At 43.6% G+C, this 859569-nt stretch overlaps 1 protein-coding gene across 18 annotated transcripts; it reads right to left on the bottom strand.

Annotated features, from left to right (window-relative positions):
• Positions 1-6132: 6132 nt before the first annotated feature.
• Positions 6133-820003, bottom strand: RIMBP2 (RIMS binding protein 2). 18 transcript variants are annotated; one of them, XR_012222753.1, is made up of 33 exons: positions 819214-820003; positions 818215-818304; positions 753125-753229; positions 631163-631339; positions 621006-621140; positions 492836-492976; positions 376545-376634; positions 335614-335736; positions 269598-269702; positions 263266-263316; positions 181279-181299; positions 180530-180640; positions 177275-177479; positions 175200-175351; positions 175016-175092; positions 170465-170574; positions 163616-164428; positions 142567-142718; positions 123043-123513; positions 120987-121133; positions 110612-110770; positions 105964-106665; positions 87426-87543; positions 78375-78527; positions 77518-77702; positions 67684-67852; positions 66846-66911; positions 54124-54227; positions 31540-31611; positions 20150-20284; positions 12269-12315; positions 7264-7319; positions 6983-7117 (listed from the first exon to the last, which is right to left on the bottom strand). XR_012222753.1 is itself a non-coding variant. In XM_073557052.1 (32 exons), exons 1-31 carry the CDS (start codon positions 819250-819252, stop codon positions 12289-12291), a joined length of 5205 nt encoding a protein of 1734 aa, XP_073413153.1. In that variant the 5' UTR covers positions 819253-820003; the 3' UTR covers positions 6980-7319; positions 12269-12288. The 18 variants fall into 18 exon arrangements, 17 of the variants coding, with proteins under 17 accessions (XP_073413148.1, XP_073413152.1, XP_073413149.1 ...); XM_073557052.1 differs by having other exon boundaries at positions 6980-7319; XM_073557047.1 differs by lacking the exons at positions 7264-7319; positions 12269-12315 and having other exon boundaries at positions 6133-7117; positions 819214-819997.
• Positions 820004-859569: the final 39566 nt, after the last annotated feature.

The raw sequence follows: 859569 nt of genomic DNA, 5'->3' as shown, positions 1-859569 counted from the left end.
TTTGAGAAAGGAGGCATTTGAGTGTTTGAAACACATTGCTGCATACTTCATCAATTGAAATTTATCCTGCCATCACAATTTTAAAGGAGATTTTCTAATACATGTTTTGGATTTTATGAAGCTGAAACTTTTCCTCTTTTGTATATGGTCATTTTATATACCTGCTACATGCCCAAACACAACACCTTCCTTTGGTGCACGCAGGCGACAGGACATTATGCGTACTTTCATAGGCCCGAATGGCGAGGCAACAAGATGCTGAAAAGGTGTTAGATTGGATGGCTGAAAGTGGCTATAGTTGCATTATCTTCCACCTGGTCCACAGCAGAAAGTGCACAGGCACCTGAGGACCGTGGTCATCCGGCTTCCACCTCACCCCCTTGCAAATCAGCCTCTTCTGCTTTTTGATAACTCCACTAACTGGGATTCCGTGGCCCATTCACCTTCCCCAGAAGTGGAAGAAACTTTAGTGCACTGATGCGCAAGCACTTAGGTTGCAGCATGAGTATTGGGGAGGCCTAATGCACACTTGCTCAGTGGACCACCAAAACACATCAGATGATGAAGAAACTCAGTTGACAAGTGTCTTTCTGCAGACTGGCAAGAAGGGCATGGTTGAGGAGTCGGTGGAAGATGAGGCGTGGGATGATGAGGTCCTAGACCCCACATGGAGTGGAAGCCATCCAGTTTGGTGGAAGAGGAGCATGCCACAGCAGCACAGCAAAAGAGGGAGCAGGGTGCAAAGCCTCTAGCAAGTAGGTCTGCTGCTACTGCCCATCGCACCACTGAAATCAGCACACCAAAGCCTGCTCATAAGAGCTACCTGACGCATTTCTTTATGGAATGTGCTGCCGACAAGCGACAGGTGGTTTGCACTCCGTGTCGTCAGCTCCTGAAGCAAGGAATACATTTTCTGAACCAGAGCCATCTGAATTTCAAACACACCTTAAAAAGCATGATAGAGCTGAGCCTCCTCCTGCTCCCTCTTCTGCTGTGTTCTAGGCCTCTTCCTCACGATCAAGCATCACCACCAGTGTCTATGAGCATTCCTTGGAGGTGTTGAGTTTTCCATCCCTAAAATTCTTGCCACCCATGAGCCTTAGTCCTGAATGACATAATTTCCAAATTACTGGCCTTTGAAATGCTGCCTTTCTGACTGGTGAAGACAGTTTTAAACACTGATGGCGGTAGTGGTCCCGCAGTTTGCTGTATCCAGCCACCACTAATTTTCCAGGTCGGCCATCCTTACCCTGCATAAACATGTTGCAGCCCAAGTCAGGTGTGCACTGCGCAAAGCCATCAGTGGCAAGATAAACATAACCAACGATACGTGGACTAGTAAGCACGGCCAGGTACATTACATCTCCTTAACTGTCCACTGGGTAAATGTAGTTTAGGCTGGGACAGTTGTGGAAGGTGTCCTACCACCTCCACATAATTTTGTTGGAAGTTTATCTGTCCAGGTTGCCTCCTACTTTACTGCCTCATTCGGTCACAAGAAGATCTGCACCACCAACTTGAGCACAGCCAGGGGCTGTGTTTGGGGGACAAATTCCGCAACACATAGGAGCTGTGTACTGAGATCAAACAGCAGACAGATGATTGGTTGCTGCCTGTGAACCTCTTACCCACATGTCAGAGCTGCTGCTGAAAGTGTGGGCAACGTGTGCACACTTTCGTCGTTCTTACCCTGCTGCTGCTCGCCTGTCTGTGCTACAGCGTCACTTTTTCCTTCCCAATCACTGACTGATATGCAATGTACCAACAAGGTGGAACTCCACCTTGCATATGCTGGAGAAACAGTGCAAGCAGCAGTCAATTGGTGAAGTTTCATCTGCAGCACGCACTGCTGAGTGAAATACTGGACCTCCATGTGGGACATGTGTGCCGTGTTGTGCTGCTTCGAATACACCATTATCAGCATTACTATGCCACTTATATACCTGCTGGAAAAAAAATTCAGGCCATGATTGATGAGTTGGTGGCACAGGAGGAAGAGGAGCAGAGCTAATTGACACCTTTATCAGACCTGCTATCCACACATGGATCGGTGGGTGTTACTATCCCTACATCGGCATTGTACCCAACTGTACAATCAGGTGTTTCAAATGTTAGTCACTCTGCATCTGGCTGCAGATGATCTCTGTGTTTGGCATTGCAGACTCCTTTTTAATCCTTCTGATTTTTTAACCCAGTGGCAACCTCCCTCCGGCTCTTAATTTACTCACCTGGACTTGGGTATTTATAGACTCTCAGTCTGCTTCAGGGAGCCGCCGGTGATGTTCACATTTACCCTTGTGAAGGCTTCGAACTACAGGAGTCGGCTTACTTCCTTTATGGTGCTCTTGGAGGATGTTTGGTGTTACCTCTCTGCAGTCTGCTCAAGCTAAGTTTCTTATCACTTGTCTCCCTTCTCTTTAGTGCGCAGTAGGCACTGACCACTGCTCACTCCCCTTCCCTATCCAGTGCCTAGCTCTAGGTACAGTATATACAGGGCTTAGATTCCTGCTCGGAGATTGGTGTGAAACCAATATAGAGATGGTAGGGAAAGCAGGGTGCTGTTAGATCTGCCTAGGGGTCTCCACTCCCCCTTTCCGTAGCATTTGGGCTTCCTTCCCCTCGTGATTCACTTAATCTTCCCACACGGTGCATGACACCAGGGCATAGTTTGGGAGGGGCAGGAGGAACAACCGTGTTCACAGCAGAGTGGCACTTAGATCAGCTCATGGGCATCACTGGAGCGTGGCTGGGGGGATATAGAGTACCCAGACGATATACCTCCCAACCAGGGCAACTTGTCATTGTCTCAGCCTGGCTTTGATGAGCCAAAACATGGTGCAATGACTGCCAAGTTGCCTGTATTGTTACTAGTGCAGATTACTGGGTGGCCACCCTACTGGATTCATGCTATAAGGACAAGCAAAATGTGCCATCATTACTTGCATCACTAGAGAGAGATTACAAAATGCATGACTACAAGCACACACTCAGTAGAACAACAAGGCGGAGTAGGAAGTTGCCAATGCAGCTGAGACTGCCAGCACCTCAATAGGCAGGGTTAGCGTGGCACCACCATCTGATACAGTCCGTATTCGCAGCAGGCAGCATTACAAATAGCATGGTGGAACAGATGGGTCTGCTCCATTTAACTTCTCAGTCTATAAATTGGACACATGTTCTGAGCCTGCCCTTTGTGCCTGGAGGTGCTGGCATGCCCTTGGACAAGTGTACCGTCAGAAAGTGTGTTTAGCACAGCAAGGGGTGTCATCACGGACAGGCGCATCGGCCTGTCCACATCCAACGTGAGGAAGCTAATACTCCTTAAATTGAAACAGGCTTCCATACAACAGGACTTGGATGACTAGACAAATATAAAAGCCACACCCAGCCAGTCTTCAACTCTATTTGCCATTTGTTTCATAAGGGTGCTTCCTCCCCAAATGAAAAAAACACAAATGCTGTGGCGGCTACCTCCTGTTCCACCTACACCAGCACCACCTCCTCCAGTTGGATCTCCACCCCCTGGTTGTAGCTTGTTCGTTTATTTTGGTTTCATTCTACAGTATGTTATTTGAAGTCAGTTGCCTACAAAATAAATAGTGTTGGATTACTCCTCCCTTGCCTCTTCCACCTATACTGCTATGTCCACCTCTTCCTCCACTTGGATCTACTCCTTGTGGCTCTAGGTAGCTAGTTTAGTTTTCTAAATTGTAGTGTTACATAAAAGAACCATAACAATACTAAAAAAAACAATGATCACTCCTCCCTTTCCTCTTCCACCCATACAGACACATCAAACTCTTCCTCCACTTGAGCCTACGCCTCGTGATTCTATAAATCTAGTTTAGTTTTGTAAATTGTAGGTTGTTTTAAGTCAGTTCCATAACGAAACTAAAAAATTTACAAAAAAGAAAGAATTGCTGGATTACCCTTGCCTCTTCCGTACCTACAACGCTACGTCCACCTCTTCCTTCACTTGGACTGATTCTCCTTGTTATAGATTGCAAGTTTTAGTTTTGTAAATTCTAGGTTGTTTTAAATCAGTTCCTTAAAAAACAATGAAAATCGGTGTGGATGACTCCTACATTGAATCTTTTTTTTATTTTACTCACTTATATAGCGCCATTAATTCCACAATCTAATTTCCCTATCAGTATAATAATAATAATAATCTTTATTTTTTTATATATAGGGCTAACATATTCTTCAGCGCTTTACAGTTTGCACACATTATCACAGTAAGTCTTTGAAGTGTGGGAGTAAACCGGATTACCTGGAGGAAACCCACACAAATACAGGGAGGAGATACAAACTCCTTGCAGATGTTGTCCTTGATGGTGTTTGAATCCAGGACCCCAGCGCTGCAGTGCTAACCACTGAGCCACCGTGCTCCCTTGTCTCTTCCACATATGCCACCACCTCCTCCACTTGGACCTGTTCCTCCTGGTTCAAGATTTTTATTTTTTACTTACTGTGTTTAGCGTAGGGACAGGACACAGATGTAGTGAAGGGCAGTATTAAGTTTTGCATGTGCACAGTTTAAAAAAAACACTAATTGTGCTCTGCACCCATGTCTGTGATAGTACCGTTTGTAACCCAAAGTTTTTATAATCGTCGAACTGTCGGTGGTAGTGATGTGCGTCTAAACATTTTTCTGCTTTTATGCAACCATGTCTGTGATAGTACTGTACCAAAAGCCGCTGTGTATTCCTTAACCCAGACCTGGGCAAGGATCCGGCCCGCCCACTGCCTGTGACCGGCCCGCGGAGGGGTCCGGGACTTCTCCGGTTCCTGGTTTCCTCATGAATCATTCATGAGGAAAGCAGGAAGCAGAGGAGTCCCGGCAGATGCGGCGGTGAGCGGAGCGGACCCCGACCTCCTGATAGCGGCACAGAAACATTGCCTCCAGCGCACTGCCCACACACCAGACCTGCGGCGCTGACTGGTTGAGGCTGGAGGGGGGCGTGGTCTGAGAGAGGGCTGCGTAGATGCCGTTGGTGGCGTCTGCTTGCAGCAGTATACATCACACCACGCCTCCAACTCTGCTAAAACGTGGAGGCGTGGTGTGATCTATGCTGCTGCAAGCAGACCTGTGACACTGGTGCAACGTAAGGCTAGCATCAATTACTTTAGACTGGGTCTGGACTGGGTGTTTACGTCAGGCCAGGGTCTGGGACTCTGGGTAGAGTGGTCATAGCCAGATAGCATATGTATACTATATATTATTTACATACATAGTATTGGGTACAACTGAGTTACCGTAATTATATTAGTCCGGCCCTCTGACACCATCCCAATTTGTAATGCGGCCCCATGGCAAAATTAATTGCGCACCCCTGCCTTAACCTATATCTGTGGGAGTACTTTGCTAAAAGCTGATGTGTGTATTCTTTACCCATATCTGAGGGAGTACTGTGCCTTTAAGCTGCTGTGTGTGCTCTGCAACCCTGCCTCTGAGGCTACTGTGCCCCATTGTCTGGGTGTGAAATTTTTAATCCGCTTTCTCGGAAATGTGAAAACCTGCTCTGTGATTGAAATTTGTTATCAGCTTCTGTGGGATAAATGTGGAAACGTTCTCTGTTGGTGAAATTTGTAAGCCGCGTCTGTGGGGGTACTCTGTCCCATGCTCTGTGTGTGAAATTTTTAACTGTACTGGCAGTAGCAAGCCTCAGTTTGTTAGGGCACTATGAATATTTTTATGTTATTCATTTACTTCCCATTTTGCCATGATTGCTATTGTGATAGAACACCTTTAAGTCATTTACCAATCCAAATTTGTTTGCAGGGCTATTATCCTGCTCTTATGTCCCATTTAGCTTCCTTTTCCAGCCCAACTTAGTCCTAACTCTAGCTATTTTAAGAGCACTGAAGTTCGGGGTCCCTATTGACTTGAATGGGGTCCGGGGTCGAGTCAAGTTCGGATCCCGAACCAGACTTTTTAAAAAGTGCGCCCGAACATCCACAGGGTCGCTCATCACTAATCAATATTACATTTGGTTCATGCAGACACCAAATGCATAACACAGAGCAAGTCCTTTTATACTGCAGTGTATAATAGTCCGTTACCCAACAGCAGCAAAACGATGTCAAGAAATGTAGCTTCCAGCAATTTCATAGACAAGTAATCATACACAGTGTACAAAATATCAAATTTATTTATATAAAATAATTTACACATCAAATGTACACATGCACACACCCACACAACACTTTAACCACTTTTCGGCCAATAAGTCTTGAATTTCATTCTAGCACATTATTTTACAGTTTATATACATTTTGAAGACACAATGAGGGGAGTGTTTAATTGTAAACCTTCATTTTACAAAAGAAAGGCAGTCTGAAAATCATGTATAAATAGTACAAAGAACCTACAAATGGACTGTACTTACAAAATAGTAACATGGATTTTTGCAGTAATGGTACATTTGAGGATGCCAATCTGAACTTACTAAGTGTAGTATATATCTGGCTGATTTGACTGACCTTGAGAAATTTACTTAGCTGTTAATGATCTTGTTGCAGGTTGTGTATAACAGCAGAAAAGGGGGCTGACATACATTTACTGGAATATCTAGTATTCTGAATTTCCTGTTTGATTTGTTTTGTAATCACAATGGTACAATTAGAATACAACAAGATGCACACAAAAACTACAAATATTCTGTACATCTATTGAACATTACAAATCATTGTGCATCAAGTAAGGCAAAAACATCAAGGCTGTAAATAATTAGCTTGAATATTGGGCCAGATTTTTAATTTGTGAGCTCTTTACCCACATATACAGCCATCTCTGAAGTGTTTTTGTAATCTGGTAAAGTTGCTTTGTTAGTTTTTTTTAAGACTGTATGCCCTTTAAATGTCAAGGCCTTAATATACCTTACATGTAAAATTCTGATGAAGTTGAATGTTTGTCAGAGGTAACTTATTTCACAGCCCCAAGCTTTTTTAATAACTTTTTTCCTTTGGATAGCAGACCTTTTTTCTTCTTTGATGTGCGATCTCTGCTTCTCATTGGGCTACCTGAACCCATGGAGGATGGTGGTGACACAGAATGAAGATGAACTGTTGGTGAAGGTGCTCTCCTTGGTGTACCTGTATTCTCGGATGGAGCCTGTAAAATAAATGTCCAAAAGTTATTCAGTTATGCAAACAGTATCACATTATGCTGATGCTCCCTACCTTTGGTCTAGCAGTGGTTAATGTTGATTCCTAAGGTTTTACACAGGTTAAAGAACTACATGTGTTGGGCATGTGTACCTTAAGGTGATGAAGTGCTGAGATGCAGATCCCGTGTAGAACCTGCACTTGCATTCCTTTGACAAAAAGACAGTTTTTAATTCAGTAGTCCATTAAGTAATCAAAAGGGTTGTCACACAGCTAACTTTACTTGAGCCTTAATTAGAATCACAATAAGACTAGAGCCCTTTCTTCATAACCAATGACAATTTCCTTATCAAGTCTTGTTCTTTTTTTGATCACACATTCCCTTTAAACAGTCCAAGTGTTTAAATCAAGTTTTGTTAGACTTTTTGTTTTCAAGAACTTTGATATTATTTTGATTTTATTCCTCATCACTATATTATAAAAATGCGAAATGTTGTATTTATTTTTATTTCCTTGTCTAATCATTGCCTAACACTTCGTGTTCTGTAGGGATGTCACTGCATTGTTATCACAGGCAGCATTACATGAAGGTAACATCTAGATGTACATAACAGTATCACGCAATTCACAATTCATTTTGGTCCCAGCTCACTTCCTGCAGAGAGTTCTCTGCACAAGACAGAGCATGCCTAGTACATTCTAATAGAAGTCAGTGAACATGTTCAGACTTTTTCCTATGGTTTATGTAGCCGCTGTAAAGAAATCTCTGTATGCTGTTAATAGCACCTCAAGCAAGATGGAAAATATTAACAAATTAGAAAAATAAAAGTTACTAGGTTTATATTAGTAAAAAAATATTAAGTGATGCATTCCCTTTAATTGCTCACACCTATCAGGCAGCACTACGCTAAGCTGTGATATGAATATCTGGATGTATGTTCAGAGGATGCTGGCCACTTCTTGACCAAAAGCTCAACATGTCAAATTGGTTTGTAGAACAACACACCTGCAGACACAAGTGAAGTTTTATTCAATTCCACAGCCAGAGAACCACACTGCAGTTTTTGTTAAAGAAACAATGTTATGGATACAAGCCTTTCCTCAGGTCTGTAATGGGTAGGTGCCTCTGTGGTGCATCAGTGAAGGCTTCAGTATATTATATGCTGGAGTGAATACATCATGAAAAATTGTTTTAAGCTTTATCCACCTACTACGTGCCTGATTAAGTTTTTTTTTGTCCCAAAAACGTTGCATCTTTAACACAAACTGGAGGGTTATTCTCTTGTGCTTGAATAAATGTGGATACAACATTACTTTAAGGGAACCTGTCACAAGGTTTTCCCCATATAAAGTATGAACAGCACCTTTAAGCTTTCTTTTACAGAGATCTAGTATGCTGTACATATGTCCCCTATGCAAGGCACAAGAAATACCTTTTATTATAGATGCCCATCGGATTGGACTACACCATCTATGAGTATAATGAAAGTTTTTTATTGTACCATGCATAGGTAATTGGGGACATACAACAGTACAGTGCTGAAAACGAGGACTTAAAGGTGCTGGCCGTACTTTATTTGGGGAAAATCTGGTGACAGGTTCCCGTTAAAGAGAATCTCTCAGTAGGATCAACCCTCCTACGCCATCTATATGGCATGCAGGCCATAAGAAGTTGAATAAAATGGTACATAGGTGTTAGGGGCGGCGGAACGCACTAAATATAAATAATAGGAAGTGCGTTCGCCACCCGAGGTCCACCGTGCAGTAGGTGTAACAACTGCTGCTGAGTAATGGCAGACTCGCTATATGGCGGTATACTGCGCTCAGGTTAAACGTCACCCGAGGTGCGCAGAGCAGACTCTGTTAAACTCACAGAGGCGCTTTAGTATAAATAAAACAAACGCCGAGCCTGTTAGCTTCACAGGTCTCAGCTGGCTTGCACACACGGTATATGGTCACAGGACACGGCCCAAGGCAGAGGTCTGTGTCCGTCTTGACCTACCGTGCGTGCGGCGTTGCTACCGCGGATGCCGGTAAGTGCTGCTAACTGCAGCGCGGCGGTAACTACTGCCACTGTACAACAGTGCTGTGAGGCATAACGCTATCGGACGCTAGTGTAGCGGTGCGGTATGCACTGTGGCGTATGGCTTGCCAGTGACTGGTGCTGACTATAACTAATTCCCTATCCACATGCGTAATATCAGAGGGAAGGGGTTTCAAATGTCAGTCACCGTTCACACATAGCAAGTATAGTATATACTAGCGCATGGCGGAACGGCCATGCGCGCTTTTTATATAGCTTCCGGAAGCTTCCAGATCTCCGAGATGGAACAATGAGATCTGGAGCAGGACCTGAGCACATGACTCCCGATCTCCAATGGGAAATCGTCTCATGAGCATGCTCAGTAGGAGGACAGAGGGACTTAGCCCCTGGAGAGATTTGCTGCAAGGCAATCTCCTCTGCGGTAGATAAGCAGCAAGAGACCACAGAATGTAAGGCTCTGGATACCTGCAGAGCAGAAGCAGAAACCTAACACGTAGGTATTTGCAATTTGATTTCTTGTTCCACATTTACATTTTTCTTACATGCAAATGAGCTTGTAAGGTATTGTATTGCATATATAAAATTAGCATTGTATTCAACTTTCTATGACCTGCATGCCCATAAAGATAGCTTAGGAAGGTTGATCCTGTGGCAGAATCCCTTAAAGGCATTACTTAAAGAATAAATTATTTCATAAATCAATAGTACACATGAAAGTATGTAACTTTATAATATAAAATGCTTAGCATAAATGAGTACTCTCCTTTTGAAAATGAGATTTTTATCTATATCTCACTGAACACAAGGACAATTTCCAAAATTTTGACAAGACTAAACAGTGGCCTTAAATGTGTGTTTTGGATCATTCTCATGTTGGAAAAGTGCACATCTACCAAGGGCATGGAGTGATGGTATCATCTTTTTCAATACAGAGCAGTACATGTGTGAATTCATGAAATGAAGCTCCCTGACACCAGCAGCACTCATAAGAACACCATGCGTTTTGTACTCCTCACCTTTGCAGCACTGCAGTTTTGAAACCTTCAGTTCCAAACTAATTTATCTTTGTCCCATTGTGCCAGAGTATAGGTCACAGGCCCTGGCAAATTGTAGGCAGGCTTTTTGTGCAGTCTTTAGGAGAGTCTTCCTGCGTGTATGACAATCATTCATGACATTCCTCTGTAGTGTACACTGCATTGAGTCAAGAAAATTACTCCAGTTTGGCTTTCCTCGTTAGCTAACAGTGAACTTCCATGTCAATTTACTTCACCCCGTCTCAACAGGAGACACTGTTGTTTAGGTGTTAATTTCCATGATTGACCTGGATGTCTCTTGAGATGCCTGCAGTTCCATCTGTATTCATATTTGCATAACTTTTGCCTCAGTATTCTGACTGATAAGTAACGCTTTTCTGGTCTTGTAGTGTTCACCTTTCTTGTGTAAAGAAATAATTTTCTTAGTCGTTACATTTCTATTCCATGTGATGCCATTGCTGACAGCATGAAATGGAAAGGGGTTTTCTTTGTTAGGTAACGCCCTTTAATTGTCAACTGTCTGCTGGACACCTGTTTAATGAATAATTAAGCTTATTTGTGTTGGAATTCTGGTTAATTAGAATTGTGTAGTCTAAACCTTAGCTCTGCTCCTAAGACTTTCATTAGGGTGTAATTATTTTAGCAGCATGACCTTGAATGAATTTACTTTTTTTTTGGAGTGTGCAGAATAACAAATTTTGTTTGTAGTCAATGGCCCACATTTGTAGGAGTATTTTTTTTCCCCCGTAGAAAATGTTGTTTCTAAAAGGTTTTCTAATAAATCAATTGAGGTGTACTCATTTATGCTGTGCACTGTGTCTTATCAAAGAATATGCTTCTTTCTCCTCCTGGACTGATCAGTCATTTTCAGAATTCTCAATTTAAGAGTAAAATCTGTATTTAGTGAAGATAGAGTGTTCAATTAGTGAGATAGGTGATGATAATTGCTACTGACAAGATTCTGTGTAGAGGGGACAGGAGGGAGGAGCTAGAAGCCAAGCTCCTTCCTTCTACATCTTATAAAAAACAACTGTCATCTATTTCAGTAATGGAAAAATCTATCTTCACTGAGCACAGATTTTACCCTGTGAGTTAAGGATTTTGTAAATGAATGATCTGTCCAGGAGGAAAGACAAGCAGATTTCTCTGATAAAATGTTTTACAAAGTTGCTTATTTTTATGTGTACTATTGATTTATTAAATGAAAATGACGGTTACTATTTCCTTGTGTGCTGTTCTACAAACCAACGTGACTTGGTGGCACAAAGATGCATTAGTTGAGAACGGGTTCCTAGTTTTAGGCTGCTTGTGTGTTTGGTTATGCAGGCTCCAGTCTGATTCTGATTCGAAATCAAGGTCGTCTAAAACTTAGGAAAAAGTCAAACATCCCATGTTTACACACCTGAAGATACCATGGTTTTTGTGGGAGTAATGAACTCTATAACTGAGCGGTATGTTTCAGTCTAACATAATCCATAATGCTTCAATTTTAGATAGTACCATAGTCTTTTAAGTCTTCATGGAAGGCATACTGATTAATATTTTTGTTTTTAACATTTTTCTATAATGTCTTTGAAACATACACCTCATGTCTCATATTAAAAGACTTTGTAGCTATCATATATGAGAGGTTTATAACATTCACAAGTTCAACATAAGTTTTTATGTACCTTGACAGAACATAGAAGGTTACGTTTTTAGCAGGTGGAAATTCCATTCTCATTTTTATTTTCTAAGTACAAAAGAAACATTTTGTTTTGGAAAGGAGGTAAAAGGGAATATTTCTAACCAGGGAAGGCAAAAAAACAGCACATGCAGTTTGAAACATAGTTCTGTCAAGCACAGGAAATGACCGGCTATTCTTGTGTCATTAAATGTTAGAACACATTTTATTTGATCATCAGCCATATAGCTGTACAGCGGTTGGATTTCTGTTCAAGATATAAAAACTTTGTGTTCATGTTGCAAAATGCTCTCATATATTAAAACGTGATTTACCATCATTATTCTTTAATTTGTATGAACATTTTCTGAAGTGTGTCAGTATGAAAACCACTGGTATCTTCAGTTGTTCACTTACGTGAAGGCTATACTGCCTCATTAAGGTGTGAAATGTACACTCTTCTTCTGTTCCAAAGTAGATGAGCCAGGACAAAACAGAAAATAAAGCAGTGATGACACAAACAAAAGTAATGTAAAAAAAAAAGTAAGGTTAAAACGTGGATTTCTGATATATCAACAGAATGGCATTAAAATAAATGAAAAAAAAAACTAGTGCAGAAGTCACTTGCAAGGCATAAACACAATACATTGAACTGAGTATTGTAAAGGACAGCAGACAAATGTTGAACTGAAAGAAATAAACGGGTGTGCAGTAACATGTAAACCATTGATTGTGGAACTTGGGGAAAAAACATAATTTACTTTAATTGTTTACATCAGCAATAGGCTGCATTATGGATCTGTATGGTCCATAGCTTTGATACACTTCTAACAAAATGTTGTGGTCTCGTACTGTGCCTTTAGTTTTATTAGGTGGTAAGTAGAGAATCCTTTATACAAGTAAAATGCTGCTTGCTTCATTATATGCAGTGTTATAAACGTACATCACTCCTTAATGATAAGGACATATATCCATTCTATGGGCAGCCATTCAAATACGTAGGTATTTACTGTTATAAGGGGTGTAAGAATTCTAGGTTTTATGTATAATGTCTCTTGATGGGTTTATAGAAATCACTGAATAACTTAAACTTGTTAAGGCAAGCGTCTTTTTATTATCTGTACTTAATATTTGTATTCATTAAGTGCTACTAACAAAGTAATAAATTGGGTTTGCCAATGCCGTATGGTGAGGATAGACATTTGAGAAAATTCTAAGAATTATCACAAAGAAGCTGCATCGATTCTAGTAAAAAAATAAAAAACTTTGCCCAGTAGTGACATTATGAGTCAAATTATCAGTCATATTGCCACTAACACTAATATAGTGGGACTTCTTGATGCTCAGGACTATACAAATATAGCTATCAAGAAGGCAAAAACTTTACAGTAGTTTCACTAGTGACACACTTGACTTATTGAGTACCGAGTCTAAAGGCCCCGTTACACGCTGCAATGTCCCAGTGATCCCACCAACAATCCGACGTGGATGGGATCGCTGGGACATAGCTGATCGCTGGTGAGCTGTCACATAGACAGACTAACCAGCGAGTAAGCTGGTATCTAAGCCGCGCGGCTTAGATACCCGCTGTTTACCTTGGAAACTAGCTCCCAGCGTCGCTGATCGTTGGTCTCTCGCTGTCACACGCAGCGATGCGCGCTGGCCAGCGGGAGACCAACGATCAAAAAATGGCCCAGGACGTTCTAGCGCGATCAGCGATACCCAGCAGGGGGGCCGGTCGCTGATACATGTGACACAGCGATTTCGCTGGCGAGATCGCTGTGGCTTCACAAATTCAGCGATCTTGCTGTGTGTGACGGGGCCTTAATAGATACAGCATTAGCATGCTAAGCAGACAGTGTTTAATAACAACTTTCTGCCCAGGAGATCAGGCTACGCATTCTCGGCAACTGTCCCACAGCTTAGAGTCGAGATACAATTGCTTTTAACGATGTGTGATAGGTCAAAGGGACTTTGCAAAATTAAAAACCTTGTATTTATGTTACTGCTATATCAGATATAGGTGAAAAGATTTCTTTAAACCCTTCCCTGAAGGAGACCGCTGTCTCTGAAACGCGTAGGAAGTTTGGTCCTCTGCATGCTCTGTAGCAGCTTCAGTCACATGCCATTGACATCACACAGGTCCTGCATCGACCAGAAGCAGATTATACCTTAACAGTGTGACCGGCGTATCGTGTACCGCGGAGCCTGGAGCTGCTGTTACCAGCCGGGACAGCACTCCCTTTTTATCACTCTAAATAGACTGCAACGTTCATACTATAACACCAAGACCATGATTTTACATAAATCATCGCTGGGACATTTTTTGCCTGGACATCTGCAAACCGGACGACAGTTATTAATACCCTCGTGCACTTTCATTGACTTTACTACCTTGGATATAAGTATTGTTCACCACTTTACTGCCAAGTAAAGCAGTGTATATTTCAGCAGGCACAAGTACAATTTACAGGTGGTCTCTCTATGTTTACATATGTTACATGGACATCAACTGGAATTAACATTTAACTAAAAATGCCTGATTGCTATTAACCTCATTAACCTGTGGAATAAGCGCTATTGAGCTTGTTATTGTGATATATTTGTGGGTTTCTCTACATTACAGCCCATACTGTTTCTCATCTTGATTTTATTGCTCTAACTCTTTTTTTTTTTTGCTGCTAGTAGGATTCCCATAAGGAACACCATATTCCACTAGGACTTGAGGTCTAAGCGCGAATATACATTTTTATTATCCTTCCCAATATCCGCAGTACATGTACAGCGAAGTCAGGAGTGTTTGTATGAAGCAAGTTCGAGCTGAGGCTACACCATTCACAGCACATGATGTTAGTGTTAAACAACCATCTTCTGACTAATTGCAGAGAGACCAAAGCTTCCACCGCTGCTGTTAACCCCTTAAATACAACTTTCAATCTCTTGATAGCGGCATTTAAGTAGTGCGGTCCAGGAGCTGAGTGCCGATCCAGAGTGCCGTTTATTACTGCAGCAAAATAAACATTTGTGGTTGCATCGTCCATAAAAGTCCGATCTATCAAAAGATAAAATTAATCCAACAGCTAAGCACCGTAAGGAGAAAAAGGTATTCTTCTCAGTGCACCTTGAAAATGCTTTCCCATCAATTGACAGCTGGGCTGGTCTCTACTCACCAGGTATTCTCCTTTTGCGCACTAACAGTGCGCTCTCTTGCGGGCTAATCACTTCTCATCAGAGCCAGCAAGTGAGCACAATGTCACTGCATGGACAAAAATAATTACACATTGGCAAGATCAACTGACATGATCAGTAGAGCAGCGATTAGTCAAGGCCCTGAAACTGATGACACTTAATTTCAGCATGGTGGCAGAGGCTGTGGCAGCAACTGTTAACTCGTTTGAGTATAACAGCATTCACTGGGAACTCAAACAAAGCGTTATCAAATAGTAGGTATATAAAAAAAAGTAGCTAGATAGAGAAGTGAAGGATTGGAACTTTTTAACTAAAGTATATTAGAAAAAAATTGCTTGCCAGACTAGGCATAAGGCACAGGATGTTGCGCGATAAGGCAATTTGTATTGGCAACATACTATGCTGATCCAGTGTAGCTTCTTCACGGATGCTACATTACTGCAGGAAAGAAAGCCCTGGCAATCTACTTCCATATTATGCCAAGAAAACTTGATGGAGAGTAGAACTAATGGAATTCAATATAGTACCAGAAGATGCACCCATAAGTCGGAAGGCACTCAACAAGCTGCTCAGGGAGAGCCAATGATCGTCCTGAGTATCATCAATGTTCATAATGTGCCAGGATCAAAGCAGCAAAGACATCTTGGTGCTGAGATCGCTTGATTGAAAGGGAATATCAAAAGCTGCAGAGATCAGAACGTGGAATGAACAAATCATAAACCAAGGAAAACTCAAAATCGTTAAAGAGTAATTGAACAGAACAAGATTCTACTTACACGAAATTAGCAAATTTAGAAAGACTCAATTTGGACATTTCAAGTCAAATCGAATATTGGGTCTACTATTTTGGCAGCAATAACCGAAGAAATGGTGTTGCTTTTATTTTTAACCAAAGATTGGCCGAGACTGTTCTGAAGTATAATGCAGTCAGTGATAAGAGTCATCTCGATGGGCAAATCTATGTCACAGTTATACAAGTTTACTCACAACAAATGCCAAGGAGGAGGACATTGAACTATTCTAATTAAGATCAAGTTCAAGACAAGATGCCAACAGGATATATTCATCATGGGAGACTTGAATGTCAATGTGGGCCACGAAACAAGGCTAGAGGAAGATAAATTGACTTTTGTACAACCAATCAACTGTCCATAATGAACACTTTCTTCCAAAATCAGAAACAGAGACGAATAGCAAAATGTAACCAGAATGACGCAGACAACATCAGTGAAAGACTAAAGAGAGCCATTTGAGCAGACAAAGAACTTTTATCAAAAGATATGCGCAGAGATAGATCAAAGATCAAAGCGATACCACAAAAGTTTCAAACAAGAAGGGGGCATGTTGAAAGATGCCAATGGGAACAAACTAACTGAGCAAGAACAGATCAAGGAAAGATGAAAATCGTAAAAGGAGGACTTCTACAAGAGCAACTCAGTGATACAGGAAAAAACAGACTGGAAATGACAGAGACCTGAACATCCTGAAAGACTTAAGTCGTTGCTGCGATAAAGCTTCTGTTAAACAAGAAAACATCAGAATGTAACAATATTCCAAAAGAGCTAATAAAGACTTCTGAATCAGGAGTTGATGTCATCACACACCCTTGTCAACAGATATAAACAACTGGCTAATGGCCCGAGGACTGGACAAGAACCATATTTTTCCTATTCCAAAGAAGAAAGATGCTACCTAATGTAGAAAGGGGACGCGGTGTGGGTCCTGACACAGCAGCACAGGTAACTTTATACGCTTTGCATATTTATGGTGGGAGATTATTTCTCGGTTCATTACCTACTCATATACTAAAAGTAAAATGGGTTGGTTTATGGTTTGCACACAGACACTTTATTGTAAGCAGTAGTCAGGCGCCATTATTTTGGCTGCACATAGACACTACTATTGGCAGCGGTCAGGAGTTTTGTTATTTAACTATGAGTATATTGTAACGACTTAGCTGCCTTTTATCTGTTTCCAATTCTTTGCAATACTCCAATAATGAAAACCATGAGAATTTTTTTATTTGGGGTATATATGAATTTTTATACCACCTAGCGCTATATTTAATCATTTGATCTGGTTGACTGTGTTTGTTTCCCAACCGCTTCTGATTTGATTCTTCAGCACTCATAATATGTATTGTCTTAATACTGGCTAATAAATTGATTTTTTTAGATATAAATATTTGTCATACATTCTTGATATCCGTTCAGGATATGGTTGTTTTCATGTTTATGTGGAATGTGACCCTCTGATGAGGTTAAGGACTATTATGTTTTAAGGGCCCGTTACACATAGCGATATCGCTAGCAATATCGCTGTAATGTCACTGGTTTAGTGACGTAGCAGCGATATTACTAGCGATATCGCTACATGTGATACTTACCTCCGACCGGCTCCCCCGCTGGTTATCGTTGATCGCGCGAGAACGTCCTGGACCATTTCTCGTAGGGTGCTTCCTGCTGGGCTTCCTGTGGCGCCGACGAGCGACACGTGGACGCGGGCGGGAGGACGTCAGGATCGCCACGTCTGTCAGGTAAGTAGCGATCCCCGACCGCTGTTATGTCGCTGGTGAGATCTGCCTGTGTGGCAGCTCACTAGCGACCACTTAGCGATGCACCATCGATCCATATCGTTGTCGGGATCACTGGTGCATCGCTAAGTGTAACGGTACCCAAACTATTGTAGAAGCTATCAAACTATTGCACTCATGCCTGCAAATTACTACTGAAAATCCTACAGTAACGGTTACAGCCTTACTTTGACTTAGAGCTGTCAGAGGAACAAACAGGATTCAGAAAAGGTAGATGGAAAAAAAAGATGTGATTGCTAACATAAGATGGCTAATGGAAAAGGTTAAAGAATATAACAAGGAGATATATTTTTGCATTGACTACAGCAAAGTCTTCAACTGTGTTGATCCACATAAAGTTCGGAATACCATGAAGGATATGTGATCAGTCTCATTAAGAACCTTTACATCGACCAACAAGCAGATGTCCCAATGGACCACTGTATGGTTCAAACTAATTGACATGTCAGACAAGGCTGCATCATGTCACCATTTCCCTTCAACTTATATATGGAAGTTATTTTCAAGAAGGCTGGACTTGCCAAAAAAGAAGAATCAAAATTTCTGCACAAATTTTGTTGGAGTCGGTATAAAATGTAATGACTCCGACTCCTAGAATATATAATAAATTTGGTTCAGTAGTTCAGTGCAGGATGTGATTTAAATGTTTTCACAAGAATTTTGGAAAGTTCTGAAATGTCATATAAATGTCTGTTTTGTTTCTGATCTAAGGATCTACGCTTTTAGTTGAGATAAAGCTGCTGCACTTTATGTACATGCTCAGTAGTGAGACAGTGCTATGGAGTCAGAAGTCAGGGAAAATGAAGAGTCTGAGATGAGAATAACCCCTGAGGATGGTTTGCATGTTAATGACCAGGACATATTGTACTTCAGGTTAGTGGTAAAATTTCTTTGATATGACTTGCGTTTATTTGTGAAAAAAATGGAAATTTGGTGAAAATGTTGCAATTTTCCAACTTTGAATTTTTAAGCCCTTAAATCACAGAGATATGTCACACAAAAAACTTAATAAATAACATTTCACATATGTCTACTTTACATCAGCACAATTTTGGAAGCAAAATGTTTTTTGTTGCGAAGTTATACGGGTTAAAATTTGACCAGCGATTTCTCATTTTTACAATACCATTTTTTGTATAGGGACCACATCACATTTGAAGTCACTATGATAGAAGATACCCTAAAGTGACACCATTCTAAAAAATGCACCCCTCAAGGTGCTCAAAACCACATTCAAGAAGTTTTTTAACCCTTCAAGTGCTTTGCAGGAATTTTTGGAATGTTTAAAAAAAAAAGAACATTTAACTTTTTTCACAAAAAATTTATTTCAGATCCAAATTTTTTTGCTTTCTCAAGGGTAGCAGGAGAAACTGAAGCACTAAAGTTGTTGTGCAATTTGTTCTGAGTATGCTGCTACCCCATATATGTAGGTAAACCACTGTTTGGGTACATGGCAGACCTCAGAAAGGAAGGAGCGCCGTTTGACTTTTTCAATCCAAAATTGGCTGGAATTGAGATCGGACGCCACGTCGCATTTGGAGAGCCCCTGATGTGCCTAAACTGTGGAAACCCTCCAAAAGTGACACCATTTTGGAAACGACCCCCAAGGAACATATCTAGGTGTGTGGTGAGCACTTTGAACCCCCAAGTGCTTCACAGAAGTTTATAACGTAGAGCCGTGAAAATAAAAAAACATGTTTTCTCAAAAATGATCTTTTCTCCCTTAATTTTTTTATTTTCCCAAGGGTAAAAGGAGAAAGTAGACCCCAAGTGTTGTGCAATTTGTCCTGAGTATGCTGATACCCTATTTGTGGGGGTAAACCACTGCTTGAGCGCATGGCAGAGCTCGAAAGGGAAGGAGCAGAGTTTGACTTTTTCAATGCAAAATTGGCTGGAATTGAGATCAGATGCCATGTCGTGTTTGGAGAGCCCCTGATGTGTCTAAACAGTGGAAACCCACCACAAGTGACCCGATTTTGGAATCTAGATCCCCCTAAGGAATGTCAGGGAGTGCAGTTTTTAAAATTGTATCACTTTTGGAGATTTTCCAATATATAGGTCCCTCGAAGTCCATTGAAATCTGAACTGGTCCCTAAAGAAACAGCTTTTGTAAATTAGTTGAAAAAATGAGAAATTGCTACTAAACTTTTAATCCCCCAACCATCCTATCAAAATAAAATGATGTTTGAAAAATTATGCTAATGTAAAGTAGTAACAAAATGATGCCAATATTGCAATAATTTTACAAATAAATGCAAGTCATATCGAATAAATTTTAACACCTCATGAAATACAATATGTCACAAAAAAAACGCTCAGAATCACTGCGATCCATTGAAGCGTTCCAGAGTTTTTACCACATAAAGTGACACTGGTCAGATTTCTAAAATTTGGCCTGGTCTTTGAGGTCAGATTTAGCTCGGTCATTGAGGGGTTAAGATTGCATTATATCGACATGACCATAAAGATTGTAATTTATGTCTAGCCTTGACAAACTCAAAGCAATAACATCTTACCCTCTTAACTTTTGTTCGCATTGGGGTGTCTGGAGGGTATCGAGTTGGTGCATCAGAAAGGTAAACTTCTACATCATCAGGCACTTCTTCCAGAAAATTAGAGGGGACAAGGCCTTTGTGTCCATTTAGTTCACCCTGTGAGGATTTAAAAAATTCCCAACAATTAGTAGCAATCATACACAATTAATAATTTCTAATGCTGCCAATGTTACTATACAAACTTCAGAAACATTTACTTGAGATTGGTTGTTAAGAATGCAATAACAATATTTAAAAACATTTGTTAATTATACTTTTAACGTATGGTCTTCATATACACTAGATGCAATGCAATAACAATATTTAAAAACATTTGTTAATTATACTTTTAATGTATGGTCTTCATATACACTAGAAATAGAAGTCTACAATCTCTTAAAATGCCATGTTTTTATCCTGTAAAAATCATTCCAAGAAGAACCATTTCTGAATTTTTTATACCTTTAAGGCTACTTTCACATTAGCGTTTTTTAGCGCTGCGCTTCGTGCAGAAACGCATGCAAAAATGCATCTTGCGTTTTGCATGCGTTTGCGTTTTTTAGGTGCATGCATTTTAACCCATTTCTAGCCATATTAACTCTTAAAACGCATGCGATTTCAAATGCAGGTGTGCGCACGCCTGCGTTCCCACAGACTAATGCGTTTTTTTGTCACATTCCGTGCGCAAGCATGCGCATGCTTTCTTTTTTACGCCGTTGGATGGACCCAAAAATGCGTCAGGCGCGCCTAGGCGCACACTACATAAAGCTGCATGCGCACGAAAACGCATACGAACGTGTGGAAACGCTAGACCATGCGCCCGCCATGTTAAACAGGGGCGCATGGACATGCACGATGCACTGCACTAAAAAACGCTAATGTGAAACCAGCCTAACCCCTTTCTGACATATGTTGTAATAATACATCCCTGGGCCTACCTGACCAGGGACGTATTACTACACAGCAATCGTGCACGCACATGGGCGGTGCGTGGGCGATCACCTCTGGATGTCAGCTGATTCTGACAGTTGACACCCGGCACTTAGTGCCAGGAGTGGTCACACACTGCTCCCAGCACTCTAACCCCCCCTAAATATTTGCTTCAGACAAAACCTCTGGCGGAAGATTCCCTATAATGAGGCAGATGGAGGCACTATGGATGCCGTCTGACCTGTGATCCGACGGTGTCCGTCTTTTTAGGATTGCATAAAAGTGCTGTCGGACATACACTCACTGGCCACTTTATTAGGTACACCATGCTAGTAAGGGGTTGGACCCCCTTTTGCCTTCAGAACTGCCTCAATTCTTCGTGGCAGAGATTCAACAAGGTGCTGGAAGCATTCCTCAGAGATTTTGGACCATATTGACATGATGGCATCACACAGTTGGCGCAGATTTGTCGGCTGCACATCCCTGATGCGAATCTCCCGTTCCACCACATCCCAAAGATGCTCTATTGGATTGAGATCTGGTGACTGAGGAGGCCATTTGAGTACAGTGAACTCATTGTCATGTTCAAGAAACCAATCTGAGATGATTCGAGCTTTATGACATGGCGCATTATCCTGCTGAAAGTAGCCATCAGATGTTGGGTACATTGTGGTCATAAAGGGATGGACATGGTCAGCAACAATACTCAGGTAGGCTGTGGCGTTGCAACGATGCTCAATTGGTACCAAGGGGCCCAAAGAGTGCCAAGAAAAAATTCCGCACACCATGACGCCACCACCACCAGCCTGAACCGTTGATACAAGGCAGGATGGATCCATGCTTTCATGTTGTTTACGCCAAATTCTGACCCTACCATCCGAATGTCGCAGCAGAAATCGAGACTCATCAGACCAGGCAACGTTTTTCCAATCTTCTACTGTCCAATTTCGATGAGCTTGTGCAAATTGTAGCCTCAGTTTCCTGTTCTTAGCTGAGAGGAGTGGTACCCAGTGTGGTCTTCTGCTGCTGTAGCCCATCTGCCTCAAAGTTCGACGCACTGTGCGTTCAGAGATGCTCTTCTGCCTACCTTGGTTGTAACGGGTGGCAATTTGAGTCACTTGCCTTTCTATCAGCTCGAACCAGTCTGCCCATTCTCCTCTGACCTCTGGCATCAACAAGGCATTTCCGCCCACAGAACTGCCGCTCACTGGATTTTTTTTCTTTTTCGGACCATTCTCTGTAAACCATAGAGATGGTTGTGCGTGAAAATCCCAGTAGATCAGCAGTTTCTGAAATACTGAGACCAGCCCTTCTGGCACCAACAATCATGCCACGTTCAAAGGCACTCAAATCACCTTTCTTCCCCATACTGATGCTCGGTTTGAACTGCAGGAGATTGTCTTGACCATGTCTACATGCCTAAATGCACTGAGTTGCCGCCATGTGATTGGCTGATTAGAAATTAAGTCTTAACACACAGTTGGACAGGTGTACCTAATAAAGTGGCCAGTGAGTGTAGTTTTGTGCACTTCTGAAAAGGAAACCACTGTATAGAGACCAGATGGATTTCAGAGTAACTGCTGCCTCATTATAGTGAATGGATCCCTCGGGGGTTTCATCTAAATCACGTCACTCAGAGATTTAGATGGAAACCCCAAAGTAAGTGGTTAGCGTAGACTGCCGGAAAAATGTGATCTCAAACATTATGTAAAATGTATCCAATAAAAGCTTCAATTCAATCCACAAAAAAGCATGCGCTCACTCAGGTCCGTCATCTCTTAACGGAAATATAGGGGGCTTTCACGTTACTGGTAGCACAAAGGCTCTAGAAAATCTAAATGGCTCCTCACCCACCAAAAGAAATTCAGCAAATTTTCCGCTCCCAAATCCAAATGCCCCCTCCCTTCTGAGTACCACAGTGTAACATAGTAATTAAGGTTGAAGGAAGACTTTAAGTCCATCTAGTTCAACCCATATCCTATCCTAACTTGCCCTAACATGTTGATCCAGAAGAAGGTAAAAAAAATCTCATGTGGCAAACAGTAAGCTTCACATTGGAGAAAAAAATTCCTTCCCGACTCCACATACGGCAATCAGACTAGCTCCCTGGATCAACGCAATAGTAAGGAAACTAGTGTACATACCCTGTAATATTATACTTTTCAACTAAACCACATACTGTATTGCGTCCATGTTTGGCATTTATGAAGCAGTGAGAGCCCACCTAACTTATGGGTGCATGCCTTCAGAAGCACTGGCTGGGCATAATGTAATGTGACTGCAACGTACTGGTCACTACAACAGCAGTTTGTAAATTTCACAAGGCAGCATTCTTGTTACTGGAGAATACCCATGATGTTAAAATGTCACTATACCTGTAGATAAATTCCCCAAGAGGTATGGAGTCCAAAATGGGGTCAATTGATGGGGGATTCTGATCTTCCAGTTAGGGGCTCTATATATGGAGTCTGCAAACTGCTAGAAACATCTGCGCTCCAGGAGGCAAATAATGCTCCGTTCCTCCCGAGTCTCTCCATATGGCTAAGTAGTACTGTACAGCAACACGTGGGATATTCCCACATTCAGTAGAAATTGTGGGACAAATTTTTGTACCATTTTTACCCACTTATGTGAAAATGTAAAATCTGTGGCTAAAACAACGTTTGGTGGAAAAAATGTAGTTTTTTTTTCTTCACTGCCCACTGGTATAAAATTCTGTGACACCCATGGTGTCAATGAATTCATTGAGTGGTGTAGTTTGTAAAATGGGATGACTTATGGGGGGTCGCTGTTCTGGCACCTCATGGGGGCTCATGTTATGGCACCTGCAAACCATAACAGTAAAATCTGGCGCTCCTTGCCTTCTGAGCTTTGCACTATGCCTGAAAAATATTACGTGTGGGGTATTGTCCTATTAAAATTATTTTAGTTATTAATAAAATGTCCTATTAGCCCTTAGAAAAATTAAAAACTTGGGGCCAAAACAACATTTTAGTGGTAAAAATGTAATTTATTCTTTCTTCACCGCTAAGTGGTATAAAATTCTGTGAGGCACATGTGGTGTCAATATGATCACTGCACCCCTAGAAGAATTCATTGGGGAGTGTAGTTTGTCAAATGAGTTCACATATAGGGGATTTATGTTGTTTGACACCTCAGGGGCTCTGCCAATCTGACATGGCACCCTCAAACCATTCCAGCAAAATCTGAACTCCGAAATGGTGCTTCTTCCCTTCTGAGCTTTGCACTGTGCTGCAAAAGTAGTATCCCCCCACATATGGGGTATCAGCGTACTCAGGAGAAATTGCACCACAAATTGTATGGTGCAATTTCTCCTGGTACCCGTATGAAAATGCAATATTTGAGGCCAAAATAACATTTTTTTAAGGAAAATGTGATTTTTTTTTTTATTTTCACGGCTATTTCGAAAATGGGGTCACTTGTGTGGGGTTTCCACTCTTTAGGCACATCAGAGGCTCTCCAATTGGGACAAGACATCCGCTAATAATTCCAGGAAATTTTACAAAAAAAGGCAAATGATGCTCCTTCCCTTCCGAGCTCTGCTGTGCAACAAACAGTAGTTTTCTCCCTCATATGGGGTATGGGTGTACTCAGTAGAAATTGCACAACATATTGTATGGTGTAATTTCTCCTGTTATCCTTACGAAAATGCAATATTGAGCTAAAAACATTTGTGGGCAAAATTTGATTTTTTTTATTTTTACAGCTCAAAGTTATAAACTTCTGTGAAGCACCTGAGGGTTCAATGTGCTCACCACACATCTAGATCAGTTCCCTGAGGGATCACTTGTGGGGGATTTTCACTGTTTATGCACATCAGCGGCTCTGCAAGCGACAAGGCATCCGCCAATTGTTCCAGCAAATGTTGCATTCAAAAAGTTAAATCGCTCTCCTTCCCTTCGCAGCTCTGCCGTGCACCCAAACAGTGGTTTTCTCCCTCATATGGGGTATCAACATGTTCAGGAGAAATTACAGAACAAATTTTGTGCTCCATTTCCTCCTGTAACCCTTGTGAAAATTAAAAAATTTTGATCTGAAGTCAATTTTTTTGTGAAATAAAGTTAAATGTTAATTTTTTTTCTACATTCCAAAAATTCTTGTGAAGCACCTGAATAAACTTCTTGAATGTGGTTTTGAGCACCTTGGGGGGTGTAGTTTTTAGATTTTCTGTCACTTTGGTGTATTTAATGCCATAAAGATCCCTCAAAGTGACTTCAAATATGATGTCCCTAAAAAATATGGTTTTGTAAATCGCTGGTCAACTTTTAACCCTTATAACTTCCTAACAAAAAAAAAATTAGTTACAAAATTGTGCTGATGTAAAGTAGACATGTGGGAAATGTTACTTTTTAGCTATTTTGTGTGACTTATCTTTGTGATTTAATGGCATGAAAATTCAAAGCTGGAAAATTGCGAAACTTTCACCAAATTTCCGTTTTTTTCACAAATGCAAGTTATACCGAAGAAACTACTAGTACTATCATGAAGCACAATATGAGCCTCGCATGAAAACCAGGCACTGCCACCAGCATTCAGACCGGAGGGTGCGGCGGCATAAAAATACATGTGGCCGCACACTCTGGTCCAAGTGCCGGCGGATGTGCCAGGTTTTCACGCAAGAGAATCGTGTGAGTCTCGCAAGTGAGTATGAGCCCTAAATGTCATGGTCTTCCAAGACGAATAAAGTTAATTTTATCCTGTGAGACACACTTTCAGTATAGTAGCCCATCACGTAAATATTAAGCTGTAGATTAACCCAATATATGCAGGTAAACAGCCTTATCTTATCTGACAGGATTATTTTAACTCCTTCCTCTCCATTTCTTGACTGCAGCTATTTAAAGACATTAATAATCCTGTCCACTTCACTCCTAAATGCAAATATTCAGTTCCCCATATTTGCACTAGTATTTAGAGGATTATCCTTAACCTCCCCTGCCCAGTAAACAGAAACAGCAATCACTTTTTTCAACTTCCTAGACAAAATTCAGATGTCCATGAGATACATGGTCTGAGTATGGACTGTAATGTCTGTGGTCTCCTGACTATGGATATTTGTATTAAGCCTTTTTTTCTTCCCATTAAACATACATCTAGAGACCACCTCGTCTTCTTATTTATGTAAATTGGAGACAATTCTTTTAAAATGATAACTGTTGTGAGTTCATTTTTCCCTTCACCGTTGAGGTCTGATGAACTCCCTCCTCTGGTGAAGGAAGGTAGTGAGGCTGATTACCAAACACCTGGGCAGCTAGATGATGACTGGGTGGCTGGAATTGAGGACTGGATATAAGGCAGCCGACGCCCTTCTGCCTTGCTGGTGATCCTGCTGGATCCTTGGAGACCAGTCTGATTCCTGCGTCTCAAAGCTGTTTTTCTGCTCTGCTTTGTACACTTCAGTTTTGTTTTTGTTTTGCCTTGTTTTTTGGGAGTTCTGCCATCCCCGGCCGGGGGTGAGCTGAATTCCATTCTTGTCTCTGATCTGTTGATCTTTTGCTCTGTCTTCAGAATATACCTGAGTGCTGATATAGTCTTTTGAAGCCTAGCGACTTCAGGGCCTGTTTTTCCTATCAGTCGGTTGGCACATTTTGGATAGGGTTTTTGCGGATGGCAGACAGCGGCTTTCCTATCCTGTCCTATTTAGTTAGCTTGGGCCCCATCATTTGCTCAACCTATCTTTCTATCTGTGTTAGTGTTTTCATCTTGCTTCACCGTCATTATATGTTGGGGGCTGCCTATTGCTTTGGGGTCTGCTCTGGGGCAGTTTAGTTTTTCCCCTTTCTGTCTTTAGGCTATGTAGTTCTCCGGCTGTGATCGAGGGGTCTAGGGCACCGTAGGAACCCCCCACGGCTACTGCTAGTTGTTGTGGATAGGTTCAGGGGTCTGCAATCCGATAGCTGCCAACCTCTCTGGTTTTTCTGGACTAAGCTAGTATTTTGTTTTTTCCTCCTTCGGTGACTCATCATAACAGATAACCTTCGCCAGCTGTGTGACAGTAAAGTATGCTATTATTGTATTTACACTGCCCCCCGAAGAAGCCTACATGAAACGCACGTAGGGGCTGGCAGTCCCTTGACACGCGACCATGACGGGTGAGGATCTAACTTTGATTAGCGAGTTTACTTGGTGCCCTTAAAAGAATATACACATTTTACTATATGGTCTATTTTTTCAAATAACTTGGTTTCTCTGGTCAGATTTTCTAGTTATCAGTGTGTTTCATGGGACTCTATTTACCTGTGTCCTTCAATTTTCCAGATACTTGGTTTAATGACATGTGTATCTATATATTGGTATCTTTTACATATACCTTTTACTGCTGTACTATAATAAATACTTTTCTCTTTTTATATGACATTGTATTTACACTGGTAGCACCCCCTTTCATTTAAAATAAGCTCTGGAGGCAGATTCTCAGGGAGATCTTAACAAGTGATGGGCGCCCCTGAACGGTAAGGTTCTAGTGTCCGTACATGGACCCTGAACACGGACTTCTCCCAGAAGTTCATGTTACTGTTCAGTTTCAGCAGCCTGAATAAAGCTTGTTTAAAGGCTGTTTAACAAGCTTTTCCAGTGTGGGCACCTCCGGACCCATCAAGTATTGGCATGGCTATGATTGGACAACGCAGTATGTTAAAAAAAATAAAAAAGACGTGGGGTCCTCCTCTATTTTTTATAACAAGTACAGGTAAAGCAGACAGCTGTGGGCTGCAGCCATGCATGCACCCACCAGTGGCTCCTCGCTTTTGGCGGGCCCCCACAGTGAGGAGGTAACGACAAGATTAGGAAGCTAACTGAAAGCAGTGAGGTATGTGGCCACGTGACCCTATTGTCTCAATCTGGATTCTTTAAGACGTCTCTGGGGTTTCAGTGATGTCAGTGAAGCAGTCCTGTGTTCTTCCAGCCGGGGCTGTCGTCCCCTAAGCTGATCTCCAATAGTCACATGGACCAGAAGAAAAAGTCTCTATATAATTCACGACTCAACCTTCAACCAGCATCCATAGATCAGAGAGAGATGTGAATGAGGCCAACCAATATTGTTTGATTATGTAATCTATTTGCATAGTTTTTCATCCTCTGGGAAAGCCAACAAACTATCATTGACAATGCATGTAATTAACATATCAGCAAACATCATTGTTCAGTGGCCATGCATTACTGTTTTGAAAAGATAACAGAAAATAAACTGTAGGAGATAATTTTAGAGGTAACTATTCGTCCTACAAGAAGAGTCTATACTTCAGACAACAGTTTAAGATTCTGGGCCTATGCAATTTATGTCTGGCTTAATTAAGAAGAAATCCCAAGGTAAAGCAGACAGCTGGGGGATGTCTGATGGAGTCCAGAGTAAAGGCACTGCCACACTTAGCGATGCACCAGCGATCCCGACCAGCGATATGATGCTGTCAGGATCGCTGGTGCAACACTAAGTGATCGCTAGTGAGCTGCCACACAGGCAGATCTCACCAGCGACATCGCAGGGGTCGGGGGTCGCTACTTACCTGTCAGACGAGGCGATCCTGCGTCCTCCTGCCCAGCTCCACGCTTGTCGCTCGTCTCTCCACAGGAAGCGCCGCAGGAAGCTGATGATGAGAAACGGTCCAGCCTGTTCTAGCGCGATCAGCGATAACCTGCGGGTCGTAAGTAAGTATCACACAGCGATATCGCTAGCAATATCGCTATATCGTTACAAGTTATAGCGATATTGCTAGAGATATCGCTTATTGTGACAGGCCCTTAACTCTGCTGCCTCATCATAGTGAATGGATCCCTTGGGGGTTTCATCTGGATTACATCACTCGAAGAATTAAAAGGAAACCCCAATGTGAGTGCTCAGTGTAGAGCACCAGATAAATGTGTTTCAACTCAATCCACAAAAAAAGCAAGTCCCCACTCAGGTCTGTCATCTGTTAACAGAAATATAAGGGGCTTCCACTTTACTGGTAGCACAAAGGCTCTGGAAAAGCAAAATGTCCCTCGCACACCCAAAAGAAATTCAGCAAATTCTGTGCTCCCAAATCCAAATGCCCTTCTGTGCCCCAGTGTGCCTAAACCGCAGTTAGTGTCCACATGTTTGACATTTCTGTAGCATGAGAGCCCGCCTGATTTACAGGCGCATGAGCTGGGTACAACATACTGGTCACTACAACAGTGGTCTGCAATTTTCACTTGGCAAAATTGATTGCTGCTTCGTTCTGGAAAACATCCATGGAGTCACATCTGTAGGTAAATTCCCAAAGGGGTATAATTTCCAAAATGGGGTCACTTGAAGGGGGATTCTGCTCTTCTAGCACTTAGGGGCTCAGGTGAATAGAGTGCAAACTATTATAGAAAATTCTGCACTCCAGGGTGCCTCCTGTATAACTACTATAGCACTCAGTCCCTCCTGGGTCTCGCCATTTGGCTAAGCAGTACTTTACAGCAACATATGGGATATTTCTACATTCAGCAGAAACTGAGGGACACATTTTCATGCCATTTTTACCCATTTCCCAGTGTGAAAATGTAAAATCTGGGGCTAAAACAAAATTTTGGTGGTAAAAATGTAATTATTTTTTTCTTCATTTCCCAATGGTATAACATTCTGTGACCCACCTGTGGTGTCAATATGATCACTGCACCCCTAGAATTCATTGAGAGGTGCAGTTTGCAAAACGGGGTCTCTTATGGGGATTCTGCTGTTCTGGCACCTCAGGGGCTCTGCCAATGTGACATGCACCCTCAAACCAGCCCAGCAAAATGTGAACTTCAATATGGGGTGTCTTCCCTTCTGAGCTTTGCACTGTGCCTCAAAAGTAGTTTTTGACCACATATAGGGTATCGGCGTACCCAGGAGAAATTTGCACAACAAATTTTGGGGTCAATTTTCTCCTGCTGTACTTGTGAAAATAAAAAATTGGGGCTAAATAATATTTTTGTGGACAAAAATGTGATTTTTATTTTCACGGCTCAATGTTATAAACTTCTGTGAAGCAGCTGGGGGGTTCAAGGTGCTCACAACAGATCTAGATAAGTTTCCTGAGGGATCTAGTTTCCAAAATTGTCAATGGGCATGGATTTAGTCCTACTTGCAATGTTATTGCCAAGTGTGAATTGTACGTCCATGAAATTCCCTCCCGCTCCAGAATCTAACATGGCAGAGCATTGTATTTCTTGGCTCCCAATTATGACCTGTATGCGAATGACAAAATGAGATGATGGTGAATGCTCTTTGCCTTTATCTTGCATTATGGACAAGATGGTGAGCAGAACTGGGTCTGGCTGTTCAAAAAGGTCTAAATCGCTTTCAGCCCTGGGATTTGTGAAGGCTATGATTAGGACAGTTGATGCAAAATGTCCAGTACACCCACAATAAAGACATAGATTCTCTGTATGATGCCTCTCCTTCTCTACTGCAGAGAGCGGTTTACAGATTACCTCGATTTGCATAGGTTCAGGAACAGTAGACTGTTGGTTACCACCCTGAGTTCCTGATTGGCTCATTCTGATTGCACACCCTATTTAAACCTGGCCTTGCTCTCAGTTCCTTGTGTGATTATTGAGCTACCTGCTTCCTTCCACCTGCTATTACTCCAAACGACACTGCGGCTCCTGGTAAATGACCCCTGGATTCCTTGACTACAATTCCTGCTTATTACTTCAAACGACACTGCTGCTACTGGTAAACGACCCCTGCTTTCCTTGACTATAATTCCTGCTTATTCCTTCAAACTACATTGCTGTTCCTGTGTATCGACTCCTTGGCTTTTCCAGACTACGCTATCTGCCCGGTGCTGCCCCAAGTGGTCGCAATATCACTACTCCAACCAGGTCAGTCCGTAACACGTGAAGAAATTTCTAGGGAAATAACAAAGATCAAAAATGTAAGGCCATCGTGGAGAACATGCTAAAACATTTCAATACCTTGGGTTGTCTGATGAATTCTCACCTGGAAAATCACACTACCAGGTCATATTTACCATATAGTAAACACCATAAAACTAAAAAAAAAAAATGGCAGAATTGTATTTTTTGTTTTTGCACCATTTCATCCCACTTTGATTTTTTTCCACGTTTCACAATATTATATGGTAAAATTAACGATATCTTGCAAAACTATAACTCATCAAGCAAAATACTAGACCTCATACAGCTGTCAATGGAAAAATAAAAATGTTGCTGCTCTTGGAAGAAGGGGAGGGAAAGACGAAAGTGCAAAAATGAAAATTGGCTGCAAAGATATGCGGTTAAAGAGCGATATTTCACTGTCTTAATATTTAGTGAAGTTGAACATCTTCAGACAGTTATACTTGTAACTAGAAAACGTTAGACCTCTGTGCTTAGAAAATACAAGGTGTAAAGTAGACCTGGTACATTTTTCCTTGTATATTTAACAGTCTGGTAAATCACATTAGTATGAATGCTTAAAAACCACTACTTACATAGTAAAATCCGTCTTCATCAATTTCACCGAACACAGTAATTATATCACCTGTGCAAAATGTTAGCTCCGCCTACAAAAGGACCAGAGATCAAATTGTTAACCAATTTCTGACTTTCAAATTTTTCATCATAAAGCATTTTATTTTATGCCAAAAACTAGGTCTATATTTTTAGACTTTAGTTTTAGTAAAACTCCTAAAGTCAAAAGTAGCAGTTTTTCACCACATGATTTGCATGATGATTGTGTCACAGATTTGATTACAAATGCTTCAATGGCTTTTCTGCATTAGATTGGACATGCTGTGGTTTGAACATTTCGAGCTTTGTTTGAATTCCACCTAGATTTTTTTTCTGCTAAATGTGGATAGGCTTTTCAAAACTCCATCCACATAAATGAAATGTTAATTACTAAATTAATTATTGTTAATTGCTAATGATTACATTTATCTATCCAAAAGCATGATAACATTGGCCAGCTAATTTAATTTAGCATTAGATGCAAAAAGCATGAGGAAATCCTATTGTCAATCAACCTATGTGGGCAGAAGAAAGTAGGACTCGCAGATTATGAGATATCATTCTCTCACGCTGGATAACATAAACCTGACAGATATGCCATCACTTGTATACTAAATTGTATTTGAATATTTATTAAACAAACAAATGTTCACACATATAAAGACATAAACTGATAGGCCAGAGTCATACTAAATGTGCGAAAATCAGTCAGAGTCTCCCTGTCGAGAGTCGCACAAGTGTAATGCGAGTGTCATGCAAGTACAATACGATTTTTCACATCTAGCCTCTGATTTACATCCAAATGCAGTGCAATTGCTATTCGATTGCAATGATATCTTAACATGAGCTTTTACATAGAGCAATTCTCTTTCATTTACACATCGTTTTCAAAGGAAATATATATATATACAGTATAATAGAATAAAAGCCAGCAATTAGAATAGAATAGATATATACACATAGAATGCATAGATATATAGATGTCAGTTACACACACATATATATGTATATATTTTACATACAAAGATAGAAGAAAAGCCGGCAATTTCAACTGCCGTGTACTGTAAAATCACTGCAGGAGCCGACAAGATAGAGGAGATGGATTACATACAGTAAATACAAATAGAATAGGAAGATATATAGATGTCAGTGACATTTACAATTAGAACAGTGTGTGTGCAGCTTACTGTGCACGTATTTAAAAAAAGATTATTTTTCTGAAAAAAAATGTGGACTCCCACATAATTTTTGTAACTATCAGAGGGAAAGCCCATGGCTTGGGGAAGATGTTTATAGCCTGGGAAGGGTAAGACCCATGGATCTTCCCAGGCTATTAATATCAGCTGTATAATTAGCCTTTACTGGCTATTAAAATGGGGGACCCCCCAAAAAATGACATGGGGTCCCCCTAAAATTAATAACCAGCAAAGGCTATGCAGACAGCTGCGGGCTTATATTAATAGCCTAGGAAGAATACTGGCCCCCCAGACTAAAAACATGAGCTCTCAGCCGCCCCAGAAAAGGCACATCTCTTGGATGCGCCAATTCTGGCACTTACTCTCACTCTTCCCACTTGCCCTGTAGTGGTGGCAAGAGGGGTAATAGTTGGGGCGTTGCTGTCACCTTTGTATTGTGAGGTGACATCAAGCCACGAGGTTAGTAATGGAGAGGCATCAATAAGACGCCCCCATTACTAACCCCATAGTCACATTGTATGAAAACACAGACACCCAGAAAAAAGTCCTTTAATTAAAAGAATGACACAGACTCCTTTAATAGATCTTAATTAAACCATACTTATGAGCTCGCCCATTTCCCCTATGCCCTCGTCATCTGCAAAAGTTAAAGAAAACAGACAACAATATTCTTCACTTTTCTGCAGAGATACTGCTAATCCATTTGTCTCTAGACAGGGCTAGCTCTGCTTTGTCTAGATGGCAGACTGCACGGTTGCATGATGCAACCATGCAGCCTGTAATCCAGCAGACACTGAGCACCGTGCTCACTGTATCCCTGTGAATTCGTATTCCCTGTCTGAGGGCACCGTGAGTGTGAGAAAGTTCTGCTCGCGGTGCCGTCAGACAGGTCCTGCGAGTTCACAGCTAATGAACTCACTTCACCTATGTGATGTCAGGGCAAGTGCCGTGGGAAAATATTCCATGGCACTCATGTTAATGTCAGAAAGGTGAACTGAGTTCATAAAACATAAAAACCTGATACACCGTATTTTTTGGACTATAAGATGCACTTTTTCCTCTTAAATTTTGTAGGAAAGTGGGGGGGTGTCTTATAGTCTGGAGGTACCTTATGTGGCTGTGGATGGGGGAGCAGCAGAAGTGGAGGAGCAGGTCACAGGAGGCAGAAGCCAGCTGCTGAAGTTAACACGTGCACCCGCTGTTAAAGAAAATGAATATTCTCTGCTCCACAAGCCCATAGTCCCTCCCACCTCTGTGCACTGAAGCCAATGATGAGAGATGGTAGGGACTATGGGAGTAGACAGCAGTGAATATTAATTTTCTTTAATAGCAGACACGAGTGATCGCCCAGCTGCTGCAAGAAGGCTGCGGCTAAGAGTGTGCCCGCTATGAATGAATATTCACTGCTCCCCACACCCATAATCCCAGGTGTGTGGAGCAGTGAATTTTCCAGCAGCTCACCTCGGCAAGTGGGGGCACATGGCAGTAACATCATGCGCTGCTTACACAGTGAAATCAGCTGCTGGCATCAGAACAGGACTTTTATATGTGTACAGCATGAAGGGGGCCATGTATACACGGTTGGGGATGGGGGCTATGTAAACCAGGATGGGGATGGAGGCCATGTACACACGAGGATGAGGATGGGGGGCCATGTATATCAGGATGGGATGCCCCTAGAATTAGGGCAAGGGAATGTCACAGAGTTGTGACATTAGCTCTAAGCAAAACCATTTTTTGATCCATTATGGATGATCCAAAATGTTCCCACTAAAAGCTTCAACTCCCACAAAAAAACAAGTCCCCACTCATGTGCATCAGGTTTTAAGAACTTTGAGGGGTGCAGTTTTTAGAATGGTGCCATTTTTGGGTATCCTCTGTCATATAGGCCCCTCAAAGTCACTTCAAATGTGATGTGGTCCCCAAAAAAATGGTTTTGTAAATGTTGGAAAAATGAGAAATTGCTGATAAATGTTAACCCTTGCTACCGAAAAATGATGTTTCAAAAATGATGCTAAATTAAAGTAGACATGAGGTAAAGGTTATTTTTTAATTATTCTGTGAAATATAATGCTCTGGTTTAAGTGCAAAAAAAATTAAAAGATTGAAAATTGGAAAATGTTCAAAATTTTCACTATATTTCCTATATGTTCACAAATAAATGCAAAAAAATATCCTAAATTTACCACTAACATAAAGTACAATTTTGCACAAAAAGTTATTACTTCAAAAATTGACATTCGTCAGAATTGAAAAACTTGGCCTGATCACAAGGGTGAAAACCGGCTCTGGCGTGAAAGGGTTAAAAGTAGAAATAATATGGACTGGGGCAGGGTTGCCCAACCTGTAGCTTGGGAGCTACATGTGGCTCACGTTCCCATGAATTGTGGTTTGCGGCTGTTTGCCAGCTTGGTGCATTAGTCCCACGTCTAGCAAACAGGTATGAAGAGCACACCCCAAAATGGTGAATGTTGTGAGTAGCCCTGCACAAAAGTGTAGATCTGGATGCACATATTCTGGTCTTAGGGGTTTAAAGATAATTTAAGTATGGTACGCTTGAGAAAGTATGATACTGCCTGTCAGAGGAGGTGTTTGAAGCTGGATGCGACAGTGTGTCGGGAGTGCTTGATGGGAGAATACTGAAAGAGGGTATTGTGAGAACCCTTGCATTTTTGTGTACTGACTGAGTGATTTCTGTGGAAAAGCTTTGGTTGTCATTGTACCCATAATACAAGCTTTGGTTGCCACTATTGTGAGGGGGATGGGAGCTGGATGTGGCTCGCATCCCTCTCTCAGAGCTGAACGTGGCTCAAGATAATCTTCAAGAGCTGAATGTGGCTCTCAAGCTCAGAAAGGTTGTGGACCACTGGAATCGTGTGATATACAGCAAACTGACCAATAAATGGCACCTCAAACTATGCTAGGTTAGTTATAGAATGAAAAGTACATAATGCATGGAGCATGCTCATGGCAAAGTATAGTAGAAGATATCAGCAGGTAGCTAAGAAGCCCATCTATATGTATAAAAGTGAGTGTATGTACAGTATGTGTGTGTATCAAGCCACGTCCACTTCACAAAGCCCCACCCACTCCGTATAGCCACATTCACTCCACACGCAAAGCCCTGTATAATAAATAATATATATATAATAAGTGCTCACATCGCCTATGGTTAAACACCCGCACACCAGAAGACTTTATCCACTTCAAATTTATGTTAAGAACCTATAAGGCTGCCCTTCACCTTGCCAAACAGACCTACTTCACCACCCTGATCTCACTAGCCAACAACCCCAAGAAACTTTTTGACATCTTTCGCTCCCTCCTCAGGCCGAAAGCACAAGCCCCTATCACAGACATTTGTGCTGATGACCTGGCCTCCCACTTTACAGAAAAAATAGATAATATCCATCAGGAAATCTGCTCCCAACCACCAAGTACTGTGACTCACATCCTTTCCTGCTTCTCCCCTGGCTCACTCTCCACATTTGATCCCATCACAGAAGTCTCCAGACTCCTCTCATCTGACCACATGCACTACCGACCCCATTCCCTCACAACTCCTCCAGTCTCTCTGTCCAGCTGTCACAACTCATCTAACTGCAATCTTTAATCTCTCCCTCTCCTGGGGCATTTTCCCATCCTTCAAATACGCCATTGTTACTCCATTACTAAAGAAACCCACTCTCGACCCATCCTGCACAAACTACAGACAAATCTCCAATCGCTCCTTCATCTCTAAACTTCTGGAGCGCCTAGTTTACTCCCACCTTACCCGTTACCTCTCCACTCACTCCCTTCTAGACCCTTCACAGTCCAGCTTCTGCCCCTACGTTCGAATGAAACTGCACACATCTAAGTGACCAATGACCTGACAGCAAAATGTAATGGTCACCACTGTCTGCTCATTCTTCTCGACCTATCTGCAGCTTTCGACACTGTTTACCACCATCTCCTACTCTCTAGGCTCCAGTCACTAGGCATTAAGGACACTGCTCTTTCCTGGTTCTCTTCCTATCTTTCTGACCGCTCCTTCAGTGTTTTGTTCTCTGGCTCAACGTCATCTCTTCTTCTCGCTGTTGGGGTACCTCAGGGCTGAATCCTTGGCCCCCTTCTCTTCTCTCTCTACACAGACCCAATTGGACAGACCATCAGCAGGTTTGGCTTTCAGTATTATCTTTATGCTGATGATACACAACTATATACGTCATTCCCCAACCTTACCCCCGCTGTACTACAGAACGCCAGTGACTGTCTGTCTGCAGTCTCCAACATCATGTCCGCTCTCTATCTGAAATTCAACCACTCCAAAACTGAACTTCTTCTGCTCCCGCCGTCCACTAACCTCCCTAAGTCTGACATTTCCCTCTCCGTGGGTGGCACCACAATAACACCTCGGCAGCAGGCGCGCTGTCTGAGTGTTATGTTTGACACCAATCTCTCCTTCACATCCCATATACAATCTCTTGCCCGCTCTTGCCACTTACACCTAAAGAACATCTCTAAAATCCGCCCTTTTCTCACCATGGAAACAAAAACCCTCACTGTAGCACTGATCCACTCCGGCCTGGATTAATGCAATGCTCTATTAATTGGCCTCCCCGTTACTCGACTATCCACAATCCAGTCCATACTTAATGCAGCAGCCTGGGTCATCAATCTGGCTAATCGGTACTCGGACACGTCCGATCTTCACCAGTCCTTACATTGGCTGCCCATTCATTATACGATCCAATTCAAATACTTGATCTCACCCACAAAGCTCTCCACAGTGCAGCACCCCCCTACATCTCCTCCCTCATTTCTGTCTATCGGCCTAATTGACCGCTGCTCTCTGCAAATAACTTTCGACTAACCTCTGCACTAATCCGTACCTCCCATGCCCGACTCCAAGACTTCTCCCGTGCTGCACAAATCCTCTGGAATGCTCTACCCCAAGAAATTAGGACTATCCACAATTTGCATAGTTTCAGGCGCTCCCTCAAAACACATTTGTTCAGAGCGGCCTATCACGCTCACTAATCAAAGTCATTCTATGTGTAAGTGTGCATGTGTAGCCCATTCACTATCTCCATCCATCCCTCACTCCCTCAAGATGGCTGGACATTGTAAATAAACTATTGTAAATACACACCTGTACTTTGTATCTCCCCACCTCATTGTAGATTGTAAGCTCTCACAAGCAGGGTCGTCTTATTTTGCTTTAATTATTGTATTGTTAACGTTGTTACTTATGACTTGTGTTTTGAAACTGTTAAACTGTAAAGCGCTGCGGAATATGTTGGCGGGAAGAAGGTGGACCCAGGCAACTATAGGCCGGTGAGTCTGACTTCTATACCAGGAAAGATCTTTGAACAAATTATTAAACAACATGTAAGTCAATACCTGGATAAGAATGAAGTGATCAAACAGAGTCAGCATGGGTTTGTAACTAATAAGTCATGTCAGACTAACTTAATTTCCTTCTATGACGGTATCACTGATTGGGTGGATCAAGGAAATGCTGTAGATATAGTATATCTTGACTTCAGCAAAGCATTTGACAAAGTCTCTCATACAATCCTTATTGAAAAAATGACTAAGTATGGAATGGACAAGGCAACTGTTAGGTGGATTCATAGCTGGCTTAGTGATCGGACCCAAAGAGTGGTCGTAAATGGCTGCACATCCAGTTGGAAGAATGTCTCAAGTGGGGTACCACAGGGCTCTGTCCTGGGCCCTGTATTGTTCAACATCTTTATCAACGATTTAGATGAAGGAATTGAGGGTAAACTGATTAAATTTGCTGATGACACAAAGCTAGGAGGGATAGCTAATACTAGAGAAGAGAGAGAGAGGATTCAAAAAGATTTAAATAAACTGGAGAAGTGGGCAGTAACTAACAGAATGGTTTTTAACGGAGAAATGCAAAGTACTACATCTGGGCAATAAAAATGAAAAAAGCATATATAGAATGGGAGGAATAGGGCTAAGTGACAGCACATGTGAAAAAGACTTGGGTATACTAATAGATCACAGACTGAATATGAGTCAACAGTGTGATGCAGCAGCAAAAAAGGCAAATGCAGTTCTAGGATGTATTAACAGAAGCATACAGTCTAGATCACGTGAAGTCATTATTTCCCTCTACTCCTCTTTGGTCAGACCTCATCTGGAATATTGTGTCCAGTTTTGGGCACCACATTTTAAAAAAGACATCAACAAACTGGAGCAAGTTCAGAAAAGAGCGACCAGAATGGTGACCGGTCTGCAAACCCTGTCTTATGAGGAAAGGTTGCAGGATTTGGGAATGTTTAGTTTGCAAAAGAGAAGACTGAGAGGAGACTTAATTGCTGTCTACAAATATCTAAAGGGCTGTCACATTGTAGAAGGATCAACTTTATTCTCATTTGCACAAGGAAAGACTAGAAGCAATGGGATGAAACTGAATGGGAGGAGACACAGATTAGATATTAGAAAAAACTTTTTGACAGTTAGAGTGATCAATGAGTGGAACAGGCTGCCACGAGAAGTGGTGAGTTCTCCTTCAATGGAAGTCTTCAAACAGAGGCTGGACAGACATCTGACTGGGATGATTTAGCGAATCCTGCTTTGAGCAGGGGGTTGGACCAGATGGCCCAGGAGGTCCCTTCCAACTCTACGATTCTATGATTCTATATAAATAAAGATTATTATTTATTATTAAGTGTCTAATCTAGTATATACATATATGTATATACAGCTCTTGCAAAACTTAATAGACCACCACATGAAAACCCTGTCATGGGCAGCCCATTCTCCAGACCTGAACCTCATTGAAACCTTTGGAATATAATCAAGAGGATGATGGATGGTCACAAACCATCAAACCAAGAAGAACTGCTTAAATTTTTGCGCCAGAAGCAGTGTGAAAGGCTGGTGGCAAGCATGCCAAGACGCATGAAAGCTGTTTTTAAAAATCATGGTTATTCCACAAAATATTGATTTCAGAACTCTTCCTGAGTTAAAACTTTAGTATTGTTGTTTCTAAATGATTATGAACTTGTTTTCTTTGCATTATTTGAGGTCTGAAAGCACAGGGTTTGTTTTTTAATTTTTACCATTTTTCTTTGTCAGAAAAAAAATACAAAATTTATTGCTTGGAAATTCGGAGACATGTCAGAAGTTTATAGACTAAACGAACAATTTACATTTTACTCAAAAATATACCTATAAAGAGAAAAATCAGACAAACTGAACATTTGAAAGTGGTCTCTTAATTTTTGCCAAAGCTGTATACATATATATATACTGTATGTATATATATATATATCTAATATACTGTATAAAGCTCAAGTTTGTGTATGTATGTGTGTATGTCCGGAATTGGCATCCGCACCGTCGCAGCTACAGCCACAAAATTTGGCACAGTCACACGTCTGGACCCCAAGAGTGTCCTAGGCTATGTTGTGAGGCGAAATTTTAACCCCGCGCGCTCCAATTCACCTGACAATTTTGCCCCTATCTACATAATGGGGAAAAAGTGTGTGTGTATCAAGCCCCGCCCCTCATTATGATGTCATAATGGTTGCCATGGCGACGCTGATGTCATCATAGGTTGCAAGCCCCGCCGCTCATTATGATCTCATAATGGTTGACTATGGGATGGAGGATGTGTGATGGGTATATGGGCATGGGATGGAGGATGTGTGATGGGTATATGGGCACTGGACTATGGGATGGAGGATATGTATGATGGGTATATGGGCATGGGACTATGAGATGAAGGATGTGTGATGGGTATATGGGCACTCGACTATGGAATGGCGAATATGTATGATGGGTATATGGGCATGGGATGGAGGATGTGTGATGGGTATATGGGCACTCGACTATGGGATGGAGGATATGTATGATGGGTATATGGGCACGGGCCTATGGGATCGTGGATATGTATGATGTGTATATGGGCATGGGACTATGGGATGGAGGATAATTAAAATTTGCTATAACTAACCACAGTTAGTTACTATACCCGGGCAGTGCCGGGCTCACAGTATATATACACTGCTCAAAAAAATAAAGGGAACACTTAAACCACCGAGTTTAAATCCAAGTAAATCAAACTTCTGTGAAATCAAACTGTCCACTTAGAAAGCAACACTGTTTGACAATCAATTTCACATGCTGTGCAAATGGAATAGACAACAGATGGAAATTATTGGCAATTATCAAGACACCCTCAAAAAAGGAGTGGTTCTGCAGGTGGGGCCACAGAATGTTGGTTGTGCTTTCACACTAGTGGTAGCATGAGACAGACTCTACAACCCACACAAGTGGCTCAGGTAGTGCAGCTCATCCAGGATGGCACATCAATGCGAGCTGTGGCAAGAAGGCTTGCTGTGTCTGTCAGCCTAGTGTCCAGACGCTGGAGGCGCTACCAGGAGACAGGCCAGTACACCAGGAGACTTGGAGGGGGCCATAGGAGGGCAACAAGCCAGCAGCAGGACCGCTACCTCTGCTTTTGTGCAAGGAGGAACAGGAGAAGCACTGCCAGAGCCCTGCAAAATGACTGCGATTGGACATCAGGAGTTTCTGATTGGATTTAAGGCAGCCGACTCCCTAGTTTCTTGCTGGTGATTTTTCCTGACTGTGGCTTCTGGCTTCCAGTTTGGTTCCTGCCTTCCTAAAGCTAAGTTTTCTCTGCTATTGTTCATATGAGTTTTTGTCTGGTTTACTTAGTTTTTGTGTTCAGCCAGCCCTAGCTGGGACTGGGCTGAATCCCCATTTTGTCTCTGATCAGTTGATCTCTTTTGCTCTGTCTTCAGAATATACCTGAGTGCTGATATAGTGTTTTGAAGTCTAGCGACTTCAGGGCCTATTTCTATCAGACGTGTTGGACATTTTTTGGCAGGGTTTTTTGCGTGATTGCAGACAGCAGCTTTTCTTTCCTGTCCTTTCTAGTTAGTGAGGGCCCCATCGTTTGCTCAGCCTATCTTTCTATCTGTGTCTGTGTTTTCATCTTGTTTCACCGACAATACATGTTGGGGGCTGTCTATTGCTTTGGGGTCTGCTCTGGGGCAGTTTAGATTTTCCCTTTCTTTCTTTAGGCTTCTTTAGTTCTCCGGCCATAACGAGGCATCTAGGACCACCGTAGGCACGCTCCACGGCTACTGCTAGTTGTTGTAGATAGGATCAGGGGTCTGCAATCTGCTAGTTACCAACCTCTCCGGTTTTCTGGGCTTAGCTTGCTTTTTGTTTTTTCCTCCTCGGTGACTCATTCATAACAGCATCACCAGCCATACCGCAGATTCTAGGGTACTTTAAAGCAGGAGAGAATTGTAAAAAAAAAAAAAAGTGTCAGATTTTTTTTTTTTTTGTATGTATATTTTCTCTTTTTTTTTTTTCTGGGGCCGTAGGACGATTTTTTTTTTTTTTTTCTCCTTGATTGAGATTAAGCAATTGTCGGATCGTGTGGAGCAGCTCGCTGCTGAAGTGCGGGGAATTTCCGCCTATCTCACTCATTCACATGCTGTTGAACCAAGGATCCCTGCTCCTGATGTGTTCTGGGGATCGGTCTAAATTTTTGAATTTTAAGAATAATTGTAAATTATTTCTTGCCTTGAAACCTAACTCATCGGGGAGCTCTGCGCAGCAGGTTAAAATTGTCATCTCCTTGCTGCACGGCTATCCCCAGGATTGGGCGTTTTCTTTGACACCTGAAGATCCTGTTTTGACTAATGTGGATGCATTTTTTCAAGCCTTGGGGTTGTTATATGATGAACCTAATGCTATTGATCAAGCTGAGAGAGCCCTATTGGCATTGAACCAGGGTCAGGATCCTGCAGAGTTATACTGTCAGAAATTCCGAAAGTGGGCGGTCCTTGCTCCCTGGAATGATAGTGCATTGGCAGCTCTTTTTCGGAAGAGTTTGTCTGAGACTTTAAAAGATACTATGGTGGGATTTCCTGTTCCCTCTGGTCTTGACGATTCTATGTCATTAGCCATTCAAGTTGATCGGCGTTTACGTGAACGCAAGACTACACGGGAGGCGCTGCCACATTTTGAACAAATGTCTGAACCTATGCAATGTGATGGAGTTTTGTCTAGGGCGCAACGTCAGGAGTTTAGAAGGCGTAATAAGCTGTGTTTTTTCTGTGGAGATGCCTCTCATGTTATTTCTGTCTGCCCTAAACGAGAGAAACGTTTTGCACACACATCTGCTGTGGGTGGTGTACAACCGAAGTTTCTTTTGGCAATTACTCTGATCTGCTCCTTATCCACATTTTCTGCGAGGGCTTTTGTGGATTCAGGAGCGGCCTTGAATCTAATGGACTTGGATTTTGCTAAACGTTGTGGTTTTCCTATGACACCTCTGCGGACGCCTATTCCTTTGAGGGGTATTGATGCTACTCCTTTGGCGAAGAAAAAAATCTCAGTTTTGGACCCAAGTGATAATGCGGGTCGCCCCAGACCACCAAGAAAATTGCAGATTTTTGGTGTTGCATAATTTACATGATACCATTGTTCTGGGTTTTTCCTGGTTGCAAATCCATAATCCAGTTTTGGATTGGAAATCTGTGTCTGTTTGTGAGTTGGGGTTGTCGGTGTGCTCTTGGCGACACTCCTGTTTTCTCCACCTCTCCCCAGTCGCATGATGTTCCTGACTATTTGGCTGATTTTTATGATGTATTATGAGTTGAGACCTGGGTGTAAATTTCCCAAGGGTCGACTTTTCAATTTATCTGTACCCGAACATGAGGCTATGCGATCTTATATTAAGGAGTCGTTGGAGAAGGGTCATATTAGACCATCCTCTTCGCCCTTAGGTGCTGGGTTTTTTTTCGTGGCCAAGAAAGATGGTTCATTAAGGCCTTGTATTGACTATCATTCCATCAACAAAATTACGGTTAAATTTCAGTATCCGTTACCCCTTATTTCTGATTTATTCTCCAGAGTTAAAGGTGCTTGCTGGTTTACTAAGCTTGACCTCAGGGGGGCGTATAATCTTATTCGCATCAAGCATGGGGATGAATGGTAGACGGCGTTTAATACTCCGGAGGGACATTTTGAGTACCTAGTGATGCCTTTTGGGCTCACTAATGCCCCTTCTGTCTTCCAATCCTTCATGAATGATATTTTCCGGGACTTTGTGGATAAATTTTTGATCATCTATCTGGATGATATTTTGATCTTTTCCAGGGATTGGGATTCTCATGTGGAACATGTTCGGACTGTGTTCCGGATTTTGAGGGAGAATTCCTTGTATGTTAAGGGATCGAAGTGCCTTTTTGGTGTACAGAGGATTTCATTTTTGGGATTTATTTAGTCTCCGTCAACTATTGAAATGGACCCGGCCAAGGTACAGGCCATTTATGATTGGGTTCAACCCACTTCTTTGAAGGCTCTCCAGAAGTTTTTGGGTTTTGCTAATTTTTATCGTAAATTTATAGCTAATTTTTCTGGTATTGCTAAACCACTGACTGATTTAACTAAGAAGGGTGCTGATGTGCTGAATTGGTCTTCAGAGGCTGTTTCGGCCTTTCAGGAGCTGAAGCGGAGGTTCACTACTGCTCCGGTTTTGCGGCAACCTGATGTCTCACTTCCTTTTCAGGTGGAGGTAGACGCTTCAGAGATTGGTGCAGGAGCTGTTTTGTCCCAAAAAGATCCGGTGACGTCTAAAATGAATCCCTGTGCCTTCTTTTCCCGAAAGTTCTCCCCATCTGAACGCAACTATGATGTGGGGAATCGGGAATTGTTAGCCATGAAATGGGCATTTGAGGAGTGGAGACATTGGTTGGAGGGAGCTAGACATCAAGTTGTGGTCCTCACTGACCACAAGAATTTGATTTACCTTGAGTCGGCGAAACGCTTGAATCCTAGACAGGCTAGGTGGGCCTTGTTTTTTACACGTTTTGATTTTGTGGTCTCCTTTCTTCCAGGCACTAAGAATGTTAAGGCAGACGCCCTTTCTAGGAGTTTTTTTGCCGATTCTCCTATTGTGACCAAGCCTACTACCATCCTAGGTGAGGGGGTAGTTCTTTCTGCCATCTCGCCCGATTTGAAACGTGCCCTGGAAGAATTCCAGGAGGACAAACCTGAGCGTTGTCCTATGGGAAAATTGTATGTTCCTGACCAGTGGAGGAAGAGAGTGATGTCTGAAGTTCATTGCTTCGCATTGGCTGGTCATCCGGGTATTTTTGGTACCAGAGATTTGGTGAGTCGGTCTTTTTGGTGGCCCGCCTTATCTCGTGATATCAGGAATTTTGTGCAGTCCTGTGGGACTTGTTCCCGGTCTATACCCTGTTCTCGCTCTAGTGGGTTGTTGATGCCCTTCCCGGGCCTAAGAGGCCATGGACCCATATTTCAATGGATTTTATTTCTGATCTTCCTGTCTCTCAGAGAATGACTGTTATCTGGGTGATTTGTGATAGATTCTCTAAGATGGTCCATCTTGTACCACTCCCAAAGTAGCCATCTTCCTCAGAGTTGGTACCCTTGTTTTTACAACAGGTGGTTCGGTTGCATGGGATTCCTGAGAACATTGTATCGGACAGAGGAGTTCAGTTTGTTTCCAGATTCTGGAAAGCCTTTTGTTCCAAGCTGGGAATTCAGTTGTCCTTCTCCTCTGCGTTTCACCCTCAGACCAATGGGCAGACGGAGAGAACAAACCAGACTTTGGAGTCCTATTTGAGATGTTTTATATCTGCTGATCAGGATGATTGGGTTTCATTTTTGCCCTTGGCCGAATTCGCTTTAAATAATAGAGCTAGTTCTGCCACCTTGATGTCGCCCTTTTTCTGTAACTTTGGGTTTCATCCTCGATTTTCTTCAGGGCAAGTGGAATCTTCAGCCTGCCCAGGTGTTGACACTGTGGTAGAGAGAATGCAGCAGATTTGGGACCAAGTAGTGGATAAGTTGTCTCTCTCCCAGGAAAAGGCCCAGCGGTTTTCTAACCGGCATAGGACCATTGGTCCCCGGTTTAAAGTGGGTGATATGGTTTGGTTGTCATCAAAGAATATCTCTCACTTCTTCCAAATGAACGAAGGGAGTACTGAGGCCACAACGGTATGGGATGCCATGAAGGCGTTTACGAGGGGACTTTTTATAAGTGAGATTGCGAGGTGTAAGACCAAAACTAAATTGGCAGATCAACAAATAAAGGATGACCTGAAAAGAGCGGAGGCAGACATGATTTTGGCACCAACAAGTGAAGCTCACAATAGACTAAAATTGGCTCAGGAGGCAGTTGATAAACTGCACATGATGCAAGCTGAGAGGAAAAGGGCATTTCAGCAAGCCCAATTCTTTGAAGAAGGAGAGAGAGTGGGTCACTTGTTGGCGGTGATATCTGCGGCACAGAGAGAGTCTTCCAGGGTGTATAAACTGAGAGATCAAACAGGGGTGACTCTGACAGACACAAAGGACATACTGGAAGTCTTCAAGGCATATTACATGGCACTGTACACTTCGAGAGCATGGGACACAGAGGGGGATGTGGAGAATTTTTTGGAAGGCATTTCACTACCTAAATTGTCTGAGGAAGATAGGTTGAGGTTGGAAGAACCTGTGAGTGTGAAGGAGGTGGAATGTGCAATACTGTCTATGCCCAATAACAAATCACCGGGAGCTGATGGTCTGCCTGGGGAGGTGTACAGGGAGTTAGTGGAACTGCTGGCTCCGAAATTGAAATCTGTGTTTGATGAGGCTTTAGTGACGGGGCACTGCCGAGATCAATGGAGGAAGCGGTGATAGTAGTTCTGCCGAAGGAGGGAAAAGATCCCATGGATGCGGAGTCGTACAGGCCCATTTCGTTGTTGACAATGGATGTCAAAATACTCGCTAAGATCCTGGCCACCCGGCTCACCGGGGTTGCGCATACCATTATACACGAGGACCAGTCGGGCTTTATGCCTAACCGCTCCACGGCTGTTAACTTAAGAAGATTATTTCTTAATATGCAACTGCCTGCTGATAATGGTGGCAGGAGAATAGTGATGTCATTGGACGCTAGAAAAGCATTTGATAGCATGGAATGGCAATACTTATGGAAAATCATGGAACTGATGGGATTCGGCCCCGCGTTCATGGCCTGGGTGAAGTTTTTGTATTCATCCCCAAAGGCGGTAGTTAAGGTGAATGGAGAACATTCCGGGATGTTTGACTTGCATAGGGGCACAAGGCAGGGGTGTCCGCTGTCCCCGCTATTGTTCGCGGTGGCAGTGGAGCCCAAGATCAGAGCTGAGAGGGGAGTGGTCGGATTTAAATTTGGGAAGCTGGAAGAAAAAATATCATTGTATGCCGACGACATCCTGTTGTTTTTGGAAAGTGCAGGAGAGACACTGGGGTGCACGATGGATGTAATTAAACAATTTGGAAGCATTTCGGGACGAGATAAATTGGCACAAGTCTTATGTCATGGCTGTGGATAGAGCAATAGAAGCGGAGGAGATAGATGAGAGGGGGAAACTAGTTTCACAGTTTAGATACCTAGGGATATGGGTAGCTCTTCCACTGTTGCGATTCACGGATCTGAATTTGGTTCCTCTGCTAGAGAAATTTAAAGGGAAAATAGGTGCATGGTGCAAACTGGCTTTAACGGTAACGGGTAGAACTAACCTGATTAAGATGGTCCTTATGCCACAACTAATGTACGTTTTGCACAATTCGCCGATATGGCTACCAAAAAAATGGTTTTGGGGCATTGATTCTATCTTCAGATCCTTGATATGGGGCAAGAGGCAGGCACGGATTAAATTTGGAACTCTTCAAAAAGGGAAGGAAGAGGGAGGACTGGCCGCACCAAGTCCATGGGTCTATTTCTTGGCAGTACAGGGCCAGCATGTCAGGGGGTGGAGAGAGCTCGATTGTGGAGGAGCAGCTCACCAGGTGCTGGTACATGTGACGGAGAGACGCCCACTTATCCAGGGTCTAGAGGATGGTACCTTTAAGAAACTGGGAGCACCATATCCTACCATAGGCATGATTCAGAAGGTATGGGACACCATTAAAAGGATCAGAGGGGTGGATGAGCTGACTAGGTACTCACCGGTGTGGGACAATGAGCATCTGCCGGAACTTAATAAGCTGCATCAAATGGGCAATTGGAAGGCGAAAGTAGTGAGATATGTGTGCCAGCTGCAGAGTGGAACAGACCTGAAGACCTTTGAGACATTGAGAGAGGAATTTGATTTGCCTTCGGTATGGGGGTTTTAATACTATATGCTTCGACATGCTTGGAGGGCACAGTGTAGATTGGGAGCCATGACGGTTCAGGGCGACATTGTACTAGACTTTGTGTGTATGAAGGGAGGGACAAAGGGAGTTATATCGAGCATATATCATGACTAACTACACTCTTATCTGGGGGACAATCACCTCACTGCAAAGAGTAAATGGGAAAGGGAGGTGGGTACCCTCACAACAACAATGGGAGGCTATTCTTGAATATGTCCCGAAGATCTCTCTAAGCGAGCAGGCACGGCTCTCCCAATTATATGTAATACATAGAACATACAAAACACCGCTGGTCCTATTCAAGGCGGGCTTGAGGGGAGACTCTAGCTGCCCTAGATGTGGCACAGACTAGGCCGGACTGTTACATATGTTATGGTCGTGTCCGCGGCTGGTGGCATACTGGCTGGTCGTAATCAACAAAATTGAGAGCTTATGCATGTACGCTCGACAGGAATCCAGTGCTGTGTGTTTTGGGGGAGGTGTATGGGATACCTGTCTCAGAACATTACAAGGTGGCAATAGCGAGGTTGCTGTATGTGGCACGCAAACTAATAGCACGAAAATGGAAGGATTCTGAACCCCCCACTAGGAGGGAATTTATTGCTCAGACACGTACGGTAATGCATTTAGAGGAAAGCATTTACAGGCGAAGGCATGGTGAAAGAACTTTCGAAAAAATATGGTCCGCCTGGATGGCGGTGATATGATTACTAAGACTCTCAAGTATACCCGGCATAAGGAGTTTTGGGGGAGGGGGGAGGGGGGGATGGCTTTGATTGTATTATTACAAGATATGTGAATTGTTACATGTATATTGATATCCACTGTTTATTGTTTAAAATCTATTGAAACCTAAATAAAAATAACTGTTTTTTTAAAAAAAAAGAATATCTCTATGAAGGTGGCTTCTCCAAATTTCAAGCCAAGATTTATTGGACCTTACAAGATTTTGGAGATTCTTAATCCGGTTTCTTTTCGATTGGCTCTTCCTGTTACGTTTAAGATCCATAATGTGTTTCATAAGTCGCTGTTGAAGAGATATGTTGAGCCAGTAGTTCCTATGGCTGCACCTCCTGACCCTGTATTGGTTGAAGATAATGTGGAATATGAGGTAGAGAAAATACTGGATTCTCGTCTGGCTTGACGGAGACTCCAGTATTTGGTCAAGTGGAAGGGTTATGGCCAGGAGGACAATTCTTGGGTCTCTGCCTCTGATATTCATGTCGATAGATTGGTTCGTGCTTTTCATCGGGCCCATCCTGATCGGCCCGGTGGCGTGGATGAGGGTTCGATGACCCCTCCTCAAGGGGGGGTACTGTTGTAAGCTCATTTTCGGGTTTGCCTCTGGCTTCTTGTGAGGGTTATGGAGCTGGCTGTGCTGACAGAGGAGTAGTGAGTTCTCTATCCGGACTTCCTCTGTTGGTGAAGGGAGGTAATGAAGCTGATCTAAATGGCAGAGACCGGCCACCTGAGGAAGAGGACTGCGATTGGACATCAGGAGTTTCTGATTGGATTTAAGGCAGCCGACTCCCTAGTTTCTTGCTGGTGATTTTTCCTGACTGTGGCTTCTGGTTTCCAGTTTGGTTCCTGCCTTCCTAAAGCTAAGTTTTCTCTGCTGTTGTTCATATGAGTTTTTGTCTGGTTTACTTAGTTTTTGTGTTCAGCCAGCCCTGGCTGGGACTGGGCTGAATCCCCATTTTGTCTCTGATCAGTTGATCTCTTTTGCTCTGTCTTCAGAATATACCTGAGTGCTGATATAGTGATTTGAAGTCTAGCGACTTCAGGGCCTTTTTCTATCAGACGTGTTGGACATTTTTTGGCAGGGTTTTTTGCGTGATTGCAGACAGCAGCTTTTCTTTCCTGTCCTTTCTAGTTAGTGAGGGCCCCATCGTTTGCTCAGCCTATCTTTCTATCTGTGTCTGTGTTTTCATCTTGTTTCACCGACAATACATGTTGGGGGCTGTCTATTGCTTTGGGGTCTGCTCTGGGGCAGTTTAGATTTTCCCTTTCTTTCTTTAGGCTTATTTAGTTCTACGGCCGTGATGAGGCGTCTAGGACCACCGTAGGCACGCTCCACGGCTACTGCTAGTTGTGGATAGGATCAGGGGTCTGCAATCCGCTAGTTACCAACCTCTCCGGTTTTCTGGGCTTAGCTTGCTTTTTGTTTTTTCCTCCTCGGTGACTCATTCATAACACCTGTGTTTCCCATAGCAACCAATCACTAAGCATCTTTCATTTCATTCATTTCACCAGGGCTGTTTAAAAGATGAAAGCTGAGCTGTGATTGGTTGCTAAGAGCAACACTTTTCCTTGTAGACAGTCATGGTAACTGAGGCCTATTATTCTTATTATTTCTATCGTGTTATTATTCTTCTGTAAAGTTGGAAATAACACAATTTATTACCGTGCCGACACAGACCACCCTCTGACACAGACTGCAGGGGGATCCCAGAATCAGGAACTTCTCTTTGTCTGGCATGAAGCATCCTCATTAACTTAAAAATTCAAACACAGATTAAAAAAAGAAACACAAGACTGATTTCTCCAACCCAGGTATCATTTTAATCAGTATATCAGCACCAACCTGACAATGTTGGCTCTGATGGGATAATGTGGGATATTAGGGGTAGTAGTCCGGTGGCTCTGGCTGACGGGATGATGTGGGATATTAGGGGTAGTAGTCCGGTGGCTCTGACGGGATGATGTGGGATATTAGTGGTAGTATTCCGGTGGCTCTGGCTGACGGGATGATGTGGGACTGTGACGGGCGTCAGCTTAAGCTGAGTCGTTTTCCTTTTTTGAATGAGTGGACCCTCTGGGCCGTGGCACCCACCCACCTAGGGCGAGCTAACCTAGTGAGAATCTAGCCCCTATACAGGGAGTGTCAGGGGCAAGACCAAGGGGGTGAGCCACCACAGCAGCTGGAACAGACGGCCGGCTCAGGGAAACAAGACAAGGTGAGACAAGACGTTAGTTCAAAGTAACTTCATTAAGGAACACTTCAGGGTCAAACAGGTACCAAACATAAACACACTGGAAACACATGGCAAAGTGCGTGCAGGGGCACGCCGAGGTCCAAGGCATGGTACGTGCAGATGGTAGGCAGGGCACGATGAGTTCGGACTCCGGACAGAGGACTACGATCAACCGGGACATCAGACTCTGTAGCTCTGTAGGTGATCGGCAGGATCCGGACATCCGAAAGTAAACCAGGATTCCATGCAAGGAGACAAGATAAGGTTAGCGACATGATGCGTGTCAATGAACACGCCCGGGTCAGGTTCCCAGGACGGAGGCCTGCGCATGCCAAGGGGCATGCCAGGGACAGGTACAAGGACGGAGGCCTGCGCGTGCGAGGACACGCCAGGGACAGAGTACAAAGACGGAGGCCTGCGCATGCCATGGGGCATTCCAGGAACAAGGACGGAGGCCTGCGCGTGCAGAGGGCATGCCAGGGACAAAGTACAAGGACAGAGGGCACGCCAGGGACAGGTACAGGAACGGTGGTCTGCACATGCCAAGAGGCATGCCAGGGACACAGGCAAGATAGGGTGCAGAGCAAAGAGCAAAAGACTTTGTGCAAGAGTAGCACGAAAAGGCACAGTGCGAAAACCAGCGTGTGTGCAAGGGAGCACGGAAACCACGGCTGGGGCACCGGCAGGTGGTACCGATGGTGGCATAAGCAGGCGGGCACGACTTAGAGGCAGCACAGCTGCGGCTCACACAGCCGGTAACCACTATAGCACTGGACGACGGGCACAGCTGAGGCACACAGGCGAGCACAACTAGAGGCGGCACGGCTGAGGCACAACAGGCAGGCACAGGGCGACCAGGCACGTGCACGAGGGCATGGAGCCACAAGGCAGGGCTAGGCAAAGGTACAGGACAGAGACGCGTGCGAAACAGCACGGCAAAGCCTAGTACGAAAAGTGCAAGGGCGCACGAAACAGGGTACAGAGCGGAGGCCTGCATGTGTAGAAAGACACGTCAGGGAGAGGCACAGAACGTAGCATAACAAGGAAGCATAGAGAGGACAACAAAGCACGAAGGACAACACGAGACAGCACCAGACAAGAGACGGAATGCGAGCACGGAGCGTGTGCAGAGACGCACGACAGAGCAGAGTGCAAGGGCACAGAATAGAGGGAGCAACTCAGCAGACCAAGCAGCCATGCAGGGAAGCAACGCAATACTCAGGCCCTGAGCATAGGAAGGGGCGGTCTGATATAGGGCATAGCACCTCCACTTCCGGGTCAGGACCAGGGAAGAACTTCCAGTTCAGATCCTCCAGGATCACAGGGAGCAGTCACATGATCAGGATTCCAGACATGCAGGGATGATTGCAGAACCAGTGCTGAAACCTAGGCAGGTCACATGATCAGAGTTCCAGACATGCAGAGATGATTGCAGAACCAGCTTATGCTGGAGCATAGGAAGGACACATGATCAGGGGTTCTACACATGACGAGACGATCACAGAAGGCAGAGCAGAAACGCAGGCATCCCGCAGCTCAACAGTCATGAGGTGAGTGTGCACACTGCTTTAGGGAACATGCAGGATAGCAGACATGAGATGCGCGTGCACACCGCTCCAGGGGTCATAAGGCAAAACAGACATGGCGGACATGGCGAGCATTACAGGGACATTAGGGGTAGGAGTCCTGTGGCTCTGGCTGATGGGAAGATGTGGGATATTAGGGGTAGTTGTCCGGTGGCTCGGGCTGACGGGATGATGTGGGATATTAGGGGTAGTCTGGTGGCTCTGATGGGATGATGTGGAATATTAGGGGTAGTAGTCCGGTGGCTCTGGCTGACGGGATGATGTGGGCTATTAGAGGTTGTAGTCCGGTGATTCTGGTTGACGGGATGATGTGAAATATTAGTGGTAGTAGTCCGGTGGCTCTGATGGGATGATGTGGAATATTAGTCGTAGTAATCTGGCAGCTCTGGCTGACGGGATGATGTGGAATATTAGTGGTAGCAGTCCGGTGGCTCTGGCTGACGGGATGATGTGGGATATTAGGGGTAGTAGTCCAGTAGCTCTGGCTGTGACGGGATGATGTGGGATATTAGGGGTAGTAGTCCGGTAGCTCTGGCTGACGGGATGATGTGGGATATTAGGGGCAGTCCAGTGGCTCGGGATGATGTGGGATATTAGGGGTAGTAGTCCGGTAGCTCTGGCTGATGGGATGATGTGGAATATTACAGTGAGTGTGGCTATGTGGAGTGTGCGGGGCTATGCACTCAGCTTTATATATAATCATTATAATTTGTTATAACTAACCACAGTTAGTTACTATGCCCGCGCAACGCCAGGCTCTTCAGCTAGTAGTTAATAAATATTAAATAAGTAGTACAATATATAACCTAGTAACAGCAGATTTCTGAGAAATTCAATAAGCTGCAGTAGAAACATGAGTTTTCCAACTTTGTGTGTTGAAGCAAACAATAAGATATAAAAAATACGTTAACTTTTTCTGCAGTGCCACTATCCTGACGCACTTTTCAGCAGGCGGGCATTCTTTTGGGGTAAGACATATACATATGAAAGACAAAGTGGTTATAAATCCATATACAAACATAAGAGTATCATGTTATATTTTTCACTATATACCCATAACATGATACTCTTATGTTTGCATACGTACTGTATTTATGACCACTGTGTCTTTCATATGTATATATAAAAATACTTATGCACTCGTATCTTTTTGTTCTATTGTTGCAAATGTTCATATACTACCTTGTTACTTACGTGCAGTTTTGTAGGTATTTGCACTTTTCTTGCTTATTTAAATATTTTTATGATAGATGTAAACAATAAACAAGGAATTGTTATAGTTAAAAAACTTTCCTCCTTTTTGTAAAAAATTGCAATGTTTATCTGTCAGTGGGGTGACAAAGGGAGCCCCCTTGCCTTGCCGATTCCACAATCATTGTTGATTAATCTGAGCTCTCTGGTTGTCTGTGCTGGTAACAAATCATAAATGTCAATATGGTTGGCGTGAGCAGCTAGAGGTTTGACATCCTCCACCTGCTCTCTCTTCAGTTGGTCAGTGCAGCTGAAGTCACCGGTGCTAGATAAGAATTACATTCATTAGTGAACCCAGAATGACTGTTCAGTCAGTAGAATTAGACATTGGCTCTAATGAGTGATTAAAATACATGCTTTACCTCAACATCGACATTAGGCGAGCTCTCCCTTGGATCATAGTCATACAAGGCAACCATTCTCCTTGTGGAAACAGAGTGTTGCCTTCCACTTCTCCTGTTTCGTTCTGTGCCAATTAAAAAAAAAAGTCCGTACATTTAATTTACACCACGAGTCTGGAAAATTCTTGAATTTATGATCAAACTAACAAGCTGGACAAAAGACCACAGAGTGAAGTAGAAGCTGAAATGGGCAGTGATGACAGTTCTCTGCTACACACTGGTTCTTTCTTCCGAAAATGCCCTATTTTTAGATGGCCCCTTCAGCATGAGTAAATACAATGGCCTCAACTTATGTATCTACACAGATAAACGCCATTTATGTACCATTTTGTTCTCCAAGCTGCATCATATAAAAAATGCATTAGCAGTGTTAATTCCACTTCGTAACTATCCAGTTAATAGCTATAGGCAATATGCCCTTGAATTTGCTTAACATTATACACTTTTGTGTGAATCGAAGTACAAAATAAAATATGTTTTGTTCTGTTTTTTGATTCTATGCAAATTATTTATTACTAAATTATATTTGTGATCTCTTGGTTCAACAACACAAATCACAGTTCCCGGTTTTTGCTATGAAATCTGTGAGTAGCAGTACATAGAGGCTGAGACTCTGATTCCAGCGTTCTGTCACTTGCTGGTTTGCATGCTGTCATTTTAACATGTTTCTCCATTACAGATCTAGCAGCACTCAGAATGCTAAGCTAGGTATAACCCAGAGCTGCTAATTAGTGTTGTAGGTGAGGTTATACAGAGCAGTTGGGTCACACTTGCGAGTGCAATGAGAGAAACTCGCACGAGTCTCTAGCCTCCATACCCAGCACTGCCGTTGGCACTCGGGACCAGAGTGTGCGGCTGCATGTCTTTCTATGCAGCTGTAGGCTCCAGTGCGAGCCGCCGGTGGCAGTGCCAGGTATTGAGGCGAGAGACTCGCGTGAGTTTCTCGCATTGCACTCGCAAGTGTGACCCTGGCCTTAGAAGCACGAGGCACCTAGTCCTGTAGTTATAATCTCCTGCAGACAAAACACTAATTTTATTGAAACAACCACATACTGCCTAGTAAGTGACACATCACTGGAATCAGGCTATCAGACCCTGCATCATGTTTCTCTCAGATTACATAGCAAAAACCTGCTGACTTATTCCCTTTAAGCTGCACCTTAAGGTGGCCCAGCAGTTTAAAAATTCTAACTGCACAGGGTCAGTTGCTGACATTAAACATTTATTACCTTATACCACTATAGAGCCTGTAAATTTGAAATCTCCCTGCACAAAACAGGGAAGATGTCATTAACCCCCGTAGCTTTTTCTGGTTTGGCGTTTTCGTTTTTCGCTCCCCTCCTTCCCAGAGCCATAAGTTTTTTACTTTTCTGTCAATATGGCCATGTGAGTGCTTGTTTTTTGTGGGACAAGTTGTACTTTTGAACGACATCATTGGTTTTACCTTGTCGTGTACTAGAAAACAGGAAAAAAATCCAAGTGCGGTGAAATTGCAAAAAAAGTGCAATCCTACACTTGCTTTTTGTTTGGCTTTTTTAGTAGGTTCACTAAATGCTAAAACTGACTTGCCATTATGACTCTCCAGGTCATTACAAGTTCATAGACACCAAACATGTCTAGGTTCTTTTTTTATCTACTGTAAGTAGTGAAAAAAAATTCCAAACTTTGTTTTAAAAAAATATAAAATTGCGCCATTTTCCGATACTCGTAGCGTCTCCATTTTTCGTGATCTCAGGTTGGGTGAGGGCTTATTTTTTACATGCCGAGCTCACATTTTTCTTTTCAAATAATTTTATTGGTTTTCAGTCATTAAACAGGGTAAGGGAAGGAAGGAGGAAAGGGAAAAGGAAGTAAAGAACCTTGTACAGGATCGGAAAAAATTTAAAACTAGAGAACCCACAAATAGGCATTAAATAGCATATAGCAAATAACAACAAAAAAGGAAAAGAAAATCGACAATCCTTATTATGGGGTAACATTCTTGGAAGGAGATACGACATCCCGGTACTACAACGGCCATGTTTAGGCCTCAAAATATAATCCCTCTTAATAGGTGTATTTGATATGGAATTTGTTGTTCCAAGTCTTCCATTTTTTTGTATATGTGTGGATGTGATTGTTGTTAATCGCAAATCTGAGTTCTAAATAACTATGTTGGCCTATTTTATCAAGTATGTCCGAAAACTTAGGAACCTCGACTTTCTTCCACCATTGTGCTAACATGGTCTTAGTCACTAAGAGGATGTGGATGATATGTCTTACCGAATCATCAAATTGTTCCATGTCTAATGAAAGAAGTGCTCTTTCAGGCGTAATTGTGACCGAGCTCACATTTTTAATGATACCATATTGGTGCAGATTCGACTTTTGATCACCCGTTATTGCATTTTAATGCAATGTCGAGGTGACCAAAAAAACGTAATTCTGGTGTTTTGACTTTCTTTCTCGCTACGCGATCAGGTTCATCCTTTTTTATTGATAGATCGGGCGATTCTGAACGCGGTGATACCAAAAATGTGTATGTTTGATTTTATTTTATTTTGAATGGGGCGAAAGTTGGGTGATTTGAACTTTTGTATATTTTTCATATTTTTAAAAACATTTTCTTTTTACTTTTGGCATGCTTCAATAGTCTCCATGGGAGACTAGAAGCTGCCAAAACCCGATCGGCTCTGCTACATAGAGGAGATGGTCATATCGCCTCTATGTAGTAGAATTGCTGACTTGCTATGAGTGCCGACCAACGCATGGCGCTCACAGCAATCAGGCACTGACAACCATAGATGTCTCCAGGAGACCTCCAGTTGGCATACCAACACACCGGTGACCCTCGATCACGTGATGCGGGTCACCGGTGTGCGTATCCGGCGCAATTGCGTTTGACAGCAGCATTTAACTGGCTAATAGCCGCTGGTGGATCGCGATTCTACCTGCAGATGTTGCAGGCACATGTCAGCTGTTCAAAACAGCTGACATGTCCTGGGAAAGATGTGGGCTCACTGCCGAAGCCCACATCAAAGGGAGGGAGTCTGACATCGGAATACTATTACGCCCGATGTCGGAAAGGGGTTAATAATATTTCTGCACTAGATACTCTTTCACTTTTAGATCTCCAAGAACAAATACATTACCATCTTCATCAGGATTCCTTCTATGTCCTAGAAACCAGAAATTTGAACATCCAAGATAAGTATGGCTAATTATTTGGGGCTATACAGCAACATGTATTTGCCGCTGTTTTCAATTGACTGTTTTAGAGGGAAATGTGCCCACGTTTCTAACTACTCATTGCACCAGCTAGAATAAGAATGATATAAATAAGAGTAAGGTTTGAACCTGCACTTAATTAGGCTTAATTAACCTAGAATATACTGTATATTGCAATTGTAAAATTGGTATTATAAGCAGTACTGGATTTACTTTTTAAGAACATGCAGACACAGATTGTCTGGTGTCTTAAACTCTATCCATCAAGTAGACACTTATTACGTCACTTATGACTTTAAAATATTTGTTATTATAAAGCAAAGATGGGGAACCTCAGGCGAGAGGGCAATTTACATCTTTTGATGACCTTTTCTCTGGCCCCTGGGCAGATTCCATGGGAATGCAGTGTTTGGGTCGGCAGCTGTGTTTTGTCAGCAGCCGGCCCTTGAATTTCTTCTCGCTCTTTGAGCGCGGGCATGCTACTGAACGGTACAGCATGTACAATTAAAGATTATGTTCTGGCCAGTGCCAGCATCAAAACGTACTTCATGAGTTACAATGACGCGTCATGTCCCACAGAAGGCCAGAGTGTCAGCCTCCATGTCACATGTCACCTCCTGTGATGTATAATCCGCAGTCCCATGTCTCCTCCTGTGATGTATATGTCCCAGCCCCATGTCTCCTGTGATCTATATACCGCAGTCCCATGTCTCCTGTGATGTATATGCCCCAGCTTCATGATTTCTGTGATGTATATACTGCACCTCCCATGTCTCCTATGATGTATACAGTCATGGCCGAAAGTGTTGGCACCCTTGAAATTGTTCAAGAAAGTATTTTTCCCAAAAAATTATTGAAGTTACACATGTTTATTTCCTTTTTGTGTATTAGAACAACACAGAAAAAAAGGCAAATCGGACATAATTTCATATAAAACCCCAAAAATGGTCCGGACAAAATTGTTGGCACTTTTCCAAAATTGTGGATAACAACTTTGTTTCAAGTACGTGATGCTCGTTCAAACTCACCTGTCGCAAGTCTCAGGCATGGGGAATATAAAAGTGGAGAAGTTGCATTGTGTGTGTGTGTGTTTGTACCACATTAAGCACAGAGAACAGAATGAGGAGAAGAGAACTGTCTGAGGACTTGAGAACCAAAATTGTAGAAAAATATCCGCAATGTCAAGGTTACAAGTCCATCTCCAGAGATCTTGATGTTCCTTTGTCCATGGTGCACAACATAATCTAGAACTTTACAAACATGGTACTGTAGTTAATCCTCCTGGAAAAGCAGAGAGAAATTGGTGAAAAGACACAACACAAGATAGTCCAGATGGTGGATAAGCATTCCCCATCAAGTTTCAAAGAAATTCAAGCTGACTTGCAGGCTCAGGGTGCATCAGTGTCAGCAAAAACTATCTGTTGACATTTGAATGAAATGAAACGCTATGGCAGGAGACCCAGTAGGAACCCACTGCTGACAGAGACATAAAAATGCTAGACTGCATTTTGTCAAAATGTATGTGAGTAAGCCAAAATCGTTCTTAGAAAATGTCTTATGGACAGATGAGACAAAGAGAGTTTTTTGGTAAAGCATATCACACTACTGTTTACCGAAAACGGAATTAAACCCACAAAGAAAAGAACACAGTAAATACAGTCAAATATCATGGGGGTTCAAAGATATTTTGGGGTTGTTTTGCTGCCTTTGACACTGGTTACCTTGAGTGTGTGCAAGGCATCATAAAATCTGAAGATTACCAAAGGATTTGGGGTCACAATGTAGTGTCCAGTGTCAGAAAGCTGGGTTTGTGTCATATGTCATGGGTCTTCCAGCAGGACAATAGTAAATCAGAAAAGACATGTCACTCCGAAATATATCGGGAGGTGCACGGAAAAGGGGTACCAATCCCAGTAAAATGCAGAAGAAAAAATCTGACACTCTCTTATAAGGCAAAAAAAAAAAATCACTTTTTTATTTTCAAAATGGGAATCCAGAAAGGTTTATAATAGTGTAACGTTTCGGTCTCAAATAGGACCTTCTTCAGACATCATAAACCTCAAGAGATGCCCCGTGTATTCCCTTGTGTATTTCGTGAGTGAAGCCGCCTGTAATGGCACATAGAAGCTCAGCAGAAGAATATCTGTGACAACGGCACCTGTCAGGAGAGTGGGTGAACCGCTGTGGATAGTGAGGGCGCTTTTTTTTTCTTCTGCATTCCAGCAGGACAATGACCCCAAACATGCTTCAGAAAGCACTCAGAAATTGATGGAAACAAACTGCTAAAGTTCTTAAGTGGCCAGTAATGAGTACGGCTCTAAATACCATTGAACACCTGTGGAGAGATCTTACTTATTGCTATTGGGAGAAGGCGCCCTTCAAATATGAGAGACTTGTAGCAGTTTACAAAAGAAGAGTGGTGTAAAATTCCAGTTGCGCGTTATAAAAAGATGGTTAGAGGAAGCGATTGATTGCAGTTATTTATTCCAAGGTTGTGCAACCAAATATTAAGTTGAGGGTACCAACAATTTTGTCCAGCCCAGTTTTGGGGTTATATCCACTTTTCCTTTTTATCTGTGTTTTTTTGTGTTGTTCCAATAAACACAAAGGCAATAAACATGTGAATGACAAAACATGTGTAAGTGCAATAATTTTCTGTGAAAAATACTTCATTTTCTCCAACAATTTCAAGGGTGCCAACACTTTTGCCCATGACTGTATACTTCATCTCCAGTGTATCGGATGTGATGTATATAGTCCAGCGCCAGTGTATCTTATGTGATGTATATACTCCTACTGGTATCACATGTGTGATGTATACACAGTAGTCTCTGTCTCCTATGTGATGTATGTACAGTGGTCTCGGTGTCTCTTATGTGTTGTATGCACAGCAGCCTCGGTGTTTCAGATTCTATGTGTGTGTCCTATGTGATGTGTATATGGCAGTCTCTATGAGATGTATATGCAGCGGTCTCAGTGTTTCATGTGCTGTATACTGCAGTCTTGGTGTCTGCTATGTAATGTATATACAACAGTCTTGATGTCTCCTATGCAATGTATAGAGTTTTCTCTTTATCTTCTATGTGAAGTTTATACGGTAGTCTCTATCTCCAATGTGATGTATACAGCAGTCTCAGTGTATCCTATATTATGTATATACAGCAGTCTCTGTGTCCCCTATGTGATGTATACTGCAGGTCTTCCACTACTAGAGAGCTATAAATGTAACATGAGCAGTGATGAATTTCCCACTGTGAAGAGACCTGCAGTGTAATTCACATCTGTGTTTGGTACCACTTACTACTGCGAGTTCTTTACAAAACTTATCATTATAAAGAGTCGCTTTTGCTCCAGACCGTCACAAACCTGAAAAAGTAGTTACTAGTAGCAAAATCATTCATACTACCTAACATCACAGCCATATCAAAGAGAAGCAGTTGCAGCTGTCTTATTAGGGATGACATAATTAAATGTTTGATCAAACATAACAAGGTAAGTTTCAAATTGATGATTTTTTACAGCCCTCGAAGGATGGTATAAATATCAAAAAAATATAAATCTAGTATTGCTGTAACAGCACCGACCCAAAGAATAAAGTTTCCTTATCACTTATACTAAACGAGGAATGGTGTAAAAAATAAATAAAGCCAATTATTCACCTACTGCTGATTTGTTCACTCTGCCTCCCAAAGATCGCAGGAAGGCTCAGCGCACATTTACCCTGCACTCTGCGCTGAGCGTTTACCTCGGGGATTCCGTGCAAATCTCTGAAATACATAATTCAGACAGAAACCCTGTTGAAAGATTCCGCATAATGAGGCAGATGGAGGCACTGTGGATGCTGTCTGCCCATGATCTGGGAGTTTCTGTCTTTTTAGGAGTGCATAAAAGTGCCGTTGGCCACAGTTTTGTGTCCTTCAAATAAGGACACTGCTGAATAAAGGCCAGAGAGAGTCCAGAGTAACTCTGCTGCCTCATTATAGTGAAAGGATCCCTCAGGGGTTTCATCTGAATCACGTCACGTTATCCCAAACGTTATGTAAAATATTCCTAACAAAAGCTTCAACTCAATCTACAAAAAAAGCAAGTCCCCACTCAGGTCCATCATCTGTTAACGGAAACATAGATGCTTCCACATTATTGTTAGTACAAAAGCTCTGGAAAAGCGAAATGGCTCCTAACCCCTCAAAATAAATTCAGCAAATTTTGCTGAAAATCCAAATTCCCCCTCCCTTCTGAGCCCCACAGTGAACCTAAACCACATTTAACGTTCACATGTTTGGGGCTCGTGCGAGAGCTGCGTGGGGCAACCAGCGATGTACAGGGGCATGTAATCTGCGGTGTACTGTGTGTAACCCTCTGTATACAGGAGTATATGATCTATTGATCTATATACTGGTGTATATACTGTGTGGTGTAACCAGCTATACACTGTGTGTAACCCTCTGTATACAGGAGAATATGATCTATATACTGCTGTGTATACTGTATATACTGTGAGGTGTAACCAGCTGTATACTGTGTGCAACCCTCTGTATACAGAGTATATGATCTATATACTGCTGTGTAACCAGCTGTATACTGTGTATAACCCTCTGTACATACTCTATATACTACTCTGTATATGGGGGGGAGTCATGTATACCAGGACAGGGACGGGGGACAATGCATACCCAGCTTATACTCGTCAATAAGCTTACCCAGTTTTCCATGGCAAAATTAGGTGCCTTGGCTTATACTCAGGTCGGCTTATACTCGAGTATATACGGTACTTATGACCATGTGATATTTCAGCTTTTCTTTTTTAATAAATTTGCAAAAATTTCTACATTTTTGTTTTTTTTCAGTCAAGATGGGGTGCAGAGTGTACATTAATGAGAGAAAAAATGAACTTTTTTGAATTTACCAAATGGCTGCAATTAAACAAAGAGTGAAAAATTTAAAGAGGTCTGAATACTTTCCGTACCCACTGTACATGGTCTGAGTAAATTTTTGTGATCTGTAAACCTAATAAAAAGTGTTAAAAATTTTGTAGGGTTAAATTTCTCAGCTATACAGTATTACGCGATCTGTGTATATTTTTGAGATCTATAAAGCTCAGCTAAAGTGTTTAAAAATGTTGTAGGGTTACATTTTCTCATTCATACAGTATTATATGTCTGGGTACATTTCTGTGATCTCTAAAATTGAGTAAAAGCGTTTAAAAATTTTGCAGGATTACATTTCTCAGCCACACAGTATTATGTGGTCTGGGGTACATTTTTGTTATTTATAACACTCTAAAAAGTGTTAATTTTTTACTGTATTCAATTAGTCATACATAAAGTGTAACGTGCTTAGTTGGCGACAAAGATGGCAGAAGCATGCGAGACTCCTGAGGGAGCGACCAAAGGGATATCAGAGCCAGAAGAAGCTGGCGCAACAGCAGAGGTGGCAGGAGCCTGTGGTCCTGATCCAGACAATATCCCAGACCCACCAAAGCTTGAACCAGGCCACATCTTTACCGTTGGGGTTAGTGCGGACTGCAGATGGGAGAGCCAAGGTTCAGAAATTAGTGAGTGGACTGTGGGGCCTAGGCTGGTCGGAAGAGACAAGGAGGAGAGCCAGAACCAACTCTGGACAAATGTTATTGGCCCGCTAGCTGTAAGGTATCAAGAGTTGGCATTGCCGGGGGTGGTAGCTACTTATGACCGTCAGCGTAGAAGGGGGTCCATTGTAGAGTTTTTGACCCATCATCACATCTTGTTCAACCATCGGGCAGTAGAGACGGAACACTTGCCTTGAAGGCTGCAAGAGCTGTTGGCTAGAACTAGGGTCATGTTCCTCAAAATGGGGGGCAACATCGCTGGTATGCAGTGGGTGTGATCCCAGAAAGAAAGGAGCATGATGAACCCTTGTTGAGGAATGAACCAGAATGGGAGAGACTCCTTGAGGTGGCTCAAGACAGGGCTACTACCACCCCCAAGAGATCATACTGGCAGTGGAGTTCTCCATCTATTATGCGTGACCAGCCGATGGTGCAAGTGACACAAGGGGCTTTTGCCCATTTCTATATGTTGGGGTTCCGGCACTACCTGAAGTTGGGTCACTTACAGCCAAGACACCTGGGAATCAGGCTCCAGGAAGCAGGTGAAGGCAGTCCCCCCAGCCTCAAGAGGAAGAAGAAGCGGACACCTGTAGAGGATTACTTTATTACCCTACTTATAACTTTTTACTGGCTTTGTACTTCGTGAAAAGTCTTTATGAGAGTAGGAGTTTTCAATGAGGCACGACAGTTGTTGCCTTTCAGGGGTCTATGGATGACCCTCCTTATAATTTTTTACTGGCTTTGTGCTTTCTGCAAATCCTTTATGAGTGTATAAGTACATAAAGCTTGTTTGCTTACATTTGTTATCCATACACTATTCTGTGTTCTGAGGTACAGTTTTGTTATATATAACACTCAAAAATATAAAATATTTGCTGGGTTACATTTCTCAGACAATACAGTATAATGTGCTCATGGTTACATTTCATTGGTATATAACGCTCAAAAAATTGTGAAAATATGTATCCTTATTAGATTGCTAATTTTCCCCCATACAGTATTATGTGTTCTTGGATACATTTTGTTGGTATCTAACCCTCAAAAAAACTTGTTCACAAATTTATTAGTATTTCTCACGCCTAGACTATTCCGTGGTCTGGAGTACATTTCCTTGGTATCTAATCCTCAACAAGCTTGTTAAAAATGTATCCTTAAAAATATTGCTCACCCATGGAGTATAGCATGTTCTTGGGTATATTTTGTTGGTATACAACCCTCAAAAAACTTGTTTAAATAATTAATCAGTATTATATTGCTCATCCTTTCAGTATTACATCTTCTTGGGTACATTTCTGTGTAAAATAACCCTCCAATAAAAATGTTCAAAATTTTACCATTATTATATTGTTCACCCATAGACTATTCCGTGGTTTGGAGTACATTTTGTTGGTATATAACCCTCAAAATATTGTTTAAAAATGTATTGGTTTTATATTGCTCATCCATAGATTTCTACATATTCTTGAGTAGATTTCAGTGGCATATAAGCCTCAAAAAACTTGTTAAAAAATGTATCAGTAATATATTGCTCACTCAGACTATTCCGTAGTCCGGAGTACATTTTGTTGGTACAGTGAGGAAAATAAGTATTCGATACACAGTCGATTTTGCAAGTTTTCCCAAAGAATGAAGAGATCTGCCATTTTTATCGTAGGTACACTTCAACTGTGAGAGAGAGAATCTAAATAAAATCCAGAAAATCACATTGCATTTTTACATAATTCTTTAGCATTTTATTGCATGAATTAAGTAATTGATACAATAGAAAAACACAACTTAATATTTGGTACAGAAACCTTTTTTTGCAATTACAGAGGTCAGACATTTCCTGTAGTTCTTGACCAAGTTTGCACAAACTGCAGAAGTGACTTTTTCCAACTCATCCATAAAGATCTTCTTCAGATCTTTCAGGTTTTGGGGTTGTCACTGTGGAAAATTGAGTTTCACATCCTTCCAAAGATTTTCTATTGGGTTCAGGTCTGAAGACTGGCTAGGTCATTCCAGGACCTTGAAATGATTCTAACAGAGCAACTCCTTAGTTGCCCAGTGTATTTTGGGTCATTGTCATGCTGGAAGACCCAGCCACAACCCATCTTCAATGCTCTTACTGAGGGAAGGAGATTGTTGGCCAAAATCTTGTGATACATGACCCTATCCATACTCACATCAATACAGTGTAGTATTGTCCCCTTTGCAGAAAAGCACTCCCAAAGTATTATGTTCCCCCACTATGTTTCACGGTTGGGACGGTGATATTGGGGTTGTACTCAGCCTTCTTCCACCAATCACGGCAAGTGGAGTTGATACTAAAAAGTTCTATTTTGGTCTTATCCGACCAGATGACCTTCTCCCATGCCTCCTCTGGATCATCTAGATGGTCATTGGTGAACTTCAAACGGGCCTGAACATGTTCAGCCGTGAGCAGGGAGACCTTGAATGCCATGCAAGATTTTAATCCATGACGGCGTAGTGTGTTACTAATGGTAATGTTTGAGACTGTGGTCCTAGCTCTCTTCAGGTCATTGATCAGGCCCTCCCATGTAGTTCTGGACTGAATTCTAACCTTTCTCAGAATCATCTTTACCCCTCGAGGCAATATCTTGCATGTAGCCCCAGACCAAGGAAGATTGACAATCATCTTGTGTTTCTTCCAGGTCCTAATAATGGCACCAACGGTTGCCTTCTCACCGATCTGATTGCCTATTGCCCTGCAACCCATCTCAGCCTTGTGCAGGTCTACAATTTTGACTCTGGTGTCTTTAGACAGCTCATTGGTCTTGGCCATGGTGGAATGGTTGGAATGTGATAGATTGAGTGAGTGGACAAGTGTCTATCTGATTTTCTGATTACAGACCTCCATTCTTTGTGAGTGGGAAAACTTGCAAAACCAACAGTGTATCAAATATTTATTTTCCACACTGTATATAACCTCAAACAACATGTTCAGTATTTTATCATTTTCATATTGCTCATCCATAGAATATTCTGTGGTCTGGACTACATTTCTTTGGTATATAACCCTCTAAAGTACATAGTCTTTGTCAATTGAACAGAATGTGTATGAGGCCCTCTTTTATATGTAATATAGGGTGTATCTGAGTGCCTAATTTTTGGTAGTTCTTGCTTCCGTCAGAAATGAAACTGAAACTTTCAATTTTTTTTAATAAATTATATAAAAAAAAAAAAATTATATCCTTTTTGAAATTTTACCTTATATACGAGTCATTGTACAGGAAAAAGTGTTTCTCAACATTTTTTGCGGTAAAATGCAATTTCTTGTCGGATTGGAATGTTTTATTGTAACTCCTTAAAGTGGAGTAACAGTGTGACACCATTGTTCTCAGCAGCGATCTGGGAGTCAGAGATGCTTCCAGGGATCTTCCCCATGCTGTTATCCTTCCATTCAGCACTTTTCCCATCCTTTTGAATATTTTCACTGCCCCCCAGATCACTTTGTAAGGTCGGCCAGAAAATAAAGCTTGGAGTTCCCATTGACTCCCATTATACTCGTTACTCCAAACGAGCATGCGAATATTAGGAATTGCTCTGTTCGAGCAACGAGAACCCGGGCATTTTATTGCTCGCTCATATCTAATCCTTCATCAACATTTTCATAGAAATGTAATGAGATGTTTTAATACTGTTAAGTAGAAAAGGCATTAAATACTATTTTCTTAAGGAGTCAAGAAGTCTTGGTGCAGCATGTACAAATATTAGTGAGGCCATATGTTAAGCATTTGTTCAACAGCATGATGACTTCAAATGATGCAAGCTCAAAGGACAAAACATGCCGGTTAGTTAAACTTACAAGAAACATAGTTATGTTTAGACAAGTGAAATAATTTCAGCTGGTTTATTAACTAAATAAAGTTAGGGTTTCTTCACAGACCTCGTTTAGACTTTCTGGATCTGCGGTGTACAGAGCGAGAGCTCTCTTTGAAACGTTCACAGTTGACTTCAGGAAAGGAATGCATACAAATAAAAGAAGAGGAGAACATATGAAGCTGTTCAAAGTTCCACTTTCAATCGAGAAACGCTCAGCTGGGAAAGTTAAGGTAGCTGACTACTTAATGTTTGTTTTACTAGAAATTAAATCAATTTCAATTTGCCAAGTTTTTATCAATAACATATGTACATGTATCTAGAGGCCTTTGACAGTAATTAGTTTTTAGATTTCAATGCTTACTTTTTGGAGTTTTATTATTTTTTTCTTGTCTAACAATTATCCCTGGGTATCATGAGGCGCATTATTAATGATAATAAAAATGCATTGAATATCTGTAAATTCTGTTTTGGGTTCTGGTAAAAAAAACTGCAAACTTTTGCCAGCTTCTTGATAAAGAAAGTCTAATGTAGTTACAATAATTAAGCAGTATAGCGGTGCAAATTAAAGCAGATGATTTCCAAATTCGGAAATGTTTGGAAATATACAGATTCACAATGTCAAATTCAAGAAAAGTGCTGTCCAAATTGCTTCTGCAGGCAAATGGCCAATGCCCTTTATTGTATTTAGTGTAAAAAAAAAACCATGGTCCGGATACTAAATTCATTGGGTAGCACCGTTCTGGAAGTATAGACTAGTTCCAAACAAAAGGGATACTCAAGACATGCAAGTATCAGATGCCACTAAACAATTGGTATCCCAGAACATTGCACCTATAAAGCTTGAAGCAGCTACAGCTTGGCACACAGGCTTGCAGGTGTTAAGAAAGGCTTTTATTACCTACCAATTTTTTCCACTGGAGTATTCAAAGGTAGAAATCCCTGTTTGAGAAGCTGGTCCATCATTTCTTCATCATCTGCTTGTATTTCAGACACCATATTACAGGGGATATAACCAGATCTCCCACAACTTTCACCCCGGTAAAAACCATCTGGATCTTTATCACCATATACCTGAGGACAATATGACAGGTACCAGTCATTTTTTGAAGAAAACAAGCAGCAAAAAACATAATTCCAGCTTTTGCAATGAATCAAGATAGCTAATATTATTTTATCATAATACAGTAATTCTTAGACAGAACACATAAAATACGTAACATTAGTTACGTAAGACACGTACATAAGACACCTGAGTGACAAATTAAATTTAGAAGATGGACAGAAATAGTATGGGATAATATGCTAAAGTTAAGTGACTTTATTAGGTATAATCCTCTTTACTAAGGTTAAGAAAATTATGTAGGGTTTTCCTGAGATTGCAGAAAAATAGACTTCTGCATGCAGTGCTGTCAATTCAGTAGTTACACTGTGAAGGGGATCTGGCATAACTAGTTTTCTGTCAAGAAAAAAAAATCCTTAACATAACAGTTCTACGGTCTTTTGCATTCTGCATTGAGACACTGGAAATGGAACTATGTGCAGAGTTGGGTGGGGGTAGAGGAACATACACATAAGATACAATCTGTATACTTACTGCTGTGGTTTTATACAGATCTGTGATAACCCTAACATGATGGGTTGTTACCAGTTTGTCGCGCTGATCTGTACAGTATATGGGGACAGAAGGTATATAATTACTTGTTTATATATATATATATATATATTATGTGGTGTAGTGACCGTGTCTGCTAGGGGGCGCTGTGTGATGTCCCAGGAGAGAGGGTGAGTGGCAGAATACTGAATGACAGTTATGTTTCTCGAGGTGGGTGGCCTTGGGATGGAGACTTATGTGTGTTTTGATCAGCAGTGATACTGCTGAGGTGCTGTTTCAATGTGTTTTGAGAAGTCTCCAGGTAGCTGGTGGGATGGGCTGGACCAGTTACCTACAAACCCATCCAGGGGGTGTGTTTAAGAACGCTATTGTAAAGTGTTTGAGTGGTTGAAGGACCTGTGATGAGGTCATAGCCATGTGACCCGGTGGGCGTGGCTACGGACCATATAAGGTGGCCAGGGTAGGTCACATGGAGTAAATGCTGGGACCCGGTTGGTCCGTTGTGGAAGGTCCGGCTGGAAGATGGGGCTTCCTGCCTGACAGCACGTGAATACTGTGATTAATGGCTGCAAGCGTCTGATAGTTCCCTGGAGGGAATGAACGTCTGCAGTGAGCTGAATCAGCCATGAGGTAAACCCTGACGGGGTGAGATATCTGTGAGGCTGAAGAGCCTGAGTACTGGACATTGTGTAACCTGTGTGACCACAGGCTTAACAGAGGGAAGCTCTGTCATGAACGCTATGCTGATTATATGAACTTTATGTTGCTGCTGTGGGTTTATGATGCCTGAATAAACCGCATGGATTGTTATTGTTTTATGGAAAGTCTGTGCCGGACGTGATTATTTGGCTGCCAAGCGAGTATCCCCTACCCGAATGACAGCACTACCTTACAATATATATATACACTAGATGAATAACCCGGCGTTGTTCGGGCATAGTAACTAACTGGGGTTAGTTATAACAAATTATGATGATTATGTTGCACATAAAACATTTCACATCATATATTCCACACTACAAATTTGCAACACAAATTAACTAAACGATTATCTAAGTATTGATAGTATTTTATTTTCAACTTATTCAAGAGCCTTTTGATAAACAACATGTTTGGTTTTTCCTTTCGGTGCAAAGATGAACAGATTTTTGGCAGTTCCAACTGTTGAACAGGACACGTAAAGTTGACCATGAGAAAAGTATGGAGATTGCAAATCAATCCCTACTACTTTCAAGGACTGTCCCTAAGCCTTGGTAATGCACATTGCAAATGCCAGTAGAACTGGAAACTGGAGGCGTTTAAAATCAAAAGGCAAATCAAACGGAATGAGTGGAATTCTTGGAATGAAAATGTCCTCTCCTTTGGCACATCCTGTTGCTGAGCTGTGTATCTAACCATATCCTGTGTGATACTGTCTGCTGCGCTGTGTATCTAATCCTATCCTGTGGGATACTGTTTGCTGCGCTGTGTATCTAACCCTATCCTGTGGGATAATGTCATCTAAACTGTGTACCTAATCCTATCCTGTGTGATACTGTCTCCTGAGCTGTATATCTAATCCTGTCCTGTGTGATACTGTCTGCTGAGCTGTGTATCTAATCCTGTCCTATGTTATGCTGACTGCTGAGCCATGTATCTAATCTTATCCTGTGTGATACTAACTGCTGAGCCGTGTATCTAATCCTATCATGTGTGATACAGTCTGCTGAGCCATGTCTCTAATCCTCTCCTGTGTGATACTGTCTGCTGAGCTGTGTATCTAATCTTCTCCTGTGTGATAGTCTGCTGAGCCGTGTATCTAATCCTATCCTGTGTGATAGTCAGCTGAGCCGTGTATCTAATCCTATCCTGTGTTACTGACTGCTGAGCCGTGTATCTAATCCTATCCTGTGCAATACTGACTGCCGAACTGTGTATCTAATCCTATCCTGTGTGATACTGTCTACTGAGCCATGTATCTAATCCTATCCTGTGTGATACTGTCTGCTGAGCCATGTATCTAATCCTATCCTGTGTGATACTGTGTTCTGAGCTGTGTATCTAATCCTATGCTATGTGATACTGTCTGCTGAGCCGTGTTTCTAATCCTATCCTGCGTGATACAGTCTGCCAAGCCGTGTATCTAATCCTATCCTGTGTTACTGAATGCTGAGCCGTGTATCTAATCCTATCCTGTGCTATACTGACTGCCGAGCCATGTAGCTAATCCTATCCTGTGTGATACTGTATACTGCGCCATGTATCTAATCCTATCCTGTGTGATACTGTGCTCTGAGCTGTGTACCTAATCCTATCCTGTGCGAAACTGTCTGCTGAGCCGTGTATCTAATCCTGTCCTGTGTGATACAGTCTGCCAAGCCGTGTATCTAATCCTATCATTTGTGAGACTGTGTGCTAAGCCGTGTATCTCATCCAATCCTGTTTGATACTGTGCGCTGATCCGTGTATCTAATCCTCTCCTGTGTTACTGACTGCTGAGCCGTGTATCTAATACTATCCTGTGTGATAATATCTGCTGAGCCATGTAACTAATCCTATCCTGTGTGATACTGTCTGCTGAGCCGTGTATCTAATCTTATGCTGTGTGATACTGTGTGCTGAGCCGTGTATCTAATCCTATCCTGTGTGTTACTGTCTGCTGAGCCATGTATCTAATCCTGTCCTGCATGATACTGTCTGCTGAGCCATGTATCTAGTCCTATCCTGTGTGATAGTCTGCTGAGCCGTGTATCTAATCCTATCCAGTGTGATATAGTCTGCTGAGCTGTGTATCTAATCCTATCATGTGTCACTGACTGCTGAGCCATGTATCTAATCTTATCCTGTGTGATACTGTGTGCTGAGCCGTGTATCTAATCCTATCCTGTGTGATACTGACTGCCGAGCCGTGTATCTAATCCTATCCTGTGTGATACTGACTGCTGAGCTGTGTATCTAATCCTATCCTGTGTGATTCTGTTTGCTGAGCTGTGTACATAATCCTATCCTGTGTGATACTGTGTTCTGAGCTGTGTATCTAATCCTATCCTGTGTGATACTGTCTGCTGAGCCGTGTAACTAATCCTATCCTGTGTGATACAGTCTGCCGAGCCGTGTATCTAATCCTATCCTGTGTTATATTGACTGCTGAGCCGTGTATCTGATCCTATCCTGTGTGATACTGTCTGCTGAGCCGTGTATCTAATCCTTTCTGTGTGATAGTGTCTGCTGAGCTGTGTATCTAAACCTATCCTGTGTGATACTGTGCTGTGAGCTGTGTATCTAATCCTATCCTGTGTGATACTGTCTGCTGAGCCGTGTATCTAATCCTATCCTGTGTGATAGTCTGCCAAGCTGTGTATCTAATCCTATCCTGTGTGAGACTGTGTGTTGAGCCTTGTATCGAATCCTATCCTGTGTGATACTGTGAGCTGAGCCATGTATCTAATCCTATCCTGTGTAATACTGTCTGCTGAGCCGTGTATCTAATCCTATCCTGTGTGAAACTGTGTGCTGAGCCTTGTATCAAATCCTATCCTGTTTGATACTGTGTGCTGAGCCGTGTATCTAATCCTATCCTGTGTGAGACTGTGTGCAGAGCCGTGTATCTAATCCTATACTGTGTGATACTGTGTGCAGAGCCGTGTATCTAATCCTATCCTGTGTGATAGTGTCTGCTGAGCTGTGTATCTAATCCTATCCTGTGTGATACTGTGCTCTGAGCTGTGCATCTAATCCTATCCTGTGTTATACTGACTGCTGAGCCGTGTATCTAATCCTATCCTGTGTGATAGTGTCTGCTGAGCTGTGTATCTAATCCTATCCTGTGTGATACTGTGCTCTGAGCTGTGCATCTAATCCTATCCTGTGTGATACTGCCTGCCGAGCCATGTAACTAATCCTATCCTGTGTGATGCAGTCTGTCGAGCCGTGTATCTAATCCTATCCTGTGTTATACTGACTGCCAAGCTGTGTATCTAATCCTATCCTGTGTGAGACTGTGTGCTGAGCCTTGTATTGAATCCTATCCTGTGTGATACTGTGAGCTGAGCCATGTATCTAATCCTATCCTGTGTAATACTGTCTGCTGAGCCGTGTATCTAATCCTATCCTGTGTGAGACTGTGTGCTGAGCCTTGTATCGAATCCTATCCTGTGTGCTGAGCCGTGTATCTAATCCTATACTGTGTGATACTGTGTGCAGAGCTGTGTATCGAATCCTATCCTGTCTGATACTGTGAGCTGAGCCATGTATCTAATCCTATCCTGTGTAATACTGTCTGCTGAGCCGTGTATCTAATCCTATCCTGTGTGAGACTGTGTGCAGAGCCTTGTATCGAATCTTATCCTGTGTGAGACTGTGTGCTGAGCTGTGTATCTAATCCTATCCTGTGTGAGACTGTGTGCAGAGCCATGTATCTAATCCTATACTGTGTGATACTGTGTGCAGAGCCGTGTATCTAATCCTATACTGTGTGATACTGTGTGCTGAGCCATGTATCTAATCCTCTCCTGTGTGATACACTGCTGGGACATGTATCTAATCCTATCCTGTGTGATACTGACTGCTGAGCCTTGTATCTAATCCTATCCTGTGTGATACTGTGTGCTGAGCCGTGTATCTAGTCTTATCCTGTGTGATACTGTGTGCTGAGCCGTGTATCTAATCCTATCCTGTGTGAGACTGTGCAGAGCCGTGTATCTAATCTTATTCTGTGTGTTACTGTGTGCTGAGCCATGTATCTAATCCTCTCCTGTGTGATACACTGCTGGGCCGTGTATCTAATCCTATCCTGTGTGATACTGTCTGCTGAGGCGTGTATCTAATCCTATCCTTTGTGATAGTGTCTGCTGAGCTGTGTATCTAATCCTATCCTGTGTGATACTGTGCTCTGAGCTGTGTATCTAATCCTATCCTGTGTGATAGTCTGCCAAGCCGTGTATCTAATCCTATCCTGTGTGAGACTGTGTGCTGAGCCTTGTATCGAATCCTATCCTGTGTGATACTGTGTGCTGAGCCATGTATCTAGTCTTATCCTGTGTGATACTGTGTGCTGAGCCATGTATCTAATCCTATCCTGTGTGAGACTGTGTGCTGAGCCGTGTATCTAATCTTATTCTGTGTGTTACTGTGTGCTGAGCCGTGTATATAATCTTATCCTGTGTGCGGAGCTGTGTATCTAATCCTATCCTGTGTGAGACTGTGTGTTGAGCCGTGTATCTAATCCTATACTGAGTGATACTGTGTGCTGAGCCATGTATCTAATCCTCACCTGTGTGATACACTGCTGGGCTGTGTATCTAATCCTATCTTGTGTGATACAGGCTGCTGAGCCGTGTATCTAATCCTCTCCTTTGTGAAACTGACTGCTGAGCTGTGTATCTAATCCTCTCCTGTGTGATACTGACTGCTGAGCCGTGTATTAATCCTATCCTGTGTGATACTGGGCTCCCCCTGCAGTCTGTGTCAGAGGAAGGTCTGTGTCGGAACGGTAATAAATTGTGTTATTTCCAGCTTTACAGAAGGACGATAACACCATAGAAATTATAAGAAAAATAGGCCTCAGTTACCACAACTTTTCATCTTTTAAACTGCTCTGTTGAAATGAAACATGCTTAGTGATTGGTTGCTATGGGCAACACAGGCAGTGTACCTGGGGTGGTCAAGAAGGTGTGCCTATGGGAATATAGGATGGAGGATGTGTGATGGGTATATGGGCACTGGACTATGGGATGGTGGAGTGAGGGGGATTCATTTCTGTCATGTGCTCTCTGCTCCTTTCTGGTGGGCAGACAATGGCCGAGAGCTTATGTTTCCGGGGATGCTAGATTTCTCCCACCCAGTCATTGTCTGCTGAGGTGTTGTGGAGTGGGAAAACTTGCTCATAGCAACCAATCACAGCTCAGCTTTCATCTATGAAACAGTTCTGGTGAAATGAAAGATGCTTAGTGATTGGTTGCAAGGAATTCTGTTGCTCATAGCAAATAATCACAGCTCAGCTTTCATCTTTTAAACAGCTCTGGTGAAATGAATGATGCTTAGTGATTGGGTGGGGCTATTTGGAGTGGGCGTGGCTGATACACACATACATACACTCATTTATATATATATATATATATGTATATATATATTACAGTGAAATTAAAAAAATGTATAAAAATAAGACGAGAAAAAAAATTAAAAGGTGCTGAGCGCTCCCTCCCCTATAACTGTGCATACTTCATTCTCCAAACAAACGCACTTAGAATAGGGTTTTATTCTTTGCTCTGTAGTAATATTAAAAGCAATGCACACATATTTGACATCACTATAAACAGTATTAATAGGAGAATTTGAGGATTTTTTCTTCAAAATACTGACTTAAAACAAAGCATTAAAATGTGAAAGTGTTGTATTCTTTCATATTTCCATCCATTATACTAAATAAGACTTCTAAATAATTAATAATACAGGGATTGGCCCACAGCACTCTTCCAGCAGAGGAATGCAAAGTCAAACAACAAAGAACTCTACTTAGTAACAATTCAAGTATAAGGATGATAGACAGCTTCCAAACCAGGTGATCGTGTATCAAACAGTAATTTTATTTTGCCAAATACACCTACGTTTCGATCTGCAGAAGGTCTTTGTAAAGCATGCTTGACAAATATCTGCTAACAGGTTGAAATGTCTTTGGTAAAATAAAACGTTGAAAAGTATTTCGCATAATAAAATTACTTTTTGATACACTATCACATGGTTTGAAAGCTGTGGATCATCCCTATTTCTAAATAGATAATCTACAGTACAGTTGAAAAAAATAAGTTCTATATGTGCCAAATAAGGTAGACTTATAAAAAAAAAAACACATTTAGGCTATGTGCAAACGTTGCGGAAATTTGCGTGGGAATACCGCAACTCCCTGCCCGGGAAATACGCTAGAATTCTGCATGTGTAATTCCCACGTATTTCCCACGTTTTAACTAGTGTTTTGCAAGCGTAATTAGCTTGCAGAATGCTAGCGTTTTCCAAGCGATCTGTAGAATCGCTTGGAAAACTGATTGACAGGTTGGTCACACACGTCAAACATAGTGTTTGACGAGTGTGACCAACGTTTTACTATTGAGGCTGCCTATGCAGCATCCGTAGAAAAAGATAGGATGTTAAAAAAAAAAAAATGGTGTTCTTCTCACCTTCCGGCGTTCCGCGCAGCGTCCCCGATCCTCGCAATGCTCCCGGCAACTCCCGTTCCCAGTGATGCCTTGCGACAATGACCTTTGATGACATAGTAAAAAAAAACTTGGCACTCAAAAAGAAAAGCGATTTGAGTTCCTTTATTGTAAAAAGCATCCAGTTCAACACACTTCTTGAACGTTTTCGGTCATACAATTGACCTTCATCAGAAAAAGAATTTCACAGTTGATTTAACTGAAAATATTGGAATACTATTGTGGAGGAGTTTATATGTGCCACCTGTGTCACAGGGAGAGAGGACACGCTGGTAAGAAGAGCACCATCAGTGCAGAGGTATAAGGCTGGAGTCACACACAACAAATAAAAAATCGGTCCCATTTTAGCGGCACGAAATCGCACAAAGATTTCTTGTCCAGGGATCCGTCTGTCATCCCATTTTCCCGCGATGAACCGATTTTATTCGCATCTAAGCATCAAATTGACATCCAATGCCAATGCCTGATGCTCTTTCCTGTGACCAGGAGAAGTCTTGCGATTTAATCGCAATTCACACGTGTGGTGCGTTTTCAATGCGTTTTTTAATCGCATCCATAGACTTGCATTGTCGAATCCGATCCGAAAATCGGTGACAATCGCAGCATGCTGTGATTGTCTTGGTCCAAGGAACGGATCCGATAAAAAACGCATGATGGGAGCAGCACCATAGAATAACATTGGGACGAATGCAATGCGATTTTTTATCGCATTGCATTCGTCCGATTTTATAGCTAGTGTGACTCCAGCCTAACGCTTGGCCTGTGTCCGGGCGTGTATGCTGCTGGTATAGGAGACGTCTCCTATACCTGCAGCATACACGCCCGGACACAGGCCTGTGACATATCTGCCTTCCTGGGCAGGATATACTCCCTCATTATCACAGTACCACTACTTTATTGCGAACATATGCCTGCGACGCATGATACAGGATTTATTTCCTGAATAAATCTCAGCGCAAAATTGTGGACACAAACACCAATTATTGGCAATATCAGGATACTTTGGGTTCCAAATCCCGGATTCAAGTATCTCCCGTTCATATGGTTCTCATCTTCATTACTCGCTGCCCTTCAGACGTCTGACTCCTCCACAATAGTATTCCAAGATTTTCAGTTAAATCAACTGTGAAATTCTTTTTCTGATGAAGGTCCATTGTATGACCGAAAACGTTCAAGAAGTGTGTTGAACTGGATGCTTTTTACAATAAAGGAACTGTCAAATCGCTTTTCTTTTTGAGTGCCAAGTTTTTTTACTACATTTGATAGTTGGTTGGATACCTGACTTGTGCACCTCCCTCTCATTTATTGAGTGCCGTGTTTTTTTCTATAATGACCTTTGATGACGTCGCGGTCTCGTGAGACCGCTATGGTATCACGAGACGCGACTTCATCACAGGTCATTGTCGCAAGGCATCACTGGGACCGGAAGATGCCCGGAGCATCGCTGAGGCCTGGGGACGCTGTGCGTGACACTGGAATGTGAGAATATCACCATTTTTTATTTTAATTCTTATTTTACAGGATTATGGTACCCAGGGCCTGGAGGAGAATCTCCTCTCCTCCAGACCATGGATACCATCCGCACATTTTCTGCTTACTTTCCGCATGGTGGCCATAGCTACATGCGGAAAATAAGCGGAACAATGCTTTCCTATGTGTGCGGAATTCCCACGATTCCGCACAAAGAATGGGCATGCTGCGTATTTTTCATTTTGCATAGGATTGCATTGGATGCTTTTTTTTTGTGTTTTCGAGGCAAAATCGCGCAATAAAAAATGCTGCGAAAACGCAAAAAAAACCACTACATGTGAACGCAGCTTTAGATAACAGCATGTGGAATGATAAAAACTTTCCCTGGGCATAAAAGCCTACAACCAGTCATGAAAGGGTTAACTTTGCTATTTTTAAAAAGATTGTAAAAATATTTAATCATTCACCTTAATTATTTGTCCTTCCTTAAAGGGAAGCTCTTCTTCTGCAGCATCTGGATTAGGCGACATGGTTCTTGGATCATAGTCAAAGAGTGCCACAAATATTCGCACTGAATAATCTTCCATCCCACCATCTGTTTCAGATTCCTCGTACATCCCAGATGACATCTTTTCTCGGCTTCCATAACTATCTAAATAAATTACGAAACATATACAACAATCTTTGTATGCTTCATCTTTGCCAATTGTCAAAGAGAGTGAAGGCTTAGCAATGGTATCATGTGCTGCAGTTGCAACATATTGCTTAGCGGAGCTGACTCTATGGCTTATATTTGCAAACAACATGTTTGTGCCTCAATAGAAAAGCACAATCTCAGGAACACAATGAGTTTTATGTAGAAGCTGATCACCATGCAATGTGATAAGTCACACAACACAAACAGTATGACTGAATGGCAATGATGAACATGAACTTGGTGCTATCCTACCTTTCTTTCCACTAAGCTTAAAGAACCTAAATGTGCTGGGATGGACACAGAAGTGCCTACACACATGCTGCATTACATGCAAGAGAATTGGCTATTTATCCAGCATAGTAAAAGCCAAGAAAGAACTGATCCAGGCTTTAAGCCTAAAGGGGTTCACCGAAAAAAATATCTTTTTCTTAGAAGCTACTAGTCAGATACTTATAGTTCTCAAATCCTGACAATTCGATTATATTACTGAATTTGCTTAGCACCATCAAAACATGTCTGGTAAGTTCAAAAGTGACCTTACACCCCTACTGGACCAGACATAAAAGTTTGAAAAATCTGAAAACATCCTTTGGTTAAAAAGGAGGAAGAATTTTTTGTTTTGCATACCGTATCTATCCTCAGAGCCCCTGGTACGCTGAAGAGACCACTTCCTGTGTCCTCCAATGCTGCGATAATAAGCTTCTTCTTTTACAGGTGAAATATTTCCCTCACTACCTGACCGAGAACGACCACCTTCACTGTTACTGTCCATTGTAATTTCTAAGGAGAAAAAGGGAAGGAGCTATTAAACATGTCCTTTGAGTCTGGAAGAGAGGACCGTGGAGACTGGTATCAATTACAAAGAGGGCTTCTCTTCCCAATAAGTGTTTTAAATTTGTAAAATTTAAACGGCCAGCCAACCAAATCTTTATTATATCTTATGTTGTTTAAGGCATTTAATTTCATTTTTGGAGCACCCATGAACCTGAATATGTGACTATGTGACAAAGCAATAAATTCTTATGAAGATTTTTTTCATGGAAACCAAAGGTGGTGCCAAAGTTTTAGCTTGATGTTGTTTCAGGAGAACAATTTCATGTTTCCAGATAATCTTACACTCTTTATAAATAACAAGCACTTTTTGAAAAGTGATAAATTACAAAATGATAAGCAGGTGTCACTTTTAGCTGTAGGTTTCACTAAAATAACATACAGACATGGAACTTTGTGACAACACACTTGGGCTGCGACAAACTTCTGGGATGACTTAAGTGGATGGAATGGCTATGTACCAAGTGATCAGTAGGACATTTTACCATTGAAATCCTGCTGACATTTTAGTTAAGTACAAGAGATTACACACAATAGTCCAAATTTAAGTTAATCATGGTTGCTGTTGAGCACAAACAATGTAAGCAGCCATTGAATGGAATAAGTTATGATGTCACAGTCTAAAAAAAAAAACATTTTGTGTCCCGTCGAATCCAAGGCATCATATTTTTTTTTTAGCTTGCTTTGTTTTAATGCTTAGTCCATAGAATGGCTACCTCTTATGTGTAAGTTGTGCAATATCAAGCTGTGAATGGCTTATACTACATTTTTTATAATTCTTGAATAAGCTATGTTGAAAATTCACCCAGATGTGTGCTTTAAGACATGCAATATTCTTCTGAAGGAGGCAGAGCTATTTCAGTATTACAGTAACCCATGCCTTAGGTTCTGAATTATGATGTGGGTCTCTCTAAGATAATGGGTTCGGATCAGAAACTTGACAAACCCATGGGTGCCTCAAAATGGTGCTCATAAAAGGCTTAGTTTAGAGGTATTTGGATTAGGCAATTTTACAAATTTAAACATTAAAGTTGCATTTTGGGTAAACTTTTTTATCACTTGAATGCTGCCTACATCCCTTAGGATATATATTCTACTACAAATAATTATATTATACAATTAAGGGTTGTTCATTCTATATCTTCAGTCTAATTTTGATACTAATGAGACGCTTACTAAACATACATTAATGTTATATGAATTTGGAATGAAAATGAGTCATGTGAAAGAATGTGTGGATGAACAACATTAAATACAACATTAAGACATGTAACATTTTTTGCTGTATAACTGTAGTGTAAAATCAGACTTTGTTTTACTGGCTTACTTTATCAGTATTTCGGTAAATTAATGTTACAGAGGGAAGGATTAAATGTAACAGTAGTATAAAACACAATTAAAATTTTAAATACAAAAGTAGTTGATCATTTTGGTATTACTAATGATATAGATTAAATGACCTCAGTGTAAAACACGGGCACATCGATAATTGTTGGGTCTCAATTATGCACAAATATACCACTAAGGGCTCATACTCACTTGCGAGAGACTCGCATGATTCTAGTGCGAGTCTCTACCATGAAAACCTGGCACTGCCGCCGGCACTCGGACCGGAGCGTGCGGCTACATGTATTTCTATGCCGCCACACACTCCAGTCCCAGTGCCAGGTTTTAATGCGAGAGACTCATACGAGTCTCTCGCAAGTGAGTATGAGCCCTAAGGCTGTGTGCACACGATGCAGATTTGCTGCGGATCCGCAGCGGATTTTTCCGCACAGAAACGCTGCAGATCCGCACTGTGATTTACAGTACAATGTAAATCAATGGAAAAAAAAATCTGTGCAGATGGTGCAGAAAAATCAGTGCGGAATTGCTGTGGATTTAAAAGAAATGCACGTCACTTCTTTTGTGCGGATCTGCAGCGTTTCTGGACCCCTCCATGATAGAAATCCGCAGTGGCAAAAACTGCAGAAAATCCGCATAAAAACAGCGGCAAATCCGCGGCCGCGGATTCTGCCAGGAGATGCGGATTTTGTGCAGAAAATTCTGCACCACTTTTCCTACGTGTGCACATAGCCTAAAAGGTAATACAAAGAACAGCACAGAAGAAAAACAGAACTGTGTCAGTCAAACACAGCATAGCGAAGCAAAATATGATGATAGTAGAAAAGAAAAAGATAAAAGCACAATGAAATCATGAAGATTTTCTTCCCATTATGAAAAACAGTACACTTCAAGGAAACCCTAAAAACTGATACATATGACATTAGATAACCCAAGCAAAGGAAGTGGAACTGAATGTATATTACTGTTTGGTATACTCTTTTCCTTCATCTTATTTAACATTGATATGATTTTTTTTTCAATCCGCCATGCATTTTTAGCTTTTAACATGTATTGCCGGATTCAGCTTGTTTTGTGTCATTCATATTTTTTCATAGTTGTTTTAATTAAAAATGTGAAAGGGAATCATGATCAGCATGAATCAAAGACCATCAACGTTTTTGCAACCATGAATGCTTCATTCTGAAACACTGGCGCTTAAAGAGGATCTTTCACCAAATGTTTCAAGTTGATCTGGACACACAATGTAATGAGCACTGCAAATCTGAATAAAAAGTTTTTATTATTTTTTTTTTAATTTTGCATTTAGTGATCAAAGTATTTGGCAGCTAATTTTTTTTTCCCCTTGTATGTGGATGCCTGCAGCACTATGGAAGGGGAGCAACTACAATTGTTTTTGTAATGAGACTGCCAGAAATGAGAACTGAAAACTCAGATCTGCTGTGTTGCAGCATATGCCATCACTGTGTACTGAGGAGAGGAGAAATGACTGTTTGTTAATGCTATTGTGGTGGCTTATTCTTCTTTCCCCAGTGTGTTGCTTCTGATTTGTCAGCATCAGAAAGAGAATGAAGTATACACCCCAAGTGAAATCTCTTTGGGAATACCTTTTTGGACTTAAATAAATTAACTGTTTGAGTGCCTAATACTTTGATTGCTAATATCTCTGAGGCAAAAAAAAAGTATTATTCTGCCCTGCATCACCTACACTGTGTTCCAAATTATTATGCAAATTGGATTTAAGTGTCATAAAGATGTTATTTTTTGTTTTTCAAATAAACTCATAGATGGTATTGTGTATCAGGGCTCTTTTGATCACTGAAATCAATCTCAAACACCTGTGATAATTAGTTTACCAGGTGAGCTCAATTAAAGGAAAACTACTTAAGAATGATGTTCCACATTATTAAGCAGGGCACAGGTTTCAAGGAATTAGGAAATAAAAAGGATCTCTCTGCTGCTGAAAAGCATCAAATAGTGCAATGTCTTGGTCAAGAGATGAAAACATTAGATATTTCCCAAAAATTTAAACGTGATCATTGTACTGTTAAGAGATTTGTGGTTGATTCTGAGCACAGACATGTTTGTGCTGATAAAGGCAGAATGAGGAAGGTTTCTGCCAGGCAAGTTCATTGGATTAAGAGAGTGGCTGCTAAAAAGCCATTACAAACCAGCAAACAGATATTTAAAGCTGCTGGTGCCTCTGGAGTCCCTCGAACCTCAAGGTGTAGGATCCTTCAAAGGCTTGCTGTGGTGCATAAATCTACTATTCAGTCACCCCTAAACAGTGTTCACAAGCAGAAATGGATGCAGTGGGCCCAGACATACATGAAGACTAATTTTCAAACAGTCTTGTTTACTGATGAGTGTCGAGCAACCCTGGATGGTCCAGATGGATGGAGTAGTGGATGGTTGGTGGATGGCCACTATGTCCCAACAAGGCTGTGACGTCAGCAAGGAGGTGGAGTCATGTTTTGGGCCGGAATCATGGGGAAACAGCTGGTAGGGCTCTTTAAGGTTCCTGAAGGTGTGAAAATGACCTCTGCAAAGTATATAGAGTTTCTGACTGACAGCTGTCTTCCATGGTATAAAAAGCAGAAATGTGCCTTCAGGAGCAAAATCATCTTCATGCATGACAATACACCATCTCATGCTGCAAAGAATACATCTGAGTCATTGACTGCTATAGGCATAAAAGGAGATAAACTCATGGTGTGGCCACCATCTTCCCCTGACCTCAACCCTATAGAGAACCTTTGGAGTATCATCAAGCAAAAGATCTATGAGGGTGTGAGGCAGTTCACATCAAAACAGCAGCTCTGGGAGGCTATTCTGACTTCATGCAAAGAAATACAAGCAGAAACTCTCCAAAAACTCACAATTTCAATGGATGCAAGAATTGTGAAGGTGATATCAAAGAAGGGTTCCTATGTTAACATGTATCTTGGCCTGTTAAGCTATTTAACTCCAAAATATCCTTTTTGTTTAGTGAATGTGACCTCCTAATGCTGCAAATTCCACAAATGAGCATTTTCAGTTCTTTAAAACATATCAAATGTTTAGAAATTCTACTGTGCCTAATAATTTGGAACAGTGCAATTTGAATTTTTATTCATTTTGGAGATTATACTGTTATTATTGGGAGGTTTCTTCAATAAAATTTGATGTATACTCTAACGGGTGATGACTTTTATTAGACTGACTGTCATTTGTACTGACTATTTAGGAAAATCAGAGAAAAATATCATTTGCATAATAATTTGGAACACAGTGTATTATATCATGTAATGAAAGTTCCTCTTTAGCAGAAAACATATCTTAAAATGCCAGCTGAGGACTATGCAACTAGAATGACTCCTCCCCATTCTCCTTTTTGCTACCCTAAACTGACAGCTTCAGAAAAAAGTGACCGGGAACTTCCTAATCCTAATCTCATGATTACTGTCCAGCCTTTTAAAGAAACATGCTGGAATAATGAAGACGGTCTATGCTCCATGATCTCTGTAGTCCAGGATGTAGGAATCAGCTGACAGCTTTTCCTTAATCTTAATGGGCACATTTAGACACTGGATGTAATGTGAAGGCTGCCGCCAATCATTGACCGTTGCTTGGCTGGTGTGGTGACATGATCCACCTTCCAGTATTTATTTTACTCATTTAGCTCCATTAATTCCACAGCACTTTACAGACATTATCGGCACTGTCCCCGATGGGGCTCACAATCTAAATTCCCTATCAGTATGTCTTTGGAATGTGGGAGGAAGCCGGAGTACCCAGCGAAAACCCATACAAACACGAGGAGAACATACAAACTCCTTGCAGATAAGGTCCTTGGTGGGATTTGAATCCAGGACTCCAGCGCTGCAAGGCTGCAGTGCTAACCACTGAGCCACTGTATTTGACATTATTTTATTGCAACTATCCCCGATGGGGCTCACATGCTAAATTCCCTATCAGTATGTCTTTGGAATGTGGGAGGAAACCAGAGTACCCGCAGGAAACCCACGCAAACACGGGGAGAACATACAAACTCCTTGCTGATGTCCTTGGTGGGATTTGAACCCAAGACCGCAGCGCTGCAAGGCTAACCACTGAGCCACCGTATTTGAAGCCAGAATGCTGAGAAACACAGTACAGTGTGCAGTGGAGCATGCCAGTGCAGGAGGCAAGTATAGTTTATATTTATATATATACAGTTGAAACCAGAAGATTACATACACTATATAAAAGACACATATGCATGGTTTTTCTCAATATCTGACATGAAATCAGAATAAACCTTCCCGTTTTAGGTCAATTAGGATTACCATAATTATTAATATTTGCCAAATGCCAGAATAATGAGGGACAGAGAATGTTTTATATATATATTGCCCTGGGCCCTTTAAAATTAACTTTTATTGTATTTAAGGATCCATTTAATATATTTTTACACAAGTGAAACAATATCAACATAAAAATATAGAACGTGAATGGGTTGGAAATCATAATCTGTCATTTACATATCAGCTCATCAATACATTAAGCCTGTTATATGAAAGGTAATACTGTATTTATGCTGTTGTCTTTTGAAAGTCAATAGGATTGAATCTTCCAAGCTTTGTGATTTTAATGCTTCAATCAGACAACCATTTTTCACTTTTGTGTTCTATCTAGATTTTTTATAGATAGATCATGTTCACATATCTGTGATTTTTTGAAGATTTTTTATTTTATATCAGTGAAAAACACAAAAGAAATACTGATGGAAAAACCTGACACACTGATAAAACTCTGGTCCAAAACACTGATAGAACAATGGTCTATATTTTTCTGTTAGAAAAATCACAAATGTCTAAATAAAGTAAACTGTTGAAGGGTATCTGCTCACGGTTAGACGGCCAGAAAACTAATGAGTTTTGCCACTGGAAGACACTTTAGGAAAACACCAGAAGCCTTTAGATGTCTTTTGCTTTGCCATTGGGTTTTGTTTTACATTATGTTAAGAATGACCAGGTCATATCTTTTAACCAATTTGCGGTTTTTGATGCCTGACGCGGTTAAAAAGCTCAAAGAGATTGAACATATAAACAGTAAGTCATTTTGACACCTCATTGCATATCTTCATGCTTTTTACCATTTTTAAGCACTTTTGTTAGGTGGGTTTTGGAACGGACCCACACTAAAAAGACTCAATGTGCACATACCTGTAAGGAAGTGGGGATGTGGTCACATCCCCCTTGAAGAATCTGTGGTTTCATTATGCATTGTACTGTTTTGTCTATTTGGTATTTTGCATTGCTATGTGTCAAAATGCTGATGTAGTCATTTTCTGCCCAGCAAAGGTAAGTTAATGACTGACAAAGTTAATAGTTTGGACTAGCCCAGGATGGGAGAAGTTATGTGGGCACTAGCACTCAGATTTCCTGTTATGACTGAGATAGGGCCCAGCAACCTATATTGTAAGACATAAGGTCTGGTAGCTTGCAAACTTACATGCTAAAATGTGTTCTGTATGAAAAGGGAGGACATCAGATAATACGTTCATAGGACCAAGGAAACATGAAGAGACATTTGACAGATTGGAACCCAGGCCAGGGAGGCCATTTAAACAGTAAGGAACTTTGCTCATGGGGAAGAAGGCCCACTTGAAAGCAGAGGGAACTGTATCAGAACGAAGCTACTGTAGTTAGCAATTGTCTACATTAAAAGAAAGCTATGGTCGCCATATTGGGACATGAAATTTCCTTGTGAGAAAAGTGGACTTTCAAGGTATTTTTGAGGAGCCGCACCGACATACCTCAAGCAGTTAGGTAGGTCCTCATTAGTCAGAGAGTTGAGACTAGAGGCCATAGCATTTCACCTCGACACATGCGGCACTCACAGGGAAAGACGGAGCTTCCCATAATAGTTTGCTGAATTGTCATGAAATGCAGGATTGTGCAGTGCAAGGAAAGAGAAGAGTCATTAATTGTAACCAAAAAGGGCCCATGAATGTTCAATGTAAGTGAAACATTTGTGAAGCATTGTATCTTTTATCTGATGTACATAGTTCTAACAAGTTCATAAAAAAAAAGGGTTTTATTTTTGGACTGTAGTCTCCCTCTGTCATCTCCATAACATCTGGTCCTGGCCTGCCAAGTACAACAGCAGCATGCTGTCTGCAGAGGGATCACACCCAGGTCAGGTAACAAGAGCACACACACCTAGGCAGGACCCCCATTTTCATGTAGCGTTGTGGGGAATGGAAGAGGAGTACCTCACCACACCTACTATCCTGCACCATATCACATACCCTAAGTGTGGTTTCACTATGGTTTCACTGTATAAAGAAACAGCAGTTTTGGGGCAGTTTTTTTGAGAAGTACATTTAAAGAAATGGAAAACAATGTAAGGACTTCTTTTGTACCTATATACCTCCTTTCTGCTGGCTTTGGCTTTAAAAACCTGCATCAAAAGTGTGTGCAACCAACATAAACCTTTATTAAAACAAAAAGTATACTTCAAATATATCTGTGGTTTTGAAGTTCTGATGCTATTTCATAGGGTTAGTCATAGGACATCGATGCAAAATATCATGACTGGTCATGTTACAATCCTTTACCATGAATAAAGCATCACAGGCAGCATTTTCAAAACAGAAAATATATATGTAATGCAGGCATAATATAGAGGTTTTTAAAGCATAAAGAGAACCTGACATGTCCAGAAACCCTATGGATTTTGTAAATGTGGATTAAAGGGGTTGTCCCCTTAGGCTACAAGGCTTGAGAATCTCAGGTTCTGGCACTAGGAGCGGTGGGCATGTGATTTGCATACATCATGAGATGACCAGATCTGTGTTGCCAAAGTCAATGCAAGTGTATTGAGCGAGGTCAGACACAGTCTAGTCAGAATGTGACAAGAAGTACAGTATGCAAATAGCATATTTGTGGTCACATGGCCACCCGCTCCCAGTACAGACACTGAAGAATCCTCATAGTGCATGTGTTGTGAAGATTCACAAGTCTTCAGTCACATAGGATACAATAATACAGTCACGCTAAGGCCGGACAACACCTTTAATCTGCAGACTAATAGCGGTAAAATCATGTTAATTTGCTTTACTAGAGCACCTGCTATAGGGAGAAAAAGAACTTATTTCATCCCTTCATTTTCTCAGTGTAGCCGCTGCTCTAGTAAGGCAGACTAATATGATTTTAACTCTATTTACCTGCAGATATCTGAAGGTAAGTGTATAGTACCAACCAGGGTTGAGCATACTCGTTTCATGGGTCCAATATCAGCTGCATGGTCTGCCTCTATGGTATTTACACCCTAGGAGGAGGGGTGGCATGATAATTTGTTTTATTGCAAATTGCCCCTGTTCATCCATGGCGATTTTTGTTAATAGACATGTAATAGTTTAACAAATATAATGCCAGGTAAATTTTTATCTACAAAAAAAAAGATTAAAGCTTACTACATTTATAGCATAAAGTAACAAAAAACACAATACACAGATCAGCAGACTATCCAACTAACCAATAGAAGGGACCATCATAGGTCGTGGTCTTTGTTGCACCATACTACCATGAGGAAACCTCCGCACGGGGTGATCAGGTCTTTCTGTTCTTCCCAATGTAGAGTGATTGCCTAGAAGCTAAACATAAACACAGACTATTAGAAAGGTGCTGAATACATACATTAGAAATTACAACTTAAAGCAGAAGCTCTAAGGGCAACTAAACTGGACTTTTAACTGAAAGGTTAGCTGAAAGATAATATATGAAAACACCATAGTACGCTACTTAGATATAGTTAACTGGCATGCTCCTGTAATGTAAGATGTAATCACTAGAGTCATGTATATAGACAGTGAGAATTTGTGCTTACAGGTCAGTGTGACACACAAAGATTATTACACAGACGTAGTACACTGACATATATATATCACTTTAACACAGAATATTTTGTGGTTTCACTGTATAACGTAAGATAGACAAGCTAAGATTTGTGCTTTTGTACATGATTCAAGAATTTTACATATAATTCTCAACATACTTAATGTTCCCATACACAATAGATAGCTGTCAGCTGATGGTTCAGTCGATCATTCAACCATCAGCTATCAATCCCGACTACCATACAGAGGAGCGACCGCTCTGCCAAGTTTTTCTGTGTCCTCTACAAGAGAGTCTCTACAAGTTGGTGGCTTATCTAGAGAAGAGTAAATAATAAGAATTTTGAAATCGGATTTGCTAGACCCTTATCTTCCCCCAACATCATCCATCGGAGTAGAGTCAGGAGGCCCTATGCACTTTAATGTTTCAACCGAGCCCAACAATATCTGCAAGTTTGACTGCCTTTAGTCTAATATGTATGGGGTGATAAACATTTCAAACATATAGGCCCGTATCATTTGGGCAAATAACTCTAGAGGTCTGTGGCTTTTAAATTAAAAAACGATGGGCTCACATATAAAGGACAAAGTGCAGTGCAAAACTTTGAGATGACTACCCAAAATTACCTTGAAGGGTGGTGGTGGATGCAGATATTCATTATTTGTAGATCACATTGTTAATTTCCTTTTTTGGTTTGTATTGTTTTTTTGTATACGTATACTGAATGAGTATGTCTATTTAGTAAGGGGGAAGCTTTATGACACGTATCTATTTCCGGGCAACCAAATGGAATGATTATTTGTTGGAAATATCCATTCAGTATACCTATGAATAAGGACCTGTCACAGTCCAAAACGCTTAAGGTGTACCTTTGGATTCCATTTTATTGTATCTATTTTTTTTTAAGGATTTTTTAAGAAATCGGATTTTAAATCCTTCGGTACTGGATTACTTTCTCCCTTCTATATGAGTACTCTTCTCAAAGAAAGTGATCAGCATACATAATAAATGAATGAACTGAAAATGTGTCTCAGAAATTAGGGTGTCGTCTTCTTGAAGAGGTGATAGTACATTATATAGCATGTGATCATGATAGTCTTTCCTATGAAGAAAAAAATGGTAACACAAAGACATAACATACCACTGGCAAATGCCTTGGAATTAACTCTAAAAAAAATGGTGTCATTTAGTAGCTGTTTATCAGTTGACTATATTCAGATACGACTTGAGGTTACTTTAATTCCCATTTAAAAAAAATATGTATTGCCATGCAGGGACCCATCAAACTCTCACTTTTTTGACACTTTAATTGACATAATGGTGTTTTCCTGCTATAAGCAAATAGACTCTTAGCCTATTCAGAGAGGGAGATTAAGAGGGCTAGAAGTCTAGTGCCACCTATTAGATGTAGTAATCTTAATAGTCAATATAGACCCTTTAACAAGTCTTGCCACATGACTTAGGATAAGAAGCCAAACTAGACAGTCCATTTGCACTAAGACTTGTGGCAAGGCTCATTAAAGGGTCGATATTGACTTTTAGGATTGATACCCCCAATGGGTGGCACCAGTCGTCAAGTCCTCTTCCTCTCTAAAGAGGCTATTTGCAAATTTTAGTTCCCAGAGGAGCATTGCATGGCCTGTAAGTCTCCTTACGCCAGCTTGGCATACTCCGCAAGGAGAAGCGTTCCACCTTAGTCTAACTGAGATAATGCTTACTCCATGATAAATACAGTATGTTTTTTTTATAGTCCTCTTACTAGAATTTCTTGAGTCACCTCCGTAGATCTGTTTGTATACGGTTGTGTGAAAAAGTGTTTTCCCCTTCCTGATTTCCTATTATTTTGCATGTTTGTCACATTTAAATGTTTCAGATCACCAAACAAGTTTATATATTAGACAAAGATCACACAATTAAACACAAAATGAAGTTTTTATATGAAGGTCTTTATTATTAAGGGAAAAAGAAATCCAAACCTAGAGGGCCCTGTGTGAAAAAGTGAATTGCCCTCAAACATAAATTAACTGTGGTTTTCACATCTTTGGGAAACAGAGTTCAATTTCCCTAACCTCACACAGGTCTGATTACTGCCACACCTGTTTTCATTCAAGAGATCACTTAAATAGGATCTGCCTGACAAAGTGAAGTAGACCAAAAGATCCTCAAAAGCTAAACATCATACTGCAATCCAAAGAAAAACTTGAACAAATGAGAAACAGTAATTGAGATCTATCTGTCTGGAAAACATTATAAAGCCATTTCTCAAGCTTTGAGACTCTAGTGAACGACCGTGAGAGCCATTATCCACATATGGCAAAAATATGGAACAGTGGTGAACTTTCCTAGCAGTGGCCAGTCAACCAAAATTACCCCAAGAGCACAGCAACAGCTTATCCAAGAAGTCACAAAAGACCCCAGAACAACATCCAATGAACTGCAGGCCTCACTTGCCTCAGTTAAGCTCAGTGTTCATGTCTCCACCATAAGAAAGAGACTCGCCAAAAAAGGCCTGCATGGCAGAGTTCCAAGACAAAAACACTACTGAGCAGTAACAACATAAAGGATCATCTTAGTTTTGCCAGAAAACATCTTGCTGATCTCCAAGACTTTTGGGAGAATACTCTGTGGACTGACGAGACATAAGTTTAACTTTTTGGAAGGTGTACGGCATAGAAGTAACACTGCATTTCAGAAAAGGAATATCATACCAACACTATAATGTGGTGGTAGTGTGCTGTTCTGGGGCTGTTTTGATGCTTCAGGATCTTGAAGACTTGTTGTGGTAAATGGAACCATGACTTCTGCTGTCTACCAAAAAATCTTGAAGTAGAATGTCCCGCTATCTGTTTGTGACCTTAAAGGGAACCTGTCACCCACCCAGGGCATTTTTAAGTAAAGCCACCTTCAACAGCACTAAGACTGCACTCTGTGAAGATGGGTCTTCTGTTTCTGATCCCCAGGAACGCCAAAATATTAACTTTTATAAATATGTCTCCATACCTGTAATACATCCCATAGGTATTGGGTGTCCCCCTGTAGTAGTCGCCTCCCCACCGTCAATCATGCCCGCCCTGCTCTGCCTCCTCCTGCCTTGCTGTCGCCGTTACATGGCACAGTGCAGGCTCCCACCGATAAGAGTTCTCGGGCATGCGCAGTGCGCGCTGCCCGGGAACTGAAATCAGGCTTTCACGCCTGTGCGTTTTGCAGGCTCCAGATTCCCAGCGCTGCAGTGTGAATACATCATAACACTGTGGGGCGGGATCTGGTGCCTGCGAAGCACGCAGGCATGATAGCCTGATGTCAGTTCCCGGGCAGCTAGCACTGCGCATGCCCGAGAACTGTTACCGGCGGGCGCCTGAGCTGTGCCATGCAACGGCGACAGCAAGGCAGGAGGAGGCGCAGCAGGGCGGGCATGCTTGACGGCGGGGAGGCAGCTGCTACAGGGGGACACACCATACCTATGGGACGTATTACAGGTATGGGGACATATTTATAAAAGTTAATATTTCAGCGTTCCTGGGGATAAGAAACAGAAGAGCCACCTTCACAGAGTGCAGCCTTAGTGCTGCTGAAGGTGGCTCTTGTACTTAAAAACGGCCTGGGGGGGTGACAGGTTACCTTTATGTTGAAACACACTTGGGTTAAGCAGGACAATGATCCAAAACACACCTGCAAGTCCATCTCTGAATGGCTTAAGAAAAACATATTTAATACTTTGAAGTGCCCTAGTCAAAGTCCTAACCTTAATTCGATTTAGACGCTGTGGCATGACCTTAAAACGACAAGGGGGAAGGGAGGAAAACCAAAAGACAATCTCAAGTCCATTGTATAGTGAAAACAAAATGACTTTATTAAATATTTTTACAGGTATGGAAAAGCGTGGATAAGAAACATGTGAAAAAAACACAAATGTATGCAGAGGGCGTACTCGATACAATGAGTAAATCATATCCCACAAGATTGAACCTAAAGATCAACATACAAGTGCATCTCACAAAATTAAAATATCATCAAAAGTTAATTTATTTCAGTTCTTCAATACAAAAAGTGAAACTCATATACAGTATTATATAGTGTCATTACAGAGTGATCTATTTCAAGTGTTTATTTCTGTTAATGTTGATGATTATGGCTTACAGCCAATGAAAATCCAAAAGTCATTATCTCAGTAAATTAGAATACTTTAAAACACCAGCTTGAAAAAAATATTTTAAAATCCGAAATGTTGGCCTACTGAAATGTATATTCAGTAAATGCACTCAGTACTTGGTCGGGGCTCCTTATGCATCAATTACTGCATCAACGGCATGGCATGGAGGCCATCAGCCTGTGGCACTGCTGAGGTGTTATGGAAGCCCAGGTTGCTTTGATAGCAGCCTTCAGCTTGTCCGCATTGTTGGGTCTGGTGTCTCTCATCTTCCTCTTGACAATAACCCATAGATTCTCTATGGAGTTAAGGTCAGACGAGTTTGCTGGCCAATCAAGCACAGTGATACAGTTGTTTTAAACCAGGAATTGGTTCTTTTGGCAGTGTGGACAGGTGCCAAGTCCTGCTGGAGAATTAAATTTCCATCTTCAAAAAGCTTGTCAGCATAGGGAAGCATGAAGTGCTCTAAAATTTCCTGGTAGATGGCTGCACTGACTTTGGTGTTGATAAAACACAGTGTACCTATACCAGCAGATGACAAGGCTCCCTGTTATGATTGAGTCACCGTAGGAGGCAAAAACAGAAATGCTAGCTAAGTCCAGAAAACCAGAGAAGTTGGCAGCTATCGGATTGCAGACCCCTGAACCTATCAACACAACTAGCAGTAGCCGTGGGGGGTTCCTACGATGCCCTAGACCCCTCGATCACAGCCGGAGAATTAAATAGGCCTAAAGAAAGAAAGGGGAAATCTAAACTGCCCCAGAGCAGACCCCAAAGCAATAGGCAGCCCCCAACATATAATGACGGTGAAGCAAGATGAAAACACCAACACAGACAGAAAGATAGACTGAGCAAAGACGGGGCCCAAGCTAACTACATAGGAAAGGACAGGAAGGCTGCTGTCTGCAATCCGTGAAAAACCCTATGAAAATAAGAGCCAACAGACTGACACTGACAGTGAAAAAGGCCCTGAAGACGCTAGGCTTCAAAAAGCTATGTCAGTACTCAAGAATATTCTGAAGACAGAGCAACAGGCAAAAGGAGATTCAGCTCACCCCAGCAGGGAATGGCAGAACCCAGAAAAGCAAGGAAAACAAAAACAAAACACAAATGCAACAGGCAAAGCAAAAAACTTAGCTTTAGGGGAGCAGGAATCAGACTGGTGTCCTAGAAGTCCACAGAGAAATCACCCGCAGGGCAGAAGGGCGTCGGCAGCCTTATATCCAGTCCGTGACTCCACTCAGCCAGTCATCCTCATTAGACTCAGGTGCCTGATAATCAGGCTAATTACCTTCCTTTACCAGAATAGGGAGTTCACAAGACCTCAGTGATGAAGGGGAAAATGAACTCACAACAGTACCTCCCCCTTGAGGAGGGGTCACCGAACCCTCAACCACGCCACCAGGGCGATCAGGGTGAGCCCGATGAAAGGCACGCACCAATCTTTTGGCATGAATATCAGAGGCAGAGACCCAGGAATTATCCTCCTGACCATAACCCTTCCACTTAACCAAATACTGGAGTCTCCGTCTAGCCAAACGGGAATCCAGTATTTTCTCTACCTCATATTCCATGTTACCTTCAACCAATACAGGGTCTGGAGGTGCCACCCCAGGAACAACTGGTTCAACAAACCTCTTCAACAGGGACTTATGGAACACATTATGGATTTTAAATGTGACAGGAAGAGCCAAACGAAAAGAGACCGGATTAATAATCTCCAAAATCTTGTAAGGTCCAATAAATCTAGGCTTAAACTTAGGAGAATCCACCTTCATAGCAATATTTTTTGATGATAACCACACCATATCACCAATCTTAAACTGGGGACCAATGGTCCTATGTCGATTGGAAAACCGCTGGGCCTTTTCCTGGGAGAGAGATAACTTATCCACCACTTGGTCCCAGATCTGGTGCATTCTCTCCAACACCTGGGCAGGCAGAAGGCTCCACCTGCCCTGAAGAAAATCGAGGATGAAACCCAAAGTTACAAAAAAAAGGTGACATCAAAGTGGCAGAACTAGCTCTATTATTTAAAGTAAATTCGGCCAAGGGCAAAAATGAAACCCAATCATCCTGATCAGCGGAAATAAAACATCTCAAATACGATTCCAAGGTCTGGTTTGTTCTCTCTGTCTGCCCATTGGTCTGGGGGTGAAAAGCAGAGGAGAAGGACAACTGAATTCCCAGCTTGGAACAGAAAGTCCTCCAAAATCTAGACACAAACTGAACTCCTCTGTCAGATACAATGTTCTCAGGAATCCCGTGCAAGCGAACCACCTGTTGCAAAAACAGGGGCACCAACTCAGAGGAAGATGGCAACTTAGGGAGTGGTACAAGATGAACCATCTTAGAGAACCTATCACAAATCACCCAAATAACAGTCATTCTTTGAGAGACCAGAATATCAGAGATGAAATCCATTGAAATATGGGTCCATGGCCTCCTGGGGACCGGCAAAGGCATCAACAACCCACTAGAGCGAGAACAAGATTTAGACCGGGAGCAAGTCCCACAGGACTGCACAAAATTCCTGACATCATGAGACAAGGTGGGCCACCAAAAAGAGCGACTCACCAGATCTCTAGTACCAAAAATACCTGGATGACCAGCCAATGAACTTCAGACATCACTCTCTTCTTCCACTGGTCAGGAACATACAACTTTCCACTGGGACAACGCTCAGGTTTGTCCTCCTGGAACTCTTGCAGCGCAAGTCTCAAATCGGGTGAGATGGCAGAAAGAACTACCCCTTCGCCTAAGATGGTAGCAGGCTTGGTCACCACAGGAGAATCAGCAAAGAAACTCCTAGAGAGGGCGTCTGCCTTGACATTCTTAGTTCCAGGAAGAAAAGAGACCACAAAATCAAAACGTGTAAAAAACAAGGCCCACCTAGCCTGTCTAGGGTTCAAGCGTTTAGCCGTCTCTAGGTAAATCAAATTCTTGTGGTCAGTGAGGACCACAACTTGATGTTTAGCTCCCTCCAACCAGTGTCTCCACTCCTCAAATGCCCATTTCATGGCTAACAGTTCCCGATTCCCCACATCATAGTTACGTTCAGATGGAGAGAACTTTCGGGAAAAGAAAGCACAGGGATTCATTTTAGATGTTACAGGATCCTTTTGGGACAAAACAGCTCCTGCACCAATCTCAGAAGCATCCACCTCTACCTGGAACGGGAGTGAGACATCAGGTTGCCGCAAAACCGGGGCGGAGGTAAATCTTCGCTTCAGCTCCTGAAAGGAAGCAACAGCCTCCGGAGACCAATTCAACACATCAGCACCCTTCTTAGTCAGATCAGTCAATGGCTTGGCAATACTAGAAAATTTTGCTATAAATTTCCGATAAAAATTAGCAAAACCCAAAAACTTCTGGAGGGCCTTCAAAGAAGTGGGCTGAACCCAATCATAAATGGCCTGTACCTTGGCCGGGTCCATTTCAATAGTTGACAGAGACAAAATAAATCCCAAAAATGAAATCCTCTGTACTCCAAAAAGGCATTTCGATCCTTTGACATACAGGGAATTCTCCCTCAAGATCCGGAACACAGTCCGAATATGTTCCACATGAGAATCCCAATCCTTGGAGAAGATCAAAATATCATCCAGATAGATAATCAAAAATTTATCGACAAAGTCTCGGAAAATATCGTTCATGAAGCACTGGAAGAAAGAAGGGGCATTAGTGAGCCCAAAAGGCATCACCAGGTACTCAAAATGTCCCTCCGGAGTATTAAACGCCGTCTTCCATTCATCCCCCTGCTTAATGCGGATAAGATTATACGCCCCCCTGAGGTCAAGCTTGGTAAACCAGCAAGCACCTCTAACTCTAGAGAATAGATCCAAAATCAGGGGTAACGGATACTGATATTTAATAGTAATTTTATTGAGGGCACGATAATCAATACAAGGCCTTAAGGAACCATCCTTTTAGGCCACAAAAAAAAAAACGGCACCTAAGGGTGAAGAGGATGGTCTAATATGACCCTTCTCCAACGCCTCTTTAATATAGGACCGCATAGCCTCGTGCTCGGGTACAGATAAATTGAAGAGCCGACCCTTGGGAAATTTACACCCCAGGCTTAGTTCAATTGCACAGTCATAACTCCTATGAGGAGGCAAGGACGCAGACTCATTCTCACTAAATACATCATAAAAGTCCGCCAAATAGTCAGGAACATCATGCGACTGAGGAGAGGTGGAGAAAACCGGAGCCTCACTAAAGGCACACCGACAACCCCAACTCACCACAGACACAGATTTCCAATCCAAAACTGGATTATGAATTTGCAACCAGGGAAACCCCAGAACAACGGCATCATGCAGACCATGCAACACCAAAAATCTGCAATTTTCTTGATGGTCTGGGGCGACCCGCATGACCACCTGGGTCCAAAACTGAGGTTTATTTTTAGCCAAAGGAGTAGCATCAATCCCCCTCAAAGGGATAGGCGTCTGCAGAGGTGTCATCGGAAATCCACAACGTTTAGCAAAATCCAAGTCCATTAGGTTTAGCGCTGCTCCCGAATCCACAAAAGCCTTGGCGGAAAATGTGGACAGGGAGCAGATCAGAGTAATTGCCAGAAGAAACTTAGGTTGAACACCACCAACAGAAAACGTGTGTGCAAAGCGTTTCTCTCGTTTAGAACAAACAGAAATAATATGCGAGGCATCTCCACAAAAAAAACCACAGCTTATTACGCCTTCTGAACTCCTGACGTTGCGCCTTAGACAAAACTCTATCACATTGCATAGGTTCAGACGTCTGTTCAACCGGTGGCAACACCTCTCGTGCAATCCTGCGTTCACGCAAACGCCGACCAACCTGAATGACTAATGACATAGAATCGTCCAGACCAGAGGGAACAGGAAATCCCACCATAGTATCTTTTACGGCTTCTGACAAACCCTTCCGAAAGAGAGCAGCCAAGGCATTATCATTCCAGGTAGTAAGGACCGCCCACTTTCGGAACTTTTGACAGTACAACTCTGCAGAATCTCGACCCTGGTTCAATGCCAACAGGGTCTTTTCAGCCTGATCAATAGCATTAGGTTCGTCATACAACAACTCCAAAGCTTGAAAGAATGCGTTCACATTAGTCAGAATAGGATCATCTGGTTTCAAAGAAAACGCCCAATCCTGGGGATCGCCACGCAGCAAAGAGATGACGATTTTAACCTGCTGCGCGGAGCTCCCTGATGAGTAGGCGGAAATTCCCCGCACTTCCGCAGCGAGCTGCTCCACGCGATCAGACAATTGCGTTATCTCCATTGAGAGAAAAAAAAAAATTCCCCCTACGGCCTCAGAGATATAGAGGAAAGAATATACACACACCCTTTTTTTTTTTGCAAAATTCTTTCCTGCTACAGAGTACCCTATGATCTGCGGTATGGCGGGTGTTTCTGTTATGATTGAGTCACCGTAGGAGGCAAAAACAGAAATGCTAGCTAAGTCCAGAAAACCAGAGAAGTTGGCAGCTATCGGATTGCAGACCCCTGAACCTATCAACACAACTAGCAGTAGCTGTGGGGGGTTCCTACGATGCCCTAGACCCCTCGATCACAGCCGGAGAATTAAATAGGCCTAAAGAAAGATGCCAACACGGTGCTCAGTGTCTACTGGATGACAGGCTGTATGGACACATCATGCAGCCATGCAGCCTGCTATCTAGATGTAGCCGAGCTGAACCTGGGACAAATCATTAAAAGCATCTCTGCGGAAACGTGAGGAATGCTGTTGTTTGTTTTTTTACCTCTTTTACAGATGACGATGGCATCGGCGGAATGGGCGGGGTCGTAAGTATGGTTTAATTAAGATTAGTAAAAGAGTCTGTCTTTCAATTAAAGGACTTTTTCTGGGTGTCTGTGTTTTCTTACAATGTGACTATGGGGTTAGTACTGGGGATGCCTCTCCATTACTAACCTCTTGGCTTGATGTCACCTGACAATACAAAGGTGACATCAACACCCCAACTATCACCCCACTTGCCACCGCCACAATGCAAGTGGGAAGAGCAAGGCTAAGTGCCAGAATTGGGGCCTTTCCTGGGGCAGCTGAGAGGTGATGTTTTTAGCCTGGGGGCCAGTGTCCATGGCCCCTTCCTAGGCTATTAATATCAGCCTGCAGCTGTCTGCATAGCCATTGCTGGGTATTAATTATAGGGGGACCCAATGTCATTTTTTTAGGGCCCCTCATTTTAATAGTCAGTAAAGGCTAATTATACAGCTGTGAGAAGATATTCATAGCCTGGGAAGAACCATGGGTATTACCCTATTCCCAGGTTATAAACATTGGCCCTCAGCCGTCGGCTTACCCTCTGCTGGTTATGAAAATTGCACGGGAGCCCACGTCATTTTTTTCCAAAAAACAATCTTTTATTAATTAAGTACATGTACAGTAAGCTACACACACTGTACTAATTATATTTGTCACTGACATCTACCGTATTTTTCGGACTATAAGATGCATTTTTTTCCCAAAAAAATTTGGGGGAAAACAGAGTTTGTCTTATAGTCGGAATATAACATACTTACAATTAGCAAGGTGGCAGCAGGAGTCAGGCGATTCTTCTGGTGGTCTGACGCTGCAGGGCAATGATCTCACTCCCATCCTGGCATGGCAGGTGCGGCAAGTTCAGCAGGTTCGGTAGTGCGGGGGCTCCAGCGACATTTTGTGAAAGCCAAAGCCACCATACTTCCATTGCCTCGATGCTGTGGCCTCCGGGAAAATGGCCATCTGAGTCGGTACATGCACAGATTGAGATCTTGGAGACAAGATCTCATTGCCGAGATCTCAATCTGCACATACGCCGCCTCCGGTAGCCATTTTCCCGAAGGCCACAGCATCAAGGCAATGGAAGTGCATGGGTTTCAGGCTTTCACAAAATGTCGCCATAGCCCCCACCACGACTGAGCACCGCCGAACCTGCAGCACCAACCTTGGGATGGGATTTCCCAGAGACCACTGCAGCAATGGATGTGCGGAGGCTCTGGACTTTCACAAAATGTCAGTGGAGCCCCCGCTCCACCGAGCACCGCTGAACCAGTCTGGGTCATATCATCGCCAGACCACAAAACACCCCCTGTGACTCCTCTCCACCATCGCTGCTGATCTCCCCAGGGTAAGCTGAATTCAGGACTATAAGACGGACCCCCATTTGACGCATTCATTTTTTTTCCCCCATTTTCCTTCTGAAAATTTGGGGTGCATTTTATGGTCCAGTGCTTCTTATATTCCAAAAAATACGGTATATATCTACCTATTCTATTTGTATTTACTGTTTGAAATCCATCTCTTCTATCCTGTTGGCTCCTGCACTGGTTTTACAGAACATGGCAGATGAATTGCCAGCTTTTTTTTCTATCTATGTAATATAAATGTCATGATCCTTGCTGGATTGTGACAGATAAAAGCACTTGTAACCTTTTTTTTTCTTTAAGCTGGTTGCTTAAAGTTAGTTTTGCCCCCGGTGGCCATTAGGGTCATTACACAGTGGTGTCATTTGTTCTAGTTTGCCCCCGCTGGTGGTTAGCGTTATTACACGGGAATCACTAACAGGTGTGATTGCTCTGGCTTAACTATATAGGAGTGTCTTGTTCTCTCACTCACGGTTGGTGATAATGTGATGGTTACGTGTGACTGGACACACCGCCTCCAGCAGGGCGAATTTCTCTGACACACGTGACCCTGGATACACCGCCTCCAGTAGGGCGAATTTAAATAATATAATGTGCAGCCGGATATATGTGTAATTCTGAAATTCGCCTGCTGGAGGCGGTGTATCCGGCTGCACGTTATATTATTTAAATTCGCCCTACTGGAGGTGGTGTATCCAGGGTCACGTGTGTCAGAGAAATTCACCCTGCTGGAGGCGGTGTGTCCAGTCACACGTAACCATCACAATAAATACATATATATGTGTGTGTCACTGACATCTACTGTATTTATTCTATGTGTATATATCTATTCTATCTATTCTACTCCAACCTGTCACTTTGTGATTTTACTGTACATGGCACATGAATTGCCATCTTTTCTTCTATCTATTATATATACAGTTAGGTCCATATATATTTGGACAGAGACAACATTTTTCTTATTTTGGTTCACAATGAATTTTAAACAAAACAATTCAGATGCAGTTGAAGTTCAGACTTTCAGCTTTCATTTGAGGGTATCCACATTAAAATTGGATGAAGGGTTTAGGAGTTTCAGCTCCTTAACATGTGCCACCCTGTTTTTAAAGGGACCAAAAGTAATTGGACAATTGACTCCAAGGCAGGTGTGGGCAATCCCTTCGTTATGTCATTCTCAATTAAGCAGATAAAAGGCCAGGAGTTGATTTGAGGTGTGGTACTTGCATTTGGAAGGTTTTGCTGTGATGGAAACATGCGGTCAAAGGAGCTCTCCATGCAGGTGAAATAAGCCATCCTTGTTGCAGTGGCATGCTATTCCATCCAGTTTGCGTTTAGTTGGACCATCAATTATTTTTCAACAGGACAATGACCCCAAACACACCTCCAGGCTGTGTAAGGGCTATTTGACCAAGAAGGAGAGTGATGGGGTGCTACGCCAGATGACCTGGCCTCCACAGTCACCAGACCTGAACCCAATCGAGTTGATTTGGGGTGACCTGGACCGCAGAGTGAAGGCAAAAGGGCCAACAAGTCCTAAGTATCTCTGGGAACTCCTTCAAGACTGTTGGAAGACCATTTCCGGTGACTACCTCTTGAAGCTCAACAAGAGAATGCCAAGAGTGTGCAAAGCAGTAATCAAAGCTAAAGGTGGCTACTTTGAAGAACCTAGAATATCAGACATATTTTCAGTTGTTTCACACTTTTTTGTTAATTATATAATTCCACATTTGTTAATTCATAGTTTTGATGCCTTCAGAGTGAATCTACAATTTTCATAGTCATGAAAATAAAGAAAACTCTTTGAGTGAGAAGGTGTGTCCAAACTTTTGGTCTGTACTGTACAGTTGTGGCCAAAAGTATTGACACCCCTGCAATTTTGTCAGATAATACTCAGTTTCTTCCTGAAAATGATTGCAAACCCAAATTCTTTGGTATTATTATCTTCATTTAATTTGTCTTAAATGAAAAAACACAAAAGAGAATGAAGCAAAAAGCAAAACATTGATCATTTCACACAAAACTCCAAAAATGGGCCAGACAAAAGTATTGGCACCCTCAGCCTAATACTTGGTTGCACAACCTTTAGCCAAAATAACTGCGACCAACCGCTTCCAGTAATCATCAATGAGTTTCTTACAATGCTCTGCTGGAATTTTAGACCATTCTTCTTTGGCAAAATGCTCCAGGTCCCTGATATTAGAAGGCTGCCTTCTCCAAACTGCCATTTTTAGATCTCTCCACAGGTGTTCTATAGAATTCAGGTCTGGACTCATTACTGGCCACCTTAGAAGTCTCCAGTGCTTTCTCTGAAACCATTTTCTAGTGCTTTTTGAAGTGTGTTTTGGGTCATTGTCCTGCTGGAAGACCCATGACCTCTGAGGGAGACCCAGCTTTCTCACACTGGGTCCTACATTATGCTGCAAAATTTGTTGGTAGTCTTCAGACTTCATAATGCCATGCACACGGTCAAGCAGTCCAGTGCCAGAGGCAGCAAAGCAACCCCAAAAGATCAGGGAACCTCCGCCATGTTTGACTGTAGGGACCGTGTTTTTTTTCTTTGAATGCCTCTTTTTTCTCCTGTAAACTCTATGTTGATGTCTTTGCCCAAAAAGCTCTACTTTTGTCTCATCTGACCTAAGAACATTCTTCCAAAACGTTTTAGGCTTTTTCAGGTAAGTTTTGGCAAACTCCAGCCTGGCTTTTTTTATGTCCCGGGGTAAGAAGTGGGGTCTTCCTGGGTCTCCTACCATACAGTCTCTTTTCATTCAGATGCCGACGGATAGTACGGGTTGACACTGTTGTACCCTCGGACTGCAGGGCAGCTTGAACTTGTTTGGATGTTAGTCGAGGTTCTTTATCCAACATCTGCACAATCTTGCGTTGAAATCTCTTGTCAATTTTTCTTTTCTGTCCATCTAGGAAGGTTAGCCACAGTGCCATGGGCTTTAAACTTCTTGATGACACTGCGCACGGTAGACACAGGAACATTCAGGTCTTTGGAGATGGACTTGTAGCCTTGAGATTGCTCATGCTTCCTCACAATTTGGTTTCTCAAGTCCTCAGACAGTTCTTTGGTCTTCTTTCTTTTCTCCATGCTCAATGTGGTACACACAAGGACACAGGACAGAGGTTGAGTCAACTTTAATCCATGTCAACTGGCTGCAAGTGTGATTTAGTTATTGCCAACACCTGTTAGGTGCCACAGGTAAGTTACAGGTGCTGTTAATTACACAAATTAGAGAAGCATCACATGATTTTTCGAACAGTGCCAATACTTTTGTCCACCCTCTTTTTTATGTTTGGTGTGGAATTATATCCAATTTGACTTTAGGACAATTCTTTTTGTGTTTTTTCATTTAAGACAAATTAAATGAAGATAATAATACCAAAGAATTTGTGTTTGCAATCATTTTCAGGAAGAAACTGAGTATTATCTGACAAAATTGCAGGGGTGTCAATACTTTTGGCAACAACTGTATATATATGTCTGTGTGTTTTAACAAATATTTCCTTTGAAAACGAAGTGTAAATGACAGAATTGCTGTGTGTAAAAGCTCATGCAATTTCTCTGCATTCGGAAGTAAATCGGATGCTAGGCGTGAAAAACGGATTGTATCACATGACAAATTTTGAGGTTCATTTTTTCCTTTTATCCTTGCAAAAAATAAAAAAAGTGAGTCTGAAGTAAAATTTTTGTGAAAACTGTAAACTTATTTTTCCACATTCCAAAAATGTAAGTGAAGCACCTGAAGGGTTAATAAACTTCTTGAATGAAAGGTTTTAGCACTTTGAGGGGAGCAGTTTTTAGAATGGTGTTATTTTTGAGTATTTTCTGTCATATAGACCCCTCAAAGTCACTTCAAATGTGATGTAGTCTTTAAAAAAAATAGTTTTGTAAATTTTTTTGGAAAAGTCGCTGGTCAAATTTTAACCCTTAGAACTTCCTAACAAAAAAAAAGATGTTTCCAAAATTGTGCTAATGTAAAGTAGACATGTGGAAAATGTTACTTATTAACTATTTTGTGTGACATATCTCTCTGATTTAAGGGCATAAGAATTCAAAGTTTAAAAATTGCTAAACTTTCCAAATTTTCGCCAAATTCCCATTTTTTTCTTCACAAAATAAATACAAGTCATAGCAAAGAAATTTTTCCACTCTCAGGAAGTACAAAATGTCACGAAAAAACAATCTCAAAGTGAGACTGCTCAGAATTGTAAAAATTGGGCTGGTCATTTATGTGCAAACCACCTTGGGGGGGTAAATGCGTTAATTTCTCTGCAGCAGGACTACAGGGAAAATTAAGTATTACACAAAGTACATTCAAATAAAAGGTTTATCTATGTAAACGGACTGGACAGGTTCTCCAAAGCAAGATATGATCTTTGTCACCACTCTCCATTCTGGTGAAAAGACTAGGATCTTGAACAAAGAATCCCTATTAGAATTTCCTAGTACGTTATTTGAAATGGGCTTTCTAAACTAGACAACGCTATTTAATATTTCAGCATTTGAGAAACTATTGTGTTAGGCTACTTGGTGGCAGTCACTTTTAACTGTTCAGCAACATTTTGTGATATTGAGTCACTCAGACTAAATAGGGAATTTGCCTCTGCACTACTCTAGTTCCTTTATCCAAACAAATAGAAATCTTTACTATCTCATAAAGTTTAACAGGTCTTAAAATCATTACAAAATCATATTTAAACCATTCAGGAAAAGCTAGCCCATGCAGCAGATGGTTTCAAAACAAGCTCCTGTACAAGAAAAAAAACTACAAAAAAAACACTGAAACATGTAGTATTCTTGGCCTTGTTGAGTTTTTAACATATAGTCAATAAACAATATAAAATATGACATAAAGAATAGATGAACACAGCAACTAGTAGTCACCTTATCAGCTGAAGTATCTTCAACTTGATGCAGAAATCTTTTTTTTCTAGTGAGATGGACTCCAGATGGTAAAGTTACCTGACACTTTACAAAAGCTTGAAATTTTCTTACTTGGCATTTTAGTTAATAGGGAGCTTGAGGCCTGATCATTCATATTTGATTGAGCTGGCCAGATATTAAAAACCTCAATATAGAAGATTTGATGGCTATTGTCCAGTGAGGACTTTTATTCCATAAGAGATTTATTTGAGTAAAGTAAAATCTTTAAGTGTTAGCTAATTATTATTATTATTATTATTATTTATTGTTATAGCGCCATTTATTCCATGGCGCTTTACATGTGAGGGGGGTATACATAAAAACAAGTACAATTGTAATATCATAATATTTTTCTTCTGTTACAGCAGTAACATGCCAACCCAAGTCCACTCGCCCTTTTGTTTTTGCCCCTCTAATTCTAATTGCATTGTAGTGTAGCCCCACAACTTATTTCTCTTATTCTTATTGTACTTATTATGTATTACTACTCACTTGTGTGCTTTGCTTTGTCAGAATGGTCAAATATGTAACTTATATACATTCAGAGAAGTCATAGAATAAATGTAAGATCATTTAATATATTTGGCTTTGTGACAAAATAGAATATAAATTATTTTTTTAATAAACATTTAAAGCATAAAGGGAACCTGTCATGTAAAAAAAGCTGTGCAGCTGCCACACTGATAGGCTGGCTGCCGGGAGGAAATTAACTTCATTCCTCTAGGCAGCCTCCGGCTTCAGTCATGGAGGTGTGACCAGCATGGCTTCAGTCATTGCTTAGTACATAGTGAGCAGTGGCTGTAACAACTCCCCGACACTGACTAACAGCCAACTCAGCAGTGCATCAGTCGCTGCCGGGTAGTGGTTACAGATACCGCTTACTATGTACTAAGCAGTGACTGAAGCTTCACCTTTATGACTGAAAGCCCGAGGCTGCCATTAGGAATTAAGGTCATTTTCTCCCAGCAGCCTGACTTCCAGTGTGCCACACGCACAATTTTAGACAGCTGTTAACCTGCAGATTAACCCCACATCTGCAGTGTATTGAGAAAATAGCAGTCCCCTTTAATACTTACTACAAAAAGCCTATACAACAGTTACTATTAAGTTACAATGAAAAATCATAACTAAGAGTATTAAACAAAAATCATGAAACCACTTTTTTATTACTTGTTGTAACCTTAACTCATAAAGATGCTAAGAAACAAAGAAAAGTTTGTTTCTCAGTTGGCTGTTTTCAGAATGCCAAAATAAATGAATGAAAAGCAAAACATGCGCTGTCACTTCTTTATTAAAAGTGGAGTAAGAGGGAGATCAGTTTTTGAGACAGGTTCAGATCTTGAAGATGTGAATAACATAATTTCTTTTATTTCTGTGGGATATAAAAGGTATTTTAACTGGAAGACAATTATATTTTTTCAGTTAATGAGAGTGATAAGACTTTGAGCCCTATAATGCTGATTGGATGAAAACGTCAAAAAGCAAAAACGCACATACTCTTATAAACCACAAACAGATAACCACAGACATCTAAAAGCTGAACTGTCTAGTGCGAGAATAGAAGAAAATGTAATGTTGGCTGTAATTGGAATTCACTAGTACTAAGAATTATCCTTCAGCTAACCCTTAGTTAAAATTGAGTTTCAGTTGTCAGCTAAAATAAATATAAAATAAAGATTTTGCAAATATGCTTTCTCTTAAATGAACAGACAAACAGAAAGGCAGCAAATTCTCGCAACTACAAGCAAACAAAAAGGACAGCTTGGCCTAAAAGCCTGTGAAGCATTGCTGATTAATAGATCTAAGGCGGAACATATTATGAGCAATCAGCAAACATATTCCAGATGGAAGCCCATAAAAATAATAAAAGAGGAATTAAAATAAATATATAAATACATTTTTTTTAAAAAGCGATCACACATGATTTTGCAAGCAGATGGCAAAAGGAGGTTTTTCTTTAACACACCAGAAAGTTTTCTGTGTCTCTGTGAGTAGGCCTTAGATCTGCTGTGTTACAGTTTTTCTGATATACATCTGATTTCCGGCATGGGGTGTCATTTTTATTTAAATCTCTGTCACATGGCAGCGGTTTGTAGTTTTCATTGTGCCACTTGGACTCATTATTGTTATCTACAAAGCCTGAACTGATATCATCAAAGTCCTCCTCCACGCTGCTTTGCCTGGTGAGGGTTTTCCTGCGAGTTAGCATTAGCTTTGGGTCTCTAGGACATACAGGATTTTCTTGCGGCTCCTGTGTAGTATTTCTAGCAATGGTGTTACAGCCTTTCCTGTAATGAAAACATGCTTCCTCCTCTTCACTTCCACAATCCAAGCCGCTGTCTGAGCTCCTGGAGAGAGTTCCAAGTTTGCTCCCTTGACATGCCAGATCATCTGAGCATGGAGGGGCCCCATTAAACCTACACTTTGAGTAACTCTGATGTCTCCCATCTGGACAACTAGCCCTTTGAGCTCTATTAGTTCTACCTATGGTTCCTCTTGCTCTATAAGCCATGCCTGCAGAGTTTCCTCTGTGCAGGACCTGAGAATGTTCTCCGCTTTCTTCCTCTGCCACTTCAGGAATACTGAACAGTTTTTTAAAATGAGGATGCTGAGGGGAATAATCCAGCTGCTCCTTTACAGAAGGCTCAGCGGCACTAGTCTTAGAGCGCTCCACAAGATAATACACAAGAGAACAGACCAACGACAAAGAGTTGAAAACAACAGCATCAAAAAAGTGTGAAAAACAAAGAAAAAAGAAAACATGGAAAGAGAAGTAGAGGAAGAGAAAGAAGAAAATAAAAACAGGGTTAGTTTTAGAGGCAATGGAAAACATAAGGCATGCAAGTTTACTCTGTGAAGGAAAGGTTCATGCTCTGAATGGGAATCTGTGAAAATAAAGACATGATTAGGAGCTCAGCTGTTGTCAGAGAATGTAAGATCAGTACAAACAATGAGAGCTTGGCATATCAATGCTATAGTAAGAATAGGTCCATGCAAGGGTAGATGCTGCACACAGACAGCCATTGTGACGCTTGGATGCAGCACACATTGGATGAGACTGGTTAGTGACTAATGCTAGTCGTAAAGCTTTCCATGGCAGCATTAGAGGCAAAAACTTCCCATTTATTAGATCACAAGCACAGCGACAATTAGGCAGTGTCGTCTGTCAAGCATTTTCTCTTTACTAGTCTCTGCCTACGGTGCATAATACAAAGTGCAATCATCTTCTGTGCTGGTAAATCCAAGGAAATAAACCTGCTAATAGCAACATGCACCAAAATATAGATTTTTGAATATTAAACATTCATAGCAAATTAACCGAAGACACACATTCAACTTCACCTGGAAAACATTGCTTATGTATAATACCTGTGACTACATGCAATGGATCAATAATCTTTTTTTTTTTTTATGACACTCTAAATTTTTACTTCAATATCTTTTTCCTAAAACTGTTACAGCTTGAGCAGGTAATTACAAAATAATAACACATATGAAAAGTGCACATATTTTTAGTGTTAAAATGTCTAGTACAATTTTTATTATCGAAAAACAACATCGTCACTGTACTCTTAAAAACTAGACAGTTCCTAACATGTCCGCACGGTGGCGCTGCAGCTCACTTCATTAAGTATGAATTCAAAATTCTGCTATAACAGAACCTGCACCTATGCGGATAGCTGGGTTCATTGCCTAATATACTGGCTGCATCATGTCAACTTCATAAAAAACTCTAGTCGATGTACTAAACTTTGTTTCCAGCAGTGATGCAGCAGCTGCGGGATAGAGAGGAAGGTTGCCCAGGGCCCTCTCACACAGCCAAGCCCACCCGAAGAGACCGTCAATCTTAACTGTAAAATGTGGATGCTATTGCTTTCTAGGGCACTCACCGAGGAAGTTATTATTTTCTAGGGAACATAAAGAGGGCATTTTACTATGTCAGACGCACAGTGGTAGGCATTATTTCTCTGTAGGGCACTAAGAGCCCTGTTTTTGTGCACAGAGCAAGCGACAGACTCAGCATTGAGGTATCAGCAAGATGGGGACTGGAAATGTGAGACGTCAAATGTGACTTTGTTATAAACTTGGCAGATGAGTCGTATTAGGAAAGAAGTTGGCATGGCGATCTGGGCAAGATGGAAAAGTCATGAAAAGTGAACAACTCTGTCAGGAAGAACGTCAGCTTTAAGTCACTATCTGTAACTGTACTGTAATCTCCTATATGTTCTGCAGGGATGGTATCTACCATTATGTTGTGTTTGGTGGAAATATCAGTCTCGGTCTTTGTATAGTGATTTTTTTCTGTAATAGCTCTGGCTTCTGCTGGGTTCCACCTATACCCACTATGATCTGGTGTGCCATCGTAGTTGTAAACATGGCTACTTAGATAGGGGCCCATTCACATGTTGTTTCCCCACTCTTTGCTGGACTCCTAGCTACACATCTGGCTTCCAGTATCGGGTTTGTGATACTTTCACATATTATCAAAAGTCTTGGTATACAACATTGATTTTGCAATCCTTATTGATTTTGACTAAAGTAAGTCAAAAGTATTGTGACCATGGTATACTGCCTGTGTGTGAATACAAAATAACACATGACCACAAAAATAACAAAAGTAACAATTTTTCGTGTATTTTCAGTCTCTACATATCATCGGTCATAGTCATCATTTTTTAAATACTCTCATTGTTGCTTTGCCTTGATAGCACCAAGATCCTAGCGAAGTGCTATTCTTAACTGAAGACACTGCTCCAGTTGCAAATGATGGTGGAACAGAAGCCCAAGGGTGCTTTTTACTACTGAATGTTGGCTTATTACTTTACAATTTTATGGAGGAATAAAGGAAAACTACGTTAGTTCTGCAAGAGGTCACAAAGGGGAGCATTAGCATTATGTGGGGGCACAAAGAGTGAATAATTATGTGGGGACACAAAGGTGAACATTACCATTGAATGGAGCAAAAGAAAACATGACTATTGTATTTGGGCACAAAGGGGAGTCTCACCATTGTGTGGGGGCAGAAAGAAGGCATTCCTGTGTAAGGAACTTAAAAGGGGGCATAGCTATTGTATGGGGACACTATTTTTGCATGGTGCATAGAACGAGGCTCCATTACTTTCCTGGGCACTATCAATGTAAAGTCAGGGAAGAGGATGAGTCGTGGCTAGAAGTCATTATGTTGGTCTGGACCAGATGGCATAAAAGATATAAGAAAATGTGAATGTCTCCAACAAGCCTATAAGTCACTGGATTTAATGAGAACCTGTCAGCAAACAATACAATGTTTACCTGCAGCCATAGTGGTAATCTACAGATAAATAACTTTTTAAATATGCGTTGCAGTGTCATTGGGAGTGCAGGCTGCTGTGACAAAATGACGTTATATTTTCCTTGCAGCGATTGGGACGGCACAGGGGCAATGAACAGCCAACGCTCACAACACAGTGAGTGCGGTGTCATCACTCCGCCTGTTCCTTAACTGAAGCGCTGTTCTGTGCGCACACGGTTTTTAGTGTAGTCAGGACTGTATGTAAAGTCAGTAACTATAGATTATTTTTTCCTATGTTCTATTCATTTCTACTTTCCTGCATCTTTAGAATGTGCAACTGGCATTCATGGAGAAAGATGGTGTGGTACGCTGTTGTTGCTTACATGTTTGCTGTTTTCTTCATCTATTGGGCCAATGCAATGGTAGTGGTTGGGAGGCCATGTTTTCACATGTGAGGGGACCTCTCTGTGCAAATTTCTACTGTACAAAACATTTAATTCAATTTACTGATCTGCATATATGAACGTGCCAAGCAATGAGGATTTCTGTGCAATGATCTCTTACTTGTATGTAAATGAACGAAGACTATGAAGGGCCTGACTCATCAAATCATCTATGCCAGTATTCTGGCATAAAAAGCTTTGAAAATTCACATAATGTTGATGTAACTCAAGGCTGCCCAAAAATGTTGTGATTTTTTTTTTTTGCTTTCTACGCCATTTTTGACAAGCTCAACTTAGTTGACAGAGCTGGAGAGGGTTGAAGGCATGGCGACTGCCACTCATCAAATACCTGACGGGCGGCAGCATTCTCCATACTATAAATCTTACCCCAGCAGGGTCTGGAGTAAGATTTTGGCAAGGGGCACACAGAGGTGCACACAAGACTTTCGATTCAAAAAGAGAAACGCGCTTCTCTATGAATCAGGAGTAACTGACTCCAGCACATCCCCTCATCAAGATCAGTGTGAACAATATCAGTCTTGTGAATCAGTGTCCAAAAGATGGAAAGAAGGCTGTCCCCTGAAATGTTACAGGGTTTAGTGGCTTCCAATAACATAACTTGCACTTATTCCACTTATGGACTTATTAATTACTTTTTTTTTTTCACTGACGGGTGTAGTTACATTATGAATATACAGTATACATAGTATGTCTTCTGTGCTATTTACATACACAAATGACAATACCTGTGTATACGTGTTCACTATCTAACTAGAGTACTAGTGTATAAAAGGGGGTCACCTACAGTACTTATGACAATCACCTATCAGTCTTCAAGTCTTAGCGTTAAACTCACCAAGATTTTGAAACTGAATCCAACTGCTTGGAAGTCCTCTTACCTTAAGGGCGTTGTGGGAAGTAACACTGACACGTCTCCGGCCTCCATCCTCTAGCTGCATTTCAGAATAAAGTTCCTCCTCGTCTTCTTCCAAGATGTCTGATAAATCAGAGCCCCTACTGCTTTCCGTATGATAGTCATCACCAGGGCAATAGTGTGGCTGTTCAGATCAAATAGAAAGAAACACATTTAGAATATGTCTATGATGGCTATGTTACAATGCATGCAGTAATAGTTCCGAGATGGAGAAAATTAAACAAAACGAGAATGATTTTCTGTAATACCATTATATAACAAGAGTTCATGCCAAAAATCACTGCATATTCTGTAGTTAAGTTTTATATGCTATAAACACGACCTAATGAAATCAAGAGGTTTATCCTCACTCTTCTGTATTTGGCTGTGTTAATAGGTTTATACTGTACATTTATGACCACTGTCATTTCAACAAACTTTGCATATATCAATAGTGTATGAGAATCAAATAAACCTTGTAGTATATCTTAACAGAGAGCTTAATTTCTTTTTCCACTTATAAAACACTCAGCATACTGAGAGACCAGTAAGATACAGGCAGATTGTGATGCAACTTTTAGAAATTTTATTTCAGTGCTGGATTCACAGCCTAACAGCTCAGTACTGCTGTACAAGTGTTCCATACTGAATCTGCTTCTGTGTGCTGCAGACAAAGAAAAAAAAGGAATTTCTGTGCGTGTCTTCTTTATAAGTGACATCATAACAGCTAGTTTCCACCCATTAGCTCAGAGACAACTGAAAATCAGAGATAGAGTTAACAGAGGGAAAAACTGGTGAAACATGCAGGATATAAGTCACATAAATGCCACAAACTGTTATTCCTCATGTACACACGACAGCTTATTATGAAAAGATACCTGAAACGACAGTTATATACTTGAAAGAAGATACCCAGTTGTGGGACTGTAAATTATATGTACCCTCTGGGTAATGCTTGTCATTAATAACTATTGTTTCACTCTATGCCCTCATACTGAGTGGGCCATTATACTCAGTGTGGGACTGGTATGGGCCTTCATACTGAATCTGTGGGCTATAAGGGGCCATTATACTGAATATGTGGGAATGGGGGGAAAGGGAGGACCCCCAGACTGAGTTAGGGACTACCCTTCTGAGTTAGGGACTCCCATACTGAGTGGGGGCCTCATACCAGTAGAATGGTGCGCTGTGGGGGTTCTCATTTTGTGTAGGGGGCTATGGTTATCCTTATACTGTGTGAGGGGCTTTGGGAGCCATTATACTTTGTGAGGGGCCATTATACTTAGTGTTGAACTGTGGGGCCATCATACTGAGTGGCGATTTGTCGGGGCCATTATACTGTATGAGGAGATGAGGGGGTCATTATATTGTGTGAAGGTCTGTGGGGGCCATTATACTGTGTAAGGGGCTGTGAATGCCTTCATACTGAGTAGGGTGCTGTGGGGGCCATTATATTCATTGAAGACCATCATACTGAGTGGAGGCCATGACACTGTGTGTGTTTGTGTTGGTAGACTATGGGGATATCATTCTGTGTGGTACTTTGGGGCATCATGGTGTTGGGGTATTATGTATTATACTGTATTAGTGGCACTGTAGGGTCATCAGACTTTGCTTAAGGCACTGTGGAGTATTCATACTGTACATATGGGTGAAACTGTGGGAAGGAGATTCATTGTGGGAATACCATACTCAGAGTGTATGTGGGTGAGGGCATTTTTGGAAGCATCATATTCTATAATTGCTATAAAGGGATATCGTTGGTAAGAACACTGACGGAGTAACATAATAGGCAGATAATTACTGTGTATCTGTCACAATATATGACCTTCTACTGGGCTATAAAAGTTGGGAGCTATAACTCCACCAAATAAATATTTATTTTATTTTTTTGTGGGGTGGGTTCAATTAAAACTTTTGTTATGGGACCCTGTGATTTCTATGTATGCCACTGCACCAGAGAGTTTGTTCACCTCGACATCACGCCTTCTGCTAAGTTGCAGACACAGACAATAGCTGAAACATGGAAGTAATTTGAAATTCACCTCCTGCTTCATCAGAGACTTAGACTTCTGATCTGTGTTTTCCCTCTGCTTTACAATCAGGGCCGGCTTTAGGGTGGAGCAAACTGAGCATTTGCCCAGGGGCCGCCAACCAATGGTGTGCCGCTATGGGGCCCGTGCCAGAGTCGGCCACGCCCGACATCGCACATTCAACTGTATAAACATCCTGGAGCCGACGCTCCCTCTCCCATCATTCCTCCTCTGCATCTGACGTCTCAGCAAAAGGGGCGCGATGACGTTACTTCATCGAGCCACACTGTGTCAGGCAGTTGACCTGTTAAGGGAATGCGCTGTGGAAAACAGATAGTGGAGCTGATGAGGAAACGCTATGTGGAGACTGAAGCAGCAGGGGATCAGGGAAAGGTGAGTATTGTATTTATTTTTAAAAATCAGTGAGTACATTGTGGGGTGGTGGTCATAATACTGTAGGACAATGGGGTGCATTATACTATATGTACTATATGGGGGCTGCATTATACTCTATCAAGGACTATGGGGTGCATTATACTGTATGGAGGACTATGCGTTGCATTATACTATATGAAAGACTAAGGGGAGTGTATTATACTATATGGAGGTCTATGGACAGTGTATTATAATATATGGAGGACTATGGGGCACATTATACTATATGGAGGACTATGTGGTGTGCATTACATTATATGACGGAATATGGGGCACATTATACTATATGGAGGATTATGGGACACAATATATGGAGGACTATGTGGTGTGCAGTATTTTATAGGAAGGACTATGGGGCACATTATACTATATGGAGGACTATGGTAAGTTCATTATAATATATGTAGGACTATGAGGTGTGCATTATACTATATAGAGAACTCTGGGAGGTGCATTATACAATATGGAGGACTATGGAAAGCATACTATGTGGAGGACTATGGGGTGCATTAAACTAAACAAACAAAATGTTGCCTATTCAATTGGTGATTGCATTGTTTATGCTGTAACAAAAATCATCATTCTCAGCAGCACATCTAACATAGTAACATAGTAACATAGTTATTAAGGTTGAAGGGAGACTTTAAGTCCATCTAGTTCAACCCATATCCTATCCTAACTTGCCCTAACATGTTAATCCAGAGGAAGGCAAAAAAAACCCATGTGGCAACAGTAAGCTTCACATTGGGGAAAAAAATTCCTTCCCGACTCCACATACGGCAATCAGACTAGCTCCCTGGATCAACGCAATATTAAGGAGACTAGTGTATATACCCTGTAATATTATACTTTTCAAGAAAGGCATCCAGTCCCTTCTTAAATTTTAGTAGTGAATCACTCATTACAACATCATATGGCAGAGAGTTCCATAGTCTCACTGCTCTTACAGTAAAGAATCCGCATCTGTGAGTATGCTTAAACCTTCTTTCCTCCAGACGTAGAGGATGCCCCCTTGTCCCCGTCACAGGTCTAAGAGTAAAAAGATCATTAGAAAGGTCTTTGTATTGTCCCCACATATATTTATACATTGTAATAAGATCACCCCTAAGCCTTCGATTCTCCAAACTAAATAACCCCAAGTGTAATAACCTGTCTTGGTATTGCAGACCCCCTAGTTCCCTAATAACCTTGGTCGCTCTTCTCTGCACCCGCTCCAGTTCAGCTATGTCTTTCTTATGCACCGGAGACCAGAACTGTACACAGTATTCTAAGTGTGGTCGCACTAGTGACTTATATAGAGGTAAAATTATGTTCTCCTCATGAGCATCTATGCCTCTTCTAATGCATCCCATTATTTTATTTGCCTTTGCAGCAGCTGCTTGACTCTGGCCACTAAATGTGAGTTTGTCGTCCACCCATACACCCAGGTCTTTTTCAGTGACTGTTTTGCCCAGTGTTTTACAATTAAGCACATAATTATACAACTTGTTCGTTCTACCCAAGTGCATGACCTTACATTTATCCCCATTAAAGCTCATTTGCCATTTATCAGCCCAAGCTTCTAGTTTACATAAATCCTCCTGTAATATAAAATTGTCCTCCTCTGTATTAATTACCCTGCAGAGTTTAGCGTCATCTGCAAATATTGAAAGTCTACTCTCTATGCCCCCTACAAGGTCATTAATAAATATGTTAAAAAGAAGCGGGCCCAAAACTGACCCCTGTGGTACCCCACTGCTAACCGTGACCCAGTCCGAGTGTGCTCCATTAATAACCACCCTTTGTTTCCTATCCCTGAGCCAGCTCTTAACCCACCTACACATATTTTCCCCTATCCCCATTGTTCTCATTTTATGTATCAACCTTTTGTGTGGCACCGTATCAAAAGCTTTTGAAAAGTCCATGTACACCACATCCACTGCATTCCCTTGGTCCAGTCCGGAACTTACCCCTTCATAAAAGCTTATCAGATTAGTCTGACAGGAACGGTCTCTTGTAAACCCATGTTGATATTGGGTCATAAGGTTATTCTTCTCCAGATACTCCAGTATAGTATCTCTTAGAAAACCCTCCAGGATTTTACCCACAGTTGAGGTTAAACTTACTGGCCTATAATTTCCAAGTTCAGTTTTTGTCCCCTTTTTGAATATTGGCACCACATTTGCTATACGCCAGTCCTGTGGTACAGACCCTGTTATTATGGAATCTTTAAAGATTAAAAATAGTGGTCTATCTATGACTGTGCTTAATTCCTGCAGTACTCGGGGGTGTATCCCATCTGGGCCCGGGGATTTGTCAATTTTAGTGATTTGTAGACGCCGCCGTACTTCCTGCTGGGTTAAGCAGGTGACATTTAATGGAGAATTTTTATCCCTGATCATGTTATCCGTCATGGGATTTTCTTGTGTAAATACTGTTGAAAAAAAGTCACTTAGCATATTGGCTTTTTCCTCATCCTCATCCACCATTTCACCCAGACTATTTTTAAGGGGACCAACACTATCATTTTTTAGCTTCTTACTATTTATGTAGTTAAAGAATATTTTGGGATTATTTTTACTTTCTCTGGCAATGAGTCTCTCTGTCTCAATCTTTGCTGTCTTGATTTGCTTTTTACAGAATTTATTTAATCTTCTGTATTTATTTAATGCCTCATCACTACCTACTTGCTTTAATTCTCTAAATGCTTTATTTTTATCTCTTATTGCGCCCCTTACAGCTCTATTTAGCCATAGTGGTTTCCTCCTATTTCTCGCATGTTTTTTCCCATACGGTATATATTGTGCACAGGTCCTATTCAGGATGCTAATAAACGTCTCCCATTTTCTTCGTGTATTTTTATGTCTCAGGATATCGTCCCAGTTAATTGCACCAAGATCATCTCTCATCCGTTGGAAATTTGCCTTCCTGAAGTTTAGTGTCCTTGTAACCCCTCTAATACACATCTTATTAAAGGATACATGAAAACTTATTAATTTGTGATCACTATTACCCAAGTGACCCTCAACCCTTACATTTGATATGCGGTCTGGCCTGTTGGTTAATATTAGGTCTAGCAGTGCCCCCCCTCTTGTTGGGTCCTGAACCAGTTGTGAAAGGTAATTGTCTCTCATCGTTGTCAGAAACCTATTACCCTTGCTGGAACTGCAGGTTTCGGTTCCCCAATGTATTTCAGGGTAGTTGAAGTCCCCCATAATAATGACTTCTCCTTGAGTCGCTGCTTCATCTATTTGCTTTATGAGGATATTCTCTGTAGCTTCCATTATTTTTGGAGATTTATAACAAACCCCTATCAGTAATTTATTATTTTTCTCCCCTCCCCTTATCTCTACCCACAGGGACTCTACATTTTCATTAGATTCATATATATTATCACGAAGGATGGGTTTTAAGGATGATTTTACATATAAACACAGGCCTCCCCCTCGCTTATTTGTTCGGTCATTTCTGAACAGACTATAGCCCTGTAAATTAACAGCCCAGTCATGGCTCTCGTCCAGCCATGTCTCAGATATCCCCACCATGTCATAATTATGTTCCAACAACATTAACTCCAATTCCTCCATTTTGTTGGCGAGACTTCTGGCATTAGTATACATGCACTTTATGTATCTCTCTGTACCTCTATTCTTTCTTAAATTATTAACTGTTCTAACCCCACCCCCATGCCACCTCCACCCCCAATGTCATTATTTGTGCCCAGGTCTCTATCTGCACTGTCTTCCCCTCCTATAAAAGGAATACCCTCCCCCCCGTCCCTAGTTTAAACACTCCTCCAACCTTCTAGCCATTTTCTCCCCCAGCACAGCGGCACCCTCCCCATTGAGGTGCAGCCCGTCCCTAGCGTAGAACCTGTAGCCAACTGAGAAGTCGGCCCAGTTCTGCAGGAACCCAAACCCCTCCTTCCTACACCAATTCCTGAGCCACTTATTAACCTCCCTAATCTCCCGTTGCCTCTCTGGCGTGGCATGTGGTACAGGAAGTATTTCCGAAAATACCACCTTGGAGGTCCTTGCTTTAAGCTTACAGCCTAATTCCCTGAAATCATCTTTAAGGACCTTCCACCTACCTCTAACTTTGTCATTTGTGCCAATGTGCACCATGACAGCTGGATCCTCTCCAGCCCCTCCCAAAAGGATGAAAACTGCAGATGTGCTGCTGATAACATGATATTGTATGGAGACAGACTGATCTATTAGTGATCACTCTGTTCCCATTATTCTTTGTCATTGTGTGTAAAGGGAACGGGAAACAAGCGACAACTTCAATATTGTCGATCCCGCTTGTTTAACGACCTGAACTCAGCACATGTAAAGGCAACCAAAACGTCCTTGGGTGATGGTGCGACATGTGAACATTTGTGGCCCCATATTAAACTTCTGCCTGGGGCACCATTTTGTGTACAACCGGCCCTGTTTACAGTGCTGTTCTTTTTGGAAAGATGGGCTGTTGTGTACAGCAACATCCTCACCAAGTACCTAAACTAAAAATCTAATTATCTATTTTAAATCAACGAGAAAAATATCAGTTACATTTACGAAGCCAACAAGCTTCGATGAAGGGGTATAGTGGACTTTCTCATAAAATTGAATTCCTCTCATCTGTACACAATGTGTCACTTTCACATAACATTTGCGTTTTCTTGCTTTGCCTTTTAATGTAGGTTCCAATATCTTAGTTTCAGTGAGAGGCATCTGTTGATAGGAACCTAAAATATTAAAGCTTCTTCCCAGAAACAAGTGTATAAATGCCTTCTAATGTCTCCCTACTGTGGTCTGTAAATGTGATTGTCAGACTAATCATTACTGCTTCCAGTTCATCATGATGCAGTGACTAATCACTAGTTAAAATCCTGACAAATGTTACATATTCCTAATTAAATTACACAATTATTACCAGAATAATTTGCCACAGATTAGGTTTCCTTTTCCCAGTTGCTTATCTTCAATAAATGTTTTAACAGACAGATGAAAAGGGGCAGATGTTTTACTTATTACATCTCAATGAACTGTATTTGTGGCCCTCAGAATGATTCTACATTTTAAAGAAGACATCAATCAGGAATCTGACTGTTTGCTCAAGACAAACACTACAGTGCAATGAGAGATGTCAAACTAAAGATTCACTTATGTGTAGGAGAACTGTATAATCAGCATTCCTATCTGATACATTATTGTTGTGTAAATTTACCAGTAGTAATAATGGCCATACATAGAAATCAAAGGGATCCAATAGAGGAAGTTCTAATTGCTCCTTGCCCCCTAAAAAATACCATTTTTTTTAGGGGGGGGTCACAAAAAAGCATATCTCACAACTTTGCAGCCCTTACAAAGTAATTTTTATCATATAGTATAATGCACCCCTCATACTCCTCCATACAGTATAATGTACCCCCATAGCTCTCCATATAGTATAATGCACTCTCCAGTAATCTATATAGCATAGTGTGCTCCTCATAGTCCTCCATATAGCATAATACACTCCTCATAGTCTTCCATATAGTATAACACACTCCCCATAGCCCTCCATATAGTATAATGAAACCCTTATAGCCCGCCATAGTCCTCCATATAGTGTAATGCACCCCCTATAGTCCTCCGCATAGTAAAATGCACCCCATATAATCGTCCATATAGTATAATGCACCCCCTATAGTCCTCCATACAATATTGTGGTCATCACAATGTACTCACTGATTTAAAAATAAATAATAATACAATATTAACCTCTCCTCCTCATTTCCCCACTGCTCCACTCTCTGCACCAAGCGTACTGAAGGGTTGTCTTCACTGCTCAGCACAGCAGGCTTGATATAGTAACATGATTGTGCGAGCTGTGCTGAGACGTCAAGCTCTAACATGCCAAGGGAGAATGATGGGGTAGGGAGAGAATCGCTCTCTCTTTCATCATAGCTTTCAACTGTATCTGAATCCAGGATGCCGATACAGTTGAACTTGCGATAACAGGCTGGGAGCCTGGTGCCAGCGCTGGCACTGGCCCCATAGTGGCTGCATGGCCTGCCCCATTGGTGTTATACCACTGGTAGTAATCTGAGGATAAAAGGGCAGCAGTGTTATATAGCCACATGCTCCACTGTGCATGAATATAATACCGAATATGCTATGCAGCATAGCTCCAGTCACATGAATTCAGCCCCTTTATTTTCAGAATTGATGGGGGTTCAAGAGGTTACAACGCCACTGATCAAAAAGCGATAGCTTATTCTAGCAATTTGTATATGCAACATACTGTATATAACATGATTTTTGCTTTGAGATTTTTAAGCTAAACTGTAAAATATTGGTGACAGAGATGACCTGAGAATGATCAGGACCGTCCAGCAGTGACGTCACTTTAACATTACATAACTGCTGTAGCTAATCACTGTGATCATTGGTGATGCTGATGTAGATTGCCCCGAAATGCTGAGTCTGGTGACTGGCTGCAGTGATAAAGTGATGCCACTGTGACATCATCGTTGAAGTCTTATCATTGAAGAATGGGCACAGCAGTGGAGTGCTGGAGCAGCAGCAGGTACATCTGACTGTTATTTCCATATATAGGAAGCTTATTGAATAATCAAATTAAAATAACATTAAAAGCAATGTCAGATACGTCTACTCATTAGGGATCTTGATAAACATACAACCCAAACCCATTTCCTAGAATGTAGGATGGGTAACACTACACATAATGAATAAACATACTGATCCCATTGTTGCTAAACCATAGACAAGATCAAATAGTGTCTTACACAAAAATATTAAAAAATAGATTTTTATTGAAAAATATCATTAAAATTCATACAAGAAAAATTTATACATTGGTGCCTCAAACCAGACAGCATGGAGGAGTTAGATTGAGGGGAACAACCACACTTCACAAGGATCAGGGCTTCATGCTTTATGCACATATTACCAAAAAATAATTTTTTTATGTTCAAAATATTGCACAAAATATGTTGAATAGACTAATAGAGCTCTGAATACACAGTCAATGACGCAAAATGCTAGAATAATTGGCAAAAGGTGCAAATGCAAAATTCACAGTATATTAGTAACCTCCATATGACCAGAGCCACTATCTGAGACATATCATGCACCTCTAGCCTCCAAAAGAGAGCCCATGCAGCACTCAATCTAGCTGCATAGCCACAAAAGAGTGAAAAATCCCATTTCAATTGCTCCTACCCGAGATGGTGGTCCCCACCGAATGAACTGTCTAGTGACAAGCTGATCCTCCAGACCCCGACACGCGTTTCGCACGGCAAGTGCTTCTTCCTGGGGTTTTTTTCACTCTTTTGTGGCTATGCAGCTAGATTGAGTGCTGCATGGGCTCTCTTTTGAAGGCTAGAGATGCATGATATGTCTCAGATAGTCGGCTCTGGTCATATGGAGGTTACTACTATACTGTGAATTTTGCATTTGCACCTTTTGCTAATTATTCTAGCATTTTGAGTCATTGACTGTATATTCAGAGCTCTATTAGTCTATTCAGCATATTTTGTGTAATATTTTGAACATAAAAAAATTATTTTTTAGTAATATGTGCATAACGCATGAAGCCCTGATCCTTGTGAAGTGTGGTTGTTCCCCTCAATCTGACTCCTCCATGCTGTCTGGTTTGAGGCACCAATTTATAAATTTTTCTTGTATGAATTTTAATGATATTTTTCAATAAAAATCTATTTTTTTAATATTTTTGTGTAAGACACTATTTGATCTTGTCTATGGTTTAGCAACTATAAGATCAGTATGTTTATTCATTAGGGATATACATCGAATTACGTTTAAACCTGGCCTGCAGTCAATCGGCATTGTTGTTTTACCGGAAATACTAGATGCCTTGTTCTTTTTTCAGTATTTTGTGGTCTTTTCACACTTCCGAAATTACCTGCTTCCCGAGCTCTGAGCCTTTTAGGAACTCATCAACAGAAGCTCCTTTTCTTTTAATGTGCGGAGAATCATAGCCATCCTCTTCTTCATCCGAGTTATCATGTACTGCATTACTCCTCTCACAGAACAGGTTCCTCTTCTCATTCTGAGGTGGGTGAAACGGAATATAAACTAAGAGCATATGTAACAGTAAAGGCTCATTCAGATGTCAGTGCAAATTAGTCTGAGTTCAGAACGTAATGCACGGACTGGCTGCGAGTCTCCAGACCCGAACGAGACAGCTTCATACTGTAGAAATATATGAAGCTGTCACGCTCAGTTCAGAAGAGCTGCAGCCAGCTTGTACATTCGAAGTCCGTGCTCACACCGATTGGCACGGACATCTAAATGATGAACCTGAATAACGTTGGATTACATCACTTATAGTAACACTAGATGGAGGCTATCGCATCAGGAGGGTGGTAATGTCACGATGGGGGCAGGCTTTGCAGTGTTGAGAATCTCTCCCCCCATGTGCTCACCCATCTATCCACTCTCTTTCCCCATGTGCTGACTTCTCCCATCTGTGCTCTCTTCTTTGACCTGTCTACCCCATGTGCTATTGTCTGCTGTCTCCTTCCTGTGCTGTGTTCTTCCCTCATGTGCTGTCCCGGTTGAGCTGTCTCCCCCTGTGCTATGTCTGTCTCACCCCTGTGTGCTTTCTCTCTCCCTCATCTGCCGTCTTCTCATGACATCTCTTGTTTGACCTGTGTACCCCATCACTAAACAGTCAGTGCGCAGCATGTCAGGAGGAATTTCTATTTAAAGGGGTTTTCCAACAAACGAACGTTCATTTAAAAAATTGTCTATGACTGACCATGTACAGAATATACCACAGCTCCTGGGCAGCTGAGGAAGCAAAAGATAATACTGACATTACAGCAGGAGATCGCAGAGGATACATTTTATGAGGTAAAATATTGTTTAAAAACAGTCAGTGAAATATTTTATCTCACAAAATGAATCCTCTGTGATCCCCTGCTGTAATGTCAGTATTGTCTTTTGCTTCCTCCCCTGCCCAGGAGATGTGGTATGCTCTGTACATGGTCAGACACAGACAATTTTTAAAATGAACTTTCGTTCATGGGAAAACCCCTTCAATGTGACCGGCTTCCTCTACCTGTAGACATGTCACGCATCTGCCACCGGGATCAGCCGAATGATTCACTGCGCCTGCGTGGAATTCGCGCAGGCACAGAGTGACGGTGTTCCGCTGGTGGTAACACGCAAGAGGCTGCGTGAGTTTGATTGTATGAGTGTGAGAGTGTGTAAGTGTATGTGTGTAAGTGTATGAGTGAGAGTGAGTGTATGAGTGTGACTTTGAGTGTGTGGTGCGTACGGCATATAGAGTGTTTGTGTGTGTCTGGTGCAACGGTGTTCCGCTGGTGGTACCACGTAAAAGGTAGGTACCAGCAGCAGTTTCCATATTGAGACACCCATCACTTGGGTGTCCCAATATGGCAGTCGGTGAACTTCCTCCGCTTGGAATTCTGGGATACGGTGACATCTGGACAGAACAGGAATTGAAAACATTACAGGCAAGTATATAAATAGATAGATCTTTCAACACTGTGAAATTAAAATCCAGCTCACCATGATCTGCCTCTTGAGGGTATTTTGAGCATGGAAACTCCTTGTCAAGGCATGGAGAATGCAGAAATGAGGAAAATCCAGCTCCACAAACGGTGATTCTTTTTGTTCACACGAATGTTCATGATTAAGGATGCGTAGATATATGAAGCGCGTTAATACCACGTGTCATGTAAAACCATTTTGCTGACTCCATATGTCCTCCAAGTATTTTATGTGAATAAAAAGAATCACTTTTCGTGGAGATGGAGTTTCCTCATTTCTGCATTCTTTCACACTGCCTTATTCCATATATTCCACATGCTCAGTGCACTGTAATACAAGAATTGTTAAACTCTCTATGTACAGAGATAGAAAATTTGTAGAGTAAGTAACGCAAAAATAAAAACCTAAACGAAAATCACTGAAGATAATGCATACTTTACCCTGCTACTCTCTGCAACTCTTTGCGCAGCTTCTCTCGCCATTGCTTTGGCCATTGTGTTCGATATGGGTGCACCTTGAGGTTGTGGAAGTATCCGCTGAGGAGATGGAGATCTTCTACCATGACCTGGACTATGAAAATTTGATAGTGGGGGTTCCAATGTATGCCCATGAATGGGAGAAACCAAATGGGAATGGTCCCAAGCATCATCCAGTTTTCTGTGTGAACACACATGTTCATCTTTGGTATCTGGCATACCAGCACGAGCTAATGGCTTGCCTTTGGACATAGTCCTTGGATGTTGTTGGGCTGGAGTCATCAGTAAATCTGATGGAATGAGAGCAGTGCAGGAGTCTTCAGATTCCCCTTGTGCCGACAAGGTCCTCACTGTAACTTCCTTGGCATCTAAGTTGAGTATTTTCATGAGGTCCACCACAATGTTTTCAGCTGCGGGAAACACAACTTCTGCCACCTGTACTCAAAGACAGAAAAAAAAGAAGGTTTAAAGGTAAAAATACAAGTTACAATATCATTTCATAATTGTTACTGGCAAACTCAAGTTATCTTTTACTGGAGAAGGAAGGTTGGACTTTTCATGGAGATAAAAATAAAGACATGAATAATTAAGACATAAGTGATTATGTACAAAGCAAGGGTGCGGATCTACATAAAACATATGTCAAAGGGGTTTCCCAGCCTTGGGGTTCAAATCTGCAATCACTCAATGTGACTGCAGACAGTGAATCTTCACTGTATTGAGAGAGGCCGCTAACGTCTAGAGAGCTTGTGACCTCATGCACACAAATCACATACTTTTGTTCATGTCCCTGCCCGCTCCTGGTGCCAGCACTTGAAAATCCTCAAGCACACACTGCATGCTGTGAGAATTTACAAGTGTGCAGTCACATAGAGTGACTGAAAACTTGTATCCTAAGGCCGGACAAAGCCAGTTGTCTCCAATCATTGACTATCCAGTTGTTGTAAAGCTACAACTCCTAACATGCACTGACAATTGCAGAGCTACCAGTCCAAGCTTTTACTTTTCTAGCACATAGTCCCCAATTCATTAATACTGGAGTTTGTACGACAGTCTTATTGAGAGACGTGCAGGAATAAGACATGTCTAATTTATTAAGAGAAAAACACTACTTAATGAATGCATCTTATCAGTGTAGAAACATTTCTGATATAAGGAACACCGCCACTTTTGATGAATTTGTTGTGTGGGCGTTGCCATGTCCCATTCCACCCCTGCTCCTCCCCATCTCCGCACATTTTGGCAGAGCTGCCCATAAACTGTTGTGAAAACGCTAAGAGGATGAAAAAGAATTCTGACACAAACATTATGATAAAACTGGGCATTAGTTTATAAATGGTACACCACAATATAACTGATGCAAATACTTACAGCGGCATGTAAAAGTTAAGTTTGGGCACCCATGGTCAAAATTACTATTATTGTGAAGAGTTAAGCAAGTTGAAGATGAAATGATTGATAAAAGTGTTAAAGATGACACATTTCCTTTGTGTTTTAGGCAATATATACAGTATATATATGTGTATATATATCTATATATACACTAGCTGAAGAGCCCGGAGTTGCCTGGGTATAGTAACCAACTGTGGTTAGTTATAACAAATTATAATGATTATATTGCACATAAAAACATTTCACATCATATATTCAACACTACAGATTTGCAACACAAATTAACTAAACGATTACCCAAGTATCCTCTCCTGTGTGATACTTTCTGCTGAGCTGTGTATCTAATCCTATCATGTGTTACTGACTGCTCAGCCGTGTATCTAATCCTCTCCTGTGTGATACTGACTGCTGAGCAGTGTATCTAATCCTATCATGTGTGTTACTGACTGCTGAGCCGTGTACCTAATCCTATCCTTTGTGATACTGACTGCTGAGCCATGTATCTAATCCTATCATGTGTGATACTGACTGCTGAGCTGTGTATCTAATCCTCTTCTGTGTGATACTGACTGCTGAGCCATGTATCTAATCCTATCATGTGTGTTACTGACTGCTGAGCCGTGTACCTAATCCTATCCTTTGTGATACTGACTGCTGAGCCATGTATCTAATCCTATCCTGTGTGATACTGACTGCTGAGCCATGTATCTAATCTTATCATGTGTGTTACTTACTGCTGAGCCGTGTATCTAACCCTATCCTGTGTGATACTGACTGCTGAGCCATGTAGCTAATCCTATCCTGTGGCCGTGTATCTAACCTTATCCTGTGTGATACTAACTGCTGAGCCGTGTATCTAATCCTATTCTGTGTGATACTGACTGCTGAGCCGTATATCTAATCCTCTCCTGTGTGATACTGACTGCTGAGCAGTGTATCTAATCCTATCATGTGTGTTACTGACTGCTGAGCCGTGTACCTAATCCTATCCTTTGTGATACTGACTGCTGAGCCATGTATCTAATCCTATCATGTGTGATACTGACTGCTGAGCTGTGTATCTAATCCTCTTCTGTGTGATACTGACTGCTGAGCCATGTATCTAATCCTATCATGTGTGTTACTGACTGCTGAGCCGTGTACCTAATCCTATCCTTTGTGATACTGACTGCTGAGCCATGTATCTAATCCTATCCTGTGTGATACTGACTGCTGAGCCATGTATCTAATCTTATCATGTGTGTTACTTACTGCTGAGCCGTGTATCTAACCCTATCCTGTGTGATACTGACTGCTGAGCCATGTAGCTAATCCTATCCTGTGGCCGTGTATCTAACCCTATCCTGTGTGATACTGACTGCTGAGCCGTATATCTAATCCTATTCTGTGTGATACTGACTGCTGAGCCGTGTATCTAATAGACGATAACAACATAGAAATGATAAGAATAATAGGCCTCAGTAACCACAACTGTCTACAAAGAAAACTGTTGCTGATAGCAACTAATCACAGCTCATTTTTCATCTGTTAAACAGCTCTGGGACAGGGTGGCGAGTTTTGAGTGGCGACTTTTGTGTTTTGACCTTTATGTGGCGAGGTTGGTGTATGTGTGGTGAAATGTGTGCTGAGGGTGGTATATGTGTTGAAGCACGTGGTAGTGTGTGGCGCATTTTGTGTGTGTGTTCATATCCCCGTGTGTGGTGAGTATCCCATGTCAGGGCCCCACCTTAGCAACTGTACGGTATATACTCTGTGGCGCCATCGCTCTCATTCTTTACGTCCCCCTTGTTCACATCTGGCAGCTGTCAATTTGCCTCCAACACTTTTCCTTTCACTTTTTCCCCATTATGTAGATAGGGGCAAAATTGTGTTATGAATTGGAACGCGCGGGGTTAAAATTTCGCCTCACAACATAGCCTATGACACTCTTGGGGTCCAGACGTGTGACTGTGCCAAATTTTGTGGCTGTAGCTGCGACAGTGCGGATGCCAATCCCGGACATACACACATACACACCCACATTGAGCTTTAGGCTGTGTGCACACGTTGCGGATTCTGCTGCGTTTCTGCAGCGGTTTTGGCCCTGCAGAAACGCAGCAGTTCCGCAGACATGGTACAGTACCATGTAACCCTATGGCTTTTCAAAACCGCTGTGTTCACGCTGCAGATTTTTCCATGCGGTTTTGCTGCGGTTTACAAACTGCAGCATGTCAATTGTTTGGGCGGTTTCCGCAGCGGTTTCACACCTTTAACATAGTAGAGCTGTTAAACCGCAGGCTAAACCGCAGGCAAACCGCAGGTCACTTTACCTGCGGTTTTACCTGCGGATCCGCGCAGAAAAACCCGCAGGTGAATCTGCAACGTGTGCACATAGCCTTATATATTAGATATACACAAGGCGGGCCATTTATATGGATACACCTAAATACAATGGGAATATTTGGTGATATCAACTTCCTGTTTGTGGCACATCAGTATATGGGAGGGGGGAGACTTTTCTAGATGGGTGGTAACCGTGGCGGCCATTTTGAGGTCGGCCATTTTGGATCCAACTTTATTTTTTCCAATGGGAAGAAATGCTAGTCTAAGGGGGTCAGATTCCTTGTAGGAATGCTCGGACCTGACACCCATAATGTGGTGGTGCACCATCTTGCTGGAAAAACGCAGGGAATGTGCCATATTCAGTGCATAAAGAGGGCAACACATCAGCATGTAGCAATTTCAGATATCCAGCGGCATTGATGTTTCCATTGATGAAGAATGGTCCCACTATCTTTGTACCCCATATATCACACCATACCATCAATTATGGGTGTCAGGTCCGAGCATTCCTACATGAACAGTTTCCTGGAAAGTGGATTGGTTGTTGTGGGTCAGTTGAATGGCCACCAAGGTCTCCCAAACTGATCCCCTTAGACTTTGATCTTTGGGGTCATCTGAAGGCAATTGTCTATGCTGTGAAGATACGAGATGTGCAGCATCTGAAACAACAGATACTGGAAGCCTGTGCTGGCATTTCTTCTGCGGTGTTGCTATCAGTGTGTCAAGAATGGGATAAGAGGGTTGCATTGACAATACAACACAATGGGCAGCACTTTGAACACATTTTATAAGTGGTCATAAACTTGTAAATAACTCATGAAAGAATAAAACTATGTTAAAACCAAGCACACCATTGTTTTTCTTGTGAAATTCTTAATAAGATTGATGTGTCACATGACTCGCTTCCCATTGGAAAAATAAAGTTGGATCCAAAATGGCAGACTTCAAAATGGCTGCCATGTTCACCACCCATCCTGAAAAGTTCCCCCCTCCCATTTACTAATATGCCACAAACAGGAAGTTGATATCACCAACCATTCCCATTTTATTTAGGTGTATCCATAAAAATGGCCCACCCTGTATAGTGAGGCAGTGACTGGGGTCACATGTAAAGGTCACTGTGTGTTCCCCCTAGGAAGCACACAAAGGCGTATTGAGGTCATGGGAGTGCATTGTAGTCACAGGTGTAGCTGTGATTGCATCGCAGAATAAAAGTGAGTATTGGTCTTTGTCAAGGGCCGGGACATGTAGCAGTCAACTATCCTCTGACATCTGAACCCATGGACTGCAGGTATACTTGTCGTGTGTCTATGTATGCCCAGCCAGTCTGTACCGCCACTACGGGCACTGCCGGTGGCAATCCGCAGCTGTGTCGGGTACTCGTCAACGGGTGCCAAACGGACGCTCTCCTGGACTTGGGGAGCATAGTGACTTTGGTCCATGGGTCCCTTGTTGCCGGGGACAACCCCAAAAGGATGGAAAGTGGAGGTGATGGGTATCCATGGGGAAATTCGGAAGTACCTGACCGCAGAGGTTAATTTTTCCACACCATGTGGGGACATAAAACGTGGTGGAGTGGTGAAGACCCTTCCATATGGGATTGAGTTGGGAAGAGACTTGCCCCTGTTCTGGTCCCTGTGGGAGACCAGGGTTAACCCTCCCAAGGTAAATGCTATTCGGGGCGCAGGACCTGAAGATTCTGAGTCAGGGATACCTGGCATAGGGGTGGCCAACCTAGGGACAGACTGTAACTCCGATAGGCTTCCCCTAGAGTCATTGGCAGGAAAAGTCGAGGAGACCCCACCAAACCCTGAGCTGGAAAGGTCTCCTGGTTAGATCAGGACAGTCCAGTTCTAGGAACCCACGCAGAAATGCGTGAATACAAAGAAAGCCTGGAGAAACCGGGAGCGTGTGGTCGCGGAGGATACTAGGTAAAATGGATAGCATTTTCGCTAGACAGCAGCATCGGGAAGCTTCAGTTCGGTTGCGATGTGGTATGGATGTATGCCTTGAGTTGCCTTGGCGGACCTCGGCATTTTGGCGGGACGTAGTCACCGAGGCATGGGTAAGGGTACGGAGGAAACAGTACCAAGGGCCCGAAGGCATGTACTTAGGTTACGGGATGCGGGGTTAGTGAACCCCAAATAAACCGGGTCGAGGCTACCCGAAACTGGCCCAAGTCTACTGTCAGTCAGAAAAGGGGGCATGTCATCTGCAATGGAGAACGGGGAGGTGATTGGTCACGTAACGAAGTATGGGGGAGAAATGCAAAGGGGAGGGATGCTTGCGTCAACCGATGGTTCCAGTCCCTACTTTGGTTTCTCAGTACAGTGTCGGGTGGGGGTGTCACAGAGTCATGCGGATGCCCTGTCACGCGCCCATGTGGGGTGACAAGTATTCAACCCCACAGTTTTGAACTGAGGGGGGTTTGTGAGACACTGACTGGCGTCACATGTAAGGGTTGCTGTGTGTTCCCCCCCAGGATGCGCACGGAGGTGTATTGAGGCCATGGTAGTGTATTTGAACAACGAAAGAGTTCAGAAGAGCTAATATCTCCAAAGAAATACATTAATGATTTTCTTTGAAGGGTACCATGTACCTATATGTATTTCTTTGGAGATATATGCTCTTCTGAGTTCTTTCGTTGTTCATCTGTGTTTTATGGAGAGTATCTCACTAATTCATTATGCTTTTATTATTGATCTTGAATCCTAGCTATGCTTTCATGGTAGTGCATTGCAGTCACAGGCATAGCTGTGTTTGTAATGCAGAACAGAAGTGAGTATAGGTCTTGGACAAGCTATTTGTCCAAGGCAGATTTAAGGAAACCTGCTGGGTTTTTCAAACAGACTACGGGATGGTAGTGGGGCAGTCTGTTTCTTTCACTGGTCTAGGTTTTCCACGTGGCCAATGGCCACAGATTGCACTTAAAAGCCCTGCAGTAAAAGGTTTGGGTGTGTTAGGGTCAGAGTCAGTTTGCCTTTTGCAAGTGTGCAGAACAGAAGGCTCTGCAGAGCTCCACCTGTGTGAGGCAACACAGGCAAGTGGAGCAACCGGTCTCTGAGGTGGACTGTCTTATGCTTAGCAGTGGACTGGAAGTAGATGCTCCTGTGCCTGGCTGTGATCCAGAGGTGGACTGGCGTGTTTATCAACTGCTTCTGAAGGATATGTTTCCTGGCTGTGATCTGGATGATATTGTGTGCTGTGTGTTTATGTGAGTTTTGAACATTAAAAGATACTTTTGTTTTGAAACTTTGCTGGGTCACTGCACAGTGTGCATACCGCTGCACTACTATATATATATATACTAGCTGAAGAGACCGGCGTTGCCTAGGCATAGTAACCAACTGTGGTTAGTTATAACAAATTATAATGATTATATTGCACATAAAAACATTTCACATCATATATTCAACACTACAGATTTGCAACACAAATTAACTAAACTATTAACCAAGTATTGATAGTATTTTATTATCAACTCATTCAAGAGCCTTTTGATAAACAACATTTTTGGTTTTTCCTTTTGGTGCAAAGATGTGTGTTCATATCCCCGTGTGTGGTGAGTATCCCATGTCAGGGCCCCATCTTAGCAACTGTACGGTATATACTCTTTGGCGCCATCGCTCTCATTCTTTAATTCCCCCTTGTTCACATCTGGCAGCTGTCAATTTGCCTCCAACACTTTTCCTTTCATTTTTCCCCATTATGTAGATAGGGGCAAAATTGTTTGGTGAATTGGAATGCGCGGAGTTAAAATTTTGCCTTACAACATAGTCTATGACGCTCTCGGGGTGCAGGCCTGTGACTGTGCCAAATTTAGTGGCTGTAGCTACGATGGTGCAGATGCCAATACATACATACACTTTTTCCCCATTATGTAGATAGGGGAAAAATTGTTTGGTGAATTGGAACGCACGGGGTTAAAATTTCGCCTCACAACACAGCCTATGATGCTCTCGGGGTCCAGACCTGTGACTGTGCCAAATTTTATGGCTGTAGCTACGACGGTGCAGATGCCAATACATACACTTTTTCTCCATTATGTAGATAGGGGCAAAATTGTTTGGTGAATTGCAACACGCTGAGTTAAAATTTCGCCTCACAACATAGCCTATGACACTCTCGGGGTCCAGACGTGTGACTGTGCAAAATTTTGTGGCTGTAGCTGCGACGGTACGGATGCCAATCCCAGACATACACACATACAAACACACAAACATACACACACACATTGAGCTTTATATATATTTTTCATATGTTTAGTGTGACTCCAGCCTAAAGGTGTGTGATATTATCTTTCAGAGCGCGTCATGGCCATATAAAAAGTTTGAGGGGATGGATCGTTCTGACAGATGCCCTTTAAATATATAAATAGCTATCTGAAGAGCCCGGCGTTGCCTGGGAATAGTAACCAATTGTGGTTAGTTATAACAAATTATAATGATTATATTGCACATAAAAACCGTGCATCTAATCCTATCCTGTGTGATACTGACTACTGAGCCGTGTATCTAATCCTATTCTGTGTGATACTGTCTGCTGAGCAGTGTATCTAATACTATTAAGTAAAAAAAGGAGAGAAGCCAGCGCTGCTTGTGGTCAAAAAGCAATACATAAAGTGCATATGCACATATTAATTTCTAGCTGTATTCAAAATGAGATATTTTGCAAAAAATTGATCAATCATTTGAGCCACCCCGCGGCGCCAAGGCAATCTCATGTGGGGCAGTCCTAATCTACGTTAATTATATTCGCTGTGCCATTGCGGCCTCCTACATGCATTAAAAGCAAGACCATATTGAATGCAGTCTGTACCTGAAACATTTCTGAATCACTCTCATGGAGCCAGAAAGAGCAAGTGCAGATAAAGGCCAACCAGGTCTGGATATAGACATCTCACGTTTAACCTCCACACCTGCCTGACCAGCAAACACAGATGAAGGGCGATACAGGTCCAGATACAGGTGCATAAATAAATAGAGCTTGGGGCAGGGCAGGGCTGCTGTGTGTGCACAGCAGCCTAGATCAATCACAGTGAACACAGAAAAAACGGCGAACATAACCCAGCGCGCACGGCAATAGTGGCAGTCAATCACAAACCAACATCAAGTAAAAAAAGGAGACAAGCCAGCGCTGCTTGTGGTCAGAACGCAATACATAAAGTGCATATGCACATATTAATTTCTAGCTGTATTCAAAATGAGATCTTTGGCAAAAAATTGATCAATCATTTGAGCCACCCCTCCGCGCCAAGGCAATCTCATGTGGGGCAGTCCTACTCTACGTTTTTTATATTCGCTGTGCCATTGTGGCCTCCTAAATGTATTAAAAGCAAGATCATATTGAATGCAATCTGTACCTGAAACATTTCTGAATCACTCCCTGTATCGCCCTTCATCTGTGTTTGCTGGTCAGGCAGGTGTGGAGGATAAACCTGAGATGTCTATATCCAGACCTGGTTGGCATTTATCTGCACTTGCTCTTTCTGGCTCCATGGGAGTGCCGGATCTGATTATTTGGCTGCAAAGCGAGTATCCCTTACCTTAAAGACAAGCGCTACCTTACACGCCCTTGTTCACATCTGGCAGCTGTCAATTTGCCTCCAACACTTTTCCTTTCACTTTTTCCCCATTATGTAGATAGGGGCAAAATTGTTTGGTGAATTGCAACACGCTGAGTTAAAATTTCGCCTCACAACATAGCCTATGACACTCTCGGGGTCCAGACGTGTGACTGTGCAAAATTTTGTGGCTGTAGCTGCGACGGTACGGATGCCAATCCCAGACATACACACATACAAACACACAAACATACACACACACATTGAGCTTTATATATATTTTTCATATGTTTAGTGTGACTCCAGCCTAAAGGTGTGTGATATTATCTTTCAGAGCGCGTCATGGCCATATAAAAAGTTTGAGGGGATGGATCGTTCTGACAGATGCCCTTTAAATATATAAATAGCTATCTGAAGAGCCCGGCGTTGCCTGGGAATAGTAACCAATTGTGGTTAGTTATAACAAATTATAATGATTATATTGCACATAAAAACCGTGCATCTAATCCTATCCTGTGTGATACTGACTACTGAGCCGTGTATCTAATCCTATTCTGTGTGATACTGTCTGCTGAGCAGTGTATCTAATACTATTAAGTAAAAAAAGGAGAGAAGCCAGCACTGCTTGTGGTCAGAAAGCAATACATAAAGTGCATATGCACATATTAATTTCTAGCTGTATTCAAAATGAGATATTTTGCAAAAAATTGATCAATCATTTGAGCCACCCCGTGGCGCCAAGGCAATCTCATGTGGGGCAGTCCTAATCTACGTTAATTATATTCGCTGTGCCATTGCGGCCTCCTACATGCATTAAAAGCAAGACCATATTGAATGCAGTCTGTACCTGAAACATTTCTGAATCACTCTCATGGAGCCAGAAAGAGCAAGTGCAGATAAAGGCCAACCAGGTCTGGATATAGACATCTCACGTTTAACCTCCACACCTGCCTGACCAGCAAACACAGATGAAGGGCGATACAGGTCCAGATACAGGTGCATAAATAAATAGAGCTTGGGGCAGGGCAGGGCTGCTGTGTGTGCACAGCAGCCTAGATCAATCACAGTGAACACAGAAAAAACGGCGAACATAACCCAGCGCGCACGGCAATAGTGGCAGTCAATCACAAACCAACATCAAGTAAAAAAAGGAGACAAGCCAGCGCTGCTTGTGGTCAGAACGCAATACATAAAGTGCATATGCACATATTAATTTCTAGCTGTATTCAAAATGAGATCTTTGGCAAAAAATTGATCAATCATTTGAGCCACCCCTCCGCGCCAAGGCAATCTCATGTGGGGCAGTCCTACTCTACGTTTTTTATATTCGCTGTGCCATTGTGGCCTCCTAAATGTATTAAAAGCAAGATCATATTGAATGCAATCTGTACCTGAAACATTTCTGAATCACTCCCTGTATCGCCCTTCATCTGTGTTTGCTGGTCAGGCAGGTGTGGAGGATAAACCTGAGATGTCTATATCCAGACCTGGTTGGCATTTATCTGCACTTGCTCTTTCTGGCTCCATGGGAGTGCCGGATCTGATTATTTGGCTGCAAAGCGAGTATCCCTTACCTTAAAGACAAGCGCTACCTTACACGCCCTTGTTCACATCTGGCAGCTGTCAATTTGCCTCCAACACTTTTCCTTTCACTTTTTCCCCATTATGTAGATAGGAGCAAAATTGCTTGGTGAATTGGAATGCGCGGGGTTAAAATTTTGCCTATGACACTCTCGGAGTCCAGACGTGTGACTGTGCAAAATTTTGTGGCTGTAGCTACGACAGTGCAGATGCCAATACATACATACACTTTTGCCCCATTATGTAGATAGTGTTAGGAACGGCGGAACGCACTAAATAAAAATAAATAATAAAGTGCGTTCGCCGCTCGGGGTCCACCGTGCAGTAGATGTTACACCGCAGCTAGGTAATGACAGACGAGCAATATGACGGTATAATGCGCACGGGTTAGACTTCACCCGAAGTGCGCAAAGCGGGCTCTGTTCACATACAGAGGCGCCGCAACATAAACATATTAAAACGCTGAGCCTGTTAGTGTCACAGACCACAGGGAAATGCACACACGGTATCTGGTCACAGGAGCAGGACCCAAGGCAGAGGAGCTGCGTCCGTCTAGACCTACCGTGTGTGCGGCGTCGCTACTGCGGATGCCAAGGAGGGCTGCAACTGCAGCGCGGCGTAGGGCACAGCCGCTAGTCGACAAAGCTAGGAAGCAGGCGCAATGTCGAACGCTAGAGTAGAGGTGCGGTGTGCACAGTGGCCTAAGGCTTGCCACTGACTGACGCTGACTGCTGCACTAATTCCCTATCCACATGCGTAATATCAGAGGGAAGGGGTTTCAAATGAGTCAGTCACCAGAGTCATACATCCGTCACCACACATTAGCTTGAAAAGTCTATACTAGCACCTGGCAGAACGGTCATGCACACTTTTTATAGCCATGCGGGACCTTCCAGATCTCCGAGATGGACCAATGAGATGTGGAGCAGGACCTGGGCACATGACTCCCGATCTCCAATGGGAGATCGCCTCGTGAGCATGCCCAGTAGGAGCACAGAGGAACTTAGTCTTTTGAGCGGTCTACTGCAAAGTAATCTTCTCTGCAGTAGATAGACAGCAGGAGACCGCAGAATGTGAGGCTCTGGATTCCTGCAGAGCAGGCGCAGAAACCAAATGCGCCTGGCACTAAGCTCCACTTGTGGCTACCACTGTCAGCACTCTGTTCCCCAGGATAACAGGGCCCTGCAATGGCCAAACTCTGTGCCGCTAGGCAAGACCATTACCCCCCCTCCTAGGGCCCCCTCTCCTCTGAGCCCTCCAATCCACCACCTTGTGCCCATCAGAGGCATAGGTCTCAGACTCGTCCGAAGGCAAGTCTGATGTCCCGGTAGATGACACGGAAAACCGGGACACGTGGAAGATATCAGAGGCGGCAAGATTGCCAGGTTTAAGAAGGGACACGTGGGAGACAACGGGAGCGGCAAGACCGCCCGGAGCATAGGTTTGAAGTGGAACGCCGCGGTGAGTCGGCGGACGTTTCCACTCTCTGTTTAAGGAGGCTATCCCGAGCCCATGAGGCGCATGCCCGAATATATTTTTTAATGTCCCGAGCCCTGTGCGGCCACCAATACGACCCTGCCAGGAGTTTTGTGGTCTGCATGTAGCCACAGTGACCACCCGCCCTGGACGCGTGTCCCACGCGAGAACCTTCGGCCGAAGGCGAGGGGGGACAAAGGTCTTGCCTAGCGGCACAGAGTTTGGCCATTGCAGGGCCCTGATATCCTGGGGAACAGAGTACTGACAGTGGTAGCCGCAAGTGGAGCTTAGTGCCAGACGTGCCTCGAGACTGGCGGGAGACACCTCCATGGGCTCTGGGAGTGAACACTCTGGCTCGAGTGATTCCAGAGGTTCAAAGAGGTTGGGAGCCGGAGTAACCCTCCGTCTGGATTGAGCACGCTCCAACTCATGCTCCGAGAAACGGAGATCAATGCGGGTGGCAATGGCAATCAGCTCCTCCAGACTTGCAGGAACCTCTCTGGTAGATAGAGCATCCTTAACATGCTCAGCTAAACCTCTCCAAAACACAGGGATGAGGGCTCTATCAGACCACTCCAGCTCGGAAGCCAGTGTCCGAAAATGAACTGCACACTGGCTGACCGAGAGGGATCCCTGAGTTAATGCAAGGAGCTGAAGAGAGGTATCGTGTGTGACCCGTGGTTCCAGGAAAACCTGCTTGATAGATGTTAAGAACTGAGCAGCTGTCCGATCCTCAGGGTCACCACGCTCCCACAGTGGCGTGGCCCACTCCAACGCCCTGCCCGGTAGAAGGGAAATAATAAACCCCACCTTAGCCCGTTCCGCAGGGAATCGCGCAGCCAGTAACTCCAACTGGATAGACCACTGGCTCACGAAACCCCTACAGGAAGCGCAATTGCCAGAAAATTTATCGGGCAACGGGAGGCGGGAAACTGTCGCCGCAGGGGAGGACGTGGACATACGTGAAACCGCCTCTGCGATCGCCTGTACAGCAGCCTCCGAAGACTTCGCTGCTGAGATAACACTCTCAAGAGTAGCCAACCGGCCCTCTAGCTGGCGAATGCACTAAAGGAGTTGCTGCTGATCTGCCATTACTAGCCAGACCCTGGCGCTAGTGTAATGTTAGGAACGGCGGAACACACTAAATAAAAATAAATAATAAAGTGCGTCCGCCGCTGGAGGTCCACCGTGCAGTAGATGTTACACCGCTGCTAGGTAATGACAGACGAGCAATATGGCGGTATAATGCGCACGGGTTAAACTTCACCCGAAGTGCGCAAAGCGGGCTCTGTTCACACACAGAGGCGCCGCAACATAAACATACGAAAACACTGAGCCAGTTAGTGTCAAAGACCACAGGGAAATGCACACACGGTATCTGGTCACAGGAGCAGGACCCAAGGCAGAGGAGCTGCGTCCGTCTAGACCTACCATGTTTGTGGCGTCGCTACTGCAGACGCCAAGTAGGGCTGCACTTAAGCGCGGCGTAGGGCACAGCCGCTAGTCGACAAAGCTAGGAAGCAGGCGCAATGTCGGACGCTAGAGTAGAGGTGCGGTGTGCACAGTGGTCTAAGGCTTGCCACTGACTGGTGCTGACTGCTGCACTAATTCCCTATCCACATGCGTAATATCAGAGGGAAGGGGTTTCAAACGAGTCAGTCACCAGAGTCATACATCCGTCACCACACATTAGCTTGAAAAGTCTATACTAGCGCCTGGCCGAACGGTCATGCGCACTTTTTATAGCCATGCGGGACCTTCCAGATCTCCGAGATGGACCAATGAGATGTGGAGCAGGACCTGGGCACATGACTCCCGATCTCCAATGGGAGAACGCCTTGTGAGCATGCCCAGTAGGAGCACAGAGGAACTTAGTCTCTGGAGCGGTCTGCTGCAAAGTAATCTTCTCTGCAGTAGATAGACAGCAGGAGACCGCAGAATGTGAGGCTCTGGATTCCTGCAGAGCAGGTGCAGAAACCAGATGCCTAACAGATAGGGGCAAAATTGTTTGGTGATTTGGAACATGCAGAGTTAAAATTTCATCTCACAACACAGCCTATGACGCTCTCGGGGTGCAGACGTGTGACTGTGCAAAATTTTTTGGCTGTAGCTACGACGGTGCAGATGCCAATACATACATACACTTTTTCCCCATTATGTAGATAGGGGTAAAATTGTTTGGTGAATTGGAACGCGTGGGGTTAAAATTTCACCTCACAACATAGCCTATGACGCTCTCGGGGTCCAGACGTGTGACTGTGCCAAATTTTGTGGCTGTAGCTGCGACGGTGCGGATGCCAATCTCGGACATACACACACACATACATACATACACACATACATACAGTCATATGTTAAAGTTTGGGCACCCCTATTAATGTTAACCTTTTTTCTTTATAACAATTTTGGTTTTTGCAACAGCTATTTCAGTTTCATATATCTAATAACTGATGGGCTCAGTTATATTTGTGGATTCAAATGAGGTTTATTGTACTAACAGAAAATGTGCAATCTGCATTTTAACAAAATTTGACCGGTGCAAAAGTATGGGCAACTCAACATAAAAGTGACATTAATATTTCGTAGATCCTCCTTTTGCAAAAATAACAGCCTCTAGTCGCTTCCTGTAGCTATTAATGAGTTCCTGGATCCTGGATGAAGGTATTTGTGACCATTCCTGTTTACAAAACAATTCCAGTTCAGTTAAGTTTGATGGTCGCCGAGCATGGACAGCCCGCTTCAAATCATCCCACAGATGTTCAATGATATTCAGGTCTGGGGACTGGGATGGCCATTCCAGAACATTGTAATTGTTCCTCTGCATGAATGCCTGAGTAGATTTGGAGCGGTGTTTTGGATCATTGTCTTGCTGAAATATCCATCCCCTGCATAACTTCAACTTCGTCACTGATTCTTGCACATTATTGTCAAGAATCTGCTGATACTGAGTTGAATCCATGCGACCCTCAACTTTAACAAGATTCCCGGTGCCGGCATTGGCCACACAGCCCCAAAGCATGATGGAACCTCCACCAAATTTTACTGTGGGTAGCAAGTGTTTTTCTTGGAATGCTGTGTTTTTTAGCCTCCATGCATAACGCCTTTTTGTATGACCAAACAACTCAATCTTTGTTTCATCAGTCCACAGGCCCTTCTTCCAAAATGTAACTGGCTTGTCCAAATGAGCTTTTGCATATCTCAGGCAACTCTGTTTGTGGCGTGCTTGCAGAAACGGCTTCTTTCGCATCACTCTCCCATACAGCTTCTCCTTGTGCAAAGTGCGCTGTATTGTTGACCGATGCACAGTGACAGCATCTGCAGCAAGATGATGCTGCAGGTCTTTGGAGGTGGTCTGTGGATTGTCCTTGACTGTTCTCACCATTCTTCTTCTCTGCCTTTCTGATATTTTTCTTGGCCTGCCACTTCTGGGCTTTACAAGAACTGTACCTGTGTTCTTCCATTTCCTTACTATGTTCCTCACAGTGGAAACTGACAGGTTAAATCTCTGAGACAACTTTTTGTATCCTTCCCCTGAAAAGCTATGTTGAATAATCTTTGTTTTCAGATCATTTGAGAGTTGTTTTGAGGAGCCCATGATGCCACTCTTCATAGGAGAATCAAATAGGAGAACTACTTGCAAGTGGCCACCTTAAATACCTTTTCTCATGATTTGATACACCTGGCTATGAAGTTCAAAGCTCAATGAGGTTACAAAACCAATTTAGTGCTTCAGGAAGTCAGTAAAAAGTAGTTAGGAGTGTTCAAATCAAGAAAATGATAAGGGTGCCCATACTTTCGCACCGGTCAAATTTTGTTTAAATGCAGATTGCACATTTTCTGTTAGTACAGTAAACCTCATTTGAATCCAGAAATATAACTGAGTCCATCAGTTATTAGATATATGAAACTGAAATAGCTGTTGCAAAAACCAAAATTGTTATAAAGAAAAAAGGTTAACATTAATAGGGGTGCCCAAACTTTAACATATGACTGTACATATATACACACTCACATTGATCTTTATATATTAGATAAAGGTTTATAAATGGTCAATCTATTTTTTAAGTAAAACTGTGTCATTAAATGCATACAGAAAATGTTTATTTAAATTTTAACTTCCTTAATATTAAGGAATCACCTATAGTTTCTAATCTACACATTAACGTCCATTCATATTTATGTTTTTTTGTTTTCTACTAACTCCAAAGCAGATGTTTAACCTCTTATTTATTTGCTGAAGTACGCAGAACAAGCCATTACAAGTCAGCCTTCACCATTTTGTGAATAATCCTTAATCAGTTAAAGGGATTCTAGAGTATTTTAGGACAACATCCAAATGGTATATTGCCGTATATTTACACAAGGCAAATTTGTTGCAAGAATTTCTGCAAATGAAAACCAATTCCATTCATCTGAACAGGGTTGATTCAGTGCCTGGCATTTTGATTTCTGTAAGAACTATTCAGGTAAATGAGAAAATTGTAAAAATATCTACACTGAATCTTGTGCAAGACAATATGCCCTAAAGTTATGTTTACACTGCATCTTTTTCTGCCTTGTTTTTATTAACGGATTCAATAGAAAATGGCCTAAAAACCCCAACAAAACGATAAAGAGTCCTATTATTTTAATTTTAGCCCTTTTAGAGATAATGCCATCTTCAACTTGCTTAACTGTTCACAATAACAGTAATTTTGACCAGAGGTACCCAATCTTTTACATGCCACTGAACTATATGGCAAGGTTTTTTAAATAAATGCTGCAATATAACACAACACCTGTGCTAGAGAGCAAATCTAACCAGCAGCTATGGACCATTCACTGCTCTCCCCTATTATTGCATTTAAATGTGTCTTGTTTAGTCCTTAAAGTGGTTGGGTACCCACAAGTTTTTTGTTTGCCTAATTGCATGTATTTGGGCTAAAGTTTTGGCCTGCGAATCACATACGAGTCACATGCTATCCACATCCTAATTGGAGTAAGGGTTTAGGAATTATAGCTCTTTAATATGTAGCTGCCTCTTTTTAAAAGTAATTATACAATCATCTCAAATACTTTAAAGTTGGCTTCAAGGGTAATTCCCTCATTAATTCAGCTCCAATTGAGGATGTAAAAGGTTGGAAGCTGATTCCAGGTGTGGAATTTGCATTTGGAAGTTATTGCTGTGACCCCACAACATGCGGTCAAAGGAAATCTTAATGGAAGAGAAACAGACTATCATTAGACTGAAAAAAGAAGAAGTGGCCAAATCAACAGTTTGGAACATTCTGCAAAAAAAAGAGCCCACTGAAAAACTTGGGAACTCAAAAGGCTGGGAAGTCCTAAGAAGACAACAGTGGTGGATAATCACAAAATGCTTTCCATGATGAAGAAAAAACACTGAACACTCTCCAGGAAGTAGCTGTTTCAGTATCTAAGCCTACCATCAAGAGAATACTTCATGAGAGCAAATACAGAGTCTTCCTCAAATGTGCAAACCATTTTTCAGCCTTAAAAATAGAAAGGCCAGATCAGACTTTGCCAAAAAAAAGCCAGCCCAGTTCTCGAAAAGCATCAATTTATATCAGAATGATGGGCAGAAGAAGAACATATTGAGAATACTTGGAAGGGCTCGATTCAAAGCATACCATATCCTCTGTAAAACATGGTGGAGGCAGTGTGATGGCATGGAAATGCATGGCTTCAAATGGTACTGGGTCCCTAGTGTTTATCCATGATCTCAGTGAAGACTGAACCAGCTGGATGAATTCGGAAGTGTACAAGACTATACTTTTTGCTCTGATTCAACAAAAATGCAGAAATGTTGATTGGATGGTGCTTCATAGTACAGATGGACAATGACCCCAACCTACTATGAAAGCAACCCAGGAGTTTTGAAGGCAAATAAATTGAATTTTCTGCAATAGCCAAGTCAATCACCAGATCTCAACCTCATCGAGCATGCATTTTGTTAGGCGTCGGATTCCTGCGGCTGCACAGCGGGAATCCAGAGCCATACATCGAGCGGTCTCCCATTCCTTTCTGACCGCTCAGGGACCTGCACAGCAGTCTCGGCGATCCGGGCGCCCTGCTCGGACCAGCTCTCTGGGTCTGTATGTTGCTGCCACCTCTGGACCAGCAATGGTAGCGCAGCCTGCTTTGCAGGAAACCACTCCAGAGGCTAAGTCCTCTTGCAGCGCTACTGGGCATGCCCACGAGTCGATCTCCCATTGACGGTCAGTGGAGTGGAGGCACGCTTGCATGGGGTACCCCTGAATGTGGTGTCTGATCTGAAGTGCCTCCACAAAAAACTGACCGTCACATCCAAGCATAAACTCTTTGTGAGGGGTGGTGGCCCTGCTGTGATTAACTTTCTGACTGAGCACTCCACCTTTTATCCTCAGGCATTTTTAATCACAGCAGGACCACCACCCCTCCACAGAGATATAGATTTCAGTCTAAGGAGAGGATTTACATAGGTTCCCATACAGATGAAGACTTTAGTCTAAGTGAGGATTGGCATTAGGTTAAGGTCCTGGAAAATGAGAAACGCCTTACCGTGGCTTACAGGTACACATAAATTGGCCATTTTATGTGCTAGGGGAGGATTAGTCCTGGGAAATCAACTCTCCCCATCACTGACTAGTCACCCACTAATTTGCACATTACAAACACAGTTTTAAAATTCATTTTATGGTCATTCAACAATTACTAAGCCTCAAAGGCTTGGTAGATATAAAGTGCAACAAAGACATGGTGTTGGAGGGGGGGGGTAGAGCAGATGAATGGTTGGTTTATGCAAAAAAAAGTTAGTGACTGAAACCCTAATTACAAGGTCCACCCACCAATGGTTGCCAGATTTCTCTGAATACTGTACATAGGGAAAAACTATCAATTAGGCTATGGAGAAGATAGTGCACTACCACGATACAGCAAATAAACTTAGATTTTAAACCTACCTCAAGACATTTCTTATATAATGTATTATGTATATAAAATGTAACTTATTCTGAAGTCCCACTTGTTTATCTCACAGTTGACTGGATGAAGTGGCTACAACTGTATTCACCTCTGTGCTGAGAGTTAGGCAATTAAAGGAATGTATTTAAAAAAACATTTCATGGCTCATATTTGAGAAACACTGTAAAAAAATTATTATCTTAGCTAGTTTTTACCTTTTGTCCTTTAGAATACACTGCAAAGCCAGTCACATTTGCTCCATTGGAGGTTCCTGTTGGAGAAAGCACTGGGGGTCTCCATGTAACCAGCAGTGTAACGGGGTTAGGTCCAGGATGCACAGTAACTTCTTCGGGCGCAATAGGAGGACCTGTGATTAAAAATAAGATTATTTTTTTGCATCAAGATGTTAATTTTTGAACACTTCTCTAATAAAACATTATTCATTTTATTTTATATAACTTACCATACATGGTGCTAGGAATTAAAGGAGATGTCTGAAACTTTATATCTATGGTCTATCCTTAGGATAGATAATATCAGATTGGGGGGTGCATTGTGAATTCTCCTTTACATTTCTTTAATATAAATAAACTGTGGAGTTTGATAAAATATTAATATGTTTGGTAGCAAGTATAAAACCTAACAGTTACATCTTCTGTATAAATAGATATAAAGCAGTAGGAAAGGATAGATAGAATTAGTGTTGTCCGTTAAGTCCACAGGCCCTGCAGTGGCGAGGTGCCTAACAAACTAGTGTGGCTGTCCCTGTCACTACCAAGTGGAGTGACAGGGACAGTCACACTAGTTTGTTAGGCACCTCGCCACTGCAGGGCCTGTGGACTTAACGGACAACTCTAATTCTATATATCCTTTCCTACTGCTTTATATCTATTTGACTCCCCTGATGAATCCCCACCATTGGGGAAGAAACGCGTAGGGAGCTTCTGTCTATTTTTCCTTTTATCAGTGGGGATGTCCACTACAGGATCCACTTGGGGCCTGTCCTTCTTAGGACAGGAGTAACACTGGGGCACGACAGGGAGTGTAGGGGAATACTTTACATTAACACTGGTTTTCTCATGTCTCAGCTCCCCATGAGTGGATCGTCTCTCCAGCAGGATACGCCCTGATGCTGGAATGCTATATCTAATACCAATGGTGAGACCAAACCATTTTTTATTGAGCACTGGTTCACATGAGCACTTTTTTGTAATGTTTTTGTGTGTTATGTCCTTTCAATGGTTCATTAAAGGTTATGTTTTAATTGACTTTATGTGGGATACTCTCTAGGCTGTGTGCAACTTTCATCCATGACACCTCTGTACTTGGCCACATTCATGTTTCCTTCAAATGCAACCAGTCGTCCTGTCCCTGCAGCTGAAAAACACCCCCATAGCATGATGCTGCCACCACATTTCACTGTTGGGATTGTATTGGGCAAGTGATGAGCAGTGCCTGGTTTTCTCCACACATACCACTTAGAATTATCACCAAAAAGTTCTAGCTTCGTCTCATCAGACCAGAGCATCTTATTTCTCATAGTCTGGGAGTCCTTCACGTGTTTTTTAGCAAACTCTATGCGGGCTTTCATATGTCTGGTACTGAGGAGAGGCTTCCGTTGGGCCATTCTGCCATAAAGGCCCGTCTGGTGGAGGGCTGCAGTGATAGTTGACTTTGTGGAACTTTCTCCCATCTCCCTACTACATTTGTGGAGCTCAGCCACAGTGATCTTTGGGCTCTTCTTTACCTCTCTCATCAAGGCTCTTCTCCCACGATTGCTCAGTTTGGCTGGACAGCCAGGTCTAGGAAGACTTCTGGTGGTCCCAAACGTCTTCTATTTAAGGATTATGGAGGCCACTGTACTCTTAGGAACCTTGAGTACTGCGGAAATTCTTTTGTAACCTTGGTCATATCTGCGCTGTGCCACAATTCTGTCTCTGAGCTCCTTCGCCAGTTCCTTTGAGCTCTTGATTTTCATTTGGTCTGACATGCACTGTGAGCTGTGAGGTCGCCGTAGCATGAGCCCTCCCCCCCGCAGCCACTCACAGCGTCGCTTGCCTGCTCTCTTCTCTGTTCACAGGACCTGTGATGAGGTCACAGGAGGGGAGGAGTCAGGGGTCACATGATCAGGAGCCTTTGTCCAGACCCCTGATCATGTGACCCCTGACTCCGCCCCCTCTTGTGACCTCATCACAGGTCCTGTGCGCTCAGCCTTGCCTCTTGGTGTCTGCAAGACTCTGCTGTGCTGCTGTCATGGTGCTGGATGAGGTAAGTATGTGTAGGGTCAGGAGGGGTTTTGCAGGGTAGATTTCGCAGAGCTGTGTGTGTATGAGGTGTACGGAGAGGAGCTGTGAGTGTACGAGGTGTATGGAGTGGAGCCATGTGTGTACGAGGTGTACGGAGCGGAGCCGTGTGTGTACGAGGTGTACGGAGCGGAGCCGTGTGTGTACGAGGTGTACGGAGCGGAGCCGTGTGTGTACAAGGTGTACAGAGCGGAGCCGTGTGTGTACAAGGTGTACAGAGCGGAGCCGTGTGTGTACGAGGTGTACGGAGCGGAGCCGTGTGTGTTCGAAGTGGAGCCGTGTGTATGAGGTGTGCAGAGCAGCGTGAGTACGAGGTGTACGGAGCGGAGCCGCGTGTGTATGAGGTGTACGGAGAGGAGCTGCACGTGTACGAGGTGTACAGAGAGGAGCCGTGTGTGTACGGAGCGGAGCCGTGTGTGTACTTGGTGTACGGAGCGGAGCCGTGTGTGTATGGGGTATGTGGAGTGGAGCCGTGTCTGTACGGAGTGAAGCCATATGTATACGGGATGTACGGAGCGGAGCCAAGTGTGTACGAAGCATACAAAGTGGGCTTTACCCACGGACACAGGAGTACATGGCGGAGTCCCGAGGAGCATTTTAAAACACACACATGACGTTCCACCTGAAGTGATGTGCTGGAAGCTGACCGTAAATGAGGTAATTTCATGAGGAGATTGTGACGGAACCAGGAATGCTTCAGATCCATCACCATGTCCTCCTCCAACAGCGCAGACAGCAGGATCGCCTTGGAATCACGGTTGCCGGCCAAGTGAGCGGATCATGATATGTCCTGCATCGGGAGGCTCAGGTGGGCACTACAATGGGAGCCGGGCTGCTAGAGTATGTTTATAGAATCTTTCTTTATTTCTTTCTCTCTTTTTTCTTTCTTTCTCTGTTCTTTCTTTCTCATTCTCTGTTCTGTCTTTCCCTCATTTTCTTTCTCTCTCTGTTCTTTCTTTCTCTCTCTCTTTCTTTTTTCTTTCTTTCACCTCTTTTTTTCTTTTTCTTTCCTCTCTTTCTTTCTCTCTGTTCTTTCTTTCTTTTCTTCACATCTTTCTTTCTCTCTCTGTTCTTTCTTTGTCTCTCTCTGTTCTTTCTTTCTTCTTTCTTTCTTTCTTTCTTTCTTTCCCCTCTTTCTTTCTCTCTCTGTTCTTTCTTCTTTCTCTCTCTGTTCTTTCTTTCTCTCTCGCTCTCCTTTCTCTATTTTTTCTTTTTTATCTCTCTCTGTTTTCTCTCTTCCTTAGTGCCAGTCAGTGTGCCCATAATGCCAGCCACTGTGCCCTCAGTACCAGTCAGTGTGATCAGCAGTGCTAAATGGGTGCACGCCACAGTCTTTATCCCTCTTTCCCTTCTTCAAAAGTTGGGAGGTATGATAGGGGAAGCTATGACCAGGGGGTCTGGTTGCCCAATGGATAGCAGTTCTGCCAGGAATTCTGTCACCATGCGTACAAAAGGGGACAGAGCTTTGGGAGGAGTACTGTACCTAAAAGCAATAAATAGGACTGAGCTGAAATACTGGGCACAGCTCTGACTACATGTTATATAGTCGTGTTAATCTCCTCTCACTTCTTGTAACCTACAAGTGTACAAAGATATTATATAGTCACCATGTGACTAGTGGGCCTGTTTACTTCAAATGCCAGGGCTGAATTTTAGTCCCAGTCCGGCCCTGTGTGAGGTCTTATATAGACAGGCGTGTGCCTTTACAAATCAAGTCCTATCAGTTTAATTAAACACAGCTGGACTCCAAAGAAGGAGAAGAACCATCTTACGGAGGATCACAAGGAAATGGACAGCATGTGACTTAAATATGAGTGTCTGAGTAAAGGGTCTGAATAATTATGACCATGTGATATTTCAGGGGTTTTTTTAATTAAATTTGCAAAAATTTCTACATTTCTATTTTTTTTCAGTCAAGATGGGGTGCAGAGTGTACATTAATGAGAAAAAAATGAACTTTTTTGAATTTACCAAATGTCTGCAATGAAACAAATAGTGAAAAATTTAAAGAGGTCTAAATACTTTCCGTACCCACTGTACGGACTATAGTCAAGTACCCAAAATTTAAAGAGGTCTAAATACTTTCCGTACCCACTGTACGGACTATAGTCAAGTACCCAAAATTTAAAGAGGTCTAAATACTTTCCGTACCCACTGTACGGACTATAGTCAAGTACCCACTTGACTATTTCCTGAAATCTTATTTTTCTCTTCCACACTTTTTATGGCATCAAAGGTATTTCGGGTGTCATGGATCCAAATTCATGGATCAAAACAGTGTTGCTGTTCCTACAAATGATACTGCAGATACTAAAACACTAGTATGCATGTTGCTTTGCCTGGGGCTTTAACAAGCACCACCACCATTAGGACTCATACTGATCTGCATTTAAAACAGATGAGTGCAATCAGATAAAAAAAATCGGATTGTACTCTGACTAATGTTATTGAATGATAATGTGTTTATCTGTTATTTTTTTTCTCAGCTCAGATCGGACTGAGGAAAAAATTGCGATTTTTATGCACCCATCTCATAGGAAACCCAACATTTGATCAGCCAGGTACAGTAAATTCACAGAGTGAATTGTCATAACAGAATAGCTGGAATAGATATATACATAGAATAGACAGAAAGATGTCAGTGACATATATCATTAGTGCAGTGCGTGTGTAGTTTAATGTACATGTATTTAGCTAAAATATAAATAAAAATACAAAAAATAGTGTGGGGTCCTCCTTATTTTTCTTAACCCGCTGAGGGAAAGCAGACAGCTGGGGGCTGGTGTTATTATTCTGGGAAGGGGCCACTATTCATGTGTTCCCCAGCTTATTAATATTAGCTCCCAGCTGTATGCGTAGCCTTTATTGGTTATTAAAAAGGGGGTACCCCCAAAAAAAATTACTACACCAGCCCCCATCTGTCTGCTTTCCCTCAGCTGGTTAAGAAAAAAAAGTGGGGGACCCCACATCATTTTTTTCTTTTCTTTTTTAAGTAGCGAAATACTTGTACAGTAATCAACACATGAAAAGCACTGATTATATATCTCACTGACATATTTCTATTTATATCTGTATTTAAGATTATTTCATTGGTTAGAAAACTAGCTTTAAAATGAGACAGAGAATTACAGTATATAAAAGCTGATGTTAAAAATGCATTGTATATGGATTGCATAAGCATATCATAAGGCTGGTAGGTGAGAAAAATCGCATTGTACTTGCATTACACTCGTCCTGCTTTTCAGGGACAACAACGGACTGATTTTAATTTACTCTGATGAGTGTGAACTTTTAGGCCGGGATCACACATGAGAAAAACTCGGATGAGTCTCCCATCTTAATACCCGGCACTTCCGCCGGCACTCGGATGGGAGCATGCGGCTGCATAGAAAGACATGCAGCCGTACGCTCCGCTTCCAAATGCCGGCGGCAGTGCCGGATATTGAGATGTGACACTGAACCGAGTTTCTCGCATGTGTGATCCCAGCCTATATGTGATTTCCTGAAAAAAACAAAAACTTTAAAACAGTGGTTGAGTCTTTCAGGGCACCGAAAGACTATTTTGCTCTGGATCCACAAGACATACCCCAAGAATTAGAGACAGCATTTGCATATGCATATTCAGTGCTTAGTGATTTCATTTAATCACAAGACCAATATGTTAGAAAACAAGTGAAGAAGGTTATAATCAATCAGAATTATGGGCGATAAATATAATATTAATTAGTATACAGTGCCTACAAGATTCAACCCCCTGCAGATTTAGTAGGTTTACACATTCGGAATTAACTTGGCATTGTGACATTTGGACTGTAGATCAGCCTGGAAGTGTGAAATGCACTGCAGCAAAAAAGAATGTTATTTCTTTGTTTAATTTTTTTTTAAATTGTGAAAAGTTTATTCAGAGGGTCATTTATTATTCAGCCCCTCAAACCACCAGAATTCTGTTTGGTTCCCCTAAAGTATTAAGAAGTATTTCAGGCACAAAGAACAATGAGCTTCACATGTTTGGATTAATTATCTCTTTTTCCAGCCTTTTCTGACTATTTAAGACCCTCCCCAAACTTGTGAACTGCACTCATACATGGTCAACATGGGAAAGACAAAGGAGCATTCCAAGGCCATCAGAGACAAGATCGTGGAGGGTCACAAGGCTGGCAAGGGATACAAAACCCTTTCCAAGGAGTTGGGCCTACCTGTCTCCACTGTTGGGAGCATCATCCGGAAGTGGAAGGCTTATGGAACTACTGTTAGCCTTCCACGGCCTGGACAGCCTTTGAAAGTTTCCTCCCGTGCCGAGGCCAGGCTTGTCCGAAGAGTCAAGGCTAACCCAAGGACAACAAGGAAGGAGCTCCGGGAAGATCTCATGGCAGTGGGGACATTGGTTTCAGTCAATACCATAAGTAACGTACTCCACCGCAATGGTCTCCGTTCCAGACGAGCCCGTGAGGTACCTTTACTTTCAAAGCGTCATGTCAAGGCTCGTCTACAGTTTGCTCATGATCACTTGGAGGACTCTAAGACAGACTGGTTCAAGGTTCTCTGGTCTGATGAGACCAAGATCGAGATCTTTGGTGCCAACCACACACGTGACGTTTGGAGACTGGATGGCACTGCATACGACCCCAAGAATACCATCCCTACAGTCAAGCATGGTGGTGGCAGCATCATGCTGTGGGGCTGTTTCTCAGCCAAGGGGCCTGGCCATCTGGTCCGCATCCATGGGAAGATGGATAGCACGGCCTACCTGGAGATTTTGGCCAAGAACCTCCGCTCCTCCATCAAGGATCTTAAGATGGGTCGTCATTTCATCTTCCAACAAGACAACGACCCAAAGCACACAGCCAACAAAACCAAGGCCTGGTTCAAGAGGCAAAAAATCAAGGAGTTGGAGTGGCCTAGTCAGTCTCCTGACCTTAACCCAATTGAAAACTTGTGGAAGGAGCTCAAGATTAAAGTCCACATGAGACACCCAAAGAACCTAGATAACTTGGAGATCTGCATGGAGGAGTGGGCCAAGATAACTCCAGAGACCTGTGCCGGCCTGATCAGGTCTTATAAAAGACGATTATTAGCTGTAATTGCAAACAAGGGTTATTCCACAAAATATTAAACCTAGGGGTTGAATAATAATTGACCCACACTTTTATGTTTAAAATTTATTAAAATTTAACTGAGCAACATAACTTTTTGGTTTGTAAGATTTATGCATCTGTTAATAAATCCTGCTCTTGTGTGAAGTTTGAAGGCTCTAACTTATTTGCATCTTATCAAACCTGCTAAATCTGCAGGGGGTTGAATACTACTTGTAGGCACTGTATACTGTATGTAGGTGAAAGTGAGTTTGTTCCTGACAGAGTAGGTCCCGTCAGCAAAGAAACCGCTGAACAAGGATCTGTTTAATGTGGGATCGATGGCCGAGTATAACTACGGTAAAGACAACCTAAAATGGAAATAGACGACTGATGCCAGGATCCCTATAAGGTAGATACATCTGCAATCCGGGATCTATGTTTTTGCAGGATTTTAGCAGAGTTTAATAGTGATTTACATTAGGAAATAGGAGCAGTTTATGGTTCACTGGACACAGAGATCCAGACTCGGTGCTGTGGGAAAATAACACATTAGCCGCAATGCTGGCGCTTTATACTGCCATACATTCATTATGTATACCCATGATGGAGAGCGCCTTGTGTTATACATTACTATAATTACATGTTTCTTAAATTTGATTTTAAACTTTCGGTGAAAAGATTACGGTATTTTCTAAGCTAAGCTTCCCTGCAGTGCACGATCTCGTGCCTGGTACCATATTTGGCTCCATAACACGTTTGTAATTGTCTCTGGTTGGGATAATACCTCAATTAACGAAGCAGAGTGAGAGGCTCCAAGAAGAAGATGTAACACAAAATAAAAAAAAATAGGCCAAAAAAGAATCAATTACAGAGACAAGAAAATCTGCCAATTATCAAAACATAACTTGGAAGTGTCACTAGCAAATCTTGCTATATAATTCAGTGAGAAGAAAAAATCTAGTCTAAACATTTACCAAAATTAACAAATATCAACATTTAACAGATTTGCTGGCAAGAGCGGAATAATCACATCCAATACATAAATATGAGCTTCTAAGGAATTTAAAGAAAATGTCATATCTTTATATGAGACTCTAAAAAGTAGACTAAGGCCATGTGCACACATTGAGTATTTGGTGATTTTCTTACCTCAGTATTTGTAAGCCAAAACCAGGAGAGGAACTATCAGAGGAAAAGCATAATAGAAACACGTCACCACTTCTGGATTTATCACCCACTCCTGGTTTTGGCTTACAGATACTAAGGTAAAAAACTCACCAAATACTGAAAGTGTGTATGTGGCCTAAGGCAGGAGTCACACTAGCGATTTTAAAATCGGTCCGATTTTGTTCCTGCAAAGTCGGACGAGCGTAATGCGAGTGTCATGCGTTTTTCATGCGAGTACAATCTGATATTTTACACCAAGCATCAGATTTACATCCGAATGCAGTGTGATTGCTATCCGACTGCAATGCGACTTTAACATGAGTTTTTACATAGAGAAATTCTCTAAGTCATTTACACATCATTTTCAAAGGAAATATTGTGCTCTCTCTCTCTCTATATATATCCTGAACAATGTTCCAGTTGTGGATAAAATCTTTGTTGGTCTACCTGACTGTGGATTTGTTTTTACAGAGCCCCTGATTTGCCATTTGTTAATCACAGTTTTTGAACGCTGCTGACTGGCATTATCAATTCCTTGGATATCTTTTTGTATCCCTTTCCTGTTTTACACAGTTCAACTACCTTTTCCCATAGATCCATTGACAATTCTTTTGCTTTCCACGAGACTCACAATCCAGAAACGTCAGTGGCTGGATGACGGATGCAAGAGTCTGTCTGGATTCCAGAAACTCACTCAGCTTTTATGCATACACACTGATTACAAGTAAACAGGTGAGGATGTTACCTTTAGTAGCCATTCAAACCCATTTGTGTCAACTTCTGTGCATATTATCAGACCAAAATCACCAGGGTATTTGAACTTTTGATCAGGGTCATTTGGATGTTTTGGGTTGTCATTATTATTTAAAAAGAGAAACCACAGTAGTTTGACAATAAATGGCTTCACCCAACCACTAACCATGAGTGGAGAAAAAGTTTTGGTGTTATAATTCATATTCTCTGAAAAAAGGCCAACAAAGCAAAAATTCTGCTGGGGTATGTAAACTTTTGAGTAGAATTGTGTGTATATACAGTACATATAGATAGATAGATAGATAGATAGATAGATAGATAGATAGATAGACAGACAGAATAAAAGCTAGCAATTCAGCAGAAGCATAGTGGATAATCACATAGAATAAATAGATATATAGATGTCAGTGACATATACAATTAATACAGTGTGTGTGCAGCTTACTGTACATGTATTTGAATAATAAAAGATCATTTTTCTGAAAAAATTACGTAGGCTCCCGCATAATTTTGTTAACCCCTTTACCCCCAAGGGTGGTTTGCACGTTCATGACCTGGCCAATTTTTACAATTCTGACCACTGTCCATTTATGAGGAAATAACTCTGAAACGCTTCCATGGATCCCACTGATTCTGACATTGTTTTCTCATGACATATTGTACTTCATGTTAGTGGAAAAATTTCATTCACATAACTTGCGTTTATTTGTGAAAAAAATGGAAATTTGGCGAAAATGTTGAAAATTTCACAATTTTCCAACTTTGAATTTTTAGGCCCATAAATCACAGAGATATGGTACACAAAATAGTTAATAAGTAACATTTCCCACATGTCTACTTTACATCAGCACAATTTTGGAACCAAAATTTTTTTTGTTAGAAAGTTATAAGGGTTAAAGTGATTTCTCATTTTTACAACACCATTTTATTTTTACGGACCACATCACATTTGAAGTCACTTTGAGGGGTCAATATGATAGAAAATACTCAAAAGTGACACCATTCTAAAAACTGCACCCCTCAAGGGGCTCAAAACCACATTCAAGAAGTTTATTAACCCTTCAGGTGCTTCACAGGAATTTTTTGAATGTTAAAAAAATGAACATTTAACTGTTTTCACAAAAAAATTACTTCAGGTCCAGTTTTATCTTATTTTACCAAGGGTAACAGGATAAATTGGACTGCAAAAGTTATTGTGCAATTTGTCCTGAGTACGCTGATACCTGATATGTGGGGGAGAACCACTGTTTCGGCGCATGGCAGAGCTCAGAAGGGAAGGAGCGTCGTTTGACTTTTTCAATGCAAAATTGGCTCGAATTCAGATCGGACGCCATGTCACGTTTGGAGAGCCCCTGATGTGCCTAAACAGTGGAAACCCCCACAAATGACCCCATTTTGGAAACTAGACCCCCCCCAAGGAACTTATCTAGATATGTGGTGAGAACTTTGAACCCACAAGGGCTTCACAGAAGTTTATAATGTACAGCCGTACAATTAAAAAATCATATTTCTTCCACAAAAATCAAAAATGATCTTTTCACCCCCAATTTTTATTTTCCCAAGGGAAACAGAACCCTAAAAGTTATTGTGCAATTTGTCCTGAGTACGCTGATATCCCATATGTGGGTGTAAATGACTATTTGGGCGCATGGCAGAGCTCGGAAGGGAAGCAGCGCCATTTGACTTTTTCGGCTGGAATTGAGATTGGATGTCATGTCGCGTTTGGAAAGCCCCTGATGTGCCAAAACAGTGGAAACCCCCCACAAATGACACCATTTTGGAAACTAGACCCCCCAAGGAACTTATCTAGATGTGTGGTGAGCACTTTGAACCCCTAAGGGCTTCACAGAAGTTTATAACGCCAGGGCGTGAAAATAAAAAAATCATATTTTTTCCACAAACATAATCTTTTAGTCCCCAATTTTTTTATTTTCCCAAGGGTAACAGGAGAAATTGGACCCCAAAACTTGTTGTCCAATTTGTCCTGAGTACACTGATACCCCATATGTGGGAGAAAACTACTGTATGGGGACACGTCGGGGCTCGGAAGGGGAGTAGTGATGTTTTGGAATGCAGACTTTGATGGAATGGTCTGCGGGTGTCATGTCGTGCTTGGAGAGCCTCTGATGTGCCTAAACTGTTGAAACTCCCCACAAGTGACCCCATTTTGGAAACTAGACCCCCCACGGAACTTATCTAGATGTGTGGAGAGCACTTTGAACCCCAAGTGCTTCAAAGAAGTTTATAACGCCCGGGTGTGAAAATAAAAAAATCATATTTTTTTTGCACAAAAATGATATTTTTGCCCCTAATTTGTTATTTTCCTAAGGGTAACAGGAGAAATTGGACCCCAAAAGTTGTTTTGCAATTTGTCCTGAGTAGCCTGATACCCCATATGTGGGGGTAAAACACTGTTTGGGCGCATGGCAGAGCTTGGAAGGAAAGGAGCACCATTGGACTTTTTCAATGCAGAATTGGCTGGAATTGAGATCAGATGCCATGTTGCGTTTGGAGAGCACCTGATGTGCCCAAACAGTGGAAACCCCCCAATTCTAACTCCAACCCTAACCCCAACACATCCCTAACCCTAATCTCAACTCTAACCCTAGCCCTAACCCTAATGGGAAAATGGAAATACATACATTTTTTTTAATTTTATTATTTTTCCCTATCTAAGGCTAGTTTCACATTAGCGTTTTTTTGCGCAGCGCATCGTGCGCATAAAAAACGCAAAGAAAAACGCAAAACAAACGCGCATTTTTTTAACGTCATGCGCACGCTGATGCGTCAAAAAAACGCAGCGTTGCTTGCGTTTTACATGCGTTTTTGCATGCGTTTGCTTTTTTTATGCACATGCGTTTTTAGGTGTGACATTTTTTCCATTGTCTAGAGAACATTCTAGACTTGTTTCACTCAAAAACGCATGTGCAAAAAAACCGCAACCGTGTGCAAGACCATGCGCACGCATGCGTTACCATAGACTTCAATGTGTTGTTTTTGTGCATTCCGTGCGCAAGCGTGCGCATGCGTTTTTTTGCCGAGACAGGGCGCACCAAAAAATCCAACATGTTGCGTCTGGCGCGCCTGGCGCAAAAGACAAAAAAACGCATGCGCACGAAAACGCAAGTGTGCGCAAGACCATGCTCACGTCATGTTAAACATAGGTGCGCAGTGCGCATGCGCACGGGTGCGCACGATGCGCTGCGCACAAAAGCGCAAGTGTGAAACCAGCCTAAGGGGGTGATAAAGGGTGTTTGATTTACTATTTATGGCAGGTTTTCATGTTTGGCAGCTGTCATACGCTAAAAGACACTTTATTGTAAAAATAGTTTTTGCATCACCACATTTTCAGAGCTATAATTTTTCCATATTTTGACCCACTGAGTCATGTGAGGTCTTATTTTTTGCGGGACGAGTTGATGTTTTTATTGGTACCATTTTCAGGCACGTGACATTTTTTGATAGCTCTTCATTCCGATTTTTTGGGACGCAGAATGAACAAAAACCAGCATTTCAAGAATTTCTTTTGGGGGGTGCGTTTACACCATTCCGCATGCAGTTAAATTGATAAAGCTGTTTTATTCTTCGGGTCAGTACGGTTACAGTGATACCTCATTTATGTATTTTTTATGTTTTGGCACTTTTATACAATGAAAACAATTTTATATAAAAAATAATTATTTTTGCATCGCTTTATTCTGCGAGCTATGACTTTTTTATTTTTTCGCCGATGACAGTGTGTGGTGGCATCTTGTGGGACAAGATGACCTTTTCAGTGGTACCATGGTTATTTATATCTGTTTTTTTGATCGTGTGTTATTGCATTTTTTGTTCGGCGGTATGATAACAAAGCATTATTTTTTGCTTTGTTTTTTATTTTTTGAGGGGTTCGTTAACTAATGCGACAGTTTTATAGGGCGGGTCGTTATGGACGCGGCGATACTAAATATGTGTACTTTTATTGTTTTGGTTTTTTTTTATTTCCGAAAAATGAATTTATTAGGGAATATTTTTTTTAATTTATTTAGCGATTTTTTTTTACACTTTTTTTTTTTTTTTTTTTAAACTTTATTACACTGTCCCAGGGGGAACATCACTGTCATGTGTGACATCGCTGTTCTGACACATCACAGATCGCTGTGACAGATCAGCGATCTGACACAGGCACTGCAGAAGGCTTCCTCATGCCTGCGCTTTGCAGGCAGTGAGGAAGCCGGCTCCCAGCAGGTCCCCGGACGTCCCCGCCACCATATTAGATCCGGGGACATGCAGGGAAGGAGGCCCTCGCAGCAGCGCTGCACATCGCGCTGCTGCGGGGGTCGCAGGGAAGCATGGAGGGTGCCCCCTCCCTGCTGATGCTTTCCTAAACCCCGGTACACTGCGATCGTGTTTGATCGCAGTGTGCCAGGGGTTAACGTGTCGGGGGCGGTCCGTGACCCCCCCTGACACATAGTGCCGGGTGTCAGCTGTGATAATCAGCTGACACCCGGCCGCGATTGGCGCTCCGCCCGTGAGCGCCGCTGATCGCTATGACTTACTATCCTGTCCATGGGCTTGGGGGCCCGGGTCCCATGGACTGGATAGTACGTCAGATGTCAGGAAGGGGTTAACCAGCAGAGGGAAAGCCGATGGCTGGGGGCAGATGTTTATAGGAAATTTTCTCACGGCGCTCGCATTGTCGTCAGAAAGGTGACGTGATTTCATTGGCTGTGAACTCGCAGAACCTGTGTGACAGTACCACAAGAAGGAGAACTTTTTTTTATGCTTGCAGTGCCCTCAGACAGGTAATAGTAGCTCAGAGGGAGACACTGAGCACAAGGTGCTCAATTTCTCTTCTGGATTTCTGTATGGTCTCATCATGCAACCATACAGACTGCCATCTAGATGTAGCAGAGCTAGACCTGTCGTGGGACAAATGGATTGGCAGGATCTTTGAGGAAAGGAGAGGGACATTGTTGTTTGTTTTATTTGACTCTTTGACTCACCCATTGACTTTTATTGCAGGACGTGATCCAATTTATGATTACAATCGCAGCATGCTGCAAGTTTTTTCCAGACCGACCATGATCCGATCCGAGTTGGAAAAAAAAACGCAGATGAACACATAATGATAGAATAACATTGGTCTGAATGCAATCTTATTTTTAATTGGATTGCCTTCGTCCGATTTCATCGCAAATGGAGATGAGCCCTAAGGGTTTGTACACAGGGGACAGAATTCAGTGGGAGAAATCCACAAAGAATCCACAGTGGCAAGCGGACTTGGTCCTGGATCTGCAGTAGATTGCACCATGTGCATTGCAGAAGGTAAATTCGACAGATAAAAAATTGAAATAATGTGAATTTAATATCTGCATCACAGGTTATTTTCTTAAGGGATTTTTTATAAAACATGTGAATGAGATTTAATATATTATTAGGGATGAGCGAGTAGTGAAGTATTCGGACTCGCTGTACTCGTTACGAGTACCTCCTAATAGTCGGGTACTCGTAACGAGTAGCGAGTCCAATGTAAGTCTATGGGAAATGCGATTTATAGGCTGTGTGTGTGTGCTGGGCTGGGCGGGGACTGAGCAAAAACTGTGCCGGGCTGTGTGGGACTGTGCTGGCCTGTGGGAAGACTGTGTCGGGCTGTGCGGGACTTTGCTGGTCTGTGCGAAGACTGTGCCGGGCTGTCAGGCACTGTGCTGGCCTGTGCGAAGACTGTGCCGGCTTGTGCGAAGACTGTGCCGGGCTGTGCATGACTGTGCGAAGACTGTGCCGGGCTGTGCGGGATTGTGCTGGTCTGTGCGAAGACTGGATTGGGCTGTGTGGGACTGTGCTGGGATTTGCAGGTACTGTGCGGGGACTATGCCGGGCTGTGCGGGACTGTGCTGGGATTTGCAGGTACTGTGCAGGGACTATGCCGGGCTGTGTGGGACTGTGCTGGGCTGTGTGGGACTGTGCTGGGCTGTGTGGGTACTGTGCGGGACTGTGCTAGGCTTTGCAGGTACTGTGCGGGACTGTGCTGGGCTGTGCGGGACTGTGCAGGTACTGTGCGGGGACTGTGTCTGGCTGTGCGGGACTGTGCTGGCCTGTGCAGGACTGTGCTGGGCTGTGTGGGGACTGTACGGGGACTGTGCTGGGCTGTGCGGGGACTGTGCGCGCTGTGCCGAATATTGCGAGGTGAGTAGTGAAATACTCGCCAGGATTCGAGTACTGATACTCGCCGAGTACTGAATCCTAACGAGTAAACTCGCTCATCCCTATATATTATCAACCAACTTGCTGGCACTATTTTTATTATTTATTATTATAGCGCCATTTATTCCATGGCGCTTTACATGTGATGAGGGGTATACATAATACATACAAGTACAGTAATCTTAAACAATACAAGTCACAACTGGTACAGGATGAGAGAGGACCCTGCCCGTGAGGGCTCACAATCTACAAGGGATGGGTGAGGATACAGTAGGCAAGGGTAGAGCTGATCGTGCAACGGTTTGGTGGATCGGTGGTTACTGCAGGTTGTAGGCTTGTCGGAAGAGGTAGGTCTTCAGGTTCTTTTTAAAGGTTTCCATGGTAGGCGAGAGTCTGATATGTTGTGGTAGAGACTTCCAGAGTAGGGGGGATGCGCGGGAGAAGTCTTGTATGCGATTGTGGGAAGAGGAGATAAGAGGGGAGTACAGAAGGAGTTCTTGTGAGGATCGGAGGTTTCGTGCAGGTAAGTACCGGGAGACGAGGTCACAGCTGTATGGAGAACTCAGGTTGTGGATAGCTTTGCATGTCATGGTTAGGGTTTTGAACTGGAGTCTTTAGGTAATGGGGAACCAGTGCAGGATTGACAGAGGGGAGAGGCTGGGGAATAGCAGGGGGACAGGTGGATTAGTCAGGCAGCAGAGTTTAGAATAGATTGGAGGGGTGCGAGAGTGTTAGAGTGGAGGGCACAGAGCACTATAATAGGATATAGATTTCTTTGTGGCCAGCACTTCTATATAGTAACTAGTGTGTGGGGGGCATAAATCTGTAGACACGTCTATCAGACTGGTACTATCTTTAGTTCTTTAACATGCATATGTGGATAAACAGATATGACTGCAGTCTCAAGGGTCAAACATTAAAGGGGTTGGCTGGTCAAAATCGATAAGTCTGCAGTCACTCTGTGTGACTTATGAATTCCCCCGGCGCATGTACTGTGCGCTGTGGGAATTCGTCAGTTTCAGACTAGGGAACAGAAGGTATGCATGAGTTATACATACCCCCGAGCAAGGCTGCGCCCTCTATTCGTGATACATCCACTAACCTGGTTCGGCCTTGGCTCAATACAAGTGTATGGGGAAAGGCTACGCTCACTGGCCAGTGTTATGTATATGTAGGAGGGTGGACTGACATGTGGACCTGTCTGATGAAGAAGGAACATGTAAAATTTGGTGTGTACACTGTTTGATGAGAATTCATATACATGTCTAAGGAAACAGCTAGAATTAGTAGAAGACGGTGTAGTAACGGGTTTTGGCCACTAGATGGAGACAAAGGATAGTGAGTAAAGGAACCTAACAGCAGCTGAAGCTAGGATACGCAGAGTCATGGTGGGCGGAGTTATGGGACTAAGGAGGGGAATTCCCAAGAAAGGGGATAAAAGGAAAGAGAGTCCCAGGGTCAGGCAGAACCACCGGATTAGAGAGAGGAGAGAAGAGCTCAGGAGAAGACGGAGGAAGGAAGAGCTCAGGAAGAGAGAGACAGAGGAGAGAGAGAGAGACGGATAGCCAGGGGGTGGCCCTGACAGGACAGCTGCTGACTAAAGGATGCGTGGGGTACCAGATGGCTGGACACTGAAGGGACAGTTAGTGTCGCAGTGGGCAGACTCAACTGGGGGAAGCGTTGTGGCCGTGGGCCTAAAGGCAGCCACGGTGAAAGAACCTAGAGGATCATCGCCGACAGGAGCAGGAGGAGGTGACAGGTACCTGGGGCTCAGGGGACTGTTCCGCATCCCCTTTGGGTATACTAATAGATCACAGACTGAATATGAGTCAACAGTGTGATGCAGCAGCAAAAAAGGCAAATGCAATTCTAGGATGTATTAACAGAAGCATACAGTCTAGATCACGTGAAGTCATTATTGCCCTCTACTCCTCTTTGGTCAGACCTCATCTGGAATACTGTGTCCAGTTTTGGGCGCCACGTCTTAAAAAAGACATCAACAAACTGGAGCAAGTTCAGAAAAGAGCGACCAGAATGGTGACCAGTCTGCAAACCCTGTCTTATGAGGAAAGGTTGCATGATTTGGGAATGTTTAGCTTGCAAAAGAGAAGACTGAGAGGAGACTTAATAGCTGTCTACAAATATCTCAAGGGCTGTCACATTGTAGAAGGATCATCTTTATTCTCAATTGCACAAGGAAAAACTAGAAGCAAGGGGATGAAACTGAATGGGAGGAGACACAGATTAGATATTAGAAAAAACTTTTTGACAGTTAGAGTGATCAATGAGTGGAACAGGCTGCCACGAGAAGTGGTGAGTTCTCCTTCAATGAAAGTCTTCAAACAGAGGCTGGACAGACATCTGTCTGGGATGATTTAGCGAATCCTACTTTGAGCAGGGGGTTGGACCAGATGGCCCAGGAGGTCCCTTCCAACTCTACGATTCTATGATTCTATAAGAAACCCTGTTCCTGACACAGCAGGGATGTGTTGGGAGTACTTTCCACAAAGGAAGGGGGCGCTCTTGTGTTTACAAAATGTGTTTACAATAGGGGGGAGAGTTAGTTAATAATGCTGGTTAAATAAATATTTAAAAGGTATAAGTAATGAAAAATAGTTAACGGATAATAATTTAAATGTTGCCAGAGAAGTTGGTAAAGTTATTATAGGAAAATGTGTTCAAGAAGGTCCAAAATGTGAAGAGAACGAAAAGGCCTGCCATGATAAATCATAAAAGAAGGAGTTAGATGGTTTGTGATTTGGAACAGACAGTGGTCCACAGGTCAGGTCCTAGGTGGGACGATACCCAAAACAAAGGAGGGGGGCAAACGGTGACCTGGTAGGCCAGAGCCTCGGTCATTTCGCCCCCAGAGTTGAGCACAGGTCTGAAAGTGAGAAAAGTGGGGGAGAGTACCCGTCGAGCAGTCCGGGTGGTCCTACCCCAATGAATGGAGGTTGCCATAGATGTGTACGTGCCTGCGAGTAGCCGTCAGCTACTCGGAGTGTAATTACTCCTGGCTCTGCCCAGCATCCCGTGTAGAGCTAGAGGGCTCCGGGTTCTGCTCGGCAACCGGACACTCAGGCAAAAGAAAGTGGGAAAGATTAACTGTCGATCACGCTCGTTTAGCGGCCTGAACTCAGTGCATGTAAATACAATAGAAATGTTTCTGTGTGTTGGTGCAATATGTGACTATTTGGGTCCCAACTTTAAACTTTTGCCCACGGCCCCACTTTGTCTAAAACCGGCCCTGGGTATAGAGACATCTAAAACAACTTTACATCAGGACTGCCTCATTAATTTGTTATATTTATTTGCATAGACCTGTACAGGGATGACATGTAAGAAGTTGGAAAATGTGGTTACTTAGCGAATAGTGAAGCCTTAACAGCTTGAACATCTTTATTATACACTAGATGGTGGCCCGATTCTATCGCATCAGGTATTCTAGAGTCTCTGTTAAAATAAAAAATAGTGATATACTCACCTCCCGACGGCCCCTGGACTCTTTCTCTCCTCTCACCACGTGCCCGGCATCTTCCGGTCCCAGTAATGCTTTGCGTGAAACACCGCTGATGACGTCGTGCTCTCGCGAGAGTGACGTCATCTCCGGCCCTTCTCGCTAAGCATTACTGGGACTGGAAGAGCGTGGTGAGAGGCGGGGCAGAGTCCGGGGGCCGTAGGTAGGTGAGTATATAACTATTTTTATAACTATTTTTTATTTTAACAGAGACTCTAGAATACCCGATGCGATAGAATCAGGCCACCATCTAGTGTATTATACTCCTGTTACACCCGGAGCTGCTGTCACTGTTCTGCTGTTACCTAATGTATTGAACTCCAGTTACAGACAGAGCTGCAGTCACTGTTCTGCTGTTACCTAATGTATTGTACTCCTGTTACAGCCAGAGCTGCAGTCACTGTTCAGATCTTACCAAATGTATTGTACTCAAGTTACACCCAGAGCTGCAGTCACTGTTCTGCTCTTACCTAATGTATTGTACGCAAGTTACACCCAGAGCTGCAGTCACTGTTCTGCTGTTACCTAATGTACTCCTGTTACACCCAGAGCTGCAGTCACTGTTCTGCTGTTACCTAATGTATTGTACTCAAGTTACACCCAAAGCTGCTTTCACTGTTCTGCTGTTATCTAATGTATTGTAGTCCAGTTACACCCAGAGCTGCAGTCACCGTTCTGCTCTTACCTAATGTATTATACTCCTGTTACAGCAAGAGCTGCAGTCACTGTTCAGATCTTACCTAATGTATTGTACTCCAGTTACACCCAGAGCCGCAGTCACTTTTCTGCTGTTACCTAATGTATTGTACGCAAGTTACACCCAGAGCTGCAGTCACTGTTCTGCTGTTACATAATGTATTATACTCCTGTTACACCCAGAGCTGCTGTCACTGTTCAGGTCTTACCTAATGTATTGTACACAAGTTAAACCCAGAGCTGCAGTCACTGTTCTGCTGTTACCTAATGCATTGTACTCCAGAATATTTACAGGGCTATGCCTGTGTAATGAGCGACGCAGCAGTGATGCCTTTAACGGCTGTAATGTGCCTGTACAATAAGCGATGCGGCCGTGTTGCTGTGACGACTAAGCAACTGTCGTTGATTGGTCACGGCAGTTAGGCCGTGACCAATCAGCGAGGCGGGATTTCCATTACAGACAGACAGACAGAATTAGACAATTATATAGTAGATTGATCAGCCATTACATTAAAACCATTGACAGTTGAAGAGAAAAATATTGATTTTCTTGTGACAGTGGCACCTGTCAACCAGTAAGATACATGAGGTAGTAATTGAACAGTCAGTTAACCTGATAATGACCAAGCGCTGTAAATTTATGGGAGTTGGTTCTAGACTTTAATCCCTTGTAACAGTAAATCTATGGCGCGGGATTAAAGCTGCAATCTAGCAGGAGCAGACCTAGTCCCCGACTGTCAGACTCACCCATGGACCCTGGGGAGAAGAGAAAAGCGTTTTATTTCCTTGTCTGTCTTATATTTTGCCAGCTACATAGTGCTCAATGAGTGCTTTGCAGTGAATAGAAGCCTCTGCAGTGTCAGTGCTTCTATAGGACTTGGCAATTGCCAGGGGGCTTTTGTTCTAGTGCCGCCCTGGGCCCTTGAGGATTTCCGCGATTCTTATACTGGTCGAGAGAACTCTGGGAATGCTGCAATCAATCACTGACGCATAGTCACTGCTATATGGATATGTCCACTACAACAAGAGCGCTGTAGCCAATCGCTGCATTAGTGATCATTGTGGCCAGTCATTGGCTGCAGCAGTAACCTACCAATCTTGTCCAGTTTTTTATCATGCTTTCTAAGTTGCGTTTTTTGTCTCCTTTTGCTAGTTCAGCTTTCAAATGAAGTTCCTTTGCATTGACTACTTCATGCTGTTTAGGTTTGGTTAAAAATGATTGATAAAGTCATCTGCAGATCACATAAGTTTTTAGTGCGTTTCTGCTGCGGAAATCCACAAATAAAATGCACACCTACTGCAAGAGAAATTTAATTTTGCAAATATTAAAAGTGCGTCAAAGCTCAGTTTACGTAGAATAAAAAAAGCACAGCGGGCATGAGATTTCTATGATTCCCTCCCACTTTGCTGGACCTTTAAGACACTGCATTTTTTTGCAAGGTGAAAATACTCATCGTAGGAACTTAACCTTAAGGTTTCACAATTTCTCATTGGGAAATAGATTCCTCAGCTGAGCAGCGCACGGGCTTTACAAAAACGTGTCACATTACATAAATATAAAATAACTGACCTGAAGGTTTAGTAGAAAACTCTGCATAGGCTTCCTTCCTCTCTCGCTGTTCCAAAGGAAGCTGCCATGGCATTTGGTGGGGCTTTGCAAGAAGTTTCACTTTGTACACTGTATTGGGTTTTATGCTGATAAAGTGATACTTGTAACAGGCAGCCTTAACAATGTCAAATTCCTCATCATTCAAGAATATGACGTGGCTATAATTGCTGTTGCTTGGTAGCCAGGTAAGATCTGCAGACATTGGAGTGATATTGTCCACCTCGAGATGGGAAGGAGCTACGATAACATCCTTCCCAACCAGCAAAGTGCACTTGAGCTCATCAGAGTTGCCCCGATCTGTGACGGTCTGGATTGATATGCGGTATGTAATTGTGGCAAGATCCAGTTTTTCAAGTAGACATTTGGTTCTGCTTCCAAAGCTCAAAGTAGCACGGACATCTTTTCCCACCAACACATTATAGCTGTGGATTGTACCCCAGCCCAGTGGCACTAGTGGTGGCTCCCAGCCCACAATAACACTTTTGGCGAGTTGTTTGATAAGGGTTATTTTCCGAGGATAAGGCACAATGTCTTCTCCAATCTCATCAATGTTCACATCCATAGTCCCTGTGCCATTGTTCAGCACACTGGACTCTATATGGATTGGTGGGGTGATCTCTAGCTTGTGTTCTCCTTGAAAAAGCGGAGCTGAGTGATTGAGAACATTTTCTTCCTGTTCACTGGCCAATGTGCTGGAGACATGAAATTCTTCATTTTGAACAAAATCCACAAAATTTGATGGTACTAGTCCCCTCTGGCCATCCAGCAATTCTCCTGTGTTAAAAATACATACAGTTATAAAGGAATGTATTGTAATATTTCTTTTAGGGTTATGCTATAATGCATATCCAAATTAATGTAGCACACAGGTAATGGCATTCAGTAACTATTTTTTACCTTTATGAGCTTGTGTTCATCAAGAGTATATAATACAATCTATGAATGCAATTCCGCAGTATCAATACTTCTATTTTGCAGCTCCAGTCCTCTTCTGAGTCCAGCCAGACTTCGCCAGCTCACAAAGAGGTTTATGTGTGGACTGGAGGTCTCTGTCTTTATGTAAGTCTATGGAGCGTTATTCTGGGGTTCATAGACTTACATTGGAAATGCAATGCAGCCCCACACAGTGTAAGAGGGCAAAGCTGAAAAGTGGAAACATGGGCAAGAAGAGAACTGGACTGGTGCTAGAAACTGGGGAAGATGACCAGTAAATAATTCAATAAACCTACACTAAATTAGAAGGGGTAAGGGGAAAATGCTGAGACATGCTAATTCTCTTGGATCTCTCTGCAGCATTCGACACTGTGGATCATCAGCTCCTCCTCACTATGCTCCATTCCATTGGCCTCAAGGACACCGTTCTCTCCTGGTTCTCCTCCTATCTCTCCGACCGCTCCTTTACTGTTTCTTTTGCCGGTTCCTCCTCCTCTCACCTTCCCCTTACTGTTGGGGTTCCTCAAGGATCGGTTCTAGGCCCCCTCCTCTTCTCCTTGTACACTGCCCCTATTGGTCAAACAATCAGTAGATTTGGTTTCCATTACCATCTCTATGCTGATGACACCCAATTATACGCTTCTTCTCCTGACATCACGCCAGCCTTTCTAGAAAACACTGGCGATTGTCTAAACGCTGTGTCTAATATCATGTCCTCACTATATCTGAAACTGAACCTGTCAAAGACTGAACTCCTTGTGTTTCCTCCCGCTACTAATGTACCTACACCCGACATTGCCATTTCCGTCTGTGGTTCCACTATTACTCCCCAGCAACATGCCCGCTGTCTTGGGGTCATACTTGATTCCGAGCTTTCCTTTGCCCCCCACATTCGATCACTGGCTCGCTCTTGTCATCTGCACCTCAAAAACATTTCTAGAATTCGACCTTTTCTTACTTTTGACTCTGCAAAAACTCTTACTGTTTCTCTTATTCATTCTCGTCTCGACTATTGTAACTCTCTTCTAATCGGTCTCCCTCTTACAAAACTCTCCCCTCTCCAATCTGTCTTGAATGCTGCAGCCAGGATCATATTCCTCACCAATCGTTACACCGATGCCTCTACCTTGTGCCAGTCATTACACTGGCTACCCATCCACTCCAGAATTCAGTATAAACTTATTACCCTCACCCACAAAGCCCTCCATGGCTCAGCACCACCCTACATCTCCTCCCTTGTTTCAGTATACCACCCTACCCGCGCCCTCCGTTCTGCTGATGACCTGAGGTTAGTATCCTCAATAGTCAGAACCTCCCACTCCCGTCTCCAAGACTTTACACGTGCCACGCCAATTCTTTGGAATGCACTTCCCAGGTCAATACGATTAGTCCCCAATCCCCACAATTTTAAGCGTGTCCTGAAAACGCATTTATTCAGACTGGCCTATCGCCTCAACACATTAACCTAACCTATCCCTGTGTGGCAGAGCCAAAAGTTTTACCATAACCAGGTTCCCAGCATCATGTTCCCACATGCTTTATGCATCCATTAGCCCTTTGTGTCTGTACTGTTACACACTTAACATTATGGCTGGTCCATACAATCAGGGCAACTGTTACCACCCACCTTTCGTGTCTACCTCTTTCCTCATAGACTGTAAGCTTGCGAGCAGGGCCCTCATTCCTCTTGGTATTTGTTATAATCTACTGTATGTGATTATTGTTATGCTGTAATGTCTATTGTCTGTACAAATCCCCTCTGAAATGTAAAGTGCTGCGGAATATGTCGGCGCTATAAAAATAAAATTTATTATTATTATTATTATTATCTTGTTTAAGCCAAAATAACATTGAATTCATAACTATTGTTCCCCATTACAATGATACACCAAAATTACAACTAGAAAAATGAATGGACTTTGGCAGCTACATACTTCACACTACATATTCATTCTGAGGTCACCTATATAATTTTGCCGTTATTTAGTTTGCTGTCTAAATAAAAAATGAACACATTAAAAAAACTACGCAGAATTAAAGTAGCGGGGCAGAATGCTTTAAGGGGTTATCAGGACATTTATTATTTTGTGTATGGGGTTAAGAACTGACAGACTGGTAGTTGCTGACTTGCCTGTTCTGCATGGTGACGTACTCTGCCATCTCAGCTGGTGATTTCTCTGCTTCATTTCAACTTTCCACAACAGGGCAGCTCTTTCTCTTCTGGTCTGTTCTGCTTAAGGGGCGTCACTGTCAATGCCGTGCTAATTAACAGCCTGCTTTTTGCAGTTAGGTAGCGGGTAGTCGACTGTCAATCGGCATGACATTGGCAGAGATGTCACATCAACAGAGCAGAGTGGAAGAGAAGATGCTCCTCTGGTGATGTGACGACACTGGAAACAGGGAATCACTCACAGAAGTTGTCCGTGACCGCTCTGAGATCGTCCCCAGACACAACAGGCTATTAGGTCTTAGCCCCATATATGCAAAAATAATAATAAAAGTCTCAACTAACCCCTGTAATTATTATGTGTCCCTGACAAAAGAAAGAAATTTACAGCTGAGAAATCACAGTCACATTATCCTCTATGTCCTCTCCTGTTCTGCACTGATCTATAAGAGATCTAAGGGGTATACTTTCTCCTTGTGGAGAGTGCCAAGTTGGCGTATGGAGACTTATGTTCTATGCAAATCTCCCCTGATTCAGATTCCTATCCGAAGACATGCTGCCTTTCAAAGGGTTCGATATTGACCTTTAGGATTGCTATCTGGATCAGGTGGGCAGGGTTCCTGTACTTTTCTCCTCTAAAGAGGCTACTTGTTGATCTATATGGGCACTATAATGTTGTGTTATATGGAAACCACAAATGAAGATTATATTTTGGCCTTGTAATTGTATTTATTTTGGATCATACACATTGTTTCTTTTGGTTTCTAGTTCTCTCAATGAAGCCCAAATGTAAAAAAATGCATTATTTCTATAGGACTTTCCATGACTACAGATTTACCTGTCTTTACCTATTCTTAAATTTGGTCAAGGATTCCAAATTTAATACAGCGTAATAAAATGCTAGAATGTCCTTAAGAGGTTGGAATCTACATCATAGCCACTTGGACATGTAGGGGCTGATATATCAAAGTCTAATGTCCATCCATCTAATGCATTACTAGATCTAGTACCTGAAATCTTACTCAAGTCCCTGACTGGAGTAAGATTTGGGGTGGTGGAGATGTAGCAAAGCTAAGTTTTCTGCTCTTTGTATAAATCTGCTTAAGTGAGATGAGCAAGATGGTACTCAATGGTGGGGAGTTACATAGATTAGCCTGACTGCCCTGCACCTGAGCTGTAGTCCTGTAGTGATAATCTCCTGCAGGTAAGACACAGCTCCACTGAATCTACAACATACAACCTAATAAATTCCATATTCCTGGAATCAGAGTCTCGTGAACTATATTATGCTGTTCTTAGATTAAATAGCAAAAACGTTAGAGTCCCTTTAATGGGTTTATTCGGTCATATGACATTGAGAAGCTATCCATCTAGATCACATTTCCCAAGTGTATTTGCAGAATGTTCAGAGGAGGATACAGGTGCTGACCCTTTCACTGCCAGTATCAGGACTCCAAATGAGTACATTCTGATAATAAACTTAAGAAAAGCAAAAGTTTGGAAGCAATGTTCTTTACAGAAATCAAGACAAGTGCCTTAATAATGTGACTTACAAAGCTTCATAACTTTCCATATTGGACAAAATTATTTTAAAGATGTGGGAGTTTAGTTACTCTTTAAAAAAGCACTACTTTATTTTTTTTTATTCTCTAAACCTGTGTAAATATTACTTTAGTGTTTGTTAATATACTCACTGACTGCCATCCTTTCCGATTTCCAGCACCGCTCCGATCTTCTAAGTCATGTGATGGCTCATCCGACTCATCAATTCAGACTAGGGTTTATGTGTGAGCCGGAAGTGTCTTTTACAATGTAAACCTATGGAGCATAAGAACGAGACTCCATAGACGTACATTGTAAGGCTCCCTCCACGTCAGTTTTTTATGTCTGTATGCGGTCCCATTTTTAAGGACTGCAAATACGGACACACACACGCCCATTGTATTCAATAGTGTAGGGTACATGTCAGGTTTTTCACACAGACCGTGTGAAGACAGCGATCGGTGAGTAGATCAGCACAACTACACTGCACTATACTAACATCTATACAGATTTCGGGAATAAAAAAGAAAACAGGAGTGCATCCTTTATGCCTGCACTTAGAGTGCCTACAAGTAGTATTCAACCCCCTGCAGATTTAGCAGGTTTAATAAGATGCAAATAAGTTAGAGCCTTCAAACTTCACACAAGAGCAGGATTTATTAACAGATGCATAAATCTTACAAACCAAAAAGTTATGTTGCTCAGTTAAATTTTAATCAATTTTAAACATAAAAGTGTGGGTCAATTATTATTCAACCCCTAGGTTTAATATTTTGTGGAATAACCCTTGTTTGCAATTACAGCTAATAATCGTCTTTTATAATACCTGATCAGGCCGGCACAGGTCTCTGGAGTTATCTTGGCCCACTCCTCCATGCAGATCTTCTCCAAGTTATCTAGGTTCTTTGGGTGTCTCATGTGGACTTTAATCTTGAGCTCCTTCCACAAGTTTTCAATTGGGTTAAGGTCAGGAGACTGACTAGGCCACTCCAACACCTTGATTTTTTGCCTCTTGAACCAGGCCATGGTTTTCTTGGCTGTGTGCTTTGGGTCGTTGTCTTGTTGGAAGATGAAATGACGACCCATCTTAAGATCCTTGATGGAGGAGCGGAGGTTCTTGGCCAAAATCTCCAGGTAGGCCGTGCTATCCATCTTCCCATGGATGAGGACCAGATGGCCAGGCCCCTTGGCTGAGAAACAGCCCCACAGCATGATGCTGCCACCACCATGCTTGACTGTAGGGATGGTATTCTTGGGGTCGTATGCAGTGCCATCCAGTCTCCAAACGTCACGTGTGTGGTTGGCACCAAAGATCTAGATCTTGGTCTCATCAGACCAGAGAACCTTGAACCAGTCTGTCTCAGAGTCCTCCAAGTGATCATGAGCAAACTGTAGACGAGCCTTGACATGACGCTTTGAAAGTAAAGGTACCTTACGGGCTCGTCTGGAACGGAGACCATTGCGGTGGAGTACGTTACTTATGGTATTGACTGAAACCAATGTCCCCACTGCCATGAGATCTTCCCGGAGCTCCTTCCTTGTTGTCCTTGGGTTAGCCTTGACTCTTCGGACAAGCCTGGCCTCGGCACGGGAGGAAACTTTCAAAGGCGGTCCAGGCCGTGGAAGGCTAACAGTAGTTCCATAAGCCTTCCACTTCCGGATGATGCTCCCAACAGTGGAGACAGGTAGGCCCAACTCCTTGGAAAGGGTTTTGTACCCCTTGCCAGCCTTGTGACCCTCCACGATCTTCTCTCTGATGGCCTTGGAATGCTCCTTTGTCTTTCCCATGTTGACCATGTATGAGTGCTGTTCACAAGTTTGGGGAGGGTCTTAAATAGTCAGAAAAGGCTGGAAAAAGAGATAATTAATCCAAACATGTGAAGCTCATTGTTCTTTGTGCCTGAAATACTTCTTAATACTTTAGGGGAACCAAACAGAATTCTGGTGGTTTGAGGGGTTGAATAATAAATGACCCTCTGAATAAACTTTTCACAATTTAAAAAAAAAATTAAACAAAGAAATAACATTCTTTTTTGCTGCAGTGCATTTCACACTTCCAGGCTGATCTACAGTCCAAATGTCACAATGCCAAGTTAATTCCGAATGTGTAAACCTGCTAAATCTGCAGGGGGTTGAATACTACTTGTAGGCACTGTATATTGAAATACCTTCATAGAACCCATCCTCATCCATATCTCCATAAACATAGAGGTATTTTCCTGACACCAGTGGAAGTTCTGCCTCGGGGTTTTCATTTGGTCCATCAAAGGGATTATAACTGGAAGAAAATGAAAGAGATGAGATTGCCAAGAAAACTTGAGGAGGAGAAAACACAATGGGGCATACTTAACAATATTGTATGAGTTTTAGGAGGTGCAAACTGAGACAAGACAGTCTTAAAATGCACCAGTTGATCATAGTGGCTAATGCTGATAAGATTGGCGCATATATAGACTGTCTAGTCTAAATTTACATCATATTAAATTAGCTGGCTTAGTACGTGCCACAAATTTGTGTCCAAATTTTGGGGCATTTTTTGTTTAACATGGTGTGGCACAATAAGCCATGCTCATTTCCAACAAGCCAAATCCCTTTTCAGCAAAGCCATGAAACTTGTTGGACGAGGAACAAAAAGTACCTAAACGACATAATAAATAAAATCATGAAAGACAGTTCAAATTAATGTGTACATTATAAAAAAAAATATATTAGTTAAGAAAAGTAAACTCCTGAAATACAAGCAAAAAAAGACTCATGTAATGAAACATCTGAACACTCTTGTGTAGTATAGGTCATATTGTTCTTCAGATTTTTTTAAGCTGTCAGAATTCATTATATTACATTGCACTCTCAGTGCAGCCCAGGTGAATAGACTTCATGCTTGGCAGAATTCTCCAGAATATATTTCCAAAAATTACATTTTTCTTCACTTGAATAATATTAGTAATTATGTTATTATTATTATTATTATTATTATTATTATTATTATTATTATTACGTCTTCTTAGAAATGGCAAACTCATATGTAGTAAGATTTGATTATTATTCTACATTCCTAAACATTGAAGTTACAACACCAAGAAGAAAAGTCACGTAATTATAGAAACCGCAGTGTCAAGAGATATGTTGATGAAATCAAAATCACGAAATTGTAAACAAAATTTTCAAAGCATCTCAATTCATGTTGAGTATGAGGGCCACATGCAAAAATACATTAACTTACACACCCTGACTGCTCCCAATAATGTTATTAATAGAATTTTCTAACATGCTCAATGCACTTAGGCACATAAATCATCAAGATTCGCTGCAGGCAGATCCCTTTGCAATCGCTGACCAATGACTAACAGGATAGACCTCCATTTCAGCTTCCATTGCCGTTTTGCTCTGTAGCATGATAGCCTTTGGGAGCAGTGGCACAAGGTCAATGGAACGCCTGTAGCTGGACATCTGCTTGGAAGCCCAATGTTGTGCAAATGCCTTCTGATGGTTTGTGTAGACATTATTTGACGCACTAGGCTTGGCATGACACATCAATTTTCACTTTCACTACAGAAAAAATTGTGGAACCACTGGTAAGGCCTTTTCTCCAAAGTATCTCAGGAGCTGTTTTTAAACATGACAACGCCAGTAAGCGTGTTGCTCATGAGCAGTCTGCAAGGTCTAAATATTTAGGACATAGCCTTTCTGGATAAAACATAACTGACTGCAATTGAACAGCCAATGTCTAATTCATGCCTAATGTTTGTCAGATAGTATGAATCTGATGCCAGGTTCCCTTTAAATGCCATTGTCAGTCTCTGAAAGCAGCATTTAAATAGTTTACTCTCAGTGGGGCTTTTGTTTTAAGGTCCATCATTTCTCCCGCAAAGTGACCGCAGGGTGTCAACGGATTGCTACGCTATGCTAAAAATACTTTGAAAAGCTGTCTGTGACTAGGTGCCTCAGTTGGCTAGTCAGCAGCGATCACTGGCTCAATTTTTTTGACCAAGAGGTCAAAGGAAAAAAGAGGAAGAGACCTGTCAATCAACTTGAAGCAATTTGACACATTGGACTACTCAGCTCAAGCACATAGTAACTGGCCAACTTTAAAAAGTATATTTACTCTGAAACACTGCAGCATTTCAGAGTAAAACATTCCTTGCTGCAATTGTACAGTATGTTTCTGATTCCTGCTTCGTGTGGTTAGGGCAGCATGAATCTGGTGACAGGTTTCTTTTAAGTGGTAAATGCGATCACTGCTGTTAGCAGCAAGTGCTGGCTATTTCACACAGCCAGCACCTGCCGTGCATAGTACAGTCTCAGCTCCGGAACCTGTTCCATATATTCACATCAATTCATATGGCCTTAATGAAAATACAGGGTGGGCCATTTATATGGATACACCTAAATAAAATGGAGATATCAATTTCCTGTTTGTGCAACATTAGTATATGGGAAGGGGGAAACTTTTCAATAAGTGTGGTGACCATGGTGGCCATTTTGAATTTGGCCATTTTGGATCTGTGGCACCCCAGGGTCCGGTTGCCATGGTGAAGTTGCCTCCCTCGTGGGGGGTGATGTAATGCCTGGAAGCAGGAGGAGGTTCCCACGTCAGATAATACACAGTGTGCAACACAATTCCTACTCCAGACCAGAAGAGGGAGCTCTACAACTCGACTGTAGTGAGCTGCTCTATCTGGTCTGGAGGAGGTGGCAATTGGTTCGGATAGAGGAGTTGGTTGAAGGTGAGAGAGGAGATGAGACAAGGACTCTGAGGAATTTGAGGGGTGTCTGATCCGACCCCAGAGCAGAGCACTGACCAAGAAGGATGCCAGAGTCTTGGCCTGTGAGGGTGCTGTACGCCCCGTCAGCCGAATCTGGAGAGCAGGGGGCTGCAAGTCCTCTGGCCATATCGTACACCCAGAGGCATCACAGCAGATGAAGAGTCTGAGGCTGCCAGTGGTAAAGCAGTGCCCGTGAGGGGCTCAAGCTGTCTGCCATACAGGTCAGAATAAACATGCAGGAGAGGGCCGCAGTGTAGCTACATGCAGCAGGGTCCTGAAGAGAGAGCACATCAGGAAGGCCTCCAATCCCACCTGATGAGGTGGACCCCCGAATGCTTCCAGGTTAGCCGGACTCCTTTTATCATCTCTAACTAGTGTCCCGGATCGCATAATCATTTGCCACAAAGCAAAAAACTAAAGAAAACTGCACTATTTTGTATCTCTTGCTTATTCACTGCACCCTCGGTCCTGCACCTCAATAGCCACCACCTGAAAAAGACTGTGCTTTTTGCCCTGGAGCACCCGCTCCACCTGTGGGGAGCCAAAACATTCTTGCTGCGTCAACTGCTCCAGCGGTGTTATTCTGCAGCATCGTCCATTTATTTTTGGCCGAACACCACAGGTGGCGTCACGTTATTCCCTGTAAATAACCCCCTTCAATTATCGGCACAACCAGGATCACGGAGTCGGGTCACAGGCACCGTAACCTAGCCGCAGAACCGACCGGCTAGATTACGAGTACCCCACGGTCCTGGTGGGTGTGTCAGATCCAACTTTATTTTTTCCAATGGGAAGAGGGTCAAGTGACACATCAAACCTATTGGGAATTTCACAAGAAAAACACTGGTGTGCTTGGTTTTAACGTAACTTTATTCTTTCATGAGTTATTTACAAGTTTATGACTACTTATAAAATGTGTTCAAAGTGCTGCCCATTGTGTTGGATTGTCAATGCAACCCTCTTCTCCCACTCTTCACACCCTAATAGCAACACCGCAGAAGAAATGCTAGTCTAAGGGGGTCAGATTCCTTGTAGGAATGCTTGGACCTGACACCCATAATGTGGTGGTGCACCATCTTGCTGGAAAAACTCAGGGAACATGCCATCTTCAGTGCATAAAGAGGGCAACACATCATCATGTAGCAATTTCAGATATCCAGTGCCATTGAGGTTTCAATTGATGAAGAATGGCCCCACTATCTTTGCTCCTCATATACCACACCATGGCATCTATTATGGGTGTCAGGTCCGAGCATTCCTACATAAACAGTTTCCTGGAAAGTGGATTGGTCATTGTGGGCCAATTGAATGGCCACCAAGGTCTCCCGATCTGACCCGCTTAGACTTTTATCTTTGGGGTCATCTGAAGGCAATTGTCTATGCTGTGAAGATACGAGATGTGCAGCATCTGAAACAACAGATACTGGAAGCCTGTGCTAGCATTTCTTCTGCGGTGTTGCTATCAGTGTGTCAAGACTAGGAGAAGAGAGATGAATTGACAATCTAACATAATGGGCAGCACGTTGAACACATTTTATAAGTGGTCATAAACTTGTAAATAACTCATGAAAGAATAAAGTTACGCTAAAACCAAGCACACCATTGTTTTTCTTGTGAAATTCTCAATAAGTTTGATGTGTCACATGACCCTCTTCCCATTGAAAAAAATTAAGTTTTATCTAAAATGGCCAACTTCAAAATGGCCCCCATGGTCATCACCCATCCTGAAAAGTTTCCCCCCTCCCATATACTAATGTGCCACAAACAGGAAGTTGATATCACCAACCATTCCCATTTTATATAGGTGTATCCATATAAATGGCCCACCCTGTACATTATTCTACCTAGAACATTGTATAAACATTGTATATATATATATATATATATATATATATATATATATATTGTGCTGTTGATTTAATTCCATGCTGTAAGTGGGAAATAGGTCCTTACCTATAGCGTGCAATACAAAGGTGGACTTTCCCAGAGTATCTTTGCTTTGAGGTATTCGTATTCTGTTCATTATCCATCTGAAAAATATACATTCAAGCATTTCTGTAATGGCTTTTATCTAGACGATAAAAAGAAATCACTGCTCATTTGTAATTTATATCTTTGGCTAATAGAGCAGACTCACGTCAGAGTCAAACCTGTGCCTTGGGCTGCCAGACCGGGGTCTTGAGAGAAAAGTGGGTTTAACAGACAGTTGCTCTGGCTTGTCCCCTGTAAGTTGCAGTGGGCGGATAAACTCAGAAATCAGGGATCTGCTACCAGCGGGACTTTCATGACCTGCATAAAAAATTGAATTTCAGCACATAACGAGAAGTATTTTTTTAAGTAAGATTTGATGAAATAACTTACATATCGTCTGTCACAGCTATAAAATAGATTATTAGTTCAATGGATTATTGTTTAATCAGGCTATAAAGTATAATGCTATCATTTTCTAAGCAAATGTAAGGTTATAAATCACAACTGTGTGAAAAACAAACAAAATTGAGAAAGCTGAAAACTATGTACTGCTTATCGGCAGCAAGGAACACTGCCATACTGCAGAGGCATAGCTACCACTGCTAGCAACTTGGGAAAAGGCACACTTTGGACCAGCGATATTACCATGCCACCGGTCAAAACTGTCAATCTTCAGAAGCGTAGCACCTAAAGCAACCAAGAAGGCAGGAGTCAGAGGAGCAGCGCGCTCATGAAGAGTCATCATGAGACAACCCCTTTAACTAATTGTAAAGTAATCTAACTTAGTACATGGAAAGGCTAAAAAAGGTTATAAGCTCCTTCTGATAATGTGAAGAATGTCGCAGGACAATTAGGTAATTGTGCTTCTGAGTCTCAAGCAAATACTGAAGATTACATCAGAGGATAACTTAGAAGATGAAGGGTATGTGATCTTAGGTTTTGAACCTATTCCAAATAAACTACTTTCATTTTACAATGTGCCAGCACCATAAAAGGTTGGCAGTAGAGAAAACATACAAGCCAATATAAAACAGATCAGATCTGAAGTGAGGTTCCGAAAGCAGTAGTGAGAACCTAATAATACAGACAGGTGAAGGCTAATAGGGTTATGATGTCTGGCATGAATCATTAAACTATTTAAAGATATGTTTGATTGACGACTCCATGAATATGATTTACCAGAAAATGAAATGCAATATTCAAGAGGAGCTGTCTGAGCTCCTGACATGCTTGTTTTAGCAAATATTTGTATTTTTCATGAAATAATAATTTGGGAGCTTGATTTCTTAGAACTCTACATTATGTACTTTCTTTGTTGTTCCTCCTGTAAATGTATAAATAGACAAATGGGTGTTAGCGGTTTGTAACAGATAAAACCTCAACGGTCCAACTTCACTAAAAAAAAAATATTATCCTCCACCTCTATCCGTTGGTAATCCCTTCAGTGGCTTCCAATTCCCCAGCAAATCCAGTTTAACTTGCTAATAAGGCTGTCCATAATCTATATCTTACATACATCACCAAACTAATCTCCTTATACTTTCCCATACCTAATTTCTAGTCCCCCCAAGATCTCCTCTCCACCACTCTCATACGTTCCTCACCAAATCGACTCCCGGATTATTCTCAGGCATCCCCCATACTCTGGAATTCTGTGCTTCAAAAAGTCTGATTGTCTCATACATTTGTGACCTACAGAAACAACCTGAAAACTCATATCTTCAGGAAAGCCAACAGCCTGCAATAACCCCACTCCACTTCACTACCACTGGAGCTGTTCCAACCCCACAACTTAAGGTCTCCTTTCCTATTACCCTGTAAATAGCAAGCATTTGTCGGCAGAGTCCTCTTCCCCTCTGTACTAGTCTTACAATTTGTTTAATTTATTTTCTGTATATAATATACTGTATATGGAACTGTCTTCAAATATAAAGCTCCATGGAATTAATGGAGCTTTAAAGATAAATTATACATTTATCATCTAATCTATTAGTAAGGTGCCAGATATTCTGCACATTCAGATTTCTAAAATACAACTCAGACACTGCCTAAATGGGTCCTAGTGTATATAGTATATAACTGGCTCTTAGCCTACTTATATGCAGTACTTTTACTACAATTTGGGTTTTAAGAATTTTTGCTTGTAATTTAGAACTTCAACTAATTTTTATGCAAATTAAAAGTTTACTCCAAATAAAGGCTCCTTTTCCCTTTTCCTCATATATTTTTTCTCTGACTTACCTTTTCCAATAGTAGTTGCTATTCCATTCATTAATTGTGCGAAAGCCTTATTGGGGGAGCCTGGTAAATCAGAATTAAAAACTGTGTTGCCACTCAACAAGTCAATTTTTCCAGCTTGTTGGCGGAACTTGTCCAGTTCCCGAGAAAGGAGATTGAACTGTTCACTTTGCGTTCGGCATTTCTCTTCCAACTCTCGAACCTTAGCCTACAAAAATACACAGCTCTGTGAACAAATTTAGTTTCTCAAAGTATCGAGAAGATTCACTGAGTGTATTGTTGAGAAGTGTTGCCTAAATTGTAATAAATTAATAGTAAATACATTTTAATGGCTCACATCCAAAACGAATGTCTTTTGCTGACAGAAAATGCAAGACTAATGTCTTGGGAAAATACTGAATGGGGAGAATACTTGCAATTCATGTTAAATAAAGTGGTGTGAATCTAGGTCATATCCATCTTCTAAAGAAAGTTTCAAATTTAAAGATATGGAAACGACATTTGGTTGCTAAATGCACATTTTAACAAATTTTTATTATTAACTGTCAGCATGTTATGGTAAATCTATTACCTAATTCATGATTTCTTCCTAATAAAAATTATTATTATGATTTATTAAAGGCTCAATTAAACAAAAATTAAGTATATATAAATCATGGAAAAACTAGATGTAAAAATTGACATAATGAGAGGTACTTGAGATTAGAAAAGGGTTCACATCTTTTCCGGAAACAGTGCCACTCCTGCTCATAGGTTGTGTCGGGAATTGCAGCTCAGATGCATTCGTGGGAGCAATATTGAGCTGCAATATTCCGGTAAAAACCAGCAAAAAAGAAAAAAAAAAAGAAAAGGAGTGGTGCTTTTTAAAAAATAAAAAAAAAAACTGTGGAAGCTTTTTCTAATGTCAAGCACCACTGTCAAAGCCTATGTTATACAATGGGCTATAGGCAGTTATCTAGAAGACTATACAATCTTGAAAAATAAGGTTTGACACAAAGAAAATCAAGACTACAAAGTGAAAGCTACACATAACATGCCTAGACATTGAAGATTAACTCAATAAATACATCAAAACACCAAGAACCCTAAAATACAATCAACAGCTATTCTACACAGACATTCTGGACTTCTACGACCTCTAGATAATACTAGGAGCTGTTTGAATTCAGGTCACCACACCAGAAATGAACCTAAAACCTATTATTGGTTATTGTATCCATATTCTAGGCATCAGGGCCAGCTGCAGTGGTATGTGATCCCTTGAAATCATTCTTGGCCTCATTTCTATCAAGCATTTGACTTGAGAAGTGTACCACATGATAACCGAGAGGACAATGGAACTCAGAAGCAAACTGTGCTCTGTAGTAGAGATGAGTGAATTTGTTCGGATTTGGCTCCGAATACGATCGGCATTGAATATTGTTTTTGCAATATTTGTCGAACACAGCCGAACGTCATTAGAGTCAATGGGAGCAGAAATTACCGAATATGTTCGGCACCGATCATAAGACATACATTCGGCACGAATAGTGTTCGAATATGGCACGAATATCTCAAAATCAGATTGGGCACAAAAAACAAACAAATTCGCTCATCTCTACTCTATAGTCCGGGTGTGCCTGGGAGCTGACACTGGCCCTCAACGGCCTGAAATGTCTATTTGGGCCTTATTATTTATATTCTAAATCATACAGCATGACTGTCCGGTTATGAAGCATAATTCTCTTCCAGAAGGAAGAAAGCTGGATATTTAGTGCCACTTATTAGAGGTAGGTTCCTTACTTGTTAATGTCCGACTCTTTAACATTGAATGCTACATGGCTCTTTTTTAAAATTAAAAGAGACCCAACTGCAGACAGCTGTTTCGGGGTTCCTGTCACAGATCAGTACAGAGCAGTATACGTAAAAGGTCTTGAAGCAAGTTCTGGGGTGCAATGTCTCTTCTTTGAAGACCACCAACTGGTGTAAGAAGACTTATAGGCCAGGCAATATTACATAGGAAATAGATACGGAAAAGCTGCTCCATTCAGAGAGAAATAGAGAGAGACAGGCAGCTTTCTTACTCCTGGAGGAGAAACCATAGACCTATTTAACAATCTGCTTTAGATTTCTAAATTGAGATTGTCTGTTATTATAATTTGTTCTGTAGTTTATCATATAATATTAAAGAGAACCCATCACCAGAAAAAAATGCTATTAACCTGCAGATATGGGTTAATCTGCAACTTAATAGCTTTACTAACCAGCCCGGTATACACATTTAGCTGAACGCTGCAGAGAGAAAATTAACTTTATTCCCCCAGCAGCGTTCCGGTTTCAGTCACCGGGGTGGCGCCAGCTCTGGTTCAGTCACAGTGCTGAGAATACAGAGGGGCTGCTGTAACTGCACCCCCAGCACTGACTGACAGCTGGCCCATATGTAGAGCGAGTGTCAGTCAGGGTCAGGGGCGCGGTACCTGAACTACTGCCAGCGCTGCCCCGTGACTGAAACCGGAACACAGCTGGAGAGAATAAAGTTAATTTTCTCCCTGCGGCGTTCAGCTAAGTGCAGGCGCAGGGCCGGTCAGTTAGTAGCGCTATAAACCTGCAAATTAACCCCATATCTGCAGTTTAAAAGTATTTTTCTGGTTACAGGTCTCCTTTAAAAGGTGAGAGGTGATCTTGCTATTGGATGAGTGAAATAAAAATTGCACATAGCCTGTTTCTCACAGATGTATATTACAAGGTTAATAGATACGAATAATATTGCATTATTGGCTCCTCTTAATTACGCAGAACACAGCACTTTTGTAACGAATCTGAATAGTAGAGGAATCAGCGGCCATCAACATAAGTGGCACATTGATCTGTATGAAACGAACTCCATATGTTATATACCCACTATGGATAAAATCTGTAATAGTGCCAGAAAACTGTGCAGCTAAAACCGCAGAAAATGTTACAGTAAATGCCATATATTGCACTGCGGGTATCACGTGTGGCTTGGACAAGTGAAGCGCATCAATTCCGTGACAACTCACGGTAATACTGAGTGCGGTTTTCACTACATGGTTCTTGTGATGCAATTTGCCACACATGGGGGCAACCCTAGGTGATCTGAATTCAAGCAAATAATAACAGGAGTTGTTGAACCATTCTTACAACTTTTTTATTTTTTTTAAATAAAAGTTTCATTTTAAAAATGTAAAAACAGAAAAACCATTAAAGCCAGAAGAGAATAAATATGAAAAAAATGGAGATTGAAATAATGTGACCTACTCGGATACGGTAAGATTGGCTACATTTAGCCAAACAAAAGTAGTCATTCAGTTCTGCACAGAAGGGTTCATTGAGGATGATACGTGTTTCTGCTCTGCACGTGTTGCAGTCCTGTTAAGGGCAGGAGCGACAACCAGTGGTTAAAGGTTACAGCGAGCCGTGCTTCATCTCCAATGTATTGTAATAAACAGTCAACAAAATAACGCCCAGGGACTGAGACCTAAATAGTAAGCGTTGCCCTTTTGCAAATGTTAAAGTGGAGAGCTGACAGCGTGGTAAAGGCAAATAATCTCTACCAACCAACCATTACTAAACAGGATCTCAGCATCTGTTCAGCATCCATCCATGGTAACATGCACATGTAGCCAAGAAGTTGTGTCCTTCAGCTTTTTATGATTAAAGACATGCAAAACGCATGCTCAGTGTCGTGAAGAGCGATGACACAAACCTGTTATAATGGGTCAAGCTGGGAGACTGGAATTAAGCACCAGTTATAGTACTACTGGTTCTGTAAGCTTATAAAAAAGAAGATAGTGCAGTTAGTGGAGAGCCATCAATGCCGGAATAACCAATATTGGCATAAAGGCATTTATTGAAACAATGCACATGGTGCAGGGAGTCAATAAGGCACATGATGTCCTCTCCTAGAGCCCATTTCTGGCTGCATGCGTTATAAGAATGATTCAACAACAGGAGACATGCACAAGGGCAGATGAGGAGGCGTAGGCACAAATACACGTTTCAAATACCTGCATGCTGTCCAAAGTGTTCTGGGTGAAAGGCAAAGCAATAGGTCCAGACAAAAACACAATATCAAACATAAAATACAAATCCAACATAAAAGAGAACACAACTTGTTTAATACACAACAGTTTAACCAAAAAGTAAACAGAAATGTTATCACCTGGTAATGCATGCATGAAACACTGCAGTACAGAATGGCGCGGAGCCTGAGAACGCCAGCATGATGTCTTCTACACTGGGTTTACCATTTCTTGATTTCATTACAACCTGATTCTACTTAATGTTCATGTGTTATATAAAGTTAGGGCGACATCTAAGCTTCAAATGCTAGAGTCGTTGGTAATATTGAGGAACACTCACTAGAGAAGAACTCCTCTCATCAAAGTTTTTATCATCTTAACATATTGAAATCATTATATCACATAGCGCTGTGTACTTACAATTGCTGACTTTGCCCTTCTACCGATTTAATTCTTCTGTTTTCCATTAGGTCTATGACGTCAAGTGATTAAAAACTGACTAGCTGAATCCTCTTAAGCTCTATGCAGAAACAGGAGGTCAATTTTCCATGCATGAATCATCATAAGAACTACAATTCTACATCACTGTAATGTCCCTGGAAGCTCAGCTCCACCTTCTCGTCAACTGCTGACTCAACTGCTCCACACCTACCCCTGCCAGTGAGCAGAATTTTAGTTCTAATGATGACTTATACAGGAAAAGAGACTTCCTGTTTCTACATTCAGCTAGTCTATTTGTAATCGCACGATGTCATGGACCTAATGGAAAAGAGATGAATTAATAAGGTAGAAGAGGAAAATAAGCGATTGTAACTACCGTCTTTCCCCGAATATAAGACACCCCCGAATGTAAGACGTACTAGGGGAATAATGGGGGATGCCTAATGTAAGACATCCCCCGTTTATAAGACATAGCGGATCAGCGGTGCCCCGAAAGTAAGACGTTGTGCGGTACCGGTATAATGCATTAGGTTTAACATACCGGTGCCTGTGTCCCCCTGTGTCCCCCAGGCAGAAGTCAGGCCCTCTCTGATTGGCCCAGCGGCTTCTGTGAGCCCGGCCGCCGCCCTGACGTCACCGCTCATTGGCCAGTGTCCCCCTGCACGAGGAAGAAGAAGCCTGCCCTGCCCTGTCCCGCACCGCAGAGGAATCGCCATCCGGTAAGCAATGGCTGTGGGATACTGTACCATACCGTAATGGCAGGCTGTGGGATACTGTACAATGGCAGGCTGTGGGATACTGTACAATGGCAGGCTGTGGGATACTGTACAATGGCAGGCAGTGGGATACTGTACAATGGCAGGCTGTGTTTACGATGATGTTCCTGAAGATGATGACATGGTTGTCATCGAATAAATCTTGTTTTATCTTCCAGTATAACTTATTCAGACTGTTCATTGTTACCGTTTTTCATTGTTTTAAATGTTTTACATGTTATACATGGAAATACCGTCATGATACGGTTGTAACAAGACATTCTTGGCACTTCTGTGGGCACTTGGTTTAATAAAACTGTTTTGTGGTGAACACCACACTGTTCAGCTTGTTAATAAATGTTTTTTTTTGGTTAAAACAAAAATCGTCATTTTGTTTTTTCTAATATAAGGCTGTGTGCACACGCTGCGGAAAAGGTGCGGATTCATCCGCGCGGATTTTGTACAATCCGCAGGTGAAACCGCAGGTCAAAAGACCTGCGGTTTTACCTGCGGATTGCTCTGCGGTTTTGCCCTGCGGTTTTTCATCTCCTCAATGGAGGAGATGGCAAACCGCAGGAGAATCCGCAGAAAGAATTGACATGTCAATTCTTTCTGCGGATTGAAAACCGCAGATAATCCGCGCGGAAAATTCCGCACCGTCTGCACTGCGGTTTTTGATTCCCATAGGGAATCATTGTACTGTACACCGCAGCAGAAACTGCTGCGGGTCCGCAGCGGCCAAAACCGCTGCGGAACCGCAGCAAAATCCGCAGCGTGTGCACACAGCCTAAGACATACCCCGAAAGTAAGACATAGTGGGACTTTTGGGGGTCAAAAGAATGTAAGACACTGTCTTATATTCGGGGAAACACGGTACACAGTGCCATATATTATGCTGATTGCAATATATTTAGAGGATAAAAAGTTTGATGGGATGAGTGCTTCTTTAAATGCAGCAGATTACATTCTTATACTTATAAAGAAATACTGAATTGCTAAGGAGTATATGGTATGATTATCACAGTGTTTGGCAGTGAAGTCTAATTTCTTTTGATTAAAAGATATAACAACATTATAGGGAAATGTCTAAAAACTAACATACAGCTTAAATGTTCTGTAACACTATAATTTATTTTTACATTTACTCTCGTTTTCTCTCATGTTTTAAACATTAGGCATTGAATTGTGAAACTGTAATTTATGTAATTTGAAAGATTTATGGTAGGGATTTGATTGTTTATACAAACCAAAGGAGCACATTTATTAAACTGGAGTATCCTACGTCAGATTGTTGGAATAAAATGCAAATAAATGCACAGCTCTTAGTAAATTTGAGGATTTTGTACATTTTTAACTGTCTTAAAGGGAACCTGTCAGCAGGATTGTGCACTTTAACCTACAGACAGTGTCAGGTTGGTGCCGTTATGCTGATTGATGAAATCCGTCTTGTGGTGGTTGTTTAATCTGTATTTTCAGTTTTGAGTTAATGATATGCGGCGGATGTGCTGCAGGATGATCGCATCTACAATGTGTTTTTAATAATCTTTTTTTACATTATACATTAATTCCTAAAAAAAAAAAATCAGATTGAAAATGGCGATCCGATAGCTGCTACTGTGCAGACACTGGCGGCGCCATCTTGCTGGAGAAAAAAAAGATAACCTCCTCCAAGATGTACCATTTTCAGACTGATTTTTTTTTAGGAATTAATATATACCATAAAAAAAATAATTAAATGCACATTATAGATGTGATCATGCTGCAGTAGAGGCGCCACATACCATTAACTCAAAACTGAAAATAAAGATTAAAGAACAACCACAAGATGGATTTCATCACCCCAGGTATCAGTTTAATCAGTATAATGGTGCTGACCTGACACTGTCTGTAGGTTACTGAGCGCAATCCTGCTGACAGCTTCTCTTAACCCCTTTCAAACTTCAGACGCAATAGTATGCTAATGTTGGACTCCCTCCCTTTGATGTGGGCTCCGGCAGTGAGTCCACATCTTTCCCAGGACATGTCAGCTGTTTTTAGCAGCTGACATGTGACTGGAATAGCCGCAGGTGGAATCGTGATCCACCTACGGCTATTAACCCATTAAATGCCGCTGTCAAACCCTGACAGCAGCATTTAACTCACGCTTCCAGCCGTCATGTAGAACAGCCGATCGGGTTGTGACAGCTTCTATTTTCCCATGGAGACTATTGAAGAATGCCAAATGTAAAAAAAAATGTTTTAATAATATAAAAAAATATAAAAGTTCAAATCACCCCCCTTTCGCCCCATTCAAAATAAAACAATTAAAAAAAATCAAACATACACATATTTGGTATCACCGCTTTAAAAAAAAAGGATTAACCTGATTGCTAAATGGCGTAGCGAGAAAAAAAAGTCAAAACGACAGAATTACGTTTTTTTGGTCGTCGCGACATTGCATTAAAATGCAATAAGGGGCGATCAAAAGATCTTATCTGAACCAAAATGATATAATTAAAAACATCAGCTTGGTGCGCAAAAAATAATCCATCACTCAACCCGTGATCACGAAAAATGGAAACGCTACAGGTCTCGGAAAATGGTGCAATTTTTATTTATTTTAACAACGTTTGGAATTTTTTTTCACCACTTACATAAAAAACAACCTAGACATGTTTGGTGTCTATGAACTCATAATGACCTGGAGAATCATAATGGCAGGTCAGTTTTAGCATTTAGTGAACCTAGTAAAAAAGCCAAACAGAAAACAAATGTGGGATTGTACTTTTTTTTGCAATTTCACCGCACTTGGAATTTTTTTTCCCATTTTCTAGTACACAACATGGCAAAACCAATATTGTCATTCAAAAGTACCACTAGTCCTGCAAAAAACAAGCCCTCAGATGGCCATATTGACTGAAAAATAAAAAAAGTTATGTCTCTGAGAAGAAGGGGAGCAGAAAACGAAAACCGAAAATACCTCCGGTCATGAAGGGGTTAATGTTAGAAAATGAAATCCATGCTTGCTATGAATATTGGTTGTTAATCAGCTAAGACGATAACTCTGGAGAAGAGTGATATGGGGTTTGAATATGGAGTGTAATACATTGAGGCTGTGCAAGCCAAATCTTATAATGAGGCTTTACTACAAAAATGTTTTTTAATCAAAACGTACCCCAAGCTGCCATAAATATTACTGAAGTTCTTCCCTCTATGATGAGCATTCTCATTGCTAAAATACACACATATACAGTACTTCTCAACAGTGAAATTTTGACATCAAGAATTAAAAGTTGTGGAATTATGGAAATGGAAGTATCAATATCAATACATGTTAATTATATGCAAATAATGAAAAAATAGAAACAAAATTTTCAACACATCTCAATTTATTCAGTATCAAGAAACACACACACTCACGCACGCACGCACGTATACGACTTGGCATGCTATCAGTGAGGTTATTAATGGTTGTCTGAGGAATGTTGCCACACTGAATGCTGAATTGCAACATGGAAGACAAGTATGGAAACGCTGCAGACCTGGTAGCATGTCTATGCCACACAGACTGCACATACAGTAGTAGCATGAGAAAAATGCAGCATTGTCATGTTAAAAATTGGCTCCTGGAATACTTTGAGAAATGGCAGCACCACTGTTTCCATGATTGATCCATTCTTTACTTCAAATTAAATTAGAGGTCTCATATCAAGCCTAAACCATAAAACAGTGTCTACATCACAAGGCGTTTGCATGACACTGGGCTACAATCTAGACGTTTAGCTACAGATGTTCCATTGACCTTATGCCACTGCTCTCAAAGGTTATCATAGTACAGAGCAAGAGGGCACTGGTGGATGGAATGGAGGTCTATCCTCTTCAGCGATGAGTCCCACTTATATCTTGGATGCAAAGATAGCCGAAGATTGGTCTGCAGACCACCAGGGCAAGGCCACGAAGAGGCCTTCTTGAAGGAATATCACACCAGTCTTACTCCTGGAATTATGATGTGAGGCAGCATAATGTATGATAACCAGAAATATCTATTCTTCATTTCAGATACAGTGACAGCTCGACACTACTTGGTGATGAAACCAGTGGTATGGACATTTCTCCAGTGTCCCAGGAGCCAACATGAGAACATCAATCCACTTGTAGCTTGTGCTATTGTCAGTAGCCTGTGCGACCTAAATATTCTATCGAAAATTATTTTTTCTGCAATTGGGAGTGCCGGATTTCATATCTATTCATATATTATATTGGGATTGTTATCCCTGTTTCTGTGCACCCCGCCTTCATACATCGGAGTGACGTGCCTTATAATAAGACTAAATATTCTATCGTGGCCTGCAGTATCTCCGGACCTGTCTCCCATCAAGCACATCTTTGACGTGATTGGTCAGCAATTACAAAAAAATCTTCCAGCAGCAGATCTACTTGATTTGCATGCCCACAAGTATTCATCGTGGAAGAACATTCCTTACCTCAGACGATTATTATTGTAATAGCGTGTATTTCTGTCTACAAGCTCATACTCCATGCTGAATAAATTGAAATGTTTTAAAAATTTTGTTACCATTTAAAAAAAACCAAAACATATATATATATATATATATATACACACACACATAAAACATGCAAAAGAAGTGTAGGATAGGCGAGGGAGTGATCCAACAGGAATGGGGGGGTTACCCACTTCTTGCCGCCGACAGACACGAGACTGAGACAGGGGTTATATTCAACAGGTCCGTTTTTATTGGCCGCCTCTCTGACGACCACCGCCATGCATCACAGGAATTTCACAGTCCTTTTGTTCACAGACCCAGGTACCTTCACTTATTATTTTTACCGTCGTGGCGTCCTTTGTGGCTCTTCTCACTGTGGCTGCCCTAGGCCAATCCACCACAGCGCTTCACCATTCCAAGTACACCGTCCTTTTGGCACCCCCAGACCGTCTCCGTCTGCGGCTACAGTCCTCTGGGCCACCCCCTGTGACCGTCTCAACTGTCAGATCCTCTCTAGAGGCTTTCTACTGTCTCTCTCACTACAGCAGAACCTCCTTACTAGTGAGCTCCCCTAGCTGACGAAACTTTCCAGAACCTTCCCCGACCTCTTATACTCCCAGTCCTGGTAGCTCTGCCCACTATCACCTGACAGTTAATTTGACCAATGGCAGTTAAACAGTCACACTCCTACACTCCCCACTGCCCCCCAATGGTCAAACTACAACACGACACCTTTTTTCTCTTTATCTCAGCGCTTTTGTACCTACACTGCGCTACCCCTCTGCCTCTTACTACAGGCAGGTCTATCGGTCAGTTCAACCTCCTTACACTCTCCCGTCCTTTGTCCATTGTCGTCCTCGACAATCTTGTACTACTTCTTCTGGGGGTACGTTGTACTGGGGGCCTGACTCAAGGACCACCGTCTGTCTACCTTCTTCCTGTCTCGTCGTCCTGTCAACTTGAATACGTCATGGTCGGCATACTCCAAGTACCTTGGACCTGTTGAACACAAATTTTTTTTATAACATTTCAACATGTCAAATTTACTACACACTTTACCATGTTTAGTGCAATATGTTTTTATCAAAACACATTTTTCTTTCAACCACAAACAATTCACTCTTAAAAAAAAAAGAAAATATTAACCAAATGAGGACAGGGGTGCTCCCCCTTCCTTTGAGAAAAACACTCCCTTCAGGCATTCCCACTGCACCAGGAGGAGGATCTTCTTTCTCATGGGGATGCAGAACAGTCCCCTTTATTGTGCAACACTGCACTGCTGCAATCCTGGCAGTCTATATAATAGGTGCTCCGGGCCACCTCCTGGCGGCCAATGTTTCATCAAACAGGAGACTCCACAGCCGTGGGGTCTCTGGAATGCTTGTAGTCTCCCCGGGCCTCGAGTGTCCCTGATGTTCGAGACCCAGGAGTCCTCGTTTCTTTATGGGGCTTGTACCCCTCAGGGTAGGCGATGACGGCCACCGCATAGTAGCCGCGGGGGCAATATTCTTTGTAATAGGAGACTAAGTCTCCCTCCCGCGGAACCCGGCCATGTTTGATGGAGGCCACGTTTAAATAAATTTTATAGCTGGTGGTGAGATCTCTAATAAAACCATAGCCTTTGCCGGTGTCCATAAACACCAGCCGCCCGTATGACCGAGGAACAGATATGGCGGACTCCCCCTTTTCATGGAGTTACGCCCACACCACCCGTTCCTTGGCCTTCTTCTTTTCATTAATTTCCGCAACCCAAGTAGAGGGTCCGGTATAGGCCACAGAGTCCGGTGGGTGGGCCGCAGCTGAGAGTGGAGCAGAGGCGGCCGCAGACATTGGGGAGCAGGCCGCAACCGGAGTAGCGGACGGGGCAGAAAAGGCCACAGGTGTCATCGGGAAGGCTGTGTAGTCGGCCGCAGCCGGAATCAAGGCAGCCGTGGGCTCCAATGAGTAGGCCGCAGCCGAGGCCAGAGATGGGACAGCGGCGGCCACAGGTGATGGTAAGTAGGCCGCGGTGACCTGCGGCGGGCCCGAAGTGACAGCAGGCTCCGGTGAATAGGCCACGGCCGGAAGACAGATTACGGCAGGGGCAGCCGCAGGTTGGCTCTGCACCGGCGCCTCCGGGCAGAGCAGATCGGGATGATTATCAGGAGTCAGGAAGTCATCCAGGGCCATTACTGAAGAGCAGGAGGTCGGCCGGGGAGGTCGGAGACTGGCGTCAGGGTACAGGGGCCTGTTTTGTACACTGGACATGGGGGCGGGATCTGCTTGCGATGCCGCCGACTGGGCTGAGGGAACGCTCACCTTCCCCGACATCGCGGCTCCCAGCAGGCTTTCCCGCAGCTCCTCCAATAGCCATGGATCTTCACCCTGCCGTCCGGCAGGGCCGGCCTCCAGGCCTGAGGCCTCTGCGAGAGGTCCTTGTGCAGCTTCCTCCAATGGCTGCTGCAACAGGGCACGGGGTACCGAGAATGGCTCCCAAGGGCAGGTCTCCCGGTGGATTTCAACCAACTGATGCCATTTCCACTCCAGACGGCCGAGGTCATGGTAACTGCAGCGTCACATATCGCCCGAGTTCCCGAGGCTCAATGGCGCCAAGGAGCTACACCCTGTCTCTTCACTAGGGCCACTCCCGCTCGGGGGTGGGGCATTGGTCAGCCTCTCCACCCATCTTCCAAGGTCTAACATGGGAGGGCGGCTGTCTCCTGTTGTGAGCCGCTCCCCCCAGGGGCGGATGCGACACAGTCTTAGATTGTCCATTACGGCTGCAAATTCCTGTGTCACTTCCTGATGCTGAAATGCCATAGCCATTAACAGTACGCTTTTCTGCTCTGGTTTTACTTATTGGCAGCCAGCAATCTGAAGGACAGTCCCAAATTGTATTCCACAGAGAAAGAAAAAATAAAATAAAATTCTTCACCCCGTATAGCTTGGGCTCCTTTGGTACTGGGTGGCAGGCCTGCCGCTGAAGATGTTGTATTTGCAGCAATTATCCTGCCGACTATGCCAAATGTAGGATAGGCGAGGGAGTGATCCAACGGGAATGGGGGGTGACCCACTTCTTGCCACCGACAGACACGAGACTGAGACAGGGGTTATATTCAACAGGTCCGTTTTTATTGGCCGCCTCTCTGACGACCACCGCCATGCATCACAGGAATTTCACAGTCCTTTTGTTCACAGACCTGGGTACCTTCACTTCTTATTTTTACCGTCGTGGCGTCCTTTGTGGCTCTTCTCAATGTGGCTGCCCTAGGCCAATCCACCACAGCGCTTCACCATTCCAAGTACACCGTCCGTTTGGCACGCCCAGAACGTCTCCGTCTGCGGCTACTGTCCTCTGGGCCACCCCCCGTGACCGTCTCAACTGTCAGTTCCTCTCTGGAGGCTTTCTACTGTCTCTCACTACAGCAGAACCTCCTTACTAGTGAGCTCCCCTGGCTGACTGGACTTTCCAGAACCTTCCCTGACCTCTTATACTCCCAGTCCTGGTAGCTCCGCCCACTATCACCTGACAGTTAATTTGACCAATGGCAGTTACACAGTCACAATCCTACTCTCCCCACTGCCCTCTAATGGTCAAACTACAACACGTCACCTTTTTTCTCTTTATCTCAGCGCTTTTGTACCTACACTGCGCTACCCCTCTGCCTCTTACGACAGGTAGATCTATCCATCAGTTCAACCTCCCAACAGAAGCATCACCAGTTAAGCATTAGGAACAGTTTGTTTTTTGTATAATTTCTTTTAGTTCTGCCTATTTTACAGTCATGTCTACACATGCTGATGAAAAAAGGTTTGTTGTGTCACTCAGCACAGTCGCAAGAAAATGAAGCAGATATCCGTACATCGGCTGCTGCACAATGAGGGCCAGGCAAGTACATAGAAAGGCATCAACTAAGCAGCTGGACCAGTTTTTGCTTCCTTGTGCTGAAGGCATACTGCCATGCATTTTCCAGACCAAACTGTTGGAAACAGATGTGCTGTGGGTGGCATGAGGACCTGATGTCCTGTGCTTACAGGCCAGCACCTTGTAACTCTCCACAGAATACCAGAATTGGCTTATTTGCCATGTGACAGACATGAAAGAGACTGGAGGCACCATGGTTATCTTTACTCTGCTTGGTGGTAATCCAGCATGACCAATTAGGCGGTGGCTCATTGATGGTCTTGGGAAGCATATCCTTGCAGGGTCACACAATCTTACAAACCTCCTGACTGCTGCCCTTTTTTTAGTGAATTGTTTTTGAATTTGGTTTTTGAATTTAGTGTAAGTACTCGCAAGACAATGAAGACCCTTCATGTGGGTTGCGAGGGAGTGTATTTTGGCCAAAATATTGACCAATACCTAATGTATTATATACATCTTTTTTGCACGTTTTTTATGCAGGTTGCAGGCCAGGTACCTCCAGTGGTGATTGGGTAATGTGGGGTGTCTGACCAGTAGATGCACATATGGTATTGGCAGCCCGCCTAATGTAATAGATGGGGTGTTGGTAATAGGCTGCTATATGGATAGAAGTGCATCTCATGTAATAGTGTGAACGACACACTATGCAGACGTGTGTGCAATTGGAATGCTAAGCAGCCGCCCCACGGATGTTTGGTGGGTTAGTAAGTGGTTTTCAGTATTTTGCACCTGTGATGCCCCCGCCATTATCATGTGGGACTTGCTGCATCCTGTTTGTGAATTTGTTTCCAGACATGGTATTGGAAGTATAGCTCTTTTTTCTCTCTTTCAGTAATGTTTTTATTGATTTTTTAGTCCTTTTTTCAGGGACATGCTAATGTCCAGCCTCATGTGACCAGAGTTTGTCGGCATTTCGTGGATGACGAAGACATCAATGCCACTGACTGGCCCTCACACTTCCAATCCAATTGAGAACCACTGGAACATTACGCATTAGTGCATTCGATGCTATCAAATAGAACTGTCCATAAGCTCATCGATGCCCTGATCCAGGAATGAGTGATGGCCATTACCAACCATCTCATCATTAGCAATCTCAGAAACTGTGTGGACTGTATACAGGCATATGGGGATCATACACACTATAGAGTCCAGGGGAAGAGTCTTGAGGAGATCATTTGCATATTCCCAGTGCCTTCTGGGATAAGTGAAGAGTCTCCGCGAGCTCAACGATCACTGGGTTTTGGCGGTTGCAGCTGAAAAGAGGAAATCGGAAAACCAGGGGAAGAGTCTTGAGGAGATCATTTGCATATTCCCAGTGCCTTCTGGGATAAGTGAAGAGTCTCCGCGAGCTCAACGATCACTGGGTTTTGGCGGTTGCAGCTGAAAAGAGGAAATCGGAAAACCAGGGGAAGAGTCTTGAGGAGATCATTTGCATACTCCCAGTGCCTTCTGGGATAAGTGAAGAGTCTCCGCGAGCTCAACGATCACTGGGTTTTGGCGGTTGCAGCTGAAAAGAGGAAATCGGAAAAACCGCGCGCCGATCGGCGCGCGAAATTTGGCTCATCTTTCATCGTTTTTAAGAAATCTCAAGATGGAAGAGGCCAGGAGCCATTTGGTGAGCTGCATTTCTTGCTACATGTTCACAGATTTACCAGTGGAAAATCCAAACTTCACATGCCACAAATGCAAGCTTGTGTCCCTGTTGGAGGAAAAGTTGCAAAATCTCGAAGAGAGGTTAGCTACGTTGAAGATCATTAAGGAAGGTGAAGAGTTCTTGGACAGAGCAGAATTATCTCTTCATGTTACAGAAAGAGAAGAAATTCGAAGTGCACCTGAAGAAACAGAGGAATGGAGACATGTGACCCAGAGAAGCAGGAGGATCAGGAGGCAGTCAGCACCCATACTGCTCAGAAACCAGTACCAGGCTCTCACGCAGGAAAACGATGAAGAAATACATCAGGATAAGACTTTGCCAACAAACAGCAACCTTGTACGCCCTCAGAGTCCTCCTGGATGGAGAAAGAAAAATGTTGTGAAGAAGAAACGGAGAGTGGTGGTCATGGGGGATTCCCTGCTGAGAGGAACAGAGGCCACTATCTGCAGACCGGATATAACTACAAGAGAAATGTGCTGTCTTCCAGGTGCAAAAATTAAAGATGTGTCTGACAGGATATCAGGACTCTTCAGACCTACAGATGACTACCCATTCCTGCTACTACATGTGGGGACAAATGACACCGCAAGAAACGACCTGGAAATCATCTGCAGAGACTTTGAAGACTTAGGCAAGAAAGTGAAAGAACTGGGAACGCAGGTGGTCTTCTCTTCCATCCTCCCAGTGGATGGCCATGGAACAAGGAGGTGGAATAAGATTCTGCAGGTGAACAACTGGCTACGTCGATGGTGCCGTCAGCAACGATTTGGATTTCTGGATCACGGAGTGAACTACTTATACGATGGACTACTTGCTAGAGATGGGGTGCACCTTACGAAGACTGGAAAGCATGTATTTGGAAGTCGCCTTGCTACACTTGTAAGGAGAGCTTTAAACTAGAACAACATGGGAAGGGAAGCAAAAGACCAGAAAAAGCCATACACCTGACAAATGCTATTGAGAACTCTGCTATTAGAAGTGGAAAGGAAGAACAAAGACGAAAGAATCTAATTAATAAAAATATTGGAGAAAGAGAAACCAATCACAAACTAAAATGTTTCTATACTAATGCACAAAGCATGGGCAACAAACAAGGAGAATTGGAACTACTAACACAGGAACAGAAATATGATGTAATTGGAATCACTGAAACTTGGTGGGACAATACACATGATTGGAATACAAGACTAGAAGGATACAACTTATTTGCAAGAAACAGACTTGATAAACGAGGAGGGGGTGTCGCATTGTATGTTCGAAACGCGTATATCTGCACAGAGATTGAAGCTTCAGAGACTGGGAGTTCTGTGGAAACTGTTTGGGTAAGAATACAAGGACAGAACAATGGAAAGGACACCATTGTAGGCATTTACTACAGGCCGCCTGTGCAAGCCGAAGATATAGATGAACTCTTTATGCATCAGATGGCCAAGTTCTCCAAAAAATATGACATAGTTGTCATGGGAGATTTCAACTATCCAGACATTTGTTGGGAATCTCTCTCAGGCAAAACTAACAGGTCAAGGAAATTCTTATCCTCTCTTGCTGACAACTTTATCTTCCAAAAGGTAAGGGAGAAAACAAGGGGAACTGCTACCTTGGATCTAATCCTTATAAACAGGGAGGAAATGGTTGAGGAGGTAAAAGTGGCTGGGACCCTAGGAGGTAGCGACCATGCTATTTTAGAATTTTGGATTACTAGAGGTGGAAGACCTGTGAAGACTCAGACGTCAAGGTTAGATTTCAGAAAGGCAGATTTTAAGGGATTCAGAAAGAGAATTGGAGGGATCCAATGGCTGGATATCCTTAAAGACAAAAATGTCCAGGAAGGATGGGAAATCTTGAAAAATGAAATTCTCAAAGCACAGTTGTTAAAAATTCCGAAAAGAGGGAAGAATAGGAAGCATTTAAGGAAACCAGGATGGATGAACACAGAACTTAAGCACATGCTAAAAAGGAAGAAAAAAATGTTTATAAAATGGAAAGAGGGAGGCATATCTAAAGAAGAATATAATGCTGTCTGCAGAACCTGCAGGGCACAAATCAGATTAGCTAAAGCTGAAAATGAACTGAGGCTTGCAAGAGATGTCAAAAGCAATAATAAAGGATTTTGGGGATATGTCAAAAGTAAAAGAAAAGTCAAAGATGCTATAGGATTTTTACAGGATGAAAATGATGAAATGGTAAGACAGGATGTTGAGAAGGCTGAACTTTTAAATTCCTATTTTGCATCTGTTTTCTCTCAGAAAGGAAATGCAACATCAACTGTTATTCACTGTCCTATTAAGGGAATAGAAGAATCCAGGATATCTATAAACAGAAAGATAGTGAGGAAACACTTAGCTAACCTAAATGAATTCAAATCTCCAGGTCCAGATGAATTACACCCCAGAGTACTGAAGGAGATAGCAGAAGAAATTTTTGAACCCCTCTCCATAATCTTTGAAAATTCTTGGAGAACAGGAGAAGTGCCAGAAGACTGGAGAAGAGCAAATGTTGTTCCTATCTTCAAAAAGGGGAAGAAGGTGGACCCAGGCAACTATAGGCCGGTGAGTCTGACTTCTATACCAGGAAAGATCTTTGAACAAATTATTAAACAACATGTATGTCAATACCTGGATAAGAATGAAGTGATTAAACAGAGTCAGCATGGGTTTCTAACTAATAAGTCATGTCAGACTAACTTAATTTCCTTCTATGACGGTATCACTGATTGGGTGGATCAAGGAAATGCTGTAGATATAGTATATCTTGACTTCAGCAAAGCATTTGACAAAGTCTCTCATACAATCCTTATTGATAAAATGACTAAGTATGGAATGGACAAGGCAACTGTTAGGTGGATTCATAACTGGCTTAGTGATCGGACCCAAAGAGTGGTCGTAAATGGCTGCACATCCAGTTGGAAGAATGTCTCAAGTGGGGTACCACAGGGCTCTGTCCTGGGCCCTGTATTGTTCAACATCTTTATCAACGATTTAGATGAAGGAATTGAGGGTAAACTGATTAAATTTGCTGATGACACAAAGCTAGGAGGGATAGCTAATACTAGAGAAGAGAGAGAGAGGATTCAAAAAGATTTAAATAAACTGGAGAAGTGGGCAGCAACTAACAGAATGGTTTTTAACAGGGAGAAATGCAAAGTACTACATCTGGGCAATAAAAATGAAAAAAGCATATATAGAATGGGAGGAATAGGGCTAAGTGACAGCACATGTGAAAAAGACTTGGGTATACTAATAGATCACAGACTGAATATGAGTCAACAGTGTGATGCAGCAGCAAAAAAGGCAAATGCAATTCTAGGATGTATTAACAGAAGCATACAGTCTAGATCACGTGAAGTCATTATTTCCCTCTACTCCTCTTTGGTCAGACCTCATCTGGAATATTGTGTCCAGTTTTGGGCACCACATTTTAAAAAAGACATCAACAAACTGGAGCAAGTTCAGAAAAGAGCGACCAGAATGGTGACCGGTCTGCAAACCCTGTCTTATGAGGAAAGGTTGCAGGATTTGGGAATGTTTAGTTTGCAAAAGAGAAGACTGAGAGGAGACTTAATAGCTGTCTACAAATATCTAAAGGGCTGTCACATTGTAGAAGGATCAACTTTATTCTCATTTGCACAAGGAAAGACTAGAAGCAATGGGATGAAACTGAATGGGAAGAGACACAGATTAGATATTAGAAAAAACTTTTTGACAGTTAGAGTGATCAATGAGTGGAACAGGCTGCCACGAGAAGTGGTGAGTTCTCCTTCAATGGAAGTCTTCAAACAGAGGCTGGACAGACATCTGACTGGGATGATTTAGCGAATCCTGCTTTGAGCAGGGGGTTGGACCAGATGGCCCAGGAGGTCCCTTCCAACTCGACGATTCTATGATTCTATGAGTCACATTATAAGTTGCCATGATGAAATTCAAGCAAATTGGATTTGTCTGCGATTTCATTTTTTTTTTTAGATTTTTGGGTTGGGATCCAGCGCTCAATTCCTTGATGATAGTAGTTTCTGTGGGTCGTTTATGACCTTTTGTTCAAATTACTTAATTTATATCAGTAAAGACTTTCAACTTGAATTAATTGAGATCTTATATAGGATTTAACTGTTTCCTTAATTTTTGTATGTTATCTAAAGCAGTATACTGAATATGTATATATATATATACACACATATATATATATATATATATATATATATATATATTCTCTATATATGAACAAAGACTTTTTGAGTTATTCAGTATAGAGTATGAGCGACACTCAGAGGTTTTGGCATACTATAAAGTAAATGAGGTTTTTAATGGTTGCCTCAGAAATGTTTTGCTATGCTGAATGCACATGGACACACAAATCAATAGATCGGCTGCCAGCAGCTCCATTTGCAATTCCTGACCAATAAAGTCCCAGATGTGTTTGACGAGAGACAAGTCTGAAGATCCTGCAGTAGTAGCATGCTTAGGACCAGCAGAATTCTCACAGTAGCATAAGTAACATGCTGTGTGGCGTGATCATGTTCAAAACTGGCTCCTGGAACACTGTGGAGAAATTATGGTACTACTGGGTCAACCACCAAATCAATATAATGGTGATTTGTTTGTGTACCTGGAATATACCGGTAGACTAGATGCGTTTTGCTACCGTACATTATACCTCTCCACATCATAATCTGAGAAGTAGTAATGGTGCAATACTACATAGTGAAAGAAACATCATAGTGTTGCCCAGAAGGTTTCATCAGATTCAAAGAATGATGTGAAGTGATCCTTTCTGTATTGCAATTGAAATTAGACATCACATATCAAGTCCAAGGTGTTGATATCTACAAAAGCCTGCAGCATCACCAGACTTGTCTCCCATTGAGCACATCTAGGCATTTAGAACATCATTGGTTGGCAATTGCTAAGGGAAATGCCAGAAGCATATCTATTGATCCTTTGATTTTCATAAGTCCACGACTTATTGTGTAAGAGTTTTAGGCAGTTGTGGAAAAAATGTTACCAAGAATGGATGTTTAAAAAAATAAAAGTGCTAGTAGTTTTTTTTTTATCAATTAACAATATGCACAGTGAAAGAACAAAAGCAAAATCCAAATCAATCTTTTGTGTGTTCACATTTAGCCTTCAAAACCACATCAATTCTCCAAATTCTCCTAGGTACAGAGGATTGCAAAAGTATTCACTCCTCTTAGCATTTTCCTGGTTTTGCTACCACACAACCATTTTTTTTAAGTTTCCATCAGTCCATGTAATAGAACATGCCTACAACTGTGAACATTTGGATTTCTTTTTATTGTGAAGCAAACAAAAAATGGGGAAAAATAACTGTAAACTTCAGTGTGTATAACTATTCACCCCCCTAAAGCTAGTACTTTGTAGAGCCTTCTTTTGCGGCAATTACAGCTCCAAGTCACTTTGGATAAGTCTCTATAAGCTTTGCACATCATGCCACTGGCATTTTTTCCCATTCCTCAAGACAAAACTGCTCCAGTTCCTTCAAGTTAGATGGATTCCTTTGGTGAACAGCAATCTTCGTCTGACCACAGATTCTCAATTGGATTAAGGTCTGGGCTTTGAAAAGGCCACTCCAAAACATTTACACATTTTCCCTTAAACCACTCAAGTGTTGCTTTAGCAGTATGCTTTGGGTCATTGTCTGGTTGGAGGGGGAACCTCTGTTCCAGTCTCTAATCACTGACAAACAGGATTTGCTCAAGAATATCCCTATATTTCACACCATCTATCTTTATCTTGGGTAGGACCATTTTCACCTGTCCCTGCTGCTGAAAAAACATCATCCTCACAGCTTGATGCTGTCACCACGTTTCACTGATGGAATGGTGTTCTTGGTGATGAGCTGTGTTGGTTTGATGCCAGACATAGCGTTTACCTTGATGGCCAAAAAGTTTGATTTTGGTCTCATCTGACCACAGCACCTTCCTCCATAAATTTGGGGAGTCTCCCACATATCTTTTGGCAAACTCAAAACGAGCCTTGCAATTTTTGTGTGTAAGTTATAGCTTTTTTCTGCCCACTCTTCCAGAAACGCCACCTCTATGGAGTGTACGGCTTATTGTGGTTGTATGGACAGAAACTCCAGTCTCTGCTTGAAAACTTTGCACCTCCACAATAGAAGACAAAAGTTAGATGAAAACTTCATGGCAACGGTTTAGAATTAAAAACGTTAAGACTTGGGGGGGCATGGCTATGGAGTGAACGGGAGAGGACGCTTACCGAGAGAGCTCCGCATAATCCTGGGACATCCTGATACTTGGACCCTTTCCCCCTGATATTTCTGGGGCTGCATAGACCCCAGTAGGCGGCGGGACCCCCTTGGAGCATCGTAAGAGGACGGGAGCGGTCTACTATCAGCGGGAGACCGGGGGAGACTGAGGCGGGCGGCTGCTTCCCCATGAGGCGGCGGCCATATTGGACGCGCGGCTCTGCTATAGGGAGCTGTGGCGTCGCTCACACCGCCGCTCTGCTGCTCGGCAGCGAATATACCGACTGACAGAACGGGGAGGACGCGCGGTGAGTGCCCTGAAAGATTGGGACCCGCGTGCTTTTTCCCCTCTGCCATTTAACCGCTGTACCGGCTGGCATTAATACTGTGGGAGGCTTTGCACCCCCCCCCGTGGCTGCTGTCTTTGTGGGGACCCCTCTCCCTCCCCTGGCCGCAAGGAACTTTCACTGTACAGTGTGAATTGCTGCCCTCATAAGTTTACGTGACCCCCCTCATCTCTGTGGCCTGAGCCATAATAATATATCAACATTCCTGCTGTGCACGCTGCCTGCGGTGGACATATTCAGATCATATATTTCCAGCTGTCTTAATGGGTCGAGCTGCAGCAGCCATGAGCAGATTTAAGGGGTCGGGAGCAGCAGCAGAAAAATTAAAGGAGTATGCAAGAACCGATCCCTCTGAAAGTGCACGACCCCAGAGGAATACTTTCTCCCAGGTTCAACGTAAAAATCGTCCTTCAGGGGGTGAGGAGGAGACTGAGCAAGAGCAATTGCCCCTTAAACAGGCATTTGAGCAATTGATGCAGGCTATCTCCCTAACCAGAACATCCCTGACGGAAAAAATTGAGGATGTATACACGGAGGTGGGGAGACTTCGCCATGATATACAGGCCATGAAGGGACGCATTACAGAGGTGGAGACAAGAGTGTCCAAAGTGGAGGATACCATTACACCAATGGAGGCCAAATTAGCAAAGGTGGCGGGCTCCATGAATGCTTGGAAACAAAAGGCGCACGACTTGGAGAACAGAATGCGACGGAATAATATCCGTATCATTGGTCTGCCTGAACGCTCGGAAGGTCAGCATCCTGAGCAGTTTCTGGAGGATTGGCTTAAGACCTCCCTAGGAGATGATTTCTCGTCAGTATTCTCTGTTGAAAGGGCTCATATGGTCCCTACAAAACCCTTGCCTCCAGGGGCCCCACCCCAGCCCTTCCTGACACGCCTCCTCAATTGTAAGGACAGAGACACCATTCTGCGCTTTGAAAGACAAAAAAGTCCTATTAAGTTCAATAATGCTGTGATCTCCATTTTTCCAGACTTTTCTATGGAATTGCAGAAACAGCGGGCGCAATTCATCGAGGTCAAGAAACGGCTCAGGGAAAGAAATATTGTGTATTCAATGATATATCCGGCCCGGCTTCGAGTTGTTCACGGAGGTACTTCCGTTTTTTTCACGGATCCGGCGGGGGCGACTGAATGGCTGCGGTTCCATGGGGGATCCCCTACGGAGGAATCCTGATGTGATGGCTGTTAATTTGGATCCTTTTATTTAAAGGTCTAATTGGAACTTTCTCGTTACCAACAATACCGGACATTGTGTTCAATGATGGTATCCCCATGTTTATTTTTTGATGGGGGCGTGAGACTGTGCTCCTATATTGTTAGGTCTTTGTTTGTTTTTTCTTTTTAAAAAGTTTTTGTTTTTCTGGTTATTTAGGTAAATGCCGCAGCCGATGCCAACTCAGCTATCTAGGTGATATCTCTACATTTTGTTCGGGCACCACTATGCAACATAGTTGGGATGGGCGGGAATGGGTTCTGAATTAATATGTATGACCTGGAATGTAAGAGGCATAAAAACTCCCCGGAAGAAAATTAAGGTGTTCTCACAAATTAGACAATATCGTCCTCACATTGTGGCCTTGGTTGAGACGCACCTGACCAGAGATACCGTTCGGTGTGTGCAAAAACCGTGGGTACAATGGTTTATACATGCTTTTCATACCATCTATTCAAGAGGGGTTTCATTGTTAATTCATAAAGATGTTCGGTGGGAGACCAGGGAGGCCCGGAAAGATCCTGAGGGATGGTTTGTGTTTGTACATGCGCTAATTAACTCTCAGAAATATGTTATTCTGTGTATTTACAACCCCCTTCCGGCCAATATGTCAAATATCGAGAAGGCACTGAGCTTTGCCCTAAATTACCCAGATGCACATGTCATTTGCATGGGTGACTCTAATTTGGTCATGAATAATCATCTTGATAAATTGAGATTGAGTGATGGAATACAGAGTGGGGCATCCCCCCCGGGCACATCCCAGCTGTCGCAATTTATGGCGGATAGCGGGTGGCTGGATCTATGGAGATTGCGCCATCCAGAGACAAGGGAATATTCTTGCCATTCCTCCACTAAACGCTCCCTATCTCGCATAGATTACATTTTTGGATCCAGCAACCTGGCGACGTGGGTAGATGATGTTGAACATGGCAGTAGGGGGATTTCAGACCACAGCCCGGTTGTTCTTAAACTTAAGTACGGACCATTGAATAATAGGATAACATGGAAACTGAATCCTTTCTGGCTTATCTGAGGGGTTGTTTATCCTCCACAATCTCTTATATTAAACGAGTAACATCGGAGGTGGATGGCGAGGTGGAGCGACGTTTGAAAGATTCGGAGGCTGCCTTCATATCTGACCAAAGTAATAGCAATAGGGTGGAGTGGTTGACGGCTCAAAGGTTATACACTCAACATATTGACACTAAAACTAAACGTAAATTATTTTTTACCCGACAATCTTATTTTGAAATGGGGAATCAGGCAAGCAAATGTTTGGCTTATCTAGTACGGCAACATAATACAACTAATACAGTCCTGCAGATTTGCTGTTCTGATGGCACTCTGGTCTCTACAACTGAGGAAATATTGCAGTGTTTTTGTGACTATTATGGTTCACTGTACAATTTTAAGTCTGATGTTGACAGCCTGGGGTGTTTGGACTACCTAGCAGATATAGAGTTTCCCACACTAAGCCCTTCCCAACGGGCCTATATACATGCTGAGTTTACTCTAGAGGAGGTGGAGGCTTCCATGAAAGATATGGCCTCTGGGAAGGCCCCTGGGCCGGATGGATTTCCTGTCGAACTATACAGGAAATATCGGGAGATACTGGCGCCCCTTCTAGTCCATGAGCCAAGAGCCAATTTTGACGATATCGGTACCACCCGGAGTGACTAATTCTCTTTGGTGTTTTTAGGTAGATACATGTCTGTAGTTTATGTTTTGATATGATAGCCCTTGCACATCAGTAGCTTAACCCCTTCAGACCTATTTGTACCCAAATGCCTAGGCCATTTTTTGTAAATCTGACCTGTCACTTCATGCAGTAATAACTTTGGGACGCTATCACCTACCCACGCCATTCTGAGATTGTTTTCTCGTGACATATTGTACTTCATGGTAGTGCTAATTGTGAGTCAATAGATTTTACCTTTCTGCATAAAAAATTACAAAATACACGAAAATTTGGGAAAAATTCGCTATTTTTGAACTTTGAAATTCTCTACTTTTTACAAAAATGCTGACACCCCCCATAACAGTTATTAGTTTACATTCTCCACATGTCTACTTCACATTGGCATCATTTTGGAAATGAAATTTTATATTTTTCGGATGTGATAAGGCTCATAGTTTTATACGCAATTTTTAAAGTTTACGACTGAATTTCCAAAACCCATTTTTCCAAGGACCAAGTCAGTTTGGACGTCACTTTATGGGTCTTGTATAACAGAACCCACCCATACATTACCCCATTTTGCAAACTACACCCCTCAAGGTGTCCAAAACGGATTTTCAAAACTTTGTTAACCCCTTAGGTGTTGCACAGGAATTCAAGCAAAATGACAGTGAAATATCAAAATTTCAATTTTTTGGCAGATATTCCATTGTAATCCAATTTTACCTGCAACCCAGCAAGGGTTTAGAGCAAACCCAAAATTGGTTACCCCAATTCCGCAGTTTATAGAAACACCCCACATGTACACGTAAACTAAATTATGGGCGCGCAAGAGGGCTCAGCACAGAAGGAGAGCTAGGCGGTTTTTGGGGTAATAGATTACACTGGAAGAAATCCAGTGGGCCATGTCGTATTGGAGAGACCCTGAGGTACCCCCAGAGTGGAAACCCCCAAAAAGTTACCGCATTTTGGAAACTACACCCCCTAAGGAATGTTTTAGCGGGTATAGTAACCACTTTGACCCAACAAGCGCTCCATTTGAGTTTCATGCACTTGGTTGAGGAAATTGAAAAGTACGTTTTTTTACCGAAAAAAGTCGCTTTAGTCCCACATTTTTCATTTTGAAAAGGGAGACCAGGAAAAAGTACACCCCACTTTTTATTCCCCATTGTCTCCCGCAATACCACAAGTGTTGTCTAAAACCACAGTATTGGCGCATATGGGAGGGGGAGGGGGGGGATGTGTAGTGTAGTGTTTTTGTTTTTTTTAACTTTCTTTTACACTTTTTGCCTGCTTGCCCAGACTTGCTGGGCATTGTGGTACCACAAGTTCCAGCGAGTGCAGGCAGGTCCGGCCAGCCTGCACAGTGCAGCGATCGTCCCTGTATGAGACCCTGTGCTGACAGGATCTCATACAGGCAGAGGTGACACTGTGTCGGCCCTGCTACACAGACACTGACATCCTCCCCCTGGCCTGTGGAGTGACTGGTAAATGCACCAATCGCTCCACAGGCACGAACCCCTGCAGCGAATCACGCTATGTTTTACAAGGCATGCTGCGATTCGCTGGGCTATATAGCCCAGCGAATCAAAGTGATTCTAGCTGCAGGGGGTCGGCGCGATGGCCACACATGGCGAGGGGACAAGCCCTGCTGCCGGTAAGTGCGGCCATCTACCCCCGATCCCTGCGCGATTAGCGGCGGGGACGCTAAAGGGGTTGTGCCGTACTAGTACTGCTCTTCTCCTTTGGTCCAGGACGAGAGAGCAGTACTCGTACGGCGCTCGGTGCCAAGGGTTTTAATGTTTTTCTTTGTGTTTGCAGGTGTTTACTGACATATCTAATGGCATGATGGAAGTACCAGCGAGGAAGAAATCACAGATCGACTGTATCATACACTGCTCTAAAGATGACAGTGATGATCTGGCGTCCCTACAGGATTTGGACTCCTGGAAAACATTGCTTAGGGTTGCAGAAATCAGACAGCATGAATTCGTCCTGGAAGCAGCTAAGGGCCTTGAAGAACGAGAAATACCACACATACAATATCACCGTAAATGTCGTAGTCTCTTTACAATGAAGAAGTCACTGGATTCTATCCTTGCCAAGGGTGTCAATGTCGAAACAGCAAGCGAAATCTCCAGGAGGAGGCTACCGAGGGGTACCCCCAGTGATAGCAGGGTGTATGCCAAAGTATGTATGTTCTGCGAGAAGTCATGCAAGTATCTCAAAGGAGAAAAAACAAGGGAGCCAATCGTCCAGTGTGTTGAGCTACGAGCAGATGAGACGATCCGCAGAGCAGCGATAAGGAAAGGCACACAGAGAATCCTTGGTTTACTTAGCAGAGACCTTGTTGCTTCAGAGGGGCACTACCACAAGTCGTGCTACAAACTATTCACAAAAGATGATTCCCAAGTGGCCTGTAGGTCTGGTGCAGCAGAAAATCAGGAAGAAAGCAAGGAAGTATGCTACGGAGAGGCAGAGAGAGAAGCCCTTGAGGAACTCTTCTTGTATATAAGGACTGAATTGTTCCCAAACCCCTATGATAAACCTCACATCTAGGCTTCAGAGATGCATGATGTCCCGTGGTATCATCAAACTGAAACCATTGACAAAGAAACATGTTCGCCGAAAACTTGAAACAGAGTTTGGTGAATCACTCCGCTTTCTCTCCGATGAGAAAGATAAGCTTCTACTCTATCCATATAGCCTATCAATGGACGACCTTGCCCGGCAAGCACACAGCATGACAAAAGATCTGCAAGAAGCAAGAGCCGCTAACTCTGGAGATGTCGTAAACAAAGCAGCAATGCAGCTGAGGAATGAGATCAAGAAGCAAGATGTGAGTCAGCCATGGCCTCCCGATACAGATCAGAATGTCATTCCTGCATTAGTCACTCAATTCCTGCAAACCCTGCTTACAGGAGATTGTGAGTGCCAAACTCCCTCTGAAAGAGCTCAACGTCTTGCCACATCCTTCGGCAGTGACTTGGTTTTTGCTGTTACCAGTGGAAAGACAAAGCCACCCAAGCACGTACTGCTGTCCTTTGCAATTAAGTCTTTGACCGGCAATACAGAACTGGTTCGAACTCTGAATCGTCTTGGCCACTGTGTGTCATATTCAACGGCTGAGGAGATCGATACAGCCCTTTGTATCCAGAAGTTGGAATGTTCAACGGATGACATCCCAATGCCAGCAAATATCTACCCTGGTGTGTTCACAACCTTAGCCTGGGATAACATTGACAGACTTGAGGAGACACTAAGTGGAGCAGGTACATCTCATAGAGCCAATGGCATCGCTGTTCAGTCCAATGTTGCATGCTCTGTGACAAAAGTCCTGCCAGATGTAACCAAGTCGAAGAAAAGAAGCATAATTCCGACAGAATTAATGCTACCAATATACAATGTTGGGCGGCGGGGAGGGCCACCCAGGATTGAGACTGCGAATGTTAACAATACCGAGGAGGTCCAGGATTCAAAAACCAAGAACCATATCTGGCTTCTGGCTAGAATGTCAGACCATGAGGATCAGACCATTAGCAGTTGGACTGGGTTCAACATCCAAATCCGCAGCGACATTGTAGTGGCCCAGGACACTGTAAGCTACCTGCCCACTATCAATGCTCCTGCAACAGCCATGTCCACTGTGAATGAAGTTTTGGAGCAAACACATGCCATCATGCAGACCCTGAAGCTTAACAGAATTGTGTGCGTGTTTGATCAAGCACTCTATGCCAAAGCTGCCGAGGTTATCTGGAAACAGGAGAAGTTCAAGAACATTATAATTAGAATGGGTGTCTTCCACACAATCTGTAATCTCCTCTCCGTCATAGGTAAGAGATTTCAGGATGCAGGCCTTAGAGATCTGTGTGTTGAATCCGGTGTCATCGCTGAAGGATCAGTGTCTGGAGTGATGGACGGCCGGAGGTACAACAGAGCAGTGAGACTACACAAGCTGGTCTATGAAGCACTTATGAGGCTTGCATGGAAAAACTTCCTTCCAAGGCTAGAAGAAAACCATGCAAGTGACCTTCACCATCTGGATGAAACACTGAAGAACATCACAAACTTTCGCATCAGTGTGTCGCAGGGATCCTTCTAAAAGTTCTTGGATAATGAATCTTGCACACGTACCCTGAAGCTCTTTCAAGTTTATCTTGAGACCTTCAGAAATGAACAACTCTCAGCATTCTGGATGTCATACTTGGACATGGTCGAGACCATGCTGGCCCTGGTTCGAGCTTCAAGAGAAGGTAACTGGATGCTTCACCTAGGAGCAATCCGACAGACGATACCGTGGTGTTTTGCCTATGACAAGGTCAACTATGCCCGATACCTAACCTATTACTATGCTACGATGTCTCGGCTGCCCATAGACCACCCAGAGGTCCATGAATACTTCATGAAAGGTGGCTTTTCGGTCCAGATCGGTAGCAAGAATCCTTTTGGACGGATTCCTGTGGACCAGACCATCGAAGAAACAATCAACAAAGACACCCAGAGACCAGGGGGCACAAAAGGCTTCAGCCTCAAAGTTGGAGCTGTCGCCAGATTCTACCTGACATCGGAGTACCGCAGCATGTACTTGAGGCAGCTGAGGGCCCTAGTAGGCCAACAATATACTGACTTCAGTCATTCAGACCTACAGGTGACCAGGATTAGAAGAGATGAAGCCGATGTCCGATCTTTTCTTGAACTGCTGGAGACTGGTTGGTTGAACCCCTTCAACAAAGAGCATAATGGTGAACTTATCAGTTTATCAACAGCGACTGCAGCACCACCAGATGTAGCCAAAGACCTTCTAGGGGCGTACAGTATAGGAGAGGATGCATATCACACATTCAAGGATGAGCGTTTGGGTACCGATACGCCAACTACACTGTTTCATGACAAGATGACGAAGAACAATCTTAAAACGTTCTCTAACATGAGAATGAAGACACACAGACAAGGCCTTGGCAAGGAGGTAATTTTGAAGGCTGACAGGAACCTATTTGACCAGATGATACTTGTAGCTGAGAACAGAAAGCTACAAATGAGTGATGTCTTGACTCATCCCCTGGGGCCATTGCCATGGGCACTTGCCAACGGTGATGGGTCTATCCGCAAGACCAGCAAGGCTGCCCTAGCAAGGGAGATGGAGAGGAATGCTCCTCCTGCAGAGGTGATCCCTGAGCCCTCTGCAACCATCATTGATGGGATGAGCCTGGTTCAGAAACTGAAGGGAAACAATGCAACATTTGCCCAGCTAGCAGGCACAGCAATGATTCGCGCTATCCATGAGGGTGCTAAGAGCAAGCGCATTGATATTGTCTTTGACGTCTACAAGGAGACATCCATCAAAGATACAAAAAGAGTCAACAGATATGAAGGCACAGGGATCCATTTCAAGAACATTCAACATGGGCACAACATCCAGCAGTGGAGAAAGCTACTAAGTAATTCCTCCAACAAGGCAAGTCTCAAAGTTTCTGGTAGAAGAATGGAAGGCGAAACACCACAGGGAGAAGCTTGAGGAGAAGGAGATGTATGTCACATGTGAGCAGCTCTGCTTTAAGATCACCAAAGAACAGTGGGAAGAGGCTGCTGACCTTAAGTCAAGTCAAAAAGCAGACACACGCCTCCTTCTCCATGCTCTTCATGCAGCAGAATCTGGTTACAAGTCTGTCATCATCACTTCAGAGGATACTGATGTCATGGTCCTGTGTCTGGGCATGTGCCACAAAATCCCATCCTACCTGTTCCAGAAATGCGGTACACAGAACCGGACAAGATTCCTGGATATCACCACTCTGAGCAGAACATTGGGAGGCAGCGTGTGTGATTCATTGATTGGTATGCATGCATTTACAGGCTGTGACACAGTCAGTGCATTCGCTGGCCGTGGGAAGATGACGACACTCAAGCAGTTGAAGATGAACAAGACATACCAGGATGCCTTTCAGGAAGTTGGTCGTTCATGGGAAGTGTCTCCCGAACTCTTTGAGAAGTTGTAGGAAATCACCTGCCACATGTACCTGCCAACTACCCAAACAACTGAGGTAAACAGGCTCCGGTATCAGCTGTTCTGTGCCAGACGTGGAGTGGTAGAGTCAAGTCAACTCCCTCCTTGCCAAGACTGCTTTTTCATGCATGCACTGCGTGCAAACTACCAGGCTGCGATCTGGAGGAGAAGTCTGCAGAGCCAGCCATTTGTTGCAAACCCAACAGACTGCGGTTGGATGATAGATAATGACGGAAAGCTTGTTGTCAAGTTAATGCGAGGGGCACCAGCACCAGAAGCTATTATCCAGCTACTGTCCTGCAAGTGTGTGCGGTCATGCGAACTTCCTCAGTGTACTTGCCTCAGCAATGGCCTGAAGTGCACGGACATGTGCAGGTTACAGGTTACAGACATGCCAGAACAAGGGTATTGAAGACGAGCCAGTAGAACAACAGTCAGATTCAGAGTCTGATGTTGAAGATATTATGGAGTAACATTATATAATTATACATACACACACTATATATATATATATATATACATACACACACACACACACACACACCTACACACACACACACATTAGTAAGGACAAGCCCATGACATGTTCAGTGTGTATTTACATAACTTGGATTAAATTTTGTTACAAATACTACATGCATTGTATTGACATTTTGGCATTTCCCCTAAATCGACCTTTAATCATTATTTTTTGGAAATATAGGTAGGATCTATTCAAAAGGTGAAAAATACCATTAACCCCTCCGCGCCGGCCGCCGTAGCGGTACGGCGAATCGTACCCGGATCATATGCCGGGCAATCGCCGCGGGTCGGGAGCCGGTTCCCGGTGCAAAGTGGTTACTGTACCTCCTAAAACATTCCTTAGGGGGTGTAGTTTCAAAAATGGGGTCACTTTTTTGGGGTTTCCACTGTGCGGGACCTCAGGGTGTCTCCAAATGTGACATGGCCCCATAGATTTCTTACAGTGAATTTTTCCGCAGCTTCGCTTACGAAGCCTGCCGTGCGCCAATACTGTGGTTTTAGACAACACTTGTGGTATTGCCGTGTTCGGGAGACAATGGGGAATAAAAAGTGGGGTGTACTTTTTCCTGGTCCCCCTTTTCAAAATGAAAAATGTGGGCCTAAAGCGACATTTTTCAGTAAAAAACGTACTTTTCAATTTCCTCAACCAAGTGCATGAAACTCCAATGGAGCGCTTGTTGGGTCAAAGTGGTTACTATACCCCCTAAAACATTCCTTACGGGGTGTAGTTTCCAAAATGCGGTAACCTTTTGGGGGTTTCCACTCTGGGGGTACCTCAGGGTCTCTCCAATATGACATGGCCCACTGGATTTCTTCCAGTGTAATCTATTATCCCAAAAACCGCCTAGCTCTCCTTCTGTGCTGAGTCCTCTTGCGCGCCCATAATTTAGTTTACATGTACATGTGGGGTGTTTCTATAAACTGCGGAATTGGGGTAACCAATTTTGGGTTTGGGTTTGCTGTTAACCCTTGCTGGGTTGCAGGTAAAATTGGATTACAATGGAATATCTGCCAAAAAATTGAAATTTTGATATTTCACTGTCATTTTGCTTGAATTCCTGTGCAACACCTAATGGGTTAACAAAGTTTTGAAAATCCGTTTTGGACACCTTGAGGGGTGTAGTTTGCAAAATGGGGTAATGTATGGGCGGGTTCTGTTATACAAGACCCATAAAGTGACGTCCGAACTGACTTGGTCCTTGGAAAAATGGGTTTTGGAAATTTAGTCGTAAACTTTAAAAATTGCGTATAAAACTATGAGCCTTACCACATCCGAAAAAAATAAAATTTCATTTCCAAAATGATGCCAATGTGAAGTAGACATGTGGAGAATGTAAACTAATAACTGTTATGGGGGGTGTCAGCATTTTTGTAAAAAGTAGAGAATTTCAAAGTTCAAAAATAGCGAATTTTTCCCAAATTTTCGTGTATTTTGTAATTTTTTATGCAGAAAGGTAAAATCTATTGACTCACAATTAGCACTACTATGAAGTACAATATGTCACGAGAAAACAATCTCAGAATGGCGTGGGTAGGTGATAGCATCCCAAAGTTATTACCGCATGAAGTGACAGGTCAGATTTACAAAAAATGGCCTAGGCATTTGGGTACAAATAGGCCTGAAGGGGTTAAGCTACTGATGTGCAAGGGCTATCATATCAAAACATAAACTACAGAAATGCATCTACCTAAAAACACCAAAGAGAATTAGTCACTCCGGGTAGTACCGATATCTGGCCCGGCTCATGGACTATTCTGCTGAAGGTGTTTCGTGGGATTTGGGAGGGGGGATGTATGTCGGAATCCTTTAATGAGGCTAATATAATAGTTCGGAGAAAAGAAGGAAAAGACCCTTTAGATTGTGGATCTTATCGGCCTATATCATTAGTAAATGTGGATTATAAGATCTTTACGAAAATTCTGGCCAACAGGTTGAGCTCAGTCATTTTAGACCTTATACACTCTGACCAAACTGGCTTTATGCCTGGTAAGAGCACCTCCATTAATATTAGACGGGTTCAGTCGGTGGTCCAGTATGGCTCCCTGGTGTCGGATAATGAATGGGCATTGGCATCACTTGATGCGGCCAAGGCCTTTGACTCTCTTGAGTGGACTTTTCTTCATGCATGTTTGCAGAGGTATGGGTTCGGTGACAAATTTCGAAAATGGGTCAGTATATTATACATGAAGCCTAAGACCCGGGTCATAGTAAACAGCTCCATATCTGAATCCTTTTTATTACATAGGGGAACTCGCCAGGGGTGCCCCCTCTCCCCGGCCCTTTTTGCTCTGGCAATCGAGGCACTGGGAATTCGTATTAGATCGACGCCTCATATTGCTGGCATAGAAATAGCGGGTCGAATTGATACCATAGGCCTCTTTGCTGATGATATGATAATATTCATGGACAAAGCAGAGGAAACCCTGGCGAGAGTGATCACTACGGTAAATAAATTCGGTAAATATTCTGGCCTATATATAAATTGAGAGAAATCTGCTTTCCTCTTTCCCATGCTCCAATGCCACGACTTGAAATTCTCTCATCACTGCCCATTGTAACCAGTTTCAAGTATTTGGGTGTCCACATTTCTCAAGACAGTAAGTTCGATTTGCGACTTAATGTGTATCCACTGCTGGAGTTGGTTAGGGCTAAGTTTGCGATCTGGGGTAAACTTCCGTTGTCTGTTGCTGGACGCATCAATTTAATCAAAATGATATTACTCCCTAAGCTTAGTTATTTTCTACAACATAGTGCTGTAGTGGTGCCCAAATACTTTTTCGCTAATCTGAATTCCCAGATCACATCTTTCATATGGGGAAAGACCAGGCCCAAACTTAAATTATCCACTTTGCAGAGACCTAATCGGGAGGGGGGGCGGCGCTACCCGATTTCTTTTTGTACTATTTGGCCGGACAGGCCAAAGCCATGAACACATGGATGCCTGGTGGTCACCTTCCTAATTCTGAGAATCATCTACTTCATGCCGCACAGGTTGGTTGCCCGTTAGGATTTTTGGAAGTGAGGAGGGTAGGTGTCCCACGGTTGTTGCCTCTGCTTCGATTGGCACGGTCGGTGTGGAGGCAGATTAAAAGGGTGGTTGGGTTTGAAGATATCATAGCTGAGATGCCTCTGTGGGATAATGGTTACCTTCCAGCGTTACTTGAGCACCCGTCTGCTGAGTTTTGGACTCAGTATAACATTTGCATGATAGGCGATCTATATGATCATGGAACTCTGATGTCTTTTGAAAAACTTCAAGTTAATCGCAATGTCCCGAGATCCCAGTTCTTTCGGTATCTACAACTGAGGTCAGCTATCCAATCGCATATAAGGTCTGTAGGTATTGATATCGTTATTTCATCTCTACCCTTGATAGGGATCCTTAAGTCTCAGGGCCCTCAAGGTCTCATCTCCTCTCTATATACATATATGCTGTCGGTGGGGACAGGACCTGCTATAGACTCCGTTAAGAAAAAATGGGAGAGGCTCGTTCCAGATGCGCAGGGAGAGGAGTGGGAAGAAATACTGGAGTCCTCAATTAAGGCGTCTCCATCTCTTAATAACAGGATGATCCAATTATATATTATAAATCAATCAAATTGGACTCCGACTCGACTCTTTAAGATGGGCCGATACCAATCATCGGAATGTTTGAGATGTCATTCAACAGATGCAGATTTTTTCCATATGATCTGGTGCTGTCCTGTCGTTGAGCAGTATTGGAGAGAGGTTACATCATTATTAATATCCTTGGTACAGGTTCCTGTTCCCCTTGAACCGCTGCTCTGTCTGTTTGGGGTCTGGGACGAGGAGACATGGGATTAATATGTTGGGATCTTTCTACGGGAGACGTTGTTTATGGCAAGAAAGGTACTGGCATTGCGATGGATGGGAGGCTCATCTCCCTCACTCGGGTCCTGGGTTAGTTTAGTGCACTCGATCATCCCATATGAACGCATACTATATCAAAACAGAGGGTGCCCGGGTAAATTTGAAAAGATTTGGGAGAGGTGGAATTCTTCTCACCTCACTTTGTAGAGTGGAGATGTCACATAATAATAAAGGATTAAGTGTGTGAAAGTAGGCTGCGGAATAGTTTAGGTTAGGTTTATGTTTTTGTAGATGTAGATTTGGCTTTAAAGTTAGGCATATCTTTTTGCACAAGTAATGATACAAGACCATTGTGATTCAAACGACATTATATTTCGCTTTATTCTGTATACATCTGGTATGCACATTTTGCCTTATACTTTAATGTCATATGAACATATATATATTTTGTATTATGTTTAATACTATATAACTGTATGTATACTGTATATCTGTTTTTTACTTAATAAACTAATTTAAAAAAAAAACAAAAAACGTTAGGACTTTGAACTTTGTGCTGCCTCTCTGAGTAATGCCTTCCTTGCCTGGGATGAGAGTTTTGGTGGGCGGCCCTCTCTTGGCAGGTTTGTTGTGATACCATATATACTTGTGTATAAGACGAGATTTTCAGCCCATTTTTTTGGGCTGAAAGTCCCTCTCTCATCTTATACACGAGTCATATACCTGGGGGTCGCCGGTGGAGGGGGAGCGAGGGTGTGAGAGATCATACTGACCGCATGGCACGGTCTCTGCGGCCCCCCAACTTCTCCACTGTCTCCTTTCCTGCCTTCAGTGGTCACGTGGTACCGCTCATTAAACTCATTAATTTGCGGATATTCATGAGTGTAATGAGCGGTATCACGTGACCGCTGAAGGCAGGAAGGGAGACAGTGGAGAAGCGAGGCTGCAGAGACCACGCCAGGATGGGTGAGTATAGCGATATTCACCTGTCCCCCGGTCCATCGCTGCTCACTCTGTCTGCTGCTTCCTGTGTCCGTGACGTTTAGCCAGCAGGGGACGCGGTGACATGGTTAGTGCGCGCCGCGCCCTCTGAGGGTTCAGTCGCCACAGAGGTACTGCACCTCCTCCTGAGGTGTGGTACCCCACTATCCAGGTAAGGTGGAGACACCTGACCACACTTCAACACTCACATCCCACACGCACACCAGTAGTGTAGCAGAGCAACCTTTGTGGCTCCCTGCTTGGAACACGAAGAGTGCTGGGAGGTGGGTGGAGCTTAGACTGCACAAGAGAGAGGGAGAATATTAGGAAAAGGTCATTCTGTGAGCGAAGATCCCCTGAGAGGGATGGAGTGAAGGAAGTGCTGCAGCACACTCCTGTGACCTGGAGCTGCTGGCACAGGAAAGAGCCATAGAAAGCCTGATTCTTCAGAGGGAAGAAAGTTTAGTACGGAACATAAGGAGAAGAAGATAACTAAGGACTAGGGTCAGAGCAGAGCCGTTCCTCAAGTTTGAAGCGTATGGCCGGCGTCCGGTCCCCGAGGTTGTATGGATACTGATGTTCCTGCAGCAGAAACCGGAGGAATAGAAGTCATCACCACTTTATTCCCATCTAAGACTTGGGGGCACAACAGCAATGATAGCAAGAGGTCCCCGAAGCAGGCTACAGCTGTCTGCCATACAAGTAGAGTTCTAAGTAACATCAAGAAGGAGGAACTTGAGTTTAATACGTAATGACAAGTACTTCAGATCAGGCGCTAGTGTGGAGACATTCAGAGAAGGCACATGTTGGAGGAGTGCTGGAAAGGTGTACTTTACCTTGCCTGGGAGTTGGCTCTGCTCCATCAACTTCTTTACATCATCTTCCCACTTGCCAACCTCATCTACTCTGCCCTGGGACTACAGCTCCACCTGTGGGAAGCTTCAACATCATTGCTGCACCACACCATCTGTCCCAGAGAAGCAACCCTGCAGTGCTGGTCAAACTGACCAGAAACCACAGGTGGCATCACGAATCATCTCAACAACTTTATCCCCATCACTCTACCCTTTTTATATTGACCGCCTGAGGCCACGGACCGGGTCACCGCCACTGTGACATCTCCCATTGAAATCAACGGGCCCAGTGCCGAGTATCCCACGGCCTCTGGGGGCGAGTCATCACTGACAGAGGACGCGCAGACAGTAGTGAGCAGCGATGGACCCCGGACAGTTGAATATCTCAGGTGCCGGGTCCTGAGCAGGAGAGGCGAGTATGGCATTTTTTTTTTGCAGCAGCATATGGGGGCATAATATATGGGGGCATATTCTATGGGGCAGCATATGGAGGCATAGTCTATGGAGCAGTGTTATGAATGAGTCACCGGAGGAGGAAAAAACAAAAATGCAAGCTAAGATGGCAACTTAGGGAGTGGTGCAAGATGGACCATCTTAGAGAATCTATCACAAATCACCCAGATAACAGTCATTCTCTGAGAGACAGGCAGATCAGAAATAAATTCCATTGAAATATGGGTCCATGGCCTCCTGGGCACCGGCAAAGGCATCAACAACCCACTAGAGCGAGAACAAGGTTTAGACCGGAAGCAATTCCCACAGGACTGCACAAAATTCCTGACATCACGAGATAAGGCGGGCCACCAAAAAGACCGACTCACCAAATCTCTAGTACCAAAAATACCTGGATGACCAGCCAATGCGGAGCAATGAACTTCAGACATTACTCTCTTTCTCCACTGGTCAGGAACATACAATTTTCCAATGGGACAACACTCAGGTTTGTCCTCCTGAAACTCTTCCAGAGCACGTCTCAAATCGGGCGAGATGGCAGAAAGAACTACCCCCTCACCTAAGATGGTAGCAGGCTTGGTCACAATAGGAGAATCAGCAAAGAAACTCCTAGAGAGGGTGTCTGCCTTGACATTCTTAGTGCCTGGAAGAAAAGAGACCACAAAATCAAAATGTGTGAAAAACCAGGCCCACCTAGCCTGTCTAGGATTCAAGCGTTTGGCCGACTCAAGGTAAATCAAATTCTTGTGGTCAGTGAGGACCACGACTTGATGTCTAGCTCCCTCCAACCAATGTCTCCACTCCTCAAATGCCCATTTCATGGCTTACAGTTCCCGATTCCCCACATCATAGTTGCGTTCAGATGGGGAGAACTTTCGGGAAAAGAAAGCACAGGGATTCATTTTAGATGTTACCGGATCTTTTTGGGACAAAACAGCTCCTGCACCAATCTCAGAAGCGTCCACCTCTACCTGAAACGGGAGTGAGACATCAGGTTGCCGCAAAACTGGAGCAGAGGTGAACCTCCGCTTCAGCTCCTGAAAGGAAGAAACAGCCTCTGGAGACCAATTCAGCACATCAGCACCCTTCTTAGTCAAATCAGTCAATGGTTTGGCAATACCAGAAAAATTAGCTATAAATTTGCGATAAAAATTAGCAAACCCAAAAACTTCTGGAGGGCCTTCAAAGAAGTGGGCTGAACCCAATCATAAATGGCCTGTACCTTGGCCGGGTCCATTTCAATAGTTGACAGAGACAAAATAAATCCCAAAAATGAAATCCTCTGTACACCAAAAAGGCATTTCGATCCCTTAACATACAGGGAATTCTCCCTCAAAATCCGGAACACAGTCCGAACATGTTCCACATGAGAGTCCCAATCCCTGGAAAAGATCAAAATATCATCCAGATAGATGATCAAAAATGTATCCACAAAGTCCCGGAAAATATCATTCATGAAGCACTGGAAGACAGAAGGGGCATTAGTGAGCCCAAAAGGCATCACCGGGTACTCAAAATGTCCCTCCGGAGTATTAAACGCCGTCTTCCATTCATCCCCATGCTTAATGCGAATAAGATTATACGCCCCCCTGAGGTCAAGCTTAGTAAACCAGCAAGCACCTTTAACTCTGGAGAATATATCAGAATTCAGGGGTAACGGATACTGATATTTAACAGTAATTTTGTTGAGGGAATGATAATCAATACAAGGCCTTAATGAACCATCTTTCTTGGCCACGAAAAAAAACCCAGCACCCAAGGGTGAAGAGGATGGTCTAATATGACCCTTCTCCAACGACTCCTTAATATAAGATCGCATAGCCTCGTGCTCGGGTACAGATAAATTGAAAAGTCGACCCTTGGGAAATTTACACCCAGGGCTCAGCTCAATTGCACAGTCATAACTCCTATGAGGAGGCAACGACACAGACTTATTCTCACTAAATACATCATAAAAATTAGCCAAATAGTCAGGAACATCATGCGACTGGGGAGAGGTGGAGAAAACAGGAGCATCACTAAGAGCACACCGACAATTCCAAATCACCATAGACACAGATTTCCAATCCAAAACTGGATTATGGATTTGCAACCAGGGAAACCCCAGAACAATGGTATCATGCAAATTATGCAACACCAAAAATCTGCAATTTTCTTGATGGTCTGGGGCGACTCACATTACCACCTGGGTCCAAAACTGAGGTTTATTCTTTGCCAAAGGAGTAGCATCAATACCCCTCAAAGGGATAGGCGTCCGCAGAGGTGTCATAGGAAACCCACAACGTTTAGCAAAATTCAAGTCCATCAGGTTCAGAGCCACTACAGAATCCACAAAAGCCTTAGCGGAAAATGTGGACAGGGAGCAGATCAGAGTAATTGCCAGAAGAAACTTAGGTTGTACATCACCCACAGCAAATGTGTGTGCAAAACGTTTCTCTTGTTTAAGGCAAACAGAAATAATATGAGAGGCATCTCCACAGAAAAAACACAGCTTATTACGCCTTCTGAACTCCTGACGTTGCGCCCTAGAAAAAACTATCACATTGCATAGGTTCAGAAATTTGTTCAACAGGTGGCAACATTTCTCGAGTAATTTTACTCTCACGTAAACGCCGATCAACCTGAATGGTTAATGACATAGAATCGTCAAAACCAGAGGTAACAGGAAATCCCACCATAGTATCTTTTACAGTTTCTGACAAACCCTTCCGAAAGAGAGCTGCCAAGGCACCATCATTCCAGGTAGTAAGGACCGCCCACTTTTGGAATTTTTGACAGTACAACTCTGCAGAATCCTGACCCTGGCTCAATGCCAACAGGGCTTTTTCAGCTTGATCAATAGCATTAGGTTCATCATACAACAACCCCAAGGCTTGAAAAAATGCATCCACATTAGTTAGAATAGGATCATCAGGTGTCAAAGAAAATGCCCAATCCTGGGGATCGCCGCGCAGCAAAGAGATGACAATTTTAACCTGCTGCTCAGAGCTCCCCAATGAGCTAGGCTTCAAGGCAAGAAATAATTTACAATTATTCTTAAAATTCAAAAATTTAGACCGATCCCCAAAAAACACATCAGGAGTAGGGATCTTTGGTTCAGCAGCATGTGAATGAGCAAGCTAGGCGGAAATTCCCCGCACTTCAGCAGTAAGCTGCTCCACATGATCAGACAATTGCTTAATCTCCATTAAGAAAAAATTCCTCCTACGGCCCCAGAGAAAAAGAGGAAAAAATATGCCAAAAAAAAAATTCCAACACTTTTTTTTTTTTCTTCACAATTCTTTCCTGCTATTGAGTACCCTAGAATCTGCGGTATGGCTGGTGATTCTGTTATGAATGAATCACCGGAGGAGGAAAAAACAAAAATGCAATCTAAGTCCAGAAAACCGGAGAGGTTGGTAGCTGACGGATTGCAGACCCCTGATCCTATTCACACAACTAACAGTAGCCGTGGAGTGTTCCTACGGTGATCCTAGACACCTCGTCACAGCCGGAGAACTAAATAAGCCTAAAGAAAGAAAGGGGAAATTTAAACTGCCCCAGAGCAGAACCCCAAAGCAATAGACAGCCCCAACATGTATTGTCGGTGAAAACAGATGAAAACACAAACACAGACAGAAAGACAGGCAGAGCAAACGATGGGGCCCAACTAACTAGATAGGAAAGGACAGAAAAGATGCTAGCTGCAATCCGCAAAAATCCTACCAAAAATGTCCCAACACGTCTGATAAGAAAAATGGCCCTGAAGTCACTAGACTTCAAAATCCCTATATCAGCACTCCGATATATTCTGAAGACAGAGCAAAAGAGATTTAACCGATCAGGGACAAAAATGGAAATTCAGCAAAGCCCCAGCCGGGGCTGGCTGAACACAAAACTAAGCAAATCAGACAAAATCTCATGGAACAATAACAGAGCAAAACTTAACTTTTAGAAGGCAGGAACAGAACTGGAGGCCAGAGCTCAGAGCAGAGAAATCACCAGCAACCTTACAGGGCGTCGGCAGCCTTTTATCCACTCAGAGATTGTCCAATCGCAATCCACCTGTTCAAGTGACAGGTTTCTCCCATCCAAATCAGTTTCACCACCTCATTTCACCAGCAGAGGGAGTTCATCGGACATCAAAGGTGAACGAGAAAATGAGCTCACAACAGAGCAGCATATGGGGGCATAGTCTATGGAGCAGCATATGGGGGCATAGTCTATGGAGCAGCATATGGGGGTATATTCTATGGGGCAGCATATGGGGGGCATATTCTATGGAGCAGCAAATGGGGGAATATTCTATGGGGCAGCATATGGGGGCATAGTCTATGGGGCAGCATATGGGGGCATAATCTATGGAGCAGCATATGGGGGCATAATCTATGGAGCATCATATGAGGGCATAATCTATGGGGCAGCATATGGGGGCATAATCTATGGGGCAGCATATGGGTGCATATTCTATGGGGCAGCATATGGGGGCAGCATATGGGCATATTCTATGGAGCAGCATACGGGGGCATATTCTATGGAGCAGCATAAGGGGGCATATTCTATGGAGCATCTTATGGGGGAATAATCAATGGAGCATCTTATGGGGCATAATCTATGGAGCACTATATGGGGCATATTATTCTATGGAGCATCTTATGGGGCCATTATTAACCTTTGTGCAGCATTATATGGGGTGTGTTTTGTATGGAGCATCTTATGGGGCCATCATGAACTATATGAAGCACTATATGGGGCTCCTGATTCAATATGGATATTCAAAAACATTTAACCTACTGATGTCTCAATTAATTTTACTTTTATTGGTATCTATTTTTATTTTTGAAATTTACTTACAAGTAGCTGCTGCATTTTCCACCCTAGGCTTATACGCGAGTCAATAAGTTTTCCCAGTTTTTTGTGGCAAAATTAGGGGGGGTCAGCTTATACACGGGTCAGCTTATACACGAGTATATACAGTATGTTCTTTCCATTTGATGATAATGGATTTGATGGTGCACCAAGAGATCATCAGAGATTTGGATATTTTTTTTATAACCCAAACTTGGCTTGTACTTCTCAAAAACTTTATCCCTGACTTGTTTGGAGATCTCCTTGGTCTTTATAGTGTTGTTTGGTTAGTAGTGCCTCTTGCTTAATAGTGTTGCAGTCTGTGGCCTTTCAGAAAAAGTGTGTATATACTGACAGACCATGTGATACTTAGATTGCACACAGAATTCACACTTCCCAAACTAGCAGTATTTTATTGTCTAAGGATACATCGTGGTTCCAGCAGAAAATTTTGTTATAAAATTAATATTTTATTAAATACATGATTAAAAAAGGTTAAACATAAAAAATTAAGCACAGGGTGTGAATAAACCTCCAAAAAATTATGTGTATAAATACAATAAAACTGGGGAGCCTGTGCAATATAAAGATGAAGACCTACAGAAACAGTCTAACGTTTGCTTTCCTATCATGCATATCCGTGTGCATAGTTCTGTCCAATAATGAAAATCCTTTCTCAATTAATTTTGGAATTATTGTAAACTCCAAAAAAATGCTTGGTGCAGAATATTAGCTGAATATAAGTAGACGGAGCACAAATAAAGAAATCCCTTATATGGATATTCCGGAAGCATTTGCGAAACTATGTGTATTTATACACATCCTTTTTGGAGGTTTATTCCCACCCTGTGTTTCATTTTTTATGTTTAACGTTTTTTAATCATGTATTTAATAAAATATTAATTTTATAACAAAATTTTTTGCTGGAACTACTCTGTATCCTTAGGCAGTAAAATACTGCTAGTTTTGAAAGTGTGAATTCTAGATTTGGAGTGTTTAGTATCTAAAATATGGTCTTTGGACCCTATTTCTATTGCACCCAAGTAGACTTCCTTTCACTAAGCACGTGACTTATAAAAGGTAATTGATTACATCAGAAATTTTTAGGGGCATCATCACAAAAGGGGTGAATAAATATGCAAATGCCATTTTTTTTCTTATTTGATCCCATACATTTAATGTATGCCTTTATTTTTCTAACTTCAGCAACTTAGACTGTTTAGTGATGATGCATCACATACAAATTGGATTACAAAAATATTTAAACACAGGATGTAATGTAAAAAACAATAAGTAAAATGCCAAGGGGGTGAATACTTTTTGCAAGCCACTGCACATATATACAATATATACAGTAAACCAATTTCAATAATGTAATTATGTAGCCATACGGTATTCTATCAACAGTCGCCTCAAAGTCTGATACTATAGAGCTATATTCTGAAGACGGTACTTGGAGAGCAGCCGCTGATAATGATTTTCTTGCCAATGCTCTGTTCTATTAGCTGAATTGTTGCCTCTTGTAAAGTGATCAATCCTGGTAATAAATACTTTTGGGAATTGGTGACACTGCAATTCCTTAACATAACATTGGCTACAGTAAAAGTCAAAACATTCGTATATTTCCAAAATTCGTAGCAGAATTTGCTAAAGCCATATAAATATCTTAGTATCAGACCCATTTCCCATAGGTGTGGGTGTAAATTAATTCTGTTATCTGTCCAGTAGAGTTTGGACTGGGAATAAGCAAGTAGAGAGCTCATTGTGATTATTTATTAGCTTCTGTGTTCCGAGGGAGGAAATCAATTTTAATATATATGATAATGCCACCTGTAAGTGAGGAACGCAAATCCCAGGGAAAATGATCGTGTGAAGATTACATCTATCTGTTGAGTCGCTACGCCAGTTTAATGCTGTACTGGACATACTAATACCCACCAATGGAATAACAAATCAGACATTTAATATCAGCATTGGGATGCAATTCATATTTAAATTGTATTTCGTACTGTTTGAGGACGGATTAAGTATGTGCCCCCTATAGTTTCTAATGTAACATGTAACTAGTTAAAATGCTTTCTTCTTTGAATAAACCAGATTAGAGCTGTCCCCCCCCCACACACACACAAACACACACAATCAAACTTATAAAATAATTTTTGCCCCACCACTAGAGGGCAGATCTATACAATGAGGTTATTCAGGTAAATAGGAGCAGTTTGCTCTGTAGTGATTGGCTCCTAGTGATGTTTTCTGACTTTACTTAGTATATTGGAAAAATCCTGCTGATTTCTGAATACAAAGACCAATTCTCTCTATGAGCAGGAGTACTAAGACTAAGCAGCAGCAGCGCGGAGGCAATAAATACAAACTTGTCGCCAACATGCAATACAGGCTTCTGTATCTATGTCTACAGAGCAACACTGACCGGCTACAATAAAGAAGAATCCCTAAGAATCGTACCATCCTTTACCCACTCCTATATAAAGCTTCTTTGAGGCAGAAATAGCATTTGAGGATCTTCAGAGATGGAAACATTTTTTGTCAGGTTACACTAAGCTGATAAGGTAGGGAATCATTGCCACCTTTCAGTCTCGCATAACGTTAATTTTTTAAAACCTAAGAAAGTTTATTATTATTCTCATAACTGTAACAAAAATGTTTTTTCTTTTTCAAGAAGACCACCTGTAACATTGTACGTGCAGTCCCATCTGCCGATACCTAACAGGGGAGGCAGTATGTGATGACAGCTATCTGTGTACAGACACCTAACAGGGGAGGCGGTATGTGATCACAGCCATCTGTGTATATACACCTAACAGGGAGGCAGTGTGTGATGACAGCCATCTGTGTACAGACACCTAACAGGGAGGCAGTGTGTGATGACAGCCATCTGTGTACAGACACCTTACAGGGGAGGCAGTATGTGATGACAGCTATCTGTGTACAGACACCTAACAGGGGAGGCGGTATGTGATCACAGCCATCTGTGTATAAACACCTAACAGGGAGGCAGTGTGTGATGACAGCCATCTGTGTACAGACACCTAACAGGGAGGCAGTGTGTGATGACAGCCATCTGTGTACAGACACCTTACAGGGGAGGCAGTGTGTGATGACAGCTATCTGTGTACAGACACCTAACAGGGGAGGCGGTATGTGATGACAGCTATCTGTGTATATACACCTAACAGGGGAGGCAGTATCTGATCACAGCCATCTGTGTATATACACCTAACAGGGGAGGCAGTATGTGATGACAGCCATCTTTGTACAGACACCTAACAGGGGAGGCAGTATGTGAAGACAACTATCTGTGTATATATAACTAACAAGAGAGGCGGTATGTGATGACAGCTATCTGTGCATATATAACTAATAGGAGAGGTTGTATGTGATGACAGCTATCTCTGTATATACACCTAAGAGGGGAGGCAGTATGTGATGATAGCTATCTCTGTATATACACCTAACAGGGGAGGCAGTATGTGATGACAGCTATCTTTGTATATACACCTAACAGGGGAGGCAGTATGTGATGACAGCTATCTGTGTATATATAACTAACAGGGGAGGCAATATGTGATGACAGCTATCTTTGTATATACACCTAACAGGGGAGGCAGTATGTGATGACAGCCATCTGTGTATATATAACTAACAGGGGAGGCAATATGTGATGACAGCTATCTGTCCTAAGGCGAGCTCAGGGAGGCTAGAAACAATCTGTGCATATATAACTAACAGGAGAGGCAGTATGTGATGACAGATATATGTGCACATATAACTAACAGGGGAGGCAGTATGTGATGACAGATATCTGTACATATATAACTAACAAGAGAGGCAGTATGTGATGACAGATATCTGTGCATATATAACTAACAGAGGAGGCATTATGTGATGACAGCTATCGCTGTATATACACCTAACAGGGCAGGCAGTATGTGATGACAGCCATCTGTGTATATATAACTAACAGGAGAGGTTGTATGTGATGACAGCTATCTGTGCATATATAACTAACAGAGGAGGCATTATGTGATGACAGCTATCTCTGTATATACACCTAACAGGAGAGGCGGTATGTGATGACAGATATCTGTGTATATACACCTAACACGAGAGGCGGTATGTGATGACAGCTATCTCTGTATATACACCTAACAGGAGAGGCGGTATGTGATGACAGATATCTGTGTATATACACCTAACAGGGGAGGCGGTATGTGATGACAGCTATCTGAGTATATACACCTAACACGAGAGGCGGTATGTGATGACAGCTATCTCTGTATATACACCTAACAGGAGAGGCGGTATGTGATGACAGATATCTGTGTATATACACCTAACAGGGGAGGCGGTATGTGATGACAGCCATCTGGGTATATACACCTAACAGGGGAGGCAGTATGTGATGACAGATATCTGTGCATATATAACTAACAAGAGAGGCGGTATGTGATGACAGATATCTGTGCATATATAACTAACAGGGGAGGCGGTATGTGATGACAGCTATCGCTGTATATACACCTAACAGGGCAGGCATTATGTGATGACAGCCATCTGTGTATATATAACTGACAGGAGAGGTTGTATGTGATGACAGCTATCTGTGTATATATAACTAACAAGAGAGGCGGTATGTGATGACAGCTATCTCTGTATATACACCTAACAGGGGAGGCAGTATGTGATGACAGCTATCTCTGTATATACACCTAACAGGAGAGGCGGTATGTGATGACAGATATCTGTGTATATACACCTTACAGGGGAGGCAGTATGTGATGACAGCTATCTGTGTATATACACCTAACACGAGAGGCGGTATGTGATGACAGCTATCTCTGTATATACACCTAACAGGAGAGGCGGTATGTGATGACAGATATCTGTGTATATACACCTAACAGGGGAGGCGGTATGTGATGACAGCTATCTGAGTATATACACCTAACACGAGAGGCGGTATGTGATGACAGCTATCTCTGTATATACACCTAACAGGAGAGGCGGTATGTGATGACAGATATCTGTGTATATACACCTAACAGGGGAGGCGGTATGTGATGACAGCCATCTGGGTATATACACCTAACAGGGGAGGCAGTATGTGATGACAGCAATCTGTGTACAGACACCTAACAGGGGAGGCAGTATGTGATGACAGCTATGTCTGTATATACTGTACATCAAACAGGGGAGGCAGTATGTGATCAGGGCTGTGGAGTCGGAGTCGGAGTCGTGGAGTCGGAGTCGGAGTCGGTGCTCATTTTGGTGGAGTCGGAGTTGGAGTCGGTATAAAATGGACCGACTCCGACTCCTAAAATATATAATAAATTGGGTACAGTAATTCAATGCAGGATGTGCTGAATATTTTTTCATAGGAATTTGGGAAAGTTATGAAATGTCCTATAAATGGCTGTTCTATTCGTGATCTAAGGCTACGTTCACACACAGCGTTTTTCCTGTGTTTTTTGAGGATACGTTTTTCAGCTGCAAAAGCTGATCATCTTTTTAAAAAACCGCATCACCTGAAAGGTTTTTGAGCTCATAGATAATGTTTTCAATAGCAAAAGCAGATTAGAAATCTGCTCTATCTATCCATTTATCAATATCTGTCTATCCATATCGTATCTGTACCAAAAAGAATGAAAACCGGGTAGTACACCAATATATATTCTGTTCTATCTAAATATCTTGATTATGGGATCATAAAAATGATTAAATGTCTGAGGTTCACATTGTACTACAATAAATTTTTCACTTAAATATAAGCAATATGTGTGGGAGTCGGAGTCGGAGTCGGAGTCGTGGAGTCGGAGTCGGAGTTGGAGTCGGAGTCGGTGTAAGAGAAATTGAGGAGTCGGAGTCGGAGTCGGAGTTGCAGGTTTGGCTTACCGACTCCACAGCCCTGTATGTGATGACAGCTATCTGTGCATATATAACTAACAAGAGAGGCGGTATGTGATGACAGCTATCTGTGCATATATAACTAACAGGGGAGGCAGCATGTGATGACAGATAACTGTGCATATATAACTAACAGGGGAGGCAGTATGTGATGACAGCTATCTGTGCATATATAACTAACAGGGGAGGGAGTATGTGATGACAGCCATCTGTGTACATACACCTAACAGGGGAGGCAGTATGTGATGACAGCTATGTCTGTATATACATCAAACAGGGGAGGCAGTATGTGATGACAGCTATCTTTGTATATACACCTAACAGGAGAGGCGGTATGTGATGACAGCTATCTCTGTATATACACCTAACAGGAGAGGCGGTATGTGATGACAGATATCTGTGTATATACACCTAACAGGGGAGGCGGTATGTGATGACAGCCATCTGTGTATATACACCTAACAGGGGAGGCAGTATGTGATGACAGCTATCTGTGTACAGACACCCAACAGGGGAGGCAGTATGTGATGACAGCTATCTGTGTATATATAACTAACAGGGGAGGCAATATGTGATGACAGCTATCTGTCCTAAGGCGAGCTCAGGGAGGCCAGAAACAATCTGTGCATATATAACTAACAGGAGAGGCAGTATGTGATGACAGATATCTGTGCACATATAACTAACAGGGGAGGCAGTATGTGATGACAGATATCTGTGCATATATAACTAACAGGGGAGGCGGTATGTAATGACAGATATCTGTGCACATATAACTAACAGGGGAGGCAGTATGTGATGACAGATATCTGTGCATATATAACTAACAGGAGAGGCAGTATGTGATGACAGCGATCTGTACATATATAACTAACAGTAGAGGCAGTATGTGATGACAGATATCTGTGCACATATAACTAACAGGGGAGGCAGTATGTGATGACAGATATCTGTGCATATATAACTAACAGGGGAGGCGGTATGTGATGACAGATATCTGTGCACATATAACTAACAGGGGAGGCAGTATGTGATGACAGATATCTGTGCATATATAACTAACAGGAGAGGCAGTATGTGATGACAGATATCTGTACATATATAACTAACAGGAGAGGCAGTATGTGATGACAGCTATCTGTGCATATATAACTAACAGGGGAGGCGGTATGTGATGACAGATAACTGTGCACATATAACCAACAGGGGAGGCAGTATGTGATGACAGATATCTGTGCATATATAACTAACAGGAGAGGCAGTATGTGATGACAGATATCTGTGCACATATAACTAACAGGAGAGGCAGTATGTGATGACAGCGATCTGTACATATATAACTAACAGGAGAGGCAGTATGTGATGACAGATATCTGTGCACATATAACTAACAGGGGAGGTGGTATGTGATGACCGATATCTGTGTATATATAACTAACAAGAGAGGCGGTATGTGATGACAGCTATCTCTGTATATACAGCTAACAGGGGAGGCAGTATGTGATGACAGCTATCTGTGTACAGACACCTAACAGGAGAGGTGGTATGTGATGACAGCTATCTGTGCATATATAACTAACAGGGGAGGCAGTATGTGATGACAGCTATCTGTGCATATATAACTAACAGGAGAGGCGGTATGTGATGACAGCTATCTGTGCATATATAACTAACAGGGGAGGGAGTATGTGATGACAGCTATCGCTGTATATAAACCTAACAGGGGAGGCAGTATGTGATGACAGCTATGTCTATATATACACCAAACAGGGGAGGCAGTATGTGATGACAGCTATCTTTGTATATACACCTAACAGGAGAGGCAGTATGTGATGACAGCTATCTGTGTTCATACACCTAACAGGGGAGGCGGTATTTGATGACAGCTATCTGTGTATATATAACTAACAGGGGAGGCAGTGTGTGATGACAGCCATCTGTGTATATACACCTAAGGCTGTGTGCACACGCTGAGGATTAGGTGCGGGTTCATCCGCGCGGATTTTGTAAAATCCGCAGGTGAAACCGCAGGTCAAAATACCTGCGGTTTTACCTGCGGATTGCTCTGCGGTTTTGCCCTGCGGTTTTTCATCTCCTCAATGGAGGAGATGGCAAACCGCAGGGGAATCCGCAGAAAGAAATGACATGTCAATTCTTTCTGCGGATTGAAAACCGCAGATAATCCGCGCGGAAAATTCCACACCATCTGCATTGCGGTTTTTGATTCCCATAGGGAATCATGCTACTGTACACCGCAGCAAAAACTGCTGCGGGTCCACAGCGGCCAAATCCGCTGCAGAACCGCAGCAAAATCCGCAGCGTGTGCACACAGCCTAACAGGGGAGGCAGTATGTGATGACAGCCATCTGTGTATATACACCTAACAGGGGAGGCAGTATCTGATGACAGCCATCTGTGTATATAGACCTAACAGAGGAGGCAGTAAGTGATGACAGCCATCTGTGTACAGACACCTAACAGGGGAGGCAGTATGTGAAGACAACTATCTGTGTATATATAACTAACAATAGAGGCGGTATGTGATGACAGCTATCTGTGCATATATAACTAATAGGAGAGGTTGTATGTGATGACAGCTATCTCTGTATATACACCTAACAGGGGAGGCAGTATGTGATGACAGCCATCTGTGTATATATAACTAACAGGGGAGGCAATATGTGATGACAGATATCTGTGCACATATAACTAACAGGGGAGGCAGTATGTGATGACAGATATCTGTGCATATATAACTAACAGAGGAGGCATTATGTGATGACAGCCATCTGTGTATATACACCTAACAGGGGAGGCAGTATGTGATGACAGCCATCTGTGTATATATAACTAACAGGAGAGGTTGTATGTGATGACAGATATCTGTGTATATACACCTAACACGAGAGGCGGTATGTGATGACAGCTATCTCTGTATATACACCTAACAGGAGAGGCGGTATGTGATGACAGATATCTGTGTATATACACCTAACAGGGGAGGCGGTATGTGATGACAGCTATCTGAGTATATACACCTAACACGAGAGGCGGTATGGGATGACAGCTATCTCTGTATATACACCTAACAGGAGAGGCGGTATGTGATGACAGATATCTGTGTATATACACCTAACAGGGGAGGCGGTATGTGATGACAGCCATCTGGGTATATACACCTAACAGACACCTAACAGGGGAGGCAGTATGTGATGACAGCTATGTCTGTATATACATCAAACAGGGGAGGCAGTATGTGATGACAGCTATCTGTACATATATAACTAACAAGAGAGGCGGTATGTGATGACAGCTATCTGTGCATATATAACTAACAGGGCAGGCATTATGTGATGACAGCCATCTGTGTATATATAACTAACAGGAGAGGTTGTATGTGATGACAGCTATCTGTGTATATATAACTAACAATAGAGGCGGTATGTGATGACAGATATCTGTGTATATACACCTAACAGGGGAGGCAGTATGTGATGACAGCTATCTGTGTATATACACCTAACACGAGAGGCGGTATGTGATGACAGCTATCTCTGTATATACACCTAACAGGAGAGGCGGTATGTGATGACAGATATCTGTGTATATACACCTAACAGGGGAGGCAGTATGTGATGACAGCTATCTGTGTATATACACCTAACACGAGAGGCGGTATGTGATGACAGCTATCTGTGTATATACACCTAACAGGAGAGGCAGTATGTGATGACAGATATCTGTGTATATACACCTAACAGGGGAGGCGGTATGTGATGACAGCCATCTGGGTATATACACCTAACAGGGGAGGCAGTATGTGATGACAGCAATCTGTGTACAGACACCTAACAGGGGAGGCGGTATGTGATGACAGCTATGTCTGAATATACATCAAACAGGGGAGGCAGTATGTGATGACAGATATCTGTGCATATATAACTAACAAGAGAGGCGGAATGTGATGACAGCTATCTGTACATATATAACTAACAAGAGAGGCAGTATGTGATGACAGATATCTGTGCATATATAACTAACAGAGGAGGCATTATGTGATGACAGCCATCTGTGTATATATAACTAACAAGAGAGGCGGTATGTGATGACAGCTATCTCTGTATATACACCTAACAGAAGAGGCGGTATGTGATGACAGATATCTGTGTATATATAACTAACAAGAGAGGCGGAATGTGATGACAGATATCTGTACATATATAACTAACAGGGGAGGCAGCATGTGATGACAGATAACTGTGCATATATAACTAACAGGGGAGGCAGTATGTGATGACAGCTATCTGTGGATATATAACTAACAGGGGAGGGAGTATGTGATGACAGCCATCTGTGTACATACACCTAACAGGGGAGGCAGTATGTAATGACAGCTATGTCTGTATATACATCAAACAGGGGAGGCAGTATGTGATGACAGCTATATTTGTATATACACCTAACAGGAGAGGCGGTATGTGATGACAGCTATCTCTGTATATATACCTAACAGGAGAGGCGGTATGTGATGACAGATATCTGTGTATATACACCTAACAGGGGAGGCGGTATGTGATGACAGCCATCTGTGTATATACACCTAACAGGGGAGGCAGTATGTGATGACAGCTATCTGTGTATATATAACTAACAGGGGAGGCAATATGTGATGACAGCTATCTGTCCTAAGGCGAGCTCAGGGAGGCCAGAAACAATCTGTGCATATATAACTAACAGGAGAGGCAGTATGTGATGACAGATATCTGTACATATATAACTAACAGGAGAGGCGGCATGTGATGACAGATATCTGTGCACATATAACTAACAGGGGAGGCAGTATGTGATGACAGATATCTGTGCATATATAACTAACAGGGGAGGCGGTATGTGATGACAGATATCTGTGCACATATAACTAACAGGGGAGGCAGTATGTGATGACAGATATCTGTGCATATATAACTAACAGGAGAGGCAGTATGTGATGACAGCGATCTGTACATATATAACTAACAGTAGAGGCAGTATGTGATGACAGATATCTGTGCACATATAACTAACAGGGGAGGCAGTATGTGATGACAGATATCTGTGCATATATAACTAACAGGGGAGGCGGTATGTGATGACAGATATCTGTGCACATATAACTAACAGGGGAGGCAGTATGTGATGACAGATATCTGTGCATATATAACTAACAGGAGAGGCAGTATGTGATGACAGATATCTGTACATATATAACTAACAGGGGAGGCAGTATGTGATGACAGATATCTGTGCATATATAACTAACAGGGGAGGCGGTATGTGATGACAGATATCTGTGCACATATAACTAACAGGGGAGGCAGTATGTGATGACAGATATCTGTGCACATATAACTAACAGGGGAGGCAGTATGTGATGACAGATATCTGTACATATATAACTAACAGGAGAGGCAGTATGTGATGACAGCTATATGTGCATATATAACTAACAGGGGAGGCGGTATGTGATGACAGATATCTGTGCACATATAACCAACAGGGGAGGCAGTATGTGATGACAGATATCTGTGCATATATAACTAACAGGAGAGGCAGTATGTGATGACAGATATCTGTGCACATATAACTAACAGGAGAGGCAGTATGTGATGACAGCGATCTGTACATATATAACTAACAGGAGAGGCAGTATGTGATGACAGATATCTGTGCACATATAACTAACAGGGGAGGTGGTATGTGATGACCGATATCTGTGTATATATAACTAACAAGAGAGGCGGTATGTGATGACAGCTATCTCTGTATATACAGCTAACAGGGGAGGCAGTATGTGATGACAGCTATCTGTGCATATATAACTAACAGGGGAGGCAGTATGTGATGACAGCTATCTGTGCATATATAACTAACAGGAGAGGCGGTATGTGATGACAGCTATCTGTGCATATATAACTAACAGGGGAGGGAGTATGTGATGACAGCTATCGCTGTATATAAACCTAACAGGGGAGGCAGTATGTGATGACAGCCATCTGTGTACATACACCTAACAGGGGAGGCAGTATGTGATGACAGCTATGTCTATATATACACCAAACAGGGGAGGCAGTATGTGATGACAGCTATCTTTGTATATACACCTAACAGGAGAGGCAGTATGTGATGACAGCTATCTGTGTTCATACACCTAACAGGGGAGGCGGTATTTGATGACAGCTATCTGTGTATATATAACTAACAGGGGAGGCAGTGTGTGATGACAGCCATCTGTGTATATACACCTAAGGCTGTGTGCACACGCTGAGGATTAGGTGCGGATTCATCCGCGCGGATTTTGTAAAATCCGCAGGTGAAACCGCAGGTCAAAATACCTGCGGTTTTACCTGCGGATTGCTCTGCGGTTTTGCCCTGCGGTTTTTCATCTCCTCAATGGAGGAGATGGCAAACCGCAGGGGAATCCGCAGAAAGAAATGACATGTCAATTCTTTCTGCGGATTGAAAACCGCAGATAATCCGCGCGGAAAATTCCACACCATCTGCATTGCGGTTTTTGATTCCCATAGGGAATCATGCTACTGTACACCGCAGCAAAAACTGCTGCGGGTCCACAGCGGCCAAATCCGCTGCAGAACCGCAGCAAAATCCGCAGCGTGTGCACACAGCCTAACAGGGGAGGCAGTATGTGATGACAGCCATCTGTGTATATACACCTAACAGGGGAGGCAGTATCTGATGACAGCCATCTGTGTATATAGACCTAACAGAGGAGGCAGTATGTGATGACAGCCATCTGTGTACAGACACCTAACAGGGGAGGCAGTATGTGAAGACAACTATCTGTGTATATATAACTAACAATAGAGGCGGTATGTGATGACAGCTATCTGTGCATATATAACTAATAGGAGAGGTTGTATGTGATGACAGCTATCTCTGTATATACACCTAACAGGGGAGGCAGTATGTGATGACAGCCATCTGTGTATATATAACTAACAGGAGAGGTTGTATGTGATGACAGCTATCTGTGTATATATAACTAACAAGAGAGGCGGTATGTGATGACAGCTATCTCTGTATATACACCTAACAGAGGAGGCAGTATGTGATGACAGCTATCTCTGTATATACACCTAACAGGAGAGGCGGTATGTGATGACAGATATCTGTGTATATACACCTAACACGAGAGGCGGTATGTGATGACAGCTATCTCTGTATATACACCTAACAGGAGAGGCGGTATGTGATGACAGATATCTGTGTATATACACCTAACAGGGGAGGCGGTATGTGATGACAGCTATCTGAGTATATACACCTAACACGAGAGGCGGTATGGGATGACAGCTATCTCTGTATATACACCTAACAGGAGAGGCGGTATGTGATGACAGATATCTGTGTATATACACCTAACAGGGGAGGCGGTATGTGATGACAGCCATCTGGGTATATACACCTAACAGACACCTAACAGGGGAGGCAGTATGTGATGACAGCTATGTCTGTATATACATCAAACAGGGGAGGCAGTATGTGATGACAGCTATCTGTGCATATATAACTAACAGGGGAGGCAGCATGTGATGACAGATAACTGTGCATATATAACTAACAGGGGAGGCGGTATGTGATGACAGCTATCGCTGTATATACACCTAACAGGGCAGGCATTATGTGATGACAGCCATCTGTGTATATATAACTAACAGGAGAGGTTGTATGTGATGACAGCTATCTGTGTATATATAACTAACAATAGAGGCGGTATGTGATGACAGATATCTGTGTATATACACCTAACAGGGGAGGCATTATGTGATGACAGCCATCTGTGTATATATAACTAACAGGAGAGGTTGTATGTGATGACAGCTATCTGTGTATATATAACTAACAATAGAGGCGGTATGTGATGACAGATATCTGTGTATATACACCTAACACGAGAGGCGGTATGTGATGACAGCTATCTCTGTATATACACCTAACAGGAGAGGCGGTATGTGATGACAGCCATCTGGGTATATACACCTAACAGGGGAGGCAGTATGTGATGACAGCTATCTGTGTATATACACCTAACACGAGAGGCGGTATGTGATGACAGCTATCTCTGTATATACACCTAACAGGAGAGGCGGTATGTGATGACAGCCATCTGGGTATATACACCTAACAGGGGAGGCGGTATGTGATGACAGCCATCTGGGTATATACACCTAACAGGGGAGGCAGTATGTGATGACAGCAATCTGTGTACAGACACCTAACAGGGGAGGCAGTATGTGATGACAGCTATGTCTGAATATACATCAAACAGGGGAGGCAGTATGTGATGACAGATATCTGTGCATATATAACTAACAAGAGAGGCGGAATGTGATGACAGCTATCTGTACATATATAACTAACAGGGGAGGCAGCATGTGATGACAGATAACTTTGCATATATAACTAACAAGAGAGGCAGTATGTGATGACAGATATCTGTGAATATATAACTAACAGAGGAGGCATTATGTGATGACAGCCATCTGTGTATATATAACTAACAACAGAGGCGGTATGTGATGACAGCTATCTCTGTATATACACCTAACAGAAGAGGCGGTATGTGATGACAGATATCTGTGTATATATAACTAACAAGAGAGGCGGAATGTGATGACAGATATCTGTACATATATAACTAACAGGGGAGGCAGCATGTGATGACAGATAACTGTGCATATATAACTAACAGGGGAGGCAGTATGTGATGACAGCTATCTGTCCTAAGGCGAGCTCAGGGAGGCCAGAAACAATCTGTGCATATATAACTAACAGGAGAGGCGGTATGTGATGACAGCTATCTGTGGATATATAACTAACAGGGGAGGGAGTATGTGATGACAGCCATCTGTGTACATACACCTAACAGGGGAGGCAGTATGTAATGACAGCTATGTCTGTATATACATCAAACAGGGGAGGCAGTATGTGATGACAGCTATATTTGTATATACACCTAACAGGAGAGGCGGTATGTGATGACAGCTATCTCTGTATATACACCTAACAGGAGAGGCGGTATGTGATGACAGATATCTGTGTATATACACCTAACAGGGGAGGCGGTATGTGATGACAGCCATCTGTGTATATACACCTAACAGGGGAGGCAGTATGTGATGACAGCTATCTGTGTACAGACACCCAACAGGGGAGGCAGTATGTGATGACAGCCAACTGTGTATATATAACTAACAGGGGAGGCAATATGTGATAACAGCTATCTGTCCTAAGGCGAGCTCAGGGAGGCCAGAAACAATCTGTGCATATATAACTAACAGGAGAGGCAGTATGTGATGACAGATATCTGTACATATATAACTAACAGGAGAGGCAGTATGTGATGACAGATATCTGTGCATATATAACTAACAGGAGAGGCAGTATGTGATGACAGATATCTGTGCACATATAACTAACAGGGGAGGCAGTATGTGATGACAGATATCTGTGCATATATAACTAACAGGGGAGGCGGTATGTGATGACAGATATCTGTGCACATATAACTAACAGGGGAGGCAGTATGTGATGACAGATATCTGTGCACATATAACTAACAGGAGAGGCAGTATGTGATGACAGATATCTGTGCATATATAACTAACAGGAGAGGCAGTATGTGATGACAGCGATCTGTACATATATAACTAACAGGAGAGGCAGTATGTGATGACAGCTATCTGTGCATATATAACTAACAGGGGAGGCAGTATGTGATGACAGATATCTGTGCACATATAACTAACAGGGGAGGCAGTATGTGATGACAGATATCTGTGCATATATAACTAACAGGAGAGGCAGTATGTGATGACAGATATCTGTACATATATAACTAACAGGAGAGGCAGTATGTGATGACAGCTATCTGTGCATATATAACTAACAGGGGAGGCGGTATGTGATGACAGATATCTGTGCACATATAACCAACAGGGGAGGCAGTATGTGATGACAGATATCTGTGCATATATAACTAACAGGAGAGGCAGTATGTGATGACAGATATCTGTGCACATATAACTAACAGGAGAGGCAGTATGTGATGACAGCGATCTGTACATATATAACTAACAGGAGAGGCAGTATGTGATGACAGATATCTGTGTATATATAACTAACAAGAGAGGCGGTATGTGATGACAGCTATCTCTGTATATACAGCTAACAGGGGAGGCAGTATGTGATGACAGCTATCTGTGTACAGACACCTAACAGGAGAGGTGGTATGTGATGACAGCTATCTGTGCATATATAACTAACAGGGGAGGCAGTATGTGATGACAGCTATCTGTGCATATATAACTAACAGGAGAGGCGGTATGTGATGACAGCTATCTGTGCATATATAACTAACAGGGGAGGGAGTATGTGATGACAGCTATCGCTGTATATAAACCTAACAGGGGAGGCAGTATGTGATGACAGCCATCTGTGTACATACACCTAACAGGGGAGGCAGTATGTGATGACAGCTATGTCTATATATACACCAAACAGGGGAGGCAGTATGTGATGACAGCTATCTTTGTATATACACCTAACAGAAGAGGCAGTATGTGATGACAGCTATCTGTGTTCATACACCTAACAGGGGAGGCGGTATTTGATGACAGCTATCTGTGTATATATAACTAACAGGGGAGGCAGTGTGTGATGACAGCCATCTGTGTATATACACCTAAGGCTGTGTGCACACGCTGAGGATTAGGTGCGGATTCATCCGCGCGGATTTTGTAAAATCCGCAGGTGAAACCGCAGGTCAAAATACCTGCGGTTTTACCTGCGGATTGCTCTGCGGTTTTGCCCTGCGGTTTTTCATCTCCTCAATGGAGGAGATGGCAAACCGCAGGGGAATCCGCAGAAAGAAATGACATGTCAATTCTTTCTGCGGATTGAAAACCGCAGATAATCCGCGCGGAAAATTCCACACCATCTGCATTGCGGTTTTTGATTCCCATAGGGAATCATGCTACTGTACACCGCAGCAAAAACTGCTGCGGGTCCACAGCGGCCAAATCCGCTGCAGAACCGCAGCAAAATCCGCAGCGTGTGCACACAGCCTAACAGGGGAGGCAGTATGTGATGACAGCCATCTGTGTATATACACCTAACAGGGGAGGCAGTATCTGATGACAGCCATCTGTGTATATAGACCTAACAGGGGAGGCAGTATGTGATGACAGCCATCTGTGTACAGACACCTAACAGGGGAGGCAGTATGTGAAGACAACTATCTGTGTATATATAACTAACAAGAGAGGCGGTATGTGATGACAGCTATCTGTGCATATATAACTAATAGGAGAGGTTGTATGTGATGACAGCTATCTCTGTATATACACCTAACAGGGGAGGCAGTATGTGATGACAGCCATCTGTGTATATATAACTAACAGGGGAGGCAATATGTGATGACAGCTATCTGTCCTAAGGCAAGCTCAGGGAGGCTAGAAACAATCTGTGCACATATAACTAACAGGGGAGGCAGTATGTGATGACAGATATCTGTACATATATAACTAACAAGAGAGGCAGTATGTGATGACAGATATCTGTGCATATATAACTAACAGGGGAGGCGGTATGTGATGACAGCCATCTGTGTATATACACCTAACAGGGGAGGCAGTATGTGATGACAGCCATCTGTGTATATATAACTAACAGGGGAGGTGGTATGTGATGACAGCTATCTGTGTATATATAACTAACAAGAGAGGCGGTATGTGATGACAGCTATCTCTGTATATACACCTAACAGGGGAGGCAGTATGTGATGACAGCTATCTCTGTATATACACCTAACAGGAGAGGCGGTATGTGATGACAGATATCTCTGTATATACACCTAACAGGAGAGGCGGTATGTGATGACAGATATCTGTGTATATACACCTAACAGGAGAGGCGGTATGTGATGACAGATATCTCTGTATATACACCTAACAGGAGAGGCGGTATGTGATGACAGATATCTGTGTATATACACCTAACACGAGAGGCGGTATGTGATGACAGATATCTCTGTATATACACCTAACACGAGAGGCGGTATGTGATGACAGCTATCTCTGTATATACACCTAACAGGAGAGGCGGTATGTGATGACAGATATCTGTGTATATACACCTAACAGGGGAGGCGGTATGTGATGACAGCCATCTGGGTATATACACCTAACAGGGGAGGCAGTATGTGATGACAGTAATCTGTGTACAGACACCTAACAGGGGAGGCAGTATGTGATGACAGCTATGTCTGTATATACATCAAACAGAGGAGGCAGTATGTGATGACAGCTATCTGTACATATATAACTAACAGGGGAGGCAGCATGTGATGACAGATAACTGTGCATATATAACTAACAAGAGAGGCGGTATGTGATGACAGATATCTGTGCATATATAACTAACAGGAGAGGCGGTATGTGATGACAGCTATCTGTGCATATATAACTAACAGGGGAGGCAGCATGTGATGACAGGTAACTGTGCATATATAACTAACAAGAGAGGCGGTATGTGATGACAGATATCTGTGCATATATAACTAACAGGGGAGGCGGTATGTGATGACAGCTATCGCTGTATATACACCTAACAGGGCAGGCATTATGTGATGACAGCCATCTGTGTATATATAACTAACAGGAGAGGTTGTATGTGATGACAGCTATCTGTGTATATATAACTAACAAGAGAGGCGGTATGTGATGACAGATATCTGTGTATATACACCTAACAGGGGAGGCAGTATGTGATGACAGCTATCTGTGTATATACACCTAACAGGAGAGGCGGTATGTGTTGACAGATATCTGTGTATATACACCTAACAGGGGAGGCGGTATGTGATGACAGCTATCTGAGTATATACACCTAACACGAGAGGCGGTATGTGATAACAGCTATCTCTGTATATACACCTAACAGGAGAGGCGGTATGTGATGACAGCAATCTGTGTACAGACACCTAACAGGGAAGGCAGTATGTGATGACAGCTATGTCTGAATATACATCAAACAGGGGAGGCAGTATGTGATGACAGCTATCTGTGCATATATAACTAACAAGAGAGGCGGAATGTGATGACAGCTATCTGTACATATATAACTAACAGGGGAGGCAGCATGTGATGACAGATAACTGTGCATATATAACTAACAGGGGAGGGAGTATGTGATGACAGCCATCTGTGTACATACACCTAACAGGGGAGGCAGTATGTGATGACAGCTATGTCTGTATATACATCAAACAGGGGAGGCAGTATGTGATGACAGCTATCTTTGTATATACACCTAACAGGAGAGTCGGTATGTGATGACAGCTATCTCTGTATATACACCTAACAGGAGAGGCGGTATGTGATGACAGATATCTGTGTATATACACCTAACAGGGGAGGCGGTATGTGATGACAGCCATCTGTGTATATACACCTAACAGGGGAGGCAGTATGTGATGACAGCTATCTGTGTACAGACACCCAACAGGGGAGGCAGTATGTGATGACAGCCATCTGTGTATATATAACTAACAGGGGAGGCAATATGTGATGACAGCTATCTGTCCTAAGGCGAGCTCAGGGAGGCCAGAAACAATCTGTGCATATATAACTAACAGTAGAGGCAGTATGTGATGACAGATATCTGTACATATATAACTAACAGAGGAGGCGGTATGTGATGACAGCTATCGCTGTATATACACCTAACAGGGCAGGCATTATGTGATGACAGCCATCTGTGTATATACACCTAACAGGGGAGGCAGTATGTGATGACAGCCATCTGTGTATATATAACTAACAGGAGAGGTTGTATGTGATGACAGCTATCTGTGTATATATAACTAACAAGAGAGGCGGTATGTGATGACAGCTATCTCTGTATATACACCTAACAGGGGAGGCAGTATGTGATGACAGCTATCTCTGTATATACACCTAACAGGAGAGGCGGTATGTGATGACAGATATCTCTGTATATACACCTAACAGGGGAGGCAGTATGTGATGACAGCAATCTCTGTATATACACCTAACAGGAGAGGCGGTATGTGATGACAGATATCTGTGTATATACACCTAACAGGAGAGGCGGTATGTGATGACAGATATCTGAGTATATACACCTAACACGAGAGGCGGTATGTGATGACAGCTATCTCTGTATATACACCTAACAGGAGAGGCGGTATGTGATGACAGATATCTGTGTATATACACCTAACAGGGGAGGCGGTATGTGATGACAGCTATCTCAGTATATACACCTAACACGAGAGGCGGTATGTGATGACAGCTATCTCTGTATATACACCTAACAGGAGAGGCGGTATGTGATGACAGATATCTGTGTATATACACCTAACAGGGGAGGCGGTATGTGATGACAGCTATCTCAGTATATACACCTAACACGAGAGGCGGTATGTGATGACAGCTATCTCTGTATATACAACTAACAGGAGAGGCGGTATGTGATGACAGATATCTGTGTATATACACCTAACAGGGGAGGCGGTATGTGATGACAGCCATCTGGGTATATACACCTAACAGGGGAGGTAGTATGTGATGACAGCAATCTGTGTACAGACACCTAACAGGGGAGGCAGTATGTGATGACAGCTATGTCTGTATATACATCAAACAGGGGAGGCAGTATGTGATGACAGCTATCTGTGCATATATAACTAACAAGAGAGGCGGTATGTGATGACAGATAACTGTGCATATATAACTAACAAGAGAGGCGGTATGTGATGACAGATATCTGTGCATATATAACTAACAGGGGAGGTGGTATGTGATGACAGCTATCGCTGTATATACACCTAACAGGGCAGGCATTATGTGATGACAGCCATCTGTGTATATACACCTAACAGGGGAGGCAGTATGTGATGACAGCCATCTGTGTATATATAACTAACAGGAGAGGTTGCATGTGATGACAGCTATCTGTGTATATATAACTAACAAGAGAGGCGTTATGTGATGACAGCTATCTCTGTATATACACCTAACAGGAGAGGCGGTATGTGATGACAGATATCTGTGTATATACACCTAACAGGGGAGGCGGTATGTGATGACAGCTATCTGAGTATATACACCTAACACGAGAGGCGGTATGTGATGACAGCTATCTCTGTATATACACCTAACAGGAGAGGCGGTATGTGATGACACATATCTGTGTATATACCTAACAGTGGAGGCGGTATGTGATGACAGCCATCTGGGTATATACACCTAACAGGGGAGGCAGTATGTGATGACAGCAATCTGTGTACAGACACCTAACAGGGGAGGCAGTATGTGATGACAGATATCTGTGCATATATACCTAACAGTGGAGGCGGTATGTGATGACAGCCATCTGGGTATATACACCTAACAGGGGAGGCAGTATGTGATGACAGCAATCTGTGTACAGACACCTAACAAGAGAGGCGGTATGTGATGACAGCTATGTGTGCATATATAACTAACAGGGGAGGCAGCATGTGATGACAGATAACTGTGCATATATAACTAACAAGAGAGGCGGTATGTGATGACAGATATCTGTGCATATGTAACTAACAGGGGAGGCGGTATGTGATGACAGCTATCGCTGTATATACACCTAACAGGGCAGGCATTATGTGATGACAGCCATCTGTGTATATATAACTAACAGGAGAGGTTGTATGTGATGACAGCTATCTGTGTATATATAACTAACAAGAGAGGCGGTATGTGATGACAGCTATCTCTGTATATACACCTAACAGGGGAGGCAGTATGTGATGACAGCTATCTCTGTATATACACCTAACAGGGGAGGCAGTATGTGATGACAGCTATCTCTGTATATACACCTAACAGGAGAGGCGGTATGTGATGACAGATATCTCTGTATATACACCTAACAGGGGAGGCAGTATGTGATGACAGCTATCTCTGTATATACACCTAACAGGAGAGGCGGTATGTGATGACAGATATCTGTGTATATACACCTAACACGAGAGGCGGTATGTGATGACAGCTATCTCTGTATATACACCTAACAGGAGAGGCGGTATGTGATGACAGATATCTGTGTATATACACCTAACAGGGGAGGCGGTATGTGATGACAGCTATCTGAGTATATACACCTAACACGAGAGGCGGTATGTGATGACAGCTATCTCTGTATATACACCTAACAGGAGAGGCGGTATGTGATGACAGATATCTGTGTATATACACCTAACAGGGGAGGCAGTATGTGATGACAGCTATGTCTGTATATACATCAAACAGCGGAGGCAGTATGTGATGACAGCTATCTGTGCATATATAACTAACAAGAGAGGCGGTATGTGATGACAGCTATCTGTGCATATATAACTAACAGGGGAGGCAGTATGTGATGACAGATAACTGTGCATATATAACTAACAAGAGAGGCGGTATGTGATGACAGATATCTGTGCATATATAACTAACAGGGGAGGTGGTATGTGATGACAGCTATCGCTGTATATACACCTAACAGGGCAGGCATTATGTGATGACAGCCATCTGTGTATATATAACTAACAGGAGAGGTTGTATGTGATGACAGATATCTGTGTATATATAACTAACAAGAGAGGCGGTATGTGATGACAGCTATCTCTGTATATACACCTAACAGGAGAGGCGGTATGTGATGACAGATATCTGTGTATATACACCTAACAGGGGAGGCGGTATGTGATGACAGCTATCTGAGTATACAGTGGGGCAAAAAAGTATTTAGTCAGTCAGCAATAGTGCAAGTTCCACCACTTAAAAAGATGAGAGGCGTCTGTAATTTACATCATAGGTAGACCTCAACTATGGGAGACAAACTGAGAAAAAAAAATCCAGAAAATCACATTGTCTGTTTTTTTTTCATTTTATTTGCATATTATGGTGGAAAATAAGTATTTGGTCAGAAACAAGCAATCAAGATTTCTGGCTCTCACAGACCTGTAACTTCTTCTTTAAGAGTCTCCTCTTTCCTCCACTCATTACCTGTAGTAATGGCACCTGTTTAAACTTGTTATCAGTATAAAAAGACACCTGTGCACACCCTTAAACAGTCTGACTCCAAACTCCACTATGGTGAAGACCAAAGAGCTGTCAAAGGACACCAGAAACAAAATTGTAACCCTGCACCAGGCTGGGAAGACTGAATCTGCAATAGCCAACCAGCTTGGAGTGAAGAAATCAACTGTGGGAGCAATAATTAGAAAATGGAAGACATACAAGACCACTGATAATCTCCCTCGATCTGGTGCTCCACGCAAAATCCCACCCCGTGGGGTCAGAATGATCACAAGAACGGTGAGCAAAAATCCCAGAACCACGCAGGGGGACATAGTGAATGAACTGCAGAGAGCTGGGACCAATGTAACAAGGCCTACCATAAGTAACACACTACGCCACCATGGACTCAGATCCTGCAGTGCCAGACGTGTCCCACTGCTTAAGCCTGTACATGTCCGGGCCCGTCTGAAGTTTGCTAGAGAGCATTTGGATGATCCAGAGGAGTTTTGGGAGAATGTCCTATGGTCTGATGAAACCAAACTGGAAATGTTTGGTAGAAACACAACTTGTCGTGTTTGGAGGAAAAAGAATACTGAGTTGCATCCATCAAACACCATACCTACTGTAAAGCATGGTGGTGGAAACATCATGCTTTGGGGCTGTTTCTCTGCAAAGGGGCCAGGACGACTGATCCGGGTACATGAAAGAATGAATGGGGCCATGTATCGTGAGATTTTGGGTGCAAACCTCCTTCTATCAGCAAGGGCATTGAAGATGAAACGTGGCTGGGACTTTCAACATGACAATGATCCAAAGCACACCGCCAGGGCAACGAAGGAGTGGCTTCGTAAGAAGCATTTCAAGGTCCTGGAGTGGCCTAGCCAGTCTCCAGATCTCAACCCTATAGAAAACCTTTGGAGGGAGTTGAAAGTCCGTGTTGCCAAGCGAAAAGCCAAAAACATCACTGCTCTAGAGGAGATCTGCATGGAGGAATGGGCCAACATACCAACAACAGTGTGTGGCAACCTTGTGAAGACTTACAGAAAACGTTTGACCTCTGTCATTGCCAACAAAGGATATATCACAAAGTATTGAGATGAAATTTTGTTTCTGACCAAATACTTATTTTCCACCATAATATGCAAATAAAATGAAAAAAAACAGACTATGTGATTTTCTGGATTTTTTTTTCTCAGTTTGTCTCCCATAGTTGAGGTCTACCTATGATGTAAATTACAGACGCCTCTCATCTTTTTAAGTGGTGGAACTTGCACTATTGCTGACTGACTAAATACTTTTTTGCCCCACTGTATACACCTAACACAAGAGGCGGTATGTGATGACAGATATCTGTGTATATACACCTAACAGGGGAGGCGGTATGTGATGACAGCCATCTGGGTATATACACCTAACAGGGGAGGCAGTATGTGATGACAGCAATCTGTGTACAGACACCTAACAGGGGAGGCAGTATGTGATGACAGATATCTGTGCATATATAACTAACAAGAGAGGCGGTATGTGATGACAGCTATCTGTGCATATATAACTAACAGGGGAGGCAGCATGTGATGACAGATAACTGTGCATATATAACTAACAAGAGAGGCGGTATGTGATGACAGATATCTGTGCATATATAACTAACAGGGGAGGCGGTATGTGATGACAGCTATCGCTGTATATACACCTAACAGGGCAGGCATTATGTGATGACAGCCATCTGTGTATATATAACTAACAGGAGAGGTTGTATGTGATGACAGCTATCTGTGTATATATAACTAACAAGAGAGGCGGTATGTGATGACAGCTATCTCTGTATATACACCTAACAGGGGAGGCAGTATGTGATGACAGCTATCTCTGTATATACACCTAACAGGAGAGGCGGTATGTGATGACAGATATCTGTGTATATACACCTAACACGAGAGGCGGTATGTGATGACAGCTATCTCTGTATATACACCTAACAGGAGAGGCGGTATGTGATGACAGATATCTGTGTATATACACCTAACAGGGGAGGCAGTATGTGATGACAGCTATCTGTGTATATACACCTAACACGAGAGGCGGTATGTGATGACAGCTATCTCTGTATATACACCTAACAGGAGAGGCGGTATGTGATGACAGATATCTGTGTATATACACCTAACAGGGGAGGCGGTATGTGATGACAGCTATCTGAGTATATACACCTAACACGAGAGGCGGTATGTGATGACAGCTATGTCTGTATATACACCTAACAGGAGAGGTGGTATGTGATGACAGATATCTGTGTATATACACCTAACAGGGGAGGCGGTATGTGATGACAGCCATCTGGGTATATACACCTAACAGGGGAGGCAGTATGTGATGACAGCAATCTGTGTACAGACACCTAACAGGGGAGGCAGTATGTGATGACAGCTATGTCTGTATATACATCAAACAGGGGAGGCAGTATGTGATGACAGCTATCTGTGCATATATAACTAACAAGAGAGGCGGTATGAGATGACAGCTATCTGTGCATATATAACTAACAGGGGAGGCAGCATGTGATGACAGATAACTGTGCATGTATAACTAACAGGGGAGGCAGTATGTGATGACAGCTATCTGTGCATATATAACTAACAGGGGAGGGAGTATGTGATGACAGCCATCTGTGTACATACACCTAACAGGGGAGGCAGTATGTGATGACAGCTATGTCTGTATATACATCAAACAGCGGAGGCAGTATGTGATGACAGCTATCTTTGTATATACACCTAACAGGAGAGGCGGTATGTGATGACAGCTATCTCTGTATATACACCTAACAGGAGAGGCGGTATGTGATGACAGATATCTGTGTATATACACCTAACAGGGGAGGCGGTATGTGATGACAGCCATCTGTGTATATACACCTAACAGAGGAGGCAGTATGTGATGACAGCTATCTGTGTACAGACACCCAACAGGGGAGGCAGTATGTGATGACAGCCATCTGTGTATATATAACTAACAGGGGAGGCAATATGTGATGACAGCTATCTGTCCTAAGGCGAGCTCAGGGAGGCCAGAAACAATCTGTGCATATATAACTAACAGGAGAGGCAGTATGTGATGACAGATATCTGTGCACATATAACTAACAGGGGAGGCAGTATGTGATGACAGATATCTGTGCATATATAACTAACAGGGGAGGCGGTATGTGATGACAGATATCTGTGCACATATAACTAACAGGGGAGGCAGTATTTGATGACAGATATCTGTGCACATATAACTAACAGGAGAGGCAGTATGTGATGACAGCGATCTGTACATATATAACTAACAGGAGAGGCAGTATGTGATGACAGATATCTGTGCACATATAACTAACAGGGGAGGCAGTATGTGATGACAGATATCTGTGCATATATAACTAACAGGAGAGGCAGTATGTGATGACAGATATCTGTACATATATAACTAACAGGGGAGGCGGTATGTGATGACAGCTATCTGTGCATATATAACTAACAGGGGAGGCGGTATGTGATGACAGATAACTGTGCACATATAACCAACAGGGGAGGCAGTATGTGATGACAGATATCTGTGCACATATAACTAACAGGGGAGGCAGTATGTGATGACAGCTATCTGTGCATATATAACTAACAGGGGAGGCGGTATGTGATGACAGATAACTGTGCACATATAACCAACAGGGGAGGCAGTATGTGATGACAGATATCTGTGCATATATAACTAACAGGAGAGGCAGTATGTGATGACAGATATCTGTGCATATATAACTAACAGGAGAGGCAGTATGTGATGACAGATATCTGTGCACATATAACTAACAGGGGAGGTGGTATGTGATGACAGATATCTGTGTATATATAACTAACAAGAGAGGCGGTATGTGATGACAGCTATCTCTGTATATACAGCTAACAGGGGAGGCAGTATGTGATGACAGCTATCTGTGTACAGACACCTAACAGGAGAGGTGGTATGTGATGACAGCTATCTGTGCATATATAACTAACAGGGGAGGCAGTATGTGATGACAGCTATCTGTGCATATATAACTAACAGGAGAGGCGGTATGTGATGACAGCTATCTGTGCATATATAACTAACAGGGGAGGGAGTATGTGATGACAGCTATCGCTGTATATAAACCTAACAGGGGAGGCAGTATGTGATGACAGCCATCTGTGTACATACACCTAACAGGGGAGGCAGTATGTGATGACAGCTATGTCTATATATACACCAAACAGGGGAGGCAGTATGTGATGACAGCTATCTTTGTATATACACCTAACAGGAGAGGCAGTATGTGATGACAGCTATCTGTGTTCATACACCTAACAGGGGAGGCGGTATTTGATGACAGCTATCTGTGTATATATAACTAACAGGGGAGGCAGTGTGTGATGACAGCCATCTGTGTATATACACCTAAGGCTGTGTGCACACGCTGAGGATTAGGTGCGGATTCATCCGCGCGGATTTTGTAAAATCCGCAGGTGAAACCGCAGGTCAAAATACCTGTGGTTTTACCTGCGGATTGCTCTGCGGTTTTGCCCTGCGGTTTTCATCTCCTCAATGGAGGAGATGGCAAACCGCAGGGGAATCCGCAGAAAGAAATGACATGTCAATTCTTTCTGCGGATTGAAAACCGCAGATAATCCGCGCAGAAAATTCCACACCATCTGCATTGCGGTTTTTGATTCCCATAGGGAATCATGCTACTGTACACCGCAGCAAAAACTGCTGCGGGTCCACAGCGGCCAAATCCACTGCAGAACCGCAGCAAAATCCGCAGTGTGTGCACACAGCCTAACAGGGGAGGCAGTATGTGATGACAGCCATCTGTGTATATACACCTAACAGGGGAGGCAGTATCTGATGACAGCCATCTGTGTATATACACCTAACAGGGGAGGCAGTATGTGATGACAGCCATCTGTGTACAGACACCTAACAGGGGAGGCAGTATGTGAAGACAACTATCTGTGTATATATAACTAACAAGAGAGGCGGTATGTGATGACAGCTATCTGTGCATATATAACTAATAGGAGAGGTTGTATGTGATGACAGCTATCTCTGTATATACACCTAACAGGGGAGGCAGTATGTGATGACAGCCATCTGTGTATATATAACTAACAGGGGAGGCAATATGTGATGACAGCTATCTGTCCTAAGGCGAGCTCAGGGAGGCTAGAAACAATCTGTGCATATATAACTAACAGGAGAGGCAGTATGTGATGACAGATATATGTGCACATATAACTAACAGGGGAGGCAGTATGTGATGACAGATATCTGTACATATATAACTAACAAGAGAGGCAGTATGTGATGACAGATATCTGTGCATATATAACTAACAGAGGAGGCATTATGTGATGACAGCTATCGCTGTATATACACCTAACAGGGCAGGCATTATGTGATGACAGCCATCTGTGTATATACACCTAACAGGGGAGGCAGTATGTGATGACAGCCATCTGTGTATATATAACTAACAAGAGAGGCGGTATGTGATGACAGCTATCTCTGTATATACACCTAACAGGGGAGGCGGTATGTGATGACAGATATCTGTGTATATACACCTAACAGGGGAGGCAGTATGTGATGACAGCTATCTCTGTATATACACCTAACAGGAGAGGCGGTATGTGATGACAGATATCTGTGTATATACACCTAACATGAGAGGCGTTATGTGATGACAGCTATCTCTGTATATACACCTAACAGGAGAGGCGGTATGTGATGACAGATATCTGAGTATATACACCTAACACGAGAGGCGGTATGTGATGACAGATATCTGTGTATATACACCTAACAGGGGAGGCGGTATGTGATGACAGCCATCTGGGTATATACACCTAACAGGGGAGGCAGTATGTGATGACAGCAATCTGTGTACAGACACCTAACAGGGGAGGCAGTATGTGATGACAGCTATGTCTGTATATACATCAAACAGGGGAGGCGGTATGTGATGACAGCTATCTGTGCATATATAACTAACAGGGGAGGCAGCATGTGATGACAGATAACTGTGCATATATAACTAACAAGAGAGGCGGTATGTGATGACAGATATCTGTGCATATATAACTAACAGGGGAGGCGGTATGTGATGACAGCTATCGCTGTATATACACCTAACAGGGCAGGCATTATGTGATGACAGCCATCTGTGTATATATAACTAACAAGAGAGGCGGTATGTGATGACAGATATCTGTGTATATACACCTAACAGGGGAGGCAGTATGTGATGACAGCTATCTGTGTATATACACCTAATACGAGAGGCGGTATGTGATGACAGCTATCTCTGTATATACACCTAACAGGAGAGGCGGTATGTGATGACAGATATCTGTGTATATACACCTAACAGGGGAGGCGGTATGTGATGACAGCTATCTGAGTATATACACCTAACACGAGAGGCGGTATGTGATGACAGATATCTGTGTATATACACCTAACAGGGGAGGCAGTATGTGATGACAGCTATCTGTGTATATACACCTAACACGAGAGGCGGTATGTGATGACAGCTATCTCTGTATATACACCTAACAGGAGAGGCGGTATGTGATGACAGATATCTGTGTATATACACCTAACAGGGGAGGCGGTATGTGATGACAGCCATCTGGGTATATACACCTAACAGGGGAGGCAGTATGTGATGACAGCAATCTGTGTACAGACACCTAACAGGGGAGGCAGTATGTGATGACAGCTATGTCTGAATATACATCAAACAGGGGAGGCAGTATGTGATGACAGCTATCTGTGCATATATAACTAACAAGAGAGGCGGAATGTGATGACAGCTATCTGTACATATATAACTAACAGGGGAGGCAGTATGTGATGACAGCTATCTGTGCATATATAACTAACAGGGGAGGGAGTATGTGATGACAGCCATCTGTGTACATACACCTAACAGGGGAGGCAGTATGTGATGACAGCTATGTCTGTATATACATCAAACAGGGGAGGCAGTATGTGATGACAGCTATCTTTGTATATACACCTAACAGGAGAGGCGGTATGTGATGACAGCTATCTCTGTATATACACCTAACAGGAGAGGCGGTATGTGATGACAGATATCTGTGTATATACACCTAACAGGGGAGGCAGTATGTGATGACAGCTATCTGTGTACAGACACCCAACAGGGGAGGCAGTATGTGATGACAGCCATCTGTGTATATATAACTAACAGGGGAGGCAATATGTGATGACAGCTATCTGTCCTAAGGCGAGCTCAGGGAGGCCAGAAACAATCTGTGCATATATAACTAACAGGAGAGGCAGTATGTGATGACAGATATCTGTACATATATAACTAACAGGAGAGGCGGTATGTGATAACAGATATCTGTGCACATATAACTAACAGGGGAGGCGGTATGTGATGACAGATATCTGTGCACATATAACTAACAGGGGAGGCAGTATGTGATGACAGATATCTGTGCATATATAACTAACAGGAGAGGCAGTATGTGATGACAGATATCTGTGCATATATAACTAACAGGAGAGGCAGTATGTGATGACAGCGATCTGTACATATATAACTAACAGGAGAGGCAGTATGTGATGACAGATATCTGTGCACATATAACTAACAGGGGAGGCAGTATGTGATGACAGATATCTGTGCATATATAACTAACAGGAGAGGGAGTATGTGATGACAGCTATCTGTGCATATATAACTAACAGGGGAGGCAGTATGTGATGACAGCTATCTGTGCATATATAACTAACAGGGGAGGCGGTATGTGATGACAGCTATCTGTGCATATATAACTAACAGGAGAGGCGGTATGTGATGACCGATATCTGTGCATATATAACTAACAGGAGAGGCAGTATGTGATGACAGCGATCTGTACATATATAACTAACAGGAGAGGCAGTATGTGATGACAGATATCTGTGCATATATAACTAACAGGAGAGGCAGTATGTGATGACAGATATCTGTGCATATATAACTAACAGGAGAGGCAGTATGTGATGACAGCGATCTGTACATATATAACTAACAGGAGAGGCAGTATGTGATGACAGATATCTGTGCACATATAACTAACAGGGGAGGCAGTATGTGATGACAGATATCTGTGCATATATAACTAACAGGAGAGGGAGTATGTGATGACAGCTATCTGTGCATATATAACTAACAGAGGAGGCAGTATGTGATGACAGCTATCTGTGCATATATAACTAACAGGGGAGGCGGTATGTGATGACAGCTATCTGTGCATATATAACTAACAGGAGAGGCGGTATGTGATGACCGATATCTGTGCATATATAACTAACAGGGGAGGGAGTATGTGATGACAGCTATCGCTGTATATACACCTAACAGGGGAGGCAGTATGTGATGACAGCCATCTGTGTACATACACCTAACAGGGGAGGCAGTATGTGATGACAGCTATGTCTATATATACACCAAACAGGGGAGGCAGTATGTGATGACAGATATCTGTGTTCATACACCTAACAGGGGAGGCGGTATTTGATGACAGCCATCTGTGTATATACACCTAAGGCTGTGTGCACACGCTGAGGATTAGGTGCGGATTCATCCGCGCGGATTTTGTAAAATCCGCAGGTGAAACCGCAGGTCAAAATACCTGCGGTTTTACCTGCGGATTGCTCTGCGGTTTTGCCCTGCGGTTTTTCATCTCCTCAATGGAGGAGATGGCAAACCGCAGGGGAATCCGCAGAAAGAAATGACATGTCAATTCTTTCTGCGGATTGAAAACCGCAGATAATCCGCGCGGAAAATTCCACACCATCTGCATTGCGGTTTTTGATTCCCATAGGGAATCATGCTACTGTACACCGCAGCAAAAACTGCTGCGGGTCCACAGCGGCCAAATCCGCTGCAGAACCGCCTCAAAATCCGCAGCGTGTGCACACAGCCTAACAGGGGAGACAGTATGTGATGACAGCTATCTTTGTATATACACCTAACAGGAGAGGCAGTATGTGATGACAGCTATGTGTGCATATATAACTAACAGGGGAGGCAGTATGTGATGACAGCTATCTCTGTATATACATCTAACAGGGGAGGCAGTATGTGATGACAGCCATCTGTGTATATATAACTAACAGGGGAGGCAATGTGTGATGACAGCTATCAGTCCTAAGGCGAGCTCAGGGAGGCCAGAAACAATCTGTGCATATATAACTAACAGGAGAAGCAGTATGTGATGACAGATATCTGTGCACATATAACTAACAGGGGAGGCAGTATGTGATGACAGCTATCTGTACATATATAACTAACAGGAGAGGCGGTATGTGATGACAGCTATCGCTGTATATACACCTAACAGGAGAGGCGGTATGTGATGACCGATATCTGTACATATATAACTAACAAGAGAGGCGGTATGTGATGACAGATATCTGTGCACATATAACTAACAGGGGAGGCAGTATGTGATGATAGATATCTGTGCATATATAACTAACAGGAGAGGCAGTATGTGATGACAGATATCTGTGCACATATAACTAACAGGGGAGGCGGTATGTGATGACAGATATCTGTGCATATATAACTAACAGGAGAGGCAGTATGTGATGACAGCGATCTGTACATATATAACTAACAGGAGAGGCAGTATGTGATGACAGATATCTGTGCACATATAACTAATAGGGGAGGCAGTATATGATGACAGATATCTGTGCATATATAACAGGAGAGGCAGTATGTGATGACAGCGATCTGTACATATATAACTAACAGGAGAGGCGGTATTTGATGACAGATATCTGTGCACATATAACTAACAAGGGAGGCAGTATGTGATGACAGATATCTGTGTACATATAACTAACAGGGGAGGCAGTATGTGATGACAGATAACTGTGCATATATAACTAACAGGGGAGGCGGTATGTGATGACAGATATGTGTGCATATATAACAGGAGAGGCAGTATGTGATGTCAGATATCTGTGCATATATAACTAACAGGAGAGGCAGTATGTGATGACAGCGATCTGTACATATATAACTAACAGGAGAGGCGGTATGTGATGACAGATATCTGTGCATATATAACTAACAGGGGAGGCAGTATGTGATGACAGATATCTGTGCATATATAACTAACAGGGGAGGCGGTATGTGATGACAGATATCTGTGTACATATAACTAACAGGGGAGGCAGTATGTGATGACAGATATCTGTGCATATATAACTAACAGGAGAGCCAGTATATGATGACAGATATCAGTGCATATATAACTAACAGGAGAGGCAGTACGTGATGACAGCTATCTGTGCATATATAACTAACAGGAGAGGCAGTACGTGATGACAGATATCTGTGCATATATAACAGGGGAGGCAGTATGTGATGACAGCTATCTGTACATATATAACTAACAGGGGAGGCAGTATGTGATGATAGATATCTGTGCATATATAACTAACAGGGGAGGCGGTATGTGATGACAGATATCTGTGCATATATAGCTAACAGGAGAGGCAGTATGTGATGACAGATATCTATGCATATATAACTAATAGGAGAGGCAGTATGTGATGACAGATATCTGTGCATATATAACTAACAGGGGAGGCAGTATGTGATGACAGCTATCTGTGCATATATAACTAACAGGAGAGGCAGTATGTGATGACAGATATATGTGCATATATAACAGGGGAGTCAGTATGTGATGACAGCCATCTGTGTACAGACACCTATCAGGGGAGGCAGTATGTGATGACAGCTATCTGTACATATATAACTAACAGGAGAGGCGGTATGTGATGACAGATTTCTGTGCACATATAACTAACAGGGGAGGCGGTATGTGATGACAAATTTCTGTACATATATAACTAACAGGAGAGGCGGTATGTGATGACAGATATCTGTACATATATAACTAACAGGAGAGGCGGTATGTGATGACAGCTATTTGTACATATATAACTAACAGGGGAGGCAGTATGTGATGACAGCTATTTGTGCATATATAACTAACAGGAGAGGCGGTATGTGATGACAGCTATCTGTACATATATAACTAACAGGGGAGGCAGTATGTGATGACAGCTATCTGTGCATATATAACTAACAGGGGAGGCAGTATGTGATGTCAGATATCTGTGCATATATAACTAACAGGAGAGGCGGTATGTGATGACAGATATCTATGCATATATAACTAATAGGAGAGGCAGTATTTGATGACAGATATCTGTGCATATATAACTAATAGGAGATATCTGTGATGACAGATATCTGTGCATATATAACTATTAGGGGAGGCAGTATGTGATGACAGCTATCTGTGCATATATAACTAACAGGAGAGGCAGTATGTGATGACAGCCATCTGTGTACAGACACCTATCAGGGGAGGCAGTATGTGATGACAGCTATCTGTACATATATAACTAACAGGAGAGGCGGTATTTGATGACAGATATCTGTGCACATATAACTAACAGGGGAGGCAGTATGTGATGACAGATATCTATGCATATATAACTAATAGGAGAGGCGGTATGTGATGACAGCCATCTGTGTACAGACACCTAACAGGGGTGGCGGTATGTGATGACAGATATCTGTGTACATATAACTAACAGGGGAGGCAGTATGTGATGACAGATATCTGTGCATATATAACTAACAGGAGAGCCAGTATATGATGACAGATATCAGTGCATATATAACTAACAGGAGAGGCAGTACGTGATGACAGCTATCTGTGCATATATAACTAACAGGAGAGGCAGTACGTGATGACAGATATCTGTGCATATATAACAGGGGAGGCAGTATGTGATGACAGCTATCTGTACATATATAACTAACAGGGGAGGCAGTATGTGATGATAGATATCTGTGCATATATAACTAACAGGGGAGGCGGTATGTGATGACAGATATCTGTGCATATATAGCTAACAGGAGAGGCAGTATGTGATGACAGATATCTATGCATATATAACTAATAGGAGAGGCAGTATGTGATGACAGATATCTGTGCATATATAACTAACAGGGGAGGCAGTATGTGATGACAGCTATCTGTGCATATATAACTAACAGGAGAGGCAGTATGTGATGACAGATATATGTGCATATATAACAGGGGAGTCAGTATGTGATGACAGCCATCTGTGTACAGACACCTATCAGGGGAGGCAGTATGTGATGACAGCTATCTGTACATATATAACTAACAGGAGAGGCGGTATGTGATGACAGATTTCTGTGCACATATAACTAACAGGGGAGGCGGTATGTGATGACAAATTTCTGTACATATATAACTAACAGGAGAGGCGGTATGTGATGACAGATATCTGTACATATATAACTAACAGGAGAGGCGGTATGTGATGACAGCTATTTGTACATATATAACTAACAGGGGAGGCAGTATGTGATGACAGCTATTTGTGCATATATAACTAACAGGAGAGGCGGTATGTGATGACAGCTATCTGTACATATATAACTAACAGGGGAGGCAGTATGTGATGACAGCTATCTGTGCATATATAACTAACAGGGGAGGCAGTATGTGATGTCAGATATCTGTGCATATATAACTAACAGGAGAGGCGGTATGTGATGACAGATATCTATGCATATATAACTAATAGGAGAGGCAGTATTTGATGACAGATCTGTGCATATATAACTAATAGGAGATATCTGTGATGACAGATATCTGTGCATATATAACTATTAGGGGAGGCAGTATGTGATGACAGCTATCTGTGCATATATAACTAACAGGAGAGGCAGTATGTGATGACAGCCATCTGTGTACAGACACCTATCAGGGGAGGCAGTATGTGATGACAGCTATCTGTACATATATAACTAACAGGAGAGGCGGTATTTGATGACAGATATCTGTGCACATATAACTAACAGGGGAGGCAGTATGTGATGACAGATATCTATGCATATATAACTAATAGGAGAGGCGGTATGTGATGACAGCCATCTGTGTACAGACACCTAACAGGGGTGGCGGTATGTGATGACAGCTATCTGTACATATATAACTAACCGGGGAGGCAGTATGTGATGACAGCTATCTGTGCATATATAACTAACTGGGGAGGCAGTATGTGATGACAGCTATTTGTACATATCTAACTAACAGGAGAGGCAGTATGTGATGACAGCTATCTGTACATATATAACTAACAGGGGAGGCGGTATGTGATGACAGCTATCTGTACATATATAACTAACAGGAGAGGCGGTATGTGATGACAGCTATCTGTACATACATAACTAACAGGGGAGGCGGTATGTGATGACAGCTATTTGTGCATATATAACTAACAGGAGAGGCAGTATGTGATGACAGCTATCTGTACATATATAACTAACAGGGGAGGCGGTATGTGATGACAGCTAATTGTGCAAATATACAGTAACTAACAGGAGAGGCAGTATGTGATGACAGCTATCTGTGCATATATAACTAACAGGGGAGGCAGTGTGTGATGACAGCTATTTGTGCATAAATAACTAACAGGAGAGGCAGTATGTGATGATAGATATCTGTGCATATATAACAGGAGAGGCAGTATGTGATGACAGATATCTGTGCATATATAACTAACAGGGGAGGCAGTATGTGATGACAGCTATCGCTGTATATACACCTAACAGGGGAGGCAGTATGTGATGACAGCTATCTGTGCATATATAACTAACAGGAGAGGCGGTATGTGATGACAGATATCTGTGCACATATAACTAACAGGGGAGTCAGTATGTGATGACAGCTATCTGTACTGTGGCAGGGCTAAGGGTTGTGTAATCGATGGGAGATATGTGCCTCATAAATGGCTGTTCTCTATAATGTAAAGCCTACCAGATATTATTATTGTTGTTGTTTGAAGGACCTGTGGTGAGGTCACAGTCAGGTGACCAGTCAGCTGCTGGGTTCGTGGGTGTGGCTACAGCCTTATAATGTGGCCTGCTCCTGAACCAGGTAGTTGTATGTGGGGAGGACTAAGCCTCCCATGTGTGCTGAGACTCCTGCTCTGAGTCTACAACCACGGACATTTGTGTTTTTGCCTGAGCTAAAGGCTACTTTTGGTGTTATGCTGCCTTGTGCGTTTATGACGTGAATAAACCTCAAGCACTGTTGAAGAACCTGTCTCATATTTGTCTCCCGCTGCACCTAAGCGAGTCACATCCCCACAATTGGTGGTACACGTGCGGGCAGCGGTCCCAGCAGAGACTTGAGACAGTTGCTGCATTTCCTGGGTGAAGTTTGCAGCGGGGCAACAAGCACTGCCGGGAATCATGGAGGACCTGCTGAAACACCTGGTCCAGTCCCAGGCACTGCAGCAGGAAACCAACAAGCTGTTGTTACAGCAGATCCAGCAAGGCAAGCAGGAGCAGCGGCAGCAGTTCCAGCAGAGCCAGCAGGAACAACGGCAGCAGATGCAGCTTCTGGCAACCGCCATCCAGGAGGGCAGGACGAGCGCCCCAACCCCAGGTCGGGCTGATGCCACCGACGTCGAGAAGGCGGTAAGACGCGCCTTACAAAAAATGACCCCTGAGGATGATGTTGAGGCCTTCCTGACGGTGTTTGAAAGGGTGGCTGAGAGGGAAAAACTTCAGCCAGAGCGGTGGGCGGAGGTACTGGCCCCGTACCTAATGGGAGAGCCCCAGAAGGCGTACTTTGACCTGACGGTACAAGATGCCAGAGAGTATCCCAAATTAAAAGCGGAAATTCTCGCCCGCTTGGGGGTAACTATGACTACCAGGGCACAGAGAGTTCATCGTTGGGCCTATCACTGGGACAAACCACCGCGCTCCCAAATGTTTGACCTGGTCCAGAAATGGCTGCAGCCAGAGTCGGCTTCCCCTGCACAGATGGTAGAGCGAGTTGTGATGGATCGGTTTGTGCATTCTCTGCCGAGACCTCTACAGACTTGGGTTGCCCAGGGTGATCCCCAAAATGCTGATGAACTGGTTGGGCTGGTCGAGAGATACCAGGGGATGGAAGGTTCCTTGGGGAAGCAGCCCATTCCGTATTGGGGGTTCCATCAGGGGGCGGAGTCACAAAAAGGGGTGGTGCGTCCAAGGTCAAAAGGGGCGGGGGAGTCGGTGCCCAAGGTCCCCTCGGGTGTTATTTGCTGGAAGTGTCATGAGCCAGGACATATAGCGGCCCGTTGTCCCCAGACCACCGAGCAGATGGACTGCAGCATGGGACGCCGTAGTTCATACTACGCATATCCAGCCTGCAGTGTGAACTCGCTACCTAACAAGGGGCCACAAGCGTGTCTTGTGAAGGTGAACGGTCGAGCAGTAATGGCACTTCTGGACTCCGGGAGCTTGGTGACCCTTGTGAGGGCCAGTTTTCCTCTAAACATACTCCCGGGTAAAAAGATTGGTGTTCGGTGCATACATGGCGATGCAAAGGACTACCCTATGGCTAGGGTGAATATTGAAACGGCGCATGGCACAGAGTCGCATGAAGTTGGCGTTGTTCGAGACTTGTTGCATCCCATAATTATTGGCCAGGATTTCTGTCTGTTTTGGGATCTGTGGGGGATGGGTTCTGAGTGTGCTAGCAAGAGCAGGGAACCAATCCACCCCACTGAGGCATCGCCACCACCAGAGGCAGACGAGTTTCCTTTATGTGTCCTTGTTGGGGATGAAGAGGAAGGGTCCCCTGTACCTGACATCCCGGAGTTAGGGGTGGCCGGGGAGAGTTTTGGGACTGCCCAACATAGGGACCCCACACTAAGGGAAGCCTTTAACAATGTCACCGTCATTAATGGGGTTGCACAAGAGCCGGGAGCAGACACAAGGTTTCCCCATTTTATGTTGAGTGGGGAATTGTTGTACCGGGTCACAAAAATAAGGGAGGAGGTGGCAGAGCAGTTAATAGTACCAGCCCCCTATAGACGAAAAGTGTTGGACATGGCCCATTCACACATCTTGGGGGGACACCTGGGGGTGGAAAAAACCCAGGAACGGATTGTACAGAGGTTCTATTGGCCTGGGTGTCACCGGGAAATAGTAAACTATTGCAGGTCCTGCCCGACATGTCAGTTAACTGCCCCCACATCTCATTTTCGGAACCCTCTTGTGCCACTGCCCATTATTGAGGTGCCATTTGAGAGAATTGCCATGGACTTGGTCGGTCCCTTAGTTAAATCAGCTCGGGGCCATCAGTATATATTAGTCATCCTGGACTATGCCACACGCTATCCTGAGGCCATTCCCCTGACAAACTCCTCCGCGAAGAGTATAGCCCGCGAGCTGGTCCATGTGTTTTCCCGGACGGGTTTGCCAAAGGAGATCCTGACCGACCAGGGGACACCTTTTATGAGCAAGGTGATGAGAGAATTGTGCAGAGTCTTGCAAATTTCCCAGTTAAGGACTTCAGTGTACCATCCGCAGTCAGATGGCCTTGTTGAGAGGTTTAACAAGACACTGAAGAGCATGCTGAGAAAAGTCATAGAGGAAGATGGTAGAGACTGGGATTGTCTCTTACCGTATTTACTGTTTTCTATCCGTGAAGTTCCCCAGGCCTTCACGGGGTTCTCCCCCTTCGAGCTTCTGTACGGCCGGCATCCGCGAGGTCTCCTAGATATAGCCAAGGAAACCTGGGAAGCCGAAGTCACGCCCCACAGAAGCGTCATTGAGCATGTGGCACTGATGCAGCAGAGGGTTGCGAAGGTGATGCTCATTGTTAAAGAACATCTCCGCCAGGCAAAAAAAGGCTCAGGCCAGGGTCTACAACCGGTCAGCCAGAGTGAGGCAGTTCAATCCGGGAGACCGAGTTCTCATGCTAATCCCGACGGTGGAAAGTAAGTTCTTGGCCAAGTGGCAAGGGCCATATGAGGTGGTGGAGAAGCTGGGAGACGTAAACTACAAGATCCACCAACCCGGAAGACGGAAGCCATACCAGGTTTACCATGTTAACCTTATCAAGCCATGGCAAGATAGAGAGCCAGCGGTAACTCCGTGCTTGCTGGGCAACCTAGAAGGGGAGGTTGGAGCCGTTACCATAGCGGAGACTCTGTCGAAGGCCCAGAAACAGCAGTGCCGGGAGTTACTCCAGAAAAACCGCGACCTGTTCTCAGAGTTGCCGGGGTACACGAAGGTGGTGGAGCACGAAATTCTGACCGAGCCACATGTACGGGTGAACGTGAAACCCTATCGTATTCCTGAAGCCCGGCGAGAGGTAATCTCCAAGGAGGTGCAGCGTATGTTGAAGCTCGGGGTCATTGAGGAATCCAAGAGTGGCTGGTCGAGCCCGATTGTCCTGGTCCCAAAACCTGATGGTGAATGGAGGTTCTGCAACAATTACCGAAAGCTGAATGAGGTCTCCAAGTTTGACGCTTATCCCATGCCACGCGTTGATGAGCTCATCGAGAGACTTGGACCGGCCAGATACATAACCACTTTGGATCTGACAAAGGGATATTGGCAGATTCCCATGGCACAGGAAGCCAAGGAGAAGACGGCATTCTCCACACCAGACGGGTGCTTCCAGTATGTCCGGATGCCGTTTGGCCTACAGGGAGCTCCAGCAACCTTCCAGAGGGCGATGGATAGAATCCTTGCGCCTCATAAGCTATATGCTGCCACATATCTAGATGATATCGTCATCTTTACCCCGGACTGGGAGACTCACCTGGAGAAGGTCCAAGCAGTGTTTGATGCTCTAAGAGAGGCGGGGTTTACAATAAACCCAAAGAAGTGTGCCTTGGGGAGAGAAGAAGCCAAGTACCTCGGATATGTAGTGGGGTGTGGCGAGATCAAACCCCAAATCAATAAAGTGGAAGCAATTCAAACATGGCCGAGACCGCTGTCAAAGAAGCAAGTTAAAGCCTTCCTGGGGATTGTGGGATATTACAGGAGGTTCATCCCAAACTTCGCCACAATGGCTGCACCTCTAACTGATCTGCTTAAAGGGACAAAGTCAGTGATGGTCAGCTGGTCCAAAGAAGCAGAGTCCGCCTTCCAAGAAATGAAGGGAGCTCTTTGTAAGCAACCCGTTTTGGTGGCCCCAGACTTTAAACGTGAATTTGTCCTCCAGACAGATGCCTCAGATGTCGGGGTAGGAGCTGTCCTTTCCCAAGAGATACGTGGGGAGGAGCATCCTGTTCTCTACTTGAGTAGGAAGTTGACTTCTTGTGAGAGAAATTACTCAGTTGTAGAGAAGGAGTGTTTGGCCATAAAATGGGCAGTGGACACATTACGGTACTACCTGGTGGGACGGAAGTTTAGGTTAATATCTGACCATGCCCCACTCAGGTGGATGAGGGAAACAAAGGGCAAGAATGCTAGGGTCACCCGCTGGTTCTTAGCCCTACAAGACTTCAGCTTCCATGTAGAGCATAGGGCCGGGAAGCTACATGGGAATGCCGATGCCCTCTCCAGAATCCCTTGCCTGGTAGGTGAAAGTGCCAAGCCCTACAGCTTTAGGCAGAGCGGGGAGGTATGTGGCAGGGCTAAGGGTTGTGTAATCGATGGGAGATATGTGCCTCATAAATGGCTGGTCTCTATAATGTAAAGCCTACCAGATATTATTATTGTTGTTGTTTGAAGGACCTGTGGTGAGGTCACAGTCAGGTGACCAGTCAGCTGCTGGGTTCGTGGGTGTGGCTACAGCCTTATAATGTGGCCTGCTCCTGAACCAGGTAGTTGTATGTGGGGAGGACTAAGCCTCCCATGTGTGCTGAGACTCCTGCTCTGAGTCTACAACCACGGACATTTGTGTTTTTGCCTGAGCTAAAGGCTACTTTTGGTGTTATGCTGCCTTGTGCGTTTATGACGTGAATAAACCGCAAGCACTGTTGAAGAACCTGTCTCATATTTGTCTCCCGCTGCACCTAAGCGAGTCACATCCCTACAGTACATATATAACTAACTGGAGAGGCGGTATGTGATGACAGCTATCTGTGCACATATAACTAACAGGAGAGGCAGTATGTGATGACACATATCTGTGCATATATAACTAACAGGGGAGGCAGTATGTGATGACACATATCTGTGCATATATAACTAACAGGAGAGGCAGTATGTGATGACAGCCATCTGTGTATGTACACCTAACAGGGGAGGCAGTATGTGATGACAGCTATCTGTGCATATATAACTAACAGGGGAGGCAGTATGTGATGACAGCTATATGTGTATATACACCTAACAGGAGAGGCAGTATGTGATGACAGCTATCTGTGTATATGCACCTAACAGGGGAGAATATACACACATAGATAGGAGTACAGAAAACCTGTTAAAAATATAAAATATTTTATTAAATTAATATCACAATATCATATTCAAAAAATAATTAAATAAACCAAAGAATAAAAAAGTGAAAGACACGAACATTACAAGGTCTAAAGCACATGCAAATCATTTACGGACCAGGAAATTAACCCCTAATGGACACCCATAAGTATAACACTATTCAAGTCCCACAATAAAATGGCAACAATATAAAAAAACCATCCAATGGATAAATAAACAGAAGCTGCCACTGATAAAACTCTTGTATTTGGGACACAAAAAGTGACTATAGATCAATAAAGTGTCATAGTGCCATCAGAGTGCATCTTACCCATATAAGTCCATATGTGCAAAGAGACAATGTAGCCCCAAAGTGCGTTTTACGTGGGCTTCCTCAGGGTGCCGTTTTTTGTTTAACCTAACAGGGGAGGCAGTATGTGATGACAGCTATCTGTGTATATACACCTAACATGAGAGGCGGTATGTGATGACAGATATCTGTGTATACACCTAACAGGGGAGGCGGTATGTGATGACAGCTATCTGTGTATATACACCTAACAGGGGAGGCGGTATGTGATGACAGCTATCTGTGTATATACACCTAACAGGGGAGGCAGTATGTGATGACAGCCATCTGTGTGTGTATATACCTAACAGGGGAGGCAGTATGTGATGACAACCATCTATGTATATATACCTAACAGGGGAGGTAGCCAATCACTGATTAGAATCACCCCCTTTTCGGCTAAGCCCAAAATGAGTTGGAGCTTCAATTAATAAAACACAGGTTGTACTGACTTTTTTTCCCCCAGAAATCTATATTGCAATATCTTCAGCTCTTTCCCATCTAGAACTTGATGGCCGTAAATTGCACAGCTGACAGGTTCCCCCCAATAGTAGACATTGAAAATACACAACTCTCAATTCACTATTATGCCTATGTATTTGTAGTTGCGCGATATACATACAGAACAAGAAATGCCAAGAATATAAATGAATATATAATTTATTGGAATTATTGTTATCACTGTTAGGAAGTTGAATATCTGTCTATAATATATATATTATAACATGGTGCTAAATAAATAATTAGTACTTCATGATATACAGACAGCATGTGTACCCTATGATAAAACTATGGGACTGAACATTTTCTCAGTTATCAATCGATATTTTAGTTCAGGATGAGGAATTTTGCCTATAGGACAGAGTCTGGTGAAATTTCACATTTTTTCCTGATCTCTTCCTGGGTGGAAAAGTAAAAACAGCTGGCACTCATGGCATTAGAATATTAAAAATACTGTCCAACAATAACAGATATAGAGCTAAGGCGCCCACTAAAATAGTCTTTCCATTATTACTCACCTCTAGTAGCTGAACTGCACCTTCATGTTCTTTCTTGGCTTCGACCTGGGCCTTCAGAAAAAGAAAAAAGTCGAACATTGGCGTCTTTCAGCAACGAACAAATCACAGGAATCCTAATATGTGACTTCTTATTACCAATTTCAGCATGCAAGTGTACAACAGCAAATTACTAACTTGTAGGGGAGAGTAATCTCTGTTCAGAACTGCACAGAACAGGTCAGGTGTTAGAACATCTGTCATACCTTCCTCAAAGATAAGAACAGTCATTTCTTCCCCAGACAGTACAGATATAAAGCACTTATTGTCCTATACCAATAAAGCAGTATAAGAAATATCAGATTAAAAATCTCTGCACCATTTATCAACACAAGCAAAATCAATGGCCGTCTCGGCTCACCGTTGCATGGAAACAGAATGAGAATTAGTTTACTTTGTCTTTGACCAATATTTAGCTCCATTAAAAAGCTTTCAACCTTGATAAACAACTAAATGGAGTTTGAAATTGCCCATAGCATGTTGGGCGACTATTATACAACCTGCGCCACATGCCAAATTGTACATTTGATGCAGCATTTACAATACTCTTCAACAAAATTCTTACTATTATGTAAAAAAAAAATGTAATTTCAATTTGAAAAAAATAATATCACATTAGAATAAAAAATCCAATGCTTCTGGCAGTAAGGACAATTCTTCATTATCTTTCAACGCAATTAAAGAAAACATTGTAAAAAGCAAGCACAGCATACCTACAAGTTCCAAGTTGCTAACCGCTTTCAGTATAAACCGGCTGCCGATCATCCAGTGAACCAGGAAAATGATCGTTCATTGGGTGAAGTACTCTTTTGCGCAGCTCAAAAGATCATTTTTCTTGGCTATGTGCCATGCCGTGTAAACAGCACACAACAATGGCCGCCTATGCACAGAGTGATCTATTACCGATTGCTCACTGCGCATTGTTTACGTTGGTCCCTCTGTGTAAACAGGCTATTAAACGACCACCAATCGGTAAATGTTTATCAGTCAGGGCTAGTTTAGTACTACCGGTTGGTCTGTGTGAATGAACCCATAATTATGGTACTATTTGTACTGGTTAGCCACTCGAAAAACATAGGTGTGTTATGCCTGCTTTTTACCATGTTTTCTCCGCTGGCGTTTTAAGGTCTGTCGAAAAATCAAGACTAATTTTATTTCCTTAATCCCTATGGCTGGATGTTGGATTTTTTTTATATTTATGCTGGAACACTGAGCAGAAGTGTGGTCCACACCTCTGGGTAAACGCAATATCCAGACCCGGTTGTCACGTCGCCGTCAGATTCAGGGCCTGCTGTCCCGACCTCGGCCACTAGGAGGCGCCGTGGCTCGCGCCCGAGTGATGGCAGCGGCAGTGGAGGGGCTTCTGCGCAGGCGTCTAGTGGACGCAGACTCCGCTCCGCTGTCAGTCGTGAAGGGGTTGGTGCATCATCATCAGGTCTGGTCCTAGGGGCGGTCCTGATGACATCATCAGCCCGGGAGCCTGTGAGGGAGGACCTGATCCCTCAAATACCTTGGGACTGGGCTTGCAAGCAGCCGGATATATTCTTGGTTCCCCTGCGTGTTACTGTGTGAATTGCTATAGTTGACGGACTCTGACCTTGGCCTGGACTTCTGACTCTGCTTATGCCTAACGATTCTGTACCTCTGCTGCCCTCCTGGTTTATGACTCTGACCTTGGCCTGGACTTCTGACTCTGCTTCTGCCTAACGATTCTGTACCTCAGCTGCCCTCCTGGTTTATGACTCTGACCTTGGCCTGAATCTGACTCTGCTACTGTCTACTGTATTTGTACCTTGTTGCCCGACTGGTTTAGACCCGGATACCACTACGTTTTTGTCCTGTATTGGAACACCTTTCTGGCGACCGTCCTGCTCTGGCCACTGCTCCTATTCAGACAGCGCCTCCTGGGCTCTGCTATAAATCCAGATCCCTTTATAGGGGTAAAGGGTATCAGTGTTTCTCGGGGTGTTGTCTGGCTGCAGCCCAGACCGCAGACGGACGTCACACCGGTGAGCTGATTTTTTATACCTTTTTCATTTGTAACATTAGAATATACATAGATGGACACAATTATTGGTACCCTTCTGTTAAAGTAAGAGAAACCCATAATGGCCACTGTGGTCACTGAAATAACTTGAAACTGACAAAAGTAATTTTCAATTTAAATTTTATAGTGACCGAATAATATCACATACAAGAAACAAATACCGCCACACCATGACCAGACCAGATATTACCATCACATAGTGAGCGAATACCGTAATAACACACACTTTTTCCAAAAAAAATTTGGGAGGAAAATGGCAGGTGCATCTTTTAGTCCGAACGCAGGCTTACCGGGGGGGTTGCGGCAGTGGTGTAGCAGCGTCCCTTCCTCAGGGAGCTGGCGGCGGCAGAACTGTGGTGATGCTGAAGCTCGGTGTCGGCGGTGAGCAGTGCGGAGTGCTTCATTGGTTTCCCTGCGGCCATCCTCTTGAAGCTGAGGGCCGCTGGAGGCGGCGCGCGCGCAGATTGAGATTTCAACTGGGCCACTAGCTCTCCATTTTCCTGAGGCTGTGGACTTCAGTGAAATGGGTGCCGGAGGCCACGCGTGCGCAGATTGAGATCTCGGCGGCCCTCGGCTTTAGGAAAATGGCTGCCAGTGGCCGTGCGTGCACAAATTGAGATCTCGGCGGCCCTCGGTTTCAGGAAAATGGCCGCTGGAGGCCATGCATGAGCAGATTGAGATCTCGGTGGCCCTCGGCTTCAGGAAAATAGCCACCTAGAAACCAATGATGCACTCGGCTTTGCTCAATGTGGACACTGGGGGAAGCATCGCCACATTTCTGACTCTGGTATCCTGAGGAAGGGACCTTGCTCCATGCAATTCACTCTGCTCTGCCTCTCTGCCAACAAAGGACCCTCTGCATCACACTGCTGGGGTTACCCAGGACTGCAGCATTGCCCCATTTCTGCAGCCGCCGACTTCCTGAGGAAGGGACCATGCCTCCTGTGACCCCACTCTACCGCCACCAGCCCTCAGGTAAGATACCTTAAATTCGGACAATAAAAATCTTTTTTTGCTATTTTCCACCCCAAAATTTGGGTGCGTCTTATAGTCCGAAAAATAAGGTAATCCAACATACATGGAACAAATACCTTCACACATCATGATCAGACCACATATTATCATCACATAGTAACAGAATACTACAACATACAGGGGACAAATACCGCCACACCATGACCGGATCACATATTACCACCACATAGTGACCAAATAATTCAACATACAAGGGAGAAATACACCACAGAGTGACCGAATAATACCACATTCAAGGAATAAATACAACCACACCATGACCAGACCACATTTTATCACCACATAAAATACTACAGTACTGATCATTAATAAAAAAACACAAGCCTAATATTACCATAAATGCCATTATACACAGGAGCTCTGTATACAGTATGTAGTGTACAGGTAATGCAGGGATCACCAGTGACATTATACACAGGAGCTCTGTACATAGTATATATGGTACAGACAATACAGGGATCACTAGTGATCTTACACATAGGAGCTCTGTATACAGTGTCAGTGTATAGGTAATACAGGGATCACCAGTGACATTATACACAAAAGTCCTGTATATAGTGTCAGTGTACAGGTAATACAACGATCACCAGAAACATTATACACAGAAGCCCTGTATATAGTGTCAGTGTACAGGTAATATAGGGATCACCAGTGCCATCAAGCAGCTGAATACAGACGTGCACTACCATTAATATATATGGTAATTATTTATTATGCAACCCACCATTCCAAATATAAATTGTAATCTACCACTGTGCTCCTACTAACGATAAATAGCCATTTCCCCCACCCAATAAACATATAAATTAGCACCTGTACCCTTTCCCCCAATTCAATACCAGTCACACTCCTGCATCCTCAACACCCCCACTCTGTTCCTCTCGCTCCGCTGATTCATTATATTTACATTTCCCCCTCAGCCCCAATTCTTTATGTCATGTCCTCTCTCTCCTCATCCCTACCCTCTCTTCATCAACTATTCTCCCTTTCTCAATTTATCATCATTTGCTGTCCCCCATATTCAATATATCACTCTCCCCCACCCTCAATTCATCATCATTTACTGTCCCCATCCCACAGCCTCAATACATCATCATTGACTACCCCATCCTCAATTCATCATTTTTTTCTTCCACCTATGCTCAAGTCATCATCACTTCCTCTCCCTACTCCCCACCTTCAATACATCATTTGCTGTGCCCCATCCCCCACCCTCAATACATCATTTGCTGTTCCCATCTCCCACCCTAAATTCATCATTTGCTTTTTCCCACTCTCAATAGATCATTTCCTGTCCCCCACCCTAAGTTCATCATCATTTGCTCTCCCCCCCACACCCATTTAATTCATTTTATTTAAAGAAAAGTTTTTCACACTCATCTCAATTTATACACTCCCTTGCAGCTCCACTTCTGGACTGGTATCCCGGCGCATGTACATGTCGTTGCCTACGCGATGACATCACTGCGTAGGCACTGTCACCGGTGCGTCACAGAAAAGGTGGAGGAAGCTCCCCTGGAGCCGCACTGCCATTCTGTTTTGATGGCAGTGGAGCTCCATGAAAGGTACCTGTGCTGAGATGTGCGCCGCTTGCACACAATACATTGTCATACCCTGGGGCCTGGTGAGCAGAAGCAAAAGCTTCTGCTCACCGGGCCCCATATACTAGTAAGGGCAGTAATGCCCTGATTGTGGCCCTGTGGCTACGTGTCAGAAACACGTCAAATGTTTTCTATGTAGTATTTGCAATACTACAATATGCTGGTAATAGAATATATTTTGGATGTGCAATTTTCACTATCTTTATCAGTAATCCTATTCTATTCTTTTCTCTATTGGCGATGTATGATTACTAGCTTATAATACCAAACAACAGCTCCCCCTTTACCATCACTGTGGCTCTGCAGACATCAGTACAGGAAACATCTGCCTTCAATAGTCTTGTACCTGTGGATATCAGAATATGGTATATTGTGCTCATACTTGCTACTCATTAAAACATAATGTGCAAATATTTGAGTAAATATACCCAAAATGTGAATTTAAAGGGACATTGGCATTTACAGAGGAGAAGCCCAAGGCTTGGGACTATCATCAGGGAGTTAGATCAGAGATTATAAGCTTCGCTCTAGAGGAGCCATCCTATTCATGCGGTGCTAAAAGTTGGAAAAGTAGTAGATTTTTTAGGTTACCATGTAAACAAGTATTAACTATGCATTATGGGATGTTTATGCAGTACCATGTTAGAACCCTAAGGCTATGTGCACACACTGCAGATTCACCTGCGGGTTTTTTCCCGCAGAACCGCAGGTAAAGTGACCTGCGGTTTTGCTGCGGTTTGGTCTGCGGTTTTGCCCTGCGGTTTCACACCTCTACTATGTTAAAGGTGTGAAACCACAGTGGAATCCGCAGAAACAATTGACATGCTGCGGAAAAAAAAACCCGCGGAAAAAACGCGCTGAAAAAACCGCAGCGTGAGCACCGCGGTTTTGAAAACCCATAGGGTTACATGGTACTGTACCATGTCTGCGGAACTGCTGCGGTTCCGCAGGGCCAAAACCGCAGCGGAACCGCAGCAAAAACCGCAGCGTGTGCACATAGCCTTACAGTGATACATCTCTTATACTTTTCACTGCATTACTAAGCAAATCTGTTATTCAGAATTGTGGTAAAAGTGTGACAACCCCAGTGGAGGCTACAATGGTGGTTATATTATCTGACAACCAATGTTCCTAGAAATAGATTTCTGTAAAAAAAAGACTAAAAAGAATATAAACATGTTAGAAGAGGAGAATAGAAAAACATATACGATTAAAATTACTCAACCCCAATGCAAATTAGGGTTTATTTTTTGTGCAAAATGTACAAACTTTCTGCTAGTTGCAATAAACCAATGAAACATGAACGATTGAAGTAGTTCAACACATCTAATATAACAAGTGATTTCTCCAACACAAAATGCCACTTTTAATGACTACTGCAGTCTTAGAATTATACAACCCCGTCATGCTAGGTATCTATAGTACTTCATTTAGTCCCGTTGCCTTGTTCCTATTGGATTGGTTTATTGCAAACAGCAGAATGTTTGTCATTTTTGCAATGCGAGTTGAATGATGTTGATTGCAACTGTATTTTCAGTATCAGATTTTCTAGATTTAGGGGAATGGGTTTTAATTAACTCGAAAAGTGAGCGGCTACAGAATTGACCTCTTACCTTTTGTAGCAGCTCAATCTCCTGCTGTTTTGCATTGAGAACGGCCAAGGCTTGCTCATGCTCTAATTCCAGCTGTTGCCGCCGCTCAGCAGCCTCTCGCATATGCTGTTTGGATGAACACATAATATCAATTCATGCATCAATCTAATTGTCCTGAATATAAAAAGTAAAAATATAAACCAGTGCAATACACAGAGGCCTCAGGATATGGCAAGTTTTTAAAAAATAGCTTCAGATCACCTTGGATAGTCCAAAAAAAGCAGTGAAAGGGGTGATCAAACCCTTAAATTTAAAAAAAAAGACAAATATCCAAAATGCAGTGATGGTGCTCTAAATTCTCGATTTGCACTTAGTATTATTGAAAACTCTGCTGTCGGCAACTGGACTGATCTAATAATGCCCATTACCGCTATGGGTTTCGGCTTATGGCAAATTACATTATGGAATGGGCTTTACATGATGTTGGGAGGGAAGATCCAGAAGGGCTGGTATACTTTAAAGCTATGTGCACATGTTGCGGATTTGTTGAGGATACACAGCGATTTTTCTGCGCAGAGTTGCACCAAATCCGCAAATGATTGCTCATGCAAGTTTAATCAATCGAAATCCAGAAATGGTGTGCACATGCTGTGGAAAATTCCATCCTGATTCGCAGCGTTTTATTTTCCACAGCATGTCAATTCTGCAATGTTGTTCCGCAACAAATCCGCAGGTGTAAAAATGTTCTCGGATTTGATGTGGATATCATGCGGATTTGGATGAAAAACCGCAGCGGATTTTTAAAATGCAAATAAATCAGAAGGTGTGTGTGTGTGGGTGAAGAATCAAAAATAGAGTCAATCTTGTTTGAAACACATCAACAATGGTGGTAGGACATGAAAAAGGCAATTTTTTTTTTTTTTTTACAGTAGTACATCTTTAATGAGCAAACAAATCCGCAGACAAAACCACATCCAAATCAACATGTCAATCCGCATCAAATCCGCACAAAAAAACGCGCAGAATTTCCACTGTGTTTTCTGCCAAGAGATGCAGAATCCGCGCAGAAACTTCCTCAGTAAATCTGCAATGTGCGCACATAGCCTAAATGGTTTGTACAGGTTTGGCACAAAAGTCTGCAATCATTCTGTACAGCAAGCGATGTCAAGACTCTCCAGTGATAAAAGTTTGGAAGGTATGCGATATGTATACTCGGACTCAGATTCTGACTAGATGTGTGCAGCCGCGCCATGTGCAGTCGGAACAAAGCAGGAAGTATGTATACCACATACTTGTGGTCGGATGACCGTCCGGTCTTTCCACTGATACTGGGGAATATTAACATCATGCGCCGGGTGCGCTGCGAGGAGTCACACTGAGAGACTACAGATTTTTGTGCCAAACCTGGACAGCTCCTTTAATAAAACACTGGCACTGTCATCTGATGCACAATCTGGTTTATACAGGGTGGAAAAAGGGGATCTGCGCAACCAATAACTAAAACAGTCGGCACAGTTCTGGAACCATTTTGTGGCAAAACAATCTTGGTTTAACACTACAGGATAACAGGATTTTTTTTCGCAAATCTAAAAACCTATCATTGAAATTAAGACTTTCCAATATGGTTTAGGAAAAATTTAGCATATTTTAGTCATGGAACATAAGGGTATATTTACGTTCAGCAGATTTGATGCAAAAAGTTTCTGGGATTGTCCCATGCATTTAAAACACATTTGCAGAAATTCCTGTATGTGTTACAGATATGAGCGCATTCAGCTTTCTAGAGGAGACTTTGTAGGATAAAACCTTGGTAAATACCATTTGCTTTTGCTCCATTCAGGCCGCTGTTGAGATAATTATGGACTAAAATATGAAGACAGGCAGAAACACACCTTTATCTGTGAGTAACCGGAGAGTAATAGGACAATATATGCAAACCGGGAATGCCGGGCTGTGGTTGTAAAAGTGGCTGATTAAAGGCATTATCTGAACACATAATAACCAGCTGACACTCGGCATTGTTGACAGCCCTTGATTAAAACACTTAAACCAGAGGAAAAGTACACATTTCATGCATGACAAATGTCCTTCCTGTCTCTGTGCATCAGACATCTGTAGCATGACATCCCACGTAATGAGTGTCAGTACATTTAACCCAGTTTGTCTGATTCCTTGCAGGAGAGAGAAGTCAAGAGCAACATGCAGAACAGGAGTATAGGTTAATATGACACACAACTAGTTGCTCTATGTAAGCCAAGCAGGTACTAAAACATGATTTTAATTGCAGAAACAAGAGACATATAGGCAACTTGAGACATAATGTATAAAATCTTAGGGGCCCAATTGTCAGCCATGAGAACCCAATGGAAACCTAACAATTGGTACATGAGAGTCCAACTAGAATTTCTCCTAGTCCTGTTAACAATCTAACAGCCTTAAAATGATACACTGAAAATGCTTCCTCTCTGATTGTAATCTGAAACTAAAATATTAAGAATTGTGGAATCCCATAAAGGACCAGTGCTGAGTAGCAATGCTTTTGGGATCTTCAACCTGTAACAAGTATCAGCAACTGTTCCATTAAACGTTTACCAAAAAATGGCTGTCCAGTTACTTTATAAATTGCAATATCACAGATGTGCCCACCCTTACAGTTCTGTGAATTTAGTTAAGAACTCCAATTTTTCAGTATCCAATTTCAATGCATTATTAAGAAATGCTATTAATAAAGGCTTCTCACTAAATTAGAATATCATCAAAAAGTTAATGTATTTAATTTCTTCAATGCAAAAAGCGAATCTCATATGTTATATAGAGTCATTACGCACAGAGTGATCTATTTCAAGTGTTGTTTATTTCTATTAATGTTGATGATTATGGCTTAGGGTATGTGCACACGGTGCGGATTCTGCTGCGGTTCCACAGCGTTTCTGCATCTGCGGGTCCGCAGCAGATTCTGCTGTGTTGTACAGTACCTTTATTTCCTATGGAAATAAAAAAAAGCTGTGCACATGCTGCGTTTTTTTCCACGCGGTTTTGCTGCGGTTTACAAACCGCAGCATGTCAATTGTTTGGTGCAGAAACACTGCAGTTTTACACCTCATCCATTATGAGGTGTAAAACCGCAGGGCAAAACCGCAGGCAAAACCGCAGATAAACTGCAGGACTTTTGTCCTGCAGATTTACCTGCAGTTTTCTCTAGAAAATCCGCGCACCCAAAAAACTACGTGTGCACATAGCCTTACAGCCAACGAAAACCCAAAAGTCATTATCTCAGGAAATTAGAATACCAGCATGAAAAATTATTTTAAAATCCAAAATGTTGGTCTACTGAAATGTGTGTTCAGTAAATGCACTCAATTCTTGGTCGGAGCTCCTTTTGCAACAATGGCGTGGCATAGAGGTGAGCAGTCTGTGGCGCTGCTGAGGTGTTATGGAAGCCCAGGTTGCTTTGATAGCAGCCTTCAGCTTGTCTGCATTGTTGGGTCTGGTGTCTCTCATCTTCCTCTTGATAATACCCCATAGATTATGGTGTTAAAATCAGGCGAGTTTGCTGGCCAAACAAGCACAGTGATACTGTTGTTTGTAAACCAGATATTGGTACTTTTGGCAGTGTGGACAGGTGCCAATTCCTGCTGGAGAATGAAATTTCCATCTCCAAAAAAGCTTGTTGGCAGAGGGATGCATGAAGTGCTCTAAAATTTCATGGTAGACGACTGTGCTGACTTTGGTCTCGATAAAATGCAGTGGACCTACATCACTGAGTGTGGAAACTTCCTACTAGACCACAAGCAGCTTGGATTATGTGCCTCTCCACTATTCCTACAGACTCTGGGACCCTGATTGCCAAATGAAATGCAAAATCTACTTTAATCTGAAACAACGCCTTGGACCACTGAGCAACAGTCCTGTTGTTTTTCTCCTTGGCCCAGGTAAGACGCTTCTGGTGTTGTCTATTGGTCATGAGTGACTTGAAACAAGGAATGCGACACTTGCTGCGCATGTCCTGGATCCATCTGTGTGGTGGCTCTTGAAGCAATGACTCCATCAGCAGTTCACTCCATGTGAATTTCCCCCCAATTTTTGAATGGCCTTTCTTAACAATCCTTTCAAGGCTGCGGTTATCCAGGTTACTTGTGCCCCTTTTTCTACCACAGTTTTTCCTTCTACTCAACTTTCCATTAATATGCTTGGATACAACACTCTGTGAACAGCCATCTTCTTTATCTTCTTTAGCAATGACCTTGTGGCTTATCCTCCTTGTGGAGTGTGTCAATGGCTGCCTTCTGGACATCTGTCAAGTCACCAGTCTTCCCCATGATTGTGGAGCCTACTGAAATAGATTAAGGGACCTTTTTAAACGCTTTGCAGGTGTTTTTTGGTCATTATTAGAATTTACTGCGATATTTACTTTTGGGTTTTCATTGGCTGTAAGTCATAATCATCAACATTAACAGAAATAAACACTTGAAAGAGATCACTCTATTTTTAACGACTCTATATAATATATGAGTTTCACTTTTTGTATTGAAGAACTGAAATAAACTAACTTTTTGATGATATTCTAATTTAGTGAGAAGTACTTGTATAACATAAACAAGTCCCAAAAGAATGCTGGTCATGTAATTGGTTCATCTTAGGATATATCAAGCCAAGAGGATAGGTAAGAAAGGACACATATGTACATATTCTAGGTCATGCCTAGGTCAGTTCACACTGCCACTTGGACATTCTGATTGTTTCATTTCAGTTATGCATACAGAAGTACTATATCCTGACACGTGATCAGAGCCTTAGATCATACAATAAATATTAGCTCCTCCCTTGTCTGACATATTCAGTCCCTAGTAGTTAAAAATCCAGATGGAAGAGGGCAGGGCCTGCAGGTTGAGGGAGAAAGATGCAAGTTACAGGAGCTCCTGCTGGAATTCAAGCTATATCCTTTGGCTTTTGTCCTAAGTCACATTGCAAGGCTCGTGAAAGGGTCGATATTGACTTTTAGGATTGCTTTCCAATAGGTGGCACTAGAGTTCAAGTCCTCTTCATCTCTGAAGAGACAATTTTCATATTTAATTTCCCAAAGGAGCATACATGGCGAAAACTTACCCCTTAGATCCCAAGCCATATCCTTAAAATTCTGTTAAAAATACTTTCCACTGCAAAGAGACTGTTTCCTGAGCCTGAGAGAGCCTCTACTGCAAAGATCTGCTTGGATCGAGGGAACACATGATATCAATACCTCATCGTGCCAGCACCATATTGCCCCGAATGCTCAGCCATACAGACACGGAGGACCCAGAGCACCCTGAAGCACTGTGCTGCTGAAGTCTGCCCTCAGACCAGGGTTCCCTCGAGATAAGATAATAGCATACAGTGGGGGAAAAAAGTATTTAGTCAGCCACCAAACGTGCACGTTCTCCCACTTAGGGTATGTGCACACGTTGCGGATTAGACTGCGGAATTTTCTGCAGAGAATCCGCATTTCTTGGCAGAAAACGCAGGGTAAAACGCTTGTGGTTTTCCTGTGAAATTGATGTGGATTCCTTGCGGATTTTAGTGCGTTTTTGCTGTGCGGACTTGGTTTGTGAACTTGTGCCTCTGGAGGAGTTAGAGAGACAAAATTTATTTTGCAAATTATGGTGGAAAATAAGTATTTGGTCACCTAAAAACATGCAATATTTCTGGCTCTCACAGAACTGTAATGCTGGTTTCACATTTGCATCAGTGTGCGCCATGAGTTCATATATTTAACATTATGTATGCAGGGACATGCGTTTGCATGCATCCGCAAGCTTTTGAGTATGCATGCGTCGCTTCACGATATGCGGCGGTGCGCAGTGAACGCAACATGTTGCATTTTTGAGGTGTCAAAAATCCGTCAAATATGCACAGGCATGCGCATGCAAATGAGTGTGTAAAAAACGCATTACTGTCTATGGGAACGCATTGGTACACAAGGACATGTGTACACATGCGTTATTCAAAATACATATAGAAATCCCATGAGACACACCCTTTTTTGTCTGGTGTCATATCGAATGCATGAACACAAACAACACAAACGCATGCAAAATCGCATGCACATGCAGCGTTTTTTCCCACCATGTGTAAGATGATGCGCATAAAAACGCTGCATAAACATGCAAGGGAAGACTGAATCTGCAATCAACTGTGGGAGCAATAATATGAAAATGGAAGACATACAAGAGCACTGATAATCTCCCTCGATCTGGGGCTCCACGCAAGATCTCATCCCGTGGGGTCAAAATGATCACAAGAATGGTGAACAAAAATCCCAGAACCACACAGGGGGACCTAGTGAATGACCTTCATAGAGCTGGGACCACTGTAACAAAGGCTACCATCAGTAACACACTACGTCACCAGGGACTCAGATCCTACAGTGCCAGACATATCCCCCTGCTTAAGCCATTACATGTCCAGGCCCATCTGAAGTTTGCTAGAGAGCATTTGGATTATCCAGAAGAGTATTGGGAGAATGTAATTTGGTCTGATGAAACCAAAGTTGAACTGTTTGGTAGAAACAATACTTGTTATGTTTAGAGGAGACAGAATGCTGAGTTGCTTCCAAAGAAAACCATACCTACTGTGAAGCATGGGGGTGGCAACATCGTGATTTGGGGCTGTTTCTGTGCAAAGGGACCAGGACAACTGATCCATGTACATGAAAGAATGAATGGGGCCATGTATCATGAGATTTTGAGTGCAAACCTCTTTTCATCAGCAAGGGCATTGAAGATGAAACGTGGATGGGTTTTTCAGCATGATGATGATCCCAAACACACTGTCAGGGCAAAGAAGGCGTGGCTTCATAAGATGCATATGAAGGCCCTGGAGTGGCCTAGCCAGTCTCCAGATCTCAACCCCATAGAAAACCTTTGAAGGGATTTGAAAGTCCATGTTTCCCAACGACAGGCCCAAAACGTCACTGATCTAGAGGCGATCTGCATGGAGGATTGGGCCAAAATACCACCAACAGTGTTTGCCAACCCTGTGAAGACTAACAGAAAACTTTTGACCTCATTGCCAACAAAGGATATATAACAAAATATTGAAACAAACTTTTGTTAATGACCAAATACTTATTTTCCACCATCATTTGCAAAATAAATCTTGCCAAATCAGACAAGGTGATTTTCTGGATTTGTTTTCTCATTTTGACTCTCATAGTTGTGGTCTACCAATGATGTCAATTACAGGTCTCTTTCACCTTTTTAAGTGGGAGAACTTGCACAATTGGTGGCTGACTAAATACTTTTTTTTCCCCACTGCAAAACTCTTTGGCTGAGGTAGAATCAGTGGCATTGTGTCTGCTAGAGCAGCTGCCCCCTTCTCCCTGCACAGTCTCTGGGTTGCCTGATACCTGCAATCCTGCTCTCACAGTTAATTATAAAGCAAAAGCATCTGCCTGGAGAGCTTGAATTAACCCTGTAATTGATCCTACTATGATCTAGCGCCTGGCAACTGATGATTCTGAACAAGTAACGTGCCCCAATTGACTGCACAGTATGAGGTGGGCATATACTGATTGCCATCCCCCACCTACTCTGACTATCTATACTGTCACTGTGTGACCCAAAACTGCAAAACTTGAGCTCACCCATTTGGAGACCATTTTTCTATTTATATTTTTTAAATAATCTTATTCCTGTCACGAGAGGTGTAGCTACACCATATGTTTTGGTAATTTCTTAGTGTTTCATCCTTTCTAAATTCCCTATCTTGCCGGTGACTGGATTTTAACACATCATGTCTCCTATAAGCAACAAATTCCGTGAGCTGCATACCACAATGAGTCCAACCATAAATTCTGCTATTGAGAGACTAAGAATTTGCCTGTCATACTCCATGAGAAGGGGCCCTTTCACACCCATCAGACTCCAGGAAACATTACCAACCTCCCCCAGAGGAACAGATGGAGGATGTCGAGCTGACTCTGAAACAGGTATCCGATAATCTCCTATGTGCTATTGCATCTAGTACTGCCTCCCTGACTAGAAAACTGGAAGAATTCAAAATTGAGGTGAGCCTACTCAGATATGATATGCAGTAGCTGAGATCGAAGGTGTATGAGGTGGAATATCAGGTATCGGCTGTAGATGACCTCACAGCAGGGGTGCCTAATTCTATATAAGACCTCATTGAGAAGTCAGAGCTTTGGCTTCAAAAGGCAGATGACTTGGAAAATCGACTGCGCTGAAGCAATCTCCGCATTATCAGAGTTCCTAAAAAAGCAGAGAGACAGCGACCTGACAAATTTGTTAAGAAATAACTCATGAAATTATTCCCTGACGCACCTTTCTCCTTGGTCTTTGCTGTGGAACGTGCTGACAGGGTGCCCAGACTCCTAAACTGCTCGGACTGGTGTTATAAAGTATTCTTAGGCTGTGTGCACACGCTGCGGATTCTGCTGCGGATTCATCCGCGCGGATTTTACAAAATCCGCAGATAAATCCGCAGGTCAAAAGACCTGCGGTTTATCTGTGGATTAGCCTGCGGTTTTGCCCTGTGGTTTATCATCTCCACAATGGAGGAGATGGTAAACCGCTGCGGAATCCGCAGAAAGAATTGACATGCAATTCTTTCTGTGGATTTGAAACCGCAGCAAAAACCGCGCGGAAAATTCCGCAGCATGTGCACAGCGGTTTTTGATTTCCATAGGTTAGAATTCTACTGTACACCGCAGCAAAAACTGCTGCCGAACCACAGGGCCAAATCCGCAACGGATCCGCAGCAGAATCCGCAGCGTGTGCACACAGCCTAATTTACTGAGATAATGACTTTTGGGTTTTCATTGGCTGTAAGCCATAATCATCAATATTAACAGAAATAAACACTTGAAATAGATCACTTTATAATATGAGTTTCATTCTTCGTATTGAAGAACTGAAATAAATGAGCTTTTTGATGATATTCTAATTTTATGAGACGCACCTGTACATTAATCTGACATGTTGATGTTCTCAGGGTGACCAGCTTCTTCATTGAGACAGCCAACTGGGATGGCCATTTTTCAGAGTTTATTCTTGAATTACTCAAATTTATTCTAACACACAATTATTTTGTGTTTAAGGAAAGGTTCTTTTTGCAAACCCAAGGTACCGCCATGGGCGCGGCGTGTGATCAGTCATACGCAAATCTGTTTCTCAGATTTTGGGAGAGGCAGATTTTCCAAGGTTACAGAGCGCACGCCTCAGACCTGGTTATACGCTGGCTTTGTTACATCGATGATGTCCTTATGATTTCGGAGGGTGATGAAGCCAGCCTATCAGTGTTTATGAGGCTCCTCAACAATAATCCGTTTAATCTCAGATTCACATACAATTGGCATTGCAGTAGAGTCACTTTCCTGGATGTTATTTTGTGTGTCGGGGAGGATGGGTCCATTGAGACAGACCTATATCGAAAAGAAACATCTGTGAATTCCTTAATACACGCCTCCTCGGCGCACAACTATCCTGTGATCAAGGCCATCCCAGTTGGCCAATTTCTCAGGAATGGGCGGGTCTGTTCCACTGAGGCCCGCTTCGAGGAACAGTCCGACATTCTTGCTGAGATGTTCAAAGCCAGGGGCTATAGTGCTTGTTGCATCAGGGCTGGTTACAGATGGGCCAGGTCAATGAGGAGGGACATCTATTTACACAATTTAAGAGAGGCACAACGAGGCAATTTTGGCCTGAGTTTTATCTCTACTTCCAACTGCCACTGGGATCGGATCTGTGAAATTTTGAACACTGGCTGACCCTACAGACTGATGCAGTCCTGGCAGTCCATCTACCTTTGACCCCATGCATGATGCAAAGGGAGAAACCTGAGGAACAACCTGGTAAGAAGCCACTATGTGGCAAAACAGAAACAACTCTTCAATTCAGGTGTCCCCCAAACATGGTTGCTTCCCTTGTGGTGCATGTGCGGTGTGCCCCAACATCCTCAGATGTAGGACCTTCACATCATCTGATGGGAGCAGGGAATATGTGATTCGTGATTTTATTTCATGCAATATCACACGTGATTCATTATGCTACATGTCCCTGCCCCCTCATTTATATTGTTCTTACATCTAAGGAGATAAAAACAAGAACTCGTAAACCCATACAAGATATTCTGGCTGCCAGAGAAGTGTCTGATGTCTCAACACTTAAAACATTACCAAGACATTTTAGGGCCTATTCACGGATCCGATCCCAGTGGTTGAAGGTTAGGGGTATCGACAGGATCCATGGTGGGTCCAGAGGTGGTAATATGACACAGGTCCTGGGTCAATGAAAGTGCAGGTGGATTGTCACCCTTGACACCATGTCCCCAAGGGGCCTCAACGAAAAACTTAGCTTTGTCCCTTTTCTGTGACCTGTCCCAGTCTGTACCCACTTTTGGAAACAAACATTTTCAGGCCAATATACCATGAAGGCACCAAAAATCATGAAGAGATCCAGTATGAGAATAAAATATCAAATTTTATTGAAAAAACATTAAAAATATTATAAAATTGCAAAAATGCCCAGCAGGAGGCGCTCAAAACATTCATGCCATTAGTTATTATAGTCACACAGACAAATGTGAATCCTTACACATAAGTAATTATAATTAATTTCCAACAAGAGTATAATATCTCTATAAATGTAGAGAATATTCACACCACAGTATTAAAAAATATATTGAATATAAATCAGGCCCGTTATATGTAACTTAAATAACTTCAGTGTCAAAAAGGTTCAAAATAAAAGGTAACCCAGTCTGATATATGCTGCAGGTAAAAGTAAATGACCTAAATGTCAGCACAATTAAATATCACGGGACGCCCCCGGAAGAAACTTCTCACGCGGGGCTTAGTTCAACTAAGGCTGAAATACCCGGGGCCCCTGTGATGTCCCTTTAACTAGGGGAAACCCTGTCTGACCCTCAACCCAGGGTTCTTGCTGATGTTGCAAATGCCTGAGCATCCAACCTTTCCTTATCTCCTGCTCAGCCCTGCACTTAACCCTCCACCCAGTGAGGAGACACACCACCAAAGCCCCCACACAAATTATGACAGACAGGGAGAACTTAAACTGCACTGCGCCGCACACACACAGGAATATACAGTAATGTGAACAGGGCACAACTAAACACAAATATGGGAAGGAGAAAGGATAACAACGGATCATACGCCACCAGATACGAATCTCTCTCTCTTCAACACCTCCACTCCAGACGGGAACCACTTGGTATGAAACACAAGCTATAATCGGCGACGCCCATAGGCCAGCATAACTATTTAAAGACCGTGGGCATGACTAACCATCCAACCTGGTCTCCAGCAAGATTAACCCCCGAGAGCCTGAAGATCAAGCCGGCGCCACTGAGGCTATAGTGGATGGAGGTGGAACTACCTCTGCCTGTCGGACGCTGTGGTGTGAACAGCGTCCGACATGACAAAACTAGTGCGAAACACGTATTGGGGTGAAGGAGGTTGCATCATTCACATTCACCAGAGACCTGGCATCAGAGTTTTCATAGGTATTACCCTTTTTTACCTTTATTTTGAACCTTTGTGGATTTATAGTAGAAAAAAGGGAAGAAAGTTCCAGCGCTAGGAATGGAAAATTAAAAATCCATTTTATTGTGCCAATGCATATTAAAATTCCAGCAGGTACAGCATATCAGTCGGATGACTGCAGAACAATCCTCTAGTACTTTCTCAGCCGTGATATTATTTAATCGTGCTGACATTGAGGTCATTTACTTTTACCTGCAGCATATATCAGACTGGGTTACCTTCACTCAGGTGCAATTTAATGTGGGTCTCTGTTACATTCAGAGTGAGTTGCCTGTAGTGTTGTCGCAGACTATTTCCACACAGTATTTTTTTTTTTTTTTGTCACGATATATTCAGGTTTTTTGACACTGAGGATATTTAATTAAGTTACATATATCGGGCCTGATTTATATTCAATATATTTTTTAATACTGTGGTGTGAATATTCTCTACATTTATAGAGATATTATACTCTTGTTGGAAATTATTTATAATTACTTACACTCACTGGCCACTTTATTAGGTACACCATGCTAGTAACGGGTTGGACCCCCTTTTGCCTTCAGAACTGCCTCAATTCTTCGTGGCAGAGATTCAACAAGGTGCTGGAAGCATTCCTCAGAGATTTTGGACCATATTGACATGATGGCATCACACAGTTGGCGCAGATTTGTCGGCTGCACATCCCTGATGCGAATCTCCCGTTCCACCACATCCCAAAGATGCTCTATTGGATTGAGATCTGGTGACTGAGGAGGCCATTTGAGTACAGTGAACTCATTGTCATGTTCAAGAAACCAATCTGAGATGATTCGAGCTTTATGACATGGCGCATTATCCTGCTGAAAGTAGCCATCAGATGCCTGTTCTTAGCTGAGAGGAGTGGTACCCAGTGTGGTCTTCTGCTGCTGTAGCCCATCTGCCTCAAAGTTCGACGCACTGTGCGTTCAGAGATGCTCTTCTGCCTACCTTGGTTGTAACGGGTGGCAATTTGAGTCACTGTTGCCTTTCTATCAGCTCGAACCAGTCTGCCCATTCTCCTCTGACCTCTGGCATCAACAAGGCATTTCCGGCCACAGAACTGCCGCTCACTGGATTTTTTTTCTTTTTCGGACCATTCTCTGTAAACCCTAGAGATGGTTGTGCGTGAAAATCCCAGTAGATCAGCAGTTTCTGAAATACTCAGACCAGCCCTTCTGGCACCAACAATCATGCCACGTTCAAAGGCACTCAAATCACCTTTCTTCCCCATACTGATGCTCGGTTTGAACTGCAGGAGATTGTCTTGACCATGTCTACATGCCTAAATGCACTGAGTTGCCGCCATGTGATTGGCTGATTAGAAATTAAGTCTTAACACACAGTTGGACAGGTGTACCTAATAAAGTGGCCAGTGAGTGTATATGTAAGGATTCACATTTGTCTGTGTGACTATAATAACTAATGGCATGAATGTTTTGAGCGCCTCCTGCTGGGCATTTTTGTAATTTTATAATATTTTTAATGTTTTTTCAATAAAATTTGATATTTTATTCTCATACTGGATCTCTTCATGATTTTTGTGCCGTCATGGTATGTTGGCCCGAAAATGTTTGTTTCTGATATTTTGAAGTGCCAGAATATATGTGGTATTTAGACTAATTTCAAGTATATGTACCCACTTTTGGTATTTTGACAATCCGTGTTTCCACTGCTTTTTGTTGTATAATGTCCTGTGGTCTCTCTGCAATTTTGATTTTTGATTGATGTTTTGTCCGTTTTCTTTAGTTTATTTGTCGGTCATTTTTATATGTGCTCTGATACTTTGACGTCTCTTGGAAGTCGCTTCATGTACTTTGGATACACCTTCCTCTTCCTCTGTCTGCCTGAGTGATGTGAATGGCCCGACTATTAGGACATCTCCATTGTCGGTTCTATGAAAGCTGCCACACGAGCAAGGACTATCAGTGTCGTCTCTCTACCACCTTCTGCAGCTTCTCCCCAGTCTTTTTTAGTATGTTTATCACTTATAGAGCTTAGAATTGTCTTATTGATGGACATTCCATTTTTTTATGTCACTATCTAGCAATTTTTATGCATTTTGTCATCAGGTTGCAGCACCTTGTCTATTTTCCCCCGGTACTGTGTGTGCCCTATTTTTACTTATTTTTCTTTATGCAACTTTATACACAATTTCATGTTATTGTTTTTATGTCCTAGCACTTCTCACTTGATTCTTGATGTTTTGTGCCCCATTGATATTTTTTCTCCCCATTTTGCAAATATTGCCTTTTAGTGGTAAGACCTCTTTTATGATCCTATTGGTACAGGGTATGTGTGCACGAGGTCACTTTGTATGTAAAATTCTTTTTCATACACTACTGCCCCTTCCCTCACGCTTCCTTTTACTTTCTATTTACCCTTACTGCTCTTTACTGTCACTTCTTTTTGGAGGTTTGAGACACTACACATCTTTTTAGTTACCACCCATGATGGCCGCACCAGTGTTTCTTAGCGATCTTCAACAACACGGCAGTCGATGGTGCACAGGCGCCCCTTGGCTCTTATAGCACGTCACTCCCTCTGCTGTTATTGATCCAAGCATTGTGCGCATTGAGGTCACAGGGTGCGCAGATCATAGAGCGAGAGGTGATAGACCGGTTCGTGCATTATCTTTCCAAGGCCAATACCATTTGCATTGCCCAGGGTGATGACTTGGTCAAAAAGTTTTGGGTGGTGGAGGGTTCCTTTTGGAGTCAACCCACTTCATACTGGGGATCCCAACAGGGGTCGGAGGGCCAAAAGCGGGTGGGGCGTACAAAGTGACAGGGGAAGTAATGCCATAGGTCCCAGCTGGTGATGTTATGTGCTGTAAATGTCATGGCACAGGCCATATAGCCACCCATTGTCCCAACCTCGGAGCAGATGGACTGTAGCCAGGGACACCGCTGTTCATATTATACATATCCAGCCTGCAGTGTGAACTGTCCACCCAGTGAGTGGCCATAGACTGGTCCCGTAAAGGTGACTAATTGGTAAGTGACTGGAATGCTAGACTAAGACAGTTTGGTGATCCCTGAGGGCCACAATTCCTCTCCAGCTGATCCCTGGGAAGAAAGTTGACATTGCTGCATTCACGGGGATTCACAAGACTATCCAGTGGACATTGAAAAAGCCCAAGGTACTGAGCCTCAAGAGGTCAGTGTGGTCCAGGACTTTTTACAAGCCATTATCATAAACCGGGACTTTTGAGGGAAGGGGACAGGGCTCGGTTGCTCAGATGAGAGATGGATTGCCCAGTCTGTCGGGTTTCCCTTCTGGGTCCTTGTGGGGGATGAGGACATAGTGTCCCCTAAGGCTGACATTCCTGAGTTAGGGATGACCGGCGAAAATTTTGGGTCAGCCCAACATAGGAACCAAACACTAAAAGAGGAGTTCAATAATGTAACCGTCATAAAAGGGATAGGGCAGGAGCCGGGGGCTGATACCAGGTTTCTGATTTGCTGTTGAGTGGGGACTTGTACTGAGTTACTATGATTAGGGAGGAGGCAGTGAGACATTGGAACAATTGTTGGTACCAGGACCCTATAAACGGAGGGTGTTTGACATGGACCATTCACACGTTTTGAGTGGTCATCTGGGGGTGGACAAAACTCAAGAAGGGTCATACGGAGGTTCTATTGGACCAGATGTCACTGGGAAATCTTAAAGTATTGCAGGTCCTGTCACACCTGCCAGATAATCACCTCCACCTCTCACTTTCAAAGTCCCCTAGTGTCATTACCCATCACAGTAACATAGTACCATAGTTTTTAAGGTTGAAGGAAGACTTTAAGTCCATCTAGCGCAACCCATAGCCTAACATGCTGATCCAGAGGAAAGCAATCAATTAGCTTCACATTGGGGAAAAAACTCCTTCCTGACTCCACATACGGCAATCAGACTAGTTCCCTGGATCAATGCCCTATCAAGGAATCTAGTATATACTGTATAACCTGTAATATTATACTTTTCAAGGCATCCAGTCCGCTCTTAAATTTTATTAGGGAATCACTCATTACAACATCATACGGCAGTGAGTTCAATAGTCTCACTGCTCTTACAGTAAAGAATCAGTAATTATGCTTAAACCTTCTTTCCTCCAGATGTAGAGGATGCCCCCTTGTCCCTGTCTCAGATCTAAGAGTAAAAAGATCATTAGAAAGGTCTTTGTATTGTCCCCTCATATATTTGTACATTGTAATAAAATCACCCTAAGCCATCGTTTTTCAAAACTAAATATTTAATTTTCTGTATTAATTTAATGCCTCATCACTACCTACTTGCTTAAATTCTTTAAATGCTTTCTTTTTGTCACTCATTGTGCCCCTTACAGCTATATTTAGCCATACTGGTTTCCTCCTATTTCTAGCATGTTTATTCCCATAGGGTATATACTGTGCACAGGTCCTGTTCAGAATGCTAATAAACGTCTCCCATTTTCTTTGCGTTCTTTTATTTCTCAAGATATCGTCCCAGTTTATTGCACGAATATCATCTCTCATCCATTGGAAATTTGCCTTCCTGAAGTTTAGTGTCCTTGTAAGGCCGGTTTCACATTAGCGCTTTTTAAGCGCACGCACGGCCGGGGGTAGCTCCGCCCCCGAGCCGGCTCTCTGCCCGGCGTGCCCGCCCCTTGCTTGTATCGCCGCCTACTAGCGGACAGCGGCGCCTGCGATCGGCGCACCCTATCTTTAGCATAGGATGCGCAGATCGTGCGCAGGCCGTGCGCTAGTTGCGCTTTGACCTGCGCTGCGCACTTTTGACGGTGCGCCGTGCGCGCCAAAATCAAACTTTTCGGATTTTGGCGCGCACGGCGCACCGTCAAAAGTGCGCAGCGCAGGTCAAAGCGCAACTAGCGCACGGCCTGCGCACGATCTGCGCACCCTATGCTAAAGATAGGGTGCGCCGATCGCAGGCGCCGCTGTCCGCTAGTAGGCGGCGATACAAGCAAGGGGCGGGCACGCCGGGCAGAGAGCCGGCTCGGGGGCGGAGCTACCCCCGGCCGTGCGTGCGCTTAAAAAGCGCTAATATGAAACCGGCCTAACCCCTCTACTACACATCTTATTAAAGTATACATGAAAACTTACTATTTTTTGATCACTATTACCCAAATGACGCTCAACCCTTATATTTTACATGCGTTCCGGCCTGTTGGTTAATACTTGTTGGGTCCTGAACCAGTTGTGAAAGGTAATTGTCTCTCAAAGTTGTCAAAAACCTATTACCTTTGCTGGAACTGCAGGTTTCGGTTCCCCAATGTATTTCAGGGTAGTTGAAGTCCCCCACAATAATGACTTCTCCTTGAGTCGTTGCTTCATATATTTGCTTAACGAGGATATTCTCTGTTGCTTCCATTATTTTGGAGATTTATAACAAACCCCTATCAGTAATTTATTATTTTTCCCCCTCCCCTTATCTCCACCCACAGGGACTCTACATTTTCATTAGATTCACATATATTATCAAGCAGAATGGATTTTAAGGATGATTTTATATATAACACCCCACCCCCTTGCTTATTTGTACAGCCATTTATGAACAGACTATAGCCCTGTAAATTAACTGCCCAGTCATGGCTCTCGTCCAGCCATGTCTCAGATATCCCCACCATATCATAATTATATTCCAACAAAATTAATTCTAATTCCTCCATTTTGTTGGTGAGGTTTCTGGCATTAGTATACATGTTCTGTATGTATCTCTGTACCTCTATTCTTTCTTAAAATATGAGCTGTTCTAACCCCACCCCCCATGCCACCCCCAATTTCTTTATTTGTGCCCAGGTCACTATCCTGCTCCCATAACATGAATACCCTTCCCCCCCAATCCCTAGTTTAAATACTCCTCCAACCTTCTAGCCATTTTCTCCCCCAGCACAGCTGCACCCTCCCCATTGAGGTGCAGCCTGTCCCTAGCGTAGAACCTGCAGCCAACTGAGAAGTTGGCCCAGTTCTTCAGGAACCCAAACCGCTCCTTCCTAAACCAATTCCTGAGCCACTTATTTATCTCCCTAATTTCCCACTGCCTCTCTGGCGTGGCACGTGGTACAGGCAGTATTTCAGAGTATACCACCTTGGAGGTCCTTGCTTTAAGCTTGCAGCCTAAGAAGTGCTATTTGAGTGAATTGCCATGGACTTGGTCAGTCCCCTGGTTAAATCTTCTCGTGGGCATCACTATACTGTATATTGGTCATCCTTGACTATGCTACATAGTACCCTGAAGTGGTTCACCCTCCGTGAAAATTATAGCCTGTGAGTTCACATTTTTTCCAGGACTAAGGAAGATCATGACCAACTAAAGAACACGCTTTATGAGTAAGGTGATGAGGGAACTATGTAAGGCCCTGCAAATTACACAACTGAAGACATCAGTGTACCATCCCCAGATGGACCGCCTTGTGGAAAGGTTAAAAAAAAATTGAAGTGTATGCCTAGGAAGGTGATAGAAAAGGACAGTTGAGACTTGGACTGTCTCTTCCTGTACAGTCATATGTCATAGTTTGGGCACCCCTATTAATGTTAACCTTTTTTCTTTATAACAATTTTGGTTTTTGCAACAGCTATTTCAGTTTCATATATCTAATAACTGATGCACTCAGTTATATTTCTGGATTCAAACGAGGTTTATTGTACTAACAGAAAATGTGCAATCTGCATTTAAGCAAAATTTGACCGGTGCAAAAGTATGGGCACCCTGATCATTTTCTTGATTTGAACACTCCTAACTACTTTTTACTGACTTCCTGAAGCACTAAATTGGTCTTGTAACCTCATTGAGCTTTGAACTTCATAGCCAGGTGTATCAAATCATGAGAAAAGGTATTTAAGGTGGCCACTTGCAAGTAGTTCTCCTATTTGATTCTCCTATGAAGAGTGGCATCATGGGCTCCTCAAAACAACTCTCAAATGATCTGAAAACAAAGATTATTCAACATAGCTTTTCAGGGGAAGGATACAAAAAGTTGTCTCAGAGATTTAACCTGTCAGTTTCCACTGTGAGGAACATAGTAAGGAAATGGAAGAACACAGGTACAGTTCTTGTTAAGCCCAGAAGTGGCAGGCCAAGAAAAATATCAGAAAGGCAGAGAAGAAGAATGGTGGGAACAGTCAAGGACAATCCACAGACCACCTCCAAAGACCTGCAGCATCATCTTGCTGCAGATGGTGTCACTGTGCATCAGTCAACAATACAGCGCACTTTGCACAAGGAGAAGCTGTATGGGAGAGTGATGCGAAAGAAGCCGTTTCTGCAAGCACGCCACAAACAGAGTCGCCTGAGGTATGCAAAAGCACATTTGGACAAGCCAGTTACATTTTGGAAGAAGGTCCTGTGGACTGATGAAACAAAGATTGAGTTGTTTGGTCATACAAAAAGGCGTTATGCATGGAGGCTAAAAAACACAGCATTCCAAGAAAAACACTTGCTACCCACAGTAAAATTTGGTGGAGGTTCCATCATGCTTTGGGGCTGTGTGGCCAATGCCGGCACCAGGAATCTTGTTAAAGTTGAGGGTCGCATGGATTCAACTCAGTATCAGCAGGTTCTTGACAATAATGTGCAAGAATCAGTGACGAAGTTGAAGTTACGCAGGGAATGGATATTTCAGCAAGACAATGATCCAAAATACCGCTCCAAATCTACTCAGGCATTCATGCAGAAGAACAATTACAATGTTATGGAATGGCCATCTCAGTCCCCAGACCTGAATATCATTGAACATCTGTGGGATGATTTGAAGCGGGCTGTCCATGCTCGGCGACCATCAAACTTAACTGAACTGGAATTGTTTTGTAAACAGGAATGGTCACAAATACCTTCATTCAGGATCCAGGAACTCATTAATAGCTACAGGAAGCGACTAGAGGCTGTTATTTTTCCAAAAGGAGGATCTACGAAATATTAATGTCACTTTTATGTTGAGGTGCCCATACTTTTGCACTGGTCAAATTTTGTTTAAATGCAGATTGCACATTTTCTGTTAGTACAATAAACCTCATTTGAATCCCGAAATATAAGAATCCATCAGTTATTAGATATATGAAACTGAAATAGCTGTTGCAAAAACCAAAATTGCTATAAAGAAAAAAGGTTAACATTAATAGGGGTGCCCAAACTTTAACATATGACTGTATCTGTAGTTTTCTATGCAGTAGGTTACACAAGACTCTACTGGATTCTCTATGTGTTTGAACTTCTGTATGCCTGACATCCATGGGGTCTCTTTGAGGTAGTGAAGTAAATCTGGGAAGCCGAATGTGACGGAGCATGCGACAGAGCAGGAAGAGACACCAGGCCGATAAACAATCCAACAAGATTTATTGGAACAGTGAACTGGAGCAACACAAATGAAAGTAATTCTGCAGCGTCCATAATGAATCCACATAAAGGGAGCAGATCCGGGGGCGCCACCTGGCAATCCGACACCAGGAAAATAGAAATAGTCCTTGGGTGAATTCAATGGATCCAGCAAATGAGGGACACAGCACAGTCCCATGTGGCAGCTTCTAATAATATACACGGTCACTGGGATCTCGCCTCAGCATAAGATCCCAGCCCTTCGCAGGTCACCACACAACTGACTTGGCCAACACATGAGTCTATTGACCTGTGTCCTGGGATCAGCCCATCAATGGGGGAGATTCACACCAACTTTTAACATGTGGCTACATTGAGAAGCTTCCAGAAGCTACCGGCACCGGCTCCATTCTATCTTACAGGTTTGTGTATTGGATGAGTCCCATGCTGAGAAGAACAAAGACAGAATCCCTCACTAGATGCAGTACAAGTGAGGTGGACCTAGGCCTGATTACATTATAGTCCAGGAACACAGGCCGGGGGAAGGACATGCTGTTACACCGAAGTCACACCCTATCAAAGCGTCATCGAGCACGTCTCCCAGATGCAGGAGAGGATTTCATAAAAGGACATCTCCTCCAGGCAAAAGAGGCTCCAGCTAGGGTCTACAACTGGTCAGCCAGGGTGAGGGAGTTTTGCCCCGGGGACGAGGGCCTCGTACTAATTCCCATACTGGAAAAAAAGTTTTTCGCCAAATGGCAAGGCCCCTATGAGGTGGTGGAGAAGCATGGTGAAGTGAACTACAAGGTTCATCAACCTGGAAGATGAAAACTGCACTAAGTGAACAACGTCAATAGGGTGTAGATTGTAAGCATGCAAGCAGGGCCCTCAAATCCTCTTGGTATCTGTTTTGATCTATGTGTTTATTGCTATGCTGTAAAGTCTTGTCTGTAGAAGTCCCCTCTATAATGTAAATGCTGCGGAATATGTTGGCGCTATAGAAATAAAATTATTATTTTTTATTAATAGGGAGGCTGTTTAAACTCCATGTTTGCTGGACAAGACAGAAACAGATGTTGAAGGAATCACAATAGCTGAGACGCTGTTGAAGGTCTAAAAACAGCAGTGTCAGGAGTTGTTGCAGCAGAACAGGGAACTGTTCTCAGATTTCCCAGGGTGTTCAAAGGTCATGGAAAACGAGTTTGTGTACCATATAAATCCTCACGACTTATACCATACATATACAGCAGATGTTGGGACAAGTGGGTGGATGCCAACTCACAAGCCCGGAAGCAGTTGCATGACCTGCTGACATCTGCAGTACATCAATTTATCATAGAGTTTTTAATGTTATTTCTGAGTTATTCTTTGTCTATAATACAATGTAATGATTTGGTCATTAGTATGGTAATTTGTAGCATAGAGATTTTTTTTTTCAGAACAATTTTATCAGGAACTGCCCCTGAGAGGTATCACAGTGTTCTGTTGTAAGATGGGTCACTTGGGAAAATGATTCTGGTTACATCTGTACATGCATTCACCACAAGTGGCTACATACGTGACTTTTCTAGTCATGTAACAGTTAAGGGGATGCAGTGCTGTTATTGGAGAGCTTGATTTCCTGCTGAAAGAGAATTCTTCATCTAGACTTGTTAGGAGTTCAAGCTATGAGCTGCAGGTAGTTCCTTGATGGCTCGTCTCTCGTAACCTACGTTCACTGGTTGCCGTGGTGACTGGTTTGAGAAGTAATCAAGATGCAGCTCATGCTGACTCCTCGGAAAGACTCTCAGATAATAAAGCATTATTAAAACAAGCAAATAATAAATCACTATAGGTCTGTATGTATCAACATTACAAACCTAATGTGGTACTTGTGGTCGATTTGAAGTGGTTAGTAACTTGTTTCCAGTTTATGATTTACATTGCTATATGTTCCTATAATGGCCTGACGGAAGCTGTAGGCATGTAGTGGTTCCAGCTAATGGAATATCAGTCATCAACCAGATTCTCTGCGGAAATCTATTGATCATTATTTTTAAACAGCTCCTCTGAACCAGTGCAACTTGCTGCATTCTATCAAGATTTATAAAAACTCATTCATTAAAGATTATACAACATCACAAGGTTAAACATGTGGGAATGCTACACACTTGAGTGCATGGTGAGGTCACCCAGGAACCATTTCTATCGAAATGTCCAGGCTGGTTTATTGTTGTTAATAATAATAATAATAATAATAATAATAATAATAATAATTATTATTATTATTATTTAACCCCCAAGAGTGGTTTGCATACTAATGACCAGGCCCATTTTCACAATTCTGACCACTGTCCCTTTATAAGGTAATAACTCTGGAACGCTTCCATGGATCCTGGTGATTTTGACAATGTTTTCTTGTGACATATTGTACTTAATGATAGTGGTAAAATTTCTTTGATATTACTTGCGTTTATTTGTGAAAAAAACCCCGAAATTTGGAGAAAATTTTGAAAATTTTGCAGTTTTCCAACTTTGAATTTTCATTCCCTTAAATCACAGAGATATGTCACACAAAATACTTAAGCGACATGTCTACTTTACATCAGCACAATTTTGGAACCAAATTTTTTTTTTAGTTAGGAAGTTATACGGGTTAAAAGTTGACCAGCGATTTCTCATTTTTACAACACCATTTTTTTAGGGACCACATCACATTTGAAGTCACTTTGAGGGGTCTATATGATAGAAAATGCCCAAAAGTGACACCATTCTAAAAACTGCACCCCTCAAGGTGCTCAAAACCACATTCGATAAGTTTATTAACCCTTCAGGTGCTTCACAGGAATTTTTGGAATGTTTAAAAAAAAAATGACTTTAAAATGAATTTAACTTTAACAAAAAAATTATTTCACATCCAATTTGATTTATTTTACCAAGGGTAACAGGAGAAATTAGACCCCAAAAGTTGTAGTATAATTTGTCCTGAGTTTGCTGATACCCCATATATGCAGGTAAACCACTGTTTGGGCGCATGGCAGAGCTTGGAAGGGAAGGAGCGCCATTTGACTTTTCAATGCAAAATTTGGAGAGCCCCTGATGTGCTTAAACAGTGTAAACCCCCCACAAGCTACACCATTTTGGAAACTAGACCCCCTAAGTAACTTATCTAGATGCGTGGTGAGCACTTTAAACCCCCAACTGCTTTACAGAAATTATAACGTAGGGCCGTAAAAATAAAAATCATATTTTTTTCACAAAGATGATCTTTTCGCCCCCAATTTTTATTTTCCCAAGGGTAACAGAAGAAATTGGACCACAAAAGTTGTGCAATTTGTCCTGAGCATGCTGATACCCCATATGTGGGGGGAAAGCCACTGTTTGGGTGCATGGCAGAGCTCAGAAGGGAAGGAGTGCCATTTGACTTTTCCATGCAAAATTGGCTGGAATTGAGATCAGATACCATGTCGCGTTTGGAGAACCCCTGATGTGCCTAAATAGTTGAAACCCCCAAAGTGGAAATCCAACCCTAACCCCAACACACCCCTAACCCTTATCCCAACCCTAACCATAACCCCAATCACAAACTTAATCCTAACACACCCCTAACCCTTATCCCAACCCTAACCCTTATCACAATTGTAACGGTAATCCTAACTTTAGCCCCAACCCTAGCCCTAAGTTTAGCCCCAACCCTAACTTTAACCATAACCCTAACCTCTAAGCCTAACGGGAAAATGGAAATAAATAAATTTTTTTTTATTTTATTATTTTTACCTAACTAATGGGATGATACAGGGAGGTTTGATTTACTATTTATAACGGGTTGTTATGGTTGGCAGCTGTCATACACTAAAAGACGGTGTAAGTGCAAAAAATAGTTTTTGCATCACCACATTTTGAGAGCTATAATTTTTCCATATTTCGGCCCACAGAGTCATGTGAGGTCTTGTTTTTTGCAAGACGAGTTGACATGTTTATTGCTATTATTTTTGGGCACATGACTTTTTTATCGTTTTTTTTTCCGATTTTGAGAAGGTTATACCATTCCGCGTGTGGTAAAATTGATGAAGCAGTTTTATTCTTCGGATCAGTACGATAACAGCGATACCTCATTTACATTATTTTTTATGTTTTGGTGCTTTTATACAATAAAAACTATTTTATATACAAAATGATTATTTTTCCATCAGTTTATTCTGAGAGCTATAACTTTTTATTTTTCCGGGTATGGAGCTATCAAGCGGCTTGTTTTTTTGCGGGACAAGATGACGTTCTCAGCGGTACCATGTTAATTTTTTTAATCGCGTGTTATTCCACTCATCGGTATGATGATAAAGCATTTTTTGCCCTGTTTTTTTTTTTTAATGGTGCTCAACAAAGGGGTTAACTAGTGGAACAATTTTATAGGTCAGGTCGTTACGGGCACGGCGATACTAAATATGTGTAATTTTATTTTTTAGATTTTTTTATTCAAATATTGATTTCATGATAGAATAAATATTTCTTTATTATTATTTTTTAAAATATTTTTACAAACATTTAATTTTTTAATTTTTCATTCTTAGGCCAGTTTCAGACTAGTGTTTTTGCCCGCAGCGCATGTGCGCAGTGCACGCAAAATCCTACTAGCGCACGGCCAGCGCATGGTCTGCGCACCCTATGCTAAAGATAGCGTGTGCAGATCGCATGCAGCAATGTGCCATACTAGGCGGAGATGACCGGAGGGGGCGCAGCAGGGGTGGGGCTTAGTGGCGCCGTGCGCTGCGGGCAAAAACGCTAGTCTGAAACTAGCCTCACTTTTACACTTTGTCCCACTATGGGACACTCATTTTGAGGACACTGATTGCTTATATGGCATGCAGATCTGCATGCCATATAAGCTGTCAGTGTTGCACTCTGTGCACACTGACCTCAGAGACTTTCTGACATGCACTGCGCATGACAGGAAGTCTCTCAGCTCTGGTAACACGGATGTCATCATGACGACATCGGGTTACCATGGGAGCGATCGGGATCCCGCGTCATGCCGTGGGGTCTCCGATCCAATGGCAGAGGGACTGTCAGCCCCTCTGCTGGCTCCAGAACGCTGTGATCATATCTGATGACAGTTTCCTGGGGTTAATGTGTCGGGAGCGGTCTGTGACCACACCTGGCACTTAGTGCCAGGTGTCAATTGTGAGGCGTTTGTCTGGAGTACAAATTCCTTCCTAAAGTCAAAGGCCACCAGAACCAGCTACTTACATAGAACTACTTTCAGTTCTTGAAAGGCCATCTCCGCCTCTGCAGTCCATTTTGTCCCCTTAAGGAAGTCAGTCGTAGTGCGACCATGGTGGCAAAGTTTGGGAGGAACCTCATGCAGTACCCCAAAATTCCCAGAAAGGCTCTAACTTGCTTCTTTGAAAGTGATCTCGACCTAGTTAGAATTGCGTCCACTTTAGTGATCTGTGGTTTAATCCCACCTCTACCTACTATACATACTAGGTATTTAGCTTCTTCTTTCCCCATGACACATTTTTTTGGGATTTATAAAAAGCCCCACCTTCCTGAGAGCATCAAACACCACCTGGAGCTTGCGCAGATGACTTCCCCAATCAAGGATAAAGATTACAATATCTTCTAGGTATGCTGTGGCATAATTAATAGTCCATGGCCCGCTGGAGAGTGGCTGGGGCTCCCTAGAGTCCAAATGGCATCCAGAAGTATTGGAAGCATCAGTCGGGCATAGAGAAAGCAGTCCTCTTCTTGGCTTCTTATGACATGGGGATTTGCCCAATATCACTTTGTAAAATCCAAGGTGGTTATGAACCTTGCCTGCCAAGTCTCTTGATCTGCTCATCGAAATGCAGCAGTGGATATGCATCGAACTTGGAGATTTCTTTCAGCTTCCTATAATTGTTACAGAACCGCCATTCAGCATCAAGTTTTGGAACCAGGACAATTGGGGTAGAGAACCCGCTCTTGTATTCCTCAATGACACCAAGATCCAGCATACACTTTACTTCATTGGAGATCAGCTATTGCTGGGACTCGGGAATTTGATAGGACTGTAAGTTTACCCCATATGGGATTCAGTTTTACCCCTTAGATATTACGATGAACAGCGACCAATGCACTAAATTGCAAAGATGGAAACCCCAATTGGGTTCCCCTTGACTCCATTAGGGTTACGTCAGGAATCACTTAAGGGCAGCCAATGGCCCATGGAGGGCCCCAATTTGGACTTTCACTAAGGATATCTATGCATGACCCAAGTAAGATCTGCTATGCAATCAGTGCACTGTTCAAGTATTGCCATAACCCAAGTAAAATAGATTCAGCTGCTCCTTACCAATTGCCATCCTGTCCTGCAATTGTTATACTGTATAATAAAAGTAACTAAGAAGGAATCAATTGGATTAAAAAAATATACAGTATATACACAATAATTAGACAAGTGAGTAGTTTCACCATATCATTTATGCATGTTTTACAACTCCAAACTGTATAAACTTGAATGCTTATTGGATGAAGCATATCAGGTGATGCGTGTTTGTGTCATGAGGGAGGGAGTGACCTAAGGGTATCAAGAATGTTTATCAAGTTGTGCAAAATTATTAGCTTAGTTTCCTCAGACAAAATGGGCCAAAAAATAGATTTAACTGACTCTGAAAAGTCAAAAATTGTTAAAAGTCTTACAAAGACATGCAGCACTCTTGAAATTGTTAAGATATTGGGACATCATCACGGAAACATAAACCATAACATGTTTTGCTGCAAATAGTCAACAGGTGTCACATAGTGACTAGGTACTTATTCCTCAAACTAGGGGAACCCTTGGCTATCCCTGTCCCCTGGATTACCTTGGAGAGTGGAGATGCGGGGGTCACATACCTTGCTATACTCCTATCTTAACCCTTATCTGTTCCATCCTCTACCAAGGGTGGTGTGAGGCTGAAGTGTATAGGATTACACTAAACAGATTGACAGGAGTTAATAGACAGGTATAAAAGGAAACTATGATCATAAAAATACACTCACAAAACAACAGAGTGGTAAACAGCGAAGAAATAGGAAGGAGAAAACAAATGGGAGAGGATGAGTATAAACTTGCAAACCAACTCTATGCAGAAATCTCCTGAACATCTCTCCAACTGCCTACTCCAAACACTAAACTTCTCCTTAAACACCAAACCAGGAAGTGTGAACTTTCACTGGCAATTCCCAAGTGCCAATGGTGAGCATAAACACCAGAGGGGGTGGCCAAAACAGAACAACTGAGACAATTCAGGATTGAGAGCTCCAGGAGATCAAATGAACTGATTAACCCTTGCAATCACAGAGCAAGGAAAAAATGCACTGTTTAATAGGATGGAGAAGCAGTTCTAATCAGTGCAGGAGTTAATGTAACCAAACGCTGCAAACTTCAGACCCCTCTGTTGCGGTATCTCCGTGACAACAGGGTTGTAAAAAATGTGTTTTGAGAAAAAAAACACAAAAATTAATTTCCAAGAGTTTGAGAAGAATCAAATGTGAAAGGAACAATCCTCCAGAGCTATCATATTGCAGAACTGGAACCTCCCTGCAGTGCACAGAAGTGCAAGGTGTTCAGTGCTCACAGACATGGCCAAGGTGAGGAAGGCTGAAACCTGACCACCATGGAACAAGACACATAAGCTGAAACATTGACTGGGCCAAGAAATATCTTGAGTTCTTTTTCAAAGGATTTATGGACCAGATGGATGGGCCTGTGTCTGAATCAGTAAAGGGCACAGACCTCCACTTTTACTCAGATGTCAGCAAGGTAGAATGGGGTACTGGTATGGGATGGTATTATTAAAGATGAGCTGGTTGGACCTTTTCAGGTTGTAGATGGACTCAGAAGCAACGCCCAAACCTACTGGTAGTTTTTAGGAGATACTTTCTTCAAGCAGTGGTACAGGGAAAAGTATGCATCTTTCAAGAAAACCTTGATTTTTATGCAGGACAATGCTCCATCACATGCATCAAACTATTCCACTGCTTGGCTAAACAGAAATGGCCTTAAAGATGAAAGAATAATGACACAGCCCCTTTCTCACCTGACCTAAACCGTATTGAGAACTTGTGGACCCTTGTAGAACAGGAGATTTAAGATGAAGTGCACCTCTCTGAACAGTGTTTGAGAGGCTGTGGTTGGTGCTGCACAAAAAGTTGATCATGAACATATTAACCCCTTAAGCCCCAAGGGTGGTTTGCACGTTCATGACCGGGCCAATTTTTACAATTCTGACCACTGTCCCTTTATGAGGTAATAACTCTGAAACTCTTCCATGGATCCCGGTGATTCTGACATTGTTTTCTAATGACATATTGTACTTCATGCTAGTGGTAAAATTTAATTCAAATAACTTGCGTTTATTTGTGGAAAAAAACGGAAATTTGGCGAAAATTTTGAAAATTTCGCAATTTTCCAACTTTGAATTTTTATGCCCTTAAATCACAGAGATACGGCGCACAAAAAACTTGATAAGTAACATTTCCCACATGTTTACTTTACATCAGCACAATTTTGGAGCCAAAATTTTTTTGTTAGGAAGTTATAAGGGTTAAAAATTGACCAGCAATTTTTCATTTTTGCAACACCATTTTAGTTTTACGGACCACATCACATTTGAAGCCACTTTGAGGGGTCTATATGATAGAAAATACCCAAAAGTGACACCATTCTAAAAACTGCACCCCTTAAGGTGCTCAAAACCACATTCAAGAAGTTTAGAATCATAGAATCATAGAATCGTAGAGTTGGAAGGGACCTCCTGGGCCATCTGGTCCAACCCCCTGCTCAAAGCAGGATTCGCTAAATCATCCCAGTCAGATGTCTGTCCAGCCTCTGTTTGAAGACTTCCATTGAAGGAGAACTCACCACTTCTCGTGGCAGCCTGTTCCACTCATTGATCACTCTAACTGTCAAAAAGTTTTTTCTAATATCTAATCTGTGTCTCTTCCCATTCAGTTTCATCCCATTGCTTCTAGTCTTTCCTTGTGCAAATGAGAATAAAGTTGATCCTTCTACAAAGTGACAGCCCTTTAGATATTTGTAGACAGCTATTAAGTCTCCTCTCAGTCTTCTCTTTTGCAAACTAAACATTCCCAAATCCTGCAACCTTTCCTCATAAGACAGGGTTTGCAGACCGGTCACCATTCTGGTCGCTCTTTTCTGAACTTGCTCCAGTTTGTTGATGTCTTTTTTAAAATGTGGTGCCCAAAACTGGACACAATATTCCAGATGAGGTCTGACCAAAGAGGAGTAGAGGGAAATAATGACTTCACGTGATCTAGACTGTATGCTTCTGTTAATACATCCTAGAATTGCATTTGCCTTTTTTGCTGCTGCATCACACTGTTGACTCATATTCAGTCTGTGATCTATTAGTATACCCAAGTCTTTTTCACATGTGCTGTCACTTAGCCCTATTCCTCCCATTCTATATATGCTTTTTTCATTTTTATTGCCCAGATGTAGTACTTTGCATTTCTCCCTGTTAAAAACCATTCTGTTAGTTGCTGCCCACTTCTCCAGTTTATTTAAATTTTTTTGAATCCTCTCTCTCTCTTCTCTAGTATTAGCTATCCCTCCTAGCTTTGTGTCATCAGCAAATTTAATCAGTTTACCCTCAATTCCTTCATCTAAATCGTTGATAAAGATGTTGAACAATACAGGGCCCAGGACAGAGCCCTGTGGTACCCCACTTGAGACATTCTTCCAACTGGATGTGCAGCCATTTACGACCACTCTTTGGGTCCGATCACTAAGCCAGTTATGAATCCACCTAACAGTTGCCTTGTCCATTCCATACTTAGTCATTTTTTCAATAAGGATTGTATGAGAGACTTTGTCAAATGCTTTGCTGAAGTCAAGATATACTATATCTACAGCATTTCCTTGATCCACCCAATCAGTGATACCGTCATAGAAGGAAATTAAGTTAGTCTGACATGACTTATTAGTTAGAAACCCATGCTGACTCTGTTTAATCACTTCATTCTTATCCAGGTATCGACATACATGTTGTTTAATAATTTGTTCAAAGATCTTTCCTGGTATAGAAGTCAGACTCACCGGCCTATAGTTGCCTGGGTCCACCTTCTTCCCCTTTTTGAAGATAGGAACAACATTTGCTCTTCTCCAGTCTTCTGGCACTTCTCCTGTTCTCCAAGAATTTTCAAAGATTATGGAGAGGGGTTCAAAAATTTCTTCTGCTATCCCTTCAGTACTCTGGGGTGTAATTCATCTGGACCTGGAGACTTGAATTCATTTAGGTTAGCTAAGTGTTTCCTCACTATCTTTCTGTTTATAGATATCCTGGATTCTTCTATTCCCTTAATAGGACAGTGAATAACAGTTGATGTTGCATTTCCTTTCTGAGAGAAAACAGATGCAAAATAGGAATTTAAAAGTTCAGCCTTCTCAACATCCTGTCTTACTATTTCATCATTTTCATCCTGTAAAAATCCTATAGCATCTTTGACTTTTCTTTTACTTTTGACATATCCCCAAAATCCTTTATTATTGCTTTTGACATCTCTTGCAAGCCTCAGTTCATTTTCAGCTTTAGATAATCTGATTTGTGCCCTGCAGGTTCTGCAGACAGCATTATATTCTTCTTTAGATATGCCTCCCTCTTTCCATTTTATAAACATTTTTTTCTTCCTTTTTAGCATGTGCTTAAGTTCTGTGTTCATCCATCCTGGTTTCCTTAAATGCTTCCTATTCTTCCCTCTTTTCGGAATTGTTAACAACTGTGCTTTGAGAATTTCATTTTTCAAGATTTCCCATCCTTCCTGGACATTTTTGTCTTTAAGGATATCCAGCCATTGGATCCCTCCAATTCTCTTTCTGAATCCCTTAAAATCTGCCTTTCTGAAATCTAACCTTGACGTCTGAGTCTTCACAGGTCTTCCACCTCTAGTTATCCAAAATTCTAAAATAGCATGGTCGCTACCTCCTAGGGTCCCAGCCACTTTTACCTCCTCAACCATTTCCTCCCTGTTTATAAGGATTAGATCCAAGGTAGCAGTTCCCCTTGTTTTCTCCCTTACCTTTTGGAAGATAAAGTTGTCAGCAAGAGAGGATAAGAATTTCCTTGACCTGTTAGTTTTGCCTGAGAGAGATTCCCAACAAATGTCTGGATAGTTGAAATCTCCCATGACAACTATGTCATATTTTTTGGAGAACTTGGCCATCTGATGCATAAAGAGTTCATCTATATCTTCGGCTTGCACAGGCGGCCTGTAGTAAATGCCTACAATGGTGTCCTTTCCATTGTTCTGTCCTTGTATTCTTACCCAAACAGTTTCCACAGAACTCCCAGTCTCTGAAGCTTCAATCTCTGTGCAGATATACGCGTTTCGAACATACAATGCGACACCCCCTCCTCGTTTATCAAGTCTGTTTCTTGCAAATAAGTTGTATCCTTCTAGTCTTGTATTCCAATCATGTTTATTGTCCCACCAAGTTTCAGTGATTCCAATTACATCATATTTCTTTTCCTGTGTTAGTAGTTCCAATTCTCCTTGTTTGTTGCCCATGCTTTGTGCATTAGTATAGAAACATTTTAGTTTGTGATTGGTTTCTCTTTCTCCAATATTTTTATTAATTAGATTCTTTCGTCTTTGTTCTTCCTTTCCACTTCTAATAGCAGAGTTCTCAATAGCATTTGTCAGGTGTATGGCTTTTTCTGGTCTTTTGCTTCCCTTCCCATGTTGTTCTAGTTTAAAGCTCTCCTTACAAGTGTAGCAAGGCGACTTCCAAATACATGCTTTCCAGTCTTCGTAAGGTGCACCCCATCTCTAGCAAGTAGTCCATCGTATAAGTAGTTCACTCCGTGATCCAGAAATCCAAATCGTTGCTGACGGCACCATCGACGTAGCCAGTTGTTCACCTGCAGAATCTTATTCCACCTCCTTGTTCCATGGCCATCCACTGGGAGGATGGAAGAGAAGACCACCTGCGCTCCCAGTTCTTTCACTTTCTTGCCTAAGTCTTCAAAGTCTCTGCAGATGATTTCCAGGTCGTTTCTTGCGGTGTCATTTGTCCCCACATGTAGTAGCAGGAATGGGTAGTCATCTGTAGGTCTGAAGAGTCCTGATATCCTGTCAGACACATCTTTAATTTTTGCACCTGGAAGACAGCACATTTCTCTTGTAGTTATATCCGGTCTGCAGATAGCGGCCTCAGTTCCTCTCAACAGGGAATCCCCCATGACCACCACTCTCCGTTTCTTCTTCACAACATTTTTCTTTCTCCATCCAGGAGGACTCTGAAGGCGTACAAGGTTGCTGTTTGTTGGCAAAGTCTTATCCTGATGTATTTCTTCATCGTTTTCCTGCGTGAGAGCCTGGTACTGGTTTCTGAGCAGTATGGGTGCTGACTGCCTCCTGATCCTCCTGCTTCTCTGGGTCACATGTCTCCATTCCTCTGTTTCTTCAGGTGCACTTCGAATTTCTTCTCTTTCTGTAACATGAAGAGATAATTCTGCTCTGTCCAAGAACTCTTCACCTTCCTTAATGATCTTCAACGTAGCTAACCTCTCTTCGAGATTTTGCAACTTTTCCTCCAACAGGGACACAAGCTTGCATTTGTGGCATGTGAAGTTTGGCTTTTCCACTGGTAAATCTGTGAACATGTAGCAAGAAATGCAGCTCACCAAATGGCTCCTGGCCTCTTCCATCTTGAGATTTCTTAAAAACGATGAAAGATGAGCCAAATTTCGCGCGCCGATAGGCGCGCGGTTTTTCCGATTTCCTCTTTTCAGCTGCAACCACCAAAACACAGTGATCGTTGAGCTCGCAGAGACTCTTCACTTATCCCAGAATGCACTGGGAATATGCAAATGATCTCCTCAAGACTCTTCCCCTGGTTTTCCGATTTCCTCTTTTCAGCTGCAACCACCAAAACCCAGTGATCGTTGAGCTCGCAGAGACTCTTCACTTATCCCAGAATGCACTGGGAATATGCAAATGATCTCCTCAAGACTCTTCCCCTGGTTTTCCGATTTCCTCTTTTCAGCTGCAACCACCAAAACCCAGTGATCGTTGAGCTCGCAGAGACTCTTCACTTATCCCAGAATGCACTGGGAATATGCAAATGATCTCCTCAAGACTCTTCCCCTGGTTTTCCGATTTCCTCTTTTCAGCTGCAACCACCAAAACCCAGTGATCGTTGAGCTCGCAGAGACTCTTCACTTATCCCAGAATGCACTGGGAATATGCAAATGATCTCCTCAAGACTCTTCCCCTGGTTTTCCGATTTCCTCTTTTCAGCTGCAACCACCAAAACCCAGTGATCGTTGAGCTCGCAGAGACTCTTCACTTATCCCAGAATGCACTGGGAATATGCAAATGATCTCCTCAAGACTCTTCCCCTGGTTTTCCGATTTCCTCTTTTCAGCTGCAACCACCAAAACCCAGTGATCGTTGAGCTCGCAGAGACTCTTCACTTATCCCAGAATGCACTGGGAATATGCAAATGATCTCCTCAAGACTCTTCCCCTGGTTTTCCGATTTCCTCTTTTCAGCTGCAACCACCAAAACCCAGTGATCGTTGAGCTCGCAGAGACTCTTCACTTATCCCAGAATGCACTGGGAATATGCAAATGATCTCCTCAAGACTCTTCCCCTGGTTTTCCGATTTCCTCTTTTCAGCTGCAACCACCAAAACCCAGTGATCGTTGAGCTCGCAGAGACTCTTCACTTATCCCAGAATGCACTGGGAATATGCAAATGATCTCCTCAAGACTCTTCCCCTGGTTTTCCGATTTCCTCTTTTCAGCTGCAACCACCAAAACCCAGTGATCGTTGAGCTCGCAGAGACTCTTCACTTATCCCAGAATGCACTGGGAATATGCAAATGATCTCCTCAAGACTCTTCCCCTGGTTTATTAACCCTTTAGGTGCGTCACAGGAATTTTTTTGAATATTTAAAAAAAAAAAATGAACATTTAACTTTTTTTCACAAAAAAAATACTTCAGGTTCAATTTTTTTATTTTACCAAGGGTAACAGGAGAAATTGGACTGCAAAATTTATTGTGCAATTTGTCCTGAGTACGCTGATACCTGATATGTGGGGGGGAACCACTGTTTCGGCGCATGGCAGAGCTCAGAAGGGAAGGAGCGGCGTTTGACTTTTTCAATGCAAAATTGGCTGGAATTCAGATCGGATGCCATGTCACGTTTGGATAGCCCCTGATGTACCTAAACAGTGGAAACCCCCCACAAGTGACCCCATTTTGGAAACTAGACCCCCCAAGGAACTTATCTAGATATGTGGTGAGAACTTTGAACCCACAAGGGCTTCACAGAAGTTTATAACGTACAGCGGTACAATTAAAAAATCATATTTTTTCCACAAAATGATCTTTTCACCCCCAATTTTTATTTTCCCAAGGGTAACAGGACCATAAAAGTTATTGTGCAATTTGTCCTGAGTACGCTGATACCCCACATGTGGGGGTAAACCACTATTTGGGCGCATGGCAGAGCTCGGAATGGAAGCAGCGCCATTTGACGCTTTTGGCTGGAATTGAGATCGGACACCATGTCGCGATTGGAAAACCCCTGGTGTACCAAAACAGTGGAAACCCCCCACAAATGACACCATTTTGGAAACTAGACCCCCCAAGGAACTTATCTAGATGTGTGGTGAGAACTTTGAACCCCCAAGGGCTTCACAGAAGCTTCTAACATACAGCCGTACAATTAAAAAATCATATTTTTTCCACAAAAATGATCTTTTCACCCTCAATTCTTATTTTTCCAAGGGTAACAGGACCCTAAAAATTATTGTGCAATTTGTCCTGAGTACGCTCATACCCCATATGTGGGGGTAGACCACTATTTGGGCGCATGGCAGAGCTTGGAAGGGAAGCAGCGCCATTTGACGTTTTTGGCTGGAATTGAGATCGGACACCATGTCGCGTTTGGAGAGCCCCTGATGTACCAAAACAGTGGAAACCCCCCACAAATGACACCATTTTGGAAACTAGACCCCCGAAGGAACTTATCTAGATGTGTGGTAAGCACTTTGACCCCTCCAGTGCTTCATAGAAGTTTATAACGCCCGGGCATGAAAATAAAAAAATCATATTTTTTCCACAAACATGATCTTTTAGTCACCAATTTTCTTATTTTCCCAAGGGTACCAGGAGAAATTGGACCCCAAAAGTTGTTGTCCAATTTGTCCTGAGTACACTGGCACCCGATATGCGGGAGAAAACTACTGTATGGGCACACGTCGGGGCTCGGAAGGGAAGTAGTGACGTTTTAGAATGCAGACTTTGATGGAATGGTCTGCGGGTGTCATGTTGCCTTTGGAGAGCCCCTAATGTACCTAAACAGTGGAAACCCCCTACAAATGACCCCATTTTGGAAACTAGACCCCCTAAGGAACTTATCTAGATGTGTGGTGAGCACTTTGAACCCCCAAGGGCTTCACAGAAGTTTATAATGCCCGGGCATGAAAATAAAAAAATCGTATTTTTTCCACAAACATGATCAATTAGTCCCCAATTTTTTTATTTTCCCAAGGGTAACAGGAGAAATTGGACCCCAAAAGTTGTTGTCCAATTTGTCCTGAGTATGCTGATACCCCATATGTGGGAGAAAACTACTGTATGGGCACACGTCGGGTCTCGGAATGGAAGTAGTGACGTTTTGGAATGCAGACTTTGATGGAATGGTCTGCGGGTGTCATGTGCGTTTGGAGAGCCCCTGATGTACCTAAACTATTGAAACTCCCCACAAGTGACCCCATTTTGGAAACTAGACCCCCCATGGAACTTATCTAGATGTGTGGTGAGCACTTTGAACCCCCAAGTGCTTCACAGAAGTTTATAACCCCCGGGCGTGAAAATAAAAAAATCATTTTTTTCTACAAAAATGATAATTTTGCCCCCAATTTTTTATTTTCCTAAGGGTAACAGGAGAAATTGGACCCCAAAAGTTGTTTTCTAATTTGTCCTGAGTAGGCTGATACCCCATATGTGGGGGTAAAACACTGTTTGGGCGCATGGCAGAGCTTGGAAAGGAATTGGCCGGAATTGAGATCAGACGCCATGTTGCATTTGGAGAGCACCTGATGTGCCCAAACAGTGGAAACCCCCAATTCTAACTCCAACTCTAACCCCAACACACCCCTAACCCTAATCTCAGCCCTAACCCTAGCCCTAACCCTAGCCCTGGCCCTAACCCTAATGGGAAAATGGAAATAAGCCGGATTACTTACCGGTAATGCTCTTTTAATGAGTCCACGACAGCACCCACTGGAGGTATAGGATCCGCCCATTTGGAACAGGAAACCCTACAGGAAAGATAAAAGGGGCGGTCCGCCTTTCCTCCTCAGTTTTACGTTTCAGATTACCAGAAGGACCGCCAAGGATTAGGCAATGTTCTCTTATTTTAACATCTTTCTTATCCATTATTTGGTTGATATACCTTAACTATTGATATCTTTAGGGAGGGAAGTGAGCGGGTGCTGTCGTGGACTCATTAAAAGAGCATTACCGGTAAGTAATCCGGCTTTTTACTCTTCGCCACGACAGCACCCACTGGAGAGATTCCAGAGACCATCACCTGGGTGGGACCACCGTGCCAAGGACAGTCCTGCCAAAGCTTAAGTCAGAGGTTGATGAAAGATAAGTCTATAGTGGTTATAGAAGGTAGAAGGGGATGACCAAACTGCCGCCTTACATATAGTTTCAATCGGAACATCTCCCTTTTCCGCCCAAGAAGTTGCCATTGCTCTGGTGGAATGCGCCCTGATGTTCCCTGGAGGATCTTCGTTTTTTGCGGAGTAGGCTAAACGAATGGCCTCTCTGATCCACCGGGAAATGGTGCTCTTCGTGACTCCATACCCCTTCTTACAGTCCTGAAATGAAACAAACAGGGCCCTACTCTGCCTCCAACTGTTGGACCTATCAATATATTTTAGGACAGTTCTTTTGACGTCCAGAGTATGGAACTTCTGCTCTTCCGGAGTAGAGGGATTTTTATAGAAGGTTGGGAGGAGTATCTCCTGAGACCTATGGTATTTTGTTGCCACTTTTGGCAGGTAGGCAGGGTCTGGTTTTAATACCAATCTGTCTTGGTATTCTTGAAAAAAAGGTGGATCTATTGACAAGGCCTGGATATCACTCACTCTTCTAGCTGAGGTCAGTGCTACCAAGAGGGCCATTTTAAGTGCTAAGTATTTGAGGGGTATTGTGTCGATCGGCTCAAAGGGGTCTATCGTTAGGGCGTCTAAGACCAGATTTAGATCCCATGTAGGGACGGAGGGTATGTGGATTGGAGCTATTCGTTCACATGCTGTAATGAATCGAGTTATCCACTTGTTGCCTGCTATATTATGGCCATATAGTGCTCCTAATGCCGATATTTGTACTTCTGATTGAGGCACCACTCTCCTTGCCGTAGAGTGTGCCGGCTTAGGAAGTCTGCCTTTTGATTGTTCTCGCCTCTGATATGAAGGGCCGAGAGGGACAAAAAATAGTTTTCTGCTAAGTTTAAAATTCTTGCCGCTGAAGACATCAGAGTCTCTGATCGAGTACCTCCTTGTCTGTTTATATAGGCCACTGTGGTGGTGTTGTCCGATAGGATCCTGACATGCTTCTGTTGGAGCTGCGGAAGGAAGTTGTATAGAGCATAGAACACTGCAGTCAGTTCTTTTAAATTGGATGAGTACTCGCATTCCTCTCTATTCCACCTTCCTTGATGAAACCCATTCTCCATGTGGGCTCCCCAGCCCTGGGGACTGGCATCGGTGGTTATGATACAGGATGGAACTATAACCCATGGAACTCCTGAACATAAATGGTCATCATCTAACCACCACTCTAGAGAAGTCAAGACTTCCTGAGACAAGGTTATCTTGCTCTGTAAATGACCACTATGTCGCTTATCCTCTTGGAGGATCTGGTGTTGTAGTGTACGGACATGGTACTGGGCCCACCGGACTGCCGGGGTGCAAGAATTTAGTGATCCTAATAGTGACATTGCTCCTCTCAAGGACACACGTGGTCTATCTATAGCTGCTCGTATTTTTTGTTTCGTGAGGGTGATTTTTACCTGGGGTAGTAGACATCTCTGGGTCAAGGAATCTAGTTGAAATCCTAGAAATGTCTGGAGAGATTGTGGATCGAGTCTGGACTTTTGGATATTGATGATCCAGCCAATGCTCTTAAAAGAGGAGATTGCGTCAGTCACGCGTTCGGTACATTGTTTGACTGAATTCCCAATTATTAGGAAGTCGTCTAAATACGGCACGATCAGTGTGTCCTTTTGGCGAAGGTAGGCCATCACTTCTGCCATCACCTTGGTAAATATTCTTGGTGCCGTGGAAAGCCCGAAGGGCATGGCCGCGTATTGGAAATGACGAATCCTGCCTTCGACTTCCACTGCGACTCTTAGGTATTTCTGGAATCTATTGTGAATAGGGAGATGATAATAAGCATCTTTTAAATCAATCCCTGCCATTACGCAATTTGGGAAAAGAAGCTTTATAGTGGATCTAATTGATTCCATTTTGAAGTTATAATTTTTTATAAATGAATTAAGCTTCTTTAAATTAATAATGGTTCTAAACGTACCGTCTGGTTTAGAAACCAAAAACAGGGGAGAGTAAAAGCCTCTACCCTCTTGTTCCTCAGGGACGTCAACTAAAACTTTTTTAGCTAGTAGGACTCGAATCTCGTCTTCGAGAGCCTTTTGCTGAACTGAGGAATTAAGGCGAGTTATAACAAAGAACTCATAAGGGATCTGAAGGAATTCAATCAACTCTTAATTTTTATCTCTCCTATATGTTGGCCCTCTGAAGATGGTACCCTTCTGCTTTTCGTCTTTCGTGGCCCATCTATTCGTTCTGTCCGACTGTCTTCTTCTCCCGAATGGCCGTCTCTTAAAGGTTTTCCTATAAAACGGAATGGGAGAATCACTGAAGGCCTTTTTCCTCTCTTTTGCCTTGGCGAGAATTTCGTCTAAGGCTTTTCCGAAGAGGAACTCACCCTCGCATGGGGTTGCACTAATTTTGGATTTTGATTGTGCGTCCCCTTTCCAGCTTTTTATCCACAGCGCGCGTCTGGCGTTATTCACCAGGGGTGCCGACCTCGCTGCCAGTTTTAGGGTGTCCGCTGAAGCATCTGCCATAAAGGCAGCTGCACCTCTTATCAACGGGATGGCTGCACGCAGTTTCTCCCTTGACATTCTTTGCTCGATCTGCTGATCTAATTGATCTAGCCATACCAGCATTGATCTAGCAGTACATGTGCTGGCTATTGCGGGTTTGAATACCCCGGCGGTGGACTCCCAGGACCTTTTGAGCGAAGATTCTGCCTTTCGGTCTAATGGGTCTGCTAACAATCCTGCGTCCTCGACAGGGATCGAGGTCTGTTTGGAAGTGGAGGCTATGACGGCATCCACCTTTGGTATTTTAGTCCACTTCAATAGGTCTTCATCAGTGAACGGATACTTCCATTTTGAGGCTGATGGGAGAAAACCCCTCTGGTCGTGTTTTTCCCACTCTCTTTTGATGAGGTCCTTAATTGCCGGTATCACCGGAAATGATCTCTTTTTTTCTGCCAATCCCGCAAACATAATGTCCTGCGCGGTTTGGGCTCCCCTTTCCTCTTCACACCCCATAGTATTTCTAACCGCTTTTACTAGGTTATCTACGCTGTCCAGTGGAAAACATGCGCGTCCTTCCATCTCCGAGGATGACGATGAGGACGTGTATGCGGAGCCTGAATTTAACTCCTGTTCATCCTCTGACTCCGAACTAACAACGACCTGTTTCTTATGACTGGACTCTGAGGGAGTGCTGGCGCGGTTGATGGCTTGTATCTCCTCCCTAATTATGGCTCGGATATCTTTAGAAGATATCGTCGACCCCTGCCTGGTCTCTTTCGTGCATTGTTTGCAGAGTTTTTTGGGGTAGGAGTCAGGGAGAGGCTCTGAACATAATGCGCATTCTTTATGTTTAGTTTTTTCTTTTTTCTTTGACTGAAGTGGGAGGTCAAAGGTAAAGAGAGGGGGGGGGAGTATATACTTTGCACACTCACCCAGTGAAGCTTAATACCGGGTCGGATGGCTGAGACGGTCTGGATCTGGTTTCTGCTGCTTCGCTCCTGCGGGCAGTCTCTGTCCTGGCGCTGCGGTCCCTGGTGGAATTGCCTCCAGCTGAATCCCCTGCTGGGGCCTGCGACTCCGTGGGGGACGACATGGTTCCATCGTTGCAGCGCTGCAGCGCTGTTTTATCTTACTTCCTGTCGTGCCCCAGGAAGTCGCCCTATGTCAGGGCGCATGCGCCGCGTCATCGCCATCCTACCCCCCGGAAGTTCAACCATTACTTCCGGGGTATAGGAGCGTCGGGCGCCGGACGGCTCCTGCGCCACCGCTACTCACACGCGCGGTTCGCGCGCTCATGGCTTCACCTCCCACGCTGTATCACCACCGATGGGGGGGTGTTCTGCCTCCGGATGCCAGACCGGCCCGCTCCCTGGTAAGACCGGGCGGCCCTCCCCGGACCCGGTCATCACCGTTATGCCACCAGACGAGGGGGGAGCCGTCAAACGGAGTCTCCCCCGACGCTGCTTCCGGACCGCAGCCCCTGCCGTTCCCGAGGAGACCGCACAGGCGGATGCATGGCCCAGGTAAGATCCTGCAGGATCCTGCTCCATTTGGAACAAGAAACCAAAACTGAGGAGGAAAGGCGGACCGCCCCTTTTATCTTTCCTGTAGGGTTTCCTGTTCCAAATGGGCGGATCCGATACCTCCAGTGGGTGCTGTCGTGGCGAAGAGTAAAAAATACATTTTCTTTTAATTTTTGCATCACCACATATTGAGAGCTATAATTTTTCCGTATTTTGACCCACTGAATCATGTGAGGTCTTATTTTTTGCGGGACGAGTTGACGTTTTTATTCGTACCATTTTCGGGCACATGACATTTTTTGATCGCTTTTTATTCCGATTTTTGGGACGCAGAATGAGCAAAAAACAGCGTTTCATGAATTTCTTTTGGGGGGTGCGTTCACACCGTTCCGCATGCGATAAAATTCTTCGGGTCAGTACGGTTACAGCGATACCTCAAATAGGTTGTTTTTTTTAATGTTTTGTCGGTTTTATGCAATGAAAACTATTTTATATAAAAAATAATTATTTTTGCATCTCTTTATTCTGCAAGCTATAACTTTTTTATTTTTTCGCTGATGATGCTGTATGGCAGCTCGATTTTTGTGGGACAAGATGATGTTTTCAGCGGTACCATGGATATTTATATGCGGCTTTTTGATCGCGCGTTATTGCACTTTTTGTTCGGCGGTATGATAAATCATTATTTTTTGCTTCGTTTTTTATTTTTATTTTTTAAGGGGTTAACTAATGGGACAGTTTTATAGGGCAGGTCGTTACGGATGCGGCAATACCAAATATGTGTACTTTTATTGCTTTTTTTTATTTCCAAAAAATGAATTTATTGGGGGAATATTTTTTTTTTTTCTAATTTATTTGGCAATTTTTTTAAAATTATTTTAACACTTTTTTTTAAAACTTTATTACATTGTCCCAGGTGGGACATCACTGTCCTGTGACAGATCGCTGATCTGTCACATCACAGATCACTGTTACAGATCAGCGATCTGTCACAGGCAGTGCAGCAGGCTTCCTCGTGCCTGCGCTTTGCAGGCACTGAGGAAGCCGGCTCACTGCAGGCCCCCGAAGGTCCCCGTCGCCATCTTGGATTCGGGGGCCTGCAGGGAAGGAGCCCCCCCGCAGCAGCGCTGCACATTGCGCTGCCGTGGGGGGCTCAGGGAAGCACGGAGGGAGCCCCCTCCCTGCCGATGCTTCCCTTTAAGAAGGGTGGCTATATTGGTTATCCATGATATAAATTTTGAGATGTCAGTAATGTATTTTTGTACATTTTTAGCTATTTGGTTATTATTCTTATTTTCAGATGAAAATAAACAACTGAGATTGGAAAATGTACATTTTCATTTAGTTGCATAATAATTCTGCATACTAATAGTTGCCCATTAATTATGCACATATAGTTCATAAGACAAAACCTCATTTTTACTTTCTTAAATATTCAAGTTTAGCAATCTTTTGGATTGACAGACATTAAATTTGTTATTGAGCAAATATTGATCATCAAAAACTACAAATTGCCTAGTAATTGTGCATACAGTGTTTAGCAGATCCCAGTAAACCTAAACCTTTAAGAATAGCTGACATCTTAGAGGTTTTACAGAAGTTTGATGCACTCCAAATCTCTCTAGCGCCACAATCTCAATGCTCCATTGCTTTTTCTCCCTTCCATTAGATTTTGAAAAGCAAGATTGAAATGGATTTCCAGATTGAAGTTTACGATTGAAGTAATAGAAGGTTTCGATTTAACAGTTTCTAGCTGTTAGGTAATAGAAAATTCCACAATTGCAAGTTACATGTTACTAGGTTTCTGGCCACAAAACCACCGACATGTTGTTACGCAGCTGGGGTTTAACTTTCCAGACATTCTAATGCCAAATTGGTATGTTTTGAGGTTTGGTAGTAATAAACATATGGGACTTCCTTTTAAGAACAGTTTGGGACTAGCAGGAATTCTATCTGAACGTTGAGTTAACAATCAAAAAGTATAATAAAATCACTGTGTTTAGTTAACAGATGTTAGTTTTTCCATTGGGTTTTTAATTTAGCTGACATTAGAGCAATAAAATTTAGAGCAATAAAATTTACACTGAGCAGTACGTTTTGATGACCATAGAACAGTGTATTAGAACCTTTATGTACAGTCATATCATGGCTGTTTTATACATATTTTATATAATATTATTATATATAGATTTTTAACAAATTTTTTATCAGATTGCACTCATCCTTTTTTCTCGCAAATGAGTATGAGCCCTAAGGCAGTAAAATGCATGAATCAAGACATGGAGGCGGATATTCCAATCGTGCGACCTGTGCAACTGCACAGGAGCCCACTAGATAAGGGGGCGATTTCTATCGCCAAAGTAGGTGGAATTGTGCATTATGAGGAGCTATTAGAATGCAAAGAACCCATGGACTGTTCTTGCACAGGGCACTCTTCTATATGTGTAATATTTTAGCAATATTATACTTAGGAGTGATATTCCAATGGATTGATGTCCTCATGTGCCTCCGAGTCCATCAATAACTGTCGAAATCGTACACCAAAAACCAAAGACTTGGATACAGTAGAGAAAATTATTCTGAAGAACATACAAACGCTCTACAGAATATATACATGTCCAGCATTAACTGCTTAATAAGCTTCCTTACCGTCATCATACCACATTTGATCAGCTGTCATATGCATCTAACAGCCGCGGGTGGAATCGCGATCCACATGTGGCTGTTAACTTGTTAAATGCCGCTGTCAATCACTGACAGCAGCTTTTAACTTGAGCGTGCCATAAGCACATTAAAAGACCCGCCCATCGGCGCCACTGTCCCATGATCGTGGGGGGCTGATGGGTTGGCATAACAGTCGGGGGTGTGCAGAAGATCTCCATTCTTGTCATTGCAGATTCCCTATGAACACCAGTCAGTGAAGATGATTTCTGCTATGTGTAGCACAAGTGATCAGAAGATCGCCCCTTCAATATTTCTAAGGAGACTATTAAAGCAATAAAAAGTAAAAAAAAAGTTTTAAAAAATATGAAAAAATTAAAAAAGTATCAATCACCCAACTTTTGCCCTATTCAAAATAAAACAGTAAAAATGCACATATTTGGTATCGCTGTGTTCAGAAACGCCCGATCTATCAAAATATAAAGCAAATTAATCTTATCGGTAAATGACATAGTGAGAAAAAATATCAAAACTCCAAAATTATGTTTTTTCTCATCGCCACAACATTGAAATAAAATGCAGTAACAGGCAATCAAAAGATCGCATGTACCCCACAATGGTACCAAAACGTCCGCCCGCAAAAAAATAAGTCTTCACCCAGCCGCAGATCCTGAAAAATGGAGACGTCTTGGAAAATGGCGCCTTTTTTTTTTCTACAAACTTTGGATCTTTTTTCACCACTTACTGTAAATAAATAAGAACCTATACATGTTTGGTATCTGCGTACTCACACTGATCTGGAGAAAGATAATGTCAGCTCATTTTTAGCATTTAGTGAACATTGTAAAAAAAAAAATTATGGAATTGCACTTTTTTTTTTATAATTTCAGTTGTTTTTTTTTCCTGTTTTCCTGTACACTATATGGTAAAATAAATGTTCAAAAGTATAACTCGTCTTGCAAAAAATAAGCCCTCACATGGCCATATTGACGGAAAAATAAAAAAAGTTATGGCTCTGGGAAGAAATGGAGCAAAAAACGAAAATGCAAAAATGGAAAATCGCAAAGTCGTGAAAGGGTTATTTTAACCAGTTTAGGATTGGGCCATTTTTTCCCTTCCTGACCAGGCACATTTTTTTTTTTTACAGACATGGACTGTTAACGGCTTTACAAATAATTCTGGCTCATGTATTCAAATAATTCTTGCCTCTTTTTTTCAATACGTAGGGCTAAATTATTATTTCATGTTTACGGTATATTCTTTTTTTCTGTTATCAGGAGAAAATGTAAAGAAATATAGGAAATATGCTCTAAACCAGCAGGAGGAGAAGCACATGAGTAATACCTTCCTTGATCCAATTGATCTTTTTCTGCCTCTGCGGCTTTTGGCATATGTTGATATTATAGCTTTATTTGATCCACAATGATGCATTACTTTAGCTTACATGTCATTTTATGTTTATGCAGTTGCCTTTTGTATATGCTTATTATTTGTTACCTCCTGCTGTTTTTGTTGCCCCCTCCTTTCTGTGGGACCTTCACTATGTTTTAACTTTTTTATGGATTACTTAAATAAAGTATTTCTACAATTTATTTATGGTTAATTGTCCTATATGCATAGGATATTCTAGTTTAATTGGAATTTTGATAAATACCTTGTGTCTATACAACAGGGGGCTATCCCACTGATAATATACAGTATATACTCGTGTATAAGCTGAGTTTTTCAGCACATTTTTTGTGCTGAAAACGCCCCCTTGGCTTATACACGAGTCAATTGTCTCAGAGGGCCGGCGGGGGAGGGGGAGCAGCGGGTCACAGGAGGCAGGAGTCGGCGGCTATAACTGTGCCAGCTGCTAAAGAGAAAGGAATATTCATTTCTCTTATAGAGCGCACAGTGACACCCACAGCCGCTGGCTTCCAGAAGACATCCATTTCTACTCACCTTCCTGCGCACCCTCTCAGCATCTCATTGGTTCTGGCGCCAGCAGCATTTCCGGACGAGCAATCAAGTGGCCCCGCTCATTAAGGTAATGAATATGCATGCCTCTCCACTCCCATAGGTGTATATTCATTACCTTAATCCTTAATGAGCAGGGCCACGTGATCACTCAGCAGGAAGAGTTGCTGGCGCCGGAACGAGATGCATCCAGGGCATGCAGGAAGATGAATAGGATGTTTGTTTGTTTTAAATAGGAAACATGCACAAAGAATAGGGGATAAGGAGCCATGCATACAAGGACAGCGAAGGGGGAGCCATGCATACCAGGTACCAGGACAGCGATGGGGAGCCATGCATACAAGGATAGGGACGGGGAGGCATGCATACAAGGATAGGGGATAAGGAGCCATTTATACAAGGACAGGGACGGGGGAGCCATGCATGCCAGGACAGGGATGAGGGGACAATGCATACTCGGCTTATACTGGAGTAAATAAGCTTACCCAGTTTTTCGTGGCAAAATTAGGTGCCTCGGCTTATACTCGGGTCGGCTTATACTCGAGCATATATGGTACTTTTTATGCACAATTTAGTTAACTGCATACATTTCCTGAATTTTTATTCTTCTTCTATGCTGTATCTGACAGCAGATTCTCCCCTCCTGCAGCTGCAGGATTGACATTTTAAAATGCTAACGCAAAGTAAAGTGTGGACTGCCCAAATATCTAAAGTCTATGGGCAGTCCAGAGAAAATTAAAGAGTAGATGCTGTTTTAATTTTTTTCATAAATCATTAGTACTAATTTTGGTATCCCTGTAATGATACTGACATAGAGAATCAGGTCATTTTGACTGCACAGTAAAGCCCAAACACAGTGTTCCAGATAAGGCCTGACCAAGGAGGAGTAGAGTGGGATAAATTACTTCACTCAATCTAGACTCTATCATTCTCTTAATACATCCTAGAACTGTGCTTGCCTTTTTTGCTGCTGCATCACATTGTTGACTCATGTACAGTCTGTGATCTATTAGTATACCCAAGTCTTTTTCATATGTGCTGTTGCTTAGTTCTATTCCTCCCATTCTGTAGATGTAATTTTTGTTTTTCTTGCCCAGATGTCAAATCTTACATTTCTCCCTGTTAAATACTATTCTATTAGTCTCTGCCCATTGTTCAAGCTTATTTAGATCCTTCTGAATCCCTTCTCTGTCTTCTCTCGTGTTAGCTATCCCTTCTAGCTTTCCATCATCTGCAAATTTGATCAGTTTACCTTCAGTTTTCTTATCTAGATCATTTATAAAAATTATTTATAGATTCCTTAAGGAATAAATGGGGTTGGCTAATTATTTTTAACAAAGGTGTTGGGAACACGATTTTGTGGCATTTACTAATGTACTTAGCATTATAGATTTCCTTGAAGTGTTGCCTTCTTTTTGGCGAGCAGCATGTGACCAAACCTGTCCAATAGTTTCCTACAATTGAAAACAGCTTTCGCTTGTGAAGTTTTTCCATTGGAGGAGGCTGATGGACAGGTCTGGTCACATGCAACTCCACATTTGGCCATTTTGTAGATAGGAGCTTTTCACAGTTTGAGTTTAAAGTGGCACTAACAAGTGCAGGTGAACAACCTGTAATACTTAGTTATATTACTTAGTGCCACAAAATCATGACCCCAAACCCTTTTATTGTGGTGTAATACAGCCATACCTGAAAGTAGCTCACAATGGTCACAGGCCCATGCTGGGATTTCCAGACATACTGTAGTTTATTTAGAAGTACGGCTTACTTCTTGCAATTCTAATTATTAGAATAAATCTTCTGTGTGCATTTAATTCACTTTCATTTAGAGAATAATCTAGTTTATTATTCAATATTGTGTTCTCTTAAATTGCTCCCCTCCCCATCTTTGCCTCAACTTCCCTTTAATTTTCTTAAAGGATCATATATAATTCATTACTAACGTCACTTGCCCAACAGGGAATCCTAAGAACCTTTTACCACACGCAAAAACATAATTACTTGTACATACCCTGTGTAGAATAATAACCAATTATCTTTGTATCCTCTGAGTGCCAGTGGTCCTTGCTAATTATGCACATCCTGGTCACACATACTGTTCTGGTTTTCTTTCCATACATTCTTTATGTTATTATATGACATCATATTTGATATTATTTTAAGAACTTTTAAGATATACAGTTAAAATTGTCGAAATCATTGTTATTGTGAACAGTTAAACAAGTTGGAGATGAAAAGAGCTCTAAAATGCCTAAAGTTAAAGATGACACATTTCCTTTGTGTCTTAGGCAAAAAAATGTCATTTTTTTATATTTTAAAAATTACAAAAAGGAAAATGGGTCAATGTAAAAGTTTTGGCATCCCTGAAGATTTGTGTGCTCAGATAACTTTGACCAAGGTTGTAGACCTTAATTAGCCTGTAATGGCTTGTTCACTATCATCGTTAGGAAACGCCAAGTGATGAAAATTTCACAGCTTTATAAAAATCCAGCCTCCTCTAACCATGTGCCAAAAACAGCAACATTGGGTTCTTCTAAGCAGCTACCTAGAACTCTGAAAATGAAAATTGTGGAGAACCACAATGCAGCAGATGGTGAAAAATATAAGAAGATAGCAAAGTGTTTTCAAGTTGTTCTTTCCTCAGATCGAAATGTAATTAAGAAATGGCAGGTAACAGGAACCGTGGAGATCAAGATAAGGTCTGAAAGACAAAGCAAAATTTAAGTGAGAGCTGCTTGTAGGATTGCTACAAAGGCAAATCAGAACCCTTCTTGACTGCAAAAGACCTTCAGAAAGATTTAGCAGACTCTGGAGTTGTGGTACATTGTTCTACTGCTCAGAGACCCCTGTACTAATATGGCCTGCGTCCTCACCATAAAATTTAGCGTCAGAAGTATGAAAAAGAACATCTAATCAAGCCTGATGTATTTTGTAACCAAGCCCTGTGGACCAATGAAGATAAAATAGAACTATTTTGTATGATCCAGACTGGCTTTTGAGTCCTGTTTTCCCTTTTTCCTTGTCTGGTCATGTTAAGAGTTAACCTTTCTCAGCCTCTGTCTGGGTTCAGGTTGGCTATTTATTGCTGCCGCTTCCTGCAGGTGATGTCAGTTATAGTTTTGCCTAGGGCTGCTCTAGCTGACTCTGATTGCTCTGATTTGTCCTGCTGCCTTTGCTGTCTGAACCCGTGTCTCTGTTTTCCCCTATTCCCGTCTTGACTCAGTATTTCCCTTTAGTGTGCTGGTCCCCTGGTTTTGACTTGGCTTGTATCCTGACCTGCTTCTGTCTTTTGGCTTATCCACTCCTGACCATTACTGATTCCCTGGCTTTTCTCTGAACGTGAGTTTGATTATTCCTTTGGTACTGCGCTACAGTCTAAGATTTGACCAGGCTTGTTTGACTATTCTGCTGCCACCTGTGGTAGCCTCACTGCTGCACTGCAGGTCAGCTCTGTTTAGGTGCAGTCCTGTTTCCACTCTACTGCCATCTAGTGGAGCCTGCACCTACCTGCATTGCAGTAGTGTGACATTATAACTGACCAGAAACAGACAGTTTTTTTATTGTCTGCTCTGCTTTCTATGGATCCGCTCCGTACCTTGGCGGATCAAATGGCTAGTCTAATGCAAAGAATGCAGGATCTGTCTGTGGAACATAGGGCCTTGGCCACGTCTCATAACCACCTGCAAAAAGAGCTTTCTGACATGGTAAAATCTTTGCAGGGATCTTTTCCTGAACCCAAAGTCAGGCATCCAGATACCTTCTCCGTGGAAAAGGAGAAGTTCCGTATGTTCAAGGAGAGATGCAAGCTATGGTTTTCTCTTAGACCTCGATCTTCTGGAGATGAGAGTCAGCAGGTGGGGATAATCATTTCCTTAATTCAATAGGGACCTCAATTGTGGGTTTTCTCTTTACCTGCTTCTGCCCTGAACGTGTGTCTGTGGATAGGTTCTTTGAGGCCTTAGGACTTATTTTTGATGAGCCTGACCAGGTCAGAGTGGCAGAGGACACAATCATGAGTCTCTTTCAGGGTAAGCTCTCGGCTGAATGGTATTGTTCCGAATTCCATCAATGGTCCATTGAGGTGTTCTGGAATGACTCTGCACTGAGATGTCAGTTCAGAAGAGGACTGTCGGATCACCTGAAGGATGCACTGGCTCTCCATCTAACACCCAGCTCATTGGAGGAGGCTATGACTCAGGCTATCCATATGGATCGGAGGCTGCGAGAGATAGGTGTTACAAAGCAAGAGGTTCCGTTGCTCCCTGCTAATCCTGTTGTTTTGCCACCGTCTGAACCTATGGAAGTGGGGGCCACCAACCTCAAGGAGAAGGAGAGGAGACGGCGGTGTGAAGGAAAGCTGTGTTTTTACTGTGGAGGTCCCGGACATTGGAAAAAGGACTGCCCCTCCTGCCCATCGACTAGCAAGGTGTCGGGAAATTCCTGAGTCTGGGTGACTGTAGATGAGGTTACCCAGACTCTCAGGTACCTTTTTCCTCATTTCCTAAAATATTGTTGGAAGTGGAACTAAGTTGTGGGAGTTCCTTCACGTCCACTTCTGCTTTCGTGGACTGTGAGTCGTACATGAAATTTATTGACTCTAACTTGGTGACCAAGTGTAAGTTAGGGACAGTTAGGCTGGAGACTCCTATTCATATTGTTGCCATTGATAAAACACAGCTGGCTAAGAATGTCATTAAATTTGTCTTGGAGGAGTTTCTCCTTAAAATAGGTTCCTTGCACCAGGAACGTATTTCTTGTTTTGTTCTGGACAATCTACTTGAGTGACTGGTGTTGGGGTTCCCCTGGTTACAGTTACATAATCCTGTGACAGACTGGGAATCTCGGGACATTGTCAAATGGGGTCCTAATTGTGTTAAAAATTGCTTTACTACTGTACTTGTGTCATCCGATAATCTGAAAGGTATTCTGGAGTACCTGAAGGATTTTGAGAATGTTTTCCTGAGAAGGAGGCCAATGTTTTACCACCACACCGCCTTTTTGACTGTGCTATTAATCTGGTTCCAGGTGCTAAATTGCCCAAGGCCCATCTGTACAACCTCTCTAGCCTGGAGAGAAATCACTATAAAGGAGTATATTTCTGAAAGCCTACGTAAAGGTCACATCCGTCCCTCCGTCTCTCATGTGTCGGCTGGATTCTCATTTGTGAAAAAAAAGATGGTAATTTGCGCCTGTGCCTCGATTTTTGGGAATTAAATAAGATCACAGTGAGAAATACCTATACCCTCCCACTCATCCCTGATTTGTACAATCAATTGTCGGGGGCCAAATGGTTTTATAAATTGGACCTCAGGGGAGCATACAGTCATGGCCAAAAGTATTGACACCCCTGCAATTCTGTCAGATAATACTCAGTTTCTTCCTGAAAATGATTGCAAACACATTCTTTGGTATATTATCTTCATTTAATTTGTCTTAAATGAAAAAACACAAAAGAGAATGAAGCAAAAAGCAAAACATTGATCATTTCACACAAAACTCCAAAAATGGGCCGGACAAAAGTATTGGCACCCTCAGCCTAATACTTGGTTGCACAACCTTTAGCCAAAATAACTGCGACCAACTGCTTCCGGTAACCATCAAAGAGTTTCTTACAATGCTCTGCTGGAATTTTAGACCATTCTTCTTTGGCAAACTACTCCAGGTCCCTGATATTTGAAGGGTGCCTTCTCCAAACTGCCATTTTTAGATCTCTCCACAGGTGTTCTATGGGATTCAGGTCTGGACTCATTGCTGGCCACCTTAGAAGTCTCCAGTGCTTTCTCTCAAACCATTTTCTAGTGCTTTTTGAAGTGTGTTTTGGGTTATTGTCCTGCTGGAAGACCCATGACCTCTGAGGTAGACCCAGCTTTCTCACACTGGGCCCTAAATTATGCTGCAAAATTTGTTGGTAGTCTTCTGACTTCATAATGCCATGCACACGGTCAAGCAGTCCAGTGCCAGAGGCAGCAAAGCAACCCCAAAACATCAGGGAACCTCCGCCATGTTTGACTGTAGGGACCGTGTACTTTTCTTTGAATGCCTCTTTTTTCTCCTGTAAACTCTATGTTGATGCTTTTGCCCTAAAAGCTCTACTTTTGTCTCATCTGACCAGAGAACATTCTTCCAAAATGTTTTAGGCTTTTTCAGGTAAGTTTAGGCAAACTCCAGCCTGGCTTTTTTATGTCTCGGGGTAAGAAGTGGAGTCTTCCTGGGTCTCCTACCATACAATCCCTTTTCATTCAGATGCCGACGGATAGTACGGGTTGACACCGTTGTACCCTCGGACTGCAGGGCAGCTTGAACTTGTTTGGATGTTAGTGGAGGTTCTTTATCCAACATCCGCACAATCTTGCATTGAAATCTCTTGTCAATTTTTCTTTTCTGGCCACATCTAGAGAGGTTAGCCACAGTGCCATGGGCTTTAAACTTCTTGATGACACTGCGCACGGTAGACACAGGAACATTCAGGTCTTTGGAGATGGACTTGTAGCCTTGATATTGCTCATGCTTCCTCACAATTTGGTTTCTCAAGTCCTCAGACAGTTCTTTGGTCTTCTTTCTTTTCTCCATGCTCAATGTGGTACACACAAGGACACAGGACAGAGGTTGAGTCAACTTTAATCCATGTCAACTGGCTGCAAGTGTGATTTAGTTATTGCCAACACCTGTTAGGTGCCACAGGTAAGTTATTGGTGCTGTTAATTACACAAATTAAAGAAGCATCACATGATTTTTCGAACAGTGCCAATACTTTTGTCCACCCTCTTTGTTATGTTTGGTGTGGAATTATATCCAATTTGGCTTTAGGACAATTCTTTCTGTGTTTTTTCATTTAAGACAAATTAAATGAAGATAATAATACCAAAGAATTTGTGTTTGCAATCATTTTCAGGAAGAAACTGAGTATTATCTGACAGAATTGCAGGGGTGTCAATACTTTTGGCCATGACTGTATAATCTAATCCGTATTCAGGAGGGGTATGAGTGGAAAATGGCATTTATCACTTTTGAAGGGTTATTTGAGAATTTGGTTATGCCCTTTAGTCTCACTAATGTGCCAGCTGTTTTTCAGAATTTTATTAACCATGTATTTTCTGATTTTATTGGGCTGTTCATGGTGGTGTATTTAGACGATACCCTTGTATTTTCATCTAACAAACAAGTTCACATGAATCATCTACGAGCGGTTCTCCAGAGGTTACTGGAGAACTCTTTGTGAAACCTGAAAAATGCTCATTCTTTGTCCAAAAATTGTCCTTTCTGGGGTTTATTCTGTCTGACAAGGAATTTCGTATGCACCCTGGAAAGGAATGGGCCAATGAGGATTGGGCGCAACTAAGAGACTTAAAGGGTCTTCAATGTTATTTGGAGTTTGCAAACTATTATAGGAAATTCATTACGGGGTTTTCACAGGTGGTCAAGTCCTTCACGGATCTGACTCTTAAGGGGGCTTATCTCAAAAACTGGTCAGCTCTGGCTGTGGTGGCATTTGCTTTATTAAAGAAATGCTTTATATCTGCCCCTGCTTTGGTCCAGCCTGATCCATCTGAACCATTCATCGTTGAAGTGGACGCGTTGGAGGTGGGGGTGAGGGCAGTGTTGACCCAAGAACCTGCCACTTTGACCAACTTGAGGCTTTGTGCTTTCTTCTCAAAAAAATGCTCTCCGGCTGAGAGGAATTATGATGTTGGGAATCGGGAGCTTTTAGCTATCAAGTTGGCCTTTGAAAAATTGAGGCACTCTTTGGAGGGGGCTGTTCATTGGATCATGGTGATTACGGATCACAAGAATCTGTCTTATATTGAGTCGACCAAACGTTTGACTCCTAGACAGGGTAGTTGGTCGCTTTTTTTCACGCTTTAATTTTTCTATCACGTTTCGGCCTGGTTCCAGGACTGTCAAGATGGATGACTTATTGCGCAGCTTGGATCTGATATCACCCCCAAACTTCCTTTCTCCATTTTTCAGCACGGGGTGGTCGTGGAAGTGGTGTCCTCAGAATTGGAGAGGGAGATCTTGTTCCTTCGTCATTACCAGACAACAAGCTCTTTGCTCCGGTTCAGTACCAGTTGAGGGTGCTCTAAGAGTTCCACGAATCTGCTCTTAGTGGGCATCCTGGAATCTCGGCAACTCGTAGAGCTATTGCTAGGCTGTTTTGGTGGTCCTCTATGGTTTCTGATGTCACCATGTTTGTGTCTAGGATTTGACCTGGCTTGTTTAACTATTCTGCTACCAACTGTGGTAGCCTCACTGCTGCTCTGCAGGCCAGCTCTGTTTAGGTGCAGTCTTGCTTCCACTCTACTGCCATCTAGTGGAGCCTGCACCTACCTGCTTTGCATCAGTGTGACACATTTGGTCACAATGATCAAAGGTATGTGTGGAGATAAAAGGGAACATAATTTCAGGAAAAGAACATCTTGGCAAACATTAAGCATGGAGGTGTATCAATCCTGCTTTGGGGCTGTATTGCAGCCAATGGCACAGGGAACATTTCACAGTTAGAGAGAAGAATAGATTCAATTAAATTTCTACAAATTCTTGATGCAAATATAACAACATCATCTGTAAAAAAACAGAAGTTGAAGAGAAAATAACTTCTACAACTGAATAATGATTGTAAACTCATGTCAAAATCCACAATAGATAACCTCAAAAGGCGCAAGTTGAAGGTTTTACAATGGCCCTCACAGATCCCTGTTCTGAACATCAATGAAAATCTGTGGCTAGACCTCAAAATAGCAATGCATGCAAAACGAGCCAGAAATCTAATATATTTGGAAGAATGTTCCAAGTAAGAGTGGATGAAAATCCCTCAAACAAGAATTGATAGACTCTTGTCTGGTTACAAGAGTTATTTACAAGCTGCAATGGCTAAACTTTTGCATTGGCCCATTTTCCTTTTTGTAATTTTTAAAATGTAAAAGAAGAAAATATATCTATTTTGTTTGCTTAAATTACAAAGGAAATGTGTCATCTGTAACTTTAGGGCTTTTAGAGATAATTTCTTCTTTAACTTGCTTAACTGTTCACAATAACAGTAATTCTGACCAGGGGTGCCCAAACTTTTAGATGCCAAAGTATATACATTTTTTCCCTGAGTGAAAAAATTGGCAACTATCTTTTCAACTTTATAAACCTTTCAAGGTAAAATTGGCATTGCAAAACTTTGTCCCCTAATTCATCATTTTTTTATGGCATGAAAATAGTTCTAAAAGTAACTTTTAGGTTTACGCTATATTTATTATATGATTTGATCTTTAACTTTTTTAACTTAACTTTACTCAGTTTCATCTATTTTGATTTTTTTGTTCAACATTATCGGTGTTTTATCCTCATCCAGATGTTTTAGCCTAATTCATTCTTTTGCGACTTTTCAAAAATGCCACAACACTTTTTGAACAATTGTGCTCCAGTACCCTAGGGGAGTACAATTGTGAGGGATGACGGAGATGTCCCTCCGCTCTTGGTGTGTGCCTCAACAATTGGGATTCCACAGGATTGTTGTTTTTCTTTAACTAAACTCCAGGAACAAGCTCTTTGAAGCCCTGTGACTAGCAATTAGCGCAAGGGTGTGAGCTCTACTGCAGCTACATCCAGCTGGCTCCCTTTGTCTAACTCAAGCACCACAGGTCACAGCAAAGCTCTGAGGTATTGAATCTGGAAAATGACCTATAATAACAGAATGCAATATCTCTGAGCCTAGCAGAGCACATTATCAGACTCTACATTCCTTCCCCCACGAGCCCGTAACATCCAGCCACCTCTAGCACTCTGTGTTATGGAGTTATGAAGCATAGCTACCAGGAATTACATATGGTAGGTATATTTGGTCTCACTGTGCAGATAACATCCAGCAGAATTCAGTGGCACCGCTGCCGTTCCATTCAAGAGCTTCAGGCGGAAAGTTATGAGCCTCCACGGTTCTGGACAAAAAATCATACTCTCAGATATGGGAGGAGAGAGGCTGCACAAGCCCAGGGGTGGGCGCAGAGTGTGGGAGGGAGCAGCCTAGGAGATCAGAGGCAGCTCCTCATTTTGAGCTTAGTTTTCTAATGGCAGGAAGATCCGTTAGCTGACTCAGCCAGGAAAGCACGTAACATAGATTTGGACCTGTGATCCATCAGCGCCTCCCTGTGGTCACATGCTACATTACATTGTAATTGCAACCTATCTATACCCTATCCTTGTACTAAAAAAAAAAGGGTTGCAGAGCTTGGTGACCCGGTCCAAAGGTGCGCAAAACAAGGGGGATGAGAATATTAGCAATTCTTATTTTTATTAGATAGTCCACAATTCGTTTCGACAGACAAGTTCTGTCTTCTTCAGGTGGCAATATTGTCCTGTATGTGGCTCCCCCATCTTGTCCTGCTATGTGTGGCTCCCCCAGTCCTGTATGTGGCTCCCCCTGTCCTGTTCTGTATGTGGCTCCCCCATCCTGTCCTGCTATGTGTGGCTCCCCCTGTTTTGTATGTGGCTCCCCCATCCTGTCCTGGTATGTAGGTACCCAGGCCTGTCTTGGTATGTGGCTCCCACTGTCCTGTCCTGTATGTGACTCCCTCCATCCTGTCCTGCTCTGTGTGGCTCCCCTTGTCCTGTATGTGGCTCCCCTCATTCTGTCCTGGTATGTGTGGCTTCCCCTGCTTCGCACTCCTCAGCTTCCCTGTCCCATCGTGCTTGGCTCAGCCCCACGTCCCATCGTGTATGGCTCAACATCCCGTCTCTTTGTGCATGGCTCAGCCCCATGTCCCATTGTGTATAGCTCAGCCTCCTGTCCCATCATTCGTGGCACGCTTTCCCCATACTACTCACCCTCCTGGCGCTATAGCTGGATTCATCCCTGCATTTTCCTTGTCTCGGGGCTGGCAGCTTCTTCATGTGCAGAGTGGTCACATGGTTCCGCTCATTAAGGGAATGAATATGCGCTCCACGCCTCTGGGAGTGGAGACACGTGCACATTCATTACACAGCCAGCACAGCACAGCACAGCCAGCCCCAGGACAAGGAAGATGCAGGGATGGATCCAGCAATGCCAGGAGGGTGAGTATGATGTCTTCTGTTAGCCGGCGGCTGCAGTTGTCACTGTGCCACAGCCGCCGGATCCTATCGCTCCCCCTCCCCTGCCAGCAATGACTCGTGTATAAGCCGAGAGGGGCGATTTCAGCACAAAAAAGTGCTGAAAATTTCAGCTTATACACGAGTATATACGGTATTTATTGTTTTGAAACACAGTGATCTTGTGTGTTGTAATGGTGAGACATACAACCATCTATTCCTAATTCTCCTTCCCCCATTTCTTTCCATTTCACCAGGAGTGCATATTAAAGAGAAAGAGTGTTGCTCCATCCAGCATTACCCAACAAGTAGGAACATTTTGACCAATCAAAGCATGTAGCTCTATAGTGTTTCTAATCATAACTGTATTGCACATCCCTTCCAATAAAGCTTAAAAAGTAACTGTCTTTTTCATTTTTATTGCGTAAATCAATAGTCCATGTGAAAATAAGAAACATTGTAATATATTTTATCAGAGAAATCTGCTTCTTTTTACTCTTGGAATGATTCATTCTCAAAATCAGCAATTCATGAGTAAAATCTGTATTCAGTGTAGACAGATTTTTAAATTATTGATCTAGAACTTATCAGTAGACACTGTCATCTTCTATGTAGCAAGGAGGAGGGAGAAACCAGAAGGGCATTTTCTACCTCCCCCTCACATCTGTATAGAATCTTATCAGCAACTGCCATCTCCTCTTTCTGTAATGTAATATTACATTTTCCCTGAACACAGATATTACTCAGGAATTGAGAATTTTGAAAATAAAAGATAAGTCCAAAAGGAGAAAGAAGCAGAATAAGATAAGACTAGCTGAAGAGCCCAGCGCTGCCAGGGCATAGTAACTAACTGTGGTTAGTTATAACAAATTATAATTATCGTCCATCTCATAGTCCTGTGCCCATATACCCATCACACATCCTCCATCCCATAGTCCCATGCCCATATACCCATCACACATCCTCCATTCCATAGTCCCATGCCCATATTCCCATCATACATATCCTCCATCCCATAGTCCCGTGCCCATATACCCGTCATGCATATCCTCCATCCCATAGTCGAGTGTCCATATACCCATCATACATCCTTCATCTCATAGTCTCATGCCCATATACCCATCATACATATCCTCCATCTCATAGTCCCGTGCCTATATACCCGTCATACATATCCTCCATCCCATAGTCCCATGCCCATATACCTATCATACATATCCGCCATCCCATAGTCCCGTGCCCATATACCCGTCATACAGTTGTGGCCAAAAGTATTGACACCCCCTGCAATTTTGTCAGATAATACTCAGTTTCTTCCTGAAAATGATTGGAAACACAAATTCTTTGGCATTATTATCTTCATTTAATTTGTCTTAAATGAAAAAACACAAAAAGAATTGTCCTAAAGCCAAATTGGATATAATTCCACACCAAACATAAAAAAGAGTGTGGACAAAAGTATTGGCACTGTTCGAAAAATCATGTGATGCTTCTCTAATTTGTGTAATTAACAGCACCTGTAACTTACCTGTGGCACCTAACAGGTGTTGGCAATAACTAAATTACACCTGCAGCCAGTTGACATGGATTAAAGTTGACTCAACCTCTGTCCTGTGTCCTTGTGTACCACATTGAGCATGGAGAAAAGAAAGAAGACCAAAGAACTGTCTGAGGACTTGAGAAACCAAATTGTGAGGAAGCATGAGCAATCTCAAGGCTACAAGTCCATCTCCAAAGACCTGAATGTTCCTGTGTCTACCGTGCGCAGTGTCATCAAGAAGTTTAAAGCCCATGGCACTGTGGCTAACCTCCCTAGATGTGGACGGAAAAGAAAAATTGACAAGAGATTTCAACGCAAGATTGTGCGGATGTTGGATAAAGAACCTTGACTAACATCCAAACAAGTTCAAGCTGCCCTGCAGTCTGAGGGTACAACAGTGTCAACCTGTACTATCCGTCGGCGTCTGAATGAAAAGGGACTGTATGGTAGGAGACCCAGGAAGACCCCACTTCTTACCCCGAGACATAAAAAAGCCAGGCTGGAGTTTGCCAAAACTTACCTGAAAAAGCCTAAAACGTTTTGGAAGAATGTTCTCTGGTCAGATGAGACAAAAGTAGAGCTTTTTGGGCAAAGGCATCAACATAGAGTTTACAGGAGAAAAAAAGAGGCATTCAAAAAAAAGAACACGGTCCCTACAGTCAAACATGGCGGAGGTTCCCTGATGTTTTGGGGTTGCTTTGCTGCCTCTGGCACTGGACTGCTTGACCGTGTGCATGGCATTATGAAGTCAGAAGACTACCAACAAATTTTGCAGCATAATGTAGGGCCCAGTGTGAGAAAGCTGGGTCTCCCTCAGAGGTCATGGGTCTTCCAGCAGGACAATGACCCAAAACACACTTCAAAAAGCACTAGAAAATGGTTTGAGAGAAAGCACTGGAGACTTCTAAGGTGGCCAGCAAAGAGTCCAGACCTGAATCCCATAGAACACCTGTGGAGAGATCTAAAAATGGCAGTTTGGAGAAGGCACCCTTCAAATATCAGGGACCTAGAGCAGTTTGCCAAAGAAGAATGGTCTAAAATTCCAGCAGAGCATTGTAAGAAACTCATTGATGGTTACCGGAAGCGGTTGGTCACAGTTATTTTGGCTAAAGGTTGTGCAGCCAAGTATTAGGCTGAGGGTGCCAATACTTTTGTCTGGCCCATTTTTGGAGTTTTGCGTGAAACGATCAATGTTTTGCTTTTTGCTTCATTCTCTTTTGTGTTTTTTCATTTAAGACAAATTAATTGAAGATAATGATACCAAAGAATTTGTGTTTGCAATCATTTTCAGGAAGAAACTGAGTATTATCTGACAGAATTGCAGGGGTGTCAATACTTTTGGCCACAACTGTACATATCCTCCATCCCATAGTCCAGTGCCCATATACCCATCACACATCCTCCATCCCATAGTCCCGTGCCCATATACCCGTCACACATCTCCTCCATCCCATAGTCCAATGCCCATATACCCATCACACATCCTCCATCCCATAGTCAACCATTATGACATCATAATGAGCGGCGGCAGGGCTTGCAACCTATGACATCAGCGTCGCCATGGCAACCATTGTGACATCATAATGAGGGGCGGGGCTTGATACGCACACACTTTTTCCCCAATATGTAGATAGGGGCAAAATTGTTTGGTGAATTGGAACGCGTGGGGTTAAAATTTCACCTCACAACATAGCTTAGGAAGCTCTTGGGGTCCAGACGTGTGACTGTGCCAAATTTTGTGGCTGTAGCTGCGACGGTGCGGATGCCTATCCCGGACATACACACACACATACATACACACACACATACTGTACATACATACACACTTTGAGCTTTATATATTAGATATATTACAAAGTTTCTCATTTCCATGTAAACTATTGATTTCTGAAATAAAAATTAAAACAATGATTATTCTTTAACCCCTTTACCCACCAAGGGTATATGCACGTGGGACGCCCTCACACCCAGGGCAGTGGGGTACTCGGTACCGGGCCCGATGGTCCTCAATGGGAGATGTCAAGGTAGCTGGAACCCGGCCCGTGGCCCTGGGAGCCCATTGTAAATGTTCAGTATCAATGTGTAAGTCGTGACACCACCTGTGGTGTTCGGCAATGAAGATGTAAGCCGACGCTGCAGACAGTTCCTCTGGGACAGATGGTGTGGTGCAGCAGTGATGGTATAGCCCTCCACAGGCAGGCCTGTAGTCCCAGGGCAGAGTAGGTGAAGTGACATGTAGATGGTGTAGTGTTAGGCGCAAGGGATGTAGCAGTGCTGGGCAGGCTGGCGCAGGAATAAGTGGAGGACACCAGGGCATGTAGTTCCAAAGCTTTACTCACAGTCTGTTGTACCAACAGGTGCCTGCCTCCGTGCCGTGTCCTCTGGGTCAGGGACTCGGTCAACCTCCAGGCCAGATGGAATACTCCTTTCCCACACTCCGCCAATATGTGCCTTTCTGAACGCCTCCTCTTATAGCGCCTTTAAATGAAGTACTCCTAGTACTGAGTTACCCTGGAGTTCCTCCTGTCAGATGTTCTTATGAACTCTACTTGTACGGCAGACAGCTGTAGCCTGCTTCGGGTACTTCTTGCTAGTAAGTCCCGGCTCACTATCCAGTTGCTGTTGTGCCCCAAAGTCTTGTGTGGGAATAAAGTGGTCACTACTTCTATTCCTCCGGTGTCTGCTGCAGGACCATTAGTATCCATACAACCTCGGGGATCGGGCCCCGGCCTTGCGCTTGGAACTTCTAGGAAGGGTTCTCTTCTAACCCACGTCCTCTGTTCTCTTTTACTCCTCACGTTCCATACTAATCTTTCTTTCTATGGAGAATCAGGCTTTCAGTCTATGTTGCGCTCTCTCTTCCTTTCCCGTGCCAGCAGACCCAGGTAACTTGGATCTGATGCAGCACTTCCATCCATCTATCCCTCTCTCCAGGGATCATCTTCTAACCAACTGAACTCAACTGAACTGTTGTCCTAAACTCTTCCCGCTCCTTGTAATGCAATTAACTCCACCCACCTCCCAGCACATTTTGTGTTCCAAGCAGGGAGCCACCAATGGGTGCTTTGCTATACTACTTTGTGGTGTGGGGTGCAGGTGTTGGAGCATGGTCAGGAGTCTCCACCTTACCTGGATGGTGGGATAACACACCTCAGGAGGAGGTGCAGTACCTCTGTGGCGACTGAGTCTCAGGGGCGCCATACACGCTAATGACCAGGCCAATTTTTACAATACTGACCAGTGTCATTTTATGAGGTAATAACTCCGCAACGCTTCAACGGATCCCACTGATTCTGAGATTGTTTTTTTTTGTGGCATATTGTACTTCAAGATAGTGGTAAAATGCCTTTGTTATAACTTGCATTTATTTGTGGAAAAAAATGGAAATTTTCAAACTTTCATTTTTTTTTGCTCATATATCAGAGTTATATCACACAAAATAATTAATACTTAACATTTCAAACATGTTTACTTTAAATCAGCACAATTTTTTAAACAATTTTTTGTTAGGAAGTTATAAGGGTTAAAAGTTGGAAAAATTAGAAATCGCTGGTCAACTAGGTTTACAAAACCATTTTTTTGGGGGCCACATCACATTTGAAGTGACTTTGAGAGGCCCATATGACAGAAAAGTGACATCATTCTAAATACTGAAACCCTCAATGTGCTCAAAACCACATTCAAGAAGTTTATTAACCCTTCAGGTGCTTTATGGGCACTTTTGGAATGTGGAAGGAAAAAAATTAACATTCAACTTTTTGTCACAAAAATTTAGACCCTAATTTTTTTTATATTTGAAAGTGTAACAGGAAACAATGGACCCCAAAATTTGTTTTCCAAAATCTCCTGAGAATACCAATACCCCATATTTGGAGGAAAAACACTGTTTGGGCACACAGCAGGTCTCAGAAGGGAAGGAGCGCCATTTGACTTTTTGAATTCAAAACTTGCTGGAATAATTAGTGGATGCCATGTTGCGTTTGGAAAGCACCTGATGTGCCTAAACAGTGGAACCTATCTAGATGTATGGTGAGCAATGCACAGGTTGCTGGAATAATTAGCAGATGCCATAGTGTTTGGAGAGCCCCTGATGTGCTTAAACAGTGGGAAATCCCCCACAAGTGACACCATTTTGAAAACCAGACCCCTAATGGAACTTATTTAGATATCTATATCTGTGGTGAGCTCCCGGAAACCCCCAGCTGCTTCCCAGAAATTTATAACGTTGAGCCATGAAAATAAAAAAAATCACATATTCCCCACAAAAATGTATTTTAGCCCTACATTTTGCATATTCACAATGGTAACTGGAGACATTACACAGAAAATTTGTTGTGCAATTTCTCCTGAGTACGCAAATACCCCATATGTTGGAGAAAACTACTGTTTGGGTGCACAGCAGGGCTTGGAAGGAAATTAGCACCATTTGACTTTTTGAATTCAAAACTTGCTGGAATAATTAGTGGATACCATGTTGCGTTTGGAAAGCACCTGATGTGCCTAAACAGTGGAACTTATCTAGATGTATGGTGAGCACCTTGAACATTTAGGTGCTTCACAGAAGTTTATAATGTTGAGATCATATTTTCCCCACAAAAATGTTTTTTTAGCTCCAAATTTTGCATTTTTACAAGGGTAAAAGGAGAAATTACATCACACAATTTGTTGTGCAATTTCTCCCGAGTATGCCAATACCCCATATGTGGGGGTAAACTACTGTTTGGGCTCACGGCGAGGCTCAGAAAAGTAGAAGTGATGTTTTGGAACGCAGATTTTGATGGAATAGCATGCCGGTGTCATGTCTCATTTGGAGAGACCCAGATGTGTCTAAACAGTGAAGACTCCCCACAAGTGACACAATTTTGGAAGCTAGAACCATCAAGGAATGTATCTAGATGTATGGTGAACACCTTGAACCCACAGCTGCGTCACAGACTTTTATAACGTGAAAATAAAAAAATCTAAGCTTTCCCACAAAAATGTTATTTTATCTCCAAATTTTTTATTTTCACAAGGATTTTCACTACGTCATCACGCCCTCTGCTGTCTGAACGTCACTGACAGAGGGACCTGGCAGGTAGACAGCGGCGAGCAGCGTTGGAACCGGGACAGGTGAATATAGCATATACTTACCTTCCCCTGGCACGTCTCTGCAGCCCTGTTCTCCCACGGTCTCCCTTCCTTCAGCGGTCACGTGGTACCACTCAATAAAGTAATAAATATGCTCATATTCATGACTTTAATGAGCTGTACCATGTGACCTCTGAAGGAAGGAAAGGAGACGGTGGTACAAGCAGGGGGGCTGCATAGACCATGCCAGGGGGGTCAGTATGATGTAACACCCCCACTCCCCCTCACCCACCTACCTTCTGGCTATATGACTCATGTATAAGCTTATACGCGAGTATATACTGTACATTTTTCCCACCAAAATGTTGTTTTAGCACCAGATTTTACATTTTCACCCAAGAAATGGGTAAAAATGGCACCAAAATTTGACCCGCAATTTCTGCTGAATGTAGAAATATGTCACATGTGGCTGTACAGTACTGCTTAGCCATATGGCGAGATTCAGCAAGGACAGAGCACTATTGCAAATAGCGATCTGTCTCTCCAGAGTCTCGCTGTATGGTTAAGGACTCCATATTCAGACCCCCTAAGTGCTAGAAGAGCAGAACCCCCCTCAAGTGACCCCATGCAGTACCACTGCTGCACCTTAAAGCCTATCATCCCTGCAGACACAAGTTAGATAGATCATGCACTGTGATATAACTAACTATATAGTGTCTGGCGACCCGGTTATCATCATGACAACATCGGGTCACCATAGCTACGATCGGGACCCCATGATGATATTACGGGATCTTCGATCCAAGGGTAGAGAGGCTTTCTTCCCTCTGCCTGCTTGCTAAATGCTGTGATAACAGCATTTAGAGGGTTAAATTGTTGGAAGCCGTGCGAACTCCGCTCCTGGCACTGAGAGCCTGATGTCAGCTATCAGTTAGCTGACATTTGGCAGTGATCGCGAGCGCACAGCCCTTGTGCACGCAATATTGCCTAGACGTATCTATACGTCCAAGGTCAGTAAGTACCAGGCGACCTGGATGTATGGATACGTCTAAGGTCTTAAAGGGGTTAAATCATTATAGAGAATGCAGGATGACTCCCTTTTGAAATATATCCAAAACTTCTTTTCATTTTTAACAGATAAGATAAAGGGATTGTGTCAGTAGACAACAGTGGCATATTGCTGGGTATGTCTTAAATGATTGATTGATAGGGGCTTGGTAGCTGTATCCCACTCCACCCAGAAACACTAAAACTAAGTAGCATGGTAGAGAAGCGTTATACCACATTAAGTGTACTCGGCCACATTGTTCTAGCAGCAGCAGCAGGATCACAGTCATTGGTAAGTCATACTGTAAGCTCTTTAGAAACTGCAAATGGATTCTACAGACTAATACAATCTAAAATGTCAGACTAATATGACACATTTTAAAAGAAAGCGAGACAAAATAGCCTAAATTAGATGTGTTTTTTACATACTCTGTGTACTTTACTATGTACTGTACTATTCTTTTATCTCAAAAATCAAATGTTACATAAAATGGAAAACATCTCAGAAATAATAACAATGGTGACATTCAATCTTGTTTTCCTTGTAAAGAAAAACACATTATTTGTTACTGTGATAAAACAATTTAACTACCACCCCTTAGTGACCAGGCCACATTTTTCAAATCTGATGTTTCAATATATGTGTCAATAAGTTTTTTCATAACACGTTATGTTTTATGATAATTGTAAATTTATGTCGATATGTTTTGCGTTTATTTATAAAAATATCAGAAATTTGACAATTTCTGTAAATTTGCAATCTTCAAACTTTGAATGATGTTTCCAGTAATCCAGACAGTCACACCACACAAAATAGTTACTAACATTTACCTCCTGTTTGCTTTACATCAGCACCATCGCTAATATCTTCTTTTATTTTGTCAGGATGTTAGAAGCTATAAAAATATAGCAATAATTTTTCATTTTTTTCAAGGAAAATTATAAAACTTATTTATTGGGGGGGACATTATCAGTTTTGAGACCCTATATATTGGAAATCCCCCCCCGGATACCATTTTAGAAACAGCACATTCGGAACAGCTGTTGGCTTGACGGGAAAGATTGCTAATATCTGAACAGGTCACTATAGCCGGTAGATCTCAGGGTGCTGATGGGGTTAAAGAGGCAGTCCCACTCTGTTAACCATCTAGATGCCTTAAGCTGGAGTCACACATAGCGACTCACCAGCGATCCCGACAACGATATCAACGTGTCAGGATCGCTGGTGAGTCGCTATGTGATCGCTGGTGAGCTGTCACACAGACAGCTTCACCAGCGATCAGCACAGCGACGCCAAGCGCGCGGCGTCGCTGTGTTCGTTAGTTACCAGCGCGCTGATGCAGGGAGCTGGTAACTAACGTACACATCGGGTATCCAAGGGACGTGCGTCCCTTAGATACCCGATGTGTATGTTAGTTACCAGCTCCCTGCATCAGCTCGCTGGTAACTAACGTACACATCGGGAATCTAAGGGACGCACGTCCCTTGGATACCTGATGTGTACGTTAGTTACCAGCAGATCGCTGGTCTCCCGCCTGTCACACGCAGCGATGTGTGCTGGCCAGCGGGAGACCAGTGACAAAAGAAATGTCCAGCGGTTTCCTACAGCGATCAGCGATACCGGCAGGGGGGCCGGTCGCTGTCACACACAGCAATCTCGCTGGTGAGATCGCTGTTGTGTCATAAAACTTGCTAACAACTCTCGCTAGCGAGATCGCCATGTGTGACGGGGCGCTTAGTCACTATTGACAGCAGCATCTAAGGGGTTAAATGTTTGGTGCCAATACTGATCGTGACTGATTGTTAGCAGGTTGTTAGCTATAGCATACAGCTGACAGCTGCTACATTTTTACCCGTCGGATACTATTCACTTATATCTCAGGTCAGCTTTGAGTCATATTGATGGTCACTAAGGGGTTAAAAGCGTTCAGTATATTTTTCCATAAAACCATAGAGCTATTGTGTTGCCAAAACGTTTTAAGAGTCTTTGAGAAACGGCTAAAACATGGCTGCTTTTTTCCTCAGTAAACAATCCCACTCTTGCAATTTACTTTATAGATGTTGGGGTGAAATACCAGACACATCCTATGGACAAAAGTGGTGCTGTTTCTGGAAAAAAAATCTCACACAAACTTTTTTTCCCCATTTTCAGAGTAATTCATCATATATTTAATGAATTGAAAATAATAAAGCTTTGACATACATTGTTCGCTCACCTTTAGGACCTGCTCTAGGTTCTCCAGTTTGGCTTGGAGCTGGTATTTCTCCTTCACAGCCAAATCTCGCTCCTTGGTAACTATGGCGAGAGTCTCTCGAAGTTGCTCATAGTCCAACTTCACCTGAAATAAGCAAATCAATTGCAATAGTTCAGTCTATTCTAGTTTATAATTTCATTACAAATGTACAAAACAAAAAAAAAAACAAAAATGATATATAACACTCGGCATTGAAATTTCAACACAGAGTAGAGAAAAGTCATGGAACTGTGAAAATTGATAGACGTTAATAATATGCAAATGATGAAAAAATGAAAACAAAATTGTAAAAATATTTTAGTTTTTACGGCACTGAGTATGAGAGCCACGTGCAGAAATAGATGTGTGTATACACATTGGCATGCAATCAATGAAGTTATTAAAGTGAACCTGTCAGGTCCCTGGTGCCCCTAGAACCACCAGCAGTTGTGCCTACATATGTAATAACCTCATGCAAATATTCAAAAAACATATCATAATAATAATCACGGTGACTAGAGATACAACAATATCTGTCGCCCCATTAACACTCAATTTAAAAGAAGTGGATTACTACATAATGCAACATACACATGAATACAAACTGTTTATTAAACCACTCACAACAGTATAAAAGACAATATTGTTTTATTAAACACATTTTAAAAAAATGTACCTTTGACTAGTGGATGGGGCATCAGCATCCCCAGACTGGTCGGCCCCCAAAGCTTGTCATTACGCCCCTGTGGGTGGGATTATATGACTTAAAAGAGCCAGAGTCATCACCAGCATGTCACAAACTTTGTGCATGTGCGCAGCTTCTTTCCCTCACTACATTGGGCCATTGAAGCAGGGTGTATGCGTGCCGGCTTCAGAGAGGAGCACTGCGCATGATCGGAAGTCTTCTGCACTTCAAATCATGCGCAGTGCTGCTCTCTGAAGCCGGGACATGTACACCCGGCTTCAAAGGCTCAATGTAGTGAGGGAAAGAATCTGTGCACATGCGCAAAATTTGTGAAGCGCTGGCAATAACGCCAGCGCTTGTAAGTCATATAATCCCTATCCCACCCATAGAGGCATAATAACATGTTAAGGTGGCCGACCAGTCTGGGGAAACTAACGCCCCATATACCAGTCAAAGGCTTCATATATATATCATACATGGACTTTATAAATGCTGTTTATGTATGTAATATAATAAAGGGACTGTTAGGCCGGGTATTTAGATATGTAGACATTACTGCTTGTGGTTCTGGGGGCATGGGGGACCTGATAGGTTCCCCTTAATAGTTGTCTGAGGAATGTTCTGCATATGGGCACGCAAATTATCTAGATCAGCTACTGGCAGCTTTATTTGCTGTTGCTGACTGATGATGTCCCAGTTGTACTCAATGAGAAAATAAGACACAGAAACAGAACACAGTATGACAAACGTGCATAAATACTCTGCTGTAAAATACATGTAACTGTAAGTAGCAAGTGCTAGTAAAAGATGTTAACAAAACCAGGGTATTTTGTTGATACGTTTTTCTGCAAAAAAAATGTACGCTAAGCCACTCCGCCGCGTCAAGGCATACCCTTCTCGGAGCAGTCCTATCTAATATATTTAAAAACCTGAACATGTGAATATACCTTCATGAGCAGGGTTCAGAAAGGCGCTGCCCGGTATGGGCTCGCTGGGCGAAATGGCTTTTTATGCATGTCCCAAAGGAGAGAGGCGGGGATCTCCCAAAGCTTGCAGAAGCAAGAAATCAATAGATTCAAAACACATGGAACATGCACAAAAACTGAACGGGTCAATAAGACCCTGTTCACACCACCCAAGAACTAAGACACAGAAACAGAACACAGTATGACAAACGTGCATAAATACTCTGCTGTAAAATACATGTAACTGTAAGTAGCAAGTGCTAGTAAAAGATGTTAACAAAACCAGGGTATTTTGTTGATACGTTTTTCTGCAAAAAAATGTACGCTAAGCCACTCCGCAGCGTCAAGGCATACCCTTCTCGGAGCAGTCCTATCTAATATATTTAAAAACCTGAACATGTGAATATACCTTCATGAGCAGGGTTCAGAAAGGTTCTATTGATTTCTTGCTTCTGCAAGCTTTGGGAGATCCCTGCCTCTCTCCTTTGGGACATGCATAAAAAGCCATTTCGCCCAGCGAGCCCATACCGGGCAGCGCCTTTCTGAACCCTGCTCATGAAGGTATATTCACATGTTCAGGTTTTTAAATATATTAGATAGGACTGCTCCGAGAAGGGTATGCCTTGACGCGGCGGAGTGGCTTAGCGTACATTTTTTTGCAGAAAAACGTATCAACAAAATACCCTGGTTTTGTTAACATCTTTTACTAGCACTTGCTACTTACAGTTACATGTATTTTACAGCAGAGTATTTATGCACGTTTGTCATACTGTGTTCTGTTTCTGTGTCTTAGTTCTTGGGTGGTGTGAACAGGGTCTTATTGACCCGTTCAGTTTTTGTGCATGTTCCATGTGTTTTGAATCAATGAGAAAATAGTCTAAAGATGATAAAGGCGCATGGTAGGATGTTTTGGCCACACAGGCTGCTAACAGTAGCACAAGCAACAAGAAACTTGATCGTGTCATGTTGAAAAATGGCTCCTCAGATACTTTGGAGAAATGGCTGTACTACAAGTTGACTGCAGTGCTGATGTCAATCGGTGAGCTCAGCACCTCTGAACAGGGTGTTATGTCTACACAAGCAGAGCCATTGAGTTCACTGATTGACTGCCTCTCTGTAGATGTGATGTCAGCGCGCAACTAACAATGGACACGGAGGCAGTCGCATAGTCTCATCACTAGACAGAGAGTGAGTAAAGCATTACGCCCAAGGGGCAAGATTTTCTGAAAAGGGACAACTCCTTTAACATCACAGAAGAGACCAGAGGTCTGGTCAGACAAAGAAAAATTACAAAGGCACTACATTTATCAAGAGTCTGTTCAGACCTTTAACAACAGCAATTCTACAACCTGTGACTATAGAGAAGCAGCTTTCTCCAGGGATACTGGATGGGGTTAGGGAAGCTGGAGCTTCCAAAACCTCTTTAAAAAGTTTATGCTTCTGCAGGAGACCCAATGAAACATATATAACCAATGCTATTTTAAAGGCATTTATTATGAAATAAACATCATAAATATCCCAGACCACAGCAATAGAGAAATCTGGTCCCTGACTTAATAATTCATTAATCGACTCGTTTTGCTTTCTAGAAGCTGCAGACAATTTGTAACTGGCAATAAAAGGTTAATTAATTAATCAGACACCAACACTTCATTTCCTCTTTTTGAGATCAATTGCTTGGAAAGAGAAAAAAAAACTGAAAAAAGGAATGCAATTACTGTCAGGCTGTGAAATATTTTGCTTGAGGATAATCCTTCAAATTTTTTTTCCCCTCGAAAACACAGCTCTGTGTGAGCGGCACAACTTGGTTTACAATAGAGGATAGGCTCAGTTTTCGAATGGATTTCCTCGCGGCTTAACTAAAATCGCTCCTTCTATTGTCTTTCACAGCTCAGCTCGTCCGTAAAGGGATAATACGGCTGTAGAAGTGGCGGTGATGTGTTTCAACCATCATTTGTCAGCCGAGGAGTCAAGCTGTGCTTCCAATGTATTAATTAATTCTGTTTGAACCACTTTAAACAAATGTTGACCAATCCAGTGGTCGAGATTAGAAGTCTTGAGTAATGAGTCTCCGAATGCACTAGGTGATGGTTTGGTCATTAAATTAGGTCACAATCATACATAAACACATCGGCTTTCTTGACATTAATGGGTTTTAGAAACGCAATAAGCTAATAAAAGCTATAATGAGCATGTAAGAGACGACGAGGGTTTACAAGCACAGTTGTATTCCAAGTAGCTTCCACCACCAGGATGTCAATATTAGAGCAGGCAGCCAATTAGAAAGATTTCCTATATAAACATAATAGCCAAAATACAAGACCAAGTAAGTGCAATTTGCAGCAATTTACATCATTTGCATATTTTATTTTAAAGCGTTCATGTTAGAAAATCATAATTATATTTCCAGATCGGGAGATTGATTAAACTAGCACAAAAAAAGGGTCAACATTAACTAGTCAGCTTCCTGCCTTGCTGGAATATGATTGGTTAAAGGGAACTTGTCACCAGGTTTTTCCCATATTACCTATGGCCACTTTTAAGCCCCATGTGGCAGCATTCTAAAATACTGTATTTATGACTCCAGTTCACCTTGTATGGCAAAAAAAGAGACTTAATAAAATTCACCTATGGGGTGTCATCCACACCAGGGGAAGAGTCCTGAGGAGATCATTTGCATATTCCCAGTGCCTTCTGGGATAAGTGAAGAGTCTCCGCGAGCTCAACGATCACTGGGTTTTGGCCGTTGTAGCTGAAAAGAGGAAATCGGAAAACCAGGGGAAGAGTCCTGAGGAGATGATTTGCATATTCCAAGTGCCTTCTGGGATAAGTGAAGAGTCTCCGAGAGCTCAACGATCACTGGGCTTTGGCCATTGCAGCTGAAAAGAGGAAATTGGAAAACCAGGGAGAAAGAGAAACTAATCACAAACTAAAATGATTCTATACTAATGCACAAAGCATGGGCAACAAACGAGGAGAATTGGAACTACTAACACAGGAAAAGAAATATGATATCATTGGAATCACTGAAACTTGGTGGGACAATACACATGATTGGAATACAAGACTAGAAGGATACAACTTATTTGCAAGAAACAGACTTGATAAATGAGGAGGAGGTGTCGCATTGTATGTTAGAAACGCCTATATCTGCACAGAGATTGAAGCTTCAGAGACTGGGAGTTCTGTGGAAACTGTTTGGGTAAGAATACAAGGACAGAACAATGGAAAGGACACCATTGTAGGCATTTACTACAGGCCGCCTGTGCAAGCTGAAGATATGGATGAACTCTTTATGCATCAAATGGCCAAGTTCTCCAAAAAAATGACATGGGAGATTTCTACTATCCAGACATTTGTTGGGAATCTCTCTCAGGCAAAACTAACAGGTCAAGGAAATTCTTATCCTCTCTTGCTGACAACTTTATCTTCCAAAAGGTAGTGGAGAAAACAAGGGGAACTGCTACCTTGGATCTATTCCTTATAAACAGGGAGGAAATGGTTGAGGAGGTAAAAGTGGCTGGGACCCTAGGAGGTAGCGACCATGCTATTTTAGAATTTTGGATAACTAGAGGAGGAAGACCTGTGAAGACTCAGACGTCAAGGTTAGATTTCAGAAAGGCTGATTTTAAGGGATTCAGAAAGAGAATTGGAGGGATCCAATGGCTGGATATCCTTAAAGACAAAAATGTCCAGGAAGGATTGGAAATCTTGAAAAATGAAATTCTCAAAGCACAATTGTTAACAATTCCGAAAAGAGGGAAGAATAGGAAGCATTTAAGGAAACCAGGATGGATGAACACAGAGCTTAAGCACATGCTAAAAAGGAAGAAAAAAATGTTTATAAACTGGAAAGAGGGAGGCATATCTAAAGAAGAATATAATGCTGTCTGCAGAACCTACAGGGCACAAATCAGATTATCTAAAGCTGACAATGAATTGAGGCTTGCAAGAGATGTCAAAAGCAATAATAAAGGATTTTGGGGATATGTCAAAAGTAGAGTTGAGCGAAACGGGTCGAAAAAATTCAAAAGTCGCCGACTTTTGGCAAAGTCGGGTTTCATGAAACGAAACCCGACCCTAGGATGAGGTCGGCCACGAGGTCGGCGACTTACGCGCCAAAGTCGCGTTTCAAAAGTTTGTTTTGCGCTCTTTTTCAGCCAATCAGGATCCACGGACACTGTGGGCAACGTGATGACATAGGCACGGGTAACCACCATCTTTCAGAAGGGCATGCAAGTGATTGGCTTGCTTTGGTGGGCGTCACAGGGGGTATAAAAGGGCGTGCACGCCGACCGCCATCTTACTTCTGCCGATCTTAGTATAGGGAGAGGTTGCTGCTGATTCTGTAGGGAGAGCGTTAGGCAGGGAAGAAGACAAAAAAACTGCTTCTGCTGCTAGCGATTTGGCCTGCACAACACACCAGTCAGTGTGTGTGCAGTGCAAGGGGAGGCTATATAGTGGTGTATCAGTGGTGTTGGTTGTTGGGCTGCCTTTTAAGGCTTCCTGACAGGCTGGAATTGCTGTTTACCCACTGCTCCGCAAACTGCTTTTTTAAAAGCAATCCCAATTTTTTTTTTTGTCCTGCTGAGAAGAAAAAAAAACTGCTTCTGCTGCTAGCAATTTGGCCTGCACAACACACCAGTCACTGTGTGTGCAGTGCAAGGGGAGGCTATATAGTGGTGTATCAGTGGTGTTGGTTGTTGGGCTGCCTTCTAAGGCTTCCTGACAGGCTGGCATTGCTGTTTACCCACTGCTCCGCAAACTGCTTTTTTAAAAGCAATCCAATCTCCCTTATCCTCTAGTCACTTTTGTCACAGCTGTGCCATCGAGCCTGTCACATAGCGCTCAGATATTCATTGGGCCTCACACAATCCAAAAGTGTCCAGTGTCCAAAAGTGTGTGCAGAGATTCAAAATCTCCCTTATCCTCTAGTCACTTTTGTCACAGCTGTGCCATCGAGCCTGTCACATAGCGCTCAGATATCAGTGGGCCTCACACAATCCAAAAGTGTCCACTGTCCACAAGTGTGTGCAGAAATTCAAAATCTCCCTTATCCTATAGTCACTTTTGTCACAGCAGTGCCATCGAGCCTGTCACATAGCGCTCAGATATCAGTGGGCCTCACACAATCCAAAAGTGTCCACTGTCCACAAGTGTGTGCAGAAATTCAAAATCTCCCTTATCCTCTAGTCACTTTTGTCACAGCAGTGCCATCGAGCCTGTCACATAGCGCTCAGGTATCAGTGGGCCTCACACAATCCAAAAGTGTCCAGTGTCCAAAAGTGTGTGCAGATATTCAAAATCTCCCTTATCCTCTAGTCACTTTTGTCACAGCAGTGCCATCGAGCCTGTCACATAGCGCTCAGATATCAGTGGGCCTCACACAATCCAAAAGTGTCCAGTGTCCAAAAGTGTGTGCAGATATTCAAAATCTCCCTTATCCTCTAGTCACTTTTGTCACAGCAGTGCCATCGAGCCTGTCACATAGCGCTCAGATATCAGTGGGCCTCACACAATCCAAAAGTGTCCAGTGTCCAAAAGTGTGTGCAGATATTCAAAATCTCCCTTATCCTCTAGTCACTTTTGTCACAGCAGTGCCATCGAGCCTGTCACATAGCGCTCAGATATCAGTGGGCCTCACACAATCCAAAAGTGTCCAGTGTCCAAAAGTGTGTGCAGATATTCAAAATCTCCCTTATCCTCTAGTCACTTTTGTCACAGCAGTGCCATCGAGCCTGTCACATAGCGCTCAGATATCAGTGGGCCTCACACAATCCAAAAGTGTCCACTGTCCAAAAGTATGTGCAGATATTCAAAATCTCCCTTATCCTCTAGTCACTTTTGTCACAGCAGTGCCATCGAGCCTGTCACATAGCGCTCAGATATCAGTGGGCCTCACACAATCCAAAAGTGTCCAGTGTCCAAAAGTGTGTGCAGATATTCAAAATCTCCCTTATCCTCTAGTCACTTTTGTCACAGCAGTGCCATCGAGCCTGTCACATAGCGCTCAGATATCAGTGGGCCTCACACAATCCAAAAGTGTCCAGTGTCCAAAAGTGTGTGCAGATATTCAAAATCTCCCTTATCCTCTAGTCACTTTTGTCACAGCAGTGCCATCGAGCCTGTCACATAGCGCTCAGATATCAGTGGGCCTCACACAATCCAAAAGTGTCCAGTGTCCAAAAGTGTGTGCAAATATTCAAAATCTCCCTTATCCTCTAGTCACTTTTGTCACAGCAGTGCCATCGAGCCTGTCACATAGCGCTCAGATATCAGTGGGCCTCACACAATCCAAAAGTGTCCACTGTCCACAAGTGTGTGCAGAAATTCAAAATCTCCCTTATCCTCTAGTCACTTTTGTCACAGCTGTGTCATCGAGCCTGTCACATAGCGCTCAGATATCAGTGGGCCTCACACAATCCAAAAGTGTCCAGTGTCCAAAAGTGTGTGCAGATATTCAAAATCTCCCTTATCCTCTAGTCACTTTTGTCACAGCAGTGCCATCGAGCCTGTCACATAGCGCTCAGATATCAGTGGGCCTCACACAATCCAAAAGTGTCCACTGTCCACAAGTGTGTGCAGAAATTCAAAATCTCCCTTATCCTCTCGTCACTTTGGTCACAGCTGTGCCATCGAGCCTGTCACATAGCGCTCAGATATCAGTGGGCCTCACACAATCCAAAAGTGTCCACTGTCCAAAAGTGTGTGCAGAAATTCAAAATCTCCCCTGTCCTATAGACACCTTGTACCTTGTTTTACATTACTATATAGTTTGTTGGATTTTGTCTACATTTCTACCAAAAATAAGGAAGGCTGGTGGAAGAGGCCGTGGAATTGGGCGGGGGTTGGCAGCTGGTAATGATGGTGTTGGTGGTGGATCTGATGGTAGTGGCAAGAGCAAAATAGGACCGAATGCAGGAGGTGCTGACCCTGTGTCATCGTCTGGCTACATAAGGCTTCGAACGCTTAGTTTTCTAGGAGTTGGCAAACCGCTTTTAAAGCCAGAGCATCAGGAAAAAGTTTTGTCTTACATTGCTGACTCAGCCTCCAGCTCTATCGCCTCCTCTTCTTCAGTTGTAAAAAGTAAAAGCACTGAGTCGTCATTGGAGGCTCATGTTCATGAACCACACCTTTCCTTGTGTCCTTCACCCCAACCAAGATTGAAGGATGCTGCAGGCCATACTACTGATTACTCCATGGAGCTGTTTTCACATCCCATGCCTGGATTATCAAGTCAAATGGTGAATTACCCAGGCCAAGATGAATCTGACATGGAGTGCACTGATGCACAGCCGCTGATGGATGATTCTGCTGGTACATTCACTCAGAGCACTACATTGTCCTCGCAGTGTACAGAGCCAGATTCTGACCCTGATGAGACTCAGGTGCCCCTTCCCGCACACTATACCACCATACACGGTGACACAGAGGAAGGTGCACATGACATAGAAGAGGAGGTGATGGATGACCCAGTTGTTGACCCAGATTGGCATCCATTGGGGGAAGAGGGTGCTGCTTCCAATAGCTCAGATGAGGAGCATCCACAGCAGACATCGACATCGCAACAGCTGTTATCTGGCAGGCCCGGAGCACTCCAAAGACAGGTTCCAAACATCAAAAGAGTTGCTGGACAGCTTGTCCAGAGGGTCAAAAGATCACAGCGTGCTAGGCCGCAAAATGTCTGCCAAAGTAGGAAGAGTGCAGTGTGGCACTTTTTTGAACAAAATCCTCATGATCAGGCCAAGGTTATCTGTAAGAAGTGCGCAAAGACCTTTAGCCGAGGGAAAAATCTGAAAAATTTGAATACCAGTTGCATGCTTAGACATTTAACCAGCATGCACTTGCAAGCGTGGACACAACACCAAACCTCAAGTGCCACATGTGCAACTGATCACAACGAAGGTAGTCAGCAACGCTACATTGTTTCCCCCACTGTAAGCCCACCGGTTAGCACAGCAGCAAATGTTGAGGTGTCGTTGCAAGACCACAGCAGTCAGGGAATCCCACTGTTATATCAACGAAAGACTGATTCTAGGCCATCAGAAAGAACACCAACTCCATCACCATCATCAACCCTCTCTCAGTCCACCCTGTCCACCGCTACTTCCACCATATGCAGCTCTCAAGTCCAGCTCACCCTCCCAGACACTATGAGTAGGTCAAGAAAGTACTCAGTCTCTCATCCGCGTACACTGGGTTTGAACGCCCACATTGCCAAACTAATCTCGTTTGAGATGATGCCCTTTCGGTTGGTGGAAAGCACAGCTTTCCGCGAACTCATGGCCTATGCAGTACCACGCTATGACCTACCCAGTCGCCACTTCTTCTCTCGCAAAGCCATCCCAGCCCTCCACCATCATGTGAAAGACCGCATTGTCCATGCACTCAAGCAGTCAGTGAGCGGAAAGGTGCACCTCACAACTGATGCATGGTCCAGTCGGCATGGCCAGGGCCGTTACGTGTCCATCACTGCACACTGGGTTAATGTGGTGGATGCAGGGTCCACAGGGGACAGCGGTGGTGGGACAGTGCTGCCTAGCCCACGGTATAGGAAACAGTTGGCTGTAGGCGTTCGACCCTCCTCCTCCTCCAGAAGCGAAAGCTCGTCCACAGAGAGCAGTCGTACGAGCACTCCATCTGCAGCTGCCACTGTTGCACACGATGTGTCCCCCTATCGAGCAGCTAGTGGAAAGCGTCAGCAGGCTGTGTTGCAGATGATGTGTTTGGGTGACAGACACACCGCCGAGGTGCTGGCCGAGTACTTGAAGCGACAAACTGAGTCATGGCTGGGCAGTGTACATCTTGAGGTAGGCAAGGTAGTTAGTGATAACGGCCGTAATTTTGTGGCAGCCATAGCCCTTTCAAAACTCAGCCACATACCTTGCTTGGCTCACACCTTGAACCTGGTGGTGCAGTGCTTCCTCAAAAATTATCCGGAGTTAACAGCCCTGCTCCAGAAGGTGCGAAGACTGTGCGCGCACATCCGCCGGTCGCCTGTACACTCCGTTCGTATGCAGAAGCTGCAGCGATTGCTCCACCTTCCCAACCACCGCCTCATTATCGACATTGCAACAAGGTGGAACTCCACCCTGCACATGGTGGAGCGGCTGTGCGAGCAGAGGCAGGCCATAATGCATTTGTGGGAGGATACACGGCCAGGCACTTTGAGAGCAGACATGGAGTTGACAGGTGTGCAGTGGTCGAAGAGCTGAAAGACCTTTGTAAAGTCCTTCAGTGTTTTGAGGAATGCACACGGCTGGTAAGCGCAGACGACGCCATCCTAAGCATGAGCATCCCACTTATGCGTCTGCTCATGCAAACTTTGACGCACCTTAAGGAGCAGGCGTCTGCAGCCAATGTTGATGAGGAGGAAGAGGAGGAGGGAATCCTTGATGACATTCAGCCATTGTCTGCTCAGGGACCTCTCCTGGACGAGGTGGAGGAAGAAGAGGAGGAGGAGGATGATGATGGGGATGATTACTTAGGGGAGGAGGATGCATCTCGTGGGGCAAGTGAAAATGTTGGCGTGGCAAGGTCTGGTACAGGGTTTGTGCGTGACTGGAGGGATGTGGATTTGCCAGAAAGTGCTCCTCCACCCAGCACTCGCAGTGCATCATTGACACCGGGAACATTGGCCCACATGTCAGATTATGCCTTGCGGATCCTAAAAAGGGACCCCCGCATTGCCAAAATGATGAACGATGACGACTACTGGTTGGCCAGCATCCTGGATCCACGCTATAAAGGCAAATTACAAAACATCATGCCACAGGAGAACCTTGACCTAATATTGGCTAATAAACAAGCAACTCTGGTAAATCGGTTGCTTGAGGCATTCCCAGCACACAGCAGCGGTGATGGTTCTCACACGAGCCGTACGGGCCGGGGGCAGCTTGGCAGAGGTGTTCGTGGTGCACACAGCAGAAGTGGCGTTGGAGACAGGGGTTTCATGACAATGTTGTGGACTGATTTTTCAAATACCGCTCACACAACTGGTAATACTGCATCGATGGAAAGTGACAGGAGACAGCAGTTGTCAACTATGGTTACAAACTACTTTTCCTCCCATATCGATGTTCTCCCACACAGGTCATTCCCCTTTGACTATTGGGCCGCTAAACTGGACACCTGGCCTGAATTGGCCCAATATGCCTTACAGGAGCTCGCTTGCCCAGCTGCAAGTGTGCTATCGGAAAGAGTCTTCAGTGCAGCTGGATCAATCCTGACAGAAAAAAGGACCCGTCTGTCAACCCAAAATGTGGATGATCTAACCTTCATTAAAATGAACCACGCATGGGTTTCCAAGGATTTTGTCCCACCTTCCCCTGATGACACATAGGGTGACAGAAAAATGGCTTGCTTTGGTCCACCTCTTCCTGGTACTTCACCTATTTCGCCTTTTGCATCAGCTGAATGTCCAACATCAACATATGCCACTTTCTAAAACTCCCTAACTGTGCTGCCTCCCCCCCCCATGGCCGGGGTCACCACCTACCGCACGACACCGTGCGAGTGCCGTTGCCCTGGACAGGTGGGTAGGCCGACTCTTGGGCGCGGGCACTGGCACAGGGTCCCTCATAGTGCAATCAAGTGTCTCTGACGGTGGTGGTGCACACCCGCCGTCAGACACACCGCTGTACTATGAGGGGCCCAGTGCCAGTACCGACGCCCACGAGTGGGCCCCCCTTGCTTGGGCAGGGCCCCAGCATTTGCAATCTTTACCTCTCCCTGCTCCTCCACTGTGTAATCTGGTCCGTCAAATCCATACTGTGCCTGACACCGTCTGAGCCTGCCTCCTGAGACATATATTTTGAATGTGTACGCTATCCATACATGTTATCCAGGGATACGGTACCCTTTCTAACCTTTGTGCAATCACGTGCAATCCATACTGGGCCTAACACCGTCTGAGCCTGCCTCATGCTGTATAGACATATATTTTGAATGTGTACGCTATCCATACATGTTATCCGTGGATACGGTACCCTTTCTAACCTTTGTGCAATCACGTGCAATCCATACTGGGCCTAACACCGTCTGAGCCTGCCTCCTGAGACATATATTTTGAATGTGTACGCTATCCATACATGTTATCCGGGGATACGGTACCCTTTCTAACCTTTGTGCAATCACGTGCAATCCATACTGGGCCTAACACTGTCTGAGCCTGCCTCATGCTGTATAGACATATATTTTGAATGTGTACGCTATCCATACATGTTATCCGGGGATACGGTACCCTTTCTAACCTTTGTGCAATCACGTGCAATCCATACTGGGCCTAACACCGTCTGAGCCTGCCTCATGCTGTATAGACATATATTTTGAATGTGTACGCTATCCATACATGTTATCCGTGGATACGGTACCCTTTCTAACCTTTGTGCAATCACGTGCAATCCATACTGGGCCTAACGCCGTCTGAGCCTGCCTCCTGAGACATATATTTTGAATGTGTACGCTATCCATACATGTTATCCGGGGATACGGTACCCTTTCTAACCTTTGTGCAATCACGTGCAATCCATACTGGGCCTAACACCGTCTGAGCCTGCCTCATGCTGTATAGACATATATTTTGAATGTGTACGCTATCCATACATGTTATCCAGGGATACGGTACCCTTTCTAACCTTTGTGCAATCACGTGCAATCCATACTGGGCCTAACACCGTCTGAGCCTGCCTCATGCTGTATAGACATATATTTTGAATGTGTACGCTATCCATACATGTTATCCAGGGATACGGTACCCTTTCTAACCTTTGTGCAATCACGTGCAATCCATACTGGGCCTAACACCGTCTGAGCCTGCCTCCTGAGACATATATTTTGAATGTGTACGCTATCCATACATGTTATCCGGGGATACGGTACCCTTTCTAACCTTTGTGCAATCACGTGCAATCCATACTGGGCCTAACACCGTCTGAGCCTGCCTCATGCTGTATAGACATATATTTTGAATGTGTACGCTATCCATACATGTTATCCGGGGATACGGTACCCTTTCTAACCTTTGTGCAATCACGTGCAATCCATACTGGGCCTAACACCATCTGAGCCTGCCTCCTGAGACATATATTTTGAATGTGTACGCTATCCATACATGTTATCCGGGGATACGGTACCCTTTCTAACCTTTGTGCAATCACGTGCAATCCATACTGGGCCTAACACCGTCTGAGCCTGCCTCATGCTGTATAGACATATATTTTAAATGTGTACGCTATCCATACATGTTATCCGGGGATACGGTACCCTTTCTAACCTTTGTGCAATCACGTGCAATCCATACTGGGCCTAACACCGTCTGAGCCTGCCTCCTGAGACATATATTTTGAATGTGTACGCTATCCATACATGTTATCTGGGGATACAGTACCCTTTCTCACCTTTGTGCAATCACGTGTAATCCATACTTGGCGTGAGAACGGCTGGCGAGCTGTTAAGCAAGCTACAGCACCTGTCCAGACAAGTACAGGGATTCCCTAGCGAGGAGACTTATTTGATTGTTTTCAATGTTGGGACAGCAATTTTTGGGGAGCACTATACTCTGGAGAATGATAGATGGGGCCCACCATACACTGGAACATTCCAAAGGTGGACATCAGACACTGGAGCAGCATTTACAGGGCCCATTATACACTAGAGCATTAGAAATGGGGCCCATTATGTTTGGAGCATTATTTGGGCCCATAAGACAGTGGAGCTTCATCCATGGGGACCAACATATACTGTAGCATTATGTGGAGCTCATCATATACTGTTTCAAACATTATATGGGACCAATGATTCTGTATGGAGAAATAGATGGGCCTCGTCATGAGATGTAAAAAGTGAGGTATTTTTCATTGGACTATACCGCTATTTCTCTGCCGTATCGGAGCATGATGAGTTGTGGTATGTGTTAAAGGGGCGCTCTTTCGCCCAGGGCACATGAAAACCTGGAGCCAGCCCTCCCCCCCACAGTTTGTAGCCAAATAACCCCCATTTTTCAGTGCGTAACTTGTATTATGAAGTTAATTAAGGTTGACAAGCTTAAGAAAGAAGAATTGATGCTTTTGGCATTCAAATGGGCACTGTAGGTGTGTTTCCTGTCCTCCTCTCACTGCCGACTTTTATTCCCCATTGACTTACATTGGGTTTCGTGTTTCGGGATGACGCCGACTTTTCCCTATAATCGGACGATCTTGCTCGACCCGACTTTTGGAAAAGTCGGGTTTCACGAAACGAAACGCGACCCTAAAAAAACAAAAGTCGCTCAACTCTAGTCAAAAGTAAAAGAAAAGTCAAAGATGCTATAGGATTTTTATAGGATGAAAATGATGAAATGGTAAGACAGGATGTTGAGAAGACCGAACTTTTAAATTCCTATTTTGCATCTGTTTTCTCTCAGAAAGGAAATGTAACATCAACTGTTCTTCACTGTCCTATTAAGGGAATAGAAGAATCCAGGATATCTATAAACAAAGATAGTGAGGAAACGCTTAGCTAACCTAAATGAATTCAAGTATCCAGGTCCAGATGAATTACACCCCAGAGTACTGAAGGAGATAGCAGAAGAAATTTTTGAACCCCTCTCCATAATCTTTGAAAATTCTTGGAGAACAGGAGAAGTCCCAGAAGACTGGAGAAGAGCAAATGTTGTTCCGATCTTCAAAAAGGGGAAGAAGGTGGACCCAGGCAACTATAGGCCAGTGAGTCTGACTTCTATACCAGGAAAGATCTTTGAACAAATTATTAAACAACATGTATGTCAGTACCTGGATAAGAATGAAGTGATTAAACAGAGTCAGCATGGGTTTGTAACTAATAAGTCATGTCAGACTAACTTAATTTCCTTCTATGACGGAATCACTGATTGGGTGGATCAGGGAAATGCTGTAGATATAGTATATCTTGACTTCAGCAAAGCATTTGACAAAGTATCTCATACAATCCTTATTGAAAAAATGACTACGTATGGAATGGACAAGGCAACTGTTAGGTGGATTCATAACTGGCTTAGTGATCGGACCCAAAGAGGTGGTCGTAAATGGCTGCACATCCAGTTGGAAGAATGTCTCAAGTGGGGTATCACAGGGCTCTGTCCTTGGCCCTGTAGTGTTCAACATCTTTGTCAACGATTTAGATGAAGGAATTGAGGGTAAACTGATTAAATTTGCTGATGACACAAAACTAGGAAGGATAGCTAATACTAGAGAAAAGAGAGAGAGGATTCAAAAAGATATAAATAAACTGGAGCAGTGGGCAGCAACTAACAGAATGGTTTTTAACAGGGAAAAATGCAAAGTACTATATCTGGGCAATAAAAATGAAAAAAGCATATACAGAATGGGAGGAATAGGGCTAAGCAACAGCACATGTGAAAAAGACTTGGGTATACTAATAGATCACAGACTGAATATGAGTCAACAGTGTGATGCAGCAGCAAAAAAGGCACATGCAATTCTAGGATGTATTAACAGAAGCATACAGTCTAGATCACGTGAAGTCATTATTTCCCTCTACTCCTCTTTGGTCAGACCTCATCTGGAATATTGTGTCCAGTTTTGGGCACCACATTTTAAAAAAGACATCAACAAACTGGAGCAAGTTCAGAAAAGAGTGACCGGAATGGTGACCGCTCTGCAAACCCTGTCTTATGAAGAAAGGTTGCAGTTTTTGGGAATGTTTAGTTTGCAAAAGAGAAGACTGAGAGGAGACTTAATAGCGGTCTACAAATATATAAAGGGCTGTCACATTGTAGAAGGATCATCTTTATTCTCATTTGCACAAGGAAAGACTAGAAGCGATGGGATGAAACCGAATGTGAGGAGACACAGATTTGTGAGTAGAAAAAACTTTTTGATAGTTAGAGTGATCAATGAGTGGAACAGGCTGCCACGAGAAGTGGTGAGTTCTCCTTCAATGGAAGTCTTCAAGCAGAGGCTGGACAGACATCTGACTGGGATGATTTAGCGAATCCTGCTTTGAGCAGAGGGTTGGACCAGATGGCCCAGGAGGTCCCTTCCAACTCTACGATTCTATGATTCACACAAAGCAGAGAAGGAGCATAGCATCACAAGAAAACTGGCAACGCCCATCAAACCGAACCACCATGTAGGTGAGTATGATAAAAGGTATTTTTTTTGCCTTGCGAATTGGACTCATATATGCAGCATTACAGAATGCTACCACATAGAATCATAGAATCATAGAATCGTAGAGTTGGAAGGGACCTCCTGGGCCATCTGGTCCAACCCCCTGCTCAAAGCAGGATTCGCTAAATCATCCCAGTCAGATGTCTGTCCAGCCTCTGTTTGAAGACTTCCATTGAAGGAGAACTCACCACTTCTCGTGGCAGCCTGTTCCACTCATTGATCACTCTAACTGTCAAAAAGTTTTTTCTAATATCTAATCTGTGCCTCCTCCCATTCAGTTTCATCCCATTGATGACACCCAATTATACGCTTCTTCTCCTGACATCATTTCAGCCTTTCTAGAAAACACCGGCGATTGTCTAAACGCTGTGTCTAAGATCATGTCCTCACTATATCTGAAACTGAACCTGTCAAAGACTGAACTCCTTGTGTTTCCTCCCGCTACTAATGTACCTATACCCGACACTGCCATTTCCGTGTGTGGTTCCACGATTACTCCCCAGCAACAGGCCCGCTGTCTTGGGGTCATACTTGACTCCGAGCTTTCCTTTGTGCCCCACATCCGATCACTGGCTCGCTCTTGTCATCTGCACCTCAAAAACATTTCTAGAATTCGACCTTTTCTTACTTTTGACTCCGCAAAAACTTACTGTTTCTCTTATTCATTCTCGTCTCGACTATTGTAACTCTCTTCTAATCGGTCTCCCTCTTACCAAACTCCCCCCCCCCTCCAATCTGTCTTGAATGCTGCAGCCAGGATCATATTCCTTGCCAATCGTTACACCGATGCCTCTACCTTGTGCCAGTCATTACACTGGCTACCCATCCACTCCAGAATTCAGTATAAACTTATTACCCTCACCCACAAAGCCCTCCATGGCTCAGCACCACCCTACATCTCCTCCCTTGTTTCAGTATACCACCCTACCCGCGCCCTCCGTTCTGCTGATGACCTGAGGTTAGCATCCACAATAATCAGAAACTCCCACTCGCGTCTCCAAGACTATACACGTGCTGTGCCAATTCTTTGGAATGCACTTACCAGGTCAATACGACTAGTCCCCAATCCCCACAATTTTAAGCGTGCCCTGAAAACGCATTTATTCAGACTGGCCTATCGCCTCAACACATTAACTTAATCTATCCCTGTGTGGCACAGCCAAAAGTTTTACCATAACCAGGTTCCCCGCATCATGTTCCCACATGCTTTATGCATCCATTAGCCCTCTGTGTCTGTACTGATACACACTTAACATTATGGCTGGTCCATACAATCAGGGCAACTGTTACCACCCACCTTTCGTGTCTACCTCTTTCCTCATAGACTGTAAGCTTGCGAGCAGGGCCCTCACTCCTCTTGGTATCTGATATGATCTATGTGATTATTGTTATGCTGTAATGTCTATTGTCTGTACAAGTCCCCTCTGAAATGTAAAGTGCTGCGGAATATGTCGGCGCTATAGAAATAAAATTTATTATTATTATTATTACTCGCTTAGCAACGGGATGAAAACACATAGAATCATAGAATCGTAGAGTTGGAAGGGACCTCCTGGGCCATCTGGTCCAACCCCCTGCTCAAAGCAGGATTCGCTAAATCATCCCAGTCAGATGTCTGTCCAGCCTCTATTTGAAGACTTCCATTGAAGGAGAACTCACCACTTCTCGTGGCAGCCTGTTCCACTCATTGATCACTCTAACAGTCAAAAAGTTTTTTCTAATATCTAATCTGTGTCTCCTCCCATTCAGTTTCATCCCATTGCTTCTAGTCTTTCCTTGTGCAAATGAGAATAAAGTTGATCCTTCTACAATGAGACAGCCCTTTAGATATTTGTAGACAGCTATTAAGTCTCCTCTCAGTCTTCTCTTTTGCAAACTAAACATTCCCAAATCCTGCAACCTTTCCTCATAAGACAGGGTTTGCAGACCGGTCACCATTCTGGTCGCTCTTTTCTGAACTTGCTCCAGTTTGTTGATGTCTTTTTTAAAATGTGGTGCCCAAAACTGGACACAATATTCCAGATGAGGTCTGACCAAAGAGGAGTAGAGGGAAATAATGACTTCACGTGATCTAGACTGTATGCTTCTGTTAATACATCCTAGAATTGCATTTGCCTTTTTTGCTGCTGCATCACACTGTTGACTCATATTCAGTCTGTGATCTATTAGTATACCCAAGTCTTTTTCACATGTGCTGTCACTTAGCCCTATTCCTCCCATACTATATATGCTTTTTCCATTTTTATTGCCCAGATGTAGTACTTTGCATTTCTCCCTGTTAAAAACCATTCTGTTGGAGCTGGTGGCCAAAGGTAATATGAGAAAAACCTGGTAACCAGGTTCACTTTAATGTGGGAGTCTGTACCTTTTAGTACAGGTTTTCATAAACTTCCAGTGAATCCAGATTTACACTTCTATTCATCTAGAAGCAGAAGTCCATGAATGGACATGACACAGGGTGTACATTGCATCATATTACCAGCGCACATAGCTACTGTATATAGGAAGGAGGAGGTGCTGGCTGAACTGGATTCAACATAAAAAAGTTAAATCAGCCACACTCATATTCATATGCAGAAAATTTTTTTTATTGTTACAACACAAGAAAATTACACCACAAAAAATTCACTTAAGATGAAAAAAAGAGCAAATTAGTGTGTAGAAAAATAGAATGCGACGTCTCAACCTTGTCTAGGTCTTTTTCAAACAACGCTAGGATTGTCTCAAGCAGGCTTTATGTGCTGACACACAACGAGGATCCAGCTGAGGGGTATAGGGGTATTTCTTCAGAGATAAGGTGACCAGGGGACTCAGAAGGTGCGTGCTAATGCGCTACCGCTGTGGTGGCGCATAGCCACACAGCTGACACAGAGAAGCTGCAGTGTGCCGGTTCCCAGGGATGAATTGTACTCGCGTCTGAAGACGTGAGTACAATTGAAGCTCTGACCGACGCTAGCAGCATGATCAGATCATGTGGTCATGCTGCTGACGTCACTTGCCCGCCCCGCAGAGGTGCACATTGGTGGTAAGTGCTCCAGTGGAGCTGAAGACACCAAAGATTATTCAGTGCATATGGTGGGATTTGGACTGGGGATGGGGGCATTTAATGTGTGTGGATAGATTTGGAGTGGGGATGGGGGAATTTAATATGTGTGGAGAGAATTGGAGTGGGGATGGGGGAATTTAATATGTGTGGAGAGAATTGGAGTGGGGATGGGGCATTTAATGCGTGTGGGGAGATTTGCAGTGGGGATGGGGGCATTTAATACATGTGGGGAGATTTGGAGTGGGGATGGGGGCATTTAATGCATGTGGGGAGATTTGGAGTGGGGATGGGGCAATTAATGTGTGTGGGGAGATTAGAATTGAGGATGGGGGTATTTAATGTGTGTGGGGAGATTTGAAGTGGGGATGGGGACATTTATTGCGTGTGGGGAGATTTGCAGTGGGTCATGGGGGCTTTTAATGAAGTGGGGATGGGGCATTTAATGCGTGTTTGGAGTGGGGATGTGGGCATTTAATGTGTGTGGGGAGATTTGGAGTGGGGATGGGGGCATTTAATGTGTATGGGGAGATTTGAAGGGAGGATGAGGGCATTTAATGCATGTTGGGAGATTTGGAGTGGGGATGGGGGCATTTAATGCATGTGGGGAGATTTAGAGTAGGGGATGGGGGATTTAATGTGTGTGGGGAGATTTTGAGTGGGGATGGGGGGATTTAAAGTATGGGGAGATTTGGAGTGGGGATGGAGGATTTTATGTGTGGGGGGGATTTGAGGACACAAAATGAGGAGCAAAGAGGGAGATGCAGACCATGTCTAAGCAAACAGTAGGGGGGATGGGGGCATGGACAAGGAAACAGTATGGAGAAATGGAGGGCATGTATGAGGAAATAGTATGGGGGAATAGGGGCATGGACGAGGAAACAGTATGGGGGAATGGAGGGCATGTATGAGGAAACAGTATACGGGAATGGGAGCATGGACGAGGAAACAGCATGGGAGAATGGAGGGCATGTATGAGGAAACATTATGGGGGATGGGTGCAGACACAGTACAGTGAGTGGGGGGATGGGTGCAGATAGTATAGGGAGCGAACGGGGGGAATGTATGTGGATGGGATGTGTGCAGACACAGTATGGGGAGTTATGGGTATGTGTGAGCAGGCAGTATAGAGAGTGAGGAAGTAAATATATGAGGAGACAGTATGGTGAACAGTGGGGATGAGCGAGGACACCATAAGAGGATGGAAGGGAATAGTGTGAGGGGACAGTATGGGGGTAGAAAAGTGAGTGGGCACAGAATAGAGACTGAGTAGTGGGGGCGTAGCATGAGTGGACAGCATAAAGGGACACTATACCAAAGAGGGAGAGTGTGATGAGAGGGCATAGTATAGAGACTGAGCCCTATAGGGAGGACACAGTGTGAGAGGACAGTGAGAAAAGGGGTTCCAGTATGCAAACGAAAGGTCAGTGTAAAGAGCATGTACCATAAAAGGGACAGCGTGGGGTCATATTTTGTGCAGACAATATAGTGAGGGGCAATAATTTATTCTGGGGCTAAGTGTAGGGCAGATATTTTTATTTAGGAGCATTATAATGACACTTCTATCTTTAAGGGCATTGTGAGGAGATTTGCTGCAGAAGGCCGGAGAAGATGGAAGTCTGCAGAGACAGCGGTGGGTGAGAAAACTCATCATGGGGTCTGGACAAGATGAAGACAAGAAGGAGAATCAGTCCAGAGACGACGTCATCTATAATGTACCTGGATGTAAATATTATTTATGAAACTGACTAATTCTCATGTTTTTATTTATGTTAGGAGCATTAAAGGGGTTGCCCAGGTTTGTGCTGAGTCTGCAGTCATTCTATGTGACTGCAGACTTCTAAATTCTCACAGTGCTCACTGAACGCTGTTAGGATTCTCTCGTGCCGGCGATTAACACACATGCGGTCACATGCTGACTAGACATGTGTGGCCTCACTCAATGAAAATGAACGGAGCGTGGTCATGCACGTCTAGTCAGAATGTGGCCAGAAGTATACAAATCACATACTTGTGCTGACGACTGTCCATAGGCAAGGGAGAATCCTAAAAGTGTGCAGTGCATTCGTTGTGAGAATTCAGAAGCTGCAATGTCAGGATTCCGCTCTGCAGGTTCCCGCAGTCATCACATGGACACTTCACTCATATGCGACTTTCATACGTATAGTCCTGTGACAACGAGCTTCTCTTCTTCCTTCTCTCAGTTTTCCACTGAACATTGAGAGCAGTTCATCGGTACATGACTAAGTGTGCAAATTACATATATACGTCGGGGAGGGAGGGCACCAAACTGAATTCTTGCCCCGGGTGCCAGAAAACCTAGATACACCTCTGATTTCTTGTATTATTATAAAATTGTGGAAATCTAATGAAGAAATGTTGAAAAAAAAAGTCTTGAAAATAGGACAACTGGAGATATCAGACACATTTAAAGAAAGGGAGGAAGCGTCATGCCGCCTTTCGAATGGGATTGTCAGCTTTTCTAAAATGGTTACAGCAAAGAGTAGAAACAGCGGATGTCTGAACGGAGGTTCTGTCACAGCCAATATCTATACAACACCCAGTTATTAAACCTTGCCATGATCCTGCCAGCCTCAAGTCAATCATGATCCCGGCCTAGGAATGCCGTTAGGAGTAGGGCGTACAGTACATGTGCTGCAGCTGTCTTGTTCGCTTTAGGATGGGATTAAGAACTTTGCTTTAGATGTAGTAATACATCAAGTGTAATGCTTCATTCTAATTTGCTTACATGGTAAGACACATACATATACAGTATTAGTGAAATTGACGATAGTATAAATTTATAAAATAACAAAAATAATATAAGATCTCAAATACAGACTGATGTGCACTACTTGCCCAAAGTTTACACTAATTCACAGCTCTTTACAAAGCAGCTTCATACTTACTCAGCTATATAAGGCTATGTTCACACAACCAGATTTTTGGTCCAAGAGCTGACAGAGAAAAAATATGACCTCACACGGGCATGGCTCTTATGCTTTTCTGATCAAAATGTACCATAAGTTATTTACTCGTACTATTACTATATACTTATTGCAGGGTAAATGCTCATTTTGTTTTCTCCTTTATTCCTTGGATTTTGTCTGTTAAATGATCACAGTGTGAATGTGCTCCGACACATAGCACATATACCAGCTTATGGTCCGCCTCAATTCTTTGATTTTAATCTCAGATTATGTGGCAAAAGACTGATGACAGATTCCCTTTAATTTTAAAGTGAATACCTAATGTTAGTATACAGTGTACATAGATAATGCTACCACACTGTACACAATGAAATGCTGCTTCACTTTCAAATATCAGGCATCATTAGAAAAATGTCCGAAAAGAAAATACTCTAAAACCGAGGACACAAAGAAAAAAACGAGAACAGTAACTAAAATAAGCAGAGATTCAGAATAAAAATTAGATAGAAAAAGCTAGTGTAAAGTCCCCAAAAAACTGTTTATAGAGCAGATCACTACGTGGAGCAGAAAACCCACAAAGTTCCTTTGTAACAAATGTTTTTTTTAAATTTTTAAATTTAACTGTGAGTTTAAACCTCATTAGACTGCATCCTATTCAGTGTGGAGAGGTCACTTAAAAACACTTTAAGACCTCTTTCACACGTCCGTTAATTTCCGGTACCGGAAAAACTGGTACAGGAGATATCCATGTCCGTGTGTGTAATACTTGCGACACACGTGTGGAAACTGTGTACCGCCCATGTGCCACATCAGTACCACACGGACGGCCGCCGGGGAAGAAGCACTACAGTAAGCGCTGTTCCCCGGCGGCGGGTGCTGAAGTCGGCTCTCTTCATTCACTCCTGCTCAGCCGGCGATCAGCGCGAGCAGGGGAGAATTATGAGAGTTATAATAAAGTCAGAACGATGACAGCAGGTGGGGGTTTTTGGGACTATTACTCCCATCAACCTACAGCTGCTGCCGCTAAGAACAGTGACAGCAGGAGCGGATGATCGGGGTATTCCTCACCCGCCGCCTGCGCTATAACTAAATAAATGAATTAAAAACCCGACGTGGGCTCCCCCTATTTTCTTGAACCAGCCAGGCAAAACTCACAGCTGGGGGCTGCAACCCTCAGCTGTAAAATTCAGCAAGGCTGGTTATCAAGAATAGAGGGGTCCCCTGCTGTTTTAATAAATAATACCTTATGTCTGATTGTATACACAGACATACAGGCATCTAAAGATCTTAGAAATGGATGGGAATTTTAGATACAAACTTTTTTTTTAAAGAAACAGATCCGCTAAGTTTAGATGAATGCATAATCACGGCATTCACGGTATTTGCCCTTGTTTGACCACAAATCGCTTGCATATTTACGCTTACAAAGTCTTGAATTTGTCATCAAGACAGGTCTTTGGTAGCAAACGATTGATGATTTCATTAATTTGCAAGTAGAGATTGTGAAAATACTGAGGATTTGAAACTCACTTTATTAGAAAATGATATAAAGCTTTCATCTATAATGATTGCCTCTACTAACATAGCACCAAAAGCTTCTGGACACTTCAGCCATAAAAAAAATTTTGGGAGCACCTGTAAACCTTATTTGATAAAAAAAACTATGTCCTTCTAGGCTGATGAGAACATCACTGAGCATACTTAAATATGCAGTGAATGTGTAGAAAAATAATTTTATCCACATACCAGTGTAAAAGTACTGAATATCAAAGTGGTAAATTAAAGGGGTTTTCTAAGCTCAACATAAATTTCTGTAGCATCTCTGTGACTGCAGGTTGCTGAATCATGACAGTGTGCAATATGCACACTATCAGGATTCTACTCGATTTCCATCTCGCGCAGTCAGTCACGCAACCTCAAATACGCGATTTACATAGTTGAGTTCACGTGCCTAATAGCTTCTCATCAACTTCTTTAAAACATTGACAGAAGTGGATGACACGTTAGAGCAACATAATCCCAAGTACGCAAAACGTGTATTTGCTATAAAGTGGATTCCTGCTTGATCAAGGGATAGAGGGGAATCCTGATAGTGAGCATGTTGCACACTGTCAGGATTTAGCAATCTGTCGTCACGTATGTGGAGTTCAGAAAATCCCTTTAACACTAGGACTACTGGACTCGTGACCCCGACTAGATCTACTGAATGTAGTCATTCTGACTACTGACTTGTTTTCGTTTATTTTTAGAGTTTCATTTGTGGTTATTTATTAATAATTATATTTTTTTAATGTATTATTATTGTGAGATCCAACAGTAATGCTTTGGAATGTTTTCTTTCTGATTTTTCATATTTTTCTACAGGAAATAACAAAAGTAAACTAAGTAAAACAATAATAGATGTTTTACAATCATTTATTATTAAAGTGCACACATATAAACAACTACTCAAGAACAACAAGCAGAGAAAATGACTACTAGGTCAGTCAGTGCTCCTTCTCCTCAGTACCTGAAGAAGGCCGTTGGGTCGATACCGGTTGTACTTCATAATAATGTTTTATTGAGATTCAGCTCCAATTTTACATTTTCCTTCTCCTCCTAAAAAGTATAGCATAATTGACCTTCTAAACATTTGTTAATTCGCATTTCAGGCATCACCTTTCATTTACGGCGGTACATTGCCCACACAAAGACTTACGGCAAGTCATACATTATTTTTGCATTTTTCTTTTATCTGGCAAAATTTTTTTGAAGCATCACATCTGAAGATGTAGCAACTTGGGACATGCCACCCTTTCCCCTAGATATAACATAAGGACCACTCAACTCTGTAACAAGCTTTTGCAAAAATGCCTTGCGTGACATTTTTTCGGGGGTCATCTCCTTGTATACTATCCAAGCATTTATGGGCCTGTCACACTAAGCGATATCGCTAGCAATATCGCTATAACTTGTGACGTTATAGCGATATTGCTAGCGATATCGCTGTGTGTGATACTTACCTACGACCCGTTCCCCCGCTGGTTATCGCTGATCGCGCGAGAACGTCCTGGACCGTTTCTCGTCGTCGGCTTCCTGCTGGGCTTCCTGTGGAGAGACGAGAGGCGAGCGTGGACGCGGGTGGAAGGATGCAGGATCGCCTCGTCTGACAGGTAAGTAGCGACCCCCGTCCCCAGCGATGTCGCTGGTGAGATCTGCCTGTGTGGCAGCTCACTAGCGACCACTTAGCGATGTACCAGCGATCCTGACCGCGTCATATCGCTAGTCGGGATCGCTGGTGCATCGCTAAGTGTGACAGTACCTTTATACCCGCCTAAGTCTAAGGTATTTTCAAATGCGTGAACAGGCCATCTCCTAGTACATGTTCTTGTGGTGTATTTGCAGGGGGTCCTTTACAACTTTTATTGCTAGGATCAATGTAAAACTACAACAGAAAATAGCAGTCCTGGACATATATGCAGCATATTCATATAACATAGCAAACAATGAGAATCACCAGTAACATATCCCTGCTGTTCTGCTCGCTACCACTATACAAATATAATGTTCGTTCATTTTTGACTGGACCTATAAAAGTCTTGATGTTTTAGTTAATTTATACATTTTTTCGCAGAATTATACTGCATGTGAACATGGTTGATCATAAACAAAAGAAAAATGAAAAAAAAAACACGTAATTTTTATCGTTTTCGCGTCATAAACCATTACATTGCATTATTGCTATATTCATGCATTTTGCCCATTTGCAGATAAACAAATATTCTTTCTAGCTGTAAACTATAACTAATAACATCAAGCTGTATGCAAATATAGTTTTCCCCCAAAAAAAATTGCTGCTTCACACTATACAGTACAAAATAATCGAATAATATGACAATAAAATGTTGTATCTGCTATATACTTGTATGAGTTTTTTGAGCGCTTATGTCTGCATGTGTTCTCTTTGTCTCTTCAGCTGAACTGAAAGTAAACTTACTATCCAGACTACTGTCTACTGCTAGGACCAGAGAAAAACACCTCCCTTCTGTAGCATAAGAGCCTACAGTATTACCAACAAGCTCTTTTCAGTTCAGCATTCCCATTACACAGTAATAGAACCAGGTAACACAAGGAAAATGTGAAAAGTTGACATCTGAATTGAACTACATCTATATGAACATCAGGGTAAATAAGATACAGTGAAAAAATTATGCACAAAACTTTACAGCAACATTTAGTGACAAAAGGAAAGCAAAATATAGCAGGTAGTCAAAATGACTACCTTTAGTAGTTAAAGATAAATTTTGAAAAAAAAAACGTGCAATTTTTTCACCAAAATAATTTATTGTCACAAAATCTTTTTTCACATCCTATTTGAGGAAAAGTCACCGAGTCTCAAGCCGGAATTCCGAAAAATGTAGTCACAGAAGAGAAATAAAAAGTGCAATTAGTCAAAATGACTATACCAGTAATCCTACTACTGCGAATAAAAAAAAAAATTCTAATAAATGTTTTATGTAGGCTTTTACAGTACATTATGGAAAACTGAGATAATTAGGCCACTTGAGTTTTGTATACCTGACTACATTTTTCACTTCATTTGTTACTTTCAACTAGTACGTTTTTGTATTATTTGATGTTCTTCTAATTTTGGATTGCCAGACCACAGCACTGATCTTCTGCGGCTTAGCTCGTAGCGTCTTGTTACATTTATGTCAAGAAAGTTTCAATGATCTTTCATGGAAATAACAGAAAACATTGATTGATTTAAGCCTAATTATTTTACAAAACCTCCCTTTTACCAATCTCACAAAAGCCTTAGCTGTATGCATCTTATTTTCTACTTATGTGCATTCCATCTTTTCTAACAACCATAAGCCCTACCAACCTGGACTGGGAGACATCTCACATCATTAGATCTATCCATTATAACCAAGTCAAACAAATAGCATAGTATAATATGGATTAATAAAGATGTGGCTCATTAGGGGAATCTATCCTTACAGTAACATAAGCAGCACATTTGGGGGATCTTTTTATATGCAAAAATTAAGCTGCAACCCAAAGTGTTACAATAAAATGACATCATGGTGCAGCCTTTATACCGTAATCATAGAGAAAAATACATGTATTTTCATTGGGTCTTGGCCTGCCTGACCGCTCCTTTCTCATAACATGAAATTACCGCAGCAGTTATAGAATACGTTCATTATTAAATACATTTATGTGTCCAAGCCATGACTTTATGTCAAAATGTAGCGGCCTCAGGACATCCTTAAAATGAAGAAAGATAAACCTGTCCTTTATGTTTAATACACTGTGGAATCAGCAATAAAGGTTACGGTAAGTCAAGGACACAAAAATTGCAAAATACTACTACAATTTCTAACTGCAAAACATATTCTGTAACAGAGACTTTGTTAAAAAAAAAAATATATATATATATACTGCTCAAAAAAAAACAATAAGATGAGCAGGGCTCGCTCACACTGCTGTATAAGACGGCCGAGTGCTACCACATTTTATAGGATAGCACTCATCCCAATGTTATACAATGGGGCAGTTCAGATTGGCTATTTTTTTCTCATACCAATTTGGCATGAGAAAACCATCACAGCATGCTGAAAGTGCATTTGATATTCGGATCACGTGCACCCATACAAGTCTGTGGGTGCGTGTGAAACATTGGACTGCACTCAGATTTAATCTGAGTGCAGTCCGATGTACGCTCACAGAGACGATGGAAAAATTAAATTCTCCTTCTTCTCCACACCTTTTCTGCGTTTCTCTCGTGCAAGAAAATCGTATCACACTGAGGTGACACTCGGTCAGCGTTTGAGCAGAGTGCCATTAGCAGAATCATCTCGATTCTCTGGCATGAGAGAACATACAGTAGTGTGAGCGAACCCTTAGTGATTAGTAGGGTACATAGCAGTGATCAGTTAGTGCAGAGTGAAAGCTTGGGAGATCTTGCTCTTTCTCTAGAGCAAACGCTAAGGGTTGTTGAATCCTGCTCTGCATGTCGGGATCTCATAACCCGAAAGTTTGGTCTTGCCTTTTGTTACAAAGTTAGATGCTTTTAGGGAAAATTTGGAAGAGGGAATCTAGGGCCTTTTCTAAGCGGTTTTGTTATAGATGATATTTAGAAAAATCATTAGTCTGGGGCTGACAGTATAAGTCGGGTATGCATTGTCCCCTCATCCCTGTCCTGCTATGTGTGGCCCCCCCATCCTGTCCTGCTATGTGTGGCCCCCCCATCCTGTCATGCTATGTGTGGCTCTCCCTATCCTGTCCTGCTATGTGTGGCTCCCCCTGTTGTATGCATGGCTCACACGGTCCCGCATGGCTCAAACCCCCCTTGCATGGCTCACAACCCCTCAGCATGGTTCACAACCCCCCAAGCATGGCTCACAACCCCCCCAGCATGGCTCACAACCCCCCCAGCATGGCTCACAACCCCCCAGCATGGCTCACAACCCCTCAGCATGGCTCACAACCCCCCAGCATGGCTCACAACCCCCCAGCATGTCTCACAACCCCCTGCATGGCTCACAACCCTCTAGCATGGTTCACAACCCTCATAGATCACAACCCCCCAGCATGGTTCACAACCCCCTCATAGCTCACAACCCCCTAGCATGGCTCACAACCCCGTCCTACTCCCCTCCTTGGGCGTCCCTGCAATGCATCTCTGTCCTGTGCCGGCAGCTCTTCCTTCTTCCTGTGCTCAGCGGTCATGTAGTACTGCTCATTAAGGTAATAAATATGTGCTCCACACCTATGGGAGTGGAGACCCGTGCATATTCATTGCCTTAATGAACAGTACCATGTGACTGCTGAACACAGGAAGAAGCTGCCAGCACTGTGACAAAGATGCAGGGACAGAGCTGTAGCGATGGAGGGCGAGCATATATGTCTTCTGGAAGCCCCCTCCCCTGCCGGCTTTCTGGACAGTGACTCATGTATAAGCCGAGGGGGGTGTTTTCAGCACAAAGAAATGTGCTGAAAATCTCGGCTTATACACACGTATATACGGTATGTTTCTTCTTTAACTACATATCATGTATGTATTTGTACCAATATAGAATACTCATTTGGAAACAGGGAAAGTCTATGTAAGGCATCGAGATCCATGGTCCGTGTCCGTGTTCCATCCATATGTTACATCTGTGTGTCTGTTTGCTGTCCGTTTGTCCATATTTCATATCAGAGTGGCATCTGTGTCCAGTTCGTGTGAAACATACCGGGGCATGGGAAAAGCAGTACAGTTTGCACTGATCCCAAGCACCAACGGCTAAAGGCAGATCTCATCATTGTCACTTGGTCTCCCTGAGATTAGTGCAACCAGGCAACAAGGATGGGCGTTGTATTCAGCAGCAGCTGTGTAACGCCTGTGTAAAATAAAGAATTAAATATAAAAACAGCATGGGCTCCTTCGTAATTTACATAACCAGCAGAGGGAAAGCTCATGGCTGGGGGCTGATGTTAATAATCTGGGAAATATCGCATAAGGTTCCCAGGCTATTAATAACAACTCATAGCTGTTTGCTTAGCCATTTCTGGTGAATTTACAGGGGACCCCAGAAAAAAAATATGATGTTGGGTCACAAATTCACACCAGCAAAGGCTAAACTGCTGTGGGTTGATATTTATAGCCCAGGAAAGGGTCAGAGATATTGGCCCCCCTCTCAGGCTACTAACATCAGCCCTCAGCCACCACAGAAATAGCGCATTGATAAGATGCACCAAATCTGGCACTTAGCCTCGTTCTTCCCACAATGGGTGTGCGTGTGTCCGTATTTGTGGCCCTTAAAAAATAGATCACATATGGACACAAAAAATGGACGTATGAAAAAGGTGCAAGACATATTTCCTCCTTGTCCTAGTAGGAGGGTTTCTATTATATGTTATCTTTAGCACTGAAATTACAGACTAGAACAACATCAAGTGTTACTGTCTTACTAAGGTAACAATATAATAAAACTACACGTTTTCTTTTATAAAACCTGATAGTTAGCTGCAGCTAATAGTAAATACAGTGTCGGACAGGGGTGCCAAGGGCCCACCAGTAACATTGACTTTGGGGAGGAACACTTTTCACCTGCATACAAATATTAAATTACCCTCGTTCCCAAATTTACCTATATCTCTATATAATAGTAAACTGAGTAGTTTGGTTAATGAATGATGAGATGCTGCTGCTTTTTTCTGTACAGAGTAAATTATGCCAAGTACTGCCCATACATTGGGATTGGGGGCCCAGATTTGGACAGGGGCCTACTGGGGGATTCCCCTGTTACCCCATGGACCAGTCTGAACCTGAGTAAATATATTGGTAAGCATGGGTTTATTTTTCTCCACATAAATGTATTTGTTTCCATTCTTTTCGGGGGTCTCTAGAAGTGGAAGTTTGTATAAATCAAACATGTAAGAATGGAGAAAACAAATCAAGGCCGATTTATCAAAACTTTATAACAGAAAAACTCTTTGTTCCTCATAGTAACCAATTGCAGTGCAGCTTTCATTTTATATTCTGCTCTTGAAAAATGAGAGCTGAGCTTACATCATTTACTATGAGGAATAAAAACGTTTTTTATTTTAGACAGTGTTGATTAATGACACCCACTGGGGAGACTGATTAAGCTGTAAGAGCTAGAAATCTCAATTAATTTGTGCCAAATAACTGTGTTTTATGCCTTGCCTGACATTTACCCTGCAAAACAGCGGTCAGGGATAAGCTATATCCACTTTTCTCTGCTCGATGTAGAAACAGGAAATATCTTATCCCTGCATTTATCACCCCCCTTCTTCATCTCCTGACAGGGACTTTTGCAGTAACTCATGACTCATGCAGAGAAAATTGACCTCCTGTTTCTACACAGATCTTAGAAGGATTCAGCTAGTCAGCTTTTAATCATGTGATGTCATAGAACTAATGGAGAACAGAAGAATTAGCTGGGCAGAAAGGCAAAATATGCAAGTGTAAGTACAGAGTGCTGTGTAATATGATAACTGCAATATATTAAGTGGATAAAAACTTTGATGGGAAGAGGGCTTCTTTAATATTGAAAATGTACACTACCGTTCAAAAGTTTGGAGTCACCCAGACAATTTTGTGTTTTCCATGAAAACTCCTACTTTTATTAATCAAATGAGTTGCCAAATGAATTTAAAATGTAGTCCAGGCATTGACAAGGTTCGAAAAAAAAGATTTTTATTTGAAATAATAATTTTCTTCTTCAAACTTTGCTCCCTTTGCAGCAATTACAGCATGAGGCAATCTGGAGAAATTTCACCCCATGCTTCCAGATGCCCCTCCCACAAGTTGGTTTGGCTTGATGGTCACTTTTTGCATACCATACGGTCAAGCTGCTCCAACAACCGCTCAAATGGGTTGAGATCTGGTGACTGCGCTAGCCACTTCATTACAGATAGAATACCAGCTGCCTGCTTCTTCCCTAAATAGTTCTTGCATAATTTTGAGGTGTGCTTTGGGTCATTGTCCTGTTGTAGGATGAAATTGACTCCAATCAAGCGCTGTCCACAGGGTATAGCATGGGGATGCAAAATGGAGTGATAGCCTTCCTTATTCAAAATCCCTTTTACCTTGTACAAATCTCCCACTTTACCAGCACCAAAGCAACCCCAGACCATCACATTACCTCCACCATGCTTGACAGATGGCGTCAGGCACTCTTCCAGCATCTTTTCAGTTGTTCTACGTCTCACAAATGTTCTTCTATGTGATCCAAACACCTCAAACTTGGATTCGTCTGTCCATAACACTTTTACCAACCTTCCTCTGTCAAATGTCTGTGTTCTTCTGCCCATATTAATCTTTTCCTTTTGTTAGCTAGTCACAGATATGGCTTTTTCTTAGCCACTCTGCCCTGAAAGCCAGCATCCCGGAGTCGCCTCTTCACTGTAGATGGCGTTCACTGGCGTTTTGCGTGTACTATTTAATGAAGCTGCCAGTTGAGGACCTGTGAGGCGTCGATTTCTCAAACTACTGACTCTAATGTACTTGTCATGTTGCTCAGTTGTACAGCGGGGCCTCCCACTTCTCTTTCTACTCTGGTTAGAGCCTGTTTTTGCTCTCCTCTGAGGGAAGTAGTACACACCATTGTAGGAAATCTTCAGTTTCTTGGCAGTTTCTCACATGGAATAGCCTTCTTTTCTAAGAACAAGAATAGACTGTTGAGTTTCATATGAAAGTTCTTTTTTTCTGGACACTTTGAGAGTTTAATGGAACCAACAAATGTAATGCTCCAGATTCTCAACTAGCTCAAAGGAAGGTCAGGTTTATAGCTTCTCTAATCAGCCCAACTGTTTTCACCTGTGCTAACATACTTGCACAAGGGTTTTCAAGAGTATTCTAACCATGCATTAGCCTTCTTACACAGTTAGCAAACACAAAGTACCATAAGAACACTGGAGTGATGATTGTTGGAAATAGGCCTCTATACACCTATGAAGATATTGCATTACAAACCAGACGTTTGCAGCTAGAATAGTCATTTACCACATTAACAATGTTTAGAATGTATTTCTGAGTCATTTAATGTTAGCTTCATTGGAAAAAATTGTGCATTTCTTTCAAAAATAATGAAATTTCTAAGTGACCCTAAACTTTTGAACGGTAGTGTACATCATTACTTGCCTTTCCTACATGTTCCATAACAAACACTTATGTGATGAATATCTCAAGGGCAGCGGCAATCAAATAATAACTTGTATAAAAGTTGTTGAAAAAAATAAAAAAGAATAGTAGAATTGCTTTTGTCCATAAATATAGGTTAAAGAAGAGGTATTTTATTGGTGGCTCGGTGTATTACAAAATAAAGAAAAAAGCTAAACTAACTTCCTCGCAATTAACCGAACCGAGTGCAGTCTGCTCGGTGGTCGGTGTTTACACCGCAGTCGAGATGTCACAGTTCAGCAGAGTAAGACCGCTGCTGCATGTGATTGGCTGCTGCAGGTGAATTCAGCAGTGCGTCATTGTGGACAACACCGATGACGAGACGCCTAGGTCCCCTGACAGTGGCAGCCAATCACAGGTTGCAGCGGTCCTGCTGTTGGAATGGTGACTTTTCCCATGTGGTACAAATACAGACCACGGATCTAGGTAAGGGAGTGAGCAGTCTGCGATGGATTGTGGTAAGTGCCGGTAGTTATCGCTTCTTTTGTTATTCTTTAATATTCTAAGCCACAGGCAAAAAATTAATTTTGTCTGGACAGCCCCTTTAATCAACATATTTTATGTACCCCAAAATGCTGCCATTAAAACCTAAATCTCATAATGCAAAAACAAGAACTCGTATGATTATGTCAGAGGAAAAATACAAAAATTACCGTACATTAATGTAAAAATGAAAACATCCCTAGTCAGGATGGCCCAAAACGGCCTTTTTCTTGAGGTGTTAAATCTGAAATCCACACAAGGAATTAAAATAGGTAAACTAGACACAAGCCTTCTACTTGGTTAGAAGCTTTCTGTAGTAGCAGTAAGATGTCAGGAGTGGGTCTGGTATATTTATGAAGTAACCTTCTCACGATATGAAATATTTACAGCAAATATCAGCAATTAGGGATCTGATGGGAATTAAAGAAAATGAAAGTATTGCCAATATAGCTGTTACACAATGCTGCTTCTTTGCTTACTCTTTGGACGTAGAACATTCATGGACTTACAGATAAAATATCCCATTCCTCAAAAGCACAAATAACAAACTATTTGATCTAACCCACATATTTTGGCTTTGGTGTGATCTTACAACCTTTTTTCCTGTCAAGTAACGTGTGACTAGTGGGTATTACTCATGTAAGCTGCGGTGACCTCACAAATGGGTTTCAGCTTGGTGAAAAATTGTGACACTAAGGCTGTGCGCCCACAATGATTTTTCGACGCGTCGTATTTTTGCTACATCAAAAACTCAGCATCTTACAGTTCCATCAAAGTGGATGGGATTTATAGAAACCTGATGCCCACTGTGTTTTTTTTTTACTCAACACAAATGGACCGGCGGTGCGATTTCGATCCGCAACATGTTAATTTCTATTGCGGGTTTGCTGAATTTTATGTGCAGATGTTTCCCAAAGACTTGCATAAAATGCACAAATTCTGCGCATAACGGTTTTAGTGTGTTTTCATGGTGGAAACACACATATGCCTGTATCAATAAAGGTTTGTCCAATACCAGGGCGTATAAAAAAGCAGCTTTATTTAAAACCTGATATACTGACAAGAGCCAAAAACAGCAAAAAACTCATGTACAAAAACACACCCAAAATCAAAATGAAAAACTGCAAGTAACCTAATTTATTTCAGGGCTCTTACTCATCTACGTTTAAAACAGATGAGTGCAAACAGATAAAAAAAATCAGAGTGCACTCTGACTAATATTAGTCAATGATAATGTGTTCACCTGCGATTTTTTTCTCAGTTCGGATAATATTGAGAAAAGAATGCAGCATGTTGTGAGAGGCCACGTATATCGGACAGCACTCGCCAATTCAAGTCAGTTGGTGTGAGTAAAAAAAAAATAAAAAATCGAACGGCACATGGACCATGCGTGTGCCGTCCAATTTTTACACACCCATCTCATAGGAAACCCAACATTTCAGCAGCCAAGTACAGTAAATTGACAGTGTGACCTGTCAAAATAAAATAGAATAGATATATACCTAGAATAAAGACACTAAACTGTCCTTACAACTATTTTGGCACTTCAGACACAATAATACGCATAGGGATAAAAGGAATTCACTAATTATCCCAAAAAGAAGCGAACCAGCTAACCATATTAATAAGAATATTATTTTATTTAATATCAAATACACCAATTTTCATAAAAAATTGCAGACTACATAATACTTAGCCAATAACATACCCCAACGGGGAAAAATGCACAGGCCATAAATACAGACAAATATTCTTCTATGAATAATCATAATATCCCTGCATAATAAATGACAAAAATCCAATATTATAGCTCTCCCAAACAAAAAAACAATCTAGCCTTGTCGTTATAGGGCATCTCCGACGTTTTATAATATATAATCATATGTCTCACTCTGCGCGGGGATTCCTGCACAGGACCATTTATCTCTGCATGATCGGTTTAAGGTAATTACTAGCCTGGTGATTTCTTTATTATGTTATCCTATTGGTGACAAGCTCTTTCCTGCCTATGCCATATTGGTGCTTTATTATTGTGGGGATTTATCCCTTTCCGATGGTTCTATATGGTATTGATACTGTGTCTCACGTCTGGAATTATACAAGGTGTTTGTACCTTAAACTTTAATACACAGAGTGAGACATATGATTATATATTATAAAACGTCGGAGATGCCCTATAACGACAAGGCTAGATTGTTTTTTTGTTTGGGAGAGCTATAATATTGGATTTTTGTCATTTATTATGCAGGGATATTATGATTATTCATAGAAGAATATTTGTCTGTATTTATGGCCTGTGCATTTTTCCCCGTTGGGGTATGTTATTGGCTAAGTATTATGTAGTCTGCAATTTTTTATGAAAATTGGTGTATTTGATATTAAATAAAATAATATTCTTATTAATATGGTTAGCTGGTTCGCTTCTTTTTGGGATAATTAGTGAATTCCTTTTATCCCTATGCGTATTATATACCTAGAATAGACAGAAATATGTCAGTTACATATATAATTATTGCAGTGCGTGTGTAGTTTAATATACATATATTTAGTTGAAAAATAAATAAAACAAAAAAAATGTTGTGGGGTCCCCTTAATTTTTATTAATCAGCTGAGGGAAAGCTGACAGTTGGGAACTGATCTTTATAGTCTGGGAAGGGGGTAATAAACATGGAGCTTCCTAGGCTATTAATATCACCTCACAGCTGTCTACTTAGTCTCTACTGGTTATTAACAAGGAAATTAATATCCATCAAAGGTTAGGCAGACAGCTGCAGGCTGATATTAATAGTCTAGAAAGGAAACATGGATATTGGTCCCCTACCAGGACTAAGAACATCAGCCTTTAGCTGCCCCAGAAATGGTGCATCCATTATATGCACCAAATCTGGTGCTTAGCCTCCACTCTTCCCACTTGCCATGGTGCAGAGGCAAGTGGGATAATCGTACAGGGGTTGATGTCAGCTTTCTAATGTCATCTGACACCAAGCCCAGGGGTTAGCAATGGAGAGGCATCTGTAAGACACCCCCATTACTAACCCCATAGTCAAATGAAATAAAGATACAGATTGAGTAAAGGCGTTTAATTGAAAGAAAAACACAAAGTCTTTTATTTGAAATAAAAACTCCCTGACCCTCTTACTAATGTATAAATAAATAATAAAACACCATATACCTCACCTGTCCGCAGATAATCCCTATGTGATGCTTTCCCACAAAGAACTCCAGCTCTGCTACATCTGGATGATTTGTTGAGTGGTGGCATGATGTGACCACTCAGCAAGCCAGCTGGAACACACTGAGACAGGAAGTGATTATGCTCCTCCAGTGTCTAGCGCTGACATGAGTAAGGTCACTGGAGTTCATAGCTGATGAACCTTACTGACATCACCACTCATTTCTGGGGCAGCTGGGGGCTGATGTTCTTAGTGTGGCAGTGGGCCAATATCCATGGCCCCTTCCTAGGCTATTAATATCAACCTGCAACCTGTTGCTGGTTATTAATTATAAGGGGGACCTCACGTTATTTATTTTTGGGGTCACTCCTTGTTAATAACCATTAATAGCCTGGCAATCTCCATGTTTATTACCCCCTTCCCAGACTATAAAAATCAGCTCGCAGCTCTCGGCTTTCCCTCAATTGGTTAATAAAAATTAGGGAGAACCCATGCCATTTTTTTTATTTTAGTTATTTAATTATGAGCTAAAAACATGAACAATAAGCTGCACTGCACTTATTATATATCTTAATGACATCTATCTATCTAGGACAAATACTGGAACAGCACACATATTAAGCAGGACCTCCCACACTTGGATTTCCTTTCTTGCTGTGCAATATAAAAGTAGAAAAATGAGGTAGCACTCCAGTATTTATCAAAGTACAAAAAGAGGACTTTAATAGCCCTTGTGGCTTGTCAACGTTTCGGCTACAGTGAGCCTTTCTCGGCTTGATAAATACTGGAGTGCTGCCTGTTTTTTCTACATCTATCTATCTATGAAAAAAAGGAGTGAAACAGAGTCTAAGCCAGTATAAAAAAATAGTAACGTTTATTTATTACAAAAATGACATAAAAATTTCATAAATTTGCAAGAAAACATATATAGAGAGTAGGTGTGTGCAGAAACAATTAGCAGAAGTAGATGAGCATCATAAGGTGACTTAAATACCCTAGATCGTAACATGGGCTCCCTGCTTCCACATTAAAGCATGATGGGCATATAGTAAAAGCTCCTGAAGAAGGAAATCCACACCAAAACGTGCGTTGGGGATCGGGCCGCCTGCTTCCACCTCTTAAACATGACGGGTAATGATTTATTTAGTCCTCTTATTCATTTGAAACGTCACTATATGACTATGTAGCCTCAGATTTAACTTATTTCCTAGGATAGGGTCTTTTCTTCACGGCTGCTTATGCTCTCTATGGGTCTGACCAACCACTGGTACTGCTTAGGACCAATATAACTTGGTGCACAGGTCTGTTGCGTTTTTCAATTCTGGTGGTCAGTACACAGGAGGAGCCTAGGCATCTTACTTTAATTACCCTATCCTTAGGATATATCGGCATTTTTTAATTCTTTTTTTTGCCCTAAAAAGATATTATCTTAAATCTGATGTCTAAGGGGTAAGGTTTCTCCTTGTGGAGAGTGACATACCAGCTCTGGCTTGTCAAGGTATTATCCTATCGATAGGACCTGTTGAAGCATATTGAGCGCGAAACGGCTGTTGTCCGTCTTCCAGCACATTGCTCCCGTACCTATGCCTTGTGTATGTGAAATAAAGTGATTTGATTCACATGAACGGTGAGTGCCATCCTATTTTTTCTTTCTCTTCACAATGAAATGTTTTATTACTTAGTAAACTAGATTGAAATGACAGAGAATTACAGTATGTAAAAGCTGATGTTAAAAATGCATTGCATAAGCATGTCATATGGATGCTAAGTGAGAAAAATCAAAGTGTACTCACTACACGCATGACACTCATCCTGCTTTTCAGGAACAACATTGGACCGATTTTATAAAACGCAGATGAGTGTGAGCCCAAATGCTGCAGAAATGGTGGAGAAAATCTGCATCATCAAAAGCTCATTGTGGGAACGTAGCCCAAGTTTTTTTTCTTCCAGATAAGCTTGTGACATCATATCACAACCATGTTTCTGGTAGGTAACTGTTGTGACGTCAAAACTGTTTATCTACTTCATGACTGGGTCATTTTCCCCCTTACAGACCAGGCACATTTTCAGGTTTTATCATACATGCACTTCAAATAAGTTTCTTTCGTGACACATAGGTCTTAATTTTGATGTCATTTTTATATTCCAGATTTTTTTTTTTTCTGTTTTGGTGATATTAGGGGAGAATGCAAAGAAAAATAGGGAATATGCGGAATACAGAGGACCAATAAAACATTTTAAATTGTGTTCCCCTTTTGGTAGAGATTATTTTTATATATGGGACTGTGAGTGTTCCATTTTTTATGCTTTTTTTTTTAAACTCTTTTCTTTTTGCTATTTTTATTTATTCATTTTTTCATTTGCTTTATACACTCTGTCCTCCCATGGGATCTTAAAAAAAACTTTGGTGGCATTTTAGCACATCAATACTTTATTTCTGCTAATTTCTGGAGCTGGTATATTATCTCCAACTACAGTGAAATTCTCCCAGCGCCACTGAGTACTCCATGTTTTCACTTTTTTTCTAAATCTTCCATATGGCTCCAGAGATATGGGCCTTTTTAGTTACTGCTAAATTATTATGGTACTTACCAATGGAGGATAGAAGACATGCCCCCTCCACACCCCTCAGAGAATTAATATACTTTCTTATGAACGCAACGTTACGTGTCACAGACCCTCTGCCAGGCAGGAGCATGTGGTGGGATACATCAGAAGATCATGGTGGTTTCAGTATGATGGCTTAGGCCGCTTTCACACTTTCGTTTTTGACCATCAGTCAAAATCCGCCAGTTTTTGAAAAAAACGGATCCAACATTTTTTTTGGGCGGATCCGTTTTTTCCCCATTGAGTTGCATTACCGGCGGATCTTGACAGATGGCCATCCGTTGGATCCGTTTTTTTGCGGATCCGCCAAAATGTTAGCGTCCGCCGGCATGCCTGGACGGACCCTGCAACGTTTTTTTTTGTAGTAGGATCCTCATTTTACAGTGCGCATGCCCGGAGAAAGGAGGTCAGCCGGGAATTTAACCCTGAAATCCTTTCTGGCGGTGGAAAAAATCTCTCTCTCTCATCCCCCGGACTGCGGTTCCTTTAAAATTCTTCAGCCAACAGATCCGTCAAAAAACCGGACGGCTGACATCCGTTCACTTCAGTTAACAACGGATCCACTTTCCGCCATTTTGGCGGATTTTAACTGATGAGGAAAAACTGAAGTGTGAAACAGGCCTTAGTTGGGAATTTCACTTTAAGTCAGACCATGTAGAATTTTAGCCAGAGGGCTGGAGCAGTGCGCAACCCTCCAGTTCACTGATAGCCGAATACAACAGGGCCTCGTTTTCGAGATAGATGGAGGTCCTATACATTTATGGCCTATTCTGTGCATATGCTTTAAATTTACAAGATAGAAATCACTCTAACTGTTATTATTTCTACTAGAAAAAGAAAATATTTTTCTTTTAATTCTCTACATTCTTTTTATTCCTCTTAATTTGTACAAGTATCAAGTACATTATTAGTAATTAAAAGGGTATTCCAAACTCAGACATATATAAATATCTAATGTATGTGAGACCCTCCTATGGACTTCTGAATGGGTCTCCATCTTGTGTTGCTGTGAATGGAGAACAAGCATGTTTGGCCATTCAATAAAAACGAATGGAGAGAGCCGCATATGTACTGAATCCCCCTCTTTATTAATGATGATGCCATGTGGGTCCTAGAAATGAGTCCCGCACTCATCAGACAACTACATCATATTCTGTGAATAAATATCAGTTGTGTATAATTAATAAAGAATAACGCTACCTTGTCGTACTGCAAGGCCCTGTGGGATAAGCTGGCATACTGAAGACTTAGGCGTCCCTTGTCTTGAACTGCATCTTTTAGTTCATTTTCCTAGATAAAAAATGACAAAAATGTAACTTAATGAAATGTGAATATACACTTATGTGAATTAAACATTGGCCGGCAGTATTACCTACTACAGCATATAAAGATCTTGTGAGTATGGAAAAATGACTTATAGTTTTATGGTATACCCACGTATAAATGAGTAGGACAAAGTAAAACATGTTTTGCAGAGAATAGTTTAAAAAAATCAGATACCAGAGATTATTTTATATGGGATCTCCATAACATTCACTGTTCTGGTCTTCAACGTTCCATAATGATGCCATAGAAACTCCCCAAACACTATCAAACAGCAGCTTTTATTAATTTACCATTTATTGCCATATTACCAACTTTTAGTAGTTTCTATTAACAGTATCATATAGTGACTTATAACACAAATGCCATAATATGCTAAATATTTCCAGTGCTATAGATCACCCCAATATTAATGCTATACAGTGACTATTAATGCACATATAAGGTGCAGATCATCTGAAAACTTTCCTGGAGCAGCTGAAGTTGACTATCACTTGCATCAATGGTCAATATCAACTTTCCAACTGTATAAAAAGAGAAATAAGGCTATAAATAAGGATTGAGGATGGGCGTTTCCCTTGGAGTTGGCTTGAGTTCCCGAATCTGGATGCCCGCATTAACCACTCATTGTGAAGATGAGATGATGGAAGCTATGCCAGTATATATTCTATATGTTTTGTATATTTTAGATGAATTTTCCTGCTAAATGTTATTGGTCAGTGATATTTTTTAGTGATTCAAACATTCTCTTTCAATAAAAATAATGGCAACAAGCAGTTGACTTTGTACATTCTGGTTACTGTATTTTGTTTTTCAAAGGAGACTCATGATTTTACTATCAGCATGAGTTGCCAACCCTGGATAGATTGTGTGCCAGTCTAGATGATTAAGTCACTGCTTTCTCTAACGCTGCTGAGTGGACATCTGCCCAATTCCATTTGTGCTCAACCTATCAATTTACTACATGCCGAGCTGCAAATTGCTCCATAAGAGCTCCGTGTTCTCTGACCTCTTACTAATATTGAAATTGAGACTGTACTGTCATTGGAAGCATTCGGTGACTCAATATTAATTAAAAATGCTGAGTGATTAGGAAATATCTCAATGAGCAATAATCAGAAAGGTTGGACATTCTGTTCAAAAGATCCACAAAGAAACTTTTGTTAAAACTGATTTGCAATTAAATTGACAAAGTCTTGTAGATTATATAAAAAGTACTAGAAAAAAATAAGTATTTGCATTGGCTCTTTTGTCTAAAGCTTTTTCTGGAGTGTAGATATCCCTAAAGTATTTGCCAAAAGTTACCCTTTTTTTAGGGATCTTCCCCTTATAATGTCTGATTTAGATAATTATTTTATTTCCCATAATATATTAGTTCAGGAGCATATTTTACTATGACATAATTATAATATACAGTTAATTATAATTACAGACTGTACACATATGTTATCCGAGTGTTTGTGGTTGTCATGGACCCATAGACCACATCTGAGATTTTATTGCAGACACACGGGCAACAAACATACATGGACATGTAAATAGCATCATAGATGTTTAGGAGTACGTGTTCTATCCTAAAAACATGGTGAGAGCATTTACACGTGTCACAGATGGCTCATTGGGTTCCTAGTAAATGTTTGACTTTTCTGAAAATTCCAAGCTATCATAGAGCAGTAATTCCTTTCACACTGAACACATGCACCTCATCGCGCAAACAAAATACACTCTTCTCATAATTTCTTCTATTTTACCATAGCATCAGGCCAAATTCATCAAAATACCTGCTATCAGAGACAATCATCAAGAATCGAGAAAACACATTTAATTGCACAGACTTTTTGAGTGAAGTGTCCACCAGTTGCCAGCAGATACAAATGGACTGAATGTCAACCCACCATTTTCGCGCAAAGCTCTCTGCCAAGGAACTCCTTACCGGGCTCGAAGAAATCTCATTGGGCAACAAAACCCTGGTTGGAGAACATATATTTAAAACATACCAAAATAAAACAGGCACATTAGGAAGCTTTAACCCATTAGTGACACAGGCAATTTGGTACTTAATGACCAAGCCAATTTTTACAATTCTAACCACTGTCACTTTATGAGGTTATAGCTCAGGAATGCTTCTACGGATCCCACTGATTCTGACAATATATTTTGTGACATATTGTACTTCATGATAGCAGTAAAATTTATTCGATATAACTTGCGTTTATTTATAAAACACAGAAATTTGGCAAAAATTTTGAAAACTTTGCATTTTTCAAACTTTTTATTTTTGTACCATTAAATCAGAGAGTGGTGTCACACAAAATAGTTAATAAATAACATTTCCCAAGTTTACTTTACATCACGACAATTTTGGAAACATTTTTTTTTTGCTGGGACGTTATAAGAGTTCAAAGTTGACCAGCGAATTCTTATTTTTCCAACAAAATTTACAAAACAATTTTTTTTTAGGGACCACCTCACATTTGAAGTAAGTTTGGGGGGTCAATAAAACATAAAATACTCAAAAGTGACATCATTCTAAAAACTGCACCCATCAAGGTTTGCAAAACCACATTCACGAAGTTTATTAACCCTTCAGATGCTTCTCAAGAACTAAAGCAATGTGGAAGGAAAAAATGAACATTTTACTTTTTTCACAAAAAATTTACTTTGGAACCATTTTTTTTATTTTCACAAGGGTGTCAGGAGAAAATGGACCACAAGATTTGTTGTGCAATTTCTCCTGAGTACGCCGATACCCCATATGGGGCAAAAACACTTTTTGGGTCCATGGCAGGGCTCAGAAATGAGGGAGCAAAGTTTGACTTTTTGAATGCAAAATTGGATGGAATCAATGGTAGCGCCATCTAACCCTAACTTTAGCCCCAACCCTAACCCTAACTTTATCCCAACTCACTTTAGCCCAACTCTAACTCTAATGGGAAAATTAAAATAAATAGTTTAATTTATTTTAATATTAATACCTAACTAAAGGGGTGATAAAGGGGGATTGATTTACTATTTTTTTTATTTTGATCACTGTGATAGGGTCTATCACAGTAATCAAAATGAACCAATAGGAAAAATTTCCTATTGTTGCTGGGTGCAGGCCATCACATCTCGGCGGGCACACTGAGCGTGCACCCGCCATTTTCTCCCGGGGGACTTCACAGGGGGTTGCAGAGACAATGGAGGTACCAGGGGGATCCTATTTCTCTCTCCTCTGATGTGCAATCACATCAGAGGAAGGAGAAATTAAATGGAAAATTGGACTTTTTTTTACGGTCGCCGTTATACTGTTAATAACAGCGATCGCAACACTGGGGTTGGTAAAAACCAACCCGAATCATGTTCTCTGGGGTCTCGTCTACCTCCAGTAGCTGAGACCCTGGAGAAATTCCGACTCTGGGGGGGCGCTATACCCTTATTCCTCAGCGCCGTTAAAAAAACAGCGCTGTGGTTTAAGTATCCTTAACTGCCGCAGTTAAAAGGCATATCGGCGGTTGTTAACGGAAACATTTTTGTGGATGACCATTTTAGTTTTTTTTTCATCAATTGGGAATGTACACCACTGAAAAGCACATTGTCACAGGCAGCATCTATCAGTCCTCATATATGTTCTTGTAGTAAACAATAATTAAAGCACATAGACACAGTATATAAAAGAGGAGCGAGACACAGATTAGAATGGGAGGAGACACAGATAAGATATTAGAACAAACTTGACAGTGAGGGAGATCAATCACTGGAACAGGCTGCCATGACAGGTGGCGAGTTCTCCTTCAATGGATGTCTTCAAACAGAGGCTGGTTGATTTAGTGAATCCAGCACTGAGCAGGGGGTTGGACCAGATGACCCAGGAGGTCCCTTCCAACTTACATTCTATTAGACACAACTGTCTGCTAGTTGATCCTTAAACATTCATTAACATTTAGAACAGTAGATGATGTACAAAGACCCTTTGATTTGATGAATCTAACTGCTTTATTCTTCATCTTAGGATCTACACTAAATCCAGCTTTCTATTCCACCCAGCAGCAGGGGGGTAATGATACATATACGGTAATATATTTTTGGACCTAAATGGTTTAGCAGGAAAGAAACTCAACTGAGATGTAATTCAGCTCTGACAATTGTCTGAAATACAATGACAGAGCGAAAGCTTGGTGTCCTCGGCCTTCAGTACATTATTTATCATTTCATTTCTTGAGCCGGTGACAGAGGGACTTGGCAAGGCTGATCACCCTGGCATTGAAAACAGCAGCACCAGCCAGTCTATTGCTGTTTCCATTTTACAGTTTGTGTTTGTTACTTACCATTCTGTCCCTAAGTCAAACATTAGTAAAGTTGAGCACGTCTCTGGTGTCTTCAGTGACAGTTTTTGACATTATAATGTCCTTTCAGGAATATTAATAATTAAACGCTATTCTGTGGCTCACTTTGTTAAGCAGGTTGCAACCTCAATGTGGGTGAGATAAAATGTCATAGATGTGAAGCTACTGAGAAAAAAACAGCAATAGGAATAGACAGCCATGAATGAGACGTAAACCTCATAGATATAAATATATATCCCCTACACGTGTCTGGAACATACATTAGTGTCCAGTAGTATCTGGACAGTGGAAGATTTTCCATAATGTCTTCTGTACACCACACAATGGATAGAAATCAAAGTGAATGATGTTTCACAATAGAGATAATGATTAAAACTTATAGAAATTCAGCTCCATAGCTTCTTAACCTCATCCGGCTGTGGACAATTTTTATTTTTACACTTTTGCTTTCATCTCCCCTTCTTCCAAGCCAGAACTTTTTTCTATCTGTACATTTTATATACTCGTATGAGGGCTTGTGTTTTACTTGATGAGTTGTAGTTTTGAATGACACTTTTCACCTTTCACGTATTTAAAAATGAAGAAAAATATTCTAAGTTAGGTAAAATGGTGAAAAAATGAAAATCCCATTACAATACCCATTGTTTTTTAGGTTTCATTTTTACAACATTCATAGCGAAGCAAAAATAACCTCTAAACATTATGTTCCATATCAGTGCAATTACGAAGATACCAAACTTGTATAGTTTTTTTAATCATATTAGTGACTTAAAAAATTCAGGACTTTGGAAAAAAAATTTGGCTTGTGTCGCCATTTTCCGAGACCCATAAGATTTTTATTTTCATTGATGGAACTGTACAAGGTCTTATTTTCTAAATGCTGAGCTGTAGATTTTAAAGGTAAGGTATTGAACTACATACGTTTTGATTGCTTTTATTGTAATTTTTGTGAGGGGTGCAATAACCAAAAACACATGAATTTTGTTGTTTTGATTTTTTTTTCTTTTCAATGCTTACTTAATGGATTAAATAAATATATATTTTCATATAGCGGATTGTTATAGTTGCTGTAAGGTTATAGTCACACGTTGTGTTTTTACTGCAGTTTTTTTTATTGCATTTTTTACAATACCAGCAAAAGGTATGAGATTTCAGAAATCTCATGCACACACCTTGTTTGTTTTCTTGACTGGATTGGAATGGATTGGAACTCAATAACTGACCAATGTGTGAGAGTAAAGAATTCCTGACCAATGTGGAAAATTGAACAATACACGACCCACTCAAGGGCAGACCAATGTGTGAAAGTAAACAGTGCCCACCCTACAAAATGCTCTGCCAATGTCTTAGGTAAACTATTCCCAATCAATTCAAACCTCTCCGCTATTATTACATTTGTAATTACCGGTTTGTATTTTTTCATGCACTCATACATTTTTTGCTGAGAATAGTCACTATTTTTTCAGACATAAAAATCTTTTTCCACTAAAAAATTTGATCAATTTGCCCTTTTTTTGCCAAAATATTTTATGGTTTCACATATGTCTTGCATTGGTGCCCTAACACAGCATTTTTCATGCTTGTATGGTGGAAGCAAAGCTAAACGTTGGGATCCTGCAAAACACATAAAAAAAGCAGCCAGAAAAGAAGCAAACCCCTTTTGTCTGCAGCTTCTTTTAGTGCCAAGATATCAGGTTTTGGCTGCAGAAAAAAGCAGCAAAAAAGCAACGAGTGAACATAGCCTAATATCAAATATGCTATTTTTCCCTTTTTTTTTAATTTTCATTGTTTGCTTGTACCGTATAAAGCAAATTTTACGACTGCAATATATAGTAAAAATGACCGTCTTCTATGAAGATGGGCCTGTGTTTTATAGGAGTACTAAGAGATCAGTGACACTAACATCATTAGGTCTTCTGCTGCCACTGCAACCCATTGAAACGTTGCAATCATGTCATGGGGGGTACAGTGACTGTTCGAACTAATGTGCCACTGGGATGATGTACCCTAAATGCTTCTGTCTTTGATTGACAGTTCCAACCACTTCTGTTAGAGGCAGGTATTGACTGTATAAGGCTGGTTTCACATTAGCGTTCTAGTGCGCAGCGTTTGCGGCGCATCCATGCGCATGCGTCATGCACCCCTATCTTTAACATGGGGGACGCATGGTCTTGCGTTTGCACACGTACGTATGCGTTTTAGTGCGCATGCGTTTTACTGCGCATGCGTTTTTTAGTCGTGTGCGCCTTTGCACTCCAGACGCAACATGTTGCATTTTTGGGTGTGCCAAAATTTGTAAAAAAAACGCATGCGCACGCTTGCGCACAAAATGCGACAAAAAACGCATTACAGTCTATGGGAATGCAGGCGTCCGCATGGCAGTGCGCACGCCTGCGTTTGGTTAACATGCGTTTTTGTCGTAAAAATGCGCAGACACTGGGTTTAATACATAAAGAACGAATGTGCCTAAAAAACGCAAACGCATGCAAAAACGCATGATGCGTTTTTTTCATGCGTTACTATTGCGCACGATGCGCTGCGCACAAAAGCGCTAATGTGAAACCACCCTTACACAGGCGCCATCCACCCTGTGTGGAATAGGCTCATCTCCTGAGCCAGCTCCATACAACTGCATCCCCTACATGATATAATAGTATATCATGCAGTGGGAAGGAGTTAAATTAACCGGTTCCCGACCAGTGACACAGCGTATGCGTCATGAAAGTCGGTGCTAATCCGACCTATGACGCATACCCTGTGTCATGAATTCAAAGCCCCCCTGCGGGTCGGGTGACCAGGGTCAATGAAAGGTCACCTGACCCGCAGATACAGGGGGCTTTGTAATTCACCACAGGGGGCATGGCTTCGCCCACACGTGGCTACGATCGCTCTGATTGGCTGTTAAAAGTGAAACAGCCAATCAGAGCGATAGTAATATTTAATCAATGAAAATTGATGAAATACTACAATCCAGCCATGGCCGATGCTGCAGTAGCATCGGACATGGCTGGAGACACCGATTCGACCCCCCCACTGGCGATTGCCTCCCTGCAACTGAATGACAGCGGTGATCTGCCGCCGCTGTCATCATCTGCCCCCCCTCCCATTCCCTCCGCTCCCCGCCAGCTTCCGATAATCCCCTCACCCACTCTCACCGCCCCGGCACCTTCTAAGTCCACCCGTCGCTCCCGGTGTCCGGCGGGTCCGGTTCATGGGCGCCGCCATCTTAGAAAATGGCGGGCGCATGCGCAGTGCGCCCGCCCGAATCTGCCGGCTGCAGATTCCATTATTTCATTTTGATCACTCTCACAGTGATCAAAATGAAATAAAAAGTAAATGAACCCCCCGATTATCACCCCCATAGGTAGGCATAACTAATAAAATAAAGAAAATATTTTTATTTTTTTTTTCCAATCTGCCAGCTGCAGATTCCATTATTTCATTTTGATCACTCTCACAGTGATCAAAATGAAATAAAAAGTAAATGAACCCCCCGATTATCACCCCCATAGGTAGGCATAACTAATAAAATAAAGAAAATATTTTTATTTTTTTTTTCCATTAGGGTTAGGGTTAGGGTTGGAAAGAGGGTTAGGGTTGGGGTTAGTGTTGGAAAGAGGGATAGGGTTGGAAAGAGGGTTAGGGTTGGAAAGAGGGTTAGGGGTTGGAAAGAGGGTTAGGGGTTGGAAAGAGGGTTAGGGTTGGAAAGAGGGTTAGGGTTGGAAAGAGGGTTAGGGTTGGAATTAGGGTTAGGGTGGAATTAGGGTTAGGGTTGGAATTAGGGTTAGGGTTGGAATTAGGGTTAGAATTAGGGTTAAGGTTGGAATTAGGGTTAGGGTTAAAATTAGGGTTAGGCTTGTGGTTAGTGTTATGGTTAGTGTTGGGGTTAGGGGTTTGTTAGGGTTAGGGTTATGAATAGGGTTGGGATTGGGGTCAGGGATGTGTTGGGGTTAGGACTGTGGTTAGGGATGTGTTGGGGTTAGGGTTGAAGTTAGAATTGTGGGGTTTCCACTGTTTAGGCACATCAGGGGGTCTCCAAACGCGACATGGTGCAACCATTGATTCCAGCCAATTTTGCGTTCAAAAAGTCAAACGGTGATCCCTCCCTTCCAAGCCCCGACGTGTGCCCAAACAGTGGTTTACCCCCACATATGGGGTATCAGCGTACTCAGGAAAAATTGCACAACAACTTTTGGGGACTAATTTCTCCTATTACCCTTGGGAAAATAAAAAAATTGGGGGCTAAAAAATTATTTTTGTAGAAAAAAAATGTTTTTTTCATTTTCACGTCTCTGCATTATAAACTTCTGTGAAGCACTTGGGGGTTGAAAGTGCTCACCATACATCTACATAAGTTCCTTGGAAGGTCTAGTTTCCAAAATGGGGTCACTTGTGGGGGGTTTCCACTGTTTAGGCACATCAGGGGCTCTGCAAACGTAATGACGACCGCAGACTATTCCATCAAAGTCTGCATTTCAAAACGTCACTACTTCCATTCCGAGCCCTGATGTGTGCCCAAACAATGGTCCCTCCCCACATATTGGGTACCAGCGTACTCAGGACAAACTGGACAACAACTTTTGGGGTCCAATTTATCCTGTTACCATTGTGAAAATAAAATATTGCGAGCTAAAAAATCATTTCTTGAGGAAAAAAAAGATTTTTTTATTTTCACGGTTCTGCGTTATAAACTTCTGTGAAGCACTTGGGGGTTCAAAGTGCTGCTCACCACACATCTAGATAAATTCCTTGGGTGGTCTAGTTTCCAAAATGGGGTCACTTGTGGGGGGTTTCCACTGTTTAGGCACATCAGAGGCTCTGCAAACGTAACATGATGCCCGCAGACCATTCGATCAAGTCGGTATTTCAAAACGTCACTACTTCCCTTCCGAGCCCCGACGTGTGCCCAAACAGTGGTCCCTCCCCACATATGGGGTATCAGCGTACTCAGGACAAACTGGACAACAACTTTTGGGGTCCAATTTATCCTGTTACCCTTTTGAAAAAAAAAATTGCGTGCTAAAAATGATTTTTTTTGAGGGAAAAAATGATTTTTTATTTTCACGGCTCTGCGTTATAAACTTCTGTGAAGCACTTGGGGGTTCAAGGTGCTCACCACACATCTAGATAAGTTCCTTGGGGGGTCTAGTTTCCAAAATGGGGTCACTTGTGGGGGGTTTCTACTGTTTAGGCACACAGGGGCTCAGCAAATGTAACATGACGGCCGCAGACCATTCCATCAAAGTCAGCATTTCAAAATGTCATTACTTCCCTGCTGAGCCCCAACGTGTGCCCAAACAGTGGTTCCCCCCCACATATGGGGTACCAGCGTACTCAGGACAAACTGGACAACAACTTTTGGGGTCCAATTTATCCTAGTACCCTTGTGAAAATAAAAAATTGCCAACTAAAAAATTTTTTTTTAGGAAAAAAAAGATTTTTTATTTTTACTGCTCTGCATTATAAACTTCTGTGAATCACCTGGGGGTTCAAAGTGCTCACTATGCATCTAGATAAGTTCCTTAGGGGGTCTAGTTTCCAAAATGGGGTCACTTGTGGGTGAGCTCCAAAGTTTAGGCACACAGGGGCTCTCCAAACACGACATGGTGTCCGCTAACGATTGGAGCTAATTTTCATTTCAAAAAGTCAAATGGCGCTCATTCCCTTCTGCGCCCTGCCGTGCACCCAAACAGTGCCCCCCCCCACATATGGGGTACCAGTGTACTCAGGACAATCTGGACAACAACTTTTGTGGTCCAATTTCTCCTGTTACCCTTGTGAAAATAAAACATAGCGTGCTAAAAAATCATTTTTGAGGAAAAAAAATGATTTTTTATTTTCACTGCTCTATGTTATAAACTTTTGTGAAGCACTTGGGGGTTCAAAGTGCTCACTACACATCTAGATAAGTTCCTTAAGGGGTCTAGTTTCCCAAATGGTATCACTTGTGGGGGAGCTCCAATGTTTAGGCACACAGGGGCTCTCCAAACGCGACATGGTGTCCGATAACGATTGGAGCTAATTTTCCATTCAAAAAGTCAAATGGCGCTCCTTCCCTTCCGGGCCCTGCCGTGCACCCAAACAGCGGTTTATGACCACATATGAGGTATCGGTGTACTCAGGAGAAATTGCCCAACAAATTTTAGGATCCATTTTATCCTGTTGCCCATGTGAAAATGAAAAAACTGAGGCTAAAAGATAATTTTTGTGAAAAAAAAGTACTTTTATTTTTTTACGGATCAATTTGAGAAGCACCTGGGGGTTCAAAGTGATCACTATGCATCTAGATAAGTTCCTTGGGGGGTCTAGTTTCCAAAATGGGGTCACTTGTGGGGGAGCTCCAGTGTTTAGGCGCACAGGGGCTCTCCAAACACGACATGGCAAGCGCTAAATATTCCAGCATATTTTCCATTCAAAAAGTCAAATGGCGCTCCTTCCCTTCTGAGCCCTGCCATGCGCCCAAACAGTGGTTTATGACCACATATGAGGTATCGGTGTACTCAGGGGAAATTGCCCAACAAATTTTAGGATCCATTTTATCCTGTTGCCCATGTGAAAATGAAAAAATTGATGCTGAAAGAAAATTTGTGTTGGAAAAATTAAAATGTCCATTTTTTCCTTCACATTGCTTTAGCTGCTGTGAAACACCTGAAGGGTTAATAATCTTCTTGAATGTGGTTTTGAGTAGCTTGAGGGGTTCAGTTTTTAGAATGGTGTCACTTTCGGGTATTTTCTGTCATATAGACCCCTCAAAGTGACTTCAAATGTGAGGTGGTCCCTAAAAAAAATGGTTTTGCAAATTTTGTTGTAAAAATGAGAAATCACTGGTCAACTTTTAGCCCTTATAACTTCCTAACAAAAAAAATATTTTGCTTCCAAAATTGTGCTGATGTAAAGTAGACATGTGGGAAATGTTATTTAGTAACTATTTTGTGTCACATAACTCTCTAGTTTAACAGAATAAAAATTCAAAATTTGAAAATTGCAAAATTTTCAAAATTTTCACCAAATTTCTGATTTTTTCACAAATAAACGCAAAAATTATCGACCTAAATTTACCACTAACATGAAGCCCAATATGTCACGAAAAAACATTCTCAGAATCGCTAGGATGCGTTGAAGCGTTCCAGAGTTATTACCTCATAAAGGGACACTGGTCAGAATTGCAAAAAATGGCCAGGTCATTAAGGTCAAAATAGGCTGGGTCATGAAGGGGTTAATGCAATGGCATGTTCTATAATGGCTGATTCAGTCACAGGGCCTCAATCTGATTGATCATGCATTTCACTTATTGAAGACAAAAAGACCTACAAACAAGCAGAAACTGAAGACAGCCGAAGTAGCCTGGCGCAGCATTTCAAGGGAGGACACTCAGTACTTTCTGATGTCCATAGGTGCCAGACAAAGGGCAGTCATTGAAAGTAAAGTATTGGAATCCAAGTATTAAAAATAGCTTTGATATTTAAACTGATGGAAGTCTATCTGGTTTCTTATTACATGACGATGAACAGACTAAGTATAAAAATAGCTATAATTACTAAGTGTCAATACTTTTGTAAAAACCTTTAAATTAAAGCTGAAAATCTATTCTTCAATCACATTTTTATGATTATGCTTCATATCTATTGTACTGTGGAGCTAATTTAGGCAAAGTCTGTCACTGCACGAGTACTTCGGGATCCGATCGAATACGATCTTCCTGTCTTTCATGGTTAATGAATAAAAATCTAAATGTTAAGTGAAAACTGAACATTTTGTCAGGAAAGTAAAAGAGAGATGAATCAGCAGATGGAGGGAAGATATCGTTGCATAGGTATAGAGTAGTATATATCACCATGGCTCACAGTGGCCCGTGCTGTCAGCCTTCATTACTTAAAGGGGTGCCACTGGTCCTGATGACCTATCACACATTACTGGCACCCATTATCCCACAGTGTTTGCCAGAAAACAAGGCCACATCTCGATTCCCTACGTATTAGGAAGTGATATGTGTACACAGTTCCTATGTATTATTAAGTCAGTATATATTACACCACAGGGGAGAGAGCAATGGAAGGTTTTACACAGGGCACCGTATAAAGCTTTCACCGCCTAATACTTTGTGTGTATGGGGATCTCATTGACATAACCCTGGATTCTCAAGCGACAGGGTTGTGATTTGTGTTTGAGGATGACATGACTTAGGAAATGCTGATCTGCATTTTATAATATGTCACTCCAAGGCAACTCAAAGATTTCTATAAGTTTTATATTTTTATTGTCAATTTAGCTTACCCCATTTATTTAGTACTTCATTTACTCCATCTAGTTAGTCATACATCTGGATTATAACAAAATCCTGCAGATTATATCTAGAGAAAACACAGTACCCATTGCACAGTGATTGACCTCTAGATGTCTATTTAGTAATTCGAAAAGTAGAACAGACATTTAAGAAAATCACTGGACCGGAAAGATTCACGCATCGTACTGTACAGTTCTCACATGTGTATATATATACAGTGTATATATACAGATAATCAAATAAATGAAGAAAAGGGAGGGTTGGCTGATCTATTCATTAAACAGTCAAGCTTTAGTGATTTTAAGCTGCTCATAAAAATACATAATACTCATACACACCACTGCTCAATAAGAACACTGGAAATGATAAATGAGAACAGTCAGCATTACATAAGTGGAGCCCTTCTACACATTCACAACCTACACAACATTCAAGTCATAGACTCCACCAACCATCCATATGGCAGCACCTTGATCACAATATCGTTACCTTATAATATTTAAGCTGCATCATCCGGCCAGGCTGAGGGAGAAGAGAACACACGGCTTGCAGTGTGCTAAAGCCTTGCTTGCTCTTAGAGCACAGGCGTAAAGGGCAGGATATGAAATTACTCAGTAGGAGGATGATTTGTGTAGATTAATGTAATGTGACAATACTGTCTGGGTAACAAAGTTCCACATTGCCTGGAGTAAGGCATCTGCTTGTGTAATATATTTTTCTCCATTTACCAAATATATCTGGAATGTTTCTGTAGCACCTTTCAACCTTCTAGAAGACGAACATATCAGTTTGACTTGATATAGTAATATATCTATATATCTATAGAAAGATAGACCATACAGTGGTGTGAAAAAGTGTTTGCCCACATCTTGATTTCCTATTCTTTTGCATGTTTGTCACACTTAAATGTTTCAGATCACCAAACAAATTTAAATATTAGACAAAGATAACACAAGTAATCCCAAAATGCAGTTTTTAAATGAAGGTCTTTATTATTAAAAGGAAAAAAAATCCACACCTACAGGGTCCTGTGTGAAAAGTGATTGCCCCCTAAACCTTATAACTGGTTGGGTCCCCCTTATCAGCAACAACTGCAATCAAGCATGTTTTTGATAACTGGCAATGAGTCTTTTACAACACTTTGGAGGAATTTTGGCCAACTCATCTTTGCAGAACTGTTGCATTTCAACCACATTGGAGGGTTTCCCAGTATGGCCCGCCTTTTTAAGGTCATGCCACAGCATGTTAACTGGATTATGGTCAGGACTTTGACTAGGCCATTCCAAAGTCTGAATTTTGTTTTTCTTAAGCCATTCAGAGGTGGACTTGCTGGTGTGTTTTGGATCATTGTCCTGCTGGATAATCCAAGTGCTATTCACCTTGAAGTCATAAAGAGATGGCCAGACATTTTCTTCAGGATGAATTGGTAGACAGCAGAATGCACGATTCCATTTACCATAGTAAGTCTTCTGGTACTGAAGCAGCAAAAAAGTCTTAGACCGTCACACTGCCACAACCATATTTTAATGTTGCTACGATGCTCCTTTTCTGAAATGCTGTTACTTCCACACCAGATGTACTGGGACATACACCTTCCAATAAGTTCAACTTTTATTTTGTCAGTCCACGGAGTGTTCTCCCAAAAGTCTTGGGGATCATCAAGATGTTTTCTAGCAAAACTGAGATGAGCCTTTATGTTCTTCTCACTTAGCAGTGGTTTTCATCTTGGAACTCTGCCATGCAGGCCATTTTTGCACAGTTTCTTTCTTAGGCTACTTTCACACATCAGTTTTTTGCCGTCAGGCAGGATCCGGCTATTTTTAGAAAAAACGGATCCGGCATAAATTTTGAAGAACTGTAGAAACGGATCCGTTTTTTTGCTGGATCCGTCTAGCAGGTTATATCTGTTCCTGGGGGCTGGCCAATTGGATCTGAGCATGCGCAGACTTAAAAAAACGGATCCGGTGGCTGGATCCGTCTTTTTCTGGATCCGGCGCATTCCGGCGCCCATAGACTTTCATTGTAGCAAAAAGCTGGAAGCGCCGGATCCGGTGCTTCCGGCTTTTTCGCCGGAGACAAAAAACGTTACAGTAGCAGTTTTTTCCAGACACCGGAATGAGACAAGTTGCCGGATCCGGCAAAAAACGGATGAAACGCAATGCCATCCGGCACGATCCGGCGCTAATGCAAGTCAATGGGGAAAAACTGGATCCGGCATTGCATTTTGCCGGATCCGGTTTTACAAAAAAAAGCCGGATCGCGCCTGAAGGCAAAAAACTGATGTGTGAAAGAGGCCTTATGGTGTTGTCATGAACAATGACAACTGAAGCAAGTGAGGCCTGCAGTTCTTTGGATGTTGTTGTGGTGTCTTTTGTGACCTCTTGGATATGTCGTCACTGCTCTCTTAGGGTAATTTTCATTGGCTGGCCACTCCTGGAAAGGTTCACAACTGTTCCATGTTTTCACCATTTGTGGATAATGGTTCCCACTGTGGTTCACTGGAGTCCCAGAGCTTTAGAAATGGCTTTACAACCTTTTACTGACTGATAGATCTCAATTACTTTGTCATTTGTACCAGAATTTCTTTGGATCGCGGCATAATGTATAGCTTTTGAGGATCTTTTGGTCTACACTTTGTCAGGCAGGTCCTATTTAAGTGATTTATACATTGATAACAGGTGTGGCCATAATCAGGCTTGAGTGTGGCTAAGGGATTTGAAGTCAGCTTCCCAAAGATGTGATAAGCCACAGTTCAATAATATTTTAAGTGGGGGGGTTTCAATCACTTTTTCACACAGGGCACTCTTTTGAATTTCTTTTTCTCGTAACAATAAAGACCTTCATTTAAAAACTTCATTTTGCTTTTACTTGTATTATCTTTGTCTAATATGTAAATCTGGTTGGTGATCTGAAACATTTACGTGTGGCAAACACAACTGTATATATTTTACTTTCTTTTAATTAATTTGATTAGAGAAAAGCTGCTAATATCCCTCCATGTATTATCCTCTTTTTATTTAGATGGTATGTTAGTTAACATATTCAGATCCCTAGATTTTAATTGCACTTAACATTTATTTTTTCCCTAAAACATTTTAAAACCAATTTTTTTCTAGGATTATAAAGACTGAAACCTATGATCTGTGGCTGCCTTCAGTATATACCAATAAACCTAATATTTGGTAGGTTCTCTCCATGTCAACAAAACCGCTCTTACCCAGTAATTGAACAGAACACAAATTCTGAAGCGCCATGTGGTGCAAATAAAGGTATCAAAAAATGCAGGCGCTCACAAACTGGCTCCATGAGTTGGCAAGTTATGCCTTATTTATGGCCAACATCAATGTTCCTTTTATCTTTGCAGCTTCTTATGGTGAGCTATGGGGGGATCAGAGGACCTTCTCCTCACTTGCACCTGGCTATTACATGATCTTTCATGTCAGTGATTGCTCAGACCAGGACAACTTCTTTCCAGCATAATTACAGAGTGCTTAGGCCCGATGCACAACGTGTGTAACACAAACACAGCATTAGCTATATACCGTAAGTAAAAGATACAGAATGGAGGCACAAACAGCATCAAACTCCCAACCAAATCCCAAATTAAATTAGGACCCCTAAGTTCAGTCAGATTACCCGTTCCAGGCTCCGAAATTAACTGAGATCCCAGATCAGGAAAAATACACACAAATTCACAGTGAATAGCAGAAACCTGATGTTTAGACAGCGTGTGTCAAACGTCAGGTTATATGTTCACATGAAGGTAGAATTAAAAAAAAATCACAGCTGTTCTTAGACATTAGAGCAACGTCTGGCAGCCATAGGACAACTGTCCCAATAACATACTATGGGTACCCAAATAAGATGATATGCTTATCTCTTACAATTATTTGCAAAGATGAAAGCAGAATAAAGGGAAGGGGAAGTCATGAGATGGGCATAGGTTCTCCATGAATAATGCATCTGGAGCTGTTCTCCTAAGATCATTTTTGGCAGTGGACAAGGGGTAACATAGACATCCAAGCACCCCCATAAGCAGCAAGCACAACGCAGTGTGTTTTGATACCTTTCTATCCCAGCCTGCATCAGTGAGCCTTGTACGACCATGACTCTGTCACCACCAGTTCACAAGACTTAGCGTTTTGAAAATGCAGTTGTCTAGTCACAACCATTCAGCCCATGTCAGTCTGGCCGACATCCTTACATTTGCTCATTTTTTCTGCTTCCAATTCTTGACTGTTTACATTGCCTTATATATGCCACCCCATGAAAGATGTGATTGTAGTGAAAGTCATTGTTACCTACCTCACCTTTCAGTGGTTTTAGGGCTGATTGGTATATACATATTGGTATATAAATACACAAAGAGGTCCCATTTAAAGTAGCAATATTATGACACTAAATGTCCACTCCAAAATAACAAGGTAAATCTAACACAACATCCCTGGCGAGTGAACACCACGCCCCCGAAGAAGCAGGGCGAAACATGCACGTCGGGGCAGAGGGACAGGACTCCCATTCTATCCTTGTCATGCTGCCAGGATCCAGTTAATAGCATAATGACCCTTCTTTTACCTACTATGCCACTGTTCTCTATTGGTCTTAGGCACAAAAGGTTTTGCCCAAACACCTATGTGTATTGGAGCTCCTATTAGGAAACATGTTGAGTGCTTCTACTCCTCTGCAACATATGAGTGGTATATGCTATCATTTTGGGACACCAATTATGGTATTAGGATTTAATATTTTCTTTACATCTGGGTTATTGTCAAAATGATTGTATATGTGCTGTAATCTTTACACTATTTGTATACTATTTATTAAGGGTCTGTGATTGAATTGTTTTTTGGGCTACAGCATATAGCAAACAAGATTTATATTGGTATATAAGTATTGTATATTTCAAATGAGGATCTTTAATTCCCATTATATTACTGACATCAATGGGAAACATATGACTGAAATATATTGATGTAGTAGAGGAGAGTTTTTCAGGATCGCTATAGTTTACAACCTTGTCCTGTAAAGACCACAGGTAAATAAATCATTATAAACTACGCCAGCTCTCCTACATATTTATACCGCAACATGTTTTTAAGTGAACTTGTCATTCAATTCATGCTGTCCGCACCAAAGGCAGCATGAATCAGAGCCAGTCTGAAATGACGCCACATTACTGATAAAAAAGATACCTAGAAGAAAGTGCTGGCTAGGGACCATAGGGAGAGATGCGGTCCCTGGCTGGCTTCTCCCCACCCCTCTCCCTTGAGGTGGCTGGCATGTCTCTCACATGTGTGTACATAGGAAGTGGGGCGAATCTGGATAGTGACCGCACCAGACTAATGTCATCTCTCGCTATTGTCCCCGACAAGCTATTTAACTGCTCATATCAGAATAAAACATACCTTTCTGAAATTGCGCTGCTAGTCTTGAGACATGCTGACTATGGTACTGAGTTTTTATGAGGTTTTCATGAAGCATTTTGACGGTGAAAATGTCACACACTTTACAAAGTTTATTATATCTCTGGCGGTATGAATTAATAGGGTGAGAAGATGTATGATCCTTACCTAAATCTGCCCTTTGCCTTGAACTTTCTGTTGCACATGAGAAATGCCAGAGACATTTCAGCACTAATTTATAGTGAACAGCTCCCTCGTTATCAGACTCGCACGGATATTTGTTTCTGTGTCACAGGAAATTATCTCCAGCTAGACATTTACGCAACCAAGATCTGGAATAAAACGCAGCATTCTTCTCGGCATCACAATTACCATCCACATTGTCGATGGAAGTTTTATTACGTCCAGTGCGGAACCTTTTGTGCAGACATTACATTCTGCATCGAGGGGAATCCGGCGTTGAATTCCGACATTGCCAAGCAGCTCCCACCTTAGCAATTTTACATTTCAGGCTCCACATTCTGGAGGCCTTCCCTGTCACTTGTCAGCTCAGCGGCCATGTAGTAGTACAATATTGAACTAGTCATAAAAACAGTCATAAATAATTATCCAAACGTCGTCAAATAAGAGAGACCCTCACACATGCTTCACCGCCAGCATGTAGAATATTTTACTTGTTGGTAGGAAACTAGGTCAGCCGATGCTCTGAGAGAATTTTTTTATTAGGCTGGGAAGAACCATGTAAAATACCCAGAGAGACGATATCTGCTCAAATCCTTATGACAGCAAGGTTTTAATTAGCAACGTCTGAATTTTAACTACACCCTTCCTACTATTAGGATAGACGCACTGTAATATTTTAATAAATAAAAACCAGAAAAATGTAACGGGCGTCCGTCAGTCAAGGGTTAATCAGACTGAAGCAACTGCAATGCAAAAGAAATGACTTGTAATGCTCCTGTGCCATCATCTGGGTAAGTGGCACAGTGCTGCTTACTTGCCTGGCAGCTTAAGAGTTTAACTCCGAGGTTCTCCTGGAAAAGTCTGCTGTTCCCTGATTATAAAACTGCATAAGATTAGCAGCACTGTACAAATGCTACCTAACAGTTATGGCCTCAAATTTATATGTTAATCTCCATATGGTGTTGTCACCAAAATGTCTTTATATTCTGCTCTCATCTATTCACTGTAACAAGTATTCTCTCCACAAACTTACTCTAAATTAATGGTGAAAACAAAACAAATGTTATTGAGGACCAGGATCCTACTAATATTAGTTAGGCACAGAAATCACCCTATCAAATCACCATGTCAGAGACCAGTTACCCTACTATAACAGCATCACCCATATAGCGGAAACGCCAACTAATATACCAATAATGCTGACAGAGCAGCAATCATATCACTCCCACCATCAACCGAGACATAGGCTAGGCACCCTAACTCACACCAGTGCCAAGTCACGTAGACAAAAAGCTGACACTTTAACATGCAAACATCATGCAGACACAGACAAGACACCCTAACACAGAAAAATACAATACCTTCAAGACAAAGAGCTGACACTAACATGCAGACATCACGCAGCTAGAGATAAGACAACCTAACACACAATAGAATATCTTCAAGACGAAGAGCTGACAATAACATTCAGACATCACCCAGATATATACAAGACACGCTAACACACAATTATACAATATCTTCAAGACGAAGAGCTGATGCTAACATACAGATAACACCCAGACATAGACAAGATACCCAAGCACACAATGCAATATCTTCAAGACGAAGAGCTGACACTAATATGCAGACATCACCCAGATATATACAAGACAGCCTAATACACTGTAACAAGGTGGCACGGGGTGGATGTCATGGGCGAATCAACTAAGGCACAGTCAGTGACCACCTCGGCCCCTTGCACATAAATAAACAGTCCTGGTCCAAGCCCCGGGTCACAGTGGGTTACTTCAGATATATGGCTGCTCTGCATACTGGAACGGATGCACCACACTTCACACTCTTTAGGGCCCAAGAATGGTAACTTGTTTAATGAAGGTGAGGTAGAGAAGAAAAGGTAACAATTCCTGAACTGTCCCTATTCACAGCAACGGCTGTAGCAACAGAGGCAACGACTCCCAGTCAGCTTCCAGGAGCAAAAAGTCTCTTGTGGGGCACATACATTCCTTGATTCTACTGCCTGACAGTCCACTGGCAGCTCTGTTCCTTCCAGGGGGTTCGGTATCCTCCCAACAGGGCAACGCGTCTGGCCACAGGCAATCCTGCCCCGGCTCAGCATGCAGACAGGGACTTCGTATCCCTTTGGAGGCTGCTGGGCCAGCCCACTAACTTAACCCTGTACTAACCCTAAGCTAGAGACATAATACAGTACAGTAATACATATAGTACACATTACAGGACAATACAAACATAGCACATACATTAAGGCATGACTCACTGTCAGAGCACTGTATGGGGGACCACATCAGGGAAGGCGAGAGGGAGCAACCGAGGGTCCCCGCCACCTCCTTACAACACAATGATACAATATATTCAAGACGAAGAGCTGATGCTAACATGGAGACATCACCTAGACATTGACAAGACACCCTAACACACACACCAGTACTAAATCACCTAACATGAGCTGACATGCTAACAAGCAAACATCAATCAGACACCATAACATAAACCAATGTAATATCACCTAAGCAAAGAGCTGACACTCTAACACACAAACATAATCCAAAGACGAGATAGCCTAACAAATACCAATCCAATATCTTCAATACAAGGAGCATAAAGACTCAAACACAAACATCACTCAGACATAAACCACACACTGCAAGACACTCATCCACTATTATCTACACAAGGATACAACAAAAAAGATATAACAAATATCACCCAGACACCGTGCAGGAATGTAATCACAGAATGCAAGCAACACATCAATCCAATAGAGATGGCAGAAAATGCTCCTCAAAATTTTTTATTAATATACAGCAGAAGAGATGAGATATAAAACCTAGCTTTTAATACATACCGTTAAAAGGGCGTTTGCTCAAATAAACCACAAATAGCAAAAGTATATACAACAATAAAGTGCTGAGTGATGCCAGAGCCAGAAAAAAAGGTTGCAGTCCTACCTAATATGTTTGCAGTGGGATTTAATTTAGGTTCCAGGCAAGGGGACAACCAACACTAGACAGGGCGTTAGTCAATGTTCCTAAATTCCCCTGTCGAGCCCTGTAAGACTCCCACCCTGACCTATATACAATTTAACCCCCAAAAATAAATGTACATTAAACACCTCCCAACGCATTTCTGCCTCGATATCGAGGCCTCATCAGGGGAATGTACTTGTAGGAGAGCGAGCTGGATCTATAGGGTATCCAAAAGAATATCTAAAAGAGGCACTGCAGTGGCAGTAAAACCTCTAACAAACCGTGCAGAGTGCTTCACAGCCTTGGGATAGAAGTAGGTCTCAGTTATTCATATTGACTAACCAATAAGTGTTGAATTATTTAACTGTCAAGTTCACCATTGCCTGTTGTGAATTCTCTCTCTGGCTTCCCTCTGGTGATTGCTGAGGGTGGTGGAGCTGGTCAGATTGACAGAGGGGTTGCGAGTTCTCTTTCTGGACTCCCTCTGGTGGTTACTGGAGGTAGTGGAGCTGATCTGATTGACGGAGACTTGCCACCTGATAATGAGGAAGACGATTGGAGATCTGGGGTTTCAGATTGGGATTTAAGACAGCCGACTCCCTCTATCCCTGCTGGTGATGTTCTTCCTGTGCCTCCTGAGGTCTGATGTCTCCTGCTCTGTCCCTGCATGTTCAGCTAAGTGGTTCATTTGCTACTCTGTTTGCATTTGATCTGGTTTTGTCTATCTCTGCTTTGTGCAGTCCAGCCAGCTCCGGCTGGGGCTGTGCTGAATCACCGCCCATATGTTACTGCTTGTGCCAGTTTGATTTGTCCCCAGTTATATTGGTCTCTTTTTGCTTTGCTTTCAGAATATACCAGAGTGCTGATATAGTGGGGACGAAGTCGTGCGACTTCAGTGTTTTCGTGCATCAGACGTGTTGGACTTTTGCAGGGTTTTTGCGTGATTGCAGACAGTGCCTTTCCTGTTATGAATGAGTCACCGTAGGAGGCAAAAACAGAAATACTAGCTAAGTCCAGAAAACCAGAGAAGTTGGCAGCTATCGGATTGCAGACCCCTGAACCTATCAACAACAACTAGCAGTAGCCGTGGGGGGTTTCTATGGTGCCCTAGACCCCTCGATCACAGCCGGAGAACTAAATAGCCTAAAGACAGAAAGGGAAATCTAAACTGCCCCAGAGCAGACCCCAAAGCAATAGGCAGCCCCCAACATATAATGACGGTGAAGCAAGATGAAAAAACACTCACACAGATAGAAAGATAGGCTGAGCAAATGATGGGGCCCAAGCTAACTAAATAGGAAAGGATAAAAAAGCTGCTGTCTGCAATCCTCCAAAACCTTATCAAAAACAAGAGCCAACAGACTGATAGGGAAAAAATCCCTGAAGACGCTAGGCTTCAAAAAGACTATATCAGTACTCAGGTATTTTCTGACGACAGAACAAAAAGGAATTCAGCTCACCCCAGCAGGGAATGGCAGAAATCCAGAAAAACAAGGCAAAACAAAACCAAAACACAAATGCAAAAAGCAGAGCAGAAAACTTAGCTTTTGAGGAGCAGGAAACAGACTGGTCTCCCAGAATCCCTCAGAGAGATCACCAGCAAGGCAGAAGGGCGTCGGCTGCCTTATATCCAGTCAGCAATTCCAGTCACCCAGTCATCATCATCCTGCACAGGTGCTTGGTAATCAGCCTCACTACCTTCCTTCACCAGAAGAGGGAGTTCATCAGACCTCAATGGTGAAGGGGAAAATGAACTTACAACACTTTCCTTTCCTGTCCTGTCTAGTCAGTGTGGGCCCCATCGTTTGCTCAGTCTATTTTTCTGCCTGCGTTTTTGTTTTCATCATGTCTCACCAACAATATATGTTTGGGGCTATCTATTGCTTTGGGGTCTGCCCCGGGGCAGTTTAGATTTCCCCTTTCTTGCTTTAGGCTGAGTTAGCTCTCCGGCTGTACCGAGGCATCTAGGATCATCGTAGGTATGCTCCACGGCTACTGCTAGTTGTGTGGACAGGATCAGGGGTCTGCAATCTGCTTAGTTACCAACCTCTGGTTTCCTGTGGCTTAGCCTGGGTATGCTATCCTCCTCGGTGACCCATTCATAACAGAATCCCCAGCCTAACTGTAGACTCTTGGGTACTCTAAAAGAAGGAAAGAATTAAAAAAAAAAGTGTCAGAATTTTTTTTATATATTTTTTCCTCTTTTTTTTTCTGGGGCTGTAGGAGGATATTTTTTGTCTAAATGGAGACTAAGCAATTGTCTGTGTTGAGCAGCTCGCTGCTGAAGTGCGAGGAATTTCTGCCTATCTCGCTTACTCATCTGCTGTTGAACCAAAAATCCCTACTCCTGATGTCTTTTCTGGGGATCGGTCTAATTTTAAGAATAATTGTAAACTATTTTTTGCTTTGAAACCTAACTCATCGGGGAGCTCTGTGCAGCAGGTTAAAATTGTCATCTCCTTGCTGCACGGCGATCACCAGGATTGGGCCTTTTCTTTGACACCCGGAGATCCTATTCTGGCTAATGTGGACGCGTTTTTTCAAGCCTTGGGGTTGTTGTATGATGGACGTAATGCTATTGATCAAGCTGAGAAAACCTTATTGGCATTGAACCAGGGTCAGGATTCTGCAGAGTTATATTGTCAAAAATTCCGAAAGTGGGCGGTCCTTACTAAATGGAATGACGATGCCCTAGCAGCTCTCTTTCGGAAGGGTTTGGCAGAAACCGTAAAAGATGTTATGGTGGGATTTCCTGTTCTCTCTGGTCTTGACGACTCTATGTCATTGGCCATTCAAATTGATCGGCGTTTACGTGAACGTAAAACTACACGAAAGGCGTTGCCGCCTTTCGAACGAACTTCTGAACCCATGCAATGTGATAGGGTTTTGTCTAGGGCGCAACATCAGGAGTTTAGAAGGCTTAATAAGTTGTGTTTTTTCTGTGGGGACGCCTCTCATACTATTGCTGTCTGCCCTAAATGAGAAAAGTGTTTTGCTCACACACTTGCGGAGGGCAGTGTACAGCCCAAGTTCCTTTTGGCGATTACCCTGATCTGCTCCTTGTCTACATTTTCCACTAAGGCTTGTGTTGATTCAGGAGCAGCTTTGAATCTGATGGATTTGGACTTTGCTAAACGTTGTGGTTTTCCCATGATACCCCTGCAGACTCCTATCCATTTGAGGGGTATTGATGCTACTCCTTTGGCGGAGAATAAACCCCAGTTTTGGACCCAGGTGATAATGCAGGTCGCCCCGGACCACCAAGAAAATTGTAAATTTTTGGTGGTGCATAATTTACATGATACTATTGTTCTGGGTTTCCCTTGGTTGCAAACTCATAATCCTGTTTTGGATTGGAAATCTGTGTCTGTGGTGAGTTGGGGTTGTCAATGTGTTCTTAGAGACACTCCTGTTTTCTCCACCTCTCCCCAGTCTCATGATATTCCTGACTATTTGGCTGATTTTTCTGATGTATTTAGTGAGAGTAAGTCTGCATCTTTGCCTCCTCATAGGAGTTGTGACTGAGAAATTGAGTTAATGCCCGGGTGTAAATTTCCCAAGGGTCGGCTTTTCAACTTATCAGTACCTGAACATGATGCTATGCGATCTTATATCAAGGAGTCGTTGGAGAAGGGTCATATTAGACCATCCTCTTCACCTTTAGGTGCTGTTTTTTTTGTGGCCAAGAAAGATGGTTCATTAAGGCCATGTATTGACTATCGTTCCCTTAACAAAATCACTGTTAAATATCAGTACCCGTTGCCCCTGATTTCCGATTTATTTTCCAGAGTTAAAAGTGCCTGTTGGTTTACCAAGTTTGACCTCAGGGGGGCGTATAATCTTATTCGCATCAAGCACGGAGATGAATGGAAGACGGCGTTTAATACTCCGGAGGGACATTTTGAGTACCTGGTGATGCCTTTTGGGCTCACTAATGCCCCTTCTGTCTTCCAGTCTTTTATGAACGATATTTTCCGGGACTTTGTGGATAAGTTTTTGATCATTTATCTGGATGATATTTTGATCTTTTCCAGTGATTTGGATTCTCATGTGGAACATGTCCGGACTGTGTTCCGGATTTTGAGGGAAAATTCTCTGTATGTTAAGGGATCAAAGTGCCTCTTTGCTGTACAGAGGATTTCATTTTTGGGATTCATTTTGTCCCCGTCTGCTATTGAAATGGACCCGGTCAAGATACAGACCATTTATAATTGGGTTCAGCCCACTTTTTTGAAGGCTCTCCAGAAGTTTTTGGGTTTTGCTAATTTCTACCGTAAATTTATAAGTAATTTTTCTGGTATTGTTAAACCACTGACTGATTTGAACAAAAAGGGCGCTGATGTGGTGAATTGGTCTCCAGAGGCAGTTTCGGCATTTCAGGAGCTTAAGCGGAGATTCACTTCTGCCCCGGTTCTACGGCAACCTGATGCCTCACTCCCATTTCAGGTGGAGGTAGAGGCTTCTGAGATTGGTGCAGGAGCTGTTTTGTCCCAAAGAGATCTGGTGACTTCTAAGATGAATCCCTGTGCCTTCTTTTTTCGAAAATTCTCCCCATCTGAACGTAACTATGACGTGGGGAATCGGGAATTGTTGGCCATGAAATGGGTATTTGAAGAGTGGAGACACTGGTTGAAGGGAGCTAGACATCAAGTTGTGGTCCTCACCGGCCACAAGAATTTGATTTATCTTGAATCAGCCAAACGCTTGAATCCTAGACAGGCTAAGTGGGCCTTGTTTTTCACGCGTTTTAATTTTGTGGTCTCTTTTCTTCTGAGCACTAAGAATGTTAAGGCGGATGCCCTTTCTAGGAGTTTCTTTGTGGATTCTCTTGATGTGACAGAGCCTACTACCATTCTAAATGAGGTTGTAGCTCTTTCCGCCATCTCACCCGATTTGAGACGTGCCCTGGAGGAATTTCAGGAGGACAAACCTGAACGTTGCCCTATGGGAAAATTGTATGTCCCTGACCAGTGGAGGAAAAGAGTAATGTCTGAAATTCATTGCTCCGCGTTGGCTGATCATTCAGGTATTTTTGGTACCAGAGATTTGGTGAGTTGGTCTTTTTGGTGGCCTGCCTTATCTTGTGATGTCAGGAATTTTGTGCAGTCCTGTATGACTTGTTCTCGGTCCAAGCCCTGTTCTCATTCTAGTCGGCTGTTGATGCCCCTGCTGGTGCCCAGGAGGCCATGGACTCATATCTCAATGGATTTTATTTCTGATCTTCCTGTCTCTCAGAGGATGACTTATCTGGGTGATCTGTGATAGATTTTCTAAGATGGTCCATCTTGTACCACTCCCAAAGTTGCCATCTTCTTCTGAGTTGGTGCCCTTGTTTTTACAACAGGTGGTTCGGCTGCACGGGATTCCTGAGAACATTGTGTCGGACAGAGGAGTCCAGTTTGTTTCCAGATTTTGGAGAGCTTTTTGTTCCAAACTGGGAATTCCGTTATCTTTCTCCTCTGCATTTCATCCTCAGACCAATGGGCAGACTGAGAGAACAAACCAGACTTTGGAATCCTATTTGAGATGTTTCATATCTGCTGATCAGGATGACTGGGTCTCATTTTTGCCCTTGGCCGAATTTGCGCTAAACAATAGGGCTAGTTCTGCCACTTTGATGTCGCCCTTTTTCTGTAACTTTGGTCTTCATCCTCGATTTTCTTCAGGGCAGGTGGAATCTTCAGCCTGCCCAAGTGTGGATTCTGTGGTAGAGAGAATGCAGCAGATTTGGGACCAAGTGGTGGATAAGTTGTCCCACTCTCAGAAAAAAGCCCAACGGTTTTCCAACCGGCATAGGACCATTGGTCCCCGGTTTAAAGTGGGTGATATGGTTTGGTTGTCTTCAAAGAATATTCCTATGAAGGTTGCGTCTCCAAAATTCAAGCCAAGATTCATTGGACCTTATAAGATTTTGGAAATCCTTAATCCCGTTTCTTTCCGTTTGGCTCTTCCAGTTACGTTTAAGATTCATAACGTGTTCCATAAATCCTTGTTGAAGAAGTTTGTAGAGCCAATAGTTCCCATGGCGGCACCTCCTGACCCTGTATTGGTTAAAGGTAATTTGGAGTATGAGGTAGAGAAAATATTGGATTCTCGTTTGGCTAGACAGACACTCCAGTACTTGGTCAAATGGAAGGGATATGGCCAGGAGGATAATTCTTGGGTCTCTGCTTCTGACATTCATGACGAAAGATTGGTTCGTGCTTTTCACCGAGCCCATCCTGACCGGCCTGGTGGCGTGGATGAGGATTCGGTGACCCCTCCTCAAGGGGGGGTACTGTTGTAAATTCTCTCTCTGGCTTCCCTCTGGTGATTGCTGAGGGTGGTGGAGCTGGTCAGATTGACAGAGGGGGTTGCGAGTTCTCTTTCTGGACTCCCTCTGGTGGTTATTGGAGGTAGTGGAGCTGATCTGATTGACGGAGGCTTGCCACCTGATAATGAGGAAGGCGATTGGAGATCTGGGGTTTCAGATTGGGATTTAAGACAGCTGACTCCCTCTATCCCTGCTGGTGATGTTCTTCCTGTGCCTCCTGAGGTCTGATGTCTCCTGCTCTGTCCCTGCATGTTCAGCTAAGTGGTTCATTTGATACTCTGCTTGCATTTGATCTGGTTTTGTCTATCTCTACTTTGTGTGGTCAGCCAGCTCCGCCTGGGGTTGTGCTGAATAACCGCCCATATGTTACTGCTTGTGCCACTTTGCTTTGTCCTCAGCTATATTGGTCTCTTTTTGCTTTGCTTTCAGAATATACCAGAGTGCTAATATAGTGGGGGCGAAGTCGTGCGACTTCAGTGTTTTCGTGCATCAGACGTGTTGGACTTTTGCAGGGTTTTTTGCGTGATTGCAGACAGTGCCTTTCCTTTCCTGTCCTGTCTAGTTAGTGTGGGCCCCATCGTTTGCTCAGTCTATTTTTCTGCCTGCGTTTGTGTTTTCATCTTGTCTCACCGGCAATATATGTTTGGGGGCTATCTATTCATTTGGGGTCTGCTCATTTGGGGGCAGTTTAGATTTCCCCTTTCCTGCTTTAGGCTTAGTTAGCTCTCCGGCTGTGCCGAGGCATCTAGGATCATCGTAGGTACGCTCTACGGCTACTGCTAGTTGTGTGGACAGGATCAGGGGTATGCAATCTGCTTAGTTACCAACCTCTCTGGTTTTCTGTGGCTTAGCCTGGGCCTGCTATCCTCCTCGGTGACCCATTCATAACAATTGCCACTAATATCAAATATTGCCCCAATGAATAGAGAATAATATACTGCTACTATTAAAACCTATTTTAATTAAAACTATTTGCAAAGTTAATAATTTTGTATGTTCGATACAATGGAAAAAAAATATAATGTAAAGGTGGAACTTTCCTTTAAGAACAATTAGTCTACTCCTACATTGATGGTAAACTTATAAACAGTCTGTCACCTCAAAGATGCCTTTTAGATTAACTACACAATGATACAGGGGACTTCACCCCTATAAAAATTATACTAGCACTCTTCTTGTTACTGGTACAGTGCTTATGAAAATAACTTTTAATCTTGGATTAAAAGGGGGTTTTGGTGTACCCATGGAGTGGCCATGTGTTGGGTACACTGTTACACCCCCTCAATTTGCATCTTTGGGACTGCCATAGCTTGTGATAGCCTAAGCTCACCCCTAAAGTGTGTGCTGCCTGGACTATGTGCGCATGCGCACTGATACTGGTTGCATCAGTGCGCAATGATTTTAATAAAGGTGATGTTACGCTGTGAAGGTAGGAAAACTGGGGCAGAGGCACCCGATACTTTTCCTTAATCTAGGGGAGACCTAGTCTATCCGAAGCCCCAGGGTTACCTCTGAAGGTAGAGATACCTCCCTATGCTCCAATTAGTTCTTAAGATGCTCCCACCCTCCCCCCAGGGAGTAAAAGAGGCAAGAGGGAAACAGTAAACACAGGCTGGGCAGACAGGCGGAAGCCAAGACACAATCAAACGGCAGACTCACGGGATAAAATAACAAAGGGGAAATGGATGCACAGTAAAGAGGCAGAAAAGTAACAGAAAAAAATGTCAAAAGGATAGGATAGTTATTCAAAACAAACCGCATGCAACAATCTCAAAACGACTAAGAGCGACTCTCCACAGCACTTTCCCCAATGAATTCAGGAACAGAATGAAGATTCTATTGCTCGCATGGAGGGAAGCCAGACACAGATTTATATAATGGCACAGATTTATATAATAGAACAGTGTGGATCCAATAAGCAGCACAGCCAATAGACAACAAGGAACTCTAAACCCTTTCTATGTCACAAGAAACCTGTTAACGCATGAATCATAGTGTAGATTTAAAGAGGACCTGTGCTCAGATAATCACTGTGATCTTCTAATCTCAGATGTATCACAGGTCCCAGCAGAGTGCGGCACATTCCTGACAGGTGAAGTCCCCTTTATTATTGGATAGTTGCCGTAGTCTAAAAAGGCATTTGGAGGAGGCAGATTCCCTTTAAAGTAAAATAGTTGCATATATCAAAAACAACTATTTACATGCATGTTTTGGGGTGGTTCTCATGACATGGGATATGAAACATAATGGGGCATATTTATCCATACAGTCAAACTTAGACAGTCATTCCTGCTTTTTAATAAATATGGTGAATTTTGAATCTACGTTTATACCACCTATGAAATTATTATTACATTGTGCCTTAAACTTTTTTTGTGGCACAAAAGCATGTGTTAGGCCACGCCTATTTTCTGACTCACCACACCCACTTCAGAGAGGCCACGCCTCCTTGATGCAGAAGGCTCAGAAAGAGTTTAAATCATATTGGCTTCAATTCACCAGAAAAACACTGGCCTTGATGAGGGGGTGTGGTAGAGTAAGACGCTCCTGTCAGGGACTGGAGTGAGATTTCTGATGTATGGAATGGCAAAGCAAGTCATGAATTAGATGAGTTGTGATGTCACACCTCTGCCGTGTTGCCGTCCTACCCAGGCTCTGCCCATTTTGGTGGAGTTGGGAGAAACTACCAAAACAAAATACCAAAAGTTGCAAAATTTTGGTGCAAATCTGATCTTTTGTGCCACTTTTTTGGTGCATAAATGTTAATGAATTTAAGCCATATTATATGGGGTGCATGTCATGAAAGACAGTTTTTTTGGGGGGGAACAAATTATGCCAGAATTTTGGCATATTTAGTATGATAATATGCCCCAATGTGTTAATCATGCAAGTAGACATTTTTTAATTTCTATACCGGATTTTGTTGGAGAACTTTACAGTCGGCCTCTTATGCTACAAGCAGGCAACAATATTCGACAGCACAAAAAAAGTCGTACACAAAACGTAGTTAGGATAGCAGTAAGATTTAGTGTCCCTTTAAACTGACATTGTGGAATTGCTTTCTATAGCACTGTTCTCCTGGCACTGTGACAGGTGAAAAGTTGTAAAGCAGGAGCCAAATGGAGCATAACATGAATATAGAGGATATGTTCAGACTGGGTAACACAATTTTACAAACAGTATGTTTCATGTGGGCCGTGCAAGCCCAGAAGCAGCAATAGCATACATTCATGTATTAAGAGCAGTGTAGCAATACATTTTAAGGTCCATTATTCAGTATTAATTGGAAAACCATAACAACTGTAAGAGAGCTGTAAACAGCAGCGTTTTAACAGTCTCCAGATTTTAATGGGATTTTTTTTATCTACTCGTACATTGTAAAAGTGAACTATAAAATACAGTGCGTGGATAAAGGCAATTCTACATTACATGTTCTCTAGATATTACATATCCTGACTATAGAAAAAAGAAAGTAGTCCTTTTGGACGTGTGATTCTATAGATTATGTAGACCTTGCTGATTATACAAATGGAGAGATTTAGTGAAGTATTTCAGATATTACAATATTGCACCACATGAGAGCACTTCCCATTAGAGAAGACCCCAAGTCTTCTGGATACCCACCACTACAGATACTTTGTAACAGTGTGCAAATGAATGCTAATTAATGATAATAGCAAGTGAGACGCCTCTCCGGTTTGGGATTCTTCATTGACCATGCGGTGGGGATATTACCATGCGAGGTAACTATTACACTTGGTGGCAAGATTGTCTAGTCTCAGCATATTTAGTACATGATAAGACCAGGGGTTCTGTCATTAACTCAAGAGACAATCACAGCTTGTTCATGGCCTAGGAAATTTATTGCCAACTCCCATGGGTAAAAATAACCATTTACTACAGGTTATACATTACATCTGACAGCTCTTCTAAGGCAGTAGAACAAATAGTCCATTATTTATCCTTAGAAAGTATTATTTTTACTCTAAATCCACTAAATGTCACAATTTGCTCCAAAAATGTGTATATAGAAGTAGATTTGGTTTGCATTGATTCACAGGACCCGGTCCATCAGGCATATTAATAATCTGTCATTGGACAGGAGAACCACCTCCTACCTCCTGACATCTACAGCTCTTCTCTTGACTAGCCAGCCAGCATCATAGTTGCGGCGTGACGCACATGTGACACGGCAAAAAAAAAGGCTAATCAAATTAGGAGTTCCAGATACCAACAGGTAGGAGATGATTCTCAGAGCGACAGGAACTAGAGTTGGTGTGAATCAATTTGCAGGACCCGGTCCAGCGGCTGGGTCAGTAATCTGTGGCCATCGATGGGATCTCTGAGAAGCTCCTTCTACTTCCTAGCATTCGCGGCTCTTCTTTTGATTAGCTGACCTGCGGCAACATCATTATTTTGATGTAATGCATATATGACATCTCTCCAGGTTGGCTATTCAAAAGCCGGGGATGCTGTCAGGTAGGAGGCGGTTCTCATGATTCATGTTCAACGGCCACAGATTAATAGCATGGCTGATGGACAGGGTCCTGCAAATCGATTTACACCAACTCTAGCCACCACAGATTACCGATATGCCAATGGACTTGGTCCTGCTAATCTACTTGGACCAACTCAACATAGAACAAATTACATTTTATGGAAGTAGATATTGCTTTTGCTCTACGGTTTCCTTATGATATGTTGCCTATGAAATCTGTCCTTATAGTGTATATTGCTCTAATTTGAGTCTATTAATGATATTGATCTATCTTGAAATATATAAAATGATTTTTATGCACCTACTTTATAGTGATGAGATAGATACATATTGTAGATAGATAGAAATGATAGATACATATTGTAGATAGATAGAAATGAGAGATAGAAAAATAGATATGATCTCTACCTCAATAACGAACACTAAATGCTGATTATCCTAAGGACATAATTACCCACAGACTTGGCACTGACTGGCATAATTTCTTGGCATTCCTTTGTGTTGTGTCATGCAGGTGTCCTTTTCTGTCACTAATTTATTTCTGTATTATTATTCTGAAAATAAAGTGTCAGCAATGTTCATATACATATATAGCCACAGTGTAGCTAGCTATGAGTCACGGAACTGCGGCTGGGGTTTTCTGACTTTTGCTTGTTGTACTCCTGGGCTGAAATCATACAAACTAGAAGCAATGAACCTTTAAAATCTAATGTAACTGTGAGTCTGGGTAGAGATCTCAGATGGAATTCTTACCTAATCTGGTGCCTTATTCTCAAAATGTATTTAATATTAGCCATGAAAGATGTAGGATGGGAGAAAAGGATTTTGTAAGAAGTGTAGGAATCAGTATTGCAATGCAATGAATGCTTGTGAAATATCATTATAAGCATCAGCATGAGCTTCTATACCAGTATTACTGTTTTCCTTCTGTAACAGGAGAGCTTAGTTGCTAATATGGAAGCAAGGCATTGTGCAAATCGTTACATATTCTTTTTAGTTTGCGCCTCGAAATTGCATTAATGAGTCATCATAATGGCACAGTGGGGGAGATATTACATTACTTAATGCATTATGGGACAATTTTGGGGCAAATCAGCTTGCATAATTCGCAACTTCTCAGTTAGATGGTTGGCACATAAAGGACTTTCATAGCAACTCAGTAAATTTTCATTTAATATCTGCAACCGTGCCTTATTTTCTCTTACTTGGCAAAGCAAGAACGGTACATGAACACTACACAATAAATCCTAGACCGTCTGGCAATGCACCCTATTCATCAAGAGCCCAACGTCACTTAATGAATCTTCTCAGTGGATTGCGTCTTTGTGCACCTCGCTAGAGCGCTTTTGTGGCCATTATACTGTACTAGCTGATGAGCCCGGCGATGCCCGGGCATAGTAACTAAATGCCGTCCCGCTCTCTCCCTCCGCAGCCCTGCTCTCCACACATCATCCCGCTCTTTCCCTCCGAAGCTCAGCTCTCCACCTGCCGTCCCGCATTCTCCCTTAGCAACCCCGCTCTTCATCCACCATCCCGCTCTCTCCCTCCACACTCCCTGTCTCCACTAACCGTCCCGCTCTATCCCTCAGCAGCCCCGATTTTGCTACACAGCTCCACTGTCTCCCTCCACAGACCAGCTCTCCATCCACTGTCACGCTCTCTCCTTCCCCAGCCCCACTCTCCAATCACATCCCGCATTTTCCCTCCACAGCCCCGCTCTCCTTCAGCAGCGCTTGGATCCACTGGCCGTCCTGCTCTCCCCCTCCGCAGCCCCTCTTTCTACTGGCTGTCCCAATCTATCCCTCCGCAGCCCCACTCTCCACTTGCCGTCCCGCTCTCTCCTTCCACAGCCCCTGTCTCCACTGGCCATCCCACTCTCTTCCTCTGCAGCCCAGCTCTCCACCTGTGTCCCACTGTCTCCCTTAACATCCCCCCTCTTCACCCATCATCATGCTCTCCCTCCACAGCCCTGCTCTGTCCTTCCACAACCCCGCTCTTTCCCTCCACAACCCCACTCTCCATGCGCCATCGCACTTTATCCCTTCGCAGCACCGTTCTCGATCCATGTCACACTCTCCATCCACAGCCCCGCTCTCTCCCTCCACAGCCCCGCTCTCCATGAGCCGTCCCGCTCTATCCCTCCGCAGCTGCAATCTCCATCTGTGTCCTGCTCTCTACCTCACAGCTCCACTTTTCACCCGCATCCTGCACTTTCCCTCTGCAACCCTGCTCTCCAGCCACCAGTGGGTGGGGCTATGTGGAGTGGATGTGGCGTTGATACATACACACACACTTACATACACTCTGCTATATATATAGATGAAGCACTATGTGGGGTCATTATACTCTATGGAGCACTATGTGTAGCGTACTATACTGTAATGAGCACTATGTGACGCCATTATACTGTATGGAGCACTTTTTGTAGCCATTATACTGTATGGAGCACTATGAAAAGCAATTATACTATATTGAACACTAGGTGAAGCCTATTATACTGCATGAAGCATTATTATTCTGTTTGTAAGGCAATTCGGGACCCCGTTATACTGTATGGAGGACTATGTTGGGCCCATTATACTGTATGGAGCACTTTTTGTGGCCATTATACTGTATGCAGAGCTGTGTGGAGATTACAGTTGGAGAATCATACTGTAATGGGGTCACCATACTTTGCCAGGGGAGCTTGAGGGAGAAGGGGGTGTATAGTAGAGTCATCGTACCATGCATGTGGCGGGTACTGGGGATGAATTCACTGTGGTGGTGTCATACTGTGTTTGGGGGCACGTTTGTTTGCATTTTACTTTATTATCTGTATTATCAAGGATTTTATCCTTTGTTATTACATTTTTAAATTAGACCATTGGGCCATATGCTTTTACTGTATCTGCTCTTGCATAATATATTACATAATTCCATTATTATATTCTATAATCTATTAATTAAAATATGTCTTGTTCGTGGGACAATATTTTTAAGTTTGTTACTATATGAAAAAGGTCATTGTTATATTTGATGATAAGGAAAAATCCTCAATTCTAGACATTTTTTTAAATAAATATCAAGGTTGTCTCGTGAGTCCAAGCTCTTAATTTTGACCCTCTGTGTATTTAAGTTTGACATCCTCGTTCTATATGGACGGCTATGTGGGGCCCATTATACTGTATGAGGACTATTGGGGTGCATTATACTATATGGAGGACTATGGGGGGTGTATTATACTATATGGAGGACTATGGGAGATGAATGTGTAGAGAAGTGTGAGGGCCATTATACTGTATGTAAGTTCATTATGCTGCATGGAGGGCTGTGTGGGGTCATAGTTGGGAGATTATACTGTCTTGGGGTCAACATACTTTGGTGGCAGTGTTGAAGAGGGGTACAGTAAGGTTATCATATTGTGCGTATGGAGGGTACTGTGGAGGAATTCATGGTGTGGGTATTATACAGCGTGGGACACTTTTGTTAATGTCATACTTTATGGGTGTCTTGAGAGGGGCATCTAGGGCTTCAGTAGGAGCAAAATTACTTTGTAAGGGATGCAGAATTGTAGGGTATGCACTTCTGTGACCCGGCAGAATATTATTATTATTAATTCTTTTGTGGGGGCAATCTGAACTTCTGCTATGGGCCCCAAGTTTTCTATGTATGTGCCTGGCTGACAGACTGGGGGCACTGATATACTAATTAACAGCTGGTCTAAACAGCCACCTCAGCTGACTCCTTCTTAGGTTTATTAGACCCTTGTCTGCGCTGACTCAATCAATGAGGCCTAGTTTTGGGATTAAGCCAGAACTGAAAGCTAAAATACAAAACAAGTACTTTTTCGTTTACAAACACCCGATATATGGATTGTGAGCCTTAAATTGCATTTTAATTCCACAAACACATTTTAGGGCGGAGTTAGACGACCGTATAAGGCTATGTGCACACGTAGAATTTGGTCCTGCGGATTTTTCCGCACAGATTTGTAAAAATCCGCAGGTAAAATCTTAGGTCAAAAGACCTGTGGTTTACCTGCGGATTAGCCTGTGGTTTAGCCCTGCGGTTTCACACCTCTACAATGGAGGTGCGAAACCGCAGCGGAATCCGCACAAAGAATTGACATGCTGCGGATTTGAACCCGCAGAAAATCCGCGCGGAAAAATCTGCAGCATGTGCACAGCATTTTTCAGTTTACCATTGAAAACAATGGTATTGTACAACGCACCTAAATCTGCTGCGGACCCGCCGAGCCTGAAACGCTGCGGATCCACAGCAGAATCCGCACCGTGTGCATATAGCCTAACAGGGACGATGATCGGATCACAGTGTTTGGACTGACCAGCAGCTCTACTGACCTGAGCGTGACAGCATGTACTGTATTTTTATATGCAGTTGTTACGCTTGGGTGAAGAGAGCCGCCAGCCTGTCCAAGAAGTGCGATGCGATCCTCAACCAAGTTATACAGCTGTCTTATGGCATCCTTAGAGGGAATTTCTTCACTTGCACATAAGAATAGGTTGTCTATATTTCTGCCTTATTAACACATTAGAGGACTTTTCATTTGCTGATCCTGATTTGCAGTTTCTTGAATAGTCCAAAGAGAATTTACAATTATGCAGACTTTAGAGTGAAAATCTGCTAGAATATTCCAATGTACAGTATTTTCTCTCCATTGTACAATACATAATACAGTCCATGGAGTATATAGTTCATTTAGGCCACAATGCACATCTGCATACTTAATATTACTGATGCATGTTAGGTGCACACTGCGTTCATGTATAGTATACATCATGGAAGCTAAATTGGGACCCATTATAAAGTTTGGGGGCTAGTGTGGGGTCCATTATACAGTAAAGGAGCTAATGTGAGGCAATCATACAGCGTGGAAGCTACCCCATTATACAGTTTGGGGGTTAAAGAGAACCTGTCATTAATGGCACTGGTAAACTTATTTAACCCCTTAACGACCGGGGATATTTCAGTTTTTGCATTTTCGTTTTTCGCTCCTCTTCTTCCCAGAGCCATAGCTTTTTCATTTTTGAGTCACTATGGCCATGTGAGGGTTTCTTTTTTTGCGGGACGAGTTGAACTTTTGATCAACAGCATTGGTTTTAACATATCATGTACTGGAAAACGGGAAAAAAATTCCAAGTGTGGTGATATTGCAAAAAAAGAGCAATTCCACAGTTGTTGTTTTTTTTTTTTTTACCATGTTCACTAAATGTTAAAACTGACCTGACATTATGATTCTCCAGGTCATTACGAGTTCATATGCACTAGACATGTCTAGGTTCTTTTTTATCTAAGTGGTGAAAAAAAAAATTCCAAAGTTTGTTAAAAAAAAAAAAAATTATGCCATTTTCTGTAGCGTCTCCATTTTTCCTGATCTCGGTTGGGTGGGTGAGAGCTTATTTTTTGCCTGCCGAGCTGACGTTTTTTAATGACACTATTTTGGTGCAGACACTATCTTTTGATCGCTCGTTATTTCATTTTAATGCAATGTTGCGGCAACCAAAAAAAAAACGTAAATCTGCGGTTTTGACTTTTTTTCTCATTACGCCGTTTAGCTATCAGGTTAATTATTCTTTTTATTTTGATAGATAGGGCGATTCTGAAGGCGGCGATACCAAATATGTGTATATTTGATTTTTTTTATTGTTTTATTTTGAATGGGGCGAAAGGGGGGTGATTTGAACTTTATATTTTTTTATTTTTTTTCATATTTTTTAAAACTTCTTTATTTTTTTTTTTACTTTTGGCATGCTTCAATAGCCTCCATGGGAGGCTAGAAGCATCCCATACTTGATTGGCTCCGCTACAGAGCAGATTTTTTTTAATACTTTTAAAAACATTTTTCAAAACTTTTTGAATGTTCAATAGTCTACATGGGAGACTAGAAGCTGCACTACTTCGATCGCTTCTGCTACACACAGGCAGTGATCAAATCGCCTGTGTGTAGCAGAAATGCTCACTTGATATGAGCGCAATCCACCGGGCGGCGCTCATAGCAAGCAGGCTATGATAACCATAAAGGTCTGCTGGAGACCTCTGGTTGTTATGCCGACCCATCGTTGACCTGTAATCATGTGACGGGGTCACCGATGGGCGGAATAAATGATGCGTTTCCGGTAAGCGCAAGTTAAATGGTTAAATGCTGCTGTCAGAAATTGACAACGGTATTTAACTAGTTAATAGCCGCAGGTGGATCGCAATTCCACCCACGGTCAGGTCAGCTGACATGTGCCCATAAAGATGCGGGCTCAGCGCCGGAGCCCGCATCAAACAGGGGGAGTATTATTACGCCCAACATCGGAAAGGGGTTAATACATACTTTCAGTAAAGAAATTAAAGAAATTAGTAGCCTGGTTTTTATAAAATCATCATTAAAAGTTTTGGCCTCCATGCATCAGGGCGGGCCTAAGGGGAAGGACTATGGGTAGGGTCCTCTGCTGTCTATCTTCTTTCTTTTTTAAATTCTGCACCGGCCTAGCCATGGGTGGCACTTGCGCAGATTAATCTCTCAATGGGCTTCAATAAAATGTCGCTGACACATACTCAGTTTGATCTTATAGCAGCCTTCAGGGAAAATGGTGCCATAAGATCCATAAATAAGGAAGAAGATAGACAGCCGAGGCAGCAGAAAGGCCATGACAAAGCCGAAGATTTCTTCAATGCAAGTATGTATAAAATCAGTATACCAGTGCCATTATGGCAATGCCTTAATTTTAAGATGTATAACCCTCTTGACAAGTTCTACTTAATGCAGTGGCCATTATAAAATTTGGTGGGCTAATGCGGGAACAATTACACAGTTTGCGGGCTAATGTGAAGGTCATTATAGAATAAGGAGGCGAATGCAGGGGCCATTATACAGCATGGAAGCTAATGCAGGGGCCATTATACAGTTTGGGGGCTAATGCGGGGGCAATTATACAATTTGGAGGCTAATGTGAGGGCCATTATACAGTTTGGGGGCTAATGTGAGGGCTATTATACAGTTTTGGGCTTACTGTGGGGGCCATTATACAGTGTGGGAGCTAATGTGGGGATTATTATACAGTTTGAGGGCTAGTAAGGGACTACTGTGGTCATTATATAGTATGGGGGCCATTATAAATTGTGGGTTCTACTATGGGGGCCATTATACAGTGTGAGGGCTTCTCTGTGGGTTATTGTACTGTGTTTAGGGGGAGCAGTGGGAACATCATACTACGAGGTGTTTGCGCAGGTTGGGGATAGATAACGATGGAGCTGGAAATGTGAGAAGTCAGATGTGTCTTTGTTGTAATCTCTGCAGATGAGTCGTGGCTGGAAGAAGTTGTCGGTCTGTGCCAGATGGAAAAGACATGAAAAGCGAATGACTCCATCAGAAAGAACGTCCGCTGTAAATCACCACCTATAACTGTGCTGTCATCGCTTGCATGTTCCACAGGACTGGAATCTACCACTATATGTCACCATATGGCGGTAATATCAGTGCGCCACCATAGTTGTCATCAGTATTACTGGTTAGGGACCCATTCAGATGTTTCACCCTCACTGAGCTAAACCTCCAGCTATGCCTCTGAATGGGTTCCAATGGTGGATGAATGCTTCGGCATCCATCCTAAGGCCACATTCACATGTTCAGTATTTGGTCAGTATTTTACATCAGTATTTGTAAGCCAAAACCAGGAGTGGAACAATCAGAGGAAAAGTATAATAGAAACCCATCACCACTTCTGTATTTGTCACCCACTCCTGGTTTTGCCTTACAAACACTGATGTAAAATACTGACCAAATACTGAACGTGCGAATGTAGCCTAATAGCTTCCACTGTTGGACGCTAATAAGGGTATGTGCTCGACAGGAGGCACAAGCACAGTTTGGATCTAGCCTATGCTTTGTCTTTGCCCTGTTCTTCCATTATTTCTAATCTGCAGGGTTCTAGCATACATTTTGTATGAATTCTTCAAGTTCTCAATTTGAAGTGAATGGAAACCTGGAAATGGAAAATTGCAGTTCAATTAACTCCCCAATTTATTTTTGTGCATTTAAGCGTGTCTGAAAGATTAAGCCATGCGCACCCACAGATGTAACAGTGAAACTGGTAATGGCGCAATACATCAGTTTGAGACATTTCTGAACCTACGATTGAGTGCCACTTTTAATAATTCACCCACTTGGTCACTACTACTAGATCGCTATGGACAAGGTTCATTTACGCACAAGGACTGTCCATAATACCGCATAATCCCTTAATAAAATTAATGTATAAATTGGCAAGTGAGCATCTCTGTTAAATGTCGGTATTTTTAGACACAAAGTAAACCGGTATGTCTCCCAATATAAATGATCTCACTAGCTGAAAGATGGCACCCTTCGTCAATTTCGACACTAAAATAACTTGTCCTGCCGGTGGTAAAATTAGAAATCACACTGAATACATAAGTTATAATTATTCATTATCACAGGGACTAAAATCCTAAATGCATCCCTTTACGGCATCATGTGGTTAAATGGAACCTAGTACAGTAAGAGTGGAATAATACCAAAGCAGAGCATAGTCTGAAGTGGAGAATGCTATTCACTACGGCTGGTTTCACATTTGCGTCTGTGCGCGCAGTGTTTTATCCGCATAGATCCGCATGCGTCATATATTTAACATGGTGTACGCAGGGACATGCGTTTGCACGCATTCGCTTGCGGATGCATACACATGCGTCATTTCGCGTTCTGCGGCGGGGTCCGGCGAACGCAACGTGTTGCATTTTTGAGGTGTCAAAAATCCTTCAAATATGCGCAGGCATGCGCATGCGGATGAGTGTGTCAAAAAAACGCATTACTGTAAATGGGAACACATTGGTACGCAAGGACATGTGTTCGATACGCATGCATTATTTAGAATGAGCAGGTCAAGGAAATGGTTTATTCCAACCCCAAAACAAAGCTGTATAAAAAGAGGGTGTGGGCACTGGAAGTACAGTACTCTCAAGCCTCTGGAAGCGATTGTTACTGTTTTGCTTCTCTGAAGACTGCTTTGCTGATCTGAAGACTCTGGATTTCACTCAGGATGTGAGTATAGAAGCTATGAAAATGTCTGTCTGTTTCTCTCTCTGCAGTCTGTACTCACTTCTGACTCTCTTGCAGCATTACTCAGCAAAAATGTCCTCCAGTGAAGAGCATACCTCTCAGAGCGGACAGGAGACTGATGAAGTGAGTAAATTTGCTACTGATTGGTAAGTATTGATTGTCAATATGACACATGTGGTAAAATCATATATTTTTTTTTACAGAACAGTTCCAGTGCCGCAGAGCAGGAGCAGACTAAGGCCCAAGTTCAGGTGGAAAGACGGTGGGTAAGTATTCTTGCCTGTTTTTGTTTTGTTTTATCATTACAACTATATTAATGTGTTTCTTTTATTTCTAGGTTCCACATCGTGAAGCCACCATTGACAATGACCTCCTAATAACATTGGCGCAGGAGCGAGTTCCGTTGTGGGACACCCCGGATCAGCTGCACTCGGACGCTGTGGTCATTCGGCGGCTATTGGATGAAGTGGCCAGACCACTGTTGGATGATTGGGACCATGCCACGCCACAAGTCAGAAAGGATTTTTGTAAGTATTGAAATGTGGTTTGACATGGCAGTGAACCTGTGGTGCATTGTTTTACAATTTCTTTTTTCTCCCCCTTCACAGTGAAGAGAGTCAAAGTCCGGTGGCATTCATAGAATCATAGAAACATAGAATCGTAGAGTTGGAAGGGACCTCCTGGGCCATCTGGTCCAACCCCCTGCTCAAAGCAGGATTCGCTAAATCATCCCAGTCAGATGTCTGTCCAGCCTCTGTTTGAAGACTTCCATTGAAGGAGAACTCACCACTTCTCGTGGCAGCTTGTTCCACTCATTGATCACTCTAACTGTCAAAAAGTTTTTTCTAATATCTAATCTGTGTCTCCTCCCATTCAGTTTCATCCCATTGCTTCTAGTCTTTCCTTGTGCAAATGAGAATAAAGTTGATCCTTCTACAATGTGACAGCCCTTTAGATATTTGTAGACAGCTATTAAGTCTCCTCTCAGTCCTCTCTTTTGCAAACTAAACAATCCCAAATCCTGCAACCTTTCCTCATAAGACAGGGTTTGCAGACCGGTCACCTTTCTGGTTGCTCTTTTCTGAACTTGCTCCAGTTTGTTGATGTCTTTTTTAAAATGTGGTGCCCAAAACTGGACACAATATTCCAGATGAGGTCTGACCAAAGAGGAGTAGAGGGAAATAATGACTTCACGTGATCTAGACTGTATGCTTCTGTTAATACATCCTAGAATTGCATTTGCTTTTTTTGCTGCTGCATCACACTGTTGACTCATATTCAGTCTGTGATCTACTAGTATACCCAAATCTTTTTCACATGTGCTGTTGCTTAGGCCTATTCCTCCCATTCTGTATATGCTTTTTTCATTTTTATTGCCCAGATGTAGTACTTTGCATTTTTCCCTGTTAAAAACCATTCTGTTAGTTGCTGCCCACTTCTCCAGTTTATTTATATCTTTTTGAATCCTCTCTCTCTCTTCTCTAGTATTAGCTATAACTCCTAGCTTTGTGTCATCAGCAAATTTAATCAGTTTACCCTCAATTCCTTCATCTAAAATGTTGATAAAGATGTTGAACAATACAGGGCCCAGGACAGAGCCCTGTGGTACCCCACTTGAGACATTCTTCCAACTGGATGTGCAGCCATTTACGACCACTCTTTGGGTCCGATCACTAAGCCAGTTATGAATCAACCTAACAATTGCCTTGTCCATTCCATACTTAGTCATTTTTTCAATAAGGATTGTATGAGAGACTTTGTCAAATGCTTTGCTGAAGTCAAGATATACTATATCTACAGCATTTCCTTGATCCACCCAATCAGTGATTCCGTCATAGAAGGAAATTAAGTTAGTCTGACATGACTTATTAGTTACAAACCCATGCTGACTCTGTTTAATCACTTCATTCTTATCCAGATATTGACATACATGTTGTTTAATAATTTGTTCAAAGATCTTTCCTGGTATAGAAGTCAGACTCACTGGCCTATAGTTGCCTGGGTCCACCTTCTTCCCCTTTTTGAAGATAGGAACAACATTTGCTCTTCTCCAGTCTTCCGGGACTGGGACTTCTCCTGTTCTCCAAGAATTTTCAAAGATTATGGAGAGGGGTTCAAAAATTTCATCTGCTATCTCCTTCAGTACTCTGGGGTGTAATTCATCTGGACCTGGAGACTTCAATTCATTTAGGTTAGCTAAGTGTTTCCTCATTATCTTTCTGTTTATAGATATCATGGATTCTTCTATTCCCTTAATAGGACAGTGAAGAACAGTTGATGTTACATTTCCTTTCTGAGAGAAGACAGATGCAAAATAGGAATTTAAAAGTTCGGCCTTCTCAACATCCTGTCTTACCATTTCATCATTTTCATCCTGTAAAAATCCTATAGCATCTTTGACTTTTCTTTTACTTTTGACATATCCCCAAAATCCTTTATTATTGCTTTTGGCATCTCTTGCAAGCCTCAATTCATTGTCAGCTTTAGATTGCTTTTGGCATCTCTTGCAAGCCTCAATTCATTGTCAGCTTTAGATAATCTGATTTGTGCCCTGCAGGTACTGCAGACAGCATTATATTCTTCTTTAGATATGCCTCCCTCTTTCCATTTTATAAACATTTTTTTCTTCCTTTTTAGCATGTGCTTAAGTTCTGTGTTCATCCATCCTGGCTTCCTTAAATGCTTCCTATTCTTCCCTCTTTTCGGAATTGTTAACAATTGTGCTTTGAGAATTTCATTTTTCAAGATTTCCCATCCTTCCTGAAGAATATTCAGGATTGAGAGTCCTCAGTAGTTGATACCTTTTAATGGCTAACTGAAAAGATGGTAACACATTGCAAGCTTTCGAGACTACTCAGGTCTCTTCATCAGGCAAGACTAATACAAAATCTGAAGTCACATATTTATGCACAATACGGCCTAGAAAAAATGCAATAGATAAGACAAGTAACGTGAAGCAGAACTATCAATATGGGAGAGGGAGAAACATAAATATAAACATTGGACCAGTTCGTAGATATTGTTGAGGGAACTTGGAACAGGTGTTTCACTAGAAGTTTTGTTATTATTAAAGTTAGCAAAAACTACAGGAAGATTTTAATGTTACAGGTACATTTTAACATTACAGGTAAATTTTACCATTACAGGTACATTTTAGCGGCTTAAACCATTTTGTTTTACCAAGCCAGACGTCCATTATCAGAAACAAAGTACGCAGCAAATGTATCGCTCATTTGGGAAATTTCCACTGAAGTCCTCAGAGGGTGAGCTTGGTAATCACGCAATGTGGTAGTAACAGGTTACTCTAGTTCTAAGTTTGGTCGCTCTTTAACCAAGATGTACCGTATTTTTCGCTTTGTAAGATACACTTTTTTCCCCCCAAATTTGGGGGGAAAATAGGGGTGCGTCTTACAATGCGAATATACCTTTTTTGTGCTGCCACTGCAGGTGTCCAGTGCTTGCCGCCTCCACGCTCTGTCTCCCAGTGCGGCCGGGTGCTGCCGTCGCCGCGCTCTGTCCCCCGGTGCTTGCCGCCGCCACGCTCTGTGCTGAGATCTCCATCTGCGTTTGTGCGGTGGCCATTTTCCTGGAAGAAATCCACCACACAGGGCATTGCAAGCATGGATGGAACGGCAGAGCCCCCCATGCAGCATGGGACGACAGAGCGGGTGGCAGCACCGGGGGACAGAGCGTGGTGGCAGCACCGGGGGACAGAGTGGGAGGCAGCACCCGGCAGCACCAGGTACAGAGCGCAGTGACGGCAACACTGAGGACCTAGCACAGCGGCAGTATCGGACACCCACACATCAAAACACCCCCTCATCCTAGCAGCAATGTTCCACTCCTGCTTCTTCCAGCAGCAACCCTGTGACCCCACTTCCCACCACCCCGGTAAGCAATCAGACGCCTGGATTATAAGAAGCACCACCATTTTATAAAAAAAAAGTTCTTTCCTATTTTTCTCCTCAAAATTTGGGGTGCGTCTTACAATCCGGAGCGTCTTATAAAGCGAAAAATACGGTAGTTGTGGAGAACAACACTCGCTTTCACAACCTCATCAATAGTATCAATTTTTAGATTAATGGTTTTTCCCAAAATGTGCCATTTAGAGACCAGCAATCCAAAGGCACACTCCACAGTTCTTCGTGCCCTTGTCAGTCGGTAGTTGAAAATCTTTTTTGTGTGATTTAAGTCCCTACTTGAGTAAGGTTTTAGGAGGTTGGCACACATTTGGAATGCTTCATCCCCAACCACAACAAATGGCATTGGCGGTCCTTCAGTGTTGGGAAGAGGTCGTGGCTGTGGAAAATTAAAATCATTTCCATAAAAACGTTGGCCCATGTCAGAGTTTTTAAAAGTCTGTGAATCATTTCCTCATCCAAATGAGCCAATGTCAATGGTGACAAATCTACATTCAGCATCTGCAGTCGCCATCAGGACAATAGAAAAGTATTTTTTATAATTAAAAAATTCGGATCCACTTCCAACTGGTTTCCTAATGCAAATGTGTTTGCCGTCCACAGCCCCCAAACAGTTAGGAAAATTACAAATGTACATAAATTTAGAAGCATTTTCCAGCCACAGTTTAGTTGTGTGTTGGGGGAGGAATCCGGCACGCAGAACGTTACATAATGCACAGCAGGTGTCTGCAACAATCCCAGAAAGGGTGGACACTCCAAGCTGGAATTGGAAATGGAGAGATGATAATGTCTCTCCAGTAGCCAGGAGGAATCTGCGGAACAGAAAATGGAAAAAAAAATCAGTACATGGCTTTTAGGAAAAAATTGAAAAAAAACAGTACATAACTTTTAGAAAAAAAATGGAAAAAAAAGTCAGTACATGGCTTTTAGAACAATCATATTAATGGCAGGTTTTTCTTTTTCAAAATTCCATACCTTAGGGTCACCAACCAATAGACGTTCCTCGGCAGGAATTGCTCGCTGTAGCTGTGTGTCATGCCTGGTGATGGATCCTCGGACACCTTGCAGCAACTCATTGAAGCTCTGTTCCGACATCCTTGTGTAGTAGAAAAACTTCTCAGGGTTTGCACGCAGCTCGGTGTACAATGAGTGGAAGGCTCCACGGCTCTCTTGGACTTCAATGATGGGGTGTTGCCAGTAGCGATGACATCTTCTCCATCTTTCTCCTTTTCTTTCTTCATAACAAGCAACAGCAAAGGCATAAGCCAAGTTCAAATCCAAATCCTGATTACGATATAAGCTCTACATGCGAAGATCCATCTTGCAGCAGGATACAGCAGCAAAAGATGAGTATTTCATCTGTACAAGGTACTATATAGAGAATTTCCATGAGACACACCCATTGGACGTGGCTTGTGTCAAGGAAATTCCCCTGGAAAAACATTGTCCTATCGAACGCATACGCAAAAATAATGCAAACGCATGTCAAAACGCATGCAAACGCAGAGGTTTTTGACGTCATGCGTAAGATGATGCGGATAAAAAACGCTGCATTAGCATGCGTTTTGACATGCGTTTGCACATGCAGATGATACGCTGCGCACATATACGCAAGTGTGAACCTAGCCTAAGATCACACATCCTGAGAACACTGAGAATGATCAAGTGAATGACGAGATGTTGCCATATTTGAAAAGAACAAACCAAAATCTCGGAAACGTATAAATAACCGATACCACTTTCTACATTGAGGATGAATGAAAGCTATAACCTGCAGCTATTTAGCTGCAGATGTGGCTGTAAAGGGAAACACTTATTCTAACGCTCCTCTAGCCTTGCATTTCTGAAGAGGTGGATCTCGGGAAAGAAAACTGCAAGAGCAGCAAATAAGTGCATGTATTCATTTTATACCTATTATGAAGATCTTCCTGCATACAGCAAGGCTAATTACAGCTTCCAAGCTCTGAGCCCTCTTTTAGACTGCAAAATGCAATTATTATGCTGTTATATATAATAGCAATATAATTATATTGCCGGCATTGATACGCATGCAGTTTGAACAAGGAAAGTACAAAAAGCCCACAGAGTATCAATTATTCTCAATTTTCTATACAGCCTGGACTTATATTTATATATGGAGAGAAGAAAGGATGGTGACTTTGAAGCTCATTGGTTGTGTTATTCTGAGAAATGAACCGCAAATTTGTAGTTAGTTTCCACACTATGTATTAAAGCACCACTTCAGTGTTTTTTTTTATTTACTGCTGGAGTGGTGCTACTAATCTAAGTTCCTTGCACCTAGTATCATACTCTCCAACCGCCGTCTTCATCTGTTATCAGCGCTGCTCCGGTCGTCTTTTGCAGGTTGTGACCTGCCGGATCGCTCGAGTTTGCTGGGTGAGATGGAAGTCACAACTCAAGTAAAGTTTATGAGAGCGAGAACGAGGCCAGAACAAACTTTCATAGACTTAGCTTAGGGTCACAGAGTGGTCTGATTATGCTAATCACAATTTGATCAGAGTTTCATCAGAGTGGGATTCCGATATTCTCCGAGGTGGAGAGAAGAAAAAAAAGTTTCTCCACCTTCTCCATGCAGTCAGTCCATGAAACTTGGACAGCAATCGGATATCATCCGTGTGCAATCCAATTCTTATCACGGACCCATAGGTTTGAATGGGCGAGTGCCATCTGATTCTCTAAGGCAAATAGTGCATGATGCAGACATGTGCAAAGCCCCATACAATATCATGGGTACTACTGCTAGCCATCCAAACCATGGATAACACTCCAACTTATATGGTCGTGGGCACAAGCCCCAAACTGTATGCTTATAACCTTACCTCTAACTTCCAGTCATTCAGAATTTGTGGTCACAAGATGGCGGATGGAGACCGGAGTGGTGCTGGGAAGAGCTGAAATGGAGGCTGGTAAGTATAATGCTATGGGCAAGGACCTTACTTTAGTGGCACCTCTGCTGCATTGAAATACAAAAATGCTAGAGTGACGCTTTAAAATGGAACACTAAAAACAAAAAATGATATAAGCACAGCAGAGGCACAGTTTGAAATTGTAGTGTCAGAATCTTTTTTACTTTATGTACTGAATAGTAACATCTAAATAGGAGATACTTTAGTTTTGCTGACACCTGCTGTCCCTCTTTGAGCTTTTCCTTTTTGTGTAGCCCATTGCCTTCCATTTACATTGTAAAGTAGTTTTATGCCTACTTATAACAAATACTACAAATTTATTGCATCACTGCCCCGGTTAGCTCCCTTATGCTTGTTTTACAATACATGTGAATACAGTCCAGCTGGCACTCTTCTTCTGGTGAGCTCAAGTCTGGGGTGGCCATCTCATCAAAAACTAAGGACAAGCACTCACGTTATGAAGTTTAAAGGGGTTTTCCCATGAACAAAAGTTGATTTTAATCAATGCATTTTGGAATAATAATAATTTCCACAACTGGATGTGTTTAAAAATAATGTCCCTGTGCTGAGATATTCTTATGAATGTGCCCCTGCTGTGTGCTGTGTAATGTCTGTGTCTGACTATACAGGAACATGATCCGATCATACCACAGCTCCTGAACAGGGGAGGAAGCAAAGAAGTATACAGATATTACAGCATGGAATCACAGTTGCTTCTTTCTGTGAGGTAAAGTATTTCACTGCCTGTTTTTAAACAATGTTTAACTTCAAAGAAATTCCATGCTGTAATGTCTGCATACTCTTTTTTTTCCCACCACTGCCCAGAAGCTGTGGTATGATCAGACCATGTTCCTGTATGGTCAGACACAGACATTACACAGTACACAGCATGGGTACATTTATAAGATTATCTCAGCACAGGAACATTTTATTTAAACACACGACATGCATGACAGCGTGGCAAATATTGCTTCTGATTTGTGGTAAAATCATTACCGCCAATCAGACAGCTGTGGTTCCCATGCTGTCAAATGACACCGTAAGCCCGCAGCTGTGTTTGGAGGTATAAAATTTACCTCCAGTCACTGGTGTCAGATGATGGGAATAGTGCTTCCATCAGCTGCCGCCTGCTGCCGCTAATAGCAGCAAGGGAAGAGGCGGCTCAAGGGAGTATTCATCAGCTGGTGCCTGCACTGTAAATAAATAATAATTAAAAAACCTGTCATGGATTTCCCTGTATTTTGGATAACCAGCCAGGCAAAACTCACAGTTGGGGAATACAGCTCTCAGCTGTCAGCTTCAGCGATGCTTGTTATCAAGAATAGAGGGGTCCCCACTCTGCTTAATTTATTTAAATAATTTTAAAAAAAATCAGCAGCTGGGGGCTGGTATTCTCAGACTGGTAAGGGGGCCATGGATATTTCTCCACCCAGCCTAAAAATAGCAGCCCTCAGCTGCCCAGAATGGCGCTTTGCCCGGCTCCTCCAACTTGCCCTGTAGCGGTGGCAAGTGTGGTTTGTATCTGTGGGGTTAATGTCACCTTTGTATTGTCTGGTGACATCAAGTCCACAGCTTAGTAATGGAGAGGCATGTTTTACCATATGTAACCTTACCATGTAATCTATTTATATAATTGCCTTGTAATGTTTTCATTTCCTGTTCTGTCCAGATGTCACCATATCCCAGAATTCCAAGCGGAGGAAGGTCACTGACCGTCCTATTGGGACATCCAAGTGATGGGTGTCTCAATATGGAAACTGCTGCTGGTACCAACCTATTGCGTGGTACCACCAGCTGAACACCGTCGCACCACACATTCACACACTCTATACGCCGTACCCACTACACACACTCACATTCTAACTCATACACTCACAGACACATTCACACTCACACACTCTCACACTCATACACTCACACACAATCTCTCATGCTCACACTGATATTCACACTCACACTCTCACTCATACACTCACATTCACACTCATACACTCACACTCATACACTCGCACACTTACAGTCACACTCATACTCACACTCACGCAGCCTCTTTGTTGGTACCATCAGTGGAACACCGTCGCACTGTACCTGCGTAAATTCCGTGCAGGCGCAGTGAATCATTCGGCTGATCCCGGCGACAGATGCACGACGTGTCTACAGGCAGAGGAAGCCGGTCACATTAAGGGTGTTTTCCCACGGACGAAAGTTCATTTTAAAAATTGTCTGTGTCTAACCGTGCAAGGAGCATACCACATCTCCTGGGCAGGGGAGGAAGCAAAAGACAATACTGAAATTACAGCAGGGGATCACAGAGGATTCATTTTGTGAGGTAAAATATTTCAATGACTGTTTTTAAACAATATTTTACCTCACAAAATGTATCCTCTGCGATCTCCTGCTGTAATGTCAGTATTGTCTTTTGATTCCTCCCATGCCCAGGAGCTGTGGTATGTTCTGTACATGGTCAGACACAGGCAATTTTTAAAATGAACTTTCGTTCGTGGGAAAACCCCTTTCAAAAGCAAATATCAACGCCAACATGGCTCCTCCTAAAAAGAACGCCAAAGAAGAGAGCACAGACAGGAGAAGTCAGCACATGGGGAAAGAGAGAGTGGATAGGTGGGTGAGCACATGGAGGGGGGAGATTCTCAACGCTGCAAAGCCTGCCTCCATCGTGACATTACCGCCCTCCCAATGCGAAAGCATTGGGCCTCCATCTAGTTTGTAATAAGTGCTTTCTAATATGTTCTGCAAAGGGACATCTTCATAAATGTTCTACCATGTAATAACAATGCAGTTATAGGCTAACATTAGGGTAATTATCCAACAAAGGTCCAAATCAATGGGCACGGCAGGGAAAGCAACATTTACACTTCCATATAAACATTCTATCCAAAAATGGCTTCTCCTTTTCACTCCGTTGAAATCCAATTCCAAAGCAAAAAAAATATATATATATGTGTGTATATATATATATATATATATATATAGAGAGAGAGAGAGAGAGAGAGCAATATTCAACTAGTGTAGCCCAAAATATGTGTAGGGACACCTGTACTTTTCTCCTCTAACATCTAGTTCATTGGTAATTCTGGTAACTACAAATAAATCATGCCCGGCAGAAGAACGAATTATATAGGGTTAGTCCAAATTGTTTGCAAGATAGTGGCAAACCACAGATGAAAGTCTATAGAAAAAGAAAACTTGGAGGTGGGATGTCATGGATTGTGCCATGTGTACTTTGTCCAAAAAACTAATTTTTAGTAGGTCTGTGAGCAGTTATCTTCTAAACACAATTATCATTATGGTCATAACTTCAAAGATATCCATGTCTAAGGCTATGTTCACGCGTTTTTGCCGCATTTTATTTGACTGAGCTTTTTAATGCAAATTTTCAGCTGAGTTTTACAGTACCAAAAAAAAAGCAAAAACGCAATGTGTGAACAACATAGCCTTAGGATGTTGTCTTCCTGAATTTGCCATATATTTATAAATTACTACATAAATTGACCTCAACATCACCCGGTACATGAAAATAAGCACAGATCCAATGTGCTAACACACTGTGGCTGTTATGAGCATCCATCTAGAATCCTCTTGGTTTTGAGACAGGTTATTAAAGGGAATCTGTCACCCCATTTTTCGAGTATCAGCTGCGGCCCCAGCTATCAGGGGCTTATCTACAGCATTACAGAATGCTGTAGATGAGCCCCCGATATAACCTGAAAAATAAGAAAAATGAGTTATATTATACTCACCGGGGGGGGGGGGGGGGTCCGGTCTTGGTCCGATGGGTGTTGCGGTCTGGCGCCTCCCATCTTCTAACGGTGACGTCCTCTTCTTTGCTGCCTGTCATGGCTCCTGCGCAGGCGCACCGCTCTGCTCTGTTGAGGGCAGAGCAGAATACTGCAGTGCGCAGGCGCCGGACCTCAACAGGGCAGTCAAGTGCACCTGCGCAGGAGCCATAACGGGCAGCAAAGACGAGGACGTCACCGTTAGAAGATGGGAGGCGCCAGACCGGACCGCGACACCTATCGGACCAAAACCCGACCTGAACAGCCCCTGGGTGAGTATAATGTAACTCATTTTTCTTATTTTTCAGGTTACATTGGGGGCTTATCTACCGCATTACAGAATGCTGTAGATAAGCCCCTGATGGCTGTGGCCGCAGCTGATATTCGAAAAATAGGGTGACAGATTCCCTTTAATGGATAAATGGACTTCGAAGCGATACATTTTGAATGAGTAGGACTCTTGTAGTCTACAGATTTTCACACTAACTTAGACCATTTTGCCACGTCCAAACGATATGATCCATAAGAGCGCTCAACCACTACTTAATAATAAACATCTTATGGTCACGTACTGTACTACCCAAGACTAAAATCCTGTATAAGACTGAAAATATCTCTCAGGCATATATTGCTGGCAACATACTACCCCAATTTCTGGCAGAATGCTAACCTAAGCCCAAAGAAGCAGGTTCTTATATGTCTTTTAATTTCAGCAATGTCTGTTCTCTTTTTCTTTTTTAACCAAAGATGGATCGATGGATGTAGCTGAGGAAATTGTTGTCTCTTTCTGACAGGCTCGTATTATCATAAGGGAACAGAATGGAAAGTTTTTGATAACATGTCAGACAAAACATACTGAAATCAGCCAAGACATTGCATTCATCAATAGTCAGCTGTAGGAAACTACTGACCAGCGCCAGCTGCCACACAGGCTCAACATTATTATTAATGGCAATAATTTTTGCAGTTATTACTAATATACTACATATAGTGCCAGAATATTCTGCAGAACTTTACAATTCATGTATGAACAAAATCAGACATTATAGAGTAACAAGTTCCACAATCAAATATTAGCTCAGAAGAACTGACAGTCTATGAGGAAATAGGCATGACACAACCCCATATTTTTTCTACAATAGTCTAGCCTTTTTTTTTGCAACAATGTAGTTCTAAATATCAAACAATAAAAACATACAAACCATAAAAAATATATTTTCATGCAGATCATTGTCCGCCCCATAGCCTGGAACAGCTCATTTACATGTAAGAAAAACATGGATTTCTCTGGATCGCAGATATCAAAAACTCTGATATCTGTTCATTGACCATCCATCTAATTAAGTTATTTCTTAACCAAAATTTCCACATTATTGCCTGAATGTAATTCTATTTCAAAGAATCTAATGGTTTTATGACCTCTAGTGATAGGATTGTTCCCTAAACTGCAGATTTACACAAAGTCTATTATTCTGCCCCTCCCCCCCCCGAATAAATCCGGTTTGTTCCATATATATCAATATCCAAATCACTCCAGGCTATACTATTAGCTAATACATTTAAAAAAAACTGTTATGTCTGTAATCATTTTTTAAATATTGATGAAACCCTATTGCAAAAATGCTTTTTAGAAAATGTCTGTAATACTGTAGTATGAGACACACCTCCAGCCTCATAATTGGTTATGTTGCTGCTTTCTTCCTACCTCTGTAGCTCAACTTCTTCCAATTGGCAGCTGTGTATGAGCACAAATCTTTCATGTCTTCTCCAAAAACCCAGTTGCTATTACAACAACGTCATAATGATTGCAAACTACGGTACTTAAAGAGGTAATCTCTACCTAATTTTCCGTACGCGGATAAAAACTCACAGGTAGGTAGTTGCTAACTACCTACCTGATCTTCCCAGAACCAATCTCCGCTGGCTTAGAATGGTCATGGACCTCGCTCTCTAACAATTCTGCTTCTTTGTTTGACCTCATGTCAACAAAGCAGCTCTCCCTCTTTTGGTCTGCTGTGTCAATGGGGCCACACTGCAGACGTTATTTTGATTTTCTGCCGGGTCTCCGCAGAGAGGCCGTGAGGAGCCAACTGTCAGTAAACATGATGTCGGCAGAAACGCCACAAAGAAGAGCAGGAGAAGCTGCTTTGTGGATGTGTTGTCCCCAAATGCAGGCAGAATCACTGGAAGGAGCAGCCAGTGTCTATCTTGAGCTGGCAGAATCACCGGCAGGAGTGGTCAGTGACTGCCTTGAGCTGGCATAGAGTGGCACTGGGAAGAACAGGCAGTTAGCAACTACCTGCCTGTAAGTTCTTAGCCCCATAAGGAAAGATAACCAAAGTCCTGGATAACCCACTTAACAGCCATTGCTAAGATAAAAATATTTTCAAGTAGTTGCCAGAAATTAACCAAACAAATAAGGAATGTTAGCGACTTTCGGCTACAAAAATATATGAGATTCCTGTTCATTCTGTTACATCAACTCAAAGAACACAACTGTTGTATGGAAATTTATATAATCTAATGTGAGTAATACATTATTTTAAAGTATCTCACCAATATATTCAGATCAAGCTAATGTTCATAAAAAAAAAAAGAAGTCTTTGGTCTGAGAAAGCATGAACTTGGACTTACGAACTTATGCACCCATGTAAAACTTAACTTTGCCAGATCTTGCCGTTGATGGCCATTTCTAACACAGAACACTGAAAATGTTATTTGCGATCCACAGTCAGTGGTTCCTCATATGTGATTAGTGCTATATGCTTATGATCAAAACAGGTTAAAGTCGAATTTCTTTGCAGATAATATGTAAATGTACTATATGCCTTCCTTAGGTCAAACTGCATCATATGCATGAATATGCAATCTCAGTTTAAATATCACTAAAGGCAAACTATAAAATTGTAGAGATGGCAGAAAATGACTACTTAATAAGGAAATAACGAGCTCTCACAGACAAAGAAAGCCAATGTACGTCAACATCAAACTATTCATGACATAAATGCTCCATTACCAAAAGACAATGAACGATACATCTAACTGCATTTATCACTTTGGAGTGTTGTGTATGGTGACAACTGTGGGGGTGAGGTGCGGCAACTAAGACCCTTGTGATTATTTAATCTGAAGAGAACGAACATAAGTACTGTAACCTAGAAAATCTCAATGAGCTAATACAACCAATATTGCGCACAGGACAACTCAGTTGATTTCACGTAGAGTTAGATATTGGACTATAAAAAATGTTACAAAAAAGACAGTTGAGACATTTTGAGACCAAACTCATATAAATTGGAAGTATAAAATCAGAGAATCAGCTTTAATGAAAGTGTCAGTATGATGTCTAATTTTCACCATTCATAAAAGCCTTGGCATTCTAAATGCTGGTTAAGAACTTTAAAACATGAACGTGTCTTTTCCATATATTGAAGGAGGAGAAGCAAGACACTTTTTCTTTCACTCATGTCACCTTTGAGATAGAATTACTAGAATTTCTAACCTAGAGTTGTGCTTAAAAGTATACATACCCCGGTAAAATTTTTGCTTACTTGGCCTTTTTTCAGAGAATATGAATGAAAACACCAAAACGTTTTCTCCACTCATGGTTAGTGGTTGGGTGAAGCCATTTCTTGTCAAACTACTGTGTTTTCTCTTTTTAAATCATAATGACAACCCAAAACATCCAAATGACCCTGATCAAAAGTTCACATACTCTGGTGATTTTGACCTGATAACATGCACATAAGTTGACACAAATGGGTTTGAATAGCTACTAAAGGTAACATCCTCACCTGTTTGCTTGTAATCAGTGTGTGTGCATAAAAGCTCAGTGAGTTTCTGGGATCCAGATAGACTCTTGCATCTTTCATCCAGCCACTGATGTTTCTGGATTGTGAGTGAAGGGCAAAGCAATAGAATTGTCAACGGATCTACGGGAAAAGGTAGTTGGACTGTATAAAACAGGAAAGGGATACAAAAAGATATCCAATAAATTCATAATGCCAGTCAGCAGCGTTCAAACTGTGATTAACAAATGAAATGAAGGGGCTCTATAAAAACAAAACCATGCTCAGATAGATCAATAAAAAGTATAGTTTCTATACTAATGCACAAAGCATGGGCAACAAACAAGGAGAATTGGAACTACTAACACAGGAAAAGAAATATGATGTCATTGGAATCACTGAAACTTGGTGGGACGATACACATGATTGGAATACAAGACTAGAAGGATACAACTTATTTGCAAGAAACAGACTTGATAAACGAGGAGGGGGTGTTGCATTGTATGTTAGAAACGCGTATATCTGCACAGAGATTGAAGCTTCAGAGACTGGGAGTTCTGTGGAAACTGTTTGGGTAAGAATACAAGGACAGAACAATGGAAAGGACACCATTGTAGGCATTTACTACAGGCCGCCTGTGCAAGCTGAAGATATGGATGAACTCTTTATGCATCAAATGGCCAAGTTCTCCAAAAAATATGACATAGTTGTCATGGGAGATTTCAACTATCCAGACATTTGTTGGGAATCTCTCTCAGGCAAAACTAACAGGTCAAGGAAATTCTTATCCTCTCTTGCTGACAACTTTATCTTCCAAAAGGTAGGGGAGAAAACAAGGGGAACTGCTACCTTGGATCTAATCCTTATAAACAGGGAGGAAATGGTTGAGGAGGTAAAAGTGGCTGGAACCCTAGGAGGTAGCGACCATGCTATTTTAGAATTTTGGATAACTAGAGGCGGAAGACCTGTGAAGACTCAGACGTCAAGGTTAGATTTCAGAAAGGCAGATTTTAAGGGATTCAGAAAGAGAATTGGAGGGATCCAATGGCTGGATATCCTTAAAGACAAAAATGTCCAGGAAGGATGGGAAATCTTGAAAAATGAAATTCTCAAAGCACAGTTGTTAACAATTCCGAAAAGAGGGAAGAATAGGAAGCATTTAAGGAAACCAGGATGGGTGAACACAGAACTTAAGCACATGCTAAAAAGGAAGAAAAAAATGTTTATAAAATGGAAAGAGGGAGGCATATCTAAAGAAGAATATAATGCTGTCTGCAGAATCTGCAGGGCACAAATCAGATTATCTAAAGCTGAAAATGAATTGAGGCTTGCAAGAGATGTCAAAAGCAATAATAAAGGATTTTGGGGATATGTCAAAAGTAAAAGAAAAGTCAAAGATGCTATAGGATTTTTACAGGATGAAAATGATGAAATGGTAAGACAGGATGTTGAGAAGGCTGAACTTTTAAATTCCTATTTTGCATCTGTTTTCTCTCAGAAAGGAAATGTAACACCAACTGTTATTCACTGTCCTATTGAGGGAATAGAAGAATCCAGGATATCTATAAACAGAAAGATAGTGAGGAAACACTTAGCTAACCTAAATGAATTCAAGTCTCCAGGTCCAGATGAATTACACCCCAGAGTACTGAAGGAGATAGCAGAAGAAATTTCTGAACCACTCTCCATAATCTTTGAAAATTCTTGGAGAACAGGAGAAGTGCCAGAAGACTGGAGAAGAGCAAATGTTGTTCCTATCTTCAAAAAGGGGAAGAAGGTGGACCCAGGCAACTATAGGCCGGTGAGTCTGACTTCTATACCAGGAAAGATCTTTGAACAAATTATTAAACAACATTTAAGTCAATACCTGGATAAGAATGAAGTGATCAAACAGAGTCAGCATGGGTTTGTAACTAATAAGTCATGTCAGACTAACTTAATTTCCTTCTATGACGGTATCACTGATTGGGTGGATCAAGGAAATGCTGTAGATATAGTATATCTTGACTTCAGCAAAGCATTTGACAAAGTCTCTCATACAATCCTTATTGAAAAAATGACTAAGTATGGAATGGACAAGGCAACTGTTAGGTGGATTCATAGCTGGCTTAGTGATCGGACCCAAAGAGTGGTCGTAAATGGCTGCACATCCAGTTGGAAGAATGTCTCAAGTGGGGTACCACAGGGCTCTGTCCTGGGCCCTGTATTGTTCAACATCTTTATCAACGATTTAGATGAAGGAATTGAGGGTAAACTGATTAAATTTGCTGATGACACAAAGCTAGGAGGGATAGCTAATACTAGAGAAGAGAGAGAGAGGATTCAAAAAGATTTAAATAAACTGGAGAAGTGGGCAGTAACTAACAGAATGGTTTTTAACAGGGAGAAATGCAAAGTACTACATCTGGGCAATAAAAATGAAAAAAGCATATATAGAATGGGAGGAATAGGGCTAAGTGACAGCACATGTGAAAAAGACTTGGGTATACTAATAGATCACAGACTGAATATGAGTCAACAGTGTGATGCAGCAGCAAAAAAGGCAAATGCAATTCTAGGATGTATTAACAGAAGCATACAGTCTAGATCACGTGAAGTCATTATTTCCCTCTACTCCTCTTTGGTCAGACCTCATCTGGAATATTGTGTCCAGTTTTGGGCACCACATTTTAAAAAAGACATCAACAAACTGGAGCAAGTTCAGAAAAGAGCGACCAGAATGGTGACCGGTCTGCAAACCCTGTCTTATGAGGAAAGGTTGCAGGATTTGGGAATGTTTAGTTTGCAAAAGAGAAGACTGAGAGGAGACTTAATTGCTGTCTACAAATATCTAAAGGGCTGTCACATTGTAGAAGGATCAACTTTATTCTCATTTGCACAAGGAAAGACTAGAAGCAATGGGATGAAACTGAATGGGAGGAGACACAGATTAGATATTAGAAAAAACTTTTTGACAGTTAGAGTGATCAATGAGTGGAACAGGCTGCCACGAGAAGTGGTGAGTTCTCCTTCAATGGAAGTCTTCAAACAGAGGCTGGACAGACATCTGACTGGGATGATTTAGCGAATCCTGCTTTGAGCAGGGGGTTGGACCAGATGGCCCAGGAGGTCCCTTCCAACTCTACGATTCTATGATTCTATGAAATATTGTCCACAACTGCCAGGAAAATTGTTCGGGATGCAAAGAAAAACCCACAAATAACATCACCTGAAATACTGGACTCTCTAAGAAAAACTAGTGGTGTGGCCATTTCAAGATGCACAATAATGAGGCGCATGAAGAAAAATGGGCGGCATGGTCTAGTTACCAGAAGAAAGCCATTACTGCACAAATGCCACAAAGTATCTCACCTACAATATGCAAAACAACGCAGAGGCAAGGCTCAAAACTTCTGGAACAAGGTAATTTGGAGTTATGAGACCAAAATTTAACTTTTTGGTCACAACTATAAACATTACATTTGGAGACAGGTCAACAAGGCCTATGATGAAAGGAACACCATTCCTACTTTAAAGCATGGAGGTGGATCACTGATGTTTTGTGGATGTGTGAGCTATAAAGTCACAGAAAACTTGGTCAAAGTTGAAGGAAAAATGAATGCAGCACATTATCAGCAAATACTGGAGGCAAATTTGCAATCCTGAGCCCAGAAGCTGCACATGGAATGTACTTAAATGTTCCAACATGACAACGATCCAAAATACAATGCCAAGTGGACCAGTCATTGCCTACAGCAGAACAAAGTGAAGGTTCAGGAGTGGCCATCTCAGTCTCCTGACCTCAATGTCATTGAGCCACTCTGGGGAGATCTCAAGCGTGCAGTCCATGCTAGAGAGCCCAGGAATTTACAGGAACTGGAGGCATTTTGCCAAGAAGAATGGGAAGCTTTGCCATCTGAAAAAATAAAGAACCTCATTCACAGCTACCATAAAGACTTCAATCTGTCATTGATGTTAGAGGAGGCAATACTTTATTCAGACATGGAGTTTGTGAACTTTTGATCAGGGTCATTTGGATCTTTTGGGTTGTCATTATGATTTAAAAAGAGAAAACACAGTAGTTTGACAAGAAATGGCTTCACCCAACCACTAACCATGAGTGGATAAAAAGGTTTGGTGCTATGATTCATATTCTCCGAAAAAAGGCCAAGAAAGCAAAAATTCTGCCGGGCTATGTAAACTTTTGAGCACGACTGTAAAACTCCATATCTTAAGGAAATCAATTAAAATTAAAATTTTGAGCTCCAATTCATCAAAACAATGAACAACACTCTTGATTCATTAAAAGACACATACCTCTTAAAGGAGTGGTCCAAAATAATATTGATTTTAATCCCAAATGTCTATTTATTCCAATAATCTATTCTCTTTTCTAATATACTTTAATTAAAAAGTCAATACCCTTCTCTTTCTACTCTGTCAAATTGCATTATTTTTTTACCTACTTCGGTTCTTATGACATTTTGTTTGAGAAGTGCATGCTGGGATACTCAAACAGGATCTCTTCAGGGGCAGAGTGCAGTCAGTGACACAGTCTCTGTCCCCACCCTGAAATTAAGTATCATCAGTGACATCTGTTTCAGGGGCTGGGCTAGTCCTTGCTGTACTGAACATGCGTCAGTTGTCAATTACAACATATGTTTAGTTTGTCACTAAGCTATATCATTTTCAATGCACAGTGACAGTGTGCTCCTTTGCTAGCGCTACTGAAAAGTGATGAGTCAGCAAGAGAGCACACTGTCAGTGAGCATTGTAAGGAGAGAATGTAGCAAGAAAAAGAGCAGAGACCAGCCTCGCCCCCCAAACAGACGTCACTTTTGGGAATGAGGCTAGTGCCTGCTCGCCTTGTTCTTTCCTTACAATGTGCACTGACAGTGCACTCTCTTGCCACATTTTACTAAAACCGATGTGGGAGAGCACTGTCACTGTGGATTTGAAATGGATATGTCACAGGGCAAGGGAAATCTTACCATCGTTCTGCAGGGAGAAGCTTCGGGAAAATTCCTCCAGTGTTTTCCTGAAGCATCTTCTTTGGTGTCCTTTCAGCAGTCATATTTTTTACTTTTATGAATCAAAAAGTGAGCAGCTTCTGAGCAAAAGCTGATTGAAGAATGGACACTTCTTTAAAACCACTTTTACAAACCTGAAGAAGTTAAAAGATGATCAAAAGACTGAACATATGCACAGCAAGTAGCTTTTAATTTGCAGTGCATATGTTCATTCTTTTTAACCTTTATTGAGCGATTTTTCAGGTGGGTAAAGAGGCATATTTATCTGTAAAAGACATTGCGTACACATACTCTTAAGGGGTTGTCCCTTAAACAAAATACATTTTTAATACCATAATTGGATGTCTTAACAAAATGTTCCTGTGCTGAGATTATATTATGAATGTGCCCCCGCTATTTTCTGTTATTTGCTGTGTCTGACCATATGGAGATGTTCCAGTTCATGGGTAGTACATACCATAGCTCCTGGCCTGGGGGAAAGCATATGTCACTTATGATAAGTGAGTATACAGATGAAACAGCAAGGGCTCGCAGCTGCTGCTTTCTGATGGAACACATTTATCTGCCTGTGGTACCACATTTACCTACCTGTTTCATCACATTGGCGATGTGTTTCTGTTTTGTCTCCTGCCCTCTGAGATCAACATAAATATAGTCAGTGATGTAGAATTTCCAGCAGCCCGCTAAACTTACAGTATATGTCAATGAATTGATTTATAATGAGCTTACAGAAGTGATGACGTTGCAGAAACACTTGCTGCTGTGATAAAACAGACAAGGAAATGTGTTACATCAGAAGGCAGCAGCTGCGTGCCCCTGCTGTTTCGTCTGTATACACACTTATCAAAAGTGACTTATGTTTCTCCTCTTGGCCAGGAGCTGAAGTATGTGACCATGATCTGGAGCAGCTCTGCATAGTGTGATACAGCCATTGCACAGTACATAGCAAAAGTACATTTATAAGATTATCTCAGCACAGACATTTTTGTAACACATCCAATTGTGGAACTTATTATTATTCCAAGATCTAGTTATTAAAATGCACTTTGTTCTTTGGAAAATCCCTTTAAGCTGCAGTTGAATGACATTAGACAAACTTGAGGTCGATCATGGCATTGTGTGTTTCAGTACAGAGAATTAGCTTTCCCCCTTCACATTCTCTATAAGGATAAAAACCTATTGTATTAAACAGAGTGATTATATGAAATTAAAATCAAGACTAAACTCGTCAGACATTTCACTAGGCTGGAGCCACCATGAATGGGATAAAGTGACATCTAATTAAAAACCTGTAAATGACTATAGGAAACGAATATCACAAACTATTGTAATTAGACTTTCTCTATGTACATTACATACTTTGTTATCTGCACACAGGTATATGAGAAACAAGACGACTTTCAATTAATTAAACATATCAATGAATATAAAAATAGTTTTAACCCAAACTCACATTAAACATTATATAAAGAGCAATGCTAGAGATCAATTTCAGATACTAAACATTCACCTTTGCATATCTACTTGCTGAAACAATTATGTATATTCTAACAATAGGAAACATACGGTAATAGTTTTATGAGATATGCTAAATCTATTTCTTCTATAGACATGGCAACTTATTGTACTGCTCTGCACTGATATAGACGATATGCGATATAACTTACATTACAGGGAGACGACTGTACACACAAATCCACCGACCTCCTTTATTGTCACTAGCCCAGAGCAGATAAATGATCTGGCAATTGCAAGACATGTGGATAGATGAAAATGAATGTTCTCGCTAGTCCTGACCTTTCAATGCTAGCTGCAAGACAGAAATGCACTCCCTGTGGGAATTTATAGGAGGAGAATACACAGCAGAGTCCTCCCTTCTAACACAAAAAGCAGAATTCAGACCATTTATAGGAAAAGGGATTGATACCTACAGTAGGTGTAGGGTAGGTGTAAGGACGCCGTCTATTAGTCTGCTTTCTAATGTGCTACCTGCTTAACCCAAACTTCTGCATTACTACAAATGGGATTAATGAAGGACAATGTGGCTGATGTGGCATATAAAAGGTGTGTCGTCCTTACTGGGCAATGAATCACCGAGTGATGATAATCGGCATTTCATCTACCTATAGAGATGAAGGCGGCACCTGGAGTCAGATATTTTATCAGTAAGGCGATTGTCGAGAAAATATAACCGGTCACACTGATTTTTTTGGGAGGTAGGGTGTCAATTCCTTTTTAATTTTGATCACAGTCTGCCATTTGGAGGCCAGTCATTACTACGTGGTAGTGGAAGGCTCCTATATACATGCAGGAAAACCCCAGTTATTTATCATTATATGAGAATAATTACGCTACCGATATTCATTCTAACTTTGCAGTGTTGCAATCGAGTCATTTACATGTGGTTATTAATATACTGATAACAGCGGTTACAAATAATTGGGTTTCGCGAAAAATTGTATAGTGTAACTCCACCAGAAGATCTTATTAATAGCATCACACATGAAGGTGAGATGCATAAAACATAGCTACCTATACAAGATAAAACTCATAGTTAAAGGAAATCTGCTTACAGGTTTTTGGTACCTGATCAGAGACCAGCATAATGTAGAGGCAGACATTCTGATCCCAGCAATGTGTTGTGATGGAGTGTGTGACAGAGCAGACAAGGACAGCAGGCTGGTGAACAAGCCAAGAGACCTTTATTGGGACTGGGAGAATATACTGTAACACCGAATATAGATATGGTTCCTTAGGGTCTGCAATGTGACATCAACAAAAGGAACAAATCCAGGGATGACACCTAGTAATCTGAAGCCAAGGAAAATGCAACAACAGTCCTTAGACTATTTCCTCAAATCCAGCAGGGTTTGACAAGATATCACAATCTGACATGGCAAATGATCTTCACTGTCTAATAGTCCATACAGTGGCATCAGGACCTGGCCACAGCAACAGATCCTCGCCCTTCACAGCACACAGCACCAACTACCAAAGCAAACATGTGGCTTATTTTCCAGTTCTCTTGGGACCAGTCTCCAGCTTGTCTGCAGGGTTGTGTATAAGGGAGGCCCCCTGCAAAGAGGAATAAACACAAACATGCCCCCATCAGATGTAGGAGAGGAAATGCTAATGTATGCATAATTACAGTATGGTTCATGAAAACAGGCTGGGGGGTGACACACTTTTAGATGTGTAACTTAAGGCCCCTTTACATTTAGCGATGCACCAGCGATCCGACCCGGTCAGGATCGCTGTTGCTTCGCTAAATGGTCGCTAGTGAGCTTCCACACCTGAAGATCTCACAGCGATGCAGCAGCGACGCAGCGCACGATACTCACCTTTCACACACAGCGATCCTGACATCCTCCCACCCGCCTCCACGCATCGCTCGTCGGCGCCAGCAGGAAGCGGACGACGAGAAATGGAGCCGGACATTCTCGCGCGATCAGCGTTGGACAACGGGGGAGCCGGTCGGAGGTAAGTATCACACATAGCGATATCACTAGCGATATCGCTATAACGTCACAAAATCGGTGACGTTATAGCGATATCGCTAGCGATATCGCTATGTGTAAAACCCCCTTTACTGTGCTGTTATCAGCAGAAGATTCTTACTATAAGATTAGTAAACTTGCTGCCATGTGGTTCTCAATATCAATGATCTCTGCATAACCTCGCACCCACCACTGGTTTGTTATGCTTGTGAAGTCTAAAGGTCCCATTACATTTAGCGATGCACCAGCGATCCCGACAACGATATGACCCGGTCACGATCGCTGGTGCATCGCTAAATGGTCGCTAGTGAGCTGACGAACAGGCAGATCTTACCAGCGATGCAGCAGTGGTCGGCGGTCGATATTTACCTGTCACACGCAGCGAGGGTGATGTCTTTCGCCCGTGTCCATGGAGTTGCTCGTCAGCGCCAGCAGGAAGCCGACGACGAGAAATGGACCATCCCGTTCTCGCGCGATCAGCGATATCCAGCGGGGAGCCGGGTCGGAGGTAAGTGTCACATGTAGCGAGATCGCTACCGATATCGCTGTTGCGTCACAAAATCGGTGACGCTTTAGCGATATCGCTATGTGTAAAGGGGGCTTAAGGGGTAAGGTTTCTCCTTGCGGAGAGTGACATGCTAGCTCTGGCTTGTCAAGGTAAAGGAGGCTTATTCGCCGTGCAGTGCTCCTCTGGGAAAATAATATGCAAATTGCCTCTTCAGAGAAAAAGAGGACTTGAACTCTATAGCGCCACCTGTTGGTAGTAGCAATCCTACAAGTCACAATCAACCCTTTAACAAGCCTTGTAATATGACAGGATTAAAGCCAAATCAGAATCTCAATTTGCAGACACTGTGTTTCGAGCTATTGGCTCTTGTCAGTGCAAAGTATGAGAACTGATTTGGCTAGGTGAGAGGCTCTGGACTGAGGTCTAAAGGTACTGTCACACTAAGCGATATCGCTAGCAATATCGCTATAACTTGTGACGTTATAGCTATATTGCTTGCGATATCGCTGTGTCTGATACTTACCAATGACCCGCTCCCCCGCTGGTTATCGCTGATCGCGCGAGAACGTCCAGGACTGTTTCTCTTCGTCACCTTCCTGCGGCGCTTCCTGTGGAGAGACGAGCGACGAGCGTGGAGCCGGGCGGGAGGACGTCAGGATCGCCTAGTGTGACAGGTAAGTAGCGACCCCCGTCCCCAGCGATGTCGCTGGTGAGATTTGCCTGTGTGGCAGCTCACTAGCGACCACTTAGCGATGTACCAGCGATCCTGACCGCGTCATATCGCTGGTCGGGATCGCTGGTACATCGCTAAGTGTGACAGTACCTTAAGGGGTAAGGTTTCTCCTTGTGGAGAGTGACATGCTAGCTCTGGCTTGTCAAGGTAAAGAGGCTTATTCGCTGTGCAATGCTCCTCTGGGAAAATAATATGCAAATTGCCTGTGAAGAAAGTGAATCCAGCTTCAATCCATAAAATTTAAATCCTTTATTTCGTGATTAAAAATGAACATGGCAACACTAAAAGATAGGCATGATTGGGGATAAAGGGTGCAAGGAGGTGAAACTGGATGCATTTCGAAGGTCTGGTTCTAAGCCCATCAGAAAGTAATACAATTATAAAACATAGGCTTAAGAACAAGTGATTAAATACAATGCTATTTATAAACAACATTTAGTAAGAGAAAAGGGAAAAGAAGAAAAAAATATATAGATGGCTTGCCCTCCCAGGGCTGTGGGGTACTCGGTACCGGGCCGGTATCAGTGGGACGTGTCACAGCAGCGGTGACCCGGACCGTGGCCCTGGGCGCCCAAGTAAAAGGAAGATGTGAATGGTGGAATGTAGTTAAATGAATAGTTCGTGACGCCACCTGTGGTGTTCGGCAAGAGAGGTGTTAAGCCGACGCTGCAGACACATCCTCTGGGACAGATGGTGTGGTGCAGCAATGATGCTATAGCCCTCCACAGGCAGGGCTGTTGTCCCAGGGCAGTGTAGATGTGGAGACACTTAGATGGTGTAGTGTTTGGCGCAGGGGGATGTAGCAGTGCCAGACGGACGGATGCAGGAAGGAATGGAGGACACCAGGGCATGTAGTTCCAAAGCTTTAATCACAGTCTGTAGTGCCCGCTTCTGTACCGTGTCCTCCGGGTCAGGGACTCAGTCAACCTCCAGGCAAGATGGAATGCTCCCTTCCACGCTCCGCCAACTTATGTGCCTTTTCTGAACGTCTCCTCTATAGCGCCTTTAAGTGTGAAGATCTCCTAGTACTGAGTTACACTGGAGTTCCTCCTGACAGATGTTCCCAAGAGCGCTACTTGCACGGCAGACAGCTGTAGCCTGCTTCGGGGACTCTCTACTCCTAAGTCCCGGCTCTCTATCCACGTTGCTGTTGTGCCCTCAAGTCTTAGATGGGACTAGTGCATTTACAGCCCACTACTCCACCGGTGTCTGCTGCAGAACCATTAGTGTCCATACAACCTCGGGGACCGGGCCCCGGCCTTGCACTTAGAACTTCTAGGCAGGGTTCTTCCTCTAACCCACGTCCTCTGTTTTCCCTTTTACTCCTACATTCCTTACTTGTCTTTCCCTCCTATGGAAGCTCAGGCTTCAGTTCAATGTCTTTCTCCTTCTTTCCTTTCCCGTGCCAGCTGGCTCAGGTCACTGAGGCAGCTGCAGCACTCCTTCCTCATCCCTCTTCCAGGGATCCCCACTCCTCTCCGAGTGGCTTCCTCTCTCTCAGACTCCCCGTCTGACTGACCTGAAATCCTAAACCATCCCGCTCTTTTATGTATTCTCAACTCCACCCACCTCCCAGCACGTCTAGTGTTCCAAGCAGGGAACCACCAAAGGTGCTCTGCTTCTCTCTAAGCAAGGAGCCGCAATGTGGTTTTGCTGAACTACCCTATTGTGTGGGGTGCGGGTGTTGGAGCATGGTCAGGAGCCCCCAACCTACCTGGATGGTGGGGCACCACACCTTAGGAGAAGGTGCAGTACCTCTGTGGCGACTGAGCCTCAGGGGCGCCACATAGACATAAGCCATATGGCTGGTTAATAGTGAAACATAATTTCATCTTTTAAATTTAACCTTGAGGAAACTCGTGTGTTAAAAAGAAAGATCCAAAAAGCTTCCCTATTGCACAGCATCTTTTCTCTATCCCTGCCTCGTATGTGTTTAGGAACATGTTCTATGGAATAAACAATGCAATCTGAAACTTGTATATTATGTACTGAAATAAAGTGGTTAGACGCATTGGATACGTTATAATTTGTATGCTTGTTGACATCATAAAAATGTTCACGTAGCCTTGATTTAAGTTTTCTAATGGTGGATCCAACGTATTTGTGATTGCAAGCACAGCATTCTATAATATAGACTGTATTGTCTGAGTTGCAAGTTTCAACCGTCAGAATTGGAGGAAGTACAATTCTTGCATCTTAGGAGAAACTGTAGTACCCTGAATGATTTTTGTTTTCAAGCAAAGAACCTCACAGACTTTCACAGACTGCTTCAGACGTAGAGGCTTCAGAAAAACTATCATCTCCAAGGCCTACAAGCAGGCCCAGCAGACTGATCGGCATACTCTACTACAGCCTCGCAAACGTATGTCCACCAGCTCATTGAGCCTTATAACCACTTTCTATAACCAATGGTTTGACATACAGTATGTAAAATCCTAGTCAAGAATTTGGGGTTCCTTTAGAGTGAGCATAAGCTCTCTCCCCATATCTCTACAGTACCCAAAATTGTGGCTAGACATGTCCAAAACTTCAAGGACGAACTGTGCTATAGTCACTACACTCGTCCCTTGAAATGGCAGAATAGAGGGCACAGAATTTTTGGCACATATTCCTGTGGACATTGCAACATTTGCCAGTTCACCATTGCACAGGACGGGCTATCTGTTTCTATTTTCCTTTCCAGATTTATCCCAAGTCCTTTTCTAACTGCAGATCACGCAACATCGTGTATGCCATCATCTGTGATTGTCCCAAAGTTTATGTGGACCAGACCTCACAAGAATTAAGGAGAAGATTACAATAGTATCTTTCTAACATCTCTATTGCCAAAAAAAGATCACAAAAAGGATAAAACCCTATCATTGGTAGCCTCACACTTTCTTGAGTTCCATGAAAGCCTCACCACTGGACTAAAGGTAATGAGATTGGAAAGCATACATACCAACATTAATGTAGGCAATGTCATTAATAAACTCTTAAGATGTGAATCCAAGTGGACCCATAAACTAGGCAGTCTTTCTTCCCCATGGACTGATTGAGGAGCTTTTGTTCACAGCCTTCTATAAACAAATTTAGTTTACGTGGGAATTTCAACAATTGCTGGACTGACCTCTTTCTCCTTGTTTATTCTCGGTAAGATTTCATCCACAGAAAGTATTTCCATCACTGAGATCTGAAAAAACATCTATTATTGTATAACAATCAACAAAAGCAACCTGTGCTTTTATTTATGATTTTGCACTCGCCTTTAGGTTAAATGTTGTTCCTATTGTATTTGATGGATTTGAGTTTTTGGTTCAGCATCAAGTATGGGATGCCAGCAAGATCTGTTGCTATTTGGGCAGTATGTCTTTTTTGTGTGTTCTGAGTAAGGCCGGGATCACACATTCGAGAAACTCGGCCGAGTCTTGCATGGTAATAACCGGCACTGCCGCTGGCACTCGGATAGGAGCATGCGGCCGCATAGCAATACATGCAGCTGCACGCTCCGCTCCCGAGTGCTGGCGGCAGTGCCAGGTATTAACATGCAAGACTCGGCCAAGTTGCTCGATTGTGTGATCCTGGCCTAGTCAATACTGTTCATTTTAATTACTTATCCATCTAGCCTCTGGAGTGGGCTCTATATTCTCTTTGCCTTTGGGATGAAACTCTCCACTCCAAATATGTACTATGCCATTTCCAGTTCCCGTTGGCCTCTGTGAAATAAGTGGAAGTCTTTTTGTTTCAATGATACACACTCCGTTTCGACCTCAACAATGTCATATCTTGACTGATGATTTGTATTATTATACTTCTTGTCCATCTTTGGTTTCATATAATAACCTGTCCGTTTCTCCCCTATCTTTTTAATGGTTCCATCACACTAGCTACCATTGATTCTATTTTTCCACTGCTTGCCAAAAAATGGACTCCTGTATTCTATCATAAACTGTGTATGTCTATGCAGCTCAGTGGCATTTCTGGATCTATTACCATTTCATAAGCAAGATCTTTTTGACTATATATCTTTCTATTTATTATTGTTTCTCAGGTCCGAGACTATACCATTGGGTGGTGGCTCTAATATGGTTTTTTTCCTCCTGTTCTTACATTATAATAAAGTGTTTGCAGACTAAAGGACTACTGATGTATATTTCTATTGCAGTATTCATTGATATGGCTCCCACTTAGCACATACTAAGGATGGTGCCCTTTACGTTTACATCTGGAATTTACAAATTTTGTTCGCTAAAGTCAGACACACTTTCGACGTTGGTGTGCATAATTCTACTTGGTCCTTGGTTATTACTCATAGAACATTGGTTATTCAGGTAGGGATAGACAATGTCCTTGTTTTCAAACTGTCTAATATCTATGCGAAATTCAATTGATATTTCTTCTGTTACCATTACCCTAAAGGACCCTCTTGAATGTCCAGCATGAAGGTCACTATTCGAGGCATTGTGGTTTTACATGATCGCAGGACATTATCTGTTGCTGCTATTTTGTCTGCTGTATAAAAAGCTTCTGGAAACAATTTTTTCCCTTTAAATAGATCGGTTCTTATATAGCAGCATGTTCTATATTCTGTAACTGAATTGCCTTTCAAATAGTTCACTGACCAAGAATAAGTGACATCAATTGTGGATTCTAAATATTGTAATGTGCACCTTACATCCAGCAAGTGGTATCATGGTTTCTGGGTCATCTGGGTCTCCACATCCAACTGTGGCTGCTGGTGATACAGCTTAACTACGTATATGTACGGTGGCAACATTTCTCCTGACACTTTCTGGAAGGCACAATGCACTTGTACTGCAGTTCGTCTCATTACATCGGACCGACCGATTTACTGACATGCGCAGTCGGCACTTATCTCTCACGCTCGTACCTGCACATAGGGAATAGGCTTTTGGTTGGCTAGGTTCACTTCAATCTCTTAGTAAGTCAACCAGCTTTCTCCCTGGCGCTTGTGCATAAGGAATTGCATTTTCTGTTGCTACTCTAGTACTCAACGTCACCAAACTTCCGGTTTAGTGCGTGAATCATTCTTCACATGCTCTAAACTCCAAGTAAGTCTCCCAGCTGATACACATTCCTTTGATTAAAATCTATATCTATACACTGGCTGATCAGATTTGCTCTACCGGCCCCTGAAGAAGCCACTTTGTGGAGACACGAGTCGGGCATCTTTTGTCCTGCCTCCCCCTCCTCACTTATCATCTTGCCACATAGTTCCTCTAGACCTCTGTGCATTCCATGGCTTTTTCCTTGATATTTAACCTGGTTCATTGAGGTAAAACAATAGCAGCATACCTTTGGCCAAAACTATCTTGACAGGCTGTCTTTGATATGTTTGCACCTTGTCTTTTGGTTACGCTTTACTTTACAGTATTGCATATTTCTTCCTTGACGGGCTATACTGCACATTGATATTGTTTATATATTTTTACACATGGTTGCACTTCAGTAGGTTTTAGTTCTTGCATGCCTCCCCTTATTTGGTGCTGTATAACGGTTGTTGATGTATTGGGTATTTTTATTGTGGTAGAGAGGGGTGGAAAGGCAGGACATTGCCTTATTATGGGCAGTGTTGTTGTAACATTTTAGATGTTTTTAACCCCTTAGTGACAGAGCCAATTTGGTACATAATGACAAAGCCAATTTTTACAATTCTGTCATTTTATGAGGTTATAGCTCTGGAACGCTTTAACAGACCCCACTGATTCGGAGAATATTTTTTCGTGACATGTTGTGCTTCATGATAGTGGTAAAATTTATTCGATATGACTTGCGTTTATTTATGAAAAAAACGTAAATTTGGCACACAAACTAGTTAATAAATAACATTTCCCACATGTCTACTTTACATCAGCACAATTTTGGAAACATAATTTTTTTTTTGTTAGGATGTTATAAGGGTTTAAAGTTGACCAGCGATGACTCATTTTGACCAACAAAATTTACAAAACAATTTTTTTTAGTGACCACCTCACATTTGAAGTGATTTAAGGGGGTTAATATGACAGATAATACCCAAAAGTGACACCAATCTAACAACTGCTCCCCTCAATGTGTGCAAAACCACATTCAAGAAGTTTATTAACCCTTCAGGTGCTTCACGAGAACTAAAGCAATGTGGAAGGAAAAAATGAACATTTTGCTTTTTTCACAAAAAAATTACTTTGGAATCAAACTTTTTTGTTTTCACAAGGGTATCAGTAGAAAATGGACAACAAAATTTGTTGCGCAATTTCTCCTGAATACGCTGATACTCCATATGTGGGGGAAAGCCACTGTTTGGGCGCATGGCAGGGCTCAGAAGGGAGGGAGCACAGTTTGACCTTTAGAACGCAAAATTGGCTGGAATCAATTGTGGCGCCATGTCACGTTTGGATATCCCCTGATGTACCTAAACAGTGGAAACCCCCCCAATTCTATCTCCAACCCTAACCCTAATCCCAACCCTAACCACAACCCTAACCCCAACACTACAACCCTAACCCCAAAACAACCCTAACCCGAACCCTAAACATAGCCCAATCCTAATCCTAGCTTTAGCCCCAACCTTAACCCTAACCCTAGCCCCAACCCTATCCCTAGAGCAACCCTAGCTATAACCCCAACTATAACTTCAAACCTAACCCAATCCTAGCCCAACACTAACCCTAGCTATAATCTCAACCATAACCCTAACTCTAGCCCCAACCCTAACCTTAGCTATAACCCAAACTATAACCCCAACCCTAACTCTAACCCCAAAACCAACAAGAGCCCAAACCCTAATGAAAAAAATGGAAATAAATAATTTTTTTTAATTTTATTATTATTACCTAAGGGGGTGATAAAAGGGGTGGTTGATTTACTACTTTTTTATTTTGATCACTATGATAGAGTCTATCACAGTGATCAAAGTGAACCAATGTCATTTTCTTCCCGGAAGAAGACAAGACGCCGATGGCCGGGGACAGCACCGGGGAATGCAGGAGGGCCCCCAGGGGACATCGGAGGTACCAGGGAGCCCTATTTCTCTCTCCTCTGATGTGCTAGATCACATCAGAGGAAAGAGAAATTAAATGGGAAATCGGAATTTTTTTTGCGGTCACCGTTATTCAGTAAATAACGGTGGTCGCAACACTGGGGTTAGTAAAAACCGACCTGAATCAAGTTCTCTGGGGTCTCAGCTATCCCCGCTAGCCGAGACCCTGGAGAATTTCCAACGCTGGGGAGCGCTATACACTTATTTCTCAGCGCCATTAAAAAACAGCGCTGAGGAATAAGTACGCTTAACTGCTGCAATTAAAAGGCGTATCGGCGGTCGTGAAGGGGTTAAATGTGTTTATGTTTCTGTATTGGTATGTATTAATAAAATATAACTTTTTATGGTGATCCCTGTTTCATGAATGTCACTTTTTTTGTTTGACACAGTCTTGCATTTTTGACATGCTACAGATTTGATCCTTACATTCCGTTGTTGCCCTCCGCTTTTTTGTCCAATTGGAAAAAGTTTGAGTCCTTATAGAATGTGTGCATGTATTGCAAGGAGATTGCCCACATTTAAAATTGCCGATAATGTAAAGCCAGTGTTCGAAAAGATGATGTATATTTGGACTATATAGACTGGGTGATAAAAATGACCATCTAGGAAACACTCATACCATCTTGTAATATAGAGTCCATGGCAGAATCGTCCCTGAGAATATGCAAGTTGCGATGGACTGTTTTGGAAACAGCTTTGAAATGCATGTTGTATGTGAGAATCAGAGTAGGTTTTTGTGAAAAAGAGCTTGTGGAGCTAATGGAATTTGTAGCCATTAGTTTTAGTCGAGTTTTGGATTCTACTGTTTTTTGCTTGTTTGAAAGACCACATGGGATAGTTTCTATTTTTTAACTGTTGTTAAATGGTATTCGATTCTTTGGAAAATACTTCAGAATAATTGCAGTTTAGGTTCTAATGAGCTCACCAATCAGAATAGATTTTATTAGATTTTATTGTACGGGAAGGGTGAAAGATGGGCCATTCCTGGTGAGGCTGAGAGCTGATGTTTTAGCCTGGGGGTTGCCAATATACATGGCCCCTTTGCAGGCTATTCTCAGCCCGCAGCTGGCTGCCTAGCCTTCACTGGTTAGATGTTATAGTGGGACCTCATGTCAATATTTTTCTGTGTTTTCCCTGTAAACTAGCCAGTAAAGGCTAAGCAAACATCTGTGAGCTGATATTAATAGCCTGGGAACCTTTATGGCTATTGACTCCTTCCCAGAATATTAACATCAGCCCTCAGCCATCGGCTTTCCCTCTGCTGGTTATGAAAATTACATGGGAGCCCACACAATTTAAAAAAAAATGTGAAAAATAAACAGATATTGCGTTTCATGCAAATTTCGTGTGTGTGTGTCTTATTTAACTCTTTATGTACCATTTTATTAATGACACATATATACATGTATATATATATATATATTCACTTACATTTGTTTTGTGTGTGTAAACATTATATTTGAACATGGTATGTAATGATATGATCTTCAATGGAGACTGTAAAAGAAGAGGTTGGACAAGGAAATTACATCACAATTCTTTTTTTTTTGTTAAATAATATATCTTTATTTAGCTTACAAAAACGCATACAAATCCACATGAAAAATCTGCATCAAATCCGCATAAAAACCGCTTGGAATTTCAACTGCGTTTGTTGCCAAGAGAGGCAGAATCCACGCAGAATTTTACAAAATCAAATCCGCAATGTGCGCACATAGCTAGTGTTCTGTGTGGCTGTGATTGTGATATTTGACATATCTGATACTCACAATTCCACTTCAGAACTGGGGAAGGAAAGATCTAGAACACAGCAGAACTGAGGAACAAATAACACCTTGTATTTCCGCATTTCAAGCGGTCTATCTACTACTCTGAAAGCAGGAATTGGAGAAGAGAGATAAAGTGATAGAGAAACAGCGGCATAACTGGCTTATTTTACTGAAATGATCCATTTATGACTTATTAATTGTATGCAAAGTAATAAAATGATATAGTTTGTAAGGCTGAGCTAAGCCCATCCAATCTGGCCCATTATCCTGATCCAAAAAAGGCACATACCCTGAGAGGCAGAAGATAATTTTCCTTATCTAAGAGAAAAATTCCTTCCTGACCCAAATATGACAATCAGAATAAGTCCCTTGATCAACAACCCTTTTCCTGAAATCTAGCAACAATAACTTCTGATGTTATTACTCACAAAATTCAGATACCCTGTAGTGAAAATTCTCAGCGGGTGAATACACAATAGATTTTCCGATGTGTATATTCCTGTGGAAAACCTGTATATTACTGAAGGAGTATTGTGAATGAGATGTTACAGCCATACTACAGTGTACATCACTCTCAGCAATGCAGATTTGACATCCACAGCGATGCAAAGAGTGAAATGTGCAGAAGATCTGCAGGCATATTTATCTCTTCAGATTTTACTGCACTTTTTCCACTGTGGAAATTTCGCAGCAAGTACAGCACATGGCATGGTAGCAAAAAACTCTCCCAATGAATGTACTATGGCAGCCTTTTCTGGCAGAGTTCCATAACCTTACTGCTCTTACAGTAAAGAATTTCCTTGTAGTTTGGTGCTACAGTCCTTCGTATAGATACTATATATATATGTATGTATATATATATATATATATATATATATATATATATATATATATATACAGTACAGACCAAAAGTTTGGACACACCTCATTCAAAGAGTTTTCTTTATTTTCATGACTATGAAGATTGTAGATTCACTCTGAAGGCATCAAAACTATGAATTAACACGTGTGGAATTATATAATTAACAAAAAAATGTGAAACAACTGAAAATATGTCTTATATTCTAGGTTCTTCAAAGTAGCCACCTTTTGCTTTGATTACTGCTTTGCACACTCTTGGCATTCTCTTGATGAGCTTCAAGAGGTAGTCACCGGAAATGGTCTTCCAACAGTCTTGAAGGAGTTCCCAGAGATGCTTAGCACTTGTTGGCCCTTTTGCCTTTACTCTGTATATTCGTCCAGGTAAATATACATGGTCTTGTTAGAATTTTGAATTGTATTCTTTGGGCAGTGAGGAGCCAGTGGAGAGATTGAGGAAAGAGGCAGAAAAGAAACGAGTATATCCTATGGCCACAGATGATATCACGTCGCCTGTTTTCTGTCCAAAATCATTTGATTAAGTCTATATCATTCTTGCAGCTGCCAGACATCTTCCATACACAATAAGTCTCCAGTAGGAACTCAGAATTCAGAGTTAAAGAGTAACCAGATGTGACCTGAAAGCCTACCTCTTCAGGAAAGCCTACAGCCTGCAGTGATCCTCGCTGCCTCCTCACCACTACTGGAGCCACCACCTCACCAATACCGGAGCTGCTGCGACCCCCCGACCTACTGTATCCTTCCCCACCATCCTGTAGAATGTAAGCCCGCAAGGGCAGGGTCCTCTCTCCCCCTGTATAAGTCTGTGATTGTTAGTTTGTTTACTGCAAGTGATATCTGTAATTTGTATGTAACCCCTTCTCAAGTACAGCACCATGGAATCAAAGGTGTTATATAAATAAATAATAATAACCATTGTTTTAATTTTTTGTTCAGAATTCTATTATACACATGAAAATAAGAAACTTTGTAATATATTTTATTAGAGAAAAACACTACTTCCTCCTCCTGGACTGATAATTCGATGTCAAAATTTAAAATTCATTATGTAGAGAAGCAGTAGGTATAGTCCTAAATGACAGATATGTGTCATGGAGGTGGTTGGTTTCAGTGATGTAAGTCCCAAAAATGAAGGAACAAGCAATGATAGTTTGCTGAGGAGGTGTTTTTTGAGACCAGTTTTTGGGTCTGGGACTCAGGAGCGTCCAAAGAGCCTGGGTGGGAATGGTCACTTCAATATCTCCAATCCAGCTTTTACAGTTCCTATAAAAAGTTCTAAATTGCATCAGATGGATAATGGGAGCTGGTGAATCACCAGTGAGTGAGAAGCATGCTGAGGGTAAATTGTTATGAATGAGTCACCGTAGGAGGCAAAGCAGAAATACAAGCTAAGTCCAGAAAACCAGAGAAGTTGGCAACTATCAGATTGCAGACCCCTGAACCTATCAACACAACTAGCAGTAGCCGTGGGGGGTTCCTACGATGCCCTAGACCCCTCGATCACAGCCGGAGAATTACATAGGCCTAAAGAATGAAAGGGGAAATCTAAACTGCCCCAGAGCAGACCCCAAAGCAATAGGCAGCCCCCAACATACAATGACGGTGAAGCAAGATGAAAATACTAACACAGACAGAAAGATAGACTGAGCAAAGACGGGGCCCAAAACTACCTAGATAGGAAAGGACAGGAAGGCTGCTGTCTGCAATCTGCCAAAACCCTATCAAAGACATAAGCCAACAAGCTGATATGAAAAAGGCCCTGAAGCAGCTAGGCTTCAAAAACTAAATCAGCACTCAGGTATTTTCAGAAGACAGAGCTAAATGAATTCAGCACACCCCAGCAGGGAATGGCAGAAATCCAGAAAAACAAAGCAAAACAAAGTCAAAGCACCAAAGCAAAAGGCCAAGCAGCAAACTTAGCTTTAGAGGAGCAGGAATTCAGACTGGTCTCCAAGGATCCCACAGAGAAATCACCCGAAGGGCAGAAGGGCGTCAGCAGCCTTATATCCAGTCAGTAACTCCACTCAGCCAGTCATCATCATCAGCCTCAGGTGTTTGATAATCAGGCTCACTACCTTTCTTTACCAGAAGAGGGAGTTCCTCGGGCCTCAGTAATGAAGGGGAAAATGAACTCACAACAGTACCTCCCCCTTGAGGAGGCGTCACCGAACCCTCAACTACGCCACCAGGGCGATCAGGGTGAGCCCGATGAAAGGCACGCACCAATCTTTTGGCATGAATATCAGAGGCAGAGACCCAGGAATTATCCTCCTGACCATAACCCTTCCACTTAACCAAATACTGGAGTCTCCGTCTAGCCAGACGGGAATCCAGTACTTTCTCTACCTCATATTCCATGTTACCTTCAACCAATACAGGGTCTGGAGGTGCCACCCCCGGAACAACAGGTTCAACAAACCTCTTCAACAAAGATTTATGGAACACATTATGGATTTTAAATGTGACAGGAAGAGCCAAACGAAAAGAGACCGGATTAATAATCTCCACAATCTTGTAAGGTCCAATAAATCTAGGCTTAAACTTAGGAGAAGCCACCTTCATAGCAATATTTTTTGATGATAACCCACACCATATCACCAACCTTAAACTGGGGACCAATGGTCCTATGTCGGTTGGAAAACCGCTGGGCCTTTTCCTGGGAGAGAGATAACTTATCCACCACTTGGTCCCAGATCTGGTGCATCCTCTCCACCACAGTGTCAACACCTGGGCAGGCAGAGGGCTCCACCTGCCCTGAAGAAAATCGAGGATGAAACCCAAAGTTACAAAAAAAAGGTGACATCAAAGTGGCAGAACTAGCTCTATTATTTAAAGCAAATAAAGCAAAAGGGCAAAAATGAAACCCAATCATCCTGATCAGCAGAAATAAAACATCTCAAATATGACTCCAAGGTCTGGTTTGTTCTCTCTGTCTGCCCATTGGTCTGAGGGTGAAAAGCAGAGGAGAAGGACAACTGAATTCCCAGCCTGGAACAGAAAGTTCTCCAAAATCTAGACACAAACTGGACTCCTCTGTCAGATACAATGTTCTCAGGAATCCCGTGCAAACGAACCACCTGTTGTAAAAACAGGGGCACCAACTCAGAGGAAGACGGCAACTTAGGGAGTGGTACAAGATGAACCATCTTAGAGAACCTATCACAAATCACCCAAATAACAGTCATCCTCTGAGAGACAGGCATATCAGAGATGAAATCCATTGAAATATGGGTCCATGGCCTCTTGGGGACAGGCAAAGGCATCAACAACCCACTAGAGCGAGAACACGATTTAGACCGGGAGCACATCCCACAGGACTGCACAAAATTCCTGACATCACGAGACAAGGAGGGCCACCAAAAAAACCGACTCACCAGATCTCTAGTACCAAAAATACCTGGATGACCAGCCAAAGCAGAGCAATGAACTTCAGACATCACTCTCTTCTTCCACTGGTCAGGAACATACAACTTTCCACTGGGACAACGCTCAGGTTTGTCCTCCTGGAACTCTTCCAGAGTATGTCTCAAATCGGGCGAGATGGCAGAAAGAACTACCCCTTCGCCTAAGATGGTAGCAGGCTTGGTCACCACAGGAGAATCAGCAAAGAAGCTCCTAGAGAGGGCGTCTGCCTTGACATTCTTTGTTCCAGGAAGAAAAGAAACCACAAAATCAAAACGTGTAAAAAACAAGGCCCACCTAGCCTGTCTAGGGTTCAAGCGCTTAGCCTACTCTAGGTAAATCAAATTCTTGTGGTCAGTGAGGACCACGACTTGATGCTTAGCTCCCTCCAACCAATGTCTCCACTCCTCAAATGCTCATTTCATGGCCAACAGTTCCCTATTCCCCACATCATAGTTACGTTCAGATGGAGAGAACTTTCGGGAAAAGAAAGCACAGGGATTCATTTTAGATGTTACAAGATCCTTTTGGGACAAAACAGCTCCTGCACCAATCTCAGAAGCATCCACCTCTACCTGGAATGGAAGTGAGACATCAGGTTGCCGCAAAACCGGGGCGGAGGTGAATCTTCGCTTCAGCTCCTGAAAGGAAGAAACAGCCTCCGGAGACCAATTTAACACATCAGCACCCTTCTTAGTCAAATCAGTCAATGGCTTGGCAATACTAGAAAATTTTGCTATAAATTTCCGATAAAAATTAGCAAAACCCAAAAACTTCTGGAGGTCCTTCAAAGAAGTGGGCTGAACCCAATCGTGAATGGCCTGTACCTTGGCCGGGTCCATTTCAATAGTTGATGGGGACAAAATAAATCCCAAAAAAGAAATCCTCTGTACTCCAAAAAGGCATTTAGATCCTTTGACATACAGGGAATTCTCCCTCAAGATCCGGAACACAGTCCGAATATGTTCCACATGAGAATCCCAATCCTTGGAGAAGATCAAAATATCATCCAGATAGATAATCAAAAATTTATCGACAAAATCTCGGAAAATATCATTCATGAAGCACTGGAAGACAGAAGGGGCATTAGTGAGCCCAAAAGGCATCACCGGGTACTCAAAATGTCCCTCCGGAGTATTAAACGCCGTCTTCCATTCATCCCCATGCTTAATGCGAATAAGATTATACGCCCCCCTGAGGTCAAGCTTGGTAAACCAGCAAGCACCTTTAACTCTGGAGAATAGATCAGAAATCAGGGGTAACGGATACTGATATTTAACAGTAATTTTGTTGAGGGCACGATAATCAATACAAGGTCTTAATGATCCATCCTTTTTGGCTACAAAAAAAAAACCGGCACCTAAGGGTGACGAGGATGGTCTAATATGACCCTTCTCCAACGCCTCCTTAATATAGGATCGCATAGCCTCGTGCTCGGGTACAGATAAATTGAAGAGCCGACCCTTGGGAAATTTACACCCCGGGCTCAGTTCAATAGCACAGTCATAACTCCTATGAGGAGGCAGAGACGCAGACTCATTCTCACTAAATACATCATAAAAGTCCGCCAAATAATCAGGAACATCATGCGACTGAGGAGAGGTGGAAAACACCGGAGCCTCACTAAAGGCACACCGACAACCCCAACTCACCACAGACACAGATTTCCAATCCAAAACTGGATTATGAATCTGTAACCAGGGAAACCACAGAACAATAGTATCATGCAGATTATGCAACACCAAAAATCTGCAATTTTCTTGATGGTCTGGGGCGACCCGCATTACCACCTGGGTCCAAAACTGGGGTTTATTTTTAGCCAAAGGAGTAGCATCAATCCTCCTCAAAGGGATAGGCGTCTGCAGAGGTGTCATCGGAAATCCACAACGTTTAGCAAAATCCAAGTCCATTAGGTTTAGGGCTGCTCCCGAATCCACAAAAGCCTTGGCGGAAAATGTGGACAGGGAGCAGATCAGAGTAATAGCCAGAAGAAACTTAGGTTGAACACCCCCAACAGAAAACTTGTATGCAAAGCGTTTCTCTCGTTTAGGACAGACAGAAATAATATGCGAGGCATCTCCACAGAAAAAACACAACTTATTACGCCTTCTGAACTCCTGACGCTGCTCTCTGGAAAAAACTATCACATTGCATAGTTTCAGACATTTGTTCAACAGGTGGCAACACCTCTCGCGCAGCTTTGCGTTCGCGCAAACGCCGATCAACCTGAATGGCTAATGACATAGAATCGTCAAGACCAGAGGGAACAGGAAATCCCACCATAGTATCTTTTACGGCTTCGGACAACCCCTTCCGAAAGAGAGCAGCCAAGGCATTATCATTCCAGGTAGTAAGTACTGCCCACTTTCGGAATTTTTGACAGTACAATTCTGCAGAATCACGACCCTGGCTCAATGCCAGCAGGGCCTTTTCAGCCTGATCAATGGCATTAGGTTCGTCATACAACAACCCCAAAGCTTGAAAGAATGCGTTCACATTAGTCAGAATAGGATCATCTGGTTTCAAAGAAAACGCCCAATCCTGGGGATCGCCACGCAGCAAAGAGATGACAATTTTAACCTGCTGCGCGGAGCTCCCTGACGATTTAGGCTTCAAGGCAAAAAATAATTTACAATTATTTTTGAAATTCAAAAATTTAGACCGATCCCCAAAAAATACATCAGGTGTAGGAATCTTTGGTTCAGCAGCATGTGAATGAGCAAGGTAGGCGGAAATTCCCCGCACTTCCGCAGCGAGCTGCTCCACACGATCAGACAATTGCTTTATCTCCATTGAGAGAAAAAAAAAATTCCCCCTACAGCCTCAGAGATATAGAGGAAAAAATATACACACTTTTTTTTTTTTTTTTACAATTCTTTCCTGCTATTGAGTACCCTAGGATCTGCGGTATGGCGGGTGATTCTGTTATGAATGAGTCACCGTAGGAGGCAAAAGCAGAAATACAAGCTAAGTCCAGAAAACCAGAGAAGTTGGCAACTATCAGATTGCAGACCCCTGAACCTATCCACACAACTAGCAGTAGCCGTGGGGGGTTCCTACGATGCCCTAGACCCCTCGATCACAGCCGGAGAATTAAATAGGCCTAAAGAAAGAAAGGGGAAATCTAAACTGCCCCAGAGCAGACCCCAAAGCAATAGGCAGCCCCCAACATATAATGACGGTGAAGCAAGATGAAAATACTAACACAGACAGAAAGATAGACTGAGCAAAGACGGGGCCCAAAACTAACTAGATAGGAAAGGACAGGAAGGCTGCTGTCTGCAATCTGCCAAAACCCTATCAAAGACATAAGCCAACAAGCTGATATGAAAAAGGCCCTGAAGCAGCTAGGCTTCAAAAACTAAATCAGCACTCAGGTATTTTCAGAAGACAGAGCTAAATGAATTCAGCACACCCCAGCAGGGAATGGCAGAAATCCAGAAAAACAAAGCAAAACAAAGTCAAAGCACCAAAGCAAAAGGCCAAGCAGCAAACTTAGCTTTAGAGGAGCAGGAATTCAGACTGGTCTCCAAGGATCCCACAGAGAAATCACCCGCAGGCCAGAAGGAGCGTCGGCAGCCTTATATCCAGTCAGTAACTCCACTCAGCCAGTCATCATCAGCCTCAGGTGTTTGATAATCAGGCTCACTACCTTTCTTTACCAGAAGAGGGAGTTCCTCGGGCCTCAGTAATGAAGGGGAAAATGAACTCACAACAGTAAATAATGATTTGAGCTGCTGTCTGGGTGACCTTATTAGTTTTACTATTTTTGAAAAAGGATTGTGTTTTGTTACCAAGTGTATGCCAGAAAAAGGCTAGTGTTTCCTTTAAAAAATACTGGAAGTTTATGAAGACAATAAACCTCATTGCTTGGACAAATGTACCCGGTGTGTGAACTAACTGTGAGCGTAAACCCTTACCATGGGTAAAATCTGTCTTCAGTGAATGTAGAATTTCCATGACAGTTAGTGTTCATAAAGTTCTACAGGGCGGTAAAACTGTTGTTTCAGAAGTTGCAGCGGAATGTCTGTGTCTGCTTCTAGCTCCTTCGTTCTCACCTCTCTAAAGAATTTTAAAAGCACCAACTACCACCTCATACCTCAGTAATGCAAAACTATGTTTTAACGGAAAATAGATTTTACAGATTTTATCCATGAATTGAAAGTGAAATTTAAATCCAGGAGGGGAACATTTCTCTGCTAAAGATATGTTACAAAGTTGCTTAATTTCATGTGTACTATTCTAATGATTTATGAAATTCAAAATAAAATGACAGTAAGGCTAAGTTCACACTAGGCATTTTTGTAGCTTTTTTTATGCAAATTTTCAGCTGTGTTTTACAATACCAGCAAAATCTATGCGATTTCAGAAATCTCATGCACACAGCTTGTTTTTTTTGTCATCAGGGTTTTGCGCATTGCATGGTTCTTTGCACAATGGAGCATGTCACTCAGTGTTTTTTCAGCGTCTTTTCAGCATTTTTCACCCATTGAAATGAATACATGGTGAAAAAATGCTGAAAAAAGGCGCCAAAAATGCAAGCATCAGGTTTTCTGCATCGTTTGGGCCAAAACCTGATTCTATAGAATAGGACTTTTTTTTCAACACTAAACTATCATTATGCACAAGGGAAAAATCTAGCATGCAAAAGCCGCAGCAAAAAGCACACGAAAACAAAGTAAAAAAACGCACTGAAAACATGCTTTTTTGTAGAGCTTCTTTCCTGCCAAGAGATCAGATTTTGCTGCAGAAAAAACGCCAAGTATGAACTTACCCTTACTTTCTAAAGTATTGCATGTTAATACTTGTCAGTACTTATGTAATTGACATTTTCAATACAAAAATGCTGAAACCAGTTTGTAACCTGTAAACACAGTGGATATAAAAACTGCCCACTACTCTGTTAAAATGCCAGGTTTTTATCATGTAAAAAAAAATTATGTCAAGAACAATCTTTTCAGAACTTTTCCAGATTTATAAAAACCCAGCCTCCTCTAACCTTGTGCCAAAACAACAAAAGCCATGGGTTCCTCTAGGCAGCTGCCTCGCACTCTGAAAATGAAAATGGTGGAGGCACACAAAGCAGCAGAAGGCTATAAGAAGATAGCAAAGCATTTTTAAGTTGCCCTTTCCTCAGTTCAAAATGTAGTTAAGAAATGGCAGTTAACAGGAACAGTGGAAGTCAATATAAGGTCTGGAACACCAAGCAAAATTTCAGTGTGCTGCTCATAGGATTGCGTTAGAGGAAAATCAGAACCCCTGTTTGACTGCAAAAGACCTTCAAAAAGATTTAGCAGATTATGGAATTATGGTACAGTGTTCTACTGTTCAGAGACACCTTCACAAATATGGCCTTCATGGAAGAGTCATCAGAAGAAAACCTCTCCTGCGTCCTCGCCATAAAATTCAGTATCAGAAGTATGCAAAAGAAAATCTAAACAAGCTTGATGCATTTTACAAACAAGTACTGTGGACCGATGAGGGTAAAATAGAACTCTTTAGCCACAATGACCAAAGCTATGTGTGGAGAAATTGCGCACAGAATTTTAGGAAAAGAACATGTCACCAACCATTTAGCATAGGAATGGATCAATCATGCTTTGGGATTGTGTTGCAGCAAATGGCACAGGGAACATTTCACGGGTAAAGGGAAGAATGGGTTCAATTAAATTTCAACAAATTCTTGATGCAAACATAACACCATCTGTAAAAAGGCTGAAGTTGAATAAACACGTCAAAACCCCCAAAACTTTCTTTTTGAGTCTTTACCCATATCGGTCCCACTCAGAGATTTACATGCTTTACAAGCATTCATTTTAAATTTCATACGGGCAGGAAGAAGTCATAGAATTCCAAAGTCGGTAATGTTGGCTGATAAAAAGATGGGAGGTCTAGCGGCTCTTAACTTTGTTCATTATTATTGGGCATCGCAACTCCGCACAATCCCATTGTGGTCTTCTATACTTTGTTAAAAGAAATGGATGGATATTGAAAAGTTATGGTTAGTCCCAGCTCACCCCAATTCCCTGATCTGGAATGGGGCTTACATTCCTCCTTCAATAGACCTATGTAGAGACTCAAGCGACTAATCAGAGAACTGCTGTCATGCGACACATGTCGCCGTGTAGCTGCAGCCTTAGGCCGGGGGTCACACTTGCGAGTGCAATGCGAGAAATTCGCGCGAGTCTCTCACATCAATACCCGGCACTGCTGCCGGCGGTTCAGACCGGACCGTTCAGCTGCACTGAAATACATGCAGTCACACTCTCTGGTCCCGAGTGCCGGCGGCAGTGCCGGGTATTGATGCGCAAGTTTCTCGCATTGCTCTCGCAAGTGTGACCCCGGCCTTAAACGTAGTCTGTCATTACCCATGCACTGCTTATCATTCATGATTGGACAAACTTAGGTAAAAAATGCTATGATGAAAAGCAAAATCATACACTTCAACATCTCCTAGATTTCGATCTCCTTGTCTTTAAAGAACACATTTTACACATATTTGTTCTGAGACTAAAGGCATAAGTCTGTGAAATGAAGCAAAAATAGCCTCAAAATAGAGAATAATTAATTTGTGCTTTTCCATTATCTTCTGAATTAAAGCCTCATTTGCGTCTTGCAGCGCTCATGGCAGTAAGCAGACATCAAAGCTGCCTTTATTTCTAGTGTCAAAACTTTACAAATCCTCTTTTAATTCCTGTAATTTTATCTCTGCATAGTAATGTGTTACTCTTCTAAAACACTCCTGGGTAGAACAGAAGGCGCCCCACTGAGGGAATTGGCCAAATGCTGCCAGTTTTCCATGAAAAAAGAATCTGCGGATACCTGTGAAGTCTGCAGAAACTCCAATTATGTCCAACCACCAACTGCAGAATGCCATATTCTACAAGATAGACTCTCACCTCAAGTCAAAATCAGGAACATTGTTCCAAACTGTATCCAGAATGCATCAACCGACCAATGTAGTGGAACCGACCAATGTAGTGGAACCGACCAATGTAGTGGCTGCTCTTTCTCATGTAACAGATCCCATGGAAACTTCTACTGAATGGTAGAATTACAGCAACACAAAACTCAACGTACCCCTGAATTGCTAATGTTTGGGATGTACAGGGTGATGGAGATATGTTGCTGTCACCTAACATATAGACTGTTGTAAGCAACAGTCCTGGCGAGTACTGGCAAATGTCAGTAGACATCTTATCATTCAGAAAGCTAGAAGAAAAAGCTATGGCTCCAGGCACGATGATATTGGCACACGCTGAGATGGCAGAGTTTGGTTTGTATTGGTGTCCCCCATATACAGGACATATAGGAGCAATGGATTAGAGAATAAAGAAGTTTCAATTGCACCAAAGCCCGAATACCTTAGGGGGCTCATAGACTCCACTGACGCAAAAAAGCATTAACAGGACAAGTTATATTCAGAGGTCTTGTAAAAGATTTTCAATTTAGGTCTTTAGAGTGTCAGAACATGACTTGTGCTCATCACTAGAACAATCTGTGGCTAAACAACCTGTGTGGTACAGATCAATCCAATTTACATCAGATAGCCAGGGGATCTTACCGTTGGCACTTTCCTACTCCTGTAATATTACGCCCTCATGTACCGTTTGTGTTGATCCTTTACTGCAGTAATAAAATACCCCAGTGGCCACTTTAAAAGGAACCTGACAGCTGATACATACTGCACTATCCACGAGTAGCATGCATCAAGCACTGGTTGTATGATCTTAGTCAGGTATGTTTGACTCTGAAACATTGAGATGTTTCAGAGAAAAACATACTTTAACAGACGCTGACATGCGTTTCTCGGGCAGCTTCTCCCCGCCTTCTTCTCTTGAGTGACAGATCTCTCTCTGCATGTATGTATATTGAGAGACCTGTCAATCCATTAACAGTGAGTGCAGAGAAGGACCCCACCTTCCAACTAGTCTCCCATGCAGCTTGGTCCTTAGCTAGTTATGCTGTATCAAACAACTACGGAATAAGGACGTTTACTTCCGAAACAGGTCAGATGATTGAGGATCTATGTTCAGTGGTTTTAGGACATGTGGAATAAAGTAAATACGGTTTTCTCCAGAAGGACGGAGTGCTGATTTTTCTCTTACTTAGTTACACTGACATGCTCTGCTGAAGCTGCCGACCTCGCTGGATGAAGCCATTGCAGATGTGGTGAGCTGTTGATTTTCTTACATTGCATATATACTGTAGGTCGTCATTAACCGTGCGTAAAGAGAAGCCACCAGGGACCCCCCTGTCCAACTAGTCTCCTGTGCAGCTTGGACCCTGGTGGAGTTTAATGATTTTTTTTCAATGTCACGCCACAGTATTTCAGAGTCAAACATATATGGCTGAAATCATACAGTCAGTGTCTGTACATGATGCCCGTGAATCGGCACCATGTAAAGGCTGTTAGGTTCCCTTTAAAAAATAATGTTATTCTCTCAGACAAACAGTTGTTTGCTCTATTATTTGAGATTTTGCAGGATTTTTCAATTTTTTTTTCACGTCATATAAAAAAATTAATGTTTTTCTTGAAAGTGGATTTTTGGATACTAACTGCAGAAAAACATGGTGGTTTATGAGCATTTAATATAAGGTAGTTTTCTGGAGTGCACGTGAGCAAAGTATGCATTTTAGGTTAAGTGATATTTAACTAATCTCATGAATAAATCTAGAAAACAGGTAACCAATGCCAAATTACATAGAAACAACATGTCAGGATAACTGAATAGAGGACAGAAGGTGCAAAGGAAGCAACGCCCATGTAAAAGCCTGCCTCATACAAGTGTGGTGGTAAACATTACCAAATAGATCTATTACTTGATAAGCATGCTATGTGTACAATCAGAATGACTGTATAATATTTTATGAAAGATTATATTCATTCTCTACTCTAACTAGTCTGATTGACAGCTCCTCGGGGTCCCTCCTCCCCGCTGCTGAGATCTCACAGTGCTCATCACACACTGCATCTGTCAATCAGGCTGGCTGGGCGGAGACGTAATAAACTTGGACTGATCAGTTTATTTGCACTCATTAACTGGACTTATAACATTTTTGCCTTAATACTGTATTAAGATTATACAGCCATTCTGATATGGATTTTCAAAGGAACTATACCGGTCTCCTCAGGTCTAAGAGAGCTATGTAATAATGTATAAGGTATGTATTGTGAAATCAGGTAATAAGAAAACCTGCCCTGAATAGATTTTTTTTTTTTTTTAGAAATGCAAGATGGGTTAGTAGGATGAATCTGGAGGGCGAGGTTGACTTGCATTTCGAATAGAGGAATCAGCGTCACTCTCTTTAAGGCCGGGGAAAAAAATGTGTGGGCTACGGCGCAATTTTCTTCGCCAGAGAGGGAAAGCTGACGGCCAGGGCAGATATTTGTAGCCTGGGATGGGGTTAATACCGATATATCTTCCCAGGCTATGAATATCAGCCCGCAGCTGTATATTTAGCCTTTACTGGCTATTCTAATAGGGGGTCCCCAAAAATAAGGGGTTAATGTCACCTTGCTATTGTACGGTGACATTAAGCCCGGTTAATAAAGGAGAGGTGTCAATAAGATACCTATCCATTATTAATCCAATAGTATGAAAGGGTTTAAAAAAACACACACATTAATAAAGTCTTTTAATGAAATAATTAAACACACAGGTTTGCGATCTTTATTAAACTCCCAATCCAAGCAAAGCCCTCATTCTCCTGCAAAAAATTAGAAATAAAAATGCAACAATATACCATACCTGTATGCAATACAGTCAAGTCCCACATTGCAATCCATCTCAAAGAGTTAAATAGTTTACAACCAGGAGTGGTGCTAATGCTATCGCCCCGACTGTAAACCACTGTGCAATGAATGAAAAGCTGCCTATGCAGCCTCCCCATTACACCTCTCCATTGTAAACCAGGCTTAATGTCACCTTACAATAGCAAGGAGACATTAACCTCTTATTACCCCATATGCCACTGCTACAGGGCAATGGGAAGCGAGAGGCTAAGTGGCTGAGGGCAGATGTTTTTAGCCGGGCAGGGGGGGCAATAACAATGGTCCCTTTCTAGGCTTCTAGGCTATAAATATCTGCCCTCAGTCAATGGCTTTCCCTCTCTGGTGAAGAAAATTGCGTGGGAGCCCACACAATTTTTTTCCCTGAATAAATTTGATAAATTAACACCTACATCTCCAAAATTTAACACACATAGTGCTAACATTATTAGTAGGCGACATATATAAATTTAACTGATATGCAAGGGTTTACTGTATGTAAACAGTGTGTCATATCCTGTTGGCTTCTGCTATGATTTTATAGAAGCCGACAATTGAATTATCGGTTATTCTGCTACCTAACTCTCTATGAAATATAAATATATATATATGTGTGTCAATGATGCACATACAGTTGTGACCAAAAGTATTGACACCCCTGCAATTTTGTCAGATAATACTCAGTTTCTTCCTGAAAATGATTGCAAACACAAATTCTTTGTTATTATTATCTTCATTTAATTTGTCTTAAATGAAAAAACACAAAAAGAATTGTCCTAAAGCCAAATTGGATATAATTCCACACCAAACATAAAAAAGAGGGTGGACAAAAGTATTGGCACTGTTTGAAAAATCATGTGATGCTTCTCTAATTTGTGTAATTAACATCACCTGTAACTTACCTGTGGCATCTAACAGGTGTTGGCAATAACTAAATCACACTTGCAGCCAGTTGACATGGATTAAAGTTGGCTCAACCTCTGTCCTGTGTCCTTGTGTGTACCACATTGAGCATGGTTAAAAGAAAGAAGACCAAAGAACTGTCTGAGGACTTGAGAAACCAAATTGTGAGGAAGCATGAGCAATCTCAAGGCTACAAGTCCATCTTCAAAGACCTGAATGTTCCAGTGTCTACCGTGCGCAGTGTCATCAAGAGGTTCAAAGCCCATGGCACTGTGGCTAACCTCCCTAGATGTGGACGGAAAAGAAAAATTGACAAGAGATTTCAGCGCAAGATTGTGCGGATGTTGAATAAAGAACCTCGACTAACATCCAAACAAGTTCAAGCTGCCCTGCAGTCCGAGGGTACAACAGTGTCAACCCGTACTATCCATTGGTGTCTGAATGAAAAGGGACTGTATGGTAGGAGACCCAGGAAGACCCCACTTCTTACCCCGAGACATAAAAAAGCCAGGCTGGAGTTTGCCAAAACTTACCTGAAAAAGCCTAAAACGTTTTGGAAGAATGTTCTCTTTTCAGATGAGACAAAAGTAGAGCTTTTTGGGCAAAGGCATCAACATAGAGTTTACAGGAGAAAAAAAGAGGCATTCAAAGAAAAAAACACGGTCCCTACAGTCAAACATGGCGGAGGTTCCCTGATGTTTTGGGGTTGCTTTGCTGCCTCTGGCACTGGACTGCTTGACCGTGTGCATGGCATTATGAAGTCTGAAGACTACCAACAAATTTTGCAGCATAATGTAGGGCCCAGTGTGAGAAAGCTGGGTCTCCCTCAGAGGTCATGGGTCTTCCAGCAGGACAATGACCCAAAACACACTTCAAAAAGCACTAGAAAATGGTTTGAGAGAAAGCACTGGAGACTTCTAAGGTGGACAGCAATGAGTCCAGACCTGAATCCCATAGAACACCTGTGGAGAGATCTAAAAATGGCAGTTTGGAGAAGGCACCCTTCTAATACCAGGGACCTGGAGCAGTTTGCCAAAGAAGAATGGTCTAAAATTCCAGCAGAGCATTGTAAGAAACTCATTGATGGTTACCGGAAGCGGTTGGTCGCAGTTATTTTGGCTAAAGGTTGTGCAATCAAGTATTAGGCGGAGGGTTCCAATACTTTTGTCTGGCACATTTTTGGAGTTTTGTGTGAAATGATCAATGTTTTGCTTTTTGCTTCATTCTCTTTTGTGTTTTTTCATTTAAGGCAAATTAAATGAAGATAATAATACCAAAGAATTTGTGTTTGCAATCATATTCATGAAGAAACTGAGTTTTATCTGACAAAACTGCAGGGGTGTCAATACTTTTGGCCACAACTGTATATATATATATATATATATATATATATATATATATTGCTCAAACACAAACAGCCTGTTGCAAATTGAATAGTTTTCCCTTTAATTTTTTTGAGCAGTATCTATATATATATATATATATATATATATATATATAATCGTCTTATCATGTCTGTCTGTAACCGAAATCGCGGGTCGCTGATTGGTTGTGGCCGCCAGGCCACAACCAATCAGCGACAGGCGCAGCTGTTTGTAACGGTAAGCTGCGCCTGCCGCCAATCAGAGGCAGGTGCAATCGGGCGCAGCGCTCAATCAGGAACAGGCCTTAATCTGTAAAAAATAGAATTAAAATAAAAAAATGGTTATTCTCACCTTCCGACAGCCTCCGATCTTCTTTCCAAGCGCCCGGCCTTGCGGTCCCAGTAATGCCTTGCGCTTAAGACCGGAGATGAAGCCACTCTCGCGAGAGCGTGACATCAGCGGTGTTTTGCGCAATGCATTACTGGGACCGCGAGGCCGGGTGCGTGGAGTGGGGATCGCGGGCCGTCGGAAGGTGAGTATATAACTATTGTTTTTTTAACAGAGACCACACATACCAGGAAAGCGGGATGAGGGAGACCACGTATGCAGCAATGGGGGGGAGACTATGCATACCAGCAATGGGGGGGAGGGAGACCATGCATACCAGCAATGGGGGGAGGGAGACCATGCATGCCAGCAATGGGGGGGAGACCATGCATACCAGCAATGGGGGGGAGGGAGACCATGCATACCAGCAATGGGGGGGAGGGAGACCATGCATACCAGCAATGGGGGGGAGACCATGCATACCAGCAATGGGGGGGAGGGAGACCATGCATACCAGGAAAGGGGGGGTGAGGGGACCATGCATACCAGAAAAGGGGGGGGTGAGGGGACCATGCATGCCAGCAAAGGGGGGTGAGGGGGACCATGCATACCAGGATTGGGGGGTGAGAGGACCATGCATTCCAGGATTGGGGGGTTCGGGGACCATGCTTACCAGGATTGGGGGGTGAGGGGTACCATGCATATAAAGATCGGGGGGTGGGGGGTACCATGCATATCAGGATTGGGGGGTGAGAGGACCATGCATATCAGGATTGGGGTCTGAAGGGACCATGCATTTCAGGATTGGGGGGTGAGGGGACCATGCATACCAGGATAGGGGGGAGGGGTCCATGCATACCAGGATAGGGGGGAGGGATACCATGCATATCAGGATTGGGGGGTGAGAGGACCATGCATATCAGGATTGCGGGGTATTCTAGAATACCCGATGCGTTAGAATCGGGCCACCACCTAGTCTAATATATAAAGCTCAAGTGTGTATATGTATGTGTGTATGTCCAGGATTGGCATCCGCACCGCCGCAGCTACAGTCACAAAATTTGGCACAGTCACACGTCTGGACCCCGAGAGTGTCCTAGGCTATGCTGTGAGGCAAAATTTTAACCCCGCGCGTTCCAATTCACCAAACAATTTTGCGCCTATCTACATAATAGGGAAAAAGTGTGTCTGTATCAAGCCCTGCCCCTCATTATGATGTCATAATGGTTGCCATGGCGATGCTGATGTCATCATAGGTTGCAAGCCCCGCCGCTCATTATGATGTCGTAATGGTTGACTATGGGATGGAGGATGTGTGATGGGTATATGGGCACTGGACTATGGGATGGAGGATATGTATGATGGGTATATGGGAACGGGACTATGGGATGGAGGACATGTATGATGAGTATATGGGCATGGGACTATGGGATGGAGGATGTGTGATGGGTATATAGGCATGGGACACACTTTATTTCTGAAGGAGAAGGGATGTACATTGTGCCTGCTGCTAGTGCTGATCGGCTAGAGATATTATAGTATAGTCATTCTATGTAGCAAAACTGAATGCCCCATCACTAGTTATGCTAGATCCCATAGGCCCGTGCCCATATACCCATCATACATATCCTCCATCCCATAGTCGAGTGCCCACCATATACCCATCACACATCCTCCATCCCATAGTCCCATGCCCATATACCCATCACACATCCTCCATCCCATAGTCCCATGCCCATATACCCATCATACCCACTCTGATCAGCAGAACCGAGAACTTTTGCTCCTGTTAAAATGGATCAGGGCTCCACATGCTTAACCATTTCTGCATTTATTCCTGCATTATGGGGTTGCTGAGCTCTGCACTCGGATTTTCCAGCATCTCTATAGAGAATGAATGTAGCGGAGGACCTCTGTAAGGGGGATAAAAGTGCCCCATCAGGGTTTAAACTTCCCTGCTCACTGATTACGTTTCCTGCAAGATGGGTGAAAAAGGGTTTGTCTAGTGAAAGCAAGTTATCTCTTGTGTGTTACAAGGCGGCCTGGGGTGGTAGTCATGGGCAAGTCCTTAAAGCCAGAGTCAGTGAGCACCCCAGCACCTTGTACATGGAGAGATAAGCGAAGTCTCGGTCCTGCAGTACGGTCGGTTACCTCCTTTCCACGTTCACTTCGGTTACTGGGGACTAGATCTCAGGAAATACCACAAGGCCACAGCTCTGTTCCAACGGTTAAACTTTACTGAACAGTCACACCCCTGACACGGTACAAACAAGGCAATGTTTCATGTACTTTCCCTGCTGCCTCTGTATGTTACACGCTACCAGCTCCCATCCTGGTCTCGGATTCCGCGTTTCTCCTGGGGACGATCCCGACGAGCCGGTGCCCGTCCTCACTGCCCGTCAGTCTGGAGCAGCTTTTATTCCCCACGACCAGGGAACCCTCTGTTCTCGCTGTTGTGCATGTCTCGCCCCAGGCAAGCCTGCCTGGGTTCTGCCCTACAGGCAGGAAATCCTTTTCCTATATCCCTGAGGCTTTGCACCATCCCCATCTAACTCCTCCCATCCGTTTAACCATCAATACTATACCCCAACCTTTCCCTAAGCTAAAACACCACATGTACAAATACATCATATTATAATACAGAACATTACAATGACATTAATAATCGACAGGGTATCACACTTAGGACGGGTGTACAGAATCCACAGGGGGACAGACACCTGGCGGACTCTGTCACCTCATTACATGTATTCAGTGCTAGTCCTGTTATGTGCAAATTTTCTCCATTTGATGCTTCCTATGATCTTCACACCAGCGATCTTGCACTGACTGCTACCCTGTATTACCATTGAATATGTAGTGACATGAATTTTGCTTCCCACCTTTACATTTATTGGTCATTTCCCAATTATCTAACTCATCCAGATCTAGGGAAATATGTTTTTGTGGTAATCTTAAATCACACTATGTGTAAGAGCATGTTTGCCATATGCTAGGATTGGCATATTATATCTGTGTACATAATCGTGCTTCTGACCATTGTGTCTATGATCTGAAGTCTTATGCAATCATAGTCATTGTACTTATCTCTATAATGCTGCATGCATTGCTCTGTTGCCAAAGTCTTTGGTTTATTAAATACATTTTATATTTGTATATTTAATAAAAAAATATATATTTTTTAGCAAACTATTTTTTTTTGCCATTGTATAAAGATCTATTTCTTGGTATCGATATACGGTATATATTTTTTATATACATATATTTGTTGCGTACAATGTGATGACAATTTAGCTCTCCTATACCCACCATGGGGCAGTGGCAGGATACAGCATTCAGAAATCATGTAAACTGTTCTGTACGATAAGGATAACTGGATTTTTTGGGAAACTGATAGATTTTTCTTCTGCATAATATAAATCATACATTTTTGCAATTAAATTTTCATTAATGTGTTTAAATTTAAAAAATGTTTCTTCTCCAATGAAAAACGTAGACTCATTACACAGTTAATCCAAGTCCATAAATCCTCATTCTTACATTCCTCATCAGTTTTAGATATGAATTACTAATAACAACACAGTACCCACCGAGGCAAATAAATAATACAGCGGGTCAGAAAACATCTACAATAGTCCTAGTTTTATTGAAGAAGGTAATGAAATCACTAAATTAATAATTGATCCGAGAGAAATTTCATCATCCTCCCAACCTCCGATCATTTATGTTTTTCTTCTGGGCTGCACTGAATATATTATATAGAGAAAATGTAAGTGAGGGAACAAAACCAATGGCAATATCAGCACTGTGGTGGATACTGAAATGAACACGAAACAAATAGCATGGCAAATGATGATTGCTAAAATGCAGGCGTTGAGATTAAAAATATATGTCTCCACTATACATGGATTACATGGATTGCGTATCCAAAAATAAGATTAAAAATTAAAATGTTAGTGATAAAATGCACACATTCATTAACAAGCACAAAAGTGTTATGCATTAAGGAGATCAACCCTTTCTTCAGAAACAGGCGATTTTGCCCTTTGTGACACTTGTCAACATTTCAACAGAATTATTATGCTGCTTGTCATTATCTCTGTTTCTGAAGAAGAGAGTGAACTCCTCAATATGTAACACTTTTTTCTCATTTTCAACCCCTTTGTATGTCAAAGGTACTGTCCCTGCCTCTGATGTGGGCTTGCACGCCGAGCCCACATCTTTCCCCACACTTGATGGCTAATTTAATCAACCATCAAGTGCCTCTATTAGCAACGGGTGGATTCGAGATCAACCCATGGCTGTTAACCAGTTAAATCTGGCTGCTAATCACTGACAGCGGGATTTACCACACTAGCCGGGAGCGAGTCACAAATCCCAACCATCGGCGCCATTGTCACATTATCGTGGGGCGCCAATGGGCTCATGACAGTCAGGGGTCTGCAAAAGACTCCCGTGCCTGTCACTACGATACTCCCGTGAAGGCCGCCATTCATAGATCTTGATTTCTGCTGTGCAGGGCTGAAGCACTGCTAACCACAGTGCCTCTATTAGCAACGGGTGGATTCGAGATCAACCCATGGCTGTTAACCAGTTAAATCTGGCTGCTAATCACTGACAGCGGGATTTACCACACTAGCCGGGAGCGAGTCACAAATCCCAACCATCGGCGCCATTGTCACATTATCGTGGGGCGCCAATGGGCTCATGACAGTCAGGGGTCTGCAAAAGACTCCCGTGCCTGTCACTACGATACTCCCGTGAAGGCCGCCATTCATAGATCTTGATTTCTGCTGTGCAGGGCTGAAGCACTGCTAACCACAGGCGATTGGATGATAACAGCTTCAAGCCTCTTAAGGGGACTATTGAAGCCAGTAAAACATTTAAAAATATGCAAAAAACCACCCCCAAAAGCAAAAAGTTCAAATCACCCCCTTTTGCCCCATTAAAAATAAAACAATTTAAAAAAATAAAAAATACACATATTTGATATCACTGCATTCAGAAATGTGAAAAAAGAAGGTTAGGGAGCACTACTAAGGGGCAGGAGAATAATTAATATTGAAAATAAATGAGGGGTGCTGCACAATGCAAAGGCAAAAGCAATGATCAGCAAAAGAAGAAAAAAGGGGCCCAGCATATAAAGCGCACACCCAAGGCAATAAAGTATGTGACCAATACATATAGATTTTATTGAGAGGCATGCCCTATGTATTACAGTGGGGCAAAAAAGTATTTAGTCAGTCAGCAATAGTGCAAGTTCCACCACTTAAAAAGATGAGAGGCGTCTGTAATTTACATCATAGGTAGACCTCAACTATGGGAGACAAACTGAGAAAAAAAAATCCAGAAAATCACATTGTCTGTTTTTTTTTTCATTTTATTTGCATATTATGCTGGAAAATAAGTATTTGGTCAGAAACAAGCAATCAAGATTTCTGGCTCTCACAGACCTGTAACTTCTTCTTTAAGAGTCTCCTCTTTCCTCCACTCATTACCTGTAGTAATGGCACCTGTTTAAACTTGTTATCAGTATAAAAAGACACCTGTGCACACCCTCAAACAGTCTGACTCCAAACTCCACTATGGTGAAGACCAAAGAGCAGTCAAAGGACACCAGAAACAAAATTGTAGCCCTGCACCAGGCTGGGAAGACTGAATCTGCAATAGCCAACCAGCTTGGAGTGAAGAAATCAACTGTGGGAGCAATAATTAGAAAATGGAAGACATACAAGACCACTGATAATCTCCCGCGATCTGGTGCTCCACGCAAAATCCCACCCCGTGGGGTCAGAATGATCACAAGAACGGTGAGCAAAAATCCCAGAACCACGCGGGGGGACCTAGTGAATGAACTGCAGAGAGCTGGGACCAATGTAACAAGGCCTACCATAAGTAACACACTACGCCACCATGGACTCAGATCCTGCAGTGCCAGACGTGTCCCACTGCTTAAGCCTGTACATGTCCGGGCCCGTCTGAAGTTTGCTAGAGAGCATTTGGATGATCCAGAGGAGTTTTGGGAGAATGTCCTATGGTCTGATGAAACCAAACTGGAACTGTTTGGTAGAAACACAACTTGTCGTGTTTGGAGGAAAAAGAATACTGAGTTGCATCCATCAAACACCATACCTACTGTAAAGCATGGTGGTGGAAACATCATGCTTTGGGGCTGTTTCTCTGCAAAGGGGCCAGGACGACTGATCCGGGTACATGAAAGAATGAATGGGGCCATGTATCGTGAGATTTTGAGTGCAAACCTCCTTCCATCAGCAAGGGCATTGAAGATGAAACGTGGCTGGGTCTTTCAACATGACAATGATCCAAAGCACACCGCCAGGGCAACGAAGGAGTGGCTTCGTAACAAGCATTTCAAGGTCCTGGAGTGGCCTAGCCAGTCTCCAGATCTCAACCCTATAGAAAACCTTTGGAGGGAGTTGAAAGTCCGTGTTGCCAAGCGAAAAGCCAAAAACATCACTGCTCTAGAGGAGATCTGCATGGAGGAATGGGCCAACATACCAACAACAGTGTGTGGCAACCTTGTGAAGACTTACAGAAAACGTTTGACCTCTGTCATTGCCAACAAAGGATATATCACAAAGTATTGAGATGAAATTTTGTTTCTGACCAAATACTTATTTTCCACCATAATATGCAAATAAAATGAAAAAAAAAACAGACAATGTGATTTTCTGGATTTTTTTTTCTCAGTTTGTCTTCCATAGTTGAGGTCTACCTATGATGTAAATTACAGACGCCTCTCATCTTTTTAAGTTGTGGAACTTGCACTATTGCTGACTGACTAAATACTTTTTTGCCCCACTGTATATGTACATTTTGGTGAATTTTGTGTAATTTTCCATAAGTGGTCTTTGCCTATCAGCATTTATTATTAGATCTGTTTGGGACATTTGGGGGTGTGCCTTCCTTTTTAAATATTTTTATTCTGTATACCTGTTTGTCTCTCAATAAAATCTATATGTATTGGTCACATACTTTATTGCCTTGAGTGTGCACTTTATATGCTGGGCCCTTTGCATTCAGAAATGTCTGATCTATCAAAGTATGAAATAAATTAATCTGATCGGTAGATGGCGTAATGAGAAAAAATTGAAACAACGGAATTACGTATTTTTGGCCACTGCTAATTAGCAATAAAATACAATAAAAGACAATCATAATCAATAAAAGGCAATTGTATCTACCCCAAAAATGATATCAATATAAATTTACAGCTCGGGCCCTCACACAGTCCCAGACCCCGAAAGGTAAAGTTATGGGTCTCGGAAAATGGTAACAAAAACAAATTTTTTTTTATACAAATTTCCAAATTTTTTTGACAGTCTAAAAAACCCTAACTCTTTAAATGTTTGTTAATTGCATACTCGTACTGACCTGGGGGATCATATTGCCTGGTTAATTTTACCATATAGTGAACATGGTAAATAAAACACCCAAAAAACAATTGTGGAATTGTACTTTTTTTTGCAATTTCAACGCACTTGGAATTTATTTCCCATTTTCCAGTACACTATATAGTAAAATGAATGGTGTCTTTCAAAAGTACAACTCTGGGAAGAAGGGGGAGGAAAAACGAAAAGGAAAAAACAGAAAATCGCAGGGCAGTGAAGGAGTTAATATATGAATGTTTGCCATTTTATCACTGAGATTTGAATTTCAATCTTGTTTTTGGATACGTCGTCCATCTACAGTTTCTCATTTTATCAATTTTTTGGTCTTACTTACTTGTACTTGCCGAGTTGAAAATTCCAAAAGGAGGCGTTTAGGGCTTCTCTTGCATCAAATTCTATATGCATTCAAGAACAAGGTAAGCAGTTTTAATCCTTGTTATCAGCCTCTCATTTCAGAACATATTTCCCTATGAGGCACTCTTGTCCTGCTTTTTCTCTCCCATATCACTTATAAAAGGCAGGGACTGCTGTGCATAGTCAAGACCAAGGATGGACAACATTTTCTGGTATATGGTCCACCCTACCCATCACTGTCACATCGGCACAGATTGTAACATGCCAATTTGCCTTATTAAAGGGACAGCTATTCTGACATTTATGGAATAGTTCCAGTATGATAGTCCAAATTTTTGTATTCCTATCTATCAAGAGAATCAAGCTACCCTACTTGGTATTGGAGAAGATAAGATAAATATACATGGCTATCTCCATTATTGAGGTTCTAGAAACAGCAGAGTAATTCACACCTCATATAAACTACAACGGCCATTCCTTTTTTCAACTAGACATTACTGACGTGTATCATCCGAGTCCTGCACTATGATTACTGTGGGGAAGAGAGTATGAAGCTGCCTCCTAATGAAGGTACTCAGCACAATGTGTAACCAACTGTGCAATCCAAAATGCGTTAGTAGCACTTTGCTTTGTTATTAAAGCCACTAGATATTGGTTGTATGAAATATTATGTGTTTAGTATACATAATATTATATATGAATTATCAAACCACATTGGAATTTATATATCATTTAGAGACAACGCAAAGAGTAAGAAAAAAAGCATTTCACATGAGATTAAACTGGCTGCCACTTCCCTGCCGTGTCGAGCTTGTGATTGATAAAGTGTACACTGGGCCAACACAGGATGAAGCAACTGGGTCACCTGCCATCACTCATTCCACTGCCGATCCGTCAAGTTTAGCTCACATTATCAGAGTACCACTTCAAATAGTGAACTCTTGACTCTTTGCTGACAATAAAGTCAACCATAAAAGTCTATTCATAAACTTAAAGTATCAGGTTGGGATTGCTTCTGACAAACCTCTCTAAAAAAAAAAAAAAAAGAACTGAAATCAGACAATTTTCAAGTTCAAAGTCGGTGGCTCTACTCAACAAACCGGTTTGGGGGAACCTATCTTTATTGAGACCAACCCAGTACACTAAGTGATACGTCATTGGAATCATGGTCTCTTTTCCTACATTATGCTGGTCTCAGATAAGGTAGCAAAAACCTGATGACAGATTACCTTTAAGAAATGTGGTGTCCCTTACTGCAGCTTATAAAATGGAGATAAAGTGAGATTATGAGTGCTATTTCATCACATCGATTGCTAATAAATACAGTTGTGACATCCTAGGTAATATGGAAAAACGTGTGCTGTTAGGGAATGTTGGGGACACCACTGTTCTGTAGGAATAAAGCCTAAAGGCAGACTAAACTTCAGAGGAACTGTCCATCACTTTTCGTGCTGAACAAAATGATTACCCTACTCACCACAGACACAAGGCTGATCTTTAAAGCCTCATGAACATCAGGGAAACATTACTACTTGTGTCATGGAAAATGCTATTTAATACAAGAAACTCCAATAAATTAGGGGACATCACTGTAGCCAAATCAAATGGCCCTCATTAAAGCGATTAATTTAATTTAGACAATAATGGTCAGCCAGTATACAGACATATTAAAGTATATTTAGTTAGGGAATGTAATTGCTTCTTTTTTTCTGTTACCGAGCAGACCTCCTGGCGGAAATTTCATTGTGTAGACTGGGCCTTCAGATTAAGAATTCATTTACAGGCCCTGCTGGTCTGACATTTAATGACTTAATCAGGTTTGCCATGAGGCTCTGTGCTTACAGGAACATAGTAATTCAGGTCATGGGCAGAACCGCTTATTTGCTGTTTCATAGACCCATAAGAAAAATGCAAACTTCTTAAAATTGCATTAAAAACTCTATACTCTTCAGTGTAATAGTATTGAGTTGTAGAATCGTGGGCCGGTCTGAGGGGGTGGTCCCTCTGTATCCTGCGCAGTGACATACAGACACAAGATGGAGGCAGATTTCGGGTGCAACAGGTTCAAGTTTATTTCCCGCCGTCCGACTGTTACACACACCGTATTTATCACCAGGGACGTTAATACGCGTACCATCCCTTTTCTTTTAGTGACGTTCCTGTCAGCTCGGTCACTGTGGCCGCCTTAGGCCCGTACACCAACAGTAATTTTACTGATCAGGTATCGTCTTCAACTCGGTATGTGTTTCCCCGGGGCCTCGTCTGTACTGCGATACTTCATGTCAGGACCACCACCCTGACTTCCTTTCTCCTCAGTCCCCTGGCTCGGCTCTCCTCACAGTCCACAAACTGTCACAGACTTCTTGTCTCTTGAGCACCTCCCGAGGACTGGAACTTTCTGGAACCCTCCTGTCAAATTTATAACTTTCCCGGTCCCCTGTAACTCCGCCCCCCATGACTAACAGTTTCTAAAGCCCTAGGCTGCTGTCAAGTCCTGAACTCACATTCCTCCCTGCCATCTTGTGGTCAATCCAAGGTACTGCATGTCATCTACACTTTCCTAGCTGTCTCCCCACTGTCATAAATGCCATCTGCCTAAAATGTGCAAACCCTCCTTTCTACTTGCTAACCAGTACGTCCATCAGGTCACCTTCCCTACACTCTCCCTTCCTTTGTCTATTGTCATCCTCAACAATCGTAGTCCCTGCCTTCGTCATTCTGAAACTTCTCCTACTACCTGTTGTCGGACCAGTTGTTGGGCCAAACCCACTACCTGCGGGGGGCCAAACCAAACCGGGAGCACCATGCTCCGAGCAGCCTTCTGCCACTTGCCAGCGCGCACGCCACATGACAACATCTTTCAAATTGGGCTAGGTACACCCGGATCCTTTCTACGGCGTGTACCTTCCCCTACTCTCCCCTTCTGTCACCTTTCACTATCCAGTATGCCATGATCAAAGCCTGACACCTACCAGACCATTGTCAGCGTCCGCCTTCGTCTTTGGGAATGTCCGTGGTGTTAGGGACCTGACTTGGAACTTCTGTCTGTCTCACATCTTCCATCTCTTTACCTTCCTCTTGGTAACAAGTCATGGTCGGCGTCTCGGTCACACAGACCCTCTCTGCTCGTAGACCCCTTTGGTCTCACACTTCATTCGGTCACCCACATCTTCCCGTACCCGGACCTGTTGCATTCTACTTTTGCATATTATACATCAAAACACTTTATAATAGCACAAGTACCCCTTTTTCTATAAATTTTCATTTACTGTTTCTCGTTTAAACCAACATGCAATAAAAACAAAAACATAACAGGTTTTTTTTTTCCTCCCCCTTCCTTGGACATGGACACTCCCTCTCTTTTTCTTTGCATCCCCGCTATGTCAGGCAGTAGAATAAACTTTAACTCTCATATCAAAACAAACTTTCAAAACAACAAGGAGAGAAAAAGAAAAAAAATATATAAACAACACTTTGTGTTAACCAGGACGCCAACTGTCCCGATGATCTGCATATCATTGCAACGAATTCCCGACAGTGCACGCCATCTCCTGGTGACCGGTAGCAAGGGACCCCACAGCCATGGAGCTCCCAGGATGCATGGAGTGTCCTTAGAGTCCTTTCTACGGGAGCTCGTGACCATCGGGTTCAGCGAGTATGGCTACTGCGTAGTAGCCGCGGGGGCAATATTCCTTGTAATAAGACACCGAGTCCTCCTCTTGCAAGGCCCGACCATGGCAGATCGATGCCACATTGATGTACACTTTCTGGCCGGTCGCAAGGTCTCGGATAAACCTGTACACCTTCGGTATATTAGTGTATACAAGCCGTCCCAAGGATCGTGCAGCCGCCATGCCAGCCTCTCCCTTTGCATGGAGCAGGTTCCATATTTCCTGCTCCCTGGCTTTTTTCTTCTTAATGACCTCCGCGACCCAAACGGAGGGTCCGGAGTAGGCCCCGGAGTCCAGTGGGCGGGACTCAGCCGGGGGTGAAAGCGGGGCAGAGGCAGTCGTTGATGTCAGCGGCCCAGCAGCCGCTGAGGCCGGGTGGCAGATAGGGGCAGCCGTAGTTCCTGCAGACTGGGCTGCAGGGCCTGACAAGCAGGCCGCAGCCAACTCCGGCATCAGCATAGACGTGGCCGCGGGATAGGCCGCACCCGGAGCTGTAGACGGGGTCGGAATTGGGGCCGGTTTCGGGGATGAGGTCGCTACTGGCAGGGGAACGCATCAGCACCTTCCGCGGACAGACTCCGCACTGGTGACACCGGACGGGGTGGCTTGGGGACGGGAGCAGGGCCCTTACTCAGCTCAGTGTAAACCGTAGGGCCCTCCGCAGCCATGCCTTCAGGAACACAGTAGGCCGCGTGCGGCGACCGAGTGGTGGGGGCCGCCTGCGGAGCCGCCAGCGGAACCGGGGGAACTCTCACCCTCCCCGGCTTCCGCCATAACATCCCTCGGCTCCTCCCGCAGTCTCCATCCTTCACCCCGCCGTCTGGTGGGGCTAGTCTCCAGGATCAGGGGCTCCGCGGGGAGGGTCTCTGCTGTCAACATTGGCGGCTGCTTCCGCGGGACCAGCAATTGCTCTGCTCGTGACTCCGAGGGATAAGTCTTCCAGCGAGGCGCGATCTCCTGACGCCATCGCCACTCCAGGCGCCTGATGCCTCGACAACCACAGCATCGCATCCCGTCCGGTGGGCAGCAATCAAATGGCGCCAAGCAGCCATAGCCAATCTTTTCCTCGGTGCCACTCCCTCTGCTGGGTGGGGCGATGGCAGGCTTTTCCACCCAGTGGCCTGGGTCCAGTATGTGGGAGCGTCGGCCTCCCGGTACATATCGCTTCCCCCAGGGGTATGTTGGAGGGGGTCCCAGTCCATGCAGAATGACTGCAAACACCCGGACCTCTCTCCTGCGTTGGAGTAACACTGCCATCTTGCACAGAAACTGGTACCGCCCCGGATCCTCTGCCAGCACTGCAGATCCGCCACAGCGCTCCCAATTTGTAATCCACATGTTAGCAATTTGTACTCCACAAGTGTTGATAATCCAAACAGAACAGTCCAAGTCCTTATTCATTCTTAAGAGGCAGGCCTGCCGCGGAGGGTGTCGTATTAGCGGCTGCGATCCTGCCGACTACGCCAAGTGTAGAGTCGTGGGCCGGTCTGGGGGGGTGGTCCCTCTGTATCCTGCGCAGTGATGTACAGACACAAGATGGAGGCAGATTTCGGGTGCAACAGGTTCAAGTTTATTTCCCGCCGTCCGACTGACGGCCTTCACAATACACCACAATTCTCTTCACGGCCCTTTGTGTCCAGGCCCCGTTACACACACCGTATTTATCACCAGGGACGTAAATACGCGTACCATCCCTTTTCTTTTAGTGATGTTCCTGTCAGCTCGGTCACTGTGGCCACCTTAGGCTCGTACACCAACAGTAATTTTACTGGTCAGGTATCGTCTTCAACTCGGTATGTGTTTCCCCGGGGCCTCGTCTGTACTGCAATACTTCATGTCAGGACCACCCCCCTGACTTCCTTTCTCCTCAGTCCCCTGGCTCGGCTCTCCTCACAGTCCACAAACTGTCACAGACTTCTTGTCTCTTGAGCACCTCCCGGGGACTGGAACTTTCTGGAACCCTCCTGTCAAATTTATAACTTTCCCGGTCCCCTGTAACTCCGCCCCCCATGACTAACGGTTTCTAAAGCCCTAGGCTGCTGTCAAGTCCTGAACTCACACTCCACCCTGCCATCTTGTGGTCAATCCAAGGTACTGCACGTCATCTACACTTTCCTAGCTGTCTCCCCACTGTCATAAATGCCATCTGCCTAAAATGTGCAAACCCTCCTTTCTACTTGCTAACCAGTCAGTCCGTCAGGTCACCTTCCCTACAGAGTCATTGCAGATTTAACAAGGAATGTTTTACACTTATCTATATGAAGAGACTATATTATATCAAATCATTAAAAAAGTATTATAATCCATAACAATTATGATAATATGAAAAAAGTGATGCCTTAGTACTCGCTACCATCCTATATAAACTATGAGCCTGGCGTAAATTCTAAAAACACTCATTTGTCTTTATAAGACAGTTAGGTGCGGCTTCATTTTTCTTTTACCGAGGCAGCAAAGTCTTTCAAGAATTAATCACACTTTACATTCTTGGGATAGGAAAGATAGTGGACAGAGAGTCGGAAAAATCAGCCCCGTTCACAAGGTGAGAAGCTTCTATTCTACTCCAAGCTTCTCATTATAGATTGGCTTGTATGACCCAATGCATTCCTGTAGACATTTCAGCAGCAGTCAGAGGTTTGTGGATTGTGAATTCCAGAGTTTCTCCATAACATGTATGACATAGATACCAGACACACGAATGCTATTTTGTGTAGGATGTATATCGAGGTAAAACGCCTTCTACTTTCACCTCAAGGTGACATTTCTCCATATCATATTATTGCTGGAAAAGGGAAATATGAACCTTCACCTGTAGCAGATTATTGATTATGTGTGCAACACATTATCGTCAGCCTTCAGGATTAGTGAGGGTCCAAACAGTTCAAAGAAGTGAATGAGTGGAGCTGTGGCACACAGGTGTGGCCACCGATCAGTTTCAACAGGACATTTCAGTGCTCATTCGGTAGGGTCCCAGAGATTAGACTCCCTACGATTTGTAAGTTAGTACCTATCCTGTGGATAGATTGTAAATTTAATTGTTGGAAATAACTATTGATGAATTTTTCTTTAAGGACTTGATTGCTCAGTGGAGTTTATATTTGCACTATGCACATCCTTCTGTATATGTCTGCTGTGCTGCACTCTGTAAGTCCTTGTCCTGGGGATCTGCAGAAAAATTAACTTTCTTCAGCAACACTGTGTGTGGGACTCTGACTGGACAAATAATTGAGGTTTCTGAAGGACAGTCACACAGGGGGTATAGAGAACTATTTTCACTATTCTTGGATTGAGCATTTTACCTTGTAAGGTTCTAGAGTGGAGTATGTTCATTTGAGCTTTGCTAAACCAGGGTTTTTGTCATCTGAAGGAATAAACTAGTCTTCATCTAACCTGTGGCGAGGTGAAGAGGCCTGACAACTGCTTTTGTGGAGTAAGTGAACCAATATTTGAGAGATCTGACAGAGACGTAGAAAAGGGGTCACATGTTGGAATGTGGCCTAACTTGTAGAGCTAGGCAATTCAGTAGCTTTGCTGATGAGTGGTTTGAGGAGTGGATGGTAAATGATCTGGGGCTGATAGAACTTTGTAGTATGGCATTGTCAGCCTTAGTATGTACGTAGAGTCTTCTAGGGTGGTGAAACAGTCCACTCAGTTGAGGACCTGAAGTGTGTGAGAGTAAAGAGCTCAAACTTTTGAGAGGCTGCAGTTGAGTACTCTAGTAGGATTGGAAGGGTCCCTGGTCGAATGCAGAAATTACAGTAGTAACGTTTGCATGGTAGGCACAGACATGGCTTGGTATTACAGTATTGATTTTGTATGGTGTAGACAGTGGATAGGTGGCATTACTTGAGACCTTGAAGAAGACACAGTTTAAGTGAATTGCTGACTAGCTATTGGAGTGAGTGTGTGAGGAGATGACTTGAAGAGAGGGCTGAAAATAATTTAGTGTTTTGGGTCCTTGCCACACAGAGGCACTAACAGAAGTAACAGACAGGGCCCTGGAGAAGAGTATGGCCTTAGAGAAGAGATAGAACTGGAGCCTAGGGTGTAGGGATTGTGGTGGAGACTATTGCTTGACACTGAGGTGAAATTGTATACATTATATGTTGTGACGGACTGTTGATGTGGCCTATGTGAAGCAAAAGAGATCTATTGTCTATTTAGTTTTATTTGCAAAGTCCACCAATTGAGCGGTGAAACCATTAGGTATTTTGTGCTGAGTTAAAGTCATGTGAAGGCAAAAAGCACATGACTGTTGTGACCAGAAACTAGCTTCCATTGTCATGTGTTGAAGCATGTACTGTATCATCACCACGGCTGTAGTGTAAACTAAGATCTGTGTCATGCAGAAAAGCAAAGGTGCTACAGTACCAGCACATTCTTTATAAGCATTATTTTCCTGTCCCTCAAATTATTATGAAAACTAATGACTTCTTTAATCCTTTCAGTCTAAGGCTAATTTCACACTTGCTTTTTTTTGCAGCGCGTTTTTCCCGCAAAAAAACGCATTGAAAATACGCATACAAACGCATACAAATGCTGCGTTTTTTTCAAGCATTTTTATGAGCATGCATGAAAAAAACGCAGCGTTTTTATGCGTTTGTATGCGTTTTTAGTGCGTTTTTACCGCGTTTGCGGTTTTTTCCAACATTAGGTGGCCCCACACACTAACCCAAACCATGACTTTACTAACCCTAACCCTAACCCTGACCCTAACCCTGACCCTAACCCTGACCCTGACCCTAACCCTAACCCTTAACCATCCATACTAACCCTAACCCTGACCCTAACCCTGACCCTAACCCTGACCCTAACCCTTAACCAAACCATACTAACCCTAACCCTAACCCTGACCCTAACCCTTACCCTAACCCTAACCCTGACCCTAACCCTAACCCTGACCCTAACCCTTAACCAAACCATACTAACCCTAACCCTGACCCTAACCCTTAACCAAACATACTAACCCTAACCCTGACCCTAACCCTGACCCTAACCCTAACCTTAACCCTGACCCTAACCCTGACCCTAACCCTAACCCTTAACCAAACCATACTAACCCTAACCCTAACCCTTAACCAAACCATACTAACCCTAACCCTGACCCTAACCCTGACCCTGACCCTAACCCTGACCCTAACCCTAACCCTTAACCAAACCATACTAACCCTAACCCTGACCCTAACCCTGACCCTAACCCTAACCCTGACCCTAACCCTTAACCAAACCATACTAACCCTAACCCTGACCCTAACCCTAACCCTTAACCAAACCATACTAACCCTAACCCTGACCCTAACCCTTAACCAAACCATACTAACCCTAACCCTAACCCCTAGCTAACCCTAACCCTAAACCCCTTAACTAACCCTAACTCTAACCCAAACCCCTAAATTCCATTGTCCAACTAATGGTAAAAAAAAAAACGCATGCGCAAAAAAACGCATACATAAGCATGCCAATGCGCACATATGCGCACCCATAGACTTATAATGGGTGTCTTGCTGTAAAAAAACGCATTGCGCGCGCATGCGTTTTTTTGAGGCAAGTCGGACGCCCAAAAAATGCAACAGGATGCATTTTGTGCGCCCGAGCGCATACCGCAAAAAAACGCATGCGCGGAAAAACGCGTACAAACGCATGTGTATGCGCACATAAGCGCATCCCATGCAAAGTACAGGAAAAAAAACGCATGCGCTATTTAGCGCTAAAATACCGCGAAAAAAAACGCAAGTGTGAAACCAGCCTAAGCTAAGTATAGGCCCTAATTATCCAATACTTAATATGGTGAGGATTGCTTTGTAAAGTTAGAATGTAACCTATGGGGATTTCCATTATCAGCATACAGTATATGATATATCCATGGGATATGCCATAAATACCTGGTAGGTGTGGTTCCTAACTCTTCAGTGTCTGTCTATAGCGAAAATTTGAGCTGAAACCTTTTTCATAAATTTCGATAGAGATGTTTGCGACTTTTTCTGAAATTCTAGTCGAATTTAGTGCAGACAGGAATGCACAAGCTGTATGAGGGTATAACCTATGAATGTCTAATACATATTTACTACTTAATGGATGCTTTTTATTAATTGTTTTAAAAATAGGTACTCTTTTAATATAGTTACCTGCTTGAATACTAGTTCTGTTCTAGCTCCATCATTCACCACCAACCACGCTATTAAAAGGCTTGTTTTTTATGAATGTAGCATTTACAAGCCTGCAGAGATCTGAAATGTCTGATAATCTCTGTTTCTGTAGGTTATATTACCCTAATCATATGCTCATACATCTGTAATTCTTGTAGAGAAAAGGGACATAAAAAGGTGCTAATATTACACGGCTTTAGAATCATAGTAACAATAAACACTCTGTAATTATTTTACAGGCACAGTGTCACAGTGTTAGCGTTTAATTGATTTCCTTTTGTTGCAGATCTAAAATAGCGTTTGCCACCTTTTTACCTCTTCATTTTTAGCTTCTAAAACACTGGTGTCAAAGAGGTTGGCCACTACTTAATCGCCATAGGATAGGGCCATCGGTATCAGGATAGTCGCTGTTCATAAATTATCAAATGGTGCCTGAACACAGCAGCTCTGTCAAAACTACGGCTGGGTATTGCAGATCCACCCCCGAATAGGAGCGAACCTGCCCTACCCGTACACGGCCACGTTAGTCTTGACCGAACTGTTGTGTTTAGGAACCATCTGAGAACCTTTGGCAACCTCCAATAACTGACCGGCGGAGCTACTGGGTGTCGCATCCCCACTGATCAGATATTGATGGCCTATTCTTCAGATAGGCCATCAATAAAAAAGTAGTGGCCAACCCCTTTGATGTTTAACTTATACTGAAATGCTGTCCTTGCGGAGGTGATTTGATGCACAGAGCGTTGTATGAAAGTGAAAATTCCTTGTAGCCTGGAAGACCAAGCCTTTATAGGTTATATTGCTGCAGGTAAAGGGAATGTTCCTGATATGATAATATTGGAATTCCTACTTAGGCAACTGTTACTATAGACTTTTCCATGTCTTAAAAATTCACTTTAAAATAGCTAGTGTGCTCATATAATTCTTTAAAATGGGGCTTATCATAAGTATTGCCAGTAAGATCCTACTATATTTCATATATTTCAAACTCTTTCATGTGTTTTTAGGGTTAAGCTTTTTAGCACAGATTAATATAGCCAGTCCTGATGTTCTCTCACTGTCATAATTACTGTATGATGTAAATTTAGGGCATAATTGGTATTAGAACATGTCCATGATGAAGATGAATTTCAGCTTCTCCAATGTGGATTACATTAATAATGATACCGACTCATAATTCAGTTATTGGGGCCTCATTATAAAAAATATCTCCAGTTTAATGAGCACCAAATAAAAAGCCACCTATGAAAGTCCACCTTTAATACGGTAATGTATTTTCCATCACAACACATGGAGCAAATATACAGCCCTAAAAAATAAACTGACTCCTATTAATAAAGCCTCATCCCTCTACCCTGATACCACTTGGGTCCCGCTTAGTTTTCAAACCCTGATGGATATCTTGGGTGAAGCCAAGCTAACCCCCAAGGCATGACATTTATGGTACTTAAATAAGGACCCTTCATTCTCAGGATAAGGGGAGGTATCAGATCGCACGATTACCTGTCTGTCCTGTAATATACCATCACTTCATCATTAGGAAATAACCCTTTAGGATATGTTTACAGAAACCATAGGGACAGTCACAGTGGCAAATCCACTTCAAATTGTAAGGATTTTGGTGCATAGGGCAAAATAAAATGAAAAAAAAATAATCTGGTCTCAGTGTAGGGAAGGTGACCTGACGGACGGACGGACTAGTCAGAGTGAAGAAAGAAAGGTTTGCACAGTGTAGGTAGGAGACAGTGATAACAGTGGGGAAACAACTAGAAAAGTGTAGTGGACGTGCAGTACCTTGGGATGACCATTAGATGGCAGGGTGGAGTGTGAGCAAAGGACTTTACAGCAGCTTAGGGCTTTAGAAACCGTTGGTCATGGGGGGGCGTGGTGACAGTTAGTGACAGTTTCAAGGAACCGGGGAAGTTATAAATACTGAGGGAGGGTTCCAGAAGGTTCCAGTCCCCAGGGGGAGCCCAGGTGACAGGAGGACTTCGCCAGTCTGTGTGTCCTGAGGAGAATCCGACCAAGGGGACTGAGGAGAGGGAAACGTCAGGGGGTGGTCCTGACAGAAAGATACCGCAGAAGAGACGAGGCAGTGAGTGCCATATACCGTATTTGACACGACGACTGACCAGTGAAAGCGCTGTTGGTTATTGGGCCTAGGGCGGCCACAGTGGCGGACCTGGCAGGAGCGTCGAACAAGTGAAGGAGGGACAGTACACATATGTACGTCCTTATTGTAAAAGTACGGTGTGTAAACGGCTCTGGAAACGGAGGGCCGATAAGTGAAGAAACGTGCGGTGTGCTGCGGAGGCCGTCAGGCAGACGGCAAGTAATGAAATAAACTTGGACCTGTTGCACCCAGAATCTGCCTCATCGTGTCTCTGTCATCATCTCTGCGCGGTACAAAAGTAGGACCACCCCCCCCAGCTCGGCACCCCACCACCGACACTACATTTGGCGTAGTCGGCAGGATGGCCGCCGCTAATACCTCATCTTCTGCGGCAGACCTGCCTCAAGTAATGGAAAAGGACTTGGACTATGCTGCATGGATTATAAACACCTGTGGATTACAAATGACTTACCTGTGGAATATGAATTGGGAGCGCTGTTTCGGATCTGTGTGGCCAGCAGAGGATCCGGGGCGGTACCAGGTACTGTGCAGTATGACGGTATTGCTTCAGCGCAGAGGAGAGGTCCGGGTGTTTGCAGTTGTTCAAAATGGACTGGGACCCCCTCCAACGTACCCCAAAAAGAAGCAGTATGTGCCTGGAGATCGACGCTTCCCTATATTGGACCCTGACAGGTGGGTGGAGAGGCCTGCCGACACCCCACCTCACAGAGGGAGTGGCACAAAAGAAAAACTTGGCTGCGGCTGTCTGACGCCATTCGAGTGCTGCCCAACCAACGGTATGAGATGCTGCGGGTGTCGGGGCATTGGCCGCCTAGAGTGGCAATGGTGGCAGGAGATGGAGCTGCACCAGAAGTCATCTTCAGATTTACGGGCAGGCAGCGGGATGCTGAGCCGGGGAGCGGAGCCTGAGGGGAGTCAGCGAGAACGGCTGCCACCAATACCAGCAGAGGACTTCTCAGCAGAGCCCCCGAGTCCGGAGGGAAGGCCCGCAGGACAGTGGAGCAAGGAACGGAGGCTGCGGGGGAAACTGCGTGATGATGGAACGGAGGCCGCAGCGCCGGGGAAGGTGAGAGTACCCCCGGCCCTACCAGTGCCTCCGCAAGCGGCCCCCACCATTCTGCTGCAGCACGCGGCCCCCTGCGCACCGGAAGGCCTAGTTACCACGGGCCCCGTGGTGTATGCAGAGCTGAGCGAGGTCCCCGCTCATGTCCCCGAACTACCCCGCCCGGAGTCACCAGTGCAGAGCTCACCCAAAGAAGATGCTGCTGCGCTTTCCCTGCTAATAGCAGCTGCATTGTTGAAATCGGCCGTTACTCCGACTCCGTTGGAAGTAGTGGATGCGGCCTGTCCTGAGGCCGCGGTTATGCCGCTGCTGGAGTCGGCTGCGACCGATTTAGCGGGCCCTGTGATTCCAGCCCCCGAGGACCCGGTTCTCCCCATTTGCCACCTGACCCCAGCGGCTGCTGGGCCGCAGAAATCTTCGGCCGTTTCTGTCTTGCGGTCTTTTTCAGCGGAGTCCCGCCCACCGGACTCCAGGGCCCGTGCTGCTCCACACTCAAGGAGAGGCCGTCATGGAAAAGAAGAGGACTTGAATGGACACCCTCAGTATCCCCATGGAGCCCTCACCTCTGTCCATTGAGAGTGGTATAGACTGTCAGGAGTTCGATGCACCGTTGTGCAGATTATAAGGACAGTTGCATTTAGAAAAAAGTTTTGTTGTTGTTTAACTGATGCAACTATTTTCTCTCTCTCTCTCTTTCTTTCTTCTTTCTATGTTCTTTATATACGAAAATATGTTTACCTGACAGAACGGGGATATGGAAAGCGGAGGAGTGTCCAGGTCCAAGGAAGGGGGGAGGAGGAAAGAAGACATGCAATGTTATGTTGTTATATGTTGGTTTTAAAATGAGCAAAAGAAAACGAAAAAAAAAATTATAAAAAAAAAATGGGGTACTTGTGCTATTATAAAGTTGTATGATGTATAATATGCAAAGTAAAATGCAACAGGTCCGGGTAAGGGAAGGTCTGCGGGACCAAAGGAAAGTGTGAGATCCGGTAGGGATCTAAGAGTTGAGGTCTGGGAGACCGGGACGCCGACCATGACATGTAATTGAAAGAAGGAAAATGAGTGGGAAGACGTGAGAAAGACAGCCGTCCTAGGTCAGGTCCCCGACACTACGGACACCCCTGAAGAAGGAAAGGCGGGCGCCGGCAATGATCTGGTAGGTGAGTGGCCTCGATCATGGCGTACCGGATAGTGAAAGGTAACAGTAGGGGAGAGTAGGGGAAAGATACACGCCGTAGAGAGAATACGGGTGTACCTTGCCCAATTTGAAAGACGTTGTCATGTGGCGTGCGCGCTGGTGAGTAGCAGTAGGCTGCTCAGAGCATAGTGCTCCCAGTGTGGTTCGGCCCCCGCAGATAGTGGGTTTGGCTCAACTTCTGGTCCGACAACAGAATGTAGGTGTAGATTCAGAACAACGAAGGCAGGGATGACGATTGTCGAGGACGACAATGGACAAAGGAAGGGGGAGTGTAGGGAAGGTGACCTGACGGACGGACGGACTAGTCAGAGTGAAGAAAGAAAGGTTTGCACAGTGTAGGTAGGAGACAGTGATTACAGTGGGGAAACAACTAGAAAAGTGTAGTGGACGTGCAGTACCTTGGGATGACCATTAGATGGCAGGGTGGAGTGTGAGCAAAGGACTTTACAGCAGCTTAGGGCTTTAGAAACCGTTGGTCATGGGGGGCGTGGTGACAGTTAGTGACAGTTTCAAGGAACCGGGGAAGTTATAAATACTGAGGGAGGGTTCCAGAAGGTTCCAGTCCCCAGGGGGAGCCCAGGTGACAGGAGGATTTCGCCAGTCTGTGTGTCCTGAGGAGAATCCGACCAAGGGGACTGAGGAGAGGGAAACGTCAGGGGGTGGTCCTGACAGAAAGATACCGCAGAAGAGACGAGGCAGTGAGTGCCATATACCGTATTTGACACGACGACTGACCAGTGAAAGCGCTGTTGGTTATTGGGCCTAGGGCGGCCACAGTGGCGGACCTGGCAGGAGTGTCGAACAAGTGAAGGAGGGACAGTACGCATATGTACGTCCTTATTGTAAAAGTACGGTGTGTAAACGGCTCTGGAAACGGAGGGCCGATAAGTGAAGAAACGTGCGGTGTGCTGCGGAGGCCATCAGGCGGACGGCAAGTAATGAAATAAACTTGGACCTGTTGCACCCAGAATCTGCCTCATCGTGTCTCTGTCATCATCTCTGCGCGGTACAAAAGTAGGACCACCCCCCCCCCAGCTCGGCACCCCACCACCGACACTACATCAGTACACTTCAACTTTCTGCCATGATATCATCCCGTGTGACCACTGCAGCCTGTGATTGACTTCTGAGAATATTTTCTTGGACAATGTCAAATGATGTCCGGTGATGCCATAATGATATGCAGGAATTGGGACTTACAGATGTTTTCCAGTGATTAATCAACTGTGAATTTTTACATAGTCCAACATGCACATTGTGCAAATGTACTCCAGTGCCCGTCTGGAGAGATTTCACGTGTGCCTAATAATTTGGCAAAAATATTACAACATTAAGTGAAAAATGCTAAAAAAAAAAGAAAAATCGCAAAACAGATCAATGACATAAATAGAGAGCATTTTTTTACCTTTTGTAAAATTAAAGAACCGTATTTGCCATTTTCAAGGATTTGGCGCTAAAAAAGTGTAAAAGAAATACCAGAAGACAAAAATGAAACGTAACTTAAAAAACCCTCCCAAATGATGAATCGAGCCTATAGTGCATATGCGTGAAACTGTTAGGGCTCATGCAAAGGACAGTAGTTTCGGTCCGAGCGTGATCTGTCAAAACATCGGATCGCATTCGGACCAATGTTTTTGAATGAGGTAGTGTACACGTCCGTTCTTTTCCTGTGACCATTCAGCTTCATGATTTGCTTCTGATCGGATAGTAGTTGCCCATTCATGTCTATGGAAAACATCAGACCGCATTTGAATGACATCTGATTATTCACGGACAGACTGAATGGAGAAAAAAAATTTTTTATCCACATATGAGAAATAATGGATCCCACTCTGATCAGACTCAGAGTTTGATAAGGCTGTCGTGCCAAATCTTGATATTTGAGATTTACTTTTCTTTGCGATTTGTAAAAAAATGCACAAAAAAGGATGAAAGTAACATTAGGACTTTACACATACTGTGAATGGGATGTGAGGCCGTTATTGGGTTAAGGTCTGAAATGTCTCTTGTCTGCATCTGTTTCCCAACAGACCGGACTGCACGTTTCTGTTCAGTCCTGTGCCACCAGTTTATCGGCAGCTGTAGTCAATGGTACTTGCCTCTGTCACTAAGTAACTAAAAGGTGCCTGGCCATGGTCTCTGCCTTATTTATGTGCTGAGCAGATTAATGAAGGGACAATAACAATGCTCCTGGAAGTGAGAGGTAGATTCGATGTCCCTGTAATGTATGTAGGTGTCATAGCACTGTAAATGAGAGGAGTCTTTTGTATCTTCACCTTGGCACCTTAAGTTAAGACAGTAAGGCAGGTGATATTGTCAAGAGAGATAAAAGTTGTAATTTATAACGAAGATTATCAAACTGAAACTTTAATGTTGGAACAACATTATAAATATAGTGAAGAACTAAATTTCCCGGGGATGCTCACCAAATCTTTCAGCAGACAGAAATTGTTATGCAATAGACTGACCACAATAACCTGCGGTTAGACCACAAAATTGTGAAAAGCAATAGCATCTGTTCTGGCAATTGGCATATTGTCAAAGTTGACCTGATTTGCGCTGATTACGATCTGTCAAAAAGCAGTTAGTCTTTTGGCATTACGTCAACATATGCACTGACGTACTGTACTAAGGATAGTATATCACTGTGTCAACACAGTCCCGTTCTTCCACCGATCAAACATTTATAGAATACGAGTTACAATCAAAGACAATCCTTGACATTGGGGGGGTAAAGTAATCACAAGAGGCGCCCATGTTGACGCCATTAGAATGCCAGTCGTTGCACAGCCCAGGCTCATCTGCCATTGACTACTAAAATAGACATCAGACCAAGGTACTGCAGATCTTTTTGTTCATCTCTAGAGATGATAAATGGATTGCCTGCAGACCAAAGTATAAGAAAACTACAAACCCCATTTATCGAGCAAATAATAAATTCCTTATCTGCATTAGTTTGCAAAGGAAAAACAGTACACACAGGGTATAGTAGCTGAAGAAATCTTTCCAGACATTGTAGCTCACTTTATCACCACCATCTATGGTTACCAACATTGCCAATAGAAGTAACCTACAAATGCCACTAAATGACTTTTTATCTGGTCCTTTCAGACAATTTAATGAGTGAGGGACTTCCTAAATGTCCACAACAACCAACAGTTGTCAGAGGAAGAGAGTAGTGGACACTTGGCTTCCAACATGCTTAATGTCGGCCAGGTGATAAGTTGCAGACAGTAGTGTTTGACAGCTGTCTACCTCCTCCTTTAATTAAGGTTGAGAGAGATGACTGTCATCTTCTTAAACCTTTCTTATACATATGGCAGTGTCTAAAATTGTCGCTTTCAATCCATATGACAGTAAAGTAGATATTCCCCTGATTAGAATAGCTCAGCACCCTTGTATCACTATTGAAAAAGAAGGAAAAAATTTGCAACAGGTCAAGACTAAACCACAATGACCAGATAAACCCAGAGTGCAGAATAGAGATAAACCAGATAGGTAAAGAAATGTATTACTAAACTTACTAGAAAGCTCCACTGCACCTTCTCTGGAGATACTGAAGTGACATCAGATTTAAATGAGCGGGTTTTCTCCTCTAGGAGATGAATCTGGTTGTATGTTCTGTGTTGCACGGATGGTGGTAGGCACTGGAGATCATTTCTCAACTGTTGAGAAAAAAAGAAAAATTGACACAAAAGAAATAGTAGCATTCAGGCATTAATTTATCAGATAAAATTGGAAATGATAAAAATGAAGAGCAAGCATAACCTATCAGCTTTCTTTTGGCTTTTCTTAAGCTGCATGACAACCAAAGAGGCTGTTAAATGGACTACTAAAAATGCACACTTGGCTATACAATTCTACTAGTGTTGTAGTCTGTTATAGTATCATTTTCAGTGTGTTTCCCATCTTAACTACACAACTGTTGAATAAGTGAACGTCCCAACTCTACGGCCCTTCTCTACTGAATTAACAAAAGTCTGACACTTTTTCCATCAGGTGAGGTGGCCAGTGGAAGATGCATCCAGACATAAGCGAAATAGAGTGGAGGCCCAACATTTGTGCAGTATTCTCTAGTCAAGTATACTGTATATGAGTTAGGGAAACAGCAAAGCAATCTTACTACGTTTATGTTCAGTCTACGCCTGAATGTGGCGTCCTGTTTAAGCAATTGCTACAAATCGGCATTTTTAACACTGAGGTTTATGTTACATGAAGCTCTAGTGAACGAATGACCTTTTTTCATTTGGAATTTCGAAAAACTTTGAAACTGTACAGTTTATCAATTGAGAACATATCCCAGGTCAGTTTTGTGGTATTTCTATCAATTGTGAAATAGCCGCAGCTCTCATTATTTCCATTGTAGATTACTAATTTACCCCAAACACACAGCCATATTTTACACTGTGACAGGGAATGATCCACAACTACAAATTCAATCCAAGCATGTTGTCCTGTAATTGAGCTGTAGGGTTCGTGGCCATATCGGGTCATTACTTTTAATTAGGATTACATTGTCAATTCTTTTTTAAAAGGCAAACTGGTGAGGTGTGGTTTTGATGTGACCACTATACTATACTGAATAATTAAGTAATGATTAATATTTCAAGATTAAATCTTCAATTAGAGGAATAGTTAGAATGATAAAAAAAGTACTTAGTTAGGGACTAAAGCTGTTTATACACATTGGATAAGTGTGCGTATATCCTGGAAACACTTTTTGGCTCTGTTCACATCTTATTTTTTCATTATGTCCATGGTGTGCACTGGGAGACTTCCAGCTGTCTACAAGAAACACATAACAGCCTAAAATGACATGTCCAGACATACTGTACACTTCACTACACAGGTGAAGCGCTGGAGGAATACAGTAAAAAACAAAAAATATACCACCTGAAGAGATGAGCGAATCAATTAGATGCAAATGGAGTTCGCATGCAATTTTTAGGAATTTGCTTAATCTGGCAAATTCAAACAATTTGCGATTTACTTCTCATGACCATGATATTTGCCACTATCTTACACATGGCCGAGAAAGCTCACATGACCTTGTTTGGACTTCCACATAATGTTTTGGAGCTGTCCCATCCCATTATACAGCACAGTCAATCCGCCTTTGTTAAATCAGAAACAGGAAATCTTGCAGCCATTTTGGGATGAACCTGGATCATGAGAGGACATCACACCTCATGCTTAGCCAAAGAGATAGGGAGAAAAAGTCATAAAATACAAATGAAATAGCACAGCAGTGAAGATTAGTAGGAGTATGTAATGAAAAGACAAACGAGTCATACACGTTTTCCAATGAAATTGGTCACTATGGAGTAATTTTGATTCAGGCACATTGAATCAAAGCCGAATTTCCTTGGAAAATTTGATTAATCTGGAGAATTTGAATTTCGAAAGATTTGCTCATCTCTAATCATCAGGTACAGTGGGGAAAAAAAGTATTTAGTCAGTCAGCAATAGTGCAAGTTCCACCACTTAAAAAGATGAGAGGCGTCTGTAATTTACATCATAGGTAGACCTCAACTATGGGAGACAAACTGAGAAAAAAAAATCCAGAAAATCACATTGTCTGTTTTTTTTTCATTTTATTTGCATATTATGGTGGAAAATAAGTATTTGGTCAGAAACAAGCAATCAAGATTTCTGGCTCTCACAGACCTGTAACTTCTTCTTTAAGAGTCTCCTCTTTCCTCCACTCATTACCTGTAGTAATGGCACCTGTTTAAACTTGTTATCAGTATAAAAAGACACCTGTGCACACCCTCAAACAGTCTGACTCCAAACTCCACTATGGTGAAGACCAAAGAGCTGTCAAAGGACACCAGAAACAAAATTGTAGCCCTGCACGAGGCTGGGAAGACTGAATCTGCAATAGCCAACCAGCTTGGAGTGAAGAAATCAACTGTGGGAGCAATAATTAGAAAATGGAAGACATACAAGACCACTGATAATCTCCCTCGATCTGGTGCTCCACGCAAAATCCCACCCCGTGGGGTCAGAATGATCACAAGAACGGTGAGCAAAAATCCCAGAACCATGCGGGGGGACCTAGTGAATGAACTGCAGAGAGCTGGGACCAATGTAACAAGGCCTACCATAAGTAACACACTACGCCACCATGGACTCAGATCCTGCAGTGCCAGACGTGTCCCACTGCTTAAGCCTGTACATGTCCGGGCCCGTCTGAAGTTTGCTAGAGAGCATTTGGATGATCCAGAGGAGTTTTGGGAGAATGTCCTATGGTCTGATGAAACCAAACTGGAACTGTTTGGTAGAAACACAACTTGTCGTGTTTGGAGGAAAAAGAATACTGAGTTGCATCCATCAAACACCATACCTACTGTAAAGCATGGTGGAGGAAACATCATGCTTTGGGGCTGTTTCTCTGCAAAGGGGCCAGGACGACTGAACCGGGTACATGAAAGAATGAATGGGGCCATGTATCGTGAGATTTTGAGTGCAAACCTCCTTCCATCAGCAAGGGCATTGAAGATGAAACGTGGCTGGGTCTTTCAACATGACAATGATCCAAAGCACACCGCCAGGGCAACGAAGGAGTGGCTTCGTAAGAAGCATTTCAAGGTCCTGGAGTGGCCTAGCCAGTCTCCAGATCTCAAGCCTATAGAAAACCTTTGGAGGGAGTTGAAAGTCCGTGTTGCCAAGCGAAAAGCCAAAAACATCACTGCTCTAGAGGAGATCTGCATGGAGGAATGGGCCAACATACCAACAACAGTGTGTGGCAACCTTGTGAAGACTTACAGAAAACGTTTGACCTCTGTCATTGCCAACAAAGGATATATCACAAAGTATTGAGATGAAATTTTGTTTCTGACCAAATACTTATTTTCCATCATAATATGCAAATAAAATGAAAAAAAAAACAGACAATGTGATTTTCTGGATTTTTTTTTCTCAGTTTGTCTCCCATAGTTGAGGTCTACCTATGATGTAAATTACAGACGCCTTTCATCTTTTTAAGTGGTGGAACTTGCACTATTGCTGACTGACTAAATACTTTTTTTCCCCACTGTATACACTGTTAATAATGGGAGTATATACCACTACACGCCTATACAGTGGCATACATAGAAGCTTTTTTCAATGGAATACTTCGGGCATATAGATTTGATTGAAAGAAGGAGGTGTGAGCGGATTCTTGTGGAGATGGGCACATCCCAAAACTGCAGACAGTAGCGGAAATGAAAAATGGACACATTTGATCTGGGTTATTTTTTTTAATAAACATTAGGAATGTCTGTAGCTATGTACAGCACACTATACTCCTGTTTTGGGCTAATAAATACTGTATACACAGGAAAACCTCTGCACATGTTAAACATGTCCTCTCCATAACAGGGTCAACACATGCCAAAAAGGGTTATATGTCCTAGTGGTAGGCGTCCATGTTTCTTTTTTTATTGAAAACCATACTCATCTACTTTTTTCAATCCAGAGGTTTCCTTCAAAAACCTATAGTGTGGAGATTGTGTTACACTGATATATCTGTATCATTATTTCCCATACTTATAGATCTATTGTAAATCCACACGAGTCGTAAAAAAAGGCCACAATCCACTCATGTCAAATCTGCAGTAATATCCACAGGTGTATTCCACCCAAGAGCGGACAGAGACAGAAGTGGCCCCTGTACAAAATCAGTATATGGGCCCTTGGCAGTCCAATAGCTCATCATAATGCACAACTCCATCTGCTTTGGAGGTAGAATTGGTCCCCTAACCTTTTGGCCCCCTGTGAAGATGCACAGGTTGCACCCTTGGTATGTCTGCACGTCTACATAAGAAAATCAGCAGCATTGATCAATTTCCGTTGCTTGTGGAGGGACCTTCATTGTTTGCCACAGAGCTATTTAGTGCACACAGTCATGAAACTAATAACTACGCACAGTGAGATGCATACGGTCATCAAAAATAAATGAAAAATATGTTTTTACTCTAAATGTCAATCATTACTCAGCCCAATGGATGTTTTATCAATGGATTAATATTCTAAACATAAATCTACACAGTATGTTACTGTAAGCAAGACCAAACTGCTGCCAGCAATCTGCGTCCATAAATCTCATAGGTTATTCTTTAACAGCCAATAAAATATTGTGACACACACAAATTTACTGCAGTTTTAGTATTGATCCTCTTATTTTATGCACGTTATGTGGCGTGTTTACTGCAGCTTGGCTCAGCCAAGAGGCCTGCTACCTTTACTAAGCCTGTGATGTGGTCTTTTATTTATTCATAACCCATGCGCGGAGCAGGTTGGCTGTTTAATATTATCTCGACGTAACTAAATCCCTGGCAATGTGCAGGGGGAAGGGCTGGGCTCAGACGCAGAGCTCAGACATCCGGAATACACAGTACCTGAGGGTCTCACCATGGTTCCCATCACTCCATCACACACTGTGGAGAGATCCTATTACTGTCAGACTTGGGACAATATTACATGTCTTGGGCAATGTGCGTAACTAGGGTAATATCATCCTTGGGACCATACTCCTATCCTAGATAAAGAAAAATCCCTTAATACAAAAAGCTAGAAGTGAAACCGCACCTCATATCTGTCAGAGTCTATAAGACAAGTTTTCAAAGCGCACTCCAAAACCAGGGAGTCCATCCTGGAAAGGATTCCATATCAATAAACAAAAAGACAGCGCCTCAAACGATGGTGAAGAAAAATCTTACATTTTATTCTGGATCCGGTGGCGACGTTTCGATCAGAAGATCTTCACCATCGCTTGAGGCGCTGTCTTTCTGTTTAAAGAAAAATCCCTTGTCTGCTACTTGGAACTTGAAAAAGGATTTTGAAGTCAATTTTTTATAAATAAAAGTGAAATTAAACATCTTCTTGATAACCTTAACCCCCGGAGCTTTTTTCGTTTTTTCTTTTTTCGCTCCCCTCCTTCCAGGAGCCATAACGTTTTTACTTTTCCGTCAATATAGTCGTGAGAGGGCTTATTTTTGGCAGGACGAGTTGTATTTTTGAACGACACCATTGTTTTTACCATGTCGTGTATACTAGAAAATGCAAAAAAAATTCCAAGTGCGATGAAATTGAAAAAATCTGCAATCCCACGTTTGTCTTTTGTTTGGCTTTTTTTCTAGTTTCACTAAATGCTAAAACTGACCTGTCATTATAATTCTCCAGGTCATTACGAGATCATAGATACCAAACATGTCTAGGTTGGTTTTACTCTACCGTAAGTGGTGAAAAAATAAAAAAAATTGCATCACTTTCCGATATCAGTAGCGTCTCCATTTTACGTGATCTGGGGTTGGTTGAGGGCTTATTTTTTGCATGCCGGGATTACATTTTTAAAGATACCATTTTGGTGCAGATAAGATCTTTTTATCACCCGTTGCTGCATTTTAATGCAATGTCGCGGCGACCAAAAGAATGTAATTCTGGCGTTTTGACTTTTTTTCTCACTATGCCGTTCAGTGATCAGGTTAATCCTTTTTTCTGATAGATCGGGCGATTCTGAACGCGGCAATACGAAGTGTGTAGGTTTGATTTTATTTTTCTTGTTTCATTTTGAATGGGGTGAAAGGAGGGTGATTTGAGCTTTTATATATTTTTTATTCATTTATATTTTTAAACACATTTTTTTTTACTTTTGGCGTGCTTCAATAGTCTCCATAGGAGGTCTGTGTGGGTTCTGCCGGGCTGATCAGGGCTCTGTGCGGGCTCTGCCGGGCTGATCAGGGGTCTGTGCGGACTCTGCCGGGCTGATTGGGGGTCTGTTCAGGCTCTGCCGGGTTGATCGGGGGTCTGTGCTGGCTCTGCCGGGCTGATCAGGGGTCTGTGCAGGCTCTGCCGTGCTGATCGGGGGTCTGTGCGGGCTCTGCCAGGCCCGCACAGACTCCCGATCAGTCCGGCAGAGCCCGCACAGACCCCCGCACACACACAGCCCCACAGACCCCCGCACACATTCTCCACCCGCACACATAGTCTTCGCCCATTACTCACATTTCCCATAACCCATAGACATACATTGGACTTGCTACTCATTACAAGTACCCGAGTATTAGGAGCTACTCGTAATGAGTACAGCGAGTCCGAGTATTTCACTACTTGCTCATCCCTAGTTAGTGCGTTGAGGCTGTACGCCAGTCTGAAGAAATGCGTTTAAGGTCACGCTTAAAACTGTGGGGTTTTTTTAATAATCGATTAACCAGGGTAGTGCATTCCTAAAAACACTTGAAAAGTCTTGGAGATGGGAGTGGGAGGTTCTGATTATTGATAATGTTAAATAGAATCTGTCACTTATTTTTTCGTATATAAGATGCGGCTACCGCCATCAGGGGCTTATCTACAGCATTCTGTAATGCTGTAGATAAGCCCCCGATGTAACCTGAAAGAAGAAAAATGAGTTATATTATACTCACCCAGGGGCGGTCCGGGTCCGGTCTGGGTCCGATGGATGTCGCGGTCCGGTCTGGCGTCTCCCATCATCTTGTGATGATGTCCTCTTCTTGCTTCCCGTCACGGCTCCGGCGCACTGCTCTGCCCTGTTGAGGGCAGAGCAGAGTACTGTAGTGAGCAGGCACTGGGAAAGGTCAGAGAGGTCCGGCGCCTGCGCACTGCAATACTCTGCTCTGAGGAGGAGCAGTCAGAGAGATAGGAGGAGAACCAGGAGAGAACAGTGTCCTTGAGGCAGATGGAGAGGAGCACAGTGAGGAGGAGCTGATGATCCACAGTATCGAATTCTGAAGAATGATCCAGGAGAATTAGCATGGATTAGTGACCATTAGATTTAGCTGTTAGTAGATCATTAGAGACTTTAGTGATGGCAGATTCAGTAGAGTGTAAAGAGCGGAAACTGAATTGTAGAGGGTCAAGAATAGAATTATCTGAGAGATAGCGGATAAGACGGGAGTGGACCAGGCGTTCCAGGAGTTTAGAGATGAAGGGAAGATTAGAGACAGGTCTATAGTTAGCAGCCCAGTTTTGGTCGAGGGATGGTTTTTTAAGTAATGGATGTATGATGGCATGCTTAAATGAGGAGGGACAGATACAGGAAGAGAGAGGTTGAACATTTTTTTAGGTGAGTGGTGACAGCAGGGGAAAGGGACTGGAGGAGATGAGACGGAATGGGGTCACTGGTGCAAGTAGTAGGGCGAGAAGATGCAAGGAGCCTGATTACTTTTCCTTCTGTGACAGGTTCAAAATCAGAGAGTGAGCTAGATGCAGTGGGGGAGGGAGGACAGTGCATGGTATAAGGGGATTGGGAGAGAATTTCCTGTTGGATATGGTCAATTGTTTCTTTGAAGTAATTGGCCACATGGTCAGCGCGGAGATCCTTGGTTGGGGTCTGCACTCTTGGGTTGAGTAGTGATTAGGGACTGAAAAGTGTCAAAGAGATGTTTCAGGTTATTAGATAGTGAGGTGATGAGGGTGTTGAAATAGGTTTGTTTGGAGAGGTGAAGGGCAGTGTTGTATGTTTTAAGCATAAACTTATAATGGATGAAATCTTTGGGTAGATTGGATTTCTCCACAGACATTCGGCGCACCACTGCAGGGCTGGCGTCAGCATCCGGCACACCCAGGCAAGTGCCGGGGCCCTGGTGAGTTGGGGGTCCCACTCATGCTGTCTGGGGTGCCAGCAGCCACTCCCCCATGCACTGACCCCATCCTCGCCCTCCCAGAGACCCAACACAGCCAGCAATGAGTCATCGCTGGGCTGTTCTGTTCTGGCACAGGACCTGTGATGAGGTCACAGGAAAGGAGTCAGGGGTCACATGATCAGAAGCCTCGGTGTCTGTAGGACTCTGCTGTGCTGGTGGTCATCATGGTGCTGGATGAGAGAAGTTTATGTGTGGGGTCAGGAGGGGTTTACAGGAGGGATGTAGCAGAGCTGTGTGTGTACGGAGCAGAGCTGTGTGTGTACGGAGCAGAGGCGTGTGTGTACGAGGTGTACGGAGCGGAGCCGCATGTGTACGAGGTGTGCGGAGCGGAGCTGTGTGTGTACGAGGTGTGTGGAGCGGAGCCGCGTGTGTACGAGGTTCACGGTGCAGAGCCCGGAGCCATGTGTGTATGAGGTGTACAGAGCGGAGCTGTGTGTGTACGAGGTGTACAGAGTGGAGCCGCGTGTGTGGAGCGGAGCCGCGTGTGTACGAGGTGTGCGGAGTGGAGCAGCGTGTGTACGGGGTGTACGGAGTGAAGCCGCGTGTGTATGGAGCGGAGCTGTGTGCAAGGTGTAAGGAGCGGAGCCGTGTGTGTATGACGTATACAAACCGGAACCGTGTGTGTATGAGGTGTGCCGAGCTGTGCGATGTACGAGGTGTATGGTGGGAAGCATTCATACCTCCCAACCGTCACGGATCAAGCGGGACAGTCCTGATTTTGAGAGAGAGACGGCCACAGCCGGGAGCTTACTTTTCCCGCGGACACAGGAGTACACGGCGGAGCCCTAAGGAGCACTTTAAAACTCGCACGTGACGTTCTACCGGAAGTGATGTGCTAGAAGCTGACCGGAAATTAGGTAATTTCGGGAGGAGATTTTGACAGAACCATGGAGACGCTTCAGATCCATCACCGTGTCCTCCTCCGACAGCACGAACAGCAGGATCGCCTTGGAATCGGGGATGCCGGCCATGTGACCGGATCATGATATGTCCTGCATCGGGAAGCTCAGGTGGGCATTACAATGGGAGCCGGGCTGCTATGGTATCTTTATAGAATATTTCTTTCTCTCTCTCTGTTCTTTCTTTCTGTTCTTTCTTTCTTTCTCTCTCTGTTCTTTTTCTTTCCCCTCTTTCTTTCTTTCTTTCTCTGTTCTTTGTCTCTCTGTGTTCTTTCTTTCTCATCTTTCTCTCTCTGTTTTTTTCTTTCCCCATCTTTCTTTCGCTCTCTGTTCCTTCCCCTCTTTCTTTCTCTCTACCACTCTGTTTTTCTTTCTTTCCCCTCTTTCTTTTTTCTCTCTCTCTGTTGTTTTTTTCTGTCCAATCTTACTTTCTTTCTTTGTCCTTTCTATGCTTTCTATGTTCTTTCTTTATTTCTTTCTCCTCTTTCTTTCTTTTTCTCTCTGTTCATTTTTTCTGCCCACTCTTTCTTTCTCTCTGGTCTTTTTCTTTCTTTCTCTCTGTTCATTTTCTTTCTCTCTCACTGTTCTTTCTTTCTTTTCCCCTCTTTCTTTCTCTCTCTCTTTTTTCCTTCTTTCCCCTCTTTCTTTCTCTTTCTCTCTGTTATTTCTTTCTTTCTCTTTCATTCCCCTCTTTCTTTCTCTCTCTGTTCTTTCTTTCTTTCCCCTCTTTCTCTCTCTGTTCTTTCTTTCCCCTCTCTCTTTCTCTCTGTTCTTTCTTTCTCTCTGGCCTTTCTTTCCTCTCTTTCTCTCTCTCTGTTCTTTCTTTCTCTTTCTCTCTCTCTGTTCTTTCTTTCCCATCGTTCTCTCTCGCTGTTCTTTCTTTCCCCTCTTTCTTTCTTTGCTTCTTTCTTTCTCTCTCTGTTCTTTCTTTCCCCTCTTTCTTTCTCTCTGTTTCTTCTCCTCTTTCTTTCTCTCTACCTCTCTGTTCTTTCTTTCTTTCTCCTCTTTCTTTTTTTTCTCTCTCTCTGTTCTTTTTTTCTGTCTACTCTTTCTTTCTCTCTCTGTACTTTATTTCTCTGTTCTCTCTTTATTTATTTCTCTCTCCCTCTCTGTTCTTTTTTTCTCTCTTTCTTGCACACACTGGTGGAAAACACGGATGATACCGGTATCGGTTTTTCACATGTGTTTTATACAGATGTATGAAGGATGTCTAATGCATTGCCGGCAGACTGGACAGCATTTTTCTGGTGACAGGGTCCCTTTAAGAACTCGTCCCAGAAAAATGAAAATGGAAGATGATAAAATTATATTATCAGGTTGAGTACATTTTATACCATTATATTCAGGAGGAATGTGAACTTGAATCCTGATAGCAGAATAGAAGCAGCCCAGTCTCACAGATAAGGCGCAGGAGACAGACTTCATGTAGTCCACAGATCACTCCACTTGTTCCCAGGTAAAGTAATTACATGATGTTATAAAACTCTGTGACTGCCGGGGATATTAAGAGCCTGCCTGCGTGATTACCCGCTGTTATCTGAAACAAACCAACCCCCTGCATAACATCTGCCTTAATTCCATAGAAAACATGACAGGCAGCTCCATTCAGCAACAGCTGTTACAGTTATATTAAGTTTGGGGCTTCAGCGGTGCAAAATCTGCGTTAACCGAATATTTTCCTATATTGTTGCTCAAAAAGAAAAAAACTGATTGAAGTGATCCACATTGCTAAATAACCATACTTCCTTTCTAATAATAATCTAGTCATTATCCTTGATGGATCAATTGTATGTCATCTACTGAATGTGCACATAATGGATCACATCTGTTCTGATCCATTATCTTGTTGCCCTCAGACAATTATGAATAAACTTCTGAGAGAATGGCAAAAAGCAGTCTGCGAGAATCATATTTCACATTACAAGTTAACAAAAGGTCAAAAAGCTTGATACTTTGTCACTGATGATTGGATCTGAAAGCTGAACTGCTATTTAAATATTTATAGGGTAGTGCTGTCAGAGCAGCATGCACACTATTCCTTCTAGATGACTATAGCCGGATCTGGTATTTCGGATATACCTGCACAAGGGCTCGGATTGGCCGACAGGGGAACAGGTAAAATCCCCGGGGGGCCCCTGCACAGATGAATACACTGATTCACAATGTACAAACAAGTATCTCATTCATTCAACAAACTACCCAGTTTATTATCAGAGGTACAGGAGGGCAATGTAATATTTGCACGCCGCTGATCAGTGGGCTCCCAGAGTCATTGTCTGCACAATTCAGCATATTTTTTAACACAAAAATGGTTAAAAAATAACCAGAGGAGTATATACATTTTAAATACACTATAAATTATTTTGTTTTATTGAATTAAATAGATATTAAAAATGTTTTCTATAAACAAACATACTGCTGGACATGACAAAAAATGGGGATGCCAATATAGTAAAAGACTGTCAATAATGATGATCCTTATAAATTAGCCTACACTTTAGGGAAATTTGGGTAAATGTTTTGATACCCTTAGTAATTGAGAAGCGTCTATAAGACACCCCCATAGTCATATTGTAAATATAAAACAAACTCAATAAAGTCACTAACACCTTTTTTCATTAAAAATAAAAAAAGCACAGTTATATTCACCTTGGCGCCTAATTCACTTAAGCTTATGTCACCTGGAAAAGAATTAAAATAATAAACAACCATATCCCTCACCTCTCCGACGAGAAGATTATTCACTTGTCCCTTGACGTGTCTAGATATGCTACATCTACTTGGCCAGTTGAATGTTTGCATGATGCGAGCGTTCAGCCTGCCAGGCAGCAGAGACACTGATCTGTGTGAACTCCGTGAACTTTCCCACGGTGCTCGTGCTGACGTCAATAAGGCGAACGGAGTTCATTGGGTATGAACTCCGCTCACCTTTCTCACGTCACCATCATGCACTGACCTGCAGTAGCATGACCCAGGAATCTCACAGAACTGGAAGAATTTTCCAAGAGATAATGGATGAAAATCCCTCAAACAACAATTGAAAAATTCTTGTCTGGCTCCAAAAAGCATTTACAGGCTGTGATTATCAGGATCCTGACAGCGCCGGCGTACAGCCTCCGCTGAGCAGGGACTCACCCGCACTGTAGGGACCCCTGAGGATCAGGATAGCCAGAAAGTATAGGTGCACAGGACCTGAGTGATGAAGTTTAGCAAGCCGGCACGGGACCTACGGTCATTTGACTGCAAGGAGGTGGGGCTTAGCATCCTGCTTTCAGAGAAGACAGAAAACTCAGAGTCGGGCAAAACAGAGGTCATTCACAGTACGGACAGCCAGGTACAGGAGGGGTAAACAGACGGGAGGTCAGACAAAGCCAAAGGTCATACACAAGAGGGCGACACGGTACCAAGGGGACGAGCAGAGAGAAGTCGGGTCACAAGCAGAGAGTCATACATGAGAGGTAGCCCAGTACAAGAGGGACAGGCAGAACTCGTAGCAGGGACAGAACCGGATCAAAACCAAACAAGCAAGCAAGATATCAGGCACAAGGCACACGTACGCACAAGGTCAACTAACTCAGCCGAGGGCAGGAGTATAACTAACTGACACCGGACCTAGGTCCAGTGAGCATTAAATAGCCGCCCTCTGCCAGTGAGAGGCGGAACAATTAACCCATAGTCAGACCAGGACGGGCCAAAGCGAAACCCCGTCCTGGATCATGACAGTACCCTCCTCTCAATGGGGGGCCACTGGACCCCCAAGATTCTCAGGGTACTTGGCGTGAAAGGCCCGGACCAACCGATCCGCATGAACCGATCGAGCAGGAACCCACGAGCGTTCTTCAGGACCATAGCCTTTCCAATGTACCAGATATTGAAGGGCACGACGGACCAACCTGGAGTCGACAATTCGTTCCACCTCGTACTCCGACTGCCCGTCTACCAAATCCGGTGTTGGGGAAGCTGATGATCCCTCCCCAGCAGACCTCACAGGTTTCAAAAGGGCCTTATGAAAAACATTTGGGATCCGCAGAGATGGCGGGAGATGCTACCGAAAAGCCACTGGGTTAACTGCCTCGGTAATTTCATAAGGACCGATAAACTTGGGTCCAAGCTTCGTAGAGGGGACCTTGAGTCTTATATTTTTGGTAGACAACCATACCTTATCCCCAATCTGAAACACCGGACCCGCGGATAGTTTTTTGTCCGCAAAAAATTTAAATTTGTCCTGGGCCTTCGTAATATTACTCTGGACCTCTCGCCATACCTCCCCCAACTGCTGGATCGTCTCATCTGCCCCAGGAAACCCAGAATTCAAACGGGAAAATTCTCCAAAATGAGGATGAAACCCATAATTGCAGAAAAAGGGAGATGTACCCGTAGACTGCTTAACGCGGTTGTTAAATGCAAACTCAGCCACAGGTAACACAGAACACCAATCATCTTGTCGGTCTGAGGTCAAGCAACGCAGAATTTGCTCCGGAGACTGATTGGTCCTCTCGGTCTGCCCATTAGTCTCTGGATGATAAGCGGATGAAAAGGACAGACCAATACCCAACCTTTTACAAAAAGCCCTCCAAAATCTGGAAACAAATTGCACTCCTCTATCAGACACCACATTGAAGGGTACCCCATGCAACCGCACCACATGCTCAACAAACAATCTGGACAATGTTTCCGCATTAGGTAGAGCTGCCAGAGGTACAAAATGTGCCTGCTTACTAAACCTGTCCACCACAACCCAGACGACGGTATTACCCTTGGAGGGGGGAAGGTTGGTGATGAAATCCATGGACAAATGCGTCCATGGTCTCTCAGGAATTGGCAGTGGTACCAATTTCCCGGCCGGCCGGTTATGGGGGGTTTTTGCACGGGCACAAACATCACAAGCAGACACATATTCCCCAACATCAGAGGCTAAAGCAGACCACCAGAATACTCTAGCAATGGCCTTCCGGGTAGCCAAGATCCTTGGATGTCCACCCAGAACAGAGTCATGGAACACCCGGAGGACCTTAAGGCGAAGCTGAGCTGGCACAAAAAGTTTGTCCACCAGCTTAGCCGGAGGTGCAAGAGACTGGGCTTCCCGAATCTCTCGTTCCAACATATTCGAAATACCTGCCACCACCACCCCAGGCTGAAGAATGGAGGATGGAGGTTCCGGGGGGGACACCGGATCTAAACTGCATGACAAAGCATCCGCTCTGACATTTTTGGACCATGGCCGAAAAGTGATCGAGAAGTTGAATCGGGAAAAAAAAAGTGACCATCTAGCCTGTCTAGGAGTCAACCTCTTAGCTGACTCAATATAAGCTAGGTTTTTGTGGTCCGTAATTACGGTTATAGGATGGACAGCCCCCTCCAAAAAATGCCTCCATTCTTCAAAGGCCAACTTAACGGCCAGAAGTTCTCGATTTCCCACATCATAGTTTCTCTCCGCAGGAGAAAATTTCTTTGAGAAAAAGGCGCAAGGTCTTAAATTGGTCAAAGTGGCGGGTCCCTGGGACAATACCGCCCCCCACCCCCACCTCTGAGGCATCTACCTCAACAATAAATGGTTCAGATGGGTCCGGTTGAACAAGAACCGGGGCCGACATGAAACATGTTTTCAAAAACTGAAATGCAGCTACCGCTGCGGTTGACCAATTCTTGATATCGGCCCCCTTTTGAGTCATGTCTGTGAGGGGTTTAACCACCTGTGAGAACCCCTTTATTAATTTGTGATAGTAATTGGTGAATCCTAGGAAACGCTGCAGAGCCTTCAAATCACAAAGTTGAACCCACTCGACAATGGCCTGCACCTTATTAGGATCCATGCGATACCCTTCAGCAGACACGATGAACCCCAGAAACGACAGTTCCTGAACAAAAAACAAACATTTTTCCAGTTTAGCAAAGAGACAGTTCTCCCGGAGCCTTTGGAGAACTGCCCGAACATGACCAATGTGAGTCTGTTTATCAGGAGAATAGATCAATATGTCATCCAAATATACCACCAAAAAACGTCCAATAAAATCAGAGAACACGTGATTTATGAAGTTTTGGAAGACCGCTGGAGCATTGGTCAAGCTGAAATGCATGACCAGATTTTCAAACAACCCTTCAGTAGTGAGAAAAGCGGTTTTCCATTCATCTCTGTCTCAGACTCGGATAAGGTTATACGCTTCCCATAGATCTAATTTTGAAAACCACTTAGCTCCGGACAATTGGTTGTATAAATCAGGAATAAGTGGAAGGGGATACGTATTCCTCACAGATATCTTATTTCACTCATGAAAATCGAGGCATGGGCGTAAACCACTGTCTTTTTTCTTTACAAAAAAGAACCCCGCCGCCACAGGAGAAACAGAAGGACGAATGTGTCCCTTACGGAGGCTCTCGGAAATATACTCCTTCATCGCAGCCCATTCTGGACCCGAAAGGTTATACAAGCGGGCTTTGGGCAATTTAGCACCTGGAACCAGGTCAATGGCACAATCAAATGGGCGGTGTGGTGGTAAAACCTCAGCCTCTTTTTCGGAGAAAACGTCCGTATAGTCTATCAGGCACTCCAGAATACCTTCCAGACCCATGGACGACACAGACACAGTATCAAGACATTTCTCAGAACAATAGGGACCCCATTTAACAATGTCCCGACATTCCCAATTAATTACAGGATTATGCAATTGTAACCAGGGGAACCCCAACACCAGTCCCGCTGGCAGGTTGTCCATCACAAAACATGAAATACGTTCCTGGTGCAAGGAACTCACTTTAAGGAGAAACTCTTCAGTACGAAACATAATGTCATTCTTTACCAGTGGTGTTTTGTCAATGGCCACAATGTGAATAGGAGTCTCCAACCTAACTGTCCTTATCTTACACCTGGATACCAAATCAGAGTCAATAAAGTTCAATGCTGATCCGCAATCCACGAAGGCAGAAGTGGATGTGGAGACACTCCCACAACAAAGTTCCACTTGCAACAACATTTTAGAGAAGGCAGAAAAATGTACCTGAGAGCCTGGGTGACCTCCACGACAATCACCCGGGCTCAGTCACTTGTTGGTCAGTGGACAGGAGGGGCAATCCTTTTTCCAATGTCCAGAATTGCCACAGTGAAAGCAGCATTTCCCCAAGCGCCGTTGTCTCCTTTCTTTCTCCTTGAGGTCGATGGTTCCCATCTCTATGGTTTCCAATATAGGACTGGCTCCCCTTTCTTGGGAGAATAACGGTGTCTCCAGTTGCATCACTCCCCTCGCCCGTAGCCTGCGATCCATTCGGACGGCCTGTGTCATAGCCTCCTCCAGGGAATCAGGCGGAGGATGGAGAGCCAAGGCATCTTTCAGATTTTCAGACAGGCCTCTACGGAACAAACCCCGGAGGGCGGCATCATTCCAACAGACCTCAGCAGCCCAGCGTCTGAATTCTGTACAAAACCACTCAGCTGAGTGCTTCCCCTGGCACACACTCATCACCATGTCCTCAGCCATACGCATCCGATCAGGCTCATAATAAATATGCCCCAGGGCCTCAAAAAATGCATCCACCATCATACGCTCAGGGGCTATGGTAGCAAGGGAGAAAGCCCAAGCTTGGGGGGCTCCCCTTAACAGAGACATAATGACCCCCACTCTCTGACTTTCATCCCCAGAAGAGTGTGGTCTTAAGGGAAAAAAAGCTTACAGCCCTCCTTGAAAACTCTGAACTCTTTTTTATCTCCAGAAAAGGTATCTGGTAACTTCACTGGAGACGCAGGGGAAACTAATGTAACATCCCGAGCCCCCGATGATAAAACCCCCTGCACAGTGTCAGCGATCAGCTGCTGAGACTGAGAAAGGACTCGTTGTTCTCCAAGGAGTTTCTGAGACATCTGGGTCAGGTGTTTAACCTGCTCAGAAAGAGCGTGGATAGGATACATCACACACAGGAGAAAGGGAGCAGAGAAAAAAAATGGTATTGGTCAGTTATAATATCAGGATCCTGACAGCGCCGGCGTACAACCTCCGCTGAGCAGGGACTCACCCGCACTGTAGGGACCCCTGAGGACCAGGATAGCCAGAAAGTATAGTTGCACAGGACCTGAGTGATGAAGTTTAGCAAGCCGGCACGGGACCTACGATCATGTGACTGCAAGGGGCGGGGCTTAGCGTCCTGCTTTCAGAGAAGACAGAAAACTCAGTCAGGCAAAACAGAGGTCATTCACAGTACGGACAGCGAGGTACAGGAGGGGTAAACAGATGGGAGGTCAGACAAAGCCAAAGGTCATATACAAGAGGGCGACGCGGTACCAAGGGGACGAACAGTGAGAAGTCGAGTCACAAGCAGAGAGTCATACATGAGAGGTAGCGCAGTACAAGAGGGACAGGCAGAACTCGTAACAGGAACAGAACCAGATCAAAACCAAACAAGCAAGCAAGATATCAGACACAAGGCACACGTACGCACAAGGTCAACTAACTCAGCCGAGGGCAGGAGTATAACTGACACCGGACCTAGGTCCAGTGAGCATTAAATAGCCGCCCTCTGCCAGGGAGAGGCGGATATATTAACCCCCCGTAAGACCAGGACGGGCCAAAGCGAAACCCCGTCCTGGATAATGACAGTGATACTTTCAAAAGGGGATGTTATTAGATACCAACCATGCAGGGTGCCAAACATTTTGCATAGGCCCATTTTCCTTTTTGTAATTGTTAAAATGTAAAAGATGAAGACATATACATTTTTGTTTGCCTAAAAAACAAAGGAAATATGTCATCTGTAACTTTATGCCTTTTAGAGATCATTTCATTTTTAATTTGCTTAATTGTTCACAATAACAGTAATTTTGACCAAGAATACCCAAGCTTTTACATGCCACTGTACTTAGAAAAGTTTAGAGAATAAAGTTTTGTTGGGAGTGCTTTATTTGGAAATAAAGGGCAAGAATCTACATACTCTAGATTTATAGAGCAGTGCAATAGATTTCCCATAAATGTACCGCATCAATTGTCACTTAGGATCACAAACTGATTTGCTGACTGCCAATATAGGAGCATGTGTGGCCACCTTTACTCCTGCCTTAAATATTCTATACATAAACAAAATCAATCACAAATGACAGCGATGCCACAGAACAGGAGCACCAGTCAAATAAAGCATCAAGTATAGGAGATCCTGAATACAAAATGTACAGTCACAGATGTATTATTTATACCGCGGCCCCAATGTTCTGGAAGTGCTTTAACCACAAACTGCATTTTAACCCTGTAAGTGATGAAGCTATAAAGTGAGCACATTGCAGAATAACCATGTTCGACCATTTTTTGCCAGCGTGCTGGCAGTACATGACAATGCGTCAGAACTGGCACTCCGTGGTTTTGGAATTCAAATGTGTTTTGTTTTGCACTGTGGACTGAAAACCCTTTTATTATTGTAATCTAGGCTCTGCAGAGAGAAGAGCAGCCAGTGTGTGGGAGAAACACTTTTTTTTTTTCCAAAACGTAAACTGGTGGGCCAATTCTAGAGAAGCAAGGACAAATCAATTAAATCACATGTTAAGTGAGGCTTCCATATGTTAAGTCACAGACTCAAACAAGCCAGTGAGGATGAGGCTGCTGGAAAGATGTAGGATTGTGAAGAAAAACAGAAATCAGCTATTACCCATCTACTATATATAAGTACATTTATTATGTCTGTCAATGTATCCATCTATCTTATCACATATCTATCTACATATGTAGAAAAAGAATACACAGCAGCACTCTATATGAGCCAAAATATATGCAAACACTGAAGACAATGAATCTAAACTGTGTTATTACTCAGTAAGATGTACTTACAAAAAAGAAGGTTATCGCATAAAATGGCCAATTCATGCATGTGATTTTCTAGGGTTTATCCATTTATTTAACTTTATCTATCATCTATCTATAGTGCCTTATGAAAGTATTCACCCCCTTGGCATTTTTCATGTTTAACAACCTGGAATTTCACCACTGTTGTTTTTGAGGGTTTGCCTCAGTTCATGTAAAGAACATGTCTACAACTGTGAAAATTTAGATTTTTTTTCCTGAAGCATACAATAAATATGACAAAGTTACTGAAAACTTCAGTGTGCATATCTATTCACCCCTCTAAAGTCAGTACTTTGTAGAGCCTTCTTTTGCAGCAATTACAGCTGAAATTCAGTTTGAATAAGTCTCTATGAGCTTTCCACATCTAGCCACTGGGAAATTTGCCCATTCCTCAAGACAAAACTGCTCCAGTTCCTTCAAGTTAGATGGATTCCTCTGCTGAACAGCAATCTTCAAGTCTGACCATAGATTCTCAATTGTAGGTCTGCGCTTTGACTAGGTCACTTCAAAACATTTACACGTTTCCCCTTAAACCACAAGTGTTGCTTTAGCAGTATGCTTTGGGTCATTGTCTTGTTGAAATGTGAACCTCCATCCCAATCTCAAATCACTGACAGACGGAAACAGGTTTTGCTCAAGAATATACCTGGATTTCACACCATCTATCTTTCCCTCAACTTGGACCATTTTCCATGTCCCTGCTGCCAACAAAACATTCCCACAGCATGATGTTGCCATCGCCATGTTTCACTGTGGAGAAGGTGTTCTTGGGGTGATGAGCTGTGCTGGTTTGGAGCAAGACATAGCATTTACCTTGGTAGCTAAAAAGTTTAATTTTTGCCTCATTTGATCATAGCACCTTCCTCTATACATTTGGGGAGTCTCCCACATGTATTTTGGCAAACTCAAAACAAAGCATACAATTTTTGTGTGTAAGTAAAGGCTTTTTTCTGCCCATTCTTCCATAGAGAAAGTTAGGCCAGCGTCACACAGAGGAATACGGACGAGTGAGAGGCGTAAAAACCACGCATTGCACACGGACCAATGATTTTCTATGGGGTAACTCCCATCAGCCGTATTTTTCTCGCGTATATTTTACAGTCCGTGCCAATCGCAGCATGCTGCGATTGTCAGCGTACTACGACCGTAGTACGCCAATGTAAGTCTATGGGTGCGCAAAAATAACGCATTACACACGGACCAGATGTGTGACTTGGAGAAATACGTAACCGGTGTCCTTTAGAAAAGCCAGCAATTCAGTGCACGATACAGTAAAATCACACTGATAGGTTTAATAAAGAAACGAAAGAATAGATATATAAACATAGAATACATATTATATATATATATATTTATATGCATTCTATGTGTCTATATCTATTCTTTTGTTTGTGTTTGAAATCCTGTCATAGGGCTCCATTATATGTCCATTCTGCAAGCCTGCGAGAAAAAAACGGTATACGGATTACATACGGACGCTTACATGAGAAAAATACGCAGCCACACCCTGACAACGGATGACATACGGAGCACTATTTAGGGACCATTTATGCGTATTACAGACGTAAAATACGGTCCGTATTTTTCTGCCTTGTGTGTGACTCCAGCCTTATTGTGGTCGCATACACAGATCCTCCATTCTCTGCTTGGGAACTCTGCAGCTCCTTCAGGGTTACCTTTAGTCTCTGTTCTGTCTCTCTGATTTATGCCCTCCTTGCCCAGTCTGAGAATTTTGGTGGGAGACCCTCTCTTGGCAGGTTTGCTGTGGTACCATGATCTTTCCATTTAATGCTAATAGATTTGATGGTGCTTTGGGAGATCAGAGATTTGGATATGTTTTTATAACCCAACCCTGACTTGTACTTTTCAACAACTTTGTCCCTGACTTGTTTGAAGATATCCGTCGTCTTGGTTAGTGATGCCTCTTGCTAAAAAAAAAAAAAGGGACCCGTCATGTCATTTGTAGCATGTAAACTGTCCCTAGTGCGTTGTTAGTGATGCAATGTGCATCACTAACACTTTTTTCATTAAAAATCATGTGGAACAAGCACTTAATATAGTTATATCATACCTGCTCATTTAGTCATAAGGGTGTGCTTCACAGAGTTCAATCACAGGTGTCGCTGCTCGTGCAATTTGATGTTCCCGAGGTTGCACCAACGGCACTCAAATCCAATTTGAAAATCCTGCGCTTGTACAGTGTATGATAGAGCTGAGCTTGTGCCATGATGAGCAGCTCCCCGTGCTGTGTGTAGTACCCAACTTCACTGACTGCAGCCAGAGCCGCAAAGCGTGGGAGATGCTCCTCACGGTGCATACGCGGCTCCCCGATCGACACTCCATGATACACAGCGCAGGGGTGGGATTTTCAAATCGGATTTAAGTGACATCGGCGCAACCCCTGGGAACATCATTCAAATTGCATGGGCGGCACTGGGGGCAGGTTACATGCTACACTGGACATGTCAAGTTCCCTTTAACCCCTTTACCCCCAAGGGTGGTTTGCACGTTCATGACCGGGCCAATTTTTACAATTCTGACCACTGTTCCTTTATGAGGTAATAACTCTGAAACACTTCCATGGATCCCGGTGATTCTGACACTGTTTTCTCGTGACATATTGTACTTCATGTTACTGGTAAAATTTCATTGATTTAACTTGTGTTTATTTGTGAAAAAAATGGAAATTTGGCAAAAATTTTGAAAATTTTGCAATTTTCCAACTTTGAATTTTTATTCCTTTAAATCACAGAGATATGGCACACAAAAAACTTAATGAATAACATTTCCCACATATTTACTTTACATCAGCACAATTTTGGAACCAAAATTTTTTTTATTAGGAAGTTATAAGGGTTAAAACTTAACCAGCGATTTCTCATTTTTGCAACACCATTTTATTTTTACGGACCACATCACATTTGAAGTCACTTTGAGGGGTCTATATGATAGAAAATACCCAAAAGTGACACCATTCTAAAAACTGCACCCTTCAAGGTGCTCAAAACCACATTCAAGAAGTTTATTAACCTTTCAGGTGCTTCACAGGAATTTTTTGAATGTTTAAAAAAAATGAACATTTAACTTTTTTCACAAAAAAATTAATTCAGGTCCAATTTTTTTTATTTTACCAAGGGTAACAGGAGAAATTGGACTGCAAAAGTTATTGTGTAATTTGTCCTGAGCACGCTGATACCTGGTATGTGGGGGGGAACCACTGTTTTGGCACATGGCAGAGCTCAGAAGGGAAAGAGCACTGTTTGACTTTTTCAATGCAAAATTGACTGGAATTCAGATTGGACGCCATGTCACGTTTGGAGAGCCCCTGATGTGCCTAAACAGTGGAAACCCCCCACAAGTGACCCCATTTTGGAAACTAGACCCCCAAGGAACTTATCTAGATATGTGGTGAGAACTTTGAACCCCCAAGGGCTTCACAGAAGTTTATAACGTACAGCAGTACAATTAAAAAATTGGACTGAAAAAGTTATTGTGTAATTTGTCCTGAGTACGCTGATACCCCATATGTGGGTGTAAACGACTATTTGGGCACATGGCAGAGCTCGGAAGGGAAGCAGCGCCATTTGACTTTTTTGGCTGGAATTGAGATCGGAGGCCATGTTGCATTTGGAAAGCTCCTGATGTGCCAAAACAGTGAAAACCCCCACAAATGACACCATTTTGGAAACTAGACCCCCCCCAAGGAACTTATCTAGATGTGTGGTGAGAACTTTGACCCTCCAAGGGCTTCACAGAAGTTTAGGGTGGCACATGTTAAGGAGCTGAAACTCCTAAACCCTTCATCCAATTTTAATGTAGATACCCTCACATGAAAGCTGAAAGTCTGAACTTCAACTACATCTGAATTGTTTTGTTTAAAATTCATTGTGGTAATGTCTAGAACCAAAATTAGAAAAATGTTGTCTCTGTCCAAATATATATGGACCTAACTGTATATGTATATATATATTATTTATTTGTGTAAATGTTTGTTTTTTAAGTGGTCTACTGCAACCACATATACATAAAAAATTGCTGCCATCTCATACCACCCAGAGAGCGACAACAGACCACTTTTTCTCCTCTGTTGGATATATTGGGGCCTATGGCTACATATGTGTTGGGAGCTCTCCTCGCAGATTATTCCAAAGGTGTTCCCATTGTCTTACATCTCTCCTTTACACTACAAAATATGGAAAAGTCCAAATCTCTCTAATAAATTATATACTTTCACTGTCAATGGAATTGATATGTTATCACTATTTCTGTATTTGAAACCGTTTTTAACCGTATCGAAATATGCCTAACAAACTCCTCCAGCTCTTTATGGCCAGAAGCCCAAGGTGACAGAGGAGGACATCAGAACATTAGCGGCTATATAGCATTCTGCTGAATAGGTTATAAATAATTCAACATAAACCTACAAAAGGTTGGTTTCTATACCATGTATCATGGCAATAGCAATCCAATGTATACTTTAAGAGAAAAACCAGACCATAGTTTAGATTCAGCATCTAGAGTGGTCTGCCATTTAGGACATTTTTATACATATTTTATCAAAGGCAGTCTGGGAAGAATCTCTATTTATTGCTATTTAAAGGGAACGTGTCCTGCTGAAAATGGTACGTGATCTGCAGAAAAGTTGTTATAGAGCAGGAAGAGAGGATGAGATTGATATACATTATTGTAAGAAGAGTTTCACTAAACTTTGCAAACGATTAATAGAAATCACAGATACGAGTCCTGTGGGAGGTCCTATCCAGTTGTTTATTTAGTTCCCTGTGCATGCAGAGATACCTGTCAATCAATGAGTAGGACCATCCACTGTACTCAGATGCTATAATGCCATATATGCCAGAATACCAGTGATTTCAATGAACAAATTACAAGTTATACTGAATCTTTTCTAAGAAACCTATGCATGACTGTGCTCAACTTCTCCTCTGTACCAGATAGGACTGCATATACAATGTGATGGGTTCCCTATAAGATAAGGTTTACTCTCGGTTTGTTAGGAAATGTGGTGGATAGAGTTGAGCGACTTTTGTTTTTTTAGGGTCGAGTTTCGTTTCGTGAAACCCGACTTTTCCAAAAGTCGGGTCGAGCAAGATCGGCCGATTATAGGGAAAAGTCGGGGTCGTCCCGAAACACGAAACCCAATGTAAGTCAATGGGGAATAAAAGTCAGCAGTGAGAGGAGGACAGGAAACACACCTACAGTGCTCATTTGAATGCCAAAAGCATCAATTCTTCTTACTTAAGCTTGTCAACCTTAATTAACTTCATAATACAAGTTACGCACTGAAAAATGGGGGTTATTTGGCTAAAGTTGTGGGGGGGTAGGGCTGGCTCCAGGTTTTCATGTGCCCTGGGCGAAAGAGCGCCCCTTTAACACATACCACAACTCATCATGCTCCGATACGGCAGAGAAATAGCGGTATAGTACAATGAAAAATACTTCACTTTTTACATCTCATGACGAGGCCCATCTATTTCTCCATACAGAATCATTGGTCCCATATAATGTTTGAAACAGTATATGATGAGCTCCACATAATGCTACAGTATATGTTGGTCCCCATGGATGAAGCTCCACTGTCTTATGGGCCCAAATAATGCTCCAAACATAATGGGCCCCATTTCTAATGCTCTAGTGTATAATGGGCCCTGTAAATGCTGCTCCAGTGTCTGATGTCCACCTTTGGAATGTTCCAGTGTATGGTGGGCCCCATCTATCATTCTCCAGAGTATAGTGCTCCCCAAAAATTGCTGTCCCAACATTGAAAACAATCAAATAAGTCTCCTCGCTAGGGAATCCCTGTACTAGTCTGGACTCCTCGTCGTCCCCATCTTCCATCTCACTGCACAGTATTTCAACCTTGCAAGTGCTGTGATCCTGAGCAAGCAGGGGGGGCCCACTCGTTGGCGATGGCACTGGCACAGGGCCCCTGATAGTACGGTGGTGTGTCTGATGGCGGGTGGGCCGAACCTGCACTTTCATCTGCAGCTTCCTCTTTGTCACCGTGTAAGATGGAACTGTTTATGGGAAGGGTAACCTGAGTTTCATCAGGGTCAGATTCAGGCCGTGTAGCGTGCGAGGGGAATGTAGTGGTCTGGGTCAATGTACCAGCAGATTCATCGAGCAGTGGCTGGGCATCAGTGCACTTGTGTCGCCCCCAGGAGTACGGTCGCCACAGTGGCATTACCTTCCTCCTAGGGAGTGTGATGTCATGCTTGGGAGCAACGAAGGATCTCTCTAGCAGGTTAACTGATTGGGCGGCGTTATTCCCACGAGTCATGACCCTCCAAACAGCGTTCATGAAGGCAAAGTGTTTGTTTTACGTGGGCAGTATGGTTGCAAAGCTGAACCTTAAAGGAATGTCCAGAAGGGCACCACCAGGAGTGGAGCCTACGGTTAAATTCGACTCCACCTGGGAAACCTCAACCATGCCAGCTACAGAACAGATGCACACATTGCAAGCTTAATTCCGTTAACGAACGAGACTCTGTCATGCCCCGCGGTCCGAGTCCGGCTTACTAGAGGGACACGTGAGGCTCTGGCACATGAGATTGGCCAATAACTGGTGTGTCATGCCCTTACATGTCCGTGGCTGCATGTGCGCTACACTGAAAAGGCCAGCGTTTGTCGCTTACAGGTGCAGATAACCCGCTGAACAACGTTAGTGATGGGGATCACTGATTACAATTATTACCCGCGAACGATGATTTCCCAGTAAGTGCAGGTCAACCGCAGTTCCGGAATTAGGCCTAACCGTCATTCCTGAAAAAATGAAAAACTTACGTGTGCAAACCACAGGTGCTGTAGCTTGCTTAACAGCTCGCCAGCCGTTCTCACGCCCAGTATGGATTACACGTGATTGCACAAAGGTGAGAAAGGGTACAGTATCCCCGGATAACATGTATGGATAGCGTACACATTCAAAATATATGTCTATACATCAGGAGGCAGGCTCAGACGGTGTTAGGCCCAGTATGGCTTGCACGTGATTGCACAAAGGTGAGAAAGGGTACCGTATCCCCGGATAACATGTATGGATAGCGTACACATTCAAAATATATGTCTATACATCAGGAGGCAGGCTCAGACGGTGTTAGGCCCAGTATGGATTGCACGTGATTGCACAAAGGTGAGAAAGGGTACCGTATCCCCGGATAACATGTATGCATAGCGTACACATTCAAAATATATGTCTATACATCAGGAGGCAGGCTCAGATGGTGTTAGGCCCAGTATGGCTTGCACGTGATTGCACAAAGGTGAGAAAGGGTACCGTATCCCCGGATAACATGTATGGATAGCGTACACATTCAAAATATATGTCTATACATCAGGAGGCATGCTCAGACGGTGTTAGGCCCAGTATGGATTGCACGTGATTGCACAAAGGTGAGAAAGGGTACCGTATCCCCGGATAACATGTATGGATAGCGTACACATTCAAAATATATGTCTATACATCAGGAGGCAGGCTCAGACGGTGTCAGGCCCAGTATGGATTTGACGGCCCAGACTACACAGCGGAGGAGCAGGGAGAGGTAAAGATTGCAAATGCTGGGGCCCTGCCCAAGCAAGGGGGGCCCACTCGTGGGCGTCGGTACTGGCACTGGGCCCCTCATAGTACGGCGGTGTGTCTGACGGCGGGTGTGCACCACCACCGTCAGAGACACTTGATTGCACTATGAGGGACCCTGTGCCAGTGCCCGCGCCCAAGAGTCGGCCTACCCACCTGTCCAGGGCAACGGCACTCGCACGGTGTCGTGCGCTAGGTGTTGACCCTGGCCATGGGGGGGGGGCAGCACAGTTAGGGAGTTTTAGAAAGTGGCATATGTTGATGTTGGACATTCAGCTGATGCAAAAGGCGAAATAGGTCAAGTCCCAGGAAGAGGTGGACCAAAGCAAGCCATTTTTCTGTCACCCTATGTGTCATCAGGGGAAGGTGGGACAAAATCCTTGGGAACCCATGCATGGTTCATTTTAATGAAGGTTAGATCATCCACATTTTGGGTTGACAGACGGGTCCTTTTTTCTGTCAGGATTGATCCAGCTGCACTGAAGACTCTTTCCGATAGCACACTTGCAGCTGGGCAAGCGAGCTCCTGTAAGGCATATTGTGCCAATTCAGGCCAGGTGTCCAGTTTAGTGGCCCAATAGTCAAAGGGGAATGACCTGTGTGGGAGAACATCGATATGGGAGGAAAAGTAGTTTGTAACCATAGGTGACAACTGCTGTCTCCTGTCACTTTCCATCGATGCAGTATTACCAGTTGTGTGAGCGGTACTTGAAAAATCAGTCCACAACATTGTCATGAAACCCCTGTCTCCAATGCCACTTCTGCTGTGTTCACCATGAACACCTCTGCCAAGCTGCCCCCGGCCCGTGTGAGAACCATCACCGCTGCTGTGTGCTGGGAATGCCTCAAGCAACCGATTTACCAGAGTTGCTTGTTTATTAGCCAATATTAGGTCAAGGTTCTCCTGTGGCATGATGTTTTGTAATTTGCCTTTATAGCGTGGATCCAGGATGCTGGCCAACAAGTAGTCGTCATCGTTCATCATTTTGGCAATGCGGGGGTCCCGTTTTAGGATCTGCAAGGTATAATCTGACATGTGGGCCAATGTTCCCGGTGTCAATGATGCACTGCGAGTGCTGGTTGGAGGAGCACTTTCTGGCAAATCCACATCCCTCCAGTCACGCACAAACCCTGTACCAGACCTTGCCACGCCAACATTTTCACTTGCCCCACGAGATGCATCCTCCTCCCCTAAGTAATCATCCCCATCATCATCCTCCTCTTCTTCCTCCACCTCGTCCAGGAGAGGTCCCTGAGCAGACAATGGCTGAATGTCATCAAGGATTCCCTCCTCCTCTTCCTCCTCATCAACATTGGCTGCAGACGCCTGCTCCTTAAGGTGCGTCAAAGTTTGCATGAGCAGACGCATAAGTGGGATGCTCATGCTTAGGATGGCGTCGTCTGCGCTTACCAGCCGTGTGCATTCCTCAAAACACTGAAGGACTTTGCAGAGGTCTTTCAGCTTCGACCACTGCACACCTGTCAACTCCATGTCTGCTCTCAAAGTGCCTGGCCGTGTATCCTCCCACAAATGCATTATGGCCTGCCTCTGCTCGCACAGCCGCTCCACCATATGCAGGGTGGAGTTCCACCTTGTTGCAATGTCGATAATGAGGCGGTGGTTGGGAAGGTGGAGCAATCGCTGCAGCTTCTGCATACGAACGGAGTGTACAGGCGACCGGCGGATATGCGCGCACAGTCTTCGCACCTTCTGGAGCAGGGCTGTTAACTCCGGATAATTTTTGAGGAAGCACTGCACCACCAGGTTCAAGGTGTGAACCAAGCAAGGTATGTGGCTGAGTTTTGAAAGGGCTATGGCTGCCACAAAATTACGGCCGTTATCACTAACTACCTTGCCTGCCTCAAGATGTACACTGCCCAGCCATGACTCAGTTTGTCGCTTCAAGTACTCGGCCAGCACCTCGGCGGTGTGTCTGTCGCCCAAACACATCATCTGCAACACAGCCTGCTGACGCTTTCCACTAGCTGCTCGATAGGGGGACACCTCGTGTGCAACAGTGGCAGCTGCAGATGGAGTGCTCATACGACTGCGCTCTGTGGACGAGCTTTCGCTTCTGGAGGAGGAGGAGGAGGAGGAGGAGGGTCGAACGCCTACAGCCAACTGTTTCCTATACCGTGGGCTAGGCAGCACTGTCCCACCACCGCTGTCCCCTGTGGACCCTGCATCCACCACATTAACCCAGTGCGCAGTGATGGACACGTAACGGCCCTGGCCAAGCCGACTGGACCATGCATCAGTTGTGAAGTGCACCTTTCCACTCACTGACTGCTTGATTGCATGGACAATGCGGTCTTTTACATGATGGTGGAGGGCTGGGATGGCTTTGCGAGAGAAGAAGTGGCGACTGGGTAGGTCATAGCGTGGTACTGCATAGGCCATGAGTTCGCAGAAAGCTGCGCTTTCCACCAACCGATAGGGCATCATCTCAAACGAGATTAGTTTGGCAATGTGGGCGTTCAAACCCAGTGTACGCGGATGAGAGACTGAGTACTTTCTTGACCTACTCATAGTGTCTGGGAGGGTGAGCTGGACTTGAGAGCTGCATATGGTAGAAGTAGCGGTGGACAGGGCGGACTGAGAGAGGGTTGATGATGTTGATGGAGTTGGTGTTCTTTCTGATGGCCTAGATTCAGTATTTCGTTGATATAACAGTGGGATTCCCTGACTGCTGTGGCCTTGCAACGACACCTCAACATTTGCTGCTGTGCTAACCGGTGGGCTTACAGTGGGGGAAACAATGTAGCGTTGCTGACTACCTTCTTTGTGATCAGTTGCACATGTGGCACTTGAGGTTTGGTGTTATGTCCACGCTTGCAAGTGCATGCTGGTTAAATGTCTAAGCATGCAACTGGTATTCAAATTTTTCTGATTTTTCCCTCGGCTAAAGGTCTTTGCGCAGTTCTTACAGATAACCTTGGCCTGATCATGAGGATTTTGTTCAATAAAGTGCCACACTGCACTCTTCCTACTTTGGCAGACATTTTGCGGCCTAGCACGCTGTGATCTCTTGACCCTCTGGACAAGCTGTCCAGCAACTCTTTTGATTTTTGGAACCTGTCTTTGGAGTGCTCCGGGCCTGCCAGATAACAGCTGTTGCGATGTCGATGTCTGCTGTGGATGCTCCTCATCTGAGCTATTGGAAGCAGCACCCTCTTCCCCCAATGGATGCCAATCTGGGTCAACAACTGGGTCATCCATCACCTCATCTTCTATGTCATGTGCACCTTCCTCTGTGTCACCGTGTATGGTGGTATAGTGTGCGGGAAGGGGCACCTGAGTCTCATCAGGGTCAGAATCTGGCTCTGTACACTGCGAGGACAATGTAGTGCTCTGAGTGAATGTACCAGCAGAATCATCTATCAGCGGCTGTGCATCAGTGCACTCCATGTCAGATTCATCTTGGCCTGGGTAATTCACCATTTCACTTGATAATCCAGGCATGGTATGTGAAAACAGCTCCATGGAGTAATCAGTAGTATGGCCTGCGTCATCCTTCAATCTTGGTTGGGGTGAAGGACACAAGGAAAGGTGTGGTTCCTGAACATGACCCTCCAATGACGACTCAGTGCTTTTATTTTTTACAACTTCTAGAAGAGGAGGGGATAGAGCTGGAGGCTGAGTCAGCATTGTAAGAGAAAACTTTTTCCTGAAGCTCTGGCTTTAAGAGCGGTTTGCCAACTCCTAGAAAACTAAGCCTTCGAGGCCTTGTGGAGCCAGACAATGACGCAGGCTCAACACCTCCTGCATTCGGTCCTATTTTGCTTTTGCCACTACCATCAGATCCACCACCAACACCATCATTACCATATGCCAACCCCCGCCCAATTCCACGGCCTCTTCCACCAGCCTTCCTCATTTTTGGTAGAAATGTAGACAAAATCCAACAAACTATATAGTAATGTAAAACAAGGTACAAGGTGTCTATAGGACAGGGGAGATTTTGAATTTCTGCAGACACTTGTGGACACTGGACACTTTTGGATTGTGTGAGGCCCACTGAATATCAGAGCGCTATGTCACAGGCTCGATGGCACAGGTGTGAAAAAAGTGACTACAGGATAAGGGAGATTTTGAATTTCTGCACACACTAGTGGACACTGGACACTTTTGGATTGTGTGAGGCCCACTGAATATCAGAGCGCTATGTCACAGGCTCGATGGCACAGGTGTGAAAAATGTCACTAGAGGATAACGGAGATTTTGAATTTCTGCACACACTAGTGGACACTGGACACTTTTGGATTGTGTGAGGCCCACTGAATATCAGAGCGCTATGTCACAGGCTCGATGGCACAGGTGTGAAAAATGTCACTAGAGGATAACGGAGATTTTGAATTTCTGCACACACTAGTGGACACTGGACACTTTTGGATTGTGTGAGGCCCACTGAATATCAGAGCGCTATGTCACAGGCTCGATGGCACAGGTGTGAAAAAAGTGACTACAGGATAAGGGAGATTTTTAATTTCTGCGCACACTAGTGGACACTGGACACTTTTGGATTGTGTGAGGCCCACTGAATATCAGAGCGCTATGTCACAGGCTCGATGGCACAGGTGTGAAAAAAGTGACTACAGGATAAGGGAGATTTTGAATTTCTGCACACACTAGTGGACACTGGACACTTTTGGATTGTGTGAGGCCCACTGAATATCAGAGCGCTATGTCACAGGCTCGATGGCACAGGTGTGAAAAATGTCACTAGAGGATAACGGAGATTTTGAATTTCTGCACACACTAGTGGACACTGGACACTTTTGGATTGTGTGAGGCCCACTGAATATCAGAGCGCTATGTCACAGGCTCGATGGCACAGGTGTGAAAAAAGTGACTACAAGATAAGGGAGATTTTGAATTTCTGCACACACTAGTGGACACTGGACACTTTTGGATTGTGTGAGGCCCACTGAATATCAGAGCGCTATGTCACAGGCTCGATGGCACAGGTGTGAAAAATGTCACTAGAGGATAACGGAGATTTTGAATTTCTGCACACACTAGTGGACACTGGACACTTTTGGATTGTGTGAGGCCCACTGAATATCAGAGCGCTATGTCACAGGCTCGATGGCACAGGTGTGAAAAATGTCACTAGAGGATAACGGAGATTTTGAATTTCTGCACACACTAGTGGACACTGGACACTTTTGGATTGTGTGAGGCCCACTGAATATCAGAGCGCTATGTCACAGGCTCGGTGGCACAGGTGTGAAAAATGTCACTAGAGGATAACGGAGATTTTGAATTTCTGCACACACTAGTGGACACTGGACACTTTTGGATTGTGTGAGGCCCACTGAATATCAGAGCGCTATGTCACAGGCTCGATGGCACAGGTGTGAAAAAAGTGACTACAGGATAAGGGAGATTTTGAATTTCTGCACACACTAGTGGACACTGGACACTTTTGGATTGTGTGAGGCCCACTGAATATCAGAGCGCTATGTCACAGGCTCGATGGCACAGGTGTGAAAAAAGTGACTACAGGATAAGGGAGATTTTGAATTTCTGCACACACTAGTGGACACTGGACACTTTTGGATTGTGTGAGGCCCACTGAATATCAGAGCGCTATGTCACAGGCTCGATGGCACAGGTGTGAAAAATGTCACTAGAAGATAACGGAGATTTTGAATTTCTGCACACACTAGTGGACACTGGACACTTTTGGATTGCGTGAGGCCCACTGAATATCAGAGCGCTATGTCACAGGCTCGATGGCACAGGTGTGAAAAATGTCACTAGAGGATAACGGAGATTTTGAATTTCTGCACACACTAGTGGACACTGGACACTTTTGGATTGTGTGAGGCCCACTGAATATCAGAGCGCTATGTCACAGGCTCGATGGCACAGGTGTGAAAAATGTCACTAGAGGATAACGCAGATTTTGAATTTCTGCACACACTAGTGGACACTGGACACTTTTGGATTGTGTGAGGCCCACTGAATATCAGAGCGCTATGTCACAGGCTCGATGGCACAGGTGTGAAAAAAGTGACTACAGGATAAGGGAGATTTTGAATTTCTGCACACACTAGTGGACACTGGACACTTTTGAATTGTGTGAGGCCCACTAAATATCAGAGCGCTATGTCACAGGCAGAAATTGGCTAGTGTATCACAAACTACAAGATGTATGTAGAATTGGGCAGAATAGGAATCTCCCTAGAGTGTAGGTCTGTAAGAACGGAACAAGTCCTCCACTTATCCTTCCACAGTGACACACAGATAGCTTCACAGTGGCTGTGATAACAGCCGTTACACGGTACTGTGTGAGGAGCGTACACCGCTGTATGGTGTGAAAAAATGCACGCTCAGTACCTCAGCAGGGCAAAAAAAAAATTGGGATTGCTTTTAAAAAAGCAGTTTGCAGAGCAGTGGGTAAACAGCAATGCAGCTGTCAGGAAGCCTTAGAAGGCAGCCTAACAACCAACACCGCTGATCCACCACAATATAGCCTCCCCTTGCACTGCACACACAGTGACTGGTGTGTTGTACAGGCAAAATCGCTAGCAGCAGAAGCAGTTTTTTTTTCTTCTTCCCTGCCTAACGCTCTCCCTACAGAATCAGCAACCTCTCCCTATGCTAAGATCGGCAGAAGTAAGATGGCGGTCGGCATGCACGCCCTTTTATAACCCCTGTGACACCCACCAAAGCAAGCAAATCACTTGCATGCCCTTCTGAAAGATGGTGGTGACCTCTGCCTATGTCATCACGTTGCCCATAGTGTCCGTGGATCCTGATTGGCTGAAAAAGAGCGCAAAACAAACTTTTGAAACGCGACTTTGGCGCGTAAGTCGCCGACCTCGTAGCCGACCTCATCCTAGGGTCGGGTTTCGTTTCATGAAACCCGACTTTGCCAAAAGTCGGCGACTTTTGAAATTTTTCGACCCGTTTCGCTCAACTCTAGTGGTGGAGGCACTGTATACTGTTAATATGATATTACACTAAGATTTTTTGCAACAATCAAATATTCCAGTGATTCAGAAATTTAAATACCTTGGTACCTACATTAAGACTATACACATCGAAATGTAAGTCTCTTGGTGATTAAAATAAGAAATAAAGTTAGTGCCTGGGGGAAATTGCACATATCAGCTCTGGGTAGATCAAATATCATTGAAATGTACTGTATCTTATATCTTGCATTCTTTATGTTCTGCACAACTCTCCCATAAGGATTTCTAAATGTTGGTTCTGTAAAATGCATAACATCTTCAGGGACCGGGTCTGGAAAAGAGGTATTCCTAGAATAAAATTGGAAAAGTTATAGCTGCCTAAAGATCAAGGAGTTACATGTAAGAAAGATAAGGCACTTCTGCAAAAAGAATGGTGCGTAAGTAGGATACCAAAACCGTTAACAGTAATATAGAAACACTTGGCACTCTTGGCGCTAGTGTTTAAATACTTGGGGGTAGAGTTGAGCGACTTTTGCTTTTTTAGGGTTGCGTTTCGTTTCGTGAAACCCGACTTTTCCAAAAGTCGGGTCGAGCAAGATCGTCCGATTATAGGGAAAAGTCGGGGTCGTCCCGAAACACGAAACCCAATGTAAGTCAATGGGGAATAAAAGTCGGCAGTGAGAGGAGGACAGGAAACACACCTACAGTGCCCATTTGAATGCCAAAAGCATCAATTCTTCTTACTTAAGCTTGTCAACCTTAATTAACTTCATAATACAAGTTACGCACTGAAAAATGGGGGTTATTTGGCTAAATTTGTGGGGGGGGAGGGCTGGCTGCAGGTTTTCATGTGTCCTGGGCGAAAGAGCGCCCCTTTAACACATACCACAACTCATCATGCTCCGATACGGCAGAGAAATAGCGGTATAGTACAATGAAAAATACCTCACTTTTTACATCTCATGACGAGGCCCATCTATTTCTCCATACAAAATCATTGGTCCCATATAATGTTTGAAACAGTATATGATGAGCTCCACATAATGCTACAGTATATGTTGGTCCCCATGGATGAAGCTCCACTGTCTTATGGGCCCAAATAATGCTCCAAACATAATGGGCCCCATTTCTACTGCTCTAGTGTATAATGGGCCCTGTAAATGCTGCTCCAGTGTCTGATGTCCACCTTTGGAATGTTCCAGTGTATGGTGGGCCCCATCTATCATTCTCCAGAGTATAGTGCTCCCCAAAAATTGCTGTCCCAACATAGAAAACAATCAAATAAGTCTCCTCGCTAGGGAATCCCTGTACTTGTCTGGACAGGTGCTGTAGCTTGCTTAACAGCTCGCCAGCCGTTCTCACGCCCAGTATGGATTACACGTGATTGCACAAAGGTGAGAAAGGGTACCGTATCCCTGGATAACATGTATGGATAGCGTACACATTCAAAATATATGTCTATACAGCATGAGGCAGGCTCAGACGGTGTTAGGCCCAGTATGGATTGCACGTCATTGCACAAAGGTTAGAAGGGGTACCGTATCCCCGGATAACATGTATGGATAGCGTACACATTCAAAATATATGTCTATACAGCATGAGGCAGGCTCAGACGGTGTTAGGCCCAGTATGGATTGCACGTCATTGCACAAAGGTTAGAAGGGGTACCGTATCCCCGGATAACATGTATGGATAGCGTACACATTCAAAATATATGTCTATACAGCATGAGGCAGGCTCAGACGGTGTTAGGCCCAGTATGGATTGCACGTCATTGCACAAAGGTTAGAAGGGGTACCGTATCCCCGGATAACATGTATGGATAGCGTACACATTCAAAATATATGTCTATACAGCATGAGGCAGGCTCAGACGGTGTTAGGCCCAGTATGGATTGCACGTCATTGCACAAAGGTTAGAAGGGGTATCGTATCCCCGGATAACATGTATGGATAGCGTACACATTCAAAATATATGTCTATACAGCATGAGGCAGGCTCAGACGGTGTTAGGCCCAGTATGGATTGCACGTCATTGCACAAAGGTTAGAAGGGGTACCGTATCCCCGGATAACATGTATGGATAGCGTACACATTCAAAATATATGTCTATACAGCATGAGGCAGGCTCAGACGGTGTTAGGCCCAGTATGGATTGCACGTCATTGCACAAAGGTTAGAAGGGGTACCGTATCCCCGGATAAAATGTATGGATAGCGTACACATTCAAAATATATGTCTATACAGCATGAGGCAGGCTCAGACGGTGTTAGGCCCAGTATGGATTGCACGTCATTGCACAAAGGTTAGAAGGGGTACCGTATCCCCGGATAACATGTATGGATAGCGTACACATTCAAAATATATGTCTATACAGCATGAGGCAGGCTCAGACGGTGTTAGGCCCAGTATGGATTGCACGTCATTGCACAAAGGTTAGAAGGGGTACCGTATCCCCGGATAACATGTATGGATAGCGTACACATTCAAAATATATGTCTATACAGCATGAGGCAGGCTCAGACGGTGTTAGGCCCAGTATGGATTGCACGTCATTGCACAAAGGTTAGAAAGGGTACCGTATCCCCGGATAACATGTATGGATAGCGTACACATTCAAAATATATGTCTCAGGAGGCAGGCTCAGACGGTGTCAGGCACAGTATGGATTTGACGGCCCAGATTACACAGCGGAGGAGCAGGGAGAGGTAAAGATTGCAAATGCTGGGGCCCTGGCCAAGCAAGGGGGGCCCACTCGTGGGCGTCGGTACTGGCACTGGGCCCCTCATAGTACAGCGGTGTGTCTGACGGCGGGTGTGCACCACCACCGTCAGAGACACTTGATTGCACTATGAGGGACCCTGTGCCAGTGCCCGCGCCCAAGAGTCGGCCTACCCACCTGTCCAGGGCAACGGCACTCGCACGGTGTCGTGCGCTAGGTGGTGACCCCGGCCATGGGGGGGGAGGCAGCACAGTTAGGGAGTTTTAGAAAGTGGCATATGTTGATGTTGGACATTCAACTGATGCAAAAGGCGAAATAGGTGAAGTACCAGGAAGAGGTGGACCAAAGCAAGCCATTTTTCTGTCACCCTATGTGTCATCAGGGGAAGGTGGGACAAAATCCTTGGAAACCCATGCGTGGTTCATTTTAATGAAGGTTAGATCATCCACATTTTGGGTTGACAGACGGGTCCTTTTTTCTGTCAGGATTGATCCAGCTGCACTGAAGACTCTTTCCGATAGCACACTTGCAGCTGGGCAAGCGAGCTCCTGTAAGGCATATTGGGCCAATTCAGGCCAGGTGTCCAGTTTAGCGGCCCAATAGTCAAAGGGGAATGACCTGTGTGGGAGAACATCGATATGGGAGGAAAAGTAGTTTGTAACCATAGTTGACAACTGCTGTCTCCTGTCACTTTCCATCGATGCAGTATTACCAGTTGTGTGAGCGGTATTTGAAAAATCAGTCCACAACATTGTCATGAAACCCCTGTCTCCAACGCCACTTCTGCTGTGTGCACCACGAACACCTCTGCCAAGCTGCCCCCGGCCCGTACGGCTCGTGTGAGAACCATCACCGCTGCTGTGTGCTGGGAATGCCTCAAGCAACCGATTTACCAGAGTTGCTTGTTTATTAGCCAATATTAGGTCAAGGTTCTCCTGTGGCATGATGTTTTGTAATTTGCCTTTATAGCGTGGATCCAGGATGCTGGCCAACCAGTAGTCGTCATCGTTCATCATTTTGGCAATGCGGGGGTCCCTTTTTAGGATCCGCAAGGCATAATCTGACATGTCGGCCAATGTTCCCGGTGTCAATGATGCACTGCGAGTGCTGGGTGGAGGAGCACTTTCTGGCAAATCCACATCCCTCCAGTCACGCACAAACCCTGTACCAGACCTTGCCACGCCAACATTTTCACTTGCCCCACGAGATGCATCCTCCTCCCCTAAGTAATCATCCTCATCATCCTCCTCCTCCTCCTCCTCTTTTTCCTCCACCTCGTCCAGGAGAGGTCCCTGAGCAGACAATGGCTGAATGTCATCAAGGATTCCCTCCTCCTCTTCCTCCTCATCAACATTGCCTGCAGACGCCTGCTCCTTAAGGTGCGTCAAAGTTTGCATGAGCAGACGCATAAGTGGGATGCTCATGCTTAGGATGGCGTCGTCTGCGCTTACCAGCAGTGTGCATTCCTCAAAACACTGAAGGACTTTACAAAGGTCTTTCAGTTTCGACCACTGCACGCCTGTCAACTCCATGTCTGCTCTCAAAGTGCCTGGCCGTGTATCCTCCCACAAATGCATTATGGCCTGCCTCTGCTCGCACAGCCGCTCCACCATGTGCAGGGTGGAGTTCCACCTTGTTGCAATGTCGATAATGAGGCGGTGGTTGGGAAGGTGGAGCAATCGCTGCAGCTTCTGCATACGAACGGAGTGTACAGGCGACCGGCGGATGTGCGCGCACAGTCTTCGCACCTTCTGGAGCAGGGCTGTTAACTCCGGATAATTTTTGAGGAAGCACTGCACCACCAGGTTCAAGGTGTGAGCCAAGCAAGGTATGTGGCTGAGTTTTGAAAGGGCTATGGCTGCCACAAAATTACGGCCGTTATCATTAACTACCTTGCCTGCCTCAAGATGTACACTGCCCAGCCATGACTCAGTTTGTCGCTTCAAGTACTCGGCCAGCACCTCGGCGGTGTGTCTGTCGCCCAAACACATCATCTGCAACACAGCCTGCTGACGCTTTCCACTAGCTGCTCGATAGGGGGACACATCGTGTGCAACAGTGGCAGCTGCAGATGGAGTGCTCGTACGACTGCGCTCTGTGGATGAGCTGTCGCTTCTGGAGGGGGAGGAGGAGGAGGAGGGTCGAACGCCTACAGCCAACTGTTTCCTATACCGTGGGCTAGGCAGCACTGTCCCACCACCGCTGTCCCCTGTGGACCCTGCATCCACCACATTAACCCAGTGCGCAGTGATGGACACGTAACGGCCCTGGCCATGCCGACTGGACCATGCATCAGTTGTGAGGTGCACCTTTCCGCTCACTGACTGCTTGAGTGCATGGACAATGCGGTCTTTCACATGATGGTGGAGGGCTGGGATGGCTTTGCGAGAGAAGAAGTGGCGACTGGGTAGGTCATAGCGTGGTACTGCATAGGCCATGAGTTCGCGGAAAGCTGTGCTTTCCACCAACCGAAAGGGCATCATCTCAAACGAGATTAGTTTGGCAATGTGGGCGTTCAAACCCAGTGTACGCGGATGAGAGACTGAGTACTTTCTTGACCTACTCATAGTGTCTGGGAGGGTGAGCTGGACTTGAGAGCTGCATATGGTGGAAGTAGCGGTGGACAGGGCGGACTGAGAGAGGGTTGATGATGGTGATGGAGTTGGTGTTCTTTCTGATGGCCTAGAATCAGTCTTTCGTTGATATAACAGTGGGATTCCCTGACGGCTGTGGCCTTGCAACGACACCTCAACATTTGCTGCTGTGCTAACCGGTGGGCTTACAGTGGGGGAAACAATGTAGCGTTGCTGACTACCTTCGTTGTGATCAGTTGCACATGTGGCACTTGAGGTTTGGTGTTGTGTCCACGCTTGCAAGTGCATGCTGGTTAAATGTCTAAGCATGCAACTGGTATTCAAATTTTTCAGATTTTTCCCTCGGCTAAAGGTCTTTGCGCACTTCTTACAGATAACCTTGGCCTGATCATGAGGATTTTGTTCAAAAAAGTGCCACACTGCACTCTTCCTACTTTGGCAGACATTTTGCGGCCTAGCACGCTGTGATCTCTTGACCCTCTGGACAAGCTGTCCAGCAACTCTTTTGATGTTTGGAACCTGTCTTTGGAGTGCTCCGGGCCTGCCAGATAACAGCTGTTGCGATGTCGATGTCTGCTGTGGATGCTCCTCATCTGAGCTATTGGAAGCAGCACCCTCTTCCCCCAATGGATGCCAATCTGGGTCAACAACTGGGTCATCCATCACCTCCTCTTCTATGTCATGTGCACCTTTCTCTGTGTCACCGTGTATGGTGGTATAGTGTGCGGGAAGGGGCACCTGAGTCTCATCAGGGTCAAAATCTGGCTCTGTACACTGCGAGGACAATGTAGTGCTCTGAGTGAATGTACCAGCAGAATCATCCATCAGCGGCTGTGCATCAGTGCACTCCATGTCAGATTCATCTTGGCCTGGGTAATTCACCATTTCACTTGATAATCCAGGCATGGTATGTGAAAACAGCTCCATGGAGTAATCAGTAGTATGGCCTGCGTCATCCTTCAATCTTGGTTGGGGTGAAGGACACAAGGAAGGGTGTGGTTCATGAACATGAGCCTCCAATGACGACTCAGTGCTTTTACTTTTTACAACTGAAGAAGAGGAGGCGATAGAGCTGGAGGCTGAGTCAGCAATGTAAGACAAAACTTTTTCCTGATGCTCTGCCTTTAAAAGCGGTTTGCCAACTCCTAGAAAACTAAGCGTTCGAGTCCTTATGTAGCCAGACGATGACGCAGGGTCAGCACCTCCTGCATTCGGTCCTATTTTGCTCTTGCCACTACCATCAGATCCACCACTAACACCATCATTACCAGCTGCCAACCCCCGCCCAATTCCACGGCCTCTTCCACCAGCCTTCCTCATTTTTGGTAGAAATGTAGACAAAATCCAACAAACTATATAGTAATGTAAAACAAGGTACAAGGTGTCTATAGGACAGGGGAGTTTTAGAATTTCTGCACACAATTGTGGACAGTGGACACTTGTGGATTGTGTGCGGCCCACTGATATCTGAGCGCTATGTGACACGCTCGATGGCACAGCTGCCTGTGACCAAAGTGACGAGAGGAAAATGGAGATTTTGAATCTCTGCGTACACTTGTGGACAGTGGACACTTGTGGATTGTGTGCGGCCCACTGATATCTGAGCGCTATGTGACACGCTCGATGGCACAGCTGCCTGTGACCAAAGTGACGAGAGGATAATGGAGATTTTGAATCTCTGCGTTCACTTGTGGACAGTGGACACTTGTGGATTGTGTGCGGCCCACTGATATCTGAGCGCTATGTGACACGCTCGATGGCACAGCTGCCTGTGACCAAAGTAACGAGAGGATAATGGAGATTTTGAATCTCTGCGTACACTTTTGGACACTGGACACTTGTGGATTGTGTGCGGCCCACTGATATCTGAGCGCTATGTGACACGCTCGATGGCACAGCTGCCTGTGACCAAAGTGACGAGAGGATAATGGAGATTTTGAATCTCTGCGTACACTTGTGGACAGTGGACACTTGTGGATTGTGTGCGGCCCACTGATATCTGAGCGCTATGTGACACGCTCGATGGCACAGCTGCCTGTGACCAAAGTAACGAGAGGATAATGGAGATTTTGAATCTCTGCGTACACTTTTGGACACTGGACACTTGTGGATTGTGTGCGGCCCACTGATATCTGAGCGCTATGTGACACGCTCGATGGCACAGCTGCCTGTGACCAAAGTGACGAGAGGATAATGGAGATTTTGAATCTCTGCGTACACTTGTGGACAGTGGACACTTGTGGATTGTGTGCGGCCCACTGATATCTGAGCGCTATGTGACACGCTCGATGGCACAGCTGCCTGTGACCAAAGTGACGAGAGGATAATGGAGATTTTGAATCTCTGCGTACACTTGTGGACAGTGGACACTTGTGGATTGTGTGCGGCCCACTGATATCTGAGCGCTATGTGACACGCTCGATGGCACAGCTGCCTGTGACCAAAGTGATGAGAGGATAATGGAGATTTTGAATCTCTGCGTACACTTTTGGACACTGGACACTTGTGGATTGTGTACGGCCCACTGATATCTGAGCGCTATGTGACACGCTTGATGGCACAGCTGCCTGTGACCAAAGTGACGAGAGGATAATGGAGATTTTGAATCTCTGCGTACACTTGTGGACAGTGGACACTTGTGGATTGTGTGCGGCCCACTGATATCTGAGCGCTATGTGACACGCTCGATGGCACAGCTGCCTGTGACCAAAGTGACGAGAGGATAATGGAGATTTTGAATCTCTGCGTACACTTTTGGACACTGGACACTTGTGGATTGTGTGCGGCCCACTGATATCTGAGCGCTATGTGACACGCTCGATGGCACAGCTGCCTGTGACCAAAGTGACGAGAGGATAATGGAGATTTTGAATCTCTGCGTACACTTGTGGACAGTGGACACTTGTGGATTGTGTGCGGCCCACTGATATCTGAGCGCTATGTGACACGCTCGATGGCACAGCTGCCTGTGACCAAAGTGACGAGAGGATAATGGAGATTTTGAATCTCTGCGTACACTTGTGGACAGTGGACACTTGTGGATTGTGTGCGGCCCACTGATATCTGAGCGCTATGTGACACGCTCGATGGCACAGCTGTCTGTGACCAAAGTGACGAGAGGATAATGGAGATTTTGAATCTCTGCGTACACTTTTGGACACTGGACACTTGTGGATTGTGTGCGGCCCACTGATATCTGAGCGCTATGTGACACGCTCGATGGCACAGCTGCCTGTGACCAAAGTGACGAGAGGATAATGGAGATTTTGAATCTCTGCGTACACTTGTGGACAGTGGACACTTGTGGATTGTGTGCGGCCCACTGATATCTGAGCGCTATGTGACACGCTCGATGGCACAGCTGCCTGTGACCAAAGAGACGAGAGGATAATGGAGATTTTGAATCTCTGCGTACACTTGTGGACAGTGGACACTTGTGGATTGTGTGCGGCCCACTGATATCTGAGCGCTATGTGACACGCTCGATGGCACAGCTGCCTGTGACCAAAGTGACGAGAGGATAATGGAGATTTTGAATCTCTGCGTACACTTTTGGACAGTGGACACTTGTGGATTGTGTGCGGCCCACTGATATCTGAGCGCTATGTGACACGCTCGATGGCACAGCTGCCTGTGACCAAAGTGACGAGAGGATAATGGAGATTTTGAATCTCTGCGTACACTTGTGGACAGTGGACACTTGTGGATTGTGTGCGGCCCACTGATATCTGAGCGCTATGTGACACGCTCGATGGCACAGCTGCCTGTGACCAAAGTGACGAGAGGATAATGGAGATTTTGAATCTCTGCGTACACTTGTGGACAGTGGACACTTGTGGATTGTGTGCGGCCCACTGATATCTGAGCGCTATGTGACACGCTCGATGGCACAGCTGCCTGTGACCAAAGTGACGAGAGGATAATGGAGATTTTGAATCTCTGCGTACACTTGTGGACAGTGGACACTTGTGGATTGTGTGCGGCCCACTGATATCTGAGCGCTATGTGACACGCTCGATGGCACAGCTGCCTGTGACCAAAGTAACGAGAGGATAATGGAGATTTTGAATCTCTGCGTACACTTTTGGACACTGGACACTTGTGGATTGTGTGCGGCCCACTGATATCTGAGCGCTATGTGACACGCTCGATGGCACAGCTGCCTGTGACCAAAGTGACGAGAGGATAATGGAGATTTTGAATCTCTGCGTACACTTTTGGACACTGGACACTTGTGGATTGTGTGCGGCCCACTGATATCTGAGCGCTATGTGACACGCTCGATGGCACAGCTGCCTGTGACCAAAGTGACGAGAGGATAATGGAGATTTTGAATCTCTGCGTACACTTGTGGACAGTGGACACTTGTGGATTGTGTGCGGCCCACTGATATCTGAGCGCTATGTGACACGCTCGATGGCACAGCTGCCTGTGACCAAAGTGACGAGAGGATAATGGAGATTTTGAATCTCTGCGTACACTTGTGGACAGTGGACACTTGTGGATTGTGTGCGGCCCACTGATATCTGAGCGCTATGTGACACGCTCGATGGCACAGCTGCCTGTGACCAAAGTGATGAGAGGATAATGGAGATTTTGAATCTCTGCGTACACTTTTGGACACTGGACACTTGTGGATTGTGTACGGCCCACTGATATCTGAGCGCTATGTGACACGCTCGATGGCACAGCTGCCTGTGACCAAAGTGACGAGAGGATAATGGAGATTTTGAATCTCTGCGTACACTTGTGGACAGTGGACACTTGTGGATTGTGTGCGGCCCACTGATATCTGAGCGCTATGTGACACGCTCGATGGCACAGCTGCCTGTGACCAAAGTGACGAGAGGATAATGGAGATTTTGAATCTCTGCGTACACTTTTGGACACTGGACACTTGTGGATTGTGTGCGGCCCACTGATATCTGAGCGCTATGTGACACGCTCGATGGCACAGCTGCCTGTGACCAAAGTGACGAGAGGATAATGGAGATTTTGAATCTCTGCGTACACTTGTGGACAGTGGACACTTGTGGATTGTGTGCGGCCCACTGATATCTGAGCGCTATGTGACACGCTCGATGGCACAGCTGCCTGTGACCAAAGTGACGAGAGGATAATGGAGATTTTGAATCTCTGCGTACACTTTTGGACACTGGACACTTGTGGATTGTGTGCGGCCCACTGATATCTGAGCGCTATGTGACACGCTCGATGGCACAGCTGCCTGTGACCAAAGTGACGAGAGGATAATGGAGATTTTGAATCTCTGCGTACACTTGTGGACAGTGGACACTTGTGGATTGTGTGCGGCCCACTGATATCTGAGCGCTATGTGACACGCTCGATGGCACAGCTGCCTGTGACCAAAGTGACGAGAGGATAATGGAGATTTTGAATCTCTGCGTACACTTGTGGACAGTGGACACTTGTGGATTGTGTGCGGCCCACTGATATCTGAGCGCTATGTGACACGCTCGATGGCACAGCTGCCTGTGACCAAAGTGACGAGAGGATAATGGAGATTTTGAATCTCTGCGTACACTTTTGGACACTGGACACTTGTGGATTGTGTGCGGCCCACTGATATCTGAGCGCTATGTGACACGCTCGATGGCACAGCTGCCTGTGACCAAAGTGACGAGAGGATAATGGAGATTTTGAATCTCTGCGTACACTTGTGGACAGTGGACACTTGTGGATTGTGTGCGGCCTACTGATATCTGAGCGCTATGTGACACGCTCGATGGCACAGCTGCCTGTGACCAAAGTGACGAGAGGATAATGGAGATTTTGAATCTCTGCGTACACTTTTGGACACTGGACACTTGTGGATTGTGTGCGGCCCACTGATATCTGAGCGCTATGTGACACGCTCGATGGCACAGCTGCCTGTGACCAAAGTGACGAGAGGATAATGGAGATTTTGAATCTCTGCGTACACTTGTGGACACTGGACACTTGTGGATTGTGTGCGGCCCACTGATATCTGAGCGCTATGTGACACGCTCGATGGCACAGCTGCCTGTGACCAAAGTGACGAGAGGATAATGGAGATTTTGAATCTCTGCGTACACTTTTGGACACTGGACACTTGTGGATTGTGTGCGGCCCACTGATATCTGTGCGCCATGTGACACGCTCGATGGCACAGCTGCCTGTGACCAAAGTGACGAGAGGATAATGGAGATTTTGAATCTCTGCGTACACTTGTGGACAGTGGACACTTGTGGATTGTGTGCGGCCCACTGATATCTGAGCGCTATGTGACACGCTCGATGGCACAGCTGCCTGTGACCAAAGTGACGAGAGGATAATGGAGATTTTGAATCTCTGCGTACACTTTTGGACACTGGACACTTGTGGATTGTGTGCGGCCCACTGATATCTGAGCGCTATGTGACACGCTCGATGGCACAGCTGCCTGTGACCAAAGTGACGAGAGGATAATGGAGATTTTGAATCTCTGCGTACACTTTTGGACACTGGACACTTGTGGATTGTGTGCGGCCCACTGATATCTGAGCGCTATGTGACACGCTCGATGGCACAGCTGTCTGTGACCAAAGTGACGAGAGGATAATGGAGATTTTGAATCTCTGCGTACACTTGTGGACAGTGGACACTTGTGGATTGTGTGCGGCCCACTGATATCTGAGCGCTATGTGACACGCTCGATGGCACAGCTGCCTGTGACCAAAGTGACGAGAGGATAAGGGAGATTGGATTGCTTTTAAAAAAGCAGTTTGCGGAGCAGTGGGTAAACAGCAATGCCAGCGTGTCAGGAAGCCTTAAAAGGCAGCCCAACAACCAACACCACTGATACACCACAATATAGCCTCCCCTTGCACTGCACACACAGTGACTTGTGTGTTGTGCAGGCCAAATCGCTAGCAGCAGAAGCAGTTTTTTTGTCTTCTTCCCTGCCTAACGCTCTCCCTACAGAATCAGCAGCAACCTCTCCCTATACTAAGATCGGCAGAAGTAAGATGGCGGTCGGCGTGCACGCCCTTTTATACCCCCTGTGACGCCCACCAAAGCAAGCCAATCACTTGCATGCCCTTCTGAAAGATGGTGGTGACCCGTGCCTATGTCATCACTTTGCCCACAGTGTCCGTGGATCCTGATTGGCTGAAAAAGAGCGCAAAACAAACTTTTGAAACGCGACTTTGGCGCGTAAGTCGCCGACCTCGTGGCCGACCTCATTATAGGGTCGGGTTTCGTTTCATGAAACCCGACTTTGCCAAAAGTCGGCGACTTTTGAATTTTTTCGACCCGTTTCGCTCAACTCTACTTGGGGGAAGAGGATATAACCTGGTAGAACCTCTAGGATCTCATAAATTTAAAGCTCATTCAAGAAGTTACCCTACTCATACGTAAAATATGGTGGTCCTGTAAGAAGTTGCTTGGAATGCAGGAATGATCTAAATATGCTCTTATTTGGAATAACCTTTGCCTAGGGGAACTAAAATGCCTTGAAGGGTTTGGGGATCAGAAAAGACAGAGACTGAAATATGTTTATCAGCTGTATCTCAATGGAATTTTTTGCTCATTTGACCATTCGAAACAAAAGTTTAACTAGCAAAATTCACTATTGTACTACCTACATGCAGTAAGAGCTCTAGAGGCTGTCTCAGACCTTACTATATCTTACAATACATTTTCTAGTCCTCTTCCTCTCTGAAGAGACAATTTAGATTATGTTGTAAAGCTACCAAGGGCATTATTTATTTAATGCGCAATTCTTTGCCACTAAAAATTCTAGGTGATCATATGGTTAAGGTCAAGGCACGTTGGGAGAGAGACGTGGATCTTATTTTGAGTGGTAGGATATTTTGGAATCAGCAGGTAAAGTCTCGATCAATACTGCTCAGGGAAGGTCTTCGTTGTTTCTTGTACAAAGAGTATACAGAACTCCAAAAGTACTATATAAAATGGGTCTTAGAACTGATGATTATTGTCCATGCTGTAGAGAGGAGTGATATGATCTAATTTTAGTTCTGGTCGTGTCCCCAGTTAGGTGGGTTGTGTGAAAATGTTGGAAGATCATAGTGAAAGTATTTAGCATTCTAGTTCCACTTCGTCCTAAACCTTGCGTTCTGGTTCTGGTGGGGGAGCGTGTTGGTTCTTACCCAGTGCTGTTGGCTATCTCCAAAATATTCTATCAAACCAGGTAATCTATTGCTAAACACTAGTTGGAAAGTAGGCCTCCCTCGATGGATGAAATAGTTCACTGCTTAAATTATACAATTTTGATGGAAAAGAAAGTATACATAAAAAAGGGGAACAGTTGCTAAATTCAGAAAATATTAGGGAGATTGGAGCAGATGCCCAGCGGTAGTATCTAGTGCATTGGCAAATGTCGCAATGTTTATCTTATTAGTACTTTAGTACCTGTAAGGTATGTCTCCATGCGGCGTACTGCCAGTGCTTTGGACGCAGCGGAAACCCCGCTCCGCCCAAAGCGCCACCCCCTGTTGTACGCGCGGTGATTCAGGATGTGTTCATTGAACGCATGCGGAATTACGGCATCCTATCCTTAGACTGGGTTATTTATCTTGCGAAGACGGAGCGTCTCCGCAAGATAAATAGACATGCTGCGGTCTGTAAAGATGCGCCGCATGTCCGTACTTTAGGGTGTGTCACCCGCGTCCCTGCATGCATAGTGGAGATGGGATTTCATAAAATCCCCTTCACTATGCTGTGACATCTGGACGCTGTGGATTGGAAGCTGCGGCTGTACGCAGCTGTGGGAGGAACGGCCCCCATCGAGTGTCCGGGCCAGAACTATGGGAGCCGTCATCTAGGTTCCGGGGGAAACTATTCCCGGGGGACAGAGTTCGGGGACGGACCGTTGAGATAGACAGATGGGCTAGGGGATGGGCCAGTATAAAAGGGGCGGGGAGTGCCAGTCACGATGAGTCAGCAGACTGGGATAGAGGCAGCAGGAGACCGTGGAAGCGACTGAGAGCTAGAGTAACTTACCAGTGCCAGGGAAGACGCTCACTGAGGACTTCAGAGGGACGGCGCCGAGACGACCGTCCGAGACTTGCTACCCCGCTCCAGCCCGCGGCCACTGCCGCCCCAGCTCAGCCCGTGGCCGCTGCCACCTCACCACAGCCCGTGGTTGCGGCCTACCCACGGCCTTGCCATCCCACTCCGGCCCGCGGCTGCGGCCTGTTCCTTGCCCTGCTCTCAACAGTGGCCGTGGCAAGTCCAGTGCCATCGGCGGCCACCACTGTCTCGCTCCGGTCCACGGCAAGGGCCGAGCCTCTGCTCACCGTGGAGTCCCTGTCGCAGCGGCTAGCTGCACAGGTGGCCTGTCACCCACCACCCCGCATTGCTGCTGCTTGCCCCTGTCCAGGGGCTGCGGTCTACTTGTCCAAGGACTCCTCCTGGGCCGGAGGTGCCCCAGCGCCACAGGAGTGGCGAAACGCTTGAAGACTACACCAACTCTTCAGCAGTTGGGCCTAGCGGCTGCTCCGCCGAAGAACCACCGTCCAGAATGCCGAGGGACGTCAGGACGGCTAAGTTGACTACATAGTTAAGGACCCGTAGTCGGCCATGCCGTGGCCCTATAGTGACATTCTCTCGCTGGACATAGTCATGTTCTCCTCTGTTTGTGTGAACTGTATTGAGCCCCTGCGAGGGCAACCCTTGTTACCCCCTTTGGTTGAACAGGTTGAGACTGAGGAAAGTCTCCTTTAGGCCTATAAATGTTATTATAAAGGCACCAAACCGTCTCGCGACTCGTCACTGCATCCTGCGTACCTGCTAGTATCACATTTGGCGTAGTCGGCAGGATTCAAACCAGACAGGCCTAAATGCATCTGCACTAATACAGGGTGCAGAGGACCCAAGTAAAATGGCAGCTGCACAGGTGCATACTTTAAATACCAAATGAAACAGCCAGCCTACAATCAGGGATTGGCCGTGTGGTACACCAGTGCAGAAGAAATAATCCGCATGTGGCAGTGTTCACACAGGGAATGCAGGGCTTCTGGTTCACAACCTCTTAGTAACACAATATAGGGGGGCTGCCCAGTGCCAACTAGAATGCATCCCGTGTGAACAGAGGCCACAAGTTTGCAGAACCATTTGGGCCCAACTGCACCCTGAAAGAAATATAAAAAATGCACAAAAACATATCAATATATGTAAGGTATTGGTTGATATTAAGGCCTTAATCCGGAAGCTGGCAAACTGCGTCAAAGTTCCTTACACTTGTCAGTCCTACTCTGAATTTTTTGGAGGATTTTTTCCTCTTTTTGAGGTCTTCATATTTGTAGTCGGCAGGATGCAGTCTCTGAGCGCAGACGGCGGTGCGCCCGATCAGAGTGGGGCCGTGGGTGCTGCTGATAATGGGGGCCCCCCGCTCCAGCATCTCCCTGGGGGCTATGCTAAGTAACTTGCCCCGGTTCTTTGGCTCCGATACGCTGATGTGGAGCTGGACAGAGCATATGCGGGGCCTTTTCCGCATGCACCCCATGACCCCCGATTTAGAGGCTTAGGTGGCCTTTATGGCACTAGATGGGGAAGCCCGGAAGTCAGTGATGTTGAGACCCCCGGGACGCCGCAACACCTTCGCCAGGGTCTTGCAGATCCTGGAAGAGACCCACGGGGATCCAACAGACGTGGGGGAGTTGAGAACCCGGTTGTTCAGTTGGATGCAGGGGGAGATCATCACCCAGTATATGAACACCCTCCAGGAGCTATACACAGCCATAGAGAGGAAGGACAGAATAGGGGTAGGACCCATCGACATTGCCCTGCGCGACCTGCTAGTGACTGGACTCCGGGACCCGGTAATCAAGCAGGCATTGCGGGAACAGGTCGAGTGAACCCATGTATAGCATTCTCTGAAGTGGGGAGTCAGGCCGGGGCACGAGAGCAAGAGCAGGGGTTGGCGTCTCCCGTGGGGAAGGCCCAGAGCATGGAGGCTTCCGTAAGCGTTGTCGAAGAGCCTAAATGGATTGAGGAAATGAGACAAGAACTGAAGAGTATCCGGGGCGAGCTGGCCGACGTGAAGAAGAGAACGGAGCCCGCGCCCGGCCGGCCTGGCTACAATCCCGGGCCCTGGGGGCCTCGCAATACCCGGTGTTATGAGTGTGGAGAACTGGGCCACTTCGCACGGGAGTGTCCGCGGGGTGGGAGATAACCACCCCGGCGGACATTAAACTAGAGGGCTCCGGGCATGGGGGACGCCGCTCGGAGCCAGAAGCCACAACAAGGGGTGGTGGAAGTCCTGAAGAACTGGTCACTAAGTGCCCAATAGTATGGGCCGAAGTCAAGGGTCATGCTGTACGGTGCCTAGTGGATACGGGGTTGCAAGTAACGACCATGCCGGCAGCTTACTTCCGGCAGCATTTCCCGGAAGCGGCGAGGCCCCAGTGGGGGCCCATGATACGACTAGTGGCCGCAAACCAACTGCCGATACCTGTCGGCGGAGTGGTGTGGCTCCAGATGACATTGTGTGGTAAATCCCTTGGCCGCCGGGGAGTGATACTAACCCAAGGAGAGACTAACGACCATCATCCAATCATCTTGGGCATGAACATACTGCGGGAGTTCGGCAATCTACTCCTCAACGATCCCACGCAGGAGACCCCAAGAGATAGACAGATGGGCTAGGGGAGGGGCCAGTATAAAAAGGGCGGGGAGCGCCAGTCACGATGAGTCAGAAGACTGGGACAGAGGCAGCAGGAGACCGTGGAAGCAACTGAGAGCTAGAACGACTTACCAGTGCCAGAGAAGACGCTCACTGAGGACTTCAGAGGGACGGCGCCGAGACGACCGTCCAAGACTTGCTGCCCCGCTCCAGCCCACGGCCACTGCCGCCCCAGCTCAGCCCGCTGCCGCCTCACCACAGCCCACGGCTGCGGCCTACCTGCGGTTGCCCGCGGCCGTTGCAGTCTCGCTCCGGCCCGCGGCTGCGGCCTGTTCCCCGCCAGCCGCAGCTGCCCTGCTCTCACCAGTGGCCGCGGCAAGTCCAGTGCCGTCGGCGGCCACCACTGTCTTGCGCTGGTCCGCGGCAAGCGCTGAGCCTCTGCTCACCACGGAGTCCCCGTCGCAGCGGCTAGCTGCACAGGTGGCCTATCACCCGCCACCCCGCATCGCTGCCGCTTGCCCCGTCCAGGGGCTGCGGCCTACTCGTCCAATGACTCCTCTGGGGCCGGAGATGCCCCAGCGCCACAGGAGCGGCGGAACGCTCGAAGACTACGCCAACTCTTCAGCAGCTGGGCCCAGCGGCTGCTCCGCCGAAGAACCACTGTCCAGAACGCCGAGGGACATCAGGACAGCTAAGTTGACTATATAGTTAAGGACCCGTAGTCAGCCATACCGCGGCGCTATAGTGACCGGCTCTCGTCGGACGTAGTCATGTTCTCCTCTGTTTGTGTGAACTGTATTGAGCCCCTGCGAGGGCAACCCTTGTTACCCCCTTTGGTTGAACAGGCTGAGACTGAGGAAAGTCCCCTTTAGGCCTATAAACGTTATTATAAAGGCACCAAACCGACTCGCGACTCGTCACTGCATCCTGCATACCTGCTAGTACCACATTGCGTCCAGTCCGCAGCAGCAAATCCTGATGTAATCCTGAACGTGGAAACATACCCTTATACTCTTTTATCCGAAGTAAGAGCTAATTAGTATTAAACTAGTGTATTAGTTCTTATTTGACTATCCTTGAGTTTTGTACATCAAGAAAGGAAGGGGTGGATGTTTAGAAAGGACGGGGTTTAGAGGGGGAGGGTTCACGGTTTAAATTTACTTATAATCAGTGATTTTTGTTCTTCTGCACATTTCTTTTGTATGCAATGCATGTATAATAAAAGCTTCTTGATTAAAAAAAAAAAAATTTGCAACATAATCAGAGTCGGAAACTGATGTAACTACAATCAAAAATCCTTAATTTATATTTATTCCCTTATACCGTTACCACCATTTGCCTTCTATGTTTGAATATACAAGTGCAGGCTTTAAAATGGCAGTTCCAAAAATACACATACAGATTAAATGTTAAAGCAGTGGGATGAATAATTTGTTATTATGAAAGAGAAAGCAAAAAGATCTCCAGAAAAAAAACAATATTTTCTCCACATAAAGTACGCCTCCAGGCTTCAGAAGCGCAGTGCGCATGAATGAACGTGCAGAAGACGGCTCACGTCCATGGAGGAGCCGAAAAACAGCCGAACTCAGCAGGAACAAGAGGAACAGCTGGCACAATGACTTGAGTGAAAAAAGTGATTTAGGCTAGTTTCACACTAGCGTTTTTGAGTGCAGCGACAGCCTGCGCACGGCCGCCGCTAAGCCCCGCCCCCTGAGGCGCCTCCGCCGGTAGCTCCGTCTACCGGCGCATGACGCTGCATGCGCCCTGCGTCCCCTATCTTTATCACTGGGGGCGCAGGCCGTGCGCAATATGCGTTTGGCGGCGCATGCGCCTTTTTGACGGTGCGCCGGCGCAACCAAACTGCAGCAGGTTGCGTTTGGCGAGGGTCGGCGCACCGTCAAAAGGACGCATGCGCCGCCAAACGCATATTGCGCACGGCCTGCGCCCCCAGTGATAAAGATAGGGGACGCAGGGTGCATGTAGCGTCATGCGCCGGTAGGCGGAGCTACCGGCGGAGGCGCCTCAGGGGGCGGGGCTTAGCGGCGGCCGTGCGCAGGCCGTCGCTGCTCTCATTTGCAATTCCAAATACTCGGAGATCACCCGAGCATGCTCAGGAAAACCTAAACAATGAGCATACTCGCTCATCACTAGTCAATTCCTGTCATGTTTCGTTTAAGAGGAGTCTCAAATGTGGCATCACAGGAGGCTTGGGCTGCATTCACTTCCGGTAGCATCCATCGCTGCCTTTTTGCAATAGGACATTATCAGGGGCTGGCACTGCAGTTACTTGCTACAGTCTCTTGCATCGCTGCCCTCTGAAGATGTCTTGGATACACGTGATAGTATTTGTGGGAGATGTAAGTGCAGTGCTCGCATCCTGCTTCTATCTCCACCATCACTGCTTCTAACTGTAAAAGAAGATGTCTGGGTGGCAATAGAATCAGTGGGTGACACCAGCGCCGCCCAAAGCCTCTGTCACCACCCTCAATCAAATCATCATCAGGGTGGCAATGGTGTCACTCAATGCTTCTATCACCGCTCCGATAAAGATTCGTTTGAGGGTGATGCTAAAAGCAGTAAGTGACACCAGTGCCGCCTATGATGATTATTTTTTTAAGGGCTCTGCTAGAAGCTGTGGGGCAGGTGTCATTCACTGCTTTTAGCATTAGGGCAGAGACACATGGCCGTATTTCTCGTGCGAGAATCGCATCGTAAAACTCGCACTGGCTGTCTGCTCTCCTGACCTGAGCTTGACAGATGAATAGTAATCCATCATGCTGTCATGCTCAGGTCAGGAGAGGTGCCGGCCAGTCCGTGCTATGCGATGCGATTATCGCATGAGAAATTCGGCAGTGTGACTCCAGCCTTACCCTCAAATTAATAGTCATGAGGGGCTGGTGCTAGAAGCAGCAGGGCCGGCCCGAGGGATTATGGCGCCCTAGGCGAAACTATTTTGTTGCGCCCCTACTATTCTTGGCAGTAGATGAAAACTTGGGATATAAATTTAGGAGCAAAATAAACCACAACAACAATGATTAATTAACTCTCTCCTAACTCTTTAATCTTCTGAGAAGTTGTATAGGACAAATATATACAAAGTAATCAATAACACAAAACAAAAACGACCAAAGGTAATTAAAATTTTTGTTACCTTGCCTTTTTTTTTTAAAAGGATGACACTAAGTCACCGAGATTAATTTGTTTAGCAACTTCAGATTCTATCGAAATTGTTGCCAACCCAACCAACCTCTCTTGCATCATATTTGCCCTTAAATATGTACACTTTTCTATCCATCCCTAAAACGTTTTGCCTTTTGAAAAGATTTTTTATAATTTTTTCTATTTTTTCTCTGGCGCCCCCTTTGGGTCGGCACCCTAGGCGGCCGCCTAGTTCGCCTATACGTTTGGGCCGGCCCTGAGAAGCAGCGAGTATTACAAACTTTTGATAATTTGTTTGAGGGCAGTGATAGAAGCTGTGGGGAAGCACTGATGTCTCTTACTGAATCTATGACCTCCCCTGGCGACATCTTCTTCACAGTTAGAAGATACAGCGACGGAGATAGAAACAGTATGTGGGCGCTGCGCTCACATCTCCCACAAATTCTATTACCATTTATCCAGGACATCTTTAGAGGACAGCAATGCAGGAAACTGTAGTAAGTAACTGCAGTGCTGCCACCCCTGATGATGTCCTGTTTCAGGAGTAGTGATGGACACTGCAGGGATTAAGTGCAGCCCCAGCCTCCTGTTTGAGACAAATGAAACATCACAGAAAGTGCAGTAAAAAACACATTTAGGGATTAGCTACTTTAGATAGGGAAAAGTGTTGGGTGTTGTGTAATAAATCTAATTACAAAAGTGGTTATGATGTAAAGGTGTTTTAAAAAGACATTTTATGTACCGAATCACCCCTTTAACCATAGAACCACAAGTCAGGACAAAATTTTCAGATGTTTACCTTAACTTCACACCTCTACAATTTTCCCTGTATGTAATTTCGAGTTTCCCCACATTTAATGATGCCAGTGAACCATGGATTGTAGAACTTACAGCAAACTTTTCCCGCACTAAGTACATAGGCTCCCTAAAGTGTTGCCACGTTTCATAGTTTCCACACTGCAATGTGCGTAAAGAAGTGTATATACCATTTTGCTCACCACACATAATTATCCATAAAATTGTGCCTTTGTACAGCTCAGACCATAAAATAGTCAGAAAGCTTGGGCCCGCAGAGTAGCTACTGTTACAGCATAAAAGCAACATGCGGGGTGCCCCTATAATACAACACTCCTATTTTCTCCTTGGCACTGTAATTTTCTTTACGAGCAGAGACTTACATTTCAGCAGCCAGTCAGGGCCCCAATAATATGTCTAATTTTACCTTGCCAATGTTACAATCTGGAGGGGTCTGTTTATGAAGGATGTGTTTTTTCATGGTTGAATTACAGTATTCCAGCAGAGTACCTGCAATATACAGTCATGGCCAAAAGTATTGACACCCCTGCAATTCTGTCAGATAAGATTCAGTTTCTTCCTGAATATGATTGCAAACACAAATTCTTTGGTATTATTATCTTCATTTAATTTGTCTTAAATGAAAAAACACAAAAGAGAATGAAGCAAAAAGCAAAACATTGATCATTTCACACAAAACTCCAAAAATGGGCCGGACAAAAGTATTGGCACCCTCAGACTAATACTTGGTTGCACAACCTTTAGCCAAAATAACTGCGACCAACCGCTTCCGGTAACCATCAATGAGTTTCTTACAATGCTCTGCTGGAATTTTAGACCATTCTTCTTTGGCAAACTACTCCAGGTCCCTGATATTTGAAGGGTGCCTTCTCCAAACTGCCATTTTTAGATCTCTCCACAGGTGTTCTATGGGATTCAGGTCTGGACTCATTGCTGGCCACCTTAGATGTCTCCAGTGCTTTCTCTCAAACCATTTTCTAGTGCTTTTTGAAGTGTGTTTTGGGTCATTGTCCTGCTGGAAGACCCATGACCTCTGAGGGAAACCCAGCTTTCTCACACTGGGCCCTACATTATGCTGCAATATTTGTTGGTAGTCTTCAGACTTCATAATGCCATGCACACGGTCAAGCAGTCCAGTGCCAGAGGCAGCAAAGCAACCCCAAAACATCAGGGAACCTCCACCATGTTTGACTGTAGGGACCGTGTACTTTTCTTTGAATGCCTCTTTTTTCTCCTGTAAACTCTATGTTGATGCTTTTGCCCTAAAAGCTCTACTTTTGTCTCATCTGACCAGAGAACATTCTTCCAAAATGTTTTAGGCTTTTTCAGGTAAGTTTTGGCAAACTCCAGCCTGGCTTTTTTATGTCTCGGGGTAAGAAGTGGAGTCTTCCTGGGTCTCCTACCATACAGTCCCTTTTCATTCAGACGCCGACGGATTGTACGGGTTGACACCGTTGTACCCTCAGACTGCAGGGCAGCTTGAACTTGTTTGGATGTTAGTGGAGGTTCTTTATCCAACATCCGCACAATCTTGCGTTGAAATCTCTTGTCAATTTTTCTTTTCCGGCCACATCTAGGGAGGTTAGCCACAGTGCCATGGGCTTTAAACTTCTTGATGACACTGTGCACGGTAGACACAGGAACATTCAGGTCTTTGGAGATGGACTTGTAGCCTTGAAATTGCTCATGCTTCCTCACAATTTGGTTTCTCAAGTCCTCAGACAGTTCTTTGGTCTTCTTTCTTTTCTCCATGCTCAATGTGGTACACACAAGGACACAGGACAGAGGTTGAGTCAACTTTAATCCATGTTAACTGGCTGCAAGTGTGATTTAGTTATTGCCAACACCTGTTAGGTGCCACAGGTAAGTTACAGGTGCTGTTAATTACATAAATTAGAGAAGCATCACATGATTTTTCAAACAGTGCCAATACTTTTGTCCACCCTCTTTGTTATGTTTGGTGTGGAATTATATCTAATTTGGCTTTAGGACAATTCTTTTTGTGTTTTTTCATTTAAGACAAATTAAATGAAGATAATAATACCAAAGAATTTGTGTTTGCAATCATTTTCAGGAAGAAACTGAGTATTATCTGACAGAATTGCAGGGGTGTCAATACTTTTGGCCATGACTGTATAACTGTTTGTCTTGGAATTGGACTCAGGAGCCACAGGAAAGAGGCCCACAAACTACATGTGGCACCTAAGTCACCAGACGGTTAACACAGATATGTACATGTGACCTTATCAATACAATAAAATCTGAGGAAACTCCAATATAAAATATGAGAGTATAAACAACAGGATCAAGTAAAAGGTGAGATTATTGGAGTTATAAATCACTATATTTTAAGTAACTCATGCCACCTGCACCTCAAAAACATCTAGAAAATCTTCCACTTAGAAACAATTAAAACTCTTATTGTTGCCCTGATCCATTATCATCCTAATTACAGTAATTGCTTATTTGTCTTACCCTCATAATCTATCCTAATTGCAGCTGCCAAGCCCATTTTTTTTTGTAGAACAGCTATGCCGATGCCTCCACCTTGTGCCTGTCACAGGATGGATGTCTTTTCACTTACATAATATATATTTATTGGAATACAACTTTAGAACACAAAAAACTGTAATAAATTGTAAATATGTAATACACTATGTAATATCAATTACATATATATATATATACAGTATATATATACACAGTATATATATATATATATATATATATATAATACTATGTAATAAACTATGTAAGTGGCAAAAAACAGTTTTCAACAAAAACATACTAAATAACATTTGTGCAGTCTATGAATTTGTTCTAAGAAATAGAATTGCCTCCATCAGATCCTCCTTCATAGATGACCTAAAGTCTGACCTAATAATTTTAAGGCCAGAGAACAACCTCTCTACACTAACTTGGGTTGGAGGCAAAGCCGTAACCACATGGGAACATCTCTAACAATTTCCAAGTATAAAGGAATTGCCTCATGCACAGTCCGTTTTGATGAACGGTTGAATTTTTCTTTTTCTTTGAGAGCAAGTGAAACATTTTGCTGAAATATGGTCAATCTGCTTGCTATAGGAGATGGAGTGAAATCTTTTTCCTTGCAGCAACGCTTTGCCTGCTCCATATCATCCAAATACTTGTCAAAGTCAAACTCCTCATCTGATGAGGATGAAGATATGGCAGCAGTAGCACTGTGAGGACCCAAGTCCTCTTGCGCCTGGCAGTCCTCCTGTAGGCCACTCATCCTAACTGCTACCTCAGTCAGAGCTTCTTTTCCTTTAGTAAGCTGTTGATCATCAAGCAATATACGATGACTTGGGTCCACATAAACAGCTGCCAGAAAATTTTTATTTTCCAATAGCTGTGTCTCTCTCCGTTTCATTGAAGCAGAAATGCCATCTGCTATTAAATCTCCTCTTTGGGACATGCAAAATAGCAAGTTCTTCCACTCCCTTATGAAAATTCCAAGAGTTAAATACTCAGCTTGTAATTTTTTAGTCACTGTAAATAGGTGATTAAGCAATTCCTTCAACTCAGCCACCTGTGTCCATTGACCTTCATTTAGGGTTACCTGAGGGTTCGCCATATCTATAAGAAACGGTTTTAGCCAGAATCAAAACTGGGGGGGGGCAGAACCTCATACTGTTGCGCAGAATCTCATACTGCACACCTCAACTACTGCAGAACCTTATACTGCACACCCCTACACTTGAAAATAAAGCCTGCACCTTAAGATGTGGTGAATGCAGTCTATTTATTCCAACTATCAATTGATGTTGATGTGTTAATGAAGACGAGCAATGCCTGTCCTGGGCGTCCTTTTGGGCAGCTATGAGGTGTACCTGACTGGTGCTAAAAAAAAAAAAAGGAGTGTTAGTCTGTGTGCTACCCGGCTTTCATTCTTTTTGGTGCAGATAAGATATGGATAGACAGATATGGATGAATGGATAGATAGAGCAGATTTCTAATCTGCTTTTGCTATTGAAAACATTATCTATGAGCTCAAAAACCTTTCAGGTAATGCGGTTTTTTAAAAAGCTGATCTGCTTTTGCAGCTGAAAAACGTATCCTCAAAAAACGCAGCAAAAACGCTGTGTGTGAATGTAGCCTTAGATCAGTAATAGAACAGCCATTTATAGGACATTTCATAACTTTCCCAAATTCCTATGAAAAAATATTCAGCACATTCTGCATTGAACTTCTGTACCCAATTTATTATATATTTTAGGAGTCGGAGTTGGACCATTTTATACCGACTCCAACTCCACCAAAATGAGCTCCGACTCCACGACTCCGACTCCACAGCCCTGACTGTGACAAGGTGTACCCAAGATGCACCAATCCCAATTGGGTACACCTTGTTGCTGTGGGATGGCTTTTACACTTTTTTAATCAAAACAGTGTCAACTAAGTACCCTATGTTATTTACTATTACTATTTATTTATTTAGTTTCTTACTGTAGGGTATGTGCTCATTTTGTTTTTATCCTAGGTTCTGTCTGCTAAATGACCGCAGTGTGAATGTGCACCTACACATTGCACTTTTATCAGCATGTGTTCTGGCTCATTTCTTTAGTTTTTGCTTTAGTTTTTTCTACTTTGCACATACAGTGAGATGAACTACAAGAGTTAGGTTCCATCCTGATTGGGTACACCTTGTCGCGTGTGATGGCTTTTATGCTATTTTTTAAATTAAAATATTGTCAACTAAGTACCCCATGTTATTTACATGTGTTATTACTATTTAATTACTTACTGCAGGGTATTTGCTTATTTCCCTTTTATCCTAGGCTCTGTCTGTGAAAGGGAATCTGTTAGTCGGACCAGCCCTCCTAAGTTGTGTGCAGTATATATAGGCATGTAGGTCATAGGAAGCTGAATAAAATTATAAAATTATACCTTGATATTTGCAATCTGATGTCTTATTCCAGAGAAATCCACATTTTTATTATACAGCTCTGGCAAAAAATTAAGATACCACTTTCAAATGTTCAGTTTGTCTGATTTTTTTTCTTTATAGGTATATTTTTGAGTAAAATGTAAATTGTTCTTTTAGTCTATAAACTTCTGCCAACATGTCTCCGAATTTCCAAGCAAAAAATTTTGTTTTGCATTTTTCTGAAAAAGGAAAATGGTCAAAATTAAAAAAAAAAAAAAAACAGTTTTCAGACCGCAAATAATGCAAAGAAACAAGTTCATAATCATTTAGAAACAACAATACTAATGTTTTAACCCAGTAACAGTTCAGAAATCAATATTTTGTGGAATAACCATGATTTTTAATCACAGCTTTCATGCGTTTTGGCATGCTTGCCACCAGTCTTTCCCACTGCTTCTTCCAAAAAATTTAAGTAGTTCTTCTTTGTTTGATGGTTTGTGACTATCCATCATCCTCTTGATTACTTTGCAAAGATATTCAATATGGTTCAGGTCTGGAGAATGGGCTGCCCATGACAGGGTTTTGATGTGGTGGTCTCTTAATTTTGCCAGAGCTGTATGTAAATTACCTCTTCAAGGCTGTGGATCGGATGTTGCCTGGAAGATAACTCTGCCTCCAGACCAAATTTTACATAAAAGAGGTAGTTACAAGTGTGAGACAATTAACTAATAGAGAACAGGAGAAATTAATTTTGCCTTCCTGCAAATACATTTTTGTTGCCTTTGAGCTCTGCTGTATTGAAACAATATTGCAGCCATGTCTACTTGAGAGATGGAAGCTGAAGCTGAGAGGAACCTGCAGCTAGGTCAGGTATAACCACACACAGCTCTGCAGTGAGATCAGGAAAGCAGAGAACAGCCATTACACATCACACTGGTAATTCCCCCTTCATTTAAAAAAGCTCAGAGGTAGAGTTATCTTCCAGGCAGCGCTCTCATCATAGCCTGGAAGAGGTTACGACTGCAGTATTGTAGAGGCTTTCCTCCCACTGGCCCCGTACTACCACTCAACCATTTCACATCACCATCTCACTCACACAGATACTGACCAAATAAACATTGGCACCACCTTTTCTTTGCAACAATTGGCCTAAACGGCCTTTTATTATAGAAACATGACAATAAATAAATTGTTAGTGAGGCTGGTTTCACATTTGCGTTTTTTAGCGCTGGAAAAAAACGCTAACCTGCGCATGCGTTTTTTCCCCTATCTTTAACATGGGTGCGCATACTTGCGCGCTTGTAAGCGCATGTATGCGATTTTCATGCGCTGCGTTTTTTTGGGGTGTGCGATTGGATTTTCCAGACGCATCATGTTGCATTTTTTGGCCCTGCAAAAAAGCGCATGCGCACATATGCGCACGTTTTGCGCTAAAAAGGGCCATTATAGCCTATGGATGCGCATATGTGCGCACTGGCATGCTCATGTAAGCGTTTTTTTGCATATGCGTTTTTTTTTTTTAACCATGGAATTTAGGGGTTTGAGTTAGAGTTAGGGTTAGTTAAGGGGGTTTAGGGTTAGGGTTAGGGTCAGGGTCAGGGTTAGGGTTGGGTTTTGGGTCAGGGTTAGGGTTTAGTATGGTTTGGTTAAGGGTTAGGGTCAGGGTTAGGGTCAGGATTAGGGTTAAGTATGGTTTTGTTAAGGGTTAGGGTCAGGGTTAGGGTTAGGGTTAGGGTTAGGGTCAGGGTTAGGGTCAGGGTTAGGGTTAAGTATGGTTTTGTTAAGGATTAGGGTCAGGGTTAGGGTCAGGATTAGGGTTAAGTATGGTTTTGTTAAGGGTCAGGGTTAGGGTTAGGGTTAGGGTTAGGGTCAGGGTTAGGGTTAGGGTTAGGGTCAGGGTTAGGGTCAGGGTTAGGGTTAAGTATGGTTTTGTTAAGGATTAGGGTCAGGGTTAGGGTCAGGATTAGGGTTAAGTATGGTTTTGTTAAGGGTTAGGGTCAGGGTTAGGGTTAGGGTTAGGGTTAGGGTCAGGGTTAGGGTTAGGGTTAGGGTTAGGGTTAGGGTCAGGGTCAGGGTTAGGGTTAAGTATGGTTTTGTTAAGGGTTAGGGTCAGGGTTAGGGTTAGGGTTAGGGTTAGGGTCAGGGTTAGGGTTAGGGTTAGGGTTAGGGTTAGGGTCAGGGTTAGGGTTAGGGTCAGGGTTAGGGTTAGGGTTAGGGTTAGTTAGGGTTTAGGGTTTGGGTTAGGGTTAAGTATGATTTGGTTAAGGGTTAGGGTCAGGGTTAGGGTTAGGGTTAGGGTCAGGGTTAGGGTTAGTAAAGTCATGGTTTGGGTAGTGTGAGGGGCCACCTAAAAATGTTGGAAAAAAACGCAAACGCGGTAAAAACGCGCTAAAAACGCATACAAACGCATAAAAACGCTGCGTTTTTTTCATGCATGCTCATAAAAATGCTTGAAAAAAACGCAGCAGTTGTATGCTTATGTATGCGTTTTTTCAATGCGTTTTTTTGCGGGAAAAACGCGCTGCAAAAAAAAGCAAGTGTGAAACTAGCCTAAGGAGGTTCTTGAAGCTCCAACACCTGGTGGAAACCAATAAATAATAATGAACCATCCAGCATTACCCCCAGCCACAACCACTGGCTCAGGGTTACCTTTGTTGTCAGAAAACCTTTTCCATAACAGACTCCCAGGCACCCTACTCTGAAGAGTCCCAAAATCCACCAGGCAATTTACCAAACTCTAAACATATAGGGGAGGTTACCATCCACCCATTGTACAGCTTGCCCATCACAATTTTGCCACCAACTCCAAGAACTCCCTCACCAGAGCTCACCAAAATAACCCCCATCTGTTGACATAAGCAACAGAAATGGACTTATTGTTTATGTAAAGGAGGACTTTACACTAGCCTGACAGCAGATGGCGATAGTGCGACGTTATATGTTTGCTGTATTGTGGGGAGGGAAGCTCTCTTGTTATTGTTAGTTTTACTTTCGCATTTGACTGTGTAAAGCTGGAGTCACACATAGCGACTTACCAGCGATCCCGACAACGATATCAACGTGTCAGGATCGCTGGTAAGTCGCTATGTGATCGCTGGTCAGCTGTCAAACAGACAGCTTCACCAGCGATTAGCACAGCAACGCCGAGCTCGCGGCATCGCTGTGTTCGTTAGCGCTGATGCCATATTCATGTCAAAAATAGAATTAAAATAAAAAATATTGTTATTCTCACCTTCCGACGTCCCGCGCAGCATTTCCGCCTCTCTCCACGCTCCAGTCCCAGTAATCCTTTGCGAGAATTACGGCGATGACATGCGTTCTCGCGGGATCGGGAAGTCTCGCAGTCATTCTTTCAAAGGATTACTGGGACCGGGAGCGTGGATAGAGGCGGGAAGACTGCACGGGACGCCGGAAGGTGAGAATAGCAATATTTTTTATTTTTTAAATTATTTTACTGCTGATCGCTGGTCTCCCGCCTGTCACACGCAGCGATGCATGGTGGCCAGCGGGAGACCAGCGACCAAAAAAAGTCCTGGCCTTTCCTGCAGCGATCAGCGATACCAGCAGGGGGACAAGTCGCTGATCGCTGTCACACACAGCGATCTCGCTGGTGAGATCGCTGTTGTGTCACAAAAGTTGTGACTCAGCAGCGATCTCGCTAGAGAGATTGCTATGTGTGACGTGGCCTTTATACCAGCAGCACAGCTGTGTGCTTCTGAATTCTTATCTCATGTTTACCCATAAGAAGTAAAAGCTGTTTACTCAAGATAACTTGCTCAGTGAAGTTCTCCTGTGTACCGGTGGATTCTCAAAAGATACACTCTGCTACACCATCTACCATTTTCGATAATTCAACCTTACTTGAACACTCAAATTAAAGAGCGGGAGGGTGGGAACCCACTCACCACGGCCACACGAGCATTACCCAACTCCTCATAATGCAAGTCACCACACCAAAAAAAGCCCACTCCACTCTTTCTTGAAAGCTCAAGGCCCATAAATCAATTCCAACTGTATTCAACTGTATTCAGGTGTACCCCATCATGTCGCCAAAAATTCCCGTCACCGGACTCCAGATTTGAATGCCTCACTACAACCCCTCTGTTCCTTGCAATAAAACTTCCCACTACTCTGTTCAATTTTATCTTGGTCTTATTAATCCTTTCCACAGACCGGGCAGCGTGCCAAGTTTTTCTGGGCACTATATCTGACCACACTAGCTTCCTTTTCAGATAAGCTGTTCATAAATGCAAAACATCGTTGCGGATGTTCCCAATCAGATCTCTACACGAGCAAATCTCCAGATCATTACTCCCTTCGTGCAACACCAGCACATCCAGAGAACGATCTAACCATGCAAAACGGTGAAAATCAGGCAGCAACTGTCGCCATTTCATGCTTCAAACCCCAATCCACCTCACTACAACCTCATACCTCGGAAAACTCAACTGACGTCAGTTTTTCCGCATGTCAGTCCTCAAAATCCCCTAACACCCAAAAGAATTCCCCAAAATCCACACTAGCCATGTTCCTCCTATGAGAAAGAAGAGAGAGAGATGAAGAGGGAAGGAGGGAGGTGAAAACCAAACAACTAAATATGTATGTTTAAACAGACAATGTATTCCTTAATCAATAAACAAGTACCTCCCATTCAACCCAATTCCTCGATCCGCTCCTCACTCACACCAAATGATGCTACATATAAAGTTGGTAACTCCTAGACTCTCACCTACCTATTTTCTGAACCACCACGGCCAGGAATGCCCATTTTTCTTCCTCAGTTGCTGCCCTGATATGGAAAGAATGAGATGAGAACCTGTCCAACTCCCAAATTTCCATGGACTTCCTGAAAATTGCCATAAACTGATACAAAGACAGAACATACAAATCTTTGTGCTTCAACAATGGGCCTGCATGATCCACTCTTAAACTTCAACAACTTTTACAACACTCTACCAGATACATGGGTGACAACCTTAATGCCCCAAAAAACAGACCTTTTTTCCTTTACCAACTTAATCTGTTTTGTACCACCGCACCCAAAACTTGATGGAAACGACTAAAGCAACCACACCTTGACCTACTACCCCACCTCCTCTAACTGAGGATGAGGACACCAACTCTCTTGATCTCCTTGCCCCAAAAAATAGCCTCAAAAAAGCCAGCCAAAATAACATCTCCTCAAACTGAGAGCTGCATACTCATGCCAGACCGACCCCCAATTCCTCCAGAAGCTTAAATGAAACTAGTCTACAAGTGTTCATCAATGTGAGCCCTTTCCTAAAAACCTTCAGTGCCTGACCCACAATAAAATGCTTTGCGATATCCATCAAACCCCTAAACTTGAAACCAAATGCTATCCCTACCATACCATTAACTCTTGAAATAAACCTCCTATCTGCTGCCACCCGAATTAACCAACAAAGCAATGCACCTACAAGGTCCTCTTCTGACCCCAACTCTCCAAATTCCCACCTCTATGCCTCCCTCTCACACCAAGCTGCTTTGTAAGCTACCCATGTACTGTCTGCCAGGGACGCTCTAATCAATGAGCCCGATGCCTGAATACCAATTCCAAGAGCTCCACTGGCCACTTGCAGCCTGCAGACTCCTCCATCTGGGGCCAACTTTTGAGAACGGTCCCGCTGCAAACAAGAGAGGATCAGCAATTGAATTCTCAACCCCTGGTACATGAATCATAAAGACACATAAATTGAGGTAAAAGCACCTCAAGACAAATTACCTTAGCAAGAGCCCCACCGGGGGAAAAGACCCAGATTATTGATAGTCATTACCACCAACATATATTATCACAATGAAGGCTGTGACAAAGCCACTGGCAAAGTGCTAGAGAGGAGATATGTCTCGCTGAGGCTATTAGCTTCAGTGATTTGAAAGCCAGAAGTTTGCTCCAACACACTATATGTTGAGAGGGGTTAATCGGCCCTAACCCAACCGGTTGCTGCATCAAAGGATGTTTAAACCATGGAGTAAAGCTTTGGGTCTATGCCATCATTAACTGATAAACCTTTTGGGAACTATAAGTGCTGAATGAGCGGGATTATATTTTGCTTCTTTTTTGGTACCATCCCTAAAGGAGAAACCACCAAATTATGCAAGTGAGAGAACTCAAACGGACCTGCCATTCGCCTGCACGATACTTTGTGCATAATTTTCATACTAACCACCCCAGGGTGCTAACAAGCTGACAACAAATTCTTTAAAGTGAAAGGAACTGCATATGATGTGGAGGGTATTTTAAAACAAAAACAAACACCTTCCTCTAACAACACTGCCTTACCCCGTTTGGGTTAACTATTTAGATAAGGGATCATCATGGGAAGACTCACTGGACTCGCTCCTTTTGCAGACTCCTTCCCAGGATCTAGATTTTCCTTTTTTGAAATGAGACACTCTTTGTGATGAACCGCCACATCCTATAAACTGGTGCTTTAATTTACATCTCCCTCCAAACTTGCACTCACACTCATTGAACTGCCAACATTTTCCCAGCTTTGTTCCTACAAGCCTGGTTTGGTAAGTGACCCCTCCTACAAAATGTTGGCCAGATTCCTTTGCACTCCCTTGAAAGGGCTGACCATAACTGGAAGGTGCCATTACCTTCAGCCAATAACCTTTATCTTTTTGATCCCACCGTATGCTATGCCCGACAGCTTTCCTCTGCCTAAACTGCTCATCATACCTTAACCAGGTTTGCCCTCTGTAAGTAAGATGAGCCTCGCCTATAGCATCCATGTAGCAGGAAAGTCTGGAGTAATACTCCAGTGCCTTCTCACCGATCATACTAGCTAGTACAGCAAAAGCTTGAAGCCAATTAACAAAAGTCTGAGGAATAAGCCTTCACTTCCGCTATTCTTCCCCTTCCTTTTTGCTCTCATCTTTCTTTCCCCTATCCAAATTACATTTTTCCAATGGCAGGAGGGAAAAAACTTCCATATATTCATTCGTCCAGATTTTTTCTTTCAACTGCTTTTTTAAATGGGCACCTAGGTGACCTTCAAAACAAATATAATCTTCCCCTTTTGTCCTATCATCCAGCACTCTCGTCTTCCTCCTTATCTTTTTCAGTTTGTACTGACACAGAAACCCTGCTGCTATGCACACCTTCGCTCCCTGCCCTATTAACCACCTTCCCCTTAAATTAGGGCCTTAGTACCCAAACAGGAACTGGGGATCCCAGGAACCCATTATTTGCCTCATCCAATTTTTCTTACAACTCCGGCACGCTACCACAAACCGTCAATACTACATCTTTCCAACTCCAAAGCTCTCACACTATTCCCACTAAAAGCAGTACCCCAAGGGACACCCAGGGTTTGGCTAGAACCCACCCAGGAGAAAGCAAATTAGATGAGGATGTACATAACATGGAGTTATATTCACCATGTAGCGTAGCTGCACGGAATCCACTAGCCTGGCAAGCTGCCCTGCTCAAACCCGGTATTATAACCAGGGAGAGGACAGCAGACTTGCCCACATTTTGGGATCCGGAACCAGCAGGTAGAGGAAGACTCTCAAGTCCAAGGGCTGGGAGTCGCTGCAGAGACGCAGGATCTTTTGCTGCCCATGCAGTTCCCCTGACAGGAGCATTGCCAGGGAGCACCATCACTTTCTTATTGTAGTTTGAAATACTAGAGGTGGCAGGCCTGGTCACATATGACTGGCTGAGGGCCAGCCCACCACCACAGGCCATGGCTGCCCAGAAGGATTCATCCTTTGTCAAGACATGCGTCTTGGAGCAGGAGGATGGACACGCAGGTCCTGATGAGGAGGGTCCCCGGAGGGGATCCTACGTCGCCAAGACCCAGGAGCTGCATCGGGGGAAATTCTTCCCAGTGGTCTCACCCTGCGTGCATGCCAGCCCGATGGAAGCACAGCCTCGCCGCCAGCAACTTGACCTCCCAGGATCTCCAGCATATAAGCCCTGACAGCTGATTCATCCATGCTGCCTTCAGCTGTTCAAGGATGACACGGATCGCTACCTTTCCAGTCAGGGTAAGGAGACCACGTGAGGAGGGCACAGGACCTTTGCGCTGGGGCCTGATGTTTCTTGATAGCATGTGCTTCCTCATCAAGAAATAGATGCTAACGAGCAGGTAAAGGAAACTTACTGTACATTAGAAACTAATATTTAATTGCCATTTCTGTAACCCATGTTCAAAACATTCCACTGATATAGTTGTGATTGTTTCTGTGGTTTAAAGGGCTGAGATTTCTGACCATGAGAGACCACAGATATGTAATATCAACTTAAATTATAGATATGTCAGAGTCATGTTTGGTATTTCTAGGAAGGTAAAGATGCTTGGAAACGAGGGGACCATATTATTGTATTAGGAGGCTCCAATGGGCAAATATGACAATTAGCATTATGTCCTTCCATTCTCCCTCTCACCTGACCATGAAGAGGGTTAAGGCGTCTGCTTAGGACCCTTTAAAATCTCTCATCAAGAGACATCAAGGGTCAGACCCAAAAGCTGCAACCAAGATGTTGTATCTGCTCGAAATTCTTCACAGGATCTGTGATGTTGTCACATCTCCTGTTGTTTGTGGGCTGTTGCCCTTGTTTGCATTCTTTGCCTAGTAACAGTGATGTAGGGGAGAGGAGGAGTCGGGGGGAGGGACGTAGAGAGGAAGGAGGAAGTAAGGAAAAAAGAAAAGCACGGCCTGTGCAGCCAAGCACCAGCACATCAGCGTACATCTCTGAATTCTTTATCGCCGACATCACGACACTACAACTGGCGACGAGGAAGCGTTCATTCATCAGCCACAGGTATTTCAGTCCCACGAACAGTCTACAAGGCTATCAGCACTCACTATGGCTTGTCTACCCGCATTTCCTGCTTTTGATGTGCATCAGTCCCAAGCAAACCTGGCAGTATCTTGGGATAAATGGCTAAAGCGATTCGAGATATTTCTGCAAGCCATGAATGTCTCTGATGATACCCGAAAAAAAGCCATGCTGTTACACTACGCAGGGGAGCAGGTTTACGATATATTCATTACTCTGCCGAATACAGGGGAGGACAAGGACTATGAGCTCAGCAAAGCTGCGTTAAGCAAGCACTTCTCCCCTCACAGAAATCCGGCATTTGAAATTTTTAAGTTCAGGCAGTCAAAGCAGTCGCCAACAGAAAGCATGGCTGAGTATCATGTCCGGCTACGACACCTTGCAGCGCACTGTGAATTTGCGGAAGTAGACAAAGAAATCCAAATGCAGATCGTACAAGGATGTATTTCCTCCAAGTTAAGGAGACAAGCACTCAGAGACCCTACCATGACGTCAGCGAAGTTGCTAGATACAGCGCGTATAAATGATGCTGCAGACAAACAAGCTAAACTGAAAGAGAACATCGAGCATGAGCCAGACGCGACATCTTCTATAGCAAAGCTTACACAGAAACCAAATGTGCCTCGCACGCAGGCAGCCACATGTTACAACTGCAGTGGATCGTATCCTCACCAGAATGTCTGCCCAGCAAAGGGAGGAACTTGTCATAATTGCGGAAAGCAAAATCATTTTGCAAAGGTGTGTAGATCCAAGCCACAATCTCCTCATACCACCGCACAACCTAGGCCACCAAAGATCCAAACACTGCAGATTAATGACGAGTCCCACAGCACCTATTTATTCTCCGTGACGGAAGAGGGATCTAATACTGTGCACGCAGTTACTAATCCAAAACGAGTAATCCTAGTGAATGGCAATCCAATAGAAGCCCTGGTAGACACGGGGGCATCAGTCAACGTCATCAGTCATACTGTCTACAACCAGCTCCTAAACAAACCTACTCTACAAAGTGCTAATATAAAGATTTTTCCTTATGGCTCAGCAGCTGCACTGCCCCTGTGCGGAAAATTTCAGTCAGAAGTTGCAGCTGAAGGAAAGTCCATCACTGACACCTTTTATGTGGTAGAATGCTCGGCGGACACACTTCTCAGCTGTACCAGTGCAATATCTCTGGGCCTTGTGAACCTTGTCAACAGCATTACAGGTCCTTCGGCCCACCACATTATGCAGAAGTACCCAAATCTCTTTAAAGGCCTAGGTAAGCTAAAGGATGTTCAAATAAAATTGCATATAGATCCGTCAGTACAGCCCTCTATTCAGCCCCACAGGCGCATTCCATTCCATGTCCGCAAGCTTGTGGAGCAAGAACTGCAAGACTTGGAGGCGTCCGATGTCGTCGAACGCGTTGAAGGCCCGACCCCCTGGGTTTCACCAATCGTTGTTGCACCTAAACCGAAGCAGCCAGGTAAAATCCGACTATGTGTGGATATGCGCCACGCCAATCGGGCGATCCAAAGAGAAAGGCACATCACGCCCACTATTGATGACATTCTCGCAGACCTGAATGGTGCGAAGGTATTTTCAAAAATTGACCTAAACTCGGGCTATCATCAACTTGAATTGCATCCAGACTCCAGGTACATTACAACTTTTAGCACGCATGTGGGCCTGCGCAGATTTAAGAGATTGAACTTTGGCATCTCATCGGCCGCAGAAATTTTTCAGAATATCGTCAGCCAGGTTCTGTCTGGCATTGCAGGAGTCCTCAACGTCAGTGATGATATTCTCATTTATGGCACAACCCAAGAGGAACATGACAATCGCCTAGAACAAGTGTTTCAAAGACTCCAAGCCTGCAATCTCACTGTCAATCCGTCAAAATGTGAATTTAACCAAAAATCATTAACTTTTTTTGGATACATCTTTTCTGAACAAGGAGTTTCAGCTGACCCACAGAAAGTGGCTGCCATAAAATCGGCTAGCCCACCGCAAAATGTGTCAGATGTTCGCAGCTTCCTAGGACTGGTCACATACTGTGGGCGATTTATACCTGACCTAGCCACTGTTTCTGAACCTCTGCGAAAGCTCACAAAGAAAGACTCTCCGTGGACATGGGGTACTGAGCAGCAAGCAGCTTTTGACGCATTGAAAACCAACCTAACCAGCGACACTGTCATGGCCTATTTTGACCCGTCAAAACCCACACAGCTACTGGTGGATGCTAGTCCAGTAGGCCTAGGGGCAATTCTCACACAAGTGTCTCGCGCAGGCGACATATCCACAATCTCATATGCCAGCAAGACACTAACGGATACAGAGCAGCGATATTCACAAACTGAGAGAGAAGCCCAGGCAGTTGTGTGGGGGTGCCTTCATTTCCATTTATACCTTTTTGGACATCAATTCACAGTGATAACTGACCACAAGCCACTCGTTCCAATTTTCAATAAGCCCTCGTCAAAGCCTCCCCCGCGTCTTGAACGCTGGTTGCTCCGCTTACAGAACTATCATCTCCAGTTGAGATACGAGGCGGGAGCTGGAAATCCCGCAGACTATTTCTCGAGACACCCAGCACCACAGCCCACCACAGGCGACATCCCCGCGACGATTCTGGCGGAGGAGCATGTCAACTTTGTCGTCGCCCATTCGGTACCGAAAGCTATGACCATACAGGAAATTAAGCAAGCGCTGGATGCCGATCACCAACTTCAATTTGTGATAGAGACGGTTCGGTCCAAGAACTGGAGCAGTTTTCTCGCTGAGGCACGCCTTCACCCTCCTGATCAGGCTGGGTACCTGGAGGTTTTCTTTAACGCGAGACATTCACTATCAGTATCAGACTCAAATATGCTCTTAAGAGATAATCGCCTGGTGATACCTCAGAAACTTCAGAGCAGGGTACTGGATCTGGCGCATGAAGCTCATCAAGGGGTCGTGAAAACGAAGCAGCTACTTCGGGAGAAAGTGTGGTTTCCCGGACTTGACAAAAAGGTAGAGGCACTCGTTGAAACATGCATACCGTGCCAAGCCACTACAGTTGCCCATAGACGTGCACCATTACAAATGACACCCCTGCCAGCCGGCCCATGGATAGCTGTTAGCATCGATTTCTGCAGTCTACCAGATAGCTCCTATCTGCTGTTGATCATGGATGACTTTTCAAGGTTTCCAGTCACCGAACATGTTTCTACAACCTCGGCCAAGGCTGTTTTACCAAAATTAGACAAGATCTTCTCGGCATATGGCATACCTGAGATCGTGAAATCTGACAATGGACCGCCTTTTAATAGCACAGACTTTCAGTCCTTCGCAACCTACCTGGGTTTCACACACCGGAAAATAACTCCTTGCTGGCCTCAGGCCAACGGAGAAGTCGAACGATTCATGCAATCGCTCAACAAGACCCTAAGGATTGCTACCATGGAGCACAAGGACTTACAGCAAGAGTTGAACGCATTCCTCAGACAGTACAGGGCTACACCCCACTCTACAATGGGAATACCACCTGCAACGGCACTGTTCAACAGGCCCTTACGGGTCAAACTTCCAAGCATTCCAGCAATCTCCGTCCAGACCCCGATTTCTATTAATGACTCCATATCAAAGGAAAAGATGAAACGGTACGCAGATAAGCGCAACCATCGAGGCAGACAGCCGGCAATACAGGTGGGCGATTGGGTCCTGGCACAAAGGTTAAAAGCGACTAGCAAGTTTGCGTCACCGTACTATCCGGAACCCTTTCAAGTTATAGACGTTAAGGGCACCATGGTTACTGCCCGGAATCAAAGTCGTCAGGTCACACGAAATGTGTCCCACTTTAAAAAACTCCGGGGCCACGTCCCAAAAACCACGCCTATTGAGGAAGCGGAGAGCGACGACTTCCTGCCAGAGACTGGAGATGCCGTAAGCCTAACAGGGGATGTCTCCGGGGATACTCAGGGCTCATCTTGTGATGGGCTGTCTCACCGCTATCCGACTAGGACCTATCGAAGACCACCTGCCCACCTTACAGACTATGTTCTGCAGTGAGACTTAATGTTTGAACGACAATATTCTTCAAATGTTTCAGTTTTTTTTTGTTGTGAGAAAAGAAGAGGTGTGATGTTGTCACATCTCCTGTTGTTTGTGGGCTGTTGCCCTTGTTTGCATTCTTTGCCTAGTAACAGTGATGTAGGGGAGAGGAGGAGTCGGGGGGAGGGACGTAGAGAGGAAGGAGGAAGTAAGGAAAAAAGAAAAGCACGGCCTGTGCAGCCAAGCACCAGCACATCAGCGTACGTCTCTGAATTCTTTATCGCCGACATCACGACACTACAGGATCCAATAAGGAATAGGTCTTTTTATTTTAAACCTGTTTTATTGCAAATGTTTTTCCATTGTTTATGTCCCTTTTATGTACGGTAATCATTTTTGTGAGCATTGTATGTTTGTATATTGGATCTTAAAATTAAATTGTTGCTTGCTGCTCTAAAAGTACCGACAACCTGGGAAATTAACAGTATAGCTGTGTTGTGTTACCTAGGCTGTGAAAAATCTGCATGTTTAATGCTAGAGGTCCAGGTGTGCTTGGGTATATCAGTGAAGGCACCTCATTGTCCTAGCAGAACATTGAGTGGTGGCAGCTGAGGAAAATGTTATACCTGGTAAATTAAGGCACAGAAGATCTCACATTCATCGCTAATATCACTAACCTTTTGATTCCGCAAATTTTTCAAGGAAACAACTACTTTTAAAAACACTGTTCTATATCCTCAACTTCATTTTGTACTTGTGGCCTAAAGGTTAGATGACATAGTCCAGGGGTGTGAACATCTCTACTCAAGTAGCTTTTTTGAGACGGATGGATAAATCTGTAATCTCTTTTTTTCTTCAGTTTTATAGCTGTACATAGGGAAAATTTGCCCTTTTCTGTATTCCACGAAGATAATAGCTCTAATTTAATTGATGGTTAGTGCTCCTTTCAAAACATCCAGTCTGTCAGAGAATGAGCAGATGTTTCATGACAATCACTACAATGCGTTTCTTGGAGACAAGTACTTAAGTGCTTGCCTGTTTCCTTATCAACTGGAGCACAAATATGGTCCTTGGTTATCAAGACCTATATACCTTTAGCTCAAATTAAATTAGAGATACAGTGAAATTTAGCAAATAATCTACACTAAACATAAAAAAACTAGATTACCATATATAAAATCTGAAAACCAGTGTATAAAAAAACTACTCAGTAATAAATAGCAAGTTTTGCAGTAGCTTTTTGCACCTAGATAATTGCTCCTGCAGCTGTTCCACTTCCCACCCTTCACATTTCCCAATCTTGTTCTGCCCATTCCCAGAGATGATCAGAATCCTCAGGTTTTCTAACCTGGACGCAGACATAAACAATTGGCCATATTATAACAAGTTCTGTTTCTTCATTACATTTTTGGAAAAGGGCCATTAACAAAAATATATTTCCCTGAATATGAACACATTTTCTCCTGTAAACGTGTTCCTGCTTTAGGACGCATCATGCATTTATATTCCCCATGTGTATTTCTATCGAACAAGATTAGAGTTAGAGGTGGTTCGCATTGCATTAGGGGCTATGAGTTGAGCGCATCCGTTACATAGCGGCACTAACACGATCGTTCGAGGGTGCATTGGGTCTAGCGCACAGCGAACGGACGCATTCGCTGTGCATAGACCTGTATTGCATGGTGGCGCATGGTAACGAAACGCTACCATGCGTTAGCGCATACATTAGCGCTAGGGCACAAAAGATGTAAAAAATGACATTAACGTTAGCGCATCCATGTAACGGATCCAATAAAAAGAGATGCCCCTAACGCAATGTGAACCTAGCCTTAAAAGGAATCTGTCACCATGAAAATGCCATCCAATCTACAATCACCATGATACAGAGCAGGGGGAGCAGAGTAGACTGATATATAGTTTTGTGGGAAAATATTCAGTAAAACCTATGCTTTAAACCTCTGCTCTTTCTGGGAATTTTGGTCCAGTGGTTCTATTAGTGACTCTGCATATAAAGATAGCTGCCAGTCACTGATAGGATCACTGGACCAAAATACCCGGAAATATTTAAAAGAGTAAAACACAGATTATACTGAATATTTTCCAGTAAAATTATATATCAATATACTCAGCTCCCCCTGCGCTGTATCACTCCTGCAGATTGGACTGCATTGTCATGGTGACCGGTTACCTTTAACATTATTATCTTAGCCCTTAACTCTAGAGACTGAAAAATTAAAGTACCAACTGGTGATGAGCGCAAGTGCTCATTACTCGAGTTTGCCTAGGGTGCTAGGTGTTATGATTGAGTCACCGTAGGAGGCAAAAATAGTAATGCTAGCTAAGTCCAGAAAACCAGAGAAGTTGGCAGCTATCAGATTGCAGACCCCTGAACCTATCAACACAACTAGCAGTAGCCGTGGGGGGCTCCTACGATGCCCTAGGCCCCTCGATCACAGCCGGAGGACTACATAGCCTAAAGACAGAAAGGGAAATCTAAACTGCCCCAGAGCAGACCCCAAAGTAAAAGGCAGCCCCCCACATATAATGACGGTGAAGCAAGAAAAAAGAATAAAACACAGACAGAAAGATAGACTGAGCAAAGATGGGGCCCACGCTAGCTTAGATAGGAAAGGACAGGAAGGCTGCTGTCTGCAATCCGTGAAAAACCCTATGAAAATAAGAGCCAACAAACTGACAGTAAAAAAGGCCCTGAAGACGCTAGGCTTCAAAAAAGCTATGTCAGTACTCAGGAATATTCTGAAGACAGAGCAACAGGCAAAAGGAGATTCAGCTAACCCCAGCAGGGAATGGCAGAATCCAGAAAAGCAAGAAAAACAAAACACTAATGCAAAAAGGCAAAGCAGAAATCTTAGCTTTAGATGAGCAGGAATCAGACTGGTTTCCTAGAAGTCCACAGAGAAATCACCCGCAGGCCAGAAGGGCGTCGGCAGCCTTATATCCAGTCATTAACTCCACTCAGCCAGTCATCATCATCAGCCCCAGGTGTTTGACAATCAGGCTCACTACCTTTCTTCACCAGAAGAGGGAGTTCCTCGGGCCTCAGTAGTGAAGGGGAAAATGAACTCACAACAGTACCTCCCCCTTGAGGAGGGGTCACCGAACCCTCAACCACGCCACCAGGGCGATCAGGGTGAGCCCGATGAAAGGCACGCACCAATCTTTTGGCATGAATATCAGAGGCAGAGACCCAGGAATTATCCTCCTGACCATAACCCTTCCACTTAACCAAATACTGGAGTCTCCGTCTAGCCAGACGGGAATCCAGTACTTTCTCTACCTCATATTCCATGTTACCTTCAACCAATACAGGGTCTGGAGGTACAACCCCCGGAACAACAGGTTCAACAAACCTCTTCAACAAAGATTTATGGAACACATTATGGATTTTAAATGTGACAGGAAGAGCCAAACGAAAAGAGACCGGATTAATAATCTCCAAAATCTTGTAAGGTCCAATAAATCTAGGCTTAAACTTAGGAGAAGCCACCTTCATAGCAATATTTTTTGATGATAACCACACCATATCACCAACCTTAAATTGGGGACCAATGGTCCTATGTCGGTTGGAAAACCGCTGGGCCTTTTCCTGGGAGAGAGATAACTTATCCACCACTTGGTCCCAGATCTGGTGCATTCTCTCCACCACAGTGTCAACCCCTGGGCAGGCAGAGGGCTCCACCTGCCCTGAAGAAAATCGAGGATGAAACCCAAAGTTACAAAAAAAAGGAGACATCAAAGTGGCAGAACTAGCTCTATTATTTAAAGCAAATTCGGCCAAGGGCAAAAATGAAACCCAATCATCCTGATCAGCAGAAATAAAACATCTCAAATATGACTCCAAGGTCTGGTTTGTTCTCTCTGTCTGCCCCATTGGTCTGAGGGTGAAAAGCAGAGGAGAAGGACAACTGAATTCCCAGCTTGGAACAGAAAGTTCTCCAAAATCTAGACACAAACTGGACTCCTCTGTCAGATACAATGTTCTCAGGAATCCCGTGCAAGCGAACCACCTGTTGTAAAAACAGGGGCACCAATTCAGAGGAAGACGGCAACTTAGGGAGTGGTACAAGATGAACCATCTTAGAGAACCTATCACAAATCACCCAAATAACAGTCATCCTTTGAGAGACAGGCATATCAGAGATGAAATCCATTGAAATATGGGTCCATGGCCTCTTGGGGACAGGCAAAGGCATCAACAACCCACTAGAGCGAGAACACGATTTAGACCGGGAGCACGTCCCACAGGACTGCACAAAATTCCTGACATCACGAGACAAGGAGGGCCACCAAAAAGACCGACTCACCAGATCTCTAGTACCAAAAATATCTGGATGACCAGCCAAAGCAGAGCAATGAACTTCAGACATCACTCTCTTCTTCCACTGGTCAGGAACATACAACTTTCCACTGGGACAACGCTCAGGTTTGTCCTCCTGGAACTCTTCCAGAGCACGTCTCAAATCGGGCGAGATGGCAGAAAGAACTACCCCTTCACCTAAGATGGTAGCAGGCTTGGTCACCACAGGAAAATCAGCAAAGAAGCTCCTAGAGAGGGCGTCAGCCTTGACATTCTTAGTTCCAGGAAGAAAAGAAACCACAAAATCAAAACGTGTAAAAAACAAGGCCCACCTAGCCTGTCTAGGGTTCAAGCGCTTAGCCGACTCTAGGTAAATCAAATTCTTGTGGTCAGTGAGGACCACGACTTGATGCTTAGCTCCCTCCAACCAATGTCTCCACTCCTCAAATGCCCATTTCATGGCTAACAGTTCCCGATTCCCCACATCATAGTTACGTTCAGATGGAGAGAACTTTCGGGAAAAGAAAGCACAGGGATTCATTTTAGATGTTACAGGATCCTTTTGGGACAAAACAGCTCCTGCACCAATCTCAGAAGCATCCACCTCTACCTGGAACGGAAGTGAGACATCAGGTTGCCGCAAAACCGGGGCGGAGGTGAATCTTCGCTTCAGCTCCTGAAAGGAAGAAACAGCCTCCGGAGACCAATTTAACACATCAGCACCCTTCTTAGTCAAATCAGTCAATGGCTTGGCAATACTAGAAAATTTTGCTATAAATTTCCGATAAAAATTAGCAAAACCCAAAAACTTCTGGAGGGCCTTCAAAGAAGTGGGCTGAACCCAATCGTAAATGGCCTGTACCTTGGCCGGGTCCATTTCAATAGTTGACGGGGACAAAATAAATCCCAAAAAAGAAATCCTCTGTACTCCAAAAAGGCATTTAGATCCTTTGACATACAGGGAATTCTCCCTCAAGATCCGGAACACAGTCCGAATATGTTCCACATGAGAATCCCAATCCTTGGAGAAGATCAAACTATCATCCAGATAGATAATCAAAAATTTATCGACAAAATCTCGGAAAATATCGTTCATGAAGCACTGGAAGACAGAAGGGGCATTATTGAGCCCAAAAGGCATCACCAGGTACTCAAAATGTCCCTCCGGAGTATTAAACGCCGTCTTCCATTCATCCCCATGCTTAATGCGAATAAGATTATACGCCCCCCTGAGGTCAAGCTTGGTAAACCAGCAAGCACCTTTAACTCTGGAGAATAGATCAGAAATCAGGGGTAACGGATACTGATATTAAACAGTAATTTTGTTGAGAGCACGATAATCAATACAAGGTCTTAATGATCCATCCTTTTTGGCTACAAAAAAAAAACCGGCACCTAAGGGTGACAAGGATGGTCTAATATGACCCTTCTCCAACGCCTCCTTAATATAGGATCGCATAGCCTCGTGCTCGGGTACAGATAAATTGAAGAGCCGGCCCTTGGGAAATTTACACCCCGGGCTCAGTTCAATAGCACAGTCATAACTCCTATGAGGAGGCAGAGACGCAGACTCATTCTCACTAAATACATCATAAAAGTCCGCCAAATGATCAGGAACATCATGCGACTGAGAAGAGGTGGAAAACACCGGAGCCTCACTAAAGGCACACCGACAACCCCAACTCACCACAGACACAGATTTCCAATCCAAAACTGGATTATGAATTTGTAACCAGGGAAACCCCAGAACAATAGTATCATGCAGATTATGTAACACCAAAAACCTGCAATTTTCTTGATGGTCTGGGGCGACCCGCATTACCACCTGGGTCCAAAACTGAGGTTTATTTTTAGCCAAAGGAGTAGCATCAATCCCCCTCAAAGGGATAGGCGTCTGCAGAGGTGTCATCGGAAATCCACAACGTTTAGCAAAATCCAAGTCTATTAGGTTTAGAGCTGCTCCCGAATCCACAAAAGCCTTGGCTGAAAATGTGGACAGGGAGCAGATCAGAGTAATAGCCAGAAGAAACTTAGGTTGAACACCACCAACAGAAAATGTGTGTGCAAAGCGTTTCTCGCGTTTAGGACAGACAGAAATAATATGCGAGGCATCTCCACAGAAAAAACACAACTTATTACGCCTTCTGAACTCCTGACGCTGCTCTCTGGAAAAAACTCTATCACATTGCATAGGTTCAGACATCTGTTCAACAGGTGGCAACACCTCTCGTGCAGCTCTGCGTTTGCGTAAACGCCGATCAACCTGAATGGCCAAAGACATAGAATCGTCAAGACCAGATGGAACAGGAAATCCCACCATAGTATCTTTTACGGCTTCTGACAACCCCTTCCGAAAGAGAGCAGCCAAGGCACTATCATTCCAGGTAGTAAGTACCGCCCACTTTCGGAACTTTTGACAGTACAACTCTGCAGAATCACGACCCTGGTTCAATGCCAGCAGGGTCTTTTCAGCCTGATCAATGGCATTAGGTTCGTCATACAACAACCCCAAGGCCTGAAAAAATGCGTTCACATTAGTCAGAATAGGATCATCTGGTTTCAAAGAAAACGTCCAATCCTGGGGATCGCCACGCAGCAAAGAGATGACAATTTTAACCTGCTGCGCGGAGCTCCCTGACGAGTTAGGCTTCAAGGCAAAAAATAATTTACAATTATTTTTGAAATTCAAAAATTAAGACCGATCCCCAAAAAATACATCAGGTGTAGGAATCTTTGGTTCAGCAGCATGTGAATGAGCAAGGTAGGCGGAAATTCCCCGCACTTCCGCAGCGAGCTGCTCCACACGATCAGACAATTGCTTTATCTCCATTGAGAGAAAAAAAAGAAATTCCCCCTACGGCCTCAGAGATATAGAGGAAAAAATATACACACTTTTTTTTTTTTTTTTTTTTTTATGCAATTCTTTCCTGCTATTGAGTACCCTAGAATCTGCGGTATGGCGGGTGATTCTGTTATGATTGAGTCACCGTAGGAGGCAAAAATAGTAATGCTAGCTAAGTCCAGAAAACCAGAGAAGTTGGCAGCTATCGGATTGCAGACCCCTGAACCTATCAACACAACTAGCAGTAGCCGTGGGGGGCTCCTACGATGCCCTAGGCCCCTCGATCACAGCCGGAGGACAACATAGCCTAAAGACAGAAAGGGAAATCTAAACTGCCCCAGAGCAGACCCCAAAGTAAAAGGCAGCCCCCCACATATAATGACGGTGAAGCAAGAAGAAAGAACAAAACACAGACAGAAATATAGACTGAGCAAAGATGGGGCCCACGCTAGCTTAGATAGGAAAGGACAGGAAGGCTGCTGTCTGCAATCCGTGAAAAACCCTATGAAAATAAGAGCCAACAAACTGACAGTAAAAAAGGCCCTGAAGACGCTAGGCTTCAAAAAAGCTATGTCAGTACTCAGGAATATTCTGAAGACAGAGCAACAGGCAAAAGGAGATTCAGCTAACCCCAGCAGGGAATGGCAGAATCCAGAAAAGCAAGGAAAACAAAACACTAATGCAAAAAGGCAAAGCAGAAATCTTAGCTTTAGATGAGCAGGAATCAGACTGGTTTCCTAGAAGTCCACAGAGAAATCAACCGCAGGCCAGAAGGGCGTCGGCAGCCTTATATCCAGTCATTAACTCCACTCAGCCAGTCATCATCATCAGCCCCAGGTGTTTGACAATCAGGCTCACTACCTTTCTTCACCAGAAGAGGGAGTTCCTCGGGCCTCAGTAGTGAAGGGGAAAATGAACTCACAACAGCTAGGTATGCAGCGAGTATCGCGGGTGCTCGAGTGACATGTTTGCATCCCCGTTGTCGCATGTTTCGTGGCTGTTAGACAGCCACAAAATATGTGACGATTGCCCATGTATGTCAGGCAATCCCTGCATGTACTGTGTCTGGCTAACAGCCACAAAACATGAGGCTGCTGGGACACGAACATGTCACTCGAGCACCCACGATACTTGGTGCATACCCGAGCATCCTAGGCAAACTCGAGTAACGAGCACTTGCGCTCAGCGTCGGACTAGAGCACCTTGGGCCCACCATAGAAAATCATTCTTGGGGCCCACTATGGAGCTACATAGAAATAAATACAAGACTACCAATTGTTTGGTAAAATGCGCTAATATCTGGGTATAATATAAGGTAGTACATGTCCTAATTATGTAGCAGGGGATGGGGTAGAATCATAGAGGGGTAGCCCCCTCATAGAATATAATGTAGCCCCCCCATAAAATATAATGCAGCCCTCATATAGTATAATGCATCCCCCTCATAGAATATAATGTAGCCCCCCTCATAGAACATAATGCAGCCCCCCATAAAATATAATGTCGCCTCCCATAGAATATAATGTAGCCTAACATAGGGTATTATGTTGACCCCTCCGGTTCTCTGGTGGGCCAGTCCGACCCTGCTTGCGCTCATCACTAGTTCCAACTAATGAAGCAGTCTAAACCAATCTTTTTTTAATATCATAGACAAGAAGTAATTGTACTGATTACTATTGATAATATTGGTGCTAACAGGTAATAATAGGTTTAACCTCCCCTCCAGGACATGCTCCTGCGACGATTGCTCATGTAACCAGGCGCCGCTGTATTCATTCTTTGGGCAGCACAGGTGATGTAAGAGATGTCAGGGCCAGAAGCTCTGGGCAGCACAGGCTGTATACAGCCACAGAGACTAGGGTGATGGGGATGTGTAGTGATGTCACAGTTGTGGTAATCAGCTCCCTACTTTGGCCACCTGGACAGCACAACACCATACGAAAATTCTCAGAGTTGCCAGTTATAGGTCAAACTAGCTTTTGCCAACTCCTCCTGAATTGCCTAATTCTTGTTCTGACCTTGTTCCGTTTACCGATGAGTCATGATTTTGTCCATTGTCTAGCCTCCTGGTTCTGATCCAGCTACATGACCATTCCTGCCACTCTGCTCCACTTGTCAGTGGCTACCCTGTAGACTCAACTGTGGACTACATCAAGGACCCAATTGTGTAAGTCCACATCCCTTTACATCTGTTATAGTATGAAGGCCAAAGCTCGCCTGTGACCTGATAGTTAACGAATTTATTACCCAAAGAAGCACATAAAGATTAAAGGGTGCACATAACAGTGCCCCTGAGTCCAATTCCAATACCATCAAGATCAGAGACCATAAAGTACTAAGGGATAAAGCATCATTTTCATGAAAAAAATAGCATTTTCAATATGACGACCTAATGTTATCAAATTCTGTGTAATACCTGTTAGTTCAAAATGCTCACTATACCCCTGGATAAAATCCTTGAGGGGTGTAGTTTGCAAAATGGGGTAACTTTTTGGGTGTTTGCTGTTTAGGAACCTTAGGGACCCTGCAAATGTGACATGGCACACGCAATCCATTTCAGTCAAGTTTGTGTTCCAAAATTCAAATAGTGCTACTTCCCTTCCGAGCTCTGCTGTTTGTCGAAGTAGAGATTTGTGACCACATGTGGGGTATCAGTGTGCTCAGAAGAAAGTGGGTAACACATTTTGCATTTTGGGGTCCATTTCCTCACGCTCTTCCTTGTAAAAGTGAAAAAATGGGACTAAAACATCTTAGAGGTAAAATTACAATTTTTTTTCATTTCAGTCCCACGAGTTGTGTTACAGGGAATATGTCAGCAGGTTTTTGCTGTGTAATCTGACGGCTGCATGATGTGTGTGCAAAAATGCTGATTCCAGTGATGTATCACTTAATGAACTGCTTGGTGTAGTTTGAGAATCCATGTTTTCTCTGTTGTAAGAGAGATCAGAATGCTGAGCTATGCAAGCTCTGCCCACAGTACTGACTAGCAGATTTGCTGTCAACACTCTGCATTGTCAGCAAGCTGCAAATCAGTTGTGGAGGTGGAGTTAAACAGATTATCTTGACTGGCATGCAAATGAGATCTAGTCCTCTAGTGATCATCTCCTGCTAATAAAATACTGATTGTATGGAAATTACAGCACCCAGCATAATAAATGATACATCCCTGATTCAGGGTCTCTGCTCCTACATAATGCTGCTCTAAAATTAAATAGCAAAAACATGCTGACAGATTCACTTTAAGCGGACCCTTGAAGGGAATCTGTCACCCCATTTTTCGACTATCAGCTGCCGGCACCGCCATCAGGGGCTTATCTACAGCATTCTGTAATGCTATAGATAAGCCCCCGATGTAACCTGAAAGAGAAGAAAAACGAGTTAGATTATACTCACCCAGGGGCGGTCCAGGTCTGGTTTTGGTCCGATGGGTGTCGCGGTCCGGTCTAGCGCCTCCCATCTTGTAGCGGTGACGTTCTCTTCTTTGCTTCCCATCACGGCTGGTGAGGGCAGAGCAGAGTACTGCAGGGCGCAGGCGCCGAACCAGGTCAGAGAGGTCCGGCGCCTGCACACTGCAGAATGTTACTCTGCCCTCAACAGGACAGGTAAAGTACACCTGCGCCGGAGCCGCGACGGGAAGCAAAGAAGAGGACATCACTGCTACAAGATGGGAGGCGCTGGACCGCGACACCCATCGAACCAAGACCGGACCTCCCCTGGGTGAGTATAATGTAACTCTTTTATCTTATCTTTCAGGTTACATCGGGGGCTTATCTACAGCATTACAGAATGCTGTAGATAAGCCCCTGATGGCGGTGGCTGCAGCTGATAGTCCAAAATGGGGTGACAGATTCTTTAAAGGGAATGTCCACTACTTGGACAACCCATTCTTAACCCTTTTACCCCCGAAGATGGTTTGCATGTTAATGACCGGTACAAAAATAGACACAACAGAAAGGAAATAAAATAATAATAATAAAAAGAAACCATGCACCAATGTTCATATAATCAAATCACTATATTCGAATCAAATAGTGCATACATTCAATTTTTAAAAAAAGAACCAATCCTCCTGATATGTCATAAAGATTGAATGGAACCCATTTGATTCTTTAGTGTAAACAAACTACTGTGTATGGACAATTCTATTAAAAGACGGGAAGACTAAATATATATAAAAACAGCCTTTAATAAATCGGATTTGGCAATCGTAAACAATGTGCAAGAAAAAAGTGCCTAAGGCATACCAATAGTTAATGGAAAATCACAACATACATATATAAACCAATGTATGACCATTCAGTGATATGTGAGCCAATGCAACCATGTGTTACATACCAGCGGTATAATGACAGCCTCTTACGGTAATGCCAGTGATATGTGAGCCAATGCAACCATGTGTTACATACCAGCGGTATAATGACAGCCTCTTACGGTAATGCCAGGCACTCCCCGACGTGCGTTTCGGAACCAGCGTCCTTCGTCAGGGGGACGAAGGACGCTGGTTCCGAAACGCACGTCGGGGAGTGCCTGGCATTACCGTAAGAGGCTGTCATTATACCGCTGGTATGTAACACATGGTTGCATTGGCTCACATATCACTGAATGGTCATACATTGGTTTTTATAGCTATATGGTTATATGTGATATGGTTATATGTGATATGATCATTATGGCACATTACGGACATAGATTTACACATATATATTATCTTTTATAATTCAATGGTGGTTGGAATCACTTTCTGTGAGATATGTTAGCAGAATAATTACAAATATTTACAAAATCACTTTTTATAATCTATGTATATTTATTTATATTTATATGTGTGTGATGATCATATGAATTATATATATGTACGATATCGTTGCACAATGTCAATATATATATTTTTTTGACAGATCTCAGGAATTATCTTTATATATGTATGTTGTGATTTTGCATTAACTATTGGTATGCCTTAGGCACTTTTTTCTTGCACATTGTTTACGATTGCCAAATCCGATTTATTAAAGGCTGTTTTTATATATATTTAGTCTTCCCGTCTTTTAATAGAATTGTCCATACACAGTAGTTTGTTTACACTATGTTAATGACCGGGCCAATTTTTACAATTCTGACCACTGTCCCTTTATGAGGTAATAACTCTGGAATGCTTCCATTGATCCCGGTGATTCTGAGAATGTTTTCTCATGACATATTTTACTTAATGACAGTGGAAAAATTTCTTTTATATGACTTGGTTTTGTGAAAAAAACAGAAATTTTGCGAAAATTTTGAAAATTTCGCAATTTTCCAACTTTAATAATATAATCTTAATAATAATCTTTATTTTTATATAGCACTAACATATTCCGCAGCGCTTTACAATTTGCACACATTATCATCACTGTCCCTGATGGGGCTCACAATCTAAATTCCCTATCAGTATGTCTTTGGAATGTGGGAGGAAACTGGAGTACCTGGAGGAAACCCACGCAAACACGGGGAGAACAAACAAACTCCTTGTAGATGTTGTCCTTGGTGGGATTCAAACCCAGGTCTCCAGCGCTGCAAGGCTGCAGTGCTAACCACTGAGCCACCGTGCTGCCCAACTTTGAATTTTCATGCCCTTAAATCACAGAGATATGTCACATAAAATACTTAATAAGTAACATTTCCCACATGTTTACATCAGCACAATTTTGGAACCAAAATTTTTTTTGTTAGGAAGTTAAAAGGGTTAAAAGTTAAACAGCGATATCTCATTTTTACAACAGCATTTTTTTTTTTGGACCACATCACACTTGAAGTCACTTTGAGGGGTCTATATGTTAAAAAATACCCAAAAGTGACACCATTCTAAAAACTGCACCCATGAAGGTGCTCAAAACCACATTCAAGAAGTTTATTAACCCTTCAAGTGCTTCACAGGAATTTTTGGAATGTTTAAAAAAATGAACATTTAACTTTTTTCACAAAAAATTTACTTCAGATCCTTTTTTTTATTTTGCCAAGGTCAACAGGAGAAATTGTACCCCAAAAGTTGTTGTACAATTTGTTATGAGTAGGCTGATACCCCATATGTGCAGGTAAAACACTGTTTGGGCGCATGGCAGAGCTCGGAAGGGAAGGAGCGCCGTTTGACTATTCATTGCAAAATTGGCTGGAATTAAGATTAGACGCAATGTCGCGTTTGAAGAGCCCCTGATGTGCCTAAACAGTGGAAACCCCCCCACAGGTGACACCATTTTGGAAACTAGACCCCCCCTAAGGAACTATCTAGATGTGTGGTGAGCACTTTGAACCCAAACGTGCTTCACAGAAGTTTGTAACGTAGAGTCGTAAAAAAAAAAAATCATATTTTTTTCACAAAAATGATCTTTTTGCCCCCAATTTTTTATTTTACCAAGGGTAACAAAAGAAATTGGACCCCAAAAGTTATTGTGCAAATTGTCCTGAGTACGGTGATACCTCATATGTGGGGGTAAACCACTGTTTGGGAGCATGGCAGAGCTCAGAAAGGAAGGAGAGCCAGATTTTATTGTTATGGTTTGCAGGTTCCATGACCCACTGGGAGAGCCCATGAGGTGCTAGAACGACAGAACCCCCATAAGTGACTTGATTTTACGAACTACACCTCTCAACGAATTCATCTAGGGGTGCTGTGATCATATTGACCTCCATGGGTGTGTCACAGAATTTTATACCATTGGACACCGAGGACATTTTTATCACCAAAATTTTCTTTTAGCCAAAGATTTTCTATTTTCACACAAGAAGTGGGTAAAAATGGCAACAAAATTTGTCCCACAATTTCTACTGAACATGGCAATATCCCATATGTGGCTGTACATTGCTACTTAGCCATGCGGAGAGACTTGGGAGGAACGGAGAGCTATTTGCCTCTTCAAGTGAATGGGTCTGTGCTCAAGTCAGTGTGTTTCCATGTACTTGTGAAACACACTGACATGTCCATTTTTTAATGTCTTCACGGCCATAAAACGTCCTGCACACATGCATACACATAACATACATTGATGTCATCCATGTGACACGCATCGGCGCTGGGGAAGAAGCGTTACAGTAAGCACTGTTCCCTGGCGCTGGGTGCTGAACACGGCTCTCATCATTCTCCCGTGCTCTGCCGGCGATCGGCGCGAGCAGAGGAGAATGATGAGAGTTACATTTAAGTCATAAAAGAGACAGCAGGTGATGGCTGAAGGGACTATTACTCCCATTAGCCTACCCCTGCTGGTGTTAATAACAGTGACAGCAGGAGCGGCAGATGGGATTATTCATTTGCTGCTCCTGCACTGTAAATATATATGGTAATTAAAACGGCGTGGGTTTCCCCCTATTTCTGATAACAAGCCAGACAAAACTCACAGCTGGGGGCTGCAACCCTCAGCTGTCAGCTTCAGAAAGGCTGGTTATCAAGAATAGAGGGGTCCCCACGTTGGTATTTTAATTATTTAAATAAATAATTTTAAAAAATGGCGTGGGGTCCCCCCCATTTTTGACAACCAGCAATGCTAAAACGCACAGCTGGGGATTGGTATTCTCAGGCTGGTAAAGAGCCATGAATATTGACTCCTCCAGCCTAAAAATAGCATGGCCCCGAAATGCTGCAATCTTGTTTGATCGCAGTATTTTGGGGGTTAAAGTGCCGGGAGAGGTATGTTCCTATCAGAATCAGCGGACACCCGGCGGCGATCGACACGCACCCCCCCATGAGCGCGCCAGATTGCAAAGACGCAATATTCCATCTATGGTCAAATTGGCCCAGGTCACAGAGACGGAATATTACGTCTGATGACAGAAAGGGGTTAAATAAAACATTGCTCCACGTAAAATAAAAAGAATAGTCTCACCTCTAAATATGGCACAGTTCCGTCAATGTTTTTATTTTACATGAACAACTGTTTCATTAAAGAAGTGGCTGTCCATGCAGTGGTCCACTGACATCTAATAACATCATGAAAAATAAAGGATCAAACCAGACAGGTCAGGAATAAAGTTGTGGAAAAGAGTAAAGCAGGGTTAGGTTATAAAAAAAATAGCTCAAGCTCTGAAAATCTCGAGGAGCATTTTTCAATCCATCATCCAAAAATGGAAAGTGTATGGCACAACTGCAAACCTACCAAAACATGGCCATCCACCTAAACTGACATCCTAAGCAAGGAAAGCACTAACTACAAAAGCAACCAAGAGGTCCACGGTCACTATAGAGGAGCTGCAAAGATCGACAACACAGGTGGGAGAATCTGACCACAGGACAACTGTATTAAAATAGACGAGTACAATCCTATAAAAAAAAATTGGATTGCACTCTGACTAGTGTTAATCAATGATTCTCTGTTCATCTGCAATTTTTTTTTCTCAGCTCAGATCAAACTGAGAACAAAAATCACAGCATGGCAGCATATATCAGACAAGACTTGGCAAAGCAAGTCAATGGGTGCAAGAAAAAAAATTGCACGGTGCATAGACCATGTGTGTGTTGTGCGATTTTTTTTTTTTTTACACACCCATCTCATAGGAAACCCAACATTTCATCACCTGAGCACAGTTAATTCACAGCCCAAACCGTCAGAATAGAAGAGATATATAGATAGAATAAACGAAAAAATAGGGTGGTGTCACCCAAATGTTTCTTAACCAGCTGAGGGAAAGCAGAGAGCCAAGAGCTGGTCTTAATAGCCTGGGAAGGGGATAATAAACATGAAGCTTCCCGGGCATTTCAATATCATCACCTCTCATCTGCTTTCTCTCAGCTGGTTAATAAAATTAGGGAGACCCCACACCATTTTTTTATCTTATTTAATTTTTAAACAAATACGAGTACAGAAAACTACACACATAAAACACTGAGTATATATCTCAATGACATCTATCTATATCTGCATATTACATTGTTTTATTAGTTAGAAAACTAGCTTGAAATGACTGAATTCCAGTATGTAAAAGCTGATGTTAAAAATGCATTTCATATGGATTGCATATGCATGTCACAGGAGAAAAAAATAAAATAAAAATCGCACTCCACTCGCCAGACTTTCCAGGAATCAAATCCGACCAATTTTATTTACGCTGATGAGTGTGAGCCCATAGTCATATACTCCACAAATCTGGACTTTATGGCTAAAAGAAAGCCATTTTGAACTCCCGTTTGCAGTTTGCAAAAAGCCATTTAGGGGACACAGTAAGCATGTGGATGGTGCTCTGGTCAGATGAGTCCAAAGTAAAACTTTTGTGGTTAAATGCAAAATGCTAAATGTGGCAGAAAACAAATACGGCACATCCCCCTAAAAACTGTGGCAGCATCATGCTGTGGGGATGCTTTTCTTCAGCAGGGACAGGGAAGCTGGTTGGAGTTTGTGGGAAGATGGATAGAGCTAAATAAAGGACAAACCTGGAGGTAAACCTGTTGGAGGCTGCAAGAGGCTTGAGCGTACGTTCACCTTCCAGCAGGACAATGACCATAAACATACTGGCAGAGATACAATGGAATTTATTTTATTCACTTACTGTATATAGCACCATTAATTCTACAGCACTTTTAAGTCATCAGTATTACAATCTAAATTCCATATCAGTATGTGTTTGGAGTGTGGGAGGAAACCAGGGAACCCTCATGTAAGTAAGGGGAGAAGATACAAACTCCTTGTAGATGTTGTCCTTCGTGGGATTTCAATCCAGGACCCTAGCATTGCAAAGCAACAGTGCTAACCACTGACTTGCCATGTAGCCCCATAGAATGGCTTAGATCAAAGCTTATACATGTATTTGAATGGCCCAGCCAAAGTCCAGACCTAAATTCCATTGAGATTCCACCCACGGCTATTCTGGGCACAAGTCAGCTGATCAGATCAGCTGTCATGTGCCGGAAAAGGTACGGGCTCCAATAACGGACTCTGTCCGTTATTGGACGCTAAGGGGTTAAACTTTTTTTTCAGTGCTGGAGTGAAGCTTTAAATGTAAGCCCCCTGCCTCATTTCATATACTCACCATCTGGCGTCTTCACCGTTTTTTTTGCTCCGCTCCGTTCCTGTGGCGCAATCTTGTGACGGTAGCTTCTGATTGTCCAGAAGTCAGAAGCCACGTCACGAGCTCTCACTGCAAGTCTATGAGAGCCGGAATAAGATTACATAGTAACATAGTTATTAAGGTTGAAGGGAGACTTTAAGTCCATCTAGTTCAACCCATATCCTATCCTAACTTGCCCTAACATGTTGATCCATAGGAAGGCAAAAAAAACCCATGTGACAAACAGTAAGCTTCACATTGGGGAAAAAAATTCCTTCCCGACTCCACATACGGCAATCAGACTAGCTCCCTGGATCAACGCAATATTAAGGAAACTAGTGTATATACCCTGTAATATTATACAGCTGTAGCCTGCTTCGGTGACTCCTTACTACCTACTACCTAGTCCCGGCTCACACACGTTGCTGTTGTGCCCCCAAGTCTGGTGTGGGAATAAAGTGGTGACAACTTCTATTCCTCCGGTGTGTGCTGCAGGACCATTAGTATCCATACAACCTCGGGGACCGGACCCCGGCCTTGCGCTTAGAACTTGGGAAGGGTTCTCCTCTAACCCTGATCCTTGGTTCTCATATTCTCCTCACGTTCTGTACTATTTCTTTCCTTCTTATGGAGAGTCAGGCTTTCTATTAATGTTCCTTTCCTGTGCCAGCGGACCCAGATCACTGAGGTCGGCTGCAGCACTTCCTTCATCCATCCCACTCCGGGGATCTCCTTTCACAGACTGACCTCGTCAGACTCCTGTGACTAACCGGCCAATTTCTACACTCTTCCCACTCTCTTGTGCCGACTAAGCTCCACCCACCTCCCAGCACTCTTCGGGTTCCAAGCAGGGAGCCACCAAGGGTGCATTGCTACACTACTATGTTGTGTGGGATGCAGGTGTTGGAGTGTGGTCAGGTGTCTCCACCTTACCTGAATGGTGGGGTACCACACCTCAGGAGGAGGTGCAGTACCTCTGTGGCAACTGAACCCTCAAGGGCGCCACACAAGCACATTGCTACGTCATTTGAATGAGGCTACGGCACAGGCGCGAGATCTCGGTTTGCCATTCACATCAATCACAACTATGAGCTTGCACATTGCTATTTTATGCTCTGTTCACAGTAGGGCAGAGCAGAGTGTGCTTGAGCAGTCCTGTGAGGCAACTGCGCAGGCACGAGCTCTAGGTTTGCTATGTGGATGACGCATCATATCAATCAAAGCAGGAGGACACGATTAGGAGCAGAGAGGAGGGACGTACACCGCAGCAAAGACGCCCATCGGACCAGACCACTCTTATTTACACACAGCGCAGGAGCATATCAAATGGTAATTTTGGGGGCATACAGGGGGAGTCAGGAGCTGACAGACACGTTTGTGGAATGCAGCACAGGAGCAGTTAAAGGTGGTGGCATTTGTTCATAGGCTCAAAAACTGGTGACAGGTTCCCTTTAAATTTCATTTATTCAGTGTTTGCATGCATCTTAGCGCTTACAGAGTGCTGCTGTATTCTTTTGTTTGTGTATAAAAGGACAATGTGCAATGTGTTTAGGGCCAGAGGGACTCTTGAATATATATGTAAACTGCATTACTATTATACAGGTGCGACAAGGAGAGTTTTCTCTGGTAGGGCCCTAAACCTAATGTTTATCAAAAACATCTCCTAAGAGCAAAAAGAGAGACAGTCACCACCTTCGTGAGCATACTACAAAAAAAAGCAAAAAACGGAACAGCATACCCTAAGAAGAAAAAGCAAATGTGAACAGGTGAGTGCTTCTGTATTATTTTGTTATACAGTCATAGCAGTTGCATCTGTTCATACTTGCTTTATTGTGTTACCAGGTGCTGGTCAGTTTTGGTTTTGTGTACTTTACAAAGATATAATGATCAGGCATTCATAAGACTCACACATATTATGGAACATCAGAATAAGTTTTGTGATAATTCCTTGAATGTGCTGCCCCATTAAGGTTTTGCTTGCATGACGGAGTTACTGTATGTTCCGTTGGACACCTTTTTGGCTGTATCCGCCAATTTCAAATGGGCTCCAAGACATGATTCCCTACAGAGCAGACAGTGACACCTTCTGCTTCATTACAGTCAATTGTCCCTATCAGCGCATGATCCTAATTTCCAGGGCTTCAGACATCAGCCCCAATGAAGCCACTGACATGAAGATAAAGCATAATGTGAACCTGGCCTTAAATATATAGGACAGACTCCTGGCGCAGATTTCTGCCATGTGTGGCCGCTATCGTTTTCATTTCTAACATAAGTAAATGTTTCTAACATGTGAAAGAGCAACACTTGAAAGATATCAATAAGAACACATGTTCATGTCACAAGCCGTAGGAGACAATTGGTAATTATACAGTAAAAGTCCACATAAGTCTCTAGCTTCTCCAATATCCCAACTTAGATGTTCTCCACCGATTGTATCATTCATATTATTTTGTTCAGACAGATGAGGTTTGCTTGTCTTCAGAGTGTCCAAGATTTAGAGGTAAACTGGCTAAATTTCTACACACGGTCTGGTATGGTCTACTAATTGTTCATTACTGCAAAATTGGAGTTAATACAGCTCTGGCAAAAATTAAGAGACCACCACATCAAACCCTGTCATGGTCATCCCATTCTCCAGACCTGAACCCCATTGAAAACCTCTGGAATGTAATCAAGAGGATGATGGATAGTCACAAGCCATCAAACAAAGAAGAACTGCTTCAATTTTTGCGCCAGAAGCAGTGTAAAATACTGGTGGCAAGCATGCCAAGCTGTGATTAAAAATCATGGCTATTTCACAAAATATTGATTTCTGAACTCTTCCTGAGTTAAAACATTAGTATTGTTGTTTCTAAATGATTATGAACTTGTTTTCTTTGCAATATTTAAGGTCTGAAAGTACTGTGGGGGTTTTAATTTTGACCATTTTTCTTTGTCAGAAAAAAAATGCAAAATGTATTGCTTGGAAATTCGGAGACATATTGTCAGAAGTTTATAGACTAAAAGAGCAATTTACATTTTACTCAAAACTATACCTATAAAGGGAAAAATCAGAAAAACTGAATATTTGAAAGTGGTCTTTTTCCCAGAGCTGTATATCACTTGATTCACTGATGACTATACACAATTCATGGTGTAGAACTCAGAAGATATCCAGTGCAAAGAATAAAAATGCCTACTTTTTATGGCTGGGTTAAATACTGCCAAGTAATAGGCTCAAAGCACATAGTCTAGTTTCCCATCTGTAGACCACATTATGAAAAGTCTGCTAAAGGAATATTTTTGGATAATTAAAAATGTCAATATATTCTCTTGTTTTTAATTCTTTATGAGGGAGAAATCAATAAAGTATAAAAAGAAAAAGAAAAAAAGTCCACCCATTTTGTAAGTCCTGTTTTTTATTCCTTAATGAGTCCAGCTGACTGAGTGGAGTCTTAAGGTACTGTCACACTTAGCGATGCACCAGCGATCCCGACAACTATATGAACTGGTCAGGATCGCTGCTGCATCGCTAAGTGGTCGCTAGTGAGCTGCCAAACAGGCAGATCTCACCAGCGACATAGCAGCGGTCGGCGGTTGTTACTTACCTGTCAGACGAGGCGATGAAGACGTCCTCCCGCCCGCGTCCACGCGTCGCTCGTCGCCACAGCAGGAAGCTGATGACGAGAAACGGCCCAGGCCGTTCTCGCGCGATCAGCGATAACCAGCGGGGAAGCCGGTCGGAGGTAAGTATCACACATAGCGATATCACTAGCGATATCGCTGCTACGTCACAAAGCCAATGACATTATAGCGATATTGCTAGCGATATCGCTAAGTGTGACGGGCCCTTTACAGGCAATGCTCTATAGGAGAAAAGTATGCAAATTAGCTCTCTTGAAAAAGCAATGAAGAAGGGGTGGAGGGGTGTACTCTTGTAAATGTTGCATGACATGGGACAATGTCCTGTAATCTAACTACTATTAATAAGTAATACAGTTCTTTAAAGAGTATTTATCACCCTATTTGAGCATTTCTAGCTAATAATGTGAGCATACACGTTGTATAAAGCAGAAAGTAGTCATACCTTGATGATGCCTTGTTCATTAAAAATCATCTTTTTTCGTTATGATCTTCCAGGCTATAGGGAGTAGGTTGCCCGGAAGATAAGGCTGCCTACTTTCTCATTATACTAGATTTCTCCTCCCCACTCTTCCCTGCTTGCCTTTTATGTCAGAGACGCAGAAGGAAATCACGCTCCTGCGCATTGTGCTTGCCGTCTCTCCTTTGCACTGTTCAGCCCTTCTCAGGGCAGTGACTTCAATTTTCATGCCTGCAGGTGCTGGAGAGTCTCTGTCCCTTCCAGTCCAAGTGTTCTCCGGCGCTTTGAAAATTTGCACACCCGACCTACTATTCCTATGGGGAATTAAAATATGCAAATAGCCTCTTCAGAGAGGAAGATGACTTGATATCTAGCACGTATGATCTCTGGGATATAACAGTCTGAAAAGTCAATAATTGCCGACTTGGTACTTATTGCTCATGTTAAATGGTCAAACACTGGCTGATAGGCTCCCTACTTCTCCTACTAGCAAGATCGTTTCTTTTGTTCAGCAAGAAAGCTGATTAGTATGCAAAATCCACCCAGAAAGATATGATTTATGAAGGTAATGTGGTACCTTTCTTCATACTTTTCAGCAATGAAAGCTTAATTGTTATTTAAAGTGATGTAACGTGGGCCTAGGAATTAGATCATATTTTGGCCCTGAATCTGATTTTGACATATTCAAGCCATATTCGAACAATATTTGTGCCGGATGTATGTCTTATGATCGCTTCCGAACATATTCGGTAATTTCTACTCCCATTGACTCTAATGACGTTCGGCTGTGTTCAGCGAATATTGCAAAAACAATATTCGATTCCGATCGTATTCGGAGCCGAATCCGAACAAATTCCCTCATCTCTACTAGGAATAGAAGACTATATTATCATCAGATTTGTTGAGACTAGGCTTCAGTCAGATGTAGAGGCAAAGAAATCAATGTCCTTGCTGTCAAAACAACATTAAATGAATGGAACTGATTTTCCATCTCTGATATTTCTGCAGCACATCTGCCATGTGTGAACATACCCTTAGGGCTCTTTTACATACACTTTTTTAAGCAATCATAAAAAGGCATACAATTTAACCATTTTAAAAATGCAACCAAAGACTAGAATGCAGATAAAATGTCTATTGTAAGGCCGGGGTCACACTAACCGACGCAAAATACGGTCAGTATTTTACATGCGTAATACGGATGAATGGCCCCTAAACAGTGCTCCGTATGCCATCCGTAAGCAAGGTGTGGTCGCGTATTTTCCGCATGTAAGCATCCGTATGTAATCTGTATGGCGGGATTTTCTCGCAGGCTTGCAAAATGGACATATAATGGAGCCCTATGACAGGGTTTCTAACAGAAACCAAAGAATAGATATAGACACATAGAATGCATGTATATATATATATGTATTCTATGTGTCTATATCTATTCTTTCATTTCTTTATTAAACCTGTCAGTGTGAGTTTACTGTATAGCGCACTGAATTGCCGGCTTTGCTAAAAGACACCTGGTGCGTATTTCTCGCAAGTCACATGTGGTCCGTGTGTAATGTGTATTTTTTGCGCACCCATAGACTTGCATTGGCATACTACGGGCATAGTACGCTGACAATCGCAGCATGCTGCGATTGGCACGGAGCGTAGAATACGGATGAGAAATATACGCCTGGTGCGAGGGACCCCATAGAAAATCATTTGTCCGTGTGTAATGCGTGCTTTTAGCGCCTCTCACTCGGCCGTATTCCTCGCCAGTGTGACCCCGGCCTAAGTCAAGCCTACGGCCGGTTTCACACCACAAGTTTTCTCCTCATGGTGAAAGATGATTTGAGTTTTTTTCTGTGGTCTGGAACCATTTTTGGTTTGTGCAGCAGTTTTTACAATCCTCGTTGCATCTGTTTTAGAAGTGTAAAAAAAATAAGTGTCTTAGCTTCTTCAACCCATTAGGGTATGTTTCCACGTGGCATATTACATCCAGATTTGCTGCGGATTGAACTCTGCATACAACCGCAGCGTTTAATCCGCAGCATCCAGATGTAACAGCATAGTGGAGGGGATTTTATGAAATCCCGTCTCCACTATACGTCCTAATACGTGGGTGACACACCTACGAAACTGGACATGCGGCGCGTCTTTTTGGAACGCAGCTTATCCATTTACCTTGCAGAGACGCTCAGTCTCCGCAAGGTAAATAGCTTACTCTATGTATACGATGCTGCGATTCCGGATGTGTTCAATGAGTACATCCGGAATCACAGCGCGTTCAACGGGGGCGGCGCTTTTGGTGGAGCAGGCTTTCCGCTCCGTCCAAGGCACAAGGAATGCGCTACATGGAAACTCACCCTTAGACAGCAAAATACAGACGACACATGGATGGCTATCCATTTTTTCATGGGGCCATTGACTTCCATTGGTGAGTTTGATTCACAACATACTGTAGTAGGACATATCTCCATTTTTGTTCTGCATATAATCACTCAGGAAAAAGCAGTACACGTGAAAAGGCTCGATTGTTGTAATGGCTACGTGATCAAGCAGTAAAAATAACAGCAAAAGTACCAAAAAACCTGATGTATGAAAGAGCCCGAAATGTTTTCTGCAGAGGAAGCATTTCACAGAGGCCTTTAATGATCGAAGGTTAATTATCTGTAAATGGAATATTCACAAGGCATGTACCCCCTTCACCAAACAGGATGAGTCTGAAATCAATAATGTTATAATTATTTTCTGTTTGCTATGAACAAGAGCTGTTACTTTTCTTTCTTTTCTTTTTTTCTTATTTAGACCTATGCAGAGCTATGATGCAGAGACAGGAAAATTGGAAAGATGTCTTTTTCAGATTTTCATAGTCCCATCAAGAATACTGACATTTGCAAGGCAATGCTATTATGTTATAAGTACCTTGTACAGTGGCATGTAAAAGTTTGAACAGTTAAGCAAGTTGAAGATCAAATGATCTCTAGAAGGTATAAAGTTAAAGATCACACATATCCTTTGTAATTTAGGCCAAAAATATATGTAGTCATTTTTTTCTTTTTAAAAATTACAAAAAGGAAAATGGAATGTAAAAGTTTGGACACCCTTGGAGATTTGTGTGCTCAGATAGGTTTGACCAAGGTTTCAGACCTTAATTAGCTGGTTAGGGTTATGGCTTGTTCACTATCATTGTTAGAAAAGGCAAGGTGATTCAAATTTCCTAACTTCATAAAAACCCAGCCTCCTCTAATCTTGCGCCAAAAAACAGGAGCTGCCTAATACTCTGAAAATGAAAATGGTAGAGGCCCACAAAGCAGGAGAAAATTTTAAAAAGATAGCAAATGTTTTCAAGCTGCCCTTTCCTCAGTTCAAAATGTAATTAAGAAATGGCTGTTAAAAGGAACAGTGGAGGTCAAAATAAAGTCTAAAAGACCAAGCATAATTTCAGTGAGAGCTGCTTGTAAGATTGCTAGAGAGGCAAATCAGAGTCCCTGTGTGACTGCAAAAGACCTTCAGAAAGATTTAGCAGACTCTGGAGATGAAACACTAAAAGCCCACTGCAACAGCGTAGTAAGTAACCGTGCACGCAACACGACATATTTTGGCGCCAAGAGACAAAAGGCCACAACTAAGACTTTAGTTAGTTGGGTATATTGGCTCTACGGACCACATTTTTCTACCGGAATCAATGTCCAGAAACCCTAGATTTGTCACTACGTTTTCATGCTGTACAGTAACTAAGGATTCTATACTACCTATAGGTGCTGACACAGCACACAGTGAACTCCAGGAAGGACTTGTGCTGACACACGTTTGGTTGAGAAATAGGAATAGAAATATTCTTAAGTTTGTGAACCCATATGCTAGACTGCAGGTGAGCCTGTGCTTTGCACTCACTTAGTTAAACCAGTTTGATCTCAGGGTGTAATAAGGCAATGGCGGTCAGTTCAGACGGGCACACCCACAAGTCAATTCCCATAGAGTAAATAGCAGAAACAGCTCTCTTGGGTGCTGAGCTGTCCAGTGGATATAGCCTTCTGGCAAAATGTTTGTTTAATGCGTTCTCTTTGCTTCTAAGTAAAATAGTTACAGTGGGCTGTGTGGAAATTAGTTATTTTCTCGTCTGTGACTCTGCTGTATCCTGAATAACACCCTCAGTACATTATTTACATACAGTCATATGTTAAAGTTTGGGCACCCCTATTAATGTTAACCTTTTTTCTTTATAGCAATTTTGGTTTTTGCAACAGCTATTTCAGTTTCATATATCTAATAACTGATGGACTCAGTTATATTTCTGGATTCAAATGAGGTTTATTGTACTAACAGAAAATGTGCAATCTGCATTTAAACAAAATTTGACCGGTGCAAAAGTATGGGCACCTCAACATTAGTGTTGAGCATTCCGATACCGCAAGTATCGGGTATCGGCCGATACTTGCTGTATCGGAATTCCGATACCGACTTCCGATATTTTTTCAATATCGGAATTCGGCATCGGAATCGGAAGTTCAGTTGATTGACGGCCTGACGTCATCATGATGCGCGGTGTGTGCGCATCATGATGCGCCGTCATTTCGGGCCTGCCGGGGGTCTCTGCCGGCCTGCCGGGGGGCTGTGCCGGCCTGCCGGGGGGCTGTGTGGACTGCCCGGGGTCTGTACCGGCCTGCCGGGGGGCTGTGCCGGCCTGCCGGTGGTCTGTGCACCCTGTGGGGGTCTGTACCGGCCTGCCGGGGGGCTGTGCCGGCCTGCCGGGGGGCTGTGCTGATGTCCGGGGGTCTGTGCAAGCATCGTCCGATGGGACTACAAGTCCCATCGGGCGATGCCTGCTACCATGACAGTGATTGACACATTAGCCAATGATGGGACAGTAGTAGTCCCATCATCCGGCTAATGTGTTAAATGTTAAAAAAAAAAAAAAAATACTACATACATACTACATGCATGCTACATACATACTACATGCATGCTACATACATACTACATGCATGCTACATACATACTACATATATACTACATACATACTACATACATACTGCATGCTACATACATACTACATACATACTACATGCATGCTACATACATACTACATATATACTACATACATACTACATACATGCTACATACATACTGCATGCTACATACATACTACATACATACTACATGCATGCTACATACATACTACATATATACTACATACATACTACATACATGCTACATACATACTGCATGCTACATACATACTACATACATACTACATGCATGCTACATACATACTACATGCTACATGCATGCTACATACATACTACATGCTACATACATACTACATATATACTACATACATACTACATACATGCTACATACATACTACATACATACTACATGCATGCTACATACATACTACATGCTACATGCATGCTACATACATACTACATGCTACATACATACTACATATATACTACATACATACTACATACATGCTACATACATACTACATACATACTACATGCATGCTACATACATACTACATGCATGCTACATACATACTACATGCATGCTACATACATACTACATGCATGCTACATGCATGCTACATACATACTACATGCTACATACATACCACATATATACTACATACATACAATACATTCATACAATACATACATAGACATACAGTACATATAACATAGAGTAACATACTTACCAATACTTGTCACATTGTTCCCCGAAGCCATTGTCTTTTCCGGGATAAATATTAACATAACAAACCACAAAAATACTCACCCACGATCCGAAGCAGTCCACGAGTGTGTCCCACGACGATCTTGGGTAGAGAACTGCAGCATCAGATGATGCTGCCGTTCTCTACGGGCTGCAGGAATCCAATGACGGAAGGTAGGTATCCTTCCGCACTGTATTCCTCCGCCACTTAAAAAAAAAAAAGTCCCTAGTCTCACTTTATGCCATTGCTGTGTGGGAAATTCCCACACAGCAATGGCATAAAGTGAGACTAGGGACTTTTTTTTTTTAAGTGGCGGAGGAATACAGTGCGGAAGGATACCTACCTTCCGTCATTGGATTCCTGCAGCCCGTAGAGAACGGCAGCATCATCTGATGCTGCAGTTCTCTACCCAAGATCGTCGTGGGACACACTCGTGGACTGCTTCGGATCGTGGGTGAGTATTTTTGTGGTTTGTTATGTTAATATTTATCCCGGAAAAGACAATGGCTTCGGGGAACAATGTGACAAGTATTGGTAAGTATGTTACTCTATGTTATATGTACTGTATGTCTATGTATGTATTGTATGAATGTATTGTATGTATGTAGTATATATGTGGTATGTATGTAGCATGTAGTATGTATGTAGCATGCATGTAGCATGCATGTAGTATGTATGTAGCATGCATGTAGTATGTATGTAGCATGCATGTAGTATGTATGTAGTATATATGTGGTATGTATGTAGCATGCAGTATGTATGTAGCATGCATGTAGTATATATGTAGTATGTATGTTGCATGTAGTATTTATGTAGTATGAATGTAGCATGTATGTATGTAGCATGTATGTAGTATGCATGTTGTATGTATGTAGCATGTAATTTTTTTTTTACATTTAACACATTAGCCGGATGATGGGACTACTACTGTCCCATCATTGGCTAATGTGTCAATCACTGTCATGGTAGCAGGCATCGCCCGATGGGACTTGTAGTCCCATCGGACGATGCCTGCACAGACCCCCGGAGCCTGCACAGACCACCGGCAGGCCGGCACAGCCCCCCGGCAGGCCGGCACAGCCCCCCGGAGCCTGCACAGCCCCCCGGCAGGCCGGCACAGCCCCCCGAAGCCTGCACAGACCACCGGCAGGCCGGCACAGCCCCCCGGCAGGCCGGCACAGCCCCCCGGAGCCTGCACAGCCCCCCGGCAGGCCGGCACAGCCCCCCGGAGCCTGCACAGACCACCGGCAGGCCGGCACAGACCACCGGAGCCTGCACAGACCCCCTGGCAGGCCGGCACAGCCCCCCGAAAGGCCCATACAGACCCCAGAGAGGCTGTACAAGGGCAGGAAAGGGTTTTTCTTATTCCGATACCGGAAGTCCCATAGACTTGAATGGGACTTCCGGTATCGGAATCGGCGATACCGATACTTTTTTTAAAGATCGGCCGATACCATCCGATACGATACTTTGAAGTATCGGACGGTATCGCTCAACTCTACTCAACATAAAAGTGACATTAATATTTCGTAGATCCTCCTTTTGCAAAAATAACAGCCTCTAGTCGCTTCCTGTAGCTATTAATGAGTTCCTGGATCCTGGATGAAGGTATTTGTAACCATTCCTGTTTACAAAACAATTCCAGTTCAGTTAAGTTTGATGGTCGCCGAGCATGGACAGCCCGCTTCAAATCATCCCACAGATGTTCAATGACATAACATTAATAGGGGTGCCCAAACTTTAACATATGACTGTATATACTGAGCGGTGAGTGTAACTGCTCCCTTCACCACCCTGATATTTAGAAGCTGCAGGGAAAAATAAAAAAACTCCATTAAGCCAGCTAAATAGGATTTATACACTATTTACCAGAATATTTCACCTATATCTGCAGGTAAATAGCATGTCTGGTTGTGTCAGGTTCGCTTTAAGGCAGCATCTCTGCTTCAGTGCTGCTTCTGCTTGATGGTTTTTCTTCTGCAAAAAGGCTTTCCCAACCACGAGCTGCAGTCAGTCTCTATTTTGGCTAATGGCGCCAGTTGCAGCTCCCTGAACAGTCAGAGAGCCTGAAGCAGTGCTGAGCTGGAAGTAACAGTGAAAAGGGCACAGCATTGGAACAGTGTTATGGTTCCTACTTTCTGAGAATCAGAAGGAGACCCAGCAATCGTTAAAGGGAATCTCTCACCCCATTTTCGGCCTATAAGATATGGTCACAGCCATCAGGGGCTTATCTACAGCATTCTGTAATGCTGTAGATAAGCCCCCTATGTAACCTGAAAGACAAGAAAAACAAGTTAGATTATACTCACCAGGGGGCGGGGGCGGTGGGTGTCGCGGTCCGGTGCGGTGCCTCCCATCTTGTAGCGATGTCATCCTCCTTCTAACTTCTGCCGTGGTTCCTGTGCAGGAGTACTTTATCTGCCCTGTTGAGGGCAGAGTAAAGTACTGCAGTGCGCAGGCACCGGGAAAGGTCAGAGTGGTCCAGCGCCTGTGCACTGCAGTACTTTACTCTGCCCTCAACAGAGCAGATAAAGTACTCCTGCACAGGAACCACGGCAGAAGTAAGAAAGAGGACGTCATCGCTTGAAGATGGGAGGCGCCGGATCGGACAGCGTCACCCATCGGACCGGACTGGACGCCTAGGTGAGTATAATCTAACTCGCTTTTCTTATCTTTCAGGTTACATCGGGGGCTTATCTACAGCATTACAGAATGCTGTAGATGAGCCCCTGATGGTGTTGGCCGCAGCTTATAGGCCAAACATGAGGTCACAGATTCCCTTTAAATGATGGCATAGCCTAGTTATATACCAACATTTATTAAGATAAAAATGTCAATTTAAAGCAACGTTCCCACTGCTCAATATTTTTTTCCAAACTTGCACATTAAGGGTGTGTGCACATGCTGCGGATTTTGCTGCAAAATCCGCAGGTAAATCCGCAGGTCAGCCTGTGGTTTTCCCCTGCGGTTTGACACCTATACAATGGAGCAGGTGTAAAACCGCAGCGGAATCCGCACAAAGAAGTGACATGCTGCGGATTTGAAACCGCAGCAAATCCGCGCGGAAAATTCTGCACCGTGTGCACTGCGGTTTTTGTTTTCCATTGATTATAATGGTACTGTACACATCAGCAGAAACTGCTGCGGATCCGCAGCAGAATCCGCAGCGTGTGCACACACCCTTAAGGGGATATCAGGTACTTTAAAAAAATTAAAAAAAAAGCTGCCTAAGAACTAATGGTCAGGTACTTGCTATCTACCTCAAAAACAAATTAGAACAGACTCCATAATATAAACATATTTCCAATTCCCAGAATCAAATATACTGGGACGAAACAGGACCAAAAATAGCACTGGGGACACACGATCTTTTCTGTTTCATTTAATATATTAGAATCATAGAATCGTAGAGTTGGAAGGGACCTCCTGGGCCATCTGGTCCAACCCCCTGCTCAAAGCAGGATTCGCTAAATCATCCCAGTCAGATGTCTGTCCAGCCTCTGTTTGAAGACTTCCATTGAAGGAGAACTCACCACTTCTCGTGGCAGCCTGTTCCACTCATTGATCACTCTAACTGTCAAAAAGTTTTTTCTAATATCTAATCTGTGTCTCCTCCCATTCAGTTTCATCCCATTGCTTCTAGTCTTTCCTTGTGCAAATGAGAATAAAGTTGATCCTTCTACAATGTGACAGCCCTTTAGATATTTGTAGACAGCTATTAAGTCTCCTCTCAGTCTTCTCTTTTGCAAACTAAACAATCCCAAATCCTGCAACCTTTCCTCATAAGACAGGGTTTGCAGACCGGTCACCATTCTGGTCGCTCTTTTCTGAACTTGCTCCAGTTTGTTGATGTCTTTTTTAAAATGTGGTGCCCAAAACGGGACACAATATTCCAGATGAGGTCTGACCAAAGAGGAGTAGAGGGAAATAATGACTTCACGTGATCTAGACTGTATGCTTCTGTTAATACATCCTAGAATTGCATTTGCCTTTTTTGCTGCTGCATCACACTGTTGACTCATATTCAGTCTGTGATCTATTAGTATACCCAAGTCTTTTTCACATGTGCTGTTGTTTAGCCCTATTCCTCCCATTCTGTATATGCTTTTTTCATTTTTATTGCCCAGATGTAGTACTTTGCATTTCTCCCTGTTAAAAACCATTCTGTTAGTTGCTACCCACTTCTCCAGTTTATTTAAATCTTTTTGAATCCTTTCTCTCTCTACTCTAGTATTAGCTATCCCTCCTAGCTTTGTGTCATCAGCAAATTTAATCAGTTTACCCTCAATTCCTTCATCTAAATCGTTGATAAAGATGTTGAACAATACAGGGCCCAGGACAGAGCCCTGTGGTACCCCACTTGAGACATTCTTCCAACTGGATGTGCAGCCATTTACGACCACTCTTTGGGTCCGATCACTAAGCCAGTTATGAATCCACCTAACAGTTGCCTTGTCCATTCCATTATATTTTTTATATATTTTACACCTTACTATTTTGTCACTATTTGCACTATATTGTACGCTATATATATATTTTTTATCGTGCACATATATTTCCACACTATTTATCATGGTCCATTCTATCTATCTCCTTCTTGTTTTGCAATTTGGTGTGTACAAGTTTTTATATTTTTGGCGTCTTTTCCCATATCCAAAATGGCGGTCCGGTTACGCATGTGCGCATGTCTTTGTGGCCGTGGCGCCGAAGCGTCGCGTTGGGCGCTCTTTTAGTGATGTATGCGGGCCTCTGACGTCAGCGGGGAGTTTTCCCCTGACCTGCCTCATCATAGAGCGCCAGGCGCGTCGCAACTTCCGGGTCGCAGCGGCATGACATGCGCCGTTAATTGAGTCACAGGTGGACGCCTTATCTTGTAATGTATTTAAAGCAGTATGGACACACATAGGACACAGCCCCCCGAGGAAGCCAACGCGAAACGCGCGTTGGGACTGCGTGTCCTGGGATTCTGAGTAGAGGTACTATGGGTAAGAGTGGCACTACTTATATTTTGTGGCTATTCTTTATTATTTACTGGGAGATTACTTTTTCCTTTTGGCTTTTTCAGCCATAAGGTTTTCTTATACTAATTTCTTAGCACTGGTCTCTTGTGACCTTACTTTTCACTTGTTATTTTGATTCAATACAAATTTTGGCCTCATTCAATATGTGACTTTTTTGTAACCTTTTGACGGTTATTATGATTTATGTGTAGTAGTTGCCGCTCTCCCACCTTTTTACACATTCTTTCAGACCTGGTGTGACGTATTCTTTTGCTTACCCCTCCCTCGTATCATGTAATTAATCATGTTTGTGATATTGTATTACATTTTCTAATAAAGTATTGTATTTTTATATATATGGGATTTACACCTCGTTTTTTGGTCTTCTACTTGCTATCTACCTGCCTGTTGTGCTCGGCGCTGCTGGCACAGAACGGTGCCAGACTTCCGCTGACGTCACGTCAGCAGAGTGGCAGGTTCTTTTCCTGATGACAGGACAGGACTACTTGTGTCATGCTGATTAACAGCCGGCTCCCCGCTACCTGCTTACAGGGAGCAGCTAAACCTCCAGCAGGAGCGGTCAATGACTGGTGCTTGGTACAACAGGTAGGTAGTTGCCTCTTTTAGCAACTACATGCCTGTCAGTGCTTAGGCACATTTTTTTTTTTTAAAGTCCCAGATATCCCCTTTAATAAAGGGAACCCAACAGTGATTTTTACTCCCTTAACTAGCGTAATTTATGTACAACATCTGAACCATTTATGATATCCAAACCTTTGTATTACAAGTTTGTTCACCATTTTCTAAAATCCGCTTGACAAATGTTTATTCAAATGAGCTTGCAAGTACAGGGGCCTTTGCTTGCACTTACAGCTTTCTGGCCTTTCTCCCTCTTTTCTCATCCCGCCGCCGGCCTCCTGTCAGTGACTGACAGTTCAGTATTCTCTATGATCCACTCTCCCGCAGATCAATAGTCTGGCTCTCGCAACGTTATCAGGACCTTACTGCCACCCCCAGGAATGAAGGTGCCTACATGAGATATCAGGCAGGGGAGTAGTTCACAGAGAATAGTGAACAGTCAGTCACTGACTGGATGATGGAAGACAAAGAGGGAGAGAGGCCGGTCTCCTTCTGATTCTCAGAACCTGCTAACAGGTTCTCTTTCATAAAGTTTTAGAATCATGTCTCCTGTACATTCCATGCCTTTGACTGCAGGCTCCTTCTTCCTTTTCTAACCCTCACATTTACCAATACTTTTTCTGTGCAGAAGCTAAAGTGGGCATATGACTCCTGTTACAATGATGTAAACTAAGACGACCTGTAAGCACACAGACTCCTATGCTCAATGCTTACCTGTTTTTATTTCTGCAAACGTCTACTTTTTCACATCATGTGTTTCTAATAACATGTATATAATCTTTTACAGTAGTAGTCCCTATGTAACCCATCTGCCTCTCATATCCTTGGCTTCTGAATCTACATTTTGTCTCCCAGGTTAGTGACCTTGCAAGGCACCAAGAGCTCCTACAGCTGTGTCCCTGTGTCACATATGTAAGGAGGAAGACCGGGTACCTGTACGGAGCTGTTAAGGCTTCGTCACTTGTTTCTCGGGGGAAGGCAAAAAGGACCGGACCGGTGCTCTGACCTGGAAGCTGGGGGCGCAGTTAAAAGGGAAAGCGTGTGCAGCGTCAGGCAGTTTCCCGCCAGCTGTGAGAGGGGCAAGGTGCGTGCGCAGCAACTTGCTCACACTTGGTGTAGTCGGCAAGATGCAGTCCACAGGCACAGAGGTGGCAGACCAAGTGGTTAGGGGTGCTCCAAGTACCAGCATCTCATTGGGGACAATGTTGAGTAACCTCCCAAAATTTACAGGGAACAACACCCTACTATGGGACTGGACTGAACGGGTCAGGGGTATGTTGCAGATGCACCACATGACCCCCCGCAAAGGAAGCAGAGATTGCCATGATGGCCATGGACAGAGAAGCAAGGTGCTCCATCATGCTACAGCCCCAGTATGAGTGAAACCCCTTTACAAAGGTGTTACAAATCCTAGAAGAGATGCATGGGGACCCCATGGATGTTGGGGAGTTACGCATGCGCTTTTAGTCATGTTCAAAGGGAGGGGGAGACTGTGACCCAATACATGAACGCGCTGCAAGAAATCCACGCTGCGATTGTGAGGCAAGATCATGTAGGCGTAGAACCCCCTAACATAATTCTAAGTCCAGTTCGTGGTGGGCCTCATAGATTTGCTGCTTAAGCAAACTTTGCGGGAGCACCTGCATGCTAGGCCGCGTATGACTTTTATAGAAATTGGAGTGGAAGCACGCAAAAGGGTACAGGAGCAGGGGACCGCAGCCTTGGCAGGGATGGTCAGGAGCCGCGGAGTACTAACCCCGAATGAGCATGACCCGGAGTGTTCCCGCGTATTACGGCAGGGAATGCGAAAAATGAGGGCAGAAATCGAGAGCCTAAAGGAAGCCCCTGCTGCTGCCATGGAGTCTGATCCCATACCTTGGGATAACTCACAGCAAGAGTTAAGAACTCCAAATTGGATCCAATAGTCTCATCTGTGAGGATCAACCCGAAGGGGAAGAAGGGGCGTCTACCTAAATAGCCCATCGAAGTATGTTGCATCCCTGCCTATCCCAAGATCCCGAAGGAGGCGAGAAAGTGCCAAGTGTTCCTGAAACGCTCACTCCCACGGTTCCCGAAGGTGTTGAGGAAGAACCACTTGCCTTGTTCTCTGAAATGGATAGTTCGCCGCCCGCTAGTCCAAGGGAAGTACGTAGGCCTGAAACTCCAGAGATAACTGCTCCATTGTACCTGGACGTACTCCCGTTCTCTACGACCCAACTTGACATTACCACTCAACCTGAAGTTCTGAGTACTCCTAACGAGCAAATTCAAGAGGAGCCTCAAAGTACTCAATGTGACCACGCAGGTGTTCTGCCTCTGCAGTATGCTCAGAACAATTTTCTTAGGCAAAATGTAGCGCAAGAAAGGCAGAAATGGGTGCGAAAATTGTGAGCATCTGACCCACCTCCGAAGAACATAAATGAGCACAAAGAGGTCTTGCCCATGGAATGGCGAGCTAAAGGAGAGAGGGAGTGTAAGGAGGAAGTATGGGCTGCGGGTACCTGTGCGGAGCCGGGTCCGGTACTGTTGAGGCTGTGTGCCTTGTTTCCCGGTGGAAGGCAAAAAGGACTGGATCGGTGCTCTGACTTGGAAGCTGGGGTCATGGTTAAAAGGGAAAGCATGCGCAGCGTCGGGCAGTTTCCCGCCAGCTGTGAGAGGGGCAAGGTGCATGTGCATTGTGCTCCGTGAGGTGAGCAGCCGGGCTAAGACAAAACAGGGCCGACCATGCACCAGGACGCTGCCGGGGCCTACCGCAGTAACAGGGAGAAAGGCAGGAGCCCTTTTCAGCTGAGCGCCGCACGTAAGCTTAAGAGCCAGGGCAGGGTGCAGGACTGTTTGCTGCTGCCCACATTGACACACCGTTCGACCAGGACCCTACAGCATTGCGACCTTGTCTGCGTTGGCTGCAGCCACTTATGGACTAGGGGCCCAGTGGAAGATACCGGACACCGACCACTGCCGCCAGAAGACAGAACCACGTTACCAGCAGGACCTTCTTGGACAAGCACCGCGCCAGCTGTTGTTGGCGCTACTGACTTTCAAGCAGCATCTACAGTCGGAGAAACTTCTGACACGATAAGTGAACAACAGAACTGCCCTTACCTTGTTCCTTATCTATGCATATTATTTACACCTGAACTGTTTATTCCTGCATTTAACCATTCATCTCCCTGCGAGGAGTAAATCACCTGTTTAATTAAAACTGTTAAAATTGTTAACCCTTGCTCTGCCTCCTGTCTGTCACTGCATCGCGCAACCTGCTCACACATATGTCATCAGGTTTGTGGCTTCCTAGCCCAAGAAGCTCCTTGGTTGGTTGTATGCGTGTAGGTACTCTTGTCAGATCTCCCTCTGCTCTGCAGGGTAAGGAGAATAGATAAGACTACCTGCGAGCGCTTTGGCCATTTTCCTAGCTCTTTACCCCTAAATCGAAGTGCCTTACCCTTTCGCTCCCACGCATATGGTATAAAACGCAATGGGTAGTGTAGTGCTAGGGATGAAACTTCTCTGTTAGATACACAGAGAAATGCTAAAAATATAGGGATGCGTGTCCATAAAGTGGTGCCATATGGAGGCCCATGCGATGACTCACTGATGGCCAAGACACTCCGTGCTGTCATAGAGGAGCCTCAGCCTTGAGGATGTGTCTTTTCTAATTCAGCATTTTGATCTAGATAAGAATTGTTTATGTTCTTATAAGTTTGTGTTATTGGTGGGTAAGTACAAGTAAACCGTAGTTCCAAGAGTCATTAGGTGCTAGCTCTGCCATTACAAACTTTCAATCTGTAGGATAGGGTAAGGTTACAAGAAGTTTGGGAGAGCAGATCTACAGAAGACTGCCCAAGGGCACGCGAGGGTACATTATGGCCGAGTGCTATGCAATGTTCGGATTGCACTCGGCCCAGTCTCATTCTACGGGGCAGCTCAGATATGCAATTGTTTTTTCATGCCCCATTCGGCATGCTACGATTGCATCTGAGAATCGGATCGCATCCAATCATACAAGTCTGTGGGTGCATGTTACACATCGGATTGCACTCGGATGTCATACGAGTGCAGTGTGATTACTGTGGACGCTGGCAATGGCGGAGATGGAAAATTTACTTTCTCCGTCTCCTCTGCACCTGTGCTGCGATTCTCTCATGTGACAAAATCTGATCACAATGCACTGACGCTTGGTCAAAGCCTCACAGAGTTTGAGCCGAGTGTCATTTGCGTAATCGGTCCTGATACTGTTGCACGAGACAACATACGCTCATGTGACCCCGGCTTTAGAGTTGTCATTTAAAATAAATAAATAAATCACAGAAAAAAAACAGCCTTACCAAGACCAGGTCAGATTACCAATGCACTAGCAGGATGGTTCATAGGTTGGCAGCACGTGTCCAGTGGTGACTTTTGACTCTTATACAGGTGTGACATGGTGCTGACCACCAAGGGTAACTGGATCCTGGAGCTTGGGCCATGATCTTTTTTGTCTTTGGCCAATTTTATCAGTTTTTAAGCTGTGTTTCTGGTTATCAGACTATTGTTGATATTAAAGTATAGTCTTTTCCCAACATTGAATGTGTGGATACTTACGTCTGTGTAGCCTTTTTAGATATTGGGACTTTCTCACTGAGCTGTGCCCACCTATATTAGAATTTTTGGTAATTAGCGCTGTGAGCCAAAGTGCCAATGACTATATAGTCATTTTCTGCATCCATCACAACAGTACCTGCAATATACAGAGTACCACCTTAGGCATCCCCACCCAGCGTAAAGCTATAGCCGACAGCGGCCAAACTATACATTTTATAGATTTGCATTTTCCTAGTTAGTAGCAGCAGCCATATGTAAAATGTATAAGATCTTGTACCTTCTCAGCGCTCAGCTTTCCCATTTGGTAAAAGGTACAGCAGGATGTGCATCCATATTGATTGCCATTTACTAACCAACTTCCTCCACGGAAGCTCGTCACCAAAAAACCACAACCAATATGGTTTTGAACACTGATGCCAGTTTTGCAAAAAAAAAAAAATTGCTGTTCGGCTTTGGGTGGAAAATGTTGTATTCTCATTCTGTATGCAACGTTCGTTCTGCGCCAGGTTCTAGTTATCAATAAATCTCAATAGGAAAAGCTGAGGCTGGAAACTCCCGAGGATCGCAGGACACTTGGCTTCTCAGTGCCACAGTCTGCTGGTTCACAGGCGTCAGGTCCCAATTCAGGAACACACCTTTGGGAAATCCAGCTCTAACTTTACACAGAGGTACCATTCCCAGACACTGCAGTCCGCCTTGGCACAACATTAAAACTCATTCACTCGGCAAAATCTCTGTGGTGCATATTGGGCAAATTCCAGCAATTCCTTATTTGTACCGATAGAAGCAGAATCTCTTTTCGGAGCAGATCTATCTGGAGGCTGATCCTGCAGGTGCTGACACAGGGATCAGGTGCATCCCATAGAAGATCCGTAGTGACATGCCCGCCTGTTCAATGAATGAGAGGTGATGTGCAGTACATGGTGCCGTCATATGGGACCGCATCATTATACCGCACACATTTCTACGTCTACCAGCAACACATAGGTTAATGGAGATGACAGGTCAGCTGCCGTGAGGGATTTCCTCAGCGCTGTGCCCAAATATCCCATCTCCAGGACTAGGTGTAAGGGTAAGGCCTTTATCAATGAGCTCCACGTACACTGCCGGTGTATTACAGGGCTTCATTTATTCATGCAGGTTATTAACCCTTCTTAAACCGCTGCTGCCTAATTTTAAAGCATCAAAGGAGATAACGTGGCATGCTCAAGGTCACTCATGGGTTTACCCATTTTATGGCTTTCCTTTTCATCGTGTGTGACAATTACTATCAGAAGGTGGCAGGACAGGAGGGGAATCCATTCTGTAATATTAGACGCCAGGGTGAGGTAAGGGACCTTGACATTTCAACTGGGAAGATCATTATTTCCAATCTTAAAACATTAAAGTGCGGGATAATGTAACCCCCCTCCCTGTAAATACCGCAGGGCTTTTAACCATAGTGTCACACCACTACTGAGGCCTCTCATTCAGAAAGGGGGCTCGGTAGTGCCGGCCAAGTTGGCTACCCCTGCCTGCTTACAGGTCTGGATGGGGGCAGTATGGTCAGAGCAAGATGCATACAGGCAAGTTTCCACAATGCTGAGACAGGAGCGAAAGGAGGGTCCAGAAATCATGGCATCTTACCTTGCACTGGAGGGGGATCTGCAGAGGAGACACTGTCTTGTGTCCATTTATATCCAAGCAGACACAGGCACCAGCAGCTGATCTGGAGTGCTAGCTATGCCTGTACTGGGCTCATAATGATTCATGACTGCTGAAAGCCAGTGAAAGAAGCACCACTATGCATGCAGCAGCTGCCAGAGCCTATGAGACAGTAGTCCATCCCTCCTTCTCCTCCTCCTCCCTCTCCCAGGAATACACACACACATACAAGATGGCTTTTCCCTCTATTTCTCAACTCTCTGCCTCCCAGCTGTGGCCTTAGCTTTCCATACACACAGCCATTTAGCTCCCTATCTGTTTCACACCTCACCGCCACCTCCACCACTACTGACAAGGGGTCCTACATGCCCCACACCGGGGACCAACCCATTGCAAGTATGGGGAGCTTTTTTTTCCTCCACCGTACGCTGCAGCCAATGAAGAGCTTAGGATCTCTTATGCAGTAGGGTATTAACAAGGATTACCTGGAGCTGCCCAAACCCCCAAACCATTTTTTTAAGAGATAATTTTAACCCTGGCTGTTCTGGTACTGATAAATTGCAGATTTAATTACGTAACAAGCTTGCTTCCTTCTTAACGCCAAGGTATTAACCCTTGTGTTACTAATTACGCTGTTAGGCCACGTTGCACACATTCAGTATTTTCCATCAGTATTTGTAATTCGGGATGACCGGACTCGTAGAAGTTTGGGTTCTGGCACCCAACCTGAAGTTTAGTCCAAAATTCGGTACAGGTACCAGAACTGTACCTGAACCAGAATCTGACCCCCATTGAAAACAATGGAGACCGAAACTTTGGATCTAAAAAAAAAAATCTCTGGTGGCCTTCCGCTAATACTTTCTATGTCTTATTTTAATAATTTTGCATTCCTTTTAGGAGAATTGACAAAACATTGACAAATAACAATGAAGACGACGTAAACGTTAAAAAATCTTTCATACAACTCAAATGATATCTAAAACTACAAATGTTATGAAGAACTGACAAAGGACAATCCCAGGCGATTGATGTGATATTGATGTGGATCTCTAGCTGGTTATTTAAAAAAAAAATAACATAAAAATATTTCTCTGGACGCGCTATTAAAGCACTGCTAGCGGCGTACTGTAGCTCCCAAGGTATATGTGAAAGGTATAGGCCATGCGATCGTTCCTTACTGTAGGAGTGTTTTCCATTTCGACACTAATGCAAACAGGAACAGAAGGCACCAGACATGTATATAGGAGTGACATGCACCAGAGAAGGAGACATGGAGAGGGGGAGGAGAAGACACAGCAGGATGTGTTTCTGAATATACAGCTTCACTGAAAAAGGTGGCAAAAGAAAATTCTCCATAGTTTCCAAAAGAATTGCCTAAAAGGTGGTGTCCACCTGGGGAAGCCCGTTCTTGAGGCAGATCCCTCCTTGGGCTGGCTCCTGGTTGCTATAAGCTTTATGTGTAGCATGAAGTCAACATGAGATCTCAGTTCAGCATCTTTCCACTCTCACTAAGGAGAGGGACCTTGAGTGGGAGGATGTTTCTTTATGGTATCCATAGACATGGACAGAGGATTTTCTGAGTAGGCAGGCCCTTAAAGTCTTTTACAGAAAGACCAGCAGCTCTGAAGATCAAACCGCTGGCTGCACTAACAAGTGAAGTACCATGCACTCAAAACCTCTGCCCTCACTTCCATTGTTAGTCTTTGGCTGCCTGAATAACATAGCAGGCTGCTTCAATTCGTCTCAGGAAAAAAATAAATCTGACAGATCCAAATTTAAAAAAAAAAAGCCAAAAACATAATATATCCATCAAACAGATGATAAATAATCCACATTTCTGGTCACTGACAAACTTGTACTGGCCCACTGGGGGAGCAGGTGTATCTCCCGGTGGGCCCCTGTGCAGGAGTGGACTGCCCACCCCTCCATATGGGCAGTAGTTGGCACAATACACTTGATTTGCTATGTACAGACAAAGGCAGCATTTCATCCATCATTCATTTTCCAAACTGCCCAGTTTACTATTATATAGAAGTGTAGGTAAATTTGTGAATGAGAATAATTTTAGATTTACATGTAGCTATAAAAGAGGGACCACTAGAGTCAATGTTATTTGTGGGTTCTTGTTACCCTCATCTGACACTTATGGATCTTGTGATAAGAAGATAGACAATCATTAGCCCAAATGTTGTGCTGTGGAGATTTGATTAAAATCAATAGAGACTTGTACTGTCCATGACCTTGAAATAACATTTCCTCTTCTTGGACCATGTGGGACCAAGTTACTATTGTTAGTGTAATGATGCAATGTGCAGAACAGACAGCCTTCCAGATGTATCCTACAGGCAGAATTAAGGCTGCATTCTACATGCTCGGGCTTTCGGAACAGGTCACTATTAGCCATGTATGTATGCTTACATATCATATCAGAAGAAGCCTACTCAAGTGTAGTGGAAGTGTCAGCTGCCTAGCAACTGTGAGGGAAATCTAGAAGGCTCGCCCCTGGGGGAGAGAAACGCTGCAGTCCTCACTTGCTCACACTGATTTCTGATATACATAATTCTGGACTCTCACCAAGACTGGATGTTAAAGCCATAGGGAACATGCGGCTTGCATAATACACTTCAATTATTACCAATTACTTTGCTCTTTCTTTGTCTAAGTCTAAAACAGGCTATATCCATCAACTATTTGACATCCATTGGGTCCTGCACAACGGACAATTTTCATAGCACCTTAAATAATGCTGAAACTCAGATTGTGCAGGTGGCATTCAGAATTCATGTCACATCAGATATTAATTCTACACATACAGATGGAGAGGCTCTTTAAGAGGCAGGGGCAAAAAGGATAACTAGTTAAGTTTATCCGATAATGAACTTAAATGAAATACTCATTTAAAGGGAGCCTGTGATGTAAAAAAAATGCTATTGATCTGCAGATATAAGGTTAATATGCAGGCTAATAGCATTCTGAAGCTGCTTCGCGCCCACTGTGAGAGCCCCGCTGCTCGGAAGAAATTAACTTTATTCCTCAAGGCAACCTCAAGCTTTTAGTCATAGAAATGGGCTGGCGCATCTTCAGTCACCGCTCAGTGCATAGTCAGCGGCGGCTGTAACTTTGCCCCCGACACTGACTGACAGTAGGCTCAGTATTAGAGTCGACTGTCAGTGCCAGGGAAGGCTTTCAGTATGCACTGAGTGGTGATTTGCAGCTGCAACGGCACCACCCCTATGACTGAAAGGTGAATGTGTCACGCTGTGACGGTCTTCAGTAAGGAAAGGGGGCCTCAAACTGTCCCTGCAGCTGGGACCCTAACTATCCCTGCCTCGGGGATACTCTTAAAGGCAGAAAGGCCCGAGTCTCCGACCTTACTATGCTCTTGTAAAAACCCTAATCTGTCCCCTCCCCCACCCCTGAGGCTTGGGACAGAAATGAAAGGTAAACCAGACACAAAGACAAAACAGGGATAACAGAAAACCTCTATCATACAAAAGCACAAACCCACAGTAGGAGAATAGGGACAGGGAAGAATAAACTAAATTGGGAAAAGGTACCAGAAGATAAGCACACATGTACAGCAACAAACTACAGAACACAACTCCAACTACTTGGCTTTAACACACAGCACAGGAAGACGAATCTCCAATAGCAACAGTGAACTCTTATTCAGCACAGCATCTCTTAAGAGCAAGGAAGCAGAGCTTTCATCTGCAAGACAGAGGGTCTAACCAGGTTTTATGGGAAGAGTTAACGATCAGACCAGAAGCAGCTGAAATGGAACCCTATGTTTCTGACCAGCATAGAAAGGGTCGTTAACCTCTTCAGCACCAAAGGCAACCAAATTAATTTATTTTGAGATCCAAATACACAGGCTAAATGGAAAATCTGCGATTCACAATACGCAGTACCCCGCTTCTACGAGGAGTTCCAAAACTCTTGGATCAGGTTTACCAGGATGAACCAAATGAAAGTACTGTATCAACCTACCGGCATTAACCTCAGATGCCGGCTCCCAACCCACATCCTCTCCTCCAGACCTCTATCCATTCCAAAGTACCAGGTACTTTACAGAGCGGCGAACCATACAAAAATCAATTATTCTCTCTACCTGAAATTCAAAATTGCCATCCACAATAACAGGTGGCGACGGCAAAGGTGATGTTTCCACAGGCACAACAAATTTTTTGAGCAAAGACCTGTGAAAAACTTTATGGATCTTGATAGTTGGCGTAAGCTTGTGACGAAAAGCTACAGGGTTGATTACGGCGACCACCTTGTAAGGCCAAATAAATCTAGGATGTCATTTCCAAGAAGGAACTTTCAGTTTAATATTTTTGGTGAATAGCCATACTATATCATTCACCCAGCGGTCCAGACCTAGCAATCGTTTCTAATCAGCCATATATCTGCATTTGTCCTCCATGATCTTTAAGTAATTCTCAACCCCTTCCCACACAGATGAGAGTAAAGGAGACAATTGTTCCTCCCCTCATCTTCACTGAAGGTACAAAATTGTGGATGGTAACCATATGTGCCAAAAAAATCACGACTTACCAGTGGACTCACTACAACGATTGTTTAACACAAACTAAGCAAATTATAGAAAAGAAGACCAATCCTCCTTGTTATCTAACACAAAACTTCTAAGGTAAGTTTCCAAACTTTTGTTTAGGCATTCAGTCTGGCCATTAGTTTGAGGATGGAACGCCGAAGAACAGGATAAATGCATCCCTAAATGAGCACAAAATACCCTCCAAAATCTGACACCACATCGAAAGGAACCCAGTGAATAATGTCAGTGATAAACACCTGAGTCAGTGTCTTGGCATTAGGGAGAGCAGGTAAAGTAATAAAATGTGCCATTTTACAAAACCTATCCACCACACCTAAGATAACAGTTTTACCAGAGGACAAAGGAAGATTCATAATGAAATCCATGGATAAATGAGTCTATGGTCTGTCAGGAATGGTCAATGCAAAAGAGCCCCAGACGGACCAGTATGCGGGGTCTTGGAATACACACTGGAACAACATGAAGACACAAAGTCAACTACACCCTTACACAACCTTGGCCACCAAAAACAAGAAGAAGGGAGCTCAAAGGTCGCCTTACTACCTGTGTGATCAACCAGAGCTGAGTCGTGATCTGCCTTCAAAATTTTAAGACTGAGGGCATCCCCCTTAGCCTTCAATACCTCACCCTCAAGTTCAAAACACACTGTGGAGACGACCACCCTTTCTTGCAAAATGGGGAAAGCATCGTCAGTACTCTAACACCCCCAGGGAAACTCGGAGACAAAGCAACTGCTTTGACGTTCTTAATCCTAGGACAGTCATACACATGATGAGGAGGCAGTTCTTGACACCCCTTTTCAGAGAACACTTCCTCAAAAATCGAACAAGAAAGATGGAATGCTTTTAATGGAGACACTAGAGATAGTAGCACCTAGGCAATAAATTTTGCAAAAATTACTCCACTTAATAATCTCTCTGACCTGCCAGTCTTTGACTGCATTATGTTTAGTCAACTTGGGAAGACCCAGCACAATAGGAGTAGGTAGACTTTCCAAGAGATAACCAGAAAGGAACTCTCTGTGAAGAGCTCCTATGCGTAGGTTCATACCATGCACTACTTGCGTAAAATTTCCCTGACCGAGAGGCGCAGAGTCAATTGCAAGTATGGGGATGGGCTTTGCCAGAGTACTACAGAAAAGACCATGGTCCCGTGCGCACTGAGCATCCACCATATTGGCTCCTACCCTACTATCCAAGAGAATGGATAATTTCTCAGTTTTCATACCACCAATAATCACTTCTGCAGGTAAGAAAAACTGAGATACACATGTAGAGGAGATATATACACCCAGGTTGTTATTCTCCACCCAACCTGGGGTAAGAAGTTTTCCAATGGAGTTTTATGATTTAGGTAAAGAAGGACAGACCCCAATGAAATGCCCCTTTTGAACACAGAAAAAACACAAGCACGTTTTGTGACGAACCATAAGAGACTCTTACCGAGGAGAGGCCCTTCCTAACTGCATTGGTTCTTCAGAGCACACAGGGAGAACCTCAGTTTTAGAGAGTACCATTGGGGGCGGAGCCACAACAGGTCTACCCATCTATCAATGTGTATGGCCAGAGCCATGGCAGCCTCCAACGACTCAGGAGTCTCATAAAGTGCTTATGCGTCTTAGTCTTTCAGACAGGCCCAGACAGAACTGACTCCTAAGAGCAGGATCATTCCACAGGGTGTCAGTGGCCCATCTACGGAACTTTAAGCAGAATTCCCCTTCTGACCAGTCTCCCTGCTGTAGCTTACATAGCTTAGACTCAGCAAGGGAGACACATTCTGGATCATCACACACGAGGCCTACAGTGGTAAAAAAAAAAAAATCAACCGACCAAAGAGACAGTGAGTCCACTGGAAGTGAAAAGTCCCAGGATTGAGGACCTCCTTGAAGGAGAGAAATAAAAATCCAAACCTGTTGCTCCTCACTGACAGATGACTGAGAACGAAGCCTAAAATACCACTTGCAGGCTTCACGGAACACCATAAATTTATCCCGTCCCCTAGAAAGCCTATCCAGGAGGGCCACCTTAAGTTTCTGTTCAGCCTGACTGCCGGCCAGACCAACAGACTGCTGCTGAGAGTCATTGGATTACAGGTCTGACACTTCAAATGCAGACCCTGCAATTGTTTGGCAAGGACTACATTGGGATCCATACCAAAATACAAAACATTTTTGGCCAGTGTAAATGGGTCGCCCTCCCAGGGCTGTGGGGTACTCAGTACCGGGCCCGATGAGCTTCACTGGGAGATGTCACGGCAGCTGTGACATGGCCCGTGGCCCTGGGCGCCCATTGTAAAAGGGAGGTTTGTTTCAGTGTGCTTGTGGTACTGAAAGTTTATAAATGATTCGTGACGCCACCTGTGGTGTTTGGCAATGATGATATTAAGCCGACGCTGCAGACAGTTCCTCTGGGACAGATGGTAGGATGCAGCAGTGATAGTATAGCCCTCCACAGGCAGGGCTGATGTCCCAGGGCAGTGGAGTTGTAATGGTTGTGGAAAGGCACAGGCAGTGTAAAAGATGGTACCCAGATGTAGCGGTGCTGAATGAGTTGGCGCGAGAATGAATGGAGGACACCGAGGCTTGCAGTTCCAAAGCTTTACTCACAATCTGCAGTACACAAGGGTGCCTGCCTCCGGGCCGTGACCTCCGGGTCAGAGACTCAGTCAACCTCCAGGCCAGATGGAAAGCTCCTCTCCAACACTCCGCCAACATGTACCTTTCCTGAACGACTCCTCTATTGCGCCTTAAAGTGTGAAGAGCTTCAGTACTGTGGTACTCTGAAGTTCCTCCTGTCAGATGTTCCCAACAATTCTACTCATATGGCAGACAGCTGTAGCCTCTCTCGGGGACTCCTTTCTCCGGAGTCCTGGCTCTCTATTTAGTTGCTGTTGTGCCCCAAGTCTTAGTTGGGAGTAGTGCATTTACAGCCTACTACTCCACCGGTGTCTGTTGCAGAACCATAAGAGTCCATACAACCTCGGGGACCGGGACCCGGCCTTGCGCTGAGACCCTATAGGCAGGGTTCCTCTTCCAACCCATGTCTCCTCTCTGTTCTCCTACTCCTTCGTTCCGTACTGATCCTTCTCTCTCTTATGGAAGCTTAGGTTGCAGTTCTACGTCTTTCTCCTTCTGTTCCTTTCCTGTGCCAGCTGGCTCAGATCACTGAGGCAGCTGCAGCACTCCTTCCTCCATCCCTTCTTCCAGGGATTCTCACTCCTGTCTGAGTGACTTCTTACCCGCCTGACCTTCTGCCAGACTGACTGACCTGTAATCCTACACTTTCCCACTCTTTTATATATTTCAACTCCACCCACCTCCCAGCACATCCAGTGTTCCATGCAGGGAACCACCAGAGGTGCTCTGCTACTCTCTAAGCACTGAGCCGCAATGTGGTTGTGCAGAACTACCCTGTTGTGTGGGGTGCGAGTGTTGGAGTGTGGAAAGGAGTTCCCACCCTACCTCGATGATGGTGGGGCACTACACCTTTAAAGAGAGAGGAAGGTGCAGTACCTCTGTGGCGACTGAACCTCAGGCGCGCCACATACCCCCCCGTTAAACACAGCACATCCGCGGGCTGCAAGACAGCAAAGTTGACAGTACAGGAACATACAAAAAAATTATAATGCTGCATAAACAATTCTTATACTAAACTTCCTAGTATAGGAGGTACTTATTCTTGAACGTTACAAACAATGCTTATTTAACTATCTAAATTTCAAGTCAAAAAGTGCAATTTCTCATTCTAAGTGCCATTATCTGTGACTCACTATCACTTCAGTATTATTCAGCTTTCCTTCTCTAGTACAAGTTTCTTTATTATTATTCTCTCTTCTAGATGCAAGATGCTGACCGCAAGTACCTGGTCCGTCACCTGTCATGTTCAATTCTTTATTCTTAATTCTCTAGCAAAACATTTCTCACTCTATCTAAAAGCCAATTCTCAATTACTAATACTCTTATAAAACACATTATCAAATACTTTACAGTAAAACACTCATCAATTATTCTTGTAAGTGCTGGACACCGCTCCCAGCCGGGATCTCTTGTAGTGTCCTTTGAGGTAGACATCATCTTCACAAAGTGTCTTTTATGTAAAACCAAGAGAGGGCACCTAAAGAGGTGCAACTATTTACAAGTAAGAGTTTTTGGATCACTCCAAGTTCATGATCGCTAGTTCACTTTAAAGAACGCTGCCAATCAAAACAGGGCAACTTTGGGAAAAACAAAACAAAATTAACCCATGATGAGCAACAAAAAGGCACAACTGGTGCAAATAAACCCTCCTGGGTCACGAGAGTTACTGTAAATTTTCTTATTGCTGGTCCCCTCCTGGGGTTCTAGAAGCTTGGGTACCGCTACCAGATGCAAAGTACTCATTAGCAATTCTCAGGTATTCTTCCTCCCATGGTGTCCAGCTGGTGACCTTTGGCTTAGGCTGCCGGGCTGGGGCTGATGCAAGGGGAGCCGGTTTTCTAGGAGCAGGTGTGACAACTGTGGGTGGAGGTGCAACAGGTCGCTTGAGCTTGTATCTCTCCAGGAGCTCCTCTGGGATGCGGCGTATATTCAGGGCGTACCACCCCCTGAGTCCCTCATGCGGGGTGAAAGTCACGTACTCCCCAAGTTGCAGATTCCGGGCCGGGTTGCTCAGATGGGACTCAACGTCTCTCCAACTAAAGAAGAGGTCACTTATTCTTTTGGGGTCTGCAATGAACCCGAAACCCTTCTCCTGGTTCATGTTCAAAACTTGCCCCCAGCCAAGTGCATCCCGGGGTCCCTAATGACCAGCACGGGCCTTCTCTTTTCGGTCTAAATCTGGGCCCAGCACAGCCATCTTTCTCTGCTCCCTCTCCCGGTATTCAGCTGCCAGCTGCCGGATGGTGGCCTGACAACTGGCCCAGTTCTCTTCTTCCTCCCGCTCCTCCCGGGACTGATCCAAACTGGTCTTATACCGCGGCACCACCACCAGGGGTTCTGGTGTCTCCCCATGGGGACAGCCATCCCGGTCCCAGACCAGATCTAGCACGACCTGGCCAGCCGCTGCAACTGTGGTACCCCCCAGGGCCTTCCCAGGTGGGGGAACATCTGACGTACCTGGGGCCTCCTGGCGGTGCAATTTCTGCTCGGGTGCAGGTTTGGTTGGTCTGGGTGCCGGTGGTGGTGAAGCCGATGGCGGCTCCGGGTCCGCGGGGACTTCGGTCAGGACCTGCGCAGCCGCGACAGGTCCGGGCGGGAGCACGGTCTCTGCTCCCGGGTCCTCCGGTAACTCTTCCGGGCAGGCCGTGACCAGCTGTATGGACAGCGTGGAGGTGTAAATCAGCGCTGCCTGAGGACAGTCTGGTGCAGTGGTAACAGGTACCAATGGAGAGGGTACCGCAGGTGTAGGCCCCTCCCAGGCGCGCTGCCGGCTCAGCTTCTCCAAGGCCTCCTGCCTCAGCTGCAGACGGGTGGTCAGCTCGGCTATTTCTTCTTCCAATTGCCGGCGGTTCATCTCTGAGATTGGGTCGGAGCCTTCAGCCATGGCGCCAGGGAGATCCGTTTCCCCGTGCTCCGCAGGCCTCTTCCCTCACTTTCCAAAATGGCGTTCTGGCGTTCTTCCTGCCTCGGCCCCTTTCCCGCCACTGGCTTCTTCTGACCCTCCTTCTGGGGGCGGCATCTTCTTCCAGCACCTCCATACCAAGCCAGTATACGAACCCCTCGGGGGTGGGCAATGTCACTGTCACATAGTAATTCAGGCAGGGGAGGCCAAAGACTCTTCGCGGTTTTTTCCTAGGACCTCCTATCTCGTCACGCCCTTCTTCTCCGCGCCAGCAGCCATTTCTAATGTCCATTTTACAGTCCATCAAATCAGGTCTTCTACACATTTTCAAAAGTACAAAGTCCAATAAATCTCAGGCGCACAGAACCCATTGGCATCGGGTCTCGTCATCCTGTTCGTGATGCCAAAATTGGGTCGCCCTCCCAGGGCTGCGGGGTACTCGGTACCGGGCCGGTGTCAGAGGAACGTGTCACAGCAGCGGTGACCCGGACCGTGGCCCTGGACGCCCAAGTCAATGGCGGAATGTATATGTAGTTTATGTGGAATGAAATAGTTCGTGACGCCACCTGTGGTGCTCGGCAAGGGAGGTGTTAAGCCGACGCTGCAGACAGATCCTCTGGAACAGATGGTAGGATGCAGCAGTGATGGTATAGCCCTCCACAGGCAGGGCTGATGTCCCAGGGCAGTGGAGTTGTAATGGTTGTGGAAAGGCGCAGGCAGTGTAAAAGATGGTACCCAGATGTAGCGGTGCTGAATGAGTTGGCGCGCGAATGAATGGAGGACACCGAGGCTTGCAGTTCCAAAGCTTTACTCACAATCTGCGGTACACAAGGGTGCCTGCCTCCGGGCCATGTCCTCCGGGTCAGAGACTCAGCCAACCTCCAGGCCAGATGGAAAGCTCCTCTCCAACACTCCGCCAACATGTACCTTTCCTGAACGACTCCTCTATTGCGCCTTAAAGTGTGAAGAGCTTCAGTACTGTGGTACTCTGAAGTTCCTCCTGTCAGATGTTCCTAACAATTCTACTCGTATGGCAGACAGCTGTAGCCTCTCTCGGGGACTCCTTTCTCCGGAGTCCTGGTTCTCTATTCAGTTGCTGTTGTGCCCCAAGTCTTAGTTGGGAGTAGTGCATTTACAGCCTACTACTCCACCGGTGTCTGCTGCAGAACCATAAGTGTCCATTCAACCTCGGGGACCGGGCCCCGGCCTTGCGCTGAGAACCTATAGGCAGGGTTCCTCTTCCAACCCACGTCTCCTCTCTGTTCTCCTACTCCTTCGTTCCGTACTGATCCTTCTCTCTCTTACGGAAGCTTAGGTTGCAGTTCTACGTCTTTCTCCTTCTGTTCCTTTCCTGTGCCAGCTGGCTCAGATCACTGATGCAGCTGCAGCACTTCTTCCTCCATCTCTTCTTCCAGGGATCCTCACTCCTGTTTGAGTGACTTCTTACCTGCCTGACCTTCTGCCAGACTGACTGACCTGTAATCCTACACTTTCCCACTCTTTTATCTATCTCAACTCCACCCACCTCCCAGCACATCCAGTGTTCCATGCAGGGAACCACCAGAGGTGCTCTGCTACTCTCTATGCACTGAGCCGCAATGTGGTTGTGCAGAACTACCCTGCTGTGTGGGGTGCGAGTGTTGGAGTGTGGAAAGGAGTTCCCACCCTACCTGGATGATGGTGGGGCACTACACCTTTAAAGAGAGAGGAAGGTGCAGTACCTCTGTGGCAACTGAGCCTCAGGGGCGCCACAGTACATTGCTTTGTCAGTGGCCGAATGAAAGAAGATGGTGAATGCCAATTAATCGACCCACACCGTTCTTAAATTAATACCTCATCCTATGGATAGGTTGTCAATATGTTAGTCCCAGACAACCCCTGCAACCTAAGACTTATTTTGATGCTGTCAATAAAGTTCCTTGTCAGTTCAATCCATGATGACATGGTTTCAAATCAATGACCACAAAAATTAGTAAAAATATAGTAAAAATATAATATAAAACACGTAAGATGTGAAACACCTCTATACACCTAAGATAGCTGTTGTACAAGTATGATTATGGTCAAATGGACATATGAAAAAGTGTCTACCAGGCACTTCTGTTCCCAACAACTCAGCACACTGAAGAAGCGAATGTGAAACACACATGTCCTGATTTAACGGAGCATGGGTAAGCACCTTTGGATATGGGGAGATATAGATGCCATGGTTATTATGTGCACTGATACTATTACTTATAGATTATTCATTCATGGCCCTTTTACCTATCCTCAGGCTTAAATAGCACTATGTGCTTTACTAGGTTTTTGCCCATTGTAACCAGGATTCAGAAGCCACTGTCTACCTGATCTCTTTGCTATATGTGCCTCTTGTACTGTTTTATGTACACTTTTTGATAAATAGATTAATGTTACTATATATCTACAATGTTTGAATAAATCTATACCTTTTTAACTAATTTTGGACATAGTGCTCCATCTCTTTCTATTTAACTTGCTGCATCTAGGAGTGTCCTACTTCAAATGTTTTGCCTGAGTTCCATCCACAGGGCTATAGGTCCTCATGGCAATTCTTTACTAGTAGTTCCCTGTATGGTCTACATTTGTCCCACTGCCCTTTATGCATTATATTGATTTTTCGGACCCACTAACAATAATCTCTTATGTTCCTATCTTGCCTACTGTAGGTTCCTTTCCAGACCTTACATATACAGTGGGGAAAAAAAGTATTTAGTCAGTCAGCAATAGTGCAAGTTCCACCACTTAAAAAGATGAGAGGCGTCTGTAATTTACATCATAGGTAGACCTCAACTATGGGAGACAAACTGAGAAAAAAAAATCCAGAAAATCACATTGTCTGTTTTTTTTTCATTTTATTTGCATATTATGGTGGAAAATAAGTATTTGGTCAGAAACAAAATTTAATCTCAATACTTTGTGATATATCCTTTGTTGGCAATGACAGAGGTCAAACGTTTTCTGTAAGTCTTCACAAGGTTGCCACACACTGTTGTTGGTATGTTGGCCCATTCCTCCATGCAGATCTCCTCTAGAGCAGTGATGTTTTTGGCTTTTCGCTTGGCAACACGGACTTTCAACTCCCTCCAAAGGTTTTCCATAGGGTTGAGATCTGGAGACTGGCTAGGCCACTCCAGGACCTTGAAATGCTTCTTACGAAGCCACTCCTTCGTTGCCCTGGCGGTGTGCTTTGGATCATTGTCATGTTGAAAGACCCAGCCACGTTTCATCTTCAATGCCCTTGCTGTTGGAAGGAGGTTTGCACTCAAAATCTCACGATACATGGCCCCATTCATTCTTTCATGTACCCGGATCAGTCGTCCTGGCCCCTTTGCAGAGAAACAGCCCCAAAGCATGATGTTTCCACCACCATGCTTTACAGTAGGTATGGTGTTTGATGGATGCAACTCAGTATTCTTTTTCCTCCAAACACGACAAGTTGTGTTTCTACCAAACAGTTCCAGTTTGGTTTCATCAGACCATAGGACATTCTCCCAAAACTCCTCTGGATCATCCAAATGCTCTCTAGCAAACTTCAGACGGGCCCGGACATATACAGGCTTAAGCAGTGGGACACGTCTGGCACTGCAGGATCTGAGTCCATGGTGGCGTAGTGTGTTACTTATGGTAGGCCTTGTTACATTGGTCCCAGCTCTCTGCAGTTCATTCACTAGGTCCCCCCGCGTGGTTCTGGGATTTTTGCTCACCGTTCTTGTGATCATTCTGACCCCACGGGGTGGGATTTTGCGTGGAGCACCAGATCGAGGGAGATTATCAGTGGTCTTGTATGTCTTCCATTTTCTAATTATTGCTCCCACAGTTGATTTCTTCACTCCAAGCTGGTTGGCTATTGCAGATTCAGTCTTCCCAGCCTGGTGCAGGGCTACAATTTTGTTTCTGGTGTCCTTTGACAGCTCTTTGGTCTTCACCATAGTGGAGTTTGGAGTCAGACTGTTTGAGGGTGTGCACAGGTGTCTTTTTATACTGATAACAAGTTTAAACAGGTGCCATTACTACAGGTAATGAGTGGAGGAAAGAGGAGACTCTTAAAGAAGAAGTTACAGGTCTGTGAGAGCCAGAAATCTTGATTGCTTGTTTCTGACCAAATACTTATTTTCCACCATAATATGCAAATAAAATGAAAAAAAAACAGACAATGTGATTTTCTGGATTTTTTTTTCTCAGTTTGTCTCCCATAGTTGAGGTCTACCTATGATGTAAATTACAGACGCCTCTCATCTTTTTAAGTGGTGGAACTTGCACTATTGCTGACTGACTAAATACTTTTTTTCCCCACTGTACCTATTACCAGTAGTATTCATATATTTAGGTAATAAAGAGAAGTGGAATCAGTACTGCAGTGGTGTGATATCCTCAGCCATGGAGTGAAGCTGTACTTTGGGTCTAGTAATTAATTTCTGATAATTTAGAGCTCACAGTACGTTAAGTATAGTAGATCTGTTAGATGGATGTTAATAACCAAGAATATAAGCAATCACTGTAATTTATTCCTGCCGTAGATCAAAGTCCCTATTCCTCCTGAGACCACTGATAGCATCCCTGATATATGGCTGTAATAAATTGTGCACCTTAAGCTGCATATATTAATGGGTCTTAAAAATCCAATTCAGCAGATATGTGTGCTATTTTTACATAGACCACCAGTCTGTGCAAGCTGAAGATATGGATGAACTCTTTATGCATCAAATGGCCAAGTTCTCCAAAAAATATGACATAGTTGTCATGGGAGATTTCAACTATCCAGACATTTGTTGGGAATCTCTCTCAGGCAAAACTAACAGGTCAAGGAAATTCTTATCCTCTCTTGCTGACAACTTTATCTTCCAAAAGGTAGGGGAGAAAACAAGGGGAACTGCTACCTTGGATCTAATCCTTATAAACAGGGAGGAAATGGTTGAGGAGGTAAAAGTGGCTGGAACCCTAGGAGGTAGCGACCATGCTATTTTAGAATTTTGGATAACTAGAGGCGGAAGACCTGTGAAGACTCAGACGTCAAGGTTAGATTTCAGAAAGGCAGATTTTAAGGGATTCAGAAAGATAATTGGAGGGATCCAATGGCTGGATATCCTTAAAGACAAAAATGTCCAGGAAGGATGGGAAATCTTGAAAAATGAAATTCTCAAAGCACAGTTGTTAACAATTCCGAAAAGAGGGAAGAATAGGAAGCATTTAAGGAAACCAGGATGGGTGAACACAGAACTTAAGCACATGCTAAAAAGGAAGAAAAAAATGTTTATAAAATGGAAAGAGGGAGGCATATCTAAAGAAGAATATAATGCTGTCTGCAGAATCTGCAGGGCACAAATCAGATTATCTAAAGCTGAAAATGAATTGAGGCTTGCAAGAGATGTCAAAAGCAATAATAAAGGATTTTGGGGATATGTCAAAAGTAAAAGAAAAGTCAAAGATGCTATAGGATTTTTACAGGATGAAAATGATGAAATGGTAAGACAGGATGTTGAGAAGGCTGAACTTTTAAATTCCTATTTTGCATCTGTTTTCTCTCAGAAAGGAAATGTAACACCAACTGTTATTCACTGTCCTATTAAGGGAATAGAAGAATCCAGGATATCTATAAACAGAAAGATAGTGAGGAAACACTTAGCTAACCTAAATGAATTCAAGTCTCCAGGTCCAGATGAATTACACCCCAGAGTACTGAAGGAGATAGCAGAAGAAATTTCTGAACCACTCTCCATAATCTTTGAAAATTCTTGGAGAACAGGAGAAGTGCCAGAAGACTGGAGAAGAGCAAATGTTGTTCCTATCTTCAAAAAGGGGAAGAAGGTGGACCCAGGCAACTATAGGCCGGTGAGTCTGACTTCTATACCAGGAAAGATCTTTGAACAAATTATTAAACAACATGTAAGTCAATACCTGGATAAGAATGAAGTGATCAAACAGAGTCAGCATGGGTTTGTAACTAATAAGTCATGTCAGACTAACTTAATTTCCTTCTATGACGGTATCACTGATTGGGTGGATCAAGGAAATGCTGTAGATATAGTATATCTTGACTTCAGCAAAGCATTTGACAAAGTCTTTCATACAATCCTTATTGAAAAAATGACTAAGTATGGAATGGACAAGGCAACTGTTAGGTGGATTCATAGCTGGCTTAGTGATCGGACCCAAAGAGTGGTCGTAAATGGCTGCACATCCAGTTGGAAGAATGTCTCAAGTGGGGTACCACAGGGCTCTGTCCTGGGCCCTGTATTGTTCAACATCTTTATCAACGATTTAGATGAAGGAATTGAGGGTAAACTGATTAAATTTGCTGATGACACAAAGCTAGGAGGGATAGCTAATACTAGAGAAGAGAGAGAGAGGATTCAAAAAGATTTAAATAAACTGGAGAAGTGGGCAGTAACTAACAGAATGGTTTTTAACAGGGAGAAATGCAAAGTACTACATCTGGGCAATAAAAATGAAAAAAGCATATATAGAATGGGAGGAATAGGGCTAAGTGACAGCACATGTGAAAAAGACTTGGGTATACTAATAGATCACAGACTGAATATGAGTCAACAGTGTGATGCAGCAGCAAAAAAGGCAAATGCAGTTCTAGGATGTATTAACAGAAGCATACAGTCTAGATCACGTGAAGTCATTATTTCCCTCTACTCCTCTTTGGTCAGACCTCATCTGGAATATTGTGTCCAGTTTTGGGCACCACATTTTAAAAAAGACATCAACAAACTGGAGCAAGTTCAGAAAAGAGCGACCAGAATGGTGACCGGTCTGCAAACCCTGTCTTATGAGGAAAGGTTGCAGGATTTGGGAATGTTTAGTTTGCAAAAGAGAAGACTGAGAGGAGACTTAATTGCTGTCTACAAATATCTAAAGGGCTGTCACATTGTAGAAGGATCAACTTTATTCTCATTTGCACAAGGAAAGACTAGAAGCAATGGGATGAAACTGAATGGGAGGAGACACAGATTAGATATTAGAAAAAACTTTTTGACAGAGTGATCAATGAGTGGAACAGGCTGCCACGAGAAGTGGTGAGTTCTCCTTCAATGGAAGTCTTCAAACAGAGGCTGGACAGACATCTGACTGGGATGATTTAGCGAATCCTGCTTTGAGCAGGGGGTTGGACCAGATGGCCCAGGAGGTCCCTTCCAACTCTACGATTCTATGATTCTATGATTCTAATATAACTATTGTATTCCAGATTTCCACTACCACATGCTCACACCGGACTCTCACAGTAATATATAGCACATATCAGAATTCAAGTCATACCTTGTTTGGGGAGAGGATGCATGGTGGACCTCCATTGGAGATGAATGACAGCTGTCTCTGCAGCCACAGCAGCTCCTTCTGAGATTGCTTCAACAAATGCTCTACATCACTTGGCTTTTGACCCATTAATCCCTCCTATAACAGAAGATATAAAAATGGCAAGGTGACCAAAATAGCAAAAAAATACTGTTTACATGAATTCACTGACCAACATTGAACTTACCAAACTGTATATTACAAGAAATGTAAACTATGACATTTCTGCTCACATTGGTGATGAAAATAACTTGTTTTCATGGGATAATTTGTAACGTATAGTTAATAGCGTTTGCAACATCTCCTGGTAAAAATGGCACTTCTGTATATTAGCTATTTTATCTGGTTTAAAGTTCCAAATTTGATCCAATGGGAACACATTTAGGCACATGTTCATCAAATAATTTTTGCCAAAATTTTGAGCTTTATCTAATCAAAATGTTGCATCTTTTGGCGCTTTTACATCTGTTGAGCTTTGCCGTTTTTGTGAAAAGTGGGCAGGGTCAGTTTGAGAGTGAGGTTGGAGGGGGTAGCCAACAAATTCATTTCAATTTATGCCGCAAAAGTGGCATCAATTACGAGATGTGCTCCAGGGTCTAATTGGGGGTACATTCCTTGCAGGGCATGACAACTGGAAGATGCTGAAAATTCAAGAGGCACAGCCTGTGAAAAAATTTGTAGTCACCTACTGTGGCACTGTCTACTGTTACCCCGGCTGGTTTCATGGCATAAATTATGTCATGTTGCATCTAAAGCCAATCAGTAGCCGCTGAAAGGATGAACCGATCATCCACCAATTATTGGCTGCTGCCATCATGTCACATTGTTTATGCTAGAACACGTGTGGGGGACTCAGAAGCCATTGCTATTCAGCGGTATTGGTCTAAGAGGTGAGTACAGGTTTTCTTTTTTAATTCCTCACTTTGGGTCCAGAGAAAACATAAGTATAGAAAAATCACTATAAACTAAACAGTCCTTTTTTTGGCTGCAGCAACCTCCAGTTATTAAGCAAAAACCCAGTCTCCTGTTAATTCGTGAGCAAAAGATACAAACATCTACTTTGCACTCCAAAAATGACATATAACACCAGCAGAACACAAGAGTGTTTATGCTTTATAAAAATACAAAATGTATTAGAACAAGTACATAAAAGACAACATTACATGTAAAACGTGCAATTAGGACACATAGTAGTGATACCCTAGAGTTTAAATACCGTATATACTCGTGTATAAGCCAAGTTTTTCAGCACATTTTTTTGTGCTGAAAACGCCCCCTCGGTTCATACACGAGTCATTGCCCCAGAAAGACGGCGGGGGGGAGTGGAGGAGCAGCGTGTCACAGAGGCAGAAGCCGGCGGCTGCGGCTGTAACTGTGCCTGCTGCTAAAAAGAAATTTATATTCACTGCGCTGGCAGTGAATATTCATTTCTCTTATAGTCCGCACAGTGACAGCCGCAGCTGTCGGCTTCCAGCACACATCCTATTTACCTTCCTGCGTGCCCTTGCTGCATCTTGTTAGTTCTGGCTTCCAGCAGCTCTTCTTCCGGCCGAGAGATCACGAGAGAACATGAACCGCACCTCCAAAAATCATACGTTGATCTAATGCCGGTAGGCAAAAATTTATATAACTGAACATGAGGTTCTTAGTTTAACATTTTGATCAGACCGTATGAAGCCCACTACCACGTCACAGCAAACCTCTTGGTGGGTCCGCTTTGTTCGGGCTACAGAAACGTCTTTCTTTTGGTGTTGGTGCTGTGTGGCGGCCATTGTTGCTGTGGTTTTGTGCTGGTGGGGCGGCGCCGTCTGGCCACACCAGGCCGTCTGCCCTGCTGGTGCATTGCCCCTGTGGCGGTAGTTGGTGCATGGCTCCGCTTCACTAGGGCGGTAGGACTCACTACAAGGTTTGCAGTGATGTGGCAGTGGGCTTAATACAGTCTGATCAGAATGTTAAACTAGGAACCTCATGTTCAGTTATATAAATTTTTGCCTAGCGGCATTAGATCAACGTATGATTTTTGGAGGTGCAGTTCATGCTCTTTTTTGGTGCATATAATGAATATTCACACCTCTCCACTCCCATAGGCGTGGAGTGAATATTCACTACCTTAATGAGTGGGGCCACGTGATCGCTTGACAAGAAGAGATGCAGGCGCCTGAACGAGATGCAGCGAGCGTGTGCAGGAAGGTAAGTAGGATGTGTTTTTTTCTTTTTATAGGAACCATGCATAGAGGGATATTGGATAAGGAGCCATGCATACAAGGGTAGGGGATAAGGAGCCATTCATACAATGACAGGGACGGGGGAGCCATGCATACCAGGATAGGGATGAGGGGACAATGCTTACCCGGTTTATACTCGAGTCAATAAGTTCACCCAGTTTTTCATGGCAAAATTAGGTGCCTCGGCTTATACTCGGGTCAACTTATACTCCAGTATGTACGGTAGTTTTGTGATCACTGTTCGGTTCAAGAACATAGTTAATTGTGTTGGTAAGATGTACAGTACCATATATATCCCAAACCCATGTGAGGCAATGTCTCTTATCAGCTATAAATTATATGTCCACCATAAGTCACACACATCCCAAATAAACGTGGACTACAACACTAGATATAGGTCAAAGCATAACTGCATCTTTAAAGAGATACAGGGCATACAGAAAATCATATTGTCACAGTTCCATGCATATAGACAGATATAAATCATCTCACCAAGACACTTTAGGACAAATCACTCAGACTCTTTAACAAACCTAACATGCGTTTCGCCAGTCAGTACGCCATGCTTTCTCAAGGGGAGAAACAGAAGGTCAATGCTTACCACCCATTCATGCTACTCTGCGTTGTAGATAGTAATGCTGATCGAAACTTTTTTTGCAATTTCACAGCACTTTGAATTTTTTCCACGTTTCCAGGACATGATATGTTAAAACCAATGGTGTCAATTAAAAGTACAATTCATCCCACAAAATCAAGCTCCCACATGGCTATATTGATGGACAAATAAAAAAGTTATGGCTCTGGGAGAAGGGTACCAAAAAACAAAAATGCAAAACCAAAAATACCTCCGGTCATGAAGGGGAAATTATAGTAAGTATTTTTCTTTTTTTTTTAGTAATTTCTTGGGAGAAAAAAAAATCTCTTATTCAAGATACAATGTATCTCCATGCACTTGTATAATCTTATAATCTGCTTCTTGGTTCACTGACTGCAATACAGCTCAAGATTAGAGTTGAGTTAGAGTTGCTGCATGAGATTCCGAGTTCCAGTCTCGGGAAGACCAGAGAAGAAAAATAGTTTATTTAATTTATGTCAGAGCAGACAGATGCGGCCTTGCCCCTGAGGAGGAGGAACCTCAGAGCAATGACGACTTCAGAGAGAGGTGAGTATTAGAAGTTAAGACAAAGCCCTGATGTGGCAGGACGGAGCACTCAAATCGGGACAGTCCTGCTGAATCCAGGATGGTTAAGAGCTAAATAAAAAGACAGAAATACCTAAATGTTTCCAACTCAAGTTAATCGTCTGTTTCCTTGAGAGATGGAGAAATGAAATATGGATCACAATCAGTACAAGCGACCCCCACATGTAAACACCTTTTCATCATGTAACACATCTTTTTAACTGCCTGGTTGGGGGCTCATGTTTCCAGGACGACCTATATTACAATATTAAAATTGCTGGTCTGTGACTGGACTGTGGACTAATTTAAGGGCAAACACTTTGCATTTTAAATACTTTATGCTTTCAAGAACCTCTCCCCAGATAGTAGCTAGGAAATATCCAGCCTGGCTACAATGACCATCTGCTCACACTTTGAAGCTCAGACTCACTAGGCTGAGATGTCTCGATTGACACCTATGTATTTTCATCCAAACCCCCTATGGTTCGGAAGTCCTGAAATAAGTGTAAATAGAGGTCATGCCATTTGTGTAGAGACAGTCCTGTAATGGTAGACAAACTAAATTTACTTTATTGATGTTATAATTTTCTCTTACACCTTGGTTTGTCTAGTGAGGCCCAGGACTCACCATGGTCTGTATAGTGAGGCCCAGAAGACATCATGGCCTGTCTAGTAAAGTCTAGGCATCACCTTAGTTTGACTAGTGAAGTCCAGGTCGTCACCTTGGTCTGTATAGTGAGGCCCAGACATCACCTTAGTCTACATAGTGAGGCCCAGGCATCACCTTGGTTTGTCTAGTGAGGCCCAGACATCACCTTGGTCTGTCTAGTGAGGTCCAGACATCACCTTGGTCTGTCTAGTGAGGTCCAGACATCACCTTAGTCTTTATAGTGAGGCCCAGGCATTACCTTGGTCTTTCCAGGGAGAATCAGGCATCACCCTTGTCTGCCTAAAGAGGTCCAGACATCACCTTCTTTTGTGCAGTAAGACCCAGGCATCACCTTGGTCTACGTAGTGAGGCTCAGACATCACATTGGTTGGTCTGAGGAGACCCCAGTAAAGAAAGTTTGAAAAACTCCTGTTAAAACTATTCTTGCTTACTAAGTCGGAATAGGAGATTTATTATTATTGGTACACTGAATGTACCAGTGGCATAACTATTGATAATGCAGAGGTTGCATGACCTAGTGCTTGATGGGTCTAAAAGCACCTCTGTCTGATCTCTACATTAAAACATTTATGTTCCCCATTTAACATACTGTTAGATATACAAGAGTTTACCCAAAAATATGAACCTCCGGTCACAGAGTTTATGCGCATGAACTAGATATTTAATTTTGCTAATCGACTTCACCTAAACAAAAACCCTCTTCGTATGTCAAGCTTCTAGCAAAAATGTATAAATGATCCTACGGGAAGGGGCACAATATCTTTGATATACTCAATTATTAACCTTCCCCATGATGAGGAAAAACTGAAATATATGACACAGTGGGAAGAGGAGGTAGGTTTTAACTTGTCACTGGAGAATTGGAGATTTTGCTGTGATACATTATCCAAGGTCAGCCACCAAACATCTCTCATGGAGACCTCATTGAAGATACTTCACAGAACCTATCTCGTTCCTACTAAACTCCATAGCATAAACCCAAACACCTCCGATCAATGCTTTCGAGGGTGTAATCAACAAGGGGATATGAAGCATGTCTGGTTGATATGCCCAGTGGTCTTGGATCTCTGGCAAAAAGTGAAACTCCTTATAGAACAAATGATGGGCAGGAAAATAGATTTGGACCCTGCTGTTTTCCTCCTAGGAGCAAAACACCCGTTACTTTCTAAGGGTCTGCACAAATTAGTAAACTTTCTTTTTATGGCTACCAAAATCCATTTTGCTGCAAAATGGAAATCTTCCTCGCTTTCAATATTGCTTGTTAAAGAAAGAAAGAATATTATGTTGTTTGAATGCATAGAGGCTACTATAAATGACATGTGGGATCACTTCTTTAAGACTTGGGGTCCTTGGATGGAATTGGAGCCGAATACGCAACTTGACCAGGTGTTGAACCTCTCTCCATAATATTTGGGGGTGGGGGTAGAGGGGAGTGGGGACTAGAACTACAGTTTGGATTTGCTCCTTGTCTGTTTCAAACTTACAACCCGGATGTAATTGGACCGGAGCTAACTTTGAAATTAAGATAATGAGTATATGTGGCAACTTTTGAACCACATACTGTGGGTTTAACATCTCTTTCCGACTGTTTTGCCCTCCCTTTGTCATTGTCTTGTCTTCCCCTATGTTACCTGTATATTTGTCTTAATTGAATGAATTTGAATCTCCCCTGCGAGGGAAAATATATTCAAGCAAACTTGTACTTTCAGTTTTAATTTTAAAATGTTTAAATAAATCCTTATTGAAATTAAAGGCACCTCTGTCACTTAATAGGACACTAAAATATAAATTACACTTAGTAGATGAATGTTTTGTTACTTATTATGCACTGGGGCTCTGGAGCTTTTAATTACGTCTAGGGTAACAATGGTGCACCACATTCTTCTCAAGGGCAGCATTGTTCTTTTAAAATATTTCTAGTTAGAAAGGTATTGGAAATCATCAGTAAATGAAGAATCTTTGCAATTGTGTTAGAAATGTCATGCAAGGGCATGTAATTAGCAAAAACTTGGTATACATAAATTAATAAAACTGTTTCACAGTGATTCTTTAGACAACTACTGTAATTCATTGCCATCATCATCTGAAAATGTATCTTGTTCTGAATTTGCTTTCTGGCCTACCTCTGGTTACTAGTGAAGGTAGTGGAGCTGGTTATATTGACAGAGGGGTCGCGAGTTCTCTTTCCAGGCTCCCTCTGGTGGTTACTGGAGGTAATGGAGCTGATCTAATTAACAGAGTCCTGCCACCTAATAATGAGGAGGATGACTGGAGATCTGGAGTTTCTGACTGGATTTAAGACAGCCGACTCCCTCTATCCCTGCTGGTGATTTTTTCCTGCCTCCTGAGGTCTTAGTTTCCAGCTCAGTCCCTGCATGCTCAGCTAAGTGTTCTTTTGCTATTGTTCACATTTGATCTGGTTTTGTCTATTTCAGTTTTGCGTGTTCAGCCAGCTCCGGCTGGGGCTGGGCTGAATTTCCATCCTTATGTTACTGCTTGTGCCAGTTTGTTTTTGTCCCTTATTAGATTGGCCTCTTTTTGCTCTGCTTACAGAATATACCAGAGAGCTGCTATAGTGGACGAAGTCTAGTGATTTCAGTATTTTTCTATCAGACGTGTTGGGCATTTTTTTGCAGGGTTTTTTGTGTGATTGCAGAAAGAGTCTTTCCTTTCCTGTCCTGTCTAGTTAGTGTGGGCCCCATCATTTGCTCAGTCTATTTTCCTACCTGCGTTTGTGTTTTCATCTTGTCTCACCGACAATATATGTTTGGGGGCTATCTATTCCTTTGGGGTCTGCTCTGGGGCAGTTTAGATTTCCCATTTCTTGCTTTAGGCTTATTTAATTCTCCGGCTGTGTCGAGGCATCTAGGATCATCGTAGGTACACTTCACGGCTTCTGTAAGTTGTGTGGATAGGATCAGGGGTCTGCAATCCACTTAGTTACCAACCTCTCTGGTTTTCTGTGACTTAGCTTGGTCTTGCTTTCCTCCTCGGTGACCCAATCATAACACTATCTAATCTGTCTGATCATTCAGTTAGTCCCTCTGATTTGCGGCATTAGGTCGGGGTCAGACTTGCGAGAAACTTGCATGAGTCTCGCACGTCAATACCGTGCATTGCCACATGCACTCGGGACCAGAGCGTTTAGATGCATAGAAATACATGCAGCCGCACGCTCCTGTCCGAGTGCCGGCAGCAGTGCCGGGTATTGAGATGCAAGGCTCGTGCGAGTTTCTCGCAAGTCTGACCCCGGCCTTAGAGTGAATCAGTCAGCAAGCTTTCATACCTGAGCTGTTTATATGTGCATGTAGCTCTTTCAAAGGCAAGTCCTGCAATAGCAATGACATGGCCAGTCAGTTCTGCCATTACTGAGAAATGAGTGCTTGTATTGATTTGTATATGTGGCTGCAGATTTAAAGCCTCTGTCACTTCAGTTCTATTCCCTGCTCAGCACCTCCTCCTCCTGCTTGACTGTCAGCCTCCTGACTGAAAAAGCACTTGATAAACGTTAAAATAAAATTAACATACAGTGCCTTGATAAAGAATTCATACCCCATGAAATTTTCCAAATTTTTTCATATTACACCCATTGTATTATATTGGGATTTTATGTGATATACCAACATAGATTAGTAACTATTTGTGAAGTGTGAAGGAAATGATACATGGTTTTCGAAATATTTTTCCATGCACTGTATACACATCAATGTAAAAAAACAACTTGCTGTGCAATTGTTCCATCTTTTGTAACTTCTTTTCAACACTTCAAGATTTGAAAGCCATTAAGAGGCTAAGATATGTGTTCTGAACGTTCTTCATTCAGCTTTCACTTGGAAGCCGCAGATATTTGACATATCGTATTTTTCGGACCATAACATGCACTTTTTTCCCAAAATTTTTTTTGGGGAAAACAAGGGTGCATCTTATGGACGGAATGTACTTACAGCTTGCTCCCATCCCAGCCTGGTGCAACTGGTGTGGCATTTTCGGCGGTGCTTGGTGGTGCAGGGGGCTCCGGTGCCATTTTGTGAAAACCCGAAGCCCCCGCACTTCTATTGCCTCGATGCTGAGGCCTCCAGGAAAATGGCCGCCGGAGGAGGCGCATGCGCAGATTGAGATCTAAGCTCCGAGATCTCAATCTGCACCTGGGATATCAATCTGGGGTCTGGATAAATGGCCGCCGGAGACTATGCATGTGCAGATTGAGATCTAGGCTAAGAGATCTTGTCTCCCGAGATCTCGGCACTTTACCGAGATCTTAATTTGCACATGCGTGGTCTCCGGCGACCATTTTCCCGGAGACCACAGCATCGAGGCAATAGAAGTGCAGGGGCTCCGGGCTTTCACAAAATGTCACCTGCACCACTAAGCACCACCGGAATCTGCCGCATCAGGCTGGGATGGGAGCGAGATCATCGCCCTCCAGTGTCAGACCACCAGAAGAATCGCCCAACTCCTGCTGCCACCAGCGCTGCTGATCCCCCCCCCGGGTAAGCTGAATTCAGGACTGTAAGATGGACCCCTATTTGATGCATTAATTTTTTTCCCCATTTTCCTTCTGAAAATTTGGGGGTGCGTCTTATGGTCTGGTGCGTCTTATAGTCCGAAAAATACGGTATATATGTATATATCGATAAATTATAAAAATGATATTTTTTTAAAAGATGCTGGTGGCAAAGTTGCTGCCAAAAAAGATGCTTCAGGGAAAACACCGCCTGTTTTCCTGAAGCATATTCTGCTTCAAAAACGATGCAAGTACGCATATGAAGGCTGTCATGTGCACATACCTTTAAGCTAGGAGTGGGGAACCTCAGGCCCGCAGGCCATTTACGGCCCTCCATGACCTTTTATTCGGCCCCTGGGGACACTCCCGGGGACCGTAGTGCTTAGACCAGAAGCTGTATTTTCATGGCCACTGGCCTTCTAGTTTCTTCTTCCTCTGTGAGAATGCGCACGCAGTGTTCACTACTGAATGCTTAGGCACATGCAATGAAAAATTATGTCTTGACACCAGTGCCAGCATCAGGATGTATTTTGTGGGCAAAGTTAACATGTGATTTGCACAGCCCCCAAAGGATGGTATAAATATCCGAATGGCCTTCGGCATAAAAAAAATTTCCCCACCGATCCCTTAAGCCATGTGTGAAAAACCCTGTACAGGTATGTGCAGTCCTCATTCAGGTAACATATGGTATAGGACACAGCCCGGTTTAGCCATATAGCTTACTACATAGTTCATGTAAGTAGAAGAGAACAGGCTCATTTTAAGTGAACTTCCTGGAAATTGCACAATAATGGCTTCTCTAATTCACTTTCATTAGTGATTTTGCTTTCAGTAGCAGCAATGAGCAGCTGTGGTCCTTACTGTCTCTTAAGTATTGTTGTAAAATCAGTAAAGTCAGTGTACACATGGACTATTGAGAGAATTTAAAAAAAAAATAGGAAAATTAATATTATGCAGGTTCCTGCATTCAATTCATAATTCTGGGTAATAATAATAATAATAATAATCATCTTTATTTATATAGCGCCAACATATTCCGCAGCGCTTTACAGTTTAACAGTTTCAAAACACAAGTCATAAGTAACAATGCTAACAATACAATAATTAAAGCAAAAAGACGAAATAAGACGACCCTGCTCGTGAGAGCGTACAATCTACAATGAGGTGAGGGAGATACAGAGTACAGGTGTGTATTGGATAACTGGAGTAACTGGGTAACTGGATTGGGTAACTGGAGGTACACTGAAAGGGATTGCGTTAGTTTAGGAAAAAAAATACTTTTTCTTTTTTCATAAACCCTTTATGCCTAACCATTGGCAAAAACAGACAGAAAAGAGTCCATGTGCAAGAACAGTATAAAGGCCATTTGCAGTCCTATAGCTCATCACAATGCACAATTCCACCTGCTTTTGAGGCTCCCTTACCTCTAGGGTGCCTGGACGAACAATGATATCTCCTCCTGTGCACCGAACCCAAGCCTGAACAATATAAGGTGATTATTACAGAATTTTTGAAAGATGATAATGCTGAAAACCGTTTTACCTTCAAACATCCAAGTCTGGTCCTCAGCTCATCACACTCCACTTGCAAAAGCCGAATTTCCACTTCTCGCTCTGACTCTTTACTCGGACAGGGTGAGTGAGCCGGACCTCCATTCACTGATCGCATGATGTCTCCTGTTCGTGGCTTCTTAGACAATGTTGTAGAAGTTTTCTTCTGCTGTAATTATAAGCAGAGTAGAAGTCCTTTACCACATCCTTTTATTTCAGTTCACAGCAGCTCTCATAAAATATTTATACAAGAGTCAATGTATGAGAAGACAGAATAAAATGGATTTGAAAGTAACACAAGCATATTTTGTGAGAAAGACTAGAACAAACAGAAATGGAGAGGAGACAGGAAGACCTAACAATGGTCTCCACAAGCATGAGATACACTCTTCTTTAACATTGGATTGCAGCACTAAGAAGGGAAAATTGTGGACCTGTGGAAATCATAGGATGGATAGACATGGTAATGATATGCAAAAGGTGAAAAACTGGAAATAAAATTTTCAAAACATCTTGATTTGGTTAGTATTGACTATGAGAGCCATTTCCAAAATGATTACGCCAGCCCACATGTTGCTTGTACTACTGTGATAAGCCTGTGGGGCCTACATGTGCTACCATGTCCTGTAGTGTCTCCGCACTTGTTTCCCATCGAGCACATGCATATCTGGGATGTGAGTGGTCAGCAATTTGTAAAAGGAGCTGCCAGCAGGGGATTTTAATTATTTGCTTGCCCAAGTGTATTCCGCATGGCACAACATGTCTCAGACATCTATTAATAACCTGATTGATTGCATGTCAAGGTATGCATCTCTGCGTATGTCACTCAATATTCAATACTGACTAAATTTGGAGTTTTCAAAAATGTTCTTTTAATTGACCCATTATTTGCATATAATTACCAAGTCTATCCATCCTGTGATTTACATAATTTCACAGCTTGTCCTTTTTGGCGTCAAAATTTTAAAGTTGAGGAGTCTGATATTGTACATCAAAATAAACTGGACCTAGTCTGGTGTTGGATTTTCAGATTTTTCTGTTTAGCACCATTAATCGTTTGGAAAGAGTTGTGTTTGAAAATATGTTTGGAATTACACTATTTGGTAATAAAGGATGGCTTTTAGGAAGGACTCATTGGCCACATGCCCTTGAGTCTACACCACTTTGGGGACTTAAGACTCTCGCTCCCGCCTTCTCATTCGGCAGTTCAGTGCACCTATCAAGGTAGAGAAAGCACTCTCTTTTTAAAGTGTAAAAGAGTTGGGCAGTCTCTAAAACTTCTCTAGACTTCAGTGGGGAGGACCACAATTCTGTACTGCCACCTCCCCTATAAATGACTATGATAGGGAATAAGGTGAGAGTCGTGTTCCAGAGGTTAGCTCGGAGGCACACTACGTTTTTTTGGCCAATGACTTTCACTAACCTTATTCTGTCAATGTTAGATATTAAAGGGGTTTTATTATAAACAAAAACAATGTCTATGTGCCATATTAAGGCATATGGACACCAAAGAGGGTGTCTCTGTAGGGAGGAGGACCCCCACAGAGTGTCCGGGCTGGAACCAAGGGGACCACCATCTGAGTTCCTAAGGAAACAGTACCCGGGGAACAGAGGAGGAGAGTGGACTGTTGAGAGTGACAGGACAGCAAGGGGAGGGGCGAGTATAAAAGGGACAGAGAGCGCGCAGAGGAGTCAGTTGGTGATATGTCAGACACGGAGCAGGAGGCGGAGGGGGCGTGAGAGAACGGGAAGTGTTATGAATGGGTCACCGAGGAGAAAAAAGCAAAACAAGCTAAGTCACAGAAAACCAGAGAGGTTGGTAACTATGCAGATTGCAGATCCCTGATCTTACCACACAACTAGCAGTAGCCGTGAAGCGTGCCTACGATGTTCCTAGACGCCTCGTCACGGCCGGAGGACTAAATAAGCCTAAAGCAAGAAAAGGGAAAACTAACTGCCCCAGAGCAGACCCCAAAGGAATAGATAGCCCCCACACATGTATTGACGGTGAAACAAGATAAAGGCACAAACACAGGCAGGAAAATAGGCTGAGCAAATGATGGGTCCCAAACTAACTAGGCGGGAAAGGAAAGAAAAGACACTGTCTGCAACCTGCAAAAAACCCTACAATAATAATGTCCAACACTTCTGATAGCAAAATTAACCCTGAAGTCACTAGACTTCTCCCACTATATCAGCACTCTGAAATATTCTGAGACAGAGCAAAAAGAGACCGAACTAGTAAGGGACAAAAAGCGAATTGGCAAAATACTGATAAATAAGAGTGGAAATTCAGCACAGCCCCCAGCCAGGGTTGGCAAACCACACGAAAAACTGAATAGACCAACAAAATCAAGTGTGAACATTAGCAGAAAAACTTAGCTTTAGATAACTGGAACAGAGCTGAAAACCAAGAGCTGACAAGCCAGAAGGAATCACCAGCAACTGAATAGGGCGTCGGCTGTCTTATATCCAATCGGAGAATCCTGAGGTCCAATCGTCATCCTCATTCTCAGGTGGCAGATCTCCACCGATCAAATCAGCCTCACTACCTCCTGTTACCACCAGAGGGAGTCTGGAAGGGGAACTCACAACTGGTGAACCAGAGAATGAACTCACAACAGGGAAGGACACTGACAGTTGAGAGAAGAGACCAGCAGCGGAGGGTAGATACGCAGTGGCCCTCAGGAAAGAGGTACCGAGCTTACAGACAGGGGACTGTCTCTTCACCCCAATTCTGGGTTACGATCTGCCCCCGGTCATCCTTGGCCGTTACCGCTGAGCTCGAGCCCTCCGCGGCCTGTCCGCTCCCTCTCCCGGCTGCTGCCATCCCCCTTCAGCCCGCGGTTGCGGCCTGCCCGCTGCCACCCGCGGACACTGCCGTTTCACTTGAGCCCGTGGTTGCGGCCTGTCTATCACCACTCACAGCCACCTTCACCGCACTGCAGTCGGCAGTTGGGGCCTGTTCCTCATCAACAGAGACACTCTGCACACAGCCTCAGGCTGTGCGCATGGCCAGTAAACCGCCACTCGAGCACTGCGACACAACACTGCTTGGGGACAGGAGTCCCATTGAACTCGCTAACAAGCGCAACCCCGCTGTTACAACAGGGGGTTACTTCATCTCAGGACTCCATCAGGGCCTGTTGTGCCCCAACTCCTCCTGGGCGCTGGAACACCCGAAGACTACTCCAAATCTTCAGCAGCTGGGCCCAGCGGCTGCGACGCTAAGGCAGCCTCATCAAAGACGCCACAGCAGCCTTATCAAAGACGCCACAGCAGCCTTATCAAAGATGCCAAAGCAGATTCATCAGCAATGCAGCTTCCACAGAGCCGCCGAGGGACGTCAGGACGGATAAGTAACATTATAGAGTAGAATGACCCGTAGACAGCCATACCGTGGCCCCATAGTAACCGGCCTCGGCCGGGTTAGTCGTGTTCTTTTCAAGTAGTGTTTGGTTGTACGACAACTGTGAGGACAACTGTTGTTACCCCTTTTTGGTTGCTTAGTATAGCCCTAGCGGCTTCAAATTATAAATGTTTGCTTTTCAAAGTTCAATCAGTCTCGCGTCTCATCACTGCATCCTGTGAACCTGCTGTTACCTACATTTGGCGTAGTCGGCAGGATGAAGTCTCCGAGTGTGGACAATGACGCCCCAGACCAGGGCAGGGCCGTGAACTCAACAGTTGATGAGGGCCCTCGTTCCAGCATTTCGTTGGGGGCTATGCTGAGCAACCTGCCTAGATTTTCCGGCTCCAATACCATGCTATGGAGCTGGATAGAGTGAATCCGGGGGCTCTTTCGAATGCACCCGATGACTCCTGATCTGGAAGCAGAAGTAGCTCTCATGGCATTAGACGGGGAGGCTCGGAATTCAGTGATGTTAAAACCCTCGGGACACCGCAACACCTTTGATAAAGTTTTGCAGATTTTAGAACAGATCCATGGGGACCCAACCAATGTGGGAGAGTGAAGAACCCAGTTGTTCAGTCGGATGCAGGGGGAGGGGAGACCATCACCCAGTATATGAATGTCCTCCAAGAGTTACACACGGCCATCGAAAGAAAAGACGGCGTAGGGGTAGGACCTGTTGACATTACACTACGCGACCTGTTGGTGACTGGACTGCGGGACCCGTTAATAAAGCAGGCATTACGGGAGCAGATTAGAATGAATCCACGTATAGACTTTTCCGAGGTGGGAAGTCAAGCATGCGCTCGAGAACAGGAGCAGGGGATGGCGGTCCCCGTGGGGAAGGTCCGGAGTGTGGAGGCTTCCCTGAACGCAGTTATGGATCCTCAATGGGTAGAGGAAATGAAGCAGGAGTTGAAGAACATCCAAGGCGAGTTGGCTGAAGTGAAAAGAAGGACTAAGTCTGGGACTGGACGGCCTAGTTTCAACCCTGGTCCCTGGGGACCCTGCTCCACCCGGGGCGGACAGACCTCGCAGACCCAGTGCTATGAGTGTGGGGAGCCGGGTCACTTCACCCGAGAGTGTCCGCAGCGTGGGAGATACCCACCCCGGCGGCCATTAAACTAGAGGGCTCCGGGCTGGGGGGATGCCGCTCGAAGCCAGAAACCACGATTAGGGGTGGTGGAAGTCCCGAAGATTTGGTCGCAGAGTGTCCGCTGGTATGGGCAGGAGTCAAGGGCCGTGCCGTCCGGTGCCTGGTGGATACGAGGTCACAAGTTACAACTATGCCTGCAACTTATTTCCGGCAGAATTTCTACGAGGCAGCGAGACCCCAGTGGGGGCCCATGATCAGACTGGTAGCCGCCAATCAACTACCGGTCCCTGCTGCCGGGGTGGTGTGGGTACAGGTGACGCTGTGCGGTAAATTCATCGGCCGCAGAGGAGTGGCTCTGACCCACGGAGAAACTGATAAACAGCACCCAGTCATTCTGGGCATGAACATACTGCGGGAGTTCGGCAACCTACTCCTCAATGATCCCACGCATGAGACCTTGAAACAGTGGGGTTCCCGCACGGCCCAAGGACAGGTATTCCAGCAGTTGGTGCGGGAAGCACGAGTCCTTCAGGACTGCCAGGAGGGCGAGGCCCTGGGCAAAGTCATCGCGCCAGCGGCTCGCCTGCTTGTACTGCCCCCTGGACAGCAGGCCCGGATAGGTAATATAACCAACCGGACATTTTCCCGCTGGGCCGCTGTCATGTGGGCCGCAGGCGGCAGCGCCCGATCATCTGGCCTCTTGCCAGCTGATGCGGCCACTGGCCTGACTGTTGCTCCTGCCACCAGCCCTATGCGGGCACGGCGGTTATAGTTTCTAACCCTCCCGCACTGCAGGGAGATAAGCTGCCACGCCCCCCCCACGCATCCCATCCTTGCCGTAGCATGAGACCCCCCCCCGCAGTCACTCACAGCGTCGCTTGCCTGCTCTCTTCTCTGTTCACAGGACCTGTGATGAGGTCACAGGAGGGGAGGAGTCAGGGGTCACATGATCAGGAGCCTTTGTCCAGACCCCTGTTCATGTGACTCCTGACTCCGCCCCTCCGGTGACCTCATCACAGGTCCTGTGCGCTCAGCCTTGCCTCTTGGTGTCTGCTAGACTCTGCTGTGCTGTTGTCATGGTGCTGGATGAGGTAAGTATGTGTGGGGTCAGGAGGGGTTTACAGGGTAGATGTAGCAGAGCTGTGTGTGTATGAGGTGTACGGAGCGGAGCCGTGTGTACGAGGTGTTCGGAGCGGAGCCGTGTGTGTACAAGGTGTATGGAGAGGAGCCGTGTGTGTACGAGGTGTACGGGGCGGAGCCGTGTGTGTACGAGGTGTATGGAGTGGAGCCGTGTCTGTATGAGGTGTACGGGATGGAGCCGTGTGTGTACGAGGTGTACGGAGCGGAGCTGTGTGAGTACGAGGTGTACGGAGCGGAGCCGTGTGAGTACGAGGTGTACGGAGCGGAGCTGTGTGTGTACGAGGTGGACGGAGCGGAGCCGTGTGTGTACAAGGTGTACGGAGCGGAGCCGCGTGTGTATGGGGTATACGGAGCTGAGCCGTGTGTGTACGGAGTGAAGCCATATGTGTACGGGATGTACGGAGCGGAGCCAAGTGTGTACGAAGCATGCAAAGTGGGATTTTCCCATGGACACAGGAGTACATGGCGGAGCCCCGAGGAGCATTTTAAAACACACACATGATGTTCCACCTGAAGTGATGTGCTGGAAGCTGACCGGAAATTAGATAATTTCTTGAGGAGATTGTGACGGAAAAAGGAATGCTTCAGATCCATCACCGTGTCCTCCTCCGACAGCACAGACAGCAGGATCGCCTTGGAATCGGATGGATGCCGGCCATGTGAGCGGATCATGATATGTCCTGCACCGGGAGGCTCAGGTGGGCACTACAATGGGAGCCGGGCTGCTATAGTATCTTTATAGAATCTTTATTTATTTATTTCTCTCTTTTTCTTTCTCATTCTCTGTTCTGTCTTTCCCTCATTTTCTTTCTCTCTCTGTTCTTTCTCTCTAATCTTTCTTTTTTCTTTCTCTCTCTCCCTGTTCTTTCTTTCCCCTCTTTCTTTTTCTTTCCTCTCTTTCTTTCTCACTGTTCTTTCTTTTCTTTACTTATTTCTTTCTCTCTGTTCTTTCTCTGTCTCTCTCTGTTCTTTCTTTCTTTCTTTCCCCTCTTTCTTTCTCTCTCTGTTCTTTCTTCTTTCTCTCTCTGTTCTTTCTTTCCCTCTCTCTGTTTTCTCTCTTCCTTAGTGTCAGTCAGTGTGCCCATAATGCCAGTCACTGTGCCCTCAGTACCAGTCAGTGTGATCAGCAGTGCTAAATGGGTGCGATTAGGTGTGGACATGGGTGTGACTAGTTGCGAAATGGGTGTGGCCAGGCGTGGCCTAAAATTTGCAGCGGCGTGGGAGGTATGATAGGGGCAGCTATGACCAGGGGGTCTGGTTGCCCAATGGATAGCAGTTCTGCCAGGAATTCTGTCACCGTGCGTACAAAAGGGGACAGAGCTTTGGGAGGAGCACTGTACCTAAAAGCAATAAATAGGACTGAGCTGAAATCCTGGGCACAGCTGTGAACATGTTATATAGTCGTGTTAATCTCCTCTCACTTCTTGTAAACTACAAGTGTACAAAGATATTATATAGTCACCATGTGACTAGTGGGCCTGTGTAACTTCAAATGCCAGGGCTGAATTTTAGTCCCAGTCCAGCCCTGCTGGACAGACAGTGGTGGCCATGCCCATCCGAGCCCCGATACCATTGGAAGGCGTGGAGATGCAGGTGAAGCCATGCTACTTGGAGCGCTTACCCCCTGGCATACTGGTGGCTCGCTCCCTGACCACAGTGCAGAAGGGGACTGTCCTGGTGCGCTGCATCAACCTTGAAGACCAAGACATCACCCTGAAGCCCCGGACAGAATTGGACAAGCTAGTAAGGCCTTTTGAAGAAGTACTACCGGCCCCTGCAATTCAATTGAGAGTGCAATCCGAGGACCCCTGGGCAGTAACTATCCGTACTCTACAGGCTACGGAAATTTCAACTCAGGAAAAGGGTCGAATCATCCTGGAACAAATGCGGGCCAAACTCTTGTGACTAACCGCAGCCCAGCGCTCTCAGGTAAAAACACTGCTCGGACAGTACCACTAGGTATTTGCTAGTCATGAGGAAGATTTTGGATGTACCACCACCATCACCCATGGAATTCCCACGGCAGGAGCAGCCCCCATCCATGAACGATATCGACAGATTCCTCCACAACTTTACCAAGAGGTGAAAACTTTGCTGGCCCAAATGCTACGAAAGGGAGTGATTCGAGAAAGCCAAAGCCCCTGGGCGGCTCCTATTGTGTTTGTCTGCAAAAAGGATGGCACCTTACAATTCTGCGTGGACTATCAAAAGCTGAATGCTTGCACTATCAAAGACTCGTACCCACTACCCCGAATAGAAGAATCCTTGTCCGCCTTGGGGAAGGCGATGTACGTTTCTACTTTGGACCTGGCCAGTGGGTACTGGCAGGTACCCATGTCAGAAGAAGACAGGGCAAAGACGGCGTTCATACTTCCTATGGGGCTATTTGAGTTTAATCGAATGCCGTTCGGACTGGCTAACGCCCTGGGGACCTTTCAGCGGTTGATGGAGCGGTGTCTGGGAGATCTCAATTTTGAGGCCACGTTGATATACCTGGATGATATCAACATCTATGCTGCCACTTTTGAGGACCACCTGAAGCGGTTGGGGTAGGTACTTGGACGGCTGCAAAAGTACAGGTTGAAGGTAAAACCCCAAAAATGCCATCTATTTCACACCCAGATCGAATTTCTGGGTCATGTCGTCTCAGCGGAGGGCGTAAGGCCGTCCCGGGAAAAGGTTGCTGTCATTCAGGGATGGCCTACCCCCGAGACAATAAAAGACGTGCGGGCCTTCCTGGGGTTGGCCGGATACTACCATCGTTTCATAAAAAATTTTGCATGCCGGGCTCGAGCTCTGCACGACCTGCTGAAGGGGGCTCCCACTGATGCAAATGGATGAAAAATCCAGTGGCGACAACCTCAAGAAGAGGCCATCCAAGACCTTAAGGCTGCGCTCTCGGATGCTCCGGTGTTAGCTTATGCGGATTTCTCGCAACCGTTCATCCTGCACACTGACGGGAGTCTTCATGGGCTGGGGGCCGTGTTGTTACAAGTCCAAGACGGCCGGGAGAGAGTGATCGTGTATGGAAGCCGCTCACTCCATGATTCCGAGGGCAACCCTGACAATTACAGCTCCTTTAAGCTCGAGCTCCTCGCAGTAGTGTGGGCCATGATGGAGCGGTTCGCAGAGTACCTGGCGGGCTCCCAAGTAGTGGTGCGGACTGAAAATAACCCGCTGGCCCATTTGGAAAACGCCAAACTGGGAGCTCTGGAACAAAGATGGGTGGCCTGGATGGCGAAATTCAACTATAAAATTATCTATAAAAGAGGGGCCGAGAATGTACACGCTGATGCTCTCTCCAGGATTCGACATACTACCCCAGGGAAAAGTCGAGACGACAAATTAGAAGGGGAAGAGATACCGTTTGCCCTCACCGCTGCTGTGCTTACTGCTGCCACCCAGGAAGTACCTCCCACGGAGACCCTAAGAGGCATGCTGGAACAATCCCGGGGTAAGTGGATCCAACAGCAGCAAGAAGATGAAGAAATTGGGCTTCTCTGGAAATGGGTAACCGCTGGCAAACTGCCCACTGACTCACAAAGACAGACTTTGACTCAGGACATGTCGCTGATGTTACGACAATGGGAGAGACTGGTTATCCGAAAGGGACTATTGTATCGTAAAATGACATCACGAACAACATCTATGATGAGTTGGCAGTTAGTTGCGCCCGGAGCCCAACTTAACAAACTGGATTGAGAAGCCCATGAAAAAGGGGCTCATTTCGGAGCTCAAAAGACCTTGCAATGGTTACAACAGAAAATTTACCATCCACGCTTGCATGCTGTTGTGGACGAGACTTCCCGGACCTGTCGCCTATGCAAATTAGCTAAACCGCCCGCACAGCGAGCCCCAGTACAATCATGACCTCAGCGCCCCTCAAGCTTCTGACGGTGGATTACCTGACCTGTGGTCCTGCATTCCAGGGGTATGAACACTGCCTTGTCATGGTAGACCATTTCACTAAGTTCGCTGTGGTCACCCCTACTCGAGACCAGACCGCGGGGTCGGCCGCCTCCGCAATTTGTAGAAACTTTATACAAGTTTACGGCTGCCCTCAACGGATACATTCTGATCAAGGAGCATGTTTTTTGGGAAAAATAATGGAGGAACTACACCATCTCTACGGTATTGACAAATCCCGGACCACGCCATACCACCCGCAGGGAAACCGGGCCTGCGAGCAATTGAATCGGACATTAATCCAAATGTTGCGTACTCTGGAGAGTGACAAGAAGGCCCGTTGGCCCGAATATGTCCCTGAACTAGTATGGGTCTATAACAACCGAGTACATCGAGTTACCAGCTATACCCCTTACTCCCTGTTGTTCAGACGCGAGGGCAAGGGGATCACAGAGGTAGAGTTGGACCCAGAGGAACCTCAGCCCTGGACTGGGATATCAACATGGGTCCGAAATCACCGGCACAGGCTGCAAACTCTTCATCGAATCGTACATACCAAACTTCAAGACTTAGAACACCCAGGAAAGAGTTCATCTCTACCTCCTGATCTCCAAAGTGGAGACCGAGTACTCGTACTAGACCAACTAGAGCCACGCTGGGAAGAGGGTCCCTATCGGGTCCTACGCCTTATAAACCCTGAAGGACCTGTGTACCAAATAGAAAAAGAGAAAGATGAAATGCTGCCTATCCTCATAGTGCATTGGAATATGCTATGCCCCTGTATTTCCACCGACCCGAAACAACCTGAACCTGCTCCTCAGGTCTCTGAACCATTGCCCGTGTTCTGGGACTCGGACGACGAAGAAGACTTCCCCACAATAACCAGGGGCTCTCTACTCAATGACAAACCAACTGACACAATTAGCCAGCCCGAACCATCTAGCCCACCATCGGCCACCACCCCTGAAGACTCCACCCTCGTCGAACTAAGACGCTCCGAGCGGTCAACAGCCGGCAAACCCCCCTAACGATACGAACAGGACCAGTTCATATGGCAACGAAAACTGACACCTCCGCAGACCAGCCCAAGCAGACTGAAGCCCTCACCCGAGGACTGGCGAGCTTACAGGATGGGAGAGTGTAGGGAGGAGGACCCCCACAGAGTGTCCGGGCCGGAACCAAGGGGACCACCATCCGATTTCCTAAGGAAACAGTACCCGGGGAACAGAGGAGGAGAGTGGACTGTTGAGAGTAACAGGACAACAAGGGGAGGGGCGAGTATAAAAGGGACAGGGAGCGCACAGAGGAGTCAGTGGGTGATACGTCAGACACGGAGCAGGAGACGGAGGGGGCGTGAGAGAACGGGAAGGACACTGACAGTTGAGAGAAGAGACCAGCAGCAGAGGGTAGATACGCAGTGGCCCTCAGGAAAGAGGTGCCAAGCTTACTGACAGGGGACTGCCTCTTCACCCCAATCCTGGGTTACGATCTGCCCCCGGTCATCCTTGGCCGTTACCGCTGAGCTCGAGCCCTCCGAGGCCTGTCCGCTCCCTCTCCCGGCTGCTGCCATCCCCCTTCAGCCCGCGGTTTTGGCCTTCCCGCTGCCACCCGCGGACGCTGCCGTTTCACTTCAGCCCATGGTTGCGGCCTGTCTACCACCGCTCTCAGCCACCTTCACCCCGCTGCAGTCGGCAGTTGGGGCCTGTTCCTCATCAACAGAGACACTCTGCACACAGCCTCAGGCTGTGCGCGTGGCCAGTAAACCACCACTCTTGAGCACTGCTTGGGGACAGGAGTCCCATTGAACTCGCTAACAAGCGCAACCCTGCTGTTACAAAAGGGGGTTACTTTATCTCAGGACTCCATCAGGGCCTGTTGTGCCCCAACTCCTCCTGGGTGCTGGAACGCCCGAAGACTGCTCCAAATCTTCAGCAGCTGGGCCCAGCGGCTGCGACGCCAAGGCAGCCTCATCAAAGACGCCACAGCAGCCTTAACAAAGACGCCAGAGCAGCCTTATCAAAGATGCCAAAGCAGCTTCATCAGCAACGCAGCTTCCACAGAGCCGTCGAGGGACGTCTGGACGGATAAGTGACATTATAGAGTATAAGTGTTAGGAGTCGGATTCCTGCGTTTACTCAGTAGGGATCCAAATCCTCACATTCTGCACTCTCCTCCTATTTTGCCACTGCAGAGGAGATTGCCTTGCAGCAAATCTCTCCTGAGGCTAAAGGTACTGTCACACTTAGCGATGCACCAGCGATCCCGACCAGCGATATGACGCGGTCAGGATCGCTGGTGCATTGCTAAGTGGTCGCGAGTGAGCTGCCACACAGGCAGATCTCACCAGCGACATCGCAGGGGTTGGGGTCGCTACTTACCTGTCACACTAGGCGATCCTGACGTCCTCCCGCCCGGCTCCACGCTCGTCGCTCGTCTCTCCACAGGAAGCGTCGCAGGAAGCTGACGGCGAGAAATGGTCCAGGATGTTCTTGCGCAATCAGCGATAACCAGCGGGGGAGCGGGTCGTAGGTAAGTATCACACACAGCAATATCGCTAGCAATATCACTATAACGTCACAAGTTATAGCGATATTGCTAGCGATATCGCTTAGTGTGACAGGCCCTTAAGTCCTTCTGTCCTCTTACTGGGCATGCTCATTGGACGATCTCCCATTGGAGATCGGGAGTCATGTGCTCAGGTCCCGCTCCAGTTCTCATTGGTCCATCTCAGAGATCTGGAAGCGTGCAAAAGGTCCCAGCTGCTATAAAAGGCGCGCATGGCTGTTCCGCCATGTGCTAGTATAGTCATACTTGCTGCTGTGTGTATGAGGACGGATGAATGATTCTGGTGACTGACTCATTTGAAACTCCTTCCCTCTGATATTACGCATGTGAATAGGGACTGAGTTAGTTTCAGCGCTCCTCTGCTTCAACTCGCACAGCTGCTAGCGTCCGACATTGCGCTTGCGCCTTGCCTTTGTCATTTGGCGGCAGTGTCCACGCCGTGCTGCAGTAGCAGCCTCCTTTGCATTTGCAGTTGCAACGCTGCGCACACGGTAGGTCTAGATGGCCATAGTGCCGCCGTCTTGGGCTACTCCTGTGACCATATACAGTGTGTGCGTTTTTTACTGAGTTCTGTGACTACAACAGGCTCAGTTATTTGTGTTTGTACTTTTGGCATCCCGTGAGTTTAACTGAGATTGCTCTGCACACCTGGGTGGAGTTTAACCCTGTGTGCAATTCCGCCATATTGCTCCTGCCACCACCTGGCAGCGGTTATTTCACCTACTGCACGGTGGACCCCGAGCAGCGAACGCACTTTATTTATATTTTTATTTAGTGCGTTCCTCCATTCCTAACAATAAGGACCCGTAGACGGCCATACCGTGGCCCCATAGTAACCGACCTCGGCCGGGTTAGTCGTGTTATTTTCAAGTAGTATTTGGTTGTACTGAGTCCCTGCGAGGAAAACTGTTGTTACCCCTTTTTGGTTGCTTAGTATAGCCCTAGCAGCTTCAAATTATAAAAGTTTGCTTTTCAAAGTTCAACCAGTCTCGCGTCTCGACACTGCATCCTGCGAACCTGCTGTTACCTACATCTCTGTGCTGTACCCCTTTTATAAGTCAGAGCATTCGTTGTTACCCTTAGGCTAGGAACACATTGCATTTACAGCTATTTTTGGGCACATATGCTCAGTAGGTATATGCCTGACAGTAGGCCACCCTAGGGTGCTTAGGTATCCATCCATCCATCATAAGAGTCCATTGATTAATTATATCTCATAGAAAACTGTAGCATGTTACAGATTTAAAAATGATATACAGAACACGGCAGCGACCAAACAGAGGGGATCTATAGGAAAGGTCAAGAAAAACATATACCTTAGGCTATGTGCACAGATGTAATGTGCACCTAGCTGTATTCTGGTGCCCTCAAGTTGTTCTTGTCCTAAAAGGCCCCCAATTTTAAAAGGGGTGATTGTTGGGTATCGATTTGTTAACATGGCAGCCAGGGGCCTGCTGAAGGCTTCATAGCAGACTATGGTTTGTACTATTGTATTGCAATATATAGTATAAGCAATAAGATAATCGCAAGGTCAAGTCCCCAAAAAAGACCGAAAAAGTGAAAATTAAAAAAAGTTTTTAAAAATTTTAAAATTACAATTACTTCCTTTCTTTCCTGTTAAAAATAAACGAATAGTCATATTTGGTATTGCCACATCCGTAAAAAGTCCAGTCAAAATTATCAAAATATAAAAATAATTTCCCCATATGGTCAATGATGAAAAGGGAAAAAATTTAACTCAAATGTCAGAATTGTGTTTTTTGTTATCTCACCTCCCTAAAAAAAAAAAGCAATGAAAATATCTTATTTACCCCAAAATGGTACAATAAAAATGTCAGATCACCAGGCCAAAAAAAACAATCCCGAACAAAACTCCATGGAAGGAAATAAGAAAACATTACAGGTAGGAATGAGCGGACCCATGGATGTTTGTGTTCGTTAAAGGGAATCTGTCACCTATTTTATTCGCACATAAGATGCAGCCACCGCCATCAGGGGCTTATCTACAGCATTACGGCATCTACAGCCGAGAATTACGCCTGCGCAGGAGCTGTGACAGAAGCAAGGAAGAGTACGTCATCGCTAGAAGATGGGAGGCACTGGACCCGGATCGTGACACCCATCGGACCCGGACAGGACCGCCCCCTGCTGAGTATAATATATCTCACTTTTCTTATCTTTCAGGTTACATCGGGGGCTTATCTACAGCATTACAGAATGCTATAGATAAGCCCCTGATGGCGGTGGCCGCATCTCATATGAGAAAAAATAGGTGACAGATTCCCTTTAAGTTTGAGCGAACTTTAGTTCAAAGTTCGGTTCGGGTGTACGATAGGTGAGAGAGTGTAACCAACAGGGATGGGGGGTGACCTGCTTCTTGCCGCTGTCAGACATGAGACTGAGACAGAGGTTGTATTCAACAGGTCCATTTTTATTGGTCGCCTTTCTGATGACCACCAGAATTCACCACAGGGATTTCACACTTCTCTTGTACACAGACCTGGTACCTTCATTTCTTTATTATTATCGTTGTGGCGTCCTTCGTGGCTTTTCTCACTGTGGCTGCCCTAGGCCCATCCACCACAGCGCTTTACCAATCTATGTATGCCGTCCGTTTGGTACCCCCAGACAGTCTTCGTCTGTGGCTACTGTCCTCTGGGCAACCCCCCGTGACCGCCTAAACTGTCAGTCCTCTCTGGAGCCTTTCTACCGGCTCTATCTCCGCAGCAGAACCCCCTTTGTAGTGTGCTCCACTCGCTGACTGGACTCTCCAGAACCTTCCCTCAGCCTTTTATACTTCCAGTCCTGGTAGCTCCGTCCACTATCACTTGACAGTTTCTTTGACCAATGGCAGTTATACTTCCCACTCTTACACTCTCCACTGCCCTCTAATGGTCAAACTATAGTACAGCACCCTTTCTCTTTATCTCAGCACTTTCATACCTACACTACGTTACCCCTCTGCCTCTCACTACAGGCAGATCAGTCTGTCGTTCAACTTCCCTACACTCCCCTTCCTTTATCCATTGTCGTCCTCGACAATCTTGTCCTATTCTCTGGGAGTGTACCTTCCACCTTTCTTATTGTCTGTGCCCCTTTTTCTATTCGGACCGCCATAACCAAGACCCTAACCTATCAGGTCATCATCAGCGTCCTTCTATTTTTCTTGGGGCATGTGGTACTGGGGGCCTGACTTAAGGACCACTGTCTGTCTACATTCTACTTGTCTCGTCGTCCTGCCAACTTTAATAAGTCATGGTCAGTATACTCCAAGTGCTCGGGTCCAGTTGAACATTTTTTTTTTATAACACTTCAACATTTCAAATTTACTACACATCTTACCACGTTTACTGCAATACATTTTTATCAGAACATTTTTTTTAGACTTTTACTTTTTTAACAAAACAATACACTCTTGAAAATGTTAACCATATGAGGACAGGGGGTGCTCCCCCTTCCATTCAGAAAAACACTCCCTCTAGTCATCGCTGTTTCACCAGGAGGATATTCTTCCCCATGGGGACACGGAACAGTCCCCCCATTGTGCAACGGTGCACTGCAGTCCCGGCAGTCCATTGTAATAGGTGCTCCGGGCCACCTCCTGGTGGCTGATATTTCGCCAAAACAGGAGACTCCACAGCCGTGGGGTCTCTGGGATGTTTGTAGTATCCCTGGGCCTCGAGTGTCCCTGATGCTCAAGACCCAGGAGTCCTTGTCTCTTTATGGGGGCTTGCATCCCTCAGGGTAGGTGATGACGGCCACCGCATAGTAGCAGCGGGGGCAATACTCTTTGTAATAGGAGACTAGGTCTCCCTCCCGCGGAACCCGGCCGTGCTTGATTGAGGCAATGTTTAGATAAATTTTATAGCCGGTGGTGAGGTCTCAAATAAAACCGTAGCCCTTGCCAGTATCCATATACACCAGCCGCCCGTATGACCGAGTAGTAGACATGGCGGCCTCCCCCTTCTCATGGAGCAACGCCCACACCTCCCTTCCTTGGCCTTCATCTTTTCAATGATCTCCGCAACCCAAACAGAGGGTCCGGTATAGGCCGCAGAGTCCGATGGGCGGGCCGCAACCGAGAGTGGAGCAGAGGCAGTCGCAGACATGGGGGAGCAGGCCGCAACCGGAGTAGCAGACGGGACAGAGGCGGCCACAGGCATCGTCGGACAGGCTGTGGAGTCGACCGCAGCCGGAATCAAGGCGGCCGTGGACGCCACGAATTCGGCCGTAGCCGAGGCCGCAGGTTGGCTCCACACAGGCGCCGCCGGGTGGGGCGGCTCGGGATGGTTGTCAAGAGCCGTGAAGTCATCCAGGGCCGTAGTCACTGAAGAGCGGGAGGTCGAGGGCCGTGTCATGTTTTGTGCACTGGGCAAGGGGGCGAGATCTGCTTGCGATGCCGCCGGCTGGGCCGGGGGGAACGCTCACCTTCCCCAGCGTCGCGGCTCCCAGCAGGCTTTCAAGCAACTCCTCCAATAGCCATGGATCTGGTTCGGTGACCCCTCCTCAAGGGGGAGGTACTGTTGCGAGCTCATCTGTTCATTCATCTTTTGTGTCCGAGGATCTCCCTCTTCTGGTGAAGGAAGGTAGTGAGGCTGATTACCAAACACCTGATCAGGTGGATGGTGACTGGGTAACGGGAACTTCTGACTGGATATAAGGCAGCCGACGCCCTTCTGAGTTGCTGGTGATTTCTCTGCTGGATTCTTGGAGACCAGTCTGATTCCTGCTTCCCAAAGATAAGTTTTTGCTCTGCTATTGAACTTATTAGTTTTGGTTTTGTTTACCTTGTTTTTTGGAGTTCAGCCATCCCCGGCCGGGGGTGTGCTGGATTCTTTTTCCTTGATCAGTGTTCTCTTTTGCTCTGCTTCCAGAATATTCTGAGTGCTGATATAGGGATTGAAGTCTAGTGACTTCAGGGTCCTTTTTGTTTATCAGTTGTGTTGGTAATATTTTTTAGCAGGGTTTTCTCAGATTGCAGACAGCAGCTTTTCTATCCTGTCCTTTTTAGTTAGCTTGGGCCCCATTGTTTGCTCAACCTATCTTTCTATCTGTGTTAGTGTTTTCATCTTGCTTCACCGTCATTATATGTTGGGGGCTGCCTATTGCTTTGGGGTCTGCTCTGGGGCAGTCAGTTTTTCCCTTTTCTCTCTTTAGACTTATGTAGATCTCCGGCTGTGACGAGGTGTCTAGGATCACCGTAGGAACACTCCATGGCTACTGCTAGTTGTGTGATAGGATTGGGGGACTGCAATCCGCTAGTCTCCAACATCTCTGTTTTTCTGGGCTGAGCTTGTGTTTTGTTTTTTCCTCCTCGGTGACTCAATCATAACAGAATCACCAGCCATACCGCAGATTCTAGGGTACTCAAAAGCAGGAAGGAATTGTTTAAAAAAAGAAAGAAAAAAAAATAAAATAAAAAAGTGTCAGAATTTTTTTTTTTGCGTATATTTTTTCCTCTTTTTCTCTGAGGCGGTAGGAGGAATATTTTTTTTTTTTCTGATGGAGTTTAAGCAATTGTCTGATCGTGTGGAGCAGCTTGCTGCTGAGGTGCGGGGAATTTCCGCCTATCTTGCTCGATCACACGCTGCTAAACCAAAAATCCCCACTCCTGATGTGTTTTTTGGGGATCAGTCTAAATTTTTGAATTTTAAGAATAATTGTAAATTATTTCTTGCCTTGAAGCCTAACTCATCGGGGAGCTCAGCGCAGCAGGATAAGATTGTCATCTCCTTGCTGCGCGGCGATCCCCAGGATTGGGCATTTTCTTTAGTACCAGATGATCCTATTCTAACTAATGTGGACGCATTTTTTCAGGCCTTGGGGTTGTTGTATGATGAACCTAATGCGATTGATCAAGCTGAAAAGACCCTGTTGGCATTGAGCCAGGGTCAAGATTCTGCAGAACTGTACTGTCAAAAATTCCGAACGTGGGCGGTCCTCACCACTTCGAATGATGGTGCCTTGGCAGCTCTCTTTCGGAAGGGTTTGTCAGAAACCGTAAAAGATACTATGGTGGGATTTCCTGTTCCCTCTGGTCTTGACGATTCTATGTCATTAGCCATTCAGGTTGATCGATGTTTACGTGAACGTAAAATTATACGGGAAATACTGCCACCTGTTGAACAAATGTCTAAACCTATGCAATGTGATAGAGTTTTGTCTAGGGCGCAACGTCAGGAGTTCAGAAGGCGTAATAAGCTGTGTTTTTTCTGTGGAGATGCCTCTCATATTATTTCTGTCTGCCCTAAACGAGAGAAACGTTTTGCACACACATTTGCTGTAGGTGGTGTACAACCTAAGTTTCTTCTGGCAATTACTCTGATCTGCTACCTGTCCACATTTTTTGCTAAAGCCTTTGTTGATTCAGGAGCAGCCTTGAACCTAATGGATTTAGATTTTGCTAAACATTGTGGTTTCCCTATGACACCCCTGCGGACGCCTATTCCTTTGAGGGGTATTGATGCTACTCCTTTGGCAAAGAATAAACCTCAGTTTTGGACCCAGGTGGTAATGCGACCCGCCCCAGACCATCAAGAAAATTGCAGATTTTTGGTGTTGCATAATTTGCATGATACCATCGTGCTGGGGTTCCCCTGGTTGCAAATCTGTAATCCAGTTTTGGATTTGAAATCTGTGTCTGTGGTGAGTTGGGGTTGTCGGTGTGCTCTTAGTGACACTCCTGTTTTCTCCACCTCTCCCCAGTCGCATGAGGTTCCTGACTATTTGGCTGATTTTTATGATGTGTTTAGTGAGAGTAAGTCTGCATCTTTGCCTCCTCATAGGAGTTATGACTGTGCAATTGAGCTGAGTCCGGGGTGTAAATTTCCCAAGGGTCGACTTTTTAATTTATCTGTACCCGAACATGAGTCTATGCGTTCTTATATTAAGGAGTCGTTGGAGAAGGGTCATATTAGACCATCCTCTTCACCCTTGGGTGCTGGGTTTTTTTTTGTGGCCAAGAAGGATGGTTCATTAAGGCCCTGTATTGACTATTGCTCCCTTAACAAAATTGCTGTTAAATATCAGTATCCGTTACCCCTGATTTCTGACCTATTTTCTAGAGTTGAAGGTGCTTGCTGGTTTACCAAGCTTGACCTCAGGGGGGAGTAAAATCTTATTCGCATTAAGCATGGGGATGAAGGGAAGACAGCGTTTAATACTCCGAAGGGACATTTTGAGTACCTGGTGATGCCTTTTGGGCTCACTAACGCCCCTTCTGTCTTCCAGTGCTTCATGAATGATATTTTCCGGGACTTTGTGGATAAGTTTCTGATCATCTATTTGGATGATATTTTGATCTTTTCCAGGGATTGGGACTCTCATGTGGAACATGTTCAGACTGTGTTCCGGATTTTGAGGGAAAACTCCCTGTATGTTAAGGGATCGAAATGTCTTTTTGGTGTACAGAGGATTTCATTTTTGGGATTTATTTTGTCTCCGTCAACTATTGAAATGGACCCGGCCAAGATACAGGCCATTTATGATTGGGTGCAGCCCACTTCTTTGAAGGCTCTCCAGAAGTTTTTGGGTTTTGCTAATTTTTATCGTAAGTTTATAGCCAATTTTTCTGTTATTGCCAAACCATTGACTGATTTGACTAAGAAGGGCGCTGATTTGCTGAATTGGTCTCCAGAGGCTGTTTCTTCTTTTCAGGAGCTGAAGCGGAGGTTCACTTCTTCTCCGGTTTTACAACAACCCGATGTCTCACTTCCATTTCAGGTGGAGGTGGATGCTTCAGAGACTGGTGCAGGAGCTGTTTTGTCCCAAAAAGATCCTGTAACATCTAAAATGAACCCCTGTGCCTTCTTTTCCCGAAAGTTCTCTCCTTCGGAACGCAACTATGATGTGGGGAATCGAGAACTGTTGGCCATGAAGTGGGCATTTGAGGAGTGGAGACATTGGTTGGAGGGAGCTAGACATCAAGTTGTGGTCCTCACTGACCACAAGAATTTGATCTACCTTGAGTCGGCTAAATGCTTGAATCCGAGACAGGCCAGGTGGGCCTTGTTTTTCACACGTTTTGATTTTGTGGTCTCCTTTCTCCCGGGCACTAAGAACGTTAAGGCTGATGCCCTCTCTAGGAGTTTTTTGGCCGATTCTCCTATTGTGACCAAGCCTGCTACCATCTTAGGTGAGGGGGTGGTTCTTTCTGCCATTTCGCCTGATTTGAGATGTGCTTTGGAGAAGTTTCAGGAGGATAAGCCTGAGCGTTGTCCCAGTGGTAGGTTGTATGTTCCTGACCAGTGGAGGAGGAAAGTGATGTCTGAGGTTCATTGCTCCGCGTTGGCTGGTCATCCAGTTATTTTTGGTACTAGAGATTTGGTGAGTTGGTCTTTTTGGTGGCCTGCCTTGTCTTGTGATGTCAGAATTTCTGTGCAGTCCTGTGGGACTTGTTCCCAATCTAAGCCTTGTTCTCGTTCTAGTGGGTTGCTGATGCCTTTGCCGGTGCCCAGGAGGCCATGGACCCATATCTCAATGGATTTTATTCCTGATCGGCCTGGTGGCTTGGATGAGGGTTCGGTGACCCCTCCTCAAGGGGGAGGTACTGTTGTGAGCTCATCTGTTCATTCATCTTTTGTGTCCGAGGATCTCCCTCTTCTGGTGAAGGAAGGTAGTGAGGCTGATTACCAAACACCTGATCAGGTGGATGGTGACTGGGTAACGGGAACTTCTGACTGGATATAAGGCAGCCGACGCCCTTCTGAGTCGCTGGTGATTTCTCTGCTGGATTCTTGGAGACCAGTCTGATTCCTGCTTCCCAAAGATAAGTTTTTGCTCTGCTATTGAACTTATTAGTTTTGGTTTTGTTTACCTTGTTTTTTGGAGTTCAGCCATCCCCGGCCGGGGGTGTGCTGGATTCTTTTTCCTTGATCAGTGTTCTCTTTTGCTCTGCTTCCAGAATATTCTGAGTGCTGATATAGGGATTGAAGTCTAGTGACTTCAGGGTCCTTTTTGTTTATCAGTTGTGTTGGTAATATTTTTTAGCAGGGTTTTCTCAGATTGCAGACAGCAGCTTTTCTATCCTGTCCTTTTTAGTTAGCTTGGGCCCCATCATTTGCTCAACCTATCTTTCTATCTGTGTTAGTGTTTTCATCTTGCTTCACCGTCATTATATGTTGGGGGCTGCCTATTGCTTTGGGGTCTGCTCTGGGGCAGTCAGTTTTTCCCTTTTCTCTCTTTAGACTTATGTAGATCTCCGGCTGTGACGAGGTGTCTAGGATCACCGTAGGAACACTCCATGGCTACTGCTAGTTGTGTGATAGGATTAGGGGTCTGCAATCCGCTAGTTTCCAACCTCTGTTTTTCTGGGCTGAGCTTGTGTTTTGTTCTTTCCTCCTCGGTGACTCAATCATAACAGGCAGGTTTCCCGGCGGGTTTCAACCTCCTGACGCCATTTCCACTCCAGGCGTCCGAGGCCACGGCAACTGCAGCATCGCATATCGCCCGAGTTCCCGAAGCACAATGGCGCCAAGCAGCTGCACCCAGTCTCTTCACCTGGGCCACTCCCGCTCGTGGGTGGGGCGTTGGTCGGCCTCTCCATCCATTTTCCAAGGTCCAGCATGGGAGGGCGGCTGTCTCCTGATGTAGGCCGCTCCCCCCAGGGATGAATGCGACATAGTCCTAGATCGTCCAATACGGCTGCAAACTCCTGTGTCTCTTCCTGACGCTGAAATGCCACAGCCATTTTGACAGGACACATAGCCAGCAATCTGAAGCCCAGTCCCAAATTGTAATCCACAGGAAAAATAAAATTCTTCACCCCATACAGCTTGGGGTCCTTTAGTACTTGGTGGCAGGCTTGCCGCTGAAGATGTTGTATTTGCGGCAATTATCCTGCCGACTACGCCAAATGTAGGATAGGTGAGAGAGTGTAACCAACAGGGATGGGGGGTGACCCGCTTCTTGCCGCCGACAGACACGAGACTGAGACAGAGGTTGTATTTAAGAGGTCCGTTTTTATTGGTCGCCTTTCTGACGACCACCACAATTCACCACACGGATTTCATACTTCTCTTGTACACAGACCCGGGTACCTTCATTTCTTTACTTTATTATTATTGTCGTGGCATCCTTCGTGGCTTTTCTCACTGTGGCTGCCCTAGGCCCATCCACTACAGCGCTTTACCAATCTTAGTACGCCATCCATTTGGTACCCCCAGACAGTCTTAGTCTGTGGCTACTGTCCTCTGGGCCACCCCCGTGACCACCTCAACTGTCAGTCCTCTCTGGAGCCTTTCTACTGGCTCTATCTCAGCAGCAGAACCTCGTTTCTAGTGTGTTCCCCTCGCTGACTGGACTCGCCAGAACCTTCCCTCAGCCTTTTATATTCCCAGTCCTTGTAGCTCCGCCCACTATCACCTGACAGTTTCTTTGACCAATGGCAGTTATACAGTCCCACTCTTACACTCTCCACTGCCCTCTAATGGTCAAACTATAGTACGGCACCCTTTCTCTTTACCTCAGCGCTTTCATACCTACACTGCGCTACCCCTCTGCCTCTCACTACAGGCAGATCTGTCCGTCAGTTCAACTTCCCTACACGGGTATCAGCACTGTACCCGAACCCCATAGTAGTCAATGAGGACCCAAACTTTGGTGCTGTAAAATGGTCATAATAAGGGCTAAGAGGATGCAAATGTCTCTCTATCTCTCTCTCCCCTCCAGCGTCGGACTGGCCCACCGGGGAACCGGTGGATTCTCCGGTGGGCCCTGGCATCTGGTGGGCCCTGGCACCTGCTGGCATACAGGGCCAGCAGTTGCCTAGGGCCCCCGCTGCTCCAGGGGCCCCCAGCCAGTGGTGTGTCGCACACCATGCAGCTGCTATGGGGGCCCCTGCCAGCGGAGCAGCAGCGGGTGTCAGGAGGCAGGAGCCCCTGTCCCCGCTGCTAAAGAGAAATGAATATTCACTGCGAAGCAGTGAATCTCATTTCAGGTCTCCACCCCCAGAGGCCCCGCCCCCAGCCCAGTAAGCCGCTCTGCATCAGGGCCGGCGCCGCCCTCAGTCCTCTCTGCTCCTGGCTCACAGCCAGTGCGCGATGACGTCACTACATCGCACACCCGCTGTGTGTCTGGCAGAGGGGGCAGCTCCTGACACTGAAGCCGGGATCAGCGTGGGAGCGAGGAGGAGAGGTGAGTATTGTGTTTTGTTTTGTTTTTTATATCTCTCTCGCTCTCTCTATCTGTCTCTCTCTATCTATCTATCTATCTATCTCTATTTCTCTATATATATCTCTCTCTCTTATATCTATCTATCTTTCTATCTCTATTATCTATATCTATCTATTTCTATATCTATCGCTCTATCTTTATATCTATCTTTCTATCTCTACATCTATCTCTATATCTATCTATCTATCTATCTATATATCTCTATATCTATCTATTATGTCTATCTATCTATCTCTATATCTATCTATCTTACTCTATCTATCTCTATATCTATTATCTCTATATTTATTATCTATCTAGCTACCATCTATATCTATCTATCTTTATCTATATATATCTCTATCTAATATCTATATCTATCTATCTCTATACCTATCTATCTATTTATCTATCCGTTATCTATCTCTATATCTTTTCTCTGTATCTATCTATCTCTATATCTATATCTCTCGCTATCTATATCTATCTCTATATCTATATCTATATATCTATCTCTATCTATCTCTATATCTATCTCTATTTCTCTCTATATCTATCTCTATATCTCTATAGCTATCTATCTATATATCTCTATCTCTATATCTATCTCTCTGTATATCTATCTATCGCTCTATCTCTATATCTATCTTTCTATCTATATCTATCTATCTTTATCTATTTATCTCTATATCTTTTCTCTGTATCTATCTCTCTCTATATCTATATCTATCTATCTCTATATATATCTATTATCTCTATATCTATATCTATTTCTCTCTATATCTATCTATCTATTTATCTCTATCTCTATATCTATCTCTCTGTATATCTATCTATCTTTCTATCTCTATATCTATCTATCTCTATCTATCTATTTATCTCTATCTATTATCTATATCTATCTCTATCTATCGCTCTATCTCTGTATCTATCTTTCTATCTCTACATATATCTCTATATCTATCTTTCTATCTATATCTATCTATATCTATATCTATCTATTATTACTATCTATCTAGCTATCTCTATTATCTATATCTACCTATCTCTATATCTTTCTATCTTACTCTATCTCTATATCTATCTGTTATCTCTATATTTATTATCTATCTTTATCTATCTCTATCTATTATCTATATCTATATCTATCTCTCTATCTATTTATCGATCTCTGTATCTATCTCTCTCTCTATCTACCGCTCTATCTCTATCTATCTTTATATCTATATCTATCTATCTCTATATCTATTATCTCTATATCTATCTACCTATCTATCTCTATATCTATCTCTATATATATATATATGTTTCTCTCTATATCTATCTCTATATCTCTCTCTCTATAGCCATCTATATATTATCTCTATATCTATCTATCTATATATTATCTCTATATCTATCTATCTATCTATCTCTATTTCTCTATATATATCTCTCTCTCTCTTATATCTATCTATCTTTCTATCTCTATTATCTATATCTATCTATTTCTATATCTATCGCTCTATCTTTATATCTATCTTTCTATCTCTACATCTATCTCTATATCTATCTATCTATCTATCTATATATCTCTATATCTATCTATTATGTCTATCTATCTATCTCTATATCTATCTATCTTACTCTATCTATCTCTATATCTATTATCTCTATATTTATTATCTATCTAGCTACCATCTATATCTATCTATCTTTATCTATATATATCTCTATCTAATATCTATATCTATCTATCTCTATACCTATCTATCTATTTATCTATCCGTTATCTATCTCTATATCTTTTCTCTGTATCTATCTATCTCTATATCTATATCTCTCGCTATCTATATCTATCTCTATATCTATATCTATATATCTATCTCTATCTATCTCTATATCTATCTCTATTTCTCTCTATATCTATCTCTATATCTCTATAGCTATCTATCTATATATCTCTATCTCTATATCTATCTCTCTGTATATCTATCTATCGCTCTATCTCTATATCTATCTTTCTATCTATATCTATCTATCTTTATCTATTTATCTCTATATCTTTTCTCTGTATCTATCTCTCTCTATATCTATATCTATCTATCTCTATATATATCTATTATCTCTATATCTATATCTATTTCTCTCTATATCTATCTATCTATTTATCTCTATCTCTATATCTATCTCTCTGTATATCTATCTATCTTTCTATCTCTATATCTATCTCTATATCTATCTATCTATTTATCTCTATCTATTATCTATATCTATCTCTATCTATCGCTCTATCTCTGTATCTATCTTTCTATCTCTACATATATCTCTATATCTATCTTTCTATCTATATCTATCTATATCTATATCTATCTATTATTACTATCTATCTAGCTATCTCTATTATCTATATCTACCTATCTCTATATCTTTCTATCTTACTCTATCTCTATATCTATCTGTTATCTCTATATTTATTATCTATCTTTATCTATCTCTATCTATTATCTATATCTATATCTATCTCTCTATCTATTTATCGATCTCTGTATCTATCTCTCTCTCTATCTACCGCTCTATCTCTATCTATCTTTATATCTATATCTATCTATCTCTATATCTATTATCTCTATATCTATCTACCTATCTATCTCTATATCTATCTCTATATATATATATATGTTTCTCTCTATATCTATCTCTATATCTCTCTCTCTATAGCCATCTATATATTATCTCTATATCTATCTATCTATATATTATCTCTATATCTATCTATCTATCTCTATATCTATCTATCTTTATATCTATCTATCTCTATATCTGTTATCTCTATATCCATATCTATCTCTATATCCATATCTATCTCTATATCTATCTATCTCTATAGCTATCTTTCTATCTAACACTATATCTCTATATCTATCTCTATATCTCATTATCTATCAATCTCTATCTCTATCTCTCTCTCTTTATCTATCTATTGATCTATCCATCTATCTCTATATCTATCTCTATATCTATCTATTATATCTATCTATTATCTCTATTATCTATATCTATCTAGCTATCTCTATCTATCTCTATATCTCTCTATATCTATCTTTCTAACTCTATATCTATCTATCTCTATACATATCTCTATATCTAGCTATTATCTCTATATCTATCTCTATATCTATCTTTCTATATCTATCTGTCTCTATATCTATTATCTCTATATCTATTATCTCTATATCTATCTATCTCTATATATCTCTATATCTATTTTTATTTATAGCCATCTATCTATATATATTTATCTCTATATCTATATATGTCTATATTATTATTATTATTATTATATCTGTATATCTCTATCTATTATCTATCTCTATCTATTATCTATCTCTATCTATATATCTATCTCTATATCTTTCTATCTATAGCTATCTATCTCTATATCTATCTATCTATCCATTATCTATTTTCTATCTATCTCTATATCTATCTACCTATCTATCTATATTTCTTTATATATCTATCTTTATATCTATCTCTATCTATCTCTATCTATCTCTATGAATCTTTCTATCTATATCTATCCATTATCTACTTTCTATCCATTATCTACTATCTATCTCTATATCTATCTATTTCTACATCTATCTTTCTATCTATATCTATCTAACTCTATATCTATATATCTATATAGCATTATACCCTATGAGGGGGTGCATTATTCCCTATGAGGGGGGCAGTATTATACCCTATGAGGGGGCAGCATTATACCCTATGAGGAGGCAGCATTATACCCTATGAGGAGGGCAGCATTATTCCCTATGAGGGGGTGCATTATACCCTATGAGGGGGTGCATTATTCCCTATGAGGGGGGCAGTATTATACCCTATGAGGGGGGCAGTATTATACCCTATGAGGGGGCAGCATTATACCCTATGAGGGGGTGCATTATTCCCTATGAGGGGGGCAGTATTATACCCTATGAGGGGGTGCATTATTCCCTATGAGGGGGGCAGTGTTATACCCTATGAGGGGGGCAGTATTATACCCTATGAGGGGGGCAGTATTATACCCTATGAGGGGGCAGCATTATACCCTATGAGGGGGTGCATTATTCCCTATGAGGGGGGCAGTATTATACCCTATGAGGGGGGCAGTATTATACCCTATGAGGGGGTGCATTATACCCTATGAGGGGGTGCATTATACCCTATGAGGGGGTGCATTATACCCTATGAGGGGGGCAGTATTATATTCTATGAGATGGCTGCATTATATTCTATGAGATGGCTGCATTATACTATGTGAGGGGGCTGCTTTATATTCTATGAGGGGGCTACCCCAACTCCTGCTACATAATTAAGACATGTACAACCTTATATTATACCCGGATATTAGCGTGTTTTACCACATAATTGGTGGTCTGGTATTTAACTCTATGCAGCTACATAGTGGGCCCCAAGAATGATTTTCTCTGGTGGGCCCTAGGTGTTCCAGTCCGACGCTGCTCCCCTCTATATAATCTCTCCATACTATATAGACAGCTTTCAAAAATATGTAGTATGCAACTTCTCTAGTGGATAATTGTACGGACATTTCACCAATTAGAAACTCAAAATGTTAACAATACATTGTCTACAAAATAAATGATTCCTATTGAAGCTGCTTGATTTTTTTTCTTACTGGCCTTACAGTTTGCAGGTCACACGTGCCTTAGATGTTCACACACATTTCTATAAATTCCCATACGCATATTTGCTAATCAATATTAATTACTTCAGGATTCATAGCGTAACATGCAAAGGCTGATCAATGGCAGTTAATATTTATTTAAGCATTAATAAGCAGAAAAACGTTTATGGTCGTAATTAAACTTGAGTAAACAGTTACAAGCCCCAAGGCATTATTAATAAATAAATAAATAAAATGAAAACTATATTATTTCCAGAATGTTGATACCAGTTTAAAAGTAGCAAATCCTTTCTCTGCTATCATTGATGCATTCGTGAATCTTGGGCTCTGGATCCCACACCCAAGGCGGACCGATGGCTTGACGATTGTGAAATAAAATTGGGCTGCAGTTGGCCATCGCAATGAGAGGTGTTTTACCAATATGTGGCGAATAGCACCGGGTGGCTCTGGCTTCAATTTTCTATTAGCCCCACAGTGCTTATGGAAGCAAGAATAAAAGGTTCTTTAGCTCTGTTCTTGTTGGTAAAAAATACCAGAATATTGATTGCTCCCATTAAAGTGGTATATCCATATGCAATATTCAGTCCTATGGAAAATCTAGAGAGGATTCTCTGCTCAAGGTCTCCTATGTGTGTGACGGGGGCTTTAGAGCTGAATGCTGCCTGCCATTAAAATTGTAGGCTTTTAGCCTGGGAGAGACATATTAGGTTAGGGAATGCTTCATGGAAGGTTCCGTCTGAATCACATATTTCAGAGATTTACACTGAAACCCCAGGCTCAGCGTAGAGCACATGATAAATGTGAGCCGAGCCTTATTGCGATCTTTGGGAGACAGAATAAATAAATCAACAGCAGATCGAGAAAAAGATTTAGCTTCGCTATATCTTGAGAGCTAAAATTTTTCTATATTTAGGCCAACAGAGTCATGTGATTAGTTGTTGTTAGCAGGATGAGGTGATGTTTTAATTGGTACCATTTTTGGGCACATGACATTTTTTGATCACTTTCTATTCTGATTTTTGGGAGGCAGAATGAACAAAAACCAGCAATTCAGGAATTGATTTTTTGTAGGTTTTTTGTACTGTTCACCATGTAATAAAAGTGATAAGACAGGTTAGTGCAATTACAGCGATAACACATTTATATAATTTTATTTATGTCTTGGCGCTTTAACGCAGTAAAATTATTTTATAGAAAACAGAATTGTTTTTTCATCACAATAATCTGAGACAGCAATAACCTTTTTTATTTGTACGCTAACAGAACTGTATGTTGACTTTTTTTATTGTGAGACAATATGACATTTTCAGAGATACCATTTTTATTTACATTTGACTTTTTGATCGCATTTTATTCCACTTTTTTGGCGGTAAGATGAAAATGCATAGTCTTTTTTGTTGTTTTTTTACGGTGTTCACTGAAGGATTTATATACTGTACTGTGACAGTTTTATAGATTGGGGAGTTCCGGATGTGGCAATACCAAGTATGTGTACTTTTTAAATTATTTTTACATAAATATACCCATTTATTTCTATAATATATATATTTTCCTCATTTATTTGTCCTTTAATTTGTGTTTTTTTTTTTGTTTTAAATATTTTTCTTTTTTTAACTTAGGCTGGCTTCACACTGGCATAGGGCATAGGCGGAGCTGAATGGAAGAGGTGTGGCAATGGGCAGGGCTTAACGGAGGAACTACGCAGCCCTCCACAGATATGCCCTACGCAAGTGTGAAGCCAGCCTTAGTCCCTCCATGGGACTTTAAATTTTATTACTCTGATCACTGGTATAATGCATTGCAATGCACCAGCACTGCAATGGATTATAGCTGTCAGTGATACACAAGCAGAACACCTTTTAGACCATGCTCACGGCACGGCCTAAGCAGGCCACCTCAGCTGGCAGACCTGGAGATTATCATGGCAACCGCGGATTGCCACGGCAACAATAGGCAGCCTGTGAAGACATTACAGGGAAGCCAATTGCCTGGGAAAGGGAGCCCTCTCCCTCTCTCAGCCTTCTATTTGCTATGATCATTATTGATTGCGGCGGCGTTTAGGGGATTAAATGGCCAAGCATGGTGTGAGTGTAAGGAGGTGACAGGAACACTCATTTGCCCCTCCCCCACAGGGGGCTTATGTGGTCCTTTCTACATTATGTTTGACATGTATTCCTATTGAATTATGCTGTATTTGTTATGCAGTGTATAATGTCATGTGTTTTATGCTGTGATGTGTTTGCAATGTGTGTACTGCCATATGTTGCACCTGTTTACTATGTATTGTGGATGTTCCCCTTTAAATGGCTGTATATAGTTAGGGACAGTGAATAGTTAATGTTGGGGGCTGGGCCAGCAGCAGGAGAAAGGCGGGAGAAAGCTGCCGTCTCCAGTCAGCAGCACGGACACGTTGGTCCAGGGCAGATGTATAGTAATAGACGGGGCACTGCTAGACTCCCGGATGGGAGAGATCTGTTGCCCCTGACTCCAAGGACTCAGAGGAGCTGGAAAAGACTCCAAGGACTCAAGAGGGGTCCACAGGACTAAACAGGACTAAAGACTGCAACATGGGCCCCAGGACTCTGAAAGTGCCCCCGCTGAAGGGGTCTTAGGTGCTCAGATTCCAGCATGTGGACTACTGCAGATCTTCAGCTGCCTTACTGGACTCTATTTCGCCTGGACTACCGTGGCCGGAGAGAGAACAAGGTAAACTTTGGGAAAAGTTGTGTCGGTCTCGTCTATTTACGTGCAAGGGGCCGGGGGGTTCTTGCTGATCGATTGCTCAGTGGACTCTGTTTGTGAACTGTGCCTTTAAATAACTCGGCCATAACTACCCCGCCGGTCACCCTTGTTACATGGGCACTGCCCCCAGCTGTGACTGCCCGGGCTCGGCTATCACATCAAGCTCCCTGTTGCTATCATTCAAGCACAGCTCCTGAGTCTGCATGATCGCCATGACGTAAGTTTATGTAATTTTGTGTGAACCTCTTCCCGACCAGACTTGGGGATTCTTGTTACATGTAAAACAAGCAGCAGTACTCAATGTTTGGCAGCAGCTGCAAAAGCAAACAAGATTCAAAGATGTATAAAAAAGAGATACAATTCTGTGATCCAAATGTAGTTTTACCCCTCTTATAAATCACTTGTAAGAGCACATCTTTAATATGGGATCAAGTTTTGGGCTTCACATTTTAAAAAGGATATCGGAAAGTTCAAAAGCAGACAACCAGATTATTACATGGGATGGAAAGCAGCTCCTATGATGAGAGATTAAAAAAATTGGGCTAGTTTAGCTTAGAAAAAAAAGATGTCTTAGATGTAATCTTATTTATATGTATAATAATACATGTATGGTCAATACAAAGGACTGGCACACAGCTTATTTCTTCCAAAGACCTTAAAAAGGTCCAGGGAACATTTATTTATTACATGTGGAGGAAAGGTGATTCCAAATGACAAGTAGAAAAAGGTTTTTTACAGTTAGAGCAGTCAGTCTGCAGATTGCCCTACAGTAATGGCAGATACTATCACTTTAAAAAGGGCCAGATGCACTTGTCACAACAAATGGCATTGTGGGTTAAAAATAAAATAATCTAGCAATAAAGAAATTTTAAATGGTGGAAAAAAAGTTGAACTTGATGGACCTGTGTTTCACCCTATTGTGCTATTGATTTATAGTGTACAAAGTTTCTGAAACGTCAGTGCCCTCTTAATTTGCCCAGCTTGTTCAGATGGGGAAAGAGACTTAATATTACATTGTTGAATAAAAATCCAATACGCAGTTGTTTCCAGGAAAAAAAAAAGATACCGAACTCTGATGCAATTTCCTCTGCAGATTATTGTCATCACTACAATTATTAGCTAACATCAGTAATCAGTATGTATTTAGGTGAAGGTTTTTGTCCAGACATATGTCAGTGTAATCACTAAGCGTTTCCGCAGTGGTTAAAAACGCACCATTTGCACAACATGTGCGTTTTTCATTAAAAATCAATTGGATGCTTTTCTTAAGCGTTTCTGCAGCAGAATCGCTTGTCTAAAAGCGCTGCAGAAACGCTTAAAAAATGCTACGTGGGCACACAGCCTTAAGCTTCATGTCAACGAAAGTTCTCCCCAAAAAATGTAAAAAAAATAATCTTTTTTAAAAAAGAATGTAAGTGATTCTCATGATTAATTTAAGTCTTTAATGACTCCAAATCAAGCAAAAAAGTATTTTACCAGAACAACATGATTTTTCCATCAATGCCTTGAAACACTACTAATTTGTGAACTTGTTCCACCTGGCATTCACATTGATTTCAGCTAGGCAGATGGGAAATATACAGAAGTATAACCATTTAGTTTAATTTGCACAGATCATTATTTGTGAATAACATCAATTAAGTTTGTTACTGCTTCTGCTGTTCACAACAACAAATCGAGTCACATCTTGGACCAATATGCAATCTTAAAAATACACTTTACTTGGACATAATATTTTCCACGTTAATCTACCTGTTCTCTTATGTCCTAGGAGTTGTTGAGGAAGTGGAAGGAATATCCACTGATCAGCACCCCCTTAGCTAAAACTGTGACTATCATTATTAAAAAAAAAAAAAGTACTGTATATACTCGCGTATAAGCCAAGATTTTCTGCCCATTTTTTGGGCTGAAAGTCCCCCTCTCGGCTTATACACGAGTCATATACCAGGGAGTCGGCGGGGGTGTCAGGTCATACTTGCCCCCTCCTGGCGCGGTCTCTGCAGACCCCCTGCTTCTCCCGGTCTCGGGCTCTTTCCTTCAGCAGTCACATGGTACCGCTTATTAAAGTAATGAATATGCGCATATTTATGACTTTAATGAGCGGTACCACGTGACTGCTGAAGGAAGGAGCCTAAGACCGGGAGAAGCGGGGCTGCAGAGACTGCACCAGGAGGGGGTAAGTATAATCTATATTCACCTGTCCCAGGTCCATTGCTGTACGCTGGTATGTCCTCTCCATGTCATCTGTCTGTGATGTTCAGGTCAGAGGGCGTGGTGTTGTAGTTAGTGCACGCCGTGCCCTCTGCCTGAATGTCACTGACAGGACGCGGAGGAGAGTACAGAGTGACACACAGCCATGGAGCAGGGATCGGTAAATATTGCCAGTGTCGGGGTCCTGAGCCAGTGGTGACATCAGCACCTGTAACCGCCTGCTCAGGACACCGGCACCGGGCCCCCAGCGACGAGAGGTGAGTATGTCTTTTTTTCTATTTGTAGCAGCAGCAGCAGCAATACATGGGGGCATAATTATGGAGCAGCAATATATGGGGGCATAACTATGGAGCAGCAATATATGGGGGCATAACTATGGAGCAGCATATGGGAGCATAACTATGGAGCAGCATATGGGGGCATAAACAATGGAGTAGCATATGGGGGCATAATTATGGAGCAGCACATGGGGCATAATTATGGAGCAGCATATGGGGACGTAAACTATGGACAGCATATGGGGCATAATCTATGGAGCAGCATATGGGGGCATAATCTATGGAGCAGCATATGGGGGCATAATCTATGGAGCAGCATATGGGGGCATAATCTTTGGTGCAGCATATGGGGGCGTGTTATGAATGAGTCACCGTAGGAGGCAAAAACAGAAATGCTAGCTAAGTCCAGAAAACCAGAGAAGTTGGCAGCTATCGGATTACAGACCCCTGAAACTATCAACAACAACTAGCAGTATCCGTGGGGGTTCCTACGATGCCCTAGACCCCTCGATCACAGCCGGAGAACTGCCTAGCCTAAAGACAGAAAGGGAAATCTAAACTGCCCCAGAGCAGACCCCAAAGCAATAGGCAGCCCCCAACATATAATGATGGTGAAGCAAGAAGAAAAAACACTAACACAGATAGAAAGATAGACTTAGCAAATGATGGGGCCCAAGCTAACTAGATAGGACAGGATAGGAAGGCTGCTGTCTGCAATCCGCGAAAAACCCTATCAAAATAAGAGCCAACAGACTGACAGGGAAAAAGGCCCTGAAGACGCTAGGCTTCAAAAAGACTATGTCAGTACTCAGGTATTTTCTGAAGACAGAGCAATCCGGCAAAAAGGAATTCAGCTCACCCCAGCAGGGAATGGCAGAATCCAGAAAAGCAAGGCAAACTAAAACCAAAACACAAATGCAAAAAGGCAAAGCAGAAAACTTAGCTTTTGAGGAGCAGGAATCAGACTGGTCTCCTAGAATTCCACAGAGAAATCACCAGCGAGGCAGAAGGGCGTCGGCTGCCTTATATCCAGTCAGAGATCCCCGTCGCCCAGTCATCCTCTCCCAGCTCAGGTGCTTGGTAATCAGCCTCACTACACCAGAAGAGGGAGTTCATCAGACCTCAATGGTGAAGGGGAAAATGAACTCATAACAGGGGCGTAATCTATGGAGCAGCATATGGGGGCATAAACTATGAAGCATCTTATGGGGCAGCATATGGGCCATAATCTATGGAGCATTTTATGGGGGCATAGTCTATGGAGCATTTTATGGGAGCATAATCTATGGAATATCTTATGGGGCCATAACCTTTATGGGGCAGCATATGGGGAATTATTAACCTTTGTGCAGCATTATATGGGGTGTATTTTGTATGGAGCTATCTTGGACTGTATGGAGCATTATATGGGTCTCCTGATTCAATATGGATATTCAAAAAACATTTAACCTACTGATGTCTCAATTAATTTTACTTTTATTGGTATCTATTTTGATTTTTGAAATTTACCAGTAGCTGCTGCATTTTCCACCCTAGGCTTATACGTGAGTCAATAAGTTTTCCCAGATTTTTTGTGGCAAATTTAAGGGGGTCAGCTTATACACTGGTCGGCTTATACACGAGTATATACTGTATATATATATATATGTGTGGCGCCCCTGAGGGTTCAGTCACCACAGAGGTACTGCACCTCGTCCTGAGGTGTGGTGCCCCACCATTCAGGTAAGGTGGAGACACCTGACCACACTCCAACACCTGCATCCCACACAACATAGTAGTGTAGCAAAGCACCTTTGGTGGCTCCCTGCTTGGAACACGAAGAGTGCTGGGAGGTGGGTGGAGCTTTGTTTGCACAAGAGAGCGGGAGCTCATTAGGGCTAGGTGAGTCTGACTAGGTCAGTGAGTGAGAGAAGATCCCCTGAGTGGGATGGATGAAGGAACTGCTGCAGCAGACTTCAGTGACCTGAGTCTGTTGGCACAGGAAAGAGATATACAGAATGTCATGATCCAGCGTGAATCTGACAGTTTAAATGGATAAGTGAACTTTTTTTCCTTTGGCTAGGTGCCAAAGTGATGTGATTGCCCCCAGTGGCCATTAGAATTATTACACGTGGTGTTTCATTCTAAGTTGCCCGGTGGTGGTGAGTGGTATCGCACCTTAGTTTTTGGTTTAATGTGCACTTAATTACAAATCAAGTGTTAGGCTCTATAAAAGGGAGCCAGGTGGGTTCAATCACTGTTGGTGATATTGTGTGTTAGTCATTCACAAGGAGGCCTGGGTGAATGAAGGAGCTGAACATGAGTCCTGCGCAGCCCAGCCAGAGGGGACGAGTGGCAGCTAGGTGGTCTGCAAGAAGGCCTGGCATGGCGTGGTGGAGTCACAGTTTATGGTGTTTGCAGGAAGTGCTTGCATGGCTTGGTGGAGTGACGACTATGGAGAGAGTTGCACTCAGCATGCGGGACTTGGTTGCTGAAAGCTGGACTCAAGCATGCTGGACTTTTTGGGCAGTAGCTGAACTCATCTTTGGGACTCTGTTACTTGACAGCTGCAACTGGTGGTGGACTCTGCTCCAAGGCTGCACTATGGTGAAGGATCCAGTTATGGTGATGGATCCAGGTGGAGGAGAAGATGCATACAGGTGGTGGGGCTGTTGCTAGGAGCGTACGCAACAGGGCAAAGCTAAGTGGTGTTTCCTCTGTTTTGTCATCTTTCCTCATGTGTGTTTTAGTGCAGTGGTGGGATTAGTTTCCGCACCGACCAATTCCCTAGTGAGGGTTTAGGTCAGGACGAGCTAGGGTTTTTAGGTTCCTGTTGTGCGCCCGGTGCGGAACCGGCATAGAGAACGTTAGGAGTGCAGGGACACTGGCTCAGGGGAGCTCAGGAGGTCTCCACTTCCCTATTCCCTATCGCAGGGCCCACCATTGTTAATGTTTCCCAGGTTTCCCTTATTGTTTAAATTCACCTTACTGGAGGCGGGTTTCCAGACTTGTATATACGTGTAATGTCTAAATTCGCCAGTTGGAGGCGGTGTATCCAGCTGCACATATTTATTATTTAAATTCGCCCCACTGGAGGCGGTGTATCCAGGGTCACGTGCGTCACATGGGTTTGCCTTGTGGTACTCGCTGCGTCCAGACACACGTGACCGTGACACAGAAAGCCTAATTCTCCATAAGAAAGATAGATTTGTATGGAACGTAAGGAGAAGAGAACTAAGGATTAGGGTTAGAGCAGAGCCGTTCCTCAAGTTCTCAGCGCATCGCCGGGGTCCGGTCCCCGAGGTTGTATGGATACTAATGGTCCAGCAGCGTACACCGGAGGAGTTGTCACCACTTTATTCCCACACAAGACTTGGGGGCACAACAGCAACGAGAGTGAGCCAGGACCTAGTAGCAAGGAGTCCCCGAAGCAGGCTACAGCTGTCTGCCGTACAAGTAGAGTTCTAAGAACATCTAAAAGGAGGAACTCCAGTGTAACTCAGTACTATGAGTACTTCAAATAGGCGCTAGAAGGGCGACGTTCAGGAAAGGCATATGTTGGCGGAGTGTTGGAACGGAGTACTTCAACTTGCCTGGAGGTTGGCTGAGCCCCTGACCTGGAGGACACGGCATGGATGTGAGCACCTGTATGCACAACAGACTGTGAGTAAAGCTTTGGAACTACATGCCCTGGTGTCCTCTGCTTATTCCTGCGCCAACCCACTCAGCACTGCTACATCTCTGTGCTTAACACTGCACCATTACGCTCTCCTCACTAGCGCTTCATCTGCACTGCCCTGGGACTACAGCCCTGCCTGTGGAGGGCCACAACATCATTGCTGCACCACACCATCTGTCCCAGAGGATCTGTCTGCAGCGTCGGTTTAACATCTTCATTGCCGAACACCACAGGTGGCGTCACGAATTATTCACTTATAAACTTTAATCATCATCATCCACACGCTCAACATTCCCCTTTTACAATGGACGCCCAGGGCCACGGACCGGGTCACAGCTACCGTGACATTTCCCATTGAAACCATCGGGCCCGGTACCGAGTACCCCACGGCCCTGGGTGCGAGGGCGATCCATATATATATATATATATATATATATATATATATATATATATATTGCTCACATGGACAAAATTGTTGCTACCCTTCTGTTAAAGTAAGAAAAATCCCACAGTGGTCACTTAAGTAACTTAAAGCTAACAAAGGTAATTTTCGATTAAATTTTACTGAATATCAACTTATGAAAGCCAGACTAGACATTACTTTTGAATTGTTGCTTGATAGAAAAATAATAATAAAAAGGGCCTGGACAAAAATAACGGTACCCCTAGAAAAGATTGAAAATAATTTGACCATAGGCTAATGTTAAACTAAGGTGTGTCCTGTAATTAGCATTACAGGTGTCTACAATCTTGTAATCAAACAGTCTGCCTATTTAAAGGGTGAAAAGTAGTTACTGTGCTGTTTGACATCCTTGTGTGTACTACACTGAACCATGGACCAAGAAAAGCTAAGTGGAGCTTTGTCTCTTGAGATTAGAAAGATAACTATATACAAACATGTTATCCCCTTTCCGTATATTTACACCGATTTCGGACACCCTTCTATGATGTGGCCTCTGGCGGTGAGCCCACATCTTTCCCGGGACATGTCAGCTGTTTTGAACAGCTGACATGTGCCTGCAATAGTCGCAGGTGGAATCACGATTCACCCGCGGCTATTAACCAGTTAAATGAGGTCAAGAAACTTTTCAAAGTGCTTTATGATCCATGTAGTGCTGGACATGTGTTTATTTGACCACAACATTTTATTGGGTCCTGGTGTCTCAATTTAGTGTGATTGATTAACGAGAAGAGAGAGAGCCACAAAAAAAAAAAAAAAAACAGCCTCAACCTCCTATATATTCAGACCTAGCTAGGGGGAGCATTTATGCAGGGGTGGCATTTATGCACATGTAATCTAAGTACATGTATCAAAGTACTTCTGGCAGTTATAACATGGCAGTTAGACAGGGCAGGAGACAGATAAGACATTTATATACATCTACTCTCTGTACATTTGGAGGACAACAAATATATACCATATGCATTTGTGTAATGTATATCCTTGCCGCTGCATTCACACACATCCACCGCCCTGGCATTAACTCACCACACTCCATCCATATTGGCCCCTCGCTTCTTTCCTCTCCTTTGTATAGCACTCATGCTCTTTTCACATTGTTAAATTGCACAGATCCAGCCAGTCCCACCATTCAACACCAGAGACGCTCTCACAAATCACTTAACCATCTGCTCACTCTTTCTATCCTCCTTCTCCTAGTTGCAGGAGACATTGCTCCCAACCCTGGTCCCCCATGTTATAGAAAGTCAAACCCCCCCACTGCTACACTCAGTAACCCCTCTAATCTTATTAATATTCCCTGCATGCCATCTGTCTCTCTTAATTGTGCACTTTGGAATTCTCGCTCAGTGTGTAACAAACTCTCCTTCATTCATGACTTCTTCCTTTCTAATTCTCTTAACCTTCTGGCTCTTACTGAAACCTGGATCCAGCAGTCAGATACTACCGCTGCTGCTGCTCTTTCATACGGGGGGCTACACTTCTCTCATACCCCAAGATCAGACAATAGAGCTGGTGGAGGCGTTGGTCTGCTCCTATCACCAAAATGTACATTTCAGGTTATCCCTCAAGTACCCTCACTTGTCTTCCCTTCTTTTGAGGTCCATGCCGTCAGACTCTACACCCCCTTCTCCATGCGAGTGGCGGTGGTGTATCGTCCTCCCGGCCCCTCCCATCAGTTCCTGGATCATTTTGCCACTTGGCTTCCACATTTTCTCTCCTGTGACATCCCTACCCTCATCATGGGAGATTTCAACATCCCCATTGCTCTTCCCCTCTCCCCATCTGCTACTCACCTTTTATCTCTAACCTCCTCATTTGGCCTTTCGCAGCTTACTAATTCTCCAACGCATGAAGACGGAAACTCCCTCGACTTGGTCTTCTCTCGGCTTTGTGCAGTGGATGATTTTGCAAACTCCCCTCTCCCGCTCTCTGACCACAATCTTCTTTCATTCTCTATAAAGAACTGCCAGGCTGCTCAGGTCACCCCCACTGTCCAGACTTATAGAAACATACAGGCCATTAACACCCAGAAACTTCTGAAGAACTTGCAGTCTTCATTGGCCCCTATCTCCTCCCTCTCATGTCCTGATTCTGCATTGAAGCATTACAATGAAACACTTCAAACTGCCCTGGATGAATTTGCACCCCCTATAAATAGAACACCACAACGCAGACGGCGACAACCCTGGCACACGGTGCAAACACGTTTCCTGCAGCGGTGCTCCAGGTGCGCCGAACGTCTGTGGAGAAAATCCAATCTACACGAAGATTTCATCCATTTTAAGTTTATGCTTAGAACATACAACACTGCCCTTCACCTCTCCAAACAAACCTATTTCAACACCCTCATCACCTCACTGTCCAATAACCCGAAACGTCTCTTTGACACTTTTCATTCCCTACTCAATCCAAGAGTACAGGCCCCAACCACGGAGCTCCGAGCTGACGATCTGGCCACTTACTTCAAAGAAAAAATTGACCAGATCCGACAGGAAATTATCTCCAAATCCCCTCATACCATGCACTGTCCTCCCTCCCCCACTGCATCTAACTCACTCTCTGATTTTGAACCAGTCACAGAAGAAGAAGTAAGCAGGCTCCTTGCATCTTCTCGCCCAACTACTTGCACCAGTGACCCATTTCCGTGACATCTCCTCCAGTCCCTTTCCCCTGCTGTCACCCCTCACCTAACTAAAATATTTAACCTCTCTCTCTCTTCTGGTATTTTTCCCTCCTCATTTAAGCATGCCATCATACATCCACTACTTAAAAAACCATCCCTCGACCAAAACTGTGCCGCTAACTATAGACCTGTCTCTAATCTTCCCTTCATCTCTAAACTCCTGGAACGCCTGGTCCACTCCCGTCTTATCCGCTATCTCTCAGAAAACTCTGTTCTCGACCCTCTCCAATCCGGTTTCCGCTCTTTACACTCCACTGAAACTGCCCTCACTAAAGTCTCTAATGATCTGCTAACAGCTAAAACAAATGGTCATTACTCCATGCTAATTCTCTTGGATCTCTCTGCAGCATTCGACACTGTGGATCATCAGCTCCTCCTCACTATGCTCCATTCCATTGGCCTCAAGGACACCGTTCTCTCCTGGTTCTCCTCCTATCTCTCCGACCGCTCCTTTACTGTTTCTTTTGCCGGTTCCTCCTCCTCTCACCTTCCCCTTACTGTTGGGGTTCCTCAAGGATCGGTTCTAGGCCCCCTCCTCTTCTCCTTGTACACTGCCCCTATTGGTCAAACAATCAGTAGATTTGGTTTCCATTACCATCTCTATGCTGATGACACCCAATTATACGCTTCTTCTCCTGACATCACGCCAGCCTTTCTAGAAAACACTGGCGATTGTCTAAACGCTGTGTCTAATATCATGTCCTCACTATATCTGAAACTGAACCTGTCAAAGACTGAACTCCTTGTGTTTCCTCCCGCTACTAATGTACCTACACCCGACATTGCCATTTCCGTCTGTGGTTCCACTATTACTCCCCAGCAACATGCCCGCTGTCTTGGGGTCATACTTGATTCCGAGCTTTCCTTTGCCCCCCACATTCGATCACTGGCTCGCTCTTGTCATCTGCACCTCAAAAACATTTCTAGAATTCGACCTTTTCTTACTTTTGACTCTGCAAAAACTCTTACTGTTTCTCTTATTCATTCTCGTCTCGACTATTGTAACTCTCTTCTAATCGGTCTCCCTCTTACAAAACTCTCCCCTCTCCAATCTGTCTTGAATGCTGCAGCCAGGATCATATTCCTCACCAATCGTTACACCGATGCCTCTACCTTGTGCCAGTCATTACACTGGCTACCCATCCACTCCAGAATTCAGTATAAACTTATTACCCTCACCCACAAAGCCCTCCATGGCTCAGCACCACCCTACATCTCCTCCCTTGTTTCAGTATACCACCCTACCCGCGCCCTCCGTTCTGCTGATGACCTGAGGTTAGTATCCTCAATAGTCAGAACCTCCCACTCCCGTCTCCAAGACTTTACACGTGCCGCGCCAATTCTTTGGAATGCACTTCCCAGGTCAATACGATTAGTCCCCAATCCCCACAATTTTAAGCGTGTCCTGAAAACGCATTTATTCAGACTGGCCTATCGCCTCAACACATTAACCTAACCTATCCCTGTGTGGCAGAGCCAAAAGTTTTACCATAACCAGGTTCCCAGCATCATGTTCCCACATGCTTTATGCATCCATTAGCCCTTTGTGTCTGTACTGTTACACACTTAACATTATGGCTGGTCCATACAATCAGGGCAACTGTTACCACCCACCTTTCGTGTCTACCTCTTTCCTCATAGACTGTAAGCTTGCGAGCAGGGCCCTCATTCCTCTTGGTATTTGTTATAATCTACTGTATGTGATTATTGTTATGCTGTAATGTCTATTGTCTGTACAAATCCCCTCTGAAATGTAAAGTGCTGCGGAATATGTCGGCGCTATAAAAATAAAATTTATTATTATTATTATTATTATTATTATTATTATTAAATGCCGCTGACAAACTCTGACAGCGGCATTTAACCAGCGCTTCCGGGAACTGCGCCGGAAATACGCAAACATACACATATTAAGTATCGCAGCGTTCAGAATCGCCCGATATTTAAATAAAAAAAAGTATTAACCTGATTGCTGAATGGCATAGTGAGAAAAAAAGTCAAAACGCCAGAATAACGTTTTATTTGGTCACCGAGACATTGCATTAAAATGCAATAACGGGCGAACTAAAGATCGTATCTGCACCAAAATAGTATCAATAAAAACATCAGCCCAGCACGCAAAAAATAAGCCCTCAAACAATCCGAGCTCACAAAAAATGGAGACGCTACGGGTATCGGAAAACAGTGCAATTCTTTTTTTTTTTTTTTTTTCAACAAAGTTTGGAACTTTTTTCACTACTTAGATAAATAAGAACCTAGACATGTTTGGTGTCCATGAACTCATAATGACCTGGAAAATCATAATGGCAGGTCAGTTTTAGCATTCAGTGAACCTAATAAAAAAAAAGCCAAGCAAAAAACAAGTGTGGGATTGCACTTTTTTTTTAAATTTCACCGCACTTGGAATTTTTTTCCCATTTTCTAGTACACAACACGGTAAAACCAATGGTGTAGTTCAAAAGTACAACTCGTCCCACAAAAAAACAAGCCCTCAGATGGCCATATTGATGGAAAAATAAAAAAGATATGGCTCTGGGAAGGAGGGGAGCGAAAAAACGAAAATGCAAAACCGAATAAAGCTCCGAGGGTTAAGGGGTTAAAGGGAACCTGTCACCACTTTTTGGGCCTACTAGGTAAAAACATCATTTAATTGAGTGTCAGCTATGCGCTCTACAACTAGTTCTGAAACCCCGACTCCCCATGTATCATCCATAAAAACCTTTTTTATTTGTCCCGCTCTGTATGTTAATGTTCTGTCTGGTCCAATGGGCGTTGCCTCTGTTCCGTCACTCCACCCCTCCTCGGCATGCTGTACGCATTCTTCGCTGTGAAGATCACAGATCGCATACATATTTTGCGCATGCACAGAATGCTTTGCCCAACTGAGGGCAAAGCCGAAAATCAGTAGTGCGCATGGCTGCGAAATACTTCCGGGACACAAGAAACAACTTCGTATGCCGGCGCATGCGCACTACTGATTTTCGGCTTTGCCCTCAGTTGGGCAAGGAAGGTTTAACCCTTTAGATTCTGATGTCAATACTGACTACATCATTTAAATGGTTAACAGAGTGTGGGGGCTTCCTCTTTATCCCCTTCGGCACTCTGAGATCATGATTGTGTAGTCCTGATGTTTGTGAAGGGAAATAATGGCCTTAGAGTCTGTCGGCTGTAGTAACATGTTCAGACGTTAGCGACATTTAGGTGGTAAAAATACACTTTTTCATCCCTGTCATGTCACTTTGCATTAATTCCTGAAAATCACCTGAAGGGTTAGTAAACTACCGTACAGCAGTTTTCAATATGTCAAGGGGTGCTGTTTTTAAAATGGTATCACTTTGGGGGGGTTCCAATATATAGGACCCCAAAAATCACTTCAAATCTGGATAGGTCCCTAAAAAAATTATTTTGCAAATCTCCTTGGAAAAAGGAAAAATTGCAGCTACATTTTAAAACATCCTAAAATACTAACAAAATAAAATAACATTTTTACAAATGGTGCTGATTTAAAATAGACATAAGGGAAATGTTATTCATTAGGCTATGTACCCACGTTGCAGAAATGCTGCGGAAATTTCCGCAACCATTTCCACAACTTCCGCTGTGGGTAAAACGCATGCGAATTCGCATGCGTTTTTACCGAGAAAAACAAGTGTTTTTGGCTTGCGGAATGCTTGCGCATTCCAAGCTATTTCAAGCATTGCTTGGAAAGGTGAATGACAGGTTGGTCACACTTGTCAAGCATAGCGCTTGACAAGTGTGACCAACTTTTTACTGTTGAGGCTGCCTATGCGGCATCAAAAGTAAAAGATAGAATGTCAAAAATAATTTAAAAAATAAAAAGTAGTGATATACTCACCTTCCGACGGCCGCCGGTGCCCTCACACCTGTCCACCACGCTCCCGGCATCTTCCGGTCCCAGTAATGCTTTGCGCGAAGGACCTGAGATGACGTCACACTCGCGAGATCGGGACATCATCGCGGTCATTCAAGCAAAGCATTACTAGGACCAGAAGATGCCGGGAGCGTGGTGAGAAGCAGGAAGAACTCCGGGGGGCCGCCGGAGGGTGAGTATATCACTATTTTTTATTTTAATTCTATTTTTTACAGGTATATGGTACCCAGAGCCTGGAGGAGAATCTCCTCTCCTCCAGACCCAGGGTATCATCCGCACATGATCCGCTTACTCTGCGCATGGTGGGCATAGCCACATGCGGAAAGTAAGCGGAACAATGCAATCCTATGTGTGCGGAATTCCCGCGATTCTGTACAAAGATTGAGCATTTTTCCGTGATGCGATTCCGCCACGGAAAAATCCACTGCATTAGCACAGCATGTGAGGAATGCCATAGGATTGCATGGGATGCTTGTTTTTGCCTTTTCGCTGCAAAATCGCGCGTTAAAAAAAGCAGCAAAAACGCTACGTGTGCACACAGTCTTAATGTTTTGCTATGGTATGACTTTCTGGATTAAAGGGATATTCATTCAAAGTTTGAAAATTGCTATTTTTTTTACAGTTTGTCAAATTTCTGATTTTTTTTATAAATAAACACAAAACATATCGACCTAAATTTACCATTATCATAAAGTGTAATGTGTCACACAAAAAAACAGTCTACAAATCACTGGGATATGTTGAAGCGTTCCAAAGTTATCACCATGTAAAGTTACACTGGTCAGATTTAAAAAATTTGGCCCTGTCACTAAGGGGTTAAATTGCATAGAGAATTGCTATATGTAAAACCTAATGTTGAAATCACATTGCATACGCATTTCATTCAGATGCTAGGTGATAAAAATCGCATTGTATTAACATGAAAATCGCATGCCACTTGTATGACGCTTGTCCGACTTTTCTGGATCAACATCGGACCAAATTTTTAAACACTAGTGTGTCTCCGGCCAAAAACAAGAAAGCAAAAGTTTTAAAAATACAAAAGAAATATAAAAATTTAAATCACCTCTCATTTCCCCCATAATAAAGAAATGTATCAAATAAAAAGAAAATCTGGTACTGCTGCATCTGTAAAAGCTGTCTATCAAAATATAAAGTTGACTTGTACAGCAAACATAAAAATGAGATAAAAATGAGATAAAAATCAAAAAGCTGGCGCTTAAATAAATACAATAATAAGCGATCAAAATGTTACCGTATATCTATTTCCAAATAGTTATGAATTAAACTGCTATGATGCAAAAACAAACCTTCACACAGCTCCATCAAATGAAACAGAAACTAAACATTTTTTCACAAACTTCTGAATTGCTTTTAACCACTTAAATAAAAAACATCCATGTACTTGGCTTGGTGAATCATGTTTTCTTGCACCGTAAAAAATAAAACCTTAAAAACTTTGGCAGAATTACATTTACATTACATTTGTCCCAGTTTTTCAGTACATTATATGGTAAAATTTTGTCATTGAAAACTACAGCTTGCCCCACAAAAAGAAGCCCTTAATGCATATGTTAACCGAAAAAATAAAAGTAGTAATGGCTCTTGGAGGAAGGGGAGCAAAAGTGAAAAATTGCCTGGGTGTTAAGGCGTTAAATACTTTGTAAGTCTTTCTAAGAATTTATAATTGATACACAGTTGATGACTATGTAAGTGTTGTAGGGATAATATTTAGAACATTTGGGGGGGGGGCATGCACTCATTTCAGTTTGAACTTTGGTAACGTCTGGAGAGGAAAAATGTACCTGAATAATTCCGCGATCATGTTAAAGGGAATCTGTCGGCAGATTTTTGCTATGTAAACTGAGGACAGAATGAGGTAGGGGTTAAAACGCTGAACTCAACGATGTGTCACATGTCCGGCTGTGTGCTGTTGTTTCCTTAGACTGAAGGATTAATCACCTGGTGATTAGCATTGCTGTTGCTATCAGGAACGCGGGTTATCGTCCGACTCCGCCTCCTCCGCCTCAAAAGACATGCTCCACATAGGGAATGCCATACACAATCATAAGGAAGGGTGTACATGTGACTTCAAATTCATGTTCCAGTTGCGTCCTCAAATTGCAGACAGAATTGTGTTGTGTGACCATTTTTGGGGGCCAAGACTGTTTATTTTAACCCCTAAGGCGTATGTTAGTACTCCTCTTGCTCATTACTTAGTGTGTCTGTAGCTGCTTTTTACTGGTTTCTTCATGATTTCTTACTGTATTAATTATGTATCTTCTCTCTGTTCTTTCTGCTATTGTAGTTTTGTAAAATTAATTGCATACATGGGAAACAATTCTGCTACATTCATTAGCCCACTGGTCCATAGATCTCAGTGCAACTATTGTGTTTAATTATGTAAATGTACATTATCTGTAAGCGGACTAAAGCGATCCTCTAGGGTAACGTATATTTTTCTACACGTCAATTCAATAGTCACCGGGTACAGGCTGATGCCGGGGCACACTTATATGCAGTCTACGTTGATAAGAATGTAATATAGAGGGTGTAAGGCGGCAGGCTGCTCTATAACAAGTGGCTTTTTTGTGCTTAAGTACCATTTTACATAATTAAGTGCAGTGATACTATTTTTACAATCATAAATATTTATGACTTCAGAGTAGTCTTATTTCTCATTGTTGTTTCCACTTCAGTTGATAAAAAAAAACAATTTCTCGCCTTAAAGGGGTATTCCCATCTCCAAGATTCTATCCCAACATATAGTAGTATAATAATAATAATAATAGCAAATGCCTCCAATTAGAAATGTACTATAGTTCTTCTGATTCGCTATCTTGCTTACTCATGTTCAGAACATTTCATTAGCTTGGGTATCCATGGTTATGACCACTCATGTTGTGACAGTTAATTAGTTGTTAGTGGTCGTGACCATGGATACCTAAGCTACTGCAATGCCTGGCACATGGGGTAAGTGGCTTAGCGAATCAGAAGATCTATACTACTTTTCTAATTGGGAGATATTTGTTATTATTATTATTATTACACCTACTATACTGGGAAAGGATCTTGGAGATGGGAAAACTCCTTTAAGTCACTGGGAAGCCCAGTAGTCAGCCTGTACAGGAACATAGCACACAAAAAGAGCAAGAAAAGCCCAAAGCATATATGATGCCCAATAAAAACTTTTTTTTATAAATGATAATTATGTGGTATAACAAGTAGTGACAAGGAGGCTGCTAACCGAGAAATCAGGGATTATACCAACAATATGTAGTGAAGTGGACTGACCTGAGGACCTGTCTGAAGAGGAACAGCAAATGTAAGATGGGCAATAAATATACTTGACGTGAATTTGTATATACATGTGGGGAGACAGCTAGAAATAGTGAGAGATGGTGAAGTACTGGGTTTTGGCCACTAGGGGAGACAAAAGAAATCAGGGAAAGGACTTAACAGCAGCTAACGCTTAAGAAACAGCATAGTCATGGTGGGCGGAGTTATGGGGACTCAAGAGGGGAATTCCCAGGCAGGGGAATAAAAAGGGAGAGAGAGTTCCAGAAAGAAGCCAGTCCAGGCGGAGGATGTCAGCGTAGGAAGAGATGGAAGAAGGAAGAGCTCCAGAAGGGACTGGAAGGAGAGACAGTCAGGAGGGTGGCCCTGACAGGAAAGCCGCAGGACAGAAGATGCCCGGGGGTACCAGACGGGCAGACTAGGACAGGCAAAGCACTGTGGTGGTAGGCCTAGGGCAGCCACAGCGATTGAACCGTGAGAGACGTTACTTTAGGAGAGAGAAGAAGGTGCAAGGTACCCAGGCCTGTGTGTACGTAAGCTGTTGTGTTGCTGTGGTCATCGGGAGGACGACCAATAAAGAGGACCTGTTGAACGTACACTGGTTTCTGGCTCCAGTCTGTTCGCGGCCACTCACCGATGCCCGCGGACGCCTCTACTCCACTCTCGGCCCCAGCCTACTCACCGGTGCCCGCAACCGCCTCTGCCCAACTCTCGGCCCTGGCTGCGGCCTACCCACCGGTGCCCACGACCGCCTGTGCCCCACTCTCTGCTTCGGCTGCGGCCTACTCGCCAGGCTCTGTGGCTTATACCGGGCCCTCTGTCTGGCCGCAGGACAGAAGACGCCCAGGGGTACCAGACGGACGGACTTGGACAGGCGAAGCGCTGTGGTGGTAGGCCTAGAGCAGCCACAGCGATAGAACTGCGAGGGACGTCACTTTAGGAGAAAGAAGGTGCAAGGTACCCGAGCCTGTGTGTACGGAAGCAGTCGTGTTGCTATGGTCGTCGGGAGGACGACCAATAAAGAGGACCTGTTTAACATACACTGGTTTCTGGCTCTAGTCTGTTCGCGTCGAAAAAGGGACCACCCCCAGTCGGCTCACATTACTACAAATACGCAGAGTGTTAGCAGTACATTAATAGATTAAAAGCCCAATAGTACTCTGCACTTGCGGTGGGATATATTTTTCCCTTTTTCTAATAGTTCAAGCAGAAAAGAAATAGCACTTACCTGTCTGATCACCTGTGAGTATGTATTTCTTCAGATCTAATTTTTTTTTATTTTGACAAGACTAACAGGAAAAATGGTCCCCAAAGTTTGTTGTGTAATTTCTCCTGAGCATGCCGATACCCCATATGATGGAGAAAACTACTGTTTGGGCACACGGCAGAGCTCGGAAGGGAGGGAGTGCCATTTGACTTTTTGAATGCAAAATTTGCTGGAACAATTGGTGGAGAGCCTTTGACGTGCCTAAACGGTGAAAATCCCCCACAAGTGACACTATTTTGGAAACGAGAACCCTCAGGGAACTGATCTAGATGTGTGGTGAGCACATTGAACCCTCAGGTGCTTCACAGAAGTTTATAATGTTGAGCCATAAAAATAAAAATGTTTCCCTACAAATGTTTTTAGCATAAAATATTTCATTTTCATAAGAGTAATAGGAGAAATTGCAACATTCAATTTGTTGTCCTGAGTACGCCATAACCCCATATGTGGGGGAATACTACTTTTGATGCACAGTGCAAAGCTCAAAAGGGAAGATGCCCAATATTGGAGTGCAGATTTTGCTGCAATGGTTTGAGGATGCCATGTCACATTGGCAGAGCCCCTGAGGTTCCTGGACAACAGAAACTCCATTATATGTGAACTCATTTCACAAACTACACTCCCCAATGAATTCATCTAGGGGTGCAGTGATCATATTGACACCACATTTGCCTCACAGAGTTTTACACCACTGAGTGGTAAAGAAAGAATAAATTACATTTTTACCACTGAAATGTTGTTTTAGCCCCAAGTTTTTAATTTTTCTACGGGCTAATAGGAAATTTCTTTTACAAAAAACTGATGTCCATTTTTTCCTGAGTGCGCCGCACAGTGCAAAGCTCAGAAGGCAAGGAGCGCCAGATTTTACTATTCTGGTTTGCAGGTGCCATGACCCCCTGGGAGAGCCCATGAGGTGCCAGTACAGCAGAACCCCCCATAAGTGACCCTATTTTACAAACTATACCTCTCAATGAATTCACCTAGGGGTGCAGTGATCATATTGACACCACAAGTGTGTCACAGAATTTTATACCATTGGGCAGTGAAGACAAAATAACTACATTTTTACCACCAAAATGTTGTTTCAGTCCCAGAATTTACATTTTCACATGTGGGTAAAATGACACCAAAATTTGTCTCACAATTTCTGCTGAACATGGCAATTAGTGATGAGCGAGTATGCTCGTTGCTCAGGTTTCCCCGACCTGTGACCGCTCCTGGCACTTAGTGCCGGATGTCAGCTGTCAGAATCAGCTGACACCTGTCAGACAATCGCCTGCACACCTCCCGTGTGCGCGGGTGATCGCTCAGACGTAATAATCCATCCCTGGTCAAATAGGCTCAGGGCACATGGACTGATTATTACGTCTGATGTCAGAAAGGCGTTAAGAAAAGCAAAATTAAGACTTTGGAGTGGCCTGGTCAAAGTCCTGACCTTAATCCGATTGAGATGCTGTGGCATGACCTTAAAAAGGCAGTTCATGCTCGGAAACCCTCCAATGTGGCCGAATTAAAACAGATCTGTAAAGAGGAGTGGGCTGAAATTCCTCCAGAGCACTGTAAAAGACTCATTGCCAGTTATCGCAAATGCTTAATTGCAGTTGTTGCTGATTAGTTTGGCCCAACCAGTTATTAGGTATAGGGGGCAATCACTTTTTCACACAGGGCCCTGTAGGTTTGGATTTCTTTTTCTCTTCATAATAAAGACCATCATTTAAAAGCTGCATTTTGTATTTACTTTTGTTATCTTTGTGTAATATTTAAATTTCTTTGGTGACCTGAAACATTAAAGTTTGACAAACATGCAAAAGAATAGGAAATCAGGAAGGGGGTAAACACTTTTTCACACAACTGCAAGTGTGTATGACCTCCCCATTTTTAAAATCTACCCAAAGGGTTAGAGGAGTCATAATAATTGTGGCACATGATCACCCTTTGATTTCAGCGGGTGCCATGTAATACTTCTTTGCAAGCAGTGATGTTCCTACCATAACTTGCAGAGAGGACATATAGCAGCTATTGCTTGTAGCTTACTGCATATGACCGTAACAGTATAATGCTAGCTTTACATTCATTTGTAGCTAGCACTACCTAGTGGTGAGTGTGCGCATCTTCAGCTGGAATTATATAATCCATGAAGTCAGAAAGTCAAAGCTCTTCCGTCATATTGAGAAACGGATCAGCCCAGATTTTTGCACATATATAAAAATCGGTGGATATTAACGTTAGCAAAGGTGTACGACATTTGTGAAAGTGGTCAGTGGGGAGTGGGGCTCTACCTTTCTCTCCAGAAAAAAAATATTGGATCCTGACAGTGGCTATTGCCTGGAGTTTCAGTGCGGCATCGCCCAGAAGCTAAAAGCTGTGCTTTACCTTTTTACGTTACATGATACATACAGTAGTTTGGTAACAGAGTATTCACATTTGGGAGATTTGTTGCAGACGTTTCTGTAATTGTCCCATTCATTTGAATGAATCTTGCAGAAATCCCTGCACATGTTACAGTGACAATTCACATGTATAGAAGTGATTTTCATTCAGTTATTTCTGCAAACAAATCTGCCACGTGAGAACATATACTAGAACGTAGGTGACTTTTGTATCATGCACTTGCCATATATAAATGGGGACACATGCAGTATACGGGTTGCAGAACATTACTGGGAAGCTCTTACTGGTCGGAGTTACGTAAGATAACATTGTGGTCAGCAGCAGCAAGAGTACTTAATGGCAAATACCGCTGAGCATTTAACTCTGCATATTAGTAAGAGTGCATGTTGTAAACGGATTATGGCGGCATATTATTATATTACTGGATTGTGGGTGGGTTCTGCAATAATTGTCTGCCCAACTCTGCCATCTAGTGTTCTTTACAGGCAATTTCATATAACCCACAAGTTTGTGTATCACTGCTGCAAGTAAAAAGAAGCAGCACCTGCTGAATTTGCCGCTTCAGTGTTTTTAGATATTTTATTGAGATATTTTTATGGTTATTTACAGGCTCAGACTGGCCCACAGGAAGACAAGAGAATCCTCTGGTGGGTCCCTATGCAAGAGTAAGCCACATACCTCCAAAATAAGCAATAGTTGGCCAGTTGGCCAATACGGTACATTAATTTACTATGTACAGACAAAAGCAGGATCTAATCTTTCATTCAACAAACTACCTAGTTTATTTTTATATAGAAGAAAAAGTACATTTGTGAAAGAGGGTAATATAACAGACGTGTCCGCTCTTCGTCAGTCATTACACTGGCTGCCCATTCATTATAGGATGCAATTCAAAGTACTTGTTCTCACCCACAAAGCTCTCCACGGTATGGCATCCCCCTACATCTCCTCCCTCATTTCTGTCTATCGGCCTAGCCGATCGCTGCGCTCTGCAAACGACTTTCGACTTACCTCTGCACTAATCCGTACCTCCCACTCCCGACTCCAAGACTTCTCCTGTGCTGCTCCTATCCTCTGGAATGCTCTACCCCAAGAAATTAGGACTAACTACAATTTGCATAGTTTTAGGCGCTCCCTCAAAACACATTTGTTCAGAGCGGCTTATCACGTTCACTAATCAAAGTCATTCTATGCGTAAGTGTGCATGTGTAGCCCACTCACTATCGCCATCCATCCCTCACTCCCTCAAGATGGCTGGACCATCATATAAATACACCATTGTAAATACACACCTGTACTTTGTATCTCCCTCACCTCATGGTAGATTGTAAGCTTTCACGAGCAGGGTCGTCTTATTTCGTCTTATTTTGCTTTAATTATCGTATTGTTAACGTTGTTACTTATGACTTGTGTTTTGAAACTGTTAAACTGTAAAGCGCTGCGGAATACGTGGGCGCTATATAAATAAAGATTATTATTATTATTATTATTATTATTATTATTATCATCAGTGGGCCCCACAAGTCAATGTTACTAGTGGGCCCTTGACACACCAGTCCGACACTGGTTACTTAAGCACATATATAAGAATATGTTTTTACACTTTTATTGACAAAAGCATCAAGTTCATCCAGAGACTCCATACTCACAGTGTTGCCCCTTATTTCTCAAGAATCCATTATTTCATGGCAGGATGGATTTCAGATTTTGGGCCAAATCCTGACCGATGGCAACCTATTCTCACCTAATCCGTGACGTTTATCACAATTTCTGTGTTTCCGGTTCTCCACATGCCCTTTGAGGACTGACCACAGGTTCTCTGGGTTGATCTGGGGAGTTTTCTGATCATGGACCCAAAATATCCTTGTTTGATTCACTTAGCCACTTGGTTATCACTTTTCCCTTGTGACATGGCGCTCTGTCATGCTGGTAAAATCATTGTCCTGAACCAAACTGCTCCTGGATCATTGGGATAACTTGATCTTAGAGAAGGATTAGATTCCATTCTTCTATTCTATTCACGGCAGTGTTCTTAGGCAAAAATGTGAGTGAGCCCTCTGCCCTGGATGAAGAACAACTGCACACGTGAATGGTCTCAGGAAGCGTTACTGCTGGCATGACACAGGACTCATGGTAGTACTCTCCCTTTCTTTCCCAGACAATCATTCTTACAAATCTCCCCAACAGTCTGAAAGTGGCTTTATCAAAGAAAATAACTTTCCCCAAGTCCTTTGCAGTCCAATGTTTGTCTTGGAGAGAAGGGCCTTCTTTGCTGCCCATCTTGACACGAGGTGAGCCTCCAAGAGCCGTTATCCCACCTTGTACACAGATGCACTGACACCTGCTGGCTGTCATACTAGGGTTGAGCTGATGCCATATTTGACAAAACTCACTGAACTCATTTAGGCAAGGCTTACATTCTGTGTAAATGGGGTGCTTTATGTGATTAAATGGACTTTAAGGTACTTTATATATTGACGGCTTATGCTTAGGCTCAATCATCATTATCAGAATTCTGGGTGGGTGACACCCTCCTGGTGATCATCTGCTCTCGATGCCAGCAGCAGCCAGATGTGAAAAATTGCAGACAGGGACGAAACTAAAAATGATGCAGGGGTTGCAATCCCACCTGGAGCCTAAGGGGCCCAAAAAGTCTCTTTGGCCTATATGAAAAGACCAATACTATTAACGATTTGCAATACTTGAGGGCCTCTTGGGATTTGCATTGGAGCCCAAGAGTTTTATGTTAAGCCACTTGATGCTCAGCAGAGCTACACAGCTCCATCAACTTTATAGTAGATGCAGCGGGGTACTCCAGATCCCCCTCGATCCACATGAATAGGCATGGATGTGCAGTACCCGGCCGCAGGCACTATACAGTTAACAAAGCTGCAAATTTGCACTCTGAAGCTGAGCACAACCAACAACTCCTGTCACGAAGAACAGCGGATTGTCAGGGGTGCGGGGTATCGCACCCCTACAAATCTGACATTGATGACATATCCTAAAGATGAGTCATCAATAAAAAGTAGGGTACAACCCCTTTAAGGTAATTTTCAAGGGAAGGAATTCCTCATAGCAATCTAGAGTTAATGCAGATTGCCAGTACAAAAACTGAGGCAGCAAAGTTTGTGAAAACCAAAACTGATGTTAGTGTCAAAAGTTTTTTTTTATCTTTAAATACGATTTTGTAGCTTCTTCTCTAATAAATCCGTATTGTGCAATTCCTCTATTAGTCCTCCTATAATTGATATCAGTACTTAAAGGGAATCTGTCAGCAGGGTCTTGCTACCTCATCTGAGAGCAGCCTGATGTAGGCAAAGAGAAACTCAATCCAACAAAGTATCACTTAGATTACTGGGTGCCGTGGTTGTGACACAATCAAATTTGTTAGATATGGCATGTAGCAGAGCTCAAAAGCTAACCCTGCCCAAACCTCAGAATTGCAGCTTTATATCTATATTGTCTCTTTAAAAACAGAACAAAACAAAGAATTCCACCTTACACTTACAGATAGTCCAAATAGTGGGGTAGTCCAGAAACACACCACTGCATGGCGTTCAGGTAAGAAAGCCGAAAAAAAGGAGATCCAGTTTTTGAAGTTGATTAAAAATAGAACTTTCGTAAGTAATCCATTAAAAAGGAGGAAAATATGCACATTTTTAAATGAAATGGGGTGGGGAATCCCCAGTAAAAAAAACCCCTGGATGATTATTCCTTTTTAATGGATTACAAATAAATGTTCTATTTTTAACCAACTCCGGAAGCTAGATCTTCTCTTTTCCTTTGTCTTGTGCACATTGTAAAGTGACAGTAAGCTACTAATCAGTGCTGGGGGGCAGAGTTGGACCAGGAGGCAAGTGAGCAATAGTCTTATAGTGATAATCTCCTGCTGATAAAACTCATTGTGTTGAAACAGCACACAGCCAGTAAGTGACCAATCGCTGAATTCGGTGTCTTTGCCACTACCTCAGGCTATCTTCAGATTAAATAGCAAAAACCTGCTGACAGATTCCTTTTAAAGTAGTTGCCCACTATTATTAAACACTTTAAAATCAGGCCCATGGTAGTACTGAATAAACAAAAAATAACAACAAGCATATTTCCCTGCTGGACCTTTGCCACTCCCCACTATTACTCTTCTCTCAAGCTAGCCTCCTTTTTACAGTGGGGGAGTCAAGTGACCAGTGATTGGGTGTAGGGACTGTTATGAATGAGTCACCGAGGAGGAAAAAACAAAAAGCAAGCTAAGCCCAGAAAACCAGAGAGGTTGGTAACTAGCGGATTGCAGACCCCTGATCCTATCCACAACAACTAGCAGTAGCCGTGGAGCGTGCCTACAGTGGTCATAGACGCCTCGTCATGGCCGGAGAACTAAATAAGCCTAAAGAAAGAAAGGGAAAATCTAAACTGCCCCAGAGCAGACCCCAAAGCAATAGACAGCCCCCAACATGTATTGTCGGTGAAACAAGATGAAAACACAGACACAGGTAGAAAGATAGGCTAAGCAAACGATGGGGCCCTTGCTAACTAGAAAGGACAGGAAAGAAAAGCTGCTGTCTGCAATCACACAAAAAACCCTACCAAAAAGAATGTCCAACACGTCTGATAGAAAAAGGCCCTGAAGTCGCTAGACTTCAAATCACTATATCAGCACTCAGGTGGTATATTCTGATTCTGAAGACAGAGCAAAAGAGATCAACTGATCAGAGACAAAAATGGGGATTCAGCCCAGTCCCAGCCAGGGCTGGCTGAACACAAAAAAAAGTAAACCAGACAAAAACTCATATGAACAATAGCAGAGAAAACTTAGCTTTAGGAAGGCAGGAACCAAACTGGAAACCAGGAGCCACAGTCAGGAAAAATCACCAGCAAGAAACTAGGGAGTCGGCTTAAATCCAATCAGAAACTCCTGATGTCCAATCGCAGTCCTCTTCCTCAGGTGGCTGGTCTCTGCCATTTAGATCAGCTTCATTACTTCGCTTCACCAACAGAGGGAGTCCAGATAGAGAACTCACTACTCCTCTGTCAGCACAGCCAGCTCCATAACCTTCACCAGAAGCCAGAGGCAAACCCGAAAATGAGCTCACAACAAAGGACCATATTCAGACTGACCCGGAAGAAATGTCTCCTGGCTCTTTTTTTCAGAACATGATAGCTGCAGCCAATCAGTAGTCACCTAATGTACCCCACTTTAAGCCAAAGCAAGGAGGTTAGCATAGCCGCCGGGAAGGGGTCAAGTAGGTAATTGTTTTTTTTTTTATTTCAGCATCTCCAAAAGGGATTTTATGTTATTAATTATACCAGTTTACACATCCTACGTGTTTTCCAGGTTTATTATTGCAACGAGCAAAGCTACCCATAGAGACATAACATTCTATGAGTCACTTTCTATGCCCCAGGTTGCTTAGGAAAGTGCTTAGGAGTAGCAGGAAGCATGAATGTACTTTATTCCAGTGTTCATACTAAATTATAGTGTACTCCATTATTATCAGCTACAAGTCCATAGAAGTGATGGTAGCTCATTACCAGCGCTTCTGAGTCCTGGATTTCAGAGGAAAAGGGCAATATGTGTTACTAAGCACATAAGGAATCAAAGCGTTCCATTACATCGTTGGGTGTTAAAGTTCTGTATGTCTGATCATTGGCATAAAACGCCTCCCATCCCCCAGCAGGTGAAGGAAAATTACATGGTATTAACCACAGGTCATAAAAGTGGTGTGTCACAGATATTACCAGAAGCAGAAGAACCTAGATCAAAAGGGTAATGTGGTTTATTTCTTAATGGCAGATGCTGATGAGATGCTAAACACACAAATCGTAGAATACAAGGCTGACTGATGTTAAATTGCTTTGAGGCATTTGACTTTCAAGCGCTGTGTAAGATTAAACAATAATTATCACCGCTTCTTGTAAAGAACTGATGAATTTGTAGCATAGCAAAAGTACCATGGTGTCAGGAGCTGAAAACTAGTAATCAGACAACAGGATACTGAAAGAAAACCACACGATTTCAAGGATGTAAGAATTTCCCCACGATATTTACAAAATCACCTGTAGATATAACATCATGGGGGGATGTCCTCTGCTGCACATTCATCACAGTGGTCTATTCGGTACATCTGCCCCTGGGAAATCTGGTTGTCAAACAATAGGACGGCCATTACAGTTCACATAAATTACTTGGCATTTAACTGTCTTTGCCCCTTACAGGAACACATCAATTCTCACATATACACAGACGAGCAACAGGGTAACAACAATGTTTTGAACTTTTGACTTCCAGGCTCCATTTCTCATCGTCCACTGCTGCTTTTAACGTGAGAATACCATCATTTTATAGACAATCATCTTGGTTATCACATACTGTACATAAATTTGACGTGCAACTATTTAGCATATGAGTAGTTATGCAGATTCTTGTCATGTCACTGAATTGTTTAAGTTTTGCTCCTAAAAAAATCTAAATTTTTGTTTTTATTATTTTGTTAGAATTTGGAAAACCACTTTTGGCTTTCAACACTGTCTGAATCCTTCTGGGCATGCTCTCGATAAGATTCAAGCTTGTCTCGACCGAAATCTGATTCCAGGTCTCTTTTACACGTTCCCAAAATTGGTGCATACTGGTTGACTCTTTTGAGTATGTATACAGCTTTTTCTTCAACTCTACCCAGTGTTTCAACGTATGTGTCATGGGGATACCACGACAGAGAGGGACCAGAAGATCATGGTGTCTGGTTACAAAACTCGTGCACTTATTAGAACTGCTTCACCATCCTATTAAACAGTTCAGGTTTTCCTTGCTCTGTCATGGCATGGGTTAATCAGTTTAGTTGATCTCCTTGAGCTCTCCATCCTGAATTGTCTCAGCTGTTCTGTGTTGGCTACTTCCCTCGGGCATATATGCTCGCCATTGACACTTGGGAGTTGCCAGCGATAGTTCTACTTCCCGGTTTGATGGTGAAAGAGAAAATTAAATGTTTGGAGTTGGCAGTTGGAGAGTTTTTCTCTGGAGATTGCTGTGTGCTTTCCAATACACATTGGCCTCTCACCTCCCTGGGTGGGAGAGAAATCAGATAAGGGTTAAGTTAGGAGGATAGCCAGGTATGAGACCCCAGCATCTCCACCATCCGGGGTAAACCAGGTGACAGATATAGACTAGGGCGCTCCTTGTTCGAGTGATTGGGTAGGTGCCCATAGTCCTTTGTCACTACGTGACATTACTGGCCCAACCTTTTTGGATCTATTATGGATCCTGTTGCAGGGCAGCTGCAACAACTTTGCCTGGAGGTGGCAGACTTGCACTCCATGGCTTTACAGAGCCCATCGACTACAGGCTTAGGACCCGCGGCTCCCGGGCAATCCCCTGTTGGAGTCCAAGATTGCTTTACCAGATAGGTTCTCTGGGGGTTGGAATAAGTTTGTGGTTTTCAGGGAGGCCTGAAAACTATATTTTAGATTACAACCTCATTCCTCGGGTACCGAGGAGCAAAGGGTGGGGACCACTATCTCTCTTCTCCAGGGTGACCTTCAAGCCTGGGCATTTTCTTTCCTGTCTAACTCACTTCAGATGGTTGAGGAATTTTTTCTGGTTCTTATCTATGACGACTCCGACCGTGTTTCTCTGGCTGAGTCCAATCTACATCAGCTGCAGCAGGGAGATTGGCCAGCAGAGGAGTATTGCTTAGAGTTTTGTAGGTGGTTTACTGATGCTAGGTGGAATGACCAAGAGCTCCATAGTCAGTTCTGTCAGGGGCTTTCTGAGAGGGTAAAGTGTTATGAGCTCATTTTCTGCTCCTCCAGTTGAGAGTTCTCCTTCCATTCTCCCTCTGGTGGTGACAGGAAGTAGTGAGGTTGGTTTAAGTGGTAGTGATCTGCAACCTGATGGGAAGGATAACGATTGGATCTCTGGAGTATCAGACTTGATATAAGACAGCTGACGCCCTATCCTGCTGCTGGTGATTCAGTCTGCTTCTCAGGTCTTGGACTTCAGCTCTCCTCCAGTCTTCTTAAGTTAAGTTTGTTTTCTGCTAATGTTCACACTTGCGCTTGTTGGTCAATTCAGTTTCTTGTGTGGTCAGCTTTCCCCTGCTGGGGCTATGCTCAACTTCCACTCCTATTTATATGTATTTGCCAATTTGCCTTTTTGTCCCTTATTTGATTGGCCTCTTTATGCTCTGTTTCAGAATATTTCAGAGTGCTGATACAGTGGGAGAAGTCTAGTGACTTCAGGGTTAATTTTGCTATCAGACGTGTTGGACATTATTTTTGGTAGGGTTTTTTGGCAGATTGCAGACAGTGGCTTTCCTTTCCTGTCCTTTCTAGTTAGTCAGGCCCTATTGTGAGTTCATTTTCCCCTTCATTACTGAGGCCCGAGGAACTCCCTCTTCTGGTAAAGAAAGGTAGTGAGCCTCATTATCAAACACCTGAGGCTGATGATGATGACTGGCTGAGTGGAGTTACTGACTGGATATAAGGCTGCCAACGCCCTTCTGCCCTGCGGGTGATTTCTCTGTGGGATCCTTGGAGACCAGTCTGAATTCCTGCTCCTCTAAAGCTAAGTTTTCTGCTCGGTCTTTTGCTTTGGTGCTTTGACTTTGTTTTGCTTTGTTTTTCTGGATTTCTGCCATTCCCTGCTGGTGTGTGCTGAATTCATTTAGCTCTGTCTTCTGAAAATACCTGAGTGCTGATTTAGTTTTTGAAGCCTAGTTGCTTCAGGGCCTTTTTCATATCAGCTTGTTGGCTTATGTCTTTGATAGAGTTTTGGCAGATTGCAGACAGCAGCCTTCCTGTCCTTTCCTATCTAGGTAGTTTTGGGCCCCGTCTTTGCTCAGTCTATCTTTCTGTCTGTGTTAGTATTTTCATCTTGCTTCACCGTCATTATATGTTGGGGGCTGCCTTTTGCTTTGGGGTCTGCTCTGGGGCAGTTTAGATTTCCCCTTTCTTTCTTTAGGCCTATGTAATTCTCCGGCTGTGATCGAGGGGTCTAGGGCATCGTAGGAAACCCCCACGGCTACTGCTAGTTGTGTTGATAGGTTCAGGGGTCTGCAATCTGATAGTTGCCAACTTCTCTGGTTTTCTGGACTTAGCTTGTATTTCTGCTTTTGCCTCCTACGGTGACTCATTCATAACAGAATCACCCACCATACCGCAGATCCTAGGGTACTCAATAGCAGGAAAGAATTGTGTAAAAAAAAAAAAAAAGGGTGTATATTTTTTCCTCTATATCTCTGAGGCCGTAGGGGGAATTTTTTTTTTTTTCTCAATGGAGATAAAGCAATTGTCTGATCGTGTGGAGCAGCTCGCTGCGGAAGTGCGGGGAATTTCCGCCTACCTTGCTCATTCACATGCTGCTGAACCAAAGATTCCTACACCTGATGTATTTTTTGGGGATCGGTCTAAATTTTTGAATTTCAAAAATAATTGTAAATTATTTTTTGCCTTGAAGCCTAACTCGTCAGGGAGCTCCGCGCAGCAGGTTAAAATTGTCATCTCTTTGCTGCGTGGCGATCCCCAGGATTGGGCATTTTCTTTGAAACCAGATGATACTATTCTGACTAATGTGAACGCATTCTTTCAAGCTTTGGGGTTGTTGTATGACGAACCTAATGCCATTGATCAGGCTGAAAAGACCCTGCTGGCATTGAGCCAGGGTCGTGATTCTGCAGAATTGTACTGTCAAAAATTCCGAAAGTGGGCAGTACTTACTACCTGGAATGATAATGCCTTGGCTGCTCTCTTTCGGAAGGGGTTGTCAGAAGCCGTAAAAGATACTATGGTGGGATTTCCTGTTCCCTCTGGTCTTGACGATTCTATGTCATTAGCCATTCAGGTTGATCGGCGTTTGCGCGAACGCAAAGCTGCACAAGAGGTGTTGCCACCTGTTGAACAAATGTCTGAACCTATGCAATGTGATAGGGTTTTTTCCAGAGAGCAGCGTCAGGAGTTCAGAAGGCGTAATAAGTTGTGTTTTTTCTGTGGAGATGCCTCGCATATTATTTCTGTCTGTCCTAAACGAGAGAAACGCTTTGCACACACGTTTTCTGTTGGGGGTGTTCAACCTAAGTTTCTTCTGGCTATTACTCTGATCTGCTACCTGTCCACATTTTCCGCCAAGGCTTTTGTGGATTCGGGAGCAGCCCTAAACCTAATGGACTTGGATTTTGCTAAACGTTGTGGATTTCCGATGACACCTCTGCAGACGCCTATCCCTTTGAGGGGGATTGATGCTACTCCTTTGGCTAAAAATAAACCCCAGTTTTGGACCCAGGTGGTAATGCGGGTCACCCCAGACCATCAAGAAAATTGCAGATTTTTGGTGTTGCATAATCTGCATGATACTATTGTTCTGAGGTTTCCCTGGTTACAGATTCATAATCCAGTTTTGGATTGGAAATCTGTGTCTGTGGTGAGTTGGGGTTGTCGGTGTGCCTTTAGTGAGGCTCCGGTGTTTTCCACCTCTCCTCAGTCGCATGATGTTCCTGATTATTTGGCGGACTTTTATGATGTATTTAGTGAGAATGAGTCTGCGTCTCTGCCTCCTCATAGGAGTTATGACTGTGCAATTGAACTGAGCCCGGGGTGTAAATTTCCCAAGGGTCGGCTCTTCAATTTATCTGTACCCGAGCACGAGGCTATGCGATCCTATATTAAGGAGGCGTTGGAGAAGGGTCATATTAGACCATCCTCGTCACCCTTAGGTGCCGGTTTTTTTTTGTAGCCAAAAAGGATGGATCATTAAGACCTTGTATTGATTATCGTGCCCTCAACAAAATTACTGTTAAATATCAGTATCCGTTACCCCTGATTTCTGATCTATTCTCCAGAGTTAAAGGTGCTTGCTGGTTTACCAAGCTTGACCTCAGGGGGGCGTATAATCTTATTTGCATTAAGCATGGGGATGAATGGAAGACGGCGTTTAATACTCCGGAGGGACATTTTGAGTACCTGGTGATGCCTTTTGGGCTCACTAATGCCCCTTCTGTCTTCCAGTGCTTCATGAACGATATTTTCCGAGATTTTGTCGATAATCATAAATTAGTCTATCTGGATGATATTTTGATCTTCTCCAAGGATTGGGATTCTCATGTGGAACATATTCGGACTGTGTTCCGGATCTTGAGGGAGAATTCCCTGTATGTCAAAGGATCTAAATGCCTTTTTGGAGTACAGAGGATTTCTTTTTTGGGATTTATTTTGTCCCCGTCAACTATTGAAATGGACCCGGCCAAGGTACAGGCCATTCACGATTGGGTTCAGCCCACTTCTTTGAAGGCCCTCCAGAAGTTTTTGGGTTTTGCTAATTTTTATCGGAAATTTATAGCAAAATTTTCTAGTATTGCCAAGCCATTGACTGATTTGACTAAAAAGGGTGCTGATGTGTTAAATTGGTCTCCGGAGGCTGTTTCTTCCTTTCAGGAGCTGAAGCGAAGATTCACCTCCGCCCAGGATTTGCGGCAACCGGATGTCTCACTTCCATTCCAGGTAGAGGTGGATGCTTCTGAGATTGGTGCAGGAGCTGTTTTGTCCCAAAAGGATCCGGTAATATCTAAAATGAGTCCCTGTGCTTTCTTTTCCCGAAAGTTCTCTCCATCTGAACCGTAACTATGATGTGGGGAATAGGGAACTGTTGGCCATGAAATGGGCATTTGCGGAGTGGAGACATTGGTTGGAGGGAGCTAAGCATCAAGTCGTGGTCCTCACTGACCACAAGAATTTGATTTACCTAGAGTCAGCTAAGCGCTTGAACCCTAGACAGGCTAGGTGGGCCTTGTTTTTTTACACGTTTTGATTTTGTGGTTTCTTTTCTTCCTGGAACAAAGAATGTCAAGGCAGACGTCCTCTCTAGGAGCTTCTTTGCTGATTCTCCTGTGGTGACCAAGCCTGCTACCATCTTAGGCGAAGGGGTAGTTCTTTCTGCCATCTCGCCCGATTTGAGACGTGCTCTGGAAGAGTTCCAGGAGGACAAACCTGAGCGTTGTCCCAGTGGAAAGTTGTATGTTCCTGACCAGTGGAAGAAGAGAGTGATGTCTGAAGTTCATTGCTCTGCTTTGGCTGGTCATCCAGGTATTTTTGGTACTAGAGATCTGGTGAGTCGGTTTTTTTGGTGGCCCTCCTTGTCTCGTGATGTCAGGAATTTTGTGCAGTCCTGTGGGACGTGCTCCCGGTCTAAATCGTGTTCTCGCTCTAGTGGGTTGTTGATGCCTTTGCCTGTCCCCAAGAGGCCATGGACCCATATTTCAATGGATTTCATCTCTGATATGCCTGTCTCTCAGAGGATGACTGTTATTTGGGTGATTTGTGATAGGTTCTCTAAGATGGTTCATCTTGTACCACTCCCTAAGTTGCCGTCTTCCTCTGAGTTGGTGCCCCTGTTTTTACAACAGGTGGTTCGTTTGCACGGGATTCCTGAGAACATTGTATCTGACAGAGGAGTCCAGTTTGTGTCTAGATTTTGGAGAACTTTCTGTTCCAGGCTGGGAATTCAGTTGTCCTTCTCCTCTGCTTTTCACCCTCAGACCAATGGGCAGACAGAGAGAACTAACCAGACCTTGGAGTCATATTTGAGATGTTTTATTTCTGCTGATCAGGATGATTGGGTTTCATTTTTGCCCTTGGCCGAATTTGCTTTAAATAATAGAGCTAGTTCTGCCACTTTGATGTCACCTTTTTTTTGTAACTTTGGGTTTCATCCTTGATTTTCTTCAGGGCAGGTAGAGCCCTCTGCCTGCCCAGGTGTTGACACTGTGGTGGAGAGAATGCACCAGATCTGGGACCAAGTGGTGGATAAGTTATCTCTCTCCAAGGAAAAGGCCCAGCGGTTTTCCAACCGATATAGGACCATTGGTCCCCAGTTTAAGGTTGGTGATATGGTGTGGTTATCATCAAAAAATATTGCTATGAAGGTGGCTTCTCCTAAGTTTAAGCCTAGATTTATTGGACCTTACAAGATTGTGGAGATTATTAATTCGGTCTCTTTTCGTTTGGCTCTTCCGGTCACATTTAAAATCCATAATGTGTTCCATAAATCTTTGTTGAAGAGGTTTGTTGAACCTGTTGTTCCGGGGGGTGGCACCTCCAGACCCTGTATTGGTTGAAGATAACATGGAATGTGAGGTAGAGAAAGTACTGGATTCCTGTCTGGCTAGACGGAGACTCCAGTATTTGGTTAAGTGGAAGGGTTATGGTCAGGAGGATAATTCCTGGGTCTCTGCCTCTGATATTCATGCCAAAAGATTGGTGCGTGCCTTTCATCGGGCTCACTCTGATCGCCCTGGTGGCGTAGTTGATGGTTCGGTGAACCCTCCTCAAGGGGGAGGTACTGTTGTGAGTTCATTTTCCCCTTCATTACTGAGGCCCGAGGAACTCCCTCTTCTGGTAAAGAAAAGTAGTGAGCCTGATTATCAAACACCTGAGGCTGATGATGATGACTGGCTGAGTGGAGTTACTGACTGGATATAAGGCTGCCGACGCCCTTCTGCCCTGCGGGTGATTTCTCTGTGGGATCCTTGGAGACCAGTCTGAATTCCTGCTCCTCTAAAGCTAAGTTTGCTGCTCGGCCTTTTGCTTTGGTGCTTTGACTTTGTTTTGCTTTGTTTTTCTGGATTTCTGCCATTCCCTGCTGGTGTGTGCTGAATTCATTTAGCTCTGTCTTCTGAAAATACCTGAGTGCTGATTTAGTTTTTGAAGCCTAGTTGCTTCAGGGCCTTTTTCATATCAGCTTGTTGGCTTATGTCTTTGATAGGGTTTTGGCAGATTGCAGACAGCAGCCTTCCTGTCCTTTCCTATCTAGGTAGTTTTGGGCCCCGTCTTTGCTCAGTCTATCTTTCTGTCTGTGTTAGTATTTTCATCTTGCTTCACCGTCATTATATGTTGGGGGCTGCCTTTTGCTTTGGGGTCTGCTCTGGGGCAGTTTAGATTTCCCCTTTCTTTCTTTAGGCCTATGTAATTCTCCGGCTGTGATCGAGGGGTCTAGGGCATCGTAGGAACCCCCCACGGCTACTGCTAGTTGTGTTGATAGGTTCAGGGGTCTGCAATCTGATAGTTGCCAACTTCTCTGGTTTTCTCGACTTAGCTTGTATTTCTGCTTTTGCCTCCTACGGTGACTCATTCATAACAGGGCCCCATCGTTTGCTCAGCCTATTTTCCTGCCTGTGTATGTGTTTTCATCTTGCGTCACTGTCAATACATGTGTGGGGGCTGTCTTTTCCTTTGGGGTCTGCTCTGGGGCAGTTAGTTTTTCCTTTTCTTGCTTTAGGTTTATGTAGTCCTCCGGTGATGACGAGGCATCTAGGAACAACGTAGGAACGCTCCACTGCTACTGTTAGTTGTGTGGTTAAGATCAGGGATCTGCAATGTGCATAGTGACCAACCTCTCTGGTTTTCTGGGACTTAGCTTTTTGTTGTTCCTCCTCGGTGACCCATTCATAACAGTAAAGGATGCCTTTGCTCTGTATGAGACCCCAGTTTCCCTGGAGGTTGGCATGTCTCTAGCTATCCAAATGGACCACCATCTATATCAGAGACATAAAGAGACACCTATATTTTCAGGGGGTCTGGGGTTAATGGAACCTAAGGGTGAGTCTACTGAGGAACCTATGCTGTTAGAGGGAAGACTCATTTTACCGCTCCTCCTGTACTTTGGCGCAAAAAGGAGTGTGTTTTTTTCTGTAGTAAGTAGGGTCATTTTGTTGGTACTTGTCCATCTATACGTAACCGCAAACAGCTGCCAGAAAACTAAGGAGCTCGGGTTGCGTGAAGGTTAGCAACCCGGGTGTACATATTTCCTCTGTGGGTAGGTGACAATTCCTTTTACTGGCCGAAATCCATTTTGGCAAAAGTAAGGTGGCTATTTCAGCCTTTTTGGATAGTGGGGCAGGGTTTAATCTGATTGCTGCCCGGTTTGTCCAGAACCAGGGTCTCATTCCTCACAAATTTTCTAGATCTATACCTATATTCGCTATTGATTCTGCACCCTTGCAGGGGTATTTTAATCAGGTCATTTGAGAGATACGAGAAACATAATGTTATGCGGGGCTTAGGTCAAAGGAGGCTGACAAACCCGGGCCCCTGCGGAGTCCCTCAAACTAGGGAAAACCCTGTCTGACCCTCAACCCAGGGTTTTTGCTAAAGGTGCAAATGCCTGAGCCTCCAGCCTCTCCTTATCTCCTGCTCAGCCCTAAGCTGAACCCTCCACCCTCCACCCAGTGAGTTGTAAAACCACCAAAGCCCACACAGTAATGACAGACAGGGAGAACTCAAACCACACCGCGCCGCAACCACACAGGACAATACTATAATGTGAACAGGGCAAAACAAAGCACAAATATAGGAAGGCGAAAAGGTAACAACGGATCATACGACACCAGATATGAATTTCTCTCTCCAACACCTCCTCTCCAGACCGGAACCACTTGGCACAAAACACAAGCTATAATCGGCGACGCCCACAGGCCAGCACGACTATTTAAAGACCGTGGGCGTGACCAAACATCCCACCTGATTTCCAGCTAGATTAACCCCAGATAACCTGAGTAAAATCAAGCCGGCGCCACTGAGGCTACAGTGGACGGAGATGGAACTACCGCTGCCTGCCGGACGCTGTGGTGTGAACAGCGTCCGACATGACAGTACCCCGTCTTCTACGAGGGACCCCAGGGCCCTCAAGACTCATAGGACCCGGCTTGTCCGGATGGCGGCGGTGAAAGGAACTGACCAGCCGATCCGCATGTATGTCCGAGGCTGGTACCCAAGACCTCTCCTCCGGACCATACCCCCGCCAGTGCACCAAATACTGAAGAGTACGGCGCAGTACTCGAGAGTCCACCACCTTGGAGACTTCAAACTCTAAATCGCCATCCACCATGACTGGAGGTGGCATCGGCGTCGTGTCCACAGAGCCTACCACCTTTTTCAATAAAGACCTGTGAAACACGTTGTGTATCTTGTATACCGCAGGAAGCTCCAACCGATAAGCGACCGGGTTAATGATGGCAGCAATCTTAAAAGGGCCAATAAATCTTGGACCCAATTTCAATGATGGAATTTTGAGTTTTATGTTTTTAGTAGCTAACCACACCCAATCACCCACACACAGGTCCGGACCTGGCACGCGTCTAGAGTCAGCCACGCGTTTGTATCTTGCACTCATGCTCAGCAATCGCTGTTTCACACTCCTCCAGACCGATGATAGTTGAACTCCTAACCGGTCCTCCTCTGGGACGCCCCCAGAGCCCCCCTGACGCAAGGTACAAAATTGAGGATGGTACCCATAAACACAAAAGAACAGAGACTCTCCCGATGATTCTTGGCGGTGATTATTTAATGCGAACTCGGCCAAGGGAAGGAACGTCGACCACACCTCTTGGTTGTCAGACACAAAACATCGCAAATACTGCTCCAGATTTTGGTTCATGCGCTCAGTTTGACCATTTGACTGCGGATGAAACGCCGACGAATGAGACAACTTGATCCCCAATTGTGAGCAAAAAGCTTTCCAAAACTTCGCCACAAACTGGGTACCCCTATCAGACACTATGTCTGACGGAACTCCGTGCAGTCTGACCACCTCCTGCACAAAGACCTGAGCCAACGTCTTCGCGTTGGGCAAGGAAGGCAATGACACAAAATGCGCCATCTTCGAAAATCGATCAACCACCACCAGGATGACCGTGTTCCCTGCCGAGGCAGGCAAGTCTGTGATAAAGTCCATGGAGATTTCTGTCCATGGCCTACTAGGTATCCCCAGCAGCTGTAGAGTGCCAGCAGGACGGGTTCTGGGTGACTTGGCCCTGGCGCACGTGATGCAAGCTGTCACGTACGAAACCACGTCCTGCCGGATTTTTGGACACCAGAAGCGGCGCGATACCAGTTCCAAGGTGCCCCTAACCCCTGGATGACCGGCCAGGACCGAGTCGTGGTGTTCCCCCAACACTTTAAGACGAAGATGAAGGGGTACGAACGACTTATTAGCGGGAAGTCCTGGTGGTACCTCCTCCTGGGCCTCGGCAATCTCCGCCTCTACCTCAGTCGTGAGAGCCGAAACCACTACACCTTCCTGGAGGATGGGTACCGGATCTTCCCGAGGTTCTCCCCCCGGAAAACACCTGGACAAGGCATCCGCCTTGGTGTTTTTCGCCCCAGGACGGTAAGTCACCAGAAAGTTAAAACGTGTAAAAAACAATGCCCAGCGAGCCTGCCTGGGAGACAGACGCTTGGCCGACTCCAGATAGAGCAGGTTTTTATGGTCGGTGATGACTGTGACCTGGTGGGCCGCCCCCTCCAAGAAGTGTCGCCATTCCTCAAAAGCCAATTTGATGGCCAACAACTCCCTGTTGCCGATGTCGTAATTCCGTTCGGCCGGCGACAGCTTCTTGGAGAAGTAGGCGCATGGACGCAAATTGCTCAAGGACGAGCCCTGTGACAGTACTGCCCCCACTCCCACCTCAGACTCATCGACCTCCACCGTAAAAGGTTTAGATACGTCCGGTTGCACCAGAATGGGGGCTGAAGCAAAACGGTTCTTCAGAAGCTCAAATGCACGCACCGCATCCTCAGACCAGATAGCGAGATTGGTACCTTTTTTCGTCATGTCCGTGAGCGGTTTGGCTATAGTAGAGAAATTCTTAATAAACTTCCTATAATAGTTAGCAAACCCAAGGAACCGCTGGAGCGCTTTTAGATTACCAGGCCGTTCCCATCGCAGCACCGCTTGCACCTTCGCGGCATCCATTTTAAACCATGCGGCGGACACAATATATCCCAAAAAAGGCAACTCTTGAACAAAAAACATGCATTTTTCAAGCTTAGCATAGAGTTTATTCTCACGGAGCAGCTGTAACACCTGCCTGACATGCTCTAAATGAGTGTCCTGGTCGCTCGAATAAATGAGGATATCATCCAGGTACACAATCACAAATTTCCCCAGCACATGAGCAAATACATCATTTATGAAATGTTGGAACACAGCCGGCGCGGTTGTCAACCCAAATGGCATAACTAGGCTTTCAAAATGACCCTCAGGGGTATTAAATGCCGTCTTCCACTCATCCCCGTGGCGGACCCTTATGAGGTTATATGCCCCCCTGAGGTCAAGTTTGGAAAACCACTTCGCACCCGCCACCTGGTTGAACAAATCAGGGATCAGAGGCATCGGGTAGGGATCACGGACCGTAATCTGGTTTAACTCCCGGAAATCCAGACACGGGCGTAACCCCCCATCTTTTTTCTTAATGAAGAAAAACCCCGCTGCTACAGGTGAGGATGAAGGCCGGATGTGCCCTTTACTTAAACTCTCCGCAATGTAATCCTTAAGAGCTTGTCTCTCCGGACCAGAAATACTAAACATCCTCACCTTTGGCAATTTAGCCGCGGGTTTTAACCTAATCTGACAGTCATAGGCTCGATGTGGAGGTAGTTCTGAGCAACCCCTCTCAGAGAATACGTCCGCAAAATCCAGCAATGCCTCCGGAAGGCTGGACTTCACGGCGGACACACATGTGGCCAAGCAATTTTCCTGGCAGAAACTGCTCCACTGGACTATGTCCTGGGTTCTCCAGTCAATCACCGGGTTGTGCTTACACAACCATGGGAAACCCAGGACTATTTGTGCTGGGAGATTATTGAGTACCTTACATGTAACCCACTCAGAATGTAGGACCCCAATGTGGAGTTTAACCTCAGCTACAAACTCCGTAATCTCCCCCTGTGGGAGGGGAGCGGCATTAATGGTAACCACGCGAATAGGATGAGGGAGTTTTTCGATCTTGAAACCTGCCATGCGTGCAAACTCCTCATCCATGAGATTGGTGGCTGAACCGCTTTCCACAAACACTGATATTGGTAGCTCTCTGCCTGCAATAATAACCCTGGCAGGGAGCATACATTGAGATACCATCATGGAGGATATGCATATGCTCAGTTGGGCCTCCTCCATACCCTCTGAGCTTACCAGTTTTCCGCCGGTGCGACTTTCTTTGGTAGCACAGGACAAGCATTTACATAATGATCTCTTTTACCACAGTAAAAACATGCTCCATGCTTCCTGAACCCAGGAACGCGACGCTGCACATGCGATACCCCCGCGATTTGCATAGGTTCCATGGGCTCACCTGCAGCAACCACACTGGCACCCCTGCTTTCCCCCAGAGGCAGCGTCTCCTGCGCCCCTTGATGCAAACGGCGATCAATACGAATAACCAAACTCATGGCAGATTCTAATGATGCAGGAGTCTCATACATCAGGAGGGCCTGTTTAACTCTTTCTGAGACCCCATGAATAAACTGACTCCGCAGCGCTGGGTCATTCCACTGTGTGTCTACTGCCCAACGGCGAAATTCTGAACAATAGTCTTCCGCCATACGTTCCCCCTGACGGAGGGCGCGGATTTTAGATTCTGCCAAAGCCAATCTGTCGGGGTCATCATAAATGAGCCCGAGTGCTGAAAAAACATTCTTAACCGAATGAAACGTAGCAGAGTCGGCTGGTAAGGAAAACGCCCATGCTTGGGGGTCCCCACTCAGTAAAGATAACACCAGACCGACCCGCTGAGCCTCATTACCTGAGGAGACTGGGCGCATGCGAAAGTATAACTTGCAGGCCTCCCGAAAGATGACAAATTTGCTGCGTTCCCCAGAAAATCGTTCAGGCAGCGGAATCTTAGGCTCTGCACCTGCACCTGCAGAAGCCGCTTGCACATTAGCTACAACTAGGCCCTGTTGCTGAACTGCCCCCTTCAACTCGGTGACCTGTACGGACAGCGCCGCCAACTGGCGGTTAATGGAAGTCATGGAATCCATGGAAAAAATGTTAGGCCGATTATAATGTTATGCGGGGCTTAGGTCAAAGGAGGCTGATAAACCCGGGCCCCTGCGGCGTCCCTCAAACTAGGGAAAACCCTGTCTGACCCTCAACCCAGGGTTTTTGCTAAAGGTGCAAATGCCTGAGCCTCCAGCCTCTACTTATCTCCTGCTCAACCCTAAGCTGAACCCTCCACCCTCCACCCAGTGAGTTGTAAAACCACCAAAGCCCACACAGTAATGACAGACAGGGAGAACTCAAACCACACCGCGCCGCAACCACACAGGACAATACTATAATGTGAACAGGGCAAAACAAAGCACAAATATAGGAAGGCGAAAAGGTAACAACAGATCATACGACACCAGATATGAATTTCTCTCTCCAACACCTCCTCTCCAGACCGGAATTACTTGGCACAAAACACAAGCTATAATCGGAGACGCCCACAGGCCAGCACGACTATTTAAAGACCGTGGGAGTGACCAAACATCCCACCTGATTTCCAGCTAGATTAACCCCAGATAACCTGAGTAAAATCAAGCCGGCGCCACTGAGGCTATAGTGGACGGAGATGGAACTACCGCTGCCTGCCGGACGCTGTGGTGTGAACAGCGTCCGACATGACACATACTACCCATACCCTCTTTAACTCGTTAGAGAAAGGGCAACACTCCAACTAACATAGCAAACCATACTGATCTCATGAAGGATTATTCATGTCAAGATCAAGAAGTGTTAAATATAGAAAAATAGATTAAAATATTGCAACTCTTTATTATAATTGTATATAAAACAAACATAAGTTAAAAGAGTTGCCTTGTACCAAACCGAGGGAAGACAGCTGCAGCTAATATAGATTACCTCATAAGTGTCAAAATTGGTGCAATATGTGGAGGTAGTCAGCATAAGGACAGAAAATTGTAATGTATACAAGTAATATTAATATTTACCAGTATTAATCAGTTGCTGACTTCACCCAAAAGCAGGTAGAACACAAATTTAGTAGCATAATGCATAGTAACACAGTATATAATTACTAACCATGTGCTATAATTATGTAAATTGTGATAAATTGCATATATAGTGAGGCAAAATTCAGTGGTTGTCTGCATTACATAGATAAAAAAACAGTACATATTACCTATAAGTAGAAAGTCACAGCTACAGAGCTACAGTATTTGAAGAAGATCAGAAACACCAGATCAGTGGTTGACAATAAGCATTAACCCCTTCCTGACATCCGACGTACTATCCCGTCCATGGGACCCGGGCCCCTATGCCCATGGACGGGATAGTACGTCTACCGCGATCAGCGGCGCCCACGTGGTGAGCGCCGCTGATCGCGGCCGGGTGTCAGCTGATTATCACAGCTGACACCCGGCACTATGTGTCAGGGGCGGTCACGAACCGCCCCCAACACGTTAACCCCTTGCACACCGCGATCAAACATGATCGCGGTGTACCGGGGGTTAAAGGGAAGCATTGGCAGGGAGGGGGCTCCCTCCGTGCTTCCCTGAGCCCCCCACGGCAGCGCAATGTGCAGCGATGCTGCCGGGGGCTCCTTTCCTGCAGGCCCCAAGATGGCGACGGGGGCCTTCGGGGGCCTGCAGGAAGCTGGCTTCCTCAGTGCCTGCAAAGCGCAGGCATGAGGAAGCCTTGTGCACTGCCTGTGACAGATCGCTGATCTGTCACAGTCATCTGTGATGTGACAGATCAGCAATCTGTCACAGAACAGTGATGTCCCACCTGGGACTATTTAATAAAGTAAAAAAAAAATAAAAATAAAGTGTTAAAATAATTTAAAAAAAATTGCCAAATAAATTACAAAAAAAAAAAAAAATATTCCCCCAAATAAATACATTTTTTGAAAAAAAACAAAACAATAAAAGTACACATATTAGGTATCGCCGCGTCCGTAACGACCCGCCCTATAAAACTGCCCCATTAGTTAACCCCTTTAGCGAACCCCTTAAAAAATAAAAATGAAAAACGAAACAAAAAATAATGATTTATTATCATACCGCCAAACAAAAAGTGTAATAACGCGCGATCAAAAAGACGCATATAAATATCCATGGTACCGCTGAAAACGTCATCTTGTCCCACAAAAAACGAGCCACACACAGCATCATCAGCGAAAAAATAAAAAAGTTATAGCTCGCAGAATAAAGCGATGCAAAAATAATTATTTTTTATATAAAATAGTTTTCATTGCATAAAACCGACAAAACATAAAAAAACGACCTAAATGAGGTATCGCTGCAACCATACTGACCTGAAGAATAAAACCGCTTTATCAATTTTACCGCACGCGGAACGGTGTAAACGCACTCCCCCAAAAGAAATTCATGAAACGCTGGCTTTTGTTCATTCTGCGTCCCAAAAATCGGAATAAAAAGCGATCAAAAAATGTCATGTGCCCGAAAATGGTACCAATAAAAACATCAACTCGGCCCGCAAAAAATAAGACCTCACATGACTCGGTGGATCAAAATACGGAAAAATTATAGCTCTCAATATGTGGTGATGCAAAAACTATTTTTACAATAAAAAGCGTCTTTTAGCGTGCGACAGCTGCCAAACATAAAAACCGCCACAAATAGTAAATCAAACCCCCCGTTATCACCCCCTTAGTTAGGGAAAAATAATAAAATAAAAAAATGTATTTATTTCCATTTTTCCATTACGGTTAGGGTGAGGGTAGGGTTAGGGTTAGGGTTAGGGCTAGGGTTAGGGTTAGGGCTAGGGTTAGGGCTAGGGTTAGGGTTAGGGCTAGGGTTAGGGTTAGGGCTGAGATTAGGGTTAGGGGTGTGTTGGGGTTCGGGTTGGAGTTAGAATTGGGGGTTTCCACTGTTTGGGCACATCAGGGGCTCTCCAAATGCAACATGGCGTCTGATTTCAATTCCAGCCAATTCTGAGTTGAAAAAGTCAAATGGTGCTCCTTCCCTTCCAAGCTCTGACATGCGCCCAAACAGTGTTTTACCCCCACATGTAGGGTATCAGCCTACTCAGGACAAATTGCAAAACAATTTTTGGGGTCCAATTTCTCCTGTTACCCTTAGGAAAATAAAAAATTGGGGGCAAAAATATCATTTTTGTGGAAAAAAATGATTTTTTTATTTTCACGTCCAAGCGTTATAAAATTCTGTGAAGCCCTTGGGGGTTCAAAGTGCTCACCACACATCTAGATAAGTTCCGTGGGGGGTCTAGTATCCAAAATGGGGTCACTTGTGGGGAGTTTCAATAGTTTAGGTACATCAGGGGCTCTCCAAACGCACATGACACCCGCAGACCATTCCATCAAAGTCTGCATTCCAAAACGTCACTACTTCCCTTCCGAGCCCCGACGTGTGTCCATACAGTAGTTTTCTCCCACATATGGGGTGTCAGCGTACTCATGACAAATTGGACAACAACTTTTGGGGTTCAATTTCTCCTGTTACCCTTGGGAAAATAAAAAAATTGGGGACTAATTGATCATGTTTGTGGAAAAAATACGATTTTTTTATTTTAATGCCCGGGCATTATAAACTTCTGTGAAGCTCTTGGGGGTTGAAAGTGCTCACCTCACATCTAGATAAGTTCCTTAGGGGATCTAGTTTTCAAAATGGGGTCATTTGTGGGGGGTTTCCACTGTTTAGGTACATTAGGGGCTCTCCAAAGGCAACATGACACCCGCAGACCATTCCATCAAAGTCTGCATTCCAAAACGTCACTACTTCCCTTCCGAGCCCCGACGTGTGCCCATACAGTAGTTTTCTCCCACATATGGGGTATCAGCATACTCAGGACAAATTGGACAACAACTTTTGGGGTCCAATTTCTCCTGGTACCCTTGGGAAAATAAAAAAATGGTGACTAAAAGATCATGTTTGTGGAAAAAATACAAATTTTTTATTTTCACGCCCGGGCGTTATAAACTTCTGTGAAGCACTGGGGGGGTTCAAAGTTCTCACCACACATCTAGATAAGTTCCTTGGGGGGTCTAGTTTACAAAATGGTGTCATTTGTGGGGGGTTTCCACTGTTTAGGTACATCAGGGGTTTTCCAATCGCGACATGGTGTCCGATCTCAATTCCAGCCAAAAACGTCAAATGGCGCTGCTTCCCTTCCGAGCTCTGCCATGCGCCCAAATAGAGGTTTACCCCCACATGTGGGGTATCAGCGTACTCAGGACAAATTGCACAATAACTTTTAGGGTCCTGTTACCCTTGGAAAAATAAGAATTGAGGGTGAAAAGATCATTTTTGTGGAAAAAATATGATTTTTTAATTGTACGGCTTTATGTTATAAACTTCTGTGAAGCCCTTGGGGGTTCAAAGTTCTCACCGCACATCTAGATAAGTTCCTTAGGGGGTCTAGTTTCCAAAATGGTGTCATTTGTGGGGGGTTTCCACTGTTTTGGTACATCAGGGGTTTTCCAATCGCGACATGATGTCCGATCTCAATTCCAGCCAAAAACGTCAAATGGCGCTGCTTCCCTTCCGAGCTCTGCCATGCGCCCAAATAGTGGTTTACCCCCACATGTGGGGTATCAGCGTACTCAGGACAAATTGCACAATAACTTTTAGGGTCCTGTTACCCTTGGAAAAATAAGAATTGAGGGTGAAAAGATCATTTTTGTGGAAAAAATATGATTTTTTAATTGTACTGCTGTACGTTATAAACTTCTGTAAAGCCCTTGTGGGATCAAAGTACTCACCACATATCTAGATAAGTTCCTTGGGGGGTCTAGTTTCCAAAATGGGGTCACTTATAGGGGGTTTCCACTGTTTAGGTACATCAGGGACTCTCCAAACGTGACATGGCGTCCGATCTGAATTCCAGACAATTTTGCATTGAAAAAGTCAAACGGCGCTCCTTCCATTCTGAGCTCTGCCATGCGCCGAAACAGTGGTTCCCCCCCCACATATCAGGTATCAGCGTACTCAGGACAAATTGTACAATAACTTTTGCAGTCCAATTTCTCCTGTTACCCTTGGTAAAATAAAAAAAATTGAACCTGAAGTACTTTTTTTGTGAAAAAAAGTTAATGTTCATTTTTTTTTAAATATTCAAAAAAATTCCTGTGACGCACCTAAAGGGTTAATAAACTTCTTGAATGTGGTTTTGAGCACCTTAAGGGGTGCAGTTTTTAGAATGGTGTCACTTTTGGGTATTTTCTATCATATAGACCCCTCAAAGTGGCTTCAAATGTGATGTGGTCCGTAAAATAAAATGGTGTTGTAAAAATGAGAAATCGCTGGTCAACTTTTAACCCTTATAACTTCCTAACAAAAAAAAAATTTGGTTCCAAAATTGTGCTGATGTAAAGTAAACATGTGGGAAATGTTAGTTATCAAGTTTTTTAGGTGCCATATCTCTGTGATTTAAGGGCATAAAAATTCAAAGTTGGAAAATTGCGAAATTTTCAAAATTTTCGCCAAATTTCCATTTTTCTCACAAATAAACGCAAGTTATTTGAATGAAATTTTACCACTAACATGAAGTACAATATGTCACGAGAAAACAGTGTCAGAATCACCGGGATCCATGGAAGCGTTCCAGAGTTATGACCTCATAAAGGTACAGTGGTCAGAATTGTAAAAATTGGCCCGGTCATGAACGTGCAAACCACCCTTGGGGGTGAAGGGGTTAATGTACCAGTGTCTGTGAACAGTAATAATATTCACCCGTATTCGTAAGGTTGCTGACCTTGCCCAAACACAGATATATGATGAACCTAGCAATATAACACAAAATTTCACCTGGAATGGAAATCCACTAAAGATGACATTGTTAGCCATGTGTTATAGTCCTGTAGACTACATTGCACACGTAATGAAGTAAGGTACAGAGGTTGTCAACATTGCATAGGTTAATAACTGTACATATTACCTATGGTGGAAAAATCACAGCTGACTCAAAGGTGATGACTGCATGCTGTCCCCCCCCCCACCCTACGTTTCGCAACTTCTTCTTCCTTGGGGTGTGACCAGATGGGAAGCAGTTTCACTGCTATTAAAACCGCCCCAACCAATAAGAGATTCACTCAAGTTCATCTGAGATCCGACCACTAAAATTAAACCAGTACAGCACTCCATGTATGTTCATTCACATTTCTTGTATGTTCATTTGCGCTACGGCATCACAGTTGATAGTATCCATCTGCCCAAATGAGACCACATGGGTGTGTCCACATGCAGAACATACACAATCTCCCACTCCAGTAACCATCTGACACAGAGGAACAACCTTGCGTCATCACGCAGTTCCCGAAGCTTAAGTTACATGCTTCCATCATTCAGCTGCAGCTGGGGGGGTCTGTGCAAGGGGCAGTCCTCAGAGAAGGGAGCCAGGTAACTGGAATACTCCCACTCCAAAACACCGCACCATGTAAAGATAGATTCAAGACACCACCCACATATTTACATCTATAGAAAAAAAATCTCAGATGCAGCGCTGTGAACACCCATTTAGCCAAGGTTGATACTAAGTCCCTGATGGAATACTTGTTTGATTTTGAGGATGTGTTCTCAGAACAGTGGTGTCAGGAACTTCCTCATCAGTGTCCTTGTGATTGCGCTATTAATTTAATTTCTGGGGCCAAATTGCCTAAGAGTAGGTTGTATAATATTTCAGGTCTGGAGACATCTGCCATGAAATACTATATCTCAGAAAGTCTGGCTAAGAGTCATATGAGACCTTCCTCGTCTCCCATTGCAGAAGGGTTTTTCTTTGATAAGAAAAAAGACAGGAGGTTATACTCCTGCTCAGGGGCAGACACAGACTGTAGTGGGCCCCTGTGCAAGAAACTTTTCGCCCCCCCCCTGCCCTTTATGGGGCAAAAAAGTTATTTGTTATTTGTTGTTATCTAGTATTGAGGCTATGCAGGGCTGGATATAATATCTGTAGGGTGCTGCTGGGCTGTATTTATTATTTGCCAGTTGCAGCCTCCAAATTATATATACAGGCCAGCACAGCCTCCAAATAACATATATAGCCCGCTAAACCAGCATTGCCTCAAGTTGCTAATATATACAGCCAAGCACAGCCTCCAAATAAAATATAGTATACAGCCCAGCATAGCCTTCAGTTAATATATACAGCCCAGCACAGCATCCAAATAACATATACAGGCCAGCACAGCCTCTAGTTAATATATACAGTCCAGCAACAGCCTTCAGGTAATATATACAGTGCCCAGCACAGACTCCAGGTAATATATACAGCCCAGCACAGCCTCCAGTTAATATATACAGCCCAGCACAGCCTCCAGTTAATATATACAGCCCAGCACAGCCTTCAGATAATATATACAGCCCACCACAGCCTCCAGGTGATATATACAGCCCAGCATAGCCTCCACTCCAGGTAATATATACAGTCCAGCATAGCTTGAAGGTAATAGATACAGTCCAGCATAGCCTTCAGGTAATATATACAGCCCAAAACAGCTTCCAGGTAATATATACAGCCCAGCATAGCCTCTAAATAACATATATAGCCCAAGACAGCCTCCAGGCAATATATATAAGCATCCCCCATTTCCCTTTGTTTCATAATGCTCTCCCCCATATGCGGTCTACTTTTGGCATAGTGCTTCTCACACTATGTGGCCCCCCAGTTTATGCTGCTTCTCCCCATGTAGCCCCCCAGTTTATGCTGCTTCTCCCCCTATGTGGGCCGCCCGAATCATGTTTCTTCTCCCCCCATGAGCCGCCTCATTCATGAGCAGCCAAGCATCTCCCCCAGGGGCCCCCCATTCATGAGCAGCCATGCTTCTCCCCAGGCCCCCCCATTCATGAGCAGCCAAGGCCATGCTTCTGCCCAGGCCAGGGGCCCCCCATTCATGAGCAGCCAGGCCATGCTTCTCCCCAGGCCAGGGCCCCCGTGGGGCTCCACATGGTAAATTTTAATAGGTAAATAATTAGCCATACCTCCCAACTTTTGAAGAAGGGAAAGAGGGACAAAGGCTGCAGCGCACCGCCGCAAATTTTAGGCCACACCCCGACCACACCCAATTTGTGACTAGTCACACCCATGTCCATGCCCAACCGCAACCATTTAGCACTGCTGATCACACTGACTAGTACTGGGGGCATAGTGGCTGGCATTATGGGCACAGTGGCTGGTACTGTGGGCACACTAACTGGTACTAAGGGAAAAAAAGAAAACAGAGAGAAAAAAGAAAATAGAGAAAGAAAGAAAGGAGAGTGAGAGAGAAAGAAAGAACACAGAGAGAAAGAACAGAGAAGAACAGAGAGAGAAAGAGTGGAAAGAAAGAACAGAGAGAGAACAGATAGAAAGAACAGATAGAGACAAAAAAAGGGGAAAGAAAGAAAAGAGAAAGAAAGAGGGGAAAGAAAAAAAGAAAGAACAGAGAGAGAGAGAAAGAAAGAACAGAGAAAGAGAGAGAAAGAAAGAGGGGAAAGAAAGAACAGAGAGAGAAAGAAAGAGGGGACGGAAAAAAAAGAACAGAGGGAGAGCGAAAGAAAGAGGGGAAAGAAAGAAAGAAAGAATAGAGAGAGAGAGAAAGAAAAAGAAAGAAAGAGGAAAAAAGAAAGAAAGAACAGAGAGAAAAAGAAAGAAAGAAAGAAAGAGGGGAAGAAAGAACAGAGAGAAAGAGAAAAAAATGAAAGAACAGAGAGAAAGAGGGGAAAGAAAGAAAGAACAGAGAGATAGAGAGAAAGATGGGAAAGAAAGAACAGAGAGAGACAGAAAAAGAACAGAGAGAGAAAGAAAGAAGTAAAGAAAAAAGAAAGAACAAGAGAGAAAGAAAGAAAGAAAGAGGAAAGAAAGAGGGGAAAGAAAGAACAGAGAAAGAAAGGAGAGAAAGAAAAAAAAGAAAGATTAGAGAGAGAAAGAAAGAACAGAGAGAGAGAAAGAAAAAGAGAGCGAAAAACAGAACAGAGACTGAGAAAGAAACAGAGAGAAAGAAAGAAACAGAGAGAGAGAAAAAAAGAAATAAATAAAGAAAGATTCTATAAAGATACTATAGCAGCCTGGCTCCCATTGTCGGAGGAGGACATGGTGATGGATCTGAAGCATTCCTGGTTCCGTCACAATCACCTCATGAAATTACCTAATTTCCGGTCAGCTTCCAGCACATCACTTCCGGTGGAGCGTCATGTGCAAGTTTTAAAGTGCTCCTCGGGGCTCTGCCATGTACTCCTGTGTCCGTGGGAAAAGCCCACTTTGTATGCTTCATACACACTTGGCTCCGCTCCGTACATCCAGTGCACATATGGCTCCACTCCGTACACACACGGCTCTGCATACCCCATACACACGCGGCTCTGCTCCGTATACCAAGTACATACACGACTCCGCTCCGTGCACACGCGTCTCCGCTCCCCACACCTCGTACACATGCGATTCTGCTCCGTACACCTCATACACATGCGACTCTGTTCTGTACACCTCGTACACACGTGGCTCCTCTCCGTACACCTCGTACATACGTGCCTCCGCTCCGTACACCTCGTCCACACACAGCTCCGTTACATACACCTCGTACACACGCGGCTCCGCTACGTACACCTCGTACACATGTGGCTCTGCTCCATACACCTCGTACACACGCGGCTCCGCTCCGTACACCTCGTACACATGCGGCTCCATTCCGTACACCTTGTACACACGTGGCTCTGCCCCGTACACCTCGTACACACGCGGCTCAGGCTCCGTACACCTCGTACACACGTAGCTCTGCTCCGTACACCTCGTACACACACGGCTCCGGGTCCATACACCTCGTACACATGCGGCTCCACTCCGTACACCTCGTACACACACGGCTCCGCTCTGTACACCTCGTACACACACAGCTCCGCTCTGTCCACCTCGTACATGCGTGTCTCCGCTCCATACACCTCGAACACACACACGGCTCTGCTACATCCACACTGTAAAACCTCCCTGACCCCACACAGAAACTTTACCTCATCCAGACCAGCACCATGACAATCAGCGCAGCAGAATCCTGCAGAGTACAGACAGACACGGAGCCTGAGGCCCCTGATCGTGTGACTCCTGACTCCCCCCTCTCACAGGTCCTGTGCGCACAGATCACATAGCCCAGCCACATAGACTCGAGGCCCCTGATCATGTGACCCCTGACCCCTCCCCTCTCACAGGTCCTGTGTGCACAAAATACACAGCCCAGCCACATCATTGCAGGGCAGGCTGTGATGGGTCTATCAGCTCAGTGCAATGCGATAAAAATAGCATCCGGGCGGGACGCGGGAGGGGGGTGTCAAAAACGGGACTGTCCCACGGGAATCGGGAGGTTGGGAGCCATGAATTAGCCTCTCCCTCTCATTCCGGACCTCTTTAACCAGATCATTGCAGTTAAGTGGTTTTGTAAACTGGACCTCGGTGGGTGGGGGGGAATGACAGTTTCTTTTCAGTGGATGACAGTTTTCCAAGAAACTGTCATCCACTGAGAGAAACTATGACATTGGTAGTAGGGAACTTTTGCCAATAAAGTGAGCCTTAGAGGAGTGGCGTCATTTCTTTTTTTGGAAGGGACAGGTCATTCAGTCATTGTACTCACGATCATAAAAATATTTTGTATTTGGAATCTGCCAAACCTCTGATACCTAGACAGAAAAGATGGTCATTGTTTTATACCAGTAACAACTTTTTTTGTGATTTAAAAGTCCGGGTGATAAGAACGTTAAGACGATGCTTTTTCTCGTCTCTGGGATGAGGAGGTAATTGCGAGCCAGTTCGTATATTACAGAAAGGTGTAGTTATTGCTACTATATGTTCTGATCTGGATAAGGAGGTCGTAGAGGTTCAGGGGGATGACTCTGCTGCCTGTTATTCAGGTGAACTGTTTGTTCCTGTGAACCACAGTCTTAAAATTTTGAGTAAACATCATGACTCGCTCCTGGCTGGACATCCTGGTAGTAAAGCTACCACAGATCTTCTTACTCGTTGTATCTGGCAGTCTAGGGTGTACCAGGATGGTCAGGAATATGTAGCTGCCTGCGTTCTAAGACCCCACATACTCGTCCGTCTGTGGTTCTTCAACCTTTGGCGATTCCCTGTAGACCATGGACTCATTTGTCTGTAGATTTTATCACTGATCTATCTACCTGTATCAGCAAGGAATACTGTTATATTGGTGGTGAATAGATTCAGCAACATGGCACTTTTCGTTGCTATTCCTGCTTTACCAAATGCCAAAACTTTGGTGCATATTTTTATTAAAGAAATTGTGAAGTTACGGGGGATTCCATCAGATATTGTTGGGAAAGGGAACCATACAGGGGCACTGGCAATAGTGTTGCAGTGCCCCCCCTTTACGCCCTCTCTTCTTCAAGCCCTCAAAGACCCTCTTCAGAGAAGTTGGAGGCCAACACCTCATCATAAACTCTCATGACTTCTCTTCAGGACCATGACTTCTTCTGCCCACTAGAAAAAAAGTGACATCTCTAACCATCTTCAAGACTAAGATGCTTCTCTACATCAAGCCATCCTCAGCATAGGACAAAGTGGGCGTAGTACCAGGAACTTGGCATTGGGAAGTCTCTCTCCATCTGATCAGATCAGCAACCACCCTGAAGGTTACAAGGACCGACTGGAGTTCCTCCGCCTGGATGGTGGATTGCAGAGACTTGGCAGATGCCACCACCTTGACATTCATTTCACTGGACCACCTAGAAACTAAAGATACCTCCTCCAGGTCAGTCTTCATCCTCATCTCCAAGACTTCACGGCCTGCAGAACCAACTATCCGGTCGGACGAAGTTTCCACTTGCCACGGATACAGTCACAGTCATTGCTGGAAAGGGAATATTCTTGCCAAGGCCAGTTTCTCCTACTGGTCCAAGACTTTGGAGTTATTTAGATTTCTCAAGACAGAGATCGTCAAGATGTTCCACACAACCACAGTGATAGTACAATCCCTTCTCACAGCTGAGTTCAAGATGATCTTCATGGATTCTGCACAGGTATCTGTCTTTACAGGCTGAGGCACAGGCAGTCTCTGGAAGGACAGAGCCAGACATGACGGCTTCCTCACACATGTCACCTGTCTGACCTGCTCCGGGAAGCTGGGAAGGGAAGTTTTTGCAGAAGATTCTGGGTTCGGCACATCGAAGAACTTACGGAAGGCCACCAGCTTTCAAATGGGTATCAGGTGTCTGCAGATGGGACATTTTTTACTGGCTCTCTAGCTGGTACCTCAGCTGTCAACTCAGCTCCAAGTGCAGATTGGACTGGGGATCAAGTATGCCCATGTCCGAAGCAAACCGTTATGCTCAACAGTGGCTCACGTGGATTTGTGGACCCACTATGCCACAGGGCTGGGCCTGTCTATGAAGGAGTGTAGCTAAGTGGCTAACTGGAGTTCCTGATGGTGGAGACAGGCTTGGCGGCAGGTAACTGCCAGGTATCAATCCTAGGCAGAACCCGATACTGCAGCTGCGGTTCGTTGACACTGATTAAGGAGTACATTTAGATACACTGATCTAGGATACTGAATCAGAAACAGGCTGCCCACGGACTGGGGGACAATGTTCAGGCTCTGGCCACACTGAGACCGAGGGACTTCGGGAACAGGACTGGCAGCAGCGGGACCAGAGGAGCAGGTTCAGGACAGGACACAGGTCCTACCGGAATCAGGGGAACAGATTCAGGCACTAGCCGCACACGGACCAGAGGAACAGGTTCAGGGAACTGGCTGCACCAGGACCAAGGGACCTAACAACTCACTAGTAGGAGAAACTACACACTAATGAATATTGTTGCTGCAGCGACTTCATAAGGGGGAGGGAGTCTTTTATACAGGATGACTCCTAGCAAATGGCTGGAAGCCATCTAGCAGGTGTACTCTGATGCTAAATGCCTTCTATCTATTAGGGGCATTTTACTATGTGCATAAGCTGCCCCTCACATTCACACACTAGGCATGCTGCAGGAAGTGTGGCGTGCACAAGCAGGAGTCATGCCAGCAGAAGGGGACTACCCTACGGGGCCAGCGCAGTGAGTATGCCAGATTCTCTGCATGGAGGGTGAAGGGGAACCATACAGGGGGGCTGATAATAGTGTTTCAACCCCATAGATCAGCCTTCCTCCACCAAACTTGACACTTCCTTTAATTTCTAGATCTGTTAGCCCCATTTTCCTTTGTTTCATTTTCCCTTGTTTCTTTCAGACCCATTTGTACCAATTAGAGCCTAGCCTATGGACATTTATCTCATCCTTCCAAATCACCCGTTTCCAATCTTCTACTGTCCACTTTGTGTACTTTTTTTTGCAAACTCAAGATATGATGATATTCTTCACTTTTTTTTTTTTCGAGCCACCATTCCAGATATGTCAAACATGTGTTGCATGGTGCTTGCATTGAAGTCTGTGATCTCACTATGGGCCACCTCCACTGTCATGTTTGTTGGGTCACAACTGATAGACCTTATATGAGCCGATTTGTCGACTCCGATATTTTGTTTAAATGTTCACCTTTTGCTTTTTTAATGGATGGATGGACTTCATTTCGTATTCTTCCTGTTAGGCGTCGGATTCCTGGCACTGCACAGCGGGAATCCAGAGCCAGACATCCTGCGGTCTCCCATTCTCCTCCGACCGCTCGGACTCCTGCTCAGCAAACACGGCGAGCCAGGCTTGCTGCTCAGACTCGCTCAGACAGCCTGGATGTTGCTGCCACCTCTGGTGCAGCAATAGCAGCGCAACCTGCTCTGCAGGGAACTGCTCCTGAGGCTAAGTCCTCATGCCGTGCTACTGGGCATGCCCGCAACTTGACCTCTCACTGGAGAGCAGGGGTCACATGCTCAGGTCCTATGTCGGATCTGATTGGTCCTTCCCAAGCTAATGGAAGGTCCCGGAAGCGCATCGCTATAAAAAGCCCGCATGGCGGCTCGGCGATACGCTAGTGTAGCATATTATTCTGTGTGTGTATGGTGATGGATGTATGGACTGGTGTCTGACTCATTTGAAACCCCTACCCTCTGATATTACGAGTGGTGACCGAGTGTGAATAGTCAGCTCCAGGGTTGTGGCAAGCTACACGCCACTTGCTCCACACCTACACTAGCGTCCGTCGGCGCCCGGTCCTCGGCACCGACGCTTGCGGCTTTTCTCTGCCACTGCGTTGTAGCAACAGCAACTATTGGTGTTCGCGGCTGCGACGCCACACGCAGGTCTCTGTGACGCTAACAGGGCCTGTGCCTTTGCTTTAGCGTTTGGGTGACGTTAACCCGAGCGCAGTCCTGCACCTACTAGGTGCATCTGCCATTGTTCAGCAGCGGTCTTGTCATCTACCGCACGGTGGAGCCCGGGCGGCGAACGCACCTACTATTATTTATATTTGGTGCGTTCTAGATGAGCTGGATGATTTTCTTGGGAAATATTCTTCATGGCTGATCCTCGATTAAACCAGTGACCTTTCGCTTGGGAATCAACATAATAACACACTGAGATATACAGGAGCAAATCAGTAACATAGCAGCGACAAGAGTCTGCATAACTAATCATATGCTACATAGTCAAATTTATGACATCCAGAGTTTCTTAAGATTTACGGGCTACTATAGACGCTTTATACCTAACTATGCGCAAATCGCTGCACCATTGCAAGAACTTTTACGTGGTCACCCAAAAAAGGAAGGAAAAAGATCTATTATCAGTCATTGGACAGAAGAGCAGGAAGTTGCCTTCCAGCATCTCAAGAAAAAGCTTACCACTCCACCTATTCTAGCTTACTGGGATTACAGCAAGCCTTTCCGTCTTTACATCGACGCAAGTCTAAAGGGGCTAAGAGCAGTCCTAAGCCAGATGCAAGATGGAAAAGAGCGAGTAATCGCTTTTGCTAGCAGATCACTTAAAGGAGCGGAACGGAATGATCAAAATTACAGTTGTTTTAAACTAGAGTTTCTTGCTCTCGTGTGGGCTGTTATGGAGCGATTCAAGGACTATCTAGCTGCCTCTCCATTTATCCCCTACACTGAAAACAATCCTCTTGCTCATTTGAGCACAGCTAGATTGGGAGATTTAGAGCAGAGATGGGCCTCAAGACTAGCTAACTATGATTTTATCATCAAGTATCGTGCTGGGAAGTCCAATGAAGATGCCGATGCATAGTTCCGTTTACCAACCTCTTCCGATCCCCTGCCAGATGAAGTTCACTGGGAGGAAGTGGAGATGCCGAACTTTTATGCCCGATTTGCTAAACAAAATGTGGCCAGTGCCCTTTGGCAGGAGACTTCCGCCTCCCAATCCCAGGGAGCTGGTTCAAACTCTCCGCTAGAGGAAACTAGATGGATACAAGTACAGACTGAAAGAAGAGTTATTGCAGAAATGTCGGAATTCCTAATCACTGGGAGACCTCCCGGGAGAATTCGCAGAGGCGATGCTGACCCTGAATTGATTCATCTGGAGACAGCGAAAGCGGTTCTTTGTGAAGAAAGGGTTGCTGTATCGCAGTAACGTGGATCCCATCACAGATAGTCATCTCCATCAAACTGTAATCCCAAGGAGAGATGTAGACATGGTTCTCACCGCCTATCATGATCAGTCTGGTCACTGTGGCGTGCAAAAGACAGAAGCCACAGTCTGTAGATGATTCTATTGGATTGGCATGAGGGGAGACATTGAAAAATGGTGCCAAGAATGTCACACATGTGTGACTAGGAAAGCTATGAAAGCTGATCAGAAAGCACCACTGCATCCGATTGTGAGTCGACGTCCATTAGAAAAGGTAGCCATTGATCATCTGAAAGTAGAACCCTGACATGCCATAGCTATGTCTTAACCATCATCGATCACTTCACCAACTTTGTAGTTGTTACAGAACCACTCAGCACCCAGAATATGTTGTGCAGTTATATGTATATTTAATAGGTTCCATGTGAGATGCATGTCCCTAATGTATCAGCCCACAGACTGCACCTCTAGGCAGAGGGGACATGATATCCTCCTTTTGTCTGCCCTCCCCCCCACCTTTGTAATTCCTACAGTAAACATCTGCAGGCTCCGGCCACCTGCGGCTTTTGTAATGCATGTCTGGCCTGACGCTTGTCTATTGGCTGGCCCTCTGTATCTGTGTGATATATTCTGTGTCCTGTGAGTAAAGTGTTGTCAGACTGGAAATACATGGAGAAGCAGTGATCTTTTATATGCGCCCATGCACTCAGAGGAATTCCAGCCAGCGTCCTTCATTCAGACTCCAGCCAACGCAGAGTGGACCTCCGAAAACACGGGGTGGTACTGAAAGAGGTACCCCAGCTTGGATGACCCCGTTAAACTGGTGGCAGCCAGCGGGATTAGATACCCCTTCTACAGGAGGAAAGGAATGAATGGAAAATAATTACTAGAAGTTAAAGAGGACTACATTAAAAGACCTGGTGGAAGCCCGAGGGTTGATCGCCAGCAACAAAACAAAAGCAGATTTGATAGCAGCCATCATGGAACACGACAGTGCAGCGCCCCCCAATGTGAACGTGGAGGAGACCGAATTCCAGAGGGAGGTAAAGAACAGACTGGCGTTCTATGGCCCAAACCCTGCAGTAGAGATCATACGAGAGGTGATGGCTGATGTGCGTACTGATCTAAAGGAAAAGATGGCCGAGCGCACCAGGCATCGTCTGACACAAAACTTCTTTTGGCCGGGGGTAACCTATGATGTTTGTCAGTACTGCCAGACCTGTGACAGTTGCCAGCGCATTGGCAAGAGGGAGGATCGATGCAAGGCCAAATTACGCCCCCTCCCCATTGTGGAGGAACCATTTAGCCGAGTAGCGGTCGATCTGATAGGGCCGTTAGCCAAACCCAGTCCGTCAGGGAAAAGGTATATATTGACAGTGGTAGATTATGCCACACAGTATCCAGAGGCGGTTGCGTTACCTAACATACTGGCAGAGATGGTGGCGGCCACCCTGCTCCAGGTTTTCTCATGGGTTGGATTTCCCAGGGAGATTATCTCGGACCAGGGTACCCAGTTTACAGCAGAGGTGACCAACCAACTGTGGAAGCTGTGCGGCGTAAAGTCCATTAGAAGCGCCCCGTACCACCCGCAAACCAATGGGTTGTGTGAACGCTTTAACGGGACATTAAAACAGCTCATTGGGACTTTTACCAGGACCTACAGGGACTGGGAGAAATTCTTGCCACACCTCCTGTTTGCCTATCGGGAGGTGCCCCAAGAATCCACGGGGTTCTCCCCGTTCGAGCTGGTATACGGGAGATGGGTAAGGGGACCCCTAGACTTAGTGCTGGAACACTGGGAAGGGGAGGGCCTCATAGAAGGGGTACCTATTGTACCCTATGTGCTGAAATTCCGGGACCGCCTACAGGAGCTGACCCAGGTTGTACGTGAGAACCTGCAGGCGACCCAGCGGCGCCAGCGCGTATGGTACGATTGGAGGGCCAGAGAGCGTACCTTGGAAATAGGACAGAAGGTCCTAGTGTTAGAGCCCACTAAGCAGAACAAGTTCCAAGCTGCATGGCAGGGGCCCTACCAGGTAGTGGAGAAAATAGCCGACACAACCTATACTGTCGCCGATTGTGACGACCCCAGGGTTATCCGCATGTTCCACGTGAATATGCTGAAGCCCTACCGGGAGCGCCCTGAAGAGGTAGTGGCCATCTGTGCACCTGAAGCAGAGGATTTAGCCGGACTTCCCTTGCCGGATGTCTTAGGGGAAAGGACTCAGTCTAAAACATGGGACCAGGTACACTTGGGTGAAGACCTAGGCCCCTGGGAGAGACAGCAGGCGGAGGCGTGGTTGAGGCTGCGACAGAGGATGTTTTCAGAGAGACCGGGTTACACTCGCCAGGCACAACATAAGGTTGAGACCCAGGATCAGACCCCCCTGCGACAAAACCCCTTCCGCGTCCTTGAGTCTGTACGAGAGGGGATGCAACAAGAGATACAAGAGATGATGCGTTTAGGGGTCAATGAAGAGTCAGATAGTCCCTGGGCATCCCCCCGTAGTGTTAGTGCCCAAGAAGGATGGGACTACACGGTTTTGTGTAGACTATCGTAAGCTCAATGAAAAAACAGTGACGGATGCATATCCCATGCCGCGTGTGGATGAGTTGTTAGACCGGCTGGCGGGGGCAAAGTATTTGACCACCATCGATCTATGCAAAGGCTACTGGCAGATTCCCCTTAGTCCTGAAGCTTTTCCCAAGTCGGCATTTGTCACCCCGTTCGGCTTAATCCAGTTTCGAGTTATGCCATTCGGGATGAAGAATGCCCCGGCGACCTTCCAAAGGCTGGCTGACCGGCTTCTGGATGATCTCCAGGACTATGCTTGTGCCTACCTGGACGACATCGCCATCTACAGTGCGACTTGGGAAGAGCATCTAAATTACCTAGAGACAGTATTGGACAGGATCCACCAGGCCGGAATCACCCTGAACACCCGGTAGCTTACCTGAGTCGGAAACTACTGCCCCGTGAAGTAAGCTATGCAGCCATCGAGAAGGAGTGCCTGGCGGTAGTATGGGCACTCAAGAAGTTGCAACCATATTTGCATGGACGACAGTTTTCCCTCCTAACGGACCATAATCCCCTAGTCTGGCTTAATCGGGTCTCTGGAGACAACGCCAGATTGCTGCGGTGGAGTTTAGCCCTACAACCTCTGGACTTCACCATCCACCACAGACCCTGCAAACAAAATGGTAACGCCAATGGACTAAGTCGACAAACGGAACTTGTACCAACCCCATAAACTTCGGTCATCCCCAAACCGATCCGTTGAGGATCAGACTGGGTATGCCGATCGCGTCGCTGAAAAGGGGGAGCCGTGTTACAGAACCACTCAGAACCCAGAATATGTTGTGCAGTTGTATGTACAGTTGTGGCCAAAAGTATTGACACCCCTGCAATTCTGTCAGATAATACTCAGTTTCTTCCTGAAAATGATTGCAAACACAAATTCTTTGGTATTATTATCTTCATGTAATTTGTCTTAAATGAAAAAACACAAAAAGAATTGTCCTAAAGCCAAATTGGATATAATTCCACACCAAACATAAAAAAGAGGGTGGACAAAAGTATTGGCACTGTTCGAAAAATCATGTGATGCTTCTCTAATTTGTGTAATAAACAGCACCTGTAACTTACCTGTGGCACCTAACAGGTGTTGGCAATAGCTAAATCAGACTTGCAGCCAGTTGACATGGATTAAAGTTGACTCAACCTCTGTCCTGTGTCCTTGTGTGTACCACATTGAGCATGGAGAAAAGAAAGAAGACCAAAGAACTGTCTGAGGACTTGAGAAACCAAATTGTGAGGAGGCATGAGCAATCTCAAGGCTACAAGTCCATCTCCAAAGACCTGAATGTTCCTGTCTCTACCGCGCGCAGTGTCATCACGAAGTTTAAAGCCCATGGCACTGTGGCTAACCTCCCTAGATGTGGACAGAAAAGAAAAATTGACAAGAGATTTCAACGCAAGATTGTGCGGATGTTGGATAAAGAACCTCGACTAACATCCAAACAAGTTCAAGCTGCCCTGCAGTCCGAGGGTACAACAGTGTCAACCCGTACTATCCGTTGGTGTCTGAATGAAAAGGGACTGTATGGTAGGAGACCCAGGAAGACCCCACTTCTTACCCCGAGACATAAAAAAGCCAGGCTGGAGTTTGCCAAAACTTACCTGAAAAAGCCTAAAACGTTTTGAAAGAATGTTCTCTGGTAAGATGAGACAAAAGTAGAGCTTTTTGGGCAAAAGCATCAACATAGAGTTTACAGGAGAAAAAAGAGGCATTCAAAGAAAAGAACACGGTCCCTACAGTCAAACATGGCGGAGGTTCCCTGATGTTTTGGGGTTGCATTGCTGCCTCTGGCACTGGACTGCTTGACCGTGTGCATGGCATTATGAAGTCTGAAGACTACCAACAAATTTTGCAGCATAATGTAGGGCCCAGTGTGAGAAAGCTGGGTCTCCCTCAGAGGTAATGGGTCTTCCAGCAGGACAATGACCCAAAACACACTTCAAAAAGCACTAGAAAATGGTTTGAGAGAAAGCACTGGAGACTTCTACGGTGGCCAGCAATGAGTCCAGACCTGAATCCCATAGAACACCTGTGGAGAGATCTAAAAATGGCAGTTAGGAGAAGGCACCCTTCAAATATCAGGGACCTGGAGCAGTTTGCCAAAGAAGAATGGTCTAAAATTCCAGCAGAGCATTGTAAGAAACTCATTGATGGTTACCGGAAGCGGTTGGTCGCAGTTATGTTGGCTAAAGGTTGTGCAACCAAGTATTAGGCTGAGGGTGCCAATACTTTTGTCTGGCCCATTTTTGGAGTTTTGTGTGAAATGATCAATGTTTTGCTTTTTGCTTCATTCTCTTTTGTGTTTTTCCATTTAAGACAAATTAAATGAAGATAATAATACCAAAGAATTTGTGTTTGCAATCATTTTCAGGAAGAAACTGAGTATTATCTGACAGAATTGCAGGGGTGTCAATACTTTTGACATGATATTCTCCTTTTGTCTGCCCTCCCCCCACCTTTGTAATTCCTACAGTAAACATCCGCTGGCCATCCCTGTGAAGGATTTAACTGCCCAGACTACCGTTGCTATCCTCTGGAAAGACTTCTGGCTACCTTATGGATGCCCGGAGAAGATTTTGACCGATCGAGGTCCCGCCTTTGAATCACAACTCTTCCAAGAATTGTGCAAGTACTACAATTGTCAGAAGCACAGGACTACGGCATACCACCCGCAGTGCAATGGGCTTTGCGAGAAGATGAATCAAACCATCCTGAACTTGCTAAGAGCTATTCCAGCTCACAGAAAGGCTGACTGGCCAACACTACTCCCAGAGCTCATCTATGTATATAATAATACCCCACAATGTTCTACGGGTTACACCCCTTATTATCTGATGTTTGGACGCCAAGGTAAACTACCTGATGACCTTGCTCTAGGAGTAACTGTCTCCGATGAAATTAATCCTCTACCTGTTACTGAGTCGGTGAGTGATTATCAAACATCCTAGTGGAAGCCCAAGAAATTGTGGATACCTGTTATGATTGAGTCACCGTAGGAGGCAAAAACAGAAATGCTAGCTAAGTCCAGAAAACCAGAGAGGTTGGCAGCTATCGGATTGCAGACCCCTGATCCTATCCACAACAACTAACAGTAGCCATGGGGGGTTCCTACGATGCCCTAGACCCCTCGATCACAGCCGGAGAATTAAATAGGCCTAAAGAAAGAAAGGGGAAATCTAAAGTGCCCCAGAGCAGACCCCAAAGCAATAGGCAGCCCCCAACATATAATGACGTTGAAGCAAGATGAAAACACTAACACAGACAGAAAGATAGACTGAGCAAAGACGGGGCCCAAGCTAACTAGATAGGAAAGGACAGGAAGGCTGCTGTCTGCAATCCGTGAAAAACTCTATGAAAATAAGAGCCAACAGACTGACAGTGAAAAAGGCCCTGAAGACGCTAGGCTTCAAAAAGCTATGGCAGTACTCAGGAATATTCTGAAGACAGAGCAACTGGCAAAAGGAGATTCAGCTCACCCCAGCAGGGAATGGCAGAATCCAGAAAAGCAAGGAAAAACAAAAACAAAACACAAATGCTAACAGGCAAAGCAGAAAACTTAGCTTTAGAGGAGCAGGAATCAGACTGGTGTCCTAGAAGTCCACAGAGAAATCACCCGCAGGGCAGAAGGGCGTCGGCAGCCTTATATCCAGTCCATGACTCCACTCAGCCAGTCATCCTCATTAGGCTCAGGTGCCTGATAATCAGGCTCATTACCTTCCTTTACCAGAATAGGGAGTTCACCAGACCTCAGTGACGAAGGGGAAAATGAACTCACAACAGTACCTCCCCCTTGAGGAGGGGTCACCGAACCCTCAACCACGCCACCAGGGCGATCAGGGTGAGCCCGATGAAAGGCACGCACCAATCTTTTGGCATGAATATCAGAGGCAGGGACCCAGGAATTATCCTCCTGACCATAACCCTTCCACTTAACCAAATACTGGAGTCTCCGTCATGCCAGACGGGAATCCAGTATTTTCTCTACCTCATATTCCATGTTACCTTCAACCAATACAGGGTCCGGAGGTGCCACCCCAGGAACAACTGGTTCAACAAACCTCTTCAACAAGGACTTATGGAACACATTATGGATTTTAAATGTGACAGGAAGAGCCAAATGAAAAGAGACCAGATTAATAATCTCCAAAATCTTGTAAGGTCCAATAAATCTAGGCTTAAACTTAGGAGAAGCCACCTTCATAGCAATATTTTTTGATGATAACCACACCATATCACCAATCTTAAACTGGGGACCAATGGTCCTATGTTGATTGGAAAACCGCTGGGCCTTTTCCTGGGAGAGAGATAACTTATCTACCACTTGGTCCCAGATCTGGTGCATTCTCTCCACCACAATGTCAACACCTGGGCAGGCAGAAGGCTCCACCTGCCCTGAAGAAAATCGAGGATGAAACCCAAAGTTACAAAAAAAAGGTGACATCAAAGTGGCAGAACTAGCTCTATTATTTAAAGCAAATTCGGCCAAGGGCAAAAATGAAACCCAATCATCCTGATCAGCGGAAATAAAACATCTCAAATACGACTCCAAGGTCTGGTTTGTTCTCTCTGTCTGCCCATTGGTCTGAGGGTGAAAAGCAGAGGAGAAGGACAACTGAATTCCCAGCTTGGAACAGAAGGTCCTCCAAAATGTAGACACAAACTGAACTCCTCTGTCAGATACAATGTTCTCAGGAATCCCGTGTAAGCGAACCACCTGTTGCAAAAACAGGGGCACCAACTCAGAGGAAGATGGCAACTTAGGGAGTGGTACAAGATGAACCATCTTAGAGAACCTATCACAAATCACCCAAATAACAGTCATTCTTTGAGAGACTGGTATATCAGAGATTAAATCCATTGAAATATGGGTCCATGACCTCCTGGGGACCGGCAAAGGCATCAACAACCCACTAGAGCGAGAACAAGATTTAGACCGGGAGCAAGTCCCACAGGACTGCACAAAATTCCTGACATCATGAGACAAGGTGGGCCACCAAAATGAGCAGCTAACCAGATCTCTAGTACCAAAAATACCTGGATGACCAGCCAATGCAGAGCAATGAACTTCAGACATCACTCTCTTCTTCCACTGGTCAGGAACATACAACTTTCCACTGGGACAACACTCAGGTTTGTCCTCCTGGAACTCTTCCAGAGCACGTCTCAAATCGGGCGAGATGGCAGAAAGAACTACCCCTTCGCCTAAGATGGTAGCAGGCTTGGTCACCACAGGAGAATCAGCAAAGAAACTCCTAGAGAGGGCGTCTGCCTTGACATTCTTAGTTCCAGGAAGAAAAGAAACCACAAAATCAAAACGTGTAAAAAACAAGGCCCACCTAGCCTGTCTAGGGTTCAAGCGTTTAGCCGACTCTAGGTAAATCAAATTCTTGTGGTCAGTGAGGACCACAACTTGATGTTTAGCTCCCTCCAACCAATGTCTTCACTCCGCAAATGCCCATTTCATGGCCAACAGTTCCCGATTCCCCACATCATAGTTACGTTCAGATGGAGAGAACTTTCGGGAAAAGAAAGCACAGGGATTCATTTTAGATGTTACAGGATCCTTTTGGGACAAAACAGCTCCTGCACCAATCTCAGAAGCATCCACCTCTACCTGGAACGGGAGTGAGACATCAGGTTGCCGCAAAACCGGGGCGGAGGTAAATCTTCGCTTCAGCTCCTGAAAGGAAGCAACAGCCTCCGGAGACCAATTCAACACATCAGCACCCTTCTTAGTCAGATCAGTCAATGGCTTGGCAATACTAGAAAATATTGCTATAAATTTCCGATAAAAATTAGCAAAACCTAAAAACTTCTGGAGGGCCTTCAAAGAAGTGGGCTGAACCCAATCATAAATGGCCTGTACCTTGACCGGGTCCATTTCAATAGTTGACGGAGACAAAATAAATCCCAAAAATGAAAACCTCTGTACTCCAAAAAGGCATTTTGATCCTTTGACATACAGGGAATTCTCCCTCAAAATCCGGAACACAGTCCGAATATGTTCCACATGAGAATCCCAATCCTTGGAGAAGATCAAAATATCATCCAGATAGATAATCAAAAATTTATCGACAAAGTCTCGGAAAATATCGTTCATGAAGCACTGGAAGACAGAAGGGGCATTAGTGAGCCCAAAAGGCATCACCAGTTACTCAAAATGTCCCTCCGGAGTATTAAACGCCGTCTTCCATTCATCCCCCTGCTTAATGCGGATAAGATTATACTCCCCCCTGAGGTCAAGCTTGGTAAACCAGCAAGCACCTCTAACTCTAGAGAATAGATCCGAAATCAGGGGTAACGGATACTGATATTTAATAGTTATTTTATTGAGGGCACGATAATCAATGCAAGGCCTTAAAGAACCATCCTTTTTGGCCACAAAAAAGAAACCGGCACCTAAGGGTGAAGAGGATGGTCTAATATGACCCTTCTCCAACGCCTCCTTAATATAGGACCGCATAGCCTCGTGCTCGGGTACAGATAAATTGAAGAGCCGACCCTTGGGAAATTTACACCCCGGGCTTAGTTCAATTGCACAGTCATAACTCCTATGAGGAGGCAAGGACGCAGACTCATTCTCACTAAATACATCATAAAAGTCCGCCAAATAGTCAGGAACATCATGCGACTGAGGAGAGGTGGAAAAAACCGGAGCCTCACTAAAGGCACACCGACAACCCCAACTCACCACAGACACAGATTTCCAATCCAAAACTGGATTATGAATTTGCAACCAGGGAAACCCCAGAACAACGGCATAATGCAGACCATGCAACACCAAACATCTGCAATTTTCTTGATGGTCTGGGGCGACCCGCATGACCACCTGGGTCCAAAACTGAGGTTTATTTTTAGCCAAAGGAGTAGCATCAATCCCCTTCAAGGGGATAGGCGTCTGCAGAGGTGTCATCGGAAATCCACAACGTTTAGCAAAATCCAAGTCCATTAGGTTTAGCGCTGCTCCCGAATCCACAAAAGCCTTGGCGGAAAATGTGGACAGGGAGCAGATCAGAGTAATTGCCAGAAGAAACTTAGGTTGAACACCACCAACAGAAAACGTGTGTGCAAAGCGTTTCTCTCGTTTAGGACAAACAGAAATAATATGCGAGGCATCTCCACAGAAAAAACACAGCTTATTACGCCTTCTGAACTCCTGACGTTGCGCCTTAGACAAAACTCTATCACATTGCATAGGTTCAGACGTCTGTTCAACCGGTGGCAACACCTCTCGTGCAATCCTGCGTTCACGTAAACGCCGATCAACCTGAATGGCTAATGACATAGAATCGTCCAGACCAGGAAATCCCACCATAGTATCTTTTACGGCTTCTGACAAACCCTTCCAAAAGAGAGCAGCCAAGGCGTTATCATTCCAGGTAGTAAGGACCGCCCACTTTCGGAACTTTTGACAGTACAACTCTGCAGAATCTCGACCCTGGTTCAATGCCAACAGGGTCTTTTCAGCCTGATCAATAGCATTAGGTTCGTCATACAACAACCCCAAAGCTTGAAAGAATGCGTTCACATTAGTCAGAATAGGATCATCTGGTTTCTAAGAAAATGCCCAATCCTGGGGATCGCCACGCAGCAAAGAGATGACAATTTTAACCTGCTGCGCGGAGCTCCCTGACGAGTTAGGCTTCAAGGCAAAAAATAATTTACAATTATTTTTGAAACTCAAAAATTTAGATCGATCCCCAAAAAATACATCAGGTGTAGGGATCTTTGGTTCAACAGCATGCGAACGAGCAAGGTAGGCGGAAATTCCCCACACTTCCGCAGCGAGCTGCTCCACACGATCAGACAATTGCTTTATCTCCATTGAGAGAAAAAAAAAATTCCCCCTATGGCCTCAGAGATATAGAGGAAAGAATATACACACACCTTTTTTTTTTTTTTAAACACAATTCTTTCCTGCTATTGAGTACCCTAGGATCTGCGGTATGGCGGGTGATTCTGTTATGATTGAGTCACCGTAGGAGGCAAAAACAGAAATGCTAGCTAAGTCCAGAAAACCAGAGAGGTTGGCAGCTATCGGATTGCAGACCCCTGATCCTATCCACAACAACTAACAGTAGCCGTGGGGGGTTCCTACGATGCCCTAGACCCCTCGATCACAGCCGGAGAATTAAATAGGCCTAAAGAAAGAAAGGGGAAATCTAAAGTGCCCCAGAGCAGACCCCAAAGCAATAGGCAGCCCCCAACATATAATGATGGTGAAGCAAGATGAAAACACTAACACAGACAGAAAGATAGACTGAGCAAAGACGGGGCCCAAGCTAACTAGATAGGAAAGGACAGGAAGGCTGCTGTCTGCAATCTGTGAAAAACCCTATGAAAATAAGAGCCAACAGACTGACAGTGAAAAAGGCCCTGAAGACGCTAGGCTTCAAAAAGCTATGTCAGTACTCAGGAATATTCTGAAGACAGAGCAACCGGCAAAAGGAGATTCAGCTCACCCCAGCAGGGAATGGCAGAATCCAGAAAAGCAAGGAAAAACAAAAACAAAACACAAATGCTAACAGGCAAAGCAGAAAACTTAGCTTTAGAGGAGCAGGAATCAGACTGGTGTCCTAGAAATCCACAGAGAAATCACCCGCAGAAGGGCGTCGGCAGCCTTATATCCAGTCCATGACTCCACTCAGCCAGTCATCCTCATTAGGCTCAGGTGCCTGATAATCAGGCTCATTACCTTCCTTTACCAGAATAGGGAGTTCACCAGACCTCAGTGACGAAGGGGAAAATGAACTCACAACAGATACCCATATGGAAGATGCTCACAAAAGACAGCAACATGATTTTGATAAACAAGCGAAAGCTACACCTTTACATGTAGGTGATAAGATCTGGTTGAGAAACAATCATCGTACTGAAAACTTGATACACAATGGGAGAGACAGCCTTACATCATCCAAGATATCCCATACCCGGGGAATGACATTTATTGTATCCAGCAAGATACTCAACAACCCAAGGTTGTTCACAGGAATCGACTAAAACTCTGTAAGACAGAATACCTCCATCCTGATTCAATACCTGAGGACGAGTTATTTGAGTGCAAACCTTTTCCGGAGTCCAAAAGATCCCACAGTTCATCTTTTCCAGAATTTGATATCAATGACCCATTATCTTGGTGTTTTGGCCCTGTGATGCCTACCTGTGGACAAAGACAGGCGACTCTAATCATGAGTTGCCCCTTGCAAGAACAACTAAAATCAGAACTGAACCTGCAGAGATATATCCTGACCCTATGGAGGAATTCACTCTGGTTCGACGCTCTCAAAGGATCAACAAAGGTCAGTTACCAGCTAGATATTTGGACTAAAACTTATAGAATGAACTGCACGTTTTTTTTCCACTATTTTTTACTTCCAGAAAAGACTACATTCTTCCTCTGTTAAGCACAGAGACATTACTGTGACTTTTCCTCAGTTTTTTAGAGAATTTTTGGTTAACTTTTGTTGGTTCTAACACATTTTATGATCTTTCTTTTTGAAACACCGGGACTAAAAAACAGTGCAGCCACGTTCATGGACTGTGTGCCCCGACCCTGCACCTGGGGACCCAAAACACTTACACATTTTACGCATACATTAAGACTATTACTTCGTCTATGAGCAGGAAGATTTGCTACAAGAAGAAGATATTCTACCTCTGGAAAGACTCTAGTAGTTGTGAGGTTTTTTGGAGTTATGAAGAACTGATAATTTTTCCTGTTACAGCGAAACCAAAGTTTGAGTTCTAAAGTTTATTATTGCACTAAAATAAATGCATGTTAATTGGATGTTACAATACTTTCATGATTATTTCATGATTTTTAGATTATTTCTGGTACCTCAACATCTACCTTGGTACATATTTTGCAGTGATTCGGGTTTCCACCGATATATTTACAGGTCTAATTACACTAGAATTGTCCAATAAATATTAGGATCTGGCACTTCCAAGATACATATAATCGAAAAAATTCCGGACTTACATAGTAGTATTTGCCGAAAAAAATGAAGAGATCCAGAAATATATATTAAAATAACATATTTATTAATTACACATAAAAATAAATAAAAATAAAAAATAGAAAAACTGGGCATTTTTTCTATTTTTTATTTTTATTTATTTTTATGTGTAATTAATAAATATGTTATTTTAATATATATTTCTGGATCGCTTCATTTTTTTCGGCAAATACTACTATGTAAGTCCGGAATTTTTTTCGATTATTTAATTACAGGTCTGCCAATTTACCTTTGACGGAATTCTATCTTGGAGTGACCTAAGGGGCTTAGTATTTTATGGACCCCATAGATTTGCTATAGACATTGGGTTCTGCCCTCACTTAGCGCCCCACTGCAACTTACAGGTTACTCAGTTACCTGTCACGTTGCAGTCAGACTCGGGGCCCGCTGTTCCGCCCTCAGCCACTAGGAGGCGACGGACTGTCACGCCGCCCTCGGGCTCGGGGCCTGCTGTCCAGGCCTCGGCCACCAGGAGACCCCGGACTGACATGTCGTCGATCTCGGGGCCTGCTGTTCCGCCCTCAACCACTAGGAGGCGCCGTGGCTCGCGCCCGAGTGAGGGCGGCAACAATGAAAGGGCTTCTGCGCAGGCGTCTACTGGACGCAGACTCCGCTCCTCTGTCAGTCATGAAGGGGCTGGTGCATCATCTTCAGGTCTGGTCCTGGGGGCGGTCCTGATGACATCACCAGCCCGGGAGCCTGTGAGGGATGACCTGATCCCTCAAATACCTTGGGACTGGGCTTGCAAGCCGCCGGATATATTCTTGGTTCCCCTACGTGTTACTTGTGATTGCCTATCGTTAACTCCGACCTCAGCCTGAACTTCTGACTACTCTGTTGCCTGCCGTTTTTGCACCTTGCATTTCTCCTGATTACTGACGCTGACCTTGGCCTGGAATCCTGACCCCCTCTACTGCCTGACGATTTTGTACCTCCGCTACTCTCCCGGTTTTTGACCTCTGCCTGGACTCTCGACTCTGCCTCTGCCTGCCGTTTCTGTACCTCCACTGCTCGCCTGGTTTCCGACTCCATTTTTGGCTCCCTTCCTGCTTTTCTATTGCGACCGTTCTGCTCTGGCACTCTGCCCCTGTTCAGACAGCGCTTCCTGGGCTCTGCAGTAAATCCAGATCCCTGTATAGGGGTAAAGGGTGTCGGTGCTACTCGGGGCGCTGTCTGTCTGCAGCCCAGACTTGCAGACGGACGCGGCATTATATCCGGCCCAAATAAAACTGTCTCTTGTGTATATATATATATATATATATCACACCTATATAAAGACAGTTTCTCTGAATTTTTTTTTTTCCTTTCCTCTCTTGCCTGAGCTGATTTTTGGCCTAAAACACCTGTTACTAAGCCTCAGTATACAGCCTGGAGGATCAGTCTCACCTTCCTGCTCGAGCATGCTGCAGTTAGGAGACTCCAGGGACAAAGCTGAACGTCAGAGATCCGTACCCCGGGAACATCAGCCTCTGAGCAGCTCTGGCTATTGGTGCGCAGAGGCTCAGGTATTGCCCGCAGATGCGGCCAAAGTTTTACTACCTATTTCGTTGTATTTTGGTCAGGATTCTCTGTGTTTAAAAGCCTATGTCGATAGCGGGTCTGAAGGGAATTTTATGGACTCTTTTGCTGCTAAAAAACTTGGTGTCCCACTACTTAAACTTAATATTCCAATTAAAACCACGGCTATTAATGGCACATCCATTATTCAGGAGGGGGTTAAATTTGTTACTGCTAAGATAACTATGTCAGTAGGAGCACTACATACTGAGCTTATTTCCTTTTTTGTGTTGGACAATCTATCTTCTGCAGTCATTTTGGGAATGCCGTGGCTACGTCAACATAACCCTGTCATTGACTGGCACCTGGGTGATGCGGTGCGCTGGAGTTCGCAATGCCAGGATAATTGCATGTCTGTAGCAGTAAATCAAACCAAGCTAAAAAAACACCCCTTCATACCGTTTGCTCTCAGGGATTATGGAGATGTCTTTTCCGTTATAGAGTCTGAGAAACTACCGCCCCACAGAGAGTATGATTGTCCTATAAACCTAATTCCAGATGCCCGTCTTCCAAAAGGGAGAATATTTAATCTCTCTGGTCCAGAGCGTCAGGCCATGAATGAGTACATAGCGGATAGCTTAAGAAAGGGGTTCATTAGACCATCTATTTCACCAGTTGGAGCTGGGTTCTTCTTTGTAGAGAAGAAAGATGGTGGTCTCAGACCCTGCATTGACTACCGAGAATTAAACGCAATCACTATAAAGAACCAGTACCCGCTTCCACTCATCCCTGATCTTTTTAATCAGCTAATTGGAGCCCGGTGGTTTACTAAACTTGACCTCCGGGGGGCATACAATCTAATCCGCATAAGAGACGGCGATGAGTGGAAGACAGCGTTTAATACACCTCTTGGTCACTTTGAGTACCTAGTAATGCCTTTCGGACTCAGCAATGCTCCTGCAGTGTTTCAGCACTTTGTTAACGATATTTTCAGGGACATCTGTGGTGTGTATGTCGTTGTGTACTTGGATGACATTTTGATTTACTCCACTGACCCTGTGACACATGCTCAACACGTCCGTTCAGTACTGCAGAGACTGCGGGAGAACTCCTTGTTTGCTAAGTTGGAGAAATGTGTCTTTTTCGCTGAGGAGGTACAATTTTTGGGGTACATGGTCTCAGGCAGGGGTTTCCGCATGGATCCTGCCAAGATCCAACCTATTAAGGCGTGGGTGCAACCCAAATCGCTGAAAGCACTGCAGCGATTTTTGGGATTTGCCAATTACTACCGTAAGTTTATCAGGAGTTTTTCTGAGATTGCCAAGCCACTCACGGATCTAACCCGGAAGGGGGCGGACGTGGCCAACTGGAATCCCGAGGCCATTCAAGCATTTTCTATGTTAAAGGAATGCTTTGTGGCCAACCCGGTTTTAGTACAACCTGACTTAGACCGCCCATTTATTGTGGAGGTGGATGCCTCCGAAGTCGGAGTGGGAGCAGTGCTATCGCAAGGCACTGCAGCCCTCACTCAGCTGCGCCCATGTGCTTTTTTTTCCCGAAAGTTCTCTGCCACAGAGAAGAACTATGATATTGGGAATCGGGAATTACTAGCAATCAAATGGGCCTTCGAGGAATGGCGTCACTTTCTCGAAGGCGCCAAACACAAGGTCACCGTCATTACAGACCACAAAAACCTGACCTACCTGGAGTCAGCTAAAAGACTGAATTCCAGGCAGGCCAGGTGGGCCTTGTTCTTTTCAAGGTTCGACTTTTTAATCACCTTTCGCCCTGGCACGAAAAATGTGAGGGCCGATGCCCTCTCTCGCAGTTTTTGCCCCACACAAGCCTTAGACTGTGAACCCGTTCCGATATTAGCCAATGGGATCGTCGTGTCGGCAGTTTCCTTGGACCTTCTGGAGGAGATCCGTAGGTCTCCGGAACGAGCTCCTGACACTACACCCCCCAAAAATTGTTTGTTCCGAATTCCTTTCGCCTTCAAGTTCTTAAAGAGTCACATGACTCTGTTCTGGCAGGTCATCCTGGGCTCAATAATACCACCAGGTTGGTAACTAGGAACTTTTGGTGGCCGACGGTGGTCAAGGACTGTAAGAACTATGTTTCAGCATGTGAAGTCTGTGCCCGCGCCAAATCCACCCATAATCGCCCTGCTGGCTGGCTTCAGTCCTTGCCCACCCCTGAGAGTCCATGGACCCACATCTCCATGGACTTCATCACAGACCTGCCGACCTCAGATGGGAAAACATGTATCTGGGTGGTGGTAGACAGGTTCAGCAAACAGTGCCATTTTATTCCCCTGTCTGGCTTACCTAACTCCGAAACCTTGAGCAAATTGTTCCTTGTGCACATTGTACGTCTTCATGGTGTTCCGTCAAATATTGTGTCCGACAGAGGTACCCAGTTCGTCTCAAAATTCTGGAGGGCGTTCTGTAAACGCATCGGTGTTGCGTTATCCTTCTCCTCGGCCTACCACCCCGAAACCAATGGGCAAACCGAACGTGCTAATCAAGCTCTGGAGCAATACCTCCGTTGTTACGTGTCAGGACACCAGTCCGATTGGGTAGAACATCTGCCATTGGCTGAGTTTGCCTTAAATAATCGCTACCAGGACTCCATTAAAAATACCCCTTTTTTTTGTAACCTTGGATTGCATCCGCGCTTTGGGTCGTTCTCGGCTAGGATGTCGGAGCTCCCTGGGGTAGAGAAAAACATACATCGCTTGAAAACAATATGGTCTGAAGTAAATACGAATTTGAAAGGGGCTCAAGTTAGACAGGCTTCAGCTGCAAACAAACGACGGTCCAAGGGGCCACACTTGGGGGTTGGGGACAAGGTTTGGCTTTCTACTAAAAACATCAAACTGAAAGTACCGTCTGCCAAACTGGGTCCCAGATTTATCGGCCCATATGAAATTATAGAAGTGGTTAACCCGGTAGCCTTCCGTTTGAAACTTCCGCAGTCATTTAAATTACCTAACGTGTTCCACAAGTCTCTCCTCAAACTGTATCGCTCCCCAATTCACCCTGTCCAGTCCCCTCCTCCTCCTGTTTCGGTCGGAGGGTCCTTGGAGTATGAAGTCCAGGGTATCCTTGACTCCCGCCTTGTGAGAGACTCCATACAGTATCTTGTACACTGGAAGGGCTACGGCCCGGAGGAGAGGTCCTGGGTCCCCGCAAGGAACATCCATGCCAAGGCATTAATTAGGAGATTTCATCTCCTTCACCCTGACAAACCGGGTTTTGAGGGTCCGGAGGCCCCTCCTGGAGAGGGGGGTACTGTCACGTCGCCGTCAGACTCGGGGCCCGCTGTTCCGCCCTCAGCCACTAGGAGGCGACGGACTGTCACGCCGCCCTCGGGCTCGGGGCCTGCTGTCCAGGCCTCGGCCACCAGGAGACCCCGGACTGACATGTCGTCGATCTCGGGGCCTGCTGTTCCGCCCTCAACCACTAGGAGGCGCCGTGGCTCGTGCCCGAGTGAGGGCGGCAACAATGAAAGGGCTTCTGCGCAGGCGTCTACTGGACGCAGACTCCGCTCCTCTGTCAGTCATGAAGGGGCTGGTGCATCATCTTCAGGTCTGGTCCTGGGGGCGGTCCTGATGACATCACCAGCCCGGGAGCCTGTGAGGGACGACCTGATCCCTCAAATACCTTGGGACTGGGCTTGCAAGCCGCCGGATATATTCTTGGTTCCCCTACGTGTTACTTGTGATTGCCTATCGTTAACTCCGACCTCAGCCTGAACTTCTGACTACTCTGTTGCCTGCCGTTTTTGTACCTTGCATTTCTCCTGATTACTGACGCTGACCTTGGCCTGGATTCCTGACCCCCTCTACTGCCTGACGATTTTGTACCTCCGCTACTCTCCCGGTTTTTGACCTCTGCCTGGACTCTCGACTCTGCCTCTGCCTGCCGTTTCTGTACCTCCACTGCTCGCCTGGTTTCCGACTCCATTTTTAGCTCCCTTCCTGCTTTTCTATTGCGACCGTTCTGCTCTGGCACTCTGCCCCTGTTCAGACAGCGCTTCCTGGGCTCTGCAGTAAATCCAGATCCCTGTATAGGGGTAAAGGGTGTCGGTGCTACTCGGGGCGCTGTCTGTCTGCAGCCCAGACTTGCAGACGGACGCGGCATTACCAGTCTACACCCCGTACTGGGGAGGTGTAGACGCTGGTGTCACACCCCACTGTTTGGAAATTGTGACTATAAAAGCACTTTGGCCCAAACTAGACATTGACCTGTATTATTTTATAAAATATATATGGTGGCAAACGCCGGGGACGGCTCTGTTTAAACCAGGGGGGTATATGCAGTGGCGTAGCGTGGAAGGGCGGGGGGGGCGGTCCGCCCCTGGCGACACGTGTGTGGGGGCGGCGCGGCAGCAGCAGCAATTCAACCCTGTGGGAGAAGCGCGGAGGCACAGTGCAATGCAGCAGTGGGCAGGGAGCGATCACAGCAGCTCCGCTGCATGCAAGAGGGAATAGCAGGAGCGGAGCTGCAAGGACCCATCCTGCTTCCTGCCCGGAGGCCGCGCTTTATGTTTGACACAGAGGAGCGCCGCTGAATGACGTCATCATTCAGCGGCCGCTGCTGTGTGAGCAAGGAAGTGCGGGCGATGCTGCGGACAGGTGAGAGGAGAGAGGTGGTGTCTGTGTGTATGTATGTCTGTGTGTGTATGTATGTGTGTATGTCTGTCTGTGTGTGTGTGTGTGTCTGTCTGTCTGTGTATGTCTGTGTGTATGTCTGTGTGTGTATATGTCTGTCTGTGTGTATGTCTGTCTGTGTGTATGTCTGTCTGTAGGTTAGCCTGGCCCTGGAGGAGATGGGGACATGAGAAGATCGTGATGGGGAGAGAAGTGCATGATGCCTGGGGTGACGGGAGAAGGCCATGATGGGGGTAATGGGAGAAGGCCATGATGGGGGTAATGGGAGAAGGCCTTGAGGGGGTAATGGGAGAAGGCCTTGAGGGAGTAATGGGAGAAGGCCTTCAGGGAGTCATGGGAGAAGGCCTTGAGGAGGTATTGGGAGAAGGTCATGTGAGGGTAATGGGAGAAGGCCATGTGGGGGTAATGGGAGAAGGCCATGTGGGGGTAATGGGAGAAGGCCATGTGGGGGTAATGGGAGAAGGCCATGATGGGGGTGATGCAGAGAAGGCAATGATGGGAGTGATGGGGTGATGGAGCAGGCAATGATGGGGGTGATGGAGCAGACAATGATGGGAGTGATGGGGTGATGGAGCAGGCAATGATGGGAGTGATGGGGAGAAGGCAGTGATGGGGTGATGGCGAAGGCAATGATGGGAGTGATGGGGAGAAGACAATGATGGGGTGATGGAGCAGGCAATGGTGGGAGTGATGGTCTAGAAGGCAGTGATGGGGTGAAGGAGAAGGCAATGATGGGGGTGATGGAGAGGGCAATGATGGGGTGGTGGGGGAGAATGCAATGATGGTGGTGGTGGAAAGGGCAATAAATGGGGGTGGTGGAGGAGGAGGAAATGATGGAGGTGGTGGAATGGGCAATGATGGGAGTGGTGAGGGAGAAAGCAAAGATAGTGGTGGAGGAGAAGAAAATGATGGCGGTGGTGAAGAGGGCAATGATGGGGTGGGGGAGAGGACAATAATGGGATGCGAGGGGAGGAGTACAATGAGGGGTGTGGGGGATTGGGATGGGAGGAAGGGGGACTTATAATGGCCTTAGGAACAGGGGGAGGTGGAGGAAGACATTATCACTTATTATGTCTAACACAGTCCCTTAGTATATAGTGTACTCACTATGTCTAACACAGTCCCTTAGTATATAGTGTACTCACTAATTCTGTATAACACCATCCTTAGTTACATAGTTTCCTCTTTTATTATGTATAACACCATCCCTTATTACATATCATCCTCTCTAGTTATATATGATGCCGTCCCTTATTATATAGCTTCCTCTGCTGTTATGTATAGTGCTGTCTCTTACATAGTGTATTCTTGTTAATTTTGTTATTTACAGTGCCCTCTTTTATTACATAGTCCCTTCTCTTTTTAGATATAAAATGACTGCTGATCGAGGAGCCGGTGACCAAACTACCAGTCCATCAGCTCCTCCATTAGAAAGGAAGCTTTCCCATGCTCCATCAGCCATCATTGCATTATACAGCCAACAAGACAGGACGGTATGTAATAAATAACAGGGCTCTATATAATCCAATATGTAAGGGATGGTACTGTACATAACAAGAGAGGGCACTGTGTAAGGGACAGCAATATACATAATACAGGAGACTATGTAAAATATATAAATGTATGTGTGTGTGTATGGCTATATAATATCAATATCTATCTATCTATCTATATATGTGTATATATATATATATATATATATATATATATATATATATATATATATATATATATACACACACACACACGTAGCTTTGACGCCATAAATGGAGGGGGGCCCGGGCACATTTCTTGCACAGGGGCCCCAAGCTGTCAGTGTCCGCCCCCTGTCCGCCAAAATAATTTGTACTTTCTGTTTTTTTTCTGTCACATTATTAAAAATTATTATTAAAAAAGCCATTAGGTCTTCATCCAGCATTATCACGCTAATACATACATATACATAGAGAACTGCAAGAAGATGAAAGTCTAGAAATTTAGAAATAATAGCAGAGTTAGTAGCAGACTAAAAATTATATCTTTTAGTGTAGTGTGGGCTCTTCGGATGCTTCCGAATTATCAACGACCAAAGGGGTGGCAAATTTTTCGACCGCCCCGGGCGCCACAAACAGTTGCTACGCCACTGGGTATATGTAGTGACCAGAAAAACCATTACTAATATATGATTGCATTTGTGTCAACGGTTTCCTGTTTTGCCTTGGGAGGAGGTAAATGACTTATTATGCTGCCCTCTCCTGCCTTGTTTTGGTATTACAACTCGTAGTAATATGCTGCCTTCTTCTGCCTTAGTTTGGTATTGCAACTTGTTTTTCTGATTGGAAAATAAGTGGCAGTTGGAGGTGGTGTGGGAGACTGAAAAAACACGTGGTTATGTGCGGTCTTGGTGGTGAGAGAAGGCAGGAAAATGAAGCTCCTCGTCTAGGACAAGCAGGTAATGCAAAGCACCTTTTTCTTCGAGTGCCCCGAGTTTACAGCAACAAAGTGCTGAGAAAAGCGAAGGAGCTGCAGAGCTGCAGATTTTCCAGATACTCCGATCCTATTAAGGTCAGCTAAACCTCCGCCTTCACGCAGCACAGTTAGTTATATGAAAAGTTACTGCCATCCTCCCAAGGCCGGGACTGAGAAAAAGCTTTGACTAACACAATGCTTAAGGAAAATTGTATCTGTTATCCATGGAAGAATTGTTTCAAACCTTCAGTAAAATTCATCTTTCAAGTTTGCACGGATCCTCCAGTGTATGCTTCTTTCCTCTGCGGCCATACCTTGCAGGCATCAACATAACCCTCACTCCCCCTTTTATAATTGCCATCTAACCTAGGGATTGTTAGAGCCAACGGAGTCACCGTGACTGAACCACCCTCCGAGATACTAGGCCTGCATCCCACAAGGCAGTGTGACATATGTAGTCAAGATGATTGTCTATAAAATGATGACAGTCTCACGATTAAAGCAGAAGTGGGTGGTGAGATAAGGAGCCTGAAAGTCAAAAGTTCAAAACATTGTTACCCTATTGCTGGTCAGTGTATATGGGATTATTGATGTGTCACTCTAAGGGATAAAGACAACTAAATGCTAATTAATGCATGTGGCCTGTGATGGCCGTCCTATAGTTTGAACCTGAAAGTCAAAAGTTCAAAACACAGTTAAGGTACTGTCACACTTAGCGATGCACAAGCGATCCCGATAAGCTATATGACGCGGTCAGGATCGCGGGTGCATCGCTAAGTGGTCGCTAGTGAGCTGCCACACACACAGGCATATCTCACCAGCGACATTGCAGCGGTCGGGGGTCGTTACTTAACTGTCAGACGAGGCGATCCTGACGTCCTCCCGCCCGCGTCCACGCGTCGCTCGTCGGTGCCACAGGAAGCCCAGCAGGAAGCTGACGACGAGAAACGGTCCAGGACGTTCTCGCGCGAACAGCGATAATCAGCGGGGGAGTCGGTCGGAGGTAAGTATCAGACATAGTGATATCGCTAGCAATATCGCTGCTGCGTCACAAAATCCAGTGAGGTTATAGCGATATTGCTAGCGATATCACTTAGTGTGACAGGCCCTTTACTCTTTTGCTTATCAGTGTAATATTCCTTATAGTAAATGGAGAGCTGAAAAAAATCTAACATGAAAGAAAACCCCCTATTAAACCGATATATACTTTATTAATATAGATTCAAAGTACACCACAAATAAATATTGCCTTTAATACACTAAAAACGACTGATACACGCGTCACACATGTCAGTACCCTATATCATATAAAAAACCAAAGGGGGGTGAGGGCCAAAGAACAGCCAAGCAAAACTATAATGCAATATGATGTGATATGCTTTCCCTGTAAACATACACCCTACAGGATGCCCTACCTAGTCATGAAAGTTGGCACCCTAATGAGACCATGCAAGACAGGTGCCCCAGCTCACTAACAAATATTGTTTTAATAAGGGGGTTTTCTTTCATGTTAGTTAGCTTGTAGTTTTTTCAGTTGTTTTTTATTAGTTTAAATGGAGAGCCTATGACCATTGACCATCATCACATGATTACAAAATATGGACACTGTTTTTTTTAACCAAAATTTATGTATTTGAGCTATAAATCATATATGTAATACGGTTTAATAAATAATATTGCAGAATAAGTTAACAGACAAATTCTTCAGTAATCTTGCCAGGGTCTGTAATCCCTAGAGTTGAGCGAAACGGGTCGAAAAATTTCAAAAGTCGCCGACTTTTGGCAAAGTCGGGTTTCATGAAATGAAACCCGACCCTAGGATGAGGTCGGCCACGAGGTCGGCGACTTAAGTGCCAAAGTCGCGTTTCAAAAGTTTGTTTTGCACGCTTTTTCAGCCAATCAGGGTCCACGGACACTGTGGGCAACGTGATGACATAGGCAGGGGTCACCACCATCTTTCAGAAGGGCATGCAAGTGATAGGCTTGCTTTGGTGGGCGTCACAGGGGGTATAAAAGGGCGTGCACGCCGACCGCCTTGTTACTCATGCTGATCTCAGAATAGGGAGAGCTGCTGCTGCTGATTCTGTAGGGAGAGCGTTAGGCAGGGAAGAAGACACCAAAAACTGCTTCTGCCGCTAGCGATTTAGCCTGTACAACACACCAGTCACTGTGTGTGCAGTGCAAGTGCAGGCTATATTTTGCTGGATCAGCGGTGTTGGTTGTTAGGCTGCCTTCTAAGGCCTCTTTCACACATCCGGTTTTCAGCATCAGGCGCGATGCGGCGAAAAGTGTAAAAACCGGATCCGGCGCCGGTTGCCACCGGATCCGGTTTTTCCCCCATTCAGATTCATTATCGCCGCATCGCGCCTGATGCCTATGCGGCGTATCCGGTTTTTGCCTGATCCGGCAAAAACAGCCGGTCCGGCATCTGGAAAAAACGTTCTCTGCAACGTTTTTTCTCAGCGCCGGACCGGCTTTTTCCACAGCGCATGCCCGGACTCTGTGAATGTTAACCCCACAAGTGCCCGGCGAGAGAGAGAGAGATCTCTCTCTGTCACCCGGACACTTGTGAGAGATCTCTCTCGCCGGGCACTTGTGGGGTTAACACTCACAGTGTCTGGGTGAGAGAGAGAGATCTCTCTGTGGGGTTAACCGCACAAGTGCCCAGCAAGAGAGAGAGATTCTCTTCACATAGCGCAGTGATATTCAGTGGGCCTCACACAATCCAAAAGTGTCCAGTGTCCACAAGTGTGTGCAGAAATGCAAAATCTCCATTATCCTCTAGTGACATTTTTCACACCTGCGACATCGAGCCTGTCACATAGAGCAGTGATATTCAGTGGGCCCCACACAATCCAAAAGTGTCCAGTGTCCACAAGTGTGTGCAGAAATTCAAAATCTCCGTTATCCTCTAGTGACATTTTTCACACCTGCGACATCGAGCCTGTCACATAGCGCTGTGATATTCAGTGGGCCTCACACAATCCAAAAGTGTCCAGTGTCCTCAAGTGTGTGCAGAAATTCAAAATCTCCATTATCCTCTAGTGACATTTTTCACACGTGCGACATCGAGCCTGTCACATAGCGCAGTGATATTCAGTGGGCCTCACACAATCCAAAAGTGTCCAGTGTCCACAAGTGTGTGCAGAAATTCAAAATCTCTGTTATCCTCTAGTGACATTTTTCACACCTGCGACATCGAGCCTGTGACATAGCGCAGTGATATTCAGTGGGCCTCACACAATCCAAAAGTGTCCAGTGTCCACAAGTGTGTGCAGAAATTCAAAATCTCCGTTATCCTCTAGTGACATTTTTCACACCTGCGACATCGAGCCTGTCACATAGCGCTGTGATATTCATTGGGTCTCACACAATCCAAAAGTGTCCAGTGTCCACAAGTGTGCGCAGAAATTCAAAATCTCCGTTATCCTCTAGTGACATTTTTCACACCTGCGACATCGAGCCTGTCACATAGCGCAGTGATATTCAGTGGGCCTCACACAATCCAAAAGTGTCCAGTGTCCACAAGTGTGTGCAGAAATTCAAAACCTCCGTTATCCTCTAGTGACATTTTTCACACCTGCGACATCGAGCCTGTCACATAGCGCTGTGATATTCAGTGGGCCTCACACAATCCAAAAGTGTCCAGTGTCCACAAGTGTGTGCAGAAATTCAAAATCTCCCCTGTCCTATAGACACCTTGTACCTTGTTTTACATTACTATATAGTTTGTTGGATTTTCTCTACATTTCTACCAAAAATGAGGAAGGCTGGTGGAAGAGGCCGTGGAATTGGGCGGGGGTTGGAAGCTGGTAATGATGGTGTTGGTGGTGGATCTGATGGTAGTGGCAAAAGCAAAATAGGACCGAATGCAGGAGGTGTTGAGCCTGCGTCATCGTCTGGCTCCACAAGGCCTCGAAGGCTTAGTTTTCTAGGAGTTGGCAAACTGCTTTTAAAGCCAGAGCTTCAGGAAAAAGTTTTGTCTTACATTGCTGACTCAGCCTCCAGCTCTATCGCCTCCTCTTCTGAAGTTGTAAAAAATAAAAGCACTGAGTCGTCATTGGAGGCTCATGTTCATGAACCACACCTTTCCTTGTGTCCTTCACCCCAACCAAGATTGAAGGATGACGCAGGCCATACTAATGATTACTCCATGGAGCTGTTTTCACATACCATGCCTGGATTATCAAGTGAAATGGTGAATTACCCAGGCCAAGATGAATCTAACATGGAGTGCACTGATGCACAGCCACTGATAGATGATTCTGCTGGTACATTCACTCAGAGCACTACATTGTCCTCGCAGCGTACAGAGCCAGATTCTGACCCTGATGAGACTCAGGTGCCCCTTCCCGCACACTATACCACCATACACGGTGACACAGAGGAAGGTGCACATGACATTGAAGAGGAGGTGATGGATGACCCAGTTGTTGACCCAGATTGGCATCCATTGGGGGAAGAGGGTGCTGCTTCCAATAGCTCAGATGAGGAGGAGGAGCATCCACAGCAGACATCGACATCGCAACAGCTGTTATCTGGCAGGCCCGGAGCACTCCAAAGACAGGTTCCAAAAATCAAAAGAGTTGCTGGACAGCTTGTCCAGAGGGTCAAAATATCACAGCGTGCTAGGCCGCAAAATGTCTGCCAAAGTAGGAAGAGTGCAGTGTGGCACTTTTTTGAACAAAATCCTCATGATCAGGCCAAGGTTATCTGTAAGAAGTGCGCAAAGACCTTTAGCCGAGGGAAAAATCTGAAAAATTTGAATACCAGTTGCATGCTTAGACATTTAACCAGCATGCACTTGCAAGCGTGGACACAACACCAAACCTCAAGGACCACATGTGCAACTGATCACAAAGAAGGTAGTCAGAAACGCTACATTGTTTCCCCCACTGTAAGCCCACCGGTTAGCACAGCAGCAAATGTTGAGGTGTCGTTGCAAGGCCACAGCAGTCAGGTAATTCCACTGTTATATCAACGAAAGACTGAATCTAGGCCATCAGCAAGAACACCAACTCCATCACCATCATCAACCCTCTCTCAGTCCGCCCTGTCCACCGCTACTTCCACCATATGCAGCTCTCAAGTCCAGCTCACCCTCCCAGACACTATGAGTAGGTCAAGAAAGTACTCAGTTTCTCATCCGCGTACACTGGGTTTGAACGCCCACATTGCCAAACTAATCTTGTTAGAGATGATGCCCTATCGGTTGGTGGAAAGCGCAGCTTTCCGCGAACTCATGGCCTATGCAGTACCACGCTATGACCTACCCAGTCACCACTTCTTCTCTCGCAAAGCCATCCCAGCCCTCCACCATCATGTGAAAGGCCGCATTGTCCATGCACTCAAGCAGTCAGTGAGTGGAAAGGTGCACCTCACAACTGATGCATGGTCCAGTCGGCATGGCCAGGGCCGTTACGTGTCCATCACTGCACACTGGGTTAATGTGGTGGGTGCAGGGTCCACAGGGGACAGCGGTGGTGGGACAGTGCTGCCTAGCCCACGGTATAGGAAACAGTTGGCTGTAGGCGTTCGACCCTCCTCCTCCTCCTCCAGAAGCGAAAGCTCGTCCACAGAGCGCAGTCGTACGAGCACTCCATCTGCAGCTGCCACTGTTGCACACGAGGTGTCCCCCTATCGAGCAGCTAGTGGAAAGCGTCAGCAGGCTGTGTTGCAGATGATGTGTTTGGGCAACAGACACACCGCCGAGGTGCTGGCCGAGTACTTGAAGCGACAAACTGAGTCATGGCTGGGCAGTGTACATCTTGAGGCAGGCAAGGTAGTTAGTGATAACGGCCGTAATTTTGTGGCAGCCATAGCCCTTTCAAAACTCAGCCACATACCTTGCTTGGCTCACACCTTGAACCTGGTGGTGCAGTGCTTCCTCAATAATTATCCGGAGTTAACAGCCCTGCTCCAGAAGGTGCGAAGACTGTGCGCGCACATCCACCGGTCGCCTGTACACTCCATTTGTATGCAGAAGCTGCAACGATTGCTCCACCTTCCCAACCACCGCCTCATTATCGACATTGCAACAAGGTGGAACTCCACCCTGCACATGGTTGAGCGGCTGTGCGAGCAGAGGCAGGCCATAATGCATTTGTGGGAGGATACACGGCCAGGCACTTTGAGAGCAGACATGGAGTTGACAGGTGTGCAGTGGTCGAAGCTGAAAGACTTCTGTAAAGTCCTTCAGTGTTTGGAGGAATGCACACGGCTGGTAAGCGCAGACGATGCCATCCTAAGCATGAGCATCCCACTTATGCGTCTGCTCATGCAAACTTTGACGCACCTTAAGGAGCAGGCGTCTGCAGCCAATGTTGACGAGGAGGAAGAGGTGGAGGGAATCCTTGATGACATTCAGCCATTGTCTGCTCAGGGACCTCTCCTGGACGAGGTGGAGGAAGAAGAGGAAGAGGAGGAGGAGGATGATGATGGGGATGATTACGTAGGGGAGGAGGATGCATCTCGTGGGGCAAGTGAAAATGTTGGCGTGGCAAGGTCTGGTACAGGGTTTGTGCGTGACTGGAGGGATGTGGATTTGCCAGAAAGTGCTCCTCCACCCAGCACTCGCAGTGCATCATTGACACCTGGAACATTGGCCCACATGTCAGATTATGCCTTGCAGATCCTAAAAAGGGACCCACGCATTGCCAAAATGATGAACGATGACGACTACTGGTTGGCCAGCATCCTGGATCAACGCTATAAAGGCAAATTACAAAACATCATGCCACAGGAGAACCTTGACCTAATATTGGCTACTAAACAAGCAACTCTGGTTAACCGGTTGGTTGAGGCATTCCCAGCACACAGCAGCGGTGATAGTTCTCACACGAGCCGTACGGGCCGGGGGCAGCTTGGCAGAGGTGTTCGTGGTGCACACAGCAGAAGTGGCATTGGAGACAGGGGTTTCATGACAATGTTGTGGACTGATTTTTCACGGACCGCTCACACAACTGTTAATACAGCATCGATGGAAAGTGACAGGAGACGGCAGTTGTCAACTATGGTTAACAACTACTTTTCCTCCCATATCGATGTTCTCCCGCACAGGTCATTCCCCTTTGACTATTGGGCCGCTAAACTGGACACCTGGCCTGAATTGGCACAATATGCCTTACAGGAGCTCGCTTGCCCAGCTGCAAGTGTGCTATCGGAGTCTTCAGTGCAGCTGGATCAATCCTGACAGAAAAAAGGACCCGTCTGTCAACCCAAAATGTGGATGATTTAACCTTCATTAAAATGAACCATGCATGGGTTTCCAAGGATTTTGTCCCACCTTCCCTTGATGACACATAGGTTGCCAGAAAAATGGCTTGCTTTGGTCCTCCTCCTATTCCGCGAACTTGACCTATTTCGCCTTTTGCAGCAGCTGAATGACCCACATCTACATATGCCACTTTGTAAACCTCCCTAAGTGGGCGGCCCCCATGGCCGGGGTCACCACCTAGTACACAAAACCGTGCGAGAGCCGTTGCCCTGGACAGGTGGGTAGGCCGACTCTTGGGCGAGGGCACTGGCATAGGCTCCCTCATAGTGCAATCAAGTGTCTCTGACAGTGGTGGTGCACACCCGCCGTCAGACACACCGCCGTACTATGAGGGGCCCAGTGCCAGTACCGACGCCCACGAGTGTGCCCCCCTTGCTTGGTCAGGGCCTGAGCATTTGCAATGTTTACCTCTCCCTGCTCCTCCGCTGTGTAGTCTGTGCTGTCAAATCCTTCACTGGGACTGCCACTACAAATTGATTGAACTGAAAGATGATGGTTAAGATGTAGCTATGCCCTGTCCTGCTGGCCGGGCTCTAGCTCCAGATGATCAGTGGCTTCCATTTCTTATGGACGTCAACTCACAATTACATGCAGTGGTGGTTTATCATCAGCTTTCACAGTTTTCCTACTCACAAACGTGTGACATTCCGGCGCACATTTCAAAATGTGTCCTCTCATGCCAATCAAATAGAATCACCTACGGCCTGTGGCTTCTGTCTTTTGCACTCCAAAGTTACGTGACAGATCATGATAGCCAGTGAGCACCATGTTTACATCGCTCCCTGTGATAAAAATTGGATTGAGATGAGTAACAGTGATGGAATCAACGGAAGTGCGATACAGCAAGACTTTATTCACAAAAAAATGTTTTCACTGTCTCAACACACAAATTAATTAAGGGTCAGCATCGCCTATGAGAAATGTGACAGAAGTTTTTCCCGTGAATAATAATTCCTAGATTTCTGCAATCAATAGCCTTTATGTCACTAATTGTATGCATCTCATTTCCTATTGCAGAGAGGCTGGACTGTATTACTGAGACAGAAATATATATGAAGATTTAAAAATAACACCAAAAGTATATAGGTGTGTACGCCTCATATGCATTTCCTTTTTTCCACTTTTTAGATTGCTGTGTAATCCATACTGAGAACACGGAGATTTTACATGTTTAAACTATGCTATATATACCTGCTATCCAGTGATAAAGTACCCTTTCTGAACTTTGTACAATCTGGTCAAATCCATACTGGGCCTGATAACATCTGAGTCTGCCTCCTGATCTATAGCCATATATTTTTAATGTGTAAACTAGGCTACATATATACGTGTTATCCGGTGAAACTGTACCCTTTATCAACTTTCTACAATGTTGCTGAATCCATACTGGGCCTGAGAACGGCTGCTGAGTTGTTAAGAATCATCGTTCGCGGGGAATAATCTGAATCCCAGATCCCCATCACTAACGGAGTTCAGCAGGTTATCTGCACCTGTAAGCGACAAAAGCTAGTCCTTTCAGTGTAGCGTGCATGCAGCCCCGGACATGTACTGGAATGCTAGACCTGTTATTGCTCGACCTCACGTGCCACAGCCTCGCGTATCCCTCTAGTAAGCTTGACGCGTACCGCGGGGCCATGCCGGAGTCTCGGTCGTTAACGGAATAAAGCTGAGAAATCGCTAGCACAACTACAAACGGACATACCACACCACACACAGAATCGACAAAGCTTGCAATCTGTCCATCTTTTCTGTAGCTTGTATGGTAGTGGTTTCCCGGGTGCAGTCCAATTAAGCCACAGGCTCCACTCCTGGTGGTGCCCTTTTGGACATTCCTTTAAGGTTCAGCTTTGCAATCATACTGCCCCTGGAAACCAAAAACTTTGCCTTCAGGGACGCTGTTTGGAGGTTCGTGGGAATAACGCCGCCCGATCAGCAGTCGGCATATGGGTCGCCCTCCCAGGGCTGTGGGGTACTCGGTACCGGGCCGGTGTCAGTGGGATGTGTCACAGCAGTGGTGACCCGGACAGTGGCCCTGGGCGCCCATGTAAATGGCGTGGTATAATGGTAAAGAGTTTATATAGATAGTTTGACGCCACCTGTGGTGTTCAGCAACATAGATGTTATGCCGACGCTGCATGCAGATCCTCTGGGACTGATGGTGTTGTGCAGCAAAGATGGTGAAGCTCCCCACAGGTGGAGCTGGAGTCCCAGGGAAGTGTAGATGTAGTGATGGGGGAAAGGCACAGGAGGTGTATGTGCTGGTACCCAGATGTAGCGGTGCTGGAATAACTGTAGGACACCAGAGCGTGCAGTTCCAAAGCTTTACTCACAGTCTGCAGGTTACACAGATGCCTGCCTCCGTGCTGTGTCCTCCGGGTCAGGACCTCTGCCAACCTCCGGGACCAGAATGGAAAGCTCCCTTCCAACACTCCGCCAACATGTACCTTCCTGAACGTCTCCTTTCTAGCGCTTGTGGGGGAAGCACTCACAGGACCGTGGTTCACTGAAACGCCTCCTGTCTAACAGATGTTCCTCAGACTTTACTTGTATGGCAGACAGCTGTAGCCTTTTCCTTCTGCCTCGCACACGTCGATGCTGGGGCCTCCGAGCCTTAGTTGGGTACAGAGCATTTATAGCTGCTACTTCCCCCGGTTTCTGCTGCAGGAACGTCAGTGTCCCTACAAACTCGGAGACCGGAATCCGGACCATGCGCTCCAGCTAGGAGTGAGCCTTAACTCTGCTCATCCTCCAGCTCCCCTTCTCACGTCCACACACTTCCCCTTCCCTGCACAGAGTGCCCAAACTTACCTCCTCCCGACCACAGAGAGCAGCTCCTCAGCAGTCAGGTTCAGAGGTCTCCCTGCTGGCCTGGAGTGGGAAATGTGTTATGTGTTGGTTTCACTGCTAGATAGATCCTTCGTTGCTCCCAAGCTTGACAACACACTCCCTAGGAGGAAGGCAACACCACAGTGGCGACCGTACTCTTGGGGACGCCACAAGTGCACTGAGGCCCAGCCACTGCTGGATGATGCTGCTGGTACATTGACCCAGACCACTACATTCCCCTTGCACTCTACACAGCCAGAATCTGACCCAGAGGAAACTCAGGTTCCCCTTCCCGCATACTAGACCACCTTACACGGTGACAAAGAGGAAGGTGCAGATGAAAGTGCAGGTCCCTTGAGCAGGTGGGGGGGCATACTCATGGGCGATGGCACTGGCACAGGGCACCGCATAGTACGCAAAAGTGTCTCTGCCGGTGGGAGGGCCTAAACAGCCAAGTGCAGTGAGATGGAAGATGGGGACGACAAGGAGTTCAGAGTAGTGCAGGGATTCCCTAGCAAGGAGACTTATGTAATTGTTTTCAATGTTGGGACAGCAATTTTTGGGGGAGCACTATACTCTGGTGAATGATATATGGGGCCCACCATACACTGGAGCATTCCAAAGGTGGACATCAGACACTGGAGCAGCATTTACAGGGCCCATTATACACTAGAGCAGTAGAAATGGGGCCCATTATATATGGAGCATTATTTGGGCCCATAAGACAGTGGAGCTTCATCAATTGGGACTAACATATACTGTAGCATTATGTGGAGCTCATCATATACGGTTTGAAACATTATATGGGAATAATGATTCCGTATGGAGAAATATATGGGCCTCATTACTCTGTATAGCGCACTAAGCGCTGGCCATAATACTGTATGGAGTTATATACACTGTCCGTTTTTGGAGGTATTGGAGAATTTAAAATGGATATCAGTCATGAGATGTAAGAAGTGAAGTATTTTTCATTGTACTATACTGCTATTTCTCTGCTGTATCGGAGCATCATGAGTTGTGGTATGTGTTAAAGGGGCGCTCTTTGGCCCTGGGCCCACGAAAACCTGGAGCCAGCCCTCCCCCCCCACAACTGTAGCCAAATAACCCCCATTTTTCAGTGTGTAACAAGTATTATGAAGTTAATTAAGGTTGACAAGAATTTATGCTTTTGGCATTCAAATGGGCACTGTTGGTGTGTTTTCTGTCCTCCTCTCACTGCCGACTTTAATTCTCCATTGACTTACATTGGGTTTCGTGTTTCGGGACGACCCCGACTTTTCCCTATAGTCGGCCGATTTTGCTCGACCAGACTTTTGGAAATGTCGGGTTTCATGAAACGAAACTCGGCCCTAAAAAACCAAAAGTCGTTCAACACTAGTAATCCCTATTCTCTATATAATTTATGACAAAACCAAAGTTGAATTCTCAAGGGTCATTTGAACTGTATGGAAAGAATTTGGCCATCAGCTAAGATCTGGAAGGGCAGTGAGGCTAATTATTAGGAGTTTTGGATAGAAGAGCCCAAAAACTATGTCCCAGTGGCCCACTCTTTCCCACCATGGATGAGAGGAGATGAGAAGAAATGATAGAAAGAGAGAGGAAGAGAGACAGAAAGAGAAAGATAAGAGAGAGGGGGAGGTAAGAGAAAAGTGACAGACAGGAGGAGGGAGAGAGGAAGAGAATGAGAGAGAGCAAGTGAGAGGTAGAGGTAAGAGAGAGACAGAACAGACAGGAAGAGAGCGAGGAAGAGAGCGAGTGAAAGGAAGAGAGGGATAGAGAGTTAGACGGAGAAAGGAATAAGAGAGAGAGAGATACAAATAGAGAATGAAGAAGAAAGATTTGGAGATTGAGAGAGTGAGATCCTATACAGTCGATATATTTATAGGAACACAGACAAATGTGTATGGCAGAATTTTACAGAAATATTGTGGCTCACCTGCAATTTACAGATTTCACGAACATTAAAAAATGTATAATTCAAAAGAACACATTAACCCTTTAACACATAGCAATATGACGGCTTGTTTTTTTGCAGGAGGAGTTGTTGGAGAATATTACTATTCCTTTGACCATGCAATACACTGAAAAATAGGTTAAAAAATTCCAAGTAGAATATCCCTGTATTTCGCACTATCCATCTTCTCCTCAACTTGGACCATTTTCTATGTCACTGCTACCGAAAAACATCACCATCACACCAACACCATGTTTCACTGTGGGGATGGTTTTCTTTGGGTAATGAGCTGTGTTGGTTTGGTGCCAGACATTGCATTTTCCTTGGTGGACAAAAAGTTCAATTTTGGTCTCATCTGACCACAGCACCTTCCTTCATACATTTGGGGAGTCTCCCTCATGTCTTTTGGCAAGCTCAAACGAGCCTTACAATTTTTGCTTATACATACAGCGGGCTCAATCAGCAAGAATATTATATATAATTTGAGCTATATTTATTCTAGCCTATACTGCTGTGCATTTATATTTTGGGACTTACCGTATTTTCCGCTTTGTAAGACGCACTTTTTTTCCCCAAAATTTGGGGGGAAAACAGGGGTGCGTCTTACAAAGCGGACATGCCTTACCTAGGCTGTGATCGGGGGCGTCCGGCGGTTGCTGGCCGCTGCTGCGGGTGTGTCCGGTGCCGCGTTGTGTGCCCGTCGATGCCCGGGGCTCTGCCAACATTGTGCGACAGGCCAGAGCCCCGGCATTTCCTCAGTTCCCTGTGTGCCGGTAAAAAGATGGCCGCCGGCGCGTGCGCAGATGGGATCTCGGGACCCAGTTCTCGAGAGATGAGATTTGAAATCTCATCTCTCGAGAGGTGGGTCCCGAGATCCCATCTGCGCACGCGCCGGCGGCCATTTTCCCTGGGTTCCCTGTGTGCGCGCGCGGTGGTGCCTGCAAAAAAATGGCCGCCGCGCGTGCACAGATGGGATCTCGGGACCCAGCTCTCGAGAGATGAGATTTCAGATCTCATCTCTCGAGAACTGGTCCCGAGATCCCATCTGCGCACGCGCCGGCGGCCATTTTTTTTTTACCGGCACTTCAGCGCACATATACAGGGAACCAAGGAAATGCTGGGGCTCTGGTCTGTCAAACAATGTCGGCAGAGCCCCGGGCATCGATGGGCACACAACGCCGCACCGGAGCACCCGCAGCACCGGCCTCCAACCGCCAGACAAGTGGAGAAACCTGACACCAGCACAAGACTCTGCAGCAGCAACAGCACACATCGGAGCCCCCCCTCATCCCTGAATGCGGCCTGCAGCATCACTCCACGCCTGCCTCCTCCAGCAGCGAGCCTGGGACCCCTCTACACCGCAGCCACCAACCCCGGTAAGCAATAAGATGCAAGGATTATAAGAGGCACCACCATTTTATTAAAAAATATTTTTTTCTTATTTTTCTCCTCAAAAATTGTGGTGCGTCTTATAATCCGGAGCGTCTTATAAAGTGAAAAATACGGTATTTATATTATGGAAGGCCATTATATATAATATTCTTGCTGATTGAGTTCGCTGTATGTACATTTGAGTGAGGTTATTTTTTCCACAGACCATTTCATTTAAACATTTTACTATGGGCTTCTCTAGCATGCTTTAGCCTACTTACCTTAATTAGGTGTTGGTTTTTTTTTGTGCATTGTGTCTCCATTTTCTGTAAACTGTTTTTATGGTAATTTTATTATTGTTCCAATAAAATTTTGTCTTTTTATACCTTTATGGCACATAGCTTCTCTCTTTTCCTTCTTTTTTTTTAAACTTTGTCCCTGTTTGGAGATCTCCTTGGTCTTCATGGTGTTGTTTGGCTAGTGGTGCCTCTTGCTTAATGGTGTTGCAGCCTCGGTGGCGTTTCAGAAAAGGTGTGTACATACTGACAGACCATGTGACACTTAGTTTACACACACAGGTGGACTTCCTTTCACTAAGCCTGTGTCTTTTATGAAGGCAATTAATTGCAGCAGAAATACATATGAATACATATGTACATGCCAATTTTTAGCTATTTGATCCCATAAATTGAATTTATGCCTATATTTTTCTCACTTCAATTCACCAACTTAGACTATTTAGTACTGGATGGCTTACAATTGGATTACAATTGGATTACACCGATTTTCTAAGTAAATTAAATGGCTTGCAAAAGTATTTGCACCTTTGGCTTTTTTCCTATTTTGTTACATTACAATCTGTGCTTAACTATTTAAGCACAGATTGTAATGTAACAAAATAGGAAAAAAGCCAAGGGGGGGCAAATACTTTTGCAAGCCATTTAATTTACTTAGAAAATCGGTGACATGTTCAATACTTATCTCACCCGCTATATACTTAGAAAAAGGGAAAGAAAAAATGTTTCCTAAATTTGTAGCTACAGCTTTTCAGCATTTTCAAGATCTCTGCTTGCAGACTGGACACCTGTGGGTTTACACCCAGACATTGAAAACCAAAATATTTCTCAAAGTTCCTAACAATCATTGCTGAAACTGTATTCATCTCTAGTAGGTGAAGCTTCTATTTAGTTCTAGCGTTCTGTTGTCCTTTCATGTATTACGAGCACATAAATAAGGTGTTACCACTCACCTTGCTCTTAGCTTTGGCTGCATTGGGCTTTTCAGAGTCCTTGCTGTTTGTCCTCTGGTTCGGTTGCTTTGTTGTACTCACTGCTTTACTGCTGGCAGGTTTTTGCTGTGAAGAGGAACAAAATAATGAATGACATTGTCTGCTATACTACATGCTCAGGTACGGACTGGGGCTGGAATTCAGTCCTGGCATTTGAAATGATACAGGCCCATGAACCAGATGGGATATATTACTAATATTACCCTGGATGGAGGAAAGGAAGATTTTCTACAAGACCAATAAGTCTAATGATACCCGTGGTCTGCTGGAGTAAGTGACGGAGTCAGCGACTGTGCTCCATCACAACTCTTGACAGTATGGGTGTCTTGAGAACACAGATTCTGCTAACAACGTAGCAGACAAGGCAGCCCACGGCCAGCCAGGCCCTTCTGGCATTTGCCAGAATTGCCAGATGGCCAGTCCGGCCCTCTACATGCTATACTATTATACTACGGTCTGTAGGATTTGTCATTACAGTAAGTCATATGTATCTGACGCATTTTATTCAGATTTTTTTCAATATTCACATTGCTATCTTACCGGATGATACATTCAAGACTTTTTCAAGTATTTTTCTCAGATGTAAGAAAGATACACTGTATTAGATTAGCCCAAATAAGCTGTAAAACATTTGGTTTATGAACATGAAGAAATATACATGATATTTTGGGGAAGAAAGCTGAGTCTTTAGTTTAATCTCATACAAGTACTATAAGGTCTTAGATGTCTTTCTGATGGCACTCTGTTCTAATCACTAGGTGACATGATTGCTTCCAGTATCAAAGCAGAACCCCAAAGTAGCCTGTACTGGATCCATGAGTAAACCATATTTTGATATTTTCTCCCCATCAATTACACTTTTTATTAAAGGGGTTGTCCAGGTTTGGAATGAAAGTCTGCTGTCACTTTAAGTGACTGCAGACTTATGAATCCTCACAGGCACGCACAATGCACACTGTCAGGATTCTCTGGTGTTGGTGCCGGGAGCAGACAGTCATGAGACTGCAATTATGCAACATGTATACTCCGGGCCATATTCCAACTTGACATGCGCAGCCTCGCTCAATACAAGTGAATTAAGTGAAGTTGCGCACATCTAGTCGGAAAGTGGCTGGAAGTTTGCAAATCACAAATTTGTGGTCACATGACCTCTCACTCCCAGACCCGGCACTGGAGAATGCTGACAGTGCACGCCATGATCGCTATGAGGATTCAAATGTTTGCAGTCACAAAAAAACTTGACAATTCCTTTAAGACAAAGGAAGTTATTGATTAGTAGACCTATAGACATATTGATATCTGGGAAGCAGGCCAATACAAAAAATAATTTAAGAGATGGAGGAGTATTTGATATGATATGCTGTCTTATCTTTTAAACAGAGCTCTAAGTAAAATTCAGACAATGGGCTAGCCCATGTTTCTCAGTAAATATCTACAATGTGGACCAGAGTGAACTAAAAAACTAAAGGGAAGCAGTCATCAAAAACTTACCTATTGTGGTAATCAGGTTTTTGAGTTACATGTATTTAAAAAAAAAATTCCAGTGATCCGAAAACAAAATAATCTTGCAGATTTCACATCGGCCAATGGGGCTTTTTCCAGACTAATACTACCTGTCCGTATTTAGTTAGGCTCCTTGACATTAAAAAAACAGGATTGCAATGACAGGTGACAGCTTTATACACAGCTATTAACAAAGGATCCACCATTCCAAACAGGTGATGTGACACCTGAACCTGTTACCCCCTCCCTTCATAACAAAATTTGCAAAGGCTCATTAGACACTTCAATACAAACAACAGGGTCGGAATCCAACTATTATGGCAATGTACATGTTTTGTTTCCTGAAACAACAGGAAGTTAGTGTTTAGAAAACCCCTGTGGCCAGTGAGAATATTGCAAGATTTCTATTTTTTTATTACAGATTGGTATATGTAAAAAAAATAATAATTAGAATTAAAAAAACAAATAAATGCATTTAACACAAAAACCCGATTTAAACAATAGTTAATTTTCTGATTATAGCTTCCCTTTAAGCTGGTCTTTCACCAGAGCTTTCTGCTGTGCTTGTTCTTTGGCTTAATCATTACTTTATCGAAAGCATTTGTGCACAAAAGCTTCCAAGAGCCATTAGTGCAATCATGATTGTGGTAAAAGTGTCCAAACTATTGCTGCAAGTTATTGAAAGTCCTGTATTTTAACCAGGGGTAGGATCTGACTGCAAAAAGCCCCCATTCAGGACTTGCGCCTGCCCCTCCTTTCCCCACCCGTCATGCCCCACCAAGTGATTACGTGCACACATACTAATGTACACATTATGCACATATACATGAATATTCACATTAGACACTCGCAGCGCTGGAGTTAGAGGCAGGAAGACCAGGCAGCTGGCATGCTGCTAATAACGGCACACCACGCGGCCACTATAGGGCCCGTGCGTAATAGGTGCCCGGCCACGTCTTTTCCCCTCGCATTCAACTTATCAGCATCATACATGCCGATGTGGTTGAAAGCAGTGATGAAGGAGATAGTGTCAGATGACACTCCCTCTCCCATCACTCCCTCTCTGCCTTTGACTCAGTGTGTGCCAGCAGGGGAGCTGAGACGCTCTGCAGAAGCCAGAGCAGCGGTGGAACGAGGAGGGGAGGTAAGCATTGTGTGTGTGTATATGTATTATAGTGTTTGTGTGTCTGTTGTTCTGTACTGTGTGTGGGGGGACTGCACTATACTGTGTGTGTAGGGGGCTGGATTATACTGTGTGTGGGGGTACTGCACTATATTGTGCGTGGGGGCTGCACTATACTTTGTGGGGGACTGCATTATACTGTGTGGGGGGCTGCATTTGCGCTATACTGTGTGTGTTGTGGGGGGGCTGAATTATACTGTGTGTGGGGGAACTAAATTATACTGTGTGGGGCTGTATTATACTCTGAGGGGGCTGCATTAAACTGTGTGTGGGGCTGCATTATACTCTCAGGGGGCTGCTTTATACTGTGTATGTGTGTTGGGGGCTGCATTATACTGTGTGTAGGGGGCTACACTATACTGTGTGTGTGGGGGCTGCACTATACTGTGTGTTTGTGGGGGGCTGAATTATACTGTGTGTGTTTGTGGGGGGCTGAATTATACTGTGTGTGGGGGGCTGCATTATACTTTGAGGGGGCAGCATTATACTCTGCTGGAGATGCTTTATACTCTATGAGGGGAATACATTATACTCTATGAGGGGACTACATTATACTCTCTGATGGGGCTTCATTATACTCTGAGGGGGCTGCATTATGCTCTGAGGGGACTACATTATACTCTATGAGCGGGGTGCAGTATACTCTGAGGGGGCCTGCATGATACTCTATGAGGGGTGCTGCATTATACTCTGAGGGGGGCTGCATTATTCTTTGAGGAGACTACATTATACTATGAGGGAGCTGCAGTATACTCTGAGGGGGGCTGCATTAAACTCTGAGGGGGCTGCATGATACTATATGAGGGGTGTTGCATTATACTGTATTGAGGACTATCTGTACCCATCATTCTTCCTCAGCCTGTGTAAAGAGGCTAGGAAACAAGCATCGAACTACTTCATTATTGTCGATCACGCTCATTTAGTGGCCTAAACTCAGCGCATGTAAATACAACAGAAATATTTCTGTGTAATAGTGCAATATGTGAGCATTTGGGGCCCCATGTTAAACCTTTGCTCAGGGCCCCACTTTGTCTAAAACCGGCCCTGGACACTCGTAAATACATATAGAAGCAGAGAAGGGTTGACAAAAAGCCCATAGAGTATATACCCATTTAAAATTTTTATTTTATTTAACCCCTTACCTACAAAGGACGTAATATTCTGTCCATGTGACCCTGGACCTAACTACCATGGACGGAATATTACGTCCCAGTGATCAGCGGCGCCCACGTGGTGAGCGCCGCTGATCGCGGCCGGGTGTCAGCTAATTATCATAGCTGACACCCGGCACAATGTGTCAGGGGCGGTCACGGACCGCCCCCGACACGTTAACCCCTTGCACACCGCGATCAAACGCGATCGCGGTGTACCGGGGGTTAAAGGGAAGCATCGGCAGGGAGGGGGCTCCCTCCGTGCTTCCCTGAGCCCCCCACGGCAGCGCAATGTGCAGCGCTGCTGCGGAGGGCTCTTTCCCTACAGGCCCCCGGATCCAAGATGGCGACGGGGGCCTGCAGGGAGCTGACTTCCTCACTGCCTGCAAAGCGCAGGCATGAGGAAGTCTGCAGCAGTGCCTGTGACAGATCGCTGATCTGTCACAGTGATCTGTGATGTGACAGATCAGCGATCTGTCACAGGACAGTGATGTCCCACCTGGGACAAGGTAATAAAGTAAAAAAAAAAAAAAAAAAAAAAAAAAAGTGTTAAAAATAATTTTAAAAAAATCGCTAAATAAATTAGTAAAAAAAAAAAAAAATATTCCCCAATAAATCCATTTTTTCAAAATAAAAAAAACCAAAAGCAATAAAAGTACACATATTTGGTATCGCCGCGTCCGTAATGACCTGCCCTATAAAACTGTCCCATTAGTTAACCCCTTTAGCGAACCACTTAAAAAATAAAAATAAAAAACGAAGCAAAAAATAATGATTTATTATAATACCACCGAACAAAAAGTGCAATAACGCGCGATCAAAAAGACGCATATAAATATCCATGGTACCGCTGAAAACGTCATCTTGTCCCGCAAAAAACGAGCCACCATACAGCATCATCCGCAAAAAAATAAAAAAGTTATAGCTCGCAGAATAAAGCGATACAAAAATAATTATTTTTTATATAAAATTGTTTTCATTGCAAAAAACCGACAAAACATAAAAAAACGACCTAAATGAGGTATTGCTGTAACCGTACTGACCCAAAGAATAAAAACGCTTTATCAATTTTACCGCATGCGGAACGGTGTAAACGCACCCCCCAAAAGAAATTCATGAAACGCTGGTTTTTGTTCATTCTGCGTCCCAAAAATCGGAATAAAAAGCGATCAAAAAATGTCACGTGCCCGAAAATGGTACCATTAAAAACGTCAACTCGTCCTGCAAAAAATAAGACCTCACATGACTCGGTGGGTCAAAATACGGAAAAATTATAGCTCACAATATGTGGTGATGCAAAAACTATTTTTACAATAAATAGCGTCTTTTAGCGTGCGACAGCTGCCAAACATAAAAACCGCCATAAATAGTAAATCAAACCCCCCGCTATCACCCCCTTAGTTGGGGAAAAATAATAAAACTAAAAGAAAATGTATTTATTTTCATTTTCCCGCTAGGGTTAGGGTTAGGGTAGGGTTAGGGTTAGGGCTAGGGTTAGGGCTAGGGTTAGGGCTAGGGTTAGGGCTAGGGCTCAGATTAGGGTTAGGGGTGTGTTGAGGTTAGGGTTGGAGTTATAATTGGGGGGTTTCCACTGTTTGGGCACATCAGGTGCTCTCCAAAGGCAACATGGCGTCTGATCTCAATTCCAGCCAATTCTGCGTTGAAAAAGTCAAATGGTGCTCCTTCCCTTCCAAGCTCTGCCATGCGCCCAAACAGTGTTTTACCCCCACATGTAGGGTATCAGCCTACTCAGGACAAATTACAAAACAACTTTTGGGGTCCAATTTCTCCTGTTACCCTTAGGAAAATAAAAAATTGGGGGCAAAAATATAATTTTGCGGAAAAATTTTTTTTATTTTCACGCCCAGGCGTTATAAACTTCTGTGAAGCACTTGGGGGTTAAAAGTGCTCTCCACACATCTAGATAAGCTCCGTGGGGGGTCTAGTTTCCAAAATGGGGTCACTTGTGGGGAGTTTCAATAGTTTAGGTACATCAGGGGCTCTCCAAACGCACATGACACCCACAGACCAATCCATCAAAGTCTGCATTCCAAAACGTCACTACTTCCCTTCCGAGCCCTGACGTGTGCCCATACAGTAGTTTTCTCCCACATATGAGGTATCAGCGTACTCAGGACAAGTTGGACAACAACTTTTGGGGTCCAATTTCTCCTGTTACCCTTGGGAAAATAAAAAAAATGGGGACTAAAAGATGATGTTTGTTGAAAAAATACGATATTTTTATTTTCACGCCCAGTCGTTATAAACTTCTGTGAAGCACTGGGGGGGTTCAAAGTGCTCACCACACATCTAGATAAGTTCATTAGGGGGTCTAGTTTCCAAAATGGGGTCACTTGTGGGGAGTTTCCACTGTTTAGGTACATCAGGGGCACTCCAAAAGCAACATGATACCCGCAGACCATGCCATCAAAGTCTGCATTCCAAAACATCACTACTTCCCTTCCGAGCCCTGATGTGTGCCCATACAGTAGTTTTCTCCCACATGTGAGGTATCAGCGTACTCAGGACAAATTGGACAACAACTTTTGGGGTCCAATTTCTCCTGTTACCCTTGGGAAAATAAAAAAATTGGGGACTAATTGATCATGTTTGTGGAAAAAATACGATTTTTTTATTTTTATGCCTGGGCATTATAAACTTCTGTGAAGCCCTTGGGGGTTCAAAGTGCTCACCACACATCTAGATAAGTTCCTCAGGGGGTCTAGTTTCCAAAATGGGATCATTTGTGGGGAGTTTCCACTGTTTAGGTACATTAGGGGCTCTCCAAAGGCAACATGACACCCACAGACCATTCCATCAAAGTCTGCATTCCAAAACGTCACTACTTCCCTTCCGAGCCCCGACGTGTCCCCATACAGTAGTTTTCTCCCACATATGGGGTGTCAGCGTACTCAGGACAAATTGGACAACAACTTTTGGGGTCCAATTTCTCCTGTTACCCTTGGGAAAATAAAAAAATGGGGACTAAAAGATGATGTTTGTGGAAAAAATACGATTTTTTTATTTTCACGCCCGGACGTTATAAACTTCAGTGAAGCACTGGGGGGTTCAAAGTGCTCACCACACATCTAGATAAGTTCCTTGGGGGGTCTAGTTTCCAAAATGGTGTCATTTGTGGGGGGTTTCTACTGTTTTGGTACATCAGGGGCTTTCCTAACGCGACATGGTGTCCGATCTCAATTCCAGCCAAAAACGTCAAATGGCGCTGCTTCCCTTCCGAGCTCTGCCATGCGCCCAAATAGTGGTTTACACCCACAAGTGGGGTATCAGCGTACTCAGGATAAATTGCACAATATCTTTTAGGGTCCTGTTACTCTTGGAAAAATAAGAATTGAGGGTGAAAAGATCATTTTTGTGGAAAAAATATGATTTTTTAATTGTACTGCTGTACGTTATAAACTTCTGTGAAGCCCTTGGGGGTTCAAAGTTCTCACCACACATCTAGATAAGTTCCCTGGGGGGTCTAGATTCCAAAATGGTGTCATTTGAGGGGGGTTTCCACTGTTTTGGTACATCAGGGGTTTTCCAATCGCGACATGGTGTCCGATCTCAATTCTAGCCAAAAACGTCAAATGGCGCTGCTTCCCTTCTGAGCTCTGCTATGCGCCCAAATAGTCATTTACACCCACATATGGGGTATCAGCATACTCAGGACAAATTGCACAATAACTTTTAGGGTCCTGTTACCCTTGGAAAAATAAAAATTGGGGGTGCAAAGATCATTTTTGTGGAAAAAATATGATTTTTTAATTGTACCGCTGTACGTTATAAACTTCTGTGAAGCCCTTGTGGGTTCAAAGTTCTCACCACATATCTAGATAAGTTCCTTGGGGGGTCTAGTTTCCAAAATGGGGTCACTTGGGGGGTTTCCACTGTTTAGGTACATCAGGGGCTCTCCAAACGCGACATGGCGTCCGATCTGAATTCCAGCCAATTTTGCATTGAAAAAGTCAAACGGCGCTCCTTCCCTACTGAGGTCTGCCATGCGCCGAAACAGTGGTTCCCCCCCACATATCAGGTATCAGCGTACTCAGGACAAATTGCACAATAACTTTTGCAGTCCAATTTCTCCTGTTACCCTTGGTAAAATAAAGAAAATTGAACCTGAAGTATTTTTTTTGTGAAAAAAGTTAAATGTTCATTTTTTTTTTAATATTCAAAAAATTCCTGTGACGCACCTAAAGGGTTAATAAACTTCTTGAATGTGGTTTTAAGCACCTTAAGGGGTGCATTTTTTAGAAGGGTGTCACTTTTGGGTATTTTCTATCATATAGACCCCTCAAAGTGGCTTCAAATGTGAAGTGGTCCCTAAAAATAAAATGGTGTTGCAAAAATGAGAAATCGCTGGTCAATTTTTAACCCTTATAACTTCCTAACAAAAAAAAATTTTGGTTCCAAAATTGTGCTGATGTAAAGTAAACATGTGGGAAATGTTATCTATTAAGTTTTTTGTGTGCCGTATCGCTGTGATTTAAGGGCATAAAAATTCAAAGTTAGAAAATTGCGAAATTTTCAAAATTTTCGCCAAATTTCCGTTTTTTTCACAAATAAACGCAAGTTATTTGAATGCAATTTTACCACTAACATGAAGTACAATATGTCACGAGAAAACAATGTCAGAATCACCGGGATCCATGGAAGCGTTCCAGAGTTATGACCTCATAAAGGTACAGTGGTCAGAATTGTAAAAATTGGCCCGGGAGTTAACGTGCAAACCACCCTTGGTAGTGAAGGGGTTAAATGATTAAAATAAATGAATAGATAAATGAAGTAGTGACATAAAAGATGCTGAGCACAAATGCAGGGCAACACTAATAGAACAAGCTGCAATAAACAGTATATACTATGCTAATGATTCAAATAACAATTCTGAGGAACTATAGTAATAAGGGTTAAGCTTCCCTTATTAATTTAACAGGAGAGACCTGAATATAGGTAATATACTTATAAGTATGAAGAGCTGCTTGTTATAGCGGGTACTTTTTTTTATATTGAACCCATAAACACATACATGAATATAAAATATGTATATGCATATACATTACGCATGCATGTACTTATTGTCATGACTCTGTTATTGGGTGTCACCAGGACCGGGAGCTCCTACCCTAACCTTCCTTGTCCCTAATGCTAGGGGCGCCCTAGCTCACCCTGTTATCCGGATTACTTCTGATAGTGAAGATGCCAGGACCACGTACCATGCCTTAGCTCCTGAATCCGCCCTCAGTCTGTACCCTTTCCCCACCCAGGGGAGTAGTAGTGTACTGTAATACACCAGCCAAACTAATAAGGTAATATGAATAGGGTTAAAGGAAAATATCAATCATACAAATGTACACTGTAAGATGGCCGCCGGACGAGTCCTTGTGGAGAGATATGTGTCATTGCAGCTATTAGCTGCGGTGATGTGTGCTCAGACGTATGCTCCAGCATGTATAGTGCTGAGAGAGTTATTTGGCCATTCCAGGGCCAGGTTTTAGGAGCAGTCATAAGAGATGGGTGGAAATGACCATTCACACATCCCAATTCCATGGGCGTTTGGTTAATAAAATGGAGGCCAGATGTCTCATTCAGTGTCTGGGGCTGGAGGTGTGGAGACCTTCAGCGGGTGGACTCACAGTACTATATTGACTATTTATTTTTCTGTTTGCTTTTCACTTTGTGCCAGAAAAGGCTGTTCGTTTATTTTGGCTATCCAGAGCAATTTATGCAGTTTTAATAAAATTGCTTGGATACTTCAACAATGCCTGTGCCTAGCTCAACCCCAGCCGATTGAGTACAGATCTCTACAACTTGTGCTAGAAGCACAAGCATGAATCCCAAGAGGTAATGTGACTGCCGATACCACATGTCCTGGGTGAAAGCGGCTGCAGAAGGGAAATCTGACAACATGGAGGACCTGCTTAAACACCTAATCCAGGCGCAGCAGCAATAGCAAGAGATCAACAGGCTGTTGTTACAGCAGATCCAGTAGAGCCAGCAGGAGCAGCAGCAGCAGATTCAGCAGAGCCAGCAGCGGCAGCAGAGCCAGCAGCAGCGGTAGCAGGTCCAGCAGAGCCAGCAGGAGCAGTGGCAGCAAGTCCAGCAAAGCCAGTAGGAGCAGTGGCAGAAGAAGAGGCAGCTGGAGCAACGTCAGCAGAGGTAGCTTCTGGAAACTGCCATCCAGGGCAGGACGAGCGCCCCAACTCAAAGTCCGGCTGATGACTCTTACGTGAGGAAGACGGTAAGAAGAATGTTGCAAAAGATGACCCCAGGGGATGATGTTGAGGCGCTCCTTTTGATGTTTGAAAGGGTGGCAGAGTGGGAGAAATTGCCTCTGGAGCAGTGGGCCGAGGTTCTGGTAAGATATTTGGAAGGTGAAGAGCAGAAGGTGTAGTATGACTTGGCGTTGCAGGATGGAAAAGAATATGCCAAGTTAAAGGCTGAGATCTTGGGACATTTAGGAGTTGCGTTGACTGTCAGGGCGCAACGGGTGCATGAATGGGCATATCGCAATGACAAACCTACCCGGTTCCAAATGTTCTATCTCCTACACCTGGTCCAAAAAATGCAACCTGAATCCTGTGTGTTATGACTGGGTCACCGAGGAGGAGAGCAAGACCAAGCTAAGCCACAGAAAACCAGAGAGGTTGGTAACTTAACGGATTGCAGACCCCTGATCCTATCCACACAACTAGCAGTAGCCGTGGAGCGTACCTACGATGATCCTAGACGCCTCGACAGAGCCGGAGAGCTAAATAAGCCTAAAGCAAGAAAGGGGAAATCTAAACTGCCCCAGAGCAGACCCCAAAGGAATAGATAGCCCCCAAACATATATTGTCAGTGAGACAAGATGAAAACACAAACGCAGGTAGGAAAATAGACTGAGCAAATGATGGGGACAACACTAACTAGACAGGACAGGAAAGGAAAGACACTGTCTGCAATCACGCAAAAAACCCTGCAAAAAATGTCCAACACGTCTGATAGAAAAATACTGAAGTCGCACAACTTCACCCACTATATCAGCACTCTGGTATATTCTGAAAGCAGAAAAAAAGAGGCCAATCTAATAAGGGACAAAAACAAACTGGCACAAGCAGTAACATATGGATGGAGATTCAGCACAGCCCCAGCCGGAGCTGGCTGACCACACAAGACTGAAATAGACAAAACCAGATCAAATGTGAACAATAGCAAAAGAACACTTAGCTGAGCATGCAGGGACTGAGCTGGAAACTAAGACTTCAGGAGGCAGGAAAAAATCACCAGCAGGGATAGAAGGAGTCGGCTGTCTTAAATCCAGTCAGAAACTCCAGATCTCCAATCATCCTCCTCATTATCAGGTGGCAAGCCTCTGTTAATCAGATCAGCTCCATTACCTCCAGTCACCACCAGAGGGAGCCCAGAAAGAGAACTCGCGACCCCTCTGTCAATACAACCAGCTCCACTACCTTCACTATTAACCAGAGGTAGGCCAGAAAGCAAATTCACAACACCTGTGTCAGTAAACTGGGTGCAAGTGACTGGTCTGCTGGACTCAGGGAGTTTGGTAACCCTTGTAAGGGCAACGGTTCCTCATCATGGTGACACCAAGGACTACCTTATGGCCAAAGTGGTCATAAACACAAACTGTGGCACCGAGTCCCATGAGGTCGGCGTGGTCAAGGACTTATTACACCCTATTATAATAGGGCAGGACTTTGTATTATTTTGGGAGTTGTGGGGAAAAGGGAGGATGTCTGGTTGCCCTGACAACAGCCAGGTTGCTCCCAAAGGCTACGACTGGGACAGGACAGGAATGGAAAGACACTGTCTGCAATCACGCAAAAAACCCTGCAAAAAATGTCCAACACGTCTGATAGAAAAATACAGAAGTCACTCGACTTCGCCCACTATATCTGCACTCTGGCATATTCTGAAAGCAGAGCAAAAACAGGCCAATCTAATAAGGGACAAAAACAAACTGGCACAAGCAGTAACATAAGGATGGAAATTCAGCACAGCCCCAGCTGGGGCTGGCTGACCACACAAAACTGAATAGACAAAACCAAATCAAATGTGAACAATAGCAAAAGAACACTTAGCTTGAGCATGCAGGGACTGAGCTGGAAACTAAGACCTCAGGAGGCAGGAAAAAATCACCATCAGGGATAGAGGGAGTCGGCTGTCTTAAATCCAGCCAGAAACTCCAGATGTTCAATTGTCCTCCTCTTTATCAGGTGTCAGGCCTCTGTTAATTAGATCAGCTCCATTACCTCCAGTAACCACCAGAGGGAGCCCGGAAAGAGAACTTGCGACCCCTCTGTCAATATAACCAGCTCCACTACCTTCACTAGTAACCAGAGGTAGGCCAGAAAGTGAATTCACAGCAGATATGTGTCATCGCAGCTATTAGCTGCGGTGATGTGAGCTTGGAAGTATGCTCCAGCACGTATAGTGCTGAGAGAGTTATTTGGCCATTCAAGGGCTGGGTTTTACAAGCGGTCATAAGAAATGGATGGGAATGACCACTCACATATCCCAACCCTAGGGGCGTGGTTTGGCTAAAATAATGGAGGCCAGATGTCTCATCATTGTCTTAGGCTGGAGGTGTGGAGACCTCCAGTGTGTTGCTAAAGACACTGACCTGAGAGGGCGGACCTGCAGTACTATATGGACTATTCATTTTTCTGTTTGCTTTTCACTTTGTGCTGGTGAAGGCTGTTTGTTTTGGCTATCCAGAGCGGATTATGCAGTTTTAATAAAATTGCTTGGACATTTCAACAATACCGCTTCCTGTGCCTACCTCAACCGCAGCTGAGTGAGTACAAATCTCTACAACACACAAACAACAGAGGCAAACACCAAGGAGTGGAGGATGGAGTTACACCAAAGTAGGAGAAGAAATTAATGATCACTCACTCAAAATCTAGCAATAGTCACAGATAAATCCACCAAACGCCTTCTCCAATAACAACCACCAACAACCCCCAGACATGCAGCATAAGCTACTTTGACAATTAATGCTAGCCAGGACCCAGTTTATATAGGAGATGGGAGTGGGTAACAGTGCACAGCTGAGAGCCTTAATGCAGGAAAGCTTCCAGGAGCTCTCAACTGAGCAGATTAACCCCTGCACTGCTAAAAGAAATTTACACCTTTTAATATGTAGAGGAAGTGCTACTAATCAGTGCAGGAGTTGGAGAAATCAGACGCTGTGGTCTTCTGGCTCATCTCTGTAGTGACACACATTATGCACAAACATAGAAAAGCAGTTAAAGGGAATCTGTCAGCAGATTTTGCTATTTAAAATGACAGCAGCATTATGTAGGGGTACAGACTCTGATTCCAGAGTTGTACAACTAAGGGTGGTTTCACATTAGCGCTTTTTAAGCGCACGCACGGCCGGGGGTAGCTCCGCCCCCGAGCCGGCTCTCTGCCCGGCGTGCCCGCCCCTTGCTTGTAGCGCCGTCTCCTAGCGCACAGCGGCGCCTGCGATCGGCGCACCCTATCTTTAGCATAGGGTGCGCAGATCGTGCGCAGGCCGTGCGCTAGTTGCGCTTTGACCTGCGCTGCGCACTTTTGACGGTGCGCCAAAATCAAACTTTTCGGATTTTGGCGCGCACGGCGCACCGTCAAAAGTGCGCAGCGCAGGTCAAAGCGCAACTAGCGCACGGCCTGCGCACGATCTGCGCACCCTATGCTAAAGATAGGGTGCGCCGATCGCAGGCGCCGCTGTGCGCTAGGAGGCGGCGCTACAAGCAAGGGGCGGGCACGCCGGGCAGAGAGCCGGCTCGGGGGCGGAGGCCGTGCGTGCGCTTAAAAAGCGCTAATGTGAAACCACCCTTAGTTACTATTATTGTTTCTGCCTTCTATACTATAGATCCTAAGTTTGAGTCTTGTCAAAATCAGCTACAGAGAAACTAACAAAGGTTTAATCACATTTATAAACGGATCTACTGAGTGCATTCTGAGTGCTGCAGATGAGAATGTCGCCTCTCTGTATAGTATGAGAGTGACAGGCGAATCTTCACTGGCTGATGAGAGAATGTCTTCAGTCAGAAGCTGCACAAAATACATGTACTGTGATTTCTATGTAGTTAAGTGACTGGGCCACCATTCCTATGTGCAATAGTGCAGCTGAACCGACTGTACACGTGATATGTTCTCCCCCTGATGTTACCTATCAATATAGCGGAGCAAGTGTTTTATATGATGTGATAATTTTATATGAAACTTGCTACCTTTTTTAACTAGTAAACTACAGTACTACATCCATATCCAGGCTCCACAAACAACTCTCATATCCCAACTTATAGAACTACTGAATATGTAAAAACGTGGGGGATAGGATATTGGGTTTAACCAAAAAAGAATTTTCAAGTTTGGATTTAGTTCTTATTCATGTAGCTGTTTTACATCCTCAAACCTTGTACTCAGCCTTTATACGCTACAATAGAGATCTACGTGCCCTACTTTACATCCATATGTCTCTCATCTAGAGGTACATGGAAGTGTGTTCTGTCATATAGATGAATATGGGTTTCAGAAGCTATGCAGAGCGCTCAGCATGTGCTGGCAGGCACCCAAGAGGAAGATTTATGAAACCGACTAAAAGAAACATTTTCTTTGTTGCCAATAGCAACTAGTCAAAGCTTTAATTTCTTTTGATGGTCTGAAAATGTAAAGTGACAGCGGTGCTGTGATTGGTTGCTGTCATCAGTAAAAACTTTTCATAAATCTGCTGCCTTGTCTGACTGTTAATAACAGAGACTTTAAAGGGAATCTTTCGCCCCTTTTTTGAGATATCATATAATGATATCATTCAATTGTGTGTCATATAAGGATTCTCTTAGTACTTTTGCTTCCCCCTGACCCCGCACCTTTCATGCATAAATACCTTTTTTATATCGGTTCAGATGTATGTAAACTGCCACGGTCCAGTCCGATGGGCGGGGCTTATTCAACTGCTCCCCCCCTCCCTGTCTTGCTCTACACAAGAAGAAATGCGTAGAGCAAAACAGGGAGGGGGGAGCAGTTGAATAAGCCCCGCCCAGCGGATCGGACAGCGGCAGTTTACATACATCTGAACCGATATAAAAAAGGTATTTATGCATGAAAGGTGCGGGGTCAGGGGGAAGCAATTGAATGATATCATTATATGATATCTCAAAAAAGGGGTGACAGATTCCCTTTAAGACTTTATCTATGCCTATGTTAAAGGGGTTCTTCAAGAATGTAATAAAATGACCCCGAAACATTTCAAATAGCAGCCTGTCCAAGGCCCGGGTCAGGATGGGCTGCAGTCTGAAGAAACACAGCTCCCAACACCGTAAGCACACATACTGGTGAGGTGCCAGAGAAGTGTGTGCAGAAGAAGCAATAAATTTTCTCACTCACTGAGCAGAAGAGACTTTTTATCAGTCCGATTTATTTCTTCTCCTGTCAAAGCCGGTCTCCTTTGTTCACAGAAGTACATGTGCTTATGACACAACTCCTCTGTCAGTTGAGACCTGGGTCTCCAGAGATGTGATTTTTCAGACTGCAGCCCATCCTGACACGTGACGGGTTTCAGTTTTAATTATGATGGGAGCCATTATATTACATTCTTTGAGAACCTCTTTAAAAATAGTAATAATAAATATAGCAGAACTTTTATCTGCAGCATAGTATAGAGACAGTTCTGCTTGTACTATTGTACTTTTGGCCAATGGAACCTAAAACAGAGAATAGTGGACTTGTATTATTACACTGTACTCATGAGAGAAACACAACTATTTTCAACCTACCCTCCTCACTACTAATTCCTGCTGTGTTTACAGGAAGATCACTGCATCAGTGATGCCCGGCAGAACAATAACTGTCAGTGCTCAGAGAGAGCGTGTGACGTCACACAAAAAAATGTACGGAGGTCAGTAGGGACCAAAAGGCTAATCAACGCGTTTCGAGGAGATCACGGCTTCTCTTCCTCAGGGTGTCTCACCCATTGTCCCGCCGGACATCTAGGAGCACTATTGGCCGGAGTGCTCCCGATATGTGGTACTAGCAGGTACGCAGGACGCAGTGATGAGGCACGAGACGGTTTAGTGCTTTTAGTAATAATGTTTATAGGCTTAGCGGTAACTGTCCTCAGTCGTAGCCTGACCAACCAAAGGGGTAACAAGAGTTGCCCTCGCAGGGGCTTAATACAAGCAAACACGAACAGAGTAGAACACGACTACGTCCGGCGAAATCCGGTCACTATAGGGCCTCGGTATGGCTTACTACGGGTCCTTATCTATATAGTCAACTTAGCCATCCTGATGTCCCTCGGCGTTCTGGACGGTGGTTCTTCGACGTAGCAGCCGCTGGGCCCAGCTGCTGAAGAGTTGACGTAGTCTTCGAGCGTTCCGACGCTCCGGTGACACCGAGGCACCACAGGCCCCGGAGGAGTCCTTGGACGGATGGGCAGCAGCCCCTGGACTGAGGCAAGTGGCAACGATGTGGGGTGGCGATTGGCAGGCCACCTGTGCAGCTAACAGCTGCGACGGGGAATCCGCGGCAAGCAACGGCCCAGCCCTTGCCGCGGACTGGAGTGGGACAGTGGTGGCCGCCGACGGCACTGGACTTGCCGCGGCCACGGGTGAGAACAGGGCGGCTGCGGGTGGCGGGCTGCAGCTGCGGGCTGGAGCGAGACGGCAACGGCCGCGAAGGACCGCAGGTAGGCCGCAGCCGTGGGCTGGGGCACGGCGGCGAGCGACCACGGGTAGGCTGCAGCCGCGGGCTGGGGGAAGGCGGCAGCGGCCGTGGCTTGAAGCGGGGCAGTGGCTCTCGGACGGTCGTCTGGGCACCGTCTCTCTGATGTCCTAGGTGAACGTCTCTCCTGGCTCTGGTAAGTCGCATTGGCTCTCAGTCGCTCCCACGGTCTCCAGCTGCTTCAGTCCTGGTCTGCTGACTCATCGTGACTAGCGCTCCCCGTCCCTTTTATACTGGCTCCTCCCCCAGCCCATCTGTCCTTCTTAATGGTCCATCCGTGAACTCTGTCCCCCCGTACCTAGGTGACGGTCCCCTTGGTTCCGGCCCGGACACTCGGCGGGGGCCCTTCTTCCCACAGATACAACAGTGCGGATTTGGACTGAATACAGGGCGGACATACTACTACCACTGTTTCCATTTGGAACTTCAGCATCTACATCAGTCCTTACGAGCAACAGCACAAGCACCTTCAGCACCAGCCTCACACAGGAGTGTGAAGCAGTCAGTCTTCATCAGCGGCATCAGCGGCAGCAGAAAGTACCTCTAGTGCCATCCTAACAGTAACTCAGTATAGAAGTTTATCCAACCTGTGGCACAAATATATTTATATCATTTACTACACCTGAACCATGCATAATAACTCAGGTTAACAATTATTAATTATTATTATTTTATCAGTGCAACAGACATCTATTATCCCATTGTTTTGAGAATCAATGTTCTTTAACAAAAGTTTGGAGCATTTTTGGTGTCAGTGAAACACCAAGCCTATATATTATTTAAAGACATTGATTCAACAACACTACTAGTATACGACTTCATACACTGCTTAATGTATGACTAGTCCACTGCACTAGGCATTTACATACAAAGCTATTTAGCATGACAGATTTCACAAGTACAAGCTATTTTCTGATTTATCCACTTTGGAATCCACATACAGATTCCATTATCTGCCTGCAGCTTTCTTGCACCCTTAATCATTTTTCCTATCCTTCAAAGGAGCTGGTGTATTTTTTAGTTTTTTTAGCTCAACTTTTATAAAAGTTGTTCTGCAGAATTGTTGAGCTCTAATTCACATTAGAAATGAGAGCACAATAGGGTTACTGCATAGTTATAACAAGGAAGGTGTCCAGGATGACAGGATTTAGGAGGCAGCTCTTCTGATAAGACTGGTTTTGTAAACACAATTTCAGAGCATCTTTTCTTAAAAATCTGTCTTGTGTTTCTTTGTTTTTCCTCCTGGATATTTGTGAATAAATGAAAAACTGGGTGTGACCATTCCACTGGTCAAAGGAGTGTGTCCCTGCACAGAGAGCACTGATTGGGTGCAAACCCACTGTTAACACCCAGTTAGCAATTAACTTGAATATTTTCAAGAAAAATAGAAGTTACAGAATAGTTATATTATGGGGATCTACAAAGACGTTCGCCTCCATTATGAGTCAGTCGAGCAGGCCATCTGTGTCTCTCTCTCACTCAGCCGCTAGCCTAAACATAAGGCTGTGTGCACACGCTGCGGATTTAGGTGCGGATTCATCCTCGCGGATTTTGTAAAATCCGCAGGTGAAACCGCAGGTCAAAAGACCTGCGGTTTTACCTGCGGATTGCTCTGCGGTTTTGCCCTGCGGTTTTTCATCTCCTCAATGGAGGAGATGGCAAACCGCAGCGGAATCCGCAGAAAGAATTGACATGTCAATTCTTTCTGCAGATTGAAAACCGCAGATAATCCGCGCGGAAAATTCCGCACCGTCTGCATTGCGGTTTTTGATTCCCATAGGGAATCATGGTACTGTACACCGCAGCAAAAACTGCTGCGGGTCCGCAGCGGCCAAAACCGCTGCTGAACCGCAGCAAAATCCGCAGCGTGTGCACACAGCCTTAGGGTATCCAGTTTAAGGTCAGAATTAATTTCAAGGTCAAGTTTGGGGTATGAATTGATTTTGGCTTAAAGTTTGGAGTGGATATTTGGGAGTCTAGTCATGTGACAGAATCAATGTTCCTCGAGGCTGAGTCCTAGGCCGCCTCTTCTTCTCTTTATACACCGCTCCTGTTGAACAAACCATCAGCAGGTTTGGTTTCCTGTATCATCTATATGCTGATGACACCCAATTATACACCTCTACTCCTGAAATTACCTATGTGTTACTGCAAAATACCAGGGATTGTATGTCCGCTGTCTCTAACATCATGTCTTCACTATATCTGAAACTGAATGTCTACCAAATTGAACTCCCTGTGTTTCTTCTAGTAATTGACTTGGGTGGTTCAACCATAACTCCAAGCAGCACACTTGCTGTCTTGGGGTTATATTTGACAGAAAACTTTCCTTTATTCCCTATATGCAATCGCTCACTTGCTTATGTCACCTGCATCGTAAAAACAACTCCAGAATCCAACCTTTTCCACTTTTTAAACTGCAAAAATTTTACAGTCGATCTTATTCATTCTTGTCTGGACTACTGCAACTCTCTGCTGATTAGTCTCTAACCAAAATTTCTCCTCTCCAATCCGTCCTGAATGTGGCAGCCAAGGTTATATTTCTTTCCAGCCGCTTCACTGATACCTCTACCCTGTGCCAGTCATTGGACTAGATACCCATTCACTGCAGAATCCAACATAAACTCATCTTTCTCACCACCCTATACAGCATCTCCTCCGTCATCTCTGTCTATCACCCTACCTACGCTCTCCGCTCTGTAACGGATCTAAGACAAAAATCCTCCATAATCCAGACCTCCAAATTCCATCTCCAAAATTTCTCACATGCTAGTTTTTTAGAATGCCCTATCCCGGATGATCCGGCTAATACCTGACCCTCACGTTTGTATGAGTGCTCCAAAAATGCATAATTTTAAACAGGCCTATCACCTCAATTCAGCAACCTAAATCTTCCCTGTTCCCTCTTTCTACATTTTCCTCAGAATATGCTCCCTCCTATTCATCTGTATCCACATCCTTCATGCACCTAATAGTGCTAGGTAACTGTAATTAGACAGATATTGTTTGATGACCGGATCACGCAGAATTATTATAAATGCCCTATTTATTATAATGAAGGCAGGACCATACCTGACAAGCACTTTTTGCCTATTGTGTCCCCCTTATTTTCTTATGGATTGTAAGCTTGTGAGCAGGGTCCTCACTCATCCTGTAACTGTTGAACTATGTGTTACTTTATCATGTCTTTATTGTTTGTTCATGTCCCACCTTAATTGTAAAGTGCTACAGAATATGTTGGTGTTTCGTACTGTAAATAAAATTATTATTATTATTATTATTATTATTATTATTATTAATGTAAGGATCAGAGTTAATTTGAAGATCGAGTCTGGTATTTATTGGGGATGTATGCCATACATGAAATTACAATATTTGTATAATACATCCAGTTATAATGATGTTCTGCACATATATGGCACCAGAAACTATAGAAACTTTGCAGGAAGGCTTCCTGATGATGTATGATTGTATAGAACTCAGAACTGCCCAGCTTTATATGTCGGGTCAATACTTACATTTCAGATGGCATTATAAGCAAAGGTACACTATAACAGGATGGTGGAACCACTGCGCCGTGGTCAGAGGAGAGCCTGGAGGGGTGTAACTAGGTGAGCACCTCACTCTTCACTAAAGCCCCTGATGGTGGGGTTAATCCCACTCACACCAGGCTCTATATATACAATGCCTATTGTGACAACACATCATTTAATCTTAATTATCCAATTTTCAGTAAAGAGGCAGGACTGTTATCTGTTCCTTCTATGACGGAATCACTGATTGGGTGGATCAAGGAAATGCTGTAGATATAGTATATCTTGACTTCAGCAAAGCATTTGACAAAGTATCTCATACAATCCTTATTGAAAAAATGACTAAGTATTGAATGGACAAGGCAACTGTTAGGTGGATTCATAACTGGCTTAGTGATCGGACCCAAAGAGTGGTCGTAAATGGCTGCACATCCAGTTGGAAGAATGTCTCAAGTGGGGTACCACAGGGCTCTGTCCTGGGCCCTGTATTGTTCAACATCTTTATCAATTATTTAGATGAAGGAATTGAGGGTAAACTAATTAAATTTGCTGATGACACAAAGCTAGGAGGGATAGCTAATACTAGAGAAGAGAGAGAGAGGATTCAAAAAGATATAAATAAAATGGAGAAGTGGGCAGCAACTAACAGAATGGTTTTTAACAGGGAAAAATGCAAAGTACTACATCTGGGCAATAAAAATGAAGAAACCATATACAGAATGGGAGGAATAGGGCTAAGCAACAGCACATGTGTAAAAGACTTGGGTATACTAATAGATCGCAGACTGAATATGAGTCAACAGTGTGATGCAGCAGCAAAAAAGGCAAATGCAATTCTAGGATGTATTAACAGAAGCATACAGTCTAGATCACGTGAAGTCATTATTTCCCTCTACTCCTCTTTGGTCAGACCTCATCTGGAATATTGTGTCCAGTTTTGGGCACCACATTTTAAAAAAGACATCAACAAACTGGAGCAAGTTCAGAAAAGAGTGACCGGAATGGTGACCACTCTGCAAACCCTGTCTTATGAGGAAAGGTTGCAGGATTTGGGAATGTTTAGTTTGCAAAAGAGAAGACTGTGAGGAGACTTAATAGCGGTCTACAAATATCTAAAGGGCTGTCACATTGTAGAAGGATCAACTTTATTCTCATTTGCACAAGGAAAGACTAGAAGCAATGGGATGAAACTGAATGGAAGGAGACACAGATTAGATATTAGAAAAAACTTTTTGATAGTTAGAGTGATCAATGAGTGGAACAAGCTGCCACGAGAAGTGGTGAGTTCTCCTTCAATGGAAGTCTTCAAACAAAGGCTGGACAGACATCTGACTGGGATGATTTAGCGAATCCTGCTTTGAGCAGGGGGTTGGACCAGATGGCCCAGGAGGTCCCTTCCAACTCTATGATTCTATGATCATTATGTTGACTCTTCATGTAGGCTGAAATGATATTTGTAAATTAATGAATGGCTGTTATTCACCTTTTATATCAGCTTCTACAGTTTATTGTACTGTTATCTTTGCTAAACAGGGATGCAGGGTCACTGAACAATGATGTTTGCTGATATATTGATTATGCATTATACCAAGCCATGCAGTTTGTTGACTTGCAAATGTTGAAGGATAAACTATAAATAATAAAAAATGCGAATTAACATCATCACCCCTTCCCCTTGACCTGTGAATGATAGCTTAAAGAACAGTTGTGAAAGACATCAAAGGGATCCAAAGAACTAGAGACTCTTTACAAAGCCACAGCCAGGAACACTCTACAAGACAGCAGCCAAGACACCATGGCTCCATCATGAGGGACACAGATTTGACATTCTACATGATGCTAGCTTAGGGGACCACAGCCCCAGTTGAAAGAATACAGATTTACTCCTTTGAGCATCACTGAACTCATTGATATGTTTGGGGAATCAAGGATTTGGACCCACCGGTCAACTGGCTCCATGGAGATGTTCGGTGAAGCTAGGCTGTGACCCTCTGTTCACCTGGCCTTGTACCTCAATGGTCTGTCAGCTTCCTAAGCTTGTTGTTAACTCCTCTCTGTGCATGCCACAGGTGGGGGTAGTCGGCCCTGGAAGCTCTGAAGTCACAGCTGCTCTTACCCTGGCGAGTCAGCGGAAGGGTGAGACTCTGTAATTTTGCACCATCTTGGGTATTTTGCTTGGATTGTTCTATGGGTTATTTTCCTGTTTTGTGGTTCATTAAAGTATTGCCACACTGTTTAACCCTCACCCTGTGTTGTCTGAGTAGTATTACGTTCACGGTAAAAGGAAAGCGGGCGTTCCATGGGTTGACCACTGGTCTATAAGATTTTGGGATAGCGGACTAAAGCATCCACTGACCCCAGTGTCTCCACATCTATAGACAGTGAGGGAATGAGGAACAATACTCTGTTACCTCAGAATGGTATTAAAAATGGATTGTCTACTCAACCTCTAAACCAGCCAACTTTTTAAATTTACTTTGAAGAGCCTATACAATGTTGCAAACTTATCAGAGGGACATACAGTGCCATGTAAAAGTTTGGGCACGCCTGGTCAAAAAATTACTGTTATTGTGAACAGTTAAGCAAGTTGAAGATGAAATCATCTCTAAAAGGCCTAAAGTTAAAGATAACACATTTTCTATGTATTTTAGGCAAAAAATATAGATATTTTCATCTTTTAAATTTTAAAAATTGCAAAAAGTAAAATGGGCAGATGCAAAAGTTTGGGCACCCTGCATGTACAGTACCTAGTAGCATCCCCTTTTTGAAAGTATCACAGCTTGTAACCGCTTTTTGTATGCAGACAAGAGTCTTTAAATTCTTGTTTGGCCGGGGTCACACTAACCGACGCAAAATACGGTCCGTAGTTTACATGCGTAACGATGAATGACCCCTAAATAGTGCTCCGTATGTCATCCGTAAGAAAGGTGTGGTCGCGTATTTTGCGCATGTCAGCATCTCTATGTAATCCGTATGGCATCCGTATGCAATCCGTATGGCGAGATTTTCTCGCCGCCTTGCAAAATGGACATATAATCCTCCCTGTATCCTCCCGTATCCTCCCTGTCTCACAACCCTAAACAGTTATTCAACACCTTCAATTCTCTCCTCCGCCCCCCAGCACCTCCTCCCTCCCCACTCATCTCAGCTGAAGACTTTGCCTCATTTTTCAAGCAGAAAATTGATAACATCAGGGACAGTTTTGGTCAACAACCCCCAGAGCCCTTCCTCCCGACTTCCCAGCCCTCCACCTTCAAAACCAACTTCTCCACCATTACAGAAGATCGACTCTCCACTCTACTCTCAAGATCACATCTCACCACCTGTGCACTCGACCCGATCCCATCCCACTTCATCCCAAACCTCACCACAGTCTTCATCCCAACCCTAACCCATCTCTTCAACCTATCACTAACAACTGGTGTTTTCCCCTCAAGCTTTAAACATGCCTCCATCACACCTATCCTCAAAAAGCCCTCTCTTGACCCATCCTCTGTATCTAGCTATCGCCCTATATCACTTCTCCCATACGCCTCCAAGCTACTGGAACAACACGTCTACCTTGAACTGTCCTCCCATCTCTCTTCTTGCTCCCTCTTCGACCGCTTACAATCTGGCTTCCGGTCACACCACTCCACTGAAACTGCCCTTACTAAGGTCACCAATGACCTCTTAACTGCCAAGAGCAAGCGACACTACTCTGTCCTCCTCCTCCTGGACCTGTCGGCTGCCTTTGACACAGTGGACCATTCCCTATTATTACAGACCCTCTCATCCCTCGGCATCACAGACTTGGCCCTATCCTGGATCTCATCATACCTAACAGACCGGACATTCAGCGTCTCCCACTCACACACCACCTCCTCACCTCGCCCCCTATCTGTCGGAGTCCCACAAGGCTCAGTCCTTGGGCCCCTGCTGTTCTCTATTTACACCTTTGGCCTGGGACAGCTCATAGAATCTCATGGCTTTCAGTATCATCTTTATGCTGATGACACACAGATCTACATCTCTGGACCAGATATCACCTCCCTACTAACCAGAATCCCTCAATGTCTGTCCACTATTTCATCCTTCTTCTCCACTAGATATCTGAAACTCAACATGGACAAAACAGAATTCATCATCTTTCCCCCATCTCACGTGACCCCCCCTACGAACCTATCAATTACAGTAAATGACTGCCCACTCTCCCCAGTCCCACAAGCTCGCTGCCTCGGAGTAATCCTTGACGCTGATCTCTCCTTCAAACCACATATCCAAACCCTTTCCACTTCCTGCCGACTTCAACTCAAAAATATTTCACGCATCCGTTCATTCCTCACCCAAGAATCTGCAAAAACCCTAGTCCATGCCCTCATCATCTCTCGCCTTGACTACTGCAACCTCATGCTCTGTGGCCTCCCCTCAAACACTCCCGCACCCCTCCAATCTATTCTAAACTCTGCTGCCCGACTAATCCACCTGTCCCCCCGCTATTCCCCAGCTTCTCCCCTCTGTCAATCCCTTCACTGGCTCCCAATTGCCCAGAGACTCCATTACAAAACCCTAACCATGACATACAAAGCCATCCACAACTTGTCTCCTCCATACATCTGTGACCTCGTCTCCCGGTACTTTCCTGCACGCAACCTCCGATCCTCACAAGATCTCCTTCTCTACTCCCGTCTTATCTCCTCTTCCCACAATCGCATACAAGATTTCTCTCGCGCATCACCCCTACTCTGGAACTCTCTACCACAACATATCAGACTCTCACCTACCATCGAAACCTTCAAAAAGAGCCTGAAGACCCACCTCTTCCGACAAGCCTATAACCTGCAGTAACCACCGATCGACCAAACCGCTGCACGACCAGCTCTACCCTCGCCTACTGTATTATCACCCATCCCTTGAAGATTGTGAGCCCTCGCGGGCAGGGTCCTCTCTCCTCCTGTACCAGTTATGACTTGTATTGTTTAAGATTATTGTACTTGTTTTTATGTATACCGCTCCTCACATGTAAAGCGCCATGGAATAAATGGCGCTAGAACAATAAATAATAATAATAATAATATAATGGAGCCCTATGACAGGGTTTATAACAGAAACAAAATAATAGATATAGACATATAGAATGCATATATATATATATATATATATACACAAGTCATTGAGATAAACATATATATATATATATATATATATATATATATATATATATATATATATATATATTTCACAGCGTTCTTCATAGCAGAATAGCCGCTAATTAAATTGCCGGCTTCTATCAAATCATTCCCCAACCCGACATGAAATGACACATGGTTTACATTCAGCAAAACATTTAATTTCATGTTTTTTTTATATGTCCCTGACTAATAATTAGATGAGGGTTTGTGTGCAAAATTTGGGAGTTGTAGTTGTTATTTTAATTGGTTAATTCGTTGTTAAAAAATGCGTGGGCTTCCCATTGCCCTGTAGCGGTGGCGAATGGGTTAATCTAACAAAGGGTTAATGTCACCTTACAATCGAATGGTTAGAGAGAAAGCACTGGCGACTTCTAAGGTGGCCAGCAATGAGTCCAGACCTGAATCCCATAGAACACCTGTGGAGAGATCTAAAAATGGCAGTTTGGAGAAGGCACCCTTCTAATACCAGGGACCTGGAGCAGTTTGCCAAAGAAGAATGGTCTAAAATTCCAGCAGAGCATTGTAAGAAACTCATTGATGGTTACCGGAAGCGGTTGGTCCCAGTTATTTCGGCTAAAGGCTGTGCAACCAAGTATTAGGCTGAGGGTGCCAATACTTTTGTCTGGCCCATTTTTGGAGTTTTGTGTGAAATGATCAATGTTTTGCTTTTTGCTTCATTCTCTTTTGTGTTTTTTCATTTAAGACAAATAAAATGAAGATAATAATACCAAAGAATTTGTGTTTGCAATCATTTTCAGGAAGAAACTGAGTATTATCTAACAGAATTGCAGGGGTGTCAATACTTTTGGCCACAACTGTAGCTTTGTAGTTCTATTTTAACCTCATCATTCCACAGGACTTGCTTCCAAAAATGCATCAGACTTGTTTAGATGTTCTTTTGCATACTTCTGACTCTAAATTTTATGGCAAGGACGCCAGAGAGGTTTTCTTCTGATGACACTTCCATGCATGCCATATTTGTGCAGGTGTCTCTGAAGGGTAGAATAATGTACTACAACTCCAGAGTCCGCTAAATCTTTCTGAAGGTCTTTTGCAGTCAAGCGGAGGTTCTGATTTGCCTCTCTAGCAATCCTAAAAGCAGCTCTCACCTCCACTGTTCCTGTTATCAGCCATTTCTTAATTACATTTAGAACTTAGAAAAGGGCAACTTGAAAATGCTTTGCTATCTTCTCAAAGCCTTCTCTTGATTTGCGGGCCTCCACCATTTTCATATTCGAGTGCTAGGGAGCTGCTTAGAAGAACCCATGGCTGCTGTTTTTTGGCACAAGGTTAGAGGCAGCATTTTTATAAAGCTTGTAAATTTGCATCACCTTTCCTAACGATGATAATGAACAAGCCATAACCCTAACAGGCTATTTAAGGTCTGAAACCTTGGTAAAAGTTATCTGAGCACACAACTCTCAAAGAGTGCCCAAACTTTTACATCTGCCTATTTTACTTTTTGTAATTTTTAAAATGTAAAAAGTAACAATGTATATATTTTTTGCTGAAAATACAAAATAAATGTGTCATTTTTAATTTTATCCCTTTAAGAGATAATTTCATCTTCAACATGATTAACTTTTCACAATAACAGTAATTTTGATCAGGGGATACCAAACTTTTCACTGTATTATACATTAAAGAGGTTGTCTACTACTTTATTATTTATGACCTATCCTTAGGACAGGCCATCAGTGTCTGATTTGTTGGGTTTTGAATAGAAGATGGATATGCAGTGCCCAGATGCAGCTACTGTCAGAAGACGAAGCAGGTCTGGAATAGAGCAATTTCGGCCAGCGGCCGATGCCGCCAACACCGGAAAACAGCTGATCGGCAGGGGGTGCTGAGTGTTGGACCTGTGACACCCCAGAGTCCGGTTGTCACAGTGACATTGCCTCCCTCTAAGAAGTGAAGTCATGCTTGGAGGCAGAAAGGGGTCCCCCATGCCAGGTAACACAGATTAAATCACAATTCCTGCTGCAGGTCAGAAAAGGGAGTTGCCTTATAAATTCTGGCCAGCAGAGGGGGTTGGTGAGTCAGCTAGAAATGAGCTGAGGAGTTGTCATGGAAACGAGAGCAGCTGTGAGCTGTGAGGAAATGACAAGACAATTAAACGTGAGGTAAAAAGATCTTTTCTGGAAGATCCAGTCAGTTCATGACAGGGAACTGATTTGTGAGGAGTTCAAGACAGGGAGCTGATCGGTGAAGAGGGAAAGGACACGAGCAGAGACGGAGAGGCTCTGGGGAAGCTAAAAAACTGCATATAGCAGACCCCAGAGCGAAGCGCTAATAGAGAGAAAAGGGACGTCAGAGTCCTTGGTGGTCAGGAGCTGTATGTCCTGACAGCTGAATCTGAAAGTACAGGGGATTGTAAATTCCTGTGCGACCTTGAACACCTGAGGGCACCGCAGCGGATACGGAGCCCGGGGCCGACGGTGAAAAGGACGGTACCCATGGAAATCATCACGCAATTGAGGGTCGCAGCATAGTTATAAACAGCAGAGACCCACACACAAAGCGCAGAAGGAAGGTCCAAAATCCCCACCTGGCAAGGTGAATCCCCTGAATGCCTCCAAGCGAGCCGGACTCATTCCATCACCTGTATGTGGTACTCCGGATTGCAACCAATTGCCAATAAAAGGTAAAGAAACTGCACCTCTCTGTGTCCTCCTCTCATTTCTCTGCACCCCAACGTTCACAGCCATTTTGACTATTAATCTAAGATCTTTGCCCTGGGACTATTGCTCTTCCTGTGGAGAGCTATTTTCACCTCAGCTGCGCCACATCAACAGTCTCAGAGGAGCAACACCGCAGCGCTGGTCGCCTCTGACCAGAAAACCACAGGTGGCGTCACGTATTTAATCATCTACAAACTTTATCTTCATTTTTTCCACATCACCAACAACTTTTCCCTTTCCCCTTTCATCATTTTATTTAATGGATGCCCCAGGGACATTGATCCAGGTCGCCGCCGTGACACCGTCCCCCGTTGAAGTCGATGGGCCCAGTACCGAGGACCCCATGGTCCTGCACCACGCGTGCGCTCTTTCACGCCCTCACGCCGCCGCGCGCTCCAACTGGCATCACGAACAGGATTTAGCGAGCCTAGCAAAGCTGGATAAAGGAGCCTGGCAAAGCTGGGTACTGTGTGCCATACACTTTATTAAATTGAGTGCTACAGACATTAATGCGCTTTCAAATAATCGCCATAACTGCGTCACACAGTGCGTGCGAGCAGAGAGGGGTGTGTCAGTTAAACTGGAGCTGCGCTCTATTGCGAGCAAGTGAAAAATAGGAAGAAAATGCCCAACGCGGGTGAAGATTCAACAGCGGTCGCAGCCGCAGCCTCCATAATGCCGCTATCAATGCCATATATACCAGGAGCAGCCTGGTTACCACAGTACTCAGGGGAGTCGCACACCCTGAGCGATTTTAAAGAAAGACTATGTAGTTTGTTCAAAGTGTACCCCCTGTCAGAAAGCCAAAAAGTCAGTATCCTCATTGGCCGGTTAACTGGTGCGACCCAGAGGGAAGTAAAGTCCTGGCCGGACACTGATAAAGGGACTGTCCAAAAAATCTTAGCCAGACTGAAAGACACTTTTAATACCCGCACTGCAACAGAGATAAAAATGAGATTCTTTGGGTGCAAACAGAGAGTGCAGTACAGTATACGGGACTATGGCCTTAATCTTCAGGAGGCACTATGGGCCGTAAAGCAGGTTGACCCTGAGAGCATGCAAGATGAAGATAGATTACTAACGGAGCAGTTTATAGCGGGACTCCAGTCTAACAACCAAAGGAAACAGCTGCACATAATGGCCCTACAAAATCCTGAAATGGACTTTGCACACTTCAAGGATAGAGCCATCCGAGTGCTGCGTGAACCGAACCCTAGCCGCACAGAACCCGCTAAGCATCCAGCAATTACATACCAGCAGGAGGCAGCATCCCTTCCAAAGACCTCTATTGAGACTGACAAGCCGTCCCAAGATGATGATACTGCTGCAGACTTATGTCTCCAAGTCAAGGAACTAACCAAAAGTGTGGCTGCACTCACAAAGACTGTGCAGTCCCTACAAGTGACTCCGAAGAAGATCCAGCTGGCCTCCAGTCCAGATGACGTCCCATGGTGTCAGCAGAGGAGGATCCCACCGACCAGAGGGAGAGACAGCGATCGTTACGACAAGGACGGACAGCCCATCTGTCGCTGCTGCAAAAAGGCGGGACACCTAGCCAGATCCTGTCATTTAAACAAGCAACCCCTGGGACAAAGGGCCAACTCCCAGGAGTAAGAAGACCAGGCCCACCAAATTGGAGAGACAAGTACGTAGGAGGATGACCAGTCCTGCCTGTCGTGATTGACGGTTTTCCTATGAACGCTTTACTGGACACCGGCTCCCAGGTGACAACGATGCCATATGTTCTTTTTAAGCAGTACTGGGTAGATTCAGACATTACTCCTAGCCCAGATAAAGACCTTGCCATTCTTGCCAGCAATGATCAGCCCTTGCCTCAGATGGGATATAAAGAGGTGACCATCAAGATTGGCCAAGTAGAATTGCAATCGCAAGGTTTGATAATAGTTGATAATGACAAACGAGAATGCCATCCTATGATCACTTTAGGCACTAATGTAATTGAAAATTGACTTGGAGAAATTATTGCTTTGTTACAACAGGTAGCCGAGACCGCCAGCTCCAGTCAGCAACGGGTTCTGCAAAAGGAGATCAGACCCTGATGCAGAGACAACAGGTAGAGCTGTCTGGCGGAGAGTAAGTCAGAGAGTCAGAGTAAGTGATCCTTTCCACATTGCAATACCTCCCAGAAGTGAAATGTTAATTTGGTGTCGGGCAGCAATAGGCCTAAGGGGTCAAGATTACCAAGCCCTGGTAGAACCCATGTACTCTGATAGTAGGCCCACTATCCTGACAGCCAGAGGGGTAGTTGATGTCCGCAAGGGGAGAGTACCAATACGTATCTTAAATTGTGGGGAGAGGTCCAGTTAACCCGGTATGCCACCCTTGCTAAACTGTTCACTGTCAGCAACAATGCAATAAAGCACTAGAACCCTTGCTTCCATCTGACAAAGTGGAAGAGAATCGCTCTGAAGGGCAGCAGGAGGATTGGTGTCAGCAGCTACACGTAGGCACTGACACCACCCCTTCGCACCAAACGCATGGGGCTTACCGGGTGGCTCGAGAATTTGAACAGGTCTTCAGCAAACATCCTCTAGACTTTGGGCAGGCAAAAGGGGTTCAACAACGGAGATCATCCACCCATTAAAGAGAGACACCGGCCTGTGCCCCCAGCACACTATCAATGTGCCAAGATTATGTTACGGGAGATGAAGGAGGCTGGGGTAATCAGAGATAGTTGTAGCCCCTGGGCAGCTCCATTAGTCCTCGTTAAGAAAAAAGATGGTACTATGAGAATGTGTGTAGACTACAGGCGGATTAACAGCATTACACATAAAGACACATACCCATTATCTAGAATTGAGGAATCAATAGCTGCACTGAAAACTGCTAACTATTTCTCTACCTTAGATCTCACCAGTGGGTATTGGCAGGTTCCTGTGGCACAGGCAGACAAAGAGAAGACAGCATTTACAACAACGGGCCTCTGAGAGTTTAACTACATGCTGTTCGGGCTCAGCAATGCGCCAGGAACATTTCAGCGGTTAATGGAATGCTGCCTTGGACATAAAAACTTTGAAACCGTTCTGCTGTACCTGGATGACATTATCGTCTTCTCCAAAACCTACGAAGACCATTTGAAGCACCTAGCCGAGGTATTCGAAGCCCTGTCAAACTTTGGCCTGAAAATAAAACCATCCAAATGTCACCTTCTGAAACCCAAGGTGCAGTACCTAGGCCATGTTGTGAGCGCGGAAGGTGTGGCACCCGATCCTGACAAAGTCACGGTTATCCGGGACTGGCAAAGACCCAGCATTATCCATGAAGTGAGGCAATTTCTTGGGTTAGTAGGCTACTACCGAAGATTTATCAAGGACTTCACTAAGATAGCAGCACCGCTGCAAGATCTTCTAGTGGGCCAATCCAAGAAGGCCAAGAACAAAAATCTTCAGTTCGAGTGGAACAAAAGGATAGAAAAGTCCTTCACCAAGTTGAAACTGGCCCTCACGGAAGATGAGGTCCTGGCATACCCTGACTATGACCAACCATTGGTACTTTACACTGATGCCAGCAATGTGGGATTGGAAGCAGTGCTGTCACAAGTGCAGAAAGGCAGAGAGAGAGAGATTGTCTACGCCAGCAGGAAGCTTCGTTCCACTGAGCGGAACCCCGACAACTACATTTCCTTTAAACTGGAGTTCCTCTCCATAGTCTGGGCGGTAACCAAGCACTTCAAGCACTACTTGGATTCAGCAAAGTTTAACACTGAAATAGCACAGAAAGAGGACTTAAAAATCCTCCAATAATAGAAAACAGCAAAAGAGCAAAAAGGTTTACCCGTCCAGGCCTCCAGACAAATGCACTATCAGGATGCAGTGGACCCATATAATTAAGATGGCAACACAGGTGCAAGAATACTGATGAAACAACCGCTCACAGCTTACCATTACATGGAGGGCTCGGTTGCCTGGTATGTTAATGCACAATAAAAAACTTGTATGCAGCGCTGTTCACACTATGGCCATGCACAGCATCCAGGCCAGCCTAGTAGTGACACCCTTCTATTAGCTCAGTCGGGCTGCCCAACGCTATCAAAATGCATGCCATGTGAACAGACACCGCAGTTTACAAGACCAAATGGGCCCAACTGCACCCTGAATAAAAAGTGCAAAACACATTAAAAAATGTGGAGTACTACCTGATATTGTGGCCAAAATACGTGAGCCCGTAATCTGCGACAAAGGTCTCCACGTTTACGGGTACCTAACACTAAATCCTAACACTGAAATAGCACAGAAAGAGGACTTAAAAATCCTCCAATAATAGAAAACAGAAAAAGAGCAAAAAACAGCGCCACATACAAGTTTTTTTATTGTGCACTGGCATACCAAGCAACCGCCCCCTCCATGTATTGGTAGGCTGTGAGCGGATGTTTCATCGGTATTCTTGCACCTGTGTTGCCATCTTAATTATATGGGTCCACTGCATCCTAATAAACCGGGTAAACCTTTTTGCTCTTTTGCTGTCTTCAGCAAAGTTTACCATCTACGCTGACAATAATCCGCTAACCCACCTTGAAACGGCAAAGCTTGGGGCACTTGAGCAGCGATGGATGGCCTGGCTGTCTAACTAGGAGTTCACCATCAAGTACCGAGCAGGACATAAGAACGCTAATGCGGATGCATTGTCCAGGATGCCTAATTCACCAGACGGGGGAGAAGATCCAAAAGAACTCGAAGAAATCGAGTTACCAGCCTTCCACCATCCAATTGCAACACAGCGCTCCCAAGGGGTGAGGATTAAGCGCTTTGTCATACGAGAGGTAACGTTGAATCCATTACCCCATCATGAGTGGGCAGAGACACAAGATAGTGACCCAGCTGTTCGCCTAGTAAAAGAGTGGTTGGCACAAGCTGATTCACACCCTGGTCCAGATGACCCACAGGAAGCACAGCAGTTGTGGAAGGAGAGAGGCAAGCTGTTCATCTACGAGGGTAAACTGTGTTGGAGGAACATCAACTCGCGCACACACGAACTAGTCTGGCAGGTGGTAGTCCCGAAGAGGGATGCGCCAATGGTCTTGGAGGTGTACCACAATGGAGCAGGACACTTCGGTTGGAAGAAGTTGGAGGTCCTACTTCGTTAAAGATTCTACTGGGTTGGCATGAGGAGTTCCATTGAGAAGTGATGCTGAGAATGTGGCCCATGCACCTGCGCAGAAAACACTGAAACAGTCAGCGAGCCCCATTACAGCCGATCATCACAAAACAGCCGCTTGAACTGGTAGCCTTGAATTACGTGAAGTTAACTCCGAGTAGGAATGGCTACACCTATGCTTTGACCATCGTGGACCATTACTCAAGGTTCAGACAGCAGCCAAGGCATTTCAGTAGCACTTTTGTCGACCACACGGATACCCTGAACAAGTGCTCACCGACCAAGGTCCAGCCTTTGAGGCAGAAGTGTTCCAGGAGTTCTGCAACATGTACGGTTGCAAGAAAATCAGAACGACGCCATACCATCCACAGACAAATGGCATGAGTGAGAAGATGAACCAGGTGGTCATTGACTTATGGAAGACCTTACCTCTGGAAGAACGAAACCAGTGGCCAGAGAAGTTGCCAGATCTGGTAGATCTATATAATCATATACCGTTAAACTCTACAAATTGCACTCCGGCCTACTTGATGAGAGCAAGACCTGGCAAGTTACCCATTGATTTGGACATGGAAGTCTTAACACCTGAAACAACATCACCAGATGCAGACTGGGATACAGAGCGGCAACAACAATACCGCAAAGTACAAGAATGTGTGGAGAAAAGTTTGTCCCAAGCAAGACAGAGGCAGGAAAGAAATTACAATCAAAAAGCCCCTACAGTTCCCGTGACACCAGGAGAACAAGTACTTAAAAGAAAGAGATGTGTTCACAAACTAGATGACCAGTGGGAGACAGAACCATACACCATAATACCTTCAGACTTTAATAACACCAAAGTATGTATCATCAGCAAAGATGGAGGAGAAACCTTAGAAGCAGTCTCAAGAGATCATCTAAAGATGTGCCCTGATCAATTGAAGGACAAGAAGGAAGTCCAAGACACTCCACAGCCCATAGTAGAGGTGGAAGAAAAGATCCAAACTATACTTGGAGAATTTCCTCAGACATGGACACAAGTAAATCAGGCAATAGTAGTACCAGTTCTAACCTTTCATCAGCCTACTGCACCAGATGAAGTAGAGACTCATAGGGTCCCGTCACACACAGTGATCTTGCTAGCGAGATCACTGATTTTGTGACACATCCGCAATCTCGCCAGCGAGATCGCTGTGTGTGACGGGGATCAGCGACCGGCCCCCCTGCCGGTTATCGCTGATCGTGCTCGAGCGGCCTGGGACGTTTTTCGATCGCTGGTCGCCCGCTGCCCAGCACTCATCGCTTACTGTATGAACCTTTTTAAGTATTCGTAATAACCAGTTAAGGGACAATTGGGCCACAGGACTATGTGTGGTCAGAACTTTTATTTGTAAATAGTTACTCCAAAAAGGCTTTGAAAAATAAGCCGCCGGCGTGGCTGAAAAACAGGCCCATCTACAGAGTGCCCTGTAGCCACGACCAGGGACGATACACAAAGTGGGATAAGGCGGTTCCCACCAACCAAACTCCAGGTACAAACACAAAGACAGCAGCGTAAGTACTGTTCGCTGCAGTACCTGTGCTATTGTTTTCTTATTCTTGTCTGGTTTTTGACAATTTTTACATTTTTAAGACTTTGTAGATTTTCATTAATTGTTGTTGTTAACAATTCTTGTTATGTTTCCTCAGTCCAGGAGTACTGAACTTAACTGGGGGGAATGTGACACCTCAGAGTCCGGTTGTCACAGTGACATTGCCTCCCTCTAAGAGGTGAAGTCATGCTTGGAGGCAGAAAGGGGACCCCCATGCCAGGTAACATAGATTAAATCACAATTCCTGCTGCAGGTCAGAAAAGGGAGTTGCCTTATAAATTCAGGCCAGCAGAGGGGGTTGGTGAGTCAGCTAGAAATGAGCTGTGAGGAAATGACAAGATAGTTAAACGTGAGGTAAAAAGATCTTTCTGGAAGATCCAGTCAGTTCACGACAGGGAACTGATTTGTGAGGAGTTTAAGACAGGGAGCTGATCGGTGAAGAGGGAAAGGACACGAGCAGAGACGGAGAGGCTTTGGGGGAAGCTAAAAAACTGCATATAGCAGACCCCAGAGCGAAGCGCTAATAGAGAGAAAAGGGACGTCAGAGTCCTTGGTGGTCAGGAGCTGTATGTCCTGACCGCTGAATCTGAAAGTACAGGGGATTGTAAATTCCTGTGCAACCTTGAACACCTGAGGGCACGGCAGCGGATATGGAGCTCAGGGCCGACGGTGAAAAGGACGGTACTCGTGGAATAGGCTCATGCTGACACTCGTACAGAATAGTGAAATCATCACGCAATTGAGAGTCGCAGCATAGTTATAAACAGCAGAGACCCACACACAAAGAGCAGAAGGAAGGTCCAAAATCCCCACCTGGCAAGGTGAATCCCCTGAATGCCTCCAGGTGATCCGGACTCTTTTCATCACCTGTATGTGGTACTCCGGATTGCAACCAATTGCCAGTAAAAGGTAAAGAAACTGCACCTCTCTGTGTCCTACTCTCATTTCTCTGCACCCCAACGTTCACAGCCATTTTGACTATTAATCTAAGATCTTTGCCCTGGGACTATTGCTCTACCTGTGGAGAGCTATGTTCACCTCAGCTGCGCCACATCAACAGTCTCAGGGGAACAACACCGGACGCCCCAGGGCCACGGAGAGGGTTGCCGCCGCCATGACACCATCCCCCCGTTGAAGTCGACGGGCCCGGTACCGAGTACCCCACGGTCCTGCACTGCGCGCACTCTCTCGCGCACCCTCCCGCCACTGCGCGCGCCCGGGCGCTCCAGACCTCAACCTATCAGACATTGATAACCTATCCTAAGTATAGGTCATCAATGATAAAGTAGAGGACATCCTCTTTAAATGGTTTTTTTACCAACGAGACGTCACTAAGACATTCAGTTTGGCAGCTGGGAGGCCACTGTCAATCAGTATGACTTCAGCAGAGACGCCCTGTCATCAGAGCATAGCAGAGCAGGAAAGAAGACATTGTCCTGTAGATATGAAATCAGCAGTGCCGCAGAATCGCCAGTAAGAATGGTCTGTGACTACCTGCCTGTTCATTCTTAGGGTGGTTTCACATTAGCGTTTCAGGGCGCAGCGACGGCCTGTGCACGGCCGCCGCTAAGCCCCGCCCCCTGCCGTGCCTCCTCCGGTAGCTCCGCCTACCGGCGCATGACGCTGCATGCGTCCCCTATCTTTATCACTGGGGACGCAGGTCGTGCGCAGTATGCTTTTGGCGGCGCATGCGTCCTTTTGACGGTGCGCCAAACAGCGCCAAACGCAACCTGTTGCAATTTGGTTGCGCTCGGCGCACCGTCAAAAGGACGCATGCGCCGCCAAACGCATACTGCGCACGGCCTGCGTCCCCAGTGATAAAGATAGGGGACGCAGGACGCATGCAGCGTCATGCGCCGGTAGGCAGAGCTACCGGAGGAGGCACGGCAGGGGGCGGGGCTTAGCGGCGGCTGTGCGCAGGCTGTCGCTGCGCCCTGAAACGCTAATGTGAAACCACCCTTAGCCCCATGTGCAAAAATAATTCAAGTCTAGGGTAACCCTTCTAATATAGCTGTTAGAAGAGAGCAAAATCTCCTTAATTGGATTCTCCCACTGGAGATTGATGGAGGTTTGAAAACCATACAGTGCACCAAAAACTGTATACTGTTTACGATTATTAAGGGTCCTACTGATCATCAGTAGTGAATGTATATTTTTTTCTGGTTGAATTCACAAAACTCACAGTTTTTAAAGTGAATCTGTCAGTGTTTTTTGCTATTTAATCTGAGAGCAGCATATTGTTGCGGCTGAGACCCCGATTCCAGCGATGTGACACTAACTAGGCTGTGTGTTTTTTTATCTCAATAAAATCATTATTTTATTGGCAGGAGATTATCACTGGAGGACTAATGGTCTTCTGTGATGTAGTCCTTTTGCTTTCTGTCTATGCACAGTGTGCACATAAAGCTACAGTAACAATCAGTGGTGTGGGGTTATACAGAGCTCAGCATTCAGAACACTGCGATATCTGCAGAGAAAACTGATTTTATTAAAACTACACCAGGCGGACCTGTGAGTGACACCGATGGAATCAGGGTCTCTGACCATACATCATGTTACTCTCAGATAACATTGCAAAAATCTGGTGACTTATTCCCTTTAAAACACTGATGCTTGATATTACACAGTATAATGCTTACAATAATGTTTCGTTTGTTGAAGCAAAATATTTCTCTTTGGGTTAATATAGTGTGACCTATAATTGGCCAGTGTCTGTAATGTTTCTCTGATGCTCTGCAGACCTGATGTAGATGCAGGCACTTCCCTCATAATAATTCTTCTGACAGATTCTGCCAACCATCCTATTAGCTACAGTGTAATGGATAAAGGTCAGGCTTAGGAATGGAACTCGACCATTATTACAGGAGTGTCCTGAAAAGTGTTGTACTGGCAGCAGTTTGAGAAAATGTATTATAATGCAAATCCACAAGCGCAGCGGTTCTCCCATCCCTAATGCTCTGAAGGGCTGACTGCAGAATTTACAAGGCTGGTATGCTTTATATTAAACAGAGTTAGCAAAATTGAAAAGATCTATACTTACAAGAAGACTGTGCTGCGGGGTTTCCTAAGGTTAGAGAAAAATTTGTACAAAACGGTTTGCATGGAAAGAAGGCAAGAAATCAGTACAGTCCTGCAATATGTTAGACTGAATAAGCCCAAACCATAACACGAGGATTCCGGGCAAAGAGGTGAAGACTGTCCTGGTCTAGCTGACTTTTCATTTAAGGCCGGGATCACACTAGAGAGGAATGATTCTCTATGGGGTCCCTCGCACCAGCCATATATTTCTCATCCGTATTCTACGGTCCGTGCCAATCACAGCATGCTGCGATTGTCAGCGTACTACGGCCATAGTACGCCAATGCAAGTCTATGGGTGCGCAAAAAATACGGGATACACACGGACCACACGTGTGACCTGCGAGAAATACGCAGGTCTTTTGGCTGCTGCCAGGAAATGGCCCAATCCATCATCAGGAAGCTGAGACATGCAAATGAGCTCAAAAAGCGCTCCAGACATTCAGGAAGTACGCCTCCACGGAGTACAGCAGCATCATGGCGTCCACTTATATTAATGTGGAAATGCTAATTGTCCTGGTGCAGGAGCGGCCCGAACTATGGGACCAACGTGATGCCCATTATGCCAACCGGGCAAGAAAGGAGGCGTCATGGAGGCGCATATGTAGGCAGATGTTCCATGATTTTGGTGATCGGCCACATGAGGAGCAGCAGAAAATTAGTAAGTACAAGCCAAAAAATGATTAAAATTAACGCAGAACAAAAAATGAATATAGATTCAGCACCCCCCTTCCCGTGCTTGAACTTTTTTCCTCATGAGGCCGTTAGATTTTGATGTGTCACGTGGATTCACACAGCCATAATTTGGGCCAGGCCACAAGCTCCTCATCCTCCTAGCCAAACAAGTTATTTTAAGTGTAGATAATGTGACCCTGTGTATCTGGCCTGTATGCCCCAATTACATATGCCACCATGGGTAGAAAGCACACCCCAGAAGGCCCCATGCCTAGACTACTGGTAGCAAATCTGACCTATCAAATATGTGAATTTGACAATATTTCCTGTCACATTGCAGTGGAAGATGTGATGAGACGCTGGCGAAGCATCCGGGACCAATACCGCCGGGAACGTCAGCAGCGGTCTAGGAGTGGGGATGCGGGCTATGTGAAAAGAAAGTACATCTACTATGACCGCCTCTCCTTCCTCGCCCCAATTCTGGATCTCAGACCGTAAGTAGATACCTCACACCACATTACACAGATACTTTACTGGGCCAAAAATATGTATTTAGTTTTGGCTCTGTTATATTTCATAACAGAACTCAGTCCAACCTTACCGACAGAGGAACTGGCTCAGAAACAGACCCCATCATCGATCCTGGGTCTGCAGGGGAAGAGGTGGCTGGCCCATCTTCTCCCCCTACTAGGAGCAGGGGTGAAGATTCGAGTCAGGATGTGCCATTGCCTGCGCCCCAAAGCCCACCACCAGGACCATCTGGTGCTGCTGCAGCATCAGCAAGAGCAGAGGAGCAGGGCAACATCCGCAGTAGCCCAACTGGCCACATCCGGGGCTCCCCACAGCCTGCTGCCACATCCCGGCGAGGAAGAAGCCGAAGGCGGCAAATACCTGCCACTGATACCCGCACTAAATTATTTAGCCAGAGTAAATAGTGATGATGGGGAGGAGGCATACTCATGCAGCCTGGCTAATTATCTCCGTGCCCTTTCCCGTGAGGTCAGGCTCCGTATTAGAGGATGTTTTCAGATCCTGCTTGATGCGTGCACATACCCCAATACGCCCTAAGAATTATTTGAATATATTGAGAGGTGGCAGCTTTCCCCAAGAAATCTCATGCGCCTTAGGCACCCCCCCACAAATGCATGCTCAAGCAGGATCTTAGGATCCTCAAATACGTGGGCCTACACCTCACCCCCTTCCTCCCACTATCCAACCTTCAATACAGCAGCCACAAATGTCTGCCTCTAGCCAACCTCACCAATATGGCCACTTGTTCCCACCCAGTGTTGGAGGCTGGTCCCAACCTGGTTGGGGACGATATGGCTATGTTGGGGGGTATGAGACACGTGCCTACCACAGCCAACAAGATGCCCCTCCCCATTATTACTCTGGCCAGTGCCCCCAACATTCACAGGAGGCAGGATACTTCCAACATCATGGGCATCAGTATGGCCCCACACAGGGCGATGTTAGGCACAGTAGCCAGCAGCAACCACAGGCTGCTCTTCCGCGTTCTCCTTCCCCAACGTATGAGAATTTATAATTCTCTTTACACAATCAGTCTGATGCCAGGAGATGTCCATTGTGGTTTGACTGATGGCTACAAATACCAATCAAAAGGAAAAAACAGGTGGTCTCCATCACCAAATTTTGTTAAAAATGTGAAAAGTCACATATTTGCAGAATGTTTTCTAATCACATTAATAATCCACCATGACAGGCAAGGCTACCTTACGCCTTTCAGACAGATATTACATGTGTGTAGAACACAGAATATTTAACCATGCTATACTGGTCAAGTGAAAGGATGAAAATACACTACTCACTTGTTTTAAGACATAGAGAGAGCGTGATGTTATTAAGGCTGTTCGCCTTGATTTGTTACTATACATAGCTGGCTAAAAAAGTGACTACTTCACTAAGGCCAGCACGCCTTTCCTAGGCATTAGCAAGTGAGTAGTGTATTGTCATCCTTTCACTTTACAGTATATCGCGGTGAAATATTCTCTTCTGTACAGACATGTCATATCTGTCTGAAAGGCGTAAGGTAGCCTTGCCTGTCATGGTGGAATATTAATATGATTGGAAAACATTCTGAAGAAATGTGAGTGTTATCTGTTAGCAATAATTTTGGGGCTGGAGACTACCTCTTTTTTCCTATGTAGGGAAATTTTCTCATGTAGCAATGTTGATATTGCATATTGGTTTTTTTTGGTTTGTTTGAAAATGTTACTTTTCAAAAAAGTTTTATTATGCAAAAAGGGCAATTTGGTCCATTGCCATAGTTTGCATATGGCAATATTACCGTATATACTCGAGTATAAGCCGACCCGAGTATAAGCCGACCCCCTAATTTTGCCACAAAAAAACTGGGAAAACTTATTGACTCGAGTATAAGCCTAGGGTGGGAAATGCTCCATAGATTATTCCCCCATATGGTGTCCCCAGAAGAAGCTCCATAGATTGTTCCCCCATATACTGCCGCCATAAGAAGCTCCATAGATTGTTCCCCCATATGCTGCCCCCATTAGAAGCTCCATAGATTATTCCCCCATATGCTGCCCCCATTAGAAGCTCCATATTGTTCCCCCATATACTGCCCCCATAAGCAGCTCCATAGATTGTTCCCCCATATACTGCCCCCATTAGAAGCTCCATAGATTATTCCCCCATATGCTGCCCCCATAAGAAACTCCATATTGTTCCCCCATAAGCAGCTCCATAGATTATTCCCCCATATACTGCCCCCATAAGAAGCTCCATAGATTGTTCCCCCATATACTGCCCCCATTAGAAGCTCCTAAAGATTATTCCCCCATGTGCTGCCGCTGCTGCAGCATGTAAAAATAAAAAAAATGACATACTCACCTCTCCGTCGCTGGGTGTCAGATACTCACCTGTCCTGCGTCCATGGCTGCTCACCGCTATCTGCCACGTCATCAGTCAGTGACGTTCAGACTGCAGGGGGCGCGGCGCGCACTAATCACGTCACCGCGCCCTCTGCTGTCTGAAGTCACTGACCGATGACAGACAGCAGCAAGCAGCCATGGACGCAGGACAGGTGAGTATCGTTATACTTACCCGTCCTGCCGCTGTTGCTTGAGCCCCAAGCTTCTCCGCGCTCTCTCTTCCTGTGTTCAGCGGTCATGTGATACCGCTCATTAAAACTCATGAATATGCGCATATTCATGAGTTTTAATGAGCGGTACCATGTGACCGCTGAAGGCAGGAACAGAGAGCGCGGAGAAGCTGGGGGCTCAAGAGACAGCGTCAGGATGGGTAAGTATGACCTGACACCCCCGCCCCCTCTCCCGCTCCGACCCCCCGGTGTATATGACTCGAATATAAGCCGAGAGGGGGATTTTCAGCCCAAAAAAACGGGCTGAAAATCTCGGCTTATATTCGAGTATATACGGTAAGTTTGCCTTACAAAAAAAAAAAAAGGCAAAAGTAAAATTTTGTCTACTACACTTTACGTATCTGTGTGATTTCTCTAAAACAGTGTCAGCATACTAACATACGCTTACCAATGCAATGAAACAGTCATAGAATCCAAAGGGGTATAAATATATATATTTAGACACACAGAAAAACCAAAATTATAACTTTGACACAGCATGCTCTTGCCAAGAAGTTTCCCCCTCAGGTGAGATAAAGTAATTTGTGAAAATATCATGCACTTTCAGCCCAGAGAGCGGTCTACGTTGAGGGTAGATAGGTGGCCTCACCCTAAGCACATTGTCCGGCCTACGCACAACACCAGCAGAGGAGGAACAATCATGTATCCTGGTGAAGTTATGAAGAACCACACAGGCTTTCACTACTTCATTAACATTTTGTTCACTCAGCTGAATGGCAGACTGAAGTACACGCCATTTGGCACAAAGAATGCCAAAGGAACACTCCACCAGTCGCCTAGCACGTGATAGGCGCAAGTTAAAAATTCTGCGCCTGTGGTCAAGGTTGCAGCGGGGATATGCCTCATGACATTGCGCGTTAACTGAAACGCCTCATCTGCCACAAGGACATAAGGGACTGATTCTTCAGTGGAACCTGGTAGCTGGTGTGGTGTTGGTAGATCCAACTGGTTGGTGCGTAGCCGCCGAGCCATTATGGAAGTATTGAAGACTCTAGAGTCTCCCGTTCTTCCATAAGCTCCAATGTCAATAATTATACACTTGTATTGAGGGTCTGCCAGAGCCAACAATACAACAGAAAAGTATTGTTTATAATTGAAGAATTGGGAGCCAGAGTTCGGCGTCTTACGCACCCGGATATGTTTTCCATCAAGGGCCCCAATACAATTAGGAAAGTGGCATTCCTCCTCAAAGTCCCTTGATATCCTTAACCAGTCTTCCATCCTGGGCTCGGGCATGACGACTTGATGGAGTCTTGTCCAGATTTCTATACATGTTGACCTGACTATGCCAGAAATGGTAGAACTTCCAATGAGAAACTCATGGTGGAGGGCGGCATAAGACAGGCCAGTGGACAGGAAGCTGAAGAACGACAGAAATGGATAATTTTAGAATGCAGAAAGGAAAAAAAAATTATTTACATGCCGACCAAACTTGGTAGGAATTGAGATAGACTAGCACACACATATTTGGTTGCACAATGAGTAAGTAACATTCAGTACATATTAGACCTAACATTCTGGTCTGTAAGTTTAAACATATGTGGAATAAGATGAGGGCATTAAACTTAGTCCAATAAGCCAAAAATACATACTTTGGCCAACACATTATGAACATAGAGAATGTGGTTGTGTCATACCGTATTGTGAGTAGAAGTCGCTCCTCTGCAGATATAGCTTTGCGCATCCTTGTGTCCTGAAAGGTTATCCCAGGGCGCTCTATCTCCAAGAGTAGATCAAATGTGGCAATGCTCATGCGACAGTATTGATAAAATTTAACAGGATGCTCCCGCATAGAAGAATAGAGGCGTTGAAAATGACCTCTTGTGAGTCGTTGCCTCAAAAGTGGATGTACCCACATGCGTCTCCTCCTCCGCGGATCCACTATCACTGGGTATGGTGGCCCAAAGTGCCGTGACAAAAGCCAGTTGAAGAGAATCAGCTCAGTTGTATTGAAACTCAGACCCTCTGCCATGTTGCACATACAACAGCAACACACCTAGTGAAGGCAAGGTCACAAATGGACAGAATGGAGGCAACCACCTGTTCCTGAGCCAATAAATAGGGTGCAGGCTAATGATTTAAATAGTTTGCAGGCCTCAAAACCGTTAAATGTCCATTTTGCAAGGCTGCGAGAAAATCTCGCCATACGGATTGCATACGGATGCCATATGGATTACATACGGATGCTCACATGCGCAAAATACGCGACCGCACCTTGCTTACGGATGACCTACGGAGCACTATTTAGAGGTCATTCATCCGTATTACTCCCGTAAACTACGGACCATATTTTGCGCCGGTTAGTGTGACCCCGGCCTAAAAAAAAAAAAAAGTTCTGGAAATCCTCTTAAACTATGGGCCTAAGAACTAACTGGCACATAGTTTCTTACTACAGTGGCTTGTGAATGAATTCACCCTCTTGGAATTTTTCATGTTTTGCTAACCTCACAACCTGGAATTTCACTGTTTTTTTTAGGGTTTTCACCAGGTATTGTAAAGAACATGCCTATAACTGTGAACATATGATATTTGTATTGTGAAGCAAATAACAAATAGGACAAATGAGAAAACTTCAGTGTGCATACCTATTCACCCCCCTAAAGTCTGTACTTTGAGGAACCTCCTTTGGCGGCAATTACAGCTGCAAGTCGCTTTGGATAAGTCTCTATGAGCTTTCCACATATTGCCACTTGGATTTTTGTCCATTCCTCCAGCAAAACTATTCCAGCTCCTTCATGTTAGATGGTTTCCTCAGGTATCCTAAGTCATATTGCAAGACTCGTTAAAGGGTTGATTGTAACTTTCAGAATCGCTACTACCAACAGGTGGCACTATAGAGGTCAAGTCCTCTTTCTCTCTGAAGAGGCAATTTGCAAGTCTGACCACAGATTCTCAATTGGATTAAGATCTGGGCTTTGGCTAGGCCACTCCAAAACATTTATACGTTTCTGCTTAAACCACTCAAGTGTTGCTTTAATATGCTTTGGGTTATTGTCTTGTTGGAAGGTGAACCTCCGTCCCAGTCTCAAATCACTGACAGACTAAAGGGCCTTTTACACATAGCGATATCGCTAGTGATATCGCTAAAGCGTCACCGATTTTGTGACGCAGCAGCGATATCGCTACATGTGACACTCACCTCCGACCGCCCCCCCGCTGGATATTGGTGATCGCACGTGATCGTCCTGGTCCATTTCTCATCGTTGGCTTCCTGCTGGCGCCGACGAGCGAGCCATGGACGTGGGCGGAAGACGTCTTCATCGCCGCGTCTGACAGGCGAGTAACGACCGCCAAGCATCGCTGCATCGCTGGTGAGATCTGCCTGTTTGGCAACTCACTAGCGACAATTTAGCAATGCACCTGTGATCCTGACCAGGTCATATCGTGGTTGGGACCACTGGTGCATCGCTAAATGTAACAGGACCTTTACAGTGGTTTTGCTCAAGAATATCCCTGTGTTTTGCACTTCTCCTCAGCTCAGATCACTTTCCCTGCTGCCAAAAAACATACATTGTGATATTGATTCCATTTTCCCATGTGTATAACCTTACATTTATCATTGTTAAACCGCATCTGCCACCTTTCGGCCCAAGTTTCCAACTTATCCGGATCCATCTGTAGCAGAATACTATCTTCTCATGTATTGACTGCTTTACATATGTAACGGGGTCTTCTGTGCTGTAATACCTCTTTACATTACCACCCCGTTTCTCAGGAGGTCCACTCTGCTTTTCCTTACTTCTGAATGAAGGGAGCTGGCTCGAAAGGCTTTCTAACATGGGAACATATAAAAGATCACTGCTTCTCCATGTATTTCCAGTGTGACAACATTTTACTCATCAGTCTCAGTATATATATATACATACAGAGGGCAGGACAATCAATACGTGGCGGGCCAGTAGATAACAGGCTCCAATTAAGACGCCAGATGTACATTACAATAGCCGTGGGATTTACAAAGGTGGGGGGAGGTCAGAAGTGGGATATCTCATTTACCTCTGCCCAGGGGTCGTAGCCAGTCGGTTGCTGCATTAAGGGCATACATCTCACATTACACCTATCATACATGCATCTCCTATTCGGGGTGATGGGGGGGTTCTGTAGCAACATAGTTTAGTATCAAATGTAAAATATCGATATTGTACTGTGTAAACCTTCTACCAGATCATTAATAAATACGTTGAAGAGAATAGATCTCAACACCGACCCCTGCGGTACCCCACTGATCACGGTGATCCAGTTAGAGAATATACCATTTATAACCACCCTCTGCTTTCTACCACCAAGCCAGTTACTTGCCCATTTACACACATTTTCCCCCAGACCCAGCATTCTCATCTTGAGTACTGTAAAGGGGGTGTTGTATGTGCTATGTGTCTCTCCCTTTAATTGTTGTATATACAATATGTGCTGTTGTAATGACAAAGTCTTGTAGGGACAGCATAGCTATGCAGTACTTAGGATACTAGAGGTCACTGTAGTGTAAGAATTTAAGTTGTTAGTTGTAGATATAGGGAGATTAGATGATAGCAATAGTTAGCTGGGTCAAGCCAGAATAGAGACAGTTAATTAGCTGTACCTATCGAATTATTGGTGGGAGGAGTCACCCAGAGGGAACAGAATTGTTCTAGAAAAGTTAGTCAGAGTGTTGTGAGAGATCATACTGTGCAGAACTACAGTGGAATTGCAACAATAGCTGGGAGCAAGCGGGACGAGACAGTAAGTGTGCTGATCTGAAGGAAAAAGGAAAGTTGAAAGCTGAACTTCTGGGGAGCGCTATCGGGGAGAGGCCAGGAAGCGAACGTCGGGGCAGCGTCTGGGGACACCGTCTGGAATTGACTGGGACCTACGGTCCAGTTGAGACTGCAAGCGGCAGTCTGGTACCTTGCCAGGATGGGCAAACATAGACAGGGAGCATCCAGTGATGGCCAAAGGGAGGATTCTGCGGGCCTTGGGTTCAGAGAAGGTGTAGGATGGGAAGTGTTAGGATCAGATCAGGAATTGTGCAGAAGATGGTAGAATAAAGTTTTATGGTAACGGATGAACCCTAACTGTGCTGCAAGAATTTGTTCCTAATAAAAATTCTCAGAAAAAGAATGAAGAGTTGGAGGACGTTTGAGTGAGTTCACATCCCACAGGGAGACTGTATCCTGTTCAGGCTCCGGTCTCGCAGGTGGGTGAAGGATCATACACATGCCACTCCAACACCAGCAAACACTCCAAAACTGTATTTTCGGGGCGCCCGGGTGCTGAAAGTTAAAGCCCCTCATCACAGCTGGCACCCGGGCCCCCTTTACAGCACCAACCTCTTGTGTGGCACGGTATCAAATGCTTTGGAAAAATCAAGATATACCACACCCAATGACTCACCTTGGCCCAGTCTATAGCTTACCTCTTCATACAAACTGATTAGATTGGTTTGACAGGAGCGATTCCTCATAAACCCATGCTGATATGGAGTTAAACAGTAAAGGCCCCCTCACACACAGTGATCTCGCTAGCGAGATCGCTGATTTTGTGACACCACAGCGATCTCGCCAGCGAGATCGCTGTGTGTGACGGGGATCAGTGACTGGCCGCCCTGCCGGTTATCACTGATCGTGCAGCATCGGCCTGGGCCATTTTTCGATTGCTGGTCTCCCGCTGGCCAGCACGCATCGCTATGTGTGGCAGCGAGAGACCAGCGATCAGCGACACTAGACCCTGGTTTCTAATGTAAACATCAGGTATCAAGGAGCCGCGGCTCCTGGATACACGCTGTTTACCTTGGAAACCGGCGTACACACTGGTTTCCAAGGTAAACAGCGGGTATGCAGGAGTTGCGGTTCCTGGATACCCAATGTTTACATTAGAAACCAGCGTCGCTGATTCTGATCACTGGGGCTGTCTATGTGACAGCTCACCAGCGATCAGCCTAACAATGTCCCAGTGATCGCATCATGTCGGATCGTTGGTGGGATTGCTGGGACATCGTTATGTTTAACAGGGGCTTTATTCTCATTAAGATAATGACATCTCTCAGGAAACCTTTAAATATTTTACCAACAATAGAGGTTAGACTTACTGGTCTATAATTTCTAGGTTCACTTTTAGAGGCCTTTTGAATATTGGTAGCACATTTGCTATGCGCCAGTCCTGTGGAACAGACCCCGTCACTGTAGAGTCCCTAAATATAAGAAATAATGGTTTGTCTACTATATTACTTAGTTCTCTTAGTACTCATGGGTGTATGCCATCCGGACCCAGAGATTTATCTATTTTAATCTTATTTAGCCAGTTTTGCACCTCTTCTTGGGTTAGATTGGTGACCCTTAATATAGGGTTTTCTTTGTCTCTCGGCATTTCACCTAGCATTTCATTTTCCACCGTGAATACCGTGGAGAAGAAGGTGTTTAATATATTAGCTTTTTCCTCGTCATCTACAACCATTCTTCACAATTTTTTAAGGGGCCTACACTTTCACTTTTGGTTCTTTTACTATTTATATAGTTGAAGAACAGTTTGAGATTAGATTTACAATTCTTAGCAATGTGCTTCTCTGTTTCCTTTTTGGCAGCTTTAATTAGTTTTTTATGAAAAAAGAGGATGAATGAACTCATGGAGATCAACATCCAACACTGCGGAGACACCATCGCATGTTTCTCAACGCAGTGATTCTAGAGCAATGCCCCCATCCCTTATGGGAAATATGTAAAAACATACACAAGCCGCGGAGACACCATCACATGCTTCTCATGTTCATCATTCATCCTCTTTTTTCACAGTCTTCTACTAGGCAATGCTCCTACTGGCCAGTTTCCTACTCCACACTGATGAGGGGCAATACCCCGAAACAGCTGTCTGTGGATGGATACCATGTTTTGGCATAGGTGGTTTCCTTCATTGGAGACTGCCCTTCACGTGGTTGGTCCTTCCTGGGGAAAGACCTGGCTAGTCATTGCTTGCGTTGAGAAACATGTGATGGTGTCTCCGCGGCTTGTGTATGTTAGTTTTTTACACAAAATATTTTTCTCCCTATAGTTTTTTTAGAGCTTCAATGGTGCCATCCTGCTTTAGTTTAAATGCTTTCTTTTTACTGTTAATTGCCCCTCTTACTTCTTCGTTTAGCCACATTGGGTTTTTCCTGTTTCTTGTCCTTTCATTCCCACAAGGTATAAACCGCTTACAGTGCCCATTAAGGATGTTCTTAAACATTTCCCATTTATTATGTGTATTCTTATTTCTGAGGACTTTGTCCCAATCAGATTAAGGGAATCTCTAAGCTGGTCACACTTTGCCTTCCTAATGTTCAGTGTTTTTGTGACTTCCTGCCAATTCCCCTTAGCGAAAGACAAGTGAAACTGTATAATATTGTGGTCACTATTTCCTAAATGCCCGATGACCTGCAGATTTGTTATTCTGTCAGGTCTATTAGATCGTATTTGGTCTAAAAGTGCTGCTCCTCTCGTTGGATTCTGCACCAATTGTGAAAGATAATTTTTCTTGGTTATTAGCAGAAACCTGTTGCCTTTATGGGTTTCACAGATCTCTGTTTCCCAGTTAATATCCGGGTAGTTAAAGTCACCCACAACAAGGACCTCTGTTATATTTGGGGGTTTGTAACAGACTCCAATGAGAATTTTGTTATTTTTCCCTCCATGTATTTCTACCCATATGGACTCGACATCCTCATTCCCTTCGCTAATATCCTCCCTTAAAGAGAATCTGTCACCCATTTTTGAGATATCATGTAAAGATATCATTGAATTGTGTGTTACCTAAGTATTCTAGTCGTAGTTTTGATCCCCCCCGTCCCCGCACCTTTGATTCGTAAATACCTTTTTTTATCACTCTTCCGATGTATGGAAATCGCCACGGTCCGGTCCGATGGGTGTGGCTTATTCTCTTTCCCCTCCCTGGTCTTGCTCTGCATATTTAGTTATTGTTAGTCTTGCGTTCACGTAGTATGTCAGCACCTGCGCATTGAAAAGACCGTTCACGCTTGCGCAGTATGCTTTGCCCAACTGTGGGCAAAGCATATAATCGCTACTGCGCATGCGCCAGTATTTTTCCCTGCGTCTATGACCTGGAGTTCTTCATATGCATTGACTTCCGGGTCATAGACGCAGGGAAAAATACCAGCGCATGCGCAGTAGTGATTATATGCTTTGCCCACAGTTGGGCAAAGCCTACTGCCTTATCAATGCGCAGGCGTGAATAAACAACGGCATCTGTGATATTCACAGAAGGAATTATGTCCAGGTGGGGGGGGGGGGGGAGGAAAATAAGCCATGTCCTTCAGACCGGACCGCAGCGATTTCCATACATTGGAAGAGTGATAAAAAATGTATTTATGCGTCAAAGATGTGGGGACAGGGGGGATCAAAAGTACGACTAGAATACTTAGGTAACACACAATTCAATGATATCGTTACATGATATCTAAAAAAAAATGGGTGACAGATTCCCTTTAAAGCTTACTTTAGATAAGACTTTACATAAAGACAAATCCCTCCTCCTCTCCAATTTTTATGATCCTTTCTAAACAAACTGTAACCCTGTAAGTTAACTGCCCAGTCACAGCTTTCATCTAACCATGTCTCGGTTATTCCCACTATGTCATAGTTACCTGTAGATATTTCTGCTTCTAGTTCTTCCATCTTGCTTTTCAGGCTTCTGGCATTTGCGAGCATGTAGTTTAGAAGTTTAGAGTATTTTGTTTTGTTCCAATCTCCTCCCTGTGGGTTGTTGTACAAATTTTCTTACCTCCCTTCCGAGTATGTTGCCTTGGGTCTTCTTTGTGGCACCTCATATCCTTCATCAGCATATTTTCTGGCTTCATGTTCGTGTATAACGTTTTTCTTCCTGCCCCCTCTTCTTCTAGTCTAACACCCTCCTGATGAGTGTAGCAAGTCTTCTCGTGAATGTGTGTTTTCCAAGTTTGTTGAGGTGTAGTCCGTTTCTGGTGAGGAGTCCGTCGTACAGGTAATTCACACCGTGGTCCAGGAATCCGAATCCTTGTTGTCTGCACCACCGTCTTAGCCAGTTGTTCGTATCAAGGATCCTGTTCCATCTTCTTGTGCCATGCCCATCTACTGGAAGGATAGAAGAAAATACTACCTGTGCATTCAGTTCCTTTATTTTCTTCCCCAACTTTTCAAAGTTCTTGCAGATTGTCGGTAGGTCCTTCCTTGCCGTGCCATTTGTGCCAACATGTATCAGAAGAAATGGGTGGACGTCCTTGGAACTGATGAGTTTTGGTACTTCTCTTGCGTTTATGTCCAGTCTGCAGATGGTTGCTTCTGTGCCTCTCAGTAGTGAATCTCCCACCAGTACCACTCTTCTTCGCTTTTTGTAGTCACTTCTGGGTGTTGCTGTGTGCCCTTCCCTTTTCTTCTGTGCTTGCTGGTAGTGCCTCATCCTTAGGTGTGCCATCTTCGTCCTCCACAAGGACTTGGTATCGGTTTCTCAGCTGTGTGGTTGGTAATGTCTCCATGGTCTTCTTGCTTCTTTTGGTCACATGCTTCCACTCGTCTGCTTTTGGAGATTCTCTGACATTTTCTTTACCTTCTGCGACCAATAGAGATGCTTCTGTTTTGTGTAGGAAGTCTTCATTTTCTTTGATGAGTTTCAAAGTTGAAATTCTTTCTTCCAGACCCCGCACCTTTTCTTCTAAAAGGGCCAGTAGTCTACACTTCTGGCAATTGAAGTTGGATTCTTCTTCTGGTCGATAAGTGAACATGTAGCACATGTTGCAGCTCACCATGTAGGTTGTCACATCTGCCATGTTGCTCTTGGCATCCTGCTGACTTGCTGTGTCTTCCTTCTTGTGTAATCTACTTTGTGTAACCTTCTTGTGTAATCTGCTGTATGTTTTCCTTCTTGTGTAATCTACTTGCAATAATGTCCTAGAGGCAAAAATTCTCGCTCCGTAAGGCGCGCGGTTTGCGATGCTTTCCAAGCAGCTGTTCCCGGCTGTACCCAGCGATCTTCTTGCTGTGGGAGACTTCGCTTTTCCCTGAAGGCACCTGGAATATGTAAATTGTCCTCTTCAAGCTTCAATGCCTGGCTTGATGATGCTTTCCAAGCAGCTGATTAATGCCCTCCTTTCCCCAGCAGAAAGTTTTGGTGGGCAGCAATCTCTTGGCAGGCTTTTTGTGGTACTATGTTCTTTCCATTTGATGATAATGGGTTTGATGGTGCTCCAGAGGATCAACAGAGATTAGAATATATTTTTTTTTATAACCCAACCCTGACTTGTACTTCTCAACAACTTTGTCCCTGACTTGTTTGAAGATCTCCTTGGTCTTCATGGTGTTGTTTGATTAATGGTGCCTCTTGCCTAATGGTGTTGCAGCCTTTGTAGCCTTTCAGAAAAGGTGTATATATACTGACAGACCATGTGATACTTTGCCCACAGGTAGACTTCATTTCACTAAGGCTACTTTCACACTAGCGTCGTGTGACGTACGTCGCAATGCGTCGTTTTGGAGAAAAAATGCTTCCTGCAAAGTTGCCCGCAGGATGCGTTTTTTCTCCATAGACTTTTATTAGCGATGCATTGCGATGTATGGCCACACGTCGCATCCATCGTGCGACGGATGCGTCGTGTTTTGGCGGCCGCAACGCACACAAAAACGTTACATGTAACTTTTTTGTGTGTCGTTTCCGCCATTTTCGACAGCACATGCGCGGCCGAAACTCCGCCCCCTCCTCCCTGGACATTACAATGGGGCAGCGGATGCGTTGAAAAACTGCATCCGCTGCCCCCGTTGCGCAAATCTTTCACAACGTGCGTCGGTACGTCGGCCCGACGCTAGTGTGAAAGTAGCCTTAGCATGTGACTTATAAGGGTAATTGCTGGCACCAGAAATGTTTAGGGGCTTCATTGCAAGAGGGGTGAGCACATATGCACATGCAATTTTTAGCTATTTGATCACATAAATTTAATTTATGCCTATATTTTTCTCACATTAACTTCACCAACATAGACTATTTTGTGCAGATGTATCACACCAAAATCGGATTAAAAAAAATTTAAACAAAGTAACAAAATAGGTAAAAAGACAAGGGGTTGAACACTTTCGCAAGCAATTGTACCTGCCTGTTCTATCCGGTGCCGGCTCAGAGCTGTCAGGGACCTCTCCAGCGATTCTGCTGTTTGACATCAGTAGAGTAACTCTTCCTCTATCTACGGCTTCTCTATCCAAGGGGTGTGACTGCCGACAATGTGCTGATTGGTAGCCGGCTCCCTGCAGTTTGATATCTGGCTATCCTCTGAATATCAGCATTACATCAGCAGTCACACCACAGAGCAGTAGAAAAGCAGCAACTCTGTTGATGTGACATCAATAGATGCCACAGAATTGCCAGCAGGAGCAGTTTGACCTCTATGAGCCGGCATACAACAAGAAAACACAGAATGACAGATTTGCAAAAATACTCTGCAATAAAAAATGGCAGTAATCAGCAAGTGCTGGATAACAAATACAGGGTATTTAGTTGACACTTTTTTTGCAAAAAAATGTACACCAAGCTGCTCCACCACGTCAAGGTAACTCCTATTGAAGCAGTCCCTATCTAATGTATTAAAAACCTGAACATGTGAACAGTGTCTAATATATATGATTCAGACAGGCCGCTCCCTAGTATGGGCTTGTGGTCTGAGACAGCTCTTATGTGCACGTCTTATGTGCACTTGCTAATTACTGCCATTTTTTATTGCAGAGTATTTTTGCAAATCTGTCATTCTGTGTTTTCTTGATGTATCTCAGTTAGTGGGTGGTGTGAGCATTGTCTGATCGACGTGTTCACATTTGTGCATGTCACATGTGTGTTTTTAATCCTTTTTTTTTTCCTTGCTTAGCATGGTTTGGGAGACCCCACCCCTCTCTTGTGTGACGTGCACATAAGAGCAGTCTCAGACCACAAGCCCATACTAGGGAGTGGCCTGTCTGAATCCTGTTCATATTAGACACTGTTCACATGTTCAGGTTTTTAATACATTAGATAGGGACTGCTTTAATAGGGGTTACCTTGACGTGGTGGAGCAGCTTGGTATAAATTTTTTTGCGCAAAAAAAGTATCGAATAAATACCCTGTATTTGTTATCCAGCACTTGCTGATTACTGCCATTTTTTATTGAAGAATATTTTTGCAAATCTGTCATTCTGTGTTTTCTTGTTGTATCTCAGTTAGTGGGTGGTGTGAGCATTGTCTGATCGACGTGTTCACATTTGTGCATGTCACATGTGTGTCTCTATGAGCCGGCATAGATCGGTGATAGGCAGAACAAGCAGGTACAGTAGCTGCTAACTACTTGCCTGTTAGCTTAGGTCCATAGTAGAAAATTTTTAAAAAGTTTTGGATAACCCCTTTAACTCTATAAGCATTCACTTCTGCACAACAGTTCTGAATAATTACAGCAAAGAACACATATACATGGTGCATTTTTACTACAGTAATTTTAGACCTGTTCTTCTTACTAGGTGCAAAAAAAGACTTCTTTTAATCATGAGTTTTGCCTTAGGTCATCTCTTTTAAAGATTTCAGCAATTCAATAAAGAAAACACATTTTATGTATTAGTTTTTCAAATCTGAAAAGCTGGCAAAGGAAGAGAAAGCGCTGAAATAGAAATAATCACTTAGGATAGGTCCATGCATCGCCTTAAAATATGTGCACATGGGGTCTTACAGCTGCCGGCGTACCCACGTAGTTTTTCACACAGAATGTGCTTTAGGAAACCGTGTATTTTTCTTGAAGTGGCTTCTTTGGCGTCTTTCTAGTTTTCTGCAGCAGTTTTGCCACTTTCTTTTTATTTTACATATAAAATAGAATAGTCCTGTCACTTCTTTTAGCCAATTTGTAACTTTTTTAACCTCTTCAGACTATAAAAGCTATAAACATGTTGATTGCTTTATTCCAAGTGCAATTTGCCTGGAAAAGACGCCGAGTGCACATACCAGTAGACATTTTTACCTTTTTTTTTATACCACACACGAAAAATGTTTTTAAAACAAAGTCTGCAATCTTCTAAAGGGTATGTGCACACTGAGTTTTTTGAGGATGTCAAAACCATGAGTCTGAAGAGTCTAAAGAGCGGTGGTGTCACTGAGAAGAGTGGAACAGAGCTTGATCCCACAGAAGGTGGCGGTGAGTATATTAATACACTACGTACATATATACACAGATTTAGTAACAAAGAAATCTTAATAGTAGTGCTTCTTTAAAGGGATTGTCAGGACTTTTAGAAAAGTAACCAAGGTTTCCAATGTGGCTGTCTGTCACGTGACTTACTCGGTAATTTCTGGTTGCTGTTCTTGTGTTCTACGGTATAACTTTCCCATGGTGTCACATGTCACTTGTGATATGCCATACAGAGAGTTTAGCTACAGAGATGTGCCCCATGGTCCCCGCTGTGCTCTGCAACTTCTGCCCCTGTATCATTCACGCACAAGAGCTCGCCTTGTACTCTAGTACAGACAGAAAAGCTAGAGGAAAGCAGGCCCAGAAACAGAGGAAGGATCATGCAAGGCAGGAAAGGAAATACCCCAGCATGAAGCTCGGAGAACAGACAAGTCCTTCACTTGGAGAACAGCAGTGTCAACAAATGAAAATGATGGCATTGTGAATATCAGTAATAATAGATCTTTGTAAGAAACAAGGTCAGATTTTATTGATTATGGAAACAACATTTCAAATTTTAATTTTTTATAAGGTGATCTTGAAATACCCTTTGAGCTATGACAGGTTGGAAATGCACAGTTGCCCGGATGTGAAGGGAAGACAGCCACCTCACATTGTCTCTGAACTCTGCACCACGGTCCTTCAGGTATAAACAACGCTTGTGTGTATATATATAAATTTCACATGCTGTTGTGCAAATGGAATAGACAACAGATGGAAATTATTGGCAATTATCAAGACACCCTCAATAAAGGAGTGGTTCTGCAGGTGGGGACCACAGACCACATCTCAGTACCAATGCTTTCTGGCTGATGTTTAGGTCACTTTTGAATGTTGGTTGTGCTTTCACACTCGTGGTAGCATGAGACGGACTCTACAACCCACACAAGCGGCTCAGGTAGTGCAGCTCATCCAGGATGGCACATCAATGGAGGCTGTGGCAAGAAGGTTTGCTGTGTCTGTCAGCGTAGTGTCCAGAGGCTGGAGGCGCTACCAGGAGACAGGCCAGTATACCAGGAGACATGGAGGGGGCCATAGGAGGGAAAAAATCCAGCTGCAGGACCGCTACCTCAGCCTTTGTGCAAGGAGGAACAGGAGGAGCACTGCCAGTGCCCTGCAAAATGACCTCCAGCAGGCCACAAATGTGCATGTGTCTGCAAAAACGGTTAAAAACCGACTCCATAAGGATGGTCTGAGTGCCCGACATCCACAGATTGGGGTTGTGCTCACAGTCCAACACTGTGCAGGACACTTGGCATTTGCCACAGAACACCAGGATTGGCAAATTCGCCACTGGCGCCCTATGCTCTTCACAGATGAAAGCAGGTTCACACTGAGCACATGTGACAGACATGATAGAGTCTGGAGATGCCGTGGAGTGCGATCTGCTGCCTGCAACATCCTTCAGCATGACTGCTTTGGCAGTGGGTCAGTAATGGTGTGGGGTAGCATTTATTTGTAGGGTCGCACAGCCCGCCATGTGCTCGCCAGAGGTAGCCTGACTGCCATTAGGTACCAAGATGAGATCCTCAGACCCCTTGTGAGACCACATGGTGGTGCGGTTGGCCCTGCGTTCCTCCTAATGCAGGACAATGCCAGACCTCATGTGGCTGGAGTGTGTCACCAGTTCCTGCAAGATGAAGGCATTGAAGCTATGGACTGGCCCGCCCATTCCCCAGACCTGAATCCGATTGAGCACATCTGAGACATCATGTCTCACTCCATCCACCAACGTCATGTTGCAGCACAAACTGTCCAGGAGTTGGCGGATGCTTTAGTCCAAGTCTGGGAGGAGATCCCTCAGGAGACCATCCGCCGCCTCATCAGGAGCATGCCCAGGCATTGTACAGTAGGGAGGTCTTACAGATACGTGGAGGCCACACACAATACTGAGCATCTTTTCCTTGTCATGAGGCATTTCCACTGAAGTTGGACAGCCTGTACTTTGATTTTCCACTTTGATTTTGAGTATAACTTCAAATCCAGACCTCCATGAGATATTTATTTTGATTTACATTGATAATTGTTATGTTTTATTGTTCTGAACACTTTACACTATGCAATGAATAAAAATTTGCAACTGGAACAATTCATTCAGAGATATCTATGATGTGGTATTTTAGTGTTCCCTTTAGTTTTTTGAGCAGTGTATATATATATATATATATATATATATGTGTGTATATATATATATATATATATATATGTTAAATACTTGTACAATTATGCCGCTTTATGGTATGTTCATGCAAATGTGATTTTCAGGTACTATTGGAGGAAAATTATTTTAAAGAGGACTGTACCATTTCCATCTTTTATGAGCCAACCCTTATTGTCCCTCTGTCAACAACTGACAGCATTAATCACACTGCTTTAAAATCACCACTTAGGTACATTTTTACACCAATCTAGAATATTTTTATCCCCTGGGGTTCCTAATATTGTTGTATATTTTTCAGCAGTGTTTATTTAATATCTCATTTACAACTTGTTTCCTTATTTCCTCATTTTTCCTCTCCTCACTTTACCAAACAGCTGCTATTTTCTCTTCCCCATTGGAGGTCAATTTGCCCTGTCTTTTTAAATGTTTTTTTTATAACGGCAATATTATTTAATAAAGATATTTATTTTTAATTCAGCTAATAACCATTCCTTCTTTTATGGTAACCACCCATAATAGATTCTGCTTATTTTTAATAGTCTAGGTGAGCCTGGCGATATAACGGCCACTGTACTTTCTAGTTAAGCATTTCTTCCCTGTGGGTATCATTCAAAGAGTCATGACAAAGTGCTTGTGCCTCCTTTTATTTGAATACTTTTCTGGCAAGTCTCTGTGTGTGGGTGCCCTCTTTCGGGTGCCATGTCTACATACTTGGGAGCTATTTACTTTGGATTTTGGGGTTTTGTACCTAGTTTGATACAAGGCTTGTGAGTCTTTTATCTGCAGTTCTTCAGTTATTGATATGTCGATGCCAACAATGTAATGCCACTGCCCAATATTTGGGTTCTGAATGATGGAACATGACCATGAAATATGGTACACAAAATATACCGTAAAAAAAATATTGTAGGCCGATGAGCATGTATACACCAGAAGCTACATCATGTGCTCTATATAAAATGTATATGGGTACAGATGTCTTGCGTCACGTCCATAAGGATAAATATAGGCCCATTCTCTAGCATAGGAGATCTTTCAGATAAAACGTCAGTGGATAAATGGATTTGAAACTTGCAATAGCACAATAGCCAGGGAAGTAGGTTCATATTCCTCCTGCCAGAAATAGAACATAAATTGGACCTAGGAACAAGTTCAGAGATTCTAGAACTGTATGAAAAGTATGAGTCATTTCACAGAAGCCACCGACACCAGCAGAAAATCAGCAATGGGGGGAAAAGACGGCTCTACAGCAATATTTTACGTCAATTAATGAATATACATCGTTAACTATTTGTTCCCCAGGCAAAAACACAACCAATAGAGTGCAACTTATGTTCAGTGATCAGCAGCAGATCGGTTACTGTGCGCTGCCGCACCTAGCGGCGCTCTATAGGAGCACATTGCTCGGCAGATGATACTAAATTTGGACTTGATTATGCAAATAAATACAGGAAATATTCTGTACAGAAATGGATTACAGTGCAACGTCAATACGTTCCCGAAATATAAATGAAAACGCTGAAATAACGTCTCCCCAACTCCTACTCCAACACGCCGGAGCGTGACTGGTAAAAGTGAACCCTTGGCAGAGAATGCACGTGGATACATTCTCATTATCTAAGACAGATTGATGTGGGTGGCTCCATATGCATTACCCACTTGTTCAGTTTATGGAGAGCAATGAGTTTACAGACCCGTCTGAATGGCATGGTGCCTTTTTTTAACACTTAATAATCCTCGAAAGTTTAGGAGAGGGTATATTACATGTATTCAGCATTTAATCGCGGGAAGACTCCTAATCATTATTTTTCTAAACTGTTTCTGGGATTCCAGTTGAATTGAAATGATCAGTCACTCTGTAGAAAAATGATCCTGCGTTCATGCCAGTTGATGCTGTTGGGGTTCCCTTTGTAAACCAATCACAGTACACAACTTCTATATCCCCAGTCGCCTACTTATTAGCTTTTACTCCATTTTCCCCATATACTATACTGTATGAAAATTGCTCACTCTGTCCCTATCACTCACATGATTGGTTACACACTGGGACAGCATGGTGTCTCAGTGGTTAGGAATCTAGTTTCTATGTTCTCTCATACTCCAAAGACATACAATTTAGATTGTGAGCCCCGAGGGGAATGATGACCAAGGCTGCCAACCGTCCAGAAATTCCAGGACACTTGTTTGCTCTGTCCAAAATAAAATTTAAGCCATCCGTGGTATTTTTGAAGCTGAAGCTTATACAAACTATTTTGACTGTAATTATCAGCATTTTACTGTAAATGCAGCTGATGTCTTCATATCAGAATTATGGGCTGTAGACATGCATCACTTATAATCATAATGATTTATTATGGTCTTTGAATCTGTCCATAAAAAATAATGTAAGATGTCCAGAAAAAAATAAAAAGTCAAGTTGACAACCCTGAGGCTGTGTGCCCACTTAGCGATTTTTAAGCGTTTTTGCAGCGATTTTCGGAGCGAAAATGTTTAAAAATCGTGTACAGAACGTCCCCCATGCATTCCTATGGCATTCCGCACATAGTGTGCTAATGCTGCGCTTTTTTCCGCGGCGGAATCGCATCACGGAAAAAATCGCAGCATGGTCATTCTTTTGTGCGGAATCGCAAAGAATTGCCACGATTCTGCACCCATAGGAATGCATGAGAATCGCTTACTTCCCGCATGTGGCTATGCCCACCATGCGCGAAGTTAAGCGTCTCATGTGCAGTTGGTACCCACGGTGTGGAGGAGAAGAGACTGTCCTCCAGGCCCTGGGTACCATACCCCTGTAAAAAATAGAATAAAAAATAAAAAAATCGGGGTATATTTACCTTCCGACGTCCCGCGCTGCATTCCCGGCCTCAGCGTTCCCAGTAATGCCTTGCGGCAAGGTCCTGTGATGACGTGGTCTCGCGAGATCGCTATAGCAACGCGAGACCAACGTTATCACAGGTCTCGCAAGGCATCGCTGGGAACAGGAGCGTCGCTGAGACTGCGCGGGACGTCGGAAGATAAATATACCACGATTTTTATTTTTTTTTTAGCATTTTAACATTTTATCTTTTACTATTGATGCCGCATAGACAGCCTCAATAGTAAAAACCTGGTCACACTTGTCAAACACTATGTTTGATGAGTGTGACCAACCTGTCAATCACTTTCCAAGCGATACTTCAAATCGCTTGGAAAGTGCTTGAATATCACACGCGAAAATCATGGTAAAATCGCGGTGAAATCGCGCGGAAAATACGCACGATTTCTGGGAAGGAGTCCGGTTTTTAGTGTCCGGAATAAAACGCTACGTGGGCCCATAGCCTGATAATGACATCTGCAATGCACTGTGGAATTAATACAACTCTATAAGTGAAGAAACAAAGACAGAAACATAATGATTAAATACCCTGCAGAAAATAAATAAATAGCATAGTGCATGAAAATAATATACGATACTTAGTTAATATGTATTTGATAATAAAAAAAAAAAAAATCAGAAAGCCATCCCGCCTTGTCACAGTGACCATAGTTGGGACAGTCCGAACTCTAATACGGTCACCATGACGAGGTGGGATGACTTTTGCATTTGTTTTTTTTTTTAAAAAAACATGTTAACTAAGTATCATATATTATTTTTATGCACTATGTTATTTATTTATTTACTGCAGGGTACTTAATCATTATGTTTCTGACTTTGTTTTTGTTTTGTGTTTAGTGGATAGTGTGAACATGCGCTTAGATGCCGCATGCACACCATTTTATATCCCAGTTCATACCTTTTGGGTTTTAACTATATAAGAGAATAAAATAAATAAAAAATAAATAGAACGATCTGATAAAAGTCTAGCTAGAAGGGTGATAATGTCAACCAATGCCAAACAAAACAAGAAAACTTTTTGACTTTTTTCTTCTATATTTCTAACCTCATTTGGGGGGCCGTACAAAATTATCAACTTGAAATTTATTCTGCTATATTTGATCAAACATTTAATTAACTTACCCCTAATTTGACAGCTGGAACTACTTCTCTTTTGTGCGATGTATGATGTTAGGCTGTATTGATGATGTTGCTACTCATAACTGCTTTTCTAGATTTGCATTGGTCTGGAGCACAGTAATGAATTTTGAAAAAAACTTGCAGCAGTAAGTTCTGAACACAAATGTATACTACACTACACTACAGGTCTCCTCAGAGTGACAAATTCTTGACTGCCGATGTTAAATTTTTAGAACTCAAGCAGTGGGAGATCTGCAGTACATACATCACAAAAGAGACTCCGAGACTGCTCTATATACATCACTTAGGAGATCCTGTTCATGCAGCATACACATCACATAGACAATGGGGCTGCAGAATATTCATTACAGAGGAAACACCAAGATGGCAGCATATACATTGCATAGAATACATTGGTGCTGGGGCGTAAACATCACAGGAGATGCTGGGGAATATACATCACAGGATAAGACAAGGCATATACATCACAGGAGGTGCTGGGGCATATACATCACACGAGTCACTGGGTGGCATATACATCACAGGAGCAGAGAGGACATATACATCACAGGAGGAGCTGGGGCATATACATCACAGGAGGAGCTGGGGCATATACATCACAGGAGGAGCTGGGGCATATACATCACAGGAGGAGCTGGGGCATATACATCACAGGAGGAACTGGGGCATATACATCACAGGAGGAACTGGGGCACACACATCATGAGACACTGGGGGCATATATATCACAGGAGCTGAGGCTGCAGCCATCCTCGGTGGTGGAAATGGAGCGCAGAACGCACTGACTCTGGCTTCATAGTACGTCCTGAAGCTGGCATTGTCCAGCATCAATATATAATCCTGTGTATGAGTGCTTGCAGTGTCGGGAGCAATTAAAGGGTCGGCGGCCGGTGTTTTGCTGGCCACTGGCCTGAGCACTGCGATCCCCCCCGATCACTGTGGTCCCTGGGAATCCGCAGGTCCAACCTTCCCCACTCCTGCCTTAGATAATAAAGCAAACTGGCACTAAAATAGTTAATGGACAAGAAAGAAGTCTCGCAAGACTACAGTGGATTAGGCAAACTGATGCTCCATGATTTACACGTTCATGTTAGACTAAACTTCTGTCTGCACAGCTGTTACATGATATATAGGAATGATGACATGTGAGAGGGAAACATGGTTTACTCCTGTTTGTAAAATAATTGGTCACATTTTTCCTATGGTAACAAGCAAAGAGGCAATGTTGTACTGGCAGAAGGTTGGATTTCATACGTCACTTTACATGTTGTTATTATTCTGCTCCAATATATTTATTTTGTAAAACTAATAAAATCAAGTATACACTGTGTTTCAAATTATTATGCAGAAAGAGTTTAGGAGTGATAAGGTTAGAATTTTTTTGTTTGTCATTTAAACTCATTGATGGTGATGTGTGTCAGGGCTCTTTAGATCACTGAAAGCAATTGCAGATACCTGTGCAAATTAGTTTGGCAGGTGTGTCCAAATAAAGGCAAGACTACTTAAGAAGGCTGTTCCACATTATTAAGCAGCCTACATTTTTGGCCAAAATGGGAAAGAAAAAGGATGTGTCGGCTGCTGAGATGCAACAAATTGTGGAGTATTTAGGTCAAGGCATGACTACAATCAACATTGCCAAGACACTTCATCGTGATCATAGCACAATCAAGAAGTATGTAGCTGATTCCCAGCACACACGTGTGCATGCTGATAAGGAAAAATTGAGGACTCTTTCCAACAGGCAATTGCATCAGGTTAAAAGAGCAGCTGCAAAAATGCCTTGTCATAGCAGCAGACAAGTTTTTGAAGCTGCTGGTGCCTCCAACGTCCCCCGAACAACAAGATGCAGGGTCCTTCAGAGGTTTGTAGCTGTGCGTAAGCCATCCTGTCGACCACCTCTATCCACTGCACACAAGCAGAAACGGCTCCAGTGGGCCAAACGATACATGAAGACTGACTTCCAAACTGTTTTGTTCACCGATGAGTGCCGTGCAACGCTCGATGGTCCAGATGGATGGAGTGGAGGATGGCTGGTTGATGGACACCACATGAAAACACGGCTAAGGCGACAACAAGGAGGAGGTGGAGTAATGTTTTGGGCTGGAATCATGGGGAGAGAGATTGTGGGCCCCTTTAGGATCCCTGAAGGGGTAAAGATGAACTCCATAATCTATGTGGAGTTTCTAAAACAGCACTTCCTGCCATGTTTCAAGAGGAAGAACCGTGCTTTCCGCAGCAAGATCAATTTCATGCATGATAATGCACAGTCTCATGCTGCAAATAACACATCTGCATCTCTGGCTGCTATGGGCATAAAAGAGGACAAACTTATGGTGTGGCCACCATCTTCCCCTGACCTCAACCCCATTGAGAACCTCTGGAGCATCATCAAAAGGAGTGTCTATGATGGCGGGAGGCAGTTCACATCTCAGCAACAGCTCTGGGAGGGTATTCTGTCCACATGCAAAATAATTGAAGCACAAGCCATCCAAAAACTGAGAAATTCAATGGACGAGAGAGTTCAGAAGCTTCTTTCGAACAAGGGGTCCTATGTGCAAATGTAACATCACCTAGAATAAAGTTTTGACTTGAAAACTGTTTGATTTCATTTTGTAATAAGCTGATAATGCTTATCATTTCACAAGTCACCATTTTTTCGTTCAAAATAAAAATAAAAAGGGTGAAAACTCTGCTGTGCATAATAATTTGGAACATGCATTTTGAGCGTTTATTATTTTTAAAAATATACTGTTTTCATAGGCAGTTTGTTCAAAAACATTGCAATTATACTGGAATAGTAGATGACTGGAAAATAACAATGACTGCAATTCATATAGGTAATTTAGAGAAAATATGAGGAAGTATTTTTTGCATAATAATTTGGAACACATTGTAAATGCTGAAAGTGCATTAACACCTGTCTCATTAGTTAACAGTGTTATACTGCAGGACGTTGCTATCGCGTGGGTGCACCACTTTCTATCCATGCTCCTGTTTAAAGCCTCAGACTTACGGTACTATTTTGCAGAAAGAGAATTTATAAAACTGTCCGTAAGCTGCCGACTCTGCCTTGACTGATTTGTTTTAGTGATAGTTCTGCCAAGTGAGACATCATCCAAGGCAGAATGGGAAGGACTCTGAGTGATCAGGGCATGGTGGTTTTAGAAGTTCTTTTTTCTGCCTAGTAGCAAAAACTGATGGTCTTTGATAGTCTTTTTGGCAAAAACTGCTTTGCTAGTCTTAGGCTATGTGCACACACTGCGGATTCACCTGCAGGTTTTTCCGCGCGGAACCGCAGGTAAAGTGACCTGCGGTTTTCCTACAGTTTGGCCTGCGGTTTGGCACCTGGACAATGGAATAGGTGCCAAACCGCTGCGGAATCCGCAGAAGCAATTGACATGCTGCGGTTTGTAAACCGCAGCAAAACCGCGTGGAAAAAACCACAGCGTGAGCACAGCGGTTTTTAAAACCCATAGGGTAACATGGTACTGTACCATGTCAGCGGAACTGCTGCGGTTCCGCAGGGCCAAAAACGCTGCGGAACCGCAGCAGAATCCGCAGTGTGTGCACATAGCCTTAGGGTCTGTGCACACATTGCGGATTCTACTGCATTGTACAGTAGCATTAAAGTCTATGAAATTTGAAAAACACTGTGCACATGCTGCGGATTTTTCTGTGCGGATTAGCTGCGGATTGAAATCCGCAGCATGTCAATTCTTTGTGCGGAATCCACAGCGGTTTGACACCTGCACCATTATAGAAATCCACAGGTGTCAAAACGCAAGGGAAATCCGCACAAATTCTGCACAAAATCCGCAGGTAAAATGCAGGTAATTTTACCTGCGGATTTAACCAAATCCGCGCGGAAAAATCCACAGGACAATCCGCACCGAGTGCACATACCCTTAGTTTAGAAAAAGTAGAGACCTGACAAACCCATCAAAAGGCAATAAGATCCGCCAGCTCTATACACAATAACACGATCATAGCACAATATGATTTCATGCTGCGTAAATTTGAGATTGTGTGCTGTACTGAGGGGGAATCTTTTGCATCTATGGATACATTGAGATGCAGCAGAAAAGTAGAGCTTATGGAAATAGTGCAGAAGAACATGTTACATACAAAATGGTAAAACCAGTACCCCAAATCCTTATTATCTAATTTCTGTCTCGCAATCTAATAACTCACCCACTTTTTCTTTTCTTTGTCCCTTCTTGGTGTTTCAGCTTTGGTTTCAGTGCCCTCCTGGAGAGTAACAGCATGATCGTTGCTCTTCTCCTAGAAGAGAATGTCAGGAATGTTAAATACCACAAAGACATCATGACACAATATACAAAGTTCTATATATGTCCAAATCTAAAAAAAAATGGAATAAAAGATTCTTCTGCTACTTTCACACAATGTAAGAGACACAAATGGAATAGTGACGCGTAGAGCAACTGACAGTATTGTGTTACCGAGTAAATACCAAAATAACCAACATCAATAAATGCAGAAACATTAAAGTATCCTTCTGACCTATGAGAACAACCAGTGTCATATCAGTGTCATGTTCTGCTGTGTCAGTTGTTCTGTTGTCTCCAGATGGCATAGATCTGTACATTCCCAGATCCTGAGACTAATTATCCCCATATCATAGTGAAGATAATTCCTCGGTGACTGGTGATTCATCCCGTCTTCCACATTACAGTAACCTTTTGCTACTTTTAATCTTTACTCCCACCAGCTCACTGACTGACAATTACCAACTTTGTCAGCCATATCTAGAAGTTTAGATTTTTATGGAATAAATTCATGGACTTCAGTGCGCTGCTTGACAAATTCACAAATCCAGGTTAAGAGAAAGATTAACTGTTTATTTCCCAACGAGTTTCGAAGTTGAAATAAATAGTTAATCTTTCTCATAACCTGGATTCGTGAATTTGTCAAGCAGCGCACTGAAGTCCATGAATTTATTCCATAAAAATCTGAAGTTCTGGCGGTCACGGAGTTGACCTTTGGACGTGCAGCAAGCTGACTACGGATCTTATATGCCTGAACCTCTCCTGGAAAGGGTGAGTGAATTTTTATTTATTCTTCTAACAATAACCCAGATAAGACCCTATTGCACTTTTTGTTCCTGCAGTTTATTTGCATATCTAGAAGTTTTGCATTGGAACCATCTTAGCATTAAAATTAAAAACCTACCTTCTTGGCCTCCTCCGTTTGATAGGTACCTTGTCCCATTTACTGTTGAGAACAATAAAAATCTAAGACGTCAGTGAAGGATAGAGGAGTAGAGCTGGAGAAGACATATTTGCTGATTCTTGATAAAGACCTAAGAAAAACTCCACTGAACTTAACCTCCTTGGAAAACGGACAGTCCTCCAGATTTGTCCAATTTTTCCCAATTATGAGAAGCCGTGGATTATTGGTTCAGTTGGTGATCTTTATTATTAACAAAATCATGAAGACTCCAGGCAGAATAAGAAGTCACTTTACTGTGTATCAGGTTCACTGTAAAAGTTTGACAGATAAAGGGTAAAAAATAAGAGATTTTCTGCATGCTCTATTCGAAGAAGCATATTTTGTCCTCAGTTAAAGCGCATTTCCTTCCACAGAATTAGAAGGTCATATCCCTCAAGAAAACAAGTATCTCCCTCAAAAATGGCACCGTGAGAAAAGTGTCTGTAGCTGTCAAGAATCCCAGACATGAAGTAAGAAGGATTGAAAGCACTGAAGTCAGAGCACCTCAGGAGCCTGTGAGACGTGTAGTGATGCTGGAGCAGGTCATCTTGTCATCAGCTGCAGAACCTAGCATTCTTTCTCACACATTTCCATTTCCATAAGGAAGAATCAATATGAGATAAAGACTCTGCTTAATCCCAGAGGCACAGAAGAGTGTGTGATATCTCTTTTTCAGTTCCAACAAAAGCATGAAGAGCAGATGGAAGAGCCATGGACTCTGTATGCATAGTTACTGAGAAATAGACTCAGCACTGGTCTGTTCTCTCCCTATACCTGATGAGTGAAGTGTGCAGCATCAACGAACCAAGCTTGCTGATGCTTGTGGCCGTGGGTGGGAGCACACTTGCTGATAACCATCTGCAGGTCTTATTCAGTGTATGGTGCATTGTCATCACAGTAGGAGGGAGCCTGGGAGTTGTGTGTTATCATTTACTCATAATAAGGAGGAGACATAGTATCACGATGGATAGGAAAACAGCTATACATTACAATCATACACAGTATCACTACATTTCCAGAAATGCACTGGTTTTCCCTGAAATATTTTTATATCCCAGATAACTAAACCTTAATCAGCAATATGATTATAGCAAACTCACAGACCTAAACAACCCAAGCTTAAAGTCAGCATACAACTTTGGTAACACATACAGCAGATACAAAAGAAACTATGGCATTTAACTTCAATATAGTATTATTCAAAGAAAACTTATACACGGGGGGAAGGGGATAATGGACGGGAGGTAAAAAATGTGTCATATTACAAACCCTCCTATCAGCTCTCTTGATAATTGAGTGTGTCAGTAATCACACTCATGTCTGCTGTGCTCAAGCAACTTGTAATAATCATTATGTCTCACACATAGTAATTTACAAGTTGAGCAGAACAAACAGAAAAGGAATTACTGAGACATCTCTGGACAGGCAGTACAGCAGAGGTGACAGTGCTATGTGAATGTGAGGAGAGGTGATAGAAGGATTTGTTGTAATGAGACACAGAAAAACTCAGCTGCCCTTCCTCTCCCCCATACTGACTCATGCAGGAGATCAGGACTGTCTGTCAAACATCTCACATACTGAGAAATCTGATCTAAGCTATGGTGGATGCATGTTCTTCTTCCTTTGAATGTTGTTACCTGCTTATGATTGGTTCACAATAATAAAAGGGGAAAAAGTACACTCAACTTGACATAAAAAAAGTTATCACATTATGTGCCAAATACTTATTTAATATCTCCGCAATGGAGAGTTGAAATAATAATTAAAAAAAAAATATTTATTTCGCTCTGCAGCCACTATTACATCGTGTGTCCAGTTCAAAGTGAAAAATTGTCAAAAAGTTCTCTTTAAAGAGAAATTGCTCGCCGTGATAAAACCTCCCCTAAATTAGTCTAATGTGCCTAAAGCTGAAGAGTCACAGGTACCAGCAAGGTAATGAGCTCTGCACTCATTTTTAATGTCAGTAAGCCCACAGTGCTTAGCTTTGTCATGTATCCCATGGACTCAAGCCCTCAGGTCAACGAAAGAGTATAAGAGACTTGTATATCCTTTATACAAAACACAACCTGCTTGAATAATTACTGCAAGGAGTGGAAGTGAGTCTAAAGATCGGAATTAAATATATACTGTATATTTATATCTACACTTGTAGCATAGAGGTGACTAAGCAATATACGTTACATCAAGAAGCAATAATTACATGCCTCAAAAAATGCAATACTGTCATTTCGATTTTCATTTCCTATTAAAGAGTTTACTGTACGGGAATAATAATTTTACATTTTGATAGACCTCACTTTTACAGAAGTGGCAATACGAAATATGTTTGTTGTTTTATTTTTCATCTCTATTCTTAATGGAGGATAAGAGTTACATTTTTATATTTTTAAAAAAGTTTATCTTTTTACCTTATTTTTTTCTTTTAGTCCACGTAGGGGACTTGAATCTGTGATTGTCTGATTGCTTACGCTCTATATTGCTACACCAGATTGCAGTATATAGTGTAAATTGCAGTCTCCATTTAAGTGCCTCTGTCAGAGATTGACAGACATCTAAATGGTTAACAACAGCGACAAAAGCTACGCTCAGCTTCTGAGCTCCGTCCATACTTGCAGATCCTAGGTACATAATTTTATGCTTAGGGGTAAAAGACAAAATTAAAAAATAAATTACTAAAGAAGTATCAATGTACAGTCATTCCTTTTCATTGTAGATTGAACAATAAACGATGCACTTGAAGTTGTGCCAAAGTGGGTTTTCCTGGAGCATAATCAATAGTTGTCTAGGACCAGGGCCATCATCAGGGCATTACTGCCCTTACTATATGGGGACCGGTGAGCAGCACTACAGATGGTGGCCCGGGCCCAGTTTGGGCCCTGCCTCCTATGCTTCTGCTTGCCGGGACCCATCGTGCAATGAAGATCTGTGTGCAGCACACACCTCGGCTGTGGGAGCTTTCTCGGAGCGCCACGGCTGTCTAAATGGGATGGCTGCACAGTTCCCGCTCTCTCCGCTCTCTGGACTTCCGGTCAGGTGACGGCGTGAACGTGATGACGTCATTGCGTACGTGCCACCCTGTATGACACCAGAAGCGGAGCTGCGCCTGCAGGGAATCATCAGTGAGATTAGTATGAAAAACATTTTCTTCCTTTATAAAATTAATTAAATGGGTGAGGGGAGAAATGGAGGGAAACTGCAGGTGATGAAGTGAGGGGGACTGAACATGATGAAGTGGGGGGAGACTGCGCATGATGAAGTGATGGGGAGGGGGACTGCACATGAGGAAGTGGGTGGGAGTGGGCCTGTTCATTATGAAGTCAGTGAGGGAGGGGGACTGCACATGAGGAAGTGGGGTAGAGGGACTGCACATAATGAAGTGGGGAGGAGGACTGCACATGATGAAGTGAGTGGGGGAGGGGGACTGCAAATTATGAAGTGAGTTGTGGAGGGGATGGCAAATGATGAAGTGAGTGGGTGAGGGAGACTGCAAATGATGAAGTGAAGTAAGGAGACTGCAAATGATGAAGTGAGTGGGGGAGGGGGACATAATAACTAATTGTATGTTAATGGTGGGTGCACGTTTGTATTCAGCTGTGTAGTGTAGAAGAAAGGGAAAAAGTGGGAATGTGCTCTGGAAGCGGTGATCTAAGTAACTGTGTTATTTTATGCAGAGACAAGTCCTGGCTGAAAGACATGATGGTATTTGCTCTGGATGAAGAAGAAAAGAAAGATGAATGACTTCAACTAGAGATGTCACTGGTAAGTCAGTGTGATATCTGTTCATTGACACTGCATTCAGATCTCCTGTGTATAATGTCACTGGTGATCACTGGATTACCTGTATACTATATATTATATACTATATACAGAGATAAAGTGTATAATGTCACTGGTGATCACTATATTATCTATACACTGACACTATATACAGAACACCTGTGTATAATATCACCAGAGATCACTGTACTACTTGTGCACTGACACTATATACAGAACTCCTATGAATAATGTCACTGGTGGTCACTGCATTACCTGTACACTGACACTATATACAGAGCTCCTGTGCATAATGTCACTGGTGATCACTGCATTACCTGTACACTGACACTATATACAGAGCTCCTGTGTATAATGTCACTGGTGATCACTGTATTTCCTGTACACTGACAGTATATATAGAGCTCCTGTGTATAATAGCATTTTTTTTTTATTAATGATCAGTTTTGTAGTATTAGGTCACTATGTGGTGGTAATATGTGGTCTGGTCATGGTATGGCTGTATATGTTCATTGTATGTGGTATTATTTGGTCACTATGGGGTGATAATGTGGTCTGGTCTCATTGTGACGGCATTCGTCCCTATTATTCGGTCACTATGTGGTGGTAATATGTGGTCCGGCCATGGTGTGGTTGTATTTGTTCCTTGTACATGGTATTATTGGTCATTTTAAAATATGTACAAGACTTATTCCCATAAAAAAATAAGTAAAAGTATACCTAAAAGAGTATTGGATATTTTAAGAAATGTTTAATAGGTTTGAGTAGAGTAGGGCCTGGCCAAAAGAGTCTTCCTTGCCATGGTGGCGGCTTAAAAAATCTTTTGGCCCAAAAAAAAGATGCTGGCTATATATGTGATCTGGTGTCTGATGGGATCTGTTAATGTGTGATTAGTAAGGACATGGTGCAGAAGAATAGCTTTTCCAAGAGTCGGCAGTGAGACTGTGGAAGGTTTGAGGGGAGGAGGCAGAGCTGGGGTGGAGCCTGGGTGGAGTTTCAAGGGGGCCCGAAAATCTTGCCAGTACGGAGCCCTGAAATTCCTAGTGGCAGCTCTGTCTAGGACAAATCAGCAGTAAAAGATGTTACTTTTTGCAAATCTGTTTCAATCTGCTCAAAGATGCTGCAACGCAATCGCCAGATCATAATGTGAATTCAGTGCTAGAAGATATTTTTATTTGCTTTACCTGCCTAAATACCAAGGTTATTTGAGGTAGGAATAGGATGAGTGGGTTGTACAATGGTTATTAGGTTGGAAATCACAGTGATAAACTCATTGGAAAGAAAATAGGATACAGTCATTGCCAGCGCCCTATATATTTAGATGAGTTCACTGGAGCTTACATAAATGGAAGCTGTTTGCAATTTGTGTTTCTCTCTGATGCATTTTCCTATACAGAACATAATAAATGGATAGCATGAAGTACTTATTTAAGATGTCCTCAAGAAGCACGGTTTAGGATTTTGATAATTGCCTTTGGAATGGAAATACACTATTGCACTAAGAATCTTACCCCGTTAATCATTATACAATCAACAGACAGCCCTGGCACACCAGCCTGACCAAAGAGCTGAGGCGAGCTTCCAGGGCTGCTGAGCGCAGATGGAAAAGATCCCACTCCAACGAGCACTTCATCGCATTCAAACAGTCCCTCACTACTTTCAAGACCACACTCGCCACAGCTAAACAAACCTACTTCTCATCTCTCATATCCTCCCTGTCTCGCAACCCTAAACAGTTATTCAACACCTTCAATTCTCTCCTCCGCCCCCCAGCACCTCCTCCCTCCCCACTCATCTCAGCTGAAGACTTTGCCTCATTTTTCAAGCAGAAAATTGATAACATCAGGGACAGTTTTGGTCAACAACCCCCAGAGCCCTTCCTCCCGACTTCCCAGCCCTCCACCTTCAAAACCAACTTCTCCACCATTACAGAAGATCGACTCTCCACTCTACTCTCAAGATCACATCTCACCACCTGTGCACTCGACCCGATCCCATCCCACTTCATCCCAAACCTCACCACAGTCTTCATCCCAACCCTAACCCATCTCTTCAACCTATCACTAACAACTGGTGTTTTCCCCTCAAGCTTTAAACATGCCTCCATCACACCTATCCTCAAAAAGCCCTCTCTTGACCCATCCTCTGTATCTAGCTATCGCCCTATATCACTTCTCCCATACGCCTCCAAGCTACTGGAACAACACGTCTACCTTGAACTGTCCTCCCATCTCTCTTCTTGCTCCCTCTTCGACCGCTTACAATCTGGCTTCCGGTCACACCACTCCACTGAAACAGCCCTTACTAAGGTCACCAATGACCTCTTAACTGCCAAGAGCAAGCGACACTACTCTGTCCTCCTCCTCCTGGACCTGTCGGCTGCCTTTGACACAGTGGACCATTCCCTATTATTACAGACCCTCTCATCCCTCGGCATCACAGACTTGGCCCTCTCCTGGATCTCATCATACCTAACAGACCGGACATTCAGCGTCTCCCACTCACACACCACCTCCTCACCTCGCCCCCTATCTGTCGGAGTCCCACAAGGTTCAGTCCTTGGGCCCCTGCTGTTCTCTATTTACACCTTTGGCCTGGGACAGCTCATAGAATCTCATGGCTTTCAATATCATCTTTATGCTGATGACACACAGATCTACATCTCTGGACCAGATATCACCTCCCTACTAACCAGAATCCCTCAATGTCTGTCCACTATTTCATCCTTCTTCTCCACTAGATATCTGAAACTCAACATGGACAAAACAGAATTCGTCATCTTTCCCCCATCTCACGCGACCCCCCCTACGAACCTATCAATTACAGTAAATGACTGCCCACTCTCCCCAGTCCCACAAGCTCGCTGCCTCGGAGTAATCCTTGACGCTGATCTCTCCTTCAAACCACATATCCAAACCCTTTCCACTTCATGCCGACTTCAACTCAAAAATATTTCACGCATCCGTTAATTCCTCACCCAAGAATCTGCAAAAACCCTAGTCCATGCCCTCATCATCTCTCGCCTTGACTACTGCAACCTCATGCTCTGTGGCCTCCCCTCAAACACTCTCGCACCCCTCCAATCTATTCTAAACTCTGCTGCCCGACTAATCCACCTGTCCCCCCGCTATTCCCCAGCTTCTCCCCTCTGTCAATCCCTTCACTGGCTCCCAATTGCCCAGAGACTCCATTACAAAACCCTAACCATGACATACAAAGCCATCCACAACTTGTCTCCTCCATACATCTGTGACCTCGTCTCCCGGTACTTTCCTGCACGCAACCTCCGATCCTCACAAGATCTCCTTCTCTACTCCCGTCTTATCTCCTCTTCCCACAATCGCATACAAGATTTCTCTCGCGCATCACCCCTACTCTGGAACTCTCTACCACATCATATCAGACTCTCACCTACCATCGAAACCTTCAAAAAGAGCCTGAAGACCCACCTCTTCCGACAAGCCTATAACCTGCGGTAACCACCGATCGACCAAACCGCTGCACGACCAGCTCTACCCTCGCCTACTGTATTACCACCCATCCCTTGAAGATTGTGAGCCCTCGCGGGCAGGGTCCTCTCTCCTCCTGTACCAGTTATGACTTGTATTGTTTAAGATTATTGTACTTGTTTTTATGTATACCCCTCCTCACATGTAAAGCGCCATGGAATAAATGGCGCTATAACAATAAATAATAATAATAATAATAATAATACACGGTGGGCCATTTATATGGATACACCTAAATAAAATGGGAATGGTTGGTGTTATCAACTTCCTGTTTGTGGCACATTAGTATACGGAAGGAGCAAAATTTTTCAAGATGGGTGGTGACCATGGCAGCCATTTTGAAGTCAGACATTTTGGATCCAACTTTATTTTTTTCAATGGGAAAAGGGTCATGTGACACATCAAACTTATTGTGAATTTCACAAGAAAAACAATGGTGTGCTTGGTTTTAATCTAACTTTATTCTTTCATGAGTTATTTACAAGTTTATGACCACTTATAAAATGTGTTCAAAGTGCTGCCCATTATGTTGGATTGTCAATGCAACCCTCTTCTCCCACTCTTGAAACACTGATAGCAACACCACAGAAGAAATTCTATTCTAAGGGAGTCAGATTCCTTGTAGGAATGCTCGGATCTGACACCCTTAATGTGGTCGTGCACCATCTTGCTGGAAAAACTCAGGGAACATTCCGTCTTCATACAACGCATGGCCCTGTGTACCCAATGTTAAAGATAGGTATGCAGGGAAATGCAGGATGCCTACAGAAGTAGGCGGAGCGTAGGCAGAGCTTCAGGGAGGAAGAAGGGAGGAAATAGGCAGCCATCTGCAGCCCTCCTGAGCGCAAATGTGAACCTAGCATGAATGACAGGAAAACCCACAATGGTGACAGAAATAACTTGAATCTGACAAAAGTAATAATAAATAAATAAATCGATGAAAATGAAAGCCAGACATTGCTTTTTAAACATACTTCCACGGAATTAAAAAAATAAAATAAAACTCATGAAATATGCCTGGACAGAAATTATGGTACCCTTAACTTAATATTTTGTTGCATAACCTTTTGAGGCAAACACTACAATCGATTCCTGTAACTGTCAATGAGACTTCTGCACGTATTTTGGCCCACTCCTCAAGAACAAACTGCTCCAGTTGTCTCATGTTTGAAGGTTGCCTTTTCCAGATGGCATGTTTCAGCTCTTTCCAAAGATGCTCAATAGGATTTAGGTCAGGACTCATAGAAGGCCACTTCAGAATAGTCCAATGTTTTCCTCTTAGCCATTCTTGGGTATTTTTAGTTGTGTGTTATGGGTCATTATTCTGTTTCAAGACCCATGACCTGCGACTGAGACCAAGCTTTCTGACACTGGGCAGCACATTTCTCTCTAGGATCACTTGATAATCTTGAGATTTCATTGTACCCTCCACAGAATCTAGACACCCTGTGCCAGATGCAGCAAAGCAGCCCCAGAACATAACAGAGTCTCCTTCATGTTTCATAGTAGGGACAGTGAGTGTTCTTTTCTTGATGAGCTTCATTTTTCCATCTGTGAACATAGAGCTGATGTGCTTTGCCAAAGAGTTCCATTTTTGTCTCTTCTGTCCATACGACATTCTCCCAGAAGCTTTGTGGCTTGTCAATATGTAGTTTAGCAAATTCCAGTCTGGCTTTTCTGTGATTTTTTTTCAACAATCGTGTCCTCCTTGGTCTTCTCCCATGAAGTCCACTTTGGCTCATACAACGACGGATGGTGCTATCTGTTTAGAAGTTTTTCTGGGCTTTTTGCTACCATTTGTATTATCCGTCTCCTTGATTTGTCATCAATTTTCCTCCTGCGACCACGTCCAGGGAGGTTGGCTACAGTCCCATGGAGCTTAAATTTCTGAATAATATGTGCAACTGTAGTCACAGAAACATCAAGCTGCTTAGAGATGGTCTTATAAATTTTACCTTTAACATGTTTGTCTATAATTTTCTTTCTAATCTCCTGAAACAACTCTTTCCTTCACTTCCTCTGGTCCATGTTGAGTGTGATACACACCAAGTCACCAAACAGCACAGTGAGTATATGTAGCCCTCTATACAGGCCCACTCACTGATTCCAAGATTGTATACACCTGTGATGCTAATTAGCAGACACACCTTAATTTAACATGTCCCTTTTGTCACATTATTTTCAGGGGTACCATCATATCTGTCCTGGCCTATTTCATGAGTTTTATTCTTTTTAAAATTATGGGGAAGCATGGTTGAAAAGCAATGTCTGACTTTCATTTGTTTATTTTCATAGCTTTTTGATTTATTATTACTTTTGTCAGATTCAAGTTATTTCTTTAACCATTGTGGATTTTTCTGTCATTAAACGATGGGTACCAATAATTTTGACCACGTGTGTACCTGTCTGTTCTGCCCAGCAAAGATCTATTTTAGCAAAACAAATTCAGCAAAGATCCAATATAAGGAATGAAAATGTAACTTTTAAGAGAAAATGGTTAAAATTAGAGCAATACTAAGAAATTGCTACAAAACAGACACAAAAAATGTAAATAAAGTGCCAAAATGAACCAATGCAATATTAAAAAATAGCTCAGTTTCACCATTTGTAGTCATTCAAAGAGACCATCCATAAATTCAGGAGGGGGACAGGGCAAAACAGGTACCCTAGACTCCATGCCTTGCTCCAAGCATGTCTCCCAAGAACAGTACCCAAGTGTGGTTTATCCCAATAGTGGTGTCCCTCTACAAAAACTCACTTCGCATTTTTCACATTAGATCCTTGCTGAATTTAGTTTACCTTGATTGGATCATTTTGCTCCTTGTGGGTCCTTGCCGATTCTGAAGATCTCATTTAGCTCATGTGGCGATTCCCCAGCTTATTTTGACCTCTCATCAACAGGGCAGAGCCTTCTCTGCCACTCTTCTCTTTTGATGGGGCATCACTGCCGACGTCATCATGGATAACAGCTAGCTCCTCACAGTTAGGCAGCAGGAAGCTGGCTGCCAATCAGTATGACATCTACAGCAACTTCCTATTAACAGAGCAAAATGGATGAGAAGACGGTGTTCTGTCGACTTGATGTTACCGGAAGAATAATTGGCTGGAGCTGTTCGTGACGGCTCTAAACCAGGACAGATTGTCGTAGCGCAGAACAGGCAGGGATTTAGTCCTGGATAACCCCTTTATACATATCTCTTAGATTTACTTTGAAAAGCCTGTGTTTCAATTAATCCCCCCACTGCACACTATTATGGTTTACTCCTTTAAATTCATATAAAAAATTTTTGGTGCTTTTGGTCAGTATTTTGCATTAGTACTTGTAAATGCCAAATCAGCTGAACGTAAACAAATAAAAACTTAGACCCTGACTCATCAATAATGGCAAATTTCTCACAAGTCTTGATGAGGGGCGTATTGGAGATAGATGCTCTTCATTTATTAAGAGGTGCTCCATTCTTAAAGAATCAGGAGCATCTCTGACTAGTAGCGTGTGACTCCATGCTCCTCGCCACAAGTCTTTATCCAGTCCCTTACTAGAGAGAGATTTCTTGCATAAACCACAACTAGTCATGAATCAGATGAGCTGTGTTGTCATGCCCTCATGACGCCCCAGTTCCCACCATTTTAGGGGCGCTGGGAGGAACTAAACATGAAAATGTTAAACACATAGTTGCACCAAAATATTCCGGTTTTTCAAAGCAATACATGCCAGATTCTTGTGAAATTGTTGAGATGAATTGGTGCCTTTATCTATAAAAAAAAACTGTATGTATTATTTCAATTGGGTTGTGGTCGGGTGATTTTGGAGGATGTGTCATCTGACGCAGCACTCCATGCCTCTCTTTCTTGGTTATATAGCTTTTACCTAGCAATACAAAGAATGGTCACACTAAATGAAAATTATATGGAAAGGATGTCATTGCAGAATGCTGTTGTAGCCATACTAGGTAAGTGTGTCTTGAATTTTCAAATATATCACCCATAGTGTCAGTCTAAGGGGGTGAGATCGAATTACCTCCTTGCTTCCCTTCCCCTAATTGTTCTCTGTGTGTTGATGTTTACATATGCTAATGTTGGTAATATCTATGTTAATAGTTGCGGTACTGCTACATAGTAATATGTATTACAGCTTATATTTATGATACTGCCACATTCATATACAGTTGTGCCCAAAAGTATTGACACCCCTGCAATTTTGTCAGATAATACTCAGTTTCTTCCTGAAAATTATTGCAAACACAAATTCTTTGGTATTATTATCTTCATTTAATTTGTCTTAAATGAAAAAACACAAAAAGAATTGTCCTAAAGCCAAATTGGATATAATTCCACTCCAAACATAAAAGAGGGTGGACAAAAGTATTGGCACTGTTCGAAAAATCATGTGATGCTTCTCTAATTTGTGTAATTAACAGCACCTGTAACTTACCTGTGGCACCTAACAGGTGTTGGCAATAACTAAATCACACTTGCAGCCAGTTGACATGGATTAAAGTTGACTCAATCTCTGTCCTGTGTCCTTGTGTGTACCACATTGAACATGGAGAAAAGAAAGAAGACCAAAGAACTGTCTGAGGACTTGAGAAACCAAATTGTGGGGAAGCATGAGCAATCTCAAGGCTACAAGTCCATCTCCAAAGACCTGAATGTTCCTGTGTCTACCGTGCGCAGTGTCATCAAGAATTTTAAAGCCCATGGCACTGTGACTAACCTCCCTAGATGTGGACGGAAAAGAAGATTTGAAAGCAAGATTGTGCGGATGTTGGATAAAGAACCTCGACTAACATCCAAACAAGTTCAAGCTGCCCTGCAGTCCGAGGGTACAACAGTGTCAACCCGTACTATCCGTCGGCATCTGAATGAAAAGGGACAGTATGGTAGGAGACCCAGGAAGACCCCACTTATTACCCCGAGACATAAAAAAGCCAGGCTGGAGTTTGCCAAAACTTACCTGAAAAAGCCTAAAACGTTTTGGAAGAATGTTCTCTGGTCAGATGAGACAAAAGTAGAGCTTTTTGGGCATAGGCATCAACAAACAGTTTACAGGAGAAAAAAAGAGACAAACACGGTCCCTACAGTCAAACATGGCGGAGGTTCCCTGATGTTTTGGGGTTGCTTTGCTGCCTCTGGCACTGGACTGCTTGACCGTGTGCATGGCATTATGAAGTCAGAAGACTACCAACAAATTTTGCAGCATAATGTAGGGCCCAGTGTGAGAAAAATGGGTCTCCCTCAGAGGTCATGGGTCTTCCAGCAGGACAATGACCCAAAACAGACTTCAAAAAGCACTAGAAAATGGTTTGAGAGAAAGCACTGGAGACTTCTAAGGTGGCCAGCAATGAGTCCAGACCTGAATCCCATAGAACACCTGTGTTCAATAAGGAATAAATTCTTGGACTTTGAGTGCGCTGCCAGACGGATTCAATAACCACACAAGGTTAAAAAAGTTAACCCTTTAATCCCTACGCGTTTCGAAGCATAACGCTTCTTCTTCAGGGGTTGATGTATCAACCCCTGAAGAAGAAGCGTTATGCTTCGAAACGCGTAGGGATTAAAGGGTTAACTTTTTTAACCTTGTGTGGTTATTGAATCCGTCTGGCAGCGCACTCAAAGTCCAAGAATTTATTCCTTATTGAACTGTGGTACGGTTCCGCTGTGGACCGTTGGACGTGCAGCAGGCTGACTTACTATACAAGCTTTATTTTATCTTTGAGAAGGTGAGTTTAATACATTCAGTAATTGAACATTTTACCCGGATAAGACCCTATTGCGCTTTTGTTTCAACCTTCTAGTGAAAATAACCATAGAACACCTGTGGAGAGATCTAAAAATGGCAGTTTGGAGAAGGCACCCTTCTATTATCAGGGACCTGTAGCAGTTTGCCAAAGAAGAATGGTCTAAAATTCCAGCAGAGCATTGTAAGAAACTCATTGATGGTTACCGGAAGCGGTTAGTCACAGTTATTTTGGCTAAAGGTTGTGCAACCGAGTATTAGGCTGAGGGTGCCAATACTTTTGTCTGGAATGATCAGTGTTTTGCTTTTTGCTTCATTCTCTTTTGTGTTTTTTCATTTAAGACAAATTAAATGAAGATAATAATATCAAAGAATTTGTGATTGCAATCATTTATTCTCTTTTGTGTTTTTTCATTTAAGACAAATTAAATGAAGATAATAATATCAAAGAATTTGTGACTGCAGTCATTTTCAGGAAGAAACTGAGTATTATCTGACAGAATGGCAGGGGTGTCAATACTTTTGGCCACAACTGTATGTGTTACCATTCTCTGTAGAATGTTGTGTTCCTTTAGTGTAATACTGTATATAATATAATGTGATAATGCTTACTGATGCTCATGTACAGTTTAGGGAAAGTGAAGTGTACCCTTTGGACAATAGAGGGGGCATTATAGTGTTTGCAGTTATTACTAGGATAACTGTAGTACTTGTGGGAACCACTAGATGGGGGCATACTAGTGTGCACTGTAGGTATAGTTTATAGTATGGTTATAGGAGGTTAAGTGCAGGAGGGGCTGCCGGGTGGTAAGAGAGGAGTTTTCTAGGAAGTTAGTTCAGACGGGGCCAGGGTGCCCGAAGCGTCCATATGGGCTATAGGCAGGACAACTTGGCAGTCACTTAACGTTAAATCGCTGCAGCCCACGTTAACCACGGCCACTGTGCATCATAGCAGTTGGCAAGAACAAGGAAAAAGAGATATAGCGACTCATTGCCTGGGCGAACGCCTTTAGTCGGTTGGACTGAGGAGATGAAGGAAGTTGGAGCTTCAACAAGAACGGTACAGATGGGCCGGATGATTTACCAAAGGCAACCAAACCGGGTGACTGATGATTTCGAGTCTGGGGCGAAACAGGCAGAAGGAATTGTCATCATGGCGAGGTTAGGCCAGGAAGGAACTGGGAAGCAGTCTAGGACGGTCTGTTCCAGGCGTGTGCCACACAGAAGCAACAGCAGAGCAGGGAAAGATGAGGAGACAAGTGAATTTCATGATGTGCCAACTGTGGATGTAACATGTGAAGTATTAAGTAAAGAGAATGTTCAAGTTATCCTGGACTGTGTCTCCATTACTGGGGTTGCCTGGAAGAGGGACTGTCACCGCCTGGGAAGTGCCCAGGGGGATCTGAACCTGGAGATGCAGGTACGCTGAGAAGAATACAGTATTCTGTAGGGAAGGTCGGGATACAGATGCTTCAGTGTCTCTGGTCACGACTACAGTCCTGGCCTCTCCTTACATCACAAGCAATGCACCCCAAACCAACACATCTCTCCCTCCATGCTTCACGGTGGGCACCACATATGTAAAAGCCATCTGCTTACCTTTTCTGCATCTCACAAAAACAGGATGCATGGTAACAAAAATCTAAAATGTTGATTCATCTGAATATAGTACAGATTTCCACTATTCTAATATCCACTTCTTGGCCAAAACATGTCTCTTCTTTTTGTTTGTGGTCCTCATTGGTGTCTTTTTAGCAGTGATTTGAGAATAAAGGTCTGTTTTTCCCAGTTTACTCTGGACCAGCGTTTCACAAACTCCAATCATCATAGCCCCCAACAAGTTATGTTTTCAGGATTTCCATAGGGTAAGAGAATTCTTGATGTCTTGATGATACTTCCAACACCTTTGCAATACTAAGGAAATACTGAAAACATGACATGTTGGGGGCAGTGAGGACTGGAGTTTTGGAAAAACTGCTGTGGATATTGATGCTGAGATGTGTCTACTACTTGCTGTCTATGAACTGGAGAGAAGAAAGACCAACCAAAAAATTGTGTGCACATCCACATAATAATGGCAAAAAATAGAAATCTTTATTTAGACACCTGAGACACAGCAAACGTTAAAACCACTTAAAAAACATGTATAAGAACATGGCAATTAAACCACACCCCTGAAGGTGGAATAGTGTTATATCTGTCCACTTTACTGCATATACCTCACATTCGTTTCATGTCCCTTTTTGTTTAATCATCATTCACATATTAAATACAGCATTTATGTTTCATATATGTTTATTATAATATCTCTTACATAGTCTATCTCCTTAAAGCACTGATTCTTATGTCATTTACTCATGTAGATGGCCAATTGATTTGTATCTTCATTTTCAGCTTCTGCGCAGGCGCACTAATGATTTATACTCCTTTTGGAGGCGTTGCCTTCGCTGGTACCAGTGCATGTGTTTTTTTTACTTTTTGATCTTTGCTTTTCCACTGCTGTCTATTTGCTTAATTTACAGCTGCTATGTGTCATCGCACCTGTGCAGTCTCATTGTTACAATTGTTCTTTAAGCACGGCTGGCTCTCTCCTTCTGCTCCATTGAACCAGCGCTTCACACTGGTAATGTGTTTTCTCTGATTACTTCACCTATTTATTTTCTGACATTGGCACCTCAGACAACTTCCCCTGACAAAGCTGCTTGCAGCAGCGATACGCATGGGCCTTTCCCCACACCCCTTTCTCACTGGGACTTTATGCTTCGTTCGACTCTATACATGAACTTCTCTTAAACCGACCAGGCGGTCGCCACATCACTAGACAGCCAACTACTGTTCCTTTTTGCATTCTGCTGCACCCTCATATTATACACCACAGGTTGTATATATCATATACACTGCTCAAAAAATAAAAGGAACTCTTAAACAGAATATAACTCCAAGTATATCAAACTTCTGTGAAATCAAACTGTCCACTTAGGAAGCAACACCGATTGACAATCAATTTCACATGCTGTTGTGCAAATTGAATAGACAACAGATGTCAATTATTGGCAATTATCAAGACTTTCAATAAAGGAGTGGTTCTGCAGGTGGGGACCACAGACCACATCTAAGGACCAATGCTTTCTGGCTGATGTTTTGGTCACTTTTGAATGTTGGTTGTGCTTTTACACTCATGGTAGCATGAGACGGACTCTACAACCCACACAAGTGGCTCAGGTAGTGCAGCTCAACCAGGATGGCACATCAATGCGAGCTGTGGCAAGAAGGTTTGCTGTGTCTGTCAGCATAGTATCCAGAGGCTGGAGGGGCTACCAGGAGACAGGCCAGTACACCAGGAGATGTGGAGGGGGCCGTAGGAGGGCAACAACCCAGCAGCAGGACCACTACCTCAGCCTTTGTGCAAGGAGGAACAGGAGGAGCACTGCCTGAGCCCTGCAAAATGACCTCCAGCAGGCCACAAATGTGCATGTGTCTGCACAAAAGGTTAAAAACCGACTCCATGAGGATGGTCTGAGTGCCCGACATCCACAGATGGGGGTTGTGCTCACAGCCCAACACCATGCAGGACGCTTGGCATTAGCCACAGAACACCAGGATTGGCAAATTCGCTACTGGCGCCCTGTGCTCTTCACAATGAAAGTAGGTTCACACTGAGCACATGTGACAGACATGACAGAGTCTGGAGATGCCGTGGAGAGTGATTGCTGCCTGCAACATCCTTCAGCATGACCGGTTTGGCAGTGGGTCAGTAATGATGTGGGGTGGCATTTCTTTGGAGGGCCGCACAGCACAGCCCTCTATGTGCTTGCCAGAGGTAGCCTGACTGCCATTAGGTACCGAGATGAGATCCTCAGACCCCTAGTGAGACCATATGCTGGTGCGGTTGGCCCTGGGTTTCTCCTAATGCAGGACAATGCCAGATCTCATGTGGCTGGAGTGTATCAGCAGTTCCTGCAAGATGAAGGCATTGAAGCTATGGACTGGCCCGCCCGTTCCCCAGACCTGAATCCGAATGAAGACATCTGGGACATCATGTCTCGCTCCATCCACCAACGTCACATTGCACCACAGACTGTCCAGGAGTTGGCGGATGCTTTAGACCAGGTCTCGGAAGAGATCCCTCAGGAGAACTTCTGCCGCCTCAACAGGACCATGCACAGGCATTGTAGGGAGGTCATACAGACACGTTGAGAGGCTTCACACACTATTGAGCATAATTTCCATGTCTTGAGGCATTTCCACTGAAGTTGGATCAATCTGTAATTTAATTTTCCACTTTCATTTTCAGTATCATTCCAAATCCAGACCTTCATGGGATATTAATTTGGATTTACATTGATAATTTTTATGATTTATTGTTCTCAACAGATTCCACTATGTAAAAAATAATGAACAACAGGAATATTTCATTCAGTGATATCTAGTATGTGGTATTTTAGTGTTCCCTTTATTTTTTTGAGCAGTGTAGCTTTGGGATTTTTTACCATCTACATCTAACCAGGCTTTTCAGACCTGGAGATTTTTGGGATTTTTTACCATCTACATCTAACCAGGCTTTTCAGACCTGGAGATTTTTGGGATTGTTTACCATCTACATCCAACCAGGCTTTTCAGACTTGGACATATACACACGCCTTGTGGTCTGGATTTAAATCTACTGTTCACATTACATCTCACATATGCCCAGTGCATGTGCTGCTATTTTGGGTTGAATATTATTGGGAGCATGATGTTTCAGTTTATTCATTATACTTGTTGTTTACATGTTTTCTAGTCTTCATCATACCCAATTTGTGAATGTGTATGTTTGCATGTTCTACTGTGGATATTTTGTAAGGAAGTGAAATGTGATGTGTTCTTTTTCCCTTCCTCAGAGTTGTCCCTCCTATGTTACTATGTATATATATTGCTGCATTAAAATGTTTCCGATTAATGTCTGTGGTACTGCTACATAGAAATATGTATTATCACCAGTCTTTAATGGTATTGCCACATGTATGTGTTACCATTGTGTATTGTATAATATTGTATAATGTATTGTATAATATTATGTGTCTGTTGTCTATGTATAGTTAGGGTAAGCTAATGCATTCTTCTTGGGACATTAGAGGAGGGCACTATTAGTACATAGTTCCCCCATAGACCGGGTAGACCACGTTTCTTAGCAGTGGGCCAGAACAGGAAAGGAAAGATGTGGCGTCTCATCACCTGGGCCAATGCTTTTAGGGCAGAAGTTGGCTGGACTAAGGAGATGGAGGGAGTTGGAGCTTCGATGAGATTGGTACAGATGGGCCGGATACTTTACCAGGGGCCACCAAATGTAGTGACTGATGAATTCTTGCCTGGGGCGAAACAAGCTGAAGGAAATGTCATTACAGAGAGGTCAGGCCAGGAAGGAACTGGGAAGCAGTCTAAGACTGTCGTGTCCTGGAGTGTACTGCAAAGAAGTGACAACAAGCAAGGGACGGATGAGGAAGCAAGCAAATGTTAAGATGTACCAACTGTGGATGTAACGTGCAAAATCTTAAGTAAAGAAAGTATTAAAGTTGTCTCGGACTGTCTCTCCATTTATGGGGATCACCTAGAAGAGGGACCATTATGGCGTGGGAAGTGCCCGGGTGAAGCTGAATCTGGAGATGCAGGTAGGCCGAGGAGAAGAGTATTATTTCATGTAGGGGGAAGGACTGGACACAGCTGCTACAGTAATACAGGTCACAACTACAGTCCTGTCCCTCCATTACAATTTTGCGGCTTATTTATAGCATATGTGCTTTTCATTGCTTGGTCTATCTGGTTCATTGATTATTTTGTCCCACACTATTCCACCTTCAGGGGTGTGGTTTAATTGCCATGTTTTTAAACATTTTTTGAAGTGTTTTTATCGTTTGCTGTGTCTCAGGTGTATATTTTTAGCCATTATTATGTGGATGTGCACACAATTTTTTGGTTGGTCTTTTTTCTCTCCAGTTCATGGTCATTATCCGTACTAGGTGTTGCACCCCATTATTACATTTGCATTTTTTACTACCATATATGGTAGTGTGCCCTCTACCCTTTCTTGTTTATACTACTTGCTGTCTATGCATCATTTGTGAGGGATGTTAACTGAGGTGCTACCAAATTGTATTTTCTGAGACTGGTGACTGTGATGAACTTATCCTCTGCAGCAGAGGTAATTCTTGGTATTTATTTCCTGTGGTAATCCTCAGGAAAGCCAGTTTCATCAAAGCAATTGATAGTTTTCATGACGACACTTGAGGATACCTTTCATGTTTTAGCAATTTTTGGGTTCAACTGACCTTGATGTTCTTTAAGTGTTTTGACTTTTTGTAAGTAATAGTGTTTGAGGGAGGGAATGAAAAGAAAACCATCTTCTGAAAGACCCACACAAATATTTTGTAGATCTCGGCAATTCTTTATGTCTGTGTCTAAAATACTGCATAACCGAATCTGGAAACGGAGCTGAATACATATTCATTGCTAGACTTCATATGCGTCTCTGGAGGGAATTATTTATGGCTATTATGAACTAGGTCTTTCATTTGATTAAACTTTCTTAGACTATAAGGGCATTCTATTTATATAATCGGAAGAACAAGGTTTATGCTTGGAAAATGCACAAGAAAAGCAAGAATAAAGGAGATTAGAGAACTTTATTTGAAGGTTCAGCCAGTGCCCTCTTAAAATCACAAGGATTTTATGATCAGATATTTAGTGGTCAGACCTTTTCAACCTTGATCAGAGAAATGATGAATGTTGAAAGAGTATGAACATTTGAAAAGAGGGAGAACCAGTTCATGAGGGAATCTACAGGAGCTTGAAGCATAAAAATGCAGACTTATGTGACCAATGAAATGTTAGTAGAGTTTGCAGTGGAGCAAAAAGATTTGCAGGATCTTGATCCAGCAGCCATGTTGGAAATCTATGGCGGCAGAACTAGAGCCCTGCTTGCCTCCTCCTACCAGCTATTATCCCCATCTCCTGATTAGTAGGTGCAATGCAACATCGTGTATGTAATGCTGTAAGGATAATGTTGTGCCAGGGATACTTGTAGGTAGGAGGAAGTTTGCAGAGTTCTGGATTACTTACATGGCCACTGGGCCAGGATCCTGCATATCTTTTTGATCACCTCTAGCAGGTTTGGAGGAAAACAAAGGTCTTCTGTCACTGGCAGAAACGTCTGTAACATGAAGTACCATCTAAAGCTTGGACACACCTGTTCATGCAGTGTTTTTTCTTGTTCTTATTAGTATGTGCACATTGTAGATTCAGACTGCAGGTAGCAAAAACCACAAAGAAACACTTATGGATTCAATGAGTAGAAAAACACCAAACCAGAATGTGTGTTAAATCTTTAGAATCCTCAAAATTACTCTTTTTCACTCTGATGATTGCTTAACACACCTTTGGCAATCTCTCAAGCAGCTTCATCAGCTAGTCACTTGGAACAGTTTCTATTTAACAAGTATGCCTCATCAACAGTTCATTTGTTGAACCATTAGCCCTTAGAAAGTGTTTGCAAACATCAGGTATGTCTTGCAGGGGCAATGTTGGTACATCGTTCTATACAGTGCTGAGTCCTATTCCACAACTGTTCTAAGTCAGAATATGGCAAGAACCAGTCATCCAAGTAAAGAAAACCAACAATTCATCATTACTTTAACCCCTTTCTGACATCAGACGTACTATCCCGTCCATGGGACCCGGGCCCCTATGCCCATGGACGGGATAGTACGTCTACCGCGATCAGCGGCGCCCACGTGGTGAGCGCCGCTGATCGCGGCCGGGTGTCAGCTGATTATCACAGCTGACACCCGGCACAATGTGTCAGGGGCAGTCACGGACCGCCCCCGACACGTTAACCCCTTGCACACCGCGATCAAACACGATCGCGGTGTACCGGGGATTAAAGGGAAGCATCGGCAGGGAGGGGGCTCCCTCCGTGCTTCCCTGAGCACCCCACGGCAGCGCAATGTGCAGCGCTGCTGCGGGGGGCTCCTTTCCTGCAGGCCCCCGAATCCAAGATGGCGACGGGGGCCTTCGGGGGCCTGCAGGAAGCTGGCTTCCTCAGTGCCTGCAAAGCGCAGGCAAGAGGAAGTCTTCTTCAATGTCTGTGACAGATTGCTGATCTGTCACAGTGATCTGTGATGTGACAGATCAGCGATAGGGGAGGGAAGGCGTAGGCTAGCCTGAAGTCCCACTTTACCAGAAAGGCATCTACCGCCAGGGGGTTTTCTCTGGGATTTAGGGAGCAAAATTGTTTTAATTTTCTGTTTTCCCTGGTAGCGAAGAGGTCTACCTCTGGTTGTCCCCATTTTTGTACAATTAGGTCGAAGATGGAGGTGTTTAGGGACCATTCTCCTTGTTTTAGTGGATTGCGGCTCAGGAAATCTGCTGTGATATTTTCCTTCCCTTTTATATGTAGAGCTAGCTGGAATAGCCGCTCTGCCACATTCATCAGGGGTTTGGAACGAGTCCCGCCTTGGTGGTTGATATAAGCCGCGGTGACCTGATTGTCGGAGAACACTCGCACATGATGGCCCTGTAGATACATAAGTAGTTCCTTAGCTGCCTGCTCTACCGCTGTCAACTCTTTCAGATTAGATGACATTTCTATCTGATGATGCTCCCATAGGCCCTGTACCAGAATCTCCCCCATATGAGCCCCCCAACCGGAAGGGCTAGCATCCGTGGTGATTATGCGGGATATGTCATACTCCCAGGAGACCCCTTTGGATAAGTTATCCTTGACTAGCCACCACTCTAGGGATTCCCTTGTGTTTCGGGACAAGGTTAGCTGGCCCTCTAAGTAACCCTCAAGGATGCTCTGATGCCTTAAGACCTCGCCCTGCAGTTTTCTTGTATGAAACTGTGCCCACTGGACTGCCGGGATACAGGACGAGAGGGAACCCAGAAGGGACATGGCTTTCCTGAGGGACATGGTAGGGTTATTGGAAGCGTTCAGGACCCGATAGTGTAGGCGAACAAGCTTCTCCGGGGGCAGATGGCATTCCTGTTTCTCAGAGTCTAGGATCAGGCCCAAGAATTGTTGGACTCTCACCGGCTGTAACCGAGACTTTTTAATGTTAAGCAGCCATCCTAACACCTCTAGGGCAGACATTGCCCTTTGTAGTTGTTCCAGACAATGTTCTGCTGTTTTCCCTACGATCAGGAAGTCATCTAAGTAGGGGATCACCAGAATGTCCAATTCACGTAGATGGGCCATAACTTCCGCTACTACTTTGGTAAACACACGGGGAGCGACTGCCACCCCAAAGGGGAGGGCCGCATATTGGAAATGTTGGACTGACCCATCCAGCTGAACCGCCACTCTGAGAAACCGCTGATGAGCTGCATGAATGGGAATATGGTAGTAAGCGTCTTTTAAATCTAACACCACCATAAAACAGTTTTGAAACAGTAATTTTATTGTTGATTTAATTGTCTCCATCTTAAACGGGCGTATGACCAGGAACTCATTGAGGGATTTAAGGTTTATTATAGTCCTGAAGGACCCGTCTGGTTTGCGGACCAGGAACAGGGGGGAGTAAAACCCTTTCCCCGTTTCTCCCTCTGGGACCACCGTTAGGACCCTCTTATGGCAGAGATCATGCACCTCGGCCTCCAGGGCAGCTTGTTCTGGTGTGGAAGACCTGAGCGGGGTGACTTTAAATCGATCTTGGGGGACCCGGGCGAATTCTAGGCGTAGACCCGCAGCTATCACCCCCAGTATCCATTTACTATTGGAAATCAAGGACCACGCTGGGTAGAAGGCAGCTAGTCTCCCCCCTACCGGGGCAACTAGTCATTGGGGCGGTTTTTTAGTGTCACGTGCTGGACCTTCTTGACGCCCCCCTCCTCCGAACATGAAACCTGTACCTCTCCTTCTTTTGTCCTCCCATCTGCCCTGATCTCTGGACGGCCTTCGACAGAAATAGCTTTTCCTGGTAAAGGGACGTCTGTAAGAAGGATTCGGTAGACTGGGGAACTTCTTTTTATCATCCCCGGCTTTCTCTAGGAGTTCATCCAAGACTGGCCCAAACAGATATTCACCTTCACATGGAATGGAGCAGAGTCGTGATCTGGTCTGGATATCTCCCGGCCAGCATTTTAACCAAAGGGCCCTTCGGGCTGCGTTAGATAAACTCGCAGTTCTGGCTGCCATCCTCGCAGAGTCCGCTGAAGCATCCGCCAAAAAAGCTGCAGCACTTTGGATGATTGGCAGCGTTTTTCGGATAGAAGCTCTTGAGACTCCTTCCTTTAGTTGGGAATCCAATTGGTCTAGCCAGACCATCATGGATCATGGATCTGGCCGTACATGTGGCCGCTATCGCTGGTCTTAGAGCACCTGCTGACATCTCCCAAGTTCCTTTCAAAAAGGAGTCTTTCTTATCTAGCGGGTCTTTTAAGGAGGCCATGTCGTCGAAGGGAATGGAGGATTTTTTGGAGGCTTTAGCTACTGCCGCATCCAGTTTAGGGGCTTTATCCCATCTGTCTACCACTGGGTCGTCAAACGGGTACCTCCGCTTGAAGGCCGGAGGTAAGGAGCCTCTTTTTTCAGGTCTCTTCCATTCCCTATCTATTAGGCTCTGGACCTTATCGTTTAATGGAAAGGCCTTCCGCTTCCTGGGATCTAGACCCCCGAACATCACGTCCTGAGCTGAAAGTTCCGGTTTTGTGTCTGCTACCCCCATGATGGACCTTATTGCTTTAACTAGCTTATCCATCTGGTCTAAGGGGAAGCAGAATCGACTCGAGTCTTCCTCTGAAGAAGATGAAGTGGAGGCCGGGGAATCTGAAGAGTCATCGATCCTTAGGGTGGTCGAGGACTCTGAACCTGAGAAACTACATTCTCTTCCCCTAGAGGAGTCCTTTTTAGATAGGGCCTTTATCTCTGTCCTGATTATGTCCCTCAGGCTCGTGGTGAAGTCCGGCGTTTCTTCCGCTACCTGTATGGACGGGGGAGAGTGTAAGAGCCTGTCAATCTACCCCAGGGCCAACGTCCCCTTCCACCCCTACCGTTTGTCTCACGCATGGCTGACACAACTTTTTAGGGTGGCCGTCCGGCAAGGGGCAACTACAGAGGGCACATTCCCTGTGCTTCTGTTTTCCCGTAGCTTTCCTCCCCTGCGGAAAAAAAAAACATAAGGGAACACTGCATCAGGGTACATTCACGGAGATCTCTTACCCATGCAGGTGAGGCAGGTACCGGATCACGGAGGGAGGCAGGAGGGTCCTTTGTCCTGGAGGAACTTCTGTGGCTCTGTTCGCTCGGACGTTTCTGTTTCTTTTGCTGGCCACTCGCATGTGGTTTCACTGTGGGTGCTCCTGCACCTCGTCCAGCTGCTCTATGGGGGCTTCTGTCGTATCCATCGCTGGCCTTCAGAAGCACCCCAGCAGCGTCATCTCCTGCCTTTTAAGGCCTCCTTGTCCGGATCAGCAGGGCTCTGGCGCGCACCTCCCACCCGGGACCCCCCCCGCGACCCTCCCCCCGCAAGCTCTGGTCATCCTTCCCCCCGCCGCAGCCACCGCACACCGCCTAGCATCGCCGTGCACAAGCGGCACGCGCCGGAAGCCGGCCGGCACCCGATTTCCGGTTTCGGCGTCCCCGGCAGGAGCCAGCACGGCGCCCCCGGCTCAGGCCAGGCCACAGCCCCCACGCGCGCCGACCTGCACCTGTCGACTGGGCGCCACCGCCGGCCCGGCCAGAAGAGGGGAGAGCGGACCACGGGGAGAGCGCACCAGTAGGGGCCCGGGACATACATACCTCCTGGTGTGGCAACATGGAGGTGGCTGTCCACCAGACCCCTGGCTCCACCTGCTCTCACCACCGTCGTGGAGACCTACCCGGCCCCACCGTGGCGCTTCCAGGGACCCGAGCTTGACCGAGGTAGGAGACCCCCTCGCTACCTGGGTCGGTCAGCCGGCCTGGGAATCCCTCGGCGACTCCATGATGGACGATCTGAAGGAAGTCCCGTCCTCTAGGAACAGGAAACCAACTGATGAGTGGGAGAGGTACCGCCCTTTTGTATCTGTAGGTTTCCTGTTCCTGAAGGGCGGATCCCCTCTCTCAGGTGGTGCTGTCATGGACGACCGATAAAATATGATTTTTTAATTGTACGGCTGTATGTTATAAACTTCTGTAAAGCCCTTGTGGGTTCAAAGTTCTCACCACATATCTAGATAAGTTCCTTGGGGGTCTAGTTTCCAAAATGGGGTCACTTGTAGGGGGTTTCCACTGTTTAGGTACATCAGGGACTCTCCAAACGTGACATGGCGTCTGATCTGAATTCCAGCCAATTTTGCATTGAAAAGGTCAAACGGCGCTCCTTCCATTCTGAGCTCTGCCGAAACAGTCGTTCCCCCCACAAATCAGGTATCAGCGTACTCAGGACAAATTGCACAATAACTTTTTCAGTCCAATTTCTCCTGTTACCCTTGGTAAAATAAAAAAAATTGAACCTGAAGTATTTTTTTGTGAAAAAAAGTTAGATGTTCATTTTTTTTTAAATATTCAAAAAAATTCCTGTGACGCACCTAAAGGGTTAATAAACTTCTTGAATGTGGTTTGGAGCACCTTAAGTGGTGCAGTTTTTAGAATGGTGTCACTTTTGGGTATTTTCTATCATATAGACCCCTCAAAGTGGCTTCAAATGTGATGTGGTCCTAAAAATAAAATGGTGCTGTAAAAATGAGAAATCGCTGGTCAACTTTTAACCCTTATAACTTCCTAACAAAAAAAAAATTTGGTTCCAAAATTGTGCTGATGTAAAGTAAACATGTGGGAAATGTTAGTTATCAAGTTTTTTGTGTGCCGTATCTCTGTGATTTAAAGGCATAAAAATTCAAAGTTGGAAAATTGCGAAATTTTCAAAATTTTTGCCAAATTTCCGTTTTTTTCACAAATAAACGCAAGTTATTTGAATTAAATTTTACCACTAACATGAAGTACAATATGTCACGAGAAAACAATGTCAGAATCACCGGGATCCATGGAAGCGTTCCAGAGTTATGACCTCATAAAGGTACAGCGGTCAGAATTGTAAAAATTGGCCCGGTCATGAACGTGGAAAACCACCCTTGGGGGTGAAGGGGTTAAGATATGAAGGTCAGTCAAACTTTTTTTTAATGTCCAATAACATTCTATTATAATTTTTTGGTGTGTGTGGCTTTATTGCATAGTCTATTTTTTCTGAGTCATACATTTTTCTGTCAGTACTGAGAGTTGTGCACAATTATATTATACTGCGCAATTGGTTTACTTGCCTTTTGGTATTTTGATCATGCACTTCGTTACAGGTGATGGGATACTATTATTGGGGGAATTTTTAGGTTAGGTTGTATATGTATACGATATCATGGCATACAGAAGCAAAGGAGACACTGTGGATCAGTCAGTTGATTTTGGTGTTCAATACTCCCGCGACTGTTTCTTATAATACAGTTTTTTATGGTATTTGTAATAAGTTAGAATTTTTATTTAAATTAATTTAATAAAAGAGCAGACACAGGTCCAAACTTCAGTATGTTTAAATCTATACCCGATGCACAGATAGTTAATAAAGGGAGAGGTGGAGTAAGCTAAACCGATTTCATTTAATTACCTAGATAGCTGTCGTCAATGTACTTTTGTCACTTATGCAACCTAAATGGCATTTGTGGAAAAAGTTTTGAAGATATTCTTACAAGCAGAGATAATGAGACACACAAAAACGAGTAAAAAAAACCCCCTTTCCTTTGAAGTTGATACAAGAGAACCACAGACTGCACAGATTGCGGTATATATTTAAAAATAGCTCTGGTATTGTCAGCTTCAGTAGGGCATCTAGTCCAACACATTACTCATAGCAGCAGCAGCTGGTAACCTATACTGAAAAATCAAACTGCAGCAGAATAATAGAATACACCTTACCAACTAAAGCTGAATGTGTGTGTGTATGTATGAGTGTATGTCCGGGATTGGCATCTGCACCGTCGCAGCTACAGCCACAAAAATTTTGCACAGTAACACGTCTGGACCCCGAGAGCGTCTTAGGCAATGTTGTGAGGCGAAATTTTAACCCCGCGCGTTCCAATTCACCAAACAATTTTGCCTATTATTCTTATCATTTCTATGGTGTTATCGTCCTTCTGTAAAGCTGGAAATAACACAATTTATTACCGTGCCGCCGACGCAGACCACCCTCTGACACAGACTGCAGGGGGAGCCCAGTATCACACAGGATAGGATTAGATACATGGCTCAGCAGTCAGTATGACACAGGATAGGATTAGATACACAGCTCGACAGTATCACACAGGATAGGATTAGATACACAGCTCAGCACACAGTATCACACAGAATAGTATTAGATACATGGTTCAGGAGACAGTATCACACAGAAAAGGATTAGGTACACGGCTCAGCAGTCAGTAACACATATGATAGGATTAGATACACGGCTGAGCAGTCAGTAACACACATGATAGGATTAGATACACGGCTGAGCAGTCAGTATCACACAGGAGAGGATTAGGTACACAGCTCAGCAGTCAGTATCACACAGGATAGGGTTAGATACACAGCTCAGCAGTCAGTATCACACAGGATAGGGTTAGATACACGGTTCAGCAGTCAGTATCACACATGATAGGATTAGGTACACGGCTTAGCAGTCAGTATCACACAGGATCGGGTTAGATACACAGCTCAGCAGTCAGTATCACACAGGAGAGGATTAGGTACACAGCTCAGCAGTCAGTATCACACAGGATAGGATTAGATACACGGCTGAGCAGTCAGTAACACACGATAGGATTAGATACACAGCTCAGCAGAAAGTATCACACAGGAGAGGATTGGGTACACAGCTCAGCAGACATTATCACACAGGATAGGGTTAGATACACATGTTGTTTATCAAAAGGCTCTTGAATGAGTTGAAAACAAAATACCATCAATACTTGGGTAATCGTTTAGTTAATTTGTGTTGCAAATCTGTAGTGTTGAATATATGATGTGAAATGTTTTTATGTGCAATATAATCATTATAATTTGTTATAACTAACCACAGTTAGTTACTATGCCTAGGCAACGCCGGGCTCTTCAGCTAGTCTAATATATAAAGCTGAATGTGTGTGTGTATGTATGTATGTATGTATGTATGTATGTATGTATGTATGTATGTATGTATGTGTTTGTCCGGGATTGGCATCTGCACCGTCGCAGCTACAGCCACAAAATTTTGCACAGTCACACGTCTGGACCCCGAGAGCGTCATAAGCTATGTTGTGAAGTGAAATTTTAACCCCGCACATTTCAATTCACCAAACAATTTTGCCTATTATTCTTATCATTTCTATGGTGTTATCGTCCTTCTGTAAAGCTGGAAATAACACAATTTATTACCGTGTCAAAACAGACCACCCTCTGACACAGACTGTAGGGGGAGCCCAGTATCACACAGGATAGGATTAGATACACGGTTCAGCAGTCAGTATCACACAGGATAGGATTAGATACACAGCTCAGCAGTCAGTATCACACAGGAGAGGATTAGACACATGGCTCAGCAGTCAGTATCACACAGGAGAGGAGTAGATACACAGCTCAGCACACAGTATCACACAGAATAGTATTAGATGTTTCAGCAGACAGTATCACACAGAATAGGATTAGATACACGGCTCTGCAGTCAGTATCACACAGGATAGGATTAGGTACACGGCTCAGCAGTCAGTATCATCAGTATCACACAGGATAGGATTAGATACACGGCTGAGCAGTCAGTAAAACAGAATAGGATTAGGTACATGGCTCAGCAGTCAGTATCACACAGGATAGGGTTAGATACATGGCTGAGCAGTCAGTAACACACGATAGGATTAGATACACAGCTCAGCAGACATTATCACACAGGATAGGGTTAGATACACAGCTCAGAAAAAGGATGTGCCAAAGGAGAGGACATTTTCATTCCAAGAATTCCACTCATTCCATCGGATTTGTTTTTTGATTTTAAACGCCTCCAGTTTCCAGTTCAACTGCTATTTGCAATGTCCATTAACAAGGCTCAGGGACAGTCCTTGAAAGTAGTAGGGATCGATTTGCAATCTCCATGCTTTTCTCATGGTCAACTTTACGTGGTCAGTTCAACAGTTGGAACTGCCAAAAATCTGTTCATCTTTGCACCGAAAGGAAAAACCAAAAATCTTGAATGAGTTGAAAATAAAATACTATCAATACTTGAGTAATCGTTTAGTTAATTTGTGTTGCAAATCTGTAGTGCTATATGATGTGAAATGTTTTTATGTGCAATATAATCATTATAATTTGTTATAACTAAACACAGTTGGTTACTATGCCCAGGAAATGCTGGGCTCTTCAGCTAGTTTCTTATAAAGAGAAACTTGAAAATAAATTAGGGTTTGTAGTTATTTAGCAGGATGCTTCTTAGTAATATATACTGACAATGTGTCAGGTTCAGATATAGATATACGAGACTTTGTTCATTGGAAACAATTGTATGTCCACAGCAATTTTGTGTTATTTTTGCTTTATGGTTTTGTAGCACATTACTGTTCTTTTGCACATATACTCTGACTGTCATGATTCCACTACTCACTATTGTCCTTAGGACTGTCTAAATTGTGCTGGACTGTCTGAATTGTGAGTGACAGCCCAGTCATCCCATCTGAGGCAGGGGTGTTCTGGGATGTCAGTATTGTGAATGACAGCCCAGCTATCCAGTCTGACTGGGCCTGTGGTTTATCCTCTAGGTGTCCCCTATTTAGTGTGATTACATGGCTACAGTATTAAGTTGGCTGGCAATGATCACAACCTTGCCAGTTATAGCCTTGCTCAGTGGTGTGTTTGCTCTGTGTTCTAATTTTTTTTAATCTTTGTTGCCAAACCTTGGCTTTGCCTTTTGACTACTCGTTTGTATTACCACCTTTGCCTTTGACGTGCTCTGACCTTAGTTACCTGACCACGGACTTTGCCTCTGACCATCTGTTTGTCTTATCCCTTTGTCGTTGACGTATCCTACTAGCTTTTGACCTCAGACTCCTTGACTCATCCTCACATTGACAAAGCAAGTTCAATTGTTATAGCAGCTGCTTGTCAAAGAGCTACTTTTTCTTCTTTTAACAAGACCAATGACTTCCTCTGATGTAAAAAGAGATCAAATATAAAAATTTTCTACAATATATAATTAAGAGATCTAAGAAAAACAAATTTCAAATTTAGTCATAATCGCTCTGGTCTCCGCTACTTTGACAACCCCTGAATCCCTGTGTTTCCCCTTTACAAAATGAGGACACCTATGCTCACCTCTGGTGCTAGTGTTGTTGCAGAGCTCTCACTTGCTCTTGATGTATGTGATTTGTCTGAAGGCAGGGAGAATGGAGCCAGCACAGATTGGCTACAGGGAGCCAGCGCTGATACAGCTAAAATGGCACCGGCACCGGAGGGGAGTATAGGTGTTATTATTTTACAAGATATAATATAATAGCAGGGTGAGTGTTAGTAATAAAACTTAACCTTTAATAGACGTAAAAACAGGTAAGGTAACACACATTAATAAAAAAAACACCAAAGCTCCTGATTCATAGGATTTGATTGTGTTTGGGCAACAGTGGTGGAGAAAAAAAATGAATCAAAACACGAGAATTATTACAGTACCAGTTGGCTCACTGGTCATAGAATTACATGAATATTTTCTACCACATGACTCATGAATGGTTAATCAGTTTAAAGAAAATAAATATGGAACAGTATCACATGGTTTCATTCAAAACAGGAGAGGACGTCTGTTAGGAGCTCATTTTAACTCCACCAGTTGAGAGTTCTCCTTCCGTTCTCCCTATGGTGGTGACAGGAGGTAGTGAGGTTGGTTTAAGTGGTAGTGATCTGCCACCTGATGAGGAGGATAACGGTTGGATCTCTGGAGTATCAGACTGGATATAAGACAGCCGACGCCCTATCCTGGTGCTGGTGATTCAGTCTGCTTCTCAGGTCTTGGACTTCAGCTCTCTTCCAGTCTTCTCAAGTTAAGTTTGTTTTTTGCTAATGTTCACACTTGCGCTTGTTGGTCAATTCAGTTTCTTGTGTGGTCAGCTTGCCCCTGCTGGGGCTATGCTGAACTTCCACTCCTATTTATATGTATTTGCCAATTTGCCTTTTTGTCCCTTATTTGATTGGCCTCTTTTTGCTCTGTTTCAGAATATTTCAGAGTGCTGATATAGTGGGAGAAGTCTAGTGACTTCAGGGTTAATTTTGCTATCAGACGTGTTGGACATTATTTTGGTAGGGTCTTTTGGCAGATTGCAGACAGTGGCCTTCCTTTCCTGTCCTTTCTAGTTAATCGGGCCCCATTGTTTGCTCAGCCTATTTTCCTGCCTTTGTTTGTGTTTTCATCTTGCTTCATCGTCAATACATGTGGGGGGCTGTCTTTCCTTTGGGGTCTGCTCTGGGGCAGTTAGTTTTCCTCTTTTCCTGCTTTAGGCTTATGTAGCTCTCCGGTTGTGACGAGGCGTCTAGGACCATCGTAGGAACGCTCCACGACTGCTGCTAGTTGTGTGGTTAAGATCAGGGATCTGCAATCTGCATAGTTACCAACCTCTCTGGTTTTCTGAGACTTTTTTTTCCTCCTCGGTGACCGGTTCATAACAGACGTCCTTATACCTTTTAACCTGGGAGGCATGTAGGGCTTGCTTAGGATGCATTCACACTAGGGTGCGCTGTGGACTGCTATTGTAAGGGCGGGAGCCATTTGGGTATAGGGCCATTTAGTGGGGTTTAGGGCATAGTAGGGATAAGTCAGGACTCTACCCCATTACTACCAGACTTTGATCCTTTGGATGGGGACATCCTCTCCTGTCTCAATAGTGAGACTTACCTCCTCGTTGTAGGTGAGGTAAATTTTTGCAAGATTTGCATTTCACAAATGTTATTGTATTTCAATAAAGTCAGGAGAACTATTCGAGAAATCGACTTTTGGGATAATCAAGGTTGTCTTTTTATTGCCCACATTGATATACACTAACTACTGCATCATGATCACAATTCACCAGACCATTCTGTAGCTCTTCTGCCCAGTCATATAGCCATTATGATTTGGCATTTGTCAAACCCATTAACAACTTTAAGAACGGATTGTACACTAGACGCTTATTATATCCCAACCCTGGACAGGTGCCACTGTAATAAGAAAATCAATGTTATTTAATGTAAAGGGATTTTCCACCACCTGGACAAGCCCTTCTTAAAAAGAATCTGTCAGCTTGAGTTTGCATGTTGAATTAGAGGTATGGTTATAATGGCACTGTTATAAAGATTAAATGGATACCTTTAGGCCTTGCTCACACAAGCATATAACACGGCCGAGTGCTATCGGATGTTTTGTCGGATAGCACTCGGCCCAATGTTATACTATGGGGCAGTGAAGATCAGCGATTTGCAGCAAGACTTTGCTCACACGCACTCATACAAGTCTATGGGTGCGTGTGAAACATCGGACTGCACTCAGATGTGATCCCAGTGAAGTCTGATATACTCCAAGACAAGTTTTGGTGTAATAAACTTTAGGTGCATAGGGGCAGGACTGTAGGTACGGTTTTTGGCTTCTGTCCTGTTCGCTCCGCCTGCCTCTGATGGCTGTAATACAGGTCACTGCTTTTGTGAGTGATCTGCCTATTTGAAAATTTGTATCGGCACTACCCTCAACGTGGCAGTCTTCAATAAAATGGCACCGTAGATTGAGATCTCTGCTCAATGACACCATTAAGGGTATGTGAAGATGTTCAGAAATTGGCAGCGCTTTGGATGCAGCACATGTCCACTGTGTCCAAAGCTCGGACGGCTATTGAACGCAGGTGAATGAATCCACGTTTATTGAACCGTCCAATGCATTGTACAGGTGAAATTTATATTGTGGAGGCCAACGTCTCTGCAAGATAAATAGACATGATGTTCTGGAGAGATGTGCCGCATGTCTGCCTCCACAGGTAAGCCACTGCAGTCTGTTCTTGAAATCCCATCCACTATGCTGCAACATCTGGACACTGAGTTGGACACTGCGCAAGTATGCAGCGTCCAACCCGCAGCGTTTACTGATCATGTGCACCTACCCTTTGAGATTTAATTAAGCAGAGCTCTCAATCTCCGCTTGAGCTCCATTTTATTGAAGACCTACAAGAGATTAATCTGTGTAAATGCCATGAGAGCACTTACTTTCAAGCAAGAGGTAGGTCACTCACAAATGCTGATTAAAGAATAACCACTATGTGGTTCACTATTTAATATGCATAACAGCTCCATTTATGGTCATGCCTTTACTTTAACGTGGAAAATCGTGCTGACAGCTTTCCTTTAAATGCTTTATGTTATTAATGTGCCAGTTGATTGGTTTATATTACAGGGAGGGCTGCCATCAGGGCATTACTGCCCGTACTGCTATATGGGGCCCAGTGAACAGAAGTAAAGAGTGGGGGCCTGGACCTGGCAAGGGCCCCCCCATCTTGTGCTTCTGTTCACCGGGTCCCAGGGTATCACATGCCAACGCGTATATCTTGGTGCAGGGAGGTTTGGAGCTCTCAAGGCCATCAAAACGGCCGTGCAGCTCCAAGGGAGTCTCTCCACCTCCTCTGTGGCACGCTGGTGACTGTGCGTACGTGACGATAAAATTGCATATACGCCGTCATGTAAGAGCGCCAGGATGCCAGTCCAGAAGTAGAGCTGCAGGGGATCATATGAGAGGTAAGTATATAGAATTTGGCAAATTAGTATTGGTGGGTGGGGAGAGCAAATTATGAATTGGGAGTGTGGAGGAAAGGATCAATTGGGAGTGGGGAGATGGTGGCGAGCAAATGATGAATGGAGAGTGGTGAGAGCAAAGGATAAATTGAGGTTGGGATGGGGGACAGCAAATTATTAATTGAAGGTGTGTGGGGGGAGCAAATGAATTAAGGGGGACAATTGATGAATTGGGGGTGGGGGTGGGAGAGGACATGACAATGAATTGAGGCGGAGGGGGACATGTAAATAAAATGAATCAGTGGAGCGGAAGGTACAGAGTGGGTGGCATTGAGGATGATCGAGTGTGTCTGGTATTGAATTGGGGGAAAAAAAAAAGTACAGGTGCTAAATAATTTATATATTTATTGGTTGGGGAAAGTGGTTATATATACAGTAGTTAATGGGGGCACAGTAGTGGATTACAATTTATATTTGGAATAGTGGGTTGCATAATAACTACGGTAAGTATATATTAATGGAGGGTGCACATGCACACCTGTAATCAGCTGCATAGTGTAGAAGTTGGGGAATGTGCTCTGGAAGCCGTGCTCTGGAAGCCGTGCTCTAGATAACTGTTATTTTATGTAGAGACAAGAGACAAGTCCTGGCTGGAAAAAGTGATTGGTGGTCTGCGCAGGCTGAAGGAGAAAAGCGAAGATGAAGGACTTCAACTAGAATGTCACGGGTGAGTCAGTGAACACCGACACTATATACTGTGTACAGAGCTCTTGTACAGTGGGGGGAAAAGTATTTAGTCAGCCACCAATTGTGCAAGTTCTCCCACTTAAAAAGATGAGAGAGGCCTGTAACTGACATCATAGGTAGACCACAACTATGAGAGTCAAAATAAGAAAACAAATTCAGAAAATCACCTTGTCTGATTTAGCAAGATTTATTTTTCAAATTATGGTGGAAAATAAGTATTTGGTCATTAACAAAAGTTCATCTCAATATTTTGATATATATCCTTTGTTGGCAATGACAGAGGTCAAACGTTATCTGTACGTCTTCACAAGGTTGGCACATACTGTTGGTGGTATGTTGGCCAATTACTCCATGCAGATCTCCTCTAGAGCAGTGATGTTTCGGGCCTGTCGCTGGGCAACAGACTTTCAAATCCCTCCAAAGGTTTTGTATGGGGTTGAGATCTGGAGACTGGCTAGACCACTCCAGGACCGTCATATGCTTCTTACGAAGCCATGCCTTTGTTGCACTGGCAGTGTGCTTGAGATCATTATCATGCTGAAAAACCCATCCACATAAAAATGTCATGATACATGGCCCCATTTCATTCTTTCACACACACGGATCAGTCGACCTGGTCCCTTTGCAGAAAAACATCCCCAAAGCATGATGTTGCCACCCACATGCTTCACAGTAGGTATGGTGTTCTTTGGATACAACTCAGCATTCTGTCTCCTCCAAACACGAGTTTTGTTTCTACCAGTTCTATTTTGGTTTCATCAGACCATATGACATTCTCCCAATACTCTTCTGGATAATCCAAATGCTCCCTAGCAAACTTCAGATGGGGCCGGACATGTACTAGCTTAAGGGGGGACTTGTCAGGCAGGATCTGAGTAGCATGTTACTGATGGTAGCCTTTGTTAGGTGGACCCAGCTCTATGCAGGTCATTCACTAGGTCCCCCGTGTGGTTCTGGGATTTTTGCTCACTGTTCTTATTATTGCTCCAACAGTTGATTTCATCACAACAAGCTGCTTGCCTATTGCAGATCCAGTCTGGTGCAGGGCTACAATTTTGCTTCTGGTGTCCTTTCATAACTCTTTGATCTTCACCATAGTGGAGTTTGGAGTGTGACTGTTTGAGGTTGTGGACAGATTTTTTTTTTATACTGATACAGTGCCTTGCGAAAGTATTCAGCCCTCGAACTTTTCAACCTTTTCCCACATATCATGCTTCAAACATAAAGATACCAAATGTAAATTTTTGGTGAAGAATCAACAAGTGGGACACAATTGTGAAGTTGAACGAAATTTATTGGTTATTTTAAAATTTTGTGAAAATTCAAAAACTGAAAAGTGTAGCAAACTCACTCCGGAAGTTCATTGTGCATCCCTGTATGATCCAATGTTGTCCTAAATGACTAATGATGATAAAAATAATCCACCTGTGTGTAATCAAGTCTCTGTATAAATGCACCTGCTCTGTGATAGTCTCAGGGTTCTGTTTGAAGCACAGAGAGCATCATGAAGACCAAGGAACACAACAGGCAGAACCGTGATACTCTTGTGGAGAAGGTTAAAGCCGGATTTGGATACAAAATGATTTCCAAAACTTTAAACATCCCAAGGAGCACTGTGCAAGCGATCATATTGAAATGGAAGGAGTATCATACCACTGCAATTCTACCAAGACCCGGCCTTCCCTCTAAACTTTCATCTCAAACAAGGAGAAGACTGATCAGAGATGCTGCCAAGAGGCCCATGATCACTCTGGATGAACTGCAAAGATCTACAGCTGAGACGGGACAGTCTGTCCATAGGACAACAATCAGTCGTACACTGCAAAAATCTGGCCTCATGCAAATCGGAGAGCACTCCGGGCACTGCAATTACAGGCATTTGACAGCTATGTATTACAGTCGGCATCTGCCTGGTAAGAGCCCATTTCATATACAGGGATTCAATATAACATGTACTATTACATCCTAAGAGTAATGAGTTAAAGGGAAGCCATCACCAGAAATGACTTAATGATTAAAAGAGATTTTGTGTGCTAAATTTATATTTTTTATTTTTGAATTTTTTTTTTCACATCACAATTTACATTAAAGCTAAAATATAACTCTTGCAATATTCACATAGGACAGTGGGGCTTTTTTGGACTATTTGTTTCAGGAAACAATATATGTATGTCATGATCCATGCTGGATCATGACAGATAAAAAGTACTAGTAACCTTTTTTTTTTTCTCTGTGTGCTTAATGATAGTTTTGCCCAGGTGGCCATTAGGGTCATTGCACTGTGTTTTCAGTTCTAGTTTTACCCCCGGTGGCCGTTAGGGTCATTGCACTTGATGTTTTCTTTGCTTTGCCTTTTGCCCCCGGTGGTCAGTGGGGTTATAGCAGCTTTTTGCCCCTGATCATTTGACCATCCCCTTTTCCTATATAGGGTCACATGGTCTATGAGCAGGTGTTGGTGATATTGCTCTTTCCCAACCAAGTCTGGTGGAGAAAAGAACTAAAGAGCTCAGGGGAGCTCTGGTGTATAGCTTCTGGTGGAAGCTGAAGTTGGTGGCAGCTATTCAGGAGGAAAGCTGCATTCTGGTGGTGGACTCTGTTGCTGGGAGAAAGGACAACAGAGCAAAGCTAAGTGGTGTTTCCCCGTTTGTATTTTTCCCTGGTGTGTATTAGTACAGCGGTGGGGCCAGTGCCTGCATCACCCAGCTCCCTAGCAAGGGATAGGTGTAGGGTGTGCTAGGGTTTTTAGGTTCCTGATCGGCACCCGGTGCGGAACCAACCTAGGGATCATTAGGAGTGTAGAGACACTGACTCAGGGGAGTGCAGGAGGTCTCCACGTCCGTTCCCTATCGCAGGGCCCACCGTTGTAACTGTTTCCCCTTCCCCCGTGTCTTGTTGTTTTAGTTACCGGCCTGCGGGCCGTGTCACACAGGAGTTTCACGTGCCGTGTCTTGTTGTTTCAGTTACCAGCCTGTAGGTCGTGTCACACAGGACGGGTCCACGTGACATTGTACATACCAACAATGGTCAGATCCCAACATCTACAGTCATGGACAAAAGTGTAGGCACCCCTCTAATTGTTTCAGAAAATTAAGTGTTTTACCCAGAAAATTATTATAATTACACACTTTTTGGTATACACCTCTTTATTTCCTGTGTGTGTAATGGAACACCACAAAAATGGAAAAAAAAAAAAAGCAAATTGGATATAAATTAAAAAAAAATAAAAACAAGAACACCAAATAGTCTGGACAAAATTGTTGTCACCTTCAAACTTAATATTTGGTTGCACACCCTTTCAAAGTTTATATGGCACCCACAGATATGAGCTGACATGGAGATACCACAGTGACAAATGTGTGGCCTGTATTTTTTGTTAAGTTTTGGCTAAATAGTGCTGTATATAAGTACAGTGACACCCAGGACAAAAATGGAAAACCGGTCTAAACTGGCCAAACTTTGAGCACGCACAGATATGAGCTGGCACGGAGATACCACACCGACAAATGTGGGGCCTGTATTTTTTTTTTTTTTTTTGGTTAAATAGTGCTGTATATAAGTACAGTGACAACTAGGACAAAAAAGGAAAACCGGCCTAAACTGGACAAACTTTGAGCACGCACAGACATGAGCTGAAAGGGAGATACCAGACCGAGAAATGTATGCTCTGTATTTTTATTTTTTGGCTAAATAGTGCTGTATATAAGTACAGTGGCACTCAGGACAAAAATGGAAAACCTGCCTAAACTGGACAAACTTTGAGCACGCACAGATATGAGCTGGAACGGAGATACCACATCGACAAATATGTGGCCTGTATTGTATTTTATAATTTGGATAAATAACACTGTATATAAGTACAGTGACACAAAGGAAAAAAATGGAAAACCTGCCTAAACTGGACAAACTTTTAACACGCACAGATATGAGCTGGAATGGAAATACCACATCGACAAATGTGTGGCCTTTTTTTTTATTTTTTGGCTAATTAGTGCTGTATATAAGAACAGTAAAGTAACTTGGCACTCAACTGAATAATCCTTTGCAAATTAGATTTATTTTATAATTTATTGCAGTCCTGGAAACGTTTCGGCCTATTATCGGCCTTCCTCAGTCTGTTCAGAATATCATGTTGATCTTAATGGTATCTCCTATTATAAGAGTGGATATACTGATTTAAAATGCCTTGTTTAGATATGGAGGTGGCATACACAGGTGGGACACGGTATTCCCCCGCTCGTCAGCTGTATTTGACACAGTATATAAGAACAGTGACACAGGACAAAAAAGGAAAAGGGCTGACCAGTGTCACCCTGAGCTTGCAGGAAAGCTGTATATTTTGGTCATTATCTGTCTGTACTGTGAAACAGCAACCAATCAATTTTTCAGCATTTGACTGATTCTGAGCAGAATCTATTACTCTGTATACCTTATTTCATCAGGATGCACATTGCCAGTGAACACCAGTGCACAGTCTATAAAATCATGTTGGAGAACTAGGTGACTTTTTATAGATGTTTCCTATCAAAGGCTAATCTAATCTTGACTCCTAATTTGTTACCAGTGCTTTACATTCATGATTGTGGACGTGAGGTTGGGACATCCGCCCTTAAGGCAGATTCCCAAGGACCGCAGTAGACAAAACGCTTGCCGCCAGCCCTTTAATCGCCTAGCCAGTCCTGTTACGCATGTGCCAATGTATCCTATGTGGTGTATATGCTCCAGCCCCAGCATCTCCTATGTGATGTATATGCTCCAGCCCCAGTGTCTCTTCTGTGATGTATATACAGAAGTCTCTGTGCCTCTTATGTAATTTATACTGCAGCAAACCTCCCCCCTAGTTTGAGTAAATGTAACGTGAGCAGTGATGAATTTCCCACTTTTAGGAGACCAGCAGTGTAACATACATCTGATGTTACTGTTGCAAGTTTTTTCAAACATTCATCACAAAGTGTCAACTGCAGATCCATGCAAATCTGGAAAAGCAGATTCGAGTAGCATCATCATCATTACCACCTATCATCATAGATTCCACCAAAGAGAAGCAGTTCCAGCCATCACAAATAGGGGTGAGTTAATTAAATATTTGACAATTTTCAAGTTAATAATTTTGCGCGGCTTCCAATGACGCTATGAATATATTATGGCTGAAAAATTAAAAAAAAAAAAGATTCCCCACCCATGTTGTAGACTATGGTACATCTCGCTCTTTGTTCTGGACTTGTCCATATGTATTTAAAGGGGTTTTCCTTTTCAAACTATTTTAAACAAAATTGTAATGGCTCTGTTAAAAATAATAAAATCATCTGGTAGTTGGGTCTCTGCTGCTGCTCTGGTAAGTGTGTACACCTTGCAGTGGAAGCATCCTGTCTAAAGACCTGCTGTCAATCACTGAGCCCAGCAACTCATGCCACTGAGGCCAGGGATTGGCAGCAGACATAACATCACTGCACAGCCTGATTATCACTGTACACAGTCACATCAACAGCACTGCAGTTAATCACTAGGCTCAGCCAATGTAGAGGACATGTGACACTGAGCCCAGCAATTGGCTGCAGTGCTGTAGACATTATGTGACCGCTACAGCCTGTACACAATCACCGGGGCAGCAGTGGAAACAAAGATTTGGTTCAGTAAAGAGTAAGCAACAGATGATTTTAGCATTTTTAACAAGACTATGGTGATTTTATTAGTTAAGAAAAGTGCGAGGTGAAACCTCATTAAGGGTTTTTTCTTATGTAAGGAAAACTTTTCCACCGTCTTCTGTACTCTTCTCATTCTTTTGGTATTGCTAAACTCCCTAGTACATT

The sequence above is a fragment of the Dendrobates tinctorius genome, unplaced genomic scaffold, assembly GCF_039654945.1.
Source record: "Dendrobates tinctorius isolate UK_male_01 unplaced genomic scaffold, ASM3965494v1 ptg000243l, whole genome shotgun sequence".
NCBI lineage: Eukaryota > Metazoa > Chordata > Amphibia > Anura > Dendrobatidae > Dendrobates > Dendrobates tinctorius.
This window is presented reverse-complemented; position numbering and strand designations above follow the sequence as displayed.

Bases quoted from the DNA above. Each gene is read 5' to 3' on its own strand.
- RIMBP2 (XM_073557047.1), bottom strand. From the start codon at position 819,252: ATGGGACAAGGTACCTATCAAACGGAGGAGGCCAAGAAG. The intron at 631,340-753,124 runs GTGAGTGGTAAC...TTATAATTACAG, and splicing joins CAGCCAAAGCTAAGAGCAAG to CAGAAGAAAACTTCTACAAC. The intron at 77,703-78,374 runs GTATGCAAAACA...TAATTTATTTAG, and splicing joins GGGCTCTGAGGATAGATACG to ATAGTTATGGAAGCCGAGAA.